A 1,134,768-nucleotide genomic window follows, 5' to 3' on the forward strand; every position below is an offset into this window, starting at 1 on the left:
GATTTCAGTACAAATTGCTGGGTTTGCTTTATCAGTTTTTCCCTTACTTTGGGGTCCTGCCAAATGTCCTTATGGCCTCTAAGTTCTGCATTCTGTGTGCCCACTCTCAGTGGCACATCACACACATCCTTCTTCCCGAGCATTGTCAGTGTTCCCCCTAGGACTGAGGTCACTGAAACATGCAGAGCCCTAGATCTTAGCAAGGCAATTCTATCTTTAAAGGAATTTGTCTTTCCAACACCTGGACATCACTTAAAGCTTGTGAATCGCTGTTTCACGAGTGAAATCTCCTTTCTTGCTATAAAGATCAAAGATTAATGAACATCCTTTCTCAGGAAAAATGTCCATATTCCGCGTTTTGCCGCCCCAGCAGAGGCGGCTCTGTGCAGGCGGGGGCCGGGCCCAGCCCCGCGGTGCCCGGGCGCTGAGGGCGGGGCGCGGCGGGGGCTGGCCCTGGGACGCGGGGACACGGGGACACGGCGGAGCGCTCGGCATGGCGCAGTACGCGAGGGGCTCGGCCGTGGCCGTCATCCGGCTCCGCAACCCGCCGGTGAACGCGCTCAGGTACCGCCGGCAGCCCGCGGGGAGCGCGGGGCTGGGGCCCGCTTGTGAGCGGGTGGGGGATTCTCCGAGTCCTTCCTTTCCCCCGAGTTCCCTCTCCCCGAGCCCGGGGGAGGCTCTCTCCAGCCCCGGAGGGAGCGGCCCCTGAGAGCCTCAGCAGGGACTTCTGCACCGCTCAGAGCTCGCAGAGACCCCGGCGGCTCCTTCAGAGGTAGCTTGGATCTCGCTTTGCAAACAACATGCTGAACTTTGCCATAACTTCTGCTCTTTCTTGTAATTTCTAGTTGAGGGGTTTCACAGGAGAGGTGCCAGGCTCAGCAGACCATACATTCTGCCATCTCCCCTGGAGGGTGTTTAAAAACTTTGCCTATTTCTCATCACCTTCCAGTCTTTAAACATCAAGACACAGCACAGCAGCGTTAGCTCAGCCTGGAGTGCTTTCAGTGCTGCTTGGTACAAGTCAATGCTCAGATTTCCTGGTCTGACTGCCTGCCCCACACTGCTCAGTGCTTGCCTGGCGAATCACTGCACTATCCAAGTGTGCACAGGGGGAAGGGCAAAGGGCTCTGTGGGTATCAGGCATGGTTCAGCAAGCAGAGCTGGCACCAGCATTAAACTCAGCCAGGGCTATGAGAAAACAGTTCATTTGGCCTTTAAAAATGATTAAGGAATTGACTTCTAAATACTGATCTTGGTCAAAAAGGGCCCTGTGCAATCTCAAACACGAGACAGTGGAAAACAAAGTCAAGCACCAATCTGTAGGAGCCTCTGAAATTTTAGTTTTTCATGTGTCTTGAAAAGGACTTACATGCTTTTGACTTTACATTAGTTGTGGGGTTTAGTTCCTTTAGTTCTGAGGAGCACATAAACCCTTTCTAAGCAGCTGTAGTTGTTCAGTAACAGTGACCACAGTGTCTATTCAGCCTGTATTCACAAGCCAAAAATAACCCCACTGCAGTTGTGCTTGCTTTACAAATGAGAAAGTTTGATAAAAAGAAGCTCATAGAGACGAGTAAGAGCATGAAAAGGAGATAAAACCTGATGTTCTGTAGAAAAGCTACATTGTAGATGGCACTGCTCATTCTTCTGTTGCGACTTGTTTTGAAGTGCAATAAGAGCATTTTCACGTGCTCGGGTAATTGGCAGGAGAAACTTGGAGTGACTTGATGAGTTTAGATGAACCCAACATGTAAGATGCCCAGAACTGTAAGGTGTAAGATATCCTTTGGGCCTCCTGGGCCCAAGACCAGTCTAAGAAAACTTCCAGGCTGCACTCACTATAAACTTTCAATCCTTACCATGAAATATACAAAATACAGACCTAAAGAATCATAGAATCTCTGAGGTTGAAAAGACCTTTAAAATCAGTGAGTCCAACCTTCAGCAGTAACCAGACATGCTTAAGGAACCTTAACTCCCTTCTTTTGAGAAGTCCTGGAGAAAACCCAAAGTCCCCTCTGCCTTTGAACAGCAGCAGCACAACAGCTTCCTCAGGGCAGATCTCTGACTTTGCTGCCCTTTGCTCCTGGCCCTGCAGTGCCTCACAGCAAAGTGCAGCTCTGATACACCAAGGGTGACAGATTGTGTGCTTGTGTCCTGTCCCTCGGCCCTGCAGGGAAGAAGGAAGATCCTGGCAGACTTCAGATCCATTAAGCTACAACCACATGTCTGTGGTCTTTGGTGGCATGCCAGGGCAGTACCTGTTTTAAAAGAGATCCATAATTCTCGCACCCTTGCTGTCAGGTAGGTGTTAGCTGAGATGTGATGCAGCTAGCAAAGGTAGAGCACACTCTGATCCCTGCTCCTGCTGCACATTTCTGCACTGGACCACAGGGAGCAGGTTTGTTAGTGCTGCTGGAAATGTTTGACTGCACAGGTCATAGGAGGCAGTGAAAGTTACAGACAGGAGCAATCCTGTAAATTTCATTTCACAGCAGGCACAAACGCTTTTTAAAGCTGGTGAGGTTTTGCTGCTGTGCTCCAGCCTCCCCTACCTCTCCCCATTACCCATTTCTCCCCTCCTGGGCCATCACACCGGCCATTAGCACTTCAGAAGCCACTGGTGGGCAGGAATTTGCTTTCTCCTGGCTGACATCATCCTCTGCTGGTACCTTGGGGCAGTGCTTTCCTGAGAAATGTGCGCTGACTTGAGAGTCTGGCAGCAAATCCATTCCCACACAGACTCCCCTTTAAGCTAATCACTCTACCAGCAGAGGTGGCATCTGCCAAATTTGATTTGTTTGGAGGGTTTTTTCCTGGTTTGCAGAAGTTTAGTGTTCAGAGACCTGCAAGACCATGACATTGAGAGAAGGGATTTAGATATGCAAAGAACTGGGAGTTTGGGGGAGCAGAAAGACAAGACTGGCAAAAGGAAGGACTGACTACCCCTCCTCAGCAGAGGCAGGCTGCTGGCACTGGGAATTAGGAGGACTTGAAGGAGTATTTCAACATTTGAGCTGACAAGGACAGAAAAGCTCCAGGGAGGATAGGGGAGGCCATGCAATAGGGCAGCTTATGTGTGGGATTCTATGAAGTGTGACAGCATAACAGGTTTGATTGGGAAAGGCTCTCCCTGGCCGCCAGGATTGTCCTTCTGACCCTGATCACCTTAAAAATCAGAAAATGTAAAGCAGATGAGAGAAGCTGCAGCTTCAGACAGGTAGCAATGAGGGGAGAATGTGATTACCCCTGGATCAGCACCTCATCAGGATGAGATACAGAGAGAAAATTCTGGGATTAATTAGCATCTGCTCCCTAAAACAACTACTCTAAAATTCCACCTAAAAGATGCCATTCTCACTCTGGCCTTAATTTATGTGCAGAAAGAACATAAAACTTGAACAGAACTGTTCAAGCTGTATTAGTAACTTGTCACACAACAGTGTGTGACAGTAGCTAACACACAGCTGGATCTGACACTGAAGGAAGGGAGACCAGAGCAGGTAACTCCAACACACAAGAACTCAATTTCAAGTAGGGGATTATGTAATACCCAGGAGTTAGTTCAAAGAAAAACACTGCAGGAAGCTATCCAAAGGAAAAGGAGCTTGTGACAATGGGAGAGCCTGAATTTTGTTGTTCAGGTTTGGGATTTGCAGGTTTTTAAAGAATATTAGAAGCTGAGAAAAATACAAAGGAAAAGGACCAGACCTGCATGTTTCCCATAAACAACATTTTCCACTGTTGGATTTGAGTCTCACTTCTTTAAATGTGACTAAGTAAATGTTCAGGATTCCCTTACATTAATTTTTTTTTTTAATGAAAGAAATTCACATTCACAAACTCCAGGTAAAATGTGAAATAATTAAGGTAAAAAGTAAAATCCTGTTACAAATCCAGCACCTCAGTCACTGCAATGGGTTCCATAAATTAAAAACAACCTGGTATGGTAATCTCCAAGAACATTCTCTTGCTCTGGTGTGCACCTACTCTTTAACAGCACCTGTTTTGAGTTCCTGAGACACTGAATCCCCTTGGCAGAATCACTTTTCTGCAGTCAAAATTGTACCCATGGTGGAACTGACTGCATGGATGGGATGCAGCCTTGGAAAGCATGGAGGGAATTTGTGCATTGTTACTGCTAAATGAATGACAGTGTCACAGTAATGAAATACTTATGAAAATTACAGTAACTTTTTGTTTCTTTAATGCTCTAGCAGTTTGAAACTGGGATTCTCCTGAGTACTTTTATAATTCTACTGATGCTTTAATTGAAAATTACATCTTTTACTGCCAGTTATAACATGTGAGTGACAAAGCAGTGCAGTCTGTCTGTTGGACTGTGACACATCCAAGGCAAACTTATCACTCCATCTTAGAAAAACAAGGAACTGCAAAAAGTCTGATTTCTTTCCTTTTTATTCCACAAAAAATTCCAATTGGGAAGAAGTTATATGGAAATAGAAGAGATCTTTTTGCAAGTACCAATTTAAATTTTTCAGTGCTGTGAACAGTCCTGTTGGGTTAATTAAGGTGAGACAAGGATCAAACTGTGATTTTGTGGCAGCCTTGATGACTAGTTTTTATTTTATTTTGGTAGTGATATGTTGTTGTAAGTGCTGAGGGCTTGGAACTGATTTCCTCCACAGAACCCTGAACCTTCCCATTTGCTGCAGACAACCCTTCTGGCTGGGCATTTTACATCTGCCTGGAACAGAACAGAAATACTGATTGCTTCTTGTCTGCTCCTGATGGAGTTGTGCCATTTGTCTCTACAAGAGTTGCAAATTAGTAACTTCACATTTGTTTGGATCATGGAAGATATTTTTTCTCCCTCTTTGCCCCATGATTTGTAGAGTGTAATGACATTTCCCAATGGCTTTCCCTGCAATCTCCCAGCCCCTGGGTGATTTTGGTATGGCTGTGGCCTGGCTCTTCACTGATGCACAAACAGAACTCAAAGAGCAGCAAGCATTGGGGGCAGCCTGTGGGTGCTCCTCAAATAGCAGCAACCACAGATATGCCAAGGGGAGGGAGATAAAACACAATTTTTTAACATATTAAAACACATTTAGTGTATAAAATTTGGAAATGTTTTCATATTCTGCTATGTGGACCTACACGCAGTGGAGAGACCTTTACTGACTCACCTCACAGTTTTACTTTGCCATGGCCAAATTATTCTCATTTTAAGTTTCAGCCTTCAGAACCATTACTAACATCACACTTCAGAGCTGTCTTTGATGTCTACATTGGGTAATTGGTACATAACTGGCTGTTCTCTCTCCAAAAATAACACTTCTCCCAGTCTCTGGCTGTCAGGTCTCAGAGCTCCCACTGACCCTTCTGTGTAGCACAGCCTTCTACAGGCAGCAGATGGTCCTGGAGACCCTCCTAGACAGCCCTCCTCAGCCAAGAGCCCTGATTGATAGACTTTGCCAATGGTTTCTCTTGAATTTTTTTGATTTTGAAGGAGGAATATGCAGCGCTTGGCTGGGATTCCTTCACACAGCTGGGAGCTCCTTGGGCCTTCAGGTTTCCCTTTGCAGACTATGGATTCCCACATGAATTCTGCAAGCATTACTCTGTAAAAATGTACACAAGAGTACAATGATGTGGCTTTCATCTATTTCACCTCAAGCTTCCTTTTTAGATGAAATGCCCTCTAACACATAGAGCAACATGCACAAGCTTACTGTGCCTCAGGCCTTTTGATTAGCTGTGTGTAATTAACACTGCTGCTCTCCACTGGGCATCAGCAGAGCTCTGCTCCCTTTTCCTCAGCACCAAGCTCACATGTGGAGCTGGGCCCAGGCTTTGGAGAAGGTCTAGGAAGAAAAGCTGATTTTCTTCCTAGAATGAAAGAAAAAGTGTGGATGATATTTCTTGGATATTCCTCCAGCCTCCAGCTGCTTGTGGCTCAGATTTTCTGTATCAGAGGCATCTCTACACAGAATAGTCTCTCACAAATTATATCAGTATGTGTGTATAGCAGTACATTTTAGTATCTAAATTATATATATACATTAAATTTGTATTAATATTTCTATTACTAAAGTCCTAATGCTTCTATTTTTACCCACTATCACTATTGTTACCACCTTCTAAAACAGAATAGGTTCTCCAAGTCCGTCTATACAAACATGAATTAATTTTAAAGAAGCAAATGCAAAGTGGACATTCAGTTGGGTCAGAGTTTTTAAATATCTGATTTGAAAAAAACACTATTTATGCTTCTACAGATCCATTTTGAAATTCTTCATTAATTCTTTGCTGGGCATATTTACTGCAGAGCTACCTGTTCAGATGAGTCAAGACATGTTCTGTGTAGTGTTTCATGCCCAAATTCCCTTTGACAGGATCCCACACCAGTTTAAGTCCAGACCTATGTGCAGTTCTTCACAAGATGAAAGAGTTCTTAACATCAGCAGAGCCTGAGTCAGGTGTTTGAAAAATAACTTTTTTATCCCTACAGCTCCTTTCAAAAAGTTCTTAGACTGTCAGTGGTTTAGCATTAATTATTTCTAAATTATGCTAAACTGTTTTCTTGAAAATCTGAATGTTTAATTCATAAAGACATCTTCAAAAGAACATTTTCCTGTGCTGCTTGTTGTGGAAACAGCAGTGTCACAGCCTGAAGATGAGTTCTCCAGGCAGTGACTGACAGGTGAGCAGTCAGCCTGGGTTTGGGTGCTTGTCCTTGGAGTAGGAGGGAGAATAAGGACAGGATTCACCTGGAGAGGCAGCAGGCAGGCATGGGGGCTGCCTGTTGGACATGGTGCTCATTTCCACTGGGCTGCTCAGTGAACACAGACCCCTTGGAAGGGGATGTATTTGATGGCTCCTCACTGAATCTCTTTTTATTTCAGTCGGGCAGTTCTCCAGGCTTTAGAGGATGGGCTGAAGAAAGCAGATGCAGATCCCTCAGTGAAAGCTGTTATGATTTGTGGTGAAAATGGGAAATTCAGTGCAGGTAAGACATCAAACACAAGCTGAGCAAAAGATGAAACACTCTCCACCCATCATATCTGGAGATTCTCTGCCTCATCACACTGCTGACAAAAGTCCTGATTTGGCTCGAAATGGCCACAAGAGAGGGTGCTTTGCCCATTTTGCTGTACTACAATTGACATGGGGCACATAACAAGCTGGATCTTGAAACAGGCCAGAAGTAAACTGGCCTGTTCATTCTGAAATGAGGGACAGCTGCTCAACTCCATAACATCCTGGTGTTTCCTCAGTCTCCATAGCTTTGTTTATGTAAAATCTCTGGACCATTTACTGGTCTGGTGTATGGAATGTACCTAGAGTGGGGCAGTGGTGAATGACAGATCTCCAGCAGAAGAAGCCTGAAAAGCTAGGGAATTTCTGAGGAGTTCTATATTGCTTGTTCATAATAACTTGCACTAAACTATTCCAGGCTCAATATCACACCAAGAATGTTTGCAAATTTCTGCAGTGACAACATGATCCTTACAGTTACTCTGTATTTTTGTACTCAGCCTTCCTCGGAGCTCTGTGAAAAGGATCAAAGATCCAGGGTTCCTTGAAGGTGGTCCCAAAAGGGGGTGATTGCTGTTAACCCCTCCCCTGCCAGCAGCATGCTCTGCAAGGGCTTGTGCATCTGTGAGCAGCTGGCACAGAGGGAAGGATTCTTCCAGTCACCGCCTCGCCTACTAATTCCTGCTAATCTTTTGGTGCTCCCCCAGGAGCTGACATCCGAGGGTTCTCCGCTCCGAAGAGACTTGGAGGTGCCCTGGGCCCCATCGTGTCTCTCATCGAAAGCAGCGAGAAGCCGGTGGTGGCGGCCATCGAGGGCGTCGCTTTGGGCGGAGGCCTGGAGGTGGCGCTGGGCTGTCACTACCGCATTGCACACGTGAAGGTAACACAGCCCGCGCAGGGAAATGTTCTTTTGGGGACCACAGGGGCTGCTGGAGGCAGCGGGAGCCAGGTACAGATAGCACGAGCAGAGGGACAGGTGCCTTTCCTGGGACCCTCTGCCCGGCAGAGAATGGCTTCACAGCTGTAGGATACAAGTCTGTGTGCTCAGACATTCTTCACCTACACCACCACCCTTGACATCTCTCCTAAGCCTTACTAACTAATTTCAAGTAATTTCTAAATATAAAGTAACTAGTAGGATAAGATGGCTGAGTAGAACTCCAGTAACCAAATGTTAATTTGCCCTAGGTCTCATTATCTGGATTCTGATGCAGACAGCTGTATCTTACTGACTCATGCAGCGTGACTTTCTCTTATTTATTTTTTTCCCCAGCCTTGTGAATTTTGCACTTCTTTCTGCTCATGGCCTACTTTCTATAGGCAGTTGAAACTCAGCTAGCATGGAGCATTTAGGGTTACATCCCTCATGAGCTCTGGGTCCCCAAGGAGCACTTTGACCAAGAGACAGCTTGAAGAGTCCTCAGGAATGATCTGGGTTTTTTCCTTCAATCCCCTCCTTCAAGGCTCAGGAATGCTGAACCACCCTGAGCAGTGCCTGTCTCCTTGTACAAACTCCTCACTGACAGGGCCATCCCCTCACTTCTGCTGTGAGTCACTTTCTCTGTGGCAGTGTGGGTTGCTGTAACAGCATAGAGATACTGCACATCATCCTCTGTGTCACCTAAGGTGAGGACCATGTAATCACAGAATCACTAAGGTTGGAAAAGACCTCCAAGATCACTAAATCCAACCTTTGACCAATTACCACCATGCCCACTAAACCACATCATGAAATGCCATGACTACTGTAACTATAAGTAGTGGTCTTAAAGTAACTCAAAATATCTCAAAAGCTCAATAGAAAATGTGCAGACTATTTTTTAAAAGCAACAAAATCTAGATAAATTTTTTAAGAGGAGACCTCCATACACTTCCTGCTCCCCCTGGCTTATCTGCCATGAATCTACCAGATATCAAATCTGGTAGAGACATTTGAAGGAAGATTAGGGAAGAGTTCAGTGGTGTTCAAAACCAGGTTAGATGAGGCTCTGAGCAATCTGGTGTAGAAGAAGGTGTCCCTCCATGGCAGGTAGTGAAACAAGATGGTTTTAAGTTTCCTTCCAACTCTTTGCTAAACTTGCAAGAATTAGAGTAGGGAGATGAAAGTTAAGCCAGCCTGCCCTCCTCCAGTTGGTAACAACTACTTGCAAGCATTATTGACAGATGTGTCAATCTAGGGAATGCTGTTGGCCCATTGTGCATTTGTACAGGAATGCTTCAAATGGTCAAGTGGGTTTTTTTCTTAAATATTTTATGTAGCAAAAAGCAAGGATGAGGTTTCTATGTAGAAATTCTGAGGCTTCCTAGAGGAGCAATGTGACTCACATCTGCTTGTTTTTCCTCTATTTTGCTCAGTTTGCAATTACCACTCTTTCTGATCAGATTTTTGTTTAATTTTGCTGCATTTTAGGCTCGGATGGGTTTGCCAGAGGTCACCTTAGGGTTACTTCCAGGTGCTGAAGGCACTCAGCGACTCCCCAGACTGATTGGAGTACCAGCTGCTCTGGATATGATCACTACAGGTAAGTGCTGTGTCTGTATAGACGTTAACATGGCATTGAGTCATACCAGCTTGGTCTAAAAACCAGGAATCTTTTACCTGTGTAGCTTCTTGGGTTGTAATTTTACTTGCTTCCACCCGTGAGGGGCTAATTACCAGCTGCACAAGTAATTTGATCAGATGGAAAAGAACAAAATTGCCCATCAGGCTCCACTGCAGTCACCTTATTTCTCTTTTTATGGCAGGAAAACACATTCCAGCAACTGAAGCACTGAAGCTGGGCTTGGTTGATGAAATTGTGGAAGAAAACACCATTGAGGCAGCAATCCGCTTGGCAAACAAAGTGATTGGTGAGGAACAAATTGTAGCAGTACCAGGAAATAATTGGTGATGTTTCAGGGCTGAAAAGAGGCAGAAAAAAGCCCACCAGTTTGTTCTAATTTATATGCTCCATTCTTGAGTTTTGGCATCCATATAAGAGAGAACTAATTGCAGAATTTGTTTCCTGTTGTTTGAAGTGAAAAAAAATCAGATGCTGGAAAGCTACAGAAATTCAAATGAGATTGAGAGAACAGATCTATACCAAGTCCTTCTGCTTTTTAATTGTCTATCCAAACTCAGATGCTCCTCTGGGATGCTGCACTCCCCAGGTTTTGGGGGGTAAGTGCTCTATCCATCTACAGTTCTGGATCCCAGCTGGCATTGCATGCATTCTGGTTGCACCATCCATAATGGCTGAGCAAAAATAACTTTCTCTCTGTAGTGGAGGGGCTGGCAAATCCTGTGCTCAATTTAATGATCCATGGTCTGTATGTGACTCTGTCCCTAATCCTTTGGGTGCCATGTAAAAAAATGGCCTGTGCAAATGGGAGGGATGGGGAGAGATTTTTTCCCCCATCTCAGAAGTAACAGAATCAAATTTGCTGGAGTTAACTTGCAAAGAGGAGCATTCCTCATGCAGCATGAGGAGCATTGCCTTTAGAGAAAGCAGGGCATTTTTCCACTGCTGACCTTGTACCTTTGGAACCTGACCACTGCATTTCATCTGGGGCTCTATCACAATGAGCTGAATGCAGGAAAGCAAAAAACCCTTCCTGCTTTGACCACATGGCCTTACAGGCAATGCTGTCCAAGCTGGGATGTTGGTTTTGCTCCTCCAGTTCTCTTCACTACAAACAAGGCCCCTTCTCTGAGCTAGAAGCTGAGGCAGCCTAAGCTTTGTCCTAGATGACAGTGCCCCATATTTTAAGGTAATTCAAAGAATTGACTGTTCTTAAATATCAGTGTCTTGTATACTTTGCCACACCTTGAGATGTACCAGACAGGCACCAAGGTATCCTTTGGCTGGGTTTTCTGTAGCACATGCCCATCCTTCTCACTGTATTCATCCCACAGTATGTTAGAGCTTCATTTTCTAGTGCAGAATCAATGACATGAGCACTCCTCTTTACTCTTTCCTTTATGTCACCAGACTAAATATAATTCTTTAGCAAGAGATGGCTGATGTACTTCACTGCTGCTTCTAAGAAAAACAAAGGTACTTTGGTTCGCTGAGTTTGTCTGTTTTTAATGAGAATTCTGTTTCTCCATCTGTTGGGAGAGCAGTGAAATATTACCACTCTTCTAGGCAAATTAACCCAACAAACAGTGCTCCCTGTGATGTACCCTCTGGGCTCTGAATGATGCTTTGCACAAGATCTATGCCAGTACTGATGACAGCAGCAGCAGTGTGTCATGAAATGAGTAATGGATACATTGCTGGAACTGGCAAACCTGAAAACATTCTGGATTCCAACAAATGCTATGTGCAATCAGGTGAAGTTTAGATATTTGCATGCTTGTTTCTTCCATGACAGACATTGTGCAGTGGCTGAGAGCTGTGAAAGCCAGCCTGGCCTTACAGGACACCCTCAGGAAGGAAGCATTGACCACACTATTTCTCAGGGTAACTTGCTCTCTGGAGCTTATATCCACTACCAACAGCAGAAAAATCCTGTTCTTTACCTTCATCTTCTTTGGAGGATGTAGCTACCAATGTGGGTTTGGTTTTTTTCTTGAGCTGTATAAGCATACAAGGATCCTGGCTGAAGGTCCAGCAGGTAGCCTGTTCCAATCTTACTCATTATTAGATTTTCACTCTGTTTATTGCTGGTTTGAGTTATCCCAGCAAAAATGAGTAATGTCATTGACGGTGTTGCACATCACACTATATATCAACTCCCACAGAACCTTAAAAATGCTTTCAGACTCTTTCCAACAGCTTTACTGGCATTTAAAGTACATGTTTTAACAGTGAAAACACTGGTGAGCCAGCTAATCTATTTATTTCCTGCTTGAAAAATTTCTCATTACACCCTTGCAGAAGACCATGACAAGTTTTGATGCACCATTTACCCTCAGGTTATCTAATAATTTGAAAGATTGGTGTACCCAGGGCCTGTATGCTTCTTTTTGAGTCATTCCTTGCTTTGGCCTTTGCCTAAAGTTAATAAATTTCCTGTCCTACAAAGACATGGCAGAACTTTCATATTTCTCCATCAAGCACAAACAGGGCTGCAGAAGAGATGAAGGAAGTCTTGTATAGCTGGTCTGGAGTTTGTTCACACAGAGTTCTGTTTTCAGTGAATGCTTCTCAGATAATCGTAATAAAACCAAAGAGAACGTACCCCAAAAATGCCATTACAAAATTCCACTGGCTTTGTGTGGCAGGCAGCATTTTGTTTCTGAGGAGATTTTTTTCAAACATGAAGCTCCAACTGCTGACTTCTTACAGAGCAGTCTGGCTGAATAACTGGTTTTGTCACCACTGGAATTTCTATTCCTGGGAAGGCTGTACTGCAAGATAACTCTCAAAGAATCAATTCAGAAATAATTTTCTTCTAAAGCTTTTTCAGCACCAGAGCTGCAGTATCTCATGGCAAGAGATCAGTCTCAAATGACTGCCTTACTGTATCAGGGGTCCTTGATTATTGTTGTGATACACAGCTGACAGAGCTACTTTTATGGCACTTTGGGAGAGCATTCTCATCCATACATTTTTATGGGTTGCTCCTAATGAAGAACACCTTCAAAAGATGCTCTGAAACACTAAGTGGGTGTAGGAATACACAGAGGCAATTACTGATTCCAAGTCAGATTTTTCATTGAAAACCAGAATACATGTATTGCAGATAGGAAGCAAGAATAATTCCCTGACCTCTCAGGCAAACTGGCTTCTGCAGGCTAAAGAAAATATCTTCAAACTGGCTTCTGCAGGCTAAAGAAAAAAATCTTTAAAAAGGAATAGACAGGAGCTAAATCCTTGGGGACAAGGAGAATGTCCTTTCATTAGATGTGCTTGACAATCACTGCAGTGATCCAAAGCTGCATTTCAGGCTTTTCCCAGCTGATGGCATCACAAAATTGACAAATGTCTGGAACTGCTGGTGACATGCAGTAGTTTGTATCTCATCCTGCCCACTTCTTGTTGGCCTGCTCTGGTCTTCCTCAGCTGGAGGAGAAATTGGCTCCTGGCCTCCACACAGCAGACTTTGAAACTCTCCACATACACCCCTTGTTCTTCTGACCCCATCTGCTGACTGACCTCAGAGCAGAGCAGTACCAATGCCTTGCACCAAAGAGGCAAGGAAAACCAGAGCAATTTGGAGTAGCTCAAGCTCCCCAGGTATTAATCTGTGGGGAAAGGTGATGAGTTTCTGCCTGTAAGCTACTGGGAGTTGCTGCAGAGGAAGCAGTTGTTCCTTCTGAGGCTCATCAAAGCTAGGGGTGGAACAGATGCTGCTGTGGGTAATTGCATCCTTGAAATGGAGACTGGAGGGAAGCTTTCCTTTAGAGCTGCAAGGCCTTTCCATGAGCCACCTCTGGCAAGATGCACAATATCAAAACATTTTAATCTCTTCCCAGGGCTCAACGTTCTGGCTGACACCTTCCTTAGACAGAGCCTAGCCAAGTGTGGACACCAAACAGAGTTTGTGAAAGGTCTGACATGGCCTGGAATTCTCTGGCAGCCTGAGGGGCAGGGGCAGGGCTCAGCTTTATTCCTCAAAAATTCACAAGCAGTTCTCTGCATGAGGGAAACATTAGGCTGGCCCTGTCTCTTGCATGTGCCATCTCATAGTGTCCCAAGGGTTTACAACTCTAGGATGATATTTCTTTCTTTAAATAACATAATATTTGATGCTGCCTGCATATGTGGTGCATTGGCTGACAGAAATTTTATAGATTTGATCTGCCCTTTGTGCCCCCTGGACTACAAACCTGATAAATAAAGCAGGAGTCTGTGTTAACTCCTGTGTGTGGATGATGCTTTTGCTGCAGCACTGTTCATCATCTTCCTGCTGCTTTGCTTTTAGAAATCAAGCTGCAGGTGTCCCACACTGATCTCTTATTCCCAGACTTGGATTCTGGTAATTCTTCCCTCATCATAAACACGTCCTACATTTTTATTAGCATTGCAGAAACTAAGATACTGCACAGAGGTGCTGTAGAAAACCTATTCAATTTGCAGCTAAAATAAGAGTTTTACTACAGGACCCTGAGGATTTTTTGTTGTTTTTTTTTTTTAGTCTGAGAACTGTCTCCTGTCCCCCATCACTATTTGTGCTTACAGTATTATTTGCTGTCTGAAGACCAAGCTTAAAGGCTCCCAGTGGTATTCCTTTTTTACCAGCCCTTTCCATTGGATGTCATATGAAGTTCCTTGATCTGCCCAATCTTCCAGCCATCAGATCAGCTCTCTGGGACAAGCCTGAGCTTTCCTCTTGGGATGGAATATAACACACTATTTAAGTCCTAAATAAAGAACTGCAGATAAAGAACATTTCTGGGTTAAAAACTTAGGGGAAAAAATTATTCCAAAATAAAGGAACATTATCCTGTTCCTTTATTTTGGAATAAATATAATCCTGCAATACTGGCTGATACAAATTATATCCACTGTCAATGTTGAAAACATTTTTATGAACTCTGATTACAAGGGAAGCTACTTACAAGTGAGTGTTCATCTTTTGGTGCTCACTAAGAGGCTTAATTAAAAACCTGAGCTCTGAAGACCTTTATTACAAGACATCAGTGTACTAACTCATCCTGGAAACTTGTATTTCAGTTTCTCCTAAGCATTGCTCAGTCTTGGAGGAAGAGCTAGTGTCAGGACATGTATCTCAGGCAGCCATGCCTGCAGTACTGCCATTATTCCTGCTCTTCAGTATCCCTGTAGGGTTTCCTGAGTATTCTGCTGGTGCATTGGCACTTCAACAGGAAGAGAAAGAGGAGCTATATGCAAAATGCTGCCTTGGAAAGAAGTGTGCTGCCATGGTAGAGCTCATCTAAGAGGCCAGAGCAATGAGACACTGTCCCCAGAGAGCTTCAGCATAAGGTTCTCAGGACACCACCTGACTTTGGTGGCAGTCCTGGCTGCTTCTGGGAACAGCACTAGCAATCCTTGCAGTGCCATGCTGCAGTTTATGATCTGCCTATGGCTGGGATGGCAGCAGGGTCTTTGTGACAGTGCTGCAGTATCAAGGGGATACCTCCCAAATTGCTGAACTTGTTCCTCCCTGGTCTTTACTGAGCAAGCTGCCTTTAGAGCAGAGGAACACCTGAGTATAGCCAGCTCTGTACTTACAAAGATGACAGAAAATTTTGGCATCTGAACCATAACTATATTCTCCCAATTAAAATCCTGTCTAGGTATCACCATAGCAACCTCTGTCTGTAATAAACTTCACATATTTGTGTGGCTGCTTGATTCATCACTTGCTGACACAAACATGAACTCTCCCATTTGCTGCCAAACTCATGCTGAGTGAGATCTCCTTTTGGTTAGTCCCAAAGTGACTTGAGGGGCTCCTTCAGTCAGGGAAGAAGTCAGGGTGTGTTTTCCACTCTCCTGTCAATGTCTGGGTCAGGCCTCTGGCTGGAATGCCTCTGGCTAATGTCAACTGGGTCCTGAATACTGAACAATACTGGAGGAAAGCTTCATTACTGAGGCCTAAAGAAAGATCCATATGAAAGTGGCAGCTAGGACTGTAGAGGGACAGAACTGGAAAGTCAGGGCACTCTGAAGCTGAGAAAAGCAAGGAGAGAATTACTTATTTGAAAACAAAGTCTTACTTTTTTTGAAGTCTGAGAAGGAACTTGAAAAATCGTAATTGTCAGAGCAAGCAGAATTAAGGAGAAATGTCAGAAGCTTTAGTTCTAGACCCAGCTCACTGTGCCATGCAAGCCCTAATGCAGGGATTGGAGAACAGGAGGCAGACTGCCATCCCAGCCTGTGGAAAAGGGTCTGGAAGTCTGGAAATATTACATCTGAAAAGATGGGGCTGCTTTGTTCTGTAACTCCATTTCTCTCTCCCAGGTCAGCCCCTGGGACCCCGCAGGCTCAGCCTTAAGCCGGTTCCCAAATTGCCCAACATGGAAGCGTTTCTGGAGGAAGCCCTTGCGAAGGTGAAGCGGCAGGCGCGGGGGTGCCTGGCTCCGGAGCTGTGCTGCCAGGCCGTGCGAGCCGCCGCCCAGAGCCCCTTTGCCGCGGGGGTGCGGCGGGAGCGGGAGCTGTTCCAGGTGCTGCTGAGCTCGGGGCAGGCCCAGGCGCTGCAGTACGCCTTCTTCGCCGAGAGAGCCGTGCGCCGCTGGGCAACGCCCGGCGGGGCCTCCTGGAGCAGCGCTGCCCCGCAGCCCGTGCGCAGGGCCGCCGTCATAGGTAAGCACAGCGAACTGCGGGGACGGGCACCGGGCACGGCCGGGAGCTCCGTGGGAGTCCCCAGCAGGCACTCACACCCATCACACACTCCACACCCATTGGTGAAGTTGTCACTGCTTTGGGAAGCTCCAAATTCAGATGGCAACTCACATGCCACTAGATTAGCACCTGGAGTCTCCTCTTCCTTTGGAGGAACAGCTTTCTCTCACTTCAGAGACAGCTTTGTGTTATCTTATGGCAGGGGTTCCATACTGTTATCACCTTATCTCAAAAGTTTCATACCTTCTTGGTGTTTCTCATAGGCATCTCCTCAGAGCACTGAATCTTTCTTCTTCACAAAGCAGCCACTGACTCCAGTTCCCTTCTCACCCAGCCACCCCACTCTTATAGCATCTTCTTCTCATTGCTTACAGCTGTGGCCTGTTAAAGCCAGGCCTGTTCCTAATCTTTGATAATTGGCCCAGCTGCAACTCCTTAGGGGTAAGATTACTTTCTACACTATCTTTATTTTCTTATATTCTCTCCCCCTACAGCTTTGTGTGTGGACCATAAGCAGTCTGCTCCCTTTTAAACACCAAGACCTGTTTTTGCTTCGTGCTAGAAGCAGGTCTGTAGGAAATTCTCCTCCTCCTGGACTAGTTCTGTACTGCAGGTGCATGTGCACAGAGTCACTCAGGATATATTAATAGAAAAATGTTTTGACAGCTGTATTTTAAGAAGATTTCATCTCACTGGGATCCACTCCTGCCATTTTGTAGCCCAGCAAGATAATGCCTTCATTAATTTTTTATAAGAGCAATTTAAATAAAACCTTCAATGCACTGCTGAGATTAAAAAAAATATCAGCTGTAGCTGTTGATAGTAGCACTCAAAAATGGTTAGACAAGTAATGGAGCACTTGGAAAACATCCATTCTGTTTCAAGGAAATCTCACCAGATCAACACTGCTTTTCTTCTGGGTGCTTCTCAGGGCTCTTGATCTGTCTGACAACTCATTTCAGGCCATAGAGAATTTTTTGGAAATTCTCTTCATTAGCTGCCATGCCATATTTTTTAATAGAAATGGGTTTTAAACATCACAAACCCTGTGAGAAGGATCTGTGGCTGTTAAAACATTCAGGTAAAGAGGCATTAATTGTTACCAGATTTGTTCTATGACTTGAAGAGCACAGAAGTTTGGACACACACTTTTGTCAGTCCCACACAGGTCAGTCCTGCAGTGTGTGCTTTGACAGGAGGGCCTGTGTTGGAGTTTGGGGGAATGACCAGGTGGGACATTCTCTACTCTGTGCTGCTAAACCATGCCAGAACAACACATTTGCAAAGACTAAATCACAGTGACAGTTTAGCCAGAAGGGCTGTTAGAGCTGAGCTGCCTATTTTGGGGCTGTAACTGAGCTAGAGGGAATTCTGAGGACAAATGCAACCTCTATTTAAAAGTTTCTAGTAGAAACATCATCTGTACTTTATTTCCAAGCAGAATTGGCTGGGCTGCATGTCTCTTCCATTGGATTAAGTATTTGCCACTCATCTCTGGACAGATTTCTGAATTATGGTCTGAAATTGCCCCAATCTCACCTCCAGGTTTCAGTGTTTTTCACAGCTGTTTACAGACAATCAAGTTAACTCCTCCTTCTGCAGAAGAAATAAACTAAGTGCTTTGATACTTCTGCTGCAAAGCACAATCTGTCACACTCTGGTCATTTGATTTACCCTGAACTTCCACAAATTTTTCAACACTTCATAAAATGTGCTTAACCAAAGTGGGAGCAACATTCCAGGAGTAATTACACCATAGCCAGGTACCAAAGTGTTTCTTCCTTGCTCCTGCTGAGCATGCCCAGGGTAACAGGCAACCTTGGTATGAGCCACATTAACACATCCAGTTAATTATCTACTGGCAGGGAGCAGCTGCACCCCAGGGATGGGGAGCCAATGACAAGAACAGGGAGCAGAACCGCAGAATCCTTGAGACAGGAAGGCACCTCTGAATGTCATCTTGTCTAACATCTCCTCACATGGGGTCACCTAGAGCCACTTGCTCAGGACCATGTCCAGATAGCTCTTCAACATCTCCAAGGATGAAGACTCCACAACTTCCCTGGGCAACCTGTGCCAGTGCTCAGTCAGCCCCACACTAAAAAGAATTGTTTCCTTTTGCTCAGCTGGAACTCCCATGTTCAGCTTGTACCCATGACCTCTGGTTTTATCACCAGGGGCCATTTGAGCCTGGCTCCATCTCCTTTACCAGGTACCTTTCTCTCTGTTTGCATACACATGGGTGAGATGCCCCAAGCCTTCTCTGTGCTGAGGTCACAGCTCCCTGAGCCCTTCCTCATGAGACATACTCCAGTCCCTTAATTATCTTATTTCCCCTTCACTGAACTCACTCCAATCACTCTTGTACTGGGGAGCCCAGCACTCCAGCTACATTCTTACCAATGCCACACAGAGGGCCAGGATCACCTCTCTCAAGATTCCAGCAAGACCCCTCCTGGCATAGCTCCACATACCACTGATCTGCTCTGCCACAAGGCCATGTTGCTGCTCAGAGTCAGCCTGGTGTCCACCAGCACTCCCAGAGCTTTTTCTGGGGAGCTGCTTTCCAGCAGCCAGCCCCACTATGCACCATTCCTCCCCACACACAGAACTTTACACTTCCCTATTCCTGAAGATCCTGCCCACCCATTTCTCCCTCTGGATGGCAGCACAACCTACTGTTGCATCAAAATGTACAGTACCTGGGCAAGGCGGGCAGGGCAGGACCAGAGATGGTGCCAGGAGCTACTGGGAGTACAGGTGATCAAGCAAAGTTCCCAGGATGATGCAGGTCCAAGGTAAAGGTGGGATGTTAGTCTGGCAGGCTGAGGTTTGGATCAACAGTGACCACAACCACAATAAGCCACCAGAGCTCCTCCAAGAAAGCTTAAGAAGGGGGCACAAGCCCAGGTCTGAGCTTAAATAGGGCTCAGAGGCAATGGGCAGTACAGGTGAGTGGAAGCTCCAGGTGTGGCTGCTCAGGGACATCAAATCCCATCAGTGCACTCAGGGCCTTGACACTCACCCAGGCTCCAGCCCTTGCTGAATCACTGATCTCATTACACAGCCCCTGTGTCCCAACAGTAGAGCCTGCTTTGCTTATACTCTTGTTCATGTCATACTTCATTTCATGTGATGTAACTTATCTTGGAGGTTCTTGATCACCTCCTTTTAACCCTGAATTCCTCACCAAAGGGTCACTGCTTTCTAGCCCTTCTTTCTGCCTCTTGTGCTTTTTTCCCTTCCTCTGGAATGTTTCCCTCCTATTTTTCCTTTTGATATAAGTGAAATTGTAAGTCCATTAGAGACGGGCAGAGAACATGCCAACACAATTGTATTTTTTTCTTTCAGGTGACTGAAACAAAAAGTAATTCTCCAGCCAGTACAATACTCTACCGTGTTTTGTAACTTCATGTTTTTGATCTGAAGTACATCCCTGCAGCACCAGAAATCCAAATCCTAGGGATGATTTTTGAGGGACTGACACCTTTTAAAATAGTGCTGCTCATCCATGCAAGTATTGAGTCTACCCTAGGTGACCCTGGGTCTCTCTATTTTCACTGCAGAGAGGAGGGCAGTCAGAGAAAGGTGCTGCTTCAATTTAGGCTCCTTAGAAATCATGCAGACCCCACTTTCCCTCAGACAGTGCTGTGCTGTTCCACACACTAAAACCATGTTGCATTATGCTGCTGCTTCCATCTCTTATCGCTGCATGGTGAGAAGCAACTGAGGAGACCATGTTGACTTTTTCGTGTTGACTTTCCTTTGCTTTTGTTGTTCTGAACTCTTGGCTCCCACCTCTTTTCACTTTCTCTGGTTCCTCACCACCCAGAAAGAAGGTTCTTTTCTCTCTGTCCCTTGCAGCTGCATCTCCCCTCAGCTCCCTGCTTGTCTGGAGTATCACATTATTTCTGCTTGAAACTGATACCCTGAAACAGAGAAAGCAGCAGCCCCTGTCTACAGCAGCCCATTACTGCCAATTGCTTATTGTTGTTTTTATCAGGAAAACTGGAACAGTCCTTGCATATTTTTAGCAGTCTGCAAAGAATTATTTCAAATGCCAGGCTATTTAATGTCCAAATATTCATTGTAGTTCAGAGTGTTTTCCACAGATAGGTATTTCTGTAGTGTGGGACTGTACATGATCTGCCTTGTACATATTTCAAGTGCTTTTGTTTTGAAATTTGTATTTTAAAGTCCTTCAATTAATTTTGTATGATTTTTCATATTCTAAATACCTCACGTGACAGATCAATAATTAACCATCATTATTCACTCAGCTTGCCCAGCAAATGGATTTGTTATACCCATATTTGGCCTGAAATTACATATGTACAAGTGTAGTTTTAATTATATGTCAAAGCTTCATTTCGCAATAAAAGACCAGGAGCAGAATGGCTGGGAACTGTTCTTGCTCCTGAAGCAGATTTCAGTCTTTTTTGGAAAGATGTGCCTTGTGCATGAAACTAGTCCCCTGCATGGAAGAGGAGAATAAGGGTTTTTCCTGGTTTGGGGGAAGGGAGAGCACTGTTGAGTAAGAAAATGCAGCACACAGCAGAAATTCTGGAGCAGTTCCTCACCATATTTCAGTCTGTGTGATCTGAGCTGAGCATGAGACATCTCCCTTCCTCTTTCTTCCACAGCCTTCTACACATGTAAGGCCTAATGATCCCCTGCCTTTTTTTTCTGCTCTAACATATTCTTCCCCAAGTTCACTTGGCTTTCTGAATTGCAAAAGAGGAGTCCTCAGAAATGCCTCTTTTGCTGCTAGATAGCCAAAGCTCTCCTTAGTTTTATAGCCCAATTTTAGGAAATATTTCCAGGGGAATCATGCTGTGCAAGCTCTAATGTAACAAACCCCTTGGGGCTTTCATTACTCTCTCTGCCAGCTTCATTAAACATCATTTCATACAGGCCATTGCAGAGTTCTGTAGGAAGTTGAGAGACAGCTTTTCTAGGTCAGAAACAAGCTTGGCAAGCTCATATCTTATCTATAAGCCTGTTCCTGTGGCCTAGAAAGTGTAGTACTAGAAGCATGTGTGCCTGTCTCTCTTGGGATGGCTAAAACCTACATGGAGTACTCATGATGGAAGCAACCAGGGGAATCACCTGCCACCACTGCAGAGCTTCCCTGGGAAAGAAGCTTGGGGAACAGCTGCTCACAAAAGAGGTCTTGATTTAGGAAAAGGCAGTGTGGAAAATTAGGAAAAGTTCATATGGCAAGAGAACCACTAAGATTGCAGTCACAAGACTGAAGCTGGATCAGGAGTGCATAAGACCCAGGATGTGTGGAGAACTTGGAAATTCTAGAGAGAAACATTAGGCTTCCACAGTGGGAAAGAAGAGACTTCAAGAGGGAGCCGTGTGGGACTGCAAACACTTCAGCTTGATGGCTAAAGAGAGCCTGACAGATGGGGCTGGGTTGGGGGGGGAGCTACCCTCCTGCTCTGCAGGAAGAAATCACTTTGTGTGGCTCACCAAAGCCAGGGAAAACCTGTCCCTAAACGTGCCTGCTCCTGCATCAAAGGCTCTGAAGAGTGAGCACAGTGGGAGGAACTACTCATGTTCAGGTTTTTTCAGCCAGCAAAGCATAGACACTGAATTACTAAGAGTTGATTCATATTATTCTACATTTATTTTCAAATTAGTTTGCAGTAGAACTTGATTATGAAATAGCAAATCTAATTTCCTTGAAAGCTTGAAAGGAACTTCAGCATTTGCTTGGGAGTGTAATGATGGTTTGTAAGCAGGCTGCCAGCTAGTGATGCCAGTAAAAACCATCTTCTGGTGGCTAAGCAGGGAATGTTTGAAATGTCTTGTGTGCACACAAGCTGAAGGTGGGCAGAACTAAACCAAGGGTGTGTAACATGCAGGAAAAACACCCTACCTTGTCTGACCTTGGTTGCTGGAACTTGTTTAAATGATGACATCATTTCAGCTCTTTTTTACAAAGCTGATTTAGACAAAATTTTTAATCCCCTTGTTTCTGTTTATTTGTTTAGCTGACTTTCATTTGTAAACCTGAGATTAAAAAAATCATTTTTACAGAATTATAACAAACCTTTACTTTGTCTGGTTGCTGCTATATTTAGGATATTAGTAATCCTCCCATTCAGAGGTTTTGCACTATCAAAGCTGGTAAAATTGTGCTGACCTTCCCTCACTAATTTGTATTAATTTAGTTGGAAAAGCCTCCACCATGGGAGAGCAGGACCAGTGGTGTGGGTCATGTGTCACAGGAACGTGCAGCTTCATTTAATGTCGCAGAGGACAGAGCTGGTGCAAAGGACCAAGCCAGTGATCTCTACACTGGTATTCCTGGGGGTATGAGCTGGGGGTGGCATATCTACACACCTTGGAGGAAAAAATTACAGTGTGAATGGATTCTCAGTTCCAGGAATTCTGGGCAAGAGCTTTAACTGTGTGGTTGGACAAGGAAGACTGACTTTGAGAATCTCTAGCAGTTAGGAATGGCTTGTGTTGGAGGGCTTGAAGAGTTCCTGGTGGGCAGGAACCTATCTCTATACCTGACAGAATGTGAACAGCAGGCAAAAGGCTACTGATGTGGCAGCGTGATTTAAAAGGAGAGAGAAGACACTGAAATCTAGATTAAGAACACTGCATTGGTTCCATCCTGTTTGAGCAGGCACAGGAGGCCTTAGAGACAAAGTTTAGAGCAGATCAGCCTCCAAGTCTTTACAGAAATAGCAGCTGAATTTTTTTGCTTCAAAGATCATGTAGTAAAGCACAGAGGGAGAAAAGGAGGGAGACAAAGAGGAAGCTTGGAAGGACAAGGGAGAAACCAACTCTTTGAACTTTGCCAGTGTCAAAATCTCTAGGGGGGTGTGTCTGCTCAATGCCCATAACAGACCATCTCACAGGAACAGGGAGGCACTGATACCCTCAGGGTGAAAACTTGCTTTGAATCTGCCTGCAGAAGGTCATAAGAGGGTTGCAGATGTAACTCAGAGCTTCTTTCTTTGATCCCCATGTTCTCACACCTCAATGATCCTGCTTTCCATAGGTGTAAAACTTTGCAGAGATGAGACATGAATCACATGGTCTGTGCACACTGGGTGAATCCCACTGGCATTTTGTAAGCTTGTGAGGGCACTAACTTGCCTTTGTGCTACCTCTTTTCAAACATTTAGGCTCACTGAAAGAGCAGATTCACCTTCCTTTTTCCCAGTCTTCAATATCTGTTTTCTATGTATGCACTACTTGTTTTCAAGAGGCTTCCACTTTTTATCCTGGAGATACAAAGGAAATGCTACTTTCAGGAGATTAATTTGCTATTCATAATCTTTGATTCTATCTTGCTTTTATCCCTAGGGCTGGGAACAATGGGCCGAGGCATTGTGACTTCTCTGGTTAAGGCCAACATACCTTTGGTAGCCCTGGAGCAGGATCTGGAGAATCTCAACAAGGGAAGAAAAGCTGTCATGCTCCTTTTGGAACGTGAGGCTATGAAAATGGAGGGGGGTGCCCAGATCCTGGATTTTCATAACCCTGCACGTCTCCAGTTCACTGTGGACTTCGATCTCTTGCGTGATGTAGACCTAGTCATCGAGGCTGTGTTTGAGAACATGGCACTGAAGAAGGAAATATTCCACAAGCTGTCAAAGATCTGCAAGCCAGGAGCTTTGCTGTGTACAAACACATCAGCCCTGAACATCGACGAAATAGCTTCTGCCACCAACCGCCCACAGCAGGTCATTGGCACCCACTTCTTCTCTCCTGCCCACGTGATGAGGCTGCTGGAAATCATCTACGGCCGCCACACGTCCCCCACCGCCATCGCCACTGCCATGCAGCTGGCCACAGCCCTGAAGAAAGTGGGAGTGGTGGTAGGGAATTGTTTTGGGTTTGCTGGGAATCGCATGATGTTTCCGTACGTCCAACAAGCAGTTTTCCTTTTAGAGGAAGGGAGCAGACCAGACGCAGTAGATCAGGTTCTTGAAGATTTTGGGTTTAAGATAGGCCCCTTCCGCATGTCTGACCTGGCCGGGCTGGACGTGGGCTGGAGGTCTCGGAAGGACCAGGGCCTGACTGGGCCGTCCCTCCCCGCGGGCACGCCGGCCCGGCAGCGGCACGGGCAGCGCTACAGCCCCCTGCCGGACCTGCTGTGTGAGCACGGCCGCTTCGGCCAGAAAACCGGCAAGGGCTGGTACCTGTACGAGAAGGCCGGGGGCAGGACAGCCACGCCAGACCCATGGCTCCTCAACTTCCTGTCCCAGTACAGAGACACCCACGGCATCCAGACCCGCTTCATAGACCAGGAGGAAATCCTGGAGCGGTGTCTGTTTTCCCTCATCAACGAGGGGTTTGCCATCCTGGCTGAGGGAATAGCATCAGGCCCAGAGCACCTGGATGTCATTTACATCAATGGCTACGGCTGGCCAAAGCACAGGGGTGGCCCCATGTTCTACGCCTCCACCGTGGGGCTGCCCCGCGTGCTGGCCAAACTGCAGAAATACTCTGAGGCCCACCCTGATGTGCCCGGGCTACGGCCCAGTGCCTTTCTGAAAAAACTGGCAGCTGTGGGGAACCCTCCCCTCAAAGAGTGGATGTCCTACCTCAGCCAGCCGAGCTCCAAGCTGTGATTCCCCTGATGGAGGCTGATCTCCTGAACCCAGTGCTTCAATTGCACTGCCTCCTCCAATAAACCCCAAAGTGCTACAGGCCCATAAACAATGCCACGGGCCTTCCGAGACCTTTGCAGAAAATAATTCTGGCCAATAATTGATCTCAGTCCCCCACCTGCTGCAGGTCACCCATGCCTTCATCCAGCCTTCTCTCTCAGCCCCAGCCTCACCCACTGCTGGGTAAAGGCCTGTCTCATTTTGCACTGCCTGCCGGTCATCAGAGCTGTACTCCTCTTCCTGTCTGTCTTTGGGGAAGGCAGGGAGCAGCATTTACAGCCCACAATGCAAATCATGATTGGAGCCAAGAAAATTAGGATCACAGTCTAATCAAGACCTGCTGGATCTATCAAATCCTGTCTTCAACCTATTTCCTAGTTTGCTTCAGTTCAGTTTGTGCAGCCACCTCCCCTCAATCCCCCGGCTCTTCTGCAGCCAGCCAACTGGAACCTGCTCCCTTCCTGCTGCTGGGGGACAGATGGCACAAGGGTGCAGCAGCTTTCAGAGGTAAAGTCAAATGAAGTGGAGAGAGCAGGTCTGGGCAGAGAACAAGGGGCTGTCCCTTGCTGTCCCCTGGTACTGTCTCTTCTCCCTGCTGCAGTGCAGGCTCCAATAAATGCCAGGAAAGCCACAAATACATCAGCCTGACTAACCTGCCCTGTGGTGTTGGCACATGACTGGCTTTCTGCGTCCAGACTCCATCCTCTGTTGCCATTATCCCCACCTGGCTTTGTCCAAGCAGAAACATCTTCTGGCATCCCTTCAAATGTGTTGCCATCATTCCCTGCATCTTGCCTGACTACAGCAACCAGGTCTTGGGGCCCAACAGGTTCTAACTGACCACCTTGAAACACGGCCTGGCACTGACCAGGTTTTCCCATGGTCAGAGGGTGCTCTGGGAAGGGCATGGCACAAGAGCTGTGCAGGCAGGGACACTGCTTGCAGGCAGGCAGGGAGGTGGCACATCTCTAGCAAAGGGCAGAGCAGAGTGAGAGGGAGCCAAACTAGCTCCAGGCTTGATGTTTTTGGACAAAGTCTCCCATTTCACACATCTAGTGAATGTATCTTCAAGCCTGGTGTGGGGATTAGGTTGGTCTGTATTCCCTTCTCAGGCACACTGAATGTTTAACTTTTGATTTTAATTTAATAAAACTGCTTTGATTATCTAATGACAGATTATATAGTGTCACGTGAGAGAGTGGGAAAAAATGCCAATGTGCTTGGTTTTTGTTTTTTCCCCATCCCTTCTTTACAGGATGGAATTAGATAATTTTCCTGTTTCTGGAAGAGTTTGTGTTTGAAAAGGGTGCATGCCTCTTTTGTCTAAATACATTTTATTTTGCCCTTTGTCTACTCCTGTCCACCAGTGGGTAAGGGATTAAAAGTGAGGGCAGGAAACCCATCAGGAGTTACAAGCCAACTCAAGTGCCTGGTTCCAGGGAGGGCTTTTCTCCAGGACTGGAGGAGGAGTCACTTTAGGCCCAGCAAATTGGGGCAGTTTGCCCCTAATCACTCGTGTGCCACAGCTGAGAGCAATCCAGCTCGGCTCAGAGGTGAAGCTTCCACACGAGCAGGCTCTGTGTGACACATTACACAACAGCCCTGGCTGTGCTGGCAGCTGCTCTGTCATCCCCAGCTCTGGACACGATGCCCTGCCCAGGCTCACCTCCCTTCTCCTGTGCCTCGTGCCATGGTGCTCACCCGCACTGGGGATCAGCTGGGAAAGGGCAATTCCCTTCCAGCAGAGGCTGTGGAGCAGAGGACGTGCCCTTCCTCTGGAACTGCAGTGTTATCCCAGGATAACACCAGCTTCTATCCTGGGGCTGAAATGCTTCTCATCACCTGCAGCACCTGTGTGCTGGTGCCTTTGATGGGTCTGTTTCCCTCATCAGGAATTGCTGAGGACAGAGGTTGTTCACACCAGTAATGTCCCTCCTGACAGAAGTTCATTTGTAAATTCGCATCGAGCAGAGCAGCCCAGCATCGATCGTTCTGCCTGCCTGACGTCCCCACGAGCAGCGGTGACCCTGCTGCCGCCGCGAGGTCGCGTTCCCAGCTCCGGAGGGCGGGGGCAGAGCTGGGAGCCCCGGCCTCTGGCCTGCTCCACACACCCAAGGGCAACCGCAGCTCCCTGACCCTCAGCCCTGCAGGGCAGCCCCATCCACAGCCCTTGGTGCCTGCTGACAAGCAGCCCAAGCAGCAGCCACCAGCCTGTTCTGTGCTTCTTTGGTGAATTGTTAACAGCCTTGCACAGTCCCCATCAGCTCAAATGTGCAGTGATGCCAGAAATATACCCATGAGTGAAATGTTTCTTCATTTAACAGGAGAGAACGCAGCCCTGTGCAGAGGAGAACTTGATAACCACTTGGTACAGTATTAGTTTTCCCACCTGTCTTTTTAAACCAGTTAACCATTTTCACTCAGTAGGAGAATATCTATTAAAAATGTTTTCCAGGTAAAACCATCCCTACAGGTGAGGAATGTCCCCAGCTCTGCACACTTGCTGCATGTCTGACTATTCCAAGCTATCCATGAGGCGAGGTTACACAGTTCTCTGGCATGGTGAGGCTGTGGTGACACACAATGTGAGCTGGCTCCAGACCCTCCTTAATCCTTGGGCCCTGCTTTTGCTTTCATGTGGTGTCTAGCTGCATGTCTGTGCTTTCTGCACAGCGGGGTGCTTGCTTTCAGTCTGAGGAGATTCAGTGTCGGCCTGCAAGCACCCGTGGCCTCTCTCAGGCAGCTGCAGGATTGTTGGATATCTTTAATTAAGTCAGTGAACTCTGCCAGTGCAGCAGATGCCTCCATTAACTGCTCAGCCACAGGCATTGTGCAAAACAGCAGCGAATGGGAGTGCACCAAAGGGGAGGATTGCCTTAGCTTTGATCAGTCCCCTGCAGCACTGGCCCTTCAAAGGGAGGCAGAGAGCTCCCTGCCTGAGGCTACTCAGAAGTGCAATCCTGCAGTGCACGCCCAGATTGGATGGGGCACTTGGGTTTTGCCAGAAACACCTACCTCTCCTTCTGTAACCCACACTTGACCTTCCTTCTTTATTTCTTTTGAACAGAAAGTGATCTGACAGCCCAGGCTGGTTTGAGAGCAGTTCTGGAGGTGAGACAGTGCTGGAGAGGAAGGACTTCATGCCAGCAGGTAGAAGTGCCAGTTCTCCTTGGGCCATGGTTCTCTTGGGAGCTGAGCTGTATCCCTCATTTGCTGCTGGCAGGCTCCAGGGAACAGGGGGACATCAGGACAGTGTCAAAGAGACACCTGGATTTGCAATCAGTTTCTCCTCTGCTTGCAAAGGACTGAGCAAGGTCCTAAATGTTTGCAGATTTCAGTGGGATTTCTGCTAAACAAAGGCAGATAAGCCTCCAGGAGTGTAATAACACTCTCTTTCCATTGTAATAAACACTGGAGATATTTAAAATGGACAGGGCTGTGAAGGTCTCCCACTCCTAGTGACCAGTGCCAAGGGAGGCTCAAAGCCCCCTCTCAGTGCAACTGGGCACCCATCTCCTCCCAGACAGGCTGAGCTTAATGGTGTAGCCATCCCAGATCTGAGAAGGTGAGGGCACAGCTGGGACACAGTCCTGTGGCACTGAGGAGGACACCATGGATGAGCAGGAAGGGCAGCACTGGGATGAGCAGCACTGCAGAGACCAGGGATCACAGTCAGACGTGGTTCAAAGCCTCAGTGAAACTCTGTGCTCTGCAGTTATGACCCATATCCCTTGGTCTGACACATAAAGTGTGGAGCTGATCACAGCCAGACAACAGCAACTTGGCTGTTCTTAAGCCCTTGTTATTGGCAAGAAGCAAATGGTTCTTGCACACCTTCAGGACAGTGTACAGGATGGGGACACCTTTGGGATCTATCCAAGAACAGACCCCATATGAACTGTCTGAGAAAATTCTAGAGAACACAGTATGTTTTGTATGTTTTGACTGTTTCTGACACAGATCTATTGGGTATTGTATAAAGATAAGGGACTATGGAAATGACCATTTGGTTTCTGTTCTAACAGAAAGCTGACTTCAACTCCCAGTGCTGAGCAGAGCAGCAATAAAACTGCAATTTCTTTCAGACATAGCAGGAACACAAGTCCACCACCACACTTAGGAAATAAATAATGTAGTCAGGGCTCTAGATAAATCCAAACTTGAATTTTGGCCTAAAGATATAATTGTTGGGAAATAACAATACACTTTCATATGTTTATTAACAAAAACGATATCTACTGATTATTTTGCAAAATGAAAGACAAAGTTTATCAGTTTGGGGTTTTTTTAAATCACTGTGTGCTTAGGAAAAAAATGTGTTTCTGAATTAGATTAAGTGGCATGATGAAAAAAAACCAACTAAAACCTGTCTGTGCTGCAGGCCACGTGTGCAAGCCGCTCAGTGTCCTGCTCCGTTGGCTCCGGCACTGCAGGGGTGATCTGTGTGCACCTGTCTCACAGACTAGCAAAGAGCTGCACGCCCGGAGCGCCCCAGATCGCTGCTTGTAATCGGGGCTGCTTGCCTGCTGCCCACACTCCCCGGAGGCTGCTGCGCAGTGCCAGAGCGCCCGGATCCCATTTATCAATCCGCTGGTGTCTGGACAGGAGCTCCACATGGCCGGGGCAGTGCTCGGGGCAGCCTGGCAGCCGGCCCGCAGCCCTGCTGGGAGCCGGGCTCACTCTCCCGGGGCTGGCGGCCGCTCCCGCCCGTGCGCTCCGGCCGCTGCGAGCGCCTCGGGAAAGCAGGGAGATCTCACAGCGGCCCTCAGCTGCCGGCAGCGCCCTCGGGCACCGGCCCGGGCTCAGCCCGTGCGCAGGGCAGCCCGCGGGGCACCCTCCCACCCAGCGAGGGGACACAGCCATGAGGGGTACGGCCATGAGGGGCACAGATATGAGGGACACAGCTATGAGGGCAGAGCCATGAGGGGTACGGCCATGAGGGGCACACAGCTATGAAGGGACAGCCATCGAGGGCTATCGCCATCGCGGGACACAGCCATGAGGGGACAGCCATGAGGGGTACGGCCATCGAGGGACACGGCCGCCAGGGCACATCGCCATCGAGGGCACGACCATCGTGGACACAGCTGTGAGGGGCCACGGTCACGGCAGGGCATGGTCATCGAGGGACAGAGCCATCGTAAGGTATGGCGATGGGGGACAGCGCCACCGGGCGCTGCAGCCATCGGGGTACCGCGGGCGGTGCTGCGGGACCGGGGCGGGGCAGGGCGGGGCGAGGCGGGCGGCCGGGCCCTGCCCGCGGCGCTGCCCCCGCGGCGCTGGGCGGGCGGGCGGTCCCCGCTGCGGCTCGGCGCCTTCTCCTCCTCCTTCTCCTCCTCCTCGTCCTCAACCTCCTCCTCCTCCTTCTCCTCCTCCTCTGGCCGCTGCAGCGCGGGGGCTGCAGGCGGAGCGGCGGCGCCATGAGCGGGGCGGCGGCGGCGAAGAGCGAGAAGCTGGACGAGGCTCAGGCGCTCGCCCGCAGCTGCGCGGGCAGACCCGACTTCCAGCCCTGCGACGGGCTCTCGCTCTGCGCCACCCACAGCCACGGCCGCTGCTTCCGCCTGCACTGGTGCTGCCACCTGGGATGGTGCCACTGTGAGTGAGGGGGCGAGGGAGCGGGCGGGGGGTGCGCGATCCCGGCCGTCCCGAGTGCCCTGTCGGTCCCCGCGCACTGCTTCACCGCCCGTCCCGTTCTGTCCGTCCCGTCCCGCGGCCAGGAGCAGCCCGCTCCCGGAGCTGTCCGTGCCCAGGCGGCCCCAGTGGGACCCTGACCTCGGGTGCTGCTTCTGTAGGAGCGGCAGCGGCGATGTCCGGAGAGTTCTCTGGGGGCCTGGAGTCCCGGTGCCCCTCTCCCCCTGAGCCGGCTGGTGGGCTGTGGCACCGCTGTCCTCCGCACCAGCCACTTCATTCTCGGTGCTTTTCACAAGCCTAAACCCCTTTGAGCAGAGAGGTAACTGCTTTAGGCTATATATAGCAGATAGCTTCAAAATCCAGTATTGAGCCAACTCTGGTGAAAAGGCGCCCAACGACTTTAATATCAGTATTCAAGATCCTGATGTATCTAATCATGGAGGCTGAGATTGAACTGTGGATGTCCAAACATAGTTTGATGAATAATTAATCACGTAGAGCCTTGAACAGCAGGCTTTCCCATCAGCGTGTTGATGCGAGGTCAGGAAATGGTGATGGAGAAATGTACTTGGGTCGTGTTATGTTCTGGAGATCTTAAAGCTTGGATGGTCAAGGTTAACACTGGACCCTTATGTGAGGGTTACTTGGTGCTCCTGAGTGTCCCTGGACTCCTGATATCCCATTCTCCTTTAAATCCCTTGCCATTGCCATCTCTCCTTGCAATTTAGTCACCTTCACGGATTCCCCTTCGCACAGACTTTTTGCAAATTTTGTTTCACAGGGAAAGTGCCCCAAAAGCTAGCTTTTGTTTGGATGCAAACTTCTGTATCAATTAAATATGCATTTCAGGAATTTTGCTTTGATTTGGGATTAATTTGAAAGCAGTTCAGGACAAAAGGTTTTCTTCTGTCTGTGCCCTGAGTACTGTGTGGCACAACTGGCTGTGTGAGAAGGTGCCACAGTCACCTGTTGCACAGGGACAGGGACATGGGTGTTTCATCAGTAACACAAAGGTTCCGACCTAGATTCTTCCCAACATTTCCCTGGCCTCAGTTATTTGTGGCCACCATCAAGATATAAAAGCTTATGAGCACTCTGGATCAGAGCTCAAAGTGGTGCTTATAAACTGGAGATGTTACCCAAAATCATCTGGGATGGGGAAGTCAAACATGGAACTGGAACATCTGAAGAAGCAATTTCAGAGAGGAATCTGGGGATTAGGATGGATCACAAACTGCTTTGCCTCAGCAGCAGGAGGGCTGTGTGGCAGAAAAGCCAAACCCAGAACCCCAACCTTCGCCTTGGGATGCATTACCAGGAGCATGGCAAGTGTGCAATTTAATTAGTCTCTTCAGCTCAGTGATGAGGAAACCAGGCTGATGGGCTGAGCTTTGAGCATTGCACTTTATTATAGAGCTGTAGGAGAACTGGGGAGGAGATCACAGAGATCAGCTTAGAAAAATGCACTTCACAAGGGGGTGCAAAAGAAAGGGTTGTTTGGGCTGTAAAAGATTGAGGGAGGGAGAAAGGAAGGGCTGATGAGCTTTGCAAAGTGTGAGGTGGCGTTGCAGAGCAGCTTGTTCGAGTCCTCCTCTGCACAGAGGTGGCAGATAACCAGGTGTCTGTTACCTGTGACCAGGAGAGTTCAGGTTCTTATGGGAAAATATCAAAACTAGCAAGAGAAATGCAGCAGGGGAACAGAGTACTTGAGAAGGTGAAGAGTCCTGGTCCTTCAGGGAAGGCTTAGACTGGTGTCTCTTAGGCATTACATGAAGCTTGCTTCCCTCTTGGAAAGACCACTTGAGATCCCATCCAACCCTTTGCTTCTGTCTGGCAATTATAAGATTTAAAAATAGTTATAGCATTTGCAAGAAGTACAGACTTCCTTCTCAATTCCTCCTTTATGGCTAAGGAAAAGTTGAGATACTTTTGCTTCAAGAAGCCAGGATTTTAAATGGAGGATTTTAAAGGAACTCACACACTTCACTGCCTTGTTTAATCTTCTGAAAGCCATGGTGAAGCATGCTCCCTTCTTGCCCCTCATTTCCTAATGCAAATTTCAGAGCTAAGGATCTCTTTGTATCCTGTTCCTGTGGAATGAGTTGAGTTGGACTTAAAAGGGGTAGGAATGAGGGCTATAATGGGAAATTGTATAGAGGTCAGAGATGTAATTAAACAGTATTGGGAGTTACCTTGCATAAACGCAGTGCTGTAATACTGACTTGGGAGTCCTCAGAGGGTTCTTGAAAGTGCTTTTCTGTGACTCTTAAGAGCTGTATTGGGGAACAGGAAACTCTACATCAATTAAAAGGGCCATTGAAGTATTAGTTTCCATCAGTGGCCAAGGTCCTCGAGAATGTCAACTCAGTTAAAGTGCACTTCCACTGAGAAATTACAAAAACTCACCATGCCATGATGAGTAGGTTGTCTCCTCATGTGTATTCAGGATCACATCTGCTTACTTCAGTGACAGGAGCAATTTAGCGTTGCAGAGCCACTTGGCTCTGGAAGGAATAATTGAGAAAGGGCCCAGCCTGAATCCCCAAAGCCCTTGTGGTTGGCATGCTCGGAAGGGAGCGGTACTGGAGGCGCTCTCTTTGCCTCCGATGTTCCTCTGTCTGTAAAATGGCAATAATAGCTGCCAGGGAGATCAGAGACTGACTGGTGTATCCCAACAGCTCCAAGAGCCTCAGCTGCCCTGGGTGCTTGTATGACTCGTGTATCTAAGCCTAGAGTTCATTTTGGGTCCTTTTCAGTCTGTTCTGGGCTTGGTGAGGAGCAGATTTCCCAGTGTGGTGTTTCTGTAATGCGCTCCCATGTGTGGGGAGCTCTGAACCCAGGTACAGCCTCCATAAGAGGGGCATGAAAAATGTGCAGGATGGGTGTGCCTGGGGGGGCTGGGAGGGGAAGCTGCTGGACTCTTCCCAGGAGTGCAGGGACACCTCCCTGCTGCTGAACTGTCCTCAACACCCCTCCCCTGGGTGCTGCCAGGAGGCTGTGCCGACTCCAGTCTCCATGTGGAAGCAGAATGAGGGCTGAAGCCTTGGAGTCCTTTTCCCAGCAGGGAAGAAGGTGTTGGCCCAGGAGGTGTTTTTTACTTCAGCCCCTGTTTGACCCACTACACGTTTCTCCTGCTTGCTCTGTGTCCTGCATGCATTCCCTTTGCCAGGGCGGCAGCCCCCTGTTCACCTTCCTCCCCTCTGACAGCCTTGGGAGGTTTTGTTTATTAGATGCAAGCTGAGAGCCTTAAATTACTCTGATCTACTTTTTCCAGAGCCAGAGAAAACATGCCAGAGGCAGGTCTGCAGCAAGGTGCCTGCCTCCCTTTCCTCACCTCGGGATTTCCACTGCAGCTGTGATTTGCACTGATGCTGGCTGTGAGGCTGCTGGCTCTGAGGTGGTACCTGCTTATGTCAGAAAGGATCAGATCCTTGGGGTTGCATCTGTCCTGACCTGACAGCAGGACTTTGACTTTTGCTAATTTTACTTCCTAAGAATTAACTGTGAGAGAAGGCACCATGCTTGATACAATTAAGAGCATTCTCTTGCAACTGGATTCATTTGTAATCTGAATATCTTGCATTCTGTTAACCACCCTGCAAACCCCTCGGTACATTATGCTGCAATTATCAATAATACATGATGAATCGTGGTTCCACAGCAGTTGCATCAATAGACAGTAATTGTGCCACCTTGTATTAGCCTTTCTATGCTTTTTTCCCCCCCCTGATTAGGCATCAAAAGAGCAAGGTTTTATCTCCTTAAAGCCTCTTGCATATCTTGTATTGAAAAGTAAATGCAGCAAATAAATTTCAATACCACCACTTTTACAGGTTCAGCTGTTTGGAACCTTTACAAGAAAACAAACCAAGCATGGGGAAAGTGTGAAATCTCCATTGGGGGGCCAGGAAGGAACATATTGCTAGGCTCAGGCAAGGAACAAGATAGTGGGGGCAGGAAAGGTTTTTAAAAATGCACCTGCTCCCCCTCCCTTGCAGTTTGCTGGGTGGTGGATGGCACTTGCAGGTGTGCCTTGGATTAGTTTCCCACTCCCTGGTGTGCATCACAAATCATGGCACTGCTTGGATGGAGTTTGCAGCCAGACCTGGCACATTCTGCCTGAGGTCAGGCAGGCCTGGCAAGAGATCCAAGGAAATGTCAGTTTTCAGCTAAGAGGAGAAAATGGGGGTTTGTGTGATGGGTGGCATGCCACAAAAGGCATGTGTTTGCTGGTTTGGGGAGAAGGGCTTCTCTAAATTTGGTCAGGCTAGCAATATTCTGGGAATGTAGAACTAGAGTACATTTACATTTTGTTGTTCACCTGAACAGGCAGCCCAGGGTTCCTCTTGGCTCTCAGAGCTCCATTGCTTCCTCTCAGTGTCTGAGGGCAGCCAGCAAAGGCACAGTTCCTGTGATTGGGGTCTCAGCAGTCCCAGCTGTGCCAATGGCCAGGGGAGGGGACTGTCCCTTATCCATTGCCCACAGCTGCAGGCAGGGAACGAGCCAAATCAGCAGCACAGTCACTGCACCTGGGTGTGCTCTGAGCTGATACTGCTCCTCACATTCTCCTCTGCTTGAATCACTGGTGCCTTTCTTTTACAGCATTTTTAAATGAAGGCATTTGTTGTCTGTTGCACAAAGCTGGTAAAAGTTCCCTGTCAGGGCCATCCTTGATTAAACCTCTTCCAGGGAGATGTGGTGTGTGTCCATGGCAGCTCCTGCATGCTCTCTGGCAGGTACACACCTGGCCCAGGTGCAGGCATTTCCCCCTGCCACACAGTGGTGTGTGCAGCATTTCAGGATCTCTGTGCACACCAGCAGCATTTCCAAGGTGTCTCTGCCCCCTCCAGTGACAGAAGCCATCAGCAGGGGCTCTGACAATCTCCCAAGCCCATGTAATTACCCAGACCCCAGTCTGCCTGTGGGAATTGTGAAGAAGGACTCAGTGAGGGAGCCCTGCTTTGCTGTGACAGAGCTGGTGAGTGAGCTGAGATGGTCTGGGGAGGAATTCAGGGGCATCCTGATAGGGCTTGGGGGTCTAAAGAGGAGCTGTGCCTGCCTGCAGCCAGTGTCTGTCAATCCCTGAGTGTTAGAGGAGCAGCCACAGCCCTGGGGTGCTCTGCAGCACAACATGCACTGTACATCTCCAAAAGCTGTGCTCTTACTCCAGTGGGTTTTCCTCAGGTTGGCTTTTGGTGGCTGTAAAACTCATTTCCACATCCAGGAGGGAGCAGAAGGGCAGCAGTGCTCTGTGTGTCTCTGTCTGCAGAGGGTGATGTGCACTGGAAGCAGCCAGCCTGGAATGGGGAGGGCAACTTGAATTTCCAGCAGTTCTGTTCCACAGGGCAAAACTACATCCTGATTACTGATTTGTTGGATAAACAGGGAAAGGAAGTTGTTACATGCTTGTGTCTGAAATTCTGAGTATTTGGAGGAGCTCCTACATTCTTCTTCCTGGAAAACTCTTGTTGAAAGTGGAATGGAGTAGTGGGGCTAGGAGCAGTAGGGCTGGGAATTCCCAGAAAACACAGCTTGGTCTAGAGGGAGAATGACACAAATCCTGGGACAAATAGACATTTTTTAATTTACTTCTGCTGCGAAAAGGATTTAAACATTCATCCTGGTAAGTCCATGTATGGACAGAATGTTTGTGCACAGAACAAGGCATTATGCTGAGTGCCAGGCAGGAGCTGCAGAAAGGTGGATGTTGCAGCTTGTAGTGGGAAAAGACTTTTAATGAGGATTTGTTGCCTGTGGCTGTGCAAGATCTTCTCTTCACCTGTATTTTGAAGAGCTATGATATTCCAGCTTCGTTTCACTAAGCTGTACACAACCAAGGAAAGAATGTCAGCTTAATATATTCTGATATTCTGAAGTGTTACTCTAAGGGAAAACACTGCCAGTTTTTATGGGTGCACCATTCCAGACCTGGATGGGATTTTGGTCCTCAGGTTTTAGTTATAATCTGGAAATCACAGTATGAATGTACCATTGAGAACTCACATGTGTTGATTCCTTGTGCCCTGTGGGAATGTCAGCGCCTCTGGAAGAACCTGCTGCCATTCATTCTGAATCCTTACTATAATGTTTAGAGACATGCATGTTCTGTTATTATTAACAAAGGTCACTTAACAGAATTACACCACTGAAAAATCTCTGAATTCAGGCTACTTTCTTAGTGTGTCTCATAGAACTAATTCTTGTACAGCTCATGAGGGATTGAACAGAAATCACTGTACTTCTTTCTCCAGAAGTCAAAGAAAAAGGGACATGTGTACCAAAACACTTCCTGCCAGCCAAAATCTCTTTGTCATGCGTGACTATGAGGCTGTAATCTGTCCACCTGAGAGGCATAATTCACAAATAATTTTATCTGCTTGCCCCAAACTCAGTGATCTGCTGGTAAGAGCCTCTGAGAGTGGCAGATAACTGACACCCTTCCTCTGTGGCTGCCTGAAGGGTTAAGTGCTGATATTGAGAAACCTGAAAGGACAAGACTGGTTCAGAAGCAAGTTCTTCTGAAGAAAAAGTTCATTAATCTTGTCTCTCTTCAGCTGGTGGGGTTGTCTGTGAATGCAGGGTGTCCTGAACCCTGCATGCTGAGGGCTGGGCCTGTGCTCCTGCTGGCGAGAGCTGCTGGCACTTTTGTCACTGCAGAGGAACAGGCTAAAGATAAAATCTGCATGGAGCACTGTGCCTGTGGCGAGCGTGTGGCTTCCTTCCTGGACTCTGCAGGTGAGGGAATGTTTGCCAGCCTGCTCTGTGAGCCTGCTTAATGCCAGTGCCCGATGCAAAATGCCTGCTGTCACATCCTTCCCCTGGTGGCTCCTGATGGATGTTTCACAGGTCTGAACTGGCAGCCTGTGGTCATAGCCTTGCATTGTCCCACGAGACTGAGTCACAAGATTGTTCTGGCTGTGACTTCCATCCTGCAGGGCTGCAGAGCTCACACTGCTCAGGTCTGCTGGAAGCATTGAAGGGGCCGCTCAGGTGCTTGGCACAGGACCTCCAATTTCCTGGCAGCACCTGTGTGCTCATCAGGAACACGTTTTGTCACTGCTCGTGTGGCTGCACCAGCAGAGCCGGCCTCGTAGAGCAGGGGCATCTTGGGGTGTCCTTATGTAATGGCTCTCGATTTAACAGTGCTGCTGTACACTTCATGACTCACTGCCAGCCTTGGGAACTTATTTCTGCACACTGGTAAGGCTCTACTATAAATTTGTGTTTCTGTAAAGGATAAAAAACACAATGCTTTACTCACAAACAGTGTAAGATGATCCCAAACTCCCGAGAGCTGTGACAGTGTGGGCTTAGCTGCTGATGGATGGCACAAGCTTATACTAATGCAAAATCTGGTTGACAGTAGATTGGATTCCAGGTAGAGCATCTCTCTCTCTGCATATAAAGTGACCCTGGTTTAATGTGTTGTGGTTTTTCTTCCAGCACCTCTATGAATTTATCTGCCCACAAGATACAGAGTATGTTTTCATAATGGCTTTGATTCTTCCACTAATCAATTTTTATGTAGTGACTGATCACAGAACTCAAGAAGTGCAGTTTGTGCCATTTGGAGATGTTTTTGCCAATAGCTGAGTATATTCACATAGAGGGAAGTCAAAAACCTACTGGGAAAGTGAAAACTGATTGCTTGGCAACTGGGTCTTGTTTTTAACATAGCCATGCTTTAATTTAGGCCATGTAACAGTTGGAATTTATATGTAACCTACGTTGTAAAACAATTTCAGCAAGAGGCACGCATTTGTATTCTTGTTCTCACTGGTGGCTGCGGAGCTCGAGAGCCCACACGTCTGCTCTGGAAGCTGCTTGTTTGGCTGTGTGCTTGCACCCAGCCCTGAAATGACTCCCTGCTGTGCCAGGCTCTGTGTGCCAGGCTCTGTCTGTCCCTCTCCCTGCCACACACATGATGCTGGTGCTCACCTGTAACTGTTGCAGGCAGGGTGCTTGGCTGCTCCTTGCTGTGTAGCTGCCTGGTTGGATTTCAGAGCTTTCCCGAGCCTGAGCCCCACTCCAGGTGTTTGCTCACTCACTCACTCACTCACTCACTCACTGATGAAAGGTTGGGGCAGCATCAGGTGTGCCAGGGTGGACTGACCAGCTCTTGCAGCCTTCCTGCAGCCCAGCAGTGTTAGCCCAGCTGTAGGCAGGGCAGGTGGAAGGAGACACTCATCTTTTGCCTTGTTTTTCCTCCCTGTGCCACTAGACCTCGATCTGCTGGCACAGGAGCCATTCTGCAACTGGTCCTGTGGGATCTTGCCTCTCTGGATATGAAGCCAGGGGCGATGCTGTCACCTCTGCCAGCACTGGCTCACAGCAGAGAGCTGTTTGTGCTCCCAGCTGTGCTGTCCAGGTGCTCCAAGTCACTTGCCTGCAGTGGCACTGTGTGACACAGTGGCTCAATGTGATATCCACCTGCTCCACCTCCAGTGGTGGTACTTGGGCTTCTGTGTGTTGATGCAGAGCATTGCTGGATCCCACACCCCTCCAAGGGAGCACTGGTGCCCATACTTGCACTCCTCAGCTCCAGGTGGTGATGTGTTTGTGCACTAGCAGGGAGAGCAGTCCTTTAAAATCCCCAGAAATGGGTTCTCCAGAGGCTTGTGACAGAAATAGCTTGGTTTGAATGGCGTGTGAATGGAGAGGTGCATGAGGCACCAGGAACAGCACTGGGTTAGCAGAGTGTGTTGGGAATAGGGACCCTGCTCCCAGCACTGGAGCTGAAGAAAGAGCGTGGTGCTGTCCAGCCTGAAGGCTCCTGCTCCCACACAGCAACTGCACAGATGATGTGTCAGCAGATCCTGGGCTCTGGCCACAGCAAGGGATCAGCACAGGTACAGCACCTCCCATGGGCCATTGTTTCTCCTGTCAGCCAGCAGGAAAACACTGTGGCCACAGAGATGTGAATCCCAGCCTCCTGCCCTTGCTCTCCCCTCTGGGTGCAGAGTGCAGGTCTTTAGAGAGGACTTTTCCTTCAAGGACCTGTTCTGCTTATTTAAAAATTCCCAAGAAAGCATTCCATGATAGCAGAGGCTCATGGTGCCCCGCTGCAGCACATACCACACACCTGAAGACAACTGGATCTTGTGTTTCCATCCCTTTGATTTCCAGGCAATGCCACGGTCTTCTGGGTAGTTGGACATGGAGCTGTGCTTCTGTTGCTTTGTTTCCCTGTCAGTACACTGACTGGCTGCATGGAAACCATGGGCTGCTGAAGCTTGAGCAGATGGTGCTCAGGGATGGGGTTGTAGAATAAATATTTAGCACTAAGCCATTTTTTGCTATTTTCTCTACTGAATTTTAAAAATATCTAGTGTATCTTGGGGGATAAATTTCTCAGGGGAATGTGTAAGAAGTGGCTGTTCTGGCCTTTGGGGGTGGGTTTGGAGGGGATGTTGGAAGATGAAAATCCTTGGATTCAGAACTTGGGTAGTGTTGCCCAGCTGCTGTGCTGGCAGAGGTAACCAGGGCTGTGCCACACTTTCCATGCCAGTACTTCTGTGTTTCTGGAACCCAGCATGGAGCTGGGGTTAGCAGCACCTGTAGTATGGGTGACATTCTCGAGCTACTGAAAGGAAAGAGCTCCTCCAGAACACACATGTGGTGTGTGCTGCTGCCCACTGCCTCATTGGGTGCTGGTACTCTGCTCCCTTACAATGGTTAGTGAGCAAATACGGCCCCTTTAAGAGGGTTTATGGCTGCATCTCTCCAGCCTTCAGGGTTGCTTTTTCTTTAAGTCCAGTAAATCCATGTAAGCAATGAGAGTAAAGAGCAGGGATGATGGAGGAAGCTCCAGGGTCTGTTTGCATTTAAGCGTTACCTGCTCTTAAGCTGATGTGCACAGAAACTCCTCAAAGGCTTAGACAGCTCACAGCATGTACTGTCATGATCCTTTTTGTATTTAAAACAGATCAAGACAAAAGGGCATTAAAATACAAATTTGATGAGGAAAAACTTCCTGATTTTCTCCCCGTCTCTGCTGGTTTCCTGTGAAAAGCGTTGAGTCAGGGGCTGGCACAGCTGTCAGGCTGTGCAGCAGGGAGGGAACACCTCCACAGGAGAGAGCTGGCAGCTGTATGGAATTGCTCCTAGGCAGCCACTGCCAAAACATCTCTGGACTGCTTCTTCCCTGTGCTTCGATAGGGTCTGGAATGGGATGGATTCATTAGTGCTCAGATGGAGGTGCTCCTGTGAGAAGGAGTTGTTTGCAGTGATACATTTCTGTTAGGGCAGAACCTGCCAGCCCTTCCTGCTGCATTTCCAGCGTGCTCAGGTCCTGGTGTGTGGCTGCTTTTTCTGTTGTTCCTTTGCTGAGTTGATTTGTGCCCTTGGAGTCTCTTCTCTGATCCCTTACTGGGACTTCTATTTCTGCCAGAATTCCTGCAGGTATGCAGAATGTTCTGTTTGCATTCCCCACACTAGAAATTTGTTTGAGCAATCTCAGTGCTTTTTCAGAATTGTTTGGACAGAGTGCAAGGCAGAAATATCACTTGCACTGAGGTGCTGCATATCTTTATCTACAAGGCTTCTTCAAGGCGGACAATAATTTCAGTTATGCCTTATTATAACCACCAGTGGCCCAGTTCAGCTTGACTTGAGCCTGTCAATCTGGCAGTGCCTCAGTGTCCTGAAATGTTTTCCATTTCCTCTGGTGGCTCATTCCACATCTTTTGTTCACCATGCAGCCCATGAGGATTGGCTGGATATGACATGATGTCTATTCCATACATCACAAAGAAGTGCAGACTGGGCGAGCACTGCAGTTTTTCACATGTGCCATCTGTAACTATGCTCTGGGTTTCTCCTTCCATTTGTTCTCACCTCTCTGGAAAAGTTAGACCTGTGCTCTAAGTGTGGTTTGGAGTTGTGATAGTCCTTGACAAGTATTTATGGTTAGGGCAAGCTTTGTTTGCAAGGGTTTGTGGTTCCAAGCTGTGCATGTAACTGGAGAGAGGAGGAGGAGGAGGAGAGCCAGGGCAGTCATTCAGCACTGAACAGAGCAGCACTGTTCAGCTGGCAGGGCTGGAGGGCCATGACCCCAGGTGGGTACTCAGCCCAACATCCCACTTCCCAATGGAATTCCACTCTGCTGGGCACTTAGCAACAAACAGGTGTGGTGGGCACCTCCAGCAGGCTGAGGATGCTGAGTGCCTTCCATAAACCTGTCCAGGATGTGCAGGGAGCTTTGCCTTAGGCTGTGAAGGAGGAAACCCTCCCTTGCCCCAAGGTTCTGCTGTGCCAGCCGTGAATCCTGCCTGGTTCCTTTCCATGCCCTCTGGCTGGGCTGGCACACCTGTGCCATCCACTGCCCTGGGGCCCTGGAAGCCCAGCTGGATGTGACAACCTCTGTACTGTCCTGGGGCCACTGTGCCAGCACTGGCAGCAGGGCACCACTCCTGCTCAGAGCTGTCAGCACCTGGCAGAGAGCTGCACATCCACCTGCTGCTTCCCCAGAGCCAGACTTGGCTCTCCTGCCCCACCCAGGAGATGTGGAACAAATGCTGCTGGAAGAGCACTCAGTTGTTCTCTGTCTCCTGTGTGAGCAAAGCCAGTGCTCAAGCAGCTTAGCTCCAAGGTTTCCACACCCAGAACAGCTGTGCAGGGAGCTCTCCTTGGAATAATGCAGATCCCCTCCAAGGCAGCGCTGTCTCCTGTCACACATGCATTATGAATGCTTCCTTTGCCTTCAGTCCTTCAGAGCTGTGTGGTATTTAATTAGAGGTTTTATGTTCTTCATAGTGGGACCGATTCCCCTCCTGTGTGAGCTGAATTTTTGGCAGAGTTGCAAGAGGCAATAGCAAAGTCTGGCACAGCGGGAGTGAGAATCCCATTGGACTTCACAAGGAGGATTACTGGTGCTGTTACACAGGTGGATGTTCAGGCAGCACCAAGTCACCAGTATCTGGGGAGCAGCTCCCTGCTGGTGAACAGGACACATCCCTCCACACCCTCACTGGGGGCCATGGACTGTGCCTGGGGTCACAGCTCCAGCCCCTCTGGAGCATCCACCTCAGCCAAAGGCACGGAGATTCCCCTGGGATTAGAGCCAGCTCACCTCCAGCCCACTCTGCCTGGGACTTCCTCAAGTGCTCAGCCCGCACAGGAGCAGCTCCTAACCTGAGCCAGGTCCTGTTCAATAGCTGCCAAGTAGCAGATCTTTGTTAACCTTGCTGATTTTTGGAGATAGATCAGCTGGCAGATGGGAGGCTGTAGAAATATTTGTTCCAGCAGCTGCAGGGGGAAGAATACATATGAAAAAAAGCTTTTATCTTTCAGTTAATAGATGTCTAAATGCCTTGCATGTGAACAAATACCCATGGTATGTGTTGCTGACTTAGACTTGTAAAATCCCCAGCTCTCTCTTACCATTTTCTGAAGTGCAGTGCAAATTCATGGTGTTAGTTATTAGGACTAAGTCCTTCTTTTGAGAGGGTAAAATTTGAGAATTTGTTCTAGGAAACCTCCCTCCTAAACACTGGACTTTTTTTTTTTTTCAATATGTCAAGCACATTACTGAGAGTTAGAGGTAAACCAGAATGCTGGTATGGAGGGAAGTGGAAAAGAAAAATTTCCGCCACACCTCTGCTTATTTCATGGTTAAGTTATTTCATATTTGCCACAGAAATTGCTGCTATTTTGTGTCTGTTTGGTGAAAATGGATGAAGATTGCCCAATTAGCAAAAAATCAGAGAGAAATGACCTCGTGGCTTGTTTCTCAAAGCTTGATTTGGGGTTATGGAAGCAGGAGGCTCTATAATACAGCTTCCAGTCCATCAGCCTCATAGTTCTACTTGTTAGTGCCACAAACATAAAAAATTTTCTAAGTTGCCTGAGTTTGCTGGAGATGTGCAGGTGATGATAGAGCTCCCTGCTGTGCTGGATCCTGCCTTAGCCTGCTGGCAGTCTCACTGGAGCCATGGAGTGAGCCAAGGCTTTGGGAACAGCATCCATCCGATTTGGCAATAGAAATCTTATTTGTGTGCACAGAGCAACAGGGAGATGAGCACTGCCCAGCACTCACTTCCTTGGACATAGTTGAATAGTTGCTCTGCAGTTGAGTGTTGGCTGTAGCATGTGCCAGGTCCCTGAGGATTTGGTTTGTGTGCTGGCACAAGGGCCAGCTGAAGAAATGGAGAAACAATTGTCCCTTTCTTGTTGTGCACAGGCTGTTGTCACTTTGAGGGGTCAGACAGAGGAGCAGTGTTGGTGGGGGATAAGGCTCAGGGGAGAAATGGTTAAGTGTAGCCTATAGACCTATTTCTGGGGTCTCTCGTTTCATCATCTCACCTGTCAGCTAGTGGCTGTCATGGACATCCAAGACTTCCCATGGCAGTCATTCTGGCAGAGCCTGATTTCACACTGTTTCCAGGAGGGGAGCAGGCTCTTGTTTCCCCTGAGCCCTTTTGCCACGGTGGTGGAAGTGCAGAGCCAGAACTGTGACACCTCTTCACAGCAGCTCTTAAAGTGCACAAGAACTTCCCAAACTTCTGCAAATGCAGCAAATTGCTTTTCACAGGCTCTGGAGTTTGATTTTTAGACATGTGTTTGACACGTGCAGTATTTTTCCTTCACCGCCTTCCATATAGGCACTGGTGGGGAAATGACCCAGGAAACAATTTCGGATGTGGCGTCTTGTGTGACATCTGAATTTGTGCAGAACACTGTCATTTACAGGAGTGTTCATCAGCACAGTGCAGTCAAAGAGTTCTTCAGCTGACTTGGAAAAAATAGGCAATAAGTTCTGAGCTAGTGTATTAGATGGGATGAAGCAGAATAGGTGCTCAAAGTACTGTTTTATCACAGACTGTTGCCAGCTGTTCAGAGTCAGCAAAAATATTGCTGTTGATTTCCACGGGTATTTGATCAGATTGAGATGGATTGTAAGAGAACCTGGGGACTTGTGCTTCTAGGAGCATTTCTAGTGAAAAAGCCTGGCAATCCTGTAAGCTGCAGGGGTGGGGGGCAATCTTATTTCTAATTTCTGTGTTTATTTTTCATAGGCTGCATCCTGGCTGATGAGTTTCCATGCATTTTGTAGGGTGAGGGTTGGTAACAATGCTGAGGCTGTAAGCTCAGCATTGTCCATGATCCCGTCTGACAGTCCCAGTTCTGAGCACCCGGTCATGTTTTGAAACAAGTATAATCTGTTTAAAATTGCCTCTAAAACCAGCTAAGACTTGACAAACTTGTACCAGAATTCTAAAGAAATGTAGAAATCAGTTAAGGTAGAAAATTCTCTTTGCTGTGTGTTGGCTGGTTCCTGCTTTACCCTGGCAGAGCTTGTCCTTGGAACGTGAGGAACGTTTCAGCCCCCGTGAGGCTGCATGGACAGGCTCTGAAATCCTGTGCTCTTTGCTCCTGCTCTGGAATTAGTGCCAGCAGGGCAGTCCTGAGACATGCAGGGAGCTGCTGTGTGTGGCTGCAGTAGAGAAACAACCAGCTGAGCTCCCAGCAAGTCCTTGGCTGACCTGGCCACCTCTCTTCTTCTTTTCCCAAAAGGGGAAAAACAAACACCAAAAAAGTCAAACTGAGGAGTCTTTGCTTTACCATTCCATGCCCATGCTGTAAGCTTCCTTGGCTTAAATACATTACTTTCTATTCCAAACATCCTCAGCCTTCTGCCAGCACGTGGTGACTGTTTTAAGTGGAAAAACAGTCCTGTTGTACAGAGACCTTTTTTCTTCATCCTGGTAAAATCTTCACTGGACCCTTCCTTGGACTCTTCAAATAGAGGCAGCACAGAATTGAGTTGAAGAAATGTTTTTCACCAGTATCTAGTTGTACTTTATCATTGGTTGTCAAAGGAGCCCACACAGAAGCCCTACAAATCTATGGATAAATAGAGCATTGTGGTTTCAGGCAAGGGCAGGCTGCACTTCAGTTTCCATGAGCTGAATTTATCAGACACTATCCCAGCCTGCAGCACAGTAATCATCAGCTGTGGGGCTTTGCAAGGCAGTGCATATTTAATGTTCACTAATTTCACAGAAGGATTTCTGGGAAGCAGCAGATGGCAGGAAGCCGTGGGCTGCTGCTGTGGCTGTGAGGGTGAGGAGCTTCCCAGGGAAGTTCTGTCCACAAGATCTGAGAAACCTCTGAGGGGACTCCATTGCTCAGAGACACCAGAACCAAGGATATGTGCTGAGGAGTGGGAACTGTGCTCTGCCTGTGGCTGGAGCATGCAGCTGCTGGATGCCAACACTCATTCCTCTGAGTCACAGCTGGTTTAGGAGTTACACCATGGTACAGAGATGGCAATTGGAGAGGATGGCTTTGTGTTTTCTGTCATCCAGCCATAAGCAGACAGGGGAAAAGCTTCATTTCTTGTCACTGAGCTTTCCCCGTGGCCCTGTCAGCAGTTACCATTGCACAGATCGTGGGGAGAAAACACTGGATGAGGTATTCGAGGGGAGCAGGTCAAAGCTGTTCACACACTTCCTTCCCTCTGCTGCCAGCTCTGCCTGCTCTCTCCTCCCATGGCACACGGGTGGGCTTTTCCCTCACCGTGCCTGGAGCTTCTCCCACGCTCCAGAGCCCTTCCTTCGGTTCCGTGGCCTTTCTGCTGCACTCCCTGTCCTTGGGTTACAGGGATTGGAAATCCCAGCCGATTCTCACATGACCCGTTTCCCTTGCAGCGGCACTGCGGGGTGGGAAGGGCCTTCCCGAGGCTCCCGGTGACATCCCGGAGCTGGCAGAGCACAGGCTGTGCGTGGGCCCGGAGCGCCGGCAGCACCCGCGGCTGCCGAGAGCCGGCAGAGCTCCTCCGGGGCTGGGGGGGTTTCCCGGCCCCAGGGGGATTCTGCTGCCGAGAGGCTTTGCAGGGAGAGCGAGCCCTGCCCTGCGGCTTACAGCAACCTGGCCTAGCAGGAGGTGTCCCTGCCCACGGCACGGGGATGGGAACTCCGTGGTCTTTAAGGTCTTTCCCAAGGCCAGCCATTCTGCGATGTTCCAAAGGAATGGGTAACTCAGGGGGAAAGGCTGCATCTACCTGTGAGCTAAAAACACACCGGCACTCTGCCTTCCTTACTGCAGGAGCCTTCCGCCCCTCACCTGGAGAGCTCCAGGCACCCACACAGCCCCCCCGTGCTTTGGTGCATTTGCTGCTTTGGTGCATTTGCAAAGCAGGATCTGCGGCTCGTGCAGTAAAACTCTACCGACAGCCCCACTACTCACAAGGCTTCTGGAAATTTGTGCTTTCCCAGTGGATGAGCCCCTGGGGAGACATGAATCTTTCAGAAGCTTCATGCAAATAAAATGCAGCATTTTACAGTCTTAGGCATAGCCTCGGGTTTCTCAGTTTTTCCTGACATAGTCCCAATTTTCTGCTCTCTTATTTATTTCTGTTAGTGAAGATGTTCAGTTCACACTTTGTTCTGCTCAATATAACCAACATAATCCTATTTTCTTACTACTTAACCAGATAATCAAGATGCCAAAAGCTTTGAAATTCCCTTATTTTCTGCCTTAAAATTCTAATTGTAGTTATGTATGAGCTTCTGGTTTATAATATGGAAAAACACGATTTAGTCCCCAAAAACAAAGAATGTGGAGTCATGGACAAGGAGACTCACTGGAATAAGTAATATAATAAAATTTTGATCATCGTAGCCAAGTTGTAAGGTAGAACTTACATGTTATGTTCAGTGGGGGGAAAAAAGCCTCTGAGAATCATGTCTGTTTTCTTTCTTCTAGAAGGCAGGGTGGGCAGACTTGGCATCTTTCCCACTTCATGGCTATGGAGTTGTGCCCTGGAGTTAATTCTCCAGAGTTAGTCATGTCCTACAGCAGACCTTGAGGCAGGGTCAGGGAGGGGAGCAGCACTGGGGTACAGGAGGTTGTGATTACCTGCAGCATTAGGTGTCAGAGGATCCATACCTGGAGAGGCCACGAGAGAAGCAGCAGCTGCTGCCAGCAGGGAACTGCTGGTGGTGTCCAAGGGTGTCAATGTCATCGCTTCTGTTTCAACTCAAAGACCTTTAACCGCCGCTCCTGTGTGTCCCCACAGGTAAATACGTCTACCAGCCCATGACCCCCGTGGAGCAGCTCCCCAGCACCGAGATCCCCGTCCGGCCCCGGGAGTCCCCCAACACCATCCAGATCTCGGTGTCGCTCACCGAGCACTTCCTCAAGTTCGCTCCCGCCTTCCAGCCGCCGCTGCCGCCCGAGGCGCCGCAGTTCTGCACCATCGCCGACCTCTTCATCGACAACTACCGCGTCAAGTGCATCAACGGCAAGATGTGCTACGTGCAGCGCCAGCCGCCCGCCCCGCACAGGGCAAAGCCCGACGAGGGCTCTGTCCGCAACGCCTTAATCACAAAGGAGAGCAATACACCAAAACCAGAGCACTGCTCGTCCCCGTCCAGCTCTGAGGACTCCGGCATCAACGCCGTGGGGGTTCACTACATGGAGTCGTGTGACGAGGACACGGAGGGGGTGGCCGAGCTGAGCTCAGAGGAAGATTACAGCCCGGATAGCAGCTGGGAGCCGGACGAATGCCCGCTCCTGTCGCCCTCGCAGTGCGAGATGGAAGTGATTGAGACTATAGAAACCACTGTGTGACCACACAAGTTGGCATCTGCTCAGTCCGCTTCCTTCTCAGTAATGTTGCTTTTGTAGTATTTCTATTTTCTGTTTTTTCTGACAATCCCTTTTTTCCAGTGCACTTGATATTTCAGATTCCTGTCATGGGAGTGTGGTCACAGGACTTACACATGGTGAACTAGCAGCAGCCTGAGCAATTTTAACACGTTCTCAGCCTGATCAGCTCTCCCACATCTGCACGTAAGGTAGTGACAAATCTTAAGACTTTTCTAGCAGAAATAGGCCCTTTTGTTGGTCTGGGTTACCCCACACACAACTTCTCACACGAGGACGTGCCACTTGAGATGTTTCCACCTGCCAGGTTGTTGGCAGGGGTCCCTCAGAGCATGGGGGGTGCACGCCTGGAGCAGCAAACCGAGGTGCCCTTAGTCTTTCTCAAACAGCTTCACAAGGCTCCTCCCGTCTCTGTCTGTCCTGGCGCCTTGTCCAGCCCCTTCCCTAGTGCTGGTGCGACCTTCTCCAAGGCTGTGGGCACCAAGCTTCCAGCAGGTTGGAATGGCAAGCTAGAGAATGCACAAAGTGCCTCCAACTTTTCTCCAGGCTATGCACCGAGCAGCTGCTGAGGTAGGCCAGGCTCTGACATCTCCTGAGAAGGCAGGTCTTGCTCTGGAGGGGGATGAGTTGCCGGAATCCACCTGGTCCCTTTTCTCTGCCTGGATCTTAGGAAGGGGGTCTGGCTTTTGCAGGTGGGCAGGAGGGGGAGCAGGCAGAGGTGGGGCATGGCCATCTAACCAATACCACACTGGACTGGGGAGTACCAGGACAGGCGAAGGAAGCGACTACCTCCGAACAGCCGCCCCTGGCTCTTCCTCTGCCTCCTCCTGGGCTCTTTGGTGCCGGACACTCAGGACCAAACGGCCTCAGGGCCTGCATTTGCCTGAAGAATAACAAAGTTTAAACAAAAAGAATTTTACCAGCCACACCACTGTGTCGGCAGAGCTTGGGGACAGTGTGGAGATGCCCCTGGGAGGTGGCCCATGGTCTCAGTGGCATGTGAGCTTGTTAAAATAGAGCCTAAGGTCATCCTAGTGGAGAGAGGAGGCTTTGGCTCCTGCTCATCACTCCCAGTCCAGGAGCAGGTTCAGAGCAGGGGTCCCTCACCCAGCTGGTAGTGGAGCTGTCTCACAGGAGGTTGAGTTTCAGCCCTGCTTGAAGGAAACAGAAATGTCACTCAGATTCCAGCCAGCTCCATGGAGCTGGAGCCAGTAACTCCTGTGTTCCTGCAGCGGTACTGCCGTTCTTTGTGTAGTTGCTGTTTGCGTTTCAGAAGTCCCTGGTGAATCCAAGGCTGTAAAAACGTGTACAGTTAGTGACTGATCATAGATTATAGTCTGTGGTAGAGGGTGGCTCATCTCTCACTGTATCCTGACAATGTATTCCCAATTTTATACACTTTGTAATCAGTATCTTTAGAAGACATTTAGGCAACAGTGTGTGTCTGTGCACATGCGCGTCTAGGAGTTTCCATGGGTGGATATAAAGTAATGCTGTACTTTTTAGACTAAGACTTTCAGACAAAAATAATAGGTTTTATAGTTTTGATGACTTACATAAAAATGTGCAATGCTTGTGAAATGAGGAACTTGGGCCATTGCATGAACAGATACATTCTCACAAGGCACCTGAAAATACTCTGTTTTTCTGAGGGCATTTAACAAAGGCTGTAGTAAAACTAAATAGGATTTATTTTGTTTTTAAGGGTGGGGCTGTCTTTCTTGGCTAACTACAGTTTCTAACAACATTTTTGGTGTCTTTGGACCATTCAGACACGTTCCATAAGTAGAAGGAAACATTATATATAAACCTACAGCATTTATTCATATTTAACCTTTCAATTGTAACCTGAGTGGAGAGCTGAACGAGCTCACTCTCATTCCTGGCCTCTGAGCTTTCCCCCCAGAAAGAGGAAAGCTCCTCCTCCCCTGGGAATGGCTTGTCCTTCCCAGGCAGGAAGGGTGGGCTGGCGCAGCATGGCCTTTCCCAAGGGCAGGGAGCTCCTCACCAGTTCTCCCTGGGGCACCAAGGGCAGAGAACGTGAGCAGGACACCCCTGCCCAGCACAGCTCACCTTGTTTGCAGGCAAGCAGGAGCTGCAGCCCTGCCCAGGCACAGGCTGGGAGCACGGTGACCTCGGGGGGTGCTGGTGGCAGAGACTTTACAGGGCCCACAGGGTCCTGTCCCCGTCAGGATCCATTCTTTCTTAACTGTAAGTAATTAGCAATACCCACAAGCTGTGAGTGTCTCCTACCCAGGATTTGTTCAGATGTCTTAAGCACAATAAGCTGCCTCTTCCTTCTGTTGTTCCTGGAAATGTCAGCGGCGCTCTGGGGAGTGCCGGGGCTGCTGGAGAGCGCTCGGGCAGGGCCCAGCCGCGGGGATCTCCTGCTCCATCACACACCCGGCTCCAGCGCTCCCAGGGAACACCGGGCTCCTTCCTTTGCACAAACATGCCCTGGGCTGGCTGCTCCCCCTGCCAGGGAGAGGTGTGTGTATATTTCCTCTTGAATAAAATACTGAACAACTGGCCTTCTGCTTGTCCTAACTGCCTGTGTGCTTTCCATGCTAGAGAGAAGCACTGCGGGACTTCCAGCACGGGAAGGGCTGCTCACAGCTTCAGATGGCAGCCCCTGACACAGCCCCAGAGCCAGGCAGACAAAGGGAATAACCAGGGGGAGCACACCAGGCCCTGGTAAGTGCTGGGGCTGGTGGGCAGCTCATGGCCCAGTTCTGACTCATCTGATATATGACTAAATTCAGCTCCCTGACTTACCTGTGCCCAGGTGTGGCTGCAGGCTGGACACATCCCATGGAAGTTCTGCTCATGGGGAGGAGGTGAGCACAAGGCACCTCAGGGCACTGGCACTGCTCCTACCCAGGTGAGCTCTGCACAACACATGGTGCTTCAGTGTTCCTTGGAGGCAGCTGTGCTGCTCCATAATCCTGCCATTCCCTATGAGCTCTGCACAGATCAGCCACAGGAGTTCTGTGTGCAGGGAGAGCAACACCCACGTGGTGCTGTGCTTTTGGAGCAGCTGGGACCCCAAGGGCACCCCAAAACACCCAAGTGTTGGTGCTAAAGTGAGCAGGGGGAAGAGGAGTGCGTGTGACAACACAGAAACCCCTTCAACAGTGGGCTACACTGCTGAGAGCAAAGTGCTAAAAGTTCTGTGACCATCAGTACCCATCACATCCACCCTCTACTCCTTGCAGCCCCCAAGGGCACGAGGCACCTTTTACACACACACTCCTCCCACCCCAACACAGGTATGAGGTGAGAGGGGAGGTTTGAGCTTTACCCACAAGATATATCTTTTTCTTACCAGCAGCCCACTCACAGAAGTGCAGAAGTCACAGGAAGTTCAACCAAGGGCCTCTTTAATGGGTTGGTAGAACACAGCATGTGCAGGTCAGTTTGCTCACACAAGTGTCATTTCCTGCATTCTTCAACCTTCTCCAGATCTGCCCATTCTGTGCCCTCAGACCCCTTGGCTGTTGCTATGAGACAGCAGGGCCAGGCCTTGCCAGAACAGCTACTTATAGCAGAACACAGAACTCAGGTGTGGCCCCCAGCCACAGAACCAGCACAGGGACACAGGGCCTCTGGGCACAGGACAGGCTCCTCCAGCAGGGCAGAGCTGATCTGGTTACTTGGAAAAGTCCCTGCAGCTGCCACAAGCCCCTGGGTCAGCACAGGCAGCCCTCCCTGTGCCCCAGCATGCTGGGATTTGTCCCAGAGTTCCAGCTTCGAGCCCAGCTGCCCCACCACTGCCAAAGCAGAGCTGAGGCATCACCCAGCTAGGACCCACCAGTGCCCAGTGAGAGTGAGCACAGCGGGGTCTGGGCAGGTGGTGTGGGGGAAGATCCCGTGCTGTGGTGGGAAGGCTCCCCAGCCCCAGGTCCTGGGAGCAGCCAGGGCAGGAGCTACTCCTCAGCCAGCGGAGGGGGCGTCAGGTGCAGCTGGAAGTTCTCGTTCTGGAACACGCTGCTGGTGGCCGGGTCCCCGTGGGAAACGCTGAGCAGCCCGTGCTTGTCACCACGTGCCAGCTCCGTCAGGAGAGCCAGCTGCAAGGAAAACACCCCTTGTCACCCCAGGAACACTCCTGCAGGGACACAGAGCCCAGGGTGTCACTGTGTCCCTGCTGCAGCGAGGGAAACCTTAACCCACGTAAAGCCAAGGGTATGGATGGCATGGAGGGACCCTGCAGAGCTCCATGCAGGTCACCAGTCCTCAACTGAACAACTATCCAGGGGTCTTTAGGCTGCTTTGAAGTCACATAATTGAAAAACAAACCCAGAAATAACTGAAAGTGCCAAGATCCACAGCCAAAACAGGCAGGAGACACAAGGAAAATGCCAGAGACAGAGGGAGCTGTGCTCTCCTTGGGACAGCAGGGGCATAGGAGGAAGGAGTGTTCCCAGCCACTGCAGGAGCTACAGTATCTAGAGGGAAGCTTAGTTACTAATGCACAAAGGATCACCCCAGGGACACGTGTCAGGCCCAGCCACAAAGCCAGAGCCATTCCCACAGCTTCCCTGCCAGTGGCTTCACCAGCATGGCTGCCTTGCAGTGTGCCACAGCCAAGTGCCAGCACGAGACCAAACCCCAGAGAAAAGCCAGAGCCCTCGCTTGCCAGTGCTAGTGTGTGGCTTGGCCACATGAAAAATGCCCATCACAGTCTGACAGCAGAAGGAAAACAGGAGTACGTACTCGGGAGGTGCCTCGGTTGAGCCGGCAGAGCTGGTCAAAAGCTTGGATTTGCTGAGGATCCAACACAGACTCTGAACTCATCTGAAAAAGACTAAGAAAGTTACAGAAACCATGCAGAGCAGGCTGTCAAGTTCCTACCCAAAGAAATTAATTCCTGGGCCAGGAGCAGTCAGTCCACAACCTGTCTGAGAGGTCTTTTAGCCATCTTTGCCTTGGCATGAAGCCACTATGTGCACCCCAGGCTGGGGGGAAAAAGATTAGTCCTGTTCTTGTCCAAAGGACAGTTACACCCCTGCATCCACAGTGAGTTATTTCTGGGCTCTGTCCCTGATGGCGTAGACTGACAGTACTGGGATACCTCTGAGGAAGGAAGAAAAACCTGGGAAAACTCACAGCCAGCTGGGAAGAGAAGCAATGGGTCTCTGGGGCCAAGCAGCCTCTCCAGGCTCCTTCCCAGGCCGCAGGAGCAGCTTCCCCCAGGCCTTTCCTGTGTCCCGGCCCCGCCCAGCCCGACACTGCACACAGGAACGCCGGAGGGGCACGGGCTGTGTGTGCCTGCTGCCCCACAATGGAGGGGCACAGGCTGTGTGTGCCTGCTGCCCCGAGACTGCCAATGACTGCTAACAACTTCTGGCATCCTACAATGGTATAATGAGGTCCCATCTCTTGTCCTCTGGTGGGGTGTTACAGACTGAAAGCTGGGAAATGAGGGACAAGTGAGTCACAGGGCAGTGGCAGCCACATCCCATGGCCCTGCCCAGCTGTGGGGTACAAGGCCAAGTGTCCCCCAGCAGCGAGGGGCAGCTGCAGGCGAGGGCAAAGAGGGGGCCCAGAGCTGCACCAAGAGCACTAAGGCAGAGAGGGTGGCACACACTCAAACTGCTGTAAATGGCACCATTTACGTGTCCCAGGGAGAGATAACAAAGCATCAGATTCTTGTAGGTTTGTTCCATTTATCACACCACAATGTTTCTATTTTGAATGTTTCTGCTCATATTGCAAAGCAAAAGCATCATCAAGAAACCCCAAGAGGAGCCAGGAGAACAGCCTCCCTCATGAGCAGCAGGCTGGCATCTGTTGTCTCTGGGGATCTATTTTTAAGGGAACATTCAAATATCTTCTCCAAAATACATCTTCCAGGGGCTACTAACAAAAAATGCTACAATCCTGCCAGTGGGTACCAACTGAAGCTGCAGTGATTTTAAGCCCTTTGGCAATGGGAGATGCACTGAGCCCCCCGTGTGTTTCCTGAAGCCTGGACAGTTCTGAGACCATCCCAAACCCACACATGTCTTGCCTCTGGTCATTAGTCTGGGAAGAGAGGAGTGTCCCAAGTGCAGATTGCTTATGCTGGAAACATTTGCCAAGTTCTCTCCTTCTCCTCCAGGACATTCTCTGTGGTGTAAATAACTATTTGCCAGTCAGGGAGCCAGATGTCCCCATTCCCTGCACACCTGGCAAAGGCTTTGAGCCTGGGACAGGGAGGTCAGGGACTCACAGCCAGCAGGTTGTACCGGTGCTTCCCAGGGACACACAGGTCATCCTCACTTGGAAAACACAAAAAGCAAGGAAAAACTGCCCTCCACAGTTGCTGTGGCCACAAGCATTCAAGGACAAGCAAAGTGCAATATAATTGGCCTCACCCCTCTCCTGCTCTCTCCCTACCACACGTACGTAACTATCAATCAGGCTGTTCCCAGGCTGATGAGCTGAAATATTGCAGGCAATTCTTTCTGTTGTCATGGAAACAAGTGCTGTCAGGCCTTTTCCTTTCTAACCGTGTCACTAAAGGCAGTTTCCCTTCAGGAGCCACGGGAGGCTCCCGGGGTCCAGCAGCAGCACTCGGGTGTCAGTGGAAGGTGCTGGGCTCACCCCACAGCATAGCCTCTGTCTCCAGGGCTGGCCACCTGAGATGGACCCTTCAGCACCTCCAACCCATTTCCAGCCAGATCCCCACACCCCCTGGGAAAGCCTCAGACAAGATACAGAACCCCAGAGAGGCAATTCATCTCCTGAGGATCTCGGCCAGGAGGAAGGGAAAAGGCTTTTTTCATTTCCCAGCTCTCCCAGATCCCACCCCTAATGCTAATCTCTGTTGCATGTTTCTCTTGCACGTATTCCACCCCCTTTGGTAGTCACCACACAGCCCTCCCAAGCTTGCAATTATCTTTAATTTAACAGCTACAAATTCCATCATCAGCCAGTGCTTAAGCAAAGCAGATTCCAACAGTTTGAGCAGAGGCACTGTCCATAGTCACACCAAGAGACCCATGCCAGAGCTGCCCCTCAGCCATTCCTTCCACACAAGGTATTGCTGCATTAGTCAGAGCTTCAGAGCACCCACTGCCCCAGGGGCTGCTCCCTAACACAGAGAGATGCAGTCAGAAGTCCTGGGGAGGGTTTTGGAATTCTGAGGAACAAAGGCAACCCTCCCACATTGCATTTACAGAGCTGAGCCCACAGGCAATGGACACCAGGCCCACCCTTGGCCTTCCTCCCCTGCCTCATCATGGCTCATCAGCCTTATAAACAGGTACCCAAATTCAGGGCTCTAATGAAAACCCAGCCAATTAATGTTAAACTCAGTAAATCTGCCTCTCTTCTGTCAGGTAAGGCCCTGCTGCTTTTAGGGTACTCCCAGGAACCCAGAATGACCAGCCAAAGAGAGAGCAAGGCAGGCTGTGACCCAAAGTCACTGCAATGACAGTGACATTACAGAGCTGTTCAGGAGCTTCAGGGAAACCTCAGGACACCCCTCTGAGAACAGCAGGGTTCTGCTGCTGAGCTCTGCAGAGCCCCTGCCCAGGGACACTGGGACAGGCAGAGACTCCAGCCCACAGCTGCACAGGGAACAGGCTGGAGTGTCCCTGGGACTGTCCCAGAGCCTCCAGAACCCACCTGTGCTAGCACACAGGGCCAGTGCCTGGCAGCCAGCAGCCCCAGGTGCCCAGGGCAGAGCAGCCTCCCCAGCACAGGCAGGCTGTCACACAGCCCTGGCAGCACCAGGGGAAAGGCAGATGTCTGTTGTTTCCAGCTGAGCTTGTGGAGCAAACCTCCCACTCAGGGCCTGGGAGAGCACAGGTCTGTTTGTGCTCTCTCAGTCACAGCTGCAGCCACGTGAGGCTGCAGGGACAGGAGGGGAGGGCACTGTCTGTGTTTGACAGAGAGCACACAGGCACATCCCTGTGCTCCCACTCAGGCTCTGGGAGGCTGCTCCTGTCTTCAGCAGGTGCTGCTGGGGTACTCCCTTGGACTTGCACTGATGCCTTCAGCCAAAGGAGCAAAAACACTGCCCAGAGTCAATGAGACAAACACAACCCCCACCCATCCTCCCTGGACACCAGGGCCCAGCAGACAGGGTGTTCATTTCTCCTCCAGCAGGCTCTGAGGGAAGCATGGCAGCACACGGATTACATGTGAAAGGTGGCACCCAACAGGCCTGTGCTTGAGCTGAGCTCAGCACCTGCGTCTGAGAATTCAGAGGCCCCAAGCACAGAATTTTTTCTAGAGAAGAGCCAAGAGGCTCTTGAACAGATCCCACAGGGCCAGACTTTGGATTGTGGGCAGTGCAAGGAGCATCCTGCCAGGCTGCAGATTGCTCTGAAGCAAGGTTGGGGACACAATTACAATTCATTCTGATATTTCTCAAAAAAACCCCACAAAACAACTAAACGCACCCAACTCCCCAGCATGAGAAGCTCAAGAAAAAAGTAAATTTTGATTTAAAAGCTGTTACAGGATAATTCTGGTTTTCAAATCAGTCTTTTTCAATTTGTATTGTTTGCAGTTTTAGCTTTGGTGCCAGTCCTCCTCTACCCGCTCATGAAGACACCTGCACTCAGTATTCTTCTTACTAGATCATTTTGTTTCCATTACAAGCAATCAGAGATGTTCTGTCTCCAGCTCCTTCCTCACATGGATTTCCTGTTCCCTGCTGAAGTGAAGGAATCCACCTCCAAAGCCGAAGGACTGGATATCTGCTCAGGTAATTTGTACATGGGAACATTCTCCACAGAGGAGAGAATGTCCTTTCCTGTAACTGTGTAAAACACAAATTATCTCTATGGTGTTATTGGGGGGATCGCATCTGGATATTTTCAAAGTTACAGACCCCTTGGAAGTATTTTGTATTCCTGGAGACAAGTTAATAACTGATTACAAGTTATTACCGGTTAATAACTGTTGCCCTGAAAACAGTAACACCAGCTCTGTCTCCTGAGGATGCAGGTCATGTAACATCTGTCAACTCTAAAGTAAATTTTGGTGAAAAAACCCAACCTAAACCTTCACTACTGCCCAAAAGAGGGACCTTTGAGGTCACATGAGGGATGTGGTATCAGCCCCTCCCATGTGGGAATCATTCAGAGGCTCCAGAAGGCTGTCACAGGGAGGGACATGGGAAAACTGCAGGACAGAGCCCAAAGGTAGAGCCTGACAAACTGGATTAACTGTGGATCAAGTCCATTGTCCATCCTGGCGTGACTTGACAGGATTAAACTCCTGAATAAAACATATCTGCCATCTGGACAGCTCCAACAGCAGCATGCTCAGAACTGCTTGGACACAGAATAACCAGAGCATGGCAGCCCAGGGGTTCATGGCAGGGCTCATGGCCCAGGAGCCAAGGCTCTTGCTCTCCCTGATCCCCAGTGCATAAGCTGGCAGAATAAATGGAGAGCATTTGCTCACTGAAGTGAGGCAAATGAGTTTTGGGAATCAGAGGCTGAGACATCCAGAGCCTTTCCTGCAGGTATTCAGGCAGTGGCCCAGCTGCTGAGCCCTCATCCCCCACACACCACAACAAACACTGCTCTGCAAGTGGATTAGGGACCCACAACAAACACACAGCTCTGCAAGGATTAGGGACCCACCATAAAAACAAGCTCCCATTTCTTTTAACTCTCATTTAGGGGATGCTCCAAGGTAGGGAGAGCAGGATAGATGATCTTCCAGCCCCAGAGGATTACCCTTGGGAAAGCAGTGAGGCTCAGGGGTAACAGAAATCACAAACTTTTGGTAGTAGAACCAGAGGAAAAGAAAATCCCCTGTACCTTTTTTTCTGCTCCCCTTGGCTGGGGCAGAGCGTGCCAAGCCCTCATCCCAGCCAGGTTCCACTGAAATCCACACTGTCACTGACCCACAATGGGTCAGTGCTGGCTTGTGGCACCTCTCCACCTCCCCAGTTTCAGGGACTGGCCCCAGCACCACAGAGAGCACAGGGCAGAGGAAGCCCTGGCTGTTGGGCTGTCGTTTCATATACACTTCTCAGCCACACTGCACGATTCAAAGTGACAGCCTTTGCCTGGGCAGGGCAGAATTAGTGCTGTGAAATGCACTCCAGATGCTCACTGGCATTTCTCAGTATGACTCTACTCCTAATTCAAGGCGTACTAAGAAAATAAATACCTCAACTGAAGATCACCATATTAGATTTTGCCAAGAGAGGAACTAAGCTTGCAGGGTTTTCAAAGGGGCTACAGGGAAACACCCTCCCCACAGATCTCTCTGCAGAAGGGCCTGGGAGCCCCAGATCTGACTCTCAGGAGGGCAGGGCTGCTGCACACAATGCTGTTAGCAGGACCTCACTCAGGATTTCCTGCTCACAAACACCAGCTGTGGAGCCAGAGCAGCTTGTCCAGTCTGTAGCTCTGGATTTGACTGGGGCCAGCAGAGTCAAGAGAGGACACAGAGAAGCCCCATCTCCCCCAGTCTGCATTCTCAGCATTGCCCCAGCACAGAAACTCTACTCTGTAACTCAGCCCAGGCCAGGTCAGAGGAATCCTTACCTCCCAGGGTTAATTAATGCTGCTGAGCAGTGATTGTTCAGCAAACAGATTTCCTGCAGGAGCTGGAGATTCTCCACTCCATTGCCAAGTCTAAATACACTCAGTTTTTAAGATGTGACTGCACAACAGTCTGATCACATGCAAGTACAACAGTTAAATATTGTAACTTGGATATGTGAAGAACATCCCAGACTTGGAGAGGATGTGGGACACAGGGAGGGGGAGCTGGGGGCCTGAGCAGTGCTGGAGCTCTGCTGTGCTGTGTGTGTGCAGAGGGAAGCCAGGACTTCCCTGCCAAGAGCACGTGACAGCAGCAGGGAAGCAGCAGGGCACCATCCTGCACTGGGATGGCCTGGGATGGACATTTCCAGCTAGCACTGCATGATCCATGCTGTAAGTCCTCTTCCCCATCCAGTCTCTCCACATCTCCCTTCAGGCCCTGAGTCCCAGCCAGCCCTTCACTTTCATCAGTTAAATAAAAGGAAACATCTCCTCCTTATCCCAGTCCCTGCCATGGCATGTGGAGCATTTCCCCTTCTTTCTCTACAGGGTCAGTCAGACTGATGTCAAAGGGGAGCCACAGGGGCTCCCTGACTGACTGCCCTAGGGATAACCCAATTATAAAGCCCTGGAATCAAGTGTCAGGCACTTGAATGTGAATGCAGTTTTAGTAGTAAATTCTGCCTTTAGTTTTTAAACTACACCCCAGCCTGTCACCCCCATTGATGCTCACTCCTTTGGGGCAGGAGTGCAGAGGGTGAGATGTGGGGCTGCTGAACTTTGCCAGCCTTAGATGCAGTGCCCTGATCCCACTGTGGCAGGACAGGACAGGGCACACACACTGTTCAGCCTGCTTGGACCACACTCCATTTCCAAGCTCCTGGGAAAGCTCTGCTGCTGTCACCAAAGCAAAGACTAACACAGCCTGACTGCAGAGACTGCCTGGTGCTCCAACAGGCCTGCAAGATTCCTTTCCCCACGTCTCCCCAAGCAGGAAGGCTCTCCTGTGAGTGCAGCAGCTGACTCAGGCCCTCAGCCAGCTTTTGATCAGGATGGGTTTGGCAGGAATCGAAATCATCTGCTCCAACAAAACCAAAGTACTACTATAAAAACATACTCCAAGATTGAATTATTTTGGTCCCAGGAGTGAAAACGCTGCTCTGTGCATATCCATAGAGTGACAAATGCACAAAGCACCCTGAGGCACTTGGGAACAAACCCTCACCCAGGGGCCACTGGAATGTGGAGCAGCAGAGCTCAGCTGCCCACATGCAACAAACCACCTGCCACGGGGGCTTACCACCCACAGCACCAGCCCAGGAAAAAAACAGCTCCATGCATATTTGAGGCTGTACCTCAGTCTGAATTAGGGATGATGAAACTTTCAGTGCACAAATACTGACAATAAATACAAATTAATTCTCTGTTCTCTCACCCAAATCCAGCTGCATCAATCTTGGTTACACTCAAGCTTCTTAAAATACTGTGCAAGCACTTAGTGAGTCAAATCAATCCCAGACCTTTTATCCAGAGCCAGATTATCTGCTGGGAAGGTGGAACAGGGGCTCCACAATCCAGCCACAAGGAATGTGCCTGCTTTCAATTTGAGATTTATATAAAACACACCTAAAAATAATTTGACAGGAATTGTCCAGCATCCAGCTGCCCCTCACACCAGCTCCTAGACATTCTGGATGAACAAACTTCCTTGACTTCTAGAGTTTTACCCCCACCAAAATAAACTGGGATTCAGAAAAGTGACCAATTAGCTGCTGAGAGTGTCTTAGCTACTGATCAGAGTCTTGCTTGGAAGCACAGACAGACAGAGAACAAAGTGATAATGAAAGTTTACCTGACAAGAAACCACGTCACAAAACTTACCTGTGCCAGGGAGGCTGCAGCCCCTTTCTTCAGCTCTGAGAAGTTCTCACTCAGCTTCCCTCCCTTGTTGCTGGAGCTGCATTTGTAGCACATCCACCTCATGAGGCCCTTGGTGACCACCCCACACTCCTTACTCAGCAGGCACAGCGAGTGGTACAAGTGGCCACAGCTGGAAGAGAGCAAGTCAGGGCTGGGCAGCAGGGCAGCACCTCTGAGCCCTGCAGGGTGGAGGGCAAGGGGCTGCCCAGTGGGCAAAGGCTGGATCTGGGAACCAGCAGTGTATCCTCACCCTCCTGCTGATTCCCAGACTCACAGAGCCAACACTGGATGCCCATTTGCTGACACAGCTCAGACTGTAACACCAAGGTAACAATGATTTCATCTTATTTTACAGACACTGGGCACAGACAGCACATGGGAGAGGCCAGGGCTGTGGCAGGTCCCAGATGTGCAAACACACAAATGAGCCCAGGGTGCTGCAGTGCCCAAAGCACACTGCTGGGAGAGGGGACAGAAGACTGACAGCCAGCTCCTGGGCCTGGCAGAGCTGGCTGCATGCAAAGCAGCCTCTGATGGGTGTGATCAGCCAGCCCCTCACAGGGCAAGGCAGCAGGGAGGGAGGTGTGCTCCCAGGAATACAGATCATTACCCAGGCAAGCCAACCAGTAAGAATTTGTTTCCCCTTTTAAAACTATTAACAGGATCACAGCTGCAACCCCAGCCCTTAACTTTACCTGAAAACAATGATTTCATCAGCAGTTTCTTGCCTCCTTTTGTACTGCTGGAGACAGATGCAGCAGTAATCCTGCTTTGGGGTCAGGCCTCTGGTGACAGAGGCTCTCAGGTTACACAGGGACCAGTGGAGATCGTGGTTTAAAAGGCTGGTGGTTGTCTCTAGCAGGGTCTGTGTGGAAGACAACACAGAGAGCAGGTCAGTCTGTCACCTCCAGACTGCAGAAACTCCCTGCCAGGCAGTTCTTCAGAACAAGCCACTTAGCAGCCCACTAAGAGCAGAAACAACCCAATAAAATCACTTCTCCTATGTTTTCTCTCCCCTGACCTCAAAACACTTATCCTTTCATCACACGTTAATGGAGCAATTCCTCTGCACTCTCAAATAGACAAGTCCTGTATTGACTTTTGGCCAAGAGCATTAACAGAGAGATGGCAGGCTCATTTTGTCATCTTCCAGATCAAAACCCCCTTTTTTCCCCCCTTCTACCTGGCAAGCTATTGCTTATATCCCCATTTTAGGAGAAATGTGCTAATAAAAATCAAAGCTCAAATGCACTATGGCAATTAAAGTCTTGAAAAAAACCCTTGAACTGCTCATCTGCTTGTCCTTCCCAATGGATGCTCATTTTCCAAGAGCCCAAAGAACCACCCTGAGTTTCCAGCACCAAGTTTCTCTCAGCACAGAGGCTCTGCTCCCTGATTCATCCCAGCTCCACAGCAGCAGCTGCAAAAGCAGCACCACAGGATCCCAGCTGGGCACACAGCCTGTCCCAGAGCTGCCAGGCAGGGACAGGGACAGGGGCTGCCCAGGCCCTCTGCAAGAACCCAAACCCAGATAAAGGCTCCTGGTGTTCAGCCTGCACAGCAAAGCAATTTCCATCTGTGTTTCTGCACTGGCTGCTGGTACCTGGGGGCCCTGAGCAGAGTTGGAACAGCTCTGCCACACGATGGGGGAGAGGGGCTTGAAGGAACACTGCATCCTCAAGTGTGGAGACTGCCTGGGATTTGGGACTGGGCTGAGAAAGCAGGACGGAGATTAAAAGGAAATCTCACCAGGACACAAAGGAAGTGCAGCATTATCACTTGGAAGTGTAAAAACAGCCTAATTTAAAAAGCTGTTATTTAAAACTGCAAAGAGACAAAACATATCAGCTTTGTGCCTTTGAATCCCTAACTGCAGGATGAGCTGGAGAAAAAGCAGATGTTTATCCTTCTGGTACATTTAACACAGAACTGAGCTGCAGAGGTGTTCACCATGTACCTGTCAGTCCCTTCACTTGCAATCTGTGAGCAAACCAAACTCCTTCCCCATCCCCCAGTCACACAGAAATCACTCACATGCCCATTGACTTTGCCCTGCAGACAGAAATGATAAATAAGAGAGAGAGAGAGCAGTAGGCCAGGCAGCTAAAATGATGCTGCATGCACTGGTAGAGAGAACAGAACACAGGCAACTTACTTGTTCATAGTTAAAAGTGTCCAGCATTCCCAGGACAAGCCCTTGAATTTCTCCAAGTTTCCCTTTTCCATAAACTGGATCCTGTAAGAAGAAATGCAAAGCTGCAGTTGAATCACAGGATATGACCATTCTGATTCTTTTTAGGTCTTTTTTTCCTCTGGATTGGAGCTGCAAATGGAAGCTATGACTGCAGAGTTAAATATACTGCACATACACAGGGACAGCAGAATGATCCCACACACTGATGGGAAAAATCAGTAATTAGCAAAACTCAGTAGATAAAAACATCACTGTAAATTGGTGTGCCTGGGTCAAAACTGGAAATTCCATTCAGGAGCTGACTGGAGAGTACATGTGAGGGATACTGAAGGGAACAGCATGGCCAGGCAGCTCCCACCCCCCACTGCCCCGTGCTCTTGCCCAGGCAGGGGTGCCCCATGCCCAGGCTCACCCCAGCCCCCTGATGTGCAGGCTGGAAGAGTAGACCCCAGTCAGTGCTGAGCCCACAGCCCAGGTGGCAGGGGAACAGGCCCTGGGGCTCTCCTGGTGCTGCAGGGCTGATTTTCACATGCCCTGAACAGCTTCATTGCCACATCCCAGCACACAAGCACAGGGCTGTGGTACAGATCATCAGCCTGTGCATGTCCCCCTTCCTGCAGCCCAAACTGCCCTGCACACCCCCCCTGGCACCCCCTGAAGCATCACTTTGTGCAGGAAGCTGAGAGAAGCTGTCTGCTGGAGGGGCAGGACACTGGCAAAAACAGAACAGCAAAATGTGAAAAGGAAGCTAACCCAGAGAGGAGAAAAATGGTGGGGACACAATGGAAACAGGAACAGCAGTGGGATAAACAAACTCTGGATAAGATGAATGAGAGAAGGAGTAGGTAGGAGCAAGGCTGATTCCATGCTGGGACTGGGCAAGAGGAATTGAGAGTGATTAAGCCAGGTGACAAAGATGACTAAAGCAGCATGGAAGCTACACTGCAAGACAGATCAGCAAGCAAGTCAAGGAACTCTTGAACAACAGCCCTCAAGGGGAGTGTGACAGGCAGAAACACCTAAATACAAGCAGCCCTCAGTAACAGCACTGAGTCCAAAGCAGCTGTGGGTTTGGAGCATGTGGAGGAAGCATGAAGAGCTGCAAGTGCTGCACAGGCTCCTTTTCTGCTGGGTGAACAGCACAGGAAGAGCATTGCACTGCAGGGATCATGGGGGCAGTGGGATTTCCAGAGAGCAGGAATGTGACCCAGAGCACAGAGCAGTTGGGCAGGCAGCCAGCAGCTCCTCCTCTAAAGCCCCCAAGTACATGGCCAACAGGTCACTCACAAACTGTCCCAGTCCCACAGTTTCCATACAGCACCTCAAACTTCCTAAGCTACAAGTGGAGATTTTCAAAGCCACTGGTTTCCTGTCTGGACACAGAGCAGAAGAAGATGTGAAGAAGAGGGAAGAATAAAGATCCACCTGGAGCTTTGCAGAGGGAGAACACAAGTCTGAGGACTTTCAGTTGCTGTCTTTTCCTCAAATCATGCTTGATGATCTTTAAAAATAAAGGCAGCTGGGGAGAAAATGGACTCTCTTCTTTCCAGAGGAGGCCCAGGGTCTGGCCAAGCCTCACCCTGAGCCTGGCAGCCCAGTGCCAGCACTGGGCCCGTGGCCACTCCCTACTGGAGCCATCCAGCATCACACCCACAGCTCCCAGGTCACCTCTCCAGACAGTTGTAATGCTGCTAAATTGCAGCTTCAGACCCCACAGAACTCCAGCCACAAAAGCCTCACAGGATCAATTAGTTTTATGGAGGAACAGCTTTCATTAACTCCACCTTATAAAACTGATCTCAAGTTGGAATTCAGGCATACTCCAGACATGGATGTGGCACCCCATGCAGTGGAACAGGCACTGCACCAACCAGGAACAGATCCCAGCAGCCTGCACGGCATCAGCACAAGGAGCCAGAGCCACACTGGCTGTGCTGGGCTGCCACCACCAAACAGATGGGAAGAGCTGGCAGGGCTCCACACCCAACCCAGAGATGCTCATGCCACTTCTGTCTCTTCCACTTCCCATTTCTTCCTGGGTCCAGGAAATAGCACTTGCTTTGCTACCAGTGCTAATAAATGCCCTCTGCAAACACATTCACTTCAGCTTCTCCCCTCTGCAAGGGGCCAGAGCAACCACCCCACACACATGTAATCCCAGTCCTGATCTCCCAAACTAGGAAGAAACAACAGCCAAAGCCCTAAGCAGGAGTGGAAAAAATATAATGAGAAGCTTTCTGAATCTGTCTGCTTTCACTCTGGAACAGCTTTTAGAGAATCATTCCCTCCCCTCTTTGGGGTCCCTACTGGTAGTTTTTACATTTCTGGCTTCTCCAGTTCTCCATTTTGTAGGAGACATCAGCTGCATCTGCTTACAAAACATTCATGAAGGATTACAGCTTTGTAAGGGAATTAACACTCAACCTCTCAGCCCTCTTCAGAGGGCACTCACATCCTTAATAACATGGAATTTTTCTTAATGCTCAAGAGGATTCCTCTGGTATCTCTCCTAATGCGGTTGGTTCAGACTTCTCAGTTAATAAGTCACTCCCTATCACTATAAGGATGAGCAGGAGCAAATCCATCAATTGTTATTTCACATGACTTCAGTTAGATAACAGTGAGCCCAGTGCTGGGACAGGCAGGTGCCAGAGGCCTGAGTCCTCTCTGGGAAGCTGCAGCTCTGGCCCCAGCCCCTGCAAGGTGCCCTTTGGCCAAAGACTTTGGTTGCAAAGTTAACATTTGCATAAGGTATAATCTGTAAGCAGTTAAGCCCAGAAGAGGAAGAAAAACAGTCTGCTAAAATTGGAATACTCTAATTCCTCTTCAGAGAAGGCAAGATAATCTACCTCAGTTTACTGATGTTATCCACCTTCCCACAAAGCCCCCAGTGAATTCCTGGGCAGCTGTGCCACCTCCCAGCCTGCAGCTCCAGCACGTATGTGCCCTGTCACAAACCTTGAGCTCTGCTGAAACAGCATTTGAGGGCCCTGTCAGACAAGCACCACTTGTAATTCTGCATTTCACCAAAAATTTGGAGGCTGTGTGCACCCCAGAGCCCAGAAAGGCTGGTTTCAGTATTTTCTTGTGGTCACAGTTAAGGTGGCACATCAGTAACACATCTAAGTGTCCTCCACAGAGCTCAGAACCAAGACAGAGGGTTTGACACCAGGGTTCAGAATTTTGCATGGCTTCAAAGAGAAACTACACAGCTCCACAAAGGAACACCCAGCCAGGGCTAACAACACAGGGATCCTCCTGTCTGGGAAAGCACCATGTTGTGATTCTTCCCTGCAGGGCACTTAAATGGCATTCCCAGATAACCCAAGGAAGCAGATGACTGCAAGGCAAAAACTCCAGTGCTCTCTGCTGCCTGGCTCCAAGGGAATTTTCTTCCTGATCCCCAGCAGGGCCAGGGGTCAGAATGCCTGAACATTTGAGCTGGGCACTCATGACAAGGCCACAGAATAAGACCTGCTCATCACCAGCCTGACACCAGCTTCCCAGCTGGACTCAAAGCAAGCTCTTCCCAGGGCCAAGCTGTGCATCCAAATAAACTTGACAGAAACCTACCACAGGCACCCTCGCCAGCCCTTGAGCACGAGTTTAACAAAACACAGCCACAAACCCACAGGCAGCAGTGAGCTGGAGCAGGGCAGTGCAGGAACCCAGGAACAAGGGCTGCTGGTAAGGCAGAGTGAGTGGAAATGTGGGGGTTAAGGACAAGAGCACAATGAAGGGTTTGTCCTGTAACAAAGGACACTGTCCCCACAGGAGGTGCCAAGCACTGAAGGCAGCAGACTGGTGAGACTCAGCACAGGCAAGCTCTCAGAAGAGCCCATCTCCTGATGAGGAGGATAAGAAGTTAGGAGAGGTTTAAGTGAGCTTCAGAGGTGAAAATCTTCCGAGGTGAAACCAGCCAGCAATTTCTGAAGGACACAGCTGAGCTGCTGGTATCTGTCAGAGGATCCCCAGGATGCAGCAGGGGCTCACACTCTCTCTGCTGCCCATAAACAATCCAGGTCACATCACTCCACACACCTCAGGGGCTTGCAAATGCAGGAGTGTGAGTGAAATTTACAGAAGAGTAAGTGTTAAGAGGCAAAGTCAACTTAGAAATCCTTTATACCAACACCACCTCCTCTTCCCTAGGATCTTTTCTTGATCTTTATGATGTTATTTTTCCTACACCTGTTTTTCAGCTACAAGGTACCAACTACTGCCCCATTTTATGAACTTCTGATACCAATGCTCTTTACCTGGAATTCAGTCCTTTTCTCTGCATTTTAAGAAGTCACCGTTTTTTGCTCTAGTTGTTCAAAAACTCTGCCTTTCCAAAGCTCTCTTTAGTCAGACTGAATTTGTCAGGCTGTCCAGGGAGGTGGAACGAGCAGGAGCAGTTCCCCCTGCTCCAAACCCAGAGACCAGAGCTGCACATGCTGCTCTCAGTGATGCCTGACCCATTCCTGTCCTCAGTAAAGCACCTCACCTGATGCAGCATCCCCTCAGCCTCCCCAGCAGAGCCACCACACCAACCCCTCTACAACAGACAAAACATCTCCCTCCCCTGCTGCCTCCAGGACATGAGCACCAGCCCCTGGAGAAGGATTTTCTATTGCTGCTACAAGAGTCCATCAGAACAGAAACAGAACGAAATATGTGAAGATTGCCATCAGCAAGGCTCTCCCTTTATGTCAAAGGAAAGAGGATCTTCCTCCACACTGTCACACCTCCCAGCTGTGTTATCAGTGTGGTCACTGCTCTGACTCCCACCCCATCCTGGCAGTCCTCAGCACAAGCAGGAAAGCCTCCCTTCCCTGGCAGCTTCCCATTCACTCACAGCTTCTCCATCCTTTCCTGCCTACATTAAACATCAAACAAGGCCCAACAGGAAATTATACCAAAACCTCAGCTCAAAGTAGACTAAATAAGTTATTGAAGAGCCATTAGGTTTCCTTAACACTTCCTTTGATAAAACCACATTTCATTTGAATACACTTTTTATCCACACTCTTGCAACTTGCTTTGCTATCTTACGAGTTTGTTCAAAGTCCAAGACTGTGAGTAATATTAAGATCAAACCAAGAGGTTGCTGGAGGTGTGTGTGCACCCTGTGAAGCTGTAAGGCCTTTTCCTCTCTCACCTGGAACAAAAACCCTGAACAGTGTTTCAACACTGTCCCAACCCTTCAATCATTCCACTCCACAACACAGACAATTCTTCTAATTCCTTTTCTGCATTTCTCAAGGTTTGTTATTAAATCCCAACATCAGCTTTCATCTGAGATTAACAATTTATAGTTGCCTGTGATCACTCAACCCAAGGTCCTGGTTAAAACCAGCTCTTCTGCAAGTTTGCTACTCACTAACTGCATCTCTAAAATAATATTGCACCACCAACAATATTTTGGGCCCAATCATGATCTTTCTGCAAAGCCTATACACTTTGCTGTAGTGTCTTCACAGCTGTCCATCCCAGAGCCTTCACTAAAAGGTTTTCAATAAATTTAGTGCCAAGTTTTAGGAAATTCCTTGTGGCTTTGCCCTTGAACCTGCCAAGTTTCAGTTCCAAGTAACTGCAACCTTTTTTATTGTAAAATAGGTACTATTTTATAAAATAGGTACTGTTTTATTTGGTTTGCAGGAACTACTTCAATTACCTTCTCACAGGTCTGTGTGTTCCCACATGTCTCTCCAGCACCTTATGTTTCACCAACAGAACTTTTACTGAAACACTGAACAGACAACAGCTGATCTGATGTCCAACAACCTGGGAATACCTTTTCCCAATAAGCCAGTGGCACAGCTTGGTGAAAGCTCCTTCCCTTCAGAACTCACCTGGAGAATCCTCTGCAGGATTGAGGGCAGAGCAATAAATGCAGCCATGTTGTTCAGCACTTGCATTGTCAAACTCTTCAAAGCTGGAATGTCAAACATAACAGCCACAACAGTTCATTAGGATTCCAGGAGTAAAGAGAGATCAGTCTTACAGATGGAGTTTTATTTCAGGTCATGGTTTTGGTTTGAAAATAGCTTTTATGTTTTCTCTCCTGCATGTACTACACTAAGCACACAGTTTTTTTACAGCATAAAGGCTGTTTTTGATCCCACAATACCTCTGTATTCCCTTCCACACCCCCTGCAGTAAACACCCCTATTTTCACTTACTTGGTAACACCACCATTCACTTTTCCTATTGCTACCAAATCCCAGTTTGGATCCTTGTCTGTGTTATGGCCCACAGACTCTAAAAGTCCCAGCAATGATCTTTGCATGAAACTTGTGGCTAGATCCTCAGCATGGGTCTGGGATGGAGCAAAAGACATTATTCAGAGAATCCCAGAGTAGTTTGGGTTGGAAAGGACATTAAAGCTCATCCAGTCCCATCCCCTGCCACAGGCAGGGACACCTTCCACTACCTCAGGCTGCTCTAAGCCCCATCCAACCTGGCCTTGGACATTTCCAGGGATTGGGCAGCTACAGCTGCTCTTGGCACCCTGTGCCAGGTCCTCACCACCCTCACAGGGAACAATTTCTTCCCAAAATCCCATCTAACCCAACTCCCTCAGCCTTTCCTCCCAGCAGAGCTGTTCCATCCCTCTGGTCACCTTGGTGCCTCCTCTGGGCTCGCTCCAGCAGCTCCATGTCCTTCCCTGCTGGGGACTGCCAAGATCAAAGCATCTAAGCCCCTTTTTAGCTTCTCTTATCTCTCCCACAAAGGGAGGCTGCTGTTCAGGGGTGCTGCTGATTCAGAAGTGGAGTAGAGAATTTGGCTGGTGTACTCAAGTCCCACTGATTTTATCCATGGCAGCCAGGTGCAGGCAGAGGAGCACAAAGGGCTGGGCATGCACAATGACAGTGTATTCTATTACCTCAGGAGCTCCCCAAGAGCTCCCCACAACCTACAGAGCCTTTGTGCACATTGGGCACCTTGGCTCCTTCAGGAACCACCCTCAATGCAACCAAATTATTAGCACAGCCTGTGGTAGGCTTCTTCCACACAGGACAAAATAAAGTAAATGAGAAAATCCCTATCCACTTGACAGCTGCAGCCTACCTAACACCCAACCCCAGCTCCTGCCAGTCAGGGAGCAGAATATTTAGGAACTGTGTAACAAAACAATTTCTATTCATTCATCAGAGGAGAGACAGCACACAGCTTTTACTATTTGGGGTCACAAATGCCAAAGTACTCACATTCAGAGTGTGGACACTGTGATGAACCAGAGGATTTCTGTGGGGACATCATGGCCTCAAGGAGGGGAAACCAGAGGGCCTGGAATCATGGAATGTGAGGAGAGAACCAGTAAGAACAGGGCAGTACTAAAAACAAGCTGTGAGCAATGCCAGAGGCCATTGGCCAAAACTCAGTTCCACATTCTGAGAACAGAACTGCATTTCTGATAACTGCTGTGGGACAGAGCTGAAACATGGCAAAGTACCCTCACAGAGCAAAGCACTTTACTGGAATTGTGACAACAATCTGTGTTTGCTTTATTTAATCCACAACTACTTCCCCATGTGAGAGACAAACTCTCCAGGACACAGACAGCTCACAGAGTGGGTAGCACAGCAAATGGATCCCAAATGGGAAGAGACATCTAAATTCTCTCCCTATCTGTTGTAGAATGACACCATTGCAGGGAAGAAATGGAGCAGGTCACCTCTCACACTGGGCAGTGCTTGTGAAGAAATTAGAGTTCTTGACTTCCAGCCATGCCACCTCCTCAGGCATGGGAACAGCATTCTCTGAGTTCAGAAATTACATAAATTATGCAGAACCTTACGACTAAAGATGGCTTTGTGTGACTGACATGGGCAAAATGGAAACACAACCTCAGTCTGAGGGGATGGGCAAAGCTAGCTCCCTGTGCAAGAGCTGCAGGCAGCTGCATTGCCTCCCCCCTCAGAGCTGGCACTCAGTTCAGGGGCTGTGAACAGCTCTGCAGCCACAGTGACAGCAGCAGCAGCTTTGTGCCACCAGGAAGCTGGCTCAGAGCTCAGGGTGCCTCTGTAGTGTCTGACTGACATCTGTGCCCAGCTTCCATCAGGAGCTGCAAAGGGGGAAAGGCCGTGGCCCCATCCCCTCCTCCCTCTGACCTGAACTTTGTGCTTCACTCTAACGAGTGAGGATTTCACTCTTAGGCTCCAAACCCTGAAGCACCACAGGGAGACCACAAGGAGAGGCAAACAGTGACTGCCTGGACACACCAGTACCAGTGGATGTGCAGAGCAAGAGCCATGTGAGGCAAAGCCTCAGGAGACCCAGAGGCCTTGGCTGATTCTGGTGACACATTTTTGACTGCCTTACCTCTCGCTGTTGCTGGTCTAAACTGTGTGAATTCCTCTGGCAAAGAGCAATTGTTTTCATTAAAGTATCTTCAATATTTTCTAGCAAGGAGGGTTCAGCTGAGCCTAAGTGTCAGGGGGAGGAAAAGCAAATTACCATCATGAGAACTGTCAGACAAGTTAACTCCCATTAGATAACTATCAATCCTTCTGCAAAATAAAATCATGCTGCTCATCTCAAGTCTGCTCAGTACTGTCAGCAACTACATTATAACGACAAGTTCTGATTTTTTGGCACTTTTCTGACTAGTACAATAAATTGGGCAGGTAAAACATTTCATTTAATCAAATAAGGAAGATCTTAACTGTGGTTTAGGATACAATTAAGTAACAACTATGGGCACTGCATTTAATTAGGTGCCCATGAGTCCTTGGGCTAGTGAACAGCACATCTGTGCATACATTCATTTTCTGTAGGCAGAACATTCTTATTTATATATCTGAGAAGTTTGCTTTCAAAAAAGCTCCCAACTGTCTCCCATCACTGTTCCCATATAATGCCAGCTGAAGCTGAGTAATGAGTTTGAATGGATTCTGAGATGGGAAATGTGTTTGGTAAGCCAGTGAAAGGACCAGTCCCAATGGGAAAAGCTGACAGGGCACCTGACACCACAGACAGACACACAAACCATCCCTCACAGTGATCAAGGTCTCTACCAAGATCAGAATACCACAGTGAGGGAGTGTCATCCAAATAGCTACCATGTCAACAGTGTCACTATAATGCCTAGAAACCTGAAACAAATGCCTAGAAACCTGAAACAAACAATCTCATTATACCAGGTGTCAGACACAAGTACTTCACATTTTGTGTTTATCTGTCTGTTTTTAATAGAAAATGGAATTTAACTCAGTCTTACTTTCATCATCTTGAGTAAGCACCAGCAACTTGCTCTGCAATCGCTGAAACAAAAAAGAGGACACAGAACAGTCAACTTGGGAGTTTAATCCCAAGAATCCTGATAGAAATGTTTCTCAAAGGTGTGGTTACACAGGCTTGCCCCCATTTTCCTCCCCAGCACAATTAACATGGCAAACAGCTTTTCAAGTATGGAAAGAAAAGCAGGAGCTGAAAGATTATTTTTGGCTATGAAAAACAAATTTCAGCATCTAGTATCTTCTACATGTTTGAAGATTTGTCAGAAAAATATATTGATGTTCTGAGTATGCAGACACCTCCATTTATTGGTATTTGACCAATCCTTCCTAGTGGGAAACAAATTGAGGAACAATGACAACATCCAAACTGAGCACAGGCCACCATACTGATAGCATGGCAACAATGCCACATTCAGGATTTGGGAGTACTGTACCTCAAGCATAACCAAAAAGGCACCATGGATATCTCCCTTCTTCTCTAGTAAGTACGAGGAAGCCTCATGGAGCTGATGTTTTTGAGTTATCTGAGTTGAAAGGAAAAAAAAGGTAAATGTCTGTCTGAAGAAAGCTGCCAGTGTTTGTTTATCCACAAGACAATGCCAAGCAGATGGCCAGGGCTGGGAGTGCTTTACCCAGGCTGAGCAGCTCTCCTCCATCTCCTTTTATTTCTCAGCTTGCACTATTGCCACCACCAGCACTCAAAAATGACTGGTACAATTTCCATACAGAGAAGGAACAGTTGCTCTCCCAACACAAGGCAGATTTTGGCAGCGTTGCTTTGCAAAAACCCCAGGCCTGTGATTTCATATACCCCCAACATGATTAATTAGCAGCAACACAGACACCCTCCACTCTGCAGTTTCTCAGCAGCTCCAGAGCACTAACAGCCCTTTCTTATTAGCCCTGAGACCCAGCTCATTGTTAGTCTATTAAATATATCCACCTGTGCTGCAGAAGAGCAGTTTAGCAGCTCAGAGAGACAGAGAGTGCTAGAAACAGATTGGAAGAGCATCCAGGAACTAATCCATGCCTAAAGTAAAGTATCTTTACAGCAGTGTAAAGGGGTAGGAGCTGATTTGAATGCATCCCATGGCCCCTGTCATCATTCATCTTTTTCCTACCTGGATGGTTTCCTCCAGTCTGCAGCATTCCAGAACTTTGAGTGTCTCCAAAACCTGGTCTGGGCTGTACTGACAGAGCAGCTCGATGAACTGCTCAGTGACACAGGGTGGGAGGTGTAGCAGGTCTTGGTTAATGCCTTCTCTGGAATAAAACAGGCACAAGAGACTAGAACCAAATCATAGCCCAGAAATCTGGCTGGGAAGAAGAGTTTCTTATTCAACTGAGCGTTGTCTTTTATCCTTAATGGTGAAGTTAAAAAATCTGGTTTCAAGAGGAAAATGATGCTACTTCTACTAGTTACTGGTGCTGGAGGTCTCTCAGCAGCCATTTCATTTGTTCCACAACATATCCTCCTGATGCCTCAGTACAAATTAAACTCTCAAAGACCCCTGTGAAGAAAGAGACCAGCACAGACCCATCTCCAGCAACTCCATGGCAAAGAGGCACAAAGAATTAGCCTCATTTCCTCAATGAAACCTTATGGTCTGAGTGCTCTGTTCAGATCCTGATTGTCTCTGTCCTACAGACCTGCTCTGCATGTGCTACTTTTTGCTTATTGTTCCTGAAATTCTTCTTTGACTTCCTTTACACATTTTAATGTTTCATCCCTTTGATCTACCTCACTGAGAAAGGAACTCATACTTCTTTTAGAGAAACATCCCCATTTTCAATCCCTGGGCTCATTATTAAGCAAACTCCTCATGTGCAGAAACAGAAGAGAGAACAGAACTGTGAGCAGTGCCCACGTCCCTTTGTCCTGACAGTTTCCTACTGATCTTGGTTTTAAAAAGAGCAACGTGAAGGAGGAGACTTCAGAGTGAGGAGGGAAAGGATGAGGCTTCCCTGGAGCCAGATACAGCACCTGCAACCTTTAAATGAACAGCAGCTCTCTGCCACTGCACATTACACTTCCCATGGCAGTTCTAGGACTGGTGCATTGCACAGAGAAACAGTGGAAGTTTATCCTGCCTACAAAACAGGGGCTTCTGCTGAAGCTCCTGCTAGGAAAGGAAATGCATCAGGGCGTATATATTGAGTTTTATTACCTTTCTGAACACAAATTCCTAAGCAGGAGAAGATCTGTTAGTGTGCAAATCCTACAGCCATGGGATGGAAAAGGTCTGATATCTGATATCCTCTATTTCCTGGGAGTTACAAAAGGCATATTACCATTCCAAAAAGGCCAGGACAATGCTGTGGCTTGAGGAAGCCAGGAGAGCAGCTTCCTGTGATTACAATGATTATAAATGCAACATGCCCAGAAACAAAAGCCTCACCCATGTACTGATCATAGTGTGCAAAGGATGAGCACAACTCCACCAAAACTGTGCCCAAACTGCTGTGTTCTGACAGCAAAGGGTGGACCTTGAAGGACCAAACAAGAACCCTGAACTCTGCATTCACCATCCACTCCTCCCACAACAAACACCCTGTAAACTCCCCCAGTGCCTGCAAGGGGGTGAGTGCTCTCCTCTTTCTATGGGTAGACTAAAATAAAGCACTCACTATCTAAAATGATCTTGTCTGCCAAGGCAGGAAAAATGGCAAGTCATGCACCTATAGCATGAGAACAAACTTCAAGTCTGGAAATAACTCTGGCACCAAGCATTCATGATTTCATGAGCAAGCTCACTCTTCCCTCAGTCATTTATTTCATAAAAAACAGAGAAGAGACAATGGAAAGAAAGCTGGATTTTGGTAATTTCTTAACTAATTGTCAATCCTGAGACTTGCAGGTCCTCTTCAGCTACATGGGATCATTTCCTCTCCAATATAACCATATCCAATGTCTCCCTTGCCACTGTCTTTCCAAAAAGCAAGAGAGAAGCACTGGTTTCTCATGAAACCTGGCACAAGGGAACCCTGCAAGTGTCACAGGGAGCTGGGCACAGAGGAGAGCCCTTGGGACAAACCCTCATGGTTTAGTCTATTACTACATTTATAAAGCCAGAACAGTGTTGCTAAACAAGTTAATATTGTTGGTATAATACATAACCACAAATACCAACAGACAATGCTTCACTGTGCTGGGGCTTTTTAGAGAAAAAAAATCTAGAGTTTAAAATGGAAATGTAGCAAAGACTGTGATTAATGAGCTGAGCAATCCCTACTACATTCTCTGTTTCCTGGGGCTACTTTATGCTACAAACATTCAGACATTTGGTTTTAATTTCCCCAGGCAATTCCTGTTAACCCTGTTTCCTCCCTTCCCCCTTACACATCCTTAAAAATAAATCTCTAGCTAAATTAAATGGGCCAAATTAATCCCTAATGCAATTCCACCAACTCGGATAGTTAGACCAGCATGATGAGTCTTGTCCCCATATGATCAAGCAATCATTTGTATCTGAGACCTTAAAAAGCTCATTTACTGCTCTAAGAATCTTTACTTTGACAAAAATTTTGCTTCAAAAAAGAATATAAACATTTAGATTACATGAAAAGAGACAGATGTTGCAGAAGAGCCTAACCACTATTTTAGGTATAAATATACTACAAAGTGTAGGTGCCTCTGCAGGGAGATCTGCAGAGCAAGATTTCACCTCCCTCCCTGCCTCTCCCAGGGCACAGTTCAGCTCCTTTCAATAGGTTTTAGGAGAAAACAACTTGCCAGCACTGAGAACAGACCTCAGGACCTGAGTGTTATTAAGAAGAAGCCATGTGGCCCAGTGCAGCACGTGGAACAGCATCCTTGGGGGAAAGGTAGAGAGCTGTGGGGAGATCAGCTGCACAACCTTGTATCCCATTGCTGGTTTGAACACATCACGTGTTGCCTGTGATCAGAAGGTAACTACAGGAGAAATGAGTCTATTTAGCTCTAATTATGGCAGAGTGAAATTAGAGATGTTTATTACTCAGAGATTATGGGAGGCACTCTGTGCATAAGATTAGAATCCAGGTTAATTACTACCTTCACTAGGAGTAAGTGATATCACAGCATAAACAAAGTTCTACTTAACATCCAGCTGGGTTTCATTTCTGCTTAACTACTTTTTTTTTTTTAATTAATCAATGATTAACTAAATAATTTTATTTCTTTCCTATAAAATCCAACCAAGATCATTTTTGATTTTGTTTTGACCCGAGAGAAAATAGGAGGTGTGGAAATGAACACCTTCCACACAAACATGTCTTTAAAACTCAGGAAACAACAAAATGTATGCCTGGGGTTTTGGCATTGGTTTGGGTTGGTTGGGTATTTTTCCTTAATTTACATTAAAATCCAAGAGGTGATTGATTAATTCCAGGTTCTGGCTTCCAAAGCATGCTTTTTATTCCACTTCAACAAAAACTGAAACACTGGCACTAGGATTTAGATAATATTGCCTTTTCCTACTCCTCCTCTTCATTAATCACAATTAATTTGTGATTAATTGACAAACCAAGATCTCTCCCTCAGTTGCATTAACAATTGTTTGAAACAACTGGAGCTGTGCATATATAAATGTCTTGTGGCATTTGATACTGATTTAACAGAAAGAGAACACAGAGCTGAAGCACTGAAAGAACAGGCACAGAAGGAGCAAGTAAGTAGTTAAAAAGAGGAGCCTGCAGTGAAATATGGCAGCAGTTCTGAAACTGGCTATTGATGCACTGGTTCAAAGAATTGATTTGAATCCACGTTTGCACACTGCAGTTTGTAAACAGTCCAATTTTCTACATACCTTGGATCAAGGAGACTCCTCAGGAACTGAAAGAGCAAGAACTGGTCCTGTACAACAGGAGGAGACACAGTATTGTTATTTTCAATTATGTGCTGTGAAACAGTGATCCTTGAACTATATCCACTGAAGGAAACAGTTCCCAGCTGCTGCCTGCTGCAGGAGCTGCTCTAGGCATATCTTGCACAAATATTCTGAGGATGTGTTTGGCTGATAACAGCTCAGCTCTGGGACTCCAAGCCACACTAAAACCCAACTAAAAGCTGCAACCAGCAGCTCTGAGCTTATACATTTTTATGGCCAGAACTCTACAAACAGGCCAAATAATTGAGATGTAGCAATTCCTATCAGTGAGTAGCTATGGCCTATTTTTCTTCTGTTTCTGACACAGAAATATCTCACCATGACTCTTTGCAATCAATTCCTCAGAAATGACATCCCTACTGCACAGAAGCCCCACACTAATGGAGTTTGACACCTCACCTGCAGGTTGGAGATGATGCTCTCGAGCTGCTCACTGAAGTGAATGGCTGCCAGGTCAGCTGCTTTACCTGGGCTCAGCACCAGCAGCTCCTTGAGGGGGGGGAAACATAACCAAATTAATTAATTTTGATTTCACAGGCAATATAATTATGCAGCATCACCGAGCCCATCCATACTGTAACTGCACCTTTGCTGAGATGCAAGTGTAAGGCAATAAACACCACTGCACAAAGAGAGGTATAGAAAAAATAGAAGGGTAGTTGGTAAAAAAGAACTTTTGAAAGTTGATGTTTTTGCTATACATAAGGCCTTGAAGAATACAAAACACCTCACACCAAGAACCCACCTCAGTCCTAAGGAGAGGAAGTTATTCATCAAATTTTCTGACAACTGCCTTTACCCCCTGCCAACAAGACATTCCCAGTGCCAACTGTGAGGCAGCAGGAAAGGGGAAACAATCAACTCTTGGGAATTTCTCAGTCCAATGGAAACAGTGTTGAATTGGCTTGAACTGAACCAAACCAGAGGTTTAAAGCAAGTTTCCTGTAACTGTTCACCATAATTGATACCTGTCCAGACATGAAAAAGCAATTTCTTTATTGTAATACAAGGAAACAAAAATCATCTAGATGCCTGTGGGTCTGCCTTCTGTCAAGCTTGAGCTAAAAGGCTTCATATCTTACAAGTTTACACAACCTGCAATGTGAGCTTTTTGCTTCTAACCCTTCCAAATAAATGAGAAGCAACTGCTGCAAAACAACACTGTGCACCTGGTAACCTGTCCCAAAAGCCCTTGCTGAACCTAAAAACGAAAAAACATTTCTTTCCTGAACCAAACCAACTGTTACAGCAGTAAAGAAAGAAAATTATCAGAAATGTTCATCTGGGGAAAATCCCTTAGCAGTAGCTTGGCCTCCAGACAGACACTGCAGCCACTGAATACAGCCAATGGCAGCAACAGACTGGGGCAAAGGGAAGCAGGGAAGAGCCTGACTATCCATGAGCTCTTTAGGAAGAGCTGTCACAGCTGATGCCTTTGGTGAGGTTTCCAGAGGAAACCTGCCTGCTCCAGAAGCAGCTCTGCAGTGTCTGACCCCACAGCTTTACTGCACAAGCTCAGCCCCTCACTGCATCCCCACAACTTTCACCCCACAAACTCAGGCAGTCCAAAGCACCCAGGAGGTCTCTAAGCACAGCAGTGCAGAGGGACACAGAAAGGATGCAGTGGGACTGCCTTAATCCACTTCTCTGTCTTCTCCCTCCTGGGAGTGTCCAGGACTGCTGAAGGCAGGACTGCCAGGCTGGAGGGAGCTGGTCCTATCCCCCTGTCTGGAATCAGTGCACCCTTCAGAGTCCACTCCCCAGCAAAACCTTTGGTGCTTGGGTTTGTATCCCCTCCCAGGTGTGAACAACCTGCAAACATGGTGCTGCTCAGACAGCCCTTGAGGAGACAGAACTGCCACAAGGCATGTGGTTATGAGGGCAGAAAAGAACCCTTGTGTGACTGAAGAGAACAGAGTTTATTTTTTAAAGATAAACATCAATGAACAATTGCTGTGAGATGATGGGAAAAATTTAAAGTGGCACTGATGACAAACTCCACTTTCTGCCATAGAATCACCAGGAAATCCTCTCCAGACATTGCTGGTTTTGCCTGAAGAGGCTGATCTGCTGCATTCATAGCTCAGCAAATGACAGCTGTCCTAAGAGCTGAAATTACAGCTTCACTCCAGTAAAGTAAAGTATTATTTACTGTTCCAAGTCTTTTGAATGTCTGAGAGCAGGATTAACACAATGGAAAAGGACAAAAGCCCACAGCAGCCATTAGGCTGCTAAACCTCCTGCTTTACCAGTCCTGAAGATGCCAAAATGAATCAGAGAGCTGGTCTCAGTGACAGTACCTAAAAAAAGGTGACCCACAGAGCCCATCACCTGCCCAGCAGCCTCTGGGGGACCAGGGATGCAGCAGGGGAAGGAAGCAGACACAAGAAGCAGCACACCAGCTGCAGCCTACCCACCCTGGAGCCCCAGCTGCTCTGATGAGGGTGCAATGAGTCAGGCCTGCTCAGAGCCAGCACAACCATCCCCACCAGTCCCACAGCTCTGCCAGTGCCTCTGGAGAGGGGCTGTGAGCTCAGGGAGCCACATGCCAGGCAGCAGCATTCCCAGGGTTTCTTTGTGCATTACCTTTTGAATCACTCTCCCTCCTGGTCCATTTTCTCATTAGTCATGCACTACTTGCAGATGCTGGTAGAAACTAAAGTACTCTGGATGTGCCCATTAGCTTTTTGTCTGCCTCACAGGATACAGATTCTGCGGTCATTTTCTGCTAAGGAGTGCTGTCTGTAAGGCTTGTTTTACAGACAGAATTATTTTCCTGGCTCATCTCCAGATCACCCTGGTGGGAACTGACAGTACCTTATAGGAACTAGAAATATTACAGATTCCCCACATCTACTGACTGGACAATCATTTCAGACATCTTCATCCCCTGAAGCTGACAGAGACTGAAAACATGGGAAAAATTATTAGTTGGAGGAGTCCAGCAGCAGCCTGTGTCTTACAGAGAAGTCATGATCCCATCATTCCCCAGGTTAGCAGTGCCAGGGCACCAGGGCTGAATGCACTCATCAGTGTGAGGAGCTGGATCCCAGAGCCTGTGAGGTCAGTGATGTCCATACCCTCCCTTGCTGCTGCTGCATGCTCAGGAGATGGAACACTGGCTAATGGATCCCTCTCCTGACTGCCCATGACCCCCTGAGCAGGCACCATTACCCAAAGAGCAGCACTTGAAACCAGGAAGGCCAGGAAGGCAGCCTGACTCTGAGAGGCACTTACACTGATGTGGGAGAGCTCTGAGCTGACATCAGAGCTATCTCAACAGCTGTGACTCAGCACTGGACACTTGTGCTTTGGAAAAGCAGCCAGCACATCCAAGAGCCATCAGCAGGAGCTGAGGGACTGTGGGTGCAGGATATACCCTACCTACCTCTATATGGTCCAAAGCTTTCTGCCACACCAGCTGCTTCTCCTCTGCACTGTAGCCAGGCATGGACAGGATGTTGTGGATGTAGTTGAAAACTTCTTCCTGTAAGGCACAAACCCATAAATGCTGCAGTGTGCTCTGCAGCACCACTGACAGCACTGGCTTTTGGAAACCAGGGTGCTTCCAGCTGCCTTGGCATGACCTCAGGGCTAGTCCTCTCCAAGTAGTCAGGATGAGTTATCTGCAGGGAGGCTCTATGTCCCTAAAAAGTTCCTGAAGGAAAAGAGAGCCAGGGGGAACCTGACGCTAATGTGTTAAACACTGAGGTCAAAGAGAATTGTTCTTCCCCTATCAGAAATGTCTCCCTCTTACCCACAGGGAAAAAGGACAGGACATCACTTGAGCTAGGAGCCCAGGGAGAGAGAACACTCTGCCAGGGGGTAGCTCAGTTTTCCCAGCACATTCCTGAGCTCCTCCCTGACAATGGCCTCTCCCCCAGGCTCTCCTGCACTGTTACCAGCTCAGGTGCTCTCCTGTGTCATGGTTTTTGGCCACTTCACTATCACAACCTCCTCTTCTGACTCCTTCACCCACACAATGTTCAGTATTGTGGGTTTATAAGGACCTGGAGAGGTCACATTTGCCAGACTCTCATCCCAACTTCTGTTGGTGGTAGGGAAGGGAACACCTCAAAAACTGTGGCAGGTGTGCATGCTGAAGGTAATGGCAGAGAGATTGTAAGGTCAGAGAGCCTGTGTCCAGGGGAAGAAAGGTGGGGACCAATGGCAGAAACAAAAAAGCACTGCAGTTAGCCACATCTGCAGTAAATCCCACCTTGCACTCAGATTTGATGTATCAGCACTAGATTTAAAAATAAAGGAAAACTCTGAAACATAAAAAAAAAAATCATCTCCTCTCCACTAGACAGACAAACAAACAGCTCTGACTACAACTAAGAAACCTGAACTGTTGAGGGCATTTTTAAGGTGATTATGCTAGAAGAGCAAGGCAGCTGTGCCCAGTCACTGTGGCCAGCAGCACAGGCTGCATGGCCAGGAAGCAGAAAGGCAGGAGCACCAGAGTTGCTCACCTTCCTCAGGGGATCCCGCAGGTAACAGCCGATGATTTTGTCATAGCGAAGCTGCCGCTCGTACATGAACTCACAGATCTGATAGCTGAAAGGAAACTTCCCAGGTCAGGAAAAGCACTTAACTGAGCCAGCACCACAGACAGGCAGCACTTGGAAGTGTCTCACATTGGGGTTTTCAGCACACAGGCTGGGTGGCTCCAGAGTGCTGGAGTGCCATTTGTACCAGCCTCAGGCCAACCTCAACCCATCAGGGTTGTCCATCAAGCTCCCTCTTCTGAGAAATTATCACACAGCAGAGAGAAAAGTGGAGTTACTAAGGGGAGAGGTAAGGGACAGAGGATAACAACTCTTAATGAAATCAGGTCTCACAGGTTCTGCTGTCAGAGATGATCTCTGTTTCCACAACACTCTGCTCTAAGTTAGGTCAATCCACTACACTTGATTGAAGAAATTCACTAAACATGACTCAACAATGTGTTATGACACAGCTTCCTACCTTCACATTTTAATAAACATCTTCAATATTTTGAGACTTTACATAAAATCAGATGTAACTGAGTCAAACCAAATCAAGAGTCTGACAATTAATATTACTCTATAGCTCTTTCAGCTCTGATGGAAGTGGCTGAGCTGGGGGGCCTGGCTGTCAAATTCTCTGAAGCAAGGAGAAAAAATCTGTTTATTGACTCTGAAAAATTTGATTGAGTTACTCCTTTTAGGCCACACAGAAGAACAGGCATGGCACACCCCCCACTGCTCTCCCTCTGGTCCTTTGTAGCATGGTGGATTCATTCATGTAACACCCAAACTCATGACCTGGATGAAGATTCCCTCTCTGGCTGGTTTTGCTCTGACTTGACAGACTCCTTCTGGAATCATAAAGCATCTAAAAGAGATGCTGGAAATTTTCAGCCTTTCCAGACACTGTTTTTGTATCTCCTACAAGTACCATGGGGATGGCTCCAGACCCCTTCATGCTTTTAAATCCACCTGTGGGTCTCACCCCAACCAGGCATCTCCATCTGCCAGGGGTAGAGCACTCCAATAGACAAATGTACCTCTGAACACAGCCTGGCCTCTAGGATAGGGAATGTTAAAACTCATAATTCCCACAGAGTTTCTCCTGAAGGGTTTCCACAGCTCTACCCTTCTTTTCTGAACAATGCTTTCTCTGAGAACACCCAGGAAAGAAAGTGTGGGACTAAATGTGAACATCTTAAATGAAGCATGATGTGAATGCACAGGAAAAATAACCATGAGAACAGTTACAAAGTAGAAACAAGGAAACTGGAGCCAGGAAAGATGTGTGGAAGAGATTTAAAGGCAGTTTTTATATATTGTGTCCAGTAACTCACAACTCAGCCTTCTCTGCCATTTGGATAAGGCGGCTCTCCTCAAACTGCACGATCCCTCCTGCCTGGAGCAGCTCCAAAAGGACCTGCAGGGATTGAACAGTAGTTGAACACCCAGTGCCACTACAAGTCCACTGCTCCTGCTCCATAAAACATGGTAAGAACACAGGGCTGACTTTACTGATTTGTTAATTGACTGTCCTTTAACTATGAAGGACATGGGTTATGAGAACTTTCCAGCCTCTGTTCTTGTTCCTGCAGGCAGTGCTGGCGTGGGACCCTTCCCTCCTGCTGTGCCCAGCACGGCCCAATATTCCCATGCCCATTCTCACTCCCAAGGCCAAGTTCTGCTCCACAGCCTGGCCTTGCCTGGTGCTCCAAGGAGCATCCCTGGAAGGCTCTCACCTGCTGCCTCTCGGAATGCCGGGAGTCGTCATCCGGGCTGCACAGGAACTCCAGCACCTGCCAGGGAGAGGGGGGGTGAGCCAGGCCTGGCTGGGAGCACAAACTCCCCAGCACCCTGAGCACCAGCACAGCAAACCACCACACAACAGGGCCATCTGAATGCACCTGGAACCAAACTGGGAATACTGGAATGGCAGAGAGCTGCTGAGAGACTGCTGAGAGGGAAACACAGGACTCTGCACCGGGATCTAGAACCAAACTTTAGGGAACTTGGGGAACCCCAAGTTTCTGCTTCAGACTACACATCAAACAGCTGGCATCACTACACCGACCCACTCTCCTGGACTGTGCCATCTCATCAGGAAAACAGGAAATTATGTAATTCATAACATTTCATATATGTGGAATAAAAGTGTTTAATCCAAATCTGTTTAGCTACCACAGAGTTCTTCTTAATTAGGACCAAGGACACAATATATTCTAATTCATTGTTATTAGTGCTCATACATCCCTATTATCATCAGTCAGTGAAGCATCCTCCTCACTCCCAGGAATTTCTGTGACTTAAGCTGGGATACAAAGTTAACTCATGCAAGCTTTGGGCATAAATTGGGGTAAATTCCTTTTTCAAACAGCAGAGAAGGTAGTGGCCAGCTGAACTAAAAATTATCAACTACACTTATGTGCTCTGTAAGCTCACTAATGTAATTTTAGTTGATACCCCTTATGCCAGCTTGGGTTGGAAGGGACCTTAAAGCTCATCCAGCTCCACCTCTCTGCCATGGGCAGGGACACCTTCCACTAGACCAGATTGCCCAGAGCATCATCCAGCCTGGCCTTGAACACTTCCTAGGATGCAATGCTGTTTGTCCCACAGCTCCAGCCAAGCTGAAACACTGTGTACTGTGCTTCCATGGTCTGTCCTACTCTGCTCCTGGGAAACCACAGCAACAGTCCAGCAAGAGGCCACCTGGTTACAAGGCACCAGTTCCTCCAGACCTGCTCCAGCCTACAGCACTGAGCACACTTTCTGCAGAGGTGCATCCTGCCTGGAATGTCACACACACATCAGGAATACTTGCCTGGTCAAACAGTGTCCTGTTGACAAACAAGGTGTTGTTGGGCTTGGCGAGCTGCCGGGCAAGGAAGGTAAAGAGACAGCCAACCTGTGATGGGGTGAAGTCAGAATTCTCCACCATGACCTGAGAAATGTTGGAGACAAAAGGGAAAAATAAACCCTCAAGGAGTTGATTCTGCAGCTGCCTTTGAGAGAGTAACTGGGACAAAAAGAAATCCCTGTGAGCCATTGTGTGTCCTCCTACCCCAGACACCTCCTGGTGTCAGTCCATCCTGAAGGTCAAATCCAAGTCCCCTTCCCCAGCATTCAGCTGTGTCACCTGAAGACACAGGCAGTGGATGTGTCCTTGCTAAAGCACTTCTGTCCCAAAGCTGAAGAGGCTCCACCTCTCTTCCCTCTACTCAAGGGAAGAATTCTTGCATGTCTCTGTTTTTCAGGTGTGAAGAGGCTCCAAACCCACATTTATCTCTGCCTCTGTAACCTGTGTTGCTCATGGGACATGGAACAGCTTCTGAGCAGAGAAATGCTGTCACATGGTTACAGTACAATTATTATAGGAGCAAACAACCCCAAACACCTCATTTCAAGCCCCATTTCACCACTTAACTGTGGCATGCAAAGAACTACTCTAATAGCTAAGAAACAACTGCAGGTTTGGGAAAAGGTTTTTCTCATATTATGTTAGCATTAGTCTAACAATATTTAGAGAAACTTGTGACTGTGCTGACCTGAAATTACAGAAAAAAGGAATATCTAAGAGTCACTACAGAAGGGATTAGAAATCCAACAAGTGCTTTTGACCTGTCTGGTGTAAAAACCATGAGCCTGATGTGTCCTGACTTGGTGTCTCCTGCTTCAAAAAATCCTAAATCCCAAGTGAAAGTGAAAGTGAAATGCCCCTGTTTGGAGAGTCCCCTCTAAGAGCAGTGTGTTTAAGCTGGGAGGAAATCCATCACCTGGACATTTCTGTCAGCTAAGACCTAAGAACTGCTGCAGCAAAGCCCATGGAACAGCTCACAGTTTAGCATCTCACTCACTCGGAGCTGGGGGGAGTCAACGGATTTCCTCAAGTGACCCAGAGTTCCAGACCCCAAGAGATGCTAATGCTTTTGTGACACAAGAGAGGCAGGCAGGGCAGACACATTAGAGAATCAAGCAGAGCTCTGCTTGAGACACCAGCTAATGCAATCATTCTTTTTCAGTTTTCATTTTCTGTCAGAAAAGGCTATTTCTTACAGGAGCCTAGTCAGAACAACACTACCTAACACCATTAAATATTATCCACTGAAATATCTGGAGTGTTTTATTAATTTTAGCTTTGTTTTTGACAAACTGGGTCCTTTCCAGGCTATGTGAAGATAAACATACTGCATCCCTGGAATAGAGCAACTTCCCAGAGGCTGCAGACCAGCCACATAGATGATTAATTTGCCAAAGTTTTGATCTGCATTAGCAGAATGTCTGTGTTCACCAAACTATTTCAAAAGCAGAGCTACTTCCTAGGAGTTTTCTTTATTGCTTATGACAAATGTAAATCGAAAGCTTCAAGAGTTTTAAACTTTTAGATAAAAGGACAGCAGATTCCAGACCAAAGGACTGACAGTTTTCTTAACACCACATTGTTTGCCTGAAGATGCAATGCTGCAGCCCTTCTCAAGCTGCCCTCCTGCCATGACAGGAACACATCCCCAGCAGCTGTGGAACATGGCTGCAGTGTGCCACCTCCTGCTAACAGCAGCTCAGGACACAAAGCCGAAGGGCTGAGCCAGCACAGGGCTAAAACACCCTCAGAGCTGCTCACAAAACCCCTCCCAGTGGCATTGTCTCAGCCCACTGCAGTAGCACTGCCACCCAAGTCACTCACTGTGCCCTTGTCTCATCTATCAGTGATGACAGGGAAATGCTACTTATGGTATGTTTATACATAAACAGCTTCCAAGTGGAGTCACTCATGATTAATGGTGACAGCTTGGAGGGGAAAGCAAACAGTGCTTGGCAGTGAGAGCTTTTAATGGGAACATCCCTTGTTGGGAACAGGGGCTGGGGGTGACAAGTGATTTCCAGAGAACCAGGCTGATAAGTGACATTCCTCTTCTCTCCTAAACTAAAGATAGGCCTGTCATCCTGGAAATGCTGCATCCCAAACGTAGCATTGGCAGGCACAGGGAGCAGGGATTCAGCAGAAAAGCAGTGGCACCCTGCCAAGCACAGCTTACCTGGGACCTTTTTCATGCTCAGAAGCAATCAGGGAGGAGATTCAATGAGAAGCAGATCAAAATAAGCTTAACAGTGCAGAGATGAGAAAATTGACAAAGCACCATCCAGGTGAAATCACAGGAAAGGAGACCTCTCTGTCAGCACATTTAAATTGCACGAATCATCACTTCTGAGTACCCAGCCTACAGCTTTGGCTGAGGTGCATCCATGCTCCTGTCCAGCACCTGTGTCAGCCAGGGCAGGACTGGAAACACCTCCTCCAGATTGCAGGCTGAACTGCAGAGCACTGCATGCCATCAGTCAGATACAAACAGCTCATTCTTAGGCACACTCACTTTCAGAAGAATGTCCACAATTCTCTGTTGATACTCCACAGCTTGCTTGTCATTCTTGAAGTCTTCAAAAGTCTGCAAGAGGCAAAGCACTGACACCTTGAGCAGACTGTCTCATAATAACAGCAAACACAAAGCAGCAGCCACATCACAAAGCAGCCAGTGTTGGTTTAAGTCCTTTCTCCGCATATCCCTAAACAGCAGGTTCCAAGACATAATTTGCTCTTTTGTAACTACCAAAATGATTTTTACACATTCAGGTAGAATTAATGGGTCCAAATAGACATAAGAAGTTCTAGAGATTTGGAAAGTAAGAAAGACAGACGTCCATGCAGGAGATGGAGACAGGCACTAGAACACTCTTTACAAATATATTGTTCTTGTTTTTCCTCTGTTTTAAAGACAGCCTCCATTGCCAGAACTTGCACTGTGTAATGTCATGTTCATCACTCTGTATTTAATGCCACAAAGGACTACTGTGATTCCCTCTGATATCTTACAGAAAAAGCACCAGAACTGTTCCTTCCCCGAGCCAGGAACTCCTGGTTTAGCTAAAGCACAGATTTATTGACAGGAACCTCAGTGATGATGGGAGAACTGGCAGAGCATTTTCCTCTCAGAAAGCCAGGGTCTCTTACCAGAGCCAGCACGTTGAGGAACTCCCGTGTGTCGAAGTGCAGCAGGGTGCGAACGTAGGGATACACCTCCTCATCCACTGAGCCCTCAGCTGAGTGCAGCCTGATCAGGAACTCAAACACCTGACAGGACAAGGCAAGCAAGGACAGCAGGTTTCCTATGGATTTCAGATAAATAGGAGCACAAGTGTGTGGGAAAGCAGCACTGTTATCTGCTTTGTACTTGAGCTTTAAAGCCCCTTAGGAGTCCATCGGTTCTTATTTGAGTGGTGTTTTCTGTTGCTTGTCATCCCCTCCTAAGACTCACCAACCAATTTAAGATCAATCAAAACTTAAGATCAAACAAAAATAAAGGCTTATTTATACTTGCAGATAGAAGTGTGTGAAATTAGAAAACTCCCTCTCCCCCTTCCTGGCAGCTTTCCTGGGAAGCTGTGCAACTCCTCCTTATCCAGGGCACAGCTCCTCTCCTTGTCAGCAGCTCACTTGGGAACAGCCAGTCAATCTGCCCCCTCGCTGTGAGGCACAAAGCTTTTGGCACTGCAAAGACTGACTGAGGTGCTTTTCAACTCTTATCTCTTCCACTGACTTTGCAGTTCATGAAATTTGAGGGCATCTTCCAAAATAAACTCCTTTTAGTAAGCCCCTGTTTAGACTGTCCCAGGGAACCCAGAGGGCAGGGCCAGCTGCAGGAGTCTGAGCCAGGCTCACAGCAGAGCTGGCTGCCAGCAGCAAGGGAGCAGGTGGCTCCAGGCTGGAGCAGCACACAGGAATATGTGTCTGGTACACACTGGGATCCCATGGAAAACTGACAGGCCATGTGCTCTCCCAGCCACCCTCTGTAAGTGTCATGTTCCCCCATTTACTCCTGCTCTGAGCTCATTTCTGGCAGCACAGTGGCAGTGAATCCAGCAGGATTTAGCAGCTTGCCTGTCAGATCCACACCTCCCCTGCTGACCTCTGGCAGCTGGGAATGCTTAAGAAAATAAAACAAACCCACCAGACACAAAGGTGTTACTTAAACCCAGCTCTCAGGAACACCACCAGGAACCACAGAAAGGAGAGGCTGAAGGCTCTTCCTGGGGCTGCTGCTGCTGACTGGGCTCCTGCTTTCCCTCAGAGCCTGAGCAGGAGGCAACAACCCTGGGAGAGGGCAACAGCCAGTGCTTGGCCCAGCAAAGTGGAGAGGGCTGGTGAGCACAGCTGCTGAGGAAAGAGGCTGCAGGAACCCAGAGCTACCACGTACATAGAGCTACAAGTTCTGGACTAGGAAACAAAATCCATACACAGAAAAAATCACAAACAAAAACCCACTCCACATTCAAAAACCAGCTGTTCCATTGTACTGTAAAGAGGAAGTGCAAAATAAAAAGCACTTCCTTCTCACTGGAACCCTGAAACTGAAATGAAATGCTAAAACACCAAAAAATATTTATTGTAATGCTAGCCAGAAACTTAGGAAGTTTTGTGAGCACAAAAAGCAATGATAAGTAACATCCTGTTTCAAGAAATTGTCAGATTAGTCCAAAGGAGTCAAAAGCCTTCAAGAAACCCACAACCAAGAGCTACTTAGAGACATTTCTCCCCAGAGTCAATCCAGTGTTAGTTGCATTTAAAACAGGGAAGACCCTTCCATATTTGACACATGAAGTTTACAGAGAAGAAACAGCTACAGATTTCTGGTAACTCTGTGGTAAAGAGCAAGGCAAAAAACCCCAATCACTGAGAACTCTCTGTTCCCATCCCTCAATTTAAAACTGAAAGAAAAATATTACATTTAAATGTTCAGATTGCAACAACTGCTTGATTTAATCAGTTAAAAACTAATTTTGTAATTACAGCAGGATACACATATCACAAAGATACAGTTATCAGACTGACAATAATTTTCCCATGGAAACCCATGGAATAAGATATATGCAGCTTTTTCTAAAAACCTCATGCAGGAAAGTTGCCTTCCAAGAGGTTTCTCACCTGATTTTTCACCAGAGGTACCAGATCCTCAGGAATATCACCCAATGGGTATGCACGGCCTGCCAAGCAGCAGCTACAGAAAAGAGGGGAAAGGCATTTTAGTACAGCTGACATTACAGACATTGAGAAGTGTTCATTTTTTGACTTAATTTTCATGATACCCTTAACACAAGGCAAACTAATTTATTTTGTAACTCATGAAAGCAAGAAGCATCCCAGGCAGCCCTGCTGTTAATACACACTGAGCCAATGCACTGTATGAATCTGCAGTCATTCCACAGCAGGAAAATAATGGGAAAGCTCAGTGTCTCGCCCAAAATTTTCGATTTTAGGAGGCTGGAGTAATGCAGAAGGTAACTTCACAATCTTGCACAGACTCCAGAAAGGGGATTCACTAATGAATCCCTCCTGTGCAAGCTCCTGCAAATGACAGGGAAGCCAGCAAGGAAGAGCTGAGCTATACCAAAAGGCAGGGCAGAACATGGCCTGCTACAAAACACAAGGCTACTGAGCCCTTGGTCAAGAAGCTCTGTGTCTCACACAAAACAAAACCAAATAGTGAAATTAAAAACCTGCATCAGCAGTAACTTGAGCTCTAAGCCTCCAACTTGATCCCTCCTACTCATGCACACCACATGCAACAGGAAGGGATTTTAAATTTAAGTGAGCTGTAGTGGGTACCACTGCTATTTTACACAATCTCTCAGAACCTGAAGCTCCCAATAAGGTTCTGCAACTACAGCAAGTTTAAAATCTGGTGCCACCACTAGACAACACCTCACACTTTCTGAAGGACCTTACCTGATGTACACAAGCAGTTTGTTGCCCATCACCACCTGCTCATCTACAAAACAAAAATTATTCATCACCCTTTCTTCACCAGACAAGAGGCAGAGATGCAGTTCTTCTCCCACAAAAACAGAGTTTATCACACAAAGTAGAGCAGCTTTACAAACAGTACTAGAACACTCCTCTGTTCTCCAAGCCCCTTATATTGGGTATGCATTCCCTTTTGCATCTCTTCGTTGGAAGTGACTAGGGATATTCAAAACACCAAGTATCAAAAGTGGAAACCTTAAAAGGGAAAGCATTCTGTACCTGTGAGAGACTTTCCAGCATTCAGTGGAGGAGCAATGACTTTGAAAAGCTTCTGTAACAAGAAAAAAGGCAGTGCTCAAGCAGCTGGAAAAGCTCAAAGCAAAGAACCTGTGTGGTTTCAAAGCAGAGATCAGTGGGGTGTCTTCCCACAGAAACTCTTTATCACCATGTCTTCTAATTAACAGGCAGAGAGGACTCCAAGACACTGCAAAAGATGCTTTTTACAGCTAATGTTATGAAAAAACAGCTTTCATTCCATTATCTCTAACCCTAAGCACAGGCCACACTAAAGCAAAGCAATGTTCAGCAGTCCCAGAGGTCAGTCAGAGCATAACCCAACAGCTCCACATCCTGTTCCTGTATATCCTGGAACAAACACTTCCACCACTCAGCAGGGTCCCCAGAGCCTAGTTTGGGCATGTAGAATGAGGATTTGTCTAAACACTTGCCTCCAGAAAGCGAAGTTATTTATACTCACAGAGCTACTACTCAGTTTTCATAGTCCTTTTCAAAATTATGACCACCTAAAGAGCCTCCTTCCTTAGAAAAAGCAAATGAGATTACAGCTGCTAAAACTTAGGCAGGTGAAGATTTTCCCATTCTAATGGTCCCAGTTCTCTGCTTCAGCGCTACTGAGAAAAGCACCAGCAGTGCTTCCATGGTGAAACACATTGGGGTTATAGAGCCATTGGCACATCCCCAGAATAACTAGCAGAACCAACAGGGCCTTCAGAGAGCCTTGCAGCGAGTCCTGTGCTTCCTGCTGAAGGTTCCAAGTGCTCAGAACAAGGCCTGCCTCAAGCAAGGGCTGTTTCTGGCCTTTTGTATGAATTGTGCACATGCAGACTCCTTAAATAAGCATGTTATTATCTTCTGCTGCTTTTCTTTTTTATTTTATTAACATAACTGTATTTCCTGCCCTAATTCTGCAGAGGATTTGTGCCTCAGCAGGGAATTTGGTGTTCTAAGCACAGTAATTACAAATCACTTCTCTCCCATACTGCATCCAGTGAAATAAACTGCACATATCACACGATTCCCCCCTTGAAATGGAAATGAGCAAGAAGGCAGAACACAGAGAATAAAATAAGGCTTTGGGTTTGAAATGCTGTTTCTCAGGAAGAATGTGTGCAGAACATCCCAGCAGATGCAGGAGCAGCTCTCCTACCTCCATGGGGCTGATGAAGTCGTTCATGCCGCTGTTGTAGACGTAGATCATGGCATCGTACAGGCGGTTCTCCCAGCACAGCAGAACCACCTGCGAGGCACCAAAGCACAGAGCAGCTACACAGCTGCTCCCAGCTTTCCCACTGCCCAGGCCCTGTCCTTGCACTTCCATCATCCAAGAGTACAACTTAAAGCAGAATGAGAATGTTCACTTTCAGAACCACTCTCTCTGAAAACCCCAAACTCCCCAAAGGAGTGTTCAACTTAGCAAGCATGGAATCTCACTGTCTAGAGTCTAACATTCATATGAGGTTAAAGAATAAATTTTAAAAATCAAGTTATTCAAAAACCTTGCTTGCAGTAGTTTGGTTGGGTTAGTGAATCATAACATCAAGTTTCCAAGCACTTCACCCTTGAAATGGAAAGCCATGGCATCAGAAACAGGACTGCTGAGCAGGAACCCCTCCCTGCTCCACTAACTGCTGTGCAGAATCAAGTACCCAAGCTGACAAACACAAGTCCAGTCTTCTGAGCTCCTGCAGCCTTTGATGCCAGGTAAGGTACTCAGAATGGGAAAGAGTGACTGGGATAACCCTGAAGGATTTTCCAACATATTCAGCTGCTGATGCATTAACCTATGCCAGGGACAAAAAGTGGGGGAACAAAACACAGCCACAGTGTACAATTCCCAACTCCCTGAATTTGATCCCAGGGACACAGGGAAACCCCACATACCATGCTACACTTAGAAGCACAAGATGCTGTAACTGCTGATTTATTCAGAGGAGCTCAATATGCAACACAACCACTCACCTGCTGGATGTCTAAACTGGTGATATCCATATGCACAATGCAGGCTTCCAAGTTTTCCAGCCTATTCTTGTCTTGGAAGTGAAGCAGCAAGTCTTTCATCACTTGAGCTGTGATTCCCATCAGCTTATCACTCAAGATATATGGCTCCAAGCACTCCAGAAAGATGCCTTTGGCTACAGAGTTCTCACTCATCTTGTCATATATCTGGTTAAATAACAGATCCCTAGGAGGAAGGAATTTAGTTATCAAATAATTTTATTAAAATCTCCTTGCTTATCTATTTTCCTAGGGCTCCAAATTAAACTCCATTTTCTCTGTATTTCCCAGGCTCAGGAACTGAATGCCCTGTTCAGCTCCTGTAGTGGGGCATAAATTAGCTATGGATGTTGCAGCAAAAAAAGTGCTGCTAGAAGGGAAGCAATGAGAATGACAGAAAAATCTCTCAAGGCAGGTTCTTGGTTCAAAGCAACTTTTCTTCCTCAACACATCAATGCAAATTTAAGAGACGGTTTTGGGTGAGCAGTGAGTTCCTGACTTCAGTATTGGTTTTTAGGCACTCCTCTGAACTGTGATGTGACATGTGCCATGGCATGATGTGATACAATTCCTCTACACCATGTGGTGTCACAGGACACAGCACTGGGGGCTACCTGGGGTGTGCCCTGGAGACAGGCCAGCATGGCCAGACTTACATGCGCTGCAGCAGGAGACAGTAATCCACGATGACAGGCACCACATCCTGGGGAGCAAACACAACAACGTTGTAGGGACTGACTGGCAAAAATCCTGCCAAGCAGCACATCCTGCAAAGCATGAAAGGCAGCCTGGCCAACACAGAGCAGAAACAATGAGGTATCTGACTCAGCTGGTGGCTGGCACAGTTACAGGTTTTCCATATGCTGATGCATATGGAAAAAAAGCTCTGCTGACACTCCTGCAGAGCACAGAGAGCACACGGGTTCTGCTCTGCCACCCACGATACCCAAGTCTGATTTTGTGAGGGCATACAACAGGTGAGAGCTGAGCTGAATCACAGCAAGGTTTTTTCAAAAATACACAAGTAATGTTTGTAGCAAAACAAAGTTAATTAAAAAAGCCAAAGGATTTCTACAAGAGTCCTCTGAACCACCATACCTGAAAGTGCTGCTCCATAACCTGGATTTTTCCTTGGTCAGGACATTTCTTCAGAGTCCGATCGGTGTAATGGAGAAGGATTTCTACCATCTGAATTACAACAAATAAGAAAAGTCATTCAAATCCTCTACTGAGGATAGGATTGCTTGGTAGCACATTTCAGACTGGCTTGGGGCTTGGCAGCACTGTAAGCTCTGCTGTCCCATTTTGGGTATGAAGTGCTGTGGACAGGAAGAAGAGGGCTGCAAGAGATGGTGGTGTGACAATGGCACAGAAGTGCCCAGAGGGATACTGAAAGCCCACACCAACTTTAACTGACCACAGAGCTGGGCAGCCAGCCCAAGAGCCAGTTCTAAGGCTGGTGAACACACCTGAAGCACAAGGCTCATCTGGGCCATAACTTTACCCAAAGCTTAAGTTAAAGTATATTACACAGCAAAACATAGATACCTGCAAATGTAATAACAAGAACACAGCACAGCTAAATAATTATTGCAGTAAGTGTGTACTTTAAACACACCCCTCCCAGAAGCAAGTTCCTGTAAAAGCTGAACTGGATCAGTTGAAGAGTTATTCCATGTCCACAGAAACACAGAGCAGCTTCCATCCTCTGCGTCAGCAAGTCACATACTGATGGACATGTGCCAAACAAAGGTCAGGCAACTCCAGAGTTACCTACACAAAAGGTTTCTCTTCACTGTGAGGGGACCAGAGATCTCCAGGCCTGGAGGAGAATGTCTCCTTTTGGATTGCTAATGCTGCAGATTTTACCCTCACCTCTACCCAAATGGTATTTCCAAGTTTTTTCTAAAATTCTGCTCCCAATTTCAGCAAGAGAGGAACATGTACATGTTCTAGAGTTAGTTGGATTAACTCAGAGAGGACAGAAACTGTTCCTTTCAGGAACACAGTATCACAGCACACATGAAAATCCAGTTGGGAAGAGCTCAGGGACTCACTCTGTCAGCAATGACTGCTTTCCTCTTGCTCGTGTCCCCAGTCAAGCCTACAAAGAATGAGGCAATGAGGTGAAAACCAAAGCTTTTCTCGTCTAAGCTACCAGCAGAAATAAAAAAAACTCCACAGTTCAGATGCTAACACAACTACCCAGGAGATGTAGAGGTCAGGATATGTAAATACACAGTTTTGTGTTCTACTTTTAGCCCCCTCTTCTTCTAAAAGGTTTGTTCTCCTCACTTAAAGACTGTTCCAGCACAGGAATGGCAAGAACAGTTCTGAGTGCTGTTTAAAACTGAGAGAACAATTAATGGAGAGCTGTCAAAGACTGCACATGAGGGTAATTGCTGGAGGAGGTCTTGATGCAAATAAGCTGAATAAAGTGCACTAAAAGGGGAAAATATAAATGCCAAATCAAAAAGACAGTTTTTCATTATTCAAAGCATTACAATCTGCTTTATTGTGCTATATCCATGCACTAAAACAAAACACATCTTCATATACCAGCAATTTCACAGCAGGATCCTGTCCTGGGAACCTGCATCCCACTGTCAAAGCCATCAGAAGTTACTTGCTGTAAAATCAACGTGTCCAGTACAAATCTGACCACACAAGTGGCAGTATCTGGCATAATTAACATATTTCTCAAGCAACCTCCTCTGTAGGAAATGTGGTGCCAAAAGCCAGCATGATTCTTTCAGTTCCTTGTACAGTCAGGGGAGAGACCTGGATCAAAGCACCTGCTTGGCAGAGCTGACAGAGAATCACACTGGAAGATACCTGTGGGTCATGCATGGCCTTCAGGAATATTTTAGCAGGTTGGATATTCAATATCTCAGTCTACCTCCTTCAAGGCAAAGTGACAAAAGCGTGGAGTCACACCCAGATCAAGCCTGACTTTCATTTGAGTTGGTAAAAGGACTATAGCTTAAAAAATAAAAAAATCAAACTATTCCATATAAAGGTTGCTTCTGCCAAACTCAAAGCAACACATCCTATTTTCTCTTCTTAATTCAATTCAAAACTGTTTTCTTCCCCTAAAAAAGTGATTCCTGGATGTGCAGATATTTAAAACCACCCCCAGAGGTTTCAGTTAGAAGCAAACAAGTCCAAACTTACCTACAACAGCCTTTGCTTTACCTTCATAGAAGGACCAAGCAAGAGCCAGGGCATCTGTGAGACGTTCTTGTTTCAGAAGGTGGTCAACTCTCTAAAACAACAAGGAATACTGGACCTCAGAGCCACAGAAAAGATGATTCCCTCCCCTTTAAGACTGGCATTTCCCAGTAGTGGGTCATGGCTCCTGACAGCAAGGCAACACAACACCTCAGAAGCTCTCACCACACTGCAGTGAAGGACAGGATCTCAAAGAGATTCTCTCAAATGGACATTTTCTGCTGGACTAGGAAATGTCAGGCCCCACACATCAAGTCCCTCTGGGGGGACATTTTAAGTCAAATGCTTGATGGATGAAGACCCCCAGCATTACTGACTGCCTGATAAACAAAGGATAAAAATTTTCCACTCCCCATCTTTGCCTAACCACTTGGAGCACAACAGCCTGGAGTGAAAAACTCTGCCATGCTTTCAGCAAAGCAGGTACTCATCCTACCCCCTATTTTCTCCTGAGCTCACAGTCAGCAAGGACTGAAGTAGATCACAAGTATTTTCTGCTTTAAGGAACCATTAACACCTAAGGCCAAGCACTACTGGCCTTGGTATGATAGGTGAGTGTCAAAGAACTGTTGGAGAGAAGAAAGATTGCAGGTCTCAGCCCAGCATTCTGTCCTGCAGCAAGAACTCTCAGTTTCACCCTAACCACCACACACTCAATTCAAACTCTCAGTTAAGTCCCCTGTGATACAGGCACAACTGCAACACAGTAGAAACCACATAGTAATTTAGAAAGGGACTGTCTCAGAGCACAAACTGTGTTTGACTTTGGAGTTCCAGGAAAATCTGTACCTGAAATCATGGATGAGAACAAGACTCTTCATTACAGCTCACTAAACCAAATTCAGTGGTGAATGGCAGGAGACAAAACTAGCAGAGAGAAGCAGCCATAGTAACTAAAATCTCAACAGAGCTCAACTGTTCATATCCTATAAAAGGCCCTGATACCATGTCATGTGAAGGAGTTTGTAATCACAGATGAGGACAACGGCCCTAAAGCAACCTAAGCAAGAGGAAAAATGGTGAAGGTCACTGCTTAAAGGAGAAATATGAGACTGCCAAGCAATGGCTACCAGATCTCCTTGGGAATCAGCCTAGAAGCTGATTCTTGATTCACTGAAGCCTTCTACATAGAGGCATAAGCTGAATTTACTACTGAAGTTTGCTGATGACCAATTGGGAGCGTGTGAGGTGAGACAGAAGAACAGAAAGACACGAGAGAGATGCCCCTGAAGCTGGAAACAGAAGAATTATGCTACTCAACAATATAAGCAACTTCCAGCAGAAATCAGTTTGGCTACAGGGCACCAGTGAATCTCCAGAGTGCCCAAGTCACTGACATCCCATAGCCAAAAGAACAGAAAAATGAGATCCAAGGATGCATGAGAAATGACACATCTAGCAGAGACTGTGAAGAAGGGGTGACACTGTACATTGCACTTGTAAGACCTTACCCAGAGCAATATGTGGCAAACTGTTTGCCCATGCCCAAGAAACTGAGCACACAGGACACACAGCAAACAGGGACTACAAATAAAGAAAGGAATGGAAAGTAATCTCAAGAGAGAGCTGAAAGAGCTCTGCTTAGCCTTGCAAAACAAAGCCTGGGAGAAAACATGCACACACTGAATAAACATACTGCAAAGTGGTGATGCAGAAAGGAAAACAGCTGTTTGAGTCAAGGGAAAAGTACAACACAGGAACAGATCGAAATAGATCACTAAGAACTTTAGTGTGGGCATTGACGGGGTTTCAGCTGTCAGGGAAATGATGTCAAAAAAAAAATCTTCAACCAACAAGGACCTAAAATCCTATGGATTTCTAGGTAGTCTTTCATGGATTTTATGATGCAGCTCCTGCAGTAGCTGGAGACAAACCCCAGTGAAGCAGATTCTCTTTCACTCCTGGATGTTTGTGCGGCAGACACGAGCTTGCACACAGCTTGTGGAAGACTTCATCACACACTCAGGTGAGTCAAGCACTGCACTAACAGAAGCTGACACACAGCAAGGCATGATGCCTTGTTTGGGAGAACATGGTCTCATTCAGCCTGGAAATTCAGGCAAGCAATTTTCCAGTGTCCCCATGAAAATCAGTGTATCCACAGCACTGGCTTTGTGCAGCAATCAGGAGTCCTGAACACAGTGCCCAGAAAATGCTCCACAAATGCTCCCTCCCTCCTTTGAGCTAGATTTAAGCAATTCAAGCCTAAGTTGAAGAGTGTCCCTCTCAACATACCTCTCTCCAGCTTCTCAATGTCATGACATGAACAGACTAGGAACGAAAAAGAGAAATTGAAAGTTATTTACTGGCAGTTGCTCATGCAGCCTGTAGTACCCCAGAGACTCACCACAGCACACCAGTACAGATGACTAAAAAAAGCATCCCTCAAGCAGTACAAATTGGAGCCCAGTTTTAGTTGCTGTCTTATTTTTTTCTGCTTATTCCCTAGCACATTTATAACAGAGACAGAGCAGCTGAGGGCAGAGGCCATCTCAGTAAAGTAAGGCTAAGTTTACCCTGGAGCAGACTGAATCAGGATATTGTGAAACTATGACAATGTCTCACTCAGCCCATACCCTGGCTAAAAACAAATTACTGCACATTTCCTTCACCCTCCAACATAAGTGCACAAAGAACCTTTTCCCAAAGCACATCTCCACAGAAGACAAATTGCCCTTTTCTAGAAGAGCTACCATCAACAGTGAATGCCCTGTATTTTTACTGAAAAATTCCCCCCACTTACCTTAGTTCCAAGGTAAAAGACCTGACCACCACAGCTGCTGATGGACTGGTAACAAGCTTTCTCTCCAACCAGTGCCTACAGGGAGAAAAGACACACGCAAGTGAAACTGCATTTTGGGTTTTTTTAAGATTTCCCAAACAACATAAACAGACTTCCAAGATCCTTTGCAATGCAGAAATCAAAATAAGGGTGGAGAAAGAACACCAAAAATTTCTGGGCAGTAGCAAGTCAAAGAGCTCTGCTGTCACTCCCTCCTGCTTGTGAACTCAGCTTCAAGTCCTGCTGAGCTCTAGCTACCCAAAAATGATGAAGTAGGGCTCTGACTCTACCCTCAGGTGCCAAAAAGGTAATGGGGGGCCCTTTCCTTGCCACCTGCTTCTTCACATATCTTCCTCAAGAGCAAATGTGTAGGGCACACAGATGGGAAGACAACTGTTCAAGTGAGAGTTGCTACAACAGCAGTTTGACTGCCAGTAACCAGTGCTCCAGTCTGTGGTGTATTAAGTTGAAAATCCTCTTAAAGAATAAAGCACATCAGCTTTTGTCCTAGACAGAGTATTCCAAAGCCTGGTAAAGGAGGAGCAGTTCCTACAACCTTCAATGCACCAAAGGAAACAAGAGCTGTCTGTTAGCTGCCCACATCACCACCATGTCTGACTTCTGAGATGCTCCCAAAAGGCTTTTTCCCTCCAGGCTTCCACTTGGGCCCTACATCAAACACAGCTGCAAACACAAGGAGGCCACCAGTGCCTACCAAGGCCTCGCTGACATTGCCCCCTGTGGCCAGGGACTTGAAGTGGCTGCTGTTGTAGACCAGCTGAACCTCTGAGATCTCGATGGTCTCCAGCTCCTCCTGGGTCTGACGGTCTATGACGTGCAGCTTCTCCACACTGTCCAGCAGCACCGCTGTCCGTGAGTTGATCCACTGCAAAAGCACCAAATTCCACATCTCAGCAATGCATTCTCCATTACAGCCAAGGAAACAGGCTCTGGCCATATCCCTGAGCACCCCTACTGGGAATTCTGGGACAGCCAGTAGCTTATCTACTACACATGGCTGTCACGGACACATTTTATGAAAAATCCTTTTGTTAGGATTTTTTCTCCTGAGAAGCTGAGAGGCCTCAGGAACAAAATGTAAACAATAATTATCTGCTGCTGTGGAATGCAACAGGTGCATCTTTGATTAGTCTCATGTGGTTGTTTTTAATTAATAGCCAATCACAGTCCAGCTATCTCAGACTCTCTGGTCAGTTACAAGATTTTATTATCATTCCATTCGTTCCTTTCCTTGCTAGCCTTCTGATGAAATCCTTTCTTCTATTCTTTTACTATAGTTTTAATATAATATATATCATAAAATAATAAATCAGCCTTCTGAAACATGGAGTCAAGTTTCTCATCCCTTCCTTCATCCTGGGACCCTGTGAACACCACCACAACATGGCCACTTCACAACTGCATACATGCATGACTTCAAAGGCAGAGATAATGAGGGTCCTTCTGCACAGAAATTACATGGAATCCTCAAAGAAAACAGCTGTAGACAGATGGCAATCCACCAGAGCCCTTGTCCCCTTGGCACACAGTTTATGCTACAGCACACTTTCTATGCAGAGGTGTCAAAGCCAAGACAACTCCACCACTGTTCACAGGTGGTTACCACACTGTGCTGGTTTTCCACAGTCCCAAGTGTAAGGACATTTTCAGTTAGCTATCACCAGAAAAACACAGCCAAGAGCACAGAACTAAGGGCTACTGAGACATTTACAAGAAAACTAGTGCAAAAAAATTTAACCCTTCTGCAGTCCTGAGACTTACAGTAAAGTTGATGAGATCATAGTGCAGATGAAGCTGCCTCTGCTTTGTGACATGTATTGCACCACTATCATCTCTCTTGACCTGAAAGAGAAAACAAACAAGGCTGACTTAGACTCAGACTTCCTTGAGCTCAGCCTCTCAGTTCCCACAGGGCACCACAGTGACTCCAGGAATCTTGAGCTCCCCCATACAAGCATCTCAGCAAGCAAAGTTTAAGCCATGCATCCTTTTCTTTCTCCCCAGTTTTACCAAGAGAGATGAGAAAGAGGATTCAATCCAGACAACCAGATGTCTGGGTGCTTAAACAAAGCTCAAGGTCCAACATGATAGCAGAGTTGGAGAACAAACTTAGCACTCCAAAGCCAAAATGCCAGATTTTCAGAAGCCTTGCTCTCATACTGAAATCAGCATAAAATTGTCTCCAAACAATCGTATCTGCATGTGTAACTGCTGCAGATCTAAACAGCATGAGCACCATGCCCACAAGTTAGACATCAACAGGACTGAAAGATCTTTTCTTAGTGTTTTACACAGGTTTTTTCCAGACCCATGTTTTAAAGCAAAAACTAAGATGGTCTCAAATTCACATGCCCCAGAAAACAATCCACACACTTATATCTCCAGTAGAAGCACACTGCAAGTCAGTACTTCTGGAACAGGTAAATCCCATGCCTCCAGGCAAGGCACCACTGCAGCTGAAGAGCAGTGACCACCAGGCTGGTTTTCCCAGGCCAGTGGGAAGCTGCAGTTGTTCCAGCATGCTCAGCTATCACACTGTCACTGAGCTAGAGGCTCAATCCCTGACTGTGACCACCTGAAAGCAGCAGAGAACAGCCCAGGCTCACCAGAAGGAAGTACACGATATCTCCTCGACAGAAGGCAAGCATGGGGTTCACCGAGTTCTGCACAGCCACAAAGTGCCACGCCAGCAGGGGGACACTCGAAGGGTCCATCTGTCACACACAAAGCACAGCCACTGGTTAAGGCACACCCTCAGCTCCAGGACGTGGCTCATCAGCTGCTTCTCACTTCTGCCTGTGCTTGGTACACACAGGGGCTGCAAAGCAAACTCCTCTTTGGTCCAGTCACACTCTTGGAGCTCTTGGCAAAGTGGACACCCACACAGAACTCCACTGGTGTCTGAGCTACTCAGGGTAGATCCAATCCCACATGGATACATGAACTACAACAAGCTGCAGCTTGATATCCCCCTTGTCTCCATTTTCCTAACATAACCCATCCCACATCTGCCCCCAGCTGCTTTTACAAGAGGAATTAGGCCATTCACCAGTGAAAGTGAATATTCAAGAGTTTAGAAAACTAACTGTTTAATGGTCAAATTCCTCTTGGTTACTGTCCCTGTAATTAAGGGGCCTGTTTTATGGTTCTAATAGAAAACAGTGGCCCCAGTCCAAGGTGATTGTAGCCATAATCAGGTAACATTTCATCTGTGGATGCATACACACTGCAGCAGGAAAGAGAAGAAGCTGAGGGACTCCCTCCTGCTTATTTGAGAAAATCAGCATCTTCACAGAGGTACAGCTGGAAGCAGCTTTTTCACCTCCTCTCTGCAACAACCTCCACACATTAGACCCAAAGATTATGAATGCTATTTCACAGTGTTGTGGAAAGCAGTGGTACCAAACACCTGCTCCTGATCTCAATCCTTTCCTCCAAGAAAATGTTTGTACATAACCCAAAAAGCACCTGTTGGCTTTATTACTCACACGGCCATAGGGAAAGGTCATCCACACTTTCAGAGATGGCTTCAGGCCAATAACCAGGATCTTCAAGGAAAAAAAAAGAAAAATAAAATATCTGAGTATGCAGCAGAGAGCTTCTCCTTTGTGATCTCTCACATCAAGCCTCCCACAAGCAGCAAGTTACCTTGGTGAGGGAGGCCATGGCCAGCAGTGAATACTGGGTGATAGGATGGTCTCTCAAATCAACCTTTGCATGTAATGGCTCAATACAGCAAACTTCCCCCTTGGAGCCACTGAAGAGACACCGAGACTCGCACGTCCTCACTCCCATAACCCTCCTGCAAAGAGCACAGATCAGCTTGGTGGCAGCCCAACAATCTCAGGAGTGATCCTTCATAACCACTCCTTCTAAAAAGTCCCTTGCAGAGCTCCAGAGACCACTTCTGACATGAAACTGGAGGCAATCCCATACAGCTGCTCAGATACAGACAAGAATTCAAGATCTTATCTGAGAATAAGATTTGGGCAATTCCTGGACTTTGTCAAATTAACTGTCAATCCTGCCTCCTCCTGAAGAGGCCAAGAGTAAAAGGAGCAGCTACTGCAGGACAGCACTCACTAATGAGCCAAGATACAATGAGAGGCAGCACTTTCATGCCAGCAACCAAGAGCCCACCAGGAAGGTCAAGTTCTGGACAATACAGCGACACCTTAACAATTAAGGCTATCCTTTGCCTATTGCACTGCCACACAGCATCTTGCCTCAGCTGAGAAATTACATTGCAGCCCTAAATTACACCTTCAACAGTCAGGCAGTAACTTTATTGGTTTCAATGGGTTTTTTTCTCCCTAGGTTTTAGAAACCATGACCCAGAATTGGTTTCTTGTACTTTCTCTGGAGAGAGTTATTGTCTTACTTAAATGACAGTTCAAACACAGAGCCTCCGCTGTCATTGCAAATTGCGAGTGTCGGATCATCTGTAAACTGAGCAGAAAACAAGATTAAAACGGCCCTAAGAAATAAACTACAACAAATGGATATAAAAACACATGCTATGGCAGTACTAACACCACACAGAGTACAAGCAGTGCACCTACAGAAAGACACCTTAAACATACCAAGTTCAGACAATCACTGGGGGTTTTTTTATTATGTGCAAAAAAAAAAAAGCAAGATTTGTGTTTCACCTTCATTTCCCCAGCAAGCCCTGTTGCCAGACTCTGGTACCAAAACCCCACTACTTTATGCTGCAGCTCAGAACTGCAGAACATCAAAGCCTGAGCTGCCTCTAGAAGGGCTCTCAGCCTCAAACCCATGGGTTGGGGCCAGAGCTGGTGGATGGGCTGCAGCTATAGACAGACCCAAATCAGAAACATCCAGAACTTCTGAAGATACCAAGTAATTCAGAGGATCACAGTCTCCACTGGGGACACTTCTGGAAATGTTTATATCCAGAATCTGTAAGCCCACAAAATCTGAGGCTATGAGAAACAAAGCCAGGCACAAACTCAGATATGATTTCTGTGTATGACAATAACACTGTGCTGAACAAGAAGCAATAGATTATTTCTCTTTCAACCCAAAACAGTCCCAAAAAGCTATATGAAAAACTGCTTACAGAAGCTACTTTCTGAGTTCAGATTCTTTTTAAGTTGAAAGTTGGCAAGTCACGTATTCAGGTCAAAATATTGCACGTTTTACAGAAATGTGTTCTAACAACTAATTCTTCATACATTTTGGCACTGGAGAGAGGAGTTATAACAGACAACAACTGTTTGCTACAGTACAACTCACAGCCAAAACTATTATGTCAGTATACACAGTTTCATTTTAGAACAGAATTTCTGCTCATTTTTCTCATCCCTGGATACCACTGCCATAGGCAGTGTTAAATCTAAATCATGTTAAATCTAAAAGTACTACACAAGGAAAGTCACCACATCTGACTGAACAAAACTGGGATAAAAGTAGTAATTGAGTGTTTATTACCTTGATGTGCAAAATGGCTGTTCCTGGAGGGTGGGCATCTGTTATTGACCGCAGCAGCTTCCCACTGGCCAGATCCCACATGGTGATCTGCAAGCACACTGTGCTCAGTACACACTCACTGTCAAGGGGCTCTCTCCATCACCTTGTGCATTACAGTACAGCAACAAATTCCTACACTGACATTATCACCCTGGGTTAGTAGGGGTTTCATATCAAAGAGAAGTGACCTGAAATCTGTTCCTGTCCTGCTTCTCCAAGCATTTCACTTGTCTGCTTAGAGCTGACACCATGTGTTATCTCAACTCTGAATCATCTCCTTTTGGCCAGCTCTCCCCACCTGCCCAATCTCCCTCAGCTCACAGCTATCTGCCTGATAAGAACATTAAAGAGTGTAAGATAACTTTGTTACCACCCAACAAGTCAAATGCATTTCCCTGTCTCAGAACCAGTGAACAGGTGAAAAATCTCTGCTGACACCCCTGAGCAAAACTCAAGCATCTCCATGGCTAACATGAACCTTGTCCCTCCTCTCCTCCTGAGCTTGCTCAGCATGACAAGGCAGGTAGGAGAATAGACCTTGGCTTGTACTTAATATTAATTCAAGCATTTTCTCAGCTAAGAAGCAGGAAGTCCCAAACTGCTCACTGCACAACTGCCTGGAAGAGTTGAGATTACAATCTGAATAAAACTTTTTTAAGGGAAACAGTACTTTATGTGATCCTATAAATCATCTATCAATGCTTCTAGACCATATGTTCCATAGCTGTTGTTCCAAAATGTTTTATCTGAGCATCATTTAAAACTGGCTGCTGTCCTGCACTGATTAAGTATTTCCACATGGCCTGCAGCAAGCTGTCATTGAGTCCTACCACAGGCACAGGGGTGTGTTTCATCTACTATGAAGGTGAAAGCAAAGGGAAATAAATGCAAAAAGAAAAAGCAGCCTTCTTTGTACTTCTCTAAATGTTACCAAGGTGATGTCTACCTATTTTGGTTTAGTCTTGTTACTTTTGTTCAGGAATTGCTTTCTCTCCTTTGGTTCTGAGATAGGGCATAAAACCACAACAGGCTCAATCCCTTTTCCCTTCAAAAGCTATGCTACTTATGTCACACAAGTAAGGTATCAGCAAAAATTCATTTTGGGGTTGCATATGAGTTTCAAGAATTTGAAGTCATCACGACAGTGAAAAACAGCTTTAATTACCATGTACAGACCTCAGAGAGTGACCTAGAATGACTAAATTGCTTGTCCCAGTGAGCCACGGCACATTTTAGTTTAACAGGAATTGTGTCGCAATTAAATGAGCCCTTTGCTATATTCTGCATTACTCACTTCCTGCACAGAAACCTGATTCAGCAGGAATTGGCTGTCCCAAAAAGCTCTGGACACATCACGCTGTATGTGCAGCTTCTGAGCACCCAACCAGCCAACACACAGCTACAGACTGAGGGGCTTGGCTTGGAGCTGTTGGCACCTCCAGGTAAGCTCTCAGGACAGAGCACTGCAGCAGCTCATCCTTTGGGAATTACCTGTCCTTTTGCAAAGCCACAGAGCAGCCTGGAGCAGTCATTGTTGATGCTGAGAGCAGAGATGGCCCCGTACTGGGCCCCAACCGCGGTGCTGCCCAGACACAGCCGGAGAGCCTGGTTCTGATCTGGAGCAGAACAATTGGTATAAAGTTAAAGGAAGAGCAATGGTTAAAATGAACATCATGAAATAATTCACACATAAAATTCACCTGGGATACATTAACAATTCACAGACTTACAGTTAAGTTCTTTTAAAAAGGAGTTTACAAGATGAGAGCTCATGTTAGAACAAAAAGAGTGGGACACTGTCTTGCAGGGAAGTACAAAAATTATTTTTAGAAGTACAAATCAGGGACAGGAAATATGGAAATGCAGAGGTATTACATACTGAAAAAGAAACTACTAGAAAAATCAAATCAGAATCTAGCTTTTCTTTCACTATTCTACAACAGTGGTTAAGGTCTAGCAAGGAAGATGACAAAATTAATTCTACCTTCTGAGCCTTGTATTTCTGCCTTTGAACATCAACTACAAAACCCCAACAGAGGCTTTTGGTGAGTGCAATTTTATGTCAATTTTATTCTTATTATGAAATTTTACTCCTTGGTTTTGTTGCTAAAGGCCAAAGGCAGGAAGGAAAAGGCAGTTTTGTCTCCAAGCTGCACAGTTAAAACACCCAATGAGTCCTGGTGCACACAGCTCTTACTCTATAAAGGAACTCTCTCCCTGAGCCACAGGCTGCTGCAAAGGAGGTGCCACTGCCTGCAGAGCCTCCACAGGGACTGCACTGCTGCAGGGCCATGCCTGTCCACTCCTGCACACCACAAACCACAGGCACCTCTGTCTGTGCCAAGTTCTTGGAGGCTCCCAAACCATGAGAGAATCACAAGTGCTTTACAAGATGCTGCTCTTCATGAGTTTGCATGAGAATCCTCTGCCTGTCTTTGGTGCACTGCTGTTAAAAGCTAAGAAAAATGTCCTGGAGCTGCTTTTTCCATCCGTCTCTGCTTTTGAGCAAGGGAGTGAGAAAAGATGCTTTGTAAGAACTATTGGAATGGAGACTACAGGGATATGAACTATATCAGAAGCACCACAATAACACTGTGCAGGATTCACCTCGAGCAAGGAAGGGAAAGGACTGGATCCAGGAAACAGAGCTGAGCACCAGAAACACCCTGGAAGATGTGCCCAGGGCATGGGACATGGTTCTCCAAGCTGCAGCATGGGTGGGAACATGCTGGCTGTGAAACAGAGCATGGATGTATCCTACATTACCTGCCCAAAGTAAGGCATTTATCAGTCTGTTCAGACAGCTGAGAGTGGGAGTCACCTTTCAAATCCCATCTGTATGAAGAGGCAGGAGTGGAGTTCAGAAATAAACACCAGCAAGAACAGCTCAACTCCTGGATCACTCTAAAGCACTGCTCAGAGTGAGGAGAAAACATTTTTGGCCACGCTACCAGGACACACCTTGATATCACTGTGACAAGGGTGTTCACAGCATGGATCAGAACAGGTCAAGGAGAAAGAAGATGAATCATGAAAGATTTCCATGGAAATTCGGAGAAAACAGAGCTACAACTGGAAAACAAGTTTCACAGAGAGATATTCTCCAAATGGTGTCAAGATCCAAAGAAATAACAACTGTTCCCTGGAAATGCAGTTCATTTACAAAAATACAACCTGCTAACCATAACAATTTGTTTGAAAATAGGGGAATCATGCAGCTCCTTATATTAAAGGTGAATGACTTCATTCCTGAACTACTTTCCACTTCATCCTAAGCCTGTCAGTGACTCAATGAATAACCCGTTTCCTCTCAGGCATGAAAAAGGAGAATCCCCCACAGCTTTCTCTGAAAAGGTTGTATTTCTTTATACGTATCTCCACAGGAACTTTCAAAAGCCATCTTCTTTTTCCCTCACCTGCAATGTCAATTCAAAACAAACAAGGCCTCTATTGTATGCCTAAATTAAGTGATTTGTATGACCAATCCAGTACTTGTTCTTGTTTGCAGACAAAGGATGACACACAATAAGAACCATTAGACAAGATTTTAAAAAATTACTCAACTATAATATGGATGAAATTGCTTCCAAGGCAAATCAAGATCAGAAAATCAATGAGCTTCTACTAATAGTCTGGCAAAGTAATAAAAATAGACAAAAGCAAAAGGTTATAAAAGCTGATCTGATGATTTTCCAGACTTGCATTATCAGCTTGCAAGTAAGGCACATTAAGGATTAAATATAAAAAGCTTTTGCCAAATGCTTGAAACAAAGGTGGCTATCAACTGTCAAAAAATTTTAATTTTTCCATTTACATAAGGCAATTCTTCAACTGAAAATTTTCCAGCAGTAACTGTGCTGCTCTCAGAGTCTGAAGTCAAAATGAGATGGAGTTTAAATACAATTCTGCACATACAGAAAAAAGACAAGTTTGTGGATATGACAGAAGTAATTTTCCAAACCAAAGAAACCAGTATAGCACTGCAGAAGCTGATACTGCTCAGATCACCAGATTTTCATCAAGATCTTCTCCTTATGCCCTGATTTTCCTGAGTTTGAAAGGCTTGCTTGGTTTTCTGCAGAATTACTGACACACTACTAATTTTATTAGGCACAGTGCCAGGAAATGCTCTGGGTGGGTGCTGATCTCATGGAAGAGCCTTGTCCTGCCCTGAAACAACACCTTTACTAACAGCTATGGACCTGCTGCGTAGGACATGACAAAAATCATATTTACCTGCTCCTCTACTGTCCCTGCCTGGAGAATCTGGGAGTGTGCGGTGCACGTGCACCCACTGAGCAGCATCATCCACTGAGAGGTTGCTGCACTCTGAGCTGCCCCTGAAATCCTGGCACAGACAACATGCAACCTGGGCATGCAGGGACATGCACACAGCAGTGGTACTGTACCTTTGCCTTTCAGTCCACACAGAAAGGGCCAAAAGAGGAGAAAAAAAGCCAGAAATCAATGTAAGAGGAAGGGGTGAAGCAATGAACAGCACATATGTGACAATCTCCAAAGACACAAACTTCAGATTTTGCTGAGTGTCTCCTCTGGGTAATATTCCCCCTTCTGATTTATTCAAGAAATGATGCTGTGATGGTTAGTGTTCTACAACCAGGCAGTTTAAAAAGTGAGTTTATAAATTTGAACTTCATTGCATTGAAGACCAAAAAATAGAAATGTGAGAGGAAATAAAACTGGAAGTTCACTGTAACATAACTGGTAAAACTATTTTCACCCAGAGCAGTGTCTCCAGGCCTGCAGACATCCCTTCCTACCCTCTCTTCTGCAACACTTCCAGGATGTCAGACTTGGCATCTAATCCAACACTAACCCAGAAGGAAACTGCTTTTCAATATTACATGTGCAGCCTGAGAACTGCCCTGTGATAATGTTTCAGGAGTCAACAGAAGCATTCAAAAAGCAGAATGAAAGTCTCTCAAGTCTTCTATAATAACAACAGAGCAGACAAACCATGAGTACAGGTGGACTTGGGAGAAGAGACAAATTAGCTGAAATCAAATATATGAAAGAAAAAATAAAGTTTAAAAATGTATTAGTGACAATCAGAGAAATTTGTTCAACCAGGAAACGGATCTACAATTTTGCATGCAAAAAATATGTTATATTCCCATTGTACAGTATAAACCCTGCACACACCTTAGAAACCTTCAGGGAGTAAGTCTGACCCTAATTCACACATCTAGTAAAAAAAAAAAAAGTAGAAATATTGACTGGTCTACAGAAATTCAGTCTTGGTTTAAATTTCAGAATAAACCCAGGCCAGATCTCCAATTCCCTCTTTGCCCACAGCAAAGCCTCCTAGAGCCCTATACTGCCAGGTTTTCTCTCTCTTTAGATACATCTGAGAGCACTGGGATCAATGCCCAAGTTTCAGTTACAGAACTGAAGGAATTCTGCAGAGAATAAGTGTCCAGGAAGCATCCTGAAACAAAACTGGACACTGCACTTCCATTCCTCATCACTTTTAAATCACAGCACAGACTCACAGAGTGACTTCAGCTGTAAGGGAGCTGTGCATGGAGGTCTCTGGCCCAGCCCTGCTGCTCCAAGCAAGGTCAAAGAAAGCAGCCAGTCAGAGCCTTGAATTTTGAATATCCCCATGCAAAGAGACTGCACAACCTGTCTCAACTCTTATCTCATGCTTCAACCCCCTGAGGATGAAAATTTTTATCAGAGCTCCCCTCAGTGCAGGTCCAGTGCCTCCTACCCAGCACCATGGACCTCTGGGAGGGCTCTGAGGCTCTCTGCCATCCACCTTTCCTTCAGGGAGCAGAATTGTTTCAATACTGGATTAAGCAAATGGCATAAAATAGTTTAATGCCTAAATACCCAGGAAGGTGAGTCTGCATTGCCACAGTGTTTCCCATCTCCCTGGTACCTGTCCCCTTAACTTCTGGTCTCCAAGAATTTCAATCAGCATCAATAAATACATTGACATTTCTAAGCTGGATAAGAACTGGGTGCTGCACAGACAAAGGGCACAAAACCTGAATGTGACTGGGAACAGTTCCATAGCTGTTCTGGCCCAGCTGGGTAAACAGAGGCACAAGCTCAGAAAACCTTGTAAGAGAGTTTGGTGATAAGGGGAAGAGCAGAATGACAATCAAGGGAGCAGAGGGGCCTGCCTGGTGCAGGGGAAGGGCAGGGAAGGAAACACCCAGGGCACAGGTCTGCAGGCAGCCAGGGCCAGAAGCCCCACTTCCCAGGGAACACAACTCCCACAAAGCTGACACCTATTCAGACACGGGGCAGAAGGTCATTAGTGATAATGGCATAGAAAAGGCTCTTTAGACAATTCCCATGTGGTTAAATTTCTCCAAGTACCAACAACGCATAAGAAACATGAATGAGATGACAAATACTACTTCTGCTTCCTTTCTTTACTGAAAGAAAAACACATTTAGCACAAACAACATCCTAGAAGAAACCCAGCCTGCAGTTATAAATCAGGCTGGCAGTTTTTAGCTTGTGTTTGCATTTTTTTTTAAGATCACTAAAATGTAAAAAAACTCCAAACTTTATTTTTAACTTACCAAATATCAGTGCTAACCCATGGGATGTCCCCACTGCTATCAGATTTGATGCTGCCTGAAAGAGTCATACAGGAAGATTGAAAGCAGAAGAAACATCTTTCACAAATCCATCACTTATCAAGCAAAGTTTGGAAAAGGGGAAGATTTCAAAGGTTATAACTTTATCAACTTATAACTGACAAGCACAACTCCTGCATGAAGACAGATAGGTACTACACCTGAACAGCCATCACACAGATTATCTAAAGATCAGAGGGCTGCTTTTGCCTCTGCTGTTTGAAATTCAAACACTCAGAGTGGTACCCACAGCAAAATTTCATCTTTTAAATTCAGTCTCATTCTTCTGGTGTAGTTGCTGAGTATAAATACTTGGGATTTTATCCTAAATCAGCTGCCACTTCCACATCTGAACTCTTCTAAAACCCTGGCCAGTGCTGGTCTCCTGAAGCCAGAGACTCCAACTTCTTTCCATGGTGAATTAAACAAATCCTATTAAACATATCCTCAAAGATCCTACTGCACTTGCCAACTTGTACTCAATGAAATAAAACTTACTAGAAATCACACAATGCTGTAGATGTATTCATCTTGTTTTATTTCCTAACAAGTCTAAGTCAGATGAAAAAAATTCAAAGGCCTTAATGTCTGGATGTGTAAGTACAGGTTTTTATTCTATGTACATATCAGTTGCAACTTGTTTCTAGCTTTACTCTGCAGTCTTTTGTCTTAGAAGTGACAACTTTTTCCTTTTCTTTTTAAACAAAAATATATTTTTTGGGCTCCTGTTACTATAGTCAAAGGGACTGAGCACACCTTTAGTTCCTTTGTAAAACATTAAAACTCACTTCACAAGGGCATAATAAATATTGACTGCATTTCACCTCATTAAAATGCTTCTCTTCTCATTCTACTACAGGCAGTTTCACTTCTGACATATTTAGCTATGATGCTTGACTTCATGCTTGACTTCAAGAATTTTGATGCAAATTGCTAAGCAGGAGTATCCTTCAGACAGCCTTTTAGTTAATACTTCAGACAGTGAGACAGAGATTTTGAGTCCATCATTTGGAGCACTCTAGTTAAAGTTTCTATAAAAAATTTTCAAAGCAATAACTGGCAAAGAAGAAACAATTAGGGAAATTCAGTGTGTTCAACAGATGGAGACAGGTCAGGTGCTCAGCTAAGAAGCCCTGGTGAAGGTATAAAAAAGGGAGGGGGGGGTTTGATCAGCAGAGGGGCAGCTGGGCAGTGAAGGAAGGCTGGACTCTGCCCCCAGGGAGCTTTCAGGCTGCTCCTCCTACTCCTCACATTTGATAAGTCAAGGAAGATGCATTTATCAGCTGTCTTAAATACTGCTTTAACAAACTGGCATGAAAACTAAATATACAATCCTTGAAAATTGTGAGAGTACTTACAATTGCAGTGGGCAAGCCAGCATCCACTTTGTCCTGGGGAAACAGGAGAACACATGAGTGAGAGACAACTCCCAGATCATGCACATCTAATAATAAGAACTACAATACACAAAAAATCAACACCAGCTGCACTTTATTGGCCCCACCAGGGCAGACAGAGCTGAGGGAACCACTGACTAGAAACACCCAGGAATAGAGAGGAAGCAGAACATCCTGTAATTCCATGTGAAAGTTACTGTGCTCCTCTCAAAGAGCCATGTGCCTGTTGGAGGCATTGAGCAAACCCAGTTCCAGCACCTTCAAGCACATTTTCATGTCATATGAACATTTCCCACCAAGTTTCATGACATCCAGCAACACGAATCAGTGCTAAAAGTGACCCAGCACATCACTGCTGCAGCAAGTCAGCAAAGCCCTGATTCACTGCTGCCTAGAGACTACAGGTGAGTAGTGGCTGCCCCTAACATGGTGTTACACAGAACTAATAGTAGGGCCAGACAGGAGATCTCACACACACCCCAAAAGAGTTTCAGATTTTTCTTAGTGGAGGTGCCCAGAAGATGACACTTACTGCTGCAGACACTATTTGGGCAGAAATCCCTTTCAGGAGTGAGAGTCGGATCACTGATCCATGGAGTGAGAGAGAATCTGGGAGCTTTTTCTTCCTAAAGAATTAAGGAACAAACCAAAAAATATTAGAGCACAATAAAAGCTTGGAACTTTGCCTAACCCACAGCCAAGCCAGCAGGTAAATTCTGCATACACCTGTAACTCATGCAATTTCCATTCTTCTTCTGGGGGCCACAGAATGAGGTAAGACATGAGATAATCAGCAAAGCCTGCTCTGCCCTGCTGTGCCTGCACACAGTTTGGTGTTAACTCATCTCCTGGAGCAAAAAAACCTGACTTCCCCAAACAAATGGTCATTTTCAAGCACATATCTTCAAGCCTTAGAATTCACTAATACACCCTGAAAGCAGCACTTCAGCTCTTTCAGTGAGAAAGTTTAAGCCTATAAAGGTGAGTAACTATGGAAAAATGCACAACTGGAAAAGGCTCATTAGCAGAATACAGACCCATAGGAAAACTGGGTGTATGATAAAGAACAGCCTTCAATAAATACACAGCTCACCTGATATGAAAGCCTAAGTGCTTCTGTTTATGGAGAAAATGTCTTTAAAAACTAACTAGTGCAGGATCAGTTATTTCAAAACAGCTCTGGTAAACTCTAGCAGGCAGGATAGGGAAATTCCCCAGTAAAGCTGCAATTTTGTTGCAAAGCTCACAACACCAGAGAGCCAAATTCCCAAAACTACCAGGGAAACATTGGGTTCTTCTCTCTCCAGAGGTGCACAACCAAGCAGCTCCCACAGAGGTTCATCAAACATGTTGTTAGTAGCTGGTATTATGGCTAAGGACCCCTAACCATGGCAACCAGCCTTACCCAAAGGTGACAGAACACCTCCAGGTTTTTCTGCCTCATACTCTCTACTGGAAGAAGTTTAAGACACTTCAGGTAACATTTCTCTCAGTACAAACAATCTTACTTAAAAAAGAAGGGACAGAGTCTGTACACCACCCTACACCAACATAAACCATCAGACTTGAGAGTGTTTCTATGCTGTGCAACTGCTCATGGCACACAGGGCAGCCATGGCAGTGGCTCAGGCCATCATTTGAGTAATTAACAACACACATCAGCAATATCAGAGTTAATTATCATATATTGGATGTCAATATTAGCAGTCCACTCACAGAAGGGACAGCAGTTGCCTTTTACAAATACCCACCAGCTGCCTGCAGACTAGGTGAAACACCCCTTTGAAACATTTTCTTTTGAGTCATCATGATTCAGTGCTTTAAAGACTCCACTAAAATTTGGAGAAATTAAACTAATCCATCTCCCTGAAATGCCATTATTGCTCAAACAGGTCAGCCCTCAGTGCAATTACAAATCCCATCTTTGCCTATGTGATCTTGGAGGAATAAGTTCTGTGAAAAAAGGTGGATTTGTTTCCAACAGATGTAAGCAAAACCCCTTCACAAATGGTGTGACCTCCCAGGGCACGAGGCTGCAGTACCTTTTCAGGTGTGTCCTGTCCCCACTGTCAGAGCTGGCCACAGAAGAGGTGTCATAGGAGTGTGTATCTGTGTTATCAAGGTTCAAGAGAAAGGGATCCTCCAAAATGAAAGACTCTTCTTCATCATCAGTCTGGAGGGCGAGAATCACAGCTTGGTAAATGTTCAAAATGCACAACAGCATAACGGAAACACCAGCAAACAGCATCAGTTCAGCAGGGAAATGGAGAAGGAGTGCACAAGAAAGCCTCAGATTTAAAACCAGAACTATTTATTACTTTACTGGGCTGATTCTGTGGAAGAATTCCAGAATTCACAAAAATCACCAAAGTGGGCTGAAGAACAACTCAGCTAACCTTTCTTCCCCAAATATTTTGTACTCCATCAAAACTTTAACTGACCTGTAATAGAACTGCTTCCAAGTTTCCAAATTGCCAAGAGAAGGCTTAGAACGATCATCATCTACTCCAGCACTTCACCAAGTGGCACTAAGAGCCCAGAAGTCCCTCCAGCTGCCACAAGAGTTGATTTTGCTCTTTTCTCAGCTCTTCTGTTTGCAATCTCTCTCTCCTTTCAGTCTTAGCCTGGAATTTTTTATTATGGTTTTTCAAAAAGCCTTTCTCCCTGATGTGTTCTAAAAGCAGTGCAGCTCCTATTGGTCTCTCAGCACAAAGCCAGAGGGAGCAAACACAACCCCCCAGCTATTCCAAACAAGCAGGGAGCAGAGCAGCTGCCCCTCATTTCACTTACACCTGGCAGCCCTGTGCTCATTAAGCAGCTCTTTCTGAACTGCAGCTGTTTGTCTTTTTGGCTCAGATTGTCCTCTGCTAAAATCCATTTCAGAAAATGTTTTGCCAGTCATTCTCATCCTACATTTACTGACATACTGTAGTAAGACTGTCTGCACTGGTATGTATTTTCTTCATTATTACCTCTCAAGTTTAAGACTTGGAATCTACTCCTCTGACATGGGTGTCACTGCATGTCCTCACAGTTTGAGATAACACAAATTTACTAAACTTCCACTACTCAAGGCACCAATGGAAAAAGGACATAGCTACCCCTACTTCTCCTCTTGTTTCTAGCCTGCCTCTGTTTGGGACACCTTATGTATGAAAGGAACAACACAAACGAAGCTGTGAAGACTCTAGCTCTTATCTCCTCCCACAACTCCAGAACTACTCTGAATACTCTGCAATTACTTTTAACTAAAAACAGCTGTTTGGTGACCCTGACCTTTAATAGGCTGTCTAGACTTCAGATGACTCTCCAGATGAATGTGCTTGGACTTGATGAAAACATTTTATGCTGCAGCTGTAGATATTTAAATTAAAAAAAAAAAAACATATCACACACTGTAGAGCAATTACTCCACTGAGTATGCACCTGCTAGCTATCAGCATCAGGAAACCATGAAGCTGTACAATTTTGTTTTCCAGGAAAAACACAGTAAGCGTGGAGAAAAAGGAGCATGTGCTGCCTTACCCGACTCCCCTGCCCAATGGTTCACTCACCTCATTTAGGATGCTCTCCAGCGTTGGAGGGGTATCAACTTGAGGAATGTCGAATTCTTTGTCGTCAATCTGTACATCAGAAACCACAGCCTGAGTTTGGGCTGCCTACTCCGCCTTCCAAACCGTAACTAAAGCCACATAAAAGGCAGCTGAGCACACACGCCTCTGCCGGAAAGGAGCAGAGAGCTCCGAGGGCAGGCTCACACACAGCTTCACCTGACTGAGTGAGGATATTTCCCTCTTGGAGGCTGTGTGAGACTTATTTCCAGAAACAGTCATAGAATACTTCTGCTATTCTGAAAATAAACACGCTATTGCATTATAAAGGGTTTTGCAGCAAGAGTGAAATTAAATTACTGACTCCGTACCTGCTACATAAGGCACCCGCCATACAGAACTGTGGGGGTAGTTGTTTTTTCCCTCTATACGGCGAAACACGCGAAATTTACGTAAATAACAGTGTCACCATATAGGAACCGGGCACAGATGAGCCTGGGACGGCCCCGCCGAGCCTCCCTCCCTCCCGGGTTCCTGAGAGGCCCGGCCCTCCCTCGCAGAGTGTGAGGGGAGCCGCCGGCGCTCCCTCCCTCCCGGGCCGTGTGAGGGCTCCGGCCGTCCCCGCGGTGCCTCAGGGACCCTCCTCAGGGACCCACCCTCGGCCCTGCGGGGAGCGCCCGGGCAGGCACAGCCCCCGCGGCCCGGCCGTGCCGCCTCCGCGGCGCTTCGGGACGCACCAGCTCGCTGCGAGAGTCCAGCTCACGGTCGAGCTCCGCCACGCTCAGCCGGTGCGCGGGCGGCTCCGGGCACGGCTCGGCCTCAGCTGGCTCCAGGGCCGCGGCCATGGCCGGGCCGGCTCCGGCGGGACTCGAACCCGCGGCCCGAGCCTCCTCCCCACGCAGCCGCAGCGCGGCGGGGCCGCCCCCGCCCAGCCTTAAAGGGGCCGCGCGCCGCAGGCGGGGACCGGGGGCCGCTGAGGGACGCCAAGGACACAGAACTAGTGCTGCTGCCGCAGGAAAACCTTGTATTTATTCAAAAAGCACGGATCTGCTCCATGGCTGTGGTTGCCATCCCGGACCCGATGGGTGCGTCAGCCTCCGAGGGAAGAAAATGAAGGAAATTTACAATAGGCGCAGAAAGGAGAGGCAGAGACCAATATCCCCCACGCCCCTTCATCCCATGGTGCTTCAGCCAAAGCCAGCAGCGTTTTGCTTCGATTTCCGATATTCTGGCGCCTAAAATTTGGTGTGGACAGGGCCAGGATGCAGCACTGTCCTAGCAAAGCCAAGAAAAGAATTTCCCTTTTAGGAGAAGATGCAAAAGCCTTTGGGAATTCGTGGCCAATTTTAGATAAGGCAGGAGCTGGTGTAAGCAGATTTGGAGCCCAAGCTTTTGTGCTTTCTTTTAAAAAGCACCTGAAAACAGAAAGCCATGTGGGGTCTCCAAGGGCCCTCCAAGGGCAGGGTGGGGGCAAATGTAAGATAAAACACATTGGAAAGATAAATACTCCCAGTTTCACAATACCAGACACCCAAACTATGGGTATATTTCAAGGTGACTCTCCCCGTGTGCCCAGGTGGAGGAATGGCCCCTCTGGTGTCCCCACAGCTACACCTGTGCCTTGCCTTACCTGTTAGTCCTCCCCATTGTTCCTCCTGCTCTCTGGAGAAGGCTCTGTCTGGCACCTGGCAGCAAGAGCACATGGATGGGACAGGAGCACCCCACACCTCCCCTCCAGGTGAGCCTGTGCCAGGCAGGGCCCCATGTCCCAGCTGCCCCTGAGCAGGAGCAGCCCAGCCCTCCTGCTGTCCCGGGCCAGGCCAGCTCCCAGGGACAGCAGAGGATCTGCCTGTCCAGGGTCACCTGCTGAGCTCTCAGTCAGTGCACAGCAAGAGCTGGGGGAAAAGCATTCCCAGGAGCAGGCCAGCAGAGAGCTGCAGGCTTTAGAGATGCCTTAGGAACAGCAGCTCACACAGAGGTGAGAGTTTTGCTCCTGAGAAATGTCATTACTTTAGACCACACACACAAAGCCAGTGCACATCTACAGGTGTTGAAGCTTCAGTGACCCATTACCACCACAGGCTCTCCTCCATGGAATCCCTTCCTCTCCCCTGCCAGCTGTTTCAGGATGGTCTTCTGCAGCAAGGGTGCATCTGCTCCTCTTACAACAGCCACTAATTCTCCTCCCTGGAAGGTGTGGAAAGCAAATCAGTCAGCAAGTGCTCAGGTTGTGTTCTCTGGGCTCTGGAATTCCCCACAGCAGCACATCACCCACACTATATGTATCCTCCTCCCCTCAGAGCTGCTCTGCTCCACAGCAAGAGGGAAACCTTGGAACAGCCTGCTTTGTGCCTTCTCATCAATCTCAGGACGAAGCAATGCAGATTGTGAGAGGAGTGAGCTCCTGCAGAAGCAGCAGGCTTAACCTGAAGGCTCCACAGGGCAGCACACTGGCTGTATATTCTTATCTGCACAGCATTTGATTACCAATAGATACAGAGCAAATAAAATTGTTCCATAACATGTTAAAGAAATAAAACATCCTCCCCAAAGGACCATTGTTCCCACCAGCAGGTCACATTTATTGCTATGCAACCACTGGGAAAATATTTTCACTCACTGTATAAAAGAGAAAGACAGGCTCACATTGTCCTCTGTATTTTTCCAGAGCATCAATGGAATCAACTTCAGCCTAAAAGGAATGTAAAATAAAATAGGTGTTTCTAGAAGAGCATTTCTGCTCCAGAGGGCTGCACACATGAGTGCCTGGACTCAGACACCCTCACCTGGCTGGTGCTCACCCCTCCCACACAAGAAAATACCTCTGGGCCCCAGACTTAGGGGACAAAATGACACTGGTCAGAAGCAGGGGCACAGCCAGCTCACAGCTCACTTCAGAGCCTGAGCAGCAGGCAGATGTCATCTGCAGGAGCAGCACTCCTGTGGGACAGGGATATCTATTCCCAGCAGCTTGCCTGGGTGAGTCCCAGAGGAAAAGCCTGAACAGTGAATTCAGGGCTCCTGCCCATGAGGCTGAGAAGTGCGAGGAGGAGCTGCAGTGGCAGCAGAGACAGGAGCTGAGCCATGAGAAACCTCACTGCCCCCAGCTCTGTCCCCAGTCCAGAGCTACCACCAGCCAGGAGAGGCACCAGAACACAGAGTCACCATGGCTGAGGCAGGGAGGGACTTGTGAGGGGTTCCAGTCCCAGACCCTGCCCAGGGCAGGGCTGCTCTCAGTGCTACAGGAGGTTGTGTCAGTTTTGAGCTTTTCCAAGAATCAGCTTTGCACAGCACTCTGAGAACTTGTCCCAGTGTCCTACACTCCCACCTGAAACTTTTCTATTTATTTGGACCTTTCCCTGCTGCAGCTTATCCCATTATCTCATGTTGCTGTGTTTCCCTGACAGACATCAGTCTCTGCCTTCTCCATCCTCCCCCCACTGGATATCTGTCCCTTTTCCTCTCCAGGGTGACCAAATCCAGCTCCTTTAGCCTCTCCGTGTACATCAGAGGCAATGTGTTAATGCCTCTGTCTAATGTAACTTGCTTAAGTAGAATCCTAGAAAGCATAGAGCAGTTGAATCCTGAAAATCCTTAATTATATGAATTCTTGTAGATATACCCAAGGCCCTGTATGTGGCAAGTTCACTCCCAGCAGCTGCAACTCCTGCACTGCTATGGTTTGGGCTAAATATTGGAAAGGGAAGTGATTTCAGCCCTTGGACCTCAGCTGATTTCAGAGGACTGGGTATTTCAAGCAGTGCCAAGTGAGATCTTACCACAGCAAAATACAGGAGATCACTGCAAACTTCATTCTTGATTTTTTGGAACAGATTCACTACTGGTTTGCATGGGCCACACCAGGCTTGATACACATCAACGACTGCAAGCAGGAAAATGGGTCAGAAGGAGACACAAATGGGTCAGGTTAGACACAGACCAATACACCACGTGCTAGAAGGGCTGGATTGAGCTCTGAACTGGAAACCCTTGCAAGGTTTGAAATGCTGCATCAGAGAACAGAATTACATTACAAAATAACAAGCTGAGAATGATGTGGAGGAGTCTTAAGTAGAAACATGGACAAGGCTGTGACTTTGGAGATAGCAGACTTCCCAGGGAAAACTGCTGCAGAGGTAGAGCACATGAGGTTTTTCCAAGAACCTTGGGAGCCAGGGCTGTTCCTTGTGCTGGGGACAGTCCTGTTCCAAGCAGTGGAGACTGGACCAGCACTGCTTGGATTGCAGGATGACTGTCCCACATAAATGAATGTCCCACAACCTCCTGCTGGTCTCAACTTGGTTAGAATATTTTTTTTCTTCCATTCAGGGTAAGGGGAATGGAGAGACTGACTAAATAAACACCCTTAACACCAGTAATTCCTAACAGTCCTGGCATCCTTTCACCACAGAACAAGAACAATTCAGTGTGCTGACCAAACCCCTTACCAATGAGTCCTTTGAGACACAGCACTTCTTCCCAAAGCTCCTGGCTAGTAATGTTAATCTGTGTGGAAAATTGAAAAACACAGTAAAAGCCACAGTAACTCATCAGGTACTCCCAGGTGCTGCAAACATATTGACAAACCACTCCAGAGGGACACACCTGCCTCAAGAGGCATTACCTGAGCACTCAGGAAACTCCTCTGGCTGTGGTTCTCTCACCTCTGACCAGCTGTTCAGGATGTCTCCCAAGGTCCAAGGAAAGGCAGAGGGAAAGGGCAGCAGCATCCAGCCAAGGGCAAGTCCTCCCCTGTTTAGTTTTTAGTGGCACTACTGGAGAGGGGGCTGCCTGGGGGTCCCAGACTCAGTTTGCAGAGGGTTTTTCTGGGGGTTGGCTGGGGCTCCAAACTGGGATCCCAGACCCACAGCCCCCTGTCAGGGTCTCCATCTGCCTGCCCAGGGTTCCAGTTAACCACACCTCATTCAGGCCCAGTCCTCACAGGCTTTATGAACTACCTGATTCTCTAGCAGAAGTTTCTCACCTTGCCTGCACACAAACTTCACTATTTGAGATGTTTCAGCCTTGATAAACTAAACTAGCAAATACACAATTTCCACGGTGTGTGGGCATTAGAGGGTGGTCTGAACCCAGCATGTCCTTACCTGAATTCCCTGCTGTTACTAAAGACTTGCAAAGCACAGTGAGCAGAGAACACAAAGTTTTAGGCTGGGAGGGGCCTGTGGAGTCCTTCATCTAATCTCCTGCACAAAACTCAGCATTAGATCAGCTTGCTCAGGGATTGACCCTGTCAAGGATACCCTAGACCATTCCACACACAGCACCACCCGCTCTATTATCCCACACTCCCAATACTGTTATTAGAAAGGATATAAACCTTAACATTTCCCCCATTTTACAGGACTTGCCCTTCAGGATGCACTGAGAAAAACACAGGAAATTACAATAAAAAAGGCTTCTGGAGAAATGCAAGATCTGGTTTTGTTCATCCTGAACAATGAAGATTCCTGACTCCTTCCTCAGTGGGTATCATCAACCCCAGCTACATTGAGACTGCAGTGGAAGACAGTAACTTGCATCAAGGCCAGCTATTTCACAATAATTAACACAAATAGGCATTAAAGGGCTGCTAAAATCTCACCACCAAGAATTGCAAGAGTGGAAACTCCAGTGCAGATGAAATGCCCTCTCCCAGGTGTTCAGAGCTGTGTCACTGGGGGTCACAGAGGGCAGTTTCTCCAGGGCCTTGTCTCACTCAGGGAACAGGGAGCTGTTCAGACACCTCTGTTTATTTGCCTGTTCAGAACATGACCCCAAGCTTCATTTTCTCAGAGAACACCTGCAGAACTACAACATTTAATTATTTAATCCTAATGCTGGGACCACCCTCAGACTGTTCCATAGAATGCTAACGAGTCTAAATGATTTATGACAGTATTTTGTGATAATGAATTTGGCCATAAGTTCAAATGCTGGCACTCTTCAAGGTGCTTTGCTAATTTGGATGTCCTGAGGCTGCTTGGACTTGGCTTTTCTCTAAAAAAGCAGATCCCTTCCAGGACATCCCCTCATGTCCTACACAGTTTCAGCTTTCATCTGCAGATGTAAAAAATCCCAGATGTGCAGATGTAGACTCAGATTTCCCTTCACTGCCAATGGGGCACAATCTAGTTGATGTCAAGTTCCCCATCCCACAGGAACACAGCTGGACAAGCAGCAACAGAAACTATTCCTACCTTCCTAAAGTGCCCCTTTCCTTGTTACACATGTTCACATTTCCCTGTTTAAACAGTGAAGAAACAAGATCACAGAGCCCACAATATCTTTCATTATTTCTCTCTTGTGAAGACTGAACTGCTGTCAAGATTTGAAGCAGACCTGCAGAACCCATTTTTGCTTTTCAATATTTTTGTTGTGAGTTTTGAACTGCTCTTAGAACCCCCTTCTCCCCATGCAGTAGTTATAAAGCATCGCTAGGTCACCTGTGCAGTGTAAAAAGGAAAAATTCCTTTATACATCACTGTGAAAATAGATTGTTCAGCCTTTGAGTCCTTCTTGTACCTTCTGGTTTTTCTACCTTTACAGCAATCTGTTTGAATACGTGACCTGGTCAGAAATGTCCAGAAATTCTTGCCATCCAGGACATGTGCCAACCTCAGTTCTCTACTCCTGAATGTCCTCTGAGCTATCATCTCACAAAACAGAGGTATTTTGGTCTCTGACAGCAGCCAAACCTGTGCGAGGCCCCAACAGCCCCAAACACAACCTGCAGCCCTGCAGCAGCTCCCTCTGGCCCCCACAGCCCTGGGGACACGTGAGACCTGCCAGGTCCTCCCATGCATCCCACCTGCCTCCAGGGATGCCTCTGCCCCACAAGGACCTCACAGTGGGGCTTTGCCAGCAGAATCTGAGACACTCTAAGACTGAACTCCATCATTTGCACTTACTGAGAGTTTACCAGGTCTGCTAAAGGCCTGGCTACTACTGACCTGCAGCACTACCTCCTTTTTCTTTGCAGCCATCCTTCTGCAGGAACAGGGTCCTTTGAGCAGCTGCCCCAAGCACAAAGTGCTACAGATGGCTTCTAATCACCTGGATCCGAGTGCTGGCCAACCTGCACCACAGAGAGAGCTTTGTACCTGGCTCTGCTGCTCCAGCCTGGGCACAGCCCCCACAGCAGAGCTGCAGTGCCCCAAACCTGGACTCACCTTTGCTCACACCTCCTCCAAGAGCTGAGGTGCTGCTGTGGGGCCTGAACTGCAGCTCCCTTCCAGGCCTTGTGCAGCAGCTGGCAGGATCCCAAGGCTGCCATGGCAGCGCTGGCATCACCAGGGCAGTGTCAGCCCAGCCCAGCTCCCTCCCTCCCCCAGTGCTGCCTTCAACTCCATCTCCCCTGGGACTCCTGGAGCAGCAGCTGCAGGTGGAGCCTTTCTGCCTCCTGTGCCTGCCTCACCTGCCCAGCACCCCCAGCCCAACACTCACCCTCCACTCCAGTCTTCCCACACCTCTCTCCTAAACTGGGGGCTCAAAGCAAGGCATGGATCCAGCTGTCACCTCGCAGCACTGAGCAAGGGTGTCCCCCTCAGGAGAAGCTCAGGTTGTGGAGGTTTGTGGTTTTTGTTCTTCTCTGCAGTGAGAGCAGTGCCAGTGCCCAGCACTCCTGGTGATGCTGTTTAGGCAGCTCTTTATGCTTTTACCCCATCCCTTCCCACACCTGGGCACACTGGGCTGCAGGGGCACACCTTGGAGCTGCTTCTTGTCACACAGCACACAATGCCTGCTGGCCTGGTCCTCCAGCTGCTCACCATCCTCCTGGCTGAGGATTCAGGTTTTGGTGCATCAAGGCCCTCAGAATGTCTCTTTTTGTGGCAATCAGCCTGCAGAAAAGCCCTGATGATTTTGACCACCACTTCCAAACTGACGGCTCTTGTGCTCACATTTCAGGATTACCAAAAAAAGCCCTTTTAAAGCCATTTTTTACGCCTCAAGAACCTAATATCTCAGGCACCTCAATTACTCCTCTGCCTGCTGTGTCACTGCTTCAGCAGTTTTGTGGAGGCACAGCATCCACAGCAATAGGTAAAGTCTGTAAATTTTAAAAAGTATGAGATGTTTGCGTTTAGAATATCCTGGCACAAGCTGCTTTACACAGGTTACTTGGCTTCTTTCACTGCCACAATGCAAAGCTGTGACTGCAACAACAGCCACAAGATGTTTTGATTTCTTGTGTGGGAAAGACAGTCCAAACGTGGAATGAAAGTGGTGGGAGAGCCAAGGGTACCATTGTCTGACAGCTGGTGTCCCAAATACCCTGCTCAACTTCACTCTGTAGCAATGTGTAACCTCTGAAAGGAGGACTCCCATCACTAGACCCATGTATAAAGAGAGGACATACTTCTCAACATCCATCAGAATGGCTTTTCAGCAGAGAAATGGCCCAAGAACAGCAGAAATCCTGGTGATTCATATGATGTCCGGACAAACTTTGCTTTGGTTTTGTAAGCAATCCTGGAATTCACAAGCTGCTGCTACCTCATTAAGCTGGGAAAGCTCTGGGTGACCAGGAAATTCTGTCCCACTGTGACTCTCGGGCTGTAGAGAAGCTGACATAGAAAGCTCTTATTTCTTCAGGAAGCTGAGAAAAATCTAGATGTTCTGGTAAAGTTCTTTTTATTTACAGTATTCTTCTTTTTGTACATACCTATAGCAACATCAAAAATTATTCACAAAGTTTAACTGAATGTAAAAATGTTCTCATCCAACAGTTTGTCCTCTCTATACCTGTGGAAAACGTCAGCTGTTCTCATGCAGCAACAAGATTGTCTGAGCATTGATTTTTAGTTTTTCTGGCAGAATTTTAGGAAACCACCTCAAAAATTGTACAGAGATACTTTTACTCACCTTTTTTCTGAACACCTGTAGGCACCAAAGTTCTATAGAAGCAAACTCACATTTGCTTTTAGAAAAGTGAGTAGAGGAAGGATGAGAAGAGATACATAAGAACTCGAGCTCCTAAACACAGACAGGAGTGCAAATGGAGCAGGGAGGTGCCCACTGGACAGTTTTGCATTTACAATAACTGCCTCAACTTTTGTCTCAGTTCAAGCAAAAATATATTTGATTAAATTTTATAAACAAGAATTTGCTTCTGAGGTACTGAGATTCAACAACTTCTCACATATCTTTACTTTCCCTTTTGTTCAACCCCCAAAGTCCATCATGAAACATGTGCAGAAGGACATTAAAAACTGCCAGTCACTTACTGCAATGCCTGGGGGGAAAGTGTCAGGTGCTCACTTTTATTTGTCTTTGAAGTGGAAGAAGTTACATGAAATGAAGATATTCTCCTTTGCAACCAAGTGATAACAGTTATCTGATATACAGCACATTCAAATTCCAGGCCAAACTGTGGTCACATTTTCTGACACAAAGAGTTACCTTGGAAAAAAAGTAAGGCTGTCATCACAATTTGACCTTCTGATTAGAAATAAAAGATTTAGATAATTATCAAAATTGGTTAGCAAAGTTACAGACTTCTCTTCTTGCTGCAGCCTTCCTGAAGCTCAATGTAAGAGAAGAAGGATTTGGTTTAAGACATTGGCTGCAAACTCTAGTGCCTGTTAGTGCTATGTAAATTCAGTGTCTGGAGAGTCTGACTATGAACTGTGGTCTAAACTGAAACCAGAAAGGAGACCTGGGCAGAGTCAGAGCCCTGAACTGCCTGAGGGCTCTGCCATTCCAGCCTGACCTCACACAGTCCCCTTCACTTGCACTCGTGTTTCCCCCGCTCACTTGCAGGCACCATTTCAGGAACATCTGGACAGTCCAGGCTTCTGGATGCAGTCACACCCCACCAATTATCCAGCAATCTAATTCCATGCATGTGTGTATAGCTGCATATATACAGAAAATCTGGAGCAACATTACTGAGTATAAAACAAGACAGAACCCTCAGTTTTTCCATCCCTTCCCCAACTTAATGCACCCAGTTGATCATTTGTGGAAACAATTTGGAAGTCACTTAACTATTTGTGAAGATAAAGGATGCAAAACAAAAGCAATCCCTTAATCCTGCTAGCAAGCTCTTTCTAGTCTCTGGAAGGTGTAACTTCTGTGACACACTGTTTGCTCCACTGATACCAGTGATCAGCAAATCCTTCTGACCATGAATAAGCCAATCCTTCAGCAATTAGCTGAGCAAGTTCCTGGCTGGCAAAGCAAGAGCTTATTCCTGCTGATCTTGCAGCCACCTGCTCCTTTCTGAAAAGCATCAGTCATGCTAACCTTGAAGTATGAGCTTGTTTTCTAAAATTGCAAAGAAACCCAAACCCAGTCCAGCTGGCCCATTCCATGGATTTGAGCATGCCATGGATACCAGGTGACATTGTATTGTGGCAAAGAACTCTTGGACCTTGTCAGTACAGAATGTGCTGCTTGGAATTTGGAGTCTATTGTCTCCCTCTATTTTTCTCTTTAAAAACAAAGTATAATGTAAGTTAAGCTGAAGTTCAGAAATGCATATATTTTACTTAAAAACATTCATCTCTTCAAAATTCAAAATAAACTTTATGGGATACAACAGTTTGGTTTTTTTTTTAAATAACATTTCATTCAAACGGTATATAATTCATTGAAGTATTCGTACAGCAAACAATGGTTAACCCTTGAAAACCTGTAGAAAAAGATTTTCACACAAAAAAAAAGGAAAACCAAAAGTGAGGTCTCACACCCACACACTCAGCCCAGCACACACACGCACTCGAGCACCCACGCACCCACACAAGGCTGCAGCAAAAGCAGAGAATTGGAGGCCCAAAAGGAAAACGATGACTGATTGTTCTATCTGAGAGTCCAGGTAGCTCAGGAAAAAAAACCCCAAAAAACCAAAACAGCCCCCCCACCCCGAGTCCTCTGAGTAAAGAAACTACCTCAAGAAAATTCTCAAGTGCACTGGAGACCTGATCATTCAAACTGTTTCTGCAAAGCAGCTCCCTGCACCTGAGAAAAATGCAGCCCAAGGTGACTTGTGCAAATATAAGGAGTCAGGAGTATCTCCTGCTATTCCTTAAGTAGACATGAGGGGTGTCCATAGATTCAATTAGTCTTTGATCATGCAAGGTACTGCTGGAGTGCTGTCTTCGCCCTGCAAGAAAGAACAACCCATTAATTACAGGAATCTGGCTTCAGCAGCAGCAGCAGCTTCATGGGCAGGCTCAGAGTGGGCCAGCAGAGAGGGAGGGAGGATGGCTGAGGAAAAGGCTCCCTCACTTCGGAAGGATCTGGCCCGCGGTGCAGAAACGCTCTGTGGGGGTTGTAACTGTTAAAGAATCCCCCTGGCATCCAAGGATAACCTGATCCAGCCAAGGGCACTGGATCCCAGCACAAACTGAGGCACCCCCAGCATGGGGGGCTTGGGAGGTGTGTTATACACACCCTCCAAAATCCCACAGGAGCAGGCACTGAAGAGCAATTGCTTTCTGTAATGCAGGTGTACCATGAAAAGCAGGTCTTTGAGCTGAGAAATCAAGGAGTGTCAACTCAGAATATACTAAAGGCACATTAGTCCTGTCAGGAATCCTGTAGGAATCCTGGTCCCACCAAAAGCATACAGTGAGGTAAGTGGGAGGAAGGAGCCAGTCTAATAATGCAATTGATGTAATCTAATATTGCACAACATTTTTGTTAAAACAAAAACACCTCCCACCAGTCTGGAGTTGCAATTCCATCATCACATGGGCTAATTCTGAGTTTCCTCCCATCTGAAGTGAGACACTTTGCTCTTCCTTTGTCCCCCACAGCTCCCAGCCTGCTACCATGACCTTAACACACTTTTCCAGGACCTGATACAACTCATGAACACAGAAGAAGATTATTTATAGATTATTTATTTGTTTCTTCCCAGCTTCCTGCTGTGATCACAAGCCATAATAGCTCATGGGGGGCTGGTGTGGCAGCAGTGGGATATCAAAATGTTCCTCATTATCATTTTCAGTGCTAATACTCTGGCATAGTTTTTAAGATGAGAAGCCCTAACTTTACTTCAAAGATGTCTAAGAACACTAGAACATCTTTCATAAAACCAAGAATACCAAATTTAATGCATTTCAAAAACAACTGCACTGTTTTGAGTTGTGTTGTCTGTATGTGACATCTTCCAAAGATCAGATTTCCTCCTTTATGGGCTGTTGCTAACTGTAGGTGGGATAATTGCAAAAGGTTAACATAAAACCCCAGAAATTGTCAGTAACTGTTTTGGTTTTACACATGTTTGGGAAGCAGCCAGATGATCTGTGTGGATACTAACACAGGTAACAGCACAGGTGTGTGCAAAGTTACTGTTGGGCTTAATTAGTTAAAAATAATTTAACAGCTGTGGTGATCTTGTGTTATCTTCATACTCACTTGTCACACAGATTGGGATCTGAGGACTGACTCAGTTTGTGTAGAATATCCACCACTCCCATGTCTCGGAGTTTGTCCTGGCGCTCCTGTGAACCTGCAACAACAACAACAACAACCCCAGTGCTGGGAGTGGCACCAGCCCCAGGGGCTGCAGGGAGCAGGAACCAGCTAAAGGAGGGGTGAGGAGCAATGTCCACCCACAGCACAGCCATGGAAACACACCCTCAAACTCCCCAGGGAGCTCCAGCTTCTTTTGCTGTGCTCTGTGTTTGGAATCAAGAACATCTTGAAGGCAAAAATCTTTATCCTAAGGTATCCTGACTTCAGCTGTTTCATTCTCATCTCTGATCTCACAGGATTTGGATGCAGAGAACATTCCCCTGGAGGTGTTTCTGAGCCTCACTTTTGCCCTCTCCTCCTCTCACCATATGCACCTGAGCAGCACCATCCCTCAGCCCCCTCCTGGTAACCTCCCACTCTGCCAGGCCATGACTTCTCACCAAATGCCTTATCCATTGCTCCCAGTTCCACCCACAAGTCCTTTAACCGGTTTTGGCTCAAGCCACTCAAACCAACTATACTGAGGAAAATTTCTTTGCCAGAAATCCCCTTCTAATCCATTTATTCTCTCCAGTGAACTTGTTCCCTCCAAGAATGAGTTTCCACAGCCCCTTTAAGATCTGGAAGCTCCTACAATAATTCTCTTTTGCTCCAGTAGTTTAGAGACTTGAGAGAAATGCTACAGGTGAAAACCTCCCCTGTGTCTCTCCAGCTCCTGTTTATTGTCACTGTGTCCTTGTGCCTCCCCCAGAGAGCTCTCTGCATCCTCCTCAGTGCCTCCTGACCACTCCCACATTCCATACTACACCTATAATGATGTTTCCCATTACACTTTGGATCCCAATGCACTGTGCACTGCAAATATTGCTATTCAACAAAAGCTTTTTGATCAGGATAGTAACTTGTCTATGCATTAATAAGGAGGGTTTCTTACCTTCCTCTTCATTCCATATGAGATTAGATATACAGAACATGGCAGCAAGCTGTAGTTTAGCATTTGAATGACTCTAAATATAGAAAAAGAGAACTCAAGTTTAGAAGAAGAAATTCAGAAATTCACAATACTTGTATTTTGGCATTCATTATGTAATAAATAAGATAGAAAAGCTGGGATTAATTCTTATCTATAACTTCTCTCAAACATAGGGTCATAATATAAGGCACTTGAGTAGTGGTCAATCACTTCCTTCCAAATGTTTACTGACATCTTCAATATATGCCTTTTCCAAGTTCATTAAATGTTTCTATGTAGATGAAGTCACTGTAATGTTTTTATAGGAAATAACCCTTGGATTTTCGTTTTAGTCAGTTCCTCTGTACACCTCTGCCATCCAGAACTGCACTTACACCCCACTGGTTATATGGAAATTAAATGCATGATAGTGAATAATTCACATAAAAATCCTAAAGCACTTTCCTCTTTTCAGTCCTGCAAAAGACCAACACAAATCCTTTAAGAGAAATCCCCCTTACCATGTAGTATTTGATTTTCTGCAGGATGTCATCATTGGTCATAATCAGTTCTTTTGCTGTTGTGCCATCTGCTATATTGGCAAGGATACACAATGTCTGAAAGGGAGAAAAACTGGGAAGTTATTTGGCCCCAGATCACATCCCATGACAGCCTCTCTGACAGCTCTGAACTTGGGACAAACAACTCCTTCAATTAGTTTTAATATCTTTAATCTGGAGTTTCCAGCTTGCTCACATCTAGGGCCAATGCCAAGGAGTCACCAGCTGTGGGGAGCAGCCCTGGCCAAAAACATTGATCACCATTTTAAAATGAAGAGCAGCACTCATCAATTCATTGCCAGGAAGAACATTTTAAGTCTCTTATGGAAATCTGCAACATATAGGAAAGAAAACATTCCCCAGAATATAAAGCAGTCTGTTCTGTAGCAGTGGCTGGGGGGAAAGGAAAAACAACAAAGCCCAACCATTTCCACCTCATTCTTAAGGCCAGGAAAAGGTGAGACAGAGGCATTCCTGCTGATCTGGCAGAGCAGTCATTTGTTTTCAGCAAGTCTAATCACAGCTGTCACCTGCAGAGCTAACTCCAGCTACTTCTGCAGCTGTTTAATTTCTTTAAAATTACAGAAGCCATCCCACAGGATGCCCTTGAAGCACCCTGGCCCACACTGGCACTACCTGCACAGAGCTTTGACTGGCACAGCCCCTTCCCTGGCTCTCAGGGTCACCAGGAGATGCTCCACAAGCTCCTTCCCAAAGAACTTGACCATCTTTTCTGGACATGCTGGGAGGACACTGGAGCAGGATCAGCACTTGTATGTGCTTGTGTCTAAGCTGCACTGCACTGTGTCAGCAGCTGCAGAGACTAATTACTTCCAAGCTGCTAATTACATCCTGATGAGGCTGGCAGTGACAGACACAATCACTGTCCTGCTGCAAGCAGGGGTTCTGGTGTGCAGATAGGTACTACTGGATCTTGAAATAAGAGCCAGCTGCACCACAGGGACCAAGGAAATGCTCAGTGGATATAGGCCCCAAACTCCAAAGCCCATATTCAGCCCCAGCCCTTTCCCAAGTGTCCTGGTTCTCCTGTGAAATAATTCAGATAGGTGTGGCTAAGTGAATAACCTACAGCAATAAAGGCCATTCCTGTCACCACAGCTTTAGCAGGAAGACCTATCTAGACACATGGGGTTAATTCTCAGCTGTTTCAAAACCATTGTGTCACTAAACTTGCTAGCAAGAGTCTTTGGAGATTTTTTTTGCTAATTTTGCACTTAAATTGCCAAAGAATGCCTGTTGCCCTTCAGCTTGCTCTTCCCTGAGCAGGGATTTAGACCAGCTCTACTCCTACACTCATTTCCCCTTCTGTTTGCTACCCATATCCAACCTAAGCCAAAGCAATCCTCTAGCATCTCCCACAGCTCCTTGCTGCCCCCATCCTTCCACACACCCCATATGAGGAAGGAACACAGTTCTCCCACTACCTGTCTTGCCTGGCACAAGAGTTATCCAGCCAAATCCTGCCCAGCTATCCTCTAGTTGCTGCTTTACACCCCCACAGCAGCTGTCCTTGTATATTGGCTCCAGGATGCCATTCCCTGCTGGCCATCTCCTCTTTCCCTCTACCTTTCCCCTTGCAGATTGGGGTTTTTTTTAACTTTTAATTTGGCAGGCCAGGTCCCTCCCCACTTTTTCCTGGGCTCCACCAGGATGCTCCTTCCCCTCCTAGTGCTTCTCTTCTATTCCTACTGATCCCTTCCAGCCATGCAACAGCCCCAATTTAATTCTTCTGCTCTCACACCCCTCTTCTCTTTGCCAAACCTACATTTGCAAAACCAATCTGAATTCAGTTCAAACAATTTTGTAAAAATCCATTAGAAAGAAAAACATTCTTGTAGGTACTCAAGTTATTCATCTGACAGATCTCAGTAAAATATTCACAGCACATTATAATCCCAAACAAAAATGACATGTTGTGAAGAGTAAACATTCTTTGCTCTTATATTTTATTCTGCCAAGACAACACAAAACACAAAAGGTACCTGCTCTTTGACTTCTATATTGTGCTCCCCTTCCAGAATGAGGGTCACTGCTTGCATGATTTGCTTCCCATGAGTACTCATTATGTGGTCTATGTGCTGCCAAAGCAAGGATGAAATACATTTAGTGTAACTCCCCAGATAAGGAAGGGACATTCCTGCTTGAATCACTCCAAGTGAGGAGTAGCAACACTGCACACAGAGCACTGCTCCCAAACCAAGAATTAATCACAGCATAAACACTTCAGAAAATTCTTCTTCATGTAGAGCCTGCTTTTGTCTGAGAGAGCATCACATGAGCCTTGGTGATGCCTTCCCTGTCACCTGGAGAGGTGACACTGCTGTCCCAGCTGCCAGGCTGAGGCCTGAACCCTGCTGACCCATGCTCTAAATGTGTGATCTGCAGTTGGAAACAACCACTTCCCTTCTGATAACCAGGGGTAATATCAGAGAGGAGTGAGAAAACTGATGTTTCTTCTCTGGTATTTGCTACTCTTGCAGGGACACTGTGCCCAGATCCAACAACCACATTTCCAAAGCCTTACAGGGCAGAGAAATAAGCCAGATGCATTGGTTATTGTCTGAGAAACTGCCCTAAGTTCACAGGGTCACAGCTCAAAAGTCACCTGATGACAGACTATGAACACCTACACTAGAATAACAGAGAAAAGATTAAACAAGATCTACTGGATTAGTTGATGCCAAACACCTCAGGAGTGGCAGCAAACAGAACCAGAGATGACCAGCACACAGCACACTACAATTCTTTTAAGACCCCAGGGATTATTGTAGAACTTATTAAATTTGCTAATAATGGGATTTCATTGGAAAGCTGCTGGATGAGTTATTCTGGAGTGAATTTTGGGTAAAGGCTGAAAATGGCTGGTTCTGGCTCTAAAACCTGCCATAGGAAGCAGTGAAGCTGGCACATAGCTCCAGATGGAGAACACCTTAAATGACAGTGACAGTTCTCAGGGTGAATTCAATGAATGACAGGCTATTAAGCTCTGTCACATTAAGACAGAGCTAATTTTCTATAAAAGTTATTGAGACTCAATGAGTGAGAATATCAAAAGATTTTTTACATTGACCTTTTTCTGGTAGAAACACAGTATGTGATAAATGCACAGAGAGGCCTCATGGGGTTTCCCCTCAAAAATGTTGGCTTGCCAAATTCTTGCTGCATATTTTCCCTCTGTTCTTCACAGGGGATTACACCTTTCTTTTCCTCCATGACTATCTCTTTCTCCTTATCAAAAACAACTCCTGGACTTAAATTTTCTAACCACTTTATTTCAGGGTGTAAAATGAACGTCTGCATTTTGTGAGTGCACAGTCTTACACCAAATTCACAAAGCCAGTACTACCTATGTAGATGGTAAGAAAAGATGCATTTCAAGTGCCAAGGAAGAAGAAAGACAGGTATCTTTGAGATCTGGACCTTCCTGTACACTGACTCAATGGTGCAACCCTCAGTGTTGTTTTGGACAAGTTTCACAGAGAAACTGCTATGAAAATAATGTTGCAAAGAGCTAAATGCAATGGAATTGAGCATTAAATGAAAATGTCTAGCATTACAGTGTTTCCATGGATGCAGAGGATTCGTTCAAATACCTTCTCACACTGATTTGCACATTTGCTTACAGATATTCAAATAAATCCAAGTGGTGTTAAAACAGGAAAATGTCCTGCACAGAAGCACTGGATTGGCTGCTTGTTTGATCAGCTTTCAGAAGGTCTGTGTGCAGCTCTACTTACTGGGCGAGTGGAGAGAAGATTCCTGAGCAGTCCCAAGGTTTTCATCAGAACATTTACATCGGAATCAGAAAGCAACTGAAACAACTGCTCTGTGCTCAGACCCCGCAGGATGTCTGACTTGATCTTCTGTTCTGCTTGAAATGCCATGTTCTGAAACAGACACACCTTTTAATGGATTTTTTTACCTGGGCTTTCATTCTTTTAGTAGACTATTCCCTACAAGAATATATCCTTCCTAAATTAATCTTGCAAAAAGGCTGTAATTTATGAGTAACTGCTACACAGTGAATTCAATTTTCACATTGTCTTACACCTGACCTGGTTATTACCTGCTTTTATTTTCCCCCTGGCATGCTACTACTGACAGTACCGCTTCCTTGAATGATCTTGGCAACAAAATTAGTACTAGAACTGAAGAATTTGCTTTACTTTATGGATTAATGGGTGAAGTGCTCCAGGCTGATGCTGTTTTTCTTCTGCAGTTTGGCGGAACAACAAGGCAGATTTCAATTATGTCACTGTTAATAACAACTGACAAGTTCTACAAGATACGTTCCCAAGCTTTTTAAGGTACACAGTCACAAGTGCTATTTCACTGGGTGTCCTACTCACCATTAAAGCCCAAATGCCGTTCACTCGCAAGGCAAGATTTTCACTCTGGGTTAAACTACATAGAAGTTCTATGGCTCCTGATTCTAAAATAGGCTGAAAGAAGGAGGGAAAAACAGATCTTTACAACACTACTTAGACTAACTGCATGTATGAAAATACTAAAAATATACTCCTTGTATTTTATTCTTGAGCTTACAACATGTCCAGTGCCCACATGAACTGGCCATACCACACCCCATATCCATGACCATTTCAAAGTAGGTGTTATGAAAAAAAGTCAGATCAAGGCAGCGGCTTTCTCCTATGTCTGTGTTTGTGGAGACATGGATGCACACACATTTGTATATACATCACCTCACACTGCTGCTCACACCCCACAAACACTTGACCTGCAGTCTGCTAAAAAAAGCCCCATGGGTGACCTCATGGCCAGTGAACTGTGCTTGGCATTATTTCAGTTAATTTGCTGTCTCACAGATATGACTGAAGCCACCAAGACCAACTGATAATTTGGTAATCCATAGAGCCCTGCAGGATCCCACACACAGCACAATCTTGAAAATATTTTCTGTAATTAAGAACTATTTTAGACTTGGGGAATTGTTGCACTGCTGTGGAGTGTTGATTTGTGTGTCTGATCTGTATGAAACACAGACTCTGCAGAACCAGATATCCTGTACTGCTCATCAGAGAACAATAAAAACACAAGACTCAGCAAAGCCAGCATTTTCAGCATTACAGTAGCAGTAATTCTCTAAGACAATGGATCACATTGCAAATTATCAGTGTGGTTTCTTCTTGTTTATGATCTTTTTAGATAGCAATGTTTTAAAAGTAAAAAGGAAATGACAAAACTTCATGTCTGCTTCTTTTCTTTAGAGACCAAATTAACTGTCACAGCACTGTAAGCAGATGATTTTTTTTTGTTCTCAAGCCATCAGTTGCACAGCTCTGTAACATCACAGCTCCATAACATGTCACAAGCAATGACTACCAATTAACATGCCTTTATGCTAACTGAACCATGGTGTAATCTCACTTCAGTCCATCCCCTCTCCCTGCTGCTGGCCAAGTACTCACCTCCTTGCTTGGAGAGAATTCCAGAAGAAGATTGCATAGCGTGGAAGATGCTACTACAAGAATTTCATTTGGAGCATTCTGTAAAACCTGCAGGCAGAAGGGAGAGAGAGGAATTCTGTTAGCAGGATAATGAAGAGATCACTAAAATGGAATACCTGGAATTATGCTGTAGCTGGATATTCCAGACTTCAGGAGGTGCTTCCATGCTAGCAATGCAAACCCAGTCTGATACACATCACAGGACAAGTTGGAGCAATTCATTATTTCACAGAAATCACACTTGAGAGCTTTCAGTCCAATTTAGTAGAAATCAGTGGGGACAAGCCCTGCTCTGCAAAGGACACATATGCAGAGGAAGCTCCAGGAGCCTCTTCAACCCCTTTGTACCTCGTGCTAAGCACAACACAGCAAATTCTCTAAGGAGCATCCTCTCAGAGGAGCACAGCCTGAGTCAAATTTTGGTCCCTTATGTCTGCCTGGATCTCCAGCAGCACCAAAACACCAACTCCTGAACCAAACATGTTCCTCACTTGTTCCCTACTGCCAACAACATCTTCTGTGCTCCAGTCATTTCACTTCTGAACAGACAAGTCAAGGTGACTTCAGGAGATTCCTATGGGTGTCAATACTGCCCAAGCCTTCAGGTATGCAAGCAGTCTGTTCTGCATTTTCAAGGTCTCCAAGATGTTGAAACTGAGAAACTGGTTTATTATGTGTGTTTATGATAGTGACATTACAGGCTGAGAGATGACATATATCTTACACACTTGAATCTCAATCTTGTGGAAAATTACTCTATATGACAATGTGTCTTTTTAAAGGTCTTTCTGAGCTCTTTGATTTCAACTATAGAATCTGCAATGAGATGTAAGAGGTAGAGAATCACAGGAGAAAACACAGATGTAAATTCTCTTACAGAGCTCACAGACCAAGTCTGAACCGTGCCATCCAGCCTGAGTCTGACATTAAGGGACATGTAGTGCTTGTAGTGTCCTGTGTGACCATTGAGAATAATTGAGTTTCCCTCACTGATGACAAAAAATCGCCCAAAAACAATAATGAAAAAAAGGAAACAAAAAACCAACCAAAATCAAGCACGCTTGCTGCTGTTGCTTTTTGTTGACTTATGACTCTCTTAGGAGAAGGCCCCAGGATTTTGATTTCTAGGTAATTTGTATCATCATTCTACAGCAAAGCATGCCAACTGAACAGACACCCTGTGTTCCTTGAATGGACCAGAACACTCCAGGCACTGAGACCCGACTGCTCCTCACTTACCTTCATTAAAGGCTTCCATACAGCATGATCCTGAAAACTTGTCCTGAGCTGCTGGACAGAACGGGACAAACTGTGCAAACATCTGGAATGGAAGAGAAATCCTCCCTGTGAGACATGCACACCCCCATGGGCACTGCTGTACACACCCTGCTGCCCCACAAAGATTCCTGAGCTGGGAGGGAGGCAAGGAGAAACCTGGGAACAGCCAGGAGAAAACCCTGCACCTGCCCAGGATTACTGCCCCTCTCCCCCAGGAGGGCTCCCAAGAGCAGAAGTGAGATCAGAGTGGTTCTCAGGCAGTGACAGGAGTTCTCCCAGTGCAGCCCAGGCTCTGCAGGGACAAGGACAGGCTCACCTGACTGCAGCCAAGCGCACCTTGATGCTGGACTCGGACAGGCCGTTAACGATGCGGTCCATCATGTTCTCAGTCTCAATGATCTGCACCAAAGAACTCAGGTCAGTGCACAGCTCACAGCATCCATGGCTTACTGGGGTTTGGCTGCAGCATCTTCAGTGTTACATATAAAAACTGCAGCTAAAACCAGCATGCCACACTCTCTTGCCAGATTAAGTGGAAATTTTGTGTATCTACAGACAATTAGGAAATAAAAAATCTGATGTTCCACTATGGCTTTTAATCAAGCAACAAGAGGGTGATTTTTATATATAAGTATCCATCTCTTTATATAAACACATAAATTACCCTTAATGTCATATTAAAACAAAAGTGAGCATGTGTGAGTGCACACAACATATAAAATCTACAGATCAGAGATAGGTTGTAGAGCTGTGAGCTCTAGATAAAAAACATCTAGTAGCTCACCTGCCATACTTAGACAAGGCCAGCACAAACACTTAAGACCAGTACAAAAGGCAGTTAATACCCAGATGAATGATGGATTTTGCATAATAAATCAACTTTGGCATGTACACAGCCACTGCTTATTAAAAGCTGTGTAAAAGGAGAACCTTCACTATTAACAAAAGCAACAAAACAGGAGTTTATGGTGTTGAATTCTGGAGATTTGAATGGTTCCCCACTGATAAATCCTCCTGATGTTATCTTTTCACCCTCTGTTTACCTGCCTCTTCCTTCTGCCCTTCCCTTTTAACCAGCAAACAAACTCAGAAAACATTCCTGTCTTCTGCACTTGCTATATGACACTGCAAATCCATGATTAATTTTAAAAAATGCTCCTTCTAATTATTCATTTATTAAGTTCCCCCCACTTTCCACACATTAATTTTTAACTATGTGAGTGACCCAAGCAACCAATCTCTTTGCTGTAATCTTTGAATCACCAACTGCTTTGTTATGACAGTGCAAGGCCTTGGTCACTTGAGAATCAGGAAACAAATTCTGACTTTGTTTATGAGCAGACTTTCCAGAGGTTTTTTAAACATTTGTCATATAATGGAATAAATGAGAACAGAGGTGTATTGTCTGTCTCAGAACACAAGTTTCAGAAATTTCTCATATGCCACAACAATATTCCTTATGAGTAGCCAAGTACCAAAAATGCTGAAGGAAAACTCCTTGCGCAAGTCTAGTTCATCACTGTGAAGATGCTCACACAACTAAACTTTTGTTATACTCTGATAGCAGGACATTAATTTTTCCTCCAATTCCACAAAATATGAAAATTCCTATTAATGGAGGAGAGAGGCCTCATTTCAACGTATTAGCATCATAACGGGGAGGCCCCTGGGAGGGTGGGAATTGCTGCTTTCCCTGTGGCTGAGCAGACCCCAGCAGGCTCCCTGGGCTCACCTTTTTGCGGATGTCCTCGTCGTTGGCCCCCAGCGAGGCGTAGAGCTTGAAGGCAGCCTGGCGCAGCTCATGAGCGTGCTTCAGGTCATGGTCCAGCTGGGAACACAGCACAGGCTCAGCCCCCAGAGCAGCTGCAGTGTCATATTCTGCTTTGTTCTACACTGCTGCTTACCCACTGTCTTGGTCTGCCACCCCAGAGGCAGCCAGAAGCACAAGGAGCTGCCCCCTGAGCTCATCATGCAATAACCAGAATTAAGACTATGGCTCATTTCTCTACTCAGTAATAGAGAGGACAACTTTGTCTTCAATTTGAGGCCAAAACAAGGTTAGGACTCTATCAAGACCATATTCAGGTAAAAGTTATTCTTATCTCTCAACAGAGACTTACAGGAACTAGCCAGAAGGAGTGAAAATACTGAGAGAGAATCAAGACAAGTCTTATCAAGAGAACTGAAGCAAAACCAGGAGCCAAAGTTGGTCTCTAAATCTCATGCCATGTTAAGGAGGGTGAGGTTGGATACCAGGAAAAGGTTTTTCCCCCAGAGGGTGCTGGGGCACTGAACAGCCTCCCCAGGGAATGGGCACAGCCCCAGGGCTGCCAGAGCTCCAGGAGAGTTTGGACAATGCTCTCAGGGGTGCCCAGGGTGGGACTGTTGGGGTGTCTGTGCAGGGCCAGCAGCTGGACTCGATGATCCCTGGCGTCTCTTCCAGCTCAGCATATTCTACTATTTTATGATAATTAATGGGAGCACTAAAGGCATCATAAAATAGTGGTGTTTGAGATTGACCTTGCTTGGAACAGCAAATTTGGGCTCTCAGATCTCCTCATGTTCTCCGCTGAGAATAATTCTGTGACTGACTATCCTCAAAACTCAGTTCCAAAATGTTCTACCAAACAATGCAATCTTCAAAGTCTACACAAAATGCCAGGAAAATGACAGTATAAAGTAGAAAAGTGCTGAAATAAAAGAAATGTCAAAAATAAAGCTCTATGAGTAATTCTCTCCAGTGCAGCTATATTGGAGCAGAAGTATTAAAATATTATTTTATAAATATTTTAATATTATGTTATAAATATTTTAAGCAGACAAGTTCTCTGTTTGGCAGATTCCTCACTCACTCCTCACGTAGTTTTACCTTACAGGGTGCAGTTCCAAGCACTCTGTTCAAAGTCAGTACCCTGGATTCCCAGCTGGCTGCCTCTACAGAGTTACTGCACACTCAGAGCACTGTCATAATATTTAGAATTGCCCCACTCACTTTTGGAACCTGATCATATTTTTGATGCTACAGCCAACATCCATTACTCCTCAATAAGCTGCTAAACTTCTTTTTGCTCAGTTTTTTATACTGTAACTAATTTTTTTTAATGTTTCATTTGCATTTTTACAGAGCATTCAAGAGGCTCTCTATGCAGAATTAACCCCATTCTATCAGGGTCACAGAAATTACCCTGCCCCTTGGGCCAGTTTTAGAAAAAAAGCAAAGCTCTGTAATGTATTTTTTGGGCTCTTTCTAATAATCAGTTTCAGCAAGACTCCAAGGTACATCTGGTCTCTGTTTATCCAACGTCTTGCAAGTGCAGATAACTCCTAATATGAAACAGTGCACGACATCCACATGCTTTTGTGCTTAAACACAACAGAACCACCTCTGAATTTCAGATTTTCCACAGATCTGACCTAAGAATTGAAAACAAATCTCTCTTCACATGGACTATTCATCTCTTATGAAGCTGACATGTGCTGGTTCCTGAAGGCAAGATGTTTAAACTTGGGAGGATGGGAAGACCAGATACGCACACTTTTGTGTGGTTAATGAAGTCTCCAAAGAGCAGTGACTGAGCCTTGGAGAGTACCAACATCAAAAATCAAGTCCTGCTGCACCTCTGGTCACCTTTCAATTGAGGACCTCAGGCACCAGGTTGTGGCAGCAGCTCTCAGGCCACAGAGGGCGGGCACAGACTTTTTTAGAAAAATCTTGAGAAGCTGTAGGGAACTTAGAGGAAAAGAATTCAAACAATTATTATCTCTCTTTCTGTAACCATTGTTTATAGACATGGTTCTCTAGAGTGTGTTATATTGGTTGATAACCACCAATAGTGTGTGAGGAGTTTTCACTTTGAGACCAATCCAAGTCTTAGGTCTTATAAGAATATGGAGGGGCTTGAGAGCTGGCTTGCAAGCAAAGCTGAGTTAATAGAAGAAATACCAATTGATGATTTTTGAGTGTATCTATAGCAAGGAAGAAGACAAGGCTGTCAGCACAGAAACAGATTAGAAAAGATACATGAACATTTTTGTAAGCTAGACTACATGCATAAGTAGATGTGTCTACGTGCCTTATGAAATTTCTGTCAAACTTTTGCCAATTATATTGACATTAATTGCTTTGCACCAATGAATATAATAAGTTATTGTGATGTAGTTAATGACTTAAGATCACGCTTCTTTAAGAGTATATAAGCTGGAGAACATGCAGAATAAAAAACTTTTTCTTCTTAGACCCTGATCATGTGTGTATGTCACATCCAGCCTAACAGTGACATAAGAACTGTAGATTTCTAACAATAAAGTGTCTTTATGGATCATGAAATCAATGCTATGTGGTACCAGACTGGGGGCCCTACCACACCAGGTTTAACCAGGTTTAAAAAGGCCCATCCTGAGCTGGTTTCTTTTTGGTTTTGCCCTTTCCTCAAGGCCAAGAGCAGGTCAGGGAGCTCACCCTCTTGATGTCGGTGATGGCGCTGACGGAGCTGGGGTACTTGAAGTAGTCGGCCAGCATGACGATGAGGTGGTCGGTGATGCTGGCCATCCTCTGCAGCTCCACGTCTGTCTCTATCAGGTAGGCCAGAGTCTCTGCCCCCTCCACCCTCTCCTCCAGCAGTCTGTCCTTACTGCACATTCGAACCAAGCATGGCAGAGTCTGCAGAGATGAAATAAAAGGAGTTTCTAGTGTAGCTGCATTGATAAAGAAACTCCAAAGAAATGAAACAACTGTCCTACAGCAATGCTCTGCAGTGTTCTTTAGATAAGAACTTTCACACACACATTTCAGTAGGTTCAGAGACTCCACACACAGAAGAATTGTTCAGGCATTGCTGAGTGTACAATGTCCTACTTTCACACAACCTCTCAGCCAAAATCATGCAATGTTTGGAAGTAAACATAAACAAAGTTTGACAAAGCCTTGTAAAAATTTTTATAAATCCCCTCAGAAGTTGATATTTTCACAGGCCTGTTCTTGCTACATACCAGAACCAAAAGTACCCAAGCTGCCCTCAAGCACTTGACCCCCCCTGCCCTTCTATGATCCAGGATTAACTAAGGACAATGCAGTCAGAAATAATCTCAGGGTTCCTTTCCCACACACTGGCTGCCTGGAGCAGAGGGTAAGGGAGGAATACTCCTCAGCAAGCAGCATATTTGATCAACCAGAAAAGCTAACCTGGAATCCAGGTCCATTCTGCCTTCCCTGACATCCCCTCTACCTTGGTTACACCCACACAACAGTTTTGCTCCACCTTCTCTACTGAAACAGAAAAACCAATCAAGTCTTTCTTTACCAGAAGCCCAAGGAAAAGTACTTAACTCTGGACAGGCCAATTCTCCAAGAGCTGGGACTCTGCTCCCTCAAGCCTTCCAAATATGAAAATGGACAAGGAATAACACCAAGGTTTGTGCTTGTGCAATGCCACCAAGTTCAACAGAATAACTCTGGTAAATGTGGCTCAGAGGTATGTTGTGGGGACCTGAAATAACATCTACCCATTGACTGTTCAAATTCAATAGATAAATACCCGATCTCCATTGCACAGGAAACAGGACTTGCCTGCATATTTTAGAAAGCTAGATGCCACCTCAAAGACTGTCACTGAGGTGGTGAATCTTGCAGCTAATCCAGTGAGCCAAAGCACTCCCTTCTGCAGACCTGGCCTTGAGGCAGCAGGGAAGATTGTACACAGGCTCTCAAAAATTACATCCATGTGGAGTGAGAAAGAAAAGAAATAAAGAATTCCATGTCTAAATCACAAAGACAATGTATTTCTTAATTCTTTCCAAGGTCAAATGGCCTGAAATGAAATTAGCTATTTCTTGGAACTCAAGGGTTGGGCATTGTTAAGTCACTGGCTGCATGCACCAAGAAACACAGATCTCATGTTTTTCAACAATAAGCAATTCCATCTGCTCAAAAACAGAGGCAAGAATTCTGACAGACACATTTTAACTGTTCCATTGGACCTACAGGTCAGTACAGTGCAATTAATGCACTGTAGGGGGCTGTGTAGGGGTGTAAGGTGGAAAGCCACAATGCACACCTGGCCAGCAGATAAAAGTCTGGAAATGGACTGTTAAGATGGAATATCTAATTTTCATGGTATGGCTGGGATGTATCTGGGTTATCTGGACAGTTTCATTATTAGGATTCCAGAGAAATCATTTCCCTTCCCATCAAATCCATTATTTATCAGCCTTCCCTGCCCTTCTCAAGGGATTTTATTTTTTCCCATGTTGCAGGCCAACCCACTACCCAAACTGAGCAATGAAAGTAAATTAAAACCATTTTGGAAATACACATTCTTGACTGGTCCCCAAATGCAGAAATTTTGATAGCAAAGGGTCAATAATTCCTGAATGCTAAAGGGGCCATCACTTCAGCTCAGCAGATGTTGAAGGATTTGGGGCTGGATTAAGCACAGGGACACTGTTATCTTGCAAGTATGAGCTTCTGGAGGAGGAATCACTGGGATGCTTTGAACAAGGCAAAGGTTCTGTGCCTTCCTTCTCCCCTCACTTTTTTTTTGTCTACTCTCAAGTACTACAACACTTAATTCCACAGCCTCAAACATGGATTTGTGCTGAAATAGCTTCCACAAGGAAAAAATGCTGCTTTTGCTGTGAGCTGGCCCAAGCACATCCCTTTGCAAAGGTTTCAAAGGATGGTGGTTTTGAACAGGGCCCACGTGGAACATGTGCAGCTCCACAGGGCAGGGTCCAGCTCCCAACAGTGACCTGCCATTGGCAGCAGGCCCTGCTCCCTGTCCCAGGGCAGAGCAGCTCTGGAACATACACGTCCTGACCAGGGCACAGCCCAACATGGGGGATTCATGAAGGGAAGGCATTTCCAAAGAAGAAAGAGGTTTGCAGGAGAGAGGGGTTGGGAGAACAGAACTGTTGCCCCAGTTTTCAGGGGTTGTAGGGAGAAAGGAGGACAGAGAATTGGAGTGTCAATTTGGACCAAAGCTAAGGAAGAGGGTGAGGGAGAATGATGCAGCTTGGCTTCCTCAGCTGTGCAGTACCAGGTGCCAGTGCAGAACAGATGCCAATATGCACACTGGAATGAACAGTACATTGCACTTTCTTGCACAAAAAGACAGGAGGGGCAGGCCTTTGTCTCAGCCAACATGTAGATTTTTTATCTATCATTACTTGGGGAAATAAAGGAAATCAGGAGGCTATTTTGTTTTAATTTAAAAAAAAAAACCTCAGGAGAACTTGGTGCTTTGCAATCTTTGGTGTAACAGATTTTGTGCTACCTTTTATATGAGAAAATAAAACCAGGATAAACCTACATGAGAAAACCTTTTGAACAGAGAACTGTTTGAGGATCTGTCATGGTTAGCTCAAAAAGAATTATTCTGTATTTAAAAGGTGGTTGAAGCAGGACACAGCTCACCTTCAGAACGATGCAGGGATCGTCCGTCCGTATTGCTCCGGCTCTGCACATGGAAGTAAGGCTGCAACAACACAACAAGACACTGTCACCTACCAGGGCTTGGGTGCACTCCAGCTGCTGCACATCATCTTTCCCAATGAATCATCCTCCTGTGTTTGATTTAAATACATCACAGCTTACTAGGCCTGGGCACACAAACTCCTCCAGGTGCACTTTCTGTCAGTTTGCAGCGCAGGAACCCTGGCAGGATCACTGATCAATACACACAGCACACACTGCCACGAAGGGCACACCACCACCCTGCCTGAGCCCCACACCTGTTGTCATCTTATGGCAGGGGTTCCATACTGCTGTCTCCCATCACAAAGGTTCCATACCTTCTTGGAGTTTCTCATGGACATCTCCTCAGAGCACTGACTCTTTCTTCTTCACAAAGCAACTCCGGCTCCCTTCTCACCCAGCCACCCCACTCTTTTATAGCATCTTCTTCTCATTGGTCACAGCTGTGGCCTGTTAAAGCCAGGCCTGCTCCTAATCTTTGATAACTGGCCCAGCTGCAACTCCTTAGGGGTAAGATTACTTTCTACACTATCTTTCTTATATTCTATCCCCCTACATACACCCAAAAGGAATAGCCTGCACTAAGCAAAGGTGCAACACACCCAGACCTTCCTCTAAGTACCTGCCCCTGGGAGTGCAGCCATGAGCACAGGAACACAGCCTGACAGCTCAGGCACAGACATCCAGGCCCTGCCCCAGCCCAGGAGAGGTGGAATTGCTCTGCTGCCTGTCCACTGTGCAGGGACCAGCACGCCCTCACTCACAATGAACCCAGCCAAGGCTCTGACACTGCACCAAGCCAGCATTTGGTCCTTATTAGACAACAGCTCACAGTGGATATGACAACCACAAGGTCTCACACAGCATCAGACACATTCCAAGTTCTTTGCTAATGTACTTGTAAAGTGCCTCAAACTACCAGAAATGCAAAACAGTTCACCCATCAAAGAAAGTGTTTTACTTTGAAGTGGTTTTGTTTTTACCTGCTCTGCTACAAGACAGTGGAATGGAGCTGGAGGGGAACTGCTGTGCACCACTTTCTCTTCTTTTAGCTTCTGAACTAACCACTGGAGCTGGGTTTTATCATGTCACAGTGGAGGTTAAAAAATGTAACTGTATTTCATAAAGGTAACTTAAAACTAACATGCCTAGACCCTCAGTTAGGCAGGCTGAAGTTGTCAATCAGAACTGCTCAGCTAAGGAACAGCAATGTGCTCATATAACCATGGTGTGTTTCACCACATCCCTGAGCTCCTTCCAAGGACCCAGAGTGAGTTCTTTCACCTCAGAGGCAGCAACTGATCCTCGTTCTGAGTACATTCACAATCAGAACTCTCTTAATATATTATTTCTCAGAAAGTAAGAGATAAGACTTGAATATTAGCACAGAGATCATGTGCTAAACTTTTACTGCCCAAGCCTTGCAGCTGACAGCAGGAAACTCTTTTTCACACCTGCACTCAGGAGGAAAGCACTCATCCTGCAGCTGCCATTTAGTCTGGTGACAACCTATTTGCCAGGCAAAGTAGCTTTATTTCAGCAATGAAAGAAAGTAATTTTTGACTTCAGGTAACATAGGCTTGGCTTAACTGGAAGCAATTCTGGTGATTTTAGCAGGAAAGGTTACTGCTCCATTTATAGCTGTAGAGCACTTTCCCAAGGGGCATCCTGATCTTCCCTCTGTCCCAACACTGCTGCTCAAGGGAAGGATCTTTGCTCCATTTCAATCAAGAGGTATTACCTTGAGTCTTCCAAGTCTACTTCAATTGCTGAGGGAAAAGAAAGGGAACTTCTTAAAGTAGTCTTGTATGCCAGTTCATATTCAATAGAAATTATAGAGAACATTCAAGAGGAAAAAACCCTCCTAGATCTGCATTCCAAAGAGTGTAATGACAAATCAGAAGAACTGCAGATTAACTGACAAACTGGCAAGGTAGGGGTGAAATCTAATTTACAAGCAGAAAAAAATCTATGACAATTTAAACCTACTACTCTCATTAAGAAAATGGAAGAGAGAGTCTAACTTGGAGGCAATCGGGTAGGAGATGGACCCACAGAAGAAAAAGCAGCAGGGCTTTGCAAACTCGGACTGCTGTAAAATTGAGAGCCCTAAGAAGGATGAGTGCCTGTGGACTAATTGGGAGAAACCCAATCTGAAATTGAAGACTGGTTTGTCTGCCATTTCCCTGCAATTTTCTTTTGCTGCTTTTCACCACATCACTTTCTTTCATGCTTCAAAGATGAGCCAAAGTACTGCAAAGCAACAGCAGAAGATGGTCCCCATTTCCTTCAATCAGCAAAGAACATCAGCAGACCTGGGAATGTCCATCTCAGAACAATTCCAACTCCAGCCTGTCTTTAAGACTTGTCAACTGCTTTATATCTCAAGATTAGTAAAAAAATTGCTTTTAAGTATGTCATTCTCTATGTATTTTCTGACTTCTCAAAGAAACACCTAAATCAATCAGAACTGAGACTGCTACAGTGCAATTAATTTAACTTGCCTTCTTCACTAAAAGTTGCCTAACAAAACCAGTAAAACCAGACTGCTTGGGCCAATTGTGGTTGGAATTGAGGCTGGGAAGTCCCAAGACATACCACCTACATGGAGTGGGATTACCCAAGAACCCCCCTCATAGACATGCACATCACTGAAACTGCTTTCATGCATGAGTTGGGGCATCACGACCTGGCAGCATGAGAAGAGTCACAGATCCTTCCTACCCCACCTGTTCCTCATCCAGAATCAAGAGACTTGTACTGACACAAGTGGCTGTGAAATTGTTTGGTGAACTCTGAGAACTCATTGCTCCTTGTCAAAAAAAGCCATCAAAAACTAAAATAATCATCAAGCAACACATCAGTGACCAAACTCCTGAGTTAAACTTAATTTTAGTGGTTCATACCAATGAGTGATTTTATCTCTTGAACCCCCTGGAGTGATTCGTTTCATTGCTATCAACACAAGAAAAGGAAAATGGTCCTAAAGGGTGTCAATCCCAGCTTATGGAATGAGCATAACCAGGGTGCTGCTATTACAGAACTGGGTCACATCTCATCACTGGGTAGGAAGTCATTATGGATCTGCACACAAATGTGCCCACACCAGCAGGGAAAGCTGAAGTACAAAATTAATTAATAACATTAATTCTGCTGTATGAGCTCATGAAGCCTGAAGAACAATCTGTTTTATTTAAAACAGTTGGGTAGAGGGACTAACTCTGCTCTCCCATTATCTTGATGTAGTTTCCAACACAGCACAGCCACCAAGGATGATAGTTCAGGACTGTGCTCTGCCTGTTCAAAGCAAAACTTATCAAATCTAAGATATGTGTGAAAACCCATATGGCTGAACACACATTCCTCACAAAACTGCTGCCCAGCAATATTTTTCCCTGCTTATGTAGCAAAGAGGGAAAGTTACATTATAAAATGGGGTGAGACCCACTTGTTCAAGGATTCAGATAATGCAAACAATATCTTTAATTATTCCTAAGATTTTACATCCCATATTACTTTGAAACAAGGAAGAAGGGAGCAGTTGAACAGTAAGGATTAAACTCTCTGCTATTTCCCCAGTTCCTGAAGACAATTACCATTTGGCTGACGTGAGCTGCATTTCAATGGGCTTGTCCCTTTGTAACATCTTCACAAAAATCTGTGGTAACAATTCTCCATCAACAGACACTGCAAAGAGAGAGAGCTCCAAGTCATTCTCATTCAGCCAGGCAAAAAGTGAATGTCAAACCAGCAGGAGCAGCAGCATTGCACTCACCATTGACCAGAGTCATGGATACCTGGGGGTTCTCAAAGGCAAGAACTGAGAAGCATTTCAATGCCTGCATTCGGACCTGTGTAAAAACATGATATGAAATATCAACTCTGACTTCAAAGCAAAACTGGGCTACACAGCTGGATAGGCTTGTAGAAAACAATGTCATATAATCAACAAGAAATTGAGATAAAGAATCATGGCAGATGGAAACATCTAACTCAAACCCTGATTTCTGTCATCTCCCTGTTGGAACTATCCTTCTGTAGGGTATGTTGTAAACTCTGAAGAAAACCAGCAAGGTTAAAACTTAGGAACTAAACAGAAAATACTGGTCTTATTTGTAATGCCTCACAAATGTGTTAAAAACAACAGAAGAATAGAAGAATACTATATAACAATGATACTTTTACTTTTCAGGACTCATAAGTACATTAGAGACCCAGAAATATGTACCCTTGAGATTTCTATTTCAAATCCTTCAAAGGTGGGCTTACTGAAATGTCTAAAGAGAGCCATCCAACTGCAGTGATTCCAAACTAATCTTAGAACAAATGTACATTCCAAGTTTTACTGCCATTACACAGCCTCAGGTATCACCTGGATGAAAAGTATGGACAAATTTCTTCATCTTGGCTCCTCCTTCTTCAGTCCAAAGTTTTGATTTAATCAATGTTTCATGGCTGCCTAGTTCCTGAAATCTTTATAACTTCATTTTTGCCACAGGGAAGATAACCATTATCACCTTCCCAGAGCACAGAACCCAGAACAGTTCAGGTATTAATCTTTGACTTGCCCTTATACAGCTGCACATGTTTAAACTGTGTTCTTGTCTTCACAAGTGGAAGGACTGAGAAGGAGCTGACCCTCCTGGCCACCAAGTTACAGGTAAAGTGTGATGTCTCTGAGGTGATGGTCCAGGATAGACTTCCAAAACACAACAGAGAAGGGAGCAGAGACTCAGGAATTCAGGGAGCACAACACACAGGCAGCTGGTGGCCCCCACACATTCCACACCCATCTATTTTTACAGGTAGGACTTCCTTTTCAGGACAGGCCACACTTGCATCTCTTCAGCTTAACTTCTTATTCTCATTTATTGTTCAACAAATTGACCACTTGGGTTGCCAAGTGCCTTCTCCTCTCTGGAGCAATGCTAGGCAGCCCTGTTTTCATTACTGCTGCTTTAACTTCACAGTACAATAGCTCTGGTTTTGACAGAATATGGCAAGTAAAAGCAACTGTTATTCTACAAATACACATCATACCTGTTTATAGCTTTGGTTCACAGCACAGACATGGTTTTTATAATCTCCATTTGAATTCTTTTCATAAACATATGTTAAACAGAGTAGATGAAATGCCTTACTTTGTAGGAGGTGGAGACCAGCAGATGTGCAATGTTCTGAACAGCTCCATGGTTAAATAAGATTGTCTGGTGATCTGGACCCTTCAAAGGAAACATAACACAGGGTTTTTTAAGACAACATGCAAGAGATTTCCACTGTCTGCAATTTATTGTTAAATATTTAACATACATTTCCTAACATTTACTTTGTAATCAGCTGGCATAACAATTTTATTTTTTTATATATATAAACAACTTCAACTTATATCTTTATAGCATTTGTTCTTTTATGGTAATCATTTCCACTCTGTCCTTCAATAGGCAATGACATGAGTTCTCACAAATGAAGAAACATGAATAGAAAACTTCTGTTTCTACTCTTCCTACTGGAAGCAACTGAAAGCTCCTGATTTTCTCTACAAATCACATAAAAGATCAGCAGTCACTAATGTCTTCCTCATTGTTAATATTAAGCATTTTCAACAATTCTAACTGCAAAAGGGAAGAGGTTTCTTCTAAAACTGGTTCCAGACAGAGTGACAGTCCTTTGAGGAGAAATTCACATTTTCCTCCAATTTTTTATTATTTATTATTTTAGTTTCAAGCATGTTTGGCCATAAATTTGGCCAGCCATCACCTATTACTGACTTCAAGATCTAAGTTGGTAATGGCTGACATGTCAGTATTGTTTCCAAAACAACCTTTGGAATTAAACACAAATAATAAATTTTGCAGGAGAAAGGTCTAAGAACTTCTGTAGCATGACAAAGCTTGATAAAATTGAAAAAACAACATGAAATCTCAACACTTGCAGCCCTCAGCAGTCTCTTGCCAAAGCTGATCTGTGACTTGCAAACCTCTGTTTAAAAGTAGGTTCATAGCTCTGGTCATCTCTGCATTAAGCACAGGCTATGCACATTTAAATTCAGCTTACAGGATGCCACAGCATTTATCATCCCTCCATGCATTTCCTTGACTAATCTGCAAGTGAAGAAAGTCTCTTCACTCCTTAATCTCTAGTTCAAACCTGGCTGAGTTAATGGCACCTCTTACACCCTGGCAGGCATCAATGACACATTATCTTCAAATCTGAGATACAGCTGAAATCAGATTCCTCTCACAGTCAAAAGAACATTTTTAGAGTATCTCTTACCTCTAAGAAAAAAGCATAAAATTACTTTCAGATGTAACATATCTGGTGCTTTAAGAGATGCTTCAGCTGCTACTGCCACCAAGAGCTTTCTACCAAAAAATGCAATTAAAACAGCATGGTTGAAGGAGGAAAACCACTTACATTGGCACACAGAAGTGGCTGAGGCAATGAGTTAAAGCCGCAGCTATGCCAGTGGTGGAGCTGAAGAACAGATATTGAAATATGTGAAAAAAATGAGTGAGTTTAAAATAGAAGAAATCATACTGCCCTAGATTTAGTAATTCCCAAGTATTAGTGACTCCTCCATGGGATGCAGGTGGCAGATTCTGTGCAAGCAGGACAGTTGCCTGTACAGAGGTGACACCTGGGTGTATCTGAGCTGCACAAGTGGAAATATTTTGTCTGTACACATTGTGTTTGCACCAACCAGCACAACCAGGGAAGCACTAATCCATAAAGAGGGACAGCTGCAAATATAAAGGTGAAAACTTGAGAATATGATGAAGCATTTCCAAGCAGTTCAGGCCCCAGTTTAACAGCAAGGCTGCCTGGTTTTGTTCCACCTTGGGTACAGTGACAGAGTTCCACTCCTCTGACAGCGACCTTGTTCTCCAAATACAAATGACTGACATATTTCAGGAATAAACATCACTTCTTGCACAATTGTCCATCATGAAATGCCAATTTTCAAGGAAACATTAGGGTAACACAATGTAACAACTCATTCCACAATGACAAGCAGGTACCTAAGTGCCTTTGTCCCTTGAGCAGGGATCCAGCAGCAGCCTAAGGTCACCCAACAAAAGAAGGCCTGGAGGAAGCTGCCTTGATTACAGGCTTTATCCTGGACCCTTCCTAAAACAATAAATTCTACCTGCTCACACCACTTGCTCTAAAAACAAATGAACTGAGACAGAGAGACTCTTAAAAAGTTAATTTTGACTTCCATTTTCACATCCCAGGTACATCAGCCTGATTTCAGTTTACTCATTTGCTTCTATGTTGATAGAATCCTGGCTCTGTATGTTAAGAACTGCATCTGCTCCCCTGTAAATCAACACTTCCCTTGCTCAGGATGGCTCTTCTCCAGGGCAAGGCTCCCCCCCATTGATTTTAACTCTGAATGTGCAGGGAGAAGCAGCAAAAGCAGAAAGCAGCAGCAATATGCTAGGAACCCAAATGATGGATTTCCTAGCTCTAGAGAACTGGTCTGAGCTTTTCCAGGGAAAGGGAAGAGGACAAGGCAGAAACCTGAGAAACCAACAAAAATGCTGGAAAGGCAGAGAAAGAAATGGCTACAGATGTGAGTTGAGAACAGTGCAGGGACAGGGAGGGCAGGAGCTGTGATAAGTCACTGTTAGTTCAATTAATACATCTACTACGATGAGGAAAAAGAGAAGTAAAAGCATCAGTGCTTCTTAGAACATATGCTAAGCCTTACCTACATACAAAGGTTTATTTATAGTAACTTATTGCTTCAGGGGAAAAAGTAAGAAAGGTGTATATATATATATATATATATTCAGTATATATATTTTTTTTATTATAAGAATGTACTTTGCCTCTTCATTGAAGTGAGAAAATCCCCTGCAAATGTGTCTTCATTGTATTAGGTGCATTTTGCTCTGTCTGAAAATACAATCAACTGACATTATAAACCTGAAACCCCAAAACTAAACAAAACAGAAGGAAGGGGACATTTCAGATTTTTGCCGAACAGCTGCATTTGCTTGGGCAAGAGAATGAGTTCTTGATCAATTTAACATTTGTGATGATCTGTTTACTCAACCTCAAATATTTTTCTTTGTTATGCAGCTGTTTATTCTGCAAATGCAACAATTTCCTCACACTCCTACCCATTACCCTGTCTTTCTTGTGCAGCCTGGTTTCTCTCTGTTTACACAGCCAATAACTTATTTCCAAAAACCTGATTTTTTCCAGACATTCACTCTAAAATTTGAGAGAGATTAGGGGTTGGAGGAGGCACTCAAAATGGAATGGTGAGTTCAGAAGACCTTCCTCACTTGTGAAGTGACTGTGCATTTGCACTGTAAACAACATATCAAAATTGCAAGCCACCAGGAATTGCTGGAGCTGCAAGGAAATAACTCCTTTGGAAAAGATGACAATAATTGTTTTCTGTTCTCTCCAAGCCAACAGTTTATATTCCCAGAGCCAACCCCTGATTGTATAAACCAACTCTTTTACCATTCCATAATTAGCCCTGGGTTATTTTTCTTGTAGGCCAACATGGCCTCATTTTTCACCTGTTCAAACTCCTCAGCCTGTTAAGGAGATTTTCAAGGGACACTTAAACAGGAGGTGCCCCACTGCTCCATTTTCATTCCTTAAATACCAAATTTTTTTCCACTATTAGGTATATATGTCAACTTCCATGGTCCAGTGTAGGGTTTTGTCCTCATGTTTTCTTTAATGAGTTCCCTAAATATTAGCAGAGTTATGTCTTTATATACCACTAAATGGATAATTTTCAATTCTCAGTTTCACATAGCAGAGGGAATGCAAAGGGATGAGTGTACATAAGTAACAGTCAAGGCAGAAGAACACAGATACTTAACAAAGGAACAATTCACAGTTCCAGAGGACTCATTGTAAGTGATAAGGTAGAAAGATATTTTTCAAGGTAAATACTTATAAACTCATAAACTTAGGAACTTTCTCATTTGTTAGTACACAATCTGTGATTCTTTAAACTGTTACTAAAAGGGGAAGATGCTGTAAAAAGCTCATTTCCTACCCTGAATTATTTTGATACAGTTATTGTATAACTCACTGGTACAGTAACTCCCAAAAAACTGCAACAATAAAAATAAGTGCTGTGGGGAAACTTTGAATGGGGGAAGGGAAAGACAAAACTATGTTTGGGGTGGGGTTGCAGCTGGTTTTAAATCAGTTTTCTCATATCAACAGAATTGCATTACATAGCAGGAATGAACATGTATCTAGATGAACCTGTAGGTGATACAGCTCAGCTGAGAACAGCATTTCTTTTCCTCTCAACCAATAGCACCTCTTAGAGAACAGTCCCTGTGTTTAAAACAGGTGAAAGCAGCTGCACAACCTCTGCAAAGAGATGCTCACACTATCCTCAGACCTGCAGAGGAAAACCAGAAGTGTTCCAAGATTTATAGTGTTTAAAGTGAAGACTGATGCTTGCCCAGACTGCTGGCTTTGTTTAGCAGCCAAAGCCTATAAACCCCCCATAACTGCATCTTTTCTTGTACTGCAGAGCAGCACATATCAACCCAAATAAATCTGTACCAAATGCAGAGCAGTACTAGCTCAGTCATGACTGCCTCAAAATTCCTGCCACAAAAGGCAGCACACACACAGTTCTTGCAGGCCAGAAACACAAGTTGCATGGAGAACATGAATTGTCTTTCTTACTTTGCAGCAGTGGGAGAAGATCTGACATATGTATTCTTGTGTGTATCGAGACCTACTGAGCAGTGCCATGAGGTGGGAGATAACTGTAGCATCCTGCAAACAAGGAGAAAAGAAGAGAGTGTTAACACTGGATTTCAGCACAGCTTCTTTGCAGTTTGTTGCTTAAAGGAGCACTCCTGATTCTGCACTCAGTCTTCTTCCTTCCACCAAAACTTTTATGGATACAGCACAAGATCATTAAAAGCAGTTCATTAAAAGCTGAAGGCACGAGTGACAGTTCTGAGTCAAATCCCCAAGGAAAATAAATCAAAGGTCAGTGCAATTGGGAAAAAATAGGAATAACAGGAATAAGACTTCTGCAATTTGCCTCCACAATATTTGGGACAAAACCAATAAAAGAATGGTGGGGGGAACATACCAAAATCAAACATGGCCACTGACAGGGATTAGTCCAGGAGCTGCCTTAGTGCTGTCTTCCCACCAGTGTGGCTGACCCAGCTCTTGTCCCAGCTGAGTCCAAGGGAGCAGGGAGGGAACACTAAAATGTGCCCATCCTGGACAGGGCACAGTCCCCTGGAACTGACTCATCATGTCCTTTGTCTGGCAGTCAAACACACACTATAGACACTGCCAGTGTGTGTGACACTGGTGACAGAGAATCCCAAATAAATCAGCAAAAGAAAACCTTTACACTTCAGTGGGAGGTTCCCTAAGCCAAGGCAGGGGGTTGCAACGAGAAGATCTTTAAAGTCCCTTGCAACCCAAACTTTTCCATGATTCTGTGGCAAGTTCTCTTCTTCAAAGACATCCAGTTATTTATCTCTGTGGTAAGGTCCAAAACCATCATGTTCAAAAGCTTTCAGTTACTTTTGCCAGCACATTTTAGTGGCAGGAACTATGGTGATATTAAAAGAAACAATGGGTATTTTAGTTTGGAAAGGGATAAACTAAATTACTTCCATGAGATAAAGGGAGCTGAGCTGAGCAAAGGGAAAGATTGAATGAGCCTTCCTTTCCAAAACACATGTGCTATATTGGCCCAAAAAATCTAAATCAGACTCTGTTTTACCTGCACGATGATGAATTAGAACCCTCTGATTTGAGAGAGGTGAACTGAAATTAGAGCAAAACTTTCCTGCACCTCAGCTCCAGTGAGAGCACTGAAAGCAGCACCAGCCTGACTGTTCAGTGACTGTATCTTCACACAGACACCCTGGTTATGAGAAGTTTTACTTTCCAACTACCTGGGAAATTTCCTACCACTTTTTAATATTGTCAAAATAAACATGTGCCAGTCTCCCCTATTTGCAAAAATGTTTAAGATTATACAAAGCTTTGCAGTATTTATTTAATATCTTTTACTTATGTATATACACAATTATCATACTTATTTTAGGAAGTTCTGCTGCTGACAATCCAGCCCTCCTATTCTCTACAGAAAACAATAGGACAAGAGAGCCAAGAAACACACTGAGCATAAACTCAGCTTGTTTCTACTGCTTGTTTCTGACCAACTGGAAAGGATCAACATGCAACAGCCTCATTTGGCATCTCAGCATTCTACAGCGAGAAAGTTACTTACAAATTACTTTCTCCCAGTTACACCAGCCATATATCCATGGTCATTTCATGTTTATGTGCATAGGAAGACCAAGGGACTACCTATTTCAAGCAACATTTTCAGGGTTTGGCCAACAGCAGCTCCATCTGATCTGCCTTTACAAAGACCCCAGAGGCAAACTTCAGAACCCAAAGGCCAGCAAGGGACTGGTTTGCTTGCAGTGCAATAGGGGACATTGAATCCCAGAATGGGTCAGGATGGAAAAGCCCAAGAGCCACCTGGTCCCACCTCCCTGCTCCAGCAGGGCCATCCCAGAGCACAGGGCACAGCACTCCAGGCTGGAATACCTACAGTGATGGAGACCCCTCACCCTCTCTGGGCTGCCTGTTCCCAACCTCCCTGAGTAAAAGCAACACCAACTGAGAACACATCCAGGATTCCTCTGTCTCTTACTGCATTTGACCCATTAAAACAGATTCTTGTCCTTTTCTGCAGATCTTCAGCAGCTGAAGGCATCAAGCCCCATCAGGTTCAACACAACATTCAGTGCTAAGAGGCTGCTCAGTTACAAAGTTCCCCTGAGACACAACTATCGAGAAGCCAGGAGGAAAGGGAGACAGAAGAAAGACACACCAGGATTCACAAGCAGAAATGTTTTTAGAAAGGAGCTTCAAACTGTAAGATGCAAGACCTGCAATCTCCTGCAGGGAAATCCCTGGCTATGAAACATGAATTATTTCAAAGGATACAAACTGCAACTATTAAAGCAGCACATCTTTGAATAAAATAATTATTCAGTAAACTCTTTTAATCCACACAGATGAATGTGTAACATCTCTCCATCTGTATCTAACACCAGCGAAGGAACCAACAAACACTTATTTCACTGGATCCTCACCAGTGACATCCTTGTACAATGGTCCATTTCACCTAAAAGGTCCAACAGCATTGATCACAGGAGTATTGATCACAGGAGTATTGATCACAGGAGTATTCCAGCTGCTGTTTATAGACTGGAGATTTTTGGTAAAGATCTAAGTGGACAGAAATTGAACCTCAAACTGTTGGGAAGCTCTACAATAGAGCTACAGAAATGGGAATGAAATGGCACATGGTGTTTTGTGTTTTACTGACCAGTGTGGCACCATGACTCAGCAGTGAATTCTTGGATGGGAAGGCTTTCCTATTGGATGATGAAAACCATTTTCATTTAGCATTTATAAGACAGGGCTGTTCTGCCACCAAACAATGTGGCAGGGTACTTGTGGTGCCACTGTCACCCCAACAATGTCACTGTACATATGATATAAGAGTTAATGAATCCTTGTAAACAACACAGTGACAGTCCCCTGAAATTCTGCCAATACACAAAAATGTGTATTATTAGGTATTTTGGACTATACATTTAAGAAGCAATTCTTTATAGACATTTTTTATACACTTTCTCATTATGTTCCATCAAATCTGAAGTGTTGTGAGTATGAAAAGATTAAAGAACTCTTGGAAAGTTCCAAGAGGGCTTCATTAATGTGTTTTTAAGAAAATTGTTCATTCTACTCTACAATTTTGCTAAAATATCCAACTTGTAAAATAATTTTGGCATGTTGATCAGAGAAGAACCTAGAAAGAGCTAAGGGATGTGTGGACATAAGTGACTTCCAACTAAATGCAAACGTGATTAGGTGTCAAATGTGAGGCTACATAATTTCACTTTTAGTCAGTACTGGTATCTAAGTAACAAAGGCTCTTTCTAGCAACCCTAGTGAGATTGAGTCTACACTCATTAGCTACAGTTAAAACAATGAGATTAACAAATGCATTAAAATGTTGTCTGCTAACAAAGTAGCTCCAGGCAATTTAGGACAAATACCTCTATATCATATATATTGTAACAAAGTTATTGTCCATACAAACAGAATTCAGAAAGAATTAACAGTTATACCTCCCTGCTTGGATCCAAATACTTAATTTCTTCATATTCCTTTTTAACACAAAATTTGTAAAGACCTATTCTTAAAACACTTATTTTTAATTGAGGGTTGCTATGCTATTCCCCAAGTCAGAGCATTGAAATGCTTCTATCCACCCAAATAACTTGAATTCAAGCTCTATAAGCTAGAATTGCTTCTTTTACAACTCTCATTTTTAGGAAGCATTTTGGACTGGAGAACATTCAGCCTTGCTCCTGGCTCAGCCACCACAAACAGCCAGAAGGAAAGAAGGAATAAGGCATGAGAGGCTGACCCAGATTCCTGCCTTAGGAACTGTGGATCACTGAGCTGTGGTGGAGCACGTGCACACTTGGCAGTGCAGGCTCATTGCTCATTAAACACCTGGTTATTAATCACTCTAAGATACCCTGATCCTCTCAGGTGTGCCTCCTCCCTTTACCAAGCCTGGCCAATACCAGGTGACGTCAGGTTTTTCATCCCAAACCTGCCCAGGAAGCAGGAATGCCTTTCACTCATCATTCTTAAAGACTGAGACTTCTCAAACTGATTCCTCACTCTCTCTACAGGACAGTCTCATCCTGCTGCAGTGCCTTCACTCTCCAAACTCCTGTAAGGACAGGACTCCCAGCAGGGAATGCACCTCCTCCTGCAAGGCCAGCACTGCAGCCACAGACAACAAGCTCCCACTGGAATTGTATCTGGGTCCCACTGAGGATGGAAAATAGAATCACAACTGAGAACATCTGTCAGGAAATATGCAGAATGCTTTCAGGGGCTGGAAACACTTCTGCCATTCCTTTGTTATCAATAAGGTATCAGGAGTTGAAGTAACAGGAACTTGGTCAAACTGGATTTGCTTTAGTGCTTCCATCTACTCAGCAAGCCAAAACACACCCAGCTATGGTGAACTGGCTGGTTTGCATGCACAATAATCATGGAATTTAAAGAAGTCTGAACATATGTCTGCACCTCAACAGATCTCTCCCCCTGAACTCCATGTCATCCCTCATTTCCAAGTGCAGCACAGTCACTACATGGGTCTCAGCACCAAAGCCTGCATGCTGCCTGTGCAGGAAGCCTCCATTAACAAGGATTCCTCTGGCACAGCAGGTCTGGCTATAATTTGGTGTCACAGCTCAGCATCAGACCCTAAAAACCTGCTCTTTCTGAGAGCTCAGTGTTCATCCAGCTCAATGGATGGATCTGCACATTTTCTCAGTATAAACCCAAAGTTTCTACAGGAAACTGCCCAAATGTTTCCAACTCTGAAGAACTATTTTATCCTTGGAACTGAACAGAATTAATCACACAAAACTGGCAGCAGTTTATCCTTCAGGCTTCTGTCCATAAGAAAAGGCTCAAGAGGAAAGGTGCAGTTCTGACACCCAGCACTCCTGCTGGGAGAAATATTCCCATTACTGTGGGTGATGTGCACCTGTTACAAACAGAAAGGAATGTTTTAAGCTGCACTCTTTAAAGCACTTGTATATCCTGGATTTTAACAGAGAGGTCTTCTGAAACCTCTAGAATAACTGCAACACTCTTGCAGATGTTAAGCTAACTCCCAACACCTTGTCTTGGAAACAGTCCTGCCTAAGGTTAGAGAGAGCATCCTCTCTGCAGTCAAATCATGAAAAATTCTGGGAAAGTTTCCATGTTACACACAACTCAAGATCCAACTTTCCAGAAGCTTTCTCCAGAACTGCTGGCCTGGAATGAAAAGCCATTGACAAACTTGGTCTCCTACCTTTCAAAACAGGACCTGAAAAGGGCAGAACTTGAGAGACCTTCAAGTGCTGCAGCTGCACAGAGATGGTGACAGTCTCCTGGAGCTGCTGGGACTAGAAACAAAGAGGGAGCAGGGTGGCTAAATGGGAACTTGGAATTCTTCTTCTTGTTCTCACTTTTGGAATGTCTACCATGAAGTGTTCATTAGGCCCATAATTACTCCTTTAATTGCAAAGCCAATGTCTCAATTGCTGCCTTGTGAAACACAGCTTGCAGCAGTGTGGGCTGGGTTGTACCTTCCAAGAGATCAGAAAAGCATCTTATCAAAGGATCTGTATTCAGCTCTTTTCAAAGCATGGCTTTGGGTATTCCCACAAGAGAAAGGAAAAAAAGGATTTGCAGAAATAGGTCTTTAAGTATAATCATAAAATACTTAACTTTGAGGTGTCTAACTGGAATGGGAAATGGGAAAATGGGTTTTACAGGTGAACTAAGGAGCAAGAACCCCTCACTAAATGATCATTTCCTGTAGTTATGGTTAATTCCAGGACATCCCATTTGCCTGAAGAAGGACTGGGGGAACAGTTGATGTCATTGCAGTGCAGCTGACAAAGCAAAGCATGAAACACCAAATCCAGGCCTCAGGCATATTGTTCCCATGGCAGTGGTTATTTCCATGCTAATGCTGGTTCCTTCCCATTTCTGTCCATTTTTCTACCCCTTCCTCTCCCTTCAACACATCAAACCCTCCAAATAGGAAGCAATTAAAAGTCCCTATTGAGCACTGATGCCCAGGAAGAGATATGGATTGTTAATGGAGTCATCTTAAACTCCTCTCTGGATGCTGAGGGCAGGAAGCAGATGCCTCTGCACTTATCAACTCTTAGAGGCTGATTTGGGGGAATCTGGGAGCATGGAGTGAAGTCAAAGAAAGACACAAAGAGGAAGAAGCCCTTGGATCACTCTGGAGAGGTGCCTTTGGTGTTCACACATACAATATGCATTGAGATTTTCCATGCTAAACAATCACCAAACACCTGGAAAAAAGGCAGTGAACAGTGGAGGACAAAGCTGGCTGATTGTCTATACACACTAAATGCAAGCTGACTTGCTGAGATGGACTAACTGGCAGATGAAATTCAGAACAGGTGTATGGTAAGATTGAGTCCATAGAAAATAACAAGTTCCCTACCTGTGTCTGGAATGAAAATGTAAAAATTCATTGGAAAAATGAATAGAGAACAAAACAGTTATTGCAGCAGTGCATAACAAAGAGACAAAAGATAATGAAGAAAATCTGTTGACTATTAACAGTCAAACTGTAGAGAAAGTAAGACATGAGAGGCCAGCTGTGCCCTTCTCTGTAAGCATCAAGACTTCCTCAGCAAGCAACAGCTCCCAGTGAGTGGGACCAGAGTGGTTCTCATTGTGGGTGCCCAGTTACCCTGAGAAGCTGGAGCTGCCCTGTGACCTCCCCCAGACTGAGGCAATGCTCCATTTTCCAAGCAGGAAGAGACTGCTGGACCACTACAGCTTTCATTCCATGGCTCACCTTACACCAGGACAAGGGAAGCTGCTGAACTCTCCTTGCCCCTCCTTCCCAATAAGAGGCAGTGCCTGGGTTTGGGCAAACCCCAGAGACAGCAGTGCCTTCAGAGAGGGCTCTGCCCAGTCACCAACAGCCCTGCTGGCACATCTCCAGGACAAACTCAGGACTACAGCAAGTGGAGAGGCACATTTTCTTATCCTCCTGTCACTTAAATGCAATTCACACATATGCCAACTAAGAGCAGGAACATTTTAAAGGTAAAGCTCTTCCACTGGAAGTACAAACACAGAGCAAGCCCTCTCCAACTGGAGAGGGAGGACAGTGCTGGATAAAACTACAGTGCTGGATAAAACTAACTTTCAGAAAGTAACTGTTGCCAGTTTAGCTCTGATAACAGGTCCTCTAAATACCATTTAGAGACAGTTTTTCCTCCTTAAGATTGCACCCAAGTCTGGACATGTAGGTATTCTCTTCATCAGTGGGCTACCCTGGTGACCAGCTGATATCGAACCAGCCATAAATGTTAGAGATGCCAAATGCCTTAAAGGCAGGTGAGAAGTGCTAATGCTGTTGGCTCAATCAAGGCCTTATTACTACTCCAGACAACAAGATTTTTCACTCCCACCCTCTCCATAGCCTTTAAAAAGACATAATAATCTGCTTACAACTTACTGTGTACAGCAGATCCTCTGGAGTTACAGGGCTGATGAAAATGGTGCGGAGACATCGCAGGCAAGCTTCAATAAACTTCAAATCTGGCGAGAGCAATCCTGTAAATATGGGCACATCAAGCATTCAGTGTCAGTATCTTTGTTCATTTCAGTACTTTAGCAACATTTACTGACACAGATCCATTATGGGAGGAGTACCTTGCAATAAGGCTGGGATAATATGGCAGTCTAGGAGGGATTTGACATTGTTCTCTGTCCCCATGGCAAGGCTGCCCAGGACCACTGCACATTCTGTTCTCAGCTCCGTGCTTGAGGCCTCTTGCTGGAGTAAATACAGCAACCTGCAAACACAAGCATTTTTAGAGAAAAATTCATATGGAAGAGAAAATTTCAGTCTAAAAGAAAATAATCTGAATCTTGCTATGTAAAGAGGATGAAAACCTTAATAGAAAGATGAAGACTGAGTAAAAGAGTAGAGTAACACTTCATTCACAACCTTCTCACACTGTGTGTTCCTACACAACTTTTGCTTGGTGTAAAAAAAACCAAGTAAAAAATCAATTGCTACAATCTCTTTCTTAAAAAGGTATGTCACAGTACTGACATCCAGGATGGGCCTTTCAGGATAACAGGGAGATCCCAAATTTCAGTTAAAGGAAATGAGTTTGCAGTTTGAGGCTGATGGGAAAGAGAACCTTAACACCATTGTGGGGATGGTTATCTGTGGCAGTGATTTCTTCTGGGTCACAACTGCAAAGTAACTCCATCACCAAGCACAAGCATGGGGTGGGCTGAGAGTAATCTGAGTTTAGAACACTGAGAAATGATGACATAAAGCAAGCCCAGGAAAGTTGTATGTGCAGAAAGGCAGCTGTATTGGAGCTAAACAGGATCACTGCAAGCCTAAAGCACATCTTGCCAATAGTGTCATTTGGGTCCCAATCAATCTGGATTCTTTCTACAGTATCAAGAAGCAAAATACATCATCAGTGGTATGCAAAATCATCACTAAGGAAAAACAGCACTCCCTCAATCCAGTGGAATCAGATAACTTTGCACTACTATTACTTCTTTACAGACACGTGATTTTTTTTTCTCTGTCCTCTAGACCAGGTAATGACAAGAAACAAAAGCTTCTGTGGTGATGTACAAACACACTGAGAGATCCTGGCTAAAATTCATCCTGGAAAAGAAGAGAATATTGAGCTCCTGTGTGGAAAGCACAATCTCATCTACTGTTCTAACCCTGGCTGACTCCTCTGCTGTATGTGTTGGTAAATATTGATCTAATTACTAATTAAAACATGACAGTAGCAATAACCTTTTTAAAAATAACTTTCAATAACCTAGAGGCCAATTTAGAAATTCAGCAATGCAAGAGTATTTCCTTCCATTTTCACTAGAAAGTCATGCAGACTTGCTCTGTGTCTTCCCTGTACAGACCACACCAATGGCCTTCTCTCATTATCAAGGTCTTGAACAAATAACCTGTTGTTTGTATGCAGAAATGTTCAGTCACAGAACCACAGAATCATTCAAGCTGGAAAAGTCCTCTCAGATCATCAAGTCCAACCATTAACCCAGCACTGCCAAGGCCACCACTGCCCCATGTCCCCAGATGCCACATCCACACAACTTTTAAATCCCTGAAGGGATGGGGACTCCACCACCAGTGCCCCAGGCAGCTGTGCCAGGGCCGGGCAAGCTCTTCCAGGAGGAATTTTCCCAACCTGAACCTTCCTGGCACAGCTCGAGGCTGTTCCCTCTCCTCCTGTCCCTGTTCCCTGGGAGCACCCCCAGCTGTCCCCTCCTGTCAGGAGTTGTGCAGAGCCACAGGGTCCCCCCTGAGCCTCCTTTGCTCCAGGCTGAGCCCCTTCCCAGCTCCCTCAGCCTCTCTGGTGCTCCAGCCCCTTCCCCAGCTCCATTCCCTTCCCTGGACATGCTCCAACCCCTCAATATCATGTCCTAAAAAGACTTTTTTCCCTAAAAGGATTTTTAAAAAATTCAAAAGCACATTAAATTCTGAAGGCTTTTCTCTTCCAAGGAAAGTAATTGCTATTTTCTTTCCCATTAACACCCCACAAGTGGGACAATGTTACAGTTCTGCTTCTCTTAAAGAGCAAAAATTAAGCACATCAACTACAATCTCAAGTCTAACATGCTTAAAATAGAAAGCCTTACCTAAAGTTTATAATTAGTGAAGATCAAAATTTAAGTTCCCATTTTGCATACAATAAGTTTCTGAAATACTAATAATATCCTTTTCTACATCTTTAAAATAAGTCTGAGGTTCAGATCAGGTGTTCCACAGAGCTAGACACGTATATTGTAATATTTTCTATTTCTGTCTTTAAAAGACAGAACTGACACCAAGTAACACCGAAAATTAGGTACTCCCATGACAAACTATAAAATTACCAAAAGTTTAAAGTGAGGAGAATCCATATAGTCACTAAAGATAGAAATTCATTAATAAAGTACTGTCAAGCATTAAAGACAAAGATTCACATCCTTCTGTTGTCCAGGGGAACATCCTGGACTGGTTTGTTGTTTCCAGGCTCTAGCCAAGACAAATTCAGCAAAGATGTAATGCATTCCTCCTATACATAAACATCATCAGGATAAAAAAGAAGAAAAATGGCATTTATATGCAGGGGACAGAAGGGAAGATTATAATTTGGATTTTGGAAACTGTAAAACAAGATTAAGGTATTTTTTCATAGTTCACAAGTCCTAAGAACACAGTGTCCCTGCATAACCTGGATCCCTGCTCTGCAGCCTTGTCCCTTATCAGCCAGCCTCTGGATTCCAAAGCAGCAGAAAGACTGGAACAAGGCTGTGCTAGAACCACCACAACACACTTTTGTGTGCTTCAGGGGAAAACAAAAGCACAAATACACAGAAAAGGTTCTCTAAAGGTACTAATCTTCTTGTTGGCACTCTTCAGCCTGTGGTCCTGCAGTAAAGCTCATTACAACAAACAGGAAATTAAATAAATAAACCTGATGAAAGGATCTTACAACATCTTCACAAGCATTTTCCACTGGTTTAAAATGCAGTATTTACATTTAGATTAGTATTTTTAGATTAGATATTTCGATTTAGATTAGTATTTTTTTCAAACTTCTATAAGGCTTCTTCAGAAAATTTCCACTTACATTTATATAAAATACAACTTCTGCCCTTCTAAGGGCAATTAAATGATTAAAGCTTTTTTCCTCAGGTGTCAGGAATGATATCCAGGAAATGAGGAAGGACAGGAAATCCATCCAGAGGGACACTCCAATGGACTCCATGAACAACCATGCCAAGAAACAGAAATGGGGTCAGCTGAGGCATGATCACACCTGGGAAAACCATGGATTATTTTAAAGTAGAAAACTTGCAAAGGAAGCAGCTGCTGAACAAAAGAGAACTCCAGTGGCTTAGCAAGGAAGAGACTCGGCTCAGCTTCCTCTTTCCCTTGATGATGACATTGGGTGTGATGCACCAGAGTTCCACACCATAACACACATGTGCATGGTTTAAACCTCCCAATCCAGTCTGAGCACCAACCTCACAGTTACAAAGAACAGAAATGCCCTTTTTCACATTGCAGCCCACTCACAAGTTGTCACAAAAATGTCTGAAGTTCCTGAAACACCTGGCAAGGAGATGAGACTCAGCACTTCGTCAAACCCCACAGGCAGGCACGTGGAGGAAGAGCCCAGGATAACAGTGAGTGCTATGAAGCCTAAGACATCTTTTATCAAAGTATATTAATAGCTAAGAGCTTTAATTGAGTCATGCTTAGCTGAACATTCATCACCAGCCTCTTGCAAAGGAGATGAATACACTATTTGTGGGATTACTGTATCTTATTCTACCTTGGGAGATGCTTGTACTCCAGTCCATTGCAAGAAGGCCCAAAAGCTCTCCCCTGGAAAAGCCTGTGATGAACACACAGATGAAAGCACTGCTGAGGTGAGTTACCCCTGCTGCCTGACAGAACATGGAATAAAAAGTCACTGCATGCATAGAGGTGACCTCTGAACATGCTGCAAGTCCCAGTGAGAGTCAGCTCCAAATAGTGAATGGAATTAATGGATTGAAAATAGCTCAAACAAGGCAGGAACACCAACTTTTTTTTCAATCTCTTCTTTTTAGTGCTAAAAAGCACTACTTTTCAGACATAACAAGAAGCAATCCCTTTCCACAGAACTTCCCAAAGACAGAACAAGCATAATTTTAAAATCCTTCAGAATAATTTCTGTATAATATCTAAAGTGACAAACTAAATAGCTTTAGATTCTTGCACAAATACACTCAAAAATGAGTGATTTTTATGACTGCTTGTCACAGAAATTTATCCTGGAGTGAATGCCAGTTTCTCCTCTGGAACCAATGGCAATTCCAAATCTCCAGAGGCTGGATCCAAGAGACCTGGGCTAACTCTACTCCCTAAAAAGCCCTACAAAGCAAAGATAACTCTTTCTGAAATATTTCCCACAGAGCACAGTTTTTTAAAAGAGCCAAGTTGAGCAGTATGCAGTGTATAAGTAGGGAAGCTGGCTGCACAGAGAGCTTTTCCCTTGGGAGTAAAAGAGTCTCAGCTTGCAGCTCTAGTAATTTATCCTAATGCTCAGACATCCTCACTAACATTAATATTCCATGAGCTGTTCTATATACACCACAAAACCTGCAGCCAGTCTGACCCTTCATGTAACTAAATCCAACTTTGGAGAGTTCCAATATCTACTGAGCTGCAAGAGGTATGGATTTGCAAACTCCACATTTTTCATGACTCCAATCAAATTCTCCCTCCCCTTCCTCTTTAATGATGCTTCACTTGGAAACAGCCCTGGCTCCTCCCCTGGAGCCCTGTTTACAGCAGGAATAGTCCCCCAGCATTCCATGGGTTCCTGTCCTGGTTCCTACCCTGGTGTCTCAGCTCCCTCAAGGTGTTCACACATCCCCTCCCTTCCAAGTGAAGGCCACTGAGGTGGCTGCAGCACAGCCTCTCCTCTTGGTTACCAGATCCAAACCCTCCATCCCAGTGCACCACCACTGTCAGACCTCCAGTCTGAGCTGAACTTATTCCAGTGTTTCCCTCTAAGCCCATTCCATGACCCACTCAGCAAAAGAAACACATCCTTTCTTTGCAGCCATTTATACCAGAATAGGAACACACAGCCCCTGGAAGCAAACAGAGATAAATTCACACCAACAGCACTCACTTTTTAACTTCCACAGTGAATTACACTGGTTCAGTTTAAGACTGTTTTTGAGACTATAAAAGCCTTTTGTTCCACAAAAAGTGTGTTAAGAGGCATCACACAAACCAACATCTTCACCTGGTCTTGCTTCAACCATCTTATCACTTTGCTCAAGACTGATGCCTTATTCCTATGTTCACCATTGGACTGTTCATTCCATTGACTTTGACAAAACACATTCAAACTTCATTCTAAATCTTCCAGAAATTCCTGTCTGATTTACAATATCAGCCAGCTTATGACCACCATGTGAACAATTACTGTTCATTAAGACAAACTAAGTGTAAAATGTTTTTGTCTGAGGATATCAAGTGACCTTATACCAAAAATCAAGCTGGTTTTACTTCCCATTCACCTGCAGTTTGAAATTCTCCATTGCATATAAAAAGATTACACTACAGTCTCACTGAGTTTGGTATCACCAGCCAATATCCTGCATCAGCACATGAAAGAGAACACCAAGAACCAATTTTTGAGTGATTTTGTACAGATTTGACTCTTCCAGCTCCTTAAGAAGAAGTAACACGAGGTATCACAAAGCTACCTTCCACATGATATTTTTAAACTTGAAACTTAAAATTCTAATGAAAACACACAAAAGAAAAGGTGGCATTGGAAATACATCTTGTATTAACATCCTTCTTTTTGCTATCAGAACAGGCACTTCAGAGATATGGGGCTCTATAGCTTCTAAACAACAGCTCTCACACAATTCTGCTGACTGCGAATGTTTGCCTTGACTCACCTGTACTCCACAGCTGTGTTAGAAGAATACCTTGCTCCAGTTATACACATCATCCTTGTGGAGAGAGTTATTCCTCATTAAGAGACATGTAATAATGCAATCAGGTCCTGACTCCTGACTTGATTTGAAGAAAAGCAAAGAACAAGCACAGGAGAGCATCTGCTCCCCACTCTTTCACCACCCTGGAGCAAAGCAAGGCAGGTGAAGCTCCTTCCCCTAAGGCAGCAAACCACACCTGGTCAGATCATTGCCCTGAGGGGTGCATGGCAGAAAATCCCAATGCAAACTCCACAAAAACCAAAACAAGGCATCAGGAAACAATTGTGTCCTGACCTCTTAAGGACATCCAAGAAATTTGGACTAAACACTCCCTAATGTGCATGACAGACCTCACAGTACTGAGTCCAAGTGCAGGGAGTTCCTGGAAGCAGGCTGGGAACAGGCCAGGGACAAGGAAGGTCCGAGAGGATGTTCAGACCTGATAGCAGCACATTACTGACAGCCCAGCACAGGCCAGCCCTCAGCTCCTGCAGGCCCCAGGGCAACCAGCTGGGCACAGAGGAACACTGGAGGCAGGAGGAGCTCTGACACATCCTCAGGCCTTGCTCTGAGGCAGGATCAAACATGGAACCATATGAAGTGGCTGTCCTGGTCAATTTTCTAGCTCCCATGATGGAGATCCACAGCACTGCCACCCCAGCAGCCCCTCAGCATTGCAAGGCACATTTCTCCACTGCTGTAGGGCAAGTCCTGCTCTCCCCATTCTCTGCTCATCTGTCTTGTTTTTAACTCCACAGAACAAGACCTGCTTTTTGTGAGCCAGTTTTGTGTGATGATTGAGCTGAGGCAGGTCTCAGTGCAAACACAACACAAGAAGTGGAGGCAGGACATGGTCAGAAGCACCAAGGGTGGTTCTGTGAGAGGAGCTCTGTTACACCAACCTGGCACTTCACCTGCACTGCCAGGGCCAGAGCCACCTAAAGATTTCCTTTCTCATCTTTTTTACCAGGTTACACAGTTACCAAAGCAGCAATCTTTTATTCTTTTGGCAAACTCTAAAAGAACACTGCCTGAAGGAATTTGATTATGTTTAACAATAAATTGAAAAATAAACTGTCATCTTGGTGTGTTTACAGGCCTAGAAACAATTTAAAATCCCAATAAATTCTTACTAATTTTCACTTCCATAGGCAACCTAACAGTCTGCTGTGCAAAACTCAAAATTCAAGTGATGGAATGGAAGAGTCCTTCAGCTGTTCTACATGGCCTTTAAAATGTACTCCAAAGAAATTTTAAAAATTTTAAAACTCAACAGTTAAACAGAATCATTGATAAATGCCAGGGAAAGATTAAAATTAGCTACACAAAATTCTTTGAGGGCACCTACCTAGAGAAAGCTTTGGGAAGAAGTGCACTACCACCTTACAATGCCAAATAATTGACTTTATGTGATAGGGGAACAATCAGCTGGAAGTTAGAAAATCATTTTCAGTAAGTGACAAGAATGATTTAGTGATTCTGTTAAAGGCCCTGGGTGGTTGGGACTAAGATTTGATTTAAAAACTGTATTAATTTTGGAGCAAAGGAATAACTGAAGCTCTTAATGAAGTGGATTGGACTTTAAATGCTGAACTCTCAGCAATAATTAGATCAGCAGTAACTTCATTCAGGTATGGGTTTTTGTCAAAATCACACACAGAAGAACTTCAACAGCTAACTACAACAAACAGGAAGACAGAGCTCTGATCTGCTCACTGGAATTTAACATTGCTTTCCCTATGCTCTGCCATCCCCACAGGAAAGAAGGAAGGGAATGATCCCAGGACTGAAAGGCCCTGCTGGTCCTTTCAATGACAAACCAGCAATGCTGCATCCCTCTGGGTACAAAGAGCTGCTCCTCAGACCTGGAACACTGACTGATCAGGAATTCCTCCTGCTCATTTCACTCAAGGGTCTCCTTTTCCAATTCCACCTCTGTGAGCCATTTACAGTTCAGAGGGTCGGGAGCCAGCAGCACTACAGACTGCTACTGCATGAACAGCACTTAGCTCAGAAGCCCTGTTAAGATGACTTAGAAAAGAACAATTTATATTTGAACTGATGATTCCATCATTTCCCTGAGATTTAGGCTGTAAGAGGAACTGATAGAAAGCATTAAATATTAAACTTGGACTCCAGGGAGGACTCTGATGTGGTGATAGACACACAAACTGCAGGATTTGTTCTTATAAAACTGCTCAGTAAAGGGGCATACCAACAATTACTGTGGATTTCTTGGTCTCTGCTAGCAATAATGTGGGGCAGAAAGAAAAAAAAGCTGAAGGACTGGACAAGTAGGAAACTGTTTTTGCCAATGCTGTTGTGTCTTAGCTTTAAGTTGCTCTGCCACTTAAAGAACTTGGCCTTAAAATAACTTTTGCCCTCTAAACTTTAAAAATTCTATTTTCTAGGAATACTACTAAAATGCAAGAATTTCAAAAAGTAACATTTCTGCAGCATTGTCAGGGGCCCAAGGCCAGCATTCCATGAGAATGGAAATTCTATGATTCTGGGAAGAGATACAGAAAATCACTTCTTGGGAAACAAAATCCACACACAAGCTGGCTATTTCCATTCTGAACATCCAGGGCCAAGTCTGTGCACACATCTGGACAGTTTTAACACCTCCAAGTTTTAAATTCCAGACATGGCAACTCTGCAAGCTTTCTTTAATCAACTTTGTTTTCTCTAGCACCCTCTTCAGAATAAGCAGTGCAGAGATGACCACAGGTCAGACTGAACTTTAAAGGGCCCCAAAAAAATTCATTTAAGGTATTGATACATGTCCCTTTCCAAAGATGACACCACTGAAGAGCCAGCTGACAGACTCTGGAGGTCACTGGCCCAGAAATGACATGGATCCACCATTCTTCCACAGCAATTGCTTCCTTTGTAGGAAGATCCTCACAGGACTTTGCATTTCTTTGCAGTATTTTAAAATAATAGGGTTATTTCATATATTCCAGTAGTATTTGGCCTGATTTCAAACAAAAGATACTTCTAGACTTGTTTCCAAACCCCATATGAGTCTGTTCTAATATTTGAAGATACTGTATTCTTTTCCACTGAGTGACAGGTCTGAAGGGGTTCCTTGGGTCTAAAGAGTATTTTCTGAAAGCCTGAGAGAGGAATATTTGGGTAAGGAGAGAGAAGCAAGAAATGAGTAAAAAACAAGCTGAATGACAGGACAAAGCTGCAGTAGAATTCTAACAATTCCCATTAGAGAAGAGAATCAACTTCCTGTGGGAGCCTGAAACTGAACTCTGTGAAAAGAAAATTGTTCCTAAAGACTTAAACCAAAGAATGTCATGTTGGTTATTCCTCTCCTCACTGAGGGAGAGGCTTAGCTTTGCAGACTGGAATTCCCCAGCCCCCTGCACTCCACCAGCTTCACTGATTAGAAACCACATCAAAAGAGCCAAAGGATTCCCACCTCCTTGACAGAGAACACCAGAGGAGTTCTCTAATCCAAACAGTCTATAATCTACTCAAGTCTGTCTGCAACACCTTGAGGAAATTGTAAAGCCGTCAGAAAGGCACTTGGGGGTAGATGATGTCAGGTTACAGCCAGGGAGGATCACTCTCAGTGTATTTCAGCTAGTCCTCCAGTCTGAAGAGCCTTTTCTGAGGATCACTGAAGGAACTTCCAGTCATTTGAGAATAACTTGTCCTGAAGAGAGGACAAGTGTGATAGCTCACTTTTTAACATTCCCCAGGGCCAGTCATTTCTCTGCAGTTGTAGATTAACTGTATAATTTACCTGGGAAGCCAGAAGGCATTAACAACAATCAAGAAAAAAAGCACTTTTCAATTTTCCTTACTGGGCACAAAAGCAGCAACAAAATGCAGGACAACTGAGGGAATAGAAGTCCTACAAAATGTAAGAACAGGAAGATTCTAGATTGGGAAAGTGAATCAGCAGGACTTGCAAAAACTCCTCAAGACCTGTTGCTGATAGAAATTCCTTAAATTTCTCATAATCTTCAACAAATGCCCATTTTCATCTTCTCACCTCCTGTGAAGTCTTCTCTTCACCTGTTTGTATGTGGTCAAAAGGGAAGATAATCCAGCAGGTTTGGTACAGGGGTGGCCCCTCTGCTAATCCCTAGAGAATTTCAAGGGCCAGCCTTGGCACAAACTCAGTGTCAGTGAGAAGATACTCTCTGCAAATAAAAAGCATTTCTGACAAGGCAATAGCAGCTCAGGCAGAAGAGTTTTGGACCTGGCTGCCATTTAAGCAAAAAGATACAGGTGGGTGCCACACTGCCAGCACAAGGACTGCAGTGCTCAAGGTTTTCATTCTCCACTGCTGCAAACTGAGGCTGGAAGAAAGCTGGAGGAGAAGAGGGATGAAATGAAAGCTGTAGTGAGCAGTCTAGGAGCTAAAGTCACCTGTTCAATTTGTACTAGTGGAATCAGGGTCCAGAAAATGTTAACATCAGCTGAAGCAGCAAGGTACAATAAAGTATGATCAAAGGGTTTTAATTCTCTGCAGCAAGTGGAGCAGACAAGCAAATTATCTCAGATGTTTTTCAATATTTTAAATTAAATCTTAAACATAACCTTACACATTTTCAGTTATGAACTCACAGGCAGTTGGCTGAAGAACAGGATTAAGATACAACCACTTTCATCCATCATTAATATCAATGTCAAAAAAATAGATTTTATTCCTGAGCTGATAAAGTTCAATAAAAACACCAAGACTACTTTAGAGAATTCTATGAAATTCTAAATGAAAAGCATTACTCAACAGCCTGTTCTGTAATACATGAGTTTAACAGATATTTCAAGTCTCTCTCAGTTACATTAAAGAAAGTATTCAGTCAACTACAATCAAAGTTAAAACAAAAAAGTGCCTGTGATCGAAGGATCATTATTCCAGACCTGTTGTGAATCAGTGAAAAGGAGAGTAGCAAAGGACATACCTTGGAACTGCTCCCAAAACAATCAAGTTGGCTTTTTGTTTGTTGTTTCCAATTACAGCATTTTTCATATCTCTGTAAATCCAGAAAGAAAAACAAACCCTGGTAAATTATGCTGAGGTACTGAGGGCTTATCTATAGAATTTACTATTTCCATGAGGCTTATCAAGCAGTTTTCCACATGTCCATGCTGCAGCTACAGACTGGGCAGTGCTTCAGGGCACAGTTCCCTCAGCCCACAGGAAAATACCCCAGAGCTCTGAGATTCCACTACATCCCAACTCCTGCAAGTAAGCAAAAACCCAAACTATCTCACATGCACACCATACACCAAGAAGTCTTATTACTGACAAAAACTAGATATACTGGTTCTTTGTGCCCACATTGTCACTAGACTTCTAAAACAATTTCAAAACCCCACTACTGGTTGGGAAGTCAAATATTGGGAATATTGGGAATTGGGAAAGTATTAACTGAATAGTCTACTGGGTGCAGGGAAAGGCAAGCTATGAAAAAGGAACAAGGATCCATCAGCAGTCTCCAGAGACCAGGCTTTACTCTCTTCACCCCAGGCTTCCTTTCATGTATTTCAGCAGGACACCTAAACATCTGTGCATCAAAATCTCAGGGATTAAATGGAAACCAGAGTATTTTCCCACCTGAGAGTCACTGCAAGGTTATACACATGACAGGCATTCATACCAGAGAGGTACCAGAACATGGGAAGCACTTTGGGAAGTGGACACTGGTTGCACACACTAAGAATTCCTATGAAAACATGTGATTTGTAATCTTGTTCAGAAAATTGCTACTGCATCCTAAAAACCACCAACACCTGCTCTTCCTTCTCTTCAAATGAGCACATTGAGCATACATGAACATCCAGAGAATCTGAAAGCAAGCTTGCAGCTTAGAACTGGTTTCTGAAAATCAAGATGATTCAATTCTAGGAAGCTTTCTAGCTGTTGGGGCCTTTAAGAGCACAGAATAAAGAGAGATCAACTTCAGGTAATTCTTTACCACCAAAAAACCAAACCAAAACTGATAAGCTAATCACTACACATATAATTTATTCAAACAATTTGGGAGTGTTAGTAGTTGCTTGAAGTGAGCACATTTTCTTGCCTTTCTATCTCTCCCAGCTGCTATCTGCAATTTTTAAGGAACATACAGCAGCCCTGTCCTGTGAGATCTGCCCTGGCCAGCAGGAACAATATTCATTCCTTTGGTGTGCACTGAAAAATCAGATTTCACAAGCAGCAGTCCCAAGAGCCCCAAGTTTAACAACTCCCTCCACTACAGTTGTCAAAGACTTCTTAGCCAAGGCAGGCAACTCCTTACTGGCACAAACAGGACCTCCATAAAGCTCAATTAGCAGAAGGTAATTGCCTGTTCTGCCTGAATTTCTCCACATGCATGCACAAGAGTACTTGAGGAATTCCAGGCTAGCTCCAAGTCTAGCTGCGATCTCAGAGCTCCTGCATGGGATCGTCACTAAAAGCAGCTCAGCTGCAGCTCTGTGCACACCTGAACCCAGCAGAGTCAGGAACCCCCTGCAAGGAGCCAGCACTGAACAGCAACTCCCAGCCCAGCATCAGAGGAAATGCTGCACCTTCCCGTTGTGTCCCCCTAAGGTGGGTAACTTCACACCATCAGGCAGGAGGGAGAGGAGAAAGAGCAAGGTCAGGAGACAGGCTAAGCTGGAAACCCCTGAAAATTCCACAAATGGAGTTGAAGTTGTCACTAAAATCAGAATCAGTACTTCAGTGGTTTCTATGCTGAACCCTTCACATTAAAGATAATTTTTAAAAGTTTGTGAAATGCAAGAGTCAGTCCAAACAGTGGCAGAAGCAAGGGTCAGATGTCTCAGAGGAATAATGGAAACTGCACCAACAGATGTGTCAAGTTCAGGCACCAAAGTGCTCAGGCCACCCCAAGACTTCAGAAGAAGCTGCCTCTCCCTGCTGCCCTGAGGCACCAGAGCCATCAAAAACTGCACCCTACCCACAACCTGCAAAGGCATCTCAGGCAGCTAAAGGGGAGGCACCAACCAAACACTCTGGAAATTACCAAACATTTTGGTGATGCTTTAATACTCTGTGCTTGTGATTTTACATTGTATTTTGTGTAAAAAAATCCAAAATAACAAACAAAACTGAAAACAACACTAACGAACTTTTGTGACCCCTGCTCCAACCCCCAACAGAATGGTTTGTTAACCTTATAATCATTTAAATAGTATTTCCTATTAGAATTTCATTCAGAGACCCTTTCACAAGTGGCAGGAGCATGACCAAGTTCCACAACACTCAAGTGGAGAGGGTAAGAGAGGGCACAGTACTGATCTGTAAATTATTCAGATTAATTTCTCCATCCTACTTTCATAAAGTTCCTCAGAAAACCTATGTCAGACAGGTAAGAAATGGCACAAACTTGAGATTTCTGACAGATCCAACACATGTACATTTGACCAACTTCAACTTGCAGGCAAGTCAAAAACCCTGAGACTGAAAACATGACCAGAACCTGTCAGACAGTGCTCAAAGGTCCCCATGTCTGGGTGCACTCCCAAGCTCCTGCCACACTTCTCTCTTCCAAGTGCCCCCTACAGAAGTGACCTATTCAATACATAGGAAGCTGTGGATATGGAAAGCAGAACACCCTTAAAATGCCACATTCAAATGCTGCATAGTAGTAGACTTTTTTGAGTACTATGAAAAATAATTATGTAATTGCATATGATATTTTATAGAGATTTTTCCTGATCAGGAAGCTGGTTCCCTAAGAAGCAAGGAACTACCATATGCTGTCCTGGACTACCAGGTCCTTGGTGAATCACAAACCTTGGAAAAACTGAGGGCAACTCCCTCATTTGAGAACATTACCTCCAACAAGTTCAAGCTTGCCTGATTTCAGATCCAAGACATCATGAGATACATCCAAGGAAAAAAGGCAGCAAAGATCACTATCTTGTACAAAAAAGGAGGCAACAAAGAAACCTCAGAAACTGAGTCCAAAACTAACCCCCAGTTTATTTCCAAATGTCAGGCACCCTGCTCCCATTTCCTCTGTGCAGGAGGGAAAAGGGAACAGCAGTAACAGCGCAGTTACAGGGAGATGAGAACTCCAGAAGTACAAAACAGCCCTGGCGACTCCAGGCCTGACCTGTGACAGGACCATGATCCAGAGGGAGATCCAGCCTTTCCAACTCCCAGCTCAGGGTATGAGCCAGCTGCCAGCAGCCTCCCAAGAAAAACTCAGAGCTGACACCTGCACCCACAACACCTCAGCACCAGCGAGTGTCTCAGCTAGAACAGCCACTCTGTGGAGAGTCCAAAGACAAACCTGGAGCTCCATAAAGCAGAGCCCTTAAGGTGCATTTGATGTTGGCTAGGTTTTTTTTTGATTTGGGCTTTTATCTATCCTGTATATTAAATCTTAGTTTAGATTCAAACTAAATTCCAAATCATTTAACAAAATGACCTTCATTACAATCAATTTAATGCATAGACTTAAAATCTGATATTTATGCTGACATGTATTATAGTGCAATAAAGTAATTTACATGGAAAAAAACCTGCAAGAAGGAATAACACAGGCTGCCAACAATAAAATACTGCAGAGCTCCTAGCTAAGTGCTTGGGAATATTGCATCCTGAAGTGCTAAACCAGCTTTTTCAATCTATTATTGCTTCTTAAAGAAATAAAAATATCGTTTCATCAGTTGAACCTGTATTCATTCAGCTTTAAGTTATGAAACAACCTAGAGACTGGAAAAGCAGCAAGACTGATTTTCTTCCTACAACTTCAGAAAATCAGTTGGGTGATGTTTATCAGCTATAACAATGTTTCAGAACATTGCAACCCAAAAGCAATCAGTTATTAATTAGCTATAAATAAAATGCAGTGTATGCTAGTATACGAACACAGCATGAGTGTTTAAAAATATTTTAGGAGTACATTAAACTAAAAAAAAAAAATCTAATTTCCATCTAAATACAGCTTGACAAGATTTACAAGAAGAACTAATTTGCCAACTGTGCATGAAGTTCTGGTTTTATTTTGATATTTAATGTGTAATTGTTTAAAGGCACCAGATATAGCCACTTCAGACAAGCAAGAAGTGACATTAAATATAACAGTCTGCAAGTAAAATATGGTCTTTCAGTTTCAATGATTCCTAACCAATATTATTAAATGTCTACATCCTGAGAAAATGAGCAGTCAATGAAAATTACTATTGCAGAAGGAAGCTGAGGAGCTGACCTTTACCCTACACAGAAGTTACTGAAGTTCAACATCTCAATGAAGTCAGTTCTAAGTTTGGGACTCCTTCCACAGAATAAAACCCCAGTGAAAGACAACAGTGAGCTCAGGTCCCAACTGAGAAAGAAGAGACTTTCACAGCACCCCCAGTGAGCCCCCATACCTGCATCTCTCCTGCAAAAGAAATCCTGAGAAAGCAGCCTGGATACAAGGACATGGTGACAATTTGGCTCTACCTCCTTTTTTAAACTATAGTAAATCAAGTACAAACAGAATAAATTATAAAATTCTGTTAGGAAGCCCTGGAGCTTTCCTACATCACCTTCCATCAAAGCAACACAAAAGATCTTGAAACGAGCCAGAGTGACTGGAGGAAGCAGCCACAGGAACTCCTCAGAAGAAGAGGAAATAAACAGCCTGCATGACATTTCCTCATCTTATGGCTTTTGAAAACAGCAGAGAGCCACATCTCAGGGCTTCCTGACAGAGGAGGGTATCAAACATGAGCTGAACAATCACAGAAGGAAAAGCAGCCCTTGGCACCTCCAGCCAATGCTTTCACTTTTACTATAAAATAGTTCCAAGAGATTCTGAGCCAGTTATGCAGCCAGACAAAGCTCCCAACACAAAGCACTGTCAGGGCTGGAGTTTCATCTAGCAGGGGCTGTCCAAAGTCACAACAACAGAGTGACACAAAGCAGCATTCCCAAAGGCCTCAAAAACTCAAAATGCAACTTTTTAAAAAGCTGAGGTACTGCAGCTGATACAGGGACACAGCTCAGAGAAAAACCAGCTGCCCCAAGTGCAGGAGAGTTTCTCAGTTTCAGGATCATATGAGCAAATGGCACCTGTGCTGGCTGGACTACAGCCACAAGCTCACTGTGGACAAGCTAAGTTTGGATAATTATGCTTCCTACAGCTTTTGTCTCCTCCTCCTCCTCCCTTTTCTCCACTCTCCCATTTTTATAGATGGATGGAAAGCAACAACAAGATTTAATGACCAGTTTTTGAGTGTTAAAATACACCCATCACTATTTGTCACAGAATTCATTTTTAAAATGGATATTACTTTGGCTTGAAGCTGTTTTCTACTCCTTTAGTAAGTAGAGACCAACATGACTGCTGGTCCAACCAAGTGAATAAAATTTGACAAACTCCTGTCAATTCAAGCAAACCCCAGAAGTCCTAAATCAACTTATTTTTAAGGTTAACCATCAAGTCAGGAAGCAAAGTTTCAAGATTTCTAATCCCATTTAAAAATAGCAGTTGATAAAACAATAAAGATGATTTTACAGGAAATAGCAAAGCAGCAGAGCAAGACAGTGTTACTCAACTCCTTTGAATTTTAACACTTAGAAACTGTGACACCATCAACATACAGTGCAAACTAAACAAACAACGTTTAGACAAAATCCCCTCAATCCATGGTTGTTCTCAATATTAATTCTGTACTCTCAGTGCATAAAATCAAAATGCTGTAGAAAAATAGCACCTGGCTATAATTACAGCACTGCAGAACTGTAGAATTTAACACACATAAAGCTAAAAGTGATCATTTACTCCAACTCCCCCATATCTCGAAGCCATTGAAAATGCTTGAGCTCTTATCTCAAGTATCCTCTCTGCAGAGGCAAATTACTGTGTCAGGAGTTTCCTGACAAAGAAAGTTTACCAAACAGAAAGAGAAGTGTTTGAGTGGCCCATACCTGTAGTTAGAGATCTTGATAGCTTACTCCTACCCTGAATTTATCCTGCTTTCCAGTGCTCCTCTTGCTGTGTGTGACAGACTGAAGAAACCTCCCATACCAAACCTTCACTTCCACATAGGAATTTACATCATTCAATTCACCTGCTGCCCTTCTGATCAAGCTTAACAAGGTCAGCTCTCCATGCCTCTGGCTACAGTTTCAACTCAAGTTCCTTTCCAGTCTCTGCCTGGACTGACAAAAGGGAGAGGGTGCTTTTCCCTCCTCTCCCAAGCAGGTTTTATTGCCTCATCCTTTGCACTGAGTCTGGATATGGTGCTACAAGTTGCATGAGATCGGTAATGGAGAAACATTTTGCCTCACTCAGTCTTAACAACAATGTAACCCAAATTTAAAGTGTTTGAAGTTAGTGGTAGATGGGAGTTCAGCTAACTTCTATTATGTAACCAGTATAAGCTAAAAAACCAAACCAACAAAACCACAAGAACCATAACTGGAGAGAGCTCTGCATTATCAGCATTTCAATTTCAGCATCAATCTCTGCTATTTAACCACACTAGGTCCAAAAGAATTATTCCAACAGAGGTGTGGGCAAAACAGCTGCAGCTCAGCAGAACTCTCACAAATCCTCACTCAGAAAATCCCTGCTCTGTGATGCCAGATCAGCAAAACACTTCTTTCACAACTGTCCCAAAACAGCCAAACCACGTGAAAAGAGCAGCTCCACCACTGCTGCTTCACATGAATAACCCAAAATATCAAATACAAGTAACTGTGGTACCTTTTTTTTAATGTCTCTATCTTCCCCCAAGGATATTTCATTTCCCAGTATGAAGGACTGCCTTCAGCATTTAGCAGTGCATCCCACAGCTTAAGCAAAAACTGAATGAAAATTCATTAAAACGAGAGGTATCTGTAACACTACATTTTTACTGCATTATTCTCCATTCACTGTCCCTTTATTTAAAGTTACTTTTGCCCACTGTCCCATTTTAAACCCACCACTCTCTATCTACAGAACATTGCCCACCACAAGTGATTCACATGGAGAAGATTTGAGTTTCATTCAGGACAGGAAAATAGCTTAAAGTGGCCTTGCAGCATGTGTTTGGCTGCTCTAAATGAGAGCCTGGAATATTGTTTGGCACTGTCCACTGCACCTTAGGCCAACAAGCACTGAAGGACCACCAAACCCTATTAATTTAACATAGCTACTACTCATTAGATTATCATAATCTGAAGTCTCTCTGTCATGAAGCAAAACCTCTGATTTTTATCTCCTAATAGCTATCAGAGCTAAGATGATGCACTGGCCTAGTCAAGCCTAAATTCCCTTTTTCAAATGGTGTTACTCATTTCTCATTAGAACAGAAATCCTCTAATATCTCTATGCCCATAGACTCTCTCATTCTGGAGTTTCTGGACATTTCAGATAATTCCTGTTTGAAGTATATTTTAGCAAGTAATTCTATGAGCTAGCCTTCCTGCCATAATCCCCCAAGAAAAGTATCTCAAGAGTTGACATTATCAGTTCAGAGCACAGCACAAACACAGCACACATACTACAGTCAGCTGAATCATCTGGTACATAAATTAACTGGAAAACAGGGTTCTGTCCCTTGCATGTTACTAGAAATATCATCCCTTTATGTTAGCATAAAAGTTCCATATTGCAAATGGAAAATGAGCTTCTTTTGGAAAGCTACTAAATTCCAATTTTTAATACTGATTCCAATCAGTGCAAACTGGCAGCTCAGAACCAGAAACTCCAACACTAAGTATGAAGAATCACAACCTCAGCAGCACTGTTGGCTCTCTGGCACATATCCCTTGGGCCCAACCTCCAAGTTCAGTCTTTACAACACCCCCAAAGAACAGAATTATTTCTCCCCCAGCTGTCTGCTGCTTGCACCCTCCCTTGCAGGCAGCCACTGCCTTTGTGCACCAGATTAATCAGGGGAAGGTAAGCTCTGAATGGCCATGTAATGTTCAGCTGTGCTCAGCCTGAGCTCTGTTACTGAGCCCCACCTCAGCACCCCTGTGAGCCCATCCTCCCCAGCTCCATCACAGTCTGACAGAGGCTGTTCCTCCTCCCTCCTCTGACCCTGAGCCTCAAGCCATCACAGCAACTGTATCACCATGCTGAGGGCTGTATCAACACAGGGGTTTTGGAGAAAAGTGGCTTCACAGCCATCTCAAAAGTAGCAGTGAAATGGAGTCAATAACCATCACACTCTCATGGGCTCAGAGCAGTAAATGCAAAGCCTGAAATATTAAACAACCCTGTGAAGCTGAAGATTGTTGGCCAAATATCAGATACACCTGAAGTTTAACCCACCTCCAAATATTACACCAGGAGCTGCATACAGAACAACTTACTTGCCAAAAACAAGCTATTCTGCATATGCACCTTTTCCTGCATTATAAAAAATGCAAAAGTGAGAGTACCTTTTCTCTGGCAGGAACACATTTGCATTGAAATGCATCTCCCTCTCTTCCCTCTGTGTACACCATCCTTCCACCTGACTAAAAAAACCACTGCAGCCCTGAAAGCCCCTCTTCACAGAGCACTACTTAATGCTCAGATGTTTAAGCCTTTCAGTTCCTCCTCTCCCTCCAAAAAGCCTTCTCTCACAGTTCACCTCTTGAAAGGGAAAAACCAAGGAGCAGAGCAGTGCTGCCAGCACCACCTAAACCTGCTCCAATTTCTGTCAGATCCTGCAGCTTCCCAGCTCCAAGCCACAAAGAGCCTATCCTGCAGTTCACAAAGCTCCAACAAGGGACTCAGGAGCCTCTTCCCTCCACACATGAATGACTCTGCACAAAAACAATGCTCCAAAAAATTACATCACTTGTTTTTAGCCAATAACATCTCCAAGTTTCATGTAGGATATGCATTTACTGCCTAGGAGACAACAGAATTGACCCAAATGTACAAGGGCAAACCATGACAGGAACAACCCTCTAAGGACTGCTCTGTTGCCACATGGCCAAGGGAATATGCACAAAACCAAAAAAAAGCTCCTGCAGAAAACTGAGGTTCAGAAGTGCCCACTGGGACTGAAAATCTGATGCAGCTGTTTGGGATGCAAAATGTAGAGACAAGTGCTGCTCATCACTTAGTGTAACAGAAAGTTGAACAGATAAGAAGAACCAGAAGCAAAAAGCCTCTTCACAACAGTGTAAAGGGGGGTAACTGTTGCTCCCTTAGAACTGAGGTGGGAATTTCCTCTCTTCCCACTTCATGAAGTTGCCTCTCATATTTCACAGAGTTTTTGTGGTAGCCAAGTGTGAACACTGCACTGATGATCCCTCCAACAGTCATAGCTGAGAACACAGCACACTATTACACAGCCAGCTAAACCTCTGCCTGGAACACTTATCACAGACCCAAACTACAAAATATAAAAAATAGTTGGATGCAAAACACACACAGTGTGAGGGCCATGTGCCATTTCTATAGGATGCTTCTTTCATTGTGCTGAGAAATAAAATGCTCACACAAGGTTGGAAAATGCTTGTCTACTAATTCCTGCTGGCCATAAAGGACAGGAACAGCAGTAGCACAGGAATTCTCAGTGCACCACAAAGATGATAATTTACAAGTCTTAAAGCATGACACCCTTTGACTGCTGAGGAATAGCCTGATGAGAAACAGCTGGGACCTTGAGTAAGCCAGGCTTGTCAGAAAAGATGCTCCTTTCAAACCCAGCCTTGAGGTGGGATTACACAGCTCTCCATAAAATGATAGATTGCCACTTTGAAGGCACCAGGCTAAATGTAATCATAATAAAATGTCTCTCAAAGAAGCCCCTGACCAGCAAAAAAATTAGAGGATAAAAACAGGTATCAGTCTTGCATCTGAACAATGTAGTCCTGAGCTTAATAGCAGGTGAAAAGCAAATGACAGTCTAAGGATCACAACACAGATATGCTTTAAAAAAAAAAATACTGCAAAGCACAAAATGATCCTGTGGGAACAACCCTGGGACAAATGAAGCTCTCATAAAAGCACAGAAATTTACAGAAGCACTTCTGTTCTGTTCCTCTGCCAATAACAGCAAAACATTGACGAGAACCTCAGAGAGACCACAGCATTTAATGCACTGCAGTATGTGTGTGAGGCAATGCAAGCACTGCCAACACGAGCTGCACACCTGACATCAGTGCTGACCTTGCAGAACGCACTCTGAGCACACTGGAGAAAACCTGAGCTCTACAACAGCAAGAGAAAAGGGTCACAGGAGCACCTAAGGAGACAAAGCAAACCTTTAAATATCTCTCAAGCATAAGCATGGCCACAACTTAGAGTCCATGTTTACAGAAGGCAACTACTATGTTAACCTTGCCCAACTACAAAGACAGTAAATAAAAGGTAAATCCACACACACCAACACAGATGTGGGTATGGAGATGGGCCTTGAACACTTCAGTGCACCACCAGGTACAGTACAAAAGCCAGTAGTCATCTCAACTTCTCCAATCCTGAACTGAGATTCAGGATTTAGTGGCAGGTACAATTCTCCCCTTCCTGTCCACTATCCACAGCCAGATGAGCAGGACAGAAATTATGTGAACAGAAGTTCTGCAGGAAACTTGGCATTTTGAAATAAGATCAATAGATCCACATGCAGCAGTAATGGACAACAAGGAAATGGTTTCTGCTTTCCCAGTAGCAGGAAAATAAAAAAGGTCTTAACCAGGTAAAGCTTTATTGTCTGGATGAGGAAAACTCTGAACACCACCTCTGAAAATTCATGGGAAAGCAAGGAAAAAGGGAGATTTTAATAATTTAAATGCTTTCTGAATATGTAATTAAAGCTTTCTCAAGTTACAAGATGAAAACTGGACCGGCATGATTTTCAAGTTCAAGAAACATTTAGGTGCATTTTACCTTTATCAAAGCTCATTCAGAAGTTGGTTTTCATTAAAATTACAAGGATGCAATGAAAAAAAGCCCCAAGCCCAAGTTATCCATTCAAGCATACAAAAAACAGGACTATCATAACTGAAGACAATCGGCAGAAACAAAGCCTCTTACAACAGCCCATTTTCTGATCCTTGATATTCATACAGCTCCATCAATCAAAATAAAAATCTAGGTCATCAGTATTTCCAGCCAGGATGCAGGGAAAAACCAGCACATCTTAGGAAACAAAGATTTTCTGCAAAGGATGCAGCATATCTGGTAAAGCTTCTGACAAGCACTTCTGGAAAAACTTTAATCCTTTCCTACTCCACCCCAAATACTAGATCATTCTAACTTCAACATCTCTGCATATGCCCTGAAATCAAAGGGAGAAGGACAAAGCAGTATTTTTCTGCACAAAAAGAATCCTGGGCTGACAGAAAATTTTAATATATACACCACTCTAAATTCCATCTTTTATATACATTTTTTATTCTTTCATACTCTTATTCTATCTTTTATATAAATTTTTCTAAATTGGACTGTCACACACCCACCCACCAATATTTGCAAAATAACATATCTGCCACAAAGGACTGGCTCAGAGTCAGTAAAGATACTCTCACAATTGAGATTTCAGCCAGAGCATCGCAAATACAGTTTTACCATCCAAATCTGCCCTGTGAGAGATTTTGTGAAATAAATTGCTATTTTCTTGTCTTCAAATACAAGCAAAGGATCTCAGCATAGAATCCAATGACACCCACAGATAAGATGAAGAATTTCAGATGTTATCCAAGACAAAGACACTGCCTAAAACTCTTGTTTCTGGGAGATCAGTTATACTGCAAAAGATGAATAACATATCAAAAGAGAGGGAAGGGATTACCAAGGGTTGTGGGCTCCAGCCCTTTGAAAAGGAAGGAGAGCAGGGAAGGAGCACCAGCCATGGCTCAGAGCATCTGCCAGGGAGAAAAGAGGGGCTAAGTCACCCCACTGGGCCACTGGATGAGACACATCCTTCCCCAGGACCACCCCACCACCCTGATGAGGAGGGGACCACAAAGGCAAGGGGTGGAAGCAAAACCAGGCTCCCCTTGAGCAGAGTTAATAACCTGCACACAGTTCCAGCAGGGTACCTAAAGTTCCTACACAGGTAAGGGGGTATCCCAACCAAGGAAACTTCCAGGACAGTTTTACCCAGACTGGGTTCTTCATGTATTTTAAAGGGACACAGACATGTGTCTGTGCCCTGGACATTTGGAATAAGTGTTTTCATCTGCTACTGGGGAACACCTCAGGTCATGGCAAGCAGCACAATCAAGATTCCTGGTTTTTTGGTCCACTTGTTCCTCTGATTTCTCCTGGTGTTCTCCTAGACAGCCACAGCCAGCAAGCTACTGGTAAGCCCAGAAAGGTCTGGTTTCACCACCAAAGTCAGTCCTGGGCAAGGTCTCATTTGCCACTTTGCTGGAAAAGTGATTCTAGTGGAAAGCTCATGGCCTAAGGACAGCAAGGGAACACCCAGAGCTTTGCAGCAGTTTCACTCCTGCTCCTTGACTCACTCTCAGTCCCTACCCTGACCACTGGCATGCAACAGAAATACTGAAATATAACCTGCATCCAAATGCAGTTCTGTGGGAGCATTCTCTTGCAGCTTGCAGTTCCCATGGGGAGACAGAAGCCAAGCACTAAAAAAGTCAAAGCCAACACGCAGGCATGGCAGCAGGGGAAGGAGAAAGAGGCAGGTACACTTACTTGGCAGTGCAATGAGAAAAAAGAGTCTCAACAGACCTGGAAGAGCAGCAAAACAGGGCCAAAAGGCAGAAATACATCCAAAAGAATTTTCAGTGCTCACAGAATGTTTAACCTCATTTCTGGCAACTGGGAGGCTGTGTTATGAACCATATGCACTACAGAGTGAGAGTCTATATCGATAAATACTATCTCTATATCAATACTGACATACTTGTATTAAGATTTGCCAACTACATTTCTCAAAAAAAAACATAAGAAGAGCTTCTTGCCCTTGACCTATCACTCTAATGGGATCAAGCACACCTGGCCTATGCACAACCAAGAGCCCAAGAGTGTTTCAATGACTTACATGACACCTTGCAGGACTTTTTGGGGATCGAGGTCAAACAATCTATCGACATAGTGGCGGCTGCTGGCTGTGACCTCCTGCAGAGAGAGAGCAAACAATTGCAATAGTTTATATCAATCCACACAATGCAGCAGCAAGTGCACAAAACTTCCCAGGCAAGAGGCAGGGAACCCACAGAATTGTATTTAAACGTGCAGTGTGTTACTGCTGGGCAACAACAAAGATAACCCTGTGTTCAAGTGTAATCTAGAGAAGATGAGGTGCTTAATGCAGATAACAACATGGTAAGTGTCAAAGCAAGTTAACAGAGAGCTATTTATGAACTGCAGTTATTAGCATTGCCTTGAATCACAATTTTATTATGTTTAATTACTGTATAGAATAAATTCCTGGAAGAAAAAGTTTCAGAGCAGTTAATGTTGCTCAAGAACCATACCCACAAACAAGCTCTCCAAAAGAAGGAAGCTCATAACAAGACATTTTTCTGTAACTTACTTTGTCACAACATAGCTACATTTCAGAGCCTGTGCCACAGACCTTCAACGGGACAGCAGCACAGTATTCCCCACAACATTCTCATAGTGCTGTATAACACAAAGAGAATTCTCTTCTCAGCAACAGGACCGTGCTTGTAAGCTACACACTTATGCACCACTGATTTCTTATTCCTTTTGAGAAGATCCAAAGTCAGAGATGGCAGGCATTCCAAAATACAAGGGTGGGAAAGGGGAAGGGAATTTTCCCTCCAGGTTCTCAGGAACACTTGCCAAGATATGTTGCCATTATCTCACCTTCTTTTTTTTTTCCTTTTCACAAACTCTTTTCATTAAGCTTTGCCCATTTTTTCCTTATGAGTTTTCCTTGAGAGAAGCTCTAAGAGTTGAAAACTCTTCCTTACTTTAACAAATATCTGCTATGGGGTTGAATCTACTCCTGCTTCCCCACGCTGATGTCAAGAGGCATCGGCAGCTTCTTGCCTGTGGTCTCACATCACAGAGAAGAATCATCTAGAGGCAGCAAGGCTCCTTTGTCTCCAGGATCACTGTTAAATTATGCCACGTAAGTCCTACAGATACACTTCAACAGTGTAACCAAAGACAGTATTTTTGAGAATAGCAATGGACTTCTAGCTACCTGAGCTATGTATTTACACGTAAAACTCTTCTAGACTTCAAAGAACCCGTAGCTTTTTGATTCTAAAATATCCTGATATCCTGGCTTCCACCCCATTAGCTAAAAAGTCTGCAATATGTAGAAGTGTATTCGTATGCAGGCAGTCTGCTCAAAAAAAAAAAAAAAAAAAAAAGCCAACTTATCGACATAATCAATTTCACGGAACTCTTAACCAACATGAATTTTTCAGGAAACTGAAGGAAAAGCGCCAACCCTCCGCTCCTGCGGCAGCACTCGGGCTGCACCTTTTGCATCGCTACTCGCAGCACCGGTGCGATACAGCAGAACCGCTGTGCGCCCTGGGCCGTCCCCCGGGAAGGGAAGGGAAGGGAAGGGAAGGGAAGGGAAGGGAAGGGAAGGGAAGGGAAGGCGGCTGTCACAGCTCCCAGCACGGCGGCTCCTCCCTGCCGCAGGAGAGAGCCCCGGTTCCGGCAGCGGCACAGCCCCCGAGCCGGGGCGGGCTGCGAGCGCGCCCGGGAGCCCCTGCCCTGCCCCGCAGCTCTGAGGAAGGGCAGCACCCACAGCGCCCACAGCCCCCACAGCGCCGGGCCCCCCGCGTGCCGAGCAGCAGCTGCCCGGGGCCGGCGAGCCCGAACCGTCAGCAGCGAACGACACGTCCAGAGCGCCGGTGCCTCCGCGGCCACGGAACGGGCTCCTCGTAGAGGGGAAACCAGCGCCGGGAGAAGTTGCGGCGCGGGGGGCAGAGGGAAGGAGCGCGGCCCCGCCGCTCGCACCGCCCCCGCTCCCGGCGCAGCCCCAGGGCCGCTCCCGGCGCCGCCGGACAGCGGGGCCCAGCGGGGGCCAAGGTCAGGCAGGGCCCGACCCGCGGCACTCACCGAGAGGACGCTCATGCGGAGCGGCGCCTCCAGCACACACGCCATCTTGGGGGAGCGCTCCGGCACCGGCGGCGCCTCAGGCCGGCGGGCGCGGGCTCATGGCGGGCGCGCGGCGGGCGGGGGCCGGGGGTAGCGGGGCGGGCCCAGCGAACCGGCCGGCGCCGAACCCCCGCTGCCGCCCCACCGCGCCTGCGCCGCCGCACGCCGCCCGCGTGCAGGACGGCGCCCGCTGTGCGCACGCGCGGGGCAGGGCGCGGCCACCGCGGGCCGCGGAGAGTGACGGCCCGAGCCAAGCGCGGGCCCGAGCCGAGCCGAACGGAGCCGAGCCGGAGACCGCGTGGAGACGAGCCCGACTCGAGCCCAGCCCGACTCGAGCCCAGCACGAGCAGATCCGAACCTAAGCCGAAAGAGCCCGAGCCGAACACGAGCCCGAACCGAAACTAGCCCGAGTCGAACACGAGCCCGAGCCCGCCCTTTCCCCTCAGCCTCGCTGCGCAGATTCGGTTTGCGTTCCTTTAGTTTGTCATTGCTTTTGTTGCCAGCATTGATTTGTTTGGTTTTGAATTTGTTCTTCACAGAAAACACCGCAAACAACTCAGAACTTCACCAAGATGTGCTACTGGGTCTATAAATCTGCTATTTTTTTATTAGCCCTACTGTATTACACAGCCTGAGGCATGGGGACACTGACTGTACCCACCCTGAAGTCAGAACTAAACGGGAGGAGGATAGGAGAACCACAAAAAGCTCGGGTTCACACCTCTCAACCTATTTCCTTCGCAGGAAAACAGAGGCTTGGCAGCTGCTAGAGACTGCACAGGATAACAGGAGTACAATAAACATAGCTTAGGATGCAGCCACAAGGTGACCTTAATAGATTTAATTCAAAATACTCCATTATAAAACAAGGGTAGACCTCTTAGCTGTTTTTCACTGAGCAGACTGATGACATGCTGTCAAAAAACCTGTGTGCTGGCCTGGGATGGAAGTTTTCTCAAGCACTAATAACAGCAAAACCAGTTTTAGACTAAGTACACTCACTGAAAAAACCTGCAATACAAGGGCTGTACAGAGAAAGGTTTTACAGAGGTTTCTCATCAACATTTCAAAAGTTTTCAGAGAGACTAAATCTTTTTAAAGGGGACTGGAGACTCTGAGTCTTAAAAGCCAATTTAAATTTATCAGCATTCCCTAGAGTTTTCCTTTTTGAAGTATCTGGCCTTTACTAGAAAAGCTCAGCACTTCTACTGAATCCTTGCAGCAGAGAATCCTGCCGACAGGGAAAATCCATAATGGATGAAAGCAAGGTAGGAGAGGACGCTGCAAACTGCAGAGGGTGTGAACAACTGCAAGGTAGGGCACGGCAACTCTAGAGGTCAGACATGATTCACACTCAAAAACATTTATGTTCACTGTATTTATCAGCTGCACTCTGCTCAGTGGACACTGAAATACTTTACAAAAAATCTTTAAAGATTCAAAAATCAGTATTTTATATTGAGTCGGAGTTTCCTGCCTTCTAGAAACACATTCATCAGAAGGGGGGAGGCATGGTACAACATAGAAGTTTATTTTAAAAACAAAAGGAATCAGACTGAAAAGTCAATTACATGCAAGATACATTTTCTATTTGTGTGCAGACACCCTGAGATCTCAATGCCATGCTTAGGTTCCCTGGGAGGCTTTTCAAGTTCATAACAGAATTTATATTTAAAATACTTTATTTCCATTATAGTGTTCATATCATGAGGTATGATTAAGATTTTACCACTGCAGACCCAGGACCCTTAAAGAGACTCATCTGCTTCAATAATTTACCTGACAGTTCACAGCCATTTAACATAGCCTGAGTGTCACACCCGGGTTACTCCCAGTTTCTCCTCATACCTCAGCACAGCTCTTTGGTGGCTGTTCTGACAGATGAGCTGTTAATTGAATTGCTGAGAGCATTAATTACGCCCTTTTCTAGTCCTTGAATACTTAACATGTTTGGTTTTTGTAGTGAACTGCTTGACAGGAGAGGAAGCAAGATGAACTCCAGACCATGGAAGTGATTAAAGACAGATTAATTCCCGACCCTGATACAACTCACACTCACAGATGTATTTCACTCACTGCTCCCTGTCCAGTTCCCTGTTCCTGTCAGGATGATTCCTTCTTCTCAGCGCCTGTGCCTTGGAGGGGGAAAATCACAGGAGCTGCTTCTGCTCTCAGGCAGCACAGCCATGAGGAATTCCATCTGTCAGGAAGGCTGATGTGTCTAATGATATATGCTTGAAAACTGTCATTTTCATGAATTCACTCAGTTTTATCCTCGTGGCCTCTTAGGCCAAAGGAGTGCCATTTACTAATAATTATGGGCAAAAAAATTTAAAAAGAAAACTTCCAAGAGGGTCACTGTTCTGGCACCTCCTGCTTCCCTCAGCTGAAGATTACAGAAGTGCTTTGGAAGATTCCCAAAACCAGTTTTAAAAGTTCAGCAAGTTACAGCTACTGCAATGACAAGTGAGAAGTGACTCTAATGATAACGGGAGCTGTTACTGTCCCAGACAGCTTACACACCCACCACCTTGTATGAACACAAACCACAACCCTCATTAGTCAGAGTTGAGGCAGTCGTGGTGTCCACATTTTGGAAGCTGTCCTTCCTAAGTGCTTTCATTTTAAGACATTGTTCTCAAGTTTTAGGAAACAGAGCAAAAGAGAGTTTTTAAGAACAGAGATGCACCCTTTCATGGTCCCCATAAAACCGTCATCCTCCAAATCAAGAGACTTGGTTTGCTATCAGAACTGTAATTAAAAGCCAATCCTGGACAATACGTATTGTTTTGTTTATGACCACAAAGTTTTTCTGTGGCATGACTATCACCAGAAACAAAAATCTTCATTCTTCTGTTGCTGTTTTGTTATCATGGGAATTCTATTTCCAATTTCGTTCACAGGGTTATTGCGTATGCTACTTTGTATTAATAGTTCAGTATAAAACAAGATAAAAACAGTAAAATAAAATAATTCAGTCTTGTAAGTCAGACTACACCATACACCAAGAACTGAAACAAAATCAAGGATATACAAACTTTACATCCTTTGACAAAGTACTTTGTTGGAAAAGTCTCAGCTTCTTTCTTTGACTATTCTGTGTAAGTCACCTTCCCTGTGAGAAGTACACCCAGCCTCTGAGCTGAGGAAAGTAACATGACTGAGATCATGTAACATTAAAAGCACATGTAGTCCAGTACAACTCTCACCACCTTCCCACAGAAAGGCTGGGAGAGAACTTAGTTACACACCCCGTTAATCAGTTTTATCTTCATCCTCTGCAGCATAGATGGCTTGGTTCCTTCTCTTGATTTTTTTAACGCCGCTGTTGCCGTTCTCATCAGCACCAATGCGCTTTAAGGCCCTCTCAGTGGGGCTCCTTTCCTCCCCCTGCCTGCTCCCCCCAGACCTCTCCAGCTCCTCGTTGTTGGAGTCCGTGGCATCGTCGGACGACACCGCCATGGAGTCGGGCATGACCCGGATGTCGGAGAAGCTCGTGGAGAACTCAGGAGGGTGGTCAGGGGAGGGATCTACAGAACACGTACTCAAGTCTTCATCACCACCTTCTTCATCCAGCATTATTTCATCTGGGTTAAAGGATGAGAGGCCAGAATTATCTGTATTGTATTCACTGGGTTCCTCTGCTGACCCAGTACTGTCCATCTCCTCTTCCTCCTCTTCCTCACATTCACCTCGTCCTGAGCTCTCTTCTTTAGCCTGCTGGATCCTGTCATTGATGTCAGTGAGGCCAAACTGGGCACAGAACTCAGTGGTCTGTGGATTGATGGTATGAACTGGCTCCATGTTCTTTTGGGGCTTGCTGGGATCATAACAAGCAGCTGTCAATGTGAAGTTGCAAGGAATTTTGAGGTCATGGTTCAGCTCTTCTAGCACCTCTTTAATGGCTTCTTCTGTCACACTGTAATCCCACCTAAACAAGTGCATAAAGTTTAAATAAGTGAAGCAAGTCAAAAGGTACTGCCTGTGACCCCCAGAGAGTGCAACCTTCACAGATGGATTATAAATACATCTTACAACAGGCACTTTATTTCCCAAGTGCTTTTTCAGGACCATTTTCATTTTCTTTTGGTCAGTACTGAATACACTGATCCCTGGTGGGGAGAAGGGTTTCTATGTCAACCCATGCCCATAACCCAGCCTGATTTTCAGCCTCATGGTATAGTTTCCGTCCCTCAAATGCTGATATCTAAGTTTGCAAAATAAAACTAACTGCCCAGGTAGAACAGTAAAGAAGCTGTATGCTTTAGACTACATCTTTTTACATCCCCTTTTCTTTCCAAGGCATCTAGCAAGTCCTACAGGCATTACAGGCTGCAGAACAGGAACAACTCAAATACACCTTTACTTGAAGTCCAGAAAAACAAACTAACATTTCTATTTTGCAGACAACTTACTTGGCATGGAGGCCATTATTTTCAGGCATATTCCAGGAGTTCTGGGTCACATTAACAAGACTGTTGGTGGCCTTGAGGATTGCAATCCACTCTGCATCGTACTCCAGTGAGTCGCCTGCATTGGGATCATGCTCCACATCTATTATCTACTTACAAACACACAGAAAACAGATGTAGTGAGTTATTTCTCTTGACACCAAAATCTGATTAAAGTTTCAAATGTTACTTTCATTGTACAGAGTTTTAATGAAGTTTAAAGTATACTGAGCTAGTGGTCTCAACCAAACAAGTCCTCTCAAGCCAGCCCCCCATGAAGGGCTAACAAAGGCCAATCAGTAACAGCAAAAAAAGCATTTCTAGATTTCAGCTTACAGCAATTAAAAAGCAGAACACACTCCCTCCCTTACTGCCAGCAACTGGACAGTGATGCAACTTAGAAATAGAATTTGCCTGTTTCTAAATTCATGCTGCCTTCTGTTAGAGGATAGGATTTTTTCCCTTTTTTTAAATTTAGTTTCTCTTAGGGAATTTTTCTCCCATTGTTGCCTAAGAGACTGGAACAACAGAGAAAAAAGATGGGACTAGGACAATTGAGAGGATGCAGTTTGCTATATCTCTTAGCTGGGGGGTTTCCTCTTGGGAAAGGCAGAGATGCTGCCAGATTTTGGGGCGTAAGGGGCTGGGGTTGGCCCTCATTCACTCTCAGAGATCAGAGGTGAGAGTTGGGGTGAAAGTTGTGATCTTGGTGTCAGACTGCTGCTGCAGGGAGAATTCACTGCCACTGCAGAGTTTTGTCCTTCACTGGCTCTCCTTACCCTTACTGTGGGTGAGCCTCTGCTTGTCAGAGCTGCCGTGGGACTGGCACCTTGTTAACATCCAACCTCCTGGGAAGGACCCTCACCATCTACTCAGGTGCCTCAGGGAAACCCCAGGGCCCTGACCTCCTCCCCCTCTCCGGAGGGAGCATCTCCAGCTGCCTTCAGGAGCCCAGTGCCTTTTCCCTCTCTCCGCCATCACGCACGGGCAGAGCGGCACCGACCCGCGCCACAGCGCCCCCTGCAGGCGTGGGGGAATCATCGCCCCTGCCCTGCCGGGAGCCACCAGCGCCCCTGCTGGCTGCGACTGGAACTGCACCGAAGGGAAAGTGCCTGCAGCACCTTTTATTTATATATATATATTTTTTTTTTTTTTCAGTAAAGAACTGTTATTCCTTTTCTTGTATCTTCGCCTGAAAGCCCCATAATTTAAAAGCTGTAATAATTTAGAGCCATATTTTCTATTCCAAGGGAGATTCCCGCCTTTGGCGGACATTTCTTTTTCAAACCAAGACACTTCTAAGTGGATACAAACAAGAACAGTCATGCTACTGTATGAACAGCACTCTTAGCACAGCTATGAATTAAGAGGAAATATTTTTAAGCTTTTTTACGATCACTTTGTCTTCAGTGACATTAACCCAAATTAAACCATGTGGGTTAACCAAAGCTCTAGTCAGATATTAACTTTAAATACTCCACAAAGTAGTTAAACCGTCCATGCTGCTGGAGGTAGTACTAATCCAGATCAGTTTTGTTCTAGGATTTGAAGTCTGGACTAGCATCCATGTCCCTTTGCACAGATAGAACCCATCCTCATACCCTCTTCCACTTTCAAAGGTATTTACTAGGGCAAATGGATCCCATCACACATCCTAAGGACAGGGAAAAAAAGCTACTCTAAGACTAGTAAAGCACTTGAGTGCATTTGAAAAGCACACTGTCAGCAGCTCACTCTCACAGCAAACTATTTTAGACTCATCCACTGGAGTCAGGTACTTGTTCTAAGCTGGATGGAAATTGTAGAGTTAAGGAAACACTGCACCTACACAACATGGTCTGCTTAGATCAGGACAAAATCCTACAAAGACCATTCCATACACCCAGCATTCCTAGTTTATTTTAAATTCCTGAACTTATTAGCACTATTCTTCATATTATACCTAAGAACAGCACTTGCAGTTCAAACAAATGAAATATAAAGTGAAATCCTTCTACAAATGTTCATCACCTGCAGGAAGTCTCTGTGTGGCAAGCATTTATCCAGAGCCAGAAACTTGGTTGCTTTTGGTAGCTCTTCTTTGGAATTTGTCTAGGAAGCAAACAGTGTTAACACAATCATTAGCACTTATGTGAAATTTGACCATTCTAAACAAGTTGTATAGACAGGTTTCAAGGTATAATTTCTACAGAAAAATACTTTCCGAAATAGAAAATTAGCAGGGACAAAGAGAATGACAGATTTCACTGGGAGTCTAGCAGGAAGCAGGATGCAGATAATAGGAAGATAAAGCAAGAGCTACATTTCAGCACTAATTTCAGCCGAGCACATTCAGCCTTGGTACAAAAAGAAAAACTGTAACTTCATTGGAAACAGACTTGTTGATCCTACAAGGTCTGGAGTTACATTTTTACAGATAAATAACTTGCAAATAGGTACAGCACAGGCAGCACTTCAGTAATAACTGTTTCAACTACAGGCTGGTTTTTGACTTAAACCTGGGCTACCAGATCTGCAAAGCAGTACTACAGGGATCCCCCACCCCTCAGGTAACCTCTCTCTTCAATCACTCCATTACCAGCTTTTTTGAAATGGCTCCTTTTTCTCACCTATTGTGAAGTTATCTGCTTCCCCTACAGAGCAGGAGAGTGCTTTTCTGTACAGTTAAATTAACAAGTTTCAAGAACAAGAGCTATTTCATGCCGTTCTTAAGGGAGATTAAGAGTAATTTACACCCTTTTAATTAACATAAAACAGTAATCCCAACATCACTTAATCTTTCATGGTTTTAACTGAGTTTTAAGAACTAAAACTACTGAACTGCTTTTCTGAACATGATTACCTGCATGAGAATTCTAAAATGTGCTTGGGACACATATATTCATTTTCTGTCCCCCTTTATTTACCTCGTGTTGCATGAAAGCTGCAAATTTAACGTGGAGATGTGCTGAGAACCAGTAGGTGGGTTTCAGGTGCTGCAGAAGCTCTGAAGCAGCAGGGCTCCCCAAAGTGTTGCTCTCCACTTCTTGCCGGAAGAAGGATTTCATTTTGAGGAGCTGTTTCTTGTTTCCATAGTGATAGATGCTCCTTGGCCAGTCATGTGACATGAATATATCGATGGGACGCTTCAGCTGCCAGGCCAAAAAGCACATGGCAGAAATACAACATACTGACAAAGGAGTTTAGATTACATGAGGCAGCCATCTGTGCTTTATACTGCCTTATAAAAGAGTTCATACCATCACCATAAGTCAGGCACTCAGAGGAAATCACAGATAGAGAGCAAGTCCTCTGCCCACAATCAAAGGCATGTTCTTCCCCATGAAATTTTTAAAGCTTTATTTAAAAGGGATAATGGCTAAGCATAATAGTCCTCCTCAAAGGACACACCCCTCAGATCAACCTGTTAAAGCATGTTCAATATTCAGCATACATGAACAGAGTACCTTTAACTTTCTACTTCCAAATTAATGAAAATTACCCTTGTTTTAAAAAAAAGAGGCTTTTCACTGACCTGTTTGAGTTTGAAGACTTCAATATTCCTCACATGGTAAGCACTTCTGATGGTCTGCTGGTTGTATGGTGGGCACTCAAAGTGGCCTGAAATGTTGGAAACAAGAAGAGTTGCCTGAATCTCTAGTTCCCTCCTACATAGCAGCTTTTGGGGTTCACACAGGCACCTAGAGTAACCCAATAATACAAGGCTGTAATTATTCATGATTGTTCAGAGTGCTGCCACCCACCACGAAACTACAGCTTAACAGGTTCAGCAGCAGCCTAAACATCCCAGTCACTGTCCACAGGCACCACAGGCTCCGGAAGCACCAACATCTACCCTGTCATAAGGGATGAGTGTCCAACTTTGCCTTGGGACAGAACACATGAATGCCTAGCATAGCTCCTACATACCCTACAGAATTAACAGAAAAATTGCTCTTCCAGTTATTGCCTCATCTCATCTCTCTCATGCAATATTCAGGCATATAAAGTGCCCCCTTGATAACCGCAAATTGAATTGGTGTTGGCAAGCATTAGACAGAATCAAGTGTTCTAGAAAACTGGTTCAGTGCTTTGTAGCTTGAGAGCCACCTGCAAAGTTTCTCTGAAGCTGTTTGCTAGTAAAGACAGCACAGTACAGTAACCACAAGGACCACTCTTTTAAGTGCTGAGATCAGAAAGAATAAACTATCTTCTACTCACTGCCATGGGGTATCATCTGTGACACCCTTCCCAGGAAAAACTCTTGAATACCCACCCACATAGCTAGGAGGAACCAGATGTACTGGCCCTAAACCTCAGGGCAGGACAATACACTTATATAATGTCACAGTTATAAACTGCCTGTTTCAGTCAAGGAAAATCAAACAGTGAAAGGACGCTGCCATGGAAAAATCAACACTGTTCCAACAACGCTCCAAAGGTGCCTTGCTTCCCGCTGTGGTCACCGGGCGGCTAAAAATTCATCTACCAACTCCAGAAAAACCCGTGTATTGAACCGAGGGCGGTTTCCAGGCTAAGAGACGTTTCGGGGCTGAGCACAGCCAGACCCTCACACCACGCCGCGGCCCCGGCTCTCCCCTCCCCTCTGTCCTGGTACCTTTCCGGTAGTCGTGACACTTGAAGATGCCCGAGATGCCGCCGATCCTCACGCCGCGGAACCGCACCACGCCCGCGTAACCTGCGGGACACAGGAGGGCGGTCACGGACGGGCCGGGCAGGGCAGGGGCTGCGGGAGAAACCACCGGGGAGCGGGACCGGAGCGGAGGGGCCTTACCCAAGTAGTAGATGTTGGGCGCGACCCACCCGCCGTAGGGCAGCTCCTGCAGGTGGTTGGAAGCCTCGTGGTTGCCGCCGATGAACACGGTGAGCACCGGGGCTTTCTTCTCGCCCGAGTAGTACCTGCGGAGACACGGCAGCTGCTGGACTCGGCCAAGCCCGCGCGGGTCGGGGGCCGGGGCCGGGGCCGGGCCGGCGGCGCTCACCGGTAGAAGGTCTGCATGTGCCGGTACTTGGCGGGCACGGCCATGCACCGCAGGTCCGCCTCGTTGCGCACGGCCTGGAAGTCGCCGCAGCAGAGCAGCAGGTCGGGCCACACGTTGTGGCGCCGCTGCAGCAGCTCCAGCGTCTCGTACATCTTGTCCAGGGCGCCGTGGCAGCACCCGGCCACCGCCACCTTCATCGCCAACCGCTGCACTGAGCGGGCGCCGCGCGCGACTTCTGCGTCACCGCCGCGCGCGCCTTGCGTCACCTCCCGCGCTCCTGTGCGTCACTGCGCGCCTGCGCCGTGTGTGGGGCGCAGCCCGGGGGTCGCGGGGACACCACGGGCCGGGGGGAGCTGGGCCGACCCTTTAATGGCTGCTGCCCGCGGGCTGCTGAGAGCCCCGCTCTGCGGGACCCGGTGGTCCCCTCCCGCCCCACCGAGCAGGGAGATCGGACCCGGTGACGTCCGATGATGCCTTCCAGCCTTGCCCGTTCTTCACAGAAAGGGTGGCCAGGCATTGGAATGGGCGCTGCCGTGGGAGGTGGTGGAGTCACTGTCCCTGCAGGTGTTCTCAGAGTAGGGAGCGGAGCTGGGAAAGGATCGCCTGTCTGAGAGGAGGAGCTGGGGTGGCTCAGCCTGGAGAAAAGGAGGCTCAGGGGGGCCCTTCCTGCTCTCCACAGCTCCCTGTGACAGGAGGATGCGTCCGGGGGGACATCGAGCTCTGCTCTCAGGGAACAAGGGACAGGACAGGGGTACATGGTCTCTAGCTGCACCAGGAGAGGTTTAGGTTGGACATCAGGAGGAATTCCTTCATGTAAACGGTGATTAGACACTGGAAAATGGGCTACCCAGGCAGGCGGTGAAGTCCCCATCCCTGGAGGTGTTTACGGAAAGACTGCACGTGGCACTCAGTGCCCTCTCTGCTTGTCAAGGCGGCGATCGGCCACAGCTTGAACTCCATCATCTCAGGAGGTCTTTTCCAACCTTAGTGACTGAGCTGGCCAGTGGGACCTTCACTGGGCAGTGACACTGGCACAGCTATGAGCACCACGGCACAGTGATGACCAGGAAGAATTGTCACAGTCCCAGAGTGGGCTGTACAGCGGGGCAGGAGTCCCTGCGGGGTACCCGGGCTGCACAGGAAAGGCTGCACAAGGAGGGGCTGCACAAGGAGGGCTGCACAAGGAGGGCTGCACAAGGAGAGCTGCACGGGGAGGGCTGCACAAGGAGAGCTGCACGGGGAGGGCTGCACAAGGAGAGCTGTGCCTCTCCCCCGACACCACAGCATCCGCCGAGCACTGCCCGCACCTCCTCGGCCAGCCCAGTGGGGAGCAGCACAAGCTGTACTTATTCCGCACGCGTGGCTCACAGACCACTAAATGGTGGTGGAGCAGCACCAGCAGTGACTGTGCACGCTTCCACCTGGAGTTTGAGCTGATAAAATACCGAGTCGGGCCAGTTCAGCCTCAAGCAGGCGTGGTTTTAGCATAACCAAAGCCCTGGCTTCTGTAACTTTGTGGCACACCGGGACAGGAAGAGACAGGGACATCCCCAGGGCAAGGGTGTATGAGGGAGGCTGAGAAATCGGCTATCTCCCCCTTTCCTCACGGACTGACTCCGGGGAGAGCACTCATTTCCTGCTTTGGAAGGGCAGTGGATTGGATTGTAGGGTGGCCTTGTATTGTCACGCAGTAAAACCGCTCCAGACTTTCCACTTCAAGACTTCTTTGAAGGTTTTTAAAGTCTTGGGATTGAACCAAATTGCAGGGACATAGTTAAGCATTAACTTGCTACTGCTTCCTCTGTAATCATGGAACCAAGTAGACATTCCTGTTCCCCCATGGTAGCAACCATTACATAATGGCCTCTCTTTTGATACTAAGAAAATATGAGTGTTGTCTCCTACGTTTCATAATTTCACAGTGTTGCATTACTCTGTGTACTTTGGGGCTTGTCCAAGCCCAGCTGAAGTGAAGGGGAAAATTCCTCTGGTTTCCAAACCCCACAAGTCTCCAAGGGAGAAGCACACTTTGGGTGACCTTGTCTCTTTCACTAACTTTGCTTAGACCTACCTGGAGTAGTGCAAGAGCTCATTGGTCCAGCACCTCTCCTGGGAAAGCTTTCCAACTCTCTGGGGGAGAGCAATAATCTCTCTGCCATCTCTCAGACTTCCTGAAAGGAAGGGGGTGAGAGACAGGAAAGGTCCAGGACTCTCTGGAAGACACCACCTTACCCAGGGTACACCATCTCAAGGGGATTCCTGAGATGCCTGCCCACCCAAATTCATCCCCAACAGGCAAGGTGAGCTGATACTCTAATTGTATTTCTTGAATTTGTTGGCTCAGACTCATTTCTTATACTCTATGTGCCACTTATCCCAAGTGAACTGGTGCACAACAGAGTCTATAAAGTTTGGCTTCTTTTATGTCACAGTATTTTAGTACTTGTACACAACTCATGATGCATCTCAATATCCGTAACTAAACTCAGTGCTCACTGAGCAAAGCTGCTCTGACCTTTCCAGAGCACAAAAGGAATGAGCCATGCCGCTGTTTACGGGGTAAGTGGCAGCAAGTTAATGCTTAACTATGTTATTGTAATTTTGTTCAGTCCTTCAAGACTGTTTCAAAACCTATGTGACTGAAGCACAGATCTCTTCCAGTGCATGAATGACCCATGTTTGGCCTTGGATTGGGTTTTGCAGTCATAGTCTCTTGCCCCAGTAGCCTGTGCATGTGTCTCATGCCTGAATGTCCAGTCCTGCAGCAGAGGACTGAGTGCACATCCTGTCCTGCATGAATGACCAGGGAACTGTGGGGCCAAGGAGGGAAAAGTCCCAACAAGCAAGCTGAGGTCAGTAGATTGCTTGGGTTACCCTTTTGGGTCTTGCCTGCCTGCACTGAGCAATAAATAATGGGTTTTTTTCCTGAGCTGGCTATGGTAGTTTAGTACCATGAAAGCAGTTTTTCTCTGCAGAGAAATGAAGAATAAAAGGCATCTGAAGGGGCTGTGGATGACAAGAGTTGCTTCCCTCATCTCTGAGAATGGAATGAGAAGAGCTTTTGAAGACTTTTCTGTCAAATGCTTCCTTGTGTTTTTAGAGTATACTAACAGGTTTCTAGCATGATTTCCATATTACTAAAATGAAGAGGAACAACAAAAAGGAGGTATCTGTCTGACTTTTGGGGAGTGACAGCATGGCTGAGAAGGGAGGTACAAGGAGAAGTGCTGGGAGACAGTGTTTGTGAAAGAGGGGGAAATACACTGGAGTGCAAAAGACAAATCTGATGTGTTCCAGCTGAGATTTTGAGCTGCTGCTGTAAGCAGTGAGAGCACGTGCGGTGGCACATTGGTGTGTGTGTGTGCAGCTGAAGGGAGGGGCTGCTGCAACCAGACAAGACTAAAGCTCCCTTAGGAAAAGGCTGGCCTGAATATCACATGGCTTACCTGCAGCTGTGCCCAGCTGTCTTTGGGCATCTCCTTCCCTAGATCATGTCTGGTGATTGCAACATGATCTGCAGTGCAGCAACACAGCTGCCTCCCTGCTCCAGCTGCACCAACAGGGCTCTTTCCCTCCTAATTTGTACCTTTTGCCTGAGGATGCTGCTTTGCTGGAGGGCACTACTGATGGTCTCCAGCCAATGAGGGCTGGAAACTGCCTGGAGAAAGAGACGAAGCAACCCTCAGTAAATTTGCAGATGACACCAGTCTGCTTGAGAGTGTTGCTCAAGGGCAGAAAGGCTCTGCAGAGAGACCAGGACAGACTAGATCAAAGGGCTGAGGACAGCAGCATGAGGTTCAGTAAGGTCAAGTGCCACATCCTGCACTTGGGATCATCACAGCAACCTCCTGCAGCTCCAGCCTGGGACAGGGGTGGCTTGAGAGCTGCTTGGCAGGGAGGGACTCTTGGTGGCTGGATATGAGCCAGCAGTGTGGCCAAGAAGGCCGGTGGCATCCTGACCTGTATCAAGAGCACTGTAGCCAGTAGGACCAGGGAAGTCATTCCTCCCCTGTACTCAGCATTGGTGAGGCTGCACTGCATTCAGTTCTGGGCCCTTCACCTGTAAAGGGATATTGGGGAGCTGTAGCATATCCAGAGAAGGGCAACATGGCTCGGGAAGGGTCTAGAAAACATGGCCCATGAGGAACACCTGAGGGAGCTGGGTTTGTTTAGCTTTGAGAAGGCTCAGGGGGAAACTCATCGCTCTGCACAAGTCGCTGACAGGAGGCTGTAGTGAGTGAGGTGGGGCCACTCTCTGCCGTGCCTGCCGTGAGACGACAGGAGGAAATGGCCCTAAGGCAAGACAAGGGAGATTCAGATTAGCTACTAGAAGAGAATTTTCACTGTTTGAGCGGCCAGACATTGGACTAGGTTGCCAGTTGGTGATGGAGTCGTGGTCCGTGGAGGTGTACAAGAGGCGTCTGGATGTGGCGCTGGCTGATGTGGTTTAGGGGTTACAGTGGCAGTGCATGGTCGGACTGGATGATCTTGGAGATCTCTTCCAACCTTGCCGATACCGTGATTCTATAAGGGCGTTGGTGGCGTTCCTGAGGGAAAAACAAAACCCGCCGTCCGCGGTGACTGGAGAGCGGCAGGCGGGGCCGAGGCGCGGACGGGCCGTGAGGCGGCCCGGGGGCTCTCTGAGGCGGGACCCGCCTCCGCCCCCCGCCCCCCCGGCCCGCGGCGCTGGGCGGGCCCGGCCGTGCGGAAGGGGCGGCCGGGGCGGGCGGCGGAGCGCGCCCGGCGGCGGGAGCGGCGCTGGCCATGGGACGGGACGGGGCGCTGCCCCGGCGGGTACGTGCGGGCAGGAGGGCGGCGGGGCCCGGGGCTGGGGCTCGCCGTGTCTGGGGCAGTGGGTCGGTCCCGCGTGGCCCGGCGGCGGGGGCCCGGGCTGTGTCTGTGGATGAGGAGCCGGCGCGGGGGTCCCGCGGTGGGCGCTGGCTCGGTCCCGGAGGGTCGGGCGGGGTGTGCTGAGGGCGGTGGGGGCCGGCAGTGCCGGGCATTCGCGGGAGGCGATGCTCGCCCCTCACGCATTGAAGCTCCGGGGCTCCGTGGTGTCCCGGGTCGGGGGTGTGCGCTGTCCCCGGAGAGTTGTCCCCAGAGGCTTCGGCGTAGCAGCTTCTGAGCACAGCGTGTCCCCAGCCCGGAGGTGTTGGCTGTTGAGAGCCGGAGGTTAACTCCGGTGAGGAGTCCTCAGGCTGTTGTTTTTCTGTGACCACTTGCCCCGGTACCCTGGGTAGTTGGACCTTCCATTAACTTCACTGCCGCTGTGAATGAATACGTGGTCGTGAAAGGAGGATTCAGGTTTTTTTTCCCCGATGTATTTCTTCATGAGCGAGAAAGGGAACGGCTTTGGCTACCAGACTTCTTGGTTCACGGGCAGATGAATTCGAGATTAGGTTGGGCATAAACTTGTGAAACTGAGTTTGAATAACGAGTGGAATGATTTATGAAGGAGGTGTTCCTGCCGGAGTAGTTCTCTCTGCTGGTCATCAGACTGCGTTGGTCTCAAGTAATGTAAATATTTTTAAGCCTGGGACTAATTATATTAACTCTCTTTTTCCTGCTGAAGAGGGAAACCCTGGGAGGTGTGCTGCTTTATGCTCCCATCTTTGCAGAAATGTGTGCTGGGGAGGGATTCAGAGGCAGGTGGTCCCCCAGGCTGTTTGCTGCTGAAGTGCTGCCTGCAAGGCAGGGCACTTTTTTCTTGGTGGTGGTCTCATGGCTTTAGCTCATGACGTGATGCCTGCTTCAGGAAATAACTCTTCCAAAAATTGAATAACCATTTCTTTAAGTCACCTTCTCTCTTGTTTTTTTTCTTGTCAATCTCTCAAGCTTGGCAGGTCTGCTCTCTCAGGTTGTGTAGGGGGAGGTTATTTTAGTGAGAACTTTGAGGAGATTGTCAGTACTGTTAGACTTTGTTATGTAAAATTATGTGTTTAATGTCTGCTGGATTCTGAAAAACTGAAGCATGAGACAGTGGTGGGTTGTTTGGGTTTTTTCCCACTATTTATATATCTGAAAGGGGTAATACTATGTATCAGTTGCAGCTGATTTATATTTGCCTGAAAATGAAGGAGGAAAGTCAAAGTTCCCTGCTGGCACACGGCCCGTTTCCATTACCTAGACCTTTGCAACCACTGTCGCATCATATTATTTTGTAGTTGTAATTTACACAGAGGTGTAATGTTAAAGGTAGCTGTGGGCAAAGCTCCTCAAATTACAGCTGACTGATATGTGACTGCCAAACACTGCAGAGATTTTCTGGTAAAGCATCTATTTCATTTCCTTCAGCTGCAACCTGTGGAGCAGGTGATGAATAATGTGGTTCAGGCAGTTCACAAAACTCTGTGGTGGAGCTCTGCAGTCTGACACTCATTGCTGCCAGCCCTGGAGGCATAAATATGATGCTGCATGGTGGAATTTGTTTTCCCTTTTTTTGATGGGTGGGGTGAGTGTTGGCTGGTGGTTTTTTGTTTTTAGCAAGGACTGTTCTCATAGAGGACTTCACTGCCCTTGAATTACACAGAAAACCTGCCTTGAAGTAACTCGGAACTTGGCATGTCCTGGTGTAGGACACAGCCTGCTTTGCCCTCATTGTGTAAATGTTTTCCAATACTGATTTGATTTAAGTGACTGCATGTTCTTCTTTCCCTAAGACCAGGATTTCTCCTGAAGGTTTAGTTAGAGCTTAGATCCTGTGCTCCAATTCTGTCAGAAATGGGACAGCAAAGTAGAACTATGGGAGGAGGGGAGTTTTCTCATCCATAATTAACCTTGCTGAGTGCTGTCATAGAGACCTGTTTTCATGTGTGTTATGGAACAAGATTCTTCCAGCAGAATTCACTGCTGTATTTCCTCTGCTGCTTATGTCCCTGGGTCTAGTTAGTGGGATTTCTGAGCTAGAACTGCCAGGGCAGTTGTGACTAAGCAGGTGCTTTGCTTTGGCCACGTGAAACGCTCCCCAATGTCACATACTTTGGAAAATCAGGGCTTGAGCACCAGAAACAGATGTATTCTCTTTGCAGAGTAAAATGAGGATAATACTGAAAAATATTATTGAAAAATATGTTAGTAATTAACCATGTTAACAATTAATCACTGTTTGATTAGCATGCAAATACTCTGCTGATGGAGAAATAAATAATTCTGACTGCAGAATAGTGTGTGGGTAGGGTGCAGGAGGCAGTACCTGAGGTCATACATATAAAACACAAGCTAGTTAAAAATTACTTCATTTTAATGATTATGCAGCTTCACAAATGCGAACACGGCTGTCCACTTAAAGTGAGGTAACCTTTGCATTTATCTGGTTTTCAGTTTGTTTTTTTTTTTTTTCTGTTTGTATTGCTTTTCTTTTTAATCTGCTTCTATTTAAGTACACAGGACAAAGAGAGAAGTTAATGGAAATTCTCTTTGCTTCATTGTTGTTTTGTAAATCTCCCTGGGTTAATAAAGACACAGGAGAAATTATTTCCTCACTCTTACTGGGATGTCAGGCTAAAACACCTTTAGTTTTCATTGGTACAGGATGGGCTACAGAAAAGTTATAATCCCTTAAACTGTGCATTGCTTTGAGCACAGTGCTCTGTGCCTCTGGGGTGGCTCATCGAAGGCACACGGATCTGTAGCAGTGCCAGACTTGCTGAATGCCAGGACACGCTGCACCTTTTGGTGTAATTTGTTGCATTTCGACAGCTGCTGCTGTTCCCAGTGTGAGATGGAGGCCGGCAGGAACGGGCTTGTGCAAGGGATGGCTGCTGGGAATGGCAGCTCCTGGGGCTGTGCCTCGCAGGAGAGGGGGGGAATGCAGCAGAGCTGCAGCTTTTCTGTGTCACTGTGCTTATTCCTGACCCATGGAATAGCTACAGCAGTACTCCAGCTGGGAACTGAGGCTGCCCTGCAGAAATGGGCCATCATCTCAGACAAAGAGAATTTTACCCAAAATTTTGAATGCCTGAGGGTTGAAGTGATTCCAATGTGATATATGTAAGACCTGAAGAAGATGGATATGTCAAGCAATGAGAAATGCATGAGCTCTGAATAGATGAGCAATAAATGAAAGCAATTGTTTTGTTTTACTTGTTATTAAATTAAAAGTGTATTTATTCTGCAGACGATTAGCAGATGGCTACTCTGCTACAGGAGAAATTTAACTTCCAAGTAAGTTTCCAAAAATGGTTTCAGGGAATCTGTAAATTGTAACCTCAGAGTCAGCAGAAGTTAATGACCAAGGGAATGCTGTCTTGGACATGAATCTTCCTTTGTTATTTTAACACTTAAATAAAATCACTTCAATTTGTGTAAAGTTAATAGATACTCTTAATACTGAATTAACATTCCAGGGACAGTAAATTTATCTTGCTAATATGAAATTATCTCTTTCCATATACGGTTATAAGCACCAGGAGACACATTACTTAATCAAGCAGGCTTTCTGACCTCTGCCCTGAGCCTTGCTAATTATGTGCTTTTGAAGCTTGTTCACCTCCAGTGTGTTACTGGTTGGTCACCTTATTTTCTGTCAGTGTGTCAGAGCTCAGGCTTTAATTTTTCTTTTTTTTGTGCCTTGCTAAACTTCAGCATGTTTGTTAGTGCATTTGGGTCCTGCTAAGTTGGTGGCTCTACACAGACATGGGGCTGGAACAAGAATTAGTTGGCAGAGTATTTCTGTGTAACGGGCTGGCGTTACGTGGAAAAACTGTGTGAGCTTTTACTCTCTTGCTGTCTCATCTAACTGGAAACCAGTCTCATGGGGCACAAATTCCTGTCTGGTCACTTTCAGTTCCAACACCGTGCAAACGGAAAGTTGAAGAAAGGTATTTCAGAAAAGCTGAAAAGGGTGACATCTTTGCTGGTGCTGTTAACTCCTCTCCTTCCCAGCTGACACCCCCAGCACAAGCTGTGCACAGCCTGTGCACTGGGGCTCCCCTGCAGCTTAGGGTGTGTTCAGGGACTCTGTGCTGTTGTTTGTGTAGGGGATGGAGGCCCTGGACTATTAGATAACCCTGTCACTTAACCTGGAGGAGTTACACTGAGTAATACTGCATTCACTGACTGCAAGTCAGTATTTTAAAACAATAGATTATGGTCTACTGCCAGGTTTATTTTTAAAAATCAGTAAATACTATTATTATTGATACTAGCTCAGGTATTTTTGAGTGGTGGGCTTGCCTTACATTGCTGCTGTAAATGTGGCGAGGTTGTATTTAACTTAGTGTGGGGGGATTATTTTTCTTTAGGATAAATCTAGCAAAACAGATTTCTCAGAGTAAAAACTGACTTCTCAGAATGCACAGTGACTGCAGAGCAGTGTTAATGGTCCTGCCACGGACAGTGAGGCTCAAGGTCATGTCTGCTTGGAAGCCTGCCTTGATAAGTGTTCCCATTGCAGTGACCTCCATGGGTCAGTGCAGGAATGCTGGAGTCCACATACAGCTGGTAAAGTTTGATGGTCTGGAGCTCTTGGACAAGAAGGCATGAGAGACAAACAAGCAAATAATCTGCTGTGTCTGGGGTTTCAGAGGGAGATTAACAAAGGACTTTGTTAATGCTCCTTAAAGGAAATGAACTGCCATGGAGCAGCAGTGTGGCTTTCTCAGTAATGAATACCTGGTTAAAGCCTAGGAGGGACTGTCAGCTTTTCTAGGGAAGAGTGATCACCCTTCACTCCTGGGGGATCCATGGTAAGGCTTGTGTTGTTGAACCAAGTTATAAATGGCCTGGAAGAGAGGCTGAGTAATGAAGTGACAGTGTCTGCTGAAAATCACAGAAGTGGGGTAGCAGAAACAAAAGCTGGCTGCAGTTGCAGAAGGTTCTCACAGTACTTGGTTGGAGGTACTTGATACCAGCAGATATAAACTAATGTGCACAAGGGATAAACAACTCCTTGTGCCTGTGCAGTGATGAGCTCATGAGAATCTGTGCCATTCAAGAAAGAGATCTTTTAAGTAATGCAGATAAGGCTCTGTGAAACTCGCTCAGCAGCAGTCAAAAACAAAAAAAAAAAGTCAAGTAGAAATGACATCTCTAGGAGAAGAAGAGGGAGCAAACCAGCATGCCATGGTGTAAATCCATAGTGTTTTTGTGTAATGAATAACATACTCTCCCAAAGTTAGGGACAGACATTCTCCCCTCTCCAAAGAGTTGTAGTTAATATTACAGAAAAACACATGACTGAAGAGCTTTTGTAAAAAGAGTAACCAAATAAACTGGAACTTAGCCTGAAAAATGCATGTTTGGAAGTAGGAAGGATAAGAGGAGGGATTAGGACAGAAATCTGCAGCCATGGCTATATGCTTGTTTATTTTACCACCTCAGCATAGCAACAATTAAAGGGTGTCAAGTGGCACCCATGAAAAAGGTGATGGCTTTTAACAGAGGAGGTATAAAACCCTGGCCCTTGGCTCCCCAGAACCTTTCTGGGTCCGTGGCATCCTTTGAGGAGACATTTCCCAGGTTTGCTGCATGTGTGTGCTTGTTTTACCCTGCTTTTACCCTGGGGCACTGACCAGCTGGTTCTTGTGCTGAGGAGTGGGTGAGCAGTCAGACCCTCTCTGCCCTTTCCATGCTATTCATGACTTTGGAGATTTCTATTTCTCTGAAGTCACCTCTCTTCCAGCCTGAAGTCCCTGGTCCTGCTCCATCATTCCTCACAGAACAGCTGTTCAAGACCACTGGGCCGTTATTGCTGCCCATCTCTGAACCTTTTTTTCTGAGGCTACATGAAAATATTGATCTCTAAAAGTGAACACCTTCCTCTTGAATAGAGTGTTCTCTCAGTAGATCTCTGAGCATTTTACAAAGGACAATAGTATCTTTATTTCCTCTTGGAAGACAAGTAGGAAGAAGGACAGTGAGCTAACCCAGGTGGTTATGAGAGCAGACACTTGGGAATACATTATCTGAAAGCAGTGAGGCTGGAAAGGGGAAAACACTATAGAGGGATAATGCTGATTTTTTGAAAGGCAGCTCAGAAATTAATTTCTGCCTGTGGTTCTCATCTTTCCTGAATGCTCTGTCCACTCTGGGTTCCTGTGTCCTAAAGTGTGTAACTGAACCAGAAAAGCTTATGAGAGGGGCAGTGGGAATGCTTAGAGGTGCAAAGTGGCTTCTGCACTGGGAGAACTGAGTAAGCAGAGAGAAGGGAAAGAGAAGGCAGAGGGGTGACATGGAGTTCTGTAAATTTGGGAATGCTGTGGGCAGTGTGCTTGGAGATGTAGTGTTTGTGCAGTGTCTCAGTAAAAGATCTTGGCATACTGAAGCTGGTGAGTGACAGGGTGGAAAGGGGTGGTGCATGGTAGCAAGTCTTGTCAAAAGGTGCTCAAGATGCAAAAAATTTTTGTTGAATTCAGGGGTGCTCATGGAAGAAATAGGAGAGAAATCCTTCAAAGGTTAGTAAGGACACACAGACCACATCCAGCTTCAGAGTTCTCATGAACTGGGAGAGTTGGAGGCCAGGAGAATACTCCTAGGAAATACAGTATGTCTAATACTGCCCCTTGAGCATTGCCATTTAACCTCTGTTGGAGACAGAAGTAGTTTTTCCTGTGTTCTTGTGTAATCCTGAAGGATGGGATTCATCTAATGCAACTCATCTCAAAACTAGATTGTTAAACTCAGTGGGGTGATCTTTGTTTTTGAGGTGCCTCCCTATCTGCAATGCATACAGACAGACAGCACCAAACACTTCATGGCTGTGTAGGTGAGATGAATCCCACCTCTGCCATGGTTTGGTGAGAACAGTGGCAAGTTACAGACAGAACTCAGACAAAGATTTATAGCAATGACTGAGGATATCTCTCAGACTCTCTGGCACTCCTGGAAAATGCTAAGAGGTGATTTGATTGTACTGTGTTAGTACTTGTAGGCAAGGAAATTTGTCTTCCTGAAAGCTCTTTTAATTAGCGTAAGAAAGTGGGATAGCTGTTTGTGGAACCTGATGTTGAACATACTTCAATGGGAAATGATGACCTTTTTTCTAGAATGTGTATAATTAAATACTGAAGCACTTGTGAGAATGTGAGGAAGGGTCCTCTGGTTCAAATAGAAGTGCTTATTTGAGTAGGTCAGGTCCTCTAACCAGAGTTATGAGGCAAGCTGGGATTTGTAGCCATCACAGTTTGTTGCAGTTTCTAAAACATGAAATAGCTTGGAGCTAAAACCTTTCAGAAATAAAGATTCTAAAGGTTCAGGTTGCAGGGCCAGTGTCAGTGGTGTAAGCCCCTGTAATCCCCAAACTGTGCAGGTGCAGTGGTGAGTGGTTTCTTTTCCTGTCCCTGAAATGTGTGCATGTGCATCAAATTTCTGCTGGTCCTGAGGGCTGAAAAACTGCGCTTCCCACCCAAGTCCTACATACAAAATAGTTCTGTTGCCACTAAGCACATCAAAATATTATAAACAGTAAATATATAAGAAATACAGGACAAAGGAACAACTCACATTTTTTTTCTTCTGAACTTCTTCAGCATAGCAAGCAAAGTTACTCATTTTAATTCCCTGTTCTTTTTTGAGAAGCAAAAAGTTATGCAAGTGATGGTGAGTTGTTAATCAGTTCCTTTGTGATCCAAAATAATTTATTAAGTGTCTGGTTGTAAAATTTCCACTTAATTCATCAGAACTGGATTTGTTACAAAAATTTCTTGGAAAGAAACATTACTTCGTTGTTTGTCTGCTTTTTTTCTTCTATAGTCCATATAGCTTGCTCCCAAATCTGCTTTGCTCAGTAAGTTCTAAACAAAACCCAATCATTTCTAAATAAGAGGATACAGTTAAATGCTGCTTTTTGGTACAAGCCCTTCTAAGGGGGTAAGACCTGACACCTGATTACACAGGCATGGTGATATACCTGAGGCTGTACTGGTGACTGTCCAAATGAAAAAGCAGTTGTTCTGTCTTTGTTTTCTTTTGCAAGAATACCAAACTGGAGGGTTGGTCCTACCACACCTTCCACTGGAAACAAGCATTTCCACAGTGATGCTCAGGCCATGTCCTGGTGCAGGAAGGCTGGCTGAATCAATACTGTGTTATGGTGGCTTCTAGCTCCTGTTGCCAGTGCTGCAGATAAGGGTTTTGGTGAGTTAGAGACTTTGAGAGGCATTAGAGCCCTGTCCTGTAGCTTTCTAGACTTCAGTTTGCAAGTGCAGGCTGACAATCCCAATCTGAACAGCTTGTCATTGTTGAATTCTTTAACTTCTGCATAATCTTTGCATGAATAGAATTTCTTGTGTGTCTTGTGGAATAACCTTTTATATAATTAGTATCTGCAATAATTTTTTCCTTTGGAAAGTAATTCATGTCATCTTGCAGAGATAGGACAGACATAGAGCATTATTCTGCAGTCACACAAGAAGCACTATTCATTCACAGTTTGTGTTGTGGAGCCAGTCCTGTGTCCCCAGGGCTGGGCTGGTTTCATGGCAGCAATCCTAGTTACAGAATTTCTGCAGTGGTTCTGAGCTGGGAGCTGCTCTAGAGTCAAATTGGAATGAAGTTGCAGTCTGGAAAGAGCCAAGTAGGAAAGTTTCTTGATGCTTTTGGGCTTTTCATTCTGCTTATAAATAGTAGGTTTTAGTCACAACTGAAGCTCAGCTTGAGGCTGTGTTCCCAGATCTGAGAACAGGGATACTCCTCTCTCAGGCTTTGTCCTGCCTGGGTTTGCATGCTGGATCATGTTCAGGGGATCACATTCAAGTAAAGCTGCAAGCTGAGCATGTCCTACCTTGGGCAAGGCAGTAGGGAAGGAGAGAAATTTCTGCTCTCTATCTGTAAGGATTTGTGCTGCTCCAGCCCTTGAATAAGCTGAGCATGTTTCTGCAGACAGTGATAATAAAGCAATTAGTAAATAATTACTGAAACTGCGTTAGTTAGTTTGGTAGGAAAGAGGATATTGGGGTTTTGTATTGATTGTTTGATTACTTCCTCCTCAGATGCAGCAGTAAAAGGTGCTGACAGCAGAGGCAGGAGGCAGCAATCCTTGTGTTGGCCTGGCAGATTTATGTTTGCATTGTGTTGGTGTGTGATAGTACCAGAGGAATACAGGCAAACTGGAAAGGAATTAGAGACTGCAGCAATCCTTGCATAAACACCTAAAATTGTTATTGGGCACAGCTGGCAATACAAGGTTGAGCAAAAAAAAAAAGAGTCCATTTATGTTGGTAATCTAGGAGACCTTTTCCTTGGAGGAATAACCTTACAGACATAAAAACTTCATTGCTTGAAGGTGGCTTAAAGAATTAGAGAAACCAGCTTAGTCAGTGGTGGGAGGAAACTACCCTGGAGTGACAGGGGAGGAGACAGTGAGTAATCCATTATTACTCTAATTAAGAAATAACTTAATCAAGATGTAATTATTGCCCAAATTAGGTATAAATCCAAACTGTTCTTTGCTGCTAAAAGACCAGTCTGTCCTTGCTGTGTGTGACACAGAGGGAGGAAGGAGCCCTTGGGATGTCCTGTGCTTTTTGAGAAGCAATATTAATTCTTCATCAAACTTGCTGTCCTGAAGGCCTCTCCTTTCTCAAAATATTATATAGCAGTCATTTCAGGAAATGCCACAAGGCTTGTCTGAAGTTGAGGGAGGCTGAGAAAAGGAAAAGCAGCAGACCTCTTACCCTGATGTGTTGAAGGGAGTCCATGGATCAGTGGACTTTTTGGAGGCCTAGCACGGGTTTCCTGACAGAGCCCATGAAGGCATTGGGGAGCCCACAGCCCTTGTTAAACTGTGGCTGTGATTCAGCACAGGGTTCAGCACAGGAGGCAGTGAAGCCTGACAGGAGTTCAGGGTGTGAAGTGTTGTGCCCTGGCTTTGTGAGTGATGCTGTGAGCACCTCAGGGTGTGAAAAGGGTTCTGTGCATGTCCTTTCTGCAGCAGCACCTTGACTCACTGCAGTGCCTGGGCACACCTGGTACCGTGGCTCATCCCTGGCAAGGGGCACAGCTGGTACCAGTGCTGTTCCCTGGGGAAGGGGCACAGCTGGCAGCACTGCTGTTCCCTGGGGAAGGGGCACAGCTGGCAGCACTGCTGTTCCCTGGGGAAGGGGCACAGCTGGTACCACTGCTGTTCCCTGGCAAGGGGCACACTTTGTACCACTGCTGTTCCCTGGCAAGGAGCACACCTCATACCTCTGCCCATCCCTCGGGAGGGCCCTCCTGTGCCTGAGGGGCTTTGGGCCGGTGCCAGTGGGTGTGGAGGGGGCAGGCTGGGACAGGAGGAGCTGCTTGGCCTGCAGCTGGGATGGGCAGGTGGCAGCCTGTTACAGAGCCCAGCATGGCAGTCGGCTCTTTGTCCTGAATGCAATGTTTTCAATGCCTTATATAATCCAAAGAACCAAGTGGGAAGGGTTCTTTACCTGTGCCATTCCACATAACTGCAGTGAGCAGATGTGGCACATCACAAATTCCATTGAACACTCCTGAATCGGTGCTTCTCAATTTTAAATGAAGGCTTTAAAATGTGTAAAATGTGAATATTTAGACTTGTGCTCTCCCCAGTGGGTAATTACAACAGCAGCAGACTCTTAGGGGACTTGGCTTGTGTGGGCTGTGTTTGTCCAGGCTTTGAGCTAAGCTATGGGATGGAACTGTGGGGAGGGCAGTGCTTTCATCAGGAGCAGGCCTGGCCTTTTGCAGTGCTGGATATTTGCCTTTGAAGAAACCAAAATAAACCTGTGCTGTGGAGTGATTTAGCTGGGTGATATAATAATGTTTTATTAAATAGATTTCTGTTTGTACGGGAATAGAGGGTGCTCAGAATTTCACTGGGGTGTTTTCATTTGATTGTTCACGTATTAAAGAAAGATGAGGCAATGTCTAAAATTCAAGACCCTTAAATCTGAGATTTGCTTTTTTTCATAACAAAGTTAAATAGCTTTTGAGCTTTTTTATGGTGCACTTCTGACCATGATGATAGGAAATGCAGCTGGAAATGACTGTGACAAGTGTAAAACACTCAATTCCTAGTTTTCACAGGCTTAACCTTTATACAAATGTTACTATCCTCAATGTCTACAGCAGTGGACTTACTGCATGAAATATGCTGCTATTTATGGGTTGTAAGAGCAACAGTTATTCCTCCTTAAAATATATTGCTAGGGTCCCAGAGACCTTGATGAAAGGCTAATGGAAGCCAATGTGACCTTTACTAAAAACTGCATTCTTAGAGGCATTCAGCTACTTTGCTGCAGGCTTTTTGCAGCTTTTTATAATCCAGAGAGCTTGGAAATCCTGGAAGTGCTTTTCTCTACTGCCCTTTGCCTTATCTTTAGAGCCTTGGAAAACAAAAGGCAGAAATTCACAATAGGATCAAAATGTTTTGCTCCATTAGAATTAAAGGTAATGTTTTGCTTGGTCTGGAGAGGAAAAAAAGCAAGTCTGAAAAAAATTAATGAGTGGCTAAAATAGAGCTGTTAAAATGGCAGCACACAGACAGCCTGTGTATAAATATAGGCCAGCTCCTCAGCACTGCTCTTATATGGTAGATCTGAGTGAAAGAAGACTATCAGCCTACTCTGTTCTGTGCAGGCCTGTGTGCTGGTTGTTCTGTCTGGTGCCAGATGTTTGGTAGTAGACAAGGCTGCACAGTACATGGCAATCATAATGACCGTCACCTTTATTTCTGTTGCAGGGACCTGTGTCACCAGTGTGAGAGAGGAATCTCCCAAGTACACTGTGGATTTTTTCTCTGCACATGCTACTGGATTATTGACCTTTTACTGACCCACCCAAAAAGAGAGAAAAAGGGTCAAACAGAAATTGCTGACTTGTCACTTCTGCCTTAAAACTGACTGGATTTTATGGCCTCTGCTGGAGAAGCTCCCTGGACCATTGGAAATGGAGCAGCTCGTGCTGCACCTCTGCTGAGCATGGAATGTGAGCATCGAGGTGCCTTAAGCTAAACCATGTGCAAGTTGCACTAGTTGTTGTAACACTGCTGAAACCACTCCAGACTTCTCCAGGGCTTTCCAAGGCAGTAGCTCCTCCCACAGTTTGTATGTTTCCAATTGACATTTGAATGTTTTCATCCAATCTGGTGTGGCTGTGAAAAGTGAGCTTTTCCCTGTGAAGTTCATGGTGAGTTTTGCAGCCTCACTTCCCAGCGTGGTGTGTGCTATGGCAGCGAGCTACAGGCTGATGGTGACCTCAGTAAACTGCTACAGCAGTGTGCTGGTGGAGCAGCACTCCCAGCACACTGTGCACTACTGCACAGGCTCCTGCCAGCTCCTCAGACAGGGACTCACCTGCATGGTAGCTCACCACAGTGTCTCTGCAGGGCTCAGTGTCCAGGATGCCAACCTGGACCATAAAATTCCTGTTCCTGAAAATGGTCTTGCCTTGGCTGGAAATGAGGACTATCACCAAATCCTCCCAAATAATCCAAGAATCAAGAAAGGTTTTTCAGTGCAAGCTTCCAGCAGTTTAAAAGACATTACTGGTGAGGCAATAAACCTTGCCAGTGGTAAAATAAAGGAATTCTCCTTTGAAAAGCTCAAAAACTCTTCCAGTCATGTGGCCTACAGAAAGGGAAGGAAAGTTCGGTCAGAATCTTTCAGCAGACGATCCTTTGATTTTGACTTGATTTATGGGCACTTCAACAATGATGAGAACTGCCCTCCATGTGGCTTTTTGCAGAGCCCCTCACCTGTGGAGAAATGGCAGGAGAGCAGCGATGCTCCAGAAGTCACCATGAGTCCTGTGGTTCCCTTCTGCCCTCATTCCTTCCCAGAAGAAAACATCATTACCCAGATTTTAGAAAAGCACAAGCTAGATGGTTCTTCTGGTGGGGATATTAAGGTGTGCCTGGACATCCTGCTCAAGTGCTCAGAGGATCTGAAAAAGTGCACAGACATAATCAAGCACTGCATCAAGAAGAAATCTGCAGATGTTGTTGGTGGAGGGAGCAGCAATGATCCCCTGGCTAACTCAGAGAGGATATACATGAATCTGATGACAAGATTTTCCTCCTACCTGAAAAAGCTGCCCTTTGAGCTGAGGACAGCGGGGCAGAGGGAAGCCAGTGACTGGGCAGAGCTGATGAACTGTTTCCATGGCTTGCAGCAAACTCCCTTTCCCCCAGTGTTTGGTGATGAGCAGCCACCCAGGTATGAAGATATCATTCAGCTGCCATCCTCAAGTGCAGTTCCTCTCGCTCTGCCAGGTCAGGGTGAGGTGACAAGCACCTCCCAGTCCATGCAGACAGGTTCTGTGAGCTTCAGCTCCAGCTCCCTGCCCGCTGTCCCTGCAGAGAGCAGAGCTGTGAAAGATGCTCTACCTCAGCCACCAGCCCCGAGCCCCTGCGATGGCACAGCTGCCACCGAGGCACTGTACATTGAGGAGGAGTGTGATGGGGACAGAACAGCAGGGACACAGAGGAAGGCAGAGCAGAAGGGGGGCTGGCAGGGCCTGGAGCACAGCTACCAGCGAGCTGCTGCTTCAGACCCTGCCGCTGATGCTGAAGCACAGCGGGCCAGGGCGGGAGATGCTCCCGGGCAAACTGCTCCTTTAAAACCAGTGTCAGAGCCTGTGCTGGGTGGTGCCCAAGCTGCTGTCCCCAAAGGAGCCCAGACATGCAGCAGGGTGGACAAGGAGGAGATAGACAAACTGCTGCTGGACTTGGAGAACTTTTCCCAGAAAATGCAGAATACTCTGAGGGAACCCTGTCGGAAGGAGGGCGAGCCTGCCTCACTGCAGGTGTCTGGCAGGCAGGGTAGGCAGGCTCCACCTCTGCCTCTGGAGCCCAAAAGTAAACCTGCTGATCCCCCTTCTTCTCTGTCAAAAATCATGGAAACCAATGGTCATAAAATGGAAGAGGATGACAAAGCCCTTCTACTGCGTATCCTGGGAAGCATTGAGGACTTTGCCCAGGAGCTGGTGGAATTCCAGACTGGCAAGGGAAGTTTGTCTAAGGAGAGGGAAGTGATGCAAATTCTCCAGGAAACTTTAGCAACTCCTTCACAGTCCCTGCTTTCAGGGCAAAAAAGCCATGCTGAGGCTGCCTCCAGAGACTCTGTTCCAGCTTCCATTCAGCAGGCCCCAGAAGTAATAAAGGTAAGAGAACAAAACTTTTGATGGCATAGTGAGGAAAACAAACATGGGAAAATGTGGGGGAGTGTGGGGAATTATATCTAAGTGATGCATTTGCTTTGAATGCTGCAGTGTGGAATAATGTGTTCAACCTGGCAGAAATGTAGCCTTTATTTAAACACAAACAAAAAAAGGAAACTGAAACCCATGAGAAAATAAAATAGGTCCTGACCTGGAGTTTCACCTTTGAGCTTGATCCTTTCCTGCAGGTGCTCGTGTAGACTGTTTGCTTGTGGTTTAAATGGGTCCCTTTTAATAGGGTGTAGTAATAATTACTTTAATAAGCATAAATAATTACTTTACTTCTGGGACCAAGTATTGGACTGCCTCTCAGCAGTTCAGTGAGAACTGATTCTTCCACCTCTCCCTTTCCCACCTCTGAGCAGCCTTTCTTGTCCTCCTCATCACTGGTTCCTAAAGAGACCAGTCCTCCATGGGAGGAAGGCCAGAATCTCAGAGGATTTAGTTTTGCTTTCCCTGTCCCCAGTGCATGGAATCATGTGGAGTCTGCATTGCTTGTATCTCAGGTGAGGAGCAGGCTTTCCCAGAAAAAAGAGTCTTGGTGGGAGCCTGCTTTGGAGGGAAGCCAGGGCTGTCTGGTGAGCACTCGATGCTTTTTGTTTGGTAACAATTGCCAAATCTCAAGAAAACTCGTTGCCATACTTCCAAGTAGGCAGTAACTCTAGAGAGGACTTCAATTTCCCCCTTCCACATGGCACTGAAAAAGTGCCCAGGTTGTAAATGAACTTTCACAGCTTCTTCTTTAGTTGGAGCTAAATGTGCATGTTTTCAGAACTGGCCACTTTAGCCCAAAATTTGTTGCAGGTCTGGAAAAGAGTGCATGGGTTGTGTCTTACCCTACATGATGGCACTGAAATCCTTTTAGACCAGAATCTCCAAGAGTTTCTGTTGTTGCTCTGGGAAACTTTGCTTACAGATAATGGAATTCTGATATTTCCAGCAAGGGGAAGAATCTTTTTCCTCAGAGAGTGTAGAATTAAACAGCTCCAAAATCTCTAAAGTAATCCCTTGTAATCTTGCCTTGTACATTATTTTACAAAATTTTCTGACTCATGAGTTCAAACAAAAAAGTGTTTGATGAAGTGTGACACTGGCTTTGTGGCAGATTTTATGTAATGCTTGACAATGGGATGCATTTATGCTGCCAAGTGGCTCCTCAGTATGGTGCCTTGGCAGGTTGTGCTCCCCTGATCCCACCTAGCTGTGTGTTAGTTTGCTCCCAGCCTGCCTTCTATGCACATGGGCTCCTCTGTGCAGTCACACAGCTCCTGCCTTGTGCAGGTGCCCAGAACCAGACCCTGGGAGAGAAGAGGTGTTTTGGGGAGCAGAGCTGGTCCCCTCAGCAGTGGGCACAAGGCACTGGGCTGCTGGCTCTGCACTTGCCATGAGGTTTGCTGTTATTTGTGGCACAGATGTGTCCCTTGCTAGGTGTAGCATCTGAGGAACACATCCCTATTCCTGGATCACTCTGGATGTAATTGAAGCTGCATGTTGATTCTCACTTGATATTGCATGTGTGCCTCAATTATGCAAAGCATTTGTTGTATTTTCTTAAGGCTCATAAAACAGTTATCAAATAGCTGGGCACACATGCAGAAACCTCAGAGCTCTCAGACTGATGACAGCACAGCACACCTTTTGTTTGTGAAGGTTGTGACAGATTTAATATCCCTCAAATGCTAAGCAATGAAAAAGGAGAGGGAGAATCCTTCAGTGCAGGCTGTTCCTGGCTCAGCTGGCCTATCTGTTAAATCTGTGCTAATTTATATCAGCAACAGACTTCCTCTTTATCATAAACCCAGTTATGATCCTCCACAGAGAACAAAAGGATTACTTGCCTCTTCATCTTCAAAACCCAAATATTTAGAAGCTAGGAAATGAATACTCAAGAAGTGCATCAGTTTTGCAGAGCACAGAGTAAGGGCATCACACTTCTTTTGGGCAGGCCAGGAAGCACTGCATACTTTCAGACTGTCCAACATTTCCCATTCTGAGATCCAGTTTTCCATTGCTTATCTCTAAACCTCTGAACTATTTGTTTTGGGATTTCCTGTTCTCTGTGCCTTTCTTAAGCTGATTTTTTAGTATGTTGGCTTTGAAAAAAGTCGTTCAGTGAGAGCAGTGCAGTTGCCTTTTAGAGGTCAGTCAGTCCCCTGGTATTATCTGTATTTTTGTCTGTAGTGAGGAGGGCTGGATTGACCAGCAGGTTTGAGGGAACTGGGGGGAACTGGAACCAGTGGGCAATGAAGAAGGTGGAGATGGGGCTGTGGGGATGCTCTGGGCTGACCTGCAGAAATGCTGAATGTTGGGGTGTGTTGGAAGGTAAAGACTGCTGCCTTTGAGTAAGATGTCATAGGCAAAGTCCTTGGAGAAGTCAGTGGTGGATGTTTTTGACTGTAACTTCTGTCCTTGGTCTGCCACCTGTACAGGTTGGCTGATTTGACAAAGTAAATTCAGCTAATGCTTGGGGTGGTGCTCTAGTGAAAGAACCCTAGAAAAGTCTGTCAGCAACGTGGTCCTTCTGTTTTCAGACTCAAGTGAGTGGTGCAGGGCTCTCCTGCATGTTCTGCTCATGTGTTGTATTTTAAGAGCTGTTGAATAAAGTTTATGAATAATTTTGGGAGCAGAGGTCAAGGCCAGGCTTTGATACAAAGAAACTCTTGGTTTTTGTCCCTCCACTGTTGTGTATCTCCTCAAAAGGATTACTTGTGTTGTAGTGAGCCAGAAAGAGCAGTTCTGCTTCCCATTTCTCTCTCCTCCATGCCTCTAGTTCCTGTTGTATTGTTCTGAAAACTTCTCTTTACTGACGTTGGTGCTTGTATGTAAGTTAAAACTTATTTTCTGCCATCTTAGTGAGTGGAATAGCTCAGGCTGATGTCACATGGGTGATCCAACCATTTCTGGCCAGGGACTTGGATCTGGGAGCAGAGGGGTTGTGGGTTGATGAGACCACCTTTATAACCATGCTGTATCTCAGGTGGTAGAGCCTTGAGTGAAGTGTCCAGAGCTGTTCCCACATTTCCCCTGGGTGGGCTCTAGGTCGTGTCTGTTTAATCCTGCCTCTCCTGGATGACTGATGGGGGTGGGTGTTTCTGGGACTCTCAGAAGGTTCTTAACTCCCTGTGCCCTGAAACACCATCTCAAGGCCACACACTTGGCTTTTGTGTATCAAAATGTCTGTGTTGTGTGCTTAAATCAGGGGGCCCTAAGAAGGCTCTGAGTGGAGTTAACTGTTTCTGAATCGTGGAAAGCCAAGGTTGACCTTGCAACTTGTAATTCTGCCCCTTCATAATTTTGTGCCCTTCTTTGTTTTGCAAATGTAATGATTTTCTTTTCAAGGATCTTGTATGGGGTGATTAATTGTAAAAAATGGCTTCTATAATGTCACAGTAACTTTAACTTTGTTCTGAAATAATTCTGTATTCTCAAAGGGTGCCTAAAATGTAATGTAAAACTCTCTGCAAAATCAACTTTCATCTTATATATGTTAAAAATTGTTTTGGTCAGATATTGATAATATCTGTCACTTAAGCTATACACACACTGTGCACTCCTTTCAAACATCAATTATTCATTACTTCTCAACACAAACAGTGAATAACTATGGGCTTTTTTTTTTCTGTGGGTAACAGTTACTGAAATAAAAACAAATCTAAGTGAATCTAAAGTATCTCAGAATGAAAGGCAGCTAGCAGGCAGTCTGGCATCTCTCACCTTTAACCTGGGTCACCTACAGCAAGGAGGGATTGCTGGGTTTGTGCACTTGGTCTGGCTGTTGAGACCACACTTTTTGCTGTGGGTTTTGTCCAGTTGACTTTGAAGCTGTTAAGATTCTCTTACTGTTGATTTCTCATAGTACTGTATATTTATATCTTTATTTATACCCACCTTGTGTGTTTTGAGGATAGGAAGTAGCATGTTAGAAACCTATTCCAAAACATTGAAATACAGGCACAATGAGCCTTGCCTCTGGATTCCTTGCTTTTTTTCAGGTTAGCAGTGAAAACCTCCCAAACTTCTGAGATCCTTTGTGATTTGGTAATTTGAGCATGAAAAGTATTTGTCTGTGCTGGTTTTTTAAAGGAGGAGCTAGTGGCTGCAGATCAGTGTGTCTCTTTAATGCATGTATCTGTAAAGGTCTCTGTGGCTGGTCTGGATGCAGCTGGAGGTCACAGAGGTTCCTTGGGCTTCATTTCCTCTGCAGGCTGTAAGCAGAACATGAGCTAATTCATCACTTGCCACAGATGACTTACAATAAATCACCTCCTGACATGCTGCTGCATGAGATCTGCAGCACTCCCAGTGCAGTGCAGCCTCATGGGCTCTTTAGGTGTTGCCTTAATCTTTAGAAAAAAATTGTCAGAGTAAGAAAAACTAACATTTGTTCCAAATGTGTTGCATATGGATCTGTGTATCCTTTATTTGGTGGCAGTTCCTCTTCAAATATTCCTGCCTGCCCTTTCCTTTCTGGAGGTTATTTTTTCATCCCCATCCTCTGTGTCACTCTTAGGCTTTGTATTCATTTGGACTTCATGTTAACTACAGGAGCCCAGGAAAAGACATCAGAGGCACATGTCCAATAAAAGCTTTCTGTTGTGAGCCTCACTGAGATCTGTGCATTTCAAATGCAATACCTTGATGAGAGCAAGCCCTACTAGCTTGAAATTGGCTGTTTTTCTGTGCTACTGAACTTAGACAGTGTCCTGGCAGAGCAGCTCATGTTTTACAGTCAGGTGGGGGAAGCACTCCATGGGACTCTTTTGTGTGGGAAGAATTGGATTTAGGCCCTTGTTCAGCACCTTTCTTATGATAAGAGAAGGAGAACACACTTCTAACAAGCCTAGACCAAGTTAGAGCAAGGATTTGAAGTCTTCTTGCTCCAGGTTGTGCAGAGAAAAAGTAGACTATTGTCCTCTGAGAATTGCTTTGCCTTGGCCTCATGAGAGCTATGGGGAAAGTGAATAACAAGAATGATGCATTTTGATGTCTTTAGGAAACTGTTTTCTTAAGGGCTGCTTGGGAATGACTGAGCTTATTATCCAAGATCATCCTTGTGTGCTTGCTTGGCAATAAAGGAACTAGATGATTTGCTTTTTCCAGCAAGAAGGAAAAAATGATGTTTTTTGAAAATTACAGCTTTCAGTTGAGAATGGGAACGAATGCTGCTCCTGTGCTTCATCACCTCAGCAGGAGAGACCTCAAACCACTGCCATCCCACAGGCAGGGCCCTTGGCTGGCCTGCTTTAACTCTAGCTGAGCCTGACTGACCCAGAGGTGCCCCTCAGGTCTCAGCACTGGAGCACACAAGTAGAACTGTTGGGGAAGAGGGTATATTTAGCCACTTCTGCAGGGCATCTAATTTTAGAGCTCGTGGTAGTGGTGGTGGGTGCTTCCTTTCTCATGTCACCCCTGGCCTATTACAAGCCTAGGACAGATTGTCTGTCATGTAGCCAGCAGGGAAATAGATTCACTTGTAGATCATGTTTCTCAATTAAAGTATTACAAGAAGGCAGAAGATCTTGGTGGTACTGAAAGACACTTTGAATATTGGTTCAAGTAGGCAACTCTGGCTTCAGGAGTGAGATAAAATTGCTAGATGTTATCCTTGTGAAGAGAGAGAAGACATAATATGTTGAAGCCATTTGTCATTTCTTGCCTGTAAAAAATCAAACCCAAGAAAGCAACGTGCTGCTCTTGACGTGGTCTCCTCCAGAGTGCCCGTGGCCCTGCTGGAAAGGTCAACATCTGCTTAGGAGCTGCCCAGGATGATGATCAAGGAGAGTTCTCTGCGGAGGGACCCAGATCTGGGAGGGGAGCTAGCTTTCCTTGCCAAGGGCTGTGACTTTGTGCTTCCATCTCGCTTCAAGAGGCGCCTCAAGGCCTTCCAGCAGGCCCAGGTTTGGACACTTGGCATTTCTTTATCTTTTTTTTTTTTGTGTTTTTTTATTGGATCACAGAATCAATCTGTGTCCCCTCAAGGCGTGTCTATTTGCAGAAAGTTATTTGCAGCTAGATACCAGCAGGTTTAAAAATAAACCTTCCAGGCTTAGATTGCAGAGTTAAAATGTCTTTGTAAACAAGGGGGGAAATTAACAGCAAGGGCAGTGATTTAATAATGGAGAGAAGTATTGTAAGACTTAAGTATTTCTGTGGGATTTTTTGTGTGGTTGCTCTGAATGTTTGTTTTTGCATGTTGGAAGAACCACGAGGTTCTGCTATCTGCTGTGAACTGTGCACATCTCTGCAGACCAGCCTACCTGGCTTTGGTTTTTATGATTTTACTATCCCAAGGTGCTTCTTTGTGCTGTTTCCTACCCTCCCTGGGCTGTGGCTGAAGGAGAAAATAGAATCATTTAGTCTGGAAAAAACCCTGAAGATCACAGAGGTGTAGCCAAGGAAGTGGAAACTGTATCACAGCTGTGTTTCTGGTAAATCCCAGCTGCTGCACTCGCTCCCTGGAACAACTGACAAAAGATTGCATGTGCTAGGACACCAAATGGACCTGTAGTCACTCCAGATTTAGAGGGTTCACAATTTGCTGAAATTGGCCCATCCTGAGCTTTATCTATATTTAAGTAATGAGTGACCCAGTGAGGACGTTAAAAAGTTGAAATCGGGAGCAGTGCAGCTGTTTCCTAAGAAACAGCATTAAAATGCTCCAAAACACATTGTGGCACATGTTTTCATGCGCGCTGCTGACAGGTTAAAGTACATCTCGGAGGTTAATCTGTGGAACGTGTGTTTTTCACTCCCCGGGGGAGAATTGCATGAGGTAATAATGTGCAGTAATGGCTTGGGCGGGGCCGAGCGCTTGGGAGAGGCTGTCAGGAACCCCAGCGCAGCTCAATTCCCTCTCCATGGCCTGATCACTGAGGATATAACCGGGTAGGGTTTGCAGGGAGGGATGAGAGCTCCGGGTAGAACAGCTGGGAAAATGGACGAGCCTTTGGTCCACGAGCCCTCTGCCCGGTCAGAAACAGGAACAATTTCTGTGCTGAATGCGTTGGGAATGACTGGGGCTGCCGGTTCGAGGCAAGTGAAATGCTGCAGTGTTCAAAAAATACGGTCTTTTTCTTCTTTTCTTGCTGCCTCCCCACCGTGTGTCACCCTCCTCTTGTCCTGGGCCCCACAGGTCTCTCTGTGAGCTGCCTTAATTAATAACACAGTTTGGTGTCATCCCGCACAAAGCCAGATCTGTTTGCTGCCTTTCCACATGGGTGAGATGGGTTCCCAGAGGGACAGTGGAGCTCTGGAGGTGGAGGGCAGGGATGGGGGCTCTCCCAAGTGGCAGCAGTGAGGTGTAGTTAAATTTTGTGCCTTGTGGGGCTGTATACTGGGGTTTGGGATGAGCTGAGAGTAGAGGTAATTGGGTCGAGGAAGAAAACAAAAGTGCTGGCAGGTGGAAAGGTGATAAGGTGGTGATAAGGGAGCAAGAGAGGTCAATGAACACCTCTTTGCTTTGTGGGACACTCAGATGTTGGCCAGGAAGGAGGGAAAGGGTGCTGGTTAACTTCTATCTCAAGAGCTGGAAATTTCAGTTCTTGTGCTTATCCTTTGCAGAACTATTTATGGAAGGATCAGAGAGCCTCCCATAGCAGTGTTGGGAGGAAGGGAGGTCTCTAATCCAGCATCTCACTTGTAGGAATACTATTTCTAACCCTGGGTCACGTCAGCACTGGCTTTCCCCAAGGATAGGGATTTGCCCAGCCCCTCTTGGTGACCTCTCACGGGCTGTACTTCCCTCAGTGTCCTGCAGCCTAACCCCCCCAAGTTGCAGTTGGGTTCCATTGCCACTGTAACTCATTTCCAAGAGCTGCAGGCTGTGTTTAGCCCAGCCCTTGGCTTCCCTTCCCCAGGTAGCCAGGCCAACCCTCAGTGTCTCCTGCTGCCTGATCCTGATCACAGCTTTCTGATTTCCCTCCTTCACATCTCTGGCTGGTCTCTTACCATCACTTGTTTGAAGTGAAGGCCCAAAACTAGTCCCAGGAGCACAGATGCAGCCTTGCTAGTGTCAGACAGAGATAAAAACTTTCTGGCCTTACTCCTAGGGCAGTCCAGGACATCACTGGCCTTATCTGTAATCAGCCCTCGCTGCAAGCTCGTGCTCAGCCCTGTCCCCTCCACCAGCCCTGTTCTTGCTCAGCCAGGGGGTTCTCAGCCTGAGCTGCTCCTGAGGGCCATGTCCAAGATCTCTGGGCGCACTGGGCAGTGGAGGTATGTGATGCCTCTGCAAAGTTCCACTGGGTAAGGCCATGAGGAACTTGATCCACCCTTACAATTAGCACTGTGTCTACTCCCACCTAAATCCTTTTGGGTTTCTGAGTTGCTTAGGTAGAGTTTGTTTTAATTTTTGTTTTGCTGTGATTGGATTTTGTTTCTGCTGGTGAGTTTGTTTCCTAGAAGAAAATATTCTCTCCAGAAATACATTTTCTCATAGCTCTGTGATGTTTGGAGCCTTCGTTCTTGCTGTCCTTGGAAATAGGTAAGAAAGAGGCAGCAGGAAGATTCCTTGATGGGAAAGGGCTTTGGGGAGGGAAAGGAAGAGAAAGTTTTGGGCAAGAGATGCAAAGCAGTTCTGGAGAGCTGATGAGCTTTGAGGATGGCTTGTGTCCAGGTACCATCAGACTTGAGGAAGGCAGGAACTATGAAAAATGAAAGGAGACATGAAGTCAGCATTGTGGACTGCGAGAAGCCAGGCTGAGTCACTGTACCCTAGAAAAGAGGATTACACTATCCCATTTGGAAATAAAGCAAGAAACTGGTAAATATATTATCTAGGACCCTGTTGGAGCCTGGGACAAGGAGGAAGGAGCAGAAAGAATTTGAGCACTTGGTGTGATACTGCTTCCTTCCATGGAGTTTTCTGCTGGGACTGGCACATCCCTGGGAGACAGGCTGGGATGGCAGAGGTTTAGTCTGTGCTTTGTTTGTGTAGCTACAATGAGGCTGTAGTTCTGTCTGGTTTATTTATAACACAGATGTCACTATTTTTGTCTGTCTGTAAATAAATTGTGTGGCTGGCAAAAAGTGATACAGCGGATAGACAGATTTTAGTTAGGGTAAATTACAGAATGCTACAGAGTGGTATTTAAAAATGGCCTTTAATCTCACCTTTCTCTTGAGCACAGAAAGAAAAAAAGTTTATCTGTTAATTATTGTAACAAAGCCAAAAGGTTTATTAGAGTGTTTGTCGTTTCCTTTCTTAGTTGTCCTCTCTGAAAATGCACATCCCTGTTGAAGTGTGTTCTGCTAGGCAAGCAGCATTTAAGGCTAATTTTTTGTAATAAGAAACTGTTTATTTCCAAGGAATTTCCACAGAATTTCCCATCATACCACTTTCTTAAATTTTTTTCACAAAAAGTTGTAATTAACTTCTTCTTGTCCCCATAGTGGTTTGCATCTGGTTATACCCATGCCAGAGTATTAATTTGTAAGGTTGTTTTAGGGAACAAAATCTTCAAGGACTAGTTGCTGCTTGGTTTTTTTCTCTCTGTGTCATTAACAGCTCATTTCTTAGATGAGAAGGAAGAAGACAAAGTTCAGAAACTGTATTTCTATTCCGAAGGCAGAATGTGAAAAGCAGCTCTCCCTGAGCAGTGCTTGCTCCTAGTTTGGCTTGGGCTGAGCAGGAGTGAGTGAGTCAGAGTTACAGGGAAGGTCTGAACTGGCTCCCTCCTTCCAAGGCCAGCAGAATTCCCCGGGTTTCCCTATAGGAGTCTGACCTTCTGCCTTGTGTGGTGGGTGTGGATCAGGAAACCAATGCATCCTCTGTGGTCCTGACCTGTGTGAGCTGGTACCAAGCACTGCTGGCTCTGGGAGTGCCTGGCAGAGGAGTTGCTGGGGCTTTTGGGAGGTGGAACCAGGGCAGAGGGGGTGAGTTGTGTTCCAGCATGGGCAGCCCCGACTGTGTGCCATGTTGGGATGTGTGAAATGCAGAAGGGGAGGAAAATGGCCCAGTGCTCTTGTGCTCTACTTGGGGACTTCTCTTCACCTTCCAAGAAAACAAAAATACAATTTTATCATTCCCTTGTACTATAAAGGAAGGAGATGCATTGTTACAGTGAAGAGTCAGCGTCCTTTGAAAGAACATCTTGGTTTGTGGAACTTTTTATGAAGTTTGAGTCATTTCTCTTGGTCCTCCCAGTGCTGGCAGCCGGGAGTGCCTGCATATCCTGAGGAGATTAGGGAGCAATAAACCTGTTTGTGAGAAGTGGCCTCCAGCAAACTGATGTGAAGTCCTATTATAGAAGTCAAGTGGCTGCAGTTGGCACCTCTATGTCTGTTCCAGCTTTGCATTGTTTGTATGAATATGGTGCTGTGAGAGACCGGCAGGGACTTCCCCTCTGCTGGGATCCAGCAAGGGAAAACTCCTGAGCAGAGCTGGCTCCTGGCTGGAGAACCCCGGGCAGGGCAGGGTGAGAGCAGATGGCAGAAGCAGAAGTGGGGGTTTGTGTGACCCCTGAGCTGGGGCCTGGTGCTCCCTCCCCACACACATTCACTGGGTCTGGGCTTTGCTCTTGGTGCTCTGCTGAGGAAAGGGCAGGAGGAAGCTGGGAGAGGAGTTGTGTTTTATTTAAAGAGTGAACTGTGCCCCCAAAGTGAGTGTCCAGCTTCCCCTCTGCCCAGCTTCCCCTCTGCCACCACCTCAGATCCCCTGCATTGTCCTGCTGTGGGACAGAGTGGCCAGGGCTGATGCTCACCATCCCCAGCCCTCATGAGCCCCAGGAACTCCCTGGCCCCCCTGAGCTCCAGCATCGCTCAGGAGCAGACACAAAGATGTGCACTGTCTGAGGAGGACAGGAGGGAGAGCAGGGGCTGGTGATCAGGCTGGCTCTCCAAAGGTTAAGAGCTGTTCAAACTCTGAATGCTGGTGTTAATAGAAATATTGAAGGCTGAAAATCATCTCCAGCTTTTCCTGTGTAGCAAGACAGAGTAGAGGACAACTGAAGAACCCCAAGCTCCAGGTTAATGTGTTCTATGCAGAGCAGTTAAGGACAAAAGTTTATTCTGGCTGGTGGGATGTGTGTGCCAGTGTTCCTGCTCCTGAAATGGAGCAGCATTTGGGAGAAGAAAGAGGTTTCCCATTTAAAGAAAGAGCCATGAAGCAGAGCAGTGAAGAAGAGGAAAATCCTTCTCTCTCTTCTTCCATGGGTCTCTGATGAATGGGTTATAAATTATTATAAACTGCAGGTAAAAGTAGTGCTTAAAGAAGCTTTTACAGTTCTCACTTCTTTACCTCATTGCAAGCAAATATGTGGCTAGTTGGGAGATTCAGTTTGTGTGAAGAAAAAAGCTCCAAGTTTCAAGAAAATAATGAAGTAAAGCCACTTCATCGTATACATTCTTCTGCATTTAGTGGACTCAGGCTTGGCTGCTTTATCCTGAAACCATTTTGTTTTGAAACAGTTAGAATAAACAAACTGAAAGTCACAGCTGTATTTACTTGACTGTTGCCTTCTGCTCCTTATCACATATGTTGTTATATTAATAAAACTCTTGTATTGGAACCATTGTGCAGTGGGAAAGCCTGTTGCCTTTTCCCAAGAAGGAGTGTCTCCCTGGGGGGGCAGGGAATTCCTCATCCTTCCACATTCCAGCAACTGATTTTGCAGCTTATACTGTAGTTGCTTGTCAGAGTTTAAAAAATGTTTCCTCCCATGTCTGAAAAATTCCCTGGTTTAGGGAATTTTTAGGGTCTCATTGTGTACTTACATACAAATGCTGCCTGTGATGTAGAGCTAGAACTGGAGATTGACTGGGGAGGGGATCCAGTGGGGATCACCATATCAGCCATATGTTTGTTACAGATAGGAAAAGAGTGAGGAAAAGACATCATGTGAATGCTTAATGGCACTCTGCTGGCTGCTCCTAGTTCCTGATGGAAAAATTGATTTACCAGTGCTTAGTACCTTTCACAAAATCAGGTCTGGGACTGTTTAAGTTGGGCACAAAATAAAAGGCTTGCTGAAGTTGGGAAGGAAGCCTTGAAAATATTTTCTTAATTTATCTCTGATGTAGTGAGTGCTTTGACAAAGCTAATTTATGCTCCCAATGGATAGAAAATGTCCTTGTTTGAATGTAGCTTTGCTCATACTTTAGGCAAGCTGTTTGTGTGGGTGGGTGCTCTGGTTCAGAGGGGAAATACTGAAGAGCAGATAGTTTGTTGTTCATGGGGCAGAATGACAAGACCAAGTCCAGCATGAGAGGAAATAGCTTTGTCCTTTCTGGTATCACTGAGTTGTATAGTGACTCAATAGGAAATCATGAGCCACAGCTACATATGTAAAATGCTCAGAAATAGCATAAAAGCAGGTGTGACATCCTATATGCACACTGGTTAATAATACAGAAAATTGTCATTGTCTATTTAAGATGCATTTTTATCCCTGTGCCATAATTTAATTGTTGGTGGGCTTGAATTTTCTCCTAATCACTGGGAGCACAAACTGTTTTTTCCTGCTCCGTGTACCATGATGTTAAAATGTGTTTGTTATTCACTGTATTTTCAGGTTCAAAGTAAACAAGAGAAGAAGGCAGGAACTCCATCTCCAGCCCCCCTGCAGCCTGTGGTTAGCACTTGCACTCCTCTGCCTGTGAATAAAGCCAGCAGCAGTACCCCTGTGCCCATAAACATTCCACGTTTCTACTTCCCTAAAGGACTCCCCAGTGTCTGCACTAACCATGAGGAAATCATTGCCAGGATTGAAGAGGCCTTTGCAGAGTTTGAAGATGGGAAAGCAAACATCTGTGAAATGGGGAAAATTGCTAAGGTAACCACTGATGGTCTTGGAGGTTTTTTCCAACCCTAATGATTCAGTGAATCTATTCTTTAGGTTTTTAATTTTGGGAGAGAGACTTTGTTGTAGTTTCAGTCTATCTCACAGCTGTTGTAGGGGGAAAAAGAACCAGTTTCCTTTTGATCTGAAGTTTTTGTTTAGATTTAGATACTAGTAAACAAAAATGAGCTCAGTTTGCTGATTGTCACATCAGATATGTTTGTTCTTGCTTTCATTTATGAAGCAGTTCTCTAAGATTTCTTAGCAACTACAAATTGCATTTTTGTTTCTCTATTCCTTCATATTTGTGCCCAGAAGATTGAGAAACTCAGAGGCAGTAACTTGTCTTCTTCTGTGGTTTCAGGTGGTATCAGCTGCCTGTTTTGTGGCTTTTTGTAGCTGTCCTGCTCAGCTAGCATGAGCTGTAGGTGCTATTGCAGTGTTGTGTGAGGAAGAAGCTTTCAACTTCCAGCTCCTGGATGTGGAAGGGGGAAATGTCCAGTGAGCCCCCAGCCCCTGAGCTGTGCACATCCAGTGGTACAGCTGGTGCTGAGTTCTGCCTTCAGGACACAGCACTTGTGTGGGAGCACACTCTTTCCCTCTCCCTCAGCTGCAGTTCACAGTGCTGCTGATCTAAAACCAGCATTTATCAGACACATCCTGGATGATCAGCTTGCCCTGACTGAGTCTCTGGCACTGTAAACAGAGCAAAGATGCTCTCTCCAAGCTTTCATTGGGCTGCCATTGAGAGCCAGCAGCTTCTGCAGAGGCTGGTTCAAAAGTGCTCCTCAGGGAGTCCTTTGGCTGGAATAAATCCTTCCCATGTGTGCTTTCATTTTTGTGCTCCCCTGCTGAGATCTTGCAGTGTTGGAAATAATGGACTGTGCTGGGTGGAAGGCACTGCACTGAGAATTGCAGGGTGGGATTTACTTCACCTTTAGGCATTTACTCATTGTCTGTAATTAGACTTGAGGTTCCCTTGCTGCCTGTGACAGGTTATCCCGTAGGAGAATAGACCCTCCTGTTTTAGGGTGGGTGGGGGATGTAGCTGCTGTTAGTGTCCTTCTGGAAGGAGGTGCCGGTCTCTCCATTCCACCCCCAGGAACTGTGCTAAACAGTTCAGAGCTTGAGTCGTCCAGATCCTTTTCCTAGCCTGGGAGGAGTGTTTCTCAGCCACTTGAAAGGGCACATGACCAAGTAGAAAGTGATGTGTGAATTCTCAACCTTGGCACACAGTAAATGGCATACAGGTGAGTCAGAAAGCCATTGCCACTTTATTTCCCTTGTGTAAAGTCTCAGTGGTGAATCTGGTGAAAGGTTCCTTTTGGGACTGCTCTTGTATTCCTCCTTGCCCTGGTTTTTCCTTGCAGATCTGTGGCTGCCCACTCTACTGGAAAGCACCTCTGTTCTATGCATCTGGGGGAGAGAGGACAGGATGTGTCTCTGTGCACTCCTTTGTGTCCATGTGGAGAAAGTGAGTACAGCAAATGCAAAACTCTTTCTGGAAGAAGACATCTGCCTGCCATACAAATACATTTTTTTTCCTTCTTTTCTACCAGACTTTTCATACAATTTTCCTCTTCTTTAAGTGACTTAAAAATCTCCATCAGCTTGAGATTTCCCCCCCACACCAGACCCTCTGAACACTTGTTTCCATGTGACATTCACAAACTTGGAAGTAATTTTATAGATAGTAAGATGTTTTGAGTTAGTTAGTGTATGAAATATATTTACAAGCTCCCCAGAAATGTCAGCTATCCTGATGTAGCTGGTAGTTGTGCATTTGGGGTATATTTGTGCCCAGCCTTATTGCTGTAGACTGGTGCACTAAGCAAATGCCATTTGGGAACTGGGGAAGGAGGTATGTGATAGTGTTACAGGACAGAGAGAGGAATGTGGAAATAAGCATCATCATATAACTGGGTACTCTGGGAGCTTTAATAGTTACTACCTTCCCAAGCAAGCTATTGAATTCATCTGTGGAGGTTGACAGTCCACACTGTGAAAATGGAGAGCTCTGGGTGGATGCATTGTGCTTGGAGTCAGCTCTGACATGGAGCAGACTTGTTTTCTTGCCTAATCTTTTTCCCTCCAGGGCAATTCAGGCTTTAGTGTGCTCTGTGAAACACCTGAACAGCATCTCCATCTCCTCTCCAGAGAGAATTCTAATTTTTTACTTAATGGTTGCTCTTCAGATTCTTGATGTAGCCTTTAACCCTGAATTCCCGAAGTATTTCCTGTGATGATGTTGTCAAAACAGCTTCTAGTTACGCTGGCAAAATTACAAAAATGTTAGGGGTGACTGTGGTCTCTAAGTTTGTCTTGACACAGACAATATATTTTCCTTCCTTAGGTTCCTCCAATTACTTCTAATTAATCCCTAATGTATGATACCACATTTTCACTTCTCTGATTTTCACATCCTTCAGATATTTGCAGACTGTGGTCATGTCCCTCTTCTGTATCTTCTTAACTCTCCCATTTCCAAGCCAAGCTTTGTATGCTTTTCTCACTTAATTGCTCTTTTAGAAAGATTATTTTTTATCCCCTCCTCTTCCCCTCTGACAGTTATAAAATCTTTGCTGGAAAGCTGAAAAACAGAATAAATGTAGGATTTCTGGTAAAGTTTGACTGCAGCCATGTGAGCACAGGTGTAACTTTAAACCATGTCTCTTTAGTTGCTGAAGCCTATTTTCAATTTTCTTAGTATATGACTGACTTTTCAAGATGCCACATGCTCACTGCTTGTCAAGTCTATAGGAATTTCTCAATATAAAACACTTCTGAATGTCAGATCTTTTTGTTTGTGGCTAAAACAGGGCTTTTGGATTCATCTTTATGGGCCAGATTTTTTTAGGCTGATGAAGTTCAGTAAGTCCAAGTGCCGAGTCCTGCACTTTGGCCACAATAACCCCCTGCACCGATATAAGCTGGGGACGGTGTGGCTGGACAGTGCTCAGGTGGAAAGGGACCTGGGGGTGCTGGCTGACAGTCGGCTGAACATGAGCCAGCAGTGTGCCCAGGTGGCCATAAGGCCAATGGCATCCTGACCAGTATCAGGAACAGTGTGGCCAGCAGGAGCAGGGAGGTCATTCTTCCCCTGTACTCAGCACTGGTGAGGCCTCACCTGGAGTATTGCGTCCAGTTCTGGGCCCCTCACTTTAGGAGGGACGTTGAGATGCTTGAGCGTGTCCAAAGGAGAGCAACGAGGCTGGTGAGGGGCTTGGAACACAAGCCATATGAAGAATGACTGAGGGAGCTGGGGTTGTTCAGCCTGGAGAAAAGGAGACTCAGGGGTGACCTTATCACTCTCTTCAGCTTCCTGAAGGGTGGCTGTGGTGAGCTGGGGGTCGGCCTCTTTCTCCGGGCAACAACAGACAGAGCAAGAGGACACAGTCTCAAGCTGTGCCAAGGGAGATACAGGCTAGAATTAAGGAGGAAGTATTTTACAGAAAGAGTGGTCAAATACTGGAATCATGTACCCAGGGAGGTGGTAGAGTCACCATCCCTCGAAGAGTTTAAAAAAAGACTGGATGTGGCACTTGGTGCCATGATCTAGTTGAGGTGTTAGAACATGGGTTGGACTCGATGATCTTAAAGGTCTCTTCCAACCTAGAATTTCTGTGATTCTGTGATTAACAACTCTTTCTGCAGCTGATTTAGAATATATCTGTTGATTGACAGTTTCCATGATAGGAATGTGCAGCCAAAAGGATTGCTAAATCTTTTTTTGCTTATTTAAAGGAGCCCTTTTTTTGTAAAGTCTGCCTTTCCTAGAATGATGAGGCCAGAATTAGCAGAAAACAAGTTAGTTTGATCTCTGCTGGAGAACTACAGCCACTTCAGTACTATGTTCATGCACTTTCAGGAGAGGAGAGTGGTGAATAATCACTCACAGTAAATAATTACAGTGCATTTATATTTTCAGAGTTAATGAAGAAAACAATGTAGTTTTCTGAGTTTCCCTGATACTATGTGAACAACATAGTGTTTAATATATTCAAATGTTGTGTTCTGTTACCAGTGTTTGGTAAATGGCATGGAGTTCATCTCTTTATGAGTTTCTCTGGGGTTAATCTCATAACTGTGACACCTTTGGCCAGTGCAGTATTTTGTGTGAGAAGAAGACAGAGACAAGAGCTGGTGTGTCAGATGCACACTGTCAGCCAGAGGGGACTGAGTTTACACCCTTCTCCAAATGCTCAGTCCTACTAATGCCTTCATTAGGCTGTTCTCTGTGGCTTTGGTGCACAGCTCCAGATGGGCCATAATTAACAGGGGATGCCCTTTTTCCTTCTAAGAAGTGATTTTTCTGGGTGAATGTTCAATCCCTGTAGTTTGGCAATCTCCCCAAATACTGCAGTTTAGTGAAGGGTTACATTGGAGAGCACATCCTGTGGCATCCCACTGGGCTGGTGCTGTTCACTTGGAGTGAGCCTGCAGCATTGGCAAGAGTCAGGTTACTCTGATTCCACGGGTGCTTAGTAAAAAAGCTGCTTTACCACAGCAGTGTTAACCTGGGAAAAAATCCCTGCTGGGTGCCCTGGTGCAGCTGAAAGACCTTGAAGGAAGTGCTGGCAGTGTGAGGTCAGCATTGAGTGATTCCAGCACAGGTGTATTGTGCTCCAAGGCCCTTGTGACCCTCCCGGGGCTCCTGGGAGGTGCGAAGGGCTCGTGTAACTCCTCCCCTCTCCCACAGAATCCTGCGGAGCTGCCACGATGATGCCTCCAGGTTCACTTCCCTCCTGGCAAAGCCTGGCTGTGACTGCCTACAACAGGAGGATTTCATCCCGCTGCTGCAGGTACTGCCCCAGCTCTGCTGCGTTCACTTGGCACCTTCTTTGTTCCCATGGCAATAAATGTTTACCAGGGACGAGCAGACCCTTGGTTTGAACAGCACCTGGGTGGGGTTCATCTTGGAGTGAAATAGAAATGAGCTTTTGAAGTGCTTAAGTGCCAAACCAGCTGCAGATGCTGCTGAAGGCATTGAGGACTGGTTTCTTGTCAGGATTCATATTTATCAGTGCCTTGTAACCAGGCTGGAATTTGTCCCATTTCTCTATGTGGATATTGGGAAAAATGCTTGTTGCTGTTGATAGTCAAGTACAACATAAAAGCTTATTGGAAAAGTTTTGTAAAAGTTGCTTGGCAAGACAGTTGTAATTAAATTTGTCTAGCCAGACTACCAGATACAGTATCACATGGAGATCTTGGAAAAATTTTTGCAGTTCCAATTGTTCTGTACATGCCTCTAAACCTGCAAGTGCACAAATGTCACTGCTTTTTTTCCCCTCATATTCAGGCTAAATCTGCACATCCTCATTTTATGTCTTTCTTTCCCTTTAATTAACTTTAACAAAGTATAGTTGTTTTAATTATTTGTGACCATTTATGCAGACTCTGGATAGGGCTTCTCTATAGTGTCTCTAAATCACATTTATCTGCTCCTCTGATCAGCAGTTGCACTTTTTCTGATCTTTTCCACGCATCCCTAGATTTCTCACACAGTGCTGCCCTCTGGGTAAAACCTCTGTGGAGATGCTGCTGGGGAAAGATTTTGTGTCTGTGCTGGCTGTTTCTGTCTCAGACAGAACTGGGGCTGTAATGGGTACATTTTCTCATGTTGCTCTTCATCTCTTCTCCACTGGGCACACTGCCTTTCCTGGTGGATTGCAGCTCTGCTCTTTAGCTCCTGGTGCAATCCAAGGCATGCACAGTCCTGTCAGTCAGCCAGACATCAGCAAAATTACCCTGATTTACGCCACCATGTGAGACATCCTGTTATACTGCCCAAAAACTGGGTATATCACATCCCTGAGGGCACCATGGAACAGGCACAGCAGAACTTGGAACACCTTTAAAGGGTAGAGGAGTCAGACATGGAGAAATTACACAGGCATTGATTCATGCAGGATCTGAACTGATTCATGCAGGATCTGAGCAGTTTCTCCATGGATTTGATCATGCAGATTTGGCATTGTGAGCCAGTGTTTGACTTACAAAAAGCTGGTCTTGAGAAAGAGGCATCTCCACAGGTAGTCCAAGTGAATTTTGGAAAAATACTGATCATATCTGTAAGCACTCTGAGGCTCACGCAGCTTAATTTTGACATAGGAGACTTTCTCAAGGAATGTTTATTTCTGACACCTAGTTCTAACAAATGTTAATATCTTCAATGAATGGAGGAAAACAAAAATCTTGGAGAGGAGATAGTTGCATGGTCAACTAATTGATTATTGTCTCATTCAATGACAATGAGTTTTCATCTACTCACTAACTCTCTTCCTTTGTTTTTCTGTCCTTAAGTAAATCAAACTGGCCCACCAGGTGCGTATTGCCAGCAAATGCATTCTATTACTGTAATAGAAGGTTCTCTTGGTAGATTAAAAGATTTCAATTTTACTGTTAATGCTGCAAATAGTTTCGAGAGTAAGCAAAAGTATTGGTTTGTAAACCCAGTAACTTCTAAGCATTTAAAGGAGAAGAAAATCTATTTCATTTCATTTTCTCTTACCTTGCAGGATGTGGTAGAAACTCATCCTGGCCTCACGTTCCTGAAGGACGCTCCGGAGTTCCATTCCCGGTATATCACCACGGTAGGCTGCTTCCCTGATCCCCTGGGCTGCCTCTGCCTCCCTTTGGGGTCTGTCACTCTTCCTACCAGCAAATCCTTCAGTCATTTAAAAATATAGGTGTTTTTAATATTACTCACCATGAGGTACTTTAACTACTGCTTCCAAAAGAAAAATAATCTGCTTGTGTGTGCCAAGGGTTATTCTAAAGGTTAATAATGGTTCTTTCTGGTCTTAAGCAAATCTATGAAAACATCTTTTTTGTCCTGATGAATGGGAAAAAAAGTCCTTTGGTCTTTGGGAGCTGCTAAGTCACCCTGAATAGTGCTGGGCTGCTGAGACATGGAAGGCTGCCTGTTTGAAGGGTTCTGTCACTGAGGCTTGGAGAATCCATGACTGTTCCTCAGTGCAAAGCACCATTTGCCTCCAGGGATCTGCTGTCCAACCTTTCTTTTGCCAGGATGCCTGTGCAGGCTCTCTGTCCCCAAGCTTTTGTGGCTGGGGTTTGTTCAGTAGCTTTGTTCCAGCTCTGCAGTCAGCACTAAGACTGGCACTTTACCTAAGTATGTTTGTACCTTTTTTAAGCCTTGAGCTTGACTGGTGTTGGTGAATCTGGATAAAAGGTATAAATGTTGGGAAGTTTTCTCTCTGCAGCAGTAACAGATGCAAATAATGACAGACCTGGTGGGAGCTCTATCCAACAGGGCTCAGGGCTTCAAGTTTCTCCTGTTTGCTTGCCAGGGCCTGCTTGGGGCTGCACCACACATGGCAGCTGGGAGGCTTCTGGCACACACGTGCTTGTTCCTTTCCTGTAAGGAGCAGATGGCACAAAGACACTTCTTCAGGGCAAACCCTGAACTGTCACACTAATGAAAATGTGTAATGAGAATCCATTCTAAATGTTGTAGATGCACTTGAACATGACAGTGAGCAATGGCATTGTATAATCAATTGTAGATGCACTTGAACATGACAGTGAACAGCAGGGTATAATCAATATGTTTAGTCCCTGTGGAGCAAGACAACATAAATATTAAGCCAGAACAGGTACGGGAATGGCCAGGGAATTATGGAGGCACGTTAATGGGTGAGTGTGGGAAGTGCCTGTGGCACAATGCACCCTGGTATTTGGTGTTTCAAGTGCATGCAAGGGTGAGACTGAAAGGTTTAAGGTCACACCTAAGGGTGAGACTGAAAGGTTTAAGGTCACACCTAAGGGTGAGACTGAAAGGTTTAAGGTCACACCTAGGGTTGGTTTCTGACTGCAGTATCCATGGGTCAATGCCATGTGTGGTTGCCCTGGCTGCTGACAAAGGCAATTCTCTGCATCTGCCTTTATGGGTTCCTCTACACTGTTCCTGTATTCTTCAGACAAGAAACAAATGTCTTTGTAGGGTAATCCCTCACATGATCACCCTTGCTGCCCTTTCTGGACTCACCCAGGGCACTGCACAATGTGGCTGGGACCAGCTGTGTGAAGCTGAGCTTCCACTTCCAGTTAACTGAAGTGCAGGCTGCTGCTCAAGGCAGAACCTTTTCCTTCCTCTCTCGTTTTGCAGCACTTCCCTGGTGCCTGGGTCTGGTGCTGTGTCACCAAAGCAGTCACAGAGCCAGACTTTGATGAGTACATGAAGCTTCTGAGTGCTTCTTGATCCTGCCTGTATGTGTGCTGTGCTTTCCTGCTGCACTCAGAGCCTTTGGGCATCCTCCTAGCAGTGCTGGGACACAGGTGGATTCCAGGCTTGCTCCAAAGGCAGCAGGGACTGGTGGTGCCTGGAGCTGAGGAGAGGGCTGTGGAGCAGCACACCTGACAGCTGCTCTGGGGGTCTGTGCTGACAGCAGAATCTCCCTGGGCTGGAGCAGGGCCAGCCCTGGGGAGGCAGGAGGCTGCTGGGCAGGCTGTGCCCATCTGGAGGGGCAGCACTCAGGGCTCTGCAGCAGTGGCTCCCTGGTAGCAGCAGTTCCTATTGCTCACCTCTCCTTCCACAGACAGTTTGGAACATCCCTCTTTAGTGCTACAAAATCCAGAATTTCCACCAGCAGGCAATGAAGGAAATAGCTTTGTCCTTGGATTTTGAGACCACTTGGATCATTTTTATTGCTGCAAGGTAGAGTGCCTTATACCTCCTTACACCGACAGAGTGCTGGGTTTGCTGCCACACAAGAGTCACAGTTCATGTTTGTGTTACAGACCAGGGCCATGAGGACACATGGCTTTGTGTTCATTGCTGGGTACAGCATCACCTGGCTGAGATCTCCTGGAGAGTGACCTCACAGTCTAGGATGGGTAAGATGTGAATGCACATTTCAGTTCTTACTGCCACCTCAGAACCATTTAAAGGGCCTTTTGGACACAATGGGCTGGAATTTCATCTGTATCATATCTGTTTTATTGGCCACTGTATTACTAAAGCAGTTGTGTTTGTTTCAACAGAGACAACTCCTGAAGGTGAAGATGATGCAGAACATCACAGAATACCCTGTGGGATTTGTTGTAAAGCTTTAGTGTGACTTCTACCTGAATATTCAAACCAGGCTCAGAGTTAGCAGTGCATGCTGCCCTTGGAAAGCTGTGTCCTAAAAACAGTTTAAAGGTTAAAGCTTGTGGAAAAGTGCTTCAGCTTTTACAGTAGCATCAGTGCAAATGTGTAAGGGGACAATGGCCACAGGGATTAATAAAGGTTCCTGTTTTGTCTACAATTGTTTTTGTTCTTGTGTGGGAAGACTGGGGAAGAGTCTGGAACTCATCTGTGAATGGCTTTGGCCTGGAGGTCTATTAATTACATGGGGGTAATGGGGCAGTAGAAAGAGGCTCCTCTTTCCAAAGGCTAATTAAGAATTTGACTCCATGATCCTTGTGCCCTCTTCCAACTCAAGATGTTCTATGGATCTATGGTTGTGTACTGAGCTAAGAAAAATGAAGCCAGTTATGGCCTAAGGGACAAGTGTGGTTTTCATGCTGCACATCATCTCAGGCTGGGTCATGATCTAGGATGTTTCCCAAATGCTTTTTTTGACAGCTTGGGGTTTACAACCTGGAAAAGAAAAGGATAAATACTGAGATTTTATAGTGAGATATATACTGTGTACTGTCCATGGAAACTGGGCCATTATTTTAATAATAAAGCCTTCACTGAGTGACTGGACATGGTAAGAGACATGAAAAGAGATCCCATTTTGCCTCTGAATGGCTTTTTTTTACAGATGGGTGAGGAGGGAGCAGATGGAACATCTTTATCAATGTGGTCTGGTAGACAAACAGTTTTTATGTGTCACAAATGGGAATAGCTTGTTGTCTTTTACTACCCTGCAGGCAGAAGAAAAGAAGAATTACTGGTATGGGGTCCTGTTTCTGATTCTTAGGATTGCTATTTTGGAGTCCTTGGAATGGTGTGAACACCCTGTATTTTTAAGAGTTGCTACAAATTTGTCAGGTGTGATAATGGGTGATGTGAGAGGTGACACCACTCCAGTCTCTGAGCTCTTGTGAAGCTGGAAGCAAAAGCCAAACAAAGTTGAGAAATGGAGACTGGAATGGCAGTGGCTACCAGAGGCATGAAAGAAGAAACAAACATTTTGCTTAAGACCAGAAAGGATCACTGTGATTACCTAATCTGACATCTTGTGCTACACAGGCCACAGAACATTGCTCAGTGATTGCCACAGTTAGGATAGATCTGTTTTTTGGTCTGTTTTTAGTTAAAATGACACCCAACTTTAAAAGGATATCCACCTCTGAGCCTGGAGGAATGAAGAGCCTGCAGTGTTACCAAAGGTGTTGTGTTCAGCTAAGTTGAATTGATCAATTCTGTCTCTTCAGGGTACATTTGAATCCTCACATCATTCTTGGTGCTCTCAGAGTTGTGTGTGCCATCATCAGTTGCTCTCTCACTGTGCACCCCAAAGCAGACTGCTGGGAGCAGTCTCATACTTGGTTCTGCATCTGTTCTGGACTAAGAACTAGCACTTGACTGAGTCCAAAGATGGCCCTTCAGTAGTGGTTGCCCACTTGAAATTAGTTCTGGCTAAGAGAGAAATCCATCCCATTTAATCTGCTAGCTGCATTGATCCCTGTAATGTCCACATTGTTGTGTAAAGTTAATTTTTGTGTTGGAATAGTGTGCACTGAAGGTTACCAAAACTCTGGGGTGATGTGCTTAGATGTTAGACACTTCAAAGGTTTGTAGTAGGTTTGGTCAACAAGATTTCAGTGCTGATAGGCAAATTAATTCTATTCTCCTTTCTCATGCCAGTGATATTTATTTGTTGTTGTTTGCCCTGTTATGTGTGACCAAGCACATACAAGAATAAACCTTTGGGTTCCCCACCCTGTGATGTTACTTGACAGCTGACACGGAGCAGACTGGGAAGGGCTGTTTGCTTTTTTGAGGAGCTTGGGAGTGAGCTCAGTCTCACACTGGGAGCTGTTTGCTTTTGGCTTCTGAGAGTTCTGTGCCTCTTCCCCATGATTTTTGCTCACTTTCACCAGAGACAGATCTGGAAAGGAGCCAAACAAGTTTAACACCTGCCCAAAATAATTGCAAACAGAACCTTTCGTACTTACTTTCAGCAGAGGCACTGGAACATAAGGCATTATTATATTGTTATAGTTACAATGGGTCAAACATTCACCTTCTCTTTCATTTACATGTCTTGTTTCCTCTGCAGGAACCAGAAGAATCAGAAGTTTCTTTTTTTTTTTTTTTTTTTTTTTTTGTTCTCCTGACATTAATAATACATCTGCATGCCCAAAGAGGTGAATTTAGAGCAGTGGAAATATTTCCACACTGGAAAGGGATAAAAGGGATAATACTGTTTAAGAAGCAAGTGTTACTTTCAGACTGTGTAGTCACTTAAGGATAGTAGTATCTACAGAAAAGATCCCACAACAGTTTTCAAACAGAGGTCTCCTTAAGATGAGTGAATAAACCAAGCATTTAAATTCCCAGAGTGCTGTGTTTCAGGAGCTGATTTCAAGAGCAGTGTTCATTCGTTGCAGGTTATCCAGAGGATATTCTACACAGTCAATCGCTCCTGGTCGGGGAAGATCACTCTGACAGAGCTGAGGAAAAGCAACTTCCTGCAGGTACGTGGGTGTGCGTGGGAGCAGGAGCCAGGCTGCAGCAGCATCCCCTGTTCTGTGCCTGGGTGCTGAGGGAGCTGCTCCTGGGCTGCAGTGGGATGAGCCAGGTGCTCAGGGCCAGGAGTCTGCTGGGGATACTGGAGGAGCTGTGCCCGAGTTGAGGTGAGACGAGCAGGGACAGGAGTGGCCCCAGGGTGCTGAGAGAGGGTCAGGGTGTGACTGTTTTCCTGCTCTGAGGCCACATGGAGCAGCAGCCTGGCTCCTGGTCCAGACAGCAGGAGGGGAAGCAGGACATGGCATTGCATCCATGTGAAGTGACTCACAAGCAGCCAAGAAGAGCTGCAGGAGTGCCAAGGGTAGGAGAGCCAATTTCCTGCCTCCTAGGCAGCCCTCAGCCCACTGACAGCTGCTCAGGAATATCTCTGCAATTGCAGGATGAGGAACCTCAGGAGCTGATCTCCACAGGATAATGAATGGAGCTTAGTTCTTGTTCCAGTGCCTGCAGTGTGTCCTTATGTCAGGATTTGGTTCTCTGTCCTCTGTGTATTTTGCCCAAAGAGCACCAGGTTAAGACTGTCTCAGGCTTCTCATGTCCAGCCCAGCCTGAAGAGCCAGAAAGTCTTGAGCTGAAGGTGAAGGACTGGCTAAACCAGTGAGATTTCCCTCCTGTGTCCTGTTTGCCCTTCCAGGTGTAGTGTGCTGTCTTCCTCAAACTCCTCAAGTATGAATTCACATTCTTTCTTCTTTCAGACATCATCTCCCCTAGTTGACCCCACCAGCTAATGGAAAAATGAACTCTCTTGAATTGGCTCATGCCAGTCCAGGCCCTAGGATCCCTGTTCCTTCCCAACCTCTGTTAAAAATAATCTTCCCAGATTATCCTGCATCTTTATTCACTCCTTTTCTCCCTTTAAACATTCTCTCAATTTTTCTCCTTTCATATCTACTCTGCCTTTCATCTCCTGCAGCAGGGAAGTTCAACTCCTTGCTGCAGGTATAAATGGCATCTTTGGGTGTGATCTACAGAAGAAAAAATGGTTATGGCAAAAGTTCCCCAGTGATTGTCATCTGCAAAGAGAGAGAGACAGACAGACACAGTCTGGAGAGGCCAGTGCGTGATGGATCAAAGGTGTTCAGACTTGGGTGTCAGCAGTCAGAGTAGTGCAGGTCTGGCAATGCCATCCTGTTATCCCTGCCAGAACACTGAACCTGGTGGATAGCAGCATGTGAGAGTTTTGTTTGGATCCAGTTGGATTCCTTGGATGTGGAGGTGCCTGGAAGTTGGTGTTGAAATACCAGTGCCAACACATAACACAGCATCTGTTTTTCTGGTTGTGGGTAGCAGGGCCACTGGGCCTGCCTGCTTGGGGACACCCCAGCACACCCTGGGATAGCTCAGGCTGTTTTGCCTATTCCCTTGGGAGAGGCTGGAGGGCAGGAGCTCACTGGAGCCATGATTTATTAGACAAGAAGGCTTCTGGTGTCTCCTGGCCTCAGCACCAAGAAGAAAAGTAGGGAGGTGGCACTGGGAAATGTGCAAATGCCCTCTTGTTTCTGGGAAGAACAGGGAGGTGTAAAGTGGGAATGAAGCATGGATGTTAGCACTAAATGTTTTCTAGTAAGACATGTCAACAGATGTTATGTTGGAAATCTGTCTGAGCCTCCCAGTTAAACCAGAATGATTCCTGCAACAGCACAGGGAAGTCAGTGGGATTAGTTTGGGGTCCATCCCTCCTGTCCCAGTGCAGGTGTGAGTCTGGAACAAGACTTGATTTTGCCCTTCAGGAGGCAGACAGGCATGTCTGATGAGTAAAGAATACCTCAGGTCCTGTGGAAGACTGTGGACTTGCTGCTGGAAGTGGCTCTAAGAGTCTCTGGTGCAGGTTAGGATTGTCTCCCAGACCATGGATCCCAGCTGACACAGCAGTTTGTGTTCCTGTTTCTCTTCACTAGGCTGAAAAAGAGCAAAAGTTGTTGACAGGAGTGGCAGAGATGTTGTGCTAAGCAGGATGGCCAGCCAGGTGCTCTGTAAGGGCCTGCTAAGGAATACAGCAACCACATCTCTTGGGGAAAGGCTGCACTTGGGGTTAGCTCTCAGGGCTGTGCTCACTCAGCTTCCTGAGAAACTGCAGCACTTCAGCTGCTGAGCTGCCTCTTCACCCAGCTTTAACTTCCCACTGTGTTTGTTTGTACCCTTTCAGACTCTTGCTCTCTTGGAAGAAGAGGATGACATAAATCAGATCACAGATTACTTCTCCTACGAGCACTTTTATGTCATATACTGCAAATTCTGGGAGCTGGATACTGACCATGACCTTTACATCAGCCAGAAGGACCTGGCTAGGTACAGTGATCAAGGTATGCTGCCTGCAGATGTGATGAGGGCATTGCTGAAAACACAATGTTCCTACTGAAGACTAAAGCCTGCCTTTAATTTGATCAATTTGGTGCCTCAGAAAAAGTTTTAATGTGGCCATCTCTTTAAATAAATGTTGCTTTAGAGGAGTTGTACAAGCTTAGACACAGAGAACTGCAGGGGACACAATTTTCTGCATGAGTAGCTACAGATGGAGCTTCTGTTCCTGTGTGGGTCACTGCCAGGAGGACAGGCTAAAATAATGTCCTGAAACTTGTTTATTATTTACTGAGAGCTTTGCAGGAACTTGGAAGTAGGGACAAGAAGGATGAGCCCGTGTGAACCTCAGAGATCATTGAAGTGCAATCCACTTAAGCATGAGAGGAATCCAGAGTCCAGTGAAGCTTGGGGGATCTCAGTTGCAGATGGACTCTGCAGAGTATCTCTGCAGTTCAGCACAGAACTTCCTTTCCCAAAGTTATATTTGTTTTTGGAGGTTCAAGGGCCATAGATAAATTAATGGAATACAAATCCACAAAGGGCTAAAAGACCCATGAGTTCCAAGTGCAGGCATTTATGGGGAGGCCTTGGGGATTCTGGGGGAGTGTGGCAGTCACAGGACTCAGGAGTGTTGATCACAGGTCTGGGTGGGTGAAGGTGGAGCCCCTTTTAACAATGGGAAGAGGCTTTGTGTGGATTCAGCATGAACAACTGATTGTAGTTATTGCTGTGAGCTGTAGCTTCATTTCCTTCATGTTTTCCTTGTTTCCAGCTTTGTCAAACAGGATCATTGAGAGGATATTCAGTGGTGCTGTGGTGAGGTAAGGAGTAGCACACTGCTTGGGGGAAGAAGGGAAGGCAGTTTCTGTCAGTCTGAGAAATACAGAATGGTTTCCAACAGAAACCATTCCAGGTTTCACTCCCGCTCCAGCTGGAGCTACCTGAACATGGAGTGAGAGACTTCTGGGTAACTTAAGAAAACAAAATAAAAATCCCATCGGATGGGATGACTGGGCATAGCTGGAAGACATGGCACAGGGATAGCTGGAGAGCACTGCTTTGAAGTCTGTGAAAAGGGATGTGGTGTGGGAGGGGATGTGGCAGATGAGCTCCAGCTCTGCTGTGATAAAAGGCAGCAAATGCTGTACCTGGTGCTGCAGGGTGCAGGGAGTACAGGCTAAATAGGTGACAGTGCCCCATTTTCTCTCACTAGTGATTTGAAAAATATCTTTGATGATATCTTGAGTGTTTAGGGGCATGGTGATTTTTAATTATTCTTTTTCTGCTATGTCTTCTAGAGGCACTGAAGTTCAAAAGGAAGGGCGCATGAGTTATGCAGATTTTGTGTGGCTCCTGATTTCAGAGGAAGACAAGAGGAGTGCTACAAGGTGAGACTGATTTCTGTGTCTTAGTAAAATCATTGAGATGAGCAAATAAGGAAACTTCTGTGACCTACCACTTTCTAAAAGAGAGAGCAGCTTGGGGTCTGGAAGTTGTTAGGAAGAAAAGATCTTACCAGTGATGGTTGGTCAAATCATTTGCCTTTCTTGAGGAAAACTTGTGTAAAAGCAGAGTTTTCTCATAATTTTTAATGTATTGGTAGTTATCAGTGCCTTTGATCACCTCATGGCATGAGGCACTGGCTCTGAGCACACACTCCTGAGGTGCTGGCAGCAGTTGGGCACATCCCTTCACAGGTGGAGTGGGTGTGTAAGAAGGGTTTGTGGGGAAACTTCACTGTGGCACTTTGTAAAAGCTGCCTGTGGCCTGGTTTGTACAGCCAGGAGGAGACTGTTGTGCAGGGGTGATCCAGATGTGCATGTGAGTGTTAGCATAAGGGATCTTACACATAACAAGAGAAGAAGAATCCAGAACTGCAGGCTTGAACCCTCCAGAGGGGAGGAGGGATACAGAGTGCAGCTGTCTGAGAGCTCTGCCTTGTGTATAAAGGAGCAAATGAGTGCATGCCACAGCTGCCTTGTCCCTCAGCAGGGTCCCTGCAGTGTCCTGGGCTCAGAGCTGGCTCTATTTGCCAGCTCTTGCTGGTGGGTCAGACAGGGACTCCCTGAGCCCCCCTTGGGCTGCAGCACAGTGAACACTGGGTACAGGTGAGGCAGGTAATGAGTGTGGCTGTGCTGCTCACAGGGAGACTAACAGGAGGTGCTTGGAGTGCTGGCCTGGGCCCTGACCTTTCCCAACAGGTCTTGTCATCCCTGGGTTTATGGCAGGCTGTGGCAGCAGAGCCTTGGGGGTGGGTAGGGAGAATGTGCAGTAGTCTGTGCTGTGTGGGTGTCCCAGGGCAGTGAGCAGTGTCCCTGCTGTGTCCCCAGCATCGAGTACTGGTTCCGCTGCATGGACCTGGATGGGGACGGGGTGCTGTCCATGTACGAGCTGGAGTTCTTCTATGAGGAGCAGTGTGAGCGCATGGAGGTGATGGGCATAGAGCCTCTGCCCTTCCAGGACCTGCTGTGCCAGATGCTGGACCTGGTCAAGCCAGAGAGGGAAGGTGAGTCCTGTTTAGGCAGAGCTTTCACTCCTTTCATTTGTGGGGGGTTGAGAAGGTAAAGCCAATGTGAAACCCATCTACAGGCAGAAGTTACTGCACATTGGGCCATGATGTTGTGCATCAGGAGGGCTGAAACACTAAAACAAGAGAGCTTGTGAATTAACTGCCTGGGACTGAAGCAACAATTCTTGTGTGCTCCAGCTGTGGGATGTGCTGACAGCCTGCACTGTAAAATTGAACCATCCCCATTCACATGCCTTCATATTTCACATGGATGTCAAAGGCCTCCATATGTATGTAAGATTTAAACTTATTGAATACATGGGTGTGTTCATTAATGTTAAAATCCTTGACTGACTTGGGAAGGAATTTTGTGCTTTTGAAGCCTACTGGTGTCACAATTAAAACCTTTGTAAGAACTCAGTAACAACCATGTGGGGTTTTTCTGTAGGAAGAGTAACCTTGCGAGACCTGAAGAGGTGCAGAATGGCTCATGTGTTCTTCAACACCTTCTTCAATTTAGAGAAATATCTGGACAATGAACAGAGGGATCCCTTTGCAGTGCAAAAGGTATAAATCACCTTTATTTCTAAATAAGGAAATTTCACACTCATCTTTGGAGTGCTCCTGGATGTAGGGAAAATCCAACTGAATAAAAGAACATTTTTTCACAAGTACAGCTCATCGATTGTCTCCTAGAAGCCTCTTATCTGCTCAAAGTACAGAAAAGTGGAGGGGAGGCCAAAACCAGCTTTGGTTTCCTCACAGTTGTTGCCACATAATCTGCAATAGAAACTTTGTTGTTCCATGATTCAAGGCTTAATACATCCAAAACAGAACCACTTTGTTTGTTTGTTTGCTTAATCTGGATCGTCATAAAAGCAATCAAGTGGGACCAGGAGATAACTTGCTATCCCCATCCTGTAGTAAATGGCAGAGGACCAGGTATTTATAGAGGTGATCCTGTAATCTTCTCTAAAACTTGCCCTAACTTAGCCAAGAGTCTCTCAAAAGCTCAGTTACAATGAACCTTTGATGGACAGATTTGGAACCACCGAGTTCTTCCATCCTGTATGGAGAGCACAAACTGAGCTAGAGCACAGCAAGCGTGTGGTGGCTGCATTTCTGAAGTGGAGCAGATGCAGTTTGTTGGCACCTCAGGTCACATGCTGAGCTTTACAGACCCAGAGAGGTATTTTTTCATAGTCCTTTATGTGCAGATGTTAAAACACTCCGAGATGGTTGTGACTTTGTCAGTTAAGGCAATTTTTGCCTGGCTGCGTCCATCCACTCCTTCCTAGCCCAGATGCTGACTGTGTGCTCTCTTTAGGACATGGACAGCGACAGCCCCGAGCCCTCAGACTGGGACAGGTACGCGGCTGAGGAGTACGAGATCCTGGTGGCCGAGGAGTCTGGGAATGAGCAGCTCCAGGAGGGGTGAGCACGGGCCTGGCACTGCCCTGGGCACACAGGGCTGCCTCCAGCTGGGCTCTGCTGGGGGCATGGGGAGTGGAGCACGGGGATGAACATTGGGACTGGACTCTGGAGCTCATGGGGCCCAGGACAGCTGCTCCTGCAGCAGCAGGGCAGTGGTGTTGGGGGGCAGCCACTTGGATCAGCTGCACACAGCCGTGAAGGGGGGAAAAAGGCAAAGCCTATTTCTTTTGGTCACCTTTCAAAAATAGAGATCAAATGATTTTTGCTAGTCTTGGCCATGTATTGACCATGTCACACTGTCACAGATTAGAAGCTGGAGCTCTGTTACATTTATTATACTTAGCAGAGACTTTCTTTAGTCCTACTTTGTCTATTAGTCTGTGCTCTTTGTAAGTTATTCTTCAATATTTTCATTCATTTACTAAGTTTGTTGAGACTTTTTTTATTTCAAGCATTTGGTTTCTTCAATATCTACACTCAGTTTTCAGCCTTCTGTAAGATTCTGGACAGACACACCAGCTATCTTTAGCCAGTGAATTTAGGGAGAGCATTTGTTCCAGAACTTCTCTGTAGGCAAGGGTTCCCTGCAGATAAATGGAGACTCAGTCTAATCTTTCTTTAGATTTGTGTCTGTGTTAACATCTTCATTTTTCAGCCAGACAAAGAATGCTTCCCCTGTATTAATCCTGCATGATTCAGGATTGCATCCAGTCTTAAGCAGCATTTATAGAGCCAGTAGAGTATTGAGAAGATTGCCTCATTTTCAGAACTTCCCACACTGGAAATTGCTTGGTATAACAGTAGCACCTACTAATTAGGCACAGAGATTTGCAAAGCTATTGAGCTGTTCCCCTCTTTGCCTGTGCATCCAAACAGCAACAGGCTGTTCCTCAGCCCCTCTGAGCTGCCTGGCCTTTCTGTGGGCCTTCACAATGGAAGATGAGGTAGGGCAGGATGGAAGATGAAATTGCTGCATTCCCTGCAGCTGCTTTGCAGCACCTGTGTCCTCAGCACAGAAAACAAACAGGAGGCTGCTGTTAAAGCTTCATGCAGGACCATGAATTCCCAAAGTCACTAAAACCAGGGGAAGAGTGACAGGTGATGTCAGATTTTTGACATTGGTCTGAAGCAGCTCTGTGTCTTCCTGCAAACAGCATGTCAGCAACCTAGCTGCCAGCTTTTAAGAGCCCCTGAAAAGCTCTGTAGTCATGGCAGCAGGATTAGATCTCATTTGTGGAGCATAGCAACAGACCATGAAGGAAAAAAGAAAGGAAAAAGAAAAACAAAGAGCTGGATGCCCAGACAAATTTGCCAGAAAGAGCCATTGAGTTTTTGCACATACATTATTTCTGCTGTGTTTTGAGGATGACAGAAACAGGGAGTGGGGAGAGAACCAAGACAATTCCTGGTGAGCTCTGGGAGAGACTGGAAGATTTCTGGCTAAGTTAGCTAGCAGAACATGAATTATGGTCTTTGTCTTATGAATACATTTGAAAACAACCATCATTCAGCAATCACAGATGCATTAATGTGTGTCCCACGTCTGTGATTAGCCCTGTCCCTGCTCCTCTGGAAGGGAACAGTCAGTCTAAAGCTGGCTGAGGCATGCCCAGGAGAGAGCCCTGCTCCCAGAGTGGCAATCTCATCAAGGCAGTGCATACTCCCAGCATCCACAGATACTTCCAGGATACTGGACTCCATTGAGAGCTGCTGTCACCAAAAATAAGAGGAAGGTCTTGTCATGCTCAAGACAGCAATAAAGCATCATGTTTCACTGGAAGCCTCAGCTGGTCTGAGCTCTTCTGAGCCAGGCTCTGCTCTCTGACCTGTGTGGGATTCCACATACAGAGGCTGTCCCTGGGCAATGGATGCTCCCACTGCTCTCTGGAGGCAGCACCAACAGCTGGCTCTGGCCAGCACAAGCCTTTGATGCAGACACAAGCCTTGGTTTGCAGCAAGCCAAGCCCTCCCTGCAGGGCAGGGTAGCACTGCTTGGTTCTTGTCCCAGAAGCCAGCCTCAGGCAGCTGATGGACATGGAAACCATCATTGCCTTCAGGGAAAGAGACCTTTCTACAAGGGAAGGAAAAGAAGGAGGGAGAGCATCTTTTATCAGCTGTGGTGGGAAAATGTCCCCTGAGCTACAGGGAGGCAGAGCACAATGCAGAGCATCCTGCTCAGAGTGGAGAGGAGGGACAGAGGCAGAGGATCAGAGGATGTTGGTTTAGGCAGCTTAGACATGTGTTCTCCAGTGTCTGGTGGCTCAGATGCTCCACTCCCAGAGCCCAGCAGTGTGAGGAAGGGAAAGGGGCAACAAGGGCATTGTGGAACCACCCAGAGCCAAAATGTGTGTTTGCCAGAAGGAAGGGCAAAACATTCCCTGGAGTAATTTCCCTCCTCTGAACAACCTAGAGTTGCCACAGTTGAGTCTTAAGGAATGGGTATTGAACCTACACAAGGCCATATTTGTGTTTATGGAACTGAAGTTCTGAAACTGGCCTGGGAGGAGAGCAAGGATTGACTGCCTTTAGTGCTAATCTTGTTCAAAATAAAGGTGGAAAGCATTTATTCCAGGATGGGAAAGGCAGGCACTGTTGAGCCTTAAGGAGCAAACCAGTGCAGTGGAAAAGTGTAGGAATAAAGGACAGTGGGAAGTCCCTTTGGAAGCAGACATGAGAGGGTTAGTGCAGAAGCAAAAGACACCTGAAGAAAAATATTATAGTGGAGCTCCAGCTGCACATTCCCCTGGTGCCTGTGCAGTGCAGGGAAGAAGTCATGTTCCATTTGTAGGAGAGAAAAGGACAAGGCTAACAGAAGGTGGTAGAATTGGAGGAAAAGGAGATACAAAAGGAACATCCTGAGAACAGCATTCAAATGGAAATACAAAGTTTTCCTCAGCTGCAGCCTTTAATAAAGCAAGGAGAGATTAGAGAAGCTGAGGCACCTGCAAACATTCCCAATCCATTCCTGATGGGAGAGGCAGGGCAACACAGCCCCCACAGGCACCACTGAGGCATGAAGGGTGCAAATTGCACATAGTTTGGCAACCTTGCACACATGGTCAGAAGGTTTGGTGCAGGATCCACACCAGACCATTGTTTCCCTTCTCCCACTTGTGCAGGAATCCAGAAGGTGGCAGAATTAGTGAGCAGGTGCTTTCCTTATGGAAGAGAGGACAGTGTTCTCCAGGAGGGTCTGGCCTGGTCTCCCTGCACACAGGGAGCATCCTGCCTACAGCAGGACAGACCCTGACAGCCTCCCCAGGGTTTGCTGTGCCTGCACATGGGTCAGCCAAGGGAAAAACACCACAGGAAGGGGTGGACAGTTCCTTCCTGGCACAGCCATGCTGGGCTATCAAAGGAGTTCACCTTTTTGCAGCCCAGTTTACCACTGAAAGTGAGAGCCATTCCTGTCCTGGCCATTGGAGCACCTGCTCCAGCACTTCCTTTGTGAGCAACTTTGCTTTAGAACAACAGGAAGAACTTTCATTTCTTGGGAGCCCTGCAAAACTAACCTATAGTATGCTGTGACTGAAGGGAAACATCCTAAAAACATCATTTCTTTGGATTAGGAATGGGCTGAGAGCCCCAGAGCCAGAGCCTGTGCTGCAGGGCACGGGATCCAGCCAGCCTGGATAGTGCAGCTGGAGCTGGGAATTCCCACCAAACCTCCTTGGACCATAAATGCTCAATCCTGGATATCAAACTGTCAGCTGAGGGAGAGAGGAACATCAAAGTGTGGCCACAATTGTTCTGTGTCTGTCAAAACCCACCTCAGGCAGAAGATGCTTTGAACCAGGTGTTTCTGAGCCAAGGCTCCTCTGGAGCTGTGGCTGGATGAATTTATTTCTACACTGAATATTGGGGCTCTGGGAGTTCCTGATAGTTCTTACTGAAGCTGGATTCAGATTTTCTAGTGCTGAGCACCAGTGAGATGAGGCTGGATGGGAGCACAGATCCATGGCTGCTGTCAGCACTGGTGACTCCCACCCTGTTCCCCATGCCTCAGGAATCTCCTCAAGGTTCACCTCTCACATGCCCCTGCCTTTTAGCCAGCTGACTTAGTAGCCACTGAAATAACAGCCCTGAAAACCGAAATACAGCTTTTAAAGACACACCTTTTGTCTTTGCAGATCATGTGAAGATGACTATGACACAGATGAAGTCTTACCACCCCCTGAAACTGGAGAAAAGTCAGACAAGCTAATTATCTCAGATCTCTGAGCTTAGAGAAGTGGAAGACAGCCCATGTCTTTCAAACTGGATAGCATTCAGTCCCAAGGCACTTGGGGGTTTTCCTTAAATCTGTCATTGGAACAATGTGCTTTATTTTGTACACTGAAACTTGAGACCCCTTTTTGTCTTCCTGTGTAATTGCATAAGGTAATTTCTATGAAAAGGCTTTTTACAATGTGTTATTGTGCACACTCCTGAAAATGGTGATTGCACCTTGTTTCATTTCTATATAAATTCTGTTTTGTCCCCAGATGTGCAATAAATGCCAGCATCTAATGACTGCCTGTAACAGCTGCATGCAACATCTGCAGTGGTTGTTTCACAGTTCTGTCTTGTGCCACTCTGTCCCCTTGGCTTTATACAGGAGTGACAAAAGAGCTGCCAGATTAACTTAAATGTGTTTCTAGAAATCTTTGAAAACACAGGTGACTGTGAAGTTCTTTTTTTCCTTCCTGTCCTGGAAGCAAAGGGAATGTGCCTGTACATGGGGAGAGTGAAGCCCCTTTGTGCTTTGTCCCCAGCTCTTCCCCTGGGCTGTTTCACTGCTGTGGATCTGTGAGCAGTTTCAGCACTGCACCACATCATCTTCTCCTGGAATTTGAGACAGAGTTACCTGTTCTAGCCCTGTGCTAGCCCCTCCTGTGCTGATCTGCCTCTGGCCAGAGCTTTGTCTGTGTGGATTTCTACTTGTGGAAGTGTTCTGCAGAGTATTTACAGCAAATACAGCTCTCTGCTGTTCAGCTGCTGTGCCTGGTGTGCACCAGTTCCGTCCATTCCTGTGCTCTCCTCTCCTGTAGCCTTCTTCAACATGTAGCCAAGAGACTTAGCTGAGATAATGAAGAAAGAAAACAACCCCTTCTTTTAACTAGTAAAGGAATTAGTCTGTATTATTGCCAAAATTAATTTTTCTCCCAAGCTCAGGGAGGAAATGCTGTAACTAATGAATTCTTGCTTTAAATGCAAAATTAAACCAACTTTCCCCTTAGAATCACAAGTGGTATCTCTGCTGCTGCAGCTGTCCCTCCTGGCCAGCAGGAACTGTGGTTCAGAACAGAGGTGATTAGAACAAATTCTTCATTTTAGTCCTCATATATGTACAAGCAGTTCTGGGCTTTACCTTCTCAGCTGGGACAGGTCTGAGCCCTCCCAGCTGTGCCCAGTCTCCAATGCTGGGTTGCTGGGTGTGCCCTGTATCTCCTGTGCCTCCTGCCAGCATTCCTGGGAGCTGCCTGCCCCTGTTCCCAGCAGGCTCCTGCTGCCCTCCTGGGGCAGAGCAGCCCGGGCACTGCAGGGCTCTGTGTCCCCACTCGTGCATCCCTGCGGTACCTGCAGGGGTCAGCATCCATGTGAGGAACGGGCTGATCACTCACTCCAGCGCACTCTGGGCTTTTCCAAGAGCCTCTGGAGCCCAGGCCTGGCTGCCCCTGCCCAGGGGGAGCTGCTGCTGCCTCCCCGGGGACAGAACTCTCCCACTATCAAAGAGAGAAAGGTTTCAGCTGAACTGAGCAGATGCATACACACCTCCCAGGATCCTGGATTGGTATTTGGGAAACTTCTGGATGCCCACATTGTTAGCAAAGGCCCTGCCTGAACAGGTGACCTGCATCCCATAGTTACAGATGCAGGAGAGAGCACCCTGCCCAAACCAGGACAAGCCCCTGGAATGCAGCAAGCACACAGCGTGCCTGGATCCCATCTCCATCACTGCCATAACCTCGAAGGGAAAACCTTCCCAGGGGTGATTCCACAAATGCCCAGATGCAGAACCCCTAAGGAACTGACTGCAGGAATGGACACAGGATGGAGGTCCCACAGCTGCTGCTTGGAACCAGCTCCAGCCATGTTTTCCTGAGAAGAACCTTTCCTCACTGCCATGCTCCAGAGGGCCCTTTCAGTTTGATGTCCCTTTACATCTCTCCAAGGACTAAGATTCCTCAGAAGGAACAAGAAGAACCTGACCCCATTCTAGGCTGAAATGGAACCCTCATGGTGCTCCAGCAGCAGCAGTACTGCAATGGCTCTCTTGCCAGTTCTGGAAAGCCTCAGTCACCCACCACTGCTGGGCCTTTATTTCAACCCATCCCTGAATTCAGGCTCCCACCTCACACCACACCAGCCTGAACTGGTGCCTTTCTTTGCAGAAGTGAGAACTCAGAGTCTGGTAAAACTCGCCAGCTGCCTTCCCAAGGTTTGGTTCAGTAAATGGAGACAGGAAGCTGAGAGCTGCTCTGCTGAGCCCAAACCCAGCCCCTCTCTCCTACAGATAGACATCCAGTGAATCCAGACCCAATCCATGCTTTCTGGGAGGTCAACACAAGATAATCCAAAAAAAACACCCCAATTTACAGCAAATATTTTGCATTCTATGTGAATAGAAAGACAAGCTGCAGAAGCCACTGCTACTGTGGTGGCAGTGCAAAATCTGCAGTAATATTCCAGGAATGGAAATCCATTCTCTGTCCCTAAAGTACTTGAAAATAACCACAATTCAACAGGCACACCTGCATTAACAGAGGAGGTGTTCTACACCCCACCTGTGACACAGCCCTGTCCCCAGCTGCTCTGGATGGAAGGTTTGTAACACTGCAGGATTTAAGTGAGGTAAATTTGGGAACTCCTGTCCTTCTTTGCTTTTTTCTGAGATAGTCAAGGGTGCTTGTGTCCAGCCAGCAGAGCTGCTCAGCTGCAGTGAAGCAGCCCCAGAGTCCCTGCCCAAAAGATTTGCAGGAGTCCCTTGGCTCTGGCTCTGTCTCCATGTCAGTGCCACTTCAGATGCTGCATCCTAGGAAGGACTCATCCTGCACTGTTCAGTGCACATCCTGCTCACACTGAAGGCTTTTAATGGAAAAAGTAGTCAGAAAAGTGAGTAAAATTCCGTTTTGCATGATAAAAATATGATTGTGCTTATTTGTTCTCTCTAGTCTGCTTTTGTCTAGCAAAATGAAGCCCTGTGTTCTTACAAATCCCTTGTTTTTTACTGTTATATCACAAACAGTAATACAACTGTTTGGTGTTGTATTGTACCATAAATATTTTCTCTCTGCAGTACTGATGGGAGTATGGCTCAGTAGTACTGCTGGAATGGTACCAGTTGCATTTTTGCTCAGTAGTACTTGCTGCATCCCAGTTTTTGGCAGTGAACCCTGGGCACTGCTCCAGCTCCCCTCCTGCCTCTGAGGGGCAAGTGCTGCAGAACAGACATGGGCAGCAAAAGAGGGATTCCAAAGCCTTCCTGCTCTCCTGAACCAAGGATTTAATGAAGCTGACTCAAGACACTCTAACCAAGGTACTGGGCTTAGTTTCTAAAACAAAATAGTCCTGAAAGACCAATGCTAAGTTCACTGAACTGTCACTGTAACAGTATGGATTTGGAGTCTCTAGAGCAGTATCTTAGCTCTATGCAAACAAAACTGAACCTCAGTGACGAGCACGAGCTACTGTAAGAAAAACATAAACAGAGCTTCCCCCTGTGTGCTCATCTTCTCACTGTATCACTGGGTGAGGGGGTTAGAAACTGAATATTTAATAATAATAAATGTTCTCATACTTTGTAAAAGTAGATTTGGATACATTTTGTGGTGGCATGGTTTGATCTTTGTATTTTTACCTTATATTTTCTTCTTTTTTGGCAAATAAAAGACTTTTGAATTTAAAAAGGAAAACCTGTCTTGGTGGTGGGGTAGAGTGCAACTGCTCACTTCATCTCCAGCTGCTGTGCCAAACCCTCCTTCCCTGCTGTGGTGAGTTCACACCACCCAGGTACCTGCAAGCAAATGCTTTCCAAAGCCAAAATTCCAGGCTTTCTTCTCAAAAATACTGGGATAAAGCAATCTAACCACTTACCTCACTCACATCTGTGTCCTAAATGTGGAGCACTGTCCCTGTGCTGACTTATCAAAACATCCAATTCTCTCATTTCAACCTGTCCTAAAAAAAAAAAAAAAAGATATCTCCTGGATCTCTTGCAAGTGGAATGAACAAGAAAAAAAAATAGAAGAAGAAATATAAGGAAAGGGAAAACTAATAATGCCTTTTCTAATTTACCTATATGCAAAAGCTCAAGCAGAGTTTGGGCAGTGTGTTGCTCTTGTATTGCTTCACCAAGGGGTGCCTAAATGTGTCTATAGAACAGCCACCTTTGGGTGAGTTTCTTTAGGGTATCAAAAGTACTTCAATATCAAATTTAAATAGTTAAGACCAAAGATCTGCCTGTGATATTCTTGGTAGTACTGGAAGCATCACCTACCTTTCAGAGGGGATTTCTTCAGCTGTGCCACACACTTGGAATGATCCTTACAAAGGTGCTTGTTTGTATCCATTCAGTTCTCCAATTTAGCAATCAAAAATCCTTTTCTAACTGGTTTGCATAGAATTTAAATAAGAATTGTCTGGGGAGGGGGTGCTTCTTGCATGCAGTAAAAAGTTGCTTCTGTGCTGGGTCACAGCAGAACCTCTGCACCATCCCTGTGCCACAGCTGTGGGATCTGTTCCTTGGAGCTCTGGGAGTTTCACAGAGGGAGCACCTCCCTGCTGTGCCAGAAGTACCTGCCTTGGCAAACAGGATTTTCAGGTTTATTCTCTGTAACTCTACAGGTTCTTCTGACACCACCAAATGCTGGGGCTGGCAGGGGCAGTCCCAGGCTGTGCTGAAGGCACCAAGGGCAGCTGTTCCCTGGGAATATCTTCAGCTCCCATGCAAGGGAAGAACATCTGCAGGGAGAGGCTGCTGTGCCCCAGTGCCCCTGGCTCTGCAGTGTGCTCAGACAAGGCAGGGAGGGAGAACAGCTCCTGCTGGGAGAGCCACAAGGTAACACATCCAGTGGGTAATGTTTTGTGTCTCTGTCCCTCCTCCTCTGGGATTTAATCCCAGCCCCTGGTTTATTGTAGGATTGCTAGATTGGAAAAGACCCCCATGATCACCAAATCCAACCTTTGAGAGCTCCACCCTGCCCTCTAAGCCCTATCACCAATGGCCACATTGACTCGTGTGTCTGAATGTTTTTAAACATGTGTGATACCTGGGAAGAGCCTTTCCCCTCCAGAGGGAAGCACAGAGGGCTTCTCCTCCTTGTTCAGAACTATGTTCACATCTGGATGGTCAGAAGCACTGGATTTTGTACCACTACACGTGACCAAAACCTGCTTTTTCTTTTTGACTCTGCTTCACAAATTACAGGGTGTTAATAAAGTTTGGCAGTTAATCCCTGCCTTCAAGGGGATGGGAAGAAAACTGGAATATCACACACTTCCTCTAATAGAAATGCCCAAGCAGCTCCCTCTGTGCTAATGCTGAGAGCAGCTCCCCAGATCCAGAGCCTTGCAGGAGGAACACCAGGAGTTCTGGGCAGCCCAGCTGGGGCCAGGCTGGAGCTCAAATAATCACTGAGCTGCACCCACCAGTGACTCTCCAGCTCCTGGGGATGGGCAGCAGGGACAAGTCCCTCCTGGGCTCCTGCTTCTCACCCTGCTCTCTGCCCAAGCCAAGGCAGGAAGGCCCCAAACCAGCAAACTGCTGTGGAAGGAATGCTTTCCCAACTGGAGCTGCTGGAATTCCTGTCAGCACCAAGACAATCCTTTCCACTGCTCAGCTCACAAACAACTAGCCAGGAGGGCAAGGAAACCAAACCAAGCCAACCCTAATTTAAACAATTAGAGAATTAATCATCAGCACACTAAGTAGTATTTAGACAGTGAGTTCAACATATGCCACACTGATGCCTTCAGCAGTTGCCAAATAGAATTAGAAAACTAACATTTATTAAATCAATTTGAATTTTAATATACATTTCAAGAATGTGGCAGCATAAAAGGAAATGTTTTTAGAAACAACCTGAATCTACCATTTGCAGTTTTACATTAACCATCAGGGCTCTCCTGTCGGCGCTCCGAACCACTCTTGACCTAAGTTCTCCAACTTTTGGTACCCACATTGAATGCAGCAGTGAGATAGTAAAGATTCCAAATACTCCCACATTTCTGGAGCAAAGGTACTTTGTATTTAATTTCATGAAAGTCCTAAAAATGTACCATCAACAATCTCAGCAAAACTCTGAACAGCTCTGCAAAAGCATTCCGACACAACCCGTGCTGTGCAGCCACTCCCAGACTCCGGGTCGCTGCTTCGCTTACATGTAGTGGACTAATAAACAGATTTACATTAGTAGGTCACGATCAAACCACCAAATTAGAGACTGGTAGGATCCCTCTGGGTCAACACAAAAATCACATACAAGTTTAACTAAATACATTTTAATAGGACATCGTTAAATCTCATGAGGGCTAAAAAACACAGATCTTAGGTACTTGGGTTGGCAAATAAAGACAAGAATACTAAGAAGCATTTTCCACCATTTACTCATTATCAAAAATATTTTTCAACTCTTCTTGCAAAACAAAAACAAAAAAGTACAGACTGGACACGTACATCACATTTTTCTTCCTATGGCTTTAACCCCCCACCCTGCCCACCCCACAAAAAAGACGGGGGGAGAAACAAACCAAAACCAACAAAAAGCTCTGACCACATTCACAGAAAATGACACCATGGTACACTACAAAACAAAAGGAGGTGCCATTTGTGTCCAACGGGTTTTGCTCATTTCTCGGTGAGGAACCGTCATTGTACGTGCTTTGTGCCAAATCAAAGCACACCCAGTGCCGGGCCGGAAAGCACCGCGGGGGCTGTGCCTAAGGAAAAGGGGAGATGGAAGCAGGAAAGGAACTAAAAAATCCACACATCATTTAACATGCTGCTGAAACAGGAATGGCCTTTGTATCAGACAGTAATGTTTGTGTTCAAGTCAGCCCATGTTTGGGTTGTGCTCTATCATTCCAAGAGGAGAATTTCTACTTTCACAAAGCAATCTCAACATTTTAGGCTTCCAATGAAGCCCTGAAGGCACAACTGAATCTTGTGCCTGCACTTGTATTTAGGGATTGAGCTGAAATCAACCATTTTTGCACAAAGCTGAATTCCTAAGAGGAATTCTTTCACTGTAACACTTTTCCAGATAAGCTCAACAACTTTGTGTTATTTTTCTATTTTCGAGCCTTTTGGCCCAGGTTGAAAAGCAATGACCTTCCAAAGCTGCTTTCAACATTTTAGCAAAAAGTGAGATAGGTTCAGGGTGGAGTGAGTTATAGATAGCTTATTCTGTTTAGCAAACACCCCAAAAATTTGACCTTGATAGCCCTCGATCCTGTGCCCTGGCTGGGAGGTGCCTGTCAGCAGGGAACTCCCCTCCGTGGGAGGGGTCCCGGCTCTGTTACAAACCTGATCAAACAACCCCCCCAGTGGTGAAAAGTGCTGCAGCATCTCCCTGGAGCCCTGGCACTGATCAGCACCAGAGGGGGGAAAATCAGCCAAGGACTTCCTGTAACCCACAAAACCCCTTCTCTTCCCCAGAAGCAACAGCAGTAAAACAGCAGGAACTTGGGAAAGGGAGAGGATGGTGCTAACAGAACTCGAGCCTTTGAAGGCTACCAGTGATGTTCTGCCCCAGCCCAGCCCCTCAGTGACTTGTCACACACAGGGGGCTGGCACAGAGGGGCAACTGAGCAGGGAGGTGACCTGTGAAGTGTCAGGAAGACAAACCCCAAGGATGATGATGCCATTACTAGGACAGGGTATCCAGGCTGGAGCTCAACCTTTGCACCCACGTGACCCTCCTGAGCCTTGCCTGCAGCCTGAGATGCCTTTTGGCCTGCCAGCTCAGTATATTTATTAATCTATTTTAACTGTATGCTGTTCAGTGGAGGGCACAACCAATTCTCACAATCACCACTACCTACCCTTTCCAGAGTGTATCCCCCAGCTCGTGCTGCCTTTCCCACAGGAATGTCAGGTCATTTCCTGCTCATGGTGACTGTAACCCATCAAATAATTATTTCTCTACACCATCACCTAGCACAGTTGAGATGCACTATCTAGATGCTACACTGAAGCCGAAGCTTTGACTGAGCACAAAGCATGAGCAAGTACAATGAGGTCAATATATTCCTTGTCAAAAGATCTTGTGATAAAATCATTTACATCAGCAATCCATCTCAAACTATGAGGTGCTGTAAGAACTAAAAACAGTTTTAGGGTAACTCCTCCATTATCTGCAACTATTTCCCAGACACTAATACACAGAACATAGCAATGAAAAACACTTGATACAAGTGATCTAAACGCAGGAGCTCCAGCAAGTTAAACAGAACCATAGCTGCCTTAAACCTGTAGCAGTTCCCCTACGGATGGCAGGGAAAAGAAAGAAAGGTTTAACAGTCATATCTCATGTCTATAGCTTCATCCAAACTTTTCTCATCGTGTGTACTGGCAGCTATAAACGTCGTTACTGGTGACCCTGTCACATTGATTACACTGGTGCTTGTGCTGGCATTGCGCACGGCAATGCTTGTCACATTAATGCCCAAAGTAAGCCGAGTCTGCTCCAAGGCCTTTTCTGGCACTGCAAAGGCCTCCAGCTTCTTCTCCCCGTTAGCCATGTAGGAGTTTTGGCAGCCACGGCATATGCAGTCAAGGCAGGCTTTGCGGTTAGAGTAGCAAGGGCAGCGTTGGCCACGGCATGTAAGAACACTTGGATTTTGGGTGGCACGACCACATTTACACCCTTTCTTTTCTTGTGGCTTTTTATACACAGTTTTCGTTGGGCTTCCTGGCATAACGTTACTGCTGGGAACTTTCTCCTTTGCCTTGTCTTTTGTTTTCAGCACCCCCGGTTTGGCTTTCGGGTGGGATTTCTTAGGGGCATGTTCTAAGTTCTTTTTCACGCTTTTGTTAGACAGGAGCACAGTTTTACTGATTTTGGGAGTAGTTCCTCCATTAGGTACAGTCGCAATAGGCTGCAAAGACATTTTATTTTCCTGTTTGACCGTCACGGGAGCCGACGCTCCCAGCGTCGGGCCGCAGATGATGCTGGAGATGGGCAGGGGCTGAACCTTCTCGCTGTCGCTTTCGGAGCGAGAGCGCTTCCTGTTCAGCTTCACCACCTTGGGCGTGGCTGCCGTGCAGGACAGCCCGTGAGGAGAAGCATCCGTGGCCATGAAAATGTTATGGCTGAGGGGAGGGGGGGAGAGCTGCAGGAAGGGGCCGTTGGCCACGTTGGCCTCCAAGGCGGGCTGCAGGTTGGAGTCGCACACCTCGCCGCTGGACACGGTCTCCAGGCTGCGCAGCACCTCCTCGACGCTGAGCAGCAGCGACCCGCCCGGCTTGATGTCCTCGCTGAAGCCGCAGATGTCGATGCCCGCGGGGCACAGGTCGCTGGTGGCCACGGTGTCACACACGGGCTGCAGGCCGCCGGGGATGTCCTCGGTTTTGATGTAATCGCCGGTGCCGCACACGTCGATGGCGCTGGCGTGCTCGGGAGAGGGGATGCTCACGCCCAGCTTCTCCACGGCCAGCCCGTTGCAGGGGGGCAGCCCGTTGATGACAGAGCCCCGCAGGTCCAGGCCGGGGGTGCTCTCGGGCAGCGCCGTGAACCCCCCGGGCGCGTCCGTCGCCAGCTCCGAGGTGGAAGGGACCGGGGAGTGCGTCAGACACAGAGCCAGGGCTGCGTCCGAGGACTTCTCGGCGTCCTCGTGGAGCGGTGCCCCATCCTTGAGCAGAGCCAGCAGGTCTGCAGAGCAATCCACGGCCTGGATGATGTCCCGGGCCAGCGGCGTCTGCGTGATGTACTCGCACAGCTTCTTGTAGCAGTTCACCAGGATGCTCAGCTGCTTGTTCTCCTCAAACTGCTCGTAGTCCTTGCACCAGCTACACGAGGGTTTCATCATCATCTTCTTGCCTTTACACGTTTTGCAGACATAATGCTGACAATTGGAGTTGGTAGGAGCAATAGGGTCTTGTAGCAAATTTCCTGCGAGAAAAAGGAAAAGGAAGATTACAATGGACTTAAGGCAGGTTTCTGAGACATTATTGGATGAATTTTTTATACTATCAAAAAAGTTACTCAAAAAGTTGAAAAACATCCCATCCAAACAACTGCCTGTACAAATTCTCACGGCTGCCAACCTGGTTTTAAAACACTAGATAAAATTAGAAGAAAACCTTCACACCACAATTTGTTGTGTGCTGCAGCCTTTAGAAACATTCTCAACTACAACACTACTGATTGCCTTCTCCCCTTCAGCTTTGTCCACAGAAATTTACAGAACATACAAGATTTCTATAAATTTACCAAAAGTGAAATAATAAACTCCTATGATAACTTACTGCAAAGATTTTAATGGAATTAGTAAAAACAAATGGAACAGAGCAGAGAGAGGGAAAACCCTGAAAGGAATGTAAAAATTATGAAATATCCACCCCTAAAGGGAAGAAGACACGCAGACTTTGTGTTATTTTTCATTTAACATTTAGTGAAACTATAAGAATAAACTATTTTTTTCATATTTTACTGTTTAAAATAAAAAACTAATAAAAATCAGCTACTAAAGGAACCCACACATCCCTGACAGCCCAGAAAGTTTCAGACCCCCAGCACTGACAGTCTGGAAGATTTTGTCTGCAGATCCCCAAAACTGTAAAAACCTGGAAGAATGGTTTTGGTTTTCCTTAAGAACAACTCAAATATTACCTAAGGATAAAATATGAAAGAACAAGTGAAACTAAATTCTGTATAGAAACAATCCAACTGGCTCCTATATCCAGAAAGTGACAGTGTTGCTTTGCTATTTCCAGGCAGCTCTAGGCCAGAAAGATATTCCATCTCCTAAATTAAATTGCAGAGTAACTGTAGTCATCCCCAGCAACAGGGCTCCCTCCCCTCCCAGCAGCACATTCTCAGCTCTGATCAGACCTTTCTCTCATAAGGAGCCTCTGCTGGATGAGTTACAGCCATCAGGGAATTCCCACCCAGCTTTTCCAAAGTGAAAACAATCTGCTGCAACAAGTGAATAAAATTAAACAACTTGGGAAGAGGAAGCAAACTGCATGTATCAAATCAGACTGGGATAAAAACCCCAAAATATCAAAGATATTTTCTCTCATTGCTCACTTCTCTGATCCCTTTTCCCTGCATTCCCTGATCCCCCTTTGGGAAGGGGCTGCTCCCAGTCCTTCACCTGAGCCATCATTCAGTAGGTGTGGCTGGATGTAAACTGGGTTTTGAGCAACAAATCCCAAGAGTCAGTGCTCAGGTTGGCATTGCACAGTGATTTTTAATAAATGGAGAGGAATCCAGTTGTTCAGCAAGCTGGCACAGAATGAGCCCTGCCCTGTGTGACAAGACCCCACCAGGAGAAGACAAAACACTCATCACATCAAGCTGGGAGGGTTTAAAGCCAACAGATGGAACATGAAGTCACACAGTCCAACCTGCAGGGGGAATTATTGGGTTTTTTCCCAAGTTCCCTTGACATGACACATAAACAACACAGGCAGAGGTGGCCATTGTGCTCCTAAGATGGAACTTGATTTCAGGAGAAAAGTTCCCTGAAGAGAACAAAACCAAAACTTGAAATCCCACCAGCTCCTCAAAGAGGTTCTGTCCTTCAGCAGAGTTCCACAACAATGGTCCAGCCCCCCTGGATCCTGAGTCCAACAGGACAGCAGGAGCTGTGCCCTGGCCAGTGCAGACACTTCAGAGTCTTAGAACTACAGTGCTCCCAGGGCAAAAGCCACCAGCATTAATTAATTCCCAATTAATTAAAGACACAAAGCAATTGGGTGCACTCCTCATCCACCAGTAGCCTCTCTTGGCTCCTTAGGACAATAAGGCTGAGTTATGCTTTGCAGAACTAAAATATTTCAGAGATGGCACCAAATAACAAGATACCACCTTAACTTTTAATTAGATTTTCAAAAAAGGCATCACCAACAGTGCGTTTTATTTCTCCCAAAATAAATTTGGCTGAAACTCCTGAATAAGTACAAATGCTAAAAGAAGATATAGGAAAATTTAAATTTCTGGAGGCTCTGAGGGAAAAACCAGACGGACTGACAAGACAAAACACTTCACATGCTCTCACTGCCAGGAAGAACAGAGCAAGTTCTACTCCCAGTAAATGCCAGGCAACCTACACTGGAGAGACATTAGGAATTGCCTGAGCTGTGAGAATATTTTCTGTTTCAACTATCTCATTGAATATTCATTCTTCAAAGTTTCTCTCTTGTATGGATTCTGTGGCACTATCACTCTCTTCAGTCTTAATACTGACAAGTTTAAAAACAAATGTCAACCATGAGATGCTAATTTCCCATAAAATTAAGTTTCATTACTTTTAATACTCAGGGAGGGGCACTAAGTCAGCAGCACTGTCCCACAAACAGCAGCTGAGCCTTTTTGGAACCTCGAGGTTTGGCAAGGCCAAGATCTCACTTTTGCCTGGTGGCCATCAGTGCTGCCCTTCTCTAGAAATTTTAAAATTTGTATCTCCATGATAAGGAGAAGGGCCCTGAAGTTAATATTTTTTCATGCTTATAATTTGGTACTTCTCTAAGCTAAATGTAGATTTTCATTTTATTGTGCAGCCACTCACCTGCATTAGACCCCCCCCACAATTACTCACTGCAGACCTACAGTTCCACAGCCCTGTGTAGCCTGGTGCTGTCCTAAGGGGTTTATCAATACACCAAAAGCAAAATTGTGTTCTTATAAAGCCTCCAAAACGAGACTTTCCTTCCACATCAGCTCTTAACTATGCTGATTTCAGAAAGGTTGACTACATACATTCCTTAAGATCAGCACTTACAATTAATGAGGAGCATGTACAGAGGAAAAACTTTTAATATATTATTTACCAAACACCCCAGCTGATCTGGAAAGGCTGTCCTGGGAGGTGGAGGGAGGTCACTTGAACCACACTGAATACTTCCTGCTGCGGTGCTTAATGAGCATTTCACAGCTGCAGGGACAAGGGGAAGCATCTGCAAATTGTGTCTCTGAGACCAAAGGGAGGAGAAGAATTGGGAATCAAAACAATTGTTAGGTGTCTGTACCCAGCAAATATGCTCCTAATGGATGAAATTCACTGGGAAGAAAGGCTATTCTCACCTACCCTCCGCAAAGGCAGGAAAGGGCTAAACACAAATATCTAATTTAGGGTCCTTGGAAATGCTACTGGAACATTAATCACTGAAAATTATCTTGGCTTTTCCAACAACCCAAAGTCTTAAGAATTATTTAATTATTAAATCTTAATTTCATGAAGTAAAATAGAAAAACTTAAGTCAAATTGTTTTTACAAATACAAATTTATCCCTGGGGTTGATCACCAGAAGCGCTCTGGTGCTCAGCCAGCACTGGGCAGCCATGGCACACAGGAGGAGAGGGCAGCTCACCCACCAACCTGTGCCCATCAAACAGCACAGGCAGCACCACCTTGTTTATAAACCACGGCCACAGAAACAGAAATGCTGAGCCTCTCCCAAGCTCTGAGGAACGGGAAGCTCTTCCCAGCTGAGGTTTCACACACAGACTTGTGCATGCCAGGGACCCCAAAGTCATATCCACAGCTGGAGCTCTGACAGCTGCACTGCTGTACTGTCAGCCTCTTCACTTTGGGATTAAACATCATCTGATTGTTTCTATTAAAACAATTAACAGCCAGAAAGCTCCAACAACTCGTCCAAGCTTCAGGAGCTCCTGCAGGACAGGAGCTGGATCTCAGAGTGTGACACCACTGCTCAGGGGTTTGTCTCAGCCATCCCTCTCCTGCAGCTGCAGCACCATGGGAAGGAAAAGCCTGAACTGCTCCCTGCCACTGCACACAGCATCCTCTCACCCAAGAAACGATCAGCTGGAGCCCACTGAAGAATGAGCAGCAGCTCAACGAGGCTTTAAAGCAAAACACAACAGAAAATCCCCTCACAAAAGCAGCGTTTCCCGAGTTGGATAAACCCCCTAAAAGCTCTATTTGCAAAACTATCTGACGACAGACAGGCAGGCATATGATGAGCAGCAAAAAGGTCTGTCAGCCATCTGCAGAGGAATACAACAAATGTGTGGGATCTGTTTTAGAGGGGTGGGAGATGTGGGTACTTCCTAGAAAACAAGAAAACTGAACACATTCTGACTCACAGAGATTACTGCATGGACATGACAGCAGAGAAAGGTCTCACACATCCCCAGCCCTAACAGGGCTAAGTCTCACTTCCAGACCTACACTGAGGACGGGCTGGACCATGTTGGATTTGATGCATTTCACCAAAACTGCACCAAAGTCAGGAGCCAGAGTCCCCAGACTGATGTCTGTCCCACCCCTGCCCTAGCAGCTGTCCCAGACAGTAAAACACTGGGCAGCTCCTCTCAGTGAAACCTGCGGGATGCCCTGTCCCCAGTGTCCCACCCCCTGCACAGCATTCCCAAAGCAATTCCCAAAACGTGCTCTGAGACACAACCACATCTCTGCAATATTCCAGGGGCACAGCTCTGAACCCACAGCTACAGAACATGGAACAGAGCTAAGGGCAGTTCACAACAGCACTACAGATGTGTGATCCTTTCATGGGCTTTGACACAAGGTTCTGTACAAAGAAATTGTACAACTCAGCCAAAAAGTAGAAACAAAAATGTTCCCCAAGATTCCCAGCACAGAACTCTGAGAAACAATGAGAGTTTCCCTGTGAACTATGAGAAATGATTTCTTCCTGCAAACACCACCTTGCCCTTAGATCACCCCAACCACACCACCAGAATTTGACCAAGACATCCACAAACACTTATAAATTCCTTGCTGGGTGTAATGGAAATGTGGAGGACACAAAAAAACCCACTAAACTGACCCCCCCCACACACACCCAGTCAACTAAAAATACTTATTTCAAAATTTTTTCAGAGAAAACATTTTGCTGGCTACTGAGTATTTCTGCATATCCTCCATGAACACACAACTATGAAAAAATTGTTAAGACATTATTACCCTCATATAAGGACAGTTGTGAATAATGAATCAATGTTTGTATAACTCTCTGACAAAATAAAAACTGCACTGTTTTTGCCTGAACACCCTGGGAGCCCAAATTAACCATGATCAGAGGACAGGCTATTTTTCTTCCTATCTGGAGATACAGTCAATCTATTTAGCTAAAGTTCAAGGGAAAAAACTCCAACAAATTGCATTATAACTGCAGAAGGGACCGACTGCCTTGTTCTTTGAGTTCACCCCCCACATAAGACACAACAGAACATTTTTACTAAATCCTATGTCAAAGTTATAGTTCTGTTTGAAAGTCCTTGTGTTTACAAAATATCTGGAAAAATTCTAAATGTATTTTTAGCAAACTAGGTGATAAAGCTCAAACTTTGAGGCTTTAAGAACATGGATAAATTCATCTTTTTCACCACACAGTGTAAAATTTTCACATAATGATGTTTTCCAAAAGTCAAGATTGCTGTATTTTGAGAAGTTTCAAATAGCAAAGTTACCATTTCTCCTATGGGTATAAGATAATAACATGTTACTAAGCTGCAGAAACACTCATAAGAGTTAGAACTTCCTTTGGAAGTTATAGATCAAGTTCATCACATTCCCCAAGCAATCAAAAAGCAATGAAAACAATTTTTCTACACCAAGCAGAAATGCTGGAACATGAGAATCTCGGAGTGAAGTGCTGTGCAAGGCACAGTGCAGAGGGAGCCGTGGGCAGGCTCAGCAGACCCCAACACCGAATTCCAGCACTGCAGGGCCTCCAGAGGACCCCAACACCGAATTCCAGCACTGCAGGGCCTCCAGAGGACCCCAACACCGAATTCCAGCACTGCAGGGCCTCCAGGAGATCCCAACAGCGAATTCCAGCACTGCAGGGCCTCCAGGAGAGTGGGAAACCTGTGCTCTCTGCAGGGCACCGAGCTCAGCACAGGCTGTACTGCCATCACTTCCCAAGCCACTGCCCAGCCCCAGGGAATGTTTCCTGCCCTTACTAAAGCTCCAACACAACATCCAGGAATGCTCAGTCCGTACTGAGAGGCATGACTGTAAATCTTGGGGAGCAAAGCAAACAGAGGCAGAGGAAGGTGCTGGAGTGCTGCTGCCCGGGATGGCAGAGCTCAGCCATCCCAATACAGATGCCTCCTGGCAACACATTAACTCCTTTCTAAACACTCGGGAACACAATCGCTTCAATCAATATCCTCAGGCACCACCAAAGCCATCCATCACCTCCCAGCTCCTCTCCAATCCCAGCAAAGACAGCCTGCAACTCTCTTTGGAGTCACTGTCACCCAGCTGAGGGGACCACAGCTACTTCTCTTCCTACTCAATTTTCCTCTAAGGCAGAGGAGTATTTTTAGTTTAGAAACCAATTTAAATTCTACTGGCAGAACTTTCTGTTATCAAAACTTCTGCAGTACAATGCAGACATCCTTGACAAAGCAGTTCTCCCAGGAGTCACACACAGGGTTTGAAAACAGGAAAGGGAAACGAAGTTGAGTAGGGAGATTTTAAGAGGAAATCACCCAACACGTTCTTGAGTAAAACCTGGTGTATACAGAGATGTGTGACTGGACATTTTATAGACAATTATAGACCAAGCACAAACAGAATACCTGCAGCAAAAGGTGTTTTCTCCACAAATTCAGAAGTGCTTTGGCAACCATTCATGACCATTTTTAAGGGGAAAATCGTGTACTTTTAAAAACTACCAGTACTTTTGTTTACAGTATTTCTCATAACTGAAAACAGAGGAAAGAAGAAAATGTCAATGGAGAAAATACCTAAAAAACCCCACAGAGCCAGACCAATTTTCAAACATAAAAGGCAGCTCTGATCTGGTAGCACAGATCATCAATCAGCCTTCACTATCCTCAACCTTGGAAGAATGGACAAGGAAGAAGTCCTAAGCTAAACTTTTCCATCACAAAACTTTAAAAACTCGTGGTTTTTTCACTCTAACACTCTGTTATCCAAGCTCAACTTAGCCATGGCTCACATCCCAAATGGAAACTCCAGTATCATCCATATAATTAAGATTTATTAGAATGGGAATTTGTTTCATCTCCCTTATTTCATGTCTGTGACAGGAAACTGAATTTTCCAGGAAGTTTCCATCTGTTTAGGTGTCGCTCAAGTATCTCCCCTTTGAGGGAAGTTCAGTGCAAGTGTCCAGGCCCAGTTCCCACCATTTCCCAGGACAGAGTGCAGCCCCCAGCCCAGAGCTCTGCCTGGGACCTGGAACCAGGAACCACAGCCCAAGAGCTGCTGTCCAGGGAAGGGCACTGGGGGACACAGGAACTGCAGAAGCAAAGGAGAATCACCTCAGAGAGAGGAGAGGAAGAGAAGCCTTCACATGGACAGAATGGCACAAAGTGGAAAATTTTACACAACTGTATCTCACCGACTATGGAGACATTGCAGATCTAGTGCCAAGTATAATTGATTATAATATGTATTTATATTGTACACTCCATTCAACTTTGGCAGTATAAAACTCTCAAAACAGGCTATTGCTTTTACACAAGAGCAGGAGGGAAATAACATCCTTACATTAACCTTTATATAGAAAAACAAAAGTTAACAGTTTTTATTTTACTTTTTAGGCAATTCATGCCACTGCCCATGCTTGGGAGTTGCTTCCACAATGCTGCTGCAGCACTGAGCCTTCAACCCCTGGCTAAAATCATCAAGGGCTGCCCCAGAACACCGGATGGGCTCTGTGAGGTACCAGTCTGTGCTGCCGTGGGTTTCTTTGTTCCTCCCCCTAATCTCCCTAAAGCCACATGTTGTCTCACATCCCCTTACTGGGATTACAGGATGTTTAAGACAAGAACTGTATTCTCATCCTGTATTTCCCAGCACCAGATGGGGTCCTGGCCAAGCATAAAACGTTGTCCTGCAGCCCTGCCAGCTTCCAAGAGCTCTCTCAAACAGCAATACCCATCTTTCACATACCTTTGAAATACCTTTCAGAGATTCCATAATGAAGTTTGCTATGGATAATAAGCTAAGCTGATCTGACTGGCAATCCTATCTCTTACAAGCATTTCAGAGAGGGCTCTTAATGCTGAAAAGACCAATGATTTGCAGTTACCTGAATGGTATCTGAACCAGAGAATGGCACTGCTAAGGTGTTTATGCAATGGATAGCACCTTTAAAACATAGAAGTTTGTTGCATAAATTCTACTACACTATTTTTAAACTGAATGTGTGTTATCATGCAATTTTATAATAATCATTTTATTCTAGAGGTTGAAACTTGTATTTCACATCCTCAAAACACACAAGGCACAGCCCTTCTGCCTAATGCACACTTGGGAGCAGTTATTTTCAAGTTTTAAAAGCTCTAGGAAATATTGTCTTATACATCCCTATAAAAGAGTGATGTATTACCTACAGCACTGTCCAGGAAACTGTCACATGATCACACTGAAATCCTAGAAATGCACACACAGCTGTCCCAGCCACAGAACTGAGCCCTTATCACCCATCATGAGGCAAGAGGGAGACCTTGAATCCACCCAGAACTGATTCAGCTGACTTGCACTGACATACTGTATTTACATTTTGGCTTTCTACTGCTGCAACTCCATGTGTGCCAATCTGAATCTGAAATCAGAGCTTTAATTAGAACTTCATAATTATGTGGGTCCAAAAACTTCTGCCACCCCCTGGTGTAAAAGACTATGGGATCACAAGGAAATGAGCTGGCTTATGCCTCGTGCTTTGGGAGCTCAGTGGAAGCCCAGCAATGTTAGCTGATTTATGTAGCTAGCACTCATTTCTCCTAAAAACAGCTCCCTAAAATTAAAGGGACAATCTGGACCATGGAATTAACACCTACAGCATAACAAAGCATTACAGAATGCACTCAAGAGAGATTACACACTGAGAAAAAAACTGATGACATAAGGAGCACTAATTTGTGGAGTAACTTCCCAAGGGAATTCCTAGAAGTCCAGCACTTGAGACTTTCACCACTGCTGATACTTCCTGCAGCAGTTCTCCAACAAAGCACTCAGCACTTTACAAAGATCCGTGCAAGCAAAGTACCAGACACTCCCAGTTCCATGTCCATGGACCCAGAGCCAGGTGTTTGGGTCTCATGGTCTGAACAGACAAACAGGGCAGCAAGAAGGGAGCATGAGAAAAGCTTTCAGGCATTAACACAAAAAAGCCAACCCAAACCCACAGTGCCCAGTTAGCTCAGCTGGTCAGAGCAGGGTGCTGAGAACACCAAGGTTCTGTGCTCAGCCCCTCCACGGGCCATTCACTAACATGCCATGGCCCTTGTGGGTCCCTTCCACCTCAGAATATTCTGGGATTCTGGCAGAGTGGTCACAGTGCTCACTGTCAGGATCTCTCAATGTAGCCTTTACTTCAGTAATTAGACTTTTACCTTTTAAAACACCAAAGCTAAATGGCTGATAGTTGTACAAGGTTTCATGACCTTAAATATTCAGCAGGTATCAGAGGTGCAACAGCTCTTAGCACTAAGAGAAAAGGAACACAAAAGCAAATGAGAAAAAGATGGACTGGCCTTTACCAGTCTGAACTGCAGATTGGTGACACTGGGAACAGCAGAGTGAGCAGTTCTGTGTGGGGCAGGCCCACTCCCCCATGGCCACCTCAGGCCCTAGACAGACACCTGAGTAACTCTGTTTTACTGCATGGCTCCACAGAGAGTGTGGAATTTACTGAGGGCCCTGGATACTGACACACCACAAACAGGAGTCCAGGAGGCACAGATAAGACTGGTTAATCAGCTGTAAGCAAAACATTTCAAATAAACAGCAGCTACAGTTATCTGAAAGCTAGCCACAGTAGGAAAAAAAATATAGACCAAAGGAATAACCCAAATATCCAAAGAAAATAAAGAGTCAAGAGAGAAAGCAGAACCATCAAGAGGTAGTTTTTAAATAGGAATATCCATGGAGGCACAAGGAAATAGAAAAAAACAAACTAAAAGCCTGATTTGCTCTACAAAACTGAGAGTGGCAGAAAAACCAAGCAAAAAAAGCTGAAGAAGGGGGGAAAAAGCTCAGGAATTTGGGCAGGGACAAATTAAAGATAGACAATTTCAACAGCACAGAGTGTAAAACTAAGATTGCAAAAGGCCAAGAAGGGAAGAAGGCAAGGCAAGGAGAACAAAGACCGTATTTCAGAAGACCAGGCTTAAAGTGGAGAGAGCACAGCAATGCAAATATCTTAGTAAATAAAATCAGAACGATATTTGCATATTTTTTGGCAAAAGCAGTCTGGTGAGTGACCAAAAGCAGGAGGAATTTATAGGAAGAAAGCACAAATGGGGTTGGAATCAATCGGGCCTAAGGTGATAAGAAATAAAAAGCAGAGATGCATCAACACTAGCATCGGGATTCCAGGAGGAAAAATCCTTAAGACAAATTACTTCAGGAAATGACGATGCAGAGATCCTGGGAACGGGCTCCCTCCTTCCCAGTGCAAACAGATCTCTATTTTCAAAGACTTTAAGTGGGAGGAGCCAATAGCGAGAGGATAGGAAGCATCTAACGCTACTTTAGCCGTCTCAACAGTTAAATCCTGATCTGAAAATAAATAAAATATTTAACTTTCTAAACCCCAGTAATTCAATTCAAATCCAGTGTAACACACACATCGGTATCGACAAACACAGCGAACATAAAACCACTCTGGCAGGAAAATACAAACACAAACAGGGCAGGACTTAAAACTACCAGAGGAAAAAAAGGAGATTTCAAAAAATTTAACAACCAAGAGGTCTAACAGGTCAGAGCCCCCTCCCGACACTGACCAAGGCTTCAAAGGGAAGTTCAAGGAAATCTAACAGTTTATTCCAGAGCTTCCTCCCAGGAACGGACACATGCCCCCACTCCGTAAACACAGCAGAATGCAATTCCTTCCCAGTATTCCCCAGCCTGTAACACCGAAATTCCGGACACTGCCTTTGCCCACGGCACACAGAACGCTCTTTTCTGGGGGACAGGAGTGGGAAAAACCCAGCAGACTTCCAGCCTGTTCGTTTTTTATGGTAATTATCGTTACAGAACATTTATCTACTAGGCACAAAAATCCAAAATCAATTATTGTTTCCTGGCTTTCAGTCGGAATTACTTATTGTTTACATTTCAAGGAGTGGGGGGAAAAATTACAAAGTTCCTCTTCCCCTGCCTCTACGGTCTGCATTTCGTTTGGGGTATCTTTTACCACACTCGCTCTTAGTCATCGCTTTTTTAAAGCGATTAACTCCACTACTCGGGGTATTCCAACAACCACTGACAACCGCCGTACCCTCGGTGAAGCGGTGACCATAATAAAGCGCTGCATTTCGAGGCAAACACTCTCTGCGCGCCGCCACCGCCTTGGCAGCGTGCGCGGCCGCCGAGCCACAGCCCCTGCCGCCTCCCTGCCCTTGTGACCGGCCCTGCCCGCGGCTGCCCCGCGCCGGGGGCGGGTTCAGCCCGGCCAGTTCCCACTCCGCCGCTCCCGAGCTGCGAGCCGCCCCCCCGGCGGCCGCGGCACCGGCCCCTCCGGGCCCGGCAAACTTTGCCGGGAGCTGCCCCGGAGCGGGCCGGGCGAGGCCGAGGCAGCCCCGGTGCGGGCCCAGGGCCGTGCGGGAGCCCCGGGGAGGCTCATTGTGCAGGAACAAAAGAAAGATCCTCACCGCACACGCAGCAGGAGAGGGACTGCCTGAAGTAGGGCAGGAGCTTGTTAATCTCGGAAAAGGACTGGGGGTCCGCCGGGTCGTAGTTGAGCACCAGGCGGCTCGCGGACACGTAGAGAGCAGTGGCATTCACCGGGTTCATCGCCGCCGCTCGCTCGCCGCCGGCTGCGCGGTGCGAAGAAGGTCTGCGCGGGCCGCGGGGGCAGGTGGCCCCGGGGCGGGGGCCGGCCGGGTGTCACCTTGGTCCGGGGCCACCTGGAGCCGCGCGGCAGCGGCGGCGGCAGCGCGGAGGCCGCGGCGGCCCTGCCAGAGGGGGCCGCGCCGGCTCCTCCTCCGCCTCCCGCGGGGGAGGCCTCGCTCCGAGCGGCGGCTCGGCCCGGGCGGCAGCGGCGGCGGCGCTACTGCAGGTCCCTGCGGGCCATACCCGCCCCGCCGCGGGGCCCCTGCTGCTGTCGGCGCCTCCCTCAGCGGCGGCCCGGCATGGCGGCGGCCGCAGGCAGGATCCGCGAACGGGCGCGGGGCGGCGGCGGGGCCGCGCTGCCCGATGCGGCGGGAGGGCGGCGGAGGCACCCGGGGTTCACCGCGGCCGCATCACCGCGGCGGCGGCGCCGCCTCCTGCGCGGGGCCGGTGGGCGCGCGGGCAGGGCCGGGCGGGCCGCGCGCGCTCCGCGGTGGCGCCGTTAGATCCGGCCGTCACTGCGGGGCCATCGCCGCCGCCCGCGCCGCGCATGCGCGCCCGCAGCGGGGCGGGGGGGCGCCGGCGCCCTCTAGCGGCGCTCGAGCCGGCAGCGGGGGCCGCGCGCAGGAGGGCGGGAGGGGCGCGCGCCGCCTCAGCGCCCGCCATGGGCCCCGCGAGCTCTCGGGGCTCGGCACGGAGCCCCGGCCGCGCGCGCCGCCTCACGCGCCAGCGCCCCCGCCCCGCCGTGTCTCCGTTTCCCCCTCACGGCGGCCGGGCGCGGACGCCGCGTCCCGCCCCTGTCATGGCGAGCGCCTCCGCTCGGGCCGAGGAAGTGGCCCCGCCTCTGCCCTCAGGCCGTGCTGGAACCTGCGGCCAGGCCTGTCAATAGCTCGGGCTCCCGGCTGACGCACCGGGCCCTCCGCCCGCACGGAGCGAGGCCGGGACCTGCGGGGCCTGGCAGCTCTGGGGAGAGGTGGCGCGGGAGCTGCGGAGAGCACAAACCCCTCAGGACATCGCCAGCCTCCCACACGCGGCTCTGTGGGCAGAAGTCATTCACAAACGTTCCTGCTGGAGACCCCACGTATAATACAGCAGTGGATGCACAGGCTGAGGGCAGGTATGACCAAGATATAGGCACAGGCCGGACTTTTATGGAGGGAACTTGTTTTATTTTCGTGCGTAAACACCAAGGCCATTCCACAGACTTCCAGATCCTGTGTTGCTACACTGCCAGCACCATCGGGCAGCCCTCTCCCTCCTTCTGTGTTTGGTGTTTTGGGGAACTGCCTGACAGAGCTTCTCCTTTTTCCCACAGTGCCCTCTGTGTTCGCTTAGAGTTGCCCATGTGAAACTAATCAAGGAGTTCCACCTCTATCTTTTAGTTCCTTGTTTACTTCATGAATCCCCCCACTCTTTCCAGCCCAACACAAAATGAGTGTACACACAAAATAGGGGAATTTGGGTCTTGACTCCAAATACTCATTTAGCACTTGTGGTCCTCACCAAGCAGCTCATTCCCCACTTGGCACTGTTCCCACACAGCCCAGGTACAGCCCGTGTGGGTGCATCTCCATGTTACCACACAGATTGCAATGCCCAGCAAACACTCAGTAGCCATCTCTGGACTGTAACTCCTTGCAGACAGTGAATCCCCAACCTGACTCCACTCCAAGGCACAGCATCTTCATTCTCACCCTCAGCCTGCTGTTACATTGCTTGTAAAATGCCCAATTCCCTCTTCAGATTACTGCCAGGAACACCTTCAGTGCTGAACCAAGCCAACAGACTGAAATAACATCCAGAAAATTCCCACCATGTCCACATCCTCATACACACCTCCCTGAATCACATCCTCTGCCAAACTCTGAACACACTTTGTCCTGAGCACTCCCAACCCCTCCCAGCTCCCTCTCATGCTGCTCTGGCTCTTAGGCAAGGAACTTAACTTGCCACCCAACACCCAGAGTTTTACCAGTCTTGTCTAATTTCTGGGATACACTCCTTTGGGTATCATCCACAGCCTGGGATTCAGCAGTAGGGTTCCAACCTCAACATCCCCATCCACAGCATTAACCTGCACTATTCTGTCTCTCACTGATGGAGCTAAATGAGTAGCTCTGGATTCTACCTAAGAACAATTGCAATTCTGGCAAGACAGAGAATATAAACTCTCTAGAACTACAAGGAATTATTACTCTTGAAAATTATGGTAATAATAGAATATGAAACTGCAAGAGTAGCAAAACTGACTAGGTCATAACTTTTAGACCAGAGGAAGGCCATAGTGCTTTTCTATGCCCCATTATTGCTGGCTGATCTGCTGAATTTCACTTTTTTTCTATGCAGACCCTTGAGTTCATTTCTAACAGTGCAGCCCAAGCAGCAGATACATTTTTCCTACCTCTGTTGGTCATTTGTTGCAGTCTGTCAGCATCACCATCCTGCAGCAGGAGTCCTGCTGTCTCAGGAGGGTGGGTGGGGGCCTCAGCTGTTTGTGACCACTGTGGCAAGTGGGGTGGTGACAGTAACTGTGAGGGGCTGAGTGCCCCCCCAGCTCTGCAGCCTCCTGCCCCAGGGCTTGGCTCAGCCCTGATGTGCTGCACCTCTGTGACCCCATCAGGTGCTGAGAAACAGCCAGGTGGGGAAAAGTTCCTCTTGAGCCTTCTCTGCTGTGCCTTAGGAGCTCCTTTGCGGCCTGAGAGCTGCCCTTTTGCTGCTCCCTGACTCTGTGTCTGCCCTGCTGGCTGCCTGCTTTGCCCTTGGAGCTGCTCCTTGCTGCACATGGCTGCTCCTCAGGGGCTGGCCCTGCTCTGCTCTCCTCACCCAGGTACCATGGCACTCCTCCTTGTAGCTGCTCCCCTGCCCTGCCTGCCTTGCTCTTACCTCCCTGGCCCCCCTTTCCCTGCACTGGCCACCTTTGCTGCTCCATCCCTCATGCTAACAGCCTTGTGGGACCAGTCTCCCTCCCTGGCCACTGGTAGGTGCTTAACTTTGAACAAGCACTGAAACTCTCAATAAACCATTGAGTAAATCTCCTTTCACTGGAAAACAAGGGTGGAATAGGAATGTTATTTCATTTTCCAGTTCCTATCAATGCTCTGTGTTTGGGAAAAATGAGACTCCTTGTTGAAATTAGGTTAGAATAGTGCCTATTAACTCTGCAGACACAGATACCTGTGTTAATGGCCCAGGTCCTTGGGTGATAGCTTTTGTTTCTTCCCTACTTGAACAGAATAAACATTTAGATCTCAGTGAGCAGTCCTTTGTAAATGCATAATAGAGAACATGAGGTGTTCAAGCAGCTCCCTGTGTTAAGTTCCTTCTGCTGTGGAAGTGGTGCATCCTAAAGTGTCTGATAACTGCAGCCCTACATCTTTAAGGGAAAGGTATCAACTGAGTAGGAAAAAAATACAGCAAATACACTGCCTCTGAAAACGTGGATGTGAATAAAATGGTGGAGTTTGGTTGTAGTTTTGTTAGGGAGTTTGGTTTTTCCCTCAGCAGGCTGCCAATAGCAAGCTTGTTTCTAATTGCTCGCTTGTTTGACTTGATGTAGGCTTCCTTCTGTGTCACTGCATTTGGAGTACCATGAGGAAAGGCAGGCTAGGACCACAGGGATTGTAACAGTTCCAGCAACACAGTGTTTTCTGGCTGATGCTATTAATGAATTAACAGAACAAACAGGTAATCACAGTAACTGCAGAAGAAAGGAACATGAAGCATCCCCCCCACGGCCTCTAAGAGACACAGACTGACTTTTGCCAGAAAGCAGTCAGAGGAGTTTGGGATGGCTGTCACAGCCCTGCAGAGCCTGTGGCCCTTTCTAAAGTGACCCCTGGCTACCTGCTCACCCCTGTTACTATCCCAACACAGCTGCAGAGACTGCTCCTGCAGTACAAGCTCCACCAATTCCCTTCTTTGTGCCTTTTTCATTTGCCTTGAATTTGTCTTATAGGATTGCCCTTTTAGTTTTGTAACTCCCAAATATTGCAGGGGGTGTCCAACCATGCCATGCCTTTGGAATCCTGGTAAAGCAGAGCATGCTGGTACTCCCAGTCCATTGGTTTTGCCTCCCTTTTATATTCATGAACAAACCATAGACTTCACCACTATAACAAATTTCTCCTCAGTGTTCAGAAGTATTCTTTTATGTTATTCCAGAGTGGCCACACTTTTCAGAAACATATTCCAGTTGCTTACTAATCTCTTACCAACATCCCTCTCTGAGAATTGCTGGTTTTGTTTTGAGAGGTTCACACCCACAACACCAGGGACCCCCTTTTTTATTGATTGTAGGAGTGGTCGCAATGGCCCTTTCATTCAAGTTCACCTCCACATATGATAAAGCCAATTTCTGCTTTTTTATTTGGGTCTGTTTTTTGCAAGCAGCTTTTTTTTTTTTTTTTTTTGAGGGAATGAAACAAAACAAAAAAGGCATCTCCATTATCATTCTTGAGACCTGGAATAGTGCAGTACAATTTGTGTCTTTACTGGTAGGAGGAATTCCTTGTTCTAAGCCAGAACATTTCTTATCTGTTGTTGGACATTGGAATTTTCAATGTTGTACAGTTTTATAGCAGTGCTGTTAGACCCACCAGTTCTTTGTAACTGTGTGTGGGGTTTTGTTTGTTTGGTGTTCTTTGATATTTTTAAACTATCTACTGCTTTCAGAAACACCCAGCAAATAATCAGGAATCTGTTTGTGGTTTGGATTCCCAAGGCCCTGAGAAGGAAAATTCCCCAACAATTTTAAGGTCCTTGGGATCTCAGTACAAACCCCACCCACTATGTCACTATTGTTAAGGGGGTTGCTTATTGTTCTCCACAAGCCAATCCCCCACAATTCATTTACTTCATTTGGGGCATATATTTGAAGGGAATTTTCATAGGATGAATTTGTAGGGCATCTCCTCCAGCATTTATTGTTCAGCACAGCTTTCTCTTTCAGTTCTCCCAGCCCTTCCCCAGTTTGAACCAGGCTAGTGGGTGTAGCTGCAATAGCTTTTCTCCAGCTGTGTGAGCATGTCTGGCCTAATAATTGTTCTATTTGAATCAGCATCAAGTATGTGCATTTTGCATATCATATTAGATCTTTGGTAATCAAATTCCTCCTCTTGTTATTAAATTGTATAAGCAGAAGTTAAGAGATACATCTGTGCAACTTTGAAGTTCACAGAAGGTGAGCTCAAATCCCCTTTTCAGTTCTTTTTGCCTTATAGTTGTACTTACATGAACCATGTGAGTGAACTTTATATTGCAGCTAATGAAAAAAAATCTGTTTAGCTTACCTCTCAAAAGTGTCACAACACACATTCCCAATATGGATGTCAGAAGCACACAAGGAGGGCATTGATAGAGCTCACAGCAGTCCACCTCCTCACTGAAGCTGTTCATGTTTTTCTGATGTTGCTAAACAGAGAAATTAAAGTTCTTCTCTGGATACAGAGTTGTAAATCCAAAGGCAGCTGTTGCTAGTTTAGGCTGGGGGTTCTTGTTGGTTTCCATGTGCCAGGAGGATCCTGTGCCCTCTGCCAGTCCAGTGCAGTGCCACTCTACTCGTGCTGTGGCTCTTACACCTGTTTGCCAGCTCAGCTTTGGGAGGGGCACGTGGGCAAGTTCTGCATTTGCATAAATTAATTGGCATAATTGAGCTGGCTGTTCACTTTTAATTCCAGGAGCATCATGCTCTTCCCTGCTGCCCTCTGAGCTGTGAGGTTGGGAAGTGCTACAGAAACTCACCCAGGGAGCCCCTCTCTCAAAAACAAAACAAATCAAATTAGCTCAGTGGTTTGTTTTACTGTTATGACTTAAGCAGGGATATTCTGGCCCTTCTCTTTTGGGGCCTACCTGTAAGTGGGACAGAAGAGCTGCTGAAAACACTGGCTTTGCTTGTTTCCTTAACTGCCTTGTTCCCAATCTGGACAAATTGGTGTTACTGTGACTTCCTAAAGGTGACTTCTTAGATCCATATGTCCTCTGTGCACCTCTTTTTTGAGCAGAGCATTTCTGGTGTCCTGTAGTGAGAAGTGTTGTGCCTGATGACAGAGAGATGCTTAATTCCTGTGGTGTATTTCCTTCTTCTGAAAGTGTAAGACCACAACTACATCTTTCAATAGGTCCTTTGTAGTGACCCCCTGACACACACTTCATCTTCACTCTGAGGTGTTCTGACTTTTTTGAGAAACCAGTACAGACTGATTATTTCACTGTATCAAACAAACAGTATGAAGTTCTCCTTTTAACAATGTGATACAAGTACTTGATAGTTGATTAAAATATGTAATTCATAGGATATCTTGCTGAGACAATCTCACATGGTACAGCATGTCTGATGTAATCACAACAGTCACTTCTGGCCTTAGTATCTATAAATCCAGTTTTGGAGATCTGCTCCTTTGCTGAGTGCCCAGCTCATCTCTGATGTGGGTTGTGAGTCTGCTCTAAACCTGTGCTTGCAGGAGTGCAGGAGTTTTGTCAGAACAGGACTCTCACTTTGGAACAGCCCAGAGCAAATGGAGATGATCTGGGATTAGCACTAAATAGTTGAGCTGATTCTGAGCCAAACTGCTAATGCAGAAATACTGGTTCAACTCTGCATGTGCTCCAGTTTAATTTGGGTTTAGGGATTATCCTCCCCTACATACAAGAATGTGCCTCTTACACACCTGAGTTACCCCTCTGATTTAAACACATCAGCTGACTTTGGCCTTGGCTGGTTCCCTACAGCAATACAAATTGATAATGGAAGTGGGTTTTATTCCCCTCTACTGTTTACCAAAACCAAGCACAAATTACTATTTGACTGAATATGGAAAATGTGAATATCAGGAGACTGTTTTCTCATGCTTTAAAGTCCTCTTGTAACTGGATTTGGCCTCAAAATTCTTGCTTCTCTTTCACTGATTTTCATTGTGGGGACTTACTGAGAAAGTGCCTGGAGAATTTTCAGTTTCTGATGCATCCTTGTGACAATCTCTAGCTTGACAGTTCTAACAGTATTGAACTGTACAAATGACTGTCAGAACTAGTCTGGTATCCTGCTTCCAAAAGCAGGCAGTAACAAATATGAAGGGAACAGTAATAATACCGTAAGCATACAGTGATACTTTCCTAGCACACTCTTCCAGCAATTTGTGTCTTGGGGGCCTACAGAGAGATAGCAGCTCCTTTCATTTTGTATTCCCAGGTAGATTTCTTCTCCATTCGTGTGTCCAGGACCTTTTGACTCTTTGGCCACTATTGAAAATGGAGCTGATGCTTTTGCAGGGGTATTGTGAACTTGTTCCTTTTGTGATCAGACATGTATTCTTGGGGTTTGGTTTTCCCCAGTGCATCTTAACATCCACTTGATTTACATTTGTCTCTGATCTCTGTGAGGTAAATTCCTTTAATCTAATGACAACTTAGTTTCAAGAGCTCCTAATCAGGGACATTCTCAAAGGCCTCTGGAAATCTGAGTTTTTATATGAACAAGATCTGCATTTTACACGTTTGACTTCACTAAATAAAGCCACTAGATGTGCAGGCAGGAATCTCTATACAAAATCTCTGCCAACTGCTCCCCAGTATGTCCTGGTTATGTATTTGCTAATACTGGGTTTTGTGGATTGGGTTGGTGGACTTTTTGGCATTTTGCTTCATAATTCATATTGGATTTACAGGTTTAAAGTTTTCTTAGGTCCCTTAGTGCCTGTCTTAAAAACGGACATTGCACTAGCCACCTGCCATAGGAGATTTTAGCAAGAAACTTTAAATTTGAGCAAGTTATCTCTGAAGAACCTTGTAACACTGAGGTGAAAACAGTTTGATCCTGAAGGATTTGTTCTAGAACTTAATCTTCTACTCTTTGGGGGTGAAACGGGACCTTCAGTGTACCCAGTAAACATTCAAGTAAAAACCCTGGAAAGACCCAGGCTTTTTAGCTCAGAAATCTTCTCAAGTTCCTTTGCACTGGATTCAGATAAAACAAACCAAAAATAATTATTATTATTTCTGTTGGATAGTCTGAACAATCTTTTTAATCTTGGCTTGTTTTACTGCCAGAATCTCTGGCGTGCTTCCTTCTTCTCAGGCATTTGAAAAAGAATTTACTAGTTTTCACACTTCCAGCAAGTTGCTCCTAAAAGGATTTTTTGCCTCTCCACCCTGTTTTTTAACATGTAACCTGCAATTCTTGACAATTCTGTCTTCCCTTCTGCTCTTCTATTGGGCAGAACTTCAACTACCCAAAGAATGCCTTTTTGCCTCTGCTGTCTCCCCTTGCCATGCCCTTGTCCTCCAGGATGGGGCCTTTTTGAAACCTTTGTTCCCAGAATGCAGATTCCCAACCTCTTTTGCATGTGACCCATGTTCTGAATAGTAGTTATTTTAATTTCTGAAGTTGCAGAGTTGCTCTTTTGAGTGTGTTTTTAATTAGGAGGCTATTGCGGGCAGCCTGAGTGATGCTGAACCCACCTGAGGGAGACAGTGGAGACTTTTGCTTCAAATATCTGTGGTCTGATTTCTGCCTGAGCTGTTTTGTGACCAGGAGAAACTTCCTGAGTGGGGAGGGTGCAATGCCTGTTTGGCTGCAGTCAAGGAGCAGCTATCTCACAGATAGGTCAGGAATGCAGCTGGCATCCTGCCACTACTCTGGCTGGGGGCTGAAACAGCCTCCTGCTCAGCAGTGTGTGGGCTGAGCTGCTTGGTGCCTTTCTTGTCCTAATCTTCACTGCCAAGATCTCCCCAGGCCTTTGTGCCTGCAGGCAGGGCTCAAGGAGGGGGCTCCAGTAGTGGGGGTGTTTGAGCCAGTTTGACACATTCTGGGGAACCAGACAGGATGACCCAAGTGGGTGGAGAGAGCTGGCAGATGTTGCAGTGATGCCACCGTTATCTTTGAAAGGCCATGGAGATCAGGGGGATCCCTGAGGGCTGGGAAAGCCTGGGGTTACTCCCATCTGCAAAAAGCCTGCGACTGTCAGATGATCCCCTTCATTGTGGGCTGGGAGGAAAGCCATGGCACAAGTGTTCTTGGCTGCCTTTCGTGGTCACATGGAGAAGGTGATTGGGAATAGCCAGCATAGATTAACCAGGAATAAATCATGTCACCAACCCCAGTGCCTTCTGGTGACAAAGTGAGGTTCTGTGATGAGTGAAGAGCTGTGGATGTCAGGTGTCTGACCCTGGGCGAGGTTTCTGACAGGACCTCTTGCTGTACAGCTGTGTCTAGGTTAGCACATCATGGTGAGCAGGGGCAGCATGATGGTAAGGGTGGAGCACTTGTCCCAGGAGGAGAGGCTGAGGAGCTGGGCTTTATCTTTGTTAGCCTGGAGTGGACACTGGGGACATCCCTAGCAGCTGCTTTCTGGTACAGGAGAGCCTGTGGCTGTCACCTCACTAACTCCTCCTGGCTGAAGTGCACAGGCAGGGGACAAGAGACAGCTGTCCTAAAGTGAAAAAAGGCAGGTTGCTACTGAGTAGAGTGGACTGGGGGGAATCAGTTCCCTATGGAGCCAGTCAGGCACTGGAACTCAGACTGAGAAAGGTGTGCCAGCCTCTGTCCTTGCAGACTTTTAAGATCCAGCTGACAAAATGGTATGAATTCAGTGCTGAGTCTGTTCTGAGTAGGACGCTGGACTGGAGCCTGAGAGCCCTTTCAAAATGAATTATCGTACAGCAGCTTGTACATGCTATGTAATCCAAGAATTTCCATTCTTGGAGATTCCCCAGACTTGTGGTATCTACAGGGCCACGCTCGTGCATTTCATGTGTGGTATGTGCACACTGAGGCAATGCTCACCTCGCCCTACTTGGAACTGCCGGGGGTTTGTTGGTGGTCGGTGTCGGAGGTGGCCTACGGGGGTAACAAATGATCTGCTGCACAGATGGCTGCGCCTGCACACTGGAGAACTGCCTGGGAGGCGATGACATCAGATCTCTGGATTGCGGATACACTGCAGCTCGGGCACTCGCTGTGTGCGCTGCGTATTCCCCGCACATCCCGGCCCACTCCCTTCTTAAGGGGTCTCGATTCGCCTCATCCGTCCGAAAGCGTGCCGGGAAAAGAGCCCAGTGCCTCTTCATAGGAGGCGGCACGGAATCGGTGCCGGGGTGTCACAGGGACCGTTTTCCTAAGAAATACTTTCTGGCATTTGAAACAAAGAGAGGACAGCTAATCTTGCGAGCTGACACCCCTGCTTGCCTTCCCCGCTTCTGAAGCGCCACAAATCTCTCCGCCACACAGGAAAGGGGGAAGAGCTGATGCATTTTCCCGCTGTCTCTGCGCACAGACAACAGCGCTGAACAATCTGGCGGCGGAGGGCTGGGCTCGTTCAGCGGCCTGCGCCGGGCCCGGTGCTGCAGCGGCCCTGCCCGGGCCTCCCGGAGCTTCCCGAAGCCGTGTGCCCGCACCGCCCCTGCCGTAGTTGGGACACCCGGGCGGCGGAGCGGGAGCGGGGCCGGGGCCGGGGCCGGGGCGGGCCGGGGCCGGGGCCGGGGCGGGCCGGGCGCGCACGCGCGGACATGGCGGCTGTGCGGGTGCTGCGGCGGGCGCTGGGCTTGTGCCGGGGCCGCGCCGCCTCGGGGAACCGGCCGCCCCCCGTGCCCCAGCGCATCGAGGAGAAGCGCCGAGCCGCGCTGCTCGGCGGCGGCCAGGCCCGCATCGACGCCCAGCACAAGCGGGTGAGCCCAGCACAGGTGGCCGCAGGGGACAGAGCCCTGTCCCGCAGCCGCCGGGCGCACGCTGGCCGGGGAGGGCAGGCCGCGCACGGCGGGACTCCGTTCCGCCCTGGGGACTCGCGGCTTCGCGTGGTACTGCAGACACCCCTTTGCGGGAAGGTTTCCTCAAGCAGCGCTTAAGACTGCATTGCCTGTTACTCTGGGTAGAAAAAAGAACAATTGCTTTACTAATTCCTTTACCTCAGAGTGGTTATTGGTTGGCTGCAATATGTATGAGAGATAGGGTAGACAGAAGTTGCAACTTCTGCCTGTTAATGGTAAGTCAGTTCTAGGTTGCTTAACACTTCTGAGCAACAGCTTCATCTTTACACCACTGTTGGAAATTTAATCTGATCTCTGAGCTGACAGCAAAGAGTTAGAAGAGTGGAAATAAGCGGATGAAAAGACAGGTGTGAGGGATGACAACAGGTGGGTTTTTAGTCTCCTGCCTCTGTCGTTCAGAATGTGGGCAGTGCTGATGGGAGTGACAGCAGAGATTTCCTGTTTCTCCTTATCGCCTCTTGCTGGGAGACCTTTTCAGCGTGGTGCAAGGTGGTTTGTAGGCATCAAGGAGGTGGGAATGGCGATTCCCATGAAGGTTCCCTCAGCGATCACTCTGCCTGTCAGCAGTGTCCCTCTCCAGTAATACAACATGTGAAGAGAGTTCAGTCTTGCTGAGTTACATTCAAGACACTGACACACAAATATACAAGCGCTTCTGCATGTCTAGGGCCTCAAGCAGCTTATGTTTTATATAAACTAATACTTTGGCTTACATTAGGCCTTCCTGCATTTCCTGCTTTTCATGAGCTTTTTGGCCTGCTGGTCAGATGGTTTGTAAAAGCTGAGCTGTGTTACAGTGTCATGTTGATGCAGGGTCATGTCATCCCCTAAAGGAGACAACCCAGGTGCCCTGCCCTTTGCAGACAGATGGTGACCATGGTTGGAAAGAACAGATTTGTTTGGTAGGTTAAGACATAAAGAACTTTGCAGTCATTTTTTACTACATAACAGTGAGCAAAGGACATGTATATCTGGTCAATTGATTCTGTTCTTGGCATTTCACCATTACTTTTGCCTGTAACAGTGTCCAGCTGGAAAAAAACCAGAAGGATTTTGTCAGAAGATCCCTGCAGGCTGTCACACTTCCTCTTCCCTCTTATTTACTGCAATCAAATAATATTTGAGCACAATGAATTGAACCCTGAGCTGTTGGGGAGGACTGGTCTAGCTGTGGAAGGGTTCCCTGGTTAAGAATAGAAAAAAGGTCTCAATAGCAGCATTTAAATGTGTAGGCAAAAATAGCTGTGATGCATTTATAGCCTGTTGAAAGTCTCTGAGATTGTTTCCTTTCTCCTGTGGTAGTGCTGCTCCAACAGTCAGCCTTCTTTTCAGAGTCTGGCTTGCATTAGGTTTGTTTTTGAGGAGGATAATCACTGCACAGGCTATTTGCAGCTTTGGGGGCCTGCAGTTGCTTAATGGACCCTGTGTAACAGATCAGGTGAGGTTTTGCCTGATGAAAATGCATCTGCTGGGGGTCAGCCAACAGCCAGAATCACCTGGTGGCGCTGTTAATTGTTGCTTGCTCTGTTTCAGGGAAAGCTGACAGCAAGGGAACGAATTCTGCTGCTGTTGGACCCTGACAGTTTTGATGAATATGACATGTTTGTGGAACACAGATGTACTGACTTTGGGATGGACTCTAGCAAGAATAAGGTAGTTTTATTTCATATAACTCTTGTTTCAGTGTCCTCTGCTGTGCAGCCAGCCCACTGGTTGAAAATGGGCTCTTCTGTTCACGTATGATTTTTACTATTTGTTTTCTCTTTATGTATAATTTTGTTTTGTAAATTTGCTCTCATTACTCTTAGTTTCCATTTAATACCTTACAGAGTGTTCTGTTGTCTAAACTTGATACCTTTTTTATAAGGTCACTTGTTTGGTTCAAATACCTTCCTGGGAATTGTCTTCGATTTGCATTTTAAACAGTAGAGGAGGCTGCAGAGCTTTGTTGGTGCAATTTCGTCAATCAGATCAGATATGAGGGGAAAATCAAGGTAGATATTTCTGTTTCCCTACAGGTAGGATTAGAGTTCTTGGCTGAAACAACTCAGATCTATATTTATGCCTGCCAAACAGTAGTCATAAAATCCTTGAGGCTTTTACAATCTGATCTGAAAGTTTGGGAGTCCCAGCATTTGTAGTGCTCTGTTAGCCATTTGCACCCTGCTTGCTGAGGCACTTTCTGGCTATGTGGCCATGTATCCTAAACCAGCATGGTACAGGGAGTTCCACACACAGAGGGAAAATCTGTGCCCCTCAAAGTCTCTCATGATGTTGATGCCTGATAATGTTCTACCTGGGAAAAGTGTTCTGCTGTGCTCTGGTAGAAGGCACCAGTGAGCTGCTGGGTGTCAGTGCCTGGTGCTGATGTGCCTGTTCACTGGGAATCTTCCTGCAGCCAAAGGCTGCTTGCTGTGGGTTGTTGGTGTAGGGTGAGGAGCTCTCTGTGTGTGCCCTGTGCTGCACACAGTAATTACAACTTCTGTTTGTGCAGCTCTTAAACCACTTCCTTGGGTTTCAGTCCTTCAAGCTGTGGATGAGGGAGGGGACAGCAGGGTTCCAGCAGAGGTGCTGGGAGTGCCAAAGGTGAAGGATTTGTTTGTTGGGTCACACGGGAGGCTGATGACACTTGGTGCTGGGAAGGATGTTGTGTTAGACCTCCTCCCCTCTCAGGGGATAGCAGAGCAAACATCTTTTCTCCTCTGTTGTTTTTACTTTGTTCCCCAGTAAACTCAACTGCCAGAGTTGCCTCTCATTGAGTTACTCCATGCTGCATCTCACACTGTTGATAACAAATTGCTATTTCTGAAAATAGGAGGGGCAGCAGAGTCCTGGGTGTGACAAGAGGGTTAATTTTTTCCTTGTGCTTCAGAATTCACCCTTCAGTGAGAGCTGCAGATTGTGTTTACAGAGCACAGTTTCACAACAGATGACTTAACTGTGGCCACTGAGCTGGAATATTAGTTTAGCATTGAATTTCTCAGAGTCCCTGGAACTTTCTGAGGGTAGGGTAGGACTTGTGCTCACATCCAGGCTGCTTGTGGGCTGCTGGGGATTTTGGGAGTCACCTTCACGTGGCAGTGGCTGAAGTCCAGGTGTGTGCTGCTGTTCTGTGTGCCAGGGGCTGAGAGCAGTGCTGTGTGTGAGCCTGAGAAAAGGCACCAGGCAAGGGTGACCTTCCTGACAGCAGATCACCTGGGCATGAGTGCTCCTTAGAGTGTCCCTGCAGCACACACTTCCCTTTTTCCTTCTTTTTTTTTTTTTTTTTTTTAATTTTAATACCAAACAACAAAAAGCACTTCAGTGCTTGAAATTCCCTTTTTTACTGACAAGCCAGCAAAGTTCCTTTCCTACTGTTGTCTTGGAAGACTTCGATATATTTTTTTTATTAGAAAGATGAAGCACATTTTAAGACTCACAGGCTCCATTTCCTTGGCCAGTTCTTTCTTCCCTTATTTACAATGTGAAAAATGGGACAGGTCAAGTTCAAGTATTTGAGGTGACTGTAATTATATTTTTGGATCTGTCCAGGATTGTTTTTCATCCTGTATCAACACCTCAGAGGTTTGTGCAGTATATCCATTCTTTCAAAACCATCAGCTAGTCCTGATAAAAGGTACATCCTGTCCTGTCTCTGAGGGCATGATTTGTCTTAATTTCAGATATTCTAAATTTGAAGGGAACCTGCTAAGTTCCATGATCTTTAATACATAATGAAAATGTGATATTACCTCTAGTTTTCATTTTTACAGCTGGGGAAAATCTTTGTGGAGCCCCCACTGCAGACATGGAAGATGAGACCTCCCAGGAAATCAGTCTTTGCTTTGTCTTAGTAGGAGTTTGTGAAAGTTTTAGTAGACATCATTTGTTGCATTTTCAATGAATTTGTCTGTTTTTCATGCAGTACCCTGGTGACAGTGTGGTGACTGGCCGTGGAAGGATTAATGGCAGACTAGCTTATGTTTTCAGTCAGGTAAGGTTTTTCTTGTTTTTAAGTAGTGGGAACTTACTTCAAAGGACAAGTTCACAATAGTTCAGCATGGCCTTGTAGCAATGTACCTGTGGGAGGAAGCAGGGCACCCTCAGACAAGAAGCAAAAAAGCTTGTGATAGCATATAAATAGATAAAATATACTTTTTATGTTAAAATATATTTTTTATATTAAAATAAAAGTACTTCAGAGGAAACATCTTAGGTGGAGACTTATCTTGGTCACTCACTGTGAAAGGCTTTCTTTGACATCATTAGTAAGTGCTGCTCTGTTCTGGGCCACAAAGTAGCCTTTGTTCATTTGCTGTCATGGCCAAAGTGGCTGTAGCTGTGTTACCTTGGAGCAAGGCAGAGACTCTGCCTGTTTTGTCTGGGATGTGTGCTCCTTCCAAGGAGAGTCACTGGTACATGGGCCTGAGCATGTGGAGAGGAGCCAAACACAAACCTTCATTTTAGAACGCAAGTAGGGGGCAGTTTTTGTATTAGTAGAATTTAAGAGTGCCCCTTCATGATACACCCCTCCCTTTTTATATCTAATGACCTTTTTTCCCTCCAAATGGAGCTGCCTCCTGAGATGCTGAACCTTTTTGGTTCAAATGTCAGTCATGGCCATGCTGTCTCTGTCCACACAGTTTTTGGGGCTTCTTTGGGAGTGAGACTTGGTGGAATGCAACAGAGAAGGGCTCTGTTTCTGCCAGGAGGTGTCAATATCCTCTTTTTCTTCTGGATCAGTCCCAGGGCCTGTTAGAGATTTTTCTGCTTAGGCATTTTGGCTGACACAGTCCCTACAGCACCCCTTGGACATAACTCATGGGTCTGGAATGGTCACGTGTGTGCAGGTTTGTATTTCCTCCTTGTGAAGGATGCTTGTATTGAGCTGGGACCATCTGCAGGTTGCACTGAGGGAGTCAGTTGTTTTGAAGCAGCATAGCAAATATAGAGCACTGTAGGATTATGTTGTTTACTAGAAATAATTGACAGCATTTTACTGAAATTATTCTTTCCCTAATCTGAAAGTTTGCTTTATTTTCAGGATTTTACTGTATTTGGAGGCAGTTTGTCTGGAGCTCATGCCCAGAAGATCTGCAAGGTAATATGGCACAGAAAAAAACCAAAAAATTTGTCAGCATTCTTTTTTCAGTCTGTTGTGATAATGACTTTGGAGAAAATGTTTGGTGACTGACTTTAGTGTGCTCTGACATGTGCCATGCCTGAGACTGGTGCCTCTGGAAACTTTCTGAGTGTGGGTGAGCTTTTCCAGGTAATGCACACTTTGTTACATTAAGTTATGTCTTCTACTTTACTGCAAAGGGTGAGAGACTTGCCAAGTACAAATATCAATTAACTACTCATTGTCCACTGGAGAAAAGAGGAATGAATTCGGAGAAACTTTTTCCTCTAAACAGTGTGCTGTGAAAGTGTGTAATATTTAAAAAGAAAGCAAATGTAACAAGTAAACAGCCTGAAGATAATCAGTTTTACAACTCTGAGGTCACCTTGACCCTGAGAGTTTCTCTTATCAAACACTTGTGGCTATTTATTCCTGTTTGTCTGTCTGTCTTGTGAGAAGGGTTTTTGAATCCCAGGACTAGGGAGACAAGAACTCTTTCATGGATGAGTGTTGAGTGCTGTGTACTGGGAAATCTTCCTGAATTTTCTTGCCGTGGAATCAGAAACAAGATTTTGCTGTGGAAAGGCACAATGCCTTTTATGCTGTGGAAATAACTACTCTTTGCCATAGACTCCTCAGGAGTGTGTGGGTATAAAATTAGAAAACTAGATAACAACTATTTGGTTTTACCTGGTCTTGATATTAGGAAGGACTTGAATTACCCTTTCACACTGGAGCTTTGTGGTGTCCGTACTGGGGAGGGATGGAATGGCACTGAAGTGATGGGATGGTTTCTGGTGGGTTTTCTTTGATCTCTTCTTTCTAAAGCAGCAGGGTCTGATCACAAAACTAGAAAAAATGTGGGGCCTTCCTGGTTGGTGCTGTTCTTGGTGAGCCCCAAAGCTGGAAGGCTCTAGGGGAATGAGTTGCTTTGGGGGTCAGTCTTTGTCAGTGCTTTAGGAAGAACTTGGAAGAGCCTTGGGAAACAAAATCCAGGTCCCTGGAAAACAGCAGAACATGTCAGGGAATTCTAGGACTGCACAGAAATAGTTACCACCAGCTCCTGTTTGGGTTGGAGTTTTGGGTCTCCTGCCCACTGACTTGAGTGGCACCAAGTGTCAACACTTTCTCTGTTTCTAGGCAATATAAAATTCAAGGCTGATGCTACAAGCACTCTGAAAGATGGGACTGGATTTGTAAATCACTTAAGTTAAAGATTGTCTGAAATAATTTTATTACAATGATTGAAAGGACAGGGAAAAGCAACTTCAAAATTCAAAATGGGGATTAACTGATGTTTTACAACAATTATTTAGGAGCTAAAGCAGATCTTGATGTTAAAAACAGGTCTTAACATAATGTGCCAGTGCTGTAGTGTTATGAAAATGGCAGACATTTTACTGGAATTCAATAATCAGGAATATTTTGTGCAAGGAATGTAAAGAATTCAGTCCTCCTACTCAAGGCTCTGTTATAGTATTGTGTATGATCTTGAGGCAAGTAACCAAAATGATCAGAGCCCTAGAAAACAGGATGTGGGACTGAATTGATGGTGCTTAGCCTGGAAACATGAAGAGGAATATGAAGACTGAAGAGAGATTTGAGGTACTTGAATGTTCCCAAAAGTAAAGGCCAAGAATAGCTAATTGCTCTCCCTCACTGCTGTGTATCAAGACCAATGTAATGTTTAAATTTCTGGAGGAAAGATGTAATTCAGTCCTCCCAAAGAAGTTCTAAAAAGGGTAATCAAGCATTAGAATATACAGCTTAGAGATATTCCACAGCCACTACTGCAACAAACTTTGAGGAGCAGATGAGACACAACTGAGGGGATGTTGAGGTGCAATTGAGGCCCCTTATGAACAGGGGCAGCCCTCAGCTGCACAGCCCCTCTCCTGTGACCATGTCACTCACACTGCATTATCCAGATCCAGTGCTGAGTGTGGAGATGCCCAGCTGGGAAGGCAGATATTCTTTGGGGTTCAGCTTAGCTGGGTCAATACTGAGGAGTTTGTGTTTATCACTAGATCATGGATCAAGCTGCCATGGTTGGAGCCCCCGTGATTGGGCTGAATGACTCTGGAGGAGCCCGGATCCAGGAGGGAGTGGAGTCCTTGGCAGGCTATGCAGACATATTTTTGGTGAGTAGGCTGCTGCATGGCCAGGCACTTTGGCATCCTCAAAGGTGGGCACAACATGCAAGTGGGTGTTTGTAAGTAGATGTTAAGGTTATTGTTCTGTTACAGCCAAAGGATAAAAGATAATAAGACTCAGACCTTGGTTCTTTTCTTAGCTTTTGGCAAATGTACCCAAGGGTCATGCTGAGCTCTGTAAAGCTCTGTGATCCAGTGTGTAGTGAGAATGGGGATGTCCAGTGTTGATTGCTCTGCTGAAAGTTTTGTGTCCTAGACTTTTTCCCAAAGGTGCACTTCTGCTCATTTTTTCACAGAAATGACATTCTTTTATATGCTGCTGAAATACTTTTCATGAATTTGCATGCACAGAACACTGTCCTTTCAGTAGGAAAGCAGGTGGGATGTCAGGTCAGTCAGATGCTGCCAGGTTTTGGGGTGCAGTCTGGGAGGAACAGTTACAGAAGTCGTTGTCACCCACTGGAGCACCAAGCAGTGTAGGTGGATTTTTGAACAACACACCGTCCATGCTGGATGGCAGCCATTCACCTTTGTGTAAAATTCAAGCCAGTGCAGAAACCTGATTTTAAAAAATCCTCCCTCACCTGGTCAGTAAGCTTGCTTCTACCTCTGAGCACAGTACATACACATTCAAATATCAGGGACATCCACTCCTTCCCACTGCAGGCTCAGTGCAGGTTTTTCCCTGGCAGCATCTGCTGAGGTGGCTCATGCTATCTCCTTTGCAGTCATTGCATGGCAAAGGGAATCAGCTGTATGGGAACAGAAATAAGAAACTCATTTTGGTTCAATTTGCATCAAGAGATTCTCTCCAGATATTTGTCTGCCAGTAGATAAAGCAGTCCTGTTTGTGATGGTGAATTCTTGCAGAATCTGGGCACAGATTCAAAGATACACTTTGGTAAAACCAGCTGGGTTTTTTTTTCCCATTTTCAGAGAAATGTTTTGTGTTCTGGTGTCGTTCCCCAAATCTCCCTCATCATGGGTCCTTGTGCTGGTGGAGCTGTGTATTCTCCTGCCTTAACTGATTTCACATTCATGGTGAAGGTAAGGGTTTGTCCTGAGCTGCTGCTGGTGACATTGATCACACACTAAGTGACCATATGGGAATGGGTATTTTCCAATATGATCTCCTGCTTTGGATTTTTATTTTGCATGAAAAGTTGAGAAAAACTTTCCCAGGTAACTTGTGGACAATTGCATTTTCAGTGGATTTTAAAAGCAATGCAGCCTTTTAAAGAAATTTGTCCCTCTTCTTATTTTAAGGGACGTCTCTAGAGGCTGTGGCTGTTCCTTGGGTGCTTTTGCAGCTTGGCACTGGCATTCACTGTTCCTGCTTTTCCCCTACCCCAGGACACATCCTACCTATTCATCACTGGGCCTGACGTGGTGAAGTCTGTCACCAATGAAGATGTCACCCAGGAGCAGCTTGGGGGTGCAAAGACACACACTGCAGTGTCTGGTGAGAGCTGGGGGCTTTACTGAACATGCTAATTGTGCTCAGAGTAAATGAGAGTAGTTGTGGCTAAACAGCCTGTGGGCCAATCCAGATGAGTCTAAGGGACAAAGCTCTGCCTAAGCACAGGGTCTGACTCTGCATCTGCTTTCCTGCAGCTCCTGTTTAGTAACACAACACAAAGAAGGGAGAGTTCTGGGGTTTGGAAGAGAAAGTAGCAAACCCACAAAAGATGCTAGAAGTGGGAATACTGTCAGGGAGTAGGGCTTAGTGAAGTCAGCCTGGGGTGGGGATTTTTTTGTTTGTTGTCCAGACATTTGCATGGGTTGAAAGATTCTCAGCAGTCCCTTGTTTGCTCACTAATGTGATTGATTGAACTGCTTAACTACAAACCAAGTGGCAGTGTGAGCTGAAGCACTTCTTCCCTCTTTTCCCCTCTGTGAAAACATCTGTGGGTCATGAATCTTCTCAAGGCTCAAATGACTGTAGGTTCTCAAATTCTGTGTGAACTGAGCTGATGGTGAACCAAAACCACACACACAGATGCTGCCCAGATCCAGCCCTTTTATAAAAAGCACTTGTAGTCCAACACTTGGGTGTAACCCAAGCACAGTAACCCAGTCAGAGTTCCAGAAGGCTGGAGTCCAGGTAGGGCTGTGCCAGCTGATAAACCACTGCACATTATTTGACATATGAGGTCAACAATGCAGACCTGTTCTGGAGGAAGTTTGACACAGCACATGTTTTCTAGATATTTTTAGCTGGTCAGATTTGGTGGCTTAAGACTCCTGATTGTTAACAGCTCAAGTTTAAAGAGTCCTGCTGTTGCTTGTTTCTATCTTTATTGATATCTGTTTGGAAAGGAAGGCTTGCACAATGATTTCCATACCTGCTGTGCTGTGTCTGTGCAGGAGTTGCACACAGAGCCTTTGAGAATGACATCGATGCTCTGCTGAACCTCCGGGAGTTCTTTAATTATTTACCCCTGAGCAACCGGGACCCAGCTCCAGTGTGCGAGTGCCATGATCCCAGGTAAGGGCAGCCTGGCTGAGCTCTGGGCTCTCTGGCCACTGCATTTCATGGCTTCTCTGGCTTATGGGCACAGAGATAGGGGTGTTCTGTATCTGGGATCTTGGCAGATAATTCTGCATTCTCTATGTGAATATGGGAAGTGTTCCAACGTGTGTGTTCGCTGTTAGGTTTAATTCTGTTTTCAGAAAGGGCTGTTGTCCAGGCTGTGTGCAGAATGCTGGGAAAAGCAATCTCTGCTCAGGTGGGCTGCCCAGTCCCTTAGAACAAGCAAGAGAGGTAGGAAACAGCACAGTGAGTGGCAGTGGGGAGAACTTGCCCTGTTCTGTCAGCTGTGTCTGTTGGATGAGTTCTGCTCGTAAGGGTTAGAGGTGGGCAGGCAACAAGGAGGCAGAAAGCTTTGTGTGTTATGTACTTGTCTTGGGCTCATTGTGGAGTTGGCAACATAATACAGGAAGAACTTGAGCCATTTCAAGAGGGGGAAAATGGCAACTGTCTGGACTTTTATCAGGGAATTTTTCCAGGAGCTGAGAGACAGCCAGAGAGACAGCACAGGACACTGAGCAGAGAGCCTTGCTAGGGCTGGAAGGCAGAGAATGTCAGTGGAGTAAAAGCATTTTGACCCAAGCTCCAGTTGCACTCGAAACTCAGCCTTTCCCTAGGGAACCCTCAAGAGGCTGTTGCATTCTCCTGCATGGGAGTGATGCCTGAATTAGTTCCTTTCAGCTCCTCACATGTGTGTGATATGTCTTGTGGCTCTTCATGTGTGATGATTTTAATCTGTGAGTCTGAAGGTTATTTTCTCTTCATCCCTCATTGTGCTTTTCAGTGTCTGTGTAAGTTTGTTTGAGGAGGTGCTTTTGGATTGATTTTACAAATCACTGTGCTGGTCCCTGACATACATTTCTCACTTTTTAAAAAAGAAATTTGCCATTTTCTTTTAGAGAATGGCCTGACAGGTCAATTAATTACTAATCCTAAATTTTGCTGAGGTAGGTGTTGATCTTTAGGAGCTCATTAAACTGTGCCAGTCTGGTTCTGTTCTGTTCTCAGCTGCTCTGGTTTGTTAGTGACAAAACCAAAGCAAATCTCTTGTATTTGATTGGGGGATTATCTTTGAGGTTATCATGGTCTTTATAAGCATTCAACAAGTTTTACTGGGATAATTGATATCTACAGACTTGATTTTGGTGTTTTAATTTCACTGTAGAAGCAACAGTCCATTTTTTAAATCAATGTACTTTATAACTGCTTTATTTGTGAGAAGCAGTGAGGTTGTAGCTACTAAAGTATAAGAGATTTGTGTCCCTTAAGAAAAAAAAAAACTGATCTTTTACAAGGCATGAGATATAATAAAAGCAATTTGTACTAAGAACTTCATTTTAGTAGCCTTTATACATGTGAAGGCAAATATATTTGTTAAATTTATTTGGTTTTATAGCAGCATTTCCAATAGCTCTTCCATTTATTGTTCTAATGCACAGATTGGTATTATTTCATCTGGACAAACTGACATCTTAATAGATTCCTTCTGCTTGGGATTGATGTGTTTGATCCTTACAGCTGCTCCAGTCCCAGTCTGTTCCTCTAGAGTGATTGCTTTCTTATTGCACCACACAAGAAATTGCCACAAATTAAATGTAACCTACTTGTGCTTTTATTGTGAAGTCCTGGGGCTGTTGAGGATTGTTTGATTGGTTTGTTTTTCCCTCTATTCAGGTAAGTTGTTTTTGGTGTTGAAAAATGCCAGCCTTGGCTGCTGAAGCTTGTGTTGGTGAGTGTGTGTTGGCAGTGGCCTGAGTTCCAAGGGCTCACAAGCTTCTTGCAGTACCCAGCTGTCCCTGGTGAGATGTCCCCTGCCTTTGGGAGGTGTCTGATGCATTGCATTTGCTCCACGGCATGGTGGGATTTTACCTCTCTCTGTGTCTCTACAAACCTCTGGAGGAGGTTATTGCCAGCTGTTGGTAACCAAGAGCAGTTTGACTTCTGCACTGAATGAAACCCAGTGTCCATCTGGTGAGGGTGTCTCCAGCTGTCACAGGCTGTAACAATGAGCAGCAGTTCTGTCCCACCAAGTGGGAGCTGGGACAAACACCTCTGAAGCCCAGTGAGTGCAGCAGCAAGCTCCAGATGTCCTGTGTCTGTAGATATTTGAAGGAGATTTTCAAACATGGTGTCCTGGATAATGTCTTTGTTTTGCTGATGAGTATTTTAATGCTGTTAAAATTTCCTTCAGCACTGTGAATTTATGGGAGCAATAATTTCATCTTTTCACTGCTATCCTTTGGGTACCACAGGTCACAGAGCTGTGTGGGACAGAGCTTGGAGCACATCTCTATCTACTTTACACTCAAGGAAGTTTAGAATTGTTTTTATATTACAGTTTAGTATGTTAAAACAAGTTTAGCTTCTTCAGATTAAGGTTCCATTCTATCATTTTATGGAAGTGTTTGTGTGCAATATTTGTATTTGTATGGAAAAAGCACTTGAAGTGTTGCTGTCAGGTTTGTTCTATAAATGGCTGTGTCTCTTCCCTTCCCTGCAAGGGGCTGTGCCTCCCTCATCCCATGTGTCTGAGGGAGCCCAGAGACAGCCATGGAGCGGCTGCACTTTAAACTTTTGTCTGACTTTGTCAAACTGCACATCACTTTCTTCAGTTTTGAATTGTGTGGCTAGAGCCTTGTGTTGTCTTATTCAAAATGTACTAAACCATGGCATTGTTAAAATATTAATTCAGTAAGAACTCCCATAGAAACACCATTTGTTACAGAGATCACTATTTTTATGGAATAGCACAAATATTATACTCCCTGAAACCTTCTCAGTGGTGACTGATAAAAATTGACACCCTGCACTGAATCCTCAGACCCCGTGGGTGCCACTGCTGAGTGGATCCCTAATGAGGGTAATGTGATCAAAGCTGGGGAACTGATCCTGTCACTGCTGATGGGGTGGCATCTGTGTTACAGGAAACCTCCACGTGGAAATGTGTCACTGTAAGTGGAGAAACAGGAGAGTCTTTAAACACAGCCTGTGAAGGGAAGACACAGGGTGGATATGTTTTCTCTGTATGATTTCTCTGCTCTCTGCTTGTTTGGGGTGGGGAAATGAGCATGGAAAGGTTTCCTGCAGCTCAGTGTGTTCAGAGCTCCAGGTGTCAGCGTGGGCAGGCAGGTGAGTGTGCAGTTCTGAGGTGCTGTGTGTGACAGGGAGCCTCAGGCTGCCCTGGGACAAGGGCTCTGCCTGGCAGCTGCAGGGACTGGGCTCTGCTGCTGCTGCCCCGTGTCCCCTGCAGCCTCTGGGCTGTGCCCCCAGGGTGCCTTGAGAGGCTGACCCAGAACAGAGGCTACACAGAGTTACAGGAATAAAGCAGGTATTTATTAAAAGGCCCTAAAAGGATACACCTTGGGCAGTACCAGAGCCCAACTGTGGCTCTGCCCAAGATGGACGACTGGTCACAAGTTTTCACACTTTTATACGTTTTGGTCCATTTGAATTTTGGGGTCAATTGTCCAATTACAGCTTCAGGTTATGAAGTTCCATCTCCTGGTTTGTTCTCCTCAATTTGCTGTTGTTTATACTTTGGGCCTGAGGCTGTAACATTTGTCCTTGGTTCTCAAGCTGGAAAGGGATTGTTTTGTCTAACTACCCTGTGAAGAGAATTACTAACACTTAACATGAAGTTCAGAGTCACACACTAAGACAGTAGAGAATCTGAAAAATATGGAAGCTAAAACTTAAGGCATCAGCCACACCCGTGTATCCCGTGAGCCGGCAGTGCCCCCTGCAGCCCGGCCGCCTCCCGGCCGTGTCCGCACAGCCCCGCTGGAAGCTCGGGGCTTCCTCAGCACAGCTGCCTCTGGAAGAGGGGTTTCCTTCAGCAGGAGGCTGCTCAGGCTGCCCGAGATTAACAGAACCGGTTCGGTTCTTTTCTCCATCTCTGAGGAGGTTCTGAAGTTTCTGAGAGGTGGAAATGTTTACTTGAATTTTTGGTCTTGGTGTTCTTTTGGTCTTTAAATGTTGTTGCTCACACTTGCTCTCCACAGTGACCGTCCTGTTCCAGAGCTGGACACCATTGTCCCAAGTGAGTCAGCCAAAGCCTATGATATGCTGGATATCATACACTCCGTAAGTCTGACAGTGTTCACATTAAAGATGCATATATTAATTACATTCTGGGTCTAAATAATGCACAGAAACCAGGAGAATGGCACTGAAGATATAGATACTGTTACTTATTTATTTCAGTCTTCATGAGTGACTTTCTACCTGTGTAGTAGCTACCTGTGAATGGGCAACAAAAACTGCAGGGGAAAAAATATATTTTAACAGAATCCCAAGATTTGTTTTCAGGATACATCTTATGCTCTATATACAGATGCAGGGTGATGCAATTTAATTCTTTCTGGGGTCAGAACCCCCCTTGAGTTCTGTTGCTTGGCCCCTCCCTGAACCTTGGTGTTTCTGTCTTGGATTCTGGCACTTCTGTATAAAGGTAATAAAGTACCCAGGATGCAGAGATTTACCCTTCCCTGTTTATGCTAAGAGATAATGTACATATGCAGTACAAGAAAATACATGTCTATTTTTTTGAAATTACAAAGTTTGCAACTGGCTGCATTTAGACTCATTTTAGTGGTGAAAGCAAGCTCAGGGTATTTTTAATCCCTGGATTCTTCCACTGTGATTTTCAGCACTGTGTGTAATGAAAGTTAAAAGGTGGCATGTAATAGAAATTGTTAGGTGAATTAGGAGAAAACCCTCAAGCCCTCCCACAGATTTTGGGAAGTATTACAGAAAGAAGTAATACCACTTTTATACTGCTTACATTTTTCACAACTTTTTAAAACTGAGGCTAATGAAATGACTGGCACACTGCAGTGTATTTGGGAACAGCTGCCAAAAACAGATGGAACTGGGGAATCCTGCTGGAAGCCCAGGCAGCCATGTGTAGGTGTCGCTACTGCTCCATGGATGATTCTGATCTCCTGGAACGTGCTGAGTTCTGATCGTGCCTCATGCACCAGGGGTGTCCCTGGCAGGGCACACACAGCTCCAGCCCGAGGGAAGTGCAGCCACAGGGGTGTGTGTGGTTCCAGGTGGATGCTGCCTGGGCACTGTATTCCCTGCATTCCCTGGGGCACGGCCAGCACTGACCCTGGGGCAGCAGGGCTGCGCTGGCTTCTCCAGGAAAGGGCTCTGAGCTTGCCAAGAGAGCGAGATTACATCAAATGTGTCACCGGGAGCTTCTGGGCTCCAGGAAGTACTGTTTCATCACTGGAAATCGCTCTGTAAGGCTGTTGCTAATTAAGAGGTGAGAAAGAAGTTCTTAACATGTGATTTGCATTTTGTTCTAAGCCAGGAAGAAAGGCTCCCTTCAGTCATAAAGGTGTTCCCTGATGGAACACTTAACTGACAGTTTTGGTAGTTTCTGTAGTTAATTCTTGCAGTGAAGGCTGCAAAGACTAAAAGGTTTCCCTCTCTCTCTTTCCTTCACAATTCTGCAAGTTCAGAACTCTTTTAAAAGTTGCAATACTAAGGTAGCTGAGTTTGTGTTTGCCTGTGTATTTATGCACCTCTGTTTGGCCTCATACTGCATACTCTGCCTGCCTCTCCCTTGCAGATTGTGGATGAGAGGGAATTCTTTGAGATCATGCCAAGCTATGCCAGGAACATCGTGGTTGGCTTTGCCAGGATGAACGGACGCACCGTTGGGATCGTGGGCAACCAGCCCAAAGTAGCCTCAGGTTAGAGCCCAGTGTGAGCTCTCACAGTGCCTTGCCTCTGTCTCTTTCCCTGCACACTGTATAAGGTCAGAGCTGTTGTGCTGTGTGTTCCTCCACTCATTCTGTGGTTTTCCACTGCTTGCTTTGTCTTGAACCTCACTGTAATACAGCTGTGAAATGAACTGCAAACCATTTCTTTAGTGGCTATCAAGGTGATCTTGCTCCCAGGTGATTAAATCAGTGCTGCATCCAGCCCAGGAGGAGCAGCAGCTGCACACAGGGTGGGGAGAAGAGCACCACTCATTTGGCAGCAGCCTGTAATTAACTGGGGTAACCATAGCATGGAAACCTCACACTTCCTTCCATGGCAGTAATAACCCTAAAACTCATCTGTAGGGTGAGGGGACTTTGCTATCTCACTGTAAGTGAACAGTGCAAAGCCTTCAGATGCACAAGTGTGGAGCTCTTTACCTCACATGGTTTGGATCTGAAGGTACCACGTGCAGCTCTAGCTAATATCACCCTTCATAACTGTCAGGGATTTTGCTTTCTCTCCTTACTCAGTAATTTCTGAAGTGACCTTCCCTAGTCAGAACATTGTGGTTTTCTCATTTTTTAAAATTCTTGTATCTATTTGTTTGAAAAAATCAGATGACCCAGTATGGTATTTCATTCATTTCATCTCTACAAGATATGAGCATCAAGAAACTAGACAGAAGGTTTTAAAATAAATTTCACCTTCATTTAGCATTTTAAACTTTAACAGCTCATTTTAACACTTCATATAGAGGCTTTGATACAAAATGTGTTTTGTTTTAATATAGTTGTAAATAATATAATTCTAAATGGCACTGAAACAGAAACACTTCACAGTGTGTCTACCAGAAATGCTGATTTTTCTCAAAAATTATTGGACTGTTTAATGTTTGTGGTTTTTTAATGGAGAACTCTGTTACCTTTCAGTATGACTGATCTGAAAAATACTAATGAAGAGAGAGTTACAGAAAAGTGTTTTAAATTACATGTATGATATTAAACTGTTATGTTTTGGGATAGAAAGTCTTTGCACACAGGATCAGAAAAATGAAATGAGCTTTTGAGTGTAGCTTGTTCTGTCATCTTAGTTCTAAACCAGGAAAGCTTCATGGCAGATTCTCTCTACATTATCTACAGATGAGCTTTTCCTTTGTTTTAAGAAGACAATACAGCTAAAATAGTGTGATTTTGAGTTACCTTGAATTACTGCAGATCCCTGGAGTTGCTAACCCCTTTTTCTGTACTCTTAACCTCAGGGTGCTTAGACATAAACTCTTCTGTGAAAGGAGCCCGCTTTGTTCGGTTCTGTGATGCCTTCAACATCCCCCTGATCACGTTTGTGGATGTTCCTGGGTTTCTGCCAGGTATGCCTTACCCTTAGAGTTCACGTGGTGCATGGTGGTGTTGGTGCTAAAAATCCATGTTCAGAACTCGGAGAAGACATTTGCTACGGTAGACTTAAACCAGGTTTTAAATTCCCACTTTTTGGGAGAGAAATTCTGTATTCTAACTACAGTAGTCATCACAAAGGACAGTGAAATGTGCAAGAAATTGCAGGAAAATGAAATAGTGCCTAAATAACCAGTGTGTCAGGAGTCACAAGGCTTTGCTGGAGTTACCTAAGGAGAGAGACACATCACACAGCCAGGTAATACTGCAGTCTCCAGCAGCCTGCCAGACACACTGGGATGGCCAGTTTGCCAGGGCCAGGCTTGGGGACACCATGCACTGGAAAGCTCTGTCCTACTGCCAAAAGCTGTGACTGTGACCTGTGCAAGGGGAAAACCTGCATTCCCTGGAGATGCTGCCCTTGTTCTGAGTGGTGTGAGGTTACACTGATGGCTGTATTATACCAAGGTAAATGCTGAGCTGTGTTTTTAGGTGTTGTTTGCCCTCCACAGCTCTTGCTGGGCAGGGTGGCAGCAGCAGGCCCTGCACAGGCTGTGCTGGGCCAGGGGAGGCAGTCCAGTGGTGTCCCTGTTTGTGGGACAGGATGAGGGGAGAGTTCACTGCTGGCTCTGGGAATGGAGCAGTGGCAGCTGGGGCCAGTTGAGGATGTTCCACCCACATCTGCTGCACCTGCTGCCCAGAGGGGCTGTTACAGCCCTGTCACTCAGACCTAGGGCTCTGGGTAGACACAAAGGAGAAAATCCCAACCAAATAGTTTCAAGAGATAAAAACCAGTAAAGTTTACTGGAAAACTATAGAAAATTAAGGAACATTAGCAAAACAGTAAATGCAGCATAAGATCACTATCAAAACATAGACTTTGACCACTGAACATAGAAAACCTTTAAACCCATTCAATGTCACATTCTGTAAGAAGAGAGAAGAAGAAGAAGGAAGGGAGAAAACCTGAAAGACAGAAAAGATACAGAAAAATAGCTTCCAGCTCCTAGGTTCCAGTGATGTAAAACTTCAAAATAAAGGTAAAGGACAATGTGCTTGCCTCATGCTCAGGCTTCTTAAAGGCTCTTTGATACTGCAAGACACTTCTCAGTGGAAAATGACTGTGTTTAGAGGTACATCAGTGAGGAAAGGGCTGTGATGGGCCTGCTTTCAGCACAGGTTCTCTGAGCAGGTAGCAGTAAAATGACCCATTACAAAACAGGTTGAGAGAGGACTATAAATGTTATACAATCAAATCTAATGTTAATACTGTTGTATAAACCATGGTTTACCTTGAGGCCTCTGCAGTTCTCAAAGGATTAGAATGTGACTATTCCACATTCCAGTTCCTGTTTTAACACAATGGAGTTGGCACATTTTAACCAGGAGTTCCTCTCCTTCCTCCCCAGTGTAGGCTCAGCCACCTCCCCTGGTATGGACCAGGCAGTGGCTTGGTGTAAGCAGACACTCCAGCAATCCAGATTTGAGCAGTTGCTCAGAATCCAAGAACTGTTTCCATATAGCTAATTCAAAGTAGTGACTGCTACTGCACAATAAATATTGATTGTTACTACACAATAAAATTTGGTTTGAAAGCAGATAAACGGAAGAAGAAAAAAAAAGACAAACCTGAAGAGATGAGACCTGAGGTTTGATTATGATCCAAAAACTGCTGTGTTTTAAGGAATTTGGCAAGATTAGCCCATTAGCATTAGAAATCTCAGATTAACTAACAGATTCTCTTTCCTCCTGCTGGTCACATCTGGAGTCTTGAAGATGCTCTAAATGTATTTTGTTCCTATGAAGGTTCCATCTAGCTGAGCTTTGCTTCTCTGACCTTCCATACAAACAGCTGCTGCTCTGATGGTTGAGTTGCTCAGTGTCTTGCAGAGAACACTGCCTGGCATGGTCTTCTCCAGGGTATTAACATGGCTGTGGTGGTGGTCAGGTTTGCTCCTGGTGATGGATGATGGGCTTGTGTATATTCCCTGGAGTGAAGCAGTTCCCTGTCCTTTGCAGGCACGGCTCAGGAGTACGGGGGGATTATTCGTCATGGTGCCAAGCTGCTCTTTGCCTTTGCAGAGGCAACTGTGCCTAAGATCACTGTCATCACTAGAAAGGTAAGCTGGCAAATTCCATGGAGGTCTTCCAGAGTTCCTTTTGAACTAGTGGCAATTTTAGTTAAACCAAGGTTTGTCCGTCTGTCCCAGTGGTGCTTTCTATTATTGTCACATCTCTGTTTGTCCCATTTGGTAACACCTCCTTGTATAACATTATGAGAGGCCACTTCTATTCCCAGACCTTAGTTCCTTCCTTCCTCTTGTCTCTGTACCCATCTGGAACTCCCAATTTCTGCTCCCTGCTTTCTCTCTGGAAAGCCTTAACTCAAGTACTTGTCCTGTGTTACCCAGCCTGTCTCACTAAGGACATGCCATCTGTTTGCAGCAATTCTGCTTTCTTGCCTCTTGAGCCTCCCTCTGCAAAGCCAGCATCTGTCTTCTGCTGTCTGCAGGTTGAACACTGGTGTGGCTTCTTTTCCTCCCCAGAATTCTGCTATGCTCTACCTCATCTTCCTTTCTCCATAAGGTACCTGACACCCTACTGCCATAAGCTCTGGGGCTGGCACCTTACAACCTTAGCCTTCTCCTTGCTGCTCTGCCCCTCTTGCTCGCTTTTCTGATACTCTCTTGGCTTGTCATGGCAAAAATCAAGAAGAAATTTCTGTTCTTTGCCTTCTCTGATTTTTCCAACTATTTCCATGCAGTAGTTGTCCATCCTGCAGCCCTGCTGCACTGTTCAGTACTGCCCTGACAGGGACTGCACTGCAGTTTGCTCTGCAGTCCTGCAGTATCTGTTCATCACTGCTGTCTGGAGCATTTCCAGTTCCAGAGTGGAGCACTGCAGAGCCTGAGTGCTGCATTCCCTGGCCGGGAAATTCCAGAAGCGCACTGCCTGCTTGGTTTGTGTGCATGTGCAGGGTGCAGGTTGAGGCCTGCTGGGTACACACTGACCCCTTCCTGCCTGCCTTGCAGAATGGGCTTTGTCAGCAGCCCCCTTCCTTGCTTTTTTGGGGCTCTGGCTGAAGTGGTGTCTGTTCCTAGGAGATGGCTGCCACAAAGTGGAGATGCTCACGCTTTCCTTCAGAGAAAAGCCCCAGCTGCTTGTCTCTGGACTAGGAAAGGTTGCAGGAGCAATGCAGGCTGTTGCTGCTGCAGGGCCACTCCTGGAGTGGCTGCCCTGGTTTGTGTCACAGGCCTATGGAGGTGCCTACGACGTGATGAGCTCCAAGCACTTGCGAGGAGATGTGAACTACGCCTGGCCCACAGCTGAGGTGGCCGTGATGGGAGCCAAGGTGAGTCCAGGCCCTCCTCACTGGGGTGCAGCAGTGCCCTGCCAGCAGCACCAGAGCCCTACCAGCACCATGGCAGGGCAATGCTCCCTCACCTGGAGGGCACGGCCTGAGGAACTGTCACTGACTGAGCCCTTCTGTTCCCAGGGTGCTGTCCAGATCATCTTCAGAGGAAAGGAGGCAAATGCAGAGGAGGAGTACGTGGATAAGTTTGCAAACCCTTTCCCTGCTGCTGTAAGAGGTATGGTTGTCTCCCACACTGTGTTTCACTTGGTTTAGCATTGCATGGAGATAAAGTTGTGCTATTGAGTAAACCTTTTGCTAACAATTAAGTTATTTAGGTAAGGTAGTTGTGTCTGAGTTAGAAAGGTGATGCTTAACCACAGCCTGTGCATGTGGACAACATCTGGACACAGGACACATCTTCAGCTGCAAAGAGCCTGGTAAAAAGCAGGGACTGCTCTGTGAAGTGCATTTTCAATGATGTCAGTAGTAGAAGGTGTCTCAAAATTCAGCCTTTTCCTTTACAGCACAGGTGCTTTGACAATCTTTTATACTGCCCTCAATGCAAAGCAGTGGCCTGAAGAAAGATTAGGGCCAGTTATGTTCTCCAGAACTCTCAGTTCTCAAGTTTTTCCATTGCTTCTACTTCCAGTTTTGGAGCAGTAACTGTGCTCTAAAAGGCAAGTTATATTCAGAATTAAAAAATAGACTCAGGAATGTTTCCTTCTCAGTCTATTTTAAATGTAGTTAATTTATAACTTGTGAACTTCTTTATTCCAGCTATTGTTTTGATTTTGCTAACTTATGGGTTAGCCTAGGCACAGAAGGCTGGGAGGCAAACACTTCATGGTTGGTCAGGTTGAAGGTTTTTTTGTTTTCATCTTTTGCAGGGTTTGTTGATGACATCATCCAGCCTTCGACCACCCGCACTCGCATCTGCCATGACCTCGATGTCCTGGCCAGTAAATCCCAGTCCAGTCCTTGGAAGAAACACGCCAACATCCCACTGTGAGGGTGAGCAGGGGCTGCCCATGCTGGGAGACATTCTGAATATGAGTTCTGGTTAACTCTCTGGTTAATGGAGTGCTGCTTGGCAATAGAAATAGTTCTTTTAATTTTGATTTTTGCCAATAATCATCAATAAATCATAGCATATATTTAACCTGGGGGTCTGACCAGTTTGCCTCTCTAAACCCTTTCTTGGTGGTTAATACTCAACACACCCTGCCCTGCCTGCTGCAGGTGAGCTGTTACTAATTGCTCAAGGTCAAACATTCCTTGGCTCCCTCATTCTGTAGGCCCTGGAGGTGGCTCAGTCCTGCCTGAACCACCTCCCACCCCAAGGGAAGTTGGACCCCTGTGGGGTTCAAGGGTATTCCACTGCCACAGACTTTGGAATTTGGCTCCACCACTGACTGAGAGAGGAAAATCCTGAGCTTGGGTTCCAGGCCCTGCTGATCCCAGACTCAGTTGTGGGTGGCACAGGGGAGGCACAGCCAGTCCACTCTTAAGAACAGCAGACAAAAAGGGCAGTTTTGGTGGGACATGCATACCCTCCCCCCTCAGCAGAGGCTGGAACAGAGACCTCCAGAGGCCCCTTCAGCCTCCTTTCTCTGGGATTATTTGCCAGCTTGGCCAGGAACCACTGCAGGAGGTGTTACTCTGATCAGCTCTGGGCCTGTGCTCACCTGCTCAGTAGAAGCTGCAGCTTCCCTCCAGCCCCAGAACAGTGAGGAACAGCCACTGTCACATTCGGTGCTGCTGCTGTGGGCACCTGGCTGCCCTGAGTAACTGGCATTTGTTGTGTGACAGAGCCTCCCTACCTGCACTGCAGCTGCTGCTGCTCACACCCAGCACGAGCCTGAAGGAGCAGAGCTAGGACAGCCGTGGCCCAGGCAGCTTCTCTTCCCAGCAAGCTGCAGTGAGTAGAGCTGTGGAGCTTGAGCCTCTACCTGGGGGGGGGAAAGCAACAGCTGAACATCATCTAAAAGCACAATAAAAAAGGAGCAGTACAAATAGGAGTTCCAGCTCCCCAGGTGTTTGGCTGCATGGGAGGGAGGCAGCACCTTCAGGCTGCAGACACACTGGCTGTCCTGTGTGGCTTCTGTATGAAAAGGCTCCTGGTGCTGTCCCAGGGAACAGAGCTGGCTGCAACAGGGGAAGGTAAATTCAGCTGTTACTGTGGGGGGTGTCATGGCCATGGTGGGAGTTCCTAGTTAACTGTGAGAAAACTGTAAGGGTTTATAATGCCCGAGAAGATTTTCCAAAGGTAAAGCAGGTTTAGAGGCAGAAGCTGTGATAGGTGAAGGGATACATACACAGCTTCTTCAGCTTGCCCAGAGTCAGGAAACAATCCATGAGAAACAGAAACTCACTTGTCATAACGAGGAAAGTACAGCTTTGTTAGTTGTTTCCTAACCTCAGTATTGCTACAGACTCCAACCTCTTGCCAGCACAATAATTGGGCTTTTAGATCCTCTCCATTTCCAAACAGGCAGTTGCTCTACCAGGACATGCTGGAAACAGGTTTGAAAGCTGCTTTGATGAGGCTTCTGAGAATTTCCTTGAAGTCCAGTCACCTAAAAAAACAAGAGGTACAAAATAAAATCCCTTAAATAATGTGTAGCCCTTGAACTTAGCAGCAAGGCAAGTTAGTTACTTAATGTGTTCCTCAGTGCAGGAGTTGCCATAACTTACAAGCATTTGGAGACTGAGCTTTCAGACTCTTGTCTTGGGAGTAGTTGACACTTTGAATCAGCCCTGTGCCTCAGCAGCTGCATCTTGTTCCTTTTCATGACTCCAGTGATTTTTCCTTAGGAAGTGGGCCAGGTGATAAAGCAGTCAGTTTTCTTTAGCACTACAGAGATGAAATCTTTCATGGGTTGGACAAAAATAGCACCTTGCTCCCTGAGACATGGGAGTAACATGGACATTTTGTTTCAGGAATCTGTGAAACTCCATTTAGCCCAGCTGGTTGTTAGAACTTTGAAGCCTTTGCTATGGCAGTTTCTTCCTACAGACTCCAGGTCACTTCAGACATATAGGGCAGAAGAGAGAACTTCATCTCAAACCTTGTGGCATTTCAAGAAATTGTAAGTTTTAGCAGTGCAGCTCTTGCATCTGGGGTGGTGCCTTCCCAGGTTTACAGCAATCCCACATTCACCACCCCTCTACCCCCCAACCAAACCACATGATGGTGGAGGGGAGAAAGAAGCCCAGAGAGGGTTTCCATCACTCTGGAGGCTGAGTGGGTAAGGGAGTGGAGTACAGGTCTGGTTGTGAAGCCTGGACTACATGAAAGCTACCTGTCAGTTTTGCCTTTAATAATTCCTTGAATTCCTACTACTACATGGGATGACAAAATGTGATGGTCCAAACAAGCACTTAAAAAAAACTATAGTGAAGAGGGTGCTCATCATACTCATGATTTTGAATAGTTTATTAAATGAAAGGTGAAGCATCAGTTTTAAATTGTACAAAAGGAAAAAAAACTTCATATTGTAAATGTACAATTTACAGAATTACTAGCAAAACCAATCAAGGAGACACTCATAATACAAAAACCTATTGACTGCAAACTGAACTGGAGACCCATTGCAGGTACCATGATAATAAATGTTTGTTATACAGTATTCTACAATGTTAAATTAGGAATCAGTTTTCCACACAGAGGACTGTGAAGCACAAGGTTTGTCTGAGACTCTGACTCAAACTGGGCAGCATCTGTTGTGCCACCATGCTCACAGAGTGACCCTGGGACAGGTCCTGCAGCCATTCCTGCTCCCAGGCCGTGGGGGTGCACAGAGGGAGGTAACAGGGTTTATAAAGTTCCAGCTACTTCTTGGATTAATAGATCCCCAACCCACACTAAGGAATGGCTGAATTACCTGGTCAAACATTTTTGGCAACCGTGTCTGAGAACTGCACGTGTTGTGAGAGCCAAGCTCAGCTGGGTGAGGTGCTGGGCTGGGTCAATTTGGGCTCTTTCCCTGCCCATGCTGGGCACTGAGGGGTTGGGCTGGTGTCCAGAAAGCTTGAAACAGAAAAAGCTCCGTGATTATTCTCCAGTTGCTAAAACCAAAGCACCTCTGAAACTGCTGTGCTCCAAGTGGGTCAGTCTGCTTTGTATCCCAACTGCTACTGAGTGCAGAAAGATGAAGCTTTTGGGGCCAATTGTTGGAGATCTGGAGCTGTGGAGGGCCAGCACTGCTGGTGCCAGGCCAGGCTGGGTAAGGAGCAGCTACTACATCGAGTCATAAAATCGAAGCATAATGAAATTCCAAATTATTGAAGACATTGAAAAATATCTTAGTACAATGAATTAGCTGCAAATGTTTTGGGGTTTTTTTGTAATTTTTTTGATGTTTTTAGCTTTTTTGAAAAATCATATTTTTTTCCAAAGAATTACTCTCAATATGCACAGTTAACACTGAAAATGTAGCTGTAGTCCATTGTAAGCTTAAGAACTTCACCATCTAAGCACAAATTTCTATGCAGCACATACAGTACTTCTAACTGGCAAAATTAATTTACAAAAATAGCGGAAAAGGGTATTTACGGCATGGAAAGTAGACTCTGTTTTATGGTACAGTTAAAATTACTTTTAGTATGCTAAAGTGATCCTTTCCCCCACCCTTGAACTAGTTTTTTTTAATAGGAAAGTTGCTGTTTATGTACCTTGTGTTGGCAGGCTTGAAGTAGGTAGTAAAAACAGCAAAGTGATTACTTGAGAACCATTTGTGTGTTTTACTGAGAATACTTTATTTGCTGGTATAAGTTGCTAAAAATGCACAGAGCAAGTACCAATAGAAAATTTACTGGTTTTGTGTCCCCATGTGCTATATAAAATGAATGTTACACAGCATCTGTTGGAAAAGTGGCTTCATGGACATCTCTTACTTTATGTCCCATTATAAATAAAAATAAATCTTCTCAAGAGTATAAAATCTGGGTTTATCATATCAGAATCTGAAATTTTTTGGCAGAGATGCACGTCATTAGAATTCTAACCTCTTCTCTGAGAGTGTTCTTCTCCATGCCTATGAGAGGACATAAGCGTACCATAATGTTAATCAAATCCAGTGTGTTCCAAAACACTTTTCTGTAGCCAGAACGACCTGCTTACAGCAGCCTTGCTAGTCAGTGGCTGATAGGCATAGGTTTAATAAAAATGGCTAGCTTTGAAAACATAAAAAGGCAAATGTTAAAACCGTTTTAAATTGTACAGCAGAAAAATAAAGTTAAAAAAGTTCTGTTTTCACTCAATGTTGTTTTCAGAAAACATATGTAGAACAGTGTTTATTTTGACAGCTGTCTTAACAATTTAAAATTTCCTCCTCATCCAGAAAAAAAAAAATCCGTATTAGGACAGTCAAGAACAGGGATACAAATGATTTTTTAGGTCAGCCCTTCTGAGGTGACTGGATTGGCCAACATTCCCGTGTGTCAATAAGAAGCTCCTCTTCTCTCCGTCACTACACCAAGGGGTTGACCTCAATCATTTGGTTAAAAATCAAACCGTATCACATCAAAAATGTGGTTTTCATACAAGCTATCACAGTATATAGGCCTCTAGCTCTAAACAATAGAGTTCCAAGTTTGTAAAAGGTCTTCGCCAGACTTCAGAACATGGGCATGCCAAATCCCTGCAAAGGGGGAAAACACGGCGGTTACTGGGGTGGGACACTCAAAGCAGAGCTCAAAGCAAGCAGAAGGAACCAGCCCTTACTGAGTCATCCTCGATGATCGCCGCCGAGTCGAAGAAGTCCGGCCGCAGCTCCGCGCGCTCGCGCCGGTTCCGCGACGGCGGCTGCAACACACGGGAGTTGGAACAGCACGGGACACACAGAGCCCTGCCTGCCACAGGGCCCTGTCCCTGCCCCACCTTCCCCTGTGCCACAAAACCTCTGGGGCAAACACAAGACAGCGCTCCCTCCACTCTTTGTTATTGAAAGAATGGTAAAAGCTGATGGACTCTAACTATGTGCTCACAGTTAAGGACTTGCCCAAGGTTCCTGCTGACTTAAGGATGTTTCTGTATTGGGACTCTAGGCCAGACTGCACAGAAACTTCCTCTTAACTCTTTATGCTTCAAGTTCATAGTGAAATGAGCTCTGACATGGTCAAAAATGGATTAACCAACAGAAAGGGTACAGAAGATACTGAAATATTTCTGAGGCTTAAACCCTTTGTGGTGTCCTTCCCCACAAGCACAGGAGTAAGTGTGAGCCTCACTGGTTTCATCAACTCCTTCCTTGCCTGGGATGTTACTTGGTAATTAAATGAGTGCTGGCAATAACCTCAGTATGCAGCAGCCTTTCCCAAGACACTGTAGCCCAGTCCTAATATAACCTAGGGCTTATTGTTTAAATGTGAAAGGAGAAACAGCCATAAAAATGGTCAAGTGTGTAAAGTAAACTGCTCCTTTATCCCATTTTGCAAGGGAGGAGTCATTTCCAGAGGGGAGGCCAGTTAAGGCTGTAAGTGCTGCAAGGAACCTCTCCCAACAGTCAGCACAGAACTGGAAGGGACTGAGGCTGCCAATGATGATGGGACCTGTTTGGGAGCAATTCCTGTTTAAGGAGTTCCCATCCACACACCAGTGCCTGTGCTCCCTCTGGCTGTGACCTACTGAGACCTCGAGTAAGGATCCTCTGCCCAGCCCACCTCCTCAAAACCAAACTGACCAGGAAAGGGAAAGAGAGAGACCCATTGGCTATGCCAGTCTGACACATCATGGATGCAATAAAGAGCTTTGTCAGCACAGCCTGTAACTCATAACCTGATCCTTGTGGGCTGACAAGTCTGAGGTGTGTGATGCTGCTGCTGCCAGAAGCTGCCCAAGAACACGTCTTGGGAAGAAGGAACATTAAGCAATGCTCCTTGGTGTGGCTCTGGAACAAACCCACTGGGCTCAAGCCTGCAGCTGGAGGCTCTGGGAAGTTCTCACATCATTCCCACTCTAATGTTCAGACAACTGGAGGCCAGACTCAAAATTTTGGAAATTTTTGTTTACACTTCTAAAATTCCTTTTAAATTAGTTTTCCACTGTTTTAAACTTGCCATTGATAAGATTTACTGACCAGATCAATGACCATTGTGTCCTCAAATTCTTCATTCATGTCTTCTAGCTGGCCTCGTGAGGACATCATTACATCTTCAAAGATGGGCTCAGCGTCATCTTCCATTAGACCTCGTCTGATTAAAGAGAGAGTCAATCATTTCTGGGCTAAAAAACTTCCCATCTCTGTCATTAAAAAGAATGCTCAAATCCTATCATTTAATGCTGATGCTGAGGGTAAAGCCAACAGGCTCTCTGGAATACCAAACAGAGGAAAATCACACATGAACTCCCCTCCCCAAACCCTGGCCCAGGCTGAAGCACCAAGTCCCACTGACAGCACTGTGATCAGCAACTGCAGTTGTTACTGGGCAGTAACTGCTCTTGTGTTTGCCTGTCCTTTTACCAAGGAGGAGTGACACTGTTTGCCAGGGTCACTGGTAAAGCCCTGGGACCCCAGCAGTGCCTTCAAGCTCAGTTCCAAAGGCTGTGAGGATTCCAGCCCCCCTGCGAAAGGACTCGGTGGGATCAGCACAGAGCATGTGGTGCCCCAGTGTTCACCCATGTGTGTTTCCTCCATTACTGCACAGGGGGACACCTTGGCAAAAAGGATGGAGAGCACAGCTACAGGAACTGGCTCCTGGGCAGAGCTCCCAGGGAATTACACAGCACACAAACCATGGAACCCTCTGAGGAACAGGGAACTGCACCTTCACTAGGCCTGGTGTCTGGCCACAGTCAGAGAATGGCACTGCTGGGCTGGATCCATCCCAGCACTGCAAACTGTCCCTCTGCTCTCCCACAAGGGTGAAATGGCACAGAAACCACTGGCAAGGAGCAGGAAAGGGAACATTTCACTGGAGTCCTGCACATGGTGCTGAGGGCAGCAGCCTGTGAGCACTTACACTGCGTGCCTTACGCCACTTCTGCCTTTCATGTAGTTCATTCCTGTCCTGTCCTTTCGATTGAGATCCTCCAGCTTCTGCTGGCCCAGCCACGAGATCTGCATCTGGGGACTGACACACAGGGAGTAAGTTAGGACCCACAGCAGTAACAGTTCTGAGCTGCCTGTTCTGGGGCAGTTTCTGTCTCCAAGTTCTGTGTCTGGCCGTGCTTCAGATTAGGATAATTAAATCCCATCCACCATTGTACACATCTTCTGCATTCCCTTCCACAGTCTGTCTCCTCTCACTGTATGTGCACAAAAAAAAAATCAATTAACTTGCAATAAAAGCAGGTATGGAAACACTGACATTGCTCCTCCATTAGGGGCAGGCACCTGGAGCAGGAGCACCTCTAAAGTTTCTTATTAAATAGTACTTTAGTGTGTCAGATGAGGCAAAATATGAGCAAGAATGGATCCAAATTAGTAAGTGACAAAAATATCACACAATGTGAAAAACAAATGGCTTTTACAACTTAAGGGCCAGTACCTCACCCATGTGTAAATACCTTCCAGACTGCCCTGCTGATGCCACCAGGGTCTGTGCTCACCTGCTGCATCCTGGCAGCACCTGCTGCCAACACCCACTGACAGAAAATAACCAGTGTTTTCCCTCTAAATGGAGGTGATAAAATGGGAGCAAAGGGACAAAAAGAATAGATAACTTAGGGCAATTACCTCAAATCAGGAATTACTAGCTCAGCAGCTGGAAATTTAGAAAATATTCTGGTGTCTGGAGAACCTTAACTCTGATATCAGGCAGGGGGAAAGAAAAGAGAGTATCTACAGGTCTTCCAAAGAAACAATTCCACCCAGCCTGGGACAGAAGCACTAGGCTGATTTGACCACAACTGTATGGCTATATGGATAGTTTTAACATAGGGAATTTCTACTATTATTCCATTACAACATATTTTTCTGAGACCTGAAGACAATCCAAGTATTGCTGAGCTGTGGCCAAGGCATTTCTAGGTGGCTTTGCAAATCAGCACTGTATCTCTGGAGCCACAGGCTGACAATATCCCTATAAACCACAAGCAATTCCTTTGCCTGCCTGACTGTACCTGATGCTGAAATTCCAAGACTTACTTGTGTAAAAAATCCTGTTCAGATCCCTGCTCCGACTCGTGCTCCTGGATCTGCTCTCCCATTTGTCTGGTGTTCTCTCTCAGGACAGTGGAGGTGAGCTGAGGTGTCTGCAGTGTCCCTGGAGTATGGATGTTCTCATTCCTGTTCAGCCAGGAGCCTTCCAGGCTCTCATCTAGAGAGAGAACACTGAAATCACTGCTCAGTTCTGACCACATGCAGGGCAGCATTCAAACAAGTGTGCACTGAGGGATCACCTGGATAAATGCTTGGAATTGTAAGTTTTTCAGTTCTAATTTTAGATTCTGTTCTTTTAAGTATTACTAGCCTCTATTCCCAGCAATAGCAACAATTTAAAGGGAACAAACACAAACCCCATTGCAAACAAAGTCATACTGCAGCACGGCCTCAGCTACTGGGTATCTTGAACATAAACAAGCAAGGTAATTCCCAATTCCTGAGTTTACAATTGGAGATTGATAATCTCATGCACCTACAGCAACCAAGATACAGTTAAAAGCTAAGACAAGGTGGAGCACAAACCCCCAAATCTGGTCACTCCAGATCTTTAGAACGGTCAGAACCACTGGAGTGGAGCAGGGAGGTGACAATTAGCAATAAAAATGAGATAAAGATGACTGATGGTCTAGCTGGGATCCTGTGCTTATGTTGGGAAGGAAGCAAAGCAGAGAGGAGGGAAGAGGGAGGACTTGAGAATGGGTTAGAGCAGGAAGTATGTAGGCAGAGAAACACAAAAAATTCAGTTGCTGGAGTGAAAGACAGGAGATGACAATACATGACAAGATCACAGATTTACTAACAGGAAATGCATGGTGAGAAAAGTAGATGGGGATCTCCATGGATCTGCTCACCCTTCCATTGCCTTTTACTACCCTTTAGGCATAAATATCTAAAAAGCTACCTATTTATTCTCAATTTTACATTTCAATCATTTTTATGTTAGGAATTTTTTTAAAAAACATGTTGATTTTCTTAAGGCATTTTGAAGAAATGGCACAGAGCACATTTCCTCTCAGAAGCAACAGGGAATGTTCTCCAAGCCAGTCCGTGCTGGATTTAGGTGAGAAAGGAACCAGAGGGGACTGGATATGTTTCTTTGATGCCACAGTAATTTCTGCAGTGACCTTTCTCCTGTTAGATCCTTTAGGGTGGAAATTAAAGAAAAAAAACAAACAAACAAAATGAAAAAACCACAAACAAACAAAACCCAAACAAACAAAAGTTTCTCAAATGGAAAGTGTTGGAAATCAATTCTCTCTTCTACTGATCACTGAAAGAGGGTGACACAAAAAGAGTATGAGATAAGGAAAGCCCAAAAACTACATCTTAAGCCTGAGATTTGCCTTACTGGGAGACAAAGATACTACTACACACCCCAGGGTAAAAAAATAAGATATTGGTAAAATACAGTAGAATAGAATGAAAATGGCAACAAGAGGAAAGAAGAAAACCTCAGTGGCTGAATTCTGTGAAAATCTTGGCATCCTGAAAGAAGGAAAACAGTGCCTGAAGAAAGGAGCCAGTATTTTATGTACCTACATTTGAGGCTGGCTGTGAGAAGGACCTGGTGCAGAGACTGCTCACCATGAGCTGCAGTGGAGAATGGACCTGGCTGTATGGGCAAACTTTTGAGAAATATTATGGGAAATTGCTGTATATTCAGGCTAATGGACACTACATTCCTACTGAGGGACTGCCATAGATACTGAACTTGGAAAAACCCTGAAATTTAAGATCCCACTCACATCTACTGTATAGTGGAACAGCAAATTAGCATTCACAAAAGTCCACACTACAGCACACAGATTGACTAGGAACAGATGCAGCCTTGTAAGAAATTTGCTATCACAGCCAGATTCCTGATGAACACATCTGAGGTCCCAGGAAGAGTAAATGCAGACAAGACTAGATTATCAGTACTATTTTAAACAAAAATGGTGTCTTTTTACTGTTCCCAATGGCCCTGCAACAACAGAGATCTGTTATCAGAATTTCTGCCTGGAATCTGTTCCAAATCCCTGAGAATTAACAACTCCCCAGAGGGAAACCATAGGCAGAAATCCAGCATTCCAGGAGTGAGAAAGAGCAGGTAACTCCACAGACACCAGCAGTAACATCTTTTAACAGTTCTGATTGCCAGTTGGGGTCAAGACAAACAAGAACAGGGAGCTGTGGTGGTATTTCTATTAAAGACACATCCAGCAGAACAGATGCCTTGGTTGTGCCACATCCAGAACGTATCACGTGTTTCTGCATGAACTGGTAGAGCCCCCTCTCCTGAGTGTCCAGCATGCCAAAGCCCTGTGCCCTCACAAACCTTCCACTCTCTTTTTGTGGAGGGGGGGTCGGCCCTTCTTGTTCCTCACGGAGGAGGCCTTGCTGCTGCTGCTGCCGCTGTTCACTGACATCCTGTCGTCCTCGCCGCCCGTCACCAGCGAGTTCCGGTACGAGATCAGCGGCAGCCACACGTCCTCTCTTCTCTCCATCATCTGCTCTGTCAGGAACTTCTCCAGGTAGGTGTGCCTGGGAAGGAAAGACAAGGGGTACAGAGTGCAGCAATCTCCCCACAGACACCCGGATATGGCTGCTGTGTCAGCAGCCAGGCTGCATCAGAGCCACTGCTGCAAGGATGCAGGATGTCCCTTGGCATCCTGGAACAAGAGAAATGGGTTCGTCAAATGCAGCCATTTATTTTTCCATAAGAAATTTGAACACATGGTCCACTGCCATGAAAAGTCCAGTGCACACATGTTCACTGAAAGGAGGAACCAACAACACCCTCCTGGTACGGAGGACATAGAAACTGTTTTCTTTTTCCATTGATTATTTAATTATGGAATCAGATGTAATCTCTAAAATGAACATGCAAATCTATAAATGTGATTCTAATGAGTTTGGCTGCAGAGCCAAACATTCAGAAGTTTGGTAAGAGAACTCAGGTACTTCAGCATCACTTCCTGCACCCCTCAGTCACAATTTCCTTTAACACCACCTTGCCAGGTTGCCAGCTGTGGGAGTCAACTCCACACATTCCACATGGAAAGGCAGGATTTCCTCTGTTGCTCATGGCAGCTCAGAGTTGTTACACAGCCCAGCCCCAGAACAGGCCCAGGAGCCACACTGCTCATGGGAGGGTGACATCACATCAGTTTTTTGATTCAGTGAATGGCGTAACTTTGTTCAAGAAACAGCAGGTTCCTGTCTACTCTTTTATTGAATATTGTCAATGCTTCCCCTTCCCTTTTCCATGTGTATATTAATTCCCAAACCTGGCAGCAATGGGAAAAATCTTAGTGTGTTCTCTATTTTATGGTACCCAACTGTGCCACTTGAGCTCTTCATGGCTTCAGAGAATCTACCTGCAGAAGAGTTTTGGAAAGGAAGAAGTTTTTCTGCCTCCAGTTTGTATTTATAGAACCAGATTGCAGATTTATGGCCAAATTGTGAAGGTGGAAAATGACACCACCTGGGAGCTCTTTACTGCCTGGATGCCAAACTTGAGACATCTGCTCAGCATTTGGGAGAGCTTCACAGTGGCACTTCCTATCAACTCTGAGCTCAGTGGACCTCACCCACGTCGAGGCTCTACCTCAGCTGACACCCACAAGTCAGGGTCCAGTCTAAACCAAATGTGTCTTTGAGGGAAATAAATGGAAATAAGTGCCTCCAAGGATAATCTCCTCTATTCCGTCCTACATCAGTTCCTGAGGATTTCCCTGCCTGTATCTGCCTTAATGGGTTTGTAACAGAGTGTTAGTACAAATTCTTTTCCTCCAGCTGAATGACTCTGGCACCTTACATGAACAGTTTTATGTGAAATCCATAGATTTGTATAAATCCATAAATGGCTATCACCACTTCTGAAGGTTACTCATAAAATGATTAGCCAGATTAACAGGCTAGAAAAACTAAATTAAATCAATGGGGCTGCTTCATTCCCAAACTGGAAGCTTCTCCCTTTTCTAGCCCAGAGGAAAGAGCCAGCAGCCCAGCAGAAGGAAGCAGGAGCCCTGTGGAACAGCAGTGTGTGCTGGAGCCTGTCAGGAAGGGTGTCCTGGAGCAGTGCCCTGACACCTGCAGGCCCTCGGGTGGATCATTTGGGGGTTGAGGTAGGGAAGCCAAGCTGGAGAACCTGGGCAGGCAGGCAGCCACGTGTTCCTGAGACTCTGAGGGCTCCAGAGCACTTCTGGCTGCAGCCAAGAGTCCTCTGCTGAGTCTGGGGAGGGCCTCTGGGCCGGGAGGGAGGGAAGTGATGCTGAACATGAGACTTCTCCAGCAGATGGTGGTCATGGACCTTCCTGCACAGGCATCCCCTGTGGTGGGGGAGAGGTCCCTGTGGATTGGAGGAGCTACAGAAAAGGGCAAATCCAGCATCCCCCTCCTGTCCTGTCAGTAGAGCACTTTGGGCAGGAGCGGAGCCACCTCCACATAATCCTCACATGTCAGCAAATTGTGCTGACCCTTCTCATGGTCACCACAGCCTGTGGGGTCTGGGGCAGGGCTGAACTCATCCCAACACAGCAGGCTGGCACAGATCAGGCCCTAAAGGACCTATTTATTTTCATGATCATCAGATTCAGCTGAGGTCCATAGCCCAGGTATAGATATAGATACATCCTTATACTCCTGCAGGAACAGCCACTGGTTGTGTTTGTGGGCAGGGGAACCTTTGAGAAAGAATTTAAATGGCAACATGGAAGGTGAAGGAACAGAATGTCCCAAAGAACTGAATTTCACTCAAAGGCTCAGGTTAACAGAAGCTGTCAGGGGCAGCATGATGTAACTTTAAATATCAGACACTGGAAACTTGTGGAAGGGCTGACCCTGCTGAAAGGCTAAACTTCACTAAATTCAACAGGAAACAGGCAGAGGCACTTGAACCACCCTGCAGAGAACCTACAGCTCAGCTAAGAAAACAAGCCATAAAATCCTTTTATCCTTAAGTCCTGTCCTGAGGAAGAGGATAGAGGCTGACAAGATTCCAGGATATAACAATGGAGAGCAGATGCACAAATGGAGTGCCAAGCCAGCCTAACTGGATCATCCCATATCCTAGCTCCTTTAACTGTTTGCCCTACAGTGTTCAGTGACTTGAAATTATCGATACAATGAAAAAGTGAAATTGGTTCAAGTGTGTACACAAAAATTATACAAAGTTAACCAAGCTGTATTTCTTACTGCAAAGCTGTAATGTTCATAGTTGTTAACCCTAATAGAAAAGTCCTTTAAAAGAAATGTCTTCACAGAAAAGCATCTGTCAAACCTTCACAGCAAGATCTGACAGAAAGAATCAGTTGAGGCCATTCCAGTTGATTTTGTGTTGACTAACATTCAATGGGGTCACAGAACTGACTGGAAAGGCACCTATAACCATAAATCAGCAGATCTGGCAACTGCACTTCTAAACTGGTCACAAAGTTATTCAGTGAATTTAGGTCCACACTGAGTACATAGTGCTTGGCTGATGTTTCACTGGAGTCCTCTTCCAATATATGAAAAGAAACAACAAATATAGGTGTACAATTTCTGTAAATAAAGACAGAAACATGTTTCTGCAGTGGTGACAACCTGTAAATTCCCTGCACTGCTGATGTGTAATTTCTTTTCTTCTAGCAAAAAAAGAGGACTTTTTATTTTCAATATCCCATGAGAAATTTTAAATAACATTGTTTTGGGAGGTCTCAAACTCACCTCATTAGCAAGTCTGATTTTTCTTTTCCCATTTAGTTTTATTACTTTAAAACACAAAAAGATGAATAAGTATGTATGTGAAATGTTTCAGGGACTTTCAGTAGCCCCTGTTAGATTGTAGGGACCTCAAAGGAAAGAGTTGGAACCCACAGTGCAGGGATTAACAGAGGCCAGGGAAGAAAACAGAGCATTACTTACACAGTCTTTTTGTCCTGTCGCAGGAGTTTGGAAGAAAATTCACTGAGCACTTCCAGGAAAGCAAGGTTAGGAGGTGGATAGTCTTGTCCTTTCTGATTCTGGTATTTGAAGGCAAACTCTATGCCATCTCTACAGTATAGAAATATTAACACATTCAGACATTTCCAACAAAAGTCCCCAAAAAAATCCCCAAACCCAAAAAAGCAGAAAAAGAAGCCCAACCCAAGACAAACAAGTTGCCCTAAATCTGACCTGAGTGATGAAACTGTTTGAATCCTCAGGTCCCATCACAAGGTAATTCCCCATTAGCAGCAAACAGCAGCTTTTGGACAAAGGGGAATGCAGAGTTCCCTGTGGATTTGTGAGACCCCCTCAGATAAGCACATGGCCAGTCCCTGTAAGAGGGAACTGGGCAGAGCAGGAGCTCCATGGAATGTGTCAGATCAAACAGGAGCCAACCTCTGCAGCCAGAGCAGAGAACTGAGTCCCCAGAGCAGGGACACGCTTGGTTCTGCTCTGTCACCTGTGACTGAAGAGAGCACTGTCCCTTCCCTCACCCAGCAAGGCACAAGTGTCCCCTGCCTGGCTGAGGACAGTGCCTGCTGCGTCCTGACCGAGCCGTGCTGATCTCGGTGTCAAGGACTGAGTCTCTGAGACACCAAACATTAGCATTTGAACTTTTTTATGGCATGGCAAAGTTATAATTTAAATTTAGCGGAAGCTTTCCATGCTTTTCTATGCAGCAGTTGAATAAACATTTTCAGTCCACTTTAAAGGACTTCCTAAAGATTTTTAGAGTACCTTTACATAACAGCCCTTGGTTCCTCCAGAATCCACATTGGTGTGGAACAAAGAACCATACTCAGTTGTTACACACAACCCACCTGAGATAAACATAACCATGCCAATAAATTCCAATAAATAATTAGGTAGCAGCTAGTTTGTTTCCTTTCTACCTACATACATGTACACCCCTCCAATTAAAGTAGAAAAAAATATAGAATTATTCCATATAATTGCCTGTTGAGATTATCCTGAGAAAGGGAATGCTGAACAGGAGTTTTAATCTGAAGTAGTGTAAAAATCCAGTTTATTTACCACCACTCACTTGTGTAGTGTGGCCACAGCCTCTCTTGTCTTGATCTGATCCAAGCCAAAAGTGAGGGCAAACCGCCGGGCCAGCTCCTTAATGCCACTGACGTGGGCAGAGGTCCTGTCCAGGTTGGGACCTTGCTCCTGAACAAGCTCATTGAACAGCTGCAGAGAGAGTTCAGAGGTTGATATCTGTGAGCTGGGAAACACTTTTATTGAGAAAGGCTTGGGTTCTAAACCTGCTCCATCTGAGAATGGCCTTTGTGATGACTGAGACACAATGGAGTCCCTGTCACCTGCCAGAATTTCTTCTATCCCTCTGCTGTTTGCCAGCTGTCCCCATCTTGTACCTGTGTGGAGTTATTTTGGTGCAATTCTGCACCCACCCTCCCTGAATTCCCTCTATCATTCTCCCAACTCATCAAGAAGCTCCTGCATTCTCGTGCTGTTCTCTTAGCACCCCCATCACCCATCAGACTGGTGGTGCTCTGAATTTGGGGATCCGAACTGCAGCTCCTCCACTGTAGCCTCAGTGCCTCTTTGCCCAGCTCTGCTGCCTCCAAGGCTCTCCCAGCACAGTACTGAAGTGCTTGATGCTTTTCCAGCCAGTTCTACCTCTCCTGGCACTGCCATTTACACCCCATCTCTCACTGGTTGCTGAGAGCATCCTGGCAGACAGTGCCAGTGAGGATATTAAATCAGTGCCTGTGAGGATATTAACTCAGGCTCCATTACAGCCACTGTTTCTCTCATCTCCACAAGCTCTGTTACCATGTAATTAATGACAGTAGCTTAATTGGACAGGATTCCTCCTTGACAAATCCACACTGGCTGCTACTTGTCACTGAGGCTCTTGCAAAGAGCTCCTCTCATTACATTTTTCATGGAATTTTGTCAGCCTGACTGATCTGTGGCAGCTGCTTCCTCCTCTCCAAGTCATACAGACATGGGCTGCTTTGACACTCTCTGACTCTTCTGGAAGCACATCTGTTTTTCTCAGGTTTGCACAGATCTCTCTCAGCTTCCAGATTGCTACAGCAAATCCCTTAGGAAGGGATTTGGGGAGGTCCAGCTCATTTGAAAGCATCTAATTAGCAGAAGTAATTTCTCTGTGCAATGGCTATAGCTGGTACTTCAAGGGCCTAAGTGGTATTTAGTGCACTTTGTGCTGTTGCTTGATAGATTTTATCACCAGGCAGTAATTTATGGGTGATGTAAAGAGAATTTTTCTGGGAAAAAACATGTCTAACAGTATTGGAAGACTTAATTAGCTCGAAATTTGAAAAATTCATCAGTATTTAGACAAAGTATAAGGAAGATGCATTACTTCAGCAAACGTTAAGAAGAAAAAGCCATCCTAATTCTTCTTGTTGACTCAGGATCAATAAACAAATGCCATGAATCAGCTTGGACCAAACTGCCTCCAAGGCTCTTCTGTCCCTCCCTTCCATTTTTACCTGCCCAAGCTTTGCCAGTGTGGGCCTATGGAGACAGAGATTACTGAGACACAGGGGCAGTGACAGTCTGAACTGGGGAGCAGGAAAATGAAAAGAATGTCCTAAGGAAATGCAGCATTTCTGCTTCCCTGTAAAGTGCATCAGAGGAAATCCTGGCCAGGGCTTTTTGCAGTGAGGCATTTCTAGAAAAAAAAAAATCAATGCTCTTACCTGTTGCAAACTGAGAATGAGTGTCTTTGCACACTGGATTTTATCTATTTGCCTAGTTTTGCTCAGGGTTTCCTTAATGATATCTCCGTAGTCATTGTAGTACTAAAAACAAATGTGAAAAAAAAAAATCAAAAACTTTTAATCAAAATCTCTTATACAATTTCTTACAGTTTTCCCAAGAGAAAGATTACTTCTAATTCTTGATTTGAAAAGGCAGCAGTTGCTCAAATCCAGATTTTTTATGTGAGTGGGGGGCAACATTTCAGTATCAAAATTTAAACCAAACCCTGTGATAAGGTGGGGAACTTCTGTATTTATTTTCTTTTGTAACAAACATGTTGAAAACCCAACAAAAGAGCATTTCCTGCCCCAAACTAAGCAATTGATGAAGGTGACCCATGGCTGCCAATTCCAAGCAACAACACGACATTGATCCGACACCCCCTGAAGAAGCAGGTGTGAACAGACACCAGCACAGAGGTGTGTGCTCCTTGTACACTGAGGGGAAAGAAATTCACTACAGCCAAAAAGTGGAGTAAGGAACAGGACAGGAGGATGCAGGGCCTGTACCTTCATATAGTGTTTGAAGATATCTGCTGCTGCATGCATGTCCACAATGTCATAAATTATCAGCTTGCTAAAGGCAGCCAGAAGGTTTCTTCTCTTATGTAAAGCTTCTATTTTGTTGGCTTCATCTTCTTCATCTCCCTCTGAAAGCATCATCAGAATGTTTGTAAGTAACTGTTAAGTTCTAAAACAACATTATCAAAGGGGAGCTCTTAGAAAAAAATCAATTCTTGAACATGAAGAAAGAAGGGTTGTTGGAGAAGAAGCTAAAATGAAAGGTGGTAAGTCTTGAGTCCTGCCTTCTTGGAAACTTCCAGGGAAGTTCAGGAACATGACACACCACTGATCAAAGCTGCTCTCCATAATTCTGAAGAGACCCTGGATATAATCCACATGGAACTGAGTCATTTATTTCCCAAACCCTGTGAAAGGCCACAGTGAACTCTTGCTGAATGCTCTTGCTTAACTTCTCAAACACAGAACCTTCACAGAGACTCCATTAACATGACTAAGCTATAAATATTTAACAAAAGAAAAATCAGAAGCACCAGTACTTCTGCATGCCTTGGATTTTCAGATGTGAAATCAATGCTCTGAACAACAGGAAGTAAAATTCAGTTGTAAGAAGCATTAACACTGAATGGCAATGCCATAAATATTGAGTCCCTATGCAAGGCTTTACTCTGTGAATGAAAAATAAACTGCACAAATAAAATCTTCAATATAGCTATTATATAACAAAAGCATATTCCACAACTTATATAAGAAACTTCAGAGTAGTGACCTTCCAAAAAGTAGGAATACTTCTGAAAACATCTGAACAAACTGATCAGAAAATTCTATTTTCTCCTTTCTTCTGTGTCTGGTATGAAAAAAAAAGCTAAACATACCCATGCTTTGATTTTCATCATCTTGGTCAATAAACACATGATCCATGACAAAACTGAGAAGTTCTGACTGGAGGCCTGAGTCTGGATTGAACACCAAAGGCTGGAGCCCTTCTCGACCTCCCGTCATCAGCTGGTGACTAAAAATCATCAGGAGATCACAGAGCAGCATGAAAGCCTGCAAGGCACAAGAGAATGAATGCAGTGAAAAGTCAAGAAAGGAAAACAAAGTACCACTGATCTAATTTCCAGATACCCTCTGCTACTATTAAACAGCTTCTTAAACTGTTCTCAGGTGGAGCTGTTTATGTGCTGTGAGAGTATTCCATTATGGCTTCCTCTGCTTTGGAATGCTGTGCCCTTGGTTCCTAGGTCAGGAACTGTGGTTATTACCTTCTCCATGTCCCACATCACCCATATTAAACTTCCATTTCTTCTTTAGGAAAAGAACTCTAAATCTACCTCTGATCCAAGGCCTGCAGCAAAATTTGTAGTAAAGAGAGCATACCTCTTTTGAATAAACAGTCAAAAAATCAAACAAGTAAAAACATGAACAACACTGAGGGAAAATTCCAGCTGAGTCACTGTCAGACCCCAAAAATACAGACAAACAGCCACAGCAAGGACATTTTTGCAGAATTTCATCAAAAGCTCTGGCAAAAAAAGAACCAAGTTTGTCTGCACAGCTTTCAAATCCAGACAAAAGCCAATCTGGGCAGAATTGTCCATGATTTATGCTCATTACTATTATAGCCTCATTACCTGAGACAGGAAAGAAGGCAGCTGTCATTAACTTCCTTCCTTCCAAGGGCTCATTCCTGCATGGCAATAACACTGTTTTGCCCCCACATGGCTTCTGCTGGTGTCTCACAGCCAGCTGTCTGCAATTGATCACATTCAGTACATTTCTAAAGCCTTTTTATTCATAGCTTCCCTATTTTTAACCTCAGGTTCTGAAAACTTTACAAATTTCCAAAATAAAATCTGAACTTCCTAGTAAATGCTGAACTTCCTAGTGGCTCCCTTATTTCTGGGAATATGTTATAAAATCTGAATCAGCTACACTCAGGCAAGAACAGATGCACATCATTGTAAACTATGTTCTGTTGAGACCTTAGGAACAGATGTTGCTATTTGGGATTTTTCTCCCTTTTATCCAAAGGCTGTGATTCATTCCAGTGATGATCTCACCTGCTCTAAACTCCCCTGATACTAAACAGAACTGAAGCTCTTCCTAATGCAGACCTCTAAAAAAGAGCAGATGAGTAATGCACTGCTGGTGCTGAGTTCTGTCCAATATAAAGGCAGCAGTGGGCTCAGTCACAGGATATTTATTTCCCTCAAACACTCATGGAAAAGTTGAAATGTTTCAGTCTTGTTTCTCTAAATACTTCATACAGTTTTCCTTCCTTTGATATGGACATCAACTTTGTCTGGAAAGAATATCTGGAGCAAGGATCAAGTATGGTAGGGAGACAATTTGCACATAATTCTCAAAAAAAATCCAGTAAAACAAAAGCAGTAAGTAGCAGTCCTGCTACTCACAGAAACATACTTTTTAAGGAAGAAAACAAAAGCAAATCATAGAAGAGTCAGCTGGAATGGGTCCTTGGAGTCTCCAGCCACTCTGCCCAGGACACTCACTCTCTGTGGGCCTGACTGGGTGTGGGTTTGTCTGGCTGAGGCTTGAAAACTTCCCCACAACTAGGAATTGCAAAGGAGCTTCTAAACAAAGTTTAAATTATCAATGAAAAAACCATTGTGGCCACTGGCAGGAAGAGAACAAACCCATGTTAATCCACCTCAAGAAGAAACCCAGAGCAGGAATGCCAAGGAACATTTGCCATTTGCTGAGGCAGGAAGGATGGCAGGTCCAGCTCGAGCTGGAAGGTATTTGCATGCAGCTAGAAGATATTTTCACATTATATAATATTAATATAATATGCCAAGAGTAACTACTCTGAATATTAAAAAACAAAATTACTAAAGTAAAATCAGCTGGAAGCCAATGACACACAAGTCTTTTAGAACTACATAAACTACTGACATCTCTGAGCATTTAATGTTTGTATTTAGCAATCTGAAGAACAGAGAGTAAATGCTAAGCAGAGCTATCTTTCAAAGAAATAAAAGTGTCTTTTGACAAGTATTATCTTTTAAATACCACAGGCCAAAAACTCAAGCCAGTTATCAGTTATACTCTGCAAAATCTGGGGAGGTCTGATAGAAATGCCATTTGTAGACAAATGTCATTGACATAAATCAGTGTGTATTCACATAATCTCAGCTAACAAACCAGCTACTGTGTCCTGCAGAGACAGATTTAATTATTTCAACAAACCCTTTGATTCAATGGGAAAAAACCCAAAAATATTCAGCCCATTTGAAGTCTCAGTCACCCTCCAGTAGTGCCTATTTCCTTTTAAATAGAAATGCCTACTGCCTTTTAATCCAGTGTCTGCAGAAAAAGTCTTTCATCTGAGGTGACTGAGTTGGATGCCTGAAGTCATGAGGGCTGGAAATGAGCCTGAGCATCCAGGTAATCCTTACTCACTGTTAATCAAAAGTTAATTTGTCATGAGCTGTGCTTTGGAAGTTCTGTTAATACAGCTGCTCTTCTGGGCTGCTTGTTCAGATTTATTTAGACAGGGGAACAGATTATTTTACTTTAAGTTTGATGTAGTGTAGTCTTGAGTTTTACTACAATTTAATAATCACACTTTTCTAAGAGTCAGACATTTCTTTTACCTGTTCTTTGACTGGAGTGTTGACATTTGATAGACACTGCTGGCAGACAGCCAGGAAGGATTTCACAGTTTTCCTCAATACCAACAAGTCCTCCTGGAGTAAAGATTAAAAAAGAAAGTATATAAAAATTAGTAAGAAGTTTCTTGATGGAAGCAAAATAAAGAAATAGTGGTGGTGATGACTTCATACATTGTACAAAAAGCTGTGAAAGAAATCAGCTATTCAAAAAGAACACACAGAGAAACAGTGCCTTGGTTTTACAGTGATGATGAACCAATCACCAAGAAGAAAACAAGAACCCCAAATGAAATGAAATGAGATGAATTCACAGTAGGATGGCTGGCCCCTGCTCTGCAGACCTTCCCCCAGGACAGCCCTCTCAAGAGGCAATGTCCTGCAGAACAACCTCCAAGCAATGTGAAGAACCTACATAGTGCCCATGCAATGTTTTCCTTGCAGAAATGTTTTACTGATGCTGTTCAGCCCATGTGTCTCAGTTCTGGTTTTAGCTTTCCTTGTGCTTCCTGCCATGAGCTCTCGTTCTGTGTTTACTGCAGAGCCTTTTTGTGGTCCATATGTTCTCCCTGTGCTGGTTCACAGCACAGCACAGGACTGCCAGTGTGCCCAAGCACCCAGAGTGTTCCCAAAGCACTGCATTTCTCATCACTTCCAATGGAGTGAGTGGGATTTGCTGATATGGACACTCAAGGTCTGTGCACTCCCTCACCTTCCTATTCCTGAGCAGTTTTTCTCTGATGATGCAGCCATGGTGCCACTGCATTACCCTGGCATTACAGAATCTCTAAGACAGTTCTGCTCTATTCTAATCACAACTTGGATACAAACCTCCCGTTTGGCAGCATTAAGATGCCTCTTTTTAAAAATTTAAAATTGTGTTTTGTTCACTAATTGATCTATATCATCCCCATTTTCAGGGCCTTCCCAGATGACTGATAAAAATGACCCTTTTATTGGGAGAGAACAGATCTCTGCCAGAATGCATCAGAAACTCTTCCATTGTGCAAGGATTGCTCACCTACATTTTTTCTTTAATATATGGATCTGTTTTGAGCTATTGAATATGAGTTACATTAAATCCAAACATGCATCTAAAATGCAATGTGGTATTAATGTCTTAGAGACACTGGTGTTTCAATTGATTTTCTTCTCAGTCAAAAATGCAATCTCATCAACAAGAAATTGATGTGTTTCTTCCAATCTTAGCTGTTGGCCCTTCAGCCTTGTACCAACTGTGTTTTCTATCTCCCACTCCAAGATTCTACCCAGGCTTATCAGTTCACCTGTTACACAATCACCTGATTTACCCCTTCAAGCACTGGGATTACAGTCACCTTCCTGCTTTCTACTTTCTATTGCAATTACCTTCCATTTAGATGTCCATGAATTCAACAGAGAAACTAAAACCCATGAAAAAACCTACATACATGTTAAAAAGGGAATGAGTGTGTCTCCCATTTTTCTTTCTGTCAAAGTGACTAACAAGCAGGTACATGATATTTATTACCCTCTCTCCTGACAGCATAGCATGATAGAGATTCATATTGCAAAGTTACAGACAGCAGGAGAAAGCCCAGCTGAACAGTGCAATGGAGCCATCTGGAACTCTTCTGAGCTTGGAGAAATCCCCAGACTACTGAAAAGTAGGAATTTTTTTCAACAGAGAAAATGAGAAAAAAAAATAAAAATTAGATTTCCAAGTCTTTGAGCATTCTGGGGTGCACAGCCCAGGCTCTTGAGGTGTGAGTACCTGATCTGCCTTCAGCTGAAAAGCTGATATGAAACCATTTTATCATTCTGTTGGCTGTTAGGCAAAACCACGAGGTCACAACTCTGCAATTGAACTGCTCCATGGCAGGAACAAGAATGAGCTGTTGAGAGCAACGGCTGGAGTCTGTGCCACCACCCAAACCCAAACCCAGGTGCTCAAAAGACTCATGTCTACAATTCTTTAGATACTTTCCAGCTTTAAATTAAAGCTTGTTTTTTCCATTGAAGTAATTTTAAAATGCTGTGCTTTTGCTATGTTCATCACCCAAACCCCATCCTCTTCTCCCTATGTGCTCACTGCTTTTCCTCTAAAGTACTTATTATTTGCAGTATTAACTTCAACTTCACAGTGCTGAAGAACCCTCAGCTTCCACTCCAACTGTGGAAAATGGTCCAACCTTTTGTTCCTTGTGACATTTTCCTTCCCTTTAGCTTCTTCTGCTTTCTGTCATCATGCCCATATAAATATGAAAAGTCACCAAGTCACCACATTGCTCTTTAAACCCCTTTTTAAATCAGGTCTCCTAAGTCCTCTGCCCACTGATCACACTCTCATAGCCAAGCATTTGGCTACTCTGGCTGCTGCTTTACCCACAACTGGCTGACCTCTGTCCTACCTCTCAATGCTTGCTCTAGTCATGCTTTATTTTTACTGTTTTAGTTTTAGGACTCTATTGTCCTGCAAGTATTTCCTTCTCAGTACATAAACACAGAGTACAGTACAATGTCCTGGGTACCTGGGACATGGCTGAAGAAATCCAAGTGGAAACAAGTGTCTGCTCTAATCCCCAAGTCTCCTGCCTCAGGACTGTCCCTGCTCCCCCACACTGAGAGATGACAGAACTCCAGGGGAGAAATGACCAGTTTCCCTTGGAACCACCCTCAAACCCCTTTCCACCTGAGGAGTTTTCCTCCAGGCCACAACAGGCTGCTCCCACAAGCTATGGAGGATGAGCTTTCTACCCCCAGTACAGCACTGCTTGCCCCAAAGAGCACCAGTTTGCACAAACAGCCCCACAGCCTCAGCCTCCACTGAATATACACAGAAGGAGACCAAAGGTTACAACAGACTGTGGATATTTCAAAGTTTACGCATTTCATTCATACCTGCTGCAGCCTTCCTTTCAGTAATCAAGTTTTCCTTTCAAGTTCTAGACACCAAGATGACTCCAGAGGACACTCTTCTCTCCACAGGACAGCTTGAAGAAGTGTTTCAAAATAACTCTGCCCCAACTCTCTGCTGTATTTAACTGGTGAAATCTTTATTGTTGGGCAGAGAATTTGGACTTTCTTAATAATTAAAATATCCATTTATTATCACCCTCCTGCTAAAATGTCTTTGATACATTTTTATGCTGATAATAATGTATCAAAGATACTCCTTTTGGCTCTATTTACAAATTATATTGAACAGTGAGGGGCACCTCACCCCCTGGTAACAGCCTGGAGAAACAAGAGCTGTTTGTGTGTATCTTGGGGAGGAGACTTCAGTAACCTGTGACCAGCTGAAGGGCAAGTTTGGAATTTGTAGGTGTTCATTAACATTCTAGAAATGTCCAATATTCTGGTCCTGCATTCTGTAGAGCTCATAGTTATCCTGAAGCTGTGTGGCACTGGCTGCAGGTCAATTATGTGCTGTTAATATATCAATGAGCTGACTTGATCCTAATTAGATTTAAACCACAAGAGTTGAGTTTTTCCCTGCCACACATGGAGGCTCCAGTCCCAAACAGCTGGATCAGGTAGGGAGCCATGATCCAGAACATGCCCAACAGCTGGAATATGAGGTACCCCTCACACAGCAATTAATGTGCCCTGGCTTGGCCATAATGCCCAAGACAGTTCCCAAACAGGGGCAGCTCTCTCAGGACAGTGCTGTATTTTGGAAGCCATTTGAACATTAGACAAAAAATAACTTAATTGCAAAATGTCTCTGTTCCCAGTGTATGCCTATGGTTGTCAAGTATGACTCCACCACAGAATCAATACAAGATACAAAAATTACCAAGCAATTCTGAACTGTAGCCAAAGAATTCACTTTGAAGGAAACCTTGCCAGAATTCCCCATCCCACCTGCAAACTCCCTGCAATGAAAGGTGCACCTGATGGATGCAAAGCACACATGAAACAACAAATGTAAAACTTGCCAAGATACTTGTACTTGTTTCCATCTTTTATTCCTGTACTTACAACTCCAACACGTTCCTATACTTCATCCTGTGCACTGACTGCCTAAATGGGACCTCATGAGGTGAAACAGAGCAGCTACTACTGCCAGCATGAGGTCACACAAATGACCCAGCTGGCAGCAGATTTCTTACAAATCAATCCCTGCATCTCTGATCTCTCAGCCTGACTGTTCAAGGGAAAGCTAAAAGATCATCTTTGGAACATGAGCCTGAGAACAAAAATTCATAAATCTATGGGATATAGAAAAACAAAGACTTAAGATCAGTTTTATGACATATTATAAATTCTCTTCTCTCCATTTTCATATTTTATCTTCCTTCCCCACTAATTCTCCTCCTAACTCTGTTACTGCCTCTCCCCTCCCTGCTCTCACCCCTCCTCTACAGGTCCAAGGACCTTTTCCTCCCCTGTCAGAGTTTACCTCATTTGTATCTAAATAGAAACCAAGCAATTGCTTCCAGCTGGTCTTTTGCTTTGTAACCTTCTGCTTTTATCTCAAACCTGAAAGGCTTGTGAGTCCAAAAGCCTCTCTACTTCTGGCAGCTATATCCATTGGTCTACTAGAGAGGCTATACACCATCACCCCTCTCTGCCCTGAGATCATTCTAGAAACAGCAAAGTAGCCCTAGAAACCTGCATGGACTTACATATTAAACTGCTGTGCCAGAAATGTTGCTGTAAAAGCCTGAATACTTCCAAAATACCCATGAAATAAATGTTTTTCATTCTGAGATGCTTCTGTTAACGCCTTTGCCTACCTAAACCATGCAAGTTTAGGTAGACATAGATGCCCTTTAATGTCTACCAATTCCCAAGCCTAATAATGACTTATAAACCAGCCATGGGCAAAATTATTTCCCAGTGGATGAAATGCCACATACAGTGCAGATCAGATCTATTTTCACAGTGAACTGGAAAGTTTGATAGCAAAGTGTTCTAGCCACAGCAGGTCTGTGGTTGTCTCTTTGCCCTCAGCTGAGGCTGCTGCCACTCTGAAGAGCTGCAAGGCACTAATGCTGGAACTAAGCATGCACAAAACTCATTTTGTAGAGGCTGGAACCCCAAATAAGAAATTGCTGGGAGTTCTCTAGGTGACAGTAATTATGATTTTCATGGGGCAAAGCCAAACTGACTTCTTTTTGGCATGGCCATTCTGGAGTGACCCTTTGGAGGTCTTGTAGCACTTCAATATAACATCTTTACCTTTTTGATGCTGATGGAGAAGTACAATTATTACTTCAGTTTTCATGTCATTTTAATTTGATGTATTACTTTTGAAAAAGCCCTGAAAAAACAGGATGCTGGCCTCTGACTGAGAAAAGACCTAAGGAAAGGTCCTGGAAAAGTCACCTGTCACCTTGTCCTGACCATACTTTGTGTGCATTTGCTTTTTATTAGCAGTTGTTACTTCCTGCGCCCTGCCATTTTTATTGCAACATAAAGGCTGTAATTAGAGAGTAAGCAAAGTAACTTATCACATCAAGATTAAGCTATCTGTGGTCTACAGATCAACAGTATTGCTCACAACTGCTCATGTCAACGTTCCTTATCAGCCATGCAAACTGCAGTCCTCACAATAAAGTGTGTTAATTATCCTCTGCAATAAAAATATAATAATCAGCTGCTATAAAATCCTGATTAAAACTATTTACATTGCTTAGACATATGCATGATGTTAAATAGATCCTGAAACACGGAACAAATCTGAACAGCAACATTTTATATGTTATAAATTACAATAAAACGATGGCAAGAATGGAAGTTACAAAGAAATCAGGTGTAACACCTTTGTAGGTAAGTTGTGTCTGTCAGTAAAATCTGTTTGATCAAGTGGCCACTTACTTTGGAAGGGGAGCCCTCAGTGATTTTCACCAGCTGCCATAGAATAGAGTAATGGGAGCACTGCAGTGCCTGGACAACGATCTGTAACACAAGAACACACAGAATCTCAGCATGCTGCTAACAGCAGGCACAGCAGGAACTGTATGGAAAATCTATCAGGCATTTTGTGCTGAAAAGACAGGAGCAGCTCTTAGCACTTTTTATTTTCAAGGGTATCAAGTTTTCCCTTGGTTGGCTTGGTGCAGTAAGAAATCAGCCTACTAGAGGCAAAAAAATACTGTGTAAATCTGGGAAACACCAGAAATCTGCACTGGGATACAGCAGGAGGGGATGTCACAGTGTGACAGAAGTACAACCCAACACCTACATCTCTCAGATCAAAAGCAATCTGTTGAAATATCTCTATATCTGGTTTCACTATTAAACAGCATTAAAAATCTGCTCCACTGGAAAATGAACATGTAGCCCAATTGCTAAAAAAAGGGAGAAAATACAACTTGTCCCATGGAGAAGACCAGGGTCATATAAAGCATCCATGATGTCTCCTGAACAGCTCAAATCCAGAGGAGGTGCTACAACTGCCAAACTCCTCAGGGTGGCCTGCAGGAAGAAATGCTGAGCAGAGCTCAGGTTTCAGCACCTTTCCCTAAAATTTTATGGAGGCATTTGGAGAGCCACACATTGTCAGACCCAGAAACTGAGGATGGCTGGCAGCTGCAGGGACAGGTTTTATCTGCCAGCCCTGCCTCTCCAGTAGCACAACTCCAGCATAAAGCAGCAAGGGCAGAGAGAGGACTTTCACTCACTGTGTGGCAATGCCTCCTCTTAGGGTCCTTTCTACAAAATTCTTATTCAGAATTTCATGAGAATTTATTTTTTCTAAATGAAACTGAGCTAGAATTAACAACTGGCTTCTAACTGAAACAAAATAAAAACTTAAAATGTTTAAATGCTTAAGTAGGAATTCTGCAGTTTAAACAGGAGTCATGGGAGAATATGAGATGGCTCCTGTGCTCATCCATGAGAAACAAAAACTGAACTCTGAGGGAACAAAGTCCCAGATGTGTTCCCTAAAAGAACTCCACTAGGATGTTCTAATTTCCTGGTTTTCATAAACTTTCATCTTACCTTCCATGCACAATAATAATTTGTGATCATTCTAATTGCAGCCAAAGCTTACAATGTTGGGTTTCAGTGTAAACATCAGGATTGATGCACTGCTTTTCAGAGTCAGGAACATCAGCTATTCCCAACTTTCCAAATGAGAAAGGTGAGGGAAGAAGCTCAGAAATCATACATGGAACTTCTGAATTTCTGTACAAGCAGACTCCTTAGAACCTCAGACACCCCAGTGATGCAGTGCAGGTGCTGTTAAGGGTACCTGTTCTGGCATAGCTCCGTGTTCAATTCCAGTTCTCAGCAATCTGTAGCAGTTACTGAACAGATCCCATTTGGTCAGATCATGAGCACTGGAACGAGAGAAAATCAAGAGGGATTAATTGTGTTCCTCAGAACCCCCAGCCCAGAGAGCTTTGGTGGTTTCCACAGCTGACCAAGCAGCTGCACAGCACCTCACTCCACGCTAAAAGCACAAGTCAGGCTTTCTGATAATCCAGGAAAAATGTTTTACTACATGGGATATTTTAGGGAGCAGATAAACTCTCTCCATATCATACACCTATAAAGGCTACTTAAGCATAGCTGCTGCTTCTCTCTCTAAGTTATCGTTCCTCTTTTGGAAACATTGACAGAACTCCAGAAAACCCTTCCCTGGCATTGCAGTAGAAACTACAGCCAAGCTCTATCAATATCTACTGAATAAAAATGGCTTTAAGCAAAATAAAGTTGTATATTTTTCTACTGTCTTATTTGGAAAAAAATAAGACACATGACCACTAGATATAAATACCCTGAATACCTCAAGTGAGACCATATAACACATGGACATGAGATAGAGATGGTGGCAACATTTCAGTTGCACCAACCTGATTTCATCAGTGAGAGGAATAAAAATGAAATTAGGGACAAATACTCTGTAAGGCTGTAGCCTTACAGACCTCAACAGCTCATGAAATGGCTGGTTAATAGAGAAGTGAGAAATACAGCAGCAACTGAAAAACATCAGGTTGCCTGAAGAAAAATACTCTCTCAGCAAGTAAATTTACATTTAAAACATTTTTCTGCAGTGGAAATAAACTGAGATAATTTGAAACAGTTTGTAATATGTCAATAAAAGAGCAAGCCAGCTCAGAATACTCAGAAACTTGCTGATTGAAGTGCTCACCTGGAAGGAGGGATACTGAGACTGAATTGGGAGTCTCAACTGGATGCAGCAGCCTCTTGCATCTGACTCATACCAGCACCTGGATCACCCAGCCAAGCTCACTCCTCCCACCCCAGTGCCTGCCCTGGGTCAGACCATTAACTGCCTTGCTCAGCCAGAAGGAAAAGCTCCCTAGGTCCAAAAGGGCCAGAGGCTGAACTCAGCACTGGCATTGCCCAGGTCCTTTTGGAGGCCCTGCCATGAAACACCTCCCATGCTGCAGCAAGCCAGCCCTGGAAAATGGCACTGGTAAGAGCTTCACAGAAAGCCATCAGAGTGCCCTGTGCACTCCAGGGCTGGGCCATTAAAGCCAGGGTGCACCTTAACTCCCAGTTCAAATCCACAAAGAGAAAACCAGGAACACTTAAAAAAAATATTGGAACTAAAAATGTAAAAAGCGTAAAAAATATTTTGTGGACTTAGATGGTCTTTGAGGTACTAAAATAAAATGTTTCATGGATAAATTAGAGGCTGCCAGAGAGCTGCCTCTGACTGGAGATATTAAGCACAGAGATGCTGCTTCCATGAATCACGGGGTTGCCAGCAAGGCAGAGTGGTACTTCCTTAATTACAGCACTGTAATTAAAGCTGCAAAGTCTCCTTGGTGTGCAGAGGCAGATACCTGCACAGATTATCCTACAGAGAATATCAAAGGAAAAACTGTCTCATTCCTGGCTTTTCAGTTCAGAAATTCCCCATCAGGCAGCCAGCACAGGGGCCATGTCCTCACAGCTGGGGACACTCAGCTCCCTGCCCTCTGCCTTACAGCTGAGCTCAGGAAGGGCTCTTCAGCCCTCTTCAGCCTCCAGAGCTGAAAAATTCTAACTATGTACAATTTACACACAGCCTTTCAATTGAAACTTTCTTAAAGCAGAGCCTCTACATTACAGTTAGGCATATTCTGGTACCTCTTTATCACTTTTGAGCTACTTAGCCATCAAAATCGTAGTTAAAAAGGGATCTTGGACACCACACAATTCTCCACAGAGGTTCAGGAAGAAAATTCACACAACACAGAATTTTCCCTTAGTTCCTTCCATGTCAGACTATTCATGGACTTCAGAAAACAAGTTCCAGTATTTCATCCAAGGTTTCTTTTAATTCTTATGGACAGCCCTGTCTGCTGGGGCACATTTCTGCCAGACAAGAGGCAGGTGAAGTAAAGGTACCAGTTTCATGGTGTTTCTCAAATGTGGCATAAAACAGCTTAGAAAAGTTTCTTTTCCGAGAAGTGACCTTTCCACCCACCAAACTGCTTCACTTCTTCAAGATGCACCAAGAGAGGGAAGCTGTACCTTGGGCTTTGAGCAGCTGTGCTACTGACACAGTCTAATTTCTCTAATAAGGTTTCATTTAGCATCACTCCCACACTGTGATAAAGAAGAAATGATTTGTGGCTCTCTGCCACCTGCACATGAAACTTTCTCTCATGCTGACAGGAGAAAGTGCTTCCTGCAGTTAGAGGGCAGATCAGGCCTTTGTGCTGTGCTCCAGAATTCACAGTTCCAGTGAAGTTCTCCAGGTTGCTCTGCACATGCTGAGGATGCCCATAGGTCTGAGAGCAGCAGGAACCTGAAAAGCTGATTTGTGCCTGGTGAGGGAGATTCTGTGCAATCCACAAAGGGAAATTTGGCCAACAATTCAACTGTAGGAAGAAAATGCATCTTCCATGCTCTCACCATGAACTACTAATTATTATCTTTACTACTACTAATTAATTCCATAATTTTGAGGAGAAGTAGCTCAAAGGCATTGAGAAACAGCTTCCTGTAGGCTCCCTAAGCTGATGCCCAAAGCACAGTGTCCCTTGTGCTCTGACTCTGTCCTGTGGGAGAGCAGGACCTGTAGTAATTTACTCATGGGTATAAGAACACTGGGAACAAGGGAGGAGGTGCCACTTGCAAATCCCATCTGCAAAGGTCATGGCACAAACTGAGCAAGGACCAGATCAACCAGTGTCACTTGCACTGACAAACTCCACCAGTCACTCTTCCATCTCCACTTCAGATTTCAGGCCATGTGTTTTCTCATTTCCCCACACCTGACACTGCTGATACTTGCTGAAAGGATAAAATTAACATCACAAATTTGTGAGGGAAGGCACCACCTACTTGTGAAAAGATGTCAGTCTCTTCAGTGTGGAGAGCACATTGTATATGTCATCATCATCAGCTTCTTCTCCCTGCAAATGAAAGGCAATCCATGAGGAGAATCCAGCAATTCAGCCCAGTACATTACTGCACAGGCAGGAGCAGCTTCTTAGGGGTTTACACTGATATCAAAACCACCTCCAAAATTTCCAGTGACTTTTACGTAGATTCCATAATATTTAAGTAGCCACTGCATAGCACTAAAAAACAAGCAAGTTCATCTGACAATATTCAGCATTATCACTGTGGTAATATCCAAACCTGTACCCTTTAGCAATAGAAAACATTCCCAAGACCAAAATCTGAGTTCTATCTTATTTTATAAAAAGGACTGCACCACCAGCTTTAATCACTAGCTGATGAACATGCTACAGCACAATTTTAGAATTTTCTGTAAACTAAACAGCAAATTTCCTTAGTGAATCAAGTGAAAATAAGGTATTTCAGCCCTAATTTTTCCAGCAATTTTCTAAAATAAGAAACCCACTTGCAACCATTCTTCTCCATCTCACTTGGATAATTTCTTTTCCATCTAAAAGGCTAACAATTAAAACACCTTCCTGCCTTCAGATGCAATTGTCAATCAGTGTTTCTCTCATTATCAGCCCAGATAATTACTTAGGCACCATTAGGCAATTTTTAAAATTTAAAATGTCTTTACAATGATGAAATAGACTCATTAAAATAAATTATTCAAACAAATATCACTTAAAAAAGAGTATCACAAAAGGCCATAATTTTAAATCCTTGCTACTGCTGTTCTCATTCTTCCAGGTTTCCAACCTGTATCTTTTACTCTTTCCAGGGCTCTTTTAACATGCCATTATATATATTTTCTTAAATCCTCTCTTCTATTCAAACCATAATCCAATCTTGATTTTGCTGCCTACATATGCATCTGGGACTATGGGAATCACTAAAAACATTAATGTAAATGCAACTTCCTCTGTACTTTTCATCATCTTTCATCCATTCATCCACTTAATTCCTTATGTGGACTGTTTTAATACTCAACTGAATTTTCAGAAGCAGGATTGTCCCACAGTCTTGTTTCACATGACCAATGATTTGAAGGCTTAATGGCTACTGTAAGGGACTTTCCACAGGGAGAAGTGGCTCCAAATAATTATAAAACAGCTGGTGCTGCACTACATCTTCAGATGGATCATTTCATGGCTTGCTAAGAATGTTTTTCTGTAGCCTATCCTACCATATTTTAGGCAGTTCAACAATTTTAAGAAAACAAACCTCCTGCAGTAGATCCTCGACAGAATGGTTGAATCGATCCACAAATTCATCAATAAGTTGGCTGTGGGCTATGTCAACTCTGTTCTGGATGGTGTATTCCTCACTGCAGAGGATGCTGTAGGTTTTGCTGCAGGCTTCCAAAACATCTGATTCCACATGCTTTTCCACAACAAACTTAATCTGCTTCAGTAAGGCATCCAGATGCTGCAGAGCAGAAAAGAACTTCAGCTCTCCCTCAATGGGACAATGACACTGAGCAAAGCCACTGCCAGAACACCCACCCAAGGCTGCACTGCTCATGTGCCAAACAGAGGCACAGCACTGTGGGGCTGAACAGGGCTCACACCTGAGAGCAGCCACACCTCCTGCCCAAGGCACAATACCTTTTCCATTCTGCCTGTGCTGTAGATTTCCAGGTCAAAGTACTGAGGGATTTGCAGGAGGTTTGCAACCTTCTCAGCGTCAGCAGAATACTGGAACATCATGGCAACAAAACAGACAACAGGGAAGTGAAAATAAACCCCTGCACTGTAGAATGAGAAAGTTTAAAGACAGCTGTAAATCCCAGTGAAAGATTTATTTTGTTGAAAACAGTACCTTTGATAGCAGCATGGGAAGTGCAATAATGAAATGTTCAGTCAATTTATTTCTGTCGTCTATCTGAGTTTTTCTTTCTTTTGCTGTCAAGACCTGGAAGTGATCAAACGTAACTATAGTAAATACATTTTCTGCATATAGCATTCATTAACTTTTCTAAACATTGTATTACAAGCAAAAACCCATGCAAGTGTATTTTTTAATAAATCAAACAAGGAGGGAATAAAAAAATCAAAACACATTTGGGTTGAAGAGTGATTAAAGAGTGTGTCCTAAGCAGCTGTGATTACAAAGGAAAATACTGTATCACCCAGTATGACACTGTTTCCACACATTAACATCTTTTTAGGATTGAAATTCAAATATAATCCCAGTCAGTGGAATTTTTGCTATTGCTTCCAACTGTACTGAACTCTGGCTTTCACACATTAAACCAAGCATTAATGTAAGACCTCAGGGCAAAGTGAAGTATAATTAAGAAAACCAAAACCAAACCACACTGTAACAATGATTTCCATTAGCAGATTCGTGGCCTCCTCTCTAAATGGAATGGAATTCTCAGTGAGAACGTGCATCCAAGTTCACAGCGAGGTACTGAAGAACTAATGCTGTCAGAACAAAACCCCCTTGAACAGAGAGACAATAATCAAACCAGCATGCTTTATCAAAGCCTAGATCTGGCTTCCTGGCTTAGGAAAGAAATGAATACTTCTGAGAACAAATAATGATAATAAAATACTGAAGTTAGCTAATGATTCACATGTAGCCAATCAGCCAGACTGCACAGTAAGGGTTACAAGCTAAAGTCAGAGGAGAAACTACTTCACAAGAAGGTGAGTGCTTAATTAGAAATCTGCTCCCTTTCAACTCAGAGAAGTTGGTGGGATTGTGAGACAGGATGAATCTCCAGGGACAAGGCAGAGAACCCTGCAGTTACCATCCCACAGCATATGGTCAAAGTAAAAAGAAGCAAAAGCTAAGTGTCACCTCTCCTGGCTCTGCAAGGGAGGAGGAGCAGCTGGACACAAGGCATGTGCCTGGATGCCAGGCACTGTGCCAGCAGGAACCCAAAACAGCCATGGAAGTGGGGGGAATGGATCAGTGACCAGGACAAGTCACCACTTGCACAGTGCAAGGTGCAGAGATGGCTCCAGAGCAGCCTCAGGCCCTGCACACCCACCAGGGCAGCACCAGCCAAGCTCAGAGCAGGGCAAACCCTGGCCAGAATCCCAACCCTGACAGCCCAGAATGTTCTGGGGACCAAATATGGCTGTTCCCTGGCACTGGGAATTGATCTGTGTCCCCAGCATGACTTCCAGGCTCTTTTGATCATCCTTCAGAAGGTGGAATTTGTTTTACTGATCTGTTTTCTTTGGCTCTAAATACAGACATTAAAAACTTAAGACTAAGGAATTTGTTGAACTTCAGTGAATTGAGGTGTAGATCTCTTGAGAAAGAGAAAATACCTGGAAAGTTAATAATGACATTATTTAGTGCTCCAAACAGAAAATACCAACTTTTTTTTTTTTTTTAATTTAAAGGTCACTTTGACTGTTAGAAAGGTTTGCAGCTTGAGACAAAACACTTGTGCTTACCATGCAGTTTTTGTAACAAAAGATAAGACATGCTTATGTAAATTTCAGTAAGTGCTTTCATGGATTCCCTCCTTAATCCTGAAATGTTTTAATAAATTAGGAATTCCTAAGAATGTGCTTTATAAATTAAAGTACATAAAGCATGTTTAAACTGATGGCTTCTTGGAGCTTTTCCTGGGATGCTGTTTCTGGACATGAGACTAATCTGCTTTGGCACATTAAAAAATCAGAAGTAACTGTATTATTTTAGCAATCGAGAATGCCAAGACTCTCCAGATTTCATCTTTATTAAATCTGTGGCTTTAACAAACTAGTTATGATTATTTAGAATGGATGCTAAAAGAAGAACCATTTGTTCATGTGGGTTTATTCCACTTTTGCCTATCCTAAATAAGATGGGGACTACCAAAAATCAGGTGAATATGTTTAAAAAGCTGAGACTGCTTTGGAACATGGATGCTGTATTTATGGAAAATACAGCTGAAAGCCTGTTATTACCCTGACCCTGTGACTTAGAATGAAGTGTTTAAAACTGCATGTCCAGCCTTAGGAATGGCCTTCCACTGGTGCTCAAACAGTCCCCATAAAATAAGCTAAAGAGGCAATTTGTTCAAAATGTAAAGTTCTGAAATTTTTAGGGCACTCCATGGAAGAGGCCTAAGGGGACGGATGTCTAAAAGCACAGACACATTCAGAATGGTCCCAGTCCCACCCCTCCTGCTCAAAGCAGAGCCAGCCCAGGGGCCACACTAGGAGGATCAGGGCTTTGTCCAGTCAGCTCTCAAAAACAACCAAGCACAGAAAGGGCACCAACTCCCAGTACCTGCTCCCGTGCTTAAAACCTTCATGATAAAGATCCTGTTGACATTTCTGCAAATTTTATGTCCATATTAGCATTAGCAGCACATTCATTTTTATGGAAGACAGTCAGAGGCAGCCTGCTCTGCTCCTACACTTTCTACTCTTATCTAGGTTTAACATTAGGGGCTAATGATGTGGGTACATTACAAATATAAGGCAGAGATATGATAAAAAGAACATCCAAAAATATAACAAGAAAAGACTTTTATGCTGAAAATTTATATTGCTTAACTTGGCCATGCAACCCCCAAAATTAAAGAGAAAAACAAACATGTCCAGAAACAGAATTTCTAATATTTTTCTTAGAAGTGTTCAGATGAAACAGCAAACACCAATTAAAAAACTCTACAACAGGAGTGTCCAAAGTGGTGTCACAAATATCCTCCACGCTCTGGTGGCAGCAGGCAGCTGCAGCCCCACTCACCCTCTTGCCGGTGCCCCTGCCCACGGGGGGATGTGCCTCGGCAGCCTGTCGGATGGTGCACACCATCAGCTCGATCAGGGCGCTCTCCTGCCGGTCCGACATCGCTGCGGGGACAACGGGGACAGCAGGCATCACTGGGGGCAAGGCAGCACCAGGGGGACAGTGTGGGACAGCAGGGCAGCACACAGCACCAGGGCAGCACACACACCACACACAAGGCACACTGGCACATTCACTGAGGCTCTCCTGCCGCCTCTTTGATTTGCCATTCATGACCTCGAAAAATGGACACGGTAGAAGTGAAAGCAGCCCAGAGAAATGCAGGCTGGAGAAAAGGATCAGTGAAGGGGAACATAAGGAAGATCTACAAAATAAGGGAGGGTCACAGAAGGGAAACAGTGACAGACAATTCACTGTCACTTCCTCATAAATTCTCTGCTCTCTGGCAAGTGCTTCTGCTCACATTTGGAGGCTCAAACCCCACTAGGCTAAGCAGAATCAATTTCCTAATGAAATTACCCTATAAATACCCCCACTGTAGCAGGTGCAAACCAACAGGCCAGCCTTTGAAGCATGGACATGATGAGCACACCTTGCCAGGAGCATTGATTTTTCAAACACCTAAGCTCTGTGAAGGCCTCTGAAGCAGGAGAATCCTGGGGAATTATAAAGGATCTTGAATGACACTCATTAGCCTTAGGACACTTTGCCCCCAAGTCTCCCTGGCTACTTTGTGCAGCCAGGTCTATTATCAGCAAAAGGAAATCTGAAACCAATGGTGAAATAATCCCCTTTGTTTTTTCTCTTGAGCATTCACATTACCTGGAAAAGTCCCATATTAACTAGCATCACCTTAAGTGCTTGTTTATTCAAAATTGTCTTAGCTATTTAATTCATTGAAATAGTTATTTAAACATTCAGACAAAATCAAGTTAAGACTTGAGTAAACTCCCTACAACATTAGGGAACCACAGTGCAGTACATTTGATTTAAAAAAACCTCCAGAGAACAATAAAAAAGAAAAATAGAGTACAAACTGCTGCTTTTGAAGGAAAGTACATTAAAAACAGATTAACTCAAAATCTTCAAATATGCTTTCCAAACAAACCACAACATAAAAGATGTTTCACTATGGGTGGCAGAGGTATTTAAAGAATAATTAACAATACTGCGCAACGTCAAGGAAGCAGAGGGTTAAGCCAATACCTTCCTCTCCTTGGACTGGCTCCTCCAAGAGCAATTCTGTCATACATTCCCAGTCTTTCAGCAGTTCTTGAGAGCTCTCCCACAAGCTGTCCACCAAATAGGCTGCATGTTCATGCAACTAGAAAATCCAAAGCAATCATCAGTACAGCTCTTGGTATTAAGCACCAGTTCTTCAACTTTCATAATCATGTGGCCACACAGATTGTCCTGGGCACATATCTTATGTTAGTTGGAAAGAACATTCAGTTTGAAACTAATTCAGGAAGGTTTTCTCCCAAATGAATGACACCAGTGCAATGGGGTTATGCTTTAACAGGAACTAAATAAAACCAAACTGAGCTTCTTTTGCACAAAGCTGCTTGTTTGGGAAAAATCTTTCCCAGAGTTTTGACCCAGAAGTTGTAAACTTACCTTCTCTCACTTTCTCACTGCATTACAAAAAGGAGAGATGGTAAGGCATGAGAGTTGTAATGTACTTGTTTTGAACTAGCAATTGGTTTTCATCCTTCTATGTGCTCAAAAAAAGGGAGCAAAAATCCTGGTGATTTCACAGGCTATAGATTTAACACTAACTTCAACTGCAAAAAAAATGTTTTCATGTGAATTAACACAACTGTTGTAAAGTGAGAAAAATAACCCATAGGCTTCTGCTGTTTTCTAAACTTATCTTTAACTACTACCAACAAGTAACAAGCACAACACACAGCTTGTGCTTGCCAGGGACTGACTCCTTAGCTGGAAAACATCCCTGAGTGCAGAGAGGAGGTGTCAGTACATTCCTCTCCTCTGTTTCTGACAGCTTTAGGCAAAATGTCCCAGAGTTACTGCTGCTGGGCAAGGCTCACTCCCTTGAATGCACCCCAGGCTGCAGCTTTAACTCATCCCACCCACAGGCAAACTCCCAATTCTCCAGCTCTTTACTAAAATTGGAGTCAGGATATTCTACTTGGCTCCCAACAACTCTCTCAAAAGCAACAATAGCCAAAACTGGCCCTGAGAGAGAAGTGACCCTCAGGGAGCAGCATGGGAGGCACTTTGCTGATCTTGGCTTTGGGAGTGGAGCAGAGTCTCTTTTCTCCTCAGGACAGACAAGGTCAGTGCTCAGTAACTCAAATCACACTCACATCTAAGGGCTCCACACTGTAAAACACAATGAACTCTACAATCTAAGTTTGAAAGAAGCTGGAACTAAAAATCCGTTCAGGTGGCAGACAGAAGGACCACACAGGTAGTGACATTTCATTCAGAATAATTTCTAGGTTTATGAGGTGTTTCTAAAAAACAAGACCTGTACCAAAATTTTCTCCTTCCTTCTCAGCAACTCTGAGTGTTTCTTTTCATTCTCTCAGTCAAGTCCCTTGTTCAAGGCTTCATAACAATTAAAATAACCAATTGTAATATCTTTACTTTTGCTTTTTACCCAAAATATACTACAGTCCCTTCTCTAGAGAAACATTTCTGTCATTCCCTTCTTTCAATCTGCTTATTTATCAAATCAAATCAATAATTTTGAACCTTTCCCCCTCTATCTTAAGAACATCCTGTACCTGACAGTACCTTCTGAAATTCTCCTCCCTCCACCACCACTCCCCATCTCTATTACTGTTACTACATGTACCACACAATTTCCCATAGATGCTGTCTCTATAAATCATGGGCATAACCCCACCCTGGGTGTGTTCACCAAACACTTCATCTGTGCTTGTTTTCCTCATCCTCCAAAGGTTCTAAGATGCATCTTCATAAAGCCCTGGAAGACCTCATCTCATCTCACAGCTGACTCTGCTCTGAGCTAAGGACCCTCAGGTCCTTCCCACTGAGTTAATCTATGATTCTAAGCAGAATTGGAGATATTATACAATTTTTGTCCTGTCCTGATTCAAATTATTTTAGTCCCCAAAGAATAACTCCAGAGGTATTCTCCTTGCATGGTTATGTAAGCAAAGAACCATTTCCATTTGTGTGCAGCAATGTAGCCTGGCAGCCACCACAGCACCAGCAATGCAGTGTGAGTACAGTGGGGACATGCAGGAGTTAAACCATGAAGATCTTCAGATCAATTTCCTTAATGGAAAAAGAAATGGAGGGGCAGGGAAAAGGGCTTATGGTATTTCTAAAAATATAAAATAAAAGGGAAAAGAAAGACAATTTATTACTGTATGTTGATAAATCACTACTTAAGTTCCAGTTTTTTTAAACATTTAAAGGTTAAAAATGACTTTTTTACCTCACTTTCAAGAAAGAAAAGAACCAACATTCTAATAAGGTTTCCATTTGGGCTATTTCGCCCCCTCCTCTTTGCTAGAGCCTCTTCAGCTTGGGGATCATGTCTGCTGAACAGCCTGAAAATAAGAAGAAGGAGCTCATGGCTATCACAACAATTCTCATTTCTGCAAGAATACGATGAGCATTCATTCTTGATACAGTAAATTTGTTCATAAAACACTGCAAGTATCTCAAGCTATTTCTTTCAATGGAAAGAGGCCACAACCTCTGCCTGTCTGAAGAGATGAATTTGTCTTCAGTCTTTAAGTTCACAATGCTACAAGAATTTCACACAGGAAAAAGTTCTCCAAAACCTATTTACATTGAAGGTTTTGCATAGTTTCAAATATTTGTATCACTTGTACAGTTTTGCATTTATAACTTATCCAGTCTTGCAGTGGAGGCAGCACCTACTGCACCAATGCACTGGGAGCTGGGGTTGCATCACTTTGGCTGGGACATGGGACAAACAAACCTGACATCCATCAAACAGCCAACCTCAGGTACCAGGAGCAGCATCAAAGATAAAACCAGCTCCTACTCATTATTTTGGGTTTTACAGGTAAGTGAAACACTCTGCAACGGGTTCCCTGATGCATGGCCCATCCCAAACTCCTCTCAATGATCAAATTTTCCAAGAGACCTCAGATGTGCCAGTATTACTGTTACAGCAATGACTGCTTTACTTTGAGAAGTTTGAAAGCTGCTCCTGGCTTTTACAGTGAAATCACAAAGCAGATTAACATGTGAAAGACAGAATTCTGATTTCAGTGCTCTATTTCACTGGAGGGAAGAACAAGTTACACACAAATGTTGTATTTTATTAAAAACATTACCTCATCCCCCCTGCTTATCTTAACAGATAAGCAATGAGCACCTGTGCAGGTGCTGATACCTCACAACCTGCACCTCAGGGATGAGTCAGTGCTCCTGTATTTGGTGATCCTTTATATCCTCTGTACTATTTGCTTTCCTTGGCCAAGCACAGAGAGCATGGCTGATGATTATCACAGAGAAAGTGCTTGTGAAATGTATTAAATTAGGTGAGATAAATCACACCTCAAATGCCTGAAATAGATTCTAACTTATTTAACTGGAGATTTTCTTTACAGAAACCAAGACAAAATTAGTTAAGAATGGGACAATCTTGTCTCCATGTTGTTAGCCTTGAGGCACATTTGCAGAACACAGCTTAGTACCTTGTAAAAGAAGTCAAAATGAAGTTTTGTCTTTTTCCTAAGTACACTGTGGAGAAGGTATGTCCTTATTTACCTTGAAGCATTTTTCAAAAGTATTCTGTCACGTGTCGATTAATAAAGGAATTTTAGTGTGTATTTTTAATGAGAACCAACCCTTTCCAGTGACTAGTACAATGTCTTGTTATTAATGAAAATCTACACACGTATTCCTTGAAACGGGTAGTGCTTGATCACAAGCTGGAATTCCAAAAATCCACCAACGGAAGCTTACAGTTACAATGTAGAGCTGTAAATGCTTAATAAACCATAGACAATTAGAGCATTGGCAAAGAAAAACAGGTGTCTTTGTGTATTTTTTCCTACCTGTATCTTGGCATGAAAAAATTAGATAACACGGGTTCTAATATAAATCCTCTATACATGTAATAAAAAACTCTGTCACAACCCATGAGAGGAAAAAAAATCAAATTCCTGCTGAAAGATTTTTAACTGCAAACAATAAAAAGAAGAAGTTAACTCTTATGATGTGGCAATGCCCTGGTCACAGTTACAGAGGTGGTGTGTCACATCCATGGAAAAGCTGGATCATGTCCTTTGGCACAGTGAGGACATGAAAGATGTAACCATAATGCAATATATTTTCAGGGGAAGACAGTGAGTTTAGAAACAAATTTTGTAGTTATTGCTACATAAAAACTTCTCAAGTTCACAACAGAGAAATAAACTGTCTTAAAACTTGCTAGAAATTATGACTGTTGACATATCAGGTAGATCACCCCAGACTGCAAGCCCAATATATGTATCTTATCACACCAGGAATTCAGCAAGTGCTGCAGAACTTAAACCAACTTCAGAAGTTTGTGCAGCCTTTGTATATTTAACCCTCAAGGAGCTGGGAAATGTTATCTGAATTGCAGAGCAAGAAAAATGTACATTCAGTTTCTTCAAGTCCTCAGATCTTGTTTAAACAAGAGAATAAAGTCTCTGGTTTAAATGAAATACCCGATTTGCTAAATTGAGATATTTCACTCCATTGCTTCTTTGGTTTTTGATGTTATCTCTTTAGGAAGCATTCACAAACTTGGTCTTTTTCCAGAGTAACTGATGACTTACTTTTTGTGGAGGAACTCCCCAGCTGCTACTGCCACAGGCCGGTGTGCTGAGTACACCAGGTGATAAACATTCTCACAGTCTTCATTGGACAGAGCCTCCTCACTCCCACTGAAAGAGTCACAACAACACCTCAGCTACAGCAGAGGTTTCATCTCCATCCCCTCACCTCCCACAGCTCACTTGGGACAGCTACAAGGTTGGTTCACTTCCCACAAAATCCTGCATGGTTCAACAGGGACTTCAAGGATCTTTGGTTCAACTTGAAAATACAGATGTATTTAAAGGGTCTGTAAGACTGGAAGTTTCTCTGATTTCCTTCTCCCAGTTGTATCAATATAGAGAAAAAATAATATTATTAAAATATCAGCATGACTGCATACAAACCCACCCCTGCTCATTCCTCAGACCATCACACAAACTTCAGTGCACATACTGCAAGATGCCAAACACTCATCAAACAGCATAAACCAAAAACCTGGAATCACAGAATCCTTTAGGTTGGGAAAGACCTCCATGCTCATTCAGTCCCACCATTAACCTAGGCCCTCTGGGTTCACCAATAATCCATGTTCCCACTTCTGAACATTTCCCTGGGCAGATTGTCCCAGAATTTTAGCAAAAATGATATAAAAATACCAGCACTGTCACAAAGAGAATGTTACCTCCATCCTTGTTTAGTTTGCATCCATTAGAGCCATTTATGTATCAGGAGTCTAAATCATTTGGCATCAGACTAGACATAATTTTAATTGGTCATTCTCCATCAGCATTGCTCCAGACACCTTTTTGGAGTTCCTACCTGCCAGAATATTGCCCTGTGCTTTTCAAGGTGACCCAGACTCTCCTCATGCTAAAGGCATTTAGCATTGCCTGTGTTTTCAATGGACAACCAAAGGCAACCAAAAAGAAAGCAGGAACAGACAAAAAAAAAGTGCAACTGGGTAATTTTTGACCTTAAAACTTATTGTGTTCCCAAAAATTGCTAATAATGGAGGGAAGACATGTGCTCTACATGTCATTTCAGATCATATTTGTTATATTTACTTTAAAAATGTAACAGTAGATGCAAGATTCCATTTCTTGCTAATATTACAAGGCTAATCTCTTTAAAGCAGAGTGACCCATAAATAAAAAGCTGAAGTCTAGACTTTACTAAGGAAAGGCTAGGGCAGTCTTTTGTCCAAATTCTGCATGTCCAAAAACATTCTTCAAAGTGGAGCCACTGGATATAAAATATGAGGCAAAAACTCTGTGCATCTGCTTGTAAACCAGATGTTCTTTAATACAGCTTTTAATAAATATATTATAAAAGCCTAGCAGTGCCCCTTACGAGGCTGCTGGGGACAGGCTGGTTCCACATCGGCATGTAGGAGGATGTCTGGGGTGGTCCTTACCTCAGGGGAGCCATTGCATCCCCACATGGAAAAGCCTGGAAAAAGGTGTCCTACCATGTAACTCTTTCCAGCTGTGTCAGGAAATCAATCAACTCTCCCTACAGTGGATCTGTGTTACTGCTGGAGTTACTCTAGCAAGCATAACCCACAGCCACTCATTTTGGGAGGACAGTTGTTCTGCCCTTGGCAAAGGTAGAAATGCCCTTTGGCATTTTCCACACAATGGATGCATTAATGTGTGGACACCTAAACATCCGCACATTATTAAACTTTGCCTCCTATATTTCCATGAAACGAAATACCTAACTTTAGCTTCATGTCCATATCATATGTTCAGTTCACCTCCACACTAAGTGTAAATTAGCACGGTCAGTCCAATACCCAAGCAAAGCACCCAAGCCACTGGAATGGCAGCGGTGTAGGGACCTCTGCAGTGCAGTGCAGGGGCTGGGTGGGGCAGCACTCACTGGAGGATGAGCGTGACCAACCGAATGGCTTCCACAGCGACGTCGTACTCCTTGTCCAGCGTCATGGACACGATGCGGTCCTGCAAGGCAACTCCAGGTCAGTGACAGCACAAACACAGCAAGGCCAGCAGATGTTACAGAAAAACTGCTTCTGGGGAGAAAGATGTTTCAACTGCATGCTGACAACGAGAGCCCCTCAATATTACCCAACTTTTTAATGTACCCCTTAGCTGTGTGTTATAACAGGAACAAGTGCTTCAGCAGTCCTTATCCTTGGTGTTTGCCAGAAAGGGAGGGAGGAGATTTGGGAGCTGCAGCACTGTTCTGGGTTGGATCAATTTAACAGGTCTTTCCTGCAAAGTCACATGCTTGGGTTGGACAACAGCAGAAAAACTGCCCCACTGCATTCCCTTGAAACCAAATAATTTCAGAGGAAGGAATGCTGCATATACAGAAACACTGTGAAGAAAAATCACACCTGAATTCATGCATCTGCAGGTTGCCTGTAAAGTTGGGACCTTTTCCCTGTCTAAATCTCAAGGTTTTAAGCACAGCTCAAGAATTATACTACAGAATTTCCCCAGGAAAGTGGGGAATTCCATGGTTTGATTTTGTGTTTTCCTATATTCCTTCTAGTGGAGACAAGCACATCATTCTCCTGTCAAATCTAACGATTTTCTAACTTCTAAGGACCCTGCAGTTATGAGGAGTCTTTTAGGGATTTCTCTCTCCTTAGGTTCAATTTGATTACTGGCAAAAATAGCTGTGATTGGTGTATGTTGTCCTTCCTATCTGGGGAGAATTTCCATCCAGCCATAAAAATGCAGTATGTCTCAGTGCTCTTTGCTTGACTGAGCAAGTTACTGAAGAGAAATCAGGCCATCTGAAAACAAAACTTGATTTTGCTGGCTTAACGTGCTTCAGGAAGGAGTAGTTACTCCATGACATTTTGGGATATGAAAAAATAGAAATCAGGGACTGGAGAATAAACAAGGGAAGTGTATGGCAACAAGAGTGAAAGCCACCAGAGCAAACCAGAGCAAAATAAAGGTTTTCACCTTTCTTCTCTACTATTCCATTTAAGGGCTGAAGGGGAACATCAAGAAACTGTTTATTTCAATACAGAAATTTCAGATCAGTACTTAAAAAATGCATCATGGCTGTCTCAGTTGTTACTTCCTAACAAAACCAAGTCTGCAGAGACACTTCTTGTCACTGTGACTGAAGGGGCCTCTATCAATCACTATTAAGCTCCTGGAGAATTTGATACATTTCATGTAGATCTAAACAGCTTTAAAGACTGTGAGAAGTCCATGAAGAGTCCCAAAGAAACAACTTTCCACACAGGACACTCTGTTATGAACAAGAAAAAAAAATTTCTGTCAACTTTTCCTAAGTTCCTGGCCAAGGAACAGCAATAAGAGCACCATAAGAAAGAACAGCCGTAGATCCTGATCTTAAATGTCTCACTAGAATTTCATATATTCTCTCAGAGTTTATCTTACACCCCAGGGAGGGAATCTACTCTCCTGTCCACAGAGCAGGAGGTACCCTATGAATCTGGAGTCCTTTGGGACTTTGAAACCAACCAATGCGAGAAGGTTTCCTTATCCTAAAAAACTGTTCTCTCAATTTTCCCCAAAAATATCAGGCTTAAAATAAACAGCAGGGATGTGTCATTTTCTGCCCTGGGGCCAGCACCTCAGTGTTGTGGCACCCACCAGCCAGGCCCCAAGAGCCTTCCCAGCAAGACCCACACCCCCAGTGCCTCTGAGGGTGTAACTTCAGTGGCTGGGGAAGTTCCAACCCCCAGTTGCTCAATCTGCCTTTACAGAGATTCCCTGTGCCATTGTACAGCAGCAGAACAGGGCACAGGCCTAGATTTTTAAGCTGAAATACTAATTCTGAATGTCTCTGAAGATCAGTTTTCCATTCTATATTTGGCTGTGAACAAGGCAGACTGAGGAGCCAATCTCTCTCTCCTTGTGCTCCCAGGCTGTGGAGACAGCACAGGGTGAGGGATGAGGGACTCTGGCACTGCCTGCAGGGCAGTTAATTCACAGCTTTTCCATATGGGGTCAGTTAAGGTCTGTGTCAGACAGGATTTCCTGATGGAAAACAAAAGTCTTCTCTTTGATGGACAAATTTTTGTTTTGATGGATGAAGCTTATTTTCCTGCATATCACCTACTCTTAGAAACACAAATGCTGGAAAGAACAGGCATTTTTCTTTGAAAGAGGGAAAGGATCACATCCTTGTCACAGCTCTCTGGAAGCAGGTGAAATATTAACAGCCCAGCACAAGGCACTCTGGATCAAATTAATTTATTCTTTTAACAGCTAGAAGACCTCTAGAGAGATTTCTCTCAGTTTGAATGGATTGAACTGAACACCAGCTGAACTGTGCAGGTCGATTAAATTCTGAGGAAGAAATATAAATAAGCAGCCATGGAAGTAAAAATGGCAGTTAGGTCAATTATTTCTCAAAGAGGTGGTGGTAGAGTCTGTGGTGGCAAGACATTTAGTTAATGTATCAGAGATTCAAAAAGCATTAATTTGGAACTTTGCTCCATCCTGGTGCCAAAGGCCACATCCCTGACAGCACAGCTGTAAATCCAAGTGCAGGCATTTGGGCCATGCCAGCTTTTTGTTCTCTTGATGTGGCAGAAACTGAAAGTGATTAATCATTATGTTAAACAAATCTGTTCTCTAGGCTCACAGAGACTTTGAGCATTTTCTCCTCTGTTTTATTTCATAATGATAGAGATATGTGTAGTAAAATAAGCTTATATGGGACAGAAGAAAGAAGAATTACTAACAAGGCTCCCTTCCCTTTGAACCTCTTAGACAGAAATGCAAATTCCCTGTACCATTCCAAGGCAAGCAGCAACGCAGTTTCCTTTAAGAGAATTGTCTGTGCTGTGAAAAGCAAGCTGTATTTAGAGGTTTCATGTCCCTGTAGTTTTCTGGAGTACATTACAGAGTAACTATTGCCCAAAGCATCTCAAATTGTCCTGAAAGCTTCGCAGGTGCATGGGAGAGTTCAGCCTCAAAGCAGTCTTTTCTTTTACAAATTATGGGAACCTGACAAAGAAGCATCCAGTACATTTTCTACTAAAGAGAAACAGATAAAAGGCCATAAGAGCTTTAGTGATCAATTTAAAAATAAATGGAATTACAGAAGCAGCAAATATAAACAAATCTAATCTGCACAGAACAGGAAAATCATCAGAGTTAGAGGGTCCATTTTTCTGGTTGCCCTGTGAGGACAAAGCAAAGCAGACTTATGGAGGCATTAGAGAATAACTTTGAGGTCTGAATCTGTTTACCAGATTCTCTCCTATGAGAGGACATTTTGTCTTTACTGCAACAGTGCCAGAAACTGGCTTTATAAAATTAGAAGAATGCAGGTCCTTAGGTGGTCTCTTAAAATGATTGAGTTTTATCTCCTACTTTAGTCAACTATACTTAGTTCATTTCTGGCAGACATTTATTTAATCTGCCCTTTAAGACTGTTATCTTAAAGAAGGATACTATTAATAAAGAGTCTGCTCTATTATATAATTATCAGTTTGGAAAAAAGCCTTCCTTAATATCTAGGCTTATTGCAGGTTAAGCATCTTTTTCCTGCATCTCAAGTGAATGTGGAAAAAGGCTGATTATCATGTTTTTATAAACTGTTTTCATACAGGGAGAATCTACAGGGAGAAGTTTAAATCTTGTGCACAGTATTTATAAATATTTAAATCTCCACTTTTCTAAACAGAATTTTTAATCAGCATTATAATAATGATTTAAGTTAAAATAAACCAGTCGGCTCTGATTCTTTTCTAAACAATATTTTTCGTCAGCATTCTAATAAAGATTTAAATGAGATAAATGAGTTTTTCCTTGGGGGTAGCCTTTCCCACAGTAGTGTGTTCTGCAGAACACAAAAGCCACGGGGAGAGGGAGCAGCTGACATGGTGGCAGTGCCTGAACACTCTCCTCAGCAGGCAGCCAAACAAGAGCAGGGACAGGTTTCCACACCCATCTCTCCAGACAGTTCACTTGTACAATAAAGCAGTCAGACCACAAAGTGAATTAACAGCCACATTCTTATCCAGATATTACACAAAAAGTTTGCGCTAATAAAAAGCCCATGAAATATCCCCCCAGCACTCCTCTCCTGAAGGGCCAATCTGGCTCAAGGGGTTTGGAAGCACAATGTGGACTCCTGTTCTGCAGCAAGGCCAGCTCACTGTGTAAAGGACTGTGATGCACATCCAAGTGACTCTCCCTCCAAACACAAGCACATATTGAGCTAAAAAAGCTGTGTAACAAACAATCTTTCATTATAGGCTGCTACTTTCAGCTATATTTTAGATTGTGTTCGTATACATCCTTTAAAATCAATAAATCTAAAATTAAATAAGTACAGGCAGATTGAGTAAGGACAATATATAAGCTATAAATAATACATACAGACAAATAATCATCCTGGTTAAGTCTGACAAATCTTCCAAGACAAACTCTGTGAAATGGCTTTGGCTTAATTTCAGCATTCAGTAACACGGTTTTAGTGGTGCAGTTACAAGCCGTGTCCCAAACTAATGAGTTTACTCTTAATAGACATGACTCAAAGACCACAACAGGATGATGACACTTTTACTTTCTGTCCTCCTTCCAAAAACTGTATTTCCTCTTACCTTGAATCTATTTGTGAACAGCTCCAGTTTGGGAAACAACTCTCTGTTGGTATACAGACTCTGAAGAGCTTTCAAACACTTCAACCTCACTTCACCTTGCTAAATAAAAAACACTGAGATTAGCTGTCAGAATACTTTAACCAAATGCACATGAATATTAAAAAACATAATACTGTAATTTGTTTAATGTACATTTAAAATGTTATGCAAATGACCAAAGCCAATTTGCAATTTAGCTGAAAACCAAAACCCACATGCAGTCACCTACAATGCTGAATTTCTTCCTATTTGCATACAGAAAGAATTAATGTGCCATCACTTATATGTCTGTTAGTGCTTCCCTTTCAAGTGACTCCACAAAAAGATAAAGAATGCAGCAAGTAAATCCAAAATAAGGATGCAGGATTTCCAAGTGGTTGATGATTTACTTTTATAAAGTGGAGACACTACAGAGTGAAGGAGCAGCAATGTGCCACAGACCCTCAACACACCACACACAAGATGGTTCTTCATAAGTGTGAGATTCATCTGGCTCACAGGAGCTTTGAACACCCCAAACACCTTCTAGCAAGGAACTAATTGGGTGGGAATGCTTGTTAGGTTGATTCATAAGAAACTTATACCAGTGTAAAAGCTGCAAACAGGATGGACAGGAAGGCCAGCAAGAGACATAGTAAACTAAGAGATGAACTTAACTAATTCATTCATTAATTAATTAGGAGGTCAAGCACAAGAGGAACATCTGTTTCAGAGGACCCTGGGTTCATCCTCTCCACAGAAACAGACAATAAGCAAAGTAAGAGGATTGCAAAGAAGGAAAAAGCATTTTCTTATGTGTTAGGAACTGGTTTTAAGAACCATGACTGTCCAGGTATCTAGAGACAATTATGGCTTCAAAACAGTTCCACACATCAATGGAGTATGAAAATTAAGATTGAACAGTATAACTTAAAACTCTTACTTTCAAGAGAGCTTTTCACCCAATTATATCCTAGTTTGTACACTTTTAATTTATGCTCCCAGATACACAGGAATAAAAAAGATGCTTAAAAGCAGAGAATGGCAAAACTTGAAAGCCATATTCAAATGAAAATCTATAAAAACCAAAAATCCCTACAGACATTTGTCTGAAATCTGAGAGACATGATAAACAAACAAAATATAAGTATTTTCCAAGTTAGAGAATTAAACTTCTGTATTCTACCTCTGAAAGACTATGTTGGAGCTACTACAAAGAAGTGTAAGAACTGTTCTTCCCTGTGCTTTAATTCGTATGTCTTCTGAAGTAGAATATGAAATTCCTCAGGAATCTCCTGCACTGTTGTCTCCTTTTGCAGCAGCAAACTTCCAGAGAAGTTAATAATTTTGGGGTGACTGCTAGTCATGTGAAGTGGAAATAGCTTATGGCTATTGCCTCAGCCTTCATTTTTTAAATACCAATTATAGCAAAAAATTATCTCCCGATCAAAGCAAAGCAAAATCAAGAAACTTGGGTACCAGCTGGCAGTTTTGTCAGGCAGTGCCAATGAAAATCATGCTGTTAAGGGATCTTGTGCTTCTGAAAGCTTTGCATTTTCAGTTGGCTCTTACTCCATTTTTTTCCAATTTCTTCCTGTTGCACCTCCACCCTCCTTTCTGTGCCTCCCAAAATGTCTCTCTCCATTCCCTCCCTTTTCATTATTTGACACTTGCCCCAGACTCTTCCCCATTCTGCCTACAGTCTGTCTCACTCTGCAGATGACACATCCACAACATCAATAAAACTTCCTATCAGGTAGACTGGGACATTAAACACATCAGTGATTTAAAAACTTAGAACCCCAGGGCACTTCTGCGGCCTGGAACAAAGTACCTTACAAAGCAGAGGAAGAGCAGTCTGATAGAATTCTGCTGTGCCTGGTCCAAATGGTCCAGTTTTTTATCCTAACACTGTAATTCAAAATTTCTTTGCTATGAAAGAACACATTGATTTTCAAAAAGCTGAGGTATAAATATGTGTTAAGGCTGCAGGCAGATGACTAGACCCTGGCCAGAGGTTAAACTAACAGAAGAGGGTGTGAGAAAATACTGCACATGACATGAGAAATTGCTGGATGTGACAGATGAGAGTGTGAGATTCCACAGATGGGTAAAGGGAGTGATGTGAGAAATGGATGGACTTCAAAGACACTAGGAGGGGGCTGAGAGCTGTGAAGTGCAGCTCCACTACATTCTGGAGGTGCTACTTTGTGGAAATGTTCTACAAGGTTTAGAATATGCTCCCAAAAATCCACTGCAATTATTCAAGGAATAATTTATTTCAATTACAAGTCCTAGTAAAACAAAGCCCTCCACACAACTTAAATCCTGATCCTCCAGCCTCAGCTGACCTCCCCACTGGTTTGCTAACTTGAACAATGAGATCTTCTCCTGGGGCATGGCAACTTGTGAGGCACAGCAATGTCACCAACAAGGGACACGGAGCAGCAGCTCTGTCCCTCCAGGCACTGCCATGGCTGTGTTTCCATGTCCAGCATTCACTGAGACACAGAGCAGTGGCCCTGGGGCAGACACTGGTCATGGCCCATGGGAGCAGTAAGCAGGATCTTCCTCCTGACCAAATTTTGCTCAACTATTGTAAAAGTCTGGGGAAAATTTGTAAAGGGAAAGTTTGAGAATAACAGGTTTGGAAAGAAATCCCATGTCTAGAGGATACTCTTAACAAGTGAACTGCTCATCCCAATGAAGGCAAGATGCAGATTCCTGGCAGCTGTAGTTAAAAGAACCAGCAGCAGCAGCTGACTGCTATTGTTAGTGAAAGCCAACATCTGCATAACTCGCGCTGTTCAGAATTCAGCACAACAGTGACCAAGTCAGATCCTAAATATTAAGATGATGTTTGAAGTCATTGAGAAAAGTAATATTTTTCAAGAATCAGCTGTTAACTATCAGTTATGCAAGTCATCCAAATGAACTTGCAGACTGACAATTTTTCCCAGCAGTGCTCCTAGAAAAGGAGAATAGTCTGAATCAGGATGCTGGAACTTCATAAGCACTTCAACAGTACTCAAAGTCTCCTTTGTATTCCTTGGATAGTGACAGCAAGGGCATTTAGAGTAAAACAAGTGATTCCAGTGGTTTTGGTGGGAGTGGGAGCATAGCCAGTGCTGGTGTACAAATCCCCCCAGGCAGAAGTGCAAAGGCTTCTGTCAGCACCCAGAATGGGATCCTCTGGCTGCAGGAACTGGGTGGATACCATCAGTACTAGGAACTGTGCTGAGCCAGAAAAGCACCTCTTTTCCTTCCATCTGGTGTTTCAACAATTTTCTGAAGAAAAAGCTAAAGAGAACCTTGAAAAGATTCTTCAAGGAAGGGAAAGTGAACTGACAAGCATTCCATTAATTGTGGAACCAGTGGTGTCTATTGAGGACCCAGAGATCTCCTTTTTTCCTATAACCCTTGGGCAATGTAAATGGAAAACACATGGAAATCCCTTTTCCATTCTGCTTCAGACACAGAGGCTCTCAGGGATGCTCTGAGGAGACTTCTCTTTCTCTTGTAATCAACAGAAAAGCCCCATGGAAGGATTTCTGTCAAGATACTTCATCAGAGACTGACCACATGAAAAGCACAAGGACCAAGCAGACTGGGGGTACTGCCTCCTAATTGAAGCCAATACCTGGAAGTGACCTGGTTGAAAGATACCCAGTGAAGAAACAGAAAAATCTCTTTGTAAGCCAAGGATACTGGGCAGCACAGCAGCCTCCAGTGCACTCTGCTGTGTGTGGGAATACACAATACTCACCCTGTCATGTAGTGTCCAGCCAACATATTTTAAATAACTATCATTCAGGAAGGCATCACTGTACATTTTCATCCAGACACCAATTTCTTCAATACAGACAGCTCTAATCTCAGCAATAGCATCACTAATACAGAAAAAGAAAAGAACAAGGATTAGCCAGATTACAGACAAATATCCTTCTCATTCCCATTGCCATAGCTATAATATTTGCTTTTACTGGTCATGAACCTCACTGTGTGGAGCCTGTCACTGTTCCTACTGCCATCTCACTGATTTTCTGTTCCTGTACATCCTTGAACTCACTGATCTAACAATTTCAGTGTTTATATATGCTCCTACATTTCCTCTACATAAAGAAATTCTCACCCTAGTTTGCTTCTTAGTCTATTACTCCATCTTTAACTTCTCTCTTTTCAAAGAGAATGATGAACCCAAGCTACAAACCTCCTCTGTGCAATCATTTCTGAAACAGCATCACTGACACTTGCTTGCAGCCCTGTCTCCAGCTCAAGGTGCAGAGCCATTGCAAGGTGGGAGAAGCTTTTGGGTTTAGCCAAAGGCACCTGCCAGAGGAGCTCAACGGAATTTGCTACACAAAGAGATCTCATTTCGTACCCTTACAACAATACCCATGAGAATTTTGCACTTCAGCATTGGTTTCCTCCCATTTTCTTGCTTTTATCCTACATTCTGACTGGCAAGTCATGGAAGAAGCAAAGACATATCTCAGGCAGACCTATCAGCTGCTTAGTGAGGAGGGGTGGCAGGAAACTGGAGAGGTCACCTAAGGAGACCAGGATGGAAGTGCTTTCCATCTGATTGGCACTTTCCTGCCTGCCTAACATGGAGCATGGCATCTTTACTAATAATGAAACAACGGGAAAAGGGATGGGGGCCATCTGTCCCTTCAGTAAATCCATCTCTGGGACATCTGTTACCATGAGAAATCACTTGTGCCACTCCAGCTGGCACTGCCTCACAGTTCCAAATTTCAGCTGTATACAAGAAGAACACAAAGAGTCACTGAACAGAAGAAGGGAATGTCTGGTGCTTTGCAAACACTGGAACTTGCTTCTAATTGAGACTCTTGTTTTGTATTTTTACGAAAAAAAAATCTTCTTGGAAAAGTAATAAACATCAATTTAATTCTAAACCAGACCAACAGAGCCCCAAAATGAAATTTAATTTATGGGAAGGAAAGAAAAATTCCAAGCTTCAAGCAAGAGAATAACTGCAAAAACGAAAAAGTGTACTGTTCTCAAAGGAATCAATTTTACAAAATGTAAGTAAAATGCACTCACTCTTCTGGTCAAGACACTGCACAGGTTCGTAGCCCTAACCCAGTGCAGCAAGCCCCTGGTGACTCCACACTGGAACTATGTCCTGCCCTCCTGCAGGCTGCCCCAGCTGATCCAGTGCCTTTGTCCTGCCCCTGACTTTGCAGACCCTGAGCTGGACCCCTGGGTCCCACAGGGACCATGAACCAATCCCAGCATCACACATGGCCAGGGGGGCTTCTCCAGGCAGGTCTCAGTATTTGAATTCAACTTGTAGGGAGGAAACTCTACTGCTGCAACAGCAGGAAAGCATAAACAGCATGTAATGCATTTAATGCAATAACCTGGGGGGGACACTTGTGTGAATGCCCCAAACCACTGCCATTGTCTCTCTGCCCATGAGAAACATTAATTTTAACAGCTTCCCAACAGCATCAGGAAACCTGGTCTGTCCAACTTCCTGAAGCCTCTGTAACCTCAGAACCAAGGTAAGGAACAATCCACAATGGAGACAAGCTGCATTAGGAGCAGGGCAGGGCGTCAGACAAGTTGTCCTAATCAGGGATTTCTCAAACAGGTTTAAGTAGTGTAAGGACCAATGTGCTAAATATCACACTCAAGGCTTAAAAACGGAATTCCTTACAGGAAAGGCAGTCATAATGAAGACAAGTTTTAGTTTAAACTATGACTGTAGTCACAGAAACACACATATATGTGTGTCTGTGAGTGCTTAATTAGATTAGCAATTCTCTTCGATGATGTTACTAGCAAACTATTTTAAAAGCAAAGTATAGGTGGATGTATGCAAGACTTACAGAAAAACCTAAAAGACTAGTAAACATAAATAAGAAAACCAGAAAAATGGGGAGTCTGCAGCAACACCAAGTAGTAAGGAAAACATTATTACTAGGGGATGACAGCCTGAGTACTCACATCCAAGTAAGTTATTTCACCACCTTATAAATTTACTAACTGTAAAGGGTTTTGGAAGAATTTAATGGCAATACCAAAAAGAACCTAAATGTCAACAACTATTTAATCATGCAGACAGACAGCCAAAAAGCAGGAAGAATCATGTTTTCTCTAAGAGTGCATTCAAGCTTCCCCAGGCAGACAGTGAAAAACTGCTTCTTCATTCAAAAGCCTTCTCAGGGATCCCTCAGCACTACAGACACTCACTCCAAGCTGCTAATTAAAACAAAAACAAAAACAAAAACAAAAACAAAAAAAAAAAAAAAAAAGAAAGAAGAAAGCTATTCAACTTAATAGGAGATTTAATACAATAAGAATTTAACATCTCCAGTATAATTGAAATGAGGCAGAATCAAGGATGTGAGACCAGCAAACAGACTCCAGCTGCCAGAGGAGCAGGGCAACTTGTGAGACACCACTTCCCACTCGACATCACCTTCCAGGCAAGTATCACTGATCAGAATCACCTGTGTTCCTGCAGGAATCATTAACACAGACTCAATGCCCATATAATGCTGTATCAAACAAAATACAGCCAAAAAAATCTTTGAACCTTTGCTCTCAATGTGGTAATTGCTTGTCATTAAACTATAATTCTTTTCTTCTAATTTTTATACAGTTAAATACATTTTAGCTTCTGGTCACTATGAATTGTTTAGCTTTTTGAAAATACCCATTATTTCTGGATGACACAAGAACATACAAATACTAATTATACCTGCACTGGAAGTGTTTTTGGAATAATGAATGCATTATTAATTATCATAATTATAAATTAGTGATGTAAGTTTGTATTACTTGCCAAATGCTTCTAGAAAGAAAGAGAATCTGGTCCAGTACAGAAATGAAAACTGATGTGGCATCTACATATCTACACATGAAATATATTTAACTCTCTTTTCAGCACAAAATGCAAAGAAAGGTCTACAAGGTGAAAATATTCACAGCCTAAGTTCCTACTCTGGGCAAAGAGATCCTCCATGATGCAGCTTCTGAAAGGATTTGACAAAAGGGTTTCAGGTAAGAAATTCTGCATTTCCTTTTGAAATTTTGGCTTGACAAGGCAGGCCCATAAACCTTAGGACAAACCACAGCAGTGTCAGGAAACAGATTTTACCAGTGCCACTCCAAGTGCCACTTCAGTGTGCCTTTCATGCCACAGCACACACAATAATTATGATTAGGGCCAGCAGTATTCTGAACTTGAGCCACAGAGTCTCTGATGGGATATTTGGGAAATATCAGGTGTAGAGCAGTGTGCTCCTCAGGGTTGCTGGAGTGGTTGTCAGCTTTGACCAAATCTGTTGTTCACACTAGACCAGCATTATACCTAGAAAACTATTTAGCTATTTCTGCAAATCTTTTTTGTTTTTTTTTTTTTTTTTAATCTTGATGAGAGAAGTGAGGACTGAAATCTTCCAGTAAATTGCAAGTCAGTCTACAGAAAGAAGATATAATCTCACTGCAACACTTGTCAGAAGACACATTCTGAATGAAAGAGTTTTGGGAGTTTTGCTTAGGTCAAGAACTTGTTATTTAAGCTACAAAGGTCACTAAGCATGAATCACTGTGGCTGAGTCTGAATCATACTGAAGGATAGAACTTATTCTCTGGGAATAATTAAAATAACATTCTTTCAAAATCATCACTTTCATGGTCTAAGGCCTGTAAAATAATGCGAAGTTTATAAATAATTTGAACTATTTGAGAGAAGGAAGGTTCAAGAAGTTAAGAAGTTATGAAAGCAGATAGTAGTTCACAATCCTTTACATTTTATCCCCCGGGGCTTTGCTGTCTGTTAGCTGGGTTTCACATAGACCTTTTCCCCCTCTTTTTCTCACGCAGCTGTGAGTGCAGGAGTGTCACTCTGTGCCCTCTGTTGTGTATCATTACTCACAGCTTGGTGAATGTTGTAGGAGACTCTTTGGGGACTCCCAAAAGTTCAGGGACAGCTTGTGCTCACACAGGTGGCTCTGGGTGGGAACAGGTTCCTCCTGACCCCTCTGAACAGTGGCACAAGTGGTGCCACCACCTGTCTGATTTCAGTCAATTCCCCACGGGTCTAACAGGGCCACCATGGGCACCTTTTTCCAGGGCATGGATGGAGTTTATTGATTTGGCCTCTCCTTTTTTACAGTAACATCAGCAAAATCAGGTCTTTACTAGTGGTGGCAGGAAGCACAAAAAGAAACTTTTTTACAAAAGGAGGATTTCAAAAGAAAAAGCAAAAGTACCACAATGCAGACCACCAAAAGGCTGAGTCTTTTTCCAGTCCCACACAAGAGCATGAACTACTGAGAGGATATTTTAAAGTAATGTTTTGTTTGATATAATACACTAAGTTCTGAAGGGATAAAAATGGAAACACTCTTAGAATTTAATTTCTTCAGCTGTTTTACTTATGCCATGAAAGCTGCTCTCCTTACAAAATGGTGTGAGTGCAACACTGATCTAGCACACTCATGTACCTGCTGGCTCTGCATACCCATCCTCCTGCTGCCAAGCAGCTCAAGGCTTCCAGACCATAATCCATGAACTTTTCTACCTTTTTCAGGTACTGAGGAGACACTCTCCAACCCCACTGTGCTGCTCACACTCACACATTTGTCAGCACGAGCACCTTCCCAGTTTCCTGTGTGCTTTTCTCCAAATTACAATCATCCCTCTCTCCAACTGAACTATGGGTTACTCTTCACCTTCCAACCCTCTTCTCATACACCCTTTTATCCTGCCATTTTCCTAAAGGACTCCATAAATTATAAACTTTTAAAGCAGAACTGAAATGTGAAAAGTTAATTGCATAGTTTGGTACCTGGAATTTTATCTTTTGATTTCAGCAAGTCAATTAACATTTAAAGAGCTGGATGCACCAAGGTGATGCAGATGCTCTGAGACATCTTGTGACACACAACAACCCTAAATCTATTTTACAAGACTACTGTTCTCTGGTAAACCATATTCCAAATTTGCAGTTTGCACCCAAGACATACAAAAGGAAATGCAGGCTGGAGGACAACTGCTATCCTATGATACACAGTAATTATTTGATTATTTTTAAGATATGTCATTTTTGTGCTTCCAACATGGAAAACTTTTCTTTTCAAAATGCTAAGATTCAAAGCCCATGTCTCCCACAACCCTTTAAAGCTCTCTACTGAATTAAAAGAAAGTTGTGTGGATGGCTGTACTGAGTAATTAATAGAGGTTACAATTTGCATATTCTTCCATAACTTCAAGTGTTTTGACAGTGATCCTGCAGCATCTAGAATATTACATCAGAGGAAAATTAACCCAGGAACTGCCCCTGACTTTCCTTATGACCACACTTTATTAGCAGGGCCTACTGGAACATGCATTTTCTTACCGGTATCTATGAACAAATATACCCTTAAAAATAGAGTTCATCATATTTTCGATTTCATCTTGGTTTTCTTGTAGCTGTGAAAAACAAAACACAAAATAAATAAAAGATCATTATTTATAATAATTTGGTATTCTACACTTCCCTACTGGGAAACCTTAGAAGACCATGGAAGAGCACTTGAGTAAATTCACCACTGCTTTTCCAGCACATGCCTATATTGTGGGCATATACATACAAATATTTACATTATATATGCAATATCTTAATGGAAGAAAATTAACATTCACTACAAACATCAATTTAGTCTCTCAAATTAGTTCTTTGACGTGATCATAAACTTTTGCTACTGAAAATGAGACAAGTAGAGACAATGTGTGCAGTAATTTCAGCAGTGCTGTGTTCACAGGGAAACACAGAGCTGAATGAATGACAGCTGCAGAAACAAAGCTGGTTACAGATTAGTTTTGAAAAAATTAATGTTCTATTTAAGGAAAAGAGTTGAAGTCATTCTCAAACTTAAGTAAAAGACTGTCAGTTGCTTGAACTTCAGCACCCACACTAACTGGGTTTCAGAAGCAGGAAGATTTCCATGACCAGAGCACACCTGACATCCAGGCCTGAGCCTGCAAGAAACCAAACCTAATTCCAAACGAAAAGGTGCTATGAGCATGCTTTTATAAATAAGAGCATTTTCTTAAAAATCTTTTCACTTCCTGAGTAACATGAGCACGTTTTGCAAGTACTATGGGAAGCTTACCTTGTGTCAATTAATATGTTAACAAAACTTGGAATTAATTACAGTACTCTCATACTGTCAGATCTTGTACTAAACTAAGTATAACTTAATTACACCTAAAGGCAGCTTTGTTAATAAGATGACACCAATTTTATCCAATCAGTTTTTGGAGCAGCCATCATTCTTCCATCAAGGTGTTCATTACAGTCCAAGGACAGCACCAAAATGTGGGAATGTAAATTTGTCCACACTCTCACAGTAGCAAAACCACAACAGAGCCTTGCTGGTGAAGGGCACATATGCATAAAATAATTAAGCCTGTATAATTGTGGATGTATATATTTAACAGATAAAAGGTTTCAAAGCCAGAGGCAAAATCAGCTGGTTTGACCTCCTGAATGGCATGAGCTCTGAAACACTTTCCCCTAAGGGCTTCTATTTTTCAGCCAAATATTTCCACTGCATCTTCCAGGTATGAGCTGAAGTAGCTTCAGAACTCAGGGAGTGAAGCTTCCCAGTTCACTGAAGTGTAAGGAGGTGCTGTCTCCATTTTGCATGTGGAGAAACCAAGGCATTGAGGGCTCTTGACTAAATTGTCAGAAAGCTGCCAAAGAAACTAATTTTACAGTAAAAGGGATTATGTACCAAGGGAAGAGCTGGGTCCACACCAGCTCTGCAAACATGAACCAAGCATATTTAGACATGGCCTCTGGGAAAAGCACTATTTGCAGCATCAGCTCAACCCAAATTTGCACAGACTAAATGCTTGTTTGAGAATTCATAATCCAAAGGGGACTGTGAGTTCCTAATCACCCCTTAGCTGGGTGGTTCCAAAGGCTACAGGCAGGGAAATATCCACAGCAACATGGAGGTAGAGACAGCCTAGCACAGGCTGTGCAGTACAATGAGGATGGGAATGAACAAAGAAGCCTCAGGAGGCTTTCTGAAAAGCTACCAGAGCTCACAGAGAACTCAGGGAATGATTTCGTGGTATAAAACCATACCACAGAAGACAGGTAGGAGAGGATGGACTTTCTGAGCCATGAGAAAGTTGAGACTCTGAAAAAAGTATCCCTTGACATCTCTGGGGGTGGAAAGTGAAGCAGCACTGTAGAAGCCTGAGCAGCACAAATGAAGGGACAGCACAGATGGCTTCCTCCCTCTTCTTCTGCACAGAATTTACAGTTCACTATAAACATGGTGAATTATCATCTGGTACAGGTATCCAGATGCTGGGGCACAGCTGGTGTGGAAGCAGAATAGAGATTCAGTAGGTCCACGTGGGATTGCTTTTACCTCTGTGTAGTAACATTTAAAGGATATAATTCTCAAATGTATTTTAGATTCAGTAATGAATTTTATCTGAAACTCTAACTGCTGTCTATACTTTCAAGTTTTTTAAATCATGCACTTGAATCTGAGCGTAACTTCAAGTATCTTGAGGGAACATCTTTGTCTTGGGATTCCTGCTCTTACCAATGCAAAAATGATTTAACATTCCCCGTCTTAAACAGAGGTAAAAAATGAGGGAAACATTCTGTTGTTGACTCTGCAAGCAGGTGTGGAAGCTCAAAAAGACATGTATGACAAGCACAAAATTTAAATTACTACTGGCAGATATTAAAAAGACAACTTTCTCTGCTTTGTGGCATATTGCTACATAAATAATCCACTTGAGCTGAAAATCTCATTGATAAGACAGAGCTCCATGCATGGCTCTCCCACCTGTAGATGATGGCCTGATATTGAAACACTTCAGGAAGTGCTCCCTCTCCTCTGCTTCAGATTAACTTGACACACTCAGTTGGTGAACTGTCGCTCTGTCAGCTCATGAGGACCAATACATGCACGGGTATGAGCTCAGGAGGGGTTGTTAGGATGGCACTTCATCAAAGAATCAACTGAGGAAGTGCCAGCACAGAATGCCACTGTCAAACAGAGTATTTAAACAGTGGGAATATACAGTATGTTCCTTCTCCTGCCAAGGCTCCCCAGCCCTGTGCAGCCTGGGCATCCTTGCTACAGCTCCCCAGAGAGAGGATGTCCTGCAGCTCTGAAAGAGCAGCTGGGGGAACGGGCACAGAGGAGTTCCCAGCCACAGAGCCACCAGCCCAAGGTAATCAGTGCAATTAGTGCCTTTGTTCTCTGCAAATTCAAAGCAACAATCAACAAATGTGGAATAGAAACACTGTTCCAGCTATTTTGCATTTCACAATGCTTTAGAACTCACATGCAATTTAATATTTAATTTAAAATGTTTCTCTCACAGTTTAGGCAGCAGAGATTGTTTTTGCATTGTACTTTAATGCATGCTTTTCAAGAATTATGCAAACCAAATAAAGTTGTGCTACAAGTCATAGGGGTAAAATAAAAATATGTAATTGTAATTATCCCCAGACAAAAACTACAAAGTCAAGCAATTCACATCAAAGTTACACCTAAAGGAATTCAAGGTGCACACAAGCAAAGTACTGAGACAGTCTTAATTGCCACAGAGTAAAACAGTGGTAGAGAAAATTCAAAACTAATAAATTAAAAATCATAAATTTATATCTAATACAAACTTTGATTTTCAATTTCTCTTATGAGTTTTACTTGGCATCTTTACACATTATGTTTGTTTGGATGTATGTGTATTAATTTTCTATTTATCAACTTTAAATTTAAGTACACCTCTAAAACTGAAGTTTCCTGTGATATAATACTTCATTGAGGAATGATTACAGCAACCTTCTAATGGTTTTTCTCACCTAATGCCAGGCTGGTACTTACTAAAGGCGACTTTAATGTCTCCCTAGCTCCTTCTCCCTGAGAACAGGTGCTATAGCCTCAACTCCACAGTGTTTCCTGAAAGCAGCTAAAAAAGAAGTAGCAATGAGACACTGTGGAATAACTGCAGTGATCAAGGGGAAAACTGGGAGGGAATGTGTGATCCTCTTGTCAGAATCTTTCTGCATCACCAGAAGAGTGACTGCTTACAGTCTGAGTCTCTTCTTGCCTGGTCATTCATAGAAGCTGGAGAAGAGAATTCTCCTTTGCATGCAGAACAGCACCACAAACTCAACTGAAAGTGGCAGTACAGGATTTAAGTAGTCTGCTTGAGATCACACAAACACCACTGCAGAACTAAGCTCTTTCTCACTGTGGTACTCAAGTCACAAATCACCCTGGGCTTTCTGTTGGAGGGAATGCACATGAACCAGGAAAAAAAGAATTGTCTTTTCACTTGCCTCTTTTCTTTTCTGAAGCAGCAGCTCCAATCTTTCATTAGCTCTTTTGCCAATCATTTTGTTTCTCTCAGCTTCATACTGCCTCTGTGTATTGTCCTGATGAATGCTCAGGTTTAAGGCAACATTCACAAGAGCAGTCATAAGCTTCATAGCTGCAAAGGCACAAGACAGATTATGACTCTTTACCTGTAGTCAGAGCTCAGAAAATATTTCCTCAGCAGATCCATACTCACAGCAAAAAGCCTCTCAACCCTGGCCCAGTACCTGGATAGGCACTTCCACCCAGGTGGAAGTGGCCCATGGTCAGAAAGCAGAGTCTGTACCCCACACTCAGCTGCAGGCAGTGCTCCCTGCTGTCTGCTCCAGACAAACTCTGAGGGCACCAGGGAGCCAGCATGTGAGCCTGCAGCATCAGGGCACCATGAAGGCAGCTGCTGGGGAGTTACAGCCATTTCTGCACAGGAGAGGGCCAGCAGAGATGGCTCCATACTAAGGGTGACCTTAACCAATGGCTGCTGAGTTGGCTCAGTTCACAAGGGACTACAGCACAGCTTCTCTGAATGCAGGTCTGACACTGCTTTAAAGTCAGCTGTACAGCCATATAAAAATGCAATTTTTATTTTCACACATGCTGGATATGATATTGTTCATGTCTGCTTTTCAGTACTAAAATTTCTTTTTACAAAAAAAACATTAATAAGGATCTTCCCCAAGTTCTGTGTGGTTACATAGTACAACACATTTTACAATGTTGAAAAAACAGCAAAATAAGGCAACAAACTATCACATCCTCTCTGCATGCTCCTCAGAATATGCAGCATTGCTTCCAGGTAGAAAAGCAACCACACAAACGGAGCAGTGAGGCAACTTGTATTGATTTGCACTGCTACAGGTCGAAACTGGTAACCTACAGGTACTTCTTCCTACAGTGAATCATCTCTCATTCCAACTGACTAGCATAGAGGAAAACTGAAAACAAGGACCTACAAACACTCCTTCAAGAAGAAATGCCAGTCTACAAGTAGCTTTTCAAAAACTTTATCAAGACTGAGCTCCATGGCATCATGTTGACCTCTGTTCCTTGGGACTGCAACACAATTAAATGTTGAAAACAGCTTGAAGGAAATGTGTGGAATCAAAGCAAAGCCTCAAGCTGGTTACAACAAGCAAATAAATAAATAAATAAATGGCATGTACTGTCACTGGTAAATGCAGAGATTCTTGGCAGCTCCCATCTGTGATGCAATGTTAGATAAATGTGTCATTAATGCAAGAAGTGGCTGAAGTAACTGCAGTCAGTTGTGATGAACCTCAGCTTTAGCATCAGCTTATTCTTGTGGCAAGCTTCTAGCTACAGAATCCATTCCAAACAGTGGAAACTCTTTATTCTACAGAGCACAGGTCTTGGGAAATAACTGTTCTAAGTGCTTCTGTTTCCTGTTTTTTAATCAAGCTCCTCATACTTTCCAAAAATTCACCCCATGCAGGAATGGACCAATCACTCCCAGGGACCAGAGTGCAAGCCTCACTCCATAAACCCTTCCCTATGAACCAATCAACCTCAGCCTGAGAAAACAGCAAACCAAAACCACCCGGTACTGCAGACAGCATCAGATGGAAGGGAATAGTTTAAATAACACGCATGGATTTCCAGCAGGTTATCTAGGCTCAAACAGTGCTCACCTTGGAATACTGAATTTGAAGAGGAAACTCCAAACCTGGAAGCTTAAGCCTGCATAATTCACAGTTTTACCATCCCATTGCTAAGTGTGGTGAAGAACACAAGGGAATGTGTTTCCAAAGGAGTTCAGTCACTGTGAGTTGAAGGGTTTGGGTTTCAGTTTAAAGATCAAAATCGACTCAAATCTGGAGTTGTTTTTTCAATATCATTGGAAATCTGCCTCTTTCTTTGATTCATAATGAGAGATGACATTTTAAATAAATTCTGATTGTATTTGTTTAACACTGGGTATTGGTGCACTTGAAACTGAAAAAAATGTCTATGAGGCTGATTGTGGAAAGACTAAATAGTAAAAAATACTGGCCATAGAAACATTCAGATTATGACAAATGTCTGCTGTAAGAGTTTCAAATATCTGGTATGATCTATGAAGCTTGCAATAAGATGGATTTCTTATCACCTGACATGACCAGTTGTAGACACCTACACCCAAGCCAGCCACTCCGGTAGTGCTTTGTAATTGAGAAAAATAGTTCCTTGTGGAGAGCAATTCATCCCTCTTAGAGGAGACATCTCATATAGGTGTGATGAAATACACAAGGAAAGCCCATTTCTATGTAATGATACAGCCAGGGCTTTCCTTAGGTGAGGCAGCTGCACTGTAAGGTGGTGTGGCTGCAGGCAGAAGACAGGAAGCCCTACAACCATGGCCCAGTAATTCCAAACCTTATGCTTCTCCAGAGTTAAGGCACAGATTATCTTTTCTGGTGAATGGAAACTCTTTGATAATACAACTGTCCTGATACTTCTTTAGAATAAATTTATAGTCTAAAATACATAATTACTCCAACATTCTGTACAACAAATGAACAATTAATAACAAAATACAAGACATAAGCATGACTGATTGTCAGGATGACAGGAATCCTTACATGCCTCAGCACTTTCCAAATAAAAAAGGAATATTTTAAATATAGTTGTACCATATGTGGTACATGGATTCGATAAAGCTTCCCAGAGTTTTAACGTTGGCCAGGGCTCCAAATGACAATTACTCCTGCACGGGCAGCTCACTCACCAGCCAGCGTGCTGGTGTGCCGGAAGGCGCGGACCTGCGAGTCGGAGAGGCCGGTGAGCAGCGAGATCACCGTGTCCATCATGTACTCGTCGTAGATGATGCTGTACTGGCACTGCCGGATCAGCACCCCGATGAACTCGCAGAAGTTGGAGCGGAACTTCTTCCACTGAGGCCCGGGCATGGTCAGGGGATAATCACCACTGTCCTGCAGAACAACAGAAGGAAAAAATCAAGTGTTAAAGGTGTCCCCGTTTAATTTATTTTAATGTTGGTGTACCCACTGTGGTCTGTGGTTCTAAAATAAACATCATCCTGTTCCTTCAAGCCAAGGGAAAATAACAAATAAAAACAACACATTATTCTTCAATAAACAGGGAGGCTTATTGGCATGAAACCACTTTTGCAAAGACACTATTGTAATTGTTTTCTACTTGCAGTATTGGCTCTGTATAGTCCAAAAGAAGTATCAAGACTCAATTCTCTTCCTTGTATCCTTGGTTAGGAAGTGGGAGCAAAGGATGAGGCAGGAATATTTCAAAGTACTTAGAGTCAAAACCTGAAAAAAGGCTTGTGTGATTGACCGTTTGTGTCATTCTCCATCCACTTAAGGTTAATATTACGTGGATGCCTAACTTTCTGAATGACAGCCTTGGCATTTCATTTAGAACTGGTCAGAGGCACTGCTGTCCTACAGAAGTACCTGCTCCAGCTTTAGTTTTCCTCACTAAACAAAATGAATGCTCAGAATATTCAGTGCTTTATACACCAAAAATCAAAGAAAACACAGTTCAAAAATCTCAAAGCTAAAAAGCATTCACCATTAGGAACACTTTTATTTTGACAGAAGATACCCAGTCTGAATTGTAATTTACTTATTTCAAACAAAATGCTCAGATCTTTTGAAAGAGTATTTCTTTCTGTATCGCTGTTCCAAAATGGTAATTTTCATGTCAAGTTTCTATTTTGTTTAAATTGCCATTTAAAATGCACAAAACATTAATTTGCACAGAGAAAACAGAGCAGAATGCTGTAATCCTGCCTCATGAATCTGAGGTGTCAGGAATCTGGAGCTCTTTGTTGTAAGAGGCACTCCCAAGAGCTGAAGTTCAGCACCCAGAATGAGGGTTCTCCAGTTCCTCTTCCTGCCTGCTCTGATGAACCTCTCTCTGCCCTGCTTCTCTGCATCCAACAGCTGAAGTTGCTGCTTTGCTTGTCAGCAAAAGTTTCCCCCACTGAGACATTATGTATCCACTGGCCCACTGCATTTTTAATTTAAACCAGAAATATATGGTAATATATTTCATAATACTTCAAACAACTATTTGTATACTCTACCTCATCAAATTCTTCTGTCATTTTCCTTATGATTTCTGCATTTTGCATGTTCCTGAACATTTCAATTCTTACCGTACCTATAATGTAATGAAAGAACAAAAGAAATTAACACAACATGGTTTTGCTACATCAAAACATCAATTTTTTCTGCTGCTAAACAAACAGCTCGGTGATACACATAAGAGTATGCAGAGTACAACAATAACAGGGATGTTTTGAAAAAAGCTGTCTCTTGAAGAAGTAGGGAAAGAGGACTCATCTGTCCTGTAATGTGCTTCCAAATGAGGAATTAGTATCATTTTCCACCCTTCCACTCTTTGCAGCCAAGCAGAAGTGGTAAAGCAGTGATAACCATGGAGTACTAGTGTCATGTCTGCAGCTGCACAAGGTTTTCAATTTTGTCTGCAAAATCAAATGAGCACCATCTTTCATTTTCACAGCCACTCCTGGAGGTTCTGCACTTTCCATGCTGAGTCCCCTGGATGACAGATATCCATGTTCTCTATGCACCCACTGGGAGTTTTCACACTGCTCAGCCCAGGACCAGCATGGTTTATTGACTGAGGCATGCTTTCCACACCAAAGGCTCCAAAGAGCTCAGCCAAGACATGAGCCAGCTCAGCACCAGAAGCAGTAACTGTATCGCTGTTATTCTTTAATGAAGATCTTCCACTCTTCCTTGTTATCTGAACACTGGAGTTGATAGGAATAATTTTTCATTGTAAATAAAACAAAGTTACCAAAATTCAAAATAGAACAACACGATAGCTATAAATGAAAATTCTTATGTCTCGATCAAAATTCAATCAGTGTACAGTATTCTGACATATTATTGCCTCCTCAACTAGACACTATCTAAATATCTAACCATACAATCCAGGGCAACATAAAGTTTTTTTTTTGGTGCTGCTGCATGATCTTCTCTTCATCACTTCACTATCTTCGTTTGTTAATGGAGGAAATTCAGAAAAATTAAGCAAACTGCAGAGCTACAAAATCCATCCCAACATCATTAACGTTGCAAAGATTAAGTCTCTCAGGTTTTCAAAAAATTCAACTGGATTAATAAGCCACTGCATGGCTTCAAAAATTCAGACCATAATAGAAGCAACTTAACAGCTAACAGTATTAGTCCCTCTACAAAGGATAAATAAAGATAATTTAAACATGCCAAATATTATGCAAATGTTTTCATTCTGGTATTTTATTCCTTTAAAAAAGAGCATTAGAAATATATGCATTTCAAAATATACAAGCTCAGTTAGAGCACACCAAGTCTATGTTAGTACTGGTACAGTTTTACACAGCAAATGAAATACTGATTTCTTGAATTGCCTTTGTTTCTTCCTGAAATAATATTTGTTATCTATTTCATACTGGGTAATACTGCCAACCTCAGTTCTGACAATGGCAATTTGAATTTGTGCATGGTAATTTCCATATAATTAACAAACAATTACTAATGCAATATATCAACATAAAACCAGGAACCCAAGAGAATACCACCATGTGACAGATGAAAATATTTTTTCTCAGCTTGAAAATCATCTGTACATGCAGATATATTTTAATCTTTCCCTCAATCCTAAAAGCTTTGTTTTGGCTAAATGAAGTGGTTTCCCAGTATGCCTCAGAGCAGTGAACAGGTACTATTGCAAAACCCCTCTGCTGCAGAAATGCTCCTTTCTCTCATGGCATGCTGGTATCTGCTGCTCTTCCCACTGGCAGCATCCCCCTCAGTCAAAGAGGAACCTACTGACCTTTGCTATTTTACTGGTTTATAGCCCTGATCCCAACGATATTGTTATCTATTTATGGCTTCTAATAACCTGCCATAGCCTCAGTTTCTCTGCAGTCACAGCCAGGGTAGGCAAGAGCTCCAAGGGCTGCCAAGGGAGCCTCAGCAAGCACCCGAGTGGAGAACAGCACTTACCCACTGTCCTGTCCCATTCTTTCCCCCACTTTTCAGGACCCATTTTACAGAAGTCATGGAAAGCACAAGGAGTGTTTCTGCTTGGCTGGCAGTAGGCAATGGCTCTGGTCTGACTTGTGCCAGATCCCATTTGTTTTTCTGGCAAACTCATTTAACACTGTAAGTATACTACGAAGGCTTTGCTCAGATTCCATGGTGACACCACAACATTTCAACATTGCAGTGGTCAACATTATTCAAACCCATAGTTTTTATGATTAGTGAAAAGCAAAATTTTCCCATTTTCAGGTGAATCCTTAATATGTAACAGATTGTCTGTAAAGTACAACTGAGGAATGGCATGCATCCCAGAAATCTTTACCTTATTCAAATCGCTTCACATCCTTTTCTAAGCTGAGTTTTACCTCTGCCATGAAGCTCCCACTCTGTATTTAGTGCAGAGAATTGAAATTGTCTTAATCCATTAAAAATTGAGAAGCCTATTTCACTTCAGGACTAAGTTCTCAGTTAAAACCTATTCACATACATTGTGTTCTAAAAAGTCTTCTCACTGACATATAACTATATTTCCTTAATGACCAAAATCCAGTTTAACTTTCAGATAAAACAAGTATCAACATAATTTGTCAATAATCATCCAACATGAGCGAAAACAAAAAACCCATACAGAGCACAAAACTTAATTTCAATCAGAGAAGAGAAAGACTAAAGGGGCCTATACAAAACTGGATGAATACACCTTAAAAACCCTAAACTGTGTACAAAACCAGATATAATATTTCTGGGAGATATAACAAGTGGACTCAGTGGCTTGAAAACATGTATTTAGAGTGAGAAAAAAACCCCAGTTTTATTAGTAAGTCCTGTAAAAGCAAAGCAATAATAAAGATCTCCAAGAGCTTTACAGGATGCAAAAGCTCTCGAGTCTCAGCACCAACCAGCCTTCACTAGCAGGAGTTAAACAGGGTTACCCCTGGGATGTGGGTGATCCCATGACTGCCTTTCCTGCTGCTAACAGGAGGTCCTGGCACTGGCCACTGCTGGCAGTCAGGGAACACCATCACACCAAGTGCCACACTCCAATGCCTCCTGCATGTGGCAGCTCTGGGATTTCTACAGGAAAAAGAAAAGTCAGATGAGAGAAACATCAGCTCTAGGAGCCCATTTATAGTCACTCCTAAAATGTAAACTGCTGATGGTAATTAATTATATATTATGACACATACTGTCTATACTACATGGTCAGTTTTCATCATGAGGACCTTTATTCACCAAAGCTACACAGACAATTTCATTCCTTCTCCTTTAGATCACCTGCCCACACTGAGTAAGCTGCAAGAAAAGCAGTGGGAAAATTGCAGCTCAAGACTGATGTGAATGGATATTAAATAAGCCCACAATCTCCTGCCAAAGGAGGATTAATTGTAGTACCTTAAATTCATGGTAGCTGATTAGACTGATTTCTCAAACACATGAACTGTGTTTGAAAAAGGAGAAAGATTTATAGAAGCATTGAGAAGAAGACACAAGGAAATTTGCCCAGGAAAGTACATGAAGAACACAATGTGCTCTTTTGCATCAGCTCAAACTCAATAGTGGAGACCACAGCACCAGAACCTAATTGAAATTGCCAGGAGAGGGCAAGTTTAATAAAACATTTGTGAGGATGGATGGTGATTACAGAACTGCTGGATGGGCAGTATTTATCTCCCTTGATATCATTCAATGTGCAACTCCTATACCTTTTGTCCCACTTATAATTTAGATCATAAGAAATAATCCACTTCTATTATGTCCTTAAGTGCAGTTTTCAATCATCTGAGAAGTGGTACTGACAAATTCCCTGTGACAGATGATGAAGACTGAAGTCAAACCATCAGGAGCACACGATTTCTCAGCGCTCAGTCTGGGTCAGGGCACTTCCACTGACTATTTCCAGAAAAGAGCTGTCTAAATCTACCCAAAAACTACTCAGGCAAGTAGAAAAGTTCATTTTCTGTGGCTCACTCAGGATCACGTAAGAACACTGAAGTAGCTCTTACCTCATTGGAATCCATAGATGTTAATCATTCATTTAAATAGAAGCAGTAGTGGAGCAGTTGAAACATATCCAAATAGATGCTGAGACTCCTAAATCCCACCAGGGCTCCTGACTTTCTATTGATTTCTGTCCCTAAAAACTGAAACTCTTTGCTAAGACCAGAGGTCAAGACTTGAGAAAGACATCAGTATAAATATTTGGTTGAATTTCCACACATGTAGGAATAGAAGATCCTTTCACTGATTTATTCCCCAATTCTTCCTGCTGCATGGACTCTACACTGCCCAACTTCTGCTGCCAGTGAAGCAATATTCAAAAGACAGAGGCTTCCTATAAGGCACACAGCCAGTTCATCCTTAGAGCAGCTTTTACCAGCGAACTCTTACTGAATGAATCCGCAGGAATCCCAGTGGAAAAGTAAGTACAGTCTTGTGCAATTAAAACCTTATCAAACAGAGAATCACAGATAACTGTTAAAAAGAATTCTAATGGTTCACCGAAGTCTATCCTCCTACAGCAAACCCAAAATTATGTCTGAATGTATTCTGGGAACTCTCTTTGCAATGTGAAGACCTTATACACAGTACAGCCATGAAAACTGCTGAAGGGCTGAACTCAGCAGTGTCAGAGGGCTTTTCCAATCTAAACAATTCCATGAGTCTGTGCTTAAAACAATCAGTAATGTTAATACTGTCAATATCTATAGGGAGCATCATTAAAGGTTCTCAGTAAATCTGGGAGGATTCATCAATTGTTTTTTTTACTAACATAGGGGTCACTGTAAAATACAGTGGAATTTAATATCAAATCCTTGCTATTTCTGATACTCAAATTCAATGACAATTGTTCCACTTTAAGTGCAATTCTGTATTACACTTAAAAGTTCAAAGTTCTGAATGAGATTAACAAGTTGATAACTTTATATACATAACTAGCATTTAATATTATTTGAACTGCTAATATCTTTTAAAATCCAAAGAAGATAACAGTGATGGCACTTATTTCCTCATTACAAGTATGGGAAGAAATATATTGAAGATAATCAGAGATTTTTCCAAAGAAGAGAACAATGTATGCCACTGACAATCCAGTCAGTGGATTCCACTTGCTGAAAAGAAAAAAGTAGATATTCTTATAGTATAAAGAGATAGAAACTTCATCCCTACTTTAAAGAAAACAGATTCTATGAAATTCTGAAACTGCAATTATGTGTGAGAATTTGTTACTTGCTTAAACTATGTTGAATGTCAAAAGAATAAAAAAGGGAAAAAATAAAGAATTCAGGAGTGATCCAAAGAACTACACACCATCAAATGTGACTGCTGTGTCAGACTGGGAGGTGTTGTACTACAGATCTGGTGTGTCTGTTCAAGGGTTGATGTTATTACTGTCAAGTAATGCTTCACAACTCCCCGGGAGCTCCATGAGGCATCAATAACCAGCAACAAGTCATACATTTATGTAATACAGACATTTTCAAAATCCTACAATGATCTCTCATTTTCTTAGAGGAGCTGATGTGCAATAATCATATGCAAGAAAAGTTTTCAGATTAAAACAGGAAAACAGACACAGCAAAAAAGGTCAGTTTTCAGAACAGAATGAACCTACCAACAGATATTTCCATGAGAAGATGTTGATAAAATATGTTCCATAGCAGATATAAATGCTTTGAAAGAAAGGATAATAATGGAGCAGATAGTTTGCTGGTGACACAATTATTTAGAACAGCTAGACTGACAGCTGCCAGCCAACACTGCCAAAGGATATCATAGGCAGGAACTGGTAAAATGCTCTTCAACAAGAAAGCATGCTGAGTCCCCAGACTACTAGTAGAAAAAAAAGTAGGCCTACATAATTTAGTGCATCAGAAACAGTACACTTCATGTGCTTAAGTTTTACAATTTTGATAGAGGAAACTCCCTTAAAGCTCTGGGTTTATGGCTGATAAGGCTGGTTTGAAATGGCTCTATAGCATTTGCACTTGCCAAGTGTAAGCTGCTTTGCATCCTCACAGAGATGATTTACATGAAGCCACATAATTACTAACCAAAGACACTAAACTTGCAATCTAGTATTTTCACTGAATTATTTCCTAAGAGAGATCTTTTCATGCTTTGATGACTGAAAGTCGCAATTCTCATACGGCACCAACCTCTTTGTAAGGTAACTTTGAGCAGCAGTCAGTGACATGAACATGAGTGAGGAGCTGAGGAGCCTTTGCTGCCCCAAAGGCAGCAGTTTGCTCCTGGCAATGTCTGACAGCTTTTGCTCTTGGAAGCCTCAGCTCTGCAGTGGCCCCACAGCCACATTCTGCCCTGCACTGCCCCAGGTGAGCCTGGCTGCACAAGGAGTCTGTGCCCACAGAGGACACCCACATTGAGGAGAGAGGTAAAAGCACACATCCAGGAAATGCTCTGCTGAAAGTTCCCACCTGTTCCCCCAGGGCTGGCTCCAAGGTTCATTTCTGTGAGCACTGCTCTCGCTGTGCTTCCTGCACACGTGCTCTAAGCAGATGTTTGTTAAGAACCTTCCTGGTGGATGTGATGAAACAAATTAACCTCGGGATTCCTGTACTCAGCAATCAGCACAGGGTGTTACGCAGAATGCAAGCACAAGTCAGCATCACACAGATCTCACATTTGGCAGTAGTTCAGAGTTTTCCTGAGCTCTAGAGTGTTAAGGCACACTGTGATTATTGGATTTAACAGCTGATAGTGGATCCATCATCTCTTAATTAATTTGTAATTTCCATCTCCACAAAACTCTGCATGAATGCAACCTGCAGTTTAGCCCCCCACTCCTTATGAAGGTACCTCATTCTATTTCTAAAACTTCAGCTTGATCATTTTATTTGATAAACCAGGATCTTTTTGCAATGCATGAAAAAGTATTCTTCTATTTGCCATTTTTTCCACATTCTTTTGTTTTTCTTTCTAAATTTATATATCCTTTAGAAAGTGGGATAGTCATAATTACATTCAATGTTCAAAATGCAGGTGCAATGTAAGTTTGAGAGAGATTTTTTGTGTCTAATATATGTAGAAATAAACTTGCTCTGTATTTCTAATTCTTAACTTGGCCTCTCAGAGCTCTGCCAAGCACAGAGATTGTATTTTCAGATTATTCCCAATGACAGCAGGCTCCAAGAGCAGAATGTGAGTAACTACAACTTATCAGTGCATGTGTGGAAGCAGCCTTTGGCTGCCTGCTGTCAGACGTGACTCAAATCCAGCAATATAAACACAGGTAGTATGGAGGCTGAGCTCCAAGTTAAGTGTAAGATACAACAATGTAAATATTTGCACTAAGTCCATTCAGGTCTGTCTCCTCTTTCTGAGTGCCTTTATCACAGGCTGTTTTCACATCTGCTCTCCCCCGCCTCCCCTACTCTGTGAACAGGCCCCCACCAAAGGTTCCCTCTGAAATGAGGAGCCCAGTGTGAGCACAAGTTCTTCCCTCCTCACAGAGGAACCTGTGTGCACAAACACCTGATCTGACAGGGCAAAGACACTTCTCAGTGGGGCAGGACAAGAGCCTGATAACCCAAACATGAGCACATTCCTGCTGTGTAAGCATTTCTGTAGCTACCAATGGAGACAAAACAGTACTGCCATTGCTAACAACAGGCATCCTACCTGTGCCCTGTCCCTGGGACACAGCCCCAGTCCTGGGCTCTTGGGGAGTTTTCCACTGGCCACAAGTACCTGCTGAGCTGAGGCTTGGCACCAGCTGTCTCTTGCTATAACACAAGCTCAGGTGTGAGATAATGTAATAACAATGGCCTTGAAAACATCCAATCTGTCTGATAAACTCATTGCAAGGGAGAGCAATTTATTTCTACCACTTCTGTACGTTCTACAATAAACCCCAGAGCAGTTTTTAAAAGACTGAGTGCATCTCAAAGGAAAAATAATGGATTTCTATTCCACCATACTGGAATAGGCTTCATATACTATAGATTCTTTATTATGCCTTCTGCTGGATAGCTAAAAGGTTAATCACCAATTTGAAAAGCAGTAAGTATCTACTTACTATTTCAACACAGTATTATTTATCCCTGTTCTATTTCCTATGATTTTTACCAAATGCTGTCCACAGAAGTACAAAATCACAGCTTCTTACCTTCTTAGAAGTCTAGAATAGTAGAATAATTTCAGGTAGCAGGATTCCTGACTGTCACTAGTCCAAACCCTTCCCAAAGCAGAGATCCAGCAAGACCAGGTGAGTCTGTCAGTGAACCCACACTGGGTTCACCCAACAAAGGGAGCCCTTCTGCCTCTGGTGCCTGGCCAGCTCATGGCAGAAATGTTTTCCATTCTGTCAAATCAGAATTCCCCACATTTCAACTCGTGTCTGTTACTGTCATAAAACTGTGTGAAGAGTCTGCAGTCCCCTTTTCTCTAGTCCTTCAATAATTGAAAGAAGCAACAAGATCCTCCTTCAGCCTTCTTAAAGCTGAGCAAGGCTGCTGCCCAGTTTCTCCTCCCCAGAAGGCCTCCTGGAAATCCAGGCTGACTCCCTTAACTACATCACACCTACCCACATTTCATGCTTCAAAGAACTTCAAGCTCACTTTCACAGAAACCAAGGACATTTACTTCAGTGTCCACCCTTCCTTCTACTTTCTATGGATGTGCCTGTTCCATCTGCAGGTTCCCAGAGCTCAGCAGTAACCCACACACAGGCTGTCAGCATTGCTACATGCCTTCACATGTTTTTGCTAAAAGGTATCTTCTTTACCAGAGAAACAAACCTCTTGTTACTCAGTGTCAACATCTCTCCGGCTCATAAAACAAAATGCCATAAAACATGGTACCTCCACTTCCCAGAAAGTCAGGAGGCAAAAGATGATCACAGGATTAGATAGCCATGGTCTGTCCTCTTTCCCTCAGTCTTTCTGCTTTCCCTGATGGAGCTTTAATCCCTTCCTCAGCCATCTGTTACTTTTATTTCTACCTGTATTTCTCAGAAGTAGTAAAGTAGGGAAGATGAAAGACAAGTCCTAAAAAATACAGAAAGAGAAGTAATTATCTAGAGATTTTGAAATTTTAAATTTTTTTCAATTGATGTGACAGGCTCTAGAGTCCACAAAACATGGTATCTAATAGGAAAACTAAGGGGGGGGGGAAAGAGAGAAACAAGAGGCCAGACCTTTTGTGCCAAACCTGGGAGTTGCCAAAGATCTGACAGAGCTCAGCAAGCCATATGTGAGTCCCTTCAGCTGCTGATGGACCATCACACTCTGCTCCTTGCTCAGCTGCCACCTATCCCTTGAGAAAACTGCCCTTTCTTCATTTTCCTCAAGGAAGCTGTTGTTACTTGCATGAGAGCTTCCCACACACAGGTCTGAAGAAATACCCTCAGTGCAGAGCCTCTGCATTTTCCTGTAACTGTTTGCTGCTCCAGCACGTGGAAGGGAAGGATCAGGACTACAGGGGTGTCTGCATTTGGGATCTGTATAGTGCCAAACCTTATTAGCAATGGCACACCAAAGGGACTGCTGAGCTCCAGGTTTCCCAGAGCCAATCCTTACTTTTCAGTGTTCAACAGCACCATCCAGAGAGCCACAAGGCCAGGGCTGACTGGGATCCAAGACATTAAACAACAGTAAAACAGAGGCTTTGTAAGCACTGCAGAGCTGCTGCAGAAAGGTGAAGAACTTTATCTGTCAATATGAGAAAAGCTGGTATCCTTCAAAGAGTGAGACTGGAGACACAGAAACATAATGGAAACAACTTATATCTAAAACACTTAATTTCCCTCTTTAAGTGAAAGCCACCTTCTACCTGCAACATTTCTATGCTTTTTTTTTGTTAACCTGAAAGAAGGAAATGAGACTTAGGTGCACTTGTGTCTGTAACTGTGCTGCCTAATTAATTGTAATATTTTTGTTTAACCAAACCTGACTGGTCATGGATACCCAGTCCCTCAATGAATTTTACAAAAGCAGGTCATTGAATGGAAGCCAATGAGGTCATTGGGGAATAGTGTGAACCATGACCCCAATCTCTGTTAATCTCAGCCTCTCACTGAGCTGGAGACAGACAGGGACACACAGGGAATGCTGCTGCTGCTTCTTCAAGAACAGCTTCACCTGCAGCACAACCACCTCCTGCCCAGCAGTGTGTGTCCCAAACTTTTCTGGAGTTACACAGCATGAAAAATTCCAAAATATTGTGTCTCACACAGCTCCATATATCCTGCACTTCATGAGCACATTCAGATGCTTTGTATAATTCAGGAAAGTTGAACACAGATACATTTGAAATCCCTCTTTATTACTTCTGCTTCTCATGAAATCACTTTAGAGTATATTAAAGACCAAAGCATTTACTGACAATGACATGTGAAAACACAATGAAAAATTAGCTGAGCTGGCACAAAGCAAAGCCTTTACCTTTCTCCTCATTTAAAAGTAGGCAAGATGAGAGGAATTCTCCTTTTTCACATAATTATTTCTTTCTGTTTTCTAGGACAACAACCCACTTCCTCTTAGCTGTTAGCCCATCCCAAAGTACCCTTTTACCTTCTGACTATCTGAACACATGTATAGAGCTTTTTTTCTGTAAGGAAACACAAAGAATTTGAGAAATCACATAAAAGAATCCCCTTATCTTTGTGCTTAGAAATTAAAAAGTGCTAAATTTCAGATGCTGTGTGTAACCTTGACTTAGTCTGTGTGTGTGTCAGCTTTGGTGAGTCACCAATCTCCCATGGCTGTCAGCTGTTGTGTGTGGCTTCATTAGCACAGACACCAGAACTGGGGAGGGAACAGGAGCTGTGGAGGTGACATTGTGATCTGGGGAGGGAACAGGAGCTGTGGAGGTGACATTGTGATCTGGGGAGGGAAAAGGAGCTGTGGAGGTGACATTGTTGTCCCTCTGAGTGTGCAGCTGTGCTGCAGCCAATGAATCCAGGAAGAAGTGTGGCAAAGGGGGGTTCTTACAAGAGGGTTGATAAGGATGCTGCAAATTGCTCTTGCTTTTATTCCTGAGGTTCTTGTAGGAGCCTGGACAATTTAAACTATCTCCAAGATGGTCCCTAAGTGCATATTCCCCATTTTCCAGGTATAGTCCCAGCAGTCTCATGGATGAATGTACAAAAGAGCAGCACATAAACAATTGTATCTCCAGGTACTCTGAGTGTGGCACCGTCCTTTGGGTATGCAAAACCCTAAACATAAGAACAAAGGGCAAAGCAGGAAAAGGCCCTTCCTTACCAGAGAACATAAGGAAGAGGGCCGAGGCTCCACTCCTGCTTTTTCCTTATTGGAAATATGTATCTATCAGAAAAAGTCAAGGACTTCAAGTTTCCATTCCATGAACTTCAAGAAGTCTGGATATGCTAAGCTTAGTCTTTAAGCAATTTGAGGAGGAGTAGGAAACCAGTGACAGCAATGGATTAAACACGTCCCATGTTATCTGAAAAACCTCTCCTCTAGGAGTGGCACAGATTTTTCTATCCACTGCCTCAAAAGCTTTTGATATCAATAACTCTGTTCCTGGATTGGCCATTTCCAGAGCAGATACAGGATCTTTACTTAAAAGGGATTTACAAAGATAACCAGAAGAAACCCTGTTGATAAAATGCCCTTAAGGAAAACTTTAACTTTTAAATTTTTGATTGGAACTTGGCTACTATAGAAAAATAAGAGGAAGCATCATATCAAAAGTGAAGTTAAAACAACACAATGAATAGTTGCTCAACATGTTTTGGCATGGGTAAGAGAATGAGAGAGCATATATTAGAGCCAAAATCCATAAAAGTCTGGATATGCTTCTAAAAATACAATGCAAGAGAGAACTGTCACCTCAGAATTGAGAGAAGATAAACTGCTGGAACACACACAGATCACAGCAAGTGTTGACAGGACAAATATAAATGGGAATGTAGAAATAAGAGCAGAAAACTAGGAAAGCTCAACATACAATATATTTCTCAACAATCTGTGTCTAAGATTCACTAAGGAGTATATGAGAGCAGAATATAAAAAAGATTCACCTATATAAACTTATTAATACTAGAAACCCCAAACTTTGCATAAGTAATAAAGCAGCAGGCCCTGAAAAGAGTGCTGAAAGACAAATAGTAATAAATGGCAGATGAAATACAAGAGAGAATGAAGAGTCTGAGTATATTAATTAACATAAAGATAGTGGACTCAAGGGGGGAAATTAATCAAGTGCTGCTAAGGAAAAAGGAAAGAAGAAAAACACACAGGAGCACTGCAAGTAAAGCATGTTTAATCAGAAAAATGCCTTAAATTCTTAGTTATAACTCCTCTTCCATTGCTTTGGATCCTCTACCTTACACATTTAACAACCAGAAATAGTTGAAATACTGTATTTCTTGCAAATTAAAACGGCTGTGTAAACACACCGTGTAATTCCTGGTAGATACACAAATGTAAGACACAGAATGAAGGAGCCAGCTGACTCGCAGAAGGTTTGGGTTGAAGGGCTCTTAAAGCTCATCTTGTCCCAAGTCCCTGCCACGGACAGGAACACCTTCCACCAGATCAGGTTAACCAACCCTGTAACTCCTCTGGTTGTGTCTTACAGCTTTGTGGAAAAAAATCTTTAAAGTGGGAAAATACACAAATACAGCAAAAACCGAAATAAAGAAAATACAAAATATTGCTTTACAATATTTTTTAAAACAAAATATTGCAACAGAACCTTCATCAAGTGTTTTATCTTGTAAGGGCCATGTAATTTTTGCAGTATTTTGTAACAAAGAATATTTTTACCCCCACAGCTTTCAACAAATTTTCCTTTTAGGACTTTTCAGTCTCCCTCTCCCCCACTGTAAGTTTAAGATGTCTGGAAGCCTTAGTATCTAGCTGCCTTCCTGTAACACACTCACATTTTTTAGTTTAACCAGAAGGCTGAGTTTACTATACAGTACCTGTTTTTTTGGGCATGATTACATTCTCATTCCTGTCAACACAGACTCTTAGCTATCAATTGCTTTCTGGTCCTTCCCCCATGAATTGTCCTTGAAGCTCACAACATAAACACCAAGGGGTGTTACACTGTGGATCACCTGCTTGATGAGAATATTCAAAAATGGAGTTAGATTGTTATTCTGGCCCTGTTCAGTGGTGTATTCTGGCTCCATCATTCTGCAGTAGCTTAAAGCACTGTGCTCATAGGGTGAAAGAAGAAAACTGCTATTTTAGCTCTTGAAGCAAAGCAAAACCACTGGGATGTATGCCTGCCTGCCTCTCTTTTCTCCTGCTTCCTAAGCTCCTCTGTGGACGTGTCCTAAAAAGAACATATTCCTTTCCTGCAATTTTCAGAATCCCTAATTTCTTCCTTTCCCCTTATACTTGGCTGCATTTAAAGGCACAAGTTTACCTTTCCATCTTTCATTCCACAGTTACAGATGTTTCAGTTTCCTCTTCTCCTCCTTGCACTTTCCCTACAAATGAGACTTCATACATGTAATTAATTTTTATAGGTCTCTAGGGAGACCTTGTAGCACCTTCCAGTGCATAAAAGGGCTCTAAGAGAGCTGGAGAGGGACTTTGGACAAAAGCCTGGAGTGACAGGACAATGAGGGATGGCATCCCACTGTCAGAGGGCAGGGTTTGATGGGATATTAGGAAGGAATTCCTCCTTGTGAGGGAGATGAGGCACTGGCATAGAGCAGCTGTGGCTGCTCCACCCCTGGAAGTGCCCAAGTCCAGGCTGGATGGGGCTTGGAGCAACCTGGGATAGGAGAAAGTGTCCCTGCCCATGGCAGGGGGTGGAACAATAGGAGCTTTAAGGTCCCTTCTAACCCAAACCATTCTGGGATTCTGTGACATTTATATCTGGTTGCTGATATTACAGGTTGACAAGAGTAATAAAGAAATGCAGGGAGGACTGCCCACTTTCACAATTCCTGCCACCATAAACTGTTTGCATGAGATCAAAGTCTCCAACTCCCTAAGGGTTAAATGCACTTTTCATCAAAGTGTGATGTCTCTCCCTGTTTCCACTCAGAAGGAACTGCAAGCTTTGCTCAGCACAGGCAGAAGAGAGCCCTTCCCAGGCTGAGGACTGCTCCCCTTCCCCAAAAACAGCCTGCTCTTCCCAAGGAAGTAGCCAGCTCTGAGCTCTATAAAGTGATTTTTACACACAGCACATAGTTGAAGAACAATCCTGCTGTTACAGGCTACCATGGAAACCAGAGGGGAAAAAAGAGCTGAATATTAAAATTTGAGAGTGAGAATATCCATCACTGCTATTACACAAAATGGTTTGCAAATGCTTCTATTAATGGGTCTGGGCTGGAACCTTTTCTGTTTGTCACTTTCTCCTCTAAGTGCTACAAGTGGAGCTGAATAGAGGACAGAGAAAATATTCAAAAATCTTTACAGCTCAATTGTATTCACACACCACAAAAAGGAGAAAAAAAAGAAGTATCTGTTTGACAGAAGAGTAAGCAACTCCAAACACAAACATTAACAATTAAACTCTAATCCATGGGTTTAGGTAGAAGGTGACAACAAATATACTAAAGAATGAAACATCAGAATAAGCTGTTGATTTATTCTTAATAAAAATTCTTCCTATTTTTTGAGAATAAGCATATGACACCAGTAAGGCAAATTTCTGCATCTCTATATCAACAACAAACCTCCACTATTTGGTCCCAGCCCCACAAGCCTGGCATCTTCAGGGGAAAAAGGGGGGGAAAAAGTGAAAAAGAGAAAAAATTACAGGGGAAAAAGGGGGGGAAAAAGTGAAAAAGAGAAAAAATTACATTAATTAACAAATTTTGAGAACAAAGATTAACTCAGCCTGGCTTTCTGCACCATTATCGCTAAGATTAAATCCTTTGTAAATCAGATAAAAAATTTATGGCAGTTCAATCTCGTTCCTTTGTTTATCAGGACTTAAGATTCAATCTGGTATTGAAATACCCACAAGTGGTGCAGTGGTGGAATGTGAGCAGGACTGGATGTGCTTCAGAGTCCACTTCTTCCAATTTAGGATGTCTCTTCTTTGAAACCCAACCTTTTTGTTTGTTTTTTCCTTATATCCAGCTACTCCTGAATGCCTGCAGATTAACAGAATATTTGCTTTGGTCTAACCACTTTCTTTGTGCCAGAGAATATCACTTTTCCATTAGGATACAGAGTCTTTCTTATCATCCCCATCTTCTTCTCTTCAGAAATAATTACTGCAGTGTATCAGTCCCACACTTAATCAAATAAGTCTATGGCTTCATTAATGCAGAGAGAGAACTGTAATTACAGTGTTTGCTGAGAGAAATATCTTTTTTGCAATTTAATTCCTACCCTTGGTCTGAAAAAACTCTGACTAAATCTTCGGCAGAATTTGCATGTTTGGAAAGGCCAGAGACATGAGTACTTTCCCAATTTGTAATCCAGTCAGAAAGGATCTAAGATCCAGTTGTACTTGGTTGCTTTTTATACTTAGTTCTTGTCTTCTCAGGAAGCACCTGTCATCTACAGTAAATCCAGCAATGTATCTCACACACAGCTAGCAAACTCATACACTGACATAATTTGTTCACTACTCTGAGAATAATACTGCAAAAATAAATCAGACTAAGGCTTTTACTCCTCTGCTTAGTACAGAGAGTGTTCCTCCTGCAATAAATTTGTATAATACAGAAAAAAACATAAATAAAAAGGAAATGACACAGATCTGGCTAGTAAGGCAGCAACTACCCAGAGTTATTAACACCAAGAGATATTTACTGCTCTTCTCTTGAAAAGCTGCAGCATTAAAAGCATGGCCTAACTGAGAGACTTCCTCAAGTTTCACCTCTGTAGTCATGTGAGCAGCCCTATTTTCCAGATCAATATGGTTGTAATTAAATTAATATCGTGGAAAACAAGCAATAGTATTTGAACTCCTTGCATAATTTTTCTCCAATGAGCAGTGCCAAAAATAATTTTACAAGCTCTGAGTTTACTTAGTAGTGCACAGGGGCAGAACACAGACTTTGTTCCAAGCTTACAAGGAGTGCTTTCATTTTCAGCAGAGATTTGAACTTATTATACAGAACTAGCAATGCAGTATTCATTTCATAGCTAATTTGTCTTTCCTTATATTATAGATTTGCTCTAAAATATTCTAGTACCATGAGTTCTGTCAATTAATTCAATAAATTTATTTTAAAATATTTAAAATTTATATTGATTCATACCCATAGATTAGTTAATAGCTGATTTTAAGCCAGCTCCTTTTTGGTCTGCTGTTGTACATGCAATGTGAATAGTTTGATATATTCAGGTAGCAAATAATAAAGAAAAACATGTTTGGTTTAAATTGCTGTTGCTCCTGCTACCAATTCGTAGAGGGAAACCTTGGACTGCAGTCAGAACACAGCACAGCAGGTATTTCATTCAGATTTTCAAACAACAAACCAGTGTGCCCTTCCTTCATGTCTCCTGCACAAAAAGTAAACTTCTCTGGCTTTTTCCCACTTGTTTTTGAAAGTAGCGGGATACATCTTTTGGGAAAAAGGTGCCATTAGTTCACAGGTGGCTATAAAATGTATTGCACTACTTCAACACTTTTTTTTACACTTGCACATGTTTTTTTTTTTTTAAATTTTTCAACCTTTCTCATCCCCAGAAGACAGGAACAAGCAGAGTTTAAAAAAATGTAAAAAGAAATTACAATTACTTTCCTTATAGCTAAAGAATCTTTGAATAGCTAAAGAAGAAGAAAAAGAAATAGTAAGGAAGTAAGTACAGGAGATGACAAGTACAAATACATTCAGCAGCAAACAAAGAAATAGTAAAAACCTTTTTGATTTAAAACTATACACACAACAAAACCAAAGCTTTAATTTCCAGAATGTCAACAGATATTAACTATTTGTACTTCTTCACAAAAAATTTATTTTGACACAACCATATTAATTGTCAAGTGTCTGATATGAAGTTTTTAACCCTACCTAGAGCCCTTTAAAGAACTGATGAAACATTTAATGTATGCCTAGCAATCTGATTTACCTTCCACTCAAGCCACTTGCATCCTACTTTTAGTTTGAATTTTGTAAGCTTTCACTTCAAGATAAACACACTGTAAAAATTACCTCAAGGCTCAGAACCAAGAAGTACAAAGTTCAGCTCCTGTTTATCTACACCACACATGAAATTAAGATCAGGCCATTTCCATCCTACAGTCTTATCTTCCCATTTTTAATGTGGTTAACAGCATGCTTTTAACTGCTTTATAGTTATTGGGGTACATTTATTTCTTTATACTATGCATACAAAATATTTTAGGAATCCTTGCCATTGCTAGGACTTAAATCCTACACAAATAAGTAACAATTTTTCAAAATGTATATTAGTTCTTACTTTGTAACATTCTCCCCTATATTCACACACTGAAAGGGATTTCATTGAAGAAACTGTGAGAAAACAGACTTTATACACTTAATAAAAACACAAGCTCCAAAGCAATGAATTTCAGTATTTTCTAATTTGGTCACAATACAAAATATTTAAGATACCAACTTCTTAATAGTAACTGAATGACTCAAGAGGTAAAGCTTTTTAGCACATGCCAAGGTCAGCCAGATTTCTCACTCTGGGCAGTTCCTTGCAAAAGGCCCATATGCAGAAAATTAAGATTTACCAAAGTCTTCTTTGTAGTCCATAACATCCACCTGTACAGAACAACTATTCCATTGATCAAAAAAAAAAACCAAGGACAGCTCATTTTTTTAGACCATTTCTCTAATTACCATGTTAGATCCCCTTATTAAAATATTATTAATCAGAGTAAATAACACTATTTCCTGGCTAATTTGCTTCTGGAATTCTTTCAAACAGCAAAGTAAGAGCTTGCTTGTTCACTGCTTTTGCCAGACCATACAATGGCTACTCTATGCTGCTTTTTCCTGATTTTAGCCTTCAATTTCCTTTGGCAAAGCAGAAATCTATTAGTTTGCCCTTAATTAAGCTCATAGAACATTAATAAAAACCAAAATGAGCAAGGTAACTCGGAACTCCTACACTTAGCGGCAGGGTTTGTGCCATTCAATCAGAATTTGACAGAGGATCTAGAACAGGTGAGAAACAAGCAGGCACTCAAGGATGAAGCAGGAAGATAATGTGGAACCCCAAGTGTTTAATTCACAGGAAAAGTTCCACAAAGGAGTCTGGCTTTAAGTCCTGGGGAAAGGGTCAGACAGATCTCTGCTTACTCACAGCTGAGAAAAACCCAGCCTGGAGCAGCACCAGCAATCCAGGCCGACAGGTGACAGTTGGAGTATTTGCTCATCAATGACCACATCTGAAAACCTGCTTAAAAATGTACAGGTTTCTGGCTTACCCAGCATAAAACAGATGAGAGAAAAGGCTAATGATGGAGATGGATGAGATGGATGGGAGAGAAGGAATGGGAATAATTTCACTGTGCACTTGAAAGCAGTCAAGTAGTTTCCTCTTGAATTACGTGAGACCCTTTTCCCCTGCAAAAGAAAGCTTCTTTTCTCCCATGGACTCAGTGGCTGGTTTTCCTTCACAGCTCAAGAGGCTGTTTCAACCACTAATTGCTTCTGGTTAGGAAAAAAAATATTTATTCCACAAGCATGGCTCTCTGCCTTTAAAATGTGGAAAGGTCAGAGTGCTCGAGGAGCTTTCTGTTTGTTTTCTATCAATAACAGAAGGCACAAGCTGACAGCCATGCAGATACCCAAGTCAGCTCTAAATCCAGGGAGCTCCAGAAATGGAAACAGCCTGGTTGTCATAGCAGCAGAGCAGGATACCTGAGCTAATTACTCAGTCTGAGAGGCAGAGATAATTAGCCCTGATGCAGCATCACACTGACACAGTTATAATCCTTCTGGGACCTCTCGTACATATTGCTGATTAGACATTTCAGTTTGCCTGCAACCAGCTCAGAGCTCAGCACTCAATGCTTTGCTTTATATAAACATTCAGAGGAAAAAGAGAAAAAAGGGGGAAACCAAAAATTTGTTCCTACAAGGAAAGCAATGGAAAAGAGCTAACAAAAATCCCCAGAAAACTCTGAATACTCAACTGTAACACTTCTGCAAGGGAGGAGGGTGCCTGAATCCACAATGCTGCACACCAAAGTATAACAATGGAGATGGAAATTTCAGTAGTGTGGATACACCTCCACCCCCAGTCCAGTGGCACTTAATTGAAAAAAGTGCTTTATCATTACAAGTTAATTTCATAAAGCTCCCTGTTACCTAATAATGAAAACTCTGAAATTTCACTCCTGCCTTAGAAATAAGTAAATACACCACCACCTGCTTTGCAGATTGTAAATCCCATGGAAAATAAACACCAACTACCAACAGACATACCTGTTTTATTTTCAAGGACTGCAAACAGCATTTTTGCTGTTTTTCCACAAAGAAGTAGTATTTTAACACTTACCTTTTCACCTTTCAAGGTAATATCTTATACAAGACCCTTCCTCTAGAAGAAGCAACACATTTTAAAAGGGTCAGAAACAAAAAGTGAATGAGTGAATGTATAAGTCGTTGTTAACCATTTTTCTTCAACAGAAATTTAACATAATATGATGGAAAAGACTACACAGATAAGCTGTGAAAGACAGGGACTCTTTTGTATTCTCAAAGGGAAAAAGCAAGCAAGATAAAGAAAAGTTCTTTACATAATCATTTAACTTTTTTGTAATCAAAATTAGCAAAGGCAACATATGTACAGATTGAGCAGGCAAACGAGAGGAAGGATGACATGACAAGTAACCATGCAAATCTGCTTATTGAACTGAGATGTTTTGACAGTTCAATAGAAGAAACTTCTCATTTACACCAAATACCACTCTAAAAACACAAAGATTACTGGAGTCACACTAAAATCTAATCTCCTGCGTTTTTAATGGACATACATTAAATAGACAATCAGAAGAGTTGACAAAGCACAGATATGCTTGAATATTTATTGAATGCATATTTATTGAATTTTAAATTGCACAGATCTTTTACATTCACCTGTAGAAGCCACTAATTTAACCATTGTTAGTACTAACAATTTACATAATACACCTGCTTCCTCATATTTACAAGAGATCACTTCTCATTTCAGCAACAGCTCCAAGCAAAGCTGGAAGACGCCAAAGGGTTCATTCAAGCATCTGTGCTGCCCAAGAGAATGGGACAAATACATAAAAATCAATGTTTCTCTAAATAGAGGGGTATTTTTTCGGGGTCAATGGTGTTGCTAAATGAAACAGTTCGGTGCTTCAATTTCTAATTAAAGCCAGTAAATGGACACACACACTTCCACCTGCTCAAAACTTCTGAAAGACACATCAAGCTAAATGTAATTTACATATATTTAGATATCAATTGATTCTAAGCACTATTGAATGGTAGATTTATAAACCTAGGATCACTATTTCCTGAGAAACTTCATCCCAAGTTAGCTGTCCTCCTCCCTTCAGTTAATGATCACAAATTTTGGTATATTATCAGTCTTCATTTAGATCCGACTTTGGGAAAGGAGGCTGGAGAATCCAAGACAATGTTAGTGGAGCAAACTGAAAAGAAGAAAATTAAGGAAGATAAAGCAATCATTGAGATTCACAAGGGGTGGTTATTTATGAGGAATAGAAATAAGGAAGAATGTCAACTAAGTCTCTAAAGGGAAATAAGGATGTCATAACATATGATCATCCCATGAAAAAGAATCTTTGTCTCCCTCACAAAACACAGAACAACCCCCCTATTTCTCATTTCCATTAAGGACAGCTTAGTATGCACTTTACCTTAAGTGGACTACCAATAAAATCCACTCTCTTCTGATAAGCTCTTATTTATTCTAGAAAACAAGTATATTACTGGAAACTGGAAAGAACTGCACTGTTTGCCAGGATATTAACCCTGTTCTACAGCTGTTACTGTAGCCACTGCAAAGATTCCAGCACAGAGATAAATCTCCCACACACACTATAGACTTGGGAGATAAGAAATTTTTGCTTCCTTCCTCCTACCATTGCTGTTTGGGAGCAGAAGGCACTGAAAGAAGCTCAGCAGAGATAGCCCTGGGATACAGAGCAGAGCAGTGAAAATGAAAAGTCACCATTCAAAGAAAAGCCAAGTAAGTCAATGACATCAGGCACTCGCAGTGCTGCTGCCTCCCAGCCAGTCACAGAGAGCTTTTCTGGGAAGCACTTGCTCCAGCAGCATATGGCTGACAGTGGGCATTCAGCCTGCATCACTCACCAACAAGGGCTTTAAAAAATACGAGTCTGATCAGAGTGCTGCTTTCTCTAATGAGGAGCAAGAAAGGGAGAATAAATTAGAGAGCAGCAGAGGAATGAAGATATTTCTGACATGCCTTTACCAAAAGCTTGCATCAACAATATAAACACATGGCCAAAGATGCCTTTGGTTTAATGCTGCCCAAATTCTTGTGGGGTTCCTTTTTTTTTTTTTTCTCATATATACATTTCAGGAGAGAGTTAAAAAAAAAAAGGAAAAAGCACAGAGAATACTACTACTTTCACATAAGCTGCCAAACACAGCCGAAAAATGTTTCATGGTCTCTGTGTGAACAGTGCAGACATTGACACTGGCTGGTAACCTAAGCTCCCACCTTCAGCCCTTTTAGAATGCTCCCAGAGCTTCAGTCTTTCCTGTCATCCACAAAACAACTTTATTTCCTTCAGCTTTGAAAAAAGGTTGTTGAAGCTGCTGATGGTTCCTATTTCTTTTCTCTGATGCTTTTAACTGCTCAAGACTTCACCTTATACCAAAGAAGGAAGAAAAAGGACTTCTATCCAGACTATTTGATGCTTAAAGGTGTGTTCCCACATCAGATACAAAAAGAAGAAAAAGAATTTCTGAACTGTGGGTTATTTTCAACTCTATTCCAAGTAAATTCTAGGAAGCATCAGAAAACAGTAAATAATTTGGTTTTGGGCACTACAGAGGGACTAGAGCTCTCTCTTCTTCAAGGCTGAGTTAACAGAAAAAAGGCAACACATGAAAAATTCATTAGAAGGCACAGTGTGGCAACAGAATGCTGGAGTGGCTGACTGCTGCATGCCTGGTAATGGAGACTGCTTAAGTAGGGTATAAAAGGCAGGGCACTCGCTGCTGACGTGATAAAGGATCAGAGAGGAACAAATAACACTGATGCTTCATCCACAGGAAATCTTTCTTGCTATGAACTGAAGCCTGATTCCTTCCTCTTCAGTTAAAAAAAAAATCATTTTCCTAAAAAGAAAGAAAAAATATCAAAGTTAAGGTATAGTCATTTACTATTTTTTTCAATTTAAAAATTGGGAAGAAACAGAATGGGAAAATAAAGCTATGCCTACCTGGAGTACCAGATCTTTTGTCTCTTGCAGATGATGAGTAGAATGTCTCTGTGAGGATTTGTACACTTTAGCATCATGACAGCAAAGTGAGAAAGGGCAGCCCTTGACAAACAAGCTTTAAATCAAGTAATTCTGGAAAGCAGACAATATTTCTATACAAACCATGCACACAAGGAGCACCAATCCAAGAGTATTCCCCATCTTTAGAGCATTTGCATTAACACATGTTTGTAGGTCAGATTTATTCTATACAACTTGTTTCCCATGTTCTGTACCTCGACATCCTGAACACTGGATAAAGAAGTTGATTAAATCCAGAAGTGCTATGTCCCTGTCTTGTTTATATGATTCAATCCAGTCGTCCACCACAGACTGTCAAGAAAAAAAGAATACTTATCAGAGACTCTTAAAAAGTGTTTTATTAAAGGCAAATGACTTATTCTTTTCAGAATATAATTTTATAACTGAGCATTTATTTTGCATAATTATACATGTGTACAAATAGAAATATCTATGCACTTTCAAGGTGGAGACAGAACAAATATTGTTAGACAGCAGAATTATATGCATCATTTTCTGGTATTATATTGTATAAACACAAGTTGAAATTGAAATTACTGTAATTTCCCAAAACTACTTAGAGAATTTTTTCAGTGTTAAAATTGTGTTGAAAAAAAAGCAAATATTGTTACTCCATTCCAAATGACCAACATATTCCCAGAAAACTGATGAATAGAAATCCTTTGGGATAAATACTGATTTTACATTGCATAGTGAATATCCCAGTCAGTCACTCAGGAACACTGTACATAGTTCAGGAAAACAAAATATTATGAGGAATACACAGTAAATAAAAAAATACACAGAAGTTTGACTTAGGGTGTTTCTAAGCTACCTGGATCACAGGACAGGAAATTCAGTCAGTTTTCAACTGCCCTCAGAACTACAGTTAGCCAGGAGCTATTTTCATCATCTCTGATATTCCAAGCTCCTCAGCTACATCAACACTGTAGGTAAGGAATTGTGTATATTTAATGTAATCAAATATTATGCTTTACTTTTTTTATGACGGAAAAGAAACTTTTCTGTTCCATACATGCAACAGCATTCATTAGGAAAAGCTTGATTATGTTTTCAGAGCACACCTTGCAAATAGATTAGTTTATTCTGGACAGTTCAGGTCTACAATGAATTTCTATAAAATTAAATTTAAAAAGCCACACACACATACAAACACCCCACCGTGCCCACACAACTGGCTTCTATCATGCTGAAAAGGTATCAATAGGAAAGACAAAAAATTCCAAACAATTTGATCTCTTAGAAAAATCTGCCTTTTTCTTAATTAGCTGTAAGGAGGGATCTTGAAAAATCCCTCTGCAGTTTCCAATTTATCCAAGTGCAAACTCCCAAGTCTACCCCTGGCAGGTGTGTGAGGAAAAGGATGCAGCAAAGCACCTGGGTATGTCCCAGAGACACAGGGAACTCTGAACTGAGCCAAAGCACTCCATGCTTAACACACATCACTGCACCCACCCTTGAGCCAGGAGCAGACCAGCAGTACTATCATGTTATCCAACGACCAGCATCAATCTCTAAACACCCAATTGGCCAGGAAACTCAGTTTTCACAGGTTTTGCCTCCCAAAACACACACACACACCCAGTAGGAGAAGCAATCTTAAAAAGGAGTCCACCTGCTACTTAGAAGAAATTAGAAAGCAAGTCTTGGCCTCTAATTAAGCTTCACCCAAGTTGAGGAAGCAGCAGCACAAAACCAGTTATCTAGAATGTTATCTCACTGTTATCTCATCATGAATTCAGCCCTGTTCCTGGAAGTATCAATCATTTCAATCAATCAACAAAAATTCTCCAGGGCACAGAAACCAAATGTAGCCAAATGTAAAAAGTATTTACTACACCAAATATTGAAAGAGCTTAATGACCAGGCTGTTGGTGTGCTACCAATTTACAAGATTTGTTTGAACAGCTCTATTACTGTAGATATCAGAACATGCAATTGCCAGAGCTATTTTTTACACTAAAGAAAATAGCAGCTGTGCAGGGCCAGGAAATAGCAGTTGTACAGGTTCACCTGCCCAACAGGGCTTACACATGCAGGGAAAAGCATAAGAAAAGGGCAAGAATACACTGATATTTCTGAGTTACTGTCCCAGATCCTTAAGACCCCAGCAAATTTCTTCTCTCATGGATATATCTGTCCACACCAGCTTTATAGCTACATTATCTCACAGCAGTGTGTAAGGGCTAGTTATTCACTGCAAAATGAAAGAATAGTTGTGTTTTAAACTTGCCAATTGTTAGATCTATTTGATGTGACCCAATTCTTATGAAACAAGAAAAAACAAATTCCAGCCCCTTGTTTGCATTTTCCATGCTTCCATCTGGTCACCTCTTTCCAGGCAGAATAATCCTACCCTGTGCCATGTGGCTTGCCCAGAAATAATTCTGTATCTCTATTCTTGCCCACTCTTGTCACACATCTCCTGACAGTTTCTGAAGTCTACCATATTCTTCTTTGAGCCTGGGAAATCTCAGCTGTTTTCCCTGAGTGTTAATATCTATTTTCCCAGCATCTGTTCATTATCCACAGCTGAGTTTCACAGAAAACATTCCCTGTGGAAGTAAGGCTGGCCCAAGAAATTCCCTCCCATGTTCAGTCTTACTCCTATTTGTTGCTACAACACACTGCCCCTTCAGCCATGCCACTGCAGCTTCTCATGGGCTGTGCTATAAATACTGCCAATGAACCCATCTGGACTTAAAAAATGGGGAGCTAAGGAAAAAATGTGAAGGAATACCTTTAAATTTTGCTTCTGTTTCTTTTAAAAAATTATTTAAATTATTTTTGCAGCGCTGTCTCAAACTGCAGCATCAGTGCACCTCCTCTCATTTCTATTTTTTATCTGTCATACAAAAAGAATTGTGTGGGACATTGTGTCCTTGGGCACTGGGGACCAACTCTGTCCTACCAGGGTGGCACTTGCACCTCAACCCAAAACCATCATGCAATTCACAGAGAAATAAAGACAAGTGGCTCATCTCCAGACCTGGGAACCTGACTTGAGGCAATGCAGTCTTCAGTGGCAGCAGTAGATAAGAAAAGCAGAAAATCAGAGCAAAGGTTCTCAGAGGGATAGCAGGCAAAGACTGTCCTGACCTCCCAGAGAAGTGAGAAAGCTGGGAGCAAAATCTGAATTTGTGGCTAGGGTTCCTTTGACCTAACTGGCATGCACAAGCTCTCAGTGCCTTGGCACTACCCACTGTGTGTGACACAGCCAGGCACAGTCAGTGTAACTCCCTGCTGTGAACGGGTACCTGTGGAGAGCGGGACAAGGTAATTGAGCTCTAAGTGTTGTGTTTACCCCAAGAGAGCCCCACTGACTGAGGGGCTGCAGGAAACAAGTCACACACAGGCACCTGACCTGCCAGCATCAGCACAGAGCCACACAAACTGCATTCACTAAGCACTAAAAATCAGTGCCCCAAAACAACACCCAGAGCCCCACACACTCAGCCCCTGTGCACACTTGACATGCTGGCTGCCTCACTTTGTTAGAGATTACAGTTTAAGGCAACAGGAGATGATGAAGCCAGACTACATATGCTACAACAGTTGGAACTTAATCAAACTGTTGACTTTTGATGTAACTGAAAAGAGCTATAAAAACTGAAAACACTAGATGAATAAATAAAAATGACACACATCACACCCAAAAGAGAGACCAACTATCAACTGAACCAAGACAAAACAGCAGTAATGCAAACACCAGGAAAAGAGACTCAATACAAGCAAAAAAGGAATCAAACCACAGGCAGCAGTGTAGCAAATGGTGCAACATGCAAGCCTTGCCAGAAATGGAATTATTTTGCATAAATATGCATAGAGAGAAGGACTCCTATTAAAAACAAGAATTTCTAACCAACAGGCCCCAGGTAACAGCAAACCCTCTTTTTATGCATAATCCAAGAGCAAACTCAGGGAAATGGCCCACATTTGATCCCCTTGCTCAGAGACCTCCTGTTCTTGCCCCTCCCTGTCACCTGTCCAAGCACAGACCATTAACACCTTGAAGGCACAAGAGGTGACAGGAGGGAAGGACCAGGTGGCCCTTTCAGAAAGGAGGCAGCTACAAGCAGGTTCCATCCTCCAGAATCCATCTCCACAAGTCTCCCTGCTTACTGCCACAAAACACCTAAGAAATAGGGCAGCAATAGATTGCATGAGCTGCTCCACTGGTACCCATCTGCTTCCAGATGTTTTTACCTACAGATGCAGTGGGGAGCATGGATTTACCATATGGAAATGGGCACTTACATGCTGTGCATGAAATACATGATAAATTCAGCACGGGACCTACAGGACACGTGCTGCAGCCTGCCCAGGGGCAGCACATCCATGCTCTTGGGATTCACCAACTTCAAGGCACACACACAAGGAAAAGGCTCCCTTGGCAATGAGCTCAATTCCACAGACAAACCTCCAAATGACTCCAGTAACACCAACAGCCTTCCTCCACTCCCTGCTGTCAGGACACATCTGGACACATGCACACAGACACACACATGCACCACATCTCTGGGTCAGTCAACAAGTCCATACAGGTACATCACAAAAATAGCTCAACCATTTTTTAAAATGATGAAATTGCTTCTATTCGTATGAGAACTGAGTAAAAAATCAAGGTTTCCTGCAAATGGCAGATGATGTATGGTACAAATACAGAGTCTGTACAAAGATTTTCCAAAGCTTGCAGTGGTTTTCAAAAGAATCTCAGAGAAATGAACTCTTTGATGAGTCTGTTTTAAGAACTACCACAGAGCATAATTTGAAGAATATGCCAGGTAAGCAACCCCACAGAAATAAGAAGCCTAAATGAAGTCAAGCAAATAGCAGAATAAATGAGCCTGAGTAAATAACTTCAAATCAATCAACCTGCAGAAATATTGACCTTCACATCTCAAAGTCTGCTAAAAGATAAACTAAAACATTTTATGGTACTGAGGAGGAACAGCAGCTTGGGGTCGCCAGTAAAAGCAAGTCAGAGGCAATGAATGAAATAATGAAGCTAGTGATTCTATTACCTCCTCTAGGCTCTGCAGCTATGAATCCATTTCATACTCCTCCAGTGTGAGAGAATTTAGGAGCATTAAGTGCTGGAGGAAGCAGAGGGACTGACTGCAGAGGACACCCTGCCAACTCAGGTAAATTAGCACGGTCCCACTAAACATTAATGAAAGCTGATTTCAAAAAAAGCTATTTCACAATTTCAATTAAGTAACAATCTGGCAACAGTGCTACAAACAAAAGGGAAAACAAATGACACCATATTCAAAGTTCATGTTAAAGTGGAAGACCTCAGTCAACTGTAAACCAAGGCAAATTGAGTATAAAGAACTTTAAATAATTTGCCATTGCATACAACTGATCATGGACATGCTTCATTTACAGTGAATATGAAAAAAAATTTACTCTAGAATGGGTGTGCAATGTGTTTACATCAAGGTAGGAAAAAATTCAAAAATCAAAGCTTACAGTAAACTTCAGCAAAAAACCCAAAGTCACTCAAATGAAACTTTAAACTGATTAAAAAAGGAATGCACTGTGACATTAAATATTTCAATAACCTGTATAAAGAGCAACTCAAATAGAAAAGCAGAAAATACACTTTAACAGAGAGTGAGAAGAACTTAGTACACTAAAAATAAGGACCCAGGGGGAAAAAAAAGCAAGTAGTGAGAGACTTAAAACACTCTGCATAAAAATTTTTAAGTGATCTGTTCAGGTTGGGTTTTTTAAATAAAGAATGAAAGCATTTTAAGGATAAATTTTTTGCAAATTGAAGAAATTACACAGATGGCTACTGGGGAGAAGGTAGTTCCTAATGTAGAAAGTACATGCAGTTTAGATTGGGCAGCACGCTCCAGGATGAGTGCCTGGCTGCATTCCAAACTGCAGGCACAAAGTCTAATATGCACCCAGTGAAAACCTAATTCAAGGATAATAAAAACGAACTGCAGCTTGAGGACATGCACTTTAGTCTTTTTCTCTAAGGATCATAATTTTAAATTATGAAAGAGTTCATACTTTGCTAACAACTATCATGCGCTTCCTGATAAGTCAAAATTATTTTCTTTTAAAAACCTCAAAAATCTTACTTTAGATAAGAGTAAGCAAAGATGAGAATTTGTTTTCTGCAGTGTCTACCTATGTAACTTTTTAATTTCTGAACTACAGAGAGGAAAGGAATATACAGTCCTAGAAGTACTTCTTCCCAATAAAACTAAGGGATTTATAGTCTCCATACAGGATTATCTGTTTGGCATTTTGTGTAAATACACATTTCTATGCAGTAAACTGGGCATTAAATATGATTACACAGGGAAATCAGTGTAACATGTTGCATTGAACCATTTGGGAGAAAAAACACTACCAAAAGAAAAGAAAAACTCACTATTCTCTTGGGAGAATCTTAGAATGATAAATGTTAACTGGCATTACACTGAGTACATAAAAGGTACTGGGAAAATTCTGCTTTTAAATGGACTAAAACCACAGAACTCCTGAGGCTGGGCACCCTTGCCCAGCACATCCACACTACTCAGAGCAGCAGCTCCTCACCTGAGCGCCCAGAAAAGGTGGGTGCACCTTACAAAGCTCCCACCAAGAAGATTTTCTAAGGTGGACAGAACTCTTGCAGGTGCTCATCACTCACAGCTGACATGTTACACAGTTTCCAAGGAGCTGTGTCTGTTTAGGCTGAGCCAATCATGGGCATGAATGATGCCACAAAGCATCAAAACTTCTCCTAAACATTGAGCACCAGAATGAAAATATACTTAGAGGAGTGCTAAAACTAAATGGATTTATTCCAGCAAGAGCTCCATCAATTTATTAAAACACCTGATTCTCATTCCTTTGCTAGCATGGTTTGTAAAGGGCTCACAGATCACCCCAGACACTTCAAAAAACATCAACATTCTACACAGCAAAAGAATTCTCTGCCTTCAAGTATAATGAGTACTTTCAGGTACAAATGCTTCCACACACTGCACTACTGACACTTAACAGCAAAATCATCTCACATCTTATTAAACCACAAAGGAAAAGAAGCCTTGTGTGATGACTGCAGAAGATTTAATTTGGTATTAAGGGATACTCTTCTAATTAATTAATGCTTCATTTGGTGGCTAAATTGTTCCCAGTGTAACAACTATAAAAACATGTACCTAATTTTTATTTTTTTCTTTTAATTCAGTACCATACAACCAAAAGCATAGCAAGATTAAAAGCACAGCAAGAAAAAAATCTATTGAGCAAAATGAAGATGCTAGTTTAAATGTTAATAACAGATGCAGTAATTTTGCCCAGTAAACTTTAGAGACTGCACACTCAAACTCCTAAGGAGTTTCTGAGACAATCTGGGCAAACCCTGAGCTATTATCCATCCTTCAACTGGAGAATCCAGCAGTTAAAATACAATAAATTACAATTAAACTAGAACATGCATTTAACACAAAAAGCATGGGTAATATTTAATAGATGTTTGTATATTTTTAATCTTCAAAGACCTTCACTTTCAGAAATAGCTGAGGGAGACACAGAGATGTGATCTGGCAAAAATCACTTCTAGAGGGAGAAAAGAAACTCTGAGAAGGGAGAGCCATTGAGGCCACTGAGAACAGACACCACAGTGGCCCTGAACTGCCACCAGTCAGAGGTAGGGAGAAAACCCAAAATTTGTTTTTGCCACCTCATTCCCTTTCTTAGCTGCCACTGTCAGAGACAGGCTGTTGGATTTTTGGTGTAATCCAGCTACAGCTGCTCTGATGTTCTTAATCTCAAGGATCCATATAAAAACACATGTAATTCCTCCTGCATAAGGTAAATATGGTTCTACAGTCACTCCAGTCAGGAATAAATCTGTCCTACTGCCAGAGATGGACTTCTCAAGGCAGGGTAAGCAGTGCTACAAATCAGCTTTACTTGGGCAGCGAGGGAACCTCAAAGGACACAAATCCATGTGCCAAGATGTGCAGGTGAGAACAGTGAGGAACCCCATGCATCCCTGATTTCTGGAATGACAAGGAAGAACTGGTGGCATCATGAAAAATTCCATTTCAACACACCAGATAATTGGATACTTTTCTTAAAATACTTGCTGGCATATAATGGAGCCATATTTATCCTGAACTATGTCTAATCAACACCAAAATTACCTTTTATTACCTGAGCATAAGCAGAGGCAGCAATTTTTACAAGTTTTTTCCCCTCAAAATCAGCCTGTGCTCTGTAGTGAACTGCTAACAACAATAAAGGGTGACTGGTAATGCATGGAACATTGCAGAATCATCAAGGCACAGATCTGTTCATGTTGTGGTACTGAACTCTTCCTACAATTACTGATGATCCATTCTCTCAGATGTTTTAGGGAAACAAAAGTCCTTTGCAGATGAGAAAGCAGAACACTTCTATGCTTGGTTTGACCACCAGTAGTACAAACTTCATTACAGATATCTGCTCATACCTCATGAGAAATTGGCAGTCTGAGTCCTAAACAAAATCTGATCTCATGACAAGTTCTTTATTTCCCTGTCATCTGAACAGCAGGGTGAGAGATCAATGCAGAGGTGTCTGAAGAGTTTAGCTGCCGGTCAGTCCCAGCCTGGGCAGCTCAGCTGGAAGAGCAGAGGCTCACCCAGGCCTTCATTCCCACCAGTGGCAGCTGAACACATGAGAAATGCTGACAGAGACCCTGCTGCCTATGGAAGTTCAGAGCAGGGAAGTGTAGAGGATAGAGCTGTCACTATAAAATGCTAGAACTAAAAACTGAATCTATGGAAGAGATAAATGACAAAAAACAGAAGAGTATCATGTTTAACTGTGAAAACAAAAGCCACTATATAAGTTCTATGAACAGCCCTAATGGAGTAACACTTGAAAGTGTACCTGCAGAAAGCATGAGCAGGTGGTCATGTCACACTTCATACACAGACAGCTGCTGACAGAACAATTTCTGAAGCACTAACTGTACAAAAGGTTACAGAGCAAATGAAAACCACTGACAACTGTCTGATACCAACTTAATGTGGGCATCAAATAGATTTACAGAGTTCAAGCAAGACACAAGCTACACCCCATGACAGAGGCAAAGATTTTATGCAAAGAGCAATCCTGGAGTTATGTATACTTGAAATAGAAAAATTAAACTGATTTTATTTCCCTGGAAGGAGCAAGCAGCAATAAGCCTGAAGAGAAGTAATAAATGAATCCTGCTGTGAGAACCAAAATAGAGATGCTTAGAAGTGAAAATTGAATTCAGCAACAGACTTTTATGAATTGGCATCACAAAGCCAGAAAAATCTAACAACTAAAAAAAATTCTAAAAGCAAACAGCAGGAGCAGATAGATCAGAAACGAAAGCACATGATTTCCATGCAATCTCAGGATATAATAATTAAATTTTCCTGGGTTTTCATTGCCAGAAGCAAACTTAGGAGCACAAAAAAAAAAGTATGTTCATATTACAGGGAAAGAACTAAATATTGAGAAATCATATGTTTGGTCAAATACAAATATATGGCACTTGTTTGAAAACTATAATATTGACAAGATTGCTAAAATTGAACAAAAAAACCTGCATCAAAACTATGAAAAACAAAAATGCCAAGCATTCCTAATTGTTACATCAAAACCTCTAAGCTATTACAGAAAAATATAAGTATAAAGACACTTATAAGTTTGGTCTATAGAATCTTGGTTTCACATGAGATGATTGTCCAGAAGTGCAAGTTAAAAAGTATTAAATCACATTTTAATTGCATTCTCTTTCCTACTATAGGGTTTCTTTAATTTTTAGTCTATTTTTACCAACAGTAAATTTTTCAAAAGTGCCCAAGCAATGCATTCTCCTGAAATTAGGGCTCAAGTAGTTTATGCCTGTTGGCACCCAAGGCCTTCAAACACTCTTGCCTATTCCTTTACTATTTGCATATAATCTCTCCCCTGCATGGATGGTGCTGTGTTCTTTTTCTCCTACCTGCAGGTTGGGCATGTGTGTGTCTATGCACATCCATACACAAATGCATGCACATGCAATTCATGCAATATCCACATGCATATACAAATTCTCCACTTCCCAAGACAATTTCTTTGTATCTAAACTCCAAAGGTTTCTTAATACAAACATGCAACTTTTTTTTTTGCATTTCATCTGCAAGAGACTTGTGTCAGCATCTCTTTTGAAATAGATAACATGTATCAAAGTCAATTCCACATACACACAGAGTCATCAAATATCAAAGCAATTGCTCATTCCTTTCTGTTTGGCTTCTGCAAATATCAATAACTCTAAGTCAACTATACTACATAAAGTATATTGTATGTTCTGTACCACAGTAAAACCAGAAAATAGACTCCAGATGTTTCCTCAATTCCTGCCAAAAACAAAATTTGAAAAAGTGCTGAAAACCAAACAAAGTTGGAAGCTCTGTTGTAGGAAAAAAGGCATAAGGAATCTATAGCTTTGTTACAAGTAAATTTGTTCTGTCTTCACCTACTAGATAAGAAGGGTCAATCCTGAATAAGTGTCAACACAGAAACTACTACAAAAAAAAAATTCCCATTTCCTTCCTGTGTATTACTTCTTTAAAACTAAACCTCATATTTTCCACAGGTTTGACACAGAAAATTTTCAACAACTTTCACTCATTTGCAATATTTGATTTCTGTGAGACTTAAAAGAGGCCTAGGTTTTAGCTACACTGAAAGTAATATTGAGAATGGGAATTAGGAGCTAATTTTCCTAATTTGTACTTTTCTCTTGTTAGTCAGCATCAAAACAAACTAACTGATACCGCCTAAGTCCTGCGTTGTTGAAATGCAAAGTAAAGGAGGTTTGCTTAAATAATCCATCAGAGCAGAAGTGACTGCTGGCTTTGGACTGCATGGGCTGAAGAGTGTTTTGGGCCCATTGTTTCTCCTTTGCATTTCAAAACCAAGAGCTGCAGCACAGCAGCTCGCAAAAACCACACAACACTCAAAACCAATCCTCTGTGCAAGGTCTTGAGGTGAAACTCACCTGGCCCCACACATCCTGTAAAGGCCTCTGAACCGATCAAAACATAAGAGGGTAAGAAACATTTCTAGAGGTAACTAGGACAAGCTAATTTTACAATAAATAAAAATTTGCCTTCAGGATGTGTCAATGTTTTTCCTCAGACTCAGTGGAAGTCTAGGCAAATAGCTTATCCCTCACCTGCTGTCCTTTTGGGGACAGCAGGAATGCAAGTTCCAGGGTAAAGCACTCCAAACTGCTTATGTGAGCAGGTATTCTTGACAAAAAGAGTAAACAAAAAAATCCTGGATTTATCATTATTTTCATATACTTTTTGCCCATATAAAGCTTGCTACAGGCTATACTTTGAGGAACTGCTTAATATCAACATATATTTTTAACTTAGGAGTAATGAACAAAATAATGGAGGATTTTAAACACATGATCCTGCCAGGTCTCTTGTTCTTCAGCAGGATACATGACAGCCCTAAATCAGAACCCACTCAGTCCTGTACTTTATCCTACACAGTCTGTTGGACCAATGCAGTCACAAGAAAAACCTACTGTTCACAAAAGCATAGCATGGACTGGACTCCAGCCAGGATACACTGAACTGTGAGGAGGGACACAAGAAGATATTTTACCTGCATAGCACTCTTCCCCAGCTTAACCACCTCGAACAAGGTGACAGGGTCCCCCTCTCCATTCTGCTGCGGGTGCCCGTTGGCTCTCCCACGACTCGCGCCCCGAGCTCCGGCGTCGGAACGCCCCTTGTCCGCCGGGGACTTGCGGGGCTTCTTCGTGGCAGACTGGGCAAAGAAAACCAGCAGAGGGAAAGTTTATTATAGCTACATCTGAAATCACCCTGGGTTTCTTTATACACCCAGCTTATCTTTATAATCCATAAATATTACATGGTTACACCCTCACACACATTTACACACTCAAAGATCATGGATGAGCCAGGCTGGAAGGCATCTCCAGAGGTCTCCAGCCTGACCTCCTGCTCAGAGCAGGGTCAGCTAGGAAAATAAACCAGGACTTTATCCAGTCAGGTACATATAATTTTATTTTTCAGTAATTGTTGAGGGACTATTTAACAGCCACTGCCATGCCAAGGTAAGTAGTGGTCACTCCAAGACAGTGGTGAAGTCCCAAAGGTGGAGTACCTGTTGATGTCAGGCCCTGTATGAGTTTTACAGAGACATTGAGAACAACTGGTGATGTTAACTAATGATCTAAGACAGTAAGTTATTAAAAATACATTTGCCACATTAACATTCATTTTCTGTATTTTCATTTTCATACAACTTTTATAAGAAACTGTGTACATAGTCAACTCTTCAACTCAAATCACCAGATTTGTACAGCCAGATTTAGTAGATCACCATAACAGCCTCTTGCTTCAAAATTTTATGAGTTAAAACACTTTCTCTTTGAGACTAAATTACTTAATGTAAATTTTCTCTCTGTTCTTCAAGGTTTGAATCAGATGGTATAGACACCACCTGTCAAGACTCACCTACTGAACAGTTTGCTCTGAATTTAAGTCACTTGTGAAACAGACAGGAAAAAAATTTCTGGGGAAAATAACATCAGATTTCTTACTTCCATATTCTATTCTTTCTCCCTACTGTGAGGCAAACAAAAGCAAAATCTTCTGTTTTCCACAGAACAATGAAGCTATTGTGAGGAATTATGTTAAAGAAAACAACACACAAGCAACTCAAAGACTAAATTTTGGACAATATCCTCATGGCACCATTTACTGAAGTATATTGTCAGCTGAGTTTTTATTAATGTTTTTAGTAAAGAACATAAAGTCAACATTTTCAGTTGCATATTACAGTGCAGACACATTGAGAACTTTACTGCAGAGGAAAGAGATCTAATTTCTGGCAGAGCTGGTAGAAGAAGCTCTGCATGTTCAGTTTTCCCCATGCTTTAAAAGGGATCACTGCTTCAAAAGAGGTAGGGCCAGAGGGCTGAAGCAAAGGGCAAGGTAGAGTGCAACTGCCTCTTGCAAATATTCAATTAAGGACTTGCATAGAAGTACAAGCTGGAAAGCTTAAAATAATGGTACAATCTCTGTGAAGTTTTTCGGATAACATTTGCACTTAGGATCAAGAGTATCTCCCTCAATGAATTTTTAAGTATGTGCAAAGCTGCTTGTAACACTAAGAATATTATCAACATAGGAAATGTGTAAGTTCTACTGAGCTTGAAAGAGACATGTGATCACTACTTATTAAAATGGGAAAGAATTAGAAGTAAATTGACTCTTTTGAGAGATACAATCCATACACTTATTCCATCTGGGAGACAATAAACACTTCACCTAGCTACAAGGACTGCTAAATGAAGGCTTGAATGCAAACTGATGCCCTCCACAGAAACTAATGCAAGGCCCCCTCTAGACAGTTTCTCTCAACATGTAATTGAGAGAGAGGCATTAAATGCTGCAAGAATAAAGAGAAAAGAAGTAAGAGATGGATGTGAAATGCACACATTCAAAGCTACCTTGTAAATGAAAGCAATGAGAAAAGCCACCTGTTTGAGTCCCTGAGCATGAGTACTACAGACACAGGCTCCAAATGTGGAATCCCTAGGCATGTAAATGCCCAGTTCAAATTCCCTTTGTCAGGTATCTTGGGAAAGGGGAGGTGCTTTGACCAGGGTTACCAGTCTGAACTGGAAGGGTGAGATCACCACCGAGCCCTCAGAAGAGGTACAGAAATTACTGACACATGTGCTTCTGACAAATTACTGGGTAAAGCCAGGTTCTTCAGATTGAGTAAATACCTCAATATCCTGGCCCTGAATTAGCACCAGATATATCACTGAGTCTATTTGAAAAAAATTTCTCTCTGGTGTAGATTTTCTCCTGACAATGAGAACATCTCTCAGTGTGGAGAAAAATCTTGCATCTTACAAAAGCCATTGTGTATCCAAGCTGGGGTAGCAAAATTCAGATGCAGGATCTGTATTGAATCCTGTGTCTAAAGACAAAACAAGTAGACAGGATGCTCCACTCAAGACTGAAGAAAACCCAAAATGTGAACTTTGAGCTTAGGCACGGTTTAACATTGTCTTCAGGTGGAAAGGCTTTAGTGAAAGGGCATTCACCCCACAGCATTTCCACACAGCAGGCATCTGGCCCAAGTTCAATCTCACTCCAGAGTGTAAAGATAAAACAAAGTCATATATAGGTCCTCCAGCAACTGCCTTGTGCTCTGAAGTTTTGCAAGCACAAAGCACATGGCAGCCCCTTAGTCATTAACACACAATATTACAATGCAGCTGTCAAACATTATTTGCACATAATGTCTCTGAATTTACAGCAAGAAACTTTGCAGGCCATGTTGACAGGCTTGAGCTTCCTACAGGTTCCTGCCTTTGAGCACAAAGCTCAGTAGGAAATCCTACTTCAAAGAGACCAATCAGCCACTGGAATAATCTCCACAGGGAATTTGGGGGTTCCTCAACATTGGACACTTCAGATTCAGCTGGACAGCTGCTAGGGCATCTTTTCTAGATTGTGTTTTTGCCAGGCAAGGTTGAACCAAATGATCTGTGAGGTTCCTTCCAACCTGGTATTTCTATGATTGTATCCCAGGATGGAGACATCCTCCACCACCACCAGAGCAGTGAAGGAAAAGGCAGGACTGGTACATCTGCAGAAACACAGAGAAGACTCAATCATGATACAGAGCATCTGTGGCATATCTCCAAAGGCAGGATGCTCTTGGAAGTGGAGTTGCAAAAGCCACAAATCTAGAAATTATGTTTGGCTTTGAGGATGCCAGGCACAGGTAACTGTGCATCCCAGAAAAGAGACACATGCACTCACAGGAAAGGGTGATCCTTCTGCAAAAAACAAGGAAACCTTTTCTCCAATGCCATGAAGAGTTTCCACACAGAAACAGCCCTGCTCAAGAACGAGTGTAGCCCCAATAAACCTGTCGGACTATCACTGACAGCTGTAAAATGAGATGTTTCAGAAGATCAGACTGAATTTGCAGCAGGTCTGCTCCCATGGATCCAACAAATACTCACCAAGACACAGGAAAAACAGAACTGCTGAGTCCTAACAGGAGCAAAAACTGTGATTATTGCACACCATTTTACAGCTTTGAACCAGAAAGCTGCCCCCTGAAGTGGGTGAATTAGGACTGCCAAAGGGAGGGATAAAGCAGCATGACACAGTAAGAATGCTTGAGGCTTTTTAATCATACACCACAGAAAGGGCTGCCTGCAGCTGAGAGGCTGCAGTAGTTGCATTTGTGATTTCACTCCAAAACCCAGGACAGCTGGGCTGGTGTGCTGTCAAAATGGACTGAGGTGCCAAATGATAACAGAAATTACTGATGACTTTTCAAATTTGTGACAGCAAAAGTTAAGGGTTATATAAATGGCCATATTGACTGTCACATGCCTCACCTGTTGCTTTAAGGCTCAAATGAATGCAAACAGGAAACAAAATACTCACTTTGACTGCAATTAAACTACAATGCTGGCAGTTCAAGATTTTGTAACAAATTAGCTACACAATACTTTTCCTTTCATGTCTTTAAAATTACTGTGAAGAAAATAGTGACCCACATTTGTAAAATCAAGTAATACAGTGAAAATTGATTCACATGCTACAAAAAAAAAAAGTAAAAGTGGCTTGACATTTTCCATTAACTTTGCCCAAGCTGATGTGATGCACTTCATGAAGAAACAAAGGCAGTGGAAGTCCTAGAGTCAGTAACTCCTCCCAACACACCACCTGAAAACAATCACCTGTATGTGCATTCACACTGTGAGTCATTTAGAGGAATGAATACCCCACTTCCCTGGGAAGGTGGGAGAAAGTTTTTAACCCCCACTTGAGTAAGACTGAAGAACTTGTCTCTCCAAGGCACCAGCCCCTCAAGAAGCCCTGTGTTACAAGCTTGTGTTAAGTGGAAGAATGGTAATGCCTGGGGTCTTCATGAGTTAATCCGGATTAAAAAACCACTATGACACATTTCATACCATCCTCATGGTAATCTCGGGAGAAGGTTCTTGGATTCCCACAGTCCTGTGGACTGTTTTGCTTGTAGAAACAAACAAGGTGCTCCCTGTGAAAAGTTTCATCCTACAAATAAAGACAGGTGCAGGTCCCCTAACACCCAGAGCTGCTTCAGCTGCAGCACTTGCAGTTTAGGACAAAAAAAGCTGAGGCAGTGTTGTCAGTGGTGGTGCAATTTTCCACCCTTATTTAAAAATCTATCAAGAGCTCTCAAAGTCATCTTAAAGAATCAAGAGAGTATGCTGTAAATGCTTGAATAATTTCAATTCTTCTAGCTGATGCATTTATTACCAAAAAAAGAGTATTTCCACAGAAAAATGAAGAATATAATAGATTGCAAAAAATACAAGAACCATCCCATCAAAAGCTTAAAAGGAAAACATCTAATGCTACAGGTAACAGGATAGAAAAGTGTTCACAAAGATGCTATAGATGCACTGCATTTCTACTGAACTACAGACTCCCTTCAGTTGTAAGGGACAGACCTAAATCATCAGGCAGGCAAGCTGAAACAGGACACTGATGTAAATCACACCAACCACAAACCTCCACTGTATGAAAAGAAATTCTTCTAAGAGGATTCCTCCCTGTTATTAATCAGGACACGTATGACTTGGAACTAGAAGCAAAACTCAATCCCCTGCTGTATCTAACATCTATACTGCAAGATTAAATAAGGCCAGGAATCTGCTGCAAAGTTAAAATTCCCCATATGAATGCAAAGATAAGGCATTGTGGTCTGTCTCCTCCATACTGAAAACTACAAAAGGACCTGAAGGCAAAATTGTACAGGCTTTGCTTGCCACAAAAGCATCAGAAGTGCCTTGTTTCATCTTGCTTTAAGTGGAGAAAGATACACTGTGGCTCTGAGTATAGGATGAGAGAGAAACCAGCAGAGATTCCCAAATTGCCACCTCTGGAACAGACAAACTGATGTTTCTCCCTGTCCTCTGAATTAGAGACTAAATGTCTCTATTCCTACTTTGAATCTGTAACACAGCCAGGGATCTCTCTCACTGCCTCAACCTCCAGCAGCTGAGGTTTAAGCCAAGCTATTCTGAGTTCCTGAGAAGGTGAGGCCAGGTAGTTTAAAATAAAGCATGCCAACAATGCTGAACAGAATGTTGATCCAAAAGAGGAGACAAAAAAGGATGGATAAATAACTGATCTGAGCCTGAGCTCACTGATGTGAATGCTACACTGCATCATAAGTCCTTGGGCTTTCAAATCCCCTGTGCAGAACAGGAGAGCACATCCATACCCATGTATTTCAATAATGCAGCAGACAGAGAGGGCACTTTGGCCAATATCACCCAGGAACTTCAAGGAGGGGACAGTTAGAAGTCACTCCTTAAACAGAATTTATTAAATTCTATTCCCTGAATTCATTAAATACATCCCCAGACAGTATCCTCACATACAGCATCACAAACATGTGTACCACAATACCCCACTGGCTGGACAGGCTCAGCTCTAGGCAGGCACTCCATGGGCATCTCTGTGAGACTCAGTGCTCAGAAGGGCACGTGGCCAAGAGGCAGCCCCAGGCACTGGAGCAGGACACGGTGCAGCCCCTGCAAAACTCACAGCAAGGGCCAGGGAGCTCAGGGCAGTCAGGTTAGTTTCTGAGAGCTATTCTGCAAGACCAATGCACTTCATCTATTTGCAAATTGACTGTCTAGCCTACTCAGTCAAGTACTCATTAGAACAGTGCATAGAAGTGAGGGGGCCACTTCAAGTGCAGTGTTTTAGAATGGAATGACTTGGATTGAAAGGAAATCATAAAGATCAACTAGTTCCAAGTGGTTTAGAAAGTGAAGGTACCCCCAAAGCATTGCAGTTCTCAATGCACTGAAGAGGTATTTGCTACAAAAGGCAGTTTTTCAAATGAGCACCATCTTCTTACAAAGGTCTCAAATCTGCAGAGAATGTCTTTCTTTGGAAAACAATCTGGAAAGTCCCCTTGTAGTAGTGTATCTTTCTGATAAAAGGTCAAGTCCATTCTGTGACACTCAACAGAAACTTGTTTAAAATACATACATATATTTAATGGAATATATTCTATGCAGCTCTGTAATAGGATCATGCAGTATCCCTTTCCAAGAGGTCAATATGTTTATGGCACATGTGCCACTCTAACTGTGATGGCCTAAGGACATCAGCAAATCAGCATTTACAGGAAGAGATTAGATCATAATATTTAAGTTAGAAAAAATCCCAGGCACAGAAATCAGAAGAGCCTTTGGGCTACCATTCTTCAGATCTAAAACAAATTAAAATCATCTCAGCTAAATCTAATCTAAGTTAAGAAAAACATTTCTGAACTTAACTAAACCTTTTAATCTGTTTCCCATCTGACAGTACAGGTAGGTGGTACCTGTAAGGAAACAAAACCACGGTAGTGAAGAGTTATGGGGAAAATACCAGAGCTACAGGCAATGTCAGGAACCAGGCAATTCGTCTGAGGGAAGTGGCTGGGCTGGCAACATGGCTTGATAAAGCAATACAATTATCAAGTCCCTGGCTTTTAACATCAAATAATACTGTAAATTCAATTGCCTAGATTAGCCTTTCCAAGGTTTTTGCATCTATCTTCTAGTCATTATAGTGGCTTTTTGCTTTTGGGGCTTTTTTTAGAAGAACCAAGGGAGAAATTTATCATGAAGTAAAATGGAATAGGCACCTAAGAGAAGCTGTGCAGCCTCCAGCCTTGGTAGCTTTCAAAATCCAACTGCAGAGGCCATGAGCAATGTGGTCTGATCCCAAAGCTGACCCCACTCTGACTAGGAGGCTGCAATGAGACCTGCTGAGGCCCATTCCATAAACGACCATATGGGTTTTCCTCTGAAACTCTTCCAGTCCTAATATACACTTTCCTGAGATTTTGGGGTGGAGGTCAAAAGGGAAAGAGAAAGTAGAACTGAGCAAATTCTTCCAAATTTTGACAAACTACAGTTTTATAAAGGACACTGGATTTGTTTCATTCTCTATTTTCTTCCTCTGAGTTTTAAGACTGGATTTGGAGGTTTTTGACTCCTCTTAAGCATTAAGATAAAGCTTCCACAGAATTCCCCCTGATAAACCTGAGGTCTTGCTCCTTAGCAGCAGCAGTCAGCTCACAGCCCATCACTTTGTGACTGAAGCAATGGCTGCTCCCTCTGCATGTTCATCACTTGACAATCACACCTAATGAGCCTGGAGTTGTTCTAAGCAAAATGAGCAATTCCTCCCCTAGAAACCTGATAGCAGGACCAGCAGAGTGCTTCAGCAAATGTTCCCATAGGAGCTACTAATAAAGTGAAGCAGAGGAATGAGAAATGCTTTTTGTAACATTCACCTTTCCCTTCCAGTGAGTATGTGCTCTCCCTGGTGTTGCTATAACTTGAAATTGTATATTGTGACAACATTCTGGGTTAGCAATCAGGTTGCACCAGCCTGCTTTTTTATTAGAGTTACAAAACCCCATAGGTTTGCTAATTAAATATTCATAAGATAATTTTTCATTTTATCCTTTGCTTACAAGCTATGTAAACAGATAAGCTGTTCTCTTTAAGCAGTTCTTTAAGGCATGCTCTGAAGAAGCTTCATGCTCATGAGCAAATCCATTTGTCTGATGAAGAACACAGGAAAGTGTTTGAAAGCTTTCAAAAAGGAAGACAACATGCCCAGAAAAGACCAGGATTTAAAATGTTGGCACCTTGAGTAAAGCCAGAGACTGTGATGCAAATTGAAAACCAACATGAAAGAGGAATTTGCTCCAGCTTGGCCAGCATGCCTGAGAGTAACCCATGGATCTGTCCATTCTTACATGCTCACCAACCCCATGGTTTGAGATAAGCTTTAAGATCAAAGCCCTCAGGGTTAAAAAAAAATATCACCCCCATCTACCAGTGCTATATAGATATATGGCATATTCATGCTGTGAGTTTATTCACAGAACAACCCTAAGAGGTGAATCAAGTTCATTAACAACAAACACACAAGTTCCCACCAAGTCTTACTCCACACTGGGTACTTCAAGTGATACAGCCAAGGGAACTACACTGATCATCTTCAAGAACCAAGATGAAGGAAAACATGACACACAGAACTTTCCCTTTATTTTCCAATGAATTGTCTATTTTATAAAACAGATGAAAATAAAAGAGAAAGCCTCCCTAATACCCCAGGTAATAGAGAACTGTTTCTGTATGTTCCTGCTGATAGGCCAGCAGAGACAAAAACAACCATATCACCCCTGCACTATGCCAGGGGATGTGTTGAAGCTTCCAGTCTAGAAATAGAATGCAGTGTGTGTCAGTCACATGACTTTTAAAGGTGTTAATAGATTTTCTCAGGAATCTAGGAAATATCAGACTGTAATTCTTCCACTCACATGAAGGGATTATCAGTAATAAATGGACAGCTCAAACGCCATTTGTCACTTAAAGTCCATCACAACTTTCAAGAAGACAGTGGTTGTACTTATTGAGCCTATTCTCATATCTGGAAGAACGTCGTACTGACAATAGTAACAAAACTGTATTGTTCATGAAAGCAGCTAGCAAAAGAAAAATTAATAGTTATTATGACATCATTTTTATGTCCTTTTTTAAAGGCTTCAAACATTGTTTGCACATCAATTTGATAAATATTTCATACTACAAGTCTTCATGAAGTCTGACATAGGACTCATTAAAAGCCTATTTATGTGACCACAAGATGATCAGATGAAAAAGAGTCTGCAGTCAATTATAAATAGATGCATAACTAAACAACAATAAATTAAATAGATGCATAACAAAACCAAAATAAATTATACATACTGGAGGCCTGCCAGGACGGCCCCTTTTTCTTTTTCCTTTGACTTCTGCTTCTTCAAGCTCACTGCCAGCATCTGAATGTGCAGTAGTTTCATTCGTAGAATCCCTAGGGGGAAAAAATTACATAAATTCAAATGATCTAAAATCAACTAGTAGTTTGTAACTGACCAATTAAATACTTAGTCCTGAGCCAGAAAACAAATAAACAACAACAAAAGTCAGCATTAAAAGGCTTTCCCCATTTATTCCGCAAACCAAGGAAATGAGCATTGTTAGCCCTGACAAAAGAACTTCCCTTTTCATCAGCTGCAATGTCATTTTATTGACTGGAATTCTTTAAATTAATTTTATTTGCAAACACGTTACACTTCAAAACTGGCAATATTAACCAGCACATGCTCAATTCATCAATCCCACAATGTATTCACTTCCTTTTACACTTTGTAGCTGCTTCTGAGCTGTTCTCAAGGCCCCAAGAGCAATGTGGAGTCCAATCCAGCTGTGTCACCATCAGCACAGTTACACAAGGTCCCAACACAGCTCTCAGTGACACCCCAAGACAAGGGGCTTGGGCAGCTATTCATAAAGAGGATTCATTGCCCCAAACCCAAAAACTCCCTTTGATCTGAAGACATTGATAATTTTTGCAATTAGAAAAATATTTTCACTTGTATAATGGAAAAGCTTTGACATTGCTCAACTCCTGTTAGCTGAAAAGCTCAAACAATAATTTGTCATTCGTTGCCATTTCAGATTTAAGAGAATGATAAGAAAAAAAATCTCTCCTAACTTTCACCACCCCTCCCAGAGGCAGAGCCAGAGGCACAGGTACCTCTGTGCCTTCTAAACTCACATGGCTGCTTGAAGAAACTCAGATTTTAATTGATCTTTTGAGGCATCAGACCTTGCCCAAGAACAGCTCACATGCAAAACCACACCTGGGCTTTATTTTTACTGTGTAAGACCACCAGTGCACCAGATCTCTATAAATTTTCATTTGCAACTAAAAATGTCCTAGATTACTCAAGGATGGGTCAAGGGTAGTTATCATCATAGACTTCTTTAAATCCAAAATCATTTCCTTGAAGTGAAAGGAGTTCAGTTGCTGTGTTACTTGTGCAAAGGAAGGTGAAAACCAGACCTATTCCTTTTTTTTTGCAGAGCCTCAAACATCAACAGCAGCATCAGTGATCTGCTCTGGAGAAACTGAGAAGCTCCAGCAAGCAAAGATCTACACAGATCTTCCACCTTGTCTGAGGGTTATTTTGTATTTTGCTTTATAGACCAGGAATACTTCACAAATCTGTTGTATCACCAAGAAAGCTATTTAATAATGCAGAAAGATATTATTGTATCAGAACTGGGAATGTTCTCATACTCCCCTTTATTGAAATTAATGTATTGTCTAGGTCTGCTCTCACTCAAATAATTCTGTAGAACTATGATGAGTTTCTAATATTAAGACATTGTTTTACATTAACCTTTTCCTATTTGCAAGCACAAAACCACCAAGGGGTCCACAGAATCTTTTACAAAAGCCAGAATGCAGAAGAACATCTATGACTCTCTTTTACTGAAATTAAGTTCAGTGGATTATCTCTAGATACTCTATACACCCCAGAAAATCAGGCACCCTAGATGAAAAACCACTATTCAAGTGCATTTGAGTTCACAAATTACACGCTTGTAATGCAGTACCTCTACAAAATATTGAAAATGCAGCTTTGTCGTGATACAATTAAAAAGCAGCTTTTGCACTTCATAAAACATGAAACTTGAAAAACTTAGCATCAAGCTATGTATTTGGAAAAACACACAAAAATGTAAAAAGTCTAAAATCAAATAAAAGATACCCCAAAGAGTTCAAAATTGCTTGATAGATTACGGTCACAGCAGAGGAAAGCAATGCAGTAAATACAGCTGAAAACCTGCTTATATAGATGGATGTACCCAGCCTTTACTCAAATACCTCATCACACTGCAAGTCACTGACAAAAATGCACACTGGCTCACAATGGCAATTTTAATGGATTCTGAATACAGAAGTAAGGAACCCCATAAAAATGCCCCCTTCTGTTTCTACAGAAATTAAAACCATTCTCTATTGCTCTCTCTTAAAAAAAAAAAAAAAAAAAAAAAAAAAACACCAAAAAAAAAAAAAACCAAGGCTTTTCTCTCTGGTTTGCTCAGATCCTTACTGGAGAAGTTCCAGGTGTGGTGTGTCTACCTAAACAATACCCCCACTCCTGGGGAAACACTGAGCTTTGCTAGCTTATAAACCTGCACCCCTAGGATCATCAGGATAAAGATTTCTCTCTATTAAAAACAGATTCAGCAATCCTCCTAGGCAAACACCTCAAATCTTTCCCTTGAAACACCAGAGCTATATAAATAAATGAAACTCTACTACCACTTCACTTGCATCTACTCCACAGAGAATTCGAATTTCTGCCGATTTACAGCCTCGGTCCAGCCTAGCAAAACCTCCAGATAAATCTGCCTATTTAGCTCTGGAAATTTGAAATATTTCCTAACACTGCACATGGAAGGAACAGTTAAGTTATTAACCATCTTCTAATCTTTGCCTTAAATAGACTGTTGCCTTAAACCTGATTCTCTTAATATTCTTCTAGTAAAACTTCTCTGATTTGCTGGAAGCCTCTTTGGCCATTTCCCTTTTTGGGCAAAGCTCAGTAAATTAGTACTAATGGTGAGATTCATCTAATCTAAATTAGAGACATATGCAATGCAAAATACCTTAATGTACAAGATACCCCACACTAAGATCAGTGTCCAAAACTGGTCAGACAGTTGAAGTTTTCTAAATTTTGCTTTCTCTCCATTGATGATAAAGTGATCAAGACAAGAAGCTTGAATATAAATGTTTCTAATTAAACAAAGTAACTCTCACCCTAACAACATGGGAGGAAGAAAGGAAACTTTTTTCCAGCAAGAATGTATGTAAGGAGCAAGGGGAAACCATCAAAAACTAGGTTCCCTCCAATCCTCACATTATTTGGAGTAGGGAGACATGATCAAGGACAACCTCTAGTCTTTAGCTGGTTTCATATGAAAATAAACATCATTTCAAGCAGCAAGGAATTCTGTTTGAATCATCCAACTCCTGCACACAAAGGTCCTTCCAGGGTGGCTGTGAGCCCTTTCATTTTGGGAGGCAGTGCCTCTTGCCTCTGTCCCAGCCCTGCAGCTGCTCTGGGTACACACACGTGCCCCTTTCCCTCTTATTTCTGCACTCAGAGCAGCAGTACACCATCTCCCAGCTGCCTGCAGTCCTGTCAGTTTGTAACACTCAGAGAGAAGCAGCTGGCCAGCATCCATCTCCCTCATTCCCTACACATGTCACAGAACTGCTAAGAAGTAATTTATCTGGTGGCAATTATCCACATCTTAATAGAGCAGAATTATCCTATCCCCATTCCACGTGTGTGTGGCACCTGAGGGGGAAACTTGGGCTTAGTCATAATTGATCCTTCCTGAAGCTGGTGTGAGGGAAGATAATCTGGGCCTAAGGAAAGCTGCCTCATCTAAGGAGAGGTGGGAGTGTCTACAGCAAAACCTTTCCTCTGCTAAGACTGCTTTGAAATGACAAAGACCTGAGAGAATTTGACAGAGGTGGGGGGGACCTACAAGAGCAGAGCAAAGGAGACAAGTGACACCCCCTTTTCAGGGCTCAGGTGTACTCTGCTGTGCTTTCTGGTTTCTCTGGTAACTAAAGCATCCTAGAAAAGTGGCAGCAACTCCAGAATCCTTTCTAAAAACTCCAGATATTATTCCAGAGTTATAATTACTAACCCTTGAAGCTATCCATGTTAATGAAGAATTACCAGATTACTGGACAGCCCTTTACCACATCGTGCTTCTGAGAAACATGTTTCCATTAACACAGTAAATTTCACATCTCTGTAACACAAACTAAAATAAATTTACCTTTCTTCTACTATTCCACAAAGTCCTAGCTATAGCATTTATATACCATGCCCCTTTAAAAGCATACCACAGCAAAAACCTGTGTTTATGTATCAGGTTTTGTAAAAAAAAGGAACCAAGACACTTCTATAAGCTTTTATAGCTGTTGCTGAGGGGCTCAACATTCTGGCAGAGATAAATCCAGTAATTGCTATCACCAGATTCAGCCTTGTGAAAAAAAGCATTCATGAAGAAAAGTGGCTAAATGCACAGGCTCATGAATCATGGATGAATCAGTTCTCATGGCTAATCTTCAAAAATCTAAGGAGCAAACATGAGTCATGCCATTGAGAGAAGATTCATACCTGTCCATCACACAGATAAATACACCAGATGCTTTCTCCAAACATCTGAAACATCAAAAAGTGAAATCCTTGTCTTCACTGTGTTCTAATGCTACTTCTATGAATCTAGAAAGGTTAAAGATTCTCCTTTTATATTCCCTCAACAAAGAAGAATTTGGGAGGGAATATATGACATGGTCCTAAGCAACGTATATTAACAGATCAAATTGGTTTTTGGATTGTTTGTTTAAAGAGAGTAGCCAAAAAGATTACAAAACATTACAAAAAAGGAGTAGAAAACAAGCACAGGAATGGGAGATAATAATAATCCTTCAAATAATTCATTTAAGAGCAAGAAAGGAAACCTTGATGTTCTGTGTGCAACTGGACTGTGTCTTCCCAAATCTGTAAATGTGTGAAGCTAATACCCCCTAGCCCAAAAATTGTTTCAGGCTTCCCCACCCTGAGACAGCACTCTTCCTGATGGAAGCATGACTGAGACCTTCTGAATTAGAATTTATCACTTTATTTGATACTTCATCCATACTAGCCAATGTTCTGAGCCCTCAAGAGAGTCCCAAAACCTCTATATGCAAATCATGCTGAGTTCTTTGAAAATGAAAGATCTCCTCTTGCTCATAAGCAATTAAAACTACATGTATTGTTGAGGATGACATTTCACCAACACTTCATAGAGTAGCATTAAATTATTCCCAACTTTACCAGAAAAAAACAACATTAATGTTTTCTTATGCTCTTTGATTTGCTTAAAATCAGTGGCTCTGACTAAAGAATATTTATAGAATATTTAACATCCCTCAGGTTTTTCAGCAGGTGTGTCAAGTTACCAAATCCATTAACATACACTTTTTAACCTTAAACTCTGTGATATTCCATTCACTTTTTAAGTCCACCTGGATTCTTTAAGTGGGAATGCAATTTCCACCACCACAGATTTTCCTAGCTTTTTGTTCCTGGAATATTTCACAAACCTTCCCTCACTTCTTGAATGTGGCAAATCCAGGAAATATGAATCAAGAAAATGTTCTTCCACTACTAATCCCTAAGCTAACAGGAACCCCCTCAGGCTGACACTCCCCCTCAGTGCTGCCCATCAAGGTCATCCCCAGCTTTAGCCTATACTCATCCACAACTAAATTGTTTTAAAGAGGTTCTAAAAATACAAGCAAAAACTGTAATGCAAAGCACACTATTATTAAGGTCAGACAAATTTTTTTTCAATTGTCCTGTTTCTTAAATAACAGGACTTGAAGTCTTAGCTTGGAATGCCACTCGACCCTGATAAACGAAAGTTCCTTCACACCCTGAGGTAAAAAAAAATTAGAAAGCATTTCAAGCAAAAAAAAAAAAAAAAAAAAAAAACATTAGATAGTTACCAAATGTACCTGGTGCAGGTGCTTGGCACTGGCAGCAGGGTGGTGACAGAGAGAGCTCTGTGAGGGGATGGGACAGGGGGCAGCAGCCCTGTGAGGGGATGGGACAGGGGGCAGCAGCCCTGTGAGGGGATGGCGGGGGAAGAGGTCCCTTGAGGGGATCCCGTGCTGGAGTGGGCTGGGCATCCCCGAGGGGATGGGGTGGGATAAAAGATTGAAGGTGAGCTTGGGCAGGGGTAAAAGGAACACCTGGTAGGTTTTGCCTTTGTTTCTCACCATCATCCAAACCCTTTTTAATTAGCAATAAATTAATTTTCTCCAAGCCAAGCCCATTTGGTCTGTTTTGATTTCCCTGTCATTACCTCACCCCATGAGCTTGCTCACTTTGTGTGCTCTCCTGCCCCGTGAAGAGAGGAGCAAGTTCCAGTCTCTAAAATTCCTTCTTAACTCTATTGGGTTTCCTCTTCAGCTCCTCCTACTATAGACTTTGCCCTCTGTTCTTCCAGTAGCTCACTTTATCCAAGCACAGCCATGTTCCCATGTGCATTAACCATTCTTATTTCCCAGCAGGACCAAAACATGTTCATGACACTTGCTATCTTCAACTGCAGCAGGCAAAGGCTTTTTGCACAATAAATTCAGCTCATTGTAAGAAAATACACAACTGGAATGTACAATATGGTGTGAGAAAGTACACAACTGGAATATACAACATGGACCGTTATGACCAAAACCAATACATGCTGCTGAAAGCTCACAACATTCAGAAGCACAAAAGTAGCAAAGACCTTGTTTTGCTTTGCACAGCAAAGTTAAGTCTCCATACATAGAAAGAAATATTTTTTAGATTAAGTGTTTTGCAGTTTTTTACACAGTTTTTCAGCACATGAAAACACAGGAGGCCTGGAACAGTCACACTAACATGCACTTATTTCAAACTTGAGTTTTATCCTCACAATCACCTGTCTGTTTACTTCAACCTTTTTAAAAGCCAAGATTTCAAATGTAGAGAGAAGTGCATACTCACTGTAGTACTGGCAAATCTGAAGTAATCATTTTTGCAGCACTCTTGGAAGTAAGAGCTACATAGAACTTCTTCTCAAAGTAATTATAAGACAACTACTTGGAAACCTCTTTCATGAAAAGAATGTCAAAGTCCAGTCTGTAAGAGAGAGAAAAAAAATTTTAGATGTGACTCCAAAATAGTAATACATTGAATAAACATGCTGTCAACAAAAACGGTCAGTTTTGAAGTAGCATCACTATTAAACCACAATAACTTTAAAATGGAAGATCCCAAAATATGCTTCAAATAATCATATTCTTGCATTCAGTTTTATATTTCTGTTTAGGTAAATAAAAATAAAATAAATAAAAATTAAAAATTTAAAAATAAATGTTCTTCATTACCTTCTATACTTCTTTACCACATGTGTGTGTTTAAATGGCACTACACATATTCAACCAGACTCTCCGGCTCACAGCTTTGTGTGACTGAATTTCACAAAATATTCAGAACCTGTGCAAGGGTCTAAGTGCAGCAGGAGGTATTTTAACTTGATGAAACTGAAGTTGTAAATTTAAATAATAAAGTAGACTGCATCTGTGGTGTCACTACACCCACTAGTAACATTTCTCTACCAAAAAGACTAACCAAGGAGTTGACTAATGGCAGCAGATGTGACTTTACCATTAAATAATGGCACAATGTGACAGATTCAATAATCCTCACTGCAATAAAACACAGACCTGCCATCCTAGTCCTCTAGAAAAAGCAAGTTCTGGAGAAACTAAGTAGATTTGTTTCAGTCTCCCCTTCTAGAGGTCCTGGGCTAATATGAAGAGCTGCATGGAGCACTGCAGTTCAGCAATGGCAAGGAATACCAAGGACTCAACTGTGTGTTTTTAAAACACAGGATATGTTCAAACTCTTTTATTTAAATATTAATTTCCTCTCGATGGGCATTTTTTGCCTGTGCACTAGCAGCTTTGCACAAGGCAGGAGGAAAATCCAGCCAGGAAGAGGTAACATAAACTGCACCAAACAAAGCAGTACAGCATATAAAGTATAACTTCCATCCTACTACACACATCAGTGTTTATTTACCAACTGTACAGAATGAACAGGCTTTTTTACCTCTTCATATTACAATTCCAATTAGACTCACAGTTGCATACAACTAGTTCCTCCAGTACTTACTAATTTGTGTTACCAACAGTTGTACTTACAGCGCCTTATCATGAAATTTACATTTTTTATACCATATCATTAGCAAGCCATTTTGTTGCAAAACACATGTTCACAAACAAAAAGTTGGTTTGGAGCGAAAACCACCACTCCAGCATTAATGGTTTAAAGGGGCCAATATACCAGGCTGGTGTAAAAGTTCTCCAGTTTCACTATGAGACAGAAGTTAATCTGAGTTCTCCTTAAACAAAAATGTCATATATGCTATTTGTGCTATTTCCATAAGCATTTCTTCATTAAAGACAGTGCTCATTACTGTGTTTCAAAGGATGTGATTGCTCCTAATAGGGCAATGACATATCCAGTCCACAACATAAAGCAACCACTTCAGACACTGATCAGAATTTATCATAAAGAAACACAGCATTAGATCAGATTAAGTTCTGAGTTGACTTCCTATATGAAAAAATAAAGGCAATGTTCAGATCTCTGAAATGGAGAAGTTCACTACAACTGGAACAAGACTGAAGAAAAAAGTATTTTTTTTGTACTCACACAAGCAGTCTCACACACATACACACATGCTTATGCTAGCTGGATGTCAAAGGAAACCTATCCATCTTATACCTTCAGATTATCTAACTCTAGCAGGATTCATGCCAATCTTACTTTCCAGAAAAGCTTTCTAAAGAAGTTCAAGGAAATTTATGTGTGCTCCAGGTGAGAAGCAGACAGACATTTAAGGCATCCTGCACAACTACTGTGTGGGATTTCTTTTTTAAATTTTCCTTTTCAACCTAATCACCCTTCCCAACAGCTGGCTGTGCATGCTCAGATGTAATCAGCAGCATTCAGCTGCTCTAGGGAAGTGCTCTCACACACAAGGAAAAGGATACTTGCTCAGAAACAGCTTATTTGAAAAGCAAAGTCCTGACTTAGAAGTGTGGAGTGAAGGGTGTAAAGAGCCAGAAGCAGAAGAGAGGACCAAGGCAGTTGGACTCACAGTGCTAGGGGCAGAAAACCTGAGAGCAGGGAACTGCAAGGGCCTGTGCTGCTTTCTAAATGTCCCTATGCTAAAGAGGAAACTGCAAAACAGGGCTGGAAGAAGCCACCCCTCCATGGTAAAGTTCAGACTGGACCATCAGAAGACAACAAAGTTGTCCCTCTACACTCTTGGATTAATACAGCCACTGTGTGACAAAATACAAAAACTGTTTGACAATTGTGGAAAATTCATTGATGCTTGTAGACTACACAAGTATGAACCCTTGTGTTTTTCTGGTTTTAATAAAAGAAATACCTGTTTCTGAAAGATGAAGTTCTCATAACCAGAAAAATCAAACACTTCCTTCTTTCTCTCCTTCTACCTGAGAATAGAGTCATTGATAAAAAACATCCTGAAAGCTTGAGACACACAACTATTTTGTCACCTGTCCTAGAGAACAGAGCAGGAGGAGGAATACTTCATATTTCAGCATTTGGAGTTATTTAAACTACAATGAACACAATATAGTCCTTTAACACGCAGTTAACTGCTTATTTTAGTGTAGAAAAAGAGTCTGATGTTCTCATTCAATCCCACTTATAATGACCTTTATGCCTTTGTAGCTTTTTAAACCTGCACCTCTATATTTTAAGATGACATAAATTTATGCTGGTCCAGTTAAATTACCTATAGAGGAACACAAAGCAGGCAGTAGAAGACAACATTTAGTTCAAACATACAATGGGAAACAAGTAAATGTTTCCCTTTTTTACCTGTTTTCCAAGCATGCACAATAATCAGGGCAGACATGACAACCATTATATAAAACTCCCTTTATAAAAAACCTATTTTCTAGTAGATTGTTTGGTTTATTGTAATGTTTCTTCAATAACACTGTCATAATGAGCTCCATTTTAAAAAGACTCTTGGATTTTACAACAATGAATCCAATACATGCATTCCATCAATATTTCCTGTGGCTTTTACTAACACACAAAGCTACCCACACTTTTTGCAGTCCTTAGGTTGTTTACCTCTCCACTGCTGAAGTAATCCACCCATTTTAGCCAAAAACCAAACAAATTAAAAAACTGACAACATCCTGACACAGGCCTTCCAAGAAACCCTCTGATAGCAACAACACCAAATCAAGTTAAATTAGCCCTATTGCAGACTAGGTACCCACATCTTATAAAGCTGAACCAAAACTTAAATAACAAAGAAAATCAACTATTTAATCTAGCACTTATTACATTATTATTTCCACTGCCTAGAAGACACCCAAAACAAAAGATTGCAGACATTATGCTGACTTCTAATACAAAATCCTTTCCTTGTTGACCAAGTCACCTTATCCTTTCCAAGTGCAAAATACATTCAAACAGCTCACACAAATGAAGCAATGTCTTCTACAATTAACTGGTCGTGCCTTTACCCCCTTCCTTCATTTCCCATTTCCAATGACCCTGTTCTCTCCCTCTGTGCTCCCTGCTGGAGTACATGATGGTGTGTCATGCTCCTGCCCAGCACCAGAAAACAAGACATGGAAAACTCTAGCTTTTCCTGGTTTAGAGACAAGATTTGTCCCCTCAATATTCTTGCCCAAAGCCTGCATCTGACTGCAAGGAAAAGGCATTAGCATCAGCACAAACTACAATCCTGCACTCCACACTCAGGCAGAGCTTCCAGCAACCAGGTGAGAGAGAAGAAAGGAAAAGATGCAGGCAGATCAATTCTAGCCTTCACTACTTTATCCAATGTCTTGGGTACACCACAGAAACCCCTTTTGCTCAGCTACCCACCTGCAATGTGAAAATAGTATCTAGAAATTGGAAACACGAATTCTAAATCCTGCAGAAATAGAAAAATAATCATCAGGAACTAACCTTGTAACAAATTTACCAAACGTCATGATGTGTTCTGCATCACTCAGGAATTTTTGTTTGCTCTGGATTAAATATTCTATAAGCATAAGCTTTATTTCTGCTAAAGGTTTGGAACTTAAAACATATTAACTCATGTTGACCCTACAGCCACTTGATCTAGAGCCAAATTAGGTCCCCACTCCCAGGTCTGATTCTGAAAGCACATAGCATCATTTAAGGCCAAACAGAGCATAATGCTCATTCAGCCCATCTTTAAAATAACTTCATTGAAGTTCTGTGCACAATATATATTGCACTCTATCACATTCTAATAAGTCCTTAAACCAATATTGAAAGCCCAAGTGATAGAAAAATTATCACAGAGCACTAGTGAGATCCTCACTTATGGTGCACAGCAAGCTCTCTATGTGGTCTGCAGCATTCCTAATCCAGTCAAACCATGACAGAAGCAAGAAATATCAGCATCAACTAGGCTAGCACAGCATGGCCATGCTTCACTTCCTACACCCATCAAAATCATCCTGGATATATTGTTAGTAGTACCCCACATGCCTCTGCAGTGTGCCTCTGCTGTTCTGGTTAGCCATTCCAGTTCAACCTGCAGAGGCATGTCAGTGTCAACCCAAAACCCTGGGAGAGCTGCTGGACACACCAGATGCTTACGCTGCCATTCAGAGGGACCTGGGCAGTCTGGAGCACTGGACACACAGGGATCATGTGAAGTCCAATAAAGTGTACAGCCAAGAACCACACAGAGAAGACCTGTCCACAAAAGTGGAGTATTTAGCAGATGCTCATTATCATTGACTTAAGTTTCTTTTCTTCCATTCTTTACAGGTATTACCAGACATTTTACCAATACCTGTGGGATCAAAAACTACCTTGTGGCAACCATTAGCTGTCCATTTAAATTGCCTTCAATCGCAGTTGTCTCCTCAGTTGCACCAACATGCAGAACTGACTACAGGCAAAACAGCTGTTGCTGCTTCCTCTCACCAAATGCTTTTAGCCTAGACAGGTCCTGCCCAGTCAGCCAGAAAAATCATCTGAAGTGTCACATCAGAGCACATGAAATTATTCTGTGCTACTCGACATTCCAAATGCAAGACCTCACACTGAAAGGCTGCACAAATCCCTTCTTCCAGAGCTGGGAATAAAATCCTTACGTGACAAAAACATCCAAGCCATGCTACCACATTTCTATACTTAGTTCTCTGTCTCTAAAAATGTGTGAGCTGCCAAAACCAATCAGTTTTTCTGTATCTTCTGCTACCATTTCCAAAAGGTAGCAGCTAATTCCTGTACTGTGCAGGTCTGCGCTAAGGCACCGACACAAAGATCACACAGGACAGCTGATACAATCTTTTACCATGGCTACAGTAGCATAATTAATTTAAATGTCACACATCACTCAGACAATTGTTTGATCTCCAGTGTTTAGTCTGGTAGCTTTTAAATATATTTTCATATACTGCTTTCTTCTAATGCCTAGGATGGCTGATACTAAAAATACTTATCAACGCTTCATGAAAACAATTGCTGTAGATCTGGCTTGCTCAAGAACAGAAATGTTATCATTTCAATTTTTAATTATAATTTTTTTTAAATAAGCATAAATTTGATAGACTAAGCATATGAAAACAAGCTTGCCTTCCCTTTGTTATTCTTACAGACTCTTCAAACATAACTGCTCCTTCTTCTGTGGACACTCTGAGACACTTGACCTGATTTTCTGCAGCACTGAGCATTCAGAACTGTTGCTGAGATCACCAGGGGCTACGGGCACTCCACCACTCATAGGGCAAATAATTATGAGCTGACTGCACAAGACTAAGAGTTAAGGCACTGACTTCTAATGTTTGTCCAATATCTGGATGATTAAGGCCTAAATTAACAACTTGCTCCTCCCCATCTGTCCATTAGAATAACATCAGACACCTACCAGCCTCATGCCTACCTGCTCTGAACACAAAATACACAGAACAAAAAGGGCTCTGCTAAGTTACTTCTACTGTCCTCAGGCTGTGAGAATGAATAGATAGACCCTGAAGCCTTCTGTTTCTCTGCACTTGTATTTCCAAAACTTAGGAGTCTTGAGAAGATAAATTCAATTGTCTTTTTAAGATGGCACAAGAACACTGAGAATCATAAAAAAAGCCCATGGAACAAGTTTTAGTTGACAGAGATTTTTCTTACTTTAGAAACTGTAAAGTCATCCTCCAAACAAAAGCCTGAACAAATCAATAAAAACTTGCAAAAGACTGAATAATAAAAGGGACAGTATAAAGTATAAAGGGGCAGTATAAGTGAGAGAGATAAAGTTATCAAGGTAATTAGACTCTTCCTCCTAAAGGACCACCCTGATCAGCTGATGCTTACTCAGCTCACTAAAATGACCAAAAGCTTCTCGAGGTTTGGCCCAGCTGATTTTAGAGGGCCAAGCCAATGTTCCAGGAGGCTCTAACACAGGAAAAGCATCAGGAGGGTACAACTGGACACAGAGCAGACTGAAGAGGATGACTTCTTTTCCCATATGTAAAAACTGCTGCAAAGGCAATGGAGAGGGACAGTAAAGAGCATTTCTCAGTGGGAACACACAAGCAATGGGTGTGTGCTGCAGCAAGGACAACTCAGGTAAGACACAAACAAACCAGGCAGGGACCAGTGGAGCTCTCCAATAGTGTGCTCAATCAAATGTGAATTACCCACCACTGCATATTTTTGCTTTTCCCAAGTAAATAGGTCAAGTTTGTCAGGTGCAACAGGCAAGGTCTGTGGTGAAAGCTTATTCTGAGGAGCTTGAAACAGCTGGGAAAAAACAGATATGGCTTTTGGGACACAGCCTGCTTTAGGTCTGAAGACATGGCACAACCAGAGCCGTGCCTGCAGGAGGGAAAGGCTGGGGACTAGGCCAAATCTCCATACCCCTCCTTGCCCCTGTCTCTTCCAGTGTTTCTGGGACTTTCACCTTCAATCAAACATCTGTGACAATAATTAAAACTAAATCCAGTGATTAAAATCACACTCAAGCATTGCAGTGAGTGCTCATTCCTAGAAAATAATCCATATTTAGAGGAAGGCAGGAATCCCTGGCAGAGTCAGACACGTAGAGGGCCACAGAGGCTGTAGATACTCGTCTCTGTGCAGCACAAAGCACAGCAGGCCAGGAGCTCACACTGTCTGCAGGCACACAAGAAGCACTGTTAATAGATTTTTATGCTACCTCAGAAAAGTGTTTACTCGTCTGTAATTTCTCTCAGCAGTGGACATCTGGTGTTCTATTATTCATTGCATCTGGAAAATTGCCAACAATAAAACCAATTTTCACAAAAAGGAAGCAAAGCCTGACATGAAGAATGCTGGAATAAAGGAAAAACTCAGAATGGTTCATGGTTTTGTTCCTTTTGTCTTTTATTTTCTCCTCATATGGGGGACTCTGAGTAGAAAAGCCAAAAGGAACTGCAGAACATTTTTCCCAGATTACAAAAGAAAACAAGCATTTTGAATTCACATATAAATTGAGAACTCTGGCAAATGACTGATTCTGGTACTCATTTGAACACATGGGGGAAGTGCACAAAGGCTAGATGAAACTAAGGTCAGTAAAATACTAACTTAGCTGCTAAGAGAAAGGATATTTAATGGTTAATAAAGAGACTTGTATATATCAAGTAGAAGAAAATGTAGGACCACTCTAACATGTAATAGTCCATCAATTTGCTGATAGGCACCTGTAATACTCTCCTCAAAAGAACACAAACACATAATGGCTCTTCAAAGGAAGGAGGTGGTGCTGAGGACTTTGTTAAAACATTCCCACCTCAAAACTGATCCCTCAGGAAGCCAACATATCACACTCTAAGCTTTGGAGGAATGGCTCCACCAATTTCTTCATTGCCAGACTTGTCAAGATCCACAGCCTTGCAAAGATGGCCTATCCAAGATGCTCAAACAGAAAAGATTTCTGGGCATTATCTCAGAGTGACTGAGGCACTGACAGCCTCTCCTCAGTATTCACATCTACTCCAGAGACAAGCCTTACAAAGTTTTAGGCTAAGAGTCTTCCAATGCTATCAGTTCAGGAACTGGAAGACCCTGGTGCACCAGTTTTCCTGAGTCCAGGGAATTCAGCAATGCTCCAATGACAAAACCCCATGGATTCCTGCACTCCTGCCTAACAACAGGTTGGAGGCTCAGTTTAACCCTCAGCCTGATGCAGCTAATTGGTATCTGTTCCACTACAGCTCCTTATTCACTCAAAGATCATCTTTCTGTGAACATGACGCTGTGTGGATGTTTTAAAATTAAGTACTTCATGTTTCAATCTGCTCAGAAGTGATGTTGCATTTGAAGAAGGGATTAGTAAATATCCAATAAGCATTTTATAAGGAGCATAATGCTATCTCTCTGCAGTGAGGCAGTCCAAATACCCTTGCTTTTAGTAACCATTTTTGCTAGCATTAAGTGGACAGGGGTTCCACTGATGCTTTTCATTTAAGCAGGAATAAATTTACCAGGAAATATAAGAAAGCTGTTTTTCTTCCATTGTTAATTACTTTTAGCCCAAGTAACTCTTTAAATGATTTTTTTCAAAAATCCCATTTGCTTTAGCATAAAAGAGACTTCTCAGAAGAGGTCCTGGTAGCACAGATTTTTTGACACTTGATTCTTGACATTCTGTGGGACTATTGACAGAGTATACGGATGTACCACAAAGAGGGAGTAATTTCCATATCCACTAGCCAGAGAACCTAAATTATAAATACCTGAAAAGCTGCTCCTAAAAAAGAATTTACAAAAACTGAACAAGAGCCAAAAAAAAGGAGCAGAGGTAGACCATCATAAAAGATCAGGTTATCAAAAAAAGATCATTATATATATCAAAAGAAAAGCTACAGAATCAACCTCTACTTCCCAACCCCAACAACTTCTTGACAAAATTCAACCCAATATCAAACCAGACACCCTCCACCTACATCTTGTACCAGAACAATCCCTCTTCTGAACCAATCCACAAACTGCAACCTTTCAGGAAAAAAAACACCCATGAAAAAGCTGTGAGTAATCCCAAACCCTGTCAATAGCAAAACAAGCTGGCAACTCTAACTTGGTTCTTCTTCATTAAAATTTGCTTCAAGTTCTCCTCCCAGTAAATGAATCAACAGTATTCTCCTCTACCAGGAATTTTCTCATCTGTTCCCCAAGACCATGGGGCTGTGCAGGTTGTTAATCCAAGGAGAGCAGATGGGAAAAAACCCCATCAGAACACATTGGAGTATTCCCTTCACCACTCAGTGAGCTGGTTACAAGAGAAACTATACTGCATCTATAAACTACACAATTTAAATCATCCCTCCATCAAAGCTACCACAAACTCACTAAGGCAAATCATCAGCTTCCCATTGACCACATTTTGCCTTAAGAACTTAAAAGAACAATAACTCCAGAATCCACAGGCTGCTAAATAGCCCAAATCTATCCTAGCCTGACACTGCCCCAGTCTAAAGGCAGGGGATGAGACCCATGAACAAGCTGAAATCCTCATGGGTTTATTCTTCAACAAAGATTATAAAGGTACAAGCAAGCCTACTCTTCTGAAACACACAGGTGATGTATTTTTCCTCTGAAAAGTCACACACTTTCAAAGCCATCCTGTGTGTGACACCAAGCACCTCTATCAGACCATTCCCAAAGCCCACACTGAGACTGGTTTCCTGTCCACCAGGCCAACACCTCCTGTCACAAAGCCAACAGAGTGAAACTCAAACAAGCCATAAAGTGGAGGCAGTGCCCCAAGAGCCTGGGCGTGTGCTGGGAGCACTCAGCACTGCACTGAGCCAAGAGAACCTTCCCAAAGACTGCCTCACACAAACACCTACCATACCTGCTGAACAAACCTCACCAACACTCCATTAGCACACATGGCACAGCTTTTGACCTCTAGCAGCAGTACAGTCAAATCCTTCACTGCAAAAGCATACGTTAAAAAATTTCTTCTCATCCATCTTAAAACAACCTGAGCACCACAACAAAGTTGTGAGGAAAAGCACATTTTTTCAATGGACACACACAACCGTGCTGGAGATAGAAATAAAAAGCCTTGCAAGCATGTTGTTTCCCAGGTGAACTCATACTGCAACCAAAACTCAAATCTAAATCCTGAGGCTAACACAATTCCCCAAAGTCCAAAGGCTTCCCCAACACTACACAAGTGAACAGCAAGAGGACAAGCAGCAAACAAGGAAATTATTTGCCAGAAGAATACTTCCCAGAACAAAACCATCCCACTCCTAAAGTTCTCACTCTCAATCTGAAACACTCATGGAGATGCACAGCTGGAAAATAAAGGTTCCCATTAATTTTAAATAATTGATTCAAAAGAGAAAGTGGCTTTATCCCACACTTAGTTTCCTCCACCCCTATAACACATCTCTCTGCCCCACAGGCAAAACCTCCCCACACCTGTACTGAGCTTCAGGACTGGGGCTTTATTTTAGTCTAAAGCAGTGTGATCCAGGAGCTTGCCTACTTTTTCACAGCAATATCAATCGACCTAAAAATACATTACCTGTACCTACAAGCCTTTCTTGATTGAGACATGAGGGAAAGAAAAGATTTATTTTAGCTCAGTGAATAATCCTGAAAAGAAGTTTTTATCATTCAGAAATTAATTCTGGTTAGTCAAAAACCCTAGGAAGACTAGCTAGAAGAACTGCTTGCTCTTTGTTATTTAAAAATGGAGATGTAGAGCACAAGGACACAGGTGAGCTGTGCATTTACTGCAGTGCAGCATCACCAAAATGGGCTTTGCTAACTGCACTGACCACACAACAGCTGATTCCCCACCACCTTCCTCACTGTCCTTTGAGTGTTTTCCCTCCTGACTCAAATACTTTACTTTGAAGGCATGGTGACAACTCCAACTTCAAAGCTATCATTCATGTATTTGGATACTCTAAATTGCAAACACTGGTGATTTCTTTCATAACTGTATCTTGCATTGCTTACAGAAATACAGGAACACCTCTTTTTATTTCTGAAGAGTTATTTGACAAGCAGATGACAAAAACTGGAATTAGTGTGATAGTGTCTGAGCAAGCATCATTCGTTTTTGTGCTCCCAACTTAAAAGCCTACCCAAAAATACTTTCTCCTGCTAACACTGACAGCAGTCCTTCCCCCTAGACAAGGAAGAATTTTTTCATCTGGGAAATATTTACTAAAACAATTCACTGGACTAATGCAGCAGTTTGCAGCCTAATGAAATAGCTTAGCTAAAGCTTAGCCAAAATGGACCACTTAAAAAGAGACACAAGAAAGATCTTGCCTCCCTTGGAAAGGCTGCCAGCAGATGAAGGCTGCTCCATGATGTTGGTAATGACATTATCCACAGCTCCGGTATGAACTGCCAGAGTGCTTGATTTTTCTAAAGATACCCAAACAGAGAGGAAACCCTGTGGTACTGGAAAACGGGAACATGGGCTCTGCCAGCAACCTAAACCAGCTACCTTCCTGTAGGAAACAATGAAGGTACCAAACCTCCTCCCCACCTGATCCCCAAAGATCAAGGTTCACAGCTAACCTTGACTGTGAATTGAGGAAAGAACCCAAGGATTAATCACCAGAAGAAATGCAGAGTAGCTGCAGAGAGCCACCTCACATGTAGCAGGCTAACAGATGAAACCAACAGCCACAAATCAACATCTCTGAGGGACCCAAAAATGGCAAAAATGTGGGATCCTGAGGCCATCCTGATACAAACAAAACTTGTTTAGAAATGTGCAGGGGGCTTAGAGGCATCTGCCTGGTTTGTGTCTATGCAAGGCCAAAGCTCCATTCAGGATGGAGTGGTGAAGTTAAGGTCAGAGCTCAGAGCAGAGTCTTCGACATCTGGAATTTAAGAAGTGCTACTCACAGAACTCTCTGCTAAGCTACAGTGATGCTTTCCAACAGTACCAGCCTCCTGCTTACACATACACAGCCTTAAAAATGTCTTCCCTGGGAACAACAGACTAAGAAAAAAAAAAAAATTAACAGGTGAGAAAAGAGCCTCATGCCCAGACGAGATGAGAATCATCTTCTACCCTCACATATAAGACATTGGAAATAGAAAAAGCACAATTTTCTCAGTACTGCTGGTAAGACCGAGTGAAACTTAACAGAAACTATGGAAAAGAGAAGCTGATGCTCCCTAGTGAGAAAGGAAACTCCAGCAGCTGATCCACACAAGAGGATATTTCCCCCTGTAAGACTCCTTGGCTTTTGTTTTTGCAGAGAAGAGAACAGACCACACAGCTTCAAATGCTGAAGAATTTGCAAATACTTTCTTATGTGCTTCAGAAAACAGGCAGAGGACTTTCAGTATCTTACACAGCTACATAAAATGAAAATACATCCAGTAAGTGATATTTGAAATTGTCAGGCTGTAAGAGCAAGAGTGATAATATTTTGAAGCATTTCCTTAAACAGATTCTCAATTCCCATGAGATTCTCAAGAGCAAATGCTAGCTAAAAATTGTAACCTCAGGAGTTAGCTGAGGGAACATTTCCTCTAGGAACAATCCTTACAGAAAATACAAGGAAGACACAAGTTTTCATTTCTCTTGTACCTGGTCCTACCTCCATTTCCCTACAAATTATTCAAATAAATGTAAACATTAATCTATAAGCATTGCCTTCACCCTTGAGGCAAAGGTAAAGCAAGCTTTTCCAGAGCACACAGTATACACAAGTATATTTAACATAGCATTTAGCTATCATTTCAATACTTTAAAAGTATCAAGGAAGTTTTTTATCCAGGAGTTATACCAACACTTAGCACTCCCACAAATCAAAACACAGAAAACATGACTACATATCAAAGAATAATAATCGTAAAAAAAACCCCAAGCCAACAGGGAACAGATATTTTCTTTTTCAACAGGGCTTTGGGATGAGGTTTCATACAATGGTTGAACCAATCTGATTGGTTGCTGTTGTTTAAAATGCAGTCCCTGCTTTTTCCTCCTGCTCCAGATCACATTTTCCTACTCGTTTTTTTTTTTTTTTTTCCAGCAGCTTGGATACTCCCAGTGAATGGAGACACAGGGGACACTGGAAAAGGAGAGAAGGGAGGAAGCAGATCCAGTCCTCCTGCCCTCCCTGCTCCCATCCAGGCAGCACAGCAATGCTACCATATTGATTCAATTGAAAATGCAGCACAGCTGCAGAACAAAGGAGGCAACGTATAACAAAGTCCACATAAAACACTCCACACTACATATAACCTGAGAGAAATCTATTAATTGCAGTATCATAGTACACTTCCTACATGTTACATTAATTTCATTTATTACCATCCAGAATGTGCTCCCATAAGTCATTATTTTTGTTATCTCAAGGCAGTGTTAATTCAAGATTCAAAATAATGGCCTAGGTATAGGCTGATATATGATATTCATATATCTCTTTTCACTCTAAAAGAGATATATGAATGCTCTCTAACCAGAGCAGTAAAAATTAAAAAGTAAAGAAAAACCCAGGAGACACTATTAGAGAACTATTTCAGAGAGAAACACAAATGCAAGGAATTTAGGATAGAGTCCTTTGCACAGCACTTCTAGCTCAGTTTCAGAGCAAAACAAAAAGCAGAGTCAGTAGGAAGCAACATCTGAATGAATGTCTGGGAATGCCAGTCACTACTGCCCACTGCCCTGAACATCAGGCACTGGGGCTCCTCCCTCCCATGGCTGTACTGGCACTTGGCTTTCTGCCCATTTGCACAACCCAGGAAATCATCTAGCAATTTTCAAAACTATTTTCCAGTTGTTTGTATTTGGATCAGCTCCCTGAACTTGCTCATCCCTTGTTTGCATGAGCACAGGACCAGGGCTAGGGAAGAGGCAGGAAGAACCAGGAGAGAACAGGACCAGGGGATTTGCAGTGGCCTAAACTGCTACAGAAATGCAATGTACCTTGCTGAAAGATCTTAGAAAAAGAGGGAAAACCCCTCCAGTTTCTCAAAACTCCAGTGTATTCTACAAATGCACTTCAAAAATATGTGCTAATGCTCAATAAATACAAAACACTGCTTTTGGATCAATGAGTATGGATTCCTTTCCTAACCAAACTGTAAAGATGTCAAAGAAAAAGCAGTGTCAGATTAAGGCCATTTGGAGGCTTTTTAATAATCTTTGCATAAATAGAAAGCATCTAATTATAGCAGATGATAGCCAGTGTCTTGCCAATCCGTGTGATATCCTAAGTAAGCGTTTTCTCCACAAAATTCTCTTACACTGTTTTGAGGGGAGAGGACAGGGAGGGGGGAAGGGCTACCTTCTTTCTGACTCCCATTTCTCATTTTTCTACCAGTATTAGTCTGCATTAACAGCCAAATCATACACACACACTCACACAACACTGCCAGTGACCTACTAGAAAGTTGCTATAGCAACGACTGCTTTCAGAAATACACGTTGTGCATTTTAAGTGCCATCATAGTGTAACTCATCTGTCAATTAATAACCATGCCTCACAGGAACACACCACATACGCCAAAAAAAAATTAACAAATAAACACAGAGGCTTTATGTCCACAAAAGGAAGCACTGGGAAACCCCGTGTGGGCTTAGACTCACTACCAATGGAAAAAACCAAACAATGACACATATTTAGCAGATGTAACTCTCACATTCCTGTTTAAGTGCACTCAATTAATGAAGTATGAAAAAACTTCAATTCAGTCTTAAAAGGGGAAATCACTTGTAAACATTACATGTCTAGTTTAAGCAAGTCCAACTTAGTTGTAAAATCATCTATAGGAACATACCGAAAACACCATTTAATTTAGGTTTCTGTTACATTTTGAGTGAAATCTCTAATAAGAAGCAATGGATTTGAAAACATATTGAGTAAACAAAAAACTGAGTATCTACTTTCAGTCTCAGTAGACTTCATGAAATCCTGTGGCCAGGTTATTTCTAATTAGCCATCAGACTAAACCTGTGACACTGTTCCTTTCTCTAGATGCAGGTGTCCACCAGTTTTTGGTGATAAGTGTTAGATACAAAGCATAAACACAGAAAAGAACTGAACATCTAAAACATCAATTAGTGATTCACAGAGAGAAAACTTCAAGAAAATTCAACTAGCACAACTGGAAACTCAAGAATACTCCAGTACTCCCCACAGCAGCTCATTTCTTGTTTCCTCTCCCAGCCCTGCCTTACACCAGCAGGTGATTTTCAGTCAAGTGCATGCCCTAGGTTCCAGTTCTTCTCCTGTCTCAGCTGTGGCACATGTGCTGTCCATGGACTGTCACTGACCAGTGCAAGGTCAGTGCACTGCTAACTGCAGAATACAGAACACTAAGGCTGATGCCTGAGCTTTGCAGAGACCCTGGATCACCAAGGGCTGTCTGCATCAATGACATGGTGAGAAAGCCTGCAGAGCTTCTGAGCTCCAACGTGACCTTGAAAAGTGTTTCAATTTCCTTTTTCACATCCTCTAAATCCAGCCCAAATCATTCTCTCACATGACAAAGATAAAAATCACTTTTCTGTAATGTTTCTTTGTTTGAGATGAACATCAAGCTCTCACAGCACCCAGCCTTTGACAATATACTGGTATTGATGCCAGCTGAAACCCTCCTGGGTGTCAGAAAACAGAGTAAGAGGCCATGCTGGTTTCAGCTGGAGTAGAGTTAATTTTCTTCCCAGGAGCTGGTATGGAGCTGTGTTGGGGTCTGTGCTGAACACAGGTTGATAATGGTGACACCTTTCTCTTCTTACTGAGCTCACATAGAGCCAGGGCCTTTCCTGCCCCTCCTATAGCAATGCCAGGGAAGGGCTGAGGGTACCTGGGAGGGGACACAGGGGCTGAGGGTACCTGGGAGGGGACACAGGTGACCTAAACCAACCCAAGGGATATTCCAGACCTCATTAATAGTATATAAAGTGGAGGGAAGAGGGAGGAAGGGGAGACATTTGGAGTGATGGCATTTATCTTCCCAAGTCACTGTTACCTGTGTTGGGCCCTGCTCCCCTGGAGGTGTGGAACTCCTGCCTGCCTGTGGGAGAGCTGAATGAATTCCTTGGTTTAATTTGCTTGTATGTGCAGCTTTGCTTTCCCTGTTAAACTGGCCCTCTCTCAACCCATGAGCTGTCCAGCTTTTACCCTTCCATTCTCTCTCCAATCCTGCTGGGGGAACAAGTGAGTGACTGCAAGGGCCTGGTGGCTGGGAGGGACACAAATCCTGCCCAAAGCTCTGCATGAGCTCAGGGAGCTCCACCAAGAACCCTGCCCTGGTTATGTGTGTGCAGCAACTCCTGTAGGGACTTTCCACTCACCCTGGACTTCACAGGGAGGATTTTCTAAAAACTGAATCACAACTAATCCTTTTAGCTTGGACAACAAAGACCACTTTTGAAAGTCTGATTCTTATACATACATGAAATATGCTGTAGGAGAGTTGTGAGATACACATCCCTCCAAGGCAGCAAGGCCCAGAGTCAGGGTACAGGGGCAATTCTATCTCCCTGCATCCCACTGACAGCTCACAGGAGCAAAGCAGGCAGAGGCACAACCAACCAGTATTTCAGTTCTAGTTATGGTTAATGTAACGCTCTGAAAAGTCTCTGAAGAGCAAAGAAACCCCTGCCTTAAAATCTCCTTTCTCACATCAAGATGGAAGAACTTTTTTCCTCTTACCTGTGGACAGCTGGCAGCAGGCATGAGGCAGAGGGCTAGTTAAAAACTATTGTAAATACAATAATGCTCTTATCTTTCCGGCGAGATAGCAACAGACATAGCTCTCCAGATTTTATAACAGGAAATTTAAATTGTAATTACCTTTTTTGTAAGTCCAGAATTTGGCTGATCACAGTTGCATAAATCACACCTTTAAATAATTTACAACAGCAAGATATCCTCATCTTCAAAATTATTAAAAAGTGGTGCCATTTTCTGGCTAATTTTTTTAAACATATGTACAATAATAAAAATACCACCTACAATAATAAAACACCACGTGGGGCAGCAGAAAGGCCTGTAAAGACCAGCACTTTTGCTGAGGCCCAAAGCCCAGTCAGAAGACAAATGCATGTGTGTAGCCATACTCTCCAGAACACTCCCAAAATCCATACCTTCCCAGCTGCTTGTATTTACACACATTAGATTCTGCATCAGTATTATCTTTTTAGGTGATACTTTTCATTCCCTAATATTATAAGTGAGTCCTTTCTTATTCAAAAATGTAATTATATCCCACCCTGGCAAACCCCTCTGACAATAAACAATGCAGGTCAGTTTTCACTACCACCTACATTCAGTACTACAGCTGCTCTCATGTCTTTCCAAATCCACCTCTCCCCTCTGGACCTTTCCCTTTATTCAGGACAAAATTCCTGCTTGTCCTGACATCCACCCTGGTGTCTGGGGGCACCAGGTGAAGTTCACAGAGCAGTGGCTCCTCAGCAGTCAGAATGCCACAGCCATCCCCACTTCTCCAGCCACACAGCCAGGCCATGCTGGAATCAGCTTTCCAGCTTCTCCTTTGCACTTTCAGGTGGTTGGTTCCTCCCACAGACCCAGTGTGAGAACCCTGATCATGCAGAGTGAGACTCCAGCAGTTTCCTCTCCTCCTCTTTCCATGACTGTGCCTCAGGGACTGCAGATTCACCAGAGCTGGGACACCTCTCTGTCAGGGACCACCATCCCTCTTTGCTTTTTTTCTTCCCTGACCCAAATGAAGGTTCCATCCTGTCCTGTCCCAACCCACCCTTGCTCTTGAGTCTGTGCCCCCCTTTACATTCCTGTCAGCAAGGTCAGGTGCGCCAGCAAACCCCTCTAAATAACTACTTCTCTAATGGGGGCTCAGATACTCCAGATCTCTTCCTGGGCCTCCTCTTCTAAGAAACATTTCCATTTGAAAAGTAAAACATTCACTCTTTCAGAATACAGTCCTCTGAAACATTAAGCACTGCACACTACCCTGGCAAGAGCACAAAGTGTGACAAACAAGGGCAGAGGATGGAGGGAAGCTGGATGTGCCTTCAGCAGCAGCCTAAGTGAGTTCTGAGCTCACTGTTTAACTCTCTTCTTACCTACCTGCCAGAACACTCCCCACAAATAATGTGCTGACTACCAGACCTTTGGGTCCATCATTTCTGGGGTTCTTTTGATCCCAAAGATGAACCTTTAACATTTTATCCTGTACACTGCTGCTGTCTCACAGTTAAGAGGAGATACACCTTGGCCTTCACATAAACAAGATATTTTACAAAATCCCACTCTCCCTTTCTGCATAATTTGCCATTGTAATTAAACACTGGAGCTCTGACACTTATAATTGAAAATTTATGTGGTCCTTAGGCTTCCACTTTTTCTTCAGGTGTAAGTCAAAAGGCCACATTAATGCCAGCTTTGCTATCAGGACCACAAGAACATAATTTCTTACTAGATTAATACATTAGCACTAACATGAAAAATTGATGGTTGAAGTGACTCCTACATGGCTTTTTTCCAATAATCTGTTCATCATTAAGATAATTCCCACATTTTAATTCTTGAAAGACACTTCTAATAAGGCTGTAGGACTCCCCAGGCTTTCCTTTTATTTAAAGGTTGAGTCTCCTCTTTGGTTTTAAACTGTCAATGGTTATATTTATTAGCTAACTAGAAATAATTTCCCATTTGCCATCAGCACTGCATAAAACTCAGTTTGCACTGAAGAGTCAGATTTGAAGGCATCAAATTTAACCTGAAACCTCAAACAAGCTGAATTTTTCCAGTTAATGAATCATTACTCCCAACTAGCTGTCAAATTTCAAAAGTAATTAATACAAATAAACTGCTTCTTAAATTAGAAGTAAAATACTAATCCATAACAACTTATACAATATGCATCAAGTATAATAAAATCATATTTCTTCTTAGGATCAAGGTGCATTCCCATTCTGCTGCCCAAGGGGAAGAGGCTGAGTGCACCAAGGCCTCTGTCCTCACCCACCAGAGGAACAAGGAGTGGAAAAGCAGCCCTGGAACCTCCTCCTGAGCCAGGGAACAAAAACAGCCACTGGAGCACAGACAGCTCTCTGTCAATGCACTAAATGGATTATGTGGCTTTGGAAGAGTCAGCCACAATCCCACTTGAAAAATAATGAATTTGCAAGAACACATCATAAACCATCAAATAAGATCCGAAATGTGATCAGCTGCTTTGTGGGGATTTCTGAGAAGGTGCAACACACATTTTTCTGTCCCTCCTGATGCCTTTCCTGGGAATGTAATTGCTCCAGTTTAAACTGTGATGAAGATTTTCTTCCAGAACCAGAACACGATTTCTGTTTTTAGGAACCACAGAACCAGAAGTCTTTGCTGCCATGCTGATACACTGATAAAAGCTCTCTTTGTAGGTTTTTGGCCAACTGAAACTGCTGCACACTTTCTGTTCCTTTCTGTTTGTCTTTTCCAGCAGTTCCACAAAGTGTGGAAACAATGAAGCTTGGTTCTCCACAGATTACTGTTCTGTAACTCTGTTTGGATTCTCTAACATCTAACAACAATTTAAATCCTGCTCTTGCTTTTATTTAGAAGAGTGTGTAGAAGAGGGGTGGGAAAGAGTTGTTAAGAAAGAAACTTTGGCCAGTTATCTACCTTCACCAAAACTGCAGGAATTTGTTATTTGGAGACCTCCCACCCCCTCCAAATTTCATTGAAATTAGTGGCTGTGCTCTGAAGAGACATGCAGCAACTCAATCCTTCTAATGCATTTAAATAATGTGTTATGTCAAGCCACAGAAAATCTGAATCCTATTCAAAACACCAAAAATTAGCAATATTAAAGTACCCCAGCATCTTTCCCTTGTCCCCTCCTCTGTCCCACTGTCCTGGCAGTGACAGGAGTGACTCAAACACTTGCAAAGCCACACTGCCTTAGAGAACCAAACTGAAAACCACAAATCAGCACAAGGTGACATCAAACTGCCCATATAGATATAAATCAAAAGAACAAGAAAAGCCAAGACATTCTCCAGAAAACAGCTGTTAAAATTCTTGGATTTCTCTCCAAGTAGCTTGTATTTGCCAAGAATTTTTAAGCTCCTTTTCTACCTTAGAAGCATTTCGAATAAACACAATTAAATGTGTACTGCAGAACTGTTTTAAAGAATTGATTTCTCTGTTTACAAACTAATATGTGTTCAAAGGATTTTGTTCCAAAAATCTTCCAGAATTCAGCAGTTACACAACTCTTAATCCCAGAACTTTAGTAGCACAGGATGTAATGCTCAGCATTTGCCCTTCTGAGTTGCTGGCTTTTTTACTTGTTTATCTTTTAGTGGAGGAAAGAAAGGCTCAAGAATTAGGGAAAGGAGACAATACAAGACAAAAAAAAAAAAACCAAAATCAAACTTTAGACGATATGTGGCTTCTAAGAAACCATACCATAATCTCAGAGAGGAGGAAGCTGTTCATGATTTCTCTGATAATATGAAAAGCAGTTGTATGAACAGGCAACATCAATGAATGCAGAGGGTTTAGTGAATTATGATAAGGGCTCAGGATGAGAGGCAGCTTCCTGGTCCAGGTCAAGTTGATTTTGTCTGCTGAATGAACTAACAGCATGATCACTGCCAGAGAATAATTTGAACACTTTAATCCTGACATCCTCTCTAAATCTGAGTTGAACCTGAGAAATTATGAAGTGCTGTATTGATCAGGGTCCTGGTAAGAGAAGAGCTGAAGAGCACATAATTGCAGTGCTCAAAAGGAGCCCTGCCACTATTTCATGGAGAATTCAGTCCAGTGGTCAAGGCAATATCCACCCACCTGAACAGCTAGGTGTAACAAGAACAAACACTTTCTGATTTGAGGAAAAGCCAACTAAATATTTTCCAGAAATAATTCTCAAGGAAAATGCAGTGAGTGTAAAACTTAGAGAAAAAGAGCAAATGAAAACATTTCCAAAATTATTTGTCCAGCAAACACACAAGGTCGTAATTCTATTTTGGGTTTCAAAAAGAGTGACTGGACATGCTCAAACTCCATTTAGGGAAGGCACAGAGCCTAGAACAGCAAGAATTCAACACAAATCCTCCTGTATTCCTAGAGAAAGGCAGTGATGTTCATCAGGAATCAATGATGCTGGGGCTAATCAAAGATTACTCACCAACAAACACAGGTATCAATGAACAAAGATTACTCATAATAAACATAGTTTAAAAGGGAGTTCTGCATGTCTCCCTGTCCCAAAGGATTTAGCCTGAACCTTCAAACCTGCCATGGCCCAAACCAAGAATGGCAAAACCATGTGCTAAAGAATCATCACCAAAATTTTAGCAGAAAGGGGCACATCTTGGTAATCCTGATTATCCCCGGGGAAAGCAGTTAAAAACAAGTTGGTGGCAAACTGAAAGGCTCCATTCTATTTACTTGATCTTACCCATTTTAACTGAGCAATGTACTGAGTCCAGCTCAGTGTCACTGATGTACCATTACCTGTCTGGAAGGAGAAGGTGGATGGCTCAAGAACACAGGTAATGTAAACCTCTTTTGGAAAAGTGCCATTCCAGGGGACAACTCAATATTCAGATAATCCTTTAAGCCTCTGAAGAAACTGGTGAGACTTTGTATCTTCTTGCCAAGTAGCTTTGTCCCATTTCCCAGGAACTTCTTGGCTACTGTTTGAGCTTATCCAAAGGCCTGCAGGTGGATTAGGAGTTTGCCTGGATTTTCTCCGGCTGCTGCAGCACCAAAAGGGTCATCCAGAGCCTGCTGAAAGCAGAGCTTTCCTTCTTTTCTTCAGGGAGCTGCTGCTCTCCCAGCAGTAGTAGCCCAGCAAGGTCAGATTGAGAAAAGGGTGCCAAAAACATTTCACCAGCTAAAAATGAGGAAGCTGCTTGATTACGCATAAAAGTATAGCTTTGGTTTTAACCATGATATCAGAAGCCCTAAAATAGAAAAATCCCAGAAAATACAAAGTAGACAAAAAATTCACAACTTAGTCTCTAATCCCCTATCAACTGAAGTATAAAATTGGATAAACATGCAAAGGACTACGTTCTTCAGTTCTAGTAAGGACACGGGAATATCTCAAATTATACCAGCTATGAGAATAGTCTAGTTTCATGTTTCTTAGTCATTCAACTAAATCTAGTAAGAGACAATAAGAATTTAAAAGCAGATTTTTCTTTCTACACTTTTCCTTGCGAGCTGCATGAGGATTTTTCGTTGCTCAACTTAAATTTTATATATTAAAATAGCATCCTTAATTACTGCTTAGAGCTTATATGAACTTTCAATGTCCAAATTTTATTACAGTCATTTTAATACCCATAATTAGCTCGTTCAGGTTTTTAATGCTAAATACTATAAATTACTGAGTACTCTAACACTTCAGTTTTCTAGTACTAAGACAGATATTTAATATTAGAGATATGACAGCTTCTCCCATTTAAAGTGGCTGAGCTCACCTCCCTACTGCATTACACAGCTCATGTTCAATACACTCCAAATTGCCAGTGGCTCTTTTCATCATTAATTACATTTTTCAGGTCCAACACTAATCGATTTCCAGCCCATGACCAAGAGAAGAGAGCAATCCCACCTCTCATTCTTTACCTCAGCCTGGCCTGTTCTGCTGTGATTACCATGTTCTGCTGTCTCTGTCACACTCAGCTTTCTAAATAATGGGTTTCAAGCAGGATGTGCATTTGTAAAACCTGTAGCAAAACACATTCTCAGTCTGTCCCCGGCCCCCAGCCACATGGGAAGGAGCACATCCCTGCAGGATTGCTACCTGCCCTTCCCATACCTGGCTGGAAGAGGAAACACAAGAAGAATGAGGGCTCGAAAAGCCCTCCAACTCCAGTGTGAAAGCCTCCAACTCCAGTGTGATTCCCAGTACTGATTTTTACATTTCTTTATCAAAAATGCTCTGGTCTTAATACTGCCAAGGAGAAAAAAGGGAACTGACTACCTTTTTAAACTAATGCTTATAGGTTTATTCCTCTTTTGCAGGAACATGGGGAATTACTTGTGCACTTGCTATGGAAAGCACCTGTCTTACCTGCAGGCTGAAACTTGGACTTCACTGTGCACTTACAGCACCCTGAAATATATCTGCTGAAAATCACACCTCCTTCCTAAGTACAGAAAGTCCTGAATATAGAACTCCCAGAGAATTTTCCCAATCAGTACGTGGAGCAAAAACTCCACCCTTCAATGTGTTTGAGGTTTTCATGCCTGTGGGGTTTTTTTCTTATAGTCTTCAATGAAAAAAAAAAAAAAAAAAAGCGAAGCCAAATCCTGTCTACAAGTTGCTACTTCTGTAGGTACCATTCAAAACCAGAACTGTAAGATGGGACCTTGCAAACAGAGCCCCTTGAGCAGATGTGAGATAACCCAGAGCCTGAACATCCCATCTAACCAAACCTGTGGGTACTGCACTCTTACAGAACTGCCTGTGTCAGTGCCAGCCCTCTGAACCTACAGCAGCAGAGAAATCCAGCCCTGAGCACTCCCAAACCTTCCTTTGCAGTCAGAACTCAGGCAACTCTTCAACACTTTCATGTTTTATTTGTTTTATATACTGTATATATGTTATAAAGAATATTATATAATATTGTATGTTGGATTCACATATTAACTGCAGGCAATACAGGCACCTTGCAGTTCCAGAGACACTGGGCATGCTAACAGAATGCCAAATAAGAGTTATTTGTTTCAGCCAAATTACCCACACTGAAGCTAAAAACATCTCTCCAGAATTCCTAGGGCAATGCTGAGAAAATTTTGTCTTTAAAGCCATAAAAAGTTTCAGAAGCCCCTTATCAGTGGGCACAGAAGCCTCTTGCACAAGTTTTCAATTATTCCTCAGAGGAGGGAGCACTGATACATGAACACAGTGAGCAGAGATGGAACAGCTAATGTTTCTGTAACAGAAGTGTCTATGTGCTCTTTGCAGACAGAAGATATTTCTCTGACACAAAAATGCAATTTGGCAGCCACATTTGAAAAAAAGTTGTCATTTAGAGTAGCTGCTGACCTTACTAAAACACCACAAGAATGATCTGTGAGAATGGGCTATGAGATTAATTGCCAAAGGAAGAAGAAAGAAAACATAGTGAGATTTCAGTTCACTAGAAAAAGGGTACCCAGAACACTTTTCAAAGTATCATTTTTAACAGGACAGGTTTTACAATTCTTATAATTATTTAAAAATTAATATTTAAAGGGGTATTTATTATTGATTGTTCTCTACTGTACAATTTAATTTCTAATCTGCTTGCAAAACTCTCAGACTGATGAAGACCTGGATAAAATTAAATCCCATTACAAGGAAATGGAAGAGGAAAGAATCAGCACAGTAGTTAAATACTGACTTGCAAACATTTTCCTTAAGTCAACAACTGACATTACCAGAGCAAGGTAAGATTGAAATGAACCCCTGAAGTCTGTCACCTGTTTCTGAGCAGAATCCCCAAGTTACAGGAGAAAATGAATCTTATACATCTAAAAGTTCTTAAGCAAAGATGATTTTAGGGACAAACCACTGTCAGTAGCTGGTGAGATTCCTGCTCCTTACACCCAACCATGCAGTTCTTGGCTGTGAGAAGCAAGAAATTCTGCCTTCAGTTGTTATACCCCATATTTAGTTGTCTAGCTTCCCCCTCCCATGGCTGTTGTTTTTATCTGTTATAATGGGGTTTTTTTAAATTTCTTAATTTCAGATAAGAAAGAGTTACAAGGTAGTGATAAAACAGCACAAACTTTTTCTTGTTTTAACACCAAACTGTTGAGTCTGTTAACCAAGAACTTCGATACAGCCACTGTGAAGAGGAGGGGCAGGGAAACAGTTTTGGAGCTTGATCAAGGAAAGGATTCTTAAAAATATTGCAGTCTACAGAAAACAGAGCAAAGAGAAACTGGCAGAATTGTGCACTACACGGATGAAAGCAGTGAGAAAAAGTCCTAAGACTGAATGGATTTTGATTTAAACATTTAAAGCTCAAGCTCCTCATACACAGAGAGTGCCAAACTCTCAAGAGATCTGAGAGTAGTTGATTTTTTTCCCCTTGGATTTTTGAGGCCTATTAGAAGGGAAAGCAAGAGATTGATGTCAAGGCTCTTCCTAGTCTATTAAAAGGGTGATATATTGGTAAGCTAAGTGATGTAATCATGGAGATGAGCTTCCCTGGGAGGTACCCTGGAAGGATGAAGTGCTGGTGGCCTGCATCCCAGCTGCAATGATAGGGAAGAAAGCCATATTCCCAAAGAACCAGCCAGGTTCTTGGGCACCCACTCATTTGCAGCTGCCCCGCCCAGTAAAATGCCCAACTACAGCACAAAGGCTGCTCCATCAGCCTGGGAGCAGATGGCACTGTCACTGCTGTGTGACACACAGGGCACCCCAGGTTTGTCCCAGACCTGCACGGGGCACTTGTCCCCTCCCCAGGGCATGGCCAGGAACAATCCCCAGCCAGGCACACGACTCTGTGCTCCAGCAGGAGCCAAACTGCCCCTGGAGGGAGCAGGGACAATGGTGAGGGGACAGAGGCTCATCAGTCAAATGGAGACACTTGGGGGTGACAGGAGGCCAGCAAAGGTGATAGCCTGTCACCTAAAAAAGAGCTGGGAAAGCACTAACTGAGGATAAAAAAAGCACTTCAAAAAAAAGATGAGGTACATTCATCAATATAAAGCTAAGTGAATAAAATTCAGTAAAGCCTAGAAAGTACAACCTAGTTCAATTTATTTACTTATAAATTCATCAATTTTGAATTTTCATCCCACCTCTACCAATATAGCCCTATGACAAATTAGCTTGTAAAACACAGCAAAAGGCAATTTCAAAAATAGCAAACAAGGAGTAAAATCCTGGTTCCAAATCTTAATGCACTTAAACCAGTAGAGCACCAAAGCAGATCTGTCTGAAACTATTCCCTGAAAATTATAAACTGATAAGAAACAAATGCTGTGATATGAGGAATCCAGGATACAAACAGAAAATAAATAAATGTTGCTAATGATGTCCTAACTAGAAGACTGGTTTCAAAGCTCAAAACATCTCTGCTTGGTACAAAAATGTACCTACAGTTTGGAAGAAACAAAAGCTGCAAATGCTGTCCATGCTGTAAGACAACTGTTTCCTGGGAAAATTTTAGGGCAAGTCTGTGAAACACACAGATTACATTCACATTAAATGTATCCCTTTTAAACTTTTTTAGCATATTTTAATTTTCTTTCCCAGATTTTCCTCTTACAGCTGCTGTTATACTTTTACCACAAAAAAAAAAACCCAAAAAAAACAAAAAAACAAGTCTTCCTTCTGTATTGTCAAAGTCATCATGAAGACTTGTACCATTTTATAATAACAAAAAAGCAGCACTTGAAATCAAAGAATGTGGAGAAACCAATGTTCCATGTATGCTTCCAGCAGCTTGATGCTGAACAAACAAGGCAGCCTCTTTCTTCAGAGCTCTTCATGAATATTGAAGGCTGCAGCTGATGAAATGACAGCACAGGCAGAGCACCAGGCAGAGCACCAGGCAGAGCTCCTCCCCAGGAGCAGGGGCAGAGCCTGGGCTCCTCTCTGCTGCCATCTCAGCCAGGGATTGATGCTGTGCTGGTGCTGCAGCCCCTGCCAACCACACAGGGGAGGCTGGCCCTGTCACAGGCCCATACCCATCTGTTTCACCAGCGACAAACCCTCCCCACGCAGGTGCCATCCCTCCCTTTGTGACAAGGGTGACCGTGGCCCTCGGTGACAGAAATCCAGAGTGACTCCAGATACCCAAGCACAGGCTGAGGCAGATTCTCAGCCCTTGGGATGGCCTGCAAAGCCCTCCATATTTAATAACAAGCAAAAGGATGAGGGAAGAGCAAGGGACTCTTGTGATGAGCTCATCACAATATATAAAATAAATAAATAAATAACAATCCACCTTGCACCACTAGATCATCAGCATCAGAACAGAGTGCCCAGTTTGGAGGCCCAGACTTTGAGATATGAACTGACAGGAGAGACTCAACAAATCTGTAAGCTGGGTCAGAGGACTAGAAAACCAGAGGTAGAAGAAAACACTGAGAAACTCAAAGATACAAGTTGTGTTAGAGCTCAAGGAGAAAAAAAATGACAGCTCATGGATATTGAGGTAGAGCAGAAATAGCTCACTATGACGAAATAAAACCTAAAAGTTAACTGCAAAATGTGTCACTTAAACACTGGAAACAAACCAGTCAGTAAGAATATACAGCACTGGAATAAGTTGCTTAGGAAATGCAGTGAAATTTCCAGCAACTAAGAGATTAGACAAGCAGCTCCCAAGAATACTGTAAATTGTTGAACCCCAAGACAGACAAAGGGATTAACTCAAGCTCTCTCTCCGTTGTTTTTTTGTTGGGTTTGGGTTTTTTGTTCTGTGTTCTTTTGGGAACAAAGAAAGCCCAGGAAGATCCACAAAAGTAAAAGTAAATAAATAACCATCCTAGTACAAATCCACTGTTCCAGTAAAACACAAGACTGCACAGAGGTCTACAGCTTTAATATCCCTTAATGGATGTAAAAGCAATATGATTTTGGACTTAAGAGCTGTGACCCTAGAGATTCCAGCAAAGCACAAAACAAATCAGTGAAAAAATTTCAAATAAAAGAATTAGAGAAAAACACACTCCAATACCAGTTCTTTCATTAAATAAAACCACAACAGTAAAAGTCTTTCTAGCATCTATTCTCATAACACAGCACATTCCAGTCAGAGGATGGAGATGTGTAAGTGATGAATGCTTTGCAATTCTTCAAAAGCGATCTACTGTTCTTAAAGGAGAATAATTATAGAACTAAATAATAGAAAACTCCTGCTTGAAAGTCAGGGGTAGAGGACAGGAAAGCAGCAGGTATTTTAGGAAACCATTAACCACTACAACATTTTGGGTAGTGGTCTTCAAGAAATCATACTGCAAGGTTAAATCTCTGCTGGTAATACAGGAAAAGTTCTTATCAGCTGCAGAGTAAGGAAAAAATACTGCAAGGAAAAGAACATGATGGGGGCAGGGTGGTGTCAATTTTTCCCATCACATATGATTGGGGTAAAAAAAAATTTAAGGGGTAAAACGGTATTAGAGCCACTGGTTCCAGTGGTGAGAACATGGACATTCACATAACAAGTGACCAAGGACAGGAACCTTCCAGCTGGGATTGCAGCCAAACTGAGACACTGTTGTCACAGCCCATGTCACAGTTGAGATGGTCACAATACAGAGTGTCACCCCACAATTTCAGAAAGCTTTAAGCACACACCCAGACACAGTAACTCCACATGAGAAAGCTTCAGGCATCAGCCCATACACAGTAACATCCCATCACCTCAGAAGGCCGCAAGCACTGGCCCTCCTTGTTCTTTGGCCCAACCTTTTATCCCCTCCTGTTGATGCACTGCCCCTGTGTGCCCTCTGTTCCCTTTGGTGGTTGGTCAGTGCCCCTGGGCACTCCCTGGCTCATTGCTGTCAGTGCTGCTCACCTGCTGCTCACAGCTGTGCCCACTGGGGATGAGGTTTTGGCCAGCCCCATCCCAATCACCACAAACTGTGTGCCCACACTCTGTAGGTGCATCCTCAGAACGCAACAGCACCAGCAGCTCTGACCTCAACACCACCAGTCAGCTCCTGGCCAGCTTAAAAGCCCAAGACTTTGCTCCCTTATTTTGTATTCACTGTGACATCCTCAACTGGCCAAGCACACGATGTTGTTATATCCTGCTGGCTTTACTGATCTCCCCATCCAGTATCTGCTCAAGTTCCTCTGGAAGATTTCATCCAAAATAAATGTTCTCTCCTAAACAAAGGTAGGAAAAACATTTGTTCCTTATCTGAGCCCTCAGTGACTTGCCTGCTTTGGAGGAAACAAGGATACAGCACAAAAGACACCTGACTGACAAGTTCCACCTTTTGGCAACTTTATGGCAAGAGACCAAAAAATCAAAGCCTCCTTTCCAAACCTGGGGATTTGTGCCTCACACAGTCTGGTGCTCAGGAATGGCTTCTGCTCACAAGCAGCAGACTGATGTCTGTCAAACTCCTGTCCTTCCCAGAGCCGGGAGGATGCAGTGAAGGTTACTCTCTGTGTGGCACACACAAAATGCTCCTATGCAAAACCTGCACAACTACAAAATCTGCAAGAAAGAAATATCCCAGTCAAACCAAGCTGCCACTCACTGTTTTGCAGACAATTATAAAATGATCAAGCAATGTGGATTTTTTTTAACAACTGAGAAACAAGGATCTCATTAAAGCCACTGGCCTTTACCCTGAAGCATGAAAACTCAGCAGGAATTACCCACTGAAATCCTTAGAAGAAGATATATTTACCACACCTAAAAAACCAAACCAATCCAAACCAAAAAACCAAACAAACAAACAAAAAACCCAAACAAACAGAAAAAAAAACCAAAAAACAACCCACCAAAAACCAAAAACACAAAACCAAACAAAAACCAAAATAACACCCCACCTTGATCTCATATTCAAACCAAAAGAACACCCCACCTTAATCTCATACTCAAACATCAATCTGAATAAGTTTTTTTGGAACACCACAAAAACAACCAATCTGCAGCTAAAAACACAGGAATTTCCAGTCCAGACAGTTGATTTGTCAAAGGCACGTGTTATTTGAAATTAGATGGGAGTAACTGCCTAACAAAACCCATCTCAACCACAGGCGTGCTCATCTGAGCCATCTACAACAATGGAAAAACCAACATTCCCCTTGGGGATTAAAAAAAATCCCCAGCAACCAAGTCCCAAACTGCCTGAGCTTACAGTCAAGGAAAAATAATACAAATGAGGCTGCCCTGTGTATTAAATTTTTGTTCTTTGTTGGCTATTAATAGGCAAGTGTGGTGAATGTAAGATGATATTCAGATCATTTCTAGCCTTCTACCAGCACGTTCTTCCCTTCCTTCCCCACAGCTTTCTGTCTTCCCAGCCCAGGCCCCATTTCAGGGAGCTCTGACTGCAGCATCAGAGGCAGGAGCCACAGGAAGGGCAGGACAGTTCCTACACTGCCTCAAGCCACTCCTGCTGCTCTTGGGTCTTCCTTCAAAGAGCCTGGCATGCCACCAACACCAGCAAGAGCTTGTCCAGAGATTAAAAAGGCACCTTTCTTATACAGATATATAAAACAAGCCACTTGAGGAGCTGCAGTTACTTTGCACAGCACCACTTTCTGTACCAGCTGCCACATCAGGTGCCAGGAACAGCCTGTTCCTCTCACCCCTGACACCTCATTTGGTGCAGAGAGCTCACCATGAATTTACTTCTCCTGAAAAGCTGGAAGTCACTGCTTTGGTACACTCCCATGCTCTTTAATTATGTAATTGTTCCATGACAGCTCAGTTCCAGCAGCTCTTCCCTGTGTCAGGCTCACTTCTGCCAGCAGCAGTGAACCTGCACACAGGCTCAGGATTCCAGCAGCATAAATAACTGCAGTGGCACTCTGTGACACTCCACAGGCTGCTGCTGCTGCTTGTCATTGACCAAGCCTGTGGGTGAAGAGATCAGAACTGAGGAACTACAAATCAGAGCTGCCTGTCCCACATGCTGAATGCTTTTTGTGACCAGTGCCACACCAAGTCATTCTCTTTTGACATGGGCATGAATGCAAGCACAGTTACAAAGAGGAGCAACACGTGGCCTCCAGGACAAGCAGACACAATAGCCCAGCCCTGGCTGTGGGTGTTATCAAAGCATGGCTTCAGGTCAAGGAAGTTCTTTGAGGGACAGACAACAAAGGAGCTGACTGCCAAAAATTTATGGGCGAGGAAGATGTGAAAGGTTATTCTCAGCTGTGAATTTCACAATAAAACTGTGTTAGTGACATACCCTGCCAATAGCTTAGAATTTACTGCAGAAAATGCTGGTGGGCACCTCCTGCCATGGCACAGGGGCTCCAAGTCCTGCAATGAATGCAATGGAGGGTGCTGATGAATGGCACACTCTTGCAAAAGGCCTGGAAATTCTCTATGGCAGAGATCACCCAGAAAATACTCTGAAAGTTTAGAAAAGGATACACATTTAAACCTTAGCAGTTTTGTAACAATACACTTGCCTTGGGGAAACAAAATGTCCAGGGAATAACGGCAGCTACAGTGGCAACTCCTCCCTGCACCCCTCAATGTGACACTTTGCTCGCCTTGATTCCTATCCCTCAGCCTCATCTCTCAGCCTCTGCCTTTCATTCTCAGCTTTCCACCAGGGCACCTACAGCTCTGAAGCAACAACCAGCAATGAGAAATCAGAAAAGTGAGGCATACCAATAGGAAAGGCTCCTCCCAGCTCTAATGGCTCTGGCATTCACAAACATTTACCTCCAAGACAAGAAATTCATTACCTGGTCAGGCAATAGGATTTGCATAAGCCCCCACAGCAGTGCTTTCTGTCCTTGATGCTGGTGCTTTGTAGTTCCACCAACATGAACTTGAGTGTGTAAAAACTTTCCCTTGCAAAGTAAAATGAAGCAGCTTCTCTGGTTGCTTTTGGGAAAAAAATTAAGTGCAACAGCTCAATACCTAAACACACCTCTCCAGGTTCTGAGCATGTCCAGTATCTTGTAAAGCAGCACACTAATTAGTATTCAAAACTTCCCCAGATCATTTTGAAACAGGAATTAAATTTCAGTTTCATCTTACTGCTTTGTCAGAGAAAACTGTTGCAAATGGAGCTTACAGAAACAAAAGATATTAAAAAAAGGAAAGAAAAAAAAATCACTCCTCTGACTTGGGGAGCAAAACAGATGCACAAACCCACAGAAATTATGCAATGTCCTCTGATCAGCTGCACTGACCCCTCTCAGAGGAATGGGAAAGGACACATTATAGGTGAATTCTATTTGATTTATGTAAATACAAGCAGAACAATCAGCTAGTGCTAAAACAGAAAATGCATCAAAGAGCTTAAGGAAAACACTGGGATGGAGGAACTGAAAGGAGGCAAAGAATAAACAAGCCAGGATCTGAGACTCAAAGGGCAGAGTACCCAAAGCTGGAGCTCTCCTGCACTCTCACTGCCATTCCCAGGCACTCTGTGGAGCAGGGCACAAAGGTTACAGATGGCTGAGCACAGTTTGGAGGCAGCCAAAGGCAGGCAGCCCCTCCAGTCTCAGCTCTGTGCGCAAGGATGATCTGTGAAGCGCTGAGTCGCACTCCTGTGCTACATTATTTGTTTTACAGTATCACTGCAACCATTTGTTTGGGTTTGTTTCAGCCTAGTAGCCAACAGGAACAGGCCCACAGGAGAGTACCCTGTGTATATTCCTTCTCTCTGTCCTTTTCTCCATCTCCACTATCAATAATTATCAGTGCATGGACCCATTTCCACTGAACTCAGGAAAACAGGGATCCCAAAATATGTAAGTACCTCTCTATTGTTAAAAATATTAATTTCTTAGAAGAGAGATGTTTAACTTCTCTCCCACAAGCAATGTCCTAATAAAGTAAGGATGTGGGGAAAACAAAACTATCAGACACCAAAGAAGCCACATAAGTGAACCAGAAAAAAGCAGCCTTCAAAATAAAATTCTACTGCTTGAAGCAGTGCTTACTCTTGAACATAATTTATAGTTATGTTTACTCTCTCAGCTAACACTCTGTTAGTCTAGTGAGCCTAATTTAGTAGAAACCATTCTAGAAAATAGACCTGCAGGCAACTAAATAAACTACAGCATTCAGACAGGAAAATGAACCTTCCTTTTGTATAAAAAAGTCAAATTCCACAAATCTACAGGATTTCTCACAAGGCCTCCCTTACACCAGTGGACTGTACTTGACAAAGGCTGCTTTAATTTCCAAGAGACATTTAACAAGATTCTTCAGAAAAGGCCCTTAAAGAGATGAGGCTGCCATGGCAACAGGAGCCCTTGCAGGGACAGGTTACCTGGTGGGGAGACAGGAGACAAAGAGCAAACCAAGGGCTCATCCCTGACAGGAGGCCCAGGGGAGTCCCAGGAATGCAGGGCACCAGGAGTCCCCAAGGTGATCTGTGAGGTCCCTTCCAACCCAAACAAGCCCATGACACCATGAGTGAGCTGCAGGCCGCGCTGGGACCCTTCCATGTGGAACAGAATGCCAGCAAGGTGCTGATGGCTCCAGGCTGCTCTGGCAGGGCAGGAGCAGCCCGAGGAAGGGAAGCACAAAGGCTGCAGAGAGCAGAGCTGGCAGGGGCACTCAGGGGGGTCAGAGTCACCCACAGAATCCCAGCTGTGCACAGAGCAATGGGCTCCAAGCTCAACACCCACAGCCAGCGCAGCTGGGCCAACCTGAAACTCTCAGCTGGATTCCCATCTCCAGGACCATTTTTCCTCAGAAGTATTCCTGCCACTGACCTTGGATCAGCTCTATCACCTCTGACTCTGACAGCCTGACTGGATTCACTCACTGGGCAGAAACACCTCCCTACCAAGCAGAGCAGTTTGAATTCCAGGTGGGGAATTGAGCTCCAGGTAAGGTCAAGGCAGCAGCAGCACAAAGGGAAGGGAGAGCTGTACAGCTGTGGAGACACAGATTCCTCTCAGCTGAGGCTGCCTGGCAGAGCAGCTCAACCATCTTGAGCAATTCCACTGGCAGCAACAGTTCATGTGGTCTGAATGAACAGATCCAGAAATTAACAATGCAAAACTGGCACACTGAGCATGCACTTAAGGTGGAATTCATTACCCGTTGGCAAATGAAGCTTCATTTTCCACTTATAAACACAAACATGTTGGTATCTTCCAGGTCCTTGGGGATTCTAACCCTAAAAGGAGAGAGAGAAACCCTCATGTGGGGGAGAGCAAACAGATACTCAGCTTGTTATTGGATTTTGGTTTCAAAAAACACCTCCACATGGTAGGCTGTAATACTTCAAAATGTATTCAAGATTAATTGGTTTGATTTTTATTATTTTATTGTAGAAAAATAGTTGACATTTAGAAACATTTCTGACACACAGGATAATCCCTAAGTAACTCTCCAAAGAAATACCTTTTTCCTATGAGCTGAACAATCTGTCAACACTGCTTTCATTCGGCTAATCTGCCAATATAATACAAGTCTGCTATTTGTAGAGTTACAGAATATAAACTCACTAGATTTATTTATAGAATAAATAACATATCTGCTGCTGAAACTTTGCACAGCAAGGAACAGTTGGCTGGATGTTCCCTCACGCTGCTTTCTAGTAAAACATTACTTTGGGAACCACCTGAAACAGCCTGCCCTCCAGCTGAAGGGGGACAGGCTTAAGAATTCCACCTTCTGCTCCTAATTGTGAAATAAATGATTAATAACTGTGTGACTGGAGCTCACAACACACTCCCACTCTCATGTCTGATAATGCTGACAACTGTGGCTGAGAGCCTGTCCCACCACACCATGTGCAGCCTTTTTGTGTCCTTTAAGACCCAAATTCCCTCTGGGCAGGATGAGCAGCAGCTCAGGGACCAGGTGCTGGTAGCTTTGGCCAGCCAGTGCTCCCAGCTCTGGGCACAGAGAGCAGCACCCACCAAAGTCAGGGGCCTGAAGGCATGAAAACCTTCTATCTCACTCCTTGTACTTCATATGGAATTACCTGCAGTTATAAATAGGCATTTACTCCACAGATTTTCCAAAATTAAGGCAGAGTTACCAAATTTACCAAGTCCAGGTCACACCTACAGCTCAGAACAGGACACAGATGACACTTTGGGCCCTGACAGATCTTGTTGGAGGCATCCTGCTATCTCAAGCACACTGTTATTATTTAAAAGCATTTTCCAAACTAAAAATGCCTGCAGGGATGCAAATGAGGAAATGTGGCAAAGCTGGCAAAGCCAGGAGCAGGGATCTTTCAAACCACAGGGAGAGCACCTGAGCTCCTGGGTGTTCCCTCAGTGACACAAAATACTGCAACCATTGCCTACAGTCAGACTTCCAACAGGACATCTCAGAAATTAAATTAGCACATTGCTACAAAATCACAACTAAGGACAACATTCCCTCTGCAGTTCCTTCCCTTAACCCTGAAGGTGAGGTCTGCCTTTAAAAAAAATCAGAGTGCACCTTCACAAAACAACACTTATTTTTGGAAGTGTTTTTCAGACTGAAAAGTTGCAAGAGGTCATAATAACACTCTCTAAACCACATATTTTCTAAGGGAACAAAGAAATAGGTTTCTGTGTTCTGATCACATATTGAACACCCAAACCAACAAAACTACATCACTATGGAAAAGCAAAATACTGCATATCCCTGGATGCCGTGGGCAGAAACAACAAAACAATTATCAGCTCATGAACTCAACACCTTGTAGGATTTCCCTTTCTTCTCCAAGAACAAAAACCAACTCTAGTCCTTTCTGTTTTTAGCCAAATGAGCACACACAGTGGCTTTGTAAGCCAGAGATGACAATCTGCAACTGGAGCTTCAGAGCTCCACTGGTAAATGAGAGTGACTACAAGTAAACCCCCAAAACTTTAAGAAAGCAGGAAGTATCTTGCAGACATGGGCTGGCATTTTAAGTCCTGAAGTCAACAGAGCAGATTGAGATAAGGCATTTCCTTATCTTGGCACCAGATTCAGCATCACCTTCTGGGTCTGACTCCAAGCAAAAGCCAGAGCCTCATCCCAGAACTCCAAGGTGCAGCACAGGGAGATCCCAGAGAGGCCAATCACCCACTCAGCAGTGCTGCAGAGGAATTCTGGCTTTCACATCCCTGCACAACTTCAGCAGAGTTTGCCTCTTTCAGTATGTCTTGTGGTAATTACAGATCTGGCACTCTGGAATTCTCAGCAGGGTGTGAGAGGCTTTTGTGCACATTACCAGCAAACAAACCACAATATTACCATAAAGGCATGTTCTCATCCCACTAAATGGACTCTTCTTAGAAAGTCATCACAATTCAGCATTTCTCTCACTGCATCCTTACACTTCTATGGGCTCACTTGCCCACTAAAATGTTATTTAAATTACCAGTATTTAGCCAACTTGTACCAGGACATGTCTTTACAACCAAGAGAAAGAAATGAGAGATTCCACAGTCACCAGCACAAACTTGAGGTACATTTTGTTCTTTCAAATGAAAAATATTCACTTGCTGAGTTTCTGACTACCCCAAGGAACAAATTTTGTCATTGCATCCAAGTATGAGCTATAACATTGTTCACAAACCTTCTCCACTCTCCAAAGTGCACTGCAGTTGCAGAAGAAGCCACGTCCAAGTCTGCACACCATGAAGGGCAGGCTGCGGACAGGGACAGGAGGTGACAAGCTCAGAGACCCCAGGCACAGGGCTCCAGGAGCAGGGTTCCAGCTGCCCTCACAACTTCAGACCACAGCATCCTGGCTGAGACATTTGGCCAGAAATGCTGGCCCTCAGTGAACCAGTCACCTCCAGCACTTGGTGAAATGTTAGGAAGCACCAGAGGCTGTGGACTGCAGTCCCCTGGACACCGGGGGTCTAGATGGATGAAGTGCTCTCAACCTCCAGAACTGGCATTAATTGTTCACCCAGCTTTATTCCCACTACCCACTCTCACTGATGTAAATCCATGTGTCCATCTGCAGCAGCAACACAGAATTTCAACTGCACACTCTCTGTTGAGCAGCCAGTACCAGTTACATCCTCTCAGATTAATCACAACCCTGAAGTCAGCTCCTGCTCACAAGGAAATCCTGCTGCATCACGGGTTAGTGTGTCATTTCAAAACCCTCTGCACCCCTATGTGTATTTTCTCAGGCTTTCCAACAAAAAGTCATCACAGTTGAGTCAGAAAGAAAAAAAAATCATAAAGAAAGAACAAACTGGCTTCTAATTTTGTAACAGGAAGAACTTCTTCACATGGTCAGAACACCTTTTGACAGACAACCTGCACACTGCCTTGTGGCCCAGTGATTTCTTTAGGGGTGGATGGGTTACACTGCACAAACACTCATCAAATAACCTTGCTATAGCACTAGGCAAGACCAAACTGCTCTGGATCCAAAGAATTTGCATGGATCCTTCTCTCACACCTCTCCTTTTTCACTAGTGTAATAATATGGAAACGTTGCTGAACCCAAATATTAATGTCATTTATCCCACCAAACACAGGACACAGTTTAATAACAGTTGCATTGGTGGTGTGATCTGGAGAAGGTTTTTCATTCCTCAGCAACGTCAACAATTGAGGCTTTCACTAGACTAACTCTACACAGCTACAAAATTGTGTGAAATGCCACTGAAATAATCAATACTTACAAAGCAACTCAATTCAGTTTAATTAAACTCACACTGTCTTCCCAGAAACTAAGTTTTTGACACTGGTATTGGCAGTCATGTCCCTTTAAGTTTCTCCATGGATACTACAACTATTTTCTTTCTCCCAAGTCACGCTTCCTCCCAGCCACTGCTCACACTCCCTGTTCCATCCCAGGAACACAGGGAAGCAGAGTGCAGCTGTCCACCACTAAACATGATGGGCCAAGTGACCACCACCCAGCACCGAAGCCTTCCACTGCTCCAAGCACAACCTTTGCTGTGTCTGAGCCCAACAGGGCAGGACCCCAGCCCGGTTTTGTGCCTCCCCCCCGCTCGCAGCCCCGGCCACAAGGCACTGCCTGCACTTGGCTGCTCCCGGGGTCGCGGATCGCCGGATCCCGGCTCCGCTCCCGCCATCCCCGGGGCTCGGCGCGCTGCTTTTCCCATTTGAAGCACGGGGCAGCCCCACGGCTGCGTGACACGGTTCTGTCCCCCGGGCCGGCCGAGGGGCGACCGCTCGCCCCGGTGCCACCGCACTGGAAACTCGGGGATGAGCAACAGGAGCGGCGGGCGGGGGTCCCCGGCCCCGGGGCTGCCCCCCGGCCTGGCCCCCCTGGATCCCGGCCAGGCGCTCGGGCGGCCCGGGCGCTCCCGTGGGCTGGGTCCCGGCGGCGGGCCGGGCCGGGCCGGGCCAAAGGCGGGTCGGGCCGCCCACCGGCTCCCGGAACTTTCCCTCCTCCGCCGCCGCCCGGGGCCGGCCGGGGGCCGCCGCCACCGAGCCCCGCGCGGCGGAAGCGCCACCCCCGCTCCTCCCGAGCATCCCCCGTCGCCCCCACAGGCCCGCCGCGGCCGCCACCACCCGGAGCGGGGCGCAGGCCCGTCGGCGGGGGAGGCCGGCCCGGCTCGGCCCCGCGCCCCCGGCAAAGCCCCGGCGGGGACAATGAGATGGCGGCGAAGAGCGCCGCGCCCGGGGGACCCGTTGCTCCGGCAGGAGCCGCCCCGCCCCGCGCCGCCTCCTCTTCCCTCCCCTCCCCTTCTCCTCTCTCCTCGCACGGGCAGCGCCCGCTCCCGGCCCGGCCGCCGCGGAGACCGAGCGAGCGAGCGAGCGGCCCCGGCCCCGCTGCCCCCGCCCCTCGCGCCTCCATCTTGGATCGGCGCCTCCCGCGCGCTCCCTCCCCGCGCGCCGCGCTCACCTCGGGCCGCGCCGCGGCGGCGCCCCGGGAGCGCTGCGGGAGCGGCGGCGGCGCGCGGGGTCCGGCGGGCGCGGGCCGGGGCCGGGGCGGCGGCGCTGGCGGGGCCCGCGCGGGGCTCAGCGGGGCCGCGATCCTAAACCGCCACCTGGCGGCATTTCCGACCCGCCACGGCGCAGCCGCCCCGCGCGCCGGGCGCGCAGCGCCCCCTGCCGCCCGCGCCGCCGCACCGCGCGCGCCCGGTCCCGCGCCGCCGCGCGACCGCGCCGCGCAGAGGAAGGGGCGGGAACGAGGGGAAGCGGCCCCGCCCCGGCGCGCGCGGCACGCGGGAAAACGTCTTTCGCGCGGAAACGGCCGCGCGTGCGCCGCGTGCCCGCAAACACCGCCCGGCGGGGGGCGACTGTCGCGACAGAGCCGGCGGGGACACGGGCACCGCGGCGGGGGTGTCTGTCACGACAGAGAGGGGGCAGGGCACAGACTCGGGCACAGTGAAGCGGCGGGGACAGGGACACGGGTGGGGGAAGGAGGTCCTGACTGTCGCGACAGAACAGGGGCGAGGGCCCAGCCTGGCCGGAGCGCCTCCCCAGCCAGCGGCCGTGCCTCGGCGGGCGCGCCCCCGGCGCCGGGGCGGTGGCAGTGATGTGCCTGGCAGTGATGTGCCTGGGGCCCAGCGGGGCCCGCGCTCTCCGCCACGGCGGGGGCGGTCACGGAGGGAGCGGCACGGCGGGGACCGAGCCCGGGCAGCCGCCGCCCTCCGCCCGCTCCTGCCCGGAGGGGCTTCCTGCAGCCGCGCCGGGGTTCCCATGGAGACGCCCCGCGTCCTCTGACGAGTGCCTTCTTATCGGCGACAGTTGCCATCGGGATTGGTGCCGCCCTCCTCGCAGCGCTCCCGAGCTCGGTCGCTTTGCGGGCGACTGTCCCCTCCTGCACGCCCCGCACGCACCGCTGGCTAACGGGGGGCGCAGATTGATGGGAGAGGATCCAAAGCAGTGAGTGAGGGATCTCTAATCTCGACCTGTCATCTGCTGCCATGGACCGAAGGTGCCGTCTCGTGCTTCACTCCATTGTAATGTACCTCTTAAAACCTTTCTTACATCTAACCGAGCTGTTTTGCTGTGCTGTATTTCAGCGTTAGTGAATTCTCTGTTCTTTCCCCTGTGCCTGGAATTGCTATCTGAAGGGGTTTGCTCAGATAAGGGTTTTTGGAATGGGAAGTTTGCAGTCAAAGTGGCTGTTCTCTCAAAATCACTTGGTACAAGTGTTCATGCTGCAGAGATAGGAGCCGCAGCAGGCAACAGGCGTGAATGGAGAAATTAGAAAATAGTACTTTTTCATGGAAATGGCTGCAGATGGAGCCCATATTCAGCAAGAGTATAGAGAAAGCAAGTAGGATTAAAGGTATATCCCATCAAATGAGGTTGCTTCAGTGAGCTAGCACAAATAGAGGTTGTTTTTTGGGTAGCAAAATATTATCAGAAATGTACTGACAACTCATGGGACTTCAGTGTAGGGTTTGTATTTGTATTCAGTGAAGGTTGTACTGGCTCTTCCTTCAGGCAGTGCTGCTGGATGTAACTCAATTAATTTGAAGACACGGGATACTGGTTTGTTGGTTTGTGTATAATGCTTGCTCTTGTACTTAAGTGCTGAAAACTCCTTTCATGTAATTGCTTCTTCATTTTCTTAAATACCTTTTGCTATTCATTAAATTTTAATAAAGACTTGAGTTTCTTGGAATGTATTTTTAATCAAATTGATTTATGTCAATCTGGCTAAAAAGATAAAGGTACTTGTACACCACCTGAGTGTAGATCCCTTGGCATGTGCAGTTGCCTGAAGTATGAAACACCTAAGATCTCCAGGTGGTTTAATAGTGCTGAAACAGGACTTCAGGAGATTTTCCTGCACCTGATAAGGAATCAAAACAAAATCCCTTATGCTGGGAAGTCAGTGCACACATGTGCTTAGAGAAGGTGGCACGAGTTCAGTCAGTTCCGTGGGTTTCCAGGGGTGGCTGGGTGGGTCTTTCATTGTGTGATGTTCAGGGAGAATTGTCAGTCTGTAGTTATCCTGTAGAGACTGCTCACAGCCCTCTGGTAGTTTCAGCCTGATCTGGTCAGGATTGGGGAATTTTCCACAGAAGAGGCAAAGGAGCATTCCTATGGAGCCTGTCTTTCAGAAAGCAGGGGTAGCTGACTTATTCCCAACTCCATATCCCTGCCTGGAATTGCCACATATTTGAGTCTTCCATAATAACACTTCAGTAGCCTGACTGACTTTAACCAAATTGGCAGAAGATCAGAGAAATTTGTTTTGTGAGTTTATTCGAGATTGGTGGTTAGGATCACCAGACCTCAAAGCCCTCATTCCTTCAGGCACAGGAGGAGAGTTCAGGCTCCCACCCCCTGCAGTCAGGGGGCAGCTAATCACCATTTGTACCTGGCTAACCAGCACTTGCAGTGGTTGAGGAAAGGAGGGAGGGGAGTATTCAGGATTTTTTCTTCTAAAAGAAATAATGGTTTGTATTCTATCAGTGATCTGTACCATTTATTTCATCTCCATTTGTTATTTGTTCCCCCAGGGAAAACAGGGTTCACACTTTGCAGTCAGTGATTTCAATGAGCTGGTAAATTAAATGAGTGTCCCAGGCAGAATTGGGAATGTTTGTTATGTAACTTGAGAATTTTTGCATAGTGCTTCATCTTCAGCCTTGTATTAAACTTGATTCGAAATCAACTTGTGTTTTTAATAGAAAATGCAAATAAGCCACGTTAAGTTTCCAGATATGAAGGAAAAATAAAAAGTTCATGTCATTTCCACAAAAGGCATGAGCAGAAAGAGTAGTAGCAAGTTGTCTGTATAGGCTGTGCTGATTTCTGTCTATTTTAAATTTGTGTCAGGGACACACATAATGGATCTGGGATATGCCCTAAACTCAGTCGCCATAGAAAATCTCACTGGTTAAGAAGTGAGGTCACCAAAGACTACAAACAAATGTACTGTGGGAGGATTGGCATCACATCTGTCATACACTCAGTATTCAGTTGGGAAAATGAAAATTTGGGCTAAGCATTCCTGTTATTTATTTTTTTGTTCTTTATTACTTCCCATCTCCTGCCTTTCACACGTGTTTGCCCTTCCACTTTCCAGACTCCCAAGTGTTCTGGTTCCCAGCTGAGCAGCTCTGTGCAGAACAGCCATTTTGAGCTACAGGCTCACCATCTATTGTTTTCCTCCAGAGGGATCCCTGAATACATTGCACAGGTCCAGTGCCACATTCGAAACTGTTATGTTGAATTTGCTACTATTTGTTGAAAGAAAATGTAATCTAAAGCCAGGAACCAAGAAAGTTACTGTTGTATGCTCATAGTAACAAATGAGCTGTTTTGGTTTTGTTTTCAGGAACAGTTGCAGTATTTACTCAGCTGTTTCTTAAGGAAACTAATGAGTTTACCCAGTGGCCTGCTGTCAATCTAATAATAATTCCTGTTGTCCGGTTTTGTCTTCTTTTCCTCCCATTTATTTTATTCACGATCCAGTATGTTGTGCCTTAAAGCAAGAAAGTCTTCATTGTTTTAAGGCTGCAAGGCAAAACTGTGGATTGTAACACAATGAAATGCTAGGTAGGAAAAGCTGTGCAGGTGAGAATCACTGCCTTTCTGGGCTCACTCGGTGCGGTTTGCATTTGCATGTTAAAATTCGGAAATGAATGGTTTAACTGAAGGAAAAGTGAAGGTAGCAGGTGAGCCTGGGGCAGATTTCTGGCAGGTGTTGGTAGATGTTGGTGTGTTGTTTGAAGTGCCCGCTAGCACAGCTGGTACCCAGCTCTGTTTACTCTCGCTGGTTCATCTGCTCGTTCCCAGGTTCCTTGCCCAGCAAGTTGCCCATGGACACTCGGAATGCTCCTCACCGTGCTGGGGGGCTCTGGCCCCGGGGCTGCAGCACAAAAACGTGATCAGCGGTGCTGGGCAAGGCCTCCTGAGTGACGGGGGGACTCGAGAGGGTCCTCAGCCCTGGTACCTGTGCAGGTCCAAACTGGTGCTGCTGCAGAGCTGGGAGCGGTGCCTGCCCGTGTCCCCTCCGAGGAGAGCAGGAGTCGGCCGCAGCTCAGTTGGGTGTAGCAGGGGGTTAATGAACACTCAGCCTGTGAGGGAAAAGGCAGACTGTCCCATTCTCATGTAAATTAATTTGCCGGAGCCGCAGGCAGTGCTTGGCTGTCACAGATCACAAGCACAGAGAATGCCAAGGCTGAAGCTGGCCGCGGTATTTTCAGTGTTTCTGTGAGGAACTACTGCCCGCACTTTACCACTGCCTTTAGCCCCGTGTTCTCCGTGCCAATCTGCTGTCCTGCCCTTCAGCCCAGTCCAGCAGCTGTGGTCTTGCAGCACAGGACCCCCAGGGACGCTGCTGTCCCCCCTGGGGACAAGGAGTGTCTGTCCCCATCCTGCGGGGCCAGCGCAGAGGCCAAGCTGCTGCTGCTGCTGCCGGGGCTCGGCTCCAGAGCGGGGAGCTCCGGGCAGGGAGGATGGGTCCCCCTGGGCTCCCTGTCCTCTGCAGCCCCTGGGGCAGCACAGCAGGCACGGGAGGCTGGATTGGTTTGTTGTCGAGCTGCAGGAGCCTTGTGCTCACAAGCCACCATTTGTTCTTTGGATCAGCTCCCTCAGTAATTCCGGGAGATGGCTGAGGAGTGGTTTTGACAAGATGCCACTGATTGCTTTCTCCCCATCTAAAGTGGTTTGGGCTTTGAGCCTCCCTTGGGTTTTACTTTCTGTGCTGAGATGTTTGTAACCTTCCCTGCTGGTAGCTGAGAGCAAGTGTTGTTTCTTTCTAGATAGCCCATCGAAGATGTAGGTGATGAAGAGGTGCTTTCCCCCTCTGCCTTGGAATCGAACGTCTCTGTCACAGGTAAGGTCTGCACAGGTTTTATTTGCTGGGGTGAAGAGAATGCAGGGAAGGTTTCCTTGCTCCTGCTGCCTCTTGGAAGGCTCTGCACAGATGGTGTGAGAACAGTCATTTCAATGACGTACCCCTGCCTTTATTGAACAAGTGCCCCACCCCGCAGGAATCACAGGCACTGTTTGTGTAGTGGGAAATGGCCCTTCCCGAGGAGACAGAAGGCTTTAACACTGTCACGGTTGTGTTCAAAGACGTGTTGTTATCCAGATGCAAACTGCTGACTTGCCCGGGCGTGCTCCCGATTTCCCTGGGTTACTCTGTCATCTCCTCCAGCCAAATCTCTCCTGTAATCTCCTGTAACACTGGCAAGCCATTAACGATAATGCATAACCACAGGGTAAAAAGCTTACCAAGAGAACTTTCTTATTAGAATATACTAGAATTCATTATGTATACCATGCATGACAAAAAATGTTATTCTCAAAAATTAGTTGACTAAAGTGAAGTGCTGTGGTTGACTTTTAAGGAGATCCAAATGGCCCAGCCATCAAAGGTATTTAGCAGTAACTCAGTAAAAAATTCAAGCAAAACCAAGAATGGGCTGCTGGTTGATAAAAATAGCTTGTAAACATTAAAAGTGCTTACATCCATAAATCTTTTACTATTCAGTAACCAACAGTGTATCTCCATAATTTTTTTTCTCAAGACCAGGGCATTTCTCTAAGGAAATGGATACGTCTTCCCAAAAATACCCAGTCAAAAAGCGAGTGAAAATTCATCCCAACACAGTAACAGTGAAATACACCTCTAATTATCCCCAGCCAGGAGAAGAGGCATGTGAGGATGTTAATGAAGATACTGGAGTATTTATGGAGGATAATCCTAAGAGAAGATTGCTGAGTGATGGGAAAAAGAGAGAAAACACTTTTTTTGGTACAATAGACACCAAGCCAGCACAACTGCCAAAACCTGATGAGGCTGGAGAATCCCAGCAGTTTCCTGAAGGAAATGTACTGCAGTCCAGGAAAACGTGGGCAGTCCTTTTCGGGTCTGCCGTGGCTCACGGCTGTGTGGCTCTGATCACAAGGTTAATTTCTGACCGTTCCAAAGTGCCATCTCTGGAGCTGATTTTCATCCGCTCGGTGCTGCAGGTGCTGTCCCTCATTGCTGTGTGCTACCACCACGAGCCTCCCTTCGGCCCCAAAGGCTACAGGCTCCGGCTCTTCCTCTATGGGGTCTGCAATGTCATCTCCATCACCTGTGCCTACACCTCCTTCTCCATAGTGCCCCCCAGCAATGGGACCATCATGTGGAGGGCCACCACCACGGTGTTCAGTGCCATTCTGGCTTTTCTACTCATAGATGAAGGAATGGCTTATATAGACGTGCTCACTGTCATGGGCAGTGTGTGTGGGGTGTGTCTGGTCATGATCCCCAACATTGTTAAGGAGGAAAACTCTTTGCTGAGCACCTGGAAAGAAGCTTTTGGCTATACCATGACTGTCATGGCTGGTCTGACCACTGCCCTCTCCATGATAATCTACAGGTCCATCAAAGACAACATCAGCATGTGGACAGCACTGTTCACTTTCAGCTGGACGGGAACAGTGTGGGGAGTGTCCACCATGTTCCTGCTCCAGGAGCCAATCGTCCCACTGGATGGGGAAACCTGGAGCTATCTCCTTGCCATCTGCCTGTGCTCCACTGCAGCCTTCCTGGGGGTCTACCATGCCCTGGGCAAGTTCCACCCTGCTCTGGTGAGCACTGTGCAGCACCTGGAGATCGTCATTGCCATGGTCCTGCAGCTGCTCGTGCTGCACAGCTTCCCAGGCACTTGTGATCTAGTTGGGGCAATGCTTATTTTGGTGAGTGTTTTTTTCCTTGCGTGTTATAAGCTTTCCTGGAAGGAATTAAGAAGGCAAGATTATCAGGAGATTGTGGATTTGCCCAGTAAATGAATGTCTGTTTTCAATGTCTCATTCTGGCTGTCACGATGTGGAAGTGACTCCTTTCAATTCCTGTGTCCAAGCTTGGTGGCCAGGCCCTCTCTCTACCATTTCACTTCTCAGCTGATGTAGCAATGTTGGTATTTCCAGGCTCCTGTGCTAGGTGGATTTGTTCTGCTGCACACAACCATTCTGTCATACCCAGAAGAGTAGCACAGTCAGCACAGGCTGGCCCACTGAAATGTGGGCCAAGCTCTTCTTGACCTTCTTTGGATAAAGCAATACAGAGGGACTCAAAAGTGACTCTCATTCATGCGTACTGTGGTAGTAGGAAGATGAGCAGCAAAACCATTAAAACAGTCAAACCAAATTGTCATTTCCTCTGTAATGCTTCTTAAGCTTTGGCTGTCATATTCTAAATGGAGCAATGCTGAATTTTTGTGGCTAAAACTTGCATTTCCTGTGTGTATAAAGAAGTCAGTAAAGCTTTTGTGTTTTGTGGCTACGTTTCTGGCTGAAACAATTCAGGAAGCCCTCATGTCCCGTGGGGGAAAGTGAGCCTCAAAAGCTGAATTTCCAGTTGTGTCACGGCTGTGACAGGTCCCCAGGAACTATAAGGTCCATGACAGATTAAAGATCTAGCCCTGAAGCAGACCAAAACCCCTTCTATGGAACCATATTTTCTAAAGGAGGTTTTGAGTATTATCCGAGGGAGCGTAAAAAATGGAGAAATAAAAGAATGCATTTGAGATGGAGGTGTGAGCAGCCATGGTTGTACTGACCAGCTTGGCAGCATCAGTGACTGTCAGGGTGCTTGGCTCCAAAAACTTCAGGAAGACATCAGATTCACCAAGAGCCCCAGGATTCTATGAGCCCCAATAGTTTTCCTGGCCATTCTAATGTGTGGCTCTAAAGAGAAAGGCCAGCACCTGTGTCCATGGGCTCTGTGCCAACCAGGCACCTCCCACTCCAGCTGCTTATGCCTCTGTTCTGTCACATGAGCATTTCTCAGGGAAAAGGCACCACTCAGGTGGCTCCAACCAGTCCAGCTTCCCCCATAGAAAATACATTTTACTTGTGAAAAGAAGCAGCAATTACTTTTATTCCTATGAATACTTAGGGAGATGAAGTTCCCTGACATCAGCCAGCCCAGATGGCAACACTCCTGATCCATGTGACACTTGTGTCCTCCAGTGCTGGTGATGCCAGAGACCCCCTGGGCCATGCAGGCATCCCTCAGGTGCTGGCACAGTCACAGCTGCCCTGAGAACTGTTTCCTTGAGGAGCAGGTGGACCTGGCAACAGGAGCTCTGCACCCTGTAGGAAGGACAGAAGAAAAGGGGAGCAGGTAAAACAAAGCAGTGCTGGGAAAGCTCTGCCCAGCCAGAAATCCCTTTGACAGCTTAGGGCAGAGCAGTTCCCAGCCCAGAATCCTGCTGTGCTTCTATCAACTCCTCATTTCACTCTGGGGCAGATGGTCTTTCTTCTTCTGGCTGCTCAGGCAGCGGGAAAGCTTCCTTTGTGGAAAGCAACCAGGTCATGAGGCTCCTCCTTCCATGGCTTCCACGCCTGTCCCTCTGCAGGGACTTGAGCTCTGAGGCTCAGCTGTGCCAACACATACATGTGCAGGCATCCATCTGGCCTACCAGGGGTACTGGACAACAGGACTCTGCAAAAGTCTCCACTGTGCAGCAGGGCTGAGTCCTGGGCAAGCCCTGGAGCTGTCCCAGCCCCAAAGCAGCCAAGCCCCTTCTCAGAACCTCTCCCTGCCACCCCTGAGCCGAGGCTGGCACCCAGGGGCCCAACCCCAAGAACCTGAGTGGTGTCTGTGAAGCAATTCAGGGCTCTATGGGGCCTGGTCCCGCTCCAGCTGCTCCACAGCCTGCACGAGGTCCTGCACAGCCCTGTCCACGTCTGCCCGGGTGGTGCCACGGCCCACGCTCAGCCGCAGCGCGTTCTGCGCCACCTCGGGGGGAACCCCGCAGCTCAGCAGCACTGGGGAGGGCCTGCAACACAGCCAGGGCCAACAGGTTGGACTGGAGGGCTGAGGATGCCCCACACATCAGCAGGGAGCCCCACTGAGGCACAGAAGCAATCACATTTGCAGACACACTCCAGGTACCTGTCCCTGCACAGCCCCCTGTTTGCTTTCCAGGGGCACCCAATCCCACCAGGCTTGTTGCCCTAAGGGGGATCTGGCTCTTCTAAGAAGAGCCTGTTCCAGGTCCCTGTGGGTTGGCAGCTCTGCCACATCCAGAGGGCATTGCTCTAGACCAAAAGCACCCACAGTCCCCATATCCCCTAAAGGAGCCATCTAAACACCCAAGCAGGGCTGGAGCAGGTGAGCCAGGCACACAAAGACACAAGGCAGGCTCTCTTCTGGTAGTGCCAAGAGTTTAAAAGCTGGATAACCAAAGCTGGGAGGGACAAACTCCTTCCAAGCAGCAATCCAGCATTCCAGCTGTGTCTCCTGCAAAAATCCCCTTCACAGTCCTTCAGCTCCTCTGGAAGGAGGAGCTCTGTACCCTCTTTATTCCAGGTGATGCTGCCCAAGCCACCCACTGTCCCTTTCCCTGTCCTGTTTCCATCCCTCCCAAGTCCTGTCCTCTGGGAAGACACCCAGGAGCTGGAAAAGCCATGTGCTCACCGATCCCCCTTGTCAGAGTGGCAGGCAGCCCCGACGCTGGCAAGGAGCACCTTGCAGTGAGCCAGCACCCTCCGTCCTGCAGCACAACACAAGCACAGCTCTCCCAGTGCCAAGGCTCCCTCCAGGGCTACTCCTGCCTCAGCTCCCTGCCTGGGCCATGCCAAGTGCCCCCCAGCCTCAGCCACAGGTGCTGTGAGGGGCAGGTGCTTGGCTCTGTGTAACAATCATGGGACAGCAGCAGGGTAAGAGCTACCTTGAAGGCCTGGGCCCAGGATGGAGAAATTACAGGTGTTGCAGAGTCGCTTGGAGCCCTTAAAGTGACTGTTGAAGCGAATCCTCTGCTTCCCAAAGGAGGCCTGGAGAAATCAGAGGGCTGTGAACCTCTCTGGGTTTCTGTCCTTATGAGGAGGTGGGCAGGGATAGAGGGACATATCCACCCTGCTCCAGGCCCCACAGCCTGCAGCCTGAGACTGTGGAGAGGGACCAGATGTGCTCACCTCCAGCGTGGCCTCCAGGTAATCCCGGACATCCTGCATATGAGCCTCATAGGCCTCCCAGTTCTTGTTCACCAACTCTGCAGCCTGAGAACACACAGACAGGCTCCACCAGTGACCCTTGGACACCTCCCGCTGTGCATGGTCCCTGGGATGTGAGCCCAGCCTGGAACAGCCTCTGCAGTGCCAGGTCCCCTGTGTCCCCTCTCAGTGCCCTGTGCCCTGTGAGCTGGGTGACTGTCAGGGCTGCAAACCCTCAGCAAGCGTGCCAAAGCCACCTCCTTCAACTGACACCAGAAAGCCCCACCACCTTTCCCAGCTCACCCTCCCTCCCTCCCACATATTCTGAGTTTGTCCCTTCTGATGACCAGGGAACACAAGTGGCTGTCTCTGTGCTGGCTCTGCACCACTCACACTTGACCATCCCAACTGACCTGGCCAAGGCCCGCAATCATCGGGGTGTTCTCAGTGCTGGAAGGGAACAGAGACCAGTGAGTTATTTCTCCTGAACAAAAACTCAACCCTGAGACACAGACCCCCTCATGGGACTCCTCATTACTGGAAAGGGCTCCTGGGCACCTCTCTGAGTTGGTTCAGAAGGAGGCAGTTCCACCCTGGTACACCCTTGGCAAAGCCTGAGCTTCAGGGAGTTTCCATGCAAAGATCAGTTTCCCTGCTGTGCTTGGTTGCTCGCCTTAGGGCTGGCAGATGACACAGCTGCCAGCTCAGCTCAGACAAGGCAGCCCATGTGGCCTGGCCACCAGCCAGGGGCTCGGCTCTCCAGGTAACCACGTGGCCCCTTACCCTGGCCGGAAACTCCTCTCCTGTCCCCCTCCAAAGAGCATGGGGTGCAGCGGGGGTGGCGGTGCCGGGGCTGCGGATGTACAGCGCTCCGATCCGTGGGCCATGGAACTGTGGGGACAGCCACGGTCACCCTGGGAACACTGACAGTGTCTGAGCACTCTCCAGTGCTGGCCCCTGCCCACTGCACAGGCACAAGGCATTACAGAGCTGCTCCCCATGCTCAGCCTCCTGCACCCCAGCCCAGACAGGTTCCACAGGAGTGAAGTCTGTCTGCAGAGCACCACCCAGCAGGAGAACTTTGGTGAGGTACCGAGCTGCGTGGGGCACCCAAAGTCCCCCTGGCAGCCCAGCAGAGATGTCACACAGGGTGATCAGCAGCTGGGCCACACCAGCAGGGCCACACCTTGTGTCCCACGATGGTCAGGTAGTCCACGCCCAGCTCCTGCACGTCCACGCGCCCCTTGCCAATCATCTGTGCTGCATCCGTGTGCACCAGGATCCGGGGCAGCCCCTGCGCCGCTCGGCGCCGGTTGAGGGCACAGACGCGCTGGCTCAGCTCTGCGACGGGCTGGCGGCAGGGATGAGGGGCTGCATCCCTTCTGCTCCCTCTGTCACCTCCTCTTTGTGAGGTATCTCTGCACCATCCCCTCTCTGCCCACACTCACCATGATCACCCCGGTCTCGTTATTGGCCAGCATGAGGGACACCAGGCAGGTGTTTGGCTGGATGGCAGCCAGGACGTCGTCCACCTCTGCCTGCCCGCTCCGTGGGGACACAGGCACAAAGGTGGCTTCTGCAGGCCAGGAGACAAGCCCTGAGGCTGGCTGGGTAGGCTGTGAGCGCTCAGGGCTGCATGTGCCCCACTGAGCAGGGCAGGAGTGTGTGGGCAGCATAGGCACAGAGCAGGGAGGTGACACATCCAGCCCGGGGCAACATGACCAACCACAGGGGGAAATGGTGCCCTTCTCCAGGGGGAGAAAGTGGAACATCACAGAGCATGCAGGATCTTGCCCTCCTCTGAGAACACCAGCAAAGACAAGTCCCCCGTTCAAACCTCATCTGTGCCAGTGCCACTTACCTGCCAGGCCCTCCTTCCCCAGCTGCTCCAGCGGCAGGCGGATGGAGTCGTGCTCCACGCTCGATGTCACAATGTGTGGTATGCCCTGGCTGTTCCCTGTCCCACGCTGGCTGTCATGGAAGTGCCTGCAGGCAGTGTGGATCACCATGTTGTTTGCCTGAAGGAGGGAAGGAGAGGGAAAATGGAAGCTCAGAAGGAGCACAGTACCCTTCATCCCTACTCTCCTCATCGCTGCTTGCTGGAGAGGAGGTGGTGGGCAGGCATTCCCAGGAAGGGGGCTCCCCTGCTCCCACCTCTGTGCCCCCTGAGGTGAAGATGATGTCCTCGGGGTGGCCTCCCAGCATGTTGGCCAGGCTCTGCCGTGCGCTGCCAATGAGCTCCTTGGCTTTGTTGCCTGCAGGACCAGACCTAGCAGCTCCCGTGGGCTCCTGTCACCACAGGGGCCAGCCCGAGGAGGGAACACGGCCCATCCTGGTCCCTACCTGCGGGGTGGGAGCTGCTGGGGTTGCCCCAGGCCTGGCACATGGCATCCCACACAGCCTGGGACACCTCGGGGGCCAGGGGGGTTGTGGCATTGTAGTCCAGGTAGATCCTCCTGTAGGGGCAGGGGCAGATTAGCGGTGCTGGGGGGCACAGGGGGAGCACGGGGCAGGGCAGGGCCTCACCCCTCCAATGAGTCACACTGCGCCTCCGCCGGCTCTGTCCCTGCGCCCATCACCGCTGTCACTGTGTCACTGTCAGTGTCACCGTCTGGCTGCCGTCACCAACCTGGCATCGGGGGTTACAGACATGGGGGGACCAGGCACCTGCCCTGCCTGGGGCACCACAACCACCCATCATCCTCCCTCCCGCCTGCCCCATAGCCAAGGCACCACCAATCAGCTCCCTCCTGCCTGCCCCACAGCCAAGGCACCCACCAATCAGCTCCCTCCTGCCTGCCCCACAGCCAAGGCACCCACCAATCAGCTCCCTCCTGCCTGCCCCACAGCCAAGGCACCACCAATCAGCTCCCTCCTGCCTGCCCCACAGCCAAGGCACCCACCAATCAGCTCCCTCCTGCCTGGCCCACAGCCAAGGCACCCACCAATCAGCTCCCTCCTGCCTGCCCCACAGCCCAGGCACCCACCAATCAGCTCTCTCCTGCCTGCCCCACTGCCAATGCACCCACCAATCAGCTCACTGGCCGGGGCCCCCTCAGGGCACTGACCAATCAGTTGCCCCGCAGGAAGGGCTCCGTCACGGCGCTCCCCCGGCCGCGCCGCCCAATCCGCTGCCGCCCGCCCATTGGCGGGGCCCCGCGAGCGCACGCGGCTCCCGTTGCCCGCGGCGGGCGGTGCGCGAGCCCCCCGTCCGCCCTTTCTACCCCCCCCCCGCACCGCGGCGGGTGTCACTCACACGCTGCTCACGCGCGGCCCGAGACGGAATGGGCGTGGCCCGCGAGCAGTGCGCATCCGGAGAGCGGGGGTGGGCGGTACTTCCGGGACGGACGCAAGGCCGGGGAGCGGCGGCGTTTCCCCTCGTCAAGATGGCGGCGGCACCGTCGGTGCGGTTCCCGCGCCGCGCCCCGCGCAGACTCCGCGCTGCGCTCCGCGCGATGCCGGTGAGTGCCGGGCGGGGGGCGCCGGGGCGAGAGGCGACGACCTGCGCGCGGGGCTGGGGCGGGCGGCGCCCGGGGCCCGCCGCGCCGTGACTCAGCGCCGCACGGCGGAGGCGGCCCCGCGTGCCGCGGCCGGTGCGGGGCCGAGCCGCGGGAGCTGCCCGGGGATGCGCCCGAGGCGGCCGTGCCTCGCGGCTGCGCGCCCCGGGGGGGTTGCGGCGATGCGGGCCGCGCTCAGGGCCGGGCGGGGGGAGCGGGCGGTTCGGGCGCTGTGGCGGGGTCAGGCGGGCGGAGCCGGGGCAGGGCACGGCCGGGCTGGCGCTGCGGTCCCGGCCTGCCTGCCTCGCTGTAATTGCCAAGGCGAAGTGCAAAACTCAATTAAAGCCGAATTCCCGCACGCAGACGCGCCGTATTAGGTTCTGGGAGCCGCTCCGAGGAGCGATAGGCTCGCGGAACAGGGGCTGGGATGGGCCGGGCTAACGCAGCCATCCAACAGCGGCGGAGCGCCGCAAAGCCCCGCGTCCCATTGGCCTCAGCGCGGCTTACATCGGCTTGTTTCTGCTGCGTGGAAAAAACTGCCTCGTTTGACACATTCCTCTCTTTTCCTCCCGTCTTTCAGATTGTGTCGTAACCACAGAACTACCGAGCAGTGATGGAATCACTGGACACCGAGGTGAGGGCACGGAAGACCTTGGGGACTGTGGAGTACGTGGAGTCGTCGGGCTTCGCGCAGGGGGTGCTGCCCACCAAGAAGGATGTGGTGCAGAACATGCTGTACCTGCTGCAGCCCAAGAGGGCCGGCCAGGCCCAGCGCTCCAAGGAGGATGCGGCCCAGCTGCTCGCAGAGCACCTGCAGGAGCACTGGCTGGTCTGCAACCTGCACACCATCGCCACGCAGAACATAAAGAAACTCATCCTCAAAATGTACGAGGAGTTCACCCGATTGTACCAGACCAGGAAGCAGAGACAGAACCAGGCTTTTTCCGAGCGAGCCGACAGATTCAACGAGAGTTCGGAGAAGCTCTTTGACGTGTTTTGTACAGACACACAGCTGAGGGATAAACTGGAGGAGTACAGTGGGATAAAAATGACCAGCATCGAGTGGAAGTTTCTGGAAGATCAGAGGAACGAGAGAAAAATGTACTACGAAGATTTCACAGAGAAGCAGGAGCTGAAGATGATGGAGAGAAGGCAGAAGATACAGTGTCTGGAGCACTTCAGGAAGCTCGCCAGGGAAGAGAAGGAGAGCAGCAAGGCAAAGGAGATGAAGTACAAGGGCGAGGAGCAGTCGGATGAGGGCACAAGCGTGGACGAGCTGTACCCTGTGGAGGAGGAGAACGGCGGCGCCCCGGCCTTCTCGCTGCGGGGCCGGCGGAAGCGCCGCTGCACCACCACTGCCGCCGGCACTGACCTGCCCCTGGAGGGCGAGCACATACGGATGAGCATCCGCAGGGTCAGGCCTGGCTTCTACGAGACTGTGGAAAAGGTGAAAAACTGCTAGCGCCCGCCACTGAGAGCGGGCAGAGCTGCTGGAGTACAAGGTGGCAATGCACACGTTAGGCAAGTTTGAAATCCCACCATTCATTGGAAGTGATTGTTGTAGATCCTCAAGCCAGAGCTCAGGAACATGCTGCCTCCAGGGAAGAGGGCTGGGATGGTGACAATGACAGCAAGGACTAAACCATATGGATTTGGAAGGATGAGCTGTCAGCAGCCAGCGATGCCAAGGCTCAGATGCAAAGGATGATCCAAGGTTACGTAGCACGTAAGCCTCTTCTTCCAATGTCCTGTCTGCATCCATGGGGTTTGGAAGTCTCTCAACATTTCTGAGCCAGCGGTGGCCTAACAGCGTGAATCAGGACACGGATTTACTGCAGGGTGGTAACTTGGACTTGTTGCTGACAGAAAATCCCTGTGCTGAAGAGCCCTGGCTGCAGTGGGGGTGAAAGATGCTTGGCCTCTTCCTGCAGGAGCTGGCGTTTCTGCCAGGAAGGAAGTGGGTTTGCAGCGTGTGTCACCAGCCCCGGAGAGGCATGCTGTGCTTTTGGAAAGGGACTGCTCTCCTGCTTGAGGAGCAGGCAGAGAGCAGAAGACAGTGGAGTGCTTTGGCTGTTAAAGCATTGGTGATTCTGAATGTTTTATTCTAGATTCTATTTTACCAACGTTTCCTTGATCAGGATAAACCTTCCCATAACTGGATGAGTTTTATCATGAAGTCCCTAATCTAGGATCTGGGGTGTGAATCCTAAATGAAGTGGTAATGTTTTATCTTTGGGGGGAGGGAGTTAACATAGGAGAAAATACAAATTTCATTATTTAGTTTTAAGATGAGAGTAATTTTATAAACTGTTATACTGCCTTTATAGGACATAGGGAAGAATAAGCCTTCCCAGGTGTAGCTGTGGTGTTCACAGCAGCAGGCACCGACATCTGGGCTTGCTCTTCCACCCCCGAGGTGGTGTCTGTAGACCAGCAGGGGGGGGGATGGTAGTTTTCCACCCAGAGGTTGTTTGAACAAAGCGTGACCCTCTTGCCCACGTACATCCTGAGCAGTGACTATCTGTGACATTTTAGTTAAGAGTTGCTTTACTGGTTTTTAAAGGTGAGAGACTTGAACTTCCAGTGAAACCCAGTGCTGGAGATCTCTCTGGTGAGATGCCCAAACCTTGCCAGACCACACTGAAAATGGAAAACCCCCAAGTCTCTATTTGTCCACAAAAGATCTGTGGTAGAAAGAGCGCAAACTTGCCTGGTTTTAAAATTTACCTTCCAGTGTGAATGTTGGTTTCCCCACTCCAGTATCTCAGCTTTTCCCCGTTTCTTTCTTCTCCGTCCTGCACATCATTTACTGACGTTAACTCATGCTCTTTCATTCTTTGGCTTTTGCTCCCTTTAACAATAAATGCATGTACGAATAATTTTGACAGTTCATTTACTTTTGATGAATCAGTCCTCGGACTGCTTTGAAGTCCTGTGCCAAAGGAGGAATGAAACACAGAGCAGCTGCTGGTCCCCTGGGACACGGCAGCCCCGCCGGGCTGCCCAGGCAGGCTCCAGCCTCGGCCACCTGGCACAGATCTGTCTGGCTGTGAGCTGTGTGTCCCTTCTCAGGGACCGTGCTCCTTACAAGGATCCTTGCAAGGATCCTTGTGTCTCTGACAAGCTCTTCATGGTAAGTCGCTCCAAAGTATTTAGTGCCCGCCACGTGCTCTGCACCACTCGTAGTTTCACAGGTTTGGTAGCAGCACCCTTGAGCCTCCGCTGCCTGAGGCTTTGCAGCCTCCCTCCATCTCCTGACATGCTTCACTGACCTCCCCATGCAAATTATGTCACGTTTAAACTATTTGCCTTCCAGCCCAGAGGTGCTGGATTGAGCCTCTCACTGGGTCTCTACACCAGCAGCTCTGTTTCAGCAGGGAATATAGCCAAGCTCGGACCTCGCCTAAGTAGGAGTTTTTTAATAACTGCTGTAAGTCCCCTTTTTATTACAGATATAGCTGACAGTATAAATGCTTGTGTGTGAAGCAAATCCATTTGGGTTGGCTCGGATATGGAACACAGCTGTATAGTGCTTTATGATTTTCAGGGATTCAGGGAAATTAAGGTTGTCAAATTTGACTTCCTGGCTACCACAGGGAATTACATTTCATTCAGAAGCCCCACACTCAGCCTGCTGGTCTCAGTTGAACTGACTTGTCTGACAGAAAGTCAAGCCGCAGGTGTCAGCATTCTGCTGTCTTCCTTGTCATCTATTTAGTAATTAATCACCTTCAGTGTTTCAAAATAAGACAAAAAAAACTGACCAACTTCTAGGCTGTGATTCTTTTCACGACATCCTGTACAGGCTGAGCAGAGTTTATCACATTAAAATCATATTTGGGTTTTTTTTAAACTGGGTTTGACTGTGGATAGAGCCAAAGCCTGGCTCTGTTTCTGCTGCAACAGGGGGTAAATTTCTAAATCATGTATTCTGGTATTCTGATTACTCTTCTTTGGGACCATGGTGCCTTTTTAATCAGGACAGTAAATCTTGTCCCAGGATTCTGTACTTTTGTACGTTAACAGTTGTTGACTTTCCTTTTTGGTGTGTCCCAAATAAATTAATATAACAGAACTCTGGGCTTTTGTTTCTTCTTTCTAAAGGGGGAGGAAAGAGGAAACTGAAGCGAAAGTAAATCCTCTCTGCTTCAGCTCTCCTTCCCAGGCCCTTGCAGGAGCAGCTGGGATGCATGCAGGAGGAGCTGCTCCTGTGCAGACTGTGTGGGGTGGTGGTAGGGAAGCTGCAAGAAATGGGAATCTGGCACAGGGGCCCACTTGGAGCCCTTTTTTTCAAAGATGCTGGAATCTGGAGCATCTGAAGGTCAGGGGAGAGGAATAAAATGTTTGCACATGGTTGCAGTGTTTCATGAGGACTCTGTGCCTCAGGCGAGGTGGGATTGGAATCACAGACAAAGGTGGGGCCTCTCTGCCTTCCTGGTGTGATCCCATGCATGAGTGTTCCACTGCTGCCTGTTCTCTCCTGACTGTGGTTCAGGGATGTTGTTTGAGATGAGTGAGGGGCAGTTGTGTCTGAGAGACACACAGAGATGACTTGCACCACGAGACTTCAGCAAGGAAGGGAAATTGGAAAGGAGGAAGTGCTGGAAGGGCCATGTTTGCATCAATGGATTTTGCAGGAGGGAATTAAAGTGCATCCCAGGGGCTACAAATACTTGTGCTGGATGATGAGTCACTGATTTTACTGGGTATTTGGGGAGAAACATTGTAATCCTTCACCCCTTGAGGCCTTCTGGTTTCTACCAGGGGGAGCAACAGAAAGGAGGGGGCATCCTGAAAGCCCTGCACCCCAGCCTGGGGCCCTGACAGCCAGGCAGGGCACATGCCTGCTCCAGGCAAAAAATGCCTTTTTGCAGCCTTTACAAGTTCCTTAGAGCTGCCCAGGCCAGCCAGAGTGAGGTTATACAGAAACACCCTCCTGATTTCCCAGCATGGATGTGCCCCTCATGGCCACTGCTCTGTATCCCCTCCCTCTCGGAAAGGGGAAGGAACACAAAAAACACAACCCAAAATGCAAATCATGGCACTACTGAGTGGGCTGGATGTGGAAAACAACGTCTGTGACTCAGCACAGAAAGAGTCACAAAGCTGGAATTTAAAACAAGTCCAAGCTGAACTCTGTGGGCATATGGCTCATGGAGTGTTGGGCAGTGCCTCCCCAGGAGGGAGCTGGGTGGGCAGGGGGACGTGCCAGACAGTTTAACACAGGGTGACAGTGATAAATTGTGGCACTGCAGGTGGGATACTGGGAAAAAGTGATCCTGAGAAGAATGGAGCAGACCTGTGAGGCTGTGTCACAACTGTGCTTGTGCTCAGTGCCAGTGGCCAGGCTTGGGCACAGCTCCAGGAGGGGAGATGAACCTCCTGAACCTAACATCCAGGTTTGTTCCCCTGGGGGGATGCATGGCACACCGGTGGTGAAGCCATCCCCACTGTGGCAGAGCTGGGCACAGAAATCCTGGTGTGGGGCACAGGAACCCAGCATGACACCCACCCTACCCCCATCCTATGGCTCTCACTGGCTCCACAGGAAAAATCCCCCTGAATGCTGAAAGGAGCTGCAGGGCGAGCCTTTCCAAGGGCAATTAATTTATTAACCAGACACGTGCAAGGGTATTTCCTGCTCTCACCAAGGGTGTTGTCTTGTTATTCTTCCTGAGTTTCTTGACAGCAGATGCTTCCTCCTGGCACAGCTTTGGAGCCAGCAGATACTACTCCATTCTTTTAAGACATAGCAATGAAAGTTCCTGAATCCCCTTGTGCTGCCAGCAGTGTCCCCTCTTGCACGGTGCTCTGGTCCTGCTCAGGTCTGGGTTTGCTCCAGGGCCTGGGGACAGCTGTGCACAACCACAGCCCCCCTGGCACAGCCTGCTGGGCAGCCCACACACACCTCCAGAGGGAGGGACGCTAGAAATTGATCCTGGGGAAATCCAAACGTCTGGGAGTTGGGGTAGGAGCCGTTGAGCTTTCACTTTTCCAGCTACCTGGTACAGAGCAGCCAGGCCCCCAGACTTTGCTATGCCAGATGCTTTCAAGGAGCCAGCTTCTCCCTGGCTCCAGGCTTTTTGCAGTTCCATATCCTCAGTTTTGGGAAGTGGGTATTGACAGAGCTGTGGGCTACACCTGCCCAGGTATTCCCTGGGTGTACTCGTGGCACTGCCATGGCTCTGGCAAGATGTTTACTTGTTCAGCATCCTCAGTTGTACCCCAACACACATTCTGTGGAGCTTGTGTGTCAGCACTTCCTGCTGCCCCACAGAAGCTGCTTGCAGGAGACCAGTTTGCTGAATTGGTCCAGTCTCCAGCAGCATTTTACAATTTTTTGCAGGCAAACATACCCCTCAATCACTCACATCTTGGCTCCTCTGTCTGTGGAATGCATTCATTATGTGAGCACCCAGGCAGTTCCTCCTGCAGTATTTCTATCTTGAGACATACCACGTTGTCTATGAGAGATGCTGGGAAGGGAAGTGGGCAGTGTGGGGGCAGGACACACTCTAAGACACCCTGACTCTCTTCTTGCTGTCACACCCCCAGCTGCTGGGCTCTTACTTCCCACATGCTCCTGCAGCCGAGTTTCTGGATGAGAGAAGCAGCTACTATGGAAAGTCCAGAAATTTTGGGAGACGCCTGGGTGACTGCAGATATGAGAGAGGTGGGGGTCCCTCACCAGGACCTCACTGACCCCTCTCCCTGCTCCCCCCAGGGCGTTCCCCGCGGGTTTGGGACCCCACGCCGGCTGCTGCCGCCCGGAGCTGGGGAGATGCCGGACCTCGAGCCCGGGGCTGGGCCGTGGGGACAAGCTGAACCCTGTGTTTCCTTTTCATGTCCCCGGAGCTGGGGACAAGCCCAGCACCGCCGCCCGCCGGAGGGACAGGCTCAGGTTACGGCCTCGTACAGAAATGAGTGGGGCCGCGGGACTCCGGCGAGGTGCCGGACCGGGGTGTATTAAAGAGGAGTGAGTGCACGGGCGGCTGAGGGCTCCGGCAGTCCCCGGCCATGGCGGGCCCGGGCAGCGACGGGGACCTGCGGCGCCTGCTGAAGCTGCACCGCACCGAGATCGCCATGGCAGTGGACGACGTCTTCCCACTGCTGCATGGCCTGGCTGACCACGATGTCGTCCCTGATCACATCTTCAAGGTGAGGCTGCGGGACCGGCCGGGCCGGTCACGCTGTGGGGGCGGCAGGGCCGGAGGGCAGCCCTGGCCGTGCTGTGCCCGCAGGAGACGCTGAGCCGGGCGGAGCGGGAGGGCTCCCACCGCGCTTTCCACGCGCTGCTCACCTGGCTGCTGGGCCGCGACACCGCCGCCCTCCAGGACTTCTGGGCCGTCCTCTTCAAGGATTACAACCTGGAGCGCTACTCCCGGCTCCGGCCTCTCCGCGGCGCCTTCCCCAGAGGTAGTGGGGGTCAGCTGGGACGGGCACCCCCGGGGGCTGACAGCGGGCAGGGGTGACAGCCGGGGTGCTGGTGCCTCTCCCAGTCCCTGTTATTCTCGCAGAGGTGGAGCTGGGGCGGCAGCGCCGTGGAAGGCGTCTCTCCCCGAGCCCCTCAGCACCGGCCCCACACAGACCCCAAGGCAAGAGGAAAGCCCCTGAGGAGCGGGACAAGGCCCGGGCGGCACAGTCCGCTCCACGGCACAGTGCCAGTCCTGGTATGGAGACCCAGAGCAGGATGGAGATGGGGCAGGGTGCTGCCCCCGAGGTATTGTGGTGTGCCCCCTGATGCCCATCCTCACAATGCTGCAGGGCCCCTGGTGAAGGCAAAGACTGTGAAGAAGCCAGAGGGCACAGATACCCCCCGCAGCTCTCGTGCCAGTGGTGAGTGCCGAAAGCCCCAGGGCAGCTTCTGCCTGTGTGCCCTGTTTGCCCACAGCCCTGGGCAGGGGGCTACCCACCCCACTGAACCATCCCCTGCCCGCAGCTCTCCAGGCAGTGGCTGCCTCGGTGCAGAGAGCGGTGGCTGTGGCAGGTGGTGAGGTGCCCGTCAGCCGTGGGGCGATCGAGGGCATCCTCATTAAACACGTGCTGGACCCAAGTAAGTACAGCCCAGCCCAGCCACCTCCTGCCCAGTTTAGTCCCCAAATTCAGGAGCCACCCTCAGGCAGGACAAGGTGGGAAAGGGGAGCTGGAGCTCCCTCTGGTCTCTCTTGCAGACAGCTCCAAGCTGGGCAGCAGAGCTGGCGACAAGCCGTATACCCCAACTGCCTGCGAGGAGCCAGAGGCCAGGAGCAGAAGCCACAGCTTGAAGCCTCCCGCCCAGCCCAAGGCATGCCAAAGTGTACAGACACCCCCCTCATGTTTTCACCCCATCTTGTGCAGCTGCCAAGGCTGTGGCAGGGGGTTGTTCCTGCATGGCATCATAGCCATGGCCTGGGGGTGTCCCCCAGTGCAAGCAGTGCCTCTCAAAACCCCTTCTTGTCTCGCCAACAGAACAGGGAACCCCAGTTGCACCCCCAGGGCCAGCTGCAAGCAGCCACTGTCTACAGCCAGGACCCTGCACCCCACCAGGTGAGCCCTCAATGTGACACCTGGTGCAGCCCCAGGAGGAACTGTTGGGGTTCCCTGGCATGTTCATTTGCCTTGGCCGTGAAAAGAAAACACAGGGTTCAGCTCCTGGGGGTTCACATTACAACCCCCAAGAAACAGGCAATTTTACCACCCTGAAAGGATTGGTATGTTTGGCACAGGGTGGGTGATGCAGGGGGAGAGGGCAAGGGCGGTGAAATACCTGGCCACAGCCATGGCTTCAGCCCGTGAGGGTGGCAGTGACCCCTGCTCACTCCCCCGGGGACAGGAGAATGAGGATGAGTGTGCAGCATGCGGTGACGGTGGTGAGCTCATCTGCTGTGACGGCTGCCCCAGGGCCTTTCACCTTGCCTGCCTGGTGCCCCCGCTGCCCCATGTGCCCAGGTGAGTCCCAGGCACGCAGGGATGCCAGTGCCCCCTGCCGTCCCTCACTGCTCTGCTCGCACTGCGCAGTGGGACATGGCGCTGTGGTTCCTGCGTGGAGAACGTGACTGAACCAGGCCAGCTGCTGGAGGCAGACCTGCCTGTGGAGAGACCCCCCGAGACCCTGGGGGAGACGGCACGGGACACCCAGCAGGGTGGAGCAAAGGGGAGCGTCTGCAGCCGCTGCTGCACCCGGATCCCCACTCCCCACCACTGTCCTGCTCCCAGTGGGGACCCCAGGTGAGTTCCCCATCATGCCCCACATGCCAGTTCCTCCCTGGAGGGTTCTGCCCTGACGGTCTGTGTCACCTCTGATGTCTAGGGGGCTACAACTGTGCATGTCCTGCACGGGCACCCTGGACACAGGCGGTCTGGGCACCACTGCAGCAGCTGGAGACCAACTGCTTCCAGCAGGCAAGGTCAGCAGCAGGAGCGGGGTGGGAGAGGAAAAGTGGAGCTTAAGGGAAGAAGGAAGGTGGAGGTGGGTCAGGCAGGCTGAGGGACGGGCTGACACAACATGGAGACAATTTAGTGAAACTGCACTGGGGGAGCAAGAGTTGGGCCCACACCAGCTGAGGGACTGAACATGGATAGCAACCCTCACCAAAAGGTGAACAGGCTGAGGGCAGCAAGGGAGCTGACAGGATGTCTCTCCATGCACAGGCAGAGGATGGAGCCCTTGGCAGTGACCCTGTGCTGAGCCGGGAGGAGCTTGACGCGCTGCTAGGTGAGGTAAGACTGTGCGACACCAACAGGCAGATTCCATGCAAAGGGGACCATGTCTCTGGTGTTGCCCACAGGGGGACATGGGTGTACCGGTCAGGCAGCATGTGCCTGGAAAGGGGAAAGGATGTGGGATGGAAAGAGAAAATGAACACCTGGGGCTATCCCACAGAGCACGTGGGATGGGATCTTGCAGTGGGCATTCCAGACCATGACACGGCCGCTGGCAGAAACACAGGGGCTCCTTGCCTAGTCCACACACCAAGAAGGAGAATCCACCTGGCAAGCAATGAGAAAGCAAACACGGACACACATGAAAAAAAAGATAAACACAGGCATAATGATAACACAAAGAAGTCACAGAATACAACACTGACCGTCAACAGGACAACCGACAATGGCACAAACAGAGCAAAACAGCAGGCCACATCCAGTGACACTCAGCAGAGAACAGGTGCAATGAAAAAATACAAAAACAACATGCCAGAGAAAATAAAATTCAATGAATTTAAAAGAATATATTAAAAATCAGGCTCAAAAAAAAACTATTTCTTCTTAAAAAAAGAAAAAAAAGACACAAACACTAAACAAATACAAAAGAAAAGAGGCCGGGAGACAAATAAACGAAATCTAAACAAAGATAAGGAAAAGACCGCAGGCTACCACTGGCCCCCAGGGGCACAAGCCACGCCCCAAAAGCACACCGGCCCCCTCCCTGCGGGCCCTGGCCTCGGCTGCCCCGGCCAAACGGGCGACCGCCGGGGCACAAAAGGCACCAAAAGAGATGCCTACAGCACCCGGTATTCCCAGGCGGTCTCCCATCCAAGTACTAACCGGGCCCGACCCTGCTTAGCTTCCGAGATCAGACGAGATCGGGCGTTCTCAGGGTGGTATGGCCGTAGGCACCCACCGGCCCCTCCGCAGCGCCCTCGAGCACCCGGCAACGGCCTCCCGGCACGCGCCGACACCGCACCGGGCAACCACCGCCACCTCACCGCCACACAGGCCCACGCCGGCCCCTGGTGACCCGGCCCGGGCCACCACTCGCCCCCAAGGGCACAAGCCGCGCCCCAAAAGCACACCGGCCCCCTCCCTGCGGGCCCTGGCCTCGGCTGCCCCGGCCAAACGGGCGACCGCCGGGGCACAAAAGGCACCAAAAGAGATGCCTACAGCACCCGGTATTCCCAGGCGGTCTCCCATCCAAGTACTAACCGGGCCCGACCCTGCTTAGCTTCCGAGATCAGACGAGATCGGGCGTTCTCAGGGTGGTATGGCCGTAGGCACCCACCGGCCCCTCCGCAGCGCCCTCGAGCACCCGGCAACGGCCTCCCGGCACGCGCCGACACCGCACCGGGCAACCACCGCCACCTCACCGCCACACAGGCCCACGCCGGCCCCTGGTGACCCGGCCCGGGCCACCACTCGCCCCCAAGGGCACAAGCCGCGCCCCAAAAGCACACCGGCCCCCTCCCTGCGGGCCCTGGCCTCGGCTGCCCCGGCCAAACGGGCGACCGCCGGGGCACAAAAGGCACCAAAAGAGATGCCTACAGCACCCGGTATTCCCAGGCGGTCTCCCATCCAAGTACTAACCGGGCCCGACCCTGCTTAGCTTCCGAGATCAGACGAGATCGGGCGTTCTCAGGGTGGTATGGCCGTAGGCACCCACCGGCCCCTCCGCAGCGCCCTCGAGCACCCGGCAACGGCCTCCCGGCACGCGCCGACACCGCACCGGGCAACCACCGCCACCTCACCGCCACACAGGCCCACGCCGGCCCCTGGTGACCCGGCCCGGGCCACCACTCGCCCCCAAGGGCACAAGCCGCGCCCCAAAAGCACACCGGCCCCCTCCCTGCGGGCCCTGGCCTCGGCTGCCCCGGCCAAACGGGCGACCGCCGGGGCACAAAAGGCACCAAAAGAGATGCCTACAGCACCCGGTATTCCCAGGCGGTCTCCCATCCAAGTACTAACCGGGCCCGACCCTGCTTAGCTTCCGAGATCAGACGAGATCGGGCGTTCTCAGGGTGGTATGGCCGTAGGCACCCACCGGCCCCTCCGCAGCGCCCTCGAGCACCCGGCAACGGCCTCCCGGCACGCGCCGACACCGCACCGGGCAACCACCGCCACCTCACCGCCACACAGGCCCACGCCGGCCCCTGGTGACCCGGCCCGGGCCACCACTCGCCCCCAAGGGCACAAGCCGCGCCCCAAAAGCACACCGGCCCCCTCCCTGCGGGCCCTGGCCTCGGCTGCCCCGGCCAAACGGGCGACCGCCGGGGCACAAAAGGCACCAAAAGAGATGCCTACAGCACCCGGTATTCCCAGGCGGTCTCCCATCCAAGTACTAACCGGGCCCGACCCTGCTTAGCTTCCGAGATCAGACGAGATCGGGCGTTCTCAGGGTGGTATGGCCGTAGGCACCCACCGGCCCCTCCGCAGCGCCCTCGAGCACCCGGCAACGGCCTCCCGGCACGCGCCGACACCGCACCGGGCAACCACCGCCACCTCACCGCCACACAGGCCCACGCCGGCCCCTGGTGACCCGGCCCGGGCCACCACTCGCCCCCAAGGGCACAAGCCGCGCCCCAAAAGCACACCGGCCCCCTCCCTGCGGGCCCTGGCCTCGGCTGCCCCGGCCAAACGGGCGACCGCCGGGGCACAAAAGGCACCAAAAGAGATGCCTACAGCACCCGGTATTCCCAGGCGGTCTCCCATCCAAGTACTAACCGGGCCCGACCCTGCTTAGCTTCCGAGATCAGACGAGATCGGGCGTTCTCAGGGTGGTATGGCCGTAGGCACCCACCGGCCCCTCCGCAGCGCCCTCGAGCACCCGGCAACGGCCTCCCGGCACGCGCCGACACCGCACCGGGCAACCACCGCCACCTCACCGCCACACAGGCCCACGCCGGCCCCTGGTGACCCGGCCCGGGCCACCACTCGCCCCCAAGGGCACAAGCCGCGCCCCAAAAGCACACCGGCCCCCTCCCTGCGGGCCCTGGCCTCGGCTGCCCCGGCCAAACGGGCGACCGCCGGGGCACAAAAGGCACCAAAAGAGATGCCTACAGCACCCGGTATTCCCAGGCGGTCTCCCATCCAAGTACTAACCGGGCCCGACCCTGCTTAGCTTCCGAGATCAGACGAGATCGGGCGTTCTCAGGGTGGTATGGCCGTAGGCACCCACCGGCCCCTCCGCAGCGCCCTCGAGCACCCGGCAACGGCCTCCCGGCACGCGCCGACACCGCACCGGGCAACCACCGCCACCTCACCGCCACACAGGCCCACGCCGGCCCCTGGTGACCCGGCCCGGGCCACCACTCGCCCCCAAGGGCACAAGCCGCGCCCCAAAAGCACACCGGCCCCCTCCCTGCGGGCCCTGGCCTCGGCTGCCCCGGCCAAACGGGCGACCGCCGGGGCACAAAAGGCACCAAAAGAGATGCCTACAGCACCCGGTATTCCCAGGCGGTCTCCCATCCAAGTACTAACCGGGCCCGACCCTGCTTAGCTTCCGAGATCAGACGAGATCGGGCGTTCTCAGGGTGGTATGGCCGTAGGCACCCACCGGCCCCTCCGCAGCGCCCTCGAGCACCCGGCAACGGCCTCCCGGCACGCGCCGACACCGCACCGGGCAACCACCGCCACCTCACCGCCACACAGGCCCACGCCGGCCCCTGGTGACCCGGCCCGGGCCACCACTCGCCCCCAAGGGCACAAGCCGCGCCCCAAAAGCACACCGGCCCCCTCCCTGCGGGCCCTGGCCTCGGCTGCCCCGGCCAAACGGGCGACCGCCGGGGCACAAAAGGCACCAAAAGAGATGCCTACAGCACCCGGTATTCCCAGGCGGTCTCCCATCCAAGTACTAACCGGGCCCGACCCTGCTTAGCTTCCGAGATCAGACGAGATCGGGCGTTCTCAGGGTGGTATGGCCGTAGGCACCCACCGGCCCCTCCGCAGCGCCCTCGAGCACCCGGCAACGGCCTCCCGGCACGCGCCGACACCGCACCGGGCAACCACCGCCACCTCACCGCCACACAGGCCCACGCCGGCCCCTGGTGACCCGGCCCGGGCCACCACTCGCCCCCAAGGGCACAAGCCGCGCCCCAAAAGCACACCGGCCCCCTCCCTGCGGGCCCTGGCCTCGGCTGCCCCGGCCAAACGGGCGACCGCCGGGGCACAAAAGGCACCAAAAGAGATGCCTACAGCACCCGGTATTCCCGGGCGGTCTCCCATCCAAGTACTAACCGGGCCCGACCCTGCTTAGCTTCCGAGATCAGACGAGATCGGGCGTTCTCAGGGTGGTATGGCCGTAGGCACCCACCGGCCCCTCCGCAGCGCCCTCGAGCACCCGGCAACGGCCTCCCGGCACGCGCCGACACCGCACCGGGCAACCACCGCCACCTCACCGCCACACAGGCCCACGCCGGCCCCTGGTGACCCGGCCCGGGCCACCACTCGCCCCCAAGGGCACAAGCCGCGCCCCAAAAGCACACCGGCCCCCTCCCTGCGGGCCCTGGCCTCGGCTGCCCCGGCCAAACGGGCGACCGCCGGGGCACAAAAGGCACCAAAAGAGATGCCTACAGCACCCGGTATTCCCAGGCGGTCTCCCATCCAAGTACTAACCGGGCCCGACCCTGCTTAGCTTCCGAGATCAGACGAGATCGGGCGTTCTCAGGGTGGTATGGCCGTAGGCACCCACCGGCCCCTCCGCAGCGCCCTCGAGCACCCGGCAACGGCCTCCCGGCACGCGCCGACACCGCACCGGGCAACCACCGCCACCTCACCGCCACACAGGCCCACGCCGGCCCCTGGTGACCCGGCCCGGGCCACCACTCGCCCCCAAGGGCACAAGCCGCGCCCCAAAAGCACACCGGCCCCCTCCCTGCGGGCCCTGGCCTCGGCTGCCCCGGCCAAACGGGCGACCGCCGGGGCACAAAAGGCACCAAAAGAGATGCCTACAGCACCCGGTATTCCCGGGCGGTCTCCCATCCAAGTACTAACCGGGCCCGACCCTGCTTAGCTTCCGAGATCAGACGAGATCGGGCGTTCTCAGGGTGGTATGGCCGTAGGCACCCACCGGCCCCTCCGCAGCGCCCTCGAGCACCCGGCAACGGCCTCCCGGCACGCGCCGACACCGCACCGGGCAACCACCGCCACCTCACCGCCACACAGGCCCACGCCGGCCCCTGGTGACCCGGCCCGGGCCACCACTCGCCCCCAAGGGCACAAGCCGCGCCCCAAAAGCACACCGGCCCCCTCCCTGCGGGCCCTGGCCTCGGCTGCCCCGGCCAAACGGGCGACCGCCGGGGCACAAAAGGCACCAAAAGAGATGCCTACAGCACCCGGTATTCCCAGGCGGTCTCCCATCCAAGTACTAACCGGGCCCGACCCTGCTTAGCTTCCGAGATCAGACGAGATCGGGCGTTCTCAGGGTGGTATGGCCGTAGGCACCCACCGGCCCCTCCGCAGCGCCCTCGAGCACCCGGCAACGGCCTCCCGGCACGCGCCGACACCGCACCGGGCAACCACCGCCACCTCACCGCCACACAGGCCCACGCCGGCCCCTGGTGACCCGGCCCGGGCCACCACTCGCCCCCAAGGGCACAAGCCGCGCCCCAAAAGCACACCGGCCCCCTCCCTGCGGGCCCTGGCCTCGGCTGCCCCGGCCAAACGGGCGACCGCCGGGGCACAAAAGGCACCAAAAGAGATGCCTACAGCACCCGGTATTCCCGGGCGGTCTCCCATCCAAGTACTAACCGGGCCCGACCCTGCTTAGCTTCCGAGATCAGACGAGATCGGGCGTTCTCAGGGTGGTATGGCCGTAGGCACCCACCGGCCCCTCCGCAGCGCCCTCGAGCACCCGGCAACGGCCTCCCGGCACGCGCCGACACCGCACCGGGCAACCACCGCCACCTCACCGCCACACAGGCCCACGCCGGCCCCTGGTGACCCGGCCCGGGCCACCACTCGCCCCCAAGGGCACAAGCCGCGCCCCAAAAGCACACCGGCCCCCTCCCTGCGGGCCCTGGCCTCGGCTGCCCCGGCCAAACGGGCGACCGCCGGGGCACAAAAGGCACCAAAAGAGATGCCTACAGCACCCGGTATTCCCAGGCGGTCTCCCATCCAAGTACTAACCGGGCCCGACCCTGCTTAGCTTCCGAGATCAGACGAGATCGGGCGTTCTCAGGGTGGTATGGCCGTAGGCACCCACCGGCCCCTCCGCAGCGCCCTCGAGCACCCGGCAACGGCCTCCCGGCACGCGCCGACACCGCACCGGGCAACCACCGCCACCTCACCGCCACACAGGCCCACGCCGGCCCCTGGTGACCCGGCCCGGGCCACCACTCGCCCCCAAGGGCACAAGCCGCGCCCCAAAAGCACACCGGCCCCCTCCCTGCGGGCCCTGGCCTCGGCTGCCCCGGCCAAACGGGCGACCGCCGGGGCACAAAAGGCACCAAAAGAGATGCCTACAGCACCCGGTATTCCCAGGCGGTCTCCCATCCAAGTACTAACCGGGCCCGACCCTGCTTAGCTTCCGAGATCAGACGAGATCGGGCGTTCTCAGGGTGGTATGGCCGTAGGCACCCACCGGCCCCTCCGCAGCGCCCTCGAGCACCCGGCAACGGCCTCCCGGCACGCGCCGACACCGCACCGGGCAACCACCGCCACCTCACCGCCACACAGGCCCACGCCGGCCCCTGGTGACCCGGCCCGGGCCACCACTCGCCCCCAAGGGCACAAGCCGCGCCCCAAAAGCACACCGGCCCCCTCCCTGCGGGCCCTGGCCTCGGCTGCCCCGGCCAAACGGGCGACCGCCGGGGCACAAAAGGCACCAAAAGAGATGCCTACAGCACCCGGTATTCCCAGGCGGTCTCCCATCCAAGTACTAACCGGGCCCGACCCTGCTTAGCTTCCGAGATCAGACGAGATCGGGCGTTCTCAGGGTGGTATGGCCGTAGGCACCCACCGGCCCCTCCGCAGCGCCCTCGAGCACCCGGCAACGGCCTCCCGGCACGCGCCGACACCGCACCGGGCAACCACCGCCACCTCACCGCCACACAGGCCCACGCCGGCCCCTGGTGACCCGGCCCGGGCCACCACTCGCCCCCAAGGGCACAAGCCGCGCCCCAAAAGCACACCGGCCCCCTCCCTGCGGGCCCTGGCCTCGGCTGCCCCGGCCAAACGGGCGACCGCCGGGGCACAAAAGGCACCAAAAGAGATGCCTACAGCACCCGGTATTCCCGGGCGGTCTCCCATCCAAGTACTAACCGGGCCCGACCCTGCTTAGCTTCCGAGATCAGACGAGATCGGGCGTTCTCAGGGTGGTATGGCCGTAGGCACCCACCGGCCCCTCCGCAGCGCCCTCGAGCACCCGGCAACGGCCTCCCGGCACGCGCCGACACCGCACCGGGCAACCACCGCCACCTCACCGCCACACAGGCCCACGCCGGCCCCTGGTGACCCGGCCCGGGCCACCACTCGCCCCCAAGGGCACAAGCCGCGCCCCAAAAGCACACCGGCCCCCTCCCTGCGGGCCCTGGCCTCGGCTGCCCCGGCCAAACGGGCGACCGCCGGGGCACAAAAGGCACCAAAAGAGATGCCTACAGCACCCGGTATTCCCAGGCGGTCTCCCATCCAAGTACTAACCGGGCCCGACCCTGCTTAGCTTCCGAGATCAGACGAGATCGGGCGTTCTCAGGGTGGTATGGCCGTAGGCACCCACCGGCCCCTCCGCAGCGCCCTCGAGCACCCGGCAACGGCCTCCCGGCACGCGCCGACACCGCACCGGGCAACCACCGCCACCTCACCGCCACACAGGCCCACGCCGGCCCCTGGTGACCCGGCCCGGGCCACCACTCGCCCCCAAGGGCACAAGCCGCGCCCCAAAAGCACACCGGCCCCCTCCCTGCGGGCCCTGGCCTCGGCTGCCCCGGCCAAACGGGCGACCGCCGGGGCACAAAAGGCACCAAAAGAGATGCCTACAGCACCCGGTATTCCCGGGCGGTCTCCCATCCAAGTACTAACCGGGCCCGACCCTGCTTAGCTTCCGAGATCAGACGAGATCGGGCGTTCTCAGGGTGGTATGGCCGTAGGCACCCACCGGCCCCTCCGCAGCGCCCTCGAGCACCCGGCAACGGCCTCCCGGCACGCGCCGACACCGCACCGGGCAACCACCGCCACCTCACCGCCACACAGGCCCACGCCGGCCCCTGGTGACCCGGCCCGGGCCACCACTCGCCCCCAAGGGCACAAGCCGCGCCCCAAAAGCACACCGGCCCCCTCCCTGCGGGCCCTGGCCTCGGCTGCCCCGGCCAAACGGGCGACCGCCGGGGCACAAAAGGCACCAAAAGAGATGCCTACAGCACCCGGTATTCCCGGGCGGTCTCCCATCCAAGTACTAACCGGGCCCGACCCTGCTTAGCTTCCGAGATCAGACGAGATCGGGCGTTCTCAGGGTGGTATGGCCGTAGGCACCCACCGGCCCCTCCGCAGCGCCCTCGAGCACCCGGCAACGGCCTCCCGGCACGCGCCGACACCGCACCGGGCAACCACCGCCACCTCACCGCCACACAGGCCCACGCCGGCCCCTGGTGACCCGGCCCGGGCCACCACTCGCCCCCAAGGGCACAAGCCGCGCCCCTAAAGCACACCGGCCCCCTCCCTGCGGGCCCTGGCCTCGGCTGCCCCGGCCAAACGGGCGACCGCCGGGGCACAAAAGGCACCAAAAGAGATGCCTACAGCACCCGGTATTCCCAGGCGGTCTCCCATCCAAGTACTAACCGGGCCCGACCCTGCTTAGCTTCCGAGATCAGACGAGATCGGGCGTTCTCAGGGTGGTATGGCCGTAGGCACCCACCGGCCCCTCCGCAGCGCCCTCGAGCACCCGGCAACGGCCTCCCGGCACGCGCCGACACCGCACCGGGCAACCACCGCCACCTCACCGCCACACAGGCCCACGCCGGCCCCTGGTGACCCGGCCCGGGCCACCACTCGCCCCCAAGGGCACAAGCCGCGCCCCAAAAGCACACCGGCCCCCTCCCTGCGGGCCCTGGCCTCGGCTGCCCCGGCCAAACGGGCGACCGCCGGGGCACAAAAGGCACCAAAAGAGATGCCTACAGCACCCGGTATTCCCAGGCGGTCTCCCATCCAAGTACTAACCGGGCCCGACCCTGCTTAGCTTCCGAGATCAGACGAGATCGGGCGTTCTCAGGGTGGTATGGCCGTAGGCACCCACCGGCCCCTCCGCAGCGCCCTCGAGCACCCGGCAACGGCCTCCCGGCACGCGCCGACACCGCACCGGGCAACCACCGCCACCTCACCGCCACACAGGCCCACGCCGGCCCCTGGTGACCCGGCCCGGGCCACCACTCGCCCCCAAGGGCACAAGCCGCGCCCCAAAAGCACACCGGCCCCCTCCCTGCGGGCCCTGGCCTCGGCTGCCCCGGCCAAACGGGCGACCGCCGGGGCACAAAAGGCACCAAAAGAGATGCCTACAGCACCCGGTATTCCCAGGCGGTCTCCCATCCAAGTACTAACCGGGCCCGACCCTGCTTAGCTTCCGAGATCAGACGAGATCGGGCGTTCTCAGGGTGGTATGGCCGTAGGCACCCACCGGCCCCTCCGCAGCGCCCTCGAGCACCCGGCAACGGCCTCCCGGCACGCGCCGACACCGCACCGGGCAACCACCGCCACCTCACCGCCACACAGGCCCACGCCGGCCCCTGGTGACCCGGCCCGGGCCACCACTCGCCCCCAAGGGCACAAGCCGCGCCCCAAAAGCACACCGGCCCCCTCCCTGCGGGCCCTGGCCTCGGCTGCCCCGGCCAAACGGGCGACCGCCGGGGCACAAAAGGCACCAAAAGAGATGCCTACAGCACCCGGTATTCCCAGGCGGTCTCCCATCCAAGTACTAACCGGGCCCGACCCTGCTTAGCTTCCGAGATCAGACGAGATCGGGCGTTCTCAGGGTGGTATGGCCGTAGGCACCCACCGGCCCCTCCGCAGCGCCCTCGAGCACCCGGCAACGGCCTCCCGGCACGCGCCGACACCGCACCGGGCAACCACCGCCACCTCACCGCCACACAGGCCCACGCCGGCCCCTGGTGACCCGGCCCGGGCCACCACTCGCCCCCAAGGGCACAAGCCGCGCCCCAAAAGCACACCGGCCCCCTCCCTGCGGGCCCTGGCCTCGGCTGCCCCGGCCAAACGGGCGACCGCCGGGGCACAAAAGGCACCAAAAGAGATGCCTACAGCACCCGGTATTCCCAGGCGGTCTCCCATCCAAGTACTAACCGGGCCCGACCCTGCTTAGCTTCCGAGATCAGACGAGATCGGGCGTTCTCAGGGTGGTATGGCCGTAGGCACCCACCGGCCCCTCCGCAGCGCCCTCGAGCACCCGGCAACGGCCTCCCGGCACGCGCCGACACCGCACCGGGCAACCACCGCCACCTCACCGCCACACAGGCCCACGCCGGCCCCTGGTGACCCGGCCCGGGCCACCACTCGCCCCCAAGGGCACAAGCCGCGCCCCAAAAGCACACCGGCCCCCTCCCTGCGGGCCCTGGCCTCGGCTGCCCCGGCCAAACGGGCGACCGCCGGGGCACAAAAGGCACCAAAAGAGATGCCTACAGCACCCGGTATTCCCAGGCGGTCTCCCATCCAAGTACTAACCGGGCCCGACCCTGCTTAGCTTCCGAGATCAGACGAGATCGGGCGTTCTCAGGGTGGTATGGCCGTAGGCACCCACCGGCCCCTCCGCAGCGCCCTCGAGCACCCGGCAACGGCCTCCCGGCACGCGCCGACACCGCACCGGGCAACCACCGCCACCTCACCGCCACACAGGCCCACGCCGGCCCCTGGTGACCCGGCCCGGGCCACCACTCGCCCCCAAGGGCACAAGCCGCGCCCCAAAAGCACACCGGCCCCCTCCCTGCGGGCCCTGGCCTCGGCTGCCCCGGCCAAACGGGCGACCGCCGGGGCACAAAAGGCACCAAAAGAGATGCCTACAGCACCCGGTATTCCCAGGCGGTCTCCCATCCAAGTACTAACCGGGCCCGACCCTGCTTAGCTTCCGAGATCAGACGAGATCGGGCGTTCTCAGGGTGGTATGGCCGTAGGCACCCACCGGCCCCTCCGCAGCGCCCTCGAGCACCCGGCAACGGCCTCCCGGCACGCGCCGACACCGCACCGGGCAACCACCGCCACCTCACCGCCACACAGGCCCACGCCGGCCCCTGGTGACCCGGCCCGGGCCACCACTCGCCCCCAAGGGCACAAGCCGCGCCCCAAAAGCACACCGGCCCCCTCCCTGCGGGCCCTGGCCTCGGCTGCCCCGGCCAAACGGGCGACCGCCGGGGCACAAAAGGCACCAAAAGAGATGCCTACAGCACCCGGTATTCCCAGGCGGTCTCCCATCCAAGTACTAACCGGGCCCGACCCTGCTTAGCTTCCGAGATCAGACGAGATCGGGCGTTCTCAGGGTGGTATGGCCGTAGGCACCCACCGGCCCCTCCGCAGCGCCCTCGAGCACCCGGCAACGGCCTCCCGGCACGCGCCGACACCGCACCGGGCAACCACCGCCACCTCACCGCCACACAGGCCCACGCCGGCCCCTGGTGACCCGGCCCGGGCCACCACTCGCCCCCAAGGGCACAAGCCGCGCCCCAAAAGCACACCGGCCCCCTCCCTGCGGGCCCTGGCCTCGGCTGCCCCGGCCAAACGGGCGACCGCCGGGGCACAAAAGGCACCAAAAGAGATGCCTACAGCACCCGGTATTCCCAGGCGGTCTCCCATCCAAGTACTAACCGGGCCCGACCCTGCTTAGCTTCCGAGATCAGACGAGATCGGGCGTTCTCAGGGTGGTATGGCCGTAGGCACCCACCGGCCCCTCCGCAGCGCCCTCGAGCACCCGGCAACGGCCTCCCGGCACGCGCCGACACCGCACCGGGCAACCACCGCCACCTCACCGCCACACAGGCCCACGCCGGCCCCTGGTGACCCGGCCCGGGCCACCACTTGCCCCCAAGGGCACAAGCCGCGCCCCAAAAGCACACCGGCCCCCTCCCTGCGGGCCCTGGCCTCGGCTGCCCCGGCCAAACGGGCGACCGCCGGGGCACAAAAGGCACCAAAAGAGATGCCTACAGCACCCGGTATTCCCAGGCGGTCTCCCATCCAAGTACTAACCGGGCCCGACCCTGCTTAGCTTCCGAGATCAGACGAGATCGGGCGTTCTCAGGGTGGTATGGCCGTAGGCACCCACCGGCCCCTCCGCAGCGCCCTCGAGCACCCGGCAACGGCCTCCCGGCACGCGCCGACACCGCACCGGGCAACCACCGCCACCTCACCGCCACACAGGCCCACGCCGGCCCCTGGTGACCCGGCCCGGGCCACCACTCGCCCCCAAGGGCACAAGCCGCGCCCCAAAAGCACACCGGCCCCCTCCCTGCGGGCCCTGGCCTCGGCTGCCCCGGCCAAACGGGCGACCGCCGGGGCACAAAAGGCACCAAAAGAGATGCCTACAGCACCCGGTATTCCCAGGCGGTCTCCCATCCAAGTACTAACCGGGCCCGACCCTGCTTAGCTTCCGAGATCAGACGAGATCGGGCGTTCTCAGGGTGGTATGGCCGTAGGCACCCACCGGCCCCTCCGCAGCGCCCTCGAGCACCCGGCAACGGCCTCCCGGCACGCGCCGACACCGCACCGGGCAACCACCGCCACCTCACCGCCACACAGGCCCACGCCGGCCCCTGGTGACCCGGCCCGGGCCACCACTCGCCCCCAAGGGCACAAGCCGCGCCCCAAAAGCACACCGGCCCCCTCCCTGCGGGCCCTGGCCTCGGCTGCCCCGGCCAAACGGGCGACCGCCGGGGCACAAAAGGCACCAAAAGAGATGCCTACAGCACCCGGTATTCCCAGGCGGTCTCCCATCCAAGTACTAACCGGGCCCGACCCTGCTTAGCTTCCGAGATCAGACGAGATCGGGCGTTCTCAGGGTGGTATGGCCGTAGGCACCCACCGGCCCCTCCGCAGCGCCCTCGAGCACCCGGCAACGGCCTCCCGGCACGCGCCGACACCGCACCGGGCAACCACCGCCACCTCACCGCCACACAGGCCCACGCCGGCCCCTGGTGACCCGGCCCGGGCCACCACTCGCCCCCAAGGGCACAAGCCGCGCCCCAAAAGCACACCGGCCCCCTCCCTGCGGGCCCTGGCCTCGGCTGCCCCGGCCAAACGGGCGACCGCCGGGGCACAAAAGGCACCAAAAGAGATGCCTACAGCACCCGGTATTCCCAGGCGGTCTCCCATCCAAGTACTAACCGGGCCCGACCCTGCTTAGCTTCCGAGATCAGACGAGATCGGGCGTTCTCAGGGTGGTATGGCCGTAGGCACCCACCGGCCCCTCCGCAGCGCCCTCGAGCACCCGGCAACGGCCTCCCGGCACGCGCCGACACCGCACCGGGCAACCACCGCCACCTCACCGCCACACAGGCCCACGCCGGCCCCTGGTGACCCGGCCCGGGCCACCACTCGCCCCCAAGGGCACAAGCCGCGCCCCAAAAGCACACCGGCCCCCTCCCTGCGGGCCCTGGCCTCGGCTGCCCCGGCCAAACGGGCGACCGCCGGGGCACAAAAGGCACCAAAAGAGATGCCTACAGCACCCGGTATTCCCAGGCGGTCTCCCATCCAAGTACTAACCGGGCCCGACCCTGCTTAGCTTCCGAGATCAGACGAGATCGGGCGTTCTCAGGGTGGTATGGCCGTAGGCACCCACCGGCCCCTCCGCAGCGCCCTCGAGCACCCGGCAACGGCCTCCCGGCACGCGCCGACACCGCACCGGGCAACCACCGCCACCTCACCGCCACACAGGCCCACGCCGGCCCCTGGTGACCCGGCCCGGGCCACCACTCGCCCCCAAGGGCACAAGCCGCGCCCCAAAAGCACACCGGCCCCCTCCCTGCGGGCCCTGGCCTCGGCTGCCCCGGCCAAACGGGCGACCGCCGGGGCACAAAAGGCACCAAAAGAGATGCCTACAGCACCCGGTATTCCCAGGCGGTCTCCCATCCAAGTACTAACCGGGCCCGACCCTGCTTAGCTTCCGAGATCAGACGAGATCGGGCGTTCTCAGGGTGGTATGGCCGTAGGCACCCACCGGCCCCTCCGCAGCGCCCTCGAGCACCCGGCAACGGCCTCCCGGCACGCGCCGACACCGCACCGGGCAACCACCGCCACCTCACCGCCACACAGGCCCACGCCGGCCCCTGGTGACCCGGCCCGGGCCACCACTCGCCCCCAAGGGCACAAGCCGCGCCCCAAAAGCACACCGGCCCCCTCCCTGCGGGCCCTGGCCTCGGCTGCCCCGGCCAAACGGGCGACCGCCGGGGCACAAAAGGCACCAAAAGAGATGCCTACAGCACCCGGTATTCCCAGGCGGTCTCCCATCCAAGTACTAACCGGGCCCGACCCTGCTTAGCTTCCGAGATCAGACGAGATCGGGCGTTCTCAGGGTGGTATGGCCGTAGGCACCCACCGGCCCCTCCGCAGCGCCCTCGAGCACCCGGCAACGGCCTCCCGGCACGCGCCGACACCGCACCGGGCAACCACCGCCACCTCACCGCCACACAGGCCCACGCCGGCCCCTGGTGACCCGGCCCGGGCCACCACTCGCCCCCAAGGGCACAAGCCGCGCCCCAAAAGCACACCGGCCCCCTCCCTGCGGGCCCTGGCCTCGGCTGCCCCGGCCAAACGGGCGACCGCCGGGGCACAAAAGGCACCAAAAGAGATGCCTACAGCACCCGGTATTCCCAGGCGGTCTCCCATCCAAGTACTAACCGGGCCCGACCCTGCTTAGCTTCCGAGATCAGACGAGATCGGGCGTTCTCAGGGTGGTATGGCCGTAGGCACCCACCGGCCCCTCCGCAGCGCCCTCGAGCACCCGGCAACGGCCTCCCGGCACGCGCCGACACCGCACCGGGCAACCACCGCCACCTCACCGCCACACAGGCCCACGCCGGCCCCTGGTGACCCGGCCCGGGCCACCACTCGCCCCCAAGGGCACAAGCCGCGCCCCAAAAGCACACCGGCCCCCTCCCTGCGGGCCCTGGCCTCGGCTGCCCCGGCCAAACGGGCGACCGCCGGGGCACAAAAGGCACCAAAAGAGATGCCTACAGCACCCGGTATTCCCAGGCGGTCTCCCATCCAAGTACTAACCGGGCCCGACCCTGCTTAGCTTCCGAGATCAGACGAGATCGGGCGTTCTCAGGGTGGTATGGCCGTAGGCACCCACCGGCCCCTCCGCAGCGCCCTCGAGCACCCGGCAACGGCCTCCCGGCACGCGCCGACACCGCACCGGGCAACCACCGCCACCTCACCGCCACACAGGCCCACGCCGGCCCCTGGTGACCCGGCCCGGGCCACCACTCGCCCCCAAGGGCACAAGCCGCGCCCCAAAAGCACACCGGCCCCCTCCCTGCGGGCCCTGGCCTCGGCTGCCCCGGCCAAACGGGCGACCGCCGGGGCACAAAAGGCACCAAAAGAGATGCCTACAGCACCCGGTATTCCCAGGCGGTCTCCCATCCAAGTACTAACCGGGCCCGACCCTGCTTAGCTTCCGAGATCAGACGAGATCGGGCGTTCTCAGGGTGGTATGGCCGTAGGCACCCACCGGCCCCTCCGCAGCGCCCTCGAGCACCCGGCAACGGCCTCCCGGCACGCGCCGACACCGCACCGGGCAACCACCGCCACCTCACCGCCACACAGGCCCACGCCGGCCCCTGGTGACCCGGCCCGGGCCACCACTCGCCCCCAAGGGCACAAGCCGCGCCCCAAAAGCACACCGGCCCCCTCCCTGCGGGCCCTGGCCTCGGCTGCCCCGGCCAAACGGGCGACCGCCGGGGCACAAAAGGCACCAAAAGAGATGCCTACAGCACCCGGTATTCCCAGGCGGTCTCCCATCCAAGTACTAACCGGGCCCGACCCTGCTTAGCTTCCGAGATCAGACGAGATCGGGCGTTCTCAGGGTGGTATGGCCGTAGGCACCCACCGGCCCCTCCGCAGCGCCCTCGAGCACCCGGCAACGGCCTCCCGGCACGCGCCGACACCGCACCGGGCAACCACCGCCACCTCACCGCCACACAGGCCCACGCCGGCCCCTGGTGACCCGGCCCGGGCCACCACTCGCCCCCAAGGGCACAAGCCGCGCCCCAAAAGCACACCGGCCCCCTCCCTGCGGGCCCTGGCCTCGGCTGCCCCGGCCAAACGGGCGACCGCCGGGGCACAAAAGGCACCAAAAGAGATGCCTACAGCACCCGGTATTCCCAGGCGGTCTCCCATCCAAGTACTAACCGGGCCCGACCCTGCTTAGCTTCCGAGATCAGACGAGATCGGGCGTTCTCAGGGTGGTATGGCCGTAGGCACCCACCGGCCCCTCCGCAGCGCCCTCGAGCACCCGGCAACGGCCTCCCGGCACGCGCCGACACCGCACCGGGCAACCACCGCCACCTCACCGCCACACAGGCCCACGCCGGCCCCTGGTGACCCGGCCCGGGCCACCACTCGCCCCCAAGGGCACAAGCCGCGCCCCTAAAGCACACCGGCCCCCTCCCTGCGGGCCCTGGCCTCGGCTGCCCCGGCCAAACGGGCGACCGCCGGGGCACAAAAGGCACCAAAAGAGATGCCTACAGCACCCGGTATTCCCAGGCGGTCTCCCATCCAAGTACTAACCGGGCCCGACCCTGCTTAGCTTCCGAGATCAGACGAGATCGGGCGTTCTCAGGGTGGTATGGCCGTAGGCACCCACCGGCCCCTCCGCAGCGCCCTCGAGCACCCGGCAACGGCCTCCCGGCACGCGCCGACACCGCACCGGGCAACCACCGCCACCTCACCGCCACACAGGCCCACGCCGGCCCCTGGTGACCCGGCCCGGGCCACCACTCGCCCCCAAGGGCACAAGCCGCGCCCCAAAAGCACACCGGCCCCCTCCCTGCGGGCCCTGGCCTCGGCTGCCCCGGCCAAACGGGCGACCGCCGGGGCACAAAAGGCACCAAAAGAGATGCCTACAGCACCCGGTATTCCCAGGCGGTCTCCCATCCAAGTACTAACCGGGCCCGACCCTGCTTAGCTTCCGAGATCAGACGAGATCGGGCGTTCTCAGGGTGGTATGGCCGTAGGCACCCACCGGCCCCTCCGCAGCGCCCTCGAGCACCCGGCAACGGCCTCCCGGCACGCGCCGACACCGCACCGGGCAACCACCGCCACCTCACCGCCACACAGGCCCACGCCGGCCCCTGGTGACCCGGCCCGGGCCACCACTCGCCCCCAAGGGCACAAGCCGCGCCCCAAAAGCACACCGGCCCCCTCCCTGCGGGCCCTGGCCTCGGCTGCCCCGGCCAAACGGGCGACCGCCGGGGCACAAAAGGCACCAAAAGAGATGCCTACAGCACCCGGTATTCCCAGGCGGTCTCCCATCCAAGTACTAACCGGGCCCGACCCTGCTTAGCTTCCGAGATCAGACGAGATCGGGCGTTCTCAGGGTGGTATGGCCGTAGGCACCCACCGGCCCCTCCGCAGCGCCCTCGAGCACCCGGCAACGGCCTCCCGGCACGCGCCGACACCGCACCGGGCAACCACCGCCACCTCACCGCCACACAGGCCCACGCCGGCCCCTGGTGACCCGGCCCGGGCCACCACTCGCCCCCAAGGGCACAAGCCGCGCCCCAAAAGCACACCGGCCCCCTCCCTGCGGGCCCTGGCCTCGGCTGCCCCGGCCAAACGGGCGACCGCCGGGGCACAAAAGGCACCAAAAGAGATGCCTACAGCACCCGGTATTCCCAGGCGGTCTCCCATCCAAGTACTAACCGGGCCCGACCCTGCTTAGCTTCCGAGATCAGACGAGATCGGGCGTTCTCAGGGTGGTATGGCCGCAGGCACCCACCGGCCCCTCCGCAGCGCCCTCGAGCACCCGGCAACGGCCTCCCGGCACGCGCCGACACCGCACCGGGCAACCACCGCCACCTCACCGCCACACAGGCCCACGCCGGCCCCTGGTGACCCGGCCCGGGCCACCACTCGCCCCCAAGGGCACAAGCCGCGCCCCAAAAGCACACCGGCCCCCTCCCTGCGGGCCCTGGCCTCGGCTGCCCCGGCCAAACGGGCGACCGCCGGGGCACAAAAGGCACCAAAAGAGATGCCTACAGCACCCGGTATTCCCAGGCGGTCTCCCATCCAAGTACTAACCGGGCCCGACCCTGCTTAGCTTCCGAGATCAGACGAGATCGGGCGTTCTCAGGGTGGTATGGCCGCAGGCACCCACCGGCCCCTCCGCAGCGCCCTCGAGCACCCGGCAACGGCCTCCCGGCACGCGCCGACACCGCACCGGGCAACCACCGCCACCTCACCGCCACACAGGCCCACGCCGGCCCCTGGTGACCCGGCCCGGGCCACCACTCGCCCCCAAGGGCACAAGCCGCGCCCCAAAAGCACACCGGCCCCCTCCCTGCGGGCCCTGGCCTCGGCTGCCCCGGCCAAACGGGCGACCGCCGGGGCACAAAAGGCACCAAAAGAGATGCCTACAGCACCCGGTATTCCCAGGCGGTCTCCCATCCAAGTACTAACCGGGCCCGACCCTGCTTAGCTTCCGAGATCAGACGAGATCGGGCGTTCTCAGGGTGGTATGGCCGTAGGCACCCACCGGCCCCTCCGCAGCGCCCTCGAGCACCCGGCAACGGCCTCCCGGCACGCGCCGACACCGCACCGGGCAACCACCGCCACCTCACCGCCACACAGGCCCACGCCGGCCCCTGGTGACCCGGCCCGGGCCACCACTCGCCCCCAAGGGCACAAGCCGCGCCCCAAAAGCACACCGGCCCCCTCCCTGCGGGCCCTGGCCTCGGCTGCCCCGGCCAAACGGGCGACCGCCGGGGCACAAAAGGCACCAAAAGAGATGCCTACAGCACCCGGTATTCCCAGGCGGTCTCCCATCCAAGTACTAACCGGGCCCGACCCTGCTTAGCTTCCGAGATCAGACGAGATCGGGCGTTCTCAGGGTGGTATGGCCGTAGGCACCCACCGGCCCCTCCGCAGCGCCCTCGAGCACCCGGCAACGGCCTCCCGGCACGCGCCGACACCGCACCGGGCAACCACCGCCACCTCACCGCCACACAGGCCCACGCCGGCCCCTGGTGACCCGGCCCGGGCCACCACTCGCCCCCAAGGGCACAAGCCGCGCCCCAAAAGCACACCGGCCCCCTCCCTGCGGGCCCTGGCCTCGGCTGCCCCGGCCAAACGGGCGACCGCCGGGGCACAAAAGGCACCAAAAGAGATGCCTACAGCACCCGGTATTCCCAGGCGGTCTCCCATCCAAGTACTAACCGGGCCCGACCCTGCTTAGCTTCCGAGATCAGACGAGATCGGGCGTTCTCAGGGTGGTATGGCCGTAGGCACCCACCGGCCCCTCCGCAGCGCCCTCGAGCACCCGGCAACGGCCTCCCGGCACGCGCCGACACCGCACCGGGCAACCACCGCCACCTCACCGCCACACAGGCCCACGCCGGCCCCTGGTGACCCGGCCCGGGCCACCACTCGCCCCCAAGGGCACAAGCCGCGCCCCAAAAGCACACCGGCCCCCTCCCTGCGGGCCCTGGCCTCGGCTGCCCCGGCCAAACGGGCGACCGCCGGGGCACAAAAGGCACCAAAAGAGATGCCTACAGCACCCGGTATTCCCAGGCGGTCTCCCATCCAAGTACTAACCGGGCCCGACCCTGCTTAGCTTCCGAGATCAGACGAGATCGGGCGTTCTCAGGGTGGTATGGCCGCAGGCACCCACCGGCCCCTCCGCAGCGCCCTCGAGCACCCGGCAACGGCCTCCCGGCACGCGCCGACACCGCACCGGGCAACCACCGCCACCTCACCGCCACACAGGCCCACGCCGGCCCCTGGTGACCCGGCCCGGGCCACCACTCGCCCCCAAGGGCACAAGCCGCGCCCCAAAAGCACACCGGCCCCCTCCCTGCGGGCCCTGGCCTCGGCTGCCCCGGCCAAACGGGCGACCGCCGGGGCACAAAAGGCACCAAAAGAGATGCCTACAGCACCCGGTATTCCCAGGCGGTCTCCCATCCAAGTACTAACCGGGCCCGACCCTGCTTAGCTTCCGAGATCAGACGAGATCGGGCGTTCTCAGGGTGGTATGGCCGTAGGCACCCACCGGCCCCTCCGCAGCGCCCTCGAGCACCCGGCAACGGCCTCCCGGCACGCGCCGACACCGCACCGGGCAACCACCGCCACCTCACCGCCACACAGGCCCACGCCGGCCCCTGGTGACCCGGCCCGGGCCACCACTCGCCCCCAAGGGCACAAGCCGCGCCCCAAAAGCACACCGGCCCCCTCCCTGCGGGCCCTGGCCTCGGCTGCCCCGGCCAAACGGGCGACCGCCGGGGCACAAAAGGCACCAAAAGAGATGCCTACAGCACCCGGTATTCCCAGGCGGTCTCCCATCCAAGTACTAACCGGGCCCGACCCTGCTTAGCTTCCGAGATCAGACGAGATCGGGCGTTCTCAGGGTGGTATGGCCGCAGGCACCCACCGGCCCCTCCGCAGCGCCCTCGAGCACCCGGCAACGGCCTCCCGGCACGCGCCGACACCGCACCGGGCAACCACCGCCACCTCACCGCCACACAGGCCCACGCCGGCCCCTGGTGACCCGGCCCGGGCCACCACTCGCCCCCAAGGGCACAAGCCGCGCCCCAAAAGCACACCGGCCCCCTCCCTGCGGGCCCTGGCCTCGGCTGCCCCGGCCAAACGGGCGACCGCCGGGGCACAAAAGGCACCAAAAGAGATGCCTACAGCACCCGGTATTCCCAGGCGGTCTCCCATCCAAGTACTAACCGGGCCCGACCCTGCTTAGCTTCCGAGATCAGACGAGATCGGGCGTTCTCAGGGTGGTATGGCCGCAGGCACCCACCGGCCCCTCCGCAGCGCCCTCGAGCACCCGGCAACGGCCTCCCGGCACGCGCCGACACCGCACCGGGCAACCACCGCCACCTCACCGCCACACAGGCCCACGCCGGCCCCTGGTGACCCGGCCCGGGCCACCACTCGCCCCCAAGGGCACAAGCCGCGCCCCAAAAGCACACCGGCCCCCTCCCTGCGGGCCCTGGCCTCGGCTGCCCCGGCCAAACGGGCGACCGCCGGGGCACAAAAGGCACCAAAAGAGATGCCTACAGCACCCGGTATTCCCAGGCGGTCTCCCATCCAAGTACTAACCGGGCCCGACCCTGCTTAGCTTCCGAGATCAGACGAGATCGGGCGTTCTCAGGGTGGTATGGCCGTAGGCACCCACCGGCCCCTCCGCAGCGCCCTCGAGCACCCGGCAACGGCCTCCCGGCACGCGCCGACACCGCACCGGGCAACCACCGCCACCTCACCGCCACACAGGCCCACGCCGGCCCCTGGTGACCCGGCCCGGGCCACCACTCGCCCCCAAGGGCACAAGCCGCGCCCCAAAAGCACACCGGCCCCCTCCCTGCGGGCCCTGGCCTCGGCTGCCCCGGCCAAACGGGCGACCGCCGGGGCACAAAAGGCACCAAAAGAGATGCCTACAGCACCCGGTATTCCCAGGCGGTCTCCCATCCAAGTACTAACCGGGCCCGACCCTGCTTAGCTTCCGAGATCAGACGAGATCGGGCGTTCTCAGGGTGGTATGGCCGTAGGCACCCACCGGCCCCTCCGCAGCGCCCTCGAGCACCCGGCAACGGCCTCCCGGCACGCGCCGACACCGCACCGGGCAACCACCGCCACCTCACCGCCACACAGGCCCACGCCGGCCCCTGGTGACCCGGCCCGGGCCACCACTCGCCCCCAAGGGCACAAGCCGCGCCCCTAAAGCACACCGGCCCCCTCCCTGCGGGCCCTGGCCTCGGCTGCCCCGGCCAAACGGGCGACCGCCGGGGCACAAAAGGCACCAAAAGAGATGCCTACAGCACCCGGTATTCCCAGGCGGTCTCCCATCCAAGTACTAACCGGGCCCGACCCTGCTTAGCTTCCGAGATCAGACGAGATCGGGCGTTCTCAGGGTGGTATGGCCGCAGGCACCCACCGGCCCCTCCGCAGCGCCCTCGAGCACCCGGCAACGGCCTCCCGGCACGCGCCGACACCGCACCGGGCAACCACCGCCACCTCACCGCCACACAGGCCCACGCCGGCCCCTGGTGACCCGGCCCGGGCCACCACTCGCCCCCAAGGGCACAAGCCGCGCCCCAAAAGCACACCGGCCCCCTCCCTGCGGGCCCTGGCCTCGGCTGCCCCGGCCAAACGGGCGACCGCCGGGGCACAAAAGGCACCAAAAGAGATGCCTACAGCACCCGGTATTCCCAGGCGGTCTCCCATCCAAGTACTAACCGGGCCCGACCCTGCTTAGCTTCCGAGATCAGACGAGATCGGGCGTTCTCAGGGTGGTATGGCCGTAGGCACCCACCGGCCCCTCCGCAGCGCCCTCGAGCACCCGGCAACGGCCTCCCGGCACGCGCCGACACCGCACCGGGCAACCACCGCCACCTCACCGCCACACAGGCCCACGCCGGCCCCTGGTGACCCGGCCCGGGCCACCACTCGCCCCCAAGGGCACAAGCCGCGCCCCAAAAGCACACCGGCCCCCTCCCTGCGGGCCCTGGCCTCGGCTGCCCCGGCCAAACGGGCGACCGCCGGGGCACAAAAGGCACCAAAAGAGATGCCTACAGCACCCGGTATTCCCAGGCGGTCTCCCATCCAAGTACTAACCGGGCCCGACCCTGCTTAGCTTCCGAGATCAGACGAGATCGGGCGTTCTCAGGGTGGTATGGCCGTAGGCACCCACCGGCCCCTCCGCAGCGCCCTCGAGCACCCGGCAACGGCCTCCCGGCACGCGCCGACACCGCACCGGGCAACCACCGCCACCTCACCGCCACACAGGCCCACGCCGGCCCCTGGTGACCCGGCCCGGGCCACCACTCGCCCCCAAGGGCACAAGCCGCGCCCCAAAAGCACACCGGCCCCCTCCCTGCGGGCCCTGGCCTCGGCTGCCCCGGCCAAACGGGCGACCGCCGGGGCACAAAAGGCACCAAAAGAGATGCCTACAGCACCCGGTATTCCCAGGCGGTCTCCCATCCAAGTACTAACCGGGCCCGACCCTGCTTAGCTTCCGAGATCAGACGAGATCGGGCGTTCTCAGGGTGGTATGGCCGCAGGCACCCACCGGCCCCTCCGCAGCGCCCTCGAGCACCCGGCAACGGCCTCCCGGCACGCGCCGACACCGCACCGGGCAACCACCGCCACCTCACCGCCACACAGGCCCACGCCGGCCCCTGGTGACCCGGCCCGGGCCACCACTCGCCCCCAAGGGCACAAGCCGCGCCCCAAAAGCACACCGGCCCCCTCCCTGCGGGCCCTGGCCTCGGCTGCCCCGGCCAAACGGGCGACCGCCGGGGCACAAAAGGCACCAAAAGAGATGCCTACAGCACCCGGTATTCCCAGGCGGTCTCCCATCCAAGTACTAACCGGGCCCGACCCTGCTTAGCTTCCGAGATCAGACGAGATCGGGCGTTCTCAGGGTGGTATGGCCGTAGGCACCCACCGGCCCCTCCGCAGCGCCCTCGAGCACCCGGCAACGGCCTCCCGGCACGCGCCGACACCGCACCGGGCAACCACCGCCACCTCACCGCCACACAGGCCCACGCCGGCCCCTGGTGACCCGGCCCGGGCCACCACTCGCCCCCAAGGGCACAAGCCGCGCCCCAAAAGCACACCGGCCCCCTCCCTGCGGGCCCTGGCCTCGGCTGCCCCGGCCAAACGGGCGACCGCCGGGGCACAAAAGGCACCAAAAGAGATGCCTACAGCACCCGGTATTCCCAGGCGGTCTCCCATCCAAGTACTAACCGGGCCCGACCCTGCTTAGCTTCCGAGATCAGACGAGATCGGGCGTTCTCAGGGTGGTATGGCCGCAGGCACCCACCGGCCCCTCCGCAGCGCCCTCGAGCACCCGGCAACGGCCTCCCGGCACGCGCCGACACCGCACCGGGCAACCACCGCCACCTCACCGCCACACAGGCCCACGCCGGCCCCTGGTGACCCGGCCCGGGCCACCACTCGCCCCCAAGGGCACAAGCCGCGCCCCAAAAGCACACCGGCCCCCTCCCTGCGGGCCCTGGCCTCGGCTGCCCCGGCCAAACGGGCGACCGCCGGGGCACAAAAGGCACCAAAAGAGATGCCTACAGCACCCGGTATTCCCAGGCGGTCTCCCATCCAAGTACTAACCGGGCCCGACCCTGCTTAGCTTCCGAGATCAGACGAGATCGGGCGTTCTCAGGGTGGTATGGCCGCAGGCACCCACCGGCCCCTCCGCAGCGCCCTCGAGCACCCGGCAACGGCCTCCCGGCACGCGCCGACACCGCACCGGGCAACCACCGCCACCTCACCGCCACACAGGCCCACGCCGGCCCCTGGTGACCCGGCCCGGGCCACCACTCGCCCCCAAGGGCACAAGCCGCGCCCCAAAAGCACACCGGCCCCCTCCCTGCGGGCCCTGGCCTCGGCTGCCCCGGCCAAACGGGCGACCGCCGGGGCACAAAAGGCACCAAAAGAGATGCCTACAGCACCCGGTATTCCCAGGCGGTCTCCCATCCAAGTACTAACCGGGCCCGACCCTGCTTAGCTTCCGAGATCAGACGAGATCGGGCGTTCTCAGGGTGGTATGGCCGTAGGCACCCACCGGCCCCTCCGCAGCGCCCTCGAGCACCCGGCAACGGCCTCCCGGCACGCGCCGACACCGCACCGGGCAACCACCGCCACCTCACCGCCACACAGGCCCACGCCGGCCCCTGGTGACCCGGCCCGGGCCACCACTCGCCCCCAAGGGCACAAGCCGCGCCCCAAAAGCACACCGGCCCCCTCCCTGCGGGCCCTGGCCTCGGCTGCCCCGGCCAAACGGGCGACCGCCGGGGCACAAAAGGCACCAAAAGAGATGCCTACAGCACCCGGTATTCCCAGGCGGTCTCCCATCCAAGTACTAACCGGGCCCGACCCTGCTTAGCTTCCGAGATCAGACGAGATCGGGCGTTCTCAGGGTGGTATGGCCGTAGGCACCCACCGGCCCCTCCGCAGCGCCCTCGAGCACCCGGCAACGGCCTCCCGGCACGCGCCGACACCGCACCGGGCAACCACCGCCACCTCACCGCCACACAGGCCCACGCCGGCCCCTGGTGACCCGGCCCGGGCCACCACTCGCCCCCAAGGGCACAAGCCGCGCCCCTAAAGCACACCGGCCCCCTCCCTGCGGGCCCTGGCCTCGGCTGCCCCGGCCAAACGGGCGACCGCCGGGGCACAAAAGGCACCAAAAGAGATGCCTACAGCACCCGGTATTCCCAGGCGGTCTCCCATCCAAGTACTAACCGGGCCCGACCCTGCTTAGCTTCCGAGATCAGACGAGATCGGGCGTTCTCAGGGTGGTATGGCCGTAGGCACCCACCGGCCCCTCCGCAGCGCCCTCGAGCACCCGGCAACGGCCTCCCGGCACGCGCCGACACCGCACCGGGCAACCACCGCCACCTCACCGCCACACAGGCCCACGCCGGCCCCTGGTGACCCGGCCCGGGCCACCACTCGCCCCCAAGGGCACAAGCCGCGCCCCAAAAGCACACCGGCCCCCTCCCTGCGGGCCCTGGCCTCGGCTGCCCCGGCCAAACGGGCGACCGCCGGGGCACAAAAGGCACCAAAAGAGATGCCTACAGCACCCGGTATTCCCAGGCGGTCTCCCATCCAAGTACTAACCGGGCCCGACCCTGCTTAGCTTCCGAGATCAGACGAGATCGGGCGTTCTCAGGGTGGTATGGCCGTAGGCACCCACCGGCCCCTCCGCAGCGCCCTCGAGCACCCGGCAACGGCCTCCCGGCACGCGCCGACACCGCACCGGGCAACCACCGCCACCTCACCGCCACACAGGCCCACGCCGGCCCCTGGTGACCCGGCCCGGGCCACCACTCGCCCCCAAGGGCACAAGCCGCGCCCCAAAAGCACACCGGCCCCCTCCCTGCGGGCCCTGGCCTCGGCTGCCCCGGCCAAACGGGCGACCGCCGGGGCACAAAAGGCACCAAAAGAGATGCCTACAGCACCCGGTATTCCCAGGCGGTCTCCCATCCAAGTACTAACCGGGCCCGACCCTGCTTAGCTTCCGAGATCAGACGAGATCGGGCGTTCTCAGGGTGGTATGGCCGTAGGCACCCACCGGCCCCTCCGCAGCGCCCTCGAGCACCCGGCAACGGCCTCCCGGCACGCGCCGACACCGCACCGGGCAACCACCGCCACCTCACCGCCACACAGGCCCACGCCGGCCCCTGGTGACCCGGCCCGGGCCACCACTCGCCCCCAAGGGCACAAGCCGCGCCCCAAAAGCACACCGGCCCCCTCCCTGCGGGCCCTGGCCTCGGCTGCCCCGGCCAAACGGGCGACCGCCGGGGCACAAAAGGCACCAAAAGAGATGCCTACAGCACCCGGTATTCCCAGGCGGTCTCCCATCCAAGTACTAACCGGGCCCGACCCTGCTTAGCTTCCGAGATCAGACGAGATCGGGCGTTCTCAGGGTGGTATGGCCGTAGGCACCCACCGGCCCCTCCGCAGCGCCCTCGAGCACCCGGCAACGGCCTCCCGGCACGCGCCGACACCGCACCGGGCAACCACCGCCACCTCACCGCCACACAGGCCCACGCCGGCCCCTGGTGACCCGGCCCGGGCCACCACTCGCCCCCAAGGGCACAAGCCGCGCCCCAAAAGCACACCGGCCCCCTCCCTGCGGGCCCTGGCCTCGGCTGCCCCGGCCAAACGGGCGACCGCCGGGGCACAAAAGGCACCAAAAGAGATGCCTACAGCACCCGGTATTCCCAGGCGGTCTCCCATCCAAGTACTAACCGGGCCCGACCCTGCTTAGCTTCCGAGATCAGACGAGATCGGGCGTTCTCAGGGTGGTATGGCCGTAGGCACCCACCGGCCCCTCCGCAGCGCCCTCGAGCACCCGGCAACGGCCTCCCGGCACGCGCCGACACCGCACCGGGCAACCACCGCCACCTCACCGCCACACAGGCCCACGCCGGCCCCTGGTGACCCGGCCCGGGCCACCACTCGCCCCCAAGGGCACAAGCCGCGCCCCAAAAGCACACCGGCCCCCTCCCTGCGGGCCCTGGCCTCGGCTGCCCCGGCCAAACGGGCGACCGCCGGGGCACAAAAGGCACCAAAAGAGATGCCTACAGCACCCGGTATTCCCAGGCGGTCTCCCATCCAAGTACTAACCGGGCCCGACCCTGCTTAGCTTCCGAGATCAGACGAGATCGGGCGTTCTCAGGGTGGTATGGCCGCAGGCACCCACCGGCCCCTCCGCAGCGCCCTCGAGCACCCGGCAACGGCCTCCCGGCACGCGCCGACACCGCACCGGGCAACCACCGCCACCTCACCGCCACACAGGCCCACGCCGGCCCCTGGTGACCCGGCCCGGGCCACCACTCGCCCCCAAGGGCACAAGCCGCGCCCCAAAAGCACACCGGCCCCCTCCCTGCGGGCCCTGGCCTCGGCTGCCCCGGCCAAACGGGCGACCGCCGGGGCACAAAAGGCACCAAAAGAGATGCCTACAGCACCCGGTATTCCCAGGCGGTCTCCCATCCAAGTACTAACCGGGCCCGACCCTGCTTAGCTTCCGAGATCAGACGAGATCGGGCGTTCTCAGGGTGGTATGGCCGTAGGCACCCACCGGCCCCTCCGCAGCGCCCTCGAGCACCCGGCAACGGCCTCCCGGCACGCGCCGACACCGCACCGGGCAACCACCGCCACCTCACCGCCACACAGGCCCACGCCGGCCCCTGGTGACCCGGCCCGGGCTACCAAAGGTACCTATTTATGTCTGCTTCCACTCCACTTCCGACGGTACCGCGTGTCCTTCTCCAGGTTTTTCTTTCCGGAAAGTATGTGCCGAGGACGCGGCTGAGCTAAGCGTGGTCAGGGCCGGTCTGAGGCGCGCGCTGTCATGGTCGGTCTGGGTTTGGCGGGAACGAGGCCGTGTGGAAAGGGAGAGTGTTATTGGACAAGGCGAGGTCGGCGATTTCCGATTGGCAGATCCGTTGCCCTCCTCGTGTTGCGATTGGTGGCGCTTCAAGTCCCCAGCTGTGATCTCCCTCCCCTGCCCCAGAGTTCCTACCCCAGCAGTAGAGAATACGCCCTACATACAAACCCTATCCCGCCCCCACAGCCCCTATGCCCGCCCTACAGACCCTACCCCGGCTCACAGTACCTACTCCACCCAGTAGACCTTCCCCGGCCCACTGTCCCTACCTTGGCCAGCAGTCCGTATTCTGGGCTGCAATTCCTCTCCCAGCCCACAGACCGTACCCTGGCCCACAGTCCATATTGTGGCCCCGCAGTCGCAATTCCAACCCTACAGTCACTAACCCAGCCCTACAGTTACTGTCCCAAACCTACCGTGATTTCAGCTGCAGTCCTGTAGTCACTATGCCAACGTCACAGTGATTTCGGCTCCAGTTCCACAGGGTTTATTTTACCAGCTCCATCTTTGCATGTTCCCACTGCTCCCAGGTGAAGCTTCTCCTTGTTGTGGAAGGATCTTTAGTTTCACTCCAGAACTGTGAGGTTTCAACTTCAATTTTAGAATCCATATTCCAACCCCAGCCTGAAAAATGTTTTTTCCAGTTCTATCCCCAGAGTTGCTATCCCAGTACTATAGTGATTTCAGATCCATCCCTGAAGTTGCATTCCAGCCCAACAATCCCTGTACCAGCCCTACAGTCCATATCCCACCCTGCAGTCATTTTCTCTTTTTTTTTCTTCAGTTCTTCTTCAGTTTTGCATCTTCCCACCTCTTCCAGGTGAAGCTGCTCCTGGGTCAGGCCTGGATCTTCTTTTCACATCCAGGTCTCTCTTGCTTCAGCTCCAGCTCTAGAATTTACATTCCAGCTCCAGCCTCTCATGGGCGGGAGTGGTAACTTCAGACAAAGTTAATTTAAGAAACCCTCCCATTGTGCCACAAGGTGCAGAAAAGGATTCCCTTGCTTTTTAAACTCCTTCTCAGAGAGAGGAGCCTGGGGCAGCTGGATTCAGTCCCAGCCCCAGACTTTGCCAACAACTTAAGTTTTACAGCTTCAACCCACAGGTTTTAATGACAGGAAATTAGATATATTTTGTAAGAATGAATTATTTCTTATGATAAATGATTACACAGAAATAACTCAATAAGAATTATTTATAAAAGCTGAAACTGTTATATTTCATTATATCAAAGCAATATTAAAGCTAGCAAAAAGATACCATTACTAGAGACTGATGTAACTCACCCATACCAACGACTGTGGACAAATCTCTTTCTTCTAACCTTTAGGACTATCCTTGGTGAGCATCTCTAAAACCCAATGCAAGAATCTGCACATACTCCAAGAGGAATATATTAGAACCACCTATATGGAAAGTGGACTGGACTTTTATAGTGTGGAGGAGGTGACCACCAGTGATATGCCTACATGTCAGTTTAGCGGTTTATCTGCCAAATTTTTGTCTTGTTATGAGCAGGTTGATTTGAGGCTGGTCTGCCAGACTGAGACATTATGCCAGATTTTTAGCATGATTCAACACCAAATACCAGCACATGATGCCCTTCTCAGCCCATCATTGGTAGCTTGCAGAACAGGGCATTGTTTGAGATGTTTGACCACATTTCAGGGCTGAACATCCTGTTACACAGCCCCACAGTCCCTATCCCAGCCCCACAGTGATTCTACCCCTAGATGCATGGGATTTATCCCGCTCCAGAGTTTTCATTGCTCCACATCAGTTTAGGTCTGGATTCAGCCCCAGGGGCTTCAATATATCCTCTGGCCTCAGCCACAGCTCTATAATTTTTACTTTAAAAACATCATATATCTAGTAATAGAATTTTTAAAAATACAATAAAATAAAAACATTACAATGCAACAGTATAAATAAATCTTAATACAACTAGGACAATGTAAAACTAAGAGAATAAATAATAAATAGAATCAGTAGAAAATGAACCTGGATCTAGACCCAAACTGATGTGGAGCAATGGAAATGGTGAGGCTGGAGGTGGATAAATCCCATGGGGAAGGGGATGGAGCTGGAGCTTGGGGGCTGCAGGAGCTGTTAGGGGAGTTCCAGCCCTCCCAGCAATGGTACCCACACAAGCTGGGAGTGGAGGTCTCAGGGCTGCTCCTGTGGCTTGGAAACAGCCCAGGGGCACCTTTTGGGGTGCAGAACAAGGGACCAAACCACTGTTTCTAGCACCTAATGCTGGCTGAGGGTCTTGTGGGCAGTGGGATGCAGGGCAAGGTGTGTGCTGCAGGCCAGGGCTCTTTTGCCCCCACAGTTGGGGCCCCATTGGGATGAGTCTGGCAGCTCCTAGAGATATTTAAGTGATGACAGTTACTGATTCATCACCTTGTCAACAGCACAGGAGCAAAGTGATAGCCAGGAGCAGCTTTTAGCCAGAGGCAGTGGAAAGCTGAGGAGCTGGAACTGAGGCAGTAGAGCTGGTGGTTACATAGAGAATGTGGGGCTTAGGGTGGAACCACTGTGGGGCTAGATAGGGGCTGTGGAGCCACGATAGGCACTGTAGGGCTGGAGCTGGAATATGGGTTCTAGAACTGAAGCTGAAATGAAGATCCTGCCTTGATCCAGGAGCAGCTTCACATGGCAGCATCAGGAGGATGTAAAGCTGGAACAGAAACATCAGAGCTGATGGAGCTTGTGGGGCTGGAACTGGAATCATTGTAGGGCTGAGACAGGACTGTGTGTCGCTGATAGGAATTATGGGGCCAGGATAAGAACTGTAGGGATGGAGTTGGAATATGGGAAGAGAAGGCCATGCAAATCCCTGCCTTACCTTGCTTACTTTTCCCCTTTCCTTGCCTCTCCTACCCCTCCCTCGCGACATTCTCCCACCCATAGCCGTAGCCTTGAGCTCTACTTCCACCAGATGGCAGCCTGGCTTTGCAATTGCTCATTTCACCCTCAGCTACTCTTTTCCCTGGACACCCTGCAGGCACAGAAGCGCCTTGTGTTGTCGGGCTCGTTGTTCTTCAGGGTGGCCAGTGACCCAGGCAGAGCTCCCCGCTCTCCTCCCCATTCCTCTCTGGGTGGAAGGTGCCACGTCTCTCCATCACAGACGTGAGAGCAATGCGGTGTGGGCACAGCACACATGCCACCCCTTCCACACAGCAGCCTACTCTCAGGCAGTCCTGGATATATAATAATATATCCGGGTAATATACCTGCAGTGGCCTTCCTGTGTCACATGCTGTGGTGAACCTGCAGCCGTCCTGAGCCTCCCGACCCTCGCTGGGACAGCCTAGAGCTGCCAGGCAGTATGTACGGGCAGGGTGGCTGCAAAAGGCTTCATCAGTCATTTTCTGAGTAGGTTTGGTGGGAATGAGCTTATCCAAGAGGGTCAACTGCAGGTCACCACATCAGAGAACTGCTTCCTACCTGCCCGGAGGTGTCAAACAGCCACATAACAGACGCTGGGACCGGTTCCCCGTGACGCACAGGCTCGGGCACGCGGGAGCCATAAGCAGGCGGCGTGTCCGAGCCGGTTCTTTTCTCTCCCCCTCCTCCCCGGTGGGTAAATCCCATCAGCCGCCACCCTAAACCGCCCCACGCCAGCCCTAATACCATCTCGGGTACGCCATCAGGCTCACATCACCAGGCGAGGGACTGACAGTCCTGTGAGGGACACCCCTGCAAGGGCCGGGGGACAGCAGAGGTGGCTTTGGGCACTGTCCTGGGAAGGGGGGCTGGGTGGCGGGAAGAGGCCGCCTGCTGCCCGCGTTCTCTGGGGAGGAGAGGGAATCCAGGCCTGAGCCGAGCTTTGTCCTGGGCTAATTTTAGACCAAAGAGGTAAGAGAGGGGAGGCGCATAGAAGGGCTTAAGGGGTCCCTCTGCCATGGTGCGGGGCACCATCGTCCCTGCAGCGCCTGGTGAGCCGAGGGGGTCCCGCTGCTCTCTCTCAGCGCGGGGGGCTCCCGGTCGGGTTCGGGGCACGTTTCGCCCCACGGAATGGAGCGGAGCAGGCAGCGCTGTGGGGTGTACGCGGTCTGTGCATCCCAGCGCCGGTGGAGCGTCCGGCTGTGGGGAGCAGGGGGGACCTGGGGAGAACCCTATCGGTTGTGATAGAGTCCTCCCCAGGACGAGGGATGCGTCGGAGAGTGATCATGAAGTGGGGAGTTCCTTGCATGAGAATGTGGGGAGACGGCCTGTGTGGGTCTTCTATATGAGGATGGCTACTGTATGAGAGAGCATCTATTTGGGGATAGCTACATGGGAGAGCATCCATGTCAGAGATCAGCCTGGGGGATACTGGCACATCACATGCGCGGGGTACCTCCGCATCCAGCGGCACCAATCCCCACGACACTCCTTTTTCCCCTCCCCTCCCCTCCCCTCCCCCCTCCCCTCCCCTCCCCTCCCCTCCCCTCCCCTCCCCTCCCCCCCCCCCGTCTCGCCGCTCGCTCCTCCTTAAGTGCCCGCCCCGTGCCAGCCTCCCTCCGCCCCGTCCCGCCCCGCTCCCTCCAAGCGAGGGAATAAAGTTGCGCACCGGGGCGGGCGGTCCTGGCTGGAGTGGAGCGGGGCTCAGGCGGAGAGCAGTGCCGCTCGCCGGCGGGAGCGCCGGGCCATGGCCTCGCAGGAGCTGGCGCAGAAGCTGCAGCGCCGGCTGCAGCTGGAGGAGAGTGGGGCAGCGGCGGAGGGCGAGGTAGAGGCGGTCAAGGACGCGGCGGCGGCCGAGGAGATGGAAGATCGGAGCTGCTTGACGGCCAGCGCGGGCGCAGAGCTGAGCGCTAAGCTGTGCCGGCGGCAGGACATAAACGAGGGCGCGGCGCAGCCCCGGCGGGCCGCCGTCTTCAACCCCTACACCGAGTTCAAGGAGTTTAGCCGCCGGCAGATCAAGGACATGGAGCGCATGTTCCGCCTGTGAGTGGGGCGGGAGCGGGGCGGGGGGCTCGCTGCCCGGCCCGTGGGCTCCGGGGCTGGGCTCTGCCTTCCCCCGCAGCCCCTCCCGGCGCCGGCCCCCGGGGGCACATCTGGAGAGGGGCTGCCCGCTCTCAGCGGCACGCTCGCATTTCTCCGCGGTTTTGCGGTCGGGCTGGAGGAAGCCGCGGCGCGCTCGCAGCGCCATCTGAGCCCCAGATTGTCCCTGTGCTTTGCCGGGGGGGCTCGTAGAGTTTGTCTGGGGCTCAGCCTTGCGTTTAATTCGCGGCCTCTGTTCTGCTTGGGATTGGGTCGGTGGCTGTTTCTGGTGAACACCCAGGAGCGATGGCTTTGCGGGACGCTCTGGATAGGACGGGGGGAAAGCGCAGGCAGTCTTCTGCCCCACACCCTGGGTACCAGCTGGGTCTGTGTGCCGGGACCCGGCAGAGGCGCTGGACATGTGCCCGAAAGAGCTGCGACCCTGAGCACCCCTAAGCAGTCCTGCTGGCTCTGCCTGGCAGTGTCCGAGCTACACGCAGAGTCCTGTCTGCCGGGCTTGGTGCTCCCTCCCGTGCACCCAAGCAAAGGGTGAGCTTCCTCTTGCTATTCCTTTCGTGGGGGCTGGGATGGGATTCCCCTCCTAGCAGGAAGGTTTGTGTTAAAGTCAAGCTGCTGCTAGCCACAGGGAGAGCTGCTTCTGTAAGCAGAAAGGCTTGGCCCTCCCCGGGACCATGATCCTGCCTTTTTCTCTCCTCCAGACTGTGTCCTGCTCCTGCAGTTAGGCTGTGTCTGGGTACCTTTGTCTGCACTCAGTTTTCCCTCCAGCACCACAGACCTGTGGGCTCCTGGGGACCAGTGTCCTTCCAGCCTCACAACCCGCTGCCAGACTGAGGGGGAGCTGCTGCCTGGCAGGAGATGGGAGGACAAAAGAGCAAGGTGTGAAGATGTACTTCACCTTATGGAGGTGACTGAAGTGAGATTTGTGCCTTGTTAAATCATTGTTCTCCTAGCTGAAAGCTGCCTTGGGCACCTTGGATTGTTGTGAGACTATCAAGAGCTGGTTGAATGCTGTCAGCTCCCAGCACTGCGGGGTGTTGCCTGTCCCAGCCAGGCTGTTGCCACAGGAGACCAGGCGATGGGCTTTTGTGAGCTTACTGGAGTTGGGAGTTCTTTGTTGCACAGGCAGTGTTGTGTTGGCAGCTGGTGCAGAAAGCGAGGTGGTCCAGGCAGGACTGCTGCTCCACTCTCTGCTGTGTCCCTTTTCACTGTGCTTAAAGGGGATTCACTCTGTGGAACGCTGAGACATGGTGCTGTGAGGGGTGGAGGACAAACAATGCAGGCAAGGCCTGAAAGCTCTGCGTGAGAACCTGGACTGGGCAGCGGCACTGCCTCAAGAGGGAAAAGGAAAGAAATGGCGGTGGTTTTGGGAAATTAAAAGTGGAAGAGCTGAATTGCAGCCTAATTTTTCAACAATGAGCTCATTAAACACTAGCCTTGTAAGCAGGAAAAGCTTGGCTTTGCAGTTGAATGCTAATCAGCTGGTCAATGTAGCTGGAAAGCATTGCATACCCTGTGAGAACTGCTGGTGCCAATGGGGGAGAAGGTGGGCTGCATGCTCCCCTCTGTGTTTCCTGGACAGGCAGCCAGGAAACTGTGTCCTGGTATTCACTGTTACAGGCAACTGAGGTTTGCAGTGGCAGAGGATCTCGTCTTTGCTCCATCTGCTGCCAGTGACCTGTCTCAACTATTGGCTGACATCACGTGCTCCATGAGGAGAGGAAATGGTCCCCTTAATTCCTTGTCAGTCAGAGCTTGAGTTAATGTGATTAAGGCTTTAATTCTCTGTATGGCTTGTTGGCCCTGGCCACCACAACTCGGGGTCTTTCTTACATCCCCCTCTCAAAGGCTTATTTTTTTCCTTTATTATCTTCTCATTGCCACAGGATGCCAGGTTTCCACTATGAAACTTCCCATAAAAAAAAAATGTTTCTTATCAGTTTAGTGGGACTTTTAAATCTGTAGTTCAGACTAAATTTGAACCTGTAGTCCTGTGCATGATGTGGACTGGGTCATGGTGCTCCAGCTAAAAAGATGTCCTGGTGATAGCAGCTGCCCTGAATGCCTGTCAGGGCATCCCATGGAATGGATGGTGGCTGTGACTGCCAGGGTGGAAGCGAAGAACTCATCTGAAAGTGAGACTTCTCAAAATATAGTGCTCCAGCCAGTGCTGTGTGCTGCTAGCTACACCAGGAGCATCCTTCCAGAGCAGAAGTAATGCTCTTTGCTCTGGCTGCCACAGCTGGGCTCACTTTTCCCCCTTCTCTTGTCCGAGCCTCCTCTTGTCAGCATCTGTTTTTTTGGCCCCATTCCACTGGAGATGGGGTGCAGGTATCTGCTGGAGTGCTGGGTGCAGGCAGCTCTCAGGATGGGTATTTTTTTTGGCAGAAACCAGGAAGTCTGCAGCTCAGGCTAATTATAATGTGACCTAATTAGCTGCCTATTCTGACAATATGTGAGGACCATGATAACCTCTCTTTCCTGAGTTGTCTAAGTGAACTCTCAGGGCCTCTGGAGTCTCACAGCTCCCCTTGGTGCCATCTTTGTCCAGGAAAATGGCAGAGAGGAGTGTGGAAGCCAGGCAGGGAGGCTCTGCCTGGCAGGAATGACCTTTATGAGAAATCTAGAGGGGGAGGAAAACAGAGAGCAGCTTCATCTGTGGGGCACGAGGGAGTGGAGAAATTCCAGTCTTGCTATTGCTTTTTATATCCTAGGGAATTTCTTGTATTGCCCACACATTGCATAAGTGCCTTGCATCTGGCTGGTAGGAGAGGCAGTGATGTCCCCTTGCCCTCCTGGAGCCACTTTGCCACGTGCCCCAGCCTTGTCTGTCGTTCTGCAGCAGAGCTGCTCTCTCCAGAGCTGCTGTGGGCTGTATGTGACCGGCTGTCTGTGGACTTCCAGTGGGCAGGGAGGTTATTCTCATGGGCACTCAGCCTGGGCCTGCAGGTCTTGCCCAATGGCTTGGACAAGATCTTAGTGGAGGAGAGTCTCATTTTGCCCTCATGTCCCTCCAAAAGCTGGAGATCTCCTTCTGCCTGGGCTGGGAGGATGAAGCTGCATGTGGCCAAGGAGCCTGCTCCTGTCCCCACCCTGGTATGGAGGAATTGTTTCCAAAGCTCTTGGCAATAGAATAGACTATTCCATTTGGAATGGAGCATCAATGATCATATCTAGTTCGACTGCCTGATGGCTTCAGGGCTGACCAAAAGTTAAGCCCTGTTATTAAAGGCATTGTCTAAATGTCTCTTAGACACTGACAGACTTGGGGCACTGACCACCTTTCTAGGAAGCTGTTCCACGGTGTGACAGCCCTCTCAGGCTGAAAGAAAGGTTTCCTCAGGTCCAGTCTCATCTCCTCTGAGGCAGTTTTGAACCATTCCCATTTATCCTATCACTGGATATCAGGGAGCAGAGATTAGCACCCCCTTCTCCATGTAAGGTGAAACACAATGCTCAGAGGGAATAAAGTGCTACTTAGGATTTGAAATATTTAAGAGGAGATTATTACTTTAGCACCATTATTCCAACTGCTTTACTTCAAAGCCTCAATTAGGCCATTGCAGCATACAGGAACTGCAGATCAAAGTACAGGTGCCCATAGTATTGTGAAGCAAGGTAAGGTGCAGCAAGCATGTACAGGGAGGGCAGGTTCTCATTCCAGCTTTTCTCAAGACATGTGAACGTTTAGAAACTGTTCTTTGATCCTTCAGCATCTGTAATTTCTCATTCAGTTGTCCTTTTTTGTTAAGTGGGGTTTTAGAGGCAGCTGGAAGGTGACTACAGAGTCACTACAAGTGATGCAGTCCTTGGCATTTCCTTTTTTCTCCCTTCCTGATCCCTCTTTCTTCTGTAATGTGAACCCCAGCACCTGTGTAACCCCAGTGCAATATTTTCACTTGGGCAGTAATTGTGCCTAACAGACTTAGTGCTCTTAAGCAAGTCTGTTCAGCAAGTATTCCCCCCTTCCTCTGCTTTTGTGTCCTGCTTTCCTCTCCCAGTGTTTCAGCAGCCAGGCACGCTCTGCAGTCCGGGTGGAAGCGAGCCAGCACGAGAATCTGGGTGCATCCTTGTTGCAGCAGATTTTGGCAGCCACTGCTGTGTCTCATTGCTGCCAGGAACGCTCCTGTGGCAGCAGCGTGGCAAAGTTTCATCGCAGCAGCCACGGTGCCCGTACCTGCCTGCGGCATCCCAGCTGTTACAGGTGGGATCTGCTGTGACCACGGCACTGACCTGCAGCTGGAGTGACATGTGACATGAGGTGTCTGTGCCTGTGACACAATTCCCCTCTGTCTGTAATGCCTGTGCATCACTCGGGTGAGGCTTGGCTCATGCCCCGGGGAGCTTTGAGTGTGAAGGAAGCAAAGCACTGGTGTCAGAGCAGGACAGTGAGTGATGGCAGGGCTCACCTGAGTGCTGCGTGCTCTTGCCGTTCCACTCCTGGAGTTCAGATTGGGATGGCTCCCCTGGATGCTGGGCTGTGTTTAACTTGCCCTGGTGCCCTCTTCCAGCTCTGCCTATGAAGGTAATGGCTGTCCATCACCAGCACGCAGGAGCTGTGTGTGAGAGGTGCCCAGGGCTGTCTGAGCCCAGGGCCCTGACAGGGGGCTCCCAAAAGGCAGACAGGGGAGTTTTTTGATCTCTCAAAAGACAGACTGTGGGGTCTTTGGTAGGACTGAGGTGTGCTGGGAGCGTCAATTGGCCAGCAAGGTGCAGTCTGCATTGTGCCCCACAGTGCTGAATGCCTGTGGTCTGTTGGGGGTGGGCGGTGGGGAATGAATAGTGCTGTTTCTCGTGCCATGTAAATATGCCTCTCCCTAAATAGTCTGGCTGTGCAGCAGCTGGGTGGCTGTACCCAGGTCCTAAAATAGTTTGGCTGTTTTAGGAGGTGAGGGGGCAGGGAAGGAATGTAGCAGTTTGCAGGGTGCTGCCATTGTGTTTCAGTGCCCCTCTGTCTGGCTGTCCCTGAGTGCAGGGGACTGGTAACCTGATTTCTGGGTGCCTCTCAGCACCAGCTGTACTCATGCTCAACACCCATTGTGTGGCTGGTACAGAGTGCTGCTCAGCCAGGCCTGCTCTTGGCAAGACCCCATTTCTCACAATCCTGGCTTTGTCCTGCCTCTCTGCAGGGATGAGCCCTGAAGCTGTGCCCCATGCTTAACCCTTTCAGGGCAGCGTGCTGGCCCCTGGGCCAGCGTTTACCTACAGGTAGTGTCCATAACAGGAGGGTGAGATGACCACAGCAGGCATGGGCTGTGCTTGTGCCCTACTTCTGCCTTCATCTCTGTTACACAGAGCTTCTGTGTGGGGCTGGGCAGTGTCCCAACCTCAGGTGAACAGCCCTTGGAGGGGACCTTGGTATTACTTTATTTCTGCACCCAGCCAAAGGGCAGCATGAGCCTGCTAGGCCCCCCAAAAAACCAGCAACCCCAGGTGCCTCTCTGCCATTGCACATTTTGCTGCTGTGTCTAATCAAAGCACTGCATCTCCAACAGTGACAGCTCTGCACCCTTTCTCCCAAACTTGAAAGAAAAGCAAATTGACAATTAAATATTGCACTTGCTATGCTTCTGTGATGTCTTAGAAGTGCATCTCAGTGTTGGGTTGGGTAATGCTGTGAATGTGCTTTAATTAACTGACAGCTTCCTTGCTGTGAAGAACCTGCTGTACTTCTTCCCTGTGACATCCCAGGTCTGTGACCTGGTTTCTGCTCTGATAGAGGTTTCTTTCCTAGTTTTTCAGAAGGTGGTCCAGCCTGGAGGGCTCATGGGTTCTCTGAGTATAGAGAGTGCAGGCAGGGGTAGCAGGGGCTCTGTGCCAGCCTAGTCTGGCAGTTATGTCCCTGTCATTGGGAGTCTCTTAGTCCTGGGACCCTTGGAAACTAAGAGCCACAAGGAGTATCAGAAGTATTTGTGGGGGTGGTGGGACTCTGGAAAGTCATGGAGGCTACCGTAGTTTGGGGAGAAAGCATGCTGTGCCTGCCTGTGCTCATGAAAGCAGGGGCAGAGATCTTGGCAGCAGCTCTGCCTTGTGCTGCCCTCGCCTGTATGCAGCTTGGGGCTGGTGGCTTTGTTCGTGCCTTCCTTTGCCACAGCTTCCTCTGTGGCTGTGAGGTTTTTCAGCTGGAAAGGGCTTTCTTCCAGGGTAACCACAACTGTGCAGATCTTTGTCTGGGATAGCTACAGCCCTCATTTCTTTGGAAGAGCGCTAACAGTCAATAAAAGATGATGGGTGGGGGGCTTTGGCTGGCTCCTGCCCACTGAAAAGCTTCAGCACTGTGCCTAGGATTTCCTGCTAAATGGCTGAAAGGATTTAACTCTGTCAGGGTTGAGATGGTGGCAGGGGGGCAATGGCAGGCTGTATGCCAAGGCTGAGCCCAGCTTGGGAGACTCTGCCCTGTCCTCTCCTGTGAAGCCCTAGCTCTGTGCTGAACCTTGATGGCAAGACCTGGATGAAAGAGGGCTGTTGAGTGGCTGATAACAGAGCACCCATCCCTGCAGCTTTTGGACTTTGAGAGCCGGTGATAGCCCTGGTGGGTGTGAAGCGCTGGTTGCTGGATGGGCCGGATGCTTTACCCACACCCACAGCAGATGTTGGGAGGAGTTGGTGCACAGTCCCAGGCTGTGCACAGCAGATCACTCGCTGCCTCCCCATCCCTAAAGAACTCCTCCCCTTGCACGGGTGCTTTCCTCTGAAGAGTCCTTGCAGTTCTTTGTGCTCCATGGGGAGCATGGTCCCACTCTAGTCTTGCTTCTGGAGGTGGGCACTGGTTTCCTCTGCCAGCCTCACCCTGTGGTGCAGCCCTGGTACCCCAGCCCTGGCTAGAATTGCTGTGCTCCCCTGGAACTGTCTTTCTGCTCTGCCCGGGCTTACAGAATAAACAGCTGCCCTGAAGTGCAGCTGTTGTAGTGGTGCTTGTTGTAGTACAAAAGCATTTTGGAGAGAAAAGATCTTAACAGCTAGAGGGGGGAGAGTTTTGCTTACAGAGAAAGATTGCTTTCTGCCAAGAGGTTCTGCTTGGTCTCTGCTCCCTGTTCCTCCTTGAAACTAGCAGGAAACCTGGCAGCAGCTGACTCTGCATGCCTTTGCCTCACCGCATTGGTGCATGGTGTAAGCTGCGTGCAAGTTGCCTTCGTGCTGGACAGGCAAGTGAGTGAAATGGAAATCCCACTGAGATAAGCTGAGTTCCTCTGTGCTCCTTCTGTGTGGGTTGTTTGGTCTGAGCTCCCCTGAGCACTTCTCTCTTTGGTGAGACAGCTCTGAAAGCTGACAGCTACTTTTCTGTGCTTAATATATCTCAGCACTGGCCATGTCATGCAGCTTCCGCTCTCCCCTAAGCTTTGAACCTCACAGTGACTTTATCCATGTGCATGGTTCCTCTTCTGGGTGGATGAGTATGGGGATGGTGATGGTTAACCCTTTCCCCTTTGCACCCTGCAGGTATGACTCAGGACGGGATGGTTATATCGACCTGATGGAGCTGAAGCTCATGATGGAAAAGCTGGGAGCCCCTCAGACCCACCTGGGGCTGAAGAACATGATCAAGGAGGTGGATGAAGACTTTGATGGGAAGCTCAGCTTCCGTGAGGTGAGCGTGGCTGCAGTAACAGACAGGGCTGTGGGGTTGAAGGAAGAGGCAGCTGGGCCCCATAGCTGTGGGCTGCAGGTAGCACTCTCCCCTCTGTGTTTTTCCAGTGCTGGGGTGCAGTGGAGAAGGCAGTGAGCTTCCCCATGTCAAGGTGGAGGTTAGCATCATATGGAGATGCTAACCTCCATCTCCATATGGCAGTCATGGTACCTGATGCCAATGCTCTCCAACCTCCCTGCTTGCTCTGGAAGCACATTTGAGCCCTGTTACAGCTGCTGGGAATGCTCACTGAGCTCCCTGTTGTAGCTGGAGGGAGTTATGTCCCTTGAGTTTCCAGGTCTCATTGCTTGGCTCCTGTGGTGCAGCAGCTGAGGCCTCATTTCAGGTGCAGTGCAGGAGCTCTGCTTGGAGCAGCTCAGATCATGGGGCACAAAAGGCTCTCTCTCCCAGCTGGTATTGGGACCCTCTCTGCATCATGCAGAGACCAGCCATGGCAAGCTTTATGAGGGGTGGTCACCTCCCTGCAACAAGGAATAAATGTGTGGATGCAGCAGTTTGGCTCTGCATGCTGGCTCAGCAGGGACACAGCTCAAACAGGTCTGTCTGTTACCACTCTATTGTGGCAGCTGGGAGGACAGGCCAGGATCCTCTGCCAGGCAGACGAAGAGAGGAAATTTGAGCAGTGACCTGCATGTACTCAGGGGTACCCAAATCATCTCAGCAGGAATGAGGAACCCAGGTACCAAAAGCTCCTGTTGCATCAACTCATCCTCTCAGACTTTGGTAGCTGGCTCAGTCACAAGCAAATGTCACACTGTGGCTTTCTGAATTAACCCACAGCCTCTTAGGCAGCAAGAGGAGGGGCAGCACTGTGTATGTCCTGCACCAGTTTTGAGGGCTGTGCTGCTTCCTTCTGTCCTGTGGGATGTCTGCAGTGGGCCCCAGCAGCTGGGCTTCCTAGTTTCTGCAGGCATGATGATCTCACCATGCCCCTTCCAGGGTAGGGCTCAGAACATCAGGCTCTCCATTGTGGAAGTTTGAGAGCTTTGTCAGTGCTGGGAGGGAGGATGAGCAGCCAAGGCCTGTGACTGGCTGGGCTGGTTGGGGTATGAGGGGTGACTGTCACTCATAGAGCTGCTGCGCCATCTCTGCACCGGCACATCACACCATGTTCCTCTGCTTTTGTGCCCCAAAGGCTTTGTTGGGTTTATTTCACTGTGAGAGGGTAGCACAAAAAGACAGAGGCCAAAGACTTGGGTTACGAGAGAGGAGAAAGGATATGCAAATCTGGGAACTGAGAGCCTGTCCCTGAGTTCCCTGCTGCCCGGTCAGAGGTGAACTGGAAGTAGCAAAGAATCCAGTGGAGCAGGAAGAGCACCATGCCCATGGCCCCAGGTGTCTGATTGCCAAATCTCTGTGTAGGCTCAGGAGCCCTCCGTGTGCATTCTGGGCCTCCCTTCATTGCAGTGAAGAGCTGGGGGCAGCCTCTGGGCTTGCTGCAGGGACTCTCTCCCATGGAAGAGAAATGCCTTTATCCTCAAGGCCCTGAAACGATGTCCCAGCATCAGTGGCATGGCATGAGTAGCAGAGCAGCTCTTCTGCTGCCACCTGTTTGGAGCACAGCCTCCTGCAGGGGTGCCTGTGCTGCCAGCCCCTGGCATGTGGCACAGGCAGCTGGTGCTGTTCAAGTGTCTTGCCAGAAGGGAAAACAATGGTCATGCAACAAGCTTGAGAGGCCCATGGGTTGGAATGAGGGAGCATCACTGGCAGAGCTCTGGGGACAAATTACACAGCAGCTTTGGCAGACGCACAAAGCTTCCTGTGGTAGAGAGGAGCAGGATGCTTCTTGCCTTGCTGCAGATGTGCCCTGTTCAGCTGCTGTGTTCAGGCAGAGGGCTGACAGGGAAGCAGGTTTCCTGGTGGGTCAGGAGACCTCAACCATAGGCCTGTCCCATTCTGCCTCTCATTGGTGGCAAGCAAGCATGTGGAGGGTGACGAAGCTGACTCAGGTTATTCAGCTTATCCCTGAAGAAACCAGGTTTAAATGAGTATCTGAACTCAGTAGGGTGCATCTATAGCACTTGAGAGCTCCTGTCTGCCTATCCAGAGAATACCAAGTCCTGGCATACGTATATGAACATACTCTTCTTGTGGCCTGGCCACAGAATTGGTAGGGACCTCTTTCACTTGCAATAGATCACCTTTTTCTACTGCTTTGAGTAGTGTCCTCCCATCCCAGATAAGCTGTTCCCTGGCAAACAGGCTGCTGATGAACCACAGGCCCTGTTAGGAAAGCTGCCTTGTACCATTGACCTTTGAACATCCACCAATACATTAACAATTAACTGTACAGGGCTCCTGCCATGACTCAAATAATGAAATTTAGGCTTAAAATGATAAGGTATAGTGGAGGGAAAAAATCCCCACGCCTCTGACTGTGTAGTTCCATCATTACCACAGGAAACTGGAGTTAATTGCTGTGATAGTAATGTGTAATTGGAACTGCTACTTAGAACACACAGAAATCCACCCACTGTCCTCTACACCCTCACCAGCTGAAATGTTGATTCACATGATGTGTTTGCTACCAGAGCTAGTGCAAACCACATCCTTACATAGTGCTGCTTTTCTGGCAAGCTGTTGTTGCAAGGCTACTGCTGTTGCCTGTCAGTCCCACCCCTTTCCTTGCATGATGCCCAGCCTGGCCCTTGGCATAGGTCTTGGGTCATGAAGGATGTGACAGCAGATACAATTTACCAGGTTAGTGGGTTGGAAAGTCTGGGTCGTGTTGTCCTCTTTGAGAGCAGAGCTTTGAAAGGTACCTACCTGCGTTATTCACTTTTGCTTCTCTGTTGACATTTCCTTGAGACTTAACTGCACATGGTGTGTCCTGGGCCCAGCAAGGGTGTTACACAGGCTGGCAGTGGGAGCTGAATGCAGACTGCTGGAGTTCTCTAGTTAGTAAGAACCAATACCCCAAGGTAAGGTGGGCTGCAGGCTGTGTGCTGGAGTGATTGCTGCTGAGCTCCTGTGGGAAACCAGCATGATGTCCCCTAGTGCACCTTGCTGGATCCTTGGGACTGACATTGTGCTCTGTCCACCCTAAGCAGTGTTTTAGTCCCAAGTTTCCTTTAACTCAGCCTGCCCTTTGCGGCCACAGCAGCCTATATTCTAGAGACTGCTGCGCCATCCCTAAGTTGCAGGATGATTCATGCTCACTTGTACTCATGACCCAGTCCCTCCCCAGGTGACAGCTGTATCAGACCTCAGGGTTGTGCTGTCTTCACTGCTCTTTTCCAATGCCAGGAAGTGGGACTTTCAGGGTGGAGCAGGAGGAAGCATGACTAATTCCAGCCTAGCTGCCAGCCCTCTGTGTCACAGTGCCTGGTGGGGGCAAAGGGGAACTAGCCCGAGCCCAGTGGATCTGAGCAGAGGGAGAGGACGTCTTGGGGAGGATTGGGTTTCTTTCCTAAAGAAGCCATTTATTTTTTACATGAAAACCAGTGAACCACGTATTTAGTTTGTTTCTTAAGTGTGTGTACTGGGTTTGCATAGCCAGGTTTTCATAGGGGGTCTACAAGGAGTAGCTTCTGTGAGAAGCTGTTAGAATCTTCCCCTGTGTCTGGTAAGCCAAAGCCAGCTGGCTCCAGGACAGACCTGCCACTGACTGAGGTGAGCCAATCAGGAATGATAGTAATGCTTCTGTGGTAACATATATAAGAAGGTTAAAAAGTTCTTGTGCAGAGGTAATTATGGCCAGAGAAGAGAGAAGTGAGAATATGTGAGAGGAACAGCTTTGCAGACACCTGGGTCAGTGGAGAGGGAGGGACAGGAGGTGATCCAGGTGCTGGAGCTGAGGTTCCCTTGCAGCCTGTGGTGCAGAGCATGGTGAAACAGGCTGCAGCCTGTGGAGGTCCATGGGGATGCAGAAATCCACCTGCAGCCCATGGAGGATACCCATGCCGGAGCAGGTGGTTGCCTGAAAGGAAGATGTTAACCCATGGGAAGCCCATGCTGGAGCAGGGGAAGGACTCTTCTCCCTGCACAGTGGCAGGAACAACCTGTGAAGAACTGACCATAATCCCCATTCCCTATCTCCCTGTGCTGCAGGAGGTAGAGCTGGCAAGGAGGGAGGGGTGAGGGGAAGGTGTCTTTAAGATTTATTTTTCTTCTCATCATCCTGCTCCAATTTTGGTAGTAATAAATTCAATTAATATCCCCAAGTTGAGCCTTTTTTGCCTATGACAGTATTTTGGTGAATAATCTCTCTAGGGCCTTATAACTCATGAACTTTTGTTACATTTTCTCTCCCCTATCCAGATGAGAAGGGGAGTGATAAAGTGGCTTTGGTAGCCTGGCATCCAGCCAGGGTCAACCAACTACAAAGTGTTTGGAGAAGGAAAATTCCCTTGCCAAAGCCAGCCTGCTTTGTGCTTGCCCTGTGCTGAGCACTCACAGGTTAAGGGGCTGTTGCATGGAGCAGTGCCTGGTGAGCTGCCTGTGTGAGAGGGTGGCCAGCGCTGCTGTCATCCCCACACCCTTCCTCATGGGAGGCCTACCCAAACTCTTGCATTCCCACCAGCTTCTGCGAGCAGCTTGAAGCAGGGCTGTGTCAGTGTGAATGCTGGGACTCTGCTGCCCTCCTCTGGGACAGTTCGGGCTCTCAATAGGAAATGTCAGACTCCCCAGCCTGGCAGTCTGAGGAGCACAGCATTAGAGATATTTGATGTTCCTGTGCAAAGTGATTTCAGGGCAAGCCTACCTGGTGTCTGCAGTCTTCTGGCCTGGCCTGAAGTGCTGCATTGGTACAGCTTTGTTGCTTTGTGCTCCTTTTGTACCTGAGTGGCTTGTCCTTGTGTCTGTTCTCTCTGCACTGTTCCAAGCACTGAGACACCTCCTGGGGTCGCTAAGAATAGCAGGGACTTACAGGACCTCTGCAAGTACACCCAGACCTTCCACATCTTAACCTGGAGTTTGGTTGGCAGGTGGATGGTGGTGCAGAGGTCTTTATTTTTAAGCAGGCATGTCTTGTTCCTTCTGTTAAAACAAAAAGAAAAGGTATGTTTTTGTGGAATGAGACATAACTCTTGTTTTCATTTCCCTTTGCAATTCACTTCCCAATACGCACTCTGTTGTAGTGACTCTGGATTTGTTAAATGGACATGGTTCAGTGCAGGACAGAAGTTTCTCACCACCTTGCTCTGTGGACACTTGTTCAAGCCACTGTGTCACAAGGGCATGTATCTGGGCTGCTGTTCTCTCTAAAAGGACTGCACTAATGCCTTGGTTCAGAGAGGCATTCAGCCTGAGGTGAACTAGAGCTATGTTTGCCCTGCTTTCAGTGTCATGGGATGTGACCTGAGTCCCTAGAACACTGGGGAATCTGGTGGAGGGCTTGTGAGGGCTTATGGGAACATCAAGAGCTATATCTGAATGTGCCCAGTGGTTGTACTGGGCAGGTGCAAAGGTGGTCTCCTTCCTCTGGCCATTACCAGGGCTCTGATTCCTGGGAAACCTTCTTTTCCTCTGAGATTCCTACTGCTTTTAGTCTCTAACAGAACTGTGTACTGGAGCACAAGCTCCTTGCTGCCACTTGGTTTATATAGACCTGGTTTCCTTTGCTCTGAAATGTGAATTCCATCCCCCTCCAGGTGATTGTGCTGTTTGTATTTTAAGTTGTTTGAGCCTCAGTGAAAAACCTGAATGTTTCCTCTCTGTCTTGCTAGTTCCTGCTGATTTTCCATAAAGCTGCAGCTGGGGAACTCGAGGAGGACAGCGGCCTGTTGACTCTGGCGAAGCTCTCGGAGATAGATGTGTCCATTGAGGGAGTCAAAGGAGCCAAGAACTTCTTTGAAGCTAAGGTATGATGTGGCACAGAGGCATATGAAAAAACTCAGCTGTAGCTGAAGCTCAGCTACTCAGCTGTAGCTGAGTTTCCTTTCAAATTTTGTTGGACACTAGCTAGGGTCTTTCTGTGGCTCAGTCAACACACCAGAGCAATGTCTGGCTGCACCCCACCAGCAATGACTGGCTGACCTGTGTCCCTGTGGCTGGAACTAGGTGGCTGACCTCTTTTAAAGACAAAGGTGTCCTGAAAAACTAATGCAATAGGGACAGAGTTTTCCCATTTTGCAAAACCTCCCTCAACCAGAACACTCTGAGTTCAGTTGTGAACGGAGTGTTTTGGAGTGTAGGATTTCAGATATCTCTTTCTCTGTAACCTTTGGAATCAAAATAATTCTGCAGGGTCCTGGGGTTGGCAGAAAGAGCTGTACACCATCCGAAGTTGACAAAGCACCCTTTCTGAAAGCTCTCTTGGAGAGAAAATAATCCTGCTTGTTTATATAAGAAGTTTTTTCCCAAGAGCCTAACACAGCTATTGCACAGCAGATGTACTGAGATGAAAGCTGGAAAAATAGCCAGCAAGTAAACAATGTCTCTTTGATCTGCAGATTATCCATGGTGTAGTACGATGTTCTCAGATTTGGCTGTGATTCAGAGTGTTTTCTGCAGTAGTTTCTCCCACTGCATACTCACAATCTATGCCCTCCTGCCTGGTAATAGAAATAATGTATGTGACCCAGTACTGATGGCCTTGTTTTGGTCACTTGTTAGTGACTTATTAGAAAGTAGCCTTTCTTTTGTTGATGTTAAAGTAAAGGAAAGTAACAGGTATGGTGTGTAAATACCCAAGCATTGCAGTGTAATTAATACTTGAGCTGTCCTGGAAGAGGATCCCAGCAAGCACTGGGAGGTGCAGCAAGCAGTTCTGTGTTACTCATCTGGGAGTAGCTCAGGCTTTGGCTCTCCCTCTGATGCAAGCCTTGACACTTGTTTATTTTCTCTCTGTCTCATGAAGGCTCAAGCCCTCTCCTCAGCCAGTAAGTTTGAAGCAGAGATAAAAGCTGAGCAGGATGAGCGAAAGCGGGAAGAGGAGGAAAGGAAGCACCGCCGAGCAGCTTTCAGGGAGTTAAAGTCTGCATTCACCCAGTAACCAACCAGCCAATATGCACTCTGAAATTGCACACCACTTGGTACGTTTCCCAGATCAGGGCTCTGCCTGGACAGAACTGCTTGGATCCTGCCTAAAACTCATCACAGCTTTGCTAGCCTTCCTTTCTGGAAGATCCTCCTGAGCTCCTAAGGGCACAACTCTCGCAGTCACTATGCATTTATACTGATGTGAATAGTGGGGGCTGTGTCCGGGCTGCTTGCTCTGAACTGTTAGGAGCACATGACCCTAAAGCAGAAACAGCAGGTAGCAAATCCTGGGTGAGCACTGACAAGCGTCATGTTTGCCTACTTCATTCTTTCCTATAGATCCTTTTTCTCTTAATCCTGTATTAATTCATTCCTTGCTTACAGGCAAGTAGTAAGGTCTTGTGTAAATCAGGGTGTACAAAGTACAGTTTGACTTCTGTATGTTTGTACTGCTGTTGGGTGTTGTCACCCTTTTCTTATTCCTCAAAGCCCCGTGCCACAGGCACCATGAAAACACTGTGAAGAGAGAAAGATAATTACTAGGGACATGGATCAAATTCATTATCATTTCCTGTAGCATTTTCTGCCACCCAGCGTGTTGAAGAGTCTTCCAGTTTCTCTTCTCTGAAGTGCCATAGTAACAAACCCTTCAATCAGAGGTGAGATTCCCCAAGACTTCAAAGGGAAGAAGCTGGCTCTCTTAAATGAGGAATAGAAAACTGAGTTGTCTGACCATTTATCTTCTTTCACATTCCATCACATTTAGTGTACTGTACAGCTTCACTATTACTTTCCAGGCTTAGGCAGCTGTATCTGTTTTTAGGGGGTATTGTCAGCTGGACAGTGCAATTGGATGGCATGCTGGGCTTTTCTATTTTGGAATTTGCTCATAGCCTGAATCATGAAGGTGACATTGTTTGATGTTATTAGAGGCACAACAGAGGATGCCAGCACACCATACTGAGCACCCCCTGCTCAGAGAGCAGGAAGGTGAGCACATTTAGCTGAACTGAATTTGAGGGCTTGCATTATACTATTGGCCATTTCTTCTTGGAAACATGGGGAACTTGCCCACAAATGTTGAGATGCCCATTGCTTGTCTGGATATAAACACTGTTGGTCATGGCAGGGGAACTTCCCTCAGAGACCTCTTCCAAGACATGGATTTGCTGAAATTCTGCCTCTGATCTTGCCCAAATTCATGGCAAAATGTTAATTTTTTTTTCCCAGAACAAAACTCACCAGTCATCTTTTCACTTGTCTATTTTGCTTCTTAAACTGTGAGCACTAAACTGTGAGCATGGAATAATAAATAGAAAAACCTCTACTCTTTAATGTCAGGTGAAAGAATTGCTAAACAATTAAACTGTGTATATATCTTCACAGATTATATTTTATAAATCACGCTTTTGTAGCGAAATATTTATAATTAAATGTTTTTATACTTTACAACAAAGCAGATAATTTCATCTTCAATTATTTCTCCTGTTGCTGAAATGTAAAAATAAAGCATTGTTATCTCCAGTCTTGTCTGTGGCTTATTTCAGGTCTTTGAATATAGTATTTTTCATAAATTTTAATAGTAATCCCCAAAGCCCGGCATCCTGACTTGGATGAGTGGGGGAAGTGTTCAACCCCTTCTTGAGAACACTTCCTGTTCTGCACAGCAGTTCTGGTGTAAAAAGCCCTAATGTTTGCATTCCCTCAGAAAGGGACATGGCTGTGTAAATACTTGAAATACTGCCTGCTGCTAAATGTTGACATCTGAAGGTTGTCAGCCTTTCCTTATCTTAAAATAGCCTCAGTCTCAGCCCCCATAGTGCCCCAGCTGGGAGCTGGGCAGGTTGCTTCAGCTGGAATTCCTTTTGCATTTCCTGCTTCTGCCTTTATTAAGGGAGAAAAAAGAAAAATACATGGCTGTGTGAAAATATGTCTCCAAGAATTTTGTTTCTACTATTGCTGATCTGCTAAGCTTTGCTGCAGGGCACACTGAGGAGGGGGTTCAGGAAGAGGTTTAACCATGCCTTGTTTCAGGTCCAGTGATGAAATAGAAACCATAAATATTTCATTCCATGCAGCTCTGCTCTGAGCCAATACATTCACTGTGTCTCTGAGTCCTCAGGTCTCAGAGGCCAGGTAAAATCAGCGTGAAGGTTCCTTACTCTCCATTTCCCCAGGAAAATTGTGACACTGCAGCTCTTGATTTTTTCTTTGTTTGTTGTTGGTTTGTGTTGTTTTTTTTTTTTTTTTTTTTTTTTACAGCACAGTAAGCACTGCTGAGTTCTGCTGCTTTGCACATGCAGCTGGGTAAGGAGCCCAGGGCTGCAGGAGAATATGGTGGAAAAAGGCTTTCCAGTGGTTTTATTTTAATAGAATTGAGTCAACTCCAGCTGACAAGTTTCAGTAAGGAAATGAGCATTGTCTATGGTTTTGCTCAATTCAAATGGGTGCTGTTAGCTGGGACCTGCATTCAGTGCAGTGAACAGTAAGTGCTTTTGGATGTGCATTTATTTAGAAGTTGCAGCAATGTGTGTGTTGAAATTAGCTTTGCAAAAATGGACATTGGGAAATTAATTGCTTTCTAAATTGTTCTGTTTTACTGGCAATTATTGGATTAGATAACTGTCATTAAGTTATGCAGAAGTACTAAAGAGAAGTTGTCTAACTGTATCTCCCACCTAAAACCATGTGAAAACACTTAGTTATATTTACCTGTAATTTATCTATTACAATCCTTGATGCTCTGCCCTTCTATGCCTGATGTCACCTCAGGTGGCTCTCAAATGTCCCGGCAATCCCAACTCTCTTTAGTGGTGCTTGCTGGTACATTATTGCCTCTCTGCTATTTCTGACATGCCACAAGTGACTCTTAAGTCGGTGATGGCAAGTAGAGGAGCTTGATGAAAAACCTGTTGTGCTTAGTGGTCTTTCTCAAAAGGGACAATCACTTGCCTCAAGTATTTCATGTGTTTCATTCATCTAGAATGGAAACTTCAGGTAGTCCTTGATCCCTGAAGGGATTTTGTTTAACAAAAACGTTACTTTCCCCAGAGTAGGCAAAGTTACAATAGAGGAGTCACTAGCACTTCAGCCACCACCAAGGGTGGGTTCAGCCTGTCTGGATGCTCAGATTGCAGTGGATTTCTCAAGGATGCTCCTGTCACAGTCATTGCTGTTGGCTGCAGGGGACAGCCTATGGCAGCAGGAAGTCTCACCTAAAGAGCTCAGTGTGGTCACAGCAGAGAGAAAGAGAAATGGTGTGATCAAGCTCTTCCTGGCTCAGGGTTCGGGGTTTATCTGTGAGGATTAAGGAGACAAAATAACATTTTAACCTTATGGGAGTGTCCAAATAAACCCAAGACATCAAAAAGTAATTGAGTGTTGCAGAAGTAGCAGCTTGATTGTGGTATTGTATCTTTCAGCACAAGCCACCTGAGGTGACAGATGCATTGAAGTGACTGACTTTAAAAACTGCAATTGGATGTTTGCCTGCTTTGCTGCTGTTTTCATTATTTTTAGGGATGTGACAAATGAGGGCATGGAAAACAGGCTGCTGAGAACATATTGATTCTTCCCAGACAAAATCCCTGGTTATTTCAACAAACAGGGGAACCACTTTTCCAAGTAACAAATGCAGGAGCGGCAAGGGGAAACATGACTGTGACACATCCTTCTGGGCTGCTTTGTGATCATTATTTCTCATTTCAAAGCTGTGCTCTGTGTTCATAGCCTTGCCAGTGTACTGAGGGAGGCAGGCTCCTGCCTCCAAGCCAGAATGGGTGAAAACAAGGGGTTAGTAAGGAAAGTTTATAGTATGTTGGGAATGCTGCTTCCCTGCACTTGGGTTTTTAATAGTGTGAATGAATTGGCACAGTAATCCAGGGCTCTGAAGTACATCATGCCCTTGGTACCCAGACTGGCTGCTGGGGTGATTTCACACCTACACAATATCAGCTGACATTCTGTCATTGAGCCATGCAGGAATTTTACCGCACGGGTACAGTCTTGAATTTTCATGAGATTCTCTCTGTTCTGCTTGAATGAATTGTGGAAGGTTTAAGATGCATCTGCTATTACCAAAAGATTGTCATCTGAGTTTCCTTGAGGTATTTCACAGAAATGCCAAGTTCTGCAGATGAGGAATGTTTCAGATGCTTCTTGAATTTGAAATTGGGTTTTCATTTTTTTTGGTCTCAGTAATATAATGTTTGTGCTAACTGGGATAAAAAAATTTCTACAAGTGCTAAACATCTTCCATCTCAGATAAAGGTTGTCTTAGAGCATGTGAAAATATTTTTGAGTGCTCAAACTCACATTTGATAAGTAGAATAACAAGGCACAGCTGCTTCTGCAATTAAATTGGAAGTTCTCACTGACAGTTTGAAATGCAGCACGGTCTCCCTCCCTCCCTCTCTTTATCATTATTAGTATTGGCTCAAGCTGTGTGACAACAACCAGGGGGATTGAATGCAGCTTATCAGAGGCCAGCCCTTTTCTAGGGAGCTTTGCTTTTCCATACCAGCCTCCTAATGGAGAAATTCCATTCTAGGTTTTTTGGGTGAGGTAGTCCTATGTTGCTCTCAGCTAAAAATAAGCCCCAAGAATTACACGCTTTCAACCCATTAGCTCACAAGAATCACTAGTATTCACTGTTGCATCATTTTTGGCTGTCATTCAGTACACAATGACAAGTATTTATTCACCTAGAAGAGGATGTAGAAAGCTGCATGGGTTGTGGCTGACATCATGATTAGAGTGAAACTGTTTCAGCTGAAAACGGTTATACCTTCAGCAATGCGTAACAGCCAAGAATAGTTTTTTACGCTGAAGGAACCACATGGGGCTATTCTGCCTCATGTACTAATATGGGTTTGGGGACTAAAAATAAACTGGTATTTTTAGCTGAAGAAAGTTTGCCTTGAGCTCCTGATTTTTCCATCAGAAGAGTCAAAATATGTATCATCTAATGCCCTTTTTCTGTCAGCAGCAACAGCAGCTGCCGCTGCCTCCCAGGGTGACTCCCACGGCAAAGCGGCCTCAGGGCTCCTCCAGTGCCTGGGCGAGAGCGGGTCCAGTGCCTGGGCACTGAGAGTGCTCACACACGGTGGCTTCTCACAGAGATTCTCATGGCCACCGATAAAGCTGAATTGCCTCATGGAACCACAGAAACAGATAAGGCTGGATGCCACACTGCGCTGCTGAGGCCGCCTGTGTGTGTGAGATAGTGGCAGGAGGGTGGCAGAATCACGGAATCATTCTGGTTGGAAAAGACCTCTGAGATCATCGAGTCCAACCTGTGACTGATCCCCACTTGTCAACCAGACCAGGGCACCGAGTGCCACATCCAGGTATTCCTTGAACACCTCCTGAAACAGTGACTCCACAACCTCCCTTGACAGCCCCTTCCAATGCCTAATCACCCCTCCTGTGAAGAATTTCTACCTAGTGTCCAACCTAAACTCACCTGGCTGCAGCTAAAGGCCATGTTTTCCTGTCCTGTCCCCTGTTCGCTGGGAGCAGAGGCCATCCCCCGGCTGCACCCTCCTGTCACAGCGAGTTGTGGAGAGCCTGAGCCTCAGGCTGAGCCCCTCCCCAGCTCCTTCAGCTGCTCCTCGTCAGACTGGTGACCCTTCCCCAGCTCCGCTCCCTTCTCTGGACATGCTCCAGCCCCTTAACATCCTTCCCGCATTGAGAGGCCCAAAACTGGACACAGGACTAAAGGTGTGGCCTTATCAGTGCCGAGTGCAAGGGGAACTGGGGCAGTGATTTGATTACCGGGGGTTCGGGCAGGGCGGGAGGCGCGGGTACCCCCGGCCCTGCCAGGTCCCTCCATCCCCATCTCCCCTCAGGACTGCGAGGGCAGGGGCGGGGGTGGCGCTGCGGCGCCCGCGCGTGTCCGGCAGGGGGCGCTGGAGGCCCGCCCCGCTCCGGGATGACGTCACACGAGGGGGTGGGCGGGAAGAGCCGCCGCTTCATCCGGGTCTCGCGGCGGGGCCTGGGGGCGTGGCCTCGCCCTCACGTGACGCTGCGTGGCGGCGCACCCGCCATCTTGTGTTGTTGGGTTGAGGAGCCGCCGCGGCTGTGAGGGACTCTCCGCCCGGGAGCGCAGGTAACGCCGTCCCGCCGCCGCCCGGCCCCGCCGCTGCCCCGGCCGTCCCTACCACGCCCCCGCCGCCGCGCGCACCGCCCGACTACCGGTCCTGCCGGCGGCTCCCGTCCGCCTCGGCTGCCGCAGCAGCGAGGCGCCCCGCGGCCTAACCGGGAGGCGAGGCCGCCCAGGGGGGTGGGGGGGTGCGCCTGGAGGGCCCCCCTGCGCTCCCCATGGGCCTCTGCAGGGGTCGTTGGAGCTGGGGCGAGCGGGCCTTGAGCTCTCCATGCGGGTCCTTGGTACTTGTCAGGCGGCGGCGGGGCGCCCGCCGCTCCTCAGCGCCCTCCGGGGCCGTCTCCCCTCGCACTGACCCTTGTGAACTCGCTCGTCCCCTCCCAGCCCAGCGGCAGCGCCGCGGTGAGCCCCGCTTCGAGCACGGCCGGCCCTGTCGGGTTACACTGGCCGAGGAAGGAGGGAGCTCCGAGCCTTCCCCCGCGCAGGCAGCAGGGTGCTGGGAGCAGCGGTGACCGGCAGTGTTTGACTGGAGGAGCCTTGGCAGGCTGAAGAAAGCATCGATCACAATTGTGTACGTTTGGTATTGATCCAAGACAAGTAGTTTCAGTGTCAACAGCGTACTTACGGCTTTTTCAGTTCTCTCTGATTGCGCTTTGAATTGGGACAAGGTGTAGGCCAAAAGGAGGTATTGCCAAGTAGTGCTCCTGGAATAAAAATCCACGTTTCCCCCAGTAACATTCAGTTCAACGTTCGTGGTGTGCTGCTTTTACTGTCATTCTTGAATATCTGTTTGCTTGGGTGGATGGGAAAAGGACTTTTGAATTCTGATTATATTTCTCTAACTTCTTGCTGCACATTTTATTTTCTTGCTTCAGGAGCTGACTTGGGCAAGTTCCTGGAAAGTACGTGTGAATTTTTTTTCGTATGATTCTGCTGGTTGCTTTTGTTCTTAAGAAACGCTTTAATAAACAAAAGTTAATTTGCTGTTCTGTGAATGGAGCATTTGGTTGATACACAGTGTGATAATTGGAAACCTTTGTAAACAAAATTAGTTGCAGTTGTCACCAACAAAAGCTTTGTTTTGCTATTTTTAAGTTTTGTCCTTGGGTGGTGACTGCAGTGGATAATAAGAGTATTATTGCTATGAGGTGTTGGTTTTCTTGCCATGCATTTGAATAGGTATCCTTTGAGCAGTTAGTTGATGCTGGTGTAAAAATGTGTGACCTAATTAATCCTGGGGGTGCCAGCAGAAACGTTGAGTGTCCATGGCCCCATCTGCCCCTGCTTTGCTCCCCAGGTTCATGTAGTTGTACCAGTCAGTTGATATCAGTGCTTGTGTGCCTGGTGTTAATTCCTGTATGAATGTGTGATTAAAAAAAAAAAAAATGTCTGTCTAGTAGTTTGGTGGATTAAAGAGAAGGCAGAATTTTAGCCCTGGAAGTTGGATGTCACCTCCTATTTTGAGACTTTGATACAAGGTGCTCCAGTATCTGGCAATACTGTGTGTAAATACTGGGGTTGAATGGTTTTAGGAGCTTCTCAGGCTCTCCCAGCCCCTGGGTACAGGAATGTGCCTGGGGACACCTGCTCACTGTATTTCTTTTGGGTCTTTTTCTGAATGCTTTCTTGAGCCTGTGTTTTAAAGCAGGAGCACAGAATTAAAATATAATGTGGTTTTGGAGCAGCAATGATTTGTTTCACAGGGTGCTTAAAAAAAATTGATACCACAGTGAAAACTTGGACTCTTACTTTTGTTACAGGTGTTGACCTTGAGGATTGTAAAATATCCTCAGGTGCTCCTGTTTGCATTTTTGCTTGTGTTTCTAAAACATATAGTAAACTAAAACTATGGTCCCTGTGATTATGTAAGTGAAAAAAATGCTTGTAAATAGACAGTTGAGGGCTTTGTAATTAATTTTTTCCTTCAAGTTTTACTCCTCAGTTGAGGAAAAAAAATTAAAAGGGAGTGCAAAGTAGGTTTTGGGTTTTATTAAGGAATTGTGACTAAGCACCAATGTATCTCTCATGTCTGAATGAAGTTCTGTCACTGGAGTTCCTCATACCTGAATGTAAGAAAATATCAGTAGTTTTCTAAGAACTAGAGATACTTGATTAAAATAAAAGCAGCCCTAGATGTCAGAGTCCCATGGAACAAATTGTTGGGACAGCTGAGTGGCTGAAGGCTTTGCTGGTGCATCTCTGTGCTGAAAGGTTTCTCTTTAAACCTGGAAGGGAAAACATGATTCAGAGTAACTGATGAAGATGAGCTGGGCACTGTGATCTGTGCTTTCCCCTTTGGCCTCTCTGATCATTTATTTATTTTAATTACTAAGAATGTGAAATCTCATTTTGCCTGCTTTTGTCTGGTCTTGCAAGTTCAGGTAACTGTCATATATATGTTTCTTATTCTTTCATTGAGGTCTTTAAAATTCTTCCCTAGGACTCTTCAAAGTATGGTATAAAATTCTCTCATAGTCTGATTTAGGAAAAAAAAAATCAATTTCCTATCAGTTTTTGCTTAATTTTTCTTTTTTCCTTAATTATTCCCCCCTTCAGTGCTGCTGCTCAAAGGTTAGTGGAGATAAACTATTTATAATTCATGATTATAGATAGAGCCATGGGGCAGAGCAAGGGAGCCTTCTCCCTACAGAGCTTCCTAGAGAGCCATTGGATGCTTTGGTGAGGAGAAACCTTTTTCTTTGTTTACTGAGGAAGCATTTGCCTTGAAAGGGACTCTTGCTTTGTGTGGTTTTCTCATCAATTTATTTTAATTAATGAGTGACATTTGAAAGGCAAGGTGTGTGAAATGCTGCAGGGGGATGGGGTTTGCTCTTTTGGGAACAAAGTCAGTTTCCTGCCCAGCTCAGCCTCTCCTTGTATCTCTTGCTCTCGACTCCAGAACGTTTTTTTGTTTGCATAAAGGATCTGGCTTGAAAATCACCAGAAGTGAGAAAATGTAGCAAGTTTGCTCAAGGTGTGCCTAAGTTATGGATGGAACTAAGAATTAAGTGCTTTAAGTGACAAGGTCTGTACAGTATTGGCCCTCTTGTGGTTGGTGGCAGTATGTGTGTGGATATATATAACCAGTTCATCATGGGCATGTTTAATACCATTATTTTTTTTATGTTTAGCTCAGATGGCAGCTGGAGATTGTAGCAGGCTGAGGTCTTTGCGTTGCTTTGTTAGGAGCTGAGATTGTTCTGTGTGTTGGTTACAAAACGTGTCCACTTCTCTTTTTTTGCAGAGGGAGGGCTTTCATTCCATTTCCTCTAAAGGTGATTAAGCATTCCTTCAATTTAGACACTGTAGAGATGGCTTGATGCCTGCATGGGAAACTAGGCTGCCATTGAAATCATTCTTTGCCTCTCTTCTTTTTTGAATGGGAAGGATGCATAGAATTGTTTTGATGCATCTGAGCTTTTTCCCAAGCGTGAAATCAAAGTGTGTTTTTCCAGGAGTGAGCCTCTCCTGTAATCCTTAAAGCTTGTAATATATAGAAGCTGGCTATGTAGACCTCAGGATTATGAGAAAAGCAGAAGGAATCCCATGAGCTGTGTAGAGGTTGTAGAGTGTGTAGGTCAGTGAAAGTTTTTGATGGATATTTAGAGAATTGTTTGAAATTACTGTGTTATTGACTGCTTTCTGGATCACTATTTTTTGATCATCTCAGTTATTAAAACAGTGCATTATCATAATTCTCTCTTTGGCCATATGTTTAAAAATTTTAGGGAAATAAAGAGCAATAACTTGATGGCTTTAGTAGGTCTGCTTGTATATGTAGTTTGTCATTATAAACAGATAAACAAGCTTACATATACAGTTACAAAAACTGTTTAGAAAGATATTTTTGTACTGTTAAATAGTTACTATTCCAGTGAAAGTAAGCATGATGCACTGCAGTTTGTGTTTTGTTACTTGAAATTTTGTCCTTTTTATTCAGTAGAGAAATACCTGTTTCAGGTTCTGGTTACAATGAAACAGTTTCTTTTGTGTTCCTTTTCTTCCTGACAATACATGTAAATTGCATTCTGTTAGGAGTATTTTATGGTAAAGACACTGGTTTGTGTGACTGGGTCACTCAGAGGCTCTGGATGTCTGTGGTTGATCAGTTTGGGTGAAAGCAGATGGGATCCATGTGTGGTGGTGTGTCTGTTCAGACTGGAAGAAACAAGGAGGAGATGCACTCTGGACTCTGCAGAGATGACTTTGGGTGAAGTTTGTGATGATAGATAGCTGAATAGCTGAATTTATGTGCATTCAGCCTTAGAGTCAGAATGCCATGTGGAAGGAGTTGGTTTGGCTGGCAAGTCATGGATTTATAAAGTGATTTTTTGGGCCATGTGTGTTAGAATCTGAGGATGATTTAGTTGGAAGAGCCTTTGGTGGTTGTGTGCTCCAGCCTCCTGCACAAAGCAGGGCTGACGTCAGTGTTAGACTGTGTGTGACAGAAAGTGAGTGAGGCTGATCATGGAATGGCATATGGCAAGGTTTTTATGTAAAAACATTTCATAACTTGACTTAATAAATCAGATGCCCCATTCAACCACCATTAAAAGCAGTGGAAGCTTTCATGGTAGGCTTAGTTAATGCTGAATCATCTGCATATGTGATTTTCTCTGTAACACTTAAGTTTTAAGAGTCCTAAGGCCAGGATCAGGCTAATATCACAAGTCAATTTATAAATATATAATTCTTGGATCAAAAGAAGTGAATTCTTTGGGCAAATTTTGCAAAAATGGATATGCTATTAAAAAGTATTTTAGTTCATACGTAGTGTGCAGTCTGATAGACATGCTGATTCTCTCTGTTAGAATATTTTATTAAACACTCACTGTTGGATGTTTGTTTCCTGAAGTTTAGGGTGTCTCAGAACTGCATGAGCAGGCAACCTTAAGGAACAGGGTTGGAGGGGAGGGAGAGAATATCCAAAGCCCAAAGAAGCTGATTATTTAAATGACATGTTAAAAACGAACCCCTGAACCTGTCAGCAACCCAGATCTGTTAATTCAGTGGTTGATGGCAGTGAATTTCTTCCACTTTGAAAGTATGTATGGGCTATATAATGTGTGTGGTGAGTGGGAGAGAGGTGGTGCAGTGGGGTTTTGGTTGCATTCACAGTCTGGCTTCTGGCTGGGGAGCAGCTGGATACACTTGGCATCTTGATCTGTCATGCCTTGTGGAAGGGCACAAGTGAAATAGTTATCTGCCAGCAAGTTTTCTGTGTACAAGGTAGGCAGATGTGAAAGTGATTTTTATTTTTTTTAAGCTGGGAAGTGAGCTCTGGCAGGGTTTTGGGCTAGGATTTGGAATGAGAAGCATTTGTGTTCCAGCCAGTGGCACGGCCAAGGGTGTGGTTCCCTGGCTCTGCTTGGAGTTTAATCACTGGTGTCTGCCTTTGGCTGGAGTCTGGTAATAAAATAAAGGTGGAGGTCACGCTGTGTTCTGGTGGGGGAGCTGGGAAAAGTGTTCACCTTTGGCTGTGTGCAGGTGAAGCAGGAAGTGGGAACTCTCCAGTCTACATCTAACCACCAAGTTCACAATAGTAGGTAGGAAAGGAGGAGAACATCTTGAGTTGTGTCACTGAATGTTCTCAATTGTTTTTTGATTTGGTTATGAGGAGTGTAGGTCTTGTTAGTCTCTTGTGTCAGTTCTGCCCTTGAAGGGCTACTTGTATTTGTCCTGCTTGACTGAGGTGCAACATGTTGCAAGCTGAGGTGCTCCATAAAGCTTTAGGTGCCCCTGTGCAGTGAGCAGGGCAGTGCCAGTTTGAAAGTGCTGTTTGAGGTAGTCATGGACAATTTCTGATCAGAAATTGCCAGGAGATTGAAATACTTTGGCAAGGGTTTGAGACAGGGAGGTTAAAAGACTTCAAGAGATCCAGAAATGTAAGTGTAATAATAGAGGCAGTTTCTGGAGAAGTGGATGGTTTGGACATTGCTCCCTTAGGAAAAACTTTCTGGTGTGTGGGTAGATAGGCCTTGGAAAATTTTCTTTATCAGGAATCAAGTTTGGTAAGCCAGAAGAGACTCCTGTGACTTGGCTGGCATCTTGTATTATGTGACTAATAGGTTTTTTTTCCTCTGAATAATTTTCTGTTTACACTAGAACTTACTTATTAGAAAATATTTTCACATTGATCTAAAACCAGGTAACTTTGTTGATTATCTCCAGATATCTTGCTTCAGTCCCTTCACTGAGTAAACTTGGGTCTTCTGATGTTTTTACCTGAGTGATCATTTACAGACTAAGATACTTAATTTTTTCTCAAAGCTTAATAAATAGAGCTTTAGTATGTTGTTGGTATTTTTTCTTCTCACTGTAGGGCATGTCTGTCAGATTCTATCAATTTTTGAACACCTGATTTACAGCTCTTTTGCCTCTTAAAACAGAAAGGACACAGTATCACTTCAGTGGTAAAATTTAGTGTATATTTACTCTATTTTTGTTTTCCTGGGTTAAATGGTTTTTGTTAGCTCTTCTAGTCAATCTTGTATCATATATTCCTTTTAAATTGATTAATGTAATGCATCTCAGCATGGTTGCAGGACTGTGTTTTTCCAGAATAGTTTTACATTTCTTATATATCGCCTGTGTTTTCTGCTTGTGAGTCTCTTGACTTGGCCTTATTCAGTGCAACCTGCTGTACTGGACTGAGTCATTGAATAATTCATGGTGGTACAATTGATGATGTGTCATTTCCATTATTTACCATATCCATGTTTGTCATCCTTAGGTTTTAGAAGTTTTGTGGCCAATGTTACAGACTCTGTAGAAGATAGCTTCTTACCTCTTAGTTGGTTTTGAGAATTTTGTTCTGAGATGGGTTGTTGTAGATTCTTTAGAAGAGAAGAAAACTTAGGTTGTGATGATTTGAGACTTTTTGTGTGGTTCTGAATGATTTTGTCCTTTTTAACATTCTCCTGAATTGACATGTTCTGCAGAAGTTAAAATTTATCTACTTGCTCAAGCAATGACTTTTCTGTTCTTCCAAAAGTATATTTTGATTGCATGTCTTCCATAAATCTGTGTTGCCTGGCCTTAATTATGTCAGTGTCCTTTAATCAGTGTTGTCTGCTTTAGCCAGTGATTAATATCAAACAGGTTGTGGAGCCACCTGAGTCATCCTGTTTACCATTGCACTTCAAAGGTGGCTTGCATGCAGTTGTGGATCATCCTTAATATTTCAAAAATTAGAGAAAATCAGCATTAATTTTTCAGTGAACCTGTTAATTTTTTTAAAACCCAGTTACTGGCACTGACATTAGCTAGCTCTGGTAGCTGCCTGTGGAATTTTCTTGCTTGTGGAAGGTGAAGTTTTCTCATCTTGATGTAATGTTGCTGTTGAATGGTGGAGCACTGCTGTTAAATTCCTCCTCCACATTTACTTAAGGACAGCCCATTTCCTTGCACTTAAGACTGCTCATGTTGGATTTCTGTTGTGGTCTTTGGTTCTCACATTTTCATCCAGTTTCTGGGTTTAAAAGACTTTTTCAGACCTTCAATAGCAACAGAACTATCTTGAAAGGAAAGGATACTTTTCTTCTTAAACATCTCTGATCAAAGAGTAGATAATTTAAAAATAAAATAGCTGTGTATAGAAAGGATCAGTGGTATATATATATTTCAAGGTTCAGGTTTCCAAAGTTAATTAAAAACCTAAGCATGCAGTGGCCCCAAAGCTATAAATTGCAATGACAGTCCAAATCTTTAAATTTTTTTTGTCTGCAGAAAAGATTAGATGGTCAGACCTGAATGCAGCCATTGCCTAGGCTTAACTTAGAATGCCAAGAACCTCTCTCTTGGTAGTCTCTACCCAGAACATCTTGGTGAGACAGATAGTCATGTGCCACTAGCTGAGGGAATTCTGTAATGGAAATGTAGGAATTCAGCATTGCCTGAAAGTCTTAATGCAGGTGCCCATCAGTAACACATGAACCTTAATTTTATTATGTGAGCTTGAGCAAAGTCTGGAAAATGGGGTAGTTTTGGTATTTCAGATCTCTGAAAACAGCTTTTTGGCTAGATATTTATATTTATTTATATATTTAGCTAGCTGTATGTTTTAAATAAGATACCAGAGCTTATGGGCAAAACGTGCCACAGTAATTGTATGCCTTCAACTGAAACATCTTACATATTTTAACACATAAATCTAGCTAGTAGAATCAAGTTCTGGCTTGTGTCTGTAGCAGATATTTGAGAGCTTTAATACATTTGTAAGGTACTAAATGGTGAGCTTGAAAAATAATTTAAGAAACTGTAAGCTTGGTAGAATAACCATTGTTCCTAAAGTAAGCCAGTGAAACGAGTGTTGCTGATGGCAGCTTCTGCATGTATGATATTACCTGTTAATTAGGAGTGAAAGCCACTTAAAGGCTTCATGTTATTAGATTACAATTTGTGTCTGTTCACAGGGTGGACTTCTGATTTTTAAAGTACTAAACAGCTGACAAAATAGGGTTTTTTCCCCTTGCCAGCCTGCAGGTTGTTGGTGGGGTTGATGTGATTTCTTCTCTTTTTACTCCTGCATGCTGATGGCAGGGCAGTGGCTGTTGTGGCTGTCACCTCAGGAAAATAGGGTCCCAATTCCATTTTCCCCTAAAGACATGCAGGAAAACCCCAACTGTTTGTAGGGTTGCACTGGCACCCTGATCAAGCATTGACCTTATTTGAAGAAAACTTTGGGAAAACATTCCGGTTTGGAGGAGCGGTGGGAAGCACCAGGCAGCTGCCTTGGCCTTTGGTAGTGGTGTTAACTTGCCACTATCAGAATATTGCCTCAGTTTCTTGCTTCAGCTTCGGGCTGCCCATGTGCTCTCTGCCCACGTAAAATCTGTACTGTGGAGATTTCTTGATGAATAACCTTTGATTTGTAGAAAACCTCAACTCACAAAACTAGCTGTTCAGAAAGGGGCTTTTCCCTCATCAAACTATATCAAGGAGGAAATATTAGGTATATGTTATTTTTGTAATTTGCCATCCTTGATTAATAAGTAAGCAGCATTTTAATAAATACCAAAATCAACATTCCTGTTATTAATAGTGAATTTTAAGACCCAGAAAAATTATCTAGGTAATAAAGATGTGATAAGCTTACCATTTTGGCTAAGCAAAAGGTGTGAAGTTTGTGACCTGATCCTTCATTTCTGTCTCTGAATTCCTCATCCTTTTTCTTGCTCCACCCTTTCTCCTCCTGTGATGCGAGTGCTGCCTTGTCCACTCCAACTTGCCTTTCCAGTTCGTGCAGCTTCTCCTGCACGGGAGCCAGGTGTGGTGTGCAGTCACTGTCAGAGGCTCCTCTCAGGTTGCTCTCCGTGCTCTCCCCTTTGGCTGCCACTTTGAGGGCCAGCAGAAGCAGCACAGGCTTTCCACTCCCTTTGTTTCATCTGCTCTCATGTGGCTTTAGTGTTTTCCTGTGGTGCACTTGCTGTCTTAGCTTTCCTGAGCCTTTTCCCTGTTCTTTGCCCTCCCCCTCCCAAATCATTGCCCATTTTCAGGGTGTCTCTTGTCCAATATTTTTCTCCCAAACTTGCCTGTAATTTCTTTTTAATGTGTGTTTTATTTGTGGGTAATGTTGACTATTCATTTCACCTGTCACATCTGTTCAGATCACATGCGTGTCTGTTTTATTCTGTTTCAGAGGGGATGTGTTCAGTACAATTTCATTCACTTACAGTTGTTTTGTTTGCAGTTCAAAATTTATACAGTCAGAACTTTTAGGGATGGAGTAACTTACCTGAGTGCAATACATAAGAGGAAGTTCACAAAACAAAGCGTGGTGGCCAAAATGAGGGATAGGGGAAGCCATTCAGCAGCTCACTGGGATGAGACTAGTGTAGGTACTAAACTGCTTAGAAGTCTAGTAGAGAAACATGACACAGCATCCTCAGTTTTTTGGGAAGATAACACAGAGGCTGAAGAGTGGGGCCAAGTGGGTCCAGAACCAGTGAACAGTTTGATCCTAACTGGGTTTTAGTGCTTTGTCCTTGTATCTGATGTTGTTTAACCCTGAGTGGCAGCCTTTTTGGTGTTACTGATACTGGACTAGCTGTGATGTTTGGAGTTAGAGATCCCAGGTTCCCTGGTGATGCACATGGATTGATCTGACAACTCTCCACCCCACACCAGCCCCAGCAGAAGGATTACAGGCATTGCAGGAGGTGGAGGGACAGCCATCCAATTAAGGGTGCTAGGAATTGTGTTGGAGGCTTCTTTCTGCCCAGTGTGCATGATGGTTTACTTGAATTGCCCCACCATATTTTCTCTTGTGGCTGCTGCATGCTGTCTTTGGGAACCTCACCTTACATTTTGATATGCTGGATGGTGAATGGATATGGCTTGAATGTTCTCATGAGCTGTGAACTGCTTCCAAAAGGCAACTTAAATCAGACCAAAATCATCTCAGACTAGGCCTGGGAGAATATCTGGGTATTTTTGTATTAACTTTTGGTGCAGCTAGTAGGGATAATTCTATTTAATTATCTAAAATTATTGTGAAAATAAAACCATTAAGATTTGTATATAAATTACTTTGTGTATGGGATAAAGAAGATACAGCATGTTGTTAAAATACACAAGCCAAATGTTAGTTGGTGGGTTTAGACTGCAGGGAGTTTATAAGCATTTGTAATCTTATGCCCAGAGTATTTGGGTAAAATCTGCTCAAGCAATATTAGCATATTTCATTTTAGCATGTTTTGTCATTTTCTTGCTTTGAGATTCTTGATTTATTTTCTTTAATATTATTACTTATGTGGAATAAATAGAAGGGAAAAAAGCTTCCTTTGTTTAGTTTTGTCTTGCTTTTTTTCAGTAACGCCCTTTCCACCTCTATCTCCCTGGATTTTGTTTTTCTTTTTCATCACCTTTTCATGCAAAGTATAGACAAACTCATGAAGTTCCTTATTTAGTCCCTGGATTTGCTAAGGGGTGTGGTTCTGATACAGCAGAGTTCCCTCCCTGACATTATGGGTTCTTGAAGTCTAATCAACCAGTGTCTGAAGATGATGCTTCAAATTCTTCTTTTTCTTGGGCTTTACCTACAGTGTGTTTGGTTTTTAAAAAACCAAACTATCTTGCTCTGAAGATTTGGATTTGGCAGCTGCTGGAATGAAGGAGGAGCTGTACTTATTGCATGAAAGGGCATTTCTCCAGAACTGCCTGGGCTGGACTTGGTTCTCTTAGGGAAAAGCTACCTTACCTTAGTCTTGTTCTTTCCCTGCTGTATGCTTCATCTGCTCTTGTCCATACACTCTGGATATGTAGGAACTTGACTTGAGCCTTCCTGGTGTCTGCAGGAGTTACCTTGGCTGATAGCAATGAAATCAGCTAAAGTCCGAAGTTCTGCATTTCTTCTGCTTAATAAAACCAAGAATGAAAGAAATGCTGCCATTTGCCTGCAGAATTGTGGAGTATTTGGTAGCATTGGATGTACTCAATCTTTAGAAGGCTTATTTTTCAAGAATGAGCAGTGGAAAATTCTTGAATATTCTGCCACTCAGCTGGAAAATCTGTCTTGCTGTAATTCTAGTGGGGTTTTTATCCTCTTGTAATTGTCAGGAAGCAGCAATTCTGTTAATTAAGCATTACTGTTCTTGGAGAAGAGGATTATGCATCAAGTTCTCTGTGTTTGTACAAATTGTTTCCTCAGACACCCTAATCCAGTGTCCTGTTTGAGCTGTTAAAAGAGGGATTTAGGGAAGAAATCTTGATGCAGTTGCTCCTATATTACTAAATCAATCTGTGTTGGAAAGCTGAAATGGATTCCTTAAAAAAAAAATCAGTGTAGTCAGTTTTTTCACTTCTTTGCATGACCAGGTGTGCTTTTGTATTTTGAATTAATCTGTGAAGCACTGTATCAATCCAGCTGTTTTCATAATAAATATCTTTATTTTTCAGGTTCACACTTTTTAAAAAAGAGGAAGAGAACAGGAAAAAATGGCAGCAGAAACTCAGACACTTAACTTTGGGCCTGAATGGTAAGTTTTGTCTATTTTGTCAGACTCCAGAACTTGTTTAAAAGGACTTTTTTTTCCTTTGGAGCAGAATTGATTATGGGAATAAATGGGATACAGTATCTTTGTTTTGTACTGTTTCCCCTCAGTCCCTGGCCTGTGATCTAAAGCAATGTTATAAAATGAGTCTTTATTTTGTGAATTGGCTTTGTGTAGGAATTGAGTTGGGTTTTTTGTTATGTTACTGCATAATATTTACCTTGCTGCCAAGCATTTGAAGGAGGAATAATGTTTATGATCTCAGAGGTATGCACAGAATAATTAAAGATGTGCTTGTTCAGTCTTTCTGTGTGATGAATGTTAATAAGGAAGTTCTTAAACTCTCCTCACTAGACTTAAATCTATAGCTAAGCAAGCTTTTTCTTTTCCCAGTTTTAAAGAACCTAATCCCTGTATGGAATATGGAAAAAAATTAGAGTTTTGTGTCAGTGTCCTGCACACTTGTATTGGAAAGTGTCAGGAAAAGAGAGCTGTTGTGTTCAAGGGAATACATGCTGTCACATAATTTTGTCAGCTGTTAGTTTTACAGCTTGTCTGACCTGCATTGTTCTGGCTTTTGTGCAAGAGCAATTGCACAGGTGTGGTTATTCAGTATTTGTTCCAGTTTCTTGGTAAAGTATTGGTGAGTTCAGTTACAAACAGGAATTGTGAGTGGTGTGGTTTCTGCAGTGTTTGGTGTCCAAGTGTGTGAATGGGAATGCAGGGTGGTTATAGGAAATACAGTTGCTGCAGAGCATGTGATAGAACTGTTCCTTGAATACATTCACTTTTGCTGACACATTTCTATACACAATATACAGAAATTGGAGAGAATTCAGTGAAGAAGCAAGACATGATTTGCAGCTTGTGAAACAATGAGAGCTCAGTCTATTTTGTTAGAATGAAAGAAGGTTAAAGAATGAATTTATCAATATCTATAAATATACCACCAGGCAGATATCTTGTGCTGGAGTGCTCTTCAGTGTAAGACAGACATGATTACATTCTTGATGGATGGAAGCCAAAGTTATATTAAAAAGAGAAGGGGGAAGACTGCTAAAAAAAGCAAATATTTCAACAGCAACTTAATGAACTGTGTCACAGTGAGGGGACTGTCGTATTGAGTCTCCAGTTACTTTAAAAACCAGATTAGATTATGTATGGAAACATATATTAGACTTCAGTGAATTTTAGTGTATTTTTACAGGAAAAACGAAACAGAAGATTTATAAATTTTCTTTTGGGTTGTGGTATAGTCATGACTGTCACATAAGCTGCTGTATCACTTAACAGCGAGACTCTGGGTCGCATTTGATCTGATTGATGTTGAACGTTTCACTGAGCCATCAAATCCTTTAAATAATTCTTCTGCAGGCACGGTTTGGAAGTGGTTATGTAGAGGAACTGCCACGAGGTGGCACCAAACTAATGAAATAAAATCAGCTTTTGACTTGCAAATGGTTTTTTTCTTTTCTGTTTAAAGGACAGTAAAACAAATCGAAGCATGTTTTAATAATTAGGTGAAAGGTAGTCTCTGAATCACTGTTTTAATTTAGAGCTACGTCCCTGCCAAGGATTTTTTGATTGCTGAGAAGAGCTTTTACTGTTCTACTTGTCTAAGTTACTCATCAGACAGAATGTAAGAAAATCAGCAGGGTTTTGTTTCTTTACACACATAACCTTTTGTAAAACATTCCTCAAACTTAAAAATACCAAGGATTTGGGTAGCTGAGGAAGTGACTGTGTAGAATGAGACGAATTCACCTGCAGAATGGGCATCATGTACAACAGTAAGGTGCTACCTGCAAGAAGTCAAGTAACTTACCTGTGTGGGATTAGAACAAATGTATTAGCATATTTATCTGATACCATAAATCAGATTTATTAGATTGCTGCTTCAAATGTCTCTGAAGTAGAGTGTCATTGTATTTTGTACATATATTTTTTTAATTTTATTTTTTCTTTTATTGATTTAACCCTAAGTTAGATGTTATATGCACTCTCAAAAAATAAAAGCCGTTAATTTTAATTTGCGTAAAAGGGATTTATGGCAAGGAAGGATTCCAGAGACACAAGAAGAAACTTCGTATAAAATTTACCGTGCTGTTCTGTTAAACTTGATGAAACATCTGAATAAACCCTTTCCTTAGCTTAATATTTGCTGCACTCTCTAGCATGGTAAGAATTTTTCTTGGCAAAAGGAAGCTGTTGTCATTAAGGTGTCCCACTGATTTGTGTGCAGCCTGTGTGAATAGCTTAGGCAAGGCTTTAGTGGGGGTATAGCTGGCTTGCTGTATAGTCAGCACAAGAGTTTTCCTGGGGCAAGTTGAATTCCTTGTTGTGCTCTTGGCAATTCTTTTATTTCTTGCTCTCCTGGCTGTGGGTGAAACAAGGGAAGTTCTTCCACTCTTCCTATTGAAGCACTGAGAGTTTTGAAGTTAAACTGTTAATGTCTTTACTTTCAGTATTGTATTTATTTTGTTTGTGTCAAATCTGTAAATGTGCAGAGGGATGGTAGCACAGGTTTAGATATTCTCAGTTCGTTTTTATTGCTTTTGTGCTTCCTTTCAGGCTGCGAGCTTTGTCTAGTGGCGGGAGCGTGACATCCCCTCCTCTGTCTCCGGCCTTGCCCAAGTACAAACTTGCAGACTATCGCTATGGGAGAGAAGAAATGTTGGCACTTTTTCTAAAGGATAATAAGGTGAGCAGGAAGAGGAAGGTGCCCTTGTGTGTGTGTTCCTAATGACAGTCTTGTGATTAGGAATAGTTTGTATTTTGTGGTTATGGACAGAGAAATCATATATTTCTTGCAATCCCAGACTGAAGAGGACTGATTGTGGGGGTTTTCATGTGTGCCCTTGTTTGATTGCACTTTTACCAGATTCCATGTGTTTTTGGGGTTTTTGTTTGTTTGTATTTTTGTGTGTGTGTGGGGGGGGGGGGTTTGTTTTTTTTTTGGTTTTTCTTCCATTTTAGGGGTAACTTCCTGTACCCCAGAGAACAAAAGGACCTGATTGCCATATTCAGTCTCAGTGCCACAGATGACTGAGGGTTAAAGTCGCCTTGCAGCTGTGCAGATTTGCTTGCCTCAGTAGGATTTTATTTAATGTAGTGCATGATAGTTATTTGATTCAGCTACAAAGTCAGGCAATAAATGATATGAGCAGATCATCTGAAAAAAGCAAGAGGTCTCTATCCCATCTTAAGTCAGTTCAATTTAGCAGGTGACTGGCCCAATGAGAGCAGTCCTCAGGTAGCTCCCTTCTGTGGGAATCAGGACACACAAACAATGACATGTAATGCATAAGAGCAGTATAGAAAATCAGGAACTTCCTTCTGGTTTCACTTTGAACAAGGGTTCTCAGTGATGTAGAAGATGATACAAAATTTCAGAGCTCTTTCAGGCAAATGATTGGTACATTTTGTAGTTGTAAACATTGAGTTTTTCTTTAGCTGGTGGCAGTGGTTGGTTTATTGTTACAGTAGACCTGGAGGTCTGAATGCCCCTGAGAGCTTACCCTTGGGGAAGGGAGGGACTGCAAGAAATTATGTCAGGATAATGCTTTGAGCTTGGAATGGAGATGTACACACACAGCTTCAGGTTCCTGTCCTGTCTTGGCTGTGCTGACATTCTTGTACAATACTGGGAGCCCTGCATTGCTTAAATAATGGATTTAAGGGCATTGAATGTCAAAGATTTTTCTAAGTCTGTTAAGTGTGGTATAGCTTAAAGCCATGCTTTAACATGCAGAATTGTCCTGTTCTACTTCAGGAAACTGTGATTTAGATCTTGATGTTATGCTTGAATAGGTCAGCCAGTCAGAAGTTGCTGTTTTTTGCAGTTTGTGTTTGTAGTGTCAGATGATGCTGAGATCTCTGCTCTTGGGGCTGATTCAGAACAACCCTCAAATATCCTGTGTTACAGGAAGTTCTTTGATTGTTATGAATGGTCCAAATAATATTTTCTTCCTATGTGTTTGCCAGAAGGGCATTATGATTAGAGTATGTCTTTCTTTTGCTATCCACATGTTTCTAGGGTGTTGAGTGATGCTGGTTGTGAAGACTGAAAGGATTCTTGACAGTGGTTCAGGTCAGCTAGTGGATGTCAGGAATGTTTTTAAGCTGTTGAATCTAATCAAAAGAGAGACTGACTGAAAACAGGAAGACTTCTGCTAGCATATATCTAAAAGAAAAAAAACTCTTTAGTGTTATGAACTAAATATTTTTGAGGCAGTTGTCCATTGGCATAATTGGAACTCACTTGCTGTATGTAATTGGTGGTTCTTGTCCACATCCTCAAGATTGCAGCTATTGATGGAGCTTCTGATTCAAAATTAATGTTAACATTTATTTTGATTGAAGTCATAAGTGTTCTCTAGTTAATCTATACATAAAGTTTCATTGTACTTGGCTTTTTTGTGTGGTTTTTGGTTGGTTTGGGTTTGGTTTTGGTTTTTGTTTTTTTTTTTTTTTACTCTCCTGGTTGGTTATAAATTGGAACTGCTTATTTCAAATACAGCCTCTGTGCTGTAGGTGGCAGTTTGTTAATTAAAAATCTGGCTGTAAAAATGTGTTGCAGTTAAAAGCAATAGATGAAATGTCACTTGATTCAGATTTCAGCTGCAGTGGTGTGTAAGTTTGAGTTCTGATGTCAGTGGCCTTATTGGTGAGTGATGCTTTGGATGCCTTGCTTGTAAGAACTTTTTTCTGAGGGTTGTAAATTTGCAGCACAGTTATACTCACCCCCAGTAAGAGTTACTGGAATTACTGGGTAGATGGAGACAGAGTTGGAAGAATAAAAATTTTGAATCAGTGTGTGTGACATCATCCCTGAAGTAGAAATACTTGTATGGAGTAGAATGCTCTTTTTCTTTTATACAGATACCTTCAGACCTTCTGGATAAGGAATTTTTGCCTATTTTACAAGAGGAGCCCCTGCCACCACTGGCACTTGTACCTTTTACAGAAGAAGAACAGGTGTGTATTTTTTTTTTTAATCTTAAGATTGTTATTAGAGCAAAGACATAATAAAGAGTGTGCGTCCATTAAGAAAAACAATGAAATTTGAAATTAGGACATCTCAGTGTACTAGTTTGAAGGCAAACCAGCAGGAGATTCCATGTCAGAACTACAGTTTAATAGGAAAATTAAAGGTAATAGTACAGAAACTCTGACTTAAAGTGACAGAGTCAGGATATGACCTGACACCCTGCTGGGCAGGGTGGTGGTAGCAGCCTGATTAGATGGTGGCTGCAGTCCTGTTGGAGTGGTGGATGTGGTTTTGGCAGAGCAGTGATCCTGTGGAAAGATCTGGAGGTCCAGTGGTGGTTATTGAGCTCTTGTCCTCTGGGAATGCAGTGGTAGTGCTCTCCTGGTGTTCCAAGCCTCAGATTATATAAAGGTGGGAATGTTTGGTTCCTCCCCTGGGTGGGGCATCTCACAGTGGGGTGGTGTAATTCTGTGAGTCATGGAGTTATGGGAGACCTTGATGGCCCTTTAGTGGAGATTGTTACCAGGGATGAGTCACAGAGGAGTTAAAGAACACCTATTTTAACAGCTTATGGAGATGCTAATAGAATACATACCTTTGGTTGCACCTTTTCATTTTAACCTAGGACACACAGAAAGATATTATGAAAGCATACTATGTCAGCATAAAGTTTAAATTCTATCCATGCTCAATTATTGTCTTAAATTGGAAAAAATGGTTTTTATCCAATGTTCTGTTGAAGGAAGACAGGTTGTTAAATCCAGGATCACCATCTGGGAAGTGTTACCTATTTTTTAAGTATGCATCATTTTCAGATCAGTGACATTTTTCTACATTTTTTACCACCTTCTCTTTGGTAACCAGCGAATCACAAAAGTGGCTAGGTTCTGTAGCCCTGTTTTGTGTTCTTTAGAGAAATGCTGAAGTTTTTTGACTGTTAACATTTATTAAGATGCAGTACTGTTAACTGCTCTGTATATAAACAGTTTCTTTTCATCTCCTCCTTTGATATATCTATAGGTATACAACCACATAGAGATGGATCAGAGTGAGAACAGGTCCATAAGGATTCCATTTCAGGGATGACTGATCTGGGTAGTTTGAAATCTCTTGCTTTAAATTTGATTCCTAATGGAGAAAACCACCCATTTTCTCTGGATAAGTGCCTCTGACTTTTGACTCTGAACTGGTTTCCTCTTGCTGGCTCTCAGAACTTTTGATTTTGCAGTTTCTCTCTGATTTGTCATTTGTTTCTTAGCACTTTTCTTACTTCATAATACTGTGGTTTGGATTTTTGTTTCTTTTGTAATAGGAAGCTGAGTGTTTTTACTGGCTTGAGTGATTTGATTTTTGCAGGGGTGGGTAGTGTTACTATTAGCTTCTTAAGATATCAGAGCATCCTTCTTCCTTTGCCTGCCCCAGGCTGTTGTGTTCTTGGATTTTTCATTTCATTTTGTGCCTGGGTATTTTGGCATATCCTCTTCATCTCTTCCAGACTTCCTTCCTCTTCAGAGCTGGTCCATATTTCTTGTGTGTCTGTGGGATGCTGTCGTTTCACACCAGATACTGATGGTTTAGGTTTTAATCAGCAGTTGGATTTGAGTTCATGTGGATACATTGTAAGCACTTCATGTCATAGTCTTCAAAGGCACCTGAGATTGAGACTGTGCTTTTGTGGGAAGGCTTAGCTTAGCTCCTGTTCTTGAGTAGGGAGAGAAGGGGTTCAGGAGCAAGCCCCAGAAATGGTCAGCCAGACACACAGTAGCACCCCTAAATGTTGAACCTTTGTGTAAATGTCTTTGGGTTTATTCTTTTGCTGATGCATGGTGGAGTCCTTCAGGCTTCTTACAAGGGGATGCTGACTGCTGGTGTTTGTCAGGATGCTCTGCAAGGAATAACACGAGTTAAAGGCTATGGGATGGAAAGTGTGCAGAGTACAGATGAGATGGGAAGTGCTGCTGAGCTTCAGGGATAGATCCTCTGCTGCAGTGCCCAGTGTTTCAGCAGTCTTGTAAACTCCTGAGGAGTTGGTGTATCCTGTGTCACTGCTTTTCCCTTCTCCTCCTCACCTGTGATCATACAAGAGCCTTTAAGCAGTGTAACAGTTCTCTAAAATCTCCACAGAAATGATAATCTAGAAGAAGAGGTCCATATTCCCTTTCTAAGAAAGCTTTTTCTTTAATGCTTTCTGGGGACCCAGAGGATGTCAACAGTCTGGTTTTTCATGCCTTTTTTCCTGTATGATTGATTCAAAGTAGCAAGGGAATGGCGTTTTTAAAGTTAGAAACTCTGGTGTTTATTCCCCATGACATAGCATTGTTTATCATTAAGAATCATCTTCAGAAGTGATTTTGAGGTGAATATTAATGGATTTGCTGCTAGTGGTGATGCAGGAAAGTTCTTACAATTAAGATTGACAGAAGGGAGTTTAAAAGACCTTTTTACTCCCTCTAGGAATACTTAGGATAGAATTGTTGTCTCAGAGTTGGAGAGGCAGGGCTGTGGGAGTCCTTAGAGGAGAGGCTGATCACAGCACTGGTACTTTGATGCAGTGTTCAGTTGCAGCTGAGCCTGTCAGGATTACTTTGGCCTTAGATTCAGAACAATTCCTGCTGTGTTGTGCACCTGATGGCACTGCAGTTTTATGTTTGTCATGGGAAGAACTTGTCTCAAACTGAATTACAGGTGTATTATCTAGGGATGGTGACAGATCATGTCAGCTATATTGATTTGAACTTAAATGTGTTTAGTTTTGTAGCATTTAATTGGATACTTAAGGCTACAGTGTTCCCTGTAATAGGACATGGACATGCTTTGGATGGAATTGCTGTTTCTCTTTATGTAAAATGTTACTTTTCTGAAGATAAAGTTGTTGAGTTAACCTAGAGTTCAACTGATTCACTTACTGTAAGGAAATACAATATATTTACAATCAGAGATTTGTGTAAGATGTGTTTCCAAGGAAGTGTCTGTTGAAGCAGAGGAGGTTTCTGTAGATGGCTTTAACAGAGCTTCCCACCAAGGAGCACTGGCAATGTGCAGCAAATGTTCCTTTGCCTTTCCCACTGCTCCTGTTTTTCCCATTTGCATTAGGGGAGAATTTGGTTGTCTTAATCTTACCTGCTTGCATGGTAAGGGAGGCTCAAACTCTTGCTGAATATAATGGAGATCCTTTTGTGTCCTCCCTGGTTATTTTCCTGACATCTGTTTCCTAAGAAATCTTCATTTGCTACTAAAGCTGTTTTGTGGCAGCTTTGTTCTTCAGTCTGCATTGTCAGCATTGGTCATTGAAGGAATACCCTGATCAATAGTAGGGCAGTTTTTGCTTTTTTGACTTTGCTTTTTTACTTCTTGCTGTGATCTTATCATGTGGGTTGTTACCACTATGCCTTCAAGGCTCTTCAGAGGGGAGGGAGAAGTTGCTCAGGGTTCAGGCAGACAAGTCAATTTAAAAACGAGATCATTATTTTGTTCTTACAGGAAGAATAAGGCATAAAAAAAAAGAGTCTCCTATGCAAGACAATGATTCTGATAACTGAATATGTTTTTTTAGTGAAATGTTTCAGTGCTTCTGAAAACAAAAAAGCAGAAGTGTAAGCACCCAGAAAGGTGGTGGTTTGCTCAGAGGCAGATGGAGGTGGCTCCTGTTCACTTGCAGTTGAAATGGTTGCTTTAAACTTTAAGAGCTAGCTCAGAAAACAGATTTGCTGGAGGCTGACCTTGCTTTTTTGCCATGCATGACTGCATTTTTTCTTTCCCCTCAAGTCTAATTAGTTACCAACTCTTTCTTGAAGGAAGATATACTTTTGTAGGGAGCACATATCAAGCAGTTTTTGAAATGTTTCTGTAATGTATTAAATCTCCTGTTGGCTTTGATGTTAGTGATTTAGATTTTAAATAGTATATAATCACTTGTCTCATTGTTCTCTGAAGACCTTCAAAGTCATAGTAATTCAGATGAGTTGATGTAAGCACCTTGCTGACTCTTAAGTTCCTTTCAAGAAGCCTGATACAACAACTGTTTGGAGTCCTTTGCATTCTAATTATTCAAAACTTGCATTCAGAAAGTGTGTGTCAGTTCAGGTTTACTTGTTAATGTTTCTGTACATGCTTCTGAATTCTTTGGCCCAGTTTTCCAAGTGTTTGTGCTCAGAGAATAGGGTCAGAGTTGGTTATATTTATCCATTCTTTATTGAAATAGCTTTTTCTTTTAGCAATTGTTTCATATTAAGCTAAAGTTGAATTTTACTGGTGTTTATTTTTCTTATGAAAATGAGTGAGTATCACTTAAGTTTCAGAAGCCCTAAGTAGACTTAGTTTTTCCTAAAATATGTTACTCTTGTGATATTTAGAGAATAAAAAGGCTTATTTCTGCAAAGGACATTGGTAAATATAATTCTATTCAAGTTTTCTTGGTCTTTACATGTTCCTGCTTTGCTTAAGTAAGTTTAGAATTGGTATTAATTATTGGTGTCAGGTATAGGCAGATGCCAGTCTCTTTTTGCAGCAGAATGTGTGTTTAACACTGCTGATGTTCTAATGGCCTCTGGTATCACATGAGAAAGGAGTAGCTGTTCAAATGCTTACTTCAGAGCATAGAAATCTCAGCTAAGTAACTTGGTAATGATAATATTGACCAAGATCCTTTTATAGACTGCTTCAGCTGCTCATGTGGGCATGGAATCCTTTTCCTTTCCAGTATTACTTGTAGAGAATTTGTAATAAAAACAAAGCCTAATTTCAGATAATGGCAAATGCTTATTGTTTCTTTTTGTTTTGTTTGGTTTTTATTGTTTGTTTGTGTATTTGTGGTTTCTTTGTGAAGGTTTTTCCAGTCAAATCTGACTGTGCCTCTTTCTTTTTGGCAGAGAAATTTCTCGATGTCTGTAAACAGTGCTGCTGTCCTGCGGTTGACGGGACGCGGAGGAGGAACGGTGGTGGGGGCTCCTCGAGGTCGAAGTTCCTCTAGAGGTCGAGGTGAGCTGCCTGTGGGATGTGCTGCAGTGGATCCAGGGCATCCAGGCCAAAGCTGCTCAGAGATACTAACTGGAGCTTGGCTAGAGCCATGGGTTCTTTTTGCTTCAAGCTTTGAAACCTTTCCAACAAGGTGGTGCTGGAGAATGAATATTGGGTTTAGTGATGATTCTGCACATATTAGCACACAACTGGTATCTCTGTTTATATGCCTTTGCCAGGTTGATGGGTGGGAATCCAAAAGAGAAAGGTAGTTTTGGGTGGAATATGAAATTCTTTGGTTCAGAATTGTTATAAATTGGTTTTATGCTTTTAATAAAGTTATTTCTAACGAGAGGGTAGGAAAAATATATGACTGTACATAGAACATGGTTGTAGTAGGTTGGGTTCAGTATTCTGAAAAGCCATCTTCATTTGTTAACATCCTGAGTGTAAACAGTTAATGGGAAGTTGTAATTGAATTTGGGAGACATTTGAGTCGTTCTAGTTCTGGTGCATCACTGTAGCTGTCTCATCCAGGATCACCTGAAACATTTGCAAATGAATGGAGAAAATGTCCTGAGGCCATATTGCTAAAGTCAAACCAAATAGTTAAACCCAGAATTTATCTTAGCAATTCCTTTTCAATGTGTGCACTTCTGTGAACTCTTCTTGGGGGGCTTCATATATAAATAGGATGGGCTGCATTTAGAATACTAGGAAGCTAGTAAATTGGAAATACTGAGTAAATAATCTTGTAACCTCTGTCTTTGCAGGTGCTTAGGTGAGATTTCTCTTAGAGCCCTTTTTAATTTAATTTTACATGCCCTTAACGGGTGGTATTTTCAATAAGATCTTCAGGAAGTACTTCATATATAATTAGATGCTGGAGAGAGTTTTGCTTTGACTTAATGCCTTCTCTCATTTCTGTTCTCATTCCTTAATCCTGCTTTCTTTTTAGTTTACATCTCTCAGATATTTGTAAATGGTTTTCTGTCTTCTTGTGGTTGCTTCCCAGCTAAGATATGAATTTAAAGCTTTATGAGACTATCACTTAGATTTTCCTGTTGCCTCCCCTTCATTTACCATTGTAGTTGCACAAATGCTCAGGGTTTCATTTAAAAAAAAGTGTGCATATATATATAGATGTGTGTACTAATTTGGGAGTTGTTGCTTTTCTGTTTTATTTTAATGTGTGTGTTTCTATCACCTATGTTTCACTTTTGCTAGGAATACATATCGGCTGGTTTTTTTAGATGCATCTAGACATAATTCTGCAAATTAAATTATTACTGCTTAAAATTTGATGATTTGAGATCATACATCCACTAGTGTGCTCTCTAGTTTAAATATCAAGATGCTTTGACCATTTGTAATTTGGCAAACCGTTTATTTTTCTTTCTTTTGTCAAATTTCCCTGTTTTCTTGCTGCACTATTAACAATGTCATCCTTATGCAATGAGCAGTGATTGCTTTTTAATTGCCCCCACTAGTTGCAGTGAGATTGTAAGGCTAAATGTGGCAGAATATGGCTTCTAATCCAGTAATTCTATTAATGATTTTACTCATATGCATGACTACTTTGTTTGGCAGTAAAGTTTATTTCCTTACATTTTAGTGAACAGAACTTAAAATGTATGCAGTATTAAGACTTTGAAAGCTGTTTGGAAGCTGCTGCATGTATTCCTGGTTTCCCATAGTTCATTTTTAAGATTTGTTAAGAAATACCAGCCAGAATTTTGTTGGAAAATTGGTAATTTTCACTTTCTTTTTTGTTTATCCTAGTTTGATCTTTTAAGGTGTTGGAATTATTATATGGTGTGCTTGTGAGGCTTCTCTGTTTAAACTATAGAGGACGTGCTTCTGCAGTAAATTTCTTCAGCTTTCTGAGCTTTCCTTCTTTCATTGATCCTGGTTGCTGCTTGTTTCTTCCACTCTTCCCCTCTTCTTCCCATGAGCAATTGCTGTTGCATTCTAGGCATGATGAGTTTTCCCAAAGTTTTATATTGCAGCAAAGAAATTAAGGCTTCTGCCAGGAGAAAATGGTACAATTTCATAATTATGCAGATGATGCTGTTGTAGGCAAGGACTTAAAGTTATTTATGAAAATTCAATAGAGGACTGTTGACGTTTACAAAAATGTTGCTTGCAAGTAGCAGGGTTTAAATGCAATTTTGTTTTTTCAGGTTACAGTGAAAAGGACTTGAAATTTCTTGGGAGTTTTTTCACTAAATGAGCTGCCTCACTTAACAGTTGGAAAACATTCTTATTGCACTGCAAAATTGCCTGGGTTCAAAAGGTTTTCTGGTGTTTTCCATGAACTTTACACAGCTGTATGCAGCAAAGCTGCTGCCGAGTCAGTGTGGGCTTCAGCTTTACCAAAATGAGATTTCTTCAAGAACTCTTGAAGGGACTTGCACCCCAGCAGCTTTATAGAGGAATTTGCATGCATGATTAGATTTGTTAATGAAGTTCCCTGACTGAGGCACAAGACACAGAATTGTGTTCCAGCATTTGAGAGCACGAGAAGTAATCTGTGCAGGGTTGGCAAGGGGAGGAAATGCTGGTAAAGGAGTGTTATGGGTAAAACTCTAAATGGGATTCACTTACCAGTATTTAAAACTGCAAGGTAACACTCAGTAAAAATTCTCTGGGTGGTCACTCCAACTTTTACTGAAAATCCTTATGTTGTGATTATGAGAATGTGGTTACTATGTAGAAATTGCTTTGATTTTTGGTTTGTTGGTTTATTTTTTTGAAAATGAAGCTGTGGTCTCTGAAGAAACCAAATCCTTGCACGTGACTCTTCTAATTGACTTGTTTTCCTGGTAGCTCCCTGTGGTGTGCAGTTAAACCCTGTGCTTTGTGCTGGCAGGACTGGAATGTCAACATTCATGAATAAGAGCCTTGGATGAGGAGAGATTTAAATAGTCCCTGGAATGGGCTGTAAGCTTACAGACACTTTGTTTTGTAGCTGTTCTCCCTTCTGGTTAAGGCTGTTATGAAGGGTCCTTTGCTTCCTGTTAGAGCTCTTTCCCCACCCACCCTCTGTGCCCTTTGTAATCTGTTTTTGCTGCTGTTGGAAAGTGTGTCGATGGTGTGAAAGTGTAATGTTTGCATATCTAAACAGCAGCAGTTGAGCTACAGTTACTCTGTTTTTTCCAAACAGTATTATGACTGCGACTGTTGATCCTAAACTCCAGTTATGCTGTAATTTCAAGAATTTGCTTCTTGTGTTCCATAAGGCTTTAGGTTTTTTTGTAATGATAATTATAATGACAGTTTGTGCTCATGTCTTATATTTTTACTTAAATTCAAACTTATCTATTTTTCAGGTTAGAGACTTAGCTGTTATGATTGCAGTGCCCAGTGGATTGGTGTCCTCATCCTGAGGTTTTTGGGAAATTACTGAAATATGTATGATACATTTGCTCCACTCTATTATTAAATGGAAGGGTTTATTGACATTTATTGACTTTGCATTCAGTACTTTGTGCAACATATGCACTTAATCTGCTGCTTGTGTGCCAGGTATTTTTTCAGAAGTGGCATTCTGTTTAAGATAAGCCAAGGAGTGCAGAAGCAGAAGGTCAGGTGGTGTGCTTACATGGGCAGTTTTATCCTCTCTGCAGGCATTTCTCATGCATTCTGTAACCAGCATTAGCTGTGCCCTAGTGTGCACTTTCAGGTCAGACTCACCCACATGATACTTGCTGAATGACTGACTTTGCACACCACAGTTTCCCTTGACTGGCTGCTTGTCTTCTGTAGCTTGGTAGGATGTGTTTGATGCTTCCCACACTGTGCTCTGCTTGCTGGCTGCTGGGGCTGCCCCTGTGCTTCTGCTTGCCACTGTTGGATGGGCCCATGTTCTTTCCACTCATGGATGGGGTGGCAGCACAGCCAGGGCAGATGTGCTTCAGTAGCCCTGTCCAGTGTTATGTGGTGTCACTGCAGCTGGCAGCTGAGTGCTGGGACCCCACAGGCAGCCTTAACCTGAATGTCTAAGATCAATAGTTTGGACATTTTGCAAGGTCTGAATTATCTTTTAATTCAGACCATTTTGGTGGCTGAGCACAACTGAAATACTGATGGACCACCATACAGGGGTGGTGAGTGGGGGGAGGTTTCTCAGGCTGTGATTTCCCATACTTTTAAATGGCCATCAGCCATGCTGCTGGGAAAACAGCTGATCCTTGCTCTTGTAAGGACACTTGCTTTATTTGCTGGTGAAACGTCCTGTATCAGCCAGGCTCTGGTGGTGTGTGGCTGCTCCCAGTGTGCAGCATTGCACTCACCCTTGCCAGAGCAGCACTGCAGTGCTCACTGCACAAGTCTGCTTTGTTTTTGTTGGGAAAGTGTAACTTCCCACCTCTGCTACCTCAGAGACAGGAGATGAGTCAGTGCCTTTGTTCTGTTTTGACTCTATGAGCTGCTTGTGCTTTATTATCTCTTGCGAGAGGAAGGAAGACAGCTTTCCTGTAGTGAAGAAATTAGGCACAGATTGCTATTGGGTGAGCTGCTGGAACTTTCCTGGCTTTTACTTGTGAAGAATAAAAACTTTTCTGGGATTTTTGGGGACCCATGATGCTTTAACTGGATAAACATTATGCTATTTTTGATGTTGTATCACCTCTTCCTGTTTCTTGCCTTTGCGACTTGTTTAACTATAGTCAACCTTGTATCAGACTTGCCCTAGTGAAAGCGTTTCTAATAACTCTCTTAGGTCTGATGCTGATTTCTCCTCTCTTACCTTGAGTGCTCAGTCTGCCTCTCCCTGAGTTTGTGTAAAAACAGCCATGCTAGATATGGTATGGGCTTGCTCAGCTCCAAGGCGACCATAGTCTAGCAGCAGCTAAAAGAAGGCATCTTGGCAAGAGAATGAGGACTGAGAAAAACATGAAGATTAAGAGGCTCAGCTGCCAGATGTTTACAGCTCAGCATATTTCCTGAACCAGATGTGGCCTCTGTTAATGAATTTTGTTTATATTTTTTGAGTTTGTCCAGTCTTCATCTGAACTTAGGCACCCTCAAAACTCTGTGGGAAGGAAGGCTGCATCTGTGATTCTGGGAGATCTGTCACTAATAAACTTTGCTGGTGATAGAACAGGATAGTTTGTCTGAAGGGAATGTTAAAATTGTTCCTTATGCACCCTGCAATCTGTTCTGCTTCATACAAAAGCAGTTTTGTATTTAAAGACCTCAACTAGATTATCCATGGATCACTTTTTTTTCTTCACCTGAACAGCAACTTTCTGCCCTTTTCACCTCCCACCCCTTCTAAGAGATTTGGCATAGAATAGTAGAGAAACTGTTGCAACTGTCTTGATTATTTTAAATTTCTGTGGTCATAAGATACTGAAACATGGTATGATTCCTTGATATATCTACATGTCTTTAGATTTTAAATGTAGAGGCTTTAAATTACTTTCTTCAGAAGACTGCAAGAGCTGCAGTCCATTCTGAAGGTGTTTGTTTCCTGCTTCATTTGGGCGTTCTGTCTTACTTCTGCGGATCCCTGGCCAGGTTTGCACCTCGTACTTGAGAGATGTTTTTTTTCTTGAAGCCAGGAAGAGAGAAATATGAAAAGATAGATGTTTGAGGTACTTACCCAGCCAAGAATTCCTGTTACCAGGTGCTTTTTAGGTTTTAACCTTGACTGTGGAGTCTACGTGTGTATGTAGGCAAGGCATTATCCTGACAGCGAGCTGAGAGGTGTTCCACTTTTTTGTCTTCTTTCCATGAGATCTTGAAATGGTAAATTAGTTGGTTAGAAACCTGTCATTTCTTCTGCTGGAGCAGTGTGTGAAGCTGTGTTTGTTTTTTGTAGATCTGGAAACTTCACCCTATCTGTTAATCTAAGCAGTGCTGGAAGTTATTTTGACGAGCTGGGGCTGTATGTGGGTGTTGTTTTCCTGTTGTGTAGGGCTTGTTTTCTTTTACCCAAACACCCCATGCCTTTTCAAGCCCTCAGGATGTGCTTTGAGATGCTTTGCTTGAGGATGGGTCTGTAACTTTTTGGCTTGAGGCTTGGTACTTGGTAACTGCCTGTAGAGAACCATTTACTGAGAAGGTCAGTAGGATAATTTCAAAGCTATAGCTAATGTCCTCCTTCATTCTCACCTGCCTGTAACCAACCATCCTGTGATCCTTCTTTTCTTCCCACTGATCCTGGGGGAGATTTTTGCTGGCAGTAACTAGAATTTAATAGCTTCCTTCTCCTTTATGACCCTTGACAGCAATAATTAGGAGTACATCCACAGTGCAGTGCCATTATACTGGAGTTTGCTTTTAAAAGAAATCTGATTTTTATGTGTGAAGCACACGTGTGCAATGTGGATGTTGTGTGAACAATGCATACTTACTTGGTAATTTCTCTTAGGTAAGTATTTGTGTTTTTCTGCATCATATTTATTTCAGAATTGTTTGCCTGTTCTGTCTGGTCTTGCACTTCTTGATAAGAATTTTTGGATAAGACTCTTTCTTCAGTCATTGTTCCTTTTTCCTTTTGTCCCAGATAATTTCACTGGGGCTTAAGGCTGCAAGATTGGTTCTCAGAGGCACCAGGAAAGGGAAACCTACCTGATTCTTTCAACTTCTATTATTATTTATTACAAACACTTGTGTTTTTTGTCTTTTCAGGCAGAGGCCGAGGAGAAAGCGGTTTCTACCAAAGAAGTTTTGATGAAGTGGAGGGTGGATTTGGGCGAGGAGGGGGCAGGGAAATGCACAGATCACAGAGTTGGGAGGAAAGGTAACAGAACTCTAGCACTTTAAGTTTTTTACACGCATCTGTTCAGCTTCCATTTGTGCCTTTTGACTTCATAAGAACACTTTAGGAAAGGTAATTAGTTATATCTGTGAGTGAAGTGTCTGAATTTCTAAGATGGAGTCAAACACAATAATGTTTCTTGAGGCTCTGGAGAAAGTAAAAGAACATTTCTTGCAAAGATTTTTTTCTGCTGCGTTCCTGGGAAGAAGGAGCTAAATACTTTGAGAGAACATAAATTACAGCAGTTGCAATTGAAGTGCTGGTGCTAAGGGTTTGCTTCAGTTTTAGTCTGGACATTGTTCACAGTACTTAGGGGCACATTTGAAAACATACCCAGTTCCCAAGGGCCGTGTGTGTATTGGTGTTCCTGAAAATTTCAGTTGTCACTTGGACCTCTAAAGGTAATGTCCATCAAGCTCTGATTTAAAAAAAGTTCCCACCAAGTAAAGAAAACCAGCAAAACCTATACCTAAAATGAGTTTTTGGAGTAGTTCCAAAACCTTATTTGAAACTTCTATTCTGCCTTTCTAGGGGAGACAGACGCTTTGAAAAACCAGGGCGAAAAGATCCAGGTATGGTTTTGTTACTGTGTGGGCAGAAAATGGGAGGGAGGAGCAGGGTGTGTTTGGGGGAAGGGATTTGTATCAGCCTTTCTTACTGCTCCAAGTACATTGTTGATGCAAGATTCATGATACTGTGCCAGGTTGCTAAGTGTGTTCTCAAAGTGTTGTTTCTCTTATTTGTGTTGTTCTCACTATTGGACATTTAAGTGTGGTAGATAAGAACCATGTGGAGTAAGTAGGTTGTGTTTATTAAGTTGTGATGTTTACAACTGGAACTAAGTTCCTGTACCTCTGTGAAAGAAGCCTTTGCTGATGAGCAGGCGTGCTGTGGTAACACGCCTTTTTTCAGTGCAGCTTTAAACATTCCTGGTGTGGGCTGGTTTGGTACCCAGGATTTCTTGACCATTTGACCTTTAATTTTTTTTGAAAGCTTGATAGTATGAGAGATCCCAGCAGTGTCCTGAGGTTCCCATGCTGATGGATTTTCTGTTGATCAATTTAGTTAAGTCATCATCTGAACCTCCTGTTCAGTCTGGTTATCTACTCTTCTGTCTCTTGTTCCTCCCCTATTCTGTTTCTGAAATGCTTCACACTGGCTATTCACATTCTGACAGAATGCTGGATCCTTAATTGTGGCCCAGTACTTCTGAACATCCAGCTGAACTTGATTTGGAGTAGGTTTGTCATCTTGGAGATGAAACCTAGACATTCTAAGGGTGATGGGAACATCAGGGCAGCTCTGGCTACCTGATAACTGCAGTGACTTTTGCTGTGCAGGCTCGTGTGCTGCTTGTTCTCTGTTGTTCCTGTTCTCTTATTCCTATGCCTGTGTCTTCTCTATTTAGGACCCAAGTAATCTTTGGCTTTGCTAAATGAGTCTTGGCTACATACCCTCCTTGGTAATATGCTGAGAAAGCATAAATTAGAACAGATTTGCAGGTTGCATTTAAAGACAAACCCAAAGAGATCCAATTGTAATTAGAAGTTGACAGGAATGCATTTTAATCCCTGTGTAGTTGTTGGTATTTTTGTAGTGAGAGTAGCATAAATTGCCATATTTATAATTTTCTGGATTACCATGGTGACACATGCCATGGGAGTTTGCTTTCAAAGCCCTTCCAGTCCTCCCTCCATCTAGGAAAGAGTGCTTTTATTTTTCTGCTTGTTAAGTTGAATGTCAACATAAAATTAAAATGCCTATGTTTTCCTCATTGTCTCCTTTAAAAAGAGGATACTTCTAGAAAATAATTTGATATTGGTCAGAGATTGACCAGTTTTAAATGTCAGCAGTGAAACTCAGGACTTTCCATGTATCTATATATTCCCAAATTTTTTAGGAGAAAATGAAAATGGGGGAAAGTAAGTACTTCTGAGATTTCAGGGCTGCATTTTTACAAAAAAAAAATGGATGGCGAAGTAGTATCTACCACAGTAGATTTAGTGTTATTTATTTAGCTGCTTCTTGTTGTTGTGATTAGAAATATAGCAATTCCAGTTCCAGGATATAGAATGTACCATGTTTCTGATAAAGAAGGAAGAAAGTATTGCATATTAGTGTAGGATCAGATTTCAGTATTTCTCAGTTGAAATTGAGGAGAATTTACACTGTGCAAAATGTCCTTAGAGAAGTTGATGTCTGCCAGAGGTTAATCTGCAGCTAGTGTAGAGCATTTTGTGTTTGTAGCAGCTGCTAGTGATGAGGGCTCTGTTGAATGTGTCCTCCAAGAACTGTTCCCTGGGGAAGATGGTGTCCCTGGTGCAATTTGTTGGAAGCTCATTGTGAGTGATGATGTGCTTATTCTCAAATTATGAAACTTTTTGAGTACCTAATTGCTCTTCTTTAGTCTCTTGTATTTCTCTGCAAGTCAGTATGAGAGGCAAAAGACCTTCAATCTTTCTGAAGTTTTATTATAAAAATATTGTTTTTAAAAGAGCATTGCTATGTTAGAGGTTAATGTTGCAGTAAGTGAGAAGACCATTTCTCTCCCCTTCACTTCCAAAGAGACATAAGGTGGAGAGCACAGAAATATTGACAGGAAGTGTTGGTCTGTTCTGACTCAAGCCTTGGTTAATTATAAGTAGTTATTGTTATGTAATGGCTTTCCAATGACAAAATATTTTGAGTATGAGAGAGGGTACAGATGTGCCAAAAGAAGTCCCAGGTTAATAGCAAGCACGAATATCCACACAAAGCTGTGGAAGCAGAAAGGAAAGGAGTTGACATACAGGTTATAATTCAGGCTCACATGCTTTAGCAGATGCCTGTACTGGTTTCTGATACCTTGGTTAAACTCCTTAGTTGAGATTTTATTCTGTGATTTTACCATGTTTCAGTTTTTCCTTGCTGTTTCATAGAGCCTTGGATTCAGATTACATCATTTACTGAGTTGCCAACTTTTTCGTGTTCTTTGTTCTGGAAGATCCCATTAGAGAATTATTAAGAAATCAAATATTTAATCACTTCTGGGTATTTGTAATGGAGGATAATGCAAGATCCCTCAATAAAAAAATTGAGATTAAAAAAATAATAGAAATTTAACAAATACTTATTTCTCAAATATGATCAGTATGCTGTTCTTAAAAATTAATGATTGCTTTTTCAGTGCTCACAGTTTGTGAGGTCACATTTGACTGATTCTCAATATAAACCGTATCTGTTCCTGGTTTCAGCGTGCAGATTGAAGATGCCCAAAGTATTTTTAAGTTTGTTGCAGATTGTCACAGTCTTTCAGACTTCACTTAGAACCCAGATTGTAATTGGAAGGCTGAGGCCATTAGCAAAGAAAATGAGCAAGTTGCTTTCTTGAGCATGTCTGTCTCTTCACAAAAGCTGCTTAATTTTCTGTGCAGCCTCCTGACTAATACCAGCTTAGTAGCTGAAGGGATTTGATTAGTTACCAGCAGTTAGAAACTTGTAGTGAGTAAATGTTATGTAATTTAAACAAATCTGAGAAGTCAATTGTGGAACCTGGTGAGTTCTGCTTTATGTGTGGATTTTGGTTAAGTTCAGAAGACTTGCATATAAAAGGTGTGTTCAAGTGGCTATAAAAAGAACGCTGAATTTCTTTGAATCATATTTTCCCTCTCTCTGCCGGGCTTGTTCTCCTGCCATGTCTTGCTGGCAGGAGTTGCGTTCACAGAAGGTTCATCACTGGTTTACTCTTGCTGTACTGAAGCACGGAGTGCTGTGTTGGTGCATCAGAGCCCATCAGCAATTTTCCTAGGTTTCTACTCCAATTTGGGCCATGGCATATTTCCAGTACTTTCAGACATCCATGATTCACCAGTTCTCTGGAACTGTAAAAGCAATATTAATGTATTTTCTGCCCTTGTTCTGAAGTAACTACACAGTTCTTTGTCTAATTTGCTTGTGCAGTATAATTCAGTTTTGCATTCCAAAATGTAGTATTTGGAGATTGCATTTAGCATATACTAACAACGTGTTTTCTTTATACTTGCTGTTGTACTCCCTTTTAAACCAAATCTGTAAAAAGAAAATTATTTTAAAACCAGGACAACTTCAAAGTATTGAGTCATATAGAAATAAAAAAAAAAACAGCCCACCTTTGATTAGATGTGAATTGAAATTAGAAATAGCTTTGTATACCTCTGGCTCTAAATCATGAGATTCCAGTCCCATGTGATATATGAGAGAAACCATGCCTCACCCAGAATGCTGTCAAACAATACTCAATACTTCACACAGAATGCTGCCCTATGTCAGCCTGTACACAGGAGTCTGTTTTACTGCTCTTGCACTGGTTTTTAATTTGTAGGCCTCTTATCAATGTCTTACATTGATAGAGAATGTGGAAAAAATGCAAGAAATAATTAAAAAATATTGGTGTTGACAGAAGGGGGAAAAGGGTTCTTTAAATTGTGTATGAGTCAATAACTAAAAAAGCAGTGATGGAGAGGGATGAAGGCAGTGTAACTTGATAGTGTGCTGCTCACCAGGCTCCACAATAATCACTAATGCTTGTCCGTAGATTGAAGTTTAGAAAAGATTTTGGGAGTGTTTGTGGTAAATCTAATCACTCCAAAGATCTGCAATGGGGGAAGGCAGCACTTGAATTATTTTGGAATGAGAGCTCAGTTGGAACAAAAATGTGGCCCTTCTGCCTCGTTCCCTAACTATGTGTGTAATACTTCTGTGGGGTGACTCCCCAGACCCTAAAAATGAAAGTAGTTTTTTGCTGACCCCGTTTGGATTATGAGCACACTTCAGTCAACAGTTTTGTGACTTAAGAAGAATTCAGTTTAAGCTATCTGGTCAGATAGTTTGAGGCCATTTTTCCTGCTGCTGACCACTTGGATGACATTAAGAGGAAGTATATTTGGTAACGTCTTATGCTGTTGTCAATGAAAGTTGCTATTTATGCCATCTGGGTTTGTGGGAAAAGTCTTTTACCTTTGAGAGGTAACTTTATTTTAATTCTACTTGAGTGTTCAGGTATGAACACCTAATAGGCACTGATTTTGTTGAGAGCTTGGAAATAGTTATCCCTCATTGTTTTTTTTTTTTAGCATCTTAAATTATTTAGGAGCTTCAGAGTGGTGTCTTAATTGCAGTAGGTTTATGAGGCACTTAAATACAGAAGTCTAATGTATAGTTTGTTTTAATTTTTTATTTCAAAATTGATTCAAGTGTCTCTAAATATTTTTTGTGCTGTGTGTACAGGCAAAGATTGATGTTAGAAAGCATAAAATATCAATGGATGCAGTTCTACTTCTCATATATATATATTGTGTCCTTCTGGGTCTGATATACTTGAGACAAGCAACGCAAAGGTGAAAACATGTTGAACGTATGGGCCTTTAAAAAAAAACCCCCTACATTAATTCATTAGAAATAGTCTTTTTTTTTCCACTGCTAAGTAATTTATTCAGTGTTTTCAAATAAGAAAAAAATTTCCATTGCAGTATTTGTCATATACACCTAGATTTTTTGATAGTGTCTTCATAGACCGGTCTGAGAGTGAGATACTCTCTTATTTGGCAGAATGAAGAACTGCACTTAGGATATATAATTCTGCTTAATAAGCACAGCCGGAATGCTGTTCACTGCCATGAGAGATTGGCAGGATTTTCAGCCATCTGAAAAATGATGTAAGTCTGTATTCCCAAATAGATAGAAGAGAGAATAGCAAAGCTAGGCTTTTGGATGAACAGAGTTATTTATACCAGAACTCATGTATTCACTGAATGACCCCATGTTGTTTTCTGCTTTTGTTTTGTTGTCCATTTTGTCACAAGCTGGTTAATTATGACTTTGGTCAGCTTTAGGAGTTTTGAAGATATCTCCTTTTGGGGTCAGTGTGGCTTTAATCATAGTCTGGTGAATTCAGGAGATAGCTCTTCTAATTTCCCAAGAATTAGTATTGTGATTCAGTGGTGACTTCATGCTGGGTGGTTAATGCAGCCTCTCATTGGTGGGCACACACATTCTCTTCACTCTGTATTTCACGTTGTAATCAGAAGGATGGGACTACAAGAGAGATCACTAGAAGATGGCAGGGCAGGCAGGGAAGTAAGTTTTTAAACTGAACCCCACAAGTTTAATGTAATAATAATTAAAAAAGCACAAAGTTCAAGGTTTGCTCTCTCTACTTTGTGAGGCCAGTCTGAGAGTGTTAGAAGCTGTCGATAGGCTGTCCATTGATGCGGATCTCCTTGTCAGTCCTTTTTGGACTCTTTGAGTCAGGTGCAGCTGGGTGCTCAGGAATAGTCTTGTCAAAATTCTCCATCTTGGTCTGGTATTCGCCTTTGGCATTGCGGGCTAGCAGGGAGGCGAAGCGGTGGTACACCAGGATCTCTGACGGGAGGTAGGATGTTCTCTTCTGGCACGGTTCTCCTGTTCCCTCCTGCACAGCTGACAGGAAAACAACCAGCTCAAAGTGGGGAGGAACTTCTCTCCAAAGGAGAACAGCCAGTGGGCTGGATGCAGTGATGGTGTGGTAGTAGGTCAGAGGGAAAATGAAAAATGGATACTCGTGTGTAGTGATGCTGTCCAGGTGAAAGTCAATGGTAGTTTGGTGCAGCTGGCCACTCTCTTGTTCTTGGTAAAGTATAGCAGAGATCTGGACGTTGATCAGGGGCCTGGAGCGAATGTTGGCCACCTGGAACATGAGCTGAGGCCTGCCCTCATTGTATGTGACCACGGCAGAGCGAGAGAAGCGGATGGAGAGTGCCCGGTTCTTTGGGCGTGCAATCTTTGCCACGAAAGCACCTGGGGCATGGGAAAGAGCAAACTCAGCATGAGCACAGGGCCTGGGCTGGCTCCCTGCAGGTTCCAAGGGAGCAGAAACAGACTGAGGCTGGAAAGACCATGTTTGGAAACTGTTAGGTTGGCATCATATTAACCTGCTTTTGTTCAAAAAAGTATAGCTTTCCTAAAATACTTATTTTTCTAAGTTATGTTCACTTGTTAATATTTGGAAGTCAACTGTAGCTGTAAGGAGGCTATTAGCTTGCCCCAACTTGTTGTAATTGGAACTGATCTTGATGTGTTATACTGTAGAAGCTCTTTCTAATACACAGTAAACTAGCCTGTGTATTTTCAAAGTATTTTGAGTTCCTTTAAACATGAAGAATATTTTAAATAACTTAAAATCCCTCAAAATAACTGTGACATTGTAAAATCTTAGTTACTGAGGAATACATAAACACTGAGTTAAAGATCAATGAAGATAGCTCAGCTAGATGAAAGTACACCTTAAAAATCAAAACAAATTGACTTTAAATATTGTAATTAATGGCAATAGCTGAGAGATAGAATGGTATAAGAAATAAATGATTGAGAGCAATATGTTGTGATCTACCACAAGTGTTTTTCAATTAATACTGAAATTCTAAAGTCCAGATATTGATAACACCTCATTTGTCTTTTGTTGATTAAAGTTAAGTTCTAGTACTACATAGCTGAAATCTTGTCATCCTTGTAGTGGCTACCTTAATTATTCTTTCATATGTCAAAATGAACAGTATTTTTTTCTAGCTCTATTCTTAAATCCAATTGTTACACCTATTGTGTGTAAAGATGCAGTAGGAAGGATTACCTGTGAGGAGGGCTTCTAGCATGAGCCCCAGGACCATCTGGAATGCCAGCAGTGCAACAGCACTGGGACAGTCCCCACTTGGGAACATGGTGCCGTAGCCAATGGTGAGTTGTGTCTCCAGCGAGAAGGAGAAGGCAGCTGTAAAACTGGTGACGTGCTTGACACATATAGTGTGGTTGGCAGGTGGAGCATCGTGGTCCAGCTCCAGGTCCCCATTCATCTCAGCCAGCAGATACCAGAGCACTGCAAAGAGCAGCCAGTGAAGGACAAAGGAAGCGGAGAAGACGAGCACCATCCATCTCCAGCGCATGTCCATGAGTATCCCCCACACGTCTCGGAGGTACGACACACCTCTGCCTTTGGTCCCGGCCATGTGGAATGTGCTGTGCCCATCCTTGGTCACCAGCCTCAGGTGCCTCTGAGTCAGGAGGGGAGCGCTGGACCTGGTGTTATTGCTCTCTGGCGTGTCTGTCGTCATCTTCTAGAAAGGAGAAGAAAGGAAAAAAAAAGTGATACAATGCCACATATTTGTGTTTTGCCTAATGGTCACAGCTTCTGACACATCAGCAGGGGTAGAAATACTGCAGCCAACAAAGGAGGGCTTATACATTGCAATCCAGAGAAGATTAAGTCAGGAGCCTGGAGAGGAATTTACCACTGTTTGTGGTAATACTTTGCTAGAAAAGATTAAGTTTAAAATCTGACTACTTCTCAAATTCTCCCTGCTTAGCTGTTTAAATAAAAATTTCATACTTTACCTTCCTAAATTTACATAGGAGTCACATGCTTTAATGCTTTAGGGGTGAGTGGGATGGGATTAGGCATACTGTGTGTGAAAAGAAACTGAATTTAGCTGATTATATCAGATTTTGTAACTTGTTTTGAGCAGAGTATAATAATTTACCAGTACTATTATGAATACTATTAACAGTAGTATAGTGCTATGGAAAGAATGTTTGTTATATTATCTCTGTAACATATTTATGCATTTTAGGGCAATGTTGTACTATAGCTACTAGCCCTTTCTGATTCTTCTAGCTCAAGAATTGTCTCCTGTCTGCACCCACTATGTCCAGTTAAACAGAATTAGAGTATTCAGGGCAGAGCTACTTCTGGGAGTCTGAGGCTGTTTATGTAAGGATCAGGTAAAAAGAGGGCAGGAGAGCAATTCAGAAAATACACTGTGACATATTTTCCAGTCTAGTCTGCCTGAGCAGTTCAATTTTTACTAGTGACCAAGTAAAATAGGACAGCAAGCATATGGGAATTAAGGTAGAATTGCAGATATGGGAAGCAAAATGGATATCTGTAGATATTTTGTATATTAGGCTCCTTTGTTTGCTTTTAAACCTCAGAGCTTGTGGAATTTGCTGGAGCTGGTGAATGTCTTTTGAAAAGACAGTGGTCACTCAAATCCATACATTTTATATATGTATGTTTAAAGTTCACCTGGGGCAGATTAAAATTAAGTACGGGTTTGTGTAAAATAGAGACTTCGTGAGGTGTACAACCTGTTTAAAGAAGGTTGTGAGGAAGCTTGCTAGAACAACAGAGAACTTAAAAATACCTGTAAATTCTGCAAATGATTATTATATATGGTTTATTTAGTCAGTTTTGGTTTTCTATTGATTTTGACTTCTCTTTGAAGGATGGCTGCTTCAGTCTATTACATTTTTTCATAGAGGAATTGGATTTTTCCCTTCCAACAGAACCATCTTAATTTTCTCTTGAAATGCATTAGAAGTAAGGATCCTGAAATTCAGAATGAGTTTATGGTAGGTGAAAATTTGTCTTGTGATCTTTGATCCCATTAACCAGCAGTTTGCCTGTTTGCTTAACCTTCAACCAAATTTTTGTAACTACAGGAGATTCTCTCTTGCTTTTACTTGTGTTTAATGCCTACTGAGGTACGAGGATTGACATCACAGTGACTATTTAGCTATTTTTTTTCTTTTCTCAAAACCATACAGCTATTACTTCTATCCATGCTGTAGTCAGAGGGAGATAAAGTAGCTGATGGCCTGAGTGGAATTTGCTGTTTTTTTCCTTATTTTAATTTTCCAGTTCACATCTCCCAGGGGGAATATTTTGAAATCATTCCCTGTGTCAGAGACTGCAGTGGACTTAGCGAGGTTCTCCTGGCATATGGTACCAGGCTACCTTTCTTGGGGGATTTTGGTTGTAGTCCATCCACCTTCACTGAGTTGACTCTTCAGTCTGCTGCATGGCTCCCTGAATGGCAGTTCTCACTCTTGCTGTACAGTAACCTGAATGTAATTATATGTATTTCAGTCATCCAATGATTAGTGACTTGTCTGTAGAGCGCAGTTCTTGTGCCAAGATTTAGATGAGCCCTTGTGGAGGCCTTGAAGGCACTGGAAAATGGGCGTCTCTGGATGGAAAGGATTATGAGGACCATGCTCAAAATGAGCTCTGAACAGTGCCTTGGTTTTATCAGAGTAAGCCGTACTCACAAGAAACATTCCCTTGTTTGAAGAAAGAACACTTAGAGAACAAAATGCCTCTGAGTGAATCATGCATTCAAAACAAAGCAGCAAACCAACAAAAAACGCAAAACAACAAAACACAACCAAAAGCCAAAGCTTCTGGTTTTGTGTAAATTCTTGTGGTACTTTGAGGGCAGGATCTGCTTTGTAGACTCTAAGCAATATGGGTTTACAGAACAAATAGGTATTGTGGAAATGATTCTGATGCTGACTGATGGGTGACAGAAGCCTTTCTGTGGTGTTATGTGCATTAAGAAAAAAGGGAAAACTTTCTTAAGATGGTACATTATTTTTGGCTGTGCTTCAGATCTTCTCATGAGTGTTTGAACACTACAGACTTAGAGCAAATGCTGCCAGCATTGTAGGATCTCAGATTTGTTGATTATAGAGCTTCTTAGGGTGGTGATTAATCACTTAATGTTGTCTTAAACTCTGAAAAAAGTCAGGTTCTTTGGGATTTATTCAGTGGAGGAGGGTTGATTCCTGACAGATTTTGAAGAAACTTGAGAAAGAGAACCTACATTAGCCCCCAACAGCACATTTCAGAAGAGTCCTGTGACTCTGCTCCTTGAGACTCCCAAGCAGGTGAATTTGCCTTCTGAGTTTAACCAGGTTGTGCACTGGTACAGTGATTTCTAGTCTAGGACTGTTAAAAATGTTAGTTTTCTATTTCAGTGGCAGGGATAGCATTGGAAATGTGCGAGTTCCAAAACCCCTTTTTTCAAGCGCTGTTGGTGGATTAAGAGCCAGAAGTCTTGGAGTGATAAAAGCAGATAAGAAACTGCAAATAGACACTGAGAGCAGTGCAGTTGGGAGTGAGTATGAGGCAAAAGAGTAACTGCCCCCTGGCAAATAGCTTACCCGTGTCGGAGGATCAGTCGTCTCTATTCTCAAAAGCAGGGGCAGCTTAAGAGCAGATGTGACTTTGAATTTAAAAAGTGTTAATGTCTTCTGTCTACTCCTTTCCTTGCCCATAGTAAAAAAAATACAAATACCTTCTTTCCTTGTTAGTGATAAATTAATGAAGTTACAAAGTACAATTCAGAGCACCTGATTGAATTCCCTGCCTGGCATGGTCCTTGATTGACCCCATATTAATCCCCATTTCAGTGTATGTTTTAGGGAAGACATTCAAATCTTCAACTTGAGAAGAAAAATTCAGTGTTTGTTGGAGAATGCTTGTCTCTTGCAATATTTCTTTTCCAGGTTTGTCCAGTGGTCTCTCTCAACACCCTTTATGTTATGTTACTTGGTGGGTTTTGCTTTTTCTGGTTCCTGACATATGCAACTGTTGATGAAGCTTTTGTGTTTATTGTACCTCCATTTCTCAGCTGATAGCCCCTGACTAGAAAGACAGGAACTGTCAGAAATCACTTTTCTAAACCTCTTTTGGCATGGTGACCAGTCCTTTACCACACATTTGCTGTGTGTAATCCTTCCTGTTTACCTTCTCTTAAAAGCTAAATTATCACCAACACCACTGTGTCAGTTTGTTCTTAGCTTTTTTTGGTTTTCAGTCTTTTTATCATGTCCCTCATCCTGGCTTCTTTCTTTTAAACACTTCTCTAAGACAAATCAAGGTAGGGTGAGTACTAATTTTTAAAACAATCAGATTCCTTCTAGCAGTGGGACAGGTTCCAAACTGACCTGGCTGGCTAATGATTTATGTTTGATAAAACCTTGCATTACAGCTTTGGGATGTTGCTTGCATTTCTGAAATTCATGATCCAGCATGTGGCTCTCCCATGCTTTGCTTTTTAGATTGAGCTCTTCTTCCTTGTGTTGTAACAGCCTTTACTGCATTCCGTTGACTTTCTGTTCCATGCCACCATGGAGCAGAAGGTCAACAGAATGCAGTAGAGGATTGCACCATTTGACTTTCTGTTCCATGCCACCATGTTGATTTCCTCTCCTTTCCTCTTGCTTAGCTTTTTCTTAGGACTTTGGTAGGGTTGTAGGGAAACTTATTGGCAGCATTTCCATTTGCCTTCTCAGTTGAAGGCATTCAAAGTGACACTTCCAGCCTATTCTCACTTGGTATACAAATACATTTGCAACCTTTTGAGGAGCCTGAGTGAGGAGTTGTGTTCAGAGGAGACTTCTGCAGTGTTGCCCTACTTGCCCAGCTTCTAGTCTTAACAAAGTCTGTTCTAATTGACCATGGAAGGGATTTGAAACAGTTTATGCTGTGCTGCTTCATTCGGACAGGAAAGTGGTCTTGAGGACTTGCTATTTTCTGGGAGTGACTGCAAAAACTGCTTTTTTTAACTGCAGCATCATTCCAAGATTTACTAGAATCTCTGTGGTGGCATGCCCCTGTGGGGATGTGTACATTCCTTCTTTACTTGGCCTGGCTTTGCATGATCATGTACAAGCTTCAGATTTAAACCTTGTCTGCTCTGAGCTGGGATTGTGCAGGTCTGTTGCTGCCTCTGCACTTTGCAACAAGAACAAACTAAGATTATGATTTGTAAAGGCATTTTTTCATGCTATTAAAATTGCTATTCTGTGTGGTTTTATTTTTAGATTATTGTGTAATTTTTTTAGACTGAATGGCCATCCTTGGAGATGCTCTGGTATTATTTTTAGGAAATGAAGGTTTTTTCAGTATGGATGAAATTACTGGGTCGTATAACTTACATTAGGGGACAGCCTTAGAAATGTAGTAGGTAATTCAGCTTGAGAAGCTGCATTGGTTGAAAGCTCATGCTTCTGTTGTGAGTAGAACAGTTAACATTTCTAACATATTTGTCCTTTTGGTTTTGTAGCTAATGCCTCATTGAGATGAATGGCAGTAGTTTGTGACAAAACTGTTACTTCTGAGCAGTGTGCAGAATTAAGCTTTCAGGACTTGTTACATTTATAAGTAGGTCTTGTTAAAATGGAAACTTGAATTTGTTGACCCCAAGTTTCTTTTTTCAAAGCGAGTGCCATAAAGGATAGGATGTGAGAGCTCATACTTCTGACTTTCTGTGAGAGTTTATTACTCAATGCACTTTAAAGAAAGAGGTGATAAAATAGGAGAGTATGTCTCCTTTTATATGCAGGAAAAAAAACTCATACTTGATTTCTGGGAAGCTAAATAGTGCTCCATTTTATATATAATGTATTTTCACGTAAGTACTCTGAAGATCTATATGAACACTAATTCTTGATTTTGAAGTAGCACCTGAGTGGACCAACTAGCCTGGCCACTTTTGGCGAAGCAGAAAAGCAACATTTAAGCAAAGTCTTAGTAAAGGCTGTAAAATATTCCTGTATATATTAAATTTTTATAAAGAAACTTAAATGCAGAATTAAATGTTGGTAACAGGAGTAATTTGATAGTTGCCAGGGAGGGTTATATTTGATGTAAGGCTGCAGAAGTTTGCTGCCACCCTTTTTTTTTGGAACTTGCTGTTTTTGAAGAGCTGTCCTGCCCTGTGAGATGCAGGCTTTCCCATGGCTTGCCTGGAATGGCTGAGTTGTGCAGGACAGAGGAGTTCACTCCATGTCCCTGTGTGGAACCCTGGGCAGCGGTGCCAGCTCGCTCTGTGTCCATAAGCACAGGGATGAATGCATTGATGGAAAGATTGAAAACTGTTGATATCTGAGATATAATTGGAGATGGTAAAAGCAAATTTGAAGATGTGAAGCTTGTCTCTTTTAATTTGTGGTGGAACTGAGTGCTGAGTTATGAGTGCAGCAAGGTGAGGATGTCTTTTTCATAATTCTTGGCCAATTTCATGACACCCACCTGTTGTAGCTGGAGCTTGCAAATGCTGCCTGTCTGCAGAGCCTTTCCAGCACTTATCTCAAAAACTTTCTGAAAAAATACAGCTTAAAGACTTTGGATTTGCTCTGTGTGCTCTTAGGGCTCTGGTCACCCGAGACAGCATTTTCTTCTTTTTGAGGGGGAAGAATCAGCAACCATTTTGTTTAAGGTGACACTTAGTTTAGCAAGTTTTAGAAATAAAACTCTCTGCTCTCAAAAGAACTTGGATTTTTTTGATTAAAGAGTGACAGAACAATTGAAATTATACAGTAAGAAAAGAAAAAAAGAAAAAACAGGATGGTTTTGTGTACTTACCAGTCTTTAGAGGGTCTTTGTGCAGGAGGAGGGGATAACCTGGGTTCCAGGAGAGGGACTGCTCTGGTCTGGTGTACTGGTCCCAGCACTAGTAAGAAACTTCCCACAAGGGGTTGGTAAAGATTAAAAAAACCACCAAAACCTTTAAAAATGGGTTTGTATGTCTCATTCCTGTGTTTATATGCTGGGGGGATTGGTTTCCATCTGAAGCTGATTTGATTGGTCATTTTGCCTGCAGGGGGGCTGGTTGGCTCTGATCATGTGGAAAAGAATTCTGGTTTGTTAGGAGCATTTCTTTACCCAACACAAACTCTTAGCAGCCAAGGAGAAATCCTCAAACACTTACTTGGAGAAGGGGTGCCTTCTTCCTCACCTCCTTAATCAAGATAATTTTTTAGGTTTGTATAACCTAAAGTTTTGCATGAAAGTTGAAAAGGCCAAAATTCCCTTGGAGTAGCTAAGTGGAAAAGTTCCATACTGCTGCTGAAAACCCACACTGTTCGCTGATATATTTTCTCTAACCAGTGTGAACTACTGTTCATTTGAGTGAAGAGGGACACTCTTGGGTCCCCCTGCTGCTCCACTCGTTCCTTTCCTGTTAGCTCCCAAGCTCTGGAATGTGAATGCAAAGGTGGATGCAGCTCCTGGTGCAGCCTGTGCTCTCAGGAGGCTGTTGCTGACTTGCAGCCTAATGCTGTCCAGAAGATGTAGACCTGGCCATTTCCATCTCCCCATTGCTCCTTTGTGAAAACATGGAATTAATCACAGGATTTTGCTAAAGCCTAGGAATGAAACAAGGCAGATTAGGTGGCTTGCTGATTCCATGTGGCAGATGAAACCACTTTTGCTTAAGCTGTTTGCTCTTCCACTCATGAAATGAGAGGAGCTGCTGAGGGTATGTCTGAGTGAGCAGCTGTGCAGAGTGGTCAGTGTGCTTCCCTGCTGGACCAGCTCTGAGGACAGCTCTGGAACACAGTACTGGTTCACTTTTTTTTTTTTTTTTTATCCCTTGGTGAGCTGCTGATGTGAGGGCTTTGACTGAATGTCAGATGTAAGAGGATCTGAGAAACAAAGGCCGTGGTTGTTTGCAGTAAAACTACTGAAGGCCTGCTGGGAAAATCATTAATGTAGACTTTCCTGCTTAGGAAACAAAATCCTCCCTATTTTTCCTTCTTTAACCTTCCCCCAACCCTAAATTGCAAAACATTAATTTTTTGCTTCATTAGAATGGAACGTTTTAATGCATGTTCAGGCACAGCACTGAAAGTTGATAGGCATGGTGTGACTTTGAAAACCAGGGCAAATAATGTAGTGCCAGGGGACTCCCACCAGTGTGACAAGGCTGTAGGATGGTGTGACTCCCTCTTCACCCTCCCCTCCACTGCAGACAGCCTCACTTAGTCACAAGTAGGATTTTGGTTTCAAACAGTATTTTCTTAGAAGCCATCTTCTGAACTGTAGAAAGCATTTGCTGAGTGGTCACTGGTGTGGTTTTCTAATCTAATTCAACTGAATGAGTTGGAAATCTTTATACAGTTGTATAGCAGGTGAAATTAGGTGCCGTGTGTGTTTCACGTGTGTTATGGAATTGAACTCTTGTTAATTCCTTTGAATCTATTGGCTCACTCACAATGGTGACAGTAAATAATGGACGATTTAGTGAAAAAAATAGGGTATTATATTTGATAGTATGTTTTTGAGACCTGCTGTTGAGATTGAGATTTTATGCAGAGAGATTAAAAATTTGAAGCTAGAAATGGGATTCAGAACTTCTGATCTGTCACTGGGAGTCACTTGATGGTATTTGTATTCCTGTGGTGTTTCTAGCATGTCCTGTAGTGTTCCAGTAAGAAGGTAGTCTTTCTCTAGAAGCATCATCTTAAGGACATTTGTTTTATTCTTCTGTAAAATAAATGAAGCAATTACACATTTAGGCAAAGTTACTTCATTTTCTTTAAAAACATTGCAAAGGTTTTTATTTTTATCTTCCTTTTGAGGAATTACATAGCAGGCAGCAGAGAGAAGAGAGCAGGTCCAAGTACTTAGTAGACTCTCCTGATTCTCGCCCCTGTGTAGAGGAAACAGCAGTGCTGTCAGTCATTGCTTAGCTGTTTATTCTCTGCAGACAGTGAGGATGGTGTAGGAAACATGGGCTGCCAGCCTGGAGAACATTTGCCATTCTGTTAGTAAGTGCTCTCCATAACCACGTTGCCATGGGGCCACATCCCCAAATCCAGTCTTGTTCTGCACAGTCAGTATCCCTTCAAATCAGTGTTGCACAGCTGTAGGCTTTTCTGGCTGGATACCACTCAGCTCTGTCTGAAGTTTTCTGTAAACACCATTGCTGGCTTTGTGACAGGCCTGAACAGAGGTGCCCTTTTACTGCTCCTTCTCTTCAGGAAGTCCAGTCAATTAGTCCGAGGCAAAACCATAGATTGCATTTTAGTTTCTTTCATCCTTAAAACATTGCCAAGTCCTGACTCTGTGATCTAAGTAATTTCAACTGAAATGATTGCTCTCAAATCTACAAACAGTTTGCATAGAATATGCTGGCACTTTATAAGTTATGAATTTAGATGTAATCTGTAGGAATATTCCTGTGTTCAGTTTGTCAGAGTCTTTCTGTCACTTGCGTAGCTTGATTTTTCTGGTCCTTAACCTGTGACTGGTTTGTGTTTGTAAAGAACCAGTTTCTTGGCTGGTCTGTCTAATCTTCAGGATCATCTCATGCCAGACCTGTTTGGACACATACCTTGTTCTTTGATGCTTGCTGTGATGTTCTAGAAAACTGGAGTAAACCAGAAAACTGAAGTATGTCATGAGACACTGCACTTTTTCTCTGAATTCCACTGAATGTGGCATCAGAACAGGCTTTGGTGTGACACTGGAGTGCTGCTGTGTTTGGAAAGGTTTTGGAACCACAGGTGATCCCATGCTCAGATAAATACAATGCCGACCCCTTATATTTGATTTTTTTTTTATTTCTACATTTGTAATGCCACAGAATTTAAAATCAGAAGTGGGGCAGGATGCCAGCTGAATCTGATCTTGGCAAACATTTGATATTTTGTAACCTCTACAGAGATAGAGATGTGTTTCAAACCCCATTTTCTGCAAGTTCAGCATACAAAACCTGACTTTGATAGTTCTGTTCTTGGGAACAAAATCTGCTGTCCTAAGGACTAACAGAACCTGAGTTGCCTTGATTTGCTTATAGTATGAGGAGACGTGCAATGGGGCTAAAACCTGGATATTCAGTGGCAAAGCAGACTGCACAATATTCTTTAAGTGACCTAAATGTTTTTGGAAGAGTGGAACAGGACCTGTGAGCTGAGAGCGTGTCTGTGTTAAAGAGAAGTCTCCAGAATCAACTGAACTTAACAATGCTAGGGAAGAACATACTTTTTTTCCTTAATGGGTAGAGTTTAAAATCTCTCAAATTAATGTTACTGAATAAGTGTCAAGTAAGAGCTGTGAGTTTTGATGAAAATAATAGATAAATCTGTAAAAATATTACTTCTCATGTCCCAAAATAGTGATTCAAATAACTTTTTTCTTTTGGTAACTGTTTTAGTAAGAAAAAAACTAATGTCTTGTGCTGCAAAATGAAAAAAAATTGGATCTGTCTTCCTCTTTGTAGCATTTTAAAAATAAATTCAGGAAGAATGAGGCACTTTCCTTGTTGTCAGGGACTTAGGCTCCCCATGTCTGTTGGGTTGCAGCTCTCTCCTGTGCACCTCTCTCTGTTTTACTTCCAGCTTTGCCTTTGCTTTTCTACTATGGGAAGCCCATCCAAGGAGCAATGGTGAGAGGCTTCCCTGCACTTTTTCTTACTGTAGTCTGCATGATATTTTTGAGATACCAAAAATTAAAAAAAAAAATTAATTCCCAGACTTAGATTTTTCTGCCTGGCTTGTTCCTTTCCTTTCTTTTCCATGATGCACGGGAATTCAGAATGTGGCTGACCTTCATCTGCAAAGATTTATCCACTCCAGATAAAAAGTTGCCAGCATCACAAGTACCACATGAAGGGAGTTGAGTGCCTCCAGCAATTTTGTTTCATTTGGAGTATTACCAGAGACTCCCCAAAATGCAGTCTGCAGGTTGTGTTGTTACTCAAAGCCCAGCAAATCCAGAAGTGATCTTCAGCCAGATGTCCCCTTCAGTGAAGTAAAGGTGTAACTGGGTCATACTTGCCTTCACAGCTGACATTGCCTGTTGGTACTGATGCTGGACTTGAAATTAGTCAATGTGCTTTAGCTCTTCATGTAGGAACAACATAAGGGGAAGATATTCCAGAAAAATTAGAGCTGGAGAAAGAGAGAGGTTTTTTCCCTCCAATGTTTTGAGCTGGTGGAGAAGGGATGTCAGTTTTTCTCCAAGGTGCATGCAAAGTAGAGAGCCAGTGTGTGCTCCCTGCCTCCAGAGTGCACTGTCTCTAGCAGGAAGAATTTTCCTGTTCTAAACAGAGATCTGGTATGCCACAGAATTTCAGATCTTCGTTGTTTCCTCATCTTTTTCATTGACTGAAAAAATTGCCTGATGCTAAGAAAGCATTCTCCCATGCTTCCTAAACAAAACACTTAAAAATGTCTCTTTCCACCCCTGGAGTCTGTGCATGATCATACTTTCTTGTGTTTTTCCTGTCTAAGAAAGCAGGCATACCAAACAGACTTCACCAAATAACATCTTACATTTTTGGGTTTTAGGACTCTTAAGAAGGAAGATTCAGTATACTTTTCTCTAGTACTTGAAAAACTTAGTTTTATAGATAACACCACAATTTCAGGTTAACACTGGGTAATAGTACCAGTGAAGAAATGACATCACTCTGGTTCCTATGACAATTCTGGTGCTACACAGCTGAAGAAACTTATTTCAATGATGGGCTGTCTTGTCAGGGCAAGTCAGCAGTGAAAGCAGCATCTGTGTTAAACCGTGGCATACTGATGTATGACTTGGACATCTTGGTGTATAATGTGGAGTCTTTTCATAAAAATGTTTATATAATTCTTTTCTGACATGATTGCTGTTCATAAGTACCTGAGGATTTAGTTGTGTTTTAAATATAGCATAATGTACATTGGGAACTAAAAAAATACCAGTCTCTTAAACTTCTAGTAGACTTATCCTTCAGCTCAGGCATAATTGCTACTAGCCCTTCATGCACTGACCTTGGCTCTCCAGAAGATGGATTCACAGCATAATGTTAACATTGCTAGGTTTTTTCCAGTTTATTCCTCAATGCTACTTTAAATTTTCAGTGTTTCCTAATAGTTAGACTGCTGTATGTTGGATTAAATAAATAGATCTCACCTTCTTTTTATTACAGAAGTACGAAATGTGTTTGGTTTATATAATACTTACACTGTGCTCCCATTTAGCTTGAGACACCTCATGATAAAGCAGTTTATTCTTTTTCTCTGCACACTTTTGCCTTCTTTCTGTTACATTTCCTTACATCTCTTAAACTGCCTTTTCCTCCTTTGCCTTTCCTATCCATATTCTAGTTACTTATATGCTTTGCTTCCTTCTGGAATTTTTTTTTGTGTCTTTCCATCCCAAGGTACATAGGCACCTGGATTTCTTAAATCTCTGTCATGTTTCCTTCTTGAATTTCTATTCCTCTCCTAGGTTCCTATAACCACCTCTGGTGCATTTTTTACCTCCAAGAGAGCAAGATTTCAACCCTTTTGTATTTGTGTTTCTAAAGACAGGACACATGTTCACTGGCCTTGTGTTTTCTTTGCAGTGAGACCAAACTTTGAGGAAGGTGGGACAGTGACCACAGGGAGGAAACACGAATTTATCCGCTCTGAGAGCGAGAACTGGCGCATCTTCAGGGAGGAGCAGAATGGGGAAGATGAGGATGGAGGCTGGCGACTGGCTGGGTCACGGAGGGATGGGGAGAGGTGGCGTCCTCACAGTCCAGGTGAGAGCAGAGCTGGCCAAACATGCAGCTGTGTTTGCTGAGAGAGGGCAAAGGCCATGAGGAGAGAGAGGTGCCACGTTCAGGAAAAATAGGTTCATGTAGTCTTGGTCATTGAATACTGTTCTGGCATGTGTGAGGCTCTTGGTCACGAAATGTTTAGCATAAAATTGTGTGCCTGTTGTTTTCCTTTTAGCCTCTTCAGTATCCTTACATACTTAAGAGAACATTACTTCCCAGGTGTGCACTTGTCTGTATTGTGCTCCAGGTGTGTATGTACCTGGTAAAATAAGGGGGTTTAATAGTACTATTTCTTTGTGGCTGTGACAATAAGGGGATAGAAATCACCCACATCAGACAACGTATCTAATGCTGCAGAGTGACACTGACACTAAACCACTCTGGTCATTGACCACTTTCTAGTTTTCCAGATGTGTTTGCAGTGCCAAGAAGCATCCTTGGAAGATCTCAAAATATGTTGCTCTACACATTTTGTAGTTAGTTCTAGGATGTCTTGTCTCAATAAATTTCAGGTACCTTTTTGGTTTCACTGTCCCCTTCCCAGGCCTGACAGGGCAAGTCTGTTCACTTGCTTTCCAGCATTGTACTGCTGGAATTGCAGGAGAAATAAAAAGCAGAGCTTGGTGTTCCAGTAGTAGGACTGAAACATATTATAGATTTTTTCCCCTTCTCTTTGGAAAAGATTCAGTCATACCTGGTGTGGGATCCTGGGTTTGGCTATCTTTTGGCTGCAGAAGGCTTCTGGAGTACCAGGAGAGGATTAGGCTTTTCTACTGTTACATCTTCATAGAACAGTAAAATTGTTAATTTTGGAAAAGACCTTAAAGCTGTTTGAGCCCAACCATTGATCTAGCACTGCCAAGGCCACCACTAAACCATGTCCTTAAGTGCCACATCTACATGGCTTTTAAATCCCTCCAAGGATAGGGCCTCCACCACTTCCCTGGGCATCTGTGCTGATGCTTGACAACCCTTCCAGTGAAGAAATTGCTTCTAATGCCCAACCTAAACCTTCTTTCTGGTAGTTCTAGGGGATGATAAGTTCCCCCTGCTTGAGCATCCTTTGCTCCATGCTAAACTTGATAGGCAAGCAAAGAAAGCACAGGACACTTTTGGAGCTGAGGTGGACAATTTATTCTGTTCAATAAAAAAAAGTCCCATTTGGTCTTGCAGTGGCTCTGTTGCCCTTTTCAACTTCCCAGACTTTCAGTACAGTTATTGTTGGGAGCAACCATGACCTCTGTTCTGAGCCTTCTTCATAGCTGTATATAATTCTGCTCTCAAACAGCTGCTCTCTTGTGCTAAAATTTAGCAATGAGCCCAAGGCTTGATTTATCATCAGATGTTTTCTATTTAGAGGCAAATTTTGAAGAATATAATTTTCTTTTCCCCAGTGTTTGGTCATAGTTGTTGATCAGACACTGCTGCCTTGTTATCTAGTTGAGGCAACACCAGGCCAGCTACCTCATGATGCAGCATGATACTCAGGAGTGGAGTGTTCTGCAAGTACCAGCCTGCATGCTTTAGCTACAAACGAAGCATAGACCTCAAAGTTCACAAGTTCATTCAGGTCTTGAACTTTTTTGGTTGTTCTGAGGAAAGTTTTGAAAATTTCAATTCTGTCATGTAAATTTTGCTTATTTGAATTTTCGGTGTAGTAGAAACTAACTGAACTTCCTTTACCAGGTTAGTTCTAGCAGCCATCATTGAAAGCCTGTTTGAAGGCTTATGTGAATCTGCAGAAAAGTTGCCAGTTTTGAGGTAGCCTGAGTTGACAGCTGTATTGCCCTAGTTCTGGCTTTCATCAGAGCTGGATTTGGTTTCTTCTATTAGTAGTAGCCACAGAACTATCAAAATGGTTTAAATCACATTTTTGCTTTTAAAATGAGCTTAAATCAAATTGGCATGGTTTAAACTACTTCTTTATACTATTCTGGTGTTAGGTAATAGTACAGTCATATGTCCTGCTAAAAAAAGAGAAATGTCTTCAGAGGACTGTTTTCATTTGTTTAGTTGGTCCTTCCTGTAGATTGACTCTTTGTACTCCCTGCTAGGATCTTTACACTGGCTTTAGTAACTGCTAGAAGAGTGTGATCACAGATTTAGATTCACTGGCTGCTTCGAAGTTCTTTATTTTCCTTTAAATTTTTAACCATGTTTTAAAATTATAAATGTCTAAAAGCCCCCTCTCTGTTGTTACAATTCTTGCATTCACACAATGATTGCCTTTTAAATTTACAAGGCCAAGTCTGTTTTGTCAGAAACAAATACAAACCTGTTGTGGTCTCAAAACTAGTGGCTGATCTATAGATGTTTATGGTTTTGGTTACCAAATCAGCCTTAAGGAATAGGAATAAGTTTTTCTTAACAAGAATTTCTGATATGATTTTGTGTCTTTGTGTAAATAGCTCTTCAAATTGGCCTTTTTCCTGAGAAGCATTTGAGAGAGGCCTTAGGCTGTACTTTCATATAAAGATTTTTTAGTTGCTGCTTTGTTTGAAAGGCTTTTCAAATTCATCTTGATTCACTCCACTTTCAGAATCAGGTGCTGTAATTCAACTAGAATTGAATTTTTTTGTGTTGTTCCTTGCATTTCTTAAATATCATGAAGCAACTAAAGTACAGTAGAGAATCTTGCTCCAAAACTGAGCTAAGAACTAGGTCTATATATAATATATACTCAAAAAGGTGTGCTATTGCTTTAAGTGTTCTGTTTAGCATTTAGTATTCTTTAGTATATATTGAAAATTTCACTGCTGAGTTAGAGAATATAACTTTGAAGAGAGAAATTGCTATTAATAAAGCTAATGTGTTCTTGGATTTCCTGAAGCAGCCAGTAGTCCTATCTAGATTTTACCTACAATGTCACCATAAGTTGCAAGGGATAAATTAAGCTTGAAATCGTCTCTTCACTTTAAATACTGAGCATGTAATTATTGCCTCGTGATAGTATGGGGCTGAACTTAAAGCTGTGTTTGTGTCCTAACTGCTGGCTAAAAAACTTCAGGTAAGAATTCAGGTTTATCTCTCCTCTTGGCTTGTTTTAAAAGATTGGCAGCCTGATATTTCAGACCTGAATTATGACCTATATTCTAACTGGGCTTTTACAAACATATTTGGTTACTAAGAAACAAGGGCATGAGTCTGCTACACCAATGTCTTTTTGACTCTCCACATAGCTCTGAAAATCTGGGGGCTGTTAAAGGTGGTGTAACTAAATCTCTGCAAGCAGACTAAATGGTTCTTCATTTGAACTTTGAAGATAGTTGGGCTTTAACAAAGTGCTTAGAATTTACCTTCAAAAACCACATTTCTAGGTGTCACTATGAAGACCTGCACTGCTGGTATTGGCATGTGAACTGTGGGCAAATAGAGGCTCCTCTCCCCTGCTGGGAGCCCTGACATGGACATGGCTCCTTGTAATGAGGAGCTGTCTGTCCAGGGACTCCATCAGAAATGCTGTCTGGTTGTCAACAACCTCTTACACTTCAGTCTCTTTCCTTAATAACATTAGAAACATTGCCTCAGAACATTGATTTGATGGTTTAATACTACTTGCTTTGTGAGGCATAACTAGAAGCATAGGTTAAGTTATCTGGTGGAATTATTTGCCAGTAAGCACATAGGGAATAGTGAAGGCCTTGTTAAAGGATAACATTTGTGTATCCTTGGTAAAATTTAAGATGGAAGTTCAGAATTTTTCTGGAAAGAGTTTGATTTACATTTCCTGTATTTTTGAGACAAAGGTGGATTTTTGCATGGCTAATATTAATAGTTAAGGTATTAAGGTCAGTGTGGAAACATTGATCAGTCATGAAACAGGACCACCTTTCTTCCCTTTACTGTGGTTTGGGTTTTTTTGGTAGACAGTTGATACTGTGAGGCTGCACTGATTCTGGTGCACAGATTGTTGGAGCAAAAAAAAAGAATTTACTTCTTTTTTTATCCAGTTGAGAACAGTCACCATGAAAAGCTCTAAGGTGCCTTCATTTTTCTTTGTACCTTTGTGATAGAGATGGCTTGTATTTCATGGAAAGCCGTGTACAGTCCTTTCACCCCCAATTTGTTTTCCTTAGCAGCCAGCTCTTTACAGCTTAAATAACATTATTGCACTCAGGGGATTTGAAGCTTGGCTGAATGATCGTGTCTTCTGAATATGAAGTTTATGTATGAATTGGGAATGTTCTCCCATTTCTTATGTTCCCAAGTTTTGCTATTCCATGGTTAAAAAGACTATTCAAGAAACTGACCAGTCCTTTCAAAGGTATTTGAACAGTTATCACTCCATTTTTCATGTATATGTACAAAAAACATATCTGAAGGCAAGAGGCAAAAACATGGGTGTTTTGTTCAGGATGTGACTTCTGCAGAGCCCCTGAAGGAAAACATGAAATCTTACACAAGTAAAGGTGCCACAAAGACTTAAATCAATGATGGCTGGTAAATTCAGTTGGCAACTAATGTTGCTTGTCTTATTTTCGTGCTTGTTCTAAATTTTGTAGCCAAGCTTTTTTAGCCTTATGTGGTTTTTAATGCTTATTCCACAGTTTATTATGTGAGGATATACAGCAGACAATATTTGAAAGTCTTCTGCTTATTTGCCTTGCCCTTGAAGTTGCCTGTTCATAGGTGGGCTGTACCGTGTAGCAGCTTTCTGAATTGCTGTCAGTGTCCTTTCCCCACTGTGTGAGCACTGCCCCAGGCCTGTGTGGTAAAGCTCCTTTCCCTGCCTTAGACGGCCCTCATTCTGCAGGCTGGCGGGAGCACATGGAGCGACGGCGGAGGTTCGAGTTTGATTTCCGGGACCGAGACGACGAGCGGGGCTATCGCCGTGTGCGCTGCGGCAGCGGCAGCATGGACGACGACAGGGACAGTCTCCCTGAGTGGTGCTTGGAGGATGCAGAGGAGGAGATGGGCACCTTTGACTCCTCTGGAGCGTTTCTCTCTTTAAAGGTGAAAAGCTGCTTTGGGCCCCTTGGGTCGCTCGGTGCAAATGTCCAGTGATGTCAGGTGGGTTATGGATGATTGCGTTGACTTTGCAGAAAGTGCAGAAGGAGCCAATACCAGAGGAACAGGAGATGGACTTCAGGCCTGTGGAGGAAGGGGAGGAAAGGTCTGATTCTGAAGGGAGCCACAATGAAGAAGCCAAAGATCATGAAAAGACCAAGAAGGAGGGGGAGAAAACAGAAAGAATAGTGGCAGGTAGGGGGGACTTCTCCTGCAACTGTCAGTGTAGAATTTCTGTTAACTCAGTTACTTAGACCTGTGCCTTGTTGCAGAAGCAGTGGAAGAAGCAGCTCAGGCATCATCTCCAGCTGCCAGGTCAGACACCCCACCAAAATCCCAGCCTCCAGACCCGCTGCAGACAAATCTTTTTGAAAGGAAGGAAGAGTCTGTGCCAGAAAGAACAGAAAAAACAGAAGATAAAGAGAATCGAGTGGAGAATACACTGTCAGCCAAAATGTCCAACAGAGGGGAAGGTAATAAACCTGACAGATAAATTTAGTAAGTTTCCATTACTCACTGTGAATAATCCTGGCCCCTAAAAAGAGGCAAGCGCTGGTGATGGAAAGCCAGATTCACCAACTGGTCTATAAATACAGGATTTGCTGGATATGCCATCTCAGATGCGTGCAGTGCACTGGGACTTCACACTGAAATGCAGTCCAGAGAAACATCAGCCTGTTGTGGATGTGCCTCACTGTGGTGCAGCAGAGTAGTCTGGATAAATGTGTGTGGCCAGGAAATGGGAGATGCTCAAATGTGCTGAGTTCTGCACTGATAGAACTAAACTGTTCCTTGAAGTGAGGCTGGGTACCTGTGTTCTAAGCAGTACGTTCAGGAAAATCTGAAAATCTTCTGCTTTGGTGCTAAATTTGAGCTGTTGAATATTCTCTGCATTAAGTTCTTAAAAGTAATTGTCATTTATGTTAAAGATAATGGACTAACTTAAACATTTTTCTTTAGATTTGGCTTCTCTTGCTCAACCTTTGCCACAGATTTCTGCAGACACAGCTGCTTCTGCTCATCTTTCTCCTCCTGTTTCCAATTCAAATCCTGCTCTGCGGTCAGTTCAAACACCTGTCACAGCTGCTCCAGGCATGGGCAACATTCCCACTGATCCAGATGATGAAGAGGGCCTCAAACACCTAGAGCAGGTAAAATTTCTCTAATTCCTTTGTTATTGACAGTCTTGAGACTGGAGGAATGTGGAATGCAGCAAATATTTGAAGGCCATAAAATCAGAAATGCAGCTAAAACTTTACACTCCCCAATGTATACTGAAAGCTGCTTCTCTCTTTTTTTTGCAAATAATTCACGCTGTTGTATTTTTCTATGCTATACCCAGTTTAAAGAGCTAGAGACCATAGTGCTTACGACCACTGTTAAGTAGCATTTTGATTTGTATGAGAAATTATGTATGTCTGTTAAAATCTCCAGACAAACAAACCATCAAACAAAAAGCCAACCAAAATTCTGTAAGTGAATCACAACAGTGTGTTGATGGCGCTGTAATGACTGCTGAGATGTAGAATCTTCTTTGTGCTCATGCTCTCATGCCTGTTTTTTTTTTTCTGTGGTACTGCATGGGACCTCCTTGGCAAGTTGCTCTAAAGCTTTTTGTAAGCAGGTGAATTGTGCTTGCTCAGGATTCTGCCTGACAAGTGTGGCAGACAGAGCTCCAGGTTTGTGTTGCGGTCACTCCTGTCCTGGGGCTGTCTGTCATTCCTGGTACACTCTGGAGCACTGGGTAGCACAAGGTTGGTTGTGTTTGGTACACTCATTTCCAAATCTCTAAGCCCTCATCTAACTCTTGTATTTCTTGCTGGTTTTGATGTCTCTTGCAGCAAGCAGAAAAAATGGTGGCATATCTGCAGGACAGTGCCCTTGATGATGAAAGACTAGCAGCAAAAATCCAAGAGCACAGAGCAAAGGGTTCCTCTATGCCCCTCTTTCACGAAGCCATGCAGAAGTGGTACTACAAAGATCCACAAGGAGAAATTCAGGGTAGGTCTGTGCCATTTACACTTCCTCTTTTGTTTCACAGAATTGTTAGAGTTCTTCACAGAATTACCACCAACAGATGCTGAAGCTTCTTTTTACAAAAGCAGCACAGGGAATTTACCATTCTAGAGATAGGTTTTGAAAATATGTTCAACCCATCACTGCCCCCATGAGCTCAGCAGGCTGAACGTCCAGAACTATGTGTTATCAGGGCTGAGGTTTGCCATCACTGCATGTTCCTGTAAATTAGGTTAGACTAAAACCTGTTTCACGTACCATTAGTTACTCAGATGTCCAGATAACAGTGGAAACGAACAAGGAATGTGACCACTCAAGTAGTTGTAAAGAATCCACAAGAAGCCTTGAAATCAGCCTGAAGACCTGGAATAGTCAGGGAGGGTGATTTGTTTAGAATCGAGGGCAAAGAGGAGTCAGGTTTCCAGCAGCCAGTGCAGAATCTCAGTTTAAATTGCACTTGCAGCCACTGCTTTGTTAGTTCATCTAATAGATAGGAACCACTCCCTGCTTTCAGTTTTTGCTTAAGAATTTTTTTTGTAAATAAGATTTGAAGCAGGCCTTTCATATTTTCTTAACTTTCATAACTTGCACCTTTGCTTTCAGAAGGTACATTTCTTTAGGAGGTCCTAGGGCTCAGTTTAGCAGCTGCTTATCTGCTTCCCAAAAGTGCAGTTAAACAGTGAATTCCTTCCTTGCTGGACTTCACACTGTGTAGTGGGAATGACTTCTCAGCTGTGAGCACCAGATAGGATTGGTGGGGATGTTGTTTGTGGGGTCTGTGTCAATCCCTTGTCTGCAGGTATTGCATGTCTTTAGGGTTTTTTTCATCTCTTTTAAGTTTAAAGAATGTTAACCATCAAGTGCTTTTATTTGCTCAGTGTATATCAGTCACTGCTCGGTGTCTATTGGTGGGTGGCAATCTAAATATTTTTATTGTAGGATGTGACATCAAGAAGCCAACACTGCCAAATAATTTTTCTTTTCTTGGGATAACCTCTTGTGATTTCATATTGTCTAGGAGGAATTGCCTTCTAGAGAAGCTCCTTACAGAGAAGGCAATGGTTACTGAATGTTCCAACTTTTCAGAAGATGTCTTGCAGAACTTATTTATGTGGTTCTTACTTGGTTAAATAATATTTTTATACTCGTTTTCTATGTATTTGCATATGTAAAATTAATATAGGAACCCTCCTTTGAAAGGCATGACTGAAATCTTTCTTAGAAAAAAGAGAAGGAAAAATGTAGATTTTTACAAAGGAAAGAAACTTGATCCTCATTATCTTAAAAAATGTACTTGTTCACTTGAGGTGAATCTGTTTAACTGCTAAGTTCCAGAAGCAAAACTTGTGTACAACATGAGGATTCCTCTGGTTTGAAGGCAGGAGTTGAAGCAGGCTAAGATTGTTTAATTATCTGTGCAGTGCAGTGGGGAAGGCAGCACTTGTGGTTTGAGCAGTGTCAGGCAGCAGGTACTGCTGAGCTCCAGGGTGGAAGCTGTGAGCCTGAAGCAGTAAGTGCTGCTGGAGGACAGCAGGGGGATTAACTGCACCAAGCCCGACACCCTGGTGGCTGCTTGGCTTTCACCCCAGAGCTGGCCTGGCTCCCTCCAAGGCAAGGTGAAAGCCATCATGCACTTTTCCTGAGGCTGTGGGGCAGTGCTGTAGCCCCTGTGCAGGTGTGCATGGACACTCCAGCCTTGGATGAGCAGTGTCCCCACAAGTGGGTGAGGCAGACAGCAATGCCTGGTGCTGGGCACTGTGTGACGATAGCCAGCTCCTTGTTTCCAACGTGCTGAACCTGGCCTTGCTTCCCTTTCCCCACAACGTGTGTTGGTTGATGTCATTTCAGGTCCATTTAGTAATCAGGAGATGGCAGAGTGGTTCCAGGCTGGTTACTTCACAATGTCACTGTTGGTGAAGAGAGCCTGTGATGAGACTTTCCAGCCGCTTGGAGACATCATGAAAATGTGGGGCAGGGTTCCCTTCACTCCAGGCCCAGCACCACTTCCACATCTGGTAATTATGTGACAGTTACAGTATTGAAATATTCCTCTAACAAGTGGGAATTGAATTTAGGTGCCATCTACTCTGTCTTGGAATTGCAGGTGTTCCAAGCACCAAAGCTGAACTTGGTGTTAGATTACTTTTGCAAGAGTAGAACAGACATGTAATTTAAAAATGCTTGGTGTGGCTGGCAGGCTGGGTACTGTGATATATAAAGGTGCTGTGCATTTCACAGGCTTTGTAAATCTTGATGTCTAGGTATTTTTCTATTTTCGTTTTTTTTTCTGGTAAAAATACAACTTCTACATTGCTTGCATTTGCAATCTACTACTCTTTGTATATATGTTATTGAAAAAGAATGTTTTATCTCTGAACACAGGGTGAACTGGACCAAGAGCGACTGACTAGACAACAAGAGTTGGCTCTAATCCAAATGCAGCACCTGCAGTATCAGCATCTTCTAATACAGTAAGAGTTCTTGTCCCAGAGATCTTCCAGTGGCTGTGTTCTGTTCTGTGTTTTTAGTCATCTGGAGAGTCAGTGGGGCTGGGACTGCTTCACCTCCAACAGCAATAGCTGCTTCCACAAACACTGGAGATGTTTCTAATGCACAGGATTAGGGCAGTGTATCTGCCTCAGGCACTTTTCAGAATCCTTTCCAGTGTCACACATAGATTTTGGTGAGACTTGCTTTATAGGTAGCTGTTAGGGTCAGCCTGAATCCCAGGTGTCCTAGTAATGACATTCAGATGTTTTTATGTCAGGAGAAGGCTACACATCTTTGGATCTGGAGATGGAGAAGGTGGAAGTTACCTTTGGTCTGCTTGCTCAGCTCTTTGAAGATCAGTGAAAGGTCCTGCTGGGCAAAGCAGTTTGAAATCCATTTTGCTAAAGCTGTCAGTTGTTCGGTTATGGCCAGCTCCTGAAAGTTTGAAGGAAAGAGAGCAGTCAGACTGCTTTTTCAGGGGATCCTGAAAGCATGTGTCGTGACTATAGTTTTTCAATACTGATGGTCAGCTCATGATTGAATGAGGCAAGCGCCTGCTCCTGTGCTAGGCAATGCCTTGACATACTGGGGAAGAGACTGATTGCAGGTGGGCAGTGATTGAGCCGGACTAATTTGAGCTAAAATTATGGAATTTAGACAAAAAAGGAAGTAGTGTTGCACATCTTATAAGAAAAACATGAGGCAGTAATAGCCAGGTGACATAGCTGAGGGTGAAGAGAAGTCTGGTTCTGCTTATGTGAGCCAACTGGCTATATTCTTGTATTTTGATTCTTGCCAAGCTTCTGTTCTGTGGTTTCCTTTAGTATTTAGTATGTACATTATATATGTCAATGGGCATTAGTCCTTAGAGCATAAATCTGCCTGCAGCTTGGGCATAAGTGAACAAATACCATTTATCTGCTTCTCTTTTGAAGACAACAGTATGCACAGATGCTGGCTCAGCAGCAGAAGGCAGCCCTCTCATCCCAGCAGCAGCAGCAGCTCGCTATTCTCCTTCAACAGTTCCAGGCCCTGAAGATGAGGTGAGCTAGCCCAGACTTGAACTGAATTCTGTTCTTCCTGTGCTCTAGTTTGTGTATAACAATGATTACATTGTGTCAGCTGTTTGTCCTAGTTAAGTTTTCTCATATTTTACTATTATGTGTGTTAAAGATAGTAATGAATATAAGTATGTTTCAGAATAATAGGAAACAGTTTCAGAATATGGAGTACTTCATTATATATGTAATCTTTGTCTCAGTGATTATGGAAATGAGGAGATGAATTGTACCTGTCTGACAGATACATTGTGCTGGTCACCGAGGAGCTTTTCCAGTTCTGCAGTACTGGATGCTTGTTCCTCAAACTGGCCTCTAAGCAGCAAATGCAAAACTGTAGCTTAGCCCTTGACTTAGCAGGGGTGAGATCAGCAAGAACTCTGCAAGCAACTACTGTTGTCCACATCATATTTTTGTTTTGAATAGAGGTGTGGAAGGAAAGCAGTATGTTACAAGTTACTGAATCTCATACGTGTTGAGAGCACTCCTCTCCCTGGAAGTGGCGTGTTGACTCTTCCTGTTGGTATTACAGAATATCTGAACAGAACATGATGCCACCTGTCACAAGGTCTGTGTCAGTGCCGGACACTGGCTCAATATGGGAACTTCAGTCAGCTTCACAGCCTACAGGTAAGGTGCTTAGCCTGGGTCAGGTCTCTTGGGAAAAGTCCACATGTTAAGAATCAGCATCTTTGAGATGATCCCTCACTTTTTGACACAAAGGGAAATTATTTCTGCATCATGATGTTTAACTGGATTAGCCTACTCTGCCTGGCAGTAGAAGTTCCATTTGAGAGCGGTGAAGAATATGGTAATTTTTCCAGTGGTTATGGAAGTCTGGATGTGAAGGGATCTTTAAGGGTGTTCTGCTCTGGTGGGAGGAGCTGGAATAGCTGTTTTTTTCTGTGGAATTTCAGGGGAATCCCAGCCTTCCTTCAGTCACAGACTGGCCTTGTTATCCAGGAGGATAAGGTTGCCCTCTGCTGACTAAAGCAAAAGTGTTAACATGATTTTAGTTCCTAAAACATAGTAACAGCATACACAAGATTCTCCCCTTTCAGTTATGTGTTGTTCATGTGCTTATTTTTGCTTGTCAATGTTTGTTTTCTTCACTGTCTAGTCTGGGAAGGAAGCAGTGTCTGGGATCTGCCCATTGATACTGCAGCTCAGGGACCAGCTCTAGAACAACTTCAGCAGCTCGAGAAGGCCAAGGCTGCAAAGGTCAGAAACTGTTTTGTACTGTAAGAAGTTGGAATTGCTCTTCTGCAATGTAATTGTGATTCTTGAGCCAATGGAAGACTGAGCTCTTCAATGGATGATTTTGACTAGATTTTCATGGAAAACACCATAAAGAGAATAGGGGTTATAAAAACAAGTTATGAAATCCTTGTGGACAGCTGTTTGGAAACCATTGCTGTGGAGGTACTACTGGCCTCTGAAATAGGGTTTGTGTTCTACATTTGTGATTAAAACCTCTTCACTAGCCACCTGTTTAAAAATGCGATCATCGGGAGCTGTCAGGCCAAACCCTGAGTTGAGACCAAGTAGTTGTGCTCCTAATCCTCATGATTTTCACCCAGACTGGTTTGGGGAATCATGAGTCCTATTTTCTATGGTTATTCTACATATACTGTAGTACTAATTTTTTTGTGAGTTTGAACCTTTATCATTCTGTACATTTCCTGAAAATTACTGTTTTATGATAACTGCAAAGCAACTCAATACTCACTTCTAAAGTCAGAGGGTATTTTGAGGAGCTGATGTAGAAAGACTGACTGGAAAACTGGTGTTTGTTACAAACAGAAATTGTCCAAAAGTGTTCTGGACTGTTTCAGGAATCTGACCTCAGTAGGCAGCCAGCTGATAGGTAAAATTGCAATTAAGGGAGAACATCTACTAGAGGCTTCATCTGTTAAGCTGTTCCTATATTGTCAGCACAGTTGCCCTAAGAAATGGTGTAGGAATACGTTACCTGCATCTGAGTATAGTTTTATGTGAATTGTAGCTAGAGCAAGAGAGGAGAGAAGTGGAAATGAGGGCCAAACGAGAGGAAGAGGAGAGGAAAAGGCAGGAGGAGCTTCGGAGGCAACAAGAAGAGCTACTTAGGAGGCAGCAGGAAGATGAGAGGAAACGACGGGAAGAAGAAGAACTGGCCCGCAGGAAGCAAGTGAGTTTCCCCAATGTAGTTAATCTCTAATTAATTATAATAATTTATAAAACTCACTTTAAGAATCCTGTGGGGTCTAAGTAATCTTTGGTAGGTGTGTATGAAGACAGTTTTAATATTTTTCATGTGAGTATATTATGATTCTTCCATTATTGATTTTTTTTAAGAGCCCAACCTTCAATCTGAGAAATGGGCTTGATGGTTCACTTTAAGATAGGTTTCTGTTGGTGAGAACAGGGCCTTTATTCCATGTGGAATATTCCCTCTCAACTTCTTAATGTCAATGTTAGGCTTTAGTTAGTTACCCAGTTACTGCATGTTTTCCTCTTTATTTCCCATTTATGCAGTCAAGTGTTTTAGGAAGATAAGTTCTGGAATAGATAGAGCTTGAGCAACTGTTTCAAATGAATAAGAGGTAGAGGGCTATAGTGGACAAAAAGTGATTTGACATTCAGCTTATTTTTCCCCTGTTCTTTTTCTTAACCTAGTAAATATTTTTTTTTAATAAATTAATATCTGGGTAATAGAGTCTGTCAGCTTTTTTACTTGAGTTGATACTTGGGAAAGGAAGGGATGCAGTTTGATCAAGTATATTTCTTAAAAAGAGTTATGTGATCAGTGTTGCAGTAGGGGAATGAATGTAGGAATTGTGCATTCTTAATCATCCAGGAATACACAACTGAGACATTACTAGTTTGGCATTTCTAGCATTTACTTCTGAATTCTGTATGGAAGAAAATGTAGCTATTCCTTAAGTGTTGCAGGAGGGAAAGACAGTAAAAGTTGAAGTTTTCACTTTGCATGTGAAGGATAAGGGCAAGCACAAGGCTGAGCTTATTCACTAGGGAGTTAGTAAATATCCTGAAAAGTACCACATGAATTATAGGCAAAAATACTAAATAATTCTGTCCTTTATAATATTTCTTACAAGCTTAGGTAGGCAGCTGTAAAGCATTTTCCTGCTTTAAGGATCAGACACTTCTGAGGAAGCCTCTAGAATCTCTAGATTTGTTTGGAAGATCATTGTAGATCTCTCTTCACTCAGGGTTTGGGTTTTGTCGCAGAAGGTATATTTTAATTGGTACAGTATAATACATAGATAATTTCATGATATCTTTTGGAATCAAGTCTGCAAATAAATGGCTCCTTGCTTTAGTGTATCTGTTTTGTATGCAGGAAGTCATTATGCTGTACAGAAAAGCATCCTCCACTGAGGCCAAACTAACACTGAAGCAATAATATACTCAAAAGTTTAACTTTTGAGATTCATTGCTTTAGATCTGGTTCAATAACAAGAACACATTTTTCAGCTGATAACTCAATTTGTGTCATTTGTGCTGGCTTCAAGTAGACTTGGGTTGTTTCTTTTCACTAACAGTTTTGCCTCTGTGTATAACAATGTCTGATAAATTCCAAAGTTTTGTTGTCCACTTTGGATTTGTACAGTAAACAGTCTGACTCTCCTGTTCTGAGATGCCATGGGAAATAACTATTTACACGAAGGAAGCAGAACGGGGTTGAAAGCAGTAACAGCAAGTATCTTAGTTCATTACCAATGCAATAATTGCCACAATGCTTAATTCTGAGCAGTAATGTCTTGAAAAGGTAACAAAGAGTTTAAGCACTTCTCTGGAAAGAGAAAATAACATTGTATTCTGTATTAAAAAAGGAAACTGGTCATTATTTGAATCTGACTTCTGTACTAAAAGGCATTATAGAATCAGGGATGAACTGATTTATTAGCATGGATTTATGCAGAGGAGATGATGCTTAACAAATTTGATTAACTTCTTTTGAGGAGATGACAGTGAGAGCTGAGAGGGGTGAAGCAGTAGACTTAATCTGCCTGGACTTCAGGAAGGCTTTTGATGTAATACTGCATAAAAGACTAGTATATAAGGTTAGTAAATATGCTGTTGATGGTGAATTCTAAATAAAAAAAACAAAAAACTAATAGAAGTTCAATTCTGTAGGTTGAAATGTCATACCAAATGTTGAATTCAGTCTGTTCACAGTTTTCATCAATTACTTTGCACTGTAGAATTGAAAACAGTAATGCCCAGCTTGTGTAGCTCCTGTATTTTGTTTTTGTCTCTGGTCTGGTATCTTCTATTTTGTAATAATTGATTGCTTTCAGGAACAAAATTTGAGGTTTAATAACCAGTTAATAATTGTTTTCTCTGAATTATTTCTTTAGTTCTCCCTTTAAAATACCTGTTTCAAAGAGGAGAACAAAAAGATTTGTGAGCCTTAGTAACACAGACAAGCAGAATTGCAGTTGTCACCGACTGTAAAAAATTCTCTATTTTATTTAAAAATCCAGAGTCTATTGAACTGGGGATTGCTGCATAAGGATTTTTTTGTAATATGACAGATATTTTAAAAGATGTGAAATAAGCTGTCTATACAGCAAGATGTGTGAAAACAATTACTAAGAAAGATGCTAAAGAACATTGGGAATGTCTGGGAGCAGATATCTACAAACATGGGAACACTAAGAAACAAAGGACTGTTTTCCATACCAGTCAGTGGCAGAAAGCTGGAGAGCTTTGAATGGTTTCGGTCACATGCTCAAACAAAAACATCAGATAATGAGATACAGAAATAAATATTAAGACAACATCTTTATAGCTGTGAAGAGCCAGAAAAAAGGCTGTGTTTCCCAGCTTTTCATCTCTTACAGGGTTTTTTGTGTCAGTAAAACACTGTTCATCTTTAGTTCTGTAGGGGAGAGAGGTCTTTTACTCATGTCATTCAACAGTGTCTCTCCTTGCCTGAGCAAGGAGATCTGTACAGCTTTTTTAATGGCAATTCTAGCCTTGTTTCCCAAGGGGGGAGGAGAGATGTCACTGAAGGGTTGTCCCACAGGAGGACTCGGTGACTTTGCTCATCTCTCCCAGGTACTATGTGCTGTGTCAGTGAGAGCCTCCAGAGTGGCTGGCAGTGAGCACTCCTGAGCTCAGATCCTGCTCTGTGGTCTCCAGGCAAACAAAAAACACTGACACCTTCAGCCTACTCAGCACCCTTTTCAATAAAAGCTGAAATTTTCCAGCACTTGTATTGGGGACACTTGATTGTTGTGACTTGACTGCCTGTGTCCAGTTAATACAGTTAAAGGCCCAAATTTCAAAAATGGTTCAGGTGGTATGTGTTGCACTTGAAGCTGATTTGATTAATGAGAAAATGAATCACAGGCTATTGTTCTATGTCCAGCTAGTGGAAAAACCCACTCACTGTACTTATATCTAGCACCAAACCACTTATATGACATTCAGGAATATGAATGAATTCTTGGCTTGCAGCCAGCACCTGTTCAGTGCCATGGGATTACTTATAAAAGATCCTCTGTCTACTGACAGTTTTGTTGTAGGCATCTGAAATTCATTGTCAGAGAAAAACCCAGGGCAGTTGTTCAGGAAGCTGTAGTGAGTTTATCTGTGCTGTCTGTACATGAAGCTTTGGTTTCAGGTTAGATAAAAGGGTCTTAATTTTCACAATTGACTTCCTTGATTTACCAGAATTTACATCTGTGCTGCACATTTAATCCCCACTCATCCTATGAATAATGTATTGCTTATTAAAAACTTGCAGGAGTGTGATTGTGGTAGTGGCCATTTTAAAAGGGAAATACAAAATTCAAAAAGCTTAAAAAGGTTCTGGTCCAAAAATTAAGATCTTCAGGTTGAGCTGGTAGGGTAAGTCAGACAACAGGAGGGGTGAAAAGGAGGGTGGCCTTAACTCAGTTGCTGAACATCACAGGTCAGAAAAGGCTGAAAAAACTACAGCTTTTGGGAAAGTCAGAACTGGTGGAAGAAATAGGTCCCCAGGTGTGTTCCCATTTAACAATATACAGGAAGCTGCTTGTCCCCTATTCCTCAAAAAAACCCAACTAGCAGAATGGAAAAATGTTTGTTTGTGTTGATAGGAAAAGGTGCTAATATTTAATTTTTAAGTTAAGTAAACAATTTTAGTACTTGGAAAACAGAATATATAAGTTATTGGAAGTTATTTAAATAATTTAGGGATAATCCAAAATCAAAGGCCCTAAGAGACCTCTTGTTACCCATAATATTTAAATAGTATAGGGATAGCCCTGTCAAAACCCTTGAGACTTAAAAAGTAACTGTCCTTAAGTGCACTGGGCTGCATCAGCTCCTTTCTGGTATCTGGAGATGTGTTTGAGTTTTGTAGTGCTCTTGAACAGTTACTATTCAGGAACTCCTGTAAGTAGGAAAAGCTTCCAACTTACAGCTGACAGCCCCCGCCAGAAGGAATTAAATGATATCCACACTTTGAAATATTTATAGATCTGATGTTCAACTGTTAGTGCTACATAGTGAAAAGAGGAGTCTCACCTTTTGTTGTCATTCTCAATGCCATTATTTTAAAAACTAAAGATGGGCAATTAATGTCTTCTGGTTTTCATTAAAATAATTTATGTAGGAGATGCACATTGCATCAGAACTACATGTGGGGTTGTTGTGCTTAATGCACCGTTCTGGTAGAGCTTAGTTTGGAGCTAGGGAGCTTTTCTTGAGGCTCCTTATTTGGCCAGACAATGCTGTGATGTGTGTTCTGATGTTGTTTGTTGATAAAATGGCATTTATAGACTGACATTTTGTTCCCAACTCCAGGAGGAGGCCCTCAGGCGACAACGGGAGCAGGAAATTGCACTAAGGCGGCAGCGGGAGGAAGAGGAGAGGCAACAACAGGAGGAAGCACTTAGGAGATTAGAGGAGAGAAGAAGAGAGGAGGAGGAAAGGCGTCAGCGAGAGGAGTTAATCCGTAAACAGGTGAAAAATGACAAAAGGGACCTCTTCTGTTTAATTATGGAGGCTGCAACAACAAACAGGCTTTGAAATTTGCAGCAGTGCTTGAGAGGTCAAAACAGTTTTTGTCAAAGAAAGCAGAGCTTGCACAGAGTATCAAATTAAGTGAAAAAAGCATGTTTACCTGTATCCTGACTTCAGACAAAACAATCAGAATCTAATACACCCTTAGTAAAGAGATTTGGGTGGGAGGAATGAGTGTTCTCCCTTCAAATTTAGCCTTAAGAATGGCTTTGCAGCACAGTGTTTATACTCCTTTCTGGGGCAGAGTACAGTATCAGAATAACAGTTTGTTTTGAATTAGTTCTCTCTGGCCTTTACTTTATCTTCAGTATCATCTGAATTGGTCAGTTTTGGCAGTTTTTCTGTGCAATGCCAAGTCTATATACACTACCAGGGTTTCAACTTTTTTTTCTTTCCTTTTTGTTCTTATTAACAGGATTTTTTTCTCCTTGGGGTCAGTATTAGAAGTCCCTATTGGGGAACTTAAGCTTCCAGTCCCCTAATTGATACTCTCTCAGTCCCTTTGTCAAACTAATTGGCTTCACATTAACTTCCAAGTCCATTTCAGAATTCACAGTTAGTATTTAAAAATGCCTTTTCAGGGTCTTCCTTTCTAAGATGTCCATCACCATTTCTGTAATTTGTTAGCAGAAGTGTCTTCTCTGGAACTCTGCTGTTGAGTAACAACAGTAAATATCTCCGTCTTTGTCACCTGTCTCTTCTTTCCTGTTATTTCTGCCAAGTTTTATTCCACTGAAAGTGTGGTGGTACTGTAAGTAGTATAAGCAGGCAGAAGCTCAGACTGAAAGGTGTGTAACTACTAGAAGGAAAGTAATAAGAAATGAGCTGGTGTGAATTAGGGAGATGCCATTCTCTTCCAAGTTGAAATGAGCTGGTGTGAATTAGGGAGATGCCATTCTCTTCCAAGTTCTTTGGTGGAGCAACGGGAAACATTTATTTTTAGGAAATATAAAATATATTGCTGAGAAATAGAAAGGTAAATGAACAACACAGCACAGATTACAAATCCCAGAATCACAAGGTTGGAACAGACTTTCAAGATAGAGTCCAACCCATTCCATGACACCTCAGCTCTCTGGCTCTGCTTAAACACAAAGGCAGGGAGCTGGAAACAGGCACAGACTCACAGATGTGCAATACCCCCAGGGAAAGCACCCCTTCTCATAAGTGTGTCCCTAAAAGCTACTCAAGAAAACTCAGAGACACCCGTACCACCACTGCACAGTCTCCAGATCAAAGCACTACAACTGCTGTTACTGAAGAGTGAGGTTACTTACACAAAGCACCTTCCACACTGTTGCCTGGTGTGTTTTGAGTGAGCTCAGGATGGGTAGGAGCACACAACAACTACAAGGACTTCCTCTAACCTTGTATTGCCTTCAGAATAACATGGTCCCTCTCTGTTCTGTCAGAATATCAGTGCCACAGAGTTGAGTATTTTAAATTGTGTGAAGTCTCCTCAGACCTTGTTCCTTTCTGTGTCCTGGGAAGGAAGAGGAGGCCGCCAAGTGGGCGCGTGAGGAGGAGGAGGCTCAGCGGCGGCTGGAGGAGAGCCGGCTGCGCATGGAGGAGGAGGCGGCGCGGCAGCGGCTGGAGGAGGAGGAGCGGAAGCGCAAGGAGCTGGAACTCCAGCGCCAGAAGGAGATCATGAGGCAGAGGCAGCAGCAGCAGGAGGCTTTACGGCGGCTGCAGCAGCAGCAGCAACAGCAGCAACTTGCACAAATGAAGGTAACCTGGTCCTGCCGCTTTACTGCCTTTCAGCATGGGAAGTAAAGGCACAGCTGCATTCAGGGTCGTTTGTGGTAGCTCAGGCAGAGCAGGGGGATGGATGAGCTGTCTGGAGAGGGAAGAGAGTAAAGAGTTGATGAGAGAAGGAAGAGGAAGAGAAGTTACAAATTAAACACTGAAAATGTTCTGTCAGTGGAAACACACTGGGAAGACATCACACATGGGCACAGATGGGTTTTTTGCCACATGGTTTTTGAGTGAGAGCCAATGCAAAGTTTCTAAAGCTTGGAATTCCTGAAGTGTTTGAAATTTAAATAGATTGCTCTTTTTCAGGTAATGATGTGTTACATTATTCTTGATACTGTGTCAAAGACTGATACATCAGAGGGCAATTCAAAGAATGTATAATCTAGATTTTCTACTTTTTCATACTTTATTATTATACCATTTTGTACTTTCTAGGTTTTTGTTAAACTTTAAAGGTGGCCTTCCTTTTCCCCTGGGTTTATACAGTTTCTTTCCTGATTATACTCTAGCAGTGTTCTGAAATATTTTGCAATTCCTGATGATCTCTCTTTTGGCCCAGCTCCCTTCATCTTCGACATGGGGTCAGCAATCAAATTCAGGAGCTTGTCAATCCCAGACCACACTGTCATTGGCTGAAATCCAAAAGTTAGAAGAAGAACGAGAACGGCAGCTCCGAGAAGAGGTAAACACTGACAGCAGCGGAGTGCAACTTGTTAGAGGGGACTCAGCTGTGGGACTGCTTAGCTGTCACTTCAGTTATTAGAAGGAATGGTGAGGATGAGGAATGTTTTTTTGAAATAGCATTACTCAAAATCCTGTCCTTCAGGCATAGGTTCAGGAAGCACTTGTGTGAAAGTTTTTATCACTTGTTAGTACAAGAATCTGAAAGAAGGGAAAACAGCACCCTTTTAACCCTGGGAGTGTAATACATTCACAAAACAGTTTACAGTTATTTCACATCTATATTCTAACATGTTTGAAGTTATTCACAAGACCAGGGCAGTTAAAGGGAGGGTGGGTTGGGAGGGAGCACTTGATGGTAGGAGAGGTCATCTTCCAAGAAGCTGACTGCAGGAATGATTTGATAAATTTAGTCTGTCCAAGGGTAATAAACAATTTTTATTTACTGGTTACCTAATGGTCTCCCTTTTTGGGAGGAACAGTAATGGCTCAGAACAATAACAGGTCAGCCAGGTTCTCCAGAAGAAAGTGAATGCTGTTTAAAACCAGTTTCCAAGCTAGGCTTTTGAATAGGAGTGATCATATGAAAGTATTTACAAGCACTTTTGTCTTGCGTGCAACAGCAAAGGCGTCAGCAGCGTGAACTAATGAAGGCCCTCCAGCAACAGCAGCAGCAACAGCAGCAAAAACTGTCAGGCTGGGGTAATGTCACCAAACCAACAGGCACCACCAAGTCCCTGCTGGAGATACAGCAGGAAGAGGCAAGGCAGATGCAGAAACAGCAGCAACAGCAGCACCAGCAGCCGAACAGAGTCAGAAATACCACGGTACGTTTATTTATCTAATCACTACATGGAGGAGAGCAGCTGGGCCAGTTCCCTCTGTCTGTTCATGCCTTTTCTGCTGGATCTGTGCTAATAATCAGCATCTCTTTGTTTTGTCTCAACAGCACTCTAACCTGCACACCAGCATTGGGAATTCAGTGTGGGGCTCTCTAAACACAAATCCCAGCAACCAGTGGGCATCTGACCTAGTTAGTAGCATCTGGAGCAATGCTGATACCAAAAACTCAAACATGGGTTTCTGGGATGATGCAGTGAAGGAAGTGGGACCTCGTAACTCAACCAATAAAAACAAAAGCAATGCCAGCCTCAGGTAGGAACTGGAGAAGGAGCTTTTGCAAAGAAATACTGCTACTCCTGGCATGATCAGTTCCCAGTTGGAACATCATGTGTTTTCCTTTTTTTTCTCTGTGTCATTCAGGATCTGTTTTGGAAACAAAAATAGCTAATAGGTGACCATTCAGAGCTCATTTTGTCACCTGCTTAGAAAATTGTTCTTAAAAAGCGTTTGCATCTTGTAAAATAGTCTTACAGCACTGTACTCTATATGGTACTGTGGATAAGCCTGGTAACTGATAATCTGATTATATGCATTTTCTTTATTTCAGTAAATCTGTAGGTATTACAAGTAGACAAAACAAGAAGGTAGAAGAAGAAGAGAAGCTGTTGAAATTGTTCCAGGGGGTTAATAAAGCCCAGGATGGATTCACTCAGTGGTGTGAACAGATGCTTCATGCACTCAACACAGCCAACAACTTAGATGGTAAGAGATGGAAAGAAATGAGGGGAGCACTATCTGTTCTGTTTCCTGATAGAGTAGTTCTGAGGGACTGTAATGATATTAAACCAATGTTTCCAATGCACTCAGCAAAAGGACATCATTAAATAGTGGCTAGAAGAACTGGCTGCATCCTCTTTTAGGTTTTCATTGTCCTAACTGTAGCAAATCAGTGGGATTTGAAAAAGTTCTGAAGTCTGTCAGCCAGAGCCCTCCTGGGGATTTCTGGTGGTCATGGAAGTATTATCTGGCAGATAGATGAGAATCCAGTTCCATCCTGCTTTGCATGATAGGGCTTTATTGTGGGAAACTGGGAAGAGCAAGCTCCTAGACCAGCAAATATTTGACACAGAAATTGACACTTCGAAATTGAAAAGTGTTCATTGCATTTGTGTGTTTGCTATCAACATGCACTCACTCACGGTCTGCCTTCCTCTTGCAGTTCCCACGTTTGTATCTTTTCTGAAGGAAGTGGAGTCTCCCTATGAGGTCCATGACTACATCCGAGCCTACCTTGGAGATACTCCTGAGGCCAAGGAGTTTGCCAAGCAGTTCCTCGAGCGCCGTGCCAAACAGAAAGCCAGTCAGCAGAGGCAACAGCAGCAACAGCAGGTACAGGAGCCTCTGCTCTCCCGGGGCTGTGTCAGGCTGCAGGCAGCACCTGGGTTCATCAGTGTCCTGGCAAGTGCAGGCAATAAAGCAGCTTTCCAGTTTTTACCACCTAACAGTTGAGGCCAGCTGTAGATCAGAGTGTTTTTGCATGGTGATCTGGGAAATGCTGTGGGAAGATACGATGGATACATCAGTAGCTAGTGTTGCCACGTGGATATAGGAAGTGCTTTGGGCTCTCTGAATATTTTCTGTATAAATAAACCAGACTTCACTATGCTCTGTAATCTTGTCCTTTATTTGTTCTCTAGGATTCAGTGTGGGGGATGAACCACAGTTCGCTACATTCAGTCTTTCAGACCAATCAGAGCAACAACCAGCAGTCCAACTTTGAGGCTGTGCAGAGTGGGAAGAAAAAGAAGAAACAGAAAATGGTTCGAGCAGATCCCAGCTTGTTAGGTCTGTTTCAATTTTTAAAAATTAATGTTTAATTTGGTAGTGGTGGTTTGCTTTGGGGAATGTAGAAGATTCTTACTGACCTTAAATACTGAATTTTAGTAGAAAAGTTGGAATGTCTTTAGAATTTTTTCAATACTATTATTTATTTAATGATTTGAAAAATTCCATGTCAGTCTCATGGAAGATTTTTGTTGAACTTTCCCTCGTGTAATGGCCTCTTTGATACTCTTTGGGTTATTACCTGGAAACCTCTTAAGTAGTTCAGGCATTTCAGTTAAATTCCCTTTTCTCCATTGGGTTGACCTATGGCTATTTTATTGCTTTAATGCTGATTTGTTCTTTGAAGAAAAGCATGTTTTCCTTCCTTTATGAGGCGCAGCTTTCTGAGGCTGCCTTTGCCTTGCCACCTTTTTCCAGAAGATAACCTCTACCCTAGTCAGAAGAGACAGCAAAGGTTGAAGTGGTCACAGATTTTCAGCTGGAGACCATGGAGATGATGACCTCATTAGCAGTCCTTTATTAATTTATTATGTTCTGTGTCTTAATTTTTATGTGAGGCTAGTTTTAACCAGCCCCTGTAGCACTTGATGGAAAAGTTTCTTTGAAGCAGTTTTTAAGGTACAAGGCCCTTGTGTGAGTGCATGGACACTGTGGGGTGACAGTTGTTGTGCTCATGTGGAATAAATGTCTGGGTTTGTGCCCTGTGTGACAGAGGGGAAACCAGGGCACTGCACTGGGCCAGGCTTTGTTGTGCTGCTTCTGCTGAGCCCAATTGCTGTAGAGCAGATGGGTATTGTCCACCTGAAGTCACTGCTTTTTTAAGGCTGTAGCAGAGCCCTGCCTTTGGTTTTTGTCTTTCTTTTATTTTTGGTCTCACCAAAGTCAGTACTTCAGTTAAATCAGTGATTTCTGCACTGGTGTGTATGGAACTTCTCAGCGGAATCCTGACTTATGCCACCTCAAGGTGCCCATCCACTGACTCTGATCTGGGTACTCAGTTGAATATATTAAAAAAACAACTGGTGTAATGTGAAGAAGAAATCATTAAATACAATTTAGAAGTTCCATCTGGAAGGGAAGTAGCCTGTGCAGCTTTTTAAAAACACATACACTCACTCTTTTACAAAATAATTTTAGATGCTTTTAGGCCACACTGCCACGTGAGGGAGCCAGAACAATTTTCCTAAACCTCCTGAACAGAGCATTTCTTGCCTCTCAAAGTGGAAGGCAGTTGGTTGTCTAGCACAGAGCAAACCAGGGTAACACTCTCAAACACTGAAGTTCAACTTCGTGTTTAGTAGCCTTACACAGGGGAACTTTCCCTGTTCTCATACTCCAGATGGGGCTTGTGCACCCTTAAAAGGGGGATTTCAGTAGGAAAGCTGTATTTGACTTATTGCATTTGTTTCCTTGCTGAAAGTGTTTTCGCTCTTCCTCACACTTTTCTCATGTGCATCATGTCCTCAATGCGTATGGCTAAAGGGTTGGGTAGAAGTTGGGGTGCATCTTGAGCCACCTGCATGGCCCTGGATAACTTTGTGCATTTTCACTTTGTACTCCTGAGATGGAAGTTTATAAAAAAGCATGGAAATAGATGTAATTGCTTCCAGATGTCATAGGTACATGCATTGAGACTTTAAAGGGTGAAAATGCTCACAACTCCTGAAGTGTGGGAGCATAATTCCATGTGTGATTCCAAGTTCTCAGAATGCCCATTTCTTCCTCTCAGACCATGTAAGTATGGTGTTGACAGCCACTTCAAGAGCCAGTTGATTTAAACACATTCCCTTTTGAGATGTTGCAGAGCCATGTTGCCACCATGTGTAGATGTGCCTTCTACTAGCTCTTCAGGTGACATCTTTTAAATGGAACTTGAAAAGTCTTCTGATCTGGTTTTAAAGACCAAGTGATGCTTGTCTAAATATACAGTTGATTATCTTTAGTTTATTAAGGAAAAAATCAGTCATTTTGGGTGACTGCATCTGTAGCCTTACTGAATTACCCCTACATTCACTTTCTCTTACACATGGGACTGCATTCAACAGATGTTTTGTATCAAGTACACTATGCCACAGCCAGATTTATAACACCAGTTCTTCTTGGTTCACAGGGTTTTCAGTGAATGCTTCATCAGAGCGGCTCAATATGGGAGAAATAGAGACTTTGGAAGACTACTGAGCATGTGCAAATCAACTGGCTTTTCCTGCATCTGTTAACCATGGATTCTCCGTTTGGACACCATACTCTCCACCTTGTGTTGTTCTTTGCCTCGCAGTGAATCACAGGATCAATCATCTCAGGCTGCTTCCTCTGGCCCCAGCAAACCCTTTCTGCCCAGGACTGCACAGGCGTTGTTCTACTGTCAGCCCACTCGAGTGGACTTTGCTCAGAGTCCCGGGAGGGTGGGAGTCAGGCTTTGTTCACAACAAGGCTGAATTGGGCAGCAAGCTTTCACTGTGCTGTGATTCATTCTGCTGACATACCTGGAAAAAAAAAATCAATTGGGATTCTGCAAAGCATTGCTTCCTTCTCCTGGTTACTCTTACCACATCCAACACGTGCAGTCATATGGAGAGAGAGAGAGAGAGAGATTGAGAGAGAGTTTGTGGTTAACAGATGTTGGTCAAAACCAAAATGCCACACAGATACTGACTTGGCTGCTCCATCAGGGCAAGAGGTGCTCTCCTGGCCAGGAGTTGCATTCATAAGCTACCCTTAGAAACTGGCAAATGGAGAGGGGCGGTAGTGGGCACAGTTTAGCTTGGGTTGGTTTGAAGTTGCACACCTCCTGCCAGCCCTTCTCAGCACATAATTTTTGGAGGGAAAGCTCGAGTCTGTCTTCATTAGGTGGTGATGCTGAAGCTGGTGGAGTACCCGTCGGCCTTCTCCAGCCTTCCTGGACAAATGGGGACATCTGCTCTGGAAAAAGGGGGGTGGCATCTCTTCTTTCAGGCTGAATTTACCCCATAAGTGCTACCTTCAGAGGGTTAGGACCAGTTTATTTTCAGCTCTTTTTCCTGCAAATTTGTCTCGTTTAAGAGACAGTGGGATCTTTACAGTGTGGATCTGTAGTCTCTGGAGAGGGTGGACCCTGGCTTTCAGAGACGTGCCAGGAGCCTCAGCTGGCTGTCACTTGAAGCAGTGCTTAGGTATCGAGCAGAGATGCCCTTTCGTCACGGAGAGAGACACTGGAGGACGAAGCTTTGTGCAATGATGGCCCTGCTTATCTTCTACACCTTAAAAGTACTTCATGCACCTTCACTGGGATCCATAACCTCTAAGTGTTTATGGAGTCATAACCTTCCTCTCTCACCGAAAGATTAACACCACCTTCCCTGCTCCACGAACCCACCCACCCACCCCACACACACCACAAAGGACAGAGAAGGAAAACTGCCAAATGCACTTAGTTTGACCCCCCTGGTCCCATCTCCCGTCCCCAGAGGGGTGTAACCTGCGAAGGGAGATATGCTGCAGTTTTGGTGGAGTTGTATAAAGGTGTCTGTTATTCTGTCATCACTGCCTAAAGAAAACAGTTTGAGTTGCTCAAGAGCAGTTTGGCTTTGGATTTTATTTTGTTTGGTTTATTCATTTTTTGGGGTCACCTTCCCCTCCTCCTCCTCTCTCTTCCCCCGTCCCCAAACATGTACAGTAACTATACAGAGACTGCTGCAGACTTGTATATAGTTTTTGGATCTGATAGCATGGAGAGACTTGGAACTGTTGCAAATCTGGTCTCCCTGTCTCCTTTGCTTTGTAAATTCATAAAAGGGGGAAGAGGGGTAGTTAAAATGTTTACAAAACTTTAAACTCCCTCTGAACTTTTGCCAGTGTGGGGGGGGAAAAAAAGAGAGAACTTAAATAAAACCTGGTTGTATTATATCTGAGAGAAAACTTTCTGCTTGCTTTTGTCAAAGCTGAGTATTGAGATAATTCCTGGTGCTAAGACCCACCCAAACTCGACTTGCATCAGTTTTCATCAAGAAACAACAAGCAAATACACAGGATGTGGAACAACAGCTGCTGCTTTATTTCTTCCCTGGTGAGGAATACTGGTTGGTTTTTCTACTTGATAATTTTAGAGTTCAAATAAACACCAGTAAGTTGATATTGGAAATTTCTAACAAGAAAGCTTTAATTTTCCTCCGCTGTCTGTAGAGAAACGTGTGCATTCATGCTGGTGCTGTTTATGCAGGGGAGATCAAGCCATGGCTGGTTTGCTCTTAACACAAACACTTGGCCACGGAGCCTCCTTTGCCAGTCGGTGCCCACCCTGTGCACTCCAGTGCACTGCCCTAAATAAGGTGTTTTATTTCTCCCCTCAGCCTAAAGTCCACATGGAAACCATGGAAGTTTCTCTTTTTAGACTTAGTTTCCTTTTTTGATACTTGTTTTTGTGTGGAAAATCCCAGTAAAGGTAATGGTAAATGTCCTGCCATTCACCTGACCATGGAAAACAAGTATGCTGAGGCCTAACTTACACAGTAGGCTTGCATGATGTTCAGCTGATATCTGAGAGAACAGCTGATGCTTAGGCTGATAACCTGACTTTGTTTTAATATCTTCTCTTTTTAGCATATAAGGTGTGTGGTTCATAATTGCTTTCTGGTTTTTTAGTGGTGTGATCTAATTTCTGCAAGCTAATTTTGGACTGCTCTACACCCTGTTACAAGTACACTAAAGTGTGTTAGCTTTGAGCTCAGCAGGAAAGGAACAACTTCTTGATTACTAAATGAAAATGCAGAAATGCAAGCAGGGAAAATGTGCAATAATTTGTCAAACTTTGAGGACCTCACTTGGCTCCTGGGAGTTTGTAGATAATGGACCAGTGGGGAAGATAACACTGTTCATAATACTGAAATACTCTGGTTTCTGTGTTTCTATGAAGGTAAGGTGGTGGCATGTGCAGATTGTGCTCTCAGGTGACTGCATTGCCACCTTCTGTGACAAACGGGGCCCTTTTCTGTAGCAAGAGTCATTTGGATCAGTAGGGATGGGGAAAACAGGGGCTCCAAAAAGCAAAGCAATTGCTGCAAAAAAATCTAAATCTGAAATTTAAGACTTAAATACTTGTGTCATATTTTCAGAGCATAAAGAACTGACATTGGAGGTGTTTATGTATTCATTACATGATGGGAAACCATGAAGTATTCATCATCATATCAGCTCCAAAATACTAATGAAACTTCTTCTGTGACAATCAGCTGGAGTGTTCCCCTTTTTATACACCTCATCTATTCACCATTCTTTGTTGCTGCAAATGTGATTTGAAGCAAACCTGGGTTTTCTGTGCTGTGAACTGTCCTGAGCCCCTGAGGCAGGCAGGGACAGAGTGGCAGAGGCTGGCAGGAGGAGGTTGTGCCTGAGGAGCTGGGATCTGAGGAGGATGCTGGCATTGCCTGCCAAAGGCGACTCTCCTGGAACGCTCGGAGCCTTTCACAGCAGTTCTGAGACCACCCATGGCTCCCAGGCCAGCTCTGTAAGTATTCCACCCAGGAACAAGGATGCCATGGAGCTGCTCTGGCTCTATATCAGAGCATTTTAGCCTCAGAAGATTGAGGCCCTTGTTGTTTGCTCTCCCCACCCTGCAATGCCCTGCCACCCTGCACAGTGAGGGAGCCCCAATGGTTCCTGTGTTATTTCCTGTGCCTCGGGATGGCCAACCCCAGGGAAGGCATTCCAGGAGCATCCTCGTGGCCTCTGGGAAGGGCTCAGCAACAACTGCTTGTGTGTGCACTGACCTGGCAGGGTCCTGATGGCTCTGCTTGGCTGCCTATGGGGTTTTAGGCACAAGTTTGGGAGGGTGGAGCTGCCTTTGGGAGGAGGTGTGCTCCTGGAGCCAGAGAGAGAGAGGCTCTGCTGGGCTTTGCACTCTCTCTGCACAGCTGCTCTTGTGAAGGACTTTTTTTCTTTTTTTGTTTTTTTACGTGACTGAACAGAATTTTTATTATACCAGTGAAATTTCTGAGTTGTTTGTGCTTTGAAGAGTTTTAAGGATTCCTGCTGATGTTTTTCCTGAGGGAAGCCATGCCCTACCACAGAGTCCTTCGCCTGGTCCTGCTAACGCTGTGCAGCATCCCGGTCCCTGCTGTGCTGGCAGGTAAGGAACTTTGTTTGCATTTAAAACCCAAAAGTTTGGGAGATCCTTTCCTACACTGCCCTCTCTCTTCTCCCTTCTCTGAAAACATCCCTAAATAATGTGTTGAATTATAATTGATTAAGGGAAACTAGCTTTGGTGGCTGCTGGTGAGCAAGAATATATTTTCAGTGGAGAAAATCCTTTAACTTTACCTAAGCAGAATGGCAGTAGCACGTATTGTGAGCATTGGTGGGACAGGCTGTCCCTCAGCTTTTAATAGCAGGAAGAAGTTACAGGTATGGAAAGAAACATTTTTCTTTGGCTAAAGCCTGTGTGCCAATTCCTGGTTCCTTCTGTGTTCTCTACTGCAGCAGAGCACAGCAGCTGCTTTAGGCAGAACCAGGGAAGTGTCCATGAAAACCCCAGTCCAAAGCCAAGGTGTGCATCCTTATGGGGTTGCTCTGGAGCTGGGGTACCAGGGCAGTGCTGGCTCTGACTTGCTTGCAGTGAGGTGACGGGAAGAAGAATGGGAGAGATGCCTGTTCTGTAAGGCACTGTTTCTCTGGGGATTGTTATTAATTTCAGCTTTACCTGCTCCTGCCTTCAGCAGAGCTGTGTTGGCTGCAGGGAGCTGGGGCCACAGCTTCAAAGGCTGCAGGTCTGAGGTGGGTTTTACAGCTGGAAAAAAATTGACTTCCAAACCCCCTGCACTGATGGGCTCTGAGTGTACAGGTGGAAACTCTTATGGGGAATTGCTTCCCCCAAAGCCTTTCCCTCAAAGCAGTGGAGGCAAGGCTCAAGAGATGGCTGGGGCCAAGATAACAGGCACAGCATTTGTTTTCCTGAATTTCTGTCCTGCCTTCCAAGACCTGGAGCAATGTTGTTTTGCAGTTCTCTCACAGTTTCTTCTGAGCATCTTGCCTCACAGGGAGATCTGGCCAGCTGTCTAGCAGATCAAATTATGGAATTCTTTCTAAAGGAGCTTTCATATGGGTAGGGAAATTCACCACTGTGCTTGGCTGGAACATCTGTGGGTGGAGGTGCACAATTAGTGCAGCTGGTATCTTCTCCTTCTAGGACACCTTCTTTGAAGGGAAACCTTCAAAGTAACTAAGAAATGAGCACTAAAAAGTGGATCCTTTCCTTCTCAAACCATGAACTTTTTTTTGTGCAGTGGAACATTAATCATTTTAGCACAGTTTCAGTTTGTGCCTTGCTGTTGCTCTCAGAAGCACTGACCATGCTCTTCCCCCATACCAGGTAAGATTTTTTTCTTAATCATTAGCAGTATTTCACTCTGCAGGAAGTGATTGATTTCCAGTGAGAATTCAATCTGCTTCCTCTCCAAGCTAGAATCTCTTCTATGCTGTTTTAAATTTTCAATATTTGGTCCCTTTGCTCTGGCCCCTCTCCTTGCCAGCTTTTCCATGTGCTTGCTCTGGCATTGCAGCTGTGGTTTGTGCCTGGTGCTGCCTCCCTGTGTCACTTTGTTCCTGTGATGCACTCCCAAGTTTACTTGATCCTTATACTGGGTAAGTTGTGCTCATGCAATGAGGTTTGAAGGGCTTTGTACTGGGGAGTGCAACATTCAGATCTTAGGGTGTAGGAGAGATTCTGTGCTTTTTCTGCAATGCTTCAGAGATGTAAGGCCTCTAACAGGTTGTTCCCTGCCCCCTCAGAGAGGACAGGAGGAAGCCACCCCAGGAGCAGAATGATTCTCCACTGCATGGAGAGTTCCTGCCCCCAGTACAGGTGCTTTGAGGAGCAGTGAAACTTTTTCTGCCTTTACTCCATTAGAAAAGGAAATTTCCGGCCTGGTGCAGACAAAGAGGGGAAGGGCACACAGACAGCCCCATGGCCTCAGCACCTACACACACACTGCCTTTCTGTAAACAAGTTTGCTCAGTATCCATCAGAACCACAGCTCTGCCTTGCTGCACACAGGAGCTCCTGGCCTTGCCCTCCACAAGGCTGCCCTTTGTGCTGCTGCTGAAGGGCTCCTTTCAGCCCAGCCCTGGCCCTGTGCCTGCCGTGGCCACCTGGGGCTGGACAGCCCCTTGCTGGCCTCAGGGTTCACCAGCCCTTGCCCTTTCATCTCAGCACTCTGAGTGTCCCCAGCAGAGCCCTGCAGAGTGAGCAGGAGCAGCTCTGCCTTGGAGAGGGCTGACCATGGGTCATGCAGCCCCCAGGCCCAGGATGAGTCTCCTCTCCCTGTTGGCTGCTTCTCACTGGTCTGATTTCCTGGACAGCATGGTCAGGGCTCTGCAACTGGTGAAAGTGTGAACTTCTCCAAGTTACTGAGCTCTTTCCAACATAACATTTTGTCAAAGATGGGGAGGCAACCAAGCACATCTTTAACTCCCTTACACATCATCTGGGTGCAACAGGAAACAGCCAGCTCAAGGATCTCTGACAAACCTCAGCCTTCTCCACTTCCTCTTTTTCCAAACACAAGTGGCAGGTAGGCCTAGAGCGCAGGAAGAACTGATTGTTTTTTTCCTATCAGCAAACACAGTTTCAATTCCTGTAATGGATTCAGAGCCCCAAATGAGCTGCAAGTTAGTGCAAAGCCTTTGCAAGGCATTGGCTCCTGAACCATGTGTATATTTGATATTTAAACTCACATGTGGGTTCCTCAGCTTGTTTTGAGCTAATGTGGAAATATGTTTGACTGCAGTAGCACATCAGAATGAGTCTGGGGGGTAAAAAGCAACAGAGCACACACACTAAAGGAAAAGACACAGGAAAACACCTTGACCAAGAACATCTTTCTGTAGCAGCTTGTGTGTCTTTTTTTTCAACTACAGGAGAAACAAAGTTTATTAGGAAACTTTTTAAAGCTCAAGTTCTAGAACAGGGATAGCAGTAAATAGGTTTTATTTGGCAGATTTCAGGAAAAGATGTAGTTGTTCCAACAGATCTGTCCACACTTGAACCAGGACTTGAGCCATTACTCAACCTTGCTTTGCTCCAACACTCCTTACAGATTTCTGATATTGGTATTGGCTCCTGAATAAGGAGCTGGTTGGAGGTGGACAGTGAGGATGATGAAGTGCTGAAGTCAGCTTGTGTGAAGAAGACTATTGGCCAGTGGCAAGTAACCTTCAGGGACAATGATGTGATCTGGCCACATCTGTCTGCCTTAAAGTCTCACAGCTGGCCTTTGGGGAGGGTCTGGTTCCTTCAGATTTGGTTGGCATCCCCTGGGGCTGTCACTTACAGACACTTCCAGTCTTACCTTTCAGTCACTGAGTACCTGGGGTACTGGCCACCACATCACTGTGCTGGCAGCTCACCCCACCTTCTTTCTAAGCATGGAAATAGCACTTTTGTCAAGTTGCATTTGCCATCATCCCCTCTGGATCTCTCTATGGCCCATGTGTCTGGAGTTCCACTGGCCCCTGCCATCACTTGGAAAACTCATCGTGTATTTCTTCATGGTAACTGATCTTTTCTTCCCATTTCCTCACCTCAGTTATAACTTACCTGTGCTGGAGAGAGGAAGAAGACAGTGCAGTAGAGAGATTTCCCTAAAATAAGACCATCTGTAGTATTAACATGTGGGAAGGAAGAGCTGCCATCATCCACCTGGCCTTCTACAAAACGCTGTAATAATCTTAGTCCACTTTGTCCAGTTCCATCTCCAGTAAAATGCCAATAAGATTATTGCATGTTGTTCTTCTAAGTGTTCTCCAACTTTATTTCTCATGACAAGGCTTAGTCTGAAAGCAGCAGTTGCCCTCAGCTTCTGTTTCAGTGCTGAGACAGAGCTAATGCAGGGGAAGAGCTCATTTGTGCCAGGGCCTGGAGGCTTTCCTCCCTCTGGGGCAGCTGGCACTGAGGCCCAGAGCCTGGCAGTGGTGGGTGACTCATGTGCCTCAGCAGCCTGGCAGCCCCTCCATATGCCCCTGGCTGCCCCTGCAGGGCAAGTAAACCATGTGAGTGTGCCACAGGAGTGTTCTAGAGATAGGACTGGTCCTGGACTGATGGCAGCACAGCTAATGCTTTCTCCCAGATATTAAACATCTGGTCTTGTGATGGATGATGTATTTTCAGTGTGTTTTCTTGCTTCTTTATTTCTCCAAAGTTCTTGGGTGAACAGGAGTACAAGCCATGGAGTACTTTACTGTGGTATTTAGTTTCCAGCTCTTGGTTGCACTCCCTCCCTGGAGATGGCAGCGTGTTTAGGTGTTTTTACATGTTAAGATTGCTGTTTCTTGCCCCACGGCCATGGAGCTTCCCTTCAACCTGCCCTTTCCTTGGGAAGGGCTGCTGCCAGCTCCAGAGCTGTCACTGAGGCATTTGTTGAGGTTCACAGGCCACGTCCCACTCATCACAGTCAGAGTGATAGTGACAGTGTGGGCAGGAAGGCCTGGCCATGCTGGTGCTGCTTTCTCTGCAGGTCATGTTTAGATCCTGGTGTCCTGCTTATGCACAGAATAACTGAGCCTGGGAAGAGCAGGACTTGTGGTGGTCACCCAAAACATCAGGTACAGAGCAGAGAACTGAACTTCCTGAGCTGGGTCCCCTGCCTGTAGATAGAATCTCTCCAGATTCTATCCAACAGATGACTGGAAAAGGTCCTTGTGTCTCACTTGGAGACATAAGGCCTTACTAATAGTGTGCATGTGTTGGGGTTTGGTACCTGACACAAACTCTCCTTCCCATCACTTTTCTTGCTTTTACCAGGGGACTGAAATGGGATTGTGGCATTTGATGTTGGTCCATTAGAGATCTGCCACTCCCAGCCACCAGCTGAGTGGGTGACACTCACTGGGACTGTCAGGGAAGCAGGTGTGAAACCTCTGCTTGTTAAAGAAACCTGCTGCATGCATGGGGATAGTTGGATGGGTGCTTGGGCTTCTCAGCCGGAGGAGTGGAGGGAGGCATGTGAAGACACGAGCCTTTAGGTTAGGAGGGAAAATCCAAGGAGAGACGTGGGGAGAACAGTGCTGGTTATGAGCAGATGTTCTCCCAGGCTGCAGCAATGGGTTCTGGAGGAACCTGCCTCTTGCTTTGTGTTCCCCCTCTGTGTGCCCACAGCAGGGCCCTTGGCACCTGCTCCAGCAGCACTGAGGGGCAGGAGCTGAGAAGGAGACCAGCAGTGAGCCCTGGCTCCTGGGGAGGCTCAGCTGCAGGTATTTCACTCAGTGTGTGTGCAGGAATCTGCTGCTGCCTCTGAGCTCACAACTGTTCCCGAGGCAGCAGACCTGACTGAAAGGGGTTGTGTTTCCCTGGGCTGAAGTGCCAGTAGGGTAAAACCACAAGAACTTGGGACAGCAAATGCATGTTAAGCACATTCTGCCTTTTCTGTGTGGGCAAACTGAAAAGTGTGTGTCAGTTGGATGGGGGGAATTAACAAAATACATTTCCAGCAGCCATCCAAGTTTTTATAAATCACAGTGATCATAAATGAATTAGACTGTTTCCTCTGTATTTGGCTATCAAAAACGAGCTCTGTGGCCTGAAAAATTTCTGGCAGCTCTCTTTAAGCAGGAGTTAGATGCATGGAGAACAGGAGAGACTATCTGGCACCTCTGGGTCTGGTGGCACCCGTGGGACCTTTGCACTATGGTTAGAAGAGATAGTGCTCCCTCCTCTTCCCTCTGAGAGCAGGGATGGGGAATACATACAGTCTCCCTGGATGGTGCCTGCATCTGTTACAGATCATCTGAGATAACACCAGTCCCTGGTCACACACAAGGCATACGTGCAGCTCTGGGAAAAAAAACCGTTCTTGGGAAAGGAGGCAACACTGTCCTCCAGCTTTGTGTTCCTCTGCCAGGTGGGGTCAGTGGCAGTGTTGGTTCTGGTCTGGGGGGTGTTGACAGAGTCAGAAAGGTCATGGCTGGAGTGTGGCTCTTCTGTGTGGAGTTTCTCCCTTACAAAAGCAGCCTGGAACCAGGGCTTCCAAAGTATTCCGTATGTTTGGTCTGTTCCTAAACCAACAGCTTCCCATGCCACTGTTGGCAGCTCAATAGCCCAGCTCTGCTCAGTTCTCTCCTGTGTTAACTAGCTTTTCTCACTGAATTCTTATTTCCTCCTGTTCCATTCTCTGGCTGTGACACCATGGGATTTAAAGTAGAGAGATCCACTGGAAATGGCACTTTATGGAAGAGCCATGGGATGGAATATGAGTCTTCAGCTCTGCTGGCTGGTTTTGCAGCACAGGTTGGGAAGGGCCTTGCAAAGGCTTGGGTGTTTGTGGGGAGCTCTTGTGGAACACAAGCCTGTGTGCACGTACAGGGGAGCAGGGATGCCACCTCTGGTGCAGAGCCCAAGTGTGTGAGGGCACGGTGTTCTCTGCTACACCCAGCTTTGCCTGGGTTCCTGCCTGGGTCTCGCTGGCACAGGCTGCACACTGGAACTTGTCTCTGTTGATGCTCATTGGACCAGGGTTAAACCTGGCAATTGTCTTGCTGGATACCCTGTAGCTTTTCTGCCTGTAGAAAGAGCTTTCAAAACTTTCTAGAACGTTGCTGTGTTCCCAAGATTGTGGAATAGCTCTGGTGATGGTGAGAGCTACTCTGATGCAAACCCTGCAGTAAGTTCTCAGTGGGTTTGTACCCTCAGGAAAGGTGAGTGTTTTGGCCCTCCCTGTTCCAGGGAGGGATCTTAAGGGAGAACAAAGTGTGGTGCAGCCCATTAATGAGGATTTTTTGCTCTGCCCCCACAGCACCTTCTGTCCACAGGAGGCAAGGAGGGCTCCAGGCACTTAAAGCTGGGGCTGGTAGTGCCAAGATGTGCTGCTGCCATCTCTCTCCACAGAGAGCCTGGGACAAGTCTTCAAGTGCCCCTGGTACACCAAGGTTCATATGCCAGGGTTGGGGTGCCCTGGGATACCTCAGTGCCTTGCCCCAGGGAGCCTGGGCTGTTTGCTCCAGCTCTTGACTCCCTGTTCCCCAGTCCTGATAACCATTGTGTCAGTTCAGGAGGGCCCTGGCAGTGAATGTTGTTCGTTTTTCTCCCCCCTGCTTTTTTCCCCATCCCCGTGCAACATTCCCAGTGGTTTCTGCAGGGAGCTGTGGAATGTCTCCTGCTCCTGCCAGAGCCCACCTGAACAAGGCTGGGCATTGACAGGGAGTGCTTGCTGAGCCACACACAGGGAGGGCTCTCTGGCTTGGTCTCTGACCCACGGCAGGAAGGAATAACAGGAGACGAGTGGTAACATTAAACAGAAGCCAGCCTGCCTTTCATCTCCCCGGTGTGGCGGGGGTGCAGCAGGGGGAAGTCGAGGCTCTGGGGTCCTGTCTGGGGGAGCCATGTCCTGTGCTGTGCCAGCACGTCCAGCATCCTGCACTGCATGGGCTGGTGGTGCAGGACAAAAGGGCCCTGAGATGCTGTGAATTTGGCCAGCACAGGTGGCCCGGTGGCCTCTGCCTGTTGGCAGGGTGACAGCCCTTCCCAGCCCAGTCCCAAGGGCATCCATGAGTAAAGCAGCTGTGGATGTTCATGTGGGGCCTGTTTGTGCACGAGCAGAGGTTGCAGGGTGTCAGGGCACTCTGTGTTGTCCCGTGTGTGCTGTGAGCACGCTAGGTTGCCACAGAAGCACATCGCCTTTGCCTGCTCTGGGTATGGCTGTTCAGCAGAGGTGGTGTGCCCTCGGAGGAGGGCTCTGCCGTACCGGGTTTCTCAGCCCTCAGGGCACCTGGCAGGCAGCTGAAGCCCAGGGACCCGCAGAGCTGTGGTTGTCACAAGTAGCCTGACCGGGCCCCCCATGCCCGTGGGTGCTTGTTTTCCAGCAGAGTACCCGCAGGACGCGGTCCCCACCCTCTGGAACGAGCCGCCCGAGCTGCCCTCTGGAGCCGGTCCCTTCGACGCTGCCACTGCCACCGCCCGGCTGTCGGATGCCACTGCCTTCCCCCCGTACACCTCCGAGCTGGAGCCCGAGGACACCACCCACCTGCACCGGCTGGACACCGGGGACGGTGAGTGACTGCGACAGCCACCGCCCGCGGCTCACTCCCGCAGCAGCCTGGGATGTCCTCACGGATTTGCTCCCTGTGGGACTGTCACCTCCCGGGAGGGGTTAAAGCCACACTGCTGGGGAGGGGGAAGGTTGCCCTTATTGCCTGCTCGTGGAAACTTCCCTGCTGAAAAACTTTTGCTGTGCAGCTCTTGCCAGCTCCAAGATGGCTTCTTCCTGCCCCATGGCCTGTCATGGCAGGCACCTGCCCTGAAAAGAAAACTGCCCTGAGTGCAGGTAGGGCTGTGCAGGACAGAGTGTGCCGGGAGCTCCCTGGACAGGGAGCACGAGTGCCTTTCCTGGCCTGTGGCTCCTGACTGACAGCAAGCACCAGCTGAGATCTGGTCCTGCTGCAAGCGAAGCAACTCTCCCAGTGTGTGAGCAGGAAAGCTGGGCACCACCGACCCACTTTGTGGCAACTGTCCTTGTCACTGGGAGCTGGCTGAGGTGGTGGTGGCTGGCTACAGCCCCCTGCCCAAAGGTGCACAGGATGACACCTGGGACATGGCCAGTGCAGGGAGCTCTGGGACAGGAGTGTGGCCTGATGCCTGGGGATATGCTGGGTGTGGAGTGATCCTTGCAGTCCTTCCCATCTGTGCCCCACTGTCTCTGCTGACCTCGTGCCCTTTTCTCTCTTCCTGCAGGCTCACTGGGACCTGGGGCTATTGGTGCCATTGTCATCGCCTCCCTCCTGGGTACGTCTGTGCTTGTGGCCTTGGTCGTCATCACACTGAGAAAGTTCTCGGCCTCCTGAACTCAATAAAACATTTTTCTGTTACAAAACCAGCCTGTCTGCAGCCCTTGGCTGCTCCTGAACTGTCTGCCTGGGGCCCTGGGAGAAATGGTGCCAAGGATAAAGCACTGCAGGCCCTGTGCTGGGCAGCCATGCATCGAGTGCTCATTGCCCTTGGTGTGTGTGTTATCTCCTGGGTGGCACAGATCTGGCAGGGCCTGTCAACCCCACTCAGGAGGAACCTGTGGCAGAGTGTGGCTTTGAGCAGGGAGCTCAAAAGAATCTTTCTGGGTCTAGTCTGGGTGATGGTAACAGTGTTGGGCATCACCCTGCACAGCTTTCCTAGGAAAGGGTTGTTCATGGGTGTAAGCCACCCCAAGTTCATGTGCAACCCCATTCTGACCCACTGCATTTGGGCCAGTTGCACCAGAGGGGACAGGGGAGGAGACCAGTGATGAGCCTGGGGGAGGAAGGACATACACAAGTGTTTTGGCACTGGCTTGCTCAGCTACATTTTATCACACGGAAAAACCAGACAACAAGAAGTTCCCCTCAGTTCACTGAGGCAGCCTGGCAAGGGCTGGGGGGCTCCAGCCTGTGCTTGTGGGCCCCAGGCCTGGCCTGTACAACACTGGAGATCACTGAGATGGAGGCGTGCAGGGCTGGGTCTGAGGAAATAACACTGGATGCCATTCAGTGGAAATGGCACAGCCTGTGCCTGGGGTCCAGAGTCCTGTGGAATCGCAGCAGAGCAGGAGGGGCTGGAGCAATCCCAGGGCTTGGTGGTGAGGGATGGATGGCACAGCAGCACTGAGCCCCTCTCCCTGGAGCAGTGCAGTGAGGAGCTGGAATCCTGGCTATAGCCAGCTGGTGAAACATCCAATGGGCAAGAGAGCATTTCTGTGCTGTGAGTAACATGCCAGGTAGGCACATGGGACTGTAGGCCTGGGGCTGGGCTGCCTGGGCCACAAAGGTGGATGCTGTGGGATGTGGTGATTTCTCAGGTAATTTTAAGGAATTCCTAGAGCTGGAGCTCCTCTGAGGTTTGCACTAGTGAATTTGTGGCTGTTGCAAGGTTTGAATCCTGAGCTGGAGGTTTGGTTGACTCAGAAAGATGACTGTGGGGTGCTGCTGGAGGGACCTGGCTTGGGGTGTCCCCATTAAATCGGCTCAGTGCAGCAGACTGGAGGCTGCAAGTCTTCCTGGCCCAGCCCTGAGGCTGGGCAGTGACTGGTGACTGGGAACCACAGGCTGGTATGAACTTCCCACAGGTGGCCAAGGCAGCACAGCCCTGCTGGCTGTTGGCACATGCTAATGTGGTGCCACGGATCTGGGCCTGAGTGAAGAATGCCTTCTTTCCCCTTCGCTGCTGTGGCTTCCACCACTTTGGTCCTGGGTGCTGGCTCTGGGCTGGCTGGCCCAAGACTGTGGTGTCAGCAGGGACAGCCCTGGAATCCATCTCAGCTGTGTTCAGCCTCCAACTGCACACACCATGTTGTCCAAAGAGCAGTTCTGTAGCCTCCCTTCACAGCTTCCAAGCATCCTGCTTTCTCCCCACGTTCCTGTTGGCCTGGCTGTGCTCCTCCTGTCCATGCCCGTGGTCCCTGTGTGGCTCTGTTGGCAGCTGCTCTCCGTCCCCTCTCTAAGTACAACTGTGGCACAGCCAAAGCATCAGTCAGCACAGGCTACAATGCCTGGAAGACAATCCTTTGTCATGTTACAGAAAGGTGCCAAATAATTCATTCCCTAATGGATGCTGGCCACAACTTGGGCCCAGCTTGTGGCTGAGAGGCTCTCAGCCACATGTGGAACCGTTGAACAAGGGGTGGCTGCTGTGGGTCTGTCCCCCACGCTGCTCTCAGTGCTGTGCCCAGGGCTTCATGTGTTGCTCAGTGCCACAGCTGGAAGGAGTGATGAGCTGGCTCTGCTGGCCACAAGACTTGCATATATACATGGAGGTGAGCCTGTACAGGGAGGCTGTGGGGGTGGGTTACAAGCATGCAGGCAGCAGTTGCTGGGCCTCCCAGAGCATGTAGGACAGCAGCTCCCAGCTAAGGTCACTCACCTGCTGTGGGGCTGCTGGTGTTTGTGTGGTGGGCGAGCTGCTACTGGCACAGCCACCCCTGCTGTGGCCTCAGCAGCAGAGCGTAGCAAAGACCACAAGTGCACGATCAACCAGGAAAGGACATGATGCTGGGGTTCTGCAGTGGCCCTGCAGAAGGAGGGAGGCTGTGGTAGAGGGGGCTGAGCCATGGGACAGTGTCCAGATGTGCTTTGAGGTTGTCAGGCAGGCAAAGACGTGGGTTAGGGCTTGCAAGGCTGGGCTGCTGCTGGAGAAGAGCTGAGTGTGGAGCACTGCAGAGCATTTGACTGGAAGCAGATTGAAGGTCTGCCTGTGGGAATGAGCCCAGCAGCTTCACAGCAGGACTAGGGCAGTAGAGTTCCTGAGGCTCATCCCAGCCAGTTGTCAGTGAGCTCTGAGATAGTTGAGACTGCTGCTTGACCGCAGTTCTGCCCCTGTGAGATGCTGGGTTCAGAGCGCTCCAGACTTAGAAGGTAGCAATGAGCTGTTAATGCTTAAACCGGGTGATATCAATTGCTCGTGTTTGTGGCCACTGCCCCTCCCAAGCAGCCTGAGCCAGCCCAAGCCAGCACATGTGGCTCACTTGGCCAGCACCTGGTGGCCTTCGGGCAGTGTCCGCTGAGCTCATGCTCTTTGGGGCTTTACAGAACACTTGGAAAAGGGTTATTTACAGTTTAAAGCGCTGATCTCCAGGAAAGGACCAGTGCTTCCAGAGGGCCTAGGAATGACAGTCTGTTTGTTCATGGGTCTGTGTGCCTCGTCCTGTGCACCAGGTCCCCCACAATGTCCCACAGCTGCCACCTCCTCCCAGCTGGCAGCCTCTGTCTTCTGTCTCTCTGAGGCACTCCAGATGCTTGGGGATGCCGGTGGTCACTGGCGGTTTCTGCTGCCCAGTTTTCTTCTCTGACTGTCATCTGACTTGTGCACCCGGAAACATTCCTTCAGGTTCTGGGCTCGGATTTTGGGGTTCAGGATCTCCTCCCCCATAGAACTGGGGAACCAGCCCCTCTCCTGGTCATGAAGACGTTCCCCAAATATCCAGCCTGAGTATAGACAGACACAGGCGTAAGTGAGGAAGGACTGGGCCTTGCTCCTGCACTGGGACAGCTGTGCTGGAAAGAGCCATTGGAGCTGGCAGAGCTTTCTACTCAAAACCTGTGCTGGAGCACACCCAGGCTGTCCATCCTGCAAGGAGGCCATCTCACCTGAGCAGTATCATGTGAGGACAACTGGCTCAAAGGATGCCAGCAGAAAGCAGGAACTTCTGCCACCAAGTGCCCTCAGCTGTCGCTGGAGCCACAGGAGTGGTCCCCAGCAGACATCCAATGTGACTGAGACCACCAGCTACAAGAGTACCCAAGAGAGCAGGACCACGTGGCTGTGAAGCATCATGAAGGTAAGAATAGCACTGGCTTCTATCTGAAGTGGCTGTGCTAGCTCTACCATGGCCCATAGCTGGTGCTGGGAGGCTGTGCCAGTGTTGTCACAACTTAGGCAACCTGGATTGGCTATTAGGAGAAGGCAGTAACTTTCCTTCTCTGGCTGTGATGCTGATGCCAGAGCCTCTCCCTGGCTGGAGGGAGAAACTCACAACTACGTGCCTGCAGCAAAGCCCATCCTCGCACAGTGACTCCCAGCCCATCCCCATCCCATCCCGTCCCCATACCATCATCTGTCTTGTCCAGGATGTTGAGAACATCAGCCAGTTCTAAGGAGAGCTCATCAGGCTGCTGGGCCACGTATGGGTGGACACACTGGATCTGTGGGCAGTCTGCCAAGAGACAGGGCAAGAGTGAGGGATGGACTGGGATGGAGCCCCTTGAAGAACAGCACAGATTGGGTGGCTGTAGCCCCATGAGCTCTGCACATGGTGCCTCTGATCTTGTAAGGGCCTCTGGGGAAGCCAGGGAGTGCCCCAGCCAAAGGTAGCGGGGAAGCAACTCTTGGGAAGGGACAGGGTTCATGTCACCACCACCATGCTAGCCATGGGCAGCCTGGAAGGGAGGAAAGTGCTGGTGTAGCCCAGCCCAGGTTGGAGGGGTTGAGGTCAGGGCCAGGCCCAGGACAAGCCAGAGACAAAAGGAAGGGAGCTCAGGGAGAGGGTTCAGCTTTGGCATAGGTCCCAGGTATGTGGCTGCACTGAGATCAGGCAGAATAAGGTGTCCTGGGGTAGGGGTGAAGAGCTCCCAGCTCCCATGCTGTGTCTCTTACCAACAAGTCTGGATGTAAATGAAACAAATTTGGTTCTCCGGTTTGGGGCTAGTGAAATCATCCAGCGCTTCATTTCACTCCTGGATAGGGGAGACAAACCAAAGCTGTGAACATGCAAGAGTTGTAAGGGCCCTAGTTTTCCTGCCCAGCCAGTTCTGGACTTCATGTTCCTCCTCCCAGCCTTTTCCTGCCTGCCCCTCCAGGGTCCTGGGTGCAGTGGTGATGCTGAGCCCCACTGCTGCACACCCTGGTTGGGATGTCACACGTGACACACTGCTCTGGGCCCTGCTGCACAGCCCTGGCTGTCCCCCACAGGCAGCACGGTCCCTCTCTGGGGAGGGTCCCTCTCTGAGGAGGGTCCCCCTCTGCTGGCATTGCTGTCAAGAGCCAGCAGCCAGGTGGGGGCCTGGCACTCTCTGAGAAATAGCAAGCAAAGGCAGCTCCTGGCTGGACTGCTCAACAGGAGCAGTTTTTCTGGGAGATAAGCAGTTACTGGAACCATTTATTCCCGCAACTGCTGTGTAGGAACATTTAAAGAGCAGAGCTGATTAATTCCCTTGCAGAAGAGCACTGCAGCACACCAAAGGTACCACTTGCTTGGCAACAAGACCTTGTTGGAGCCTGAAGTAAACAGCATGCTGCAAAATCTGGACCTGCAGTTGGGAGGGTGAAGATCTCACAAATGCTGGAGAAGACCCAGGCTTGGCTCCCCTCAGGCTTCCCTCAGCCTCATGAGGAAATGGGGCAGTTCACATTCACAGGCTCCAGCTCCTGCCTGGAGGAGCAGCTGTGCTTCCATCTGAGAGTTTTCTACCTTCTCAGGTGGTTTTAAAGCCTGAGCTTGACACACATGAAAAGCCATGGGAGTGCCTTCAGGAAGGAGAGGGGCCTAAAAGGGGGATGTAAAGGACAAGTGCTGGCAGGTTGATCTGTAGGGTTGGGAATACTTTATACTTCAGGTATGAAGAACAATGCCAAGGACCAGTGGAAGCACCTGCAGGTCACATCACATGAAGATGTGGGACAAGGGCCTTGGTCCCAGAGGAGCTATAACATGTAGAGGTCAAACCCAGAGTCCTGCCATGCTTGTGGCCCTGTCTGCATGCTGGGCCTGCACACAGATCCTTACAGGGCTTCATGGATCTGCCCACAGTGCCCAGCTCCTCTCAGCCTGCAAGGAGCCCACCCACACTGCAGTTCTATCGGTGCAACTGGTTGTGTCCAAATAAAGTGTCAGCTCCTGGCAATGCCCACCCAGGGCATGAGGTGCAAGTTGCTACTGAGCAGCATTGTTGCAAGAGCTGCAAGAGCTGTAGAAGAGATGCAGAAGTCTCCCACTTATCTCTTCTAACTGTTTAGTTTTCCAGTCTGTGCCCAGTACTATCTCCATCATTCCTGCATCTCTGAAACAGCAGCCTTCAGCAGTTGGTATGTCACATTTCAGTGCTCAAGACCTGTTGGCAAGCCATGTTCTGGATCACATACCTGCTGTGGCCACCTAGAAGATGGGACAGGATGCAGAGCATGGACCTGAGACTGCCTCCCCTGAGCTGAGCAAATCCTGGCCTGGTTTATCATTTGCTGCACAGCCAAGCCTCACAGACGTCACACGTGCGCTTGCCCTGCATAGTGTGAGTGACATCTCTATTTTCAGTGCAGCAGAGCTGCAGCCATATGTCTGGGGAGAAGGTGCAACTGCTCACTGTGCTGGGGGCTCGTTATCCTGGTGCTGATGCTGTGGTGGTGGTGAGGGGCAGTCAGGGTGCAACCCTGGTGTTCATTTAGGAATATGGATGATGAACAGCAGCCTGCTGACGGCAGACAACATCAACCTGGGGATGTGCATTGTCCCTAGGAGCTGTTTAGCTGGTGGCTAGAAAATGTGGGCCTGGTAAAGCTTGGGTCAGTGAGAAAGCCATGCCCTGTGCTCCAAAACAACTGGGTCAGTGCTAGTACAGCTGAATCATTTGCCCAGCCTGAGCTTGTTGGAGCCTGAAGTGAAAATTCAGTGAGCCAGAAAATCTGTATCCCGGGAGACAAGGAGGCCCTGAGCTGCAGAAGGGCTGCACAAGACTGGCACTGGCTGTGGAGACACAGAGGAAGTAGCCTTTTCTCCCACCTTCACCCACTAACAGGAGACACTTTATTCCACATGGCCATGATTCTTGTGAGTCAGTGGAGCCTCTGGAGTGTGTGAGTGTATATCCTGCTTGGTTTTACTTTCTGAACATGCTGCAGTCTATAAATCAGCTGGGGCCTGGTGCCTGGGCTGATTTCTGATCTCTCTGTCCCAGAACAGGGACTGCCTGTCTGTCCACCGCCCCAGAGGCCTCCAATACACCGTACAGGAGAGAAACCTGCCTAGGTGACCAGTAGCCTTGGGGCTTTCAGTAGCCTCAGGGGAGTTATGCTGGGCAGAGAGGTTGGTAGGGCCAGCTCAGCTGCAGCAGTGGGATCCCCCCCTGCCCATCCCTGGAAAGCCTGGACATCTGGTCCCCATGAAGGCAGGATGTAGGGAGAGAGCACTGCTGAGTGATAGCAGGGTGACTGGTACTCACTGGGATGATGCCTTCAGCATGTAGCTGGCCTCCCGGTCATCTGCATTCTCTAGCAGCCTCAAGATGAAGACATTGGCCAAACTCTGCCCCTGATCTTCTAACTCCTCCACCCGAAGAAGCCCTCGGGGAGCAGAGTCAAACACTTGGTACTTGTCCCTGGGAGAGGTAAGAGAAATTAGGAAAAACTGTGGTTATTGCAGGAGACTTTGAGTTCAGCCACCCAGAATTGTACTGCGGACACAGACCAGGAATTGCTGCATGGAGGAGAAAAGGTGTCCTGCTGTGGGATGGGATGAGCGTGTGGCTATAAAAACCCACTGCAAAGCAAGGAACCCTCTCTGTACTCTGCCCTGGGCAGCCCTCATGGCCTGGAACAAGTTGCTTTCTCTGTCTAAGCTCCCCACGTCCAAAACACAGATGGCGCTCCCTCAAAGGGGATTGTGAGGCTTAATTCATTCCTATTTATGAAGTGCCTCTGTGTTTTCTGGATACAAGTTGCCACAGAAGCAAAACATTTCCCAGCGTACAGACACCGCGGCGACACGTTCATTAGGAACAGTGGAGGGGCAAGATGCTCCCTACCAGTGGTCTAATCATGCCACAAAGGGCGTGCTGTTCTCTGCTGCTGTGTTTCACCAGTGTCTGCTTGCACAAGACAGTCCTCAGCACAACAACATCCTCCTCAGGCAGGTTACACCACGTCAAATAGAAGCACTGGCCTCAGGTCAAAATTTATACCCCTCCCTGCTACTCTGACTTTCTAGTCGGCTTTTTTAGAGTTGTAACTGACTAAATCTGAGCTGTTCTTCAGGAAGCGATGAGTCAAAAATCACTTCTTGACAGTGTAACTCACCAGCCAATGTAACTCACTTCCACCCTGCAGAAACTGCTGGATGCATAGTCACCCTGCTGCCCTGGGATCTGTTTAACTCCTGTTGGCCATGAATTTTTAGCTGGAGAGAGCTGTGCCACCCATGAAGAGTCAGCTGTGCTCAAAGGTATGGTGACTACTGGAGGGAGGTGTACGTGTTAGGCCAAGGGATGTGCCTGTGCCTGAGGGACAGGATGGGGTCACAGCATGACAGGTTGGATAAAACTGGGGCAATAGAACTAATGAAGTATCCTGTGTACCACCTGAATTTTGCACTCACCCTGGAATTTGCCGGCAAATCACCAGCAGATCGTTGAAAAGGAACAGATAGATTTCTCTGAAGAGTTTCTTGGTGCGAAGAGTTCGTGACGTCTTTGGACCATTCATTTGTTGCAGTTCCCCCTGCTTCAGCAGCCAGCGGGAGTGAGAGATGATGGGTACAGACTAGAAGGGAGGAAAAGATGGCAAAGTTTAGGAAAGCAGCCAAACCCCATGGATTCAAGTAGTTATGATGCTGAAAGCACCAAGAGATGCAAAAGGAAGGGTGGTGAACTCCCATCACCACAACTTGCACTGCAGAGGCTGGAGCAGAGCTGCAAGGAGAGGGCAGTGTGCTCTGCCATCCACACAGCCCAGCAGTGTGACAGAGGTTGGATAGGGGTACAGTAGGAGCCCAGGGATGGACAGATATTTAAGGATGGCAATGCTAGAGTGCCAAGTACTGGAATGAAACAACAGCCTATGCCCTGATCTCTCTCTGAGAGATCCTGTCACATGGGCTGAACTTTCCTCAACAGTAAGGCTGACTTTTAAAACCACAGATTTGGCCTTTTGGCTACAAAAAACCAAGGTTAAACAGGTTTCCTCTGGTTGGGTCTGTCTCTGTCAGGTGGAGATACCGTTCATGCACCTATCACAGCATTTCTGCTGGAGTTTCAACACATATTGTGCTAAAACCAAGAAGCCCAGAACAAAGCACATCTTGCACTAGAAGAATACCACACTTCCAAATGACTGAAATATTGAAAAATACCTGTATAACTGTCACTCTTTCTACTTTCACTCCCAGTGCTCATCACATGCATGGTGGTACAATCTATCTTTTCAACTCCTTGCACTCTTCTTCCCAGAAGAGCCCTACCCATGCCAGGTCCCAAGGCAGATCTGCTCCAGAGATGAACCAGCTCCTGCCTGTCATTACAGCCTCAGCTCTACAGCAGGTGAAGACAACTGTGTAGCCTCCCTCATCTACTACTGTCCTGTGGACTGTGGTCTAGCCCTGACACACTGGTAAAGTGCTCTATAAAAACCAATTTTTTTCGTTTTCGTTGTTCATATACATAAAAAGATTGCTTGGAAGCTGAATATGATCCTTACAGTTTGTGGAGCAGACAGACCTGAGAAGCTTCTCTATAGCATTTAAGAAAAGAACTGACAACTTTATATTCAGCACTGGAATTGAATGGTATATATCTGAGATATATATATATATATTATTGTGCTTTTATATATATAAAACTATGTAGTTAGATATACCACCTGGTATATACAACTGAGATCTGATCAGATATCCCTAAATATTGATGTAGTAATTCCCTCAGTGGAGCTGAAACAGATCAGCAGCAGGTATTTAGAGACTGTACACAATGCATAAATACAGAAATTAATCAAAATGGTGGGGCAGTCTTTGTCTGGGTATTTTTCAGTTTTAAAGTGTTTTGCTTTGCAGCTTTCATCGACCTTTAACATATTTTGTATGTAAAATAACAGCTGAAAGCTGACCTGCATTTTGAAGGGAGGTGAGAGGGAAGAGCCAGACCTGAGTGCTGGAGCAGGAGCACAGTGCACAGGAGAGGTGATGCCAACGTGTCCCACCTGTGTACGTGCACGTCACACCGGCCTTGTTGCTGCCCCAGCCTCTGCAGCAGGTGTGCACTGAGCACACACAGAGGTGCTGTGCCTGCAGCAGCCCCTTTGGACAGGACCCTTTGGAGGCTGTCTGCAAAGTGCAGACAGTGAACAAAAGTGTCCAGCCTGTGCTTATACCTTGATCTTGAATTCTAGTTTCTTCTGGATGCTGATCATCTGCTCTGTTCGGCTCATCTTCCGGACACCTTCATTACATGCTTTCACCACCTGGGAAGAGAGAGGACAAGGTTTGTCTCTGCTGGCCTTAAGCAGGTAAGTGATGATGGACAGCATGAAAAGGCTTGACAACAATCAGGTAAGTGCCCTTCTGTAACAGGAATTGACAAAGCCAAGTTCTTTAATCAGCACTGTGGGTGCATGTAAAAGAGAAGGGGGAAAAAAACCCCAAAATCTGAGCAACCAAAAAGCTCCCAAACATCCAGAAGGTGTTACAGGTGGAAACTGACTGTCAGAGGACATATTAGGTGGCTACATTCAGTTACTGAACCAGACAGTACAAAACAGTGCTTCTGGTTGCACAGCAAAATGAACAGCTTGTTTTCCAGAATCTGACACATCATATATCTCATTTTCCCTGTTCCCAACACTTGGAATGAGGTACATTTGCAGTATCATCTTCAAGGAGAGAATGAAGCCAAACATCTTTTTTTCAAGAATGCAGATGCTGTAGTTCTGCCAAGCAGCACTAGATGCCAGGGCTATGAAATGTCCTAGGGAAAGAGACATTCATCATACAGAGCCCAGCTGTGTTCTGAGTACAAACTTTTAACTGAAAAACCACAACCAACGTGCAAGCACTATGCTGTTACAGGGACCTTAACCTAGATCCCACTGCCTGTTTCATAAGGAGCAACTCTCTTGAGAACTGGCTAGGTAGAAAAATTACATTGGAGAACAAGCTCCACTTTGTTCTCTGTTTCTGCTACTTAAAATCTAACAGAATATCAGTAACTGAAACTGTGATCATCTCTTGCCTCTCAAATAGAAAGAGAGAAAACAAACATACAGAAAAAGTAAGCATGAGATGGTCTCTGTTGTGTGCCTGTACCTAGCTGGATATTAGGTATCAGCTTAAACACTTACAGATAAGTGTTTAACTGTGCAAAAGAATTAGTAAACTGATCATGTGAGTCATTGATGACTGAATACAAACCCAGCATTTTTCCATCAGCGGCTATAGTCATCTGCATGCTACAGGAACAGTCTTCCTCAGGCTACTGACTAATGGAAAAATAATTGGCTACCAGATGTGTCAAGAGGGATTCTGCAAATACTAACTCAATGCAGAACATCCTTAATTTTTAAAGTCCCTGTCTTTATCCCTAGTGATCTCCAAGCATACAGTTCCTATACTGGTTCAGGGCAAATCCAAGAGGCTGTTCTGTTCTAGTGCTTCAGTCAGAGACTGCAGGCCCATCCTAAGGCTGATGTTCTAGCAGAGTTTTCAACTTCAAATACTTGTGTTGAACTGCAAGACTCAGGAGATGTTCCAAGCTTCTGATGGTGAAGGGTTCAAACACTGTCCCAGCCCATGTAGCTGCCAGCTATGTCTAGACCATTCAGAAATGGAATTATCCTGTCAAACCATATCAGGAACATCCCAGATGGGAAACATCCTACTGCCTTCATGGGGTTTTGTACCCATCAGTAACTAGCACAACTGAACACCACACCTACCTACCAGCTTCAGGGAAGAGGGCTAAAAGCTGGCTTGTGTACTTCATTAGGAAGCTGTTATTCTAGGTCAGAAGAAAAAGTGTGCTGTGTCGGAGGAGCCTGACACAGTTGTACTGTGCACACACCTCTCAGTCAGATCCATCACCTTCAGGTGTCTGAAAACCCTTTTGTGTTCTTGGAGACATAAAGGAAAACATTCTCTGCCCTTTCCTATGGCAGAAACAGACATCTATTGTTAGCAAGGGATTTGCTGTCACTGACATCTATGTGCAAGTAGACGAGTCCATCCTTCAGACTTTAGGAAATAACCTCTTGAAACACAGTGACAGAATTCAAAGAAACTGCTCCCAGACAGAATGTAGTCTGCAGGTGATTTTTACAGGGGGATGTGTGTGTGTGAAATGAGCATGGTGATTAATCTTAATGGCCCTCCATTAACTAATTCAAACTTACTGTTTCCAGTTCTTTATGTGCATCCAGGGCAGTGGATTCCCTGTCAGATTTCTCCTCCACTTTCTTCAAAATATTCTGCAGGGGAGAAAAGGCTGTGTGAATGCTGATCCCAGTGTGAGAGCACAGAAAGGTAAAGTTTGCTAGCCTACAAATTACTTCTGGCCATCAGCCTAATTACAGCAAAGGTGACACAGTACAATGACTCTCACCTCTTAGTTCCCCTTTCTCCTTAAAACCTCTTCCCATCTGACCTTATATCTAAGAGAAATAAAACAGGTAGGTTCTTATTTTATAAAAATAAATTAATAAATAACTAGACCTAGCACTAATAGACAGTGTTATTGGTAATCCCAGTGGGATAAGACCATTTGGGACTGAGCTGTTTCCTCATCCCTAGAAGCATATGCTCAAGCAGTGTTTAGATAAGGTGGCAAAGCACTGGCTGACTGGTCCAAGCCATCGTGGTGTAGCATCCCTGTGTCATCCAGCTGCTCTGCATGTGTGTGTCACCATCCTAACCATCAGGCAGCTGGATTAATGGACTGCTGCTACCCCTTCTGGCAGCTTGACAAAGCTCCTCCTCAACTCTCACCCAGTAAAAGCTATATGGCAAATTCAACACTAATTCAGGGATGGACTCTGAGGGGACTGAAATCCTTTTCCCATAGTTGTGGTGAATGTCTGACTCTGTGGAAAGGCTTCAGCCAGTTCTAGGGTCACTGTGGCTGTATCTAAGCCCCATTCACAGCTGCTGGAAAGGAAAATTCCAGGAGTGATACAGAAGTCCTTTGTGAGAGAGAGAAGAGCAAAACTCTACCTGCACCAGCAGCTTGAGTCGAGTGATTCTTTGAAATGGCAGAATCAGGAAGGAAGAAAAGGACAAGCCTTTGCACTTGGGATCCAGCTCCAGCTGTGAGATCACTTCCCGAAAGGCTGGTTTGTCCTGGCTGAGAGGAGAGATAGAGAAGCTGAGAACTTTGAGTGCTACCCTCCATGGGACTCTGGCATATGGCTGGTGACCCAAAAGCAGCTTGGTCCCAGAGACAGCATCTGCCTGGTCTCTCCCAACAGGAGAGAAGAGGGAAGGAGGGGACTGAATGCCTTTGGGTGTATTTTAGTTTAAATCTAAAACTATAAATAGTGTTGGGGGAGGGAAAAAATAGACTTCTAATGTACAAGCCACAGCAGTGCTCACATGTGTTCATATCTAGCTCAGCAGCATACACTGCGTGTGTAGGTGTATGTGAATGGGGTATGTGTCCAAGTAAATGAGTCAGAGGCATAATTATATATTTTTACACAGTTGGAACTCTGTGATAAGGTGAAATTCACACAGTCATAAGAACAAGACAAGCCACAAAGTAGCTCAAGCTTGAATATTCCTTGCTGCTTAGCTAGAGGATGGAAATCATAATCTGGCCTGAGAAGGGCAGAGGCCATGGCTGGGCCTTCCCTGATGATGTTTGCAGGACATGAGGGCAGAGCTGGGCCACAGACACAGCTGTGCAGAGCAGAGTGGTCCCAGCTGCCACAGGCAGACAAAGCTTCCTGGCAGCCATGGACTGAGTGAACCTGAGCAAGGCTTGTGCTGCTGGAGTCGTGGCTAGTTTTGGAAACAGCATGGATGCAAAGAGGTTGGTAACTGTGCAAAACCTGTCTGTACTGGGTGTTCCTCACAACATGTGAAAGAAGCCATTGGCAGAGTTCCTCCTTGCTGCAGCAGGTACCTGTCTGGCAGGGTGACTCACGGCAGAATGGAACTGCATGTGCCTGAGGAACAGTGAAATGGGGGAAACTGTGACACACCTCAGGCTTTGAGTTCAGCCAAGTGTTGCAAAATTCCTGTGCTAGCTGGGAGCCTGGGGAAGGGAGTCAGTTCTTTTCAACATGCTTTATGTATTCCTGCAGACAAAAATGCTGCCCTCTGAATTCACATTTAGGAATATCTCATCTCCAACAGGTCCCTTTCAAGCTCAAGTAACCCAGCCTATTGCTGCTTTGCTTCTAAGTGTTTAGATAATGACTGCAGGCAAATTCTTTCTGCAGCTGTATTGCTCACCTCTGACTGAAGGAAACCCTGTGGTACCCTCTTTTTGGAGAGAACAGCAGGCCAAGCTCAATAAAGGCCCCTTAAAATATTTTCCCCTCAAAAGTTAGAGAGCAGAGAAATGAAAGGACTAAACATTGTTACTCTTGCCTGAACCAGCAGATGCTATAGAAGAAAATACATTGCAGCATGTGCAATGGGCTGTCCTGAAAGAATCCAGGACATTGTTACTAGAGAAAAATTGATTCTTCTCCTCTCAAAGACAAGCTTGTAGGGCATTCGTTGTTTTGAGCTTGTATCAGAGAATTCCTACTGGACCAAAAGACTGGCTACACTTGAAAAATACTACAAAAATATGTTGGATTATATCCTCAGGCCTAGATCTGTGTATAACAGTAGAATGTGAAGAAAATAGCTTTTTAATTTTTTTTTTTTCTTCTTTTAAAAAAATCCTGTTGTTCTGAAAAAGAATAGTTATGAAATTGGGAAAAATCTAATGCCTTGCTGAGAAGGTTGGGAAAAGCAATGGCTGTTGCTCTCATCAGAGATTTGTATTATGTTCTTGGCCTTTCATCTCTTGCCTCTACTTGCAGGTTAAAAATATGTGCATTACACAAGCATGTACATGGCCCTGCACGCACCATAAATATTTCCTGCAGTTGAGAAATGCTGGCTTTGAGTTTACTTGCCATGTTACCTGCATCAACTAATCCTTACTATAAAGCCTTTAATTGTGTTTTCTTTTTACAGAATGCAGTGAGAAATCATGAAGAGGGAAACCCCATTTCTGTGCTATCTAGCCCTTTCTCATAAATACCAAAATTACAGCTAAATCTGTAGCTTGTGCAATTTTACAAAATAGTGCAGCAACAAGCGCTAGAACTCACAGGAGCTGCTTGTAGGTTCTCTCCTGGTAGGTCTGGTTGGAGACATAGGTGATGTACACAGAGAAGTGATTAACTGTGTGCTGGTAGACAATATCACACACGTCCGAGATCACAATGTTCTCCTCCACTCGCTGCTCAAGGTCCAACAGGAAGCTAAATGAGAAAGTCAGCACCCATATTAATTGTGACCTATCTGTCCCAGGCAATTCCCAGGAGAAGTCAGCTCCTCCATCCCTCTCCAACTGCAGTTACCTAAAGCTGCTGCTTTCAGTGCCACTCAGCAGCCAACTTACCGCTCGCTGACAGCCATGACATCCAGCACGTTGGAGAACAGGATGTGTGCCTCAGACTGGTGTAAGATCTTTTTCAGACGCTCATTCTCCATGAAGTGAGACACCAGCAGATTCAGACTCTTGTAATATGATGCTTCTGAAGTAACCAACTCAAACATGGCCTGGGGGAGAATCCCAAAGAAGGAAGTCAGCAGGTACCTTCTACTTCTACAGAGCATTTCACTGGGCATTAATGAGGACATCTGTGCTGCACAGCCACGGACCTTGCACCCACCCTGCAGGCCCAGGCTGCAGGGAGAGGTCAGCCCACAATGCATTTGCCACATGTTTTGTGAGGAGACAGTGAGTTAGTTTAGGAAGTCTTCCTGCCACAACCATCAGCCCTGACCTAGAGGAAACACAGCTGTTACTGTCCAAGTGAGACCCCCTGGTCAGCTCTGGCCATACACTTTTCTGCCCCAGTTCACAACAGAACAGGACAAGATACAGTAGTGCCTAACTACTATCAGAAATCATAAATAATCTCCAAATTTCAGCCTTTGCTTATCCTGTTAGAAGAGAAAACCCTGGAGCAAAGCCTGGTTTCCTCAGGCCAAGGATGTGGTCTGTGGAAGCAGAATGGCAAATTGATGGTTTCGTTCAGAGATAAAAATCAGTTTAATGAGATGCAGATATAAAGTCTTCTACCTACTGCAAGTGCTGCAGGGACATTCCATTATTACCACTCAGAGATCCCTTACTCTCTGGGGGAGTGTATGTTGTCTCTGTTCAGAGGTAGATACAAAAGGTGTTTATTTACACAACTACTGTATCCATTAGTTGAAGTAAGATTAACTGAAGACTTTCACAGAGGTTCAACACAGTGCTGTTAAATCCTTCAGGCATCTCTTGATAAAGGGGTGCCTTGGGTTCCTTGTCCTGGGGCCCATGGCCCACACTGCCATTACTAAGAGAGGCAGTTGGTGGTTCAGTGAAAGTTTTGCTCCCTTGAATCTAAAGCTGCTTCAATGCTCCCCTTGTTCCCACAGCTCCTCTGTTGCACCCTGCTGAGGGTGGAGCTGGCCAGGCAGAGCAGGTGTCAGAGCTCAGGGACTGGTTCTCAGTGGCTGCTGGGGCACAGCTAAAGTTGAGGAGGTCATATGGAGCCACAGGTACATGCAGTGGTTTTTGTGATGTGTACATAGAGAAATATGCTCTAAATTAGCTGGGGGTCTGTCTTGTGGCTTGCTTGTTGTCTGTTTTTTCTCTTTAAAGAAATTATTTGGATTTTTTCACTGATCAGTTTTTGGCCTTTTCCTGGAAATATCACTGTGCATCACATAAGAACTCGAGGTAGAGACCTGGGTTGTGTCCCTGACACTGTGCTGCACTCCAAGATCTGGGTGAATGGGTTCAGAAGGAGAGACTGTTACTCAACCCAGAGCTGCTAAAACAGCAGTTAGTCAAAGTGACATTTCAGCCCTTTGCAGGGATGGCAGCCTAGGAAATGTTCCCAGTGGGTACCTAAGTCCAACAAGTGGCTTCCTGCACCAGAGGAGGAGATTGTGCCTGCACAGCCCCCAGAAGGGAGACAGAGCAAAGGGTGTCTATAAAGATGAACTTAGTGACTATGGAACAGACAGTGTTTAAGAAATAAGAGAACACTGGATTTTTTCAAGGCCAGATTCCTAATGAGAAAAGTGCAGGACTATCTGCTCATCTTTTCCCAGAAGCTTTACCCATGCACTGGGTGAACCTGTGAGAGAACCTCTCTCTTTCTGCATGACCGGCTTAGTCCTAAATGTAACTTTTACAGGTTTACCTATATCTTTTTATTGATAAATGAGAGAGGTGGAAATAGGCAAAGATGTACAGGATGTGTTAGGATAGCCTATCCCTTCCAGGTATCCTGGAGATTGACACCTCCAATCATTTTGCACTGCAGCTTTCCAGAGACTCCAAGTCAGGATTTTTTTCTGCCAAGTCTGACTGCAGAATCTGTGTTTGCTGTAGTGGAGGGTGCCACACCTGCAAGGGCAGGTCCAGAATGCAGGCTATACTAAAGAAATAATGAAATCCATAGTGATAATATCTGTCCTGTTTGTTCCAATGGGGACAATTAAAAAAATCACTTTCCATGATACTTTTCAAGCATCCACTGCTCTTCCACTCAACTTTCTTGTTTTGATGCTTGAAAACAATTTTTTTTAAAAAAAATCTTGCATTGATAAGCTGCTCAGTAATTTCCATCATTGCCACTAATGAATACCAGATTTCTCTTCCTGTTGTAGTCTCTTTCACTTTGAAGATTATTTCAGATAACCAACTTTTTCTCTGACTGTTTAAGCCCTGCTCTGTGACAGCTCTGGTGGTGTTCCCTTCCTCAGCTCTGATGCAGGGTGTTCAACTTTCTTTCCATTTGTGTACCAGTATTTCTCCCTGTGATCAAAATAATGCTTTTGTTCCACCTTTCCTGGCTGAAGACATGCAAGCTTTTCTAGTCCCTGTGTTTACTACAGCTTTGAAGATAAAATGGGTCAGAAAATACAGTTTTGTCCTTAAGATATTTACTCCAGAATTTCTGCTGTCCTGTACTTCAGGAAAACTTCTCCAATTCTCCTTTATGAAGCTGAACATTTTACATTTACTAAATTAAGCCCTCATGTACAGTTCACTCTCACAGTTCACAGCCAACATGAATAGAGTTCCAGAACTACAGGAGCAAGTAGTGCTTGCTTACAGCAAGGCTGAATTCAATATAATCTCTTCAATACCTTCAGTGATTTCCCTAGCCCTCCTTGTTTTCTGACCTTGGTTCTCCTCACAAAGCAACTTCTCCACTCTATCTGTTCAATGTTCAGCCAATTTCACAGCTTTCTGGCTTGGAGCAATTTTATAATCTCTTAGTGTGCTAATCCCAGGACAAGCAGGAAGAAAATTTCAGGTCTGATAAACTAACAAGGCACAGCACTTCTTTATGACAGCACTGTCCCATTCTCCAACTGCTTTATTTCTCTGGTTATTTTAACAGAAAGAAGACAATTGAGCACACTTAATATGGAAGTTTAGCAGCACCAAGATTTTTTTTCCCAAAACCACATACAGGTAACAAATGTAACTTAACAGAAATGACAAGTTTTGAAATCTATAGTGCACGCTTTTAAGCAAAATATTTCTCCATAAAAATTCTTCATTTTGAAGCAAAAATAAAAATAAAAGCCTGTAATTTTTCAGATGCCAGATTGTGTTTGTCATGCTGGCACTTGGAAGTACTGTGTTTTGCTAGGTAAACAGAGCAAATCCAAATAACCAGTGCAGAAGAAGAACATGGAGAAAAAACAAATTATTTCATTCACCTTCAGCCCTAACCCTGATACACTAACAGCCTGTGCTTGCTACCCCAAACTACTGTATATAAACACCAGTCTGCTCCACTAAGGGTATGAATAACACAGCCCTTGGCGTGCACAAGATGAACTTTCCAGCATGACAGTCAAGTTCCAGCCCTAGCCAGGACTGTCACTGTGTGCACAAGGTTCTCCTCAGCATGGATTATGGAAGTCTAACTGAACTCAGGAGGGACTGGTGCAGGAGTACAGCTGGACTTGTGGGATAGAGCCTTGTACCACAACGCAAACCACACATTAACAGGGTTTGCCCTCTACACTGCTGGCTATAAATGCAGTGCTATGCAGTGACAAAGAACACTCACACTCCCCATGATACCCAAAATAGCAACCAGTTGTAAATTGTGGTGCAACTGATGTTGTCATCACTTGTGACAGCTACCCCCACCTACTCCTTTCAGTACAGTCCTGTAAGTCACAGCACATGGCTCTAAAATAGTGATGTCACTGCACTGCATAGCTAAATGCAAATATACCTGTCATTATTTTTTACTGTTTGCAATAGACTCCAAGTAGCAACAATTAAATATAAGGATGTTTATCAATCTCTATCTCTTCTATTTCTACTATGTCAGATATTCAAAGCCTTACAGTTAATGGTTGAATTCTTCTAAGATTTCTGGTGGAAAGTTATGTGTCCTGATAGTTAATTCGGAAAAGGATTAATGTGCACTGGAACCGATGGCTCTTTTGTAAAAACCTCCTAATATCTCTCTTCTTTTGTAAGTTGCTCCTAACACCGAATCAGAAAAGGGAAAAGAAGTTCCTTTTGCTACAGAAACATCCAGCAGCAGTAGCATACAGAAAAATGTCTGCAGTTTCACAATAAACAATGAGTGGTTAAACAACATGATTAAGAAATATTCTTAATATTCCTTCATTACCTCCTGCAGTTTGATCTCATCTGGTTGGAGGATGCTGAGGACACCACTGTTCTGGACCTCAGGAAGATCCTGCCATAAGTTGAACCTGGAGTTGGAATTTCTCAGCAAATTGATTTGTGGTGGAGCTTTGTTTTCAGTTGTACTTGTGGACTCTGCTTCAGATGGGGTTTCCTCACTGGGTGAAGTCTCCTCAGGGTCTGTCTGTGAATCTTGCAATCGCCTGGTTTCAATCTCCTCGCGCGTAGATTTATCTCGGTATTCCTGGTACAAGAGCCCTAGGAAGGAACACAGCAGGTCTGAGAGGCTGTGACTGAACGAGATTGTGGGAAAGGACAGTTGCTTTGCTTTAGTTCACCTCAGCAGAGGTGAGAGATGTGCCTTCCATGCAGAGTGAAAAGCCTGTTATGGTATTCCGACTTCAGCCAGAAGTGGAAGCTATAAATGGAAGGGCATTTCTAAATCTAAAATGTAAAAAATCTGCTCTCACAAAACATTTAGTAACACAGGCAGATGAATCCATCATCACTCAGAAGACATAAAAGAACTGACTTGTCAGGCTTTTAAATGTCTTTTAAACCTTGATTTTCTCTGTTATATTACTATGTTACAAGTTATATAGGTTGATGTCTATGTTTAAGTGTGTGTCTGGAAAAGTCTTACTGCACACATTGAAATGACTTTAAAAGGAGCAATTTAATGGCCACAAAAATCCTCAATGAGGAAACACTGAGCTGCTGTTACTGGCATTGGACAGGTGAAGCTTTGGGACAACTAGCTACAGTTACTACAACTAGCTACAGGTTTGTTTTGGTATGGACTTCATGGTTAGCCTTGGACATGTTGCTTAATATCCTGCTGTTTTCCTTCTTAGTTTCTATGATGTTTGAAGATGCAAAATTAATATCTAAAAGGTACCAATTTGCTACAGGACTAAGGAACAGACTCTGAGTTCACACTATGGGGCAGCACATCAATGACACCAGGTGTCTTCCAAGTTTCAATTACTAACTTTGGGAGAAGATGAAATTGCACTGGATTTGCCTCCACTGTGGTATCAACTGACAGCATGGAAAAGGTAGGAATCCTGAAGTTCAATCTTTAGAACATCCTTTGTCTCTCTGAGGGCTTTCAAACTGTCCCATTTTTCTTTCTGAACCATCTGTAGGACCCAGAATTTTAATTGCTTGAATAAAAAATGTAATTTAGAAGACATGTAAAGGCAGGAGAGCATGAGCACACTGAGTCACTTTCCTCCCTTAATGAAATTGAAGAAGCACAATTTATATTATCTCCCTTGGTTTATACTTGAATAGCAGTGTAACATGAATGAATAAAGAGAAAAGCCTTTGATGTTAAAAAAACCATGCTAAATAATTAATTTTGTCGGAACCATTAGGGGTTAAAATTTATCTGGTCACATGTATTCATGATATTTGATCTGACATTCTGTGTGTAATAAAGTGAGAGACAATGGGATTAAAAGTTTGTCTAAGGTGGGCAGAAATATAGATGTCGCCGCCTATATAATCTCTGGACCAGTTTCAATGAGGCTCTGTACCAGTCAGTGCTAAAACTATATGGCAAATATGCTGGGGAAAGGTCCAGGAATAAGCACAGGATTACTGCAGTCTGCGAGTGTGTCCTGCTATCTGTTCTTCCTGGAAAGATGTTCAACACCAGATTAAAATAGCAGTAAGGGTAGCTGTGCCTAGGAAACCATAGAGTCTTCTGTTAGCTTCCTACACAGTGCTGAGCAGAGGAGACTTCCCCTGAAGTTTTGCATGCTGCTGCCACTTATGTAATTTCTCTCTGCGTCAACTAGGTTTAGCTGGCTTTCCTAAGCATTTCAGGCTGTTTTTCACCATCAGGGAGGGTGCTGAGGCTGTAGCAGGGTGGAAGTGCTCCTTCAGTACGTAGCAGAGAGACTGCTAAATTGGAGCTGCTTTTGGTGGCACTCATCCGTATGGCCAGCCTGTGCTCGAGGGCTCTGGGTTCTTTTTGCCCCATAGAGAGCGGGACAAGCTGGGAAGCAACATCCTGCAGCAGCGTGGGCAGTGCTTGACTCAAGGGAAAACACACTGGGAAACTGAAGCATAATCTATTTTACTCAAATTGGAGATAATTATACTTGTAGTGTTTGACTGCAGGTATACAGCCATGTTGTGCTGCTGGCTCTGCCTTGCAAGTCAGAGGATGCTTTGTGTAAGGGGGATTTAGCGTCCCTCATGCAAATCTGAAGAGCAGCCCTTTTTAAAAGATCCTCAAGACTATTTTTCTCTTGCCTTTAAGGAAATAAGACCCAGATAATGCAAGTTGGTTTTGTTTCCAGGTTCTCTGACTGACCAGGTAAGAGCTATGGAGCTGTCAGTGGCAGGCAAAGCAAATACAGGCATGGAAAGATCTCACTGATGGAAAGCATCCACCATCAGAATTCAATTGGAATAGACAGCAAGAGAGACTGGTTGAAGCTCTACCAACTCTAAGAGAGCAATATGAGGAGAAAGGAGAAAGGTGGTACAGAGGAAAGATAAAAGACAGGTAGATGTGTAGGCAGAAGGGTAGGAAGAAATAAGGAGGGTGTGCTAGCAAGGATAAAAGATATCCCTGTTGTCTTGGTCCTAAGGGTCTACTCATATGTTGGCAAAGAGGTTACAATGGGTAGAAAAATTACGTAGATAAGAGGGAGAGAATCTATGCCAAGGTCTTGTCCAGATGGAACAAGAGATGATCACAGCACAGGAGGGGTAACAGATGCAAGGTCAAGGTACAAGGTTTTGACATGTTGAAAGGAGACAATACATGTAGGAACTTACAGAATGTGTATAAAAAAAGCTGAGATCAATAGCTGAATGTGACTCATGATATAATTATTTAGTAAATGTTTACATTTAGTAAGGGAGCAAGTACAAAATGTCAGAGACCTGCATAAGCTCCCTCCATTACTTAATGTCCCAGCTGTCCCTACTGTGACCTGGCTAACAGTTAACCCTGTGGTCAGAGCATGGGTTTGGTGTTATCTGTTGGCTTAAGTGTTTAAGACTGATCTTCATAAGGCATGTTTACATAATTTTTATAGTACGTAACAGACATTTCCTTTTTTGTTTATTCCATTTAATTTTGCTGTCACAGTCTCCCTTCCCAGCTCTCTTAAAAGCTGGGAAGGGAATTGAAAAACTAGTTACTAATTGTGGAAATCCTTGCCTTAGAGAGTTAGCAGTGCTCTTAAAGTAAACGTTATTGCATTGAAAGCTATGTAAAATCCCAGGAGGCCCAGAGAGGTTTTCTCTGAAATTCTCTGCTCCAGTTTCAGGCAAAGAGTCCACTAATGTCTCAGGAGGGAGGGAAGGAATGAGTGAGCTCCAGCCATTTGATGCTACATCTCTGGTGGGGTAAAGATAACACCTAAGATTGTCAAAACCCAGTCTCCTCCATAAAGGTGCAACACACTTGCAGTTACACTGATGTGTGCAGAGTTTTGCACAGCTTCCCTCTGATACACAGCACATAAAAATATATAGAAAATAGCAACTGGGTTGCTCTGAACTCCTGCTAGTTTTAGTATTTTTATCTCACCTCTGAGGTGCACAGTCCCAGTAAACTGACAGTGTTTTGACACAGCTCCCTTGGTAGGTTAGTATCTACACAGCCAAAACCAGGTAACAGATCTGGCAACACTCACACAAATTGTTCACCACTTTCCTCCAGGAGGCCTCAAACTCAGCTGGTTTGTCTGACAGATGCTGGCAGGCTGCTGGTTTCACACCAGCCTCCTTCTCCAGCATTGTGCCAGAGGCATCAGGTGTACCAAGAATCAGCCTTGCATGCCACAGCCTGACACCAAACAGCAGAGACAGCCTAAGAAGCCTTCTCATTTCTGCCAGGGAGGCTTGCCATGCTGCTTGTGAGTTATATGTTCCATTTTCCCATGCTAAGTGCTGCATTCCTACCCTCTAGATTCAAGTATGTTGATTCTATTTCCTGAAACTGAGCAGGAGTGTTTAAAAACAAAGCTTCTATATTCCCACCATAAAACCTGCCTCAGGATGGGATTTAGCTTTGCTGTTGATGAAATTCCTTGAGGAACGTCACAATTCTGATGTGGGAAAGCAAGAAACAAGCTGTGGAGGTTCTCCCCCCATCCCACAAAAGATAAAGATAAAAAAGAAAATACCATAAGAGCAAATGCTTAACAGTCCTCTCCTCCATAGTCACCCAGATAACCTCAACTTTGCCTTTTTAGAGACCACAAAGGACAAAATAACTTATTATTGTGTTCAAAGTGCTATGCCAGTGGCTGTTACACTGAATAGATGCAGAACCTGGTGCATGCAATTAATGTCCAACGGGATGAGTGAAAAAAATACTTTAGTCTTATGCCTTCTGGAGTACGCAAAATCATATTTTAGTAGAAAGCTTGGGGTAGCCTTAATGATTAATTGTTTCGAAATGACAAGAATAATCATTATTTGTGAACAAGGTTAGGCTGTTCTGCGATAGCATTAATCCACTGCCGGAAAACGTGCAAACCTGATGCCCCCAGAGACCTCAAAAAGCCACAGTAAGGACGGTGAGAGGGTTCCCAGCAAGGACAGGGAGTTGGGGACCTGCAGCACAAGCCCTTACCCCGCCCTTAACTCCCCCCATCTGTGCACCGCTTGTCTTTAGCTCTGGGTTTGGAGGTTCAGGGGGCCGGCAGGTGCAGCCCGGCCGGGCTGAGGGCACCTCTAGGGGCTGCTGTGCCGCCGTCGGTGCGGGGAGCGGGAGAAGCGGCGAAGTTGTGTGAGGCCGCAGCGGCGGCCGGACATCCCGCGGTGGGCACGGCTCCTTACCGATGTGCTCGATGAGGTTCCTCCAGGAGTCGGCTGTCATGGGGTGTGCGGGCGGTGCCGCACCCGTGCCGGCGGCAGGGGTCTCCTCAGCGGCGGGGGGGGGCCTGCGGAGAGGCGGAGGCGCCCTCAGAACAGTGGCGGGACAGCGGCCCCTACGCGCGCCCGCGCCCCCCGCCCTCAGCAGCCCCCTCACCTGGTGAGCTGTCCCGGCGAGCCGTCCTGGTCGAAGGCGCAGGCGGCGCTGAGGGCCGCGGCCAGTAGCTCCATGGCCGGTGGCGGCAGGCGGCTGCCCAGCAGCTCCGGCGGCAGCGGCGGCGGCGGTGCGGGGCTGGGGGAGCCCGGGCGGTTGCCACGGTAACGGGGGTAGGAAGGCAGCAGCCTGCACGGGAGGGAGAGGGGACTTGCAGCCGCCCCCGGGGCGCCCCCACAGCCCGGCCCCCCTGTGAGCCCCCAAGCCTCCTCAGAGCCTCTCTGGTCTCCTTAGAGTCTCTCCTCAGACACCCACTTCTCCCAAAGCGTCCCCATGGCTCTCCCCTAAAATCTCTAGACAGCCTCCTCAAATCCCCTCAGAGCCTCCCCTCAGACCTTCCGTCAGGCATCCCCACGGGCTCTCCATCAAAATCCTCTCAGAGCCTCCCCTCAGATTCTCCTCAAAGCCTCTCCACAGATTTTCCCCACAGAGACCCCCTCAAAATCCCCTCAGATCTTCCCGCGGTCTTCCACCAGCCCCTCAGAGCTCCCCTAGCTCCTTGCAGCCTCTCTCCTCGTTCCCAGATTTCCTCCGAGGCTCCACGGAGTTCTGCCAAATGCCGGCGGATCTCCCTCAGTCTTCCCCAAATCCCTCCCGAAACCCCTCAAAGCCCGGCAGTTCTCAGCCCCTGTTCCTCGGAGATCTCAGAGCTCCCTCCTGACCCCTGAGTTCCCCCAGAGCTTCTCAGAGCCCCCCCTGCAGACCCTTTTAACGCCACCAAAATATTTTCCGAGCCCCCGCAGACCCCTCAGGTGTCGTGTCCTTCCTCTCCTTCCCAAGCTGCCCTCTCAGAGGCCCCCACCCCGGTCCCGGTACTCCTGCCCGCAGAGACCTGAGCCCGGGTTCCCCTCCAGCGCAGGTCCCTCCTCCGCCGGGAGGCTGGCTCCCTCCTCCCCAAGGGCCCCGCCAAAAGGCAGCAATTCCTGCCCCAGAGGGCCCCCACCTTCACAGGCTCCCCTACCTCCATCCCCCCTCAGCTCCTGCAGAGGGGCTTCTTCCCTCGATGTAGGGAAGCCCTTTCCTCCGGTCGCTCCCTCCCTCCCCAGCAAGGCACCCTCCCCCAGCGAGCACCCACACACCCCGTCCCACTTCATGCCATAGCCCCTCTCCTCCATGCACGGCCACCCCACACCGGGAGGGGGTCCTGCCCCGGCACTGACCTCCCGTTCCTCAGCCCCGGGGCGCAGCGCTGCCCCCCATCCCCTGCACCTCTCTGCTTATGTGTGGATGGCGCCGGCTTTGAGGGAGGAAAGGGGGTGGCAGAGGGGGGTTCTCCTGAACTGCTTCCAGATCTGGTGCATATGGTGCATTTCTTCTCCAGGAGTGAAACCCTGAGATGGAGGAATGTAACTGGGAAACACAGCCTAATCCCTCCTGCCGGGAAGCGCACTCTTGATTACCCCACAGGATTGGCTGCTATTCGCCTCTCCTTCTCCGGCAGGGCTTCGCACCCGCTCGGTCATTTCCCTCATCTCCCATTCCTTAGCGTCGCTACTTCCATAAGGATATATTTCCTCGTTTAGGAAGTAAGTATCTCAGTACTCAAGTAATCCATATCTGTCTTCGTTCAGGTAATTGTTTTTCTGCCTCAGGGATAAAATCTCTTGAGCTCCAGAGTACGGTTACATCAGTCCAAGTGGTTGTGGACAGGCTGGGTGCAGCTCTTCACCACATGTTAGTAACCCTCAGCAAAAAAAAAAGTCATCTGCACCACGTTGCAACTGAGGAGTTAAAGAGGAAAAATGCTCTGCTATTCCTTGTGCTTGCTCTCTCCCTGTTGCGTAAATTGCCATGATTTTTTTCTGTATGTGATAAAGTAATTTATGCAACAACATAGAATCCTTGTGTTAGTCTGTATGTGTAAAATGGCTTCCTTTTTACAATTTTTATATTGGTTTTGCTAAATGATATATCAGTATAGCTTTTAATCAGCACGTGACAATACGTCCAGAGAAACTTCTTCAGCTTATGTGAACTAGATCTAGATCTGGCACACAGGAGAGCTCAGTTGTTAAGTCATTAAGAAACAGAATGGGAAAGGAAAACAGCTGGAAATGTCATTGAGGGCTCAGAGAGGGCTGCAAGTGTGGTCTTTGTGCAGTCCCTGACCAGGAGGTCAGAAGGAAAGGAACTGAAAGGAAATACCAGGGTGGGGGTGAGAGCTGGAGCCTGTGATGTACTTACAGAGGAGGATGAGAGCCTGAGAGCTGTGGCTGACATTGTCACTGGATAGATGGTCAGTATGCATTATCAGCCATTAAACACTGGGCATTACAGGGTTGGGGCAGCCAGGTGAGTGTGGGGGAGGCCAAAACCTTGTGGAAGGGATAAAGCAGCAGCAACTATCTGAAGCTCATTTTTTGGTGGCTTGCTGCCAGGGCAAGAATATTGTCAAGGGTTTTAGAGAGTGGGTAGGCTTTTAAAAAACTTATTTCTTAGAAAAAGGGAGTCTCTTCATTACCCTGAAATCTGGAAAATCAGATATGGTGTTTACTGTTTTCTCAAGGGAAGGACAAGAGCAGTGAGGAATGCAAAGTGAAATCAGCGTATAAGCTCTTAACTGATACTACTAGAATGAACATATATCTAAATGTAACTTTTGTATGTATTAACTAAAAAAAATACAAATCTTTTAGAAGTGTGATTTAAGAGTTTAACAGATTCCTAACCCCTCACATTTCTTCTTTCAAGGGTTAAATCTGTTTGAAATTGAAATTTCTTCTTAGAAAAATGTCTGGGTCATGCTATGAAAAATATTCAGAAAGAGAAAGCATCTTCTTTTGATCCCATAACTAGTAATTTGATCCTGCCTGTCTTCCCTTTTCTTTCACTTTTTCCAGAGCTTTTTACTTTTGGTCTGAGATGAAAACTTGAAAATATCACAGAAAGCAATAATGATAATAAACACAGTGGAAGCTTTGAAGAGGTAAAACACCAGCTAGAAGTGAAATATCCCCTGTAGCCATGGCAGGCCCAGCTTGTGTTTCTGTGTCTCAGAGAGCTGTTACACTGCATTGCAATGACCAGTGAACTCTACTTTTCCTTCCTTTAGGACTGTTTCTTTTCTAATTGTAATTTGATCTTTCAAATATGCTGTTCTTCCTTCCCTCCCAGTTTTATTCTTGTAACAGAGAATATCCATAAACAAAACAAGAAATACTGAGAAATACTTTTTCTCCCAACTGAGGTGACAGAGTGTTCCCAGTACTCATGGGACTGGAACAAAAAAATTATATTTAGCAAGAAGGAGATATTTCTGTCCTACAAAATTTGCTGGGATTTTCTAAGTCTTGCTTTTCTGTTTGGGGACAAAACAGAAAGCTTTTAAAGTTTGACACAAAAACTAAAGTCAGACAAACAAGTGATTCTGTTAGAGTGGTCTGGTGACTGGGATTTTCACGCTGGGAGTGGGGGATCCAGGTCAGAGTCAGAGATGTATTATTCCCTTGCATCCCACATGTTACTGCCTGTTCCAGGGCAGGTCAGTGTCTTCTGGAGCTGCTCTGCTTTCTCTGCTCACTCAGAAAGGTTCTTGAACATGCTAAATGCCCTATTCACCAGATACTACTTTAAGTCAGTCAATACTGAACTATTTCTGTGAAGTAGAATAGCTATAAGATACTCCCTATTTCCACAATTGTTAGGATTTTGTATGTAATTTAGGCTGATATAGCTGCTCAATTCTACTTGTTTTTTTTTTTTTCACTCAACTCCCTGAGGCAAATATCTACCTCTGCTTTTATGCCTGCACTCACTCAAGCTTATCCCATTCACAGTTAGCAAGTCTGGGCAGCTAAACTCTTGGAAAATGATTCTCTTTTTTTGGTGGAACTAGATGTATGTGTGCATTGTCTCACTACAGAGTGAGCTGTAAGTGAGTGCCAACAGAGCAGAAGTGGCAGACGTGCAGATAGATGTCAAGACCGTGGCAGTGCCACCTTGGATAATTTTTCACTGCTGTGAAATGGCAGGCTCAGGCCTGGAGAGGTTTCTACTCCACCTGATCTTAAACATGAGGTAGGAGTTTAGAGGAAGTGTACTTTTTTCTCTCTCTGTAACAACAAGCAATTTGATCCAGAGCCTAAAGAGTTTTTCCCCAGTTACCAAAATCAGCACGAACTCATGATGACAAACCAGTTTTCTCACTACAATCTCTTTAATTAATCCTAGAATTCCTGGTCTAGTTGTAGGAGGAAAGAAAGAATCTGACCACTGGAACAATATACCTTAAAGCCCCATAATAATTCTCCTGCAGCACTATGTGGTGCCCTATTGGTGACAGAAGTCATGCAATGCCCCAACAGACCCAATCCCAGTTTTTTCTCTGGAACTCTTAGGGTCTGTAAGCATAAAGGCACTGGAGAGGATCCTTGGTGGCCATGCTCTATTGACATGGGGCATGACCATGGTTCAGCTCCCTGTGGACAAAGGGAAGGGGTTTGAGCTTGCATGTATTCTGCAAAGAAGGGCTTCTGTTGCTGCAGACTGTCTCCAGCTTCGCTGTACTGCTGCTAGAAAAGATTTGAAATACTGGCTGACCTGGTCCACGTTGTGTTAAAAATGTGATGATTGATGAGAGTTTATAATTAGTTTATTGCAATTATCTCATTTAAGTTACGCTTGAGGGATGAATTCCCAATCTTGGTTTGTATTTTCAGGCACTAGTAATTTTGAAAAATGAGTAATCATTTGAATTAAGATTTATTATGTGTATTTCAAATCAAAAGCGATCCTCAGAATAAAGCTGTGCAAAGAGCTTGTTTTCAAATGAAATTTAAATGCATTTTCTAAATGTTGTCTTATAGCAATTTTTAGAAATTATATCTCCTCTTCTAGAAACTAAAAACAGAAGAGGCAGCCCAGCAGATCTTATTCATGAAAAATCCCCCAAACTCTTCTAGTCAGTGGGAGTTTCACACCACGAAAGGCCACAAGATGAGGTAAGAAGCACTTTTAAAATCTGAGCTAACCAAATTATTGAGAAGTGTGAAGTTACTAATAGATTTGAATGTTATACCTAGTCAAGGACTTCTTCATACCTCAGTTTCATTCAGCTTCCCTCTGTTCATGTGTATATTTTAACAGTGATTTTGGTAATCAGTATATCTTGGCACTTTCTGTTCCTGATTTTTGACTTTTTAATGGTAGACAGGCAGAAATTCTCATCCCTAGTATTTTTAGATCCTAAAGCCTAGGAACATATCTGCTCTTCTGAGGCTCCTTAATCTTTCATCAAAACACCTTAGTTATATCTGTTGGCAGCCTTACCAATAACTAAAAATGTTCAGAAATTCCGTTCGTGAGATCTGTATGTGCTTCTAACATTTAGATGCTCATAATCATCAGGGTTATCTTTTTACTTACTGACCATCTGTCAGAGACAAGGGTTTTTTTATATATTAAAAAAATTAACTATTTATTAGACTTAGGAAAATATTATTGGATCCCTGTTGTTCTCTCCTTCAAGAAACTTTGCTTTCTGTTGATATGCAAAATTGACATTTTGGGGTTGCAAGGGTTTTATCTTCTTCACACTCATGAAAATCCATAGAATTATAGGCTCTTTTCCACTGCCACAATGCACACAAATTTTAGACTTAGATTTTAGCACCTAAAATTCCTGAGCTCCTGCCCATGGAGAGAATGTGTGTTGTGCTGAGGGCTGAGAGAATTTCCAATATTGTAGCTGTAAAAGCTGCCTGGTCCAGATCTAGGCACTGTGAATAAAGGCCATGTCTGTGATCAGCATGATGAGAAATCTACTTGACTGAAAAACAGAAGGAGCAAGACTCAAGCATGGCGAGGAAGAGGTCTGCTTCTGGACCAGGGGATTGCTATGAAGAGAGGAACTCACCCACAGCTGGATGCTTCAGGAAGTGGTGAATAGGAAGAGACTAAAATTTGGCACTGGAGCTAGGAGGAGGGATGGATTACTAAGATTGTATAAGGAGCCAAATGGTGAAGAGCCTGTGGACCAAAAGAACACTGAGATATGAGCCACAGGTGGGAAAGTGAGAAGAATGTGTCTGGTAAGTAGTAGGCTGAGGAAATTGTCTGGGGAATTACAAGTTGAAGCTGATAGAAAAGGAGTGAAACAAAGAGATTGATGGAGAACTTGGGGGTCAGGGCATGTCCAGATGAAGCAGATCAGATTGGGAGACCTGGAGGGCAAAGCAGAGACCTTGCACAGTAATGAAAATATAAGTGGGCTGAAAAGCCTGGCAAGCAGAGAATGGGTGGAATAGGTGGGCAGGCTGGGATTGGGATCTGCATTGGCTGTATGCTGGAAGGATGCTTTATTAGAATTGTGTATGTTATTGCTTGCTATTTTGTGTGATCCTGTAAAATATGAGATTTTCACAGTAATGACATTTTAATACCTACAGTGGCTATTTTTACTGAAAATGTATTGGTTTTTAAAATACTTCTCCCTGCAAATAGACTTACACTTTTCAGGATGCAGATTGCACAAAAAGAGGGATAGGAAAAAAATCTATTTATCTCTGAAAGAACAAAAATTTGTTGTAGAGTAACAAAATTTAAAGATTTCGTCAACAGGTGTTTGCACCAGCTATTCATGACTTCACCACTTGCAAGTTGAAGCACCATTGGCAGCATAATGAGGAGGTAACTTAAGGAAATGTATTTCATAAATAGAAGGAAACTTGCTCAAATATGGTATAAATCCTTTTGCAATCCAGGTCCTGGACTCTCCAGAGGCTTTTCCTGCCCTTCTGGTTAAATCAGGCTATAAGAGCAGTGCCCTCTGCTGCCCAGGACCGAGAGTGCTGGGCTAAGGGATGCTGACCCACACTCATGAGCACCCTTCAGCGTGCTGTGCTATTTCACGTGTGCTCTGCTTCTCTCTAATACACGTATTTGCAGGAATTCAAACAAGCTAGATTCCCTCTTGCTGCTGGAGGTGACTATTTGTATTCATTGTTGTAGCACTTCCATTCTTTGACCTCAGATCAAATGTGACCAAAGGGTTTTTAGATGGTCCTTGTTTATTTGAATTGGAGGTCTCATAAGCAGCGTAAAGAAATAGGTTGCTCTGCACTGGTATACCAATGGCCTCCATGAGCTTTGAAAAGTGAAATTTCACACTGACTTTCTCTTCCAATGTATCTTCTGTGGCAGCTTTCTATGATCTCTGCACAGCTGCTGCCACATTGGAGCTGGAAGGACTGATCCCAGTGAAAGAACAGCTTTTTATGAGTGCAGCTCCTCCCAGGGCTTTGGCTCTGGTTATTCTGGGAAGCAGAATTTGTGCTAGAAGCTCAGGACTGATATGGTCAGGGCAAGTCAGCTGAGTTGTTGGGAAGTGGCTTGTCATTGTAGGTGTTTGGGCCTTTGTACAATGGGCAAGACTGAGAGGAAGCCATGGAATGTTGTGGAGAGCTCTAGAGTGCTTAGGGGGAGCTGGAGATCATGTAAGAGAAAGGTCATGGGGAAAAAAGATCATTTGAGCATAGTTAGGCATAAAAACTCTCTTAGGAAGTATCTTATGGATGGCCCGTGGCCATCCAGAGTTTGGAGCACCAGCAATAATGTTTGAGGACATCTTGTGTTCAGACATCAATGTTGTGAGATCAGTGAATTACTCTACTATTCTCAGGGCTTTGAAAGACATGTAGATTCAAACCAAAATCCCATCTGAGTACAATGCCGATGACAATTCCTTTACCTGAGCTCTTCACTATGTTCCCCAGCTGTGTTTACTTTCTACCCTGAGTTATGTAGCATGGCTATATGTGAAATGACATCCTTGCCTGTGAAGAATCCATTTGTGTCAGACCTGCTGGTTATCTTCATGCAAGGAGAAGGGATTGTGACTGCCCAGCCCTAGAATTTATATGGCTGCTGTAGCATGCTTGTGAATGTGAAGAGATGCAGCACTGTGGGCCCACTTGCCCTCAGGACTGTGGTGATCCACTCCTGAGAATGTCATGGATCTTCCCAGTCCTGGTTTGTCTCTTCTGCAGAACTGCTAGCTTCTGCTTTCAGCAGAATGGTCAGCTGGCAGGCACCAGATTTATTCTTTTGGGGAGAAATTAAATGTATTTCTTGAGACCAGCAGTAATATTTTAAATGTATTATCTGCACAATGGCCATTTTTTCCAAATACAAGTGAGATACTATTGATTACTACAAATAATGGCATTTTTTTAGGCTCTTGCATGCTTTCCCATTGCAGATTTCTAGTGATTCTCCTATAAATTACAACTGATCTTTTGGAGAAGGAAGGAGAACATGGGTTGAATTTGAGCTGGAACTTGGGTCTCATTCTCTGTTAAATCTCTGTGCTGAATTTCAAGAGATGCCATTCAGCAGGACTGCCTGCTTATAGCAGACATGACTTAGAACCTGTACTGACCTGACAGGTTCTGTGCACAGCAGCATCTTTGATACAACTAACTCCTAGCACAGGCTCATTGTTTCCAGCTCCAGGGAGAATCAGAAATTGCACATTTCAGAGCTGCCTAAGTGCCAGTGTCAGGATGTCAGACTGACAGTGATGATTATGCTCCAAGGAAAGGATGACAGATAGGTTTGACATTGCAGCAGACTGTGGCTGTCTCATTTCATATGCTCAGTTTACGGCCAAGGGGCAATCAATTTTAGCCAAGGCAATTAATTTATTTAAATCCAACTTGACATTTGGCTAAAATGGTTGTGTTGGAGTCCTCTCCACAGGGAAACGTGCCTGGGAAAGCACTCTGTACTACCCCAACACAGCTGGTCTCAGTAATTAGGACCAGACAGTGCAGCAGGATGCATGCACCCTTAGAGGACAAGTGCTTACTGCTTCCAGCTTGTTCTACAATAGAAGGAGGGACTATCTCACAGTTATACACACAGGAGGTGAGTAGCTGGAGAATAAGTGTGGGAGAAAACCTCACTTATATTTGAAAATGTAGGGATAGGTAGCTGCTCCTTTCTCTGCCTAGCTACGGTGGCAAGAGAGCAGGATTGAGGGCAGATTTATGGGATGTATGTAAATTTCTGAGTTATGGGACCAGGGTCTTCTGCTGGACCTTTGTTGTTGAGGGATTTAAGCCAAAAATGACTACCTCATTGAAAGCCTCTGTTGCTTATCAGTTCTTTAAAGCAAAAAGCAAACAAAAAGTCTGGATGGTTTAGAAAAAAATTTTTGTAGCTACTTCTTCAGCTATAAAATCCTGTTTTCCATGCAGGATTGTGTAACAGGCTTCAGAATAGCTCTCTATGAAGGCCGAGAAAGGGATTACCCTGATGCTGGGGTGTTCCATAACAAAATGCTCACAGGCTCTCCTTATCCTCAAGAAACTGCTTAAGGCAGTCTGCCCAGTTTGCTAACACTGCTGGGTGATCCTGCATCACATTCCCCTTTTTTCCATCTTCCCCACTGTCTTCTTGTTCCTCCTCTTTCCTTCACTGTCTTCCCCAAATGCACATTGATAAGACCCTTTTACCACCATGCTAATACTCTGCTGTAGAAATCATTAAGGCTGAAAGCAGCACCACAAGTCAAGGTGAGAAGGCATGGATCAGAGCTACAGCTTAGTCCAGCTGTCCTTCCCAAAAGAAGCATTCTCACTCTGACACCACTGAGTAGTTTTCAGGGAAGGCATGGGGAATACCCTGCATGGGAATCTCCTTACCTTTGAATCAATAATTCATTGAACGTTGTTGGATCAGAGTTTGCTGGAGATGGTGATCCCTTATGTGGTAAAACATTCAGAGGCTCTTTGATGGGCTCGTAGTTTTTGAGTGAACCTGTGACATAAGAGAAAGCCAAGAGGGTGTTAAAACAGTAATTTTCCTAATTTACCTTTACTGTATGTAGTGGTTTGCTGACACCAAAGGCAACAGGAAAACCACAAGACACAAAGGTGGTTACATTTTATCTTTGATTTTCAAACAAGATCAGAGTGTCATCTGCTTGTAAAATGCAAATGCAGCTGAGAAAAGGTGGAGTTGGATTTAGGGTACCAGTTCTTATGTATGGGAGTAGCACTCTCACACTGCAGGCTGGATCCCAACATGAGTGATTTTCAGTGCAGTTATTTCGGCAGAAAATGTTCAGCTGTGTGTGCCTGTGCATTCCAATATTGGGTTTGCCAAATCAAGGCTTCATTACTGCTCTGCTTTACTGCATTTTCATTCTGAAGATGTTCAGTTTACTAGATAAATCAAGGTTAGATTTGGCGAGAGAGGAGCTTTACTTTTAATTACTTCTCCAATTTCCCTCAGATGAACCACTGCTCCTTTCACAGGGAGTCAAAGTTGCATTAAATCCAAGGCTTACTACTGCAATAGTTGGCAGGAGAGGATGCATCTCACTTTTCAAATGAAATCTCCCATTGTTTGAGGCTTGTTGATAAATGGCGTTGCTGTTTTTTATTAGAAACATTTTGGTCTAAGTCATAAATCTGTTTATCTTTCACACTGGTGACAGGACAGTCAGGTCAGTGCCCTGACTGAAGCAGGGTTCTGATGCACCTTTTAAATAAATTTTCAGAGGGAAGGGATGACATCCAGAGTTTGAAGACTTCCTAAAATAGAGCCAAGGCCTTATGAAATAGTAGTTTGCGTTATTCACTTTGAATAGTTTAAACACTTTATTGTTCTGTCAAAGATTGCTTAAAAAAACCAAAACAACTCAACAATTCTTTTTCCAGTTAAAGAAAAGCATCTATTATGTTTTACAGGTCCTAGGCTATAAGCCAAAGCTGGACTGGTGCAAAGGGTGCTTATATGGAAGCCTTCCCTGAGTTGGATTTAGATAATTTTAAATGGCTTTTCGGTGATCTCATTTCTTGAGTCCTTATTTTTCTCATTTTGTATCCTACTCTGTCTTTTCTGTCTCTTCCTGTCTTCTTGCCTTCCCCTCCCCTCCAGTTGTTCCCTAAGCAAAATGAGAAGAGGTTAACATTTGAGCTTGAGTCACATTCTTGGACAGCTGATGTTCAAATGGATTGGAAGGCAATATAAAATAGCTCATCCATCCCTTGCTTCCATGCATGTCAGCAAATGCTGTCAGAAGTTCAAATGGGGCTGGTTTAGAAGCACTCACTGTCCAGTTTCGGGAGAAGGAATGGATTCAAGGAACTAAAGAGAGAGAGCAGAAATACTGCTCACACAATCCTAGCTGAATTTAAAGACTGTAGCTCTTAGGAGGACTTGCTACAGTTGCCTCAGAGAAAGAACTATTGCTCCTAGCCCAGGTGTTGCTGTACAGACTGGAGAAGAGACACGTTCCCCAGTGTGCTTGCTGAACAATTGCAGGCATGGAAGGAAAAGCCCTGTTTGGAACCAGTCCTGTTTCAGTAGTGGTAATACAGGGAGGGGAGTGGCACAGAAGTACAGGTCAGCATTGTGGATGCTCTAATGAGTCGCTAAGAGAAGCCCTTCTCTTAGCTTGTCCTTCCTCAATGACACAGGCCAAGACACAAGGGGTGTCCTCCTCTGCCAACATCCTGATACCATGATGCTGCAGGTCTATGAAGAAGGTGAGTCCTTCAGTGCTGGTGCTGCTGCACTGCCAGCTGCAGATCACAGGGGTGAGCACCTCCTCGGCAGCTGTGACACCCAGGAACGGGAGAGAGGGCGTGTCTGTGCTGTGCTAGCTCTGCCCTGGGAGGTGGCGAGAGGGTGGCTCTGCTCTGGTCCTGTCTGCACCCACAGGGTGGAGAGCAGCTCTGCTCTGGCATAGGCAACACTCAGTTTGTCACAAACTTCCTTGCAACAGTAGCAGAATATTAAACAGGAGCTCTTTGCTGCTGTCTGCTTGCAAACTTGGAGAAAGGAGTGAATTTTCCTTCTGTCTGTGCCACAGGGTTGAATGGACTTTTATACTGAAATTGCACGGCTCCCTTGGTGAGGCAGGACACACCTATTTTCTTGGGGACATTTCCCACACCCCTTTTATTTGGGGGGTGGAGGATGTCTGTTCTTTTTTTTTCTTAAGGAACTTGATCTACTTTCAGGAGCTGAAGAGGTGGCTTTACTGCTACAAAACAAAGCAATAGCTTCCAGTGGTTTGCACAGCAGTGGAACATAAGCAGTGGTGTATCATCTTGATTGTATATCACCAGCTATCCAAAGCTCATGGTCCAGAGCATTGATTCTGTTAGATTATAACCTGAAAATAGGATAAGGTCACTTTGCTGTGAAGGAGTTTTAAAATTCAGTTTCTTGAAGCATCAGGGAGATGGAAGTGAAGGGCATTTTCTATTGTTCCCAGTTCCAGGTCTCTGTTGTTTTGGACTTAGATTAGAACCACCTCAATTTCCTTCATGCAGCCCTGTTTCCAATGCTTCTCAGTGTGTTGCAGTAGCTCATCTCCTGGCACTCTCTTAATTTCTCCTATCTTTCCCTTGCTTCTTTCACAGACAGCTGCTCAGACAAGGTTCCAGCTCTGGCACCTGAAAGATGCCTGGTTCCAGCTCTGGCACCTGAAAGATGCCTGGTTCCAGCCTGGCCTTGCAGTAATGCTCTGTACTATTCATAGTCAGGGAGAGCCAACACATTCCTTTTTTACTGAAGCCATGGCTGAATGCATCTATGTTCCGGATAGTGCTCCTGTTGTTTCAACCTCCTTGTTAAAAGGGAGCCTAGGTGTTTCTTACAGCTCTCTTCAGTGCAAAGTAGCAGTAACTGCACTTTCACAGAAGTCTTGTTTGTCCCTCAGAAGGAACTATTGCAGTTTCCTCTGGTTTTGCTGACTGTTTTCTTTACTTTTGAACATTTATTTCTGTATGCTAAAGTCCCTGCTTCATTGACAGTTTCATGTCTTTCTCTAAGTTATTTTTCTCCTGCAGAGCAGAGGGGTGCAGTGCAGAGTCCCACATATATTTGGATTCTCTGTCATGAAATGTCTTTAAACATCCAACCATTTTATATTTCCAAGCTGAAAAAAGAAGGATGGCACTCCTCTGCCCACTGTGCTGTAGGGCAGGGGTGTTCTGTTATGTGCTGACAGCTGAGCTGCTTTCTATCTTCCTGTCCTTCTGTTCTATTGACTCCTCTAGTTCCTAATCTCACTGGAAAAAGAAGCATAATGCTGTTTGGGTCAGTACTCACCTGTAGCATGCTGCATGTGCGTTGCCTCTCTCGAAGTCTTTCTTTTCCCTCTGTTTGGCAGCCTCATGGATCGGTAGTACCTGGAATTTCTTTGGATAGCAATGTACTGTGTGTGCAAGTCCCCCTCGTGCGTCACTGGGTTAGCGCCTGCTGACTCTTCCTCACCCTCAGAGACCGAACCTGACTCTCTCAGTACGTGCTGAGAACGGCCCTGCCAGAGCCCGCCAGTGGAGAGCCTGTGGGTGGCTTCTCTCCCATGCTCCTCCATGGCTTCCAGAGCTGGTCTCTATAGCAACTGAGACCGTGGATCAGCAGAAGACAGGTAGCCTCCACAACTCCATCAGCTTTATCTGAATTACAGCTGGACACAGATAAAACAGGAACGTAACAGGAGAAGAGAGGACAAAGTTCTGGTTAGTTCAGAGGCCATAGTCCATCATCTGATTAGGATAACAGGGACTATACAGGACTTTTTATCAGAGATCATTCTGACATCATCACCTTACAAGGCTTATTCTCATGTCCTGGACATTGCTTTGATATGTTCATGGTTGTCATTCCATGACATATGACAGATGTTACTGGAAGAATGTTGTATTTTGGTTTGGTATTACTGGTTGATTTAGAGTGTATAACAGATAGTGCCCATGACCTTTTTTATGAGGGTGAAAATGTTACAGAATAGAAGGTTAAAGCTGAAGAGAAAGCTCAGTAAATCTGTCTATTATCTATATACTCCTCCATGTAATAGAAGAATTAATGCCTTTTACAGGGCTGGGTGCCTTCTACTACTTATCAACAGCACTCATGCCTGCTGTGCAGGTAAGTGAAGAAAAATCCATGACTGTAGGGCATAAAGGTAGAAGAGACAAGATTATATAGTGCAGAGGTTTGATCTGCTTTCCCAAAGTTCCCCTCAAGTGCCAGTGTACCTCCTTATTGACACAATGACTTCAGCACAAAATTTCTCTGCTCTTTGTGTCAGTACATGGACTATGCCTGGACTCCCAAGAATTTTTAGGAGGCTCATCAAAACAGCAAAACTTCAGTTGATCTTTCAGCCTTTGTAGGACTGGATAAAATATGAACAGATTACTTAAGCATTCTCTGGTCCTTTGCTAAATTCTTTCAGCTGTCAAAGTCTTCCTGAATATGTAATATGATTTTGTGACTGATGGGGCTGTCATGAGTAATAGAAAGATGCCGTATAGAAAATGTGAATATAAAATTGACAGCAAGCTGAGAGAAGGGCATAAAACTGTGCTGTGGATTAGTTAGATGCTGTTTTAAGAAGTCACATGTATCATTGGTTTGTTATGTTACAGTATATCCAAGGCACAAGATAGCTTAGAAAGTAGGTGCTTCAATTTTTTATGCATCTTCTGCAATCTCTGTGAACTCATGTGTTCCACAAACATTTCTCATGCTTGTCCCTGGGGTCACTCTAGCAGACCCTGGGACACCAGGGACAATTGGGCCATCATCTGTGAATCCTCTGCTTTCCAATATTTTTTGAAGGCACTAGGATTTATCCTTATAAAGAGAAGGTCACTCCCTGAAATCATGCACTGGGCATGAGCTTCTTGGCTCTAGAGAGGAGAAAGTCTGCTTTCTTCTTTCATTACCTAACCACAGCATGCAGCTCTAAATTTGGATCCTGACTTCAGCTCTGCCTTTTGGGCTGTTTGGAACTATGGTGGTTGCTCTGGGACTGTTTCCAGAGTTAATGGAAGTGTATGAAGGACATATTTGTCAGTGGTGGTGTTAAGTTTGGTTTGTAAACTACTCTGAGGTACAGAGATTCACTAAGCCTGTTTCTTTTTCTGTGGGTGTGTGGAACAACAGAATAAAAGCAGCTGCTGTTGGAGATAGTTTGAAAAGAGAGAAGAGGCTACTTCTTCTCCTCTGCCTTTTTTTTGTCCCAAGACTAGAGCCCCAGGGACTTGATCCTTGCAACTGTGATGGAAGTGTATCTTCTAAGTGGACTACAATTAATATTACAGCAGTAATCCTACTTAACCCCAAACTCTAACAATTTTTACATTTTTATTTATTTCTCTTCTGTAGATTATTTTATGCCTTGGCACTCAAGGAGATGAACCTATGACAATCTCCTCTACATCAAAGTTCCTCTGTGCTTCAAGAGGCCACCCCTTGTCCATGTGACTCATATTGGGGCCTGTGTCTGTCATGACCTTTGCCAAGCTGATGAATCTTGCAATCCTTTGCAAATTGCTGCTAGTATTTTATTGAAAAAGTGGATAAAGTTTTCAGTGGAACTGCTCACCAGTCAGGAGTAGTTTCAAAACCATTAAATGTCCAAAGGGACCATTAGGCAAAGAGATGAACATGTGTGTATGGAGAAGACTGTTTTCCCCTTTCACCTACCTGGTGAATATAAGAGAGTACATGGATGTCAATGCTGAGCTTTTACAAAGATCCTTGGCAGAGAAGGAGCCCCCTGCATGGCCAGGTGATACTCAGCTGGGTTACCCAAAGACTTATCTATGTGTTCAGTACCCCTGGCAAAACTGTGTGCTTCTCTTTGCCAGATACTCCTTTTGTTCATAAGAGGAGTGAAGGTGCCTGTCCTGAAAAATTAACTTGTTTCCAGGTTATCAAACCATCCCTAACAAACAAGATTCTTGACCAGAAGTGAAGATAGCAATAGATGAGAGAGAGACTTTCATGTTTTCTAGGAGAGGCAGAAGGGGCAGTCATTTAATGTGGTGGTTATAAACAATATATGCTGTTTTTTACTTTCTTCAATGAAGAATTCAAGAACAGAATGCATTTCTGAAGTCATACTTCTGATTGCAAAATTGATACTCTAAGAAAGTATCTGAGAAACCATTTACTGATATGTCAATCAAATAGTTCTGACTTTTCCAGTAATTTAGGTATATTAAAAAAACTAGGAATATGTTTGAATGATGCATTCAAATTTAGTATTACTTTTTCTCTTGTAGCAGTCAAACTATTCTGTGACAGAGAATAGCTCAAGCATGTGTGGACCTTAACTACCCCTGTCTGAGTGTTTGTAGAGAATTTTTGAAGAAGGTATTCATCTCTGATGGTCAGAGGTAGATGAGTGCCAGGTCTTTTGTCAGGAGTACCCCCTCCCAAGTATATCACATGCCACCTTGAAATCACATGGCTTGAGTCACCACTCACCTGAATGTGCTTTGCAGGCAAACACTTCCCTGTAGCTCCTGGAGACCAAAGTAGCAGTCTGTAGGGAAAAGAGAAAGATGGCAACAGTGAAGCCAGAAAGTGATGCACATACAGCAACACTAGAAATATGCATTTTGACTCACACATAATCCAGCCTCCAGGAATTTGACTGTATGTAAATTTTACTTGCTTATGTAAAAAACTGGCATTTACCAGCAAATGCCATGAATTTTTACAAGAACAGCTGAACTCAGGGATGTTGGGTAAGATCAACATCTTAATACAAGCTGTAAAAGGGACTGAGGTTCCTGGAACAGTGTGGACCTGGACACATGGATGTGTGTAGGAAACAGGGAGTACTGCTACCTCTGGGAGGGTGGGACTGGAGGTGTTTTCAAGGCATGGGCTGGCTGTGGGCGGGACTACTGTATAAAGAGAGTGGACTTAGAGGGATATGAAGAGTATCAGATGTATCAAAGCTGTTTTAGGTGTAACTTCTGTTAACCAGTTACGGCTAATCAAAGATGAGGATGCTTTTAGTAGCAGAGCTGCAGACTGAAAGCTGAGATTGCAGCTGTGTAGACCTGTAGGTATTTCAAGTGGGTTTAATATGGACAGTTTGATGTGGGAGTCTGGAGCAGGAGGAACATTCTGGCACCAGTTGAGCATCTCTCCCTCATCCCACGATGTGCCAGGCAGGCACAGCTAAACGAGTCATGGTAGAGGCAGACTGTGTGGTCTGTCACTGGTGGCAGCCCCGGTGGGCACTGGTAGCAGAGGGAGCTGCTGGGGGCTGGCAGCCCTGGAAAGCCACCTGCCTGACTCAGCTGTTGCTGAGACAGGAGGGGTGCAAGTGGTGTCTGAGCTGCTGGAAAGAGCCACCTCCTTCCCTGCCAAACCTGCTGCTCCACACACCCTGGCCCCTCTCTCAGTGGCAGTTTTCCAGAGCTCCAGCACAGCAGAGCAGGCAGCTGGATCATGGATTCTTTGCCTCCCTAGTACTTTGCTGTCCTGGATAATGGGCTATTTTGGTGTGCCTGGTGCTGGCCCTGATCTGACAGCCTGTGTCTCTGGGAGGGTTTTTTCTGCATCCTCTCTTCCACTGCCACAAGGCAATCATTTGTGTGGGACTTATTTGGTTCCGTGTTGTCAGCCTTCCCTGTGATAGAAGGGGTGCAGCAGGACAAGACTGGTGGCTCTCCTTGCTGGTGAATCCAGTCCTTCAGTAAATTCCTAATTCCTCTTTAAAGTGCGAAGGTGTATTGGCTGACTGAAAAGTGTTAAGTACTGTAATAAGGGAGTAAACACAAGGATTTTGAAATTAAAACTGCTCAGTTTGCTGATACTAAACAACACTGTTGCCCAGCCTGGAAGAGTAATGAAGATTGCTTAATTAATACCAGAAGACAGACAGAAATCTCCAGCTGTGTAACTCAGGGATGTTTCAAACAGAAAATAACAGGTATGACTACAACTTGACTGAATGCTTTGCCTATATAGGGACATGCAGTCACAGAAGAATTCCCTTTGTCTGACTGTGTCCCTACCACCACCAGGAATGAAGACAACAGTATTGATGTGTCTGAGTGTCCACTAAAAATATGCAGGTGGGTGCCTTCATCACACAGGGCAGTGAACGCCTACTCTGAGTAACCTAACGCTGTTTTAGTTTTGCCATCAGCTCAAATCCATCCATGGCTGGATGCCCCTGTAAATGATGTCTAGTTCCACATCATTTTGTTTTGGGGCTCAATGCAGAAATTGCTGTCTAGGCTGTAGCGTGTTTGTGCTGTAGAAAGGCAGAAAATCTTGTAATACTTTCTTCCTTTTTATATGTTGAAGTCATCTCAAGTGTAAAAGCCCTATTAATGACTCATCTGGAAGGTTTTATGTGTTGAATATAGGGATGCACCTTTCATCCAGATGAACCAGATAGAGCTCTTTTAGGACAAAAGTTTGACTTCAGGCTCTTACAAATAACATGAATCCTTTAATATTTCTTCTTTAAATAGTGTCTGAATGTACATACAAATGCTAATTTAGCTGCATCTTAATGGTTTCATTTTCAAATGTTTTTCTTAAAGTCTTGTGCAAACCAAAACCAAACCTCTGCCTCCCACCAGCATCAGTCCCCTATCTCATCCCTGCTCGTGTGTTAGGCAGTGACTTTTTTCCATCTTACATGGTTTTAATTGAAGTGGAATGTCATCTCTATAAACTCTTTCACTGTGCATGATAATGAGGCAAACCCAGCTTTGCTGAAATGCATCACAGTCCAAAATCCAGCAGCAGCCCTTACTCACCGACAGCCACTCTTGCTCATGCGGGTGCCAAACCCTCAAGGAGTGCCACATGCGAGAGGACCCTGGCAGAGGCTCTGGGGCTGTGCCCAAGCTCAGGCCTGCATTTGCACTGGGAGATATTTCTGTCTGAGTCAGGGGAATAGTAACACCCACAGACTCAGCCCTAGGCTCTGGCAGATTTAGATCTCAGCAGATGCAGCTATGAATTCATTTAGCCTCATCGGTGGTTGAGGTGAAGACTTGGAGTCAGTGTCAGTGTGCTGCTCTCACTTGTCCGGCTGAACCACCCCTGCTCCAGGGGGACTGACTTTCAGCAGAAGGATGTACGGGCGTGGTAACACCTTACCCTAAAGCTCTCATAGCCCTCAGCTGCCTGACTACACAAATATTTATATTTTCATTGTTCCTGGTTGGGATTGCCATCCTTGGAAGTGTTTACGATCCTGACACTTCCTATTAAATGGTGGCAAAAGACAGTTAAGTGCATGTCCCTGTCCAGAGCAACGTACATGACAAAGGAATTTCAACTATTTAGGTGCAAGGCCAAGGTATTATTTGATCAAGGCACAGAGGTGGAGACAAACAGGTGGAGCATGAGAACAGACTGACCAGAGAGTAACACATGGACCAATGAGGTTCGCAGCAGAAGCCAGAGAAAATTAGACAATAAGTTTGGGAATGCTGGCTGAAAGAGTATCAAATAATTTTGACAAATAGAATATCAAATAAATTAAATATTTTGTGCTCATTTTGTAAATAAGATTGAATTCTATAAACAGCCTTAACAGAATCAAAATACAACCAGCCCAATTGTGAGATAGTCTTTCAGCTGAAGAAGCTAACATAATGGTTCTATTGCCATGATTCAGTGTTGGTACCTTATTTATAGCAAGCAAAACCAAGACAGAATTATATAGTTCATTACACTTTTGTGACAAGAAAACCCTTTTTGTCTTGCACATGTTACAGAGAACCTGTTTTAGATACACTTCAGAGACTAAAAATAAATACATTGGACCCATATAATAAATCCTCCAAACCATGTGCTTTTGAAACCCTAAGACCAAGTGAATGAGGATAGAGAGAGAAACCAGTACATTTAAAGTGGCTAAAAATTACTCAGATGTTCTTGCTAGGTCTAAAAATATTTCTGGAATGAAGTCTGGCATTGTGGGTAGCTCTATGCATAAAGGTAAGCCACGTGTCCATAGGACCACCAAATAAGTGTTCTACAAATGTTATGACACATGACAGAAGAGGATATGTGCCTTCATACAATTCCCTCTGCATGAAACATGAACTATTTCACTACTTCATGCAAATTAACCCATTTTATATATATATATTTGCTTTTTATTATAAAACTAATATACCAAAAATATGACCTTATTTCTATTCCTTTCCTTAAATTATTAGACATGCAATGGTGAAAATGCACTTTTGCTTGAAGATTTTGAGAGAGTCCTGAGAAGTGAAATGTATAAACCTCATGCTTGTTCATCTGACATCATTGATATCTCTCTACTAACAAGAACTCCTGCCTATAGAGAAAGCCCCCTTTCCTTCTTCCTGCTGTTTATGAAATGTTCTTGCCATTGATGCCATCCCATTCCTTATTTCTGCTGAGAAGATACTAGTGAAATAGTTGCTAAGTAGCTGTGACTGAAAACTCATGAGGTTTTCCAGGCTTATCTCGGGAAGGTAAGTGAATAATTAAAAACCAAATCCCTGTACCTCCTAGGCTGGGGGAAGTACACAATTATCAGCTCAGGGCTTAGGGGCAAATTGCAGGATGTAGCCTCAAAGCAGGAGATACCCATGTACTCTGCAAGTACGTGCACAGGAAGGCTCTCAGCAGTCTGCCTGATGATCTCTTCTGTTTTGCAGGACTGCATGTAGGAGTTGTGAGTCCTTGTTCCTTTTTGTTTGTTCTGTTTGGGCTGTGGGAAGCCTTCTAGCCATGGAATGTGTATACAATGTAGAGCTTACTTTAAAAACTTAAAGGACTAAGGTATGGAAGCTTTAGTCTATGATGAAATGATTTAGTCAAAAACATAGTATGAGAAATAATATGCAGGGCATAATGCCTTGCTGAAAGCAGAGAGGTTTAGTAATGCTAAATTGTAAAAGGAGGATTAATGGATGTCTTGGTTGAGGCTTTTCAAGACAGACTCATTAGTAAGCAGACAGGCCAAGTGTCCCTTGGGCAGACAAGACCTATGCTGCTCTTGGGGAAAAATATAATGACGCCCACTTCTATTTCTAGATTTGCTGGTTGTGTATTAGACACTTGTTATGGAAGAAATGAGCATGGGTGGTTGTTTGAACTGCAGAAAGGTAAGAATTCATAGGGTTTTTCATTTGAAAGCTTCCATACAGAATCAGGGAAAGAGAAGGCTAATTTTGTTGATCAAGAAATAGAGTTCTCACTTTTTCCTCCCTTGGTGTTTATTGGGTGGAGGGTCCAAGGTTTGCCTGTTTGGTGAATCTGCTTGCAAACAAGAGAGCCAGAAGTCACTAAGACATCAGCATCTTGTTAGGCTGGTTTCTGCCAGTTTGAAAAACCAGGCAGGTTTGGAGTGCTGCTATGCCATACTCTCCTTGTCAACTGCATCAAGCTAATTTCAGCTAATTTCAAATGTGACATGAGCTGATTCTATTCTTACAGCCTGTTACTCTGACTGCAGGGGTCTTTAGTAACTCAGGAAAAGCACTTGATACACAACTCTGGAAGCTCATCAGCAAACAGCATTGACTGATGCAAACTTCCCTTCAGCACGGCCGTTTCTGGACCCTGGTGGGAAGAGAAGCTTGCTGGGCTGCAGCTCCCAACACAGAGCAGCCTCTTCTCTCCCAGTACTGGGGGCTAGCCCAGTGCTTATGCCATCAACCCCAAGCCTTCCCCACTTGCCTCTAATTTGCCAGCTGCAGCACTAGCCAGCATGGCACTGTAGAAAATGAGGGACACATGCAGTGCTCTGGCTGCATGTATATGCACAGGGAGTCTCCATCTTGTCACATTAGTGCCATTCCACTTTACCCAAGCGCTGGGAAAGGTTGGCAAAACTTTCCCTTCTGGAACTTTCCTTCTAACAGCAGGTTTTACCCTCCTCTCCATTCCCAGCTTTTAAGCACAGAAAGAGGAAGGCTGGGACGAGGGTAGTTAATCTCATGGCTGCGGCACAGGATCAGGTTCTGGGAGAGTAGATGTAATTTCTTAGCTCTACTGCAGTTTCCTGGGCAGTCTTGAGCATGTCAGTTCCCCATCTCTGGACTGGGAGCAGTACATTACAGTTTGTGAATACTCCTGCATTTTTCTGCAGTCTTTTTTCTTCTGAGTTACTTAACCAGGAACTCAATGTAAGTGCAAGAGCATGACATGAGATAACCTGATGTGCTCAAAAGAACTCTGAAACATAATGTAATTAAAGGAAAAAATGAACTCGTTTGAAAATTCTCTTGGTTTTGGTTATTTTTCATTTCATGTTTTCTACATGTGAAAAGTGAAAAGTGAAAAGCAAGCATCTTGTCTAGATTTCTAGTTCCTCCCCCTGCTGTTCTTTTAAGTTTTATTTGAGCTGACTGCAACTGCTCCTAAAAAAGGCTCTTGTTTTAGGAATTGCTGCCTTTTGGAACAGCAAAGTCCAAATTTTGCAGATTGAGCAACCTGCTTGACCTGTTTTATCATGGACATCTGTTTCCAAGATGATTTCACATAGGAAAGAGAAGGCAAGAGGTAGATGAGACTTCCAGATTGTTCCAGGCTGTTACTGAGTCTTGTCAATTTTCCTTATTTTAGATATGATGGAGCAGTTTCCATGGGGTGCTGCTTGGAAACATGTATTATTTCCTCCAGTAACTATTGGGGGGAAAATTATAATTGCCTATAGAAATCACAGAACAAGCTACTTTCAAAAGGAAAAGCTGAGTGAAATCCCCTGGCACTGGCCAAATACTCAGGGACAGATGAGGGTAATTATATTGTTAAAGCATTTTATATTGCCTTGCAAATGTCCTGGGCAAAATATAGCAGTGTGGGACAATGGGTTCTTTGGGTTCTTCTTGTCTGGCAGTTAGTATGGTGTTTCATACATACTCCTGTATTTAGAGTTTTTCTTAAAGTAGTTTCAAGTTAACAGTCCCAATTTGTAACTGTAGAAAATCAGCCCTGAATAAAATACCTGTCTGTCTCATAAAATGGATGCCAGCCAATTAGTACTTCTTGCAGGTTCAGCAAAATATTCTAAATAGCTTTCATTATTTTAGTGCAATTTCCTACTTCCAACTAGGTCTGGAAGTGACAGTTCCACTATAACGGTCAAATCTGTTGATAGTTTAAGATCAGAAGAGCTAGCTTGTTCTTATAAAATTTGAGTCCTTGTTTACTTTTGTGCATTTAAAAATACACATAATTGCTGGGAGAGAGTTCACAGCTACACTGGATTCACAGCAATTGGCCTCCTGAGAGTGAAAGGAAAAATTGGCTCAGGGGAAGAATCAGCCTGGAGGTAAGAGGAAAACAGGCTGTTTTTCATATTTCCTGTCTTTATTTATATATATCTTTTAAAGCAAGATCACACATAAACCATTTGACAGGAAAAATCACAACTTGTGCTGCCCCTGGAAAAAGACACACAGCTTGGTTTGGTTTGGGAATGTTTGCTGTTCAGGTGGTCACATTAATGCCATTTTGTACAGTCTGGGTCTCCCCTCTGACTAGGCTTCCTCCCTGTGGGTGGTGGATTTTATGCCTACCAGGTTGTGCCAGTGGTGCCTCTCCTCTCTGTCAGCCAGTATTTCAACAGTGTCATAACTATGCTCTCTCTGGCTTGCACAGGACTCCTTCAGTTCTTTCTTGGGCAGTGGATTTGTGCCTTTGTTTGTGGCCTGAGGTTTCTTCCTCGGGCAGTTCCTCTTCCAGCATCCCCCCAGAACAGGATTTTACTCACCTGACATTCAGGGGCTGAGCCGGTCTCTCATTTGCCATCAGGATGAGGTATTCCAAAAAGTCTGAGTTAAACTCCCCCAGGTTGTTAGGGATTTGCAATTCAGTTGTGGATCCAGAGGCAGGTATGTCCTACACAAGTTCGGTGTCCTTCAGTCCTTGTACCTTCATGTCAGTTCTGCTTGAGAGTAAAGTGTGCCTCAGATTTTGTTTGCTCAGTTTCCAGAGTCACAGCAAACACAGTGTAAAGGAACAGCTTTCTCTTTACCCAGATAAGTTAGTACAAATATGCCCTGAACGTCCTTTGCACTGCTTGTGCCAAGGCTTAATGACAGGGGATTGTTAAACCTCCTGTATAAATCTTTAACAACTGGGTGAAACTTCGGTCCAAATCTGCAAACTCAAGTGGAAACAGTAAATAGTATTTGCTTCCATTTTTCAGGCCCACTGGATGAGAAACTGCTCTTGCTTTACATTATTTACAGCCATTTGAGATGAAAAGACCTACATGTTTATGACTATTTTTAGATTGTCATTTTTTAATTTCATGTGTGTTCACATACCTGGGCACTGGAGTGGATACAGCAGAGCCAGCCTGGTTTTATTTTAAGGCCTTTTGGATCAATCCAAATGCTTGTGATAATTTTCCCTCTTGAAATCATTTCTTATTACCAGACTACTTGCTTGCTGTGATTTGAATGTCCCTCTTCTGGGGGCAACTTAGGCATGGTGCTTCAAAGGATGACAAATATTAGTGATTGCTTAGATCAGTGCTATTCCTAGGAGAGATTTTTCCCCTCATCCTTGGATAACTCACTCTGTATTTTTAAGACTTTATTTGGATTGACACTTAGAAAAAGCATCACATAGCCTGCTGAATTTGATGCTAATCTTTCCCTTGTTTTTTATTTTAATTTTGAAGTTCACTGACCTTGCCAAGTGTCTTGTTTGTTTGCAAATATTTTAATCGGTCACAACATTACTCTTTTTAAAATGCAGCTGTATGCCCAGCCTACTCCATGGAAGATTTCACTGAGTTAAACTTGGGTTAATCTGAGCTCAGACATCATAGATTCATGGTCACCAGTGTCAATGTCCCTTTATACCAGCTGAAGGTTTGGCCTGGCATAGAGGGCTGCCATCAATTACTCCTGTAATGATTAATCAAGGTTACCATCAGACCTGTGCACTCCTGGTCTGAGAGCTGGCAGGACTCAGGAATGAAGGATGCAGTGGAATTTGGGCTCCTCTCTGTTTCAAGAGTTGCCTAGGGTGAATCTAGCTAGACTTGTGCTTCAGACTTGCTTATCTGGGTGTCCAAGCACTGCAGAGTACACGAAGCAAGGAACTACAGTTTTATTGCATTTTCCAGTCATTAAATTCCTGCAGTGACTCCTCCTCAGTGTTTTTTGGAAGGCTAAATAAATCCTGCTTCTACAATCCTCTTTTTGTATTCAAACTTCACCACCGCCTCTCTTCCTTTGCTTCTCATAGATCATGCCATTCATTTTGTTAACGAAAATAAAGTGTATTTTCTTTTTTCTTCCAAATGGGCAAAGTAAATGGAGAGATGGTGTAATGTGTATAATAGGCAGGCTGTTTTTTGGGTGTTGTCTCACACAGGGTGAGGAAGCTTCCCTGTGACAAACCCATGACTCACCATGGAGTGCCAGAAGGCTTACAGGTCTGCTATGGAGTAATGCCCTTTGAGTTAAGGGAATATTTTATTTTGTCCATTTTTTTTTCACAGGGTGAGGAAATAAATTGTATTTACTGTGAGAGAGGCATCAGCAGCAGGATTCTGTGCTTGGAAAATTCTGTGCTTGGAAAATTCTGTGCTGAAATCAAAAGTAATATAAGTGGAGTCAGTGGAGTGTGAAGGAGTACAAACCCAAAAAGTACCAGCTCCTCATGCCTGTTGTACCTACAGTTGATAAGGATAGTGAGGTGCTCATCTCAAATGTGCTCAGAGGCTCTTTTCCCTAGCTAGAACTGGCATTAAAGAAAACAGTGGATGTTTTCTCATCCAAGGGACCATATTTCCCAAAGAGCTCTGCCTTAGCATTTCCTTCTTACATTCATAATTATTATTACTTTGGCTTTTTCTTGTCTTTTTTTTTCCTTCCTGGACAGAACAGACTTAGTCAAAGCCCAGGTCTGTAGGATTTATCTTCTGCACCAAGGATACCATGTTACCCAATGCCTGGAAGACAGCACATAATGTTTTAACTTAAAATTTGCATTACTGTGTAATTGGTGCTTCACATGATCTGACCCCACAGACCTCTTGACTTGAACTACAGCTGCCTGACAACAGCAGCTACACTGTACAGCATAGCAAAACCACTGAATTACCTGAGCCAGCCTTGCCTTTCTAATGATGTTGGGAATCAATGGAATCAGGTTTGAGCATTTTGCAAGGGAAATATACATTGGCAATTTTTAATGGACTGCATGTCACTCACTAGATGTACCATTTCTTGTTTTCCTGTTAATTTCTTTTCACATATGCTCATGAGCATTAGCTTCTGAATTCTCTTCCTCAGCCTCCATTTGCAGCTATTGCCATATCTTTCCTAAGAGGTGACACCCAAAACTGAACACGGTCCTCCGAATTCAAATGCTCCATTGTTCAGGATTCTCTCATTATATTATCTTCTGCATTATTTTTATATCCTCTTATTAATGCACCCACACACCCCATTTGCATTTTTTAACCTTTTTAAAAACGTTTTCATTACAACAATCAGATATAAGGGCAATGAAGTAAGCATGGAACAATAGAAGTGAAGATTTTGATCTTCCTCAGACCTAAACCTGTTTTAAACTTCAGTGGTGACACTGATTTTGATTTACACTGAAAGGAAAGAGAAAGGATCAGGCTGTGCATGTCAACAGTGGGACATCCATTTTTGATAGTTACTAAGGAGCAGTTTTGTAAAATAGTTTCAGAACAACATGTTGTTTGGGAAAAGCACTTTTTCTTTTATCAGAAGGCTGGGGTTTTGCAAATAGAGGTTTGTGCTGTGGGCTGGAGGCTGAAGAGCAGTGCTGGAGCCTGGATGCTGGCAGTGGTGTTGGTGGCTGCAGGGAAGCAGTGTGGGCTGCCCACTTGTTGATTGTGAGACTGTCCTGCACAGGCACTGAGATTGCCTAATTTTAACCTCATAGCAGGACTAAGCAGCACATCCTTCATTTTAGGTGAAGATTTAGCCTTCCTAAGCTGTTAGGTTCTTCAAAGCCATGTCTGATACTGACTGGTCCTGGGGAGTGGGCCAAAGGCAGGGAACCCCAGCTGGCTGCAGGGGAATGTGTGGAATCTTACTTAGAGAGGATGAGCTGATAAGGGGAGGTGGGAGGTGGCCAGAGGCAGAGCTACTCTGCCATATGCATGCTGCCACCATTGCCACCACACCAAGCCACACTTGGGACTGCCACTCAGAAGAGATGGACAACCAGTTTTAAGCTGCAGCTGGGAAAGGTGATTTCTGTTTAACAAATGAGTATTTATGAGTTGTCTGGCTGCAGAAGCCAAGTGTGTGACTCAGAAAATCACCTGAATAACACTGCTGTTAGCCAGGGAGAAGAAAAAAGGGGAAGAAATCCATAAAGCAATCATTCATGTCTTGCTTTCAGGCAGACTGCACCTTAGCAGTCTCTTCAATGTCTTTTGTCCTCCATTAATTGCTGCCACTTATTGACTCTGAATTTTCTCCAGGAGTCACTGTTAAAAGTTAGTATCTGGTGGATGTCTATCTCTGGAGGGACTTTTCCTCACACTATTGTTTGATTCCAGGTAATGCAGTGAGACACAAATGCCTTCAGTCTTCTCTTTTGTGCCCCAGTTAAGGCCGTGCTTTACCTGCCCAGTTAGGCAAGGTTCGTAAACACGGGGTGTGGTTTCACCATGCAGCTAATTAGATCCAATGACTAAGTGCTAGTCTGGGTCGTGTGTTTGCTCCTCCTGTCAGCAGCTTCATGCTCCTGCTCCAACTGCAGATTCTGCTGCTTGATGGACTCTTGCTGATGCAATCCAGGACAATGACCCAGCAAAAACAGTTCACTTTTTTTTTTCCCTCTGGATTAATTTTCTGCCAGTCTCATATCCTCTGATGGCTTGCCAAGGTAAGATGAGGATTCCTGCTGGCACAGGAAAGGATACAGGGTTGCTCAAGAGAAACAGAGTAATATAGAAGCATTGCCTTAATTTGGTTGCTCAGCTGATTGGTTGCAAATCCACACCTTTGCATCTTCCTATTTGGCTTGCCCAGATCAACCACAACTGCCATGAAATGAGGAGACTTTTTCCATGACTAGCAAGATCTCTTCACAGGATTGTTATTCTCATTCTTTCAGATCACTTCAAAGACAAGAAGTGTTAATGGCAGCAATGGAAGCTCAATAGAGAAGAGAGGAAAGCAAAGGATGCAGCAAGAAAAGGGATAGGAAGTGGGATTACTGCTGTCATTTTTGACAGCACAATGTAGTTGTGAAATTATTTACTTGGGTACTTGCAGCATCTGCAGGTGCTGCCTCTCAGCCAGCCAGGGCACAGCTGGGAGAAGGGATACTTCCATCTCTTTCTTCCTCAGGTGTGACATTAGACTTGTACTCTTCTCCCTGTGCTCGGTTCCCCCCAGTAGCTCCTTGACTGCAGGAGCTGGGATAGTTTGGCCTTGAAACACTTCCACAGAGGCTCTGGGAGCTGCCCCTGAATGCATCAGCATGAATGTATCATTCCTGCATTCCTGCCTGGACACTCCTATTGTTAACCCATTTCTTATCCAGAAAGAACATGTTGATGGATTGGCGTGTGGAGACAGAATGTTAGATTATCACAGCACCATCACCTGTTGGTTATAACAATTTAATGGGTTCTTTAGGCAAACTTTCCCAGAGCTCAGTACTCTGAGGGAAAGCACTGGGAGTCCACATGCTGCAACCAGAGGAATTTTGCCTTCCTCAGCACCAGGGGAGTAGAGGACCAAGAAATAAGACAGCATGCTGAACTGTATAGAACCAACAGCTGTGCCACAGTGCAGCAACCCATGCAGGTAGAAACATGCTGCTTAATTACTATGGTAATGTAGAAGTCTTTCCCTATTGTTTGTCTGGCTCCCATGGAACCACCCCTTATATGCAAAACAGGTTTGCTATTTAAATGTAAGCTTGTGTTTATATGCCAGCTGATAGCTTTTTCTGGGGATCCAAGACAGCTGGCATTGCTGCCAACATAAATAATTTTGCAGGTTGGAGATTGCTTGGTAAGAGTGTGGTGAGCCTCCCTTTTGTTTAATCCAATACGAGTGGTTTTTGGTTCTGTTGTTTTTTGCCTTTTGACCTGACTTCCAGAAGACACAGATTAAAAAGGTATTTTTTCTTTTCCTTTTCCTTTTTTAATTTTCATAACTGTGGACATTGATAGAAACTAAAAAGGTTTTGTAGATTCAACTAGGAATGCAGTTTGTGTATTCCTCCACCAAATATATTTTAAGAAAAGTACTGCTGCTCCATGTAATTCCTCTCTCCTGCTAAGAAAACCTCCACTTTAAGGTGCAGGAGCTACTGCCAAGCTGAGCCACAACAGTTTGAAAGCAGACCCTGATTGATTGTTTAGGAAAGCATGTACTGGGGTGATGGAAAATCCCCTTGTAAATGTGGTATGACATTTTTACCTCAAGAGAAACTTTCTGTTTCTAGTGTGGTTAAAAAGTTTAGTTCAATTAGCTGCTGGATTAAAGTAATTCCAGTTTTGTGTCTTTTTCAGTTTTGAATTCTGAATGTTAAAATTTGTTTTAAGGTTTGTTGTTTGGTGGTTTTTGCTGATAACATCTTTCTGACTTTGCATTGAGGGTAATTTAGTAGACTAAATAAATGTGTGTTGCTTGGCTTGTTAAGAAATTCCATAGCCTAGATTTACTGTAGGGTCTGGTCTAAGGGCATAAGCAGGCTGGAGATGGAGCGCTCTGATGCTGGGCTTTGGCAGAAACAGGCACAGCTGTGCTGCTTAGGAGGGAGGAAAGCTTCCACACAGGAGTGTGCTGTGCAGCAATTATTCTAGAAACAAACTGGGGCTTCTATTTCTTAACCCTATACAACTGGATTTGGAATGTGACTACTTCTGGGACCCCTCTCTGCAATATCCCAAGGGAAATGTCTGATTTATCTTCAAATGAGACAAGGAGTGTGTTTTGGCATAATGCTTCATTGACTTTATATATTTGGAAGGCACTGTAAGTCCAGGTCTGATGCTGAGTAGAAAATGAGCAGTCCTGGGTTCTTGTGCTTGCCTTGAAAAGCAGAATTTTAGTTGAGTTTTGTATTCAACTCTGTCTGGGTTTTTTGATTATGTTTTTTCCCCAGACTCTCCCTTAATGAGTTGGATAGTTCTTTTGGGACCTATCTGAAATCATTCAAGAGCAAGCTACCTGCTCCACAGAGTGTAGAGCTCTCTGACAGGGACCAAGGGACCGAGTTAAGCATTTTACCTTATTTTTTGTTGGTTTGTTTTAAAGACATGATGTCATTTCAGCTTGATTCTGATCATGTTTAGAACAGGTTTTTACAGAAGCTGAGGCCAGTGGAAATGTTATGCTTTTACTCACTTTTCTTGGAGAGGATTAAAGCAAATAAACATGCAATGGCTCATCCTGCTCCAAGTCTGTGTGAGCTGCCTTGAAGGACAAAAGTGGAAGGATCAAGTACCCTCTCCTGGTGTCTACCAGCACCTCTCCTTTCTGCCACTTGGACTCTTTCCAGGGACTAAATCCATCATAGATTCACTTGTTGACAACTGTTATTTCTTTTGACTCTTCTGGTGTGCTGGAAACAGTCTCTGCTTTGGAAATCATTACAGCTCTGTAACTTGCAAATGATGAGTAATGGCTTCCCCCAGTTTAACTCCCTCTCCTCTTACTGTTTGCAGTGGGCTCATCTTTCCCTGTCTGCCCAGTCCTGCCCAGAGGTGAAGTATGGGATCTCAGTGCAGCTTCACTCGTGCCTTGGAGAGGAATTGCAGGTAAACATCAGCCTCCTTGAACACGACACTTTGCAAGGGTAAGTGTGGAAAGTAAATTAAAGACCCCAATTAAAACCAGAACGCAGTAGGGGATATTGGCTTAATGGGTATATGATAAATTTCCCTTTTCCTCACTAGCATCTCTGTCATCCAGAAAGAAGTGACCAGATATGTTATTTTCTCTTAAGAAAAAAAATTACTACATCCAGTTCCCCTTTCTTACTCCCATAGTTCAGGAAAGTACAGCTAACTCTGTCTCCAAGGTTGTTGAGTTGATACTGGTCTGAGCAATTTTTGTGTTCATGTGTACAGCTCTTCAGTCTCCTGCTTCTGTTTCAGACCTTTGTATTCTAGTTTAGCTCTTAGTATTTTAAGATACTGCTGTGATATTTGTCTTGCCCATGTCCTTGGGGTGTGCTGGCTGCAACACTGTTTTCTTCCTTGCTGGCCAGCCAGTGCTATTTCAGTGAGGTTTAGGAACCAAGTAGCATCATGGACACACACACATCCCCTGGAAATGTAGCCTTGGAAGGACTAGCATGTGTGATTTGAGTTCCAGCAGTCCTGGAATATGAGCACTGGAACACTGTTTGTATGGCTGTCCAGCCAATGATTTGCCAATTTTGCCTCTTTTTTAGTCAGAAGGATCTAGTTGGTGGGCATGCCTTTGGATACAGGTCGGGGTCAAAAGAAAAATCGATTCCTTTCAGTTGGCTGGACAAGTAACTAAAGCAGCACTATTTTACTTTCTTTTAATATATATATTATGAATTTAAAACTTATTTAAAGATGCTTCATTTTTGATTCTGTGTGAAACTCACACTGTTATGACTCAATCTCTGCATGAGAATCCGCAAGGGAGAACATAGAAAAAGCTGAATACTGACTTTGTGTGTTTAAAAAAGGATGGAAAAGTTTCTCTGCAGATGGATGCATAGCCTGTATATATATACATACTGCCATAATACCCACACTGTGTGTAGGGAGTGTATGTACAAGTGTATATACACACACACTCACACGTATCTCTATTTAGTCTCTGGATAGATGGAAATGTCACTTGATTCCAGTATTTTCCTTGATTATAGTTGCTGTGTCCAGGAACCTCAGGCTTGTTTCTATGGCAGCTATTCCCAGTTCAGCTATTTCCTCAATCCCCATTTGGCAGTAAGTGGAAGATGTTGTGACACTCACAGTGAGCATGTCACAGGGGGGCTGAGAGTGTGGGCAGAGCTGTGTGCAGGTGACAGGCTCAGACAGGAGGGACTCATGTGCAGCAGGCTGCAGCATGGCCTCCTGTGGCAGCAGTCTCTTGGCTTTCCATCAAGGGATTCACAGACCAGCCCAGATCTCTCTGTCTCTCTCTCTTTTTCTTCTTCTTATTTTTTTTTTCCCTTTCTTTTCCTTCCCTGTTGCCCTGCTCTGAAGCAGGACTGCAAGATCAGGTTGGCATTATGAGCAGGAACACAAGGGAACCTGTGCTGCACTAGACAGGCTGACTAATCTCCCTTTAAATAATCTCCCTTTAAATAGTCTGGAAGCACACTGGTGAGTTTCTCTTTCAGGAGCCATAAATAGCCAGATCCATGCTGGTAAGTAGCAAACAGCACAGTTATTTGTTCTAGGAAGGTCTTCCTATTTCCTTCATGTTATTGCATGGATAGCTGTGATCCAGTTCTGGTAACAGTCTGTATGGTAGCAGTGCTGCTGCCTTTCCTCATGCTGCTCTATCTTCTGTGACAGTGAGGAGGGAGCAGCTGCTCCTGGGAGATTGACTTCCCTTTCCAGTGCCTTTGGATCAGAATGGCAGTGGTGCTGGGGCTTGCTGTTGACTGTACAGCTGGTTTAGCTGGAGCAGTACAGTTCAGACCCTTCTGAGAAGTCCTGTGAGTTCAAAAATCTGACTGATATTTTAGCACCTGGAAGGTGGAAGGAAGGAATATTTGAAAACTCGCTGCATAGCTATGGATCTGGATAGAGTGGAATATATGGTCCAGTGAGGTAGCTCATCTTGTGCTTCAGACTTGTCTGGAGGATAAACTCAGTTTATTTGTTTTCCTAACTCATAAATAAACACTGAAAAAAAAATTTGACCAAGTCTATGTTAGTTAGACTGCCTAATATAATCTTCTAAAAGATGGAAGAGTATAAACTATTCTTCAGGTAAGTACTAGCACTCTGAAGCTGCCTCCATACCTGGTCCTGAATTATCAAGGCATCCTTCAAGAACATCAGGAGCTCATCCATGTCCAGTAGTTGTTACAGCACTTTCTAAGATTTAGGTAAATAGGAGAATCCTCCACGAAAAGGGCAGCAAGTCTTGCCTCAGTGAGGTAGGAGGCATTTGAATTTCTTACTCATAGTGTATTGTCATCTTCTTCCTGCCATCCTACCCACTCAATGCGTCAGAGATCTAAGGCTTGATTTTTTAATATTTATTTTTCTTTTTTTTTTCTCCACCTTCTCTGCTGAGCAGGGAATATCCAAGCCTTCAGTTTCTGGTACATCATGTGAGAATTTTTTTTTCCTTTTATATTTTTCTCTTTTTTTCTTTCTTATTTTTTCTCCATTTGCTAAGACACAATTCCCTTAATCTACTGGCTTTTGTACTGGGGTGAGTTAGCTCACTGGCGCAAGAGGACAGAGGGCCAAGTAGGTCTGAGGAGAGGAAGAGAGGATATGTGGGGGCATAGCACAGACCAGTTACACAGAGGCAGCTTCCTTAAATTGTCCCTCATGCTTGGTTTCCTTCATAACATTGCTATTAAATCATTGTAAAGAGGACAAGGTTTCTGCCTGGTCACATCCCAAGTGATGTGACACCATTCAGACTGCTTTTTGATCTTATGGAAAGAGGGGTGTTCTTTTCCTTTCCTTATTCATGCTCAGTGCTTGCCATCCTCAAAATGGGACACACCTGGGGCCAGGGATTGCCTCAGTGTGTAATTTATATGGGATTTTAAGCTCATATTTGGCAAAGCAGAAGTTCTGTGCCAAGTTTTGGATACATCCTCAACAGAGAAATTAATGGTCTTCTGAGGGTAACTACTACAATGTCTTATTATCAACAGTCTTCTGAATTAGAGTAAACAAAACAAACAAAGAAAAAAATCCCAGCTTGTGCATTTAATTAAAAAGACAAAACAAAGCACAGCTTTTTAATTAACTGTATTTGGTGTACTTACCTTGCGACACTCCAGTCAGACCAACCAGGCTGTTCCTGGGGTAAGTTTGGCCTGAGTTCCAGCTACTATGCTATGCACAGGTTCTCTTTGGAAAAGCAGAAGGAAAATACAAAGCTGAAACTATGCTTCAATGCCTGACAGGTCCCACTGAGCAGAGAGAGCAAAAAGCAGTGGAATCTGCCCCATGACACTTTGCTGGGTCAAAATGCAGTGTGCTTTGTCTCTTCCCCCTAGCACGATGGCTGCGTTCCCTGTCCTGCAGCAAGAAGCGTTATTCCAGAACGGTACCTGGAGCTATCGAATTCCAGCCCTGCTCTACCTGCCACGCTTCAGCATCATCCTGGCCTTTGCTGAGGAGCGAGAGGACCTGGTGGATGAACATGCCAAGCTGATAGTCATGCGCAGGGGCGTGTACGACCCAGCCACGCAGCACGTTCAGGTACCAGTGCAGGGAGAAGGGGGGACACTGCCCCCTGCTCTGCCCACCTTCCCCCACTGAGTGGAATGTAGGGACAGGGCAGCTTCTCCTCCCCAGGTACAGGAGACAAATCTGCCTATAAATAATGCATGTCTGGTTATCACTGCTGGGATTCAACCCTATGGGCAGCTGTTGGGGGGAGTAAAATGGAGTAGATATTCTAGGGGTGGCTTTAACCCGTCATTGCACAGCTGGGGATGCAGATACAGAGATGGGACAAAAGTTCTGTTGTAGCAGGAAAAATGCGGTGGAGAGGCAGAAATGCCTCAGGGAAGAGGAAGAAATGCCACAACAATGGGGAGGAGTAAATTAGCGATCAGTGACTATTCTTTTTTTTAATTTTTTTTAATTCATCATTTTAGGACTGATTTCTGGTTTAAAAAACAATTGAGACTAGTTAGTCTCTCCATGCAAAAAAAAGTGTCTGGTTTGCTGGTGCCAGTGAATTAGCTACCTTATTAACCTACCAGTTATTATTAACAGTTATGCTGCCGGCTGGCTGGGGGTGGTGGAAACTCTATTTATAATAATTTTTTTGCATATGCAAAGGCATGAATTTCTTGGGGGAAAAAAAAGTAATTATATTTTTTTATTCCAAACCTTCGCTGGTTGTCTTAGATTATAGGCTCTTAAGAGCTGGAGTCTGCCTAGCAGAAGCAGCCTCTGAGCCCACCTGCAGTGTCATACCATTCAGGTAACATCTTGTGTAAGTCCCTGTAATTCAGTTAGTGGGGTTCAGTTGGTCATAAACTTAGTAATTTGTGTTCACATGAATTTTTTAAAATGGAAGTACTAAGTTTTCAATAAAAGTTAATATTAGTTGGACAGAAACAGATAAGATATGAACAAAAAGGCTAATCAGCAAATCAGGGCAGAAAAGTTAATTAATATAATCTTACTGAAAACTACTGCTTTGCTTACCAAGCCAATAACATGATGTAGCCATAGTTTTCTAATTGCAATGCTAGTGTTAGAAACATGATTGCGTTATGTGCTATTCATTTGAAGAAAACAGGGCTTGCTGGGTAGTTATACCAGCTCTATGACCTATTTTCTGAGTCAGACAGCTCAGGGTCCAAATCTCCACACCAGAGTCATGTAATCAGCCCTTGCAAGGTGCTTCAGTGTAGGCTGGGTTGCCCATTCACATACATTCACATCAAAGTGGAGGAACAGAAGCCTGAATGAGAAGGGATTTGTCATCATCAGGATGCTTAAAAAGGGCTTGGGTTTCTCTGTGACTTCCTAAAAAACATGGACACAGCACAGTGTCTGTACTAGCTCACTTTGACCACTGGGCATGTCTGTGTGCCATATATATGTATATATATATATATATATATATTTGTGAGGATTTCTGAAAATTCAGCCACTGTAGCTTTTTAAAGGATGTCATCAGCCACCAGCCGCATTGAGATATGGAACTATCAGTTCCTCAGGGAGTAGTAATTGAAAAGGACATAACCCACATGCTTGGTGAAGTGTACATGCTTTGTGTCATCAAAATAATTTTCACTTTCCTTTGATGATGCCAGATTATTGTTTTCCCATTTCTTGCTCTATCCATTATCCTGCTTCTGTTCTTCCCATACTCTTCTGTAGCTTTTATCCAGACATCCTTGCACTATAATGTGGGTCTCTTTGTAACAGTGTGTTCCATTCTTGTCTCCCTTCACACGAACTGTGGCAGTGGAAAAGGATGGAGACCCTTGTCAGTGCAAAGCTTGAAGGCCACCGATCTATGAACCCCTGCCCGGTATATGATGAAGTTTCAGGAAAACTCATCTTGTTCTTCATAGCTGTCCCAGGAAAGATCTCTGAGCAGCATCAGCTGAGGACAAAGATCAATCTGGTACGTCTCTGCTATGTCACTAGCATGGACCAAGGACGCACCTGGAGCGCTGCCCAGGATGTCACCGACAGGACCATTAGGAATGAGTACAAGAACTGGGCCACCTTTGCGGTGGGGCCAGGTCATGGATTGCAGTTGCTCGATGAGGCCCGGAGCCTTGTGATTCCTGCCTATGCCTATCGTATCTTGGACCCCAAGCAACACCCCACCCCTCATGCCTTCTGCTTCATCAGCTCTGACCATGGGGCAACATGGCAGAAGGGGAACTTTGTGGGGGAGGAGAGCGCAGTGGAGTGCCAGGTAGCAGAGGTGCATACCTGTGGCAGAAAGGTCCTTTACTGCAATGCAAGGAGCAACAGGGGAGCCAGGATCCAGGCTGTCAGCTACAACCACGGGCTGGACTTTGAGGGAGGCCAGCGGGTTGAAATGCTAATAGAACCTCCCTCAGGATGCCATGGGAGTGTTACTGCCTTTCCACCTCCCCCAGATGCCAGATGTCAAGATAGTTGGTTACTCTATGCTCATCCTACAGACCCAAGGGGTCGAAAAGATTTAGGAATTTACCTCAACAAAAGCCCTTTAAATCCAGCAGACTGGACAAAACCCAGCATACTCTTCAAGGGCCTGTGTGCTTATTCAGATCTACAGTACATGGGAGTTGGGCCTGATGGCTCACCTTTGTTTTCCTGCCTCTTTGAATATGGGACCCACAGACAATGTGAAGAGATGATTTTTGTCATGTTCACTCTGAAGCAAGCCTTTCCCTCAGAACACTGAGTCTCAAGCCTTTCCATCAGCATCCCTCTGAAAACCATCTTTGCTGATGCTTTTTACTGTCATTTGTCATCCCTCAGCAAAAGGGTTTTTTTACTCCTGCTGCACACATAGTTTGGTGTTGGCTTGTTCTGTCTGTAGATTGTGAAGTCCATTAAACATACCACAACTTAAGACATTTGGTTTTGTTTTTTGTTGCCTGTTCTCCCTTTTTGCCTTTCTCTTTGGTTGCTTTTTTAGGCATCACATGCCCAAAACAAGTGTGACCTTTGTATAGGGCTTCTCACCTTGAGGTCTCTGATAGACTTCATCAGGGACATGTGTGCTGACTAGTGCAGGGACTGCAAGGGAACAAATGGCAGCAGGGTTGTGCTGAGTGGTATTTAGTAAGTTGTGGAGAAACTTCTGGAGAGAGCACTAGGCTTACTACCCTATATCTGCTGTCTTCTTTTTCAGGAAGCTGCTTTGGCTCTGGTAAGGAGCACTGTTTCTTGCAGCCAGTGTAGGAATGCAGGCACCTGTAATTTCCAGGGTTTTCTGTCTCCTTATTTCAGCAAGGCCATGTGATGCCTTGCTCTTGGGATATTCCATGCCAACTTCTTCAGTGTTTTTGGGACTGCCTTGTTGAGTTCCCAGGCACCCCAGAGGCTTCTGCCTAACTTAACCTTCTCCTTACTTCCCCTGCTGTGTTTTCTTCTTACTCGCCCTTTTGCTTACACTGCATTGAGAAGGTGCAGTTTCCCATGTGTAAGAAAACCACAGCCTTGTGTGCTATGGCTGCTCCCTGTCCCTGAGCAGTCTTACTAGGGGTCAATGAGGACACCAGGACCCTTCTATGCTGGGGGACAGAGCAAGTGGCAAAAATGACATTTTGCCTATATGGAAACTGCAGGATCAGGACAGGTCTGCAGAGGGAGCTCCCAATTTAGAGTCAGGAGGGGAAGTGTTTGCTGGTCTATCTAACACAACTGCCAAGCTATGATCCACATAGCAACTACTCTTATTGTTGACAACACCATGTCTTGTTATTACAGAGTATTATTGGCCTATGAGGCACTATGTCAAACAAATAACATTGCCCCACTTTCAGCAAAAAAGCACCAGTGCCAGAGGAAGGAGAACTGACCAAGGCCAGAGTAACATAAAACACTCCAGCTGGAAGGCTTTCCAATGTAGACAGATTTTCAACAGATTCCTGAATGAAACAGCTCTAGTTTTTGTGAGAGAGACATTATTCTACTACTGTACAGTGTGTTTTGAAAAGAGGCGTTATACAATGACTAGACAAGAGACTGACCAGAAACAAATGGCTACCATGTGAGACACATCAGAGCAGATGGAGCTAGGAAAGTGTTGCCCATGCCTCTGGACAAAATTCTGCATATGAACCAGTCTGTGCTTGTTTCCTGTGTGTTGTATCCTGCATGTGTGCACACATTCAGTGACTGCAAGGAAAATATGTTTGTTCACCCTCTTGGTGAAGAAAACTTTCAGAGATCTCTCAGAACACATCCCCTTTGGTGAACACTATCAAGTCCCATAGGATCCTTTGCAGTGTCACTGCTGAAGTCCGTGAGTCTCTGCTTGCACAGTGCTCCTACCCTTGCCTTTTACTACTGACAGCTTTCATGGGTGTTGGGAAAAAGGGCCCTGACTTTCCTCACTATGGAGATTTGTTTCAGGGCACCTGGATGCTGCAGAGACCAAGGGAGTGAAGGGATCTTATGACCTTCACAGATACACTGGTAACTTGTCAAGCTTTTCCCAAGCAGCAGGTCAGTAACATGCCGGGCTGGAGTAGCAGAGTGGCTCGGTAGTCAGTACTTTTTGGGTATTACTCCTAATGCTCTTTAGATGTAGAGCAGAATCTAAATAACCTTTGTGGCCAACAGCCTATCACTGATGCCTAGTTAGGGAATGGTATATTTAGATTTCTGCAAAGCTCACTGCTGCCCTATAGACTTAACCTCCTCATCAGGTACTATGGAATACTTTAGTTTTGTGACATGGAAATGCATACTTAAGTTTCTACCTGGCCAAGCCTGGCAGTTCCCATGCTGATGCAGTGCACAGGCTGAATATAAGTGGGGAGGAGGGGTTGGGTGACCACTGTACATCTTGAATGATGCCACAGACTATTTATTTACTGGTTCTGGAGAGGCTGGTACAGTACTACCTGGACATCTATAGAAAAACCAGTTCAGATAAAGTGTCTATTATAGTGTCTTGGAGATAAGATGATATTCCAAGCTAACAAGCCATTAGGGATCACAGAGCTGTTTATATTAGGGGATTGGGATTTACCTTTTGAGCCGCTGAAGCTGTGCTGTGCTTTCTTTTAGGACCAAGAGATACTCACAGAAACCAGCCTGCGCATTCAATTGTCACAGTCATCCTCTGTACTTGGATCCCTTCCCCTTGTTTTTGTCTCCAAGTCAAGGACTAGTGTGTGCCTGGACACAGGATTTGAAGGAAGTAGCAGCAGATTGCTAAAAATTTATGTTGGTGGTGGGGTGGATAGGCACTAAGTATGCAGTTGATTAGTCTCAGATGTCTAACGAGGGCTTGTATTTGTTACCTGGTGTTAGTTTGCAGAAGATCAGGAGAAGCTCTCCAAACAGTTTCATTTTATCAAAATCAATGCTGTGAGCAGCTCTGTCCACTCTGCATCCAGATACATGTCTGTTGCATGGAGAACACTGTGAGGTCAAGCAGTGGTTGACATTCAGAGCTGTTCTGCTTCCTGTTGCAGCTGTGCTCCAGAGAAGCTTCTGGAGGTACCAGAAATCCCAAGGATTTGGTGCAGCTGAGGTTAGCAGTGCACTGTGGCCAGGCAGGGCTGTCAGAGCAGCTGCATGGTGCCTTTGCCGTATGCAGACTCTCATTTTGGTTGGGAGAATAGAGTTTGTAACCACTCTGTAGCTTACAGCTAGTGGCAGAGCCATTTCATGGCATTCTGTGTCTGACTCCATTTAGGCCCTCGAATCCATAGGAGTTTGCCTGCTAAGGGCCTGTGTGGATGTTGGTGGAGCTGAAGGCCAGGTTCCGCTGAGCTAATTTTCATGTGCAGACAGTGCTTGCTCAGCATGGACAGGAAGCCCTGCACGGTGCAGTTCTGCTCATCTAGCAGGGCCCTGCTCTGGCCACACAGCTTTGGGCTGCTGCTGCCCACAGTTTCATCTTACTGCTGAGGTTTAGCTGGACACTGCAGACCAAGCCTCTACACAGCTGAAAGCAACAAGAAGGCTGCTGGGTTATGCTGGTTCACTGTTCTTTTACACACCCACACATTTGCACTGACAGTCTGTTCTCTCCTGCCTTGCTGTCCGTGCAGTGTACAGCACTTCATGCATGGCCCAGGTACTGCGGTTCCAGCACTTCTCCTGGGTCTTGGAACTGAGGGTTGCATAGGGCTAGCAGGGTTTGCACCTTTCCTCTGCCCCTGGACTTCGATTCCCAGCTCAGCTGCTGCTTTCAGGTATAGCTCAAATGTGGATGTGCAGAGAGCAGAGTGGTTGGAGGTACAGGATAGACAACCAAAATTGTCATGCAGGCAGTGCCCCTGTAGGAATGTTCTGGCATTGCTGCAAATACGTCTTGGAGATGCAGCACTAAGCATGCTACACAGCATAGCTGAGGGACAGATGTACATACAAAGAAAAGGGAAGTGAAAGCTCCAGTTCTCCCCTCTCTGACGCAGGTTGCTGACACAGCTTTGCTCTATCCCACCTTTGGGGATTTAGAGTAGGAAAGATCTTTGAATCCATCTCACAGTAGCTGACAGGGAGCTTTGGTCAAAAATCCCTAGCACAAATCAGCCTTTCCGTCTGCTTCTATGCATGGAGACATGCAGTAGTTATTTTATTTTTTCAATTCTTTGAAGTTCCCTCCTCACACCTAGTTAGATAGGACTAGTCAAGGCAGGAATGGGGCAGTCAGTGCTATGTATCCTAATGCACAGTGTGTTTCTGATTAGAGATTTATTTATTCCCCATGGAGACCTGTAGTGGGTAGGACAGAGAGACAGGAAAAAGATGAAAACTCAAAGGATCTGGCAGGAGATCGTAAATTGCACGGCAGGCCACCAAAGCCTGGGGGACTGAATCTGTGAGGGAGCAGAAGTGATCACCAGCTGGGAATTTTGGACACAAAGCAGGAGGGAAAGGCAGGGAACGTGGGCTTGCTAGTCACTTCAGCAGCAGCATGAAGAGGGAGAGTGGGGGCTGCAGGGATATGTCACACTCACTCTCTGAGCTGTTTGAGTTGAGGAAGTTGTCCGTGGCTGAGTTTCCTTTCCCTCTCTGTGCTATTGAAACAGGAAGCTGGTGCGCCGAAGCTGGCTGATCGTTACACACAGACACACAGGCAGCTCTGGCAGCTCCTGTGCTGGCATTCAGGTTTCCTCCAGCTCCAGCAATGGATCAGTGCTGGTACCACGGCAACATCACTCGCTCCAGAGCTGAAGACCTGCTCTCCAAAGTAGGCAAGGACGGCAGCTTCCTTGTGCGGGCCAGTGAGTCAATTGCTTCAGCATATGCACTCTGCGTGCTGTAAGTACAGCGTTCACCGCGCCCTCGCCCACACTGCTATCCCTGCTGGGCAGGGGTCACTCCTGCCTCCTCCCCTGCACACAGGCAAACAGGTGCTCTACTCACTGGGAACGTGCAGCCTTCCTCAGAGCACCGCTGGTTTCACCAGACTGGGCTATGGGGTGGGGAAGGTTTAGGAGCCAGGCTGAATAAACCCATGGTTTATGTACTGCTGTACTGCTCACGCTGCTCTTGCCCCTGATTCAAAAGGAGAGAATGGTCAAAGGCACTGCTGCTGTACTTTGAGAGAAAATAACCTCTTGAACTTCTGGAGTGTCTTAACAACTTGGGTCAAATATTTATCTTTAGTGACCCCAGTCCAGAGCCTGGGACCTCCCAGGTACTTTTCTTGCTCTGGTTCAGTGTATGTTTGAGCTCCCTGCTTGTACTGTGTTGCATTCAGCAAAAGGCTTGAAATAGTTCCTGGAGCTGTGCATAGTACACCTGGCAGAGCAGTGATTCCACCTGCATCATTAATGTGGCTCATGGGGTAAATGTTTCATGTGGGGAATAGGGAGAGAAGTGCTGGCAGCCCTAATCCCCTCATTCTGGGTTAGGTCAGGAACCAGAGAGCAAGGCCTCCTGCCCTGGGTTTGTGAGAGGCAGTTTTTTTTTTTCCTGGAGGCAGGAGAGAAGGAGTGAGAGGAGACTGAAGTCAATAGGTAAAATCTGAGACATTTAACTTTGTCTTACAGAGAGATCAGACAGTTGCTCCTTGCTTAGGAGAGATCAAGAGAGCCCTAGTGGGACCCTATCAGATCCTCTTTGCTGCCATTTTGCAGCAGATTGATGAAACTAATTTAATCTTTACCCCACATTACATTACAAACATTGCAAGCAGGTTTCTCATTTTCTGTCTGAAAGTACATTTCTTGTAGTGATGAAGATGGTGCTGCTGTTTATAACTCTGAGCTAACTGCTTGTCTCTGAGGTCAGATTCTGCTGACAGCACTGTTGGCTGCTGAGTGCCATGGGGCTGGGTAACTGCCCCGTGGGTGTAGGTGTTGGACTGCCAGGGAGTGGTGGCTGGGGAGTGGGTGTCTTCACAAGGCACAGAGAGCCTCAGTGCCTGCCTGATAAGGTGCTTGAAACAACACAGCAAAGAGTTTTGTCTTTCTGGAGGGAGCAGAGAAAGAAGGGCAGCTGCAGATGAACAGCCAGTACTAGCAGGAAGGAGGAGAGAAAATCCTGTAACAGGAGCTGAGGGCCTAAGTGGTCAGTCAGGGAACAATTTACTAGAACAGACTGTTGCTTCCATGGAGTGATTTTAGTGTTACCCCATTGATTTGACTTGTAACCAGTATGTACACAAAATATTTTCACCAAGGGATGGTGGGGATTATAGAAAGGGGAGGTGCTGCAGAAAGGCCTACTAACACGCATTTGCATAAGTTTTTCCATTGTAAATGTTTATGCAGGCGGCTTTGAAAGCCTTTTGTGACTTGAGAGACATGGGATCAGGAAACAGAAACAATATAATGACCATGATTTTCTGTACTGGGAGCCAAAGGTTACATTCTTAAATCCATTCTGAGGTAGCTAATATGAATGGCTTGATTAAAGAATTGGGGAGCACCCAGCCTTGCCAGCCAAGAGCGGCTGGATCAGAGGTGCAAAGGGCTGGCATTAATTACAGCCTGGGAAACATCACACAGACTGCTGTCAAACGATCTGACATAAGCTTTCAGCTTATGCTGGCTTGCAGTTAGTTTGTGAGAGGTGGTGAATAAATCTTTCCCTCTGAATGTCATCTCCGCAAAATGGGCACCTTTGCTGAAGCTGAAAACTTCTTCAGAGATGTATCAGTTTCAGCTGTGCTATTGACTGGGAGGTGTTTGAAGTTTGAGCTCTTCAGTTGCTTCGTTTAAAAAATAGAGAGGCTGGAGACAAAGAATGGGAGAGTGGGGAATTGAAAGGCTGACTGCAAATTGTTTCCACAAAAGAGAATTATGTTGCAAAGGAGCAGGTGTCAACTCTGTATACATAAGGAAAATGAAAAACATGAAATTTGCTCTGAAAAAGAAATGTCATATTCTACATAGCTCTAATATTTACTGGGCAGATCAATCAAAATCCAGCAAAAGCATTTATTATTATAATATTTTTGATTTCATTGAAGAGCTGCTTTAGAAAAACAGGGTTTGTATAAATATAGACAAGTAGAGGAGGTGTATTTGGAGAGCCTTTTAAGAGTGCCTTGCCTCCCTTTCTGAAACTTTGAACAGCAGCATTTAGAGAGTGAAAGGCTGGGGAGTGCTCCTCCCCCTGTACAGCTGTCCCCTGTTCTGGTCACACTGCCCCATAAAAGGCAAGAAACAAAGCCCTTTTCCTCTTCCTTTCTCTGTGCCTAAATCATTTGATCTGTCAGTCTATTGACAAGAAATGGGGTCTTTTACTCACCTGGAGGGGAATGCCTGAATCCTGAAATCCAAAAGAGCCTGCTTAGTGTTGCCTGCACCTAAACTGGTATCATTCCTCCAGGAGATCTTCTGTTCGCAGTTCCTCCACGAATGGCTGCAGGACTAACAACACTTCTAGAGGTGAAACTCAAGGACCAGCTGCAGCTTTGGGACCTCTCTAAGAGGACCCTGCCTGTGAGATGTCCTTTCCAATGCCATGCCTCTCTCACGGTGCACTTGGCACATGGCATCAGGCCTAGCACAGCAGCCCTGTTCAGTGCTCCAGAAACTCCCAATATGCACATTATCACCTGTGCATAAAAACATACAGTAGGAGAGGAGTGAGAAAATGTCTGCCTTGTCACACTGTTACCTCCTCTGGTTGGTTGAGAGGACGGGGAGATAAGTACTTGGAGGCTGATGTTTTATTTACCCTCCACATGGACAGCCTGAACAATGGCTGAACAATTCTGAACTCAACCCAGTTTTTAGGGTGGACTAAGAATGTGGTGGCAATTGGGACCACATAACTTGACAGTCAGGATGCCGAGGACAGGAAGCCTAAGGGTAAAAATGGAGTAAGAATCCTGGTCTTCTCCATCGACATGCACTAAATTAGGGGACTGGCAAGGAGGATTCCTCCTTTGATCCTAGGAGTGTTTCTCCCTTCTCTTGTCTCACCCAACTGCCCTTCTTTCATTGTTCTTATGCTGATCTTACTGGTCCTGAGCCTAAACCTTTTTACAAGCATTGTGAGAGCAGCCTTGAACTCTGTGTGATGGGCCACTTTCTGTGAGGGCCACATGAGAGTCCTCTTGTTGAGCAGAAGCCATTGGGCTACTTAATTTATCAGTTTCATAATCTCCACACACATAAATTGTCTCTGCTGCATGAATAATTCTGCTTAGCTCTATTTGAATATCAGCAGGAGTAAATGGTGTAAGAGAGCTGCATTGACACATAAAAACAAACCCCATGCCCTTCCTTGGCTCATATCTTCACCTGGCACTGATTGCCCTGTATTGGTGGAATTAGCAGTGCTGTAGCTGTCCTACAGTAGAGGATTATGTCTGTGACTTCCAGCTCTGTACCAGATGTATGAATAAATAGATGCCTGTGAAATGAGCTCTAAAAACAGCTTGAATTCTTCTGTGTCCTTTGCATTAATGCTATCAAAAGACACATGTTCATGTGGATACATGTCCTCCAGACATCCTAGAAAAACTCAGCTATGATCTAGGAGGAATTTATTTTAATTTCCAATGTGTCTTTGTGACTCCTTGTATAAGGCTGCCTGAAATCCTGGCAATCTCCTCTTTCCTGCGTGGAATGATTCTGAAAGGCGTATGATGAATAGATTCACATCACAACTCTAAGAGAGATTAGGATGTTTTTGATTTGCCTCATCTCCCCAGCTGGGGGGATGACCTCAGTCCACATTTTGTGACAACCAAGGAAGATCTGAGTGTGGATTCTGTTCTTTCTTTTGGGAAGGAAGGGGTTGAATCTGCACCTTTTGGGTGCTCAAAGTGATATTGTATCTTTTAAGTTCTTTGCAGATAACTTAAAAGATTTGATCAATCTTTTGTTATGAGAAAGGTAAAAATATATTGTCTAGTCAATACTTCTTGGGTGAACCACACAAAGCTCAGCAGCTGCTGAGAGAGGTTAAGCTTACAGTGCTGTTCAGGCTTCCCTTGGGCTCCTATGCATTGATGTGACCCTCCACTGAACACAAGACTCCTTCATCCCCCCCTTAAATAAGAATCTAATTGAATTTAACTGGGACAAAGTATTTGTTGTGGGTGCCCTACAGATGCACATGTACAGTGTGCATCCACACCAGGATGGTGAGATGGGTTTTCATTTAAACTGTTTAGGATTTGTGGATAGAAATGTGCCTGGCAATCAGATGTTGTACTGTGATTTAGCTGAAATACATTATTTGCTTTTTCCAATACAAGTCAATGCTCTAGCCCTTCAGTTTACTCATTTATTGCTGGTTTTGGCCCTTTGTTTTTCGAATTCCTGCTTTTTCATTTCTTCCTGAGACGCCTGCTCTATTGACAGCTAGAGCCGCTTGGTGTTTTCTCTCTTTCCGGCCAGAAGAAGAGTGGAAAGACGCCGTCTGAGCTAATGCTGATATCACTTTCTGCAGTGACATCTGCAAGCAGATGTTCCTGTTTCAGTGACCAGGAACACCTCAGGTTTGTGTTAGTCCGCAGGCTCCAGGAAAAGAAACTAAGAAAGAGAAATGGTTTAAAACCCTTGTGCATGAAGCAATCTATGTGTTTCAGGAATTTCCAATGTCTTTTCTCACAGGGAGGGATGCCATAGTGAGATTCCCTTCTGGACATGGTCTAACCATATCACCTGTGGTCTGTTCCAGGTACCGGAATTGTGTTTATACATACCGAATTCTGCCCGACAAAGAAAATAAACTAATTGTCCAGGTAAGCCATCTCTGTACTATTTGGTCTCACAAAAATGTATTTGAGAACTGCTGGTTTTCAAAGTAATTCCAACACCAAGAGAGAAAAAAAGATATAAGCAATTAAACTAATGTCATGCCAGCACAATGTTGGTCTCCACTGCTGTGGAGATTTTGGTCTTCAGTCTGGTCCATAGCTGTGGCCATCGAAACTCTTGGACGCACATGCCTTCAATTCAGTGGCACAGCCATGTTTTATGTAACTGAGAAGCTCAGCACGTGGAATAACTTCTCCTCTGAAGCCAACTTCTTATCAATACATCATGAATCTTTTCAATCCAAAACTGCAGCACAGTTGCCTACACCCAGAGAATGTAAATAGAGTTCTGGTCTCAGGATCCAGAAAGTACGAAGACTGAAGGCAGGAATTTCCGATGTTCTGTTTATTCCTATTTTGATTTAGGAGCCTAAATGAGCCACTTCCCCTTCCGGTGCCACTTCCCCTTCCGGTGCCACCTCTCAGCCTCAGTTTTAATATAAATAATGAAATTTGGGGTGGGGAGTGAGGCATGGTCTCGTACAGCCCCAAGAATTGGGCATGGGTTTACTGGGCAACAGTGGGGGCTGCAGCTGACTCATGCTCTTGGCGCAGTCAGTGCTGCATGGGCATTCCCTGCTGTATGGAATGGAAATTCCCAGGCTACTCAGTCTGCCTTGCTATTCAGAGTGGTTCTGCAATAAGTCCTTCCCATTTCAGTTGACAACTAGCTTCCCACACTATAAATCAGATTTCTACCAACTTCATGAGCAGCTTATAGGTCGCTCATGCACCATGTTGGTTGTGTATTTCCTCACCTGCTTTGGGGTTATCAGTGTTTCTTTGAGATCTCCACTAAGAGGCAGCATATCTGAAACCAGAGTAATGAGTTAGTGAGAACAGCTGCGTGCTGGCAGCTTGCTTTCAGCTGTGGGCTTTTGGTAAGAATGGTGGATTGTGTGTCCTGGGTGCACACATCCGGCTTGGCTCTTTCAAGACCTACTTTTGTGTATCTTGGGCTGTTCTCAGGAGCCCCACTCAGATGCAGCTCTGCACAGACACAACTGTATTGCCTCCAAGGCTAACTCCAGGCTCTTGGTGCTGTGCTCCAGAGGACTGTGTGCCCAGAGCCAGCCACTACGGCCCTGTTGGCCTTGACAGCTGGATTCCCCAGAGCCATTGAGATTCCTCTGCCTCGCTTGCCCTTCTGTTTCTGAGGAGGAACTGGCAGCAGGAGTCTATGCTGGACATGACCTGGGTCTGTAGTGTTACTATGGCATGTCACCAGAGTTCATCCCTCTTCATGGAGCACTGGGTGACACTGTGCAAAGGAACTTGTGCAGGCTCAGCTGGCTGCTAGCCTGGGACCAGCACCCAGCTGGAACCAGTGTCTTGTCATTCCTACCTGGCTCCACACACTGTGCTGTAGGCTCTTTGTAGTGATACTTGGTATTCCCCCATCTTCTGATATATCCCAGCCATTCTGTCCTAAAGAGTGTGTTTTGGTGCATTGTGCTGATGGGATGTGGTGGTGGTAAGAGCCCAGAAGGTGATATGGTGTTCATCTTTGACAGTACCCTGAGAGCTGCAGAGATCAGGGTCTCTCTGTGCCAGAGTTCACAGATGGAGCCCCACAGGCAGGGGGAGTGTTGGGGGACACCTGAGGCCCAGGCAATGGGCACAACTATCTATGTCCCACACCAGCTCTGTGGCATGGCTGGCGCGGGACCCTGGCACTGCTAATGGTGTCCTTGCTCTTTGCACTGGCAGCAGTAAGATGAAGGGAACTTGTGGAACCCTAATTCTGAATAACTTTGTGGTATGAGATTGGCAGCTGTTTTGTCTTTTGGAAAACAAGCACAGAAATGATCCTATGTTGGGTTTTGCTCTGTGGGAGAGGAAGAAAGGCAGGCCAGAAGGTATCTGCAAAGGCAGCCACACAGCCCCACACTTTGTCCCTCTGTGCCCTGGGCAAGCCGTGTCCCCTCCTCGTCCCTCAGCTGCCCTGCTGGCAGATCCTGTGAGAAATGCTGGACATGCAGCTTGGCCTGGAGCCTGTTCTAGCAGGACACAGATGCCATGAGTGACAGGAGAGTTTGAAACCTGAGCAGAGAGCAATGTACCTGTGTGCAGCTACTCTCTGGAGAGCGCTAGGGCACAGGCTGCTCACAGCACCTGCCAGTGAAGGTCTGTGCCGAGAGTTCTGTGCATTACAACCCAGGAAGGTGTGAGTTGTGCTTCCCAGTTTGTACTGGATCCATGATTGTTTCTGCAGTGACAAAGGGCCTGTTTTCATGTACAACTCTTGTCTGCAGAGTTGTACATGTACAGTGCTCAAAACACTGCAGCAATAAGAAATCTTTTTTTCTCTGTGCTGTAGCAATGGGCAGCTCTCCTGCTGGATCAAGGTTTATGAACAAGAAATTGTGAGATTCTCTTCGGTCCCATGTTGTGGTTGCAAGGGATTTCTCTTGTTCCTGTATCACGGAATGCAGAGTGACTGTGGTGTACCTTTGTAAGCTGGGTTGCCAGGAGCTGTAGGTTGAATACCAGGGATAGGCTAAATAGAGTGTGTTGTTAACTCATGTTTTGAAGACATGACACCTCCTGCTTTGTGCTGCCTTATTCTGGTTCTGAGGTAGAGGCAAATGAAAGGGGCTGGCTTCTTCCAGTGAGAGAAAGATGCAGTGAGAGTTATAATTAAAGCTCAGAGGAAAAACAGTCCTGTGTTCTTGGCTGCTGTTCTTGGTACAGTGTTCCAGCTGGGCCAGGCTTTTTGTTGGTCGCTCATCTATTGATTTTTGGATAAAACAAAAACTTCTTCATGTGTCTTAAAAGATCAGATTTTTGAAAATATTACTTCTTTGCAAGGATGTAAAAGCTGTTGACTAGGATGGAATGTGGACATTTTAAAAAATCCTATTAATAAAGGGAAGGGTCTACTAATCCTGTGGAACTAGATCAGATGTTAATTCAACAATCAGTAGATGCTTCTCATTTCTCGGTTTATAAAAATTATATAGGAAAGATTCAATACTCAATCTTGAGAAAGGCCTGTATTGATTACAAATATGAGCCCTGATTATCAATGTGACTTTTTTTTTTCAACCTGCACAGTGCTTCTTCCTAAAAAAAGGGCTGTCTTCCTGCCCAGATCTGGACTTTTGTGTGTCAGGAATTTTTCTTGATGACAGCAGGTTTAGAAGATCTGTCATATCACAGCTACATACACAGCTCATGTGATATGACAGCTCTCCCTCTGCCACTCTGTGGAGTTTTTTCACCCTTAAAGCTGCAAGTTGCATAACTTTTTTTGTTAAGTCTTGGAGAGTACATTTCATTTTTTCTGAAGCCTGATCCCACCCTTATGAAATGATAGTGTAATTTTTTTTTTTGCATGGTTAAATTAACTATTAAAGGAGAGGTGGAAGAAAGAGAAGTACACATTTTTGCACGCAAAGCTGCACTTTTGCATTCAGGCTGAAGAAAAAAATATTGACATATGTCTTTCCAGCATTTTATGGCATGGATTGTGATCTGCCATTAGGATTCTACATCTGCAACAGTTAGCATGGTAAGGAATTTCTCTTGCCTGCCATATCATGATCATGGTTGCCAGGATGTTGAAGAAAAGTGTTGTTTCAGACGGAAAAATTGGATCACCCTTTTGAAAAAGTCCAGATAAGCAATTTTGAACTTGACATCTGCCTTCATTTGAAAGCAATGAACTGAAGTGTAGCACTAAGCCCCAAGTGGTGGCAGAAGGAGTGGGGGGTCCCAGTGGGTGCTGGGTTTTGGGCTAAAATGTAACAAAAACCCAAAGGTCCCGGTCCCATGGCCACTCTGACGAGCAGAGGCTCACCCACAGCAAGGAGAGCCAGTGAAGGACAGAACTCTGTGGTGGCAGTGAATTCTCCCTGCAGCAGCAGCAGCATCTCCCCTCCAATCTCAACAGCGAGCGAGATGCTGAGATCAGCCCCTCATCCCCCAGCCAAAATCTGGTGGCATTTCTGCGCTTCCAAAGAGAAAGCCCCTGAGCTGACATACTGCAGCGAACTGCACCCTTCCCCTTCCTCCATGGTTACGTCTTTGTCTCTCTTAAGTATCATCTTTATTATCTCTTAGGCAACAAATGGGAGAAAATTCCATGAAAGAGGGAAAAAAAAGGAAAAATCCTAACCTGATGCATCATCTTTTTTTACATTAATAGGAGGAAAGGGTGTTGAACAAAGACTATGCCTTGCATAGCACATGCTCCAAGGCCCTTCATTTTTTAATACCTTTTCATTGCTTTAATATTTTTAAAGTTACAGCCTGTTTTTCTTTCCTCTTCCTCTCTCTGGGCTGTCCTAACTGCCCAGCTCTTTGACAGAAGGCAGCAGTGTGTATGCATCTTCCGGCTTCATGGGGAAACATGGGAAATATTCATTTTGCAGTCATAGCACCAGATCATTATTCCTGTGTGCATGAGTGCTTCTTGCATTTGTGCTGAAATGCATTATTTAAAAAGATTACTTACACTTATACTTGTTACCTGTTGTAATGGGAGAGCCTTACCCTTTTTACTTGTGGTTTCCTAACTTCAGTGAAAATTACAGATACCCTGGCAGCACTGTTTTACGGTGAGTGATCATATGGCTATTTTTTTTCTTTTTCTGGTAATTTTCTTCTAGTCTGACACGGGGCTTTGTGTAACAGGAAACAAATAGTGCTATGTGAGCAGTTAGAAAGCAGGCCAGCAGCTGTGACTCATGGTGACACTAAGAGCAGATCACCAGTGTGCTCTGCGACTCCCAGGTGCTTGGGGAAGCCCTAAACACTGTATAGGGCTTTCTGCTGAGACCCTCCCTCCCCAGTGCACTTCTAGAAACACATATTTTGGGAATTGTCTTGATTTGAACAATGTATATGGGTTGACTAAATATGGCAGAATGTAAGGTTTTCTGTGAGCTGTTTAGGTGGCCTGGAAAGGCCCAGGGATGGCCTTGAAGAGCCCGGCGCTTCAAAGGACGAGGAGAGACTTCTGATCTTGTCTCGGTCTTGGTGTTTATTAATTGTTTATCTAAAAGATTTTCTTTCAGCCCGACAGAGGTCTGTACAGCAAGTCAGCCATGGGCACACTCTGCAAGCCCCCGGGCGGTCACTTATCTTTATACCCTAAGTTACGTGTACAATATTTATAATTTCTCCCCAATACCTTCTACCCTTATTAACTGGTGCACTTTTAGTAATAACCAATCCCAAAGTGCCACCACCACCACAGAAGATGGAGGCCAAGAAGAAGAAGAAGAAGGACAGGACACACCCCAATTCCTCCATCTTACTTCTTTAGACCCCCTTGTACTAAAATCCTAAACCCTGTGTTTTACACTTTAACTAACTTATCCCTTCACCATTCACCCAGTGAATTCCTCCCAGTCCTCATACAGGTCTCATCTCCTGTGTAGGATCAAAATCCTGCCACCAGACACTTCTGGCAACATTCCAGGATTCCCGAGCCCCCCAAGGGTGGTCTCGGCCTCTCTGCACCTCCCTCCTGAGGTGCTGAGATCCCACAGCAGAACAAATGAGATTCTCCCTCTTGGGATGGGCAAGAAGCAGGATGAGAGGGGTGCCTGTCCCATCACTGTCAGCAGGGCTGTGCCTGCTCCTGAGCAGGATCAGTTCTGCCTCTCTTTGTGAGTCCTGCAGGGTGGGGCTGGGGCAGAGGCCCCATCCGGTGTGCAAACCCGCTCTGGAGCTGGCTGCTGTCCTGCTAGCAGCATCTGATAAGAGTTGTGAGTTTAGTTCAGTTCTTGCATTCCTGGTGTCACTGCTGCTGTTACCAACGTCAGAGACACTGTCTGCCTGTGCCATGTGCAGTACCAAGTTCATTGTCTGCCCTTTGCACAGAGATGCAAAGTTTTTGTTGTTCTCTTTGTTGCTGCACTGTAATCTCAGTGAGCTGTGCTGCTCTGGCTCATGTGGCCACCAAAAGATTTTCTGTAACAGGATTTTGTGATTTGGTCTGGACTTTGATAATCTATCTGTATCTGATCAAAACCTTTCTAGTGGGAAATTGCTCTGGAGATGGGTGATAAAGCAAAGTAAAATGCTTCAGGTGAGGCTTAGCCATCCACCACTTACAGTGTCTGTCACAATTCTGGGAGGTGTTTGTACCTGTGCAACCTCATGGGCTGCAGTGAAGACAGGGCAGGCACAGCTCTGCCTAAAATGCCACTTGCAGATTGCACAGAGGCTGTCTTAAGAAAAGATAATGAGAATGGAATAGAATTCACCTGAGTTATCTGTTACCTTGGAAAACTCACTGTGCTCTTGGGACTGTTGGAACTGCAGGTCTGAGAGATTAATCAGAGTGATCACTTTTGGATAGAAAAGAAGGGACAAGTGAACAACCAGACAATATTCATAAGCAATCTACTGAAGCATGGTTAGGGCAGCACATTTCTAGTATGTCCAAAACCATAATTTAATTATACTAAGTTTCATTTTGTTGCAAAAAAGGGTAGATGTTAAAATTTGAATCTTTTTCAGCATAATCTAATGTTGATTTTAATCAGTTTGCAAAACACTTTACATGTAGGACTGAAAATATTTTACAATCAGGGCTTAGCAAAATCCATGTATTTCATGTTTCTGCAAACTATCTAAATCTATTCATACAAGGAAAATGTTTTTTCTATTCTTGCATCTGAGGTAGAAATGAACGTAATGCACTACAAAGGTTTTGGAAAGCTGAAAGAAGCAGCATTTAATAAGAGAGCTAGGTATTTCCTGAAACATGCACATTCCTGCTACTGAATCTCTCAGTATACAGAATTCTTCATACAAACAAACCATATCCAGCTTTTGTCTAGTTTGAACCCTTCCAGAATGTTTCCAGTTTCCTGAAATATTAAAAAAAAATTCAGAGAATATGGTTTAAATCAACTTAAAGTGATATTATTTTGTTTTTCAACATTCTGAAAATGTAACCAAGTATTTGGAAGCTAATGCATACCATGAAGTGAAATCCCTTTTCCTTTTATCTGGATGTGCTGTCAGACAAAATCTCCCTCTAATGAGTGAAATGCAAATGAATGTCATCAATTTCTTTTGCTGTTTGCCCTCTAATAATTGTGTTATGTTGTAAAGCCTTCATCACATTTAAACATGAAAATTGCAAATAGTCAATCCTTGCTGAAGGTACAAAGCAGCTTCCAGGAGCTGCAAAATCTTTCCAGGCTCAGGAGATAAGGATTAGGGCTGCTATACAGTAAGCAGTTTAACAATTACTGTTTTAGAAGAGTAATTGTTTCACCTGTTATCCTTTGAAAAGTGTTTGACCACCCAAAATCACACACCCAGCAGCTCTTTCCTGCCTGCTAAATCTTCCCCCCAGTCTGTTACAAGAGCTTGGGTGTGCAAATGATCGAGTTATAAACATGTATAACCCTGAGATGAGCCCTTGGGATACACCCACCTCAATGTCTCCCAGACTAGCAAAAGGAAAATTTTCCTGAAATTTTGGAACTCTTATGGCAGATGAGAAAAAACAACTGAAAACTTATGCAACCAACATTATGAACAAGAAAATACACTCATTTTGCAGTAATTTGATTGATATTAGCTTTAATGTTGTCACATATCACAGTCACATATTGTTCAATCCATTTGATTGTCTAATCATTTATAAATTTGGTTTTTGACACTGGCCAAATGCCAGGCACCCACGAAAGGTGTTCACTCACCCTCTCCTGCTATAGTTGGGCAGAGTAGAGGGAAAAAAAACTTAACAAAGTGCCCATGAGTTGAGATAAAGACTGGGAGAAAACACTCTAAAGGCAAAACAGGTTCAAATTTAAAGGTGCAAGGTAAATTTATTATTAACAGAGTCAGAGGAGGATAATGAGAAGTAAAATAAGCCTTTTATTAGTGTTAAAAGTGTTAAAAAACCACTTTTTTCTCCCCCTCAGCCCCTCCCTTTTCCCACCAACAGCACAGGGAGACAGGGTGTGGGGGTTTTGGTCAGTTTGTTACCCAAGAACTTTTTCTGTTTGCTCAGGGAGAGGAGTTTTTTCTCTGTTATGCCTTTGGGTCCCTCCCACGGGAGACAATTCTCCATGAACTTCTCCAGCGTGGCTCCAATCTCACGAGCAGTAGTCCTGCCAAAACTGTTGCAATGTGAGTCCCTCCCACGGACAAACATTCTTTCCTAAACTCTTCTGGTGTGGGTCACTTGTCCATGAGGTGCAGTCCTCAAAGGACAGGCTGCTCTAGTTGGGAAGCATCTAGAAATATTTTATATTTCCAGCGACTTCAGATGAAGCTTCATAACTCAATTTCAGGTATTCAGGAAGACAACAGATTATTTCCCTCTCAGCTGTGTGGTAATGAAGTGGTGTGTTCTATTGCTTCTGTGCTTTGAGGGATGATGAGCCACAGAGGAAAGTAATCATTTACAGGCAGGTCTTGAGTTTTTTTTCTCAAAGAAAGAGAAATTATTATTATTATTATTATTATTATTATTATTATTATTATTATTATTATTGTTATTATTATATTGTTGGTGCTGTATGAGGCGTTTTGTCCTGATCATTTAAAATAGGAATGAGTCTTGGAAAACACTGATATTAGATTTGTTTACAATGATTCTTATTACAAGTATCGCTGTCGCTAAAATTTGTTTCCACACTCCATACTGACAAGGAGATGCCCTTTCTTCTTTAGAGATCTACCTTGATTTGCTGATGGGATGGATCATTGCAGGCTGCATCCCTCTCCATGCAGACATGGAACTCATCCAGCACATCACAAAGGCCACACAGGCTCCAGTTAGATCTCATCCAGTCAGTCTGCACTGCACCCGTGGGGAATGGGAGCAGTACAACCTACACGGTCTGCAGCATACTGCTGGCATAAATATCAAATATAAAGATACAATCACCTTTGAATATCAGCTGAAAGTATTGTCCTGGTTGCACTTGTTTTAGGTAAACAGGGTCTGATTCACCAATACTCTTCAAATTTACCTTTTGGTGATTGAAGCTGTTACAGCTTTTAAATTAAATTTAGCATTCTTGAGTTTTCAGATTGCTGCATAAATACATGCAAGACTTGATTTCAAATGACAAAATAGTTTAGGGAAATGAAACAGACTTTAGCAAAGATAGCTCAGACTCAGTTGTTTCAGTCCCTCTGAAAGAATGAAGTCACAATGCAGCTTTTGGTTGTTCCCAGACCTTTGCCCAGCTGTCTGACTTCTTATATCTTCAGTTTGTACTTCTGTCAGAGTTTTCAGTCTTGGTTCTCCTCTGCAAGTCTAAACTGGTTGAGGTCTGTTCCATCCCAGGGTTCTGAAGTTGTCCCTCTGCAGTATTTTAAAAGTCAACATAGAGCACAGCTGGGTTTACCAAACCCCATGGACAAAGGATGGTGAAGCTCCCTGTGGGCTGGGGTTGCTCTCTGTTAGCAGACTGATAAGTCTGAGTTAAAATTTCCAAGCAACTCTGCATGAAGCCTTTTTCTCCAAAACTTGATGGGGCTGTAGTGACCTGTGCTGTTTAACAGCTTTAGTACCAAGTGTTTGTCATGATCAGACACAGCAGGAGCCACAGGCAGGCACTGGTTGCTCACAGAGGCCCTGGGTAGTCATTATATATGTGCGTGCAAACCAAGAAATCCTGAGTCCAATTTCAGGGGCCAAAGTGTAACAGCAAATGTGCAACATCCACTATTTTTATTCCAGAAGTGCAATTTAGGGGAGAACATAAAAGGAAAGGGTTTGAAGGGTGTTTTCTTTCTGGTTCTAGTTTTGTGGTTAGCTTTGCTAAATGATGGTGCTCCTTCAGGCTGGGTTCTGTATCTGTTCAGTCAGCAGCTGTGGCTCAAGGCTTTTAATTGATTAAGAGTTTGCAGTAACTGAATGAAATAAGGGACAGCCCCTTGAAAGAAAGGACAAGTGGTCATCCTTAGTGTCTCAAACATGGTAATCAGTTGCTGTAGCTAAAGCCTGAGAAATTCTGCAGGCTAAAGACAGGAAATTGTAACTAAGGCTTCTACCCTTACTGTGCATTGCTTAGGGGTTTGAATTACGCAACCCCATAAAATTATGCGGTACAATGTGTTGCATGCAGCTGCTTCCCATGTACCTTCTGCCTGCATTGCTTCGCTTCAGCAGTTTATCTTCAATAAGTATTACCTTTTTAATCTTACATTTTTCCTTTCCCACTGGATAGTTTATGTAATGTATGCATATTTAGTGCTTGGTGACACTTGAAACTGGGATTCATTCAGCCAAGAGGACAACAGGGAAAGCAGAGAGCTGATTATGGATCCTCCACTGTCTGCTGCACAGGTTGGAGAAGATTCCCAGGAGCTCAGTATAAGACTGCTGTGGGCTGAGGGGTCCTGCTCAGCTGTGCATGCACAGCCATTGTGAGCACGTCTTCACCTGTTTGAGGGAAAAGTTCTTTCTCCTAGGACTCTGAACACCACACACAGTTGCCTGGGTACACATTTATTGCCTTCTACAAAGGGAAAAGCTGAAGGGAGCTTGGGAACTTCCACGAGAAACAAGTAACCTGCAATAGTTCTCCAGTCCAGGTAATGTCAGCTGAGAGCACTGACAGAATCACAACGATGACCTCCACTAAGTGCCTTCAGAAACAATGACTGTGCTACATTTGTTGCCTTGGGTGCCTTGATAGCTCTTGGGAACCCAAGTTTTCAAGCTTATCTTGGTAAGCACTAAAGCTAGATACTTTTTGAAGAAATTAAAATGGAAATTTTCATTTGACTTCAAGTGTTGAAGCTCTTTGGTGGAAAACCAAAAAGCACAAGGCTTGTGATAAAATCATAAAAGTTCTTAGAAGTAGCATACTCCAAAACTTTTACTTAAATTCCACCTACACACTACAGAAGTGCTAAAAAAAATGTATCAGATCCTCATGGATCTGCAGTCCTTGCTCATTCATCATCAACTCATCTGACTTGCACCCTGTAGCTAATTTTAATACCAGTCCTTCAAGTTCCATCATGGAACTGCACTGTTGTTTGCTTTTTGTTGATGTAAATCTTATTTATTATAACACAGAGAAATGCTGAAAGGGTTGTTTGCTCAGCAGGGTTCTCTTGGTGCTACAAGCTGAATCATTGCATACTGTATTGGCAAAATCTTTTTGAAGACCAGAGTTTGAATGGTTTATTTAGTGCGAAGAATGTGAAGAACTATCTCAAGTACATGGTCTTGGTGCTTTCTAGAATTGTTTGGTGTTCTTCCTGGCTTCTATCTAACTATATTAGTTGGCTATTTGGCAATTAGCTTATTTTTATATGAACCATGGAGTGGTGCAGCAGAGTGGAAGGGGGTCTTTAAGTAGGATCTGAGTACATTGGTTTTATGATTTATGTCTTTATCATGAGTGGAGAATTCCAGTTCAAAAGACTTCCAGAAATCCTTTACCTTCCAGATTCTAAACCTCTAATATGTTTTTCTTTAGGATGTAGAATTTTAGCAAGGAACTTGAGATAAAAATCTGGCAGCCAATTATACTCTACTGAGAACTCCTTTCAATATTCCTTTCCTCCATCAGACTCTCCTAATTTACAAATGTCCCAATTCTGCCTTGGGAGCTCTGCCTACCTGTGAACATGATTTGTCTTCAGGCTGCCAGAATGAAGCCTGGATGGGATCACAGAGAGGAGAACTCTTGCACAGCCAGAAGAGATCAACAGTGGCAGATATGAGAGTCAGGATCTTTTTTAGGATTAACTGCAACTGGGCTCACATTCCACACACAGAGAGCATGTTAAGCATTTGAAACAAAGAATGCATTGTGCTTCTCAAGTCCTTTCCATGACACTGCGCATAGGAAAAAAGTGAGATGGCCTTTCCCAAAATTGGAAACCTTCAGCATTCCCTTTTTTTCTAATTTTTTATAAGAACGGAATTGTGATGCAGTGTGAGTAATTAATACATAGAGTATTTTAAGTCAGTATCATGCTTAAAGAAATGGAGCTTGTGGCAGTATGTACTGGCATCCTTCAGTTGCACTGGAGGAACAGAGAATTTTGTATAGGATTTTTATTAATTTTATAGGATGGAAAATACAGTAATTTTTTTTTTCCTTTTTTAACTCAGATTTTTTTTATGTCTGATTTTCAGCCAGGATCACAAACTAGAAATAATATATACTTAGTTGTTGTTAAATTGTAATTCCTTGTTTCCTTCCATGAATTATCTCTTTCAGAAATTCTGAATCCCTCTTTCCCAGAACTCTATGAATTCCATTTCACCCAAAGTCTTAAAAGATCACTGTGACAGAAGTGACATGTATTAACAAACTTGAATATCAGGACCAAACCAAATGTGGAATGAGACAAAAAGCCTCCATCATCTCTCACCTTGGAGGAGACAACAACTGTTTGCCTTCCATTCCCTCCAACCTTATTCAAGGTGTATGACTTATAACTGCACTTACACTGTGCTATTCTCCACTAAATTTGTATGATCTTTTTCCAAGGGTGGAAGTGCTGCTCTGCCCACCCACCAGCATCCTCTGCCCATGTTCCCTAGATTCCTCTGCTTACCTCTTCTCTCATGCTTGGTTCCCTGGCAGAGGCCCTCTTGCTGAGCTTTATCCAGCAGCAGAACTCCCTTGCCAACCCACAAGTTTTCACCTCTTATAAAAGTTCATTTCTTTATCCACCCTCCAGGTCACAGGAGCCCTCTTTTTCTCAGGCACACACTTGCTTCTCTCCCTCTGTGCTCCTAGGTAGCTCCATTTCTTCCAAGCCCCAGGTGTTGTATTCAAATTAGAGTATATTTCTGGGTGGCTTATATTTTGGAAAGTAGCTGTTTCTCCCAGCTGTGATTCCTGTCTACAATCCCATTTTTGTGAAATGCTCCTGAATCTTCTTAGCACAAGATTTGATTTAAAAATAAGGCTGGTTTGCTAACAAAATGAAAGTGAAACACCGCCCAGCTTGCTAAAAAACAGTTTAAAAACAATTTACCATTAATTCCTTAGCTCTTAGGTTCACTTCTCTAGTGAAATGCAAAAAGATTGTCTACATGAGAGCCAAATATCAACTTAAAAATGCCACCCAGACTTCCTAGCTAACAGACAGTTTTGAAGACAACATTTTTTCGAACCTCAAAACATAATATTTTTTTTCAAATCTAAAAGAAAAGAAGAGTTCCTGCCAGCCTTTCTTACCACAGTAGAATTGACCTGATTTACTGCTTCCATTTAAGCTGGTGGGTATTTGTAAGAATTTTGTAACTTTGAAAACTTATTGTCTGTTACTGAAATGCCAATATATGTGTTTAAATACCTGATTTAAGGTACTCTAGTTAGAAAAATTTGGCCTCAAGCAATATAACCAGATGATCAGTTTCCTAGTTCCTTCTTGTGCCTTGGCGCAGGAAAGGAAAACACTTCCTCTTCCTTCTGAGGGCCCCAGACTTCCTGTGCCATCTATTTATACAATTGTTGTAATGAACCCCAAGTTAACCAGTTCCTCTCCTAGTTTAGCATAGGCTTTACATCTTTTTACTTCATGTATTTATAATCCACTTGCAACTTCTCTTCAAGTCATGTTCACAGCTGCTCTTCACTAAACCTGTGTTTGGAGTGTCTTTGGCAAGGAGTTCTGGCCAGATGGCATTAGTTGAATACACCAGCTATAAAGGAATACCAGATTATCTGGTCAACAGCCATACAAAAACCTTTTGAAAAGTTCAGATGGTTGAATTTGGAAAGGGGGTCACAAGATTTAACCAAAGGCTAGTGATTAAAGTCATTAGTTGTACCTGTCCTTATGAAATGAACAGCCTAGAAGCCAGTTCAGCATGAAAACAAGAGCAAATTGTAGCTAGTTGTGCTCAGCCATTGTACTGTGAGCATACAGAGGACTGAAGGAAATTGAAAAGTGGAAAGACATGCAGAATCAGGGGCAGCTTCTGGGGAACAGGAGACACCAAGACATCCCATGGGAAAGGAGGTTCACAGCTGAAAGGGCTGGAATCAGAAGTGGAAGGTCTGAAAGTTGTGGTTTGGGATGCAGGGAAAATGGCAGGGATGGTGGTGAGAAGCATGGTCATGTTCAGCCTTACCCATGCTCTTCAAGGGTTCTGGATCTGGATAAAGGAAGCTGGGAGATTTGTAGAGGGCTTCCTGTAGTCACAGAGTTTGGAGAGGCAGGAGGCCTTGCAGGTGTCTGAGCCCAGTGTTGCCCTGGTTTTGGGCTGAGGCAGGATCAGACACTTGCCAGCTGGCTGTGAGGAGTGCCTGGGTGCATGGCACTTCTGTCCCTTGGGGCCTTGCAGCACCTCTGGTTGCCATCTTCTTTAGAAGAGAACTTAAAGCTTGTAAGACTGCTGCTGTGACATCTCTAGGCTGTCCCTTTGCCAGGCCATACAAGTCCCTGTCTTCTGAGCTTTCTGTGTGAAACCCATTTTCCAACTCTTCAGTCTTTCTTGCAAATTTTCCTTGGAACTTTCTATGGTACTCATAAGTTCCATATGAATTGGTGCCCCAAGCTGGCCACAGCAATCCAGCTAAAGCTTTACGGTACTAAGTACAGCAGAAGAATTTCTTCTTGCATGTTGTACGACACTCTCATTAATAGATCTTGGAGAGACTTCTGCTTTGGATGTAGCTTCCCACTATAAAATTGCTGCTCAGTCTCTGATTCACTGTTCTCCAGATTCCTGTGTACAGCTCTGCTGTTTTGTGGGCTGTTCCCTAAATTGCACACATTCACTAGGTGTTTTCTTTCCATATGTTGTGGCTGCCATCAGCACAAAGCTGAGGTATCAGCGGAGATGATGGAAGAATCCCCACGGAAGGAGAGCCTGCCTTCCACACCTCTCTGGTGTCCCATGAGCCCTGTGAGCACGTTTCTGGGGATGTGGTGTGTTGCCATGGAGATGACACTTGCCATCTCCGTTTATAATGACTTGAAACAATTCACTGTGCAATTAAAACAAGATCTATCCTGTGATAACCCTGAGGAAACAGTTACTTAATAAATGCAGGCAGGGGGGCGGGAAGTGGATTTCATTGTTGGCTCTGCTGGGGTGGCTCCAGCTTGCTCTGTGCTGCCCCATCCTGCTTTGGTTTGTTCACAGTGCCCTGTTCTGCCTCTGCTTCCTGTCTCAAAATCCAGAACAAGCTTGTGTAAAGTTTAGGCTGCATTTTGCCTCGCTCCTGTCATCCAGTGCAGTTGTTTGGAGGATGTTTATTAATAGTTTACCATCAATCCAGTTTTTGGTAATGTGCTCCACAACCATCTACAATCTGATTCAATACCTCTTCTTCATTATCCACCACCACTTTTTCTTCCCTACCTATAAACCTTTGCCACAAGTTCAAGTGGGAAGAAAGCAGATGTCCTAGCAGATGTCCCAGATTTGGGCTGCTTTCCTCGCTTGCTGGCAGAGACCAGCCCTCAGGAGGGTCATCCAGCAACCTGTGCACTCACAGCAACATTACTGAGCCAGACTTTCAACTGGTTCAACTGATGCTGCTCAGGCATCATCCCTGCAGTCCCAGGCAGCACTGGCTGGAGTTACACCACAGCCTCAGTCATGGTCCTCTTGCTCTGTGATTTGGAGCAAAATAATGGGCTGTTGGATTTGGAGGGGCTCAGGCAAGCACAGGCAGTGTCTGAGTACCTTGCACTTGTGTGCCAAACAACATCAGAGCCAACTGTTGTTTGTCATATAGGCTTTGTTCTCATCCCCTCCCCAAGGGGAGAAGCCAATGCAGCAAAATCTTGCTTTTACTGTTTTCTGTCCCATTTCAAACAATGTAGTGTTTGCTGTGCCTCTGTGCAGAGGGAGGCAGTACAAAGCAGGGTGCCCTGCTCTCTTGTGGGGAGTGGGGATGTTTGGGGGGTGTTTGAACAGGGAGGAGCTTGTTTCATAGTGCAGGCAAAAGGCAGAGAGGGCAGCTGGGCACAGCTGTGTGTTGAAGGGGTGCAGCCCTTCCCGTACACTTCCTCTGTTGAGGTCCTTGCAAATAATAACAATTATAATACAAAAGTAAATGAATGAGAATAATCAAATTATTTTCCTTTCAGACTTTCATGATAGCTGAGCTGATGTGTAGCAAGGTGGTGCCACTGCCTTTTGTGGTGTGGGGAAGGACCCTCAAGCACCCCCACCATGAATGTGTGCTGAGCAGGTTTGAGGCATCCTTCCCTCTGTGCTGGGCCATGGCTGGTTGGAGCTCCTGACCCTGCCAGTTCCCCATTTTCATATTTCAACTTTCACCTATCTCTGTGCAGCTGCTCGGGCCACCTGTTCAGTTCTTTGCTGAATTCTGTCTTAAAATATGAAATGCTGTCCTTTATTTTACTGTGTGCCATGGGGAGTTTGTCCTTTTCCTCCTGACTGGATTTGGAGAAGGTGAGTTGTCAGAGGAGCTGGCACTGCTGGAATGGAGGCTGCTTCTCTCTGGGAATGAGCATCTGGATTCAGATGCATGCAAAGCCCTGCTTCTTGACATGGCCACAAATTCCACTTACCCTTGAGGGTGGGGAAGGGGGGCTTCATCAAAAAGGTGGCTGGGTGCAGTGGGCCAAGTTACCAGAGTAGAAGGGGTGTGTGACAGCAGGGCCTCTCTGCTCATGTGTTCATCCAGCCAGGCTGCATGAGAGCTAGGGCTGACCATGCTGGGGAATTTGAGCTGGAACACGGGCTTTGGGCTGTGCAGTGAGTTAGAGGAAGGAGGCCTGTTGCAAAATGCTCCTTCTGCTTACTACAGAGACCAGGACGGTTTTAGAGACTGAACTATCCTTGGCAGCAAAAAGTGATAATTCAGCCTTTTCTACCACTTCTATCAAGACTCTGTTAGGCCTTAAAAGCGCTGTTCCTGCTGTCTGTCTTCCTGCAGGCACCCTGGGAGAGCAGGAGCCTGAGGGGCAGAACAAGGCTGAGAAGACACTGTTTGGGCACTGAGGGTGGCAGGGATGCTGTGCAGTAACAGGACATGGGCCTTCAGGCACAGCCAGGGGAGATCAGGGGAAGCAGGAAGGTGGGGAAGTAGCAAAGGAAAGTGAAGGAGGAGCTTGGAAAGAGGAGGAGTGGAGTAGGCTGCAGTGATTCCAGAGATGAGAGAGCACTGACAGCAAAGCTTTTCTCCTACATGGATGCTCATGGCAAACCCTGACTCTGTTTTCCCTTGTTGTGTTTTAAGGTCTCTGTGTGTGCTCTGATGGGGCTGATGCCTTTTCCCAGGTGCCCTTTGGAGTAGCTTAGGGCAAAGCAAGCCACCCCAAGCCTTGTTCTTCATGAGCTCAAGCCCATCTGTGGGGGCTGCAGGTGGGCAGAAGGCAGCCCAGGCAGGGTAATCCAGAGAGTGAAGTGTGGGTAACACTGCCATGGGCTGGTCATCAGCTGCCAGTGGCTGAGTGTGCTGCCACCCTGCCACCAGAGCTGCTAACAGTGCCCTCTGGGCTGCTGGGGGGTGCTGGACAATGCATAATCACAAAAATGAGGATTTCGGAGAAGAAGGTACTGCTTGGAAGATGAACAGAGAAGCATGGAAGTCTGATTGAACTATTCCAGGTCAGTTCCAGTGCAGTACTGTGACTTCAGGATCCTTTCATACAACAGATTAGAGCTGTTTTTTCTTGATGGTTTTCCCTGATTCCCAACCTTCACACTTGGCACCAAGAAGCAGAAGAGTCTGGGAGTACCAGACACTATTTGCATTAATTGGTGTAAATGAGAAGTCTTTCTGAATGTGCAGAGTCTGTGCTGCTCTAGAAGAGCAGGATTTGGCCTATACTGGGTAGGATCATGAGACGTTTTAACCAATGATTTGTTTCAACATCTCTGGCCTCACAAAAATATAATCCAGTGTTTGCCCAAGCATTGCCTTCATGCTGAACATATTTTCCAGTGTATAAGAATAATAAATCTTGTTAAATGCAGAAGCAGTTATGTGAAAGACAGAAAAGGAGGTTTACAGGCAGAGCTCTCAAAAACATCACCCATGTCTGTTGTGAAAATGTGCCTTGCTGAGCCTCTAAAGACATTCAGGTGTAGCTAAAAATGAAAGGTATTTTTAATGGCAGGCCTGAGGGCAGGGATGCCTTCAAATGCAGTTCACTATTGAAAGCACTGTCCCAATTTCTGGCCTGAGATTTTATTCTTTAGGAAAAGTTAAAAAAAAATCTTGTTGGTGCTAGAACTCACTGAAGACATTTTCCTGTGTTCTGCTGTGGTTTTTGCTCACATCTTGCCTGTTTAATTTCTTGGATTTTCTACATATGCCTTTCAAACAAAAAAGTTCACAGAGAATAAGAAACTGAGCAAAGACGAATGGCAAGTAAATAAGCTTGTTCAAACATGTATTGAAACTTTGTATGTGTTGCTTTTTACCAGCAATCATTGCAATCCCAAAATAAATTTGAGTACCCTGCCTGTTAGTCAGAGGCAGAATGTCTGTGTAACACGTTATGTCAAATTGGAGTCACAGCTTTAATTCCTTACTAATTAACCATGTTTCCTATGCAAAATCTAGTTTTATGCATGCAAAACAGTGCCAGCCAAGCCTGCCATTGGGGTGATCAGGTCTTCCTTCAGATTGCCCAGTTGTGAGCAGTTCCCAGTGTTGATCTTTTAAGTCAAGAACAACAGCCCTGTGGGGATGGAAAAAAACTGCTCTCTACCATTCTGCCCCCACTTCTTGATCTTTTATGGCAGATTTAGACAGTGTTTGGTTTCTGTGGGAAAACCTTTTGTACAGAAGGAGCACCCTGCCAGGATGAGGGTGCCCCAAGGAGAGGGATCAGAGCTCTGGCTGTGTGTTGCTGTAGCCCTGGGATTGGATGGCACTTCAGGGCAGTTTGGAAGGTGATGCAGGGTCCTTTCCCTTGGTCAGAAGGTCTGTACGAGCCATGAGAGACTGTGTCTGTCTTTAGTAGGGTCTGTGGTTGAAGAAGGGGGCAGAGCTGCAGGGATAGCAGCTGTTCCTGCTGGCAGAGTCACTATGCCAGTGTGGATATAATTATGCTGAAGCTTTGGCTCTGAACACCTCTAAAACCTTATTCCTCTGTCTGGCCTCTGTGGATAACCATTTGCTGAGATTAATGGCCAGGGTGTGCTTGAGACAGGTTTGGTCACAGAATTCAGCTGGCACACACAGTGTCATGCCATGTGTGTTTGCAGTCCTTGCCACTCTCTAAAGCTCCATCCCAGCATTTCTGTGTGGGTGGCACCTTGTTTCATTTGAACCCAGTTCTGAGCCTTTGAATCCTGGAAGGGATTCTAATGTCTGGATTTAGCCATGTTTACCTTGCAATTTCACAGAAAAATCTTCCTGGATGCCAGAAAATATAACACAGCCTAGGGGCTTTGAGCTCAGTAAAGGAGAGAATACAAAGATTAATCCAGGAGAATTATTTGGTTTTAAAATCTTCCTTTGCTGTGGACCCAATCACCCTGAACCCAGTGAGAGAGCTCTTCTATTTAGCTTCAGTGAGTCTTTGAGGTTGGTGTCTGTGCTGACTCTGGCTGGAATGTGTTATGTGTTTGTTCTGCATAGAGCTTGTGGTCAGATGGGCAGTTCTCTTCTGGGCAGCAGCAGTGGCGTTTTCCTCTCTCTATGGCTTTGTTTTTCCTTCTGCAAGGGGCAGTGTTTGTGTGGTAGGAAATCCCATGCCATGACTGCCTCTGTGTTTTGTTTCAGGCATCAGAAGGTGTTCCTGTGAAGTATTTTCAGAACCTGGAGGAACTGATAGATTATTACAAGAAGGAGAACATGGGCCTGGTATGGCACCTCAAATATCCAGTGCCACGGGAAGAGGAGGAGGCTGCTGATGAACTGGAGGAGGACACTGGTAAGAAACCCATGATGTGACTTGGTGATGCAGACCCTTGACTCATACCTCTTGACTGGAGATAAGCAGTGCAGGCAGGAGATCAGAACATGTTGTGCCATAAAATAGTGCAGAGCATAGAGAGGCCTGAGCTGGCAAGGCCCTGTGGCAGTGAACCCTCATGTCTCCTGTGGTGCAGCACCTGGAGCATCAGTTTAGCTCACCTGAGAGAATACACTGAGACCCTCTGTGGAAGTCTACTGCATCTGGTGTGGGGGTGGTTAATCTGATGTCCTTATCTGGACTCCAACTGTTTATGTCCAGCCATCTCCCAAACCTCTGTACCCTCTCCTTGTCCTACATCTTTAGGGCCTCTCTCAAAACAGAGATGCTCCCCTGGGGCTTGAAGCACATTTCTCTGCTGTGCCATGCTCCTGCAGCTGCTAAGGGGTATCTGAAACCACTCAGCTGCTCTGCTCTAGGGGACATTTTCAACAGTCCAAAGCAGAAGGCAGGGCTCTGGCAGTGGCAGACAGTCTAACTCCATGTACAGAGGCAGGTGTATGATGAAGAGGTGTGATTGGCATCATCCCAACTATTTTATATCAAATACCACTGTGTGTTTCTGACACACACTGGTCGCAGATAATTCCTTGGATTTTTCCTGGATCACCCTTTGGATATGTCATAGTTCTCCTACAGGAAGGTCATGTCCACAGAGCCATCCTTCCTGTCCTGTGTGATGTCTGTCTGGAAATGATAAGCACTGCAATCAAACTTGTCTGAAAGACACAATCCCTGGGACAGGCAGACAGGCCCTGTGAACTAGGGCAGACTGATGTGCCTGTGCAACCCAGAGTCCGTGTAACCCTTTGATGGAATCCACTGTATATCTAACAGGAGCTAGAAGATTTTGGTTTGGCAATTTTCTGGAAAAAATAGAACAAAATTTTGCAAAGCTGCTCAGGAAAGAGATTCCTGGCTTTTGGCCAGTTGTACTGAGTCTCCAGCTCCCAGGGCTGGTGGAGGGAACTACAGCAAAAATAATACAGAGAGAGGCAAGCAGCAGGGAATGAAGTTCTATCCAAGACTAAAAGCCTTCAGATGAAAAGAGATTAGCACTGGGTCTGGGCTGCTCATGTACAGAATTTAGTTTTGTTAAGGCACTTTGTGCCATTATGGTGGAGCCATGTCAGGCCTACAGATGTCTGATCATCTTATATGTGAAACTGCAGAGGTAGAAGATGAGCACCCAGGAGATTAACCACCCATGGCTCAGTGCTGTGGTGGCTCTGAATCACAGCAGCAGCCCAGAAGCAGTGGGTCAGTCCTGGGGGTCTTTTTGTAATGCAAATTCCACCATTAGGAAATAACCAAACAAAACCTCACAACTCAACCAGCTACAATACAACATGTGTAACAAACTGTTGGAGCAATTGATATGGAAAGAAAGGTAACCATGGTTGGGATCAGTGGAGATGAACCTAATCTTCTCCCAGGAGAGGGAGATATAATGAGCGGCAGGAAAATCCTTTTTCCTTCCAACTCAATGTCCACAATACAAGGCAGGATATTCAGCCCCTATGCACTGGGTCATGGGATCTATTTCCTCCATCTCTGCTTACTTTTGCCATTAACTTCTTTCCATTAGCAGTTTCTGGTACTACTTCCATCATGTCCCTCCATCCATTCTGCCTCAATAGCAGATCCCCATAATAATGGGAGTGACATGGGTTAGCCATGTTCTCTAAGCATTATATTCAACTTAACAAATTAACCTTCACAGCTGCTGTGCAGATGGGAGAGTCAGAACTGGCTGGGGTTCACTGCAGGCAAGGACAGAGGCAGAGGCATGTGCTGTCTGCACTGAGGTTCAAGCCTGACACTTCATCCCGCTGCTCTCACACCCCTGCCATCCCTGGAAACACAGCTGGGCCTGTGCTGAGCCCTGAGCTTCCCAGCTCTGACATCCCTCCACAGACCTGTCAGAAGAGATGGCTTCTGCAAAGACTGCCCCTGCAGGGTGGGCTCAGCTCTGCCCTGCCTGGGGTGAGGGACAAGAGGTCCAATTTAGAATGACTGTGCCTTTCCTTTCCTTCTTGCCAGACCTGGTACCCACACCTCCTGTCCTGCCCCCACGCAACATCCTCATGGCACTGCCGAGCAGTGAGACAAAGGAGGCCTCTTCTCTCCCCGAAAACCCACGGGTGGCAGACGTGAATAAACTGTCCCTTTCTGAGACACTACTCCAGCGACTGCAGTACCAGGACACAAGCAGGTAAGGAAGGGCGAGTGACAGGGCTGCTGAACCAGCCTTCAGCCCAGGTTTGTGCTTGCTGGGCCTCTGTCTTTGGAACAGCTGAGGATCTGTTTGATTCAACAAAATTACTCCTCATTTATACTATAATAAAGATAGTATATCAAATAAAGAACTGAATCAGATCAACAGTGCATTGACTGCTGTCAATGCAGTCCAGCTGTTGTTTAGAAAAAATACATTTCTGAATTATTAAAATCACACATACACTTTCTCCACTGAGGTATAGTTTTCTAATATAAAGGATGAGTAATATCTGAGAGAAATTGATTTATTAGCCATGTGGCTAAACAGTGGGAATTTGAGAAAAATAAGAAAGCTGTTTGATATTTGGGAGTAGAGAGAAGAGCTGGTTTTTGACCTGTCTGTTTACTTCACAGTGTCTCTGACGAGCATCTGAAACTCATCCAGGATTACCTGCGAGTTCACATCATCAGTGACTTTGAGATGGTGCAGACTGGCTCAAGCAATCTTCCTCAACTGAAGAAATTACTTACAGCTCTTTGCAAAGGACTCTTCAGGTAACTAGAAGCTGGTTTTCAGAGTGTAATGCAATAACACTGTAGTCTAACAAAGGCTCCACATGCAAGCATTCAGAACCCTCATTTCTGGCATAGGAAATTGCCTTGCCCTCAAAACCAGTATATTTAGATGTTGTGACCTGTGATTCTGGTCCAAAGATATGAAATCTACATAGAAGAGACAGCTCTGACAATCAAGTTTTCTTCTAGGTGGTTTCAGACAGCAGAATATTGTATTTTATGCCTTGTTTAGAAAGAAACGAAACAAAAAATGCACTAACCGATTAACTGCATAATTTGGTAATGCATAAATGACACCCACAGGATTGTCAAGCACAAGCCATTTATGGAAACAAGCACAAATTAGTGTATAACTAGATTTTAAACACTGATTTTCCTTCCCACTAATGCACTGTGAACTTGGAGTGATTCCACTGATGTTGGTGAAGGCCAGCTGAAATGAAAAAATGAAAAAGCCTAGACTCTTGACTCTACAAATTTTACTTTTCCTGTTTTTAGACCTTCCATGTCACAAATAGAAAAACTCTGACAGGGTGCTAGAACATTGCAGACCTCCTTCCTTCTCTGGTGAAAGGATGTTGTTTCCCCCTTGCTGATTGTAAGCAAAGACACCAGCCCAAACTTGTGCAGAGCTTTTGGAGCACTCAGTAGCAGAGGGCTCTTATCTCCACACTTCTCTGCCTGGCTTGCCATACCCTTCTCTCTGGTGTATGCAGAGGTGAGGCTGGTTGTGCTGCTGGCCTGATCCTGTTCTCCTAGAAGCCAGCTGCCCACCGACAAGCCCCTGTGAGGACTGAGGACAGATTGTTCCAAGAGCTGCCCTTCTGCACCCTGCCTGAGTGTTTTGCTTCTCTACATGCAAGGGAGGAGAGACCCAGGTGGCCAGATAAGAATAAACCTGAACAGTGGAAGTTCAAATCAAATGAAATCACAAGTGAGAGTCTTGTGTTACTAAAATACCTCTGGTGCTGCTGTTGTAATCATGTTTGGTTTCTCCCATCTCCAACTTCTTATTCTACTTAAGTTTATCTGGGTTTCACAACCCTATTCCTCATAAATGCATGTGGGGAAATGAAAGAAAGGAGATGCAGTAAGGCTATAATTCCCTCAACTGCCAGGACATCTTTAACATTTCCAGATTTTCTGTAGTATTTCCGGTGACTTTCCATTGCATGTGGACAGGCTTCTGACACTTCAATGAAGATCACTAAAGGTATTTATACTGTCAAGAGAAGAAAACAAAAGAAGTTACAGATGTAATTATAACCACCTTGTGGTTTTAGTGGGCTTGAACGCCCGCAGGAGCTGTTCCTTCTCCTCCTCACACAGAGCCTACATGTTGCACTGTGAAGAGAGGGCAGTTTTGCAGTGGGAAATCACTCCTGAGTTTCTTCAAACAGGTGCTGCTGTGTTTTCAAGAGATGGCCTGCACATCACAGTAAATATTCTTTCACTCTTCTTTGTCCCAGTGTTCCTGCAACTGCTTGCAGCCTCCTGGGGTCTGACTCCATGGCTGCAGAAATCAATGGGACTCTTGGGTTTGGGGCCAGAACTGTTTGCAGTGACACAGGCCCCAGGTGATCCAGAGCTAAATAGTGGCATTGGAGGACTAAAATTAGCAGAACCAGATTCCTACATGTGCCTTGTACTCCTGTGTGTCCCACAGCAAGTCTTTTAGACTGAAATGTCAAACATGAATGTTTAATTTAGGCAATTAGTCATCCTTGGTTCAGCATCTAGAGAAATATCTTCAGGCAGGCATGCTTTTGCTTTGGAGCACTTTCCCTAACAAAGATGTAATAAGATCCAGTCCATTCAGACTTAGGAAAGTGAGGGAAATCATTAATATCCACAGTTGACTAGACACAGTGTAAGCATCCTAGTGCTGCTCATCACCATCACCTTTCTTTTGACCTGTGCTCCCTGGCTGCTCTTGCTGTAGTAAGTCTTGTCATTATGAGCATGCAGCTTCTGTGCCAAATTCACACAAGCAGAGTTTCAACAAATGAGCATCCTGTAGAATCTCATTGGGAAGCACTGGAGGAATGTCATTGTTACCTGTAAATGATTCTGCTCAGGAGATCAAGCACCTCTTCCACCCCCTTGCTGGGCCTGGCCTCTCTTTGTCATGTGAGATGAAATCTGTGAATTAGTTTCCTCTTCATATGGAGTCCCCAGCACTGTCCTCAGCAGCTGCACAGGCCCTGTAAGAACTGAGCTGCTCCCACAGCTGCAGCATTCAGAGGCACCAGACTGTGCTGGGCTCTGAGGCATTTGAGTGCACTTGGATCTATGAGCTGGCATTGTTGGGTTGATGCTGCTTGTACACCAGATCTTCAGGTTTTGCCCAGACTGGGATACCCTTCTGGGGAGATTTAGGAAGTTAGAACCTCCAAAGCAAAACCCAAGGAGCAGCCAGAATGTCCATGTTCCAGCTTTGCAAGGCAAAATCAGCTGTGTGGCTCACACTGCCCTCTTGACCATGTCACCAAGCACTGGGATTTGCTCCTGTCACACATCCCACAGCTCAGGGGGCACATAGCGAGGGCAGGCCCAGTGTGGGCGTGTGCCCAGTGTGAATGTGTGCCTGTCATCTTGTCTGTGTGGCATTATCTGAGTATGAACAGAGCCAGGGAGCCAGCCACAGCCTCAGGCCTGTGCTGTGTCTGTGTTCCCAGTGAGGCCTCGAGGACTCTCCCATCTCTGGAGTCCATCCAGAAGGTGTTTGAGCAGCAGCTGCATCCTGGTGCCCACCAGCGCTCCCAGGTAAGGGGGCTGGGAGGTGGGAAGAGCAGGACAGGTGTGTGGGTGGCTGTCAGGGGGGCAGGATGGCTCTGGTGTGCAGCCATGGCCAGTGGGGTACAGCTGGGCACACGCCACTTCTGTTCTCTTTAGCCTCATTCTGCTGCAGTGCAGAGGGCACACAGTGAGTTCTGTCTCACAGTGACACTTATCCCATAGCCCTCTCCACCTGCTCCCCCTTCCTGTCCTAGAGGAAAGTGCCACCAACTGCCTGAGGACTCCCACCTCCCCATCCTCCCTCAGAATGTGGGCTGGCACTGCACACTTCTTTTTCCATAAAGCTCACTCCAGGATGTTTCACTGCCACATCCTTCCTTTTCCCAAGCCCACGTAAGTCCCCATGAGTTTCCTCTCCCTGACAGAAACCCAAAAGTCCAGGACTTCTGTAAGCCGAGCCCCAGGCCTGGTGATGTGAGCTTGCCCCCAGCAGCAAGCTGACTCCCATGCATGGCCAGCTGCCTTGACCCTATGGAACAGGTTTGCAGATTTGTCCTTCTAGCCTCCCACACTTCTGCAAGTTCCATGTTTTGTGATGCCTGCTGTAGATCAGAGTGGCAAAGGTACAAGTGCTGCTCCTTGGTCTGTGTGAGGTGTTCCTGGGCTCTGCACTCCAGGCTGTGCTCTGGTAATCACCCATCTCCCTCTCTCTTTTTGTTCCTGTGCTGCGGTTTCAGATGCTTGGTGAAGCAAGTCCAGTCAATATTGTATTGAAACTCAACCAGCTGATTTCTTTGCTGTCATCTATTGAAGAAAAGGTAGAGTTTTCAAGCTATTTTATATCATCTTCTTGTCCTTCTTTGCCTCTAGTTTGTTTCTTGTTCATCATCAGTGCAGTGGTCTGCCACAGTAAGATTTCTTTGTTCTGATTTTATTACTCTCAGTGTAGTGCAGAATCACCAAATGCAATAAATTACACACAATTATTTTACAGGTGAAAACACTGTTGATTGAAGGTCCTGATTCAACACACCGGCGCTCCCTTATCCCCCCTGTCACTTTTGAGGTAAATTTACTCCTTTAACAATGCTGATCATAAGGTGGAAGGACAGTAATGCAGATTTATGTCAGTATCTCAGCTCCTGGGAAGTTTGCTGTGCTGCCACAGAGATAACAGCTATTCCTGGGTGCTGTTTGGCACCGTGAAAATGCCTGAGATGTCTGGTGAGACTGGCATAATGATATGTGTCCAGGAATGGAGGGAAGAGCTACATTTGTAATACATGTGACTGAAGTGTAGAAGGTCCCTCATGGAAAACCTCTCTGTATTCCACTAGGTGAAAACTGACTCCCTAGGAATTTTCTCAAAAATGCAACTCAAAGTGGATGTGGAAATGGGAAAACTGATTATCAAGAGATCTAAGGATGGTCCAGAAGACAAATTTTATACCCACAAGAAAAGTAAGATGTCAGCTTAATGTCACAAATTCTGAGCTAGGCTCGGGGAATTCTGCTAGGTCCTGGGTGATGCATGAGCACCAGTCAGCAAGACACAGGTATCTCTGTACTGGGATAACCAGCTTTCATAGATTGTTTTAGACTCAATCTCCTGGTCTAAATGAAGACACTGGAATCAGCACTGCAAGGGAGCAGGTTTTGGTAGAAGATTCCCCATAGAGCTGGTTGCAATAGAACCATTTTTTGTTCTGAAAAACAATGCCACTTGAAAAAAACAACCCAGCATTCTGCAGGAACATGCTGACTTCTGTGATGATTTTTTGATGGTAAAAAGCCAGACATTCAGTTTCAGTAACATTTTTCCCTTGATTTTTTTGTACGTAGATTGGTATCTCTCATCACGAGCAACACCAGTTTGGTCTGTGATTGCCTGATTCAAACAACTTCCTTTTTTTCTGTTTTCTTTCTGAACAGGCAGCTCACTGAAGTTCAGACAAAGAGATTTGTGAGAGAGTAGATTATACCCTTGGGCTCTTTCCTGCTAGAAAATCAACCTGTTGCTGGCAGTAATTGAAACGATGAGCTTTCATGCATGGCTTTCTCCACCTGGTGTTCATAATAATTAGCTGCTATTTTAGATGGGAGCAATCACCTTTACCACCAAATGAAGTTTTACATCCTCTTTCACAGATGGGGAAGGAACACATGTAGGCTGGCTCAGGATACAGGGGGATTGCCTGCACAAAGTTAAGGCTTTATTTCACACTGCCAGGCTTGGGATGGAAAAGAGCTCCGAGCAGAAGAGTTTTGAGGGTACTCTTCACTTGGAGTCCAAACCTGTTTCAATTGAGAACAGGGTTAAGCAACTTTAAAATGCAGGTCTGCAAGGCAAACTGCACAGACAGAAAAGACCATGGCAATCCCAATCCTTTGAGCAGAGTTCTGTTCATTTTAGTGGGACCCTTATTTCAGTGACTGCAGCTCGTGACACTCAACCTGTGTTCAGTCTTGCAGCTCATCAAGTCCCAGAAGGTTCCAAACAAGCTGGTTATTGTTCTGGAAACAGAAAAAGAAAAAACACAGCGGAAGGAATATATTTTTTCTGATTCCAAGGTATGTACATGGTGTTTCTTTCCTGCCAGTCTGGAGCAGGTAGCTGGGTGGGAATGGAATATGGAGCATTCCTTGGTAGAAAGTGGAACTGTTGAAGGACAGTAGTTGCCTTTGTAAAAAATAAATTTCTTCTTTGTTCTGGAAACATCCAGAAAATGAGCAAGTATACTGTCTTATAAAGGGTCTCAGACACCTAAGTGCTGTGACTGAGGCAGAAGGACAGAGCAAGCAATGGGGAGAAGCAAGAAGTCAAGATGGCCACTGTGAAAATGTTCTTATAGACAAAGAGGGAGGAAAAGATTTTTTTCTGACCAGTTCAGCATTTGTTATAGCAGTGCTCAAGCTAAATGCCTAAAAAAGCCCCACAGGAAAGGCAGTCTCTTGGAAGGTTTCAGGATAGTGCAGAGCTCATCTGCCCTTCAAGTGTGCTGGGAATTTCCTGGTTCAGCAGGTTTTTCAAGAGGTCATGTCAGAGGAGTTAAGTATCTCATTAATTTTCTCTGCTCTTCCCTGTCTAGAAGAGAGAAGGGTTCTGCCAGCTTTTGCAGCAGATGAAGAATAAGCATTCGGAACAACCAGAGCCTGATATGATCACCATCTTCATTGGCACCTGGAATATGGGTATGGGCACTCCTTCAGACACTGCCTAAAGGTGTGCTCAGCTGGGCACTATGAGCTCCAGACTCTCTGTGTTGGGTTCTGAAGGATTGCTCAAGTGACAGGGAATTGTGGCTGGCACAAAGCTGGTGCAGAAGTGCACAGCATTGCCCACCTTGCAGAAAGGACAGGAGCAATTGGGAGTGGGGCTGAGCCTCATCCCCAGTGGGCACAGCTGTGAGCAGCAGGTGAGCAGCACTGACAGCAATGAGCCAGGGAGTGCCCAGGGGCACTGACCAACCACCAAAGGGAACAGAGGGCACACAGGGGCAGGGCATCAACAGGAGGGGATAAAAGGTTGGGCTAAAGAGCAAGGAGGGCAGATGCTTGCAGCCTTCTGAAGTGATGTGGTGTTAGTCTGTAAGGGTTGAAGATTTCTGAAATTGTATGGTGATACTCTGTGTAACATGGCTGTCTCAACTGCCACATATGCTGTGACCTATGCTGTGACAAAGCTGCACATCAGCTGCTGTCATTTGACAAGGCACAGTTCATGTCCAGCGTGGGAAGACAGCTGAGTGTCTGTGGTACAGAGAAGGGGACAAGGTGTGGTTGAGGACAGTGGAATATAGGGGTTTTTTTTCTCCCTTTTGGGACAGAAGCCTGATTCAGCTGCTGTGAGCTGAGCTGTCTGTGTTTGAGCATCCTTAAGGAATAAGGTCAAGGCAGTGGTAGGCCAGGAGGAGTATAGCTCCCTGCCTTTACTCCTGGCTAGCCTAGGCCTTGGAAAACTGATCAACAAGACGAAGGTGGTGAAAGCAGAATCACTTCTTTCTCAGTGCCTCAGGTGGGGGTAACATCATTGTCATCTTAGAATAGGGTTCCCTGGCTGATACAAAAGTGATATGAGATATGAAGCCTGTAATTTCTGTCCCTGTGTGTTATCTTCATCCTGATTTTGACAGGACGTGCTCTGACTTCCTTTGGTGTTTAATGTTTTAATAAAAGGTGCAGCCCCAGCCCCAAAGAAGATCACCTCCTGGTTCCTCTCCAAGGGGCAGGGGAGGACCCGTGATGACACTGCTGACTACATCCCTCATGACATCTATGTGATTGGCACCCAGGAGGATCCCCAGGGGGAGAAGGAATGGCTGGAGACCCTAAGGCAATCTCTGCAGGAAATCACCAGTATCAGCTTCAAAGTGGTGAGTGGTTATTCCAGCTATTGCATGGAACTCAGGAGATGAGAGTGTACATGTTGTACAAATAAAAGAGGTGGGAATAAGTGGGATTTTGCCTGTACTTCCTCCCTAGTTCTCCCTTTATTTTCATTGCATTGGGTGAAGGAGAATGCACTGAATATGTCTGTGGGCTCCACAAGATGCCCCCCTGGGTGGACCTGTTGCTATGGACAGTGACCTCCCCACGGCCAAAACAGGGACCCTGCCAGCCTATGAGCAAGGGGAGATTGTTGAGCACTCAGGTCAAAAAGCAGGAGATTTTTAAACTTTCTGAGCCAATTGTAGCCTAGATCTCATCCTAGACTATTGCACTTTCAAAGTAGGATGTATCAGTACACAGGCAGAGAAGAAAAACTTTTTCATAAAAGAAACTTGAACCTTAATAAGACTAGCTTTGGACATTCCTGGGTTTCAGTGATGTCAAGAAACAAATCTAAGCATATCTGGAAAGCTAACTCTCACTGTGATTGGGAAACTATTTTGTGCAAGTAAGATAATCCAAAGATTAACTAGAAAAAAGGATGAGAAAATAGCAAGGTTTCAGCATTGATTAAAATGACTGAAAACATATCCTGAGCACAGGAAGAAAATTTCTGTAGAAGTGCAATCAAAGGAGTCAGGAAGGCTGCAGCCACAGTGCAGCTTGGCAAGTATTTGCAGAAATATAACCTCTACCCTTCCCATTCCTGCAGATAGCCATCCATACCCTCTGGAACATCAGGATCGTTGTCCTGGCCAAGCCAGAGCACGAGAACCGCATCAGCCACATCTGCACAGCTAACGTGAAGACGGGCATCGCAAACACGCTGGGTGAGGCACGGGCAGGGGACAGCTCAGCCCCCAGGGAACAGCTCTTCTGCTACAACACTCCTGGGGAAACATTTATGTGACACTCCTAAAGTTACATCCCACTAGCACTGGTTATATTTCACCCTGTAAGAGAGGAAATCTATTTGTGTGTATATTTAGCACACACACACACACATATATATGTATATATTTATATTCCCAGCAAACACTTTTGACTGGCTATTGGATTGCTCTTTCTTGGGTTTCACAAGGAAGTTGCACTTCTCTCCCGTCAACTAATTTTTTAGCACCCATAAAAATTTGCTCCCACAATCTGTGCTGTATGCACTAATTTTTTCTGTGTTAAGTGAATTTCTCTTCTCCATCCTCCACTTTACTTCACATGTGCTAGGTGCTTTATTATCTTTGCTAGACTCAGCCTGGAGGTGGATTAATTTTTTGTCATTTTTGGCTTCCCTTTTGCCAGGTAATAAAGGAGCAGTGGGGGTGTCATTCATGTTTAATGGAACCTCCTTTGGGTTTGTTAACAGCCATTTGACTTCAGGAAGTGAAAAGAAACACAGGTAAGATACATCGTCCCCTCTCAAAAATTTCACCCTGAGCCAGGGTGAAGTTCTCTGGGCCATGTTTGGAAGGAGGGCTCACCAGACAGGCACAAACATGTTTTCTTGACCATAAAAAATTGTTCAATGTCTCTTGGGAGGGCATTTAAACAAGGGACTTCTGCTATGTGACCATAGCACATGGGTGCAGGAGAAATGGATGGCCAAATTATTTCAGAGCCATCAAAGGTAAAAGCCTTACACAACACTTGCATGACCTGTCATGAAAACCCACTGCCGGAGGAAAACACTTCCATGATCTACAGTGTTTTGGAGAAATGTGGGAAGGCTTTTCCCATCCCAAAATAACGTGCTGAAGGGGACTGTCTTCCTTCTCACTGTAGGCAGTGCTGTGAGCCCTGGGACACAGCTGAGAAAGATCCCTCAGGATACCAGGAGGGAGATGTAGAACAGGAATATCCCCACGGTGACTAATTCTCTATACCCACCTGTGAAATAAGGGTTTGTGGATTAGGCAGGTTCTGGTCAGCACAGGACTGGAAGACAAAGATCCTGACACCACTGGGAAATCAATGTCCACACTGGGAGGAGCTGGAGCAGTTGGAAGGAGTGGTTTTGAAAGTGAAGAGGACGTGAAATGAAGAGTTTGGCCTTGTCATCCTTTCCCAGTCCAGGAAACAGATGGCGTGGGATTTCTGCACAGGGTCTTTCCTACTGATGAAGTTAACTTCTGTTGAAGGGTTCCTCAGGGCCTGGAAGAGCTGCCAAAATCTAGTTATGTGTTTGCTGCTGAAATCTGAAGGAAACAGTCTAATGCTGGGCTTTCTAGGACATGTAGCTCAGAAAAGCACAGCCCCAGAAGGCAGCAGAAGTGGCTTCAGGAGCACATTCCCTGGGTCTGCTGGGGTGGCAAGTTCTCAGCTTCTGATCTGCTCCTCTGTAGCTCTGAGTCGGAGCAGCTCCCCCCTGGTAAAGCTGCAGCCTCTGCCATCCCAGGCATTTGGAAATTACACAGCAGTTTAGGATGTCAGGCAGATGTTTTCTTGTCTTGACAGACGCAACCAGAACTACACGAACATCCTGCGCTTCCTGACCCTGGGAGATAAGAAACTGAGTCCATTTAACATCACTCATCGCTTTACTCATCTTTTCTGGCTGGGAGACCTGAACTACCGTGTGGAACAGCCCCCGACGGTGCGGGACGCTGCAGGAAGGCCTGCAGGGACAGCACGCTCTGTTGCTATAGGAGTGCTCTTCTTCCAATCTAGGGCAACATGACAAAAAGAGGGGAGTCAGAAGGAATCCCCAGGGTGTGAATGTGGCCCCAGTTGAAGGAGAGTAAGGAAATCCCCTTTGCCCTCTCTAAGGAGTAATGGACCCAGGAATGGCATCTGGCACAATTTGCTGCTTCAGGCAGCCTTGGTTCCCCAAACCTCCTGACTTTCATTCCCACTGTGAAATGCATCTGTCCCTGAATGGCTCAATACAGAGATTGCCTTTCTGCTCTGGTTGGTGAGCTTGGAATAGCTGAAAGAGGCCTTCAGGCAATCCCTCATAAATACTGGATAGGTTTCAGTATGTGGGAAAAAACACCAAGCTCGGTGTCGATGTGCATGTGGTTGTGAGTGTGTGTGTTCTTGTGTAGGGGATGTGTGGGCATTTCAATATCTGTTTTGATAGACAAATGTTCAGCCACACAAAAAAGGCTGGGGCTTTTCAGTGACGGGAAGGACAGGGAAGTGGCAGGGGCTTACAGCTCTGTGAAACAGTTCAGGAGCACTCACCAGTTAACGTGTGAAGGGAGTATTTATAAGAGGTTTTGCATCATCTGCAGCTCTGCTGTTTCCCTGTTGGCAGGAAGCAGAGAATATTATCCAGAAGATCAGGCAGCAGCAGTATCCGGAGCTGCTGGCTTTCGACCAGCTTCTCCTCGAGAGAAGAGACCAAAAGGTGTTCCTGCAGTTCGGTGAGATCCTCTACTGACTGGCAGGTTCCTCTGCTACATCCAGCAGCTTTCTCTGCCAGCCTCAGCATGGGGCAGGGTTTATAGGGCAGTGGCTCTCTTGCCCAGGTGGGAGTTCCCAATGGCCAAGCTGTAACCAAGTTCTTTCCCTGTTTTAGAGGAAGAGGAGATTACTTTTGCTCCAACCTACCGCTTTGAGAGAGGCACCCGGGAGAAGTATGTTTACACCAAGCAAAAAGCTACAGGGGTAGGTTAAAACTGATTTCCCTTTAGAGGTATGTGGCACAGTTGTGACAGCAACTCCTGCAGAAGAAAGGGACCTAAACTAATCTCTGTGTTTTCTGCCCTTGTGTTTTGAAAGGAGTCAATATAAACAGACTTGACACAAATATATGGTGCTGGGTGAATCAATTTCCTGTTCTTTTGTAAACTGGCCCTTTCCATTCTTCTTGACATTAGTTCTCCTTTGGTTTGCAGATGAAGTACAACTTGCCATCCTGGTGTGATCGAGTGCTCTGGAAATCCTACCCCATGGTGCACGTTGTGTGTCAGTCCTATGGTGGGTGGAGAACAGATTGTGGATAGCAAGGCAACCAGTCTGAAACGGAAATGATTCAGAACAGAGTCTGTAGGATCTCCCTGCACTGCCAGGCACTCAGCAAAAAGGGACCTGATGTTAAACGAGGCAGAGGGGAGCCAAAATCTCTCTGCCTGTAACCTTACAAGCTGGGAGTTCATTCTGTTATTCTTTTACACGCAGAACACCACCTGGACAGTTGCAGCTGTCCAACTTTAGACCATGCTGCAGGATTATTTTACATCAGTAATTTCTTGGCAGCAACCACCACATTTCCTGTGCAGTCACTACCAGGAACTCCTGACATTGAGTGCCAGCAGGACAGACCCTGTGTGCACAGTCCAGTCTGCAGAGACTGGAGCTGCAAACACATCTCTTGTATCAAATCATATTCCAGAAGAACTGTGTGGTACCAAGAGCCTGTTCCCTTTCCTGCTGAGAAGCATCACTGAAGTGCAGTTCAGGGAAGAGAAAAAGCCCACAAAACCTGTTTAATAAAAGACTCAAATACCAGTTCCTGAAATGTCATCAACTATACATAGGACTGCACAGCTGAATATGCTGTTCATGGTTTCCTATGCGTAGATTAGGAGCAGGGCTGTGAAAGTGTCTCAGGGCTGAAGCAGGCTGATCTGATCACAAAGCCCATGTTGCTGAGGTGTGGGGTTGAACTGGCCTCTCTGGAATGACTGGGTTTGCTGGAACTCTGTGTGTGTTTAGATCCAATCAGGCCTTGGTCACCCACAGTTACCTTTGGGCCAGGAGTTGCTTTGTAACACTGAAGCAGGACCAGTGTATTCTTGTGTGATTTCCTGCCATGTTAGAGCTATACTTAGCAGGGCATGTTGCAGAGGTAACCAGGAAGCCTGTAAGGGCTTTTTGTACTGGGGGAATCTAACACTGACAGTCATCTACAAAACAGTACAGTAAAATGGTGTCCCTTAACCAAACCAAATCTTTCTGTATCCTGACAGAAGAGTTACATTCATGTGTATTGATAGGAGTTAATGTAGAGAAACACTTTTGACTAGAAACAGTTACCAGAGAGACTGTTATATTTTCTGAAAAATTACTGAATAATACTTCTTTGGTAGTGATCTCCCTGGAGCAGGGCAGTAACTGTCTTCCCTTTCTCCTGGCAGGCTGCACCACTGACATCATGACAAGTGACCACAGTCCTGTGTTTGCCACCTTTGAAGTGGGAGTCACCTCACAGTTTGTTTCCAAGAACGGTCAGTCAGGTTGAGTGCATGAGTGCCATCTTCACTTTGGATACAGAACGCATTGCTTTGTATATGCTGAGAGAAAAAGCTGATTCTCCAAGAGTCCATTCAAAAATGCCCTCTCTTTATCTCCTACTGAAAGTGACATTATTTTCCCTTCCTCTTTCCTAGACTCCAAATACACAGATTCCCAAGGGGAGATAGAGTTCCTGCACTGCTATGCTACTCTGAAGACCAAGTCCCAGACCAAGTTCTACATTGAGTTTCATTCTAGCTGCTTAGAAAGTATGGGTTTGCCCATCTTTATTGTTTCTATCAAAGTTTTCTGCATGTTCGGATTAGTTCTCCTTCTTCTTGCTTTGATCTGAAAAAAAATAGCTATGTGGATCATTCGTTACAATGCAGAAAAAGGGGTGTCCTAAAGATTTGCTGTAGTTTGCAAGACATTCCATCCTATCAGCAATGCAGTCCAAACCCCATAGCCAAGGTAGCTGTAATCCATGCTTAGACATGTAGCTTTCCAACAGTTTTTCCACCTTGTTTGTCAGTCTGATAATTCCTTTCTTGATGGGAAACATATATATCTTGCTTGTCACACAGAAAATGCTTACATAGTAAAGACAGGTTTGATTAAATTTCTAATTGTGCCTGCTACAAATGATCAGGTAATTTCAAAATGAAGCATCTGCATTACCTAGCAAAAAATAATTTTAAATAATTGAATTATCCTGGTTTAACAAAAAATAAGTCAGAGGATCAACTGAAAGGGAAATGAATGCTAGTGATGTGACTTTGTAAGTGGGACTGTGTACCCTGCAGCACCACAGATTTCACTGCCTGTGCCCATGCTGTGGGGCTGAGTCTCAGCTGTTTATGTAACACAAGCCTACGTGCCCTTGCTGTGGGTTTTTTAAAGCAATCTCCCATCACAGAACTGCTCTTGTTAAGTGGGACAGCAAGCCTTTGGTGGATGCTTCATCACATTATCGCATGTCAGAGCGCTGTGTCAAAGACAGTTCCATAAAAGATTATTTTTTGGCTGTATCAAAATTTGCATAAATTTCTATGGAAACAGTGTATTACAAATCTTAAATTAGAATTTCAAAAGTATGCTATCTTGAGTGGCGTAGGAAGAGCTGTCATGTTCTTATCCTCCAGTCCATGTATGCACTGATCTCCTCAGTGCCAAGTTTAACTGCAAAATGAAACCATTTAATAATGCTCTAGCAAAACCATTTGCAAATTTACTGTGTAAAAATTAATCCAAAGCTCAGACTTTAAGCTTCTTAATACTTTTAAAATTTGCGTCCAAGTAGGAAAATACTTGTAGGCTTTTTGGAGACATAGTGAAGAGGATTTGTAGCCCAGTTCTTGCTGTCTCTCTCCTGGTAAACTCCTTTTTTGTCCCTTTGCAGGCTTTGTAAAGAGCCAGGAAGGAGAAAATGAGGATGGAAATGAAGGGGAGCTTGTGGTAAAGTTCGTCGAGGCACTTCCAAAGGTAAACTAGGACAATACCTCCATATTTGTATGGAAGAGAAGCTTCCACCTTCATCCCATAAGCAACCTGAGGTCTTTTACTTTCATAAATACTACCTTCAGGAACATTGTTGTGGTCTTGTTTACACTTAAAGGGACCGTAAGAATGCAGGATAGGCTTAGGATAAACAGAGAATGTTGTAAGCAGGAAAGGACTTTCATGTCAGTGTACTTACATGTCTATGAAGAATTTTGCTGATGTGATTATGCCATTCAGGACCATGACTTTTTTCTCATCCTTTTAGAGAACATTTTGCCAGTTTGAGCAGAACCATTTTTTTAGTTTTAAATGGAAAATAAAACATCTTAAAGAGTAACTCTGCCCTGGAGTTTGTTTGCCTGGTCGGCTAAAACTTGGTGTATTTTAGAAAAGTTGATTTCATATTTTTTTTACCTGTGTTAAAAAGAACATCAGTGTCCAGAAGTTGTATTCTGAGTGTCAGTGTCAGACACAAGTCCTGTCCTTGAGATCAGAGCTGTTCTTCATTTCTTGGCATGGTAGGAGTTGAAAGAACTACAGGAGCTCCTGGATTTGGAGCAAATGTGCATGTCAATACCCTTCTAAATAGCCCAGAAGTGCTGACTTGGAAAGAGTGCCTTACACTGAGAAACTGGGGAAAGGCTCTACAATAATACAGCCAGGCAGATTTTTGGGAACAGACTGTAATCACAGTCCAGATGCCTTCCTCCTCAGGCAGTTTCCAGTCCTGGACTACAGGAGAAAACTGCAGCTCATCTCATGAGTGTCAGATTTGCAGCATTCCATTTACTGTGCTGGGACTCAAAGAGTGCAGCCTTCTACCACAGATATCCAGATATTACCAGAGGCTGATCCTGGAGGTGACATGATACCCTCATGGGTTTATCCAGCAGGGTTTTCCTCATTTGGGACTGAGTCCCAGGGAGAAGTGTGCTCCTGTCAACCATGTGTTGTATTGACCACCTTAACTTGTCTTTGCAGCTGACTCCAATTATTTCAGACCCAGAATACCTACTGGATCAACATATCCTGATCAGCATTAAGTCGTCAGATAGTGATGAATCTTATGGTAAGTGTTAGCTCTAAAGTTCTGGATGAGTCAAAAGGTACTTAGATTCTTCCAACTACTGAAAGAGTGGGAGAGACCAGAAGTAACTTCTATATACTGAACATCTATGATTTAGAACTCAACTCAACAGAAATATACATTCACTGTGGGCAATATTTTGTGAAGTAATTGTGATTAAAGGAATATGATCTCAAAGCAACAACCTGTGTGAGCTTTACCAGCTCTGAAAGAACAGTGGTTTAAAAAGAAATTCTTTTACAGGAACTAAATCAGGACTCGGCATGTTTAAATGCATTTAATCAGAACATAGAAATCCTGTTTCACTTGCACTTACTTGAGGCATTTCTCCTGGCTACAGAAAAGTATTTAGCTGTGCTTGTGGCTCCCAGGTTGTCACCAGCCAGAGAATGAAGTCCTGTCTACAGAACACTCTTTGCCTAAATCCCATTAATAGCAATAGCAGACATAGGCTCATATTTTCCTTACCAGGAATGGAAGCTCACAACCCTGAGGTTACCCACAGGTAACTTCAGTGCCCAAATCATTCACACACACATGAAGTGAAATAAATGCCCTTAATTTCTCAGAAGATATTCTGCTCCTTAATGTGCTCCAAAGCAGTAATTAAATACCTGTCAGTGCATTGGTAGTAGATGACACAAAACATTTCAGTGCTTCCTTTCTCAGTCCCAGCCTCATTGTCTCCCTGTTGTCTTTTAGGGGAAGGCTGCATTGCCTTGCGAATAGAAGCAACAGAATCCTTAGCTCCTATCCATACTGTGCTCACACACCATGGAGAGAAAACGGGGATCTTCCAAGGTGAAATCAAGTTACAAACGTCACAAGGAAAACAGAGAGAGAAACTGTATGGTAAGGAACATCTTATCTCTGCAATGCTCACCTCAGAAGATTTCTGATAACTGTCAAGAAATTGAAAATTATCTCTGCAGTGCCTGTAGTCACAGAGAATGTTTTTGATGCTGAGTGCAAGGAGGTGTGAGTATGGTTAGGTCTCAGGAGCATACCTGTACTCTTTCAGGAAGACAGAACAATTGGATTCCATGGAGTTTTTCATCATTCAAGTAAATTCAGCAGACTGAGAGAGCCCCCTGTCTGTCACCTGCACTGGTTTTATTGAATGGGGATCCCTTACTTCCACTTGTGACATGGCACACTCCATGCCAAGCTCTCCTTGCTCCAGTCATCCTGGGGAACAAAGAGTATGTCAGGCTCTCAATGAGCAGTTTCTTAGCTAGAAGATCACAAACTTTGCTTTTTTCCCCTTACTTCTGTACTCATTCAGAGTACAGAAGCAGCCATTTACAATTATTCATGATATTTACAATTATCCTCCATAGTAAAATGACTGTATGTGGCTGTTTGGTGGGTCATGACCTTTGTATTTCAAGATACATTTCTTCCTCTGTCAACAAGACATGGCATGTATTAGTGAGTAGTTGAAGACATAACAGCAACAGCAGTTTAAAACTGTCCATCACTCTGATGGACAGTTTTAAACTAGACAAAAAGAGATGCCTTAATGGACAAAAAGAGATGCCTTAATGAACACAGGAACACAGAAAACTTGAGCAGACAGACTCTGGAGATATGTGTGCCCCTTCCTTCCTTCAGATTTTGTCAAGATTGAACGTGATGAAATCACTGGTCAGAAACCAAAGAACATCAGCAATTTAGAACCTAACAAAGACTGGGATCCAGCTAACAGGTAAAGGGCAAGTGGGTAAGTGAGTTCCAGGAAAATGGTTGGCACCATATATGCAAAGTTGGGCTTGCTGTGGGAGCAGCATCAACAGGTGTGCTGAGCACTGGGAAGCTGCTTTGTGGCTCTCTGGTCAGGACTGGTCAACGCTCCTGTGCCCAAAGCTTCAAAATCTGAGAATGCATTAGCCAGAGTGGGTCCCTGAACCCTCTTAAAAAAGGCCCTTCTATTTCCAACAGAAAGTCAAAATCTACTCATCTGATGGCCAGAGAGGCAGCAGCCATCGCTCGCTACTGGGGGAGTGCAGTCACTTCTCCAGACAGCCTGGGAAAGGAGGATATTTTACGGTAACCTTGCCACCTTACCTCTGACAGCTTGGGGTGGGGAGCTATGCTCAAACTGCCTGGCTTTTCCTTTCCAAGAGTCATAGCATGAGTCTGAGTAAGGCTGTCCTTTCACCTTTTTTCACTGGGGCTTTTCCTTGCAGGCAGCTGCTGGCTGGGCCCAGAAACCAATGACAGCCCCTATATGTGGCTGCAGAAGCTGAGTGCTCTCTGCAGCCTGGAAAGGGAAGCAGCTGCTACAGCGACAGGAACTATTTTGGGGGTGGGGGAGGTTGTCTTGACCCAGCTGCTTCCTCTCCAGTGACCAAAGGGAGTGAGGCACTAACAGGAGTCCCACTTTTTCTCTGATTCTGAAGCAACAGTGACCCAAAAAAAAAAAAAAAAGTTAAAAAAAAAAAAGGCAGATAGTATTGAATCTAAGCAGTCAGTGGGTACTAACTCCTTTGTAGCTGGCAGGGAGACAAAAAACTCCAAGCATATTTGTGCATGTGCCTCCTTAACAATATTTCTTCTCTTGAGCAGGTCCACCCCCACTGACATCAGCAACCCCAACTACCTGGGCATGGCTGCCTTCTCTCAGCAGCCCTCTGCAACCTGCCAGCTTAAGCAGACATCTTCATCAGAGCAGGCACCTTCCCTCTGGAACTATGAGCAGCAGTCCAAAGAGAACACCTCCCTAATGGGGCAGAGTCACTCATCCTCCACATCACCCTCCTTGTCACCGCTATCTCCAAAACCATCCCTCCAGCCTACAGCAAGCAGAAGCATTTCTAATTGGAGTCAAGAGTACCAGTGAGTGTTTGAGTTTTGCACTGAGGCTGGGCTCCTCTCCCCTGTCATTCTACACAGTCACTGTTTCATTATCTGTTTAGAGAGTTCAAGGTGCAGCATATTCTTTACATATTTTATCTCTAGAATGAGAAAGATAAGTGAAGGTCACAAGTACAGACATCGCATACTCAAAGAAAACTAGTGTAGCAGTTCCTCAGACTTTTGTGAAAAGAAAGCCAAAGATAATGAGTTAAACTTACAATTAAATGAAATCTTAGAATCATAGAATGGTTTAGATTGGAATGGACCTTAACGCTTATCTCATTCCACCCCCTGTCACAGGTAGGGACACCTTCCACTATCCCAGGGTGCTTCAAGCCCCGTGCAACCTGTCTTGGATGCTTCCAGGGATGGGGCAGCCACAGTTTCCCTATGCCAGGGCCTCAGCACCCTTCTTTCTAACATCTAACATAAATCTCTCCTCTTCTATTTTAAAAATACCCCCTTGTCCTGTCCCTATCTGCACTCACCCTCCTTTGTGTAAGTCCCCTTTAGGCACTGGAAGGCTGCAGTGAAGACTCCTTGGAGTCTTCTGCAAGACTCCTGAACAACCTGTTGTCTCAACCTGATATATACGTTTAATTGTCTACCAAAAGAAGGAAGGAGAAGTTTACAAAGTTGACTGTAATAACAAAGAAGAAAAGTGGGGAGTGTGGCAAAGATCCTTCCCCTGAATAGGAAGGGGAGGTCCTTCATGAGTTATATGTGAAATAACTTTCACTGAATTTCTACTGGCATGATACAAGTGTCCAGCTGCTGCAGAAGCTAGACTCCATGTACTGCCCCTATCACAAGCCTTGATGAAGAATTTCCATCTGGAAATTGAAAATATCCCATCCCTTCCCAGCTTAGTGAGGTGGCAAGGCTACTTCACCCTAGTGCATGTGTGCAATCTGTGTCCTTGTTACAGACCTCTTCACAGCCAAGAGACAGCTGCTCTCTGAGCTGGGGTGGAGCTCCCCTGGTAAATGGGACTTCCAGGGTGTGGCACTCTGGAAGTCCAAATTCACAGTAGTCAGAGCTGCCAGCACTGCTGGGGTCTGTTCTGTACCCAGCAGCGCTCCATCATGGCTGAGCTCTCTGCTCCAGCGTGCGCTGACTGCCAGAGATGAGCTTGAGACACGGAACACAACACAATTTGAAGACACCCAAAGAACATGTGCCACTCACCTCCATTCCACTCTGCTCAGTGATATTGTGGCTGATTTTTTAAGTACTTTGCAGGTGAAAACCTGGCCAAATCAGGTCGAGTGACCCAAACCCATAGGACTTGCTGTGTCCCATTGTACAGCTGTGCAGTCATTCCAGGCCGAACTGCAGCTCAAAGGGCTGTGCTGGGAATGCACATGGATTGTCTCACCCTACAGTGCTATTACTCTTACACTGTGCATTTGGGTGCATTAAGGAAATTTATCCCTTCCTTAGGAATACCATGCTGCATTGGTAGCAAGAGGAGATTGACCTAGTTGTAAAATGCCACAGTATGATGCGAGCTCTTATTTTAAGCCTCTAGACTACCATTTCCATCCTCTCTGAGAGATCTGAAGATTAATATTCAAATTCAAATTTGTTTGTGTCGTAGAGTCATCAAAGGACCTGGCACAGTTTGGCATGGTAGTTTATCTGAGTTTAAAAAGAAGCCAAACGTCACTTTGACAGGACTGCAACCTAGCAGGGAGTTTACACAATGCTATGCATATCTGCTCTCTGCTATCATGTTACTAATGATTAAACAAAGAAAAACTCACTTCTGTTCTCCCTGTTAAACACAGTTTTGTTCTCTCTCCCTGAGATTAATTGTTTTCCTCTTGCCCCTTCAGGCAGTCAGTTTAATTTGCTCACACTCATTTACTAATCATGTCCTCTCTAAGTCAGTCAGTGACTCGCTTGCCTGCTCTTCACAAGTCTCCTTTTCACCCTCTTTCCACGACTGTAGGCCGCCTGAAGTGGGGAAATCCACACCAGAGCCTGTGCTGCAGGAGGAGGGGCAGCAAAGGCCAGAGATGTTTGAGAACCCCCTGTATGGCTCCATGGGCTCCAAGGGCAAGGTGACCCCCAAGAAAGAGCAGGAATATCCCAAGGCCTTGCGGAAAGAGCAGCCGCCACTGCCTGAGCAGATCTGTCATCTCACAAAGCCACAGGAGCCTGAGTGCAGCAAGACCTCTGGCAAACAGCCATCCCCACCTTTCCTGGTGCCCACACAGCGATTCCGGTCCTACACTTCATCCTGCCAGTTGGAAGAAAAGAATATGGGGGAAAAGAGTCAAGGCAAACCAAAGATGACGACACCATTGGAAAACTCGGCACCGCTCAAAAAACTCGTGAAGCCATCAAGGCCTGAAGTCAGCATCCAGGGACAGCAGAACAAGCCACCCCTTCCCTCCAAGAGCCGGGCAGTGCTGGACATGCAGAACTCCAAGGGCCGCGATTACCGGGACAGTTCAGAGCTGCCGCACTCCGGGAAGCACCGGCTGGAGGAGGGCCCGGTCAGCAGGACAACGACACCGGTGCGTTACTGGGGGCATGAGTGGGGTGGGAGATGGCACTGCCACTGGAGTGCTATTGGCTCAGTCACTAACTCCTCACTCCATGGTTCCTATCCAAGCTCAGTGCTGTCCCACAAACCTACAGGGCTTGCAGAGCAAGGGGTGCCAGGGAATATCCTTTAGCAGTATTGCTGCAGAGGATGGCATGTTGTGAAACTATGGCCTTGGACTGTTTAAGCCTGGTGGTCCACAAGAGGAATGCAAAAAGTCAGTATGTTGCTATGTCTTGTTTTGGGCATACTGTGCTGTTCCTGAAAGTGGTTGATCCTGGCCAGACAGCACAAATCTGTAGTATTGGGCAATGGGCTTTGCTGTAAGTAATAAACAGATGATTAAAAGTAGTTAGTAGTTAGTGGTAAACACTTAGCAACTTAGAACAGCGTGTCCAAAACCAGTACTGAACCCTGTACAGAAATAATCAGACATATACTTTCCTGGGCTGGTGGGTTTATTTGTTGTGGTTTGGTTTAGTTTTGTGTTGTTTTTTGGGTTTTTTTCAACAGAACACAAGAGCTGTATGAGGAGTAGGGGAGGCCTTAGCAAGTGCATTTGGGAGAAAAAGCCCACTTGAGCAGGCTGTAGGGTTTTTTCTTTTCCATCTGCATCAAAACTTGTAAGATTGACAATATACAAGCTGATGTCTTTTCTTGTCTCTACAGTGAACATGACACAGCGGCTGGTGGTACTCTAAGAGGAATCCTGATGGGAAGAACAATGGAGTCTACTGCTTTGTTCACACTGATGTCCTCTAGTCTGGTTCTAAAAAAGACTGAGGAATTTTATTTTTGAGGGTGCAGCCCTCCCTGTGATTATGAAAATGTTCTAGCTGAGAAGCTTATCCTATGTTGCTCAGACCAAGAGGGGCCGGGACCACAATACCAAATGCAAGTTATTCTTTTGAATGTCACTTTGGTACTTCCATGTAAAGGTGGGTGGCCAAGTTCATGCATTAGTAAATGTTTTGGAAAAGAGGACAGTACGGTACAAGGACTAGGAGATGGAAAGGGTGCATTGAAAAAAATACCCTTCCCACAAAAGCAAGGTTTCTATTTTGTGTTACAGGATTCCTATTAAAGAGTGATATGTAAAAGAAAGCATCTTAAAAGCGGTACAGCTCCAAAAGCATGTCCTATCCATGCAGCAAGGAGGTCAGGGAGGGTGGGGAAAGAGTCTGAATAGCAGATACTGGTGCAGGTCACACACCCTCAGTGGAGCCAGCCTTGCCTGGAGCTCAGGGCTGCATCCCTGCACCATCCAGGGGACACAGCAAGTGAGGGCCAGCCCATGGCACTGCAGCTCCTTTTCCTTCAAGCAGGCCCTGCTTTGATAGCCCAACAAACAGAGGGAAACACCAGAACCACAGGCAGAAACAGGGGAAGGAGAAGGGCCCATGGGAGCCCAGGAGTAAAACTGCCTGCAGGGGCAGATAGCAGCACCCCAGCCTGCCTGGCAGCAAGCACTCTGCTTTGGAGGACACTGGCCAGCTGGTTTTGGAGCATTCTTAATAGACTAATGCTGACCTTACTGTACACTTTTGTTCACTGAGAATGAATAATGTTAACATACTTTTAATTTCTGTTATATTCGTGTTAAGTATTAATGCTATGGTTACTATTAGACTAAGCCTATTGTGACTTAATCACTGTTATTGTTTCCATGTTGATTACCTTAAAAATAATAAAATAGTCACCCTTCTGGTCATTCTTTATTGAAAATTCAGAACTACCTGTCACAAGATTCAGCTTTAGGTGGGTGTTACACCAGCTTGCTCAGTGAGAGTAGTCCCTGCCCAGAGAAAACACCAAAGGCACCAAGGAGAGCAGGGAAGGCACGACACGGACTGAGAATGCATCCATCTGTCTGCACAGACCTTCTGTGGATATAGCTGCTTTGAAAACTACAGGACCTGTGAGCAGGTACAGTTACTAATGGTGTGAGTGTAGACAAGGTGCAGTAATTTTACTGGAGGAGAAGGGGCCAAGCACAGGCTTGTGAGAATGGGTGGAAAAGGACAACCTGCAGGTAGAAACCTTTCAAGAAGAGATGATTTTTTGCTCTGCAGGTTGGAGTTTCAAGGCATCAATACTGAAGCACCTGGGTCTACAACCTACAAATCAGCAAGAGAGACCATGAGCTTACACTCCTCTTGCTTTATTCAGTAGAATTCTCTCTGTGTAATCACCATAATTCTGTGTATTTTGCTGGCCCTGAGGAGCATTTCACTTTTCCAGGTTGCAGAAGAACTTCTGTGGCCACCTGGAGCAGGTGAGCTTTCTGTCCAATACAGAGAGTTAGATCAGCTCTCAGTAATTCTGGGCTGTGTTCTTCTATGTGTGGAGATGGAAATGGGATGAGCTTTCTATTTAAAAAAAAAATCTTCTCAACAATGAGACAAGCTCAGATTTTTTTGTTTTATCCCTAACTCCCTAAACTATAAAAAATTAAATCCCCAAAGTCTAGAAACTAAAAGCTGGATATAATACAAATATAGCTTCTTGTGTAAACATTCTCCTGATTGAGAATGCTGCTTAAATTGTGCACAGATTTGCAGATGAACAGATTTTGAGAACACTGGACTTGCTAAGGCATAAAAATCTATCCAGGTACTTAATTTGGTCTGTCCTTTAGAAAGGCATGTTGCTGGGGAAGAAAAGCAGCTCTCTTCCAAGTTTCCAGCAGAAAAAAAATACATTCCTATTCCTATGCTAAAAATGGGTTGCCTACCCACTTGGGGTTCCAAAGACAGTCTGATGGAATGGTGGCAAATACCACCAGACTTTGTGCAAGTGGACAGTGTTCAAAAGAAGGCTCTGTAAAGAGCTTTCTGAAGCCTCTCTGGATGAGAGTCTTCTCAGGTGAGCAGCTTAGACACGGAGTGGAGAAGTGGGATAAGTGGTGAGACACTACACAGTGTTTGTCTGTGTGCCCAGACTAGCTGTGCCTTGGGATGGTAGAAGTGATAACCACAGCTGTGGGAGCTTGGCAGATGTTAATATCATAAAATTGAATTGAACAAATAAGTCTGGTGCTTCTGTTTGTTATATTTAATTTTTAATTTCTGTCACAAAGCCTCTAAGATGACATCTATTGGTTTTACTGCCCATGTCTTGAACAACATGAAAGCAGAACTGAACACAAGCTGCTACTTTTTCTGATGTCCCTGAGCCTGACTCCCTCTTTCCCAACTAGGCACATTTCTCTAACCTCTCTGCTGTTGTCCAGTTGAGTTGGTACAGGCAGTATGAGCAAAAGACATAAACTGAAGGATATGAATTGTCCAAAAATGTACTGATTTTCCCCAGATGTATTATCTATCCATAACCTTCCGGCATCCTTTATTTTAAGTTCTTAAAATAGCTGGAGTCTTTTTGTACTTATTTCCATGGAGACCCAGCTGTCAAAAATGCTTGGAAGTTCCCAGCTACAGGATATTATGTTGCAGAACACAGTAAGTCTTAAACCCCCCATTTCCTGCCTGCACCTGTTGCACCTAACACCAGTTTCCTTGTCCTCTCAGTGCACAACCACCACAGGGCACCTTTAAGCCTTTTCCTGAGATGTTTTCTTCCTGATAAAGGTATGTCTCAGAGAAAATGGCTCAAGGAAGAGGAAAAACAGAAGGAAAACCAAATTAAGGTGAGTTACTCACTCCAAAATAGCAAGGGGATAATTTTAATGTTAGAAATTATGTTGCTTAAGCCTGTAATCTACTGGGACCAAGCAGCCTTTTTCTGTACAGCTTAAGACAAACCATTTAGTCAGTATCCTCCCATTTGTTTTTAAAATGAAAGCTTTGCTAAAATTTTACTATGTTTTTCTGTTGTCCTTGTGATAATACAATAATAGTCCATGTGATTGAAGGGATGCATTGTCCAGAAATTTACTGATTCACCCCCAGACCAAGCTCCTTATTTTTATAACATTGTGGAGGCTCAGATGTTTATGTGTTAATGAACTGTGGGTGTCAGGACTAACTGACCAAGGTGACGCAGGACAGTTCCCAGAGACCTCCTCACCAGTATCAGCAGATGGATTGGAAATAGACAATAGCCAGATATTTCGCTTTTATTTCTGTAATCTCTTCCAGAGAGAAATTGACACTTTCCTCTGTGGGACATCTTCCAACAAGGCTCTGTCCCTGCTGTCATTTGTGATGTTTCTTGCTGATGATACAGATCAAAGGTGCAGCCAGTGGGCTGGGCTTGGGGAAGTGACGGGTGCTGCAAAGCCTCTCCATCATCAGCTACATCCACTTCATTGGTGCGGTGCTCATGCGGTTGAGGCTGAAGTAATTAAGGACAGGGTCAATGGCTTTGCCTCTCTGTGCCCAGCAGGCACTGTCTCACATGCTGGTCACACCTGCCACCAAAAGGCTGCTGCAGTCCCCAGTGCATTCCTGCAAGGCCCAGGGAAGGATTCATTATGCAAGTGCTACAGAATAAGCCAAATACTCCTTTCAATGTGCAGGAAAGATGTTAGCTGCAGAGGTACGAGATGTTCTTTCTAAATATATATGTAAGCAAACATCAAGTTATTACTCACATGAATATGAAAAAGATCCTCCTAACTCTACAGTGTGTGCATGGTGTTGTTTCAAATGAGGATTCTAATAAGAAGTATTTTAAGATTGCATTTGTGTTAAACTACTGAATTTTCTCAGAAATTCTTTCACAGTTGAATCCCTGGTTGACAGAAGAGTGAGATTTCTTTTTGCCTACTGTAATTTGCTATATTTTTTCTGCATTATCTTATTATGCATCATCACAAAGCATTATCTCATTATGCATCACCAAATTTCCCTGAACTTCTGTTCTCAGTTCATTACCATTATTCAGTTTCATTAATTTTATTTGCAGATAATCTTTGTTCTAGCTCCCAAGTCAGCTAAACTAAAGGATACTTCAGTGTACCCTTTTAGATAAAAACTAACTGACATTCTTCTGTAGCTCTCAGAAAACTGTGATCAGAACTGTTTTATAACCCCAGTATTGCATCACAAAAACCACACAACAGGGTCTGCTGAATGTGATGCTTGGACTGGAGAATTTCCAGAGGCCCATCCAGACTCAGCTATTCCATACTTGTGTGGTTCTCTTTAACTGAGACTATTCTGTGCCAGGGATGGTAATCTGCTACACATTACAGTTATTATTAACACTTTACTGCATTTTTTCCCAAGGTCTGGTCTAGATTACATAGAAAACAAATTAGTCTCTCTTATCATGAAGTATTAGATTACATCATAACTAATAAAGATGGCACAGAACAGGCTAGTGAATGTTGGGCTGGAGAGAGAATGCATGGATGGAAAGGGATGAAGGTGTCCAGCAACATGCAGAAAGGTTACAGAAAAGCAACAAAGACCTTGTGGAAGGAGAGGGAACCCAGCAGAAGGGATGTAAAAGCTCTCTCTCAAAGAAATAGGTCAGACAAGGGAAGAAAGTAAAGGTAGCAAAGAGACTGGAAAATAAAAAGACACCTTGGCAACAGAAAGGATGAGGAGTTAGCACAGAATTTAGGTCTACTTCACAGTAATTTGCATCTTGACATTATGACTTGAAATACAAAGAAAATGACCAGGTGTGGGACATGTTCCCCCTTTTCAAAGGTAAACTGAAGATCCAAAACAAAGCTGAATTTGAAAATTGAGCCTCACTTTGGGAAGAACACTATCTAGTATCTTCCTGGAAAATTAGCATTTCTGGTTCCCAGTCAGGAAGCAGTAAAGGATGTAGGTTAATCTGAGCACCAAGTTTCAGGGAAACATCCCATCAGAACCTGCTCCACTCACCTCAGAGCAGAGATCTGTTCTGTCACCTGAGTGTCATTTACAACACAGCCAGCTCAGAATCAGAACTGGGCAGGAGGGGGCTCTGATGGGACGCTGCAGTCCATTCATCACACCATCAAAGAGTAAAATACAGAAATCAGACTCACTACAAAACCCTTCACCATCTTTTCAAGTGGCCTTATAATCCTCCAGCAGCAGAGATTCTCATCTGCCTCAGGGAACCTGTTCCAAGCTTTACCAGCTTTTACCAGCCCTTCCTCATCTCTAGTGGCCATTTTTTGGGTTAACTTTAGGCCCTTTCAATGTAATCCTGTCCTATATGAACAAGCAGATCAGGGCATTGTCTCAATCTTCTGACATGCATATTTACATAGTACTGTCATGTTTCCCATATGTCTTATCCTTGTTAGGGTAAACAATTCCAACTGTCCAAGTCTTTCTTCTGGATCAAATCGCCTATATACATTTGTCATTCCTGCTGGGCTACTTTGATATTCTCAGTTCTTCCTGAAATGTGCTGGCTAAAGCTGGACACGTCTCCACCAGAAGTCCTGCTTTTCCCTCTATGGATGTGGAGTGCCAAATTCCTTGGAGGCACAGTTTTTGTTTCTTCACTGCAGAAGGAGCTTTCTGACAAGCAGGCTAATTTGGTCGTCTAAAATTTTTACTTTTGAATTAAAGTGTTGAACAAATTGCCAGATTTGGATGCTGCTGGTGGCAGAAAGGTGCTTCAAGTGAAAAAGCCACTTTCAGCCAGAACAAGCTGTTTTGTCACACGTTCTTACAGTTCTTGGGGATATAAGAGGAGAGCAGGATGACAGATGATAACATGGAGCAGGGATGTGCTATTGGAATGACTTCCAGAAACCTCAGATATATTTAAGAATATTGTATTGGAGTGGGAAAAGCATTGTTAGCAGGTACTGTAAAGAAAATCAGAATGTCCTGCCCACTACAGAAATCACAGACTACAGAAAGGTAGACATCTGTAATGTAGTGTGATTTTTATAAATTCAAACATATACAGATGACAATTTAAGTCCTTCCCTTGGAACATTCTAGCTGCTGCTGTAAACAGTAAAATGTGTAATGTTTGATATAATTCATTTATCCAATGCTTGAGGACACACTTTTTTCCCCCCCATGTCTTTTCTACTCACACTGATTATTTTTCCTGCCCTGCTGAAAGAAATAGAGGACAATTATTTTCCCTCCCAGTCTTAGTGAGAAAAGCCTGCTCTCAATAATGAGCTGAAGGATTTTTTTCTGGAGGGGCTAAAAAAAAAGCAGAGGGTTGGCAGTTCAAACTCAGTGAGGAACTTTGGGGCTGATTATATATTAAAGCCAAGGTAGAAGCCTCAGGAGAGTAGTTATTCAGTCTGATCCTTGTATTTCTGTATCTTTGACTTTCCCTTTTCCTCATGCTTTGATTGCTTTCCTCTTTCCCTGCAAAGGATGAAGACAGAGAAGAAGATTTGACAGGATGAATTGCTCTCAGCACTGCCCTTCAGGAGTTCAGTAATATAGCTGTAGAATTAGGACTTAATCTTACGGTTATTATAAACGATCCAGACCCTGAGTGGCAAAGAGTTACAAAAGTTTTATTGAGAACAATAAAAAAATTCACAAAACAAAAGGGACAGCGCTGGGAGTGTGGACCAAATGCCAGAGGCTCGTGCACAAAATGGCAGCTCCGCCTTTTATACACCAGTGTTGTATCAGCTTTATGCATATTTATTTTGATTTTACACTGTCCCACCCCATGGCACTCTTTTTGGCACTGACAGAGCTTTGTCACTGTGGTCATCAAGGTTATCATTGGATGGAGTTCTACTCCTCTTAAGGACGTGTCTCAAAGGTTTAGCTAGCAACAGTCTGTCCAATGCGAACTCATAAATCCACATTAAAACATACAAAACCATCCTCACAACTAGGCCATTGTAACAACATCAACCACTTTATATCATTAATATTAAACATAATATTTAATATCAATTCATATAATACCCTGTGAAAGGGTATTCCCATTAACTTGTTTCTCACATAGGTACAGGTAATTTTAAGTTTTTAAACAACTAATTTGATTTTATGATGTATAGTAGAATGAAATAGGCTATGTGATTACACTTTGCCAAATCAACTTTACAGAGAATGCACACAACCTCGTGCATTGTGTACTTTGTAAGACAGAGCATGAACTATTATTAACTCAACCAGCAGCACACTCTCCTCCTGTCTAATAATGTAGTGAATCATCTATTTCACGCTGTTACAATTTCATAATTGCATCTTCATTTACTTACTCAAAAGAAAAACAAAGCAATTTAGGCAGTCCAAGACAAAAAGCATTATGAGTTCTGCCTGCTTCTAATTAAATTACAATAATATGGTTACCTAACACATTACTTAGGAAGTTAATGTCAGGAAAATCCACAAACACCAGAGGCTTATGTCTAAAAGGAGGCAAAGGAGTCCTTCAACTTTATTCAAATAAAGGGAGAGAGTCCACCGGGCCACGCACCTGCAGGCTTTTCTCTCTCAAGGCTTCAGAGGCACAGCCTTCCTTTTATCCTGAACCCCCAGTGTGTGCTCCTCTTCCCTTCCCCATTGGCTGAGCTGCTAGGGAGGTTCAGCCTTCCCAAACCGCTTACCCCATGTTCCCCCCTTGAACCTGGCCATTTTACCCCAAAGTTCAGCCTTGTGCAGACTGGAGCCCGAACTGTCTGGGCCTGGTAAAGAACCTGCTCCCCGAAGTCAGTAGAGACATCATCAGCCATTCCAAAGACATTAATACCCATTTCTTCAGCCATCAGATTGTGAAGACATAAGCACACATCTTTCCGCTCATTAAGCAGTTGAAAGTAGAGCAGTGGAGTGAGTTGTTATGGATTTTTACATTTGCCAGAGAACATGTGGCTTTTTCACGAGGCTGGCCGGAAGGTGGGACTGCAGGGAGGGTTGCATAGTAGCTTCTACTGTGTTCCAAATTAGGGTTTTTTTTCCTAGAAAGCCTCATGCTCCATTTCATTTCACCACCCTCCTCCCTGAAGGCTGAGCTGGGGCTGTTCAGCCTCGAGAGGGGCCCTCATCCCTGTCTGCCCCTGTCAACAGGGAGAGCTCCAAGCAGAGCCCAAGCTCTGCCCTGGGGGCTCAGCAATGGCATCAGAGAAACGGGCAGGGACTGATCCCAACAAATTCCCCCTACACAGAACTTCCTAGGGCATTGCCCCAGCCCTGAACAGAGCGCCCAGAAAGGATCTGGACTGTCCTTACAGGGGATAATACAGAATCCTCTGGATACAATCCAAGGCCCTGTGCTCTGGGACGGCCCTGCTGGAGCAGGGAGGTGGGACCAGACGAGCCACTGTGGGCCCGCCCAGCCTGACCCCGTCCCGTTATTCTGTGCTTTCCCGGGCAGGCGATGAGCGTGGTGTCTGTAAAGGGGGGAAAGAGCACAAAGACACTCAACAAATGGCACTGCACAAGTGATATTTGCGTAGTGTAGTACAACATGCTCTCTGCTCTCTTGCTCTCCCTTAATAAATGTCTAATGTTCGCTCACAGTAACACCCGTGCTTTAACAGCGGCAGGCAGAGGCGTGGCGGCCGGACAGTCCCGCTGTCACACGGGCACCAGCCCTTCACCTCACCAAAGCCCCGCCGGTGCCACTGGCACGACACAGTGCTGCCGGCCCTGCGGGGACACGGAGCTGCGAGCGCTGTCCCCGCGGAAGGCTCGGGCTCTGTGACCCGGCGCGGCCATCGCCAGCCACAGCGGGCACTCTGTGCGCATGCGCTGCTTCAACATGGCGGATTGGCCACTCTCAAGATGGCGGCATTGCCGTGCTCAACGTGGCCGCAGGGCCGCTCTCAAGATGGCGCCTGCACGAAGGGCACAAAATGGCGCGGCGCGGGGCCTCCTCGCCTCAGAAAGTGCCTGTTGTCCCGCCTGAGGCTGACCCCGCCTCCGCGTTCGCAGCGCGATCTCGCGCGGCGCCATCCGGCCTGGGGACACCGCTGCTGGGCTCGGCGGCGCCGGAGGCGGGCGGGCGGCGTCAGGCAGTGGCAGGGCAGCCTGTGTCGCGGTCGCGGCGCGCCGCACAGACGCGAGGGCCCCTGACGTAGCGCGGCGCCATGGCGGGCGTGGGGGCGCGGCCGCGGGCCCGGGCCTGGCTCTGGCTCTGAGGGGGCTCCCGCCGCCTCTCTGACCCCCGCGCCGCCCGATCTGCCCGCCCCAGCCCGCTCCGCCCCGGCCTGCCGCCGAGATGGCGTCGGGGCTGCGCGCCGCCGGGTTCCCCCCCTGGAAGCGGCACATCGCGGAGGAGCTGCGGCGGCGGGACCGGCTGCAGCGCCAGGCGTTCGAGGAGATCATCGCCCAGTGTAAGCGGGGCCCGGCGGGGGCGCGGCCGAAGTAGCGCTTCTCTTCTCCCTCACCGATGCCCATCAGTATGTGCAGGGAGACTCTGCTCAGTGGGGAGGGTGTGGAGTCTTCCTCTCTAGAGGTTTTCCATAACGTGATTCACTGGTGCTCCGTGCTATGGCATGACTCTGCTTGAGCTGGGACCTGGGGACCCGCCGTGCATCCTTCCAGCCCGAATCATTCTGGGATTTCTCCTCTTCTTCAAAAGTGGGAAAGCCGTGTTGGGACAGGGTCCCAGGGGCCTCGGCCGAGCCATTTTCACGGGATTGTTTGGGACATGTCTGTAATAACAGGAAAGCTGGAGTTTCTGCTTTATCGGGGAAATAAGTAGTTGTTTCAGTTCTCTGAGGGGCTGGAGCGCTTTGCGCTCTGGACAGTGATTGAATGTCTGAATTGTCTGCACAATTCCCGCCCAGTTGCTTGTGGAACCGAGAACAATAGTGCTATTGACCCTGCTCATGGTCTTTTGTAAAATTTGGAGCCATCCAGGGGCCAGCACTCTCTGTTCAGGGCTTTCCTGCCTTCCCCTCTCCTGCCTCAGCTGTGTCAGGATGGCAGAGGGGTCCCACACACTGTGGGAGAAAACAAACGGCAGAGCTGGGTTTGGCCTCTCTGCCAGGCCTGTTCTCCTGGTTGCTGTCCTTTGGGCATCTGCAGAGTGTGAACTTTGAACTACTCTGTTTTAGCAGATAGCCATGCACCTGAGAAGTTGCTCTCTCTTTCTCTATTAAGCTTTTGTAAAACCAGTCCCACACAGTACCTGGATTAATGAGGAGTTCCTGGGGTTGTAGGTGGATGGTGCCTTAACCTGTTAAGATCAAAGAGGAGGGAGAACACAGTGATGTGGTGGAGGCTCATGTAGCATTTGGCTGTGTCACAGTAATTAAAGGGTCTAGATCACAGCTAGTGATCTAGGCAGGAGAAGATGGGACTCTGGATTTGCTTTCTGGTTGTCTTAAGTGCACTTTTTGCTCCTGCAGATAACAAGCTGCTGGAGAAGTCAGACCTTCATGCAGTGCTGGCTGATAAACTTCAAGCAGAAAAATATGACATACAGAGCAGACATGAGATCAGGTATGTAACACTCCTTTTTTGTCAGCTGCTGTTTGTTGTACACCTTGTAACCTAAACCTGTTTGATGCCTCACACAAACAACTCCCAGATCCCTACAGTGACTTGGCACACAACAAACTTAAATTCTGGTGGACTGAATATAACTTATAGCTGTGTCTAAGCCTATGATGAAGTTACAATAGGTTTAGAGTATGTGGCACAGAGAGATTTGGCCAGGTTTGGGAAGGAAGCTGATTTATCACAAACTCATGGGACAGAGGTGGACCACAATGAGCTGCTGCTCCTGGTGTGTTTGCCTTGTAACACTTACTGTGTTTTCTGCTCTTCCTATTGAGTATAGACTGGTTTAATGACTTCATTTCTTTCAATCTGTATCATCACATGAAAGGGGAGAACAGAAATAAACTATAATTGCAAAGTGTCAGTCCTAAGTAAGCTCCAGATGCCAAAAGGGAGGTGTTTTGTGCCTGCTTTTTAATAGGATTTCTTGGGAAGCTTCCTCCCTAAGCTGGAGTAGCACTTGTGCTGAAGGCAGGGGTTGTGCTGCTGGTTCTGCTGGTGTTTGCACAGCAAACCTGTGTGCCAGAAGTGTCCCTTGGACAGCCTGTTCCAGGTGAGGGCTGGCTAGCTCTGCCCTCAGTGTACCTGAAGAGAAGGCGGGGCCAAGGAGCTCAGAATTCCTACTTCTGTAAAAATTGCTTCCTCTGATGAGGTTCTTTTTGCTCTTGTCCTGAAACCAGAACCCCTCTAGAGCAGGGAGCTGTATGAGCATGTACAATTGGATACAAAACAAATCAGTATAGCAGAGAGGGAAGAAGTTTCCTCCTGGGTTTACAGGAATTGCAGGCAAAACTCCAGCAGGCTGGACTTAACACCCATGTGAAAGTTCCCAAAGGCTTTCTGATGGCTGTAGCTGTCTTGAACCATTTCAGTTTATGGGAATTGTGTTCTGGCTGAATGCCATGTCTTAAAAGATGATGCTGGACCAAATGTGGATGAGAAGAAAGACACAGAAGCAGCATCTGAAAGTAAATAGTCAGCTGAACTCTGGTACTGTGCTCAGTATATGACAGGTTTTTGAAACAGAATTACTTTTCTAATCCTAGATAGCTGAAGAAAGGTGTGTTTACTTCCCTCAGGGTCAAGGAGTAGTATCTAGTGCTGGCTGTAGGGGTATGTTTGGCTGGAGCTATGGGATGTATTGGATATTACCACAGGACTTGGCTTCTTGTCTGTTTGCACACAATTTTTTGGAAATGCAGTTAGTGCAGCATTAGTTCAGTGAGGAATTGGTTGATTGTTTCTTTAGAAGAGTGTTAGGTTACTGATATCACTGTGAGACATTTGGATGGATTATCTGTTTCTCCCTGAACTTTACAACACAAAATGACTGCAGAAAGGGATGCAATTACCTTGTTCTGTTTGTCTGATATAATGATGTTTTAATTAAAATTGTGATTTTTTAAGAAGCTGTAATTCAAAATACAGCTGATAATGTGCTCAGAGTCTGTGTGTATATACTTTAAAAAAACTTGGTTTTCTCTGCTCCTGCCTCTGTGTTTTCAGAGACACGAGTGATAAATGTTACATTCCATAGTTGTTTGGGGCAGAGGGTGATATAAATGTTCTTATATGTAAAAATTTGAGATTATCTCACAGTAATAGTGTTGAAAAACACAGTTAGTAACCACTTGAAAACTTATGCACAAAAAGAGTATAGTCAGGCCAATGGAGGAGTGACTTGTCACACCTGAGACTGTAAACCCAAGGGCCTGGGAATACTCCCTTGGTTTCCTGGCTTTTGGTTCTGTACCCTCTCCATCTTGCATCTTCAAGTTCTACCACCTCCCTCCAGAACAAATCAGAGTGGTAAAATATTTGTAATTTTTTCCAGAATTTAGAGACTGTACTTCTAAGACTCAGTCATCTTCATGCAAATTTAAACAAAGCTAGTTATCTTCCCTTGGAGTTTGAATACTGGTTTGGAAATGTACAAAAAGTGAATCTAGTGCTCAGGAGATGTAACTTTCCAGTCCTGTGTGATTTGGTTTGTTATGAATCACCTGTGTCCCCGGTGTACAGAGCTTCCAAAGGAGGCAATGTCTGGACCTGGCAAAGGCACAGAAGGAGCTGGGTTCTAGTTTGGGACATGTCTTGTTCTTCTCTGTCCAATTGCAGCCCAGGACACGACAGCACATGGAACGACGCTCAGCTGCAGGAACTGGCCCAGCTGAAGATAAAGCACCAGGAGGAGCTGACTGAGCTGCACAAGAAACGTGGCGAGGTTGGAAAGTCTTATGTTCTCTGTGGTCCATGTGTGGCCTTTTGGGAGCCTGACCATGATTTTACCAGGCTCATTATCATCATTTTTTCCTCCTTTCATCTAGAGTCTTTTTAAGCTTCCCCAATTTCTGATGATTAAAACCAACCAGACACAGGCTGGTCTATAATGCTGTCACCAGGAGATAAGAGCTTCTATTGTCAGCATATCATGATTATTAAGTGCTGAATTTTCTGCTTCATTAATAGGTTCTTAGCTGTATTAGAGGAGGAAGGAACTGATCTGGGCCACAGAGCTGTATATGACACTAGTAACCTGAAAAGACTTAGAGTGAGTGGGGCACAGGGGGCTGTGTGTGGTTTCACTGGTCTTTGCAGCACCAGCCAAGACTGAAAGAGCCACAGTGCTAAGCTGGAAGGGGAGTGCTGGTTCAGAGCCCAGGAGTTCTGTAACATTCTCACTTGGGCCTGGAGGAGAGGAAAAGCCAGACCTCTTGAATTTTTATTTTGGGGTTTTTTTTTGGCTAGGAGATAGGGAATTTCAACAGCAGAATTTGGTTTATAAAAGCACAGCAGTGGTCTGAATGAGTCTGAAACCTGAATGGGACTGCACACTTTCATAGGGAAAAGGTATGAATGGCCTGGAAAATGCTCCTTTGATCACACCCCACTGGAGGTGTGGAAAAGCTCTAGTGTCAGCAATTCTGAGCTTTCCAAAGAGGAGACTGTTTTCTCTGGGAGGTGTGCACCAAGTGGTTAGGGCACTCAGAATGGTTTCTTTGCTTCCAGCCTGGTGTCCTGAAACCACTTACACAGGTAGGCACTCTTCCCAGAAATCAGTCTGCCTTCTTCCTGGGCAGCTGAGGCCATGCTGCTGGGTAAGGTGTGAGCTGGCAGCTGCAGCTTGGCAGCATTGGCCTCTGCCTCTGTGCTCTGCAGGCACTCTACCAGCTACTTCCTCTGTGAGGAAACTCTTGGTGGCACCTGTGTTCACAGTGAGAGCTGTGTGTCTCCTGGAATGGCTGTTCTGGCCCTAACAGGATGATTTGTTTCTTGGTTGTCAGTACTCATTTGTTTACTTACTTGACAATTTTTAAATTCTGTATTGATTTTTCCACTACTAAAATTTCTTCTAATATACATTTGGTTTGATCTGACTGTTAATGAAGCTTTTCGAGGGAAGAGAATGAGACAGCAAAAGACAGCAGCTTCTTGACAATTTATTTTTGAAAGTGGATTCTCTGATTTAATGACCTGTGTAACAGATCTGCATAGAAAGCTGGGGTAAAAAAATACCTGAAATATGTGATCCATGCTTTTAATGCTAGATGAGTCTGTGCTTGCACTGAAGGCTGCTCAGTATGTTATCCACTGACATCCCTGCAGTTTGTAATGAAATTTTCTCCTCTCTCCAGCTGGCCCAGTCTGTAATTGATTTAAACAACCAAATGCAGCAGAAGGACAAAGAGATGCAGATGAATGAAGCCAAGTGAGTAAGAGCTGTTTTGTCAGTGACCAGACTTCTGATGGAGTTCTTTATTGGAGTTATAATATTCTCTAGGAGTCAGCCCAGGGCTAAAAATGCCTTTGTGAGGCATTGTGCAAACAGCAAGAGGAAGATGGCACAGGTCCCAAAGGAGGTCCTCATGGTTTTGTATGTTTTGTTTCCATTCCAGGATTGCAGAGTATTTGCAAAAGATTTCTGAACTGGAAACAGAGTGTCAGGAATTGCGTAGCAAACTGCAAGATCTTGAGCGAGCTAATCAGACACTGAAAGATGAATATGATGCTCTCCAGATCACCTTCAATGCCTTGGAGGAGAAACTAAGGAAAACTACTGAGGACAACCAGGAGCTGGTCTCACGTTGGATGGCAGAGAAAGCACAAGAAGCCAATCGTTTGAATGCAGAAAATGAAAAGGATTCAAGGTGAGATCCATGATCTTTGTTTGATAAAACTGGTATGTTTTTCAGTTATGAATGCATAGGATAAAAGCAGATTTAGTTTTGACCTCTGAGATCTCTATTATTGCACAACACAGTGAGAGTCCAGAACTTTTTCCAGCCAACACAGACTGACATTGCGTTAAAACATTCCTGTCTTTTAAATGAATAAAACATGTTCTTTTGTTTCTTCAGCAACATTTAACTGTGTGCTGAAGATCATAAAACAGATAGAAACTGTGGGGTTTTGCTGGTATTAGGCTTGGACTTCTCTTGTTCATATTGCATCTTATCCTGCTCCTAGTTTTATCCTTTTTTGACTTGACTAACTCCAGTGTTTTTTGCATTCCTCTAGAATGAGCATCTGCCATGAGCGATGTAAAACTTACTGCAAAAGTAATTTTTTTAAAAAAAGGCTTTTTTTCCTTGCAAAATAATTTTTCTTCTGAATTGTTTCAGCTTACTTGCCAGCTAATGATACCTGGAGACTGACCTATATTACAAGCCTCACAGTAGTGGCAGTTTTGTCTTAGTTTCACTAACATAAGTATTACTTTGACAAGTTCTTACCCTCCAAGGTAGTGTGTATTCATATGGATCATAAAGGGCTATAGGTTCACTTTGCCTCATTGCCTCACTTGAGTGATCTTGTCTTTTGCTACTCACAATAAGAAAACTGCCTCTCCTGCTCAGAGTATCATGAAAAGCAGGATAAAACTAGAGCAGGGGACTGATTTTTTTTTTTTAATTTTTTTTTTTTTAATCCTATGAGGCCCATCAAAACTGTGCAGGGTAGCCTTTGGAATGGGATTAAGAAAATGTTGATGTTTTTCTTTTTTAATAACCTTGGGTTCTCTTTCTTAGGAGACGCCAGGCCAGGCTGCAGAAGGAGCTGGCAGAAGCTGCCAAAGAACCCTTGCCTGTTGAACCGTAAGCAGTCTTGGTTTACAGTCTCTTTCATCAGGTTGTGCCTCAGGTTTATGCTGAAGCATGATAAATGGTATATTTGTTACTCCTAAATTGGGTGTTGTAGAGGAGTGTTGGCACTTCTTGTGTAAAGTCAGAAAGTGCAGTAACTCTCCCTACCTGAACTTACAGAAGGAGCTCTTTTAGGACTGAAAATAGATGCTTGGACTTTAAGTCCCAGGAATGGTTCATATGGTCAATAGATGTTGTTACAAAAATGTTTTCATATCGAGATATGTGCCTTTGGTCTTTAAGATAGTTTTTCATGAAACAGTGAAGTAATGAAACAATTACTTTGGAGATGCCTGGATTTGAAAATGTTAGACTATAAACATGCTCAAGGATTTCCTGTAGGAACAGGTACTAAGTGAATTAACCTGGGTGAAAATACCTGGCTTCCATACTGGCAGGGATTTATTGTCTGAGAGAAAAACAGTGGAGTACTTTACCTGGCAAGATGAAGAGAATCCCTCTAGTCCCTTGTTCTTGCCCTGCTGTGTTTGGCTCTCTGCTGTGGGATCAGGGGGCTGCAGGGAGCAGTGGGAGCTGTGGGTGCTCCGAGCTGGGCTGATCAGGGTGTTTGTGTTTGCCCACTCCAGAACTGCTGCATCTGATGCTGTGCCTGGGCCCTGCTGGGTGGTGCCAGAGCAGCCTGCAGGCCTTTTCTGCAGATCTTTTCTCTTTATGTTCACATCACAGACTCCCATTAAGTGCTGTGCTGCAAGCCCTTGCAAAGGAGAGAAGCAGTGCATCCCTCTGGAAGGGAGGCTGTGCAAAGGGCTGGGAGAGGAAGGAGGGGCAGGTAGAAAGGGAATATGAGACACCTGATAGCATAATTGCTTCTGTATACTACTCAAACTCCACTTCAGAGATGGCCTTGATTTCTTCTTGATGATTTTATAGTTGGAGAGTTTGTGTTGTGTAAATGGGCTGCTTGCTGAAGGGAAAAACTGCACCATTTCAGGGAGTGTGCCCTGGTGTTTATATTCACTTAAAATACATTGTTAACCTGGAAAGTTCTTTTGCTACACATAGTTTTAATAGCAGAAACTTTGTATTTTTAAAAATGAATATTAGCAGAACTTGATAGTATTTTCTAAACCACAAGCTTGATACGTTCAATCAGTGAATATATTTTCTATAGCCTTTTCATGTATACTCTCCTCCAAAATCTTAGAATTTAAAGTGCAGCTATATTCTGAAATGATAGATTAGTTGTTTTTGTCCTTTTAAATGCTTTTGCAGCTGAGTGTTATCTGATGGCACAATTTGGTTATTTAAATCCTGAATTTAAACTTCTCTTCAGTCAAATGGCATTAGTAAAGTGTGTTTAAAAATAGTTTGTCCTGCAAAATCAGCAGTGGAGGAAAAATCGTCATGAAGGGAAAAATACTAGGCTGTCAGAGCCCATGGTGACTAATGGGAGAAATCTTCAGCACTAGCTGAGTAATTTAGCTGAATTAATTTATTGTACATGGGTTGGAATCTCACATTGTATTCAGCTGACCACCAACACTTCAATGGAGTGAGCAAAACCAGCTCTCACACTTAATAGTGCTGTACCTGAATTACAAGTGTAGAAAGTATTAGGGTGTCCTTGGTGTAGGTGAAGTAGGAAAATTCAATTAACCTCTTGTGCTTTCTTTAACACTTGCTTGTTTTGAAACAGCAAAAAAGGTGCTGATATCACCTGTACTTGGTGTTGCAGTAACTCATGCTTTTGTTGTTCTGTAACTGCTCCAGCAAGTATCATTCACTCTGTAGTGAAGCCTTGCTCATGTGGTGGGTTGTTACAATGCTGTGTGTAGTTAGTACTACAGGCTGAAACAGGATGCCTGTATTAAAGAGAATCTGAAAAGGAGGTCTGAAAACAGAAAAAGGGGATGTGGAAATCCAGCCCTGCTGTCAGTGAGTGGAATTGGCAGCTGGAAGGAAAAATCCTGAAATTTAGTTGCTGTCTATATCTGTTTTCAGACAATGTGTGTTGAATTATATCTCTGACAGTTGCATCAGTGTGTGTTATCTGGATCTACCCGTGTGTTGCTGCAGCTCCAGAAACCTGGGGTGTGCTGGGCATGGAACTGACAGGCCCTGGAACAGTGCCATCCTGTCAGTTGCTGCTGTCAGAGCCTGATGGAAAAGGAGGTGTTTTCTCTCACTTCAGCAGGGATGATGACATCGAAGTGCTTGCAGATGAAACCTCTGACACAGCTGAGGAAACCTCTCCGGTGCGAGCTGTCAGCCGGACGTCCAGGTTTGTGACCAAGGGATTCCTGTAGCATGTCACTGAGGGAGAACACAGGGCACAGTAGAGCTGGAACAGTGTTAGGAATGTAGCTTAGGTTTCTAGTTGCCTGTAGATGGAACACAGTTCTACCAGAGCAGTAGGAAGCTCATGTGCTGTACTCTCTGTTGCCATGCTTTAGATGTGCTGGTTTTCCTTTGCTGTTTTGACTGAATTACCCTAGTGCCTGAGAAATCTTTGTTTAATCTTGAAAACAAATATTTAAAAACTATATAGTTAATGATGTGGCTATTACAATGCCTGTTGTTTTATGCCTCCATTACTCTACAAGATATCAATGTGAATATTGATATCACAATAGCAATAGCTATTGGCAAATAGCCGGGTTTATCTGAAATGCTGAAAATAATCTTCACCTAGATTAAATGCATCTTGTTTTTTCTCTAAAATAGCAGTGAGTGGAAAGTAAGAGGTAGTTACATGAGATCATGGATTAATTTGATTGAAATTTCAGACTTGGCAGACTGTTCTATCTAAACCCAGCAATTCACAGGTTGAATTTGAGGGCCATTGAAGAAACTTCACCCACAGAATGTGTTCTGAGTTGTAGTTAGTGATGACTTTTGCACTGATGCCTGCCTTGGTGTTCTGTCTCTGGGCTGGGTCTGAGGGGAGGGAGTCTTTCCAGAGACATGTTGCTATGAAATGTGTTTGTATTGATCTTTATGTGGAGAAGCTATTCACAAGGTTTAAACCTGTCCTCCCCTCCTTCAGTAAGCGACTCTCCCAGCCAGCTGGAGGCCTTCTGGACTCTATCAGTAATATCTTTGGGTAGGTTAGAACACTTTCACCTCCTTGTTTTGTTTATTGGTTTCAATGTACACCAAATCTTGGTGATGCAGGGAATGCAAACAAGTATTTCCAGCCTTCCTTCTAGCTTCTGCCTTTCTTTATTTTTTCTTTTTTGTTCTCCTCAACTTCCTGTTTCTTCCATCTTGCCGTGTGCTGACCTCTGACCTTTCCCTCCAGTCTGTCTGAGTCTCCCCTTTTGGGACATCAGTCTTCTGATACTGCCAGGTGAAAACATTATCCACTCTTAGTCCAGCATGTGATTGTATTCCATTGAAGTAACGTGGAACCCTGCATTGTGCTGATTAGATTCTGCAGTTGATAACTCTGGTTAGAAACTATCAACAGTGAGAGAGGCAATGAGCCCCTCTCTGTGGAGAGAATCCATGGGGTTTGCTCTTACTTTCCACTGCACTTTGCTCCTTTAGTAGGGTAAATTAAAATAAGTCATTGAGTTCTGTGCTTTGTATCCAGAGTGGAGCCAGGCTTTCTAAGCTAAGCTCTGCAGTAGGTGGATATCTTTGCTTAAATGGAGCAGCCCAAGCTTTGGAACACAGCATTTTGCTGCCTGGGATGTAGTGCTGAAATGGTGTTGAGTCTCCCTAGACATAACAATGGAGCTGCAGCCAGTCCCATGTTCCCTTCCTATTGAAAACATTAAAACACTGCTCCAAAATGAGGTCAGTAATCAGTTCAGATAACTTATGTGGTGAACTGTGAAATATCTAAAGCTATAAGTGAATATAGTGTTACATGACAAATGTAATTTTTGAAAGATGGAATGAAAAAAAAGATGCTAAAAGCACCTTCCCCCATTTTTTACTTTCTGTACAGAGTAGTTAATTGACAGGTAGACAGCAGGATGAATTCAAGAGAAACAGTGTTCATTTCTCATTTTAAAATATTTTTGCTTTGTTTCATCTCAGGAGGCGTTCTCTGTCCTCATTCCCTGCACCCCAGGACAATGCAGAGCCACATCCAGGTGCCAGTAAAGAAGTGAGAGTGCCCACCACTGCCATTTGTGTCTTTGTGAGTACAGAAGGAATTCTCTGCTCTGCCATTCTTTGTTCTGGTTTTGGAGGAAGCGAATCCCCTATGTGGGAACTGATATCCTGAGACTCTTTCTGTTAGCACTGCCAAACAGGAAGCAATTCTTGGTTTGGTAGAATTCATTCCATTCCATTTTACTCTTACCCCACATGTTTCTCAGAGCCAGTGTGCTCAATGTCTGTCTTACTGAGGTCGATGATGACAAAGAAGTTTTCTGAGGGCACAGGGAAATTCCACCCCATTACCCTTTGGCTCCCAGCAGTCCCTATTCTATCATGCCATAGTAGAGCAGTGATGGAGGAAGAGATTGCTGACAGTTTGGGATTAATTCAGTTCCAGTTCTCCACAGAAAAAGGAGTTGTGGCACCAAATGTAATCCAACAAACCTGGTGAAGAGGAGCTCGTGGTGATGGGGTGTTCTCGCTGGCTGTGCATGATCAAAGGTTTTCAAGCTGAGACCTCCTTTATGTGTTCCTTGGCCTCACAAAGCCAAACCTAAGTTTCTGTGCAAGTCATTGTCTTGTGACTGAAAGGAAGGTGTCTTGTAATGCAGCTGCTGGTTTGAATATGCCTCTGGAGCATTTTTAGGCACTCCAGAGCTGGATGTGGGTTTTTCATGGATATTAAATGACTGATTTTCTTCATCCAGAGTATCAGTGGGGCTCATTACAGCAGGGAAGCATGTGTAGTCTTGTCTGCCCTGCTACCATATTCTCTAGTGGAAGTTGTGGATGGAGGGAGTGGCAGTGTCACCTCAGGTGAGGGCAGGGTCATGACTGAAATGGCAGCTGGAGCTGGCTTGAATGGGGGACATCAGGTGAGGAGGTGTTAGGCTTTAGCTCCAGTGTTTTGAGTCCAGGTGGAGGGTCAAGACATGTCTAGGTCTGGCAGAGCATTCTAGGAATTAATGCAAGGGCTCTGTGGCAGAGGTTTGGCCAATGCAGGGAGCAGACTGGGGTCACCTTTGGAGAGGCAAGTAGGAGGTGGAAGAGGCAGTCACTTCAGGTATAGCTTGTAGGCAAGGCCTTTCACCAGTTTTGCTGTGAATGGCTCCTCTGCATTTGCAGAAAGATCAGATTTGAAGTGTGATTAGCCTTAAATATGAGCTGGAAGACTACATTCAAGCAACAAATTCCATAAAAATACAGGTTTCCAGGAAACCTGGTTTTGAAAGAGCACGTCCTGAAAATACTTAAAATTAATTACAATTGTGGTGGTAATACTGTGTAGGTAAGTAGTCTAAAGCTGTGAAATGACAGAGGAATAAAAAATGAATTATTATTAAAATTAGCATAGGTTTTAAAAGTTCAAGAATTCAGAACATTAGGCTGTGAGAAGCAGAAGTGCTGGGGGGTCAGTACATCTGCAGAGAGGAGGCACAGCTTAAGCCCAAGTCCTCTGCAAGCAGGTGCTGTCACACTTGTGCTGCAGAATCACCAGCACACCCAGTGAACGTAGTGCATCTGCTGTGCTGTTTCCTAGCAGACCTGCTTAACTCAAGCCTGACTTGAGTGTTCCATGGTTGCATGAACTGATTGGATCATGTTCCATGGCTGTCTCTAGATGGAGGAATGAAAAGTTACTTTCCTTCTACAGCACATCAACTGTTACTGTTTTTTGTCCTGTCCTTTCCTTATTTTCTGTATTCTGGTGTGACTTAAGAGCCTAAGCTTAGGAAGCATTCTAAGGCTTTTGGTAGTTTGTTATTGCTGCTGAGTCCTTGCTGCTGTTTTTTTTTATGTGCCTTTGTTTTTTCTTTAGATATGGATCAGCCCTTTTGCTGTCTGTGCACCACCAGCCACAGCAGAATTTCAGTCTGTGGCTTTATTTCCTCTGAAAGATTCACAGCTGTAATTCTGTGTAACCTTCAAGTTGTGTAGCTTTCTGCTCTGTGGGTTATGGGTGTGTGCTAATTCCCTTTTGGGTGCCTGTTGTGTTCCTTGCCCTCCTCAGGATGCACATGATGGGGAGGTGAACGCGGTGCAGTTCAGCCCTGGCTCCCGGTTACTAGCAACAGGAGGCATGGACCGGAGGGTTAAGCTTTGGGAAGTCTTGGGAGGTAAAACTTTTTGCTTTGGGGCATGGTGGGATACTAAAAGAATTCATATTTTGGGTCATTTTGTGGCAACTTCTGCTCTAATCCATTGCTCAAGTTTTTGTTCATCTTTCTCTGTGCAGATAGGTGTGAGCCCAAAGGTTCCCTCTCTGGCAGTAACGCTGGGATTACAAGCATAGAGTTTGATAGTGCTGTGAGTATCTGTGCAATATCCACTCTTTGTAGTTGGGAATAAAAAGTAATGGAATTATGTTGTTCTCTGCTAGTGTTTCTACTATTGTTTCCATTCTATTTGAAGTTACCTAAGAAATGAGTTAAAACATGAAAGTAGCTGAAATTGTACAAAAGACCTGTATTTGAAAAGATGCAATAATTCTGTAATTCTGATCCTTGCCTTACAATTCAGATGATGATATGCAGCTCAGACATTGGCTGGTATGGATTTTTGTTTAAAGTAAGAAATTAGCATTCCACTGAAGCTGGCAGAACAGCACAGAAGAAGCAAATACACTCAAATACACTGAGGCTTTATTTCTGTGAAGTTTTTTTTTTTTTCCCATAAGTGCTTTACTGAGGTCTGTGATGAATAGTAAAAGGTCTGATTATCCCAAGACTTGGAGTTCCATGCCCTCTTCTCCCAGCAGTTTCTCCCCAGCCATGGCACAGCAATGGTGTGGCTGGCAGAGTGTTTGCTGACAGTGTGAGATGTGCTCAGGTCATGTTCATCTGGAGCATTGGAGACATGACTGAGATCAGCATCCAACAGTCCTGCTTGAAGGAGTTTGGGGTCTTGGATGGGTCTAACTGGACATGTGATCTGACTTTTCTGCTGAGACCTCTTCCATAGCACAAAGCTGATATGATTTCTGCCATTTGGTGATTCTCTGTGCTAAATTATGATACACACCCAAGAGGATCCTTCTTTTGGACACTGACCAGCTCATTAGAGATGTGCTGTTAATCTGCAGGAGAAACTAGTCGTGAGGTTTGGCAAGTTGCTTGAACACACTTGCTGTGAGAATTGCCTGGATGAGATACCAAAGGATTACAAGGATTCAGGAAAGTATTTTGTGATGGACAGGAGTGCAAGCATAAATTTTGTGGTGGCCGTTCTCCATCATGGGTGACTTGTGAAAGCCCTAAGCCTTAAAACCACAAACAAGTCGATTTCTCTCTCCTCAGGCAGATTTAATTTTTGAGATCTTAACTTAAAATGCTAGAATTTTAACAAAAATGGCAAGAATCAGGCTAATTCCACTCTTAGACCTTTCTAAGCAGTGGAGGTAGATGATGCAGGGCTTTTTTCCTTTGAGAAAATAAAATAAAAAAAAAAACAAATAAAAAAGAGGAAAGCAACCCCCCAACAGATGAGGGTAGAATGCATTTTCTTGTAGAAGGGAAAGATGAATGTCCTTTTTCTGGTCTGGTTATTGTTATAATCAGTACACATTATTCTTTTTATAATCTAATATAGCCATGTACAAACCCTTCCATTTTGGGGAGAAGCAGGTGCCACAGCCCTTTGGTGAGGGTTACGTTACTTTTCCATAGTGGCATTTGCTACTGTGGTTTTGGTTTTACTCCTTTTTTCCCTTGACAAAATAGCACTAATATGGTTTTAATGGTTTATTGGGAATATTTTAATTTGGTTTGCATATCGACTAGCAGAAGGAATTTGAAAGGAATCTTGTGTTTACAGGGCTCTTACCTCTTAGCTGCTTCAAATGACTTTGCCAGCAGAATCTGGACAGTTGATGACAATCGATTACGGGTGAGTCTTGCTAGGCAGAGGAGTTTTTTCTGTCTTGTATTCTCTGTTTTGTCTAATGGGGACATGGCAGTTTTGGAAGCTGGGCATTTACAGACACTTTTAATAGTTCCTTTTGTTGAGAGGTTCTTCATCTCTTGAAGGTCTTCCCAGCAAGACCTAAAATACTGTGTTGATCTCCACACAGCCTTGCAGGAAGCTCCAGTTACTGTGTATTTTCCCAACACAACCCCCCACTAGAAAAACCTTGCTGCAAAAAGTGTGTGTACACTTTTTTGTACCCCTCTGGGGAACTTTAAATGCTTCTTATGATTTATGGAGAGCCACCTCAATGTTTCAGCCTCTCTCAAAGGACAGGCTGCTGAAAAGGGCTTTGCAGAAGACAAAGAGGGACTTTTGTTTTAAGTCAGGAGCAGCATTCTTGAAAAGGAGCCCTCTGCCTGTCTGTCCAAGGCAGCAAGCCTCAACATGTTGGGCATCATCCTCAATGTCTTTTGAAAGGTTCCTCCTTTCCTCCCAAGTACTTTGTACTCGTATTCTTCTCTAACAGTTGGCTCTGATTTGAAAATAATCCTTTGATAGACCAAAAGAAAAGTTTCACAGCTTTCCAAGAGCCTTCTTAAATTGTCATTTCCTAGGTACACTTTCCCTCAACTTCTTATTTTAGTAAGGTACTACTTTGATGTTCAAATCTTCTGACATTTCAGTGTTGGTTATAACCAGCAGATGCACTGTAATTCATTGGGTAGTTCTCAGTGTGGGCATGTCAAGTCTCAGGAAAGTGAAGAGTATCAGTTCTTTTGCACCTTCTCCTTGCCTGCAAAACCTACTATTGGATGTGGATTATAGTGAATACAAGCTTAGCAGACAGATTACTCACTGCAAAAGGTTAGTTACACCTGCAGACATTCACATAATCTTCCTGTAATTCTTTGGAGTGCACTCATTGTTTCCAAAATGAAATAGTCCTCTCTGTTTCAATTGTGAGCACTGTGGACTCTCCATGGCTTGCACATAAGCAGGAGGTAGTAAAGCTGAAATCATTGTAAACTTTGCCAAAACTCCCTGCCTAAACATAACAGCTGTATGTGATGTCTGTGCAGCAAGGGCAGAAGGGAGATGCAGAGTGGAAGACAGATCCTTCTTGCTGGAGTTTGTGTTCCTTTCTCAAGACAAGGTGGTCTTTTTGGATGATGTTTTGGGTTTTTTTTCCCAAACTTAGCTCCAATTTCTTTCCATTCTTAAGGGCTTTTATTTTGTGTTTCCCCACATCCAGATTGCTTTGTGTAATTTGATATTCTGTTGAATATTTTAAAAAAAATCTTAACTATCTACAAAGATTTCTGTCTTGTTTTTCATAACTCCTACTTTAGTAATTCATTGTTTTTTTGGTGATTTAGTATGTAAATGTTGAGCAATTCTAAGTGAATGTGGTTCATGTGAGAGCCTCCCTCTGCACTTAAAGAAGCTGCTGTAGGGAGTTTTTCTGAAATCCCTGGTTGTCTCAGCTTTCAGGCTTTAAGATGTAATAACAATTGAGACTTGATACCCTGTTGTGTCCTCGAGGGAAGCTCCATATAAAGCAGAAAGGCACAATTTCCATTTTCAGCATGCTTTAACCCCTGGATTGTCCTGCAAGGCTGTGTTGCAGTTGCCATCTGTCCAGGAAATGTAGGTGTACAGAGTGTTGAGGAAGGAGCTGGCAGGTTCCTGAGTAACTGGAGAAACTGCAGCAAAAGGTGACCTGTGTTTCCCAGCTCCAGGCTGGACTCTGATAATTAACACTCCTACTCAATGGTGATCTCTGTTTACCTGTAATAGATGTTTTTTCTGCCAAGCAAAGCAGGAGACATGCAAATTACAATTTGAGAAAGTGGAAATCCTCAGTTTGACCATGTCAATCGTGTGTCCCCAGCACACCCTTACAGGTCACAGTGGTAAAGTTCTGTCAGCCAAGTTCCTGCTGGACAATGCACGTATTGTTTCGGGAAGTCACGACCGGACCCTCAAGCTCTGGGACCTCCGCAGCAAAGTTTGTAAGGAAGCTTAAATTCTACCTTTCATCCTTTAATTCAGGTTTTGTGCTTCTGCTGAATGCTCCTGGCAGTCTGGTGTCAGATCAATTATTGAATCTTTTTGCCAGTATAAAAATAGAAAAAGATAGGAGTCATCCCATTTTCTGTTATTCTTTAAGTGAATTCTTTCTGCCTGTTACCTGGAATAAGAAATCCTGTGTGTGCAGGAAGCACTGTTAATGCCATTACACTGAGAGCAGCTGGTTTTGGGAATGGTCTTTGTTTACCAGTCTGGGAATGGGTATTTTAGTCTTCCACTAAAAACTTGGAGCCAGGCCAGGTTTTTAACTGGGGTGGATGGAAGTGTCTCTTGGAAACATACCAAAAATTTCAACATCTCAAATGAAGGAATTGCTAGGATCCAGGTTTTTCTTTGGGAGCAACACCTTCTTTCCTTGTTTTTTCTCCTACTGGGGGCTCTTAAACCTGCTTGCACTGAGAGAGCATTTGAGAGTCAAAGTTACCTTGATACCTGAATTGCAAACATAGGTCAAGGAGACAGATTCATGTTGTTTAATAGTAGCAAATTATAGCTGGCTAAATATGAAGTGGAAGTGAAGCAGCTGTCATGGGAACCTTTCAAGTCCTGGCAAAGGAGATTGAGAAAGGGCAGAGAGGTTGAAGACTTAATCAGGATTATTTTAAGACAGTTTGTCCTGTGCCACTCCTTGGGCACTGCTCTGTGTTGCCACTGTATGGCGGGGGGAGGGTTTAGGGATTATTTTCTGTCACAGTTTTCCTCAGTTTGGACAATGTGAATTTAAGCATGTCACCATTGGTTTCTCCTTTTTAGGTATAAAAACAGTGTTTGCAGGATCTAGCTGCAATGACATCGTGTGTACTGAGCAGTGTGTAATGAGTGGACATTTTGATAAGAAAATTCGTTTCTGGGATATCAGGTAAAACTATTGTAGCAGAGGTTATGGTGTATTAGTGGTTATGGGTTTACTGTCAGGTTAATCTAAAGTAGGGAACTCTTTTTCCTGAGCTTGCTAGCTGGGGAGACTGTTATAAAAGCAGCAAAAAGCCATTAAAGAGACTTTTGTTACTCCTTTTGGGCTGTTTGGTATTATAGGTTTGTGGGCTTTTTGTTGGTTTGTTTGTTTTTTTGGTTTTTTTTTTTTTTTTTGTTTTTTTTTTGTTTTTTTTTTTTGTTTTGTTTTTTTGGGTTTTTTTTGTTGTTTGTTTGGGTTTTTTTGTTTTTTGGGGGTTTTTTGGGATGCCATTTCTTCTCTGGAAAGACAGCATACTTGCTGGTAAGTATTTTTCATTGTTCAGTACTTGCTGTTCTAGGGTGGAGTTGTGAGGAAAGTAGTGTCTTAACTGTTTGCTGGAAATGCTATCCACAAGGTGGGATCTAGCTTGGGAAAGAAACAAAATGTAAGAATAAACCAGTAATCCTTTTTCTTCTCTTCCATATTGAGACAGGTCAAAGTTTTGATGCACTGGTTTGGCTTCTGGACCCTAGTTCACAGCTGTCTTTTTTTTTTTTTTTTTTTTCTTTCTGTCTTTAGGACTGAAAGCATAGTAAAAGAACTGGAGCTGTTTGGAAGAATCACAGCTCTGGACCTGAACCCGGAGCGAACAGAGCTTCTGACCTGTTCCCGTGATGATCTGCTCAAGATCATTGACCTGCGGGTCAGTGCTGTCAAGCAGACCTTCAGGTGAGTGTATTCCTCACAGGAGCACTGAATTTCTGGACCTTGTATTGTGGGTTAGCCTTAGTGCTGGAGTGGTTTCCAGGACCTCTGTGAAGACAGCGTTCTCCTCACTTTGCTTTTCTACATGGCAAAGTTCTCTAGAATGTCTAGAAACAGCAAAGATCTGCTCTAATGGATCTTCTCATGTTTCTCTTTTAAGAAGGCAGCTAGGCTTAGAAGTCTGTGTTCTAAAGGAAAGAATTTCTTCAGGTGCCATTGAGAGAAGGGTGTATAAGAAACATGAATTGGGATAAAGGGATGCTGGAGTTTATTCTAAACCATACAGAAATCCTGAACATTGTCTTTAGTATCTCTTCTCATAAATGAGTTAACAGTTATGTGATTCTAACTTTCCAGTGCCCAGGGATTCAAATGTGGCTCCGACTGGACAAGAGTTGTGTTCAGGTAAGGTCAGACATAAACAAGATACCTGATAAACCTTTCCCCAGCTAAACTGAGTGATTCCTGATGCTTGACTGCAGTGGTCCCCATTTACAGCTAGAAAAACGGGGCAGAGTTTGTAATTTGTCCCAGGTTACCTCTTGGTCAAGCCAGAGTGTATCTGTAAATATTGATCCAATTTCTTGGAAATGCTCTGATTTCAAAGTGCTTTCACCTCTTAGTATTAGCAGGTGATAACACATAACTCCTAAAAGACTATTTAATGCCAAGTTGCTTGCTTAGGAAGTTGTGGGTGGAATGATAATGTGAGCTGAAAATTGCTGACTTGCAAATTGTTCTTTGCCTTTTGCACCTGGTCTGATGTGACAGCCCTGATGGTAACTATGTGGCTGCTGGCTCAGCTGATGGGGCCCTCTACATCTGGAATGTGCTTACTGGGAAATTGGAGAGGACACTTGCAAAGCATCACAGGTGAGGGAAGTGGGACATGCAGTTTAGGCTGGGGATCTGGGTTGTGGATCTTGCTGAGCTATCAAAAAGTTGGAGTTGTACAGCTTTACAACTTTTATTGGCATGTAAGAATAATTAATATGCAAAGTCTTTGTGGATTCATGGCAGTATTTTCTAGATTGAATTAGATTAGATTAGATTTGTTGTTATCTTGTTAAACTGATATATGATTCTAGTAAAGTGCATTCCATATGTTTTGAAGAAATTGTACCTCCCTCAGACTTATTAAAAGCCCAAGTCTCTTGAGATGTGAGAAAGTGGGTTTTTTAATTGGCAATAAGAATATTACAGTATTTCATTCCAGTGCCAAGTGCTGTTGTGGAATTCAGCTTTTTTTAAACTGACTCTTGCCTTCCCTTTCAGTTCTTCTATCAATGCAGTCACGTGGTCACCATCGGGTGCCCACGTGGTGAGTGTGGACAAAGGAAACAAGGCTGTGCTGTGGGCTGAGTTCTGACTGACGGAGGGTGAGAGGCTGAGTGTGCTGGTGCTGCTCCGTGCCTGCACAGCATGGAGACCCGAGCCCACATCCATCCAGAGTCAGGATATGGACAAGCACATGGGCTTTGCTTTCCAGAGGGAAGTTCTAAAGCAATGGAGAAAGGAGCCTGAGTCAGAGACTTCTCATGGCCAAAACTGCACTGTGGCACTTGGACTCAGAGTGGGATTAGCTGTTGTAGATGGAGAATGCTACTTAGTCATGCCTTTACTTGCAGTATCTATGCACCACGTGGAGCTGAAGATACTAGCGGGATTCCTCACCAGACAGCTGTGCCAAATATCCTGTCACACAAATGTATCTACAGCACTTCTGAGGTGGAAACTTTGGAAAGAAGTCATTGTGTATGCTGACTTAAAGCATGTTCTGTCTCCTGTGTTCTGTTCTGGTGGCCTAGTTCAGGCATGGGGTGAGAAGATCCTGAAACACGTCCTAGACAGTTTGAAGTGTTGGAACAGCTTTTAAAGAGGGTCTCCCATGGCTCTGACAGCTCTGCCTTTGAGTCATCAGCTCATTTTAGATCTGTTCTGATCCTGGCACAGGCTCTCCAGCACTATCCTGTGAACTCTGTGTATCGGTTCTTGAGGCAACGGTTTGTTTGTTCTTTGGGACTTCTGCACCCTTGTGTTGAAATGCCCTTCAACAGCTTGGGCATCACAAAATAGGAGGTTTTTTGATCTTCTTATACCACAGGCAGTTTGATTAGTTGGCGTGAGGAGAGAGCTAAGCTTGGTGAGGTTGTTCTAGGAGTTGTGCTGCAGTGATGAGGAATGTAGTAATCCTGTGACTTCAGTCCTGGAATACAGATGTTTGGTTCCTTTTTCTGTTCATCCGTCCTGTCCTGGCGGCTGTCAGTACACAGGGGAGCAGTGGCATCAAATCCCAAATGCATTGTTTTGGTGCTGGCAATTCCAGGCCACTTGCCCCGTTCCTGAGCACACGTGCAATATTCCCGTTTGCGCTGGAGCCCTCTGTGGTACGGAGCGGTGTCTGAGCTCTGTCCCTGTTCTGGCACCCTGAACCATGATGTGTCTGAGTGTGAGCTACCTGGCATATCCTTATCCAGCCAAACCTTTCCACATCATCTGGGCCTCAAGACAAGCCACCAGCGTTTTATTGCCTTTTTATTTGCACTTTATTTTCTTCTTTCCCGATAGTGTTTTACAATGGAAGTGTGTTCTTTGGAGGGGCTGGGTTTGGGGAGCTGGTCTGACAGGCTCCCTCTAACCCAGCCTTTCGCTCAGACACTTTCTGCAGAGGGGAATTAGAGTACATGGGGCAAAGTTTTTATTTATTCAGCTGCCCATAAAAACTTGATTGTAAATAAACTTGTGTTCTGCTTTTAAAACCCCACACTGCTCTGATTTATTTATTTGTGCATCTGTGTGCGAGATCTTGTTTGGAATAAGTGCAGAGGGGGATCTGAAATGCCATTTTCCTGGTGAGTTGTGGAATTTGGTGTCAAGGGGGAAAAAGGATAATGATCTTAGCTTGGGGCTAGATGTCCTGCAGGTGCAGCCTGGGCTTGCACTGTCTCAGTAGTCCTGCCTTGAGACTGAAGAAAGTCTTGCCTCATTGAACAAGTGCCTCTGTCTCTGTCCTTGAAAGGTTGATGTATTGTTGGATGTTTTAGATAAACTAGTGAACTGAGGAAATCAGGATCTGTATTTCAAACACTGCTAAAAATAGATGTCTTTTTCTGCTGTGAGGCTTTGACGGCTAGCTTGTCAAGTTTTTAAGGCAGGAATAGGAGTTGCACATTTCTTTAAAAACACAAAAACCCTTTTGAAGATGTTGCTCTGGTTCCAGCTTGAGTGATGAAGCAAAGTCTTCAGCTCTTCAATGTACAAATTTCATAACCAATAGCTGTCACTGGCCCACCCTCTGTTTCTCATCAGAAAATAAGCTTTTATTCAGCTCATGGATGTGAGAACTAGCAAAAATGGAAAGTTGGCATTCTGAGCAGTTTCTAAGGGCAAGGTATTTTTTCTTCTGCCTGTTGCAGTGGCATATGGTCCTTGAAAAGGCATCTGCCACAAGTCCAGGTGACCTTGGTTACTGCAGGAAAGCAGATCACAAAGTGGCAAGTCAGCATGATGAAAGATTATTGGGAGATTAGCATAATAAAAACTGCAGGCTCTGCTGAGGAGGATCAGAATGGGTTTAGGATGTTTATAATTTAGACTGCTGCACTTGTGTTTTTGTACAGCATGGACACAGATCTTACTCAAAGGGCTTTGCTAGGTGCATTGATGCTGTTATGAAGCAGGTTAATAATGCTGAAGGATAGAAGCCAGCTAGCTAAATCCTTAAGCATTTTAGATTAGGGTTCCTTAGCACCAAGGTATGTAAGACATTCTAGTGAGCAATTTTAGCTTTTCTTTTTTTCCTATATTTTGATTACTTCTATTGCCTCCTTTCCTGCTCCAGCCTGCAGAGAGAAGAGCAAATGAAGGAACCTGCAGTGCAGAGGTGGCTGTAGCAGTTTTGCTGCCAGAGGTGGAGCTGCCCTTCAAGTGGATTTGGGGGTGGGTTGGGCATCTTTCTTCTCTGGATTAAGGGTGCACTAGGAGCCTGTGTTACAGAGAAGCTGTTCCCAAGATCCTCTGAAGATGTCTGCAATGGTACATGTGCCAACAGGAATGCTCATCCTCTCCTGGAGAACTAATAACCCTGCAGTGGCTGCAGCACAGACTTGTACAAAACCAGCTCCCTTCCTTTTGCTTTTGCAAAGTGTGACTGAGTTTCATCTCTGAGGTTTCTTCCTTACTTCCTACAATAAGGACCTGGCTTCCCTTCTGCAGCACAGGCACGTGTGAATTTCTGTGGTTCCAGCCTGGCTGGTTTGTGTTTGCCAGAGTTGATTAGACAGAGTAGTGATTAGGCTCTCCAAATAATCCACCTCCAGTTAATAAAATGTTGCTGGAACCCTGAAAGAGCTGAGGAACATTGGCTCTGTCATTGATTTTTTTTTTTTTTTTGAGTAATTTTTGTAGCCCTGGCCACTATATTCAGGCAAATGTCAGTGATTGATCGTGAAAAGCAAGCTTGATCTGTGACTGCAAGTTTGCTTGAGCTGGAGGGAGCTTTTAGGCTGGCAAGTGGACAGGATATCATGTGATCTTTGTTAATCAAATGAACAGATGCAGCCAGAGGAAAGCTACAGCTGTTCCTACAACTCACAACCCAAAAGTTAACATATACTGTTGTGCAAAATACCAGGCCCAAATTCACTGGTGGGTGGGGAAAGCTACTCTTGGAAGATTAAGGAGCAGCAAAGTTGAAGTTAATTGAAATATCTGTGTTTCTTAAATCCCAGATGATGTGGTTTTTTAAGTAAATTGAGGGGGAGATTGTACAAACCAGCAGTCTATTGTTTTGCATCAGCATGTCAGTTGGCTGCTGGTGAAGCAGTAATAGATAAATTGCTTAGTGATCCTGAGAATAGTGCATTGTTCTCAGTGTTTGACAGGCCATCAAAATGGCATTTTAGTGTTTTATAAACTCCCTTTTTCATAAATGGCTCTTGTATGTTCAGTTTCTTACTAGGCTGCATGTCCTGCAGCCCTAGGAAGGAGGAGATAGAGCTTTAGAATAAACTGCTTTCAGTAGCTGGCCTGTGCTTCATAAGTCTTTGCAAAACATGTGAATAGGACATTGTACACCTCTTCACTGACTAGCTGAGTGTCCTTAGCTAATGCCTTGTTGTTGCTGACTTAACCACTTCCCAGCTGAATCTCAGCCCAGGTACAATATTTGCTCTTGCAGAGGGATTAATTATTGAAATCCTGGATGGACGCAACTGGAGACGAGCTTTCCAATCCCCTACAAATTGTCTTCCTTGCTTGTGAAGAGGGCAGTAATTCCCTCTGCTAGATGCAAAGAAGCATAGGACACAGCTGCCTTGGAAAATTCATCTTTCTTCAATAATTTAGAAGTTCCCATCACTGTCTGTGGAAGCTCCTGTGCCACTTTGAACACAGCAAGGTACTTGATGTTATTTGCTGTTGTGTTTGAGTCTACAGCATGTCTAGTCAGCAACAAATACTGATCTGGGCTTGAAAAACCTACTTAATGAAAATAGAAGTGCTTACATGTGTATGGTCTGTTTCTAATGTCTGCCTTAGATATTTTTCAGCTTTCCAAGAAGCCAAGTATTTATTTTTTCTATGGTTTGTTGTCTGCAAATAGGCCCTCTAAACTGTTTTACTCCCGAAGCAGTTTTGAAATGGGAAAGCAAGCTGAGGAATAGAATTGGAGCAAACTGCAAGGACAGTCATACTCATCAGAGCTGGGGTCTATCTAGCAGTGCTCTCATTCACACAGCTCTGATGGTGAGGAGTGTAAGGACAGGATGGTGCCTGTGTGGCATCATCCTTTCTTGACGCTGCTCCTTTTCTTCATAATCTTACAGGGTTAAGGTTGCTCCTGGATCCTCATCCAAAAGCTGCCAAAAGCCTTTTTCCCTGTGAATGTGTGTAATGCTGTGATTCAATTCATATTGGTGATTACCAGAGCCACCTTGAATCTTCTGTTAACTGGGGAAATGCTTCACCTTATTTTAAATTTGTTGTCTGATCATTAACTGGATGCTATTTTGTGTCTTAAAACAGAATGAAAAGTTAATCTCTCTCTGCTTTGTACCACTTAGGTTTTCTGCACTTCTCTCTCTGGATATCTCTTGTGCCCTTGTGCCCTTTCTCTTCTTCCCTTCTTTTTTCCACTGCTTCTCTTATTTCCCCCCCATTCTCTTCCCCCCCCCCCCCCCCCCCCACCGCTTTTCTTTCCCTCCTTATTTTTCTCCTCCTGAAGAATTTTTATTCCATATTTTTTATTCCTTATGTTTTCTACCCCTCAGGTGCAAGCTGTTCCCTACCTCTAAGTATAATTGTTGCCTTTCTGGGCAGGTGGCTGGACTGTTCTATCCTTATGGTGCATTCTGGTTTGAGCCCACTGCTGCTCTGCCCATAATGGGCTGCACTGGGTTCTGGTTGAGGAAAATGCAACAGCACAGATGAGTTCTTATTTGGGAATTGGCCTGACTCCTTATCAACACAAACCACCTTGGTAGCTTTTAGACAGAGCCACCATTTGGATGTGTGAGGGGGTCTGAAACAACACCAGGAGTTCACTGCTTTACCTGCTGCTTTTATCTCATCCACCTATTTTTCCCAGGCATCTGGCACAGGACATTTGGGGACAGAAGAGCTTCATTCACCCAGAGTCACATCCCTGTCTTTCACCATGAGCCGCCCTGAGTCTCAAAAGACTGGGACTGGTGGGAAGAATGCTGATTCTCCTCCAAAACAAGTTATCTTCAGAAAAAGCACCCGTGACAAAGCTGTGAGTACAGTAATAATGGGCTTATTTAGGTTTGAGTTTTACCTGTAGTCAGACTGAAGACTTATTAGAAAGCTCCTTCCTGCCCCCTTTATTTTGTTCTGAAGAAGGACCGTGACCGTATTACTACTGAGTTTGAGGAGACGATGTAAGCAGTTTTTAGGGCAAACTTTTCATGTGTTATAATACAAGACAAGGCAGCTTACCTCACTCTCCTCCTGGGTTGTACTTCTACTGATAAGTGTTCAAAACAAACCTGATTCATTGTTTTTCCAACCTGACAGCACCAAAAATCTTTAAATCTACACTTCTTTATTCCATGCACAAGTATTTGTGTTGTACTTTTGGGAGCTGGTCTAGATCAGGTCTTCAGTTCTGATGTCCTGCAGGTGGATAATCCTGTTGAGTCTGGTGGGGGTGGCATGTTTGCTGGAAAAAAAAATTCCACTTAAAATGGAATTGTTCTGATCTCTGCAAAATTTATAGCTCTGTGATGTGTGTCCCCCTTCCCTCAACAACCACAAACATTTTATTGTTCAACTGTGGTCATCCTGTCCCCACAGCTGACCATCTACCTGGGAAAGCGGGACTACATTGACAACATAGGGAATGTAGAACCTGTAGGTAAGTCCACGAGGTTATGTGCTGCTCTTCCTGCTCTCAACCCTGCTTTTATCTATGTTAATCTTCATTTTTCCCCTTTCTTTCAGATGGTGTTGTATTGGTGGATCCTGCTATTATCAAGGGGAAAAAAGGTTTGAGGTTTTATGCAATGTATTTCTCAGAAATTGTCTTTCTGAGTGAGATGCTAAGGTAGAACCTTTGAAGGGTACAAATGTACCTCTCCGCCTCAGTGAAATGGGCTTCTTATCAATGTTGTCTGTTGTTACACGTGGGATGAGTCCTCACTGGGTTATGCAAGTGTTGAAATGAGTTCCCATGTCTTCCTGAGGCAGAAGGTGTCCCCATCTCAGCCTGGCTCCACCATTTTCCTGCTTCCTGTTTCACCTGTGCTGTGCTTCTTGCCAGTGTTTGTGTCGCTGACGTGCGTGTTCCGCTACGGCCAGGAGGACATCGACGTGATCGGCCTCGCCTTCCGCCGGGACCTCTTCTTCTCCAGGGTCCAGGTGTACCCGCCTGCTGACAAGCCAGAGTCTCTCACCCTCTTGCAGGAATCTCTGCTAAAGAAGCTGGGCAAAAATGCTTATCCCTTTTTCTTTACAGTAAGTGTTTCGGAAGAGCCTCTGATTCTCTTCTTGTTTGTAGTTACCAGGCTGCTGAGGCCTGGTGATGAACTGAAGATGGGAATTTATAGTGAATTCATGTTCTGCAAGTTCCAATTTTGAGTGACAGATGGTGTTACCAATGTTTTTCTTACTTCTTTCAATCCTGAGAGGTAAAGTGCAAGAAGATCTAACTGAGCAGTGATCACACCACTGTGAGAAGTGCTTTCTTAAAAAAGGCAAGGGAATTTGCAATGGCTTTATGCTAGCAACAGCCCATATATTCTTGCCTTCCTGTTCCTGAGGAGCTGGAATATTTTTTACCATTGCCCCAGTGCCAAATCCTTTTCCTTTAAAAACTTTGGATCAAATAAGGAGATGAAAAGGTCTTTGACAGCTGATGACAAATGACAGCTGACTGCCAAATTCTAACAGGAAATCCTTCCAGTACTGTCACTCATATGTCTGTCTTCATGTTCCTGAGGAAGATTCACATTGTGCATGGACTTTTTTTTTTCTTGACTTTTAAACTATTTTTGGAAGAAAGAGATTTGTTCATACAAGGCAAGTATACTAGCCAGAATTCCAAAGGGTTACAGCATTACAATGAATGATCCCTTGTCTTCAGGACTGCTTTTGTGAGCACTATGTTACCTAAAACATCTGTGTACTATTGGTTTGGGGCATTTCCTCTTCTTCCTCCCACAGTTTCCAGATTACCTGCCTTGCTCAGTCTGTCTGCAGCCTGCACCTCGTGATGTTGATAAGGTGAGGCCAGTGGGACATTTGTGCTTATAAGGGTTAAGGAAAGTCAGATGGGAAAAAAACCCATGGGAATTTGTTTAACTTGAGAGTAGGAGAAGGTGATACTGATTTTACAAATGTCAGGAACTAAGGGCTACAATTATGTGTCACAAATTGGAGTTGAAATTCTCAGAATAAGAAAGGGAATCCAAACAAATAGCAGCAAGACTACAAAATCTGCAGTGTTGTAGCTTCTTTAAGACTATCACATGATTTGTGGTTTGGCTGCACATAAAATGATTGTGGCTGTGAGGCTACATGAAAGAAAAAGAGACCGAGTGCCTAAAATCTCACAGATTGCTATAAATAACATGTGTTGAGACCTGCCCTGAATTAAATGCAGAGAAGACCTGGCTTGTACATATGAGTAAACAGAACAAAAAACCTGTTGTAAAAGTTGCTAAATAATTATATGTTCTGGATTTCTGATACTGTTAAAAATATTCCTTTTATACTTGACTAGATGCTTGTCTGGACAGCAGAACTGGGCAATCAGCCAGGCAAAGTGGGATGAGGGTTGTAGAACCTAGTGCAAAAGGGATAACCTGTGTTTTATGCCAGGGAATGATACTCTAGCAAAAATGTCTCTGTAGAGAATTAGCTGGGACTCACACAGGTGCCCCATGATGCTATAAACCTGATAAAGCAAAGGTTAGCTTGGCATGATCACTTCCACTCCTTAGATGCTGGTTTTGGCATTACAAAGCCAACTCAAAATTCAGTTCAGAAACCTAGGGTGGGCCAGGCAGTGCAGCACACTGGGCAGTCTTATGGTGTGACCTTTCCAGCACTGGTCTCACAGGAAGCCTTTCAGGAGAAGGGATGGCATCTCCCAGAGGCTGGGATTAAGTCTCATTTATCAGAAGCACTGTAGAACAGGTGAATGTGCCAACACCAGTTGTCAGGGATGTCTGTGACAGTGGTGGGAGGCCAGAATAATTTGCAGCTGGCAGGAGTCTGCCAGTTTCTGGTGTGCAGAAAGATACTGAAACATCTGCAGATGTTCCTGTCTTCTGATCCTGATTTCACAGCTGTCCTTTCTCTGTCTGGCAGACTTGTGGGGTGGACTTTGAGGTGAAAGCTTTCTCAACAGAAAATGTGGAAGAGAGAATTCATAGGAGGTAACAGGATGTGTCTCTCTTCAGCTTTGCCTTAAGGGGATGGGTGGTCCAGTGATGCACCTGGGTTGTTTGTTCAGCTTTGCCCCCTTGTCAGTGACTTCCTGGGTGTAAGCACATGGGAATGCAGAGCTCCTGCCTCTGCCAAGCACTGGGTGTCACCATGGTGTCCTCTGCTCCTTCCCAGGAACTCTGCACGTCTGCTGATCCGTAAGGTGCAGTATGCTCCGGAGAAGCCAGGACCCCAGCCTTGTGCAGAGACCACCTGGCAGTTCTTCATGTCCAACAAGCCCCTGCACATGAAAGCCTGCCTCAGTAAAGAGGTGAGGGGGGTTTGCCCTGGGGCTGGGGGCATCGTGGTACCTGCAGGCCAATGGGCATTTGCTGCTTTCTCAGCTGAGACTGACTTGTCCCAGCACTCAAGGGCTCGAATGTCATTTCTGTCAGTGGCTACTGCTAGGGGTGGTTGAAGCCCTGCCAAACACATTTGAAGTCATTGAAAGAGGAGTCATGAATCGCTGGGAGGGGTCATTTCCCCTGTCTGGCCACTGTGAGGTGTGATCTGGGGGAACTAGAGGGGTTAAGGCTCAGAAGAAGTCTCCTGGCTGGATTTCTGAGCATCACATTCCTTCTAGGTATACTACCATGGTGAGCCCATTCCAGTCACTGTCACCATCAACAACAACACAGACAAAACTGTGAAGAAGATAAAAGTCCAGGGTATGTTTTTACTGTTGCTTGGGATTCTTTGAGTGCAATAGGTCTGAAAGAGAGACAGAATTTAGTGCTTGTAACAGTTTAAGAAGGCAGTTGGGGATATCAGGAATTTGTCCCTCCCCCGTGTTGTTGCTGTTTCTTTGCTATTCATCAAGTGAAGTGCTGTAGCTTTTCTCCTGATTCCTGTGGTTACTTGTATGTCCTAATTTCAGGCACCAGATTTTCCCCTATAGAAAAAGAGAAGGGGTCTGGCTCCTGCAGTGAGCAGTGCAGGTGTGGGAAAAGTGGGGGAAAGGCACCCTTATTGGGAGGTCAGTGGGAAGGGCTCCTGTCAGTCTGATGCTCCTGCTAACTGTGAATGTGCCTAGATAACACACAGCTTTGCCTGGCATTGCAGAAACCTCTGGCAGTGTGAGAAACTCTGCCAGCAACAGTGTCATTGCTCCTGAGGAAGCTGAGGGCAGGGGCTGAGCTTCATTGCTGTGCCAGTGTTTTATATGTGACACTACATGTTTTCATCCCACCAGCTGCAGAGCTGGAGAACACAGTCTGAGAGACAAAGGATGGGAAAGAGAAAAGAAGGCAGGGAGAGATCAAAATGGCTGAGGCTCCTTCTGTTGTCTCCAAATCAAGGCCAGGTGCCTTTCAGGGAAGACAGACTTTGGCCATTGGTGTGCTGTTGGTCTCTGTCCGAGTCAGGCTTTCTGTCCTGATGGTCCCTTCAGGCTCTAAATGGATGGGGTTTTCTGCTTTCTTCACCATGTTTCCCATTCCTGGGACTTGGGGTGGGGGCAACTGTGTTGTTTGTGGTGCATGCACACCCCTGAGTGTCTGCTTTCTTCTTTCTCCCTCAGTGGAGCAGGTGGCCAATGTGGTGCTGTACTCCAGTGACTTCTACACCAAAGTGGTGGCTGCTGAGGAAGCACAGTGAGTGAATGCTCCTACTCCTTCACACCTTTTAATTACCCTCATCATCAGTGATGAGAGGTTCTCATACTTACAGTCTGTCAGTCTCCTGCTGATAGAGTTTTCTGTCCTCTTACCTTGTGTGTGCCACACCACTCATACTCTTTAGATGCAGCTGGTCCCCTTTCATAGAGCAGCAGAGATCCTCATGTTTTTTCAGGAAATGGGGATGTTGCAGAAGAGGTTTGAAGAGTAATTACCTGCTGGACAAACTTAGTGGTGGCAGCAGAAGGTTCCCAGTTGCTGGGAATCTTTAAATAGAGATGCAACACTTTTCTGAAAGGTGCTGCTGTTTGACTGGAGTCATGGATACTCTTGCTTGAGCAAGAGCATTTCATTTGATTTCTTCTGGCCTGACAAACCCCACAGAAACCTGGAGTCTGTAGATGTTATGGAGAACCACTTGCTTCTCTTCACTGTACTGGCAGTGCAGCTCTGAACCCCACACTGTGAGGAGGGCGGGGCATACCCAGGTGCTTTATATTTGTCTGGTGTTGTGCTCTGTAGCTTAGGGACATGTTTTCCATTCAGTATTGGTGTTCTCAACTAGGATTCATTTTGTCCAAATTCAGAGCTTTGCAGCACAGAGGGTGTGGCACTCGGGGAGGTGTAGATTAGATATTAGGAAAAATCAATGTGGCACTTAGGGACATGGTTCACTGGTGGCCTTGGCAGTGTTGGGTTAGTGGTTGAACTTGATAATCTTAAAGGGCTTTTCCAGCCTAAGCCATTCCATTATTCTGTGGTTTTAACCTACTTTTCTGCTTTAATGTGAAATTAGGCATTTTCTATAAGTGCTTGTTTTTCTCTGTTGATTAGAAAGGGAATTTTGCTGACTAGATTAGAGGTGGACATCTGTATTGTTGACAACTGAATTTGCAGAGATAAATTCCTCTCCTTTTGGGCAGCTTTGTAACCTGTTTGGAAATTCTCCTAGTTGGGTGTGTAACAAACCAGTGTATCACTTCCCTTCTTATTTTCAGTGAAAAGGTGCTGCCAAACAGTAGCCTGACCAAGACACTGACAGTTCTGCCCTTGCTTGCAAATAACCGGGAGACACGGGAAATAGCTCTGGATGGAAAACTGAAGGATGAGGACACCAACTTGGCTTCTAGTACCATGTGAGTGGAGTTTTAAATGGTTCCAGGTAGTAGGAGAGTTAGAGAGAGGAGGGGAGCATGGAGGAGACACTTCCCTCAGGACTTTGTTGTGCCCAGATGGATACATATGGCACCATTACTAATGCTGCGATTTTCCTTCAGGGTGAACAGGGACCACAGATCTGGAGAGTTATTGGCTGTGCCTGAGGCTTGCCTGCCACTTCCAGGGTGTTCCCCTTGTTCTTGCTCCAGGTGTGTGTTGTTGCTATACTGCTGTGCCACCTCATCCTGCTCTCTGTTTTCTCTGGCAGCATTAAGGATGGAATAGACAAGACAGTGATGGGGATTCTGGTTTCCTACAAGATCAAAGTGAAGCTCACTGTTCCAGGGTAAGTGTAACACACTTTTTGCTACATCTGCCTGGAGTTAAGGGAGGGGAATGTGTTTATCATTGATGGGTGAGGAGAGACCAGAACAGTCCACCCCAAGAGAAAGGGCACATGTTAGAGGATATGAGGCTCCCTGTAAAGCATAAATTGCCTGGAAAACAGTCTTGGCCTTTCCATAGCACTTGTCCTGAGCCAAATGGTTTGTGTTACTCTCCTTAGATACCATATAACTTCATGGTTGAAGTAGGAACCTCTGGTTTGCATCGCAATTTTTGTTTCAAAGCTATAACCTAGCTTTGAAACTTTGTGAGAAGTGAGGAGAAACTTGGTGTGAACCTCTTCTGTTGGCATGGCTGTTCTCCCAGAGCAGAAGGTGAGAAGCAGAATGTGCCTGAGAGTCATAAATACTGTAGCTCAGGTTCTGTACTCAGTCAGTACAGAACCTTTCTGGGTTTCTGGGTAAAGCTGATGTTATCAACATGAGTTAGATCCAGGATACAGTGCAAAAAAAGGACCAGGATTGTGACTCTCAGTTGATGCTAGTCACCATTTACCTTTGTATTTCATTTATCTATGCTTCATGCTACTGTAAAAATGCATCAAAGATTTGTCTAATCTGTGATAAAATACCTGCTGCTTTCTGTGGTCATCCACTTGCCTTTTGGCTCTTGGAAAAGGGGCCATACCCAATACTTGGTCAGGAGTTCAAAAACTAAACTCTTTGTCCATGGGAATGACATGAAAAAGTAAGGCTACCTTTTTTAGAAACAAGTTCAGTTGAATTTGTGCAAGTAGAGAACAGTACATGAGGAAAGTTATTTCAGTAGTCCACCAATTAAACAGCACTTGTTGGAGCACCAGAATAGAGAGACATTAAACATTCTTTGTTTTTCTCCTTCTTTTCTTTTGTAGCATACTGGGAGACCTCACTTCCAGGTAAATGTCATCTTCCTTTTCAGATCGTGCAGTTCTAGTTGTTAGTTCGTCTCTTTATTCTCTTTATTTATTGCCGTTCTCACCTCCCTAAAAAAGCAACTGTCCCTTAAGCTGTTAGAAGCAAGTAGTTTGTGGTTCTCCTGTGAAAATGAAGCTATTACAAAAATATCTTTTGATTTTATATACATGCAAGTACATTCAGCACACAATAAACCCAGTCTATGTAAGTGAATATGCCTGGGATATTTATGGAGAAATTTGAGCCTAAATTTTTTTGAGAGGAAAATTATTATTAGAAAAATATGAAAGAATGGGTGAAGCTGGAGCTGAGGGCTCAGGCTGGTCTAAGAAGGAAGGAGGCTGAACCAGGCATGTTTGTGGAGCTGTGGATCTGATGCATTCTTTCTTCTCCCTAAAGTGAAGTGGGCACAGAGCTGCCATTTCGTCTCATGCACCCCAAACCTGAGGAAAAGAACCCAGCAGGTCAGTTACACCTGGTTTTTGCCTTTGTTCATTAACAGGCTCTGGTGACATCTCACCATTGTAAGGCTTAGAGTGATTTGTGCTACAGGAAGCCTTCAGAGCCTACAAGGCTCCAGTATGGAACTGTTCTGTGTGGTTGTGTGTCTATATATGTGTGTGTGCGTGTGTAGCAACCTCCAGGCACTAAATAACAGAGAGCAGGGATGCAAAGATGGGAGAAAATGGAAAAGAGTCATGTTCCCTTTCATCTTTCATGTATGGAATCACAGCTCAGAGAACAGGGGTTTTAGGAAGCTCTGCACAGTTAAATCTTATGACTGCAGTGCAAAAGATCCCATATGAATCTGTCAGCAATTCCCAGCCAGATTGCAGTATAAGCAAAAAATAAAAAATCTGACACAGAAAATACCTAACATTCATCAGCATTGTACAAAGCCAAATACTTTTAAGCAAAGTGAAGAAATGATAAAACCACTGATGATTCTTGAGTCCCTGTTACTTGATGTGGCATTTGCCATGGTGTCTGTGATGTGGCCTTCTTGTTCAGTAGTTATCCAAAAGCAACATCTCTTCAGTGTTAGGTCTCTGTGTGGAAGTGAGGGACCTCTGTAACAGTGTGAGGAGCAAGCCTTACCCAGGCATCTTGGGCTTGGGATGAGATGCCAGAGGCTGTCAGACCATGCTCCCACTTCCTCAGACCTGGCTGGCTCAGTTCACCAATGGTGAGCACCAGAGATTGCAAGGTGCTCACATTAAATCAGAAGCTCCTGTACAGCATCTGAAGTCTCTCCTGACCACCAGACAGGCCAGCCCTTTCCTGCTGGGGCTTTTACAGATGAGCCATTTTGTCCTACTCTCTATACTGAGACAAAGTTCAGTGGGCTTCAAACAAAAGCCATGGCTGCTTTTGTGCTCGTTTTTCTTTCTTTCATTTTCTCTTTGTGCCCAAACTGACCTAAAGTGCTGTTTCTAAGAACATGAAACTTTCACATGAAAGTGACAGTGGAACCTTTGAGAAGAGTTATCCTGAGATAAATGCTTTGGTCTATACTGGAAGCATTAGAAAGGGGTGACTTGAGTCCTTACTGTGTGAAGCTGTTGGAGGAATCAAGTGTGAGCAATGAGAAGAGAGCTGGTGATCCACTCCACACTCAGATGCTCTGGCTGGGAATCAGCCTGATTCCCAGCTAATTATGGATGTGCTGGAGTGGGCAAAGGTAGCTTTTATCTCTCCTCTAACAGTTGCACTACAGGAAACTCATTTTCCCTGGGAAAGCCCCTGCTGTGAGCAGTGCCAGCACATTCTCTTGGCACAGAAGTGGTGGAGGGTGGGATGGCACTGGTGATCCCAGGAGTGTGGCTGGTGAGGGCCATCTAGTGCCTCTGGGCAGCTCAGGAGCTTTCATGGACACCAAGGAAAGCTTGGAAGCTTCTAACAAGGCTCATCCAAAGGTTTAGGCAATTGTAAGGAGTTTTACATTTTTAGAATGGTGTGAATTTTTGCATTGCTTTTTTGGTGTTAAAAATGCCAACAACCCCTTTTTATTACTTTATACTTTTGGCAGAAGCATTTGTAATATGAGGAAAAATGGAAGTCAGGCAATTCTCCCTTCTAAGATAATTTCAAAGGAGGGATGATGTACTCCTTTATACAGTACACTCAAAAGGATGTGGGCAGAGACTTTACCAGGAAAAGGGAGACCTGCAACATTTCTCAGATCACTTCCCCCAGCACATCCTCTTACCAGAGGCACAGCCCACATGTTGTTTGCTACATCAAAGTCTTCTAGAAGCCTGCTGTCAGAAGTGTCAGCTATGTTCCTTGCATTTTTTACAGATGGAAATACGAGGTTTTTTATAAACTGAAAAAAATGCAGGTAATTTCAGGAGCTCTCCCATGGGAAAGCTCTGCAAATGGTTAACACAGGAAGTAAATGCTTTCTCTTAAAAACAGATACTCTAACACAACAGAGAATTCCTCTGAAGCCTGAATAGCTGACTTGAAAACTGTGCTGGAATGTGGTGTCTGAGTTTATTACAGGGAATAAAACAGTCTCACATATGAAGCTGGTAAACTGAAACACTTTTCAGCTTTATTGGTTGGTAGTTTTCCATGCACTGTGCTTTATCACTTTTCCCAGTTGTGAGTTCAGGCTTTTTAATTTTTTCTTCTACCACTTTAGCTCAGGAACTCTGAGAAACATAATGTGTTTCATTAGTGAAATGCCATCTAATTTGGAATCAAGCAAACCCAGGCTTAATTGTAGAGATGGAGCTTCAACAAACAGTGTTTGGAATCTCAGAGGTCCCAAAAGATGGAATTTTTCTTTGTTGGCTTGTTCAGAACCTCTGCAGTGAGTGTAGGCAGAGGTGCATGCACAGGAAGTTTTGAGATCACTCCTTATCTTCTTTTTCCATTCCCTTTTGTTTTTATTGATGAGCCAGTAGTGACCAATTTGCCTACTGCACCTTCCTGCTCACTTGACTGTCTTAAGGCACAGCTGGAAGAACAGAAAGAAGTCAGAGCAACCATCTTATGGAGTTAAAGCTGGAGTGGGATTAAAAAATGCCACACATTGTGATTTATTTTGCAGTGGGGAATATCCTTTTCTCTAGCCAAGGTGATTTATGGCAGAACTAACGTGTAGCATCAATGCATTTAATCATGCAGGGCTGACTGGAGCACAGGGAACCTCAGAGACATAAGAGCTTCCCAAGAACATGAGGCAATATTTTCAGGGCCAAGCTAGGGCAAGTGTGAGCAAGTGCTGTGTGCTCTGTTTCACAGCAGATGGCTTTGCCCTCTCTAGCTGTCTGTGAGCAAGCTCTGAAGCATTCATCACTCAGTAAACAGCAGGTCTGCCACAGTGCATGGCCATTGCAGATTGCTTGATCTTTCTTCCCTGTGCCTGCAGGAGACAGAAAAAAAGCAGCTTGCTGCCTTTGCCTCCCTGTGTTTATCACTTCCTTCTCTTAATCTTCTGCTAGGCCAGGATTTGCATGTTTCATGTGTGCTGGTTTTGTGACTGTTTTTGGACCCATGTGGTTCACATGTGGTTATTTTTAGGCAAAGCAGCTCCTGTCACATTGGCAGTCTGTCTGTTCCGCCTGTTGACAAAAAATGTGTAAGGATCTGTTTCTTTTAAAGATAGATTCAAACTGGGCTATGTCTCTTCATGCTTCCAACCTTTCCTGGTCAGCAGTTAGCTCAGAAGTTCCTGCTGAGTTTTCCTCAAGGCTGTGGTCTCAGCATGAATTCTTTGGTCTGGGGTTTTCCTGCCAATCTTCTGATGTTTGATGTTTTGTGGGCTTATGTCTTGGACACTGGCCTTTGTTTTGGCTGTTGTTCAACAAATGGTCATTTATCTGCTCCCTGATTAAACTTGCACAAAAGGGCTGTTTTCAAAAAACCCAGGAATGCTTTATCCCTCTAACAGTGAAATAAAGCAATACTTTCCCTGTTTTGGTATTGTGACTTTCAGAAATTAGGACATTTTAAAGCATTGAATGTCTTGGAAAATAACAAAATCCAATCTCTTTTTCTTTTCTCCCCCATCAAGTTAAGAGAGATTAAATGAAAGTTTATACTGAAAATTGCCACATGTTATGACTTGAACTATATGGAATAATTTCTGTGGCTGCATAATAAAAGCTTCCAGAAAACCCTCCCCTGAGAGGACGATGGTATTCTGGACCCTCATCAATCCCCTCCTATCCCAACCCTCAAAACAATTGCTGGAATGCTAATTAAAAAAGTAAAAGTTACCCATTTTCTGAGAATTTTTCAGTATTATAATATTAAATAAGCCACAGGACAGCCAGGAAACTCTGGAGTGGGTCTAACTTCTGCTAGCATGCAATTGGAGCATGTTGGAGTTAGTGTTGCAGCCTGAAGGTGCAGTGGTGCATTTTTGAATGTAATCTTCCATCTGAGGTACATTACAAGCACTACTCTGCTGCCACACTATCTGTGTATTGACTCAGTAATCATTTACCTGACAGTTAAGTCTGTGCCAAATTGAAACAATAGCTATTTCCCCCTCACTCCATTTTGTAAAATCAGTTTCAGATCACTGGTGGGGATCTTGCTCAGCTTCACCCACATCACTGATATCACTGTTCCCATAGTAATGAAAGTGCCTCCAAGAGGGGAAGGAGAGCCGACTAAAGGAGAAAAAATGGAATGAGAATGATGCTTTATATGTTGGAAATTTTAGAAGTTCTAAATGTTTCATTTTAAATCCATGTCAATCAAGCATACATGCCCTGAGACTTTCCAGACTTCATCTTGGCTTCTGTCTTGGTCTGGAGGGATTCCATCAGGAGTGTCTTTACATGAGCCATCCTTTGAGGCATTTTGGCTGGAGTGGCCCCCTTTGGCACACTTTTAATGCTGACTTTTCTAGCAGTGTGTGGTGTGTTGTGGATGGGCAGTCTCCAGGTAGTGAGTTATCCAGTCACTGAAGTGCCCCAGATTTTTGCTTCTGTAGAACAAGGGTGCTTGGCTCCCTGACCCAAAGCCATGAGAAGTAAGCCAGTTAAGTGACTATGCCTTCCTAAAATAACTGTGAGAACAATAAAATCCCTGCAAATACAGTCTTCTGTTTATTTTAGGCTGTGCTGAAACAACTTTCAAGGAGTTCTGCTAGTAAGCAGGATTTGTTATAGTGTGGTTAGGAAAGATCCCACTAAAGAAACACAAATGCCAAAAGTCTTGAAACCATTTTTAGGGCAATATGAAATCAGGAATGTTGCTCCAAAAGCCTTAACCCATCTGATGAGAGATCCCTGAGGTGTTTCTGTACTTTGACCTCTAATTTTAATGCCTTCATGTTTATTGAACAAAAGCATTGTCTTCTCATCTAAGTCTAAGCTGACTTCTTCAATCACAGTGATAGAGCAACTAAAGCTGACATCATGTCATGCAAGCACTGTCAGCTCAGAGTCCAAGTGTGTGCACAGATGTCTCCTGCAGCTGTGACCATGAGCAAATGTAGATGAGAAAATCTGTCTTTCTTCCTCAGCCCTTCAGATAGCTTGAGCAGCATTGCTGGAATGCTTTTCCATTTGGGAGATCAAGATTTGCCTCATCAGGTGTAGTTATGCACATTTTGAGACTTTCTGGAATTCTACTTGTACTGCTGCAAATCCTGCTCTTGTCACTGCTCTGACTTGTCAGTCTATAAGTTTTTTGCATTAAACACTTTGCAAGTGTTTTAGCCATCTGCTGTACTGACTACCCAGTGTGTCTCTTTTCCTCTTTTGCTGCATGCTTGTGACTGCAGGGAAGGATGGGTAAGTTTCTTTTAGTACTTCACATTCTAGCTACACTTGTGCATTGACTCTTTTTTAAACTCCTCAAAACTGTGCAGAAATCCCCAGCTTAAAATTCAAAGTGAGCAAGTTACTGTGGCCTGACAAATGACTGCTCTGAGTTAATCAGCAGTGACTGGCCATGTGAAGCTAGATTAAGAGATTGTGTTTTGCCTAACAGCACAAACACACCCAGGAGGGATGTGTTTGTGCTTTATAGCTGGAAGTGTAAGGAACTTATTAGGTTTGACCATGTGTCTCTATTTTAGTATAGAAGGAATAAGGGTGAAATGTTTTACATTTTATTCCTGGACAAAGCCCCTTGCAAGCTCTAGGCTGTTCAACTAGCTGATAAATATGTATCTGGAATGGACACGATTCAGTTCAGATGAAAAGCATCCTCAGTTTGTGCCTTGACTTGCTCAATAAACTGCTTTTCATTTTAGCTAGAATAGCACCAGTGAAGATGGTGCCTGTGGGAATGTGATGCAAATCACTTTGAGACAAAGGAAACATTACCAGTCTGTTGTGGGCTTCTCTTCTTCATCCTATGTGTTGCCTACAGTCTGCTGGTGTAAAAATAGAGTAGCATCATTTTGAAAGACCTGTGTTTCTTTCATTACAGCGAAGCAGAGCTTGTATTTGAGGAGTTTGCTCGTCAGAAGCTAAAGAATACACCTGATGAAGAGGACAAGAATTCACCCTCAACTGATGAGTGATTAAAAGAACAGGCTGACAAAGGAGCTGTGTTGTCTGGCTTCAATTACAAATGTAGGACCTAAGTTTCTAGTAATCTGCATGTTCTCAGTTCATACATGGTCCTCCAGGGTCAGCCCTGAGGTCAGTGGACATGACATTAGGAGTCTCTATTGCTTGTTACAAGATTCACCTTGAATGGGGCAAACACAACACCTGCTTCTTACTCAAGCTACCAGAGGATGACAGGACATCTGCCATATCATGACTTCTGCTTTCAGGGCTGCCTAATAAAAAGGTTGGTTGCTTTCATCACTGGTGAGAGCTTAAATGAGGGTTTATGCAGCCTGCCTGGACTTACTCAGTGTCAGAGTCTGTGACTTTGAAGTGCCAGTGAATGAAATCCTAGCCTGGAAGGTTGGCTTGCAGCCATGGGTGATTCATCAAAGTTTCTCAGCAGACTGTGCAAAACTCATTTTATTTCCTTTTGGTTGCTTTTGCGTTGATGCTTTACCAAATTCAGCCAGTGAGTTTTTTCAGTGCTTGCACTCTCCCCATGTGGCTTTTACATTCACTTTCTGTACCATTAAATGTCTCACAGGTTGTCTCCCACAGCACAGACAATGCTGATAAACAGTATTAGCTTTCTAGCAATATGCTTAATAACCAGCTTATTAAAGATGAGATAAATGTGCACTGTCAATGAATTGCTTAAAGCTCCCTATATAGAATGCCAAACAGAAGTACAAGTCCAGACAGAGTCTGTATTGAATCTAGTTTCCTGTAGGCAACTGCTTCAAAAGAAGGTAGGAAAATTAAGGAGGAAATTATGGCGCAGCCTTCCCTGAGGAGCCTTTCCCAACATCCATCTGCCAGCAGTTGGTTTATGCTCTAAGAAATGAGATTGCATTCTGCAAACTTTGTTTTTTCTTGTTCATCTGGATATTCTCATTATCTGTGTAAATGTCACATATTTTCCTGAATCTCATGTAAGTTTTTGCTGAAGTGAGTTGCATCAGCTAATTACATTTTGCGTGTAAAACAACTGGTGTTTTGTTTTTCTCATTTTTGCTTTAAATCTGCTTTTCAGTGTCCCTGGTTTAAATTTCCCTGGAAAGTCTGAATGCAGGGCCCATATTTATTAATATAGACTTACGTTACCCACCCTACACTCTGGAAAATAGAATTAAAACCTTCACACTTATATCTGTTTGCTTCTGTAAACTGCTCTTGATTAAGATGCTGGAAGCAGTTAATTAAGACCACAGCTGACTTCAGAGTTCCATCAGTGCTTTCCGCTAACACACCTGTTCCTCAGTGCTGTCCATTAGTCACAGGTGTCTCACCTCGGCTTGAATTGCAAGAGGCACAATGTATGCTCTGCACTGGGTGCTTTGCTGCTAAAGAACCCGGCCAGTTCCAGGTGTTTGTGATCAGGATAATTTCTGTGTGATTTCAGCTTTGGGGGAGGGTCGGGCATTTGCACCTGGATGTCTGGGGATTTTCCCTGGTATTTTTATTACTAATTTGTTGGTGGCTCGAGAACACATAGAAGATACAGTAAGGTTGAAGAAATCACTTGTTGTGAATATGCTGGTCTTGGAGAGCAGGAGTTCAGAAAATCCTTTAAAGATCTAAGAGAAGGAGGGGAACAGGTCTTACTTCAAAGTGTATCTTTCTCCACAAAGGTGTTTCCTTCAGCGTTTCTGGCTACTAGACCTGTAAGTATGGGACCAGTAAACTCAGATATCTGATTATTTTTATTATTTTTAAAATTTATTATATGTCAGCGTTGTGAGGGGCCTCTGTAGCTGCCTGCCTTCCTCTTAAATTCAGCTGTGGTGATGACTTCTCTAAGCTAAGTGGGACAAAATCACAGTGCACTCTATTGTGCAGTGGGGAGGAAATGGTTGTTAATGGTTATTAAATCTGTTCTTTTGTCCGGGCTTGGGAAAGCACTTTGAGATGCTATTTGTTCAGCTCATGCTGGTCATTTACTCAGAGAGAAGGGGAGTTTTCCCTGTCCTGCAGGACAAGCTGGACTTTTCTCTGGCCCTTCAGCCAGCAGATGCTGACTTCTGTCAGCAGAAAATCGGTCTCTAGCCAGAACTGTTTGCCTTTTATCTTCCCTTTCTTCTGGTTCTGGTGTTATGTTGATCTACCGAGTCAGACCTGTGGCCTGCTCCTCCTGTTTACCGCTGGGGCAGAGCAGATCCAATTTCCTGACTCCGCGGCATTGATGTGGCGGGACTCTGTTTGCAAAGAGCTCGCCAGCTCCCGGAGAGGAGGGATGCGCTCCGGGAACGATGGCATCTCTGGACCCGCTGTGTTTGAAGACAGTTCAGAGCAGATACATGACAGGACGGGTTTCGTGACAGACGCTTTCCCCTCACACATCTCCGTGTTATCCCAGCAGGAGCACTGTGCACTGCCCATGGCTGATGGGTGTTGGAGAGGTGGGAGGAAATTACCTGGACACTGCCAATGGAGTGGGGCCGGACCGGGCCGGGGGTGCTGCGAGCTCGGCCGGGCCTCAGCGCCCCTGAAGGGCCCTTCGGGACGGGGGCTGCTGGGCAGGTGGAGCCTGGGCAGCAGGGTGTGCTCGCAGCATTTCATGAAATCCCGGGGGCACGGGAAGAGCTTTGGGAGGGGCTGTGCAGGGAGGTGGTGGTGTGTTCGAGGAATGACGGAATGTGGCACCCAGTCCTGTGGTCTGGTTGATAACATGGTGTTTGGTTATGGGTCGGACTCGATGATGTCAGAGGTCTTTTCCAACCCGAGTAACTCTGTGATTCTGTGCTGCAGTAGCCACGAAGAATGGGAAGGAATGGGGACCGCGGTCTTGGCTGTCGGGCTCGCCTCAGCGGGGAGGGCTGGGCTGAACACCTTTGTCCAGGCTTCAAGGAGCTACGGCCGGGCCCTTGCGATCGGCGCTCGGGCGGTCGCAGGGAGCCGCGGAGGGGCAGGGCGGCCGCGACCGTCCCGCTACGGCGGCCCGGCCCTTCCCCGCCCCGGCCCCTCCCGCCCCTCGGCCGCGCCATGTGACGCGGCCGCCGCTGGGGGGCGCCGCGCGCGCGAGGCCGGTAGGGGGCGCCGGGCGCGCCGCCGGTCCGTGCAGCATGGCGGCGGCGGGGGCTGAGCCGACACAGCCAGAGCCGGCCGCCGGCGCCGCGCCCGAGGAGTCGTCGGACAGCGAGCCGGAGCAGGAGCCCGGCTCCCTGCAGAAGCTCATCCGCAAAGTCTCGACGTCCGGGCAGATCCGCCAGAAGGTGCGTGCGGCGGGAGGGGGCCGCGGGCAGGGCCTCGGGGTCCTGGCGGCGCTGCGGCCGGCGCTGCCTCCGCGTTACGCTCGGTGCCGCCGCCTCTCCCTCCCGCCCGGCACGGTCCGTGCCTCTGCCAGCCCGGGCCGCCGCTTTGGGAGTTGCCAGAGACCCCCGAAGCTTTCCCCTGGGGCCTGCCACCGAGCCCGTCCCTCAGGGAGCTGCCGGCGATCCCCCTCACATCCCACTCCTCTCCCCTCACAACGACCCCTCAGGGGTCTGCTTGTGACCACCTCACATCCGCCAAGGCGCCCCTCAGGGACTGGGCCATTTCCCCCTTTCCCCCTGTTGGCTGGAAAATCTTTAATTGTAACAAATATTGTCTGTGTTAGAAAGGTTTATTTCGTCGTTTTCGGTGACAGCCCAACCATCCCTCCGGGTTCTGCCGGCGACCCTCAACCCCCACTGCAGAGACCCCCTGACAACAGCCCCTACAGCTTCCCAGGCACCTGTGAACCCCGAACTGCCCCTCAGGGATCCCCATAATGAACTGTTTCTCAGGTGCCCGTTAACAGCTGCCCCCTAAATGCCCTTCAGAGTCTGCCAGTGCCCCACAAACTGCCCTCAGGGGCTCCTGGAGCTGCCCCCGGTGCCTCTCTGAACGCTCCAGTTCCCGTCCCCAGCAGCCCAGCTTAGGCCACCTTCTTCCCAGGGCCCAGGTTCAGACCTCCCAGGGACCTTTACCCAGCTCAGTGAGCAGTGTGCCCAGGCTAAGCAGGACCCCGTCTGTCTTCTTTCCTTTCTTACCCTCTTTCTCTGTAATTTTATTGGAGTCATTGAGGTCAGATTTGGGCTCCTACTCCCTGGTGCTGCTCCATTTACCTGGTATTTGAATCCTCAGGGGCATCCTCACCTCATGAAGCTGCATCTCCCCTTTTTTCCTCATGTCACAGTTGCCATGGGCTCCTTCCTCACATCCCCATGCCTTGAGAACCTCTGCACATCCCAGCCATAGCTCCCTGTCACAGTGTTCTGTTATCACTTTCTAGCACCTCCCTCCTCCATGGTCCTGTTGTACTTGCTACAAGTCACTGTCTCATATTCAGAGCTCTGCTCTGGAAGGTGCAGCCCTCATTATTCCCTGCAGTCATTGAGTGGTGCCTCCCTCAGCATCTTCCCATCCTTTTTGTGCATCCTAATTTTCCCCATCTCGCACTGCTGTTTTACCTTGCTGTAGCCAAATAGCAATGTTTAGCTTTCTGTCTGGTCAAGCAGGGATCTTAGATCTGGTTAGTCTTTGTTCCCAGCTTTGTCTGTCCTGCTTTGCCCTCCTGGTAAGGTAACAGTCCTTTCCACCCAGGTTCCCTTGGCCCAGTCATATTTTATCCCTCTGTGGCTCATCCTGGAAGAATAACACCATTTTTATGGGCAGTAACAACATTCTGCAGCTACAACCAAAACTGTAGTTCTTCTGCATTGTTACTGTAAAAGAATATGTGAAGTTTTCTTTCAACTTTAAGCTGTGAACCATGCATAGAGAATTTCCCTTTTCTGTACTCTTTTTATTATAGCAGCATGATTTTTCTTTGTAGCCACTAAGCTCCTGTGTAACTCTTGGACTGTTGTGTCATGTGTTTCTGCTTAGAAGTACCAGGTTAGTTACTGTGTCATCACCTGCCTTGTGCTTACCTTGTATCTGCAGCATGGACAAGCACGTTGCAGCTGTGGGGATGCAAAAGCTCGCTCAGCACTGGTGCTGCAGCTCAGTGTTGCTTCTCTGGTACTCATAGCAAAGGAGAGTAAATGTCTCTGCATGGTGCAGTGTCTGAAGCATTGTTCAAAGGGCTATTTTTCATGCTGGCTGGTTTGCCCTGCTTTCAAGCACAGGACCTGCCATCATTGTGCTGTGCATCATTGTTTGGCTGCATTGGTCCCAGTTATGGAAGCCCTGTGACAGAGTGCAGTGGCACGTGAGGACTGCGCGGGGCTGCTTCCTCCATCTGTGAGGTGCTGCTGGCACTGCCCCTTGGGCTTCTTGGGCTGGGCACTGTGGGGCTGGGCTGTGAGATGGTTCTTTTGATGACGCCAGGAAACCTTGGAGCCCTCTAAACCTGCTGGTGTTCTGTAGCAAGCAGATCTCAGCTGTGCTGTAGCACCACGTGGTTTAAGCTAGTCTGATAATCTGCTGTGAAAAAAATATAAGCTTTTTGAGATTTTCCTGTATCCAGAGTGCTAAATATTAAGAATTTGGCTTGCTGGAGGTTGGATGAACCTTGGGATTTTTTAACACCATTTGTGACAGGGGTCTTATGTGAAAAGGAAGGAAAGATGCTATAGTCTGTCTCCATGGTGGTGTTTGTGTTGAGAGCAACACAAAGACTTTGCTAGAATGGGAGTTCTTGCTTATAGCAAGATGTTAGAGATGCTGAGGTGAAAGGTGCATTGGGTTGTATTTTTGTTTGGCTATAGCAGAACACGTCCTCCTGTCCCTACTTAATAATTTTCCCTGTTTTACATCGCTTCTGGTGTCAGCATGTGTGGAAAAAGACAAAACCAGCCACTTCTATATGCAAGCATAAGCATATTAAGAACAAGGATTATAAACAGATATTGTCTACAACTGTTAAGCCTTCTTGTGTTAACCTGCCAAAAACCTTTGATTAAATCATGTCAAATTTTTCAAGTAAGCCCAGGTATTATGGTATTCAGGATTGATTTGTTCTCTTGCTTGTTGATGTCATTTTGGTTTGTCATTGCCTTTTCTGCATGCTGCTGCTTGTATACTATTTCCTTGCCCTCAGGGCAAGAAGCAAAGACAACTTTGTGGGTAATCATGGTTTTGATGGGACTTTGAGGAGCTTGCCTCCTTTGTAAAGGCAGACCTAATTCTGAATTTGTCTGTTGAATGATAGAGTGCTGACTACTGTAAACTGTAGAAGCTGTTGGACAGGTCTGTCAGTGACAGTAAGAGATGCAAGCAGACTTTTACTATGGCCTGAGGACATAAATCTCTTCTGACCACATCTTTTGCTGCAGTTAGCTTAAGACCATGCCTGTAAGTACAGCTAAATCACCATGGCAGCTTACTGTTATCACAATTTGAGTGTGAAATCTGTTGTGCCCCTGGAACTCCTCAGAATTTACTTGTCACAGTTGAAGCACTTTGAAGGTATGTTTTCCTTCTTGTCCTACCATCTGTTTTCCTAAGAAATGCTGTAAAGTAGAGCTGCTTGCTTGCAAGACCATAGAACTTCAGTGGATTTGTCTCAAAGCCCCACAATTGTCCAGCTGTGTTTGACTGAAGCAGCTTGGTGTGATAGTAGTGGGGCAAGGGGAATCATTTGGATGTTTAAGGACTAAGGTGTTAATGTTCAGGATCTAAAGGAAAATCACAGGTAACATCCCTTCAGCTAAAAAACCTGTCCCCTGTGGGGCAGTGGGCAGGAGAAGGAGAAGTGGAAGGCTCAGTGTTTGGAAAGTGAAGTACTGTGTTCTAACAGACTTACTTGCCTTTAGCTAGAAAGAATTTTTGAGGCAGAGAAGAAGGTATAAGGAAAGCATGTTTAGCAGTCTTTATTATTATTATTATTATTATTATTAGTAGTAGTAGTAGTAGTAGTAGTAGTATGGGGAAAGAATAAAGCCTCACACAATCAGGTATAGCAGGTAGTGTGAGTGGTCTTGCTCAGCTGGCTGAGAAGCAGAGGCTGAATTGTGTGCTTGATCAGCCACCTGACAGACAGACCTGACAGACTTGCACCAGCATAAGGCCTCAGAGTGCTCTGCTTTTAGCTCCTCTCTGGTCTCAGGCTGCTGTTGGTGCAGCTGCAGAAACTGTTGGCCAGCTAAGATTATGTATTTTTGAATGGAGAGGATTTAGGAAGGAGATGAAATTAACTAAGAGAAGGAAGATGTGTGTGAGGAGAGGCAGCAGCAGGACCTTTCTCCCACTCCTGAGCAGTGCTGAGACCTCAGCTGGAGCCAGCTGAAGTGGTAATGTCATCTCATTGTCACTCAGCATGGACCAAGGCACAGGAATATCCAACGTGGTCCTGGGAGCTGAGGGTGTGAAACCAAGGAGCACAAAACCTTTTATGAGCTCTGACAGTGAAATGTACTTCTTCCTTTGAACTTGACCTTTCATTTGCAGCTTCACATTACAACCCTCAGAAAGCTGGAGGGCGGATGAACAGGCCATTTTCCCATTTCATTCATCAGTTCTGTGGGATTTCCAGCCTACTAGCTTTGGTATGTTGAGCTCTCAGTTTGTTTACCAGACAGGATTTCAGCAGCGTCCTTGGGTGGCATCAGGAGAACTTCTTGTTTAGACTAGTTCAGTCTAAGTTCTGTTTACTTTCAATTTCTCTGTAATATTTTCAGTTTTACAAGCATTTATCATTGCCTTGAACTTTTTAAGACAAGTTTGCGGTGTTTATCTCACTGGAGTTGCAAACAGAGGTGAGCAGCTCTCTGAACTTTCCGGGAAGCTGTCTGGCTCTGGTAGCAGAGAATTGTCAAGTTCATTTATATCCTGAAAAGCAGCACAGCTGAACTGGTGTTGAGCTTTGTGCTGCAGTGGACAGACTGTTCAGTACTGAACTAGCACATCTCCATTTGCTGTGCTGTGTACCAGATATAGGTGATGCCTTTTGCGCTATGGGGAGTTGTGATTCTCTCTCTGACCAGTAGCCTTGAGGTCTTGGAGCCACCCTGCAGGATCAAGGCAGAAAAACAGGGTGAAGCAAAATGTTTCTCCAGGTTTTTGTGCAGGTTTCCAGAGTGTGCTACACTGAGTCCTCAGACATATGGTGGGCAGCATGGGCAACTGAAGAAAGCTCATTTTGTTTCTTCTTGTATTGCTTATTAGATAAAATGTCCATTTTATAGGTAAAGAAATGGAATTTTTATTTCTGGAGGGTAAATGTTTTAAGGTTTCCTGAGATTAAAATGAAGAAAAGGGGAAGTTTATTAGTTTGAAATACAAGTATTGGAAGAAGTATTATGATAAGAAGTAAAGCAATATTGTAAAAGAAATAAGCAAGAAATGAGGAAGAAGTTTTCTGGAATTCATTACTTAATTAATATTCTGTCTGGTTTAGTGGCATCTTCCACTAAAACATATTGAAATGTCTGTATGTTTTTTTTGCTGCCTTCTGAAAGGCTGTCTGAAAGAGGACGTTTTAGGATCTTCATGTGTCAAAAATTGTGGTGGTTTATGCATTAACCCAGGTAGAAACTGGGAACTCTTCACCTAAAGAGAGTGAGAACTGTTGAAAAGGAGTTTTTGTGATTGAACTGAAACCGAACATTTTGAGCACAGGTTTAAGGACATGAATTTTCTTGGATTCACAGCATGAACACACTATTTTCTTCTCTGAGCACCAAGACACAGGTAGGATTTTAGGCTGTATGAATGTTTCTGTCCCTTAATATACATTTTGTTTTGTGTGCACTTCTTTTGACACAATTTGGGAAGCCTCCCAGCACTGTTTCCAGTGGTGTGCTGTAAGTTTGCCTTGCTGCTGGAGAGTTTTGGATGTTGTATGAAAGCAACAGCTGTTACTTCCTTGTTAAAAAAAAAAAAAAAAAAAAACAACAAAAGCCAACAAACCCAAACTAAAAAAACCCACTGCACAACAAAACAAAGCACAAAACCACACGCACTTGAAGCGTTTCTCATTCCTTCTAACTTTAGATCAGGTTCCAAGAACTAAAGAGCTAACATTAAACTTTTGCATGTTTTGAGAGCATGCATTTACTTAGACCACGTCACTAAAACATTTCCAGCCTTCTAATTATTCTCTAATAAAATTGGAGAAAAAAAACCCCATAGGTATTGAATATTTTGGTTTGATTGCTTGGTTTTTAAAAATAAAACTTAATTAAAACATTTAGAGTATTTTCCCTTACCTAAAACCTTTCGTTACAGGAAAATTATTGTGTTTTTCCTTTGGAGGAGTACAGGATTATCAAGGAAAACTCTGAAATGTCTATCTCCAGATTATCTGTTGAGGAAATCCAGTATACCATGTGAGACCCTGCATAACTTTACCTTCATTAATTACAAATCCAGTCTGATTCTTTCTGAAATAGCAGCTATACCTATATGTAAGAGAAAGCACAAATGAGATATAGAGAGTCTTTCCCTCTTCCTGGAAATCTTAAGGTTTACCCTAGATATTGGCACAGCACCACTGGAAATTTCACAGCACACTACGTCCCAAGTGAACATGTGTTCCTCTTGGAACATGTTTTTTCAAGATCTCAAATGCACCAACCATTATTTAAAGAATATTTTATTAAATCTCCACTGAAACAGTTTCTTCCCTGCCTTTTCTTCACTAAGTGGTTATTGCTTCTTGTTTCATTAACAATTTATATTCAGGTGCTTCTGTTGGTACTGCAGCCCTGTGGAATGGTCATCCAGGGGTAGCTGGGGCAGCAGCACTGTTCCACAGCAGCTCCTATGGTTTGTGGTCCTTCCTCACACGTTTTATATAAAACACTTCAGAAAGTAATGAGCTTATAGTGCATGCCCTGTTCAGTAGTGCTGCACCTTTGCAGCAGCAGGGCAGGGCTTCCACGGGGTCTGGAGCTTGCAGTGTGCAGGCCCTGGACCACTCCTGGACATGAGAGCACTTACATGGAGGAGGAGGAGGCGGTCTAAAGCTGGCTGCCCTCCTCTCATCCAAAGAGGAAAAGGTTGGCTTGATGGCTGCAACATTACCACTTCAATTAGGCAATTCATTGTTACAGGATTGCTTCATTTGGTTTTATAGGAGAACTTTTTGTTTCCTCACCATTTTGTTGTTAAGTTGAAAAGTTTTACATCTGATCACTGTTCTGATGTTGTGGTTTGCCTTTTTTGAGAAAGAAAATGCCCTCTTAATCACATAATGCTTATATTGAGCACATTGCACTTGAGACTTGTACGCTTTAATAAATTTATCCATGTAATTTTCTAGTGAGGAAAGGTGATGCCACCTGCAGTGTCCTGTAGGGAGAGTGTAGGTACATAGTTGTGTCAAATGCAAGAAGTCACCCAGGGCATCCCCAGGCCTGGGGACTTAGGCAGGTGATGCAAGCTCCAGGTAATGTCTCACTCTGTGGGACAGCTGCCTTCAGTGGTCTTTGAACAACAGAAATGTGTCTGATAGAACAGGGAAGGTGAGCTGCCTGCTCTTGGAACTGCTCTCAGCTGTGGCAGGGCAGAGCACTGTCTGGAATGTGTAGATCTATCACTGAGGTTTTATTAAAATCAGTATTCTGGGAACTCACACCAACCCCTTCTGTTCTGTTCAGCTGAAAGTTAGCAAAATGATGTTCCCAGGGCTGTGCTCATCTTTTTTGTTGTTGCTGCTGCTGATCAAGAAGTCTTTGGCATGGTCAGAGGTATTTGCAGGACATTAAAACAGGGGAAGGGAAGTGGAAAAACAAATTAAAACTTTGCAGTATCCTTTAAAAACTATGTTAAATAGATGAGGAAAAAAAAACTTAAAAGCATAGGTTGTTTAATACATAAATATGGAAAATCTGATTACGACAGTTGTTACAGATGAGATAAAAATAAATTCTAAGATACCTAAGTATTAATTAAATGGCTGATGGCCAAAAGCTGCTTTCTGCTGTCATCCTATTTAAATACCAGTTGAAGTAAAAGGATGAGGATTTGGCTCTGCATCTGCCAGTCCCTAACAAGGCTCCTAGCAGAATTCAGTAGCAGAGGTGATGGGAATCCAGACACAGTGGGAGGAGGCTGTCTTTCTTTCTGCCTCCTGAGCACAAGGAGGGCAAAGAACTCAGTTTTCCTCATCAAGGTATAACTTTCACTTTCCCATATCCTGAAGTTCTCTTACTGGTACTTTCTGCTGACTTTTCCTTCCTACTCAGCCAAGGTCTCCATGACGTTGAGCGCTGTGGGAAGGATGGGTGGTTGTGAGTGTAGGATGAGATCTCCAGCTGTATTCTGCATGTGCTTTCCCATACATTCACTGCTCTGGGCTCATGCTGGTTGTGTGTGTGTGCTCTGGTTGCACTCCCCAGCCTGGTACTCGCATGTCCAATGGCCCTGACAGCCCGCTATGGTGAGTGCCTGGCTCCTCTTCCTACTGCTGAAGTGGATGGGGGGGCTTAGACATGGTTTTTTGGTAGTAACTTGTCTCTCTGAATGAGTAAGAGTGTGACTGAAGCTGTGGGGGGACAGGTGCAGCATTAGAGGGTTCTGTGTACAAGCTGTGATTCCAAATGAGGTTCTATTGCTGTGCCTCAGCAGAAGAGCCACCTGCTTCTGAGTTCAGGCAGGGGATTCTGTGGTGCTGGTGCATAGCTTGTGACAGGCATGTCTAAGAAAGTTTTACAGCAGGGAGCAAGTTTTGACATTCTTTGTGTATAGGGAAATGCCCAAGGAAGGGATGTAGTCATGTATATATAATTTTAGATGGTAGAAAAAAATAACAGTCAAACTTTTTATGTTTGTCCTTAAATGTACAAAGTTCACATTTAATTAGTACAAATTTACAAATTTATTCCATTCCAGAATATTCAGGTAGCTATTAAACTGTTGCCTTTTTGACTTTAGTTATCCTTGTGGATGGGTTTGAGCCCTTATCTTCCATCTTTGCTATGGTTTGACTGGCATTTTGTGCTCAGTTTCCCTCTTGTGATAAATGTGTTTGGGAAGGATGCTGGGAGCCTATGGAAAGCGTCCTGAGGCTTAAGCAGTTAGTGTGCCAGGAGTTATCCAGCTCCTAACTCATCCTGCATCAGTGTATTGGTGTGTTTTTCATTCTCCCTTCTAGGTAGCTGACCAGAATATTCATCTGTTTTAGTATTTTCTTGGAGCTCTCTGACAGAGCTCATTTTACCAAGGAGCTGTGAATTGATTTGCTATATGTTGTATTTCCTTCCCCATATACACTTTTGTGTGCTCTCAAATTGTTTTTCATTTGGTAATTTGTTCACTTTAGGTCTGTGACTGTGCATCCCTTTTAGGAGAGCCATTCATAAGAGTAGCAGCTGAACCTGTATTGAAAGAAGCTGGTTCAAAGACCTGTTCTTTGTTTATTGGCTGCAGTGTTAACTAATGAAGAATGAAGTGTTTGACCATTTATCTGTGCCAAGGCAATATAAAGCTTTTTCAGTATTTATTTGATACCAACTTCTATATTTTACTGTGGATCTGGGGAATGAGCTTGCATTGCCTCTTTCAGTGGCATCTCAGCTGCTCCATGGACAGGTTGCTGTGCCCTGGATTCTGCTGTCTCAGGAGTTGCAGGGAGGCTGTAGGAGGGCTGTCAGCTGTGCTTGCCTCAGTCTCTCACTGCTGAGTTCAGCTCATTCAGCAGGGCTGGAGGTTACAACAGAGGAGAATTGGGAGGATGGTTGTTAGGAGAGTTTTCTTAGGCTTTCCCGTGTGGCTTTACAAAGGTCTGTACTGTAACCCCTTCCTCAGCTGTAGTGCTCAGCTTCTGTTAGTGGGCCTCTGACTCACTGCCCCACCTTCTATTTTGACATTTGATTCCAGCTCTGATTTATTTTTCTTTTTCTCCTCTTGTGGAGTCCTTTTTTTGCAGTGAGTTCTCATAATGTCTTGCTCTTTTGATACCAGTGAAAGAAATCTGAATGCAATTTTCACTTTTTCAAGTAGAATTTCCAGACAAGACTATGCAACCTGTAATTACCTTGTGCTCCCCTATAGATCTGTATAGCTGTGTGTCCCATTGTTAGAATTGCTTTACTGATCCAGATTTCCCCCCCTCCAAGCTTCCTAGAGTTCATTTCCAGGGTGTGACCACTGTCTGGTGGAAGGATGTTGCTCTCAGATTAGCTTGTTAACCCCTACCCTTTGACATTTCATGTCTTATTCTATGGGGTTGGTTAGATTTATTCCTGTAGTTTCTTTGTTGGATTTACTGTGTTTAATTTGATTTCTAAATATTAATTTGTTTCATGTTTATGACCACCGAGAGCTTTTTATTACACAATCTACTAAAACCACAAGGTACAGCACTCAGATATGTACTGCCCTAGCATGGCATGGCCATGTTTAAGTGCCTGCAGACGTACTCCTATCGTTTTTGCCATGACTTACTCAAAATCAGTGACTAGATGAGGTTGTTTGGTCCCTGGGGTTCAGCTGCCTCTAAAATTGCCTAGTAAGCATCTATAAAGATAGCCCAGTTCCGCATATACTTTTGCATTTTGTTTTTTTTCCTCCCTGCATTTAGTGCTTTGTTTAGTCAATTATTTGTTGTTTGGCATCAGTATTTTGTGGTGCATACAAATAGAAACAATGTGTGTCCTAAAGTTTTTACATTCTGGAGATACATGATAAACAGAGAAATCCACATGCTGGGGGCTTCAGGTTTGGGATTCTTTAGTTGCTATTTAGATAGCTTTGTGCTGTTGCCTTGTACATAGTTCTTTTTCTGCATTGGAAAGATGTGTCACTGAAGCCTAATTCTTGTTTTTGATATGCTGCACTGAGTAACTGCCCCTAAGAATATGTTATGATCTCAGCAGTGAAATGAGTTGCATTGTTCCTCTGTCTCTATCAGACATGGTTTGGAGCCTCCCTATGCCGAGGGACACTTGCCAGCCTGACAGCTGGACACGCTTGATAGTCACCCTCAGTCTGGCTAATGGGGCTTGTTTTCCAGATTAGGAAATCAGTTTTATCAAGAGCCCTACTTCCAAATGGGGCAATGGGTTTAAGCTTCAGGAAGAGATTGTCTGCTCCTGCATTTCACTTGGTGAGCGCTACTATGTGCAGGAGAACAAGGGATGTAATCTGAAAGGAGCTGAAATCTGACGTGGTCCTTCCTAACTTTTAGTAGAATCACTCATTTTGTCAGTGTAGAAAGCACTTAATCTGTGTAGGCTGTCTCTGACCACCTGACAGGGTTACTGGGTGCAGAGACACCTCAGATGAGCAGTGCTGCCAAAAACACAACTGTGTCTTGTTGGTTTTCTGAACAGCTCCTGTTAATCTTTTGGCTTCTTGTTCTTGCAAGGCCGGAAGGGGAAACAGTGAAGCACAAGGCTCTCTTTCTTTCAAGTTCTTTTTTTAAGTCCTCTGAGTTGTTTGAAACCATTCCTGTTGAGGTCAGTGGCAAAACTTTTCTTTTGTCATTTCAGGATTAGGCCTGCACCCTGCACCCATTTTGACAGGAGAAACCTGAGAACATATTATTGCTCTTCCTAAATGTCAAGTTTTGAAAGGGGATGAGCTGGGGGAAGGGTTGTGTATTGCTTGCCATAAACTGAATTTTTTTCTGCAGGAAGTTGCTGTTCTTCAAGGCCAAAGATAAATACTAAAATGTTAGAAATTTCCTAGGCCTTGCCTTTCAGTTATCTAATCTTGTTCGTTTCAGATTTCCTAAGACACTCTGCTATGTGCAGTGTTGTTTTAAATTGTCAGTTTCTTCGGTAACTGTTTTGACACTGACTTGCAATATGATAAAAGGGGTCAGTGTTGAAACCAGTATCACATCATTTTATGCTTGATCCAAAGTGATAATTCATTTTTTCATAGTGTTATCTGCCCATGGAATGCCATGCTACAGGACACCACACTGGAAAGGGACTCAGCTGGATAGAAAATAGTCTGCATAGTTCCATTGCAAACAATTTTAGTATTTATCCTGGATAGGATGCACATAATTATATGTGCATCCTCATAGTGTTTCAGGGCAGTAGCTTTTCCCGTAGGATCCAATATATGATACTAAAAATAGATTTAACACTCTCTTTTCATTATGGGAGAAGCAATTTCACTTTTATCTTGATGAATTACCTGCCCGGTAATCTGATCAGAGTAGATCTTCAATTAAAAATCTGCAGAGAGCCTGGGGAGCAGAAGTAGCTGTTCACCTCCCCCCTTTAATTTCATTGGTGTCACTTTGCAGTCATGTCCTTTCCCCAGTTCATTTTCTGCAGCTGCATTCCTCTGCAAGTAACAAGTCCTTTGGCTGTAAAGTCAGAATAGAGGAAGAGAAAGGCAGTGATGTCTACATCATTTTATAAAGTCATCTTGATCTTATCTCTGGCCCTTTCCGCCCAAACCCACCAAACTGTGCTGAAGTGAGTGTCTATAAATAGCCGGGCTGCTCTCGTGCAGAGATGGGCAGCGCTGAGGCAGAGGCGTGTTTGTGTGAGCAGGAGTGCTCCTGCTCTGGCCTTTCATGTCTGAGCTGGGGAGCTCTGAGGTTTTCTATAGATAGAGCCCGGCTATGACAGGAACTGCCGCTTCCAGCGGGGCAAGGTGACCTCTGCAAGTGTTTCATTTTGGTAAAAAAAAAAAAAAAGAGGGTTTAAAAGAGGAATGGAGGAATGCACGTCTCGTGCAGAGGTGAGTGAGCCCAGCTGAGGTGAGGGAGCAGACGGGAGCTGTGGGAGCAGAGGGAAAGCAGAGGCATTGTTTTGCTGAGAGTTGCTGTGCTGGTGGGCTGGGCAAGAGTTTGTGATGCTGAGCCTGGGGTGCATAAGGGCTCTGGCTGACCCCAGTTTAACCATAGCTGTAAATAAGCATAGCAACAGAGCTCTGAAATCTCCTCTTGCAAGTTGCTGTTTTTTGATCAGCCTCCTGGCTGACATGATATCTTCGGGCTTTTCATCCAAGGAGTCTTCCCCAGGATTTTTAGTTCTTCTCTGATTTTGGTTCAGGGCTTTGCAGAGTTCAGTAGCTGCTTTCTTCATCTCATTTTTTATTTATATGTGTTTTTTTCCAGGGAATGCAAAAGTCACTCCATGTTTCTGTCTTAAGCTGGAAAATCTCTTGCCACTTTCCCATTTTCTTCCCTGTAAAAAAATGAGCTGCAGAAATGTGTGATTTCTTTAGTGTGGTATTTGGATGCTGGTACTTTACATTTCTCTTTGATACTCAGGTGCTGGAGGTTAAAATAACTTGTGAGAGAAATATATATTTTAGTGGGTTTCCACAGAACTGGTGAATGGTGTTTGTTCTACTTGACAGATGGAGACACACAGAGTGAAAATTGCTTTATTGGGAGCTCATAAAAAGTCCATGGCAGAGTAGGAGCATGAATGCATCTTTCTGGGTTCCAGATGAGTGCCTTCAGCTCTGGCCTTGCCTGCAGGGTTGTTTCAGTGAGGGATGCTGTTTGGTCAGTCTTTGCACTCTGTTTTCTCTTGTGCTGAAGCTTCAGCTGAGATAATGTCTGAATTTTGGATTCTTTGCATAACACCGGCTCAAAGGTGGTTTAGCATTTTGTTTCTGGGTTTTGCTATGTTGTGTTCAACTTTTAGACCCTAAAGCCAATCCTAGATGCTTTATGGCTTCGTGGAGTGTATTCCTGCTACTGTGTCCTCATGTGTGAAAATGAGTGCCAGGATGCCTTTCAGTGACTGCTTCAGAGCTGTGGGGAGCTGGTGTGGGAAACAGCCATTTTTTATAGGAGCTTAGTCCTCAATTGTGTGTTTTTGTTTTATCTTTTCATTCTACTGGAAGTTCTGTGGAGTTTGGCAATTCCTGGTGTGCCTGCTTCAGGCACACTAATCTGGTGTTTGCCTGAGCACTGGCAGATATTTCTTCCACTGTGCAGGTGGCTTTGTGAAACAGACCACTGGGAGGGGATTGAGGCTTAGGATTTGCTACCCTTGGAGCAGGCCAGGGTCCAGCATTCAAGGTAGATGCTGTTCTTCTAGGAGACAGGACAGCTCTCCTCCCTTTCTATTTCCCAACACAGCGGAGTAAGATTGTAGTGGGTTCTATATCCGACAGCTCTCTTCAGGATCTGGTGGAATGTGCAGCCTGCTCTTTCCCAGCTGATTTGTGAGTAGAAGCTTCACCATGCTGGTCCAGACCCTGTGATCTCTCAGGCCAGTTTGAGGATAGCTCAGTCTAGCAAAAGAGAAGCATACATTGTCAGACGGATGTTTCTCCTTATAGTCAGTGTTTTTTTCAAAGTGGTTTTTGAGGAAGCTTTGAGCTTGGCAAGGGCCAGTGTATGTGGAACATATCAAAATCTGCAGCTGTTCCAAAAACTAAAGGGCACACATTAGAAATATATATATAGCATTTTAAAAACAAGTTTAATGCCTTGGAAAGGAGTTCTAACATGACTAAACCCTGTGGATCAGAGTATTTATTTTGTGTGCTGTAGTAGCTTGGCTGTGTCCATTTGGTGCTGTTTGTGAATTGATTCTTATCAGTGACCTGACTGTTACAAACCTGAATTCCACTGAGACCTCTGGTATGTTAAAGCTATGTCATTTTCCTGGCACCAAGATACAGAGTAACCTGTCTTACAAGATTGTCACACCATTTGTGTCCTGTGCTTTACTGGGTATTTATCACGTTGGGCTCTCTTGGCAAGAAGTAGGTTCCTGCAACTCTCCTGGGGAGAGAAGAAGGTTTCTTGAGGTACCAAGGCATGACATAGCAATGCTTGTAGCTCCTAGGCAGTATTTACAATCAGGAATTTGGGATTGGACATCCAGCCCTGACTTTTTTGCCTTTAGTCTCTCTGAGCTGCAGTTTTTGAGATTATTTTCATGTAGCTGTTGGTATTAAAACCTGAATGAAATACATGTGGATTAAATCCATACCCCCACATATGCACAGTATATGAATGAGCATACAAGCCTGTGTATGCTGGTATGTCAGTCTAGTTATAAAGCAGTTAAAGAAAAAAAGTCAGTGTGCATAGACAGTTTTGGCACTACGGCCCTGGGAAATGGCAGCTGGCCAGAGAGTACCGAAGCAGGGCCAAGACTATCTGAAGAATACCAAATGCTGATGTTGGATATAGCTCCTTCTTTGCTCTGATTTCACTCTTCACCCCCTGGGCTTGTAGCTTGCCCCCTCTGTGCCAGGTAGATGCTGGTTACAAGCTGGAGGTAGAGACAGATATCCTGGGTGTGTTTGTGCTGGTAATCAGATTCCAATTAAATGAAAGGTGCAATTACCTGTGATTGAAATCCGACCTTGGTGAGTTTAACTGTTACACTCCCCAAATCACTGTTAGATTTGAAATGCTCATTCAGTTTTAAGTTATTTATCTTCTTTGGTATCGTGATAGTGCTGGAGACAAGGGTGAAACCTCACCACAGTGTGGGTTGTTTGTTCATGAAAGTTTTATCTTGTGAAGGCTGCTCGGTTTTGCTGAATGAATCAGTGAAACGCTTCCAGCAGAGGGCACTGAGGTTATTGGTCTCCAGCTCCAGTTGTTCCTACGCGTGTGTGCTGGGGAAGCAGCAAACGTGCCTGTCAGTAAAACCTATGGTTCACTGCTCTCTCTGATGCTTTTGTAGACTGTCATAAAAGAGGGGATGCTGATGAAACAGACCAGCTCCTTCCAGCGCTGGAAGAGACGATACTTTAAACTGCGAGGACGAACGCTCTACTATGCAAAAACTGCTAAGGTAAGGTCCTGACAGTACCTGTGAGGCCAAGGAAGTCAGTAGAGGGGCTTTGGAGGCAGATGGGTGTCAGTGGGGAGGCAGCCCTCAGCAGAGAAATGAGCTCTTTAGGCACTGGTCTTCAGGCTTTGTAGCTACTAGAAGATCCCTGCATTTTGCCTCACACTTGGGAATACTTGGTTTTGAAGTGCAGCATCATGCAGACCTGTGATACTGATTTTTCCATATTTTTTCTCCCTTTGGTGCATGTTATTAGGGAATGGACTCTAAATCAATAGAAGGAAGAGAATACAAATGAAAAGAGAAGGTGCAGTAGACAAGCAAGGCTAGAATTTATCAAATCAGAGCTGCTATGCCTCTGGTTTAGTATGCTGATAGTCAACTAGATATAAAACTGTCTCCTTTCACAAGAACAAAACCTACAGTTATTTGGTGTTCTTTTAAAATTATCCTTTAATAAAAATAAAGCCATTGTATTCACTGTCTGAAGACAGGCCAGAGTGATCTCCAGTGTGTGGAACTAGACTTCCAGGTCCTTGATGTTGTTGGGGTGCTGTGTCTTTCCTTCAAGTCATAAAAGGCTATGATATGGAGCGTGCTAGGCAGACTCCCTTTGAGTCTGCTTGCTTATACATTGGACTCAATAATTTATTGAGATTTTGATTTTTTTCTTTACAGTCCATTATTTTTGATGAGGTGGATCTGACAGATGCCAGTGTGGCAGAATCCAGCACAAAGAATGTCAACAACAGCTTCACGGTAGGACTTTTTGCATTATTTTCCGTTCTTCTTCCATCTTTTCCCCACATCCCATCTCTTTTGCAGAGCTGAAAAACACCTGAATAATCTTCACAGCATCTTTCATGAAAAATAAATAATAAGCTTACTTTTCTTTACTATATGATAACTCATATTTGTGCACATGGGAAATTACCTCAGGGAAGTACCTTAGGTTACTGTGTATTGTGCTAAGACTTGGCATTCAGGGATTTGCTTCCCTGTAAGCTAAGAGTGTTTGATAGAACCTGTTTGCACAGTGGGACAGAAAAATCAGTTCTGCTGGGGGAGTTAGAGGTGATGTTCATGCTGGAGATCTTGCTAAAGGAATTTCGTTTTTCCCATAGGCATTAAAATATGTAAACTTCTTTCTCTGACTTTATTTGTGTGTGTCTGTGTGTGTGTTTATATATGCCTGCTATATATAGTGGAAAAGCAAAAGGAGGAACAGAGAGAAATAGCACAGAAATAACTGTGGGATTGGTTCAACATACTCGTCAGATGTGGAATGTGTGCTAAGTAGTTGCAGTCTGGAAATGCAATGGTGTCCCTGCTTCATTTTCTCCAGGCTCAGGAGCTAGGGGGAAAAATGATTGTATTTCTAAGGTGCAAGTGTTCTGCAAGCTCCAGTTTGGGGAGCACCTGGTGTGCAGAAAAAAAAGCCAGTAACATCAGCCCTGCAGGATGAGTGTTGAGCTGGTGAACAGCAGCAAACCTCCACACAGCTGCTGAGCGGGTCAACACAGAGGAGAAGGAGCCTGTGGAAAGGAAGTGTTGCTCTAAGGCAAGGTGAAGGAGGGAGCAGTCCAGGTGGAGGGAAGAATCCCTCCTGGTCCTGAAGGTGGCGACCAACATCGAGCAGTGTGCCTTGTGCTGCAGCAGGAGTGATGTGCTGCTTTAAACAGCTGCCAAAGGGCCTTTCTGTTTGCAGCTGTTTTAGCTTTGCAGTGCCTGTGTTCAGATAAAACTCCAACACCTTCCAAAGTTTGAAAACACTTTCTATATTCATAGTTGGACAGGTAGAAGGCACATCTGGGTATGGTAAGTAAATATTGATATCAGGTGAGAGTACAGAGAGAAGGTTTATGCAATGATTTGAGTAGGGAATATGTTTTCAAGACTGTGATGTTATTTACCTGTTTAATAAAGCATTTTATCCTGGATCTTTGCTTCCATTTTCTCAAATATAAATAAAGACTGATTTTTTTTTCAGGTAGGTGTACTGTAAACTGTGCTGCTTACTGTTGCAGTTGGGAGAGATCCAATATCCATCAGGAAGACTGCATTAGGGACAGGAGGGAGCAGTGTCTTTGCTCTCTCAGATTGCCCCATTTGAGTCAAATAGTGAAGAGTTATTTCCCAGACTCTGGTATCAGGCTCTGCCAGTCCCTGTCTTCCATAGCTGATAAAAGGTAAAGGTACCTTGAAATTCAAGCAGGTCCAGTTTGCACTGTCTCCAGCTGAGCAGCGTATCATGGTGCTTAGGTAAATTCAAGAAAAGTATGTTTCCTCCTTATTTCTATCTGCTCTTTCTCTCGTGGCTTCTGGAGGCACTTGACTCATTTACCTTGAAGTTTAAAACCACTTAGGAAATCAGAAGGTGGCCTAGTCCTGCTGTGGTTTGCTCTGTTACATCATTGCTCTCAGTGCTCTGGATTCCTTGCAGTCATGCAGTTTTCTGTTGGTTTTCTTTGAGACCACTCTGCTTCCCCTCTGTATCTTCCTTTCTAAAGTTCAGAGTTCTTTGTTTCAAATCAGTGTGTTATATGATCTGAGGTTTTTCTCCTTAAGTAAAAATATGTAGCATTTGGTAATCAGAGTTTTAGATGTTCTGGTTTTCTTTTTGAGTTTCTGTTTTCTTCAGTGGAAACTGGTAATTGTGGATTTATAAAAGAATGGTTTCTTTCTGAGAAAACTCAGCCTCTGTCCTGTGTGTTCTGCCTAATGTATAGATTCTGCAGGTCAGGTTGCCTGAATGACACCCCTAAGTTCCTGACATAAAGACAAACAACAAAAACATTAGACAAACCACTTGGAGGAACAATGTTCATCCAAAACAAAGAGGTAATAAGGACTGACCAGTCAGAAGAGCACTGTTGGAAGTGCATTGAGGAGCATGGGGAGGCAGCCTCTTGAGAGGAGAAAACCAGAGCATAAAGCCAGCAAAGGTTGTGCTGCATGGAGAGAGGAGTAAGGTTAAAAAATAGCTTCCAGTAAACCTTTTACATAGGACATGACTGACAGGTAATTTGTTTGCTCTCAGCAGGAAGGAGAGCAAGAAAAGTGAGTTTTAAGACATGGACCTCTTCCTTTTGAAGAAAGTATGTAATAACAAATTCCACTGTGGTTTACTTGGTTGATCTTGCATAGATTTCTTCAGTAAGTGTATCCTGTTTGCAGTGGGGACAGTTTTCAGGACTGCTACCCAGAGTTAATGTATAGATGGCTATAGAATGGGCTGGAAGCACATGCCATGGGGCATTTTTGAGCTTACAGTGTTGTACTGCTCCATCCCCTGATGTGTAACAAAAAGCTTTATGTTTAGCTTTGTTCCTTTAGGTCTGGCAGTGTGGCTGCAGAGGTATTTAACAGGAGGCCTCTGGGAATAAATCTTACAGCAGCCCCATGCCAGAGCTCTCTTCTCTCATTAGGCCTCTAGGTGTGGTATTTGCTGGTTCTGTCACATCTCTGCCATCTCTGTCCTTCAGAGTCAGGTGTCTACAAGGTAAATTCTTCTGGGATGTCTGGGCTGTGACAGGTGCTTTCCATGTATGATCCCTTGGTACGTGGTGTATAGATCTCTCCCCAGTGCCTTTTTCTAGGGTTGCTGTCTTGCACAGGGTCTTAGAGAAGATCTGCTGTGGCACAAATGCAATGATAAGTGTGTTGTCCTGGTAGTTCAGGACCCTTTATTTCAAAGAATGTGTTTATTTCAAACAGTGTGTGCTATTTTGTACTCCTAACAAAATAGAAATCACCAACATTGGGTGGGTGAGGTCAGAGCCTGGCCCTGATTTCTGAGCAGTGCTTTTTTAGCCATATCCTCAAAACCTCTTGTGATTTTCTAAAAAGCTGATAGATTATTTGGGATCACACTGGGTACATTGTGTCTTCCCAGTGAGACTTTAGCTCTTTCCATGAGCAGTTTTTTCTTGGACAGTGCAGTTTTGCCGTAATGTGATTTGTTAAGGTGCCCTCATGGTAAACTAGCCTGCAGTTTTGTGAGCAGCATAAAAACAAAATCTGCAATGAGGGTGAGTTCCATGCTTTAATCTGAAGTAGCATTTTCTGAAGATGATGCTGGGAAGCCTAGGTTTTACTGATCTCTGCCACAAAATGATCTGCTTTACCTGTGTCAAGGACCTGAGCCATCCATCATGCCTGTTCTCCCCTGTGATACCTAAAAGGTCTGGGGGACACCAAACACTCTCTTGCCTGTTGCTCAGATCAACACTTTGCCACCAGAGCTGTCCCCTCAAAAGTCTTTGAAAACACTTTGGATTGTCTCCTTTTGCCCAGTTTTGTAAATGCTTATGTGGTGAATAAATTCTTCCTCCTCTGACTGGTGTGTGGGCTGAAAATCTGCTCTTTTTTAAAAGGTACCAACTGAGTTAAGTCTGCTGCCTTTAGTGTAGTTGGTAGAGTTAAAAGAAGTGATTCCTTATCAGTTCATTGACCCTTTCTTGCGTTGTGGAGGATTTTTATAAAGGTAAGTATTCTTTAATACTAGTCAAAAACACCTGTGATCATCAGGAGAGGGCCTGGACAGGACATAATATCTTCCCAGGTACATATTTTGTGTTCCAATATGGTTCTCACATGGTGGTTTGGTAAATGTTTTCCAGTTATTGCTACCAAATGGTGGTGTGGACTTTCACCCTCATTCACGTAACATGAATTACAGCATTTACTTTTTATCCCATCTGATTCAGAGCTTTGAGATCCTGTAGGAGAAATATCCTCTGTGTGGACAGGGAATTTTGTGTCGTTTGGTTTCTTCTTTCTGATGCTTTGGTGAAATGGAAGCTGGTTCAGTGCATGTTTTTGAGTGCCAGGAGCCATGCTAGTGACCCCTCCTCCATAGTTAATGGCTCTTCACTGGAAGAGGTGGAGCTTGAGCTCCTGAGCTCCTGTAAACCCTTTTTTGTTGGGAAGTACCTCTCAGCTCAGCCGCAGACAGGAAGCAGCATATTATTACAGTCAGCGCCTGCCTCTCCGCTTCATTGCCGTCAGAAGGAAACTTATCCCAGCTCCTCCTTAAGCAGGCAGCTAATCAGCTTGTGGCAAGTGGTACGTAGCTCAGAGAGACTGACCACAGACGAGACTAATCCTTGCATGGCAAGCAATCTGTTTAGGTTTTTTTCTCAGGGAGTAGGCTGCTCTGGATTACTAGTGTAGAGGAAGATTGAACGTGAAAGGTAAGAGCAGGAGTGTGAGTTTTCTGGACTGAGCACTGGGAAACATGGCACCTGTGCCAGCATAACAGATATCAAAAGCTCAGGTTCTTTGGCATATGTTTGCTGCAAGCTCTTACTGTTCAGGTGTTCTCTCCTGAGTGGATTCATGTAGATGTATTCTCTAGAAGAGGAGTAAAGGGAAATGTGCCTGTGGTGCTGTTAGAAATACTGCACCCAGTTAAGAAATACTATTTATTAACTGATGATTCACCCTGACCAAGGTCCCAGGAGAGAGGAAGTATTCAGGTTAGAATAATACCTTTCTTGCAGAGCACTTGCATGACTGGAGGCAGCAGTGGTTCTGGTAGGCTGAGGAACAGGATTCAGGTGTCCCTGAATGAGAGAGTGCAGTCATCTCTGAGAAGGAGTATGGATGCCATTCTCCAGCTGTATGGAAGCCTGAGGTGTGCTACATTTTTTTTCATATTATAACCTTGTTACTTAGTACTGACTCTATTCAGCAGCAAAGTTGGTGGTTTCTGCCTTGTGACCTTTTACTTTACTGACCTCCTCTAGAATGTGTATTTTTGCTGTATTGTCCCAGGGCTTACTTGATGCTGTGGAGAAATAGCATAAATTTTCATTTCTGGGTTAGTAAACTTTCCTATAAACAGAGGGCAAAATGCTTGAGCTTGGGTAAAAAATCGAGGTGCTGACAGTCCTTCCTGATGAGAAGAGTATGTTATTGATGTTGCAGTTCATGCACAGTGAAGTGAAAGTGCCTATGCCAGTTCATGATTTTGTGTCAAGCTGAATTATTTGTGTAGGTGCTTTTAAATTAAAATACATTCTTTCAGTAGAGAAGCAGTGAAGTCTTCTCTGAAGAGTTCAGTTTTGAAGGAAAATAGAGCTGCTGAAGCTACAGAACGTTTGCCTAGCACAGGAGCTGTGTGTCTGTAAGGCACTGTTGGAACAAGAGAAACCCAGATCAGAGGGTGGTTGTGCTGGTTTGAAATACAGACTTTGAGAAAGAGCATGTCACTTATTTTTATGAGGAGAAAGAATATAAGAACTTTTGTTGCAAACTGTTTGCAGGAAGTCATAGTTGGACTTTAAGCTTTGGCTGATAGAGATCAGGAAAATCTGCGTAGTTTGACACAGATTCCCAAAACTTCCCTGTGTGGCTTTAGCCCTCTGAAAAAAATGGAGTTGAATATGTGCTCCAGGGAGTCACTGGGCTTTCTAGCAAGGGAGAGGATTTTCCTCCCCTGCTTCCTCAACTAGAGGGTAAAGGGACCCAGAGAGAAGGCATCAGCTGGACAAAAAGAGTGATTGATCTGGAGGCATAGTGACACAGGCTAGTCCCAGGTGTCCTGAATTCTCACACAGTCATGGATTGCCCTGTTAATGTTTGGAATAGGGGAAGATTAAAAAAGAGGGACGTCTAAAGAGGATGGTTCTTTTTTCCTTGTTTTTAAACTCTTGTCTCTGAACTGGGCAAAATTGGAGCACATGCTGGAAATTCAGTTTTTGCTGGGGGTTGTTGTCTTTTCCACACCCATGTGTGTACACATTCAGGAATTGTACACTCTTTGCTAGTGCTTGTAGTCTGTTTATATTGGCAGCTGTCAGAATTTCCTTTATAAGCAAATGAAAAGATGAGTAGAGTGGTGTATTGCCGTATCTAGAATTGCTCTGCTGGTTTTTCACCTTCGTTCATTAAGTGCAGTTCAGTCCCCATTTCCTGTCAGAACTGCTGCAGTTTCAAAATACTTTGCTATTTTAGTAGTTTGTAATCCAGACTTCAGTTTTTTCTCCTTGAGAAAAGGCCCTTTGGTAAACAGACCATTCTGAGTCACTGTTAGTCAGTGAAAATCGTACTTTAAAATCTTTTCATGTCAAGGATTTCTGGGACTCTTAATCCAGCCTCCTGTGGGAGCTGGTTATTAGTCTGCTGTCACAAAAGAAGGAAAAATCTGGAGAAAAATTACCAAAAAGAAGATAAACATGGAAGGAGAGTTAGAGAGTCTGGAAGATGTTGCTGTGGGTGGAGACATCTGGCAATTGTTACTGTACGTTACAGAGCGACTCAAAAATATGCGGGCGTTTTTGAGAGAGATGAAACCACTGTAAGAAATCGTCAGACTGAGCTTCAACTGTTTTACTGTGGGACAGGATAGACAGGGAGCTGAAAAGTGAAGGAGACTGAAGAGCTTTTGCTTTCATAGAGGGAAGTTTACAGCTTTGAAATAATGTCTGCCCTTGTGCCTGAACACTGGAAGCTTTTGTTTGATAATCTCTTTGCAACTGTCATGCTGAATTGCGGTTTCACCTACCTTCTGAGCAAGACTGCAGATTTCAGCTGCTTCTCGCCTTCCAGGTGAGGGCACAAAGGCAGAACAATGTGTGGTCATTTAAGAACATGTTCAGCTTTACATAGAAGCTGCTCTGGAAGGAAAACATTCCTTTTTATGCAGGGAGAGGCTTGCTAGCATTCCTTGCAGAAATGCTGCCTCCCTATTTCAGGTGCTTGTGATGGTGCGTGAACAGGACTTGTCTTAGCCTGGTGGCCCAGTGTGGAAAGCTCCTGGGTTCATCAAGCTGTTGAAAGCTATTAATTTCCTTTTGTGCTAGCTACCAGTTTCCGTTCAACACTGCTGAAGTTACGGAGCTGTGAGGAGCTGCTACTAACAATAAACTCTCAGTAATAGGTTATTTTCCTACCATTGGTAGGATCTTTTATTGCCCAGTGCTGTGATTTACTGGGTGCCAGCCTTGCCATGTGTGAGCCCACTGAGACAGCAGCTCTGCCCCATGAAGAACAGCTCTGTTCTTCATGGGTTTACTTCAGTTTGAGTGAGTAGGAAGCTTTCTCTGAAATATCCTTTACCTTCCTAAATGGGCTGCCCTTTCTGAACAGAGTGGTTCTGTTTAGGAACTCTTCCTGGCAGGACTGTGTCCTTTGGAAAACAGGTAAAGAGGTGCATGTGCATCTGCTGCATGAGGTGGAGGGTGTGTGGGTAATGGAGCTGTGCTAGGATTCTTTGGCACTTGGTACAGCCATTCTATCCATTCCCACTAGGTACTGCTCCATCCTTGGAGATCTCTGGGGATTAACAGGCCTGAACTACCAGGATAGTTGCTTTTTTCACCTGCTAACAGTGGCATGCTCTAGCTTTTGACATCTGTTAAGTTGTTGTTAAAGTCTTAAAATCCTCTTCTTGTCTGTGCTCCTCTTACCAATTGGCAAGAAAAGGAATGTGCCTTGTTTAGGAACAGTTTCCAGAAGCCTGTAGGAATGTGACCCTGGTATGAGAGATGATAATTTTCCCAGGGATAGCGCTGGGACTGGTCTAGTTTCCCGCTGCAGCATGGGGGAGGATAGGGACTGGAGAAATCCCAGATGGAGGGTCAGTGCGAGTTGAACTTGACCTGCACACAGCATAGTGCAATATGTGCCAGTGCTAATGCTCAGAGAAGATGCACTGCTGCCCTGGCTCAGGAGGGACAGATTGCAAGGTATGTGAACCTAATAATGTAAAAATGGTCCTAAAGAGAACCACAACACATGCTGGATCTGCTTTCCTATAGAAATGAGCTGTCCTGGATTTTATAGATTGAAAATGAAGGTAAAACAGCCACATGCAGGGATAAAATAACTGATGTACTGTGAACAGAGATTTGGGCACTTAGGGTTTTGAGGAAAATCTTGTTACTGCTGTTAAAAAAAAGGGGGGAAAGGAATTTGGCATAACTGTAAGGCCAGTAATGACTTGTTTTAGTTGGTGGAAATGAGAATTTCCATAGGTGGAAGATGGTAATTTTAGCAGGAAATTAAGATCTTGCATTAATAAAAACCCACAAAACTGGTACATTTCTCGAGTGTTATGTAAAAAGCTACTTTTTCTTTCCCATATCCAGGTTTTGGGGGAAAAGAATTGGTACAGTTTAGAGAGCTCTACCTGACCTCTGCAGTGAGTTAATGGGATTGAATTTGTTGGCAAAACAGGGTGAAAGCTGAATTGCAAAATAGAATAGGGCTGTAGTCTGTGGAAGAAGGCAAGGCTTGGACCCTCATGAGTCTTTGATACTCATATTATTGCTCTCTTCCAAACTGTGGAGCCCCACTAAAGTCATACCGACTCACTGCCTAAGGCTTTGCTGGCCTGCTGCTGAGCTCCAGATTGTTTCAGAAATAGACATAATTGAGACAGGCTGGTTTGAATCTCAAATTTGTGTTTTATTCTCCCTTTTTCACAGTCTTCTTTTTTGTGTATTTGCTGAGAGAGTAGCACTTGCTAATCCACACTTAATCCATTTTGCCTGTGTGGGTTCACTAATTGTGTTTGAAACACAGTGGATTTGCTGGTTTGTGACCCTCGCTGATGAATACAGGCGAGGTGTTTTACTGTATTCCAGTGTTCATTTCACTACTGCTCTCACTGAAACAGGAGCTGAAGTGGAAAAATGGCTGTGTCCTCATTACAGTCTCACCAGTTTTCCTTCCTGCATCTTGGGCTCTCAGGATAACAAGATCATTCTCCAGCATACAGAGCAGACATAGCAGTTAGCTACAGGTGGGGAGTGGTTTCCTTACCTTTGCCATATATGATCAAACAGAAGATTTGCAGCTTTTTAAAGTTTTTCTAGTTTCTAGGTCTCTAGAAATTCCTGTTGTCTCTGTACTCAAGTCATCAACTGTTTGGAATAGTGCAGGATCTCTTGGGGGGGGTTTATGGCTGGCCCCTTTGAATGCAAGTCTATATTGCAACAGGATATGAGTAAAAGGAAGCAGTCAGAATGAGCAGGTGTTCTCATACCCCCACATTTGGCCATTCTGAGAAATGTACACATCAGGAAAATTATATTTAGCAATGTTCAATGTCCCCCCACCCCATCTCCCCCGGCAGCATTTCTTCTGTCAGCTCTGTGATTGGGCCAGTGTGGTCTTAACTTGCTTTGCCATCTTTTGTGGTCACTGAGCTCACCAGATGTACTCTGATAACAGTCCCAGGCCATGCTTGACTACACTGTCAGTTTATTGCTGAGAACTTCCTGGGCAGCCAGAAAATGCCCCGGGTGGGCAGAGATGATAAAGTTGTCTTGGGTGGCAGCAAGACAAGAGGATGAAGCTTATTCTGCAGCTGTTGGGGAGGGGAAGGTTGCTCAGTACAACAAAGGGTGAAGTATATCAGATTTCTGTTTAAAATTTGGTCTAATATAGGAGTCTTTTTTGGACTGCCTTTTGGATCTGATTATTCACAGCTGTTCATCAGGGAAGGACATCCAGGGACATTAGTCCATTTTTAGAACATGAAATGAGGAGTTTTCTTTGGTTGGCTCTGTTGTTTGTTAACTGGCTGGATTTGAAATGTCAGTAAACTGGTATTAGTTTTGGACAGAGGAGTGTGGGTCAACATGAGAGGTGGGGGTTAACAGCTGGTAAGAGGGAATGGACCATGTGTGAGAGAGAGAGGAGATAAAGTTAAATTTTCAGTGTTAAAAGTGTCTGTGTTTGCACCAGACAGCCAATGAAGGCATGGTTATTTTCAAATACAGGTTTTTTTAGATTTAGAGTGGGCAAGCTTGAAAATTGGGAATTTCTCTAATAGACTTGAAATGACTCATGGAGGGCACATAACTACTTGCTGGGGACCTGACTACCACCCCTCCTTCTGCAAAATGTATTTCAGGGGTTTCACATGCAGTGAGAAGTTCATCATTAATCTTTATCCTCATTTGAAATGTTTTTAGCCCTTCCTGCCATTCCCATGTGTTTTTGTGGCTCTCCAGGAGTGATTAGAGGGACTGGCAGCCTTTTTTCCCCCCATGACTGTGGAGCTCTTTTTTTCTGGTCAGGATTAGATGTCAGTCATATCACCATGCAGTGAGCACTGCACACCCAGTTTCTACTAATGAGTGAAATCTAAAGAATCACACCCAGAAGTTCAGTAACATTTAGGATCAAGAAGGTTTTTAATATTTACTTTTTAGGCAGAACAAGCACTTTTAATTTGCATAATTGCTCATATCTAGATACAGTTCTGAGCTGTTTTGGGGCAGGAATGCTCAGAGTTCTGCCAATCCCGGAACAGGCCAAAAATCTGTGAGATTAAAAATAAATCTGAGGACTTTTTGTTGGTTTTTTTTTTGTTTTTTTTTTTTTTAACTCCTAGTAAGGCAGCCCTCATCCTAACTCAGAAGCAATCAGATTGTTGTTTTTGTGCTCTCCATTTATGAGAACAAGAGGTCACTGGATGACATTACTGCTTTGTAAATTTAGAACAAATAAAAGGAAATGGTGCTTCACCTAGTGCGTCGTCATCCTGTGGAATATACTGTTCCAGGATGTTAGTCAAAAGCTGTAGCCGGAACTTAAAAAATAGCTGGACCATGCTCGTTTGTAGCCATGTTCACCAGCAGGGATAACCAAGCCTTGTGTTCCAGAGTGGTGGCTCATTGCAGCTGTAGCTGAGAGTGAGCTCCTTGACTCCTGGCTGGGAAAGGACAGCATTCCAGGGGGAAGATTGGTGGGGTTTCTTTTGAGATGACAAGAATGATTTAATTTTTGTGTGAGATGTTAAACTGATCATTGCTCTTGCCTGAACAGTGCAGTGTATGTAACAGCCTTGCCCCTCTGTCCGTATCCTTCAATACGGGGATGTCTGGAGCTGAAATAGCTGGTTCAAGGAGAGGGAGGGAGCAGTGGCAGGAGTGTGAGAGCTTCTGTTGCTCAGCTGAGTGTAGTAGCACACGTGCTGCCTGTGCAGGAAGGAGCCGCAGCTGCTGCACTACAGGGCAGGCACGAGGGGCTGATGCTCACCAGGTACCCGGGCTGGGCTGGGGGTGGATGTGCAGTGTGTGAACGGCAGAGGAAGGGGGCTGTTAACACGTTTCTGGATTCCTGATTCCTTGTTAAGATTTTTAACTCTAGTACCGCTGCATATTGATCAGGAAAACTGGTTTGGATGGTTTCCTCATTTCCCCAAATAATTGCTGCACTAGCTACATTAAAATCTTGTCTATCCTTCATAGTGAAGTCTGAGTTGTCCCAGTTTGTTCTCCTTAGGAGCAAGCTTTTTAAAGAGGTTTATTCTTTTATTTCCCATCTCTGCTGATAGCAATAAATCCAAGTGCAAATGTTGCTTTTGAACTGACTAATGGGGAATGCTCTTCATATGTTTATCCTGCACAGTTACATTTTTATTTGCAGTTTGTAGACTCTTTATTTTAATTCTGTGACTCTTTATCTGGATGATTCATGTATGAAAATCTGTTGATCTCTTTATTTATCCTCTTGTCTTATAAACTTTGACTTTGTTCTTTGAAGAGAGGGTTGTCTAACACTGAATGTGGGGATTTTTAAGATGATGCAGTAGGTGACTTAAGAAGGAATTAGCTGCTTTCTATATTGGATGTTCTATCCAATTATCCAGAAAGTCAGTACCCTCAGAAATTAATTCTTACCAAAGGAACGTCTGCATTTCTGTATTTTATGTCAGTGTTTTAAATTTCTAGTCTTCCACTGTGATTAAAAACTATGCTATAGTTTGCATTTTCCTTCTGTCCCCCCAAAAAGGCAGAAAAATAGGAAAAGAGACAGCACTGATAGGAGTGTTCTGAAGCTGTTCTTCCCCAGAGCTCCAGACGTGCCAGTGACTCAAATGAATTTGTGGTTCCTTAGAGAATGTGGCTGGTTTTACAGCCATGAAAGGTCCTTGGATGCTTCATCCTGGGATGTTTGGACTTTGTATGTGCTGCTGTTGTATGTGTGCTACTATAGATGTTCTTGGCCTTATTACCAGGAAGAAAGTGAGGCCCAGTGGTGTCTGAACAAATTAGTTAACCTTGATTTTACTTCCAGGGAAAAATCTGCTTCCTCTTAGCAGGACTCAGACATGTTCCTTGTTCTTCTGTAACTTGAAACTGATTTATGCATCAGTGTTTCATGCTCTGGAAAAAGTTTCTCTAGGGCAGCCATTCTTATATAGCAGAATTTTTGATGGAAATAATATACACTTGCCTGCTTTCCCAAGGAAGAAGAAAGATTCCTGTGATTACCTTCTTTGGAAATAAATTTTTTCAAAGCTGGAAATGTTTAAAGAAAAGTGAGGGAAAAGAGAAGGAGTTCTTCAAAGTTTTATTTTTAAAATAGTGTAAATATTTACTTCTGTGTGCTACAGTTGATACAGATCTGGTCATTTTGTCCAAGATAGAATGCTTCAAATGCTAAAACTGTGTTTCTAATATGAATGGCCAGTCCTTTCTTTACAAAAGGATTTAGCTCCTTTCATTGCCTACTCAGTGTGTCTCTAGCACCGGTTTCTAGGTATTGGTCATGCCTCTGGGTAAGGTGCTGTTATTGCAGGGGAATCTGCAGTCTGTGAATGAAAAGAAATACAGTTTGAAAACCGAAGACATTTAAATAAAGCAGAACTTTCCAGGTGTATCTTTTTTGTTGACATTACATCCACATTTCTTGGCGGACATTCTGAGGCACTTCAACATCAACTAAAAGTTTGGTGTTCAATTTCAGAGGCTTTTATTTTTAATCTGTGTTATGAATGATGATGAGAGAAGTGAGAAACAGACTGGGAAACCAGAATATCAGGTATTGGGATGATATATGTGGGTGTTTTAGTGTTCATTAACAAAACTTTGGCTGAATGATTGGGTCTCAGGAGATTCACACAATCCTAGTTTAGTTTAGTCCATTCTTTCAGATGTTAGGTAGAATTTGCTTGAAAACAGATGATGTAGACAATTTTTTTCATATACAATATGTACAGGAGTGTAGGAGAGTCTGGACTGCTAGAAATTTTTAGAGTTGACATAAAAGGGAGCCCTTTGATTTTTGTTAACATTGCTCCACCTTAATGCAGCTTTTCTTAAATCCAGGTCTTGCAAACACTTCAGTATTGATCTCATTTAAGTCAGCTTGATGGAAATCAGTACAGAGGTGTGGAAAAAGAGGCAGTGAGATAACTGCACTGTGGGGAACAAATACTTCAGTCTTAGGAAGAATAAGGGTTGGTGTATACTCAAGTCTGGACTCCAGCTGAATGGGCAACGGTGAGAACAGTAGACATGGTCTTCTGAAAAGCAGAGCTTTTATTTCTCTCTGCTGCCCCCAGCTGACTGAAGGAGAGGGATTTGGTGGTAGAGGACACAGAGACCTGGTGCCTCCCTGGGCAAAGGGGAGCTTTTGCCACCCTGTGTGTCTTCTGCTGGTTTGTTAAAATATTGTTGAGTTAACATAGGGCAACTAACGCATGGGAATTAGCCTAGGGCACAGACACACTGAGGACAGGATTGTTGGAGGGAGGTAAACTCACCACAGCTTCAGCCTGATAGGGGAACATTTGTTAGAATATCTTTTAGGTATGTAGAACAAGCCCTCAGGAAACATGAGGGTTCAAATTGCTTATTTTGTTTTATTTCTCCCCTCTCCATGAGGGAGACTAAACAAATTGTCGTGACTAACCAAATTTTTAGAATGATGTTGTAGAGTTTGTTATCTGATTCATTAATTGCTAGAAACTGGTATACTTTGCTATTAACAAAATGTCTTAATGTTCTTACCAGTTTTGAAAGTACAGTAAGTCCTTTAAAAAGACTTATGCAAGGTCTGCACATAATTACTCCTGTTGCTTTGTGCTTGATTTGTGTTGTGATTTTATTTAGGTATGAGAGATTTCTTTACTCAATTCAATATTGGGAATGGCAGCTAAAATCTTGGTGATTCTGTACATTTAGGAAGAAATTAAGGTGTGCTGTGGTGGAAGAGAAACACAGTTCAGAGGTGCAAATAACTTTCATTGTGCAGCTCTGGAAACAGCTTCAACAGGCTGCACTGGTGGTAAGGTATTCTCTTGCTGTCTCTCACTGCCGTGTCCACTCCTCATTTTCTCTCTCTGCAGATTATCACTCCATGTCGGAAGCTCATCCTTTGTGCTGATAACAGAAAGGAGATGGAAGATTGGATTGCAGCACTGAAGACTGTCCAAAACCGTGAACATTTTGAGGTAATAGGAAAATGTGTTCCTTTGTGTTCTGTGCTTCCTCTGCTGGATCACAGCTTGTTTTGAGAGTCAGCTTCTAGTGAGCTCAATAGAAGTAATTTTATTCACTAGAATAGGTAGTAGTGTTAGGACCTTCTGTAAAATTTATGCCCGATACATTGAAGTGATTCTCCAAAAAATGTTTGGCTTTGTATATGCTCCCTTTGGGAATTCAGAGAGAATTTTCAGAGCATGGACAGGTTATGAAGCCAAGTTCCCCTCCCACTGTCTTTTCATTTTTCAATTATCCTCCCTGTCCGAAGTCACATCTTGCCTGCTTGATATTCTGCCAGCTTCAATGCATCTACCTGCTTCCTGGGGCTGAGTGAGAGCAGCAGTGCCACCACAAAAAGCTGTCTTATGTTTTCCCCACTCTGATGCTTGCCTCCCTTATGCTGGCATAAGCATTTCTCTGCTACACAATGAACCAGGCTGGGGAACTGATCTTTCTGAAAATTTAATCTGACAAAAAAGTGGGGTAAATTCTCCAGCAGATAAATTCTCCAGTTCATTTCCCTAGACACACTTGTAGTAAGACAAGGATGAGAGGTGCTACAGGAGCTGTAATGAAGGTGTGGCTTTTTCAGGTAGTCTCTTTTGCCTTAGAGACCTTGAGTTTCAGCTAGTGCATGTTTATACACTCTGCACTCTTTCCTAGTGAAAAAGTGTTCTCTTTCTGCTTTTCTGACTGCTTCATGCAAGTCTTCTGAGAAATAAAAGTCTTGTTGCTCTGCTTTTGACCTTGCTGTAATACATTTATATGGTCAGTCTACCCAGTACAGCATGGACCATTTCTCAGGGATGCATAACTGGTACGCCTGCTCCCATGCCCGGCCAACGTACTGCAACGTGTGTCGGGAGGCCCTGTCTGGGGTCACGTCACACGGGCTGTCCTGTGAAGGTAGGTGTGCCCTCGTCCTCTGCCTGGGGAGGAACAGCTTTGTTTTATTTTTATTTTTGCTCATATACCCAGATACTGCCATCTCTTATTTATGTCATGTGTCTGCTATGAGCAGATACACACTTCTGAGGTATCTGAAAGAATACTCATAAGAAAACTCTTCTTCATGGGAATAATTGTATTTGTAAGAACATCCTTGCTTAATGTTTGAGTGCCAGGAGGTTATTTTTTCCCAGCTTTGGCTTAGCAGAAATGCCTGGCACAGCTCATGTTTCTAACATGAATGTGGTGACACCTACACTGTGTAAAATGGCAGAGGAGTGTGAGACTGTGTAAATCATGTTAAATTTAACAAGGTGGTCACTGAACTATGTACAAGCAACTGGCAAAAATGACAAGGCAAGAATTAATACCTAGATCAGAACACTTACAGCTGATCATTTTGGTGGTGCTAAAGAGGATAGAGTGTACCCATGCTTTCTTCTGGAGCCAAATGCACACTGTCACATTAGACTTCCTGAGGCAGGATTAATTGTATTCATCTCCTCCTCCCTAGTGTGCAAGTTTAAAGCCCACAAGCGCTGTGCTGTGCGAGCAACCAACAATTGCAAGTGGACAACTCTGGCCTCTATTGGGAAGGATATCATTGAGGATGAAGATGGGGTAGGTGTTAGTTTGAACTTTTCCAGCCTTACCTTGATATGGAAGCACTGCCTTGTGTTCTGTAGCTTTTTTTCACTTCATAAATAGCAGATTCTGCCTTTGCATGGAAAAGATTTCTGCTGTCAGAGCATGAGATTTTGTGTGAAAAGTCAACCAGGATGGTAAGGAACTCCTTAGTAGGAATAAACTGCTATGGACTGGGGGAGCTGAGATTAAATAATCGAAGGCATGGGGAACTTGATCTGAGTTTTGGCAAAAGAAAAGTAAATGAGTGTTTGGAACAGCACCTTAGCATATTGGGATATCTGATGCTAGTCAGTGTTCCTGGGTAACCTGGGGTGAGTCACCATGACTCTGTGCTTGAACATGATGTAAAATACCAGAATTGGTCCTCAGATATTTTCTAGAAATTGCCTTTGCTGTCCTTCAACAGTGCATATGAAGACTTGCTTCTCTATATATCTCAGAGTCATGATACCTCCTGTACCTTTAAGCTTCTGTCTCTCTGTACCTTTTGCAGATCTCAATGCCACATCAGTGGCTGGAAGGAAACCTGCCCGTGAGTGCCAAATGCACTGTGTGTGATAAAACCTGTGGCAGTGTCCTGCGTTTGCAAGACTGGCGCTGTCTGTGGTGCAAAGCCATGGTGAGTTGAAAAACTGTGATCATTCCAGTAAAAGGCAGCCTTTGATCAGCTCTGTGATATGTTCTTTTAATGACACTTGCTTAGAATAAAATCTCTAACCATGCTGTCAGTGTTTGCCATGAAGGACTTTATTGTTCTGCAAGAAATAGGAATTTAATTTGTGTTCAGAAGTGTTGCTGTGATACATTAAAGCAAGACCTGAAAAAAGTATCCTGCTTCTAGCCAAGCTCATTTTATTTTGAGAATGAGCTTTCACAGAAGAATCTAAGTACAGTAGACATGAATCAAAACTTCTGTCATGGACTACATTGGATTTTAGGAACCATTATTTGTTATTTCTACAGGTTGAAAAGGTGCAACAAATTATAAAGAATACTCCACTATTTTAATAATAGCAATTTCCCTTCCACTGCAATAGATTGCTCTTGCCTAACCATTGAAGTGATGCAGATCTTGCTGTGTTTTCAGTTGTCTATAATACTAGTAGGAGAAGTATCAGAAAATATGTTTTTAGAATGGGGGGCTCAAATGCCAAGCAAACCCTCTATCTTGCAGTCTTTGTGTACCAGAAAAGTCCTGCTCTACTTTGTGTTTCCTTTTTTGAGTGGCTTCATTAATCTCTTCTTCTTTTACCTCTTATACCACTCATGTCTTCCTGGTTTGTTTTTTGCTTTCTTATTTTCTTGAGTTTCCAGCTTTTTCTTTTGTTGCTACTTCAGATCTCTCAGCTGAGGCTGGGATTTTGAAAGCAGAGTGCCTGAAGGCTCCTAAAGCCACAGAATCTGGTGTCTGGTTCTCTCAGCACTCAAAGTGCTGGTCTCATAAATTCAAATGGCAGAAAAGTACATTCCAATGGAAAGAAGAGAATTCATACAAGGCTCTAATTAGATCACTCTTAAAATAATTTTATCAATAAATGTATCAATTGACACTTTTTGGTGATTTCACCCCTCTGCATTCTTCCTCTTACAACTTCTTTTGGGTGGCTTTAGGAATTATACCACAATGTCCAAAAGAGTCTGATTTATTCTTTTTTGGTGGTTTTCCCAGGTACACACAGCATGTAAAGAGTTGTTACCAAACAAGTGCCCTCTTGGGCTCTGCAAAGTGTCTGTCATTCCTCCTACTGCTCTTAACAGCATTGATTCAGATGGTAAGTATTCCTAGTAAGTAGCACTGCTTTCTCTTCCTCTCAGTCACAGTCACTTCAGCTGGCACTATTAATGCCAGGTTCTGTCAGCTGAAAATTCTGCTTTTGCTGTTGCTAAAACTTGCCACTGGAAGCCATTGCTGAGTGTGGCAGTGAACTGTTTGCTTCGCTTTTGCATTCAGTTTATCTCCCTCTAATATCAGTGTTTTCTGAGCTGCAACTGGTTACATTTATTGACAATAACTATATTGCAGAAGCAATTTGGGAAGGTTGGGAAAGCTGAAAATTTTGGCATACTGCTAGGAGATAAGTGTGACATTTGGCAGCATGAGGTGTGGTAGATGCTGGATTCAGGGCTGTGCACATTCACCCAGTGAGTGCCATAAACACAAGGAAAATATTAGCTGCTTCATAGCTGGGCTGGGGTGTGGGCTGTTGGTTTTTCTCTCCATCCATCCCCCTGGGCAGCTTCACGTCTTGGCTTTTCCTCCCTCTCTCTTCCCCTTGCCCCAACAGGTTTCTGGAAAGCCACTTGTCCCCCTTCTTGCACAAGCCCTTTGTTGGTCTTTGTCAACTCCAAAAGTGGAGACAACCAAGGTGTGAAATTTCTACGAAGATTCAAACAGCTGCTGAATCCAGCCCAGGTCTTTGACCTCATGAATGGAGGACCTCACCTTGGGTAGGCAGATATTTTTTGGAAACAAAAATTCCTTGTAAATACCCAGAAAGTATGAGGGATTTACTTGGTTGAGCTCATCCTCAGATATAACAGGGAACCTTTTCTTCAGAGAAAACTAAACATGTGAGGTTTGGAGGGGTTTCCCTATCTCTGTGTTAAGTGTTATTGATTAGCTAAAACAAAAAATGTTGTCAAAAAGGTTATTATATCCATTCATCAGTAATAGCAGGACAGCTTGAGGCATTTTGGGGGAATTCTAGAAACACTCCCCTGGAAGAACACCAAGCATGGAAAGCTTGAATCCGTAAGAAAACTTGTCAGCAAAGTGTCTTTTAACAGGCATCCTGATGATGAAATTAACTCTAAGAAGAGTTAATTTCAGTTAACTCAGTGAACAGACAGATGTCATAGATAGCAAATTAATATTGTCAAGATGAGATTTATTGAGAAATAACTTACCTGAGAAGTCTGTGAAACTTCATCCCTCAAAGACTTTGTGGTGATATTGTGGAGAGACTTTTATGAGTGTGTTTGGTAAAGTTGCTTCTGCCCTTGGATCTAAGTTATGTTTCAGACTTTTTGCTAAATTATGCTAGAATATCTGTGGATATAGAAAAAAGTGAGTGCTATGAAATAAACTTCTTTCGTGTATTTCTGCAACTCTCACTTAAAAGAAAAATTTGGTCTTAAGTTTGCCCACTTTCAAATGTTTTTCTGTTGCATCAGATTTAAGTAACTTTTGTCAGTAATTGGTGCTCCTTATAATAAGAGCCAACACAAGGTGAATTTCCTTCATCTTTTCCTCACAGTGACTCCAATTCTTTGACTAGATCTGTAGATGCAGGGGGCTTAATCTGGGAGTGTCTGTTCCTGGATTAGTGGTCATTGGGTTCTGCTCTCCTGAGAACTGTTGTGGTTCTTTGCCATAGCATATTGCAAAACACTGGCATTTAAAACTGCAGTGCTCTGTCAAAGGGATGTGTTTGGCTGAAAAATAATTTATAAAAGACTTGTAAAATTGAGTATTTTCTTGTTCCCCTCCTCAGCCAGACTGACTGTCATGAGGAATTTTGCTTTTAAGCAGGAATGGAAAGGAGGGAATCAGTTGCCTTCTTGAGCTGTGGTGCACACTTCTAAAACAGCTGTTCTTATATATTTGCTTAAAAAGGAAGTGATGGTACAGAGTAAAGCCTGCTTCTTGATAATTTGAATATTTTCAGCTGATGCTAGTCCGACTTGTAGCATAAGATGTCATTTCTGGTAGTCATCTTTTGTGTGTCAGGAACATTTGATGAAATAAGGATTTTTGTGTACCACAGCAAATCCTGTTTAGGTAATAATAGTTATATGAAGGCAAAATAAAAGCAGGACCAGATCTCAAAAGTGTTCAGTAGGAAGCACAGTTTCCAACAGGAGAGGTTGTTTTTATTATTCTGGAAAGGGTGAATGGAGAAATTCACACTGGTGAGCTGTTTGCCTTCCTGTGGAACAGACAAGGACTAGAGCAGTGATTTATGTTGCTTTCCCAGAAGGACTAAAGCTTGTGATGTTTTACATCCTCTTGCAGTGGTCTCATGGCTGATTGACTGCATGAAAATTCCCCTCTTGAAGCTTTGCTTTAATTGGTGTGGCAGTGACATCAGAGCACTTAGAACTGTGATGAATAGCTAGCATTAGGCTGGATGCAGCAGGGCTGCAAGAGGGATTTAATTCAATGGATAATCAGCTATCACATGCTTGTCTCCTCTGCTGCAGAGACAAAAGTGCCCTGCTTTAGTAGACTAGTATGTCTTGGGAGATATTTCTGTAGTGAATAGCTGTGGTAAGTTGCTTAGCTGTATTTATAATCCCTTAAGTACAACCATTTAAATTCATCTGTAATCTGGCAGTGACCTGTATTCATTGCAAAATCAGTGCCTACTTTAAGCAGCATTGCCATGTTTGTTACCTAGATTGGAATTATCATTTATTTCTGTAACAGCTGATTGTTTTTCCCTCTTGCTTTTTTCTTTCTCTTCTCTGTAGTTTACGCTTATTCCAGAAATTTGACACTTTCCGGATTTTAGTTTGTGGTGGGGACGGAAGTGTTGGCTGGGTTCTCTCTGAAATTGATAGCCTCAACCTCCACAAGCAGGTACCTGCCTCAAGAGCTTGGTTGGAAGAAGGAATGAAGTAACAACAGCATGGGCTGAAGAAGACTTTCCTTGGTCATGCAGACATCATTTGCCCCAGGACTGAAGCTGCTGAAAGCTTACCATAGCAGTGCTCTTGCACTAGTTTTGTTCAAGAAATGAATCCATAATGGATTAATTCTTTATGCCTGTCTGCAGTGTTCCTCCACAAGATCCAGCTTTTGGAGTTGCTCTGAGTACTCCTGCTCTATTGCCAGCAGAAACATGCTCTGAAAGGGCTGTGGTTAGGAAACTTGGGAGTTTCACATGGGTTATGCTCTGTTCCCTTTAATTCTCGTGGTGTAGTAGCTGAGTCTTAGGGATTGGCTGAAACTTCACTGGGGTAGAGATATCATACAGTGTTTTGCCTGGGAACTGTCTGTGCTAATTTTACAGAAACACAATGGCACCACCTGATGGCTAAATATAAACCTCTAGGAGGTTTACTATATAGCAAGGTTCTCCTTGAGTTGGTAGCTGTAAAATGCTCCTCTCTCAATTCACAACCAAAAGTAGAGGAAAGTTTTCCTTAATTGTATTCTCTTCTGGCTGTTTTCCCCATCCAGTTACTTTCTCCCACACTGGGATTAGCTATTTCCTAGTGACTGGTGTGTTAAGGAATCGGTCATGTTACTCATGGCTGTTCCTGACTTGTGTTTCCCCATTTAAATATTGCTTTTGTTTTACTTTTCTCTGATGCAGTGCCAGCTGGGAGTGCTGCCCTTGGGAACAGGGAATGACCTTGCTCGTGTTTTAGGCTGGGGTTCTGCTTGTGATGATGATACCCAGCTCCCGCAGATCCTGGAGAAGCTGGAGAGGGCCAGCACCAAAATGCTGGACAGGTGAGTAACCATCACTAACATCATCTGCTCTTCAAGAGTTGTGTGAAGATATCCTTCCAGGAGAACAGGGTAGTCCTGACTCTGCCAAGCTTCTGGACATCTTACTAATGCCAGATAACATTTTGTCATTGATACTCTCTCACAGGAGAAAAGGGTCTGGCTTTCCATGCTCTGCTGCAGAAAAGTAACAGGTTAAATTATCTGGGTTCCAGTGTCCTCTCTTCTGTCCCAGAGTCCTCATCAATTGAATTTGTCAGCCTTTGTACTAGTTTGAAAACAAACTTACATTGTAACCTAAGACAGCCTTAAAGTCATGAATTTTTTTTAAGCAATTTCTTCTTTGTAAATCTAAACCAATTTATCTTGAGCTTGGCTTAGAAATGAAAGCCAAATGCAGAAGTGGATGTCAACCCTTGGTATTGATACCTGCTGTATATATCTTTGTACATGATACATAAGACTGTCTCATATCTTTAGAGTTGTATCTTGGCATCTCTTATGTTGAATCAAGTAATACCAATGGAATTTTTGTGGAGAGGGAAGAAGTAGAGATGTTCCCTGTGCTTGTTCATAATGTCATCCTTCCTTCTTCCCCAGTTCAGCCTTTCTATATTTCTCCTGCCACCCTCTGGTTTCTTTATATCAATGATGGCTCCACAAAGTGCAGTTTGTTCTGCTTTGGGGTTCTAACCTGTTACATTTGGAAAACAGAGGAAATGATCTGCATTGTAGTGACAAGTATGATTTTCAACAGGTGGAGCATCATGGTGTATGAAACCAAACTCCCTCGCCAGGCTTCCACTTCCACAGTCACTGAAGATTGCAGTGAGAATTCCGAGGTACCTCTCAGGAGGGGCAGGGGACTGGAGCACCAGACTTGGAGCACACGAGATAGGAGGCAGTGGCTGAGTTCCAGTGCAGCAGAGCTGAGCCATGGGTGTAGCCAGAGCTGCAAAGATCTGGGGCTTTAAGTTAGTGAAGTATTATGGAGAAAGATGGAGGTTGGGTTACCGGGGTCAACAACCATCATGAGGGATGAGGAGAAGATACTTTGGAATGGGATGGAAAGGAAATTACTGGCTTTTATTTGCTTCATGATGTCAAATTGTTGAAATAGTGGCAAACTGCGTAGCAGTCATGAACGTCCCTGATGCTTTTAGATTTGCAGTTCATCAGAGACTCTGAGAAATGCTGATGATTTGCAGGTTCAGAATTAGTTTCTTCATCAAATTCAGGTCTTCAGTGAGTAACAGAGCACTGGACTGTGGAACTTTTTCAGGGCAAAAAGAATCTGTAGAGAGTTACAGGTACTCTTAGAGGAGCCAGGATTTCACAGCATGTGTTGTAATATTGGGAAGCAGCACCCCAGTGTTTCTTTCTCGTGGTCAACAGGTGCAGAAGATTCTCTGCTATGAAGATTCTGTGGCTGCTCATTTGTCCAAAATTTTGACTTCTGACCAACACTCAGTGGTGATCTCCTCAGCCAAGTGAGTACTTAGAGGACAACTGCACTAAATTACATTCTGAAAATCCTGCAACAACCCTTGTGTGATTTTGTTTTCCTCCTTTGTCTAGAGTGCTTTGTGAGACAGTGAAGGATTTTGTGGCTCGAGTAGGGAAAGCCTATGAGAAGGCAACAGAAAGCTCAGAGGAGTCAGAGGTTATGGCCAGGAAGGTAAAATTTGAAAATATGTTTGGGGTTCTACTTCTGAATGTAAAATTGGTCTGTTTCCAGAGTACTGGGATAGCAGCAGTTCAGTTAGCACTAAAAAATGAGCTACCCAGGCAACTGTTAGTTCTACTGAAATGTTGTTCTTCTTCACGTAGTGCTCTGTCCTGAAGGAGAAGCTGGACTCATTGCTGAAGACACTGAATGATGAATCTCAAGCATCTTCCTCTCTGCCCAACCCTCCTCCCACCATTGCAGAGGAGACAGAGGATGGGGATGGGTCGGGCAGTGCTGGTGACTCTTCAAGTGAGCTCTCGGTGGGCTCGGCCTGCACTGCACGGCCCCAGATATTCCGTCCCCGAGAGCAGCTCATGCTGAGAGCCAACAGCCTGAAAAAAGCCATTCGCCAGATAATAGAGCATGCAGAGAAAGGTAACAGTCAGGAGTCCTGCTTGTCACTTCCTACAGCCTATTAACAAGTATAAATTTCCTTTATTCTGGGGCAGCAGGCTTCTTCATTGAAAGCAGCTTTTCTGAGCTAGAGAAGCTGTTCAGTAACTCTGGCCATTTAGTTTCAGTGTTATCTCTGCCAAGCCCACCTTCTGGAAACATTGCTTGGTAAATGAGTCTGAAGTTCAAGGTATGTTCTCTCCAGCGGGCTGATTTAGGAAGTTCCTACCCTCCCACACTACTAATTTGCATTTCCTGCCTGTCCCCACCCATACCACATTTGTGTCAGTGCAGCTCTTTGTGTGCCTTGCTGTTAAACAGATCTGAAAATACTTAGGAAGAAGGGATTTTAAGTATTTTAACATTGTTTTAATTTCTTTATAGCAGGGCCCAGGAAAATATTGCTCTAGTACAACTGCAGGAGAGAGCAGGAACTTCTTAAGTGAGCTTTGTCCCTGGGAAAAGCTTACAGTACTGTACTTTGGTGCAAGGCAGTTCTGATGTTAACTTCTTAAGCAGGTGACCCTCTTCTCCAAGTCTTGACCCTTGTCTGTCTCCAGGCACACACCCCCAATGCTCCAAGTTTCTTTTCCTTTGAAAGGCATCAGACTCCAAGTGTTAGTCATAAAGTCAGGGGTTAACTGAGACCAAAGGAAGTCCTTAACAGATTGTTACTGGAGATAAAAGCATTGAAGTTGCAGGTGTAACATCCATGCACACCCAGGGGCACACTCTGAACTACTGTGTGGTTACAAGTCATTGCAATGTTGCTTGGATTTCCAGCACTGCAGCATTGTGTACAACATTTGCTGAGTGAATAGTGAAAATCCAGCAAACAGCCTGCTTCTGGTGAAGTAGGAGGCCTTGACCTCACAGCTCCCTCACTTTGCTGCTGCTTACCAGCAATTTGATGTTTGTGAAGTTCTGTTGGAGCCCAGGCAATTTGCTTAATTCAGCCACAAGTGTTCCTGTTTCTGCTGCACAAGTGAGTTGGATTGCTTCATGGGCAGTTCTGGTGAGCTACAGGGTCAGCACAAGGGAGGGACTGGAAGAAGGGGGTGAGCTGTGCAGGCAGGGAGCTGGTAGAGCAGCTGAGGGCATTCAGAGCTGGGCCCTGGCAGGGGCTGCTGGGGAGGAAAAGACCTGTTGGTTGCTTGCAGAGGAATTTTTGATTTCTTTAGGCAGCATGCTAGCGTTTAAATGTTACAAGCTCTCAAGCAAACTCCAGTTACATTTCAGATGTGTTTGTTCAGCTTTTCCAAACTGTTTTTCTTCTTCCAGAGTGTGCAATCTGATTCTTTCCTCTGATTATATTGGTTTTCACTGACTGCTCTTTTCTTCCTTTTTGATTATATTTATCTAGTCCCCTTTTCAAGTGCCTTATGTTATTGCACCACTACAGATTAAACAAACAGGAAATTCTTTAATCATTTCATGTCTGTCTGGTTAGAATTCCTGGCAACAGCTAAGTGCAAATAAATGGAAGCCTATCACCTCTAGCACAGTTTACATCTCAGGATGTCTGAGTACCTGTGGCATTAAAAATAGACACTTATATTTAGAGCCTCACTGCTAAAGAGCTCAGCAAAGTAAACAAAGAGGCTAAACCAACCGGGATCCAAAAGCTCTCCAGAGCAGAGCTGAGACAAATTATAAAGGAGAGCTTTGTGTTATTCCTGTTCTTTCCTTTAAGGAATCAGGACATTTAGAGTCCCATCCTGTTGCTATTTACATGAGTGGGAGATATTTCTTGCCAGAAGAGCTGTGAGGCACTCACCTGCTTTATCTCTTCATACAGCTGTAGATGAGCAGAATGCCCAGACCCAGGAGCAAGAGGGCTTCCTCCTTAGTCTTTCTGCCTCTGAGGAGGGCAAGGAGCTGAGGAATGAGGATAAGATCTCTGTGCAGTCATCACACAGCAGCAGCTATGGAGTGTCCAAGGGGAGGAGCCAGAGGAAAGGTACTGCTCTGGGGCTGCCACCATGCAGGTCTTGCCTGTGTATTACAATTCTGTTAGTTATAAAAAGGGGAATGTTATGTGTATGACTTTCTGTGTTCTGTTCTTTTCAAATTTTTGCATGATTGCTCTTCAGGCCTTGCACGTTTCTGTGTTCTAGCCTATGCATTATATACACCCCATTTTTTGCTGCGTCTCTCATGGCTGGTCCATGATGTTAGCATATGAAAGCCTGGGATTCAGAAATTTTCTTGCACCTTAGCCAGTAATCTGGGTTCTCTTGGCTTTCAGTGCTTGAACAAGGATAGTCTTGAGCACTTTTCATGTCATCCTTTGCAGATGGCAGAGAACAGCAGCCAGTTTGCTTTAATAACTGTGTTAAGTGAGTAATTTGTCAGAGGTCCCTGATCACTGCTGATACATTTGGAACTACCTAACCCAGTCTTGCTGCTTGGCCTGCATCAGTCTGAGTCACAGTGCTATGTTTGTCAATAGCCAAGTTTGTGTTGTGTTTTACAGCCTCCAAGTCTCCTTGTGAAAGACTAATAAACAAAGGAAGTTTGTCAGTGGGCAGCTCTGCATCTCTTCCTCCCCAGACAGGAAGCCGGGACAACTTGCCAATGCTGAACACAAAAATCCTCTACCCAAGTAAGTGTAACACCCACCACTTCCCACCAGGCAGCCAACTGGAGCATGGGTGACTGCAGCACAGGCTGCAGTCTCCATGTGAAAACATGAAATTGTCCTGCCAGATGCCCTTTTGTGCAAGGTCAACCATGAGAGAAATCCCTTTGTGGATAACTGCAAGTGAAGGCTTGGAATGAGCTGTAGTAGTTTCCAGTTTGTAGCTAAGACTTAGACACAGATTTTTTATTAATGCCATGAAGGGGCAGAATTTAGATGCCAGTTGCAAGGAGATACTTATCTCAAAGTAAGCATGAGAAGGGAGAAATTATGCTGTTGAGAAAGGTTTCTGAAGAATGGCAGCCATGGGTTGGGAGCAGCAGTTCCTTTATGTGAAGGCTGAAGTGACTGGACATGCACAGACCCAGCAGAATTCCCACCTCCCACATGATGAGCAGCAACTCTGTCATCTGTAGCAGTATCTTTCTTATCTCCTCACCCAAATTACCTGTTCAAATTACTCCTTCTGGAAGCAGGTATTGTCCTTTCTCTCTGACAAACCTACTGTTGTGGGTCACCAGTTAATAATTTAAAAAGAAGGAGACAGTAATTATTGGATCATAGCTTCAGTCCTGCTCCTTTCTCTCTGTTCACTGTATCAGGGATATCTCTTGTCTCACCCTGGAACAAAAAAGCTGCTGCAGAGAGAACTCCTATTTCTCTTTTCCATGTTTCTATACAGCTGTGCTGCTAGCCTTAGGCAGTAGACTGTCAGTCAGAAACACTCCAGGCAGCCCCAGAAACCCTTCTCCTTGTCAAAAGAACTAACCTCTAGAGTGACAGAAAGCACTAATGCTATTTGCTTTCTTCATTAATGACAGGGAAGAATATATCAACTCTTATTATCTTGTCTTTGAGATTGAAGTTAGCTGTTTTCTGCTTATTATTAGTCATGCTCTTCTCCATGGTCAATTTTCCTACAGATATCCGTGCTGGCATGTCAGGTTCTTTGCCTGGGAGCTCCGTCATCAGCCGATTGTTGATCCATGCTGATCCCTTTAACTCTGAGCCTGAAAATCTGTGAGTATGCTCAGGAGCTGAAAGGGAGGGAGTGGGTGTTTGCAAGCAGACCTCAGCAGAGAGGGGGATTCCTTTATGGACCAGAGTAATGGACTGCAGCAGCCTGGAGTTACATAAATGGATCCATATGCTGGATTCTAGAACTTAAAGATCAGCTTATGGAGTTACACATGCCCTGACACACAACTGACACAACTGAGCTTGGTGGTCTTTTGCAATCTAAATGATTCTGTGTGAGATATGCACCAAATGGTACTGAAACTTATGAGTGGAAGTTTTGTTCTTCTCTTTGGCAGTGAATATTACACTGAGAAGTGTGTCATGAATAATTACTTTGGAATTGGACTGGATGCAAAGATTTCTTTAGACTTCAACAACAAACGTGATGAGCACCCAGAGAAATGCAGGTGGGTTTGGATCAAACCTTTGGATTGATGCCAAAAGTGACTGAACCACTTCATGCTTCTCTGTGGTGAAGCTGATTGTGTACACTGCTGAATAGGTGTGTTGTCTATATAATGCTCCTTCAAGGCTTGAAATCATGATGGAAGAGATAAGTTACTGATTTATTACTCATTCATTATGCTATAAGGTATTTAAGTTGCTACATTGGTGCAGATTTAGCATGTTGGTTCTATTTATGTCATCTCACAGATTTTTCTCCTGGGCTTGCTATTTAGCTGTGAGAGAAGCACATCTCAATTCTAAATGCACCAGAGGCTGGTTTTGATCCTGCCTCAATACAATCCACAGCTTTGGCCTTTTGAATACCTGAGCAACTGCAGGATGCTTTGTGTAGCTTTGGATTGGCTATATATGCTGTATATGAGGTAATACAGCTGAGCACTGTTGAAGTCCTGGTGTGTGAGATGGACAAGTTCTGTGCCAGGGCAGTCTGTGTGTGTTTCTGGTAGTGTCTGTTACTCATGCTTGATTCCTACCTGACATTTATTTAAAGGGAAGTAGTTTCCTAGCACATTTGGAGCAATTGGCCCTTTTGGAAGCAGAGCACCTTTGTTGTTTAGGATGTAGCAGGTACCATTTCAGTGTGAAGTTTTTATTCTTAGTGAAAGGGTAAATGTCTATGCTGACTTTTTGTCATTTTGTTTGCCCCCTTAGAAGTCGTACTAAGAACATGATGTGGTATGGAGTATTGGGGACCAAGGAGCTGCTGCACAGAACATATAAAAACCTGGAGCAGAAGGTCTTGCTGGAGGTGAGGAATTAGCATGTTCTTCTGTTCCTAAGATTGGGATGCCTAATTCCATCTCCTTTAGGCACAGTGATTTTTGGCATGGTGATTTGGCTTGGTGATATTTGCCTGCCTGAAACAATGTACTTGGCTATGTGTCACCCTGAGGTAACAAAAAGTGGCTTTTCCTGGTTCTGGAGCATAACTTGTATTCTAAGCCCATAAGGGAAGAAGTATCATCCTGCTGGAAAGTATTTGCTGTTCCCAATGCAGTGTTCATCATGGATAAGATTGTTATGTTCCATGTGGTACACGTGAACTCATCATTTTAGATGATGGGTGCGTGGAAAGCTCTGAATTTAACTCTGCTATAATGTGCATCCAACTGGAAAAGAAATATTTTTGTATAGGTCATGTACAGCATAAACAGGTGACTTGCAGGAGAAGACCCTCCTCACATGGATGTTTCAGGAGTTTTATTCTGCTTTCTTGAGAAATAAATCAAGATGCTTTGCCAAGCCTCTCAGGTGTGCCCTGTTCCTGTTAGAGGAAAAGAAGCAAGAGTATCTCTCTAAAAGCCATGTCTGCCATAAGATGTGTGGCTCATGAGGCTTGAGTGGATACCTTCTACTCTTGTAGGCCAATTAAAAACAGGAAGAAGCCTGAATTAATGTATTACTAAGATGGTGCTGGCTGTTTTCTGTTTACAGAGCATGTGCTCTGGCAGGAGGGTCTCTCTCCTGCTGGGCTGAGATAGTGTTGCTTCATTTCTGTGCAGTGTGATGGGAGGCCAATCCCTCTGCCCAGTCTCCAGGGGATTGCTGTACTCAACATTCCCAGCTATGCAGGAGGCACCAACTTCTGGGGGGGAACCAAGGAGGATGATGTGAGTATTCTCTAAGACCATACAGGAAATGTTTCTACTTACTGTTACTTTTGAGGTCACAGCCTCTGAAAATAGTGCTTGGAAGAATAGAGCATGGGGGCCTGTCTGCATGCACTTTCTGTTGGATGTGGCTGAGATACTGAAATCCAGCCTTGAGCAGCTTTCATACCCAGGCAGTCTCTAAGGATTCAGAAGAAATACCACCAGAGCATTTGGATCTGCAGAAAGCTCGTTAGGCTGACCTTGTCCCCACAGAGAAATAAAGCCCCTTGACAGCAAAGGCAGCTGGATTCACTCAGAAACATTGTATTCTTTAGAAATTTTTTTGAGTGCCTACTCTCAAAAGAATAATTATTGCCTTGTGGCCTACAGCCTTCATGTCTGAATTATTCTGTAGCCATTGGATGCCTCGTTTTTCTTTCTTCTAGCTCATTCCAGATCTTCACCTTCTAGCCTTGTTCTTAATTTTGTACAGATTAAAGAGCACAATTAAAAGCCAACCCCCAGGCTGGGACCAATAGGGGTTAAAGGAAACCTCTCCAAGAGAGCTGTGCCTCAGCTGAATTCTCTCTCCCTTGTATGTGGCAGACATTTACAGCCCCTTCCTTTGATGACAAGATTTTGGAGGTGGTAGCCGTGTTTGGGAGCATGCAGATGGCAGTGTCACGTGTGATAAACCTGCAGCATCACCGGATTGCACAGGTATCAGCTGCTTTTGTAAGCTCTTCCTGCCTGCCCCCTCTCCATCTGGTGATTTTGTAAAGCCCTTCTTTCTGCTTGCTCTGGTCCATGGAAAGAGCATCCACCAGGGCTGGAAATGGACATGCTCTGGGGCAGTTTGAGTATGGAATTGTTTGCTAGCGTTCATTTTAGTAGGAGTCAGACCAACAAATACAGATTAGTCCAAAGACAAAGCAGGTGTGTCCTGCTGCCCTATGTGCCTCAAGTAGCACCAAAGCTACAGCACCTGGGGAGGGGCTTTGGAAGGACAGAGAATGGCTTATGCTTTTGGAAAATCAGCATTTTAGAGCTTTTCTGACCCAATCACTCCTTGCAGTGCCGGACAGTAAAGATAGCAATCCTTGGAGAAGAGGGAGTTCCCGTGCAAGTGGATGGAGAAGCCTGGATCCAGCCTCCAGGTTACATTTGGATTGTTCATAAGAACAGGGCACAGACCCTCACCCGAGACAGGGTAAGAGCATCCTGAATTGCCTGTGCAGTACACATGTGTTTTGATGTCCCATGTTTCTGGAGAGCATGGAAAGGGCCACATGTGAACATTATCTTTGTGAATGCAAGAAGCCTATTTTACTACACACCAGAAACCTTTTGGGAAAGAATGTGATTAAACTTGCATTCACCACTTGGGAAATGTCATAAATAAGGTTTTTATGCAAGCTTATTTTACTTCCTTTTCTAGATGCCTTGTGACAGTGTTTCTTAACATGCTTGCATACTGTTTTTTCCACAGGATACCTGACGTGCCACGTGCTGTGGATTGTCTAGATTCAGACGGTCAATGTTTTAATTTTTCGTTATTGTTCAGTGTCTGGCTTCATTGACCATGTAAAACAGTGTCTTATGCCTTCTTCAGAAGTGTGTGTCATCATTTTCAAATATATCTGATGAGTACCAGCAGATAAGGAAGCCTCCTTGCTCTTTTGCTGTATGATTGAGCAGTGGTCAGACAAAGGAAAGGATAAAGACCCTGCTGTGGCACAGGCACACTTTGAGTCCTCCCAGCTCTGTGACTGTCTATGCATAAACAGTTCAGTTGAGAGCAGCTCTTCATACTTTCCAGCATAACACCCCTTTACCCAGCTTCCAGAGCAAATCAAAGTCCTCTGCAGAGGGAGTCACCTGCTGAATCACAAGAAGGAGTACAACAAAGGGGAAAAGGGAAAGCAGCCTGACACAGGTCTGAGGCACATTGCCTGACAAGGGAGTTACAAAGATGACAGTATGAAAAGAAAGCAAAGGTGGGCATACAAAGCCCCTGTCATGGTAGGACAGGGCACCAGAGACCTCTTAACTGGGAGAGCAGTGGGTATTGATCATAGAACCACAGATTGGTTTGGGTTGAAAGGGACTTCAAAGGTCATCTAGTCCAGGCCCCTGCCTTGGGGAGGGACACCTTCCACTACACCAGGTTGCTTAAAGCCCCATCCAGTCTGTGGTCTAAATGTTGCCAGAGATGGGGCATCCACCACTTGTCTGGGCAACCTGTGCCAGTGTTTCATCCCCCTCATTGTATGAAATCCTTCCTTGTATCTAGCTGAATCTGTCCTCTTTTGAGTTCAAAGAATGTCCTGTCAGCTCTGATGTGAATGTTGTGGTGGAGAGACAGGAATAGTGCACACAATCTTTTGTGAAGGGCAAGAGAGCTTCTGCAGCAACACACTGACACTTGGAGGGAGAGTGACTGAAGGAGATAGCACAGAGAGCAAGAGAGAACAGGATTGCTGCTGTAAAGGTAAAGGGAAGGAAAAAGGAGAGGCAACCTATGTGTGGGCATGGTGGGAAAGGTGACATGAAGCACAAGAGATAGAGAGGACAGGGTAGTCCCTTGTGAGTGTGCTATGTATTGGGCCATCAGAAACCACAGCTGTGATTGTGCCAGCCCATGCCTAATTGCCTACCAGCTTGGTCTTGCAGTCATGGGATCGCCACTGAGGAAGAGGTTCCAGTTTTGCAGTTGCACACTCAACTTTGTCTCAACTTACTCTTGTTTTTCCTGCTGTCCTTATAAAGGTCACTGCATATCCCTTCTTTCACAGAGCAAACCTGTCCTGTTCAGTTGAAGTGGATTTCATGCATGTGACCCTGTACCTTTGGTAACATTTTTCAAATGTGATTTGGGATATATAGTTTCCTAAACTGAAGATGGAAACACTCAAATTCCTTTATTTGGCCTCACCTGGCCCCCTAAAGAGTCCATCAGCAAGAGTGAGATCAGCAGGTAGCTCTGAGCTGACAGAGATCAGAGGCAGTAGGGGAAGGGATTGCTTTACCACAGGCTTTTCATTCTCACCACATTCAATATCAATCCTTCTACACTGGATCTGTTTTGCTTCTTCCCACACCACTATGTGCTGCCCACAGGAATATCAGTAAGGTTTCAGATGTGTCAGGTCCTAGCTCTGAGTTCAGATGCTTGGCTCACCAGTTCCTAGGGAAGCCCAGTTTACTTCCAGATAAGGAGGAGCCTTGAACATTTTTAATTTCATGCCCTGAAGTGTCACAGTAATACTGAGGTGTAGAGGTGATACAGCAGCTCAAAGAAAAGACTGCCACCAGTAGAGAATTGTTGGATTTTTTAGTCTGGCCCTTAGAACTGCCTAGTAATTTTGACAAAAACTACGTGTAAGCAGAAATTCAGCTAAGGCAAGCATATGGCATGGAAAACTTCATCCCAGCCAGCTACTTAGCAAAGTTATAAGCAACTTAACTGCTGGGCTCTGCAGTGAAAAGTGCCTGTACCAGATCTACATATTTTACAGGCATAGGCACAGTCACTGGGTTTTTCATAGAAGTTGACAGGGTACCTTATATTTTGCTTGCTGTGTTTTTAGGCATTTGAGAGCACCCTGAAGTCTTGGGAGGACAAACAGAAGTGTGAGTTGTCACGACCCTCCTCTTTCTCTCTGCAACCAGAGATCATGTCTGAAGAAGAATCCACCCAGATTATCCAGTTTGGTCAAGCTGCAGGTGCTCTGATCCACAGGTGTGACTCAACTTGCTGTTGGTGAATAGAGCCTCCTTTAGGGCCTGGAGTTCTTGTCCTGCTTCCTGTTTCTGGAGAGGCTCCTGTTCAGCTACATTGCTGGTTCATGTTACTGAGAAGTAGCATCATTCATTGTTCACTGTCCCAGCTAAACAAGGACTAAAGCTGGATAAACTTTCTTAGGCCATTTTGAACAAAAAATTTTACTTTCATGAGCAAACACAGATCCTTTAATCCTGAAAGAACCTGTTGGCTTTGAATATAAAGTAGTTTTTTCAGAAGAGAAACAAAAGCCTCTCAAGAAGCTCGGGTGACAGCTGGGTTGTTGTAACCTTTATGCCTAGCAGAAATTTTTGTACAATGCCCAGAATGTATGCTTACCTATTCATCCTTTAGTCAGGCATTCCATTGGGCTTCTGAGAGAAAGCTCCCAGAGTCATTAGAGAAGGTTGCTGTAAGTGCAGCTGCCTTTCACATCACTCTGGTCATACTGAAATGTCTGGGTTGTATTTCAAACTGATCCCAGTTTGTCTGCAGAACTGAACATGTTGTGCCTGTGAGAGAGCTTCATTTCCTTGCCTGTGCATGCTCAGTGTGGCAGGAGAGCTGCCCTGCTTTGCCACAGGCTGTGCCCCTGCTGTGATCCCAGCTCAGCTCATCACTTGGGTGGTGTTTAAATGGGATACCCAGTCAGGAGAGATCTCCTGATTTGAACGTATGCAGTCTGATGTGCTGATCCAGTCTGTAATTCTCTCTTTAGCATTCGGGAAATAGCTCAGTCCTATCAGGACATGGAACAGGAGCTTGCCCACGCTGTCAATGCCAGCTCCAAGTCTATGGACAAAGTCTACGCTAAATCCAAGTCTACAGAGGTACTGCACTCACTTGGCATCTCCCATTTTGTCCTTGCTCCAGAGCTCTTGGTTTTCCATTCTGACCAAGAGTAGGCTTTGCTAGTCTAAGACTTCTTCCTTTTGACTGCTCAGACCTGTGCACTTCCAAGCTTAACTTGTACATTAATTGCTTCCCTGCAGGGTCTGAACTGCAGCCTTGTTGTAGAGATGGTGAATAATGTCAAAGCCCTGCACAATGAGACAGAGCTGCTGCTGGCAGGCAAGATGGCACTGGTAAGGAGCACAAAGCAGGAGGAAAAAGCAGCCTCTCACTTCCTTTCCTTTCCTCCTATTGCCTTACCCTAGCATTTTGCTGGTCTTGGACTCTGTAAGTCAGTTTAGATGTTATCATCCAGGAATCATTTGCTACAGAAAATTTTGTTACATGGGTGTGCTGTGGAGCTTGGAGCTCAGAAAATATAAGAATTGTTAACTTGGTCTGGGCAGAGTACTTGCTCTGCACTTCCTTTCAGAGGAACTGCTTTGTTAGCTGGGAATTTCAAGGCGAGGGTCTGGCTGTGTGTTTTACCATGAAGCTTTTAACTCTGCCTTTCTTCTATTCCTGATCCAGCAATTAGATCCTCCACAGAAGGAGCAGCTCCAGGCAGCCCTGGCAGACATGGATCTCCAGCTGAGGAAACTGGCAGACATCCCTTGGCTGTGGCAGCTTATGGAGCCCTGTGATGAGGAGGTGAGGAGGACCAAGGCTGTTTTTCCCTAGCTGTTCTCTTTTTCCCTATTTGCCTCTGTGTGTTTGACTTCCTGTTACTGTATGACTGATATGAGAAGAAATTATTAAGAAAGAAACTTGACTCCCTAGGGCTAAAGAAAGTAATTTCCTGCCAAGATCCTTTGCGTAACATGGGATCAACTTTCTCTGCTTCCTTTTCTGTCTTGATCAGAATGAGTTCAGGATTTTCTTTTCCTTTCTTTACAAGATCATGGAGCTGAGCTTGTTGTTCTTAGTCCATTCCAGTCAGTTTATGTGTGCTTGATTTTCCCCTTCTGTTCTTGCAGAACCAGATGCTGGATTATTCTAAACGCAGCCGCAGTGGCAAATTCCGCCTGGTGACCAAGTTTAAAAAGGAGAAGAACAACAAAAATAAGGAGACTCTCAGTAGCATGGGATTGCCGGGTACCAAGTCTGCTCATTCATTGTGTCTTTTTGTCACATCAGTGTGGTCACACCACTTCCTGTTCTCTGTCACACATCCTCTCCTTCTGTTTCACCTGCATCTGCCTCTTCTTGCAGGTCTAGTCAATCTTTTTCATGTGGCAAACAGCCTATTGCTCCCTTCTGAGTCATGGTCCACCTGTACCATGCCAACATTCCTGAGCAGGAACAGGAGGTGCCCTCTGAAGAACTCTCCCCTACACTGTGCAGATTTTCATGGATATTTCAGAGGGTGCTTAGGGAAGTGAATTTGAGGATTTCGGCATTTTAAGTATAAAAATGACTGTGGGGCCCAAGTCCGCAAAACTCCAGTCTTTTCACTGCTTGTTCTCTATGATACAGTAAATGATATTTTTCTCATTGATTCACCTTCAGGCTTTAATCAAGTTTCATGTCTAATTGGCTGGGGATCAGCATCACCACAGGTGTTCCCTGACCTTTAATCCTATTGGTCAGTAGATAAAAACTGGCCACGAATCAACAAATTGCCATTCAAGACACTTTCTCTCTAAATTGGTCTAGTTGATTTTTGGTTTATGCTCTCCTTATGAAGGCTTTCTTCCAAAATTCAGAAGTATGACCTGTTCTGTTGGCTCTGGGTCCTGTCCTCTGCCATGGAGTTGTGGATACAATCTCCTGTCTGACAGGCTGGTGTTCATTCACTGCCTCCCAAAACTTGGAAATTCTATTATTCTCTTATTTAGAGACTGCAAGAAGGTGGAAGTCGAAACTCTTCCTCTCTCCCTCAGACAAGGGGGAGAGAGGTTGCCATTTTGTTTACTGAGTGCAAGTGGTTGCACATAGTAATGTGCAAATTAATATGCACTGTGATTCTCCATCATATATTTTATGAATTTGTTGTTTTGTACACAGAATTTAGACAATTAATTTACTGTTCTTAAACACGGGGGTAAACTTGAAGAAAGTTATCCCTATCAAAAGATATGCCATCTCATCAAAACAAATATGCACTTCCTCCTGGCTGTATTGCAGCAGGCCTCTTCTTAAGAGAACATCTCTTACCTTTTTTTGCCCTACCTCCTTCATTTGAGATCGAAGGTTGTGCTGCCCTCCCCTTATTTAGAGGCTGTGATCCTGCTTGCCCTCCTCCTCTGGCACTGAGTGCTGTGGTGTCCTCATCTCTCCCTGTCTCCTGGGATTCTGGGTACTCAATGCACTCCTGCTTTTCCATCTCTAACAGTTCACCTCTGGGGGACGGAGGAGGTTGCAGCGTGGCTTGAGCACCTCAGTCTTTGTGAGTATAAGGATATCTTCATCCGCCATGACGTCCGGGGCTCTGAGCTCCTGCACCTTGAACGGAGGGACCTCAAGGTACTTTCACGGTCGGCTCATGAGAAATAGCCAGCTGCATCTGCATGACCTCCTGTGCTGAATGTGCTTGGAAGTGGTCTGCCTGCTGTTCATTCCAGGTGCCTTGGCAAGATGAACAGGTTCACTACAGCCTCGTTTTATTTTCTCACCGTTTTGGGTCACCTGGTTTTTAATGGCAGGGAGGTAGAGGAGCTGGTTGAGGGACCAGCTGTCCAGTTCTGCCACAGCTTCCTGGAGATGTGATACAGTCCAGCACACAGATTGCCAATAGCGTTCTTGAGAGTGTCTGATTTTAATGAGGGAAGTTTGTCTCAACTGCTGTACCATCTTTGCAAAAGGTGCTGTAATTGGGAAGATTTGGTTCTTACCATGCAGTGACTGGACAAATGGATCATCATACTTCTTTATTACAAGAAGAAGTGATTGTGCACTTTGATGAGCCTTATGGATGGAGAGAATCTTTTTTAAGAGGGCTTAGTAGCCACATTGCACAGCTTTTCATCTCCTCACCAGGAGACATTGTTTCTACTGAGAGAAATTGGAAGTGGTGGTTTGCATGTGCAAGAGACTCGTGTCTCATTCTGGTGACTTGCATAGAGCAGGAAAACAGTTTTTTTGAAGTAGTGTGTGGCATTTGTTCAATGCCCCTTGAACCTTTATTTATCATTTTTACCATCTTCCCATGGTGATGTTTGCTGTAACCTGTGTAACTGACCCCTCTGCATGTCATCCACCTACAGCCTGTGTTTGTTGCATGGTACCCAGCTATCACATGTGACTGGTTAGTTCCTCCTGCATGTTTTGGCTTCTAGATTTGGTCCTTGACATCTATGTGCTCTTCCTGTTCTCACAGCCTTTGACAGCCCAAACAATTTATGTTTCTGGCTAACAGTCCAGAGTTGTGTCTCTGCATTGCTCTGTGCCCACTCTGCATTCCTTAATAGCTTTTTGACGTGTTGGTTTGAGGCTCTGTATATAACCCTCAGGTTTGGAATTTTTCTGGTTGGTTTCCTCCTCTCTTTGTAACTGGCTGGCTAGTTTGTAACTGTTGCTTGGTCACCTTCTGGAGTTTCCTTCTGCCTTTCTCTTAGTGTAAGGTTTTCTTTTTTCTTCCAGGACCTGGGAGTGACCAAAGTGGGTCACATGAAGAGGATACTGCACGGGATCAAGGAGCTGAGCCGGAGTACTCCTGCCAGCGAGGCTTAGCCTCTGTTTTCACAGCCTGTGTCTACCATTCTCACTAACTGCACAGCAGTCACCTCACAAAGCAGATATGCTCACAACTATCTCTGCTGAACAGCCAGATTTTAGCTGTTCAGAGCTCATATCAACCAAGCATGGTGCTACTTTTTTCCTGTGGGGTTATGGCTGCATCCATTTGAGAGGCACTTCCTCTGTGGTTGGCAGAGCCTCCTGGAGAGAACTCACTCACTGTTTGAAGAGCCATGTCCTGTGTCGTGGGAAGTTCTGGTTCCAGGGACAGTGCAGGACTCCTGAGAACTGCAACACAGATACCTTTACTGGATAACTTCATCACAGTAGAATCATTCAGGGCAAAAGATGTATCGGCCAGTCTTAATTCAGGAGCATCTGACAGTCCTTTCAGATCCAAAACTTTCCTGCTCATCTCTGTGTCACACCTGTATTTAGCATATTTAAGTGGGACAAAGCCTCTCCTTTCATCTTACTATTCCCTTTTTAATGCATCTGTAGTTGTGTGTAATTTGCATCTGAAATTCGAAGCCAGTGCAGACCTCTTCCAGTGAATATCAAGTGATTCTCATTCACTCATGCTTTTGCAACAAACAGTGCATGTGCTTCAGACAGGATTTGCACCAGCTGGCAGGGCCTTCTGCTGGGCCTGCTCTCCTCTACCAGCCAGGGGCAATGGGACAACCTTTAGGTTTTCACCAAAAATGTGCTGCTGAGTCATCACAGACAATTTGTGGCAGTAAGAAAAGAAAATTCCAGAGAGCAGAATAGTTACAGGAGATCAGTTCTGACATTCCTTCTTCTGATTTCATCTTTGGGGGACCAGGTAAAAAAGAGAGTAGAGCTAATGAGCTGTTTGTCCTGCACAAGAAGGGAGGTTTAGGACAGCTTGCTTCATCCTGAGGGATGGAGCAGCATGACTGGCAATGGCCAGGTGTAGCTTCCTGCCTGTTCAGTACCACTTCTGTGGCCACAGACATGAGAGCTGTTTCTTTACTTCAGCTTGCAGTGTAGAAAACTATTTCTGTCACAAAAGATGTGATTTAAGTCTAGTACTTGTATCTTTTCACCTGTCTAGGTCTCAGTAGCTTTTCCACCTTGCTTCTGTTTCTTGCTGCCTTGCTCTTTCACTCCAGGGTGATACAAAAGATTAGAGTAGCTCAATTCTCCTGGGCTGTACCCCTAAAAGATTCCATATGCTGTCAAACATTGGGGCTTCTGTAAGAGCACTAAGAGGAGGAGGATTATTACCAAGCAAATGAGCATTATAATGAAAACTAGAACATGTAGATAAATTGCCTTTGGTACCAGCAACAGTGGAGCATGGAAAAATTAGTGCCTCTGAATCAGAGTTTCTAGATGGCTGACCTCAGTTGGGTGGCTGTTAAAGCCCAAGACCAGCATGCATAGTTACATCACCATCTTTATCACTGCATAGGGAATTTGGCAACAGTCAGTGCTGTGAAATTGAGAGACAGCAGAAATTTTTAATTACTCAGTCATTTTCTGTGTATTTTTTTTTATTATTACAGAGTGGCATTTGTCTGACTGTGTCTGCAGACAGAAAAGTCCACATGCACAGTGGCATAAAAGATAATTTGCTGAGGACATAATTCTTTTTTTTACTTTTTAAGTAAAGGATTTTAAAGTAAAGATTTTTATCAAATTGATATCACTTCTCTAGTCTAATAACAATCAGTCAAGTCAATTTATGTAATGATTTGTCAGTTTATAAAGGCTCTGGGCTGATTTTATTTCGGCTGGGCAAACTCCATTGAATTCCCTAGTATTTCACCAAGGGTTATTGTGACTCTGCCTGTCTGTTGTAACCAGACACATTCACCCATGTGTCTCCTCACAGCCTGGTGAGTGACAGGGCTTGTGTTAAAACTCATGAGAAGGTAAAAGAAGACTAAACATGCTAGAGACATTTACAGTATAAATACTGTGGGGCCTGAGCAGGAAATATGTCCAGCCTTGCCCTGAATGTATTTCTCCTATGTATATGTTGGCAATTGCTTCCACAGCTGTATTTGTTATTTATCAGTACAGACTCCCTCTAACTATATTGAATTCCTGAGGTATCAGGTAGGTAAGAATTGCAAGCATACTGTATTGCCCCACTTGCTTGTTGAGGCACAGAGCAGCATCTGAATGGAAATGAGGAGAAGTCTCAGGAGAGCCCCAGGATGCAGCCATCCCCAGTGGTGGTGTGCAGTGACCTCACAGTGTGAGCATCCCACTGTCTATCCCAGAACTGTTTGTTTCTGGGACATCCATGTGCCTTCCAGGAGAGTGTAGCAGGGGCTGAGGCAGATGATAACCCCAGAGAAGAGGTGAGATCTGTGTTTGTTCCTATCTGCAGTGAAGGAGCTGTTCTGTGAACTTTCCCCAGCAGCCTCATAATTAAAGATGCATAAACAATAAGCTCTTGCCTTGCATAATCCTTGAGGGATTAAATTCTTGCTTCCATAGAAACAGCTCCTCTCTACTCTTCCTGCCCAGAGCAACAGAGGAATCCAAAGAGTTTTTACATTCAGGTGCATTCCTTAATCCATGCCATATCCATCAGGACCTGATGGCCATTAGTCATTTACATGAGTGATGAGGCCTGCACAGATGCATCTTCATTTCTGTTGCTTTTTTGATCTGTGTGTCAATGCCTTCAGATCCTTTTTGTGCACATGCACATCTGTCAATGGGTTAACAGCCACTATATTCCTGTCTTACTTATCAGAGGCAGGAAGGGAGTTCTTCCTTCTTCTAAGACCTAGAAAATGGGATCCACATTTAACCTGAGTGCCTTTGGATATTTATTAAGGTTTAGATCTAAGAAACCCCAAAGGGTTGTAGTTCTGTATGTCTCACTGGGAACAATGCAGATTTCTGTTGGCAAGATTTTTGTGAATAGATGAAGACAATTTGTGTTGCATATCAGTGAGCTCTATCTGCAAAGTGGAGAGCCAGGCAGAACTCCTGGCTACTGCCTATTCTGAGTTTCTCTTCTGACATCTGATGATTTTTTGTGGGAGAAAAACTCAGGAGCAACAGTTAGTAAAAAATATGCTGCTTTGCCAAAAAGAGACTGTCCAGCAGTCTCAGGAGCACCAGCCTGAGAGAAGGTAGAACTGCACATATCACACAGGTGTTTAGTCCCTGAAGAAACACAGCTCCTGTGAAAGCCATACAGCACCTTCTGTTCACATCCCTCACCCTGGCAGTGGCTGCAGTGAGCTGGGCACAGGGTTTCTTCTGCTTGGAAGAGGCCTCAGTCTGTTCTCTCACATTCTGGCACCATCCTGGATATTTAATGGCAGATTCTGTGGAATGATGGTTGGGGCTAAGTGAGATTGTGTGCAGTGGAGACTGGAGGGAGGTTTGGCTCTTGGCAGTGCCCTGCCCTGGCTGCCCTCGGGAGGGCTGGTACAGCCTCTCTTCTGTACCTTGTGGGATGTCAGCAGGAGCCAGCACAGTGGCCAAGGGGAGCTGTGCTGCTGGGTGCCTGGAGGTGCTGGCTTGGCACCTCCAGCTCTGCTGAGGCCTTCTGTGTCAGTGCTAAATCTGCTTCTGCCCCCAAATCATATGGAAAGCTTCGATCATTGTTTTAGTGTTATTTAAAAATGTGCATAATAGCGATGTGATTTATAAAACAGACTGTTTACAAGACATATTTTCTATCTTAAGATGTGTGTACTGTAAAAAAAAAAAAAAAGGAAAGTATGAAAAATTATGTTTTTCTACAACTGTCAGCAGTGACTGCATGTCTGTATCATTGTCCACCGACCGTTGTTCCTCAGGGGTCTCCCCACCATTCCTGTGATCCTGTCGAAAGCATCGGGAAGCAAGTGAATCCTTGTACAGTCTTGGGAAGAAGGTTTTGTGCCTTAACAATGGGACCTGCTTCCCTCCTATTTATTTTGTTAATTTATACAGTGATTACCATGGAAATGTCTCTTGGGGTTTTTTGTACATAGTTTACTTGTTGTAAATATGTTTTTCTTGTATATAAAGTAAACGTTTCCGAGCTTCCAGTAAAGATTCTCTGTTGCTGATTTTGTTGTGAGAGGGCTGCTGTGCCCATCAAGTGGGAACCAGCTAATAAAAACCTGTGCTGTGATCAAATGGTTTTATCCTGGCTTGCATCAGAAGTTCAGAGCTTTTCCTTAGAGAGGAATGAAATGGTAAATGTAAGTGTTGTAGGCTAATTTTGTAGTGTTTTTTGGGTTGCTTTAATTGGCATGGAGTAGAAGACATCAGTTTAATTTTTTTAGCTATGTCTTGTAGTGAACAAATGATATTTTAAATGTGATGCTTCTACTGGTGCTCATCTGATCAAAGCTGTGCTGACAGCAAACCCACAGCTCAATGGGAACACTGTCAGACTCAGCAGGGCTGTGTTGGTTACCCCTCCTCAGGTGCTGTTCCTGGCCATGGTGCAGTGCCAGGATGAGATGGGAGCAGTTGTTCTCTCCTCCAGCTGTGTATTCCATTTATTGCAGGTGGTATGTACAGTGACTGGAATAATTTACAGAAATGTGGGAGAAGTGAATTTTCTTGTGAAATGTAGGAACTGAGTGTTATAAATGACACCTGTAAACTTGAAACAAAAAAATTTGGTGTGTTTGGGTGAGCAGTTCATAGAGTGGATTGTGACAAGCTTTCTCTTCTGTCTGTGCAGATTGGTGTGTTCATAAGATGCTGATAGGAAACTTCCAGCAGATTTATTTAAATTGGCAGGATGGTTGTAGAGTTCCACAGTACTGTCACAAAGTAGGTGCAAAGTAAGTTACAATGGTCATGAATATTTTCTGTGTGAAAAACGTCTTTGTATGTGATAATTAAACAGAAGTATGGAGAGAGTAGTGTATGGAACAGGAACATCATTCTGATGTTACATACTCTTGCATGATGAAAGTGGTAAAATTTTCATTTTACTATTTTTCATTGGTTACCTGGAGCCAGAATAAGGAGAAAATAAGAACTACTGTGTATATTCACACATGCATCATTCCCTGTCAGGCTCTGCTTTAAGTGGCACTACAGAAAAAATGGAAAGAAGGCAACAGCAGAGACAGAAGATACTCTTATTCCTCTGATACAGGTGAATTAATTTTGGTCTTTTTTTTATTAATGTGGCAGAAGCTAATAGCAAAAAACTGTCTGCCCCACTCAGTGTGTCCCTGAGGACTCCTGGGTGCACAGGTAATTTGCATGAAGATGCCATATCTTCAACATCATCTTCAACATCTTCAACCCTGCAGAGGGTCATTAGGTATTGGAAGGGGCTGCCCAGAGAGATTTGGAGTTCCCCTTACTGGAGGTGTTCAAGGAATGACTGGATGTGGCACTCAGTGCTCTGGGTGACAAGGTGGGGATTTGGTCACAGGTTAGACTCAATGGTCTTGGAGGTTTTTTCCAACCTCAGTGATTCTGGAATTCTGCCCAGCTCACAGAGGTGCCACTGCAGACACTGTTTGCAGAGAACTTGGAGATGCTGGTTCCTACCACCTCCGATGCAAGAAAATTTCCGAAAAGGATTGGGGGTTTTCTCTAAATGCTTAGTGTTCAGAATTCAATAGAATACTTTGTTCTGATGAGAGCTAACCCAGGACACCATAAGCTGCAATTTGCTGGTACAAGCATCTGGTATCTGCTTGGGGCTGTCAGTGGGTTTAGTTCCCTTTGCTATTTTGTGGTGGAAGCTTTGATGAGAAAGCGAAATGAGAGGACTCTTATAAATTGCAATATGTGTCTCTTTTGGGTGATTGTGTGCTGTGAGAAGAGGGCAGGATCTCTCAAGAGACTGCAGCACTGGGTATGTACACTTGCACATTATATATAACCATTTTTACTCACCAGAGAATCAAAAGGAGAAAATGGTTTGAGAAAGGCTGAGTGGGTGCCTCAGCTGTTTTACTTTTCCCCTGTATGCCGGTAAATGGTCAAGCTCTCCCTGAGCACTGTTTGTTTAACAACTAAAAAGAAAGCATTTCATGACACTCCAAAGAGTAAATATCTGAAGTTATGGATTAACTAAGTTCCAGCAGAGCTCATGGAGGAAGAACAGATCACACTGATTCCCACTGAATAAAGCAGTAAGTGCTTCAAAAGTATTGTATCCTTTGAGATTTCTAAGTACAGCTTGCTTTAATGGAGCATGAAACTTGTAAAAAATGTCCAGTGACAAGGGGAGGGTGTCAGGACAGGCCAGAAGTTTTCTGGGAGAGCTGCTGATGTATTAAAGGGAACGAACAAAGCAGTCTGGAGGGACCCTAGTGAACAGCCACTCCAGAGCTGGAGTCAGAGACAGGGCACAGCAGAGCATTCAGCAGAGAAGTGGCTTTCTGAAGAGCCAGTGAGTGAGCTGGCTGAGCTGACTGGGTGGGAACTGTCTGCAGCAGGGTCTTGTGTCACTCAGCAATGTGCTCTTCTTCACGCCTGCCCTCTCCTCCTCAGGTGACTCCTACTGCAGGATGTGGAAGCTCCTCACTGTGGGGCTGCTGCTGGCTGCCTGCTCTTCCTGGGGCTGCTGCACCTCAAGTAAGCATTCTTTTCAGAGATGTCCTTCAACCTTTCCCAGTCACTGCAGTTTCATTTCCTGCTCCTCTGTTAGTCAGAGGGAGTGGCTGGAATCATTCCTGTTAGGAGGGTTTGACTTCCTTTAGCAGAGGTTGACAGTGCTGGGGCCATGGCAGCTGCCTGGTCAGAGCCCTGCTGAGCCCCATGAGATGTCAGATACCACAGGGCAGAGGCTGGAGCTTGCAGCACAGCACAGACAGCCCATGGTGTCTAGGGCAGCCTCTCTTGCTGTACTGGGGAGAGGCTCTTGCTCTCCTAAGTGTCCTTTGGGAAGTACCACTAGGAGTTTTCAGCCAGCTCTTTTCTCTGCTTCTGCTCTCACCTTTTTGCTTGCAGTATTTTACAGCAGTAAAGATGCAAACCAAGTCCTGAGAATCCAGAAGAGGTCAAACACTTTCCTGGAGGAGCTCAAGGCAGGCTCTGTGGAGCGTGAGTGTGTTGAAGAGCGCTGTGACTTTGAGGAGGCCAGTGAGATATTTGAAACCAAGGAAGAAACAGTAAGTTGGTTTGTTTTTAAAGATAAGATAACTTAGCCAATCAATGATTTTCTTAAAATATTGCAATCCAGGGCACAGGAGATCATGCTGTCAGTTCTGAACACGGATCTTTCCTGACTCCTCAGGTGTAGGCAAGGTTTAGAGTGTCCCTGTGTTACAGTGATTGTCAGGTTACCCCTCTCTGGGCCACAAAGTTTGGCTACTCAAGCATGTCCCACCTGACTCACCTGGTGAGGTTTGGGTCCTAGACCGTTAATTCCAATCCTTGCTTTGACGCCACTGCCTATTCTTGCTGCTACTAAGTTTTTCCCAGTCTTTCCAGTCTTTCCCCTTTGTTGTCCATTCATCAGTCCTGGCTGCTTTTCAGTGTATCTCCCAGGTCTCCCAGTTATGCGTGACAAACATTTCTCTTATCACTATGTTCTTTCTCTCCTTCTCCAAACTCCTATTTTGAGTTGGACACTATATTTACTGTCTGCTGATTCCTGCCCCTTTCTACACTCCGTTGTTGTGTGGGGTTGTACTCCCTGTTGCTGTTTTTAGCAGAGTAGGCTCAAAGCATAGGATTACCCAGTCCTTGCTGTCCCTCAGATCCCAGAGGAGAGAGGGGCTGTCCTTGGAATGCCCATGTTTTGTCTAACTGGGCTCAAGTGAGCTCAGGTGACCTACCTGGTAGAAAGTGCCAAGAAAATAGCCTGCAAGCAGAGCAGGGGAGCCTGTGCTTAGTACAGACAGTACAGGGGAATCACTGGCTGGTTTTCTTGGTTTATAGTGCCAGTCACTGCACTGCCAAGAAGAATGAGACCGATGTTACTGACCCAAGTGCTGTGTCCTGTTGGCCAAGACCACAAAACACTTAAAATCCCTCACTTGTGAAAAATGGTTTTCTTGCTGTAATACAAGTTTTATTTCTCCACAGCTAAATTTTTGGAGCAAGTATGTAGGTAAGTAAAGACTTTGCTAATCACTTCTCCATGCTTCCTCAGGAGTTACTAGTACTCAGCCTTCCTCCTGCCATGTGTCATATACTGATTCAAATTCTCATTCTCTCTCATAAGGGATGTGCAGAGGATGTTTTCCTGTTCTATCATACAAGCAACCTTCCTAAAACACTTGAGGTGCACCTGTACCTATCATCAGTCATCTTCCCAGAGTTAAGGAATTGGTGAATTGCTTTGATGCTCTAACCATGCCTGATGTGGTCCAGCAGTAACCTGCTGCTATCCTGCCTGCTTCAGGCTTTACTCTTTGCTCCCCTTCTGCCCACTCCACTCACTCTGCAGATGTAATTGAGAACCCAAACAGATGGCCCTGCCTCTGGCCAAGTGCCACAGAGGTGTCACCATTAAGTGCCAGAAACATGGCTGATACTTGGAAGTCTTGGGAGGGTCTGTTCATGTTGTTGTTTGATCTGTGAGCTCTGTATGGTTCAGCAACTGAGTTTTCCTACCTCTGTTTCAGATGGAGATCAGTGTAAACCAAATCCTTGTTCCAATGGGACCTGCAAGGACAGTATTGGAAAATTTTCCTGCATCTGTAACAAAGGCTGGGAGGGGGTTTTGTGCAGTTATGGTAACACTGCATTTAATCCACTATAAAATAACATCCTTTGTGACAGGGATTTCTGTGTGATAGGGATGGACACTTCAGTTATTGCATGGCATATTCTTTCTTTATACTTTCTTTACTAAAGTGGTTTCTCTCTTGCTTCTTGATGAGGTAAGAAGTTTATCTGTGCTTATCTAAAGCAAAATTAACTTTGTATTGCCATAGGATAATTTTAAAGGTATGAGATATCTAAATTTTGGACAATATTGGAAATAACTCTGTGAAGCAGGGGTTTGCTTTAGAATTGAGAATTATGGTGGGGTTTTTAAATACAGGGGAAAACCCAATCCACTGCAAATATTTTATTACTGTGACAGTTCCTTCCTTGAACAAAAGCTGGATACCATATTTAGGGATGAGCTTTGTATGTCACATATCATCAACAGCTTTCACTGTGGGACTTGGCACATAGTGACAGGGCATTTTCTGTTCTCCAGTCTACAGTAATCTGTTTCCTCCATCTCCCCTCTCCCTAACTCTGGATCTAGGTCTGTTTGCTGTCTAGAGCCCTGTGTGTCATTGAAGCCCACAACTGTCATTCCAAATCCATTGACAGCTGTTACCCACTTGAAGCACGATGTCACTTTGCCACCTTACCTTTCTGTGACTCTGACTTCCCAGCTCCATCTCTCTCTTGCTGTTTGTTTTCCCACAGAGGTCAAATACAGCAACTGTTCCATGGACAACGGGGGCTGTGAACATTTCTGCAGGGAGGACCCTGCTGAGCAGCATCGCTTGTGCAGCTGTGCATCGGGGTATCAGCTCAAGGATGACCACACCACGTGTGAGCCTGTAGGTAAGAGCAGGGTGTTTGTAGTGCAGCTTTGGCAGAGGATTATTCAGACTGATGTAAAAGAGTTTTAGGGGAGATTTGTCTGCAGGGCACTTTGTACTCATTTTCAAAACATCTGTTCCCTGAAGAGTAACTCTGCCTGCATTTCCCAGCTCCATACCCACTTTATGGCCATTTATCCATGTGTGTCTCAGGGAGACATAAAAGGGAATCAGGAGACTGCCTCCTCTGCCAAGCACTGAGGGACTTCCATGAAGCCTCTGAACAATATTGCCTAGGTTAGACAGAAGAAGTCCTCTAAAAAGAGGATTGGGTGACCTGGACTTTGCTAGTGAATTCTCTGCCTCTCCTGCAGTGGAGTTCCCCTGTGGAAGAGTGAAGTCAGACTACATTGAAGCCAAAGCAGACTTCAATATTCGGCTCATTGATGGAACAGTTGGAAGAAGGGGAGGCAGCCCTTGGCAGGTAAAGAGAAAGGGATTCTTTGCCACAAATAGCTCAGGCTCTTCCTGAACTGCTCTGCCTCCCTCTCTGCTCCAGAAGGGCTCTTGCCTTGTTACTGATGGTGTCGTATGAAGTTAAGATTCCCTTTGCTTTTTCAAAAGCATCCCAAAGGTTGGAGTAGCAGGAAAAAATAATTTAGTATCTGTGAGGATTCTTGACCTTGTTCCTGTTGCTAAATTTTTGACCTTACTGTGCCAACACCGTCAAGAGAGAGGATGGCGATGGCACTCACAGCAACTGCTCTGTTGCTCCATCCTGGGGAACTCATGGTGTGTGATATGTGCAACAGCCTTCCAGTGGGAGGTGATCTTCCTGCCTTTTCTTATAAGCCTTGTCTGTCATAAATTCAAGTTAGCAGGCTTAATCAGCAAAATACGCCATGACAGGTTGGCTTGTCACAAAGAAAAGGGAGACCTCACAGATCTTACCATGGAACTAATGAATGCAAATAATTAGGGCCTGGTTCCCTTTGGTATTAAAGGGCCTTTTACACCATGTGAGCTGCAGCCTGAGATGATGCATGGTATCTGGTGTGGGACACACCCCTCATTTGTGCTCTGTATTTTAAAGCTTTGGGTACAAAGTGCTTCTTTGCAGTGACCAGCATCACCCCATGCTGATTTGGATGAAGCCAGCCCTCATTCAGGAAGGACATTCAGAACTTTTTTGTAGGTATTTCACAAAGACTCTATTTATAGGGCTTTTGTCCCCCTGTAGAGCTTTGGCTTCAGTGAATATGACATGCTTTGGTGCTTGCTAAGTCTGGGTATTTGGCAGCACCCAAGAAGAATGAGTACTGTGAGCTGTGCTCCATGCAGTGTCACACTTCCCTTGTCTTGTTTCAGATTATGCTGCAAAATACCAAAGGGATGTTTCTGTGTGGGGGTGTTCTCATCCATCCATCTTGGGTCCTAACAGCAGCACACTGCCTTGAGGAACACAAGGGGTTCAAAGTTAAACTTGGTATGGAAAATCACCTGTCCCTGTGTTTTTTAAATATAACTGTTTATTTCTTAACATTTGTCATCTCAGGGAAAAGACTGGCAAGTTCTGAAGACAAAAGTCCTTGGCTGTAGGAGTGGTCTGTCTATGCACTATTTAATATGCACCTTAGCTTAAAACAAAGTTTAGTAAAAATCTGATTTCATTTGAGCTATTTGAGCCTTACTCTGGAAGCGAGCTGATGTCTACTGAGCACTGCTGCTGGTCTGTAAAGTAGAAAGTCTTGGTCTCTTCTACCTGTGTTTTTCTGATGATGAAAATATTTAAGACCATCCCAATATTGAAAAAAAGTCTTGATCCCAGAAGGAGAATGTCACAGGGTCTCTTCCTGCCTTTTAATGTATTTAAACACTGTTACTTAAGAATGTTTCACTGGAGAGGTGCTGCAGAATGACAACACTGCCTTTACCTGCTCTGCTGCCCTGGAGCATGACACAGTGTCACTATGTCAAGTAAGCACTTCTCCTGAATTAACAAAGGTAATTAGTGTTTCATTCACACTTAGATTTTTTTGACATTTTTTTCTATCTAGCATTGGTGCTGATGCATAACAGTTCAACTGCTTGCTTTCCATTAGTGAAAGGATAGATTATTCCCAGTATTTGTGGAGTCCTGCCAATATATTGTCTGTGTATATAGCCTTAAAAATTAGTATCTGTGTGCATGTTCCATACACACTGTGGATGTGCCAGATGCTAGAGAGCAGAGACAATAAGTTTATGTACATCCAGCATAAAGAATGAATTGAAAAGTGTGTGATGTAGCCTTGGGTCCTCTTAGTGCCAGAATATTCACCTTTTCACAGAGACACATCTGTCACCACAAAAACAGTTATCATCAGAAAACTCTGGAGACATCTGTGAGCGATGAGGAGGAGAGTTCTGGGTGAAAACATTGCCCTGTGCATGTGGACAGCCAGGAAAGTGTTGGTACTGAGCCTGCACAGGTGCTACTCAACCTGTGTCTGTCAGGCTGGGATACTGCACATCCTTCTGGACTTGTCTCACTGCAGCTTGCCATCCACAGGGGCAACTGCAGGGGAAACTTGCATCTGAGTTTACACTTAGCTTGAGGAGAAGTCTTGTAGCAGCACTCATGTGGCTTTTTCGTGTCTGAAATAGAAAGTTAGTTCTCAGAGTAGCTGAAGTTTTGGAAGATGGATTTGAGTGTAACACAATGTTCCTGTTTGTGACTCTTGTTCCTGCATCACCAGCCTAAGAGCATCCAGAAGTGTGTTCAGAACTCCAAGAAGATTGAACAGTTAGGTGGATGTAATGATTAAATTCAAAATCATGTTTCTGCCTTCACAGTTAATACTTTTGTGCCAGCAGCAAGATTATGATGGTCCTTATTGTGTAGAAGGAACTTGATGCATTTCCACAGCCTCTGGGTTCAGTACCTCCAGGTGTACATCCAGGATTTTTGGAATTTAAAACTCTGGGGGTGGATAACTGACCAGAAGTCAGAGTGTCCCCCTGGGGGTGAGGGAGTCTGTCACTGCAGGGCAGAAGGTGTCACCCAGTGGTTGGTGGGTGCCTCAGGATGGAGACAGCTGGTGGCTGTGCTGGTGTACAGAGTGTGTGGCCCCACAGCAGGCGTGTTCCTGCACAGCCACTCTGCCTCCCTCAGAGGAGATGGTCTGATAGTGCTTGAGTCCAGAGGTATTTCTGAGGCCTAAAGCAGAGTTTGTATCTGTGAAGGCAGGAATAAAGCCCTGCCAGCCAGCCCCCAGCCACACTGGCTTCAGGCTGCCTCAGGATGCCGTGGACACTGTCACTGCAAAGAGATTGTGATGGGAGAGAAAAACTGATTTGTGATTGTTGCTCAGTACTAGCAAATCCATCAGGGGCTGGTGCCACTCAGCACAAGACATCAGAGCAGGTTCAGCTGTCTGCTCTGGCCACATGTGAACTGTCCATTGTCTGTCTGCAGAGGAGCAAGGAGAGAGACTCAGAAATAAATGGTCGGGAAGACCAAGATCCAAAACTGGGATTAAGAGATCTTTTGAGAATATATTTCTGTAACTACTGTGGTTTGTAAGTCCCTGTGGTTGGAGACTCTCCTTACAGTAAAAAACTTGCAAGATCTCCTTGACAGCCTGCCAGAAAACCTAGCCCTGCCTTTCCTATTGCAGTGTATCACAAATGCCTTCATTTCTGGCCCTTTTCAATGTAGATTGTTGCTTGCTGTTCCATAACTGCTTGGCCCATGAAGTAGCCATGATCATGTAGCACAAATAGCAACTGAGGAATCTTCAGCACTGAAAAATTCCTTAAAATACAGATGTAAGATTTCAGAAAGGAATAATCTTTCCTGTCAGTCAACTTTATCTTACAAATGCTGACATTCAGCCATTCAGGCCCTGGCTATGCGGTGTAACGCTCATATCCTGTTGTTAATGTCCTGTTTTGTGGTGTGCTTGCTCTCCCAGCTTTGAATGCAGGCTCCAAGGTGGTTGTGTTCCTCCTGACTCACACTGCACAAGTGTACTGAAATATGAACACCACAGGGCGATTTGGTTTTTCAGCTGATGACCAGAGCTTTAGTGCTGTAGAGGTATTCATGATTTCTGTAAATATGAAAAGTTTAGAGATTTGTCCACCTGTTAAGAACACTGTTAACTTAGTACACAAATAGTTGTATTACAAGAGAAGTAAAAACATGGAGTGCAGTCCTAATACCCGGTGTATTCCAGATGCTTTGGTCTTCACAGTAAAGGAAGCTTTGACAGCATCTGCCATCTTGTTTGCTCTTCCAGGTAAATTCCGTTTCCGTCCTGAGGCAGATGAGCAAACCATTTGGGTTGATAAATGGGTGACCCACGAAAATTACACCAAGACGACCTCAGATAATGACATAGCCATGCTGCACTTGGCTGAGCACGTGATGTATTACAAATACGCCCTCCCCATCTGCCTTCCCACCCGCAACCTGGCGGAACAGGAGCTGATGAGGAGCGGGAAGCAGGCGGTGGTGACGGGCTGGGGCGCCATGAGCGAGCCTAACCACACCTACGCCGCTTTCCTCAGGTACATCCAGATCCCCATCGTGCCCCGCAATGAGTGCGCCCAGGCCATGCACTCCCAGCTCTCTGACAACATGCTGTGTGCTGGGAGCCTGGGGGACAGGAAGGACTCCTGCCATGGGGACAGTGGCGGCCCCATGTTCACTAGATACAAGGATACTTGGTTTTTGGTAGGGCTGGTCAGCTGGGGTGAAGGCTGTGGAAGAAAGGGGAAATTTGGAGTCTACACCAAAGTTAGTCAGTACCTTGAGTGGATCCAGCACCACATAGATAAGTCAGCTCCTTTGAAGGGTTAATTCTGATCCAGAGTCTGGAATGTTGTGACTCTGTGCTAGTGACAGTATACACTATAATGTACTGTCAGATCTTCAGTATTAAATATTGAGTATGTGTTAACCTTGTGTGCTGTCTTCCTTGGTATCTATTTTTTTTTCTCATTTACATTGGTTTGTTGCAGGTTATGTTGTTTATTTGTGGCATGGTCCTACTTTAGCCTTACAGGCAAGAAAATATGCTCTGTTAGCCGAGATGCTGTCCATACAGCATCTACATTGTAGAAAATAAGGTTGTCCATGGTCAGACAACTCCATAATATCAGCTGTGTAAAATGTCTGAAGTGGTTGGGGTGAAGACAGGAGGGAACACAGAAAAGTGTTTTGCAAATAACCCTAGAGATGCAGTTCTGTCATTTCAGCTGTACTGCAGGGATTACCCACAGTAACTCTTTTGGTTTGCTTGGTATTTGTATGATTTTTCTTTCAACCCAGTGAAATTTTTATTACATCATTACATCCTCCAGTTCTTCACACCTTACTCCAGTGTTCACAGATTGTTGAGTCAGCAGGTAGCTGGAACTTACCTGTGTTTTCCATTCTTTTCACACTTGATGCCAGATTTTACCCTCCCAAACTTCTTTAAAAGAGAATGGGAACTCTCTTTAGTGTTATTCCCAAAACACCAAACAAACACCAAAACAAAAACAAACAAAACCCAAAACAAAACAAACCCCACTTTAATTCCAAGCTTTTGCAGGCTCTATTTATCATGAAGTCTGTAATTCTCTTCTAATTAACAAGTAAGCAAACACTTCTGTTCATTCCTTTTCTGGTGGATGCAATGGGCTGCAGGCTGTGTTAGCATTGCTGATGCTTTTACTGAAAAATCCATGTTTGTTTGTGCCTCTGTGTGTGTATCCAGTTAGTCCATAGGAAGTAGCAATAGTCCAAGGAGGTTTAATATCACAATTTCTACTTGTTTGTAATCTTAGTACTTGAGACTTGTTAAACATAATTAGTCTTGTAGAAAGAAAAAGGAAAACTGTCTCTGCTGTAGTGATGTGTTTCCAGCATCTCGATGGGCGTGGTGCATGTTTGGATCAGTGAAGAACTTCAGTCTGCTCTTGTGACTAGATTGTTAAACCAAAAACCCCCGGGTATAATGAAATTTTGTTAGACTTTGTAAGAAATTTAATATGATATCAGCAAGGAGGCTTAATACCTCTTAAATTTGTTCCTTCAGAAGCTGCCTCTGTATTAATTACCCAAGTGAGGATTTTGAATCATGCACTGAAGAAGTAGCAGTCTAGCCAAGGGCTTCTGTGTCGCTGGCTGTGTCTCTCTCCTCTCCTCCTCTTTTTGCCTTGAGACACGATTTAGGGATGGACAAATGTTAAAGAATAATGCTTTAAACAGCAGCCTTCCCAGCAGGCCTGCACTGGGAAGTGGGAACCTGTAACACTGACTTGCACAAATGTGTTCAAAGCCAGTAAAACACAGATCTGAGTAACAGCAGAAATTGTAATGTTGGAGTGGCAGTGGCTGTGACAGGGCCATATTTGCCTGCCTGCAGGTGATTGCTGCGAATCCTCCTGCACACTCCCAGATCTGCATATTTCAGCAGAGGTTTACAGAGCAGCTTGTGTATTTTCCAAATGGATTGGTCTTACTTGCTGGAAGGTGATGGAATGTCAGAAATATGCTCTCAAAATTTCCATATTTTCCTGAATAAATTTGTTGTAAAAGGTGGCTTTTGTTACTGAAGGATATTTCTAAAGACCTTTTGATTCTCTTTTTAATGCACCTGTGTATATGTGTGGAAACACACATGCAATTTTCTTCTGGTTTTGATTTTCTAATGTGTTTCATAGAATCCAGGTTCTCTCTCCTCTGTCAATATTTGTGATGGGTTAATGATCAAGCTCTTGACCTCATGGCTGTTCCTGCTGTGCATCCAAATCTCTTTTCTGTCTTCCTCTAAAAAACTAAAGAAAAAAAGTGAGTGTAATTGCATGGTTCTGTGTAGGTGAACTCACTCTGGATCCTGTTTTTTTGAAAACATGCTGCAGTAAGCAGAGGGGTACGTGCTGCTGAATCCTGGTAAATCATTCAGCGTGGGAAGGTAATGCCAAGAAATCCCAACTTCTCTCTGTGCCTGTCACTCCCAGGTACGTGGTGGTTGGTGCCTGGTGTGGATGATTTTACTTGCCAAGACCATCAGGAATTGCACAGTGCCTGCTGGGACTGCTGGAGCTCCTGGCTGGTTGTGCATCTGCCCCTGGCACAAGAGCCAGCACAGCTGGGACTGGGCTGTGGCTGGGAGTGGCACCTGCTCCCCTGGAGTCTGGCCCCTGCACTCCTGTGCTCCCCTGGCTTTTCCACAGGGACTCTGGCTCAGGCCCTGCACCACAGCCTGATGTTGAACATCACGATGTCAGAGCTGTTCCTGAGCTCTTACTGGAAAGTTCAATACCACCCTTGGACAGGAACAGCACTGTTGAGTTCAACGTGACACCACATATCCTAAGCTCAGGTCTTTGTTTCTGTCATTCTTCCCTCCAGCACCGTTTCCCTGTGGCCTGATCAAAGCAGGTGGGGCTGGAATGGCTCTGCAGAGGCCAATGGGAGCACAGGGATGTTGTGCCCAAGTGGATTGGGAGCACAGAGGGCACAGTTAGACAGACAGAGCTGGAACCTGGTGATGCTGGGGAAAAGGAGACTTTAAAGGATGCTTTTGGACAGAGTGTGAGCACAAAGGTTGATAGTTGGACAAATGGGGATGGCAGGAGATGGTTTCAGCTGGAACAAAACTCAGGTGGGCTCTGTGACCCAGAAACCACTGTGGGACAGTGCTGCAGTGTAGGGAGATAGAATATAAGAAAACAAAGATGGTGTAGAAAGTAATCTTACCCCTAAGGAGTTGCAGCTGGGCCAATTATCAAAGATTAGGAGCAGGCCTGGCTTTAACAGGCCACAGCTGTAAGCAATGAGAAGAAGATGCTATAAAAGAGTGGGGTGGCTGGGTGAGAAGGGAGCTGGAGTCAGTGGCTGCTTTGTGAAGAAGAAAGAGTCAGAGCTCTGAAGAGATGCCCATGAGAAACACCAAGAAGGTATGAAACCTTTGTGATAGGAGACAGCAGTATGGAACCCCTGCCATAAGATGACAACACTGCAGGACAAGAACTGGCTGTCCCCGAGCACCCCGAGGCCATGGAGGAGACACCAGGCCTGGCAGGCCCAAGGTGAGCAGGGCAAGGGCCCTGCAGGACAGAACGAGACCACAGCACCTGCAGCCAGGCAGGAAGGAAATGGGGGAAATGTAACAGGGAAAACCAGTGACGGGAGGGCTCTGGCCGGAAGGGAACAGGGGCTGTTCAACCTGGGACTGGGGAGGTGGTTTAGACACACCTCAGCCCACCCCTCAAGCCACCCAGACAAGCATCAGCTCTGCTTTGGAGCACTGTGACTCCAGGGTAACAGGAGGAGCACTGTGTCATTGTGGACATTGCCCCTGGCAGGTAATAGTTCCAGTCTCACCATAAACACACCTGAATGCTTTCTTACTTTATCATCACTGGGTCTGTCAGGAGGAGCAGAGTTCATCAAGCCATTATAAAGTTATTTTTTCAGGTCAGGAGCAATAGAACCACATGTATTGCTCAGTCTTCTGCCAGGCTTTTTGATAATAGGGACCTTAAATACCTTTATCAGTCATCCCGTATCTTGCTTTTGGATTGGAATGTTAATAAGTCTGTCAGATCATCTGTGCTTTCAGGTTGTGTCTGCACGTCCTTGGGAAAGCCAGGCTTTGCCTCCTTTTGGAAGGCTGGTAATTTTTACAAGGCAAGTTCCAGGGCCACCTGAGGTTCCTTAGAATACTGAGGTAAGGGAGGTAAAACTGAGGGCTCAAAGGTGAAGGCAAGAGCATGTGGCAAGCAAGGACAACTGAAGTGTTTGTTTCCATTGTCTTGTTTTGGATTTTAAAATCGTGGTTTGGGGCACTTTTTGTGCATGTCTGTATTTGTTACTAATTTTTACTCTGTTGTAGCTGGTCAGTGTCCTAGTGCTGTGTGGGGGATTGTGCATAGAAATTCTCATCTAAAAAACCCTCATGTTACCCTCAGTCTGTTTTACCCCTCTTAGGATGTAGAAATAACCCTCATAAACAGTAGGACTGGACTGTAGCACCAGAGCTACAAAAAAACTGGGGGATGAAAAAAAGAATCACTTTTAACCCCTGAACCTCCCAGGCCAAACAGACTCTGGCTCAACACAGTTCAATTATTTTTCACAGTGTTTCATCTGCCACTATGGCAGTAAAGAATGTCCTGGCTATCCAGAAATTAATTAAAACTAAAAAACCCCCAAACCCTAAGCCCCTGAAGGGCTCAGCATGCTAAACACAGCTGAGGTGGTTACTGCATTATACACATACCTGGAGAAAGCAGGAGCAGAGGTCTTAGTGCCCCAGCCAGCACAGCTCTGTTACTGTCATTCCCTCCACTCTCACAGGGGCAAATTCAACATGTGACCCCGACACAAACTTGCAAACTCTCCATGACCAGTGCCAGCAGTAAGTCAGCCAACGCCAGGATCCCCAGAATTACAGACTACTCATTACAAACTCTGCTCCTGCAGCACAAAGGTGACTTTTCTTAATGAAAAAATGACAAATGCCAATTACCTGTGCAAGACTCCTCTTATTGGAGGGAAGCTCAGCAGAGACAGCCATTTTCAGAGATAGAGGCAAAGAAGCCACAGAGTACCAGATGTTATTCTACTGTCAGTCTGTAGCAGCAGGAACAAAGAAACAGCATAAATCTCTCTAACATAAGAATGTTCTCCTTCCCACTGGTAAAACAGACTTTTGCAAACTCACTGGTAAGCCACAGTGACATTTTAGCTGGAAGCTGCTGGAATTTTTAGTGCTCAATCTGTTTGCTTTCTTTTTACATTAGTCTTCATGAAAAGAAAATCCTTTGCATGGAACACAATCAATACTTCTAAATCAAAAGCAATAGATGCAGGTCTCCAAAGACATAACAACTGATTAATAAAGCAGTGAATAAAAAGAAAATGGACAAAGTTGAACAAAAAAATAACCCCTCAGTTTTTCCACATCCCAGGTGGTCTGTGTATACCTTCATCTGAGCAATGAACAGGCAGTCCCCTCCCAAAAAAAACCCAGAAGATGTTTTATTTTTTCAAGTGTTGCAATACAACAAATACATGATCTGTACAAAGGACACAACAGGGCCAGTTTAAATACAATCAGGAGAAAGGAGTCCCCATATTCACAGTCCTCAGACAACATCTTCTACCAGAACCTGAACCAACATTTTTAAGGGTTCACTTAAAAAACAAACTAAAAAACCAAACCCACCCCAAACAAGTTAAAAAATTTAAAGGTCTCCAAAGAGTCTGTGGGTGTATTGTCTTACAGCAGAGCTCATGGGGCATTCTGTGAAGGGTCACAATGGCATCTTATTGCCCTCAATGCTGATTTTCACTGCATGGGCCGTTCTGCTTTTTTTCCTGATATCTGTGAATTTCCGCATCTGTTTGTCCAGTCGACTCACCCCTTTCTTAGAGGTCCCCTGGAACTTAAAAAATAAAACTAATAATTACCACTGAAAAAAAGCAGAGGCCCCAGAGGTCCAAGGCAAGTGGCACATGCGAGGCTGCGCCTGGCAAGGAGCTGGGGGAGCCACTGGGCCCAGCTGCTCTGTCTGTTCTCCTCCCAGAAGGGGAAAATGCCCCCCAGTGTCTGCAGGGCTCGGCTGGAGGCAGTGGCACTCACGGCCATCACAGTGCAGGGTCAGTCACTGCGGAGCTGGGTACCATGTGGAAATTTTGTATCTATTGGCTGCAGCTGTCAGAACCACAGGGCACCAGTGTCACCACTCTGGACTTCTTGCAGGAGGGTTAGACACAGATACACTGTGACTAAGGCTGACACATCAATTTCAGGCTGCCGTTTATTTTAAAGGTCAGGGATTAGTATTGAGAAAGCAAAGGATTACTGAACAAAGGCAGTGTAGGGGGTAGCAAAAAGAAATGCCTAAAATGACCATACAAGCACTGCATTTCATCTCTGTGTTTGAACTGCAAATGAAAACCAGGTGGCGTAACAGTTATTCTGCACAGATTAATTCAGTGATGGTGTGCTGAAACACCACTGAAGACAAACAGCAAGGACCTTCCAAGCCATAGCCAGTGCTTCCCAGAAGGCAATTTTCCTTAACTAGACAACAGAAACAGGAAGTGATGGAAACGTGACACTTTTAAGTTTGGGAGAAACAGTGATATCCAAAACATGCTACTTAGGATCTGAAAAACACATCCATTAGAAACTTGTTCCCATGGCTAAGGAAGGTGCTCCTGACATGCTGATTTTAAATAAGGTTTACTCATAAATCTGTTCACTATTCATTGAAATTATACCTAAAATTTCACAGTGATGTTTAAGAAAATATCCTTTTAAAAACAAATAAATATGAAGCTTAATATGAAGTCAACAGTTATCTATGGCTTGTGCTCACCTCTTCCTGTCACTGTTCGCTTGTGGCAGCCCTGCTTACAGCATCGAAATGCAGACCAGGAACTGTCAAAGCAATTCCCATTGATGCATGTTCTCCTAACCCACACTCACAGCAGAGGATTCTTCTCCCCCTGGTCTCATTCTGTAGCTCCCATCATTCTACTTCCTTTCAGGAGCAGGTGTGAAAAACACCTCACTGTGCCCCAGTCAGAGGTCAGCCACAGACACTGCATGCAGTGACACGAGCTCCTGTACCAAGGGCTAAGAATGCCCATGTGTTGCTTCAGGTGAATCTGGAAAACCTAATTGTGTCAGAGCAGCATTCAAAACCACAGGTGGTGCAAAGCTGGTTTTGAGCACAGGTATTTTCGCTGAACTCCTGTCATTTGGGTACCCTGAAGCTGTGCAGGCAGGAGCCATGGCAGAGGCTATGTGCTAGAGCCTGTTTTCTCCTGTACAAGTTCCCTTGTAGGTCACAGTACAGACATGAGAGAATTCAAGGAGACTTTTCCAGGTTAAAGTTAGGGTGTACACACTCCTGTCCTGCATGTGCAAACTGCCAACAGCTGGAGCACATGCACTGTTCACACCTCCCTCGAGGGATACCTCTCCAACTTGGGAAGGCAGTGGTATGGCTACAGGGGCATCCTGTTGCCTTCAATGCTGAACTTGATGGCCCGATGCACTTTGCTGAGTCGTTTCTGTTCAGCAAACCGTCTCTTGTGCTTTTCCAAGCGACTAATACCTCTCTTAATAGTCCCGGGCTAGAAACAACATCTCAATTAATGGACAGAAGGAGAAAGAACAGCAGACAGCACAGCAATTGTTACTTCTCCCACTTACACACATTCTACCACATAAACCCCTTTAAATGAAACTGTATGAGTAGATGGATGAAGACAAAGCAACACAAAGGCCTCCACCGAAGCTGTTCATGTTTACCAAAACCTCAAAAGTTTCCCAAACTCGAATATTATTAGAACATGATACAAAAGCTGGGAGAGGTATAAAAACATCAGTGCAGTGACACAGATACTGAACTACAGCTTTAGCTCAAAATGCTTTAAAGCAAGAGGCCTGCAATCACATTCTCACCTGAGAGAGAAATTCTAGAAAAGTTAACTCAAAAATCTCTTTTTGGTCAGAGATATTTTCCTGTGAAAACACGTGATGAGCTTACTGTCCATACTCACTACAAGAGGCCCTTGAAAGAACTACCCTCCTGTACAGTAACCATGGTGATATGGTGACAGATGCCCAGGCCTAGGAACAGTCACCAGGCCACTGGCAGTGCTTACCCTGGAGGACTCCATCTCCACGTTCCACTTGGGCCTGACGACGTAGTCTTTGTTGGAGGGCATTGGGACCCTGGCACGGGCACAGAACCCAGGGTCCCCGGGCCTGAGAGCCCTGTGGAAAAAAGGATGTGACTGTTATGGACAAATCTTATCCAGAAAGAAGTAAAGCCACCCAGTGTACTGTCCTCTGAAACACACTATATACCACTGCCTCTAAAACCTCTACAGAAATTCCACAGTAGTAGTGCCACCACAATACTTCACTTAAAAAAACCCCAACAAACTATTTATATATCCAACTTACTTTTCTTCTCCTGTTAATACTTTCTCCAGGTCCCTACGGGGAGTCTGACCACCAGAGCTGCAAGAAAAATAAATATTTATAGGCATCTATACACAGAGAAAGAAATTTTAAAAGACAATAAAGTATGTTAGAAGATAAGAGAGACTTTAACTGACTACCCTTTTACCCTTTTTATTTCCTTTAGTATTTACACACCACTTGGTTTCTCTTGAGGGAGCCTTAAAGAATTCCATGTTTCTGCCTGCTATTCCTACCTGCTCATTTTCCTTCGATGAGGCATCTGTTCCAAATCTCTCTGTTCTCTCTCTTCTCTGGTCATGCCTTTGTAGTTTGAGGTAAGGCCAAAAATGGGTCGAGACCATTCATCTATTAAAAAAATTATTAGTTAACAAAGACCAGGCTTTTGTTTCTCTTAAACCACTCTGGTGATCAAGTACAGCTTTGAAAGTTTGTGCCAAGTATTTATGCTTCCTTTCAACCAAATGATTTTTGAGCCCTTAGTATTTAATGGAAAACCAGCCTTGCGAACAGAAAACAAGAGCTTTCATCCCCAAAGTCTCTTTGTTGCCTGCTCGTCTAGAACATCTCCAAGCTCTCAGAAAGAATACTCAGTGTCAGGACCTCCTGCACAACTCAGGAATGCTGTTTTAGAAATATGCAGAAAAGGTCCTAAAGAATATAAGTTTATCATCAGTCTGCAGCCATTCTGGATGGAATGCACTCCACATGGAGTACAACTGAGTAGTAAACAAATGTCAGTCAGCTCAGTTCTCTCTGAAGTCCATGGAATAAACAGCCCTCTGGCAGCACCTTCCTGCCTTTTCAGCATATACAAACGATCTGGACCACGAGCCAAGAGAGAACCCAGCAAAACAAACGCCATCCTCTGGTTTAAGACAATGGAACAGGCACATGCAGAAGCCAATGTAACAGTACTTTTAAGAGCTGTACAGAGTTATGAAACACATCAGTGAGGTTCCTACACTGCAGAATCTTTTCTACAGACAACAGCAGTGCATCAGAAACCAAAGCAGAAGTTCCATTCATCACCAGAGGGATCTCAGAGATCACAGGCAGGTTTACATACTGATCAACTTCCCAGCCATGTCCTTGTTCGGTCTCGACTCCTTGGGGTGTTTGTACAGGTACATCACAGCCCGTCCAATGCCACTGTGCTTCAGAGTCTCCTGGCTCACACTGGGCAGCTGCAGACAAAAGGAAAAGTCAGATAACAGCAATAAATTATGTCTGAACATTAATGGTCATTGAACTTTGCAGAAATACCTTTCACTTCAACCAGCTTAGAAAATTTAAGGTTTTCGTTGTCCCACTGGGAATTGTTTAAAGTATCAAACACCTAAATCTAGCAATCTGCCATACCATTCTTGGTTTATACACAAAATTAGGTAGCTTTCTAGAAATTTTCTAGAAATGCTCTCTAGTTTAAATTACCCCAAAACTATGCTACTGCCTTCAAATCATTCATTCTATAAATAAAAACTTACATGGCAAAGACACTCAAGCAATCAGCTTAGCCAAAGACACTGAAAGTCTACACTGAGTGTGTGCACTGCACACTGTAACAGAGCAGAAAAGAGAAGGGATCAGAAGGGGAAAAAATTCAGGGATGCATAGCAAGCAACTCTTCACCTAAATTTGGATATAAACCTGAAACAGGAAGGCAGGGCCAAATCACCTACACTCTTTTGCACAAGCACACCTGTTGTGCAGGTTGCTTCCTTGCGTGTTTCACTGCACAGCCCATCGGCAGAGCTGCAGTTCATTTATCACCTCACATTTCCTTAAAGCACATGACTGTAAAACTGTGGACAAACTCCAAATCAAATGTGGAAAGTCAGGTCCAAACCTCTTGCAGGATCTTCAGAAGCTCCTCTCTTATCTTTAGTGCTGGCAGACTTCGGTCTGGTAGAGGAGAAAGCCACTCTTTGATGGCAGACATAACACCACTATCGATGAAAGTTTCTTTGAGATCCTGCCTAACAGGTTTAAATTAAGAGAAGCCCATAAGTCATGTAATATAGCCACATCTCAAGTTGTGATGTCCCCTCAGGAAAATAGCATAATTGAGTTTCTTTCATGTTAAATTTAAGAGGGAAAATTATGTATAATTTTATGTTTTTGAGGTCACCTAGCTTCAGCATTTACTTGGAATAAAAATAGTGTTTTTCTGCATATTCAGTATAGCTGTAGTATAACTCCATGGAATCTTACAAATTCTGACTATTGCCCAGGGTTGCAGTTAACTAGAATGACAACTCACTTTTTAAGATGCATAACTACAGTTGGTAGCAAAGTTAATTTCTTTAGTGCTGGTTTCTTTTGCGTATTCAGCTGACGATCCTCCTGTAGAGAGTTGAAGAATCAGCACAAGTTAATCAAAGAAAGAAATCAGCAACTCCCATTCTTTGCAACACTTACAAAGAAAAAGACTAGTCTATTAAACTAGAAGTGCAACTTTGGAGGGATTACACTAATTTTGTCCCCTGCTCCACAGCTCACCAACAATTATGCAACAACTTCTCTGAAAAAAGGGTCATCACTTTAGTCAGTATTTCCCAATAAAGCATCACATTAGGAAAGTGCTCCTAAATTTACTTTTTTTTTCCACTTCATGACTTAAACTGACTACAATAACTGGAGGTCCTCTATACTGTGCACAGATAACACTTTCTTAGTAAAGCCTCACCTGAAAAACAGAAAAATAGCTAAGCAGAACAATGGGAAGGGAGAACATGTATTTTCACCTGTGTCTTTTCAAAACTACTTCCATCCAAGGCCTGACTATCACTATCTATTCAAAACTTGTAACCCATACCAAAACCATCCAATGCAATCAACAGATTTCTGTCCAGCTCTGGTAATTCCTTTTTATTTGTCCTAATCCACTGAAGGCTCACTCTGTGCAATGTTTGTTTTATTTCAAGGGAGAAGATTCTCCTAATGCATCTCCTTCCCTCTTCCTGCCCCTGTACTTCCAACTTTGACACCTCATTTGAAACATCTGGCTGTCATCTTGTCTGAGAAAGGCTTTCCTGTCAAGCCCAAGAAGTTTCAGTTGCCTTCCAGATTGCTTTCTTACTCTTCCCATCTTTCTGAACTCATTATCCAGATCTTGTTCTCAGACAGATGCTTTTGTTGTTGCTATTTGTAAAGCTCCTCTAGTTTCTAAAGTCATGTATATCTCTCAATTGGTTTTAATGTGTTTTGCTGTTTATTAATTTGATTGCTACTCCAACAAAACAGAAGACACTTGACAAAAAGCAAGATCCCAAATAACCTTCCACAGGAAGATACTAAACATTTCTCCTAGAAAAAGGCAGAAGGTCCCATGAATCTTTACTCTGATGTCATTACCACACCACTGTCATTCAAGCAATTTGGAAAAGGACTCTTCTCAGAAACAAATACCCAAGTATGACACATGCCAGTAACATCATAATGAAATTAAAGCATAGTCCCTTTCTCAGTATTTAACATACTACCAGGTGGTTTACAGAGCACCTATATATCCCTTTTTAAAGAAGTTGATCTCAGCGGATGGAAGTTTAGCAATTTACCTAATTTTAATATTTAAAAATTAGCACTCTATCAAAATTTCAACAGTGTTTTCATTTAGAACAGCAAAATAACATTTAGGCTTATACAGATATTAGAAGCTTTCCATAGTGTACAGATTACTCCTGCTGAATACAAGCCAGATTTTTCTATCTTATTAATCACACAGTTTTCCCATAGAAGGGAACTGAATTTCAAGGTGTGTTTGGAGCCTGGAAAACTGACCTCAGCAGCTTCATTCATCTTCACAATCATGGCACTGACCACATCATCTGCATCACTGATGAAAGTGCCCCCGTCACGGTTCCGCCTGCGCTTGCCGCTCATGCTCTTCTTCCTCTGCAGCATCATGTCAAAATCTGACATGAAGTCCATGCTGAAACACAACCACAGTGTTAATGATGGGCCTTGGCAGGAAATAATTTTGTGTTTCTCTCGTGCACAAACACTGTGTCTCAAGGTCCCAGTGAGATAATTAATTATCCTCAGTATGCAAAATGCAAAACTAGCAAAGGGCTCCAATGGCTCCAGACCTTGCTGTAATACCCAACATGTGCACACCTGCAATATCCAGGGTCCATAACGCCCTTTCACCAAAATCTGGCATTAACAAAGGAATATGTAACACAATGACTTACTGCTTCCCTCTTTTGATGTTATCATCAGAGTCTGATTCATCTGCTGTCTCCTTCATATCTCCATCACCTTTCTCTTCCTCCAAATCCTCCTGGTTAAAACCCTGATGAGTACAGAGAGTGCAAATCAGTGTATGGATCAGTATTGAGCATCTAGTCAGGTACCTGACACTAAAAAATCTTCAGGTAAGTCTTCAGAGGATCCAGAAAGATGAACAGTCTTTTTGATTCCCCCTGTGACTACTGTCACACCAACAATTCTCCCAAAAGATGAGAAGATGAGCTGTAAATGTTATTTAACCCAAAGAGTACCCCAGTGAGTCTGGTAGATACAAAACTGACCTGATGCAGCATATACATTCTCTTCAGATCTAGCAAGTCAACAGGAGACATCCACAGTAACACTTACCGTAAATTCCTCCTCTTCCTCATCACCAGATTCTCCAAATATATCTGCAATCAGGTTCCTGTGAAGGTAACAGCCACATTTATCTATTTCAACTACAACAAGATGTGCCTTTTCTGCAAAATCTCTAATGACTGTATGAAGATCTCCCTTTTGTTCTATCTCCTTCTACTGACCTTTCTCTTCATGCCACCAATGAAGGTGAACAGTCATTCTCTGGTTGGGATTTATCCATTTACCATGGTTTTCCATTCCCCATCACTCCCCCTGTCTAAAACCCCAATAGAATTCATATTCTTTTCCACTTACTCTTGTTCATTTCCAGATTCACTGTCACTGCCAAACAGATCTTTCCCTTTTTTCTTCCCAGCATCCTCTTTTCCTTCTTCTTCCTCCTCCTCACTATCGGATACAGCATTTTTCTTCCTTTTGTCAGATTTCTCTGAAGCAGCGTCACTGTCCGATTCTTCAGCATCAGAAAGGATTCGTACCTTTTTTGCAGCTGCCAGCAGAAAGGAGCATTACTACATGTCCCAGTAACAGAGGGGACAACTGTTACTCTCAAATTAATCTCTGACTAGTCTTCCAACACCAGACCATTGCCATTTCCTAAAAAGCTTATCAATTCTGAAGTGTTTTATTAAATCAGCAAATGGAGCTTCCATACACCACATCTATTCATTAAAAAAAATTGCAATTTCAAATCTCTCACCTCCAGTATATGAAAAAAACACACAGGAAAAAATTACTAGAGAACCAGCAATGAAGTAAATAAATAACAAATTATCATGTCACCAGATGCCAGTTAGATCCTTACGGTCTTTTGTTAGACCTACTTATTACTCAGAAGTGTTAGATACACATTCACACAGCAAAGCAGTCAGAACAACAGCCTCTGCTAATGCAGTTCTGCTCCAAAACTAAATCTGATTTATGGTTTCTCAACTTAAGATGCTTTATTCACACAAAAGCAATGATTTAACTTTCACATCACTACCTGTCACAGCACAGTATAGTTTCTTACATGTTTTCTCATTGTCATCCTCACTATCAGAAAGGATGGCTGTTTTCCTCTTCACTGTCTTTTCTTCCTCTTTTTCATCTTCATCACTGTCTGATATCTTACGTCTCTTAGGAGCTTCGTCTTCACTGTCAGAGCCCTGAAATACTTTCCTTACATGTTCATTATCTGAATGATGAGAGTCATTCTGCACCTTTTCCTTCCTGTCCTCCCCATCGCTATCTTCAGACTCTATCTGCTTGTGTCTGGACACATCCTCGCTCTCCGAGTCGCTGGCTGGCTGCTTCTGAGGCTCTTCACTCTCGGAGTCACTGGCTGGCTGCTTCAGGAGCTCCTCACTCTCAGAGTCGCTGGCTGCCTGCTTCTGGAGCTCCTCACTCTCAGAGTCGCTGGCTGCCTGCTTGTGTGATTCCTCATTTTCAAAATCACTGCTGTGATCCCTTGGAGGGTCTCCATTGTCAGAGTCACTCGCTCGATGATTTAAGGTCTCTTCATTTTCAGAGTCACTTAAATGCCGGTTTGGACGGTCCTCAGTATCAGAGTCACTGTCCTTCTCTCCATGAGCTGCTTCATTTTCTGAATCACTCACATTGTGATTTGGGGGCTCCTCGTTATCTGAGTCACTTTCTTTTTGCCTTGGGTTATCTTCATTTTCAGAGTCTGTCATATGAGGCTCTCCGCCTTGCCCATCATCTTCTCCATCACTGTGTTCATTCTGAAACAGAAAAATAATCTCAGACAACTAAGCAAAAACACCTTAAAAAGTAAAGAAAAGATGTTCTGTATTTTTGCTTGTCCTTCCTCCAATGTGATTACCCAAGGTGCTGCAAACTGAAATAGTGTCTATGTAAAAATAATTAGACAATTTGCATCAAAATACTATCAAATACTTCACATCAAAAAAGTATTATCAGTGGAAGTATGTCCATCCTGCAGCTCCATGGTATTTTGAAAGTGGTAACAGAATTCACAGAACACTTAAATAAGCATTTCTAAGAAGGGTCCAGCTGCTCAAGGGTAAAGGCTTAGTACTTTTATTTTAATAGGTCAGGCCTTCAAAGTGGTTTAGTTGAAATTCCCAGTAACAAAGCAAGAAAGAGTATCTTGCATTTGTCATTTTATTTTCCTGAAGATCTCAAACAGATGTTTCCTGTGTGAAGTACACCTTACTGAAACAGCACAGGCATTATGCTCCAAATGAAGCTAACGCCTGTTCCTTCTTTGTCGAGGAAACCTATTTAAGAACAACTCAGAGCAAAAGCCTAGCAAAAGACAAGAATAAAGTTTTAGTCAGACCTTTCAGAGTATAACTGTTAACAGTCTTTGTGTTTGATTCAACAGCTCTCTCCCCTGTGCTGACAGCTCCCATGCTTATCCAGACACCCAAGATAATCCATACACAAACACACCCACCTGGCAACTTCAGAACTGAAACAATCCTTTGACTTTTCTACACACCAAGAAATATTGAGGCACGTGCTCAATTTTTAAGAGAACATCTCAGAAACCACCTTACTAAGTATAATTACTTACAGCATCATTGTTTACCTCCAACATCCAAAATCTACTTGGGAAAAAAATCTCAATTGCATTTACCCGAGAATATGAAATTAGACTTGAAAACTCATTCCATTAATTCAGCTCCCACAGCTACTGTCACCATAATCCTGTTTTCAGCTGAAAACAACAGCATTGTACAAGGAACTTCTCTTTAGCATACTCAACTCAAAGCCTCAATCAGGCTTTCCTCAGTCATTTTGTCTCAGCTATAAACTTTTTCTACTTGCAAACTGAGTATTTATTGTGACAGGAGATGCTTTAACACCTACATGTCCTGAAGTTTCCAAATCTTTTTTTCCTGCAATTCAATTTCTTTGGAAACAGACTTTCTATTTTTATTTTCTCCAGTTGTTCTACTCCCACATTCAGACCCATAAAAAAATGTAGGTGTAGCTGCCCTACACCTACAACAAAGAATACTACTGATCTTTAAAATGCATGATGCAGGAAGAATTTTAAATAAAATTAATTTCAACTGCTTTTAGGAACTACTTCCTCCATAATTATGTTAAGTGGCAAAGAGCATTGCTTTTTAAGACTTTGGACTTCATATACTTATTTCTTTGGCTAGCACTTGATAAAGATCATCTAAATTACTGCAGAACGAATAACAGTGTTACTGAACAATGAAAAAAAAAAAACCCAGGACCATGAAATTTTAAAACATGCACTACAAATACGACTTCACTAATTCCATGTTATTTAATGCTAACTACAAACAGCTGCTGTGACAATCAAAGTTGTTTTCTCTCTGCTGCTTGTTCCTGTCTCTACAGCACTGCATCTTTGGTATCTTTCATATTCAGAAATTCTCATTTCTCGTCACAGAAAGGAAACATGGTTCCGTTAAAACCTGTGTCTGGAATTTTAAGGAAATATTAATATTAGGAAGTGACAGAATCTAGGATGCACTCACCTGCCCTCTGCTTGTTAATATTTTATTCCCTTACCAAAAAATCACTTTGATTGCCCTTCTCCTGCCTAGTATATCCCATATAAACCTATCACAGGTGTATGTGACAGATCTTCCCTGACTGTATTACTTTAGACTAAAGAAAACTGCAGCTGGAACAGAACAGAAAGCAGATTGCACAGCAGTTACAGGTAAGGTCATTGAGAAACACTGAAATCAAACTGGTATCTAAAATGGTAGAAAAACAAGAATTAAATAATTTTTGTTACTGTATTTTGTGTGGGCTTGCCTGTCTTCTCTCAAAGTCAGATGGTGAATGCTGAATAGTACTGATAAGTATGTCAGCGGTAATAAAGGATTTTGCTAAACAAACCCAAGGAAATTAATAAAAATAGTACTCTTTAAGATATTAGGACCATCACATTCCCAGCTTCCAGTTTAGGAATTCTTTGGTGAGCAAATAAACAAAATTAAGAACCAACAAGAATCAGCAATGATTCTTCATATTTCTAAGGTCAGAAGTGTGGCTGCAGGTTATACATGCACCTGTTCAAAATTAATCACTAAATTACAAAGAACTTCTCATGCAAAACCTTGGGGAGAAGACACTGTAATTACAGAGCTTTATTACTGGAGATTATCACAGGATCCCGAATCTTTAACCTGTTACTGCAAAGTGACAATCCCTGCTGAGAATGAAGATGTTTGGTGGGGGAGAGCAGACACCCAGCAGTCAGACTCAGCCAGTGGTCAGAGCAGCTCAGCTGCTGCAGTGTGAGCACCCAAGGTGACACGGGTGGGTGTCCCTGCACACTCAGGGCACACGGCTGTCCCTGCACGCTCACTCAGGGCACACAGCTGTCCCTGCACGCTCACTCGGGGCACACGGCTGTCCCTGCACGCTCACTCGGGGCACACGGCTGTCCCTGCACGCTCGGGAACACACCTGTCCCTGCACGCTCACACGGGGCACACAGCTGTCCCTGCACACTCACTCTGGGCACACGGCTGTCCCTGCACGCTCACTCGGGGCACACAGCTGTCCCTGCACGCTCACTCGGGGCACATGGGCACCAGCCCTGGAGCCCGCTGAGGAGAGCTGGGCCAGGCAGCAGCACTGTCAGTGAGGGCAGTGCTGCCCCAGAGCCCCCAGCAGCAGCACAGCTGAGACCCTGCCCAGGGCAGGACCTGCCCACTGCCCACACTGCAAGAGGCTGCTGCACACAATTCAGGAATCCGCATGCTTTGGAATATAATTGATATAAAAAGTGACCAACTTCCCAATAAAATGACAAAATGCTGCTGGGTATGCTTGATAGTCTTCACTTTCCCTTTTTTATTTGTTCATCTCTACAAACTGTTTTCAAAGAAATGAAGTATGTAATTTTTGAGTTTTCTAGTTTTCATTTTCAAATGACTGACTGAAAGATCAGACATCCTCAAACAAGAGTAGGTCTCAGGTAATTGCTACTGCATTTTTCTCTAATTCCTTTGCTTTCTTTTCTTCCTCCTCTTTATCTATAAACATTTTAATTGAGATGTCCTTGATTTTTGTTTAATGAGAGTTCTATAACATGAGGCTTTAGTACAGTATAAAATAAGGAATATATCAAAATCAAATTTACAGTGTTACACTTCTACATAAAAATTACAGCTACCAAGCAGTTTACTGGATCAACATGCAGCCACTTTTAAGAGCTACTTCTTTGATAATTCAGTAACTTCAACAAAATGGAAGCCATCCACTACAATTTCATGAGAGATGAGCATTAAACTAAGACCTACACAAGCATCATGGGCATATCAGCAAGTTCCTCCTTATTTTCAGGTATCACATATTTGTGTTTGTTAACAGTCACAGTCTAACCACAACTTAGTTCATGAAACAGCAGCAACTTGGTGGAAGTGTAAAAACGAAGTTATTACAGATTTCTGTATGAGCCTAACTTGGACAAACACTGTAAACGTGATTTCAGATTCATTACTGTACTAAAACTAATTCTAATTGTCTAAAGCAGAATCAGTAAGGACATCAAGGAGAACATTTATAGATAAAGTGGGATTGGGGGAAGGAAAGCCAGAAAAGAATTGTGGAAAAGAAAAACCCACATACCTGAGACCTACATAAGTAATTCCTCAGGATTCCCCTTTTCTTTAAAGTTAAAAACCTGAAAGAAAAGTTTGAAATTTTAAAACTTCAGTTCTTTACATCTGAGTTCTAAATTAGAGGCAAAAAAGTAATTAAATAGACTTAACTGATTAGTCTGCCTAAAAAGATTTTATTACCTTTGAGTGTCACTTCTCCCACACACTCCTAAAAATGAAGAATATAAGAGGATGAGAGAATATTTAGAGTAAATAATATGACAAATGACTGAGAGCTACTCCTTTCAGAGATGGCTGCTCCACATTATTGCTTTTTGAGTGCAAAGAGAACTCAACGGAGGGAAAGAAAAATTAAGACTTCATAGCAAAACAAAATATTTGAGTTTTAATTTGAGCTGAATCAAATAAAGCATGAAGGCTTGACAACTCTAATTTAGCATTGCTCAAAAAGGTGGCTTAGCTTGGCTCTTTCATTTTAATTGGCTTTGTGAAGTATTTTACCTACAGAGGAATATTCAATCACCATCATAGAACAAAGTCTTTAAAATACAGACACCTCAGCACATGAAGAGGCCCAGTTAACAGTGATAACTGGTACCTTCTGCTCACCTAAATCTGAAAAAGACATGCTGCAGATGTAAACAACAGTCAGCCACCTTGCCACAGTAACTAAAATTAAAATCTCAGAGAAGTGCTCAGAAAAGTAAGAACCAATATTCAAACATAAACCAATGACAAAGAAGAAAAAGATTAATATCATTGTAGCAGCAGTGAGACTTTTCACACACTCATCACACTTTTCTTTCATAAAACAGAAGTACTAAATTCCTCCAGACAGACAGTTATTTTCCCAGCCTGAGAAATGTGTTTCCTGCCACTGCAATTGTAGTTGTCACAGTGGCAGATGCTGCCTCATACCAAATCTGCCTCTTCCCTTGGAAATATCAACACCTATCAAAAAAAGTAAATTCCAAATGTGCTTTACAATTAAGTTCAAATACACGAGAAGAACTTTCATTTTATAAAATACAATTTTCATCTACTTTCTAACACTGAGGGAAGTATGAATTCAATTAAGGCAGGGCAAAAAAAAAGAAAAAATAATTTAAAAAAAAGGATTGTAAATTATGCCAGTTTAGTCAAGCCTTCTCTCACATCAGCCTTTGTTGCATTTTAAGCAATTTTTAACATGTGTAACACTGAAAACCCAGTCACAGTAAATCCTGATCTTTCCATACAATACAGTAGAGTAGCAGAATGCTCTGAAATGGCTTTGACTACAGTTTTTATAAGTATCAAAAAGTTCTCTGTAACTTGGCTGGCAGAAGATCTGAATTCACAGGCTAAAATTATTCCTTCCGACAAAGACCTGACGTAGCTCTATTGTGAGTCACAAACAATTCTTAAAAATTAAATCTCAACTTCCCAAACTGCCCTAGAAATCTAAAGGGAGCCTTCTCTTTTACCAGAATCTCTTCTCAGACCAGTCAATCCACAAATGAAGTGACTCTGCCCCAGAAAACACCCTGGACCAAAACCTTTCCGTGCTGAACACTTCTCCAAGGGGGAACCACTTCAGAGGAAAAACACGTCCCACCTTAACCTGCTCCTTTGTGAATGACAAGGTGGAAACCAGCACAAGGCAGACTCAAGAGTCACTGTCCCCATCTGACATGAAAACTGGGAGAGCATTTATTCTCTGTTAAGGAAATCACTACCTCCATAGCGCGTGGTTTTACAGCACTGTGCAGAATTTCAGGTACAAATTCCTCATAACCCCGACATTTTATCTCTGTGAAATCGAGGCTAACCGAGTACAACTTACTAAAGTTCAGAACAATGTGTGCTACCACAACAAGAAAAGAACCAAACAAACCCTAGCCAACGCACTTGTCAAGAGACTGTCCAACGCTTTTTTATGGAAATAAAGTTTTGCCCGATGGAACTCTTAAGAGGAACTCAATAAACAGGTGTGTCTCGGTTACGAGAGAATGCCGCTTTAAACAACAAAAAAGAATTCAAAGAATAAACTTTGTCTAGATAAAGTTCCCTTAGTACCTCTGAATGGTGCCCTACACTCCCATTCTCCGATCCAGAATGTTGTTCGTTTCCTTCATCTTCCACATCAGATCCTGAGTCTCGCTCGTCTTGCACTGGAGTAGCTCCTCCATCATCTATACCGAGATTTAAAAAAGAAAGTAAAACTCAGCGTTTAAAGGAACCGCACGGGAACCAGGCGGGCCCCCGCTCTAACGGGGCATGGAATCGGGGGTGTCCGAACAAAGCACCCCGGCCACCCCCGGGAGCGCACAAAACCTCCCGCACCAAGCGGGGAGCGACCGCTGCGATGCCCGGACACCGGACTGTTGCAAATAACGCCCTCAGCGTTGCCCTCGGGCCAGGGCCCCGCCGCTGTGCCCCCGAACCCGCGGGCCCTGCCGTGCCCGACGCCCTCCCCGGAGGGTGCTGCGCGCCGCGCCGCTACCTGACTGCTCCCCGCCGTAGTAGTGGGAGTCCATGCCGCGCCCCGCGGTGGCGGCGGGCGCTGCCCCGGGCGCTCCCTCAGCGCGGCCCGGCCCGGCCCCGCCGCCTCGCACAGGAACAAGATGGCGCCTCCCCGCCCAGCAGCGCCCCCGCCCCGCGCGCACGGCGCGCTGGGTCTCGCGAGAACGCCGGGGCAGCGGCCGCCAGGGGGCGCTGGCCGCTCCGGCCGGCCCCGCCCGGTGGGCTCGGGCTCGGCCGCAACAAACCGGGAACGTTTCGGCCTCTCCGCTTCGCTTCCCTCCCGCCCCACAGCCCCATCCTGCGAATATAGATTGGTTTCAGCTTGACAGCTGAAACCCTGGGGAAACTGAAGGAGCCTTGGAGAATAAAAGGCTATTTGTAACCCCTGGGTGACCACGCCAGTGCTCAGCTGCAGGGTGACCTGGCTGTGATCCTGGCAAAGGTGCTGCCGTGTCTGAGCCCTGCGGGAACTGCCAGGAGACCAAACCAGCCCCTGACACTGTCAATGGCTGTCAGACCAACCCAGCCCCTGACACTGAATGGCTGCTCGGAACCACAGCCTGAGCTACCCGAGAGTTCCAACATCTCCCTTCTGCCAGACGAAGGGCCATCTGCTGCCATGCTTCCCACCATGACTAAGGGTGGGAGATCTGGAGGGTGATCTAGAGCAGAAAATATTTTGCCATTTAAATACTAGGTGAATTTATCTGCTCTTTACAAGCCCAGTCAGCAAGATTAACGTGCATCTCCACAAGAAGGTGGCTCCAGAGCTCAGGCACAGAGTGGGCTCTGATCCTGCGAGGGGGCTGCAATGCTCATTTTTGCAGCTGGCTGGAAGGGGACCCACCATGGCCATGGAAAGGAAGGACAGGCTCTCACCAAATTCAGGCCTGGCTGTCCTGGCTGAGCTCCAGTTCAATCTAGTTCATGTGTGGGTGGTTCCTCCAGATTTAGCCTTTCAGGATTGACTGAAAGTTCACCCTGAGCTCCCGGGGGATGGTGACTTCCGGAGTAAACCTGGGCAGGGCAAAACAATGCTGGTGTTTTTCAGGGATTGTTGTGTTCTGTTTCAATAGCCCCTATCCTCTGAGAAGTAGCATTACTCATGTATTTGGCATGCACATGATATGCTAATTGAGGGTTATTAGGGGTGGCTGCTGTCATTCCAGCAGCATTTCAAAATGATGAGTCTAATAAATGCCTATGGTACAGGTGACCTGTCCCTCAGTCTGTTATAACAGCACCTTCATTTTCTAGGGAAATACAAGTCAATATCAGACAGATAGAAAACTGCTGCCTCTGTCATCTGGTCTATTTCATAACAACAGTGACTTTTCTAATTCTGCCAGCTGCACCCTTGTTCACAGTCATAAAAATTTAGTAAATTGAGTATTTGGGCAAAATGAGTGTAATTCTTGTGTGCTAGAGGCACCTTGGAGTGGATGGCAGAGAGGTTAAGCCATTATTAACCAAGATTTTCTGTCCAGCGGCAAGCACAGTTTCATGCAGGGAGTTCAGTGTACCAGGCTAAACACAGATAACTCTCAGGACTGAGTCATTACTCAACATCTTCTACAGTGAAACACTTAGAAGGAGAAGGTGGCAGTGGAGTCAGATGTTTGTCGGATACAATTCTAAATTCTTAGCAAAAATGCAGAAAACATTTTTTTTTCCCCCCTGAAAGCAGCTTCCATAAAATACAGATAATGTCTTTGTTTACAGCTCTACTGCTCTGGTCTTTTCCAGATAGCCACAAAGATCCTTAAGTGAGTTTCAGGACCACACTCTTAATGGTATCATGCCCTTTTTTCCTGTTCCCATATGATTTTTACTTCTTTTAGGTCTTTGCACTGTGCAGTTTCACTTCTTTTCTGGAAGGAACAGGCATATGTGGCAGTATGTGATGGGAGGCTTCTGTCATTGCACTTCTCTGACTTCCATAAAGAAATTGAATGACTTTACACAACTGACTAAATAGAAGACAGGATGACAACTTTACAACACAACAAATAAAGGAATAAGGAAATAACCTGGGTGTAGTGTAACACAAAAAAATGGACAAGGGAAAACATAAATAGAAACTAACAAAAAAAACCCCAAAATTCCCTGTTCAATAATGTGTACCAAGGTACCTGAAAATTGTACCAAGGTGCCTAGAAAACACAGAAATCTATCCCATACTAAAGTTCCAAGAGGATCAGAGCATGATGATAGTCTAGCTGGGAAATTAGTCCTTTATAGGTATGTGTCATGTTCTGCAGTGATGGTGAGCCACTGTCCTTAGTTCCAGATGCGCTGAGGCAGCACTGATAAAAGATTAGAGGTTTTGTGCATTTGCTGAGAGTGGAAGGAGGCACAGAGGTTTCTTCCTAGTTGTTATGAATTCCAGCCTTTCTGAAATGAAACCTCCTAACCTACTTGTGACACGCCACATGCATCACCCAGGAGAGGGAGCGCTGTGTCTGAAACAAGCTCGCCTCATGGATGCTGAATAACTGGGCATCCATTCCAGCCCTCGTGCTGCAGGTAACGTGTGTGTGCACACCAACCTGCACATGCCTTTGTTCCTCATGAGCCAGAGCTTGGCAGTAGCAGTCTGTAACATATTCTTGTAATACCATCCTGGCTGCTTTCCAAAAGGAAGGATGGAGTGACAGTCAGACCGTAATGGGATTGCACAGTGGGGGAGAATGACCTGTCTTCTACCAAGCAGCGTAAGCAGCGCCCACTTGGCATGTGTGAAGGTGTGTAATGACACAGATCCCAGAGCCCTGCCAGTCTGCCTCACTGTGCAACTCCAGGAACAGGCTGGAATGAAATGAGCCTTTCCCTGAGGAACAGAATGCTTAAGAAAACCATGCGATGCCCTTGGAAATCCTGTAATGGTATGTACTTCTTATTTAGCTTGTTTCCTGCACTGCCCCTTTCAGGGTTAACAGACATCAGTGACTTAGAGCTACAAATCTGCTTAGAGGAGGGGAAGGAGGTCAGTGTAGGCAAGAGGACTGCTGAATGAACAGTTTAAATTGCAAATTGTTACACCCAATCCACCTCGCTTCAGAAACCTCAGAGAAATAACTAGTTTAACATAAAATGATGTTTGGTATCCAGGACCTGCGGCAGACGTGACAAGGCCACTTTGATTTAGCTGGAGAGAAAATATGACAAGTCGTACCATGTGCAAATTAAACCCTTTGATCCTGACATCAATCTCTTAATTAGGAAGTGTCAGGAAGAGGCAGTTTTGTTAACACATGTCTATCTGGACAGACCTATTACTTTGAACAACAGCAGGATTCAATTCACCAGGGTTCATCCAATTTTATTTTGTTGCTTTTCTCAGTGCAGCATTCATCATAGAATCCCAGAATGGTTTGGATTGGAAGGGACCTTAAAGCTCATCCATAGCAGGGGCACCATAGCAGGGGCACCTCCCACTATCCCAGGTTGCTCCAAGCCCCATCCAACCTGGCCTTGGACTCTTCCAGGGATGGGGCAGCCACAGCTTCTCTGGGCAGCCTGTGCCAGTGTCTTGCTACATACTTAATAATTTTTTGAGCTTTATTTGCGTTGCTCATTCCTGGCAAGTTCCTCTCCTGTCTTTCGCCGTTTGCACAGCTCAATGCCTGCCAAACCTGAGCTGCCCCTGTGCACTCACAGGTCCTTCTCTGGAGGCACCTTTAGCCTGCTCATCTCATTAGCTGCATGTGCTGCACAGAGCATCTTGGCTGCTTCCCCCTGGTATATCAAGTGCCTGCTCCGTCAGCTTTTGTTTTCTACCTCTTGAGTATGTCAGCTGTGGAAATCAAAATCTCCCTTCTAGTGCATATTTCAGCTGTACAAGGAGTTGTATGTACTGTTCTTTCAGATGACCTTGATTTCCCTATGATTCCATTTGGTACAGTGTTTATAAGACATATATCCTGTACTTCTCTCTGAAGAAGCACAGGCACTGTGTCTTGGGCAAAAGTGTTAACAATGTAGTTAATTTTAGAATGAGATTCTCTGCCCCCAGACAGGCTCCATTTGGAATTTCAGCAGGTATGTTTTGTTTTCTGAAGGAATATGCTTGGCATTTTTTTGTCCAATTTTACAGAAAGCTTTGGATTTAGATATCTGCCTTGGTAGTATAAAGGTATGTACTTTGATTTCTTTGCCACTATTTGACCTTTACCCAATAAAACCAGTACTTGGAATTTTATTAATCACAAACTATCAAAAATAAGTCTGCCAAAGAACTACTTTGAAGCAAAATCTTTGAGTAGGAATTATTTGCACAGTTAGAAACTTGAAGAAAGCTCTCTTTGGCTTTTTACTTCTCTCCAAAAGTCTCTGAGCCCTGAAGGGCCTACATTTTATTTCTGCATTTTTATCTGCTGTAAGACTTAAATAAAATCCCAGGTAAGGAGGCTGACATTAAAACACAAATATGTGATGTTGATAAACACGTGCTACTCCCAACTATTTATTGCCATGCATGAATACTTACCTCTGATTTGGACATGGAGTTACAGCAGGGTCCCTTTATACAGTGAACCTAGGAGACAAGAAAATAAGAATTAGGATATTAGGTGAGCTAGCACATGCTCTCAATTATTGCACATTGACATCTGCATGTTCAGTAGTGGGTGCACAGACTAGTGCAGTGCTGTGCACAGGGCCCTGGAGGAGGGTGACGCTGCTGAGTTAAGGTGCATGGAAAAAATCTCATCTTCAGTGTTTGGGCTCATCATAAGGGCTGGAATGTGCTTGATTACTGAGTTCTTGCTCTGGCTGGAGAAACCCTGTATCTGCCTCTAGAGATGTACTACACTTCTGTTTCTTTCCCATACTGTACTTTTACCAGATTTGCAAGAAGGACACAGAGAGTACGTATGGAGCCAACAGAAAGAAGAAAGCTCTTGGCCATCCTGTTCTATTTTGGGAAGAGAGAAGTAGAAAAATAGGGAGTTAACATACATCTAGATTCTGGAACACAGGGACAGAGTGTTTGTTGAGAGATAAATTAATGATAGTGAAAGCAGGACATTTTATCCCATTATATGGGTGTGTGTATGAATTTCAGTTAAATGTGATGAGTTAATTTTGGTCTGAGGTGCTGTGGAACACAGACCAGACAGAACACAGACTGACAGGCATTTTCTTGCAGAAAAGAGCTATGGAAAACCAAGGAGAGGTCTTGGTGAAGAAATGAGGATCTGATTTTCTTCACACATAACAGGGTGAGACACAGTCTTAGGGAAGTCAGTCATGTTGGAGCAGGATAAGACCAGATGCTAAAGGATTTTATTCTGGGAGTGCTTTCCAGAAATTTGAAAGGATACAGGCCCAGTGGAGAGACGGAAGTTTAAGGTTCACTCAAGCAAGAATTAGCCTTCATGCTCACTGGAACACCTGACCTGGAAGTGACATATACACTGAACTGGGAGCAAAGTCCTGTAATAAATAACCGTGCTTCAATCATTTCCTCCTTTGTGCAGTGGAGAACTGGAACCTAATGGCACCAGGGCCAGTTTTACCTTCCTTTCCCTTCTTATGCCAATGCTTATGAAAAAGAGGGACCTGAGCTGCAAAAGGCACACAGTGAAGATTTCTTCTGGAGAGGTAAATTCCCATCGTGTGGGGTGCAGCATTACTTTGTCAAGAGAAACAGAAGAGAGAGCCAGGCTTGGCCAGGAAGTGGCCATGCAACCAGCTGCAGGGGGTGGCCACTTATGGCTTCTCTGGGAATAAGAATTTGAAATGCTGGAACTGTGTATCCTGGGATTATATGGGATCTCCTCCCTACACATCTGCTCTTGGCTGCTGTCAGACCGGATCCAGAGACATCTGTCCCTTAGCTGTGACACTGTATGGCTGTCAGACCAGATCCAGAGACAGCTGTCCCTTAGCTGTGACACTGTATGGCTGTCAGACCAGATCCAGAGACAGCTGTCCCTTAGCTGTGACACTGTATGGCTGTCAGACCGGATCCAGAGACAGCTGTCCCTTAGCTGTGACACTGTATGGCTGTCTCTGTGCTTGCATCTGCCACTCCCTCCTTGTTCGGGGTCAACATTTCTCCTCTTTTGCCATATTCTGCTTTCTGGTGCAGGTGAAAATGTGCTTGTCAGTTGTGAATCAGTGACTGTGGCCCATCTTTAGCCTATGTTTGCCAAGGACTGTGCTTCTGTGCCACCCTGCACCACTCACAGCCACAGGCATCTCAGTGTTGAAGCTGATACATAGGTCCTACCTCTGAGTCCAGAATAAGAACATGAGGGCTTTGCCATAAGAATAACAGAATATGAAAGAAAGACCAGCTGGCAAATCATCCTAGTCATGGAATCACTCCCAAAATCCAGCTCTGTGGGACAGAAAGTTGCTCTGAAGACATTAGTTTCTTGGTTAGGACAGTCTAAAGTGCATCATCCCTTAGTTAAAGCACTGCTGTAGATCTCTGGCCACTGATATTTTGGCTGTTATGTTCTTGGTAGTGAGTTGCTAATTTTATTGTGGTTTCCTCCATCCCTTATTTTGCCATTCACGCCTTGATTGCAATCCCTCCCATTCCAGCCAAGGAAGGTGAACTCTAGGTCTCTGTTTCTGTTTGGTGGTGAGTTCAAGCTGGAGGGTCTGAGGGAACTCAGCTCAGAAAGTATGAATTAAACCTGTGTCTCTGGGATAGCCACTGAACTGCTGGGTCAATGGACGAGCTAAAGGTAGCTCTTGTGCATCAAATCACATTGCACTGTGGAGTCTTTTTATTAGTAAGCCAACCTTGAAGTTCAGACAATAATTGTGCCTAGCACCTGATTCAGAGAACTATTTGGTATGAAAATGTGCACAGTGAAATCTTTAGGGCTAAGAGCATCTCCAGGGTCATGTGGTAAGACTCAGAGCACCACCCCAGTGCTGCAGGTTCTTTGCAGATGGTGTCATTGTTTCTACATTGGGTGTATCTTAATGATCTTTTCTGCTTTAACAAAATTATTTTAAGATATTTTAATGTTATTTTTTTGCAGGGAAACCCCACTGTCTGTTCTCATCAAAGCCCTTTTCTGACCTAACATTATGTTCTTGGCATGCAGGTTGCATACAGTGATCTGAAACATAATGGTGGTTTTCAGAAAGGTAAGTCCTACTCTTTTTTCTGATTGAGTGATTAGCCTGAGGCCCAAAGAGGAGGAAGATTACCTTACCATCATGGTTCAATCAAAAGAAAGTTGCAATAACCCAGTATCAACAAGGTATAAAATAATTTCAGCCTAGACTAGGGAAGCAGATGTGTCTTGCCTCACCAGACCATCCTCTTGTTGAGAGGTGACCTCTGTCACAAGGTGTGGCATAAGTTACCTTTGGAGTTTTATTCAACATAAATAAGAGCTGTTAGTCTGTAACATTCTTCATAATCTTGTGTAATGTTTATGAATGCTTTACACTGGTTCTTTGGTTTTAAATGTAACCCATAAAGTATTTTGAGAGGAAAGAGAATTTTTTTTTTTTTCAGTAAAAACATTGAAACTATGAATCAGTGCTGTGGTGTGTAACAAAAGTTGTATATGACAAGACACAGCTATGAATCCACTGATCTACAACTCTGTTCAGTTTTTATTCCATCTTTCTTTTTGAATTTGTATTAGGGACTGGAGCAAGAGAAGGTGTTCCTAAGGGCCTGGAGTAGGGAAATAAAACCAGGACACTGGTTCAGGCAACACCAAGATGTTGCTCATTCCTAGGAAATGTGGCTCACCCCTTCCTCCAGGCCCAGCAGAGCAGGTTCTTGCTTGCTCTGCAGAGGTGCCAGATGTTGACAAGCCTCTACGTATGTGAAGAGAGGAACTGGGCTGGATAAAGAATGTTGGTGGCTTTTTTTTCTAAGAGAGATCATAGATGCACTCACATTTCAGCTATAACAGGAAAAATATATTATCTAAAATTTATCATAACGGAGGCCTCTACATTTCCAGGCATCCAGTATGTACATATGTTTGTTTGTTTTTCTCTTTCCTGGTAAAGTCTGTGTTCTCAAGAATCTCTTCTGAGAAAATATCAAGCTCATGTGAGGCTGCCAAGCCAGTTCCCCAGCATTCACTATGCCCCCAGCCAGCCTCTGAGAGGTACTGGAGCTGCATTATTGCTGTCCTTGGAAAAAGTCTAGTTTCCTCTTGTGAGACAGCTGGGTTTGATGACTTGTCCAAAGTCATGTTCCAGATCAGCTGTGGAGCTGGGAGTAGAATTCAGAGGTCTGTAAATGTACTGCCTGCAAGCAGTAAGAACTTACCCAGTTAAACACTGCTAAAAAATCAAATAACTAAAAAAGGAAGACCAAGAGGTGTTTGCCTGTGAGCTACATGGCATCAAGTATGTCACTGTACTTGACAGTAGCTTTTTTTCTTTCCAGGGTGATCATGTGTGGCTGGACACTCAACCAAACAGTGAATTTAATGTCCCCATTGGGGCAGTTGTGAAGGAATCTGACTCAGGACGGATCTTGCTGGAGGATGATGAAGGCAAGGTGGGCTATGCTATAACCTTCTGTAAAAGATGAACATGAAATGTAAAAGTACAAAAGAAGGTCCTGTTGGGTCAGACCAAAGCTCCATCTATCCAGGTGGTCTGATTTTGATATAGGTAGGATATACTGAAAGAAAGACTATAGAAATAAGGCAAATATAGGATGGTCAGCTGGCATCTCCAGGTCCAAGCACTAGGAAGATTCAAAGCTTCATAAGATAAGAGGTTATATCTACATGGCTAGGCAAAGGAAATGGATGGGCTCCAATCCCTAAATTTGGTGAAGTTTTAGGTGGAAATATCCCACTGAAATCAGTTCATCCCTACCTCATACAATGTTCTGCCTGTGATGACAAGAGTTGCACTCTAAACAGTGTTAAAATTTGTGCTGTTCAGAACTCACCTGAATGTCTTCATTCAGTGTTTTTAAACCATCTTGCTTTAAACCACTTAATTCCTGTAGGCCAGTCCCCTGTGAGTTGGAACATGCTTGCTTGAGCATGTATTGTGCTGAAGCTCACTCCAGCTGTCTGCCTCTGAGCCACAGCATCACACCTTAAAGTCTGTGCCTTGCCTTTGTCAGGAGCACTGGATCACGGCTCGGAATATGCACATGGTGCACCTGATGCACCCCTCCTCTGTGCAGGGGGTGGAGGACATGATCCGCCTCGGGGATCTCCATGAAGCTGGCATGGTGCACAACCTCCTCATCCGACACCAGGAGCACAAAATCTATGTGAGTGCCACAGTCACTTCCAGGGACTGCCAGGGCACTTCCAGGAACGGCCTCTACACTTGAGCAGCCTGTGAGCCTTTCACACACGGGGCCCTCTGACTTCTTTAATGACTGAAGGTGCCAAGGAGACACAACACAGTTCTTCTCTTCTTCCACTCAAGTACTTTGGCTGCCCCTCAGTCACAGCGCTGGCACAAATAGTGACTCCACTTACTTTCTCCCAGAGCAATCATTGCCACCAGCCACTGAGAGTGAACTAAACCCAGCCCATGTTACAGCTTACTGCTGCTATCTGGAGATCAGCCTAACTACTATGCAGTGACATGATTTCAATTGTCCCCCTGTCCAAGCCAACATTTACTTGATTTTGATGTAATAACATAGCTAATGAATAAATCTGGATATTTTGTCCATTACAGGTTTTATCTGTAACTGGAAAATTTGGCAATTTTATTTTCTTTTTGCCTCAATTTCCAGTTTGTAATATTATAATTAATATTCAGGTTTTTCCATGTTTTGCATTGATATGATATGATATGATATGATATGATATGATATTATATTATATTTTGCCTCCCATTACAGTACTGGAGAGAAGCTGCCTCTTACAACATAGGTGTGATGATATTTAGTGTTAAAAAGGAATGATTTTAAATATCCTACAGTTACAATTAACAAGGTGTGTGGATAGACCTGTTATATTAAACTCTAGCAGGCCTGCATTTGTTTCATTTAGTTTTCAAACAATATTATTGCCTTGCATCTCCACAGCCTTCAACAGCCTCCTTCATTTCACTGGTATTGCTGTATACAAATATTTCTAAATAATTGTATGAATAGCACAACTATAACTTGGCCCATTAGCAAATTTCAGCTACATCTGCACTAGAATACAAAAGCAGCTTAACAAAACACTGCAAAACACCTTACAATAACACCAAAGTGCCAGGTCAAATTGCACTTCTGTGTGCTTCAGCTTGGGACAGAGAACTGAGCTGCCATTTAGCAAGAGATTACACCTAGCACTCTTCCTTGGGCAAACCCCTCCTCATCCTGGGGTGTTCAACAGCAGCTGATAGTTAGGAACTGGGCTCTCAGCATCACCAAGTGCTATGATCTCCCAGGGTTCCCTCCTGCCCCTGTTTAGATTTATACTGCTTTGGTTGTATTCTTGTTTGCATGTTGGCTATAGCAATAATCCTCACAACTGTTTTCCAGACTTACACAGGATCAATCCTTGTAGCAGTGAATCCATACCAGCTGCTGCCCCTCTACACAGTGGATCAGATCAGACTCTACTGTAACAAGAGGATTGGAGAGCTTCCACCCCATGTCTTTGCCATTGCAGATAACTGTTACTTCAACATGAAGAGGAATAAGAGAGACCAGTGCTGTGTGATCAGGTGAAAGGACTTGGAGAGGACAAAGAGCAGAAGCCAAGTCTGGCATGGTTTGGGGCACTTTGTGGACACAGGTGGACACAGGAAGGTCTCCAGACCTTCCAAATGGAAGGGCACAGATAAAACTAGAGACAACAGGAAGGAAATATTTTCTTCCCTGCTCCTTCATTTTCAGTTAGGGCTGGAAAAGGTAAAATATAAGCAAAGGATTTCCAAAGCACATTGTTTTGCCTCAGAATCTTTCAATGTGGTTGTACATTCTGCACGTGATCACATACAGAAACATAATACCTGAGTGTGTGTGACATAGGGCTACCTTTTACCTTGGAGACAGGATATTTATGTTACATGTATTTTCCCAGGCTAGACATTTCCTCAAGAGAAATAATCTCTGCTAACCCAAAGGTGGATGGGAGATTTTTGCTCCTATAAAGAATCCATTTTCTATTTGTCATCAAGGTGAAGAACCAGACAGTCTCATTGCAATAGTATCTGATTATAGCTGAGTCACCTCAGCTGATGTGCTAACACTAGCAGTGACAATCTGGTAGTGCAATAAAGAAGATAAGCAAGTGGTCATTTAATTTGCACAGATACAGAATGTCTTCCATGGATTTGCTTGTTTTTAATTGGTGGGAGAATTTAGTTCTCAGCCTAAGTCTGACAACTTAAATTTGAGCAAATAAGATGATGAAAGACTCAAATTTTCCAGCCCTCTATGAAAGACACAGTCTTATCTGCCATTCACAGGGTAAACTTAAGTGGAAATGTTTTGGCTTTTTTTAACTTGGTCTGCCACATTACCAAAAAAAAAATCAGGAAGCCTGTAATGATTTTTTTTTCTTGCTATAGTGGAGAATCTGGAGCTGGTAAAACTGAAAGTACAAAGCTAATACTACAGTTTCTGGCAGCTGTCAGTGGTCAGCATTCCTGGATAGAGCAGCAAATCCTAGAGGCCAACCCCATTCTGGAAGGTGGGTTACTTGGCAAACTTGGCTGATTTACCACATTTCTCTCAGGAATCAGAAACAGATCCTTGCACCATTGTATCGGCTTAACTGGTAATCTCCTGAAACACTGGTGATGCACTGTAGATGTTCTCTATACTTTTCTGCCATGTTCCCATGCAGTCCACAGCAGCTTTGCTCTCATGCTGTAGGAGGAGTGGTCTCTGTAGTATACACCCTGGAATTGCCAGGAGCACAAGAGTCCTTGGGACTGCAGAGCCCAAGGCAAAGCCCCCTGGTTTGGCATTTGCCCTAGACAGTGACCAAGTGACTGGCCAAGCATAGATGTATCTATAGGGGAGCTCCCTGAGACACCCATCTTATTCTGTACAGAGATCAACATGTTCCCAGTAAATAATTCTGGAGGTCTTCAGACTTGCCCAGTTCTCTTGGCTGCCCAGATGTAGACCACATTTGGATCATTTGAATATGTCTTTTAGGACTCAATTATCTAGGTGCACAGTATGCCTGCCCCTCTCTTCAGGAGACAGACTGAGACAAGACATTCTCCAGTGCTTCTCAGCGCTGTCATTTGGAACACAGTGTGTAAAATAACAGCAAAGTAGAGGGGGAAAAAATGGGCTTGATGTTCATGAACTGCAATAATACAGATACTGTCTCTGCCCCTTGCCCATCAGCTTTTGGAAATGCCAAGACAATTCGAAATGACAATTCAAGCCGCTTTGGGAAATACATTGATATTCACTTCAACCAGAGTGGTGTGATAGAAGGAGCCCGCATAGAGCAGTTCCTCTTGGAGAAGTCCCGGGTCTGCCGGCAGGTGAGGCCACTGGCAGGTGTATGTTCTGCCTCTTCTTGTGTTAGAAACTTATCCTGGCAAGCTGTCCATTGGCCTATTTCTTTTGTTTTTAGGCTCCAGAGGAGAGGAACTATCACATCTTCTACTGCATGCTAATGGGGATGAATACAGAGCAGAAAAAAATGCTGAATCTGGGCACTGCTTCAGAGTACACTTATCTCACTATGGTAATAATCTTTGCTTTATTCTCTAATATCCCTCTGCCATTTGCTTCTTACAGCAAGCAATTCCAATCACTAGGAGCTGCAGATGGTAGTTACCAAAGATGAACAGTCCTTCCCTTAAGAGTACCAGAAGCAGTAACACCAAAAATGCTGTCAGCATCAGTTTCAGACACTTCCTGTATTGTCCACCAGTGGGAAGCAGCTTGTGGCAGGTCAAAGCTTTCTGTCAAAGTCAGACTTAAGAAACACAAAGGACACCTTAAAGCAGAATGTGGACAACATCCCCCACTTTCACAGACACTCAGATTTCAAAGGAATGCAAGGGATTTCGTGCCAGGGAGAACAGTAATCACATATGTGTAACTTAGAGGAAAATTAATAAGAATCCTAGTCCTTATATCTAATAAATCTTATATACATAATGAAAGCAGCTGGCATTCAGCATAACCTTTCATGACTGATGCTAATGACCATGAGTTATGATGCCATTGTGGCAGAAGTGGGATCTTCATAGGTGAGGTTTTTGAAAATAGCTAATTGAATGGTTTAGAACATGAAAGCCATGATGAAAATCCTATCCTTTAGCCTGTCCAAATACCTTATAATAAATATGCCAGCTGGTTAGATTTGGGCTGTTCTACAGCTGTGGAAAGAATGTGTTTAAGTCCTGCCTCTACTGAAATTAGATGGAGCTGGGCATCTAATTTCTAGGAAATGAAAACAAATCTGGTTTTGGGGTCTCAAAAGCAAAACCAATAAAGTGGTAGAGATTTTTTCAAATGTAATGTTTTCAAAATAGCAGTGATCTTGCAGCAAAACTGATGAGTGCAAGTAGTGCAACTAACCCACTGGCCATTCCATGAAAAGGCCTCTTGGTCAGCAGTAGGGCACTGTGATACTGAAATTGGAGGATTGGATTAAAGGAGAAGATATCCATGGTTTTGTAAAGGTCAGCTGTTGGTACAAGCAGGCATCTTTACATACTGTAAACGGAAATGATTAGGAATATTTCATTTTTGTAATCATCACACTGTATTGTCAGAAAAGGCAGGGGTAAAAAAGACATTTCCTCATCTCTGTTATGGCTGAAAATAGTTTTTATCAGGAGCAGCATCCTAGGACCTGCTGTGCAGGCTTTGATGAAGGTGCTTCTGATGCTGCCTTGGATGTTTCCATTTGCCTTCCACTAGGACCTAATATTTTTATTTTGAGATCTGCCTTCTAGTACTTATCCAACCTGACTTGCTTTGGTTTGGGATTAGGGCTCCTAATTTTCCACTGACAAGGCAGAGAGAGGAAATCAAAGAAACAGGCATGGCCTTGTAAATGTAGGTAATCTTGTCAAAGCTTCGTGTCCTTCTATGCTCCAGAGCAGCCTTCCCATCAGCTTTTCCTTTTGGCTTCCTCAATATTCAGCCTAACCCTGGAGAAATGCATCACTGAGCCCTCTGTTAATGCATTCTTTTTGAGAGAAAAGATGAAGGAAGATGTAGAACATCTAAATAGGTTTTTACCTTGCATCCTTGTGGACTCACAGGATAGCCATCCTGTGTTCAAAGGCTTGTCAGTCTGCATGTGCTTTCATCCTTGTGTGGGTAGCAGGAGGATGTTCCTTACCTGCTGGTGTGGTGCTTGCAGGGTAACTGCACGTCCTGCGACAGCCGGAACGATGCCAAGGATTATGCCCACATCCGCTCGGCGATGAAGATCCTCATGTTCTCAGACTCTGAGCACTGGGACATCAGCAAGCTGCTGGCTGCCATCCTGCACCTGGGGAATGTAGAGTTCCAAGGTAAATTCAGCATTGACTGTGCTTACCTTTCCTCAGACTTCATGGTAAAAGTACTTCCCTGCAGAGATTAGGTTGTGCTGCTCTGACCTGTATTAATAGGTGAACAGAGTTGGAAGGGCAGGCACATAAGCACCATGAAGTTCTGATTTGTGACTCCATTGCTATGTGTTTTGAAAAACAGCATCTTATTATCTTATTTTGTCACACTGTCAGGTCTCCATGGTTGTAAATAGGCCTTTATCACACAAACTGAAACAACAAAATATAATACCATGCTACATTTGCTGATTGTTGTTCTACACAGGCCAGAGGACAAAGGAGTGATGTTTGCCTTGGAGATAATAGCAGCCATCCTCCTGCTTAAGTCTGCTGAACACTCACCTGCATAGGTGCACTCCCCTGCAGAGGAATGGACAGGCACAGTGTGACAGTGTGACCCACCAGCACATGCCAAAAGCCTTCACATTTTAGAAAAAAGCTCCTCACTTTGTGATACAGCAGGCCTGACACAGAGATTCCAGGTGGATTCTTTGGGTTAATGCTGACTACTAAAATTAGGGATTGCTTGTATTCCTCTTTGTTGTCTAATTTCCCACAAGTCAGATATGCAGGAAAAATATTTCCAGAAACATATTTTCTGGAGTCAGATATCACTTCCCCAGATCCCCAACAGTTACTATTTTAAATGAATAACCTTGTCAGTTTGGCTGCTGTTTTTAGCCTGACGTTCTAGGCATGAGAGAGCCATGTAGATCCCAGGATCCAGGTGAAATCAGGACCCTCCTTGGTAAAATCACCAAACCTGTCAGTTTCAAATGAGAACTGAGTACCTTCCCAGTGTTGTGGGGTCACAGAAATACAGGCACATTAACAACAGTGATGGTTCCCCCTGAGACTGGCTGTTTCTTCCTTGCAGCGGCCGTGTACGACAACCTGGACTGCTCTGATGTGATAGACTCCCCACACTTCTCCATCGCCACCAAGCTGCTTGAGGTAATGGACTCTCATCTTCTGCTGGTTCTTCCTTCTCCCTTGTTCCATGAGCACACTGGCAGATCACATCTCTGGAGTTTATGTAGGAATGAACATTCAACAGGCATGTTGCCTCTGTCCTGCTGACACTCCAGTCATGCTGTTGCAGATGTCTCTCCAAGCTGGGAGACCTTTAAATGGGACAGCAAGTTGCCAGTGGATGTTGCTGGACAAGCAGTTTGTCATAGTCATAAACCTGATACAAACTTTGCTGGGTTTCCTTTGTTCACCTGGAATGACCAGGTTGCCATGACTGTTTCTCCAGGTGGACTCTAGTGAACTCCAGAACAGCCTCACAAACCTCTCCATCATTGTCCGAGGAGAAAGTGTGTCCAGGCCTCTGAATGTGGCTCAAGCTGCCAATGGGAAGGACGCCTTTGTGAAGGTACTGGTGCTCACAGCTTCCCTGTTTAAAGACTGGGGATGCTTTCAGAACAGTCCTTCTGAAAGTCTCCAATGATGGGCTCCAATTCCTCTTTCATTTTTTTTCTCAGGGTATATATGGACGGATTTTCTTGTGGATCGTGAACAAAATCAACTCAGCCATTTTCAACCCATCTTCTCAGAAGCCTAAAGACAGACATCAATCCATTGGACTGCTGGACATTTTTGGGTTTGAAAACTTCAGCAACAACAGGTAGGAAGCTCCAGATGCAATGCAATAGGAAGCTGAAAAGCAGCTGATGTAAAGGGGAAGAACAAAAAACCAAAGAGACACACGCTCTTTCATCATTTTCCTGATTCTCAGAAAAATGGATTTCATTACTGGATTTTCCCAGTTTTGATCATGCAGATTCCATTTTTCTTCAGTTTTGATCAATTTCTGCCTCCTTCCCAGCCTTCATTTTAGTGCAGCCATTGCACATGTCTATTCCAGATCCTGAGGAGATTTCTAGCTTTCAGCCAGATAATGTTCCTCAGTGACTTTTGGAAGAGAATCTAGGATCTCTACAGTCTATCTTTTGTGTTCTCTCCTGTTATTCTGTGCTGTTCCCACGACCTGCAGTCCCCATGGGTCCTCACTGTGGTGAGCACCCCAGAGGCACACACACAGCAAGTATGAGGTAATGATACTCAGGTGCAGCATAAAGGAGTAAATAATAAAAGTGGTAGTGCCAGTGCAAGCAGAAACATGTCACATGCTCATAAGTGATTTCCTCAGTTACATGTTCCCCTTTAACTCTGGAGTTTCTTGAAACACATAAAGATCTTTTCTTGCCTACTCAGCAACAGTCAGTCATCAGCTGGCTCACTGCTGCTGGTCTTTGCCACAGCAGAAAATGGCTCCCTTGTATTGCTGAGGTTGGCAACGTGCAGTGATGGTGGTCACAGCACTGTGGAATGTGGCAGTGGTGTATCTGGAATGTGTTTAATGCAGAGGCTAAACAAATAGCAGAGAGCAGTGCAGCACTGGCCAAGGATGACCATGGGCTTTCATCTTGTTCTTCCCCAGCTTTGAGCAGCTTTGCATCAACATTGCAAATGAGCACCTTCAGCAGTTCTTTGTGCACCATGTCTTCAAGCTGGAGCAAGAGGAATACCTTGCAGAGCACATTGCCTGGAACAACATTGACTTCACTGACAACCACCAGGCTTTGGAAGTCATTGCACTCAAGCCCATGAATATCATCTCCCTCATTGATGAAGAGAGCAGGTTCCCAAAGGTAAATTTCTGGTTTCACTTGAAATGCCTGGCTTTGCACACAGCTCACAGGTAACACTTGGGTTTGGACACACAGAAGTGCAAAAGTGGCTTTCAGATACGTTAAGAGAGGCAATATCTTCTCCCCATAGATGTTTCTTTCAAATTAGCTCACTACACAACTGCTTCACTCTCTGCTGGAATGTGCTCTTCCTGGTGCCTTGCTGCTGAAACTCTTACAGCAGTTCCAGACAGAGAAGGAAGGAGTCTGGATCATTTTACAAGGGCATCTTGGTAAATCTTTGAAATTGTTAATTGTTTGAGTATTGTTCTGCTGTTGGTCTGGGCTGCAGCTTGCTCTTCTTTCCCCTTGCTGACAGATTTAATTGAGCAGTGTCACCATAGTGAGGAACTGGAGGGGAACTACAGGCCTGGCAGCTAACCTTGGCCAGGAAGATCATAAACAGATAATTTTGAGGACCATCTGTACCAGAGCAGGTACAGAGAAACAAGTTGCTCAGGTCCAGTCAGCAAGGGCCCTGCTTGACCAATCTGATCTCCTTCCATGACAAGGTAACCTGCTCAGTGCATGAGGGAAAGGCTGTGGCTGTTGTCTGCCATGATTCTGTGGTTCTGTGAAATGTTATCTTTCAGTCATCTCAAAGAAGAAAAGCAGAGATGAAAGTAGCATCTGATCTCAGACATCCCTGTAGAGCATTTTCATAGTCTGCAGAGCATGGTGAGGCTAAACTGGAGTGTTGGTGCAGGAATCAGATGACAATGGAAGGTGTCCAGAAAAGCAAGCCCCTGCCTCAGCTCATTTGTAGTCCTTCAGGCAACTAGAGGATCATGTACAGGCAGACAGCTTTCCCCTTTCTTCCCTAAGAAGAGTGTGGTCCCACAGATCAGGAGGGCACCTCTTCCATGATTCCCAGAGCACATGACTTCTGAGAGCAAAGCCCCACTGCCCTGGGTGCAGGTGGGTGCAGAGAACTCACACAGCCCATGAGGCATCATGATGGCACCCTTGAAGAGAAGCACCCAGCTGACTGCCTAGCCTCTGGAACTCATGGTCTGGGCATGCTGGCTGGGATCTGCTCAGGGATTTCTCCAGGGATCTCTGAGTCTTGCACCAGCTGGGGAGTGCAAGAACAACTGTGCCTGCCCAGAAGAAGGAGGAGGCATCCCTTACAGCTTCCTGGGTAGCAGGGTGTGAGAAGGTTGGTGGGGGCTTTGCTTGTGACGTCCAAAGATCTGGTAAATTCTCAGCCCATCTGGTGATATTGGTAATGTTATGGGGACTTGTGTACAGCCCTAGAACACCAGGCCCTGTGCTTGATGGTGTGTTCTGTCATGATGCTTGAGACAGGGGTCTGTGTAAAAGGAAGGATACTGTTGGCACTTTCTCCAGATCTACTACACACAAAAGGGCAGAATTTGAGCTTTGGTTATCTCTGAGCACCACTTCTGTTTGTTTGCTGAGCACAGGTCAGTGCTAGGGACAATCTGCTTAACCATCCTTTTTTACCTGTATTTGTTTCTAGGGCACAGATGCCACCATGCTTGTCAAAATCAATTCCCTCCATGGTAAAAGTAATGTCTACATCCCACCTAAAAGTGTTCATGACACCAAGTTTGGCATCAACCACTTTGCTGGGGTTGTCTTTTATGAATCAAAAGGTGAGTCTATCTCTGCTGGATACAGAGGGGGAAGGGAAGTGCATGGATGGATGCTTGACCTGGATATGTAGCTCTCCAGGGTAGTGTTGATCTGAAGTTGATCAGGAGGTCAGAAGGATTACTCTAAACCAATCTGCAAGTTACTGTAAATTAAGTGGATTTCAGGTAGAGAGTGGTGCTAGAGCCAGCAGGCTGCAGAGGTGACAGGCTAATTTTGTTTCCATCTTATAGATTTCTTGGAGAAAAATCGTGACACACTGAGTGCTAATGTAATGCAAGTGGTCCATTCCTCCAAAAACAAATTCCTGAGAGAGATTTTCCAGGTGGAAACAACCCCACCTATTCTGGGACGTGGGACCATTCGGCATCTTGGATCTGACCAGGTCTACAAGGTTGGTTTGCTGGCACTGTCTCGCAGAAACAACTCATTTCCCCTGCCTTCCACACACCTCTGGCTGTTCTTGATCTCCTCTTTCTTTTGCACTGTCTCTGCAAATCCCTATTTCTTTCATTCAAATTGTTTCTGTCATGGGGGCTACAGGAAAAGTCAGGGTCTGGTGTTCATGCTGTAAACAAGTGCAGTGTCAGCTCTGTCAGGCAGGTGTGCACCCTGGACATCTGTGCAGCCATGCCTGCAGTTGTTTCAGAACCATGAGTCCTGATGCCTCCCCGCATGGATGTCACTGTGTGACAAAGTTCATGATGGGTCATTATCACAGACTCCACTGAGCCTGCTGTGTCTGTGCCTAGTGAAAATAAGGATGTGAAGTGCAGTGGACTAGAGAACAGTGTGGGTCACAGTTCAGGTTCCCCATCCTGCTCCAACTTCCACATACCTTGATTTCTGAACATTTAGCTATGTAGTGTCACCAGTATGTGAAGGTACTTATACTTGTTTACATCTTTGAGTTTTCCTGTCAGGATACAGAACAATCAGCTCGTTCTCTTACCTGTCTATTCTCCTGGCATTGTTTTCTGATCCTGTCCTTTCTTCCTCTGTCTTCATCCCAGTGTGGCTTTCTGCTGTCCAGAACACCTGGCTACGGACAGGTAAACATCCTGGGGGCAAAGAATGTCAGAAGTGGTATAAGCAGCAGATAACTGGCTTAGCATCTCTTAAATGCTATGAATACCTCCAGATAAAATATCAGGTGTATTTACATTGCTCTAATGGGCCTTGTCCCTATAAATAAGGCAGTGTTATTGAAAAAAAAGTACAGCAGCATCTCAAGAAAGGAAATACCAAATGTGGGCTACCCCATGTCAAAATGCAACAGAAATTAGCTGTTGAAGTTCAAATAAATGGGACCACCATTGGGAAGCCTAAGAAGCAGGCTACAAAAAAGAATAATGAGTGATGTGCCAGATAACACTCTTTTGTCCTGAGGTCTCAGAGTTCCTTTCCTGATGGACAACAGAAAAGTCACCATTAACAACAAATTCAGCTGTAACAATGTTGCATGTGTGAGATCATGAGGGTATGGGCTTTGGCCTCATGTGGCCATCCCACTGATGGTACAGCAGAAAGGCCTCTAAGGTCTGAGAGTGACAATCACAAAAATACGTATATGTTGTCATTATACCCACTTTGGGTGCTTGCTAGCCCTAAGATGCATCAGAGCTGCAATGAGACATTCCCAGGAGCTGTTTTCCAACGACAGGAATGACTGATCACTGGAGGGCAGCCTTGCCCTGTAGCTGAAGCTGAGTGTGGAAATCTGAGTATTCAAATGGGAACTTTAGAAGTAAGAACAGCAGGATGAGCACTTCCTAAAGATCGTGGAAGTGAGGGGGAGCCACCGGATTTTAAATTATTTACTTTGAAAAATTTCCAACAACTCCACAATGGACCAAACCCCCCAGACAAACTAAGAAACAAACAGGCTGTGTTGTGCTGCAATGATCAGCTCATTGCCTATATGTAAAAGGCTAGCGGAGTCCTTTTGTTACTTGGAATCTGTACTCTTGCCACTGTAAATTAATGTGCTCATATTGAGATGTAGAAACTTAGGCCTAATTTGTGTGAAAAAGACATGTGGAACTGTGCTGTCAGAGAGGCTGGGGAAGTCTGGAGCACCTCATAGTTTATACTCCAGTAAAAGTTTGCCTTTTCACTGCTTGCTGTAATATTAATGAGCAAAGTGATCAGCCATCCTAATCCCTAAGGAATGGGCTGTTCTGGATCTTTAGCCTTCCTAGCTATGATGGCAGCAAAATATCTGGCCTGGAGTTTATTCCTGCTTTGGGAGTGGCTGTTTCTCACCAAGCTTTCAGGCACACTCCCAGGAATCACAGCCTGGCACTAAACAGCCTTGGTTGGAACAGCCAGGTGCATGTGGGCTCCTGTGGGTGGAATTACTTCCACCACAGCTACCCCTACTACTAGAACTTAGTGCCCACGTAGTGAAAGCACTTAGTGAGGGGTTTCTTTACAAGAATAAACATAAATTAATAAGATGCAGATGGCCAATGTAACTCCCATGTAGGTAAACAATTTTTTTCCTGGTGGTTGTGTGATGCTGTTAGATTGTACAAAAATACAAAGGTTTATTAATTGGCCTCTGAGATTGAATGATGTTGCAGTCAGCATGTGCTTTCTCTTCCCAGGGCTTGGATACCACCAAGCGCCTCTCGACACTGGGAGGACAGTTCAAGCAATCCCTGGAAAAGCTCATGAAGATCCTGGAGCAGTGCCAGCCATACTTCATCCGCTGCATCAAGCCAAATGACTACAAGAAACCACTGGTAATGCTCTAACAATACAAGGTCTTACCTTTGGTAAAGTTTGTAATGAGAAAAGGCTCTCAGTTTCTGTGTAACATTTTCTAGTTGTACTTGGCTGCACCCAAGGAGAGCTGGAGTACAGGGTATTCCTGCAATAAACATAATAGGAGGATATATGGTTAATTTACAAAAGCATCTCAAAAAAGCACCATAGAGTAATGGATAGCAAAAGAGCATACAGGTGTATTCCTGAGTAAAGTTACAGACACCTTTTCAGTAAAGATAAAACTGATAAGTCTGTAGACCCTCAACACAAGAACAAGCAAAAAACATCAGAATCAACAATGATCATACTATGAGATAGCCTGAGAGAGAACAGGAGAGCTATGGGAGTTTGTGAGAGAGGTGATTTGGCTTAATCTGACATACCAGGAAGAGTCAATTTGTCATTAGGACACGTGGCTGGGACTTGGGGAATTTTGACCTGGTTCTACTGGAAAATCTTGTATGGTGTGGGTCAAGTGATTTAAAAAATTTTGAAGCACTGCATGTGGCTTAGTGAGCCAACTTTTACACTCAGATAAGATTAAACAATAATAAGAAGAAAAGAGCAGGATGCCTGCTGTGCTTGGCATGGTATACCCAAAGGCCTAAGTTGATAATGCATCTATTCACACCTACAAAATTATATGATGAAGTCACTGTTCATCTGAAATTGCAGTTTTAGAACAAAAAATGGGAGCCAGACTAAAGTAAACAGACTGTGTCGACTGCTGACATACACAAAATTGAAGACCCTTTATGCTTGTAATGAATTAATTTAGTGCAGGGAAGTAAAGTACAATTTAAAAAAGCACAGTATGCCATTTTGCAGGCCCTCTGAGGCTGGAGGTTAACAGACATGTTCTGAGGGATAGTACATGTGTACCTTTTCTCAGTGCTGAGCCTCCTCCCTGTCTGCTTTCCCTGCAGCTGTTTGACCGGGAGCTGTGCATCAAGCAGCTGCGCTACTCGGGGATGATGGAGACCATCCAGATCAGGAAGGCCGGGTACCCCGTCCGCTACAGCTTTGAGGAGTTCTTTGAGAGATACAGATTTCTTCTGCCATGGTCTCTGCGACAAAAGGTGTGCAAGCAAAAACATGGTGTAAGGCTAATCTAACTTTTCCTTATGAGGCTTTAGTCTTTCCCACAGAAGAAAGTTCTTGAATTACTGCTGGCAGAGTTGAGGGAGCTGTCAGCACAGGAGAAGTCATCATAGGAACTGTTATCACAGTAATTATAGCTGAATTGTTAAATACTCCCTTCAACCTTAGCTGAAAACAGAGTTGCTTTGAGGTCCAGCTGTCCTTGGCCTGCTTCTCAAAGACATCCCAGATACCTTCCCCATTCCCATTGCCCTCAGGTGGTTTTTTACTGTGATCACACAATTCTCAGGTCTCTGATGTCCTCCTCACACCTTGATTCTGGAATCTTTAGTCAGGCAATCACATCCCTCCTCTTGCTGACCATTTGATCTGAACCACTTTCATTCATGGTACTGCCAGCCCAGAGGTCTGCAAGACCTCATCTGTTTCTGCTCTTCACCCTTTGGAATGCAGGCCAGTAGATCCCTGCTGTGTTTCACTTGCTGTGTTTCACAGCCAAGCCCTAACATCATGATGCTTTTGCACATCAGCTGAAGAATGATACTCGACAGAGCTGCATCAGCATCTCCCAAGCAGTGCTGGGCAAGGATGAAAGCTGGCAAGTTGGAAGGACCAAGATTTTCCTTAAAGTAAGTAAAAAGGACAGTTTATTGTCTTTCCTCATGAAAAACTGGATACTTCACAGTACAGCTTAGCCTGCTTGTGCAAGAGTGGCAACCAAGGAGGACCAAGGGTTGTCTTACAAACTCTCTCTTGAATCTGAGGGTGGGTCTTTGTTCTTGAAAGCCAGATAATTCAATGGAGAGGGTTTGGTGCAGGAGAGGCTGATCCTGTTCCTGTGCTACAGCACTGCAGCTGAAACAGCACAGTGCAATGTGACAGAGCATAAAAAAGGACAGGATACCAGTGCACTGTTGCAGAGGACCACCTTGCCTGTAGCATACCCCCAAGAAAACAGTCTTGCTGCAGGCAGACTCTTGCTTGTTTATGGCTATAGCTAGACCAAGTCTGGTCAGGTGGTGTGCACTCTTCCTACTGCAGTACCATAAATACATTTTAGTCACATTATGCTACATAATGCTGATTTGGGGTCTCTTTCAGACCATGTGTCTCATTTCCAGAGGTTTTAAGTGAGTCTGCTAAGCTGGCATATCCACACTTTCTTTTAACAGGATCATCATGACACTGTATTGGAGCTGCAACTCCAAAATGTACTCACAGATAAGGTTCTTCTTATCCAGAAGGTGATGAGAGGATTAAAGGACAGGTAAGTGACCTTACAGAAGGGAATTTGTGTTATTTTGAAGTAGCTAATCTTTGTGGTGCAGCTTACACACTTTGTGCAGCATTTTTGAGTATGAAATGTATCAGGCTATACCTTCCACCAGCCCTAAATTACATGCACATCATGTAATAATGCACAGTGTATCTATGCAGATGTTGGATAAAGATTTGTTTTGGGTCAGTTTTGTTATTTTCGTGATGTTTTTCAAAATGCAGGGCTGTGGCATGTATGTAAAGGAAGGTTTGAAAGGAGGACTTGCTCTTAATATTTTTAGTAAACAGTAGACATCTGGAAAGCAGGAAATCCCCATGGAATCTGCACCCTTCTCAGAGCTACAAAAATTCTCTTAGTTAGATTGCTTCTTGGATACAAGATGTTGACAAGAATCAGATGGAAACTAACTAGTCTTCCTCTTTGCCAAAGATGCCTAAGTCTTGCATTGTGTCTGGTTTAGTTTGAACTATCTTCAGAAGTGAAATTTAGTCACTGTCAAATAGATGTCTGTCCTCATTAAATGCTTTACATCATGATTTGTACTCATCGATCTTGTAACCCCTCAACCAGAACCATGATATAGGACTGAGTCTTGGTTTGGTTTAGAAATACCCTTGACCATAATGAAGGAAGAACTAAAAAATATGACACAAATGCCCCAAAACTTCCCTCTTTTCTTTTCAGACTCTGCCTGCTATCCAACAAAGTATCCAAACTAAAAGCCTCACCTTACTTTTACTTTTAATCCACCAGAGCTAGGTGCTGCCTTTTTGAGCTGCAGTGTGACAGTTTGTACCATCTTGAGGTTCATCTTGCTCAGATGGGCTCCTCATCCTGGCAGCAAAACAGAGAGAAAGAGGTTACTAGATGGGAAAGTTAACTTGTACAGTCTTGATGTGAGGGGTTTTCAGTTCTTACAGAGCTCTCTGACCGCAGCAATTAATTTGGTCTGTAATTGCTATGAGTATTTTTGCAGCAAATAAGGCTGACATCAGACTGTGGACTCCCCTGAAAGGGGAAAAAAAGCCACCTTATTCTCTACTACTATCATAAGAAGCAACAGAGATAACCTGTTGTTTGTCACCTCCCATGTGTGTGTGCTTAGGAAGCAGTTCCTGAAACAGAGGAGGTCTGCTGTAGCCATTCAGTCAGCCTGGAGAGGCTACTGCTGCCGGAAGGAGTTCAGAATGGTAAGGTGAAGGTGCATCAATGAATTTATATTTGTGTGTGTGTGTTTATATATAGTGTCCTGCCAGACTGAGTGGAGTATTAGGAATGAAGATATTCTCAACTGAAGGGAGAATAGATGACAGGGTGTAAAGGAGGGTATAAAGTCCAAGGAGGGCTCTGGGACCTCTCAGGGCTTGCTGAACCTGTGACATTTCTGCTTTTTGATGAAATAGGACCCAACTCACCTTCAGCAGGCCTAGATCCAGAGACCTGACATATAAGTGGTCCCACGCTTCTAATAATCAGAACCACAAGCCTAGCCTTTGTGCATCATCACCATGCTATGAGCAAAGTGTCTTCCACAACTGCTGCAGGAAAACTGGGAATTTGTAAAAAATTACCAGAAAAGTCATATCAATCTCACATTATCAAGAATTTTGCCAGGGGAGATTCAGATTCAGATTAGATATTAAGAAAAAAAACTCACTGAAAGAGTGGTCAGGCTCTGGAATAAATTGCCCAGGGTGATGGTGGAGTCACCATGTTGGGACATGTTGAAGAGGTATCTGAATGTGGCACCTGTGGCTGTAGTTTAGGGGTAGTTATGATGGTGCTGGATTGACAATTAGACTAGATAATTTTGAAGGTCGCTTCCAACCTTAATGATTCTGTGTGCAAAATATTGACTGTTTTCTATAAATGGTGCATTTTCTGGGTGAGGAAAACTGGGGGTGCTCACAGATTATGTATTTGTGTGGTAGGGATTATTATTATGATTATTATATTCCATACATCCCATTTGAGATCGGAAGGAGGAGAAACTGCCAGTTTCAGTCAGAAACATTCTATATTCTGCATCAGTGATGCAATTCCTGTCTGATTGCTTGTTTCCATTCACCTGCCTTCATTTCTGCTAGTCATAACCCCAGGCTACCACTTTCTGGAGCCACTCCTAGAACAGATCCCCCAAATAAGTCTATACACTAGTTTTAAAGGCCTATTACTGGTAGAAAACAAAGCATAATGGGTAATATTACATTAGCCACTTCCAGTGTCTTTATCCAGTCACCAAATTTTGTTGTCTTCTACTCATCCCACCTTACATCCCAACTCGTCTTGATGGTTTGGAACCATAATTGTTGGAAGCCCAAACATCTCTCTGCCTGTCTTAGATGGCTCAAGCCCCTGCCAAGGGGCTCAGAGACCTTGGCACAAAGCCCAAGACACCTGTGAGTTTGATTTTGACCCATGAAGCAAATTACCACCTTTATATGAAGAATTACAAGTCAAGAGAGCTTAAATAGAATAATAGTTTGTCACAAGGTGAAAAATAGATTTTTGGAGTTTTTAGAATAGGGGTTCAGAAAGCAAGATAGAAGAATCTAAGCATGCCCAGTCTTTCCCTTCTTCTTCTTCTTGGCCTGCATCTTCTGCTGTGGTAGTAGCACTTTTAGATTAGTTTAAGGTAGAACTCACTGTCTAACATAAGTGATAAGTATTAAGAAGTTGTTATAAGTAATGTACATGCAGTTTTTAGTATAAAAAGATAACACCACCCCAAGGCAGTCAGTGTGCCCCAACCTGACCTGCCAGACAGACCTCGGTGGGTCAGAGAAAGAATGTTCTAGATAAGAAATAATAAACAACCTTGAGAACGAGAACAGAAGAATCCTGACTCCTCCTTCAACTGCTGGGCTGGGAAAAAGAGACTTGTACATATCTCAGAGTCACTGTGACCAGCAGAGATTCTGAGCCACGATTCCTTTTCTCTCTGCCCCGCAGGCGCTGCTGGGCTTCGGGCGGCTGCAGGCGCTGTACCGGGGCCGGCAGCTGGCCCAGCGCTACGAGGCCACGCGCGCACGGATCGTGGCGTTCCAGGCGCGGTGCCGCGGGTTCCTGCTGCGCCAGAGCCTGGCACGGCAGCACAGAGCTGCACGCGTCATACAGGCCCATGCCAGGGGCATGCTCGCTCGCCACACCTTCCAGAGGATGAAGAGGGAGGTAATGCTCACAGATGCCTAGTGAACACGTTGTTTCTATGAAATCCAATAGAGATTTTATCACCAGCAAGTGTCGCCTTAACATAGCATTGGGTGTGGATATTCATTTTGGGGTATTTTAATTTGATCTCTTGCCAAGTACAAAAGCAGAGTGTTAAGCAGACTGATCTTGTTTACATTTGCTTTATGTGATAGTTATTATGGATCAAAACTTCATTGATACAGCTGCAGTGGCTGCGACAGAAGGGAGAAAAGATAAGATCTGTGTTATCAGCCAGTCCTGCAAGGGGACATCAATTTCTACAGCAGGGTGGCACTCAGGGAACCATTCAGAAGGGAATCCCAATACAGTGTGTCTTGGAAGGTGCTACCCTTGGCAGTCCATAGCACAGGATCCTTTCTGTACTAATGCTGTACAAACAGGACTAAGCCAGTTTGCAGATTTCTGCCTACGGGCTGTTCCCTAAAATGTCAAATCTTGAACTAAGCCTCTGCTGGGACAAAATCCTGCTATGGACAGTTTGTTAAAGGCAGAAGGGAGTTGCCTCAGCAGTTGTACAAAAGTCACAGAATTCTCCTGTTGTCCACAGAACAAGCTGGAAGCCAGGAATATCCAAGTCCTGGGACCATTGAAAGGAAGGGAAGAAGCTATGAGACTACAAAAGGTAGTTATGCTGGGGGAGGAACACTGGCCAGCATTACCCAGCTCACACCTGTGGACTCGCTCAAACCTCTGAGCACTGCTATATTTAAAGAAAGATAAGACATAGTTGTAACCCTATTTGTAACGATGCTTTGAAAATATAACAAGGCAAACACACACACATTTCTGATTGCAGCATAAGGGGGCACTTTAGCCAAATATGTCCAATGCTATTACAAGTCTCCCGACACAAAACATTTTAAAATTTTAAAAACTGTGAGGTTTTCTGTTAGAAATTCTGTGCTTTTCCTGTATTATCTCTTGTTGATTAAATTCTTATTTGAATTGCAAAATCATTATCATAAAGGCAGCTGTAAGAGCAGGGCCCTGCTGCTCATGGGCCAAGTCTTTGTGACTGCTTGACACAAGCAACATTTGACTTCCTGTTTCAACCCTGCTGGCAGAGCTGGACCTCACAATCACACACCTTTGTAGAAGTGTTTCATCTTCATACCCCTTCACTGTAGCAGAATGATGTTCATTCACGATGTTCATGTTCAAATCATGCCTATTTCTGTGTTTAAAGGAGCACCTGCCAACTCAGGAGAGAGAGGAGGCAGAAGCAAGACAAGGGAGGAACGTGCTTGGCAATAAACCAACAAATCATGATGTTATCAGTGACCAAGAAATGGTGGACAAAATTTTTGGGTTTTTACCTTCTATGATTGGAGGCCAAGAAGGACAGGCTCCTCTGGGTTTTGAGGTATTGAGCTGCAGACTGGTAATGGGTCATGTTTATCCCTTGTGTAAGCCCATTGATTGCTGGAATTCCATCAGTGGTCAGTTCTGTTTAGTGAACTTCTGTACAGTGAAAAAATCCCCCAAATTATTCATCCAGTCACTAAAGCATCTCTTGCAGAGGTGAGTTCCCAAAAGTTTTTGGTCACATGCAGTTTAGGGACTATATAGCTTCAAACTTTGCATTTGTTTCTTTGGCCCACCCTCTGCATTTTGGCACCAATTTTATGCTCTGCTGACAGTGCTCTCAGTGATTTTCTAACTGAAACAAGCTGAAAGTTCATGACCCAAGTTATATCATATTCTTACAGGCAAAATCTGTGATATACTTGTCCTGATAGCTGTGGAGGTTGGAATTTTGTAAGAAGAGGTGGGCAGAATAGAATGGTATGGATAAGTACAGGATGTGAACAGTAACACCTGTATTTTCTATCAGCAATATTCTTGCTGAGGACCAAGACAGGAAGACCACATGGAATGGATGCATCTCAGAAGGACAAGCTCTGAGTCCAAATAATCTGTTGGTAGCAACTGTAAATGCCTTTGGGATTAGCTGGAAAGGCAAATTCTGGAAGACCTATGGCCAAGGGGAAAAAGAAAAGCAGAACTAAACATAAGCATATCAGAGTTCAGTAAAAGAAAATATGCTTCTTCCTCATGTTCTGCACAGGACTTGGAAACAAAGCCTAACAAGCTGGAGGAAGTGGACCTGGACATGGTTCCCATGAGTGTGGAGCTAGAAGAGGAAGCACATGGTTTGGAAGAGTACACCTTCCCCAAGTTTGCAGCTACTTATTTCCAGGGCTCTTCCACACACACACACATCCGGAGGCAGCTGCGGCACCCGCTGCTCTACCACGATGACGAGGACAACGTCCTGGTATCTGGCTCCTTGTTGTTCATGTTGAACCTGCTCTCTCCACAGCCCTGGCTTTACAGGTCCCATCATCCCTGGATCCTGGCTCTGGCACAGCCCTGGGAACCAGAGACTCCAGAGCCAAGGAGATAGTCCTGAGCCATGGTATTGAAAGCAGCAGTTCCCATCAGCATTTTTGGCAATTTGCTGGCAGACACTTGACACAAACACCCGCCCAATGCAGGATCTCTGGTCACCTTTGTTCTTGCCCAAAGAGGGAACTCAGGGGTGTGTTTTGACTTCTCCAGACACCCTTTGGGGATAAAAATGGACTGGAGAGAAGAAGAATGAGAGCTAGTCTCTGCACTTGTTAGGGTTGCTGGTCTGTGAGATAGGACAGAAGGGGTAGGGCCAGGCCTCTAATATGCTACTGAACCAGAGGGGGATTGAGGAGGGTGTTTTCCTTAATTTTAAGCAGCCTGGCAGAATGGAGGACCCCATGCATCAAGAACTTTGCTGTTACTTGGCTTTCTAGTTCTGGGCATGAAGGGTCCACTCCACTGCTTATCTGTCTAGGTCAGCAGATGCAGAGTGCAGTTCAGCCAAGGCTTCAGCACCTCCCTCCACCCACAACACACCTCCAGGGTGTCAGTAAAGGGAATGGTGAGGCTCAGCAATCACAGAAGAAATCTGACCTTTCCACCAGTGCTGTACCCTCTTCCATTAGCAGGAAAGTTTTGTGTGTTGCTGTCTTGTTGTTTGTTATGAAACTAAACTCTTCATGTAGGTAGCCAGAGGAAATGGGAATTTTAACAATTTGGACTGGGTAAAGGAAGAAAATGCTCTTAATCTAAACAGGCAGAAATGGCATGGAGCCATTGGTCCTGTTGGCACTGTCTGACTGTGCTTTCTGCTCTTATAGGCTTCTCTAGCTGTGTGGGTGATCATCCTGAGGTTCATGGGGGACCTGCCAGAGCCAGCAATGTTTGCCAAGAGTGCCACCACCAAGAGCAGTTCCGTGATGACACAGATATATGACACACTTGGCAGGAAAAACCAGGTCCAGTTGAAGAATGACAGCCCAAATATGGTGAGACAAGCAGACTGTTTGTGTTTTCATTTGCTTTCCTTGGTTTCTGTGCTGTTATACCAAGAGTGAGAAAAGCAAAGAAACTCTTTCATGCTACTGTACTTGAAATGTCACAAGTGCAAAAGTCCTGGCAGGACACTGAGCTCTTTCTGGCAGGAGAAGAAAAAACAAAAACATCTTCACTTGAGCATCTTTCTGTCCTTAATGAATCATTCTTGCTGTGCATTAATCTGATTTCCTATAATGGTAATATATATTGCAGAGAGAAGGCAGAAAGGATAACAAGATTTCTAAGGGGATTTCATCCCTGAAACTGAAACGGTCATCCAAGCTGACAGGGAAGGTAAGAGGTGGAAATAAATTACTTCCCTTTCTTCTTGCCTGAAACCCTGTCTTCACCTTCTGACAGATGTTATGTGAGCAACCTCCCAGCTGAGAACTTGTTTCCCTGCCAAGCCAGGGCAGCCCTTTGTGGGATATCTGGTGCAGAGCTCTTTGGACACAATTCCTGTGTGCACTGATGTCATCTGCTCTCTGGCAGAGAACACCAGGAGAGATTTATTACTGAGAATTGTTGGCTTTACAGAACAGCTTGCCCAGAGGCATGAGCAGACTGAGAACCATGTGCTGTACAGGACAGTACAAGACAGTTCTCTTAGCCAGAGACAGTGCTGTAACAGCACATTTAATGAGTTACCTTTAGAGGGAAGGGGGTAATATGGCCTGGTTCTCCTGCCCTGAGCAGGAAGAGTTTTAGCCAGTAAGATAAGGAAGGAATGTCTCTCATTCATGGCAGAGCTGCCTGCTAAGAGGGGAGGTTTCTAGAGCACTCTGGGGTTCTACTCTGTTTCTTTCAGGTGACAGAGCAGCTACGAACTGGAGAAGAGGCTTTCCAAGAGGACGTCTCGATCTCTCAGAGACCTATGTCCAACCTAGAAAAAGTACACTTCATTATTGGCAATGCAATTCTGCGTCCTGCCATCAGGTAAGAAATTTGTACCCCTTCCTAGGGCCAGGTGCCCATTGCATCAAGGAAATCCAGCATCCTTTTTCAACAGTCCTGGAGAATGACTCCCTTTACTGCCTTTTCTGGTACTTTCATGTTGCAGTTTAGGCCAGCTGCCTCCATGTATGGCTTTCTAAATACCCCACAGGTATGGAAAGGGGCAGAGCTCAGGGCTGTGACTCAATAACACTTGAAGGTGGAACACTGCCCTAGAATGAGGGAAAAGAGTCACTCAGAGGAGTAAGAAATATGGAGTTAATGTATACTAAGTGGATGAAAGGTTTCCCAACAGCCTCTTTTTGAGCACTCAAGCAATGTCCCTGAATCAGAGATGGTCAAAGATCTGGATTGCTGAGTGTATCAGACACTAAGGAGAAATCCTGACCACAAGTAGAGTGAGGCTGGACCTTAGGCCAAGCATGGTGTGAAGGATACATCAGAAGCTCGTTGATTCTGACCTGACTTCATGAATCCTCTCCTTTTTTATCCTAAGCACTTTTCTGTAACAAAGCCCAGCACAAACACTGGCTGTGCCTTGACCTCAGTCATGGGCTGCATTCCTCTCTCCACAGTCATTCTGTTTCAGTCAAGACACTCCCTAAAGCAGATTCTCTATTGGAAAAAATTGCATTCAATCCATATAGCATAATAGCCACAGGCTAAGTACCCATACCCTTGGTTTGTGTTTCATCACATATCCTATGAAGGAACAGAAAACTCATCCAACTTATGCCCTCTCACATCAGATTTGACAAATGTGTGTTCCAAGAGTCTAGAAAAAATTAAGATGATATTTTAATAACAGTTTTATTTCTATGCAGATTTTTGCATCTGTTTCCCTTAAGTCCTTGTTGCAGGTAAACTTGCATTTTCAGAAGCTTGCACTGAAGTGCGCCTTTCTCCACTTCTGTGCAAGATTCATTCCAAGTTTGTGTACAAATATAAATAAAAAATTAATATATGTAAATATATAAATATATACATATAAAATTAAGCAAGGTGTCTCCCATCCTCATCCCCAAATCCACCTACAAGCAGACAGACAAGAGCCATGAGCTACAACCCACATGCTGCAGAGAGCTCAGACCAAGTTACACATCTAGACTCTTGGACAGCAATGCCATTTCACAGCTGGATGACCCAGCAGTTGTTTTCCTGCACAGCCCTCTGCTTCTCTCTCTCTCTCTCTCCCTGCTGAAGTTAATTCAGCATGGGAATTGCACTTGAGTAAGAAGGGGTGGCAAAAGCCCCTAAGCATGCCTGGAGCCTTTTCCATAGCAAATCAATTTCCTGAGGTGCATTACAGGTGCTATCCTAGCTGTTGTGGTTGAACCTAGCTCAGATCTACCTCATCAAGCTGCAATCCTGCCAAGCTTGCAGTTGAATTGTAGCCAAAGAGTTCAGACAGCGAATTATCTGTTGTTCTCATGTTTCATTACAGAGATGAGATTTATTGCCAGATTTGCAAACAACTCACAGAAAACAGCAACAGGAGCAGCTATGCTCGTGGCTGGATCCTTCTGTCACTTTGCCTTGGCTGCTTTCCTCCTTCAGACACGTTTGTGAAGGTACACTGCTAACCCTTCCTACAGCAGCTCACACACCTCAGCTCAGCTGGTGTCTTGTGTATTTTGATGCTGACAGCCACATTAAATGTTTGACTTCCAGAGCAGCTGGTGCTGTGGTTTCAGCAGAAACTTTCTCATCACATACGCTTATCTGGGAATTTAAACAAATTATTGCTGCATTCATATTTAGTTTTTTCATTACACATCATAGAGTCTGGATTCTGTTGTTCATCACAGTTCTCATTTTAGATCTATAATCTGCAAGGGATCTGGCAAATTTTAACTCCTCCAATTCTGCCTTTACAGCCAAAGACAACTAAAAGATGTCTCCAGTTACAACCCTTGTCATTAAATATATTCAGGAGGCCAGTACAAAATCACACCCCCAAGTTTTATCAGTCCTTACCCTGTATCTCTAAGCCCTAAAAAGTCCAACAGATACTTGGACTTTTTAATTATTTATTAATTTCCAAGTTTAAATGGAGGATAAATCCACTTCATCACAGGATAAAAACTCAATCTGTGTCTCCAACTTGACATCAGGCTTCCTCCTAGATCTGAGAGCAAACAGGATCCATGGGTGTGCATGAAACTTCACCCTTGCTTTATTAACACCCCAGTTCAAATAATCAATCTAATCATACATGTTGCTAAATGGGCACTACTTGGAACAAACCAGTCACAAGTCATAGGCATATTTTGACACCAGTCTTCATCCAAAGACTTGGAAGCATGCAGAATTCATGAAAGACACGACCATGCCCTACCTCTAGGAATATTTTTAATCATTAAAATAACCAGGTGAATGAGGCATGCTTGCACTAAATACAGATACATAAATACAAGTCCTTGCCATCCAAGAGCCATACAGACTCCAAAAGCTCAGTTTATCCCATTCATCTCTTCAAATGTCCCATCTTAATAATGGATTTCAGTTGATATTGCCAGAGAACTTGGTAGAACTAAAAGTATCAATCATCATTAGACCTAATCTGCCATTAGCCCTCTTCCCAGCTCTTCCATTTGTACAGCATGTCATAAAACTTCAGGCTCTTGGGTTGAAAACACTAACTCTTGCTCTAACCTAACCATAAGAACAAAGTCTCCACTACTCATGTAGTTAAACATAGTGGAGAGACTAACACAAATCTTCTCTCCCTTTGGACTGAAAGTTCTGAAGAAAGAATGAAAACTAAGTGTCTCAAGCCTCCTTTTTGAAGACATTAATTCCAACCCTAATCTTTAATATTTTCTGGTGAACTGAAAGCTAATGGGTCATTGAAATCTACTGTATCAGCTGCAGAAGGTTTTTAATGTTTTCTGAGGATTATTGTTTCCTAACTCCCTCTCCTGCTCTGTGCTTGCAGTACCTGTTGAATTTCATCCACCATGGGCCCACGGGCTACGCTCCGTACTGTGCAGAGCGTCTGAGACGCACCTACAGCAACGGGGCCCGCACTGAACCTCCCAGCTGGCTGGAACTTCAGGTAGCAACTCCCTTTTGGCTTAATTATATTGATCTGGGACATTTTGTACTGGTTTTTCTAAGTGTACTGCTTACTTTGTTGTTATACTACATTCACTAGCCTGTAATAGCAGGAATGCCTAAATCAAATAATGGAAATCAATTGCACAAGGGGATTGAAGACCAGCCACCTTGGTCTGGGCAGCTTCTTGGATACACCTCTTCTGGCTATTCAGTTACCATAAATGCAGAAAAGTATGTAAGGAGCAGCAGATAATATGCAGGGAAGTACCTCCATCCACTCAGGAACCACAGGCCAGAAACAACCTCATGAGGAAAGCTCTTACTATCACTATTGGAAAGAACTGAGCTAAGGTTATGCTTTTAAAATGAAAGGAAGAAGGGAGTACGATGGTGCTATATTGTCCTCCACTTCCTTATTACTGTCACCCTAGTAATTAAATTTCACCCTAGTAATTAAAAATCACCCCCTTCTCCTTTCAAGACCTCAGTTCAATTCCTCCCTAAACCTCAGGAACCCTATTGCTTAGCACACATCTTCCTGGGCAATGTGCTTGTTGCAGGCCATCTCTCCACTGACGCATGTAAGGCTGTTCCCAAAAGTCATCAGGACAAGTATGGCTCATGAAAAGTCTATCAGTCAGCACTGTTATGTGATTCTCAGCTCTACTGAGCTGTGAGGAGGAGAAAACTTGAGTCCAGTGCTGCTCCAGGGATGTAATTTATATTTACAACTCACCATGCTTTGAAGAAACTATGTGGGTGTTGGTGATTCACTTAAAGATTGTTGACCAGGTTGTACAAGGTGCATAGCTCTTAGATCTAAAAGCTTACTTCATTCTTCAGAAGAAATTAAGGTTTGTCCATAAATTTTTTTTCTCATTTAACTCTGACTTACAGGCAACAAAGCAGAAGAAACCCATTATGTTTCATGTCACCCTGATGAATGGCCAAAGCATCACTGTCCCTGCAGACTCTGCTTCCACTGCCAAAGAGATCTGTCAGTTCATAGCAGATAAAATCAAACTGAAGGATATCTTTGGGTTTTCACTCTACATTGCTGTGTTTGATAAGGTAAAGTGTAGAAAAATAGAATGAAAGCTCCCTTCTCTTTCTGTGGAGTTGCTGCTGCCCATCCAGCCTCACCGAGGATTCCTAAATTCTGGAATGCCCTCAACCCAGTCCTGCACTGAAACCTAATCAGCTCTGAATCCCAGCTGGATCTCAAGACCTGATAATCCTATTCTGCCTTTCTGTTGGCCCATCATTCAGCAATTCTTGCTGCAGCCCTGTAAGGTTTCTGTTGCCACATAGCTGACCAGTAAAAATACATCCACTTACCCCATACAATTTGCATACGCATCTGCTTACTTTTTTGGAGTTTTTCTTGCAGTGAGGAGACCAGGAGCTTTGTGTTCCTGATCCTTTGGGCAGGCCCAGAGCAGGTTGGCAGTAAATGCTCCCTTCTCTTTCTGTGGAGTTGCTGCTGCCCACCCAGCCTCACTGAGGATTCCTGAATTCTGGAACTCCCTCAACCCAGTCCTGCACTGAAACCAAATCAGCTCTGAATCCCAGCTGGATCTCAAACCTGATAATCCTATTCTGCCTTTCTGTTGGCCCATCACTCAGCAATTCTTGCTGTAAGGTTTCCTTTGCCACATAGCTGACCCGTAAAAATACATCCACTTACCACATACAACTTGCCTATCTTTTGGCGTTTTCCTTGCAGTCAGGAGACAGGAGCTCTGTGTGAACTGTCGTTCAGGCAGGCTGGCAGTAAATGCAGTGTCCCTGTGTGGCAGGTGTGGTCGCTGGGCGGGGGCCGGGAGCACGTGCTGGACGCCATCTCGCAGTGCGAGCAGCTGGTGAAGGAGCGCGGCACGCACGAGCGCCACGCGCCCTGGCGCCTCTACTTCCGCAAGGAGATCTTCACGCCCTGGCACAGCTCCCGCCAGGATCCCGTCAGCACCGACCTCATCTACCACCAGGTCATCCGGGGCGTTCGCTTTGGAGAGTACCGCTGTGACAAGGTGGGGCTCCTCATTCAGCCCCCTGAAGAGACACAACTGGATTAGTGCTTCCCACGTTACAAAGCAGGAATGTGAACTGTTTGTAGTGTGTTAGGAAAATTAATCCACCAACACCTGAGGGTTGTGTTCAAAAAGGAGACAGAGGAGTCCTTTTACTTTATTCTAACAAAGGGAGAGGCCATGGGGCATTCCCCTGGGACCTCTCAGATTTTTGGAGGATGCAGCCTCCTTTTTATCCTGATTTCCTGGCCACATTTCCCTCTCTCTTTCCCCATTGGCTGAGGTACTTGAGAGGTACAGACTTCCCAATATGCCTGATACCAAAGATTTCCCTCTAACGCTCCCTTTGAATTTTTATTTCATATGGAATTTAGAGGTTTTCCTTCCCCATTGTTTCTTTCATCTTTCAATGTCTAATTTCATTTATCAGCAACCTAAACTTTATTTGTAAAAGCAAATATCTTTTCCCATTCATCAATCAGTGGAATCGTTCCCATTGTTTCTTTTATCCCCCAGTACTAGTTTCATCTACCAGCAGACCCACAGTTTGTTTGAAAAGACAAATCCACTATTCCTCTCAAGTGGATGTGAACAACCCTTCCCTTCTTAATGAACAATCCTTGTCCAGGTGATTGTGCCAGCTGTCGCACTGACAGTTTTAATGAATACTTTTCCCTTCCCTGCACCTTCCAGTTCAGTGAGAGCTTGGAAGCATGTCCAAAGGGGCAAATTGAGTCATACTTTAAAATATCTTTGCTAGTAATCTCTCTGATGTTACAATTCTGTGAAGTTCATCCCTCCTCATGCTGGGTGACTGTTAAGAGTTAACCAGACAAAAACTGAGAAAACCCCATTCCTAAATGGTTCAAAGGTTGAAAGAGGCTATTTAGCCTTTGTGACATCTTTCTAGGCCTCTTTTAATGGATTAATTGTTTCAGGAGGAAGATTTGGTGGAGATAGGTGCAAAATATTGTTATATCCAATTTGGAGATACCATCCACAATGAACTTGTGCAGAAGGTGCTCCATGACTGTATTCCAGTAAAACAGCTGAAGTCCAAACCCCTGGAAAAGTGGGTGAGCCTTGTAACCTACGCACATGCTAAGGTAAGAGGTTTGTCAGGCAGTGCTGGGTAACCACTCTTGAGCACCAGCTTCTGCTTCTTTCACCATTTTTATTTATTAATAGTCTATTAATAGTAGGGGAAGAAGAAGAACGAGCTTAGTTTGGAGACCCCAAATAGCTCATTAGGTCTGGGGGAGCAGAAAGCCTTTCTGCTCACACTTCCATATGAAGAGCAAGGGGGAAGAATGAAAAAGTACATTTAAATCTCTGAATAGAGTAGCTTTTAAGGCTCTATTTTCCATCTGAAAACCAAGTCAGGATGGGCATGGCATGAAGTATTGGTTTTTGATCTGGAAATGAATTACCTGCATTATTTCCATGGCATCCAAGGTGCATTAGACTTGGAATAGGTCAGTGGGGATTCGAGGGAAATTTGGAATCCAGATGCCTGTGGGCACTGTTAGCTGCATGTGGGTCCCTGGAGACCATTCCTGATTTACTTTCTCCAAGTTCTCTTGACACCAGTAACAGCAGAGGATTGTTGGGATCTCTGGGATCGGGCTTGTTATTTATTGTCTGCAGATCATGCAAACCAGATTTTACTGAGAAAACCTTGGGTTTGTTTTTTTCCTGCAGGCCCCATACACACAGGACCATCTCTCCTCTCAGACTGTGAAGGAGCAACTTGTAGATTTTGCTCGCTTTCAGTGGCCTTTGCTTTTTTCCAGATTCTTTGAAGTCACTAAGTTTTCAGGTAATATCTGGAGCCTGGGAGTAGAGGATAGATATAAGATCAATAGGGGAAGACTTGCATAGCATTGATAAGGATTCTTTTCTGTATTTTCAGGACCCAGCTTGCCTAAGAACCACTTCATCATTGCTATAAATTGGAAAGGCATCTGCTTCTTGGATGAGTCAGAAAAGCGTCTCCTTGAGCTGACCTACCCAGAGATAACTGGCATCCACACCAACAGGTGAGGGCCCCAGAAAAACAAGATCTGAAGATGGCATCCCTTACTCAGTAAGGGTGTACATTCTCTGCCACCTCCTTAGGTGATTTGATCTGTGCCTGGAAAGGTGGTTTAGCCTAGGTCCAAGAAAGGGAAAACTGAGCAGCCTGTAAAGGAAATAATGAAAACTGGATCCTTCCAGCTGGTGTAAAGTGGTCCTGTTCAGTCAGAAAGGTGTAAGGAAGCACAGGCAGGCATTGAGACAAGAATGGCCCAAATAAGTGACACAGTTAAGCCATTGTCTGTGGTGCATGCTGGGAGTTGACATCTTTCTCGGGTGTCATGGACCAGAAGAGGATCACTGAAAAAAGCTGTTAACTACTGCCTGCTCATGGCACACTTCCTTGCATCAGGTTACTCAGAGTAAAGGGTCTTACATACACAAAAAAGCCCCCTGTGAGGACTGCCAGAGATTTAATTAGCTGTTGAGTTACTCCAAAAGAAGGGCGTTCTTGTGTCTATATGGAAGCACTTTTGTACAAAACATGGTGGAGTCCAGAGCAAAGCTGAACCACTTCAGTCCTTCACACCTGCCAGCTCATGGGAAGGCAAATTAGGAACTACCAATATTTACTGTAAGGGAGTTACCTGCAAGGAGATGTGAGTGCCTTGGCTGTGTTTACAGGTGGGTCTGTAAGTTTTTCAGATGCCCTGGTAACAAATTGTTCAATAATACCTAGGGCAGTGAAGTCATTTGGACAGAGCTGCACTCTCATCACGCTTCGTGCTGAGGAGTTTGTTCTGACATCTGTAAACAGTGTTGTCATTGCTGAGCTGGTGGTGATGTTCCTGGAAGGACTGAAGAAAAGATCACAATTTGCTGTGGCAATGCATGAGAAAAAATCCCAGGGTAAGTCTCATAACCCTTCTACAGGGTGTGGAGAAATCGTGAAAGAATCCACAGCACTTGCTTGAAGGTGCTCAAAGAAGAGAGGGGAACTTCATCAAGAGTCCCTTTGCTCCTCGGGGGATGCATCAGCACAGCAATGCCAAGCATAAGGCAATGGGATTCAGTACCCTTGCACACAAATAACCTTTCCTTCCTCCTTCTCCTTCTTTATGTATTTTATTTAGATAGTATAGTGTCCAGGAACTCAGTTTGATTACAGTAGGAAGTTGGATCTGGGTTCTCTGGAAATACTTTGCAGAAGAATTTCACAGAAGCAGTAAACTGGAATTTCCTGTGGAATAGAGGTGGCTCAAACAGACATGCATGTTTAAAATGTAAACATTAACTTCAGCTACTTACAACTACTGAGTTCCTTTCCATGCTTTGCTGCCAGTCTGGATACAAAGTCAGCATTCATGTGAATCAAACTGAGTTCTGCCATTGCCCTCACTGGATCAAAGTCAGGGAGTCAGAGGAAACAGAAGTGATTTCTCTGGTGTTACTGGAAAGTGCTACTGGAAAATTAGCCATATTTACACAAATCACTTTCTACTGCTAACTGATTTCAGGCCTTCAAAATACAATTTCCTTGTCTTTCACATTGCTTTACATTTTCTCAGACTGTCAAGCCTGAACAGTACCCCCTTATTCTGTTTTCCAGATGATCCTGGCATCCTGTCCTTCAAGAAGGGAGACTTACTAATCTTCACCGAAGACAAAAGGCTGGATGCAGACTCTGGCTGGATCTGTGCCCAGAATGAAAGGACAGGCAAAACAGGGAATGTATTTTTGGAAGACATCTACATCATTCCTTCCCTCACAAAACCCTCTAGTCAAGTGCTGGTAAGGAAAGCTAAGCACTCCATGTGAAAAGACTGGAAGATAAAAATGTTAATATGGTTGAATTTATAACTGGAAGATAATTGTCCCTCCAAAGTCAGACAATTCTATACCTCCCATTGAAACAAAGCATTTAATTCTGTCCTGTCTGAAAACAAAACTAAGCCAAGCCCAGACTCTAAGGAGAAGACTGCAGCTGCACAAAGGCAATGGCTTTAAAAACCCCCAAAAACCACTCTATCACCATGGGAGATTTCAGTGCCTGGAACTGGTAGCAATTAAGGGGTATGAGTATGCAGTTGAATTTTCCTGCATTGACTCTGGGCTTGAGTGGTAATCACATAATGCCTCAAGAGGACCTCTAAGTGCATCAGGTTACTTAAAGAGAATACAGTCTTTGAGGGAGCCAAGGTTTCTCATTAGTATCACTGCTAATAATTTTGTCTTCAGTTATGAGGATTCACTATATTGGACTCTGTGCTAACAGACAGAAAGCAGAAAAACTGGTAGCAAAACACACTAGAGAGAAGCAGGTGCATTGTAAAACATGTGCTGTGCTTTGGATAATCACATACATTTCAATGCCCACTACTGTTACCTCTGTGTAAATTGGTTCTTTGAGTCAGCTGTTCCCAGGTCATTCTGGAGTCTCTGGAGATGCTGCTTTTGAGGCCGGAGGTCTCAGGCAGCACACAGGGCTACCTGCACATATATGCTGAGTAACCCCTGACAGTGCATGCAGAGACCTGTCTCCATGTGACATCTCTGTGTGGCTGTGTTATTGCAGAGTCTGCTGATGATGTCTCCAGACCAGAGGAGGACAGCTTCACAGAACTCCTTCATGGAGGAACCCGATGAAGAGGATATCAAGGTGAAGCCTTACACCCTGGAAGAGTTCTCCTATGAACACTTCAGGTGAAGTTCTCTGTGTAGAGTATGACCTAGAAAAGTTCTTGTTGATCAGTAATCCTTAAAGCCTATTATGTAATGGCATCTCCCACTTCTGATTGTGTTTCTTCTTTTTGTTCCCTGTAATTGTGACTTTGGATACAGAGATTCTGGCCCATGGCCATTATATCTTAAGTCTGCAGAAATGCAAAGGCGAGGACTGACTGGGCTGACTTCTTCCAGCAGGCTCTATTCTTACTTCTCACCCTTTCTTCAGCACTTACCAGCTAGTGAGGATATACAACATCTCAGAGAAAAAAGAAAGAGGAAAATTAGTTTTCTAAAAACCCCTCTGTTTTTTGCAAGCCTCCTACCTTCTGGATATACAGGAAACTACATTTCCCTGCTCTTGCTGACCTACAGAATCAAAGGAGATCTGAGATCACTGTTTTGTGAAAGAACAGGTCTAGAGATATGACTTTATGATAATGACCTCCTTTGTTCAAAGCAATACTGGTCCAGTAATTTTTTATTGCTTGCACTTGTCTTTGTTCAGGACTCCTGAGAAGGAATCCATCAGCAAAGCTGTTCTCCAGAAATCCCGTGGGCACAGTCAGCTGTGGGCACATTCCAAGGAGCCTCTGAAACAGCCATTGCTGAAGAGAGCATGCACAGACCCTGATCTTCGGGATTTGGCCTGTCAGGCCTTCATTGATATCCTTTCTTTCCTCTCTTTGGGATCTGAGAACACTAAAGGGGAAGGAAGAGTTAGCCAGGTCCACTAAATTACCTCTATTGAGATGCCTCAGCCACCTTACAGGGGATACATTCACATAAATATGGAGTGGATCAAATCTGTTTCCCTTGTCTGTAGGGAAATGTTCCAATTTCCTCCCAGTACTCCACAGCTACTGATGGCTCACTAAACTAATAACCTGGTTTTAGGAGTGAGAGGGATTTCCTGCATATGCCCAGAGAATGCAGCTATTAGCACTGTACAAATCACAGCCAAGCAGCAGCTGCTGCAAAGGGAAAGGGGGTAAGGGACAGACAGGGAACATGCTCCAGACGTTCCTTCCAGCGTTAGCCACTTAGACATCAACCAAGTCACTAACATGTTAGGATCCAGATGAAACTCCCCATTTGCCTTCCAAAATTTCTGCTTTTCTCCTTAACAGCACATTCACCCATCATGAAGTTCATGGGAGACTACCCCTCAAAACAGGCACACTCCTCTGTGGAAGTCACTGACCAGATATTTGTGCCAGCTATCCAGGAGGAGGTCCTGAGGGATGAGATTTACTGTCAGATTATGAAACAACTGACAGAGAACAGAAACAGGTATTTACCTGGGTGCAAACACCCTGCTCCTGCAGAGCCAGGCCCCAGGTGCAGGGGGCATCAGGAATCCTTGCTGCAGTGGGGGCAGGGGAAGGATAAACAAATGCTGGAGCAACAGGTCCCCTTCCCCCTTTTTGCCAGGCAGTGCTTACCTCTGTGGAGTGCTCAGGACCACTCCCTGGCTGGGAGAGGCCAGAGAGCACCATCAATCTTCTCCCCTGAGCTGCTGCTTTGCTCCCATCAGCATTCCATGCTCATCTCTTTGTGGTGTGAGGCAGGCAAGGTGTCACTGAGACTCTCCTGCTCCCAAAGCAGTCTGTAGGAGAAACATGGCACTGCATAGTCCTTGCATCCCTTCACTGACTGCCCTGGCAACTCTCCACTTAAATTTCCCAACAGCAGCATTCCCCTCTCACAAAAACATAGTTCACACTGGATTTTTACCACCAGTGAATAATTACTTTTGAGTAGTTATATTAATTTGGTTACAAAACTGCCTTGCAGAACAGATTGGCTACAGAGGCATCTGCCCACATAAAAGTCTCTGAAATGGGCTGGTGTTTTCTTCCCCACTCACAAAATGATAATTTGATCTACTTTCAGGAAAACTGAATTGCAAAAAGCAGCTTAAAATAATATTCATTATTAACAAAATTATTTGTCTGTTTCTGGATGCATTGTTTTTTGTTTGTTTGTTTGTTTGTTTTTAATTTTCTGTCTTCTGTTCCACAAGTATTGCATGTAGTGGAAATTTCATCATGTGTGTTAGTGTTGAATGGCAAATTCCCTTGCAGGCAGTGAATCTTACAGGCTATTTAATGCATAGTCTGTAACCATGGTGCCAGTGCCATGCCTGATGTGTTCCACCAATGTGAGCAGGATCACTGATGTGGAAAAAACAATGCTTGAAAGGTGGCTATTTGCATATACTTTCATTAGAACAGCCAGAGCAACAAATCTTTCATCTTCCCAGGCTGCTGTGTTGTGAACCATGTCCTGCTCTCACACAGACACAAACACCACTCTATAGAGTATAAATGGGATTAAAATAGTCTGTTTTCATCTGCAAAATTAGAACAGTGAGTGGGAATAAAGAAGCCAGAACCTCTTTATTCAGAAAAGTCTGATGCCCTTTCAGAGCCAGGCATGCTGACTTGCCCAACCAAAACCACTTCACACCAGTGAGCATTTCAGAGCAATCTCAGAGCACAGCTGAAGTGTGTTCTGCTCCTGGCTTTGAGGCAGAATTACTGACCACCTCAGGGCTGCAGAGCCCTTCTTAATGGTAAGGGCAAGGTGCCAGAAGAACTTAAACTGTCAGATTTCACAGATGCAGAGGTTGGAAGAACTGGATTTCCACCCGAAAAATAGTACCAGCTTGATCTGGAACATTTAAGAACTGCATCCACCTCACTACATGATGCTATCACCATGTTCATTTTTCAGAACAGGAGTACCTGTAAGGGGAAGCCAGTGCATGCAAAACGTTCATGCCCTGAGCAAAGGTGGCCAGTGCAGAGGGCAGGTGAATACATCCACTGAGAAACCAGGATCTGAATACATGTGAGCTTGAACACCAAATCAGCAGTGGCTGTCCAAGAGGATGCCACCAGGGTCACTGCTGCTGAGATGGCTGCTAAACTGGAATTTATATTTATCCATGAGGTTTGCATCTGTCATGAGTATTTCTTATGCAGGACTTGGCACTGTCTTCACATGCAGGCTGTGGCTGCTGCACAGCAAATGAATGCCAGAGCCTGGGTGAAGGCTCTGTTGATTTGCAGCTCTCTGCACAATGGGACCACAATGGGAGTGCATTTCTCTTCCCTGTAGCTGGTATGTGCTCAAACAGAGAATTCTATGTGGCTGCAGCAGAACTGTTGGTTTGTGTTCCCAGGTACAGTGAGACCAAGGGCTGGCAGCTCCTCTGGCTCTGCACTGGCCTCTTCCCACCCAGCAAGTCACTGCTCAAACACACCCAGAAGTTCATAGAGACACGCCAGAAAGAAACACTGGCCCCGGCGTGCCGTCGGAGGATTCAGACAGTAATGAGGTAAATAATCTGGCATACAACCAGCTCAAAGTGCTCAAATAGCAATAATCAGGTCCCAGAAAACACACAGGCTAAAACAGTGCAACTGTTGTTTTCCTTTTTCTCTTTACATCTTGGGGTTTTTAAAGTGATCATTAATTTTAACTTTCTTTATGGACTTTGAACCATTGAAGAGAGGTCTATGTCACAGTTTCAGTTTTTTCTTTCACAGTTAGTAGCATTTAAAAAATTCATCACCGCACATAACCACTTGACTCCCAGAGCTGGGTATTTCAAACATCCTAAAGGGCAGGCAGCTTGGAATGATGCCACTGATGATCTCCTGACCTTACTTTTCTTTGGTGAGGCAGCATGCCCTTGTTGAAAGGATCAGTACAATCAATTCCTATTCTTAAAAAAAACCAGAAGAACAAAGCCCTAACTCTTACCTGGCTGCTCACAGCAAGGACTTCTCCATCCACTTGTCATTACCCCAGGCTGAAGCATAAGACCCCCAAACCACAGTGTTTCCTGAGCTTCCAAATGAGTTGTCATTCTAAGGGACATTACAAAACCAGAGAGAGAGGAAGGATAACAGGATTCAGGAAAGATCACTGAACTGTAAGGGAAAGGCTTCCCTAGATTCCTCCAAGCACTGGAATAACCCACTGGAATAAGCCCCTCTGAGAACAAAGATTTAGCACTAAGGTTGACTGCAGCCTTCTCCCTTTTGATGGTGGTGTGATTTACCACTTGCCTGCCACAGACCTCATCAGTAAAGAATCTGCCCAAAGATTTCTCCTTTCAGCTCCTGCATCTCCCCCTTTCCCTCAGGCTGGGCCACATGTTTGGTCTGTGAGCCCCACAGGTCAGGCTCTAGGGGAACACTAACACAGTGGATGTCCCCCTTGCAGTGGATGGGGTTTGGCACTGCTGGGGCAATGTCACCACACATTGAACTTGCTTTTGAAGTGTCTGAAAAATGCATGGCAAGGAATGCTATTCATTATTTATTTCTATTGAGAAGACTTAAAAATTCCTGCCTCTCTATATCATGTGCTATTCATGCTCTAAGCCCTGTTGAGCTGTACAGAGCTTCTTTAGAGAGAGCAAATAGGGAGGGGAAAGCAGAATGGGCTGCTTGGAAGGAGGATTTTATTTGCTAAACTGCCCCAGATCTGGAGCCTAGGGGATGGGAAGTGGAACAAAGACATATCTTATCTCCTAAGTTCTTTTCCTAAGAGTAAACTTGCATCTGCTTAAGACAGAATAGAATAGAACAGAACAAACTATTTCAGTTGGAAGGGATCTTCAATGATCATCTAGTCCAACTTCTCCCTGTAAGTAACCTGGTCTCTTTGGAAAGGGTAGAGCAGGCAGCTCAAAGGATTGACCTTAATACACACAGGGGAACCCAACTGAGCCCTGGGGTACACATCTTTTCTGCCATAAACCACTTTACAGCTTCATCCCCAGAATCCTGGTCAGGGAACGACCCTGATGGGTGTTAAGCAGATCTCACCTTGGCACTGAATTCCTAGCTCAGGCTGCAAGGAGAGGTGGGTAGCCCTGTGCCTCTGCAGCAATTCCCTGAGCTCCCAGGGCCTCCCTCTGATGCCATGGCAGGAACAGGTGACTGAGTAGGGCAGGTCCTTCATACAGTGCCTGCACAATACAAAGCACATGTTGTTCAGCTTGGTTACAGTCAAGTCCTCCTTTATTGGATGGAAAAAAATTAGTTTTCAAATCCAACCAATTAAAGCTTGGATCCAGACTAACCTCCTCCTAAGAGACCGACCCCATGTGAGAGGCCCATAACACCAGCTATGGTGTTCAAATTATCTGAGCAGCCTGCTCTGTGTCACTGAGGACAGGAACTTAACAGCCCCAGGAGGTAATTCGCTAGATTGGTTCTCCCTTTAACTATGTCAAGATTCTGGCATGACTGAGACTTCAGGGCCAGTTCCTTTGCTGTAAAAGGCAGCTCTGCTCTGAACTATAATTTCAAAGAACTGGGCTTGTACAGCTTAAGCACCTCCTAAGTCAGTGATTGCACTTCAGCTCTCATATAAAATGCTTTCAAGCAGCTCTCCAGACCTTTTTGGTACTTGGGCTCCAAGTAATTTTGTATCCAAATATATAGCTTTTTACTGATGCAGGAATTAAATAAAATGTATTTCTCCTTGTAGTCGCTATATTCACATGTCAGTCAGTAAGGAAAAATGCTGCTGAATCCACAGAAGAGGCAATAGTGCTGGCTAGGAAGGTGCCTTATTCATGCAACCTCCTTGCAGAGCAGAACAGACTTTCACTTTACATGCCAATAAGACCCTCAGTTTCTTGCTGTTAATACACTGAATTTACACTGGGGTGGAGGTGCATTGGAGCCAGCCCCATCACAGAGTACTGGCATTTTGGAGGGTGCCTGCTGTTTGGCCGGAATACTGCTGTTCATTTCCTCAATGATTAAACTGATGTCTCTTATGATGGTGGTGGCATTTTCCAGGAGTGGCTGCAGGAAGTGGGCACCTCATCCTGTGGAGGTTGAGGCCATCTTACAGAACAACACTAAGATCTCACACAAGATTTGCTTCCCCAACAAAACAGAACTGGTGAGCACTTACTTGTTTTCCCAGCCTTGACCATTATTCCAGCCATGATGTGCTCATCCAGGAGCATGTGTGAAGACATTCAATATTCTTATTTCTTACTGTCCTCTGTGTAACAAGAATCTTGTTATCTCATAGACATTTGATGTGGGAACAAACACCAAAATCCAGACTCTGTGTCAGAACATCGCTTCCAAATTGCAGCTGCACTCCTGGGAAGGTTTCAGCCTCTTTGTGAAGATTGCAGACAAGGTAACTCCTCCTTCACTCTGGCAGGGTAGCCAGGCTGCCCCTCCTCTCTTAATATGTATTTTTTACCAGGTAATATGTATTTCATTACCAGGTCACCTAAACAACCCTACAAAGCCAAGGACCAGAGCAGGTGATTACTGCTTCTGTCTTACTAAGGGGATACAACCTAAACTTGAACTTTTAGCAGCTGACAATTATTTTCAGTCTCGTGAAGGAGACCGAAGATGCAGAACTTCTATCATGCTGCCAGTACCCAGGTGGCACTAAAAGCAGAGATGCAGGCTTTCCAGCAGCTGCTAGGATGGTTGCATACTGCTGGATTCAGCCCTTTCTCACCCAGACTTTGCCCAGATGTGCTGCACGTGTACAGTGCCCACTAGGACTAGGGAAAGCAGGGGCAACCAGCACCAATTAATCACCCTCTGGTTTGTTGGGAGCCTGCCTTGTCCAAGCTGAACCTTGGGCTGGCTCTCTCACTGAGATGTCCCTTTTCTCTGAAACTCTGATTAAGGCAAAAGCAGCACTGAGCACAAGGATGTTCTGGTGTGCTGCCTTCCTGAAAAGAGAAACCCAGTATGTAACAACACTTTACAAAGGGAAGAAGACTGGGAACTAGGTAGGCATCTTCAGCTTGACTTCAATAAACAACCTGAAAAGCAAAAAGCAACAGAAGATGCAATAAAGATCCCCGTATGAAACATAAGTAAATTGGGCCTTTCTCCTCCTATTTTTCTACTTCTTTCCTGCTATAATTCTGCCCTTTCACTGTAAACAGGGAAAGAAAATTCAGCCTGATATATGGGTATGTGGCACAGGCAGTATTTTATGATGTGCTAACCCCTCCTTTCTCTCCTTCATTGCTTGGCCTCTGCAGGTGATCAGTCAGAATGAAGCAGACTACTTCTTTGACTCACTAAGGCAGGTGACAGACTGGAACAAAAGGAACAGGCCAGGAAAAGATGGTAAGGAGAATGCCAGCATGACCAGAATTTGCATGAGATGCTGTGTTAAACTGGAAAGCAGCTGATCCATCCAGTAGGATTCAGTCCATCTTGGGAAGTGTTTAGCAGAATCTTGTATAATTTTTGTTTGCACATACATGGTTAATGTCTGCACCAGCAGCAAGATCCAGTGACCTGACGCAGCCAAGCACTGGCTATCAAAAACACCAGAACATTTCTGGGAGGGGGGATCTCTCCAGAAATTTGAAATTGGTACACAAGATTTTTTGACCCATTGTATCCAAAACACACAGCTGGATATATGCAAGTTAGATAGGTTGAACCTCAAATACTAAGAATCAGCCAACACATGCAAATAGGTTCTTTACAGAGTGTCACTCACATTTCTTGAGTTGTTAGAAAATTTTTAACCAGGTTATTACCTGGTGATACCCAAACACATTATGTTGTCAAGAAACCACTTGTTTGAATAAAACAATGTAATAATAATAACAAGCACAGCAATTCCTTGCACTTACTATCCCACCTCCCCAATGGATAATATACATTTTTAAATCAATATCAAACTCAAACTCTATATCAATTTGTCCTCACCTTTGCATATTTCAAGATAGCTGAGGTTCAACTCCATGAAGCTCTATGTATCTAAAACCTTCTAACTTCTCTTCCCTCAGCTGATGTAGCTGCTAGAAGCTCGGAAAATCACAGTTTAAAGATGTGGGTGCACTAAATCACAATTCATTTGTAGAAGCACAGCCATCAGGAGATGTATTCACATCTGTGTAAGAGAATTTGGGTGTATTGCACACCAGCAGGCAGCTGTCATGAACACCAATAACAAACACTCAATGGTAGTCCCTCAACTTCTCCATCTGACCATGGTAGGAGCAGTGTCCAGGAACTGAAAACTGATCATTTGTTTTGTCATCTAAAATGGCTTTTCACGTTGTTTTGTTAGTAATTCTGTTACTATTAAAACCATAATTACTTTTCTGAAGAAATTCACAAGCCATTTAAAAACTGTAGGACTATCAGTGACACAGAGAACACTAACAAGATCTGATCTCCTTAGGGGCTGCTCTGTCGGTGGCCTATGAGGTGTACTTCATGAGAAAGCTGTGGCTGAATGTAACTCCTGGCAAGGATCTGAAAGCTGATACCATTTTCCATTACCACCAGGTAAGCAGCTCCCTAAAGAGGTATCTTGTGATACCTTAATTTCTTGTGAGACATTAAGTCTGTAGGAGTATTACTGTCTCCCTCTTGAAAGCCTGCATTATAGAGCCTCCAGAGGAACACTTCCTCCAGAGGGGGCACAGCTAAGTCTCAGAACAGATTTATTTCTCACAATGTCCAACCTGAGCTATACTGAACATGTTAAGAGTACAGCTCCTTTACTTCACTGTACTATTCAAATGCTTGTCTTGCTCCATAAATCAGAGAATCACAGAAAGTTTTGGTTGGATCTTTAAAGATCATCCAGAGAACCTTCAGGAGGAGCTAAAAGTTCTTTGGATGTCCTTGGACTGTGCTTGGCAAGACTTGTGTCCTGACCTCACAAATTTAGAATGTTTAAGTCTATTGTGTCTGGATTCAGAGCTGATCTCTTGCAGGAGCTGCCAAAGTACCTCAGAGGCTACCACAAGTGCTCCAAGGATGAAGCTGTGCAGCTGGCAGGGCTGATTTATAAAGCGCGCTTCAACAACGACCGCACGCAGCTGGCAGCTATCCCCAAAATCCTGAAGGAGCTGGTGCCAGACAATCTGCTCCGAGCAGTGGCACCAGATGAGTGGAAGAAGGTAAGAACATCAGCTTTCATTAGTCATATTGCATTTACAGAGCTTTAAGAGAGAAAACACACTGAGCCACACTACGTTTTTGATCTGATGGTTTTGAAAGTACTCTGGAGAGATGGTATTGGATATTGCTGGATTTGCCAGCAGGGTAGCAAGAGGATTTGCCTCTTACAATCCAGATTTTACACAGTCTACCAAAATTCTGAACTATATCTGCAGGCTTGGATGGCTTATCTGAAGTGTGCATCTTTCTTGGAGATACTAATCTAGTCCTAGCACCCAGAAAAAGAGTTAGAGATAGCAGAGCCAGTGATGAGACTTGGAAGTTGAGGATATTGGACAGAAATAGAAAATTAAGGTATCTCATAAGTATTTCTGGCAGCAAATCAATCTCCTTGCACCATGCTACTTCCAGCAAAAGGCTCTTTTATCCTCAAAAAGGGCAAGGAGGTTTCAGCAAGTACTTACCACTTAGTCTGCTGAGGAAAACACAGGACATTCTTTCAAATATGAAGGGAAAATTCACCCTCCATTTCTCAGCCAAAGATGTGATTTGTGTCCGTGGGTGCTGAACGCTGGCTGAGTTTTATGTCACATTGTCCCTGTGCCCTGAAGTCCATCTCCTCAGGCTGCTGGGCTTCCTTCACCCAGCAGAGGAATAAGGAACACTGAAGGGTTCTGGCTTCACCTTGCCCCATGGCATAGCAGCTGTCTTCATTTTGTTTTCTGCTGCTGGAGCATAAAGCCTGATTGTGGTGATGAGCTGATGCTGTCTTTAGTGCTAAGGCTAGGCCTTGGAAACCTGCCTGTCTCCAACTCAGCTGGCTTTGTATCCTCTTCTAAACAGAGCATTATTGCAGCATACAGTAAACATGAAGGAAAAACTGTGGATGAGGCCAAGATTGCTTTCTTGAAAATAATACACCGGTGGCCAACATTTGGATCAGCCTTTTTTGAGGTGAAGGTATGTTTGAAGGCCTGTCTGAGTGGATTTGGTAGTAGATCAGTACCAAGGGGTACAGACTGACTATAATTCCATATCTGAAAGTAAAAATACATTATAAAGCTGAATTCCTGTAATCTATAGAGGAAAATTCAGTTTCTTCCAAACTGGGAGATGGATACTTTATCCATTCTAAACTATGCTTGTTGTTTACTGGCAATGTTGTTGCTCTAGTTATAACACCTCTACTACAATTGTGTAGTAGCTGTAGGGGGCTAAATTGTCCTGTCATTGCTCTCCACAAGAAAATGTTGCCAAATCTTATCTCTTTGGTGACTCTTCCCTCAGAACAAAATGGTACTAATCCTCTCATTCTAGAGTGGATATCACCCAAGAATAATTTCCCATGTGTTACCTTTAATTTCTCCTCACTAGGCTCTTAAATGGTTTGCAATCAATTATTAAACCTGTTATCAGACAGCATAGTAAATAATGGATCTGATTCTGCTGTCATGTAGCATTTGCTCAAGTCATCAATATATGGCCAAATTGTTTCAGTGTTCATTTGGGAAAGAGAACAAGAAGCACTGGACACTCTCAAAGGTCACTAGGCCCCTGATACAGATAATTTCTCAATTTTCTGCTTACCTTGCTGTGTTACTCATTTGCAGCAAGCCTCGGAGCCCAATTTCCCAGAGATTGTACTGATTGCAATCAACAAGCAAGGAGTGTCACTGATACATCAGAAGACAAAGGTAACAGCTGCTTCTCACAAGTCCATCTAAGGAAGGACTGAACAGACCCTGATAATTTAGGGACACTGATAGGACCTTGCCCAGGAATGGCAGGAGAAAATAGAGGCTCTCTATTCATTTTTATTGTGTGAAACTGAAGAAAATGTTACTGCCTCAAATCACTTCTCTGCAGTTTCTATTCTGGAAAGGAATAGGATAGAGCATCTCTGAAAAAAGAAATGGGAATCATGGTAAACCTGGCAAGGTGGTAAGATCAGGAAGATGGATGGGCAGTGGACCCAGGAACCTACTTCAGAAAAATGCTTTGCAGGAAGCCGCAGGTGTCTAAGAGATCAGGCTGAATGGCCATATTTAGCTGCAGTCTAACCCCAACACTCTGGTCTTACCAAGGTCTCAGGAAAAGAGAGTATCGCTATTGGCTTTCAAAAACCAAACAAATTAGAAGACAGGTTTGGATTATTGTAAATCTAATGGCAGTAAGCTAAGGCAAAGAGCAATATATAATGAAAGGAAGTCTCATTAGTGGGATTAAGATTTACCTGTTTGGTGAAAATCCAATATACCACTAACCTGGATTCAGGAACTACCTTGACCCACATTTTTATAAATGAAGTGGGAAAGAACAAGAATTGTCTGGCTCTACAGGTTTTCTTATGTAACAGCCTGTTTTCATTTGAGAAATGTTGTATAGATCACTTTGTCTCCCCTAACAGGATATTTTAGTAGTCTACCCCTTCAATAAGATCTCCAACTGGAGCAGTGGGAGCACATATTTTCACATGACCATAGGGAACCTGGTACGAGGAAACCGACTCTTATGTGAGACATCTCTGGTAAGAAGAGTTTCGCCAACTAAGACACAACAAAATCCTAATTTTTCCTTTCCAACCCTGATTACTACAAAAGGTGGTGTGAAAACAGATAAGTACCAATGCAGCATTATACCAAAGAAATTGTACCATAAATATGATAATTATACTAATTATACCATAAATACCAAAAGCATTCACTGCTGTGTCAATAAAGCTGCCATTTAGAACTGGTTCAGTTCATATATAATGCCATCTGATGCAAAGATGCAGGACACAGGACACAAGGAAAAATAGCAATTTCCCAAATTCTTCCCATGCATCAAAATTCTATCTATTTGAGAAGTTAAGACTGCAAAGCTACATAAGGAGCTTTTTGTCTTGCATGTCTGCCTCTAGTTATGTAGTAAGGCCAGCCTTGCAAGTCTTGATATTTTCCAGGGAGTGGTACCACCTTTTTAAAAACTGGTTTCAGACTATTCACAATCTCAGAGAAGCATCACTGTATTCATATTTAAAGGTACATTTGTAAAGATCACAAATACATTTAAAGGCTAACTACTCTGACAGAAAAGCTTAAGTACAAGTCAAGCTACAGAGTGAATACCAAGGAGACAGCAGAGCTATGCTCTGTAAAGTTTTTGAAATCTATGAAAAGCAGAGGAAGGAATGCATAAATTATAACTAAAACACTGACAGATATTGAAAGAAAAGAAATCCATATAAGGACAGAAGAACCCGAAGAACCTGAGAAGATAATAAAAAGGGGAGGAAAGGATAGTTATTTTTGTTTCTGGAGTTCCCTGAGAGATGTAAGACCTTTTTCTTCCCTGACAGGGTTACAAAATGGATGACCTGTTAACATCCTACGTACGCCTGCTCATGAATGCTGTAAACAAGCAAAAGAACCTCCCAGCCTGAGAGTGGAAATAGAGCCCATGACCTGTACTTGTGCCAAACTACCTGTAACTTCATATCCCAGAAGAAATGCCATTTAAAAAATATTAATCTTGTTGATCAGTCTTTGGAACATACACTGAATGAATTGAGTTGCTGAAATATTAGTGCAAGAGAAACTCAAGTGAGCATGTGCTTTCAACTATCTGTAACACTTCTTAGATGTAGTATGAGAATTCCATTCAGATACTGGATTTAGAGAAAGTTTAGATGGATTTTAATGTTCTATGGGAGTGCAGAAACCCTGTGAGGGCTCCTTCCAATAGCCTGAATCTCCTCCATTCAAAGACAGACACACATGAAGAACTCTCTTCCATTTGGAAAGAAAATGCCCCTTATTGCATATGCTCTTACCAAATGCACAAACTCCAAGAGTCCTTGCAAACAAAGGTAATGTATTTTTTTTCCTCCTACTGGCAATTCTAAGAGTGAAGAAATGCCCTTTAGTAGCAGATAACTGGACAGTTTGAAAGGTAAGATGTTGTCCCTGACTTACCACAGCCTTGATTAAATTAGTCTTCTTTCTTCCACATGTTATAATGCTCTTGGGAACTAACAACCACTTTCTACTGTGCAGTTTCTAGTAAGCTCTGAAATGAGTCTGGGGTTTGGGTCCATCACTTTTAGTTGCTCCTGTTTCAAGACACAGATGAGCTATTCAGGGCAAATCAGAACTGAAGCACTCAGTCTAACAGAGGTCTGTTGAAAAGAGACTTTTCTGCTCCACAAGAATGTTCTGTTTGGAGTTATGCAGACATTCCCTCATGAGACAAGAATAATAGCTTTAATTGGTCCTGATCTCTTCTGCTTCCTGCTTAGCAGACAGCTTGAGTGGTAAAATTTGATTCAGCACTTGTTCATCTCCAAGAGCTTTGTAGAAACATGACTTTGGTGCCACAGGAACCAGAGTGTGCTCCGAGTGTGTAAAGCAGATACAGACTATGGTGGGAGCAAGCTGAGCTGTTCCCCCTCAGATCAAGTACTCCTCCCTCACTCCCAGTGAAACAAGAACATGTCTTAAAGCATTTACACCAAGTTCCTTGAGACACAACTGGCAGTGCTGGAAAAGCAGCCCTGCCTGATCTGTCAACTTTGCCAATGGATGCACAATGGATCTCTTGTTGCCTCAGACATGTGTGCACAAAATTCAAATGCTGGTGGGAGTTTTGTATATGGTGGCAGGGAAGAGCCCACTCTCTTTGTGCATCTAAATGAGTGCCACACCTGTCAGAATAGCTGATCTTTTTGCAAGCAGTTAGATGCTCCTGCTGTAGTGTCCATTGCTGGCAATGGAAATGCTGGAGTCTAATTACCCAGAGTGGTTTTGTCACCCAGTGTCTGATCTAACTAACTAGCTATAGACGAGAAATGTTCAACACTTCACCTATACAAAAAAAAAAAAAAGAATCTTGCACCAAATTGTATTGTTTCTGTATTGTTTTTAAATAAAGACTGCAGAAAATCAACCACAATGTCTTTTTTTTTTTTAACCAAGTGAATGTTTGCTCCAGATCCATGTAACCTAAATCAACCAAATATCCACTATATCCTGTAAATTATCATAGTATCCCATCTGCTCATTACCTACACAACACAATTTGTACAACACAGCCACTAAAAGGATGATACCCCTTTCTGCACATCCTCGTCAACCAACACAACACCACAGAAGCAGCACAGGTCCAAAACATGAATTCACCACAACAGTGCCTCAGGTTTCAGCATTCCCAGGATTCCTCAGAGTGGGCAACAGGCTCTGGCTAAGCACTGAAAATATGGCATTAACTGTACACTGCACAATTTTTTTTCTTTTTTTTTGTGTTAAGATTTAAAATGTATTACAGTTAACTTTAATACAAGAACATACAAAGGCACAGTATTACAGCATTTCAATCTACAATCATGTGCTTTGGTTAGACAGCTCAAACAATGTGTGATAAAGTGAGAGCTCTACACAGTGCAGAACCCATCAAGGCCTGAACCAAGGTAGTGAGCTGCTAATTCTTTTCTCAGTCTAATACCCTCAGCACTTAGCAGTGCTTTACAGGCTAGTAGGACCATCTTTATTACATGCTTGCCTGCAATCTATTCCTTCCCCAACCAATCACTTCTGAAAGAGTGTCAGTCATATCATCTAGTACCAGCCATTGTACATCAGGAATTCTCTCTACAAAAGGCTGACCAGCGTTTGCCAGCACTGCACAGACTCCTGTAAAAACACCAGGACACAAATCTAGAGAGAGGATTAGAGCCATAAAGAAGCACTGCAGGTGATTAGCATACCCATGAAAACAAGCCTCACACACCATGCTTTCTAAAAGCAAAACCATTTTCAAGTGTACTCAGTGAGTGTTAGTGATTTTAATTAGGTATAAATATGAATTAGGTATAAATATAAATGTATAGTATGAGACATCTTCTATTAAGTGTAGATTTCTGAGCCAAGCTCAACCTTCATATAAATCTCTACTCTCCAGTGGTGTGATGCTTAGGAAGAATTTGGCCAACAGGTCTATTTACAGCAATGGAAAAAAGCATGCAGCTTATTTCTTACTGACACCTTAATTAAAAAGAAAACAAAACCCAACCTGTCAGCCTACCAAGGCACTAGGGAGAACTTGTGAGTTTGCACTACATTCTACTTGGTTTTAAAAAAGTAGACTGACAGAAGTAGAGGAAGATGCATTTTTAAAGGCCATTTATAGTTATTTCTCCTACTCCTTCAACTCCACTCTCACCAAGATGTATTGGTAACAAACTACTTTAACTCTGGGCAGGCTATGGGCACCAGAAGTGTAAAAAGAATTATTGTGAAAAATTAATAATTTAAGAGAATATCACCCTCCATTAGTACAGAGACCAGGGATTACAATTATTTTGTTCATAACTAATTTTGCAAAAAGTCCCAGAGATAAGGACATAGTCCAAATCCTAGAGAACTGAACAGCTTATCAAAGAGAATGATATCACCTCTTCTTAGAACTCTGAAGCTTTCTAGGTCTGCCAAATCTCTAACACGAGATAAGACGAAAGCACCCATTAAACTTCACTGGCAGCACAGAAATAATACCATTCACATACATGCATTTTCCATTGCTGAATGTGAGTGGCTGCTGAGAGAATATTATCTATTGGCTGCTAGTTACTTAGTCCTCCCATATTTACCAGGAATGTGTGGCTGTGTGTTCCTCCACCACTTCCCAGGAGGCTGGGGATACACAGCTGCTCAGATTCAGCATTACACAGGGCCTGTGACTGAGATTAGAGCAACAGACTGGAATGTTTTATGCTGAGAAGAATCCGCATGTTATGCAGAGCTGAGCTGCACCTAGGTCAGAATTCAAGTGTTTTATGCTGTGACAAAATGCCAAACAACAGGTTTGATTGTAAATGAGCGTCTTTGCAGGGCCACACTACTGCACCAAAAGACATGCTGTTCTTTGTGCCCTTAACTAAAAGGCCATTTTAAGGCTGATGAGAGAACAGTGAATAGCCACATGCTCTCCTAAAGCAGTGACACAAGCAGCTACTGTTACTGGAATCTACAGTGCAAACTGGTCAGGAGAAGATGAAAGAGTTTACTGCTAAAATTAGACCTATCCCCTCAGCATTGTTAAATTGGATACAGCATAACCCAGTTAAAAGATGATGGTAACTTACAGCAACAAAAAGCAAAGCAGCTGAGGGAAATGAATTAGCAAAGGCACTGAAGCTCTATGAGATGGCCTCACATGTGGGATTCTGATCACTTATCCAGGAATTCCTACCACTGCTTTGCTATCCCTGGTGCAGTTCCATGGGTATTGATCCAGCAAGCACAATAACACAGTTCTAAGGTATTGTCCCAATCCAGTTGCTGCTAACACACACAAGAAGTGGGGAAGCTTTAACTTCTTGCTACCAAATTCACCTGTGGCTGCAGGGTGCTGTCTTGGCCCAACTTCTGTGTTCATCTGACTGACTAAACCAGCCACTTTTTGCAAAATTTAAATCATGCAAAGGGCAGTAAGTCCTCCAGTACTTGTCAGCCTTGCAAAGGGACAGGCAGAGTCTCACAACTGTTCATGGGAAGGGATTTTCAAGCTGCTCAGCTTAGTTCAGCACAAGGAAGTATGGGGGTCACCTCTGGGAGACTCAGATCCCAGTGACCTTCTCACATTGTGCAGGTGGACTCAGGGACAGCACTGTTGATGGCTCCCCTCTAAAGAAGTATTGAGAATATCCAAAACCAGGAAATTTCTCAGCACCTTGGGATGTGGTAGCAGAGACAGTAGGACCAGTGAAATCTCACTGGTGACAGGCAAATTTTCAGAGGAGGACTATATGCTTGAGATGTTAGCATCATGTCTGAGATCCTCTCCTTAAGTAAACTCAGGTCTCAAAAAGAAAGATGAATGGGACTCTTATTTGGGTAAAAATTTTAAGAAAAATGGGTTTTTCTGCATAACACATTTGCTACAAAATGTAAACATTAGAAACACCTTCATGTAATTGGGCTTTGTGAACCATGACCAACAAGCACATACTTGGCTGGCAAACAAAGTGAGAATGGGAAAACTGAAGTGCTTAAATTGGTACCACATTATTTATTCAATTTCCTTATGAAGAAGAGTAACCAATGCTCTAGCCACACTCCCTCAATAAATATCAGCTATGCCAATGGACAGGACATTGCCCAGCAGAAGCTCTACCAGCCATGTAGTAGTAAAGAACAGAGAAAATGAGTGTCAGTTCTAATAAAATGTTTAGTTTCCTAAAGCCACCTTCTCCTTAAGGAGAGCCCAACTATTCTGAAGAGGCTCACATGTCCTTGACAGCTGAAATCTCCCTAGTACTGAGCACAGAAGCAGCAAAGGAAACTTCTTAGCTGCCTTAACACTGGGCCTAAGTGGGCAGTGCAGATGCCATAGCTACTGGTTCCTGGGCTTGCCCAGTAAACATACCAACCAGAAGGATTGGGATATGGGATAGGGCACCCATATATTCTCTATAGGAATCTGGAGAAAGACCAGAACTTTTCACATGTAGTAAAGAATGACAACTTTCAAACTATTTGCCTATATATTAAAAACCCTAAAAACTGCTTCAGCCAGAGTAAGAAGAAAAATTCTGATACTCTGATTGAGAAAGAGCAAACCTGATATTTCTTCCAGCCCTACATTTAACCACTCTTTCCAAATTCCTTGGACTAGAGGAGTGGAAAGAGTAGTACAGCTCAAGTGAAGAAGGAAAGATTGTGTATAGCTCCAGAAAGGCAAAATGCAATGTTAGTGGCAAATTAATAATCAGCCTGTGCACTGCTCAAGCAGAACTCACATTCCTCTTCCTGCCAGTGTTAATAGACAATTGCTTGGGAAAAGGGACAGTCTAGATGCAAGAGACATCACCAGAAGCAGGGGAAGGTAGTGCTTATCTTTGGTTCCACTTCTTAGTAATTGCTTCTGTAATCAACAGCTGCAGTGAGCAGCAGCTTGTGTTGAGAGTGCAGTCAGGAGACTGACAGACCTGTTGGCTTTAAGCAGAGTTTAAATCTAAAGCTTTAGGATGGATCTTCTTGGATGCCAGCTCTGACAACTTCTTCAGACGTTTCTTCAGCTCCAGAGGGAATTTCTCATAGCATTTCTTGCACACAGGCTTCATGTCAAACTCCACAAATTTATTCCTTTAACACAAAGAGAAGTTATTCAAATGGTATTTGCAAACTGTATGCTTCACTAATTAAAATTTCCATGCATCTACATCAGTGTTGTTGCAAGCATTCGATTCTATTTATAAAACAACTAATTTCCTCGTCTGGTGATGCAAGCATAGAGATTGGGCTCTTATCAGTGAACTGAGGTCTTTAGTACTAAGTAAATAAGGAGCAAAATTTTACTATGTATTTACATGTAGCAGTCTAAAATAATAATTTTGTTACTGTAGAATACAAGTGTCACTTCAGAGGTCCCCTTTGGGATGAATTAGAGCTCCTTCATATGGCCAGTGGAGCTAACCCAGCAGAGTAGGATAAAGTTTTGAACCTGAGAAGGGAAAAATGTAGGACTGTTTTTTTTTCTGCCCCTCTTCTAGATATTTGAGGTAAATAGAACAGTATTTTATTTCAAAATCATCTATGCAATAGCAAATATTGTTATTGAGGGGAGCAACCACAGTTAAGGAGACATGGAGGCTGCAGGTTATTCAGGACAGGCAGTTCCTCAACGTTCAGAGCCTTCCCTCTGTACTGCTGAATGAGCTCCCCTCTTACCCAACCTCCTTACAGAATAGATTAATGAAGGAAAATAAATGAGAGAGGATGCTGAGTGTCAGCCCCCTTTCAGTGCTGAAATCAGTGGAATTTTAAGCACCTCTTCCCACAGAGGAAAGGTATATTGGCCTTCAGAGAGGCAGAGGCTCATGGCTCTTCCAGGCTGATACCCTTTCTTAGGGGCAAACATTTCATTCACATGGTCCAAAATACAAACACTGACTTACTTCAGTGTGAGCTTGACATTGCAGGTAGAGCAGGAGAAGCAATTCACACACCAGGCCTTGTTAAGAGCTGACACCACTGCAAAAGTAAAAGCACCAAGTAAGAGGAAACTGATGGATTGTTTGAATTCAGATTTATATCCAAATTCAAATGAAGCCAGATGTGAAAACAAACACTGTTGTCTTGCAACTGTGGGACTGCAACAGCTGCACTAACAAATGAAACAAGGACAGCAACCCAAAACAAGGAGAGAACAAATCTTACCATCTCCCTCTATCACGTGGCTGCAGTTGTAGCAGACATCTCCAAAGAGCTGCACAGAAAAAGAAATAAGAATACAAACTCATGTTGCTGACTACTCATGGTTCCCAAATCACACAGCTGGTGTGGACATTAAATACTAATAATCAAAGAATTCCCAGATACACCAGAGGCTCCCAAATATAGCAATTTAAATCTTCTGAATAACTTCTCATACACTTGCCAAATAGCCTATGTTCCTTTGGATCTCATACCACTAAACACTACAAAACCTTTTTTGTTGATGCCTCACACTCTAGTACTGTTAGAGGATCTTAAAGTCCTGTGGAGAAGAAAGGATGGGTAGAGTATGATGCTTAGTGTAGACAAACATCTCCTGATGCTCAATTACAAACCCCAAAATAGAACTATTGCTAAAATACAGCTACTGTCAGAACAGCAACACTTACCTCTTATGAGTTATTTATCTGACAGAAGAAAATTCCAAACCAAAACATTGTTCAGTCAAATCACACAGAACAAACAGAGTTTGATTGGTTTTCCTGGCCTTTTTTTTATTTTTTAATTAATCTACTTTTTTATGTTTTACACAACACAATAGTTGCCTTGTGCCCACAGAAAGAAGTAATTATCAAAGAAGCCCACAGAAACACATTAGAAGTAAAATCACAGGGATTTTAATCTCAACCCATGGTCAGTGATTTTCTGCCAATGGCACAAATTAAAATCAGTATCCCCAGGACATTTCTATTCTGTTTTCAGCATCACTTTTCTGCCAAGAAAAACTATTATTTTTCTGTTAAATCTGACTAATTTCTTATTATTCCATTGCATCTACAAATTCAGATTATGCAAAATCTGCATAGCTTTGCATATACAAAACATGAAAAAGCATTTCCCAGACACAACAATACCTACATCACAGATGGCTGAATTTACCTGATTATAATGAGTCTCACAATAGGCCAGCCCCTTTTTCTCATAGTGTCGGTGCCCCAAGAATGGCTTCTCACACTTGGCACAAACAAAATGCTGTAAAATAAAAAAAAAAAAAAAAACAAAACAACAACCCAACATTTCATGGCAGGCAAAACAATTTTCCCATCATCAGGTAAAAATGTGGCAAAAAATCCTAGCTCAATACATGACACTTGATCACAGAACGGTTTGGGTTGGAAGGGACCTTAAGGCTCATCTGATTCCAACCTGGCCTTGGACACTTTCAGGGATGGGGCAGGCACAGCTTCTCTGGGCACCCTGTGCCAGGGCCTCAGGGCCTTACAGGGAAGAATTCCTTCCCAGTCTCTAATCTAAATCTACCTCTTTTCATTTAAAGCTGTTATGTCAATGCTTTAATGAAGCACAGACAAGAAAGATCTTTATAGAAGCAAAAAAACAAAAAAAAAGGAGATATTTAGTCTATTTATAGTGATTAAGAGTTGTACTAAGGATAGGTGGAAGACGTGCTGGAAGGGCAATCATTTTGTGTCTAGCCTGATAGACTTGTGGACTATTATCTTGCTTGTTTCAGGGAAGAGAAGCAGGAATATAAACATAGTTGGTATGAATACACCTCAAATGAGCAGCAGGCTGTCTCTCAGGTCAAGCCCTAGGAGGCATAAATGACTGAAACAAAGATGACTAAAAATTCAGAGCAAGTTGTGATGACTCAGCTGAAAGATATAGAAACTATGGACTGAAAAGGCTTAAAAAGCAAGAATTGCTCAGCTTTCAGGAAAAACTCCAACACTGTTATGTGCCAGGTAACTCAAATTGGAGAGGGTATATCTAAGTGCATCATACAAAATATGTACATTTATTAGTAGGGAACTGCTTTTCAGTGAGCCCTATTCTGCAAGGATCATTATGAATTTTAAAATTAAGTTATTACAGTTGCGAAAACAGCTTTCTTAGGAACCCTGATGCCCTGCTGTAACTCATTCACTCACAAAAGGTGAAGACAATCCCAAGCATAAGCAATTGGGTTTTATCTGAATCCATATATCACAGACCCCTTGCATGTCTACAGTTTCCCAGCAGCACCAGCCCTGTTCCAGACGAGCTGCTGGGGGCAGTTTCAGGTTCAGGAGGCCTCACCTCGACGTGCCACTGCTTGCCCAGCGCGTTGACCACGCGGCCCTCGATGGGCCTGCGGCAGGCGCCGCAGATGGGGATGCCCATCTTGTCATGGCAGGGCAGGCAGTAGAGCTCCCCCTTCAGCTCCCGCGCCTCGGCCGTCAGCTCCTTCCTGCAACACAAACCCGGCTCAGGGCACTGAGGGGAACTCTGCAGCGCCCAGGAGCAACTGCTGCAACACTAAACTCAGAGTTAACTTAGGCAACGTTCACACTAAAATACAGTCATTTTAGCTAGTGAAATACAGTCATTGTCAACTCATTTTTCTAAAATTGCTTTCTCAGATTGCCAGACAAGAAGGTCTGCAGACCATCATGTCTGCAGCTGGACACTCACAGACACACCAGGTGCACCTACATGGACACTCACAGAGCCATGCTAAGACTCGAGGTATCTCTGAATGGCAGAGCTCAGGTGCAAGAGCCATCCTAGCAGTGCTCAGCACTGAGACATTTACTTGCACTGTTTCCCATTCTGGGGCAGTACTGTGCCCAGTTAAAATGCCTTCATTGCAAGTAACTCAGGTCAGACAGGTATCAGCGTGGCAATGGACACAAGACTGACACAGCTCATCAAGCCATCTTTTTTTTCTATCCAGGTATTCAAAGTGAAATTATTTTGGACAGCCTGGTAACTCCTATTTTTGGAAAACTCTACTATTATAATCTGCACACAGCCTTTCAGATAAATTCATGCCAAGGAACTATTTTCACTTTCATTATAAACTATGTTAGAATAAGAGAATATTGAAGGGCAAAATAAAACTTAACTTCCCAAACTTTTTCCAAACTCATTTCAGTTTCTCCTCACACAATTTCTATTTGCTCAACAATAACAATGTGAAGGCAGCAAAGTTTAGACCTGCACTGCTGACTCAATTGTTTGTCTCTCTCCTTTTTTGTCAGAGTTTACAGTATGGCAACATACCCACAGTGGGTGCAGTTGAAGTGATCTGGATGGTAGGAATCATTCCTAAACATCAGAGGCTGCTCATCAATTATCAAGTGGCACTTCTGACAAATGTACTTGCCCAGTCCCTTGGCTTTTTCACGGTTGTGGCATGGCCTGCACAGGTGCCTGGTTGAACAAAGTAAAGGAAAGAAAATATTAAAAAACTCTTTCTCCTAAAACAACATATACATACTGTAGGAAGTACTTTATGTAACAGAACTGTCTTCTGAGGTGAGAATAAACATAATTAAGTTTGGTGTCCAGTTTCACAGAGAAGAATGAGTCTAAAGCAGTCACACAGTTGTATTTCCTTCAAAAACTACTCCAACATTCACTGATTTATGTGCCATCAGGGGTATCACCCAGTCATTCTTCTAGGGATCCTTTCCAACCCTCCAGATCTTTTGTGACAGCTGGGCAAGGAAAGGTGGCAACACCCACTATCTATAACTAATGGATCCAACCATAGCAGAGGCATTACAGCACTGGGAGGGAGTCAAGAAGAGAATAAAATGTATCAAACCAAAGCGCATTGCTTGAATGTCTTTTACTATGGCTGGATTCCTTAGTCTTCAACATCTAGGGAAAACAAGAGACCTCTTGTTGCCTGCAAATTCCTTTTACTCCTAAGTCAAAGAAAATTAAGAACCATAGAATTTTATGTGGTAAAAGCAGCTGTATTCCTAGCACATGTTCTTGAACACATTACAAGTACACTTCTAAACAGGCAGATAACCCAAATTTATGGTGGAAAAGCTCAGGCAAAGGCATAAAAAAAACTTGTGAAGGCTGATGGAAGCCATTGGTTTTATCACCATACTTAGGAGCTCGGTGAAGCTGTTGCCTACTACTTATCCCTCTAGCTGCAACACTGTGGGCTGGGAAGAATTTATGGTAAAAGAAAAATGACAGAGAATGACTTCTGTGGGTTGCTGTGTCCCAAAACTAACAAGTCTGCTTCATTCCTTTCACTGTATCACTATGTCAAACACTCACTGAGATTTACAGGTCATTCTCAAAACACATCAGACAAAAGAAAAAGCTCAAATGGAAAGGGCAGATTTACAGATTAACTAGCAGGTTCTTCACAGGGCCCCTTCCAAAATTCTGCCCTGGTGAATTATTTACCCTTATTTATGACTCTCAGCTGGCAGGTGCCTATCTAAGTGCTAAATATCATTATTATTCTCCCCAAATCTGAGTCCTTCTGTCAGCAAGTGTCTCTGCCCAGGGCTGGAAGCACTGTCCGCCCAGACAGAATCCAGAAAAAGCAGACAGCACCCCATTATAAGGAAACACACAGCTGTGCTCATCTCAGCATAAAGGCATCAATTTTACTCAGCACTGTCAAATGCAGAGTAATTATACAGGGCTGGACATGGGGACCCCGAAGCAAGAGTCCTGAAAGAGACCCCTCTCATTCAGCTGAATGAGATGCCTTCAGCCATTTGCACTGATAAACCATTATCAACCCCCACCCCACTCACAAACTCTCTGCCCTCCCACAGACCCTCTCTTTTGGAAGCAAAGGGAAGTGCTGGACAGGCTAAGCTGTTACCATAGCAGCCTCCCCTCTCCCTAACCCTCTCCCCCTCCCCCTTCCCACCACTATGGAATTATCCCATTCTGAAGTGTCCTGTTGTGTCTGTTAATACTAGATTTCTCCCAAACAATGCATCTCTCCACCCTCCTAAAATAATCAGGGGACTCCAAGGATTCTGTGTTTAGGGCTGGAAGTTCAGTAGCAGCCTTCAGTAAGCACCATGAACACTGGAATATTCATGCAGGATACTCATATCTATAGCAGCAGCCCCAGTGCCAAGAGCTCAGCTGGGAAGAAGACTGCTCCTCAGTGCTGGGGTGTCCTCTCCCCTGCTCCTGTGTGACTGAGCTGATAATGTGCTATCAGAGCAAGGAGGACACTATATAGAGGGGCTCCCCTCTGCTCTCAACAACTCTGAAACTTTGCACTGTCTTGTAATCATCTTGCTTGCTCTGCTGTTTCTAATTTGCCGTCATCAGAAGGAGTTCGTTGAGACATTTCCTAAAAGGATCCTATAATCCACCCACAGGACGGCATTGTACAGAGGTAAGAGACAACTTCTGTTAGTAGGAGCTTTTTTTGGGTTTTTATGAGCTTTCCTAATAGCATTAGTTTTAGCTGGTGCCAGTGAGGAGCAGAACACCTACTGAGGTGGATGAATATAATGGAAATGTCTGAATCTAAGAATAGGATTTTCTAAACTTCAAAGAATAATTTCCTTGTCTTTATGTCACTCCTTCAAAACAAAAAAGGTTTTCAAACTTTTGTATCTAATGTATATCCATTTGTGCCAGTTGTGTGGTATGTCTAGTGCTCTCTGACAATGCTTTGATGCTTACAATAACCAAGTGTTTCAGCTGAAAACCAGGCTCAGCAGAGAGTGATTTTCAAGAGAATAACTTCAGTCAGAAAAGGACTATTTCTAATGAAGAGTACTTTGAGTGAAGGATAGGAGATACTCATTTGACAAGACACTGAAGTCATAATCATAAAAATGCACAAACCAGAATCTGCTCTAGCTGAGAGCAAGAACAGGAATTTCTAATACCTACCACAAACCCTAACATACAGGTCAGTGGGCAAACAAAAGCTCCAAACTAGCCAGGTAACTGTGTTCAATGAGCTAAAGATTTCTCCTGCTAGTTCTTTCATTAATGACAGACAGAGCATTTGCTGAAAGACTGACTGCATTATGTCCACACTGACAGCCTTGTGGATTGTTCTCTTGCCTGTTTTGAGCACAAGAGAAACAGGGCATGAAATATGGTCAGTGTGCATGCATGTATTTCAAATGAGCAGGGACACCCCCATTTCAGCTCAGCCCGGGGAGGCCTGGGAAAATGGCTCATTCCAGAACAGTGCTCTGTTCAGCAATACATAAATCACTAAATATTCACACAACATCAAGAGTGCAGTCCAAGCAGAAATTACTGGATAATGAGCCAGACTCCTAAAGGAGTTTTCTGTCTGTGGAATGAAAGCCTCTTGCACCATACAGCTTAACACAGACTACACATTATAGGTCATTTGTGAAGGTTTCTAGTTTGCTCTTAGCATTTATACAGACTATAGGAATCCCAGTGATTTGTTTGTAAAAATAAAAAGACTAAACACATTTACTTTAAATTTATAGGATAAACCCAAGGAAAATAGGAGTGGAATTGCAAATAACTGCAAAGGGCTTTCAACAGCTTCTAAAGAAGACACTGTCAGAGAATTATTACTTTTCTAAAGTTGTAGAATTTTGTTGAAAGCATGTAAAGTCTAAAAATAAGCCCAACAATTAATTCTAGTGACATGATGGCTTTTTTCTGAACCTACTCAAGTGCTACACCACTATTTTCACCCATTAACTACAACTACAAAAAAAACCCATTAAAGCTGTAATTAAAATTTCATTTTAACTTAAAACATAAGCAAAATTAATCTCACTTCACCTTGCTCTAAAAAGTAAATTAGATAACAGCAGCTTTCCTGTGAAGGCTGTCATTTGCAACGACTGAATCTATTCCAATTTTATCATTAGTTCTAAGCCTCTCTCTTCCTGACACTGACATAACTGGGCTTCCAGATAGCTCTGACATGCTCCTTTCTACTCCAGCCCACAGCATTTTGCACTGAAAGCATGTCTGTATAGAAATCCACAGCAGACTCAATGCTGCCATCAGTGAGGATAAAGCTCTCAACTTTGAAGTCTTGCCTATTCTAAGTCTGGCACTGACACACAGCTGAATCTGAATTTCCAAGATCTGCCTTAGGAAAGCAATTCAAATTAATTGGTTCAGTGTATCACGCTGTTAAACTCCCAATAATCAGCTTGTAACAGGGAAAACAGGGAAAAGTCTGCTTATTCTTTCATTTTGGGAACTGATTTAAAGCATTATCAGTAAGACAAGAGCCATCCCAGTCTGTTCCATCAGACAACCCTGCTTTCTGCTTTCTCAGCTGCTCCAAGCCAGCATTTACTGCTTGCTCAGGTGTCACAACCATGGACAGAGCAATGTTTAGCCATAATACTATCCCCAGCAGGTGTGTACACAAAGATCACCTGATTTACACCTTTTGCAGATGAAAAGCATAATTAAACAATGGGCCTGACATGAAAAAAGGGTTAATAGCTAGAACATGAAGTGATAAGCATCATCATAAATTAACAGCCAGTAAAAAGGCATGGTCTCATGTGTTTCTCCTTTGGTATGCAACAGAAAAATACATATTTAAACTAATTCCATCCAGGGAGGACAAGTATGTGAGTCAATGTTACTATCCCATACAAACTTTAAAACCTGCAAGGCCCAAGAATTTACTTTGTAAGGGACAAATGAAGAATATAAACAAAAAATTGTGGTCTCATCTTTAAACTTGTAACCTTCATAAAAAAAAAAAAGAGGCATTTTCTTTTTGTATGTAAAAGCACAATTTCCCAAGTATTTTTACAGATAAGAACAAAAAGGGCTGTACAGTCTTCCTTGCACATGTAATTGCAAGTAATGGCAAGTTAGCAACTTGTAATAAATTCAGAAGAGTATCCAAGCAATGCATGAAGTAAGAAGGGCCCTCTGTGGCCATAGACAGAACTTCAAATTTTTTAAATTTCATCCAGTCTCCCTGCTGTTGACTTTGTCTCTTCAACTGTGAACCAAACAGAAGTGATCTAGCACATTAGTCTCCATTTATTCCAGTTTTCTCTTCACCTGAAAGTAACAGCAGCCAAACTGAAGATATTAATTACCTTAGAATTTTCTTACATTTACCAATATATTTGTTTGTCCTTAATCCCATTTCAGTTCTCTATGATCCAAATATTTTTGGGCATCTGAACAATGAATTCTGTTGGGAAGCTGGAAGCATAATGGATATATTTAAAGATGTATTGAATACTATGGAGAAATGCTCAGTCAGTACAAAAGGCAAGACTGAGCAAAGTGGAGGTGCTGCTGCACAGACTGTAACACTTCTGAGAAATCCAAGTAATAGAGACAATGCTGGAACTTCAGACCACCTGCATTTCCCTACTACCTACACCCACAGACAAGCAATGTACAAAAAGCCGTGGGCAGGTGCTCAGAAAATCCTATCACACTTCTTGTTGATGCTGTTCAGGACATTGCAAACAGAGACTGGCAGAGCTAAGACCAGTTTTGCTAAGCTTCTACTTGGAAAAGGCTCTGGATAAACCACAGTGGAGCTCAGGTTTTTGAAGGATGACACACTTTGAGAGGTGACTGACAGCATGGGCATTATTTAAAATCTTCTCTGGGTCAATTCAGCGTCAAATGAGATGTTGCTACCCAGCTGAAAAGTTTCCTTCTACATTGGAACTGGGTGCATTTGCCTTAAACACAGGACTTTAAACTAAAATAATGCTCAAAAGTTCAGGAACCCTGTGGGTTTTTAAATAACAGCAATATTTGACCTGTCTTTTATCTCTTTTAAAAACAAGACATATTCTAAGCTAGATCACCTTACAACAAATACCTGTGCTCAGAAAAGCTGACTCATCAGGAACTCCAAAGTCCTGAATCAGGCTTTCAAATTGAAATACGGCAAATACTTTCTAGTTAGATATACAGAACTCACTCCTGCTCCTCTTAACCAGACACATAAGCATCTCACATCCTGGTTATAAGACTGACCTCAGCACAGGCTAGAGACCAGCTCACCACCAGCTAGCCAGCTCTTCATTGGGGTTCCTTCCATGGGAATCACTGCTCTGGTAAACTCAGCTGAGCAGAGGGTATTCAGAATTCTAATATAATGTTTAAATTCAGACTGACCTGTCATACCAAACACTGATGCTAGCAGACAGGAGACATTGCTGACTTTCATGTATGGGTTCTTCAGTCTGTCTTTTTTTTTTGTTTTGCACAGATCTCAGTTCTTCTGTAATATAACGTCTTAATTCTTTCACATTTAGGGCTTTTTCTTCTGCAGAACTGTGGAGAAAAATGAATGGGCCTGCAGCTTCAAGCCAGCTCTTCAACTGCTCAAATCAATCAAATTTCAGTTTGGAAACATCAGAGCAATGTGGCAAAGAGACACACCTTGAGAACATGATTTTTGCCATTTTCTACTTTCTGGACTTCATCCTGGCTTTTGCTGGCAATGCCCTGGCTCTCTGGCTTTTCATCCGGGACCAGAAGTCAGGCACACCTGCCAACATTTTCCTGATGCACCTTGCTGTGGCTGACCTGTTCTTTGTGCTGGTACTCCCCACCCGGCTGGTGTACCATTTTTCTGGTAACCATTGGCCATTTGGTGAGATCCCATGCAGACTCACAGGTTTCCTTTTCTACCTCAACATGTATGCCAGTATTTACTTCCTGATGTGCATCAGTGTTGACCGTTTCCTGGCCATCGTGCACCCAGTGAAGTCCATCAAGCTCCGCAGGCCCCGCTATGCCCACGTGACGTGTGTATTCCTGTGGGTCGTTGTTGGGGTGGCAATGGCACCTCTGCTGCTCAGTGTGCAGACTGTCCAGATGAAAAACACAACTGTGTGCCTGCAGCTCTACAGAGAAAAGGCCTCACGCCACGCCCTCGTGTCCTTAGTAGTGGCATTCACCTTCCCCTTTGTGACTACTGTGACCTGCTACCTACTCATCATCCAGAGCCTGAAGAGTGGGAACCGAGTTGAGAAACACCTAAAGGAAAAAGCTGTCAAAATGATCATCATGGTCCTGATGATCTTCCTAATTTGCTTTGTACCTTACCACGTCAATCGCTTCATTTATATTCTCCACTACAATGGGAGCAGAGCTTCCTGTGAAACACAGCGTTTGCTGGCCCTCAGCAACCGTGTCACCTCCTGCCTCACCAGCCTCAACGGGGCCTTCGACCCCATCATGTATTTTTTTGTGGCTGAGAAATTCCGTGAGGCTTTGTGCAATCTGTTCTGCATTAAAAAGACCATAATGTTGCCTCAAACATATGAGGGTAAGACAAATGAAAGCTCACTAAGTGCTAAATCTGAACTGTGAACATGACTCTTATCAGTGCTTCATCTTAAGAACACTCTCTTCCACCAAAATCAGCTGAGAGCACAAATATGCAGCAAGACAGTCCAACCAGAGTCAAACTCATCCTGAAAAGAGAAGTTCTGTTGTTTTTATGGGGCTGCCATTAACAAGAACCCCTTGACCATAGAGAACACATGTGTTTGTGTTGCTGAAACTGCAAACAGAAGGACAGATCCTCTGGTTTCCAAGAACTGAAACTGAGGGTTGAGCATTTAGGAATAGGGAAGGGGGACAATGAGGGAAATGGACCCATGTATTTTTTTTTCTTTGAAAGAACTGAATTCCCAAAGCACTCAGTGCTTTCTCTGCACAATGCATACAGCCTTATTTAAAATTTCACATTGTTCCAGCAGTAGAGATCCACTCCTGAGACAGACCTGCCCGATGAAAAAACCTCCACATTTGCACATCTTGTTCAAGTTTCTGAATTCAAAGTGTTTATATGTAATAGAGAGAAAACTGGTACTAAATGGTGACAGGAAAAAAAAAATCAGAATGAAGCAATGAACCCAGTCTGGACAGGAATTAAGACAGAAGAGATTCCTAGCTTTAAGATGGTTTACAGTTCTTTTTTGTGACTTATCTAGCAAGACTACTCCTTCACTATGGATAAGTAGAGATTATTGTTATTCTCACTGATACAAACTGCATCCAGCAAAACACGCCGGCTACAATGAAAAGGGAAAAAAAACACACAAGCTTCCAATAATATTTCCTAAAAGACTGCTTCAATGCTATGGATATAAATATTACAGGAAATCATGTGGCAGGTGAAATATATTGTTACAGAGATACACACACACCTATCTCTCTGCTAAGTTTTGGGAACGAGTTCCTTACCATCTGAGATTTGGTCCACAAATTACAAAATCAAACATACTTTATCTTGCTTGAACTTTTATCCTGACTGCTTCCTCAAAACACCCTAAGTGCTATTCCAACAGCCCATTCTAGCAAGATGAGATGCCAAAATAAAATCAATTATGCCCAGCTCAAAAAACTAATGCACAGAGGTTACATGCAGTATGAAAAAATAAGAGGGAGTTGAGAAGACTCCCTGCTGGACAGATACAAGTATGTGAACTTTTCTTCCTTCCTTCACCACTTAGTTAGTGAAAATATAAACTCTAGGAAACTACTAGGCTTTGCTCATAACATATGAAAGCCTAAAATTAACTCTGAATTGTGCAACACTGTCTTTTAACTGCTGGACTGTTTTATTTTCTTATAATGGTATGCTTTTGTATAAGCTCTCTTTTGTGTTTTTATTTCTTATTTCCAAATTAAATGCATTAATTGACCTCTAGGATTCATTGTGTATTTCTGCATTTAAAACAAATAATTTCTGAAGACCAGTGGAATGACAGGCTGAAAAGACTTTGCTGTAATCATTGTGTTGTTCTTTTGGCCTTTTGCTACATCTTGATTTCCTGCTCAGCAGCTTACTTGATGAACAGCCTGCCTGAGATCACCTAATCCCTTTTTTCACTTATTATGCAGCCTTCTGCCTGAAATTCCTTTCTTTTCCAGAATGCATTCACTAGCCACTAAAACTTGAGTTTCTATTGAAAACAAGAACATGTTTCATTGGATGAAGAACTTCTCACCTAACAAGTTATTCCTAAACTTTCTTCTGTACCTTTTCAAGCTTTCCTTCTCAGTGTAAAACTAACTGACCACTCTCAGCAGCTCATAGCTGCATCAATAACACATTAATAAAACTTTCTGTCCTCCTGCTCCCTCTTACCTGCCAGCATTCTTCACAAAACCCAGGTCAGCAAGGGTCACATCGCAGAGCTCACAGCGGAAACATTCTGGGTGCCAGTTGTTGTTCATTGCCTTGATAACACGCCCAGTAATGAACTCACCTGCAAAAGGAAACCATGAGATCCATGCAGAAAACAGTCTAATCAAAATCTACTGTCCTTCACAGTCCTTCCACTTTAATTCCATAACTACTATTACAGTCTAACTTTGACAAAAAAACAAAATTATTCCCTCAACCAGAAGAGCCCAAAATCACTGCTGGTATCATGCTTTGTTCTCATCCAGAGCTCCCGACTCCTTAAAGCAACCCCAACAACCTCAGCCCAAGGGACTGGATGTCCCAGCAATGCTGCAAAGTTTGCACAGCCCTGCAGTTGTTAAGCCCTGGTTGATATTTGCCATTTCTTACCACATTCTCCACAGCAAGGAGCAAACAGCATCTGGAAGTCATGCTCACAGTACTTCCTACCTTCAAACTGCAAACAAAACGAGAGAGGAGGAGTCCTCATGAATAACTGAACTACTTTTACATATTGACAGTGCAGCATGATTTTCCATTGATATGACCATTTAATCAAGGTCACATTTTCCAGTTCTAGCCCCCTACACACCTGTTTTTCAACTCTTAAAGGCTCTCATTCAAGAAATATCCACATATGGCTTCAGCCTCGTGGTGAATTTGCACAGGTAAATTAATAGCAATGCTGCTAGAGTACAGTAAAAATCCTGAAGAATACCCCAAAATCCTTTCATTATAGTTGTGTTTAATTTCATTTTTGCTTTAGTTTAGTTCAGAACCACTGTTCCTCCTACATGAGGCCAAAACTAATGCCAAAATAAAATACAACAAGTTTAAACCAATATGTTATTCAAAATGTGTGCTTGTGCATATTCTGTAAAAGAACTCAATCTAGCTTTTAAATGGGTTCACTTATTACAGTGGCCCAACTGGAACAGTTTAGTACAACTGTCTAAAAATAAAGACAAAAAATCACTTTTGTCTAATGAAATATTAAGGCCAGGTTGGACAGTGCTTTGAGCAACCTGTCCAGTGGAAAGTGGCCCTGCATGGTGATTTGTAAAGTCCCTTCCAACCCAAACATTTTGTGATTTTGTGATGATTAACAAAACACTTTTTATTTTCTTTTTGAAATGCGTGTTACCCAAAGAGCAGCTTTTGCTGTGAGAAGAAAAAAAAGGGAAATTAAGTTGGAAGCTCCTCCAAAAAATGGCAACAAATATTTATGGCTAAGAAATTAAACACGCAAGAAAGCTGAGAATTCCTTGCACTTTATCAGAGCTATTTCTCCTCTCTTCCAAGCAGCATGGGAACTCACCTCATAGAAGAGTCCCTCTGGGAACTGCCGGAAGCACTGGGCACAGACAAAGCAGCTCTCGTGGTACAGCTCCCCATTGCTGTTCACAATCCTCTCGGCAGGGTCGAAGCGCGCCTGGCAGCGCTCGCACACGGCGTTGGCCAGAGCGTCAGACATGTTACTGCAATAAAGGCAAGAGCAAGAGCATTTACCAACACAACATTCCAGCTAATTTAAACTCCCTTTTGCAACAAAAAGATCAATGAGTCACTGACATCACTTAGAAATAAGGTTCTGACAACTCATATGTGGCAGATGAGGTCAAGTAACAGATGTACCTATTGCACACTTTTGGCTACTTCACCAAAGTTTCACCCCATTACATCATACTGCTAATAGCTCATAGCAAATACCCACTATTTTTCACAAATCATCAGTTTGGGGAGCAGCAAACCCAATGATCCTGACTTCTTGGGCCCATGGATTTTCTGATGTGTAGTCAGCACTGATATCCCACTGCACTCTCCCCTTCACTGTCAGCAGTAACAAACCATTTCCCCCTCCACAGGCCCCTGTCCTCCTGACAAATTAGTTCAAACTGTCAAACGCAAAAGAGAAGTCCCTCTAGCTGGCATGGCCAACACCTCAGCTTCATTTCCTCAGAACATGAGGCAAGCCCCCCCCCGCCCCCCCAAGCCACACTTATAAATCACGTAACATTTCCTCAACCTACCCTAGAATAAGGAATCACCCTAATCTCTTCCACAAAGTTCTCATGCTTGCCAGCATGCTACTATAAGTTAATGCAGTTTTAAAATGTATAGCACATGTGCAAAGCAGGGGGGAAAAATTATCAGGTATATCTCAGTTTCTTGTTGCAGTGTGATTTTCCTTTTAACCACCAGACTATCCAACGGTGTAAAACCTCAATATTACTACACCTTTAGTTATAGAAATTTTTTTTTATGCCTTCTGGACACCTTTTGATTTCCATGATTGGAAAGACTGCAATTTTATAGGCAGAAGTATAAAAAATTGCTACCATGTTAAAAAAATCTCCAAACTACTTGTATGGTACTTTCCTGAGGTAGGTAATATATGCATAAAATGAAAGACAGCTTGCTTTACAAGGCTTTTTTCTTTCTTTTTAGATTCAAAGGTACTCTGAACTGATTTTCCACTGTTACTCAACAACCCAACATGCTACTTTCCCCACCTCCTCATGGAGAACAGTAATTCAAGAAGCTTTTCCAGGAGCAGATTCTCTTTGCTCTGGTCAGAGATGTGCCCTCCAAACCAGGCCAGTGTCTGTATTCCAGCGCTTCATGCCCAGAGCACAACTGGAATGAGCAGGGAGCAGCCTCACACTCCTGGGGCAGCACAACCAGCCCTGACTCCAGCTGCCTGAGCTGAGCCAAGTGTCTCTCCTCTGCAGAGGGGACACCCAGGGCACACCCTGGGCTGTGACCTAGAGCCACCCCTCAGTAAAACCAGACTGACTTTCTATGCTGCAGTTCCAAGGGAGGCAAAAACCAAGACAGACCACAATAGTTTCAAGAATGGAGTACCAATTTAGCAAAAATTTGTTACAACTCGTTTCCTTCTTGCAGTACAAAGGATATGTAAAAAAACAGACATGGACTGGAATTAGGGACAAGAGGAAATCCTGTAATTTCATAAACTAGAGATTATAGGTTAAAGAAATATTTTTTATCCTGACACAGTACCAAGGGAATGGGTCAACACTAAAACATCAGTGTTTGCAGCAAAGCCATCACCTAATCAGCTTGGTTTTCAGTCATCACTCTTCCAGCTACACCACACAAATCTGTACCAGGACTTGAAAATATAATCTTCCCTTCAAGTACTTCTTCCCTGTTGAAAAATTCAGTTCCTAAATTCCAAGACTTGAGCTAGCCTACAGCCAAGATTAATAAAGACTGATGTCATCATAGTGAAAAATCTCCTCTAGGAGAAAAACCAGCAAGTGTTACACTTTAGACACTAACAGCAAAGCAATATCTTGTGTTTGTTGGGTTTTTTCCTTTATAAATGTGAAATCAACGTTTAAAAAAAACCCTAGTTTTCTTTCTTTTTTTCCTTCTCCCAAGGGACACACCAGTGCCAGTATCAACATGCAGGGTGAACTCTGCTAGAGCAGCCATCTCCACAATGGCATTTCACAACAACTCAAGCCTGCAACCTGCATGAAATGCACTGCAGCTGTGACACTGCACAGCAACCACCCCAGGAGGGATTCCCACACAAGTCCCACCACTGTCTTGGTAACAAAGATAATGGTGACCCAGGGACTCCCCTGATGTTGATGCTGCTCCTGACAAGACTTCCTCAAAAGCATAAGAAAGATGATCGTGATACAGTCTGAGCTGTCCACCCAAATGAGCTAATAAGTGTGACTCATTATGTGGATGAGAGAAACTATTAGTCCAGGAAAATATAAATGAAAGAACCACTACAAAAAATAACAACTCAGTTCTCTGCCTCAGCTGAACCTTTTGGGAAGAGCCAGACTACAGGAGTCAAGTGAACCACATCAGCTCCTGACCAATGTACCTCCTGTAAGGCAAACCAGCAGCTGTGGCTTTCTGACAATCCACACCAAGAGTTTTGCATCCTTGCTCTTTTTCCATTTTTAACTCTGCATCCCTTTTCGCTTAAGACATTTTATTGTCTTGTACTCAAGCTACAATTTGCCATTTCATCATTGCCCTAAAGATATGACTTTGCATTTATTCAAAGGTTTAACTTTAACATCTGCCAATTTCTTAATTTCCCCTGAGTACACGCCCCTGCATGCCCTCTTGTTTATACAAAACCAAGCATTTTTTCAACTAGCTCAAGGTTAAAATTAATCAAAGCTGGAAGGCAGAGGGAGCACCTTGCTAATTCACAGCATTTTTATGGTTCAGTTTACTACACTGCTGCAAAAGCACTTCTGCTGGCAGCACAGGGAAAGGAAGAGTAACACCACAACCATCCTTTTGAAAAGTCTGACTTGCTATGCCACTCATCAGATATCTACACCCAAATCTTTCCCACAAAGGACAGTCCCCAATATAAAGTGCTTCTTCTATTCTGTTTGCTCATTGATTTTTTGCTATCCAGTAAAATAAAGAATCTTCCTCTGTTTTAACAATAAGCTGGTGACACAAAGACAGGAAAGGCTGTTAAAACACGATGAGATCAGCATCCTGAAGTTATCCTGTCCTGCACAAACACAAAAAATATCAGCATTGGAACAATGCTTTTCCCAATCTTTCATCAGTATGTGCTGTATCTTTAAAAGATTATCTTTGACAAAGTACCTGATTTACAGAAATTATGTTGTTACCATTATAACTAGGTTTCTCATGCTTTGACTTCTCAGAAGTATTTACTCTAAAGTACCAGCATAGGTCTTGAATGGAAAAAAAAAAAGAAACAAAAAAGAGAAACAAAAGTTCCTTCTTTACAGAAATATTTGAAAGCATTTTACCTCCTTCTATCACTGAAGTCAACACTACCTCTGTTTGAAAACATTTGTTCACAGGGATCTACCACTGGTGACAGATGGAGGAAAAAGAAGCAAATATAATAATTCCAATGCTAAGAGATCAGAAGAGGAGCTCCAGCCTTCACCATCACATTGCAGATTTCATTATTTTAAACGTGGCTACAAGGCAAAATGAACCAGACATTGGACAATCAGGAGAACAGATGAACAGCCTCAGATTTTGCCTCAGAAGAAAAGGAACTGCAGGAGTGAGGAGTGCTTCTGTCAGAAAAGCCCAGTCAAAAAAAGTTTTCTTTAATTGCTTTCAAAAGTTTTTTGACTTTAGTGTCACAGAGTTCCTCTTCATCACAATGCTGAATGAAGAATTGTTTAATAGTGACCCAAAATCTTGCAGATACAAAAAGAAAGCAAGAAAATACTTGGAGACACAAGAACCCAGAGCATTATCCAAACCTCGGCAGAGAGCAAAACCTATGCTGTGGAACCCTAAAAATGTGTTTTCTGCTCATTCTGATCTACCAGTAGGAGCAAGTGTATACAGAAAATATCACAACATGATTACATTTCTGGTAAGTATGCACAGACAGATATGATGAACTGGAAGAGCTATCACCACTTGTTTGTGTCACAGCAGCCAAGACAAAAATGAGAGCGCTCCAGGAGAGGGGCTGGTTCCCACCCCCACAGCACAGCTGAGAATTACTGACTTAAAGCCCTCAATGTTGCCAAAGATACAAATGAAATCTGCTGGGACAATACCAGAGTTTTTGATTAATTTCACAGATAATGACTAATGCAAAGAACAAAAGAGGAAGGGTGTCAGTTCATGAACGAGGGCTGAAAAACAGCCCCCAGCTATCCTTATCATTCCAAAAATCTCTCTGCAATGGACTTATCTGGACAACTTTTCCAAACAGAATCAACTTCTTTAGTATGCTTATTATTAAACTTGTCATAAAATGTTGGAAAAAATATTTCCCATTTGTTTAATGCATGATTGGTTGTGCATTTGGTAAACTACATGCATAGCTTAACATTTTCAGCCTTTCTCCTTATACTTGCATTGAATTTTCAGTTCATGCTAAATACTTTTTCACTGACTAAATAAGAAATTAATAATGTTTCTCTCAGTATATCTTCCTTGATCATGCAGCCCCCAAACTCTCTGTGAAATAAACACTTTTCTTTCTTACTTAGAACACAGGGATAACCAAAATTAAGAAAAACATCCAAATGTAACTTATGGTCACAATATGAGAAAAAACCAAATGTCTCCTTGGGCCTACCAGCAACAGCAATTTGCAATTGAGTAGAAACTGGAGGGGTTAAAAAATAAAATTACACATATTGCAGCTGAGGCCAGAGTACAAGGTCTGTATGGCTGACCTGCAGGAAGCTGCAATCAGGCAGACTTTTGAGACTAGCACCAGAAAAATCTCTTGGTATTCACACAGAAAAGTCCTATGCCATGGATACTTGGGAGTCCCTCTCAACACCAGGACATACTTGTTACCAGTAAATGATGACCAATTACTTGTAAAGACACACAGTTAGCAGAGTTCACTCAGCCCAGGTAAATATAAACATAAAGAAACATACAGGTTTTAAATCAAATATTCCTCTTGCACAGGAAAGCCACCCTTTTATTATCAAGTACGCACCACTTCATCCAGAATGTCTATTTGAGAAACAACTCCTTACACACATTACATCTTTCTCTTCTTCACTTCCACTAGCTCAAAGGAGCTTAAATATGATGTGTGTTTACCAGCACTGACAACACAAATCATTCCCCACATGTATTCACCAATTATCTCCAACAAGCAGCAGCACTACTGCTGGATTACTCTGCTTTGCCCGAATAAAGAACATAAACTATCAAGGCCTATCAGGAAGGAGAAGCAAAAATTATCACTAGCTCAAAACCCATGGATAAAATAATTCAGGAGAGAAACATCTCAAATGGATTAAAATTGTCAGCACTGTGACCTGCTCAATAAAATCAAAATATATTTGCTTTATGCTTACGTTGCTTCAAGAACTATGATGTGAAAAACATACTCAGTTTATTTGTACATCTGCTTTTTCAGAGCTTTTCCTTCCTCTCACAGGCCTCTTTCATGCTTCTCACTTTTCCTGACCAGCACTGTCTCCACTCAATGGCATCACCATTTCCTTCACCTCCTTGTTAGCTCCCCTCATTAAATTCTCATACGTTCACACCCACAGCTTCTCGTAGGAAAAATAAAAAATTTACCAACTAACTAAGAGCTATTAGCTAAAAAGAGCAGGAAAAGGAGAGTTTTAGTGAGGGATGCACAACTTATATTGAGAAGCCAAACTAATTCCTCGTGTCCAGGTAAGCATCAGGCCAACTTCCTGCTAAGAAAAGTCTAAAATTTAGAACTAACTGCTAGAAAAAGAAAACTATCTCTCCTGGATACTCACTGCTCTCTCCAGTGACTCAGACTTCAGATCCCATATTGCTGCTGCAGCTCACAGTTCTCCCAAAATGCAAGAAACTAAGTTTGATTTAACTACTGCTAAGTTACTGCCACAGCATATATTGCAGTTGAGACAGCCATGACACACAGAGCATCACCACACAATTTCAGAAAGCTCCAACTCAGTTGGAGCTTACACAGTTACACCTTACCTCTTCACAAGGCTGCAACCATTGGCCCTCCTTGTTCTGTAGCCCAGCCTTTTATCCCCTCCTGTTGATGCCCTGCACCTGTGTGCCCTCTGTTCCCTTTGGTGTCATTGCTGTCAGTGCTGCTCACAGCTGTGCCCATTGGGGATGAGGCTGGGCCATTACCACAAACTGTGTACCTACAATTTACCTCCTGCACAAAATTAACTAATGAAAATTCAGGAGTAAAATTTTAATGTGAAGCCTGGAAAAAGTAATGATCATGTCAAGCAATGGAATAGCCTGGACAGATTTAAGAAGCTCTGGTTTACACGTTCTCATGAAGCAGCTACAGTTGAAAGCTTTGGTTTCGGAAGCTGGATTGGAGTTATTTACAAAACCTAAAATCAATGAACTTGCTATTAACAGTACAGGTAAAGAATTGACTACTGAACCCTAAAACCCAAAGAATGAAAGAATTTTATCAACATTTTGAAAAATTACTGCATTTCACCCTTATTTTACTCCCACAGTGCCCAAATGCTTCACCATTAACACCACTAACACTGTCACAATTTGACACTGGACAAAAACCAGGCACTCAAACAGTCACTCACTCACCCTCCCCTGCTACAGCTGGGCAGAAGAGAGGAAAAAAATTAAACAAAGAGTTCATGAGTTGAGATAAGGACTGGGAGAAAACATTCCAAGGGCAAAACAGTCTCAACTCAGAGGCACAAAGTGTATTTCTTACTAAAAAAGTGAGAGGAGGATAATGAGAAATAAATAAGCCCTTAAAACACATTTTTTCTCCCAACACCTCCCTCCTTCCCACAGAGAGTGCAGAGACACAGGGCATGGGGGTTTTGGTCAGTTCATCACCCGTGGTTTCTCTCACTGCTCAGGGACAGGAGCCCTCCCATGTGAGACCGTGGGGTCCCTGCCCACAGGAGACAGCTCTCCAACATAGTTCCAATCTCACATGCAGCAGTCCTCCCAAAACTGTTGTGGCATTGGACACTCTTCCATGGGGTGCAGTCCTCCTCCAGACTGGAAGCAGGGCCCCCTCTCTCCACTCGGTCTCCCACTGGATCACAGCCTCCTCCAGGCATCCATGTCCTCTGGTGTGGGCACCTTTCCCACAGGCTACAGGTGGATCTCTGCAACCCCCATGGATCCCTATGGGCCGTGGGTGGATCTCTGCATCCCCCATGGATCCCTATGGGCTGCAGGGGCACAGCTGCTTCACCAAGGTCCTCACCACAGCCTGCAGAGAAATCTCAGCTCCAGCACCTGGAGCCCCTTCTCTCTCTCCTTCTCCACTGACCTTGGTGTCCATGTTGTTTTCCTCATGCGCTCTCACTTCCTTCTCTTCTCTGGCTAGTAAAAAATTGTGCCCCACTTTCTTTTGATTTTCTTCTTCAATGACATCACAAAGGCATTACCAATAGCTCTAAGTGGCCCAGCCTTGGCCATGTCCATCTTCAGAGCCATCAGGGACTGGCTCTGCCGGACATGGTGGAAGCCTCTACCAGCCTCTCACAGAAGCCACCTCTGTGGCCACCCCTACTACCAAAAACCAGGCCATGCAAAACCAACACAAGCACTAATGCTGGTTCTGAACAGTCCAGCACAGAAATGGGAAAGGTTCTCTGTTGTTGCCTTCCTGTTATTGTTAAAAACTGAAAGCTTTCTCATCAGGAAAGTCCTTTCCTTCTTAATCTACTTGGAAATGAAAACAAAGCCACCTCCTCCCCTCTGGCTCTGCGCCAACAATTCTCACTTTAAATAAAGCAGCCCCACCACCAGAACCGAAAATCTATCAAATCCTGCAAAATGCTTTCACAACGCCATTCCCTTCACCTTGGAGACCTACCCAGGAGTGCCAGGTGCCGTGTGTGTCCTGCTGCTCAGCAGGGACCCCGTGCCACTGAGGCGATCCTGCCGGCGCTGGTAGAGCTTGGAGGCTGCCAGCCCGCGGAGCCTGAGGCCGGCCATGCACCCCGGCCCCTCTGCAGGGAGTGCAGGGACACGGCGGGAGCAACGCCGGCAGCGCGACGCTCAGTGAGTCACCTTCCTGCGGGCTGCTGGTTTACATTGCAGAAGAGCTGAAGCAGGATGCACAGACACCCCAGCAAGCACAGCCTCTCTGCCATTCTGCCATATCCTTAAAGACCTGACAGCCTCCTTCCTGTATTCCACTAGGAATTATTTACTTAATGCAGCACACTAGGGGCTACCTCATTCTTTCCTAGCCTTGCAGAATGCATCTGTATAAATGTCACAACTGAGGTAAAAAAAAAAAATCCTGAGTCTTCACATAATTAAGACACTTGAATCAGAAAGAAACCTTTCTGATCGAAACACAGCAAAATGGAGAAAGGCAAAGCAGATTACTAGAGCTTTGACAGCAAAGACTACAGTTTACTGCAGATCAGTATCTGACCGCAGCATCTCCAAGTGCTTCCCTGCAGGCTGCTGTACTACACCATGTCCTAAGATACTGTAAACAACAGAGCTGTTCCTTCCACTTGGACAAAGCATATTCCAAGAAACAAGGTTGCAAACACTTCTGCTCTCCGGCCTCACTGCAGCCGCTCACAGCAGAGGGTCAGGAAGCAGGGAGGAAGAACATACTTGGCATTCCAGGCTCCAGAGCTCTCTGGCCTTCAAGAACTACCATGAAAATATCCTATTAACAAATTACTTTTTAGTAAACTTCAACAAAAGGGGAGGGAAGGGGAGGGGAGAGGATTTTTGTAGCATGACTGATGACTTCATGAGTTCTAAATTAATATTAACAACCAGGAATCCCTTCAGACACTTAAAGAAAACCAGAAGGGTTTACTGGGGCCCAGTAGAACAGGCATGAATAGAGAACAAAATATTTCTAAATTCACAAATCAGCAGTCTTAAAATCTACAATGCACTCGCCATTTCCTTGAGAGCTTCAGCTCCTAACCTGACAGCAATCTGCCACTACCATTTCTTTCAGACTGTAGGCATAGTTTACCCATTTCTACTTTAGAATACAAATGGAATAAAGAAAAATGCAATAAACAATTTTAAAAATGTAAGATTAAATCACCATTTAACTTCTAGCAAAAAATTAAATCACCACAACAATAATCTCCCTCATCCTTAAGCAATCTGACAAAAACCCTCCTTCTCTCTAAACACTTAAGATTTTACGTGACTCATATGACATTATTCCATTGGTTTTCAAATAATCACTCTTCCATGGAAACTATGACTGTCTTCTTCAAAAGGGAAGATGAGGGAATTAAAGGAAAAAAAACCCCAAAATCTCAACAGCAAACATCCTGTCTTCCCATCCTTCTACACAAGCTCCTCACTCACTCCTCTCTTGCCACCTTACACACAGAGTGAAAATGCACAGGTTTGTTTTGTCTTTCCCTCTTGACAGATTGCTTTAAAGAGACAGGGTTGATGCCAAACACTTGTAGGTGGTTACTTTCTGGGCCACAGCAGAGAAGAAAGCAGCCAGACTTCTTTCAGGCATTTTCAGCTTCTCCCTCAGAGAAGGATCTCTATGGCCCCAGAACAGACTGAGGACCTTCCTATCTAGAGAGCAACAGAGAGCAAGTTTAGATAGAAAGATTAAGATTAAAACCACATTTTCAACCCAGAAGAGCAGAAAGGGCTGCTCCTAACTCAGAGAGATAAAACATCTCTTATTTAATGCAGGTACTGTCTACTCAGTGCCAAGAATCTTTTGTAATATTGTCCTTTAGACTCCCTCCTATCTCAACCCATTTTAATTGCAACTGCTTCATGTAAAGCAGCAGCTCTCTACTGAATTAAAGAAGTATTTAACTAGCTAGCCTAATTGAAAATAATATACTGTTATTTCTTACCTTCACTGGATTAGGAACAATCAATAAGCATATCTGTAAATGCAGCTGCTCTTCTTTTGTTGACTACAGGAAGTACATAGGCGTATCCAGATCCCAATTTGACTAAGTATAGTGATAACAAAAATTTCTTATGAAGTTAATTTTACGCTCTGAAACATGCACTTGGGAAATATTTTTTCTTGTGCTTTATATTAGGTCACTTTCTAAAGGCAACACAAAACAGCCCAGGCATATTTCACCTTTGAGTTTTCTAATCAACATCACAGCAGCAAAGACTTAAAGGAAACTCTCTTCCATTCTTGTTTAGTTTCTGCTTTGGGCATTTGACAACATTTTGCTCACTGGTCATTCACAGATCCTCTATCTTAGGAATAAGCTCATCACGAAGATAAAGAAAAATAAAACAACAAAATCCAGCTAACCAAATAAAATTAATCAACTCCACCCCAAACTCCAACAATCCTCAAAAAGGCAAAAGTCAAAATGAACAGATGGACTAAATATATCAAATACAATTCTAGAAGCAGTCTTCCCTTATTTATTGGTCACGAAATACCGTAGTTATCTTCTAAATGCTCCAAAAATCACAACTACTGTATTTATCAACACTGGAAATCACAGAAAGACTGCTTCGAAACATACTGTTGTTACATCTAATACACTATCTCTTACACAGAATTAGTTTTCAAATGTAGTTAAAACAACATGTAACCTCCTAAAAGTAAAGAGTGTGGCCAGCAGGTCAGGGAGGTGGTTCTCCTCCTCTATTTCCCCAACAGCCCAGCCCAGGGCTGGCAGTCACAAATATTATTTCTAAAATCCAATTATCTAGTTATCAGTTTTCTCTAGCAAAGCACAATCCTCACAATGTAAAAATATAACTAGTGATATGTTTAAGATTTGCATTTCATTTGCTACATAGCCACCTAATTTTAGTAATTTTTTTTACTATGAGTACACAAAAAGAAAGATGTGCATTTCTTTTTCCTGGACTTATACTTTTCCCCAATGCTAAAAATCAATAAATCAAATCACTGCAGTTTTTTAAATTCAGGAGATGCTCTCTGCAGCCAAATGAAATAGAACACAATGAAAATGGAGTTATTTTTAATGTATTTTAATATTAATAATGCATCTGTAATCAGATTATCTAGAAGAGAGTCCTTTCATATTTCTACTTTATAAGAAAGGTGAAGTAAAAAATAATACTGTTTCAGCACCCCATGTTTTCCAGTCTTTTTCACTTTAGAACACTCTAAAACAACACAATCATTCCCTGTGTCAACAGTTTCAAGACCAAAGGGACATTTATGACCGTTCCTGGCTCAGGAAGGCTCCCACTGATGGATATTGTGGGGATGCTCCAGCTGTGAAGCAGTTCATCTCCTCCCAGAACCCTGAAAATCCCATGTCCCAAATGCTGGAGAACATCTGACTGCATAGTGTCAGCAGACTTGAAGAACTACCAGACAACAAACAGGGAACAACATCTGGGTACCACTCAGCAGAGTGACCCCTAGCTGGATCCAAGGAAGAACATTCATTCTCAATGCTGAATTCTTTGCAATGCCACAGGAGTCTGTCCCAGCCTGAAAACCAACTTTGAACACGGGGCTTGTCAATGGCATTGGCCAGGCAAGGGCTGAGCAGCGCAAGTTACACAGACACTGTAAAGCTTTGCTGGGAAACCACAACCCTAAACGGATGATACTATTAACAAGGAAACAGCCAACTGAGTTACAGCTGTGGCAAACAACTTCAATAAATTGTCCTGTCCTGGGAATGACAGCAGACAGAATTTTAGAAATAAATGTTCACAGCTGACAAACTTTTCAGCACAAACAGTTCTCAAACATTAAATAACACCTGCCTTCACTTGTCACAAGCTAAAGCCAAGGCCTGGTCATTTTAACAGCCCTGTGAAGTAAACCCAAGGAAAAGGGAACAGAAGTCCTGCATCACTTTGAACTGCACACTCTGCAGTGTCTCAGCTACCCTGGAGTTGTCCACCCAGGCCAAGGCTTCACATCAGAGCTTCCAATGAGCAGTGTTACACTTTAACAGGCAAGTGTCAGGGGAAGCATGGAGAGAAGACAATGACTGTCCACCAGCACTTCCCACTGTCCTCATGAGTGCCTTCACTCCAGGTAAGCCTGTCATTCTAAACAGTACCATGCCACAGTTCTGAAAAACTAAAATCAGCTGGCTTCATACAGCCACAGCTCCTTCAAAGTCCTCTCCATCCTCTCTCCATTTAAGATCTGGATGGGCACCCATGACCTGTGAGCATTTAAGGCTCCTGAGTCTTCCTTTAGCTGTAAGGGAATGGATGTAAACTTGTAAATACACACCTGTTTCACATGTCAGAAAAATAAAAATGGACCATTAAAGACATGAGGAAAAACCCAGAAGAGTTTTAAGCATGTATAATAATCAAAGAGCATCAATTTAATGACAGAGACCAAAAATAATACATTCCCAAATCACAGATGAGCATACACAGTTATTCAGCAGGTTCTCACACCCAACAACCCACTAATCAGGATTCACTTTGATCAGAAAAAGCTGCATAATATAAACATCAAGACTTGACACAAAAGGAAAGTGAATACTTACACATAAAGTGCTCTGAATCCATCTCACTTTTCCTAATCACAAAGAACAATCCTTCAGAACTACAGAAACATAGTAGGACTCATGAAGATGAGTGTCCTAAAAAGGGCACCTTGCTAATTGTAGTATTACGTCTTCATGCTTCTCATCTCCAAAACATTTCACAAAAGCAAGCTTATTTTCACAAGCTGCTTATAACATCTGGTTTTTATTTTACAGATGGAACAAAAAAGTGACATTACAGCACTTGTGCAAGCCCTCACAAAATGTCAGAAAATGCCTTCCCCACTCCTCATTTACAACTGTCAATTAAGTTGCTTCACAGAGTTCTCCACTGTCAGCACAAGAGGAGAATCTAGCTCCAGATTTAAACAGCTCCCGGAACATGTTAACTCCAAGGCCAGCTCGAAGAAGAGAAGAGTGAATCTGTGGGCAGAGGGGCTGCGAGCAGATCAGTGAGGAGGGCCCCGATGGGCAGCGGTGCGGGCACACCGGGCACAGGCTGCCAGAGAGCCCGGCTGCTGAGCAAGCACAGCTCACACCTACGGCTGCTCACACCCACAGCTGCTCACACCTACAGCAGCTCGCCCAGCTCTGCCCTCCGCTGTGTCCCCACGCAGGGCTGAGGCACAGCGGAGCAGCTCCGCGCTCGCACGGCGGGCCGGAGAGCGCCCCGCTCCGCCCAGGCCTCACAGCAGCAAAGCGTTCTACCCCGACCCTTCCCGCAGGCCCCCATGGCGCTACCCGGGGCCAGAAGGAGCTGCTCCCCACACGTCACGGCCGGCTCAAGGCGCTGAAGGCGGGCACGGCCCAGACCCCCGCCCGGCTCCCGTGCGCCCGGCCTCACCTGCCCGTCATGGCGGCGAACCCCGCGCTGTCGCCCAGGGGCTCCGGGGCGGGACGGGCGGCTCGGCCGCTGCGCTGCGGCCGCGGCGGCCAGCGCTGACCCCGCCCCGGCGGCGGCCCCGGCCCCTTGGGTGTGGGCGGGCACCGCAGCCCTCAGTGACTCAGGGCAGCCCCCCCCGGACCTGCGCATACTTTTCCTATAAAGGCAAAGAAATATGGAATAGCGAGGCTGCGGAGCGGAAGGACGGGGGAGGCGGCGGGACAGGCACAGGCACGGCGTTTGCCCCTGCCCTGCCGCCGAAGCTGCTTCTCCCCAGCTGGCAGCAAACCCATGGCAGCGCTGTGAGTGTGGGGTGAAGGGGGCAGCGCTGCCAGGCGCGCAGTCACATACACCGCACTGAAGGGACTTTGTTCCTGAGATCGGAGCAGCGGCGCTTCCAGCCTGTTCTGCGGGCTGCTCATCCCTGCACACGCCCTCGGCGAGGGGAAGTGGCTTTCTGGCGTTTTACTCTTCGGGTGCAGAAGAGGGGTCTGGAAGGCTTCTAGAAAGTGGTCATGGCAACCACTGCTGCTGAAGGATGAGGGACCGCACCCCCCGAAGTGGGCCCCTCCAAGTGCGACGTTTTTGATAGTATGTCATCCCATCTTACCCATGTTCAAGCATACTCTGATGTAAAGTGAACCACCAAATGTCATAGGAAGCTTCCGACGAAAAGCAATTTCAATCTTTCTTTTCATCTTGTGAGATACCCCAGTATGCTGTGAATCACCATTGTTACATGTATTGTTGCATTTTGAGAGTAATGACTGAAACTCTGGCGTCCAAACAAATTTTTCAGCCCTACAGTAAAAATTTAAAATAGTACATGGTTCCTCACATCACTGTCTGAGTAACTGTTAGCCAGGAATCCTAATGCAAAATACCACACTGCCATACAGTATTAGATATTGCTCTCCTGGCTGTGCAGCATAGGCAGTGAGCAAACTTCTCCCTCACGGGAGCTGGAGGTCAGTCATTGCTCTGCCCTTGGTGTGTCAGCTGTCCTTTGTCCTTGCTGCTCCAGCCCCTTTGCTGGGTTCAGCAGAGGGTCTTTGTTGAGCTTCTGTAGAGATGGGACAAAGTTTCCGTCTCCCTAGTCCTTAAGGAGCTGGAGTGGCTTGGTCTGGAGAAGAGAAGGAATGGGGCTTGTGCGGCGTGAGTGTAACTTGGGCAGGTAAGTTTGCCTGAGTGAGAAAGGGCATGTTGCCATTTGGGAAAGAGAAGATGTTGGGTGCTTTGTAGCGTGGCACTTGTAAGAGAGGCCATGTTAGGCTTGGAGGGAGCTGTGGTGCTGTTGGCGTGGAGGTTGGTGTGATGTGAGAGTGTGTGTGGGGCGTGCAGGAAGGCTGCAGTTGGTGTGAGATGTGCAGAGCAGTGGAGAGGCAGGCAGCCTTGTCTGGGGCCATAAGGCTGAGGCAGGCTGAGCACAGGGGCGCCAGGTGAGCTGGGCAGGAGGTCCTATGGTGTAATGGTGAGCACTCTGGACTCTGAATCCAGTGATCTGAGTTCAAATCTCAGTGGGACCTGAGCCTTTTGGTTGCCTCAGCATGCTTGCCCTCAGCATGCGTACACTCTCACCCCTCACCTCTGCTGCTGCTGCACTTCTGCACTCTTCTCTCATCCATCACACAGCACCTGAGCTGCACAACACCCACTCCCAATGGGCCAGGCACAGGACTCTGCTCTGGGACCACTGCCTCCTGTCTTGGATGCATCCAAAACTGGAAACTGGGATTCACGCTGTGGACTGCTGTTTCCAGTTTGGACCATTCTCACAGGAACAGCAGGACACTCTGTCTGCCATTACTTTTATGCCCAATCCTATCAACGTCTCCTTTTTTCTGCTTTCCTCTGCTGCTCCTTTTCCTCTTTTCCCTGGCAATTGCTTTCTATTGCTTTGCAATCCATTCCATGAGCTCCACCAGCATTGGGCAGTGCCCCATCATTGGGCTTCCATTTGTTTCCATGGGAGAGGGAAGGATGCCCCTGGCAGAGCAGGGGGTAGGTGAGGGAGCAGGAGAACAAAGGACCACAACTCTCCAGCAATGCTGCACAAAGGCTTTAATGAGAAGGAGCAAAAGCGGCGGCACAGAACAGAGACCAAGGAAGACGTGTGGGGGGCCAAGGAGGGCAAGAGATGGGCCCGTCTGCCAAGGAGAACGGGGATGATGCGCCGGCCTCAGCAGATCTGACCGCAGCGGGAGAAAGGCAGACACAGGCCTGAGCCCCCCAGGCCAAGGGAGCCCCCAGAAGAGATGGGAACCCCCGCGGTGCTGAGGGAGCTGCCCACAGCAGCTGACAGAGAGGATCCCACGGCTGTGCTCTGAGGGAAGGAGCTGAGGATGGGGCCCGGCAGGGTCACCACCACCGGCGAAGGCTCGATGTACACCGTGGAGTCAGCGCAGCGGACATTGCAGGGCTCAGTGCAGCTGCTGGCAAGGGGCGTTGGGCCACAGGGGCCGCAGGGCCGTGGGGGACAGGGTCTGCAGCAAGACATCTCTCGGTGCGGGAGGCAAAGCTGCAACACAGAGCAGGGAGCACCACCCAGCCTCAGCATCACTCTGTCTCTCTGTCCCTCAGCTCTCGCCAGGCACACATTTGGTCTCCAACACACACTCTGTGCCTACAGCTCCCACCACCCTCCTGCTGCCCTGCGAGTGGCACGGCACGCGAAGGCTGCCCCACTGCAGCAAGAGGAGGCAGCACAGTGGCTTTAAGGGCCCTGTGGAAAGACTGGTCACAGCCCATCTCCAGAGCAGACATGGCCGTGTCAGACAATGTCCCGGCGTGCACTGGCACATTTTGTTACACCAGGGCAGGTGCAAATTCTGCTGGGCACATCCCCCTGAGGCTGAGCCCCATTGATCCCCTTGTGCTGGAACAAAGCCCCCTCTTCCCAGCTGGCCCCAGCCCCCAGCATGGAAAGGCTGACGGCCCTCCAACAGTTCTGTGCCAGGGCCCAGCTGAGGCAGCCCAAGGATCAAGCCGGGCAGCCTCCATGAGAGCAGCTCAGCCCACAGGGAGGGATGGAGCGGGCTCAGGCTTACCTGGTTCCTCGAGGAAAGGGAGGCCAGAGACCAGGATGCAGAGCCTGCAGCAGAGCAGCCTTTTATGCTGGGTCCCAGAGCCCTGTGGGGCCACAAACATTCCTTGTTTGTGAAACATCCAAACTCCTGGGAGTGGCCACTTGCGAGGCCTCGCTGCTGATCAGGTCCCTGCCTCTTTCATCTCAGGCATTTTTCCCTAGTTTCACAGCACCCAACATGGAAATGATTAATGTGTGTCCCAGCTTACCAAGGCCACGTGACTTGGAAGTCCCCAGCCTGTGTATAAGGTGCATTTAAATCTATTTGCGTATTGTCTATAAGTTTCTGTCACTTGTTCTAATTGATGGTTAATTGGGCTCCAGTTACAGTTAAATTCAGCCATGAATGGACACCTCAGCTCATCTCTCAGGAGCTTTCAGTGCAGACACTCAGGTTCATCCTGAGAGTCATTTCTTTCATGGGTTATCACAGATATACAGAAGACTGAGGGTCAGTTGAGGCACAAAGCCAACACTGCAAAACCCCATAGTGAGAAAGAGACCCCATGTGCAGGAAGGTGGCAAAGTTCAGGGGCAAGGGAAGTCCATGTTCACCTGAAAGGATGTCCCCTGCAGGCCTGAGTGACAGCCATGGGGAACTTGCTTACAGTCACAGGCTGTGCCACGGCCTGGTTTTGTGATCAAAGTGATGCTGTGTCCTTCCCTGAGACAGACCCACAGCCACACTGACCTGCTTTACTCAGCGTGCTCAACCCAGGAACAGAGACCTGGCTGCTGCCTTTGGGGAAAGGGCTGAGGGCAGGGAGCCCATGGCTGTTGTTTTCTGGCTCTGGGATGGGGTTTCCCATTCCCTGCATTTTACATTTCAAAGGGACACGGGATCAGTCTCCCAGAGCAGCAGAGCAGGTGTCATCGTGATGTGGAAGAGCTGGGAAAATCCCTGAGCTCCAGGCAAACCTGAGTCACCCAGTGTGGACTTCAGTGGACTGGGTGCTGCAGACTCAGGCGCTCAAGGGATAACAGAGCTCACACCCTAAATGTTCTGCTGCCATGAAGGATATTTCCCCACCTTGTATTCTCAGTCATGGATCACCTGGTGCTTGTCTGCAATCTCCTGCATTTGCTGTCTCCCCTGGCAGGGTCTTTTGGGGCAGCTCAAGGACTGCAGTGACTGAGCGTACCCCACACCAACCCCAGCAGGTCTGTGTGGACCTCTGGATGTCTTGTGCACCTGTCAACTGCTCTGGGCAGATCACACAGCCCCAGTTGCTCAGCAGGCTCTGGGCCTTGTCCTGCTGACTTCTAAGCACAGACACAGCTTACAAAAGCACCAGTACCCCTGATACACCTCTCCCAATCCTGTCCGTCGTCCTCCCCCAGGGAACTCTGGCATTTCCTTTCTTGCCACTTGTGATTGCTGCCTCTTGCCCTGTGACAGTGCAGCTCTCGGGAGAGTTTGGCTTCATTCTCTCCAGAACTGCCAGGAGGTGGTGGAGGCAGCAGCTCCATGTCCCCCTCCACCCCTGGCTCATCAGTGCAGACAGCCCCAGTGTCCTCTCCTGCTGGTCCTCCCCATCGAGGACCTGGGAGGCTCATCTGTAGGAGCCCTTTCCATCTCCTGGTGGCCTCCTGGGGGTGCAGGGCGTCCCTGGAAGTGCTGCTCAGGAGACAGGCACCTGTCTGACAGTGGCAGTGTTCAGAGGACAATGGGACAAGGCCCACAGCTTCTGGTGGCAGCTGGGAAGTTTGTTGTTCTCAGAGAGGGAGCAAAGAACTTCCAGAGGTCTCTCCCAACCTCCATTATCCTCGGTGTCCCTGCTTCCCCTGGGCTCTTGAGCAGCCACCTAATGGCAATGCCTTGTGGAAAGTTGCAGCAGCATAGGATTACATGGATGTACAAGGTGGTCTTGGACTGGTCCTAAAAGGTCTGGAAATGCCCCTGACAAAGGCAAAATACTTCATGGGAAAGAGGCCATGTGCTGTGGTGTCCCTGGAATGCCTGAGTCCAGGGCACTGCGTGCACTCATTTCCACATCAGCATGATTCAGGTTTGCCTGAAGCTCATGGATTTTCCCAACTCTTCCACAGCACAATGACACCAACAAGCTCTTGGGAGACTGATCCAATATCCCTTTGAAGTGTGATATTGGGTGAATGGGCAAATGATGCCTGGCCCAGGAAAAGGAGCCATGAGCTTTGTGCTCCCGGCCCTCAGCCTCTGCCCCAAAGCTGTCATCCAGATCCTGACCTCAGGGCTGGACACACTGAGCAAAGTGGGTTAATTTGTGTTTGGGGAAAATGGGTCAATTTGTCTTTCAGGGAGGGATGTAGGCATGCCTTTGATCACCTTCCTACGTGTTGAATTCCTTGTTTTCTGGAGGATCACAACTTCCCAAGCTGAGGCCAGAGCTATGATTGGCAAATGCCAAGGTCAGGGCAATGCAAACCTGGACACAGCCTAGTAGGCCTTGAGTGGAATGAGAGCAGCCCTGTGGAGGGGGACCTGCAGGTTCTGGTGCTTGAAATACTGAACATGAACCTGCACTGCCAGCGAGCAGCCCAGTGCAAAAATCCAATCTTATTCTGGGCTGCATCCAGAGCAGTGTGGGCAGTAGGTTGAGGGAGGGGATTGTCCTGCTCTACTCGTCTCTCCTGACACCGTACCTGGGGTACTGCCTGCAGCCCTAGGACCCACAGCCTAAGAAACACACGGGCCTGCTGCAGTGGGTCCAGAGGAGCCACAAAGAGCACCAGGCAGCTGGAGCATCAGCCTGTGCAGACAGACTGAGAGGGTTGGGGCTGCAGAGCAAAGACAGGAGAGGGCTTCTAGGAGACATTCAGTTAAGAAAGGAAAGGATACCTGGCTGGAGTGTGGAGGGATGGGTAAGTGCTACCATTTCAAAACTGAAAGCAGGTGCATTTTGAATAGATATTGGTAGGGAATCTTTTTCTTGGAGAGGACCAATAGAGTGGAATAGGTTGTCCAGAGATATTTTAAAAGCAATTTTAGGAGACACAAGCCAGATGATTTTAAGGTCCATTGCAACCCAAAGAGATTCTCAGAGTCGTCACAGGATTTTAGGTTGTAAAAAGAGGAAGAAAAACACCTGAGATTAAAGAGGAAGGGCCCTGATCAGCAGCGAGGCCTCGCATGTGGCCACTCCCAGGAGTTTGGATGTTTCACAAACAAGGAATGTTTGTGGCCCCACAGGGCTCTGGGACCCAGCATAAAAGGCTGCTCTGCTGCAGGCTCTGCATCCTGGTCTCTGGCCTCCCTTTCCTCGAGGAACCAGGTAAGCCTGAGCCCGCTCCATCCCACCCTGTGGGCTGAGCTGCTCTCATGGAGGCTGCCCGGCTTGATCCTTGGGCTGCCTCAGCTGGGCCCTGGCACAGAACTGTTGGAGGGCCGTCAGCCTTTCCATGCTGGGGGCTGGGGCCAGCTGGGAAGAGGGGGCATTGTTCCAGCACAAGGGGATCAATGGGGCTCAGCCTCAGGCGGATGTGCCCAGCAGAATTTGCACCTGCCCTGGTGTAACAAAATGTGCCAGTGCACGCCGGGACATTGTCTGACACGGCCATGTCTGCTCTGGAGATGGGCTGTGACCAGTCTTTCCACAGGGTCCTTAAAGCCACTGTGCTGCCTCCTCTTGCTGCAGTGGGGCAGCCTTCGCGTGCCGTGCCACTCGCAGGGCAGCAGGAGGGTGGTGGGAGCTGTAGGCACAGAGTGTGTGTTGGAGACCAAATGTGTGCCTGGCGAGAGCTGAGGGACAGAGAGACAGAGTGATGCTGAGGCTGGGTGGTGCTCCCTGCTCTGTGTTGCAGCTTTGCCTCCCGCACCGAGAGATGTCTTGCTGCAGACCCTGTCCCCCACGGCCCTGCGGCCCCTGTGGCCCAACGCCCCTTGCCAGCAGCTGCACTGAGCCCTGCAATGTCCGCTGCGCTGACTCCACGGTGTACATCGAGCCTTCGCCGGTGGTGGTGACCCTGCCGGGCCCCATCCTCAGCTCCTTCCCTCAGAGCACAGCCGTGGGATCCTCTCTGTCAGCTGCTGTGGGCAGCTCCCTCAGCACCGCGGGGGTTCCCATCTCTTCTGGGGGCTCCCTTGGCCTGGGGGGCTCAGGCCTGTGTCTGCCTTTCTCCCGCTGCGGTCAGATCTGCTGAGGCCGGCGCATCATCCCCGTTCTCCTTGGCAGACGGGCCCATCTCTTGCCCTCCTTGGCCCCCCACACGTCTTCCTTGGTCTCTGTTCTGTGCCGCCGCTTTTGCTCCTTCTCATTAAAGCCTTTGTGCAGCATTGCTGGAGAGTTGTGGTCCTTTGTTCTCCCCCTCCCTCACCAACCCCCTGCTCTGCCAGGGACATCCTTCCCTCTCCCATGGAAACAAATGGAAGCCCAATGATGGGGCACTGCCCAATGCTGGTGGAGCTCCTGGAGTGGATTGCAGAACAATAGAAAGCAATTGCCAGGGAAAAGATGAAAAGCAGCCAGATAGGAAAGGAGCAAGAAAGAGCAGTGAACAGGGGTTGGGCATAGAAGTATTGGCACACAGAGTGCCCTGCTGTTCCTGTGAGAATGGTCCAACATGGGAACAGCTGCCCACAGTCTCTACAGATTTGGTCCCATCCAACAGAAGTGATAGTGGTCCCAGAGCAGAGTCCTGTGCCTGGCCCATTGGGAGTGGGTGTTGTGCAGCTCAGGTGCTGTGTGATGGATGAGAGAAGAGTGCAGAAGTGCAGCAGCAGCAGAGGTGAGGGGTGAGAGTGTAAGCATGCTGAGGGCAAGCATGCTGATGCAACCAAAAGGCTCAGGTCCCACTGAGATTTGAACTCAGATCACTGGATTCAGAGTCCAGAGTGCTCACCATTACACCATAGGACCTCCTGCCCAGCTCACCTGGCGCCCCTGTGCTCAGCCTGCCTCAGCCTTATGGCCCCAGACAAGGCTGCCTGCCTCTCCACTGCTCTGCACATCTCACACCAACTGCAGCCTTCCTGCACGCCCCACACACACTCTCACATCACACCAACCTCCACGCCAACAGCACCACAGCTCCCTCCAAGCCTGACATGGCCTCTCTTACAAGTGCCACGCTACAAAGCACCCAACATCTTCTCTTTCCCAAATGGCAACATGCCCTTTCTCACTCAGGCACACTTACCTGCCCAAGTTACACTCACACCGCACAAGCCCCCTTCCTTCTCTTCTCCAGACCAAGCCACTCCAGCTCCTTAAGGACTAGGGAGACGGAAACTTTGCCCTATCTCTACAAAAGCTCAACAAAGACCCTCTGCTGAACCCAGCAAAGGGGCTGGAGCAGCAAGGACAAAGGACAGCTGACACACCAAGGGCAGAGCAATGACTGACCTCCAGCTCCCGTGAGGGAGAAGTTTGCTCACTGCCTATGCTGCACAGCCAGGAGGACAGAACCTCTCTGGAACTCTTCCCTCTCACAATGAACCTGACTGCAAGGCATCCCAGGAGGACACAAGTCCAAATGCCTGCTCAAAGCATGGCTGGAGACAAAGCAAATACAAGGCCACTCAGGGCCTCAGCCCCATTGCAACCCCATCCTGATGCCCAGGTTGAGAAGCACAAAGTTCCCTGCCCATCTGGCTGCAGAGGCTCACCACTCTCTGGGAGTCTGCGCAGGATCCAGGGCAGCTCGTGCAGTCAGCTTTTGCCAGGGCTGACCTGGCTCAATGCCAGTGTGTGCCTGCTGGGCTGGTGGTGCCCAGAGTCCTGGGCTGGATCCCGGCTGAGGGGAGCAGGAGCTGAGGCAGAGCTGCTCTGTGGTACAAGTACTTGTGGCGGGAATGTGCTGCACTCTCCAGGACCAGGAGAGCTGAGGTGCTCTTATAAAAGTTTTATCATTTTTACTCAAAGGATGTAGACTGTGCAGAGGAAAGAGGAAGGCTATGGCCAGCCTCGCCCTAAAACCTGTGGCCAAGCAGGCTCAACGTTGTTGGGCAAAGCAGCCTGAGTGTAAAAACACCTTAGCAGAGGATGGTTTCGATCCATCGACCTCTGGGTTATGGGCCCAGCACACTCCCATTGCACCACTCTGCTCCTCCTCAGCCCTACCTGCCATCGCCCCCACTGCAGCCTCATGCTGCCCGCCACTGCTGCCCCTCACTCCTGCCCTTCCTCTCTCATCCGCCTCCCCCACCCCACTGAATACACACCCTGACCATTCACCTCCCTTCAGCCTGCGCTACGCTCCTCCAGTGCCTGCCCTTGCCCTTCTCACACACTTTCCACACACAGCCTTGCACACTCACTGCCCCTTCCACACCCACCCTGACCCTGCACCTGCTCAACCCACCCTGCACACAGCCTGCAGCCTGGCCATCCATCAGCCCACCTGAAATCCACAAACATCCTCACACCTGCAGCCCTCACCACAAATACACCTGTGCTCCCAGCACGCTGCACCACTGCTCCTGCCTGGCACTTCAGATCTTTTATGGCCAACGACAGACATAGGTCGCCTTTGCTTGGAACTGCCAGCAGGAACAATTCTCCTCTTTTTGCTCCGCAAATTCTGCCTTTTCAGCTCAATGCTGCTCATGGGTACTCTGAAGCAAAAGTTCCGAATTCTGGTCACTTTGTGCCAAGCAGTTTGTCAAGCTGAGAGTCCTTGCATTTAACACTTGGTGCCACTGGGAGGGGATGAAATGCTCAGTTCCAGGTGCCATCTGCATATCGCCTTCCCTTTTCCATTGTTGGGGCTGCAAGTGCAGGAGCCCTGGGGCAGCTGCAGCTGCTGTCCATGGCACCCACCTGTGGGTGCTGCCTGTGCCCCTGGTCAGATGCCCGCAGCCCAAAAGGGGATCGTGCCCGTAGTTGGCAGGATTCAAACCTGCGCGGGGAAACCCCAATGGATTTCTAGTCCATCGCCTTCACCACTCGGCCACAACTACCTGCTCCAGCCCTGCCCTGCTCATCACCTGCCCTCGGCCAACACACCCACACCCACGCACTTCTGCACAAGGCTCCTCTCAACAAACACTGCTGCACATGCCTGAAAAATCACTCCCAAGGCCAGCACCAAAAAACACTTTGCATATTAAACAAATATCAACAACAAACTGCCTGGGCAACATTCACTCTCCTACTTACAGGACACTTAAGGTACAACAACATAAAACAACCAACAACAAAAACAAACAAAATCCAACCAATCAAAACAGAAATCAACTAACAACTATTGCAAAAAGGGTGTTGTGTGTGTTTCTGTGTTTATGTGTATGAGTATCTGTGTGTGTGTGTGCGTGTGTGTGTGACAAAAGACAGTGAGGACAAGGATACAAAGGAACACAGCCTAAAAGATTGACAGCACTCACACCTAACAGTGTTTTAACTTAACTTTTACCTGAAACCCAACTAATATCATACCCTTTAAATCTGACTGTGGAAAAGCACTTCATAGCATTGAACCTCACTTACAACTTCAAAGTTATACTTAGCAACTTAGCAGAAACAACACTAAGCAACATTTAGGTAAGTCTATATCTGGAATTTAACCTTCCTGACAGGCCTAACTTACCTAGATCTCCAAGGTAATTAAACATCCAAGGAAGCAGTATTTCTCCCAGATTTGCTATAGCAAATATATGCAGATGTGCATGCACACAGGCGTGAAGGGTCGGTACAATCAACGTACCTGTGAAAAACTCCCCTCAGGGGTCAGTGAAACACTCACTTTGGATGCCTTTGCATCTCCCCAAGGGGGAAGGGTCAGGCCTCAAGGAGTGAGGGTATCAGCCTGGGACTCGTCCTTCTTGGGCAATCCTCCAAGTACAGCAACCCTGAGAGTTCACAGGCTGTGAGAGCCATCCCACTCAGGGCCATTGCTGGTGACAGCCTGCTGCGGGCCAGGAGAGCTCAAATGGTCTCATTTTGGGCCACTCTTCATAGGGTTGTAAGAGAGTGACCTTTACTCGTATCAGGGTTTCATCCTGGCCACAGTTTTTTGTCGGCACTTTCTTTGAAATTGTGAAACAGATATGTTGTAGCATTCAGGATTGAAAAATATTTTCCTAGACTGGTAATTTTTGAGGGGAATTTTCAATAGGTGTATTTACAAACCTAAATACAGAGTGAGTGACAGTGTGTTTGTGTCTGTGTGTCGGTGTGTGAGAGAGAATAGATAATGGAATCAATGTTCTCAATGTGAATTTGAAATTAAGTCCTTGCTGTGACTGTTGGTCAACTGCTAAAAAATTTTGCATCCTTCTAATTTCGTATCCATATACTTTCCATACTGTACAATTCTCAATATACAGTCTCCCTATAAAACATTAAATATTTCAAATTAATATTCCATTTCTGCTACATCCATTTAGTTAGTAACAGAGTGAACATGCCTGAAAAATTCTGTTGAAGCCGCACTGCTGACATCCAGGCATGAAAAGCAGAGTTTTACTCCTTTCCAGCCCATAATCCTGTATTTACACCATTGATACATCCCAACGTCACTAATGGAAGAGAGAAGACTGATTTTGCTATGCTTTTGTGAAGAAGCTTTGACAGGAGTGACATGTCACTCAAAATATCTGAAATAATTCTCACAAGGCACAAATTGGCACCGGGCCCATAAGGGCTGTGGTCTTCAGGTTCCAGACTCAAGCTCAGTCACTGAGGTTTGGTGCTCTGGTGTAATTTCTGGGAGTTCTTAGTGCAGCTGCTGGTAAGCTCAGGACAGCAGCCAGTGCTCACTCTGGCAGAGCAGGGGGTTGGTGAGGGAGCAGGAGAACAAAGGACCATGACTCTCCAGCAATGCTGCACAAAGGCTTTAATGAGAAGGAGCAAAAGCGGCGGCACAGAACAGAGACCAAGGAAGACGTGTGGGGGGCCAAGGAGGGCAAGAGATGGGCCCGTCTGCCAAGGAGAACGGGGATGATGCGCCGGCCTCAGCAGATCTGACCGCAGCGGGAGAAAGGCAGACACAGGCCTGAGCCCCCCAGGCCAAGGGAGCCCCCAGAAGAGATGGGAACCCCCGCGGTGCTGAGGGAGCTGCCCACAGCAGCTGACAGAGAGGATCCCACGGCTGTGCTCTGAGGGAAGGAGCTGAGGATGGGGCCCGGCAGGGTCACCACCACCGGCGAAGGCTCGATGTACACCGTGGAGTCAGCGCAGCGGGCATTGCAGGGCTCAGTGCAGCTGCTGGCAAGGGGCGTTGGGCCACAGGGGCCGCAGGGCCGTGGGGGACAGGGTCTGCAGCAAGACATCTCTCGGTGCGGGAGGCAAAGCTGCAACACAGAGCAGGGAGCACCACCCAGCCTCAGCATCACTCTGTCTCTCTGTCCCTCAGCTCTCGCCAGGCACACATTTGGTCTCCAACACACACTCTGTGCCTACAGCTCCCACCACCCTCCTGCTGCCCTGCGAGTGGCACGGCACGCGAAGGCTGCCCCACTGCAGCAAGAGGAGGCAGCACAGTGGCTTTAAGGACCCTGTGGAAAGACTGGTCACAGCCCATCTCCAGAGCAGACATGGCCGTGTCAGACAATGTCCCGGCGTGCACTGGCACATTTTGTTACACCAGGGCAGGTGCAAATTCTGCTGGGCACATCCCCCTGAGGCTGAGCCCTATTGATCCCCTTGTGCTGGAACAAAGCCCCCTCTTCCCAGCTGGCCCCAGCCCCCAGCATGGAAAGGCTGACGGCCCTCCAACAGTTCTGTGCCAGGGCCCAGCTGAGGCAGCCCAAGGATCAAGCCGGGCAGCCTCCATGAGAGCAGCTCAGCCCACAGGGAGGGATGGAGCGGGCTCAGGCTTACCTGGTTCCTCGAGGAAAGGGAGGCCAGAGACCAGGATGCAGAGCCTGCAGCAGAGCAGCCTTTTATGCTGGGTCCCAGAGCCTTGTGGGGCCACAAACATTCCTTGTCTGTGAAACATCCAAACTCCTGGGAGTGGCCACATGCGAGGCCTCGCTGCTGATCAGGGCCCTTCCTCTTTAATCTCAGGTGTTTTTCTTCCTCTTTTTACAACCTAAAATCCTGTGATGACTCTGAGAATCTCTTTGGGTTGCAATGGACCTTAAAATCATCTGGCTTGTGTCTCCTAAAATTGCTTTTAAAATATCTCTGGACAACCTATTCCACTGTATTGGTCCTCCCTAAAAAAAAGATTCCTGCCAATATATAATCAAAATACACATACTTTGAATGTGTTACTGGTAGCACTTGACCCATACTTACACACCCCAGCCAGGTATCCTTTCCTTTCTTAACTGAATGTCTCCTAGAAGCCCTCTCCTGTCTTTGCTCTGCAGCCCCAACCCTCTCAGTCTGTCTGCACAGGCTGATGCTCCAGCTGCCTGGTGCTCTTTGTGGCTCCTCTGGACCCACTGCAGCAGGCCCGTGTGTTTCTTAGGCTGTGGGTCCTAGGGCTGCAGGCAGTACCCCAGGTACGGTGTCAGGAGAGACGAGTAGAGCAGGACAATCCCCTCCCTCAACCTACTGCCCACACTGCTCTGGATGCAGCCCAGAATAAGATTGGATTTTTGCACTGGGCTGCTCGCTGGCAGTGCAGGTTCATGTTCAGTATTTCAAGCACCAGAACCTGCAGGTCCCCCTCCACAGGGCTGCTCTCATTCCACTCAAGGCCTACTAGGCTGTGTCCAGGTTTGCATTGCCCTGACCTTGGCATTTGCCAATCATAGCTCTGGCCTCAGCTTGGGAAGTTGTGATCCTCCAGAAAACAAGGAATTCAACACGTAGGAAGGTGATCAAAGGCATGCCTACATCTCTCCCTGAAAGACAAATTGACCCATTTTCCCCAAACACAAATTAACCCACTTTGCTCAGTGTGTCCAGCCCTGAGGTCAGGATCTGGATGACAGCTTTGGGGCAGAGGCTGAGGGCCGGGAGCACAAAGCTCATGGCTCCTTTTCCTGGGCCAGGCATCATTTGCCCATTCACCTAATATCACACTTCAAAGGGATATTGGATCAGTCTCCCAGAACCTGTGGGAATCATTGTACTGTGGAAGGGTTGGGAAAATCCATGAGCTTCAGGCAAACCTGAATCATGCTGATGTGGAAATGAGTGCACACAGTCCCCTGGACTCAGGCATTCCAGGGATACCACAGCACATGGCCTCTTTCCCATGAAGTATTTTGCCTTTGTCAGGGGCATTTCCAGACCTTTTAGGACCAGTCCAAGACCAGCGTGTACATCCATTTATTCATGTCCTGCTGCTGCAGGTTTCCACAAGGTATTGCCATTAGGTGGCTGCTGTTAGGGAAGCAGGGACACCGAGGATAATGGAGGTTGGGAGAGACCTCTGGAAGTTCTCTTCTCACTCTCTGGGAACAACAAACTTCCCAGCTGCCACCAGAAGCTGTGGGCCTTGTCCCATTGTCCTCTGAACACTGCCACTGTCAGACAGGTGCCTGTCTCCTGAGCAGCACTTCCAGGGATGCCCTGCACCCCCAGGAGGCCACCAGGAGATGGAAAGGGCTCCTACAGATGAGCCTCCCAGGTCCTCGATGGGGAGGACCAACAGGAGAGGACACTGGGGCTGTCTGCACTGATGAGCCAGGGGTGGAGGGGGGCATGGAGCTGCTGCCTCCACCACCTCCTGGCAGTTCTGGAGAGAATGAAGCCAAACTCTCCTGAGAGCTGCACTGTCACAGGGCAAGAGGCAGCAATCACAAGTGGCAAGAAAGGAAATGCCAGAGTTCCCTGGGGGAGGATGAGGGACAGGCCTGGGAGAGCTGTACCAGGGGTAGTGACCTCTTTTGTTAACTGTGTCTGTGCTTAGAAGTCAGCAGGACAAGGCCCAGAGCCTGTTGAGGAACTGGGCTGTGTGATCTGCCCAGAGCAGTTGACAGGTGCACAAGACATCCAGAGGTCCACACAGACCTGCTGGGGTTGGTGTGGGGTACGCTCAGTCACTGCAGTCCTTGAGCTGCCCCAAAAGACCCTGCCAGGGGAGACAGCAAATGCAGGAGATTGCAGACAAGCACCAGGTGATCCATGACTGAGAATACAAGGTGGGGAAATATCCTTCATGGCAGCAGAACATTTAGGGTGTGAGCTCTGTTATCCCTTGAGCGCCTGAGTCTGCAGCACCCAGTCCACTGAAGTCCACACTGGGTGACTCAGGTTTGCCTGGAGCTCAGGGATTTTCCCAGCTCTTCCACATCATGATGACACCTGCTCTGCTGCTCTGGGAGACTGATCCCGTGTCCCTTTGAAATGTAAAATGCAGGGAATGGGAAACCCCATCCCAGAGCCAGAAAACAACAGCCACGGGCTCCCTGCCCTCAGCCCTTTCCCCAAAGGCAGCAGCCAGGTCTCTGTCCCTGGGATGAGCACGCTGAGTAAAGCAGGTCAGTGTGGCTGTGGGTCTGTCTCAGGGAAGGACACAGCATCACTTTGATCACAAAACCAGGCCGTGGCACAGCCTGTGACTGTAAGCAAGTTCCCCATGGCTGTCACTCAGGCCTGCAGGGGACATCCTTTCAGGTGAACATGGACTTCCCTTGCCCCTGAACTTTGCCACCTTCCTGCACAGTTGGGTCTCTTCCCCACTATGGGGTTGTGCAGTGTTGGCTTTGTGCCTCAACTGACCCTCAGTCTTCTGTATATCTGTGATAACCCATGAAAGAAATGACTCTCAGGATGAACCTGAGTGTCTGCACTGAAAGCTCCTGAGAGATGAGCTGAGGTGTCCATTCATGGCTGAATTTAACTGTAACTGGAGCCCAATTAACCATGAAGAAGATGGTTAACTGTCAAGAAATAGCAGAAACTAATAGACACTTAAAAAATACGTTTCAATTCACCTCATACACTGTCTTGGGGCCTCCAAATGAAATTCCTTAGGAAGCTGGGACACACATTAATCATTTCCAAGTCAGGTGGCGTGAAACGTGTGAGAAATGCCTGAGATGAAAGAGGCAGGGACCTGATCGGCAGCGAGGCCTCGCAAGTGGCCACTCCCAGGAGTTTGGATGTTTCACAAACAAGGAATGTTTGTGGCCCCACAGGGCTCTGGGACCCAGCATAAAAGGCTGCTCTGCTGCAGGCTCTGCATCCTGGTCTCTGGCCTCCCTTTCCTCGAGGAACCAGGTAAGCCTGAGCCCGCTCCATCCCTCCCTGTGGGCTGAGCTGCTCTCATGGAGGCTGCCCGGCTTGATCCTTGGGCTGCCTCAGCTGGGCCCTGGCACAGAACTGTTGGAGGGCCGTCAGCCTTTCCATGCTGGGGGCTGGGGCCAGCTGGGAAGAGGGGGCTTTGTTCCAGCACAAGGGGATCAATGGGGCTCAGCCTCAGGGGGATGTGCCCAGCAGAATTTGCACCTGCCCTGGTGTAACAAAATGTGCCAGTGCACGCCGGGACATTGTCTGACACGGCCATGTCTGCTCTGGAGATGGGCTGTGACCAGTCTTTCCACAGGGCCCTTAAAGCCACTGTGCTGCCTCCTCTTGCTGCAGTGGGGCGGCCTTCGCGTGCCGTGCCACTCGCAGGGCAGCAGGAGGGTGGTGGGAGCTGTAGGCACAGAGTGTGTGTTGGAGACCAAATGTGTGCCTGGCGAGAGCTGAGGGACAGAGAGACAGAGTGATGCTGAGGCTGGGTGGTGCTCCCTGCTCTGTGTTGCAGCTTTGCCTCCCGCACCGAGAGATGTCTTGCTGCAGACCCTGTCCCCCACGACCCTGCGGCCCCTGTGGCCCAACGCCCCTTGCCAGCAGCTGCACTGAGCCCTGCAATGCCCGCTGCGCTGACTCCACGGTGTACATCGAGCCTTCGCCGGTGGTGGTGACCCTGCCGGGCCCCATCCTCAGCTCCTTCCCTCAGAGCACAGCCGTGGGATCCTCTCTGTCAGCTGCTGTGGGCAGCTCCCTCAGCACCGCGGGGGTTCCCATCTCTTCTGGGGGCTCCCTTGGCCTGGGGGGCTCAGGCCTGTGTCTGCCTTTCTCCCGCTGCGGTCAGATCTGCTGAGGCCGGCGCATCATCCCCGTTCTCCTTGGCAGACGGGCCCATCTCTTGCCCTCCTTGGCCCCCCACACGTCTTCCTTGGTCTCTGTTCTGTGCCGCCGCTTTTGCTCCTTCTCATTAAAGCCTTTGTGCGGCATTGCTGGAGAGTCGTCGTCCTTTGTTCTCCTGCTCCCTCACCAACCCCCTGCTCTGCCAGGGGCATCCTTCCCTCTCCCATGGAAACAAATGGAAGCCCAATGATGGGGCACTGCCCAATGCTGGTGGAGCTCATGGAATGGATTGCAAAGCAATAGAAAGCAATTGCCAGGGAAAAGAGGAAAAGGAGCAGCAGAGGAAAGCAAAAAAAAGGAGCAGTGGACAGGGATGGGCATAAATGTAATGGCAGACAGAGTGTCCTGCTGTTCCTGTGAGAATGGTCCAAACTGGAATCAGCTGCCCACAGCGTGTATCCCCGTCTCCAGTTTTGGATGCATCCAAGGCAGGAGGCAGTGGTCCTAGAGCCGAACCCTGTGCCTGGCCCATTGGGAGTGGGTGTTGTGCAGCTCAGGTGCTGTGTGATGGATGAGAGAAGAGTGCAGAAGTGCAGCAGCAGCAGCAGAGGTGAGGGGTGAGAGTGTACGCATGCTGAGGGCAAGCATGCTGAGGCAACCAAAAGGCTCAGGTCCCACTGAGATTTGAACTCAGATCACTGGATTCAGAGTCCAGAGTGCTCACCATTACACCATAGGACCTCCTGCCCAGCTCACCTGGCGCCCCTGTGCTCAGCCTGCCTCAGCCTTATGGCCCCAGACAAGGCTGCCTGCCTCTCCACTGCTCTGCACATCTCACACCAACTGCAGCCTTCCTGCACGCCCCACACACACTCTCACATCACACCAACCTCCACGCCAACAGCACCACAGCTCCCTCCAAGCCTGACATGGCCTCTCTTACAAGTGCCACGCTACAAAGCACCCAACATCTTCTCTTTCCCAAATGGCAACAAGCCCTTTCTCACTCAGGCACACTTACCTGCCCAAGTTACACTCACACCGCACAAGCCCCATTCCTTCTCTTCTCCAGACCAAGCCACTCCAGCTCCTTAAGGTCTAGGGAGAGGAAACTTTGTCCCATCTCTACAGAAGCTCAACAAAGACCCTCTGCTGAACCCAGCAAAGGGGCTGGAGCAGCAAGGACAAAGGACAGCTGACACACCAAGGGCAGAGCAATGACTGACCTCCAGCTCCTGTGAGGGAGAAGTTTGCTCACTGCCTATGCTGCACAGCCAGGAGGACAGAACCTCTCTGGAACTCTTCCCTCTCACAATGAACCTGACTGCAAGGCATCCCAGGAGGACACAAGTCCAAATGCCTGCTCAAAGCATGGCTGGAGACAAAGCAAATACAAGGCCACTCAGGGCCTCAGCCCCATTGCAACCCCATCCTGATGCCCAGGTTGAGAAGCACAAAGTTCCCTGCCCATCTGGCTGCAGAGGCTCACCACTCTCTGGGAGTCTGTGCAGGATCCAGGGCAGCTCGTGCAGTCAGCTTTTGCCAGGGCTGACCTGGCTCAATGCCAGTGTGTGCCTGCTGGGCTGGTGGTGCCCAGAGTCCTGGGCTGGATCCCGGCTGAGGGGAGCAGGAGCTGAGGCAGAGCTGCTCTGTGGTACAAGTACTTGTGGCGGGAATGTGCTGCACTCTCCAGGACCAGGAGAGCTGAGGTGCTCTTATAAAAGTTTTATCATTTTTACTCAAAGGATGTAGACTGTGCAGAGGAAAGAGGAAGGCTATGGCCAGCCTCGCCCTAAAACCTGTGGCCAAGCAGGCTCAACGTTGTTGGGCAAAGCAACCTGAGTGTAAAAACACCTTAGCAGAGGATGGTTTCGATCCATCAACCTCTGGGTTATGGGCCCAGCACGCTCCCGCTGCGCCACTCTGCTCCTCCTCAGCCCTACCTGCCATCGCCCCCACTGCAGCCTCATGCTGCCCGCCACTGCTGCCCCTCACTCCTGCCCTTCCTCTCTCATCCGCCTCCCCCACCCCACTGAATACACACCCTGACCATTCACCTCCCTTCAGCCTGCGCTACGCTCCTCCAGTGCCTGCCCTTGCCCTTCTCACACACTTTCCACACACAGCCTTGCACACTCACTGCCCCTTCCACACCCACCCTGACCCTGCACCTGCTCAACCCACCCTGCACACAGCCTGCAGCCTGGCCATCCATCAGCCCACCTGAAATCCACAAACATCCTCACACCTGCAGCCCTCACCACAAATACACCTGTGCTCCCAGCACGCTGCACCACTGCTCCTGCCTGGCACTTCAGATCTTTTATGGCCAACGACAGACATAGGTCGCCTTTGCTTGGAACTGCCAGCAGAAACAATTCTCCTCTTTTTGCTCCGCAAATTCTGCCTTTTCAGCTCAATGCTGCTCATGGGTACTCTGAAGCAAAAGTTCCGAATTCTGGTCACTTTGTGCCAAGCAGTTTGTCAAGCTGAGAGTCCTTGCATTTAACACTTGGTGCCACTGGGAGGGGATGAAATGCTCAGTTCCAGGTGCCATCTGCATATCGCCTTCCCTTTTCCATTGTTGGGGCTGCAAGTGCAGGAGCCCTGGGGCAGCTGCAGCTGCTGTCCATGGCACCCACCTGTGGGTGCTGCCTGTGCCCCTGGTCAGATGCCCGCAGCCCAAAAGGGGATCGTGCCCGTAGTTGGCAGGATTCAAACCTGCGCGGGGAAACCCCAATGGATTTCTAGTCCATCGCCTTCACCACTCGGCCACAACTACCTGCTCCAGCCCTGCCCTGCTCATCACCTGCCCTCGGCCAACACACCCACACCCACGCACTTCTGCACAAGGCTCCTCTCAACAAACACTGCTGCACATGCCTGAAAAATCACTCCCAAGGCCAGCACCAAAAAACACTTTGCATATTAAACAAATATCAACAACAAACTGCCTGGGCAACATTCACTCTCCTACTTACAGGACACTTAAGGTACAACAACATAAAACAACCAACAACAAAAACAAACAAAATCCAACCAATCAAAACAGAAATCAACTAACAACTATTGCAAAAAGGGTGTTGTGTGTGTTTCTGTGTTTATGTGTATGAGTATCTGTGTGTGTGTGTGCGTGTGTGTGTGACAAAAGACAGTGAGGACAAGGATACAAAGGAACACAGCCTAAAAGATTGACAGCACTCACACCTAACAGTGTTTTAACTTAACTTTTACCTGAAACCCAACTAATATCATACCCTTTAAATCTGACTGTGGAAAAGCACTTCATAGCATTGAACCTCACTTACAACTTCAAAGTTATACTTAGCAACTTAGCAGAAACAACACTAAGCAACATTTAGGTAAGTCTATATCTGGAATTTAACCTTCCTGACAGGCCTAACTTACCTAGATCTCCAAGGTACTTAAACATCCAAGGAAGCAGTATTTCTCCCAGATTTGCTATAGCAAATATATGCAGATGTGCATGCACACAGGCGTGAAGGGTCGGTACAATCAACGTACCTGTGAAAAACTCCCCTCAGGGGTCAGTGAAACACTCACTTTGGATGCCTTTGCATCTCCCCAAGGGGGAAGGGTCAGGCCTCAAGGAGTGAGGGTATCAGCCTGGGACTCGTCCTTCTTGGGCAATCCTCCAAGTACAGCAACCCTGAGAGTTCACAGGCTGTGAGAGCCGTCCCACTCAGGGCCATTGCTGGTGACAGCCTGCTGCGGGCCAGGAGAGCTCAAATGGTCTCATTTTGGGCCACTCTTCATAGGGTTGTAAGAGAGTGACCTTTACTCGTATCAGGGTTTCATCCTGGCCACAGTTTTTTGTCGGCACTTTCATTGAAAGTGTGACAATGGTGATGTTGTGGTATTCAGGAAAGAAAAATATTTTCCAAGACTGGCCATTTTTGAGGGGAATTTTAATAGGTGTATTTACACACCTAAATACAGAGTGAGTGTGTGTGTGTGTGTGTGTGTGTGTGTGTGTGCATGTGAGAGATAGAATAGATAATGGTATGAATGTTCTCACTGTGAATTTGAATCCTAGCTGTGATTGTGGGTCGCTTGCTTCCAAACCCTTTTGCACCCACTTCATATTGTATCCATATCCTTTCCGTACCGTACACTTCTGAATGCACTGTCTCCCTATTAAACATTAATCATCATATTTAAATCAATATTCTATTTATGCTACATTCATTCAGTCAGTAACAGAGAGAACTTTGCCATCAAACTCCCGATGTCCAGGCATGAAAAGAAGAACTTTTCTCCTTTCCAGCCCACAATCCTGCAATCACACCATTGACACATTCCAACATCACTAATGGATGAGAGAGGACTGATTTTTATATGCTTTTGTGAAGAAGCTTTGACAGGAAAGACATGTCACACAAAATATCTGAACTGATTCTCACAAGGAACAAATATTCATCGGGCCCTGCAGGGCTGTGATCTCCAGGTTCCAGACTCAAGCTCAGTGACTGAGGTTTGGTGCTCTGGTGTAATTTCTGGGAGTTCTTAGCGCAGCTGCTGGTAAGCTCAGGACAGCAGCCAGTGCTCACTCTGGCAGAGCAGGGGGTAGGTGAGGGAGGGGGAGAACAAAGGACCACGACTCTCCAGCAATGCTGCACAAAGGCTTTAATGAGAAGAAGCAAAAGCGGCGGCACAGAACAGAGACCAAGGAAGACGTGTGGGGGGCCAAGGAGGGCAAGAGATGGGCCCGTCTGCCAAGGAGAACGGGGATGATGCGCCGGCCTCAGCAGATCTGACCGCAGCGGGAGAAAGGCAGACACAGGCCTGAGCCCCCCAGGCCAAGGGAGCCCCCAGAAGAGATGGGAACCCCCGCGGTGCTGAGGGAGCTGCCCACAGCAGCTGACAGAGAGGATCCCACGGCTGTGCTCTGAGGGAAGGAGCTGAGGATGGGGCCCGGCAGGGTCACCACCACTGGCGAAGGCTCGATGTACACCGTGGAGTCAGCGCAGCGGGCATTGCAGGGCTCAGTGCAGCTGCTGGCAAGGGGCGTTGGGCCACAGGGGCCGCAGGGCCGTGGGGGACAGGGTCTGCAGCAAGACATCTCTCGGTGCGGGAGGCAAAGCTGCAACACAGAGCAGGGAGCACCACCCAGCCTCAGCATCACTCTGTCTCTCTGTCCCTCAGCTCTCGCCAGGCACACATTTGGTCTCCAACACACACTCTGTGCCTACAGCTCCCACCACCCTCCTGCTGCCCTGCGAGTGGCACGGCACGCGAAGGCTGCCCCACTGCAGCAAGAGGAGGCAGCACAGTGGCTTTAAGGGCCCTATGGAAAGACTGGTCACAGCCCAGCCCATCTCCAGAGCAGACATGGCCGTGTCAGACAATGTCCCGGCATGCACTGGCACATTTTGTTACACCAGGGCAGGTGCAAATTCTGCTGGGCACATCCCCCTGAGGCTGAGCCCCATTGATCCCCTTGTGCTGGAACAAAGCCCCCTCTTCCCAGCTGGCCCCAGCCCCCAGCATGGAAAGGCTTACGGCCCTCCAACAGTTCTGTGCCAGGGCCCAGCTGAGGCAGCCCAAGGATCAAGCCGGGCAGCCTCCATGAGAGCAGCTCAGCCCACAGGGAGGGATGGAGTGGGCTCAGGCTTACCTGGTTCCTCGAGGAAAGGGAGGCCAGAGACCAGGATGCAGAGCCTGCAGCAGAGCAGCCTTTTATGCTGGGTCCCAGAGCCCTGTGGGGCCACAAACATTCCTTGTTTGTGAAACATCCAAACTCCTGGGAGTGGCCACTTGCGAGGCCGTGCTGCTGATCAGGTCCCTGCCTCTTTCATCTCAGGCATTTTTCACCAGTTTCACAGCACCCAACTTGGAAACGATTAATGTGTGTCCCAGCTTCCTAAGCCAACTCCATTTGGAGGTCCCAAGCCAGTATATAATGTGAATTGAAATGTATTTGCTCAGTGTCTATAAGTTTCTGTCATTTGTTCTAATTGATGGTTAATTGTGCTCAGGTTACAGTTAAATTCAGCCATGAAGTGACTCCTCAGCTCATCTCTCAGGAGCTTTCAGTGCAGACACTCAGGCTCATCCTGAGAGTCATTTCTTCCATGGGTCATCACAGATATACAGAAGACTGAGGGTCAGTTGAGGCACAAAGTCAACACTGCACAACCCCATAGTGGGGAAGAGACCCAACTGTGCAGGAAGGTGGCAAAGTTCAGGGGCAAGGGAAGTCCATGTTCACCTGAAAGGATGTCCCCTGCAGGCCTGAGTGACAGCCATGGGGAACTTGCTTACAGTCACAGGCTGTGCCACGGCCTGATTTTGTGATCAAAGAGATGCTGTGTCCTTCCCTGAGACAGACCCACAGCCACACTGACCTGCTTTACTCAGCGTGCTCATCCCAGGGACAGAGACCTGGCTGCTGCCTTTGGGGAAAGGGCTGAGGGCAGGGAGCCCGTGGCTGTTGTTTTCTGGCTCTGGGATGGGGTTTCCCATTCCCTGCATTTTACATTTCAAAGGGACACGGGATCAGTCTCCCAGAGCAGCAGAGCAGGTGTCATCATGATGTGGAAGAGCTGGGAAAATCCCTGAGCTCCAGGCAAACCTGAGTCACCCAGTGTGGACTTCAGTGGACTGGGTGCTGCAGACTCAGGCGCTCAAGGGATAACAGAGCTCACACCCTAAATGTTCTGCTGCCATGAAGGATATTTCCCCACCTTGTATTCTCAGTCATGGATCACCTGGTGCTTGTCTGCAATCTCCTGCATTTGCTGTCTCCCCTGGCAGGGTCTTTTGGGGCAGCTCAAGGACTGCAGTGACTGAGCGTACCCCACACCAACCCCAGCAGGTCTGTGTGGACCTCTGGATGTCTTGTGCACCTGTCAACTGCTCTGGGCAGATCACACAGCCCAGTTCCTCAACAGGCTCTGGGCCTTGTCCTGCTGACTTCTAAGCACAGACACAGCTTACAAACAAGGTCACTACCCCTGGTACAGCTCTCCCAATCCTGTCCCTTGTCCTCCCCCAGGGAACTCTGGCATTTCCTTTCTTGCCACTTGTGATTGCTGCCTCTTGCCCTGTGACAGTGCAGCTCTCGGGAGAGTTTGGCTTCATTCTCTCCAGAACTGCCAGGAGGTGGTGGAGGCAGCAGCTCCATGCCCCCCTCCACCCCTGGCTCATCAGTGCAGACAGCCCCAGTGTCCTCTCCTGTTGGTCCTCCCCATCGAGGACCTGGGAGGCTCATCTGTAGGAGCCCTTTCCATCTCCTGGTGGCCTCCTGGGGGTGCAGGGCATCCCTGGAAGTGCTGCTCAGGAGACAGGCACCTGTCTGACAGTGGCAGTGTTCAGAGGACAATGGGACAAGGCCCACAGCTTCTGGTGGCAGCTGGGAAGTTTGTTGTTCCCAGAGAGGGAGAAGAGAACTTCCAGAGGTCTCTCCCAGTCTCCATGATCCTGGGTTGCCCTGCATCCCCTGGGCTCTTGAGCAGCCACCTAATGGCAATGCCTTGTGGAAAGTTGCAGCTGCAGCAGCACAGGTTTACATGGATGTACAAGGTGGTCTGGCTGGCTCTAAAAGGTCTGGAAATGCCCCTGACAAAGGCAAAATACTTCATGGGAAAGAGGCCATGTGCTGTGGTGTCCATGGAATGCCTGAGTCCAGGGCACTGTGTGCACTCATTTCCGCATCAGCATGATTCAGGTTTTCCTGAAGCTCATGGATTTTCCCAACTCTTCCACAGCACAATGACACCAACAAGCTCTTGGGAGACTGATCCAATATCCCTTTGAAGTGTGATATTGGGTGAATGGGCAAATAATGCCTGCCCCAGGAAAAGGAGCCATGAACTTTGTGCTCCCGGCCCTCAGCCTCTGCCCCAAAGCTGCCATCCAGATCCTGACCTCAGGGCTGGACACACTGAGCAAAGTGGGTTAATTTGTGTTTGGGGAAAATGGGTCAATTTGTCTTTCAGGGAGGGATGTAGGCATGCCTTTGATCACCTTCCTACGTGTTGAATTCCTTGTTTTCTGGAGGATCACAACTTCTCAAGCTGAGGCCAGAGCTATGATTGGCAAATGCCAAGGTCAGGGCAGTCCCAAACCTGGACACAGCCTAGTAGGCCTTGAGTGGAATGAGAGCAGCCCTGTGGAGGGGGACCTGCAGGTTCTGGTGCTTGAAATACTGAACATGAACCTGCACTGCCAGCGAGCAGCCCAGTGCAAAAATCCAATCTTATTCTGGGCTGCATCCAGAGCAGTGTGGGCAGTAGGTTGAGGGAGGGGATTGTCCTGCTCTACTCGTCTCTCCTGACACCGTACCTGGGGTACTGCCTGCAGCCCTAGGACCCACAGCCTAAGAAACACACGGGCCTGCTGCAGTGGGTCCAGAGGAGCCACAAAGAGCACCAGGCAGCTGGAGCATCAGCCTGTGCGGACAGACTGAGAGGGTTGGGGCTGCAGAGCAAAGACAGGAGAGGGCTTCTAGGAGACATTCAGTTAAGAAAGGAAAGAACACTTGGCTGGAGTGTGTCGTCATGGGTCAAGTGCTAGCAGTAAAAAACTGAAAGCAGGTGTATTTAGATTAGATATTGGGAAGGAATCTTTTTCTTGGAGAGGACCGATACACTGGAACAGGTTTTCCAGGGAAATAGTAGAAGCTGTTTCAGGGGGCTCGGGGTAGATGATTTTAAGTTGCATCCCATCCCATCTCGAAATGATTCTAAGAGTCATCACAAGATTTTGGGTTCTACAAAGAGGAAGAAAAACACCTGAGATGAAAAAGGCAGAGACCTGATCAGCAGCAAGGCCTTGCAAGTGGCCACTCCCAGGAGTTTGGATGTTTCACAAACAAGGAATGTTTGTGGCCCCACAGGGCTCTGGGACCCAGCATAAAAGGCTGCTCTGCTGCAGGCTCTGCATCCTGGTCTCTGGCCTCCCTTTCCTCGAGGAACCAGGTAAGCCTGAGCCCGCTCCATCCCTCCCTGTGGGCTGAGCTGCTCTCATGGAGGCTGCCCGGCTTGATCCTTGGGCTGCCTCAGCTGGGCCCTGGCACAGAACTGTTGGAGGGCCGTAAGCCTTTCCATGCTGGGGGCTGGGGCCAGCTGGGAAGAGGGGGCATTGTTCCAGCACAAGGGGATCAATGGGGCTCAGCCTCAGGGGGATGTGCCCAGCAGAATTTGCACCTGCCCTGGTGTAACAAAATGTGCCAGTGCACGCCGGGACATTGTCTGACACGGCCATGTCTGCTCTGGAGATGGGCTGTGACCAGTCTTTCCACAGGGCCCTTAAAGCCACTGTGCTGCCTCCTCTTGCTGCAGTGGGGCAGCCTTCGCGTGCCGTGCCACTCGCAGGGCAGCAGGAGGGTGGTGGGAGCTGTAGGCACAGAGTGTGTGTTGGAGACCAAATGTGTGCCTGGCGAGAGCTGAGGGACAGAGAGACAGAGTGATGCTGAGGCTGGGTGGTGCTCCCTGCTCTGTGTTGCAGCTTTGCCTCCCGCACCGAGAGATGTCTTGCTGCAGACCCTGTCCCCCACGGCCCTGCGGCCCCTGTGGCCCAACGCCCCTTGCCAGCAGCTGCACTGAGCCCTGCAATGTCCGCTGCGCTGACTCCACGGTGTACATCGAGCCTTCGCCGGTGGCGGTGACCCTGCCGGGCCCCATCCTCAGCTCCTTCCCTCAGAGCACAGCCGTGGGATCCTCTCTGTCAGCTGCTGTGGGCAGCTCCCTCAGCACCGCGGGGGTTCCCATCTCTTCTGGGGGCTCCCTTGGCCTGGGGGGCTCAGGCCTGTGTCTGCCTTTCTCCCGCTGCGGTCAGATCTGCTGAGGCCGGCGCATCATCCCCGTTCTCCTTGGCAGACGGGCCCATCTCTTGCCCTCCCTGGCCCCCCCCACACGTCTTCCTTGGTCTCTGTTCTGTGTCGTCGCTTTTGCTTCTTCTCATTAAAGCCTTTGTGCAGCATTGCTGGAGAGTCGTGGTCCTTTGTTCTCCCCCTCCCTCACCTACCCCCTACTATACCAGGGTGAGCACTGGCTGCTGTCCTGAGCTTACCTGCAGCTGCACTAAGAACTCCCAGAAATTACACCAGAGCACCAAACCTCAGTGACTGAGCTTGAGTCTGGAACCTGAAGACCACAGCCCTTATGGGCCCGGTGCCAATTTGTGCCTTGTGAGAATTATTTCAGATATTTTGAGTGACATGTCACTCCTGTCAAAGCTTCTTCACAAAAGCATAGCAAAATCAGTCTTCTCTCTTCCATTAGTGACGTTGGGATGTATCAATGGTGTAAATACAGGATTATGGGCTGGAAAGGAGTAAAACTCTGCTTTTCATGCCTGGATGTCAGCAGTGCGGCTTCAACAGAATTTTTCAGGCATGTTCACTCTGTTACTAACTAAATGGATGTAGCAGAAATGGAATATTAATTTGAAATATTTAATGTTTTATAGGGAGACTGTATATTGAGAATTGTACAGTATGGAAAGTATATGGATACGAAATTAGAAGGATGCAAAATTTTTTAGCAGTTGACCAACAGTCACAGCAAGGACTTAATTTCAAATTCACATTGAGAACATTGATTCCATTATCTATTCTCTCTCACACACCGACACACAGACACAAACACACTGTCACTCACTCTGTATTTAGGTTTTTAAATACACCTATTGAAAATTCCCCTCAAAAATTACCAGTCTAGGAAAATATTTTTCAATCCTGAATGCTACAACATATCTGTTTCACAATTTCAAAGAAAGTGCCGACAAAAAACTGTGGCCAGGATGAAACCCTGATACGAGTAAAGGTCACTCTCTTACAACCCTATGAAGAGTGGCCCAAAATGAGACCATTTGAGCTCTCCTGGCCCGCAGCAGGCTGTCACCAGCAATGGCCCTGAGTGGGATGGCTCTCACAGCCTGTGAACTCTCAGGGTTGCTGTACTTGGAGGATTGCCCAAGAAGGACGAGTCCCAGGCTGATACCCTCACTCCTTGAGGCCTGACCCTTCCCCCTTGGGGAGATGCAAAGGCATCCAAAGTGAGTGTTTCACTGACCCCTGAGGGGAGTTTTTCACAGGTACGTTGATTGTACCGACCCTTCACGTCTGTGTGCATGCACATCTGCATATATTTGCTATAGCAAATCTGGGAGAAATACTGCTTCCTTGGATGTTTAAGTACCTTGGAGATCTAGGTAAGTTAGGCCTGTCAGGAAGGCAAAGTTCCATATATAGACTTACATTAATGGTGCTTAGTTGTGTTGTTTTGCTAAGTTGCTAAGTATAACTTTGAAGTTGTAGGTGAGGTTCAATGCTATGAAGTGCTTTGCCTCTGCCAAATTTAAAGGGTACGATATTAGTTTGATTTCAGGTATAAGTTAAAATACTGTTAACTTTTAGTGCTGTCAATCTATTAGGCTGTGTTTCCTTATATCCTTATCCTCACTGTCTTTTGTCACACACACACACACACACACACACACACAGATACTCATACACATAAACACAGAAACACACACAACACCCTTTTCTCAATAGTTGTTAGTTGATTTCTGTTTTGATTGGTTGGATTTTGTTTGTTTTTGTTGTTGGTTGTTTTATGTTGTTGTACCTTAAGTGTCCTGTAAGTAGGAGAGTGAATGTTGCCCAGGCAGTTTGTTGTTGATATTTGTTTAATATGCAAAGTGTTTTTTGGTGCTGGCCTTGGGAGTGATTTTTCAGGCATGTGCAGCAGTGTTTGTTGAGAGGAGCCTTGTGCAGAAGTGCGTGGGTGTGGGTGTGTTGGCCGAGGGCAGGTGATGAGCAGGGCAGGGCTGGAGCAGGTAGTTGTGGCCGAGTGGTGAAGGCGATGGACTAGAAATCCATTGGGGTTTCCCCGCGCAGGTTCGAATCCTGCCAACTACGGGCACGATCCCCTTTTGGGCTGCGGGCATCTGACCAGGGGCACAGGCAGCACCCACAGGTGGGTGCCATGGACAGCAGCTGCAGCTGCCCCAGGGCTCCTGCACTTGCAGCCCCAACAATGGAAAAGGGAAGGCGATATGCAGATGGCACCTGGAACTGAGCATTTCATCCCCTCCCAGTGGCACCAAGTGTTAAATGCAAGGACTCTCAGCTTGACAAACTGCTTGGCACAAAGTGACCAGAATTCGGAACTTTTGCTTCAGAGTACCCATGAGCAGCATTGAGCTGAAAAGGCAGAATTTGCGGAGCAAAAAGAGGAGAATTGTTTCTGCTGGCAGTTCCAAGCAAAGGCGACCTATGTCTGTCGTTGGCCATAAAAGATCTGAAGTGCCAGGCAGGAGCAGTGGTGCAGCGTGCTGGGAGCACAGGTGTATTTGTGGTGAGGGCTGCAGGTGTGAGGATGTTTGTGGATTTCAGGTGGGCTGATGGATGGCCAGGCTGCAGGCTGTGTGCAGGGTGGGTTGAGCAGGTGCAGGGTCAGGGTGGGTGTGGAAGGGGCAGTGAGTGTGCAAGGCTGTGTGTGGAAAGTGTGTGAGAAGGGCAAGGGCAGGCACTGGAGGAGCGTAGCGCAGGCTGAAGGAGGTGAATGGTCAGGGTGTGTATTCAGTGGGGTGGGGGAGGCGGATGAGAGAGGAAGGGCAGGAGTGAGGGGCAGCAGTGGCGGGCAGCATGAGGCTGCAGTGGGGGCGATGGCAGGTAGGGCTGAGGAGGAGCAGAGTGGCGCAGCGGGAGCATGCTGGGCCCATAACCCAGAGGTCGATGGATCGAAACCATCCTCTGCTAAGGTGTTTTTACACTCAGGCTGCTTTGCCCAACAACGTTGAGCCTGCTTGGCCACAGGTTTTAGGGCGAGGCTGGCCATAGCCATCCTCTTCCCTCTATGTCCTTTGAGTAACAATGATAAAACTTGTATAAGAGCACCTGGCCTCTCCTGTTCCCGAAGACCACGGCCCCTTTCCCTTCACATGTTCTTATCCCACAGAGCAGGTGAGCTACTGGTCATGCTCCCCTCAGCCAGGATGCTGCCCAGGACCCTGGGCACCTCCAGCCCAGCAGGCATACACTGGCTTTTAGCCAGATCATCCTTGGCAAAAGCCAAATGCAGAAATGCAAGGGCTGCCCTGGATCCTGCACAGACTCCCAGAGAGTGGTAAGCCTCTGCAGCCAGGTGGGCAGAGAACTTTGTGCTTCTCCACACCTGTGCATCAGGCTAGGGTTGCAATGGGGCTGAGGTACTTTGTTGCCTTGTCCTTTCTTTATCTCCAGCCATGCTTTGAGCAGGCATTTGGACTTGGGTCCGCCTGGGATGCCTTCGAGTCAAGTTCGTTGTGAGTGAGAAGAGTTCCAGAGAGGTTCTGTCCTCCTGGCTGTGCAGCATAGGCAGTGAGCAAACTTCTCCCTCACAGGAGCTGGAGGTCAGTCATTGCTCTGCCCTTGGTGTGTCAGCTGTCCTTTGTCCTTGCTGCTCCAGCCCCTTTGCTGGGTTCAGCAGAGGGTCTTTGTTGAGCTTTTGTAGAGATAGGGCAAAGTTTCCGTCTCCCTAGTCCTTAAGGAGCTGGAGTGGCTTGGTCTGGAGAAGAGAAGGAAGGGGGCTTGTGCGGCGTGAGTGTAACTTGGGCAGGTAAGTGTGCCTGAGTGAGAAAGGGCATGTTGCCATTTGGGAAAGAGAAGATGTTGGGTGCTTTGTAGCGTGGCACTTGTAAGAGAGGCCATGTCAGGCTTGGAGGGAGCTGTGGTGCTGTTGGCGTGGAGGTTGGTGTGATGTGAGAGTGTGTGTGGGGCGTGCAGGAAGGCTGCAGTTGGTGTGAGATGTGCAGAGCAGTGGAGAGGCAGGCAGCCTTGTCTGGGGCCATAAGGCTGAGGCAGGCTGAGCACAGGGGCGCCAGGTGAGCTGGGCAGGAGGTCCTATGGTGTAATGGTGAGCACTCTGGACTCTGAATCCAGTGATCTGAGTTCAAATCTCAGTGGGGCCTGAGCCTTTTGGTTGCCTCAGCATGCTTGCCCTCAGCATGCGAACACTCTCACCCCTCACCTCTGCTGCTGCTGCACTTCTGCACTCTTCTCTCATCCATCACACAGCACCTGAGCTGCACAACACCCACTCCCAATGGGCCAGGCACAGGACTCTGCTCTGGGACCACTGCCTCCTGTCTTGGATGCATCCAAAACTGGAGACTGGGATTCACGCTGTGGACTGCTGTTTCCAGTTTGGACCACTCTCACAGGAACAGCAGGGCACTCTGTCTGCCATTACTTTTATGCCCAACCCTATCAACGTCTCCTTTGTTCTGCTTTCCTCCGCGGCTCCTTTTCCTATTTTCCCTGGCAATTGCTTTCTGTTGCTTTGCAATCCATTCCAGGAGCTCCACCAGCATTGGGCAGTGCCCCATCATTGGGCTTCCATTTGTTTCCATGGGAGAGGGAAGGATGTCCCTGGCAGAGCAGGGGGTAGGTGAGGGAGGGGGACAACAAAGGACCACGACTCTCCAGCAATGCTGCACAAAGGCTTTAATGAGAAGGAGCAAAAGCGGCGACACAGAACAGAGACCAAGGAAGACGTGTGGGGGGCCAAGGAGGGCAAGAGATGGGCCCGTCTGCCAAGGAGAACGGGGATGATGCGCCGGCCTCAGCAGATCTGACCGCAGCGGGAGAAAGGCAGACACAGGCCTGAGCCCCCCAGGCCAAGGGAGCCCCCAGAAGAGATGGGAACCCCCGCGGTGCTGAGGGAGCTGCCCACAGCAGCTGACAGAGAGGATCCCACGGCTGTGCTCTGAGGGAAGGAGCTGAGGATGGGGCCCGGCAGGGTCACCACCACCGGCGAAGGCTCGATGTACACCGTGGAGTCAGCGCAGCGGACATTGCAGGGCTCAGTGCAGCTGCTGGCAAGGGGCGTTGGGCCACAGGGGCCGCAGGGCCGTGGGGGACAGGGTCTGCAGCAAGACATCTCTCGGTGCGGGAGGCAAAGCTGCAACACAGAGCAGGGAGCACCACCCAGCCTCAGCATCACTCTGTCTCTCTGTCCCTCAGCTCTCGCCAGGCACACATTTGGTCTCCAACACACACTCTGTGCCTACAGCTCCCACCACCCTCCTGCTGCCCTGCGAGTGGCACGGCACGCGAAGGCTGCCCCACTGCAGCAAGAGGAGGCAGCACAGTGGCTTTAAGGGCCCTGTGGAAAGACTGGTCACAGCCCATCTCCAGAGCAGACATGGCCGTGTCAGACAATGTCCCGGCGTGCACTGGCACATTTTGTTACACCACGGCAGGTGCAAATTCTGCTGGGCACATCCCCCTGAGGCTGAGCCCCATTGATCCCCTTGTGCTGGAACAAAACCCCCCCTTCCCAGCTGGCCCCAGCCCCCAGCATGGAAAGGCTGACGGCCCTCCAACAGTTCTGTGCCAGGGCCCAGCTGAGGCAGCCCAAGGATCAAGCCGGGCAGCCTCCATGAGAGCAGCTCAGCCCACAGGGAGGGATGGAGCGGGCTCAGGCTTACCTGGTTCCTCGAGGAAAGGGAGGCCAGAGACCAGGATGCAGAGCCTGCAGCAGAGCAGCCTTTTATGCTGGGTCCCAGAGCCCTGTGGGGCCACAAACATTCCTTGTTTGTGAAACATCCAAACTCCTGGGAGTGGCCACTTGCGAGGCCTCGCTGCTGATCAGGTCCCTGCCTCTTTCATCTCAGGTGTTGTTCTTCCTCTTTGTACAACCCAAAATCCTGTGATGACTCTGAGAATCTCTTTGGGATTGAATGGACCTGAAATTATTCTATCACGAGCCCCCTAAAATGGCTTCATAAATTTCCCTGGACAACCTGTTCTAGAAGATCAGTCCTATTAGGGGAAAAGATTCCTTCCCAATATCTAATCTAAATATACTTATGCTCTCAGATTTAACTAGTAGCCCTTGACCCATCCCTCTACACCCCAGCCAGGTATCCTTTCCTTTCTTAACTGAATGTCTCCTAGAAGCCCTCTCCTGTCTTTGCTCTGCAGCCCCAACCCTCTCAGTCTGTCCGCACAGGCTGATGCTCCAGCTGCCTGGTGCTCTTTGTGGCTCCTCTGGACCCACTGCAGCAGGCCCGTGTGTTTCTTAGGCTGTGGGTCCTAGGGCTGCAGGCAGTACCCCAGGTACGGTGTCAGGAGAGACGAGTAGAGCAGGACAATCCCCTCCCTCAACCTACTGCCCACACTGCTCTGGATGCAGCCCAGAATAAGATTGGATTTTTGCACTGGGCTGCTCGCTGGCAGTGCAGGTTCATGTTCAGTATTTCAAGCACCAGAACCTGCAGGTCCCCCTCCACAGGGCTGCTCTCATTCCACTCAAGGCCTACTAGGCTGTGTCCAGGTTTGGGATTGCCCTGACCTTGGCATTTGAACAATCATAGCTCTGGCCTCAGCTTGGGAAGTTGTGATCCTCCAGAAAACAAGGAATTCAACACGTAGGAAGGTGATCAAAGGCATGCCTACATCTCTCCCTGAAAGACAAATTGACCCATTTTCATCAAACACAAATTAACCCACTTTGCTCAGTGTGTCCAGCCCTGAGGTCAGGATCTGGATGGCAGCTTTGGGGCAGAGGCTGAGGGCCGGGAGCACAAAGCTCATGGCTCCTTTTCCTGGGCCAGGCATCATTTGCCCATTCACCCAATATCACACTTCAAAGGGATATTGGATCAGTATCCCAAGAGCTTGTTGGTGTCATTGTGCTGTGGAAGAGTTGGGAAAATCCATGAGCTTCAGGCAAACCTGAATCATGCTGATGTGGAAATGAGAGCACGCAGTGCCCTGGACTCAGGCATTCCAGGGATACCACAGCACATGGCCTCTTTCCCATGAAGTATTTTGCCTTTGTCAGGGGCATTTCCAGACCTCTTAGGACCAGTCCAACATCAACTTGTACATCCATTTATTCATGTGCTGCTGCTGCAGCTTTCCACAAGGTATTGCCATTAGGTGGCTGCTGTAAGGGAAACAGGGACACCGAGGATAATGGAGGTTGGGAGAGACCTCTGGAAGTTCTCTGCTCCCTCTCTGAGAACAACAAACTTCCCAGCTGCCACCAGAAGCTGTGGGCCTTGTCCCATTGTCCTCTGAACACTGCCACTGTCAGACAGGTGCCTGTCTCCTGAGCAGCACTTCCAGGGATGCCCTGCACCCCCAGGAGGCCACCAGGAGATGGAAAGGGCTCCTACAGATGAGCCTCCCAGGTCCTCGATGGGGAGGACCAGCAGGAGAGGACACTGGGGCTGTCTGCACTGATGAGCCAGGGTGGAGGGGGGCATGGAGCTGCTGCCTCCACCACCTCCTGGCAGTTCTGGAGAGAATGAAGCCAAACTCTCCCGAGAGCTGCACTGTCACAGGGCAAGAGGCAGCAATCACAAGTGGCAAGAAAGGAAATGCCAGAGTTCCCTGGGGGAGGACAAGGGACAGGATTGGGAGAGGTGTATCAGGGGTACTGATGTCTTTTGTAAGCTGTGTCTGTGCTTAGAAGTCAGCAGGACAAGGCCCAGAGCCTGCTGAGCAACTGGGGCTGTGTGATCTGCCCAGAGCAGTTGACAGGTGCACAAGACATCCAGAGGTCCACACAGACCTGCTGGGTTTGGTGTGGGGCACTCTTAGTCATTACAGTCCTTGAGCTGCCCCAAAAGACCCTGCCAGGGGAGACAGCAAATGCAGGAGATTGCAGACAAGCACCAGGTGATCCATGACTGAGAATACAAGGTGGGGAAATATCCTTCATGGCAGCAGAACATTTAGGGTGTGAGCTCTGTTATCCCTTGAGCGCCTGAGTCTGCAGCACCCAGTCCACTGAAGTCCACACTGGGTGACTCAGGTTTGCCTGGAGCTCAGGGATTTTCCCAGCTCTTCCACATCACGATGACACCTGCTCTGCTGCTCTGGGAGACTGATCCCGTGTCCCTTTGAAATGTAAAATGCAGGGAATGGGAAACCCCATCCCAGAGCCAGAAAACAACAGCCACGGGCTCCCTGCCCTCAGCCCTTTCCCCAAAGGCAGCAGCCAGGTCTCTGTCCCTGGGTTGAGCACGCTGAGTAAAGCAGGTCAGTGTGGCTGTGGGTCTGTCTCAGGGAAGGACACAGCATCTCTTTGATCACAAAACCAGGCCGTGGCACAGCCTGTGACTGTAAGCAAGTTCCCCATGGCTGTCACTCAGGCCTGCAGGGGACATCCTTTCAGGTGAACATGGACTTCCCTTGCCCCTGAACTTTGCCACCTTCCTGCACAGTTGGGTCTCTTTGTCACCATGGGGTTGTGCAGTGTTGACTTTGTGCCTCAACTGACCCTCAGTCTTCTGTATATCTGTGATAACCCATGAAAGAAATGACTCTCAGGATGAACCTGAGTGTCTGCACTGAAAGCTCCTGAGAGATGAGTTGAGGTGTCCATTCATGGCTGAATTTAACTGTAACTGGAGCCCAATTAACCATCAAGAAGATGGTTAACTGTCAAGAAGTGGCAGAACTTATAGACACTAAAAAAATACGTTTCAATTCACCTCATACATTGGCTTGGGGCCTCCAAATGAAATTCCTTAGGAAGCTGGGACACACATTAATCATTTCCAAGTCAGGTGGTGTGAAACGTGTGAGAAATGCCTGAGATGAAAGAGGCAGGGACCTGATCAGCAGCGAGGCCTCGCACGTGGCCACTCCCAGAAGTTTGGATGTTTCACAAACAAGGAATGTTTGTGGCCCCACAGGGCTCTGGGACCCAGCATAAAAGGCTGCTCTGCTGCAGGCTCTGCATCCTGGTCTCTGGCCTCCCTTTCCTCGAGGAACCAGGTAAGCCTGAGCCCGCTCCATCCCTCCCTGTGGGCTGAGCTGCTCTCATGGAGGCTGCCCGGCTTGATCCTTGGGCTGCCTCAGCTGGGCCCTGGCACAGAACTGTTGGAGGGCCGTCAGCCTTTCCATGCTGGGGGCTGGGGCCAGCTGGGAAGAGGGGGCTTTGTTCCAGCACAAGGGGATCAATGGGGCTCAGCCTCAGGCGGATGTGCCCAGCAGAATTTGCACCTGCCCTGGTGTAACAAAATGTGCCAGTGCACGCCGGACATTGTCTGACACGGCCATGTCTGCTCTGGAGATGGGCTGTGACCAGTCTTTCCACAGGGCCCTTAAAGCCACTGTGCTGCCTCCTCTTGCTGCAGTGGGGCAGCCTTCGCGTGCCGTGCCACTCGCAGGGCAGCAGGAGGGTGGTGGGAGCTGTAGGCACAGAGTGTGTGTTGGAGACCAAATGTGTGCCTGGCGAGAGCTGAGGGACAGAGAGACAGAGTGATGCTGAGGCTGGGTGGTGCTCCCTGCTCTGTGTTGCAGCTTTGCCTCCCGCACCGAGAGATGTCTTGCTGCAGACCCTGTCCCCCACGGCCCTGCGGCCCCTGTGGCCCAACGCCCCTTGCCAGCAGCTGCACTGAGCCCTGCAATGCCCGCTGCGCTGACTCCACGGTGTACATCGAGCCTTCGCCGGTGGTGGTGACCCTGCCGGGCCCCATCCTCAGCTCCTTCCCTCAGAGCACAGCCGTGGGATCCTCTCTGTCAGCTGCTGTGGGCAGCTCCCTCAGCACCGCGGGGGTTCCCATCTCTTCTGGGGGCTCCCTTGGCCTGGGGGGCTCAGGCCTGTGTCTGCCTTTCTCCCGCTGCGGTCAGATCTGCTGAGGCCGGCGCATCATCCCCGTTCTCCTTGGCAGACGGGCCCATCTCTTGCCCTCCTTGGCCCCCCACACGTCTTCCTTGGTCTCTGTTCTGTGTCGCCGCTTTTGCTCCTTCTCATTAAAGCCTTTGTGCAGCATTGCTGGAGAGTCGTGGTCCTTTGTTGTCCCCCTCCCTCACCAACCCCCTGCTCTGCCAGGGGCATCCTTCCCTCTCCCATGGAAACAAATGGAAGCCCAATGATGGGGCACTGCCCAATGCTGGTGGAGCTCATGGAATGGATTGCAAAGCAATAGAAAGCAATTGCCAGGGAAAAGAGGAAAAGGAGCAGCAGAGGAAAGGAGAAAAAAAGAGCTGTGGACAGGGGTGGTCATAGAAGTAATGGCAGACAGAGTGCCCTGCTGTTCCTGTGAGAGTGGTCCAAACTGGAATCAGCTGCCCAGAGCGTGTATCCCAGTTTCCAGTTTTGGATGCATCCAAGACAGGAGGCAGTGGTCCCAGTGCAGAGTCCTGTGCCTGGCCCATTGGGAGTGGGTGTTGTGCAGCTCAGGTGCTGTGTGATGGATGAGAGAAGAGTGCAGAAGTGCAGCAGCAGCAGAGGTGAGGGGTGAGAGTGTTCGCATGCTGAGGGCAAGCATGCTGAGGCAACCAAAAGGCTCAGGCCCCACTGAGATTTGAACTCAGATCACTGGATTCAGAGTCCAGAGTGCTCACCATTACACCATAGGACCTCCTGCCCAGCTCACCTGGCGCCCCTGTGCTCAGCCTGCCTCAGCCTTATGGCCCCAGACAAGGCTGCCTGCCTCTCCACTGCTCTGCACATCTCACACCAACTGCAGCCTTCCTGCACGCCCCACACACACTCTCACATCACACCAACCTCCACGCCAACAGCACCACAGCTCCCTCCAAGCCTGACATGGCCTCTCTTACAAGTGCCACGCTACAAAGCACCCAACATCTTCTCTTTCCCAAATGGCAACAAGCCCTTTCTCACTCAGGCACACTTACCTGCCCAAGTTACACTCACACCGCACAAGCCCCCTTCCTTCTCTTCTCCAGACCAAGCCACTCCAGCTCCTTAAGGACTAGGGAGACGGAAACTTTGCCCTATCTCTACAAAAGCTCAACAAAGACCCTCTGCTGAACCCAGCAAAGGGGCTGGAGCAGCAAGGACAAAGGACAGCTGACACACCAAGGGCAGAGCAATGACTGACCTCCAGCTCCCGTGAGGGAGAAGTTTGCTCACTGCCTATGCTGCACAGCCAGGAGGACAGAACCTCTCTGGAACTCTTCCCTCTCACAATGAACCTGACTGCAAGGCATCCCAGGAGGACACAAGTCCAAATGCCTGCTCAAAGCATGGCTGGAGACAAAGGAAGGACAAGGCAACAAAGTGCCTCAGCCCCATTGCAACCCCAGCCTGATGCACAGGTGTGGAAAAGCACAAAGTTCTCTGCCCACCTGGCTGCAGAGGCTCACCACTCTCTGGGAGTCTGTGCAGGATCCAGGGCAGCCCCTGCAGCCGGCTTTTGCCAAGGCCAACCTGGCTCAATGCCAGTATGTGCCTATTGTCATTATGTTGCAAAGGTTCTATATTGTTGTCTCTTTATTGCAAGAGTTTCATATCTCTTTGATGCTTCTCGTAGGAACTTCTTCTAAGCACTGACTCTTCTTTCTTCTCACAGAAGCTAACTGACTCTAGTTCTCTCTCAACTAAGTAATGTGCTGTTTTATATCACTATTCTTTTTACTGTCTACAGGTGTGGCCTGGAAAAATCAGGCCTGCTCTTAATCTTTAATGATTAGCCCAGCCGCAACTCCTTTGGGGCAAGATTATTTTCTATGCTACATTTATTTTCTTATATTCTATCCCCCTACATGTGCCTGCTGGGCTGGGAGGTGCCCGGAGTCCTGGGCAGGATCCTGGCTGAGGGGAGCAGGAGCAGCGGCTGAGCTGCTCTGTGGGAGAACAATTGCAGAGGGAAGGGGCCGCGCTCTTTGGGACCAGGAGAGGTTGGGCCGTGTAGAAGGAAGAGGAAGGCTATGGCCAGGGCCACCCTAAAAGCAGGAGCCAAGGAGGGTCAAAGTTGTTGGGCAAGATAGCCTGAGTGCAAAAACACCTTAGCAGAGGATGGTTTCAATCCATCGACCTCTGGGTTATGGGCCCAGCACGCTCCCGCTGCGCCACTCTGCTCCTCCTCAGCCCTACCTGCCATCGCCCCCACTGCAGCCTCATGCTGCCCGCCACTGCTGCCCCTCACTCCTGCCCTTCCTCTCTCATCCGCCTCCCCCACCCCACTGAATACACACCCTGACCATTCACCTCCCTTCAGCCTGCGCTACGCTCCTCCAGTGCCTGCCCTTGCCCTTCTCACACACTTTCCACACACAGCCTTGCACACTCACTGCCCCTTCCACACCCACCCTGACCCTGCACCTGCTCAACCCACCCTGCACACAGCCTGCAGCCTGGCCATCCATCAGCCCACCTGAAATCCACAAACATCCTCACACCTGCAGCCCTCACCACAAATACACCTGTGCTCCCAGCACGCTGCACCACTGCTCCTGCCTGGCACTTCAGATCTTTTATGGCCAACGACAGACATAGGTCGCCTTTGCTTGGAACTGCCAGCAGAAACAATTCTCCTCTTTTTGCTCCGCAAATTCTGCCTTTTCAGCTCAATGCTGCTCATGGGTACTCTGAAGCAAAAGTTCCGAATTCTGGTCACTTTGTGCCAAGCAGTTTGTCAAGCTGAGAGTCCTTGCATTTAACACTTGGTGCCACTGGGAGGGGATGAAATGCTCAGTTCCAGGTGCCATCTGCATATCGCCTTCCCTTTTCCATTGTTGGGGCTGCAAGTGCAGGAGCCCTGGGGCAGCTGCAGCTGCTGTCCATGGCACCCACCTGTGGGTGCTGCCTGTGCCCCTGGTCAGATGCCCGCAGCCCAAAAGGGGATCGTGCCCGTAGTTGGCAGGATTCAAACCTGCGCGGGGAAACCCCAATGGATTTCTAGTCCATCGCCTTCACCACTCGGCCACAACTACCTGCTCCAGCCCTGCCCTGCTCATCACCTGCCCTCGGCCAACACACCCACACCCACGCACTTCTGCACAAGGCTCCTCTCAACAAACACTGCTGCACATGCCTGAAAAATCACTCCCAGCACCAAAAAGGCCAGCACCAAAAAACACTTTGCATATTAAACAAATATCAACAACAAACTGCCTGGGCAACATTCACTCTCCTACTTACAGGACACTTAAGGTACAACAACATAAAACAACCAACAACAAAAACAAACAAAATCCAACCAATCAAAACAGAAATCAACCAACAACCATTGAAAAGAGGGTGTTGTATCTGTTTCTGTATCTATGTATATGAGTATCTCTGTGTGTGTGTGACAAAAGACAGTGAGGACAAGGATACAAAGGAATACAGCCTAAAAGATTGACAGAGGCATAATATTTGATCGAGGAAAAGCACTTCAGAGCATTTAACCTCACTTACAACTTCAAGTTATACTTAGCAACTTAGCAGAAAAAACACTAAGCAACATTCAGGTTAGTCTATATCTGGAATTTAACCTTCCTGATAGGCCTAACTTACTTAGATCTCCAAGGTACTTAAACATCCAAGGAAGCAGTATTTCTCCCAGATTTGCTATAGCAAATATATGCAGATGTGCATGCACACAGGCGTGAAGGGTCGGTACAATCAACGTACCTGTGAAAAACTCCCCTCAGGGGTCAGTGAAACACTCACTTTGGATGCCTTTGCATCTCCCCAAGGGGGAAGGGTCAGGCCTCAAGGAGTGAGGGTATCAGCCTGGGACTCGTCCTTCTTGGGCAATCCTCCAAGTACAGCAACCCTGAGAGTTCACAGGCTGTGAGAGCCGTCCCACTCAGGGCCATTGCTGGTGACAGCCTGCTGCGGGCCAGGAGAGCTCAAATGGTCTCATTTTGGGCCACTCTTCATAGGGTTGTAAGAGAGTGACCTTTACTCGTATCAGGGTTTCATCCTGGCCACAGTTTTTTGTCGGCACTTTCTTTGAAATTGTGAAACAGATATGTTGTAGCATTCAGGATTGAAAAATATTTTCCTAGACTGGTAATTTTTGAGGGGAATTTTCAATAGGTGTATTTAAAAACCTAAATACAGAGTGAGTGACAGTGTGTTTGTGTCTGTGTGTCGGTGTGTGAGAGAGAATAGATAATGGAATCAATGTTCTCAATGTGAATTTGAAATTAAGTCCTTGCTGTGACTGTTGGTCAACTGCTAAAAAATTTTGCATCCTTCTAATTTCGTATCCATATACTTTCCATACTGTACAATTCTCAATATACAGTCTCCCTATAAAACATTAAATATTTCAAATTAATATTCCATTTCTGCTACATCCATTTAGTTAGTAACAGAGTGAACATGCCTGAAAAATTCTGTTGAAGCCGCACTGCTGACATCCAGGCATGAAAAGCAGAGTTTTACTCCTTTCCAGCCCATAATCCTGTATTTACACCATTGATACATCCCAACGTCACTAATGGAAGAGAGAAGACTGATTTTGCTATGCTTTTGTGAAGAAGCTTTGACAGGAGTGACATGTCACTCAAAATATCTGAAATAATTCTCACAAGAAACAAATTGGCACCTAGCCCTGCAAGGCTGTGATCCCCAAGTCCAGACTCAAGCTCAGTGACTGAGGTTTGGTGCTCTGGTGTAATTTCTGGGAGTTCTTAGTGCAGCTGCTGGTAAGCTCAGGACAGCAGCCAGTGCTCACTCTGGCAGAGCAGGGGGTAGGTGAGGGAGGGGGACAACAAAGGACCACGACTCTCCAGCAATGCTGCACAAAGGCTTTAATGAGAAGGAGCAAAAGCAGCGGCACAGAACAGAGACCAAGGAAGACGTGTGGGGGACCAGGGAGGGCAAGAGATGGGCCCGTCTGCCAAGGAGAACGGGGATGATGCGCCGGCCTCAGCAGATCTGACCGCAGCGGGAGAAAGGCAGACACAGGCCTGAGCCCCCCAGGCCAAGGGAGCCCCCAGAAGAGATGGGAACCCCCGCGGTGCTGAGGGAGCTGCCCACAGCAGCTGACAGAGAGGATCCCACGGCTGTGCTCTGAGGGAAGGAGCTGAGGATGGGGCCCGGCAGGGTCACCACCACCGGCGAAGGCTCGATGTACACCGTGGAGTCAGCGCAGCGGGCATTGCAGGGCTCAGTGCAGCTGCTGGCAAGGGGCGTTGGGCCACAGGGGCCGCAGGGCCGTGGGGGACAGGGTCTGCAGCAAGACATCTCTCGGTGCGGGAGGCAAAGCTGCAACACAGAGCAGGGAGCACCACCCAGCCTCAGCATCACTCTGTCTCTCTGTCCCTCAGCTCTCGCCAGGCACACATTTGGTCTCCAACACACACTCTGTGCCTACAGCTCCCACCACCCTCCTGCTGCCCTGCGAGTGGCACGGCACGCGAAGGCTGCCCCACTGCAGCAAGAGGAGGCAGCACAGTGGCTTTAAGGGCCCTGTGGAAAGACTGGTCACAGCCCATCTCCAGAGCAGACATGGCCGTGTCAGACAATGTCCCGGCGTGCACTGGCACATTTTGTTACACCAGGGCAGGTGCAAATTCTGCTGGGCACATCCCCCTGAGGCTGAGCCCCATTGATCCCCTTGTGCTGGAACAAAGCCCCCTCTTCCCAGCTGGCCCCAGCCCCCAGCATGGAAAGGCTGACGGCCCTCCAACAGTTCTGTGCCAGGGCCCAGCTGAGGCAGCCCAAGGATCAAGCCGGGCAGCCTCCATGAGAGCAGCTCAGCCCACAGGGAGGGATGGAGCGGGCTCAGGCTTACCTGGTTCCTCGAGGAAAGGGAGGCCAGAGACCAGGATGCAGAGCCTGCAGCAGAGCAGCCTTTTATGCTGGGTCCCAGAGCCCTGTGGGGCCACAAACATTCCTTGTTTGTGAAACATCCAAACTCCTGGGAGTGGCCACTTGCGAGGCCTCGAAGCTAATCAGGTCCCTGCCTTTTTCATCTCAGGTGTTTTTCTTCCTCTTTGTTTTCAACCCAAAATCCTGTGATGACTCTGAGAATCTCTTTGGGATTGAATGGACCTTAAAATCATCTAGCTTGAGTCTCCTAAAATGGCTTTTAAAATATCTCTGGACAACCTATTTCCACTGTATTAGTCCTCCCTAAAAAAAAGATTCCCTACCAATATATAATCAAAATACACATGCTTTGAGTGTTTTACTGGTAGCACTTGACCCATACCTACACACCCCAGCCAGGTATCCTTTCCTTTCTTAACTGAATGTCTCCTAGAAGCCCTCTCCTGTCTTTGCTCTGCAGCCCCAACCCTCTCAGTCTGTCCGCACAGGCTGATGCTCCAGCTGCCTGGTGCTCTTTGTGGCTCCTCTGGACCCACTGCAGCAGGCCCGTGTGTTTCTTAGGCTGTGGGTCCTAGGGCTGCAGGCAGTACCCCAGGTACGGTGTCAGGAGAGACGAGTAGAGCAGGACAATCCCCTCCCTCAACCTACTGCCCACACTGCTCTGGATGCAGCCCAGAATAAGATTGGATTTTTGCACTGGGCTGCTCGCTGGCAGTGCAGGTTCATGTTCAGTATTTCAAGCACCAGAACCTGCAGGTCCCCCTCCACAGGGCTGCTCTCATTCCACTCAAGGCCTACTAGGCTGTGTCCAGGTTTGGGATTGCCCTGACCTTGGCATTTGAACAATCATAGCTCTGGCCTCAGCTTGGGAAGTTGTGATCCTCCAGAAAACAAGGAATTCAACACGTAGGAAGGTGATCAAAGGCATGCCTACATCTCTCCCTGAAAGACAAATTGACCCATTTTCCCCAAACACAAATTAACCCACTTTGCTCAGTGTGTCCAGCCCTGAGGTCAGGATCTGGATGGCAGCTTTGGGGCAGAGGCTGAGGGCCGGGAGCACAAAGCTCATGGCTCCTTTTCCTGGGCCAGGCATCATTTGCCCATTCACCCAATATCACACTTCAAAGGGATATTGGATCAGTATCCCAAGAGCTTGTTGGTGTCATTGTGCTGTGGAAGAGTTGGGAAAATCCATGAGCTTCAGGCAAACCTGAATCATGCTGATGTGGAAATGAGAGCACGCAGTGCCCTGGACTCAGGCATTCCAGGGATACCACAGCACATGGCCTCTTTCCCATGAAGTATTTTGCCTTTGTCAGGGGCATTTCCAGACCTTTTAGGACCAGTCCAACATCAACTTGTACATCCATTTATTCATGTGCTGCTGCTGCAGCTTTCCACAAGGTATTGCCATTAGGTGGCTGCTGTAAGGGAAACAGGGACACCGAGGATAATGGAGGTTGGGAGAGACCTCTGGAAGTTCTCTGCTCCCTCTCTGAGAACAACAAACTTCCCAGCTGCCACCAGAAGCTGTGGGCCTTGTCCCATTGTCCTCTGAACACTGCCACTGTCAGACAGGTGCCTGTCTCCTGAGCAGCACTTCCAGGGATGCCCTGCACCCCCAGGAGGCCACCAGGAGATGGAAAGGGCTCCTACAGATGAGCCTCCCAGGTCCTCGATGGGGAGGACCAGCAGGAGAGGACACTGGGGCTGTCTGCACTGATGAGCCAGGGGTGGAGGGGGGCATGGAGCTGCTGCCTCCACCACCTCCTGGCAGTTCTGGAGAGAATGAAGCCAAACTCTCCCGAGAGCTGCACTGTCACAGGGCAAGAGGCAGCAATCACAAGTGGCAAGAAAGGAAATGCCAGAGTTCCCTGGGGGAGGACAAGGGACAGGATTGGGAGAGGTGTATCAGGTGTACTGATGTCTTTTGTAAGCTGTGTCTGTGCTTAGAAGTCAGCAGGACAAGGCCCAGAGCCTGCTGAGCAACTGGGGCTGTGTGATCTGCCCAGAGCAGTTGACAGGTGCACAAGACATCCAGAGGTCCACACAGACCTGCTGGGTTTGGTGTGGGGCACTCTTAGTCATTACAGTCCTTGAGCTGCCCCAAAAGACCCTGCCAGGGGAGACAGCAAATGCAGGAGATTGCAGACAAGCACCAGGTGATCCATGACTGAGAATACAAGGTGGGGAAATATCCTTCATGGCAGCAGAACATTTAGGGTGTGAGCTCTGTTATCCCTTGAGCGCCTGAGTCTGCAGCACCCAGTCCACTGAAGTCCACACTGGGTGACTCAGGTTTGCCTGGAGCTCAGGGATTTTCCCAGCTCTTCCACATCATGATGACACCTGCTCTGCTGCTCTGGGAGACTGATCCCGTGTCCCTTTGAAATGTAAAATGCAGGGAATGGGAAACCCCATCCCAGAGCCAGAAAACAACAGCCACGGGCTCCCTGCCCTCAGCCCTTTCCCCAAAGGCAGCAGCCAGGTCTCTGTCCCTGGGTTGAGCACGCTGAGTAAAGCAGGTCAGTGTGGCTGTGGGTCTGTCTCAGGGAAGGACACAGCATCTCTTTGATCACAAAACCAGGCCGTGGCACAGCCTGTGACTGTAAGCAAGTTCCCCATGGCTGTCACTCAGGCCTGCAGGGGACATCCTTTCAGGTGAACATGGACTTCCCTTGCCCCTGAACTTTGCCACCTTCCTGCACAGTTGGGTCTCTTCCCCACTATGGGGTTGTGCAGTGTTGACTTTGTGCCTCAACTGACCCTCAGTCTTCTGTATATCTGTGATAACCCATGAAAGAAATGACTCTCAGGATGAACCTGAGTGTCTGCACTGAAAGCTCCTGAGAGATGAGTTGAGGTGTCCATTCATGGCTGAATTTAACTGTAACTGGAGCCCAATTAACCATCAAGAAGATGGTTAACTGTCAAGAAGTGGCAGAACTTATAGACACTAAAAAAATACGTTTCAATTCACCTCATACATTGGCTTGGGGCCTCCAAATGAAATTCCTTAGGAAGCTGGGACACACATTAATCATTTCCAAGTCAGGTGGTGTGAAACGTGTGAGAAATGCCTGAGATGAAAGAGGCAGGGACCTGATCAGCAGCGAGGCCTCGCACGTGGCCACTCCCAGAAGTTTGGATGTTTCACAAACAAGGAATGTTTGTGGCCCCACAGGGCTCTGGGACCCAGCATAAAAGGCTGCTCTGCTGCAGGCTCTGCATCCTGGTCTCTGGCCTCCCTTTCCTCGAGGAACCAGGTAAGCCTGAGCCCGCTCCATCCCTCCCTGTGGGCTGAGCTGCTCTCATGGAGGCTGCCCGGCTTGATCCTTGGGCTGCCTCAGCTGGGCCCTGGCACAGAACTGTTGGAGGGCCGTCAGCCTTTCCATGCTGGGGGCTGGGGCCAGCTGGGAAGAGGGGGCTTTGTTCCAGCACAAGGGGATCAATGGGGCTCAGCCTCAGGCGGATGTGCCCAGCAGAATTTGCACCTGCCCTGGTGTAACAAAATGTGCCAGTGCACGCCGGACATTGTCTGACACGGCCATGTCTGCTCTGGAGATGGGCTGTGACCAGTCTTTCCACAGGGCCCTTAAAGCCACTGTGCTGCCTCCTCTTGCTGCAGTGGGGCAGCCTTCGCGTGCCGTGCCACTCGCAGGGCAGCAGGAGGGTGGTGGGAGCTGTAGGCACAGAGTGTGTGTTGGAGACCAAATGTGTGCCTGGCGAGAGCTGAGGGACAGAGAGACAGAGTGATGCTGAGGCTGGGTGGTGCTCCCTGCTCTGTGTTGCAGCTTTGCCTCCCGCACCGAGAGATGTCTTGCTGCAGACCCTGTCCCCCACGGCCCTGCGGCCCCTGTGGCCCAACGCCCCTTGCCAGCAGCTGCACTGAGCCCTGCAATGTCCGCTGCGCTGACTCCATGGTGTACATCGAGCCTTCGCCGGTGGTGGTGACCCTGCCGGGCCCCATCCTCAGCTCCTTCCCTCAGAGCACAGCCGTGGGATCCTCTCTGTCAGCTGCTGTGGGCAGCTCCCTCAGCACCGCGGGGGTTCCCATCTCTTCTGGGGGCTCCCTTGGCCTGGGGGGCTCAGGCCTGTGTCTGCCTTTCTCCCGCTGCGGTCAGATCTGCTGAGGCCGGCGCATCATCCCCGTTCTCCTTGGCAGACGGGCCCATCTCTTGCCCTCCTTGGCCCCCCACACGTCTTCCTTGGTCTCTGTTCTGTGTCGCCGCTTTTGCTCCTTCTCATTAAAGCCTTTGTGCAGCATTGCTGGAGAGTTGTGGTCCTTTGTTGTCCCCCTCCCTCACCTACCCCCTGCTCTGCCAGGGGCATCCTTCCCTCTCCCATGGAAACAAATGGAAGCCCAATGATGGGGCACTGCCCAATGCTGGTGGAGCTCATGGAATGGATTGCAAAGCAATAGAAAGCAATTGCCAGGGAAAAGAGGAAAAGGAGCAGCAGAGGAAAGGAGAAAAAAAGAGCTGTGGACAGGGGTGGTCATAGAAGTAATGGCAGACAGAGTGCCCTGCTGTTCCTGTGAGAATGGTCCAAACTGGAAACAGCAGTCCACAGCGTGAATCCCAGTTTCCAGTTTTGGATGCATCCAAGACAGGAGGCAGTGGTCCCAGTGCAGAGTCCTGTGCCTGGCCCATTGGGAGTGGGTGTTGTGCAGCTCAGGTGCTGTGTGATGGATGAGAGAAGAGTGCAGAAGTGCAGCAGCAGCAGAGGTGAGGGGTGAGAGTGTTCGCATGCTGAGGGCAAGCATGCTGAGGCAACCAAAAGGCTCAGGCCCCACTGAGATTTGAACTCAGATCACTGGATTCAGAGTCCAGAGTGCTCACCATTACACCATAGGACCTCCTGCCCAGCTCACCTGGCGCCCCTGTGCTCAGCCTGCCTCAGCCTTATGGCCCCAGACAAGGCTGCCTGCCTCTCCACTGCTCTGCACATCTCACACCAACTGCAGCCTTCCTGCACGCCCCACACACACTCTCACATCACACCAACCTCCACGCCAACAGCACCACAGCTCCCTCCAAGCCTGACATGGCCTCTCTTACAAGTGCCACGCTACAAAGCACCCAACATCTTCTCTTTCCCAAATGGCAACAAGCCCTTTCTCACTCAGGCACACTTACCTGCCCAAGTTACACTCACACCGCACAAGCCCCCTTCCTTCTCTTCTCCAGACCAAGCCACTCCAGCTCCTTAAGGTCTAGGGAGAGGAAACTTTGTCCCATCTCTACAGAAGCTCAACAAAGACCCTCTGCTGAACCCAGCAAAGGGGCTGGAGCAGCAAGGACAAAGGACAGCTGACACACCAAGGGCAGAGCAATGACTGACCTCCAGCTCCCGTGAGGGAGAAGTTTGCTCACTGCCTATGCTGCACAGCCCGGAGGACAGAACCTCTCTGGAACTCTTCCCTCTCACAATGAACCTGACTGCAAGGCATCCCAGGTGGACACAAGTCCAAATGCCTGCTCAAAGCATGGCTGGAGACAAAGGAAGGACAAGGCAACAAAGTGCCTCAGCCCCATTGCAACCCCAGCCTGATGCACAGGTGTGGAAAAGCACAAAGTTCTCTGCCCACCTGGCTGCAGAGGCTCACCACTCTCTGGGAGTCTGTGCAGGATCCAGGGCAGCCCCTGCAGCCGGCTTTTGCCAAGGCCAACCTGGCTCAATGCCAGTATGTGCCTATTGTCATTATGTTGCAAAGGTTCTATATTGTTGTCTCTTTATTGCAAGAGTTTCATATCTCTTTGATGCTTCTCGTAGGAACTTCTTCTAAGCACTGACTCTTCTTTCTTCTCACAGAAGCTAACTGACTCTAGTTCTCTCTCAACTAAGTAATGTGCTGTTTTATATCACTATTCTTTTTACTGTCTACAGGTGTGGCCTGGAAAAATCAGGCCTGCTCTTAATCTTTAATGATTAGCCCAGCCGCAACTCCTTTGGGGCAAGATTATTTTCTATGCTACATTTATTTTCTTATATTCTATCCCCCTACATGTGCCTGCTGGGCTGGGAGGTGCCCGGAGTCCTGGGCAGGATCCTGGCTGAGGGGAGCAGGAGCAGCGGCTGAGCTGCTCTGTGGGAGAACAATTGCAGAGAGAAGGGGCCGCGCTCTTTGGGACCAGGAGAGGTTGGGCCGTGTAGAAGGAAGAGGAAGGCTATGGCCAGGGCCACCCTAAAAGCAGGAGCCAAGGAGGGTCAAAGTTGTTGGGCAAGATAGCCTGAGTGCAAAAACACCTTAGCAGAGGATGGTTTCGATCCATCGACCTCTGGGTTATGGGCCCAGCACGCTCCCGCTGCGCCACTCTGCTCCTCCTCAGCCCTACCTGCCATCGCCCCCACTGCAGCCTCATGCTGCCCGCCACTGCTGCCCCTCACTCCTGCCCTTCCTCTCTCATCCGCCTCCCCCACCCCACTGAATACACACCCTGACCATTCACCTCCCTTCAGCCTGCGCTACGCTCCTCCAGTGCCTGCCCTTGCCCTTCTCACACACTTTCCACACACAGCCTTGCACACTCACTGCCCCTTCCACACCCACCCTGACCCTGCACCTGCTCAACCCACCCTGCACACAGCCTGCAGCCTGGCCATCCATCAGCCCACCTGAAATCCACAAACATCCTCACACCTGCAGCCCTCACCACAAATACACCTGTGCTCCCAGCACGCTGCACCACTGCTCCTGCCTGGCACTTCAGATCTTTTATGGCCAACGACAGACATAGGTCGCCTTTGCTTGGAACTGCCAGCAGAAACAATTCTCCTCTTTTTGCTCCGCAAATTCTGCCTTTTCAGCTCAATGCTGCTCATGGGTACTCTGAAGCAAAAGTTCCGAATTCTGGTCACTTTGTGCCAAGCAGTTTGTCAAGCTGAGAGTCCTTGCATTTAACACTTGGTGCCACTGGGAGGGGATGAAATGCTCAGTTCCAGGTGCCATCTGCATATCGCCTTCCCTTTTCCATTGTTGGGGCTGCAAGTGCAGGAGCCCTGGGGCAGCTGCAGCTGCTGTCCATGGCACCCACCTGTGGGTGCTGCCTGTGCCCCTGGTCAGATGCCCGCAGCCCAAAAGGGGATCGTGCCCGTAGTTGGCAGGATTCGAACCTGCGCGGGGAAACCCCAATGGATTTCTAGTCCATCGCCTTCACCACTCGGCCACAACTACCTGCTCCAGCCCTGCCCTGCTCATCACCTGCCCTCGGCCAACACACCCACACCCACGCACTTCTGCACAAGGCTCCTCTCAACAAACACTGCTGCACATGCCTGAAAAATCATTCCCAAGGCCAGCACCAAAAAACACTTTGCATATTAAACAAATATCAACAACAAACTGCCTGGGCAACATTCACTCTCCTACTTACAGGACACTTAAGGTACAACAACATAAAACAACCAACAACAAAAACAAACAAAATCCAACCAATCAAAACAGAAATCAACCAACAACCATTGAAAAGAGGGTGTTGTATCTGTTTCTGTATCTATGTATATGAGTATCTCTGTGTGTGTGTGACAAAAGACAGTGAGGACAAGGATACAAAGGAATACAGCCTAAAAGATTGACAGAGGCATAATATTTGATCGAGGAAAAGCACTTCAGAGCATTTAACCTCACTTACAACTTCAAGTTATACTTAGCAACTTAGCAGAAAAAACACTAAGCAACATTCAGGTTAGTCTATATCTGGAATTTAACCTTCCTGATAGGCCTAACTTACTTAGATCTCCAAGGTACTTAAACATCCAAGGAAGCAGTATTTCTCCCAGATTTGCTATAGCAAATATATGCAGATGTGCATGCACACAGGCGTGAAGGGTCGGTACAATCAACGTACCTGTGAAAAACTCCCCTCAGGGGTCAGTGAAACACTCACTTTGGATGCCTTTGCATCTCCCCAAGGGGGAAGGGTCAGGCCTCAAGGAGTGAGGGTATCAGCCTGGGACTCGTCCTTCTTGGGCAATCCTCCAAGTACAGCAACCCTGAGAGTTCACAGGCTGTGAGAGCCGTCCCACTCAGGGCCATTGCTGGTGACAGCCTGCTGCGGGCCAGGAGAGCTCAAATGGTCTCATTTTGGGCCACTCTTCATAGGGTTGTAAGAGAGTGACCTTTACTCGTATCAGGGTTTCATCCTGGCCACAGTTTTTTGTCGGCACTTTCTTTGAAATTGTGAAACAGATATGTTGTAGCATTCAGGATTGAAAAATATTTTCCTAGACTGGTAATTTTTGAGGGGAATTTTCAATAGGTGTATTTACAAAACTAAATACAGAGTGAGTGACAGTGTGTTTGTGTCTGTGTGTCGGTGTGTGAGAGAGAATAGATAATGGAATCAATGTTCTCAATGTGAATTTGAAATTAAGTCCTTGCTGTGACTGTTGGTCAACTGCTAAAAAATTTTGCATCCTTCTAATTTCGTATCCATATACTTTCCATACTGTACAATTCTCAATATACAGTCTCCCTATAAAACATTAAATATTTCAAATTAATATTCCATTTCTGCTACATCCATTTAGTTAGTAACAGAGTGAACATGCCTGAAAAATTCTGTTGAAGCCGCACTGCTGACATCCAGGCATGAAAAGCAGAGTTTTACTCCTTTCCAGCCCATAATCCTGTATTTACACCATTGATACATCCCAACGTCACTAATGGAAGAGAGAAGACTGATTTTGCTATGCTTTTGTGAAGAAGCTTTGACAGGAGTGACATGTCACTCAAAATATCTGAAATAATTCTAACAAGAAACAAATTGGCACCTAGCCCTGCAAGGCTGTGATCCCCAAGTCCAGACTCAAGCTCAGTGACTGAGGTTTGGTGCTCTGGTGTAATTTCTGGGAGTTCTTAGTGCAGCTGCTGGTAAGCTCAGGACAGCAGCCAGTGCTCACTCTGGCAGAGCAGGGGGTAGGTGAGGGAGGGGGACAACAAAGGACCACGACTCTCCAGCAATGCTGCACAAAGGCTTTAATGAGAAGGAGCAAAAGCGACGGCACAGAACAGAGACCAAGGAAGACGTGTGGGGGGCCAAGGAGGGCAAGAGATGGGCCCGTCTGCCAAGGAGAACGGGGATGATGCGCCGGCCTCAGCAGATCTGACCGCAGCGGGAGAAAGGCAGACACAGGCCTGAGCCCCCCAGGCCAAGGGAGCCCCCAGAAGAGATGGGAACCCCCGCGGTGCTGAGGGAGCTGCCCACAGCAGCTGACAGAGAGGATCCCACGGCTGTGCTCTGAGGGAAGGAGCTGAGGATGGGGCCCGGCAGGGTCACCACCACCGGCGAAGGCTCGATGTACACCGTGGAGTCAGCGCAGCGGGCATTGCAGGGCTCAGTGCAGCTGCTGGCAAGGGGCGTTGGGCCACAGGGGCCGCAGGGCCGTGGGGGACAGGGTCTGCAGCAAGACATCTCTCGGTGCGGGAGGCAAAGCTGCAACACAGAGCAGGGAGCACCACCCAGCCTCAGCATCACTCTGTCTCTCTGTCCCTCAGCTCTCGCCAGGCACACATTTGGTCTCCAACACACACTCTGTGCCTACAGCTCCCACCACCCTCCTGCTGCCCTGCGAGTGGCACGGCACGCGAAGGCTGCCCCACTGCAGCAAGAGGAGGCAGCACAGTGGCTTTAAGGGCCCTGTGGAAAGACTGGTCACAGTCCATCTCCAGAGCAGACATGGCCGTGTCAGACAATGTCCCGGCGTGCACTGGAACATTTTGTTACACCAGGGCAGGTGCAAATTCTGCTGGGCACATCCCCCTGAGGCTGAGCCCCATTGATCCCCTTGTGCTGGAACAAAACCCCCCCTTCCCAGCTGGCCCCAGCCCCCAGCATGGAAAGGCTGACGGCCCTCCAACAGTTCTGTGCCAGGGCCCAGCTGAGGCAGCCCAAGGATCAAGCCGGGCAGCCTCCATGAGAGCAGCTCAGCCCACAGGGAGGGATGGAGCGGGCTCAGGCTTACCTGGTTCCTCGAGGAAAGGGAGGCCAGAGACCAGGATGCAGAGCCTGCAGCAGAGCAGCCTTTTATGCTGGGTCCCAGAGCCCTGTGGGGCCACAAACATTCCTTGTTTGTGAAACATCCAAACTCCTGGGAGTGGCCACTTGCGAGGCCTCGCTGCTGATCAGGTCCCTGCCTCTTTCATCTCAGGTGTTGTTCTTCCTCTTTGTACAACCCAAAATCCTGTGATGACTCTGAGAATCTCTTTGGGATTGAATGGACCTGAAATTATTCTATCACGAGCCCCCTAAAATGGCTTCATAAATTTCCCTGGACAACCTGTTCTAGAAGATCAGTCCTATTAGGGGAAAAGATTCCTTCCCAATATCTAATCTAAATATACTTATGCTCTCAGATTTAACTAGTAGCCCTTGACCCATCCCTCTACACCCCAGCCAGGTATCCTTTCCTTTCTTAACTGAATGTCTCCTAGAAGCCCTCTCCTGTCTTTGCTCTGCAGCCCCAACCCTCTCAGTCTGTCCGCACAGGCTGATGCTCCAGCTGCCTGGTGCTCTTTGTGGCTCCTCTGGACCCACTGCAGCAGGCCCGTGTGTTTCTTAGGCTGTGGGTCCTAGGGCTGCAGGCAGTACCCCAGGTACGGTGTCAGGAGAGACGAGTAGAGCAGGACAATCCCCTCCCTCAACCTACTGCCCACACTGCTCTGGATGCAGCCCAGAATAAGATTGGATTTTTGCACTGGGCTGCTCGCTGGCAGTGCAGGTTCATGTTCAGTATTTCAAGCACCAGAACCTGCAGGTCCCCCTCCACAGGGCTGCTCTCATTCCACTCAAGGCCTACTAGGCTGTGTCCAGGTTTGGGATTGCCCTGACCTTGGCATTTGAACAATCATAGCTCTGGCCTCAGCTTGGGAAGTTGTGATCCTCCAGAAAACAAGGAATTCAACACGTAGGAAGGTGATCAAAGGCATGCCTACATCTCTCCCTGAAAGACAAATTGACCCATTTTCCCCAAACACAAATTAACCCACTTTGCTCAGTGTGTCCAGCCCTGAGGTCAGGATCTGGATGGCAGCTTTGGGGCAGAGGCTGAGGGCCGGGAGCACAAAGCTCATGGCTCCTTTTCCTGGGCCAGGCATCATTTGCCCATTCACCCAATATCACACTTCAAAGGGATATTGGATCAGTCTCCCAAGAGCTTGTTGGTGTCATTGTGCTGTGGAAGAGTTGGGAAAATCCATGAGCTTCAGGCAAACCTGAATCATGCTGATGCGGAAATGAGTGCACACAGTGCCCTGGACTCAGGCATTCCAGGGACACCACAGCACATGGCCTCTTTCCCATGAAGTATTTTGCCTTTGTCAGGGGCATTTCCAGACCTTTTAGGACCAGTCCAAGACCACCTTGTACATCCATTTATTCATGTGCTGCTGCAGGTTTCCACAAGGCATTGCCATTAGGTGGCTGCTCAAGAGCCCAGGGGATGCAGGGCAACCCAGGATCATGGAGACTGGGAGAGACCTCTGGAAGTTCTTTGCTCCCTCTCTGAGAACAACAAACTTCCCAGCTGCCACCAGAAGCTGTGGGCCTTGTCCCATTGTCCTCTGAACACTGCCACTGTCAGACAGGTGCCTGTCTCCTGAGCAGCACTTCCAGGGACGCCCTGCACCCCCAGGAGGCCACCAGGAGATGGAAAGGGCTCCTACAGATGAGCCTCCCAGGTCCTCGATGGGGAGGACCAGCAGGAGAGGACACTGGGGCTGTCTGCACTGATGAGCCAGGGGTGGAGGGGGGCATGGAGCTGCTGCCTCCACCACCTCCTGGCAGTTCTGGAGAGAATGAAGCCAAACTCTCCCGAGAGCTGCACTGTCACAGGGCAAGAGGCAGCAATCACAAGTGGCAAGAAAGGAAATGCCAGAGTTCCCTGGGGGAGGACAAGGGACAGGATTGGGAGAGGTGTATCAGGGGTACTGATGTCTTTTGTAAGCTGTGTCTGTGCTTAGAAGTCAGCAGGACAAGGCCCAGAGCCTGCTGAGCAACTGGGGCTGTGTGATCTGCCCAGAGCAGTTGACAGGTGCACAAGACATCCAGAGGTCCACACAGACCTGCTGGGGTTGGTGTGGGGTACGCTCAGTCACTGCAGTCCTTGAGCTGCCCCAAAAGACCCTGCCATGGGAGACAGCAAATGCAGGAGATTGCAGACAAGCACCAGGTGATCCATGACTGAGAATACAAGGTGGGGAAATATCCTTCATGGCAGCAGAACATTTAGGGTGTGAGCTCTGTTATCCCTTGAGCGCCTGAGTCTGCAGCACCCAGTCCACTGAAGTCCACACTGGGTGACTCAGGTTTGCCTGGAGCTCAGGGATTTTCCCAGCTCTTCCACATCACGATGACACCTGCTCTGCTGCTCTGGGAGACTGATCCCGTGTCCCTTTGAAATGTAAAATGCAGGGAATGGGAAACCCCATCCCAGAGCCAGAAAACAACAGCCATGGGCTCCCTGCCCTCAGCCCTTTCCCCAAAGGCAGCAGCCAGGTCTCTGTCCCTGGGTTGAGCACGCTGAGTAAAGCAGGTCAGTGTGGCTGTGGGTCTGTCTCAGGGAAGGACACAGCATCACTTTGATCACAAAACCAGGCCGTGGCACAGCCTGTGACTGTAAGCAAGTTCCCCATGGCTGTCACTCAGGCCTGCAGGGGACATCCTTTCAGGTGAACATGGACTTCCCTTGCCCCTGAACTTTGCCACCTTCCTGCACAGTTGGGTCTCTTCCCCACTATGGGGTTGTGCAGTGTTGACTTTGTGCCTCAACTGACCCTCAGTCTTCTGTATATCTGTGATAACCAATGGAAGAAATGACTCTCAGGATGAGCCTGAGTGTCTGCACTGAAAGCTCCTGAGAGATGAGCTGAGGTGTCCATTCATGGCTGAATTTAACTGTAACTGGAGCCCAATTAACCATCAATTAGAACAAGTGACAGAAACTTATAGACTACGCAAATAGATTTAAATGCACCTTATACACAGGCTGGGGACTTCCAAGTCACGTGGCCTTGGTAAGCTGGGACACACATTAATCATTTCCAAGGTGGGTGCTGTGAAACTGGTGAAAAATGCCTGAGATGAAAGAGGCAGGGACCTGATCAGCAGCGAGGCCTCGCAAGTGGCCACTCCCAGGAGTTTGGATGTTTCACAAACAAGGAATGTTTGTGGCCCCACAGGGCTCTGGGACCCAGCATAAAAGGCTGCTCTGCTGCAGGCTCTGCATCCTGGTCTCTGGCCTCCCTTTCCTCGAGGAACCAGGTAAGCCTGAGCCCGCTCCATCCCTCCCTGTGGGCTGAGCTGCTCTCATGGAGGCTGCCCGGCTTGATCCTTGGGCTGCCTCAGCTGGGCCCTGGCACAGAACTGTTGGAGGGCCGTCAGCCTTTCCATGCTGGGGGCTGGGGCCAGCTGGGAAGAGGGGGCTTTGTTCCAGCACAAGGGGATCAATGGGGCTCAGCCTCAGGGGGATGTGCCCAGCAGAATTTGCACCTGCCCTGGTGTAACAAAATGTGCCAGTGCATGCCGGGACATTGTCTGACACGGCCATGTCTGCTCTGGAGATGGGCTGTGACCAGTCTTTCCACAGGGCCCTTAAAGCCACTGTGCTGCCTCCTCTTGCTGCAGTGGGGCAGCCTTCGCGTGCCGTGCCACTCGCAGGGCAGCAGGAGGGTGGTGGGAGCTGTAGGCACAGAGTGTGTGTTGGAGATCAAATGTGTGCCTGGCGAGAGCTGAGGGACAGAGAGACAGAGTGATGCTGAGGCTGGGTGGTGCTCCCTGCTCTGTGTTGCAGCTTTGCCTCCCGCACCGAGAGATGTCTTGCTGCAGACCCTGTCCCCCACGGCCCTGCGGCCCCTGTGGCCCAACGCCCCTTGCCAGCAGCTGCACTGAGCCCTGCAATGCCCGCTGCGCTGACTCCACGGTGTACATCGAGCCTTCGCCGGTGGTGGTGACCCTGCCGGGCCCCATCCTCAGCTCCTTCCCTCAGAGCACAGCCGTGGGATCCTCTCTGTCAGCTGCTGTGGGCAGCTCCCTCAGCACCGCGGGGGTTCCCATCTCTTCTGGGGGCTCCCTTGGCCTGGGGGGCTCAGGCCTGTGTCTGCCTTTCTCCCGCTGCGGTCAGATCTGCTGAGGCCGGCGCATCATCCCCGTTCTCCTTGGCAGACGGGCCCATCTCTTGCCCTCCTTGGCCCCCCACACGTCTTCCTTGGTCTCTGTTCTGTGCCGCTGCTTTTTCTCCTTCTCATTAAAGCCTTTGTGCAGCATTGCTGGAGAGTCGTGGTCCTTTGTTCTCCCCCTCCCTCACCAACCCCCTGCTCTGCCAGGGACATCCTTCCCTCTCCCATGGAAACAAATGGAAGCCCGATGATGGGGCACTGCCCAATGGTGGTGGAGCTCCTGGAATGGATTGCAAATCAATAGAAAGCAATTGCCAGGGAAAAGAGGGAAAGACGCCACAGATGAATGGAGCACGAAAGGAGAAGTTGACAGGAGTGGGCATAGAAGTATTTGCATACAGAGTGCCCTGCTGTTCCTGTGGGAATGATCCAACTTGGAAACAGCTGCTCAGAGCTTGTAGCCCAGTCTCCAGTTTTGGATGCATCCAAGACAGGAGGCAGCGGTCCCAGAGCAGAGTCCTGTGCCTGGCCCATTGGGAGTGGGTGTTGTGCAGCTCAGGTGCTGTGTGATGGATGAGAGAAGAGTGCAGAAGTGCAGCAGCAGCAGAGGTGAGGGGTGAGATCGTACGCATGCTGAGGGCAAGCATGCTGAGGCAACCAAAAGGCTCAGGTCCCACTGAGATTTGAACTCAGATCACTGGATTCAGAGTCCAGAGTGCTCACCACTACACCATAGGACCTCCTGCCCAGCTCACCTGGCGCCCCTGTGCTCAGCCTGCCTCAGCCTTATGGCCCCAGACAAGGCTGCCTGTCTCTCCACTGCTCTGCACATCTCACACCAACTGCAGCCTTCCTGCACGCCCCACACACACTCTCACATCACACCAACCTCCAGGCCAACAGCACCACAGCTCCCTCCAAGCCTGACATGGCCTCTCTTACAAGTGCCATGAAAAATCTTTTCTTTCCCAAATGGCAACAAGCCCTTTCTGTCTCTCAGGCCATGAGGGTTGGGGTTTTGTAGTGAAGACAATGCCAGTGCTGGCAGCCCATTGGAGTATTTGTAGTTTGAAGGCAACAGCGGGTGTCACGGGGTGGTGCCATGGGCTGGGAGCAGGGCGGGGTTGGCATGGGGTAGACGTCAGGGGACCAATGGGATGGCAGCCATGAAATGTCCCTGTCAACTGTTGAGACGAATGTGCTGCTGGCACCCCTCGGCAAAGGGGATTACAGCATTTTTGGGGCACATCTGGGCACAGCACCAGTGGCACCAGTGGGATAGCTGGGGTAGGCAGCGCACAAAGGGGTCTGGCAGGGCATCAGTGCAGCAGGGGGGTTGCCATCAGGTGATTGAGTGGGGCCTGGCTTTCTGGCAAGTTTGGAGGGGCTCAGGTTCCTGGCTGAGATTAACTGTGCCTTTGGACTTTTAAGCAGTGCAAGAAAGAAGATGGCCCCGAGAAGTGACTTTCAGATTCTGACTTCTTTCGGGTGGCAGGGGTTTGCTGCAGAGATTGCTCCACCCAACCTTCCTCTCACTCCAGATCTGTTCATGGGATGGCAGTGACTGTACCAAAGGGGGACCCAGAAATTGGACATTTCTGGGTCAGTTCTAGACATAAATGTGAAGGGCAAACTGTCTGGCACTGGGCTAGCATAGGGTACCCTTGGTCTCAGGAAAGAGGAAGAGGAAAGATCAGCAAATGCTTTTTGCCCTGGCTCATGTCTCAGTCCAAACTACAGCTGGAAATGCTTTCCTTTAGCCGTGGACTGCCACTTTGAGAGAATGTGATGAATGCTATATGTACAGCTGAGAAGGAAAGTGTGCATCACTAGTGTGTTTGATCTAGTGTACAGACTGCAAAGGGACTATAAAGGCCAGTGCTGGCTTTTTCTTCTCAGAATTTTTCTTTGGGAGCAGCTGCTGGATATTTTGAAGGGATTTGGGATCTTCAAGAGTCAGAGCATAAGATGGTATGTAGAGCTTGAAGGAAAATGCAGATATCCAGGGATCTGGATGCAGTTCAGTGGGTACGAGTTACATGTTGAGCAGCTGATGGCACAGAAAACATTCTAAAAGAAGAAAGGGGCTGTTCTGCATTTGCTTTTTCTTTTGCAGCCTATTAACTGCACCGCCAACAATGAAATGCTTATTCTTCCTTCCCTGCTACATGCAGGATCACATTCTGTCAGTCTCCAAGAGTCAGGATGTACAGCAGGGCTCTTCTACGAACTGCTCTCACACGAATGGGGCTGGGCCAGAAAAGAGCTTGTCGTTTTCCTGGGCACTGTCAGCGTTCACGAACACAACCACACGATGGTGGTGTTGACTCGCCAAAGGACACGCAGTGAGCCCAGCTAGAAACCAGCCCAAGCCCAGAGCCAGGCTGGAAACGTCCCTGCTCTCAAATCAACAGGGTCAGGACAAAAAGATTCTGCTGATCTTCCTCTTCCAAGAGCAAACCCTTCTTTGCACCACACTCAAACAGCAGCATGAACTCCTTTGCCCTAACAAAACTTTTCACTCTCGCAGAGTCTGGCCACAAACCTGAAAACATCTGGCAAAAACAGAGCTCAGGAAAGTGCCAGCTGAGAAAACTCTTGCTGCCTGCAACTTCTCCTGCACCCATCGAGTGACCAGCACAGACCCTGCTATTGGCACTGTCCTCGTCAGCACTGAGTACCATCCTGAGCCTGCAGCCTCACAGTCAGCATCCAAACAGAACAGCACCAGGGAAGAACCCCATTAGTACATTTTTAGAGCTGGGAGTCTCCATGCCTGGAAATGTTGCCAGCACTGCTATTTGGGTGTTTTTGTTCTTGGCCAAAACTGGGCATTACATTTCTTCCCAGGGCAAGGTGATTTTCCCTTGGTTGTAGGGATTATACACTGAGCGTCTAAGTGTTGTCGTTTTGTCCTGAATGGAAGAGCAGGGGAATGGGGATGCTCCCAGCTGTCACAGACATGTCCAGTTCCAGTGAGGAATGTGGTGCCCAGTTTGTGGTACGCACCATGAGATGATCTTTCCTGTTGTTTATTACTTACAGTCTGTTGGGAATTCTGGTCTTGATTTGGCAAGAGCCAAGTAGCTTGGAGGTTTCTTCTGTCAGAAATCCATGCAGATTCTTTTGCCTGGCTGTCCCAAGGGGAAGGAACAGCTTTGGAGTTGTTGAAGCCACAGGCTGTGGATGCATCTCCTGAAAACCAGTCTACAATTGTTTGTCTGACTCTGTCCCTACCCATGACTTCCAGGGACCCTCCTGGTGTTCTGGATATTCCCAGGAGAGGATATTACAACTCCTGCTTTTAAACCAAGAATTTCAAATGCAGTAAGTCATTCACATTCCATGTGAGCTGTCCCAGTGGTGGGATGTGAGAGGGAACACCCCACACTGCTCTTTGACATAATCCATAATGATTTGATAGATGTAGGAATTATTTTTTTTTTTTATGTTTGGTGCTCCCCTTTTTCTCCCTGGAATAATTTTAAAATGATTCGTTTAACAAGTCATCTAAATTTGAGAAATTGAATTTGAGAGGAAATTATGCAAAATAAATGCAGGAAGACACCATAGAATCATCACGGAATCCCAGAAGGGTTTGGGTGTGAAGGGACCTTAAGAGAATCCCCTTATTCCATCTCCTGCCATTCCATCCACTAGTTGAGGTTGCTCCAAGCCCTGTCCAAGTGCAACCTTGGACACTTTCAAGGATGGGGCAGACACTATTTCCCTGGGTTTCTGGGCACAAGTTGAAATTTCCAGCATGGAACTAAGATATCTCCTTTGCTCTGCTGGGCTTCAGCATGGCTTTGGGAAGCAGAGGATGTGGAAATAGGAGCTTTGCCAGCTGTCTTGGGGGAGTCACTGATATCCCAAACAAAGCAAGGCAAACATTTATGGTTTAAGCTCCCACTACAAGAAGAGGCCAAGCCAGGAGTGGGAACGGACCACAGAGCAGGGATGGTGCCCAGGAGAGGGGTGACCACCCTGAAGGTCCCACCACTCAGTCACTGAATGAATCACTGAAAAACAGGGATTGATGCTTTCTGAAATGGGCCCATACCTGCCTGCATCCAAATTCAACCCCAAATCAATGTTTTTGTGTACAGCTGGGATGAGACCACAGCTGATGTTACTTCCCTGGGAGTACCAGAGTCTGCAGCCATGAAGGGCCAAGCTGTATTTAAAACGCACTGAGGTACAAAAGAGCTGGAGTAATTCCCTACCAGGTAACTTGACTTGGAAGTAGCATTCCAAACTTCTATCTGCATTTATTTTATCTCCTGGATGCAGATCCCTAAAGAAGAAGGGGGTGAAATGTTCTTAACAAAAGAAGAGCAAAATTCACTAGTGAGAGAAGCCTTAAAATTAAAATATGAAAAATCGAAGTATGAATGGAGGTGCCTTTAGGACACTTCCTGTTCCTTAGTATCTATGGGATTTAAATTAAGGCCCGAGTATCCAAATCCTGGTGCTCTGCAAGTGTTGTACAGCCAGGGAGGAAGACAAGAGCCTGGAATCTCTCCCCAGAAACTGTCTGCTGGTTTGTTTGATCAGGCATAGGAATAACTGTGTAATCCCTAGGCCTGTACTTAGGGAGAAAGGTTTATGTGTCTCCTGTGGGTTGGTTCAACATATTTTCAAAATGATGGAAACTGTTTTTATTGAAATGCCAGAGGTGCCAAATGCTTTCCCCAGCCAGAGCTCAGGAGTGGTTGATGCCCATTTTCCCAATCTCTCCAGGCAGCAGCACTGGAGCACTTGCACCCAAGCACACCCGGGGTGCCAAGTGCCAGCAGGAGGCAGATCCAGGGACTGGACAGTGGGAGTTTGCCCTGCTCCTGGGATCCTGGGCATGGAACAGCCACAGGTGCCCCAGCCCCTGCTGGGCACTGCAGCTCCTGGTGTGTGTTCCTGTGCCAGGCCCTGCCCACGCTCTGCACGCAGTGGGTTGGGTTTTATTTTTTATTTCTCCAATTATGTTCAGGGTGATCTTGTCATCAAGAGTCAAGAGTTTCCATTGTCACCAAATTCCTTCCCAAGGGTTCCAAGTGACCAGCTAAGCCCAGGTCACAGAGTACCCTAATTTGGCATATTTTTCATTGGTGTAGGCAGGGAATTGTTTTTGAGAAAACCCAAAGCTAAAGGATATGGGGTCTGAGGGAAGGAGAGGGCTTCTGTGTCAAATTAAAAATACATTGTGAAAAATAAATCCATGGAACAGCTAATTTCCAATCCTGCACTGGCTTTTTAAAAATAAAAATATTTTACTGCACCATGTCCATGGTGGGATTCCAGAGAACAGGAAGGGTATGGTCCTCTGGATATGTTCCCAAGGAACCACACGGACCCAATATGTGACCCCAGCCCAGAGGGAGATCTCTTAACCAACATCTCCGGCTGGTCTTGGTATGTCCTGATGCTGACACACAACAGGTTCCTCTGCCCAATGCATTGGGAAGTATCCCCAAGATGTCACAAAGAAAGGAACATCTTACAGATACAGAGTCTTGGGATTCAGGGGATAAAAAAGGAGTTTTCAGTCTTTTACATCTCCCTCTTTTCCAGCTTCAGGCTCAGGGAGACAGGGAGAGTCATAGATTTTACAGATACTGGTCTCACTTCAGCCTTCCTGCAGGTAGAGTCTGACAAGGAGTGGGGAAAAAACCAGGTCAGGATGGATAGCCTACTTCCAGAAAATCATCATAATCCACAAACCATTAGGTAAGGGCTGTAAGAACTTCCCAAAACATTCATTTCCCTGCGGACTAAGAGCTCAGAGTGGCACTAAATTGAAGTACAGGCTGGGTCTGCCATGGACAGACTGTGGAAACCCGAGAAGTAAAAGCTACTTGGCCAATTCCACAAAATATTCCAAAACTAGGCTCCTGAAATATGACCATCTCTACTCTCACCTGGTGATGGAAGGATGAACTATGGTTTTTCCTCTGATGGTTTTTTTTGGGATCTGCAGTGAACTGCAACAGAAAACAACCAAAATCCAGTTATTTCCCACAACTGGAACAGAAAAGTGGGGAAAAAGGACACAGGTGCACTTCTCCCACTCCTTGGGATCAAGACCCTCCAAACCAACCTAAGAAGAGACTGAATGGCAAAGCCCTGGGGACCAAATTGCTGGGATTTATAAGAAAACTGATGAGTTTTATTTTGGCAATAAAGCCCAGTTATGTTTGTCTCATCAGCCAGGTGCAGCAGCATCTCAGGGAGCCTAGCCATGTGCATGTGCCTGGCAGAGAGCTCCCCCCTTTCAGAGGAACCCGTGAGGTGCAGGGCCGTGGCACTGGCCATGATCACCTGGGAAAGCAGCATTCCCAGGCTTGGCCAACGCCTCCACAGCCTCACCTGACAGTCACCATCACCAGGATTGTTAATGCCCTGCCTCAACCTGCTCCCGTTGCTCACAAGAACACACAGCAAACCCCAGGAAACCTCCAATGGCCAGGGGAAGCCCCGCCCTGTGCCTGAACTCCTTCACTCCGTTACAGAAATTCACAGTGAGCACCTAGCATGTTTCTGCATGACAGCAGAGGAGGTGTACACCTACAAAGCCATTCAAAAAGGAGCTCTGTGCAAACAGCAGAGGACTTAAATTCTCAGAACTCATTCTCTTTGTTTTCTTTGAACAGGAAAACCACAAAAGGGAAAGGTCTTGATTAAATATATGACATCTGCTCTTTTTAGTTAGCTTCTCTGTAAGATGGGATGGTGTGAACATACACACCTTTACTGCAGGATAGATACAGGATTGAATTTACAAAGATAGTGTCTTTAATGTGACTAATGCTGTACTCTAAAAGCCAGACCAGCTTTCAGGATATGCAGGCTGAAGCTTTGATCCTCAAGGCAAAATACAGCTTCAAACTTGTGATACAAGTTTAACTTGCACAAGATAATCAATTATATCATCAAAGAGGTTTGTACCTGCAACACAGAGAGGGAAGATTCACTAAGTGATTAGAGAGAGGAGAGGTGGGTTCAGCAGAACACACAGGAGCTGCTGGTGGCTCAGGAATGGAAAAATTATTACAGGGCACAGAAACAATATATTTATCAACTCTTAAATTTCTGTGCAGTTTAAGAACTGTTAAAGTTTAAACAATTCTTTATCTGAATTTAACTTTGAAAACTGGTGTTTGTATTTCAGTGAAACATTTCTGTGTCTGAAAGTGTCTCTTGAGTTTCATTCAGCTGGTCTCATAAAAGACATCATTTGACCCCTCCAATTTCTGTAATTATAGCAAGACCGTAAAAATGTTTTGATTCAGTAAGGAAACTCACAAAAGAAAAAAATAACATTTTTTATATTTCTACAAATAAATTCCAAAACCATAAATCAAACAAAACTTTAAAGCCTTAACCAAAGATAATATAAATAAAAAGAGGGCATGATATAAAGTGTCCTTCCTTTTCCAAAGTCACAAAGTCTGTATCAGTTGTCTGATCCAGAAAGCTGGTATTTCAAAAGGATTAGAAGCATCTCCCCATGTCCAATGGGATGAACATGTTCAGAAGATAAATGTTTAGGAGATCTTTCTAGAGATATAAAGTTCTGGGGCAGAAAAAAACCCAAACCATTTATTTCACTTTTAGTGCACAAGACACAACATACTGAGATAGGATGGATTCCTATCCCAGCTGTCCATTTATCATCAGTTATTTGACAATTAAAAACATTTGTTCTCACTTCTGTTGGGGATGGGATTACCAAGCAATGCAAGGAACCGGCCTCTCTAAATTCTTTTTTTCAGCTCAGATTCAGCAGGAAACTGGAAGTCACAGATCTCAAGGAGAAGGAAGTTTCTGTACGACAACTACAGATATATTTCTCTTATTTTTATTTGAGAGTAATCACTGATAGTAAAGCTGTGTATAACATTCCTTAGTGGGTGAGGGTTAATGATGTGAGAGCAACTGAAGCATGGAGTTTTAAACCTCAACATTAAGCAGCTCTATTATTAAAACGCATATTTATTCCAATCTTGTGCAATGCTCAGCTCATGACAGCTCATAGAACTTTGATCTAAAACAAATTCTTACTTTAAATACTGCTGATCCTTCTGAGATGGGAAATTAAACTGGGCTCACAGAAGGCTGAAGCACCCACTGTTTTCCAGAGTGGCCCCAGTAGAAGAGTCAAGAGAAACTGCATATAAATAGTGTTTAAACACACAAGACAAAAGGTGTATTAGCTGCAAATCAGAAATGGTCACTTGAGTCTTTGTGTATATGTACAGAATGAGGCCATCTGGGGGAACTGACCTTAGTAACTGGACAGTTATTAAATTAAAAACTAATTAGGTCAGTTCAACAGCAAGCCACCAATGTGACATGTCCCAATACTCTTTGAGTGGGCTCTTGGAGTCATGAACAGTGAAGATACTTCACCTTATGAATGCTTTCACCAAAGTGGATGGTGAGGAGAAGAATGAAATTACAAGGTGGATTTTTATGAAACTCAGCTTGGGAAACACAGCCTGAGTCTCAAATACCAGTGAGGTAAAAGATGCAGCAAGATTAGAAATTATGAATAACTGAACTGGGTGGTTTTATTTGTATCATGAAAATTTAGGGTCAACGAAAAATTGGAAAAAATGGACTGCTGTCTTTGATGTACAGAGGAAATGGTAGAGGCAGGGGTAGAGGGAGAATCAGCAAATAAGCAAGAACATGAAAGTTTCTGGCACAACTTGGAATTAATCTCAGAACTTCTCAAGGTCAATTTAATACTCAAAACATCCTTTCCTTTTCTAGATGGCTTTTTCCAATGGGGGTTTATTTATGCAATTAGATGGCAGGACTTGGGAAACACTGGTTTTGGTTTGGTTCATCTCTAGACAAGCCCTGATAGAATAGCTTAGAAGGATCCAAATCTTATTAATTCCCAACAGTTAAAAGTTATCTCCAAATGAAGTAAAACTTCAGTCCCCTAAAAAATGTCACAGGTACCTTTACTATGCTTGAGAAGTCACTTCCAAATGCATATACTGAAATTCTGGCCCCATGCCTTACAGCTGTTCACATTTTGCTACATAAGAAGCAGTGCACTTGCCAAACTGATTTTCTCAGTAAAATGAGAAAAGGCTGAACCATTTTCCCATTAAAACTATTCACTAGTTTCCCAGGTATGTGTGCAGCAGTTTCTTTTGTCTCTGCTAATAAAGTCTAAAGATTTTCTTCATTTAGAATAGTGCATTTTCAAGTTAAGCTTGTAATTTGAATAACTCTGTAAAATACCTTTTTCTTCTTTAAGAATAGGTAAATATGGAGGAAAGTGACACAGGCACCACCAAGAAGATCCTGATCTCAGCAAAGTGCCTCTGTGAGATGTTGGCCTGTCACTGGGATTTGAAACTGGCAGTAGCATTTGTCATACATGAGGACTGGCAGAAATAAAATAACACCTCATTTATGTGTTTTGTTTGCTTTTCCTTAGAAGTCTGAAGACATCTGCCTTTTGTGGTGTAGCTTTCAAAAGGCAGAGAAACAGTACATGAAAATCCAACATACCTGTCTCCACTGTAAACATCCCTAATATGTAAGTTACTAAAAACATGAGCCCTGCTTTTACAGCTACTGTCACCTGCAGAGATCAGAGCCTACACATACCTTACAAATTGTCACAGCTACACAAATGAAACTGCAAGTGCCTGATCCTGACAGCTGTTTTAAACAGGATTTGCAGAGCTGCCTCCCAAGTGAAATGCAGCCCCATGAAAGCTCAGCCATCCATCACTGCTGCAGATGCTGCCTGGCACAGGAGCTGCCCCACACTGGGCTCTGCCAAGGGCTGGGCTCTCTCTGCCCAGGATGGAGCTGGTTTGGGTACCCCCACATGTTCCTGCAGCACTGCCAATGATGAGAGAGCAGCTGTGCTTTTTGCCCTGAAGTTAATGAATTAAGGTCTAACAGGAAAAGATGTGGAATTGGGTGCTATTACACACAACTGCAGAGCCCAGAGACATTCAGAGGCTTCTGAAGCAATCAGTGGTAGAGCCTTGGGATGTTAAGGCTGTGCAACAAAGGTTTAGTGGGGAAGATGCTTAAGCTTTAAACATCAACACTAAACACCTGATGGTGATGGAAGCATAAACAACTTTTCTTTATTCCTTTCCCCTCTGAATTTACTGGTATTCTATAGTGGGGCTAAAAAAAGAAAGTAAGGCAAACACTATCCTCCTAAGCTCTGATCCTTTGTTCTCTGCCCCTGCCACAGTACACCTAAATTTGCTTTAACATACCTTCAGCAGGGTTCAGCTTTGCTGCAGATGTTTCCAAATGTTTCTATTCTAGACAATGCCTGCACAACACACTGAGGTCTTCTCTGAAGTAACAGCTGCTACCCTAAGAAAAAATAAAAAACAGGACCTGGTGGGGCATCCAGGCTGGTGTGTGTTGTATATTTCCCATGGCTCTATGTCTACAGAGAACATTTCCCAAGAAGGAAGGAGGTTTTTGGTGTCTTTTTGATACAAGCAAACAAAACGATTTCCACTTTATGATCACCAGACATTCTTTTGAGATAAAGGGGAGTGGATAAAGATCCTACATGCCTTTAAGCATAGAGAATAAAACCCAGTGAAATTTTAAAGGTTTATGAATGGAAAACCATCACCAAGGAACCAAGAAGTCTGGCTCCCCCTCTGAATGCTGCTCTCAGCCTCAAGGAGACAATTTTTTCATTTAACTTTCTCACAGCATTCACCTAACTACACTTGCCAGCGTGTTTTGCCGAATTACAGAAACTGCTGCAGAAACCATCTGCTTGACATTGCTTACATATAATAAAGTATGGCTCAATACAATGTGTTGGAAATGTTTGGGGATCTTTACATGGGAACCAAGGGCAGCAGTGCTGACTCAGGCAGATCTCCCACTGATGTCAGTGGGAATTGCACCTGAATGAGCTCTCTGGAGCTGATACAGAGCTCGCTGTGCTGAGCTCCACTGACAGGAGAACATGTGGTTATAGTTTAACAATACCAACTGTAATGGAGATGAGAAGGAAACTTTATAGCATTTCTGGCTTGCTGCTCTTTTATAACTATCAAAAACACTTAAATGATCTGTACACGTCTGCTCTGTAACAGCTTTCCCAGCTTCAAGTGAACATTGAGAAACTGCTCCAAAGTTAGGGCCTACCTAAGCAAGAGTTTATCTGTTGATATAAAAACATGGACAGCAGAAAGACTACATATAAAGCCTAAAATAAAACTTCATGATTTCCCTACAGATTGTACTACATTGTCTCTGGGTGAGAATGCAGGGATTTCAACACATCCCCAGTGGTTCAATGTGAGGCACAAATAAAGCCTTTGTAGAACAGACTCTGTCAGCCCAGTAGCAGGATATGTGTGACAGCTGCTACATCAAAGCACAGCAGCTTCTCAAATTTGCCTCCAAATGTAGATGTTACAAAATTACAGTTTCACTAAGTGTAAAAGCTGAGTGTGTTACGGCATCTGTGAATTGTGATCACCAGAGCAGCACCTCCAGGGGGATCAATCAATTCCCCAACCTCACATGAGTTGCAGAAGGCTGAAGAATGGGAACAGGGAGAAAGTAAAGAAGAGAAGCTACGATACATGTTCCCACAAATCTTAACCACAGTTACAATAAAGGGATTCTGAAGTATCACTAATTCCTAGGAATGGGCCACATTAGAGAACCAAATGCAGAGCAGGTAAAATATTTCCTTTTGCAACCCACTAATTAGCATGCACCCAACACAGGGGTTGCAATTTGATTGCAGCTCCCAGGCACGTGCCCTTTTCCTTCAAATACTACCAATAAACTCCCGTGTTTTGCATTACAGAGCTTCTGCTGCCCTCAGTTTGCCAGCCAGGGGAACACTGGGTGTGAGATTAGCTCAGCTGGTCAGAGCAGGGCATAAAAGGCTGTGGGTTTGATGGCCTTATGGACCATCCACTTGAGAGCCAGACTCAATGATCCTTGTGGGTCCTTCCAACACAGAATATTCTGTGATTCTGAAATTCACTTCCACATCATGTCTAGAGAAACTGCACTCCTTTTGCTCAGGCACAGGGACACAGTGAAGGCTGAAACCTATCACATGGATTTTCTGTATTTTCATGTGATGAAAGGCAGTGGCTGGAAATTGAAAATATGAAGGCAAGGAAAATCTCACTCCAAATCTCCAAGTAGTGCAGCTTTATAGTAAGTGATCACCCTCACTGTCAGATATTGCCAAGAGTGGACCTCTGAGTAGGGATCTTCCTGCATTTAGATGGCCAGGATAGAGATTCTGAGAAGTTTCAACTGATTTGGTTGAAGGAATGTAATAACTTTGTGTTTGACCCCTGATTTGGGCAAAAGCCAATGCGTGGCCACCTTATAAATCAATTCCCTCCTGAAGCAGATAGTGAACAACATCTGCATTCCAGTGAAGGGAGCCTGGAGAACCAAAGTGAGGGACCCAGCACCCAGGCTGGGGCTCACTGGCAGAGAGGAGACTCTTCCTGGTGCCCTTTGTGAGGAGATTCTCTGACCACTTGTTTAGCCTCAATGCCTGATCCATCCTTACCTGTACTCCATGTTTCCAATAAACCCTCCTGGAAGAGAATCCGCTCCCACAGGGATGCTTAAGAAGAACCTGAAATATCATTAATATTCTCCATGCTGCAGTCTCATTACAAGGCTCTGCAGACCAAGAAAAATGCATCAAACAGACTTTGGTCACCAAAAACATGGCCCTAATACCATATGAAGGAGTGTATCTACCATCCACAGAATCACATGTAACTAGGAAACAGTAAAATAATAAAATAGTCGTTCCTGTAGAGCTATAATGCCTCAGAAGACACTAACTGTTAGAAAAAATATTTGAAAGGTGAAATAAGGAAGTTTGCTATAGAGAAATCATCACAGAAGGGGCATCAACTAAAATTCCAAAACAACTGTAAAGCAACAAGGTCAATTAACATACAGGGGCACCACTAATTTATCTTACAATATCAATTCCCCCTTTACTGTAACATTAAAAAGCTGTTGGTCTGGGTCAAGTGTAAGAACAGTTGTGTCCCTGCAGTTATTCAAAGGAACATGAAGTCTGTAGTTACACACATCAGAACACTAATTTTAGGGAATGCTTACCTAACATGGACCTTGGTGCTACCAGAACTGCCATTCCTGAACAGCTACTTGCTTATGACAGATTACTTGACACACCTTTGTTCTGCCTTTTGTGTGAGTATTATACTTTTATAGCTCCTTCTTCCAATGTACCTACTGAGACAAAAGGTTTGTATGAAATATAGCAATCAGGAAAAGTAAGAAATGTGCATCACTGCTGTAGTTTCTTCCCCTTTGTAAGATTAAGGGAAGGAATGCAGTATGTACCTCTCACCTTAAGTGAAATCAAGTCCAAAATAATTCCATGCTGAAGCTTACAGTTAAACCCAGACAATCAAATATTAGCTATTTAACTTTTGACATCCCTGTGTTACCTTGTCCTTGTTGCTTCCACTCTTGCTTGTGTTTTTGTATGTCACATTTCTCCTGTCCAGCTGGAACTGTAATTCTGTTCCTGGGGTGACTGAGAGCAGGGCAGCCATCTGTGGGGCAGCGCTTTTGCCTGGATCATCAGTGCACAGCAGTCAGTCTCCAACCTGCCTCAAAAGCACCAAGTCCCAAAGCACAGCTTGGCACAGAAGTGAGGCTTTGTTCAGAGGAATCTGACCAGGATGGTGTTGAAAGCAAGAGCATGTCCATACTCAGGGTGAGTGGGATAAATCCAGAATGGGACAGGTCACTGCCTGCCATGTCTCTCACACAGGAGCCTACAGCAGCAATCCCACAGAAGAGCCAAACAGAAACATTTGCAAAGCTGCACAAGGAACTGAACTTCAGCTCTGGGCTAAGAGCAGTTTTAGCACTTCATCAAAGGAGATGGGAGTTTTACTTTGGACAGTAGACTTTATTAGAAATTTTCTCCTCATTCATCAGTAAATTCACATTAAAATATGCTGAAGGCAGCTCAGTCTAAACATTTGACATTCTGCCCTAACAACAACTTCCAGTTTAAAAACTAGATTACTGATTCAGGCAGATAACTTGAAACATGTAAGAAACACAAACAGAAAGCAGCATCTTAAAAAAAAAAAGGGATGAGCTTGAAAAACTGATACATTTGAGATGGAGCTGGGGAAAAAACCAGAATCAGTCACCCCAAGATGGGAAACAATTAAATGAGAACTCCAGACGCTAAACAGATAAATAAACATTATAACCACACATACATTAAAAAGAAAACAAAGTACTTAGAGTTCATACCACATAAAAATTATAAATTTGTTTAAAAAAAAAGTGACAAGCTTCCTAAAATATGAATATCCTAAATTCTTGGGACAATGAACAATTTGTTATAAACTGCAGAACTTTGGAGGGACTAGATTTGGTCTTGAAAACAATGAACTGCACCTTACTGTTACCAAGTCCAGAAACTGCTCTGACACATAAACCATTTGTTTCCTCTCATGTTTTAAAACCACATTCTCTTCTTTTAGACAATAATCTGCTTTTTTTAAACATTAGAGCTTTTAGATATTATAGGCCTAATTAGGTTGAGCACTGAACATGCAGAACTCTCAACAACTCTGCATATCAAGGTTAAAATTTTTTTTCAAGAGTTACTGTCAAGACTTTTCCTTTGCTAATTTTTTTTTTTTTTACTGGAGTAAAGTGTAGGAGAGAGAACAAAAAATGAAAATCATAATATTGAAAAATGGTCTGCCTGTAGGACACTGAATCTTGCAGGTCAGATTTTCTATTGGCATTTACCAGAAGCAACAAAGAAAAACCAATCAGTGTATGAGAGATGAGAATTATAGCCTTCAGGACTGTAAACACAAAAGGCAACAGGTAACACATGAACCTCAATCAAATCAATGTTTTCACATTCTTTAGTAGTCCCCCACAGTGATCTGCTTTCACTGGTTCAGAAAAAAATACATATATTAAAAATTAAATAACACTTCAGTGTCCATCACAAAGATTTATATTTTGCTGTAAACAATTTTCTGCCATTTGCATTGATGAAGTCCAATGTGAGGCCAGAGGGTTCTAGATTTCTTATTGGTACTGTAAATAATTTTTCAGAGACAGAGGCAAAGGCAGAATTTCTATGTCATGCAGGCGGTCTCTGCCAAGAGCAAAACGAATTGATCTTCGGCACAAGTCCATTAAAGGCAGGGGTTCCGCTGCAAAAACAGGAGAAAGAAAAGAAAACAAAGAGTTAATTTTTCAGCATATCCATCTACAGACAATGTTTTGCTTATTAACAGAGATTCTGTATTCTGTTGTCAGTCACAAAGATAGCAATGGTATTGGGAAAACCTTTGTATCTTGAGGCAATTAAGATAATCAGTAGAAGTCAAGGCAGAATTCTACATTTCACCATAGTCAAGGGCTGCAAAGTTACACACTGAGCTTCTTTATCTGTGAGGTTTAAATCAATAATGCCAAACCACTCTTCAGGCTGCTCTACCAAGTACAAGAAGTTACTACATTTCCAGATCTCAAACAAGACAGGGAGTTTTTACTGTGTTTATAACACAACATTCATCATTTTGTGTTAACATGAACTACACTGGCAACTTCTGACCTTTACATGCCAGCTCCTCCTGCATCTTAGGAACTGGAAATGGCACTTAGGGGTAACCAAACTTCTCAGCCAAAAGTGCTTTTCCTGCAACACTCTCTTAGCCTTTCTTTCTAGGAAGTCCTTTGGAAGAAAAAACTAAACAAAACACCCTCCAAAATCTAGAGGAAACATAACCTTTTCCTCTGTGAATAAATCAGTGGAGGAGGATTTGGCTGACTGGAAGGCAGAGTGTGTGTTGCCATATGTATGCACACAAACACTCCCAAAATATATAAACAACATCTTCAGATGTTTTAAGTTTAATTTAATCAAAGTGAATTAAGTATCTGCCAGAAATGCCTCGCTGATAGCTTGGAGACCCAAACTCTGATCCCCAGCATCTCAAACCATCTCAGTCCTATATCCCATCCTGGCCTGCAAAGCTAGCACAGAATTGCAGGAACATCATAAAATTTCCACCTCAGTAGCAAGAATCATCTCTGTGACAGCAGTTTTGGCAATGGAAATCCTTCTGCCACAGGAACTGGAATAAAGCTGTGAAGTCCTCTACCAGTTACTGCTATCGTTAAGAATTCCAACCAGATGGATTTTGTGCACATGCTGGCTTAAATGGGTAAGAACTTAAAAGATTACAGGAAACTTTTCTTCTTTACATGATAAAAGAGCAGTAACCTTAAAAATATTACTAGCACTTTCAAATGGAGGGGAAAGAAGTATTGTGCCTATATTGCAATGATAACATTTTATAAACTTGACAGATTTCTTACAAGTGCTCAACACTGTACAGCACTCAGTGGTTTTATCCAGATCTGTTGTATGAGCCATGTGCAGATTTACACACACTGCCTAGAGGAAGGTGTCCCTTCATGGCAGGGGATGGAACCAATGACCTTTAAGGTCCCTTTTAGGGACCATTCCATGACTTTATTCTATAATCCTGTGTTAATCCATCAATCTGTTAGCTAATACTTTTAAAACTGCTTGGAACAAAAATCATTACAAAGCACAAAATACCCAGTTAAGGACTGGATTTATATGCTAAAATTGTCTGCTCTGGTGACACACCACCGACTTAATGGATTTTCCATCATTTATCCCAACATCACATTTGATTTGTGTCGCCCACAGTTCACTATGATATTTCCCCAAAGTGGCTGCAAAAAAGCTTAGAAAGCATTCTGAAAGACTAAAAGGTTTTTTAGCTTATAACCACTTCAGTGACTTGATATGGAGTCTACTTCTTGACAATACACCTCATTGATAATTTTACCTATTAAAAATTACACAATAAGAGCCCTCACATTCCATTAATAGAGCAACATTTTCTCTGCACAGGTGATATTAGTTTTAATTTTTTCCACAGCAGAATTATGGATGTTAAATCTTAAGGGATAAAGCTGTGAAATTCATTAACCAGGATTAATAAGCAGGAACAAAAATAGCTCATGAGTTCTGGGACACAGAATACAACACATCTTACAAGCCTTACACCATAAACAACAATTTTCTGAGTATCTTCCCACAATCTCTGAGGTCCCCTTAGGAAGATATAAAATGAGCACGAGGAGTGTTTAAAGCCATTAACTGACCATGTGGTCTCTTTTTTTTTTCCTAGACAAAGGAATATGTAAAATGTAACCATCTGTGCAGCCAGGCACAGTGTTAATCCCAAACTTCAAAACACAATTTAAGGAAAGGTTAAATTATTTTTCAAGCTTGAAATGCTAAATGAATGTCTCCTGTCTCACTTCTACAGGGAATTTTCAAATGCTGAAGAAAATGCCCTCAAGTGTTTGCAACAGCTGCTAAATTGCACATACTAAATGTGTTTTTGCAACTTGAAAATTGAACTATATTCTTTTTATTCTACCCAACAGCAGTTCAAACCTACAACAAATTCAGAACAGGTTAGTCCTACAATACTAAGTAAAAATTATGTTTTCTGGGGTGCTGCCTGTAAGAACTTGAGAAAAAATTGTAATAATAGCATTTTAAGTTAAAAGTGTTTGTAGCTGTGCATAGTCCTAAATGAATAAAAATTAATTCAGAAAAAGAAATAATCTTAGTTTTGAAACAGTTTATGGGACAAAGGTAGAACTCTTAAAATTAAAGACTGGTAGTTTTCAGGCAGCCTGACTTGACAGAACTATTATAAACCACTTGGTGTGTACCTTAATGCTGGCACTCCCCTTCCACCACATCTCACATTTTCACTACGTATTTCACAAAGCACGAATCAAAGTGCCAGAGTAACTCAGTCCTTGCAGAGGGGAAAGGACTGGCTCAACCTGAGGATGTTGCCACGCCAGCTGAAACACACACACAGACTCAGTGCACCCAAAACACTCCACAGCACTTTCAAATGTTCAAAGCATACTTCCAAAATGCTGTTTTCATTTGAGATCATAGAAATACTGCTGAGAACAGTCTGATAATGCAAGAGATGGGAAGATGAATACTCTAAAGACACATCATTAGCTTTAACTTGGCTACAGAAAAAGCCTTTCCTTCACACCTTTAAATATTTACCTTTGAAAAACTTTAAAATTCAGGGATATTAACTGTTTCTCAGAACATACCACTAATTTTCTCAGAACACACCACTAATTCTAATGCATATTAGGTGTACCAAGAGTTGTATTTTAAAACAACCCCCAATGGATTGGAACTGAAACATTCAAGGCCCCCAGAAGAACCTGAACTAACAATTTTTCCAAAGTTATGTGAACTCAAATAAAGTCCTTGCCATTAGAAAAAAAAAAAAAAAAAAAAAAAGGAGGAATGAATTGTTGAGCTGGAATGCAAAACTGCAAAGAAAACATGATTCACAAGAATGGCTCTTTGTACTAAATTCCCAACCAGGCTAAGAAACCCAAGGTGAGACACTCCAGGGCAGGGGAGCAAGCTCTGCACAGGAAACCCAGCGCTTCCTCTGGGCTGCAGCAGCATCCAGAGAGAAACTGCAGCCTTGGGAAACCCAGGCACCTTCCTGAACACCCTGCACCCAACCACCTCCTCATCCAAAGTTTGCTCTGAGACCCCCTCACCCAAAGGCAGCTCCCCATGTCTGCCACATTACTGGAAAGTACTTCTCAAGAGAAGAAAAAATGAATTTAAAAATACTGCTTAATTGACATGTCAGAGTTTAATTCCTGTGTCTCCCCTTTTGGCACCAGTGGTTTAAAAAAGGCCCATTTGCAAACCCACCTTTCCAGACACACCAGTCACAGCCAGGGGGACACTGTGGCAGCACAGCCACAGCCACTCCTCTTACCCAGAGCTGCACTTCACCAAGAGGGCCACAATATAGCTTAAATGGCAATTTGACATAGTAGCTAATAACTTAAAAATCGCTTAAATATAGGTTTGGTTAATTACATTAATTAAAACAGCTATTGGGTAACTGTTGATTCAGCTATTGATTCAGCTGTTAATAACACAAAATAACTCTGTTATTATACACATAGATATAGTCATTCTAATGGTGTCACTGCTGGGTTAAGGACAAAGGCAAAGAAACGTTTGTAACCAGACACAACCCCGCGCTTGTGAGCATTCTTCCAGTGCACATACATTTTTGAGAGCAATTTGCACATCATTACCAGCTGAAAAGTTCATTTAGTTTTGGCAACCTGTAGTTATTTAACAATCTGGCACTCGAGCAAGGCTGCCTCCTCTCTGCAAACAGGCTTTTGTAGAGGAGATAAAGTCATCGAGCAGCTGATAACAGTAAATGTTATTAACTGCAATGCTACATGCGGCTCACACAAAAGAGCAGCTCTTAGCAGACAACACTTATTTGCCAAATGACAATACTATTTTTTGAAATAAATTTGTAAAGCTCTAACAGCACCTCATGTTCGTGGCTTTCATTTATCTATAAAGAACGTATTTTTATCTCGTGTTATAAAACCAGAGATGACTGGGAGAGGGAACCACAATCAGCAAAATTAAAGCTGAGTGAAAGACAAAGGAAGTTTTCATAAGAACTGATATCACCAAAACGTAAGAATTTATTTATTTTTAGTTATTTTAGATACATACCTAAGACACTGAGCTAGCTACCTTATATAGTTTTGACCTTAAACTTCTTAAAAAACACTTAAATTCAGCAATCCATGTTAATGTTAACAATTGCTGAAAGGCACTTTTAAAGTCAGATTTAAAAAATAAAACCAAAAACCAACAAAAACCCCAGTATTAGGAGACAGAGATATGATTGCACATCATTAAATAAGTGAGGGACATCTCCCCAGTCCTAACTTTGCTTTTATCAAAAATGGACAGAGCCAGCTCATTAAGGAGCTGAAGCCACAGAGCCTCCAGAAGGGGAACGTGAAGTCTTGCAGAAGTGCTGCATGCCTGGTGCACAGAGAGGAGCCTGGGAAGGAGGGAAAAGCAGGATGCCACTGCTCCTATCCTGATGCCACTGCATGTTAAACCTGGTGTCATGGTTTAACATGGCCAAATGCCAGGCACCCACAAAAGTCATTGCTCATCCTCTTCTGCTACAGCTGAGCCTTCCTTGTCTACCAAAACGCAGGCTGTGCTGAATCAACACACCTGGGCACAAGGTTTTCTTTATTTTCTGTGCTTTCTGGCTATTGCCCTGTTCTCCTTCCTGCCCCCTAGTCTTCACCTCTCTAAGTCAGCAGCACTCCAGCTCTGCCCAGCACTGCCTTTCATTGCTCCATTCTCACCTCATACTTTGCCAAGATCAGTGAGCATCATGACCTTCAGAGGGATGGTGTCCCCAGAGACTGATCCCTTGCCAAGGAGTGAGCTCCAAGATGGACACAAAGCCTTACACTGGGGCCTGGTGGGACTTCCACATCCAGAAAGTGGGAAGGGAAAACTTCTCCATGGCTGATGCCTCCCTGCGCTGAGGGATAATCCTCTGTCCCCTACCAGGGCACCCAAGTGCCCACTGTACAGACTGCAGCATGCTTTTCTTAAATTCTTTTTCCTCAATTTTCATCCTCCTCCAGCTATTAAGACACCTGCTAAGAGATAACGTGGCCAAGTGCTTCCATTAGGTGATTTAGAGTATGCAGAAATTTGTAACTACCATTTAATTATCGCACACAATAAGCACACAAATACATGTAAGCCAGGAGTTTTCCTTCCAACCTTTGTGTCAAAGCCTAATTATTGTTTTAATTTTACACAGTACAGGCCAAATTCTTTCCAACACATAATAGGGTACATAAATACACCCCTTGTGACATATTTATGGCTTCCCCGATGCAACTGATGGAAAATTTGAGTTGTGTTCCTCGAATGGCACAATCTAGAGAGAGGAAATTGCAAATAATACATTAAAGAACACAGGCTATGACCAGCCATAAAAAATGCTAATAAATCTCCTAACAGCAATGGAAACTCGGACAAAGGATAACACTTATCTATTTTCCCCACAGATGTCTTTAAGCTCTGCAGCCTAAACCACTGAAGCACCTTAGAAATCCCATTTAAATCACGGTCCAGGCGATCCAGAGCAATGACCTCTCTGAAGAATTCTGCAATCCCAGAGGGCACGGTGTGATTTTCAGGAGAGCATTGACATTTTCTCCCAAGTCACAGGTTTATCCATCCCCCTGCCTCCCTCGGGCAGCCCCTTCCCAGCAGCTGCAGCTTTAGCAGTGTGTTCCAAAGCTCCCGGATGGCAGATGGGAGATTCCGTGTTATCAGGCACGGCTGATAAGGAGACACTGTCTCCAGCAGCTGTCTGCCAGCACAAATAAGGCTTTGTGCTGTCCACACCAGCCCTTGCTTTTAGCAGGCACCGTGGGGAAGGTGAAATACATAAAACAACACAAACACCGCCCTATAGTTGAGCTCACCCGCATCCCACAAAAATTCGGCACTTGAAATTTAATATGTTAAAGGGAGAAAGGAAGGCAAGAAAGCTTGAACAGAGGGAAGGACTCAAGGGTAACCCTCCCCCCCATCCTCCTCTGCATACCTTGGGCTGGGAAGGGAGAATTGGTTTACAGGTTTATCTTTTAAGTGTTAAATGCAGTTAAGGGCAGTTCAAAACTTGAATCAAGCAGCATTTAACAGAATTAAGCTGAAAAAGCAGCAGTGAACAAGCAGATATTCTGCAACATCATTCATTTTCAGTTAATGCTCTCCAGCTGTGCTTTCTTGAGAGGAAATGGTTGAAAAGCAGAACAGAATGAAAACAACCAAAACTGACCCGCAAAGCCAGTGGCTGTTGCATACAAGTAGAGATATTATAAAAAAAGGCCTTATAAAATCAAGCCTTGCTGTGCTAAATTACCAGCCAGCCTGTTACTTCTTCTAAGTGCAACTAGCTAACTTCCCATGTGAAATATCATAGCAGTGAAAGCAGTTAATACAAGCTATTCCAGTGAGAGAACCGTTTACACCTGTAATAACAAAAGATCTGTCCCCTGAGAATCTACAAAAGAAAAATGTAAACATCTGAGTAAAACAAAAAGTCTTAGCATGTACACACAAAACACCTTTTAACCAATGAATTAAGTGGCAAGAAAACTACTAGCCAATCAAAGTTAAACACAAGCTCTGTAAAAACTATATAAAAATAAGTTATGTGAATAAAAAATAAGCTTTTCTACACAAAGAAACTGAGTCTTGTCTGCTTATTACTGCAACAAGTGGCCTCTTGTTATGGGTTGGATAAAAAATCTGTCCTTTAAGCACAAATACACAGCTCCATGCAATGTCTTTTTTGCAATTCAGAGCTTGAAATCTCCTGGGATGTAGACATACAAGACTCAGACAACTGATCCTGACTCAGGAACACCTGAACCTAAACTCAATTAATTCAACACAGGCTTAAAATTCTCTCCTAAAGATTTCAATTTAGTAGGCTTGAACATAGGCCTAAACATTTATCATATTGGCTATAGGAGTGTTCTTAGAAAAGTAATTTATGTCTGCGTAAATTTGTAGGAAAGCTGTATTTATAGTCATACACATTATACCTGCAGCAACCCCTCTGAGAAGCTCCTTGTGGTCTCTAATAGTTCTTACCCTCTAAGCAGGTTTATGATCCACCCAAAAAAGGGCCCTGACCCACCACATTTCATATGAAGAACAGGCACAGTACAAAGTCTGGCTCTGACCAAATCTACACGCACAGCTTACTGTGGAAACTCACCTGAAAATCTTCTTTTCTGAATTACAACTTCTAATTTAAATGTACATATGCATCATAATAATCAAATTTCCACCACCAAAATCAAGTGTATAACTCTTATTTTAAAACCTCTTACTACACTATTTCTACAGTTTAGATTACTAAATTGTACTGCTGTATCTGATTCAGAAACTGCAAAATAATCAGATAATAAGGAATTTTAACAGGAAACAAGTGGCTTTAAAAAAAAAATGCAGCAAAATTGGCTAATTTTTTTCCCCCCCATATCTCAATAAATTTGCATGGTGACAAAAAGCATAAGCAAAACCAGTGGCCACTTCCCTTCGGAAAGAGAGAAGACACATGAATTCATTCCCTATGCATATCAGGAAAATGCAAATAAGGAGGATGGGCTGGAAAGATTTCCTTTCTGGCCTTGATTTGTTTGCTCTTCTCCTCCCCTCAGATATTTCCACATTTCAAGCTTTGCTCTTGAACACAATGTGAAGGTAAATTGGGACAGTTGCTTCAGTGATGATTTAAATGTTCTGTTCTAGCAAAGACACCAACAATTAATAGACACTCTTTAAAACCAACAAACAAAACCATGTGCTTGACATCAGAGATGAGCCTAAGGCCCCTTGGCTCCTCCCTGATCAACCTTCCCCAAATTTACCACACTGAGAATGAAGATTTGGCACTGATTAATCTGTAATGTATACTTTATAGCTTTTAATCTCAGAAATACATTTATCACTATTAAATTCAGTTTGTGTGCCAGCCCATAAAGAGGGGAGTTAAAATATATCAAGGTGAGAGAAGATTAAAGCTTGGATGAGAATTTCACTGAGTAGATGCACTGGAGTTCAAAGACAATGTTGTTTAGGGGTTATGGACAGATTTATAGAAAAAGTAATAACAGAAGAAGTTGAAGGAAAGTTCAAGATTCAAGGACAAACCACTGCAGACAACTATTGCAACAGGCACCTGCACACTGTGAGCAACATCCTGACTGAAATATGCTGAAACAATTCCCTGCATTTTATCTCTTCATGAGATGTGCTTCATAAATGGGCATATAAAATAGCACACACAGGTACACACCTGTAACTGCCTTTATGGCTGTGAACAAGTCCTTATTGCTCAGAAAAGGGGGGCAGGAAGTCAAAGATATTTTTGGTGAACCTCTTATAATTCCTTTAATTCATTTACACATTTCTGCCTTAATAGCATGACAGATGAGGAGATTTCTTGGTGGGAAACCTAATCATACTGATTAAAATATCCTAAAATTCAAACTTGTACATTTTCACAGCTGTTCTTAAACACATTTTTTTTTTATTTTGGGTTAGCTAATTAAGGATGAGAGGGGGAGAGGGAAAAGGGAAGAGAATGAATGAGAAGCATGCTAAAAACTAAAATGTTGGCACTATGTGCTGAACCCAGTGGGTCCCTGGTTGCCTGACTGCCCCTGTGCCCTTCTCCCATTTGCCTCATTTTACCTGTTGCATTTTGTGTGACATATTCATTGTGTGTGACAGTGAAGTACACCCTGTCACCTTTTCTTGTACTGTGCCCAGCATGCTGGAGCCTCAGCACAATTTCTCCACCCTACCACACTGAGATAACAGAAATAACACACCCTCATTCAACATTTCCACTGCTTACAGCTCCTTTCTCAGCTGGAACCTCTCACAATAGTTTCCTGTGTGCCTGTTTAGTATTACACCAAGTTGTTTACCCTAGTTAGCAATTAAATTGATTCAAAGCATCTTTTGCACCACACTTTAAAGTCTCACCATATTGACAGGGTAACAGAACTGATGACTCACCTACTTATATTAGTACAGATTGTGCTGAGCTGTTTAAGACAATTAATATTTGACTACATTCCTCATATCATTGTTACATGACATTTTCTCAACTACTTCAATTTCAATTACCCAGAGGCTCCAACATACGCAGATTTTCTCAAACCAAGCAAAAAAATTACAGCAGCATGTCATTTAAATTTTAATGCAGTTGTATACAAGCTAATGATCTCTAGTGGAGATTTACAAACAATAGACCTGACTCATCACTTTATTATTCTAGTTTTGGTATTAACAGAATTACATTGGAATAAATCTGGAGCCATGAAGTTGCAATTAAGCTCAATATAATGAATTTGATCCCATTAGTTTAGTACCATTTATATTCTGGACTTGTTGAAAGTGATTTTTTTTTTTCTTAAGCACCATAATCTTCACCAACAGTAAATGGGTGCTGGAGATGATCTGAATTATTTTCATACTGAATTTAAGATTCATCATTGTTCCTGGCATGCAAACACAGCTGATGCTCTCTGAACACATTTCTAAAGCATTCAGTTTGAACACAAATACACTCTCATAACACAGAGCATGCAGGGCTGTCTCCACTCACCATTGTGCAGTTCTTCTCAAAAACAAACTCTTGTTACCATCTTTCAACTCTGGCAAAGTTCTGTCTGAAATATCACACCCCTCTGCCCCACCTCCAAGCAGCACTCCTGCCATGTCATCTTACAAACCCATTCTCTGAGAAATATGAGTGTGGAAAGAGTATTTCCATATTATGCACTCTACAGCCACTGTATGAGATGTGTTATCAGCTCCCAAGCCTCTGAAACACCAGCAGAAACCCAGTGATGGGATAGGAGAGTTGAGAGGGTAGGTGGGCTACAGAGTGGTTTGCCCACTGAAGTGACTTTTCTTGTTCCTAGGCATGTAGGGTAGGGGTTACAGCATGAAGACAAACATTAAAACTCACAGAAACACCCCCTGGAATTTCACACAGGATTCCTAGAATCTGATAGCTAACTCGAGTTTTCCACTCACTGAATTTCTTCACCTCTAGGGCAGCATCACTGAGCAAAACTTTCCTGTACTTGGCCCTTCTGGGTACCTGGACAGCAGGAGCCTCTCTGAGCTGCCTTCTCTGGCCAGGACAGCTGAAAGGGGGGTGGCAGCTGGGATGGACCTGCTGCCATTCTCCAACCATCCTTCAGCCTGCTCCTATACATTGCTTAATATACTTTGAGAACTCAGCCTGCAGGGTAATACCACTCACACCTTCTCCCTGTCCTCTGCAGCCCACCAGATCCAGCCAACACATTTCCTTGGGATCTCCCAAACTCTGCACTATGACCCTCCCTCCCCCAGGGGTGTTCACTTGTTGTTCCAATGAATTTAGGCACAAAGGGGAGGGCAAGGAATGGCCAGGGGGACATCAACCCCAGCCCTCTCCTCCTCACACATCTCCCAGCTTCACACTTGGTCCTTCTGTCCCCACTCGTGGCTTTAGGGCCACCATCTATACAGGACCCCCAGGTGTAAGAGCAGGAGGAGAAGAGGAGAAAGCCAGGAACAGCTGAAGCCCTGAGTACTGTGGCTGTGCTCTGGGGTCATTGCTTCTCACTGATTCATTCAGCAAACACACCCTGTCCATAAACAGCCTGTTCCAGCTCGCTCTGCCCCAGCTGCCAGCAGATGCACAGGTGTAAATGAAAGCACCATTTGGCCTGCAGGAAAGCTATTATGAACAAAGATTTACCTAGAATTTCAGGTCCCAAAGTCAATCTGTGAGGCTGGCAATTAAAAAAGGCATCTGGGAACAACAAAGCAAAGCTGAGCAATTCACCCACCTCTTTCATGTACTTGCACACCTGATTTCTTTAGGAAAGGGAATCTCATCCACCCACTAATACAGCTGATAGCAAATAAAAAACTAAAATGAAAGAAACTGAATATGTATGAAAAACCTTATCACAGTTTCTACATGTTTGTGTTTTCACATTCCTGAAGGCATTCAGGCAGGAGCTGGAGGCACTCAGCTCCCTATTAAAATGTGTGTGTGATAAATATCACAGAAAAAACCCATTTCTAGAATTCAACCTGAGCAGATGTGCAATAATTTCTTAATACAAAATATAAATTGTTTTCAACATTGTTATATCTCCAATACGGTTTATTTTATGATCTGTGCATTGGTAAATAGGCAGGTAACAGTTTTCTACAGTGAGTTAATGCAAGCCCATACTGAGGTCCCACAATTAATGACTTTGTTTATTACAGTGACAAGCAGACAACACAGCTTACTGAACAAAATGAGGCTATTTCCAGCCCCTACAACAGGGATGGGGTTTTTACATTTTATTTACAGTTTAGAATATCAAATTTAAACTTACTGTGTAAGTTCTGCAATGGGAATAATAGTTGCGACTTCTGTTTTAGTTCTTTTTCAGGTACTGGAGTATCAATTTGATGCTAAATTTCCACTGTGTTTTAATAGATTCTGGACAGACTCCTTAACTATCAGCCTCATATTTTATCTTCTGACCTATTAGACCATTTGTCTTATTTTCTGTCTTATCAGCTGGCTCCTTCCCTATCTTGTCATCTCCTACTCTCAAACTGTGTCACTCAGTGAACTGGAGTTTAAAAAGAAAATGCCCTTCTACCTGTGGGTAGAAGGGAAACATCAGGAACAGAGTATTTTACTTGTTTTATGTAAAAATCTAGGTGATATGGGTGCAACAGATGAAATGCTAAATTATAAGCCTAAATTCTTTCAAATGGTACTTAGTCCAAAACACAACTCTCCCAATTCAGAATTGCACAGAGCACAAAAGAAGGCTTCCCACAGAATTCCTTCTGCTCCCTGGCGACTCAGCCTTTCTGACTCTACAGCACTGTCAGCAAAGCCAAAGGGATTTTTGCCAGGGTAAATACTGCTAAATGGGGTCCCCCATCCATATATATTTCACTTTATCTCTGTTGCCAAGTCCTTTCTGATTGCCAAGTCAATCTGCCTCTAAGATAAACTGGATTTTTCTTCCCAAGCACTCAGAGTTTTGAGATAAATGCTGGCTCCTCGGGCACAGAAACATGCCCAGGCCATTCTGATGTCTTCAATATTTCTTAACTAATTAAGTTAATCATGTAGACAATGACTGAGCAAAAAGCTACACAGAACTTTGCAAAACCACCCTTCTCAGGGGTGGGAACAGCCAACCAGAGCAGACTTCCTGGGGAGCATTCCAAACCCATCCTCTAAACCCATGGCATTAGTTGGTTGTTTACTTTGGATTTGCTTTTACCCCAGGAGGAGAGACCAAGACCTCGTGCTTGTTTTACATCTTATTCAACCAAACAGAGAATCAAACCCACAAACCCAAACTGCAGTAAAGCAGTAATGGGAGAAACAGGATGTATCCCACTTCCCAGAGTGCTGAGACCTGGTTTGCATCACTTGTCCTTTCAAAAATCAGAAAAAAATTCTTCAATAAGAAGGACTAACACATCAAGGAAGATGCTTTCCCCTTCAGAGCTGGGAGACAGCAGCAAAAACCAAAGGGGCACCAGAGGAAAGAACTGGGCTGACTTTATCCTTCCAAGCACCTTTCAGCTCAAGAGGTGATGAGGAAAGAAGGGCAGTGCCCATCCAAACGCCTCCCTGGGAACTCAAAATGCAGCACTGTGTGTGCTGCAGTGACAGAGGGGAGACCTGGAGCCCTCCACAGCCTGTCCCTCCTGCTTTCCTCCTCAGACATTCCCAGGGAGGCAGGACATGCTTCCTCCTGCTGACCCCCTGCCTGGGAAGGTAGAGAGAGCAGGAGACTCCTAATGGACAAAGACAAAAGCAAATTGGGAGTGGCCAGCACCACATCAGGAACAGTGTTAAAATGTGAATTAATAAAGGAAAAATAAAGGTTTTCCTTTCTCTGTGCTTCTGTTCAGTTCATTGCTTTCATCATCTCTGCCTGACATATTTGAATGCTGATGTCATGAATTTCACATTCTGAATGAAGTATTTTTATTATATATACTGTAATTTTATTTACTGACACCAAACCAGAATTCTGGGCTTTGGATATTTGGAATCTTGGTAGCAATTGAAATATGCATTTCATTGTATCTCAGGTAACTTTCCAGATTAGTCAAAAGGGCAATGTTTTAAGTTTTTCCTTTTCTGAAGTATCTTCCAAAGACAAAAGCAGGATTGTATATTATTCCTCACTGCCTCTTCCTTGGTAGGTAACATCAATTAAAACTGACCTTCCAGGACGTTCTCCTCTTCAAAACAACAAAGCCAAATGACATTTCTTCAAAACTCCTGGACCCCTCTCCCATTCAGCTTTGAACAAGAACTCCTATGCCTGGACACAAACAAACTTCATAGAAAGCAACTTGTATCACTGCCTGAGGGTCTCACAGGAAAGCAACACTCACCCTACAGCAACAGGAGACCACCGCCCTTCCAAGCAGATTTCCAGTGTGGACCAGGACTGGGACATTGTGTTTGTAACCTTCCAGCACCATGTGAACACACTTCCAACAAAGACCATTTCATGCACTTCTCTCTTAGAAGCATCCTATATTATTTTAGAAGCCAGTTGTGCATGATACTTGTAATTTCATCAAATTCACGCCTAGGATGATCCATATGGATTTAGCAATTACCACTGACAGAAAAGGTCTCAGAATTTTGCTGGTTCCAAACCTGTCTGTTCCTCTTCAGCTGTTGCTCAGTAGCCACAGCAGGACTGAATCCTTGCTTTCAATTATTCCCCAAGTAAGCAAAGCTCAATTAATTTTATGTACGTTTCTCCTTATGGGCTTTACCCAGTTTTGGTGAAAGATCCAGCTTGTTGCCATGCTCTTGGCAGCAGGGATACAGTTCCTCCCTGAGCTAAACTGTGCCACTCCCCACCAGAATTCCAACCATGCCCAGGACTTGTGGTTCCTCTTAGGACAAGTCCACCAGAGGGGGAAAGGAGAGGAATGGGAGAGGATTTATCAATAGTAACAAAATATTTAGAGAAAAAGTACTTCAGAGCAAGCCTACACAAATTTCTGTCTTCCCTAAGGTCCCAATGCCTGGAGACCCCTCAGGTGCTGATGGCTCCCTACAGACATTTCAGTGCTTTTCTAAATAGCTACTGCCTGTTTCCTTCCTGAAAACCCATTGCAGAGTTTGGCATTTGTTTTTCCACTGCCTATCCAGGCCAAAGCTGCAGTTCAGAGAAAATGAAGGCCAACATCAGCACATAGACAGGTCAACCCCAAAATTATTTTTGGCTGACAGGTAGCAATGATGACACCTGCCATGCTTTGGCTTTCCTGTTTCCCCAAAGCACACCTCCTGGGCAGCATGGCCCTTTAGACACACCAGTATTACAACAAATACCCTGCTAATATACAGCTACACCCATTGCCATCCGGATGGAACATGTCCATAATGAATTTCCAACCCATTACTAAAACCTTAGTAATTAAATTTGAAAATTAAACTAATTATATGTGCATGCACAGAGTAATCTAGAGCCCACGAAGCAGGGGAGTTGAAAGAATGACAAAGAAAGCAAAAAGTAAGCAAAGCAGCAGCTCTCTGGAGCCTCCAGCTCTTCTGAGGATTCCTCTGTGCAAGCTGTGCTCTGCAGATCTAACATGGGGTATGGCCTTAACCCTGCAGAGCCTCACTACTACAGACTGCCTACTGGGAGCAGTCAGCCACGTTTTTGGGGAGCTCAGAAGAATGTAAAATTAAAAACTGTTAACTGAAATTTAAATGATGATTATTCCCCCACAGTGCTGTAAATTAATTTGTTTTTTTTTATGTAATAAATAGCATGACCCTCTGCACCTACCATTTGTGAGAATTTCAAACATCACTTCACAACCCTGAAGTGTATCTGATAAGGGCAAAATAGCACTGCTCATGCAAAGCCAGAACAGTTTAAATCTTATGCAGGTCTTTACCCCCGGGTTTCAGGAGCAGCAATTTAAATTTCTAGTTGCACCTCTGTGACTGTTTTCTCCAAGGAGAAAAAGGCCATTTCTTACCGCTCCTCTATGAACTGTGGGCAGTGCAGGGAGCCCCAGCCTGGCAGCAGTGCCAGCCACCCTGCTCAGCTCCTGCCCAGGAGCCCCAGGCAGCCTCCAGGTGAGAAGCCCAGGCTGCATTTTCCCAGGGATGTGGTCTGTGACGTAAATGAGGCTGCTCCCTGAACCTGCCTTCAGAAAACACTCTCAGGAACCCAGATCTGCCATTTCGTCCTTGAAATCTCTCACTCTGGGAAGGGAAGAGAAAAAACCCCTAAGCTTCCCTAGCAGTAAACATCTGCCAAGAAATTTTAAGTGTTCCCATCCAAACCCTCCTCCTTTTTCTTAAGCTTTCCATTTCTTGCTCTATTATAAATCACTCTGGGGAAATACCACGGACTCTGAACATTTAAGAATGTTTCTAAGTGGTAAACCATCAGGTTTTACTAGACTCTTTAAAATAGTGTGGCCTATCTGCATAAACAAATAATACATTGCTTTTTCTACATTAATTATATGTTGCACAGACTAACAGCCATAGAGAGAGAAAGTTTAACCAGCCCTTATTATGGAAATAATAATTTGTTCTGAAACAGAACAAATATTGCAAGGGTTCATGAAAGCTTTGTGGAAGGCACCAAAACACTCTGCAAAGAATAGTTCACTTTCAGGAACTAATTTAGTAGCAAAAGCGCCTGTCAAATTCATTTTTCAGAAGATTAATACTGTCTTCTTATTCTGGTTTATCATGACAAGCTGGAAAGAATCACAGTGGCTGTTCAGGCAGGCAGGAATGACATCGAAGCACTCTGGGTTTGGATGTGCCTGGTCTAATTCCATTATTAAACCACTCAGTCTTGAAGAGCAAAGCTAGACATCACTCATTCCACACAGTCAGACTTATGAGTCTGAAAAAAGAAAAATCTCATCCTTAAGCAGCTTTCAGCATATTTGAATAACAGTGACTGTGAAATACACTGAGAGCATAACAGATGGCTTGCTCTGAGTCAGGGCAGCAAAACACGTCAAGGGGATGGACACACAAAGTGTCTCCCAGAGGTGAATTATGGAGCGTGACTCCAAGGCAAAGCCCAGCCATGTCTCCAGCTCCTTCCACTTCACAGCAAGGAGAAAAACAGCCTTCAACTTCCCTAATCCACTTTCCTGGTGCAGAACCATTAAACTGCATATGGGATATCACTGCATTACATTAGTACAATTCTAATGTTCTGACACTTGTATGCAATATTACAACATTTAAATCTGATCTAAGATTGACTAAATTTAGCTCAGGAGGGGAGATTAAAAGAACTCACACCACAGAACTTGTTAAAATGAAAGCAGTAATGAGGAGATGATGGGACAGAAAAACATCAAATGTGGCAGCTCTCTGCATGAAGAACAACTGCTCAGGAAATACTACAAGTTTGGAAACAAAAGTGGTCCAAAATGAATACCAGAAATGAGCTGTGAAATAACCTCCTGAGCCAGACTATGGGAGTTTTATAATTTGGTACTTGTAGAATAGGAATGGAGGTGTGGAGATGAAAAAGATGCTAAAACTGTTCAGCCCAGAAAAACAAAGTCTTCAGGCAGATGAACAAAAGCCTTGAAAAAAACAAAGTGAAAGGGTCACTGAGTTTACTGTGCTGCTACTGTAAGTAATGCAGCACACACTTTCATTACCAGACTGAGCCTCATCTTAGAGCATGCTGAGTTTCTTTCCCTTGTAACAAGTATTAGAGTAGCAAAAGGTCAGTTCCAAAACCTAAAATAAACTGGGAATTGGAAAAGGGATAACTAAAAATTTTTATTTTCTATCCTCTTATTACTCCAACAGGCATGGAAAATGAAACACCGAATATACAGCTATAATCTAAAGAGAAATATTGTTTCCTACAGGACCTAGAGGAAAGTTACTTTGCATTTGTGCAATAAACTTCTGGTTGCCTTCCATTCAAGGGCCATTTAAAATAAACTGGTTTTGAATAGATGGCTGAGGAATCCAATAAAACACACCTTTTTCATTGTTTTTTTAGTTTTATTTTTAAAATTGTCTCCTGCTACACGATATACCCCCTATTACCATGGAGCAATGCAAAATGTGCCTTTCAAGCAGGCTCCACATGGTGTTTGTGTTGGTTGGCAGCTCCCAGGCACGCTCTGGCTGCACCAGAGCAGGGGCAGGGCAGGGGACACAGGCGCACGGGGCAGGGGACACAGGCAGGGGACACAGGCAGGGGACACAGGCGCACGGGGCAGGGGACACAGGCAGGGGACACAGGCAGGGGACACAGGCAGGGGACACAGGCAGGGGACACAGGCAGGGGACACAGGCGCACGGGGCAGGGGACACAGGCAGGGGACACAGGCAGGGGACACAGGCAGGGGACACAGGCAGGGGACACAGGCAGGGGACACAGGCGCATGGGGCAGGTGGCTCTTCCTGCTGGCCACATCCGACTCCTGCTCCTGGAAGTCAGCCCCGCTGACTCTTAAGCTGATGGATGAGCGACTGCTGCCCAAATTAAAGCTTGTCACTGCCCGGTTCCAGACAGAGGGATAGTTCAAGGAAGGTGGGTCTCAGGTATAAGCTGTTTTTCCTCAGAAATTGCCTGGTTGGTTGAACAAAGCTGTAGCCTTTAGTTTAAATTAGTATTCAACTCAATTAATTTAGTTTAAGTTTTGTATGTACTACCTGTCTTCACATCAGAGCTCCAACTACCCCTTCTGTCCTCCTGGAAGTGTTTTAGGCAGACAAAAAAGAGGGGAAAGCCCCTGTCCTCTCTGCACACAGTGGCACATGGGCACATTCAGAGTTGTGTCACTGGCTGAGGGAACTGCTAATTACAGAGCTTCTGAAATGGCTGGGTTTCAAGTTGATAATATGGTTAGAACTATTAGCGTCTTCCATTACCAGATGGGCTGGAAAATGTGAAACATTTCCCAGGGTTGCTTAAATGACTGATTTGTAGCTGCAGGCACCTAGTAAGTTATGAATGATTGCTGATGTAAAGAACAGCTCAACTGGGGACGACAGCAATTAGTCTTCACAAAATTCATTGAAACATTGTCAGGGAGAACAAGGCATGTAAGTAATTTATGCACCAATTAAACAATTGTTAGAGCTTGCAAAAACTTAAACCTGATAAATACTGCATATAACATGCAGCACCTGTGGATTTAAAATCTTATCTTACAATACCACTTTATTTTAGAATAAATATCTCTTAAGAAAGGAAAATAAGTGTTGTAAGCCTACGTTACTTTTACCATCACCTGTTTCTCATGTACTGTGAAACGATGTAAGTGACCTCCCTTTCTCATTTTAGAATGAATAAGAAATAAGACAGCACTGAGCTGTTAGTGTATTATGCCAATAAATCTCACCTACTGTCAACTATTTAGGAATGTATATAAATTTCCCTAGATACCACAAAAGGCTTTAAATGTTCCAGATTTGCCAGTCCAGCTACAGTTTGCCATGAATCAAATAATTTTGTTAGGGTTCAGTTATTTTTTACTGGGATCAGTACATCAAGTTAACCAGATGAAAAACTGTGCCTTGAGAAAAAGCACAATGTGTCACGACCTGGTTCTACCTCCCGTTAACCAGACAGCCTGAGGCTTACTCAGCTATCATCACACACTTCACAGCCTGCCAACCAAAGTATTTCCTTTTAAAGGAAACGTTTGAATTACAGATTATAAATGCAGTCTGTTTTAGCAGGTGCTTTGTCAATCCCTGCCTTTTCAAGTTTTGCCTTACCTACTCAACATGGAGAGAACATGTCACTGAAATGAACAGACCACGCCAAAATTCTCCCTGCAGCTGTGCTGGGTAAACAGGAGAAGAAGATTAATCTTCAAGTAAGATTTTCAAAAGGATATTCTGTATGGATAAACAAATACAGAAAAGCAGGTTTCTCTTTTCTAGCCATCCTAGGAAGGGTGCATCTGTGTTCCAGCAGCTGCCTGACCTTCAGATACGGTATCAAACCTAGAGAAAGGGCTGCAAAGGGCACCCTGCCAGCATCTCAGTGCCATGCTCACTGGCAAGGCCAGCAGAACAGGTGGGACCAGCTGCAGCTCCTGCCTGGCGTGGGCAGCTCCCTGCTCTGCCCTGCCCACCTCGCCCACACAGCAATGCCCAGGGGCTTTCACTGAAGCAAATACACAGCTTCATACACAACACCGGCTGAATACTGGCACACCAACTGTGTCCACAGCACAAGAGAGATGTTTAGTAAATCCAGAGAGACAAATCTCTGCTGAAGAATCTGAACTCTGGAGCTGCTTTACCTATATAATGTTATTGTCCCCTACATTCACCAGCCTCTGTATTCTTGAATGTTTGTGGTTAATTCATTCCCTTCCAACAGGATGACAGCTAAGTAATAACAAGGAGAAAAAACCTTAAAGGCTAAGAGAATTAACTGTATCTTAGTAAAGCCATGAGGTCCTGCATTATTCATGCATGGACAGGAGTACACTCAGCTAAGAGGGCTACAGGGAACTTGAACTCTGAAGCTCCCATGATTTGTAGCCATTAAAAAGGCAAGCTGCATTATTTTATCTGAAAGCAAAAGACAGTTAACTGCTGCATCTCCTACAGAGCCACAAGGAGACAAAGGGATTGCTTCTGCTTCTCATAGACAATGCAGGAACTTCTGTTGCAGAGCTCACAGAACTTGGCTGTTCTCCCTCAGGCACAGCAAGGAAACATGAAGGAATATTTAAGCCAACTGATATTCCTAAAGGCAAGAAAGAAGTCTCAGGTTACTAGAAGATGTCAGTGCATGTGGCTGTTATACAGTTGCTTTCCTGGGCCCTAATGAGACCATCAGCACTTAGTGCTGGCCAATACACAATCCTTTAAATTAATGAACTCACAAAAAATAGCTATTTTGTAATAAAAGCAGCCCTTTACACTTAACCTATTTACATTCACTATGAAGTGCAAGTGCCAGTCCAAACTAACATTGCATGTTTGGAACCTTCTTTCTAAAAATACACCCTCATAGTACAGTAGCTATTATTTCCCTACAGTATAAGCATGGAAACTGCATGACTGCATTACTGCTAGTCCTTATGTGTTAAATAAGTGAGCTAATTTTGTAGACAATTTCACACCCATGTCTGCAATCTGTTACAATACAGTATTTACTTCTTACTTGGGCTGTAAACTATTAAAAGCACAACACCAAATCCTGCAGCTAAAACTCACATTCACTGAAATCCCAATTTTGAGAATGACTACAGAATTTTGAGGAATGATGTTCATGCCACAGACATGGTTGGTGAAGGAAGGCTGAAGAACTTCAAAGAATTATTTCCCATTTGACAACAAGCTCTTTTGAAGGGGGTTTGCCCCCTTAAACCAAGCTTTACAATCTGGCTACCTTAATTTCTACTTCTTCATTCTTTCCCATATGCTGATATGAGCTGTTGCATAATGTCCTTAACCACCCACATCTCACAAGCAGGGTCCCCAGAGCAGATGAACTATTGATCTGTTTTCTCCTTCTTCTACTCTATAAGTTTAATGAACTATTGATTCTTTCCTCGTTCCCCCATTTTCTGCTTTGGCTATGCATGCCCTTCCTCCACTGTCTAAATCTCCTTTTCTGTGCAGCCTTGGGCTCATCCTTGTCCATTCTGTCTGTGTCTGAGGTGCTGCTGCCCTGGTCTGTGGTGGGTGTGTGACATCAAAGATCCTGAATCAGAAATACAGAAATACAATTGCACATGGAGCTGTGTCCAGCAATGAAGAGCATTGGAAAGGAGCTGGTTCTCAACTCCACACACAGAAGCTGCAATAAGACATAACCTGCCACCTCCTGCCCTCCCCATGGCCTGATCCCACAGCCATGAGAATGACCAGGCTGGACATCCTGCTGCCAGTGGAGAGGCTTCAGTTTTCCATTGTTTTATAAGTAAATCGAGGTACTAACTGTGCTCTGCAAATAAACTCCAAGTGGGTTTTTTTGATTCCTCTACAAGCAAAAACTATGAGCTCAATCCCTTACTGTGAAGGAAATATTTAATGCTTCAAACCTCTTTGCTTGTTTATTTTTCTATCCCTAACCAGCTTCCTCCTTCCCCTGCTCCAAAGATTGCCTGGGTGCAAGATGCCTCCAACTCCAGCCCTGCACACTGTCCCTGCCAGCACAAACACCCCAACACGGTCATCAGCACCAGCTCCTGCTGCCCCACCCATTTCCAAACTCCAGCACCCTGTGACAGACAGAGGCATTGGTAGTTTCACTGTTTACAAGAGATTTAGCTGTACTTGCCCCCACTGAATCCTTTTCTTCACTGCTGACAGCTCCTCTGTGGGCAGGGCAAACGAGGAGAGAGTACGCCCAGCCTCACCCCGCCCAGAGATGTGGACAGGGAAGAGCGATGTGCTTGACTGCTCCAGACAGAAAACCAAAGCTTAACTAAAATTATAAAAGTATGTAGTTTTCAAGGAAACTTTTGCTATTATTCTGTAGATGTATGGTGACTTATCTGTCAAACATAATTTCAGCCAAGAGTTTTCCCCCCCCACACCCTCTCTTTGCAGGTCTCCAGAGTGATTAATTACTACTTCATTACAGCCCCACCACAGACCTTTCCATTGCTCCATGCAGCCTACTTTCCTTTCTCTAATCCCACCCTCCTCTCCAGAGCATACAGACATTAAATCCCCTGACAAACTCTGCTATAAACTCATTAGCAAGTGTCACCCCAGTCAAACACCTTCCTCGCTGCATCTTGTGTAATATTCACCATAACCAGCTGAATCCAGCTGCTTCAGCACATGCACACACCAGTTCTGCAAATCTCAAGTATTTAGAGCAAATACATTCTCTCTGGCCTGTTACTCTACTCACAGAAATGAGAGCTTAAAGAATTTACTGGCTCCTTAATATTTGGAGAGCAATAGAAAAGGATGTGGAAGTCTGCAAATATTTTGGGGCAGATCATCTGAGACCTTTACCCTAAAGTAAGCATCCCAGAGACATCCATTTTCAAAGCCTCATTTCAGCAGAACAAACTAGAATAAGAAAATGTTAAATTATGAAATTTGTCTCCCATAGGTAATACAAACCAAGTGAGAAGGTTTGCAAAGAAACCTCCTGCCATGGTTTGGCACTTGGCACAAGTCATCGGGCTTGCCTTTTGCTCACCCACAGCCCTTTTCCTGGCTGGAAGGAATTCCTCCAGCACATCCACAGAGAAGCTGTTTCTTCCATTGCCTCAGAGACGCAGACCTTGGCCATGCCTCAGCTTCCTGCTCCTCCTGGCAGCCACTGAGCCCTGCAGAGCTCGAGGTCACCCCTGGGCTGTGTCTGGTCACCCCCAGCCCTGGCAGCACGGCCAGGGCTGCTTTCGAGGAAGGAGCCAGCACCCCTGGCTCTCCTGGCTCCTGCATGCTGCCAGGGGCAACCCCAGCATCAAACACAGCAGTGCCTATTCCCTCCCCTTTTAAAAACAAAACATCTACTCACATACAGTGAATGGGGAATGAAGGCATTAAGCAGGTTTATCACCAGTCATGCCTTCTTAACTTCTGGTAGGATTGCTCAGCCTTCACTGTGAAACCACTATTTGTCTGTTCTGGTTCTGACTTTGTCAAAAACATTCATATGTAGAAATCTTACCGACTGCTTAAAAGCTGAATTAGAGTAAGTTTTGATGTGTATGAAAAAAGAAATCTGTAACTTAAGCACTGGACTAGGAAGAGGCTGGGTGGGCATACTGTGCCCACTCCCTTATTGAGTATGAGGACACTAAGAGGATGGGGGGCAGCAGTGTGACCAGCAGAAAGGCCCTCTGGCAACCCAGGGACAGGAGTCCTCACTCTCAGTCTTAAAGCATTTCTACTGAAAGATCGGGGGAAAACCAACAACAAAAAAACCATGCCCAACCTGCCCACCTGAACAGCTTTGAGCCACTTCTGTTACTAAGGAAGAGGATGAGAGCAAACATTAATACAGACTTGTAAAGGTTTCCTTTGGTTTCTGCTTTTTGATCAGACACTAAACTCTTTTGCTTAGTGGGAAAAAAGTAACTTGGTTGCATAGCACTGCTATGGTATACATTATAATCAATAATACATAAATATCAACAACAAAAGCAATAAACTTGACATTCAGAGTTTGTTTTTACAAACTGCCTTCCCTCCCTCAATTCTGAGAACATTTCAGGAGCTCATGTTATTATGAATCATCTACTCAAATATTATTTCCCACCTGGAATGGTGTTTGACTTCTTTAATATTCCTGTAAGCTTATATGTGAGTGCTTCAGATCTATTACTACTACTACTTCAGATCTACTACTACTAAATAATTTAACCAATATGCGTCTCCAAACCTGGCTGCAGCAGGAGACCAAATGAAATAACTGAATGTAAAAGCCATTGCTGAATCAAAGCTAAAAGAGATGAAAGGTAGTAAAAGTTCCACTTCATGAGCCCTGCTTCTGCAGCTCACCCAAATCCCAGCTCCCACTCATTAAGGAGGCCACAAACAGTTCCACAGAATGATTTCCTCTACAAGATTTAACTTCTGTCATGACAAAGTTGCTCAAGTTTCCTTACCAGGCAACAGATCACTGCATCAGCAGCACCAGCCCAAGGGTGATGGGAAACACACTGGGATGAGCTGCCACCCCCCCAGGATCATTTTCACACAGCCTCCTCCTCTCCCAAATACTCCATGTAACAGAAGTCTCATTGTTGTGGCTCCAACACAGAGCGTGCAGATGCTCACCAGATGCTGCCAGAGTGGGAATGAGGTGGAAAAAGGAGCTTCAGCTGTTACAAACATGACAGGGCTTGATCAGCTGCTATTGCAGTCAGCAGAACATCACTGCACCTCATGGCAGCAGTGCTGACTGACAAAGGCTTATCCTCTGCAGGCAGACAGCCACAATGACCTAAAAAAAGCTCTGTGAAATGTGGCCTCATCTTTCTATCACTTCTCAGGCTCAGGAAATGCATCCAATAATTTGTCTTGTTGTGTCCATCAAGAGATGCCCTCCCTGTCAAGGCCAGGTGTTCCCAGGCTGGGAGCACAGGACACACAGATGGCTCCTGAGAGGCTCTGCTCTGTGTAAGGGGTTCTCCACTGCCTCAACTAGGAATCTAATTTTATTTTCTGCTGATATAAAGTGAGCATTGCTTGCAATTATCTGTCTGTGCACATTCCAGTGTACTGTCTCAGTCACTGGGGCTCATCATACTGTGATAAATGTTTTGAAAAACTAACAAAAGTTATAGCCTGAGTCTGGAAGGACTTGTGAACAGAGGAATGATGGAAAACCTGATGAGGGAAGAAAATTAATACAGCTGATAGCATGTATTGGACATCTAAAAATACTGTAATTATATTTTTTGCCATAAACATATTTAATACCTTGATAAATGTGGAAAGCTGCTCCACTGCCCACTGGGTTATCAACATTTATCACCTGATGTGGCTTGGCCAAGCACCTGGCCTGGGCCCAGGGCTCAGAGTGCTGCTGGTGCTGCACTGCAGGCCTGGATAAGCCTCTGCCAATGGATTCACCACACATGCTTGAGCTTGACAAATGATACCTGAGCAAAAGCCAGAACAAAAAGCCTTTTTTTAAAAAAACGTCTGCCACAGCTCTTACTAATAAGCACTGCTGCCATGTGAGCTGCACTGGGGCAGGAAAGACTTTTCTGGGAGCCAAGAGTTTCTTCTGAGAGTGCTCAGGATAACTCTGCTTGCCTGGTGCTGCAACTAGAATTTTGTGATACCAATGCTGAGAGGGTGTGCATGTGCATACACTTGTACATGTACTCTGAGCATTGCACACATACACATGAACATGGTACTTTCTACAAAAGGCAAATTATAAGAAGCAATGGTCAAAGAAGCAGCATCCTCTGATTTTCTGCTTGTAAATACCCATGTCTGCTTACATAAGCCACACAATTTCAGAGCTCTGCACAGGTATAGGAATGGTGGATCTGACCTGAGGCTTATCAGTCCAATTCTTTCAAATGAAATCACTGAAATGCAGCAGCCACCTGGGTCTACATAAATGACATTACCAAGAAGTTGCACAGCCCTTGTAAGGGCAATTGCATCTTCACAAAGTCATCTGCAGGCACTTTAAGAGGAAGGAAGAAAGAAAGATACAGGAAAAAATCTACTTGTTTCAGAAGAAAGCCCCTGTAATTACACAGAAATCTCTGTGCTTGCATTAGATTATACAAGAGCTTAAAATGTTGCGAGTTTGGTTTTCTCCCCTCATTTTATGCAAACATTCTGCACACAACACAGCCATTGAGCTGGCATTACAGAGAAAGATGGGAAAAGACTGATCCCAAAAGACTACACTGTCAGTCTTCAGTATTCCCAGTCTAAAAATAGGTTTTAAAGGGCTCATCAGTGCCACCAGGCTTCTGAGCTCCTGGTAAATCTGAACCTCCTAGAGTCCTGTCTCCATCAGTGCCAGCACATGAGAGAAGCAGCACAACCACAGTTCAGCAATTTTCTCTGCTCTAACATTCTAAAGATGAGGTTCAAGAAACAGAAACATGCCCATTTATTCACTCTGGAACACTCTGGGGGTTTCTGTGCTCCAGAGAGGCTGGAAGGACAGGAGCAGGCAGTGCTTAGGGCAGTGTGGAGGGTGACAGAGCCCTGCAGTGACACCTCCTCCAGTGGGCAAAGGAACTTATGTGGGGCTCCAACAAGGAGCCTTCTGTGACCTTCCATCTGTCAGCCCTCGTGATGCAAGGGCTGCCTTTGTTTACCAAAGCAGAGCAGTGAGTCCACACATGGGGCTGAAACACCCTGTGCTAAAGCAGGGCCAAGAGCTGATACCACTGGTCCTGAGCAGCAGCTGCTCCACATTAGCACTTCCACAGAGAGCAACAGGTGCTCATTCATGAAAAACAGATTTATTCCCTGACACTGTTTTGCTGAGGATCGTTATTCACAGATACACATAAGGCCTGGATTGGATTTCTTCCCCTCATACTCTTATTCAAAGATTTTAAGAAAAAAATCCAGCAGTCTGCAGCAATATGCCAATGGGTTTCCATCACCTTGGATCACAACTAGCCAGGGTAGAACCAGACTCCAGGAACACCACTCTCCCTGGGAGCCTGATAGCTTCTCCACACAGGCTGCTCCTGCTTCTTCAGCTCCTGCATTCACTGACTTTATTTCTGTGCTCAAACTTCCTGCAAGAGTATAATTTTCAGATTTCTAATAAAGGAGAAATAAAATGGAAGGAAATATGTTTCAAAAAGCCACTCTGCAAATCCTAATCTGCTAATTTCTCTTTTATAAACTGCAGTGTGATACAATTACATGTTTCTTATCTTGCTTCCTTGGTTAACAAAAAGGTAAAAGTTGCCCTTGATTATAGCAACACACCTGGAAAGCCAGAATATGAACACAATTCCAAATACTCAGAGCTACAGCACATCAGCTGAAACCAAAAGGTTGAGGGGTTGGAAACAGTATGAAAAAAGGTAAAATGCCCACAAGGATGAGGTGTCAGGCCCAGAGCTGGTGAAGCAAGTCCATAGCACTTGCTGCAAACCCTACTGACAGCAGGCAATGCAGGGTTTCCTCCTGCATTACACCGCTATGGAGCAAAGGCACAGAAATTTTCCTGTGCTGTTGGCAGCAACTCATCCCCCGGTTTTTAAAGCAGAAGGTAGATCACAATACAGTAAAACAACAACTTCATCACAGAAAAGGAAAAGAAAAAAGAATAAAAGAGAATTTCATGTTCCATATTGCATACAATTGTATACAACAACTTTCTGCATATTCTCCATTATCTTCAATAATATGTAGCATTAAAGATTTTTTTCCAAATTAAAATGAGACATTGATACAGGAACACCACTTCCTGTAATACCAATTCCAATAGCCATAAGAAGCAGATATCACCATACCACTTGTGCCAGCAGGTTGAGCTGCTGTACAAATTCCTAGAAACACACAGAAACAGAAGCTCCTGATCTCCACCCAGTTATGACCTTCATTAGCACAGTGCTCACCAGACACCCCACTGAAATTTCCTAATTGCACCTATATGAAATATGTTACTATTTTGGATTGCTTGATTTTACATGAGAAGAGAGGCTCTCTAAAACTGATTCTGCCCCAGTTTCCCAGACTGCCCCCATAAACATTGTGTTAATTCATTCAGGTCAGCCCCCAAAGACACAGCCAGCTCTGCAGAGAACACTATCAGCCTGTTCTGAATCAGCAGAGAGGCTGGCAGCCTTTCAAGGCATCTGAAAAAGATGAGGTAGCTGCACAAGGAATAACCCTAAAGTGCTCATCCAGAGTTCCCTCTGGGAAACACCACACATTTTGCACATGCTAATTCCAACAATTAACCCAAGCTGCTTATGTACAAACTTCTGAATACATTTTCAAATGCAAATAACAAATTTCCCATTAAATACTAAGCCCTTAGAGGAAGATACCACATTTATGCACAAAAACAGTATGTTCACTTTCCAGCCAAAGTTCAAAGGATCCCCAAGAGGATGATTCAGCAGTTAAGGCACATCTTTCAGTATTAAACTGGTGAATCTCTTTCCTCAGACCACACACAGACACTATCCCCCTCTTCTTTTGAAATTTTTAATGCATGACAAGTAGCCCTGAATCAGAAGAGGAAACTTTTCATTATTTGTACTGTATGAATGAGAGAGGGCTGCTGCTCTGCTGTCACCTGTACTCTGTGCCCAGTAACAGCAGGGACAGCACACCTGCTGCTGCTTCAAGGAGGAAGAGACCAGAAAAACTAAAATTACAATTAATAATATTAGGTTCTAAAAACTTGGAGGAAAACAAGGAGAAGAAAAACAAAATGCAAACAATGTAATAGCACTGATTAACTCATACAAGTTTCCACAGAGACACTATTTCCAGGATTAAGCATTTTAAACCTCAGTCCAGGAGCTCCATTCCCCGCTGGCTTTGAGCCACACACAGTGTGTGGGGCCCAGGACTGCCAGCACTTGTTCACCAAATCTGGGCCCTCCTGAAGGCACAGGAGCCTGGGGAGCCACAAGCCAAGCTGGATTTTCAGGCTCCCTGCTTCCAGATCTATGTAGATCCTACTGCACCTATGTTTGATGTGAACATTTCAAACATTTGTTTAACAGAATTACAGACTTTACATTCATCTGAGAAGTTTCCAACAGGAGCAACAACTCTTTGAATATGAACTATATACAGCTAGGGTGAAATGAAAAAAGAGGATTTGGTGCTTTAGTTATTAAAATATCTTTCACTTAATTCCTGCCTCCTGTAGCAGCACTAGCAAGACTATCAGACCTGTACAAAAGCAACATTTTTGTTTTGCAACCATTTTCCATTTCAAAACAGCAAATCTAGGCATCACTGTCTGAATGATTTCTTAAATCTCACTTCCATATGCCAGGCAGAGACCTGCTTCTTCTGGTCTGTACTGTGGAAGCTTCCAGCCTACAGATCCATCTGAGAGGGGCATGAAAACAAAGTACACACATGCTCCCTGGAGCTTTTTGATAAAGAGTGGATTTGCATGAGGCACTACAAATTAGCCTTTTTCAAATGAATGCAAAATCCCTAATTTACACTGTGCACATATTCAACAGATTATGAAACTCATAATATTGGGTTAAATAAAACTTATCAATTGTAACTGCTGGTTTAGACAGGGTTATTATAGAGTGATTCTAATCAGTCTAATAACTCCAGAAAGAAAAAAGGGGATTAAATAAAGACCCATACTGCTAAAATGCTATTCCTGAAGGAACTAGCAGCTGGCCATAGCAATGTTAGAGACTGCAATCTCTCCCTCAATCTCTACTGGATATTTGTTGTCTCTCTGGCTGTTGTTTCAGCCAAACAGAAAATAATGTCAAATCTCATGCTATTCCTAGCTCTTGGGCATGTTTCTCATTTGCCTTTGGAAGCAGCTATTTTGCCTTAATGCCTTGGTAGCTTTGAGCACTCCAAATAAACAAACACAAGATATGCAGGGGAAACTGGTTCACTTCACTCACTTCCACTTCTTTCAGACTTCAAGTGGAGACATGCAAGCCCTAAGTCCTGAACCACACACATACAAAAGCCATGCTCATAAAAAATAAATACACATCCCATTTCAGCCACATCCTCCTCAAATATTTCTGCAAGCAAAATTCAAGATTTCAACCCAAGCTGTCTACAATTAAGAAGGGTACCATGATGTACCTGTTCCCCATGCCACAAGTTTAGCTCTAAGCACAGAAACTGCTGTGCCCTCATGTCTAGATTTTTATTATTATTATTTTTTAAAAGAAAGATATATTAAGATACTAGCCCACAGCAACAGAGTGCGAGCGAATTGTTCCCATGGAGTTTGTGGAGGCCACAAACACCACAGGGACACACATTATGTACACAAGAACTATTGCCTTTGCTATTTTAGCACCACTAATCCCTTTCCCCCACCCCCTTTTTTTGAGTGAGATGAGCTCAAGAGTTACCCTGTGTGATGTCAGTGGTTATTTTGTGCTGATTACTGCAATCCAATCTCCAGACAGGATATATTTACAGCTGTCTACACTGTCTTACAATAAGCTGATGGATGACTCATCCCTTTTCCCCCTTCAGCTGAAATTACACAAAGGAGGATGGAGACAGAATGACAGCCCATGGGAAGCAGGGAGAGGTGAACTGCAAAGACTTTGCTCTGTGTTTAAAACAAATTAGAATAAAAGTCTTTACTTGCGTATCCAATGACAAAAAATAATCCTAGAATATATGTAATTTTTAATGCTTTGGTACATGTAAACCACCAATAAACAGGCACTTATTCCAGAGTTCCAGTACCTGTGTACTTGCAAAGGCTGATATCCCAGTGCCATGAGTGCATGTCTCCTTGCCATGCACATTAAACAGCATGCAATAAATTAAAAATAAATTATCATAAATTTAATACATTACAGGAAGGTGAAGCGTCAGAAGAAACAAAAACTTTACATTTTCCATCAATGATCTCAATGGGGTAGATTTGCCAGCAGAATAAAAATATGACCAGATGATGAGCTGGTAGCACAGACTGGTGACAGAGACAGTCAACTCAGCAAGGCTGCAGGCAAGGAGCACGTCTGCTCCGTGTGTCAATGGGCAAGGATGTGAGTCTGCACTGCCACAGACAAATTTAAAACAGAGTTAAGTGTATTCACAGCCTGCCTGCTCTCATTGCTGTCAGCATCAGCAAAAGAATATTTGATAAAAGGCTGGAAAGAGCTTGTGGTTTTGTTTTGTTTTTTTCAACTGGCTCAGTCAGTCTATAATCACAGCCTATTACCTTAATGCAGGGTGTACCAGAGGAGAGCCAGCATCCCTAAGCTCCACTGGTAATGATGGATCAGCTGGCTCAGCAGGACGTGCAGGATGTGTCACCAGCTCCTGCCACAGGTGGGTTGGGCTCTTCCTACAGATTCTGACCAGGCACCAGGAGGTCCTCAAGGACACTCAGGCATGTGCCTATATGTTGTTGAGTTTCAATGAATTTACAGAATCACTACATTGGAAGAGATCTCCAAATCACTGAGTCCAACCCATGCCCCGACACCTCAACAAGATCATGGCACCAAGTGCCACATGCAATCTTTTTTAAAACATATCCAGGTATAGTGACTCCTCCACCTCCCTGGGCAGACAATTCCAGTACTTAATCACTCTTTCCATAAAACAAAGAAAAAAGCAAGATATTAATCTGGAAATGCTACCTAAACGCTGCCCTTCCATCAACAAATAACCTCCATTAGATTACTGAATTAAAAGTGAATTAACAGTAACAGCCATAAGACTTTTGAAGTATTTGCTACACAGAAATGCTGCATCTTGAACAGAAAGTCTTCAGTACTACAGAGATAAGCAAAAGCTTCATGTGAAATCCTTTCTACTTTAAAAACAAACAAATGAACAAACAATTCTATGTTTAAAATATCAGTTCTTGCACATCATGTCCCCAAATACGTTTGCTACAAATGTTTGAATATATACTTACAATGTGCAAAACCAAAAAATCAAATTGCAGAAATAAACACATCAGTTCTGTTTTTTCAGTACTTTATATGCAGGGTAAACAAACCCAAGCAAGTGTATGTCAGCTCATGCATACAAACTCCAGACTTCTGCAATGTTCAATGCTGAATTAAAAACTTCCTGTCAGCCTTCAGGGGAAGCTTTGTCAACCAAACCTGCAGCTTGTAAAAGTCCATTCCTTGCTTATCTGGAAGTGGCAAACACTGCCAATGCTCTCTACTGCCCCATGGAATTGCCATTTCCTTCTGGATATGCTCCTGCCTTGGATTATTTCAGCTAAGTCACAGCGTTCCCTCACCATCTGCAAAGGCACAGGCAAGCTCAAGTTATTCCTCCTTTCGGAGGCAGCTTAGAGGATGCCACTGATCCTCTCAAAGGACACAGCAAACTTGGCACTAGCAAACAGAAGTGCGGATTTTCTCAGACTGAAGGAGAACAGGCATGGAAATAGCACATGAAAGAATTAACAATTCTGCTCACAGGCTACCCCGTGGAGAAAGAAAAAAACCAAATCAACAAAACCAAATAAACACAACCAACCAACAGCCAGTTTGCAGACACAATAAAACATTGATATTACAACCCATGCAGCACAGCAATACAACCAGAATAATCCTACACACTAACCTGTCTTTGCAGTACAACTTGCTTTGCTCCAGGGGTATTGATTTTCTTGCATGGCTGTAATTTAGGGAGTCATCCAAAGTAATTACAAAATTCCACTAATTAGCCTCCTTGCTTCTAGATGTGACTTCAAGGTCACAACCAGAATCTACATCAAACTGGAGTTACAGAAAGAAATCCCTTACTGTCAAGAGTTAAATTATCTTTCTGCTTCCTTCCCCAAACAGACACCAAAAAAATCAATTCCTGATGTGGCCCATACTGTATTATTGATGTAGAGATGACATAAAATATCCCTAATTCCATTAGCTGCTGTCTGAAAGAAATGTTAGTAAGTACATGATATTTAATGACAAAGAGACAAGAACCCCATGGCACAAATCTCTCACCCTGCCCAGGGATCCATGGAAGCAGCTGCCAGCCAGGCATTGCTCAAGGGCATCAGAGGCTTTGCACACCAAAAATTTGTCACAGGCTTTGTGCTATCCAGCTGGCCGTGGAAATGACCCAGTATTAAGGGTTACTTTGCAGCATGTGTACCTGAAAACCTTTAACTTCCAGATGGGATGCAGAGGGAGGAGAGGCTGTGCCCAGGAATTGGCAGATCCCCAGCCTGGGCTGATTTTCCATTTCCCAATGGAGACACAATGGCCACATTATGCACCTCATCACAGCAATAAAACTGCTCTGTGCAGCAACAGGAGAGTCACCTTGGCTGCCACAGCTACAAACTACTCCAGTGGCCAGGGAGGGGCATTTCCAGCAGGGCTCAGCTGTGCACTCATGGAAAAATCAGAAGTGGAGCTGCCCTGGCAGTGGCAGAACAAAGCCAAGGCAGAATTTGCCTCTACTGTGATTGAATGAATCTCAGCAGCTCCTCTTCATCCAGGAGAGCCAAAATCACCCCAACTTTGACCCTGCACAGTTAACAGCCACAGAATCACCCTGTAACTCCCCAGTGTGATTCCAGTTAGCTGAATTAGCAGCTGTGTCAAGGTAGCTGAACTTAAATGAAAAAAGCCACACAACTGGGCAATTTACTGCACATCCCAATAAAGTGTACCAAAGGATAATAAATTACCCTAACTACTAAAACATAAAACTTCTAGTTCATATTTTCCTTCTAACCAGCAGCTCCTGCTGGGCCCTGCACAAGTGAACTTCAAAGGGCTCTTTCTCATCATTTTTTCCTTGAATACCAACTCCTAGAGCATGATGTGGGCTCTGGCTGCAGGAGCATTCAGCCAGGAGCACTGAACCATGCAGGGAGTGGAGCAAGGGAGCTGACAGCTGAGTACAGAGGGCAACCTCATCCCTAGTGGACTAAGAAGAGGGTTATTCAAGCTCAAGAATGTTAGGTTATTATTTATACCTATAAAAATAGGTAGGTGTATGGAGAGGGAGAGAAAAATCTGATACAGGACTTGATGTAGAGTTTTCTGAAAAGCAAACTTTTCTGAACTTCTTAAAACAAAACCCAAAGAAACAAACAAGGCTTGAGTGTGATTTCAAGAAAAATACACATTTCAACAGTTTCAGTGAGTATTAATAAGGATCTATGGTTTGCTGGCTGGTTTACACATATTTTAAAATCTAACATTGAAGTACACATTTAAACAGCAGTGGAAAAATGCATGGATTCACCCACACATTTCTCAACACTTCCTCTCATGGAAAACAGGAATCCCTAATCCCTCACCTACAGGAACTGCCTGTTTGTCAAGGCAGATGCAGTAAAGTTTTTCTTTAAATGGTCAAAGAATTGGAATTTTATTTCTCCCCAGATGTTCTCCATGTATTTGTTCCACACCACAGTGGGATCCAGGGAGCCTGCAGGCTGCCCCTGAGCAATGGCAGAAATGCCAGGGAACCTCAACAGCTGAGGAGATGCAAATCATAAACCTGGAGGTGTTTAGCTTGGCCTCATCCCAACACAAGCTCTTCAGCTCAAGAAGTGCCAAGCTTTTTTCCTTGCCTTATGAACTTTCTAGTAGCACATGGCCATGTTAATGCTGCAGCAATCTCAGCTAAAGCAAGAGAGACAACCATTTTCTCCACAAAAAGTTCCTTTGTAATAAAGCAATGTCAAGCAGGACATGTCTTAATAATAGAGTCTGTGTTTCTATACAGTAGTACTGCAGTCAAAAGGGCTTTGTAATGGAATTTATTAGCAAATAAAAACTTGCACAGAGAGCTAATGCAGCAAACAAATGCTTCAAAAACAGAGAGTAACAAGAAAAAGTATCTGACAAAACTGTTTCTTATACAAAAGCCTCTTCTGTCCATTTTCCGTGTTATTTTTTAAGTATGCTGATGTCTACTTAAATGGGAGTCAATCCCAATAAGAAGCTCAAATAATTTCCTTAATGAAAACATATTTAATAACTCTATCTTCAAAATTATCCTATAGCCCAAAGCAACATACTATGAAGTTACCCTCTCCTTTACAGTCCAGGATTTATTACAGTTTCATTAAAATATATGTTACTCTCTCAGACACTTGAGAACATGTTATTTATAACACCAAGTGTTATCTTGTGTGATTTCATACACTTTTCTTCCCCCTCTAAGCTCAACTCAGTATGTTCAACACAGCCTCAGTATCTAAACTTAGCTCCTATGCTCTGGGAGCAATCTAGTCAAGTATTAAATGTCATTGGACAACACTGACCCTCAAAGTCCCTTCTTATCTTGAGACTGCAGTCCAAGTTTGCTTACTTCAGTGTTTTCACTTTCCCAAGAGAAAGCAAATTCAGTGCTTGCAAAGGATGAAAAATCAAACCATGAACAGAACATCAAAAGTGACCCCAAGTACACACAGTGCTGGGGAGGGGAGTGAGGGGGGGAAAGAGATTTTTTTTTTTTAAATGATGATTTTTTTTTTTCAATTGCACCAAGACACTTACACCAAAACATCAACATTAAAAGGAAAGCAATGTTTTTCACAGTTAAGTCCTTTGTGTGATGTGCACAACATGTTATCAGTTCCCTTCCTGGGTAATTTTGGTACTTTATTTGGACCTTAACATCAAGAAAGAACATTAAGTGTTTCAAAACCCTGACATCATCACAGAACTGTTACATTATTGTCTTTGAAGAAGTCACTTTCACTTAATAAAACAGCAGCAAGGAGTGTAGAGGAGGATTGCACAGACCTTGCTGTGAAGTTACAGGACATAATAAATAACACTTGGAAAAAAACAGCAATTTAGAGCCACACACACAAAAGCAGAAAAGACACAGAGCTTTAGGATTCCTTTAGGACACACACAGCTCTGAAAGAGATGTTAGTGCTGAAGCACAACTTCAGCAGATGAAGGGTGACCCCCTGCATCCCCACCTCAGGAAAACACAACCTCCCCAGGCAAAGGGAATTTAAACAGCACTCAATTTAAAGCAACCAACCAAATAAAAAACCCAAATGGTGTGGTTCTAAACTGTCATGCAGAAGCTGCTGCAAGTTCTCCTGCTAAATTAATTAAATCCCACAGTTTGATTATTTTTTTAATTCCAAGAATTTATCACTACGTGCCAACAACAAAACATCCCCTCATTCACTCACACTCTCACACAGAATTAAACATTAAAAATGCACACTGCTTTCACATGCCACTTCAGGCATTTTATTTTCCTCTGAAATAAACTTTTTTTTTTTTTAAATAGGTCAACTGCTGACCTCCCTGACACTGCAGTGCAACAGTCTGACAATAAACAGGCCCAGGAGGCTTGCTGAAAACATAAGCTTGTAGAACATCTGGTGCTACTGAAGGATAAAACCTGGAAGAAACAGGGCAGGGGTTGGTGGTGTCATTCTGAGCGGGGAGAAAACCTCCTTACCTAATGAAAGACCTTGCCAAAGTTGGGCAGTTTGGAATCTTAAGCTCCAATTCAAGCAATAACAAGAAAGTGACCTTCTTTAATAGACTGGATCAATGGATGTCAAATAGATTAAGGCTGCTGGCAGATAAGTCAATCTGCAAATGAACTACTCCCAGCTGGTTGAGGGATCCAAGGTATCCATAACTAATGTTCCTAAAAACTCAATATCTTTTCCAATAAACTTCCCAGCTTAAAAAAGAAGAAAGTAAAAAATAAACTTTTTTTTCAATCCATCTTTTTTAGATAGCAAAGTGTTGCTAATAGACACCTCCACTGGGACTCTGTTTCAGTGATGTATTTGTTAGCAATGCCCTGGTGGAGGTGAGGATTTCCAACAGAGAGTCACTCTAACCTCACTGAGAGCCAGAAGGGTGTTCTGATGCTTCACTGCTTGCCTTCAGATTCAGCAGCAATGACGCTCCACAACCAGCCCACTGAAAGCCAGCTTACAGGAAGGCTTGGACTGACAGCCTTGCAAGGACATGAGGGAAGAGGCAGCTTTTGTCCCATGCCAAACAACACTTCAGGGATGTATCATGGAATATCAGTGTCCAGCTGCTTGCAGAAACAAGGCAGGGCAGACTGGTGTCAGTCACCAAATGTTTATGATATAAATACACCATCTCCAAAAGGAATCAATCCACACACAGTGCAAGCAGACCAGAAAGGGCAGATTTCCCCTAAGTCAGAGAAAACTCACCTCAGGCAAGCCATGTCAAGAATACCTATCAGCAATTTTAGCAATAACTGTTTTTCCCTGCTTTTTGAACACAACTCCTATTTCAGATACTGTACCAGTTATATGATCAGGGCCAGCAGAACTCTTCTAAAGTTGTGTCTAATGAAGTCAATCTAAAGTTAGTCAGGAGGCAGCATTTGCTTCCTTTGCTATGCTGAAGCACTGGTGCTGGGTTTAAATTAACAGCTCATTTTTAGCTTAGGCTTAATAAAGCACTTAACTCTAAACAGAATATTTTCCCTCTTCATAGATGAGGCTGTTTCTACTTTCTGCAGTGAGAGAAGGCAAAGGATCTGCATCCATTCTTCACCAGGGGAGGTTTTACATTTACACTGAGTTTCTGATGACCAGTTCTGAATGAACAGCTGGTCAGTAACCATAAAGATACCTGCAAACAACAGGCACAGCTTCCTTTTAGGCCTAAAGGTTACCTAAATATGAACAGATGCCCATATTCAGCTCAAGAAAAAAGAATTAACTTCACTACCAAGCAACAGCAGGAATTCTGCCATGGTCTAATCTTTATTGAGGGCAGTTTTTAGGCTTACCTATAATAATCCATTTTAAGCTGCTTCCATTTTAAGTGGTTGAAACTATTTTATAAACTGTGTCTGACAAAAACTTGTTTTCAGTCTCCTGGAACTATTTTAAGCATTTACTTGGTAATGGAAAACACATGTGACAAACAGAACATCAAATAATTCTAGCAGCAGTATTTCCATATTTTATTTTCATCTTATTCATAGAGGTGAAGTGGAAATGAAATTCACCTTACATGACCAGACCAACCTGTAATCCCTGCTGCAACTCCTGCAGCAGCTTTAGTGTTCTTCAGAAATACTTGACATTTTACTAAATATCACATTATGCTGTCTCTCCTGTCAGAGATCACAGAACGTGTGTATCACAGATTCCTTTCTGTTACCTTTTGGTGTTACAAAAAACATAAAGCTGAATCTTGTATTTATTTTAATATATGAGGAAGAACCATATAAAATTTCAACTTTTTTTATTAGCAGATAATTTTATGATAGTTTGCCTGGCACTCTTTTGTTTTCTGTTTTATTACATTTCCTGTGCTGAAGGATGTAACTGAACTGCATGTCCAACAAATATCAGTAGATCCTTGATGAATATATATCATTCCTTTTCAAGCCCATTTATAGTTTTGATTTTCACTTAATCTCAGTGCAATAATTTATTGGGCTGATTTTTTTGATGTATAATTTTTTTTTTAAAATAAGGCACCTGGTATTTTGCTGGAACACCTCCATCATCAGATTTTGACACAGAACCTTCCACAGTCAACATTTTCTGTGCCATTTATGAATGCACAGACTTTTTAAAAATATTCTCTGCAGTTATTTTTCAGGCTGAAGAGTTAAGCCAAAACAAATCAAGAGAGGTGTTTTGTCACATAACACATATGTAAGCTGCCACAACGTGCTCTGGATGCAAAAATCTTACACAGCTCCACAGAAGAAGACCAGAGCTTTTAGGAAAGTAACTATTAAGGGTTACTAAACACATATCCATCTGGTTAAGTATGAAATCCAGATGATTACAGGCTAGGGGATCACCCAGATGAAATGAAGCTTCAGAGGAATCAGCTAAATAAAGGGCTCACTCTCCCTCTAACCCTGCCCAGTTGCCACGCTGTCCTTCATCCAGCTAGTAATTGTTGCTGTTGAGGACTGGATACAGATGTGTGTGGGCTATTGGTCAGATTCTGGTTTATTTATTCTTTCCTTCTGCAGAAGCCATACTTTTCTTCCTATTCAAACTATTAATTTTTAGTATCTATTTAGTTTAGTAGTTACATATTTTAACATCTGGGGAGAAGGGGTAGCAGACGGCAGGTATGGACAAAAGTACACAGTAATCAAGACACACAAGCTGACCACACCAACATCACCAGGTCCCTGCTCTGTCCCAGTTCACAACAGCACATTCACCCTGTGGGTCACTCATTAGTGACATCTTCATCATATGATGCACAATCTCTCCAAGATCTCTTTCCAGGTGGCAACAGTTCATCCTGCACACAACTCCTCACACACCACACAGAAGGAGATTTGTTCCCCTCACCCCATCCTGTTACACAGTACTGGGCACAAAACCTCACCTACTCCTTTACTGTCAAGTTAATTACTACAAGACTCTGCTCAGAGTCCTGTGTTTAGATTTATCTACCTTGAAAGATTGTGTCTAAATTACTTCACCTTATTTTCCAATTCACTGTTACTATATATTGAGCAGAGTAGATCCCAGCAGAGAACCTGCTAATATGCTTCTCCAAACTTAGAACCTGACCATTTCCTTCCATCTTTTCTTGCCTGTTTTTAAAGAAGGTTCCCAAAAGAACTGCTCAACTTCACCAACATACAGGTTTTTCAGAAGGGAATCTTTCATCAGGTTCTCTGAAGTACCTGAAATTTCAAAACCTATTGGACTGCCCTTACACCCACACATTCCCACCTTCAGCAACTAAAAAGCATTACATTCCCTTCCATGGAATAAGCATCATATACATTCACCAGTCTGATCATACTATCCTTTGTTACAGTTTCTAATATTAAAAACTCGAATTCTTGTTAGATTTTTAACTTAATCTTTATCTGAACATTAAATCTCCAGCCTGGATCAACGGAAGCACAAACTAGATGAGGCATCCTCTGTAATGGACTCTATTGTACATAATGTGGACTAGATAATTGAAAATATACATGTTTTCTCAACTGGAACATCTAGATAAATACAAAAGCAATGCCAAAGTAAGTCTGAGGTGCCAACAGGAGAGATGTGAGAATTGCTGTAGCCTGAACACAAAAGGCCATAGAGGGATGCAGAGTCACCACAAAAAGCCAAAAGAGATGCTGCACACCAGCAAAGCCCGGACAGGGCAGGAAATGCCTCCAGGGACACCACACTTAATGACTGTCTCTCCTAACTACTTCAGGGCAGAATCGTTGTCAGCCTAATTAATTAAAACCAGAATCATTTACTGCTCCTTGTTTTTCCCTTTGAGGCAGGAAACGACTGGAGACTGCTGGCAGAAGTGCCCCAGGAGGCACCGAATTCCCTCTACAATTACCTGGCAAAAAGAGCAGTAACATCTTTGGAGACTGCTCTCTGCAGCACACAATTATGTGTTTAATAAAGGACTTGGTTTCACTTTTCCAAAAACAGCCACATGTGTTCTATGAGAATTTGAGGAAAGGCCCTAAAATGGATAAGAATTACACACACACACACACATATATATATACACATATATATCTGAAATATATGTACCATTCATCTTGGATGGCCATTTGGCACATAGGTAGTTTGGCACTGTCTGCAGAAGCTTATTTTTTAAATTATTATGTGGCCAAATGTGGAAGTTATTACCAAAAAAAAAACCCCAGATAAAGATCTAGAAAATTACAGATGTAATCCTGCTTAATCCAGAACACTTCATTCTTTGGATGTGTCATGTAATACAGAACATCAGCCCTTTTGTGAAAAGGCTCCCTTTGCTCACCCATTTACTGCAGTCTAGGTAGAACAGAGTAAGAATTGTCAAACAAAACCAAAGAGCCCCTAAAAACTCCTGTGACTGCAACTAACTTGGACAGAGAAACAGAAGAACAGGTCTTTCAAAGCAGTGGCACCAAGAAGATCCAGAAGGGCCTTAAGTCAGTACCTCCCCCATCTACCACCTGGAAACCCATCCTCCTTATTCTGCAAGGTTAAAGGAGTGCTCTACATTTGAATCAGCTTTATCATGATTTTCCACTTTAAACAAAACTAGTGACTTCTTGACAGACAAAGAAAATAGTTCTCTTTTTAAAAACACAAGAATTTTAGAGCTTATTCAGGGGATCAAGTAAAATCTAGTTGTGTTCAAGACACATCTAGACAGCTTTGCACAATTGCATTTGTGTAACTCACTTGGTTTACCCCAATTTCTTCAAAAGTCATTTTTCACATTTTAGCTCAAAAGACTATTTTAAAATACTGTTTTTGCAAAATAGCTGGCAGAATCAGCTGATCAGAGCCCATTTTTCAAATCTGTGCAAATAGAGACAGTATCATTTGCAGATTAAAGAAAGGAAAGAATGAGTAAAAGACAGCTTACAGCTGTACACTCAGAGGAGAATACCAAAGCACTCTTCTTCCCTAACTCCTAAAAAACGTGTCATCATACTTCCTGCAGAGAAACCAGAGAAACAGTATTGCCCACCTGCTCACTAAAAGGAGACACTCCTCTGTCTCCAGCTAAAGCAGAGAAGACTTTCTTGCACAGGGAGATACCATTTCCCAGCAGCCAGTGGATTTCAGAGGAGCACAGAGCATTACTGAGCTCCACAGAGGATCAGAATATTACTGTCAGATTAGCATTGGGAAATGGATTTACCATCTGCCTTTTTGGCTCAATCTTAATCCTAAAAGCCTGAAAAACAAAGTTTTTTTACACTTAATGTGTGTTCTTGTATTGGTTATATAAATGTGGTTTTCTTCTTTTCATAGTACTGAGTAACATCCCAAGTAGAGAGAACACTGGATTTTCATTTTCACCTGCCCCAAGAGCAGCTCCTACCAAACACCTCCTTTAATGCATTACTTCATAAACTAATACTGCAGAGTTAGCCAAAAGGTCTGGCTCAAAAGCCTAATCTCTTTTTTAAAAATCAAAGGCAATTGCAATTGCAAAGGCAATTGTGTACTGAGAACAAAGCAAGAAGATGCTAAATTAATAGGGTTTTGGGCCTACAGCTTATCCTGCTTATAAGGGTAGCTAAACATACAGCAGGGGAAAATAGCAAACAATGCCATTTGTTATTGCAAGGTATTGTCAGTGATGGGAAAGCAAATAATTCTACAAAATGGTTTGTTATTTTCTACCTAGGAAAGCAAACCTTTTTCCTATTTAATATAACATGCCTACTGAAACAATTTGTTAAGATGTCTTATAAAGCAAATAAGTAACTTAGAGTAAATTGCTGTTAAACCAAAATTACAGTGATTCACAAGCATGGGGAGTAAGTGATTTAGCGTACCATGGTAAAAGTGACCCTTAGATTTGACATTCACATTTCCTACACAAAATGTTTCTTGGTATATTGCCATTTTAAGGAAGTTTCTATCAGCACAATAATCTGGGGAACAGAAAGCAGATGGTGGTTCCAGTTGATGAGAAGTTCCTGGAGCTGTGGGCATTTGTTGACCAGGACTTTGCTGTGGGCTGCTGAGAAACCCATCCACCACCACAGCGTAATGGCTCCTCTTACTTCAGAGCAGCACAGACCAAGGGTCTGCTTCCCCCTCTAGGAGAGAACCTCTGACAGCAGCCAAACTGCCAGACACCCCTCCCCAAACTCGTTCTTCTGTACTGGTCAATTCCTGGCCAATTCCTTCTGCAGAGCTGTCACCACTAACTGCTGCTGTGTGCAGCACCTCACATGCACCCCAGCCAGGAGCTGAGACATCAAGGGCCACAAAAGTACAGAACTGGTGCCCTGTGGCCAGGGAAGCTGTGAAAGCATCACCCTTTGGTATCAAGTCCAAAACATCCTGGTTTGTTCCTCCTCTGTTCTGTTTTAAAGATAAACTTATTTTCATGAACATTTTAAGATTACAGAGTATGTATGCATTATGTATTAAAGGTGTTTGGAAAAATGGGCCAGAGGAACTCTGGAACTTCCTCTGCATAACTGATTTGGGAAAAAAAAATCACATTCCCAGGAAGCTGCTGCTTGCATACAGTTAACTGCTTGCCAGTTAACAGAGCTGCATTTCAGAGATGTTATCAGAGTTTTGTATCAGAAATGCTGCTGGGGCTGATGCTGAAAGGCTGGAACTCCAGTGTCTCAAGCACATCAAGTTACATGCAGGATTCTGAAAACATTTGCATCACAGGTGATTTCATTTCTGCTTTATTCTTGAAATTAAATTATAAAATGCCTTGAACATCTTTCTGATGATCAGCTATACCTGGAAGTTTAGCAAATTATTTTAGAGGACACAAGATCTATAATGTAGAAGTAACCGATTAAAATTTACAGTAAATTCAGAAAACTGGGGGGAAAAAACATTTAAAAACTTATAAAAGTCCATCAGAAATTAAGAATATGTCACTCAAAAACATGCAGGGTTAATTTAGCCTCTCAGATCCAGAAATATTAACAGTTCACTCATTTCTGCTCAAATTGAAAACTCCGGTTTGTAAAGTCATGAATGACAAAAACTCCTGGGAGATGTCAACAGCACCACAATGATTCCTGCAAAGTTCATACTAAAAACACAGGGAACATGTCAGTTTGTTTGACTTATACAGGCTCTTAGCCTGCTTTACCACAAAGTAACAAGCAGCCACAAGAAACGTCCAGGAAAGCTCAGCATGGCTGTGCTTAACATCACAGAGCTGAGGGTTGGACTCAGAGCTCCTGCCAGAAAAAGTGGCGATGAAAGTAAAGAAAGCACAAGGGGATGTCTGGCCATTCAGGAGCTTGGACAGTCCTGACCTTTCCTTTCCATGTGCTACTTGGCTTACTACATCAAGCCTTATTTTCTGCCAAAATCTCAGCATCTTTTTTTTAACCATCCTTCCAGACTTACCTGCCTTCTCTCTTCCTTTTAAGCACTGCCTTCTTCACATTTGCTCTTTCAAGTACATCTTTCTAGATTTTGCTGGCACTTCTCACTTTTCTCCCTGCTTTCCCCCTTCTTTGCCACATGTTTCATTCTGCTGCTTGTGCCACAGGTCTCTCATATCATTCCTTCTTTGCACACTACAGCCCTTTTGGCCAATATCCCCACAAGCCTAACTTTCAAATCTCAATCTGAATGAAAAGTGAAGCACCTGTGAGAGCATTCCCTTCCCAAACCAAGAAAATACCACTGAAGCTTGTTTCTCTCAGGGCAAGCCCAAGCCCCAGGTGAAGCCATCCCTCCTTTCCCAAACATGCCATGAACAAATTACTCAGAAGTACAAAAGGATTGGCTGTAACCAAATACTAACGTACACTTAATGGACTGCAGATTTTGCAGGATGTTTAAAGTTTCCCCTCTGATCTCTCTGAACTTTGGCCTCCATTTGTTTATACAGGCAGAGGCCAGCAGGTCATACCACTAAAATCAGCAAATTGTTTACACATATGGCAAGCATGCATGCAGCAGGGCTGGAGTCAGGGCTACAACACAGCACATTAAAGCAACTGCTGAAGTTAAAACAACAAAGATAGAGTGAGTCCACACACGTGATGAGGAGGCCTTCCAGTGCACTGAAACTCAGTATGAACCAAGAAATTAAATGGTATTTCTTCTGGAGCCAAAGCACACATTCCACACCAACCTAACTCAAGTCACTTACCCCAACATCACTTGTTTCATGAGAAGTGGGAGCCTTTGACATCACCAGTGTCAAAATATAACAAAAATTTTAAGTGCATGAGCTAATTCATCAGCGTGGTAGTTAATGCTGCAAAGAACAGAAAAGCTCAAAAAGCAAGGCTGGAAGAGAAGCAGTCACTGACAATACACAAACCCCAAACACACTGCTTGATTGTGGTTGTTTGAGCACCAGGTTCTAAACAAAACAAATTCCTAAGCCTTTAAAAATTATTTTCCCTTTCATAAAGATATTTCAAAAAGTATTTTCAAAATATTAGATTTTACATAATACAGATCACTTGAAAATTAGAAGTTTTCAGAAGCATAAAGCATTTCAGTTTTGAACATGTGAACAGGGCATTAGTACAACCCTACATTCTGTTTTGTTTTGATGGACAGAGAAATGTATTTCTGAAAGCAATTACAGGCTCATGCTTAAGAGAATGACAAAATATGCAAGGTAAACACAACAAGAAATGAGGGAACACAGCAGGATCTAAAATAAATTAATCACTTTGTCTTGTTCAGATAAACTGTAGCTGTCAAACTTGCTAAAACCAGAGGAAGGAGATTTTTTTAGCTTCAAGATGCTGTCTCAAAGTTTTCTGGCCCATTCAGTTACGCAGTGAACAGACATGCAGGTACGTGGCACACACAAGAACATTATTAGCTTCTCATTGAAAAACAAAAGCACCATGTTTTTAAATGTCATGTCTGAACCAACAGAAATGGAATTCCCATTTCCAATGGGGGACAGCATGCTGAAAGTGTCTGCTGTGAGAAATACAACTGTCAAACAAAAGTTATAATTTTTTAACATTACCTGCTTTGCCCGTAATACATTTTGGTTTAATACAAATCACTTCTCTGGAATAAGGCAATTTTTTTGGCCAATCAGTGATAGGGGATAATAACTTCTAGCATCTCCTTTGCCTCAACCCTGAGTGAGCTCCAGCACTGAAGACTGAAATGTCCCATCTCACACTTCTAGCATTGAGGGTTTTCAGCAGAAATCAGGTTTGATAACAGACTGGAAGACAGATTTGATCATCAGTCCCAACCCAAACAGTTTAAAGTGAAAGACTGAAGGTGTATTGCCAAATCAAAGCAGATGAGGGGAAGCTTTGATCCAGTGCTGTCCTGCTAGCAGGGCTTTTCTGCTCTTATCTTCAAAGGGCAACACAAACCTGAACCTGAGAACACAGGGACTATCATGCTCTGGGGGTTTCCACACTGGCTGTCTGGGGAAATACAGAATACACCTACTCATGGACACACACAGGGCTGGGGAGAAAAGAGTCAAGGAAAATTGAGTACAAAAGGATGACTTGCAGCTGAACCTACCACCTTTTAGCAGAGTGAAACACTATCCCAGAAAGTGGGATAAGGCTGCTCAGCTCAGAGATACAGCAGCAAAAACACAAATCCCTTTCTGCTGTTTACCTGCTTCCAAGTACTTCACAGCCCCAGCACTATTTTCACACAGTGTTACTGCTAGGGCAGCTTTATTCTCCTGTACACAGGGAGCACCAGCACTACTTTCAGCAGAACCACCTGCAGGGCACAGCAGCATCTCTGGACATGCTCATTTTCAGGCCCATTACCTGTCAATTTACCATAAAAATATGAAATTTGCCATAATATAAAGATTGGTATAGAATTGCCACTCATGAGCCAAAACACACTCTTTTTTTAGAGTGGAATTTTCTTTGAGCTCAAACTAGAAAACAGATTGTTTAACTGCTTCTCTAGTAGAGAAGCTACACTGGATTTAGGAGAAAGAGGCCATGGGCAAAAAGAGCTTGTAATTACAGAAGGGTGAAACTTCCATGGCTAGAGAGACAAAGGAGTATCTTAAGGAGAAATATAACTTATGACGAAACACATATGAAACAGAAAACTGTCAAGTTAAAAAAGCATATGCATTTTGGCAATAAAATAAATATTTCACTCAATGACAGAAGCATCCCTGTTTGCCCTGAAACTTGGATTTACAGCCTACAGTTCCCAAAAGCAATACAGATAGGGCAAATCAAAAGACAATAGTCTTTTACAAATTTCCACTTCTAATACTAACCTGTGAGAATTAATTCACATTGCTTAGCAATTCCATCATAGTAGCTCAAGCAAATTCATAAAAGAATTAAGCAAGGCTATCAAGTTGCTATTTTAGTGTAATAAGTACAATATTCACAGTGTAACTTGCTCACTTCAAAGAGAGCTGTAGTCACTGCTCTTCTTATTTCTTAAGAACAGGATACATGGGAAATCAGTGAAAACATGATCAGAACACATTATCAAGAACACATTATTTTTTCCTTAAAACTGCAGATCTGGCAGTTGCCATGGCACTTTTAGGAACCAGAGAGGGAAGAATAAACACTAGGTATGTCAGGATGCAAAGAATCCACAGCCCAGCTGTGCACTACTGATGTCTGTTCTTAGCCTTGGGAACTACAGCTTGAAACAAATTATCCCAGCAACTTCTTTTGTGCTAGGCCAATGACAACTGGATCCCTTACTAATAAACAAATTAGACAAGACTGGAAGGAAAAAAGAAACCAAATCCACAAATAATTCCCAAACCATAAAACTTGCTAACTGTAAAGCTGATCTGTGCCCTTGGACTGTCAGAGGAGGCTCTGTCACTGAAGGTCTTAACAGAAAAAAGTTATATAAAACAAACCCATTCATCATTACAGCTAAAATCACACATTTAAATCTGAAAGTCCTTCTCTGGAAGAGTGACACTGCACCTGATCTTCTACAGTTATCAGTAACAAAAATGCACTACCTAAAGCTGGGGACAAGGACAAAAGAAACCCAGCAAGGTTTAGGTAAGTATTTATTATTGCTTAGTGTGGCAACAGAAGAGAAACTCAACGGGGGAAGGAAAGAAAAAATGGGGACTGAATAAATGAAGAGTATCTGGGAGAGAGATGTAAAGCAGAGACCACCAAGAAGGGGCAGGGGGTGGCTGGGGTGAAAAGCCACTTAGCAGAGTGGCATACTCTAGTGACAATACAGTGATTTCAACCTGCTGGGAAAAGGCTGAGAATTAATTAGGAAGTGTCAACAAATTAGGATTAAAGGACAAAAAAAATTCACTTAATCCAGGGAAGGGGAGTGCATTTAGAAGAAGACAAAAACCCCCCTAACAATAGCTATCTGGCTCCTGAAGCAGGCACTGAAAATGCTGTTTCCTGTTAAATTATCTCAAAAGTTAAAGATTGCTTCTTCACAGAATGGCTGCTTAATTGCTGCTGCTTCATCCTCTGACTGCATGACTGTAGGGAAAATCCTTTCTAAGGTTTAGCAATACTGGATTTTCAGAATATGTTATTTCCACTGCAGCCTCCAGAGTCTTGTATTGTATAAATAGCATAAAACAAGTTTAGATAAACAAAAAACCAAATCCATTAAGAAATTTTAATTGAAACCCATTGGAGGGAAAACCCAGAGTGTGATGAGAGATTATGGATTTCTTCTGGCAGTTAATAATGTCACAATTTTGACTTAGATTTTTTTATGGCAAAAAAGCCTCCAAGGGGAAGACTGTATGTTCATAACTAGCAATTGTGGTGTGTTAGACACAGTCCAATGTGAATTAAAATAAACTGAGAATAGTAGGAAAGTTGTGCATAGCTCCAAAATTGGTCTTTTAGCTTAGAAGCATCATTTTAATTCAAAATGCTAAACACACAGAGCCTCAGGTCTGAAAGAGTTTCAGGGGTTGCACCGTGATCTCTGCACAGCTGAGAGCAAAAGGAGTGAAGAGACCTCACAAGCCACAACTCCTGCAGCTGTATCAGCAGGCAGAGAGATTCGCACTGAGCCCCCTCCTCCCTCCATACACAACAACCTCCCAGAGCTGCCCCAGCAGCCAGGAGAGGCAGGAGCCACAGGGATCATCACCCTCTCCCCAGGCAACCCAGGATGCAGGAATATGATTTACTGTTCCTGTGCCCAGTTCACACACAGGAGCATGGACTGCCTCAGAACTGCCTGAACTCAGCCAGCTTGCAGGCAGAGTGAGAAGGCTACTGGCACACAAAAACAGGAGCTGAAATTTCTGTCTGGATGATCTTTAGTCCACCTATTCCTTCAGGGTAGCTAATTTCAAAGAATATATGCTTGGAATAATACTTCTGTTTCCTTTGGGGATGGAAGTAGAGATGTTACAAGCAGGGGATCTGTTTCATGGCAGGGCTCAGCAGCTGCTGATGGAGTCCAGGGACCTGTGCTGGTTAGGGCCAGGTCCTGCAAGAACGAATGCAAATAGGTAGAGACAAATGTGTTCCATAAATTATACTTGTAAGTAGTGTCTTCTCTTCTGAAACAAATGCTTCCAGCTTCCTGAGCTCAACAATTATTTTGAGAATGGAGTAAGGACTGTGGGAGGTTTAGTGCAAGAACTGCAATGAGTTCAGTTTACCTACTCAGTGACCAAGTTTCCCATCACAGCATTGTTATATTGATTGTCCTCACAATACTTTGTTTAAACACTAATGGATCAGTCATGATCTGCAATGTACATTTACACAGAAGTGTTTTGCTATTTCTCTGTTCCAGTCTATAAATAGTCTCCAGGGCGCCTCATCAGACACCAGATATAAATAGACCAGCTTTTTGTAAACAAGCACATGCCCTGATCTGAAAAGTAACATTTACTGCTTTTATGTTATTTGAGGTTTTTAATTACTGCAATAGGCAGTAAGTCAGAAGACTGATGTAAAATTCTGTCTTCTGTCCAACTTAGGAACTGGGCAGACATCAGTGTGGTAGGTACTGATAGCGTTTGATCAAAGGAGTTTGTGCTGGGAAGAACTCAATGAATTTACTGTGAGCACTCTCCGTCCTGTCCCTCTGCCTTTCCTCCCAAACCCTGAAAACATTTGCAGCTCCAAGTTTCTCAAAATAAAAAAAGGGGAAAAATGCCTTGTGTAAAGGCACAGATCATCTTAATGTGATGTTCGAGGTAGTTTCTGAAACAGAATCCTGTGGGTATCAGATGCAGCTGGCAGAAGAACAACTGATTTTAATTACAGCATTATTCTAGGAGCAATATCCAGAGTCCAGAGGGCACACAGGTCCTTCATCTTTGACCTGCAGCCTTATCCTCCTGTGAATCTGCCATCCCTGCAGTAATTAACACACTTGGAACTCTGCATCATCTGTGAGGTATGTTTAAGTTCATTGCAGCTGCATGAAAGCCATCCTCTGAGCCTTTCACTCTTCCATTCCTGCAAGCCTTTCACTCTCTGCCAAGCAACTGAAATACAGGGGCCTTTAAAGTATTCAGAGGTCTTCCATTTAAGCAGCAAGTATTGAAAACACTAGAAATTCCCTGCCGTGGAGGTCTCCGTTTGCCCTGCAGGACTCCACACAAACAACCATCCCAAGCTGTGGTTTGCATTCTGAACGGCAGCAATCAATCACTGAATAGAAAGTTACCAGGCACTGTTTGACAGCAGCTCCAAGACCAGCTAAGTTACTACGGGCAGCTCTACCAGAAGCTGCACTCAGGAGCAGGAAATACTTCAGGGAATAGCGGGAAAAAAGATTAGGGGGGGAAAAAAAGGGGGGAAAAAGAAGAGCTAACTGGTAATGTTAGAAAGAAATCAAACAGTAACAACTCCCCACATACATATATGTTCAAATGTATTTAAATTTGTGAACACAACTGTTCTTCAATACCTGCTCTGATTTTCACAAGAACAAGCAACTATAAAACCTGCAATCAAAAGTGCTATGAGTGCAAACTTGGAGAGTGCCACAGCCAAACCTGCACTGTTGCACAAGGGCTGACTGGATAGAAACACCCTTAGTGGAAAAAAGACAGTGTTTGCTCTGGAGCACCAGCTAAACAAGCTCATTTGGTTTCTTGAATGCTGTTTTTGTTTCAGGACAGGAATGGATCAGTGAACATGTGATAACAAATGATGTGATTCCAGGATGTCAAACTGCCCCACAGCCAAGTGGCTTTAAACTTCCTCTTCACATGATCAGATTAACACTCAGGCCTACATAAAGGTTTGGTTCTCAAGTTAACTTTTATCCATGGGTTTATGTGTTTAAAAACAATACAGGCTGTGACTTTCTCAGGGATAGTTTAGGAAGCTATCCTGCCTCTTCCAGCAAAATTATCCCATGAGAAACCAGATGGGAATTTTTCTCTCTGCCATCTCACACACCACAGCTATCCTTCTCCACTTAGTCCCTTTTATTTTGTAATTTCTACCAAACTCATTCACATCCAACTCCTGTGTTTTCATCCTCCTAGAGCTCCCTTGAGCAGCCCTGTGAAAGCTACAAAAGGAATGCAGAACAATTCCTTGTGTGGACGTGATGGACAAAGCTGAGCTGTACTTTGCTTAGTTTGGCAGATATTCACAGTATTATAAAAACTGCTTTCACAAACAAATACTTGGTTTGCAAAAGTCTCTCTCCCCCACAATCCAAGAAAAAGACTGTCAGCACATCATTCTGCAATGGCTGAGTAATTGCAAAATACTTAAGATCCCTGGATATTCCCCTGTATGAAAGCACTTGGGAAGCTGCCATTTAGCATCCAGCTGTAAAACCTGCAGGGCTTCTGTGGATAAAAAGTCTTTCCCTCAGAGCTTATTAGAGATGTTTAGAAAAGGTAATCTTAAGCAGGGTCAAACCATTTAATTTTGTTTCTACTTGGTATGTCAGATATAAGGTTAATGAGCGGAGAATTAATTTTTGACAGAAAAAATATTTAGACCACTCCGTCCTAATGGAAAAGGATAGTAAATTCTTTTAGAAATTATTAATTAAAAAACAAGTATTGAACATTTGCCCAAGTTCCACTTGCTACCTTGTCCATTCTTTTATTCCCCAGTTTCCAGCAGCTGAGAAGCTGACAGTGAGCAGCATCCCTTCTTGCAGGATCTGGCCCTGACCAGCACAGCTCCCTGGGCTCTATCAGCAGTTACTGATATGCAACAGATCCTCTGCTTTTCACATCTCTACTTACATACCCAAAGGAAACAGAAGTATTATTCAAAGTAAATTCTTTGAATTTAGCTACCCTGAAGGAATAGGTGGACTAAACACCATCCAACCAGAAATTCTGGCTCTTGTTTTTGTGCGCCAGTAGCCTGCTCACCCTGCATGCAAGCTGGCTGAGTTCAGGCAGTTCTGAGGCAGTCCATGCTCCTGTGTGTGAACTGGGCACAGACCTGGCAGAGCCCATGCCCTCCTGTGCATGGAGAACTGGACAGGACCCACTTCTGGCACTCAGCTGCTGCTGGGCCACTGCCTGGGGGTCACAGCAGCAACATGCTTCTCCTTGTCATCTAACAATTTCATTAGATATTACCCTGTTAGAAATAGCTCATGCTTATCCAAAACCCTGGATTTCTGGACAATATTCAGAGAGAGACTACCTTCTGAAGTGAACTAGGAACACAGCTCTCTTTCAGAAAAACTGCTGAAAGCAGTATTTGATCTGAGTTTCCAGATTCTTGGGATCCACAGCTGCTTCTGAGGAGGCAACTACAGAAAGAAAGTTGTCTGGCCAGTCTTCAAGTATGTTTATGCACACCAAGTAAGAGTTTCCACTACTACAGGAAATTTTTACAGGATCCACAAATCCTATTTGGAAACCACAGATTTAAAACATATCCTCCAGTAAACAAGAGTTCTACTGTTAAATATACCCAGGAAGTTTCTCAGTATCTTTTTCTCAGCCCGTTCAGTTTCTTTGGACACAGAATTCTTGCCACTCTGCCTGTCAAGAAGGAAGGTATTTTGACACAATCCATACCATCATTACCAGACACAGAGATATATTCATTGTGGGCAGTAAATACAGAGTGCAGTCTCCTCATAGTTGGACAGTCTGCTCCCCTCAGCATACTGTCCACAGCAGAAGGAGAAAGAAAAACCTCTATAAAAGAAAAATCAAGAAGGTAACAAAAAAAAAAGTGGTAACACTTACGGTCAAGTCCATTGATGTATCTCATTGTAATTTCACAGTGCCCCCAAACTGCACTGACTATGGGGTAAAGTTTTTTCCCTTTTAGTCCTCTGAAGGCCACTCCAAGATACTGTCCATCGACCATGAAGCTAAGCGTCCCTTCATCCATATCCAAAACCACCAGTAAGGAGTCTGGGAGTACAAAAGACTCATCTGGTTCCAAAAAGACGGGGTACGTGACCCCGGGCTGGTTTTTACAGTTGTGGTAGAGTTTGTTGCGCCCCAGATCCCAGCCCCAGGATTCATTGTTGCTACCAACCAAGGACGTGTACCCCACCGAGTGCAGCGGCGCGTCGGCCGTGGAGACGCCCACCACGGCGTGAGTCCCGCGCTGCCTCGTGGGCCAGTGGATCTGCCACACGTGCAGGCCCCGCGTGTAGCCCACCTTGCCCCGGATGCAATCCGTGCTCTGTGCCACAGGGTGTCTGTGGAAAGTCAGTTTGTCGTCCTCCTTTACAAAGATATTTAACGAGCGATCTTCGTTATTCCAGGCGTGTTTGTACTGGACCTCCAGCTTGGCAGGGGGCATATCCAACAGCATGTCCAGGCGTGCGGGCTTGCAGAAATCCGGGCCTCTCAGCTCTCGTTTCACGGGTCTATAAGGGGGCTCCCTCACATCCACAGACTTTATGCTCCCTGAGATTTTCTGGCCCATTGCTTGGCTGCAGGTTTACAAAGGAGAAAGAAAAGTTGACTTTGGCCCAACGTCACCTCATGAAAGCACCGTTACGCTGAGCCAGTGACCTGACAAGCTGAGTGGATTTACTCCTTCTGTTTGGAGTTTTTTAGCAGCAATGTTTTCAGAGTAAAAAATGCTCCTGAAAGAAAGCAGAAAGTTTCCAGTTAGTTCAAGAAAGCCAATAGGAAACCCACAGCATATTTTTGAAGCGCTTCTTCTCATCCCTAGGAGCTATTTTAAACACCAGAGCTAAATGCACTCCTCCTTGTGCAGTGTCCTGCAGCGCTAGCCAGGCTGCCAGCAGGATGCGGAGCGCACCAGCGCAGACGGTCATTTCCTCCAATTCATGATAGGATGCAGACATTCCTCACCTTCTGCCCTTCCACCTATTTTGTCTGGCCAAGTTCACAGCGGGCCCAAAGCAGGCAGATGCTGTTCCCCAACAACAGGGACAAACTTTATGTGCTGTGGTAGCTTCACTTTCACTTGTGCTTTTGGTTCAGTCCCAGACACACACCAGGGCAGAATCTTTTATTTCCAGACAAGCTGTGTCCTGGGCCCTGGTGATAGAGACTTCAGCTTCTCTGCTCTTATAAAAACAAATGCAGCCAACAGCAAATGGCAGCAAAATTTGAATGTTTCTTTTGATTTCACCCTGACTACACTAAATAAAAGGAGAAAAACAACAAAAATTCATCAAGATTTTGAGGTTTTTTTGTTCTTTTTTTTTTTTTTTTTTAATAAAGGAGCTAAAAGAAAAAAAAAAAAAAAAAAGGAAGGCAGTAGGAAAAGGAGCCATGGAAGGACAAATGAAGAATGGCTGTTTCAGTTCTTTGGCAGACATTTCTAATGGGCAGCTACTGCAACAGGGGATATTCCTAATGCTAATGGACAGCAGGCTAATCCACAGTTCCTGTATTTCAGTATTCAGCTGACCCAGAACACAGTAAGACACATTATGGGGAATACATGATTTTGAAATGTATTACTTCTTTGCGTCTACAGACAAACAGGGCAAAAAAGCACCAGGAAAAGCTTTTCTGCAGCCTGGATAAGTTCGATTTGTTCACATTTCAGAGCTCAAGTAGAGTGTAGAGATAAATCAAGAACCTCTAAAAGTACTAGAGGAGTAGAAATTATGACAAAGTCCTATAAACTCAAATACATGACTGACATGGGATCAAACACAGTATTGCAGCAGCAGACATACTTCTGTCTTCTAGCAAAACCAGTGCCAAATCCAGGAATGCTCAAATATAGCAGAGTAGACCCACTCTGTTTATTTATTGACAGAGTGATGACATGCTTCAAGAAGCAAAAAATCTCCACACTCTCAAGAGGCTGAAGAGCCCAAGTGACAGTTGCTTGTCATAAAATACCAAACAGCAGATGGGCAGAAATATTCTTGCAAAAACCATCCTGCAATATTTCACTTGGTAAGTCAAGCCCCTGTTCTTCCTTTTAAATAACATCTACTCCAAATGCACAGTCCCATTCCAAAGATAATTCCTGAAAGAAGCTAAGAAACATGTAAGTGCAATAAAAGGTAACAAAAAGAAGTTTAGGAAAAAAACCCTATAAGATTTACCATCCAACCAAGTTTGAGAAGTGAATGAAGTCCTCTTATTATTTCCAATGGCAAATAACATGTAAAGTATTTTCTGCATGTATTAAATACAGACATTAAACCACATCTAGTCTTCTTTAAAAAAAACAGGAAAAAAAGAAGTACAAAGGTGATTTTTCAAAACCACATTACAGTTATTACAGGAAAATATTTTCTGGTGGTTGGTTCCCACAAGAGCATATGCACACACATCAGTGTAAAAGAACCAGCTCACTGCAACTACTTTTAATGTTTGAAAATTAAACAATATACATATGCATCCAACCCCTTCATATCACATTTGCAGGAAGACTCACAATTCACAGGAGCTCTCCACATGAGGTCAACTTGAATGATCCCCCTTATTCCTTTCCAAACCATGTTAGGGGAACCCAAAACTTTAAACAGCAATTACATTTAAGCTGATGCTTCCCATTTCCAATAGTGCACAAGCACTCATGGGTTGTTTCGATGCTATGATGCCAATTTGGCCCAGCAAAGCAAGTTCAGTACTTTATTCCACACCTATAATCCCAGGAGAAATTAAATACTGACACTAATACACAGACAGGGAAGCAACAGGAGTAAAAGTTGTAAGCAAACTTTCATTGGAGGATACATGCTCAGGGATTGGGTAATTCCTTTTAAAAAGTGATTGTTTGAGCTTGAAAGGAAATGAAAAGGGAACACGTCAGACTTTCAAAGGGAACGTCAGTGACATCTATTTGAGATTTAGCTCTACATGCCTTTGAAAATTTCTACTTTAAAGCACAAGCCAATTGCCACATTCCTGTCAGGGTGCTGAGGGGAGACAGCCAGGAAAGTCCTCAGTGCATCCTGCTGTATCACTTCCTGATCACATGAGAAACTAAACTTGGCACAGATGTTTGCCTGGCAAATCACCAAGAAATCATAAACACTGAATTGACTCACTTGGCAAGCCACAGACATTCTTCCTCATGTGCCCCAAACTGCAACATAAATAGGCAGCTAATAGATAGATCAGTAATTCAGAGGAGTAAAATGCATCATTAGGAGTACCTTGATATACACACAACTGTGTCTGCGCTCTGGGATGCCCTCAGTAAGTACTTAATATCTTACAATATGAAGTCTTTCATCACACATGACCATTACCACATAAATTAATTAGATAATTAATATTTTGCCAAATAGCTTTGCATGGACATAGTATGGAACAAGAGTGGAAAAATCCTACAGTTAGGCAGCTCTGGTTGCTGGAGCTGAGTAGCAGCTTGTTGTACTGCACTAAATAGTTTATTTAGTTGTTGCTTTGCACTGGGTGATTGGAGATTTGCACTGAGTAGCCTTTATATTGCACTGAATAGTTTATGTTATATCACATGGTTTGTTCAGGCACGATTTCTTACAACAGCTGACATGAAGACTTTATGTGAGGAGCAGCCTTGCCTCCCAACCCAGGCAGCAGCAGTGAGAGCAACTCATCCATAAAGTCCTCCTGGCAGCACAAACAGTCCCGTTGGGGGCTTGCAGGAGCAATGTGTCTCAAAAACCAGATCATCCATGGCCTTGCCCGTGTCCTGTCCTTTTTCACCAAGCAGATGGCAGAGACCCAGCTGAGGCAGCCACAGCAGGGAAGCGCCACTGTGCCCTCCATCCTATCACCAGCTGCTGCTGGAGGGACACAGCTCACCAAGGCTCAGCTTGTCTTCACCAACAAAATCTTCCCTACTTCCACAGGTCACACACTGGCAGCACAGGTGCCTCAGGAAAGCGGCTCCTGCCCCACTACCATGGGGATCTGCAGGCAGCTTCTCCTCACACCAGCAGCTGTGGGAAAGCCATGCACACTGCCATGGAGGGAAGGGGAGTGACAATTAATCTGGCAAAGGTACCCCAGACCTGCTTCCTGTCTGCAGCACAGGATCAGTACCTACACAGCATTACCAAAAGCTGTGGGTCAGGGACAACAGATTATTCCTGTCAGACTTAGTGTTCAACCCACTTACAGAAATATTTGGTTGTAAAACCTTCTTACCATCACCTGAGTCAATAGAAACTTGTCAAAGCACAGTATCATTCAACTGCTTTTTTTGCAATCTTACACCTAAGTAGAGAAACTTAGATTTCCTTGCCTAAATCTTCTCACCAGATACATATATATTCAGAAATAGAAAGAGCAAAAATTTTCACTGTATAGCTTTACTTGAAAGGTTTTCCCGAATCTTTGCTCTTCCCGTCATTTCAAACCACTACAGGGGTTAAAAAACAAACTATTTCAAACTGGTTTAATATATGATGTCTCCATTACATTGGTTTAGTGACTACCACCACATTTCACCATTTATCCCTGTGTGAGAAGACTGCTGGTTTTTGCAGCCTAAATAATTTCTGTCCCACAGTTTCCCATTCATGCTGAGCTTTGTCAGGCTACAACAATCAGAGTAAATGCACTGTACAGGAACAATACAACTCCAAACAGGAAAAGCGTGTCCATGTCACTTAGCAGTATCTTCATTCAGACTGCTAAAATATTTAGGGAAATCATTCACAATAAAACCACAAATTACACTTACTACATAAAGCTTTGCTGGGACATCACTTTGCTGTAATTAAACAGGGTGCATTTCTTGAGTTTGGTATGCTGGCATCAGTAGAACATAACTGATAAAAGAAACATGCCTCCAGCAAAGTCAGCTTTCAGCATTCATAGTTGTATTTTCCTGTGGATCACAAACTAGACATGCAGGAAGCTCAACAAAAATGCATAAGAAATGACAGCACATAAACACAATTCAAAACTACATTAGGAACACACCAGGACTCAGGTTAATCCTCCTAAAATAACACTTACCCAAAGAGTGAGAGGCAGAAGGTGAGTCCCAGCTAATGACACTGACCAGTGAAAGTGGCCATCATAAAAAGCAAGGAAGGAGATGCCTCTACCCAACAGCATTGCCAATGTCTACAGAGCACTTCTCACTCTTTCTGCTGTTGGCCCTCATTCATTTTTTTCCTCCTGCAGCCAGACCTCAGCACCACGTCCCCTGCCAACATGGGCTTTGTCACCAGCCAGCAAGGACCCCTGAATGCCAAGAGAGGCAGCATTGAACCAAGGCCACTCCTCTGTGGGCAACAGAACTGCTCCCTCCCCAGATGCCTAAACAGAACAGACACAGTGTCTGAACACACTGAATGTAACTCCAGTCCCAAAGTCCCTACAGAAGGAATAGGAAGAAGAAAAACACATGATGTGCTATGCTGGGCAGATCAATGAAAGGGGTTTATGTATGCTCAAGGACAAGGACTTTTACCCCCAGCCAGACAATGTGAAGGCACAGTGTCTATCAGCTTTGCTCCCAGTGTGCAAACAGCTACATAACCATGACAACACTGTTTTGAGGGTGACAATGAATTAAGCACATTTTTGGCACTTAAAGAGACTGGGTAGCCTGGACTCAACTATAGATCCTGGTATCCAACATTGTTCAGAATAGGCAATAAATCAACAGTGTTGGCTTCCTTGGTCAAACTGGGAATATGCAATAACAATGCAACCAGACAAAAATGCTTGGCTATTCCTAGCTATCCTGTGCTACGGACAAAATTTGATGCTGCATGCACACTTAGCAAGTGACATTTAATATGTGGGATGAACAATGCAGCAGTAAATCATGACTCCTTCAATTCCTGAGAGAAATGCAAATCCTGAAAATCCCAAGGACATTCCTCCATAAAGAGTAACTTGTTTTGTAATGTTACAAAAATGTAATTGTTTCAAAAATCAGGATAAGCTTGTTATTAAAAAAGACTGTGCATTTAGCTGCTTGGAATTAGAATAATCTGAAATACCATACCATCTGTACCATCTGACTTAGAAGCAGTTTAGTCATATGATGAAGAATGCAGAAAGAATCCTGAGTAGCAATGAATACAGTGGAATGTATATTTTTAAATACTTCCATCTACTGTATTTAGGAATGGAGCTGACTTGAGGTTTTGGGTTGGTTTTATGCCTTCCTCTCTCTGCATGTGTTTCTGTAATTCTCCCTTTTCATGCTGAAAGTTGGTTTTAGATGAAGACATTTCTATTCTGAAGAAACATAAACTGAAAATACTTCAAGTCTGTAAACCGTTTTTCTATGTAATCACTTCTCAGAATACAGCAATGCAATTTGAAAAACAAATATAGTAATACAATGCAATAAAAACTACTTTTTTCACTATGCAAGTCCTTTTAAAACTAGAGATATTTCAGTTCTGAAGTTCCTGAAAGGAAACAGCACTTTTCTTTCCAGGGTATATAACAGGAATATCCATGCAATCCCACAATTACCATAAGGGTACAGATGTTCAAGCTGCTACATCCTTTCTACCACTCTTTCCTAGTCATTCCTCCCTTTTGTCTTCACCCACCTGCATTCAAATGGCCTTGAAATGGGTCTGCTTCAGAAACCTAAAGTGAGCAAAATCTAGTGTCTTATTTTGCCAGGTTATTTTCAGGTGAATAAGCCCTCTGATCTAGAACACCAGACAGTTATGTAAATACTTGCTCTGGCAAAAGGAAAGAGAGAGAAAAAAAATTAAAATCTCAAAGGCAGAACCATTCCTTTAGGCAACAGTCCAAACCATGGAGCAAATTTCCACAGTCACTTCAAGCTGCCCTAAGGGGCACAGCTAAACTTCATCTCTGAATTCAGCACAGGCATGAGCTTCTGCTTACATCTTCCTCTCTCCAAAATCATTCATCTTCCACCTTTTTGTCACAGCAAATACCTTCTTGTTTTTTTCAGTTGATGGGATCATTTTTATTATTCAAGTGTCAGGGTTGTATCAAAAGAGCAAATTAACACTCAAAAAGGCTTAACACTAAATTGAAAATTATGCTTTCAGCTCCACTGTGCATTTTACAAGATCCTTTGCCATTTTATATTTCTACTCACCATGCTTCACCAAGTAAGTAATACCAATAGGTGTCACACACATGAGATTTAAAACCCAAGGAATAATTAAATTTTGATATTGCAATTTCTCACCGGTCATTACTACTTTCCATCAGCCTAACCCTTCTCTTTTTAGGCAATTCATTTTACATTTTACCTCTACAGCTTTGTAGAGGATCAACAGCCCTACAGCTTCAGTTTCCAAATCAGAACATCCATTAAGTGACAGCCTCAAAATGTGGCTGAATACATTTCTACTGCCTTTCTTTTACTGCAGTTCCTTTTGCTGTAATGTGCAGTGGAGCCAGTTGGCCTTTAAAATGAAATAAGTTAAAAAGCCATAAATGAGAGAAATACTCCTGGAAAGCATCATTCCTCAGTCTAGCCAGTTGCAAATCGCAGGGAACGTGCCAGAGATGATCCCTGAGCAGACTGAGGGAAGGCCTGCAGATGGTAGGAAGTGACAAGCAGGCAGATGAGGGCTCCTCTGGCTTGACAGAATGGTCCACCAGAACTTTACTGCAACTGCAGAAACCGTAACATCACACTGGAGTGAAAATTTGGCCCCTCAGCTCAAGCTTCAGTCTTTGATTGTGTCAGTGTTTTCCAAGCTTGGCAAGGCTTTGTAAATCATAAGGGAACTTTGGTCTGCAACTGGTTTTTACCAGTACCATAGTAAGGATGGGGCTAAGGAGGAACACTCACAAGTAGCAGCTCTGTGGGTGTCGACAACATCACAAGGCTACTTCAGATAGGCCAGAGATGGCTCCACTCTCACAGTGCCTGTCTGTACACTGCAGTGGATGATTCTAGGGCCTTGCCTCACTATCTTTTATAAAAATACATTCACCACCAGCTTAAAATTTGCAATGGTTCTGGAATGGCCATGATACTTCTGTGATCATCTTTGCACCCCAGTCTTACTTTGTGTAATTTCCATTTGGACTGAAGCAGTTAGACAACACCTGTGAGATGTGCTCAGCTGAAGCAGCCCGTCAGAGACAGTTCCTGATGTCACCTGGATGTCATTCATTCTTCCAGCAGTGCTGCAGCAGTCCAGTGACACAAAGAGACCATGCCTCTGGCCAAACACAGCAGGCAAGAGCTGGAGGCATTGTTCCCCTTGTGAACTGAACAGACTGATGCAGAAGAGATGCCCCAAAAAGCTGTCTTGGACAAACCACGGTGCACACAAATGCACACGGGGTCAGGCCCATTGCCCCAGTCAGGGCTGCAGAGTGAGAGGGGGAGGCCAAGGCTGGAGGGAACCCAGCCATTGTTCTTGCACAAACACGCAGGAGATGAATGCATGAGAACAAGTTTGATGCTGAACAAAAGCGTATTCTTTTGTTTAATAGGAAAATAGACTTACACAATCACACCATCTGCATCCCTCCCAGTCCTTCCCCCTCAGCTACTTCAGTCAATAGCTAGCCTCAGCCAACTCTGACAGGGCAGCAGCAGGCTCAGGAATAACTGTTCCTACAGGACAGACAGACATCCTGGAAGTGAGCACATGGAACATCAGGCTGGGCTGCCAGGCCACATCTTGCCAAGAAACCCTGATGAGAAGGAGCTCACATCAAAGCCGTAACTGCAGGCAAAGTGTCCTGAAGATTTCATGTCAAGTCAGCCACAAGACACAAAACCAGGAAGCAATGCTTCATCAGTCCCACAGTTCCTTCTTCTAAACAACAGAAATTAAGTAAACACACTTCACATATGTTAAGGAAACAATATGACAAAATCAGATTGCACAGAATCTGTACTTCCCAGGTGATGCAATGAATCAAGTTTTCTTTGGAGTGCTGACAAAAAGACAAAACAACAACATAACTTCCCGTTAAACAAATAAATGTTTTTGCAAAACCCCACATTATTTAAGCAACAGCAATGAATTTCATCTGTTTCAAACACCAGCCACTACTAAAGCCCATCTGTCAGTAGAGAACAATTGCACAGACAAGTGGAGATAATGGAGAAAGTAATATCATAGAAACAAACTGCTTAAGCTCTAAGCAACAAAATTTATTTTCCTCATGCTTATAAAAGCTTTTTCATTTTACCAAGTAATATTTTTGTGTCTGTTTTTTTGTTTTATTTAGGAAATTTAGGAAGCAGGGCGCTTGGTAACACAGGAGAGGCAGGGGAAAGGCACAGGGCTTTAGGGAGTTAAAGATTCACAGACAGTTATGTTCCCCATGTCAAAAATCTGACTCCTGAAGACACAAAGACCACCTTGGTGAGAACCCAGAATGGGTCTCACAGTGGTGAATCACAGAATGGTTTGGTTTGGGAGGGACTTTAAAGATCAGCAGGACTCGGGTTAATAGCACAAAGCTGAATAAGGGGAAGTTCAGTCTGGGTATCAGGAAAATGTTCTTCACCCAGAGGGTGGTTGGGCACTGAACAGGCTCCCCAGGGAAGGGCACAGCACCAAGCCTGTTCAATAAGTGTTTGGTCAATGCTCTCACACACATGCTGTGACTCTTGGAGTGTCCTGTGCAGGGCCAGAAGTTGGGCTTAATGATCCTGTTGGGTCCCCTCCAACTGAGGATATTCTGTTATTATAAGATTTAGTCCCAACCTCTCTGCCATGGTCAGGGACACCTGTCCTTAGACCAGGTTGTTCAAAGCCCCATCCCATCTGGCCTTGAACACTTCCTGGGATGGGGCATCCATAAAATCTCTGGGCCCCCTGCTCTGGCCAGCTCCTTATCCCCCAAGTGATTCTTTGATCAAATCCATGTCTCTCCAGATTAGAAACAGAGATGTCCTGTGGGACACTCTTAGATGCTTTGCATAAATCCAGGTGGATTATATCCATTGCTTTCCCTGATCCACCAATGCCATAATCTCACCATAGAAGGGCACTAAATTTGCCAGGTATAGTTTGCCCCCATTGAAGCCCTGCTGGCTGTGTGGAATGTGATTTTCTTTCTGGCTCTTTCATTGTCCTAGAGCCAGATTAAGCAGAAAGGCTGCTTTTTCAGATCAGTACTGTTCTATGGAGAAAAACTATACCAGACTTGGCAGTGTTAAAATTAGAGAGGGCCTCCAACTAGGAAAAGCCATGGTGGAAGAAGATGCTACCTGGAGCAGCATTGACATCTCTCTATTACTGACCTAACAATGCACACCCTCAAAGAAATTCATGCTGCAAGTGCCAACAATTCCAGGTATTTATGAGCACAGGAAAGTACTTTAAGAAGCCCACACTAGACTTCCTAATAGAGGTATGGATAAAAATAAATCAGCTTTGGGCCTGCCTACAGGGCAACTCTCAACACAAACTGTGATCTATAAGCTCAAACACAAGGCTTGTATTTCCCAAAATAACTTTACACTCTAGTTCCCTCTACTAAGCACTCTTCTGCAGGGAATTTTTTTAAGCAGTATTTAATTTGTAACAATTAATTACTAACCATATTTCCTTCTTTAATGCATTGGATGAAAAGGGAGAAAAACACTGAAAGTTGTTTGGAAGAAAACTGCACCAGCATGCAAGTTTTGATGTGAATAAAAATATACAAGTCTTAATACTACTTATATTTAATCTTTAGGTGTACTGCTGCTGAAATAAAATAAGTAACATTGTGTTCTGGAAGTCTTGCAAAAAACTATATTAAAAATTAAAATACAGTATACTCCAAATAATCTCGGTACAACCCCCCTATATTTGATATGATGGCAGAAAATCTTCCAGACGCGATCTAAATCTGCCAGACTCTGATTCTCCAATAACTCAGGAAGGGACCTGCTCTGCCCTGGAGGAAAATGTGTTCAGTCTAAATTTGGATCAGCAGCACTTTAGACAAAGAGAAAGCACATCAGTAATTACAAGTTAATCTTCAGCAACAGGTGGAATACACTGAAAACAAAGTGCTCTGAGTTTTTAATTCTGGAAAAACAAAACACTAGATTGTATTGGGATATACAGATCATCTTGATTTCCAGCACAAAAAAGAATAAAAGTAACATTTAGAAATAATTTTAAAAGCAAAGGACTACCTGCAGGAAAATAAGTCATCTTCCCATTGAGTTGTAAAAATTATAACATTGTCAGTATAGCCTGCATTCCTGAACAAATACTGGGAAAATTATTCTTTTTTCTACTTCATCCGAGCTAAACTTGTTTTTGCTTACTACATCCTCAAGAGCAGCACAAGTAGCATAAAATGAAGTAGATTTATACAAAGATCCTTCCAGAACCATTTGAACTAACCAAGATGTTCACTTGAGCCTAAATACAAACTTGCACTTCTCAAACTACAATTTACTGCTGCAGAAGACTTGCAAGGAGTACAAACCACACCACTGTTGAATATAAAACCATGTGGGATACTGCACAAACACTACAAATAGTTTCAGAGGAGGAAAGCAAGTCTTTTGGCCAAGAGGTTAAGGAAAAAAAAAATCTAAGGATACTGGAAATCTGAGGGGGTTTAAATTCCAACCATTCTTGGAATAGATAAACTGTTCCCTGAAGTGCTGTGTGGACACAGAAATTGCTACACAAGAATCATGGGGTCCAGAGGAGTTGTGCATTCTCATATTTAGTATGAACTCTTGTCACAATTCACAGTCAAGAATCAAAAATAGAGGTAAATTTGAAGAAAATAATTTACACAGTGTGAAAGTTTAATGGAGCATTAAAACCCAGAAGTCTATTAACACTTCTAACCACCTGGAGAATCTCTCTCATCAACAGAGGTCTTCCTCCACAGCAAAGGAAGGAACAGAAGACAACAGTACTTTCAATTGTCCCACATATAATGTTCATCACAGCTAGGGCTAACAGCTTTTTCTTACAATCCCAGTCTTCCTAGTTTCCCCTCTCGTTTTCATCCCTTCCCCTCCTTTTCCTGTACATCCCATTGTCAGTTTCCTTAATACCGGGAAGCCACATCTGGCTTAAAATTTTACCCATTTTTAGCATCCTTTTCAGATATTCACCTCCCCACCTGGCACTACTGGAAAGACAAGCATATGGAAGCACACTCGACCCTCACCTTTCATTACGTAGCAGACTCATGAGCAATTATTAGACTACATTATCATCTTATTAACACAGCATAATCAAGGGGAGCTGAAAAAGTAAATGCAGTGTCAAGCTCCTCTCTGAAATTCTCCTAAGGGGAAAAAAAAAAACACCTGTAAACACAGATGTAAATTTCTGAAATTACTGCATAGCTTTAATGACAGTCTGTGTAAGACACTAACTTCTGTTACTGCAGAAATAACTTCTATTTCTACAAAAAACTGCAAGCCGAGACCAGGATGAATTTACAATTTGGAAAATAATTTGTTGAGTCAGTAGCTGTAAACACAAGAGCTGAGCCTTGCAGAGCTCCAGGCTGCCACAATACTGAGCAGTCAATACTGTTGGTGCTGCAGTAGTTACTGATGGGTGGGTTCCCCAGTACCACAAGGATCTGTAGGACAGAAATTGGTTCCAGCTGAGACCACTTTTCTGTGCTCTGAAAAATATAGGATACTGTAATATAACCACCATCCTTGCTGGAAAGGGAGGGGATGTCTGCAAGGAAAGCAGACAGATGGACAAGAACTCTGTGCTACCATCTGACTCCCTATTTAACGCCCCTTTCCCTATTCCCTAATGACACATGCTGTGAAGATAAATCACTGGGTAGAAAAGAGAATGCACTGGGTTCCCTGGGAGGGAGGGAGGGAGGGAGGGACACTGGTGGTACAATTAGGAAATGCAATTCCCTTGCTAGGGAACCACAGGGCACAGAGAAGAGAGTGTTCCCCTCTCTCCTGATGGAGGATTCAGAGTGATCTAAGCAGGAGGAAACTTCCAACACCAATAAAAAAATAAGGTAGTCAGGCTCCATTCAATTGCACTGTGCAGAAATCACTGTGATTTATGACTTCTGCCAAGAACCAAGTGCAGAGAGGGGAAGCACCTCCCCCGTGTGTGCCCCTCATACTGAGCACACACCATCCTGTGTCTGTGTGAGACCACGGCTGCCTGCCTTACACAGACGCAGCATTAAAGGAATTCATTCCTAAGGCACTGGGAAAATACTACATGGGAGAACTTCCAAGTCACAAATTCTGCTTACTTAAGCTAAGCTTCTTAATCAAGTTAATTGAAGGAATTAAAAAAGCATCTGGAGAAGAACATGTTCACCAGCCAGTCTCTAGTCATTCCTGAGCTGGTGTAACTTCTTCTAGGAGCCAGTTCCCTGCTGGCACAGCACAGTCTATCATCAGCCATCACACTGATTACAATCCATTAGTTTTGCTAAGTACTAATGAATTTAAACCTAGTTTTGTAATTTATTTACAAGCTATTCACATACTGGATATGAAGCATATATATACAATGCTTTGTGTCAACAAAGAGAAATGTGGCTGAATATTAGAGTTGCAGTTAAAAATGACCAGTGTAAGTAATAACTCTCTTCACAAGGAACTGTTTGTGGAAATTTTTTTGGCAAGAGAGCAGGACAGAAGCTTACAGTCTTTAAAAATACAGCTGGTTAATATACAGAGGGAAACAGGTAAGAATCCACAAGAATGACAAGTTTTAAGTATCAGTCCCATAAATATAAAATTCAATTGAAATGTCATTTTAGAAAACACAGAGAACAGAGTTGGCACTCTTATAAAATGGTTTTTCTTCCCTGCTATTAAGGCAGGGTGATTAAAATGAAAGATAATCCTCTTTATTTCAAAAGCTAATTATTACATGTAATGAAATTTCTTCTTGTACCATGAGACTGAACTGAATTCTACCAAGACCATCAACCCACACATCTTTGCTGTAATAAAGTAACTGCTTGAATTTTTCCTTACAATCCTATTTCTACAATAGACTGTTAGTCTCAGCTTTGATTGCAGCACACCACATTCCTCACCACTACGGAAACCAAATGCAGAACAGCTGTGGAAGCAAACCCCACTGTAAGCAAATATTCAGACCAAAGAAAAAAAACCTACACGTAAAAAAAATCCCTTGTGAAAACCCATTCACTGGGAATTCTGGGGAAAGTTAAACTGCCAGTTTAGCCTTGGCTTAAGGATTATCCAGAGGAAGCATCCCACACACATTCCCAGGAGGTGTAAAGAGATGCCTGCATCTGTTAAGTGCCCAGATTTTCTATCCTGCCAGCCAGCAGTGCTCCGGAGCTGTTTGCTACACTACTGCTTCCTGCATTGCTAATTCAGATGTCTAAATTTAGATGCTATGTTTAGCCAATGGTTTTTCCACTTCTTCCAATAGTTAAAAGAAAAACAGTTCTGCATCAATTCACTATCTTCATCCATGTGAAGAAGAAAACATGATGTCAGAACTATACACTGGAATTACATCCCAAATCTCCAGCCACAGGGTGAGAGGCAATTTCTGCTGTTCTCCTGAATGACTGCACACCAGGCACTACTGAGTCACATTTCTATCTAACCATGGGCACTGCTCACCCCGGTTCCAAAGATTTTACCACAGGGAAAACAAAATCTAAAAATAAAGGGAGTGAAGGGAGGGGGTTGGCTTCTGCATTCCCAAAGACTTCCTGCTGCCATGTCCTCTATTAGCAGGATGTGGATGGAGTAAAGCAGTAAAAGCAAGCTCATCAGTCACTCTCACGTCCCCAGAGCGTTGAGACATTTCACTTTGAATTTCCCTTTGGTGTCTTTTTCCAGCAATCAAACTGTCACAAACTAAAACATATGGATTTTTTTCTTCCCTTGCACTATTATTCACCATTGCTAGACAGAGGTGTATTCAAGTGAAAACAAACTATTGATTCTTGTTACTGGGTCTAAGAGCAGGAAATGCAAGCAAATTATCAATGCTGAAGGTGACTCACTGAAAAAACCCCAATTATTATAAACTGAAAGCCCACTGTATCCCTAGACACAAACTCAAGGCTGCAGCCTCATGCACCTCCTCCCATCCCACTGCAGCTCACTGAAGAGAGGGAAGTTGTGGTACCACATCACTGCTGACTCCTCACAGGAGCTGGAGCACCACAGCAGGAGGACCTTGCAGCAATTCCTGATGGTCCCCTTCATGCACCCTGCCTGGGAGGTCTATTTTCACTCCCACTTGCATTTTTTAAATCCTGACAGATACTTAGCCTTAGTCCCTTTGACAAATTAATCATCTTTTTCTCCATCACCTTCAGAAACTGCTGTTTAATGTTCCTCTCTTTCCCTGTCCACACTTCAATACATTGCTACCAGGAGATCTCACAGGTGAGCCTCTCTCTCTTCCTTCTCTCCACCCACACACTTGGTTTCAAATAACACAAGTAAGAATGCAAAAAAATTTAAAAAGAACAAGGACGTATGCCAGGTCTCATGCTCAAGCTTGTTTAATACATCTTGTTCTATTTAACTCAAAGGATAAGATACAGCACATGTTGTAACAAATCCTTCCTGAGCACATTCTCACAGCTTTGGTAGATGATCATTGCACTTACAGCACAGCATCTTAGTCTAAACAAGCCAGCAGTGAACTCTGCAAGGTTTTCCAGACTCCTAGAAACAGTTACATCAGCACTGACCCAAGTACAAAGGAACTTCTTGATGTGATAATATTTTAAATAATCAGCAGCTTCAATGTATTTTTTGCCTTTGAATACAAAAGATTATAGAAAACACACCCTTTTTATCTTGCAACATCAAAACCAAAGGACTCTATAAATATTTAGTGAATGACCAGTACACTTAGAAGTGAGAATATCACAGCAAGTGTTACCCAGATGTTAACAGCATCAGAGGCTGATAGTGCTAAGTGCAGGGATAGTTAGGTGCTGGAACAAACCACAAGTTACACTAATATGCAGCAACACAGTAAAATGAGGTTGGGATGGCAATGTTTCTGTCTTTCATACACTTTGATGTACTATCATCATTAGTTCAAACAACTTCTGTCATTTCTGACATGCTTAACAGTAGTTTTCAACAACAAGGAAAACAGTATTTTGATTTCTTTACGTTGCATCATAATTTTGAAGGCAAGATGACAATGCACCTGAACCTCCTTGCAGGGTCAGACTCCCAAAATGTGCTCCATAGACAGAGACTTTGCTCAAGCATGGGATAAAAATACCAAAGGTCAGAATTTAAATTATTATTCTCAATTTTAGCACTACTGCTGCTCCTTTCCAAGGCAAAGTAATGGCCCTGCCCAGGTGAACTAGGTGGAGCCTCAAAATACCTTAAGTCCCTGAAAGAGTTCAGCATGTGCTCCTATCACACTCTCAGGTCTTCAACTGAAATCCAAGCAGACTAGTGATAACCCAGAGGAACAGATACTCAATTCCCCATGCACAGATGTTATACAAATCTGAAGTATCTACAAGTACACCTTTTTACATGTTAATTTAGGATTAACTTTCAAGATAATCAAACAAATGAAGCAGTAAATTTTCATTTTAATGGCCTCTTTTTTTAAAACTCAAGAAAGTGTCTCAGCCATAAAATACCACACAAACAGCAGCATAAGGACCAGGTTTCAATTTTAACTCTTAAATCCCCCAGTCAGCTACACTGGATTTTGGATTATTTATAACTTAAGCTAACAATTCACATAAATGGATACACTACAAAATATGTAATGGCATCATTGAGCAAGGAATACAAGTACAAACAAATTTTCACTAATAACTCAGAAAGCAGTTAAAGCTCAAAATCCCCTTTACCACTTAAACCAACTATTTCTTTGCCTATACATACAGATTTGACTCTCATGGCATTTTCTCACATGTGAAGTAATACAGTCCTTGTTGAGAACTCTGTGCATTCATTGCTTAATTTTATGTGGCTTTATAAGTGTTCAAAGACAACAGCCAACTTTCTTCCAAGCCATTTTCATTCTTCCAGAGCAAAACTATGGTTTAGAATATTCTTACAGAAAAACAAAGAACCATCACACAGCTCATAACCAACACACAGCCCACCACCTGGGGATTTCTGTGGATATCACACTCTCAGTATGAAATGTAGCACTGATGTAAATACTTTGTGCAATGTGGCTCTTTTTAAAAATTATGACCTCCAATATCTACTGAAAAAAGGTATCTTTCTGCTGGAGGTAATTTGTTTCTGCATTCGTTTGAAGAAGAGACAGAGGAGAAGCAGTTAAAATTAAATTATAATTAAGTACATAAACGTTTCATCAGATTTGAAAAATCACACCTTTTTCCATGCCTAAAGCTATACAAGTGCTCTTGCATGATTAATACTCCTTTAAAAAGCAACTCTAAATATGTTGATTTCTGAACATGTAAGAAACTCTTCCCAACAAAGGCTGCATGAGGCTGCTGCTGTGAGGTGTAGATGGAGCCTGAACAGTCTCTAGGTACTGGTCTGGCCTGCCCCTCCCACAGAGAGCTGGGCCATATTCAGGTGCCAAGCAGAAAAGCTGCTGAAGGAATGGAAGAGCCAGGTCAGCTGTCAGCAGCGCCTCTGCTGCCTCAGGACAAAGCAGAAATTCCAGCCCCTCCGCAGGGAATTCCCTCAGCAGCTCCCTGCCCCAGCAAGGGGAGGCTGTGCGGGATGAGCTCCTGCACTCTGGGCCATGGTAGGGTCCCAGGGCATGGAGCCATTTCTGCAGGAAGCAAATCCTCTTTCTTCTGATGAGACACTGTGAACACAACCAATCTTTTCTCTTTCTCAAAATCTCTTGGCAAAATTTTTCTTAGGGGTTGCTACTGCAGAAAGGCACAACAGCAGACAAGTGCACAGCAGACTTCAACAATAGGTTAGGATGAGAAATGCAGTATATGAAAAATTTTTTGAAAATACGTATTTAAATCAAGAAAGCAAACTCATCTAAAGACTCCACAGCACAGCCCTGAAGAAATAGCTTGCAATCAGCTCCAAAATGGATTTCCTACATTGCTGCACACCAAAGCTTACGTGTCCCTTCAGCCTCTGACAAATCCTCAAAGATAAAGTTGCTAAGTCACCACACTCTGCAATGCAACACAATAAAACTTGTCATCTGACACTACTCATGAGCAGGATTACCCCACAACGTTCAATTCAAAGATACAGAAAATAAGCACAGGGAAGCAAAAAAATATACAGAATACTGCTGAGCATTGGTCTAAGTTCAAATGACTTCAGCATGAACAGATTTAGGTCACAGAACACCCATGTTTAAGTCCAGGCACCTTACCTTTTACTAAGGATGGAAACAGATATAAATTCTCCTCACATGCTTCTTTGCTATGGCCAAATCACAGTAAATTATGTAAAATTTCTGCATTTCAATTGCTACAGAAATAAAATGCTGCATCACATTGGCCTCTGAGGCAAAGGTGACATCCACTTAAAAAAGACACCCTCCAAAAAATACAAACATACACATAGGTGCATTTCAACATGGTAGTACCTGACACTACTCCATTTCTGGTGGAAAAGGAGCCAAAGGAAGGAAAGAGGTGAGCTCTGCCCAGAACTCTTGATGGGCCAGTCTTTAAAAGAGCAGAGGCAGCCAAATTAGAGCCATCAAGTTTTAATCAATTACTGCCAATCAAATGGCAGTTCTTAGCCCAAAGTCATGGCACCCTGTGAGCACTGATCTCTCTTAACCACCAAAAACATAACCCACATTTTCTATCTCTCCTTTATGCATTTTTCCATGCTGCCACCAAGGCCACAGGAGTACCATAAAATCTCTTCAGGGCAGGGATTTTTCCCTGATGGGCTGTGAATGCTGCTGAGTATCCTGCCAGTTTTCCAAACACAAAAAAACAAACCAAAACTAACTTTTAACTTTATCACCATCCAGTCTAAATGGCTGTGGGCTGTAGAGCTGTGCAAGCAGCTGAGGAAAAGACATTTCCTGACATCATTGTAAAGGTCACCTGGAAGCAGGACTCAGACACCACCATCTCAGATACTTTAACTCTTGACGGAGCACATGTCAAGTACATTGCACTGCTGACTTCAAGCAACAGCAGCTTGGACACTGCACCAAAAGTACACATCTGCTGTTCTTTGTCAAAGTTACCCATGAAGCTGCCTCCAGCCCTTCTGGAGCAGCACTCTCCAGCACATGGGCAGTACACAGCCCAGCACCACGGCAGTGATGCACACACAGCTTCTCAAGGCAAAAAGCAAACAACCAACCCCCACAAACAACCTGAGCCTGAGTTAAGTTAAAGAAGTCAGAAGACATGAACTGCTCTTCCAGGAAGCACGTGATGCATTGACATCCTATCCCCCAGCACAACCTGTGTCAGCTAACAGAGGATGTTGCAGAGACAGCCTGAAGTCACCCCCGAGGGCTGTGTGCTGCAGAGAGTGACACAGATTCACCAACATGTACACAACCCCATTAAAAACACAGTGGGTGAGGGAGCTGTCTGGTCTGGCAAGTTTCAACCCACAGCACTTGTTGATTTCAGTCAGTCCAACAATACCAACTTCCAGAATTACAGGCAAATATTTATCCATTACACAGAAACTTTACAGAGAGTTTTGATTTCAAAACAGGTTAACTGTTCAGTGGGCAGGTTTAACCAATGCCTTCATCACAGAAAAAGGATCTATTCTGGCTTAATAAATACTTTACATTCCCAGGACAACGTGTGTGGCCTGCACCTTCACTAACCTCAAGGTACACACGGCATTGACATAGCTCAGATGGACTGATGGCATCCATCCATCCATCCATCCATCCATCCATCCATCCATCCATCCATCCATCGTCAGCATGGAGCCCCTATCCCTGCAGCCACGAGCCCAGCTTTGCTTCCTGGGCAGTGCCAGGAAGGCGGGCACCCAGCAGTACCAGCCTCCATTCCTCTGTACCATCAGTCTCACCTCAGCCTTCAGAGAGGATTTGTGAAGTCCAGCAACATTTACATCCACCCTCTGTCCTGGGAAACTTGCTGAGAAGAAACTACATCTAGATTTCCTTTACATGGATATTCTATTAAGAACATTGCATTTTTCCTCACTAACTGATGCAGGAAATAGATGTGAGTATCAAGGCCAATCTGCATTATCATTTTTCAATCTGGGATTTACCACTGCAGGAGCCTCAAGTTCACACTGAAGTGAGGTTGCCCCAGCATAAAAAGACTTGAGCAGAGGATGTCAGTGCAGCAGTAGTGAGCAGCCAAGCACACTGAAGAGAGCAGACAGCTAAACACAGCATGGCTTACAGAATTTGAATAAGGCATCTCTCTTTCTACCTTCCTCTTCTTGGCCATGAAGAATTACCAGGATAGAACAGTTGAGTATCTAGCATAATCTTGCTAATCACTTCAGCCAACGATTTTTAACAACAATATCTCAGAAAATTGTGTAATGCCTTCTTCCTCAATTGCTGTCACTATGTCTCAAATGGGTAGGCAAATCAGCTCCTCACAGGAAAACTCTCCAGCTGTCTCAATTAAAGGAAGCCAACGCAAAGTAACCATCACATGGAGTCCTGCAACATGCCATTGAGTGCCATTGTGAAAATTACTTTCCTTCTCCATAAAAAGAGGTCAATGTCCTATAAACAGAAGAGGGGAAAACAGTGATTGTGAAGGAAAATGAGACAAAAATAGCTGCCTTCAATTTTCTTGGTACATGGAAAATCCATTTTAAAAGTTTACACAGCAACAATGAAGCCTGACAAGTTCATGACTTGTTGCTTGTGGAGTCATAGGAGAGATGTCCCATCATTCAGAAATTCACATGCTGCACAAACACGAGTCATAAAGATAGGTGTAATTTGGTCAAACCAAGAATCAGAAAAATCTGATCTTTCAAGAAACAAGATACCTAATAAGTACTTCTCATGGGGGGGGGGGCATTATGCTTCTCTTAAAAAACCCCAAATATCCAAGCCAAAACAAAAAATCCCCACCATTAACAACCTTTCCAAAACAAACAAACCCAAACAACTCCCCCTACAAAAAAAAACCTTAAGTCTCACAACTCTGAAAAGCTCCTTGCAAAAAGGTGGCACTGCTTTCTCAGTCCCGAGCCTAGAGCCTGTTGAGCAGGAAGCCCGGTGCCTCAGAGCTGGCTGCAGCGACATTTGCAAAGACAAACAGCCCGATGGGATGGGACGGGAGTGAACCCAGGGCTCCCGGAGCCCAGCAGCACCAGTGTGTACTTCCAGAGCAACACCCACATGAGGGCCGCAGGAAGGCACGGCGCTGGGAAGTTTTCTCATCCTGGCGATGCAGGGAAGTACCGAGTCTCCCTTCAGTCCTGGCAGGGTCACTGAAGCACAGGACGGTCATCCAAGGACATCCGGAGTCAGCAGCAAGACACCGAGGCACATTAGCTACCAAGGAAACCAGACTTACATGACTAAGGCCAGTTATAAAACTTCCGCTTTTTGTTAGGAGAACTTACAGTATCTGGCATTTCTCTGTCAGCAGCACCAAATAATCTAACAGCAATTTGATATTCATGTCCCTGACGGGCTGCTTTAGTTACAGAAACAACATTAAAAATGTAGCATCCTTCGAGGTACACCGCACAAGTCAGGGCAGTTTCACCCACAAGCATCAACTCTCCGGGAGTGCTTTTTTTTTCCTCCTGATAAGCTCTTTTGCAGCGTGGAGATATCTAATCAGGGATTGCTTCTGTCACCGGAAGGCAAACAGAGCACTGTGAAAATATCAGGTATGACTTAAGCACCGAAGGGCTGCAGCCAGCATCAAACCAGCAGCTGAAGTGGTAGCTAGCCATCTCTCTATATAGGACACTTTCCTCCCTGTAGCAGTCTGCACTCCAAGTCCCAGGCACAAAGAAACACGAATGATTTGCTGCCAGCACGGACGCTGCCACACCAACGCCGGAGCCCCTCCGGGAAGGAATGGGGCGGCGGGGGCAGCGCTCAGCCGCTCTGCCCTTGGTGCCTGGGCAGCAACAGCTTCCCAGCACACACAGCAAAGCCACCGCCGGGCTCCGAGCGCCTACAGTAACGCCAGGGCACATTCACTCAATACCTTCCTTTGTTGAAACTCAAGTCTCGCATACAAATTCAGACGAGGGTTCAGCTTCCCTCATACTCTTACGGAGAACATATTTTAGTATTTCAGATTCGTCTAAACAACTGAACTGAGGTCTGGCTTTTACTGCCCGAAAAGCACCAAGTAACCACTGTAAAGCATTAGCTTGTGGCAATCGTGAGGCGAAAGGGTTTGCGTCCGGCAGCGCAAAGTCAGATACAGTCAGTTTATGAGAAACGTAGATCTCTAGTCATCCAACATCTAGAAATAATTCTCTTACGTAGCTCAAGAAACCAATTTATGCTGTAAACCACTTCACTATAAAGCGGAAAACGGTTCTCAAATGTATTTCTTCAAACACCAGCTTGAAACCCGGCACTACTAAAAACAAACAAGAAATCCCCTCACAAACGCGTCTTTACATACTGTGCAACAAACCACCGAAATCCCACGAACTGAGAGCTTCGCCCATCGCAAACTTACCATAAACCCCCGGCACGGCACCGCCACCGATCCGCTATGCCGGCAGAGAGCAGACACCGGCGACGAGAGGCGAAGCACAAGTAAACAAACTCGGGAGCCGCCGTGGCCGAGCTCGCACGCTCGGAGCCCGTGCCCCCCGCCCGGAGCGCCCGCCCAGCAGAGGCTGCTCCCGCTGCCTGCGGCTGCCCGGGGAGGCGACAGGAGCCGGGGGAGCCGCGGCTCGGAGCGGGGCGGGCGCCGCGCCGGGGGCCCCGCGGGCGCTGCCGGGCTCGGGGCGGCCGGGCCGCCCGGGAGCCCTGCCCGGGGGCGGCGGCCTGCGGCGGCTACCGGGCTTTGTGCGCGCTGCCTCCCCCTGCGCCGCCCGCCGCCGCCTCATGCGAGAGCCGGCACAGCTGGGGAGCGCCGTGCCCCCTCGCGAAAGCCGATGCCGCTGATCTCATCACCGCTGGTTACTAATCCAATGACCGCGGAATTAACGGCAGATGGCAACGCCCCTTCCCCCCGGCCCGGCCCCCGCGGACGCGGCTCCGGCACCCGCAGAGCGCAGCGCGGCCGGAACGCCCCGGGCCGGCCAGGCTCCCCCCGCCGCTCTCGCGTCAAAGTCGCCCTCGGGCACCGGGAAACTTTCTCAGCACCGCGTCCGGCCGCCGCCCTACGGGCCACAGCGAGCGGCTTCGCACCTCCGGCAAAGCGCAGCAGCATCTTCCGGCGTGCGCTTCCAAGGGGAAGCAACAGGGAGGCGCCCGAAGTCCGGCCAGCGAGTCCCTGCGGGCGGCCCATGGTGCGCGGGGCACAGCCGGGCCGGAGCCGCAGCCGGGCGGGGATCAGTGCCGCGCATCGGGCACCGCCGTGAAAACTCCGCACACGCGTCCTTGGGGCTGCCGGCAGGAGACGGAGGTTTGCATTCTGCGGGCTCTGTAAGCCAGATACATGCGGGTGAAACTCTAATTATACTTTTGGCTGCCAAAACCAACCCCACACTTTTAGGTTCACGTCTTCTAGAAGGCTACAGGCAAGGCAAGTCCTGTCAAACCAGTGCAAGTTACAAAACGGTCATAAGGCAAGTGTTTCAATCGCTGCTCGTTAATATCAGTAAATAACAACCTGAAAAGCTGTGGTTTCTAACCCTAATAAGCTCGGTCTAAATCACCCTCCTTCCCCTCTGCCCCCAATATAGGTTGACACACATGTATTCTCTCATGTGTGCAGTACTTGGGTCCACACTCAAGACAAGAAGTGTTACATTACATGCTGCTTCTGCTCAAGCTGTGCACTCCTCACCCCTAAACCAGATTATCTTCTCTTAGAGACCTTAGTGCAGAATGGTGACATAAAATAACTCTCTTCTAGGACAAGAAACTAAAAATTGAGAAAGGTGAGGAAAACCTTAATGATTAGTATTTTTTCTCAAATTCTGCTGTTCTACCTACACTCTATACTTCTGGCAATGGAGAGGCAAAATTTCCCCCCACCCCCTTTCATGCTGATACTTATTTCTATAGTATTTTTATTTCTTTTACTAAAATGTTCAGACAGTCTTTTATGAAAAAACTGAGCCAGACAAGAGAAATATCCATGCTCAGACCATAAAAAAAATTGAAAGGAAATTCTGCAAATTCTTTGAGTCAATAAATCCTCTATATGAGCTGCTGTAAAACTGGCTGTGTTTCACACATGCCATGTGGGCAGAAAAAGTGACAGACAATGGCAGCACCCCTTCTGTGGGGACCTAGTGGTGCCTCCAGGGGTCAGACACTCCTGAACCCAAATGAAATCTTTTGAAGAGTATTAAACTCCAGTTTCTCTCCAGGCCCTGCACACAGACCTATCCCCACAGCCTTTGGGATGCACAGGAAATAGAAAGCACACGATGAATGGGAGTTTTCTATCTGCTCCACAGTTCTTTATGCCTAGGAGAGGCTTTCTGCCATTTCCCATTCCCTCAGGCAGTCTTTGGTTTATGTATACATACATGGACATGAGTAGTCATCTGTGCTCTTAGCAGCAGACAAGTTAGTGAATGTAATCCTCCTCTTGGATGTGACCACCAGATAATGTCTGTTCTGTGGCATTCAGTGGGAAGAGGAGCCCTGGAATGAGCCATGTCTGAACAGTCAGTGGGGCAAGTCTGTGCCTCAGAGGATGTTTTGCTTTCCTCAGTTTTTAACAGCCTTATTTCTCTTACAACCTTCCCCAAAACAGCAGTGTCTCCTCACACTTCTTTTGGCAGCCAGCAGTGTTTCCCAGTGTAAGATGGGATGTGGTCCTTTGTGCCTGTGCCAAGCTTGATGCAAAAAGCGAACTTGGAAAGACTTTCTACATGGTTTGTAATACTAATTCTACAAAAGGAGATTAAAGAAATCACATTAGAAGTTAAGCTTTGTATCTTTTCAGGCAGCTTTAGACACATAGGACTGAAAAGTGCACAATGCAGAGATCAATCAGGCAGCACAGAGTTTTGGGAACACGCTTCATGTGCAAATGTGAAAACACTTGAGGGTGTAGAAAGTGTCATTTTGATTAATGAGGGCTACAACATGCTATTTGTAGATAGATGAGAATGTAAAAGAATAGGAAACAATCACCTGTTAAAATATTAACCGTGCTTTTAAAACACACTTGAGCATGGTACAGATAGAGCCCATTCTTTTGAGCTGATCCTGCAAAATACCTGGGGAGGAAGAGGCACATGTTTGTGTAACACTACAAACCTTTCAAGATAAACTCTGTGACACAAAGTCAACAAAATGAACCATTTGGTGCAGTTCCTGGAGCTGTGCATCACAAAGGGCAGAGCCCAGGCTGTGTCATAAGCACTGTGCATTGTTCATATTCCCCAAAGTCTTCCAGTACTTTGAAATTACCTCACAAAATAAAAATCACAGTCAGAAAGGAAATCTTGAGAATAACACCATGGTTAGGTGGTGAGGGCCAGGTGAGAAATCTTCTGCCTCTCCAGTCGCTTGGAATTCATGGGCAGAGAGTGGAGAGTAAAAATTGTTCACTGTTACCCATGAAACAGTAAGTGCAGTTAAGAAAAAGTGAGGAAAAAGAAAGTTGATTTAGATCAAGAAGATGGTAATCTGTTTTCTGCTTGTGTCTCACATGAGACTCATCATTTGAAGTTGTATCTTGGCATCTGATAGCAAACAGGCCAAAAAAATAGAACTGCCCAAATTTGTGCTTCCCCTACACACTCACCTTCGAGTTAAGTTCCCCCTTATTGCATGGTGAACCATCCTACACCCTCAACTCCACTCAGAAGCAACTGGGAAACATTTCCTACACAAACTCACAAAAGTGCTGAGTCCTGATCCTGTGATCCATCTAAATAACTCAATCAGATCACTGATATTTGACCCACCTGGTTTTTGGGCACTCCTGTACTTGGGGTGGCTACATCTGCTCTGGTTTGTAGCAGCAGGCTGAGCTGCTCTGCTGACATTCCAGGCTGCCCTGCAGCTCCCCAGCTTTGCAGACAGAGCTGAGTCCCAGCACAGGCAGGAGGAACTTGCAACAAAAGGCTGTTGAGGTATTGCTATACCTTGTGTATCTACATCCCTGGTATTCTTCCTCCTTCTAGACTGGAGTTCTGGGTGAACTAAGGTAAATAAGGTAGAGGGGAGAGTTGAGTGAGGCCACAGAGAAAAGGTTCTAAGTTGATGGACAGTGTGGACAAAGCCCACCTAGAAATCCCTAAGACAAAACAAATACACATCTGAGATTTATAGAACTGTGTTTCATTGTACCATAATTTCCATTTATGGAGCTTAAGTAGTGCATATTATTCCTAACAGCCCTCTTAAGTACAGCAATACTGCAGTCTTGATTCCTACAGAGGAGCCCAAGTTCTTATGAAAATCTGTATTTCCATGCATTTTAGATATCCACATGTGAAGATGTGACCTTAACTATAAGTCTAAAGTCCTCAGAATTCCCACACAAGATGTTTAAACTTTAAGAGTGTTCCAGTCCTATAGCTCTGCTTCCATGCTGGACATCTGTGTGAAATTACCTAGAGAAGTGCAGCAGCCTCTGCCTTGCTCCAGCCATTCAAAACACTGTCTGGACTGAGCTTCTCTACCTGGGTGTTTCCATTCTGACCTGGCCATATCCTGGTAGCCATGAAATCAGATTTACCACTGCTCCTTGGAGCCTAGCAAAACCATTACCCAAGAAGCCAGGATACTGCATCTCTTAATGAACTGACAAATTGCTGCTGGAACTGAGATCTGCTTCCCTAGGCCACTGGGCAGAAGTTAGAATTTACCTTCTTAGAGTTCATCTCCCTACAAGCAAAGACAAAACCGCACAGGGATTAGGAAATCAGCACTTGCCTAAATGTTTCCTTAGTTCAAAGATTCTTATGTGAGCATAAAGATCCTGCATACCACATTAGACAAATAAGGATGGCATTCAGAAATACTTAACAATTCAAAAGTAGAGTATTTTAAAATATCACAAGTCCATCTATTCAAAAGTAGAGCTACCTGCACTCTCAGATGTGTTTCCAAAGCTTACTATGTACTTCATGTCCTGTAACACAGTCAAGTCCCTTTCCCAAACACATCAGATGAGGGGAAAAAATAAATCAGACTATAGGTACACAATACTCCCGGGTATGAAAAAAACACATCAGGAAAATTAATGGGAAGTTGAGCTGCTATCTCCATCAGAGCTCATGATCTCAAGGACTGTCTGAAGGAGCTGATTTCTCTATGGAGCTGGTATTAAAGTTTTTCTCTCAGGCAAAATTTCATTGGACAAAGACAACCATAAGTTTTCACCAACACAGAAACAAGAGAGCAGAAGGTTTTTAGGGAAGGGTTTTTTCTTAAACACTCCCTGGCCTGAGCCAGCAGTAAACAGGGTAGGGACATCTCAGAGGCTGCAACAGAGTCAGCTGATAAACAATGGTAATCATTATAACAGTACTGAAAACAATCCAAAAGTCATTCTACTTACTTATTTTGGGTTCTGCACAACCTAAGGAGCAAATTCCAGTGGTTAAATTCAAACACAGAAACCTCTGTCTGAGAATGGTCTCTGAAGTGGCAGTTCCTGTTTGGGAAGCCCAGAGAGCCTGTGCCTCCTGCTGGCTCCTCCAGCTGGCTGCTGCAGTCCAGGTCATACAGGCATCTGCTTCAAACTTGCCTTGAGACTACATCAGACCCTTTAAGTCATTACAGTGCCACAAAGCCCATCAGAACCCGACTGGTGGCTAATTGACAACCCAAACTCTGTGGTCTCTGCTTTGAACTCCAATAATAACTGTAATCATATCTTGCACTAGCTTTCATTTCACACGGTATTACTACATCACACTGCCTTCAGTACATTGCAGGAATGAGATGGAACTGTAGGAATGTGGATATCAAGAGAAAAATGAAACAGATTTTTCAGTTAGAAGAGATGGATACAGAGTCTGGGACAATGGCTGATACAACACCTAAACCCAGGGCAGTATAAAAGACTGCTGACACGGGACAAAATGTGGTTGTTTTGCTAAAGGACAGGACAGTGACACTGACAAGTTTGGGGTGCAAGTGGGTCCTCATTAGCTCACTTAAGTCTCTTTGATGCATCAATAGCATCTCACCTTGATTTAGATTAAATCATGACAATCCAACCTCCCTGGCTACATTTGGTCCCTGTGCATTCATTCTGTTACCTCAGCTACTACACACATGAAGGAAACTCAGATGTTATTGATACTTTTGATAGTATTGGTTCTTGTCCATTGAGCCAGGGAGAGAATGGGTCTTTACAGCCTCCCACAGGAAAGTCTTGACTCTCTGTTTAGCAAGAAGTGGCTGCAATGGCCTTTCTCTCCTTTTTTCTTTTAATGTATATACAACATCCCAAAATAATTACTTGTGGAAACCACAAGGTGCATACTTCAGATCACAGGCAATTTGGGTGAGCAGAACCACAGCATATTAACTGCTCTTCCAAATCCTGTCATGAGCTCATGTGGGCAGGTCTGTCACCCAGATTTCTCCACAATGTATTTCTGGAAATGTAAATAATAGTAATGTATTTCTCACACACAGTGCCCAGAAATGTTTTAACTGAAACAGACTACTTTTGTTTCAAAACTTTCCTGAACTGCTTAGTGTTGAAATCCATGAGATTTCAACATACAACTGTCAGACAAATGAAGAGGGAGGTCCAAAGATGATCCCTTTTTTTTTTTTTTTTTGAAGTGCCACAGTTTATCCTGCATTCTTCCTTGCTTCTGGAAGAAAAATTTTGCATTTCCCAAAACTTATGGAAGCTGTATCAAAGATGGATTTATTAAAATTCTTCATATAAAAATACACTATTGCTGTTACTCAGCACATTCCAGACAATCACCTTTGATTTAGAGGGTTTTTAAAATATATTTGTATATATAATATTCTGGAAGCGTTGGTACACCTAAGTCTTTTACTATTCTATAATCTTACTTTGCATGTTAAAAAGTCTGGTGATAATTACTACTTCTAAAAAGATTAAAAATCTCTGTTTGGATATTAGAAAAACATGTCCTAGCAATATGCCTTGGAGAGCTAAAAAAATTTACATTAACACATTTTTTCATTTCCTTAAAAACAACCAAACAAAAAACCCCAAACCAAACATAAAACCCTACAGCTTTGTTTTCCAACCCTGGAAAACTTACTCAAAGTTCACACTTAAGCCTGACTAATATCAGTGTGGATTCTTTGTTTTTGCTCAGACTGACTACCAACATCTGAAACTCCATCTGAAACTCTCAGGATGTGCCACATTTTTCTGTTCCCTTATTTAAAGGGCAGAAGAGAGGGAAGAGAGCCTCAAAAGTTTTCAGTTGTTGCCACTGGAAATTTCTGGGAATACTCTAGCAATTGTAAAGTCTTCTCAAAACGTTTGTTTCAGTAAAATTAAACTGCTAAGCATTCCAGGTATCAAATATTGCCCATGTGAATTCAGAACATAGGAAAAAAGGCTGTTTTAGTGTCTTAGCTGCAATAATCTAGAAAGCAGAATATAAGAGACACTCTACTAATTTTATGATATTTTCTGGGGTTTAATCTTCAATTTCTGCAGTGCTTGTTTCCTCAGCAAACCTAATAAGGAGTTTTAATTTATTCAGCTTCCCTCTCTCCCCATTTGAGATTTACAGTGATACATATCTTCAGCAATTTTCCCCAGGAGATCTTGTTTCTTCAACTCGAAGGCATCCAATTCACCTCAGAAGCAAAGTCAGTAGTGTTTATTGTCCATTAGACAATTAGAATATGATTCTCCTGCTACAGGCAGTGTCTGCAGGCAGCCATCTGGGGTCTGAGCACACAAAAGGCTGCTGGGAAGGGTGCACACACAAAAGCACCGTGGGGACAGGGAAGTGTGTGCCTTACAAAGGCCCCTGTTATCTCTGGGTTACCGAGGGGGTTTTTGAGGGTGCCATAAGCACTGGGGAGGCACCCTCAGATGGCAGAGCCCAGCAAGGACAGATGGTGAACAAAGGTGAAAAGCACACAATGCACAAGGGCCAGGAGAGCACTTCCACTGCTCCCTTCAGAGCTGCTACAATTCCTGGGACATCCTGGGCAGTGAAGGGAAAAGTGTGGCCCTGCAGGGCAGCAACCCACTGTTAGTATTGTCTCTGAAGTGCCAGCCCTACCTGGGAGGATGCACAAGGTTTACAAGAGAGCTACCACCTCTGTGAATGAAAACAACACAGGCTACAGCCAGATCCTGCTCTGGCTTTTTGTTTGTCATGGGAGACAGTTCACTGTCTGACTACTGCAACAGAAACTCGGGTCTGAGCAGACAAAGAAAACAATTGTCTCATTTGACACACTCAGCCATAATTCACTTATCTTCCAAATCGCTTATGATTGATTTAAAAAGAGGATTCATAAAGTAACAAGCTGCCCTCCAATAGAACTTTTTCTTATGGTGGTTTATGTGCAGTTTGCACAGTGTCAGATACACTCTGGCATACATCCCACTGCTAACTAAACTCTGAAAGAGCAAGGGTTCTAGCCCATCTTGTGCTTTTTTTAAAAACTAAAAAAAAAAAAAAAAGGCTAAAATGTTTTACATCTTATTTAAACAGCAAGGATATAGTGACTCAATAGGCAATAAAGGCCAAATATTTAAATAAAGAGCAGGAATGTCAGCAGGGAAACAAAAAAATCAGAGATCATAGCTCAATACAAGAAAGCATATCAGTCTTGTGATCAGGCACAATCCTTGCCAAATTCATAAAATACTTAAACTACTGCAGTTGCTGCTGTCTAGGAGAGAAAAGTCCTTCCTTTTTCCTTTTTGTAAAATTTTCTCTCTTGAAAAATATAATTAACTTCACTTGCATATTTGGATACACAAAGCAACCTCCTAATTTAAAAAAAAAATTACTGTGGTCTGTCTTTCTTCCTATTCTGAGAGAGACAGAGGAATATTTAAAAGCCTTGAAAGACTTTTCTTGTTTTGTGAAACATTGCCCAGGCATGGACATGTTCAGCATCTTTGGAAAGGTTGTCAGTTGTTCACTTTAGACTCTGAAAATTGATCCATGAACAAATAGTGGCTCTTTGTGGATCAGCCCACCTGCCTGCCAGCTGGGGGAAAAGGTGGTATTGTAGCGACAGCTGCTCCCACAAGTTGTGCTGGTTTTGGCTGGGATAGAGTTAATTTTCCTCGGAGCAGTTTGGATTTGTGCTGGGAGCAGTGTGGAGAATGCAGGGGTGTTTTTGTTCCTGCTGAGCGGCGACTGCACAGGCAGGGCTCTCCTGCTGCTCACCGCGGCAGTGAGTGGGGTGGGGGGAGGCACAGCAGGGACAGCTGATCCCGGAGAAGCTGGGGGAGCAGGGAAGGGGGAACATTCCCAGTGATGGTGGCGGTGTCCCAGGTCACCCTGACACTGCTGGAGCCCTGCTGCCCTGGGATGGCTGAGCACGGCACCCGGGGGAAGCGATGAATGCATGCCTTGTTCTGCTTTACCTGTTGAACTGTCTTGAGCTCTGCTCATGAATTTTGTCCCTTTTACTCTTCCCGTTGTCTCCCTCCATCTGAGGGGAGTGAGTGAGGGGCTGTGTGGGGCTCCAGCCACCAGTGCAGCAGGACATGGAAGAACAAGCAGGTGAATTTTGAATGATATCAAGATGAGCCAATTTAGAAATGTGCCACTACCAAATCAGCACAGAGAAAACACAATGTAACTTAAAAAAAAAAAAAAAAGAAATCCAACAGAACTATGTTAATTTGTTTGGAGAAAGAATTAAAAAGAAATATTCAGGACTAACATATATAGTCCCCTCTCACATTTGCAATTTTGGTTTAAAGGTTCCTAAACCTTGACACCCAGGATTTTTTTTTCCATATTTCTATCACAGCAGAGCTCCAACCCTAAAAAAATGAAAATTAAGTGTGCAGCTGGAGATATCTTTGTTTTTTCACCTTTGGAGTTATACATTGTCATCAATCAAACAGTTGTGCTCATATCGATGTAGCTGAGTCAGGCAGAATTTCCACTGTAACAACCTGATTTTCTTAGAAGTTAATGCTACTGGATATTTTGCCTCTAAGTTGAGCCTGCTTTTCAAATTTTAGCCTGCATTTAGCTTGAGACCGACTCTATGCTACAAACACCATCCTACAAGCCAGTTAACAGCTCAAGCTCAATTTCCTTGAATTCACTTGGGAAAAAGGAGGTTTAAGGGAAACTGTGGAGAGCAGAACTGGAAAAATTAAGATTTTTCAGTGCGAAAGTTAAATAAGGACTTCATAAACTCTAATTTTTTTCCTCCATCCAGTTACTTGGACCAATACATGGCCTGCAACACAGCATTCCTACCTACAAGTAATTCACTTGTAATTAATTTCTTCCTAGATGCATGATCCAAAGATGTTAACAGGAGAACAGCATTTTGGGAAGGAGTGCTGTCACATACCTCACTTGGTGACATCAGGAGGGGCAGTCAGTATATGAAACAGAATGTGCCAAGAGCTTCTTTTCATTTGAAAGACTGACTGGTTTGTATCTAAATTAATAATTGCACGGTACTATGGATCTCCCAATGGTGAACTCCAAGTACTTCAACTGTTTTCACTTAGAGAAAACTTCTTTTTCTTTCTTTTAATCAGACTTACCAGAAAACATCTTTAAGGGAAACAAAGTCATTGTTTAGCTCTAATAATGAACTACATTCTCAGGGTATACTCCAAAATATATTATAAAATGTCTTATGGATTCTGTATACATGGTATGTAATGGAACATTTAATATCTGCAGCTGCAGATTGTTCTGTCCAGAAAAATATATTAGAACAGTAAATTCTTCCCACTTCTGTCATATGACAGAAGAGCTATTTGACAAGAAAGAAAGAGGACATGTAACAGTAATCTTGTGTTGTTTGGTGCCCAAGTTGAGTTTAACTGGTAATTACACCATGTTCCTGCAGTTAAATGTGTCTGTAGTGCCAGAACAATAAACCCTATCTTGTGTACATGCAAAATACTAAACTACATCAGAACTGCCTTCCAAAAAAGCAAATCCACTCTCTGCAAGGTCTTTAGGGAAAACTGATACTACTTACAGGCTCCCTTTCTGTTTTTATAAGCCTACAAAGTACCATTTAAAAAACCTCTCAGTACCAATAATGCTAATATACTTCCAAAATTAATTTGCTGAGTTTTTATCTAAGCAGAGCAGGATACAGTTCAGTGCCACAGAGGATGCTGACTCAGGTGGTTCTGCCCTGTCCTGTCATTATCTGAGATGCCCTCACTCATGGTTTAACTCTTGCCAGCAACTCACTCACTGCCCCTGTCGGATGGGGGAGAGAATCGCAAGAGTAGAACTGAATTTGCGGTGCGAGATAAGACAGTTTAAAAGTTAAAGCAAAACCCACACATTCAAGCAAAACAGAACAAGGAATTCATTCATCATTCCCATAGGCAGGCAGGTGCTCAGCCACTCCAAGGACAGCAGGGCTCCATCGTGTGTGACAGTCACTTGGGAAGACAAACACCTTCTCTACAAAAGTTCCCACCTTCCTTCTTCCCTGAGCGTCACACGCTGAGCACAATGACACAGAAATTCCCTGGGGTCAGATGGGGTTGCTGTCCTGGCTGTGCCTCCTCCCAGTCCTTGTGCACCCCAAGTCTCCTCACTGGTGGGTGAGGACCAGAAAGAGCCTTGATGTTATGCAGGGAACAGAATTAACTTGATCCCAGCCCAAATCAGCAGCTCCCCTCAGCCAGCAAGGCTGTGCTCATCCCTTACATTAGCTGCCCACCACCAGCAAAACACAAGCCACACATATACAAATACAGACATACACATCAATGGTGATACTTAAATATATATATATATATATATATATATATATGCATGTATGTATATACATATACCAACTGGGCTTTTTTGAGTTAAAACAAGTTTCCATGACATTTTTGTCATAAAGACATTCTTACCCCTTCTGAACACTCACTTGCTTCCCTTACCAACCAAAGCTGCAGTCTATTTCAGGTGTACCAAAAAAGGAGGACTGAACATTTGATAAGACATGAGACCCAAAATGTTAAATTTAAACACATATGGAGAAACTATTCTCTTTGCTCAGAAAAAGGAAAAAAATAGATTGTCATCTTGTCACCTCTCCTTGTTTGCACACAGTAGACAGACAGCATCAGCACAAACCCAGTCAAAATTATATATTTCATGTATTACTGGAGACCATGTGGTCAACTGCTTTTGCCACAGATTTTTCACACAAGGAAGCATTAAAGGCAACTATTTCAATCATGGGTTAGGAAACCAAAGTTTCATATTAAACCGTGGAAGGAGGGTCAAGTTATTCCCCCCCCCCCCCCCCCCCCGTCTCATATCCTGCAGCAATCAGTCCAATCCCAAAACATATGATAAGAGAATTTCTGTTACTTCTAAATTTCAGACCATGCTCAGAGTTCTACTACATGGGTACTTTACAACAAAACCAGTGTTTATTTCAGTATGACTTGAAACAATCACATTGACAGCAGAACTCTGGGCAGCAGAGGCAGTTTGAGGAACTGTCTGAGCAGCACCTCCTCTCTGGTTTTGGCAGGGGCTGCCCGTGAGCTCCCCAGGGCAGGCAGGTGCCTCCAGCAGGAGCCTGCACAACCACACTGGGAGTGAAGCAGGGAGGAAAACCAGCCCTGCCACCCCTACAAGAACCTGGCTGGATGCTGGGCACACAAGAGAGACCCTGAGGCAGCTCAGAGGAGCTTCAAACTGCATTCTGCACCCACCTACTCCGAGCTGGATGGAGAATGATCCTCCATATCGTTTTTCCCCAGCTCTGCAGGAAGAGAGCAAAGCAAAGCTGGAGTCACAGCCACAGGAGGTGATGGCTGAGGGTGTTAGGGGAGATTCCACTGTTGCCTGTCAGCTTTAGGACTTGAGCATTCCCTGTTAAACCTGATACAATGGAATAGGGGGGAGTGGTCAATCCTTCCCTCCAGAACTCATTTGGGAGCACGGACCTCTCTTCCCCAAAATGAGTTACCATGGGATGCTGAAGTGAGCCACAGCCGTGGAGTGTGAGTCATCCCCAGGGCATCATTCCCAGGAATCTCTGCCAGTGGAGGAGGGAGGAGGACAGGCTGCTCAGGAGGCTCTGGAATTGCACACTCACTGAATTGTAACCCAGCAGCTCTATCATTAAACTAATAATGTTACTGCCATGCAGAGAGCTCGAGTCAGAGATGGAGTTAAATTGTATGTTGTCAAAATGTTGGCAAATAAATGAAATCTAGCTCAAATGAAATTTCCCTTAATCACACCATAACATTACCACATGCTTAATTAGAGGCTTTTTTTAATTAAAAGAAAGTTATTTAATGGACAAGATAGTAGGCTTTCAGAAGTTATAAATATGCAGCAAGTTATTTATTATATAGCTCATCTCCCATCCATATAAATTGCTGATGCAGTTGCCACACACTTCAAAAAGCTTTTAGCTCAAGTTCTTTAGATCAACACAAAGAACTTAACCTTGACAAGATCCTTTACAATTTTATTAGGTTGAAAAAAATAAAAATTAACTCCCCCCTACAGGACACAGATTTTTATTTTTTTTTAAATACATCACTCTGTCAAAAATGTTTTCAAACTCTAAAAGATGAAAGGAGGATGCTGCAGAAAACCCCAAACCGACAAAGAGCACGTTCAGTAAGAGGCACCCAAAGCACATCTATTTAAAGAGAATGCTCTAAGCTGATGCATTGTTCCCTGGGAGCCTCTGCGTCACAAACTCCCGAGCAGTGACTCAGCCTGCCCAGGAGTGTGGGCCTGCCTTGGGGGCTGCCAGGGGGCATCCATTCTCTTTGCTTTTGGCCTTCAAGGAGCAGGTGTTTGTTTTATTATTTAAATAATTGCTTGTTTGCCATTGAAACCTTGCTTTTGAGACATGGCTCCCTGTGAATGTGTTTCTCTCTCTGGGCTTCGAGATAGTTACACTTGACTTTGAATAAGGAACTCTTGAGAACATTCTCAGGGGTTTTTTTCCCTGATAAAGTGGATCCAGCTAATTGAAAAAATTTAATACAGTTCAATCAACATCTCAAAATGCTAATTCAACTGCATATATTTACAGATTTTCACTACAGAAAAAGTATTTTCACTAAGCAAAAAAAAAAGTGTTGATAATTCTCCTCAAAACAAAACAACAAACAACAAAAAACCCCAAGGTTACACCCTTTTCCAGGTAAGGAAAATCCCAATAAAATCTAAACTTTTACCAACAAAAATGACAGAAAAAAATTTTGACCTCTTAGTAAAAGATAATCTCTTTATGAGATTTCTAAAATGAAGATGCTAAACATATCTATGAAAATTAAATAAATTCAAGATCTAATTTAATTATGTAACATTGAAACTATGATGCAAGTAGCATAAAACACTGATGGGAAAAATTTAAAATATTAAGTGTAGAGCCCTTTATAACCAAATTGAGCCATAAGAAATTAAAAAGTAGCAAAAAATATATACACAACAAAATCTCAACATAACCATTTGTTGGGGGCTAGGTTTCTTTCCTTTTGTTCCTTTTTACTTACAGACTTTTTTTACCCATAAGTTGCTAAGAAATACTAATGACTGAGTATTTAAGAAAAACAAAAGAAGTGGCCAGACTCAGGGGAGGAGGGCATTTGGTTGCACTTCTCTTTTCTGGGAGTTTCTCTCTGAGGGGCAGAGACCCCTCAGGAATTGGGCAAGTGAAAGATGGGGCTGGGGCAGCTGCTGGCTCTGGGTTGCTCTTGCCAACCATGACACCATCATAAGGCACCAACTACCATTTCACAAAATGCAGGCTTTTGAAAATTATGTTATGTAGGAAGATAGCTTGATTGATAACAATAATTCATGCTGCTGACAACAGACCTTGTAAATGGAAGTGTTGTCGCATTGGAAGTATGGAAACTAAAAACAAAAATTACCCTCAATATTTGGTACAGATATCTGAAGGCATCTACAATTCAAATATATTTTTAGGGCCTCTTTAGCCATTTCTAATTAAATGGCCTCTTTAGCCATTTCTAATTAAATGGTGGACTTATAAAACTGAGTAGAACTGCACATAACTCCAGTTAGTACCATCTTGCCACATAGCACAGAAAAGATGCTTTCAAAAACCAAGCTGATATGGAAATCTATTGTTGCTCATTTCTATTATCAATCAATTTATTACTGCTCATATCTATTATTGTTCATTTCGTTTATTATTGTTCATAATTTCATATTATTGTTTCATTTCAGAGCACAGGAATTAATGTCTGCTAATTTCATTTACAATCAGCTCTAAAACAATGACAGCATTAACTAATCTTCAAGGCAATGTACCAAAGTCTTAATTAACATCAAGCGCTGGAGGAACTGTGGTGGGCAATCCCTGAGGAGCAGCACGAAGGCTGGTGCAGCTCAGCTGTCCTGTCCCCTGTCCTGTGACACCCCCACAGGGTCACTGAGCCAGGGGACAGTGGCACAAACCTGCAGAAAGCCCAAGGAACACATGCAGCCTCCTATTCCACAATCTGTGAATCCAAGGAAAAGGAATTGAGCTAAGGGTGAATGTTTCTCCTCCGTGCTTTTAAGGACAGGTTCCAAGGGCAACAGACAACAAAGACATTTCCAGAAGTGTGTTCTCATTACTGCTGTGCTTCAAGCAAGCCAGGAAAGTCGCTGCTGACCTTGAGCCAACAGGGAGGGGAAAGTCTTGTAAGGGAAAAATATTCCTTAGCAAAACAACCTGGAGGAAGCTCTCCCTGTTTCCTTTGCAGTCTGTCCCGCCAGGGCTCTTTTGCAAAAGTGGAGTTCTCTCTGAATAAAAAAACCATCCTGAAATTGGTTAAATGCATAATTATGTTCTTTCTAGAAAAAAATAATTCTCAATGTATGAGTTAACTACAATTCTCTAAGCAATTCACCACATAGATTTTCTTAGAGCAGAACAAAAAGGATCAATTTAGTGAAACAAATCAGTGTTCTAGTGAACCTACTCTGAAACCTACTTGGTTTTAGTAAGATTGAGGAAAGCCTTCTTAGATTAGGATCTATTATTTCAAGCTTTATTTCTTACTTTTAGAAAGTTATATTTACATGCATTGTCATGCATCTGTCTCAGAACTATATATTTAGATTAAATATATTGCTGATACCTTACTAATGCTGTCCCTGTGAAATTTTCATGTTCTGGTAAAAGTTTACAAAACTACTATGAACTGTCAGGGCAGGTGTTTCTTAAAGCATTTCCTTAATTACACCTGTTTTGTAAGTAGTCTCACTGTGAAATGAGTGGCAGATTGGCTATGTGTCTGAAGAACATTTGTTTGCACAAAATTTACTCTTTGAACACAACAGAAGGAAAATTCTACTATGCAGAAAACAGAAGTCAATCACAACTCACTACACATGGAGACACCGATGGTCACTGAACAGACAAAATGCACATTAAAGCTCATCAGGGAGATTAAAATCTTGCTTGGAGCAGCCTTTCCACATCAACAGGTTCTCAGATTGCTGTGATTCAGGCATTACCAGGTATGTTTATGAAATGAAGTCATCAGAAGCCTTGGAAGGCTGCCCAAGCCTGGCTGCAGAGGTGTGGCTGAGAGCCCACAAGGTCTGGGCATCCAAACTCAGGACAGCCAGAGCTTCTGTCCTTTCCCTGGAGACTCATCCTTGAAGGGGTGTCTATAAGGATCTGAGCACGCTCATCTAGAGATCAATTAGCTATGAGACAATTATTGTTACCTCATTAATCACCTGCTGGGGGTACCTGTGTGTTACTTTTAGCTCTATGGGAATCCTGAGCCTCATCTGAGACTGTAAAAGTAGAAGCACTGTTCAACAGCATGAATACACTGATTTCACCCTTAACCAGGGGAGCACTCATTTCCCCACATAAATCAGAAAACAGCCATATATGCACCACCAGCTTTGCAGAAAGTGAGCAACACAAATCCATAACTCATAGAGCCTTTTGCTTGGGTAATCCTTAATGTTATTCATAGACTTCAACTCAAAAATAGAACTATTTCTTGAAAGGCTGAAAAGACTGAAATCACTACATGAAAGCTTCTAAGAACTGACATAGTCCCCCAAAATATGGTAAAAACATGCAGCTACTGCATTAAATGCCATTGCACAGCCAATGCAAGCATGCCAAAATGGCTGTAATCCACCCTTAACAATTTGGGAAGTTCTCCAAATTGCTGCCAGTTTTAGATTACTTACACACAATCAGACATTTGGTTTGCTCTTTCCTCCTTCCTCGTTAAAAAATACTGCATTTCTTATTTTCAAACTATCACTACAGCCACAGAGCCGTCACCTTATATTTTTAAATAATCAATAAGACCAGAAATCTGAGAGGTTGTGATGATAATGATTCATGAAATACCTTGAAGTTTCAATAAACAAAGCAAAAAGTAAACAAGCTACATGAGTACAGTGCTCTTCAGCTAACCATTTTTATTTTGTTCTGGTAAAGATGTAAAGATATGAACCAGCCAATAAAAACATATCTGTCTCTAGCATAGCTTGGTGGTAAAGGAACAGGTATGGTAAATATTCACAAATACACTTTCTCTGATTTCCTGCATGTGCTTCACCTCATTTGAACTGCCAGAGCAATGCCTTATTTGCATCAAAGTAAATGACACAACTCTGTCCTGGTCCTTGTTACTTCACACAGATTATGATCTTTATCATCTCACCCTTAATTCTTAAAGCTGCAAATTAGACTGCAATGCCCATTGTACTGTCAAGATCACAAATTGCAATGTCAGCCCTTGGCTTCATGCTCTGGCTCAGTGGAAGGAGTGGCCATCTGCACAGGTCTTTAAGCAATACAGACTATGCACATGTATTGTTCTTTACCACAGCAAGTTCAACATGGAAAGATTTTCAATCCTGATTTTGAAAATTTCAAAACTGCATCTAATTGTACATGAAGAACTATTTCAATAGCAAAAAGTATTTCAATGATACCATAATATGTCACCTGAAAATTCAACTTGAGGATTGATCTGAACATTTTACTGAGGAAAAGGTTCTATTGCTCAATGAAATATTGTGGTGAAACCCCCAAGATCCAGCAGCCATAACTGTCTACACACACTCCTTCTCCACCAGGTAGTTCTTGCCATGAGGCAGTGAGAGGGAAGCAGTGTGAGGGTTCACCTGACACCCAGCTCTGCTTGAATTCAAGCTCTGTGTGATCTAAACATGAGATTTTTACCTTCTCATTAAACCAAATTCTACAGCTGATAAAAATCAGAACTGCCCCATTATCATGGAAAAAAAAAAAAAACAAAACAAAACCAACCGGAAACCTCAAAGTTTCTGCCTGCCACCAATACCTTCTCTCTCCATCACCACTGACACCTTCTGTACCTGGACAAAAGCCAAAACTTACAGAAAGGAGGTTTTTAAAAGGATTTCTGTCATCCCCCTCCACTTTCATTTTTTTGTAAATGATGTTGTTGCCAAAAATATAACAAAAAGGTTTTGCCTATTCACCATCACTCCTGGAGGGGGAGAGGGGGGAAGATAGCCTATCTTACAAATCAACAGACTTGCAAAAATTGTGCCCTAGGAGTTTTTAAATTCTTCTGAGATCTTTTAGAAAATCAGATCAATACAGTCTTGGAACAAGTGTTTGATCCCCTCACTCCTAAGTGAGTAGTTTTGGCTTGTCATCCCTACAGAAGAGTTGGAGTTTTGGGTGCCTCACTCATTTGTTACCACTCCACTTGGCAATCTGCCATTCTAGGGGTAGTGACCATGGAGTTAAAGCAATTTTAGAGGGTGTTCCACTGCCCTATGTTAATGATAACATTCTACTGTATAAGCTACCAAAACATATCTATTATTGTCTTATTCCAGGGACAAAGCAAGAGGAGGTTAAAAATTCTCAAACAAGCGTAAGAATTTGCACCCAAAATCTGTTTGTTTTAACACAAATTTGGGGTTCTTTGTTTACTACAAAAATAATGTTCATATTTATTTCTTTTGGGAGGAGCACTCAGTTTACTTAAAACAAAGACATCTGTGTTGCTGTGCTTCTAAAACAAAGCTTGACTTATAAAATGTGATTAAAACTTCTAAGTGCTGAGAAATACCCTTTCACTTGAAAATTTTTCATGCTTTTTTTTAAAGATAGTCTGGCAAGGTCTAGATTGTTATATTTTCTTTTGAAACTCCTGTAATGTGGAAAGACCATGGAGATGTTTTCAGAGAGATGACAAGAAATGCAACTGTAAAAGAAAAAGAACAAATTTAAAGAAGAAAAAAGCAAAATATATCTAAATTATTGGCTTTGAGGGTTTTGATTTGGCTTGGTTTTGTATTGAGTAAATGGAAACAGAAGCCAGTCTCAGCAAATCTAAAGCTTTATCTTGAATCCACTTCAACTGTACCAATCACACAGATCTCAAGGTCTAAACCAATTTGAGGCCACACACAGTTTTTTGGGGGCAAACCATTATCAAGCTTCATATGCATGGCCAAGTGCCAAACACTGAGCTCCAGCTTGTACAAACATGCACACAAACAGGACCAGCATCTCAGAAAAAAGGAAGAAAGATGTAATTCTAAAGTGGCCTCAGAACGTCCCCAACTGTAATTGCCTGGAAATAATACAGTTCTGCCACAGTATTTGTAGTGCAACATTGAGGAAATTCAGTTATCAGTTTTGGGTTTGGCTTTTCCCCTACCCCACACTCCCCTGCTTTCTGTCTTTGCATTTCTATTCTTGAGAAAGCTTTAATGCCTGAATCTAGATAGTTATGGTACAGGTCAGAATAAGAGCATGTTCATGGCCAGACTTTTTGACTAGAAAGATCACAGAAGCAATCCTTAACTCTCCCTTCTAGACTTTCACTGTGAGACAAGATTGAGAACCACCAATACAATTTAGAAATAGAAAATAAGTTTGCTCTGCATTTCCCAGGATAGTCCTGTTCTACAGTTGTCATTTCTACTTTTAGACTGATACCTCAAATTCACACAGTGCCAGGTAATATTTCCTTCCTTCTCCACTCTTTGCTGGAAATCAGTGAATTGCTGTAAATAAAAATCCCCTTGCATGTGGTATATTAAATAACTGGAAAAAACCCACAACCCCCCAAAACCTCAGCCCCTTCTCCTGCAGTCCTTCTCACTTACCACAGTCCCAGTCTCTGGATGGCTTTGTAAATGGCCATCTCTGCCTTTGCAGGGAGCATCCCAGATGTGTGAGGCTGCTCAGTTTTTGTACATCCCATATGGTGTGAAACACAAAATGAAAAAGCACAGTAGTGCAAGTTTTAGCTCGTATGCTCCAGACAGAATTGACTTGGAGAAATATGCAGTCAGCTGTGCCCAACACTCTGTGTTCCCCCCTCTGTTCCTCTAAAATAAACATTCCAATCCCTTCCTTCCAAACCCATCTGACACATTACAGCAGCCCAATATCGAGTGCCTTACTGCTGTTATTTTCAACACTGCATTTTCATCTGCAAAAATAATCTAAGAATGGGAAAATTCATTTTCCCATGAACTTAGATCAGCACAACTCACTTCTCCCCTTCCCCTTCCTCTGAGAGAGGTGGTTCAATACAAGCCCCTCCCTGGCAGCCAGACAATAAAGCTGCAAATAACTTATTCTGATCAAAGCCCCATCTGCTTGGCAGCAGCAATTCAACTGCACTTGTGGTTTTTGTATGGCTGCAGCTTCAGAATTGAATGATCCTTTCATTTAGATGGAAGTTTAAACAAAATATGGTAATTAGCATCAACCACTGCTTTCATGGCTACTGTCTACAAAGACATCTCTAATAAAAGGACTTTGCTGCTTTTCCATCTAATTACACAACATTGTTGAACAATACAATTTAAATTTAAATCAGGCAGCTCTTTCTTGAAGTCAGTTAACAGACTTCCTGTATTACACTACCTATCAATGGTAGGGAACAGGACTAAAATGAAGAATTCCAACTCCAAATCATCTCACTGGATTTTGTTTCACCATTTCCTGAGGAATATGGCTGAGGTTGGTAACGTTTAGCTCTAATCTTGCTAGTATAAAACTACCTCTCTACCTTTCAAAAGAAAAGCAGGATTTAAGCTTTTTACCAGAGCAGGGTGAAAAACCAGGCATTATGTAGCATTGCAGTTTTATGACATAATAAAAGATGCCAGCATACAATGATGAATGTTTTTAATGAGACATCCACAGTGCTGTACTCAATAAAAAATTTTATAGGCACAATCCTAGGCAATATAAATAAGAGGAAAATTAATTTATTATAACTGCTACCAGTTTTTTGTTTAGGTACTATAATTTCTCATTACAATAAAAACCAATAATGGAAAAAAAAAACCAACTTAACCCCCTAAAAGAGTGTTTTTGGCAAATGATGCTTTTCACAATCACATTGGGCAGAATGTACCTGGCCTAACAGTGAAGCCAAGGTGGGCCTGACCTGGGGTTGAGAGAGAAACCCCTGGGGTACATCAGCAGATGCTGTAGAAAATAGCCAGTGGCTCAGCTAAAACACTTAGTTAATATTAGCCCACAACACCTGACTGAATGGAAAGATCTAATTTGGCCCCCTCACTGCTGATGAGCTGATAGGCAGGAATAAAAAATACTGTTTTAAAGCCTCTGGCTGGGGCAGGGATTTTGACACATGAATTCCCTTAGGCCATTCTGACAACTCCAATCTAAAGGTTTATCCTAAAGACTTTTCTTGCCACCTCCTATTTGCCAAGTGAAACAAAAAGGGCAGGTAGACGAAACGTATCTGAGGGAGTCATGTATTTTAGCAGTATGAGTTATAATTTGAGGGAACAGTTTTACTGTGTACTGACATGTCTGTGAAACTCCTCTTTAGAAATCTGATTGGAAGAGAAAGCTCCAGATTGGTAAACTGCACCCTCCATTAGTTCCTAAATGATGAGAGGAACACAAGGCACCAAGAGAGAAAAGGTTTCTGTTTCAATAACATCATCTATTGTGCATTCCCCAAACAGCTAAATCCTAAACAGATTGGGACCTGGAATACAGAAATACAGCATTCCTCACTTACATCCTGTTAGAGATCTGAACAGCAAAACAGAGCAAGTTCAAATAAAAACTCTGTGTTCAATCCAACAGCTTTTAATTGCCATGCCAGGGAAGTGCTCTCCCACCCAAACACCTCAGGCAGAACAACCTGAAGCCTGTCATGTCCCACCATGCAGCCCAGCTACTCTCAACAAGCCATGATTTCCTGCTCTTCTCAGCCTGAGCTTTCTCTCACCTGACACATAATAAGCAACTCATCCACCAATCCTCCTCACCTAGCAAAGAAACACAAACACTCTGCAGTTTTCCACTGGGGGGAAAAAACCCGAAACCGTAATAAATTAACATATTGACAATTTTGGAGAAAAGCAGCAAAAAAATAGAAACTGAAAATGATACTTGTCAGGAAACTGCTTGAGAGCCATTCTGCTGTGCCCTGTGCAAGGAAAGCTCAAGCAATCTGGAAACCTTCAGCAGACAAAAATAGGAATTCTCACCATAAATTACTGCTTTCTCCAAAATTCTTTTGCCTGTGTCCTCTGGATTACATACTAAGGTGGGTTTAGCAATAGTCAATACAAGACTCATGAATGATTAATAAGCTTTCCTATTATGTGATACTGATGGTTATCCCCGTGTTAAGGGACAACATTTCACAAAAGATACAATACAACTGATACCCATAAGGCTCTGAAACAGCAGAGACCTTTCAATATCCTTTAACCATCTGCAAGGACTCTGATTTCCTTGTATCTACTTCCCTCACCCAACAGGGTGTCTGTCCTGGCACTCTGTTTGACCAGGAGAAGATGGAAGTTTGTGTCTGGGTACAGTTTCCAAATGTACTTTATAAAGGTATAATTTTGTTTCATTTATAATCCAAATACATTTTTGAATTTAGGGGGGAAAATAATGAAAAAGCAATGTTCTAAGGTATATTTTTAGCAGGAACGCTGCCAACTATTGTGCCTTTAACTGCTGCAAGCAGAAAACAGCATTAACATGAAAATTATGTGCCATGTGCACATTATCAAAAAATTACCTTCTGCCCAGAGGAAAAAGTACTTTCCAGTTGCACAGGTAGTGCCATGCCAGGACAAACCCAAGGGGATTTCATTATCATACAGCAATTTTGTGTGGAATTTAACTTGAACCTTTCAGCAAAGAGCATTAGCTACACTGAAAACATTACTGCTAAGCAAAACTGAAGTACCCCCAGAAAGGAAAACCATCCACACTGCCATGGCTAGGGCCACACAGGCTCAGAGCTGCAGCTCATGGAACAGCTTCCAGGGAGCACAGGGAGATGGAACATCCCTGAGGAGAGGCTCCCAGGCTGGAGCTGCTGCCACATCCAGCCGCAGCACAGCTGGCTCAGCCTGCACAGTGGGCACTGCCCGCACATTCCATCTCCTGCTTTGGGCCACAGGGGTTGTTACTCTGACTGCACCATGAAGTTTGGGAAATCACTTTTTTCCTAGAAACCTCTCACATTATCAGAAATACATATTAAATGTAATCAGATTTGCTGGTCAGCTTGCTGTGTCGTTTCTTTAGTTTTTCTTTATGTCAGAACCAGATGGCAAACACAGAAAATATTCAGCTTCCCAGCACTTCATCAGCTGCTTCAGCAAGCCCTGACAAAAACTGCACAAGTATCCTGGTAGAGAATGGCAGTGATGCAGCATGGAAGGGGGCAGTCAGTCTTCCTCATATTGAAAGCACTACAATTAGACACTTTCAGTTCCAGCAATGACAATGATAAATGCTCTGTAACTCTAATGGTAAAATTTTAAATATTAAAAAGGCATCAAATGTGGATTGAAAGGCACCATGTCAAAAAGAAATATTTTCCTTCCATGAAAAACAAAATTCCTTTTTTGTACTGTAAATGGCACTAAAAATAAATAGGGAAATGTGGGTGTGGAACGCAGTGGTTTTTATGGAAAGCAACCCACAAAACCCACGATGCATATGAAGCTCACATTAGTCAACCTGGGACTAAAGAATGAGTCCTGAAGACCTACAGGTAATAATTTTGCAGTATTCATCCTCTTGAAAGAGAGTTCTGGAACCAAGGGAGCACTCCAGGTGCTTACAATAGCTCAGTTATCAGACATCTGCAGCTTCACATCATCAGGAAAAGATGGGTTTGAACCTCAGGAAAGTTGATTCTCATGGAAACACATTCCCACTGACAAGCAGCCAGGACAAATTCATGCCCACCACAGGCACCTGTATGTGTTCAAGGTTCATTCACACAGGGGAGGCTTTACTTTAGAGCTACCTTTGAAATGTGTTCCCCCCACCTCAGGTTAAGGTAACACCCAATCTAATTCCAATCTCCCACTGGCAGACCAGCTACTACCAGCCAGGAGCACACTGCCTGCTCCAACAGCCTGGGAGGTGCCCTGACAGAAATTACAGGAAACAGTTCTCAAGGGGAGGGATGAATACACAGACTGCAGTAAAACTCCACACGAGATAGTTGCTCAGGATATCATGTTTCCATGAAATGTAGTTGCAATTATCCAAAGCCATTATTATGAATATTTTTCCCAGTAAATGCTGTTACTTGGCAGTACAGCGTATTTATTTCATTCCACTACCTATAGGTAGTTCCTTACTTTCAAAGCCAAGCACAGAAACCCTGCCATGGAATGCAAATTTCATGTTATAAAATGGTGAATTTTTTTTTTATTAATAATGAAAGGAAGAAACAAGCCTGCCTCTTCCCCCCCTTCCTGCTCAGCAACACTCATTTCTCAATGCACCTACTGATAAAACTGTCCCTCACAGGACTTGTCACAACTCACCACTACTTGTTAAAACACAAAACTCTGCATCCAGCGGCTGTGATTTGACATGGATGAAAACTGCACACTTTTTATACTTGTATTGATTATTCCCTTTCTGCCCCCATCTATCTCTCCTGCTATATTGCATCTTAGGAAGCTGCTACAATTGACACAACCACAATACACAGAGTATCACCCCACAATATTAAGCACTCACCCAGAGTGACTCCAGACCACATCAAAAGGCTTCAGGAATTTGCCCATAGAGAGTAACATCACTACACTACAGAAGGCTGCAAGCATCTGCCCTCCTTGTTCTTTAGCCCAGCCTTTTACCCCCTCCTGTTGATGCACTGCCCCTGTGTGCCCTCTGTTCCCTTTGGTGGTTGGTCAGTGCCCCTGGGCACTCCCTGGCTCATTGCTGTCAGTGCTGCTCACCTGCTGCTCACAGCTGTGCCCACTGGGGATGAGGCTCAGCCCCATCCCAGTCACCACAACCTGTGTGCCTACAGGAAGCTAGACCAGATGACCTGCAGAAGTCTCTTCCAAAAAAATTACTTTATGATTCCATTAACCCTTGTACTGCAAGAGTCCTGCAGGTTCTCCAGGGAAAAAGCACTTTGTACAGAGATCCATCCAAAAAACAATTTTATATTTCACACCATAGA

At 45.3% G+C, this 1,134,768-nt stretch overlaps 29 protein-coding genes and 88 non-coding genes across 143 annotated transcripts; 23 read left to right on the forward strand and 94 right to left on the reverse strand.

Moving 5' to 3' along the window:
- Positions 1-476: 476 nt before the first annotated feature.
- Positions 477-26,077, forward strand: EHHADH (enoyl-CoA hydratase and 3-hydroxyacyl CoA dehydrogenase). The gene is made up of 7 exons (XM_058812333.1): positions 477-564; positions 6,870-6,973; positions 7,710-7,882; positions 9,413-9,524; positions 9,748-9,852; positions 15,858-16,199; positions 23,571-26,077. The coding sequence occupies exons 1-7, from the start codon at positions 494-496 to the stop codon at positions 24,839-24,841; spliced, it is 2,178 nt and encodes a 725-aa protein (XP_058668316.1). The 5' UTR covers positions 477-493; the 3' UTR covers positions 24,842-26,077.
- A 4,223-nt stretch (positions 26,078-30,300) lies between these two features.
- On the forward strand, positions 30,301-50,586 carry C11H3orf70 (chromosome 11 C3orf70 homolog). Its single transcript, XM_058812442.1, has 2 exons — positions 30,301-30,475; positions 47,532-50,586. Exons 1-2 carry the CDS (start codon positions 30,301-30,303, stop codon positions 48,083-48,085), a joined length of 729 nt encoding a protein of 242 aa, XP_058668425.1. The 3' UTR covers positions 48,086-50,586.
- Positions 50,587-51,505: 919 nt separating this feature from the next.
- On the reverse strand, positions 51,506-116,391 carry VPS8 (VPS8 subunit of CORVET complex). Of its 2 annotated transcripts, none has more exons than XM_058811936.1 (45): positions 116,241-116,391; positions 115,507-115,575; positions 113,995-114,125; positions 112,485-112,578; positions 111,914-111,946; positions 110,499-110,553; positions 105,430-105,554; positions 103,900-103,986; positions 102,827-102,894; positions 102,094-102,247; positions 101,934-101,993; positions 101,052-101,159; positions 100,207-100,287; positions 99,140-99,310; positions 98,386-98,460; positions 97,878-97,913; positions 95,586-95,676; positions 94,469-94,515; positions 93,510-93,599; positions 93,068-93,114; positions 92,376-92,598; positions 91,564-91,653; positions 90,396-90,447; positions 90,099-90,141; positions 89,298-89,370; positions 87,327-87,446; positions 86,692-86,763; positions 84,144-84,263; positions 83,062-83,118; positions 82,660-82,742; positions 81,305-81,389; positions 80,218-80,316; positions 77,229-77,318; positions 76,749-76,795; positions 73,083-73,224; positions 72,396-72,485; positions 71,943-71,985; positions 71,045-71,148; positions 69,931-70,009; positions 68,572-68,654; positions 62,696-62,776; positions 61,236-61,405; positions 60,502-60,670; positions 52,835-52,915; positions 51,506-52,188 (listed from the first exon to the last, which is right to left on the reverse strand). In XM_058811936.1, the coding sequence occupies exons 1-45, from the start codon at positions 116,346-116,348 to the stop codon at positions 52,048-52,050; spliced, it is 4,167 nt and encodes a 1,388-aa protein (XP_058667919.1). In that variant the 5' UTR covers positions 116,349-116,391; the 3' UTR covers positions 51,506-52,047. The 2 variants fall into 2 exon arrangements, with proteins under 2 accessions (XP_058667919.1, XP_058667920.1); XM_058811937.1 differs by having other exon boundaries at positions 52,835-52,925.
- A 9,580-nt stretch (positions 116,392-125,971) lies between these two features.
- Positions 125,972-186,951, reverse strand: ARMC8 (armadillo repeat containing 8). 7 transcript variants are annotated; one of them, XM_058812624.1, is made up of 23 exons: positions 186,780-186,951; positions 184,771-184,847; positions 171,786-171,857; positions 161,017-161,159; positions 160,820-160,917; positions 153,358-153,450; positions 150,091-150,150; positions 148,818-148,898; positions 147,452-147,527; positions 147,273-147,363; positions 143,617-143,677; positions 140,665-140,865; positions 137,938-138,033; positions 136,522-136,604; positions 136,167-136,248; positions 134,889-134,975; positions 133,809-133,901; positions 133,197-133,346; positions 131,442-131,537; positions 129,400-129,495; positions 128,861-128,933; positions 127,867-127,960; positions 125,972-126,607 (listed from the first exon to the last, which is right to left on the reverse strand). In XM_058812624.1, exons 1-23 carry the CDS (start codon positions 186,822-186,824, stop codon positions 126,574-126,576), a joined length of 2,082 nt encoding a protein of 693 aa, XP_058668607.1. In that variant the 5' UTR covers positions 186,825-186,951; the 3' UTR covers positions 125,972-126,573. The 7 variants fall into 7 exon arrangements, with proteins under 7 accessions (XP_058668607.1, XP_058668614.1, XP_058668611.1 ...); XM_058812631.1 differs by having other exon boundaries at positions 184,778-184,847; positions 186,780-186,796; XM_058812628.1 differs by lacking the exon at positions 186,780-186,951 and adding an exon at positions 185,669-185,797.
- Positions 186,952-188,270: 1,319 nt separating this feature from the next.
- DBR1 (debranching RNA lariats 1) lies at positions 188,271-196,448 on the reverse strand. The gene is made up of 8 exons (XM_058812269.1): positions 196,252-196,448; positions 196,044-196,168; positions 195,867-195,947; positions 194,784-194,869; positions 194,176-194,400; positions 193,280-193,360; positions 191,234-191,379; positions 188,271-190,749 (listed from the first exon to the last, which is right to left on the reverse strand). Exons 1-8 carry the CDS (start codon positions 196,446-196,448, stop codon positions 190,074-190,076), a joined length of 1,617 nt encoding a protein of 538 aa, XP_058668252.1. The 3' UTR covers positions 188,271-190,073.
- A 4,545-nt stretch (positions 196,449-200,993) lies between these two features.
- On the forward strand, positions 200,994-253,936 carry PPP2R3A (protein phosphatase 2 regulatory subunit B''alpha). The gene is made up of 14 exons (XM_058812006.1): positions 200,994-201,045; positions 212,876-215,295; positions 227,862-228,122; positions 229,499-229,602; positions 232,828-232,930; positions 234,650-234,724; positions 239,700-239,786; positions 241,985-242,141; positions 242,912-242,960; positions 243,438-243,527; positions 244,470-244,645; positions 245,097-245,215; positions 245,976-246,082; positions 250,213-253,936. The coding sequence occupies exons 2-14, from the start codon at positions 213,319-213,321 to the stop codon at positions 250,301-250,303; spliced, it is 3,396 nt and encodes a 1,131-aa protein (XP_058667989.1). The 5' UTR covers positions 200,994-201,045; positions 212,876-213,318; the 3' UTR covers positions 250,304-253,936.
- A 2,230-nt stretch (positions 253,937-256,166) lies between these two features.
- Positions 256,167-272,083, reverse strand: MSL2 (MSL complex subunit 2). The gene is made up of 2 exons (XM_058812179.1): positions 271,858-272,083; positions 256,167-260,175 (listed from the first exon to the last, which is right to left on the reverse strand). The coding sequence occupies exons 1-2, from the start codon at positions 271,997-271,999 to the stop codon at positions 258,578-258,580; spliced, it is 1,740 nt and encodes a 579-aa protein (XP_058668162.1). The 5' UTR covers positions 272,000-272,083; the 3' UTR covers positions 256,167-258,577.
- A 954-nt stretch (positions 272,084-273,037) lies between these two features.
- Positions 273,038-304,197, forward strand: PCCB (propionyl-CoA carboxylase subunit beta). 2 transcript variants are annotated; one of them, XM_058812068.1, is made up of 15 exons: positions 273,038-273,152; positions 284,327-284,446; positions 286,698-286,766; positions 287,817-287,873; positions 289,922-290,035; positions 290,984-291,094; positions 291,401-291,509; positions 292,415-292,535; positions 296,579-296,660; positions 298,156-298,274; positions 299,546-299,658; positions 301,703-301,803; positions 302,937-303,035; positions 303,180-303,273; positions 303,926-304,197. In XM_058812068.1, exons 2-15 carry the CDS (start codon positions 284,393-284,395, stop codon positions 304,045-304,047), a joined length of 1,365 nt encoding a protein of 454 aa, XP_058668051.1. In that variant the 5' UTR covers positions 273,038-273,152; positions 284,327-284,392; the 3' UTR covers positions 304,048-304,197. The 2 variants fall into 2 exon arrangements, with proteins under 2 accessions (XP_058668051.1, XP_058668050.1); XM_058812067.1 differs by lacking the exon at positions 273,038-273,152 and adding an exon at positions 282,536-282,694.
- A 2,195-nt stretch (positions 304,198-306,392) lies between these two features.
- STAG1 (STAG1 cohesin complex component) lies at positions 306,393-456,057 on the reverse strand. Its single transcript, XM_058811946.1, has 34 exons — positions 455,896-456,057; positions 419,708-419,842; positions 413,019-413,121; positions 403,802-403,966; positions 392,356-392,452; positions 369,802-369,878; positions 368,467-368,671; positions 365,708-365,859; positions 361,742-361,815; positions 356,129-356,252; positions 352,345-352,443; positions 347,658-347,737; positions 345,797-345,904; positions 343,447-343,561; positions 341,220-341,337; positions 340,014-340,117; positions 337,134-337,226; positions 336,920-337,009; positions 336,537-336,740; positions 335,250-335,320; positions 332,197-332,284; positions 330,816-330,896; positions 324,996-325,088; positions 322,251-322,425; positions 321,364-321,503; positions 320,794-320,895; positions 319,143-319,291; positions 318,035-318,163; positions 314,463-314,668; positions 312,128-312,299; positions 311,001-311,111; positions 310,118-310,232; positions 308,764-308,844; positions 306,393-308,680 (listed from the first exon to the last, which is right to left on the reverse strand). The coding sequence occupies exons 2-34, from the start codon at positions 419,734-419,736 to the stop codon at positions 308,657-308,659; spliced, it is 3,774 nt and encodes a 1,257-aa protein (XP_058667929.1). The 5' UTR covers positions 419,737-419,842; positions 455,896-456,057; the 3' UTR covers positions 306,393-308,656.
- A 3,130-nt stretch (positions 456,058-459,187) lies between these two features.
- Positions 459,188-465,278, forward strand: SLC35G2 (solute carrier family 35 member G2). The gene is made up of 3 exons (XM_058812513.1): positions 459,188-459,220; positions 462,986-463,059; positions 463,757-465,278. The coding sequence occupies exon 3, from the start codon at positions 463,779-463,781 to the stop codon at positions 465,006-465,008; it is 1,230 nt and encodes a 409-aa protein (XP_058668496.1). The 5' UTR covers positions 459,188-459,220; positions 462,986-463,059; positions 463,757-463,778; the 3' UTR covers positions 465,009-465,278.
- An 827-nt stretch (positions 465,279-466,105) lies between these two features.
- On the reverse strand, positions 466,106-471,546 carry SCLY (selenocysteine lyase). Its single transcript, XM_058811912.1, is given in 15 exon segments — positions 466,106-466,313; positions 466,812-467,002; positions 467,644-467,719; positions 467,897-467,999; positions 468,141-468,224; positions 468,572-468,608; positions 468,942-468,994; positions 468,996-469,049; positions 469,345-469,509; positions 469,607-469,734; positions 470,020-470,176; positions 470,313-470,413; positions 470,502-470,614; positions 470,685-470,787; positions 471,415-471,546. Coding segments are annotated over 13 exon segments (1,281 nt in total). The 5' UTR covers positions 470,735-470,787; positions 471,415-471,546; the 3' UTR covers positions 466,106-466,313; positions 466,812-466,842.
- On the forward strand, positions 471,386-475,730 carry LOC131562300 (uncharacterized). The gene is made up of 2 exons (XM_058811913.1): positions 471,386-471,619; positions 472,236-475,730. Exon 2 carries the CDS (start codon positions 472,269-472,271, stop codon positions 473,115-473,117), a length of 849 nt encoding a protein of 282 aa, XP_058667896.1. The 5' UTR covers positions 471,386-471,619; positions 472,236-472,268; the 3' UTR covers positions 473,118-475,730.
- Positions 475,731-478,672: 2,942 nt separating this feature from the next.
- Positions 478,673-481,598, forward strand: AIRE (autoimmune regulator). Its single transcript, XM_058812501.1, has 12 exons — positions 478,673-478,813; positions 478,897-479,071; positions 479,173-479,337; positions 479,414-479,491; positions 479,595-479,708; positions 479,827-479,951; positions 480,104-480,181; positions 480,468-480,583; positions 480,653-480,862; positions 480,945-481,041; positions 481,286-481,354; positions 481,518-481,598. Exons 1-12 carry the CDS (start codon positions 478,673-478,675, stop codon positions 481,596-481,598), a joined length of 1,449 nt encoding a protein of 482 aa, XP_058668484.1.
- A 532-nt stretch (positions 481,599-482,130) lies between these two features.
- On the reverse strand, positions 482,131-482,249 carry LOC131562776 (5S ribosomal RNA). Its single transcript, XR_009275183.1, has one exon. It is a non-coding gene; the product is annotated as a 5S ribosomal RNA (ribosomal RNA).
- Positions 482,250-482,508: 259 nt separating this feature from the next.
- LOC131562823 (5S ribosomal RNA) lies at positions 482,509-482,627 on the reverse strand. Its single transcript, XR_009275228.1, has one exon. It is a non-coding gene; the product is annotated as a 5S ribosomal RNA (ribosomal RNA).
- A 259-nt stretch (positions 482,628-482,886) lies between these two features.
- LOC131562835 (5S ribosomal RNA) lies at positions 482,887-483,005 on the reverse strand. The gene has a single exon (XR_009275239.1). It is a non-coding gene; the product is annotated as a 5S ribosomal RNA (ribosomal RNA).
- Positions 483,006-483,264: 259 nt separating this feature from the next.
- LOC131562846 (5S ribosomal RNA) lies at positions 483,265-483,383 on the reverse strand. Its single transcript, XR_009275250.1, has one exon. It is a non-coding gene; the product is annotated as a 5S ribosomal RNA (ribosomal RNA).
- Positions 483,384-483,642: 259 nt separating this feature from the next.
- Positions 483,643-483,761, reverse strand: LOC131562857 (5S ribosomal RNA). The gene has a single exon (XR_009275261.1). It is a non-coding gene; the product is annotated as a 5S ribosomal RNA (ribosomal RNA).
- Positions 483,762-484,020: 259 nt separating this feature from the next.
- LOC131562782 (5S ribosomal RNA) lies at positions 484,021-484,139 on the reverse strand. Its single transcript, XR_009275189.1, has one exon. It is a non-coding gene; the product is annotated as a 5S ribosomal RNA (ribosomal RNA).
- Positions 484,140-484,398: 259 nt separating this feature from the next.
- LOC131562794 (5S ribosomal RNA) lies at positions 484,399-484,517 on the reverse strand. The gene has a single exon (XR_009275200.1). It is a non-coding gene; the product is annotated as a 5S ribosomal RNA (ribosomal RNA).
- Positions 484,518-484,776: 259 nt separating this feature from the next.
- Positions 484,777-484,895, reverse strand: LOC131562806 (5S ribosomal RNA). Its single transcript, XR_009275211.1, has one exon. It is a non-coding gene; the product is annotated as a 5S ribosomal RNA (ribosomal RNA).
- Positions 484,896-485,154: 259 nt separating this feature from the next.
- LOC131562816 (5S ribosomal RNA) lies at positions 485,155-485,273 on the reverse strand. The gene has a single exon (XR_009275221.1). It is a non-coding gene; the product is annotated as a 5S ribosomal RNA (ribosomal RNA).
- Positions 485,274-485,532: 259 nt separating this feature from the next.
- Positions 485,533-485,651, reverse strand: LOC131562784 (5S ribosomal RNA). The gene has a single exon (XR_009275191.1). It is a non-coding gene; the product is annotated as a 5S ribosomal RNA (ribosomal RNA).
- A 259-nt stretch (positions 485,652-485,910) lies between these two features.
- Positions 485,911-486,029, reverse strand: LOC131562817 (5S ribosomal RNA). The gene has a single exon (XR_009275222.1). It is a non-coding gene; the product is annotated as a 5S ribosomal RNA (ribosomal RNA).
- Positions 486,030-486,288: 259 nt separating this feature from the next.
- LOC131562785 (5S ribosomal RNA) lies at positions 486,289-486,407 on the reverse strand. The gene has a single exon (XR_009275192.1). It is a non-coding gene; the product is annotated as a 5S ribosomal RNA (ribosomal RNA).
- Positions 486,408-486,666: 259 nt separating this feature from the next.
- On the reverse strand, positions 486,667-486,785 carry LOC131562818 (5S ribosomal RNA). The gene has a single exon (XR_009275223.1). It is a non-coding gene; the product is annotated as a 5S ribosomal RNA (ribosomal RNA).
- Positions 486,786-487,044: 259 nt separating this feature from the next.
- LOC131562786 (5S ribosomal RNA) lies at positions 487,045-487,163 on the reverse strand. The gene has a single exon (XR_009275193.1). It is a non-coding gene; the product is annotated as a 5S ribosomal RNA (ribosomal RNA).
- Positions 487,164-487,422: 259 nt separating this feature from the next.
- LOC131562819 (5S ribosomal RNA) lies at positions 487,423-487,541 on the reverse strand. Its single transcript, XR_009275224.1, has one exon. It is a non-coding gene; the product is annotated as a 5S ribosomal RNA (ribosomal RNA).
- Positions 487,542-487,800: 259 nt separating this feature from the next.
- LOC131562820 (5S ribosomal RNA) lies at positions 487,801-487,919 on the reverse strand. Its single transcript, XR_009275225.1, has one exon. It is a non-coding gene; the product is annotated as a 5S ribosomal RNA (ribosomal RNA).
- A 259-nt stretch (positions 487,920-488,178) lies between these two features.
- On the reverse strand, positions 488,179-488,297 carry LOC131562821 (5S ribosomal RNA). Its single transcript, XR_009275226.1, has one exon. It is a non-coding gene; the product is annotated as a 5S ribosomal RNA (ribosomal RNA).
- A 259-nt stretch (positions 488,298-488,556) lies between these two features.
- LOC131562788 (5S ribosomal RNA) lies at positions 488,557-488,675 on the reverse strand. The gene has a single exon (XR_009275194.1). It is a non-coding gene; the product is annotated as a 5S ribosomal RNA (ribosomal RNA).
- Positions 488,676-488,934: 259 nt separating this feature from the next.
- LOC131562822 (5S ribosomal RNA) lies at positions 488,935-489,053 on the reverse strand. Its single transcript, XR_009275227.1, has one exon. It is a non-coding gene; the product is annotated as a 5S ribosomal RNA (ribosomal RNA).
- Positions 489,054-489,312: 259 nt separating this feature from the next.
- On the reverse strand, positions 489,313-489,431 carry LOC131562789 (5S ribosomal RNA). Its single transcript, XR_009275195.1, has one exon. It is a non-coding gene; the product is annotated as a 5S ribosomal RNA (ribosomal RNA).
- A 259-nt stretch (positions 489,432-489,690) lies between these two features.
- On the reverse strand, positions 489,691-489,809 carry LOC131562790 (5S ribosomal RNA). The gene has a single exon (XR_009275196.1). It is a non-coding gene; the product is annotated as a 5S ribosomal RNA (ribosomal RNA).
- Positions 489,810-490,068: 259 nt separating this feature from the next.
- On the reverse strand, positions 490,069-490,187 carry LOC131562824 (5S ribosomal RNA). The gene has a single exon (XR_009275229.1). It is a non-coding gene; the product is annotated as a 5S ribosomal RNA (ribosomal RNA).
- A 259-nt stretch (positions 490,188-490,446) lies between these two features.
- Positions 490,447-490,565, reverse strand: LOC131562825 (5S ribosomal RNA). The gene has a single exon (XR_009275230.1). It is a non-coding gene; the product is annotated as a 5S ribosomal RNA (ribosomal RNA).
- A 259-nt stretch (positions 490,566-490,824) lies between these two features.
- LOC131562826 (5S ribosomal RNA) lies at positions 490,825-490,943 on the reverse strand. Its single transcript, XR_009275231.1, has one exon. It is a non-coding gene; the product is annotated as a 5S ribosomal RNA (ribosomal RNA).
- A 259-nt stretch (positions 490,944-491,202) lies between these two features.
- Positions 491,203-491,321, reverse strand: LOC131562827 (5S ribosomal RNA). The gene has a single exon (XR_009275232.1). It is a non-coding gene; the product is annotated as a 5S ribosomal RNA (ribosomal RNA).
- A 259-nt stretch (positions 491,322-491,580) lies between these two features.
- Positions 491,581-491,699, reverse strand: LOC131562828 (5S ribosomal RNA). Its single transcript, XR_009275233.1, has one exon. It is a non-coding gene; the product is annotated as a 5S ribosomal RNA (ribosomal RNA).
- A 259-nt stretch (positions 491,700-491,958) lies between these two features.
- LOC131562830 (5S ribosomal RNA) lies at positions 491,959-492,077 on the reverse strand. The gene has a single exon (XR_009275234.1). It is a non-coding gene; the product is annotated as a 5S ribosomal RNA (ribosomal RNA).
- A 259-nt stretch (positions 492,078-492,336) lies between these two features.
- On the reverse strand, positions 492,337-492,455 carry LOC131562831 (5S ribosomal RNA). The gene has a single exon (XR_009275235.1). It is a non-coding gene; the product is annotated as a 5S ribosomal RNA (ribosomal RNA).
- Positions 492,456-492,714: 259 nt separating this feature from the next.
- On the reverse strand, positions 492,715-492,833 carry LOC131562832 (5S ribosomal RNA). The gene has a single exon (XR_009275236.1). It is a non-coding gene; the product is annotated as a 5S ribosomal RNA (ribosomal RNA).
- Positions 492,834-493,092: 259 nt separating this feature from the next.
- LOC131562833 (5S ribosomal RNA) lies at positions 493,093-493,211 on the reverse strand. The gene has a single exon (XR_009275237.1). It is a non-coding gene; the product is annotated as a 5S ribosomal RNA (ribosomal RNA).
- A 259-nt stretch (positions 493,212-493,470) lies between these two features.
- LOC131562834 (5S ribosomal RNA) lies at positions 493,471-493,589 on the reverse strand. The gene has a single exon (XR_009275238.1). It is a non-coding gene; the product is annotated as a 5S ribosomal RNA (ribosomal RNA).
- A 259-nt stretch (positions 493,590-493,848) lies between these two features.
- LOC131562836 (5S ribosomal RNA) lies at positions 493,849-493,967 on the reverse strand. The gene has a single exon (XR_009275240.1). It is a non-coding gene; the product is annotated as a 5S ribosomal RNA (ribosomal RNA).
- A 259-nt stretch (positions 493,968-494,226) lies between these two features.
- On the reverse strand, positions 494,227-494,345 carry LOC131562837 (5S ribosomal RNA). Its single transcript, XR_009275241.1, has one exon. It is a non-coding gene; the product is annotated as a 5S ribosomal RNA (ribosomal RNA).
- Positions 494,346-494,604: 259 nt separating this feature from the next.
- Positions 494,605-494,723, reverse strand: LOC131562838 (5S ribosomal RNA). Its single transcript, XR_009275242.1, has one exon. It is a non-coding gene; the product is annotated as a 5S ribosomal RNA (ribosomal RNA).
- Positions 494,724-494,982: 259 nt separating this feature from the next.
- Positions 494,983-495,101, reverse strand: LOC131562839 (5S ribosomal RNA). The gene has a single exon (XR_009275243.1). It is a non-coding gene; the product is annotated as a 5S ribosomal RNA (ribosomal RNA).
- A 259-nt stretch (positions 495,102-495,360) lies between these two features.
- Positions 495,361-495,479, reverse strand: LOC131562840 (5S ribosomal RNA). The gene has a single exon (XR_009275244.1). It is a non-coding gene; the product is annotated as a 5S ribosomal RNA (ribosomal RNA).
- Positions 495,480-495,738: 259 nt separating this feature from the next.
- LOC131562841 (5S ribosomal RNA) lies at positions 495,739-495,857 on the reverse strand. Its single transcript, XR_009275245.1, has one exon. It is a non-coding gene; the product is annotated as a 5S ribosomal RNA (ribosomal RNA).
- Positions 495,858-496,116: 259 nt separating this feature from the next.
- LOC131562842 (5S ribosomal RNA) lies at positions 496,117-496,235 on the reverse strand. The gene has a single exon (XR_009275246.1). It is a non-coding gene; the product is annotated as a 5S ribosomal RNA (ribosomal RNA).
- Positions 496,236-496,494: 259 nt separating this feature from the next.
- LOC131562843 (5S ribosomal RNA) lies at positions 496,495-496,613 on the reverse strand. The gene has a single exon (XR_009275247.1). It is a non-coding gene; the product is annotated as a 5S ribosomal RNA (ribosomal RNA).
- Positions 496,614-496,872: 259 nt separating this feature from the next.
- LOC131562844 (5S ribosomal RNA) lies at positions 496,873-496,991 on the reverse strand. The gene has a single exon (XR_009275248.1). It is a non-coding gene; the product is annotated as a 5S ribosomal RNA (ribosomal RNA).
- Positions 496,992-497,250: 259 nt separating this feature from the next.
- On the reverse strand, positions 497,251-497,369 carry LOC131562845 (5S ribosomal RNA). Its single transcript, XR_009275249.1, has one exon. It is a non-coding gene; the product is annotated as a 5S ribosomal RNA (ribosomal RNA).
- A 259-nt stretch (positions 497,370-497,628) lies between these two features.
- LOC131562847 (5S ribosomal RNA) lies at positions 497,629-497,747 on the reverse strand. The gene has a single exon (XR_009275251.1). It is a non-coding gene; the product is annotated as a 5S ribosomal RNA (ribosomal RNA).
- Positions 497,748-498,006: 259 nt separating this feature from the next.
- On the reverse strand, positions 498,007-498,125 carry LOC131562848 (5S ribosomal RNA). Its single transcript, XR_009275252.1, has one exon. It is a non-coding gene; the product is annotated as a 5S ribosomal RNA (ribosomal RNA).
- Positions 498,126-498,384: 259 nt separating this feature from the next.
- LOC131562849 (5S ribosomal RNA) lies at positions 498,385-498,503 on the reverse strand. The gene has a single exon (XR_009275253.1). It is a non-coding gene; the product is annotated as a 5S ribosomal RNA (ribosomal RNA).
- Positions 498,504-498,762: 259 nt separating this feature from the next.
- LOC131562850 (5S ribosomal RNA) lies at positions 498,763-498,881 on the reverse strand. The gene has a single exon (XR_009275254.1). It is a non-coding gene; the product is annotated as a 5S ribosomal RNA (ribosomal RNA).
- A 259-nt stretch (positions 498,882-499,140) lies between these two features.
- Positions 499,141-499,259, reverse strand: LOC131562791 (5S ribosomal RNA). The gene has a single exon (XR_009275197.1). It is a non-coding gene; the product is annotated as a 5S ribosomal RNA (ribosomal RNA).
- Positions 499,260-499,518: 259 nt separating this feature from the next.
- Positions 499,519-499,637, reverse strand: LOC131562792 (5S ribosomal RNA). The gene has a single exon (XR_009275198.1). It is a non-coding gene; the product is annotated as a 5S ribosomal RNA (ribosomal RNA).
- Positions 499,638-499,896: 259 nt separating this feature from the next.
- Positions 499,897-500,015, reverse strand: LOC131562851 (5S ribosomal RNA). Its single transcript, XR_009275255.1, has one exon. It is a non-coding gene; the product is annotated as a 5S ribosomal RNA (ribosomal RNA).
- A 259-nt stretch (positions 500,016-500,274) lies between these two features.
- On the reverse strand, positions 500,275-500,393 carry LOC131562852 (5S ribosomal RNA). The gene has a single exon (XR_009275256.1). It is a non-coding gene; the product is annotated as a 5S ribosomal RNA (ribosomal RNA).
- Positions 500,394-500,652: 259 nt separating this feature from the next.
- Positions 500,653-500,771, reverse strand: LOC131562853 (5S ribosomal RNA). Its single transcript, XR_009275257.1, has one exon. It is a non-coding gene; the product is annotated as a 5S ribosomal RNA (ribosomal RNA).
- Positions 500,772-501,030: 259 nt separating this feature from the next.
- On the reverse strand, positions 501,031-501,149 carry LOC131562793 (5S ribosomal RNA). Its single transcript, XR_009275199.1, has one exon. It is a non-coding gene; the product is annotated as a 5S ribosomal RNA (ribosomal RNA).
- A 259-nt stretch (positions 501,150-501,408) lies between these two features.
- On the reverse strand, positions 501,409-501,527 carry LOC131562854 (5S ribosomal RNA). The gene has a single exon (XR_009275258.1). It is a non-coding gene; the product is annotated as a 5S ribosomal RNA (ribosomal RNA).
- Positions 501,528-501,786: 259 nt separating this feature from the next.
- On the reverse strand, positions 501,787-501,905 carry LOC131562795 (5S ribosomal RNA). Its single transcript, XR_009275201.1, has one exon. It is a non-coding gene; the product is annotated as a 5S ribosomal RNA (ribosomal RNA).
- A 259-nt stretch (positions 501,906-502,164) lies between these two features.
- On the reverse strand, positions 502,165-502,283 carry LOC131562796 (5S ribosomal RNA). The gene has a single exon (XR_009275202.1). It is a non-coding gene; the product is annotated as a 5S ribosomal RNA (ribosomal RNA).
- A 259-nt stretch (positions 502,284-502,542) lies between these two features.
- LOC131562855 (5S ribosomal RNA) lies at positions 502,543-502,661 on the reverse strand. Its single transcript, XR_009275259.1, has one exon. It is a non-coding gene; the product is annotated as a 5S ribosomal RNA (ribosomal RNA).
- A 259-nt stretch (positions 502,662-502,920) lies between these two features.
- Positions 502,921-503,039, reverse strand: LOC131562856 (5S ribosomal RNA). Its single transcript, XR_009275260.1, has one exon. It is a non-coding gene; the product is annotated as a 5S ribosomal RNA (ribosomal RNA).
- Positions 503,040-503,298: 259 nt separating this feature from the next.
- Positions 503,299-503,417, reverse strand: LOC131562797 (5S ribosomal RNA). Its single transcript, XR_009275203.1, has one exon. It is a non-coding gene; the product is annotated as a 5S ribosomal RNA (ribosomal RNA).
- A 259-nt stretch (positions 503,418-503,676) lies between these two features.
- Positions 503,677-503,795, reverse strand: LOC131562858 (5S ribosomal RNA). Its single transcript, XR_009275262.1, has one exon. It is a non-coding gene; the product is annotated as a 5S ribosomal RNA (ribosomal RNA).
- Positions 503,796-504,054: 259 nt separating this feature from the next.
- LOC131562859 (5S ribosomal RNA) lies at positions 504,055-504,173 on the reverse strand. Its single transcript, XR_009275263.1, has one exon. It is a non-coding gene; the product is annotated as a 5S ribosomal RNA (ribosomal RNA).
- Positions 504,174-504,432: 259 nt separating this feature from the next.
- LOC131562798 (5S ribosomal RNA) lies at positions 504,433-504,551 on the reverse strand. The gene has a single exon (XR_009275204.1). It is a non-coding gene; the product is annotated as a 5S ribosomal RNA (ribosomal RNA).
- Positions 504,552-504,810: 259 nt separating this feature from the next.
- On the reverse strand, positions 504,811-504,929 carry LOC131562860 (5S ribosomal RNA). The gene has a single exon (XR_009275264.1). It is a non-coding gene; the product is annotated as a 5S ribosomal RNA (ribosomal RNA).
- Positions 504,930-505,188: 259 nt separating this feature from the next.
- On the reverse strand, positions 505,189-505,307 carry LOC131562799 (5S ribosomal RNA). The gene has a single exon (XR_009275205.1). It is a non-coding gene; the product is annotated as a 5S ribosomal RNA (ribosomal RNA).
- A 259-nt stretch (positions 505,308-505,566) lies between these two features.
- Positions 505,567-505,685, reverse strand: LOC131562800 (5S ribosomal RNA). The gene has a single exon (XR_009275206.1). It is a non-coding gene; the product is annotated as a 5S ribosomal RNA (ribosomal RNA).
- Positions 505,686-505,944: 259 nt separating this feature from the next.
- On the reverse strand, positions 505,945-506,063 carry LOC131562861 (5S ribosomal RNA). Its single transcript, XR_009275265.1, has one exon. It is a non-coding gene; the product is annotated as a 5S ribosomal RNA (ribosomal RNA).
- Positions 506,064-506,322: 259 nt separating this feature from the next.
- On the reverse strand, positions 506,323-506,441 carry LOC131562862 (5S ribosomal RNA). The gene has a single exon (XR_009275266.1). It is a non-coding gene; the product is annotated as a 5S ribosomal RNA (ribosomal RNA).
- Positions 506,442-506,700: 259 nt separating this feature from the next.
- Positions 506,701-506,819, reverse strand: LOC131562777 (5S ribosomal RNA). The gene has a single exon (XR_009275184.1). It is a non-coding gene; the product is annotated as a 5S ribosomal RNA (ribosomal RNA).
- Positions 506,820-507,078: 259 nt separating this feature from the next.
- Positions 507,079-507,197, reverse strand: LOC131562778 (5S ribosomal RNA). The gene has a single exon (XR_009275185.1). It is a non-coding gene; the product is annotated as a 5S ribosomal RNA (ribosomal RNA).
- Positions 507,198-507,456: 259 nt separating this feature from the next.
- Positions 507,457-507,575, reverse strand: LOC131562779 (5S ribosomal RNA). The gene has a single exon (XR_009275186.1). It is a non-coding gene; the product is annotated as a 5S ribosomal RNA (ribosomal RNA).
- A 259-nt stretch (positions 507,576-507,834) lies between these two features.
- On the reverse strand, positions 507,835-507,953 carry LOC131562780 (5S ribosomal RNA). The gene has a single exon (XR_009275187.1). It is a non-coding gene; the product is annotated as a 5S ribosomal RNA (ribosomal RNA).
- Positions 507,954-508,212: 259 nt separating this feature from the next.
- Positions 508,213-508,331, reverse strand: LOC131562781 (5S ribosomal RNA). The gene has a single exon (XR_009275188.1). It is a non-coding gene; the product is annotated as a 5S ribosomal RNA (ribosomal RNA).
- Positions 508,332-508,590: 259 nt separating this feature from the next.
- Positions 508,591-508,709, reverse strand: LOC131562801 (5S ribosomal RNA). Its single transcript, XR_009275207.1, has one exon. It is a non-coding gene; the product is annotated as a 5S ribosomal RNA (ribosomal RNA).
- A 259-nt stretch (positions 508,710-508,968) lies between these two features.
- Positions 508,969-509,087, reverse strand: LOC131562783 (5S ribosomal RNA). The gene has a single exon (XR_009275190.1). It is a non-coding gene; the product is annotated as a 5S ribosomal RNA (ribosomal RNA).
- Positions 509,088-513,982: 4,895 nt separating this feature from the next.
- Positions 513,983-530,480, forward strand: EFHD1 (EF-hand domain family member D1). Its single transcript, XM_058812134.1, has 4 exons — positions 513,983-514,333; positions 521,828-521,975; positions 527,702-527,836; positions 528,835-530,480. Exons 1-4 carry the CDS (start codon positions 514,038-514,040, stop codon positions 528,967-528,969), a joined length of 714 nt encoding a protein of 237 aa, XP_058668117.1. The 5' UTR covers positions 513,983-514,037; the 3' UTR covers positions 528,970-530,480.
- A 4,527-nt stretch (positions 530,481-535,007) lies between these two features.
- GIGYF2 (GRB10 interacting GYF protein 2) lies at positions 535,008-610,006 on the forward strand. Of its 3 annotated transcripts, XM_058811997.1 has the most exons (30): positions 535,018-535,065; positions 535,444-535,630; positions 546,958-547,037; positions 549,624-549,753; positions 551,934-552,029; positions 556,911-557,019; positions 563,638-563,749; positions 564,299-564,339; positions 583,717-583,896; positions 588,650-588,867; positions 588,957-589,116; positions 589,194-589,394; positions 589,882-590,072; positions 590,763-590,922; positions 592,786-592,952; positions 593,320-593,408; positions 594,363-594,470; positions 595,018-595,115; positions 595,606-595,706; positions 596,491-596,652; positions 598,451-598,552; positions 601,287-601,445; positions 602,997-603,233; positions 603,820-603,942; positions 604,565-604,768; positions 604,891-605,096; positions 605,392-605,546; positions 606,004-606,173; positions 606,482-606,629; positions 608,740-610,006. In XM_058811997.1, the coding sequence occupies exons 3-30, from the start codon at positions 546,997-546,999 to the stop codon at positions 608,805-608,807; spliced, it is 3,936 nt and encodes a 1,311-aa protein (XP_058667980.1). In that variant the 5' UTR covers positions 535,018-535,065; positions 535,444-535,630; positions 546,958-546,996; the 3' UTR covers positions 608,808-610,006. The 3 variants fall into 3 exon arrangements, with proteins under 3 accessions (XP_058667981.1, XP_058667982.1, XP_058667980.1); XM_058811998.1 differs by lacking the exon at positions 535,444-535,630 and having other exon boundaries at positions 535,008-535,065; positions 588,668-588,867; XM_058811999.1 differs by lacking the exons at positions 535,444-535,630; positions 598,451-598,552 and having other exon boundaries at positions 535,008-535,065; positions 588,668-588,867.
- Positions 569,964-571,866, reverse strand: KCNJ13 (potassium inwardly rectifying channel subfamily J member 13). Its single transcript, XM_058812000.1, has 2 exons — positions 571,389-571,866; positions 569,964-570,559 (listed from the first exon to the last, which is right to left on the reverse strand). Exons 1-2 carry the CDS (start codon positions 571,864-571,866, stop codon positions 569,964-569,966), a joined length of 1,074 nt encoding a protein of 357 aa, XP_058667983.1.
- A 238-nt stretch (positions 610,007-610,244) lies between the features above and the next one.
- Positions 610,245-621,428, forward strand: SNORC (secondary ossification center associated regulator of chondrocyte maturation). The gene is made up of 5 exons (XM_058812001.1): positions 610,245-610,671; positions 611,717-612,108; positions 612,650-612,729; positions 620,451-620,636; positions 621,319-621,428. Exons 2-5 carry the CDS (start codon positions 612,089-612,091, stop codon positions 621,426-621,428), a joined length of 396 nt encoding a protein of 131 aa, XP_058667984.1. The 5' UTR covers positions 610,245-610,671; positions 611,717-612,088.
- Positions 621,429-621,921: 493 nt separating this feature from the next.
- NGEF (neuronal guanine nucleotide exchange factor) lies at positions 621,922-669,481 on the reverse strand. Of its 3 annotated transcripts, XM_058812164.1 has the most exons (17): positions 669,260-669,481; positions 662,008-662,065; positions 658,834-659,194; positions 655,410-655,524; positions 645,709-645,894; positions 645,516-645,619; positions 640,687-640,961; positions 636,417-636,577; positions 636,124-636,276; positions 634,007-634,136; positions 633,190-633,264; positions 631,177-631,266; positions 629,411-629,574; positions 628,260-628,415; positions 625,702-625,781; positions 625,157-625,261; positions 621,922-624,533 (listed from the first exon to the last, which is right to left on the reverse strand). In XM_058812164.1, exons 3-17 carry the CDS (start codon positions 659,099-659,101, stop codon positions 624,361-624,363), a joined length of 2,235 nt encoding a protein of 744 aa, XP_058668147.1. In that variant the 5' UTR covers positions 659,102-659,194; positions 662,008-662,065; positions 669,260-669,481; the 3' UTR covers positions 621,922-624,360. The 3 variants fall into 3 exon arrangements, with proteins under 3 accessions (XP_058668147.1, XP_058668148.1, XP_058668149.1); XM_058812165.1 differs by lacking the exons at positions 655,410-655,524; positions 658,834-659,194; positions 662,008-662,065; positions 669,260-669,481 and adding an exon at positions 646,926-647,133; XM_058812166.1 differs by lacking the exons at positions 655,410-655,524; positions 658,834-659,194; positions 662,008-662,065; positions 669,260-669,481 and adding an exon at positions 646,727-646,775.
- Positions 669,482-675,468: 5,987 nt separating this feature from the next.
- On the forward strand, positions 675,469-682,682 carry NEU2 (neuraminidase 2). Of its 2 annotated transcripts, XM_058812505.1 has the most exons (4): positions 675,469-675,488; positions 676,181-676,311; positions 679,693-679,897; positions 681,627-682,682. In XM_058812505.1, exons 3-4 carry the CDS (start codon positions 679,697-679,699, stop codon positions 682,563-682,565), a joined length of 1,140 nt encoding a protein of 379 aa, XP_058668488.1. In that variant the 5' UTR covers positions 675,469-675,488; positions 676,181-676,311; positions 679,693-679,696; the 3' UTR covers positions 682,566-682,682. The 2 variants fall into 2 exon arrangements, with proteins under 2 accessions (XP_058668488.1, XP_058668489.1); XM_058812506.1 differs by lacking the exons at positions 675,469-675,488; positions 676,181-676,311 and adding an exon at positions 680,555-680,630 and having other exon boundaries at positions 679,777-679,897.
- Positions 682,683-691,815: 9,133 nt separating this feature from the next.
- INPP5D (inositol polyphosphate-5-phosphatase D) lies at positions 691,816-736,622 on the forward strand. Its single transcript, XM_058812015.1, has 27 exons — positions 691,816-692,003; positions 711,704-711,854; positions 713,940-714,111; positions 714,531-714,671; positions 717,371-717,458; positions 718,169-718,249; positions 718,426-718,497; positions 718,769-718,892; positions 719,896-720,002; positions 720,521-720,623; positions 721,608-721,804; positions 722,533-722,650; positions 723,117-723,213; positions 724,269-724,407; positions 725,071-725,179; positions 725,335-725,423; positions 725,654-725,735; positions 726,896-726,985; positions 727,148-727,261; positions 728,392-728,474; positions 729,474-729,561; positions 730,282-730,431; positions 731,194-731,287; positions 731,521-731,628; positions 732,148-732,417; positions 734,393-734,963; positions 735,662-736,622. Exons 1-27 carry the CDS (start codon positions 691,857-691,859, stop codon positions 735,662-735,664), a joined length of 3,588 nt encoding a protein of 1,195 aa, XP_058667998.1. The 5' UTR covers positions 691,816-691,856; the 3' UTR covers positions 735,665-736,622.
- Positions 736,623-744,931: 8,309 nt separating this feature from the next.
- ATG16L1 (autophagy related 16 like 1) lies at positions 744,932-765,974 on the forward strand. Of its 7 annotated transcripts, none has more exons than XM_058811820.1 (19): positions 744,932-745,172; positions 746,193-746,286; positions 748,465-748,570; positions 749,982-750,055; positions 750,243-750,494; positions 751,374-751,439; positions 753,640-753,729; positions 754,495-754,551; positions 754,750-754,797; positions 755,496-755,598; positions 757,573-757,678; positions 757,798-757,868; positions 759,375-759,446; positions 761,359-761,479; positions 762,312-762,417; positions 763,033-763,182; positions 763,576-763,623; positions 763,990-764,091; positions 764,494-765,974. In XM_058811820.1, the coding sequence occupies exons 1-19, from the start codon at positions 745,058-745,060 to the stop codon at positions 764,585-764,587; spliced, it is 1,875 nt and encodes a 624-aa protein (XP_058667803.1). In that variant the 5' UTR covers positions 744,932-745,057; the 3' UTR covers positions 764,588-765,974. The 7 variants fall into 7 exon arrangements, with proteins under 7 accessions (XP_058667803.1, XP_058667804.1, XP_058667805.1 ...); XM_058811821.1 differs by having other exon boundaries at positions 753,643-753,729; XM_058811822.1 differs by lacking the exon at positions 754,750-754,797.
- Positions 755,810-756,079, forward strand: LOC131562810 (small Cajal body-specific RNA 6). The gene has a single exon (XR_009275215.1). It is a non-coding gene; the product is annotated as a small Cajal body-specific RNA 6 (non-coding RNA).
- LOC131562809 (small Cajal body-specific RNA 6) lies at positions 758,250-758,512 on the forward strand. Its single transcript, XR_009275214.1, has one exon. It is a non-coding gene; the product is annotated as a small Cajal body-specific RNA 6 (non-coding RNA).
- A 2,521-nt stretch (positions 765,975-768,495) lies between the features above and the next one.
- Positions 768,496-784,638, forward strand: SAG (S-antigen visual arrestin). Its single transcript, XM_058812027.1, has 16 exons — positions 768,496-768,616; positions 769,805-769,972; positions 770,533-770,593; positions 770,680-770,724; positions 770,999-771,192; positions 771,901-771,960; positions 773,050-773,117; positions 773,302-773,437; positions 773,750-773,834; positions 774,686-774,758; positions 775,781-775,918; positions 776,209-776,286; positions 777,199-777,222; positions 777,641-777,705; positions 782,991-783,000; positions 783,644-784,638. Exons 2-16 carry the CDS (start codon positions 769,874-769,876, stop codon positions 783,735-783,737), a joined length of 1,230 nt encoding a protein of 409 aa, XP_058668010.1. The 5' UTR covers positions 768,496-768,616; positions 769,805-769,873; the 3' UTR covers positions 783,738-784,638.
- Positions 784,639-786,833: 2,195 nt separating this feature from the next.
- DGKD (diacylglycerol kinase delta) lies at positions 786,834-844,902 on the forward strand. The gene is made up of 30 exons (XM_058812016.1): positions 786,834-786,983; positions 802,248-802,358; positions 803,034-803,114; positions 817,450-817,554; positions 818,359-818,491; positions 819,048-819,154; positions 819,675-819,800; positions 820,851-820,953; positions 821,467-821,629; positions 823,655-823,763; positions 824,503-824,642; positions 825,397-825,481; positions 826,035-826,129; positions 826,218-826,317; positions 826,470-826,743; positions 828,560-828,721; positions 829,238-829,366; positions 830,326-830,422; positions 830,719-830,829; positions 831,542-831,638; positions 832,393-832,500; positions 833,089-833,202; positions 833,558-833,692; positions 836,073-836,224; positions 836,985-837,096; positions 837,259-837,351; positions 837,689-837,808; positions 838,135-838,252; positions 839,493-839,623; positions 840,740-844,902. Exons 1-30 carry the CDS (start codon positions 786,834-786,836, stop codon positions 840,827-840,829), a joined length of 3,651 nt encoding a protein of 1,216 aa, XP_058667999.1. The 3' UTR covers positions 840,830-844,902.
- A 1,976-nt stretch (positions 844,903-846,878) lies between these two features.
- On the forward strand, positions 846,879-855,174 carry PROC (protein C, inactivator of coagulation factors Va and VIIIa). 2 transcript variants are annotated; one of them, XM_058812355.1, is made up of 9 exons: positions 846,879-846,930; positions 847,292-847,375; positions 847,751-847,911; positions 848,831-848,855; positions 849,373-849,483; positions 850,175-850,315; positions 850,668-850,777; positions 851,662-851,779; positions 854,577-855,174. In XM_058812355.1, exons 2-9 carry the CDS (start codon positions 847,309-847,311, stop codon positions 855,137-855,139), a joined length of 1,296 nt encoding a protein of 431 aa, XP_058668338.1. In that variant the 5' UTR covers positions 846,879-846,930; positions 847,292-847,308; the 3' UTR covers positions 855,140-855,174. The 2 variants fall into 2 exon arrangements, with proteins under 2 accessions (XP_058668338.1, XP_058668339.1); XM_058812356.1 differs by lacking the exon at positions 849,373-849,483.
- A 5,116-nt stretch (positions 855,175-860,290) lies between these two features.
- On the reverse strand, positions 860,291-876,094 carry IWS1 (interacts with SUPT6H, CTD assembly factor 1). 4 transcript variants are annotated; one of them, XM_058811922.1, is made up of 15 exons: positions 875,964-876,094; positions 875,537-875,652; positions 868,903-869,614; positions 868,188-868,380; positions 867,882-867,939; positions 867,476-867,576; positions 867,063-867,213; positions 865,543-865,625; positions 865,129-865,258; positions 864,349-864,466; positions 863,516-863,627; positions 863,262-863,318; positions 862,958-863,069; positions 862,266-862,423; positions 860,291-860,721 (listed from the first exon to the last, which is right to left on the reverse strand). In XM_058811922.1, exons 1-14 carry the CDS (start codon positions 875,995-875,997, stop codon positions 862,295-862,297), a joined length of 2,106 nt encoding a protein of 701 aa, XP_058667905.1. In that variant the 5' UTR covers positions 875,998-876,094; the 3' UTR covers positions 860,291-860,721; positions 862,266-862,294. The 4 variants fall into 4 exon arrangements, with proteins under 4 accessions (XP_058667905.1, XP_058667908.1, XP_058667907.1 ...); XM_058811925.1 differs by lacking the exon at positions 862,266-862,423 and adding an exon at positions 873,486-873,540 and having other exon boundaries at positions 875,964-876,084; XM_058811924.1 differs by lacking the exon at positions 862,266-862,423 and having other exon boundaries at positions 860,291-860,715.
- Positions 876,095-883,078: 6,984 nt separating this feature from the next.
- Positions 883,079-929,761, forward strand: MYO7B (myosin VIIB). 2 transcript variants are annotated; one of them, XM_058812205.1, is made up of 48 exons: positions 883,079-883,096; positions 884,367-884,480; positions 885,063-885,215; positions 886,434-886,618; positions 887,468-887,589; positions 888,261-888,403; positions 888,496-888,609; positions 890,245-890,398; positions 891,315-891,391; positions 891,696-891,815; positions 891,925-892,067; positions 892,884-893,094; positions 894,617-894,752; positions 894,984-895,144; positions 895,764-895,802; positions 897,360-897,497; positions 898,449-898,601; positions 899,154-899,252; positions 899,796-899,890; positions 901,008-901,092; positions 902,855-903,073; positions 904,302-904,478; positions 905,184-905,393; positions 906,292-906,459; positions 906,722-906,802; positions 907,317-907,444; positions 908,907-909,033; positions 910,401-910,520; positions 911,420-911,593; positions 912,322-912,549; positions 913,488-913,655; positions 914,251-914,368; positions 914,462-914,588; positions 915,305-915,474; positions 916,175-916,356; positions 917,141-917,268; positions 917,798-917,955; positions 918,429-918,582; positions 920,480-920,635; positions 923,121-923,226; positions 923,362-923,475; positions 924,350-924,437; positions 925,510-925,616; positions 926,051-926,236; positions 927,081-927,197; positions 927,848-927,931; positions 928,645-928,764; positions 929,578-929,761. In XM_058812205.1, exons 1-48 carry the CDS (start codon positions 883,079-883,081, stop codon positions 929,659-929,661), a joined length of 6,459 nt encoding a protein of 2,152 aa, XP_058668188.1. In that variant the 3' UTR covers positions 929,662-929,761. The 2 variants fall into 2 exon arrangements, with proteins under 2 accessions (XP_058668188.1, XP_058668189.1); XM_058812206.1 differs by lacking the exon at positions 895,764-895,802 and adding an exon at positions 903,663-903,737 and having other exon boundaries at positions 902,855-903,010.
- Positions 929,762-931,135: 1,374 nt separating this feature from the next.
- On the reverse strand, positions 931,136-963,254 carry LIMS2 (LIM zinc finger domain containing 2). Of its 3 annotated transcripts, none has more exons than XM_058812585.1 (10): positions 963,147-963,254; positions 949,684-949,843; positions 948,756-948,822; positions 948,327-948,447; positions 939,494-939,643; positions 938,528-938,678; positions 937,370-937,462; positions 936,434-936,482; positions 936,172-936,247; positions 931,136-935,359 (listed from the first exon to the last, which is right to left on the reverse strand). In XM_058812585.1, the coding sequence occupies exons 1-10, from the start codon at positions 963,155-963,157 to the stop codon at positions 935,212-935,214; spliced, it is 1,026 nt and encodes a 341-aa protein (XP_058668568.1). In that variant the 5' UTR covers positions 963,158-963,254; the 3' UTR covers positions 931,136-935,211. The 3 variants fall into 3 exon arrangements, with proteins under 3 accessions (XP_058668568.1, XP_058668566.1, XP_058668567.1); XM_058812583.1 differs by lacking the exon at positions 963,147-963,254 and adding an exon at positions 957,685-957,719; XM_058812584.1 differs by lacking the exon at positions 963,147-963,254 and adding an exon at positions 957,136-957,372.
- On the forward strand, positions 945,509-946,540 carry GPR17 (G protein-coupled receptor 17). The gene has a single exon (XM_058812586.1). The coding sequence runs from the start codon at positions 945,509-945,511 to the stop codon at positions 946,538-946,540; it is 1,032 nt and encodes a 343-aa protein (XP_058668569.1).
- A 1,385-nt stretch (positions 963,255-964,639) lies between the features above and the next one.
- Positions 964,640-964,711, forward strand: TRNAQ-CUG (transfer RNA glutamine (anticodon CUG)). The gene has a single exon. It is a non-coding gene; the product is annotated as a tRNA-Gln (tRNA).
- Positions 964,712-971,036: 6,325 nt separating this feature from the next.
- On the reverse strand, positions 971,037-971,108 carry TRNAQ-CUG (transfer RNA glutamine (anticodon CUG)). Its single transcript has one exon. It is a non-coding gene; the product is annotated as a tRNA-Gln (tRNA).
- A 1,960-nt stretch (positions 971,109-973,068) lies between these two features.
- TRNAS-AGA (transfer RNA serine (anticodon AGA)) lies at positions 973,069-973,150 on the reverse strand. The gene has a single exon. It is a non-coding gene; the product is annotated as a tRNA-Ser (tRNA).
- Positions 973,151-980,834: 7,684 nt separating this feature from the next.
- TRNAQ-CUG (transfer RNA glutamine (anticodon CUG)) lies at positions 980,835-980,906 on the reverse strand. The gene has a single exon. It is a non-coding gene; the product is annotated as a tRNA-Gln (tRNA).
- Positions 980,907-982,021: 1,115 nt separating this feature from the next.
- TRNAM-CAU (transfer RNA methionine (anticodon CAU)) lies at positions 982,022-982,093 on the reverse strand. The gene has a single exon. It is a non-coding gene; the product is annotated as a tRNA-Met (tRNA).
- A 772-nt stretch (positions 982,094-982,865) lies between these two features.
- On the reverse strand, positions 982,866-982,947 carry TRNAS-AGA (transfer RNA serine (anticodon AGA)). The gene has a single exon. It is a non-coding gene; the product is annotated as a tRNA-Ser (tRNA).
- A 9,023-nt stretch (positions 982,948-991,970) lies between these two features.
- TRNAS-AGA (transfer RNA serine (anticodon AGA)) lies at positions 991,971-992,052 on the forward strand. Its single transcript has one exon. It is a non-coding gene; the product is annotated as a tRNA-Ser (tRNA).
- A 1,961-nt stretch (positions 992,053-994,013) lies between these two features.
- Positions 994,014-994,085, forward strand: TRNAQ-CUG (transfer RNA glutamine (anticodon CUG)). The gene has a single exon. It is a non-coding gene; the product is annotated as a tRNA-Gln (tRNA).
- A 6,345-nt stretch (positions 994,086-1,000,430) lies between these two features.
- TRNAQ-CUG (transfer RNA glutamine (anticodon CUG)) lies at positions 1,000,431-1,000,502 on the reverse strand. Its single transcript has one exon. It is a non-coding gene; the product is annotated as a tRNA-Gln (tRNA).
- A 2,238-nt stretch (positions 1,000,503-1,002,740) lies between these two features.
- TRNAS-AGA (transfer RNA serine (anticodon AGA)) lies at positions 1,002,741-1,002,822 on the reverse strand. The gene has a single exon. It is a non-coding gene; the product is annotated as a tRNA-Ser (tRNA).
- A 7,625-nt stretch (positions 1,002,823-1,010,447) lies between these two features.
- TRNAQ-CUG (transfer RNA glutamine (anticodon CUG)) lies at positions 1,010,448-1,010,519 on the reverse strand. The gene has a single exon. It is a non-coding gene; the product is annotated as a tRNA-Gln (tRNA).
- A 1,393-nt stretch (positions 1,010,520-1,011,912) lies between these two features.
- Positions 1,011,913-1,011,984, reverse strand: TRNAM-CAU (transfer RNA methionine (anticodon CAU)). Its single transcript has one exon. It is a non-coding gene; the product is annotated as a tRNA-Met (tRNA).
- Positions 1,011,985-1,012,756: 772 nt separating this feature from the next.
- On the reverse strand, positions 1,012,757-1,012,838 carry TRNAS-AGA (transfer RNA serine (anticodon AGA)). Its single transcript has one exon. It is a non-coding gene; the product is annotated as a tRNA-Ser (tRNA).
- A 7,607-nt stretch (positions 1,012,839-1,020,445) lies between these two features.
- Positions 1,020,446-1,020,517, reverse strand: TRNAQ-CUG (transfer RNA glutamine (anticodon CUG)). Its single transcript has one exon. It is a non-coding gene; the product is annotated as a tRNA-Gln (tRNA).
- Positions 1,020,518-1,033,730: 13,213 nt separating this feature from the next.
- Positions 1,033,731-1,109,860, reverse strand: SPSB4 (splA/ryanodine receptor domain and SOCS box containing 4). Its single transcript, XM_058812387.1, has 3 exons — positions 1,109,737-1,109,860; positions 1,087,060-1,087,916; positions 1,033,731-1,035,013 (listed from the first exon to the last, which is right to left on the reverse strand). The coding sequence occupies exons 2-3, from the start codon at positions 1,087,751-1,087,753 to the stop codon at positions 1,034,886-1,034,888; spliced, it is 822 nt and encodes a 273-aa protein (XP_058668370.1). The 5' UTR covers positions 1,087,754-1,087,916; positions 1,109,737-1,109,860; the 3' UTR covers positions 1,033,731-1,034,885.
- Positions 1,109,861-1,134,768: the final 24,908 nt, after the last annotated feature.

The sequence above is a fragment of the Ammospiza caudacuta genome, chromosome 11 (genome assembly GCF_027887145.1).
Source record: "Ammospiza caudacuta isolate bAmmCau1 chromosome 11, bAmmCau1.pri, whole genome shotgun sequence".
In the NCBI taxonomy this organism is placed as follows: domain Eukaryota; kingdom Metazoa; phylum Chordata; class Aves; order Passeriformes; family Passerellidae; genus Ammospiza; species Ammospiza caudacuta.

What these genes read in the sequence shown, in the direction of transcription:
- DGKD (XM_058812016.1), top strand. Translation starts at nt 786,834, where the DNA reads ATGGCGGCGGCGGGGGCTGAGCCGACACAGCCAGAGCCGGCCGCCGGC. An exon ending in CCGGGCAGATCCGCCAGAAG is followed by an intron (nt 786,984 to 802,247) that starts GTGCGTGCGGCG and finishes ATGCTTTTGTAG; the next exon opens with ACTGTCATAAAAGAGGGGAT. An exon ending in TCATTGAGGATGAAGATGGG is followed by an intron (nt 819,155 to 819,674) that starts GTAGGTGTTAGT and finishes TACCTTTTGCAG; the next exon opens with ATCTCAATGCCACATCAGTG.
- INPP5D (XM_058812015.1), top strand. Translation starts at nt 691,857, where the DNA reads ATGTCTTTTCTCACAGGGAGGGATGCCATAGTGAGATTCCCTTCTGGA. An exon ending in TCATTCTAGCTGCTTAGAAA is followed by an intron (nt 727,262 to 728,391) that starts GTATGGGTTTGC and finishes GTCCCTTTGCAG; the next exon opens with GCTTTGTAAAGAGCCAGGAA. An exon ending in TCGTCGAGGCACTTCCAAAG is followed by an intron (nt 728,475 to 729,473) that starts GTAAACTAGGAC and finishes TTGTCTTTGCAG; the next exon opens with CTGACTCCAATTATTTCAGA.
- EHHADH (XM_058812333.1), top strand. Translation starts at nt 494, where the DNA reads ATGGCGCAGTACGCGAGGGGCTCGGCCGTGGCCGTCATCCGGCTCCGC. An exon ending in AAATGGGAAATTCAGTGCAG is followed by an intron (nt 6,974 to 7,709) that starts GTAAGACATCAA and finishes GTGCTCCCCCAG; the next exon opens with GAGCTGACATCCGAGGGTTC. An exon ending in GCGCAGGGCCGCCGTCATAG is followed by an intron (nt 16,200 to 23,570) that starts GTAAGCACAGCG and finishes TTTTATCCCTAG; the next exon opens with GGCTGGGAACAATGGGCCGA.
- MSL2 (XM_058812179.1), bottom strand. Translation starts at nt 271,999, where the DNA reads ATGAACCCGGTGAATGCCACTGCTCTCTACGTGTCCGCGAGCCGCCTG. An exon ending in CCTCTCCTGCTGCGTGTGCG is followed by an intron (nt 260,176 to 271,857) that starts GTGAGGATCTTT and finishes TTTTTCTCGCAG; the next exon opens with GAAATTTGCTACAAGACCCT.
- PROC (XM_058812355.1), top strand. Translation starts at nt 847,309, where the DNA reads ATGTGGAAGCTCCTCACTGTGGGGCTGCTGCTGGCTGCCTGCTCTTCC. An exon ending in CTGGGGCTGCTGCACCTCAA is followed by an intron (nt 847,376 to 847,750) that starts GTAAGCATTCTT and finishes TTTTGCTTGCAG; the next exon opens with TATTTTACAGCAGTAAAGAT. An exon ending in TTGAAACCAAGGAAGAAACA is followed by an intron (nt 847,912 to 848,830) that starts GTAAGTTGGTTT and finishes ATTTCTCCACAG; the next exon opens with CTAAATTTTTGGAGCAAGTA.
- GPR17 (XM_058812586.1), top strand. Translation starts at nt 945,509, where the DNA reads ATGAATGGGCCTGCAGCTTCAAGCCAGCTCTTCAACTGCTCAAATCAA.
- ATG16L1 (XM_058811820.1), top strand. Translation starts at nt 745,058, where the DNA reads ATGGCGTCGGGGCTGCGCGCCGCCGGGTTCCCCCCCTGGAAGCGGCAC. An exon ending in TGCACAAGAAACGTGGCGAG is followed by an intron (nt 748,571 to 749,981) that starts GTTGGAAAGTCT and finishes TCCTCTCTCCAG; the next exon opens with CTGGCCCAGTCTGTAATTGA. An exon ending in GCTGTCAAGCAGACCTTCAG is followed by an intron (nt 763,183 to 763,575) that starts GTGAGTGTATTC and finishes CTAACTTTCCAG; the next exon opens with TGCCCAGGGATTCAAATGTG.
- MYO7B (XM_058812205.1), top strand. An exon ending in TGTCTTTTATGAATCAAAAG is followed by an intron (nt 894,753 to 894,983) that starts GTGAGTCTATCT and finishes TCCATCTTATAG; the next exon opens with ATTTCTTGGAGAAAAATCGT. An exon ending in TTGTGAAGATTGCAGACAAG is followed by an intron (nt 923,476 to 924,349) that starts GTAACTCCTCCT and finishes TGGCCTCTGCAG; the next exon opens with GTGATCAGTCAGAATGAAGC.
- GIGYF2 (XM_058811997.1), top strand. Translation starts at nt 546,997, where the DNA reads ATGGCAGCAGAAACTCAGACACTTAACTTTGGGCCTGAATG. An exon ending in AGGAGTTAATCCGTAAACAG is followed by an intron (nt 601,446 to 602,996) that starts GTGAAAAATGAC and finishes TGTCCTGGGAAG; the next exon opens with GAAGAGGAGGCCGCCAAGTG. An exon ending in ACAGAGTCAGAAATACCACG is followed by an intron (nt 604,769 to 604,890) that starts GTACGTTTATTT and finishes TTGTCTCAACAG; the next exon opens with CACTCTAACCTGCACACCAG.
- EFHD1 (XM_058812134.1), top strand. Translation starts at nt 514,038, where the DNA reads ATGGCCTCGCAGGAGCTGGCGCAGAAGCTGCAGCGCCGGCTGCAGCTG. An exon ending in GGAAGCTCAGCTTCCGTGAG is followed by an intron (nt 521,976 to 527,701) that starts GTGAGCGTGGCT and finishes CTGTCTTGCTAG; the next exon opens with TTCCTGCTGATTTTCCATAA. An exon ending in AGAACTTCTTTGAAGCTAAG is followed by an intron (nt 527,837 to 528,834) that starts GTATGATGTGGC and finishes TGTCTCATGAAG; the next exon opens with GCTCAAGCCCTCTCCTCAGC.
- NEU2 (XM_058812505.1), top strand. Translation starts at nt 679,697, where the DNA reads ATGGCTGCGTTCCCTGTCCTGCAGCAAGAAGCGTTATTCCAGAACGGT. An exon ending in CAGCCACGCAGCACGTTCAG is followed by an intron (nt 679,898 to 681,626) that starts GTACCAGTGCAG and finishes GAACTGTGGCAG; the next exon opens with TGGAAAAGGATGGAGACCCT.
- SAG (XM_058812027.1), top strand. Translation starts at nt 769,874, where the DNA reads ATGAGCCGCCCTGAGTCTCAAAAGACTGGGACTGGTGGGAAGAATGCT. An exon ending in AAAGCACCCGTGACAAAGCT is followed by an intron (nt 769,973 to 770,532) that starts GTGAGTACAGTA and finishes CTGTCCCCACAG; the next exon opens with CTGACCATCTACCTGGGAAA. An exon ending in GAAGAGAGAATTCATAGGAG is followed by an intron (nt 773,118 to 773,301) that starts GTAACAGGATGT and finishes GCTCCTTCCCAG; the next exon opens with GAACTCTGCACGTCTGCTGA.
- SLC35G2 (XM_058812513.1), top strand. Translation starts at nt 463,779, where the DNA reads ATGGATACGTCTTCCCAAAAATACCCAGTCAAAAAGCGAGTGAAAATT.
- KCNJ13 (XM_058812000.1), bottom strand. Translation starts at nt 571,866, where the DNA reads ATGACGACAGACACGCCAGAGAGCAATAACACCAGGTCCAGCGCTCCC. An exon ending in GCTAGAAGCCCTCCTCACAG is followed by an intron (nt 570,560 to 571,388) that starts GTAATCCTTCCT and finishes CCCATGCCCCAG; the next exon opens with GTGCTTTCGTGGCAAAGATT.
- PCCB (XM_058812067.1), top strand. Translation starts at nt 282,536, where the DNA reads ATGGCGGCTGTGCGGGTGCTGCGGCGGGCGCTGGGCTTGTGCCGGGGC. An exon ending in ATGCCCAGAAGATCTGCAAG is followed by an intron (nt 287,874 to 289,921) that starts GTAATATGGCAC and finishes GTTTATCACTAG; the next exon opens with ATCATGGATCAAGCTGCCAT. An exon ending in TGTTCCTGGGTTTCTGCCAG is followed by an intron (nt 299,659 to 301,702) that starts GTATGCCTTACC and finishes TGTCCTTTGCAG; the next exon opens with GCACGGCTCAGGAGTACGGG.
- LIMS2 (XM_058812584.1), bottom strand. Translation starts at nt 957,161, where the DNA reads ATGAGGAAAACAACATGGACACCAAG. An exon ending in AAAACAACATGGACACCAAG is followed by an intron (nt 949,844 to 957,135) that starts GTCAGTGGAGAA and finishes CCTTTATTGCAG; the next exon opens with TAACATGTCTGACGCTCTGG. An exon ending in GCAAGCAGTGGCACGTCGAG is followed by an intron (nt 937,463 to 938,527) that starts GTGAGGCCTCCT and finishes TTTATTTTACAG; the next exon opens with CATTTTGTTTGTGCCAAGTG.
- PPP2R3A (XM_058812006.1), top strand. Translation starts at nt 213,319, where the DNA reads ATGGTGAGTTTTGCAGCCTCACTTCCCAGCGTGGTGTGTGCTATGGCA. An exon ending in AGGCCCCAGAAGTAATAAAG is followed by an intron (nt 215,296 to 227,861) that starts GTAAGAGAACAA and finishes CTGTATTTTCAG; the next exon opens with GTTCAAAGTAAACAAGAGAA. An exon ending in TTCAGTGGTGCTGTGGTGAG is followed by an intron (nt 242,961 to 243,437) that starts GTAAGGAGTAGC and finishes TATGTCTTCTAG; the next exon opens with AGGCACTGAAGTTCAAAAGG.
- ARMC8 (XM_058812624.1), bottom strand. Translation starts at nt 186,824, where the DNA reads ATGGCGTGTGTGCTGGAGGCGCCGCTCCGCATGAGCGTCCTCTCG. An exon ending in GTTTTGGGAGCAGTTCCAAG is followed by an intron (nt 161,160 to 171,785) that starts GTATGTCCTTTG and finishes TTGTGTTTGCAG; the next exon opens with GTTGCTGTATTTACTCCAGC. An exon ending in ACGAGGACATCCGCAAAAAG is followed by an intron (nt 136,605 to 137,937) that starts GTGAGCCCAGGG and finishes TCTTTGGTGCAG; the next exon opens with ATCATTGAGACTGAGAACAT.
- VPS8 (XM_058811936.1), bottom strand. Translation starts at nt 116,348, where the DNA reads ATGGCCGCGGCCCTGGAGCCAGCTGAGGCCGAGCCGTGCCCGGAGCCG. An exon ending in GACAGGACACACCTGAAAAG is followed by an intron (nt 112,579 to 113,994) that starts GTACTGCAGCCT and finishes TTAATTCTTTAG; the next exon opens with GAAGAAAAAGCTCCCAGATT. An exon ending in AGGAGTCTCCTTGATCCAAG is followed by an intron (nt 73,225 to 76,748) that starts GTATGTAGAAAA and finishes GTTTTATTCCAG; the next exon opens with AGAAGGCATTAACCAAGACC.
- STAG1 (XM_058811946.1), bottom strand. Translation starts at nt 419,736, where the DNA reads ATGATTACTTCAGATTTGCCAGTACTACA. An exon ending in TTCCCATGCTGCTATCAAAG is followed by an intron (nt 337,010 to 337,133) that starts GTACTGTTTTCA and finishes ATGATGTTCCAG; the next exon opens with TATTCTGCTGACGCTGAGAA. An exon ending in CGATCATCGAGGATGACTCA is followed by an intron (nt 308,681 to 308,763) that starts GTAAGGGCTGGT and finishes CCCCCTTTGCAG; the next exon opens with GGATTTGGCATGCCCATGTT.
- IWS1 (XM_058811921.1), bottom strand. Translation starts at nt 875,997, where the DNA reads ATGGACTCCCACTACTACGGCGGGGAGCAGTCAG. An exon ending in AGATGAATGAAGCTGCTGAG is followed by an intron (nt 865,626 to 867,062) that starts GTCAGTTTTCCA and finishes AACTCTCTACAG; the next exon opens with GAGGATCGTCAGCTGAATAC. An exon ending in TGGAGATGGAGTCCTCCAGG is followed by an intron (nt 860,722 to 862,957) that starts GTAAGCACTGCC and finishes TTATTTTTTAAG; the next exon opens with TTCCAGGGGACCTCTAAGAA.
- SPSB4 (XM_058812387.1), bottom strand. Translation starts at nt 1,087,753, where the DNA reads ATGGGCCAGAAAATCTCAGGGAGCATAAAGTCTGTGGATGTGAGGGAG. An exon ending in ATACATCAATGGACTTGACC is followed by an intron (nt 1,035,014 to 1,087,059) that starts GTAAGTGTTACC and finishes CTGTTTTTGCAG; the next exon opens with CGGAACCCCTGCCTTTAATG.
- LOC131562300 (XM_058811913.1), top strand. Translation starts at nt 472,269, where the DNA reads ATGGAATCACTGGACACCGAGGTGAGGGCACGGAAGACCTTGGGGACT.
- AIRE (XM_058812501.1), top strand. Translation starts at nt 478,673, where the DNA reads ATGGCGGGCCCGGGCAGCGACGGGGACCTGCGGCGCCTGCTGAAGCTG. An exon ending in TAAACACGTGCTGGACCCAA is followed by an intron (nt 479,709 to 479,826) that starts GTAAGTACAGCC and finishes TCTCTCTTGCAG; the next exon opens with ACAGCTCCAAGCTGGGCAGC. An exon ending in CCGCTGCCCCATGTGCCCAG is followed by an intron (nt 480,584 to 480,652) that starts GTGAGTCCCAGG and finishes CGCACTGCGCAG; the next exon opens with TGGGACATGGCGCTGTGGTT.
- NGEF (XM_058812164.1), bottom strand. Translation starts at nt 659,101, where the DNA reads ATGGAGGAGCATGGGAGAGAAGCCACCCACAGGCTCTCCACTGGCGGG. An exon ending in GAACCTCATCGAGCACATCG is followed by an intron (nt 640,962 to 645,515) that starts GTAAGGAGCCGT and finishes GTTCCTTCCTAG; the next exon opens with GGCTCTTGTACCAGGAATAC. An exon ending in CACATAAAGAACTGGAAACA is followed by an intron (nt 631,267 to 633,189) that starts GTAAGTTTGAAT and finishes CTCTCTTCCCAG; the next exon opens with GTGGTGAAAGCATGTAATGA.
- C11H3orf70 (XM_058812442.1), top strand. Translation starts at nt 30,301, where the DNA reads ATGAGCGGGGCGGCGGCGGCGAAGAGCGAGAAGCTGGACGAGGCTCAG. An exon ending in CCACCTGGGATGGTGCCACT is followed by an intron (nt 30,476 to 47,531) that starts GTGAGTGAGGGG and finishes GTGTCCCCACAG; the next exon opens with GTAAATACGTCTACCAGCCC.
- DBR1 (XM_058812269.1), bottom strand. Translation starts at nt 196,448, where the DNA reads ATGAAGGTGGCGGTGGCCGGGTGCTGCCACGGCGCCCTGGACAAGATG. An exon ending in CAGCTTTCATGCAACACGAG is followed by an intron (nt 193,361 to 194,175) that starts GTAAATAAAGGG and finishes TTTGCTTCCTAG; the next exon opens with ACAAATTCCAAAGAAGAGCT. An exon ending in CACACAGAGACTTCCTGCAG is followed by an intron (nt 191,380 to 193,279) that starts GTGATGAACATT and finishes GTTTGTAAGTAG; the next exon opens with ATAATAGATGTGGAGCATGA.
- SNORC (XM_058812001.1), top strand. Translation starts at nt 612,089, where the DNA reads ATGGCTCCCAGGCCAGCTCT. An exon ending in ATGGCTCCCAGGCCAGCTCT is followed by an intron (nt 612,109 to 612,649) that starts GTAAGTATTCCA and finishes GTTTTTCCTGAG; the next exon opens with GGAAGCCATGCCCTACCACA. An exon ending in GGTCCCTGCTGTGCTGGCAG is followed by an intron (nt 612,730 to 620,450) that starts GTAAGGAACTTT and finishes CTTGTTTTCCAG; the next exon opens with CAGAGTACCCGCAGGACGCG.